Source organism: Marmota flaviventris, chromosome 10 (assembly GCF_047511675.1).
Source record: "Marmota flaviventris isolate mMarFla1 chromosome 10, mMarFla1.hap1, whole genome shotgun sequence".
NCBI classification, from domain to species: Eukaryota; Metazoa; Chordata; class Mammalia; order Rodentia; family Sciuridae; genus Marmota; species Marmota flaviventris.
The window spans coordinates 3,945,519-5,093,718 of record NC_092507.1 but is presented as its reverse complement, the minus strand read 5'-3'; the positions used below and the strand labels follow the sequence as shown (position 1 = coordinate 5,093,718).

Sequence of the window (1,148,200 nt, the reverse complement as noted above, 5' to 3'; positions counted from 1 at the left end):
GAGCAGCTGGCTGTGCGATTGAGAGTTGTTGTGTGGGGGGGTGTGTTGTGGGGGTTTTTTAGAACTGTATTAATAAACAGATACAACACAAGCTGGCCTTGTGTTGCTGGTTCCTATTCAGTATTTCCTAGGATTGTTTGCTTTTTAAGTAAAACACTTGTGACCAATAGCACAGCACGTCTTAACGCCAGAGGCCACGTCAGCACCTTCCTGCTTCCCAACCCTCCGGCTGTGCCTCGCTGCCTCCAGACTCAGTGAGACACGGCTTGTGTTGGTGTTTTCACATCCTCTGACGTGTCTGCTTGTGTAGACGGCACTAAGGAGAAGGTGCTCGCTAACAGGGGGACACGACTGCGGTGGTCTCTTAACAGTTAAACAAGCTGTTTACAATTTAAACTGCTGAATGATATTATTTGAGCTATTTAAAGCTTATTATATTTTAGTGTGAACTAAATGAAGGTTAAAACATGCTTTAGAAAAATGCACTGATTTCTGCATTATGTGTACAGTATTGGACAAAGGATTTTATTCATTTTGTTGCATTATTTTGAATATTGTCTTTTCATTTTAATAAAGTTATAATACTATTTATGATACCGTTAAAACTGTTTCTTGCCTAAACTCTTATAAAATACCTTAAGCAGTTTGATAGCTTTATATTTTTTAAACAAAAGGGAATTAATCTTTTTAGTTTAATATACATTAAAATTTACTGTCATTTTGTAAAATGATAATTTGAATGTCTTTAGATATTATAAAAGTGTATAGTTAGCTGGGCACAGTGGCATGCACCTGTAGTCCCAGGTACTCAGAAGGCCAAGGCAGAGGATTTCAAGTTTGAGGCCAGCCCTGGCAATTTAGCGAGACCCTATCTCAAAACAAAAAAAAATCAAAAGGGCTGGGGATGTAGCTCACTGGTAGAGTGCCTCTGGGTGCAATCCCTAGAACTGCAGTAAAATAAATATGTATAGTAGAAATGAGCTGCTTATAATTTACCTTTAACAATCAGGAAATTGAATGAGTCTGTATTAACTATCGAAGTAGTTATACCCAGGGAGGTGGGGGCCAGGGTCCCTGTCCAGGAGGATGCGGTGGAAAGAACAAGCCCTGTCATTCAGACTGAATCTGACCGGTTTTGAATCTCAGGGCTGGGTCTGGATGGCTGTGGCCCACAACTTTGCTTCTTGCTTGTTTGGGGCCATCCAGAGAGTACCCTGTCCCCAGCCTGGCAGGGAGCTGCAGACTGTGCTCACTGGCATCTGAGGTTGCTTTAACTGAGCAGGGGGGCCCCTGGCAGCATCTGTCCACCTGCTGTTGGTACGGTTCTCTGTGCCCTTGACAGCCCCCTCACTTTCCTGGGTGGGGGTGGTCACCCTCCATGACCTCAGCTGGGCACCTATGCTGAGCCTGCTTTCTCTTCAGTTAAGGTGAGGGCTCGGCTCGGGTGGTGTGGGCCGGAACTCCAGCCCCTCTTCTGAGGCTGTATATGGACAGATTCCTTAAAATACGACCCTGTTTTCTTGATAAAGCAGGGTGGCGGAATTATCTTGTGACAGCTACATACAAACCACAGTGAGTGGCACCGTAAGGGCCCGTACATGAAGATTGTTGGAGGTCACCTGAAAGTTGGGTGTCAGTTCCCACATTTTACCAGGGAACTCCTGAGCTTTGGGAGTTCATCCCACAGACTTAACCAGCCGCGTGGGGGATCTTGGGAAAAGAAACGCCTCCCTGTCCCACATACTCTAAAGCAGTTCAGGATTGTAACTTAGGATAAAGTGCTATAAAGATAACAAGCAGTGGGGGTGACAGGTGACAAAGAGCATCCTACCTTTGAGAGAGAGGCTCTGAGGGCTGGAGTGGAGGCTGAGGGAGGTGAATAGTGAGTCAGGGTGTGGGCATCCACAGCAGAGGAAGCAAGCCCGTGAGATCCTGCGGTAGGAGACTGCTGCATCTTCACAAAGCTGGAGAACACTGGCAGGGGGCTGGGTGGTGGGACAGCAGTGGTGGCCACTCCAGAGATCCCAAATAGGGAAGAAAGGTGATTTTTTTTTTTTTTTTTTTTGCTACTAGGGAGTGAGCACCAGGTCACTGTCTCTGAGATACACCCCAAACCCTTTCTAAAACAATTGAGACAGAGTCTCACTTAGTTGCCAAGGCTGGCCTCAAATTTGTGAGCCTCCTGCCTCGGCCTCCCAAGTTATTGGGATTACATTGGAATTATAGGCATGTGCCACCACACCTGGCCTGATGGCGATTTGTTTTAGAAAACATGACAGTTGCTGTTGTGTGGAGAACACTGTGGGAAACCATAATGTATAGGGACATTGAAGGACTCAAGCTGCTGTGGTCCAGGACAGAGATCAGCATGGCCTGCAGTGGAGAGGGAGGAAAACGGTGTTCTAAAAGGTACCAGGGAAGTGGGGAGCAGGTCCCAGGCCACAGGTGTGGTGTATATCCACCCTTTGAAAGAGGGTCAGCTCTGGGGCAGGGACTCTCAGCTGTCCCTGTCCTCATCCTACAGCCAGTGCTGCCTGGCCCTGGGGGGCAGTAAGTACTGTGGGTCGAATGTCTGAATGCAGCACTGTGTGGCTGGTCCTCATCTGCCTCTTGTAGTTTGGGCATCACCCCCGGCACTACTTTGTCTTGTAGTTATCTTTCCTTAGTTCCATCTCTGGTTTCCTCTTTGCATTTTTCCTTGATTTTGCAAGAATGTACTTTCTTTGCAGTTTTCTCATGGCTAAACCAGTGTGCCCAGCCGCCATGCTAACAGCACACGGCTGGAACTGTTTGCCGTTTTCTCCAACCACACACCACGGAAGCTGAATTCTAAAGAGTCCCCCTGACGCTTGGCTGTTGCTGAGTCAGACACCAGTAGGAAAACCGTGGTCTGTCAGCTGCTGCTCTGGCCATCATCAAATCCCCTCAGAGAGGACCTGTACCATCTGGCAAAAGTACTGGCCTAAAGTCAGGAACACTGGGCTCCAGGTGGACTTGCACTTTCTCTATGAAGAGCTTCATGTCTGTCATTGGTTCGTGTGAGCCTGAGCCAGAACAGGCCCAAGGGGCTGATCATTAGGTACCTTTCGTGGAAGGAAACAGAAGCCACGGTCAAGAAGGCCAGCTCAAGTGGTCAGTGGGTTTTGTCAGTTTCCAGGTCGCAGTAATCCAGAGTCTCTTGTCCTCTTGTTTTTATTAAATTCCCAAGACATGCTAATGGAAGCTGATGCAGTTCGCTGCTTATTTCTTCCTAGGTCTCAAGTATGTTAAGAGAAGGAAGAACTATCTTTAAGAGGATACTTCTTCATTTCTAGGGACCTTTAAAAAAAAAAGAGGGACTGCAGAGAGGCTGCTAGAAAGGTCATAGTTGATGAGAATAAAGAGAACAATACTCATTTGTCTACTTGTTTAAGAATCAAAAACTGGGGCTAGGCTCAGTGTTGGAGTGTTTGCCTAGCACACGTGAAGCACTGGGTTCGATCCTCAGCACCACATTAAAGTAAATAGATAAATAGATAAATAAATAAATAAAGGTATTGTGTCCATCTACAACTAAAAAAATATATATTTTTTAAAAACCCCAAAACTATTTATTTTGGTATTGGTGGTGATGAGCCCAGGGTCTCATTTAGCCTAAACACTTGATCTACCACTGAGCTATGCCCCCAGCCCAAGAATCTAAATGTATTTTGAACTACTCTCTATTTTGGTTCTTAGTTTCATCACATAACTCATAGTCTCAGTATATATTAGAGCTTTTTCCTTAAAAATAAGCTCCTAGCAATTGTTTCATACATAAGGGTTTTTATAAAACTTTTTATCTTGAAATCATTATGGGTACACAAGAAGTTTCAAAAATAGGAGAGATCCCCTGTACCCATTACCCAGATCTGCCCAATGATAATATCTCCTCTAATTATTAAAACTAGGAAAATGACACCAGTCCAATACTCATGTTGAGAAAAAGTTACTATTAAAATGAACTTTGGCCCTACTTTTTAAAATTCAGAAATTAATGTTTCCATTTTGCCAGGCATTTTGTAAAAAGCCAATAAAGCTTTAAAAAGACGTTGCCATGTAAACATGTGTGAGCTCATTGCACCTGGGAAGGTGAAACCCTTGTGTGTTGGCTTTCATCGGCCAGGTTTCCCGCAGGACTGATTGGTGTTAGTCTAGGAAAGACCTTCTGACTTTGAAAATCCATGAGTGTTTTCCTTTAAATGCCTCCGGGTACCACAGACTTGAGCTCCACACTTTTTCACCTGAAACCTGTACCAGCCAGGAAGGGGCTACTGTTTAACCCTGTCCTACAGTGCCGAGGTTTTCTTGTCCTTGAGGAAACATGTTTTGTTCAAACTAAAATGCACTCAGGGACTTGTCTTTGCAGACTAGGTCATTTGACAAAATGTTCTGGCTCTTTTACTCTCCGCGTGTGAATCATACAACTTTTAAGAGAAGTTTGGCGACTTCATTTTGATAAAGGGGAGAAGAATGGAATTTGGTAGAGGGTTCAGATTGTGCACACTGGGTTAGCCTCCTCTCTCACTGCTGTGGTTACTGGAAATGATGTGATCTAGGCAGTCGAATGATCGGGGAAGGTGTGGGTTTTCCCGCTTGCTTCTCCTCTGAATGAATAGAACTTCAGTATCTCACACCTGAGCCCCCAGGAACCTGCTGTCATGGCTCACGCGTTCAGACGAGCTCCCATCGGCTTTCATGTTTCCTGCCTGGAATTCAGAGTGGCAAACGTGCTTGTGTGTTTTCCTGTACCTGAGCAGCCCTTAACTATCATTGTCCCTGGTGTCCTCGGCCCCATGGCAGCAGGTGGGGTGGGTGCAGGGAGGGGGCGGATGGATGGGAAGAAACTGCTCCAAGTACTTGTTTGCCCCTGTCTTGGAGGGTGCTGTCAGGCTGTTGGTGTGGCGTGCCTCTCCTGCGTCGTCTCTCCTTCTGTGAGCTAGACCTCTCCCAGGAGCTCCAAGCAAGTGACCCCACCCTAGCACAGCATGCACAAAGGTAGACACCCAGCTCAGCTCTTCTCCCCCACTAAGTAGACAAGTTGTCGTCACCAAGGAACAGTCCCGAGGAATGTACGGGCACCCTGCTCTTACACGGACAGGCAGCACCTTCATTCCTTAGAAATAACTAAGGATCCACGTCAATAAGCATCTAAGTCACACACCTCACATGATTTCTTCATGTTATAGTCATGAGGGTTTAGCCCAGTGCCTTCCCCTGAGACTGCATGACTCCTGCACGCCCCCTCTTGTGTAAGTCGAGTGAGTCGTGTCTTCCAGCCCAAGTGCCCAGCCTTCCTCTGGCTGAGCTCGGAGCTGCCTTGGGCACAGCGAGCAGGAAGCTGTACTTTGTGTAGTTTGAATTCCTGGCTGTCCTAATGTTCTTAGGTGAACTGGTGTCCTTGTACACAGTGTTTCTGCTCTGTACTTGATCACAGCTCTTGGCTGAGCAGAAGCCAGTTGACAGCTCCTGCAGCTGGGTGAGTAATGGGAGCCTGGCTCTCCAGCTCTGCAGCTCCAAGCACCCACAGCAGCTCAGACACAGGACGAGACTTGTCTGCCTACCGTCTGTCCTGGCCCAGGAGCCTCTAATTACACGCCTGCTGTTTGCAGGAGCCCAGGTGGCCTGCACTCACTCACTTGGGCCCAGAGCCCTGAAGATAGTGCAGCTGGGCTCTCCCTGCCAGCCCAGAGGCAGCTCAGCTCCTCAGTGTCCCGTCAACACAAATTGTGATAACCACATGCCAAAGAAAGCAGGAGTCTCTTCCATCACGCAGTCCTTTTTCTCTCAGATCACTGCCACACTTCATCTTCCTGGAGACTCTCAGGCCCTTTTGTCACTCCATCACAGCTTTCTGTTTGCCCCTCTAACTCAAACCCCGCTGGCACAGCAGGAGATTTCAGGTGGCCCATTTTCCTCCACACAATGTGGCTTTGTCTTGGGAGGTGGCTCCTGTGAAGGGCTCTGGCTGACTGGACTTGCTTCAGGTGTCTGCAGTGTGAGCAGCTCCCAGTTGTCAGGAACTCGCTGTGTGTCCTGTGAGTCCTGAGCTGAGTGAGCACAGGATAAACCTCTTCTGAAAGGAAGGCCGGCCGGGCGGGTGTGTGGCTCAGTGGTAGGAGGGCGCATGCCAGCAGTTCCCAGCACCAAGGGGGGAAAGACCCTGTGCATGCAGAGTGGAGCAAGAAAGCCACTGTCACCAGCACCAGAACAGCCCTGGCCCCTGCCATAAGGGGCGTGTTGATGCACACTGCTCCGTGGGACAGAGGAACAGTACTGAGGATCCCGCCAAGAACATCAGCTGTGGAGGAGAGCTGGGGACAGCAGCCAGAAATCTGTTTTTGTTTTTGTTTTGAATTTACTTTTTTTTTTCTTCCAAACTTAGTCAATGCTGAATCAGTTCTGTTGTTCCTTTTGTAAGAATCTATCGACTTTTAAAATAGTTTGCTGTTTGTCATCTGGCAGGATGAGATGGATAAGGTTCTCATAAAGAAACTGACTTACTCGGATGAAATGTTCATTTAAAATATTTTCCGGGCTGAGGATGTGGCTCAAGGGGTAGCGCGCTCGCCTGGCATGCATGCTGCCCGGGTTTGATCCTCAGCACCACATACAAACAAAGATGTTGTGCCCGCCGAAAACTAAAAAATAAATATTAAAAAATTCTTTCTAAAACATAAATAAATAAATAAAATAAGATATTTTCCTCTAGGGCTGGGGTCATGGCTCAGTGGCAGAGCACTGGCCGAGAATGCATGAGGCACTGGGTTCAATCCCGGCACCACATAAAAACAAACAAAATAAAGGTATTGTGTCTATCTACAACTAAAAAAATATCTTTAAAAATATTTTCCTCTAAAACTTGGATAGTCTGTGGGCAACTTCTGTCCATGTATTTACCCGCCCCCCCCCCCCCCCCCACTAAGTGGTCTACTTAAAGATCTGTGTGTTCGTGATCGATCACACGGTGGCCTCTATGGGTTCAGTTTTCTCTGAACAGCCTGGTGCAGGCAGACAAGGTCTCCCACCCACCCAGCACACAGTATAATCCTGCCCTTTGCTTAATCCCCACCCAGATGCCCATTCCATTTCTACAAACCCATATTATTCTTTCTGAATCACACATAAACGCCCCACCCTCGGTTGCACATAAAACTGTTGTATTATGTGTACATCAGTGTGTAATAACACAAGCGTGGCTGACTTGGAATCCATTTCTATCTTCTGGAATCGCTGTCACTTTACTGCTCCATACCTGGGACTAGCTGGAAACTCAGCAGAGGGTTTAAAGAAAATTTAAAGAAAGTTTTTCTTCTAATGATAGCCTAATTACAAGGATATGTTTCCAACTCCTGCGGTTATAAATCCAGATGTTGGCAGATCTTTGTTTTTTTATTTTTATTTTTTTGTAGTTGTAGATGGACAGAATGCCTTTATTTCATTTGTTTTTCTTATGTGGTGCTAAGGATGGAACCCAGTGCCTCACACATGCTAGATGAGTGCTCTGCCACTGAGCTACAGCCCCAGCCTGGATCTCTTTTTCTATAAATATGAAACTCAACCAAGATAAAGTGTACTTTATTATTCAGAGTGGTGCAGAACAACTATTTTATAGTTCATAGCCAGGAATGTAATGTGATATGGGAATGGAGATTACACCCGTGGCCTGACATCTGATGTTTAGGCATAACCTCCTGTCATAAACTTTTGACAGTCTGAAATTAAGAACAAATCCTAACTGAAAACCCACAATGCCTATGGGTGTACCAGACCACTTCAGGAATACATGAGAGATGGGAGCAGGTGGGTTTGGCTGATAGTAAAATAAGTCTACGGCGGGGGCTGGGGCTCAGTGGTGGAGCACTCGTCTAGCATGTGTGAGGCCCTGGGTTCAATCCTCAGCACCACATAAAAATAAATAAAATTAAAGGCATTGTGTCCAACTACAGCTACAAATGTGTGTGTGTGTGTGCATAAATAAAGTAAGACTAAAGGAAAAGAAAGGCTAAAAGGGCGACAGGAAGAGTCTTCTGGGAAGGTAGCTCTGAGTTCTGAGAGAGCTCTGTGTTTATGGAAATCAGGAGCAGGAAGGAGCCTGAGCCTCAGGATGATTATCTGGGGGCACTGGCAGCCAGCCAGCTTCACCCCTCCCCCACCTTCCTCATAGTAAACTGTCTGTAAGTAGGTGCCCTAGGCCAGAGCATTTTTGGTGACAAAAGCACAGTAAGGTCCTGAATAGCAAGAAATCTGAATGTACAGGTGGAAGGGAAAGCCACTCCCTCTGGAAGGCACCCATCCACATCACATGCTGTGTCCAGAAGCATAATCCTCTTCAGTGGTTATCAGAGGCAAACTCTTGTAATCAGAACTTTGATCCATAGGTAAACAAATAGGAGTTTTCAGGTACAAATACAAGCCCAAAATTAAAAATCACCAAGCATTTAAGGAAAATTAATGTCAAGAAAAGCACAAATCTCAATAAAGAGTAAACCTCATGCAAGCATTTCCCAAGCAAACACGTTAATCCTTAGAAATGAGAATGTTATATCCATAAAACAAGAACAGGTTGTTGGGTAAAAGAGTCAAGCAATGAAAAGTGTGAAGAAAAGAGACATTTAGAATCTGAGAAGAAGGGAATAGTGGCATATAATAAATAAATAATTAGAACACAATAGAAGAAATTTTTCCAATCTAAAGAAAGATACAAGAAAATGAAACCATAACTAGATTCATTTCCCAAAACTTTAAACCCCCAAGAATAAAAGGAATAAACCTTCAAAGAAATTTTAAAAAGTACAAAAAGTCACCTACAAATGAAAACGAATTATATGAGCTCCAGCAACACAGGAGGCTGGAGGAAAATGAGCAGTATCATCAGGTTCTAAGAAAAAATCATTTGGAACCCAAAGTCTTGGTCAAATTAGTTCAAAGGAACTTTGAGGCATACAAAACCTTAAAGTTCATCACACTTAGATTTACTCTGTGAATTTCTTAAATCAGTCATGGGCTAAAACCTCCAGATGTAAGCCAAAACAACCTTTTTCTCTTGATGAGTTAATTTGTCTCAGGTATTTGTTGTGGTAATGGAAAGCTAACACACATTACAGCCCAGGAAGACCAAGCAACCCAAGAAGTAGGAGGACAGGTGTCCAGTGGGCGGCGGTGAGCCACGCAGCCCGTCATTCCCAGGTAAGTCACGTCTCCGTGTGGCTGAAGTGAGCGATGGAGAACTAAGGCCCAGGTTAACTCGAGGGTGAGAGAGTGAGGAGTAGGGAGAAAACAGACCAAGAGCGGACTCACCACTTTGGAACAGAGAATAGAATTAATTTGGGGTATTATTAGTTACATTAAGTATTAAAAATACTTCAAGTAGTAACAGAGGCACGTCTGTCAGATTAACCACCCAGCCTAAGATGGTTACAAACTCAGGACAGAAAAAGAATTTTTTGGGGGGTGGAGGGGCCCGGCACTGGAGATTTAGTCCAGGAGTGCTCTCCCACTGAGCTACGTCCCAGCCCTTTGGGGACAGTCTCACTAAGTTGCCCAGACTGTCGTTGAACTTGTGACCCTCCTGCCTGGACTCCCGAGTGGCTGGCACTACAGACGGTGCACCACTACACCTGACGAGGACAAAAGGTCTTTAAAAACCACAACAGCTCCCTGAAGTTTCTGGAAAGCAACCAGTGCCCTTCAGAGAAAGAAAATAAATGAGGGGGACCTGCAGGTGGTCAGCCTGTCCCCAGAGCGCTCAAGCAGAAAGTGGCCGTGTCCTGGGCTGACTGGGTAGAGCTGGGTTTCAGTCTGCCAGGGCTGGGATCTGGGGTGGGGGTGGGAAGAGACAACTGGAAGGAACCAGAGGACGTGGGCAGAGGACGGGGGAAGCCCAGCTGGGAGCTCAGCCCTGCCATGCCAGAGGAGCTCAGCAGATGCCCTGGGCCTGTGTGGAAACCCCATTGAGAGCCTCATCCCGAACTAAGAGCAAACCAGAAATAAACCGGCCCTGATACGAGCCTGGCACTGGGTCAAAACCACCCCAGGTCAGGTCACCTGTCAGTAATTCACTCCTGTTAGAGCAAGATCCGTCACTTGTCAGCAGAGGACAGGGGCCGATGGCTGCAGTGCAGCACCCAAGACATTCAGGATGTCATCGCGGCACACAGGGCGCACAAAAAAGCAGGACTCATCCCACCAGGAGAAAGGGCAGCCAGGAGAAGCCCACCCCAGATAACCCAGACACCGGAAGTGCAGAGACTCTTAAGTGGTTTTCATAAACATGAGGAGGATTTTACAAGAAAAGAAGATAGAGTGGGGGAGACACGGGCAGCCCAGGGCGGCGCAGTTTCAGGAGTCAAACTCTAACCAGAGAGCCAAATGAGAAGCTCAGCACTGAAAACAGCGATATCTGAAAAAGATTTTGTTTCATGGGGTTGATAGCAGATTGGACACTGCCAAAGAAAGCATCCTTGGGTGTGAAGACAAAGCATAACAGCACAAAGAGAAAAAGATCAGAAGATTGTCTCAGGACAGCAGAAAATGAATGTGTAACTTATAAACCATTTGAGAAAAACAGTGAATTTAAAAAAATGATTATCAACCCGGTCGATGGCAAAGAAGAGGGGAAATTTAACATAAAAAGAAAACATGGTAAAAAGCAAATATAAAGTATAACTCAAAACACATCAGTAGGGCTGGGGCTGGGCTCAGAGGTAGAGCGCTCGCCTGGCATGCGTGAGGCACTGGGTTCAGTCCTCAGCACCACATAAAAATAAAATGAAGATATTGTGTCCACCTAAAACTAAAATAAATTTTAAAAATATATATCAATAATGATGAAAAGGGAAAGAATTAAATTCCCATTTAGAAAGATTGAGATTTTCAGATTAACAACAAATATCTATATTATTTAGAAAAGACACATGAAAAAAAAGAAAATCATATTGGTTGGGACTAGTTTTGAGTACAAATTACAGAAGCAACAGCTAACAGTACCTTAATTGAGTGCATTTATTTTTCTTGTATCAGAAGTCTGGGAGGAAGTGGCTGCTGGTGTTGGTCCAACAGCTAGGGACAATACCTCGGCAGTTCTCCTGGCTTTTTCTTCATGACCACAGAATGGCTGCCAAGGCTCAAGGCATTACATCCATGTGGAAGGTAGGAAGGGGAAGAAGCAAAGCTGGTCACATTTCCCCTTTTTGAGGGAAAGCAAAAGCTGCCCAGAGTCTCCATGATTATTTTTGTTCCAGTAATCAAAACTGTGTCAATGCTAAAAGAGGATGGTCATCTTGGAATAAAAGTAGACAAGGGAAGGCATTAGAAATGAGTGTTCCATAGCCAGTGAAGAGGCCTCCTGGTGGAGAGCAGAGGATGGACAGTCGCGCGAGGAGATGGCCAGCCAGCGAGAGCAGAGCAGCGGCAGTGGGATGCCGCGTGGCAGTTGGGTGCTAGATAAACTCAGCAGGATGCAACACCCATTTCCAGCTCCTTTCATCAAGGCTGCAAAATAAAATCTATTTCCCAGGCTCTTCTGCAGCCAGGCCTGTGGGTGTGGGGTGGGGCTGCCATCTGCATGCCCCTGCATGGGGTCTGGTGAGTGCAGCCTGCGGAGGTGCCTTCAGCTGCCACCCAGGATCCTGGGGACATGCGTAAGGGACTGTGGCTTGGCAGTGGCCAGACCCAACTTATAGCCCCAGCAGCAGCCCCGTGGGGAGACCTGCCAGGATGGCAGCACTGCAGCAGCAGCAGGGGCCTCCTGAGACTGGCTGCTGACGCCGGGCTCAGAGCCCTGGACGGTCATCAGGCATCCCAGGGAGACCTCCTGACCCGCCTTCCAGGGCTCCAGGGGTTCTATAAGCACCCAGTTCCCTGTATCTAACCCCTCTCTGCTGAACTTGCACAGGGCGGTTCCGGTTTCCTGCATGGAACTGGCGCTGACACAGCCCAGCCACACACAGGTGCTCATATGGGCACGGGAATGCCGGGGCCTTGGGAGACTTTCAGAAGCGATGCAGGCCCTCTGGAAGATCGGCTCCAGTGCAAACCTCAGAGGAGCCCTGCCAGGTGAAAAATAAATGAAATGAACATTTCCCAAGAAAAAACCCAAATCCACAGGAAACAATGTCCTAAATAAGATCAACCGGAGCCAGAGACAGCCCACAGAGCTGCGAAGCCCCCAGAGTTTAGACATCAGACACAGAACACAGAATCAGAGTTCTCATGTAATGAAATGAATGTGTACACAGGGAGGCAGATTTGGACAATAAAATAACAATATAAAATTATATATGCTCTCAGAAATAATATAACATATCAAGTATAATACTGGTAACATACCAACGGGTGCATGTTCACCAGACAGGACGCGGCGAACCCGTCATGAACGACATGCAGCAGAGACAGGGCATGGGTGTGGGGAGCGGTCGGGGAAGGTGGAGAGCACCTTGGGGACAGGGAGCCAGGGTTCCAGGAGGGGGAGGAGAGCGCAGAGAGGAGCAGGTAGAGGGGCCATGGATGGGGGTTCCCTCCAAGGCTCAGTCCTGAAGCCCCAGTAAACGTCCACAAATTGCCAGGAGGGAAGGGAAAGGCGATGCGTGCATCGAGGTTCAGGTTCACAGTCAGACTGCAGACACCAAAGGGGAAGCAGCAGACAGAGGAGGGGACCGCACCTTCACCCCCAGCTGTGACCGCGGGGACAGAAGAAAGATGACAGTCCCATGAAAACACGTGTCAGGCCAGATGTCTCAGGAATTCAGTTCAGTGCTATTCACAAGGAATGCCTCCAAACCCAAGGCCGGAGAAGCTGGAAGCAAAGAAGGGAATAAAGAGTAGCAGCCAAGGGGCTCCCAGACCTCAGCAACACAGACATGGAAGCGGAAGTCACTTCCGGGTGAAACCAAGAGAATACACAATGGGAGCACAAATCCAGGGCTAGAGGTGTAGCTCAGTGAATAGCACTCGCCCTTTCTCCGCACTGGAAGAAAAAAAAAAAGCAAAACTTATATTCACCAAGAAGACATATGATTCTAAACTTGCAGGCATAAATCTCATAGATATTTATAGATCTAGGAGAAGGAACTGGCAGATTCACCACTACCAGGGAAGGTTAACACACTTCTCTTAGGGATTGACAGACTGCCTACAAGAAATGAGGCTAGAAATTAGGGAAGGCTTGACCAGCAGAATCAACGAGACTGATTTAATGAATACACAAACATTGCACCAAGCAATTAAAGAACACACATCTCTTGTTTAAGAACTTTTTATTGAACTGTAACACACAAATATAAAACAAATAACAATTAATTTTCACAAAACCAGCATACTGCAACCCAGAAGTGGGGGAAGGAGTCTTGCGGTTCCCCAGATCCCCTTCCTTGAACTCCACTCTATCAACCTTCATGCTGAAGGCCACTGCTATCTTGCCTTCTAATGCTGTAGGTAGGTTAATTTTGCTTGTTTTTAAACTTTACAGAAACGGATCCCTAGAGCATCATTATTTTGTATCTGGTTTCTTTAATTCAGTGTTTTGTTTTCAAGATTTCTACATGTAGAAATCCTTTTCTTCCTCATTCTATTATGTGAACAAATGTCAAATTTTCATCCACTCCTCTGTTAGACTTTTCCTCTTCATGGCTAGTACATGTAGTCTCTTGGTGACCATGGGTACATATTCCTATTGGGTTTGTTTTGCTTGTGTTTAGTTTTTGCAGATAATGCCCAAAAGTTTTCCAAAGTGGAGATTTGTCCTCCCATCAGCCATGTCTGAGGGTCCAGTTGCTCCTTTCCTTGGTGCTTGGTTTTATTTGCCTTCTTCATCTTAGCCATTCTGGTAGGTGTGAGAAAACCATTCTTCCTAGTCCCACATGGAACATTTGCAAAAACTGACCAACTGCTAAGGTTCAATCAGTTCTGAAGTTCTGGTATCACACAGACCCGGCTCTGCCACAGTGCAGTCAAGTTAGAAACCAGTATCCACAAGAAAACTAGATGAATCGAAAAACCGTACACTCGAAAACAATCTGAATGCTAGCACAAATTGACAGCAACATAAAGAATAAAAGAATGACCTTGAATGTTTATATCAGAAAAGAAGAAAATCTCAAAATTAAGGAGTCAAGCATTCAACTGAAGAAATTAGTAAAAGTCCAGAAAGGAAAGAATAAGAGTAGAAATTTCTAGAAAAAGAGAAAACATAAAAAAGAGAGGATTATCAAAGCCAGAAGTTGATTGTTTGAAAAGACCCATGAAAGAGACAATTCTTTTGCTGATCAATCAAGAAAAATCAAAGGACAAAACAAATATAAATAAAAATGAAAAGGGCAACAAAAGTACAGGTGTTGCCAAGATTTAAAACATCCTAAGAAAGAGATTATACACAAGTCTGTGGCCATAAATTTGAAAACTTAAAGTAGTTAGATAAAAATCCTAGAAAGAATAAGAGACAAGGAACTGAATAATCCCATTACCTGGAGAGAATTTGGTGGGACCTCATCAAGTCAAGCAGAGTTACCACGTGATCCAACAATTCTACTCTGAGGCAGATACAGAAAATAATCAAGAGCAGGCACCCAAATGACTGCTTAGGAATATTTGTAGTGGCAGCATTCATGAGAACCAGCAGGGGAAACAACCCAAATGTCCATCAATGGAAAAATGGATGAAGAAAATGTCGTACATACATACAGTGAACATTCAGCCTTAAAAAGGAATGGAATTCTGAACGTGCTACACTGAGAAATCTTTTTTGGTGGGGGAGTGGGATACCAGGGACTAAATTCAGAAGTGCTTAACCACTGAGCCACATCCCCAGCCCCCCCATTTTTAAAAATATTTTATTAGTTGTTGATAGACCTTTATTTATTTATATGTGGTGCTGAGAATCGAACCTAGTGTCTCACACAAGATAGGCAAGTGCTCTACCACGGAGCCACAACCCCACCTCCCCCACCCTTTTTATATTTTGAGACAGGATCTTGCTAAGTTGCTGAGGCCAGCTTTGAACTTGGGATCTTCCTGCCTCAGGCTCCCAAGCTGCTGGGATTACACTGTGCCTGGCCTGTTGATGAATCCTGAAATGTGATAAAGTGAAAGAAGCCAGACATAAAAGGCCAGGTTGGAGGATTCCACTTATATGAAATATACAGAATCACTACATCCACAGAGAGAGAATACAGAGTAAGAGGTCCCCATGGCTGGGGAGAGAGTGAGTGTGACTACAGATGGGCAGACGGTCTCCTTGGGCATGATGAAGATGTTGCAGAGCTGGGTGGGGGTGTTGGCTGCTCATCACTGTGAATTAACTTAGGCACTGAATCACGTGCTTTGAAACAGCTCATTTTATGTTATATGAATTTCAGCTCAATTAAAAAAAAGTCTCATCATAGAAAACACCAAACCAGGCAGACTTAGAGGCAAATTCCATCAAACAGCAAATAACAAGATAACCCCAACTCTTCACAATTTTACTACAGTAAAGAAGGATTTTCCCCAGCTCAAGATATGACTTTAGCATTAACCTTGATACCAAAATTGTTCAAGGACAATATAAAGGAAAATTCCAGCTCAACCTTATGTACGAGATGCAAAATCCCCAAACAAATACTTAACAAACAGAATCTGGTAATATATAAAAAAGACAAAACATGACCAAGTTGGGCTTATCTCAGGAATGCAAAAGTGGTTCCTTAGAAAACCTACAAATATAGGGCTGAGGGTGTGGCTCAACGGTAACAGTATGTGCTTAGCACGTGTGAGGCGGAAGGAAGGAAGGAAGGGAGGGAGGAAGGAAGGAAGGGAGGGAGGGAGGAAGGAAGGAAGGAAGGGAGGGAGGGAGGGAGGGAGGAGAAGGAAGGAAGGAAGGAAGGAAGGAAAAGGAAGGAAGGAAGAGGAAGGAAGGAAGGAAAGAGAAGGAAGGAAGGAAGGAAGGAAGAGGAAGGAAGGAAAAAAGGAAGGAGAAGGAAGGGAGGGAGGGAGGGAGGGAGGGAGGGAGGGAGGAGAAGGAAGGAGAAGGAAGAAGGAAGGAAGAAGGAGAAGGAAGGAAGGAGAAGAAAGAAGGAGAAGGAAGAAAGGAAGGAAGGAAGGGAGGGAGGGAGGGAGGGAGGAGAAGGAAGGAAGGAAGGAAGGAAGAGGAAGGAAGAGGAAGGAAGGAAGGAAAGAGAAGGAAGGAAGGAAGGAAGAGGAAGGAAGGAAAAAAGGAAGGAGAAGGAAGGGAGGGAGGGAGGGAGGAGAAGGAAGGAGAAGGAAGAAGGAGAAGGAAGGAAGGAAGGAGGGGAGGGAAGGGAGGGAGGGAGGGAGGGAGGGAGAGAGGGAGAGAGGGAGGGAGGGAGGAAAGCAGGCAGGCAGGCAGGACGGCCATACGATTTCAACTGACATGAAAAAGCATTCAATAAACTCCAACCTCTATTCAGCATAAAAACTCTTTGACAGAAAACATGGGATTGTACGTCTTTCTTCTTTTGGTGCCGAGCATTGAACCCAGGTCTACCACTGAGCTCTGCCCCATGCAGAAGTGGATTTTCTTAACCTAAAATGTATTACAGTCTTTAAACTAATGCTCCCTCCCCAAAGATGTCCCCTTCAGATCCCCAGAACCTGTGACAGTTAGCAGGCACAGCAGAGGAACTGCAAATATGGTCATGGAGAGGAACCCCGAGGGGGGACATCCTGGGTTATCCAGGAGGCCAAGTTCAATCACATAAATCCTAGAGGTGGATTCCTCTCGTGGCTGCAGTCAGGGAGTAAACGTGACCAGAGAAAAATGATCAGATTTCAAGGGGGTCCCAGCATACCAACCCCCAATATGCCACGTTGCACAGATTATTTGCAGCTGAAGTTACCTCAGGATTGGAGAAAAGACCTCTGGCCCTACCCTTTTCTTTTTTCCCTACAGCAGAGCATCAATTCTGTGCGGTGACCTAAATTTCTCTAGAAAGTGTCCCTTCTGCACCAGGAAGAAGAAAGTAAATCACTGCTGGAAACGTACCCAGATGAGTCTCCTCAGACGGATCCTCATCTTCCGTGACTTTCTGTCATTTGCCTTCCAGTCACTGTTACACAGACCGTGTGGACCTGATGTGGTCAGTTGTCTAGGGCACACCATTTCCAAAATCCATTTTGCAAAGCAAGGTATACAACAGCGCATATCCTCTATTTATTTAAGAGTAACTTATGAAGTTATAATGTACCATCTGTGTATGTAAAAATATAATTTGTGTGGCTTTGTCCCATTAGATGTTTGTAAATTCATGGAAATTAAACTGGAAGATGGACCCCAAAGAGGACTTCCCTAGAATAGGAAGAGGGACAGAGGAGGGGGGGCAGGACAGAGATCTTTCAAGTCTTGCTTTATTATGTCCATGTATTGTTTGAGTCTTTTCCAAGGAGCAGGTATTGACGTATTTGTTGTATAATTAAATTTTTAAAAAGTGTTTTTAAGACCCAGGTGGCACCGAGCTGATGCCTCACGGACTAATGACATAGTATTATCCACCATCCGGAGATAATTGGCTCTGTCGTAAGCGTGCTGAGTGGTCATCGTTCCCGGATAAGGATGTGCAAGCATAACCAAGTATTAGAAAAGAGGGTGACCTCATTCCTGCCTGTGAACTTGTACGTTGTATTCCTGTGTTGATTTGCTCTGAAGGCTGAGCCGCAGGGCCCACCTGAGGCAGGACGGCCGTTTCCCCATCACCATCCTTTCCCTGCCTCTGTCTGAGAGTCACCCAATGAGGCTTCCTCCAGGTCGTCCCACGCCCTGGGGCTGGTAACCCAGCGATGGTGTGGAGGGCCCTCTGCATTTGGCAAGGCTGACCACACAGTCGGGCTCCAGGCAGGCTGGCTGGAGGCCTCCGCCCTGCAGGAGGAGAGGCCGAGGACAGACCTGAGGACAGGAACACAGGACTGAAGCCCACGGTCCACCTGGGTTGAGGACCAAAGGGCAACTTTCTCTTCTGTAAACTTTGTGACATATTATTCTCCTTTGGAAAGGAGAGCCCTGAGCTAAGCACACGTCCTTTTCTTGGCTTTAAAGAAAAGCACTCAGCAAAGATCTGTGTAATGAGGCATGGGCTCCATCCCCACTGCGCCGACAACGCTGCCCTCAGGTTTGACGTCACCAGCCCAAGGTCTGTGTCTGGACAGCTCCTCTAATACCAGTTTTGTCTCTTCTTCTTTCTGCATTAGGTACCAGGGATTGAACACAGGGTGCTTAACCACTGAGCCACATCCCAGCCCTTTTGAGTTTTTGAGAAAGGCCTTGCTAAGTTGCTGAGGCTGGCTCTGAATCTGTGGTCCTCCCACTTCAGTCTCCTGAGCCATTGGGAATACAGGCATGTGCGCCACACTCTGATTCTTTAAAAGACAATGAACTTTCCATTCTAATGTTACTTTTAATTCTTTTGTTGTGCTGAGGGTGGAACTGGGGCCTTGTACACACTAAGCGGATACAACTGCTGAGCTTCAACCCCAGCCCCTGTTATTTTGTTTTTTTAAATATTCTGTTAGTTGTAGTTGAACACAATACCTTTATTTTATTTATTTGTTTTTATATGGTGCTGAGGATCGAACCCAGTGCCCCACACGTGTGAGGCAAGCGCTCCACCACTGAGCCACAACCCCAGCCCCCGCCCGTTATTTTGAAGTCAAATAAAAACCTCTAGGAACAGGCTGAATTAAAGAACAAAATACATTCATAAAAAAGAAAGTGCAGAATTGAAAAAGCAAGATAAAGCAGTTCTACGGGCAGTGGAGTGGCGGAGGTCTGGCAGGCACAGCCCTGCGGAGATCTCATCTATCTGGGCATTGCAGCTGGCCCAGGATTTGTTGGGGGACCCAAATGAGCCCCTGTAGGCCGCAGGACGTGCAGATGGTGATGATGGTGACAGCCACGGTGTGTTCAGACCCCTCCTGCTATACCCTTGGTGAGCACAAAGGCCGGGCATTCTCTAACTTCCAGATGATTCTGCAGAATGAGCTGCAGACATCAATGTTCTCATTCCTCAGGGAACCAACAACCTGGAAGGTGGAGCTGGCAAGCAGACTCCGAGATGATATAGTCGGCTGCACACTTAATGCTTCACAGTTTAAGAGACGTGCTCCCCTTTTACTATGGCCTTTGATTCTCATGGCAATCCTAAGGCAAAGGACAGGCAAGCTCCTGACCTCTAAAGACTTTTGACAACGCATGACACCAGTGACTGCAGGCAGCACACAGACCTCCACATCCAGCTGAGGAAGGGCTCCCAGATTCCCCCTAAGGCCCCATCAGACGGGCCTTCTCTAACCATCAGAAAACCGGGAGAGTGGACAGCAGCAGTGGAGCGATCATGTGATCCCTTTTGTGTAAGAAAATACACAAGATGCAAACCTGCCCCTTTAGGTGCCAGGTACCAGCAACTCAATAAGCACTGGCCCCTCCCCAGTGACACCAGTGAGCAACTGGAACACAGCTCCCTTCAGAAGGGCAGGCTGGTCACCAGGTCCCTTGGGGACACTCTGACCAGGACCTCTGGATTTGGTAATGGAAGCCACAGCCCCGAGTAGGCTGGAGGCCTGAGCTGTTTGTGCTGCCAGAATCTTCTCGTTCCCATCAGGGGAGCTGAGCTTTGGGCCTGGACCTCCAGACCAGGATTCCTCGTAACTCTCCAAGCCACCCTGGGCAAGGCCCTGGAGCCGCAGTTACTTCTCTAAAGTGAATGAACTTTTACTGAAAAAGTGAAAAATAGAAAGAATAAATAAGAACTCTTGACTCTGGGTGACCCCAGTCTTAGGAGGAGGCAGACAAGCCAACTGGCCACCACCCTAAGTCTCAACTCCAGGTCCCCTCTTGGTGTAGACAGCCCCACCCCCTACCACCACCGCTGGAAGGAGACAGCAAGTTTGTGTAGCCCAGGAAGGAGGCAGGAAGATGGAGCTGGAGACTTTTCACTATTATCATCACACCCAAGCAAGTATTCAAGAAGGGCCAGGTGAGACCTCCTGGAGCCCCCCTCCCAACAGTCAGGGAAAACCAGTGCTCCAGACGCCCAGATGAAGCTCTTTCTCTCCGAGCCTCTCCCACCGTGGGTACACTCTCCCTGCTGCCCACAGGGCACACACTCTCAAAGAGGAACTCCCCCGCAGGATCTCCCTTCCTGTGGAGACTTCTCAAGTTCTGCAGGCAGAACCACCCCCCTCACTTGGCAGCACCTGCGAATGATCACTGTTAACAGTGAACCATCTTCAGATCAGCAATTTGTGATTGGTAGAGTAGGAGTTTCCCTTTCTCTATGGAAAACAGTGCCACACCTGTGACCCCAGCGACTTGGGAGGCTCAGGCAAGACAAGCACAAGTTCAAGGTCAAGGTCAGCCTTAACAACTTATCAAGATCCTGTTTCAAAATAAAACATAAAAAGGGCTGGGATGTGGCTCAGTGGTCAGTGAAAAGAACAGGTATTTTACAAACATCTGCAACTCATCTGTTATGAATCACCCCACCCCTTCCCTCAGCAGCTCTTTACCAGCTCAGGAGCAGTCTGCACTTGGCCTTGGACCCAAGTCAGAAATGTGGGAAATGTCCCCTCTCATGCCCGACATGGTTACACTTCACTGTCATCTCAGTCCTGCCTCAGCAGTCCTCCCAGGAAGCCTCTGAGCCCCAAGGTAAGTCTTATCCAGAGTCTATTCTGGAGTCTTAAGGTAAGGGCCCTTCCCTGCCCTCTACACCTGAGCCAGCCCCAGGGCCTTTGCACTTCTGGTCTCTTCTGCCTGAAGGGCTCTTAATACTTATCTGCCTCTTTCCTGCCCCATTTCTTCAGATTTCCCCTAAGACCCCTTGTCAGATGGGCCTTCTCTAACCATCACACAGAAAATGCCTCTGTCACTGCCTCCTACCCTACGTACTTCATTTTTCTTATAGAAAATTAACTTTAAATGTGTTCTCACCTTTTGCTCTCTCACAACATACACTGCATGGGGCAAAGACCACTTCTCCATGGTAAATGTTGCATTGGACAGTGCGGATGAGAGTCCAGCCCACTCTGACTTCAGGGGTCAGCTTTAGTGCGGCCCCCTCAGAGGCCTCCCCACTACCACCCCACAATGTTCCCGCTCGCTGGCATTCTATTATCCCCCATACTGTAAGGAAAAGGTGCAGTTGCATGTGTGTATTAAAAAATTAACATCTGCCTTGCCTTCTAGACCAGGAGCTGGCCAACTGCAGACCAGGGGCCATCCCCAGGCGGGTTCTTTCCTCACAGTGCCAATGGGGCTGTCAATGCTCCAGCTTTACAGAATATCTTTCTGGCCAATCTAGCAGCAGAGCATCTCAGCAGCTACCCAGAGGCTGCAGAACTGAGTCTTAGCCACTGGCCCATCTCATCTGGGTCATGTGGTCAGGGTATGTGAGGTTTTGACTGACAGGACCCAGACTGTGTGCCCACCCCAGGCACGTTTTTACTCCTAAGCAGGAGCTGAAGAGTTCCCAGGAGTGCTGGGCACTGCTCCCTGAGGAGGGGGAGAGACGCAGGGCAGTCTGGGAGTTTTCACCCCACCGGAGGTCCCTTTCCACAAAAGAAAGGAGGGGCCGACTTACAAAGTTCACGGGTACAGCCCACTTCACTGCTCTGAACCGCACCGTGAACACACAGCTGGGGAGCGGGTGGAAACCGCCAGACTCCTGAGGCGCTGCCCCGCTCTTCCCTCTTGGAGAGGGACCTCAGTGGTCACCTTCAGACTGATCATGAATTCAGTTTCACAGAAGAATCTGGAGACAAAGCAGAGCAGCAGTGTTGCTCAACGCCCTGTTTATTCTGCACACAAGGTTCAGGAGGCAGGGGCACAGTGTGCAGGCTGGGGGCACGAGGTGGCCACATCACACAGCAGGCTGCCACTGCCGTGCTGACCAACTGGCGCTGGTGAGCACAGTGAGAAGGACTACCATCAGTCGCCTGGCCCCTTGGGGCAGGCATTCTAATCCTTAAGAACCAGGGGCGCCTTCACCTGGTCAGCCACCTCCTTGCCCATGAGCGCGTCCACGATGGCAAGGGCGAACTCAAAGCTGGTCCCAGGCCCACGGCTGGTGAGGATCAGGCCATCCTGCTCCACGCGGCTCTCTGAATAGCTGTAGTGACCTGCCAGGTGGGAACGGCAAGGATGCATCTTTAAAGAGCTTGGGGGGAGGCATGACAGTGACTACTGGGTAGCTATCAGCGCCCTGTCACAGCACGCCACAGGTCTCACATAAAGCCAGACAGAAACAAGGCCTCCCGCTGGCTGGCTGAGGGGCTCCCGAGCTCTCAGAAGGGCCTCCCAGAACTCCAAATTGTGGCACACAAGGCCCTCTGAGGTTTGGCCTCCGCAGAGACTGGAGTGCAGGGAAAAGACCCTGTTTCAAGGGAGAGCTGGCAAGGGCTGCACCAGGCAGAGGTGCGGGGGAGTAAGGGGAGAAGGTGGGAGACGGAGGCCCAGAGATAAATGCTCAGAACTCGGTGAAGGGGCTGCAGGTGGACAGGCATCCAGGGTGACTGCGGCTGTCTCTTGGGTGGCGGTGACCCCACTTAAGTAATTTGCAGACACAGAGGGCCACTAGAGGGAGGGGAGGAGTCAAAGTAGACAAGAACCTCCGTGAAGGATGAGAGCAGGGCTGCGCCCCCCCCACCCAACTCAGCACAGCATGGCTCAGGCACCTGTGCAGCCGGGGCACGGCTGCACCTTGTTCCTGTTTCTGGTCTTGACGCCACCAAAGCAGCAGCTCAGGAAGCGCTGGCTTAACAAATACGAAAAATGCAGCAGTGCCTCCCCTTAAAGTAGAACCCCCATGTGTCAGTGGCTGTCTCGAGCTTTTCAAGGTGGGTTAACAGCGCCTGCAGGAATCTACACCTTACTATCATTAAAAATCAGGTCCCCAGGCCTGGGGTGGTAGCGCAGTGGTAGACTTGCCTAGAGTGTATGAGGCACTGGGTTTGAATCACAGCACCACATAAAAATAAACAAAGGTCCACTAAGCAAAGTTTTTTTTTAAAAAGTTACCCACCAAAATAACAAGAGCACGGGGGAATCTCCCATCTACACTACTGTGGAGGAAACAAGGGCCCCTAGTGAAGGGAAAGGTTCTCATGACTAAACCCATTTACTGCTGGCTCAACCAGGCCAGGGTGGTCTAAAATGCAAAGCTAGAGAACCAGAGGGGCTGGCTGTCCAGACCTGTGATGTGCCACCCGGCCTGGAGGGTACAGCAAGCAAGAGGACCGGCAGCGACACCTGCCTGGGCCGCGGGGTGCATATGAGCTCACTGCCACCCCAGCCAGGGAAGATGCTACTGCTACTCTCAGGTGACAGATGAGGAAACCGAGGCTCAGAGAAATTAAAGACCCCACCTACGGTCCCAACTGAGTGAGGCCACCCATCAGAAAGCTGCCGGCGGCCCACAGGTGACCACTGGAGCTTACCAACACAAAGGCCACCTGGGACAAAAAATGAATCACTGAAGTTACAACTCGCTTGTTCAACACCTGACAAGCTGAGAGCCTCTGGACTGGACAGCTCCCCTGGGGAAACCTCACTGCCCCACCAAGTGCACCATGAGGCCAAGTCAAGGCCTCCCACAGAGCAGTGCCCAAGATGCCTGTGGCTGCTCCTCTCAGAGCACTAGGCCTGGCTCAGATGTCACATGCTTCCTCCTGACGGGACTCACTAACTTCAGTGCCTGGTAACTTAAACACGCAGAGCCTTTCTGCCACAGAGGAGGGATGGGCAGAGGGCAAAACCTCGCCTGAGCAGCAGGAGGATGGCAGCTGCCTTGCCTGGTCCTGGGTATCAGAAGGTTCATCAAGAGGAGGCTGTGAGCCTCACAGCCTGCTCCCTGCCACCCCCAGCAAGAACATAGAGGCAAAGGGCGTGGGCGAGGCGGGCGAAGTACCTGCTCTGGCTCCTTCCACCCTCTGAAATCTTTCCACTACTTCCAAGTAAATCAAACGCCTCCATTTATTTATTTATTTTTTTTAGAGAGATAATTTTTTAATATTTATTTTTTTTTTAGTTTTTGGCGGACACAACATCTTTGTATGTGGTGCTGAGGATTGAACCCGGGCCGCACGCATGCCAGGTGAGCGCGCTACCGCTTGAGCCACATCCCCAGCCCAAACTCCTCCATTTAAATGCCCAAAGCCAAAGCTTTAAAAAAAAAAAAAAAAAAGTTTTCATGCAGATGATATTACTCCCAACTTAACATCTAACTAACAAAAAGTCACCAATTTTTTAAAAAAATACATAATAACAGAGTATGGTGGTACACATCTATAATCCCAGCAGCTTGGGAGGCTGAGGCAGGAGGATTGTGGGTTCAAAGCCAATCTCAGCAACTTAGCAAGACCCTGTCTCTAAATATAAAATGCGAGAAAGGGCTGGGGATGTGGCTCAGTGGTTGAGTGGCCCTGAGTTCAATCCCTGGTACCAAAAAGAAAAGAAAAAGATAAGATGATGAAAGTAAGTGCCCAACTATTATTTAGAAAAGAAATAGGTCACCAAAGAAGCAGGCCATGCTGCCAAGGAAGCAGGCACTCTGGGAGAAAAAAGCAAGGTTCATTTTGCTGTGCACTGTGGGTAAATGGCACGTTCTAAACTATGGCCAGGGTTGTAACTGTACCCTAGGCTGCTGGAAAAGCATTCATAAAAACACAACCTCAGCATGTCTCATAACCACCTTCTGTCTGTGACAGCAGAGACCCAGAGCCCTGCCTCTGCAGCCCCAGGTGAGCACAGCTCCCGTGACACAGCTGCAGAGGACCAAGGCCATCCGCCTCAGCCCAGAACACCCCATTCTAGCTGCAGATGGTGCTAATAAGTTTTCTGAGGTCTTTTTGTATATGAAAACATAAGCATATACTTACTCCCATTCATCATTTTGTCTTTAGCAAGTGGGTGTGTTGTAACTTTACTTCCAAAACCTATTTCATGAGCCAAAAGAGCCGTAGGACCTAAAAATAAGATTAATAAAAACTTGAGGGCGACGAAGGAAAATCATACTTTGATATTCTAACAGCAAATGTATTCTTCAAAATTAAAAGCTCTTACATAAAACAGAGTTGTGGTTCTGAAATTAAACACTTCTTAGTAGGAGAGGTAAAGTACACTCTGAATAAATTATTTGCTGAGCACATGGGGCAAAATACACAAATCTAAAACACTTCAATAACGACTTAATCAAAAAGATTTACCCTGACACCTGTGAAGCACAGGCAGGCTAACAGAATGTGCCCAGGGACCCAATGCACCACGAGTACAAAGGTGGGGGAGACCACCTTGCGTCTACTTCCTGCCTTACTCTTGGCAAAAAGAAAGATCTAGTTACACATTAAGGGCATCCAGTACCCTCTGGACTTCTGGACTTTGTTGCTGTTTTATTTTTCTACCTGAAAGTGAAAAACAGAGAATTAATGTTCATTTATCCCTCTAGCCATCTACATACTCAGGCGGTAAGAAGAGCACACTGCCCTGCCTGGAAGGAAACAACTGTGAAATGCTAACTCTTAAATATGAAGGCACGAGAGCTTCTTAAAACTACTAGGCAGGGGGCTGGGGATGTAGCTCAGTTGGTAGAGTGCCTGCCTCGCAATGCACAAGGCTCTGGGTTCAATCCCCAGCACCACCAAAAAAGAAAAAACTAGTTATGTAAAGAACCATGCAGAAATGTCACCATGTGAAATCACGTACCCTGCTCTTAAGATAAAGCCTGAAAATATATAGGCACTAGCCAGAGATCTCTACCCAGAGTTCACTGGAAATGGTCAACTTTAGCAATTGCCCTAAGTCATGACCAGGTAGCTCAGCGGAAGCACTGGCCCTGCATGCACAGGGCTTCAGGGGCAGTCCCCAGCCTTACCACCTTACCTTCAAACTTTTTTAAAGAAAAGTTTTTACTATACTTTTTGTTTTCTAAGTCTCACACAAAATTCTAAGGCCCCAGGTCTCCCCTGGATGAGAGGACCCCGGCCTCCTGCAGGCTCACACAGGTGCACCTTCCTGGCAACAGCAATTCTACACAGCAGGCCACACCGAGCACAGCTGCCACATACAGCAAGCCAAGGAAACCGATTCCGGGGCTTTCTGCCTGTGTCAGCTTCAAACCAAGTCCTCATCAAGTCCTTAAATCAAAAGCCTCAAACACGCCTCTTTCCACCCTAACTTATTCTACACACAAGACAACTACTACAACCACTGTGGTAGCCAAATTTAAAAGTCTATGAAAATGGAATAACTATCTCCCAACTTTCACTGAACAAACACCAGCATGTCATGAACCACCACTCTTCAGTTTTTATTTGGTAAGATCTGAAGAACTAAGAAACCCTACACGAGCTGATATTTTCAAGCAGGCTTCAGTGAGGACAGCAGCAAGGCGAGACCAGCAGTCCTTAGGCTGCTCCTTGGGGCAGGGTTAAAAGCCTATGCAACTGTGGACACAGGACTTTACTGATGCCTGGTCATGAAGCTCAGAGCTGCTTTCTGTGGCCTAGGAATCCTGCTTGGAAAATTAAAGGAGATATTTGTTATTCTTACTACTTGAGCCTCTGGTGGATGAAAGTGCTGCCAGTCTCCCCTCCAGATTTGCTCTGAGCAAGGACCTGAGGGTGGAGCCAGCAGAATCCTCGTCCCACAGCACCATCAGGTGGAGACTTACAGGAACAACATCCTGGCCAACTCCCTGAGCATCCTTCCATGCTCATAGTAAAGCTCATTTTATCTTCTTCTCAAGAAAGCCTCCCTTCCAATTTCTCTTTCTCATTTACTATCAGGGACTGACCTAATGTTCTTTCAGTTCAAAAGCAGTTCCCACATTCTAACTGCCACATTCCAAAAGAATCTTCTATTTATTTGCTGATTTAAACAGGGAAATCTCAACCAGACACAGCAGTGCACGCCTGTAATCCCAGCTACTGGGGAGGCTGAGGCAGGAGGTTGGCAAGATCAAGGCCAGCCTGCTCAACTTAGCAAGACCCTGTCTCAAAATAAAAAATTTTAAAAAAAGGGCTGGAGTGTGGCTCAGTGGTAGAGCACCCTGGGCAATCCTTAGACCCACAAAACCAAAACATCAGCCCCCTCCTGCCACCCTCTGCTGTCCCATCGTCCCCATCCACATAATCACTGCAACATCCACTGCTCACCACCTGTCTCTCTGTGCCCCCACTTTGCACACAGTACAGAGATGGTGGTACTGGATGTTGAACAGGATAAACACACTGCTAGTGTAGTTTACTTTTTTAAAGTCGATTACTGTAGGGCCCATACTCCTGGCATGGTAGTCAAGCTTATCCCAGCACAAGACAGTGAGCTACATGAGGCTGGTAATTTTGCTACCTCCATGACACTGCAGGACTAAAGGTCATGTGGTTTTGCTTTTAGCAGAGTAATAAGGAAACAAATCCAGGCAGACTCTCACTTTATTCTTTTGGTCAAAGCACCTGAGAATGAGGCTAGCTTCCCAGCAGCAGAGCAGTCAGAGACCAAACTAATAGGACCCATGACATATTTCCCAGGAGGGAGCAGCTGCTTGGGACACAGTGACTATGGGCCTTTGGAGAAGCCCTTCTGACCCGGGGCAGGCGGCAAGAGGCCAGCGCACCGGGGAACCCAAGGGCAAGGTCAGCCAGGGCAGGGGCCTCAGTCGTCCCTCCCAGTCTCTAGACGGCAGCTTTCAAGCACTGGAGGTCTTAGGACACCTTCAGTTTGTTTGTGGGTCACACTACTCATTGTGTGCCATGTTAGAAATTAAAACCGGGATTTTTAGGGGATGCTGGGGATGGAACCCAGGGATTCAGGCATGCAAAGAGGTGCCCTATCCTTGAACTATACCCAAACTGGGAGATTTTAAAAGCATGAGAAGAAATTCACAGACAACAGTGCCCTGCCCAAATGACAGCTCTGACAACCTCTGATGCCACTCCTGTGTGAGAGCAGAAAAAGCAAGTGACATCCCCAGGGTCTGCTCTCACCTGCCTGCCCTCTGGAGGAAAATGAGCACAGTGCTGGGGCACAGAGTCCCTGCTGCAACCTCTTTAAAAGGCCTAACATACTGAACAAACACCAGCATGTCACTTTTACCAAACCACCCACCATGCTGCATTTATTCACTGGCTCTTCTGAGACACACTTCACGAAGACCCACAGCAGGAAGGGCACTGACCAGGGACACACACTCAACAGCAGGACAGCATCTGACCTTAAAGCAACAGAATGCACTTGCAATGACACAGATGACAGAATACTGCTACAAAGCCTCAAAGATGGAGGGACAACTACAAAGCACTAAAAGATTTTGTTCTCAATTATGTGGCAGATGATGCGGGGGCCCAAGACCACCTGACAGAGAGATTTAGGAAACACCCGGGACACAGGCTGCAAGCACCCTGGCTTACAAGCCTGCAGGGCAAGCTCAGGGCAGAGCTGCGGTGTTTATGTCTGAGAGATTCTTGCTGACTGTGCTGGCAGGAAGATCTGCTGTGACAAGCTGTTCACTGAATTCCATCGGCCTTGTTTTCCTCTGAGGTCAACCGAACACAGAAAACAGTAAGTTGCACAGAATGCAGACCAAGGGTACAGAAAAGACTGAGCAGACAACTGGACTCTGCTGAAAGGACATGACTTCATGCCACCCAAACCAGGCACACCAGGATGGAAGCCTTCAAGCCTTCTCCCCCTGCGCTGCTGGGGCACATTACCTGCACAGATGGCGGCTATGAGGCCCTTCCTGCTCTCCTGCTCCTTCAGGATCTCCTTCACAGCAGCAGACTGTCAAAGAAAACCAAAGACAGCCAGCTATGATTAGGCTGCAAACCAGTCTCTCGCCAGGAATCTTTGGCCAAATTTGATTTTAGCTTCAACCACAAGAGCTTCAATCTATTTCCCCAAAATATCTCTAAATCATTAATATGAAAATTATCAAATTCATATCATACCTATATTCTTACCCCAGTCAAGGCATTTGTCTTAAAAGAAAAGCATCTCTCTTTGCTTAAAGACGACAGGAGAAAGCACTGTCTCCTGGCACATATGACCCCTGTGGTTCTGTTCTCCATGGAGAAAGAGGCAGAGGGGCGTGGGGGTCTTCAGACGGCAGAGTGAGGACAGACCGACCAGGAGACCTCCCTAATGTCCACTGCGCCTCTTCCAGTCTTTCTGTACGCCCCACCCCTGCCTGCTTACCTGCCCCTCCCATCTCTTCTTCCCTGGTCACTCCTCACACAAGACTTAAAATGAAGAGGCTGTGGACCCCCCTGAAGCCATTCTCATTCATGCTGGCACCTCTAGTCCCCACAACCTCCCTCAACTGTGACTGCTGAGCAGATGGCTGGCCTCCCAGCTTCCTGTGTCAGCCTTCACAATATCAGAGCACTCTTCTGCATCTGGGGAAACACACATGCTCTTACTGTGGACTGTGGGTGCCTCTCTTCATAGTAACTGACCACTGGCTCAGCTCTTTTTCATACAAAAGCTATTAGAATATTTTTTAAAATAAAAATAAGTTTATATAAGTTTATAATACCATTTGGTTAATTTTAGTTGTTTTTCTTTCTTTCACAACCTTCTCCCTAAAATATCCAAATAACAAACTGCACAGAACACAAGTAGATGCTGAAATGCCTGCTTTAGACCCCACCCTGTCCAGCCTTTGGAGGTGTATGAGTAAATTTGAGCTTTTACCTCAGATAAATTCTGTGCACCCAGATTACCTCCTGGCAGAACCACCACATCATATGGTCCCTGTAATAGTTCGAAAAATTTTAAAAAGAACATTTTATTTCAAATATATAATTAAAGTGACAATCGAATAACCCGTTTGTCTTTTAAATGTGGATACAAATAAAGCATGGGAGATAATCTAAGCATCTGTCAAAAGAAAAATAGTTAGGGGCTGGGGTGTAGCTCAGCAATACAGCACACATGAGGCCCTGGTTCAATCTCCAAAACCACCCCCAAAAAGAACTTAAATAAGTCATGCTGAGTTCCTATGATGGGATGTTTCTAACTAGCAAAAAAAATATGCAGAATATATGAACAGAGTAACATAAAAGGATGTCCACGTGGCAGAGCAGCAGCTCCAGGTAACTGCACTCTTGTAAGAGACCAGGGTGCCCGAGCTGAAGGAGAACAATGGTTTGAGCCCAGCTGGGCTACACAGCGAGGCTGTCACACACACAGACCAAAGTATAAACAGCACACATACCCAGATGCACGTTATGCGAGCCCACAAGCCACACACACATCCCCCAGCTGAGTGTATACAGATATCAGAGAGGCACAGCCACTAAAGGAGAGCAGAGTGGGGGACGGAGGGAGAATGAGAAAGGGACACTCAGCACTTCAACTTTATATATGTCTCCTCAGATGAATCGTCCTTTGTTTTTTCACCATGCTGGGGATTGAACCCAGGACCTTGCTTTGCCAAACACATGCTCTGCCAAACCACATCCCAGCCCTGAATTATTATTTGAGAAGAATGTATGTAACAATTTTATGTATGTATATACGTATGTTTTGTGTGTATATATGTATATATGTTTTGGTACCAGGGATTGAAGGGTATTCAACCACTGAGCCACATTCCTGCCTTTTTTGTATAGTTTATTTTGATACAGGGTCTCACTAAATTGCTGAGGCTGGCTTTGAACTCTTGATCCTCCTGCCTAGCTTCCTGAGCCACTGGGATTACAGGTGTGCACCACCACCACATCCTGCTTATGGAGCAATTTTAAAAGCAAATACTAAATAAAAAATACAGGAAAAAATATTTTTAATTTTATGAAAAATGGAACTTAGTGGGGAAAAGAGAAAAATGACACAATATTTTAGCTTCCTAAACACCAAAACGTCTTAGAAAACTGAATAATCTCAAGCCATGGGGAGTGATGTTGACCAAATTTTATTATTACATTGTGTGCATATAAAAATATGTAATAACAAATACCATCAATCTGTACAACTATAATGCACCAATACAAAATGTGGAGAAAAAGAATAAAAAAAACAAAACCCTCATGTTTGCTGAAATTACAAAATGGAAATTGCATTAACAATAAAGTAGTTAAAAATCTTAGTCATTAAATTACAAAATGAAAGTTTGGTACCAGGGATTGAAGGGTACTCAACCACTGAGCCACATTCCTGCCTTTTTTTGTATAGTTTATTTTGATACAGGGTCTCACTAAATTGCTAAGGCTGGCTTTGAACTCTTGATCCTCCTGCCTAGCTTCCTGAGTAGTGTGACATCTACTTTTTAGAATTACTTTTTAATATCATAAATATCTGACTTGTTTTAAACAAAGCAAAAACTCAAAAAACTAAATGGAAGTGAAGTACCTAATTTCTTTCACTCTTTAGAATTTAACTAAATGAATACTTACAAAGCTAACTGCTGATCTAAAATACTCAAGACACCACAGGACAAAATAGAAAAGAGGAATCTTTTTTTTTCCTCTTCTATTTCTCATTTTAACAGGATAAAAAAAAGAACTTGCATATATTAACAATGTTCCAATTCTCCCACAAGCCACCCATGAAATATTCGCTGTGTGAGGACGACTCACATGGGGAACTCTGCTTGGGTTCTGGCAGAGCACAACCATAGTGAGCTCGGTCTGCCCCCTTTCTGCCACTGTCCCCTTGAGTATGGCACAGCCCACCTCTCGTCCCCTGACACGCCCATCTGAACCTGTGGCAAGGTGGGCAAGAGTTTCTGAGACAAGGGACCCAGCTTTCCCTAAGATAACCAGGAGAGCCTGTCACCCTCAAGGTGAGGACCATCCTTCTAAAGGTACTACAAAAGCGAGGATCTTAGTAGAATCATCCACCCTGTAAGCCAACCATTCTGCACAAGCTGTTTCATCTGAGATGAATCAAACAACTGAGAAGCAGCTTTAAATGAAAACGGAGAACATCATGTAAGTGAAATAAGCCAGACTTGGAAAGTCACGGGTGAAATGTTGCCTCTCATGTGCGGAAGCTGGAGCAGAGTAAGGAAAGAAGGCAGTAGGGGAGCAAGTAGGCTGTCACCAAGACCCAGGGAGGTCAGCAGAGCAGGAGGAGGAGAGTGAGAGGCAGGGAGGAAGAGAAAGAAATACGGGACGGATCTAACAGAACAAAGTCGTACACACACATAAATACACCAAATGGAATTTCCTCTTCATGTACATGTAGAAAGAAACAATCAAAACTGAAGAGCGAAAGGGAGCGCTATAGAATAGAGGAGGAAGAGCGGGGAAGGGAAGGGGGAGGAAAAGCGGGGGAGGGGGGACTGACACAGAATTCCTCCTATGTATAATTTTGTTAAAGGAACCCAAATACTATGTATCACAAACAAACAGCTTTAGAAAAAGGACAAAAAGAGGCTTCCACCCGCCTCCGCCTTTGCACCCATTCACTCATCCACACACCACCCTCCCACCTCCTGGACACAAAAGCAGTATCTACAACTGCCAGGTTCTTAGTACAGCAGAAAGGTGATACCCCCAAGTTTGGTGGAGAATATTTCCAAGGAAAAAAATTTCCTTAAAATAAGTCTATTCTAACAATGACCTTATATATAATTAAAAGACATTTCAAGAAACTAACATAGAAGCCATATGAAGGAATAATTTCATGTACAGAAAACAAACCTGCTTTTGTGCATCTTCAAGACTGGCATCAGGACAAATGACAACATCACGGCTACACTGTACTGGGTCTTTTCCAGACAGACCTGCAACCGTGACCTTAATCTAAGAGAAAGACATCATATTTAAGAATGCTGAGACATAAACTTAAGAGTAACATTTTCACATCTTTCCTGGGTTTTAAAATAACTTGACAGTAAATGTTGCAAGAAAACCATACTGAATGTAAGCTATTACACTGATTATGTATTTAATAACTAGGTCAGTTGTGGTTTGCCTGGGACAACCCCAACTTATAGCCACTGTCCTGGCACCTCGTCTGGCTAGAAAATCCTTTCTCCCACAAGTGATCTGATTCAGGAGATAAATTTCATGATCATTCTATTAATAACCCATCTTGCAAGGTTCCCGTTGCATTTAAACCTCATAGCATTTTTATAAGGTAGAAATGCAAGTTAAAAAATAAAATACCACGTTATTTTGCAAAAACTTAAAAAGCTAACAATACAAAGAGTTGATACTAGGAAAAAAATGGGCATTTTTCTACCCTGCTGGTGGGACTACAGACTGGTACACTGGAGAGCAACTTGGCAAAACCTATGACGATGACGCGGGTTTTCCCTGGGCCTAGCAATTCCATTTTTAGGTGCAGAGTCTGAAAAGCCTTCCCCACATTTGCACGAACCAATAAGTAAGTATAGTATGTACCACAGCATTGCAAGGCTGGACGCAGAAGAATGGACAGGTTGTGGCACATTCACATAGTGCAATATTAACAAGCAACACCAAATGAATAAGCTGGATTTTCAATTTTGGAACCAGAAAAGTATACAGTAAACAGACTACAAGGCCAGACTGCATGGGTCTACCACCTGGCTCCTCTATTTAAAACTCTGTAACTTGGGCACACTTCGTCTCTGTTCCTCAGTTTCTTCAACAGTAAAATGGGTTGCAATGCCTAACAGTTCTTATTAAGGTGTATATAAGTAAATGCCTTGCATGAAGTCTGGCACACTGACAATAGTCTGGAAGTGACCTTACAATGCAGAACCTTAAATATATATATATATATATATATATATATATATATATATATATATACACACACACATATATATATATATATATTTTTTTTTTTTAGTTGTAGATGGACACAATACATTTATTTACTTATTTTTATGTGGTGCTGAGGTTTGCACCCAGTGCCTGACACATTAGATAAGCACTCTACCACTGAGCTACAACCCCAGCTCTTTAAGTATGTTTTTTTAAAGCAACTGTTCTTTAAGAAATGGGTCCAAGGCTGTGCATTTTGGCACATGCCTATAGTCCTAGATACTCAAGACTGAGGTAGGAGGACTGCTTGAGCCCAGAAGTTCAGGGCCAGCCTGCACAGAGTAGCCACACTGTCTCTCAAAAAGAAGAAAGAAATGGGTCTGAAAGAAATAAGGCAAGATGTTAATAAGTATTAAACATGGGCAGTGAATAAACAGATATTTGTTATTATGTAATCACTGTATTTTTGAACATATTTTAAATATTTCATGAAGTACTTTGGGTTTCACTCTATTCAATGTCTTTAAAAATCCAAACCTTTTGACAAGGACTAGTAAACAGCACTTACCCCAGCTCTTCTCATGACATCCACAGGGATGACGGTCTCCATCTCCTCTGCTCCTTTGGCCAGGATGACCAGGGCTCTTTTTGAAGCCATTTTGATGTTGTTTTAACACCTTAAAAATTTAAAAAAAAAAAAAATTGTCAAAAAACTTTCACTACAACCCTATAATAGCCAAAATATTTAAGTTAAGGAACATTTTAAAGCACACTAAGTATCTCCTAGGGAAATTATTTTGGTATTTTTTTTAAAAAAGCATTTTGGTTAATAATCTACATAGTAGTTTCAGTTGCTCTGTTTCTGAGCTGAAGACAGAGAGAGATTGCTAATGTGTGTTTGATTTTCCTTTACCAAGTTTTCCTTTTCTTTCTATTTATTTTTGTGGTACTGGAGAATTAACTCAGGAGTGCAGTGTTTTACCACTGAGCTATAGACATGGCAACCTGACCCCCACTTTTTTTTTTTAATTTTGAAAGAGTGTCTACTTAAGTTGCCAGGCTGGCCTTGAACTTGGGATCCTCCGGCTCAGCCTCCCTAGTATTATACAGACGTGCACTACATGGGCAGGCTCTTTATCACGTTTTCTTAAACCTGATTTCTAATATGTTGAATATGAAGTTTTCTAAAACACGAATGTGGGTCTTGTCTTGCACTTGGCACAATGCAGTTCCTCAAGTACTGTTTCACAAAACACAACCGCACTGATTATCAACGGCAAAAAATGGGAACACAGTTTTGGCAACTAGCCTGCAAGAGCTTTGGAGAGGATTTTTTATATATTTTTTATTATTATTATTATTATTTTAAGTTCCAATAAGAAAAGCAAAAGCTCCGGGGAGGGGCATCAGCTGGCAGGGTCACAAGCGTGCACACGGTTCTCAGCCTGAGGAACGCGCACCGCTACCTGGAGCGCGGGGCTCTCGCGGCGGGCAAAGGCCAGCCGCCCGCGCTCCGCGACCGTAACCTACACACTTCCACATGCGCACGCCCTGTTCGCCCCCACCCGGCACCGCGGCGCCCCAGGCCCGCCCGGCTCCCCGCAGGCGCTGGTCCGCAACCCGCTATCCTTCCCACCGTGGAAGGCCTCGACGCGGTCGGCAGCTCCGCGACGCCTGGGCCACTCACCCCGCGGAGCGAAGGCTGCTCACCCCAGCACGCACGCGCCGCGGGCCCTCGGCGCTGCACTGCGCAAACTCGCGCCGCTCACGTCAGTGCGTCACGTCCGGCGGAGCTCGCTCGGCGAGCAGCTGGGGAGCCTGCCTTCGCACCCGGCGCCCCGCGCGGGCCGGGCCGCTCTCCGCCGCTGGGCAGGTCGCCTTCCCTCTGTGCACGCACGTCGGCCTGGCTCCTCTCTCCTTTTTCTGCCGGGACTCTTCCCGGGTTGTCCCCCTGCGCTTCGCCGCCGGTCCCGGGCGGCTCTGTCATTTCATGGGCAGTTTCTCTCCACGCTGTTAAAAGCCCTGCTGCCGCCGCCGCCGAGCCTACGGGATTAGAGGGATGCCAAGCAAAGAAGTCGATAAATACGTAGTGGGTAGTTTGTTTACAGGACCTAATTTTAAGTTTTTGGATATTAATGCTTTTACCACTTTCAAACCAAGATGATGAAGATGACATTCCTGTCCTCATCCAGTTCCATCGCTTTTCCCTCCGGGTGACAGCGTTGTTAGCTTCCTGTACATCTTCTCATGCAAGCACATATATGCTGTCAGTACTGTTATTTTCCTTCTTCCTCGCATAAAAATGTTGTTCGTTGTGTACTTTGTTCTTCACTTCCCCTTACACACAGTTACATCTATTGCATGAACGTCGTGGAAATCCTTTCATATAAAAAACACCCGGCCCATGCTATGCCATCGTGGGCATATTCCATAGTTTATTTGCCAGTGCCCCACTGATAACACGGGTTATTTCCAAACATTTTCTGTACAGATAGCACTGTATCGAATAACATTATACCCATGACCTACGTGTGCAAATATCACCAAGGTAAATTCCCAGCAGTGAATTTGCGCAACTCCATACAAGTACTGTATGAGTTCAAATAGTACTTAAATATGTCAGTGTTTTCAAGGTCTCCATTTAGACATTAATGGAGACCTTGAAATTATTATTAATTAATAGACATTAATGGAGACCTTGAAATTATTATTAATTAATAAATTAATTACATTTATTTTCAAAAAATAACATTTTATTTTTCGTTGTTAGTTTGCAAAGTGCTTTCATACATTTCACGTGCTCCTTACAGTGGTGGTGAGTTTTTTAATTACTAAAATTGTAAATAAAGTCATTTAAGCAACACTCCATACTTGTGCAAACACTTGAAACATCTTTGATCAGTTGATATTTTAAGAAGGAACTTTTGGAGTTCTGCAATGACTCCAACACTCCAACACCTTCGGCTATTGGAAGTAGGTAAAAGCTGTCCCCCTCCAGCTTTGAAAGAATGTGGGACACAGGAGTGACAGAGAGGGAAGCAAGTGGTCAGAGGGTTGTGCTTCAAGAAAGAAGGAAGGTTTTAAGTGGATGGAAGGAAACCAAAAGGCCTCAGGCTGTTGTGTTTCCATAGTAAGCTCTTCTTCCTTTTTTTTTTTTTTTAAATATACATTATTTTAGTTATAGAAGGACATAATACCCTTATTTTATTTATTTATTTACTTTTATGTGGCACTGAGGATTGAACCCAGTGCCTCACACATGCAAGGTAACTACTCTACCATTGAGCCACAGCCTCTCATAGTAAGCTCTTCATAAGACCTGCTGGTGGTCTGCTGCAGCAGGACACAGTGGCAACAGAGTAAAAATGGAAGCTGGGTAGGGTATCCCAGGCCTGTAATCCCAGTGGCTTGGGAAGCTGAGGCAGGAGGATCACGAGTTCAAAACCAGCTTCAGCAAAAAGCAAGGCGCAAAGCAACTCAGTGAGACCCTGTCTCTAAATAAAATACAAAATAGGATTGGGGATGTGGCTAAGTGGGCAAGTGCCCCTGTGTTCGTTCCCTGGTCCAGTAAAAATGGAAGGGGCAGACACACAGGAGTTAAACCCTCCTGAGACATCTGCATCAACAAGAATTGAAATGGATCTGAGTCAGCATTAATTTTTATCAAATTAATATATTGTACAGTTTTTAAAACTCAAATATCACTTATGATAGTATATTTTCAGAAATAGTCATTCTTTCCCCTTCTATCTGTGTGAATGTGCTTCCTTGACTTTTGGGTTTGGCCTTCTTTTTGATCAATGGATGTTAACAGAACAGATTGAAGCCTTCAAAGAACTGACCTGATCTCCAGGCCTGTGCTTTTGCACTTTTAAATTGTCATAGGAAAAGCTTTCCCCTGGGGAAATTGCTGCTGCCCCCTCAAAGGCAGGTTTCAGAACAAACACATGTGGAACAGAATTGCCTCAGCCAATGTGCACAGCTGGCAACCTGAGGCAAAGTCACTCCAGCCAGGTGGCAAACTATGGTAGCTGGGTTTTGCTACAGAGCAGTAATTCTCAAACTTAACTCTTGTACCCTCATCCCTGTTCCCCAGAGCCAAATATATAATTCAACTCCTTATTTATTCTGGTAATTATCTCAGAATTTAAAAATAGTATGCTAATATTTTCTTTCTCATTTACTAGCTTTAGACTATATATTGAATTTTTGGAAGGCACATCACAATTTTCATTTGACATATGTGAAGTCTGAGGTCTAGAAAGGTCCTGTAGTTTTGGTCAAATTCAGATATTCTGATGTCAGTTTTCACACTCTACCCACCATATGCTGTCAGAATTAATAATGTAACACCCAGGGCTCTCCATATTTCATACATATTGCTCATCACACATTTATAGCCAAAAATATTCAACCATTTACCAAAAAAGTATTACTAGTACTGGCAATGAAGACACCTCCTTGTTCAGTCCCCTATTTCCAGGTAGAACAGCCGCATCCCATCTACTACCTTTTTAACTCAACATTTGACATTTGCATTGTGGAAAGTACAAACTTTTAAAAAGTCTCCCTATTTTCAAGGAACTTAATTTCTTACAGCAGTTGCAACATTTAAGAAGATATGGTGTCCTGCCCCAGAGAGTTCTCAATCCAATAACGGAGAAGTGGCTCTGTCAGCAAGTCACCCATGGTCCTTCTCATCCTGGTTCCTGAACACTACCCCCACACACACCTGATCACCACAGCAGAAAGACTGCTCCAGTTATTTACTATCCACCCCCCCCACCCCATGGGTCCCTCTTATTTAGTCATCTCAACTAAATAATACTAACTCATCCCCTATTACTTCTTCGATAGCACTTATCACTCCTGCGTTTTGTCTGGTCTACTGTTCCGGTCGGTCTTCCAGGAGTTCTGGGAACTCCAGGAGCGGACCTCCCGTCTGGGCCACCGCTGCACCCTCGCAGCCGCGTACAGCAGGTGCTCGGTAACCACTGCAGAGCTTCGCCCTGATTGCGCCGTACATGATTGGCACTTCTCTTTACCACCATGGATTAAGGTGATTTCAACCAACTTCTTCCTATTCTAATCCCATTTCTCACGTCTAAGTCATTGGGCCACCAGGACATAGGCCACCGGGGCTGCAAGCAGACCTCTGGGCGTCAGAGACGAGTATGTTCAAATGCAGCCAGGCCAGGTGAGGGGCGCGCCAGGGAGGTCCGGCGAATTTCCCCGGCGAGCCCCCGAAAGGTTAGGGCGGCGACGCCGGAGAAGAGTGGGCGAGCCTGACATTTGAGGCCGCGCTGGGGCGACGCGGAAATTCTGACACCAGGGTCTGTGTGGGGTCCCGAGAACAGCTCCGCCTCAGCCCACCCGGTGTGAAAAGCCCCCCGAGCGTGGGCCACGAGCGACTCCCACGACGCGCCGGGCGCCGGAAGAGGCGAGAGGGCCCGCAGTGACGTAAGGCCCTCTTCCGTGGGCCATGGCCCCGGCGGCGCTCGGGATTGGCCGAGGCAGGCCGCAGGGGGCGGGGCGAGAGGGGGCGTGCCGATTGGGCGGGGCCTGCCTTGCGCCGCCGGATGAAGGCCTCCGGAAGGTCCCTTCCTTAGGGTTCCCGCGCGTGGGTTCTCGTCGCCTGGGGCTCGCGGTGCCCCCAGCTGTCCTGTGAACTTCCGGGGGCAGAGAGACCTGCAGGTGCGGGCCGCGGCCCCAGGGCGCCCGGGTTCGCGCGGCGGTGTAGCCTGACGCGCTAGCACCTCGCCGGTGGCCCTGGAAGTCTGCAGAGCCGCGTGAGAGCTGGGCTCCGCCTGGGGCGACAGCTGCCCCTCTGTTCACTCAGGGGGTTGGGAAACGCACTGCCAGGCCCGCAGGTTCTAGAACGAGAGAAAGGTCTACGGAGGGTTCCGTTAGCGTGGACGGCGGTGCCTGCCACAGGTGGTGAGGACCTAGTGAGATCCGTGTCAAACACCAGCCCCGGATGGAAACGCTGGTGCCTGCTCATTGTTTCCACTGTCCCTCCTCACTCTCAGTCTGCCTCCACGGTAATTTCAGATTCCAGTGTTTTGGAAACAGAATGATCTGGAGGCACACCAACATTTCTCTCAATAGGTAATCAGTATCCCCCCCAGACGTTCCCATATGAATCTGTCAAAACCTCTGGCTACTCCTGCCCCTGTCCCCTGACTGTATCCCCCAGGTCCCTTCCATATCTCAAAGCCCACCTACTTCAGAGCAGTGGCTACACTGAGGGTGAGAACAGAGTGTTTTGGTGACCTTTTGCATGATTATAGGACTGCGGAGCTGCTGTCTTCGGCAGTGACTCATATTCAGGGCATTAAAATCAGCAGTGGCAATGCCAGCCACATCGTCATTCTGCCACAGTGTGGTTCAAACACTTTTCTTATCTTCCAAATTCTTCTTACTCTTCCTCCTCACTCATTTTCTCTGTTCCTGTAATATACCCGGCACTTTGCCTCCTTCATATTTCCACAGAAGTAGTTCTGTCTACCCCGAATGACTTCTGCTTCTGTGTCAGCTCTTCAGTGTATTCTCCATCCTGCAAAACCTCATTATAGTGCCAGTCCCTCCAGGAAATTTCCTCTGTGTCCTCAAAGCACTTTGTCCTATAGTAATTGTGTCTGTGAGGCTGTGTGGCCTTATTTATGTAACATCTTCCTTTTTCCAAAAACTGTGAAAGCTGTTGGGATAGTGCCTCATCTCTATATGCCTTCCAGACAGTAAAACTCATTCAAGAAGAAGTTTTTATTGGCCTCTTTTGTGGTTTTGGCCAGGTTTACAACAGTGAACAAAGGATATCCCTTCTCATGGCACTTTTTCTCTGGGGGAAGATGGACAATAAACTCATACTCAAATAGATAAAAGTCATGTGTTGCCTAATGATGAGGTATGTTCTAAGAAATGCATTGTGAAGCAATTTTGTTGTGTAACTATCTATATTACATATACTTAAACATTATGATGACCATGAAGTCATTAAGCAATATGATTTTATTTGGGGGACCACGATGGTGTATGTGCTCTGTCATTGATCGAAATGTGATCATGCAGCTCATGACTCTATGTGCCAGGCAATAATATGTACTATGAAGGAGAGTAAAAGAGGGAAAGAGAAATAACAGGTGTGTATACACATGTGCATGCTTTTTTAGAGTGTGGCCGAAAACCACTTTTTTTTTTCCATGGAGGAAACCTGAATAAGTTGAGGGAACAAGTCATACAGAAAGTGGGGGGAGAGCCTGTTAGAAGACAGAAGAGCAAAGCACCGCCCCTGCAGCAGGAGTGTTTTTGGCATGAAGAACAGCAAGGAAGTCAGGAGTGGCAGGATGCAGAGTCGGGGAAGTAAACGGGTCAGATAGTGGCAGATGTGCATCAGACATTCCATAAATACTTACTGAATTCATTGTAGCAACAAGGGGTAAAGAGTAGTAATTTATTATTTTTTAAATTTTTATTTATTTATGTTGGTGTTGGGGATTGAACCAGCATGGCTACACGTGTGCGAAGCACGTGCTCTGCCACTGAGCTACACATCAGCTCCAGGGATAACTTAGTAATATGAAACTTGGAAATTGCTTAAGGTTGAATTTAACACCCTGTTGACTGACTCTCTCTCTCTCTCTCTCTCTCTCTCTCTCTCTCTCTCTCGGTGTGTGTGTGTATGTGTGTGTAAAGTATTTTTTTTAATATTTATTTTTTAGTTGTAATCGAACACAATTATCTCTATTTTATTTATTTATGTGGTTCTGGGAATCAAACCCAGGGCCTCTCACGTGCAAGGCGAGCACTCTACCGCCGAGCCACAACCCCAGCCCCTGTAAAGTATTATTTACAACTTACATGCAAGTACATTTGAACTCTGATTTAGTGTGACAACATTTTTTTTTTTTTTAGTTTTCGGTAGACACAACATCTTTATTTTATTTTATTTTTATGTGGTGCTGATGAGGATCAAATCCAGCGCCCTGCACATGCCAGGCGAGCGCACTACCGCTTGAGCCACATCCCCAGCCCAAGTGTGACAACATTTTAACTAAAAAACAAAAGAGCTTAATGAAAACAAATGGTTTTTGCAGTGATCATCTATTGTAATGGAAACTCAGGAAGACATAGATTTGAAGGAATAACTAGAATGATTTGTGCATGGAAGTATTTAGTAATGAAAAAGTTCAGGAGGAAACAAAATATGTCCCCTAATATCTTGCTTCTTATTTGGAAGAAGAATACTTGAATGTTGACAAAAGTTAAATTTTTAAAATAATCAGATAAATTTGGATATTAATTAATTTTAATGGTACTTTCCTTCCCAAGGGTTAAGGTGAATGCTAGGGATAGATGGCCTCAAAGTCAATATACTTCAGGATAGTTTCACTTTGAGGGGATGATGTTGCTTTGCAAGTTGTCACTTGTAGCCCAAAGAATATTTTTCCCCTTGGTGGTATTTGGCAATTGTCTTCATCAGAATTCAAAGTAAAAAATAGAAAACACTTGTTTACCTAATAGTTTTTGGCTACATGCCCTATCTATTATCTATCTATCTATCTATCTATCTATCTATCTATCTATCTACTTATTGGTGGGTGGCTAGGGATTGAACCCAGGGCCTTGCCTATGGTAAATGTACACTCTACTATTGAGTTATACCCCCAACCAAAAAGACTGTTTTTATGTCAGTCTAGCTCCCTCTAAGATGTGACTTCTATGAGACCATGGGCTCTGCCCTTCATCACATTTCTCAAAGGTTAAATTGACCGTAGGTTTCTTGGTAGTCATTCACGTAGATGAGATCTACTGTGGTTTCCGATTTGGCTCTCAAACCACTGAATTGACAATCTTACTCTGGGTTGCTGAGTCAACATGTATTTTTTTTTTTTTTTGGTTCATTCACAGGAATGAGCCACTGCCAGTAGCTCCTGAGTCAGTCATCACTGTTAGCCCAGTGTTAAGGTCGCTTTGGAATGAGAAGTCCTGGGATCCATCCTAGTTCCCCTTCCTTAGCTGAGGCAGCAGGGTGCAGTAGGAGGCTGCGTTCTCCTGGGGGCCAGCCTGGCTGGGCGTGATAGACAGCTCTGCTCTGAAGTCTAAGTGTTCTTGAACAAATGACTGATCCCTCCTGCCCCAGGTTCCCATCCATAAAACAGGTGCAACAGAACCTCTGTGCTCCAGAGAGGGTTGTTGTGAGGACATTAATCCTTGGCTCAGTTACTTGACCTCCCTCAGCTTCTGTCTCTCCAACATTAGCATCGTAGCAACTGTTCTTACCTGGCAGAGTGCATGAAAGGGCAGTTTAAGGAGTTCAAGTATTCAGCATAACAGCTACAACGCAGCAAGCAACCCTTGACTATTAGCTATTATTAGAAAACACTTATTCATCAACACAGCAGTTGCCTTTGTTTAAACTCAGTGATGAGGGGACCAGAGCAGAGGAAAGGAGGAAACAGTGACCTGAAACTGCCATCATGGTGAGGTTGGCAAGGGGAACGAAGGATGTAGACGGCCTTTCCTTAAGGTACAGTGTAAGGACCTGAAGAAATAAAGTGAAGACAGGTCACCACTTTGGAGTAAGAGCAAGTTTTCAGAACTAAAGCTGTTTAAGTGCATGAAAAGCAGTGAAGAGATTTCACACAGGGACTGTGACCTGGTGCCCACAGATGCCCATAGATCCAAATGGGAGTAGATAAAGTTTAGTGGATCTCTGAACCTGGGTGAAAAAAATCCATCTTTATTTTCACTAACCTCTAACGGGAATCTAGTATTTCCTTCAGTTTTGAATGCAAAAATTCACAAAGCATAACTGAAGAAACAGTACCCATGGTTTTGCACCAAGAGAAATCCAAATTATCTCAAATATTATTTATGTTTATAATTAGTTGGAAACTATGGTGGGCATGTATTAGTGCAGAAGCTCATACAGTACCACATCACAGATTGGGGTTTTAAATATTTGATAGGTATATTTCCAGGTAATTGGCTTCCTCTATTACCTATTTGCTTCTGAGAGGATTCCAGAGCATAGGGGCCACAAGCTGAAAGGGTCCTGGGCACAGATAGGTTACAGTCATTGGAGGCTGAGGTGTAGTGCAGTGGTAGACCGCTTGCTCGCCAGGCACAAGGTCCTGGGTTCCATTGCCAGCACCATAGGCTGGGGAGAGCCCTTGTGAGGGGGTGGGCTCTGGGGCCAGATGGCCAAGTCTGAACCCCTTTTCTGCTCCTTCCTCACCATGTGACCCTGGGCAAGGTGGATACCTGGCTTCTATGTGCCCTAATTTCCAAAGAGTATTTTAAAGTGTAATTAAAGAACGTGGTTTGAAGGCTAAGGTTGTGGCTCAGAGGTCGAGTGCTCACCTCACATGTGTGAGGCACTGGGTTCTATCCTTACCACCACATAAAGTAAAATAAAGACATTGCGTCCACCTATAACTAAAAAATAAGTACTAAAAAAAAAGAACTTGGGTTGAAGTATACATTCAAGAATGATTTCCCAAGGAAATAAATAAAAAGGAAAGGAAAGAGGGAGGCACATTTTAAGGCTGGAATTGGCAAATGAAGCACTCACTCACTCATTCAATAAACGTCTCTGGACTGCGACATCGCTCACTGGTAGAGCGTGTGCCAGCATGCACAAGGCCTGGGTTTGGTACCCAGCACCCCCCAAAATAACCAGTGTACTGAATCCATACCAAGTGCCACTCCACACGATCTCCACACTTTTGGGGCCTAGAGCAAGAACAGAAAGGGAGCCCACAAACCATCTAAATATTTAAAAGTGGTAAATAAGCCAAAGGGGAAGTTGCTCTGTTCTCCTAATTTGATGGATAGTCTGCAAAGAACAAAATCAAAAACAGTTGTTTTTATGTGGAAAAGTTGGCAAAGTCACAAAGAAGATTGAATTTAGTTTAATTACAGTTGCAGATATATCAGTGTCTAATGGGCTGACATTGTTTAGGTGATTCATCAATTCTTGGGTTATTTACTCCATAAAATACATTGTTTTTGCTTTTACTTCGTGCATCGAAAGAAAAAATTTCTTTTAATTTGTGTTTTGGTAATAGTAATGCCTTAAAGGACTAAAAAAATAAAATATACTCAGTGTGCACAGAATGTATTTGTTTAAAGTAAATTATGAGTTTATGTACAGTTTCTGAATTAAAATTGTTTTTCATTTTTTGGTGGGGTGCTGGAGATTGAACTCAGGGCACTGAACCACTGAGCCACATCCCCAGCCCTATTTTGTATTTTATTTAGAGACAGGGTCTCACTGAGTTGCTTAGCACCTTGCCTCGCTGTTGCTGACGCTGGCTTTGAACTCGAAATCCTCCTGCCTCAGCTTCCCAAGCCGCTGGGATTATAGGCCTACACCACTGCACCCAGCTGTTTTTTATTTTTTAAAAGCTATTCTTCTAAAGATTTCAAAATTCCCTATTAATTTTTCTCTTTTTTGTATTTCTTATTTGTTTTAATTAGATATATATGACTGTAGAATTCACTTTGATATATCATTCATTAATGGAATATATTTTCTCTTTCTTCTGGTACAGAATCACCCCAGTTGTGTAGTCATATATGTGCATAGGGTAATGTCTGATTCACTCTACTATCCTTCACACCCCCATACCTACCTATTAAGATTAAAAATATAAACTGTGGATAAAAAGCAAATATTTAAATAATCTGAGATTTTTGTTTTTAAATTTACTTAAATTGTATTGTTATTTAAAAATTAGAATTATTTTTAAATTCTGGGGCTTAGAGTCATTCCAGGTGATGCTCATGTGTAATTAGTATTGGGTTTCTTAGACTGTATTGCATCTATGCTTACTCAAGAGTAGTAAGAATGGTTTGATATCACAGTGTTCCTCTAAGTCCATTTGCAACTGTTAGGAATTCCATGGCTCAAAGGTCTTCTAGAGCCAAATACATAAGTAGGATCAAGAAAATGTCCATTTGAGATTTCTGGGAACTATGACTTCCATAACATCTCATAAGAAGAGACTGCAGGAATCGGTCACAGCCTTGGTGTCTGCCAGGGTTCGGGCGACTCGTGTCCCTGTCCCTCCCTGGCACTCTGGCGCACACCTTCCCTGGCTTGGTGTTGGCAGCTGCGCAGCCCACAGCCCTCGCCAAGGGGAGCTGCCATCACATGCTGTTTCCCAGACACATGGACATGCTGAAATATTTGCTAGTGGCCTGACCACAGGGGTCCCCAGAGCAGATGGCGTCCATGTTTAAAGTTGGATGTCCCCAGTCACACATTCATTGTGAGTTTGTGCATGTGTGTGCGTGTATGTGTGTGCATGTGATTTGTGGGCCCTGTGCTGGAGAGCATGCATTTTCTTTAGCAACATATTTCACTTGATGTGTAACTTTTTTTTTTTTTTTTTTTTGGTACTGGGGGTTGAACATGGGCACTTAACCACTGAGCCACATCCCCAGTCACTTTTTTGTATTTTATTTAGAGAGGGGATCTCACTGAATTGCTTAGGGCTCCGCTAAGTTGCTGAGGCTGGCTTTGAACTCATGGTCTTCCTGCCTCAGCCTCCCAAGCTGCTGGGATTACAGGCGTGCGCCACGGGCGCTGGTTGGATGTGTAACTTTTAACTGTTTGGACACAGCGTGCCGGCTTCTCCCAGTGCTCTGTTCTGGGCACTGCAGAGTGGTGGGTGCTCTGAAGTATTCGAGACACGGACATATAAATGGACTCCACACAGGAATGTGCCAAACAAGGGGGAGAAGCCCCAGGTTCAACGGCTGCTGGCACTCCGCCTTTCCTTAACCGGTGCTCCCCTCCCACTGCCCCCCCCCCCATTTCCTGCTCTTTCTCCTGTTTCCTAGGTCCCTTTCATTTTCCCCTTCCCAGGCCTCAGTGCACCCACTGGCACCTCAAGCACTGTGTGAGTCCAGCAGTGCTTGGGGCAGGCGGCAGGGACGGGCCTCTGGAGGGTAGATCTGCCGGAGGATGAGCAGTGGGAGCAGGACTATTCCACAGAGCGGGTGCCTCCACGGTGCGCCCCGGGAGGACAGGGGCATGTCTTTTAGGCAGCTTGCTTTGAGGGGCTGTTTTTCTCGATATCATTATTTTGTTTAGAGTAGTCAAGTCCTCACGCTGTTTAGTTCAAAGTTACACTCCCTTGAGATCTTCTCCATTAGACCCAGAGCCAATCACAATTAAACAAAAGCTATTCCTCGGCTTAGAATGAGATGTTCAGAATGCATTAGTCCTCAACTGATACTTTTTAAAAAATATTTATTTTTCAATTGTAGTTGGATACAACACCTTTACTTATTTTTATGTGGTGCTGAGGATCAAACCCAGGGCCTCTCACGTGCTAGGCAAGGCTCTACCACTGAATCACAAGCCCAACTAATAATCTTAATACTGCCAAAGTGTTGATGTTTCATTGGAGTCACTCGGACTTAGTTGGGGAAGGTTCTATGACTTTGTAGCATCTGGAAGGTCAGAAGGCATAGTGGAGTAACATGATAGGATACATATTTTAAAGTAAATGAAAATCATACTAAATGAATACTGTGCCTTTGGGTGGCTGAGACTGTAATTCTGGTTAGATGCATCGTCTGCTGGAGCTTACTAGGATGATTTTATCACACAAAACTACCGAGAGGTGAATAAAGTGGGGTGTAGCCTTGGGTAGAATAATCCTGAAGTGGTTGGTCTGGTTTAACTGTAGGCTGATAAAACTAATTCTGAGAATCTTTGAGCTCAGTGAAGACTTTTGTGTCCCTAGCCTGCAAGCCTGAGAAAGTGAGCTAAGCAAGAACCACGTCACTCCCGTCACTCCCGCGGGGGTGACAGCTCTGCCCACAGACATACAAATGTAGACAAGTAGGTAGCATTTACTTAAATGAGAATCCAGCCCTGTAAATGTCATGCTGCGCAGGTCGAGCACAGAACACATGTCAATGAGGGGCCTCTGGGTTAGCTGGTGACTCTGAAGGGCGAGGAGGAATCAGCAGGCTCATTCTCCTGGTGCAATGCTCTTACGTGCAGCCAGCACTGCCCAGGTCAGGCAGGTGACCCGGCTAGATCAAAGGACAGTTGGTTCTCAGGGTCTGCAGCCGGGCATTCCAAAACTCTTCCCCCATGTTGTCCTGTTGTGACTTTACTGATGGCCAATGTGGACAGTGGAAAAGGAACATCTAAAAACAATCTCTTAAGAGTTACTTTTCCTTCCGAACCACATGCCAGGCATTGAGCTGGGAACACCACCTTCACTGTTCCATCTAACCCTAGATAACCGAGGAGGATGGTCAGTATTGCTGTGCCTGAAAGGAATGGGTGGAAAAGTTGGGATTTAAGGAGGTTAAGAAACCTGCCCAGGTCCACCTGACAGCAACACACTGTGCTCCACGCACAGCTGCTCCTGGAACAGGATACACAAATGTGATAAAATTGGAATGCAGGTAGTTAATCAAAATGCATTGAGATACCATGCCGCACCCTCTAGGATGCCCATGATTTGTTGTTGTTGTTAATTCAGGGAAACTGAAACCCTCATTTGTCACTGGTGGGAATGTGAAGCAGGCGCAGCTGCTGTGGAAAATGGTTGGGCAACTTCTCCAAAAGGGAAACAATTGCCATACAATGTAACAATGTATCTCCTAGGACACCCTTAAGAAAACTGAGAATATACGTCCACACAAAAACCTATATGTGACCATTCACAGCAGCAAATGATCCCAAAGTGAAAATACCCTGAATGTCCATCAACTGATGAATGGATAAACAAAATGTGCAATGAAATATTATTGAGCCACAAAAAGGAAAGCCATACCAAGACATGCTACAACATGATTAAACTTGAAAACTTTATGTAAAATTAAAGAAGCCACATATCGTATGGTTGTGTTTTAGTGACATTCCTAGAATATACAAATTCATAGAGTCAAAGTAGATCAGTGGGTGCTGGGGGCTGGGGTAGGGAAACTGGGAGTGATTGCTAGTTGGGGCAGGGTTTCTTCTTGCTTGGTTGAAATGTTCTGGAATTAGTAGTGATGGTTGTACAGCATAGTAAATATACTAAAATCCAACAGATGGTACACTTTCAAATGTTGAACTTTATGTTATGTGAACTTAGTCTTAGCTTTTTAAAAGGCAGGCTTAGGGTAGATTCAGGAGGTCCTTCAGTCCTGGACTACAGGGTCTAGGTTTTTTCTGGGGCACCAGGAAGCCAGTGAAAGTTTCTAAGGACAGTGACATGCTTGGAGTGAAGCCAAACTGTGTTAATTTTAGCACATGGGGGTGTAGAATTCCAGCTGCCTCCTCTCCCTGCCTCCTGGTCAGGTCAGTTCTCCTGTGAGGAAGCAGTTCTTTTCTGTTTGGATCCTAATAAAGCCTGTCTGTTTTAGTCAAAACCACTCTTGATATTACCCTTCTGACCCACTTCAGCCAGTGCTCTCCTAGCCATCTCCCTGAGGGTGCCTCGCCCCTGGTGGGGGGGTGGGGGGGTCATCTTAGAGTCTTCAGAGCCTCTTCCCCCTCCTCCTCCTCCTCCTCCTCCTCCTCCCCTTTTCTTCCTTCCACTTTCCTCCTCTTACTTTCTTCTCTTTTCGTCTCCTCCTTTTCCTCCTTCCTCTCCTCCTCTTCCTTTTTCTTAGTTTGCCATACAATATAGCGATGTAGTTGTAGATGGACAGAATGCATTTATTTTATTTGTTTATTTTTATGTGGTGCTGAGGATCAAACCCAGTGCCTCATGCATGCCAGGCAAGCGCTCTGCCACTGAGCCTCAGCCCCAGCCCCAGCCCCTCTTCCTTTTCTTAAGATTTAAAATCATGGACTTCTAAAAATATCTCATGGATCTCTACTTTGCCCAATAATGTCACCTAACGCCATATGAGAACTGTGATCCTTTGTCTTCATTCTCCCTCCTTCCTCCCCAATCACACAGGAGGAGCACAGGAAAAAGGAGCCGGTAGCCCAGGCTCTAACGGCTGCCTGTCCTGCTGACAGCCTGACGGACAGCGCTCTCTTTTGTATGATGCTGCCCAATGATAACAGGGGTAATACCCGCTCCACCGGCCCTGCAGGACTGCGCAGGCTCCCCAAGGCTCGGGTCTGTGCCACTGCACCAGCTGCACACCCGGCAATGGCCACAGCAGCACCCTAGTAGGGAGTCAAGGTCCTGCGTGGAGCAAAACCCTGTCTTCAGAAGTCGGTTTCATCCCTCCCATCTTGACTACTTTAAGGACACACTGAAAGCTTTGACATAAGTCACTGCTTTAAGTGGCAAGATCCTTTTCCTAAAGTCATTTGGGAAATGTCCTAGCAGTAGAAGCCACTTCCAAGAAATGGTCTGAAGTGCCATAGTCAAGAAGGGACAGGGGCTCTGGGGATTTTGAGGTCAGCACACAAATGAGCCCTATCGGAGCTGTGGTGGGGACTTCCCAAGAAGCTCCGCCTGGCTGAGTCACCCTGTTGTTTGACCTGCAGTCCTCCCAAGCTGCAGCACTTGGCTGCCGTACCCAAGAGTGGAAAGTTCTCTGCTCCTCTGAGATCACAAGGTAGGTTCACTGGGGTTAGACAGAGGACCCAGGACGGGGTAAGGGTGGAAACGGTTCTCCTTGTACATATCTAGATCTTTCCCCTTTTGATTTAGAATACCTTCTATTCCACAGCCTACTATATAAAGATTTTAAAAAGGAAGAGTTGTCTTTACTCCTTAGCGTTGATACTATACAAGCTTCAAGTTCCACAATAGGCAAGTTTTCATGCCTAGGTTTAAGAAAATGTGATGATGACTTGAGAAGAGAGGTCTTTAAAATGTTAGCAATTAGGGCTCCAGTGGTAGCTCAGTGGAGAGCACTTGCCTGGCATGTGGGAGGTACTGGGTTCGATTCTCAGCACCACATATAAATAAATGAATAAAATAAAGATCCATCTATATATATATATATATATATATATATATATATATATATATGAAATTAACAATTAGATGCTCAAAGAAGGAACAGTAACTGAAGTATCTTCTTGTTGAATGCAACTGACAGGTGCCACTCTCTGTGAGGACTCTGTCTCTGAGGCAGTGCCTGGGTCAATTCAGAACCAGATGGGGGCAATGGGGGATGAAGAAAAGACAGACAGACTCACAGATAGAGGAAGCTGATGAGGGAGGACGGACCCAGAGCTAGCTCAGCACGTTATTATACAAGTTTCATCAAAAAGGTTATTTGTGGGGCTGGGGTTGGGGCTCAGCGGTAGAGTGCTTGATTAGCACATGCAAGGCCCTGAGTTTGTCCTCAGCACCATATAAAAATAAATAAATAAAATAAAGGTACTTTTTAAAAAAAGTTATTTGTGGGAAAGTTCAGCAAAGCAGGCAATCTGAGGGATGCAGGACTGGTGAGACATCAGGGTCATCTTGTTATGCTTAGACTTCTCTGTCCCTGGGAGCTGGTGCCCAAGGCTCAAGATCTCGACTAATAACACTGTGTGCCTTTGCAGTAGCCTCCTCTGGCCAGCGTCCTCATAGCAACTGGGCCACATTGACCACCCCCTTTGCACAGGCAGCTACTCAGCCCTGAGGGAGTCAGACCATGGTTCAAATGACCGCTCTGCACAAGGCAGCAACTAACTGGCTTTGAAATCTGGGTGCTGATGCTTGTATCTGTGAGAGTCCCGCGAGCTTTTGCCATAGTTTTTGTGGAACAGGTTGAAAATTTCACTCTTTGGCAAACATGCACAAAGCTGTGTTTAGTCACACTTCGTATTGTAGAAGTCTATGAATTTGCTACTTTTCCATAATATTCCATTATTAGTTGCTCCTAAAGTACCCTGAGTTGTAGTCCTGTGAAATGGTATAAGTAGTGGTTGAAATAAAGATTATTCTGGAAGAAGAAAGCCCTCTGTCCTTGGGATTTGTTACATCTCACACAGTGACATTGGTGTGACTGGCTCATTCCATCAGAATTCTTTTGGAATTTACTATGCTAGCATAGCATCAGCTCCATGCAGGATTCCATCATGAGGAATGGCTATTACAACGTGGTGGCAACTGTGCTGTTGGTCATGAATTTTGAGAGAACGAGATCAGTGCAAGATCTTTGTGGCATCTGTCCAGCTGGTAAGTACCAAATTCCCATGTGTGTTGATGTGTCCTGTTGAAAACACGATTCAGTTAGCCTGGCAGTGAGGGCTGGCTCCTTTTAATGACCTTGTATTCATGTACTTACATATGTCTATTGGATGCTACACACCTGATGAGTGAGCACAGCCCTCTTATTTAACTCTGTGTCTCGACCTTGTCATCTGGGGACTACGGATCTGTCTCCTGCATTGGAGCGGGGCTGCAGAGATAGGGTAGAACAGTGCATGGTGTGGCAGGACCTCACATCATGCTAGTTTGTGCACAAGATCCTGTGCTCAGCCTGGGCCACAGCAGAGAGTAAGCCGTTGCTAGTCGGCTTGGCAGAGTGTGAAAAGTCAAATGTATTCAAATCCTAGTGGACCTATGAAGGACATTAATCTTCTCCTGGATGCAGTCATATTGATCTCCTGGATCAATCATGAGAAATCATTCTTTCTTGTTCAATAGACAAAGGCAAGTATTTTCCTTGTATTGATTCCTTTGTTACAATATTTGTATTTTTCTCTAACTCTGTGATTATGCTAAGGGAAATCTTGCCAATGTATAATCTTAAAAAGTCAATAAACAAAATAATGTCTATCACTGAGATGTCTAGAAGACAAACAATACTTTAATCCTAACTTTCTTGTGAACTTTATAATGCTTTGGGTGGTGACTGTTCATTGCTGAACACATACATTTGTTATCTGCCTTTTAGGTACTTTCTGTGGAAAAAGCAAGAATCAGACTTGCATTCCCTGTCCTTCCAACAGCTATTCCAGCACAGGACAGAGAGCCTGCAACATATGCACGAAGTGTGAAGGTGTGTGTTAAAGGCGCATCCTTCATCTGGGGGACGGGCTGTGGGCAGACTCTAGTTCCCCACTTTCTATTCGATCTCTATCTAATATGTCAAGTATCAAAGGCATGGAATCCTCAGTCAGTGGGCAGGTCGAATAAAAGTACTTAGTGTAGAAGCTATTACTTATGGGGCTTTTTAAATCTTAAAGGAAATGTTCACTTGACAAGAGGGAAACTTTCAATTAGCGAAGTGCAAAAGTGTCTTTATGGAGGTTCAAGAGTAGACGTGCTATTGGGAACGTGGGGAGGAGCGGGGGCATGATTTTTGCTGAAGAACATGAATTTGCTTCCTGGATGTGGGGGTCAAGTGGGGCCTGGGGCCTTGCAGGTTACCACAGGGTCAAGAAGCCGTGCTCCTTCACCAGCGACACAGAGTGTGACTGCATCTCAGGATTCCACTGCTTGGGGGCAGGATGTGCCATGTGTGACCCAGATTGTAAACCAGGCCAGGAACTGACAGCAGACGGTAGGTTTGCTCCTCCTGTGTCTATTCCAGTTTGTCACGTGGAGCAAGTGTATCATGCAGAAACTTAAAAGTAACATGTGATGATATTCAAGTTCATGATATCAACACCATGTTTTAATTAATAAAATGATATATACTTTTTCCCATAAATAGAAATGATTTGAAATCAGGACATTTGCTAATAGTCAGAACCATGCCTTTTTACACATTTTAGATAAATGCAATACCCTACGTACAATTGGTGATCTCAGGGTTCTGTTTCAAGAACTGTAAAACAGTGCAAGGTTATACTAAGTTAATGACTTTGCCAGTGCAAAGGAGGGTTATGAAATGATAAAATGCTTCAATCTTTCTTCAAGGTTGTAAAGACTGTAGTCCTGGGACATTCAACGATCAGGAAGGTGGTGTCTGTAGACCCTGGACAAAGTATGTATAATTTCACTTACTTACACAATAGTGTCTGTGTTAAGTGTTTGAAAGACAGGACTATTGTCCTTGAAACTATTTACCCCTTTGGAGTGTAGACCTACAGTGATGTGCTGATAGGAACACCGTGACAGCGCCGTGACTTGACACACAGTGGGCATTCTTCCAGAAACAATCCCTGGAGCGTTGAGATCAGATTCGCCAGGGGAACTCTGCCACCCTCTGCCTTGCCTGGTCTCCTCTGCTTTCTTCCAATCTCTTTGCTGTCTCTTACCTTCTGCACCGATCGCCCATCTCAGGGGGTCAGTACCAGCACTGAGACGGATACAGAAGGGCAAAGTGTGCTTCTTCCCCTCCAGAATGTCCCCCACGGGCCACAACAGGGGGTACAGCAGCCAATAGCACATGGAAGAATGTAACTGTGGACCCTGGGATCTGGCCCAGGGCCACTGAGACTGCCTTCACAGGCAGTTTGTGTGCCTAGAACAGCAGCCACAGGGGCCAGGAGAGGACACTCAAGAGACCTGAAACTGGCAGAGCAACGAGGCCTGTGGTCTCTGATAACAAATACCTGGGCCTCACCTTCTATATGCCTTTCTTTTTTCCATTTGATTTTCTCACTAGAAAATCATTTTAATTATAATTTTGCAGTTACATTTTTATTGTATTTTACAAATGTGCTGATTGGTAACAGATTAGAATGTCTTTTTTTAAGGTCTTTTAACACAAATTGATCAGAATATTTACATGTGTGTGGAAAAGCGGATTGAACTGGGCTCTGGAGGATGGGTGGACTGGGGATAGCTTAAGAGGAGGGAAAAACAGATCAATGATGATGGTGATGATGGTGATGGTTGTGTTGATGATTATAGTGATGATGGTGATGATGATTGTGGTGGTGATGATGATAGTGATGGTGTGATGGTGATGGTGATGGTGATGATGATGGTGGTGGTGATGGAGATGATGATGATGATGGTGATGGTGATGATGATGGTGGTGGTGATGGAGATGATGATGATGATGGTGATGGTGATGGTGTTGGTGATGGTGATGGTGATGATGATGGTGGTGGTGATGCTAGCTACCATTTATTGAGTGTGTCAGGCAGGCAGAAGCGTGTCATTCATCCATTTGCTTTTCATAACAGTCCTGCGAGCATATACTATCCTTACTTTGGGGCTCAGAAAGACATCATAACTTGCTCAGAGTCATTCTGTAAAGTGGCAGGTCCAGGCTCAGACCTTGCGAGTCTGAAGCAAATGCTGGGAGTCCTAACCTTCTCTGACCCTTCACGTGTGCCCACGATGTGTGACTATGAGTAATAAGTGTGTGGGTGGGGAAGGGGAGAGGCCAAGCAGGCACAGCAGCCTGAAGTGTGCTGTCACTGAACAGAGGGAGCCTGGCATGGATCGCTAGCTTGGGAAGAAAAACCCAGTTAGTAAGTGGAGTGGGGTGAACTTCGTGCATCCTCGAAAGCTGAGTGAAAGCTGAAGGAAGCCAAATGGTCAAGTGGAACTTTTTCCTGCACACAGCCCCACCTCCATGACAAGTCCACTTCAGTGGGTGACGAGTATCAAAGTTTTCACTGGAGTCCTCCGTAACTAGATTAATCATCTGAACTCTTTTCCTTGAACTGTCTAAGCTGTTCACTGGATGGAAAATCAGTACGTGAGAAGGGGACGAAGGACAGCGATGTGGTCTGTGGACCTGCTCTGCCCAACATCTCTCCAGGTAACTGCTCCGTGACCTTGCCTGTCCCTGTGAGGGTGCAGGACAGTTGTGTTAAAACCAGGTGAATGTATGGTGTCTATCCCGTTTCTGTGGAAAGCCCCCCAGTGTTGTGAGGTCTCCAATGCCACCCTACAGGCCCCCCACAGGGGCCTTCCACCTGCCTTGGGATCCATCTGCTGTTCTCAGACATGTTAGTACGCATGCCTGCTGGGACTCATCCCAAACCAGTGCTGCCCCTTTGTGAGCACCAAGTAGGGGGCACAAGCCCCAGTTTCCTCCCTGCTGGAAAGGCCACGCTGCTTAACTTTTGCCCGCCTCCAGGAAGATGGCCCAGTGTTGGCTCTTGCAGAGTCACTGGGTTTACTAAGCGCGCAGGTTGGGGTGGCCAAGGCTTCTCCCGGGCTTGGCGCGCACCTGCCCCCCGCTGCCCGCCCTCACCTCTCCTCTGCTCCTTGCCAAGGGCGCTCTGCGCAGGTCCTCACCTTCTTCCTGGCGCTGACCTCGGCCGCCGTGGTGTTCCTGCTGATCTTCCTCGTGCTCCGGCTCTCCATGGTCAAGTGGAGCAGGAAGAAGTTCCTGTATATATTCAAACAACGTAAGGCCCACCGAACAGTATTCAACACGAGCGCTCCGGGGCCAGGCTTTTTACTAGGAAGGAAAAGGGGATTTTTAAAGTTTTAAAAAGGCGGTTAGATCAGCACAGTGGTTATCAGCAGGGACAACGCCATCCCCAAGGGGACCTTCCGCAAGCTGATGGTGGGGAGGGGCCGTTGGAGTGGGGGGCCAGGGTTCTGCTGAGGGCTCACAGTGCCAGGTGAATGCCCGACAAAGAATGACCCAGCCCCAAGAGAAAGCCTGGCAGCTGATGTCGCAGGACCCTAGGGAAAAGCCGGGTAAGAAGGCTGCAGTCTTGGGGGGGTGAGCAGCTGTGCCTGCGGCGCCCTGGCTGTGGGGGGGATCAGGAAAGAGCCGCCCCTCTGGGAGAGAATGGCCTTAACTTCAGTGGGGAAGGCAGGGAGAGCTGGGGGTGGTGGTGGTTAAAGTGGCTTTAACTAAGTGGATTATAATAACACCAATCTAGATTAAATGAAAATTTCAGTAGTAAATTCCATTTGTTAATCCGTTAAATAAGGGACTATTTTTTAAAATAACTTTATTTTATTTGTTGTTATTATTTTTTTAAATGTGGTGTCAAAATAAGGGACTATTTCTATAAAGAACTCAGCTGGTGTCCAGCACAGGGTCAGCACCCACTAAGCAAATGCTGCTGTGTTTATAATTAAGTTTACGGTTCATGGATGGGGCAACCAGTGCTTGGTCTTCACGGAGGACCGATGAGTGACCACAGGCTAGATTTAACTCGAGGGGTTCATGGATGGAAGGAGCACTCCGAGGGCACCTACTTAGAAGTTTCGGTCTTACCTAAAGACTCTTAGGGTCCAAAGCCTTTGTGCCGCGGGGAGCATCTAGGAAACGCATCAACGTCAAGGTTAACAAACTGCTGGGGGAGAAACTCTAACCGGGTCTATAAATAGAAGGCCTGGCTCCCCGGAAGCCGTCCGTCCGCAGCCCTCCGCTCACAGCCGCCCACGCCAGCCCCAGCTGGGCTCGCGGGCTCGCGCCCTTCCCTGCAGAGGCCCGGGAGGCTGCTCCCCTGCCCTTCCCTGCAGGGGCGGCTACGGGTGCGCGTGGCTGGCGGTTTTCACTCAATTTCAGGTCTTTTAAGTCCCCCCCCCACCGTTGACTCACCGTCCGCTCTTGCCCACCCTGACACGGGCGGACGGGGCTGTCTGCAGTGCGCGCGGGAAACCATCCTGTACCTAAGCACGCGTTTCGCTTCTCCTTGTGGTTCTGATTTGCATTTCCCCGACCACCCTGAGGCCGGCCTCCTCGGTGCTGGGCCACTGGCGTTCCTCTTTTGTGAGGGCCGACCTCTCCCAGGGCTGCCCGTGCTTTCCTGGTAGATCACAGGATCTCTGCTGTCAGTGTGTGAGCTGCAGATGGTTTTCTTCCGACTCTGAAGCTCGCTCTTTCTTGGTCTACAGCTCTCAGCTATCACCCACACCTTAAAGGACTGTCCCCACCCCCACCCAAAGGGACAGCAGAGATACTTTTCAGAAGTATTTGGAATTGGAGCCTTAATGGGACCACGCCCACTGGGATACCGGAGTTGGCTTCTGGGTTCCCCGCGGGGTATCTCAGGCAGAAAGAAAACCCACAAAACTCATTGGCGGGTTGTTCCTCGAGGCTCTGAGATTCTTGGCCATTCCCCCCGCTTCTTTCCACCTTCCAGTATCATCTCATGTTTGTTTTATATGTAAGTCCAGAGTTTTCTGAGGGATTCAGTAGCAAGGATATGGAAGATCAGGTCCCCCCCACACCTGCCTGAAGTGGATCTTCAGCGCCATTTTTGAGTTAATCTTTGATACAATTTCAAAAGACAACTCCCTGGCATTTCTGAAGGTCTTGACAGTTTTTGTTGCCTTTTAGGGACAGTGTGGTTGTCTGGTTTTGGTTGTTTTTTTTTTTTTTTTTTAAGAGTAACAAGCATGTGAAATTGGGATAGGCCTTGAGCCTTGTCAGGTCTCGGGAAATACCTGCTTAGGATTTGAAAGTTTCTCAGCAGTAACACAAACACTTCAAGGGAACTTGCAGAAGGAGATCCAGAAGCCGGGCACAGGTCCGTTCTTTGGTTACTATTGGATGGAAGTGGTGGAGATGTCTTTAAAGTAGTCAGCACGGGATTTCATTCAAGAGAAATTGTCTAATATCTAAACAAGTAACCCCACGACTAAAGTATACACTGCTAAATTTAAACTAGAGCTGTGCCTGGGAGATGGCTGATATTTTATGCTTACAGTCACTCACGCATAGGACTTTTTTACTTATTGCAGAAAATAGTTTGAAAAGACCAATAAAATATTTGGGAAAAGGAAATGAGTCTTCAATAATCTCCAGGAAAAGCTCATACTCACCGTTACTCTGAAATAAGTCAGCTGAAGTTAAAGCTGAGAATATTTGCTGCTTAGAAATGTTCTACAACTGTGATTTGTGGGAAATAAGCATTATGTGATTTAGACCACAAACATAAGTGTCTTTTACATCATTTTCTAGCATTTATTAAGCCAGTACAAACTGCCCAAGAGGAAGACGCCTGTAGTTGCCGGTTTCCAGAAGAAGAAGAAGGAGGATGTGAACTGTGAAGTGAAATCCCAAGAGCTGTCAGAACTCACCCGGAAAGAAGCCAGAGAAATTGAGTGATCTCACTGTCATGTCCTTTTAGATTGAAAAGTGTCACACTAGAAAGCACCCAGCATTGCCCCTGATGAGTCTTCTCTAATGCTAATGAGTTGGCCTTTACAAATGTTCCACTCTTAACAGAAGCGTGGGGCAGTGTTGGTGGTGAATGTAAGATGCTACTTAACAGGACTGGGCTAGGCTTTTGAAACCCATAGAAAAAATGATAGTTTCAAGTCAATCCCATCAGGGGCTGGGGATGGAGCTCAGTGCTGAGCATGTGTAAGGACCTGGGTTCAATCCCCAGCCCCACAAACAAACAAACAAACAGAAACAGAGATTTCAATTCAATCACATGGGCAGTGGTCCAGCCAAAATTACCATCAAAACCAATGCAGGTTTTTTTTTGTGTGTGCTAAGTGACATATGACCATAAGCCATAGAATAAGCAGTAAATATTCCCTACCAGATTTTCCATTAGTCCCCTCATTAACACAATGATGTCCTCCATTGTCAGCAAGAATGCTGAGAGCCCCTGAGTTTGGGGTCGAAGGAGACATCACAGAATTTAAATATTTTTGCCTGGGCTGGGGTCCTCTTCATACCCTCACCTTTTGCCATTGTCCCGCTGAGCCGTTACATTAATCAATGGGACATGCCTGAAAAGCATGAAGTTCAAGGAAAAAGGAGCCCCTGGGCACTCAACCCAGCCCAAGCACTAGTGCAGGGCACCAAGCTCCCATGGCCTCCTCTGGCCACCATTTGCCTTTATATGGCTTATGAGCTCAGGATAGTTTTCGCATTCTTTTTTTTTTTTTTAGAGAGAGGAGAGAGAGAATTTTTTTTTAATATTTATTTTTTTTAGTTTTTGGCAGACACAACATCTTTGTTTGTATGTGGTGCTGAGGATCGAACCTGGGCCGCACGCATGCCAGGCAAGCGCCCTACCACTTGAGCCACATCCCCAGCCCCTAGTTTTCGCATTCTTAAGTGGTTAAAAATAAGAGTGATATCTCATGGCACATAGAATTATTGGAAACTCAGATTTCATAGTCCATAAATAAAATTTTATGGGCACCCAGCTACATCCACACACCTGGTCAAAAACCACCTTTGCACGACTTGTGTCAGAGGCTGTAGAGTTCCACAATGTCTAAAAATTTGATATCTGACCCTTTGTAGGGTCAAAGTCAAGATCAGAGGATCCATCAGAATGCAACTTCCTTCCTCATCTTCTGCCCACTCCCAGGCAACCTCTCTAGGAAATTTGGAATCTTTTTCTTGCTTCAAAAAAATCACTTATTACTTAATTTTGTGTCCTAACACTGTTGTTTAGCTGTGTTTGTTTTTGAGCCTTATGAAAATGATACTGTGCTGTATGGAGACTTCTGTGAGTTGCTGTAATCATTCCAAATTATATTTATAAGACTTATGCGTGTTGTCATGTGCATTTATTTGGCAAAGACAGTACACCACAATTTACCAATCCATCCTCTGCCAAGTTATGTTTGGGCTGTTTCAGGTTCTTTGCAGTCACCAACAATGTTGCTATCAATGTTCTTTTGGGTAGCAGTGTCTCTAGGAAAACTTCCTGAAGGTGGAGTTGCTGGATCTTAGGGCATGTGAATGCTCAGCTTGATGAGCTAGTGACGGTAACAGTTAGGACCTGCTAGGTTATGCAGAAGTAACAAAAGACACCCCACCACCAATCTTAATGGATTGCAACCAAAGAACAAAGGTACATTTTTTTATTGTCACTGTGTGCCCACGATGGCTGGGGCTCTCTGTCTTATGTTATTTCACTCCAGGATTTGGGTGCAGGGAGCTCCTTCTTAGAACATGGGCCGTCTTAAGGGAAAGAGATACATATCACTTTCACCCATCTTTAGTTGGTTAGACACTAACCAACCTTTAGAGTAGTCACCAGCTCAGCTAGGGATTGACAGACAGAAAATCCTGATCTTTACACAGGGAGGGGCAAGTGCTTCCAAGGGTGCAGCCGTGTCCTCCACGTACTCTAGTTCACATGGCTGAGTCATCGAGTGTCCTGCTGATCTGATCCTCCCTGACCCGTGCTATCAACAACCTGAGTTCTGCCAACTTAGTGGCATTTCACTGTGGCTTTCTTTGGCATTTTTTCAATTACTAATGGGTACTTTGTCACATGGTTATATACCGCTGAGTTTTTAATGAAATGCTTACTCATGCTTTTAGTCTATTTTTTAAAATTTGGTTGTCTGTCTTATTGATTCACATAATTTTCTTATATATTCTAGAGAATAATCTCTGGTCGGTTATATATAATAAATATCTCCTTTGTGATTTTTTTTCTTTCTAATGGCATCTTTCTTTGACTTTCTGCTAATAAGCAACAAAGCTCTCCATTCAATTTGATTAGAGCTATCTTTCTTTTCTTATATGGTTCACATTTGGTTGCTGTTGCTGCCTGATCAAAGAAGTTCTTTCAAATAATGTCATAAAGATAGCTGTTCACAGGGAGGGGAGAAGTAGGGGGGATAGGAAGGCAGCAGAATAGATATTATGATTGCTGTGTGTATATAGGTGACTCTATGACCAGTGTGATTCTGCAATCTGTACAATCAGAAAAATCGAGAAATTATACCCCAATGATTCAAATGTATGAATTGCCAAGACCATTGTAATGTCATGTGTAGCTAATAAAAAAATAAAATTTAAAAAAAAAATAAGAGGGAGAAACCGAAAAAAAAAAGATAGCTGTTCACATCTCAGTCCCAGAGCTTTCGTCTTTCATGTTGTAGTCCAACCTGTCAGGAACTGATTTTTGTGCATGTGGGATCAGGGATGACGGGACCATTCGCTCGGTGCTCCATCTGTGCCCTGCAGATCTGCCAGGCCACCTCTGCCCTCCATCAAGTGTCCATTGGCCACAGGCCTGCTGCTGGGCTGTTATGTCCCACTGTCACTTTGGTTTTCCTGCACTGATGCCACACTGTCTCATTTCAGTGGCTTTGTGATGGTCTTGGTATCTGATGGGACATATCTTTCACCTTTTTCTACTTCAAGAATGTTGAGGCTATTTTTAACCCTTCATTCTTCTCTATAAATTTTAGAAACTGAATTCCAAAAAATTTCCATTGAAACTTCTCTTTTTTTTTTTTTTTTCTTTTTGGTTGTGCCAGGGATGGAACCCAGGGGCTCTTGCAGGCTTGACAAGAGCTCTACCCCTGAGCTGCACCCCATCCCTTGAAGGAAACTTCACTATAGATAGATCATTCTAGGGAGGGCTAATATTTTCTCCAGGAGGAGGTGATTGACGCGGGTGCTGAGAAGAGCACCTGACGCAGCAGGTGCTGTACCCATGCTGGGTCTTCCCATCCATAAGAGTCAAACTACTGTCCTCCACCTCGATGAGGCTTTAGTGTCCTTCAGAAGAGTTTTAAACAATGTCTCCAGAAATGTTTCATGCATCTTCCACTCAGTTTATTTCTGGGGGTTTGCTCTATTGTCACTGGTAGAATGGTTTTGCTTGTTGTGAACTGTAGGGGTGAAGGGAGCCTCTTCATCTTCATTGTAGACAGCCTCTTTGCCAAACTTTCCTATTATTTCTAATAATAGTAGATTATTTTGACTGTTTACACCATCATGTTATCTACGATAATAATAGTTTCTTCCTTTTAGGTGTGTGTGGGACTAGGTGCTCTACCACTAATGTACACCCTTATTATTAGTGTCTTGCTAAGTTGCTGAGGCTGGCCTTGAATCTGCGATCCTCCTGCCTCAGCCTCCCAAGTTGCTGAGATTACAGGTGTGAACCACCATGCTTGACTATTTTCTTCCTTTTCTAGTTCTTTCTTATGCTTGTCTTCCTGCTAAAATACAATGTGATAGTATGATTTTTATTCTCGTATACTACTTTCAGTTTGGGGCTTTTTTTTTTTTTTTTTTGTAAAACATGCTTGATCAAATAAGGAAGTTCCCTTTTATTCCTGGTTTGTGAAGATGATTTGATTTATTTTTCACATTTTTGTTTTATTTGTCTGTGTTTTGAGATAGGGTCTTGTTCTCTTGCCCAGGATGGCTTTGAACTCCTGTGCTCAAGTGATGCTTCTCTTCCTGCCTCAGTCTCCTGAGGAGCTGGGACAACAGCAGTGCCCTTCTCTCTGGGCCGGGTGCCCAGCAACTCTGTAAATTCTACATGGGTTTTACCTTGGCTTGGGGCACAAGATATCTCATTCTCTGTGGCTTACCATGAAAGTTCAGAAGGAACCGGTCATGCCCCTCTGATGTAAGGCATTCAGAATGACGCCACAAACTCCTACTTGTCCCAGAGAATAAACCCAAAAATCCCCAGTGTGCTCTGCCTGTCTGATGGACTTTGCTTATTACATGGGCCGTGTGATCTCTTTATCATAGTATATTTTGGTATAATGTGTAAAAGTCACAAATGAAAAACACAGGAACTTGGAGTGTGAATCATCTTTTCCCCTAAATGATAGTTAACAAATAAGGAAAATCAAAACAGGATAAAATGATCCTGTTTGGGGATTAATTTGGGAAACTCAACTGTTTGGCTTAATAGAAATAAATGTAAATATCTATGATCAAAATAAATTAACATAGGAATATACAAGTTTAAAAGAGTTTTCAAGTGCCCCCAAACCAGTCTAGGTTATTTTTGAAACAAATTTTGATTTTATTCTTAGTGGAAGATATCACTCTGATGGAAACTCTAGATATGAGGGGGCCTGGCTGTACAGGGTGCCTCCTGCCTGTGCGGGCAGACTTTCCATTCGTGGGTAGCTGAGGCCGCATGAGGGCCGGCAGTGGAGGCTGGTGTGATCTGTGTGGCGGGGCCAGAAAGGGGTCACTAAGGGCTTTTAAAAAGGGCTCTGAAATAAAATCAATGAATAACTCTATCATCTTCAAAGAAAAAAGACAGCTTATTCTTAAAACTTTATGTTACTATTGCAACATCAGATCATAAAGGCTAATAAGGAAATGAGGCGCCACTCTTTGTAAACAATGGAAACTTAGACTTCAGTGCCAAAGTATGTTAAAGACGGGGAGTTTGAGATTCCCTTTGCTCCCAATATTTGACTAATCAGTCACATAAAAATGAATGCTGTTTTATATCAGTGTTGATTCAGAACTGTATTTCAAATTAAGGTTTTAAAACAAATTAAAGGCTTTTAAACAACGTGTCTTTTCCAGATTCTTGGAAGAAACTGATTTTGACCAATTCATCAAAGGAGCCGACTACAAAATATGATTCTTCCCTTGAACTGGTGTCTATGGAGGTGTCTGCCCTGCCCCAGGAACGGTGTGAAGACACAAAGGCACAGGGACTTCCTGACAAGGGGCCAGGCAACATCAACCTGAGCAGAGCCGCATTGGGGAACAGAGTTTCTTCACTGGACACAACATAACTGAGGACCTACTGTGTGCCAGGAAGAGGACTGCAAGCTGCCCTCCTGTGCTTATGGGCTGGTCCAGGTGGTACCGCCGCTCAGCCCTGTGTACCTGGAGGGGCAGCTGTCCCAGGCTAGAGGGTGGGGAGGGAGTGCTTCCTGGGGAGGCTGAGGAAAGGACGTGCTGGGCAGGGGCTCCCAGAAGGAGCCAAGGGCCAAGCAAGAGGGAGAAGGCTGGGGCTGGGGCCGGAGAAGAGAAGAAGGAAGTGGCGGCTGGAGAGGGAGGGGTATCCAGATTTTCTAAGTCAAGCTGAGCAACTTGGATCTCACCCTGTGGACACGGGGGAGCCGGAGAAGGGGTGGCTCAGGCCGGCGTTTCAGAACGCTCCCTACCGCAGTGGAAGAAGTTAGAGGCAAGACCAGGTCTGCAGCGGGTGAGGAGGCTGCTCAGGAACCCAGGGCGGGGCTGCAGCCTGAGGACAGAGTGGGAGCTGGGCAAGCCTCATCTGGGGGCTGGGGGCAACACCCTGGTTTCTGGTTCAGGCATCTGGGAGGACAGAGGAACCCTTAGCAGAGCCACAGAGCCCTGGAGGGGGAGCACGGGGGTCAGGAGCGCTGGCTAGCGGCAGCACTGGACTCGGGTTTCCCCAGCGGAGGGCATGTGAGCCACAGCAGAGCCAGAGGACACCTCATGGCAGGCCGGGACGGGAGCGGCATCCCAGTGCCCCTGGCAGGGTCTCTGGGCTCCAGCAGATGAGCGTGGCCACAGGACAGCCAAAGGCTGGGAAGAGTCTGGAGCAGTGACCACAGAGTGTGCACTGGCTTCAGCCACAAAGCGGTGGCTTGGAAGGGGCCTGGGAAGTGCCAACCTGGAGAGCTAGACTTCTGTGACCCAGAAGCCCACAAGGAGCCCCCTGGGAGGTGACAGGGTGGTGAGAGTGGGTGTCCTCATACCTTTCAAAAGCTGTGAGTGAAAGAGATGGGGAGGGAACGAGAGGACCATGTGGGGTCTCAGGCAGGGTCATCAGATGGGTGCAGTCACCAGTGAAAGCTGAGCTTCAGGTGAACAAGGAATCGTTCCTCAGTGTAAGTGCGTCCTGTGCGACACTGAGGACAGGCTTCTACTAAAAGTGTCTATCTGAGATCCAGATGTGACCGCACACCCTGCACTCTTATTTGCTGAATGTGGTTAACCCAGTGAAGGGAGTCTTCGGTTCTCTTAACGGGGAGGTTTGAAGAAGGCTGAACGCAGATATTATGGGGGGTCCAGGCGCAAGGAGGGGGCAGCTGCCTGAGAGGACGGGAGCGCTCAGGGGAAGCGGGTGCGGCCTCCAGCAGAGGACAAGCGCAGATGCGGGGTGGGGGCCCCGGGCTGGGAGGAGGGACAGGAGGCCTGGCTGAGGTTCTGGGGTCCTCTGCTGACTGGGGGCAGGGACAGAGGGCGGGGGAGAGGAATGGGCCCAGAGGAGGCTGAGGGGGGCTTGCTCATTCTGGGTGAGGGGTCTTCTCCCTGCAGGGTCCAGGTCCAAATCCAGAACACGTCTGCTTTTCCCAGAAGGGCCCAGCAGAGGCCAAGCCCACAGGCCCTGACTGGGGTTTTCCAAGGGAAGGGTAGGACAGAAAGTGCTGGACAGAGAAGTCATAAGGAAGTCCTTTTGCAAGAGAGAAGCCAAGGACTCGGAGGACAGATTCTTACACACTGTTTCATGCTATCAATCAAGGCATTTAAACCTAACACTTTGCTTTTTCTGAAAATAAAGCTGATCGGTTCACAAAAATACTTAAAAACACAGGAAGTGGGGACAGGCACCAGCACACCACTGCACACAGCCACCTCTGGTGGGTGAAAAGGCCAAGGAGGAAACAGGGACAATGTTGGGACTTCTGTCCTAGGCCTCTGGAAGGCGAGGTCCTGGCCGGGGTCATCGCCCAGCCGGAACTCCCTTCCTTCCTCCCCCCGCCCCTCCCTCCTCGCCTGCTCTTTCCCTGCCTCCACCTGACCCCATCTTTACTGTCCCAAAGAGCCACCAACCCAGCCTTCCAAAGGCCAAGCTACACAGATGTGCTGTGCGCTTTAGTCGGGAGGGAAGTCACCAGAAGGGGACACCATCATCACTACCTGGCATGAGACTGCATATGGCCTCACAGACGGCATTGTGTGTGGACCGGCTTGGACTGTCTGTCTGTTACTCATTCATCATCTGCCTCTCAGATTCGAGGCAGCCCCTGAGCAGGGGTTTTGTCTGATTCTCCACTGTGGTCTCCACTTCTGGAGAGTGGGCACTCCCATGGGTTGGATGGGTGGTTGGATGGTTGGATGGATGGATGGTTGGATGGGTGGATGGATGGATGGATGGATGGATGGGTGGGTGGGTGGGTGGATGGATGGATGGATGGATGGATGGGTGGTTGGATGGATGGATGGATGGATGGATGGATGGATGGGTGGTTGGATGGATGGTTGGATGGATGGTTGGATGGGTGGATGGTTGGATGGGTGGATGGATGGATGGGTGGGTGGGTGGATGGATGGATGGATGGGATCAGGGAGCTGCCTTGGTAGCCACCACTTATGGGTATATAGCTGGCAAGAAAATAGTCCTGCAACATGAGCTTCTTTCTCTCAAGATAAGGTTTTGCCAAGTTCTCTTCTGCCTGAGCTCAGTGGAGGCAGCTGGTGAGCCGTGAGACTGTGAGACTCTCGGTGGTTTGCTCATGGCCAGCTGTGGCTCTCACTGCCCTTCACTCTGCAGTAGGCACCACGGGCTGAGCACAACGCTGGTCCTGTTTTCCGTGTGGCACAGCTGGGTGGGAGAGGGGAAGATCCCACCTTTCTTTGGGAAGCACCTCGTGTGTCCTACTTTGCTTCTGTTCCCACTGCACAGGACAGTCTGTCCCTCCTGGGCCCTGCCCTGGGCCCCCTCCATCCTCCCACGACCGCATGCATCCACTCTCCCTTCCTGACTGCAAAGCCCAAAACCTGCGAGGCAGGGCCCATGGCTCTCATGCATCATGAGGCTTGGACGGAATTTAATTCTGCTCTTGGTTTTGGGAAGTTCCTGTGAAATAAACCACCGTCCCCAGTGTGGAGAGACAACTTGCCAGACGTGGGTAGGACAGGTGACGCGGCATTTGGCCAGCACACGCTGCCATACGGAGGAAATCCCTGGGTCCGACTCTTGAGGTTTCTGTTTACTACTGCTCTTGTTTATTTTGCAGTCCTGGAGACTGAAGCCAGGGGCACTCGACCGCTCAGCCACATCCCCAGCCTCTCTTATTTGTTTTGTGTTGTTTTTGATGTTGACACAGGGTCTTGCTAAGCTGCCCAGGCTGGCCTTGAACTTGGCATCCCCCTGGCTCATTCTCTCCAGTAGCTGGGATTACAGGTGTGGGCCACCTCGCCTGGCATTACCGCTATTTATGAAAGGCAGAGAGCAAGCCAGAATCCACAGAAAACTCCTCCAACCCACACACCTAATCAAACCACTGGAGGCCATAGGATTCAGGGTTAAGTTCCCAGGCTTTGGACCGGGTCTGTCTGAGGCTTCGTCATTGCCACTGGACCTGAGAGCCCTTAACCAGTTGGCGAGTCCTCTATGCTGTGGTAGAGGTTCTACACCTGGCCTGTAGATGTGAAGCCTGTGAACAAGGCGCTTAGCGCACTGCCACACACAAACCAAGCGCTGGAGCAACGCCCTTGTCACATTCTTACTCCACAAGCTTGAACCGTGTTTAGCCGCACTTGGCTCAATAACACATACTTCTAGTAAGTCGTTCAAGTTTCCTAGTGTGAGAAATGCTTACAGATCAGTGCAATCACAATCACACATCCTACAGCTGTCGTGCTTCCGAGTACAATGTAACTGGTCTGATTCTATGAGGCCCCAGGAAGACAATCCAAGTGAGGTCCAGTGTCAGGGACACCAGGCACCCACTGGGAACCTTCACGGTCTGACAACCACACTTACATCCCAATTCTTCCTTGTTCACTACAAAAACACAGGAAGTTGAGTTTAGCCCGGGTTTCCCTACAAGGTAAAATATCCCACACGTTAAACTTTTCAAATGAGTTCTGCTGACATGTCTGACAGTGAAACAGTGTTCTGCTACTTTAAAGGACATATTTCTGGAGGGTTTGCATGACATTAACAAATAAATATACTTTGTAAATGAAATTATACTATATGATGTGCATTTCTGTATCATAAGAGCTGTTTGGAGAACATGATTTTAAAACTGGAATTCTGTTTCCTACCTAGAATAATTCTTTTTTTTTTTTTAATCACTTTCCAAAAAGGTTTACCAATTTACATGCCAGTCAGCCATGTAGAACCACAAAGTTTCCAAATCGAAAGGGAAATAAAAGCTGAAGTCCCAAGGGAGGAAGTGGCCCTTCAAGGTTGAGTGGCTTGTGTTAAGTCTGGCTAGTACCAGGATCTCCTGGCTTCTTACTGTGGTCTTGGTTCATGAATCATAACCTAGAAAGTGACTGGCCACATGTGGATTTGAGACTTCAAAAAGAAAATATTCAGCCAGGCACAGTGGCGCTCACCTGCGATCCCAGACTTGGGAGCCTGAGGCAGGAGGATCACGAGTTCAAAGCCGGCCTCAGCAAAAGCAAGGCACTAAGCAACTCAGTGAGACCCTGTCTCTAAATAAAATACAAAATAGGGCTGGGGGTGTGGTTCAGTGGTGGGGTTCCCTGGGTTCAATCCCTGGTACCCCCCAAAATAAAATAAAATAAAATGTTCAGGAGAGAACACATTCGTGTATTTTTACCTCTACTCCTGGAGTAGCTATTGAATTGAAGACCTGAGAGTCTCAGAGATTAAAAAAAAAAAAAAAAAAACTGTGCCACAGTGTACAGGAACTCATTGTCCATTGGCTGTTGTAAGCACCCCTGGTTTCCATCCCCAGTACTGCAATAAATAAATAGATAGATAGATAATGCATAAGTAAATAACTGAAATGCTAAAAAAAAAGAAAAGAAATCTTAAAGGAGCCACATGCTGGAGGCACTTTTGCTGGGGTCAGAAGTGAGCCTCTGTGCAGATGAAGGGAGGGCGGAGGGCGTGGGGAAGTCCCCGTGGCCTCCAGGTGCAGGTGTGCCTCCCAACTTGAGTGCGGAATCTGACTGTGTCTGCAACCTGCTTCCTCTTCTATTCATGCTTAGGAGAGTCTTAAAAATGACCCAGATTGTTAGAACACACTTCTTCTCTGGTATATCACAGAATAAAACAAGGTAAACATGAGGGAGTACCTGCTTACCCTTTGGAGCCCTCTCCCGTTCCTTCCTCCCCCACGATGGATGCTGAGCTGCTCTCTTCCCTGAAGCTCTGGCTCAGCCCTCTGCTGCTCCAGGGGGCCTTGGGACCACATTTCCAGGGATTTGTGTCCACACATAGTTCAGAATCGTAAGTGATGAGTGATGTGATTAGATGTGTCTGATTTTATAGCCATCAGTCTATTTTTATAACCGTGTGGGGTGGTACCGGGGATTGAACCCAGGCCTCACACACGCCAGGCAAAGCCCTACCACTGAGCTCCATTCCAGCCCCTATTTTTATAACTTCTGATTTTTTATTGGACAAATAACTTGTGTAGACTATTAGGAAATACCTGCAATACTGCAAAATAACAAACCCCAGCATGCACCCGGATGGGAGAGGAGGGGTCTGTAGAAGACTCTTCACATACAAGGCTGCCATTTAGACCAAGGCTATTTTTCTTTTCCTTTTTATTTTTCTCTATCACTGTTAATGAGAAAGGAAAAGCCATCTTCTGCCTTCTAACTTTTTTTTCTGGGAAAATTCTACCTAAGATTCCCATCAAAACCTTTGAATTTTAATCAAAAGAAGAAATGAACACGTATCCTGCCTGTTTATATATACCACATTTCAGAGCAACCAGGTATCCCTGAAGAAGAGGGAAGTAATGACATTAAAAAGCAAAAAAAAAAAAAAAAAGGGGGGGAAAGAACACGATTTACAGCCCCCAAGACAACTAATTCAGAGGAAGACAACCAAGGCATGGGACCATTAGATAAAGGTGAACGGAGAACTTGGATGGGTAGACACATAAATCATAGATCATACACACACAGACATATGGATGGGTAGGTAGATTTACGGATGGATGGAGGGATAGATGACGGGTGGTGGGTGGGTGGGATAAACCCCTAACCCGTATTCAGCTAGAGGTTTCACTTTTCCCCACCTTTCAAAGTTGAATTCATTGTCTTACTACCTAGAACCCCCTCCTCCCCCGGGGGTCTCATTCTTGCTGGTGGTAACTCAATTCAGACCCCTTCATATGCAAGAAGTCTGGGTGTCACCTGGGCTTTCTCCCTCGCCCCACCGTCTAATCAACTCACAGTCTCTACAACAGGACAGATGACACTCCATTTGCTTTGTAGCCTCCCATCCCTCCCCGGCTTCCAGTGCCCAAGGGGTGCAGCTCACAGGCCTGCTCACCTCCCACTCCTGCAACAAGCTGGTCTCTCCTCAAATTGCTGGTGGTTCTGGGCACACACAGTACTGTCATGAGGCCGGGCTGTCCCCAGACTTGCTCCCCTGCTTGAAGCACCTGCTATAGTCTGAATGTTTGTGTCCCCACTGCAATTCACAGTCATCCAAGGTGAAGGTGTTAGGAGGCGAGGCCTTGGGAAGGTCATTAGGTCATGGGGGGGCTTTGTGAATGGGGATTAGTGCCCTTATTATAAGGGTTGAAGAGACCTCACCTGTTTACCAGGTGAGGACGTAGTGAGAAGCACCACCTGTGAAGCAGGAAACCAGCTCCAGGACACCAGATCTGCCGGGCTTGGACTTCCAGCCTCTGGGACCATGAGCAGCACACTTCTGTTGTCTAAGCCACCTGGTGGGCAGTATCTTTTACAGGAGCCTAACAGTCTAAGACAACGCCCCCACCAACTTGGAAAAAACCTTGCTTTTCCTAAATGTCTGTGAAGCAGCCTCCTCTGTGAATCTGACCCACTGCACAGGACAGTCTGTCCCCCCAGGGCACTGCCCTGGGCCCCCTCTGCCCTCCCACAACTGCATGTGTCCACTCTCCCTACCTGACTGCAAAGGCCAAAGCCTGTGAGGCCAGATCTGTGGCTCTCTGACCCCTGGATGGAGACGAGAGGGCACTTCACAAATGCTTCCCAGTATTCTGGGACGTCTCCTTTAAAACTGAGACAAACCCTTATATTTCGCCACAGGACAAGAAGGTGTATTTCCTGAATTAAATTTTTTGCTGTTTTTGGGAAATGGCCAGTAGCTTTCTCCTATGGAGTTAGTACAATATTGATCATCTGCACAGAGAAAGGAGCAAACTGTGAGAATCTAAGTTACTTATGTTGGAATTATATCGACCCAGGGAGGCATTTGATTGAGGTTTTTTTTGTTTTTGTTCTTGTTTTTTTTAGGGGAGGTGCTGGGGATTAAACTCAGAGGCACTTGATCACTGAGCCACATCCCCAGCCTTTTTTACCTTTTATTTTTAGACAGGGTCTCCCTAACTTGCTGAGGCTGGCTTTGAACTTGCAGTCCTCCTGCCTCAGCCTCCCAAGAAGCTGGGATTTTAGGTGAAAGCAAATGAAAGGAAATTCAAAAAGAAAAAGAAATGGAGACAGACTCCACGGATCAGTGATGCTTCACCAAGAACAGGGGCTGACTGTCAGGGGGGAAAATGGCCTGGCTCCAGCAGGGCCAGGTCTCGGAGGAGCTTGGTGGTGGGCTCAGTGAGGGTGGGGCACGAGGCAGTGGGGGACAGTGTGGATAAGGGAAGTTCCCTGGGGCCTATTGTTCCCATCCTTCAATAGGCATGTGCCACTGTACCTGGCTTGAGTAAAGTTTTAAAATTTATTTTATTTATCTATTTTTTGGTACCAGGGATTGAACCCAGGGGCACTTAGCGACTGAGCCACATCCCCGCCCAATTTTGTATTTTATCAGAGACAGGGTCTCACGGAGCTGCTTAGTGCCTTGCTTTTGCTGAGGCTGGCTTTGAACTTGCGATCCTCCCGCCTCGGCCTTCTGGGCTGCTGGGATTACAGGTGTGCCCCACTGCGCCCAGCTTAAGATTTATTTTTAATGGCGTTCTTCCACCCTGTGACATCTGTGTGGATTTCCTAGTGAAGTTACAGAAGGGAAAACAAGGGCCAAGTTAGCCTGAGATTGGTAACTCGGTCCATATAATCCACATGGCTATTTAGAGGAGGCTGACATTTAAGAGATTTCAAAAATACTTCAATCACATATTTTTATCATAACTTTAGCAGTCACTTCCTAATGACTGTTGTCCTGCCCCAGGATGGACTTGAACGACGCCCTCGTTGGACAGGGCTGAGCCGGCTCCCAGCTCTGTCCAAGACACGGCTCCCTCCAGCCTGGGGTGTGCTCTGATTTTCTGAGACCGTGTTCCACGTGCACTTTTCTTTCCATGAATTCTTGACACCCAGGGGACACAGTTCCTCTTCCTTTCCAGCAATGACTGTAGCTCCATCCACAAAGGCCATCATGATTGCTGGTTGTGATCATGGATGTTCATGCACCTGCGTCCCTTGACCAGGCTTCATCAGGAGCTCTATGCTCTATGTCAGCTGGCATTACATACTTGAACATCCATCCGGGCATTCCTCCTCATACCATGCTCATGGTGACATGGGGTTGGTATCAGTACTGGTGTTGTATTCCAGGTGCTGGTACTGGGTTAGAATTAGAACTGATATTGGTGTTGGGTTCAGGGTGTTGGCATTGATATTGATATTGGTGTTGGGTTCAGGTTAGGATTGGTATCCATACTGGTGTTTTACTGATTTTGGTCTTGGTATTGATACTAGCATTGGACTCATGGTGTTAGTGTTGGGTTTGTATTGGTATTGGTGTTGGGATCATGGTGTTGGTATTGGGTTGATATTAGTATTGATATTGGTGTTGGGCTCCTGGTGTTGGTATTGGTTGGTGTTGGGCTTGCGGTATTGATATTGGGTTTATATTGATATTGGTGTTGGGCTCCTGGTGAGACAGTGGCAAAGTACAGGAGTCAGCATAAACAATAAATGATTAGTCTGGAAAGATGGGTGCCAATTATCCAAGAAAAGGAAATGGGATGCTAACATTCCCTTAGGGGAAGATTGCACTTTCCAACCAAGCAAGTACCCCCTGGGGCTACTCCTTCCTGCCTCTGGGCACATATGCAGGAAAGAAAGAGAGGATGGGGTTCTGTAAAAAGCAAGAAGTACCCACTCCTGCAGCACCAGCTCTGGAGAAGTCTGCTCTCTGTCTGTCTGATTCTTAAGGAAAACTTGCTTTCCTAGCTTGCCTCCGTGTTTCTCGGGTGTTTAATCTTCAGCGCCAGGGGAACGAGGACCTGATCCTGATTTCCAGTTCTGGTATCACTTGTATTGGCTGTATTAGTTTTGGTTGATATTGATATTGATAATGGCATTGAACTTGGGGTGTTGATATTGGATTGGTATTGGTATTGATATTGGTGTTGGGCTCCTGGTGTTGGTATTTGTTGGTATTAGTGTTGGGCTTGTGGTGTTGGTATTAGGTTGGTATTGGTATTGGCTTTGGGCTCCTGGTGTCAGTATTGGGTTGGTATTGGTATTGGGTGAATACTCTTCCAGTTTTTTTTTTTTCTTTAGCTATGTCCAGAAGTGAGCAAACAGGTAAGACAGTCACCAATCTCTGTTCCAGAGGCCTCTGTAGGGATGCAGAACAAATGTGAGCTTCAGGTTTCGATCCACACGAAACATTTTTGCAGGAACATGCAAAGGTACCGCCTTTGACATTTCTATAACTTAATTTGTTGTGAATGCTTCTTCACAAATCAATGAAAACAGGATGTGCCCCTCCTGAACGAAACCCCACTTGCCTGTTGCAGCTGTGTGAATGCTATGGGTGTTGGAAGAAGCACCCAGGGCAAGTAGGAGAAGACCAAAGCTCCATCCTCGCAGCAGTCAGCCGCTCAACAGGATGCGCTCTGCAGAGCTCCTGAGCCCTGATAAGAACCCACCCTCCCATGTGAGGGAGGCTGCAGGGCCCGAGTCCCGGCAGGACATGGCCCCACCTCCTCTGTAGTGTCCTGAGGAAAGGAGCTAAACAGGCACGTGCTCACCCTCCAGGAGACCAGCAGACCCAACCTCAGGAAGCCCCATGTCTCTGCTGCCCGTGGTGCCTCCAGAAAAGGGAGGCCAGGCACCAAGGAGGAGCTCTGACTTGTCCTTAGACACTTGGGAAGGACGCCCACCCACTCCGGAAGGACTGACGCTGCAGACCGAGCTGAAGGGCACCAACTGGCAGGAACCACTCTTCCCTTCTCAGCTGAGCTGCCTGATAAGCCACCCGCACCAGGGAGGGTGACCTGCTTCATCAAAATCTCCTGATTCACATGTTCATCGTGCAGCAATGTCTAGACTGGTGTTTGCCAAACACTGGGCCAACGCCTACAGCCAGCTGTTACACTGGTGTTTGCCTGTCCTGGCAACGGTGATACTCTATGCTCACTTCCCTGCCACCAGATCATGTGTCGTAGTGATTCACAGATACTGCGTCATACAGTATTTAAGAGCAGTAAGAAGCAATGATCAGAGGGCAGTCTGAAAGCAAAGCCCCCCTGTCAAAGTAAATCGACTGCACGTCTTTGCTTCAAACATTAGACACATTTCTTAAAATCTAGGTGTAAAATAAAAATCATATTAAAACCAAAAAAGTTAAATTATAATGAGATCAATGAAAAATAGATTATAATATAAATTTGGGGAAAATTTTATTCGAAGATCTGAAAATCAAAAATCACAAAATCCTGAATTCTAACCCTGGCAGTCATGAGCAGCAGACTTCTTTTTCACCTGATGAGAAAAAGTACGTCAGAGGGGTAATAACAACCACGATGTTCTCCTCCGACAACCAGCTTTGGGGTCTTAGCTTAGAGACAAGAGTCGGCCGGGAGCCTTTTGGCTCTTGGGTATAGGAAGAGTGAAGGCCCAAGACTCCAATTCTGTGAATGTTGCCGCAGTCTGGCTGGGCACAAAATCAGGAGCCACTCAAGCAGGAACAAACTTTATTTCCAAAACTCCCGGGAATGCCATGCACGCAGCCTTTTCCCGGGACACACTACACCAACAGGAAATCCCTCCTCCGGAATTCCCTCCTACGGCACTTCCCCAACCAATGGGAACTCTCCAGGAGTCCTGCAGAGCTCCAAAGTAGCAGGCCAAGGCAGACAGCAGGGGTCTAATCTCCAATTGAATGCACATCTTAACATGATCATTATCATCTCAATGGCTTGCTGGCATCACCTTTCAACCAAAAATGCCATGGTCATTCCTACTTGGCTATGGCTCTCAGCAGAATGTGTCAGCCACTTGACACAGGTGCATCCAAATAGCTTGCAAATCACTCTCTAGAGCTCATTGTACTTTATAATCCTTAAGTACAAAAGCATAGGCTGGCCTATAAACAGGCCCTGGGACAGTGTGTCCTCTAGGGTGTCGTGCCAGTTTGGTATCTGGGATGCCCGCACAAATAGCTTAGCCTGCTCTGATCCCCCACTCCTCCTCCCTTCACCTTCTTGCTATCTCTAAGCATCTGACGCTCGCTCGGTGCAGAACAGAAACCCCTCCGCCGCCAGAGGGCAGTAAGGACGTCCTCCTGGGATCCAGGAGAGAAAGCCCCCACCCCACCCCAGGCAGGAAGGGGAAGGACAAGGAGGCCGGCATCTGCCTGGAATCGGTGCCGGTGGCCAGCGCCTGTTGTGCTCAAGGTCAACCTGCGGGGCTGGGGGAAACGAGAGAGGCCGAGGACGCAATGGGAGGACAGTAGAGTCGTCTAACACACGACGAGCAGCCCACCAACAGAACAGAGATGCCGTCCTGGGTAGGACAATCCGGAAAATGAACAGCTGCGCTGCAACTGGGTACAGTGAGTCAAAATGCATCCTGCTGTCACTTATGCCTAATTAAAATAAAAAAGTGAATTTAAAAATATATGCACAGAAAAGGCAACACAAACACCAAGCCGTTTCCAGGCACAAATGACCTAATGTCAATGGAAATGATCTTCAGAGTGTTATCAGGACATACCTGCTGCCCCAGGAAATGGCCCCTTCCCCATCAGAGCCACTGGCTGGACCCCCTGAGGAGGTGGGCATCCTGCCCAGGATCCAGAGACCGGGAACTGGGTTGACCTTCCTCAGGAGGGTGCAGGTGGTTCTGTGGGCACAGGACTCTGCACACAGGGGCTGGTCTCTGTGACCCCACAGGGAGGGCACCAGGAGAGCCTGAGGCCAAGGATCTGTGAGGTCCAGATGCTACTGTAGGGCCAGGAGGAGAACTGCAGCCCCCCGCAGCCCTCTCCGCCAGGGCGCTGAGCCCCCATGGCCTCAGCCCGAGCTGGTGCCCCCGGCTCTGAGTCCGACCTCCTGCCCAGCCATGGCCTCCTCTCTCCCCCACCCCATCCACCACCCTCTCCTCTTGCTGGCTCTGCCCCAGCACCACTGGGTTTCCTTCCATTCCTTGAACCCACTAAACTCACTCTGGCCATGTGACACTTGAGTTTGGGGTTCCGTCTGGCTGCAGTGCTCCTCCCCTTCCCATGGCTCCAGCTCCCCGTTATCTGCTGGACCTGTCCTCGCGGGGCCTCACAGACTTCTCCAGGCCAAGACGCTCCAATCTGGTCAAGAACTTTGCTTTGTGTTTGGTGGCACTGAACCGATCCCGGCTCCTCCTCTGTGATGGCTGAGGGGTTGCCTAGCCTCTCTTTGGCTGTCGGGCCATGGGTAAAACGAAGACATGAGCATCCTTCCGCTAACCACACCTGAAGCAAGAAGCACTGCACCGATCCACAGCTGGGCTCCTGATCGGCGGCCTCTCCAGCAGCGGTCCTGTCCCTCTGCAGCCAGCCCCTCCTGCTTCTGCGCCCAGGGGTGACAGACTGGAATCTTCGGGCCATGCCCTTTCTCTGGCCATTCGTGAACCAACACACCAGGTTGTATTTCCAGAATCCAGTCTGTTTTTCCAACCCGCAGCGCCGCTGTCTTGAGCCGGAGAACCTCAGCCGTGTTCCAACAGCTCCCTTCAACTCCAGGCTCCAAGTAATCTGCGGGGGATGGAAACCCATCACGGCGTAAGAGATTGCAGCGAACAACTTTTTGACAGCACATTTGAAAACTTAAGCAAAAGGATCAAATGCCTCGGAAAAAGTTTACCAAAACTGACTTTAGAAGAAAGGAAATGTTTGAACAGTCCTCAAATCACTGGAAGTAAAAATCTTCATTGAATTAAACCCAGGGCCCTGATGGCTGCAGAGGTGACTTCTCCTAGACCATCAGGGACGTTCCTGTCTTTTACAAACTTGCAGTGGATATGGAACGTGGTCGTGAAAGGCGCGCTCACCGCCCTGCTCCCCGGTCCCTGTCCACGTGCTGATGCAGCAGGAAGGCCTGCTCCAGAGGCCTTGATCCTGGACCTCCAGCCTCAGAACTGGGAGCCGATAACCTGATCAGCCCGGGCCCAGGTGTTCTGCTACAGCAGCACAGAACAGGACAAGATGGTGACGTCCAAACAGCCAGATTCCCAAGAACTCGTTCCTCACACATTAAAGGGTCAACAGACCCTTAGAAGCTTCATCATAAAGCACATCCTCATCTACGCAGGCCTAAGAATATGGAAGCAGAATTCATTCTCCTCACATAACTTAAAAACAAAAATGACTCAAATATAATTTTATACATGATCCATAAAGCTTCTTTCTCAACATGTGCGTTCTACTGGGCCTAATTCTCAAAAAGAAACTTGAGCATAGAGAAAAGCTCATCAGATTTTTACAGTGAGTTGTCAGAATTCTCTTTATGTAATAGAATCACTTGTTTTCTTGAGCAATAGGAAATAGCATTTTAAAGCAAAAGCATTTTAAAGCTTCCATCAGGAACATTTTTTTTTTTGTGGTGCTTGATAAACATAAAGTAATGGACAGCACACACTTGGCTTGCACGTGTGCTCTCCGGTTGGACTCATAGAGCTATAACCTAATCTCTCTCTCTCACTCTCCCCCTCCCACTTTGTTTGCACTGGGAATTGAACCCAGGGGTGCTTACCCACTGAGCGTACCCCTATCCCTTTTATTTTTTATTTAGAGACAGGGTCTCAGTAAGTTGCTGAGGGCCTTGCTAAGTTGCTAAGGCTGGCCTTGAGCTTGCAATCCTCCAGCCTCAGCCTCCTGAGCCACTGGAATACAGGGCTGTGCCACCACGCCCAGCTTGATAACATCATCTTTTAGAAATATACTTGGTTTTAACTGCCACACTGCATTGCACTTCTGTCTGGGGTACAGTGTGACCTTTCGATGTTATGGACAATGTGTGACGATGGGATGACCAGAGCAGGGCAATTGGCAGGTCTGTCACCTCAGACATCTACCATTTCTTTGCTCAGGAACATCTTCCATCAAGAACCACACAGCGAGACACACACACAACACATATGACAGTTCTACTCCAAGACTGTGATTCAATCACGGCTGGTTCTGAAAACATTTGGTAGAAGTCACCTGTGAAACCCGGGTTTAGGTTTAGTTGGAGGAAGTCTGCACCTGTTTCCATGAACCCACCTCACACAGATGTGTACGTTTGGTGGAAAGCATGCCTTTCTGCTGTCCCCACTGATCTGCAACATGGCTTTTAAAAACTCAAGTTTCTAACTACAGATGAAGCAGAGATTTTTTTTGGGGGGGGGAGGGGCTTAACACATTGAAGTTCAAATAACACCCAGAAAAAAATTCCACTCAGCCCTTATAATATCTTCCCTAGAAAGCATTTTCAGAGTGAACAGAAATGTGAAAAGTGGCATTCGTTCTCCACACCTCTGCACCCTTCCCCCACAAAACAAGCCTTTTCTGTTTATAAGTTAATTTTCTCAGGCATTTTGTTACAGTAACAGCAAGCTGACTGGTACAAGGCCATATCTTGTTGTTACCACCAGAGAGAGGTTTAAATGGAAAGCAAAGATTTAGGAAACTTGTCCTTAGCACCTTCTCCTGTTAGTTCAATTTTTGTTAAAGAAAACTTGGGCAGATTGCTAGTGTCTGCAGCAGTAGGATTCCATCCACACATGACCAGTCCTACCTCTGCACCTTCTCCTGAGGTGCCACGTCCTGCTCATGCTGGGTGACCAGGGTTGAGGTTCTCTCTTGGATCCATTCTTTCCTCACAGGCACATAGGGCTTCTTGTGTGCAGGGATCACACAGGACAGAAACACTCAGGGACATTTTCTCACATGGTTCCTGGCACTCCCTTTCCCATGGTCATAGAGGAGGGTCCAGCAAAGCGGCACCCAATGCCCAGCTTCCCACGGGACCCTCAAGGCTGGTCTCTCTCTCTCTCTTTCTGAATCAGTAAGATTTGTTGCATTTTAAGTGTTTTCTTTACAGACCAATTATTAAACCTTTGAGAACGAACAGTTTACTAAAGGGAGGGGAAAACCACTCAAAAATCCCCATTTAGAGAGGACTGTTTCCAGTTCAGTGTAGGAGTCTCTCTGTACCTGGACATGAATAATTACACACACACACACACACACACACACACACTTTTTGTTACAAATGCATACACCCTGTTTACTCAAAGTGGGGTCTGTGGACCTCAGCCCTGGAATCATCTGTGAATTCATTAAAATGCAGAGGTCAAGCTACACTCACGCTTACCAAATCAGGATGGGCAATTATTATTATTGTTGCAAGAAATTTAAGCATGAGATGTACACTCTGAGCAAATTTTTAATGCTTCTATTAGTGCATTACAGTGACACAAAATAGTGGGGTTCATTTTTTAACTTTATTTATTTACATTTATGTGGTGCTGAGGTTGGAACCCAGAGCCTCTACCTGCTAGGCGAGTGCTCTATCGCCGAGCACAACCCCAGCCCCTGGGGGTTCATTTTTGACATAACCCAGTGTGCGCGGAATCTAATTTGCTCCATTTCTGTCCCGTGATTCCTCTTTCCCTCCCCTCCTCCCTCACCCCATTCTCCTTCCTCTGTTCTACCCGTCTCCCTTCTCTTTGTTGTTTCTTTTCAATTCCTGCTTTACAGATATGCCCAGGGGAGGGATTCACTGTCACTCACAGGTGGACATCTGCCATGTCGTCCGTGTCTCCGCAGCCCCCACCCCCCACCCCCCAGGCGTCTTCCTCTACTGCACTGACCTCCCTGTGTTTGTGAGGTCCGCCCCACAGCCATCCTCCTGGCTGATGGCAGAGCACCCTGCAGTGGTGGTAACTATAGGTACAGGCTGGACATAGGAGCTTTGGTCACTGTTATTCTCTGAAGGAAATATTTCCCATTGGGGCTGGGGATGTGGCTCAGGTGGTAACACGCTCACCTGGCATGTGCGGGGCCCTGGGTTCGCACCCACAGCACCACATAAAAATAAAATAAAGATGTTGTGTCCACCAAAAGCTAAAAAATAAATATTAAAAAATTCTCTTTCTTCTCTCTCTCTTAAAAAAAGAAAAAGAAAAAGAAAAGAAATATTTCCCATCAGTCTGTCAGTCATTCCTAAAACTGGCATTTCAAGGCCAGCAGAGTGGCATGATTAAGAATGGGATTCTGGGGCCCGGGGATGCAGCTCGGTGGTAGAGAGCTTGTCCAGCAAGCACGAGGCGCTGGTTCCATCCCTAGAAGGAAGGAAGGAAGGAAAAACCACAGGATTCTGCAGCCAGACTGCCTGAGCTCAAATCCTCTCTTCCTCGGCCCGGGGCCTGCCCCTCACCTCTCCATGCCCAAGCGTCTGTGGGATCAGGGAAGGGTACCAGCTGGCCTCCCAGGGCTGTCATAAGATGGATATGCATTTGCCCTTGAGTGGACCTTCGTGCCAAGGGAGGGCTGGACCCAGTGTTTTTGAAATACATGATTTGATCATCTCAAAATCTAGAAATAAAGGGACATGAACAACAAGATCCAATCCTGCTCTCTGAGAGCGTCTGTCTGGCCCGGTAGCCCCTGCGGGCTCATGTCTGTCTTGCAGGGAAGGAGCAGGTTCTCGCCTGTGGCTTTCCTCTGGAGGCTGTCGGACCCTTGAGTTTAAGCACCATAAAGCCTGTTTCAGACTCTGGACTTCGAGGGCTGTTGGAGAATAAGTTCATGTTGTTTTAAGCCACTGAGTTTGTGGTGATTTGTTACAGCAGCAACAGGAAACTCATACCTTGACATAATAAACCATGTGCGAAGTGCTCCCCAGAGTGGTGCTCCAGGCCCAGAGAGGACCAAGGAGCTGCCCCTACTGCAGAGTGAGGCAGGGCTGGAAGGGTGGGTGGGAGGTCACCAGGCAGGGAGCTGGCACGTGTGCACATGTGTAAAGCTGCCACACTCGGGACCACAGACACCCCCCCAAGGCCTCTTAGTGCCCCTTGGCAGCTCACCCCCTCCCATGCCCACCCAAGCCATGCTGACCTTGCTGTCACTACAGATTGGCTTGAGTTCTCTAGAATTTCACACAAATGGAACAATATAGGGTACACTCTCTTATTCGGGGATGGCTTCTTTCTTTTAAAATCTTCAATTATTATTTTAGATTGACAAATAAAAATGGGATACAGTATATTTGTGGTTTGCAATTTGGTGTTTTAAATATACATGTATTTTGGAATGGCTGAGTCAAGCCAGTTAGCATGTGTCCAGCTCATGGTTCCCTTCCCCCTCCTGTATGTCTGTGAACTCTCAAGTGTGTTATATGCTGTTAACTACAGTCACCATGTTGTAGAGCAGAGAGAAGAGGTCATCCCGTGTCCATCCCTGAAGCTCGGCTTCTGCCCCCAGCCCCTCAGCATGTGTTTGTGACTGAGTGTGACGCTCGGGCCCCTCTGGGTCTCTCTCCTGCTGGGGAGAGACACACTGCGAGGCCCTACCTACTGGGAGGCCCCTTCAGGACACCCCAAATGGAAACCCCGACCCCGAAACTTTACTCCATGGTGGAACTAAGAATGTACACAATAGCCTGATGATTCTTATGACATTGTCACAGTCACGCTGACAAAATCCCACCACCTGCCACTTGGAGTAAAGAACAGGGACAGAGGTGAGGAGAGCAGCAGCCCAGGAAGGGCCCCAGGTGAGCTTCCTTTTTTTCTGACCCCACAAAGCCCTGGGAGGGACTCCATGTGACCACACCGCTGTGTGGACTGCACAGCCACAGCCCAGGGCCAGAGGGGCTGAGGGCAAAGAGCAGCGCAGGTCTGGGGAGGGAAGGCCTTACTTGGCAACCGCCAGCCGCTCCCATGAGCCCTGGGCTTCCCTTCCCTGCACAGCCTGGCCCTGCAGGCCGCAGGCTGCCTGTGACGGATGCAGCCCTAGGTCCCGGGGCCACACTGGGGGTTTCCTCAGTATTTCAGGGACACGTTATGTGGGCTGTGGGACTCTTGGAGGTGGGTGGTTTGGCAAAAAATGAAAGAAAGGAAAGCTATTCCCGTTAATCACTTGAATTACTTCCAACCACTGCACGGGGACTCCATCGGCGATATCCCCTCAGGCCTCTGCTCCACCGAGCAGCAGCGTGAGCTTGGGCAAGGTCTGCTTGTTGTGTGCTGTGGAAAGCGAAGCAGCCACTATTTATAATGAGACTTCTCTCTTCAGAGTCCAAGGGACAAAGTAAAGTGCAGGAGGGTCAGCGAAATGGAGAGATGGCTGGGGAAAGTGCCTTCTGGACACACTGGAGGCTGAGCCCACAGGGACAGAACGCTGGGAACCTCTCCCCGGTTCCCAAGGCTGCGTAACAAACAGCCCCTAAATTGAGTGTCCTAGGACAAGCGATCAGCATGCTCGTGGATTTCGTGGGTTAGGAACTCAGCCAGGGTGATCCAGCTCTGCTCCACGATGCCCGGGCCATGTCTTCCAGTGACACAGCAGCTCGGGCTTGGGGCATCGGCCACTCCTTTGCTGCCACAGGTCTGCAGCCGATGCTGCTGTCCGCTGGAGCACCTACACATGGCCTCTCCACGTGGCCCCAGGTTCCTCACAGCATGGTGGCTTCAGGGTAGTCAACTTCTAACATGGAGACTCAGTCTTCAGGGCCAAGCGTCTCCATAACAATGAAGAAGCTTCTGGAATCACCCAACGGCACTTCTCCGGGTTGTATTTGGTGGAAGTCACAGGGTACAGTGGTTTCAGAATAAGTGTTCTTTGATATGGCACCCTTCCAAGGGTGGAAACAAACTGTCTTTCTCTTCCGAGTGACTCAGGATGAGTAGACTAGGTCAGAAATGTGACCTCCAAGAGCAGGTGATGATCTGTCATCACTGAAGCCAGCTGGCAGGTCATGAGTCACTCCAATACCGTATGGAAAGGTCCACCTGGTGAGGAGCTGAGGCCTCCTGCTGGGGACCAAGCAATCTTGAAGGTAGCTGAGAGTGGGCCAGAGCAGCTGAGGCGCTCCCAAGTCCCCCCTCTAAAGTCCCTCCATTCCTCCCATGCCCCCCCCCCCACTGCCACGGCCATAGTGAGTCAGCAGCTTCATATCAAAGAAAACATCTGGCCGCAGGTTTTTGGGGATTAGCTAACTTCACTTAGCATTATATTCTCCAACTCCATCCATTTACCTGCAAATGACATGATTTTTTTCTCTTGAAGTGCTGAGTAATATTCCATTCTGTATATATACCACAGGTTCTTTATCTATTCATCTGCCCAGGGCATCCACAGTTAGCTATTATGAACTGAGCTGCTGTAAACATTGATGTGGCTGAGTCACTACAGGGTGCTGATTTTAAGTCCCTTGGCTACAAACTGAGGAGTGGGCTAGCTGGATCAAAAGGTGGTTCTATTCCCAGTTTTCCAAGGAATCTCCACACTGCTTTCCATATTGGCTGCACCAATTTGCAGTCCCACCAGCAATGTATGAGTGTGCCTTTTCCCCACATCCTCACCAACACTTACTGATGTTTGTATTCTTAACAGCTGCCATTCTGACAGGAGTGAGATGAAATCTTAGAGTAGTTTTGATTTGCATTTCTCTCATTGCTGGAGGTGATGAACATGTTTTCATATATTGTTGATTGATGGTATATCATCTTCTGAGACGTGTCTGTTCAGGTCCTTGGCCCATTTATTGATTGGGTAATTTGGGTTTTTGGTGTTAGGTTTTTGAGTGCTTTATAGATCCTGGAGATCAGTGCCCTGTCTGATGTGGTGTGGTAAAGATTTGCTCCCGTCCTGTAGGCTCTCTGTTCACCTCACTGACGGTTTCTTTGCTGAGAAGTGTTGAGAGGATAACTGTTGTTTCGAGGCACGAGTGTTAGGGTGATTTGTGATGGGTCAGTGGATGGCCAGTCCACAGGACCTGCGCAGACTGAAGCGGGATAGCCTACATCCCACTTCTCAATGGGAAACAAGTAAAAAGAATTTGTGGACATTTTGTTGAAAGTGCTAATGGAATAGCAAAGAATGATTTAATTCCCCACCTGAACCAAAAAGGAAGGGGAAAAAAACTGCCCTCTGGAAGCTCCACCCTAAGCCGTTCTCCTTGCTCCTTTCAAGGTCAGTCCCAAGCACGTGGTGAAATTCCGAACCCTGACCTGGTCAGAGGAGAGTCCTGGTGAAATGAGCCTCCCGTTTACTCCTCTTCTCAGAGCTGCTTTTAGGTGGCTCCCTGGTCGCACCACGCTTGGTCTCCCCTTTGGTCCTGCTGACCCCACGCTGGTCTCCCCTTCCCCCAGCCCCCTGGCTGCCCGCCCTGTCTGCCCAGCAGGAGGGAACTCCAGGTGCCTCTCCGCAGCCCTCCTCCACGGCACCCAGGCCTGTCGGAGCCCAGCAGAGCGTGCTCAGGGCTGATGTCTTATTCCGAGAGCGCTGGCTGTCACTAAAGAGTGGTGACGGTGAAGAGTCTGGGGCTAGGGGAAGACGGCCAGGGCCAAGAGCCCACCGAGGGCTCGCTGCAGACCACTGACTCCTGAGTGGGTTCCACCTCACTGCCTGGAGACTGTCCACAGTGTCCAGTCAGCAAGGGGGCCGTCCACTCAGGGTTCATCAGACTTGGAGCAGGAGCTGTTGCCACAACTAGGTGCGGATGGATCCCCAATCCAAAGTGTTTCAGCAGTTAGGACTTAAATTGTTTATGGGGGAGGCACGGGGGATGGAGCCCAGGGCCTCATGCATGCTAGACAAGTGCTCCACCGCGGAGCCACATCACAGCCAATAGTTAGGTTTGTTTATCTTCCTTCCGTTCTTTCTTTTTTTGTATTGGAGATTGAACCCAGGGATGCTCAACCAGTGAGCCACACACCCCAGCCCTTTTAAATTTTTTATTTAGAGACAGGGTCTCACTAAGTTGCTTGGAACCTAGCTTAGTTGTTGAGGCTGGCTTTGAATTCACAGTCTTCCTGCCTCAGCCTCCTGAGTCACTGGTATTTCACGTGGGTGCCACCAAGCCTGTCTTAACTAGGTTTTTTAAAAAGAAGTAACATTTAAAGCACTAATGTCTCTCAGATGATATATTTATTAATATATGCCAGACTCATTTGTTAAGTGATAAAGAATAAGAAGAAAGATAATAAGAGACAACAGAGTCATTTTTTCTAACAGGTTTGGCTTATCTTGGGTAAAATGTATGCAGGAACACTCAGACAGAAGTTCTTTGATGAACGTGCAAGGCCACCCATACTTAGAAACCCAGAGGCTCAGTGACTAGAAAAGAACCATCAGATTCCTCAGCTACAAGAGAACAAGGTAGAACTTGTGGTGTGAGTCTCATATTTCCCGTGGTCAAACCATTCACTGTTTTTCCTTCTAAAAACTGTAGCCTCCACAAATAGTTGGCACGACTGGTGAGCAGAGAGGGGAGGTGGGGGAGGAGGCTGCAGTGCTGAGGCTCACCAGTCAGCTCTTCAGTACAGGCCTCACGTGGACCAGGAGCCGAGCTCAATACAAATGGAATCTCCAGCTGTAAAGCAATCATCCTCTAATGCAGGCAGAACTCTGATCTCTGAAACGCAATCCAATTTATATTGATTAAGTTCCACTGCCCCATATATTGAAGCCAACAAAATGAGAATGCAGAATCAATGAGACTGACCTTGCAAAGGTCCAAAGGACTACAGATGCAGTCTCCAGGCTGAATTTTAAAAGGCATTGTGTCAGGAAATTGTTTTCTTGGGCTTCCCTACCCAGGGGTTGAATTTGCTCTACAAATTGGAAAAAGAGACTGGATATGTGTGTGGTGTACGCATGCGTGTTCTGAATACAGATACAACACTTGAGGGTTTGCACAGAATGTGACATTGAGACTTCCATGAAGAGGAAAGGAGGACAAGGTCTCTTTCCAGTGCCTGCGAAGTCCTCTTAGCAAACAAGCCGTCTTGGAGGAACGAGATCAAACTTGAGACCCCTGAAGAGTAAACAGTAGGCCACAGACTGCCGGGGAGTCAAAGCTGAAGGTGGAGAGGAGGGCTGCGTTGCTGGTTTGGTTTCCTCTGTTGCTTCCCCGTGTTTGACACGAAGGCAGCCCACCATGGACCTCTCCGACTCTGTCTTCTTGGCCACAGAACCAAGAAAAGGGGCCTTCACAAATCAAAGAGTACAGAGAAATCTCTGGTTTTTCTCTTTTTCTTCCTCTCCCTTTTTCCTCCTCCAGCCCTGTTCTTCAGCCAACCCCAGTGGCAGGAAGTGCAGTTGGAACTCTGAAAGAAAATCCAGATTGCTGGCCAGAGGGTTGGGAAAGAGGCTCCTGGGATCCAGAAAGTGTTCAGGGAATCGCAGAGGGGGCAGAGCTGAAGAAGGGGACCCTCCCAGTTCTAAGTATGAATTGGAACAAATCCTGGGTTCAACCTTAAATTCTGCAGGAGTGAATCCAAAGTAGGATACAAGAGCTTTGAGAACTGAACTACCATCATGCTTCCAGTTAACCTCAGAGTGGCACATGCAAAGGCAAGGCCCAAAGGAGCACAGGAAAGGTTTTAACAACTTAGGTGGCGCGGGAAACACCATTCATAGAGAACAAGGTAGAACTTGTGGTATGAGTCTAATCAGGTGATTGCCTGCCACACAGCAGCAACCAATCAATATTCTCCAGAGGATTACAACAGAACATGGAGTCTCCCAAGAGAATCATCAAAGTGTCAAAAATTCTTCAACGTATAAAGAACCAGGAAAATGTGAACAAACGAAGGGAAAGAACTGTCAGATGGCAATGCTGAGCTGACTCAGATAACAGAATGGACACTGGTGTTAAAGTGACGGACATAACCTCTTGAGGGAAGATGAATGCACTTTAAATGAAGGTAAAGGTGCTAGTTTCTCAGCAGAGAAACAGAAACCATGAGGAAGAAATGGGAACTAAATGGCAACTTTAGAACTGAAAAACACACTGTCTGAAACAACACAGCAGAATGAGACAACATAGGAAAGCGTTAGTGAACTTGAAGATCAAAAATTATCAATGTGAAGAACAGAGAAAAATGATTAAAACTACTGAACAGGAGGCGCAGAGCCCTCTGGGACAACACTGAAAGGTCTAACACCTCTGCCACTGGAGTCTCAGGAATAAAGGGGAAACAGACTGGTACAGAAAACATTTGAAAAAATAATGACCAAAACTCCTCAGATTTTGGTGAAAAACAACTTTACAGATTCAAGATGCTCCATGAGCCATCCAACAAGATAAACTCAAAGAAAATGGGCCCATATACACCCACTCAACCGCCCACAACCAGAGATAAAGCTCTGGGAAGCAGCTCTAGGAAGCAGCCGGGAAACGTGACATAGCAGACATGGGAAGGATGAGAGGGACTGCAGATTTGTCATCAGGAACCCTGGAGGACAGAGGGCAGTGGAACAGTGCTCTCAGTTTAGGTGAAATATTCTTAAGGAATGGAGTCAAACAGATGTTCTCAGATGAAGGAAAATGTAAAAAAATTGTTGCCAACAGACTTGTTCTAAAATAAATATTAAGTGAAGTTTTTTGGGCTGAGGAGATGAGAGAGAAACTTGGTGCTCTAGGAATGAAAGAGCGAGAGAAGTGGTTAATATCTGACTAAATAGAATAGACTGTTTTCTAAAGTTCTTTAAAATATTTTGACTGCGGAAAGAAAAATATATTGTTGGTAAAATGTTTGATGAATGTAGAGATATACATAAACCAACTAAAGTATAAAGAGGAGGGTAAAATATGTTTATAAGGCTTGTACATTTTACTTTAAGTATTAAGATATTAAATTTAGATAGACTATTAAAAATGAGGGATGTACGTTGTGCAGTCCAGAGCAACTCCTATGTAATAATACTAAAAGATATGGACAACAAGCACTAGTGTAGGTAAATTAAATGTAGTACCAGGGGCTTGTTTTAGTCAGCTTTTTTGCTGCTGTGACTAAAGTTCTGACCAGAACAACTGAAGAGGAGAAAGGATTTATTTGAGGGCTCACGGTTTCAGAGGCCTTAGTCCATAAAAGGCTCCATTTCTTGGGGCTCAAGGTGAGGCTGAACTATGGCCTAGTGTGTGGCACAGGGAAGCAGCTCACATCACGGTAATCAAGAAGCAGAGAGGGGCTGGGGATATAGCTCAGTTGGTAGGGTGTTTGCCCTGCATGCACACGGCCCTGGGTTGGATCCCCAGCACGGCGGGGGGGGGGGGACTCCACTCTCCAGATAGATACAGAATATATATACCCCAAAGCCACACACCAGCTCCCACCTCCTCCAGCCACACCCTACCTCTTCAGTTACCACTCAATTAATCTCTACCAGTGGTATTAAAACACTGATGGGGTTAAGACTCTTACAACCCAATCATTTCTCCTTTGAACTTTCTTGCATTGTCTCACATGTGAGCTTTTGGGGGACACCTCACATCCAAACCATAATAGGGTTTGAGGTGTCGCTTAGTGAAGTGCTTGCTTAACATGCATGAAGTCCTGTTTTCAATCCCTAGAACCACAAAAATAAATAAATAAATCAGAAAGTACCAAAAATATTTAAATGATCCCAAAAATTGGGAGAAAGAGGTAACCGAGCAATAAAAACCAGTAGGAACAAACAGAACAAATGACAAAATAGGAAGCTTAAACTCAACCATATTAATCATTACATTAAATTTAAATGGTCTATATACACCAATTAAAAGACAGAGATTATCAGTTTGGATTGAAAATACAAGCCCCAAATGTGTGCTCTATTTATACAAACTCACCTTTAAATAAAATTACACAGGTTAAAAGCAGAAAGATGGTGCTGGGGTTGTGGCTCAGTGGTAGAGGGCTTGTCTCCCATGTGTGAGGCACTGGGTTGGATTCTCAGCACCGCATATAAAAACAATAAATGAAATAAAGGTCCATCAACTAAAAAAAAAAAAAATTTTCTTTTTTTTTTAAAAGCAGAGGGATGAAAGAGGATTACAGAATGAAAATAGGCATCAAAAGAAACTCGAGTGGCAATGTTAATATAGACAAAGGAGACTTCAGAACAGAAACCATACCAGGGGTGAAATGGGACCTCACACAATAACAAAGGCTCAATTTACTAAAGGTAAAATATTCCCTAGGTGTGACGCCCCTGAAGAACAGAGCCTTCAAATATGTGAGGCAAAGCCAGGTGGAAATCAAAGAGAACTAGACGCTGAACACTTGAGGGGAACGTGGCCGCCCGCAGGGCAGTTGTGGGCTGGAATTGGGCCTGTTCCCCAAACCAAAGGCCACCAGCACCTGCGTGGTGACTGCTTTTCATTCCTCTATTGGTGCCTCCTGGCAGATCTTTGCCAAGGTTCCCAGGAAGCTCCGTCGCCATTCCACCAGCAACCACTGGAGGGTCCCAAATGTCGCTGTGGCTTTCTACAGAAGCCGACCACTCACACTCCCCGGGGCCCAGTAAACAAGCCTGTGGACCACAGCACAGCACTTCTCTGGTGACACCCGAATTCCACACAACAGTAGGAGCTGGTGCTCCGCCAAGCACAGGCACCATCACCGAGGGCAGGCCAGACATTCAGTGGAAAATCTACTCGCAAGTTCCCACATCTAATGTCTGAGAGTCCAAGCTGTCTTCCAGTCAGAGACATCAGGGATCCCCTTAGTAATGGGGGTCCCCACCGACTAGCCAAGGGCATTTTCAAAAGGCCAGTTCCCATGCTCAGTCCCCACAGTGGAACAGAGAGACCTGATGTCCAAGGCCCACAGTCTATTCGATCACTTCTTCTGTCCACGCGCACCCACAGCTTACCTTCTGTGTTCAGGCCACCTGACACCCAGACCCGAGGTCGTCCCCGGGAAGGAAGCCCCAGCCCCCAGAGCAGAGGGAAAGAGCCTCGCAAGCCTCGCGCTTCTCACCGGTACTCCTACCAGCCCTGGGCCTGGGCCTTCTGGTTAAAGACATCCCAAGGAGAAGTGTGGGGTGAAGACCCTGTGGAGGGGCCAGGCACCCGCCAGCCCACCACAGGGAGGGAGGGAAGCTGAGCAGAAGTCAGCTCCTGTGAAAAGCTCACTGGGGGCTGGGGATGTGGCTCAAGCGGTAGGGCACTCGCCTGGCATGCGTGCGGCCCGGGTTCCATCCTCAGCACCACATACCAACAAAGATGTTGAGTCCGACGATGACTAAAATATAAATATTAAAAAAAAATTCTAAAAAAAAAAAAACTCACTGGATTTCCCAGGTACATCCTCTCAAAAATTGCTGATTTTCATAAAGTTGCTGAAGTCATTTTTCTGACTCTGAAGAGACTATATTGAAAGAATAAAATAGAAATAGCATCAACAGAAAAAGATTCTAACTGAAGCCCTAGAGTCATAAGGGAATTCAATTCCCAGATTTGCTTTTTAAGTTCCTTGATTCATAAACAGTTGAATTTAGTGTCATTGACTGTTCACTTCATACTTTTCTTGTTTTGGTTAAAATTTTAAACTATCTTGCAGTAACTTTTTAAAATGTATGTAAATAAAGGGCTACAGAAAGGTCCTAGAGAATTCTGCTTCTGCAAGTAATGTGGTAATTTTGCCTATGCACCGAAGGTCTTGTTTCTTTTAACCACTGCTCATCAATCTGGTAATTATCTCATTTAAACTAATCCATTCCATTTTTTTTTTTTTTAATGCAGGGTTAGTACTCTACCACTGAGCTACTAGCTACTGGACCAGCCCACATTTTTGGGTACTGATTCTGAGGCTCCGTGGCAGCTTCCTTTATGACTTGATGGATGGAAGAAATTAAAGCAAACATTTTTGTGTCTGACTGCCACCTCTCCAACTTCAGCCCATCTGCTGAAAGGCAAGATCAAGAGGGCAAGCCCTGCTGGAGTGACACCCGCGCCTGTACTTGCTGTATTTTGAATTTTTGTTTCCAACTAAAGAAATCTGCAAATATTAAATAGGGTTGGGAAATGATTCCTTAAGCTATGTGTAAATAAATGTGGAAAGTTTTCAAAGAAAAAAAAAGATAAAGAGAACTAGACAAATCTACAACTCTTCTTGGAGATTTCAACATTCCTGTCCAGTTATCAATAATAAAACAAGTACAGGACAGCAGCAAGAAAGTGTGAGGCCTGAGCACTAAACCAAGTTGACCTGATTGAGATTTACAAAGCACTCCATCTAAAAACTCTCTGCAAGTACACATGAACACACATCACAGTGGACCACATTTTGGGTCACAAAACATTAATGAACTTAAAACAATTAAAATAATGCAGGATGCATTTTCTGCCATATGAAATTAAACAGAGAGGTATCTGGAAATACCAAAATATTTTGAAATTAAAAAAAAAATACAGTTTGGGAGCTCGGTATGTGGTATACTGCTGGCCTAGCATGCGTGAGGGCCTGGGTTTGATCCCCAGCCCTACCATCAAAATATAAAACAAAACCAAAAACACACATTTAAATAATTGGGATTTTTTTTAAAGTCAGAAAGAAAACCATAAACTATTTTTAACTGAATGAAAAACCCAAAATATCAAAACATATGGATTACAGTAAATAAACATAAAAAATTTGTGGATTCTACTTAGAAGGAGTCTTAAGATAGATCCTAGAACTGGTAAATAAGTCTAGCAAGGTCATAGGATAGGAAGTAACAAAAATCAAGCAAATTTTTATATACCAGCAGTGAACAAATAGAAATAGAAATTACACACTTATAATAACACCCAAATCATAAATAGTTTGTTATAAATCTAACAAAATATGCATGGAATCTGCATGCTGAAAACTACAAAATACTGAAACCAACTTAGAAGGGGACATGTTTGCTTTGGCTTATGATTTCAGAGGTTGCAGTCCCTTTTGTTTCCTGCTAGGTTAAATAAAAAGTACTCATTCCATGATTTTCCTGCTTGCATTTGAACCCTCATTCCAGCTTCGGGGGCTGGATGGAGCAGTTATCTGTGCCGATGGTGGTGGTGGGTACATGACCACAGATTGTCCAAAACTCAGAAATGCTTAGCAGAAGTATACATTTCACCATACGCAAATTTAAAGTCAGGTAAACAAAACTTTAAAAAAAAAAATCCACACTAACTCTGAGTCCAATGTGAGCTGACAGCGTGGCACAAAAGCAGGTGGGACTGCAAAGCAGAGTTCTAGGTCAATGGCACCACGACAAGAGCCTGTGCCACAGGGCTTACCCTGGTGAAATAAAGAAGAGAAATAATGTCGGATGATTTAACAAAATAACACAGCCATGGGGCTGGGTTACAGCTCAGTGATAGAGCACTTGCCTACCATATGTGAGGCACTGGGTTTGATCCTCAGCACCACATAAAAATCTAAATAGAGTTAAAAAAAATAACAGCCACAAACTGCCCAAAGGTTTTTTTTTTTTTTTTTTAAGTAGGACGTTTTCCTTTAGAAGAAAAGCGCTGATGAGCTCCATAAGGCAACATCTGTCTTCCTTATATTCTATGCAGAACCAATTTCTTCCTCCAAAAATATTTCTAGTTTTGGACCCTTCTCCCCATTTTACTTTTATTCCACAAAGGCCCCTGAAGTCCCCACATACTTTCCTTGAGCCTGAAATAAAAATGTACAAGGCCTGGGTTCAAATCTCAGAATCACATGTAAATAAGTAAATAAAATAAAGGTCCATCAACAACTAAGAAAATATTAAAAAAAAAACAAAACGTGAGCTGTAGCACAGAAGTGGCCTCTCCGCTTGACGGGTGACTCCTGACCCAGGCAACTGCTGTGCATCAGGCAGTATGTTATTTTTTTTCTTTGAATACCATGCTACTGTTAGAAGGTCATTTGGTTTCGAAACTGTAGATCAGACCAATGCCCACCTGTTAAGGGACACAAGAGTCCTTCTGGACCTGTGTGGTCGGCATCAGCAGATGTAGCCAACTGAGGATTGAAAACATTCAGGAAAAAGATTCTGTCTGTCCTGAACATGTTCAGACCATTTTTTTGGGTCATTATTCCCTAAACAACACACCACAAGAACTATTTAGCATAGGTGCTCCCTACCTAACACAATACACTGCATTAGGAAGTGAGCCAGAGATGACTTAAAATAGACAGGGGAATGTGCTGTCTTGGATGAGGGACTTGAACATCTGTGGATTTTGGTATTTTGGGGGTCCTGGAACCAATTCCCTAAAGATCCTGAGAGACCATATGCCATATGGAAAGCTTCCCAGCAGAGGACTGCTACCTGACCACAGCTGCAGGTCTCTGCACACGTCCACTGAATGATATAAGATGTTAAGAAAAAATATTTGCTAGCACTTGTAAGTGGGAAGATCGTGCATATATTATATGTTTTTAAATGACATTATAACAACAAACTTTAACAAAAAAAGAGCATACAATTTTCTTTAGCTGTTTCTCATAAGATTTGTATTCCCTTGTAATAATCGAAGAAAATAAACTTAATGCAATAAATAAACTTAAAGAAATGAACTTAATGCAAAAAATGCACCCCTCTGTGATTCCACCCACGAAATTAAGTGATGTTCTTTTATTTCCCATCATGAGAACCATACGGTACAATTACAAAATCACCTGGCTTCTGTTGTAAAGTCCAGAAATGTGCCTCAGAATTACCTTTCAAAATAATCTTGATAGAATTCCTTGGAAGGCTTATTTAGGATGAAACTGTGGAGCTGTTTGAACCTGATGTAAGGACCCTCTGTGAGGACCCTGCTTTTGCCCTGCACACATAACAGTGTGTGCTTGCTTCCTGTCTGGGCCACATTTGGACAGTTCTTGCAATATCTCAGATTTTTTCACTATTATTTTACCTGCGATGGTGATCTGTGACCAGTGATCTTGATGTTACTATCGTCACTGTTTCGGGGAGTCGTGAACTGCACCCTGGTGAGATGACAAACTTGACCACTAAGTGCTCTGGTGTTCGGCTGCTCCTCTGAGCAGCCTTCCCCCACTCTCCCCTCTCCCGGGGCCCCTGTTCCCTGAGACACACGAGTGTGAAATCGGTCAGGTAGTAACAGTGCAGTGGCCGCTAAGCCTTCAAGGGGAAGGAAGATTCACACACCTCTCCTGTCTCCCTTTCAATCTAAAGCTGGAAGTGATCGGGCTTAGTGAGGAAGACAGGGCAGAGGCCAAGACAGGCCCAAAGCTCAGCCTCTTCTCCAAGAGCCAAGCTGTGAACACAAAGGAAGAGTCTGAGAAGGAGAAGTGCTTTCCCGCAAACGCGACGATAAAGTGGCCACACAGCCTGTTGCTGTAGGAAGTTTTATTGATGAAAGTTTTGGCAGTTGGGACAGAAGATCAAACCAGCCACAGCGTTCCTTTGAGCCAGGTGTAGCCAGAGCCAGGCCCCCACTCTCCCTCCTGGGGGACCGAGAGGTGAGGCAGCTGCAGGAGAAACGGCCGAGGCTGCAGAGGTCGCTCCTGAGGCTCCACCAGTCCCAGTGCAGGTGACGCAGCAAGGGCGGTGAAGCAGCTCAGAGTTGTCCCCAGGATCCATCTGGGATGGCTGATGGAGCCGCTGCACCAGCAGCAGATTTCCAGTGTAGACGGAGCAGCCTTCTGTGGAAGCAGGTGCTGCCCAGGACTTTGATGGTTACGGAGAAGTCAGCGCCTGAGCAGGTCGTCAAAGGACAGCTGACTCCTTGTTAGGGGCGAAGGCAGCTGGTGACTTCAAGGTGAAGGTGAAGCCCATTGGGGTCTTCCGAATGACACAGCTCTTCTGCCTGTGCTCCATAAAGGGAATGGCCAAGGCTGTGACGTCCCTGTTGTCATGTGGCTTGCTGAGCTCGTCCACTGTGGAGCCGGCTGCATGAGAAGAGAGTCCTTTCCAAGCGTTACTGCTCGCCTACAGTGCGCTGGTCTCCCAGGGGCTCTGGGGAGATGCTCCGCGAGATTGATGTCCTTTCATGCCTGCCAACAGCCTCACTGTGCAGCTCCCGATCAGGAGTGACGTAGATCCTAGGTCTGATTATCACAGAGACACATTTCCTAAGGCCGTGGCTGCCATCAGTAGCGCAGAGCGCTTGCCCAGCCTGCGTGAGGCCCAGCACTGAACACAGCAAAGTACACTAAACAGTGTCCCTCTGATGGATCTGGGCAAAGTCAACAGGACGCCTCTGGAAAGGACCCGCCATTCAAGATGACATTAAGAGCATCTGGGATTCATGGGAGGAGGTCAGAACACCAGCACTTCACCAGAGTCTGGACGGGGTTGATCCAGCGCTTGTGACCCAAAGGAGGGCTTCCGGATTCCAGTGGAGGAGGAGCTGCAGGTGCGGTGGGAACAGCAGGGGGACTGGAAGTGGAGCCGGAAGTGGGGCCTGACTGCTGCCATCTCAAGGTACAAGAAGCTGCCTCTTACAGATGAGCTCCGAGAGCGCTGTCTGGAGATGGAATCCACTGAGGGTGCAGGGAACGCTGCTGAAATGACGACAGAGGCTTGAGAATGTCACACAAAAGCTGAAAGGGCTGACCTCAATTTTGAAAGAAGTTTACAGGGTTTAAAATGCTGTCAAACAGCACGGCGTGCTGGAGAGAAATCTTTTAGAAAAGAAGTATCAATTGATGAGGCAAACTTCAGTGTTGTCTTATTTTAAGAATTAAGCCGTAGCCACCAGCCTTCAGCCACCACCCGATCAGTCAGTAGCCAGCAATAGCAGGCAAGACCCTCGACCAGCAAAGATCATAGTACTCAGAGGTGACAGTCAGCATTTTTTAGCAATCAGGTACTTTTAAATTTAAGATAGGTACATTTTTTAGACATAATACTATTGCACCCTTAATAGACGACAATACAGTGTCACCATAACTTTTACATACACCCGGAAAAGAAAAAACTCATGAGCCTCTATTTCCATATTTGCTTTATCATGGTCTGGGCTGAACCCACACTCTCTGAAGAATGCCTATAATTTGCCATAATTAAGATGTGGCTCCTTTAAATTTAACACTAGCTAGAACAATATCCTAAGCATCCTCAGAGGACTTGCATAGGCTGTCTAGAAGTGGAAGATGCTTTGTTCTAGCTTCGTAGATACTAGTAATTTGTTTCACTTGGGACACATGCTGACTGCCAAGGATAAGGACACAGGGACATGGAAGAAATGAGAAAACTTTCCAAAGATGTTCCCTTTCCAAATGAGAATTATGCACAGCCCAATACAGTCATAGATGGATAGCTGGGTGGCTGGGTGGACAGACAGGTGGAATGACTCCTATTGTCATCTGGAAGCGTGGCCCTGGGACTCAGGACACTAGAACATTCTCCTAGAAAAGGCCAGATGTGACTCAGCCAGGCACTGTGGATTCCACAGTTAACACAGTCTTTATTAACGGCCAGCACTGTTAGCCGAATTGAGCCCCCCGCCGCCACTGTGTTCCAGGGCACGGGGACTATGGATGAACAGAACAGATACACACTGGTCCTGGGGAGCTTATTGACACCAAATAAACCACACATAAGCACATCAACAGCCCGTGGAGGACAGGGCCTGTGGAGAGAAGCCAGGACAGGGGAGGAGGACACAGGCAGAGAGGGAGGGTGACAGATCAGGACTTATCAAATGACTCCGTGCTTCTGAACCGCAGAGCAGGCAGGCTGTGCTGGCTACCTGACAGGTAAGTGGCTGCGTGAGTGGGAGGAGGAAACCAGCCCATCAGCAGGGCTGCCCGGCCCTCCCAGCGGGGCCTCGGTGTCCTGCTGAACCTCATGACTTCAATGACCACCAGCATCAGAGAAGCGCACTCTGGTGTTGGATCAGGTCAGAAACAAGACCACGGACACACGACTGAGGCTGCCCCGACAAAACATGAGCATTGTTTGAACTGAGAAGTCCCCCAACCTCTCTGTGGCTGAATGAGTGAGGGTTGCTTCTTTGCCAGTGACAGTGCTAGCCTCTCACGAGTTCTAGAAGGTTCTTCCTTATCTTTTCATCGAGAAGGTTAGACATCCTGACATAGAATACTCCTGCTTCCTGATGGCATCCAATCTGGAGCAAAGCTCTTTCTATGGGTGCTCCCCCAGCTCACACCGCTCAGGCCACAGCCCTGGAACGCCCTGTCCTCACTCCTCACTGACACCCCTACAGTTCTCCATGGCTATGGCTTTATCAGTGAGTCAAAAAAATGTAACCTTCTCACCAGGCACGGTGATGCACACCTGTAATCCCAGCGGCTTGGGAGGCTGAGGCAGGAGGATTGAGAATTCACAGCCAGCCTCAGCAAAAGCAAGGTGCTAAGCAACACAGTGTGACCCTGTCTCTAAATAAAATACAAAATAGGGCTGGGGATGTGGCTCGGTGGTCAAGTGCCCCTGAGTTCAATCAATTCCAAATACCAAAAAAAAAAAAAGAGAGAGAGAGAGAAATCTAACCTTCTTTGACTACAGATGTGTTCCCGGCAGTTTTGGGCTAGAGGAAATTGATAATGGGCAGGCAGTACAAATTAAATGATGTGAGGAAAAGCAATCATTCAGTTTCAATATTCTATATTTTTTGAAACTTGAAGATATGTTCTTTTTAAACTGGAGGACTCGGGAAACTAGATTCTGATCCTGGACAGGCCTACAAGCACTACAAGGGGGACTTTGGAAATCGAAGCTTAGTTCCTATTCCCAGAGCAAGAAGATTTCTCACATGCAAAATCAAGTGACCCTGTGACCGAGTACTGTGGGGGCTTAATTTTCCATGATGGGACGCAGAGTGAGGAGCCGCAGGTCTGCTTCCTCACAGCTCTGGAGGCTGGAAGCCAGGATCAAGGTGCCACAAGGTGGCTTCCTTCTGATGCCCCTGTTGCTGGGCAGAGGGTCTTCTCCCTGTGTCCTTCCCTGGCCGTCCCTTGTGTGTGCCTATGTCCTAATCTCTCATAAGGACACTATTCATATGGGTTCAGGGCTTCCCTAATGACCTCACTTTGGCTTGATTCTCTTTGAGAGGCCCAGTCTCCCTTGCCATCTGAGGTCTGAGTGTCAGTCTCCATATGTGGAACTGGGGCCGGGAAGACAGCTCCAACCAAATCTGCCCTTACACAGGAGTTAGTGACAGGAAGTAGGAATAAGTCATTAAATAAAGTCTCACACTGGCTCAGCACCCACTCCCCTCACAAAGGCTCCCTGGTGGCACGACTCAGTGGTGACTTTTCATTTCCGTTTAGCGTCACCCCTGGCTCCCAGCAGCAATTAATATTCTCTGTAACCGAGTCTCCTCTAATGTCAGTCCTGATGGCAACGCTGGCGCAGCCCGTGGACCCTGCTCAGCTGACGCTTGAGTCATTCCCTAGAACCTTCCCGGGGAGCCGCCTAGGAAACGGGATGAATCAGATCAATGAACAGCGGATGTGGGACACGTCACCCTTCCTCCCTGCCTGGCCTCGCTCGGTGCCTCCGCTGCTGGATCAGACCCAGGCCCGGAGCCACGTCCCCTTGGCAGCTCATCCTTCCTTATGAAGTGATGGCCAGTCACAGGAGAGCGGGGACATCTCCCTGGAAGACCGACACCTGAGGGCCGAGCATGAGCCTTGTGCCCGCGCAGGATGCCAAGGAAACCCGAGGCCGCTGCAGCTGGTTCTTCAGGTGCTTTACAGGCACCTGGGCCGTAGGGCGGTGCTCCTGTCACCAGGAATGTCACCATATTCTCTGTGGTCACCCTGTTTCAGGGAGGGGACAACCACAGCTGGCTCCCCGCATTGCTGACCGCAGACTCGGGAGCCACCGCGCCCGGGTGGGTCGTCACACAGCGGACAGCTAGGCGGGCAGCCCAAGCACCGGGCTGAAGGCCTTGCCAACCATCACGCCTTCCCAACCATCACGCCTTCGGTCGACAGCGTGAGCTCCCGCATGTGCCCGGGGCGTGCTAGGCTCTGGGGATACCTCAGCGAGCAAAATGGAGATCCCTGCCTCCATCGCAACCCCAACGACATACTACCCAAGTCAAATGTGACAGGCCGTGTGGGAAAGCATTTAACCAGACCAGGTGAGGGGCGGAAAATCCAGGGCCGGAGACGCAGGTTGCAATTTCAAACACAGGTTGTCCGCATAGCTCCATTAGGAATGTAGATTTTGAGCAGAGACTTAAAGGAGGCAAGAGTTAGCCATGGAGCCACCTGGGGAAGGCATTCCAAGTAGCGGGAATAGCTCGTGCAAAGGCCCTGAGGTGGGAGGAAGCAGGCTGGAGGCACGAGCTCCAAGCAGAGGACACGTTCCTGACGGGGCGCCCACTGTGGGGCAGAGGGTCAATGCCTGGCAGGGCCACTTCCTCTGGACTTCTGAGGACAATTCCATATCAATTCTGTTAGAAAACTGTGATCCTTTTGTAAAGGCAAAGACAGCGGCAGAGGGAGGGAACCGAGATCCATTTCAAAACAGAAACTGAAAAGGGGCTCTCTGTGTTCACGCCCACCCACTGGTCACTCATGCCCCATGGACAGAAGTCACCCAAAATAGGACACGTGAATAACTGGCTTCTTCACCACACACACGGGTGACCATTTTAAAAGGAACTTTGCAACCGACCTACGGTTTCTGCCCACCAGGGTGGACATTGCTCCCAGGTGTCCCAACATAAACGTCAGGCCACCCCACCTTGCACGTGGACCACTGTGGCTCAATGACATGCTCAGGACATTTCTGGGACAAGGTGCCACTGTCATTGATTGCCAGTTGGAGGAAAGAAGCTAATTTTCTTCTGAGCTTAAGCCTTTGGTAGTAACTTAATTAGGCCGTAAAACCATCACTGATAGCTGTCGGAAGGACCCCTGAGTCACTAGGGGATGACAAACATGGCAAAGCCACCTCCACCAGCAAGGACTGCTGGAGCTGGAAATTTGCCTTCTGCCTCCCTCCTCGAGGGTCACTCCAAGCTCTGGGCCTCACAGCCTGTGTCCTCCCCACCCCTTTCTCCACACCCAAGAGCTACACACACACACACACACACACACACACACACACACACCTGCAGCGCGAGATTTAAGGGAAAGAAAAATCCTTTTAACCAATTATTTTAAATTTTGCAATATTACATAGCAATTCTTGCCCACATACCTTCTTTTTAAACTCTGTTTATGGTTCTGGTTTTGAGTCATACCTGACAGAGGACTCCACTGTGACATGACTCCACAGGCAAGGACGACATCTTGCTCTAATTCAGACCCCAGCACCCGCCCTTCCCCGCCCTCCCACCCCTTGCTCCCTCCCACAGACCTTTTTCTTTTTTTTTTTAAAACCTTTTAGGTACTGCTTTAAGGGTTGCTAAAATAACATGCTGATAGCTCTATAATCCACTAATAAAACATTTATTTGAGGGTATTTGGGCTAAAAACGATGGCTATGGATTGAATTATGGCTTCAGTTGTTTCTTTGGCATTTTCAGGGACGTCACAGGGAGGCTTGGGATCTGGGTCTCAGCACACTGGCGTGCTACCAAGTAGCAGAGGTGCCCCTTCAGAGAGGGCATGCGACATCCACTTTGCTACAGTTGCCACCACTCCCTGATGTCACCCACCAGGCCTGCCTCCTTCCCTCACATTATCACCTCTGATCCCTATGAATACTTGAGTTGCCACCTTGGATTTCATGTCCCTGCCACTACAGATAGGTGACAAATGATGCCTTCAGGTAATTTTTTGCTCATGTTCAACAGAACATTTCCTTAGGGTATATTTCTGAAAGTAGTCCCACTGTACAAACATGTTTTGGCTCCTGCCATACCGTACTCTACTTGGGGTGTCCTCTGGGACTATCCTCCTTTGGGGTGGCAGCTCTTTCTTTTACAATTGTCCATATAACTGCCTGCAAAGACCCTCTCCTAGGAACTTGAAAATTAGGACATAATTGGGTCTGAAGTGGTCACTGAAACTGAACAAAGAGAAATTTTGGCAGTGGAGAGGTATGTTTGGCCAAATATACACAGAAAAGAAAAAATGTTTTTGCTAAAAGAAAAATGAGATAATACGTGAATGGAGAGATGTCGAAGCAAGAAACCCTGGGGGAGAGCTGGGGACCTAGTTCAGTTGATGGAGCACTCACCTTGCATGCACAGGCCCTGGGTTCAATCCCCAGCGAGGGTGGGAGGCAGGCCTTGAAGGCAGAGGCCAGAGGCCCATGGGCTGCCGGCTCCTGCCACCCCACGCTCCCTTGGGTGGATGCCGGCCCGTTCTTTCCAGGTTTCTCTCAGCCCTGATTTGGATGTCAGGCTCTTGAGGCCAGCTCCCTGTCCTTTGTCCACAGCTGTGTCCCAGCTCTGGTGGCATGTGGGAGACGCTGACCTAGTTGGTGAGATGTAAGCCAGGAAGGGCCTCTGAAGAGGTCGCCCCTGCCCGAGATCTCAAGGCTGGTTTCCCAGCTGGGCCAGGGTCAAGAGCCCGGCCATGGCCCATTTCTCCCTTGCTCCTGCTGGGTGGGCCCTTCCCCTCCACCTCCTGGGCTGGACCCAGGTTAACGAACCTTTAACGTGTCCCCATCCTGCATAAATTTGGGTTTCTGCCCAAACGCCCCCACCCAAGGCCTCCCTCCTGAAAGCACACCGCCCCCGACACTGGCCCAGGGCCTCCGGGCTCCGCTTTTCTTCATGCCAATAAAGTCACCGCGGTTGGACCTCTGTTTTGCTGTCGGTCCCTCCAGGTAGAAATCCTTTCCTTGGGGTCACTGCTTTTTCCTGAGCAGGGACGGCACATGGCGGGTGCACACTGCGGCCTGACAGGCACTGAGTGCCACATGTATACTAAGTACCAACGTTTAACAAGTGTTGGGAGGAGCTCAGTGGAGGGGAAAAGATGGAGAGGCAGGGTGCTCAGCATGCGGGGGCCAAGCGGCGGGAAGGTCCCGTGTAGAGGGTGATATTTTAGAAGACACCTGCAGGAGGCGAGAGAAGAGCTGTGCACTCCTGGGGAAGAGCAATCCAGGCAGAAGGACCTGAGGCAGAGATGTATTCAGGAAGCAGTGAACGGTGGAAAATGGTGGTGGAATGGAGTGTGCAAGAGGGAAAGCAGAATTCGGTCAAAATAAAATCAGGGGTTAGTGGAGGTTTTTAAAAACCAGCTTTATTCAAGTATCATTCACATGCAGCAAAATGCACCTGTCTTATGTGTACAGGTTGATGAGTGTCGACTGACGCTCGTGCCCACGCAGCCACAGCCTTAACTGTCATGGGGAACATTCCTGTCATCCAAAACTTCCCTTGTTTCCCCAGGTACCCCCTCTGCCTCCCACTCCAGGCCCAGGCCACTTTGTAGCTGTGGTCAGTTCTGCCTGTTCTAGATTTCATTTGCACAGGACCATGTGACAGTCTCTGTAGGTCTGGCTTATTTTGCTCAGTGTGTAGTTTCCAAGATTCATTTCCTTTGTGTTCCTGAGTGGCTTCTCTGTAGTGCACAGGGAAGGACACCAGGGTGCCTCTGGTTTTCCACTGTTATGAACAGAGCTGCTTCTGCCATCAGCGGGCCGAGGTCTATGGGAGCCCATGTTTCATTCCACTTGAATGAAGTGGAGAGGCATTTTGGGGTTGCACAGGTAGGGTGCTTAATTTTACAAAAACATTTCAGAATGTTCTGGGCATGATGAGATCGCTTAAAAATCTAGTTTGCAGGCTGGGCTGGGGCTCAGTGGTAGGGCGCTTGCCTAGCATGAGTGAGGCCCTGGGTTCGATCCTCAGCACCACATATAAATAAAGTCCACTGACAACTAAAAAAAAATTAAAAGAAGTAATGCTATAAAAAAGAATCTAGTTAGCATCCTCAAGTGTGCCACCCATTGTTTGAACGAGTCACCCGTGAGCGTGCACCTCTGTCTCTGGTTTCTTCTTGTGTGGCACATGTCCCTAGAAATACCTGCCTGATCGGAGGCTGCAAAGGTATCTGTGTATTTTCTTCCCTAATAATAGTCTTGACTTTTAAGTCAAAAGAGGGTTTTGAGCAAAGAATGGATGTCCGCGCTATGGCATCACTTTGCTTTGCTGAGGTGGGGCTCGGGCGGCACTCCTGGGGACACCACGGCAGCTGCCCAGGCGCCATGGTGAGCAGGCCAAGTTCTGGAGATATTTACCTGCAGGGTCTTGGGGTCCTTTAGCCCTGCTTCACAGATACCGTCCAGCTTTGCGGAATGCTCTTTCCTCTCCCTGAGGTCTCCATGCTTGCAGGCCCTGAAATGGAGTCCTGAGCTATGTCTGCTGTATATTTTAAGTTATCTTCACTGTTTTAAAGAACTGGTTGTAAGTCTGTCCAGAGGTTGTGGTTGTCCAGGCACGGCAGCCCCAGCACCACACGGCAACTCATCAACTCACAAGATTAAAACTAAAAGGAACCAACATATTTCATGTCACACTCTGCGTCACTTCGGTTAAATCTGTGTCTCCTACCTTGGCCACTCAACTCACTTCTGACCCTTTCTCTAACTCAAGATTTACTGCCAAGTGACTCCTTTTGCCAGATTTGTTCTTTATATTACCTACTTTGCACACTAGGCAACGAGACAGTAAATTTATTGTCTATGAATTGTTACTTTGAAAAATTACATCAATGCAAAGTGATTGCCTTTTAGCCTCCAGAGCCAATACATTTACATTTTTCTGTATGAGGTCATGGGATGATATATATAATTGGTGACCACAGACTGAGGAGGAGCAAGCTGATAACACTCCAGGACAGAGCCAGGGGGACTTTGCCTCTCCACAATCATGTACCAGCTGGCCTCCTGCTGCTTGCTCTTTATAGGATTCTTAAATCCTCTTGTATCTCTTCCTGTCACTGACTCCAGGGACATGTCTCTCCAGCTCCCAGGTAAGATGCATCTTTTGTACTAGTCTTTCTGAAGAATCTCCACTGGCCTTCGGGGCCATGCTGGAGGTGAGGGTGGGATTCCTGCTTGGAGGAGCTGGTTACATGGATAGTCCCAGCTCTACCAAGAACACCGGGCGCCCTTGCAGCACAATTTAGATTTAGTAGTGGATGCAGCTTTCTCTTTCTAAAATGTAAACACAGAAAAGTAGCACTGCTGGCTTCATATCACCTCTCCAATTCAAACTTTTGCTTTGGTCAATATTTTTTCCCATTTATAGAAATTGCACTGAATTTAAAACATCATTACTTTTAATTTTAAAATAAACTGGGTTGAGTGTAGAATCAGCTGTTCTAGTTACGGATCAGTAATACTCTCTCTCCTTCTATAATAAAAAGTAATCACCTGATGTGTGGCTGAGACAAACGGGCTTATTAAAGATCAGGAAAGTGGCAAGCAGGGCAGGGATGTCACAGTCTTCCAAGTGCATTTATCTTTTCCTTTTGATACATGCTCATTTCATAAAAGTCCAAGTTGAGCTTTAAGAAAATACAACCAGTGAGGTACATCAGTTTAAGAAGTGAGAAGGCAGAGGTAAGTTCCATTAAAAAAAATTTTCATTGGATTTTATCTTTGAGTACTTTTAGACATTTTTTTTTAAAATAAAGAAAAAACTCTTCTAAGCCATTGATTTTATAATTTCTAGCCTCTAAAAGTTTCTCCAAACAGCTTTCTCATGATTTTCAAGTGTTGCTAGTCATTCATACATCCTCAGTCACTTCTGGGTCACCGAGCTCCTAACTGGCAGTCACCTTGTTGGTCAAAACCAGGCACTAACCAAATCTCTATTATTTAAAAAGAGATTTTGATAAGCACTGTAAGAAGAAATCAAATGAACATTCAGATACTAATGTATTTTAAACACTCAGATAATAATTAGAAACAAAATCAGATGAAATGAGGGCAGCACCTCTCCCAGATTCCAGGCAGGCAGAAGCTTACCGTGGATTTTTTGTCACAAATCTTTGCTCCTTTGTAAAGGACCCTTCAAGCCATAAGCACCTGTCCATGATCAGACTTCACAGGTTTCGCTGGTATTAGAAATGCTGAGAACATGCTTGGACGCCTTTCGGATGGAGGGTTTGTGTGCCGTCTTGCAGACAAGGTCCTAGCTCCGCTGTCAGGCTGCGGCCATGTGTGGCTTCCGCCCACTCCCGCAGCCTGCGCCCCTGCACGGCAGCGTAGCCCACGACTCCAATCCAATCCGAGAGCCCTCAGAGCTTCGGTGATGACTGCACAGTGTAGGGCCAGCCCACTGGCCACATTTCATGCTGGAAAAGCACCTTAAATTGATCCACACCGATCAAGCGCCTTACAAGTGGTCTTGAAGCTAATTCTTTTCCAGGATAGTAATAGTTGTATCTCCACCTGGAGGACAGTGAGAGGTGCTGCCACTGCCCTTCCTTTATGGAAAGAGCAAAAACCATCTCTTTTCCTCTCATTCCAATGGCACCACCCAGATATCTAAAGAAAAGGCAGTCAGCTGCAGGGGACAAGTAGGGAAGGAGGGTCCCTCAGACTCTCTGAGCTACAGGGTGCTGAGGGCCCCTGCTCTGCTCTCCCTCCTGCTCAGGGCTCTCCCTCCTGGGTGGTGAGGTGAGTCACATATGAGATCCACATCTCCTGACCTCTGTCCTGCTGGCATGCAAACGGACAGTGAGCCTTTCACTTGTTAAATACCACTACTGCTGGGTGCAGTGGCACATGCCTGCCATTCCAGCCACTTAGGAGGCCGAGGCAGGAGGATCCCAAGTTTGAGGTCAGCCTTAGTAACTTAGTGAGGCCCTGTGCAAATCAGTGAGACCTTGTTTCAAAATAAAAAATAAAAGGGCTGGGGATGTGACTCAGTGGTAGAGCACCCTGTGTTCAATATCCAGTACTGCAAATAAATAAAACACCACCAGTCCCAGATCACGAACTTTGCATCTGAAGTTTTTCTAGTATTCCTCTCCCTGTTGCTGGTACTCCCCCAACACAACAGGGAGCGGAAATGACGAGCTGAAGGCCGGAGCGAGTCACTGGTCTCGATCTCACTCTGCAGCACCTGAAGACGACGCGAGGTTGGCCCTGGAGGAGCTGGAAAGAGCCTCCATCCTAAAGCTGCTGCCAGAGGTGCTGGGTGCGGGCAGAGGCGACGGGCTGCTGGGTGCGGAGAGAGGCAACGGGCTCCGGGAAGCAGGTCAGCTGAGTCCCTGCTTACAGAGGGCTTGGTTTCATGGCTACTGAATTCACCCTCTGTCCTCAGACGAGGGGAAACCCTGTGCGGGAGCATAAAGGTGCACCAGATGGAACAGCAAAACTAGTGACCCAGCGCTCTCCCCTCTTGGCCCGGACTCCCGCTGCAACCTGTGGTCCTCACCACCCAGCTCCAGGGGTGCAAGGCACCCTGAGCCTCTCTTTCTGTGTGGATGGGGGGTGGGGGGCAGTGGTGATTTTGTTTCCAATGAGTGCAATTTTAAATCCTGGTTTCCCAGGGTTTGAATTTTTTTGTAACCCAGCTCTTCATCAGTAAACAGAAATGACAAACACCCACCTCTGGAGGTGTTTTGAAAAGTCAGTGAAAAAATGCAAGTGAAATGCTCAGAGAACAAATGCCAGCTCTGACTCCTGTCCATGGCTAGTGTCTCCCCCAGCACGGACGCCATGCTCAGGACATTCCAGAAACAAGATGGAGCCTTTCACTGCGTTATTTAGCAGATGGTAGTTCAGCTTTTATTAATTTTTTAAAAAATCAAATATTGAACTGTTAAGCATTTTTGCAAGGTCTCTGTGAACCCCAGAGGTAAGGACCCCTCTCTGTATTCAAGTGAACCCTGCTGCAGCGTGAGGGACTGGGAGGAGATGTGACTCATCATACACTATTTTATGTGTTCTAAAGTAAGCACACACTAGGCACAGCAGATCTGATGAACTGGTTTCAAAACTGTTTTCCAGATCCTACTATGAACATTTCCAACCCAAGAAGCCATCCGAGAAAGGTAAGTATCTCTGCTTACGAGAGGTAGGAATGAAAGGGGAGCCTTCTAGTCCTGATTTCACAGATTCCTGAATTCAGGAACTGCTAGTGTTCTTGTAAAAATTGCACCTTAAAGTAATTGGCCAGTGTTGTGGAAGCACTAACTTATCCAAACCGTTATTCATAAAAAAATCTGAATGTGGCAAGGACTCACCAGTGTCTGTTTAGGGTAAGTTAAATAAGTTGTAAGAATTTAAAGCAAAACAAAAACAACAACAACAACAAAAACCAATCAACTAAACAAACCAAAAAACCAGACAAGGTCCTTGCTCTCAAGTGTGCTGGTCACTGTACGGTCACCGCCTTCTTGACTCCCCCCAGAAGCACTGCATCACCTGGGAGCTTGCAAGAACCGCCAAGTCAGCAGCGTGTAGTGGCACACGCCTGTAATCCCAGCGGCTTAGGAAGCTGAGGCAGGAGGATCGCCAGTTCAAAGCCAGCCTCAGCAACCCTGAGGAGCTAAGCAACTCAGTGAGACCCTGTCTCTAAATAAAGTACAAAATAGGGCTGGGGGTGTGGCTCAGTGGTTGAGGGCCCTTAGTTCAATCCCTGGTACCCCCTCAAAATAAAATAAAACCCACGAGTCATCCCCCTACCTCAACGAGCTTCCCCCTCACACCTGACAGCCCTGGGAGCTTGGCACCTCCATCTCAAGGGAGGAATGCTGTGTCCACAGTTGTGGGATGCAGGACGGAGCAGAGAGCAGTCTCGAGAAAGTTGATTTGGGTGGAGAGGACTGGAATAGGGAACGAGGATGGCAAAACCCTTGGTTAGAAATGGTGCACAGTGCGCAGAGGACCTGACAAGCTAGAAGAAAAGTCTATGCAGTCATCATCAACCCCAGAAAGCTCTTGGTGTTGCCTGAGGGGTCTCCTGAGTGCGCCTCCTGCGCCTGGCCTCGGCTGCCCTGGGTTCCCACTCTCCCTTCCTGGCAGTGCATGTACAGCAGCATCTGGAGGCCCCCAGAAGGTCACTAGCTCAAGAGCCTCATTTAACACTAACCAACCACTTCCCATTCTGACCAGAGGCACCTCTTTGGCTATAATGCCCCTTAACATTCCAGCAAAAGTACAAGGTGGACACATTAGATCCTGCAGACAGCACATACCACATACCACCTGCAGTCCCAGAGGGAGAAGCTACCCAGAAGGGGACGCCCTGGCTTCTATATGTGGCTAATTACAAGTCACCATTCCCATGTTTACGTTCTCCTGAACAGGGTTATGATTAACGACTAAAACCACACAGGTGATAAGTAGGCTGTGTTCGTTAAATTCTAGGGGGGGAAAAAAACAGAATAAAGAGAAAATTTTATGACCAAGATTTGATACACAGAGAACAATATATGTGCACAACATGTCACTAAGAGAGAACTTACACAGGACTAGGCCAACAAGGGCTTAGAAACTTCACAGTAACCACAGGTGGGGAGACTGGAGGCCCGGGATGAGGAGCCGGAGGGAGGCCAGAATCCAGGGGGTACAGGAACAGCCAGAGGGCCACAGGGCAAGCACTCACCCCAGAGGCTCGGCTAAGGCTCCTTCCTCTTGCACTGACGGTTGACGTTGTTCTGGATTGTTCTGGTTTCAGGCTTTCCCTGAAGAGGATCCTAACATTTTTCTGAGTCAGCTCTTGGCCAGACCCAGGAAACAGCACAAGCAGCATGGGCCCCCCCTGGAGTGCTTCTGGAAGTATTGTGTCTGAGGCGAGAGGGACCCGGCTCAGTGTGGACAGTCCGACACAAGACACCTGACCAGAAGCACTGAAGAAAAACGAGGCCACCACCCAATTCATCCCTGGGAAAGACGCTCTAGTCCGCAAGATCACGAGCGGCTAGTTCACTTGTAAGCATGTCCTGGAAATCTGTCATTTTTCTTACCTTCAATTTAGTTCTAATTTCTTGGAAATTTAAAGTAAAGATAATAAATAAATAGAAACAAATACTAAGAAGAAAAAGCCATAAAGGTGAAGTTTAGTCAAAATCATTCAACTACAAACCATTTAAACAAAGGCTGATGTCCTCTCACCCTTAAAAATGACCACATAAACTGTTACTTTTTAAAAAGCAGTGCCATAGCTTGGCTGGTCTCTAGAGTGAGTGACACCTCCAGGCAGAACCCAGGATGGGCTCCCACCAGGAGGTTCCTGGGCTTGGCCTCGCCCCTCCCGGAACAGCCAAGATATTCACACAGACACACGCTGGAACTGCGCTCCTCGGAGCTCTAGAATCACGGTTCATGTATTCTGGGGGAAATACCTTAGTTTCTTATTGAGAGAAAAGGCTATGGCAGGATTTAAAATTGCAGAACAGAAGAAAGATCCCTATTTACTAATCTTTAGAAACCACACGTATGTAAATCTACTCCATGTCACCAGCACCTCTACAGTGATGTGGTCAGAATGACTAGGGTGAGCACCAAGGGCTCTGCAGACTGTCCAGAGGGGGACCACAGGGGCTGTCCATCCCCCTCCCTCGCAGCACAGGCTGCACCAGGCACTTGGAAGCAGGTGATGTGCACTTATCAGCAGCCATCACAAATCTCTTACAGAGTGCAGCTGGATAAAGCTCTCCTGGTTTAAGACATCAAGAACATCTGTAGAGAGGGCTGGGGTTGTGGCTCAGCGGTAGAGCGCTTGCCTAGCACATGCGAGGCCTTGGGTTCAATCCTCAGCACCACATAAAGAAATAAAATAAAGGTATTAAAAAAAAAAAAAAAGAACATCTGTAGAGAAAGATGTTAGTGAGGAGTGGGTACTTGATCTCAGATGCATGTCCACACCAGGCACAGCTATGGGACACGCTAGGCCTCTGAGAGCTGAGGGAGCCCATACCAGCTCGCACCACGACACCAGAAAGAGCCTCAAGGAAGAATTCCCTTGTAGCGATTCCAAAATCCCTCACTCATGGTAGTATCGGGAGATTGTTTCTACAGCTCCGCAGTCAGATCATGAAATTCAGACCCTCACTCGCTTCACGTACCAGCTGTGTCCTCCACCAGGCTATCTGCTCCCTTGCCACAGTGTCCTCCATAACAGGGATGACAAGGCTTATTCGGGGGAAGCTGAGACCAGGAGCTGCTGACCCACACTAAGTGCCACCCACACGAAGGCCCTTTCCTTCCTGCTGTGGTCACTGTTGCCACAGAGAGGTGGCAAGGATTCAAAAAGGGTATTATTAAAAGACCTGTTGACTTCAGGCTCTTGTTCCATATTTTAATTTCTAGATTTTGTTGCTGCTAAGTTACAGTCTTTGTTTTTAATTTTTTTTTTTTTTTTTTGAGAGAGAGAGAGAGGGAGGGAGGGAGGGAGGGGGGGGAGAGAGAATTTTTTTTTTAATATTTATTTTTTAGTTTTCGGCAGACACAACATCTCCGTTTGCATGTGGTGCTGAGGATCGAACCCGGGCCACACGCATGCCAGGCGAGCGCGCTACCACTTGAGCCACATCCCCAGCCCAAGTTACAGTCTTTGTAAAACACAGGTTCACCCTGTGGAATATGAAAGAGTAATATGCTAACTGGGTTTCATTAAAGTGGCATGAAAATTACTACACACACACACACACACACACACGGAACCCAATAAATTCTTCACAATGCCAGAGCAAGGATTAAATGAGCCAATGTAGGGCTGGGGATGTGGCTCAAGCGGTAGCGCGCTCGCCTGGCATGCGTGCGGCCCGGGTTCGATCCTCAGCACCACATACAAACAAAGATGTTGTGTCCGCCGATAACTAAAAAAATAAATAAATAAAAATAAAAATCAGCCAATGTGCTGGGAAAAGGGACTGAGACACGCCTGTCACCATTAGCCCACATGCGCTGCAATGGCAACCCAGTGCCTCCAGGAGAAGCGCCTCTCATGACGCAAAACCCACTTGAGACCAGGGCTTGCCACACAGCACTGCTAGGGACCCACAGGTTTCACATGTACAGTTTCTTATTTTACTTAAAAAAGATACCCAAATAAAATATTAATAGCCATTAAAAACAAGTAAATCACATAATTATAAATTCAGTTGAAACAAAATTTCAAGTTGGATTAAATTTATTTTATGAATTAATAATGAAGTTTTGTGTAATTGCAAAACTATTCCCTTTGTACAGCATTTTGTTTTTCATAAATTTTGGCCTCTGACCCAAGAAAATAAAGCTTTTTGGGTAGTATTTATGTAAACATGGAAGCCTATAAAATACACTTTTATCACCAGTTCCTACAGTCATTAATACAAAAAGCTGATAATAAACTTGAACAACCAAGCTTCAACTGGGTGAGACCAGACCCCTGGGGGGGAGCAGAGGCCACTGTGAATCCCATTGCATCTCGCAGTACGACAACCTCTACATGCACTGAACAATCTTCTTATCAAGAGAAGAGGCCTGAGAGTGCTCCTACAGACCTGTCCTCAACAGCACCACGTCAGATCCAGCCTAGCATCATGTGACTACACAGAATGTGTACGAAGGAGAGAAACAGGTGATTCTAACAAGCGAACATCCAAAACAGCACAAAGAAGCCTTGCGTCGGCACAGAACAGAGTTTAAAGTACGCACACATAAAGGCAGAATGACCCTGATAGCTCCAAATGCCAACTTTGATTTACACAAACTAAGAACTTCATTACTCTAGAAAGTTGTCAGTGGACAGGCTAATTTTTTAATCTGATTTTTTTTACCAAGGGGAAAAAAATACCAGAACAACTGGATCAACACAAAAAGACCTCAGAAATCATTTAACTATCAAGATGGAATAGAATATGAGTGTTCTCTATTCATAAAACAGCAATATTTGTATGCGAATGCTTGATACTAGAAAATTTCAAGAAATGTCAAAGGCAGCATTTGAAACTGATTTTGATACCTGAAGACTGAATCCAGAACCCACTATTTTGGGAGAAAATCTGAGCTACAGGATTGGAGAATCAGGGTCCATCTATTCCACAGACAAAAAGGTCAATTTGCCTAATCATTATGAGGATGCATTTAGAAAAAGTTATGAAACTTCAAAGGAGAAAGAAGTCTTTTCCTAAAACAAAAAAAAAAAAACAAAACAAAGAAAAAAATAAGTTTGTTGTAAGTTATATAAAAATACAAGGTCACTGTGACCTTCATCTTCTATTTCCTTTTCTGAGCTGCATGGGTGTGGATCACGCATATCATTCTAAGTCTGAGAAGGAACCATGACTTCTCTATAAAGAGCACCAGAGTGAGCCAATCTGTCAAGTCAACACTCACTTCTTGAGACTCTTTGGCAAGTGACACAGAAATCAATGACTCCTGAGGACTGCAGTCCCTGAGGGCTGGGGAGGCTGGGGTCGCTGAGCTCCCCAGAGGTTTCTCACTGGGTATCAGAACACTTACCCTGTTCAAGGGCAAACAAAAGGCAGCGCCAATTAGATCTCTGCTCAGCACAGAAAGCCATCTTTGTGTAAATTCAGTGGAAAGCAAAAGTTAATGGTTAAACACATATGCAATAAGAAGAATATTAACTTATAGAACTTTTGTCACTTTTTACAATCATTATTTTAAAATAAAAAAATCTTAAAAAGAAAAACACTATTGGTTGAGTAAATAGCTCTTTTGTTTTAACTACATTTACAATTGCTAATTTTAAGTTCTCCAAAGAATAAGCCCCTTAATAAGTTGATGGATTCTTTTTAGAAAAACCTTTTAGTGACAGGTAAAAAAAAAAGTAAAAATGCATTTGTAAGAATGAAAGTAAAAAATCCAGCCTTAAAAATAGTTATTTCCTGATTTACTAGTGGACAATGGACTTTAATGGGTGGCAGGAAACTGGGATGTCCTCTGAGTCACAGGGGAGCACCACGTTTCAGAGACCATCACGGAGGCACACGCCCAGGGGTGTGCTGCTCCTCGCACTCCACCAGGGAGAACGACTCAGGCAGCAACAGACAGACCAGAGAGGCTCAGCTGTGGGCTCATTTTAGCTGTACTTCTAATCATAATTTATTTTGGGTGATATTTGAAATAAAATTTTACCATACACCTACCTCTTAAAGGCAATCCAATCTCTCTAGAAGGCAGCTAAACTAGAAAAGGAGTCTAATTGGCAGTTTTAACACATCAGGAACAAAGAGAAGATTCGATATACAATGCTGCTTCTGCTTCAGAAAAATGATGTCTGTTAAAAAAGCACGGTGGGAAGTCTTATGTTGATGATGACTTTGTGGTCACTTGTGAGTCGAGCTTTAGAGACACATAGGGAGGCCTGTCACACGTGCCCTGGAAAGCTTGTGCAGGGACATCCTCATGGTGGCTCAGCTGCTGTCTTCTCCTGGATGCGGCCCAGGGGCCTCTGCAGTGTCACCAGCTGAACCTCTGTCTTCACAGGTGGTGCAGCTCTCAAAAGAGAACACAGGCAGGCCTGTTATGCAACGTCTGTGCCCTTTGAGGGTTTAAAATCAGCATAGGGCTGGCCAGCAACATCATTTCTAACTCCTCAACTTATTCATGTCTGAAAGTACCTAATATGGTCCATTTGTTTTTTAAAGAGAGAGAAAGAGAGAGAGAGAGAGAGATTGATTTTTTTTTTAATATTTATTTTTTTAGTTTTTGGCAGACACAACATCTTTGTTTGTATGTGGTGCTGAGGATCGAACCCGGGCCCGCACGCATGCCAGGTGAGCGCGCTACCGCTTGAGCCACATCCCCAGCCCTATGGTCCATTTTTATAATTACAAGAATGTAAATGACAGAAACTGTTTAGATACGTTAGCTTAAATTCTTTGTAAGCTCATTCTTCACGTACCCTTCAGGGGGAGTCTATTTGAAGGCTACAATTTCCAGGGGAAGGCCTCAATGGTAAACTGTGGTTGGTTTTGGTCAAATTCAGCTGCAACAGAGTACCAGCTACCCAGTGGACATGCATATATTTCTGGAGCAGCCTGCATGCAGCTCATGGGAATCAGAGTGGACAGTAAAGACTTCATCCTCCGACAACTGGGACCTGTTCTCTGGCTGCTGCTGGTCTTGGTGGTATAGACACTCAGGTGGGCAGCCATCATGACACCCTCCCCTCTACTGTTGCAAGCTCCTGCCCCACCAGCTGAAGCAACTCTCAAGGAATTTAAAGGGCCAATGCCCTTTTCTTTTTTTTCTACCCACTCCTACCCCTCCCCCCACTTTGGGAGGCAGACATTTAAAGTCTAGGACATTCAAATGCAACCACTTATGTGGGGAATTTGGAGAGTCTCCATGCACATCTGGGGAGAAGTGCAGACTTAACAAAGGTCTGGGAAGTCCTGAGGTCTGTGCCTCCTGCTGCCCTCCAGCAGATACAGTCATGACAATCAGTGAGAAAAGCCAAAAGCAGCAAGCTCCAGGAATGGAGCAGGAGTCTACCACACAACAAGGTCCCAAGGTCTAGTTCAACCACTGCTACAGGCCTAAAAACAGGAAAGCACTGCCCACTCAGGAAGAAGGAGCCAAGAGCAAGGGCTTCCGAGGAGGAGCAGATGGCTGGCTTACTAGACAAGGGCTTCACAGCAACCATCTCAGAGAAGCTTCAAGAAGTCAAGGAAGACATGGAAGAAACCAAGACGATGTATGAACAAAACAGAAATATCAATAAAGCAATAGGAAATATATAATGAGGGGCGGGGGCTGGGGCTCAGCGGTAGAGCCCTGGCTTAGCACATGTGAGGCACTGGGTTCCACCCTCAGCACCACATAAAAATAAACAAACAAAATAAAGGTATGTGTACATCTACAACTAAAAATAGTTTTAAAAAAAGAAAACATAAAATGAAATCAAAAAGAAACTCTGTACCTGAGAAAGACAAAACAAATGAAAAATTCACTAGAGGGACTCAAAGGCAGACACGGAAGGCAGAAGAAGGAACTAAGAATGTGAAGACAGTCGAACTGTCAAGTCTGAGGAACAGAAAGGAAAGACGGAAGGGAAGTGAACAGAGCCGGAAGTGCCCGCGGGACCAGCAAGAGAGAAGCAAGCATGGAGCAGGACAGGGGGGTGTGAAGGAAAATGGCCGAGAACTTTCCAAATTCAGTGAAAGATATGAATGTACACGTCCAAGAAGCTCTTAATCAACTCCAGGAAGGATAACCTGAGAGACCCACCCTGAGATCCATTACAATCAGTTTAAGGTTCAAGAAAGAGCATCTCAAAGGCAGCAAGGAAGGATTCACCAGGTACAACGGTGAGGCTATAGGCAGAGGTCCCATCAGATGTTACAGAGGCCAGGAACACTGAGCCAATATATTTAGAGTACTTTAAAAAAACCCAAACTGTCAATCAAGAATCCCATATCTGGCAAAACTCCTTCAAAAGTGAGGTAGAGGGCTGGGGATATAGCTCAGTTGGTAGAGTGTTTGCTTTGTATGCACAAGGCCCTGGGTTCGATCCTTAACACCACAAAAAAAAAAAAAAAAAGAGGGAGAGCTGGGCATGGTGGTACACGCCTATAGTCCCAGCTACTCAGGAGGCTGAGGCAAGAGGATTGCAAGTTCAAGGCCAGCCTCAGCAACTTAGTAAGACCTTGGGCAACTTAGTAAGACCCTGTTTCAAAATAAAAAGAGTTGGGGATGTAGCTCAGTGGTAAAGAAGTGCCCCTGGGTTCAATTCCTGGTACAGGGAGGGAAAAAGGTGAGGAAGAAATTAGGAATTAGAAATGCTAAAGGTTGAAATGAAAGGACAACAGACAATAACTCAAAGCCAGAGGAAAAAAATAAAAGTTCTCAGTAAAGAAAAATATGGGGTTAATTATAAAAGCTACTATTATTCTAAAAATGACATGTAACTTTTTGTTTTCTATATGATTTAAAAGACTAATACATTTAAAGAAAGCTAGTCTCAAAGCTAATATTATGGTAACTTTAGTTTGTAATTATATATTTTATTTTCTACATCATTTAAGAGATTAATGAATAAAAACAGATATTAGTTTATGTTTTTGGACATACAATATATCAAGATCTAACTTTGTGCTGGGCACGGTGGTGCATACCTATAATCCTAGCAATGGGAGGCTTAGGCAGAAGGATTGCCAAGTTCAAGGTCACCCGCACAACTTAGCAAGGTCCTACGCAACTCAGCAGGACCTTGTTTCTAAATAAAATACAAACAAAGGTCTGGGGATGTAGCTCAGAGGTAGAACACCCTGGATTCAATCTCCAGTACCAAACAAAATCTAATTTTGTAACATCAGTAGCTGAAAGGAGATAGAGATGGAGCTCTATAGAAGTAGTTTTTTGTTCGTTGGTTTGTTTTTGGTACTGGGGATTGAATCCAGGAGTACTTAACCACTGAGCCACATCTCCAGCCCTTTTTAAAATACTTTATTTAGAAACAGGGTCCTGCTGAGTTGCTTAGGACCTTGCTAAGTTGTTGAGGCAGGCTTTGAACTCACAATCCTCCTGCCTCAGCCTCCTGAGCTACTAGGTCACAGGCATGCACCGCCCTGCACTCAGCTGAGGTTTTTTTGTTTTTTGTTTTTTTAATGTTATTGAAGGTAAGCTGGAATAATTCAAACTGGAGTGACATAACATTGGGATATTAAATATGACCCTCATAGATACCACAAACAAAATAATTACAGAATATACACAATAGAAAATGAGCAGGGAATTAAAATTTTCACTGCAATAAATAAATAATTAAATAAACCTAATACAACAGAAGACAACAATGAAGAAACAAGAGTCAATGAGAATAAGCAGCAAGAGGGCACCGTGCGCCTCTGACCAGCGGTCCCTTAGACGTAAAGGGCCCGACTTTCCACTCAGAAGGCAGAGGCTGGAACAAAGGGTGTGAACACGTTGATCTGACCATTTGCTGTCCACAAGAGAGTCACGTTAGCTCTGGACACAGGCTGACAGTGAGAGGAGGGACAGACAGGCCACACAACAGCTACCAAGAGAGAGCAGGTGTGTCTACAAATAAGCCAGTCGGAAAGAGAGTGTGTGCTGCATCTGCACGAGGTACTGAAGTACTCTGCAGCCAGGCCCACAGGTGGACAGTGGGAGGACTGCCCAGGAGGTGGGAGGAGAGGCAGGAGGAGAGATGCTCAGTTCCTTGTTTCTGAGCAGTTTCAGTTTTGTAAGATAGAGAGTTCAGGAGCTGGATGGTGCTAATGGATGTATAATATGAATGTACTCAATACCTCTGAACTGTGCACTTTAAAATAGGAAGATAAATTTTACGCTACATGGATCATGTATATTTTATCAGATTAAAAAGTACTAAGTTAAAAAGAGTGAGAGGGGAGGATTTTAGTGACCTGCTTACTTCAAGAGCCTTCATATACTACTTTTCTGAAAGTAATTTCTAACCTGATGCCTCCACCTCCCCATGTTGAGAACTGGGGGAAAAGGCCTTATTACCATGCAATTGTCACTTCCATTACTACGGCTGCACCACCGGTAGGAACAGTGGTGGATAAAGTCTTCACTGCTGAAGCTGTTCACGAACACTCTATGACCTCATGATGGCAAAGCCCACGTGGGCCCCACCAAGTTTCCTGCTGGCTGTAAACACCACCTCAAGTGTAAATCTTCTACAAATTTTTTTTTTTTTTTTTTGTGGTGCTGGGGATTGAACCCAGGGCCTTGGTGCATGCAAGGCAAGCACTCTACCAACTGAGCTGTATCTCCAGCCCACAATTTTAACTCTTTTCAAACATGCATGTATATGTGAAATGTATGTCTCTTCCACCTCTCTCCTCCCTCATCATACATCAAAGCAAATATTATCTTTATTGCCCCCAAAGAGTCCAACTGGTGAAAGAAAAAAAATTAGTGTCAAAAAGACCTGAGTTCAAAATTCAAAGAACTGCATAACCTTATATTATTATTTAACATCTACAAACCTTAATAGCACCTCTGTCAATTGGGAGGATTACAAATTTCAGTGGGATCATGAAAAAGCTCACCTACATTAAGAACACTTCCCAATGCAAAACACGTCTATGTGATGGTTATGCTACTGGGCTTACTTGGACATGCATTCCTCGAGGGACAGTCTGGCTTTGAATCCAAGGATGCACCTTTGCTAGCTCTTCCTTCTGCCCAGGAGAAAACTGGGGCTGATGCTGTTTTAGGCTTTCCAGTTTTTCTAGATCTTCTTTTAGCACAACTTCCTTAACCCTGGAAACAAATAACGACATCTTCACAGTCCTGAATAAGGTGCAGGGTTCTGTTCTCTTTGGTGGGTGAGACACTTTCACTGTCTGGTTAATACACGATGCACACATGGACAACAGTGCAGAACCATTTCCCAGCCAGGCTGGTAGCAGGCCTTTTATTCTCAATGGAAAACAACTGCATGATGTTTCAATGAAGCACATGGAAGAAATGGGCTTCCCTTTGCTCCCCTTGTCTTTTAGCGTCTAAAGAGAAAAGTTCCTCACCTTGTGTACTGTCTTGGAACGTGGAGCCCTTCTTTGTTTTTTTGTTTTTGTTTCTAGTTGTAGATGGACACAATATCTTTGTTTTTATTTATTTTTTAATATGGTGCTGAGGATCAAACCCAGTGCCTCAAGCATGTGAGGTAAGCGCTCAACCACTGAGGTACAACCCCAGCTGTTTTCTTGTCTCAGGATGAGACACACGTTTGTTCAGTCTGGGTCTGTGTATGTGCCGCACTACCACTACTACCCTTGCTTTAGGAAGTCATTTCTTGCTTGACTTCAAATGAGTAAATCTGAAGGGTATGTATAAAACATTTTAAAATACTTTTATGGTTATGTTATATTTATAACACTAGAAGCCATAACAACATAGAATGTCTTTTAGAATGCTTTCTTACCTCTCTGGCACCTGATACGTCATCAGAACACACTCAGGAGTTTGTGCTATCATTTTCCAGATGGGATCCTCAGCTAAACTGTGAAAGGCGTTTGTTTTCTGTGTATCCTGAGATTGTTGCCCATTTTCAGAGCTTTCAGAAGAATAATCAGTACTAGTGAAGAAGATGCAGCTATCACTGCTTCCTGAAAAAATCAACAACAGATGAAAAGACTGACTTCCAGGTCCGTGGTGGCCAGCTGCTCCTCACCACCCAGCCCAGCAGGCGCCCCGGACACATCTGCTCTGGAAGCAATTGGGCAGTTTCTAACCAAGCTGACCATACCCTTGCCACAGGCCTCAGTTCCACTCCCAGGTATTTACCCAAGGAAAATTTAAGCATATGTCCACGGAAGAACTCACAGTGCATTACTGATCCCAGCCCCAGAGCAGAAGCGACCCGACAAACTTCCTCTGGCGAATGGATACATTAAGTGCCCACACACCAGGATGGATCTCAACAACCTCATTCTCAGAGAAGCCTAACATGAACAGCTGCACGCTGTCTAATCCAATGTGCAAAATTAGAACAAAAGCAAAATTAAAGTGGCAAACCCAGGGCTGGAAATGTCTGAAGAGTCACAGAAGAACTTTCTAGAGTGATAGAAAGGTTCTGGTGATAGTAGAAGTGGTTTACAAGTGTACAAATCTGTTGGAATTCTTGTTTTGTGTAATTAAAACTGGTCAATTTTATTGTATGTAAATATACCCCAAGAAAGCCTATTAAAAAAAAGGTGGGGGGACTCTATCTTTACATGGGTGTCTCAGTCAGATGCCCTCAACACAGCGACCTCTGGACAGCAGAGTCTAAAGAAGCGGTTTCCCAGATCCACTACCTGCGGCTGCAGAACCAGCTCCAGATGGAGACACCTTGTGGGGTGGGGCTGGGGAGAGGTCACCAGCAGCAGAACTGCTCCTGCTGCCACCGCCACCTGAAACACGGTGCTGGAGAGGAGGGACAGGAGAAGACACACGTTAACATTCCAAGCATCCCATGACAGGCAGGTCTTCAGCTTCACGCTGGGAGGTGAAGACGCAGCCTGTCCCTAAGGACTTGTCAAAGTTCCTCTGTGTAACAGGGAAAGTGTCACTGCTTAGGGAGCACCTAAAGCACTCCAAGCATCACTCAAGTGTGCTCTTTTGTCTCTGTCATTCGGTAAATATGCATATTGAACATTTCATTTGTTCCAAGCACTGTGCAAACTGTAGGCATATGGCAGCAGGCGGAAGGAAGTCCCAGGGTCCCCAGAGCTGGTGCTCAGGGGAATGTGCTCGTCATGTCATATGATCCTGGGAATAGGCTCTGAGCTAGCCATCTTTTTACTTTCTTCATAAGAAAACAAAGGCAAAGAAAGGTTAAATAACTTGTCTGAGCTAACACCCAACTAGTGACACAGTGCAGTTTAAACCATGTCCTATTCCCTAGCCCAGACTCCAGTCAGAATGACACGGGGCCTTGCTTCAGATTTTTAGCCAGTGCACTGGTGCCAGGCTCTCCATAGGCGAGCCTAAATTCTCGATTCTGATCATCATACTGTGAACATATGTTCAATGAAGGGTATTATACCTTGAAGGGAAGACCAAAGAAAAACAAGTACATATCCACACTTGTTGGATTCTACACTAAAATACAGGAATGTCAAGATTCCAAAATTTAATCTGGTAATACAAAAATTTAACAAGGCACAGTATTTCAAAAGTTAAAGAAAAAATGACCCAAATGATGTGTATAAACATGAAATTTAAAGCTGCCTGCTTTTTTTGGGTGGGGGTGGGGTGGGAGTGGGCAGTGGTACTTCAGATTGAACTCAGGGACACTCAACCACTGAGCCACATCCCCAGCCCTATTTTGTAATTTATTTAGAGACAGGGTCTCATTGAGTTGCTTAGCACCTCGCTGTTGCTGAGGCTGGCTTTGAACTTGTGATCCTCCAGTCTCAGCCTCCCTCCTGTCTCAGCCTCCTGAGCTGCTGGGATTACAGATATACACCACAGCACCCAGCTAAAGCTGCCTGCTTTTTGATTACAAAAGGTGACTCCTACCTCTTGCATAAATAAACTCCTGGTGTCCTACACATATGCATGTAAATTCATATTATATGGCCTATTCCCATCTTCCCAGATCACAACCTCAGTTGTAAGAAAATACTTTTTATAGGCAATAAACACGTTAAGTTTAAAACCTGGATATCAAATTTTAAAGGGTGCAGGGAACCTGGTTCACAAAGAAAACTTGAAAGATGGCCCTTTACAAAAGAGATCTCATCAAGCACCTGAGGACCAGTCCTGATCCCCACATGGGGTCAGGAGGCCCATGCAGGCTCTGTGGAGCAAGGGTTAGCTGAGGTCAGATGAGGACCAAAACAGGACAAGGGACATTCCATGGGGTCAGAGGCCCATTGCAGGCCACATGGAGCAAAGCTTAGCCTTGGCCATAGACAAGAGAGACAACTAAGAGGACATCAGTGTTGAGCCTAGGCCAGACGGTAGGTGTGTGCTGACAGCTGCATCACTTACATCTGTGGCCTCGGGGCCAGCATCCCTTCTCACTGCGTCTGGAGGCTCAGGAGACGCGGGCACATCTTCATGGAGTAGGTCTAGCTGCAGTGGTGAGCTGCTCCGAGAACTGATGAACAGGTGCTCTTCCTTTTGCATCTCCCATTTTTCCTCCACCCTCCCACTGTTGACTGAAGGAGGTAGTTCCAGATTTGGAGCCATTGCTGATACCCAGGGAGGAATTTCAGAAGAGTCTGTGGCTCCCAAGAATGGATATGGAGAGAATGATGGTGACCACAGAGGACAGATATGGGGGTCGTGCAAGAAAAAGGTCATCAAAGTATCCACGTGCAGGGAAGGGAGAGCAGGCAGATGCTCCAGGCCACTGGACCCAGGTGGCTTAGGTGGACATTCAGGTGTAGCTCCCCAGGCTGGCAGGGGAAAAGCTGGGAGGAGGTAAGAGGACTGGCTGGGAACCATCACAGCAGCTGGGAACCCCAAGCCCGAGGCGCAGGCAGAAGACGGGGTGGAAGGGCACCAGGGCAGCACATCCTGAAGAGGTCCCCCAGCCTGGGAACAGAAGCTGTCACTGGAGCTGCTACTGCCCAAGGGCACTGGTGGCTTCGTTCGTTTGTGCTTCCCCTTTCTGCATCCTGCTAACCTGCTCTGCTTGGAAGTGAAATTTCCTGAAAGGATAAAGATGGAGGCATATTATGGAAAATTAAACTGAAAGAAGGGGAAGAGAATGGAGGTACAGGTAATTGTAAATAGATTATAAAGGAATGAACACTTGCCAATATTAAGTATGTCTACTTCAGAGACAGCAAAAAGTAGCTCTAAAAAGATGAACAAAATTCTGGGTAAAAATTATTACTATAAAATAAGCTTGGGGTTGAGGCTGTGGCTCAGTGGCAGAGCACTTGCCTAGCATGTGTGAGGCACTGGGTTCGATCCTTAGCACAATGTGAAAATGAAACAAGTAAAATAAAGGCATTCTGTCCACCAACAACTACAAATTTGTTTTTTAAAAAATAAATAAGCTTATTTTAGCATCTCTTTAGTTTCTTATAAAAATCAATACTCAGATCTCATATCCTAAGTAAATTACTGACAAAAGGGAATTTACTTCAGCATCACTCTTTCAAGCACAACCCCAAGAGCTCATGCCATCTCTCTGGAAGTTGGCCCTCCATATCCACAGGGTCCACATCAATAGAGTCAAACACAGATGGAAAATATCAGAAAAAAATCTGCATGTGTACTGAATATGTTCAGACTCACCATCCTTGTCAGTATTCCCTAAACAATGCAGTAAAAGAACCACTGACATTGTCCCAGGCTTTACAGTAACTAAGAGATGAGAATGTGGCAGGTGTGGCAACCCTCTGCCTTAGGACTTAGGCACCTTTCAGGTGGGGACCTGCCAGGGTGGGTCCTGGAGCCCATCCCGGCTAACCCTGAGGGACAGCGGCACCTGTATGGCTTTATCAGCCTCAGGAATAAGTGGAATATATGTTTTAATGTAACCACCTTGAACACAGGAGCGTCTGGCCTTGCTGCTGCTTTCGCAATGAAGATAGCAGCTATAGGGCGAGGAGAAGATCTTTTTCCGGAACCTGTCCACATAATCCTGTTCTTCTCTCTGTGTGTGGGCTGACAGAGAGGCGGTTGTGAGCCCTACATGTTTGAATTCTTCTGCAGTGAAAGGAGCTGGCTGGGTGTTTAGGGTCCAGGGTTCATATCCTAGGGAAGCATCCTCTGCTGAGGTGAAACAAGACAGATTTAATTGTAGTTCTTGTCAATTATTTCTATTCATTCATTTATTATTTCAACAATTTTATACACATTATAACACTAGAATATAAAAAACTTCACCAGTCTAGCACAAAAATTCTTATTTTTCCTTATAAACAAATATATACACACTTTACAGATTATGATAATCAGTTCATGTTTCTTTAATTGATTTTATCATAAATGCTTTTTCTATCTCCCTGAATTCTTTAAAACATTTTTTAATCTTTGTATTTATTTTTCAAACAGGTAATATCCTCAGGTGATTAAAAAACCAGCAAGTATCATAAAGGTATTAGTGAGCTCTCCCCACCCTGTCCACTGTCTGCCCACTACCTCCTGCTTCTCACTCGTCCCCCTCAGGAAGCCACTGCCTTACTATAACCCAGCTCTTTATGCACACAGGAACAAGTGCGAGCCCCAATGCCCCCTCCCTCCCGTGGGCCCCACCTGCCCCAAGGCACAAGTGCCCACAAGCCCGCAGCTCGCTCCCTTCCCACGCGACATGGTGGAGAGCTCTGCTGCACGGTCACTTTGTGCTTGGACGCTGCAAGGGCTCCATCTTAGCTGCCACCCACAGGGTGTGTACTCCTAAAAATTACTTCTTTCAAAAAAAAATTTGGGGGGCTGAGGTTGTGGCTCAGTGGCAGAACGCTTGCCTAGCATGTGTGAGGCACTGGGTTGGATTCTCAGCACCACATAAAAATTAATTAATTAATTAATTAAAGGTCCATCAGCAACTAAAACAAAATTAAAAAAAATATATTTTGTGGTGGGCACTCTGGTGGACGCCCCAACACCCTCTGGGGCTGGGGAGCATCCGGTGGCCTAGGTGGGCTTGGCCCTGTGCCACTCCCACCAGGGGGCCCTAGCTGGTCTGAATCAGCTCAGCAGACAGGGGACCAGATTTACCTTCCTGCCTGAAACAATGACAATGAACGGACCATATGAAACATGGCTTTGAGGCCGACCTCCAGATGGAAGGACAGTGACCCTGAGGACTGCCCCAGCTCACTGCCTGGAGTGGAGGGGCAGGTGGAGGGCTGCTGAGATGAGGGGCAGGGTTTTCAGGAGAGGAGCAGACAAGAGTTGCAGGGAGAGAGGGTCCTGAGAGTGACAGCCAGCCCCCAGACCATTTGGGGGAACACTCAACAGTATAGTTGTGTGCAGAAGGAACCTCCTGAAACACAAGGGAAAGAGAACCAAAGATCCCAGAACAGCACTATTTCCATCAGTCAGGAGACAAGGACTCAGAAAGACCTCTTCTTGGCACCAGAGCAAAATCAGGCCTGCACCACACACTGCTTTGCTCCTGCCTACCAAACTGTGAAAGCAAAGCTTGAAGGGTCAGTCTGTTTCCAGGTAACTCACCTCTGATAACAAAGCTTAAGACTACTCAAAGGAATACAAACTATCTGGTCTGCCTTATAGTACCTGGCATCCCATCAAACATCAACACTCCTGTGCAGCAGCGGGAAAATAAAAATACAACCCACATCAAGACACTGAGGAGCGCCTATCACCTGCAGGGACAGAAGACTAGAAGATTCCAGGAACCTGGAGCAACACCACCCGTTGGAGGATTTGCACCACCTGATTTAAGATTATGAAGTTGAAGAGTCAGGCGCCACGGCCAGCACAGGGCTTGATGAATTTTGTTCATCTTTTCAGAGAAACTGCTTCTAGTTTTGTTTCAACTGATGCCTGTTTTCTATTTTGTTGACTTCTGCTTTTATCTTTATCACTTCCTTCCTTCTCCTGTGGGTTTACTCGGCTCTTTTTTTTAGTAAAATGGAACTTTGGATCACTGATTTGAGATCTTTCTTCTGTAGTATTAACAATTAAAGCTACTAATCTTTTTTTAAAAATATTTTTTAATTGTAAATGGATCTTTTAATTTTATTTATTTATATGTGGTGCTGGGGATGGAACCAGGGCCTCACACATGCCAGGCAAGTGCTCTACCACTGAGCCAGAACCCCAGCCCCCCAAAGCTCCTAGTCTTATAAGTTCTTCTGTAGCTGTATTGCACAGGTTTTGATGTGCTATATATACTTCCATTATTGTGGATTTTGAACTATTTTCTAATTTCCTTGTAATTTCATCTTTGAATCAAGGATTATGTAGAAATGTGCTCTTTAATTTCCAAACTTTCAGGTTTCCATATCTTATTAGTGATTTTTGATTTAATTCACCCTCCCCCAGGAAGCACAGTATATATTTCATGGACCCTTTCACATTTGAGACTTACATCTCAGCCCCACTTGCTCTACAGGCCCGTGAGCACCCTGTCCTTACATGTACATTACGTGGTCAGTGGGCACCAGGTTCTCGGCAGATCAGCTAGGGCGAGGTGGCGGGCATGTTGTTCAGCTCACCTCTTTGCTCAGGTTCTCACTCTGACCACGGAGGCGTTTCTCTACTGCCTATCTTCAGAAGCTCTTGACTTAGTGAACGTTCCTGGCTGTGGCATCACCACAGGGCGCCAGTCCTGCCCTGTGCAAGCACCGCAGGCCTCCTCCACCTACTGCCCAATGGCATCGTCTTTCCCATTCCTTCATTCCCCGTGTACTTGTGAGTTTGTTTCAACTGCAGACTGATGACAGCACTGGGCGGGATATGGTTGGCTGCTGATCTCTGTATCTGTTCTGACAATCTTTGCCTCTTTCTTGTGGCATTTAGTCCATTAAGTCATTTTGATCATAATCAGATTTAAAGCTATTACTTTATTATGTATTTGATTTTTTTTTCCTGTTTTCATTACTTTATTTTTCTTGCCCAGCCCTTCTTTTGGATATGAGCATTTTGAAAGTTTTATTTCAATTTATGGATTGGCACCCAGGCACAGTGGCACATGCCTGTAATCCCAGCTACAAAAAAATGCTGGGATGTAGCTCAGTGGTACAACGCCCTGGGGTTCAATCCCCAATACTAGAAACAAACACATGGAGTGATTTTTTAGTCATCTCTATTTCACATTCCGTCTTAATTGGTCCCTGCTACAGGTCCTATGGTGGGAATGGCTCTTGGGAAACACTTTCTCACTTTGCCACTCACAGGCCACAGGCCTCTGGGCTAGCTGGCCTGCTTCACCAGTTATACCTGGGTTGTTCCACACATGCAACGACAAGGAAATGCTCCTGTGATCACGGTCTTCAGACCCAGCACATTACTAGGGTCAGCGTATGACCACCACAATTTAAAACACATGAGCTGACTCTGCTTGCTCACCTTGGAACAGAGATGTGGCCTTGCAGTCACTGAGACTGGTTTAAGATCAGGAAAAAAAACTATCATCTGTAAATATTTCTTTAAATGAAAGCAGATGGATTTTAGTATGAATGCTTTCAAAATGGTAACGGAAGACCAGAGTACCAAAAGCACAGTGATACGGTAAAAAAAAAAAATAATAAATAAATAAAAAGGTTCTTATTGGTTGAAACCCTCCCCACCTTGCATGGGCCTGGTGGTGGGAAATTAAACACCCTGTAGGATCCCAAAGTAGGATGAAAAGATGCACTAAAAATGTGCCCCTGCTCCTGTCCTGGGGGCCTGCCTCAGCTCTAGGAAAACACTTATCTTTGGCTAAGCAGCAAATAATCCAATCTCCCTTCTCCACCAACGACAGCTCTCTGCCCACCACGCTCCAGCTGACGGGCTGCTGAGAGAACCCAAAGGGCAAGATGCATCCAAGACCAAGAAGAAAAGGCACAGGAGCAGCTCAGCATGGGCTGGCGAGCCTCCATGATGACCAGCAAGGACAAATTAAGGTACCTGAAAACCCAGTGTGACAGACCTGTCCCCATGTCATCTACTAAGTCTTTATGAGCTATCAAAAGGTCAAGAGAACAGGAGGGAACAGAAGAGAAAGAACAAGATCAGAATAATCCACCATATAATCATGTTGTTAAGGAAAGTTTTCAATCTGTTCTACTCCTAACTTCTCCATCAACACAGATGTGCATGTACCCATGACAGACCCCGTAGGACATGTTCCAAGGTGGGAAATGGACACCTTCTCTGAAAGTCAATGGAATGATGCTGCGCCAACAGCGAATGCCAAGGAGGCTGAGGGTAAACACACGGACAGTGCCCATCAGTGCCAGCTAGGAAACACAGCCTGAGATGTGTCACCCAAACAATTTTATGGTGACACTTCAAACTACCTTGACTGAATTAAAGAAGGGCAACTATTCCTAATTCTAAAGTTAGAATTAAGCAAATAGTATCAATGACTCAGTGAAGGTAAAGGTGGCACCTGGCTCTGGGGGTGGGACATGGACGATGGTGCTGCTGTAGCTGCACTGGCTGGTGCCTGACCCCAGGCTCAGTGTGGCAGTGGACAGGGTTCCGGCCGGGTCTGCTTCAGCCTCGGTGGGCCGTCCATTTGTGGGCACTTTCGGCTGAGGCATGGCAGGGGTCTGTGCCACAGCTGGTGAGACACGAGAAACCAACAGTGAAAGGAAGACTCCCAGTGGGAAGCTTATGCTAAAGACAAACAGCTTACAAAGTTGGTAACTGACGAATTAAAGCCTCCTGGCCATAAAGAAGAGACCTGAAATTAGGGTCTCATGATTACAGTGAAAGAGCGAAAGGCAAGAAGGCAGAGACGCGACAGACAGCTCGGGACGGCTCCCTCAGTGCAGACACGGAAGCCCCGTCACCTTGCACTGCTTGGGTGTCGTCTGCCTGGTGGCTCGGCTTCTCCTCTTCTGATGACGAAGCCATGGTGTTTGTGGAGGACACACACTTTCTTTTCAGAGCTGGGATTTGGTAGCTCTTTAGGTACCTGCAACAACAGGAGCAGGCCACAGCTTCTGCCTGTCCCCTTGCTGAGCCTTCCCACTTCTGCTTCTCCTGTGCCACTTATTTGGGATACTTTGTCCTTTCCTCTTTGGAGTCTCCCTATGTGCCCTGGCCTGGACCGCTGGGTTGGGACTGCTCATCTACCATGGACTTGGACTGACTCCACATCCTAACCCACCCAACTCTGAGAAGCTCAGGTCTCGTCTTCCAGCTGCCCCATGCTCCTTCAGGGGAGGGACGTCATCTAATTGCATACTCTGTGATATTCAGTGTACTGTGGACTGCGTGCAGTAAGCACCCCATAAATATCTACTAATTTCTAATATGAAATCAAGACAGGACAGCTGTCAGAAATCTAACAAGGATTCCGCAGGGACAACATATGTATTTGGAAAAAGCCAACGTGCCATTAGAGCGTGTGTCTCCCACCTGATGACACTGTCAATACAGTTCATCTGTTGATATGATGAGCTGTGCTGGTCTTTCCTCAAATCCTCACAAAACTCAGTGCACATGCATTTATTTTTCAGTGTCGGGGAGGAAGAAGAGGTCTTCTGTTCATCTGGAAAAGAATGAAAGAATGTATGTGCAGATAAAATACTGAGCATGCAGTTAAGAAAATCAGCAAAATTAAATCATAGTACTTTTATGACATACATTATTATGCACCTATAATACTATGCAGCTATTAAAATGAGCTCAGATCTTAACGCCCTGACAAAAAGATATTCATGCTACATAACAATGCGAATACAATAAGGTGCACAGCACATTACAACAGAATGATAATATTGCTATTTTTAAAAATGAGGAGTGAAACATGTTTCAGACAAGAATTATCAATGAACTGGGAGGTGAAAGGCTGATGCGAGCTGCGCGATGCCAAGCTGACAACACTGTGCCGCGGGTCAGACGCTGCCCTGCGAGGGCAGGCCACTGCACACAGGCACGGCTGCTGGTCGTGGCAGGGCTGAGGGGGACGGCTGATCACTGCGTTTCTCATGGGCTGCAGTGTGAAGTACACAGTGCTGCCTGTGGACCCATGTCCAACAGAGCCTCTGCAATGACGAGTAGACTCTTGTCCGTGTGCCCAATATGCGAGTCACCAAACTGTCACCTGAAATATGGCTAGAGCAACTGATGGAAACCAAATTTTCATTGTATTTATCCAATGTGGCTGGTGGCTACCATGCGGCATAGCGCAGGTGTAGAGAGAAAAGAGGCCCCAGGCCTGAGCTCTAGGAACTTCAACTTGCTGTAGAGGGGAATGAGCCAGAAAGGTGACTGAGAAACAGCCAGAGAGAGGGGACACCTGCCCAGCAGGGGGTCATGGGAACCAAGAACGGGAGTGGGTTCCAGGAGGAGCGGACAGCCTGTGTCAGACACTGTCTGCAGGGAGGCCATGTCAATGCTGCTTCCACTAGCAAAGGCCATGTTCACTGGCCTGGAGAGCTTCCCTGTCCTCAGCGCCATTCTGGAAAAATAACCACCTGTGTAACTTCTTCTTTTTAACTTTGAAATTTTAGACTTCAGAGCTGCAAAACCAGTACAGAGTTCCCACATACCTCTGACCCAGCTTCCACTAACTGTCCTACCTTAGGTACACCATCATCAAATGACCAAAACACAGAAGGCACAATGAAACAGTGGTCAACTGTCATACAGAGTTCATCTGCATTTTTACCAGTTTACACTGATAAGTTTAATTTTTCTGTTTAGGTCTTCACACTTAATGTCATGGTCACCTCTCCATCTACTGCATTCTGTGACAGTTCTTTAGTCTTCATTTATTCATCCAGTCGTTGATCACTATAGACTCTTGGCTTCTATTTTGTTTGTTGGATTAGGATCCGACACTATCATTATGTATCTTTTGCTCCAATTATTACAGTTTGGGCCAAACTGGCAGCTCTTTCAAATTGTCTTCTGTGACCTTCTGACACATCCCTCTATTTTATTTTGAACATTTCCTTACTTTCTGGCCTTGGTTCTTTTTGTTAGAAAAACATTGGAAACCAAGATCTGGCCACATGTGTCCTTGCTTGTGGATCCTCGACAATCAGAACTGGTAAGTATGTTCGTATACCGACCCTTGTCTGTCCATCTGTATGTATGTCCATCCATCCATTAGACAAAAATGCCCAAGTTCCTCCTAATGTCTTTATCTCTAAGCCAACATGATCACAGAGTTCATTCTAGCACTCCTTTTCCAATTATCTGAAACTTCTATGATAGTGAGGAGTATCGTTATCCTTATTTGTATCACATTCATCAATTTGTTCAACCCCAGTTTACATATAAATCAGCTTCAGAATTGCACTGGTAGCCAAGCACAGTGGCACACACCTATAATCCTAGCAGCTCAGGATACTGAGGCAAGAGGATTTCAAGTCCAAAGCCAGCCTCAGCAACTTAGCGAGACCCTAAAGCACTTAGTGAGGCCCTTTCTCAAAGTAAAAAAATATAAATAGGGATGAGGATGTGGCTCAGTGGTGAATGAGTTCAATCCCCAATACCTCTCCCTCCAAAAAAGAATTGCTCTAATGAGAAAGAAATAAACCATCTGAAGTCCAGTGTTGGTGCATGTCAGCATTTTGTGTTTAGCTCTCTAGAGTATCCACTGAAAATGTTGTTTTCAAAAGCTACCCAGCTCCTTTCTTCCCTATCTCCTTCTGCATGCTTACACCATTCAATTGAAACACCGATTCGTTTGTCACAGCTGGCCTACCAGGTTAGGTTCTCCCTACATTCTGGGGTGGGGCCTCAATGGGTCTTCACCAACTGATATGGAGCCGTGCCTCAGTTGCCACAGTAACCAACAGAATACTCCTATCATTTAGAACTCTCCTAGCTGCCCCTTTGGAGCTAAATCCTTCCCCACCCAACCTTAGTACGTATCCGCCCTCATCTGCAGTCTCAATTTCTGTGATCTCAGTTCCCAAAGTCAACCGCAGTTTCCAGGAACTGAGAAAGTTCCAGAAATAAATGATTCTCAAGCAGTGACTTGTGCACTATTCTGAGGATCGTGATGCTCCATTCCACCTGGGACGTGATTTACAACTTTGTCTGGTGTATCCACACTGAATATGCTACCCATTTGACATCGTCAGGGCTCAGAGATCCAGGACACCAGAAGCAGATGATCCTCTTTCTGAGTTCTATTGGGAAGGTAAGTAGTAGACTGACACTATGTCACAATGCCTACGTCATTCACCTCACTTCATCTGCTCACTTAGACACTATCATCGCACATCATCACAAGAAAGGACATTCATATAATTTTTATTCTAACATATTATACATATTTAATTATTGTTGTTAATCTCTTACTCTGCCCAATTTATAAATTAAACTTATGTGTACGCACATATGGGGAAAACATAGTGTATACTACATGGGGTCAAGATAAACCATATTCTGGGTCCTAATAAAAACTTAACAATTTTTAAAAAACAGAAATTGGGCTGGGGTGGTGGCTCAGCAGTAGAGCGCTCACCTAGCAAGGCCCTGGGTTCAATCCTCAGCACCACATAAAAATAAATAAAATAAAGGTATTGGGTCCAACTACAACTTTTAAAAAATTTTTAAAAAAACCCAGAAATAATCCTAAGTATGTTCTCTGACCATCATGGATTAAACTAGAAATCAGTAATGAAGATACCTAGAAAATCCCCCAAAAGTTAGAAATTAAGTAATAGACTTCTCACTGACCCAAAGACAACATAAAATATGTGGGATCTACTTAAACCAATGCTTAATGGATATTTACAGCATTAAATATTTATATGGAGAAAAGAAGAATGATCTCAACTCAGTAATCAACCTTCTCCTTAAGAAATGAGAAAAAGAACAAATTAAATCCGAAATAAGAAAGAAGGAAAGAAATAAAGACCATCTAGATATCAGTGGAATTGGAAACAGAAAAAGAGAAAAAAAAAAAAGCAAATGAAAGTAGTAAATTTTTAGCTTAAAGAATGAAAGAAGGGAAGTCCATACACATTGGGTTTTATCAGAATTGAGAACTCATTTTTTGAAAGATACTGATAAGAAAATGAAGAGATAAAATATTTTCAAATTATATATACAATATAGGACTAGTATCTGGAATACATAAATAACTCTTAAAACTCAACAACAATAAAAAGATGAACAACAATTTAAAAATAGTAAAGAGCCAAGCGAGATGGTCCACGCCTGTAAATCCAGTGGCTCAGGAGGCTGAGGCAGGAAAACTGCAAGTTCAAAGCCAGCCTCAGCAACTTAGGCCTAAAGCAACTTAGCAAAACCCTGTCTCAAAAAATAAAACGGGCAGGGGATGTCTCCGTGGTTAAGTGCCCATTGGTTCAATTCCCAGTACCCCCACCATCACCAAAAAAAAAAAAATAGTCAAGAGATCTGAACAGTTTTCCAAAACACATAGACAGCAAATTGCATATGAAGAATTCGCAGCCTCATTAGTCATTAGACAAAAAGAAAATAAAACTATGTGAGCTCCTACCACAAACCTATTAGAATGGATCAATTAAATTGAGAAAATCTGACAGTGTTAAGTGTTGGCAAGGATGCAGAATAATCAGAACACATATGACTGGGCAAAATGCAAAATTATACAGCCACTTGGAAGAAGTTTGACACTTTTCTATGAAATTAAGCATGTTCTTACCATATAACCTGGCAATTCCATTTTAATTCTTGACCCAAATGAAGTAACCTAAGTTCACACAAAAAACCTGTACAGGGATATTTACCACACTGGACGCAACCCACTTGTCATTCAATAAATGAATGAATGACTAGTACATCCACATGATGGAATATTCTGCAGTGAAGAGGAATGGACCTGATGTAGGCAGAAGTGTAGATGAATCCTGACTACATTTTGCTGAGTAAAAGAAGGCAGAGCCAAAAGGTTATATATTGTGCAGTTCTTTTCTGGAATGCTCTAGTTATTTGCATAGGGAGTATGTTCCAAGACTCCTGGTGGATGTCGGAAACCACTGATTGGTACTGACCCCATGTAGTATACACTATGTTTTCCCCATATGTGCGTACACATAAGTTTAATTTATAAATTGGGCAGAGTAAGAGATTAACAACAATAATTAAATATGTATAATATGTTAGAATAAAAATTATATGAATGTCCTTTCTTGTGATGATGTGCGATGATAGTGTCTAAGTGAGCAGATGAAGTGAGGTGAATGACGTAGGCATTGTGACATAGTGTCAGTCTACTACTTACCTTCCCAATAGAACTCAGAAAGAGGATCATCTGCTTCTGGTGTCCTGGATCTCTGAGCCCTGACGATGTCAAATGGGTAGCATATTCAGTGTGGATACACCAGACAAAGTTGTAAATCACGTCCCAGGTGGAATGGAGCATCACGATCCTCAGAATAGTGCACAAGTCACTGCTTGAGAATCATTTATTTCTGGAACTTTCTCAGTTCCTGGAAACTGCGGTTGACTTTGGGAACTGAGATCACAGAAATTGAGACTGCAGATGAGGGCGGATACGTACTAAGGTTGGGTGGGGAAGGATTTAGCTCCAAAGGGGCAGCTAGGAGAGTTCTAAATGATAGGATTATTCTGTTGGTTACTGTGGCAACTGAGGCACGGCTCCATATCAGTTGGTGAAGACCCATTGAGGCCCCACCCCAGAATGTAGGGAGAACCTAACCTGGTAGGCCAGCTGTGACAAACGAATTGGTGTTTCAATTGAATGGTGTAAGCATGCAGAAGGAGATAGGGAAGAAAGGAGCTGGGTAGCTTTTGAAAACAACATTTTCAGTGGATACTCTAGAGCTAAACACAAAATGCTGACATGCACCAACACTGGACTTCAGATGGTTTATTTCTTTCTCATTAGAGCAATTCTTTTTTGGAGGGAGAGGTATTGGGGATTGAACTCATTCACCACTGAGCCACATCCTCATCCCTATTTATATTTTTTTACTTTGAGAAAGGGCCTCACTAAGTGCTTTAGGGTCTCGCTAAGTTGCCCAGCCTGGACTCAGACTTGTGATCCTACTGCCTCAGCCTCCAGAGTTGCCCAGATTACAGGCACGCATCACTGCACCCAGCTTTCAAGTGCGTTCCAACAGGTAACATGCAACAAGATCCTTTTACCTGATAGGACTTTTAACTGGTATTCTGAGATCATATTGAATGTGACTACTGAAGTTGTTGGGTTAAAGTGTACCATCTTGCTCATGTTTTCTATGTATTCTGCTGGGTTTTGTTTCTTTCCTCCTTTTTTTTTGTCTCATTTTAGGTTGTTTCTTTTTTTGTTTTTTAGTTGTAGTTGGACACAACTTTATTTCACTTGTTTACTTTTGTATGTGGTGCTGAGGATCGAACCCAGGGTCTCATACGTACGAGGCGAGCACTCTACCGCTGAGCCACCACCCTAGCCCCTCATTTTGGGTTGTTTCTTAAATTTCATTTTATTTCTTCTATTGATTTATTTTTTTCATATACATTTTTTAGTTGTAGTTGGACACAATATCTTTACTTATTTTTATGTGGTGCTGAGGATTGAACTTAGGGCCTCGCATGTACTAGGCGAGCACTCTATCACTGAGCCACAACCCCAGCCCCTGACTTATTGTTTATATTTGCTTAAAAATATTTTAAATTGTTATCACAAAGTTTCTAATATATCAATCCTTAAATACCCAATATCTATCTTCAAACAATACTATTTCAGGTATACAAATCCTGCAACAGTGTTGTCCTAACCCTCCCCATCTTTGTGGTATTACTGTCATATATGTCACTTTTATATATGCTGTAAGTGCAGAATGATTTTTGCTTTAGTCAGTTATCTTTTAGTGCAATTAAAAATAAAGTTTGTCTTCTTTTATTCTGTTTTCAGTGCCCTTCACTTCTTGGTGTAGACCCAAGTTTGTTGTTGTATGTTTTGGGGTGGGGGTCTTGTATCCTATTCCTTCTACCTTAAGAAATTCCTTTAGCATTTCCTACAGAATGAGTCTGCTAGCACATAAATTCCTACAATTATTGTTTGAGAAGATCATTATGTTGCTTTCATAGCTGGAAGAGATTTTTCACTCCATATGGAATTCTGTGTGGGCAGCTTTTTCCTTTGAAGATGTCACTCTATTGTCTTTCTAGTGTGCTTGGTTTCTGGAGGAATGTCTACTGTGATTCTTTTCTTTGGGTCTATATGTGATTTTCATTCTTTTTATTCTGGCTATTTTCAATACGTACTCTTTAGTTTTATTCTTAGCAGTCTCACTATAAAATGCCCAGGTTAATTTTTTTTTAAATTTTATCTTACTTAGTATATTTTGTATCCATGGAAAATTCTTGACCATTTTTTCTTCTGAAATTCCAACTGAACATATGTTAGTTTGACATTGTTCCCAGATCCTTAGGATGCTGTTTTCTGTTTCTGTGTCAGTTTAAGTAACTTCTGAAGTCAGCTGTCTTGGAGTTTATTGATTCTTCCCCTGATGTGCGGGTGAAAGGCCTTCTTCATCTCTGGCACTCTTCCCCAAAGTATGCAAAACTTAACTTCATTCCCTTTTAACTCAGTCACTTTACTTGATATTTTTTAAGTTGCGGGACAAGCCAGTAGGAAAACAGGCACTAGGGTGTGCAGTGTCTCAGGTGGTCCTGATGTCCGTCCCACCCTGATGCTGGGCTTGCACACTGGCCCCTGTGGCCTCCAGCCTTGGGTTAGTGCTGGGATTATTTTATGACCTGTCAGGTACACTTCAGAGCCACAGGCTGAGCCTTGTTCTGGTGACTGCTTTATCTCTTGGGAGGATTTTTTAATTCTTGCTTTTCAACAGCTTCATACGTTTTTGCTGAACACTGAGTACCTGTATAGGACAGTATAGACTGGGCCTTTCCTTCTGAAAGTCCTATCTCTGAATTAACCCTATTAAATTTTAGACTAGATTCGTGTTTGTTGTTGTTATGGTTTTATGGATATAAATCCATATTCAGATCATGCTAACTACACTTTATGCTTCCAGGGACAGCTGGTTTGCAAGGTTTTTGCTTTGCTTTGTCTTTTCTACATGTGTTCCACTTCCAGCTTTTGGTCTTCCCTTTGCTCATGCCTCAGGAAGGTCCACCTCCAGCAAGCTGCTGGAAGCCAGTGCACCCAATCTAGCACCTGCACCTCACTCCTCCCTGAAAGCACAAGTCTCGCCTTAGATTTTAGGTATGCTGACTGTCCTGTAACCTTGGCACACCAGCACTCTGATGGGGTCAAGAAAGGTCATGAACTTGCTGTCTGTCTTCCATAGTGAGTTTGGAGTGCTGAATCTGTTCCCACAACCCTGAGCAGAGCCTGGAAGCCCCTCCTAAGCAGCTTCACCTGTGGGCCTCCTGCTCTCACTCAGGCACTGCTCCAAGTCAGACACGCAGAACCAATCAGGCCTCTGGCAGTTGACATCTGTTTGCGTGGCTGACAAAGTTGCCCCCCTCCCCCATTTGGACTTTTAAAATCTCATTTCTCATTCTATTTTAAAGCATTATTTGCCCTTGTAAGAAACATAAAAGTATAAACTCAAAACTTGAGTTCTTTTTGGTTCTGGCACACTATAGAGAACATGTACCAGGGTCACTGCACACCTTCCTTCTTGTTGGTGTAGTCCTCTATTCAAGTTCTAACATTTAAATTGCAACATTCTTGAATCACATCCTGGTATCTCTCAAATAAACAGCAATGAAAGGTTTTTGGGTTTTTTTTGTTGTTGTTGTTGTTTTAAAGAGAGAATTTTTTTTTAATATTTATTTTTTGGTTTTCTGCGGACACAACATCTTTATTTGTATGTGGTGCTGAGGATCGAACTCAGGGCCTCACACGTGCTAGGCAAGTACTCTACTGCTGAGCCACAACACCAGCCCCATGAAAGGTTTTTACAGCTCTTTAAACCAGTGGATCTTAGAATGTTAATAAAAGCCAGGATCCTTAAAAGGCATTTGTTCTCCAAAGCTACACCAAATGGGGACAGGTCGCCCTCCCCCATAGTCACATCTGCATGTGCTGTCAGTGAAATGTCTAAGAGCAGGAACATTTGTTTCCAAAGCGGCAGGTGAGCAGAGAGACTGCCTGTCACTTATGTGACGGCATGTAAATGATGAAAAGCTGTGGTCTGCCTGTCTACAGTGTTTGAGAGTTCTGATGGGGTCACCAGACCAATACAGTAATAAGAAACTGGACAGTGCGGGAGGTGAGACAGGAAGCTGCTTGGAAATGAGATGAAATACAGAAGTCAGGATACAAAACTGTGACACTAATAATGAGATCCTAGGTCAAGGCAGCAGGGAGCAGGACAGACTGGACCAGACAATGAAGAAAACGTTTAGAAATGTTAACTTTAAGACGTCCCCAAAGGTCTTAAAGACCTGAAATGATATATAGCAAGAATGAAACTTAAGATAAATTCTTTTTTCTTCTTCTTAAGTTTAAATCCTGGTTTATCTTAAATAGGAGTGTGAAAGGGAATCTGGTGCTTTCTAAAGACAAAAAAAAAAAAAAAAGTTGCTATTCATTTCTTATGCTTTCCGCCAAGGTGAGAAGGGAAACTGACAGGCAGGCCTTGTTAGGTCTGGGGAGAACCCTGTGAGCTCTTCATGGTCTGAAGGCAAGTGACCCTTCGGGATTTGTAGGTTGGCATTCAAACCCCAATGTGGTACTATCAGAGGTGGGGCTTTGGTGCAATTAAATCACGAGGGTTCTAGGACTGTCATTAATGACTACACAGGGGCTAGACGCGGTGTGCTCTGCTCCTAGAGTCCCAGAACTTGGGAGGCTCAGGCAGGACAATCATTGAGCCTGGGAGTTTGAGGCCACCTGGGCAACGCTGTGAGATCTGCTGAAGGGAGCCAGCTTAGTCCCTGTAGAACACAGTGCTCCTCCCTCTGAAGGACTCAGCACTCCAGAACCCATCTTTTTCTTTTTTTCTTGGTACCTGGGATTGAACTCAGGGCACTTGACCACTGACTCTCATCCCCAGCCCTATTTTGTATTTTATTTAGATACAGAATCTGAGTTGCTCAGCACCTCACTGAGTTGCTGAGGCTGGCTTTGAACTTGTGATCCTCCTGTCTCAGCCTCCTGAGCCACTGGGATTACAGGTGTGTGCCACTGCACGCGGCTTCAAGGATCCATCTTGAAAGCAGAGACAGGGCTCTTACTAGACTCTGAGCTTGCCACGCCTTGCTCCTAGCCTTCCTGACCTCCAACACAGTCTCAGATCCTGACACAGCAGCACAAAACAACTAAGGCAGGCTACCGTGACTTTACATGAGGAAGAGCACTGCGATTTTTTTATGGCATACATGCTGTCAGGTCCTGAGAAACAGCTATTGGACTGTCATTCATTACTGGCTTTAGGAAGACTGAGTATCACCCCCACCATGTAAAATGCCTACAGCTGACAATGATAGAGACCATTTATACCACTGAGGTGACTAAAATCTATCATGACTGCCAAAATTACATTAACATTCAGGGAAAAAAATGAAGGGAAAGTTAGCTAAGTTAAAAAGTCAATCTGACGTGATTTCTATATCAGAGTACTTTCCTCTGCTATATAATGTAACTAGGTTAACTTTTCAAAATAATGCCACTAATACAATTGATCAATTCTTTTGAAGTAGTCCTTACCTCATGCTTCAGAAAAGTAAGCATGTATTAAGGAAAAAAAACAATGTTTTTCATTCAAAAATCAACTCTTGGTTTACAGGGAAATAGGAAAATCTTGAATTTGCAGGTATTATCATAAAAGTTAATTCTTCAATAAAAATACATCAGAGCCACATTTTAATACCATTTAGCTTTCAGAATAGTATCTGTTGCCACCATTATTGCTGTTTTACTAATGTCATTTGGGCAAATTAAGAAAGCTGAAAAGCAGCCACATGGCTCAGGGCTTCATACTCCAGGCTCCCGTGCAACACTCTGCAGGAGAGCTCAGTCCCTCGGGGAGGCCTCAGGAACTCTGACTCACCACCACCAGAGGGCTCTGGGCATGTCCCCATCACTGGCTTGACTGACGACCTGGCCATTGAGTCGATGTAGAGCTGCTGACCCAGATTCTTAATTTTGTTCACACTGGCGTAGACCTGCTTCAAGGTCATCTTAGGAAAAGAATGATAAGACAGGTTTCAAATATTATAAATATGTACATGAAAATATACATAAACAAAACACTGTTCACTTCTGGTTCTCTGAAGACACAACAAGAAAAGCCATGGCTTGAACTCAACTGCCCATGGGCCATGGTACATGGTGCCAATGTGACTTTAAATGCATCAGTTTACAGCATGCTAATTTTTAGAAAGCATACAATTAATCCAAATATCATCTTCCAAAGTTGGTTTTTTTGGTTTTTTTCACAGGTTTTCAAATCAAAATGGATTGAAATGTCTCTTATCAATTGAGGGCGAAGATGTCATCAAGTGCAGGCCCAGTACTGACAGACCACCCAGCGCCTGCACAGGAACATATCTGCACGCACCGGCTCCTTCTGCACTTCCTCCATGCAATGCCCACTCGACTCGCTGGAAGAGTCCACGCTGACCTGGTGCTCCTGCGAACCACTGCTTCCCAGGCTCCCATAGCCACTGGAAGTACTCATGTGAATAGGCTGAGAGAGAAGAAGCCTAATTTCAGAGTCTCTGGCTATATAAATGGCAAATGGTAGCATTAAGCACCTGAGAGTTTCTCTAAAATCATCAGAAAATTAACTTCAGAAATCCCCCATCCTAAATTAGATATTTTGGGGCTGATGTTTTTAACCTGGATGCTGATAAGAAAGACACTCCTTTGTCACTATCAAGGGCAAAGTCTTGATTCCCAGTCTAAGTGGATATTTCTGGAACAGCAATTGTTTTAAATGCATAGTATAAATAATTTTTAAAACATGAAAATAAATTCTATTTATTTATGCTGAGTTTAGTATAAACAGAACAAACTAAATATATACCATTTTTTGGAGAACTTCACAGACACTTCACAAATCCTAGAGATTTTATCAAAGACATTTTGAAAACCACTGGGCTAATCTATGTGACACTCACTTTTATTTACTAGTAGAAACCATCTTTGGTATTTCTTTTCAACAGGCAATTTCTCCTGCTTTTACCTTCTAATAACTACAGATACTGAAACTTACTGTCCCTTTCCTTCACCTTTAAAGTTGGGATTATTTAAAAAAAAAAAAAAATACGCCAAAACCGAGAGGTTGAACATGCTGGTGGTGCCTCTCGGGTAGAAAGGTTGTTGCCCAACTGCTGTGACTCGGTAGGCTGTTTTACAATGCGTTTTTCCAAAAGGATTCCCTATATTTCACATGAAATAAGGAGCAAAAAAGTTAGCATAATTTAATCTAAAGACAAAAATTTATGTAGAGGTAAAAATTTCTCTTTGCTTACAGTTCAGGAAGTGAGTTTATTAATATTGAATGCTAACATGAAACCCAATTATGTAATTTTGTGTTTGGTTTTTAATATCTTTCACTTTACCTGCAACAGAAGTTTATGAATTTGTTCTTGTAATTCTGTTATGTCTTTTTCATTACTGTTCATCTTTTTTATTCTTGTAGCAAAAACATCCTCATTTAGTGGACTCCTATAAAATGCCAAGTAAAGGGTGAATCAAGCAATTTTAAATCCATTTACAATGAAGTCCAGAGTGATTTTTAACAATTTTACTCGAAAATAAGTTTGTGCTTTTATAAAGCAACTCTTGACTCTTGACTCCAAATACAGGAAATATGAAGCTAAAATTCTCTTCATAGAGGTATAGTAAATACAAGAAACAAATGAGGCACTGACAGGCTTCGTAAGTTTCTCTGAGGCACTAATCTTTCTGTAATCACAGCCATATGTATAAATAAAATCAGTGACGAGTAGCTCCCACCGCATCCTGCATGGGGAGGGAAATCAGTAACCGTACGGAGGTGTGGGCTGCCTGGAAATAAAAGGCTGAAAACATAATATTAAGAAATAAAGACAAAAGAGACAAGAAATATATGAAAGCAGGGGCTTGACAGGTGTCTGCCTCTGATCTACAGCCCCTGACTCTCATCTCACTTTTAAAAGTCAGGAGTACCTGATGGGTCTGAGCCTAACAAAGGGAGAAAGCCCACCAACCTTTATTTTATAGGGGAAAAGAATGCATTCTTAGGAAGGGTTCTTGAAGAGGGAAACTGGCACAGTAGGGGCCTTATCACTTACACAGTGAGTCTCCCTCCTGCAGGTAGCTGGCGCCTCTAGGCTGTTCAGGCTCACTGGTGTCTAGTGCACTAGACGTACAGGCTAGCAGGTGTACAGGCTGGCAGGCATCTAAAATTACATGCCAGGCATGCAATTGGCCCCATTAACAGCTGCTGCCTGCAAATGGGTGTGTCTTTCTACGCCTTCTCATGGAAAGACTCCCAGATGCAGTCAAGCTGTCCAAGGCTATGGAGTTCAAAGCAATAATTTATTTGCTGCTCTGGACAAGTAGCCTCCTTAGCTTCTAAAACATCTTCAATAATGTCTGGCTTCAAAATTTGACATTAACTCAGCAAGTTCCTCTAGGAGTTTTAACACCCAAGTTTGCCAAACAACAACTAATGTTTGATGCCCCTAATCACTTAACCTATCTATTAACAGGAGTCTAACTCACAGTCATGGTGAAGGTGTGGCTGTCACCAAATTACTTTCAGGCCCGTGTATACTCAAATTCTACAGATTTAAAATCTACTACTGAGTATAGTGAACAACAGACATGCCAACAAAGATAACAAAAAGGAGGCGAAATGAACACATTTAGGATCTGCTTTGTGACAAGAATTGTACTAGTTTTTATAATACACAATAAGAAGAACCACCATCTCAAAACACTTATGATGTACCATGAACTATTCCGAGTGTAAATATTATTCACTGGAATTACAACCTTCCCAGGTGACCTAGTTGGTAAGGGGCAAGCAAGGATGGGTGAGGGGACTGGAGTCTAAGCCCCAAGGTCCATGCCTTTGCCACCGTGTATGGCTCTACCTCCTGGGACCTCAGCAAAGCAAGGACTAATGAGGTCTACCCAATTAAATACACTAATTCACTGCATCCCATGAAGCAGGAGGTACTCCTGACTTTTAAAAGTGAGATGAGAGTCAGGGGCTGTAGATCAGAGGCAGACAGCTTCAGCTTGCCCAGCGTGTGTGAGGCCCTGGGTCTGCTCCCAGCATCCCCTGCATGCACACATACAGTGGGAGGAATTGAGTGTCCAGGGAACATGCCCAATTTACGTAACCAAGAAGCAGCAAAGCCAGGGTCTGAATCCATGTCTGACCTCAGAGCCAGTGTTTGTTTTCCTAGGACACCAGTCTGCTATTTCTTACCACTTGTACATAAAGTTTAGTTACCTAAAACTCTAAAACACTCTCACAAAGGCAGAAATTATTATCAGACAATCATAGGATATCGGCATTTTGTTTACCTTCTCACTCTCAGGGTCTAGCACAGTGCCTCACCAGGGCAGGCAAGCCCTAAATACTTGAAAGAATACTGCACTGAAAATAATCATTATTTTCATTATCAGACAATCATAGGATATCGGCAGTGTCATAAGAGTAGTCAGCAATAAATCTACATTTGGGGACCATTCACTCATCATGCACAGCCCTAGTCATCTCTGTGTCCAGTAGCACCTAGATGATAAACAGCGACTCATCAACACCTCTCAGCACAGCACAGTGCACTGCACAGGGCAGGCTGTGCCCTGCTTCACAACCCAACAGGCTGCACCTCACCTAATTAACTGCTCTCCAGTCTGTTCCCTGTCTGTTCCCACTGCCATGTAAGCTCCATGGGGCCGGGTTTTGTCTTTCTTCACTCCTGTACCTTCTGTACCAAAAACAGTTTCTGGTGCACAGCAGACGCCCACAAAACATGTGTTACAAGAATGAATTAATTAAAATGAATGATTAGTAATCTGGAAAAAAAGTTCATCTGACTCAAAACATGTTCCATCTTTCTGTGCACTATGAGCTTGAAAATCTTTCACATGTATTTAGATTTTGTTTTTTGGGTAAATTTCTGAAATGGAAACAGAATATAGACTATTTTATACTCTGAGATTTAAATATTCTTAGTTGTGAAAATTTCTACAAGACTATTTTCAATCCAGCTGATTAACTTGCAGGTGGTGGCCAAGCGGCTGAGCAGTACCAGGTGGATGTGTGCAGGGGAGTGAGCAGGAAGAAAGCGGGCCAGGCCTCACTCTCCACTTTCTGCTTCTTCTCTAAGTGACCTCACAACAGTGGCCACTTCACCTTTTGCAAGAATTAATATAAATGATTAGTTATCTAGAAAAAAAAGTTTATATGACTCAAAACATGTTCCATCTTTCTGTGCACTATGAGCTTGAAAATCTGAATATATGATTATATTCTTAATATAATCTGAATATATGCTCTGAGGCTTTTTTTTTTTAATTTTTTTTTTTAGGTGTAGATGGACACAACACAATGCCTTTATTTTTATGTGGTGCCGAGGATCGAACCGGGTCCTGCCCATGCTAGGCGAGCGCTTGAGTGATCTACCGCTGAGCCACAATCCCAGCCCCTGAGGCTTATTTTTTTTTAAAGAATTTTTTTTTTTTTTTAAACAAGATTAGGGAGACAGTGTTTTCTTCCTCTAGTTAACTGTCCTGGAATACATCCACTACAGGAAGAAGAAGCCAGTGGAGGATCTAGGAAGTGAATATCTATCTCCAAATTAACAAGTGAATCCTAACATGCCTTCAGGGTGGGCACCTGGGACCCCTACCAGAGCACTCCTGGAATGTAACCCTTGAGGAGTTCCTTTAAAATCCCTGCGCTCCTCCTGATGGAGAGAACCATGGCCTCTGGGACAGGAGTCCCCTGTGTTCCTCCTTTGCTAGCAAAGCAATAAAACTTCTTTTTCCTAAAACCATGTCCTAGTTATTGAATTGGCATGGGGACAAGGACCCAGCTTTTGGTTACAATCTCTAGGAAAATTGTGCTGAATATGAGTTTTTTCTGTAAAATAAGAAGTCTCAGGACCTAAGCTCCCTGCCCACAGAGCTTCCAGGAAGGGCCCAGAGAGATGTGGGTGGGTCTCTTGTTAAACACAGCCCCCTGCCCATTTCAATGGTCACACTTCCTTAAATTCTACTTGTATGGCAGAGCCTTTGTTTTTTTTGTTTTTTTTTTTTTCTGACACAGGGTCTCACCAAGTTTCCCAGGCTGGCTTTGACTTGTGATCCTCCTGCCTCAGCCTCCTGATCAGCTGGTATTAGAGTGTGCATGCCACTGCACCTGGACTGACAACATCATTTTTATTTACTGTCTCTCCCCTTACACACATGTGGGTTCCATGAAGGCGAGAGAATATTTTGTTTACCTTCTCACTCTCAGGGTCTAGCACAGTGCCTCACCAGGGCAGGCAAGCCCTAAATACTTGAAAGAATACTGCATTGAAAATAGTTTTGTAAATATGATGAACAACTCTATTTTATGAAAAATTAATACCTGTAGACTCTACATTCTTTTCATCATATAATCTTGGGTCTTGAGATGTAAGCAGTGGCGTATTTTTTAAAAATGCTGACAACAGTCTGAGGATTGATTATGTATCAGGTAATTCCACACATATTCTATCAAAAAACTCAAAGGGTGACCTAAAAAATCTAGGATTTCTCTCAGGCACTGCCTGGGGGCAGGGGACACAGACCCATCAACAACCCCTGGATGGATGTTTTAGGAAAAAAATTTTATTTGCTCTGGGTTTCCGCCACATTTGCCCTGAGCAGTTACCTGATTTTATTTTCATTTCCCAATAGGTTTCCTACTGAGAGAAGAAAAGTCTCCCTCTCACTGGCACAAACAGTACTCACTTGGTAGTTCTATTTCCTATTTAAACTTTTAAATTATTTTTAAACACAAATCAATCTCAGAGTAGCAAGGAACCCATTCCTCCCATTGAGGTTCTAAACCTGCTCTGCAGAGGCCAAACCCTAGAGTACAAAGCAGTAAGGGAAACCTCAAGACATTTCTCATCATGAAGGGAATACGAACCATCTCCACTGCCATATAAAAAATCTGATAAAATACATTTTATTGGTAGATCTACTGTTCTCAGGTTTTTGTTTTGGTCTGGTTGGTTTTTTTGGTACCAGGGATTGAGCCCAGGGGCGCTTTTTTATTTTTTTATTTTGAGATAGGATCTTGCTAAGCTACCTAGGGCCTTGCTAAGTTACTGAGTCTGGTGTTGAATTTAAAATACTCCTGCCTCAACCTCCCAAGCCACTGGGATTACAGGCGTGCACCCAGCTATTCTAGTTTTACACTTACGTACACAAAGTTGTATACCAAAGTACAAAACATAACTTCTTGATTTCAGCATGTCAAGCAGAGGTAAATATGCTTTCTATCCTTAAAAAAGCAAACACCACCCACCACTACCACCACCCAAAACCTCCAGCTATGCTATCAAAAAGAAACTGATGGCCAGGTCAAAAAACCCTACAGGTCAACTAAAAAATTCAAGGGACAAAGGCAGCCAGGTTGCTCCAGATCCATTCACATGATGTCATTGCATGGACAAGGAACAGGAGTCAGTCATGCTGGCAGGAAATGAAAGAGTGAAGAATCCGATTTTTTAAAAATCAAGATTTAATAAAACAGATACCAAAGACAGTGGACTAAGATGGACATCATTACCTTAAGTACATGAAGACACGAATGGTGTGAATATAATTTGTATACAATGAGAGATATGAAATATTGTGCTCTATGTGTGATATGAATTGTAATACATTCTGTCATATATAACAAATCAGAATAAGAAATTAAAAACAGAAACAAAAAACATACTACAAGGTAAAATTTGACAACAGAAGGCTGACATAAGAAGTTGTACACGCTATGGAGATCTTTAAAATATAGAAGGAGCAAATAGAGGGAAAAAAATCCTTAGTTCCTCTACTCATACCTAACCCATATTAATTTTTTATTTCCTCTGATCTTCTTTTCCCTATTTCAGTTTGTATGTCGGAAACACAATTAGAAGGACAGGTGTAGATAACTTTGTATGCTGCATTTTACATCTAACATGTCAAACATTCTAGGTATCATGTTAGGTAATTTCTGCAAAAATTTTTATTGACCAATATAATAACACATCAAGCAAATATTCCAGAGTTTACTTAACAATGGACATTTAAGACACTCTAAGTCTGACATTATTTACTTCAGGTGCCAACTGCTTCAAGGGGCAGTCAGTGGGCTAAAGAATATTATTTAGTAAAAAAGATGTTTAGAAAATATTAAAGCCGATTGACTTACGTCCGAACTTTATGCCGACCAATGATGAAGGAAACCTTCCGGCTCCAGGGGTTCACAAAGCTGGACCAGCTGGAATCCAGTATGACGTAATCTCCATTTTGAGTACAGAATCTAATGGGTGAGTGTTCAAAGGGAGGATGGCCTGCATACTTCAAGACTACGTGAAATGAGAAGACAAAAGTGACTTTAGAGACACTGATTACAAGTGCTCTTTTCAAGTTGTTCATCTGTCAATTTTTTCAAGTGTTGAAATAGAGAACAATTGCTTTAGGGTCTCAACCTGTTGCCAATCTAGTTAAAGGCTACTGGCCAAAGAGAAACGAAATGAAAAGTTGGACGAATCAGTGGTTAATACTCCCCCTGCAGAGGAGCAGGTCCTACCTTTCTGGTGCATGGTGACCATCAGAGGCCGGTCTTCAGGGTGCAGGCATGCTAACACAGAGGTTCCGGTCAGATCCTGAGGGAGGTAGCCCAGCAAAGGCACTGCTCTGGACCGAGGACACAACAAAGGCAGCAGGTTACACTCATTGAGTAACTGTACACTTCACACACTTTTAAAAATGCTTCTCAGCTGGGGGTGCAGCTCAGTGGTAGAGTGCTTGCCCTGCATGAGAGGCCTTGGGTTTCATCCCCAGTTCTGAGAAGCAAAACCCAACAACAACAAAGCCACCAAAAATGTCCCTGAAAACACTTCTTTACTAAGTTCTAAATAGGAAAAAAACTTATGCAAAATATGTTCGTGAAACAATTTATTTATTTATTTATTTTTATACTTCAAATATTTTATTATGTTGGTTTTATATTCACACAAGGGAAAGGAAATCATCAGCTTCCCATCATCAGGGACAGATATTCACTAATTTCCCACATATGAGGAAATATGATGGTGGTATGGTATGAGATTTCCAGTTACCAAGTGGCCACAGACCCTTAAAATCTTAAAAACCTACTGGGGAGATAAGAAATACACACATGGAAAAATAGCCATAATATTTGATGATGATGATAATAATAATAAATTCTGGGCATAGATGATACACACAAAGAGAGCTTTTCTGATATCTTTTAGGTCTCTGCATAAATGCCTCCTTATCAGGGGGATATTTCCAGATACCATTTCAGAAGTAGTCCAATCTCCCACTCTTTAATTTCCATCCTCTTCCCTGGCTGTTTTCCTTAGTATCACCAGACATGTTTGTGTGAGTGTCTTCCCGACTCCATGAGAGTAGGGATTTTGTTTTGTTCATTACCATGCACACAGTGCTCCTCACAGAGTAGGAGTTCAATATGCATTTGCTAAATGAATGTATGAATAAATGAATAGCAGGTCTGGGAAGAGATTGCTTATGTATGGAGTAGTTAGAGAAGATATTAGAAGCAGAACTTGAGTTATGCCTGGGTTAAAATCCTGAAGTCACTGGTAAGTGTACAGGTCATTCCAAATAATTGTTCTCAAAAGTGAAAGAGGTAAGAAAGAAAGCATTTGGAGGTCAGACAAATCAGATGGGAACAAAGGGACCCTAACATGGGAACAATGAGAGGAGGCTCAGATTGAGGTACACCTATCATGCAAAGTTAAAGAACTTGGTCAGTATCCTAAACAAGGGGGGAGTCAGCAAGGTTTTCTGCTAGGACAGTGGTTCTCACCCCGAGGCCCTCAAACACACAGCACCAGCACTCCCTAGCACCATATTAGATGCAAATTTTCAGGTTCCACCTCAGACACTGACTCAGAGGCCAAGGGTGGAACCAAGTCTCTGAGTTTCAGTAAGCCCTCCAGGTGCCTCTGACACTAAAGCTAGAGAACCACTGCACTAGGGATACAGTTGAATCAAAAACAGGAACATGTGAGGAAGATTACTCCTACAACAGTATAGCTTGGGTAATGGAGAGATGGAAGTAAAAGCTCAAATAATGCATGGATTGGACTCTAAGTGTTCTGGGTGTCCATATTCTTCTCCTTATCTTATGTCATATAAATCTTTCCCTTCTTTTGTGGAAACTATCCATTGCCACCCCACATGCCTAGTACCAAGTAAAACACTGATCACAGAATACCCTTCACTCTACCCGGCCCAACCAATAATGTCCTAGGAGTGGGGACCGGGCTCAAGTGGGGTCAATCACAAAACCCCCACCCCACCTGGCCAATGTGATTGGCTCAAGAGTGGGCAAAATGTCCTTTCCTGGGATTTCCTCAACGAGAGCTGGGAGAAAGCTCTTTCCTCTCTGATGGCAAAGCTGAGAAGATGTGAGCCCAGAGCCGCCAACAGCCATATCCCTCACCATGTGGAAGAAGCCAATCTTGCGACAGATTCTAGGATAGACTTGACTTTAGAGAGACCTTCTTTACCAAAATACACCACTGTGAGATGAATCCTCTTGTCCTGATGAATACAAACATCCCTGAAGTTCTGCATAAACTGTGCAAATGCTTCAGTTCTTTCAGCAAGTGGCACAATGATATTAATAATTGATCTAGTAATGTCAATCATCTCACTCTTCACTTTCATGAGAGGTCCAAAAGGGCAGAAGAGGGTCACATGTCTATATTCCATAAGGTCTGCTTTCTTAAAAAAGAGTTCATACTGTGTTCCCTTATCTTTCTCAGTGCGACAATAACCTTCTATGAAGTCATTTTCATTAAATATAAGTTTCTATCCCAGGGGACCCTCCTCATCTTCCTGTTCATCATCTTCATCAGGATTATTAATGACCTCCAAGCCAGCTTCAATAATGTCTGTCAATTCATCTCATTTGTCTTTTCTAAGCGGCTTTTCTTCAAGATGTCGAGTGAGACCCATTTCCAACTAAAATACTTTCATTAAAGTAAAACTTTCAAAAGGAATCACCCCATACTCACTGGGTAGTTTGGCTCCTGTGCTAACTTCAGCTTTGTCAATCTGGGAATGAAGAAATTCTAAAAGATCGCTAGGTGCTTGTTCTTTGTTGCCTTGATAGCCTATGCCATTAGCCCCTATATTCTTTCTCTCTTGTAGTGATTTCATCTTCTCACTCATTTCTTGTAATTCTTGTTTTAGTTGGGCGATTTGGCGTTTCAGACTGGTTGCCCTGGTTTGATAATGTTCTTCTTGCTCCTGTAGGAGGGCTTGATAGTACTCTTTACCATAATTTTCTCCGACAACACCAGGAAGAGATGCATTTCCATCAGTCTGAGGGGCACACTCCAGAAGGTACATAAATAATACCAAACTACAGAGCAAAGCCAGTCCTAACAGTAGCCAGTGGGTCCGGGTGTGAAGGATAGATCCTCATCTAGACATTCTTATAAATGTGTATTTGCCTAACAAGATAAGTTGCTTCTTCATACCTTTAGCAAAAGGTTATCAAAATCAAAAACAAAATCAGGATTTCCATAAAAGGTACCAAGATGAATTCTGCTGTAGTTTAAAAAAATTGTTTTCTCAGTAGTCATGACTACTTGTAGAAATGAGAAATTAAGTATACTTCCTGTTTTGTTACCATGAAATCCAGAATAAAACAATCTGAACTATAAAATCCATTATATGGGTAGTGAGCTCTTGCGCTGGCCCTCTCGGTCCACCGCAGCCACCAAGCTACCCCCACCTCCGGGATGGCGGGCGCACATGGGGGGCGCCCCTTGCACTGGGGCCACCGCCTCAGCAGCCCACCCGCCGGGCGCGCCGCTGCGCCAAGCTCATGAAACGATTTATAAAAGCAACAAAGTAAGTGGCTGCACTGAGGGGAAATGGTCCAGTAAACGTTGGTGTCAATAGAGAAGCTGCATCACAAACACACATAGAATGAGCCAGAAAACAGACCTGGTAAGACCAGGCATCTGTTTCCAGCAAGTTCTTCAGAAAGAGTCTGATGCCCATTATGTTTCCATTAAAAAAAAAAAAAAATCATAACATAGATGCTGATAATTTTAAATGAATAAAGCAGGTTACAAATTTATACAGTGTTGTTATAATTTAGATCTTGAATGTTTCCAAAAGCCCACATTAAAGGCTTGGCCCCTGGCCCATGCACATGTTGAGACCTTCAGTATGGAGGGTCTAGTGGAAGGAAGTCAGGTTACTGGGGACCCTGGCCCCTTGCGCTTTCTCTTTCTGCTTCCTGGCCACAGCTTTGCTCCACCCCATGCTCCTGCAGGGATGTTCTGTCTGGCCACAGATGCAAAGGCAATGAAGCCAACCAGCCATGGACTGAAACTTCTGAAACTGTGAGCCAAATAAAACTTTCCTCCTTACAAGTTGATTATCTCGAATATTTTGTCACAGTAACAGAAAGCTGATTAACATGCTTAAGAATACTTAAATACAAAAGATGATATGAAGTAGACACAGAAACACTTTTAGGACACTTAACACATTCATGGGAAAACTGTTATGATAAGAGTAAAACTGCCCTAGAAAAAGCTGACTTCATGACTATTTCCAAAAACATTTTCTAATGCAATAAATTCAAGCTATTTACAGAATTAGCCTTCGATTTTCTAACTTTACACAGAATATATTATACAAAGTATTTCATTAATTACTGTTTGGTTTCAGGGTAACTATAATTAATAAACCCATTTTCAAATGTTAAGCTTTTTTGGGGGGGGGGGGCTGGGGATGAGGCTCAAGCGGTAGCGCGCTCGCCTGGCATTCGTGTGGCCCGGGTTCGATCCTTAGCACCACATACAAACAAAGATGTTGTGTCTGCCGAAAACTAAAAAATAAATATTAAAATTCTCTCTCTCTTTAAAAAAAAAAATGCTAAGCTTTTTAAAAATCAAAATTAATACTTATCATTATTATGCCCAAGTTTTTGTCATTTTTACTTTACACTATGTGTGGAACAGCATGGATTCCCAGATTTTCAAATTTCTTTAATAATTAAAATTCAAAATTAAATGTGAGGGAAAATGGCAGTTACAAATATAATATCAATCTTTAATACTTCCAAATAAAGATATTGAAAATCAGTGATAAACAATTATTAATATCTACCATTACTATTCTTTAAATAACAAAAACTATCTAAACACCCTCCTCAAAGAAAGAAGGAATGACTTAAATTCAAAATAAAGAAAAATTCTTTAAATAAATTCTCTTAAAAAAAAAAAAAAAAAACAACTTTTCCCCCACTTCATAAACTGATTTGAGGAACACTTGTCCACTGGGAATGCCTGGGATTAGAGAAGCCAGTGACCAGTTTGAGTGTCCAACATCATGGGTATTACTGGTAAACTGGCTCCCAGGTTCACTGTGTGCTTCTGCGAAGAAGGACTGACCGGCCACCTAAAGCATCATGAAATCTAATATGGTCTCTTGTAAATCACTTTTAGAAATATATCAAGTGTTTATGTTAAAAATCAGACAACACAAATAAATTCCAACCTAACTAACAACAATCTTGTGGGCAAAGGGATGGACTGCAGTTTCACAATGTAGAAGAGCATGCAAACCTGATGTAAACTTTTTCTCATATTTAATACATTTTCAGGAACAAATTTCTTATAGATTTAAAGAAATTCTTACCTTTCATCTATTTCAAGAAACACACACCCTGGGGTGTGTGTTGTGGTAAAAATTCTTTTATCCACTGGGATTCGAGGAGCTAGGAGAAAACAGAAAGACCCATTTAAAGGCAATGGCTAATTAAATCCACTTAACTACTGCTTAACATATTAAAAAGGAACTAACATATTTGAAATATGTATGAAATATGATATGTCAAGAACTATGTAATGTTTTGAACAACTAATAATAAAATTAAAAAAAAAAAAAAAAAAAAAAAGGAACTAACATCACTATATGAAATAGTGGAAATCTCCCTTGGGGTCCAGGCCTTCCAGCAGCCAAAGCTACAGACAAATGATAAGAATTTTCATTAACTACATCTTAATCAAACCAAGTGTGACATTCACTAAGGATAACTTTGAAGAAAAATTCTGTGCCCACTCAATAGCCTGTTTTCATCACAAATAATCTAGTGGTTAAAGCAGAAGTAAATGAAAAGTTTAGTGCTAGTTAGTGGTTGCAGACAACTCAACAACAAAAGTATCTGAAATTTACTTAGTACATGGACGGTCTTTGCATAATAAAATCAGTACTGTCGGGCTGGGGTATGGCTCAGTGGTAGAGTGCTCACCTAGCACATCCGAGGCCCAAATAAAGGTATTGTGTCCAACTACAACTAACTAAATAAATATTAAAAAAAAAAAAAATCACTACTGTCAGTTTTGCTCCAACATGTGATTTAAAAAACAAAGAGATGATACACTAGGGAACAATCTGAGCATCTATAGCACCACATTTGCTCAGGTGCGATTTCTTTTGCAAGAAACCTAACATGGAGGCAGAAGTTGGAGCCACTGAAGACACTAAAACATGCACCACTCCATCATCATCCTGCTAGCTGGGTTCTTCCTGTGTTGCCTGCCAGGCGTACTGCAGTGTTTAGTATCTCTTAAGCATGAAGGGGCTGGAGTTGTGGCTCAGTGGCAGAGCACTTGCCCAGTATGCATGAGGCACTGAGCTCGATCCCTGGCACCACATAAAAATAAACAAGTAAAATGAAGGTATTGTGTCCATCTACAACTAAAAAAATTAAAAAAAAAAAAAAAAAGCATGAATGTGTAAAATGAGCTTTTATTTTTATTAGAATCCTGTCTTATTTTTCAAGTGTGAATAAGTTTTGGGCTGACCCTACTGTCACCACAGCTCTGCATGTTTGTGAGTTCGTGCAGGCGAGCATGCTACATCAGAATGGCATGACTGCCACAGCACCCAGAGCTGCCTGAGCACTGGCACGTGAGTTTAGAAACATGGCTCTGCTTGCTCAAGTTTCAAAACAGTTTTTTAAAAACATACATTCCAGGGGCTGGGGGTATAGCTCAGTTGGTAGAGTGCTTGTCCCGCAAGTATAAGGCCCTGGATTCAATCCCCAGCAACCCCTCACAAAAAAAAAAAAAAAAAAAAATGCATTCACTCCTGTGGCCTCTCTATGCATCAGTTTCAGTGCTCAAATTCTACACAGACAGAATCAAAAAGCCCTACAGAATGGGTCACCAGCAGAGAAGAGACGGGAGGACCATGGATCTGTCTGAAGTCCCAAGCTAAGATTGTGAGGCCAGGCTGTCAGTGAAGATGGCTGCTCCGGAAGTCAAGGTCAGTAAAAGTTGACAAGTATGCTCAGAGTCCAGGAGCCCAACTCCTAAAAAAAAGCATCTTTCTGCCCTAGGGCTGCAGTGAACAGGCTTCGCTGTGTTCCTATCTGATTGCTGGCATTTCTGCATCTCATCTAAAGGCAGGTCCTCCTGACTTACCTTCATAACCAGAGTGAATCTTCTCAACCAGCGTTAGACAGCAAGGTTCTGATTCTGGTTGGGTAGAGCTATGTACATGAACCAAATAGGGGATGATCCGGAACGGGGAGTAATGCTTCTCGTGCTCTCTGCCTCCACCTCCACTGAAGAGATGGAAGGTGGTTAGTGCTGGCCCTGGTGCCCTCTGGGAATGGCCCCATGGGGAATTCCCAGACAGACACGATCAAATCTAAGATGTTTAAACAGCTTGTTTTCCATAGCAGGGCAAGGTTAGTTTGAAATTTCAATATCCAGGCAATACTACTCATCCACTGTTCATTGAATAAAAGGTTTTATGGAGAACTGCTTATATCACCATGAGAATAAAAGCAGAACAGACACTGCATGATTTTCTCCTGACCTCTGTGCCCCAAATGCCCAGGCTGACTCTTCCACTTCTGCCATAAGGAGGCCTATCTTATGGGTCTACTTCAAGTGCCACCAAACAGAGAACTGGTTCTCTGTGGTCATGTCCCAAAGCCAACTCTCAGTTGTCCCTTGCCACTTCTTCTTTCCAAGAACTAATTTAGTCTCACAGCTTCAGCTGGACAGTCGGGCACTCTAGTCCTTCAAGATGCTGCCTGAGGAGGAAAGGAGAAGTCGGGTCTGAAATCCAGCCCCTGCCCAGCCCTGGCCCTGAGCATGTGCCTCCTCCTGATTCTCACGAAGATCTGGGATAGGGGTGGTGTCTGGCTCTGAGTGACCAGTACAAAGATTTCACCCCAGCTGCCCAGGGGACATTTTCACTAGGATGTGCCACCATCCCTTAAGAGTCCATATGACCGAGGTCCGACTCCCACGCTCCACTGTACTAACCACACCTCTACTCCACACCATCCCGGTCCTGACACTAATCCCAAGCCGGTCTCAGTGCTGCCAGACATGAGCCCAACACACACTCCCCACTGGCTCTCCCCTCTCTTCCCTGTTCCTAGGACCCCTCCTCCTCCTCCTGCCCTGCAGCAGGTGGCCACACAGGGGTTCCTGGATTCCCTCCTACTCTTCCCTCCGTTCCACGATGGGCTTCCCAGGCTCCTCAGCCCAAGGGTTCTCATGCCACTGACATGCTGATGACCTAGGACCCACCTCTGGGCTGGACACTTCCCTTGAACTAGACTCATGTCTCAGCTCAGATCTCAAATTTAACTTGCCTTCCTGCCTCTCTCCAGGAAGCTGCTTCTCCTACAACTTCCTCCACCTCAGTAAGTAACTCCAGATGAAAACTCTGCTGTCATCCTTGCCCCCTTTTCACCTCACACCCCAAATTGAATCCTTTCGTAAATCCTGGCGATAATCCCACACGAAGGCTGCTGTGCACTGCCATGCTGGCCTGGCACTATGGACAGGCAGCCTTGCACCACTCTCCCTGCCTCTGCCCCTTCACAGTACTGCCAACACAGCAGCCAACACAACCCTTGGTAATGTAAATTATGCTTCCTTTCCAAAACCCAAAGCTGTCTGGCTCTGTGCACTGAAATTCCTGGAGCAGAGAAAACCCTGTAGCAGCCATGCCTACTACCCAGAGCCAGTCTCCAGAGCTTTCATGCTACTTCCCACAGGAACTGGGGATTCCCAGGGAAATGACTGACTGCAACTCTGGGACATCACATGCCTGAAAGAAAGGAGGTCACTGAAGACCTCACGGGCACCCTCTCAAGGGCACAGGAACCACCCTGAAGGGTTTCCTACTGCTGAAATGGGCAATTTGAGCATCACAAAGATGAACGGGAACAAACATTCTGAAAAAACCTTTGAGGAAATAACACGATAGCTGAGATTCGCTCCAAAATAACTTGGGGAAGAGGAGCCGAGGAATTGGTGATAGTACGCTGGTCACGGGTTAAGGTTATTTAAGTTGGGTGATTACATATTGATTCTCTACTTTTCTGTTATGTTAGAAAACTCCCAAAGTAAAAGGTTTTTGAAACAAGTGATGACCCTGAACAAAACTTACTGCATTCAAAAGCTGCTCCCCGCATCTTGGTCCTTTCTTGGCCTCAGCCAGGCAGCTTCCCTGCTGCCCGCCCCCTGCCAAGGTGGTGCCAGGCTGCACCCTCTGCCAGGAACAGCTTCCTCAGACACTTCTCGGCCCTCCATTCCCGTATGGCTCACTACCTCACCTCCTCCGGTCTCTGGCTGCAATCAGGCTTCTTAAAAGGAGAGTTCCTTGATTACTCTTGCCACCGTCTGGGTATGGCTTGTCACCGCCAAAGTGCTAAATGCCAGTGCAAGGTACTGAGAGGTAGCGGGGCTTCAAGGGGTTTAGGGTCATGGGACCACCCCCAGGAAGGGTCGGTGTCGTTCCTGTGGGAGTGGGCAGTTTCAGTGAGAGTGGGTTGATCTGCCATCTGGTTCCCTGGCCCCTTCTCCTTGCACATGCCAGCCTGCCTGCATCATGAGGCCCTTACCAGAGGCCCAGCAGATGCTGGTGTCATGCTCTGGACTTCAGAACTTGGGCACAAATAAACCTTTCTCCTTTATAAATTTTCTAGCCTCAGGTACTCTAAATAGCAACAGAAAATGGACCAAGGAAGCCTGAAATACAAGGGCAATCTCTTCACTTCCCAGAACTCCCTTCTGCTGAGTTAGTCTCTACAAAGAATTTACTGCCAGGGACACACACATTTACATGTTATTGGTCCCCACTACAGAACTCAAGTACACAAGGGCAAGCGTTTTGACCCCAGTACTATAATCATGCCTGCTCAGAAGTTGAACCTAAACACAGTCATTAAGCTGATGAACCCACAGGGTATTTCCTGGGGGCCTGGGCTGTTGGTGGGCAGCAGCATAGGCCTCCCTGCTTGCCCTTCCTAGGCTCACCCCTTCTTGCATTCAGATCCTACCAGCGCAGGCCCCCAAATCCATGGGTGATATCATTAACCAATTATATGGGTTTCTAACTATCTACAGCAGTTATAGCTTTAATCACGATGCCATCTTAAAATATTTTCCCTTTTTATTATGAAAGTAAACTCTGTAAGAAATAAACTACCATTAATCTTATGGTCTATTTTCTTCTAGTTCACCATCTCTGGATTTTTTAAATCCTTCTCACAAGTATAAATACCTTGCTTTCTTAAAGCTATTTAAATGGGGTATAGTGGTGCAGCAGAGACTTGGGAGGCTGAGACAGGAGAATTGTAAGTTTGAGGCCAGCCTCTGCAACTTAGTGAGCTCCTATCTCAAAATAAAAAATAAAAAGGGTTGAGGATGTATTCAATGGTAGAGTGTCCCTAGGTTCAATCCCTAGCCCCATGGGGGAGGGGGATGGAGAAAAAACTTAAAAAATTTAAAAATTCAAGTACAGCTGAGTAGGGAAAAAAATTTTTAAATGTGACTAAAAGATAAACAGCAGACCAAAAAGTGCACTAAATAATGGTCATTTCAAAACGTTCTTCCTGTGGCTGGGGTTGTGGCTCAGGGGAGGAGCGCTCACCTAGCAGGTGTGAGGCTCTGGGTTTGATCCTCAGCACCACGTAAGAATAAATAAATAAATATAATAAAGGTACTATGTCCAACTACAAATGAAAAATAAATATTTAAAAAACAAAAAATGTTCTTCCTACCCACTGACCCCCACATGCCACTGGGGTGGATAGTTAGCTTTCTGACTTTGCCCATTGCATTACTGTCTTGTTTATTCCTGAGCATGTCTCTTTTTAATACAAATGCAAATTCCTCATGGCAACCACATCTATTTTTTTTTTTTAATCTACAACAGAATCTGGCTGAATATAAAAGAACCAGAATAAGTGCTAAATACAAACCAGAGCATCAGGTGCATTCTGGCCTCCCCAGCCTGTCCACTTACCGGATCCTGCAGAAGAAGGGCTTCACTGGAGCATATTCGTACTGCGATGCTGGAAACAGAGATAAAGCGTCAGTTTCTCATCCCAAGGGCCACACTCCTCAGATGAGCAGTCTCACACTATTGCCAGCCAATAACTGAGGATTATTTTTAAAAAGAGACGAGCTTTTGACTGAGAGAGGGCTCTTTTCCCTGGGCTGAAGGGCCTTGTATTATCCCAGCAACCCTCAGGCAGACAAGTGGGGGCACCTGACTTAGTGATTGCTGCATGCCTGCCCACATTCGCTACTTCAAATGCCACCACAGTCATCCTTTGACACCATTATTTTGGTGGTAATAGTCTGGACAGTTCTCAATACTTGGAAATTTAGAACAGTTTCAGCATTTAGCTCTATGAAATATACATTTCTTTGACTTTTTCCCCTTCACTTTAAATTCTTTCCTTGGATAAGTTTCTGAAAGTTGTGTTCTAGGTTAAATGATGTGTTCATTTTACAACTCTCAGGTACTCTTTTTAAAAAAATACATATTTTTTGGTTGTAGATGGACACAATACCTTTACTTTATTTATTTATTTTTATGTGGGGCTGTGGATTGAACTCAGTGCCTCACAAATGCTAGCCAAGTGCTCTACCACTGAGCTACAATCCCAGCGCCATCTCATGTATTCTGAAATTAATTTCTAGAGACTATACGGATTTACAGTGTCACTAATGCTTTCTCTCAATAATACTTTCTCATGATCTTCATGCCAACAGTTTGTGTCAATTTAGTGACTACTAACTTACAAGGTTACAATTTATAAATAAATTTGCTTATCTTAGGGTCAAATGAGGGGGTTGAACCTTTACCCAAATGTTTGCTATTTGTATTTCCTCTGGTAGAACTCCCTGGAAATATTTTTGGGGCATTTGTGCACTGCAGTAAAACATGGAAAGCTTTGAGAAGTTAAAAAACAAAACCAACAAAATAAAACAACTGATGGTAGCATAAATGGTGACAACCCAAAGAACCAAAATACTGAATCAGGCTGATCTCTGCTTCCACGGAGAGGACTATAGGAGAATCGGGGATCAGCCTGTGCTGTGATGTGAACTTGCTCACCAATCACACACTGCACGAGGCTCCTGAACCCAACTGTGTTCACCTCAAGTTCCAGAATCCTGGGAGCCAGAATATGCAATCTCAGTGGGCAGAGCCCATGAAGCATTAGACACCCAGGCTACAAGTGTGAATTCTTGTTTCTGGAAGTGTGTTCACAGTAAATAGCAATCAGATCCTTCTGAGAGGTATACAGAACCAGTTTTAAGAAGAAACATGTTCTGATGCAAAACCAAAGGCTGCCCACAGCTGGCTACATCACTTCCTATGTCCTCTTATGTTCTGAAGGCGGTAACATGGGCCCATCCAGTTGTAGGGCTCAGCAACTGTTCTCAGTATGAGTTTGAATCCTTGAGATTCACAGGAAGAAATATAATGTGCATCAGATCATGATGGCACAAGTCAATTTGAGGTACCAAAGACAAAAATTGCAGGAGACACTGTTTTTTACATGGAAGAAGCGTGTCTCAATCAACAAAGATGATCAGGCTGAAAAGACAGGACAGGGACCACACGTCAGTGCTGAAGGGAAAATGTGCAGGAGCTAGAGAATACTCTGGAGTGTCTGTCCTGTTCCTAGCTGGACCCAGCATCTAGAATTGTCCCTGGTCCACAGTGACTGCTGAATAGATGTTTATGAAAAAAATGACTAATGAGGGGAAAGAAACAAACATGGATATTTAAAGATGAAAACGTGTATTAGGAATGAGGAAGAGAAAGGCAATCAATGCTTTTGAAAGATGCAAAAAGGAGAAATGATGGAGCTAGGAGGCAAGATTGCTAGGCATGTTTTCTAGAGCTTATGAAGAAATATTCAAAAAAGATGGCAGAGGGGCTGAGGCTGTGGCTCAGCGGTAGAGCACTCGCCTAGCATGTGCAAGGCCCTGAGTTCGATCCTCAGCACCACATAAAAATAAAATAAAATAAAAGCATAGTGTCCAACTTAAAAAAAAAATGGCAGAAAGGTGACAACTGGAAAAAGAAGCAAGGCCTTTCCTCGTTGGGCCAAGAACTGGATTAAAAAAATCAGAAAAGATATATATTAACTGACAAAGATGAAATAGTTCTGTTTCACACAGTGCAAATATACTTCACATTACTGGTCTATACACTTAAAAATGATTTAAGAAGGCAAATTTAATGCTATAGTTTTGTTGGTTTTTTTTTTTTTTCTTTCTATTTTCTTTTTGGTACTGGGGATTAAACCTTGAACCCAGGGACACTTAGCCACTGAACCACATCCCCAGCCCTTTTTTTAAAAAAATATTTTATTTAGAGACAGGGTCTTGCTAAGTAACTTAGCGCCCAAGTTGCTAAAGCTGGTGTTTAACTCACCTGTGTCAGCCTCCCAAGCAGCTAGAATTACAGGCATAAACCATCACACCTAGCTGCTATACATTTTTTAATCACAATTTTTTAAATTTAATTTTTTTTTAATAATTAAAGGGTTTGGAATCAGAGAGTAAGCTCTTCGAGACACTTCACAAAGAAATGAAATAAATATTATAAAGAGTGATTTAAAAAATAAAGGAATTATTTAAAGATCACACAGGACTGAATGTCACAAGGAAAACTGACTACACATCCCCGGTTCAGATAGACAAGCATTTCAAAAAAGAAAGTAATGAGATTCATAAACTTTTAGGAGGAAGCAAGAAAAACTGGAAAAGGGAGCTAACTATCAGTTTTATCTCTAAAGTAAAATCTATTAGATAAGGAAATCATGAAATCAACATAGAGGAAAAACATTTAATTTTATTAAAGGAAACAGGTTTTGTAGCAACTAAACTGTTGTATAGTATGCTGGTAATCAAATCATATTTTAATATATAATCTATGGGGCTGGGGATGTGGCTCAAGCGGTAGCGCGCTCGCCTGGCATGAGTGCGGCCCGGGTTCGATCCTCAGCACCACCACATACAAAGATGTTGTGTCCGCCAAAAACTAAATAATAAATATTAAAAAATTCTCTCTCTCTCTTTAAAAAAATCTGTTAAAAAAAATATATATATATAATCTATGAAACTAACTTGACTAAATGAAAACCAACTTCTTGGGTCTTTGTGTTATTAGAAACATTTAAAATGCTGTTTCAGCTTGTAATCTCAGTGGCTCAGGAGGCTGAGACAAGAGGATTGCAAGTTCAAAGCCAGCCTCAGCAAAAAGCAAAGCGCTAGACAACTCAGTGTAGACCCTGTTTCTAAAGAAAACAAGGCTGGCGATGTGCTCAGTGGTTGAGTGTCCCCGAGTTCAATTCCCGATACATGCCCCACCCCCCAAAAGCTGTTTCATCATATTTTGACATTTTAAGAAAAGAAATAAGACAAACTATATAGTTCACATATTCTAAGTAATGCATTAATTTCTGCACTATTTTTGTAAAAATGAAACTGATCTTGGGGCATGATACACATCCCAACATTGGTCCCATTACCTCTTTGGGTCCAGCTGCTCCAGAAAGGAAGCTGACCTCGGGCGGTGTGTGTGTAGAACACCCTCACGTCTTGAGGGGCAAGCAGGTCAACAAAGTGAGAGGACTTCAAGAAATCTTTCTTACAATTCAGGATCAAAGCAGCCTGCTCAGATATGTGCACTAACCTTCCAGAAAGAAACGAAAACACGGCCACAAAGGTATCCTATGAGAAACCATTTAAGACAAACGCAAATGTTATGATACTTATGGGAAATACCCCCAGAAAGGAAAGTTTCTTCTAGATTTCTACTATAATCAATAACCTAAAACATATACAAATCCTGAAAAGGCAAGACAATGCCAAAAATAGTTTCTTTCAGCATTCCTCTTAGAAAATATCACAAAATCTGCAATTCACCTGCTGAAGGTTTGATTTCTATGCCAAAAAATACACTGGCTCCTTCTACACAGACTCAAAATACATGTGGCACAAAAGCTTCTGATGTCCTTCTTCAGAAACTGTGCCTCACACCCAGGGAATTTACTGCCTTCTCAGCAAGTTCTGTGCCTCCCCCAGAAGTATCCCTGAAGACACCTCACCCAGCACCTCTGCTCTGATTATCCATTAGACACAATTAGGATTTGTTTATGATCAGCCACCATTTGTAGTATCATGTTTTCCTCTTTAGCTTTATTTTAAAGATCTTAGAGGGAAAATGTTTTCTTAAACTTTTTTTTTTTTAAAGCTTCACATATCCTGCTACAGTATTATGCACATACTAGTTGGTAAAATAAGCTCTATTACAAAAAAGTAGCTTTTTAATTATTTTTATATGAGCTTATTTTACAATGTTACAAAATCGTTAAGTTACAAGTATGTTGAAGTCTAAATATAAAATTAAGTAATCATTCTATCAACAAAATGTGAGGCCTATTTCCCTGTCAATAAGACAAAAAAAATAATTATCTTCCAAAATTTCACAAAAAATGAGAGCATCTCAACTCATCTGTTCTATAAAACCCAATGTAATAACCTGAAGTAGTAGATATTGAACCTAAGAATGATACAAATAGAAATTAATAATCTGGAGATGAGAATAAAAAGTAGGAAGTTACTCTGCGGCATTATTATTTTTCCTCTTTTTTAAAAAGCGTTCTCTCTGTATGACTTTTTTCATTGGTTCTTTGTAGTCTATAGGATTCATTTTGACATAATTATAAAAACCTGGAATATAATTTGTTCTAATTAATTCCCTAGTACTTCCCCTTTCCCCTCCTCTCTTCCCTCCCCTTTACTGATCTATACTGGGGATTGAACTCAGGAGCACTTGACCACTGGGCTACATCCCCAGCCCTTTTTTGTATTGTATTTAGAGACAGTCTCACTGAGTTGCTTAGGGCCTCACCATTGCTGAGGCTGGCTTTGAACTTGCCATCCTCCTGCCTCAGTCTCCTGAGTTGTTGGTATTACAGGCGTGTGCCACCGCATCTGGCTATTTTTTTTTTTTTTAAGTTAGTGTCTTATGGATGTACATGATGGTGGTATGTTCATATTTGTACCTAGGAAAGTTAGGTCAGTTTCATTCCACTGTCTTTCCCTACCCCTTCCCTGTGCCGTCACTTCATTCCCCTTTGTCTACTCCACTGATTTCTTCTATTCTCCTTTTTTTAACCCTTGCCCTTATTTTAGATTAGCTTCCATTTTTCCTCTTAATTTAAGAAAACTCAGGCATGCTAAGGGGATAGAAGCAGCTGGTGAACAAATGAAACTACTGCCCAGTACACAACACACTGCTTCGGTTTTTGGATGTTCTCTGGCAAGAGAAGCCACACATGCCTTTTGAGCAGTTTCTCCTCCGTTTACCTCAAACTGTGGTTCTTGAAACTTTCACTCAATATTTTTAAAAATATACAACTACAGAAGCTTCTTAGGAGAAGTCACCCAGGTTGACGTGGGAACATTCATAAATTCTTACTGTATTCTTAGAAGTGTGTTCAGAAGCAACAGTGGCCAGCTCCTTCAGACTGTACACAGTCACTTCCCTCTCAGATGCTCTGTTTAGATTGTGAATCTGGAAAAATTCACTGTTTGCTAAGAAACACAGGGAAATAAACAGTCCAGTGACAATGGTATCTTCAGGAAATCACATTTAGTATTACTAAGCAGGCTTATTAGGAAAAGAACACCTTAAGAGCATTTCCCTCAAATCAAGTCACATTCTGCTTATATCTAAAATACTCACAATTATGCAAACTTAACAATTGTGAATTTTATGACTCCGCCTGTTCTAGGTCATAAGAAGCAAGATACATTTAATATACTAAAACAAGTTAAAAAAGCTTCAGACACAGGCAATTTTTATGGTGAGAACATTACTTCAGCATTCTGAAGCTACAGGTTATAGATGAAGCACAGAGTTTTGTGCTGAAGAGAATATGATTGTATGAAATCCCCTGAGGAGAAAAGTCAGAAAGAAAAAGGAAAAAGTGTTTAAAATTGTTTGTTTTTAATTTGGCAAATTCTTAGCATATCATGACTGCATTTTCAAAGCATGGGTAGGACGGGAAGAGGTAAATTGTATTTAGTCAAATGTGTTTTCTCATGTGACCTCCACAGGAGACAATGTTTAAAAAGTTAGTTTTCAAAATGTACTTATCCTAAATTCTCTCTTGCAACAGATCAGCAAAGTATTGCATAATACTACTAAACTGTTAGCCAAATAAGTTCTCCTGGTCTTTCAAATTTGAAAAGTTAAGACACTAATGAAATCAGTATTAGATGTGCTCAAGACATCTTACACAGAAAGCTAAGACTCCTGTTCACGGCCAAGGTGCACCTGCGCCTGCACATCCTCCGCAGCGGTTTACCTTGCACACTGCGCACGCAGCGAAGGGCATAGTTGAGGGTGTCTAGGGTGCTTGGTTTACTGCGTCTCTCTGCTGGGAAGTATTTTTTCATTTCTTGGACAACCATTAGAAGTTCTTCTGAAACTCTGTTTCGATCTTGTTCCCTGGAAGATAAAAAATGAGAAATAGGGGCTGGGGTTGTGGCTCAGCGGTAGAGCGTTCGCCTAGCACATGCGAGGCCCTGGGCTCGATCCTCAGCACCACATAAAAATAAATAAAATAAAGGTATTGTGTCCAACTACAACTAAAAAAATAGATATTAAAAAAATGAGAAATAACAATGTTGTACATGCAGGGACAACAAATTACTTTCCAGGGTCACTGTGAACAGCGACTCTTTCATGTGTTTATGCTTTTTTTTTTTTTTTCTTTTCCTTTTGGCACTGGGGATTGAACCCAGGCGCGCTTCGCCCTGGAGCACATACCCAGTCCTCTCTGAGACAGGGTCTGAGTTTCCAGGGCTGGCCTCAAACTCGCCATCCTGCCTCAACCTCCCGAGATGCTGGGATTGCGGGCAAAGAGACAGAAGACGTCACTCTCCACTCCTATTTCCCACCTGGCCCGACCTCAGGGGACCTCTCGGACACTCTGCAGCTCTGCTGTACTCTAGTCACCGTCTGCGGCATCCCAGATCCCTTCGCCCTGATCTCTCCCCGCACTTTCTCCCGGGGTTAAGAACTCAAGATCAAAAGGGCCCGAGTCCTGCCCTCCCAGTCCCTGCTCCAGAGGGACAGCAGACGGCAGGGGTGCGCACGGGCGGGGCGTCACCTGTGGCCGCTCTCGGCGCGCGTTCCCTGCCGCCGGCCCCCCGGGCCCCGCGTCCCTCCGCGCCCCGCGCCCCTGGACTCGCGAGCGTCGCCGCCGGGCGCTCCCAGGCCTTCACGGGGGTCCATGGCGCGCCAAAGCCCTCGGCCGGCCGCCGGCTTCTCACTCTGCAGTCGGCGGCAGGGAAGGACCTCCCATCGTGGTCCCCGCCACCGCGCTGCAGGAAGACCAGTCACCACAGCCCGCCACCTCCGGTCGCGCTCATCTCAGGGGCACTTTCCTCCTCGGCATTTCACAGAAGTTCGCGCTTCTCCGCTCGCGGAGGTCCAGCCCCGGGGAGAACACGAGGTGACAAGCGGCACGAGCAGCTCGAGCCCCTGCGCGGCCCTCTGCCGGGTCCTCGCCGTAACCACTTTCCCCCCGGGCCGTGCTGGAAGCCGGCGTGCACCCAGAAAGCCCGCCGGCCGAGGGGCAGCTCCACGGCGCAAAGTTCCGGGGCGCGGGGGCCGAGCGCTCGCCGCCACCTCGGCCCCGCCAGCCGCGAGCGGTCTCGAGGCCCGCCGTGTGCCGGGCTACTGTCGCGCCGCGCCCCTCGCGCGCCACGGGACCGGACCCCGCCCCTCAGCGCGCGATTGGCCGCGGCGGCCGGGTGCGCGGGTCCCCATTGGCCCGGGGGCGGAGCCCGAGCTGGGACGCCTGGGTTATATAACCGCAGGGGAGTGGGCGGGGCGAAGCCCTAGAACACGTTACATAACACGTCGGTTAAGGGCAGCGCTCGGCCAATCCTGGCCGGCCGGCGGGTGGGCGGGGGTGGAGTGGCCCCGAGGAAGGCCAGGGCCAGCGCGCCGGGCTCCCTGGGGGCGGGACCAGTGGCAGCTGGCACGGCATTGATAGGGTACTGGAGCTGCCAGTCGCGAGGGGGCGGGACCAGGAGGGGTAGGCGGGACCGGCGCGGCCTCCGCCCCAGCTGCAGGTGGGGGCGAGGGTCCTAAGTGGCGCTCGCGGGTAGACAGGTGACTTTAACTGCCGGAGGGGAGTCCGGGAGGCCTTGGGATGGTGCTGTGCTCTCCGGTCTTCTTAGTTCCCATTGTTTTCGTCTTTCCTAACATTGCTTTCCTTCCCGCTAACTCGAGGTTAGTGGGGCGTGCTTGGAAAAGCCGGCCTCAGGGCAGCCCAGGTAAAATGCAACTCGACCTTCAGACAGAGAAGTTAGACCCTGAAACTTAGCCTTCCTAAAGTTAGCGTTAATTTGGCAACTGGAGGAAGGCACGTATTTGGAAAAGATGGTTCAGAAAAGGGAGGCTTAGAACCCTTGGAAAAAAGTCTGGGCCTGGGGCTGTGGCTCAGTTGTAGAGCGGTTGCTTGGCTGCGTGAAGCCGTGGGTTCCAGCCCCAGCACGGCTGAAACAAAACAGTCTGAAAGTTCCTTTCGGTTGGTATCTCAATTCATCCCGACAGAAAAAGTGCATATCAAAACCCTACCCCCACGGCTGCCTGATACATCAAAAATACTCAGTTAATTGTTCCATGAATCAAAGTTGTGATAAAGGGAGAGGGGAAGAGTGAAGTGGCGGTTGTCCATATTATGTATTGGGAAAAACACCTGTTTTTCTAAGCGATACTCGACCTTGCAACGCTGTTCTCCCAAGCTCTGTTTTGCCAAACTGCATTCCTTCAACAAACATTGAATGCATATCTGGGCAGGGATGACTGTTAGCGTTGGAGACAGAATGGTGGACACACAGAATGAACGACGCTCAGGGAGTCTACATTTTGAGAAAGACATCAAGCATGAACTACTCCAATAAAGGAAGTTCAGAAAGCACTAGATGCTGTATATAAAACAAGCTAATGAGATGGGGTATACCTGAGATAGGTGGAGGTGAAAGGCACTTTAGCCAGGTGATCAGGCAAAGCCTCTGATGTGGAATTGGAACCCTGGTGATGAGAGAAGTAGGCCTTGGGGCTGGGGAAGGAGGCCCAACAGAGCAGAATAGACCACAGACATGGACAGGGAAACTTCTGCTGTTGAAAAAACCAGGAAGGCAGTAAGCTTTGCCTGGAGAAGAGAGGGCCAGAATGGTGTGAGACAAGATGGGAAAGTTAGAAAGGGCTAGATCATGGTGGGGCTTGTAATACAGGAATGTATTTGGATCTGTTAACATATGCAAAGGTTTACTTCACAAGGGCTACATGTTTCCTAGTTGCTAAAGAGTAAGACTTGGAAGTAAATATAAGGGAAGGGGGAAATAAAGGTGGCAAAATACAAGAGTGTTTGTGTTTGGAGAAGTCCCTCACCCTTCCAAGCTTACCTACTCTACACATGTCAGGGTCTACCTAATTCTCCATATATAGGGCCAGCTCTGCACATCACTTCTGAAAAAACATATTTAAAAAGCCCAAAGCCAAATCCTGAACCTTTTGGTAATTGTGTGAAAGCCAGCTCCCCACTCAATGCTGAAAGGCACTTTTCAAAGGGGAGTGGTATGCTTCTACCCACTCTGGTATGGGGAAACTAAGGTACCAGAAAAGAATGTGTCCTGGAAGGATGGATGGGAAAGAAGAGAAAGTGCAGTGTGTAAGGGAGAGGGAGGAAGTGGCACAAGGAATGCCATTTTCAGTACTTGGACCAGGCAAAGCTATTGCTAAGGAACACAGGAGCCAGAGTCATATTTATAAACACTTTATTCAGGTCATTATAGCGCGTGAGTTCCCATCTAAATGCACGGATACAAGCGAGGTATTCCTAGGTTAATGCCGGAGCCAGTGGGTTACGTGGGACTGCGTATTAAGGCTGAGGGGTGAGCACCAAGGATTCAGAGTCAGACCCAGCTAGGGACCCTGTGCTGAGGATGTGCAGATGTCTCTAAACCAACAGCTGCTTTCTCACGGCTGGGCATACTGCAAGGCGTGTCTCCAACATTAAATCATCTCAGTGATATCAGGGAAACAGATACTAAAGAAATGGAACCAGTTCCTGGTGCAGCTCAGCTGTTGCTGCTTTGTAAAGTCATACTAGCATGTAAACAAGCGTTTTAGAACATTCTAGTAATAGTGGGCCACAGAGCAATAAAGCCCATGTGTTTTTCTCTCTCAGTGCCTCCTAACCTGCTTTCATTCACACTGGAATTCCCACCTTTAAGCCACATAACCTCATGTTAAGTCTAATGTATGTAACAAAAAGTCTCTCAGATGAGAATAGCTATTTCCACAGCAGCATCCTGTGCAGTTTGTCACTGAAGAAAGCAGGCATCTCGGCTAGCTATCCTCTGTGAAGAGTCACCCACCGCTAACCAATGCCTCATCACAACCATAATTTAGAAGACTGATTTAAGAAGCAGAATATGAATAAAAATAGGAAACAAACTTCAAAAAACTATCACCTCTGAGGACTGGATTAGGTAATGATCAACTGCACAGGTGTTCTTACTTAAAGGGCTACAAAACTGTTGCTCAAGTAATTATTAGAAAGACAATGGAGCCCACAGCTGATGGTTTGCAAGAAGCTGGGAAAACTCTTTGTTTACAAGTGTGAGATGAAACAATGAGAGCCTCGCTCCCCTCTCAACCCCACTGCAAAAGGCCCCACTGCAAAAGGCCGAAGCAGAAGGGATGGGCGCCATCTACAGCGTTTCAGAGACAAAGCAGTGCTCAGGGTGTGGAAGGTCCACACACAACATTACCATTCTCCTTTTGAAGGACACCTTGAATTCCATTTGGCACTTTTCTGAATTTATCTGTCAGGGACAGACTTAAGGAAAATTTATTCATATTTAACTTTTTGGCAAACTAGGAACTTTGGTCATGTTCATAGTTCTAAAAAACTTTTCAAAGGGGTTATTTCTAATTAATATTTTAGCAAGTGATATATATAACAATAACAAGAAAGTAAACATCTTCATATCTAATGAAAGAGCAAAAATTCTTTACCAGCATCTTATTTTAAATACAGCAAGAGTCAGTACTGCTTACAAAAAGAAGACGGCTTACAAGGAACCAGAAAAGGATCAAAATAAGGCACAGCCTGTTATTGTCACAGATCAGTATTAGGCAGTAGTGTTTTTCCTGGAAGGCACAAGTTGGAAATCTGATTACCCAAAGGTTTAAAATGTGGCTCTGAAGATAATGTCAAATGACAGGAGAAAGAACTTGGAATGGATTCCCTTAACTGGAATCAATGGCAATGAATTAGTGACAACGTTAAGTCTAGATACAGTACTCTGGAGTCCAGATGTCCTCTGTTGCTCATAGGTAAATCTGTAAAGGCACTGTGCAAAACGGGGGCAAGCTGGCCCTCTAGTTTGGAGTGCATATTAAAAAACAAGGCACATAGCCTAGAAACCAAACTTTACATGAACTAACAAAAATAATCATTTTGGAAATAACAGTAGGTAAGCTGGATAATGTAGCAGGTTCTAAGTCGAAAGTCTTGAAGAGGTTTCCTGGACAGCAGGGTTGAGTTCCACCTGTTCTTCATTAAGAGATGCTCCATACTAAGATGAGGGGAGATTCAAAGACGGGGAGAAGGGCAGTTTAGTCTTTCAGAGCAAATCCAGAATGAGCAGGGACTGCAATCTAATTTTCTACAGGCTACAGAGGGCTGGAGACTAGAGCACAAAGCATCCAAGCCACCACACCCATTCTCATTGAAAGGAAACATCCACCAGCATCCATGTAAGCAACGAATGGAAAACACACTTCTCTAGTTCCCAGATAATGGTCCAAAAGTGGCAATGAATTCTTCCAATATTATATGTAATAGTAATGATAGTAAGAGTTGTGATATTTATTTATATAACTATTTTTTAAATTATATACTGGGTACCATCCTATGCACTTTGCATATATTTAATTAGATTTGTCCTCCTAACAAACAAGCTAAGTACCATTATTATCCCTATTTTACACATGAGGAAACTGAGGTCCTGAGACATTAAATTGCTTGTCTAAGACCACAGAGCTGGATGGTGGTGGAGCCAGGGTGGATCAGAGGCAGTCCATGCTTTTAATCATTACATCACAATAAAAGGAAATAGAAAATAAAAAATATATTCAGAAAGAAAAGCCAGTTAATAGAGATGAATAAATTTTCCCTAACCTCAAAGGATCAATGTAAAAAATCTTGGACTTTAATCATACAAAACTCAAATACTAAAACATTCGCTAAGGAAATTCATAAAACCCTTGGACTGAGCTAACAGAGGGGAATTTTGTTCTTCACCTGCACACAATCATCTGGGAACACAGAGTAACTCACCAATGATGATGATGATGATAATGACCAGAACGCTGATCCCTATTGCCCACATCTGCAACAAAACACATGTCCACTTCACACTTCAACAGACAAGGAGTGCTTGCTGAAGAGCATCATGTGAGGTGCACCACAGCCGGGAGCAATTCATAATTTCTAAAGTCTGAATTTAATATTCTCAATTAGGACTTGAAGGTTATTTACTTGCTTTTAAAAATACGTTCCTGGGCTGGGGTTGTGGCTCAGCGGTAGAGCGCTCGCCTAGCATGTGCAAGGCCCTGGGTTCGATCCGCAGCATCACATAAAAATAAATAAATAAAGATATGTGTCCAACTAAAAAATAAATATAAAAAATTTAAAAAATAAAATAAAAATATGTTCCAATGATCTGTGGCCCCTAGAAAGGCATCTGCTTGTGTATACACATTTTCCAGATAAGGAAGGGCTACTAACCCCTGTCCCAGGTATCTCAAGGTGTCACTTCTCAACTTCGCAGACAGGACTGGTTGTGTGTGGGATCTGATCATGGCACGTTTATTTACTAACTATGTAAAATCTGCTTCAGGCCATGTACTCTGTGTGGCTGTTTTCTCATCTTCTGTTAATGGACCTTTATTTTATTCATTTATTTATATGCGGTGCTTGGAATTGAACCCAGTGTCTCACACATGTGAGGCAAGCGCTCTACCACTGAGCCACAACTCCAGTCCCCAGTTGACCATGCATTTCTTTTCCTTGACTTTGGAGCCATTCACAGAACTACCTGCAAACTGACCACCAAGGCCACCCTTCTCCTCTTAGTCTGTGTTCATGGTTCTGAACGGCTCAGGTCAGAAGGGGCTTCTGTCTGTGATTGCTTTGGGACAATCTTGTTTTACCTGTCTCTTAAGATTAGCTACAGAACCTGGGGAGTCCTACTTATGGGACAATCTTGTTTTACATGTCTCTTAAGATTAGCCACAGAACCTGGGGAGTCCTACTTATGGGTGAGTAGAAGGGATGCTTATTTTAGATCCAAATGTTCATGCGTAGAAAATCAAACCCACATCCTAGGTTCATGAAAGTCCAGCATTTGTAGACCTGTAATCCTTTGAGAATGGAAAGGGGGCTTAATGGAAAGATCAGTTAAGAGAGTTACCTTGCAATTCTTCCACCAATATTTTCTCTTCAACTTGGCAGCACTTGTCTCAAATTGAGAAGCTCCTGCCTGCAACGCATCTGCACGGTCGTCCAGCTCAGAGAGCTTCTGGTCTCTTTCTAGCACCTTGTCCACGTTGACTCTCATTATGTCCACAACCTAAACCAATGTGATCACAGTAAGTTACATATAAAGGAATGGGGGAACCAAAATCCAAATGAAATTTATTGGCACACTGTTTTCCAGATCATCACTTTATAACTTTGAGCCAAACTTCATTAAAAAAAAAAAAAATGGGCCCTAATCTTTCATGATAAAACCACTCACAAACTAAGGATAGAAGGGAACTTCCCCACAATTAGTATCATACTCCATGGTGAGAGGCTGACAGCTTTCCTTCTAAGATCAGAAAGAGGGAAAGGATACTCACTTGCACTACTGCTGTTCAACACTGTACTAAAGTCCTGGCCAGACCAGTTAGTAAAGAAAAGAAAAAGCATCCAAGTTGGAAAGGACGAGTACAACCATCTCCATCTGTAGGTGATTCTATAGATACGGAAAAATCCTACAGAATCCACAAAAGCTACTAGCCTTAATAGATTTAGCCAAGTTACAGAGTCTAAGATCAACATACAAATCAGTTGTGTTTCTATATGCAAGCAATGAGCAATCTGAAAAGGAAATTAAGGAAACAACTGCCTTTACAACAAATAAAATACCTAGGAATACATCTAATCAAGGAGGTGAAAGACTTACAGAATGAAAATTAAAAATCTCTACTAAGAGAGAGTAAAGAGCAGCTTAAATGGGAAGATATCCCAGGTTCAAACATTCAAACTTATATTGTCAAACTGTGAGGGTGGCAGTCCTCCCCAAAGTGACCCTAAGTCAACGCAATCCCGATTGTCATTTTTTCCCTCCCCTCAGAAAAATCCTAATGGTATTCCAATAGCAGTGACTTTCTTCCATATTAATTGTAGGGAGACTTGAACAGGCAAAATGACATGGAAAACAGCTGAATAAGGTCGGAGGATTCACATCTCCAAATTTAAAACCCACTACAAACCTACAGTAATCCAAACTATGGTACTGGCATAAGGACAAAGACCAATGGAATAGATCGAGAGTCCAGAAATCAGAAAATCACAAATCAACTCAACCATTTCCCCCTGCCCCCTTGTGCTAGGGATCGAACCCAGGGCCTTGTGCATGCAATGCAAGGTAAACTCTACCACTGAGCTATACCCCAGCCCAAATGGCCAACTGACTTTTGACAGGGGGGGTCAAGACCATCCAGTGAAGAAAGGAATAGTATTTTCAGTAAATAGTGCTGGGACAACCAGTTAGCCACTCGCCAAAGAATGAAGCTGCACCCCTACTTCCCCTCACACAAAAACTAACTCAAAGCAGATCAATGACCTCAATGTAAAAGCTAAAACTATAAAACCCTTAGGAGGAAAAATAAGGGTAATCTTCATGACTTCAGATTTGGGCCTAGATTCTTAGTTTGATACCAAAAGCAACAACAACAACAAAAAAGATCACTAATAAACTGGGCTTGATAAATATTAAAAACTTCTTTTACATCAAAGTATGTTTTCAAGAATGTAAGTCAATCCATGTAATGAAGGAAATATTTGCAATCATATATCTAAAAATGGCTTAATATCCAGGATACATAAAGTATTTTTACTAGTTAAAAACAAAAAGACAGACAACCCAATCAGAAATAGCCCCTTCTTCAAAGATATGCAACAACCCTATAAGCACATGAAAAGATGTTCAATATCACTAATCATTTACTCATGCAAATCAAAACCACTGCACACCCACAAGAATGGCTCTATTCCAAAACAGAGAAAACAAATGCTATCAGGGAAATAGAGAAACAGGAACCCTGGGGCACTGCTGATGGGAAATAAAATGGGGCAGCCACTGGGTAACAGTTTGGTAGTTCCTCAAAAAGTCAAATATAGAATTACCATAACAGTAAGGCCACTCCTAGGTAGACACTTAAGAGAAATGAAAACTATGTCTAATCAAAATCTTGTTCTTAAACACTTATATAAGTACAAGTCATGAGACTAAGAGGTGGAAGCAACTCAAACATTAACTGATGGATAAATCAACAAACAGTGGCATAAAACACAATGGAATATTACTCAGCCAGGAAAAGGAAAGGTACTGATACATCTAACAACTTGGATTAATGTTGAAAACATACTAAGTGAAAGAAATCAGACATAAAAGGCCACATGCTTTATGATTCTTTTAATGATTTAATAGGCACATCCATAGAAACAGAAAGCAGATGAGAAGTTACCAAGGAATGGGAGGAAGGGGGAATGGGGAGTGATTACTAAATGGTTAGGAGTATTTTCAGGGCTGATGAAAGTATTCTGAAACTAGAAGAGGTGATAGCTGTCAACACAATGAATACACTAAATACTTTAAAATGACTGATTATGCATTAAGGGAATTTCACCTCCATAGAAAAGGGGAAAAAAAAATCTTTCCTTATAATTACTTTGGTTAAAAAAATAGATGCAATTTGATTTTGTAAGTAAACAAAAGTTTCAGGTAAAAATCTAAAAGTTTCAGAATTAAGTTCATAAACCATCAAATCAAGACATTATTGTATGATTTAACAATATATCCAACTTAACTTTAACTGTACTTTTTAAGGGAACTAAATGCAGAAAGACCAAGATATTTTTGTTGGACAGTGACAGCTTTTAGGAACATGGAAATATGAGACAACTCCTCACATAGTCTTCATGGGGTCCTGCATTATAGTGAAGGTCTTCTAACTCAAGAATTCTATAAATATAGATCAGTTGGGCTAGAGCAGTTTGTCAATATCCACCTTCTGCGAGCATTCAATGGTAACTGTCAGAGAAGAATTCTACAGACTTGCTCAGGCTGAGAAACTTGTTAAGACAGGCTATAAGACAAGGCATTCTGAAAAAAAAAAAAATGATCTGAAGGACTTGTTCCTTGCTTGAGCAATCTGTAAACCTGATCCTTAAATTTTTCATTACCCTATTTTATAAATCAATTCTTGGAAAATGTTACCAAATGTTTGTGTTTGGGGTATATGATTTGGGGGCAGAAAAATCAGCTGACCTCTGCTTAGATCAGGGCTTCCAGAACATCAGGGGGCAGATTTTTGCTACAGTTAAAATTTACTTTATATTCACTTTTTTTTAAGGGCAGAACCTGAAAACAACTCAGTTTATTCCAAAATATTTCTAATTTCTAATGAATTAACTACATATTTCCCGTAGCCCCATGTTTATCGCTGACCCACCAATTTAAAACACAAGGCGTACATTTCCCACATGTCCCCAGTTCTGCTATATTCACACTTTTGATTTTTTTTCCTAAGCAGAATTATTTCCAGAGTGTTTCCAAATTTGTCTAAAAATTTGTCTAAGATTCATGTTTTAGGATTTTAGAGCAATACCTCATCTACTTGATTTTGTGTCTGCTGAATTCTCCGATTACTGCCAGTGGCAGCACTGGAACCTGCAGGCGCACCTGCAGACCTGAAATGTACAAAGAAACAAGCACATACACATTATGATTCCACAGACTCTTCTGTAAACACAAAGACTCCAGTCCAGATTCAGAACTAAAGCAAAATAAGAAACAAAAACAAAAACAAAAATAAACTTGTACTGCAATAATGAACAAGGATTCTTAATATCCTTCTTAATTCCCAAGATTGTCCCACATTATAAAGTGACCAGGGTCTAAAAATGAAAGTTTAATAGTATCTTCTTTGTGTCACTGAAGTGCCTGATCCCAAGATAGGTACACTTTTTTTTTCTAATTGATTTATTTACTTATTTTGGTACTGGGGATTGAACTCAGGGGCACTCAACCACTGAGCCACATCGCCAGCCCTATTTTGTATTTTATTTAGAGACAGGGTCTCACTGAGATGCTTAGCATCTCGCTTTTGCTGAGGCTGGCTTTGGACTCTAGATCCGCCTGCCTCAGTCTCTGGAGCTGCTGGAATTACAGGTGTGTGCCACTGAGCCTGGCTCTAATTATTTTTTACTTGTTTTAAAGCACATATCTGCTTAAATCCACTCAATATTCTCCAGATCTTTTTACTGTAGCAAAGACACTCATAAATTTTAAAAAATAGGAAAAAAAGTAACTTATAGTTATGAACAATTACAGAATGGCCCTTTTTCATTATGAAAAAATAGAACCATTTACAGAAACAAGATCAGGAACACTGAGATAGAGATGGGGTGGTGTGAATGGATGAATTGAAGCTATGCTCTCTTAAAAAGGTACTCTTTTTTTTTTTTCTTACAATCTTCATCAAATGTTTCATTATTCCCCATGCAGATCTTTATAATCACTCCAGCTTTTAAGTCCTTATTGCCTCCATTACTTGGCTGGCATCACTTTGATTGCTCTGTATATACATGATTTTTAAATATATATAAAGTCTTGCCTACCCTAATAGAGCCCAGGTTCCTGGTCTCAGAATTCTCTTCTCTGTATCCAAGACAGTACCTAGCACGGGCCTTGCTACACAACAATCAAGGATTCACTGATTCAACAGTTATTTCCAATCTACATTGTGTCAATAACCAGGGACCAGGGGACACAGCAGATCTGAGTGCTGCCCTCAAAGAGTTTAGGGTGTGGTAATAGATAAGGACTGGACTCGGGAGCTGCGTAAGCCCTGTCCAGGTACTTCCTCCTTGATCCTCATAACTCTCAAGGAGATACTCTGTTACCCCCATTTTACAGATGAGAGGAGTGAGGTTTGGAAGTCAACACAGCTGGCTGCAGAGAGCCAGGTCCTAATTCCTCAGAGGTAGCTCTCCAACACCGTGACCCCTTTTCTGGCACAGCAACCTGGACAGGTACACTCCAAGTGCTGCGCTTGGGCTTCCTCTGTAGGTGACCACTGGGCAGGCTGGAGGGAAATACTAGGTCCTCGTGACTCTCTGAACGTTCCCAGGGGAAACACCGACTATTTAGGGGCCAGTGCAAGGCGGCTTTTGCTCAAGCCCAGGGCGAAGGCCCGCGGTCCCGCAGTCTCTCCAGCGCGGCAGCTCCCGGGGCTCCCGGGCCCTCACGAGCTGCTGGTCTGCTCTGGCCGCAGCGGCCTCACGACGGGACCCAAGTCCTTTCGCTTGCACTTCCGCAGCCCAGCGGCGGCCGGGCGGGGAGCTCCCGGGCGAGCGCAGTCGTCGCCGGCCTCCTGCGGACCTCGGGGAAGGAGCCAGGGTGCGGGCGGGGCCGCCGCTTCCTCCGGGAAGCGCGGCCGCCCCGCCCGACTGCCGCGGGGCGCCCCGGGGGACCGGCGGAGCCACTGGACGTCCCGACCCGTCTGCGGCCGGCCCCGGGGCCGCCGCCCACCCCCAGGCCCCGGGCGTGCCGCGGAAGCCCGCCCGGCCTCGGCCCGCGTCCGAGCGGCGGACGGCCACCCCCGGGCGGTGCGGGGGGCCCTGGCGCCGGTCGCCGCCTGCGGGGCCCGAAGCCGCCGGCGTCGCGGAGCGTCACTCACATTTTGGCGGCGCGCGAGGGTCCGCGGAGCTGCGCAGCGGGCTGAGGAGGCCGGGGAAGTGGGCGGGGCGGCGCGCCGGTGACGTCTCCGGGCGCGGGTGGGCGGGGCGCGTCGGCCGCCGGGGGGCGCGCCGGAAGTGGGCGGGCCGAGGACGACCTAAGGGAGCCGCCCCTGCCTGGCCCCGCCCCGCGTCCTGCGGGCCTGCGCTGCCGGGTGCCGAGCCGGTGCAGAGTCCGGGTGCGGAGTCTCCAGCGCCCGCCCGCACCGCCGTGGCGTCCCTGGCCTCCTGGTCTGCAGGGCGCCCGCCCGAGGTGCCTTAGGCGCAGGAACGGGGATGTGAGGCAAGCGCGGGGCGTCCGGGCAGTTTCTCCGGTGGAGACATCAGCGACAACGTCCGTGCTTCGCCTTAGCGTCCCACGTGAACCTAGTGGTCCTGCGGAGACCCTGCGCTTTTCGAAGAAAGTGGTTACAATGAAGTAGGGAGTCCTTTGGAGGCATCTTCACAGCTTGCGTCGGGCGAGGTTCCCGCTCTCTGGGCTAGAAGTTTATCTTGTATCCGTGTGACAGGCAGGATACAAGAAAAATGCCACCCGGAGCACAGGACCAGGAGAGGAATCTGCAGTGGGACCCCTGGATTGCTGTTTTCCTCTTCCGGATTTGTCCCATTACCAGGGCAACTCCTGCTGTGACAGTGGCCCACTTTATGTTTTGAATACAACCCTCACTGCTCTGGCTTATTTTTGAAATGGCCATGTTTCTGTCTCCTCCTCTTCCCTTCCCCCTCCCTAATCTCAGGGGAAACAGGATGGCCTTTCTTCCCCATCCTAGGCGGAGTTATCTGTCCTGAGTACACACCTGCCATAGGAACAAAGTAATCCAGACTTTGCGGGTGGTACCAGAAGGTCTCAGAAAAGGCTATCTTCCAAATTAACAAGTGGATTACAACTCCAGACAGAGAACACATGGACTGTAGCCTTTGAGTCACCTGTTCCTGCTGAGGGACAGAATCTTAACCTCTGGGACAGACGTCCTTGTGTTCTTTCTTTGCTAGCAAAGCAATAAACCTTTTTTTTTTCTTTTTCTCAAAAGTGTGTCCTTGTTATTGGATTGGCATCAGGGACAAGGACCAAGCTTTCAGCAACACTGCCACTAGTTATATATTCTAATTAGATGAAAATAAAGTCACCAAAAGGTACAAACAAACTAGGGTCTCAGGCCTGCAGGGAGGCAGCAGACCAACACAGGACGAGACTGGCTCAGACACTAGGGCTTGCTTGAGCCATGCTCTCCCTGAAGCCCACTCTGCTTTAGGGAGTGAACTTTTGCTTTTAATAAACCTCCTCTGGCTGCTTCTCCCCTGCCTCTTGCCCAATTCTTTGTTCAACATATGTGAGAAACAACCTTGCCTATCCAAGCCCAAAGACTGGACAAAGAGGCACAAGCAACAGCAAAAAGCAAGGCTCTACTTTAATGAAGGTCTTGCAAGATCAGGTGCCTGGTGTCAGACAGCCCCAGAGTGGGTACAACTAGTGTTTTATATCCTACAGTGCATGGTCCCTCCCCCAGGTCTTCCTTGGTTGAGTACTATAGTGTACACAATCTTTCCAGTTGTCACCTAGGTTTTACTGTCTCCTTTTGGGTTATTTAAAGAAATATATTTTGAGTTGTCCCCACCTCCCTTCATTCTCAATACCCTTGGATTGAGTGCCTTTTGGCACATACATACTTTATCTCTGTTGGTCAGGCAGGCCCCTTCCTTCTCACCTACTCTTTGTCAAGGGATTGTGAATTTTTACACTCCAGTGTTAACTGCTTTAACTTTTCATTCTACATTCTCCTCCAGCTGTCTTTTCTTTTTTTGGGGGGGGGGGGGCGGGCATACCAGGGATTGAACTCAGAGGCACTAGACCACTGAGCCACATCCCCAGCCCTGTTTTGTATTTTATTTAGAGACAGACTTTGCCAGCCATCTTTCTTATGTTGCTGAAAGCTCGGTCCTTGTCCCTGATGCCAAACCAATAATAAGGACACAGTTTTGAGAAAAAAGGAAAAGAAGGTTTGTTGCTTTGCTAGCAAAGGAGAAACACAGGGACTCCTGTCCCAAAGACTATGATTTCTGCCCATTCACAGGGGGCTTTTATAGAGGTGATTCAGAGAAAATGAAATTAGGGAGAAGTTCGGGGAAAAGAAGATTGGGAAAAAGAAAAAAAATAAGTTTCAAAGCCACAAAGAATATAGTCAAAGCATCAAGTGAATCCCTGTTACACTGACATCCTAAGTCATTTTACATGTAAAATATATTGTATTCTGAAAAATGGACCACTGGACTTTTTATTTCTCAGATCCCCTATTTCTCTTTTTATATCCTTTGGTCTCATTTTCATTTTGTTCTTGTGCCCTTTGGTACTGTCACCAGTCCTACCCATATTCACTGTTTGAGGTGGAAACCACCCATGGTAATGAGTGGACTTTTTAGCAGTTCAGACAGCCATCCCAGGCAGGAGCACTTGGTCAGTTCCCTTCCAGCTTGGCAGAAGCATGTCTTCTCTCTAAGTCTTGATTAAAACCAAGTCACTAGACTATACATGAGGAAATGTGAACGTCAGAGGAGGAGTCTGGGCAGAGTCTCTTTAACCTGAGGGATGATAAAGTGGAGAATATGGCCGGGATATATATTCTTAGAAACTGACCTTTAGTTTCCATGGTAGGGAAATCTGTAGTTTTTTTCCAAGTAAGGGAGCCATAAATCAGCTCATGATAAATATCAGGGCTAGATAATCATACCAGAAAGGGGCGGGGGGAATAAAAGAAGTCCACTTATGTAAGGATGTTAGGAAGACTTATAGGTCTTAAATAGACTCAGAACAAACTTGTGACTCTGACAGAGCTTCTTGTGAGATTTATTAGGCACTCCTGTATAAAAACCCTTTCTTTATAATCTCCCAGTTTACTTCCTTTTGGGAGAACTGATACAAACATACATCTCTATTTTCATTTTAAAAATTTGTCTTTTCTCTTAAACTCCCATGTATGACTGGGCATGGTGGTGCATGCCTGTAATCCCAGCCACTTGGGAAGCTGAAGCAGGAGGATCATGAGTTCAAAGCCAGCCTCAACAAATTAGTGAGGCCCTAAGCAACTTAGTGAAATCTTGTCTCTAAATAAAATATAAAAAAAGGGCTGAGAATGTGGCTCAGTGGTTAATCCCTGGTACCAAAAAAAAAAAAAAAAACAAGTTGGTCAAAATTGATCCTGTTCTTATCTATTCTTGGGAATGTGTGAGAAGCCTCTTGGCTCCTTTAGCTTTCCTTTACTAGTTGTGCCATCCACCAGGAGTGGTCAGGGTCTTGCGACCCACATGTGGCTTCCCTTGGAAGCACATGGGACATTTCCCTGTCCAATGAACCCCCTCTTTGCAGATGTGCACTGATTGGCTTCCTGTTCTCTAGGGTCCTGTTGATCCCCCTGATCAGGAGGTTCAGTTGACTCATCAGAGTTGGCTCCTTAGAGGGGTCAGGCTGACCCCTTGGGTCCTGGCTGAACTTAGAGGGCAAGGGCCAAAATATTGACTGGTTTTTCCTTCGCCCTTTTACTTCCTTGACTCTGCTTTCCAAGTTTTGGTTTTAAATATCCAGCAGGCCAGTTTCACCAGTAACTAATATCTATAATTTTATAGTTAACACTTCCATTTAACTGGGGTTTGTATTATAGAAGTCTGCCTTATATCCAATTCTGTCCTGTAGGTGATAGCTTATTATCTCAAATTACGTCAGGTTGTTTTGTTAGAAAGAGTACTTCTTTAAAATACTAATGGGAAAAAGTTATAAAGTTATATAAGGAAAATAAAAAATAATAACAAGATCAAAAACATATTCAGTTTGTATAATAGCTTTGAAGCAAGAAATATAACTTCTATAATAACACTTTGGTATCTATTTTGCCTCCACAAAGACACATACATTTATCAACTCAATCACGTATAAAATCCTTTACAAATTTTACGTTTAAAAAAAACTGTCTGACAAACTTACATATGTTTTATAATTTGCTCAAACTGTTACTTAGTTTTGTAGTATATCCCTTGTTTATTTTGGAGATTGCAGTAATCTTTGCAATAAAAATCATCTTTTGAACATAACTTAAAATGAGCTTAAGTCTACCCTTCTTTGGAGCCATCTAACATGAAGTAGGGTGAGAGGCAGAGCCTTATCTCAGGTGAGGTGGGGCTCTTAACAAATCTTAGGTAAAGTGATTTATTTCTGAAGTTGGTCTTTGCCTCTTTCTTAAATATCATTTTACAAAGTACTTGTATAGTTTACTGAGTCCATATGAATATCATTAACACATATAACATTATATCTGAAATGTGAATCTAAACAGAAGGTAAGAGAGCTCCTTTCTTTTTATGGAAAAAAGTGGCAGAATGCTTCCATGTTTCATATTGTCAGCCTTTAAACAAATTAGGCTCTCCTTATTGTCTTCCAAAAATACATTTAAATTTCTATCCCAGAGTAAAAAGTAACCCAAAATTCTATATATAACTTATTGATAACAGGTTACCTTTATCTAGTTACAAAACATTAAATGACATAAATAAATCTCCAATTAAATTTTCTATCTTTTTTTATAAGTCTAAAAAAGACTACTACTATTGACAACTTTGGTTTGGAGAACACCAGTTTGGAAAAGTGTTCCTCTAAGCTCTCAGCTGTACCTCTAGTCACATATATTTAGGGTGTAAAATAGACTGTAATAACCTAAAATAGCAGTTGTTTACTCAGTTATAAAGCAATCATTTAAAAGACTTTTTAAATGGTACAAATCCTAATTCCTTTAAAATTTAGTTTCCCTAAGTAATAAAACCTAACAGACACAAGAAATTACCTTAATAGAAAATATCAATGTTTTAGACTTTGTTTCATATCAGTGCATTAAAATATGACCTTAGGGGTCTGGGGTGGTGGCTCAGTGGTAGAGCACTTGCCTAGCATGAGTGAGGCACCGGGTTCATATCAATAAATAAAATAAAGGTCCATTGGCAACTAAAAAAATTTTTTTTAAATATATGACCTTAGAAAACCCTTTAAATATTTTTTACTGACTGACGTAATAATAGCCAACTCAATCACATACACAAAATTTTTGAGATTTACCTCCACAAACCCTTTGAAATTTACTTAGTCTACAACTTGTTTACATTCTTAGATTTGTCCTCTTTCATCTTGAACTTCAGCACAAAAATATTCCATTTTCATACAAAATACTTTCTCATCTAGAACATACCTTATTACCCTACCTATGACTTTTTATATCTCACTTCTTCCGGTTGTTGACACTTTCTTAAATTTTGAAAGTAGTCAAAACTAGGAAATTTCTGAATTTAGATAAACTACTCCTTTTTAATAAGATGAAATACTTTACTCTTTTTACAGTACTTTAATCAAAAGACAGCTGAAACTTTTTATTCTCTGCATATAGAATTACACCTATTAGAATTTTAACTTCTAGTAACCTTGCTGTTAGTTTAGGCCCAGAAGCACCCTTTAAACTGTTTTCCATTTACCAACTTATAAAAACATATTTAATATGCCAAATTATGTTACCTTATGGAATTTAAGAAGCTAAGAGAACTTAAATTTAAACTTAGCAGTTGTTTTAGCATTTTAACTTTGCAAATTATCAGATTTCTCCCCTAACAAACACATTCATAAATGTTTATCCCATTTATGTTAAATTTAATTTGCCCATTTTTAACTTCTGCTACCCATGAAAACCAAGGTATCAGACAAACCTAGTTAATACTTTAAATCCGTTATTCCTGCCAAAGTAAAACCCATGAACATTGATTGCTCTATAAACATTTTATAGAAACTAATTTTTTTGTATTAGCTGGACAACTAGAAAAACATGTAGTTTAGCAATTTCAATGATATCTTCACTCTTACCAAAGTAAATTGACCCTTTAGAAATTAAAATGGAGACTGTCACAGATTTTTACAATATGACCCAGACATTAAAAGGGTCTGTGCAGTTGGGAACATTGGGAGTAAAGTCTGTCAGCCATGGGGGATGTTGCACTCAAAGGTTTAGGTGCCACTTGTCCTCCATGGGGGGCAGATTCACTCCCACCATCATCATCGTTTATTTTCCCTGCTTAGAACTCTTCAAAGGAAAAGAAGACTTGTACATATGGGATCTTTCCATTTATCTTCCCTTTCCCCCCATTTTTCGTGGGTTCCTGTAACTGAGTTTCCTCTTTTGTATTTAACTCCCTGCCCTCCTTGGGCTCAATCCCCCTTATTGGCAATTTTTGGCACACCCATTCTCTCAAACCCTCTTATGGGAGGTTTCTTGTAAACCCTAAGCTCTTGTTTCATCGTCTCCAGACATTTCCCTTGAAGGAGAACAGAACGGTGGATCAGGACTCGGCACTCACTCGGGACCAGGAGACATCTCAGTCACACGCATTCCACCTCAAAATTCCCAACCACCAAGGCTGCAGAGATTAACCCAAGGCCGAGAGGTAGTGTCACCAGGAACAACTCCCAATAACCAGTTTTCCTCCCTTAGCTAATGAAGCTGCCTGATTCCCATGGTGCCTGCCTTTCCTGCCCCTTTGAAAGCATTGCTTTCACCTGTCCTCCAAAACAGTCTCAGGTATTTCTGTGGCCTCTGGGGGAGGCGTGGGGGTGGGGCATCCAGGCAGAGTAAGACACTCAAAGTGGGGTGGGATGAGCCTCCCCTCTCTTCCAGAGGTCCTGGACGAGCCCGCAAGTTGTGAGAAACACACTCACCTGTCCAAACCCAAAGTCTGGACTAAGAGACACAAGTAACAGCAAGAAGCAAGGCTCTGCTTTAATGACAGTCTTGCAAGATTAGGTACCTAGAGGTCAGGGACCCCCAGACCAGTGGTTTGCTCCCTAGAGCTCAGGATCCCCCCTCAGGTCCTCATTGGCTGAGGATTCACAGTATTCCAAAGGTCACCTAAGTTTTACGGTCGCCTTTTGGTCACTTCAAGAAATATACCTTCCGTAGTCCCCACCTCTATAAGGTCCTTGCTTAGCATCTGGAAGGCCATCTTAAGTGACAGTTGCCATTTTAAGGAAAAAGGGTCGATTTCCCACCCAAGGGCCTTTCTGAGAAAGGCTCACCACTCCCTCACACCAACCCAACCCCTAACTGCCTGCATTAGGACCCTCTCAGCACTGATTCCTGAGCCTGCCCCATAAAAGTCCCTGGAACCCAAGCCTGTTTTGCCCCTTTCCACTCTAAAGAGATGGCCTCTGTTGGTCAGCTCCGTGTATCTCCGCCTGGTCTCGCCTTTCATTTCTCACTCACCCATCTCTCTCATTCCTCTTCCCTTCAACCTCCCTTTGTTCTCTTGGCTGGAAAGTCCCCTTGGGTTGAGTGCCTTCTGGCAAGTACAGTTTTCTCTCTGTTGGCGGGTCAGGCCCCTTCCTTCTCACCTCCTATTTGTCAAGGGGCTGTGAATTTTCACCCTGGTAGTAACTGAAGGATCATGGAAAATAGTGTCCCCAAGACAGCCCAGGGAGAACAGGGGGAGGGAGAAAAAGTCAGGCAAACATGAACCGTCCCAGTAGCAATGAGTCCTGAAGGGACAGAGCACTGGGCCACGGACTTTCACCCTTTCCCATAGCTGATTGTGGATCTCTGGGTGACAGTGGGTCCCAGAGGACGAGACACACAGGGAACCCCTGCCGCGTTCTGAGCTTTCATCGCTTCCCAGTAACAATAAGTTTCTGACTTTTTACAACTTTTTTTCCCTGACTGCCCAAATCAATGATTAATTCACTCTCATTGTGACGTTCAAACCCCAGAGCCCCTCTGTAACCAGCGGCCATTTTCTATCCAGAAAGTGACGACCCCCCCCCCCCCCAACAAGCTTGCTGATGCATCCGAGGTCGGTTTCCAGCCTGGTTATCTTTGCTGACATTGACTGCCTGCTCTCCCCGCAGCTGCCTTTCTTACACCCCAAGTCATTTCACATGTGAAGTTGAATTCTGTGTTCTGCAAATGGACCACAGGCCTTTTCTCTCTCACAAGGTCCTACATCACCTTTTGCAGCTGGCCATGAGGTACGGGAGGGGGTCCTAAAGCACCACTTGGCCCCAGTTCTCTCCGGACTTATTTCTGAGGCTGTCCTATGGGTCCACACTCAGATTAGCCTGCAAGCTAGGGATCAGAAGGCCCCTGGGGGGTGGGGATCCTGTGACTTCACCAGACCCAGTGTGGCTCAGCCTCTCTGCTGGGGCCCTACTCTGGCTCCTTGGGATCCTCTGAGTTTGTTCTGGGTATCTGTTTTCTTTTAATACATTTATGCCTCCTACCATTTTCTCCTAAGTTCCTGGGTTGTTGACGATGATGTGCCTTGGGTATGTGGCCACACCTAAGAGCCATTCGGGCATTTGCTGCTCGAAGGCTCCCGTGACAGGATAATCTGGTTGTGAGCCGCAGTCAGAATTAGCCTGTGCTGAACTCAAGACAAAGCTCACCATCCTAGGCACATAGGAAAAAACATCCATCCACCCCAATCCTGTGGCCATACAAGGGCATAGTGGGTACATTCTGTGAGAGACCCCCCCTCCTCTGGTGGGCATGAAGCCCATCCTATGATTTCATACTCTTCCTGTTTCTCTCACCTCCTACAAGTCTTGTCAGGAAACTTCCAAAACCTGGGTAACTATGCTACCTATTGCTCCAATGAGAATCCAGAATGTACCTAGAACAAAACCAAATGTAAGCCCCTATAAAATACTACATGGATGTCTTTTCCTATCTAAAGTCCTTGTGGTACATCCTGAGATCACTCAGCTCACCAAATATCTTGCAAACCTAGGGGAATTTCAATGGCCATTCAGACCATAGGTGGCTGGCTTCTTCCAGCTCCTGGTAGACATGCTCTATGAGTATATCAAGGGGAACAAGTTGTAGTTGAAACTGGGAGGAAGGCTTTCTGGAAGACCAGTTAAAACCTAAGTAATCCTGAGCACCTCCACAGCTGTTAAACTGGTAAAATAAGCAGTTGGATATATCTCTCAACAGTAAAGATTGCTCTGACTCTCCCAGAATCAGAACAAGATTTGAAAAAAGACTTTGGAGACCTGGTCCAGTGAGCCAATTGAGGACCTCAAGCTATCTTCAGGAGACAGCTACCCAAGGGCTAGGTCAGTACATTAATCACTAATGTAATAAGTGTTTTGTTTGTCTGTAACCAAATTTGTTAATTGTTTCCAGAACTCTAACCACAAAACTTTCTAATCAAGGTGCAGGAATCTGTATCCTGGAACTGACCCTCACCCATGGCCAGTAATGGGCTCACGTTGGCCTCTAGGAGAATCTTTGGGTCCACAGATCTGTTTAAAACTTTAAACCTTCCCCAGCATATTTTAAATCAATCTAACCCTGGGTTGGCCAAGGGCTGCTGGGTAGATCTGTACCCCAGCTCTACAGGTACTAGAACCCTGGCCATCCATGCCTGACCATGGGCTAGCAGCACAATTACTGTCTACGCTAAGTATCTAGGTGGCCATTCATTCCAGCTAATGACCTTAAGTGATTTATACAACATAAAAATGACAGACATCACTAAAAAACAATAACTGGAAGGTGGTTCAGTTCCTCCATCTATTACAATAACCTAAGACCTCATCTCACCTGCTATGCAACCCACATGAGCCTATTACAACCCCAATGAGACTCAAGTTCCAGGTGCCCCCCTCTGTATCCAGAAGAAACAGAGTCCTGGGCATGACTTGGGTGAGTCAAAAGACCACTTTCATAATCATAACCTGGTAGCTTCTCCCTCAAACAACCACGCCAATTACACAGTAGCTCAATACACCCCCTTTAAACAACCAGTAAGGTTCCTGTGGAAACCATCCTTGAAAAAGGACCAATTGTTAAATAAAAATGCAGGCTACTGTCAAAATAGACCTCTGATTGCACAAGCATCTTCCCCTGAAGACTTGCTCCAACCCAACCCTTTCAGAATGCTTACTAATCCCCAGTTACAAAAGCTCAACTGAATGTATTCTTTTTTTAAAAAAATATTTTTTGTAGTAGTTGCTAGACCTTTATTTTATTTATTTATTTATATGTGGTGCTAAGAATTGAACCCAGTGCCTCACACATGCTAGGGAAGTGCACTACCGCTGAGCCCCAGCCCCAGCCCTGAACTGAATGAATTCTCATTCATATGTTGGGGAAAAAACAAAAAACAAAAAAACTAATCAACCAATCAAACAAAAAGCAGGTGTTGGGAGCAGCCCCCGACCAGTCCTATAGTCCCTTCCGTCCTCTGACTGGGGCTACATTAGCTGAAACCCTATCCACATGGGGATTTGGAAATAGAAACCCCACGTGTTCACAATCAAAACTAGTTTCTTTATGGAAACACCAGGAATCTTCTTCCTATGTGGAACAAATTCTTCCTAGTGCCTACTGACCAAGCAGATGGGGACATGCACACATCTAGCTCTAAACATAGATATAGCCCCTAATGATCAATCTCCAATCACACATTTAACAGCATCCACTAGAGCTAAACCGGTTGGACAACTAATTCCTGTGCTGGGGGATTGGGAGTAACTGCTGGAGTGGGCACAGGGAGAGGAGGACTATCGACCTCCCTCTCCTATTTTGGGGGTCTGTCTAAAGATCTCTCTGATAGAGGAAATAGCAAAAAGCATAATTACTCTCCAGAACCAGAGATTCAACAGCAGCAACCAGTCTCCCAAACAGGAGAAGACTTGATCTATTAACTGCTGAAAAGGGGAGACTGTCTCTTCCCTGAGGAAGAATGCCGTTTTTATGTAAACCCCTCTGGGATAGAGAGATGCAGCAAAGAAAGAAGCAGACTGTGCCTTTAGGATACGGCAGCAATTGTCAAGAGTCAAGGGGATCATGGTCAAATATTTAGAACTGGATGTCTTGGTTACTACCCATTGGGGGGACCCCTTTTGATGTTCCTCCTGGCTTTGTTTCTTGGACCTGCCTATTAAACCTACTAACAAGTTTCTGTCTCCTCATCCAGGGTCTTAAACTCCTGCTGGTGCTAAGCAGGGCTTCAGACCAATCCCACAAATGAACCTGGGTGCCCTGCTGTCTCATTTGCACCAAATAACACGAGTCTGGTGATTCCCAATAGGCAGGGATGACAACCCCCAGTGGGCCTGAAGCAGCTACAGAAGATGGGACTTCCAGCCCCTCAGCCACCCCAAAAGATTTTTGGGATCATGTCTCTTGTGGCGGGGAGTAGGAGTTTAGGGACATCAGGGTGGTGGAGGCGGGGTACCAGAAAAATGCCAGTTGGAGCATGGACTGGGAAAGGAGGTGAGCAGTGGGACCACCAAATGGCCCGTGTGTTCCTCTTCAAGAGTTACCCTATTACCTTGGCAAGTTCTGTATTCTAATTAGGTGAAAATAAAGTCACCCCTAGGAACAAATGAGGCACTGTCTTCCATCGGGACTGCAGGGAGGGAATGAGGCTCAGACTCAGGGCCTTGAGCCATGCTCTCCCCTGGGCTGCTCTGCTTCAGGGAGTGAACTTTCAATAAATCTACGCTCTGGTTGCATCTCAAACTTTCTGTTTGTTCGATTCTTTGAGATTCCACGTACCTGGACCCCAACTGGACCCTCCAGCAGCAGCACTGTCATGTTTTCACTAGAGGTACAAATACCTGTCGTTCCACAGACCACATTACAGATCGCAGCAGGGAGCCTTGGCACCAGGAATGCAGTTTCTTTCACTTCTTTATTCCCTGGCCCTGGCACAAAGTAGGTCAACTTTAGGTCGAGTGGAGTGACTGACTTTGTTATGTATTTGTTACTGAAATATTTCTACCAACAGAGACAATCTCCTGCATGAAACAAATAACATCAACACATAGGTCTGTTGGAGGATCTCTCAGTAAGTGAAAAATAAAACTGCTGTCTTTTCCAGCACAGTAATTTGAAAAGGGAAATGTCACTGTATATTACACAGAAGTAGAATTGGAGTTGAGTAAATAGCCCAAGACAGAACTTTCCAGCCAAGGGATGAACACACACCATGAACAGGTCAGCAGAAGTGGACAGAGAATGTGCAGACCAACCAGAGGGTACAGGTTGGGCATAGGAGAAAATAAGATCGAAGTAAGAGGGGGGAGAAACAAGCACCACGAATCTAAGTAAAGCACAGTTGGTTCAAGAAACCACCAAGGACTCACAGTTGGGAGATTCCTGGTGCAAACTCTGTCCAGCAGTAGTTTTGAGATGGATTAAATGGGAGGGATGAGGATGGAAACAGAGGCTCTGCAGGGAAGGGGGCAGCCTGGAAGAATACTAAGTGGGTGGGGGGACTGGCAGTAGTGAGCTGGAAAAGCCTTACAAAATTCAGAGGATCCAGCTGGGATGGTTTGATTGGCATCTTTCTCTCACAACCACCTGCAGTCTTAGACAAATGACTGATGTGTTGAGAGGGGCCCTGGGAGGCAGGGAAAGCAAGGGCTCCAGGAAATGTTTTCTTTGCATCTGAAACTGCAACATTCAATATAAAGACACTGTATCTGGATGGGAAGGAAATACTTGAAAACGTGTTGTGCTAAACACGTTGGATTTCGGTATCAGGTCCAGTTAAAGCAAGACACGCAGATAGTATGGGGAAATTTTCTTCATTTTTAATTTACAGCAGAAAGAATATAAAGCATTCAGAAAACATTTTCCATATTTTAAGGGCAATTCAAAACATTTTGCATGGTTTCCAGCAGCTGAGTTCTTCAACAGATCCATTGATTCAATGATGCTTTACATGCACAATTACAAAAATAAAACTTACAAAAAAGAAGACATCTAGACTAGTTTTACATGCAAATCTCAGGGACCCCCCATTGGGCGCCAACTACTGTGTGGAACTGCCATAAGCGACCGTGCAGCCAGAGAGGGGTTCGTGTTATTGTCTTTATTTCGTTCACACAGTACAGCTGATTTCGAATGGGTAACAAGAATAGCAATTAAATCTTCAGGAGACAGAATAAGATTAGCTATTAATTTTATAATGAAACCCTACTCCTGGCACTTGGGAATTCAGATTATCCAAGAAAGCTGCGCTTACCTATCATCTTATATTCAAAATTAAGATTTACAACCAAGAAAAAGCAGTCAGAAATGCTTTGTTTCAGTGGAAGTGCATTTTTTACCTCACCTAGGATTCACAGTTGGAATAGTAGGTTTTTGCACCTACTTCCTATTCCCTCCATGAGAACCGCCTAAATCTATGTAAGTCTCTATCTTCCGAATTTTCTAACTTATTCAGCTAATAATGTAGATGTGAAACAGTTAAAAAAATAAATGTGAGGGTCAAAGCAAATCCACTGAGGTCATTACTCTGGTCAAAAGATCCGTTGTTTGTATCATAATAAATGGAATAAATGTATCCAAATGCAGTATTAATATAGGATATTCTGAAAGAGCTGGCTTTCACATTCTGTTCCCAGTTTCGAATGCAATTGCGTGTGTTCCTAATTTACTCCGCGTCCTCCTACAAGTCAAATTGTGTCAAACAATGGGTGTTCGGGGGACTGCAACATAACCCACACATTTAGAAACAAAATTGAGTCAGGTCAGTTTACAAATGTACAGGTGGCTCCTAGCTGTGGGGCTGTCACTGTTGTCAAAGCTGATCACAAGCAGAAAGACATATACTGTACAGTAATTCGAGGTTGGCAGTGAAAGGAAGTAATTAAAAAACAAGTACAATTATAGAAAAGGCACCAAGAGCACTGACCCCAGTTTTTACCACAATCTCTTTGTATCTATCTTCCTTCCAAAGACACCAGTTTAAAAGCTTATTTGTGAATATTTTTAGGCTTCACAACAAGCCTTGAGTTTTAACTCGAAGTTGGCAGCCAGAACCAAGTAAAAACACCTCAGCTTTACACCAACTGATCCTCAGACTCCACCTGGGGGTTTTCAACTGGCATCAGCAAATGCAGACTTCATTCTCTCAATCCGACTTGAGTAGTTTAATGTTTAAAAGCATCAGATTTCTTTGGCTCCTCATTGTGTGGAGAGAGTAACATATCGTGGCATCCCTACGAGGCTGGTCTGCATCTTTTTCACTTTTAGGTATTTTTTGTGCAATTTGTATTAATTTTCTGATTTCCAGCAGGAGATATGAAAACGTGACATTTTTCTACTTTTCATACTACTCCTTTTGTCAGGTTTGATCATTCTACGTGTTCTTTGTTGGAGTGAGTGGATGGTGTTAAGCTATATACGGATTCATCTTATGATTATCTGTTTTGCAAAAGTAACTTAATTTTCTTCAGCAATATTAGCATTCACATTACTTGGCACCATTGGCAAAAAAATTTTAAATAAAATAAAATAAACTCCTGGTAGCCAAAATTAAATGTAAACATATCCTTTTTTTTTTTTAAAGTAATGTTACTCTGCCTTTTTTCCTAAGTCTAAATACAGTAGCTCTTTTTTTTTTTTTTGCAGTTTAGTCATGCTTTAGCAAAATGTTCTTCTAAAGAACATTTAAAATAAAGTACTCTTATAGTGAAATAAAGTTTTTTTTGTTTCATTTTACAGACCATAGCCACTAATGCTTTGCTTTTGTTCATTTCTTTTTTCTTGATTTCATGCACATATCTCTGTTTTAATATATACAATATATACAAACAATACATCCACATTTTTTTCTTGCTCGTTCAGACAAAACTATACAAATAATTTTATCTTGCCACGTTATTGACCTTTGTGAATAAAATATTTAGCAATTAATATAATCCCTTTCAAATATTTTCTCACTTTTCATTTCTACCTTCTATATATACACAGAAACCACTTAGTTTGGATGAGATAGAGCCAAAAACATGGGATTTACTGGCCAGAACGCAGCACCACACTGGTCGTTTAGGTGGTAAATGTCCAGGCTAGGTTTATGATTCCTTGGAATGACTAGTTTCCAAGGTCACTAAAAAAGGCTACATGCTTTACCAATTCTTAAATAATTCTCATTGCACATGAAAGTAAGGCAAAAAAATTAAAGTGCTGAACGTGAGAAAAGGGACAAGATGAGTGCTATCCTCGCAGGTTCTTGGGAGGTGGTGGGGACAAGAACATAAATTTAAATTCTGTAAGCTGTTTCTCTTTATTTCCCATGCATTACCCGTTTACCACACACCCGCCCCTCTGCAAATTTCCACAAGACATTAAAACCTGCAGATTTTAAAAGTTGCATTAAGTGTGCTGTAGAGATTAAAACAAACAAACAAACAAACAAACAACAAAACAAAAATAAAACAGTGAAGGAAATGAGAACACACGGATCCAATAAAGATTTGTATGATCTAAGCCCTCCACTGAGAATCAATCCCAAAGATTCAGCTTCTTGGAAATAACCGACAGGGGCAGGTTCAGCATTCTTTTTTGTTGCTAGTGTATCCCCACCTTTTCTTATCTATATTTTTGGTATAAATATTTGTACAGTTCCACACGATGTTTGAATACAGCCCTATATGAGAAGGAAAACGGCTTCCTCCTAAGAGGAAGCCTCTTTCAGTTCCTCCTGGTGTCTTGTTTTCCTATGATCCAACAGAAGATTGAGTTCCAAGATGTCTTGCTGATCAAATTAAAAGTTGTCCATGAAAGTGCAAATGCAATGACCAAAACATTCCTGTTAAAATCCTGCAGCTGATCTCCCCAGAACTGCAGAGGGATTGTGTGTGCGTGTGTGTGCGTGTGCGCGTGTGTTGTTGTTGCATGTCTCTGCTAAAAACAGAAATGAAAACAGTCTGAAAAGCAACGTCACATTGCTAAGGGATGCTGCTGTATGTCTTCAAGTTCCTTGGCCTTTTTCAATTCTTTCACTCTGGAAGAGAAACAAACAGAACACCAGGCGATGACTATACAGTGAAAGTGCCACCGGACAGGGGCCAGGGTGTTACTCTTCCCTCTGAGATGAAAAGCCAAAACAAAACCCCTTTTGAGGACAGATAGCAAAGGAAACTCCTGTGACACTGCTGGGAAGATCATCCCAGGAGGATGCCTGTACCCTACTTAAGGTGGTTTTTAAAAAATTTTTAAGAACTTTGTCCTGTACCAGGTCCTCTAAGAGCAGTGTGAAATCAGTCTGTTGCTATGAAATATAAAAATATGTTCATCTTGGAAAATTTCATTCAAGTAACTTCCTCCTCTGCCGGCTGGACCACCGTGAATGCCCAATTTTGCACGGCGTAGAGTAGGGGAACCGAACACATTTTTTTAAGCTTTGGATAGACCTGGGGATTGAACTATTACTTTGCTCACAGGCTCAATTGCTAGCGACCACACAATCTGCACGACTTCTCTTTCCTTCATGAACTGTGGAATCTGATTTTCCTATTCTCCTCCCTTTGCACCCTGTAATTGTGAGGGATGTTTGGGTTCCCTCTCAGAGCTCCCAGATGGACGGCAGTTGGGGCAATATGGAAAAGGTACTTTGTTCTACTTAGATGTATTGTAGCAAACAAATTTAAATGGAACTAGTAGAGGCTGAGTTATGGAAAGTTCCTAGCAGCTGAGTATTAATTATCACTTCCAATCTATATTTTTAATGTAAAAATTTGCTTCCCTCACCCCCCTTAATGTGGTGGCTGATGTGGGAGGGTGTCAGGGAAGCACTTGTAAACTAAGAAAATCTCTCTGTGCTGACCAATGATAATGAGCTTGCCTTAACAGCAGAATGATCAGATGCAAGCCAGTGCATGCTGTGCACGTCTCAGTGAGGAACTACAGACCATGTTGTGAGGTTTGTTTCTCAAAAGTGGGTGTGAGAGGACAGCTTTAGCCAAACAGGAGCAGACGTCTCTACCCTACCTCAGCAGCAGGTCAGGGAAACACATGATTTGTTACAGGCCTACAGCGAGGTTGATAATTTCAAATATTGTTTCTTCATTCCCTCATGGTAAGGTCTCTCCTATTATCTTGTTATACCAGTAAATTAAAATTTTAACATTCATGCTTGTTTACTTTATTTTTTATGTGGTGCTGAGGATTGAACCCAGTGCCTCACACGAGCGAGGCAGGCGCTCTACCACTGAGCCCCAGCCCCAGCCCCTTGTGCTTGTTTACTTTCTAAACAGACTCTTGATAGCACTCGGGCAGGAAGAAAAAGCATTCTGGAAAAAAGTGGTAGGCTTTCTGCAGAATTAACACACACTGGGAGTCAAAGGCTCTCCTCAGTCAGGAGCAACAGAGGAAACTGAATTTACAACCTGCAAGATTCATCATTTCTGAGGATTCTGCAAAAGTTGATAAAATCTCTTCAGAGAGAAGATGCTCTCTTTCAGAAGAAAAGATAATTCATTTTACCATCAATAATAAAAATTATTGTTTGAAAACTTGCTTATTTGTCCTAGTGGTGACATATTCTAAGCCCAGCTTAGTCTAGGTGTGATTTTTATAGATGACAATGACCGACGCTCTACCTCCCAAATGGTTGACTCTTTCTTTATATCTACATTTAGAACACAACTGCTATGTTCCTAACTAGATCTGGATATTAGTTTTAAATTTTATAATTAAGGATACCATTTTTATTAAATTTTAGGGTAATGTGAGTCATATTCCAGTATAGAATTGTGCTTCATTACAGGTCCCTAATTTTGGACATGCATACTTGATAAATAAATGGCTTTTTAAAAATTGAAACATGCTACAGTCTGTGTTCAATTTTTAAACATGCAATATCTATACTAACATCTCTTTGCTGGAGAAATGCAAGGCATGCACGGATGCCAACTTTACTTCCGGACATGCAACATCTGTACTGTGCAGACCTGTTTCCTGAATTCCTGCAGAATGTGCATGCTACTTCAGATATTACATCTTATTTCTGCACTAGCACAGAACTCATTCACAAATATGCAACAGTGACTCCATCACTGATAAGATTTCTAGAATTTAAAGAATTTCAAATTGAAAATCTGATAGCATAAACACAGATATCCATTCACAGTTTTTCTAACATGAACAGGAATGCTTTACAAACATTAAATTCATCATCGAGATGAAATAGAAAAGGAGAGTGAATTATAAACCAGAAATGCTTTATGTAGTCTCATACCAAAGAATCTGTAATCAGCTGGTCAGGGAAGGTATCACTTAAAACATGTTAAAATGGTCACATTTGTTTTTTCATTTTCCCAGTTTCTTTCAGAACTAATTAAAAAGTCAACCAAGTTTTCATAAGGTTTTTAAGTTATCAGGTAGATACTCTGCTAAAATTAGTGATGTCCTCACAGACTAAGTTCAGGATAGGTGCACATCCACACATAGGAATGTCTGCAGAGAAGACACGAGGACGTTCCAATTTTCAGATTTGTTTTCTGGGCTTCCGTAACTCCCCTAGAGGTCTAGAGGAGAATCTAGTTCCTGGTTTCATCATGAAGTTACCACAGTAAAGTAGCATTATAAAACACATCAAAATGACTTCACTAGTAAAGGAAGAATGAGGAGTAAAAGAAGAGCTTATGATCCAGTAGCTACACAGGACTGAATATTGTCATCTAATGCAGCACTCACAATTCTGCCATTCTATCCAATTTGTAAATTAGAACTTCGGATTGATAAGTATTAAATAACCTGTCCCAAATCATACAGAAAATAAGTGGCAGAGCAGGGATGTGAGCCCACTGTGGTCTGACTTCAGAGCCTACAGTTCTGCCATTCCACTCTCTTAGAATTTTTATAAATTCTTGCTTTATTGGTTTTTCCAAAAGACTTACAGAAAACATGCATTTGGAAAGTTTCTAAAATATGAAATGAAGCTGACAACAATATTTTCTTAATTCTGAGATGTTGCTCTTTATGAGACCCTATGTTGATTTAATTACAATGTTGTGGGGGCACAAAGACCCCCACATAAGATGTACTTGATTTATAACACAATTAAATTTGGAGTCCTAAAACATGTATAAACAATGTACCTAGAATCAAAGCAGCTTTTTAGCTTTGATCTCTCATCTGTGATTCAGACTGTGTTGATTTTTTTTTTTAATTTTTAATATTTATTTCTTAGTTTTCGGCAGACACAACATCTTTGTTGGTATGTGGTGCTGAGGATTGAACCTGGGCTGCACCGTGTGCCAGGCGAGCGCGCTACCGCTTGAGCCACATCCCCAGCCCAAAGGATTTAGGCTTTTTTTCTTTCTTTTTTTTTTTTTTTTGTGGTGCTGGGGATTGAACCCAAGGCCTTATGCATACAAGGCAAGCACTCTACCAACTGAGCTATATCCCTAGCCCCCTGTGTTGATGTTAACTTACCTCTGAAAGTTCACATGAAATTGAGAGACACTCACCCTCTGTCCTACTGAACTCATACGTGGGGTTTTAGGTTCCTTGAGGGCAGATTATTAAGATAAAATGGGGTGCCTAATTTTTGTTTTAAATCAAATGTCAACTGGGTAGATGTGACTGAAAGTTACATGGCCTCCAAAGAAACAGAAAATGATGATATCCCTGAAGGGACCTGGAATAACACCTGTTAGAAATCTAAGAAATAGATACTTCATTCAGAGTGTTCCAATCAGTTAAAATGGTTTTGCCTTATCATTAGTCAGAGACATGATTAATCACTAAAAGGCATATGTTAACAAAAAATAAATCTTTACCAGCAAGGATACATAATAAAAGTTTAACTATTATCATCTCTGGGTTATTCTCCTTTCTTATTTGTAGTTGTAAAATTAGCTACAATGAATATGTGCTTCTTTTCTAATAATAATAATTATTATTCCTACCTTAAAGAATGTTTGAAAAGATTTATATTTTGCTATCCATCTGTTACTATTATGTCTTATTAAAGTTGTGTACATAGGACCTAAGCTGAAAAATCAGTGGAGGAAAAAATTCATTTTCATAGACCAAAACCAAAATTAATCAACTAAATTTGTTTCACTGATATTACCTGTGTTATAAACATATTTTTTTTTCAGTATACAAACTTGGTATATATTTGAAATTGGAATGATATTGAAAATCCAGTGGCTGTGTTGTTTGCATTGATATAACTTAGAACACAGGTACTCAAAACTTTTATTGAGTTATATTACACAAACTTGCTAAGGGTTACTGAGCTTTTGGTATTACAATCATGAGGCTATGAAAGAGCTGAACCTAAAATGTCCAGGTTATCTTTAAAAAAATCCCATCACATAGAAGACAGGCAAAGTGGTCTTCATTGAGGTCATAAAGACAATTAATGCTGGGAGAAGCTGTGGCTTCTACAGGTGCAAGGCTACTGCTTCCCTAAGAGCTGTGTGGACTACATTCCTGAACCTCACATCAGTCACTTAAAAAATACTCCTGTTATTAGTTTAGAGTTAAGTAATCAGGACAGTAAGGCTTTGACCTGTGACCATTCAACTATTAAAATTAAAGACAATCCCAGGATTACCCCAAGCATTCTAGGCTGAAAATAATCACCACCTTGGGATACTCTGGCAGTCTCAACAAAAAAGAAAAAAAAAAAAAAGGTGCATTGTAATGTACTGAAGTGATGTGGTAAGCAACAGCACTGAAAGCCAGCAGAAGCCCACGGGTTTATTTCCATCAGACGTCCAATGGTAATTCATGGTAAATGGAATAGGCCTGCTTCAGAACCTTGTAGCAAACAATGCTCCATGGGAAAAGCATAAGGCAAAGCCGCTTCATTACATCTACTCAGTAATGCTCAGCCAGAAATGCTTCATGAGTCAGTGGATTTCGGCAGGTATATTCTTGCAATGCTGGACGTCAGGTATACAGGGCAGCCCGATGTGGCTTTCTGATTAGTTACCTGTTGCTCTGAGAGCTGCAATAGCTTGAGGGGAATTTAGGAAAAGAGAGATCTTGCCATTTTCCAGAAATTTCATTTGGATTGCAAAACAAAAAAGACAGAGAGGCCCAATAAGAATGACACAGAGCATGTTGTCTGCAATTTAACACACACCACTGTGTTCCAAAAATATTCATTTCCTAAAAGAGGCAAGTAAGACAAAATTATTTTGGAGATTTAAAATATACCCTTGATGATCATCCCACACTCACTTCTCAAGGAACATATGGTGTGCCACTTGGAAACTAGACCTCAGGCCGGACTTAACTTGGGACCACATTTGTTGTTCTTAGCCCACTGACTACTTTTCTCGAACATTGTCAGAGAACTGTCCCTTCAGATGACACAGCAAGAGGTGTGAAGGATACGTAACTCTCAAGAACTTGGTCGTGACCACTGGAGACATTTCACAGGGCTGCTCTCAAGCACAGGGTGAAGCTACTGTACTGAAATCACTACTTACCAAAATGACTGTCAGCTTCTGGAAAAGTTAAAGTGTTTGCAAACCTGGCTCTCAAATATAGATGAAATCTGTTGTTTAAAAAAGGTGCTCAAAATGCACTATTTCTCCTTCCTCCAATTAAGGCTCTTTTATGCCAGAAGACAGCTTTACCCACCTTTACTGAACATGAGTGACTGGCTAGCAATTTAAGAAACAGGTTATTTAAACAGCATTATTTCCACTGCTGATAATTATGTGCAGTGACTATAAAGCTTATAAAGCCCCCTTGTGGAAACACTGTCTCATACAGGGAAAGAAATTTTTCTAAGAAATAGAAAGGGAAAACCATCTTCTACCCAGAAAAGCAGGCTCTTTCTTTAGGCAATGAAGTCTTAACACCCTGAGAAGTCTGCTACGTAAGAAGGTGTTTGCCATTTTCTCTGCCTGTGACGTATCTCGGTTTTTCTGCTGTGGCAGTGAGTAACATCCTGCCAGGTATACTAAGTCCAGCTGGAAAGTAATATTGTCAGCATTTACATTTTAAGTTTCTTAAACCTTAAAAATTCTTGAGTGGTTTGCTGAAGTTGGTTTATCATCTGAATTAACTAAAAGAATTGAAGCAGTTGGTTTAGTGTCTCTCGTGAGTAATGAAATTCACTCAAGTATACAATTATGTGTCTGGGACAAAAACAAAACACCCCTGATTATTTCAGGGATTTGGTAACTTTATTTTCAGTTACTGGATAAATTAGCGGCTAAGCCTGAAGGAAAAGCTGAGTAAAAACCTCAGCTGGACTCAGGGAAGAACATGGGGAGCTTCTCTTGGCCTTCCACAGGCAAAAAGGAAGCTTTCAGGACACAGGGTGCGCAGCTGCTGTGCTGCTATGAGGAGCCTGCTGTGCCTTCACTCTAAGGAAGGGCAGTGCCTACCTTTTCAGAGATCCTTCAGCTCATCATCCCAAGAGTGTGGATCAATAATAGCGTTTTACAAACACTGCACCACAAAATTTAATTCTTAATGTTTTCTTTTTTCTTAATATTTTTGAATATTATTTTTCAACGTATCAACCTTAAATGTCTTAAGTATGGTGTACTTTATAAATTAAAAAAATAAGTATGTCATCTTTTTTGACATAAATTCCAGGAACATAAATCCTCCGAGAATGCTCAGCTCCCAAGATTTTTAACATGGGGACCACTAGAGGGAGTGCCATCGCAACATTCCTGAGGGAGAAGTGGAGGGCATCTGACTGGTGGTTACACAATGTTAAACATACAAGCTGCTCCATGGATACTGTGATTACCGTTAGATAAACGTTCCTACACCAGCAGGAACCCAACACCTCCCTGTTCCTCTCTTCAGATGCCCTGAAGACTGTGTGAGGCAGTAGGGATGTTACAAGATTCCAACTTTCCACGTGCAGTTCACAACAGAATGCAGCAGACACTAAAGAAATTAAAGAAGGGGCTCTGTCTGGCACTGAAAGACATCTTCAGAAAATGTTCTCTCAAAAAGGATCATGAACATAGCAAAACTAGCAGAGTGCAAAACAACCACTTCTAATGGAAGGCTGGCCCCTTGCAGCAGGCTCTGTGAAACACAATGAATACACAATACACCACCACCTTCAGGTAAACTGCATATCCTAGGACATGCGTATGTTCGTGGAATCGGTGGCAGTTATTGTTTTTTAATGAAAATAAAAATTGTCTATGTTTGCAGAAGGTGAGAGGGAATAGAGAGACAGAGATTTTTCTCTATTTTAAGCAGAGGAATCTCTGATCCGGCTCTACCACACGGAAAATGCACCCAATAGTAAACAACTGTCTAATAGTAAAGAGGATCAACTAGTCAACAAATGCTGCTGCTTGTTAATTTCAAAACAAATTTTTCCTTCAGCAACTGTTCATGGTTTCAAAGCAGGTAAGACTTTAAGTCTTATACAGATAAGCTCATTATTCAGGAAGAACTTAAAAAACTCAATTCTATTTCCAAGTTGGCAAACTGCAGACTGTGGGCCAACCCCAGCCCAGTGCCCATTTATGTAAATAAAGTTTTATAAGAACACAGTTATGATCATTCTTTTAAACATTGTCTGTCCGTGGTTGTCTTCAGGCTACAACGTAAGAATTGTATAGTTGAAACTGACTGTATACATGATCCAAAAAGTTGAAGATATTTATTCACTGGCCTTTTAAGAAAAGTTTACCAACTCTTGGTATAAAATATAATGAATCAATATTAGTAGCAATATAACTAGTTAGATGCAAAATAATGTCTTGCAGAAACACTGAAATTTTAAGATTTTTTTTTTCTCCAGTATTAGGAATTGAACCCAGGTGTTCTCTACCCCTGAACTGCTTCTCCAGCCCTTTTAATTTTCCACTCTGAGACAGGCTCTTGATAAGTTACTGAGGCTGGCCTTGAACGTGTGATCCTCATGCCTCAGGCTGGGATTATGGGTGTGTGCCACCACACAAGTTTTAAGATTTTCTGAATTATGATCTCAGAAATCTTAAAAATGACCAAAGTATTAGTGCAAAGCTAGGAAGAGGACACAATGAATCTGGGTGATAAAGACAGCCACCTCATCTTAAGACTACATAAGAAAAAAAGTGATCAAATTCACCTAAATTCAAGTCCAGTACTGGTGAATTCCTTTCCTAGCTTTTAGAAAACAATTTTCTGACACTAAACCTTTTATTATAACCAAGATGTGTTATGGCTGCATCTGGCAGAGAATACTGCCACACTTATAAATGAGAAACGTACTCTAAAATCCCAGGCCAATAGTGTCTACTGAATACCTATTCATGATAACTTATCAAAAATATCAATTCCTTTGGAAAAATCAGTCCCAACTGCAAAATGGAAGACAACGACTTAGGACCCTTTCCTACATGTTTTTTATTCAGCTTTACCCTTACATGCTGGGGTCTGGTTTGCTCACTATTTAAATGAATGTCTGAGGCTAGCTCTAAAAGGGCAGTTTTACACACTGACTTACCTCATGGCATAGCAAGGGGAAAGAAATTACAGAATGGAACTATAGGAGTAGGGTCACAGGGAAGCAGTGATTCTGAACAAGAAACAGACTGGCTTGGGAAAAAAAAAAAAAAGCCTAGTACTGCCGAGTGAGCCTTCTTGCTTTATATATGTCGACAAAGCATTAGTTGAGAAGATTTAGTATAGCGAATTATTTTAACACAAAACCCCTCTTGCTTACTGTTTTCTTAAAAGACAGCTTTGCTTAGACTTCCACTTGTAGCCAGCCACGTGTGTCTGCAGAGGCTCCTTCCACCCAGCCTAGCATGCCCTGCGGTGGCCTCAGAAGGTCCCTCCCTCCTATTTACTCATGCATCTGTACAGTTACTGCCTGTGACTGTTCTGCTGTATAAAATAGCAGTGTTAGTAATTAGGGTTAGTTTATTTTATTTCATTTCATTCAATAATGGATGTGAAACTTACTGGCATACCTAGGCTGCAGCCCCATGCAAGCAAGCAAAAAGCACAATATTGAAAATGGAAGATAAAGATAAACTGGCTAGCAGGCAGCTAAACTCACCCTTTTGTACAGCCTATGGTCCACCAGGGGGCTTTAGACAGTAAAACAACACCAAAGAGCTATTAGCATTAAGAGGGTCACAACAGAAATCTTAAAAATAGCTTTAATTCAACCAAAATGAGTATAAAGTGGTTTCTTTTGGGGGAAGAAAGAAAAGGAGCAGGATGGTAGGATGTGTGAAATGAGCAGGTAGAAAATTCAATTTATCCTTTAAGTCTTAAAACACACTGGGGTCACATTACTTAGAAATGGGACCCTTGCTGATTCCAAAGACCACTATCTACCTACCTTTTCAAGGGGCACCATATGAGGTTTTTTATTTAATATAGACTTTAATGATTCCAAGAGACAATAAACATGACAGTAGCTCTTAAAAGTAGTATTAAATAAATGCGAATGGAAACAGGATTGTATATTCCTAGGAAAAATGTGAGTTTAATAAACCTCTGAGATAGATATTCAGGACTTCTTCAAGCTTCTTCATTGAATGAATTAACTGAATTTATAGGAAAGGGAATTAAATACTGATCTTGTACAATCAGTATTAAAATACTGCACATATACTGACTATATAAGGATGTTAGCATTTGCCTGTATTTTTCTAACATCTGAACTATGAAAACAGTCAAGAAAACAGCCAATCAGGGTGACTACTTCATCCCATCACACACACTCAAGGCCCATAATCTGATGCACTCTTCATAATGAAACTTGTTGGCTTTCTTATGACTGTTAAAAATCTTCAGGAAATTCTCCTCCATCAGTTCACAGAAAGAGAACTCTAAGAGCCAAGAGTGGAAAGGCTTCTTTGTTCAGCCTGTCTTGGGAGGAAATCTTATGAATGTATGTACTGGTTGGACATCTTACTCTCTCAACTCACCCACTATAAACACAGGTCAGAAGAAAATAACTTACATAATTTTGTTCATATTACATTCCCTATACTTAATATTCAAGGTTTGAGAATAAAATAAGAAGAGGGGAAAAGCTGTATACAATTCAACCTGCAAATATTCTGGTTTGTCTGGAGTGGCCTCAAGAGCAATGTTAAGGTGATTTCTTAAAAACAAAATCTCCTGGAAACCCTGAACTGCAGCCTCCTGAAAGAAGGTGCCTGTGTGATTCTGCCCACTGGGGTCACAGTTTACCGCTCTCTGTACTGGGCAGAGTCTCCTGGTTTTTCATTTTGCAGGCAGAAGGCTGTGAACACACTTTTGAGTGTAAGGAAAAGGGCCTGGAATCCTTGATATATTCACCAAATGCAGATAATCAGCTTTCCATCTGGGATAGCACTCTGATGCCAAGTAAAAGGCATGAATGGATAACAAAGAGACCACTTCATTAGGGCCTGAAAACTGATTTTTTTTTACCTTTTTTAAAAAAAAATTGTTTAATTTTTATGTGGTGCTGAGGGTTGAACCCAGGGCCTCACGCATGCTAGGTGAATACTTTCCCGCTGAGCCAAAACTCCAGCCCCTGCAAACTGATTTTCAAAAAAAATTTATTTAGTTGTAGATTGACCCAATATCTTTATTTTTTTATTTTTATGTGGTGCTGAGGATCGAACCCAGTGCCTCACAAGTGTGAGGCAGGCACTCTACCACTGAGCCACAATCCCAATCCCTGCAAACTGATTTTGTTATGTTATCGCCATCTCCATAGTTTGATGTGTGTTTCCTAACACAAGTTCCTATCTTAGAGTGTTCATGTTGGTATCTCATTTGTTAGCTCTCCTGGTTAAAAAGACCCTACCTGCAGCATGGCAGAGAGCAAATGAGCTGCCGAGGCCCATGGGGTGAGGACCCAAGCTGCTTCTACCACACTGGAGCTACAAAACCCCATGTGCCCCAATAAAGCTCTTCTGAAAGTTATTATTGTTAACCTAGTTGCTGTGCAATTTCTTTCTACAGCCACATATATGCATTCTTTTGTTGATTTAGGTGAAAGTACAAGTAACCAGTTAGACCCTATTAAGTCTCTAAGGCAAACTTTTGCAAATTAGCAACCAGATGGTCTTACGAGTAAGAAAAAACTACAGTGGAACCTCTTAAAAATCAAATTGAACATGAATACTTGGGCTTCAGGCACCACGGAGCCTGCTTTAAATCTGCAACCACCAGCTACACAGCTCCTGATGTACAAAGAAACCACCCAACCACAAGGAAGGCTACTGGACGTCTGCATGTCTGGTAGCCCCCAGATCCCAGCCTGGAATACTATTCTCAGCAGGGCAAACACAGCACTGCTCATTAGCCCCCAGAAGCCTAATTGAGAACCTAGTCTTCACAAAGAAGGCTCAACTCTGGGGAACAGCCGCTTCTCCAGCTGAGCTCCCTGAGGAGGTACAGTCCCAGGGACAGCACAGGCTTTCAGTGCACTTCCTGCTAACTAAAAATGCAGCTGGGACCTCAGATGTCTGCCTCTTCCTGCACAGCTTCACCCCAGTGGTTTCCTCCTGCTCTTCATCACAAGCCATCTGCCACTGACAACCTAGAGCCCATTAGCTTTCCTCCCTCCAGCAGAGGGCACCAGCTCTTTGGTAGAAATTCTACACCAGAAAACCTGGAAGGTTTTCTTTTTCCTTCATAAGAAACTTGTTTCATTTTCTGTTTTGATACATGTTGTAAGGATGCAGAGTTGAGACCATGATGCAAAGTGACATAAGAATAATAGAGAAACTGAAAGCTAGTCTGAATAAATTATACTCATACCCAAATCAAACAGAAAACCCTGGTACGAACCTGCCGTTTAACATACATGGCTTTCCGAGTTCAATGGGTGCCAAGTTGACAAGCTCTATTACTTTATCATAATTTGGGATGTTTACCCTGGTGTTTGCTGGGGTTTGGCTTTGTGCAGAAGTTAGTGAATGGTTAAGAAGGTCAGGGCTGTTTAATTATTCTTGATGAGTAAAACGCAGGATAACTTAATGTACCTGTGGCGACAACGACGTAGAAACCTCATTATTTTTCGAGCAGCTTGGTCCTGCTTTTTGGTTAGCAAACTGCTCCTGAAAAAGTCAGAATATTAAATTGTCACAAGAAGAGTTCCATAAAGCTTAATATGCACAAAATTAAAACTGGTGAGTGGTGACCAGGGACTTTTCACTAAATAGTTCATGTAGTGAATCCAGCAGCATACACATAGGCTGCTCACACAGTGCAGTCTAGGCGTGGCCAGAAGAGGAAGGAAGAAGGCAAAAGCCCCCCTTTGTCCTCTTAAGCTTTCAGAGCACAGAAGACTGAAAACAAGATATCCCTACAAGTTCCTTTACAGCCATTTCATTGGAAAGGGCATTCTGTCATTAGAGACTCTGTTCAGAGGCTGACTTGCTGAACTTGGAGTTATTCCCTATTGTCTTTACATGATTTGCTCTGCCGGAGGTGCTATTTTAACAGCTCAATCCTATCTACGTTTCCAATGTCTTCTGTGCAGTGACTCTTCAGTTTAGACTACTATACAGAGTGATGACTGTTGATGTCTCTTGGAGCCCAAACTTTGGTCCTGCAAATTTTGATAAAAGTTGAAATTGGCTGATAAGGGTTGGGGTGGAGAGAAGGTTCTCAATGGACAGAAGGAGACATAGCACAAGTACTGCTTGCAAGGTCTCCACACCCAGGTTCTGAAAAGAAGGAAACCTTGGACACCTTGCTTCACGCTGAGCCTGGTGTTAGCATGGGGCAGTTCTTTGGAAGCATTTGGGGGTTCCCCTTCCTGCACAGCTTCGTGCAGCCTTTCCAGCCCACCTGAGCTTCTGCTGAACGATGACTGCGGTCCGGCGAGCTTGCCGTCTCTTGCCACACTTCTTATAACTCCGGTAATACTTCTGGATCAGCACAGCAGCGCGCCGGCTCTGCTGAAACTTTTTTTGTTCGTAGTAACTTCGGAATTTGCTCTGGATAAGGATGGCCGCCTGAGTCATCTTTTTATAAAGTGCATACTGCAGGGGAAACAAGAATGAGCAGGACAGTAACAACGGAGCTCTGGGGAAGGGAAGACAGAGGCCCCTTCCTCCCTCTCTTATCCTATTCTCAGCATGGTGTTTAATCATGAAAAAGGCAGGTGAAGACTCTTTTCACGTGCCTTTCCAAATGTAAAGTACTACTTTGAGAGTTGCTTGCAAATAATTTATTGTTCTGCAATGTGCTTTTTCCCTAAAATATTAAAATATTTTACACTTCTTGAAAAAGATTAATAGCAATGAGCAGAGTATTTATAAGCCTAAGAGCATACTGAAAATAAAATTTTGCGTGTTTAAGATTAGTATTAATTATCTGATTTGGAAACTTTTTTTTTTTTTTTTTGGTGCTGGGGATTGAACCCAGGGGGTGCTTAACCACTGAGCCAGATCCCCAGCCCTTTTTGATGCTTAGGGCCTTGCTAAGTTGCTAAAGCTGGCTTTGAATTGGTGATCCTCCTGCCTCAGCCTCCTGAGCCACTGGCACTACAGGTGTGTGCCACAGTGCCAGCTCTGGAAACCTTTTTCACCCCTTTTCATGCTTCCCACTATACGCACGTCCACCTAGCAGTCAGCATCTGACTGATTTCTAACTACTGTCTGTATGATGAATTTCTGATGGAGTTACAAGGTCCCAAATACAAGGCTTATCATGAAACGCTGACACCTTTAAGCCATTTTACCCTGTAAAAGATTAACACTCATCAGATCAACGGTGGTGAAGTAATGACACCTGGATGGTCATCAGAGTTGGGAACTGCTTGAGTCAAGGCCAGCACCCCTCCACCCAGCCTGCTGCAGGGCCACATCAGTGGTGGATGAAGGCACAGGGTGTGTGTGTTCACTGCTAACACTGTCTAGGCACTAAAGTACAGGGCTCAACCATGGTTTAAAAATACTTTGTCCAAATTTGTAATGGAATAGAAAATGAGTCAGGGGACAAAAGGGCACACAAAGCCTTTTGCTTACAAGAAGGCAACTTACCATTTTAATGAAAACTATTCCTTAGAAAATCCCTGCACATGTCTAACTACACCCCTGGATATATGAGGTGGGATGAGGGAAGGAATTCTTGAGAAATAGGACCCTTCTGCAAAAATCATCAGTCTCATCTGATCTTTATATTTACTTCCACTGGTCCAAAAGTCTAAGACAAGAATGCTGCACCCTCTGAGCCTGCGGTCAGCTCACCTTGGCCTGTACACACGGCACCCTCAGACCCTACTAGGCCTGTGAAGCCCACTGTGGGAAGAGGACATTTACTCAGTGGCCACTGGGCTCATGGTAGTTGGCTCAGATGGACTGACACTTGCCAAGAAAATGTCCAGTCATGATTAATGCCAAAACCCATCCTAACTGAATAACCACAAGGTCCCAGAGGATAGGCGTGCTATGGCTAGGTGGCCTGCAAGGGGGTTATGTTTGTGCAGGACTGTGCCATCCTAATGGCCCCTCTGGTGGCTGATGATGGGTGTGAAGCTTGTGACTCTTGTGGAATGGTTTGTGAGAGGACTTGGGTGTATCATTACCTTCAAGGCTATCCATGTCAGCTTGGGGGAGAAACAGAAAATACAAGATTAATGTTAGATTGCTGAATATAATGAAATTAAAATCAGAACCAATAAAACTCCCAACCAAAAAGAAAAAAAGAAAAACAAAAAAGGCATCCTGGCTACGTTAATGCCTTCCACCTTCCAAAATCTGTCTGACAGCTCTCACTATTTCTAAAAATAGGGCCTGCCTTCCGCTGTCCTCACTGTTGACAACATTTCTTTGGGAAGGAATTTGTTTTTTAAAAAAACAACTCATAATCTGGAGTGAACGCCTGCTATTAACACAGACTAGAAGCCTCCATCAGTGTGCCGCGGGTGCTCACAGCAGATGCCAGGCGTGGCTCCTGCCACAGACCTTCAGGGATGCACAGCTACAGGGACGTGGTGTCAGCGTTTGCACAATAAACCTTCATTTTCTGGGATCGTGAACTCAGCTGGCTCTGAGCTGGAGATGGTCCTTCCCTGCCCTGTTGCTAGGGTTTAGTCCTAAAGAAACAGGAGCTAATGGCAACCTGTCTCAGAAATCAAAGCCCCTTGTGAGAACAAGAGAGCGTGACCCCAAATCACTGAGATCATCACACACCTTTGCATTTATCAGTCCTCAAATTAAAATGCAAAACCTACCTGAAGCACAGCCTAATAAAAGGTTCTAGAATCTAAGCAGTTTGAGGATTAGAAAGTCTAATACTTACTGAATTTATCTGAGCCTCAGATTCTAAGATGGAAACGAAACTTTGAGTAACTGCAAGGGTGAATGAGATGGTGGGCCTGAGGCCCCCGCACACACAGGTGCTCCAGGAACAACAGGCACCTTTCTTATCTGGCAGTAGTCACAACCCCACAGGCTGTTTGGAAATGGTAACCCTGCATAGAAAGGTCCTGCTCTGTCCTTCCTGCACTTGCCAACTAAAGGTGAAATTGGCCTGAGATGCTCCGAGCTTCTTAGGATTCTCAAAGATTTTTACAATTCTTCATTTTAAAATGGATAAGCAGCAGCTGAATGGAAAAGGGCAGAAGACTATACGACCTATATAATTCAATGTCCAAGGAATGGCCAGCACTGACCTCCTCCAAGAGCCATGTCAAACTCTCCAGAGTTCCTCAATTATTACAGTCTATGAAATTACTGGAACATCGGTCCTCACTTCAAACACAAGTAATTCCTTGTATTTATCTCAGGGAGCTGATAACGACTGAAGGCCCAGATTCTGCACACAAGTTATTTTGTGGCACAAGCTGAACTGCAGATGGCTTTGTTTCGTTTCCTGGTCCTCTGGTTTTTAATCAAGGCAATGCAAATCACTTCTATGTGGTGCTCACTATCCAAACTGCACACCAGGTCCTCAGAGGCAGGGGCTGCAGGGAGGGCCTCCTCCTTCTGTGACACAGACTGAGGTTTACCTGTTTGTACTTTCTGTAACAACGCTGAATGACAGCAGCGGCCACTTCCTGCTGTTCCCGCAAGGGTCGACCCTTAAAGTAATATGAGGGGGAAATCATTAATGGCCTAATGGTAAGAACTGTAGACTTTCTAAAAACTATGCAATCATGTAATGCACTCTCTCAGACCGGAGACTCCCAGTTTACCAAAACAATACACTGATCATTGATTATAAATATAAATAAACAAAAGTAAATTTATAGAGTAAACCATGATACCTGGACATTAGGAGGCCTAAAAGTTATTCAGTTTAAAGTACATAACACATTAGATATTGTACTATTTTCTTACCAGATCTCAACAATCTTCCCAAGATAAGCCTGGACACTTTTAGTTCAATGATTAATGGCTTTTAACACCTTTGTGGGGGTGGGAGCATCCAAGATCCTTTAAGAATCTGCAGAAGGCTGTGGATCCTCTCACCACCAAAACCACATATACAGAAGCCTCACCATGTAATTTTAGGAATTCATGGGCTGCCTCAAGTCAGCCCCCAGGCCTCTGGATGAAAAATCCCTGCTTTAGGTCATAAATTCTTTGTAATGAAGGTATCAACTCGCTTTGTATTAAACAAAATATCAACAATAAGTGGAGTTGGTGACAGCTGTCCACTACTGGTTCTATTTCACTAAAGCTCCTGAAAATCATTAATAATCTAATGTGATGTAATTAATAACTTTCTATAAAAATGCTATAAGCCCAGAGATAAAGGAACTGGGAGGTATCTCAGAATAAGTAGCTGAGTCTCATCCCTACTCCCTGATCTTAAGAACAAGACAACATCAAGAACCTTCTATTTTACCTTGTATTTCCGGAAAGCTGTCTGGACGAGCCTGGCAGCTTCATAGAGTTCTCTCTGTTCATGATCAGACAGGGTGAGCTGAGCAAATTCATTCTCTACCTTCTCACTGGTGGACGCACTCAGGAATTCTGACCAGTCTGCCGCTGAGGGAAGGGTAGGTTTCTCAAAAGCCATTTCACTGACGGGAGAGCCTTCAGGGCTCAAGCTGGTATTAGAAGAAGGGGTCAGAGGCTCATTATATGCACTTCTGAAACAAGAGGAGGAAAAGAGAGGCAGCTGAAGAGTGACTGGCATAATTGGGCAGCTGTGAATCAATGAGACAAGACGACTTCCACTGGAGCCACTGTGGGCCACTTGAGATAGGCCCCCCTCCTCTCAGGTGAGTTGCCGGACATATTCAGCACCTGAAAATGACTTTAGTACTATGGTGAATACTAGCCCCACCAAGTATACTCTGGTCTGGGGAGGAATAAATGGAAGCAGTGAGGACAGAGTCGGACCTCGAGAGTGGCAGTGGAACACATCCTGACCCCTTCTCCCGCCTGGTACAGTCTCATGCTACACCACAGCATTCAACCTATCACTTAGCCTTCCCTGCCTCCAGCAAAATCCAGTTCATGCTGGGCAGTGACCCCAGAACATTCCTGACCTGATCTGGGCAGCACTTGGCAGACGATCAGCATCAGCCAGGTAACTGGCCAGCCAGCTCATCGTACTGCTAATGGTGGTAGGATCTGTTCTTTCCAATGCTGAGGATTCCATAGGCACAAAGTTCTCCTGCTTGATCCGGTCAGGAGTGGCCTCAATGATGTGTTCTGCCAAGGTCATCATGTTCACCTGTAATTAGAAGTGCACAGAACACTCAGGTTAGAAAGGAACCTTGAAAAGTATCCAGGTCTCCCTCCACCCCCTATTTGGAAAGCAGACTAAAAAGGGCAGGAGGACAGATTTCCACCTTAATGCAGTTATATAGCATTTTAGGCTTATTCCACAATTTTATTCCAATACACTGAGGTCTTGAGACCTGTTATCTCCAAATCACAGTTTGGCCAAAAACCTTTGGGTACATCTTGGAGAATGTCTGGCTCAGGGCTACTCTCCACTCTCAACTGGGTGGTCACACTAGTGGTTGCCTAAGCAGCATTCGACTCCCCCCTGCCTTGCCTGGGGAGGCCTGATCATGTAGAGCACAGCAAGGTGCCAAACTCTAGATGACCAGCTGCCAACATAGTCTCATCTCTCACCTTCCTGTGGTGAGACCATGCAGATGTCTGCCCTGTCCTCCCTTCCTCCTGCCTTGAATACAGACGACCAACCTGCATGGCTACACCCATTAAAGCATCAGGCATGAAAAGGAAAGTCATATGTGGGGAACACATTGAGTTACCACGCCTTCCAGTCTTGATATACCACGGGGATCTGAACGACCACTGTAGTCTTATATGGTAGTGCCATGACTTGTGACTTGGTCTTTCCCCCCACTCAGATAGCAAGGCCAGTCTTCTGAGTAGGCATACCCCTGAGGTTGAGCTACACTCACCTATTCTTTTATAATCCTACTCCTTTACCCCGATTGGGATAGAATGTTCCAAGGAAACTCCCTTTGTGTGTCCCCTTCTCTTGCTCTGCCTTTGGGCATGGCCTTCCTAGCTGTCAGTCAACCTGCTGAGAGTAGACAAGCTATACTCAACCTCCAGAAACCTGACCCCTTGCTTCATCTGAATGGCTTCTCCCCAATAAAAGGGTTCAGCAAGGCTCGCTCTCTCCTTCTGTGGACCCCTAAGGTCAGAGGAGCCATCACAGGATCCAAAGGAAAAGGTATCTCTGTCTCTTGTGTGATTATTTCGTGTGTGCAGCCCAGTTCACCTGGAGGGACCCTGAGTGTTTTAGTTGTGAGAAACACAACAGTCATAGGAACAGGTATGTGGGAAAATAAAAGACAAAAAAACCTGTGGGTCCCTCAAGACCAACAACACTGAGCAACTGGGCTTCCAGATCTTTTTTTTTTTTTCAATGTTGGGAATCTAACCCAGGGCCTCATGCATGCCAGGCTGGACCTTTGGTCATGCGAAAAAAGGCTTTTTTAAAATTAAACCAATGTAGTTAGGTTGCTAGTACTTGTACCCAAAACATATTAATTTTAATAGACATACTAAAGAATCCTCAAAGCTCATCTGGATGAAGTTTTTTTTTTTTGAATCAGGATCAGAACTATAGCCTCCTTTTTAAAAATTTCCTGACATATCTCTCAAAAGTGGTGATTGGAATACAGCAGTTCAGGGTATTAAATCACCTGAAAATGTTCTGGAAGGAGCTCTACACAGGGACAAAATGCTTGTCTTGCAACACCAGTGCACCTCAAGGACATGGTGCTTAGTGGCAAGAACCAGGCACAGAGGACTACATATTGAACGATTCTATCCAGGAGAAACTTCTAGAAGAAGCCAAATTCTGGAGATGCAGCCAGATCAGTGGTTGCTCAGGGTCAAGTAGAGCAGACACTAACTGCAGAGGGGAGCTGAGGAAGTGCTGCAGGAAGGGAGTACAGGGACGGCTGCACAGCCCTCCTTTCCAGAGCTGTTAGAGATGCTGACTTTAAATGATTTTCCAAATTTTTTCAAAGAACAAGAATTACTTTGTGTAATAGACATAAAAAGGAAAAAAAAAATTCCCATTTTTCTTCTTCTAGATTGGCCCTCTTGGTTTGTGACTCAAATAACAGGAAGTCCTGCCTCTACTCCTTGTCTGTGAAAGTGCTCAGACTCTTATTTCTGTTTTCTTGTTTTGTTTTGGATGAGAATGGGCCTTCCAAGGTTGCCCAGGCTGACCTTGAACTCATGGCCTCAAGCCACTGATCTCTTGCCTCCAAGTAGCTGGGAGACAGGCATGAGCCACTGCGACAGTTTTATTTATTTATTTTTTAAATTTATTCATTTATTTTTTTATGCAGTGCCAAGGATCTAACACAGTGCCTCACACATGCTAGGCAAGTGCTCTGCCACTGAGCTACAAGCCCAGCCCACATACTCAAATTTTTATCAATAGTAAAAGGCAATTTCTGAAGCCTGAAGGTTATTAGTACATTCACCCCACATCCCTCTCCACATGGTGCTTATGTACCGCGGTATAGCACCTTAATATGACAGTGAGCAAAGACTCTGAGACACCAACTAGCTGATTTTTTTACTGTGATGGCTCCAAAAGGCAATGAAATTTAAACAACTTTAAAACAAATAACACTCTTAGCAACTAGAGCTAAACAACGGCACTGTAAATTTCTTGCATTGCGGTCAGAGAAGTTACTCTTTAAACGCGCAGCTTTGAGGTATTTTTTAAATACCTTTATTTATTGATTTATTTGTATGTGGTGCTGAGGATTGAACCCAGTACCTCCCATATGCTAGGTGAGCACTCTACCACTGAGCCACAGCCCCAGCCCAGCTTTGAGTTTTTATTCAAATTCTCTTTGTGTCCCAGAATATGAGAAATTTTAATAAAATTTCTTCAATATTTGAAAAAAACAATTAAATTTTTACTATGTGTATCAATTACACATCTATAAAATTCTATCATATGTATAAAATAACCGAGCTTCCTAATTGTGCTATTCAAAGGTTTCATATCCTTTTCACACCCACATGATCTGACAAGCTATGAGGGGGTGCATCAGGGTCACACACCATGACCACAGTTCCACTTTTTTTGTATTTACTAGTTATTTTTTAAAAAATGTTTTTAAATATATTTTTTAGTTGTTGATAAACTTTTATTTATTTATATGTGGTGCTGAGAATCAGACCCAGTGCCTCACACATGCCAGGCAAGTGTGCTGCTGCTCAGCCCCAGCCCCAGCCCCAGCCCCAGCCCCGTATGTACTAGTTCTTGCTGTGGTACTTAGAGGTTATATTGCTAAGAACACAATGGTTCATAACGGTCAGGATACTCTGGAAAAGTTGTACATAAGTACACTACTTGCCTTGCATTGTACCTTTATCTTTTTTTCCCTCTTCATGCTGGGGATGGAGCCCAGGGCCTCACATATGCTAAGCACGCGCTCTACCACTCAGCTCCCTCCCCAGCTGCTCCCTTTTCTTTTTATACTCATTCATCTGTGAGATGAATCACATTCACTTCATTTCCATTCTTTCTGCTTCTTTTCATTTTAGTTGGTCTCTTACAAGCAGCATATGCTTTTCTTTTTAACCAAAAGCAAGAATCTGCCTTTTAATGGAATCATCATTTACCCAAGTGTGGATGAATCACATTTGAAACATTCTCACAATATTCTTTAATGTTTATTATTTCTTATTGCTGGTTTTTCCTGTGTTACCACCCTTAAACTTTCCCTAAATGAGCCATTCTTTTTCTCTTTAATAACTTAGATGTCCAGTAGCCTATTTTTCACAGTCCCTATTAGCTTAACATTTTTAACAAGCGTATGTCAGTCTATGCTTATCTATCCGTGTCACCAGTGGGAGGAAGTCTACAGCACTCCCTGAACATTGGGCTGCCTTAATGAACTTTCTCTTTATTTCCCCACCTCCCTAGGTCTGTTAAAATAACTTGGAATTAGTTCTAGATTGTTTAAAAATTATTCCTCTCCCACGAAAAGAATCCCTTCCTAGAAATGCCCTCTACATGCAACCACACAATCAACAAGTACGGACATACTGATGCCACTGATTTGATTGATCATCCCTCCAGAACTCTTGTCGTGCTGTTTCTGAAATTGTTTTATTATTTTTAATTGTTATTTTTGCATTTGGCAATATACTTCTTTAGATTGCTGATTTCTTCACAGATGTGTGCTCTTCATTTAGCACAACAGTATTCTCTCAAGACTTGGTGAAAATCTGAAGAAGTTTTTTAAAGGTTATTTTCTATTTTCTGCATCAACTCTGTTTCCGTGAAGGCTAGCCGCTAGAAAGCTGTGCCATCCAACAGCTATTTCAACTTGAATTAAACTTAAGCAGAATGAGAAGTCCAGCTACTGAATTTCACCGCCTTACTTCAAGGGCTCAGTGCCTCCCATGGCCAGGGGCTGCCAGAGTGTGGCGCCTACGGCACATTTCACAGGGCAGAAAGCTCTGCTGGATGGCACTGCATGCTCGACTCAGTCTCCCTCCTCCGAGCCATCAATTTTCAAACTGCTACATTTATATCTATAAACACAGCTCTGGATAGCCTAGTATTGACATCTGGAATAGCTTCCGACAGGAACTGTCTAAAACAGGATTTGGCAAACTATACCAGGCTGAATCCAGCCAGCTACCTGTGTAAATAAAGTTTTCCTGGAATGTGGCCATACACACTCATTTACTACTTTATATGGGTGCTCCTGCGATACAGCAGATTAAATAGTTATGACAAAGTTGCTATGGTCCACGAAGCCCACAATTATTCATTATCTGGCCCTTACAGAAGCAGTTTGCCAGCTCTTTGTCTAAAACATTATTTAATTTGGCAGCTTCCCCAAGACTGCAGGGTTAGAGATTAGTAGTGGGCCTTCTGTCCACCAAGATCAGGAGTCGGGTAAGCAGGCCTGCTTCTCCTCCTGTGCTGACTGGCAGAGGACAGTCATTGGGAACGGCTCAGCACTCAGACCTCTGCTAGGTATGCTGGCCAGGACAGAGGAGCTTCTACATGGCCCTCCGGCTCCACCACTTCCACAGGCACGGGTTCCCTGCTGAATTCCTAGCAGGCTGTTTTCTCCTTTTGTATTTGTTTTGGGTTGGATCAATGGGAAGTTGGAAAGAGAGGAATTCTATCATATGTGCTCCTGTTTCCTTTCAACCTCCTCTGTAATTTTGTTTATTTATTTAGTAGTACCAGGCATTGAACCCAGGGTCTTGCACAACCTGGGCAAGTGCTCTACCACTGAACTACATTCTTTCCCAGCCCTGCCCTTACATACTTTAGTTAATGGAATTTGCTAATAGCCTACTGTCAAGTTTACTTCAGTACATATTCTTTTAATCTGTAATGAGTTTAATGCCTTAAGAGGATTCTGTGTTCTCCACATTATAAGGGTAGTCCATTATCAGCTTTAGAGATGTTTTACTGCATTTCATGAGTGCCTCATGCCCTATATGCCCTTTATAATAGCTAGATGATGGCTATGTCGATCAAAGTCACTTTGATAATAGAAATTGTATGTGCAGGCTTCCCAGCTAGCTATTTTTACGGCCTTAAAACAGTGAAGCCCATCATCCTGGATGCAAGGAGGAAGCAGGCAACACACTGTAGGGTCACAGTGAATTCCGAGGAGCTGGTGCCAAGAGGAAAGGCTTTGCTGAGACCTGGGCCCTGATGTTCAGGCCCTCTGCACAGTGCCTGGTTTCACTGAAGGAAAACAAAAGCCCCAGGAAAGAAGATACTTCAAAGCTCTCATGCATAAAGCCAGACTTCTTCTTCTTCTTTTTTTTTTTGGTACCAGAGATTGAACCCAGGGGTGCTTAACCACTGAGCCACATCCCCGGCCCTTTTTTAATTTTTCATTTGAGACAGAGTCTTGCTAAATTTCTTAGGGCCTCACTAATTTGTTGAGGCTGCCCTTGAACTTGTGACCTTCCTGCCTCAGCCTCTGGAGCACTGCTGGGATTACAGGCATGTGCTACCACACCCAGCTAAGACCAGACTTCTACCTCTCCACCAGGGAGAAAATTATATAACCCTTGGAAATGAACCTAAAGACCACAGTGACTCTAGGTTGTGGCCTCTGCAGCTTACCTGAGCAGAGCTCACCTGAATGTCATCCATGGGCTGTGAGCATTCCTCGTTTTCTGCACTATCACGGTAGGACCCCATCTCTGTATTCACCACCTCTCTGTTAGCCATCATCAGGACACTCATTGGTTCCCGTGGACGCACCTGTGAAGGTGCCGTGTCCTTTCCTACACTGGTCCCCTTCGGATTTCCAGTCACCTGTACTGTAGACACACCAATGTAAAGATCTTTGGAACTCCACTTTACTACAGGCTGAGATCCAGAGGCTTGGAATGCTGCAGTCTCTGGAGTGGGAGGGGAGAGTTCCCGGCTGTAGTCCCTCACTCCTTCACTGGGGCTGATTGTCTCGGGGACAGACTGCTTAGAACTAGGGCTCTGCTTCCTGATATTTGGCTGTTCCAGACTCAGTGCAGTGGAAAGCAGCTTCTCCTGCCTTGCCTGGAAGTACTCAGGGTTCAATTTATGCTTTTTGGGAGCCGGATAATCTTTGTGGCTCTCACTGCTGTAGTAATTAGAGGGTTCAGACCGAGGTCTTCTCAGCTCTGAAAAGTACAGTAGAAAGGACAGTCAGGACAGGCGATAAAAGTAGGAATCCTCAAGAATTAACACTTTCTCTATGCCTGAGAGACAAAGTGCAAAGCTGGAGCTCAAGACACATCCCTAAGGCTTAAATATTCCCCAGCAGCACACACAGTACTCAGATAGTTCTCCTTCAAAAAGGTGTACTTTTGCATGAACACAGAATTTCTGTTATTTTCCATATGGGGGGGGGTCACTAAGCATTTTTAAAGGAATACCAAAAACATTAAAAAAAATAACCCTTAAAATATGTGAATATCCTATAAACTTTTCTGAGGGCAGTGGCATGAAAGCAAATGGAAGAGCTGTCAAACTCTGAGACACAAAAACTCTAAAGCTTTACCTGGGTTGGTACTTGCAATAACAGTGACTCCTTTGGATATTTCTGGAGAGCTCATGGCCTCACTGTGCCACTGGGCCATCCAGCTGTCTGTACTTGGCTCTTCACTTGGAGGACAATGGATCCTGGGGGTCTGTCCCAGCTGCGCCTGCTCGTCCCTCTGCAGGTGCTCCAGACACTCTGCTAGTTTCACGTGACCTCTTGATCTAGCAATACCCAAAGGCAGTCTTCCCAGAGAGTCTGGAATGGAGATGGCCCGACGGTCCCACTTGTACAGCACGACAGCAGCTTCCAAGTGCCCTAGGGCACATGCCCACATCTAAGACAGAAGGGCAGAGAAAGCATTCTCAGTAAGAGTTTGAAGCTCTACTGTATTCTTGCTATGGCTGCCAACCCACAAACTGGTCCTTGCTGGCAACCTTGGTAGGGCCATTCAATGTTACCATCACAAAGACCTCGGATAAATGCTCTGTATCACCAAGGGATGACACTGGGCACTCACAGTTCAGTAAACAGTTAAATTCACCCTAAGAAAACTGTAACATAACAACTCATCTTTTACGCGTTGTTCTCAGATCCCAAAAGAGTCCCTACACCGGTCTGAGAAAATGGTTAGGGGGATAAATAAACCTATTCCTTACCAGAGGAGTACAGGAGAAATGGTCCACATTCAAGGGGTCGACTTCCAGTTCCAAATCAATGCTATCTGCATGCTTCGTGCTGGAAGGGATGGCACCAGAAGTTATTACACGATTAATCCATGTTAAAAGGAATATTAGAGTATTATGAAACCCCACAAGATGAAACTAAACTAGGCATCTAATCTCCCTAATGTGAAAAAATAGAGTGGGATTTCCGAGGCAGCTTGGATTCTCCATCTGGCTAGGAGCCCACAGGAAATATAAAATACAGCATTTAGTTAGTACCTCACCAGGGAATTCTTGGGCACAATTCATAACGTGTCTCGGAAACTGTCCTCCAAGAAAGCCTTTTGCTCCCAGCCTAGAAAGCTGAGTGGCACTGCTGTCTCCCCATTGGTGGAATCCCTCTAGCAGCTGTGTGCTGGTAGGTGAAGATGACTTGTCATTTGCACCCCAACCTTACCGCCACTTGATGAGGGTCTGGATCAGGGTGGCATAGCCTTGGGCAGCAGCCAGGTGCAAGAGGGTCATTCCACGGAAAGTCTTGGAATGGATCAGATGCTTGGACTTGGCCCAGCAGGCCCGGCTCATCATCTTCTCACACACAACAACCACACGACTCTCGAAGCAGCTCCCCAAGGTCCCCGTCCCAGAAGTACACTGTCATAGACAAGTACACATTACAAATGGAGGACCACAGCCACTTTACCATATCCAAATTTTGACACAGGAGAAGCAAATGCTTTGTGATTAGTAACTAGAAACGGAAAACAGACAAATAGAACAGGATGGGATAGAGAACAGAATGGGCAGCACGCCTCCAAAGTCAGAGCACTAGGTTAAGTTCCATCACTGGTAAAACCAGCATCTACCACAGCCAGGACTCCAACTCTGAACTCCATGCTGACCATCTTGGGGAAAATGTATGCTGCTAAAAAAAAAAAAAAAGAAAAGAAAAAGGCTCTAGCTTCCCTATAGTTCCTCCCTGACTTCTTCTGAAAGTCAAGTTACCTAGATGTGGGTGTTTTCCCCTAAATAAACACTTAAAAATATCTGATAACAATTTCTACTTTTTAAAAGAGCATCCTGGGACACAGCTACATCAATGTTCATAGCAGAACAATTCACAATAGCTAGACTGTGGAACCAACCCAGATGCCCTTCAATAGATGAATGGATAAAAAAATGTGGAATTTATACACAGTGGAATATTACTCAGCACTAAAAAATAACAAAATCATGGCATTTGCAGGGAAATGGATGGCATCAGAGCAGATTATGCTGAGTGAAGCTAGCCAATCCCTAAGGAGCAAGTGCCGAATGTCTTCTTTGATATAAGGGGGGCGACTCAAAACAGAGCAGGGAGGAAGAGCATGAGAAGAAGATAACCATTAAATAAAGATGAGAGATGCATGAGAATGGGAGAGAGAAGGGGAATCGCACTGAAGATGGAAGGAGACCCCCATTGTTATGCAAAATTACATATAAGATGGTGTGAGGAAGAAAAAAAGAGAGAGAGAGAGAAAAGTGTCATAGAGTGGGCAGAGAGAGGTGATGGGAGGGGAAGGGAGGGGAGGGGGAATAGGAAGGGTAGCAGAATACAATAGACACTAATATGGCTGTATGTATAAATGTGGCTGTAAAACCAATGTGATACTGCAATCTGTAACATGGAAAAAAAATTCATACCCCACTTGAATCAAATGTATGATATGTCAAGATCATTGTAATGTTTTGAGCAACTAATAAGAAAAATAAAATAAAAGAGCATTGTGGAAAAGCATGAGAGGTCCTGGAGTTTAAGTGTTGTTAGAAACAATAAAGGCACACAAGGAGGAGAAATGCACTGAAGTGAACCACGTGGCCTTCTTCCCAGGAATCAGTTGTAAAGGAAGAAAAACAAAACCAACGTCAGTAACCTCAACAGCTCATCTGAGTCCCTGTGGCAGTGGTTTTATGTTTAACACTCTCCCAAATAAATGGCACTTTCAGCCTCATTTGCAACTCTTGTGTTATTTTTAAAGTATTTTTTTCTGGCAATGAACTCCATAGAATCCAATTAGTACAGAGATACTGTTGTTCAACATTGCTCTTTATTTTTAAATGTGCAAAAAAATGCCTCCAAAAATAAAAAGGCAAATGCTGCATGCAATGTCATCCTCGTCAGAGCTGTGAAGACGTCCCGAAGGAGTACCCTGGGCAATCCCAACACTGTCACTTGACCATGCTGAAGAAGGCCAGGCAGAGCGGCTCTGCATACACTACTCTCTCACACCCAAAATGCCGAATCACCAGCCAATGAAGGAAGAGCAAGGATTTTCTTAAATTAAACAAAAACAGCTCTGTCTCTATCATAGACGGCAAAAATATCATTGATACCAATGCAAGCTGATGACAGTATTCAACGGCAGTTAACATGAGGTCAGGTTACAGGCCAGCAGCTGAATGCATGGGCTTTAAAATACGATATGCCATCCCCTTTATGCATCCTGTGTGGGTGAAAGGAAAAGGTTCTATGGGAAATTCTCATTTCAGCCATGAAGTACCTTAAACAACAATTGCTTTCTTTATAACACTTAGTAATTCAGGGAAAAAGGAGCTATCTTGGCCTTCACAAGAGTTTACAATGTGCCAAGACTCTTCTTTCCACTTTTTGTGAAGACAGAGGAGAAATTAGAAGAAAATTTAAGAGAAGAGTTTTGGGTATGGAATACTATGCTTTTCTTTCATCTGTTATTAAAAATATCACAAATACTTGATATTCATAAGGAGTGGAAAATATTCACTTAAAAGTGAGAATTCTGCAAAAGAAATCCTCATTCATCTTGAAGAGCAAGAAGGGGGGTTATTTGAGGTCTTCAGGCAGCAACTGAATAGTGAAGGGAAGAAACACTACCAGGGCTTTTAACTTCGTCATGAGGTCTCTTGGGAAAGTTTCTGCCTAGGAGACGTCCCAGAACTTAAGTTCCTAAGTGACTCATATACAAAGCTTCAAGACCAAGAGAACCAAACCAATATTTGGTAATCTCCCTGCACTTGGTACGTTCCCCATGCAACTGCAGAAAAGATGACGTGAAAGACACTCTCACGTACAATGTTACTGCACGCTGAATGATGATTCCAGAGAATGTCCTGGGCCCTTTCCATATGGTCTTCTTGAGGCTTATGAATTACTGAATTATCTTTTAGGCTCATCTTTAAGACAGAGACTGATTCTGAGCCCAAGCAGATCAGAGTCACCAACCAGCCTCCTTCTGAACTGATGCCCTTAATCCTGCTGCCAGAGGCCAGCAGTGAATTCTGAGACCAGTAAAAACAATCTGAAGATTAGGGAGGAAGCAAGTGAGAAGCCCCTCAGCTCTAAGGCTACCTTCATAACACTCAGGAGTTCAGTACCAGAATGCCATCTGTGCAGGGGAGGGGCCCGGGATTGGCTCCCATGTCAACAAGACACTAACCGAGTGGGAGACGGACAGCACAGGTTCCTACCTGAGCTGGACTCCCTGCAGTCCCGCTCCCGTTGCCACCTCCACTGCTGCCTCCTCCGCTGGCCTGTTTGTGCTGCTGGGAGCCCGTCATCTCCGCCATCCTCCTTTCCATCTGCTCCAGTCGCTCCAGGATGGACATCCTGAACTGGTTATCTAGGACAGGACAGGAGGAGGAGTGAGGTTGTGTTCTGGAAGAAAAGCACTTGACCCATGGTCTGTGCCAGCTTGCAGGACTGGCATCCAAAAGGCCATCAGTAACTCTTCCAATCAGGGATCACTGTTCAGGCCAGGTCCCCAGTACAGAGATGACCCCAACCGAAGACTGACATCTATGGCAGGCTGAAGTTCTCAGCCAAAAGCACAAAAAATCCCTTTGTGTCAAAGATCCTGCTTTTGGTTTCCTGTCACTCCATCTCTGTCAAATTCCCAACAACTACCTTGAAGAGATTTGGGAGCCTGCCCTGGGGTGAACACGCCAAGTGACTATCATTTAACGAGCACTAGTGGAGAAGTGGTGGTGCAGGAGAGGAGGAGCTATCGATACCAGAAAACAGTACTATCTGCCTTGTCCAAGCAATGAGTTTTTACAACAAACTAAAAAAACGTTTCCCGAGCCAGGCTATAGCTTTTACGCTACATTAGAGAGATTCACTACCTAAGATTCTTACATGTTTCTTTTAACACGTATTTCTGTCAAACACACACAAGTACTTCACCTCCACTTGAGAAAAACGAAGCCGTCACTGTTGGAGATAGGACTACAACTCAAGAGATGAGCTGAGGTTCCATGCCATGAGCCAAGACCAGAACACACGCACCTGCACCTTCACACATCTTCGCCCATGTGCTCATGCACACACAAGCACACATCCACCTTGTCAGTGAACAGACCGAGGCGGCCACCTCCTGCTCTGATAGGCAGACTGGGAAAAGCAGGGAAGCAGGAAGATGCGATAAAGAGCAACAGGTGGGGGCAGAACTTCAGTCAGTCAGGAAAGTAACACTGGAGTGGACCAGAAGTGGGACAAATGCAAAGGCCCTGAGGTACGTCACTAGAGGACCAGGGTGTCTGGTGGCTGACCACAATGACAGGGAGAGCACAGGGTTGGAGAAGTGGGCACGAACTAAACAGGGCACAGCTGCCCAGAACCCTGGCTCTGCCTTATGATAACTGCACAACTCAAACAAAACTTCTGGTGCCTCAGCTTCCTCCGCTCTGGAAAGGGCCAGCAGAGAATTGCTTGAGAACTGCGTGGGTTACGGGCACACGTGCTCAGAGCACACTACCTCCCAGGCTCAGCGGGCTAGCCACCATCATCTTCAGCAACTGAAGAGCTGTGATGACAGCTTCTCAAACTGCTACTGGCACAGCGACTTTCAAGACCTGCCCTCTGAGTGAAGGAAGGAGCCACCTGGGTCAGTTTCCTCACCATCCAGGCCACAGACACCAAGACCAGGGGGCAAAGTGACCACTGCATGTGAATGAGAAGGAAGGGCAGGGCCACCCCTTGCAGGAGCCTCTTGCAGCCCTCCCTTGCTTTGCCCTCAGGGGCTCAGACTCTAAACCATCACCTGAGGTAAGTGAGGCCTGAGAGGGTAGCTCATCTGTGTGTCTCTAGGACCCAGTATAACCTTCACATGACAACAGGAATGAAGAGTTTTTAAGAGGGAAGGGGCACAGGCACTTTGTCCCACCTAGGGGACAAAGGCACTCTCTTTCCAGGAGGCTCAGCTAGGTAAACACATAGGAAATACCCTTTCTGTAGGCAATTCCCAGCACTGACTTAACAGCAAATCAATTTTATATCACAAGCCACACAAACAAGGTACTGTTTTCAAGAATCCTTATTTCTCCAGGAACAATACTGAAAGCAAAATCCTCTTTTAAAGTCAAAATAACATCTTTGTTCCAATTTCACACACAATGTTAAATACAGGCAAACAGCATGTTAACAACTTGGAATAAATTTTTCCTGTGATCATCTGCCTGTGACCATTTTCACCCTGTGACTGTTGTAGGGACAGACAAGGCCAGGCACCGAAGACAGCAGGAAACAGTTTTATTTGGCTGCAGCCAGGTTCAGAGGGCACAGCTTCTGCTGTAATCAATCAATCCCCTGAACCCCAAATTCATGGGTTCAGGTAGTTTCAGAATTTTATACCCAGCATGTAAGAGGAGGGGCTCAGAAGTTCAGAGTCTGCAGAAGTTCACATAAAAGCAGCTTTTTCTTTCACTGTTCTGGGCAAGTTAACCCTTCAAGGACAACACCTGAGAAGGGGAGAGCGGCTTCTCCCCTTTCTTTCCTTACCAGGGAGCCCAGTTGGTAACTTCTCTTATCTTAGAAATATAGTCATCTCTGTGAAGCCCCTGCTCAAGGCCAGAGGCTTATTTACACATTTCTACAAATTACTATACTAGATACATTTGTGAAAGCCTAGTGAGGGGCTGTCCAGCACCTGGAATGGTGATTTCTTCCCGGCCAATGGCCAAGTAAAACTGGGCAATATGAAAATAGGGAATTTATCTACATTGAACTCTTTTGTAGAGACTCTTGCTGACAGTCCTAAAATCAGTCATGGTGAAGCTTTCTGGAGAAGCCCAGTTAAGACTTTTTTGTGGAGGAGGGGGTGCCCCTACACGGCCACTAGTGGAAAACACCAGGAATCCGAAAACCTCACAGGAGAAGCCTTCTTCGCCGAAAGCCAGCTGAACACTGAAAACTCACTCCTCAGCTAGAGCTCAATTCAAAGCAGTGTGACGGTCCCCTTCATGCAGCCCAGGTGAACTCTCTAGCTTATTCAGAGTGACGTCAGACCTCCATTCAGAGGGGACCGAGAAACCTCTGTCAGGCAGAAACAGCCTGGACTAACTCTGCGTCTCAACAGCCACCAACCGGCTGCGTCTCCTGCAAGCCTGAGATCTTGTAGCTACTCCACAGCTCCTGGTGCCTACTGCTCATTTCAGAGCACAGTGAAGCAGAGCGGCCATGGCAGGCCCAGGGTGGAAGGCTCTCTCCAGCTGCCTCCCCCATGCAGGCGGCTTTGTTTGGGCAGAGCTGCAGTGCACTGTGAGTGGTCCCTCCATTCTCCCACTGGGCAGACACTGAAGAAATAAGCCCCCAACGTTACCCAGCCAGGCCGGCACCGCATCACCAGGTGAAGACACTCCAGTAGTCACAAAAATAGCTCCAGGACTGCCACAAAGTTCACTGGCCTTCCTTCCCAGCTGCACCCCCTAATGCTATGCAGGCAGCACCTCACACAGTAAGCGCCTTTGAGCAGCACTTGATGCTCAAAAGCAATTATGTGCCTCTCAACAAAACTGTCATCAGCATAACAGCATCTCTGAGCCTCAATTCCAAAAGCAGAAGGGAGTGATAATTACAATAAGACGCTGATCTCAGAGGGAAGTGACTGAGCCAACACCCCTGAGAGTGCAGGCCTCTTCTCTGTGCTGACTGAGAACCAGAGACTCTGACACACCTCCCTCCTCTGAGTGCGGCCTGGCTGGGCTCATCAGTTCGATGGAAAGAAAAGGGTATGTACTCTGAAGCACGCAGGGTGTGATTTGGGCTGAAGAAATGATGACTTAGAAGCAAAATTTCTAAAAAGTCTGATTATACAATAGAGTAAAAAAAAAAAAAAAAGCACTTTTTCAAGATTTACTTAAGCACAAATATTTATTGAACACCTATGTGCAAGGCACTGGGGAGCATCCACTAGTGAAAATCCCTGCCCTCAGTTGCTAACAAATAATTCCTGCAACCTGGATGAATCTACATATTTAAACTCCTATGTGGGGCAGAGGAAATGATGTATAGATATAAGGGGACTGATTAATTTGGCTCCAATTCTCACCCATGATGCCGCAAACAAAGCCAATTTTGAGAGAGGCCACTGACTCTTCCACCATGAGAACCAGAAGTCACGTAATCAAAGGCCCCAAGAGACTCCAGAGGATCCAGCCAAGGAGGTCAGTGGTCCGATCTCTACCTTCCACCCAACAGTCCTGAGAGTCCTGTTCGTATTTCCATGGTAGGAAATAAGAATGAGTCACCCCTCTGCCACAGAAAACACTGTTTGCCTCCACACCAGACCTCAGGGAAGAGCTGTATGGGTCTCCTCCTAGTGGCACATGTGACATCCTACCGAATGTGTGCAGATGACAGACAAGTTGTCCAGAGATGGACACCAATCACCTTGAGTATCTTGCCCAAGAAAACAGAAATGCAAGTGCTATGTTTACACTAGGTGCTCTGGCGAGAGGGCAACAGGAGGAGCCGCCTGGCGAGAGCTCTGTGGGTGTGATCCATTCCTTGTTGGGTACGACTCTATGCTTCCGTCGGAGCAGCTGGTTCTTGGATCAGGCTTGAACAAGTACTTGGGCTCAGGAGAGAGGAGTCATTGCTTTCACTCAGGAAACAGGTTGGGGTCTTGGGGCAGTGGTTCTTAAAACGTGGACATGGCCAGCAGCAGCAGCAGCCCCTGCAACCACTCTGCTCTATGCTACCATTCCTGCTGTACCTTATGTCTTTGTGTTTTTCCTTTACTTATCTGACTGATCTTTGTCCCTGCATTTCTGTATTTACCTGCTTGGCTTCAGGGAATGGGAAGGATTCCTTCAACCACCACACAATTGTTCCTCCACTGCCTTCAAGATGCACGTACCAATGCCCAAGGCAAAAAGTAAAGAATTCTGTTGGCTTGGTGGCAACTGGCTCATGATTCATTCTGCATCCTTTTTGTGGAAGCACCATTTCTAGACTAGGCAACAATGACACAGTGGACAACCACAGGAGCCACGGTAAGTTACTCAGTGTAACCCATTGGGCCAGGGAGGGGAACTAAGCTTGAGTCATGGATAGGGACATCTACATATGCTATTCGGAGTTCTCCTGAAAGGAGATTTGTCCTTCTCCATTTAATCACTTACATCAGAATGAATTCATATATTTTCATGACACTCCGGGTCACAGTGTCTCTGATTCCAATACAGCATTGCAATACTTAGCCTTCTGGTAACATTTCAAACATAGAAAAATGAGGATGAAAAGCAATAGCATGTTACCTAGACACAATAAGCCAATTTAATTAAAAAATAAATAAATAAACACCCCCCCCCCCAAAAAAAAACAAATCTTTTGGATGCACTAAACTACAGAAAAAGAAAACTGTCAGCCTAATTTCTGACTCTCAAAGGCAGATACAGAGTACAGCAGCATATCCAACTACAGTTATACCCCAGTTCTTGTGGTTTTCAATGACATAAGAAAAAATAAAGAAAACATTTATAACCCAGATGGCATTGAGCATTACAAAGATCAAGAGGAAGGTGAAGAGACAGTGCCCAACCACCCACTGGCCTAAGAGTCAACAAGTGGTTCACTGGGCATTCACAGGTATTTCTGACTCTTGAAGGGATGCATTTTAAAATGTGCCAAATTAACATTCCCTTACATGTTCAAAATTCCTTAGTACCATCAAAGTTTTAAAAGACAGAAAAATTTCAGGAAATCAGACACCCACAGTATGTTCTAAGTTTAGAAAGGTGGAGCTTACTGCTGTAAATGTGGAGAATCCCAAGTGTTTGGGCATCTGTTTTGAGTAAGAAGTGTCTACGCCAAGAAATGGGCCACAAGCCAGACTTCCCAGGCACTCGGCACCCAGCAGCACCGCCTGCTTCCTCTAGGTTTTGAACATTCACTTTAAATCTTGGAGGCTGTTCATTTTCATGGCTGTATTGGGTAATGCTGTATGAGGTGGTGCCTGACATTATATCAGATAATTTAGTTTAAAAAATTAAATCCCTTTCTTTGGACCTATAAAATAAACTTAAAACTGGTGTGGTATGGCATGCTCTTTAGCTACTATCCATTTTCAGGGTTCTCTCTTTTCAGAATTCCTGTTCTCCAAACCCACCGGGAATTTTCCATGCCTTTGGATCTTACCAACCTTTCCCCATGTCCACCTGGTTAGCTTCTTATCCTTTAGAGTGTGGCTCAAACACCACTTCAATAGTATTATTAATAGCAGCTGAGCTGCCACTGAGCATCTGTGTAAACATTCACTCTGTGTATTTTTTCTGATATTCAAAATAACTAAGATTTTCCTCCTCATTTCACAGAGGAAAAAGTTGAGGCTCAGAAAATCTGTTACACACTCAAGGTCACTCAGCTTGTAAGTACAGGGCAGAGCCAGAGACAGCTGAATTCCAAGCTGATGTTCTTTCCATGATGGGCAATTATCCTGCTATGTCTTGCACTCTGTTCTCACAGTGCTTAGCAAAGAAATGTATGGTTATGTCCTCTGTGTCACCCCCCCCACACACACTCAACACCAGACAGTGGACACTTTGAAAGCAGGGCCCTTGGCTTGTGTCCCTGGCATGTGTGGATGGAATGTTGCTTTCTAACTTACACATGTGGAAGCCTATTTATCACACAGACTCTGCAATCTCCATTGTGCACAGTGTACAGCTAACTTGCCCACCAATCAGTAGGTTATCACTTGTTCCGTGTGGGGGAGAGTGGCAGAAATGATCAAGACACAATAGAGATGGCTTGGAAAACAGGTGAGAAAATGCTTGAGTTTACTTGGCTGGCTGTCATTGAACTTCAGCTTAGGTAAGGAAATTACGTAACTAAGGTGTTTTGGCTTATCTTCTGGCAGCAAAGCTGGAATATCTGACATCTTCACAGGCAAACCTGAATTTCCCAGCAATGTCACTTCCCTTCAGCCACTGAGCTGCACCTGAAAAATACAGATCCCTAGCTTTTAGGTACTCCCCCTGTTCACTGGCAAAATGGGATGTTCAGAATATAAATGACTGGCAGCACATTTTAGTGAAAGGAGCATATATAATTAGTTACAGAAGTTTTTAACAAGTCTGACAGGTTAAGTTGTTGTACAAACATGAAATTTCAATTGTGCTAAACAAAAGACACAGTCTCTAGAACAGCCTCAGAAGGCCTGCATGGACCTCAGAGCCAGCAACCAGTAATGCACAGTATTCTTCAAACAAGCCCCTGTCGTATGACTGTGTGAGCTGAGCCACCACAGGTCCTATTGCCAGAGTAGAAGAGAAAGTTGAGCCTTGGCAGGTAAATGAATGAAGGAGCAATCGTCAAATACCATCTGCTATTTTAAAACGCGTTATTTGTAGCTCAAGTGCACATGTGCCTCCTGTTGCTATTTGGCCTGGGAGCGAGAGGCCATCTCTCATGCCATTTACAGCCCTTGGCTGCACTGGCAGGAAGAGCTGATGAGGCAGGAGGAGGCCGGACTGGAGCTATTCCTGTAGAGAACTGTAATTGCTGTTTAGGACGTCTCCTAAATTTTTTAGGAAGCTCAGAAAGACAAGGAAAATGAAGTCACTTAATTCCTTCCCAGAATAAATGGGTCCACTAGAGCCCATTAAGCTGCTGCTCCCCTGCAAGCCCTTTAAGATGTCCAAGTGCAGAGGAAAGGGTAAGGGCTAGCCGGAGACGAGGCACAGGCTGTACCACTCTGATTTTCCACAGCAAGGGCTAAATTTAGCCTCAGGAAAAACTGCCATACTCCACTTTCTAAAAACTCTCCAACTCCAAGTACCAAAACACTGAAAATGAAAAGTAGCCATCCTTCTCAGACTTCTTCATTTGTAAGAATTTGGACTCATTTTTCTTCTCCTGGGTCTTTGTTTTACACTATTCTTAAACTCAGAGCCTTAGACCTGTCTGGAAGAATCACTTAGAATGCAACTCTTAATGACCGAATAACAGCACTTTGCAGACAAAATGTTTCAAGGACAGCAAAGCATCTCACAATGACTTTTCATGTGAAACCTTTTAGTACCAGTTAGAGGTATATGAGGGCAAAATGCTGAGACCTATTCTCCAAGGACACAAGGCTTAGTGGGATGTCCAAGAAGCCCGGCCACTGAGAGACAGCAGTAAGTGCGCAAGAACACCCCGGATTATGCCGGAGCCAGTGTTGCTGTCAATGCAGGAACAAATCCAACAGGAGCTAAAGGCCGTCAAACAGCAGATGATTAACAGGGGTACAAAAGAGGCCAGGAACTCCAGGGCAGAGCTTGCACCCACCTTTATACAGTTTATCAAAAAACAAAAAATTGCCAGTCTGCTAACTTCAAAAAGCAACCAATTTGGAGGATAGCGTCCTAAATAGTTTCAGTGTATCTAAAAAATAAGACATATTAGAGTGGCTCAAGCAGTAACATGCTTGCCTGGCATGCGCGGGGCGCTGGGTTCGATCCTCAGCACCACATAAAATAAAGATGTTGTGTCCGCCGAAAACTGAAAAATGAATATTAAAAAACTCTCTCTCTTTAAAAAAAAAATGAACGGAGACATTCTAAAGTAAGTGAAATGGCTGCAAAAAGAATGGGAACACATACTACCACCAAGACACAGATGAACAATCTGGCCTGGACATGGAGATGTAAAGGTGCAAGGAAATTGAAATGATTGTACAAAGGAAAACGGACAGCAAGAGGCCTGATGCTTAGGAATGGAAAACATTTGAGATGAGGAAACACACAGGCGTTGTCAGGAGGCGTGCATGTATTAACTAAGCACCAGGCTCTGCTGTGGTGCCCACCGCTATCAAAAGTCACTTAGATTTGTTAGGGATAATATGGAGAATGAGGGCCAGAACAGAGGCATTCCACACAGATGTTTACTGACACCTGCCACCAGAGCTGGCATTCCAGGGAGTCAACAACCAAGACACTCAAGTTGTATTAGCCACAGGGCTCCAAAAATCAAAGGTAGAAGCCCTTACTTGAAGAACTGAAGTCTTGCACACACGAACAAAGAGAACTCGTTGCCTTGGAGGCCGGTGGTTCTGTCCATCTTGGTCACCGCTAAACTCCTGATACCTAGCAGGACACCTGTCACATCGCAGGGCCTCAAGAAATATCTGGTGAATAAGAGTGAATTTCGTCCACTTGAAATACAAGACGTGAGCTTCCACAGCGACAAGGTAAAGGACACCATGTGGAACAAAGTATTTATTTCCATTAGTCATTTCTGGGATATTCTTTTTTTCTAGTCAATTTATTAAACGTAGTTTCTTCTTTTCTCACCCAGCCACCCTTTACCCCATCCTCCAAACACACACCAAGAACTAGGCACTTGAAAACCAACCGACCAACCACCCACCCGCCCCACCACTCACCCGCCTGAGGCAGCAGAGACAACACTTTAACCTGATGGTCTTTACCTTGTGGTGCTCCACAAGGTCAGGGTGGGGACAATGGGGTGGGTAGGCCAGGGTGGAGACTGAAACCTCAGTAAAACAGAAAACTGCCAGGAAGATGTGTAACCCGGTACCTGAGACAAGTAGTGACATGATCCCAGCTGCTTCTAGCTAACACTTCTACTCATTCGAGATCTGTCCGTTCTGAGTTCCTGGTGGTTTTCAATGCCTGACTGAGAAACCACGATCTCAGGATGATGGTTGGAAAAGTCCTCTAATGGTTTCAGACCTGTTCTCCACTTGCTGTTCAGGTCTGGGCTGGCGAGGCTCTGCATCAGAGCTAACTGTGGGGTGCCATCTGCACAGACGTTCTCAGCCATCTTGCAAACGCTGAGTGTTAAATTCCAAGATTTTCCAAAAATGTCTGTTTTTCGTAAACAGTGGATTCTGCATAGACATAATTCTATTCCACAATGCAAAGCATAATAAACTATTTTTCCCATAATGCTATAAAATTTTGTAAAATCCAGAATATAGATAAAATTCTAACGTAACAGATGGAAATGCATATATTTTAAAAGGAACAGCTATATTTCCTAAAATATATAAATAAGTCCTAATATATAACATGATTTGAAAATATTATTTCATAATTCACTGCAAGCCTTTCTGATATAGAATAAATATTTTTAAAATTCTAAAACACATCAAGGAGACATCCCAAATCTGCAGGGTACTCACTTCCACACTGTGAGCCTGGGAGGAGTAACTTAAGTATCACAGGTCCTGTTAGCCCTCGACCCCTAGACCAGTGTGGTCTTCCAATGCAAATTCCAAAGCAGGGAGGTTTGAACAAATGTATTACTGAGGCCTAATCCTTCGGATAGGGTAGAAAAACGAAAAACACAAGTGTTTTGCACTCAAGTGGGATGCACCTTGACTTCATGCAGCTGTGGGAGCTGTTCTGTCCTGCTCTCCTAGTGGCAGGCCTTTCAGGGTGGGCCTCCTGAGTCATTTACTCAGGGTACGGTGGGTCTACAGGTTTAGGGAGCATTTATATCATGAATCAAAAGGTTAATAACAGGTTCAGTGGGCGCTGTCCTCTCTTTGCCCATCCTGGTCTCCTTCATTCACCCTTCCTCCCTGTTTCCTACTTTTCCTCCAGTTCTCAATCCAGTTCCCCTAAACCTCTTTATTTCACCTCCCTGCTCTTGCTTAACTAGAAACAAGCCTGGATCCAGACATGCCTGTTTCAGGTGTCTAAAAAATATAGAAGTGTGCTGTGAGTCGACATCCTTGCAATAAAGGCAGTGCTGAGTTCCAGAGGACTATTCCTGCTTGGGATTAAAGAACACCAAAGCACCACTGCAGACGAGCAATCCATCAGATATTCCATGTGGCTCAGCTTCCGCACCCTCTGACACCGTGGCTTAAGTCAAGGGTAAATCAGACTATTCAGAGGAATGCAGGTCTACTGTCAACTTTTTATTGAACAGTACTCTGGTGAACCTGGTTCTTAAATGCAGATGATTTGAATGTTTTAAAGTCCCTTGAAGGAAAGCTTCCCATATTTAGCTGGCTTTAAGTTGTTTATCACTGAGTAATTCAAGTGGCTTCTCTTCTGCAGGTCAGTGGCCCTTAACTTTAAGCCTCTTACTGCAATAAAACAATGTGATGATTGGTAATGTTTCTGGCGTTTTGTCCTGCATAGGTGATTTCTTTCCACATCCTTGGTGGAAAGAGAATAATTGCCAGATTTTTAATCTATTCAACAACAAATGAATGGTTGGCCCTGTTTACGATTTGGCTTCTTCCCTGTACACCACCTGAGACTGCCCACTGAGCAATTTCCGTGGGCAGACACAGGGAAAAAAAGGACCTCCTCCTAGAAAAGAACCCAGAGTGATTTACTCATCCTATCTGTGCATAGGCTCATTGACAGTGATAAAAACTATAAATCCTTTCCTAGAATACCACACACGTCGTACAAAATCGTGCATTCAATTTTAGGGGACTCACGGACTCATGGATCCCAGGCTCAGAATGATTTTGTGGGGACTGGTCTGTGAAGAGTTTCCCCAACAGCACTCTATAGAACACTGTCTGTGAGACGTTGATCAGTAGATGATGAGAACAAAATGCTGTGTCAAAGATGTTCTGGAAGCACTAGGTTAAATGCAACTAAATGTATTACATTTCATTTCCATGACTTTCCTGAACCTAATATACTCATGTACACTACAAACAGAGAGCAGGGAGGGTGCCTCCTGAACTCACCTGGACCTTGTGTAGTATGGGAGACTCACAAGCATTTCCTGTAAATGATGTTCACACAGGAGTCTGCAACTGAAGTCAGCTTAAGTCTCTGATTTGGGAAATTCTTGGTCCACACTATTCCTCATCTTCTTTACCCACCAGGCTAAGCTCAGGAGCCACTCCAGCCCACCAAAGGCCTCAATAAAGTCATATAGATGAATGGTAAGTGTCACCCAATGCTCTGGTTGGAATACAGTCTGTCAACTCCAAAACTCATGCTGAAATGTAATCTCCATCATGGATTCTGAGAGGTGGCACCAGGTGGGAACCTGGAGAGGTGACTAGGCTTCTGCCCTCCTGAATGGCTGACCCACTCATGGGATTAGTGGACTTTCTGCTGTAAAAGCAGGTATGGATGGCTAGGTCTTTGGAGGACTTCTCAGTCCCTGCTGTGTGACACCCTAAGATGCCAAGCAAGACCATCACCAGACGTTGCTTCTCAACCTTAAACTAGAAGGAAGGTTGCACCAAAATTAACCTTTTTTCTTTATAAGGAACCCAGTCTGCCATGTTAATAGCAACATAAAACGGACCAAGATACCCAGGGAGCAGTGTGGGAAACTCCTGGCCCCAACACTTCCTGTTACCTGGCAATGTTTTAGAAGCCCCAACTAAGACAGGGAGCTACTCTTGCTCTGTGCTCAGTTTAGGTGGTACTGACTTCAGTTCTTGGCTCCAGGAGTCAGTGTACCAGTTTGTCGTTGCTAACGAGAATATACCTCCCCTTACTCAAGTGGCTGGGCATATAACTCAAGCCAGGCCAATAAGAGAGCATTTCCTGGAACCACTGGGACAGAAGAGCTGTCTTCCTGGAGACATTTGCTAAACTGGCAGAACGTAAGCCTGAAATTTTAGGCAGGCCACCTTGCTGTCACTTTGGTAACATTTGCCTGAGAATAAAATCTACAGAGATGACAGCCAAGAGAGGGTGAGATTCCTGAAGACACCACTTGAGCACCTAGAACCAACTGTACCTGAAGAAAACTCTGAATCTGGACTTCATAAGAGTCATAAATTCTCTTTGGTATTAAAAGTCAATTTGAGTTGTAATTTTGTCACTTGCAGCTGAAAGGAAGCTGTCAAGTCAGTCTTTTAACAGACATGTAGATCTTTTTGCTAAATAACTAGAACTGTTCCACTTCTACTTACAAATACAGAAAAAAAAATGTTATTCCCTACCATTAAATATACTTAGTAGCAGAAACTAAATGTCATTAGGACTTCTCCAGAAAACATGGGGTAAATTATGGCAGAAACAAGCTGCCATTCTTATTTGAAACCTGATCCAATGTTGATTACTCAAAGAAATCAGAAAGACAACAAAGGTATGCTGAGCCCCCGCCTAGCTGGAGACCATCTGTGCTGTTGAATCACATACACACAGAAGTATCCTCACTGTTTCAGGCTTTGGGTCCCTGCCAAATGCAATGTCATAACAATGACAATTCCCACAGAAGAGAATCACTATGGAACACTGGAACTAAAAGAGTATTTAAGAATCACCCACTCCTATGGCTTTCAACATTTTTAGACTGTGGCCCACTCACTGTAAGGAAAAGAACTCCATAGAAACACACACACACACACACACACACACTTCTGAAACAAAAGCTTCCCAAATATCTACCCTTACCATGTGCGATGCACTCTGATTTTAAAAACTGGTATTGACCCACTTGACTGATTTCCTGAGCTACCAGTAGATTTGAGAAACAGGTAAAGGATGAGATCCAGAGAAGTAAGGTAATTTCCTAAGATTTCTCATTTCGTTCAGTTAGTGGCCGACCTGAAACTTAAACCCAGGGACCGTCCCAGTGCAGAATATGGAGGAAAACAGCTGTAACCCATGCACATTCCTCGACAGCAGGCTCCCAGCAGGTCTTAAGAGGTCTGGGAAGATGATCCAGGTGTCTGACCTAAGCTATTTTACACTGGCACAGCGTCCAGGATTTTTAGGGCCACCTCAAGACCACAAAGTGAAAACTCAAACCTACAATAGGCCCTGAGCTGGCCTGAAGGGGCGATCACGTGAGGTGTATGTCCACATTAACAGGAAACAGGACCAACTGAACACAGGAAGGAGGATCAGGTTTGCCTTGGGCTTGAAGAAACAATCTTACTTCTAGCTTCTCGCTCTTTCCAACAAGTAGCACCATGCTTGCTGGGTAACCTGTCAGCTAACGTATCTGTGAAATCCCGGCTCCCTGATTCCACCATGTCGGGTGTGCTGGGGATATAGTTGAGACACAGCCCTGGCTGCCACCCCCAAGAGCCATGATCTGATCCAGGGGATGAGGGAAAAGGCTTCCTTAATCAGGAAGACTTGAGCTAGGCACACAGAATGAGAAGGAAGAATTTGACAGGGACGGTGGGGCACAATACATTCAAGGGCCTGAATGCAACAGAGGGCACACCCTGAGCATGTGGTAGGAGGCGCAAGAAAAGACAGACCTGGAAAGCAGTGACATCGGGAAGGTGACCGGGAGAAAAATGAGAGACTGCCTGGTTAATCCTGGTTAATCTTAGTGGTCGACTTGTACTAGTTTAAGACAAGGGGAAAATTAATTTCTTGATTTACCACCACATTCCCTATTACAAAAACATTACAGAAGTATATCATCAGCAATTTCACTTCTATAACCTTTACCCTGTTTAAACTCCTATACTTTATCTTCTTCAAATTACAATTTAATTATTATAATTTGCTTAACAATTTCTATACAGTAGGTGCTTAAAAATGTGCTGATTGATCTTGCCACAACATATGTCTAAGGCTACTGTCCTATTTTTAATGTATATAAGACAAGATAAAATTAGGCAAATGATAGGTACCATGATGCTTTCAAAACTAAAATTTCAGTTAGTACATGAAAGCAGCCTTACTGAAGCACCCAAAAAAAAAAAATCATACTGACAACCCACTCAATTTTTTTAAAAGCCTCTATTTGCGAGGTATCTCATCACGACTTTAAAGAGCCACCTGCTATATACTGCTGGACAGTGGACTTTGCTTCCTGATGGCAAAGGCACCTCCCGTCTGCCTGCTGTGTGTTAACCCAAATGGAGGCACCTGGGAAAACAGCAAAGAAAAGATGGTCAACTGACTTCGGCAATTCACTCAGGAAGAGGGTAAAGACTAACCTTGCAGAGCTTCATGATTATGAGCACAGTGTCCTCATGGTATGAGGTAATAACACCTGTTGTGTCACCTAGCAGGCTAATCAGCACTTCCTAAATGTAAAATGAGGCTAATTTTAACATGTGGTCCTTAATATATTCAACACATCTCATCTGGAATTTTCCCATCATCACTTAAAATTGACAGCTGTCAGACCTTACATGGGATATAAAAGTAACCACACACCACTTCTTCTACATTTGCCAGACAGCCTAGAACACAGCTTGGGGCAGACCACTAGAAGGTAAGATTTTACAAATGAATGTTCACTGACTTCACTGGTGTCTCCATTTCTCTTTCTGTACCTTCAGTTTCCTTTTCCCAATCCTCCTTTATTTTCATGTTTTTATTTTATTTTGCATCTCTGTATAATCCCTCTCAGAAAGCTCCCTTAAATCACTTTTTTGAACTCGAGGTATATGCCAATAAACCATGTCATTGGTGGCTGGTTATCAGAAGCTTTTTGACAAACAAATCCATAACTGAAATAAGCTTGTGGACATTAGGCTTCTTCACTATGACAAATGCCCAGTTGATATTTAATAATGAAGACCTGGCACCACTCAGAGTCTCCTTTTGAAGAGATCAATGGAATACAAATATTAAATCACTTTAAATCAGAGGAAGCAAAGCCCTTTAAACGTGAGACAACAGGGTGGGCACACAATGAACAGCGGGGACACAGCTCAGGCTGCATAAAGGGCTCCCAGAAAACCACTGCAAAAGAACTCATCTGAAGAACTGTGCAAAGTTTAATGAAATGGGTCTTTGATAAATTTCTGTGATTCCTAAAATTGTTGCTTATATAAATGTACTAACAATTTTTTCTAAATGTTTTTAAAAAGACAGCCTACAAGCACAATTCTGTAACTTCAGATGTTCATAAAATGATAATCAAAACATCAGAAAAATTACAATGGTTCCCAGAGGAAATTCTATATCCCCCCCGAATTTACATTTCCTGCATTGCCAAAGATTCTTTTGTCAAACCCTTGTGTCTCAGCTGTCATTAAGAGCCTCACGTCTTTCAGTAGGGAACCTTGCTATGTGAACCAGCTAACTTTACTATCTTTCTCATATGAAATAATCCACCTGTTACCCAGACCTGGAACAACCCAACCCAACTACCCTGAATACGCTGCCACAGGGACATCTCTTCTAGACAGCAGGGCCCAGGTCAGTCCTGAACAGAAGACTTAAGAAAAGCATCAAAGAATGTTTGTGAGCATATCACAAAAGCAAAAGAGAAGATAAAAATCCTAAAATCACACAATGTTGTTAACTCCTGCATTACTGTATTTCCTATCGGATTACCCAGATTGCAATTAATCAGGATAACCTAATGAGGATCCTTAGGAATTCACAGGTCTCTGCTTGTATCACTACTAACTAAATTTATTTGAGAAACACATATTCTGTAAATAAATAATATTTTCTAGAACAGTAAACGTTATTAATCCCTAAATCTAACAAAGAAAAAAAGGAACAAGCTTATTTGCTACCAACTAATTCTGATCTTCATTTATAACTACTTTCCTATAAACACACACCAGAAAAAACGTTCTGTGCTACTTAAAAACACTTCTCTTTATCATGTTCTTGAGCAGATTCTATAGGAAAAATCAATAAATGATTTCTTTAGTCAATAAGACAAAACTCCTTTGTCAACGAGACAGTTTACCAAAAGAGGGCAAAACTTGATGGTAGCACAGTTTTGAACTATCGGGGTGTGGTCTTACTGGCAGAAGAAATATAATGCATTCAACCACATACCTGAGGCGCTCCGTGGTTATCTGAGAGCCCTTCTCACGTTTACCCAGTAGGCTTTCCTGATTAGATATTTCAGGATAAGCAACAGAAATCATATCAAGTAACACTGGATAAAATAGAAAGTGGACTTTAAAACTGTCATTCCCTGAGGAGACAATTAAGAAGATAATGTACAAGAATATTATTCTTTCAGAAATTTGTTCTGATGCCCAAGTTGTAGAGAACTGGTTTTAGTATCTGCACTAATCAACAGAGACACCATCAGTGCCACCTCTAAGGTTGTGCCAATCGCAGAAGGTCCTAAAGTGCAAGCCGGCCATCTGCGTGGTGCACTGGTCCTGTCCTCTCCTGTCCCTGGACTGCAGGTGAGCCAAGCTTAGGAAGTTCTTCCAAACCTTTCCTCTCAACTTTCCCAACTGCATTCTGCGCAAGGAAGAACAAAGCGTCCCTGCGCTCCTGCGGGCTGTTCTCAACCACGGCCGTCCCCAGGCGCCTGGGCCCGCAAAGGGGCCAGCGGCTCAGCGCCCCGCTGTCCCCGTGGCGCTCCGCGCACGGGGGAGGCGGCGCGGGCGGGCGGCGCGGCGGGAGGGAGCGCTCACACCAAACGCCAGCGGCTGCAGTGGCCGCGGCAGGAGGGGCCCGCGCGCGCCCGCACACGACCACGCGCGCGCCTTCACACCGCTCCAGAAACACACCCGGCAGCCCGCCTCGCGTGCTCACGCGCGTCCCAAACACTCCGTCGCGCTCATCTCACGCCGCTCCACGCACACTGGCCCGAGCGCACTCCCTCCAGTAGCCACGCTCACGCCTTCGGAACCACGGCCCGGTCGGGGCACACACACGCTCCCGAGCACGCGTGTCTCACACGCGACCTCGAACCCTCACGCAAACGACTCCTCCCGCAGGCCCCCCTCCAGATCCACGCCCCCCAACCCACGGCCCCCGAGCACGCTCGCGCGAAGCACCCACCCCACTCGCGCCAGAAACGCGCGCGCCCCTCAGCCGCGCCTCCCACGCAGCTGCCTCCCGCTCGTAAACACGCTCGCAGGCCTCGCTCCCTCGCGCGCCAGAGTCACGCGTGGCCGCAGCCCGCTCCCTCACATAAACACGCGCCCCACCCCACCCCGCGAGCACGCGTGCTCCCCACGCCCCCGCCGCGCCGGCCCCGCCCCCGCCGCGCGCCCCCGCCGGCCGCCGCCCTCACCCCGCACGCGCCCGGCCGCCTCACCCCGCCGCACGCACTCACTCGGACTCGGGAGCACGGCTACCGCTCGGTCAGGCTCGCGCCGAGCCGCTCTCTCCTGCTCGTCCGCCCCGCCCGGCCCCGCCCGACCCGGCCCTGAGCCCGCTGAACTCCACACGCCGCAGCTGGAACGACTTGCAGGGCTCCGGGTACCGCCGTCTCCCCGCCACAGCCCGAGTGCGACGCCCCGACCAATGGCGGGGCGCGGCGGTGAGCTCACCGGGCTTGGCTCCGCCCCCTTGGCCGCGCGGGCCAGTAGGGGGGCACGACGTCACCCGGAGCCGGGCAGAGGCAGGTGTGGGGCGCGGAGCCGCTCCGCGCGGGGACTGCGCCGGAACTGCGCCCGAGCCGCGCGGCGCCGCGCTGGACGGCGGCGTGCCGGGCCGGGCCCAGTGGGTGCGGGCGGAGCGCGGCGCCGGCGGGAGGGAGGGGGTCCTGCCGCCCCTTGAGACGCCGCCCCGGCGACCCCGCGCCTAGCTCACTCGCCCGCCCGCTCACCTACATAAAGGAAAGCCCGCTAGGGGAGTGGCTCGAGGGCAGGGGCGACTTCCCCGCCCGACGGCCGCAGAGCCTTCTAGGGAGACGTCCTGGAGCCCTTCGAGGGACTCGCTCGGGCCGCGGACGGCCTGACCAGCCGGCTCTCAGCGCCGGCGCCGTCGGGTCCGCGCTGGAGCCCTGCGCCCAGGGGCCCCGCATACCCGGGCTCGGGCTGCTTGCGCGGCCCCGGCGCGCCCTGCGGCGGCGGCGTCTGCAATGCAGCCGCGGGAGGAGCCGGCGCTGCGCAGCGAGCCAGGAGCGCTGAGAGCTGCGCGGGAAGGAGGGAGCGCGGGGCGCCACGGCCGGAGGAGCCTGCGCAGCTCCCCGGAGGTGGCACGGGCCTCTGCACTGACCGGGATGCCTAGGGACCTGGGAGTTGACCCGGGGAGGAGGGCAAGGACGGATCAGCAGCGGCAGTGACCTGCGGCCCCGGGGGAGTTCGGGAGCGTCCAAGGCTCCCTAACATCGGTATCTAAAAGTTCTAGCACCGGCTGTGCTCAGTTGGACACTTCTGCATGGGCTTCTCTTGCCTTCTGCCACTAGCCCAAGTCACACCTCTCTATCAAGGCTCATTGTCTCCCCTCAGCTCTCAGGCGTCCCAAGTGGACACGGACACCGGTTCTTCCCCTAATAACATTTGTATCCTACCGGTATTAAGTCATCACTTACGATCTTGTATGTAGAAAATGCTTGACATATACAGACTGCGATGAGAACATCTTAGCCCCCCCGCCCACTCCCCACCCCCTCCTTCATAATGTCAATTGTCTTTAAAAATAAATTTGTCTCCTTTCTGACATCGGGTTTTAAAGCACTAGTCTAAAAGATGAGAACCCGGTCTCTTGATCCTACCCAGACACACCCAGGAAAACGACCACAAAATTTTGCACAGCACTTAAGCCTGTACAACCAATAATGAAACGTCATTTAGAGGCCAAGTGAAGGACATTCTGTGCCCACGCCTCAGAGCCCGGAAGCATGCAGGTCTGTCTGGTCTCTCTTGGGGGCTGGCCACCAGCTCTGAACAGGTCAGCTCTAAACAGGTCCTGCCTGTCCTCCCATTACCACACAGGACCCCGTCAGGTTCCCAGTTCTGCTTCTCAACTCCTCCATGAAGGCCTGATTTCAAACCTGACCACCCTCTGTGGTCTTCCCTGACTCTCAGGAGAATTGAACCAGAAATTCTGTTAGTACAGCATACCATACAGGATCAGTTTATTTCTAGGAGAGGCAGTAAAAGGGTAGTAGTCAAGGACATTTCAACTTTGGAGACAAACTGCCCAGATTCAAAGCCAGATTTGGCCACTTGCTACCTGTGTGCTCCTCTGCCCGAACCTTTATATCTATGGGGTAAGAAATTAAATCAATAGATATATGGTGCTTGTAACAGTGCCTGCACTGGGTAAAAGTTCTGTATTGTTATTGTCTTTACTAAGTCAGGATACCTTAGGGTTGTGGGTAGGGAAAAGGCTTGAGTATGGTATGGCTTCTGGATTTCTAATTCTTGACCTAAGCACTGGTTTTAGTTTGTAGAAACTCACTGATCTGCACCCTTGGTAAGTGCACTTTCCATTTGTATCTCATGCATTCATAAGTTTCCTAAATAAAAGTTAGTTATTAGCTAAGAACAAGATAGCCCTAAGGTCCTTAAGAAAAACAGTCTCATTCATGCTGGTACCTGCTCAATGCATGCTGGAAACACTATGTGTTCAGCTGATAGCTGTTGGATTGCTCTCGATGATTGTCAGCAACAAAGACCAAAGGGGAGAACAAGGGGCAGGGGGCCTTTATATTTTAGAGTGCAGGGATGATGATGCAGATCCAATCTGGACCAGCAAAAGAAAGGAATCTCCAATCTCTTCTGTCTCTCACATGGGAAAGTGTGCCTGGGTAAAATATGGCTGGGGCAGATTTCGGCCCTGGGTACCCCAGCTGTCTGAGGAGAACCTCAGGGAACCCATGACCTCACTCTTCTTCCAGCAGTCCCACGTCCACTTGCCTGATTTACTTCCTGGAAGGCCTGCCACTCTTGAGTCCCCACTGCACCTCAGAGGCCAACGCTCTCCTTGACCTGTGCACAGAAATTTGGGCGAGCTGGATGCTTCCAAAGCCAGCTCAAGATCTGATGGCATGCTAGAACCAAATGCCCGTGGGTGGTTGTTCCTTGTGGATATTTGTGTTCTTCTCTTCTAAGCTAGAAAATGAAAGGGTAAGGCATGCCTATGACTCAAGCCAATTATTACACTGAATTTTTATGGACTTTGTAGTGTACCTGGGTGATATTCTTAAATAGAGAAAAAGAAAACTTGACCAGTTAGGAGTCCACTTGGCAGAACCCAGACAAGTATGGGTTTTGCCCCTGAAGGAGATAACAGTGTGTTGTTAGCTCAGCTCTGACCTCTGCTGAGGGGGTCATGATGAGCACCCTATGAAGTGGGTCCTGTTGTAGAGGAGGAAGGGAACTATGGTTTGCCAGATGTCTTTTACCTGCCTGCTGCTGCACTGACCATTCACACCCACTGCTGCTCATCCTACAAGTAGGACGTTGTAGAGAGGATAAGACAAAATTTCAGAAGTCAAATAACTCGCCCCAAACTACACAACTGGTAAGCATCAGACCTGGATTTCAAGTGCTCATTCTACTCACCAAGAAACACCTAAAAACTCTCATCATTTAGATACCATTTGTTTAGGAGAACAGTCTTGAAATATCTACAAAGGCGTTTTCTTACAATGATGATTTAAAGTTTGAGATGCATAACAAAGTCCAAATCAGCAGATTTCATTTAGTACACTACAAGGAAATAAATTATCATTAATATTTCTGGTTGTCAGTCTTGGGGATGAGATATACTTTCCATCCACTAAGTGACCATAAACAAAAAAGATGGACAATAGCAAGAGTTGTGAAGAATGGGGAGAAAATGGGACCATCAAACACCGCTAGTGGGAATGTTATTTGCACCGGCCTAAACCTTCTGAAGTTAGATGAGAACATGTGATTTTCTTGCAGCATTACAGATAGAAGCTCGAGGAGCCAATGGTCTGGCCACCACATTGTATTCCCCAGCCCTGGCAACTATGAAAGTTTGTTTATGTCTAGAGGTGGCCTCTATCAGCCCAGGTCCTCTGAGTGACCATGATGAGTAGAGCCTTCCCTGCCCATTGGTATTGGACTTGAAGCATGAATGAGAAATAAACCCCTGAGATTGACTTGTTTGTTATTGCAGCACAGTCTAACCCCTCCTGACTGATAAGAAATCAAATATGTTTCTACATATATCAACTTCCAATAAGAGAAAAAGTAAACAGGATTCTGCTCAAATGAAGTGACAATTTAAAAATAAGTGCAAGATGCATACTCAGTGTATCTTTCAAGCACTAAGAAATAACATTTTTAAAAACCACAGGTAAGGGCGACAAGGTAATACAATGGAAAACCAATGGTCCTTTGGGCTGACAGCATGCTAGAACTAATATCCCCATGCTAAAGAATGAAACCGGACCCCTCCCTCACACCATATACACAGTTAAAGTGGAACCAATGTCTAAATATAAGAGCTAAAACTACAAAACTCTTGGGAAACAAACTTGGCAGTAAATCTTCATGACCTTGGATTTGGCATTGGTTTTTTAAAAAAATAGGATACCAATAACAGCTACCAAAATAAATAAATAAATAAATAAGTTGGACTTCATCAAAATTAGAAACTTTGTGCTTCAAAGAATATGATCAAGAAATGAAACAATTCACTAGAAGAGAGAAAATCTTTTCAAACTGCACTTGTGATAATAAACTTGCAAATATAAAGAACATACTCAATTTTTTAAATGAGCAAAGAATCTGAATAGACATTTCTCCAAAGAAGATATGTAAATAACCAATAAAATCACTGCGGATGCAAATCAAAACCATGATGGAAAAAAGAATGAGAGAGCACTTTTCCTACCAAGTGACTATAAACAAAACATGAATAATGACAAGAATCATCAAGGATGTGCAGAAGGTAGAACCCTCAAACAGTGAGGGTGGGAATGTAGCCACTTTGGAAACCAGTCTGGCGCTCCTTGGAAGGTGAACTGTAGAGTTATCACACAACCCTGTAATTCCACTCCTAGACACAGGAAAAGAAAACAGCTCTTCGTACATCTGTTGGGCAATAAGCAGAGATGAGGTGCGAACGCAGGCTGCGACACAGATAAACCCAGAAAGCATCACGCTGAGTGAGAGAAGCCAGCCGCAAGACACACACCGTATGTATGATTCTCTTTACAGGACATTTCCAGAACAGGCACATTATCAAGATAATAAGTAGATGAAGAGTTGCCTAAGGTGGAAGGGAGAGAGGACTTGGGGAGGAATGGGGAGTGACTGTTGATAGATATGGGGATTTCTTTTGGAGAGGGATGAAAAACATTCTGAAATTAATTTGTGGCCTTTAATCCCAGCAACTCAGGAGGCTGAGGAGGAGGATGCCAAGTTCAAGACAAGCCTCAGCGTCTCAAAATAAAATAATAAAACGAGCTGGGGGTATAGCTCAGTGATAGAGCATCCCTGGGTTGAATCATCATCCCAAAAATAAATAAGATGAATAAAGTTAGTTTGTGGTGATGAATGCAAAACCTGTGAATATACTAAGAACACTTTCAATTGGTAAATTGTATAGTAGGTTAATTGTATCTCAATAAAGCTGTAAAAACTCAGAAAGGGGGTGGCGGGAGGGAGGTGGGGAGAAGAGAGAGAAAATGAAGACTCCCAGGGAAGAGGCCAAAAGATGGGTGGTTTCTTGGTGGTTTTTTTTTTTTTTTTTTGGTACCAGGGATTAAACTCAGGGGCATTTGACCACTGAGCCACATCTCCAGCCCTATTTTTGTACTTTATTTAGAGACAGGGTCTCAATGAGCTGCTTAGCACCTCGCCGTTGTAGATGCTGGCTTTGAACTTGAGATTATCCTGTCTCAGCCTCCAGAGGCACTGGGATTACAGGCGTGTGCCACGGCGCCCACCTAAGATGGGTGGTTTCTAATGGTGCAAAAAGCCGGGTGGGTCCGTCAGTTCCTGCTTGCCATGATTCCTCCTGGGTGACCAGGGATCCTGGAGAACACGGTCCTGAACTTGGGGGGTCTTCTTCAGGATCACAGTGGCTGTGACCTTTGCAGGGAGCCTCACATACCTCCATCTGGGCCGCCTGGTCGGGGCCTCTGGGCTGTCCAGAGGTAAGGGGGGAAGGTCCTGGCCTGGCTCCACAGTCTGGGCTTTTTTTTTTTCCCACTGCCACCCTAACTACCTGCCTCAGTTTCCTCATCTGTCAGGTGAGGCTGGACTAGAGTCGCAACATAATTCTTTTTAAAAATCCCATTTCATCCAAATCACTGTTACTGCTGAAAAGACGGGTTGAAGGCTATGTAGTCACAGTGCATGTCCAGCCTGACCTGGACCAGCAAGTGCCCCTGTGCCTCGGCTGCAGGGACTCTGGATTCCGAGTGAGTTCCACCAACGCACAGTACCCAGAAAACTAGCACTTTCTTGTTGATTTGAGCCCTTCAGCTTTGGGGTGCAGGGGGTGGTGGGGAGGGAGGTGTTGCTGCCAGGTCATGCCATGGTTAATATCAGCCTCATAAGGCCATCAGCTTTATCTGAGGGCAGGAAGAGAGACCCTGCCACTGGCCCTAGAACATGCAGATTTCTCTCTGGGGACATAAAGCAGAAAGAAAATCCACAGGAGCTGGGTGGGGCCACCTTCAACTCATCCTCAGTGGCTAATACAGGCCTGCTCATTCCCCCAAACCCCTCAGAACCTCAGTATTACACATGTCACTCAGGAGCCATCAGGAGAGGACCCAGGCCCAGGGTCTTTAGCACACAGTTTAATTGATGGGGCACCTTCAGGCCGGCCCACCCCATTGGACTCCTGCAAACTCCTTCTTAGCTGGAATCCCTCACTTCCCTGCGTCTCTTCAGTGGCAAGGGCTCGCAGGCAGAGCTGTGCCGAACTCAGGCTTCACAGGCCCTCCCCTCTGGATTCTCGTTCAAGGCCACGCTTGCCAAATCAGGAACTAATGCCCCTCCGTCCTGGAGCTCAGCAAGGCCCAGTTTTGATGTCTGAGAACACCACAGATCCTGTGGTGCTGCAGCTGGCCTTTCCACGAGGTAGGAAACCCCAGCTGAGCCTCTGAAGAGGGCAAGAGCTTCCTACAGCCTGGTGGGGGGTGGGGGGGTGTCACAGCCAAGAAGGGACATTTCACTCAGAACAGCACACTCAAAAACTGTAAGTTACAGCTGTTGTAGTGTCTTACTAAGTAGGTGCCGTTATCTATTTAGCATGGAGATCTGATTAGGGAGAAGCAACAATGGAGTCAAAACACCTGACACTTATGGTGAGACCCACTTTGAGATCACCATCCTTTAGCCACCGTCAAATGACAGTGGGAAGAGCCGGACAGTTCCCTAGCAGGGAAGCAAGTATGACTTTAGATTGATAAAGTCCCAGGGGAGCCAGGGGAGGAGTTTTGCAAAAGGAAAAAGAGTTGTGTGATGGGCAGGAAGGCCTGGTTATGTACTCACGCAGTGCCAACTGCCGGGCGAGCACCCGGGGAGGAAGGGCGCTGACAACTTGAGTTCAGGGAGCACAGCAGACACCCTGGGTGCTAAATGCCATTCCTGAGAAAATAAAAAAATGTGGCCAGGGAAAAGCACAGGTACTTACACACTCCTGTGCCTCCCACCCCAGCCCCCTCTTTTCTGGGACCCTGGTTACTTCTTCACAGTGGTCCCTTTTGGTGCAGCCACACCCCAGGGGCCAGCAGCTCACTGCCTCTGGGTATAGTGAAGTGGGGTCAGACCCTTGCTTGGCTCTGCTGGCCCTGGGCCAGAGAAGCACTGTCCCTTTCCCAAAGAGGAACCCCCTGGATTGCTCTATGTCTCCAGAGTTGGAACAGGAAAGGCAGCCCTGCCCAGTAATCCCCCTGGTTTTAACTCACATGTAAGTGTCCTGGAATAAGCCCAGGGCCTTTCACCAAGTATCCAATAAGCCCCCGCATGCTTCCTAACTGGGAATAAAAAAAGGCAAGTGCCAGGGGAGGAACCATGTCCTTGGATGCGATGGGAGGCCTTGGAGTATCAAAGCTCCCTCGCCACCTCCTGCCTCTGCTCAGAGCTTGCTCTCTCCTGCTGCTTCCCAAGCGAGTGAGGGGTATAAGTGTGTCAATTGACAGGTGTGGCGGGGGCACACACCTGTAATCCAGCTGCTCAGGAGGTTGAGGCAGGAGGAACACAAGTTCAAGGCCAGCCTCAGCAATTTGGTGAGACCCTGTGTCAAAAAATAAAAAGAGCTGGGGATGTAGCTCAGTGGTAAAGCATGGGTTCAATTCCTAATACCAACAAAACAAAACAAAGCATCAATCATTTCCAAGTTCTGGGTTTGGGGACTTCAAATGCACCAGATCCAAACTTATGCATGGGGCTCTGTTTGCAGTATTTCTAGGCTGCCCACAGCACCTCCACACAGCCGCATACCCACTTCCACCGGCTCTGGCTGCCAGGTGACCCAGGCTAGACCTTCCAGTAAACAGGAAACAGCACCAAGCATATAAAGTAGGAGCATCGATGCAGTTTTTGTGCCTGAAGAATCACACTCAACTGTCACCATCGTAGAAGATGGGTGAATGCTGCATCTGTCTTCCCTCTTCCTGAACTGTGAGTTTAGGAGTAGCAAGCCTCCCTCCCTGTCTACACCCAGCTGGTCACCACTCATAAGGTCCCATTAGCACTGGGGGAAGGAAGAGAAGCACCGGCCACGGAGAAGGGGATGCTGGTTCTGGGCTCCCAGGTCCCCAGCTCCCAAGAGGGCGGGGCAGGAGGAAGCTGCTCTCAAGCCTTTGCAGCTAACGGAGCCCCTGGGAGGGAGCACTAGGGACAAGAGCGCTGCTCCCACCAGGGCTGCCGCCTACAAAATGGAGGCAGGATGCAGGTCCATTTCCAGAGCATCGAGGTCACAGCACAGAGGAGTGATTTAGAGAAGTGACTAAAATAATACATTAGAATAATCACCTGAGCTGCCAAGGCTCCTGGAATCGCTCATTTCAGTTCATATCGAGGTGGATTGATCTGCAATCCCCATGTGGGAAAATGTGAGCTGTGCACAATATTCTCGATGGTAGACAAAGTAGGAGCCACCCAAACCATGTATCACAAGAAAACATGTCACCAAAGAACCACTGAAAGCTAGACAAGAGCTTTGTAAGGGCAATGCTTTAAAAACGATGATGTCTTGAACACCAAAAAGAATCTGGTCCCTGAGACAAGGAATAGGAGGGGCAGGTGGGGGCAGAGGGTAAGGGCCTCCTGTGCAGGAACCGATTTAACCTTGCCCACAGAGAGGTCCAGCCTTTCTCCTCCCCTCCTGGGAAGTGATCTTGGTTTGCCTGGAGGTCCTGGGTCACAGGACAGTCGAACAATATAATTTAGGGTAGGAGATGGCCACACTGGGTGTTTTAGGGTAGTGGTTGGCCATGACAGGAAGACCAATATCATGATGTAGAGTGGGGGGCTCTGGGTCAGCTGACTCTGGGGTTGCCTTAGCCATTAGGAGCCTGCACAATGGAACCTCACTGACACACCTAGTTGGGAATTGTCTCACATCAATGTCAGGACAGCAGTGCTATTTACCACTCCCCAGGCAGAGGACAATGGCAGCTCCTATTTGGCACCCTAGGGGACTCTGCCCAGTGCAATCCTCCTTTGGCTGGTTTTAACCTGTGCCCTCCTGATGCCATCTACTGTGAGTCTAGCAACTTTCAAGAGTGTTCTGAGTCCTCCCAGTGGATTGTCAAGTGGGGGTCCTGGGACCCTGAACTGGCAGTGGTATCCGAGGCAGGGCAGGCTTGTGTGGACAGTGACCGCACAGTGGGCTACTCTCGCACAACCTCTCTACAAGCGAAGAGTGCGCTTAGGAACAGACAGTACAGCTGTCACATGGGGTCACCCCTTGTGACATGTGCTCCCCTTCTGAAGGGTGGAGGACCCTCTGCTCCTCCCCCAATGCTCAGAATCCGCTAGTGGAGTGCTCTGCACACTGCCCGAGTTGTCCTGTTTGCCTCCTGTCCTGAGCCATGAGCTGCTTGGGGGGGGGGGGGGCATGCCTGGTGGATGGGGACTCGGGTTTGGGCACGGTCATGTGTTAGAAGTCTGCCCTAGTGTGGCAATGTTGAGGTGGTGGGACCTTAAGAGGTGGGGCTGGTGGGAAGTCACTGGGGACACTGCTCTTGGGAGAAATTCACGCAGATCTCATGGGTCCCCGAGTTAGTTCTCACAAGAGGGTTGTTGTCATAGCAAGCTACCCCTCTACTCTAGCTTCCTATCTGGTGAGGTGGTCTCTCCCTCCTAATAATGCTCCAGTATTGTGATGCCATCTGCCCTCACCAGAGCCTGAGCCAAAGCTAGTGCCATGTCCTTGAACCCCCAGAACTTATAAGCTAAATAAGTCATTTTTCTTTATAAAGCACCCAAATTATGGGTAATTTGTTATAGTAACAAAAAATGGTCTGACATAGTGAGCCAAAGTCTCAGTTCCTGCAGAGTGGCTCTCGGGTGGTTGGAGCTCTGGAGGTCAGTGGATGATAGGTGGGTGGACAGACTGCCAAGCCTGATTATACCATGATGGTATTTGACCCGGTTTCGGGGAGAGGTATCTGCCTAAGAACAACTTCCTGAGTCCACAGGAGGCCAAGGAGGTGGGTGTTGAGACCTCAACAGGATCATGAATATGAAGCTCTGGCCATGGGACCTGGCTGGTTGTTGTCAGTGTCACTGTCCTGCCAGTGTGTTTCCATGCCACAGGATTCCCTGGGGAAGGATGGGGATGGGGAGACTTCCATGGCCACTGACTCTTCTACCCACCGAGTCCCTCACTCATTCATGCACTACCCAGGCTGAAGGGGAACTAGCCAGGCAGTGGGGGATCACAGAGGCTCACAAAGCCCAACTTCATGCCCCCCGGATGGCAAGTCACCATGCAGTGACCCACCAGGGGCCTGGCAGAGAAGTCTCCTTCTTATTGACACCCAGGTTTGAATGTCTCAGGTTAGAGACTGCTTTTCCCTTCCTTCTCCCGCTGCAGTGAGCAGGAGGGAGGCTTCTCTGTCCTCATAGGGGCAGGTGGGGGGGGGGGTGCCTAAGAGCTCTGAAGGCAGCCTGAGGGCATGTTCAATAAAGAACACAGCAAGCTTTGCATTTTTTGGTGGTGGTGGAGGGCAGGGATTGAACTCAGGGGCACTCAACCACTGAGCCACACCCCCAGCCCTGTTTTGTATTTTATTAGAGACAGGGTCTCACTGAGTTGCTTAGTGCCTCACCATTGCTAAGGCTGGCTTTGAATTCGCGATCCTCCTGCCTCGGCCTCCTGAGCTGCTGGGATTACAGGTGTGCACCACTGTGTCCGGCAAGCTTTGCGTTCTTTTCTTGAGTCACTTGCCTGAAGCATCCAGTGAGAGGGAGACCAGAAAGGGGCAGTGGTGCCTGATCAGTTCTAGACCCCATCCTCAGACGGCTGACATCAGGGAGGACGTCAGACTGATGCTGAAGTCATTTAGCAGAGAGGACAGTGGTCTCAAAGACACCACTGGGTTGATCATGCCTCCATCTATCCATCTATTTGTCTATCCATCTATCCATCCATCAGCCCATCCCTTGAAGAAATGTTGATTGAGAAGCTACTACATTTCTGGCCTCACTCTGACAGACATTGGGGCACAAAGATTATTAAGAGAAAGGTCCCTGGTTTTTGGACTCTTTCTCACCCCTGTCCATTTGTTCCACATCCAGAGACCCATTTAATGCAATGCCACCCCTAGGCACACACTTCAGACACCCCTCTCCTGCCCACAGGCTTCTCTGAGCCCTTCTTCTCTTCTTGTACCCACTTGCCGTTGACTTTTCTCATGGTTGTTCCAAAGGCCCCTTAAGCTTAGCCCAACTCATGACCGGTCCTCATCCAAGGTAAATGACACCAGGCCCCCACAGCTGATCCATCCAGGAGTCCTACCGATGCCACCTTTTTGTCCCTCAACTCGTTCTTCTTCCCAGAACTGCCAAGTCTACCATGGCCTTGAGCCTGGACAAGTTCATTGTCCAGACTCGCCTGTCCAGTCTGCTCTCCAAGCCCATGTCTCAAAAAGCAAGCTGGGGCACGTCACTGCCTCTCAAACCCTCAATGGCCTCCCTCTCCGAAAGCTACCACTCCAGGGCCTCCTGCCCAGCCCTGCACGCGAGTGCCCCTCCTGCCTCCTCCAGCCTGGCCACCGCTCCCCACCACCTCACGGCCTCCAGACCCCCTCCCAACACAGAGCCCTGCGCGTGCTGTTCCCTCAGCCTGGAATGTCCCTGCCATCCCTGTTTCCATGGAGTCAACTTCTGCTCTTCCTTCAGATCTCAGTTCAAGGGTCATTTCTTCAAGAAAACCCTCCGAGACCTCCTGGGAAGACCCCTGGGCAAAGCTCTCCAAGTGCTGTTTGTGCACAAGCCTGCGCTCAGGTGTGATTTCTCCTCCACGGGTCGGTAAAGCCCAGGGAGCACGGGCCTCCTGTCCTCAAAGGGTTCTGATTCCTGGCACTTGGCGCAGCACCTGGCACCTCATGGGAACTCCCTCCATTAACAGCTAATGGAGGATCTTACAGTGTGATGGGAAGGCAGAGAAGAAGGCACCCTTCATGGGGCAGCGGGCGCTGTGGGGTGCAGCGTCACCGCGTGCCTCCGGCTGTGAAGCAGCACCACTGGAACAGGGAGAAGGCAGGGGAGCCCATGGCGCAGGGGCCAGGCAGCCGCAGCCGGGGTAGGACCACCATGCAGGATGCTCTGGGTCCAGGTGACCTCACCTGCAGCACGGGGACCTCCAGTTGTTGGACTTGTTGGACATCTGAGTGTGTCCTTGCACATCAGTGCTTTACAGATGGGACCAGGCGGGTGGCAAGCACTGGCAGAAGCCAGCTATGACCCCTGGTGGGCAACTCTGTGCCAGGAGGTGGGCTTTCCTGAAAGAGGCCATCACTGTGGTTCAGAGGGCCCCCAGCTCTCCCAGGTGCCTTAAGACCAGGATGTCACCAGCTCTCCAGAACACTGCCAACTTAGGAGAGGGGCTGGGGATTCTTTGCTCAGATCCCAGAATATCTCAGGCTTTGGTATGAGAAGAGACCCTGAGGTCTCTTTGGGGACTTCCCCATTTGCTGGTGTGAGAACCAAGCCCTCTGGGCACAGGGCTTGGAGAGTGTGGTGGGGCCAGGTCACTGCTCCCTCTTCCTTAATGGTAGGAATGCTGGGAAAGAGCATCTGCTCAATCAACCGGGTCATGGGAGGCGAAGCATATTATCCCTGCAAAGAAACTGCAACCTGTCACTCAGCCCCAGATTCAGCTGGCTCATTCCTCATCCGCCTTTCTGTCCTGGCTTCTAGAGAGCTTAGGTGAGCTTGGCTGACAGATGGAGAAGGGGAAGATGGAAGGGAGGAGAATGTGCTGAAGAGGAGTAAGGAGGAAGCTTCCATCCGGAGTCAGCCAGGGTCTGGGCTGTTCCTGCTCTTCTTCGCTGGGCTGCTCAGGAGGGATCAGAAACAAGTGTATTTTTAGGAGCTTTTAAAAGGAAAAGCCTTGCTCTTGGCCCCAGTCAGAGCTGAGTGTCGCCTTCTCAGTTGTGTGCAAGACTGGATCACGTGCGAGGCGTGCGAGGTGCTTCCTCTCACCTTGCTTAGGGACCTGCAGAAACTCGCTCCTCCCCACCCGTGGCCCCTGCCTCTTCATTCCTCGCTGCCCAGGCTCCCGAGTCTGGTCAGCCTCAGGTGGGGCCATTTCTCCCCACTTCTGGATAAACAGACCTACATTTCCAGTCTTTTCCAGGTGGGGGGTGGATTCTGGGAGCCTGATCCTAGAAAAGGCGAAAGAAGTCAGCCAAATACTGGCCTGGACTGATCCCACCCCGATGTCCTCTCTGGGGTCCCAGCTTCCAAGTGGCCTTTGGGGCTGTGCTTTTGTGGAGAACCAATGACCAGCATCCAAATAACAAGGTAGGAGAATGGAGCTGGACATCAGTGACTTGGGAGTGAGGGTCCAGCTGCCTGAGCAGGCCTGCAGGCTGTCTTCCCACTTGCAGGGTTCCCGTATTTCAGGGACATTCAGTGGCTAGGGGCCCAGAGCTGTCTCTGCTGGGCCTGATGTCATCAACACACTGTTTGGGGGTGAACGAGTTTGTTCCTGCCTGGGGCTCATCTCCTGCCCTTGTGCCCAGTGGGAAGAATGAAGAGGGAGTGTGGCTTTGGCACTCGGGGGCCGTGGGATATCCCATGAGCCCAGAGATTGAAGGCCACCTCCTTGGGCCCACAGAGGTGCAAGGTGGGAGAGGCTGGCCCTGGTCCTTCCCTGCTGCATGGGGAGTGGGTGAGGACAGTGGGAGACAGGATCCCCTGGGCCAGGTGAAAGTCTGAGAGGCTCCTGTCCTCTACTGTCCTGCCCCAGCCTGTGGCTCTGAGCTCGGGGACAGGCTTGGCACCATCTCCTCTGGATTTTTCAGCCCCGTCCAGGCCTTAAAACTAGTGGTACTCTGTCTCCCTCACTTCCCACACGGGGCCCCCTCCACCTGGAGCACCGTCCACCTCTCTGCTGTCACTGGACATGGTTGATCAAGTCCTTTTTCTTGAAACTCCCTCTTTCCTTAGTTTCAACAGGATCATTTCCTCCTGGTCCTCCTTCTGTCCCAAGGACTCCCCAGTCTCTGCTTGGCATCCCAACACTGCGCTGGCCATGTTGACCCTGCAGCTTCTCTCCTTTATCTACACCCGTTTGTGGGCCCATGGGTTTGAAGACCATCTATAAGCTGGTGACTCCTAAATTCCACCTCCATTATGGACCTCTTTCTCCTTGGCCTCCAGACTTTCAAAGCCAACTGTGAGCTCAGCATCCCTAAAAAAGACACTCATCACAACCAGATCCAGCTGGGCACCAGTGGAGAGAGCCCAAACTCCACATCCCCTCACCCCAAGCTGGCGGCTCCAAACTTTTCCATCTCAGGGAATGGCCCCCTGGCCCCCTACCTGTTTAAGTCACAAGTCTAGGTCCTCTTTCTCATCCTCCCATTCAGATCACCAGCAGGATCCCTGACTTTACCTCACACATTCCCCCAAAGCTGCCCTGCACCTTAGGACTCATTATTACCAGCCTGTCGGAGCCACAGCTCTCTCTTGCCTAAACTGATGCTAGAGCCTCAGGGTGTTCTTCTTGCAAGTACAGACACAACTGCTTCTCCAGACAGCAGCTAGGGTGGCTGTGAAACATACCAGGAGCATGTCACCCTCCTGAGCACCTCCATTAGCTCCCATGGCACCTCCCCACTGACCTCAGGATACCACCCCTGTGCCCTGCATTGAATGACTGGCCCTTCTGGTCCGCTTCTCAGGCCCTCCCCTCCCCTTCCTCTGCTTTGACCCCAGCAGCCTCTCCAGCCCCTCCAACCTGCCAGGCTAGGCCACCCCTCCCCGGCTGGGGGCTTTGTTCTATCGAATCCCTCTGCCTGGAATGTTCTTCCGCGGATCTTAGCATGGCTGGCTCCTTCCTGTCCTTCATATCCCAGCTTCACTATGGCCTGCTCATAGAGGCCCCTGTGACCACCAACCTAGAGTAGCCACCCTGGCACCCTCTCCCAGGCCACCCAGTGGAAGGGGCCTGCCCGCACCTGGCCAGCACTTGGCACCGTCCTCTACCGTTGACGGTCGCCTTTCTCCCCACTGGAACACAAACACTGCAAGAACAGTGTTCCCCAGGGCCCAGGCCACAGCAGGTACTTAGTGCATATTTACTGGATGACGGAAGATTGAATGGCCCCAGGGGAAGGAGGCCAGGAGACCTGGGAGGACGCATGGGATTATTTTGGGCTGGTAGGGAAGGAGAAGGTGAGAGAATTCAAGGACAGAAAGGCACCAGGCTAGCACTGCCCCCAGGGCGCCTAGTGGGTTTCTGGCCCATCTGGAGGTCAGAAGGTTTGGAAGGGGAGGGCTGGTGGGGAGGGTGGCAACACAAGACTGGTTGTGTCCTGTCTGGGACACGTTGGCTTGCCCTGAGGAAGTCTGGGTGGCACTCTCCTCTGGGCAGTTGGTTGGTTCTGAGACGAAATACAGAGGAGCAGCCAGCTGGGCACCAGTGGAGAGAGCCCTGGTGTAGGGGTTAGGGGAACACCCTCAGGGAGAGTGGGTAAATGGAGAAGAGAGCCAGCCTTGTGGACACAGAACTTTCCAGAAGGAGCTGGGTGATAGACTGAGGAGAAGCAGGCAGGGGAGTTGGAAGGGACTGGAGGAGAGTGCAGAGTTGCCGAGCTCAGGGACAGAGGGGCTTGCAAGGGGAGGGGCAACGAGTGGGTCAGAGGACCAGACAGGCCATGGGGTCAACAAGGACACGCTGTTCATTTTGGCAAGGGCCGTGCTGGTCAGTGTGTCCATAGTGGGTGGATGTGGGAGGCCAGAAGCTGGATGCCAGGGCCCACTCTGTCCTGTTGTCCACAGCTATCCCTAAGCATCCCAGCAGGACAGTGATCTCCAGGCAGGAACTTGCCTCCCCGTCTATGCCCTTCCTGAGTGTGCCCCAAGCGTGCCTCATGTTCACACAATAAATGTTTGCTCAATGCAGAATGGAGGAGCACTTCCTTCACACTCCTTAAAACAGCTCACCTCTGTTCATTGACTCCCTGGCTGTGGGAAGAGCCTGGCTCCCAACAGTGGTGGGTACATCCTCCCTGCCCCGGCTCAGGGCCTGCATACCTCAGGGGGCTGTGGTGTTCTCTGTGGGTCAGCTCTGACTTCAACAAGGCCTGAGGGCCAGGACCCTGGCTGGTGCTCTTCTGGGTGCTCCAGTACCATCCAACAGACATGGCCCAAGCTGACTACCTACAACCTCAGGATGTCATTTATTTGGAAAGAGGGTCTTACAATTAGTAAGATCAGTCCTTAGTGGACCTGGGGGGGGGTTCTAATTTAGCAACTGGGGTCCTTACAAGAACAGAAAAAGAGAAACACATCTAGGGAAGATGGCCACGTGACCATGGAGGCAGAGACTGGAGTTATACGGCCACAAGCCAAGGTGTGGCCAGGGCTGTTGGCCACCAGCAGCCAGGAGAGGCAGGGTAGGATTCTTCCCTTTGCCTCCAAAGGCATCCCAGCCTGGCTGTCACCTGGAGTTCAGACTTCCAGCCTCCAAAGCTGAGAGAAATGTCTGTAGTGGGTGGTAAATTGTACGGCAGCCCTGGGAATGGAGTACAGGGGTCAGGAGACATTGCGTGGTGTTGTCCACTGGGGGGACTGAACCCCTCACCTTCAGGCTTCAGAATGAGCCACCTGATCCCCAGGTGGTGGGGGACAAGCCCTCAAGGGCAGCCTGCACCTGCCCACCCTGCCCCCACCCCCAGCTTCCTCTACCTTGTCTTCTTGCCTCCTACCTAATGGTCAGGAGAGGGTAGCAAAGGCTGTCCCCTCAGCCTCCACCGGGAGGCTGAGCTCCCTCCTAAGTGCCACTTACTACAGGGCCCCATTTGTCACTGCTATAAGGAGGCTGGGTGAGGCCCAGCTCCAAGGTGACCCATTCTGCTCCACACAGAGAGGCTCTGCATGGATCCACTTGGTGGGACCCCAGTTGCAAACAGCAGGAAGTCGCCTCTCCTTGGTCCCTGGTTTGGTAGAAGCAGCTGGCTCCTTGGGGACCCGAATAGCTAAGATGCTTCTGACTGGATGCTGACAGGATTGCTACCCGCAACAGTGCCAAGGAGAGCACTCCAACAGAGCCTGGAGGTCCAAGCAGATGGACGCCCCTCTGACCTATGGTGCTGCGGTCCCCACGGAGAACTGAAGACTGGTGATGAGGAGGGAGGCTGTGACTGCAGCAAGACGCTGGCTGGGCTGGGGGGGGGGGCGGGGGATGCTCCTCCTGCCACTCAACTTCAAGGCCCAAGTGTAAGACTGGCTCGAACCTCTTCTGCTCCTGCCACTTGTGTCCCTCAGGTCACTGCTACACATAGAAGCACCCAGAGGCCCAAGCACTAATTGGCTCATGTTTGTCCAGACCCCACTCCACATGGACTTCAGCAAGCTCTGGGCAGGGCTCCTGCTCACTTATTGCCCACCAGTCCCCTGGGACGGAGGGTCTCCAACTTCCTCAAAGTGCCCCTAGAGGCAGGAGAGGGTGAGCATGGTCTCTGTCATTCAAAGCCACTCTCCAAGTCAAGACAATTGGCTCATGCTGTCTTATCTTGTCTTCTTTTAAAAATTCTTGTGGATTTTGGATTCTATGCCATAAAACAAACTATATTTGTTTTAGTAAAACAATGGCATTTAAAATTATTCAATGGCTAAGTTACTTAACTCCCCCCCTTCCCCATCAGCTGGGGAAAGAGATGCTTTTGGATTGTTCTCCATCTCTGTTTGCCCATGCCAGTCTTCTTCTGTGTCACGTAGTGGGCCTGGCTGAGGGTGACTGCAAGGGGGGCTGGGAGGGAGAAGAGGAAGAGGGCAGCCCAGGAGAAGCTGGCACACACTCATCAGAGTGCTACCCTGAGGAAAAGAAGTAACCAAATGCCTTCCACAGATAACTGGCCTCTCCCATTGTCCCTAGACTGCACCCAGGGTCTCTAGGTCAGTGTGTGGTCTCCAGCCCTGGTGGGTTGGGGTGGAGCTAGGAGCTGGCACACAGTGGGGAGGCCTGCAGAACTGCAGGCACATGTCAGGAACATGTTGCAGCTTGAAGGCAGAGCTGGGGCAGAACTGGGACCCACCCCTGCTGCCAATCTGCCATCTTATCACAGAGGCTGGGTCAAACCAGAAGGCCAAATGGGGAGGCCGAGTCTTGCCTTTCCTTCTCTCTGCCTCCCTAGACAGGGTCAAGGCTCTCAGTTTTCCCAAACACCCAACCCAGAGCCAATCTGCCCCAGAAGTCAGAGAATACCTTTCTATGCTCCTGGTGAGTGCGAGGGGCAGGCTATCTGGGACATCCAGCCTGCCCAGAGGTTGGCAAGGGAACTAGGTACCTGGAAATGCAGCTAAACCTGTCAGTCCCTGCTTTCCCCCTCTACCTGAGATGACAGGGTCCCTCCCAACTGGAGATCAACAGGCCTGCCCAGGTGACCAGCCCAGGATGCCCAGGAAAACTGCAACCTCAGTGAACTCACTCCATGGCTCACTCCCATCCTCTCACCCGGGCAGTAGCTCTGCTGTCAGAGCAGCAATTGAAAATAGTCTAAGCATAAGCAGCTTAGTGGGGTTCCAGGAAGGGTGGGGCTGGGGGGACCCTGAATCTTCTCAACCTGGCCTTGGGGAGAATCAGATGGCTAAAAGAAGAGAAAGAACGGGGTACACAGAAGTTCCATTCACCTTCTCTTCCAGGGCAGGGGCCACTTAAAGGTGTTCCAATGCCCTTGACAAATGAGAACCTGCCCCACCCTCTCAGCTCCAGGGCTGCAGTGTTCTCTGCAAACACAGGCACAGACTAGACAGCCTGCACGCCCGCCCAAAGCTCCGCACAGCCTGACTGCTTGTATCCATAGGACACACTGCAGGTAGAAGTGACATTTCCCAGAGACCCCGGATCTAGGTTAACGCCCCTTTCCTGCCTACCTCCAGCCCAGAAGGTTCCCTTTGCAAGCCCAAATGTACCGCAAGCCTCCTCAGACCACCCTGGAGTACCATACCTGGACCTCTGGAGGACAAATGATAAAAATGGCAGTTTCCAGAGAGACCTGACCACAGACAACTCCCCTTTCCCTACTCGCTGGCCCCTCTCCTGGGATATCTATTCTCTCTTGCTGATGCCTAATCAAGCTTCAGGTCTCACCAGGACCTCGCTCAGTAGGTGAAACTTTTCTGGCCACTACCCTGGATTAATAAACTGGTTGGATGGGTCTCATCTGCACTCTATTTTTTTCATGCCTGCTTTCATACCATAAATACATAGCCTACCATGGTGCCGCCCTGTGCTAGGGAATTGGGGTTCTGGCAAGGGTGGCCTGTGGCCACCGGAGGTCACCAAAAAGGTTGGGGAAACCCCCTTAGGTCTGGAGGAGGCGCTGCAGCCCTGATATCCAGAGGGCCGCACTCCCACACCAACACCTCCTCCTGGTTCTACCGTCTCCCCCATTTCTATGCCCGGTCTTTTCCCGATGGCTGCGCCCCAGCTGAGGTTTTGGGAACGTGTGTGGAAGGGGGGTCACGGTGCTGCGTCCCCTCCTCTGGGAAGATTTTTCGACACCAGCTAGGTGGGGCTGCACAAACAAAAGCTGTGCCTCAGGGACAAAGGCTGAAGGCTGGGGACAAAGACTGCAGGCTGGGACAAAGACTGCGCTCAGCTGCTACATGCGCATGCGCGTGCGCGTGGGTCCGCTGCGTTCCAGGCCGCAGACCCCCCACCAGCCTTTAGTCTAGCAAACAAATCCATTGTTTAAATCCTACGAAGGTAGAAATTCTCGTCCCCAAACAGTCTCCGCTCTGGGGTGGGGGAGGGGCGGAGAGCGCTCCAGGGATTCGGGAGGGCGACTAAGCTCCCAGCCCGCGGGGCTGCGCCTCACGGTCCCGGCTCGGAGCGCCAGGGAAGGGCCGCGTGCCTCTAAATAGCCGCGGTCCTGCTGCAGCGGGGGGCGGGCACCCCAGAGCCCCGCGGGACCTGCGCAGCCTTTCCGCGAAGGGCCCCGCATTGCGGCTGCGCTCCGGGCGGGCGTGTGTGTGCGCGGGCGCGCGTGTGTGTATGTGTGTGCACGCGCGCCGCCGGCCGCTGTGTCCCACTTTGCTCAGCGCTGCAGTCCCCTCGCCCCCACCCTTTCCAGCACCACTCCTCCCTCGCTGCTGCACACACGTCTCGCTTCCTGGCGAGCTCTAAAGGAGAATGTGCCCAGTAGCCGTGGGGGCGGGAGGGACTGAGCCAGGGAGCTGCAGAGACGGGAGGGAGGGCTGGGGAGAGGGGAGAGGGGAGAGAGGAGAGGGGAGAGAGAGGCTTACCACTGCCCGGCCACTGCAGCATCTGCCCCGACACAAAGTTCAATGCCAGGCCAAGAGGTTGGCCAGAGACCCGAGACCCTCGCCCTCCTGCTAGCTGTCCCTTTTGCGCTGGAACAGATTAGCCCCTGGCGCTGAGGCTGCGGCGCTGCTCCCCTCCCCCACCGACAGTCAGGCTAGAGAAAAGCTGGGAGAAATGGTCCTAGGGTGGGTAAGTCACTTGTATTCATTTAGGGGAAAAAGAATAATGAGGGAAGCTCCACCCCCAGCCAGGTGGGGTCTCAGTTTCTCCACCCCCCTCCTCCTCCCCCTCTCGTTGCTGGAAAGGGCACCTGGCTAAGACCAAAGGGAAAGGGAAGAACACTGCCCCAGGGGCCTGGAACTGCTCTCTGCAGGGCAGCTGGGCCACAGTGGCTGGCTGGCTATCTCTCCTGAGCCAGGCTGGCCCCATCTACTTCAGCAGAGTCCCTTGGGCTCCAAACCACACGGAGCTACAGTTCTAACTGCACCCTGACTGGTGGCAACACAAAGCCCGTGGTGCTCAGATGCCAAAGCCTTGTTGCCTACCATCTCTCCTGTGCAACTTGCCAGGGGCCTGGGGATGCTTACTTCAACTTGGTGGCATACAAAGGTCAGAGCTCAAAGTGCTGGTAGAGGGGACTGCTGTGGAACAGATGTCAAGCTTGGCAGCAGTCTCATTCCCCAGGACCCAGGACTGTGTTTGTCATGAGCAGTTAAGGCAGGTCCCCTTCACCAGTGACCTCTGGGTATGGCCACCTCTCCAGACTTGCAGGGGCCAGTGGATGTTTCCTGTTCTCTGAGGCACTGGTTAGCAGAGACTAAGCTGTCTGATAAGGCTCCACCTCAAGGCAGGGCTCTACACGGGTCCCAACCTCCTTCAGTCCACCCTAGTAAGGCTGATTGGGTCACTCAGAGAGAGCCAGGCCTCTGCAGAGCTCCCTGCTCCATTCCCCATTTGTTCTGCAAAACTGAAACCGGATTTCCTGAACGGGAGCCCCTGGTCACCCTGCCCTTCTCTGTTACATACTGCAGGTCATCATCACAGCTCTGCTGGCTCCAGCCTCGGCCAGGGATGCTGCCAAGGCCAGCACGGTGCTCCCGGCAGCCATGCCAGGGTGCAGATGCCTGCTGACCCAAAACCACCTCTGGGAATAGCTCCTGAGGGTTCACTGACCAGAGTGGCTGCCAGGCACCCTGTCACCACTGGTATAGGGGCTGGGATAAGGTTGAGGTTTGCACACGGAGAGTCTAGAAAGCTGCCCAGGGTGTGCACAGACAGCCAGAAGCCAGGAGAAGGCAAAGGGGTGACTACGGGTAGGGGAGGGATACTTAGGGAACCCAGCCTTGTAGAGGGCCCAAGGTCAGCTAGCCAGGGCCCCAACACCTCAGGGCAGCTGAAGTGTCCTGCAGGGTAACTCACAGACTGCTGCCTGTATGGGGTGTCCCAACACTGAGATCTGTCCCCTGTGCAGAGGTCAGGCTGAGCTCACCCTCTCAACCCCCACCCCGCCCGCCAAGGGCTCTCCAGCTCTGGGGCTTCTGGGAAACAAGCCCAGGTAGAGGAGGGCAGCCTCTGACCCTGGAGTCCCCAGCCTGTCTTTGACAGCTTTTCTTTGTAGAGCCTCTGGTACTCCTGGGATGTGGGCAACCTCTCACCAACTCCACAGCCAAGGGTAGCAGCTCTGGGAGCCCTTGTCCCTCCTTGGCCAGCCGGCCCTGCCTTCTTCCCTGCAGCACAGTGGGGCTCCCTGCACCCTTTGGAACAATCAGGGGCCTAGGTTTGTCTCAAAGGCTGTATTAGGGCAGAGGTGTAAGTAAAAGCAACCAAGGAGCAGGGGTCAATGAGTATGTGTGTGGGCGTGGTGGGGGTCGGGGGTGAGAGCTCCCAGAGGAAGGTTTGGCTAGCTGTCCTTAAACGGCAGACACACTCCACACACAGCCCAGCAGTCGTTCCGACCTGAGCTGCTGCCCCAGCCTTTTACACTGCTTCCTGCTCTAGGAGGTTTAGGTTTGATGATGCTTCGGGAACTCTCTTTGCTTCCAGAAGGAAAGGGGGAATAGCAGGTGCTTGGACTTGCTGCTAGGGGTCTGTCCAAAGAGGGTCCTTTTAGCTCCTGGGGTTTGTTTAGCCACTCAGATACCTTAGCAAGAGTGCCAGACACAGCTCACATACTTCTCTCAGGGAGACACCAAGTTGAAGATGTGGCCAGCAGATGGCCAGTTACGGGCTGCTGGGTGGCATAAACACTTGCAGCCTGACAGTGAAGACCCAGCTGATCCTCCCTTGGTGAACACTGACACCCCTTCCTGCCCCTCTCTGGGTGCTTGGATTTTTTCCTTTGCACTTCGTGTATTAGGGCCTGGCCAGGTGACCTGGATGCCATTCTTACCGTCCAGTGACAGCCAGTCGTGCTGGGAAGAAGGGAGTGTGGGCAGAGCCCGAGCTTTGTATTCAAACACCACCGAGTTGGAGATGATCTGGTTGTTGAAGGCAACTTGTAGGGTCACAAGACCCGTGTCATGGGCTGAAAGCGAAAGGCAGAGAGGTCAAGGTCAAGGGCACATGGGCAGCCATCAGCCTCCTCCCCACTAGCCTTCATCAGTTAATGTCCAGTTCCTTTTAACAGCAACCTGTGTCCACTTGTTCCTCAAGGAGGCTTCTCTGGCCCCAGACTCAGCAGGTGCCTGGGATCCCTGTGAGGGCCATTGGCTCCCTGCTCCCTGATGACAGCAGAGGTGTGGGCTTGGTACAGCCTGGCTGAATGAGTGAGTGACACCTCCCCCTCTCCCTTGTCCCATCCATCCTAGGAAGGGTGCAGGCATTTGCTTTGGACTTTGTGCTGATTTCTCTCACTCTCTCCTACAAGCTTGCCCTGGTTCTCCTAATGTGATATATTTTGAGAAGTTCTTCCATCTCCCTGCTGAAAGCAAGTGCTTCGGAGACACCTTTTACTCTGGTCCCAGCCAGTGTGGGATGCTGTGGACCCAGTGGGGTGCTGAGCTGGGGTGCTGGTATACAGCCTATACCTCCTTCCAATAGCCAGAGGGTGTGCTTTGGGTAGGCAGGGCCCTCATGGGTCTCATTAGCTACTCTGGCCCCAACACAAGGGCTCAGGAATACTGGATACATTGACCAAATGGATTAGATGTTCTCACTGGGAGGAAGTGGAAAGCCAGCCAGTGGTGGGGACCTGCTTCAGTTCAGGGATATCAGTATCTTGGAAGTTGGCCTAATGTGGCCCCCCTGGGCAATGGTGGGTGTGCGGGCCGCCCCACCTTGCTAGGCCTCATCCCCTGGTAGGAATCATGGTTATGTACTCTTTGCACTGCTTTTCCAAAGCCCAGATACTGACCTACAGGGCCTCCCCAGGACGGATTTCCAGGGAGGACACACGGGGATCACATTACTGTTTTGGGCTCTTGGTTTTCAGAAGCTCACAGGCACGAGGAAGCTGTCCAAGTCAGCTGCTCCTGGGGACAGGGTAGAGCTCTGGCTTCCCTCTGAGGACAACTGCAGATTCCACTTCCGATGGGAAAACCAGCTCATTGGCCTGTGGCCTCTGTCCAGCCCAGGTGAATATAGTGAGGTGGTGGTCATCTCGCTACTGTCCCCAGTACAGGCCTTGGTTATGTCGCTGTCCAAGAGTGACCAGTGGTTTTTTCTCTGTGCTTCCCACCCTGGCTTGGCCCCTCGGCTCCTGGCCACACATGAACCAATGGGCTCCATGGCAGGGGGTCACAGGGGACCTCCCGCAGCATCTCTCTGGGCAGGGATCCCCAGCCAAGTCCAGAGACTCTTGTGGCTTTGACAGCATCCCTGGGCAGATCTCCAAGTCCGTGGTCACTCGCCTCCCCTGGAGATTTGCCTGGTTTACCAATAGGAAGGAAAGGCTGTCCACACAACTTCCCTCAGCTCTGCCTCAGCTGGCCCGGGCCCCTGGGCAGCTGGAGGCTTCTCTGGTGCCAAATGCCCCAGTGCGGGGCCCTCCACTGCGGCTCTTCCATCATCCTGGCACACGTACAATCTGCAGTGAAGCTGAGTGGTGGCGGCCTCCCGGGCATTCCTGCCTTCTCCAGAGATGCAGAGCAGAGGACCTGTCACAGCGCCCCAGGTGCCAGCCCTCACGGGGAGGCCTCCTGGACTTGCTCTCCCCCTGCCCACTCATGCAGTGCACCACCCATCGGGTTGTGGTTCCATCTCTGCTGCGTCTGCCATGGTTTCTTGCCTAGACCTGTGCACTGGCCTCCTGCTGAAGGCAGAGCTGGGGTGCCCCATCTCCCTGGAATGGGGTGTTCAGCAATGCCCTTTGGGAAGCCAGTGGGTGTGTTACCCAAGGGGGCCTCTTCCTAAGTCACTAAAGATTGTCCCTTTGCCCTCTTCCTCCCTACGGTCCCTTCTCCCACACACCCAGAACCATCTTTAAAAGACATAATTTAGATCAAGCCACTCCCCTGCTTAACTAATAGCTTCCCATTGCAAGTGAAATTAAGTCAGACTCCTTCTTATTGGGTTGGGCATGGTCTGTCTTTGGTCCTTCCATCTCCTCCAGTGTTACCATGTTCGAGGCTTCCTGCCCCGTGAGCATTCCACAGCCAGACCTCTCCCTGCCTCGCCCTCTGCCTGGCTGGAGGCCTTCTCCTACCCTTCCTGTGACAGGCTTCACCTCATGCTTCCTCAGCCTCCTGGGCGATGGGCTTCATCATTCTCCAGAAGGATGCCAGGCTCTGGTCCAGATCTTCCCTTCTTCTCCCCCTGTGACTTCCTTCTCACTACTTTCCCTGGTCATTTTCGTTATTTTCTGTCTCTCTGCAGCAGAATGTGAGCTCCCAAAAACTAGGACCTAGTCAATCCTGCTTTTTATGCCCAATGCCAAGGTCAGTGCCTGTCATCACATCTGGTCACTCAGTAACTCTCTGTTGAGTTTCTTCAAAACGTGTGCGTTCAGCTTGTTTGGAATCTCATCTTTTGCCTCTGATGACCTCCTGGGGACCCAGGGTAGGCTACCTGTCTCCTGGGCCTAATGGCCTCCTTCCCACAGTTTCACTCTTTGCTCAGTACCCTGACTCAGCAGCTTGCTCCTGACCCTAGAGGAGCCTTGGAGTCCTGCAGGAGACGAGTCCAGACCTGTGTCTCCTGCAACCAGAGATGGTGTGGGATCTGCCTGGGCAGAACCCTGTCCTTGGTCAAGGTCTGTTTTACCTGGGCAGATGTATCAGGCTGGTGGGCAGCAGCCAGCTGTGCTTCCAGTATGTCCTCCTCCTGCTCCATTCCCAGCCCCTAAGGTGGCCGGCCATGCTCACCAGCCAGAGTCCAGTGCGGCTCTGGCTCTAAGTGTTAATCCTTCAAGTTCAGCCCCCAGGGAGACTCAGAGATGACGTCCCCAAGCAGTCAGTGTCATCTACCAGGGCAGTGGTTGGTGTGTGTGACCCTGTCTTCCTTGGACGGGGTGTTCTTTGGGGTCGGGAGCCTGCTTGGGGTTGGGTCTTATTCCTGGCTTCATTCTATGCATCAACCCACTACACAGCAAGCAGAAGACACCCCAAAACTATTTGGCTAATGAGGAACTGGATGACAAGTGAATGGACACTTCTGGAACATGTTTCAAGTTGGCCCTCAAAACAGAGATGTGCAAGGTGGATCTCCTTCATGGGGTGAGCTATATAAAGTAGAATGGTGGTCGAGCAGAGGGTTCTACTCAGTCTCCTTGGAGTCTGTGGCTTCTGGCCTGAGATGCATTTTGCCATATCCAGGAGAGATGGTGGCCTGAGTTGAGACTCTGCCACCAGCTCTGGGGATGCAGAAGTGCCAAGGGGCCAGAATTGCCTGTTGAGGCCAGAACATCCCTGCTTCCCGCCCTTCACTCTCTTTTGGGAAGGAAGAACAAAGGCCTCACTAATGGGCATCTTCTTGAATTGAGCACCTGAGCCAGGTGCTTCCTGACCCCTCTCTCATGTAATGTTCTCTCACCCATCTCAGGTGGGTTTTAAAGATGTAGAAATTGGGCAGCAGAGAGGCCAACCTCCAAGTTAGTCACCCAGATCGTATCTAGTTGTCTGGGATGTACCCAGATGTCGCTGACTCCAACCCCCAGGGTTCTCTAGGTCCTGACCTGGGACATCATCTAAAGAGCACATAAATGACAGTTTATTTATTCTTTTGGAGGGGCCTGGTAACTGAGGACAGGCAAGATCTGGATCTTTAGCCAGGCAAGAACCAGGTACAGGAAGTGGCGTCTATTTATAGGTCAGGCCAGTCCCCTCCAGCAGCAGGGGTCAGTGAACGTTCATAACATGCTGCCTTCTCTGCTGCACTGTCAGGACAACCCGCCCAGGGCTGGCATCCAGGATGGTACTATCCAGGCCCAGCAGGGCTGCTGAGAGTCCTTGGGAGCCAGGCTGATGGGGGCAGCAGGTGGAGGCCACCATGAGCATCAGCTTGGGATGTGTGGGGAGACAGAGGTGCTGAAAGAGGTTCAGCCAGAGGCTGGGAGGTGAGGCCAGCCTCTGCAGCAGGGGCAATCTGCTCTGGTGGGCTGCAAGGTCAGACTGAGAGAAGAAAAAGAAGAGGGCTCAGTGTGAGCTCAGGAGCCTTGTGCTGGGGGACACAGCAGAGAAGCAGACACCAGGGCAGCTAAGGCACAAGTTGAACCATCCCAGGTGGAATCTGGGGGACAAGCCAGCTCCGCTCCTGCTGGAGCCCCCACTCCTCTCCCCACCCAACCCTCTACTGGAAGCTCCATGGCTTCAGATGACAAGGGGTGGACCCTCTGCCCTTCATTATCCCTGCCTCCTCGTTCTGCTTCTTCTGTTCACTCTCCTGGGTGAACACAGAGATCCTCCCAAACCCAGCCCAGGGAAGAGAAAACTAGGGCTTTCGAAATGACCTTCAAACTTCCAGAGACTCAGTCTTTCCTTCACGGACTTTCATTGCCCTTTTGGGTTAGGCCAGGCACTTCTGCTGGCCCTGAGGACAATGGTGATCAGGAAAGACACAGCCCCTGCCCTTGTGGAGCCTGCAGACTGGTGGGGAGGTAGAAAGGTCAGAAGTCAAGGGCAAGTTGACCAGACAAGACACCAAGCTAAGCAGATAATGAAGAAGCTTGGGTGAGGGCGGGGTCAGAGCCATGGGACGGCATGGAGTGGCTCCTGGCCAGCTTTCTTGGGGGCTCACTGAGGCTCTGAAATCAGAAGGACATAATGCATGTGCCTTCTCCTGGTGGATGCCGGATGGAACCCTCAAGGACTTTGTGCTCTTTATTCTTAGTGTAGCAGCCCAACCCCCACAGAGCCTACCCACTTCCAGAACATCTCTGTGCCCCGGACAACTGAGCCTGTTCACGCATGGTCTAGGCTCTCTGAGTTTCTGTTTGGCTTGGGCTGTGGCAGGCATGGGCACACCTTGCTGTGGGGGTAGCCTGTGGCCCACAAGCAGCTCCTGTCCAGCCCCTGGCTCCAGCTCCAGGTGATAACAGCTTCCAGTCCTGGGTACATCATCTGGCTTACTGGCTCCCGAAGTCATCTCCTTGTTATGTTTTCTTCAAGATTCCAGTTGAGCATATATGGTGTCACCATCCGATATGGGGTCCCCAAGTTCAAACCTTTGACATTATAATAGACTATCCGGGGCCCACTTCTTCACAACTGAGGAAACCAGAGTAATGACATGACTTTCTCAAGGTCACCCTGAAGCCAACTTGAGTCCAACACTCTTGGCCCTTCCAAGCCCTCTGCTAGAGGTGGCCCTCTTACCTGGGCAGTAGCAGCGCAGCACCCCAGGCTGAATCAAGGATGCAGGCACTGAGATCTGGTCAAACAGGCAGCTGTAGTTATTGCTGGCTTCTTGCCACGGGCCTGTGATGAGGACCTTCACTCCTCCCTGAAGGGAACAGAGAGGGACAGGGATGGAGCAAGAGCCATAGAGGGATGCAGTTCCAACCAGGGAGGAGGGACGGGGCATGCTGCATAAGGAAGGCGCCTGCAGCTGCTTGCTCAGCTGGGGGTCTGCTGGTTAAACATGCAGATTCCCAGGTCACAGCCCCATGGAATCCAGGAACCCCTGACTTTTGAGAGGCATTGTTCCAGGACAAGGGCAAGAGCAGGGGGCCTGGAGCCGCCCTCCCCTGACCCCCAGGAGGTCCCAGCATCCAGTACACTGACCCTGTTCCGTGAAACTCAAAAGTTTCATGCAGTAGGGAGCAGAATGTTTTCAAGAATTTCCAGCCCACGATGCACCTGAGAACTTGTCAACCAAGGGCGTGGAGAAGGAAGCCGAGGGGACAGTGGGGACTTTGTGTCGTTCACTTGAGAGATGGAGGAACTCCGAGTTTTGAAAGTAGGTCTGAGTGTCTTAGTGTCACCCCAGGGGCCAGAGTTCTTGTGGGAAATTGAGGGGAGACCCAGGATCTCCAGGACAAGGTGGGATACAGCAAGGGGAGGGAGGGAGCAAGACCGCAGAAACAGGAAAACCGGACAAAAGGCTCAGAGCTGGAGGGGCTCAGAGACTGACTACCCGGGGAACTCAGAGTTTGGGGCACGGAGCTGGGGCCTGAGCGCCACCAGCTCACAGTGTGCGAAGCCACGGCCCCGCACACGCAGGCAGACAGCCCCTGGCCGCGGCCACGCACTGCGCAGGCAGGCACGACCCTGCAGCCTGGCTGGGAGAGGCCTCGGATGACTTTCCCCAGCGACAGGCGAGTGATCCCGCCCCCAGGGACCCCAGGGCGCAGGGCTGGGGAGCCTGGGGAAGCCTCGGTGCTCCCTGACCTCCTGCTGGGGCCAGCCGGGGTTGCCGCAGAGCCAGGAGAGTGGCCTCCCGTCCCGGTGCAGGGCAGACCTGCTTCAGGGCCGTTGTTCCCGGCAGTGATTAATAGCACCTCCTCACTACCCAGCCCCGGAGGACGAGGCGCTATAGGTCCCCTACTTACGGCTTAGCCGAGAAGAGGGGCTGGTCACTCAAGGTGGAGGGAGGCTCTCCCCGGGGGTGCAGAGGGCGGGGGCGCAGGCCTCCGGCTCTCCTGACTAACCTTGGGTGGACCCACCCCAGAGGCTCATCCACCCCACCCCCAAACAAGTAAACACCTTTCCCCGCAGGGGGGCGGAGAGTGGCTGGTCAGGGCGGAGTGCGCCACCTGGTGTCCAGGCTGGAGAAGGCTGAGAGGCCAGGAGGCGGCGGCAGGGCGAACAGGGGTGGCCTGAATCCTTTTCCCCACCACTCCAGGACGGGGGAGCTCTCCCCGCTGCTGCCCCGGGCCAGCCAGACACTCTCTCCTGTTCTGTCACTCATTCTTGCTTGGTATCTCCTTGGCCTTGACCATCCCTGTCCCTGTCCCAGCCTCCACACAGATCTTGTTGCCCAGGCCCCCACCTCATTGTTGGTGGAGCACAGAGCTGGCCCAGGGGTGGCCACAGATCAGGAGCAGCTGGAGGCCTTTCCAAGGAGGAGGGGCCTCCCTGGAGCCGGGCAGAAGAGACCTGCTCTCAAGGGTGGAAGGGGTTCATGCCCCTTGCTCCTGGTTGTGCCTTCCTCTGGGCTGTGCTGGCTTTGAAGAGGTCACTTCACCAACAGGCAGCTAAAGTTTGGGGGCAGTGGAGGGGGCTCAGGACTGAGACTCAGAAGCAGAAGGTCTATCCCTGCCCCTCAATAGCTGGGTGTCCTCAGGCAAGTGGCTTAGCCACTCTGGGTGGCATTTTACCCTTTGTAAATGTCTGGCCCTGACATTCCTTGGTTTTGATATATGGCTCCATAGGAAGAGTTGGAGCTTGAAGTTGTGGGGCAGGGTCCCAGGAGTGCATGCCCGGGGTGGGGGTGGGGGTGTTCGAGAAGCACCAGAAGGCCATCTCAGGGAACTACCCCCCTAAATTCTGGAGGTGCAAGAGCAGTGGTTTCAAAAGGCCAGAGACAGTTACCATGGAAAAAGGAAGAAGAAGGGAAAAAAAAAAAGATAACCCCCATCTGCAGCTGCTAGCATGACGCTGGGGCTGTTGCCGGGAACAAAGAACTGCAGAAATTACTGGAGAACATCAGGACCTTCTCCATGGAAACTGCCGCAGGGCGCCTCAGCATCCAGCCGTTCAGGGGATGGTTCCCATAGCAACCGCTAGCCTCCTGGTGTTGAATGGTGTGATGAGCCTGCCCTAGGGCTCTCATTGCCGCATCTTCTGCCTGGTGCGTCAAGAGTCAGTGGTGGGAGGTGACGCAGGAGGGCTGGGTGGGGAGGGAGCAGTAGATGCCATCTGAGGCCTCCGTGACCTGGGAGTCCTGAGATAAAGGACTCGGGTTTCTGATGCCAATGGGGTTGACACTGGGGCACAGGGGCAGTGCTGTGGGGGTGGGGGAGTGAGAGAGTGTGTGTTGGGACGCAGCTGCAGCTGGCGGTGGGCAGAGAATAGGAGCAATGGGAGCCGTGCTGGGGAGGGAGGGACACCCAGAGAAGAGCCCAGCTGTGGCACTCCTGCTAGGTGTGTGCTGGGGAACCTTGCGGTTGGAGCTGGGTGGAGCAGGAAGGAACATTGAGTTCAGGACTAGGAAGAGCGGCCCCAGAGACACGCCTTGCTGCAGAGCCCCCTCAGAGCTTGGCAGAGCCTGGCTGCAATGGGGCTCCGGACGCAGTCAGCGCCCACACAGCGTCTTTATTGGCTGTGGAAGGGGACAGGATGTGGGGTGAAGATGCAGGTGAGGGGGCTGTGAGGGGACTCAAATGTCAGGGGAGAAGGTGCTGTCTCTTTCTGAGTGGAGGACAGGGTGACCACTGCTGTTGGCCTGGAGCCAGTGTCCTGGTGGAAGAGCTTGGTGAAGAGCAAGTGGCCATCAGAGCTGCTGGCGGTCTCTGAGGCTTCACCACGTGGCCACTCTGGGGTCCTAGAGGGTCATTTTCCAAATCAAATGACTGCTTTTGTTTCTGGTTAACGGGAAGCATCAAGAGTTTCTGGAAAATCAGGGCTGGATGCTCTCGACTGCCACTCTTGGCCGTTCCTGGGGCGCCCTCGCGTGGTGAGCCACTGAACTGACTCTACAAGGTTCAGTTCAGGGATGTGCAGGTCGCTGAACAATGGAGGGACCAGGCCTGCTAACGCCCCTCTGGCCAGAGCTTGACAGGCCCAAGGAGGCTGGAGTGTGGCTGGATCCAGCTGGGGACCTGTGCTCACAGATCAGGGACTGGGGCAAGAGGAGACTGTCCCCTCCTGGCTCCTGCAAGGTGCGTGCTCCAGGGAGCCTGCAGACATCCTGAAGGCCAAATCTCCCAGGTCCTAGGACCTGGCTTGCCCAAGTCCACTCCTCTTAACTGTGAATTTATAAGGAAACTGAGGTCCAGAGAGTCAGGTCTCAAAGAGTCAGATTAGAGGACAGCTCTGTCTTCCCACCACACCCGGTCCTGGCCCTCCCTTCGGATCCCTGCAAATGCTCACGTGGGGGCAAGATGCCTGTTCAGCCTTTGGGTGGGAACCATGGTGGGCACAATGAAGATGCCATTGACCTCAGTGTCACAGACAAGAGCAGGGGGTCATAAGCGGGGTCACACTGAGCTGCACTAGGAGAAAGCTCGCACCAGGGGGTGGGACCAAATGGAGATGGACAGAAGAGGCAGGTGCTGTGCAGAATGAGTCTTCACACCAACACAGTGTGATATTCGTGCTCCAGTTTTATGTTTTTGTTTTTTAATGGTGTTGGGGATTGAACCCAGGGCCTTGTGCATAGTAGGCAAGCACTCTACCAACTGAGCTAGGTCCCCAGCCCCTAGTGCTCCAATTTTAGAGTCAGGGAGGCTGCTGCTGCTGATCACCAGATAGTAAGCGTGGAGCCAGGTCGAATTTAGACTGTCTGGCCCCAGCCCCATGCTCCTAACCACACACACACACACACACACACACGTCGCTCTCCATTTTTTATAAATATGCTGCCTGGGCTGTCTAGACAGGGTGCTAAGGCTGGGCCCCTACCTGGGCCGCTGCCATCTCTCTCTGAGATGTGGGGGCCTTTCGATATAGATCTTCTTATTTTGGGTTTTCCAGAAGGGAAGAAGTGTGAGCCTCTCCCTTGATGTCCCCTGGCAGAAGCCCCCTCTATGGCATCTATGGAATGTGGCTATAGAACCAATGGAACTATGGGCAGCCACCTCAAGGGAGGAAGGGTCCGCTCCTGGCCCCAGGGGCTGCTCTGCAGGCACCAGGCGAGCAGGCTGGGAGCCAGGGAGCACAGGCTGTGCACAGGGTATTTAGAACGAGCTGAGCCCCCTTCCTGTCCCATCCCACTTTAGAGAGAAAGCAAAGGTTTCTCCTTAAATACTTGTGCCACTGAGCCAAGACCTGGACTTTCCTGCAGTCCTGTTCTTTGGAGCAGTGATTCTCAAACTCAGTCCCCAGAAATGGAGTCAGCTCTCCGGTGGGAAAAGAGGGCGCAGGTCGGAGTCTGGGTCTCTGACATATCTTTGACTTTGTAGACGTCACATGGATCTTGCAGGTGGGTATACTGAAGCTGGGCCCTCCCTTTCAATTTTGATGAGAGCTTTTTAGTTTGGTTGAGTGAAGCAAAGCAAGAGGAATGGGTACGAATGACCCAGATGACCTATGATGGTGACGTTTGAGTGCTTTAAAAGCAGACCTGGGCCCTTAAAAAAAAAAAAAAGAAAGAAAGAAAGAAAAGAAGATTTCTCTGGCTAGACTGCGATGGCACTTCACTTCCAAAGACTCCCCTGGTTTGAAAGCTACTTGTTCCAGGGAAGTTTGAGGACCACTTGCCGTGGGGACAGAGGGAGGGAACAGCTTTGTCTTTGTGGTCCAGAACTTCATCCAAGGGTGGCCACATGCAAGTGAACCTCCCTTGCCCTGTGTCTCCCCCCCCCCAACTCCCAGGGCAGGTGGAGTGAGTGGCAGGAGGTGGCGGTAACAGCGACAGCTTACCTCTGGGTAAGACCACTCTGGGGAGTAGTCGGTCACCATGAACACCCGTCCACTCTGCTGCAGCATCCCCAGGGTGCCCTGGGCTGAGGCAGCTGAGACAACCTCAGCCACGTGCATGTAGGCCATGGTGCTGGCCCCGCCCTCGGCACTGCTCAGCTGCAGGCTGCCCTGCTGGGGGCTGCAGCAGGGGATGCACATCTCCGCCTGGGTGAAGGGGGCACGCGCCCCATCTTCCGACTGTGAGAGCGCTGCGCTGTCCCCCGACACCAGCTGGTGCCCGTAGATGGTGCCACTGCCCCCCTCCACAGAGATGAAGTCATTGATCAGGTCGGAGAACTGGTTGCTGAAGGAGATGTCAAAGTGGTCCAGGCTGAGCTCCATGTTGGAGGTGTTGCCGAGGCTGGGCTGGGCCACCGGGTAGAGTCCCTGCACCACGTTGCTCGGGAGGATGGGGACACCGCCAGCACTGCGGATCACCCCGTTGGTCTCAGGTTGCAAGTAGTGCTCTGAGCCACAGGCTTGCAGCTCCCCAGACTTGAGGAGGACCTCGCTCCCTTCAGCCGCCTGTGAGGTCTCCATGGTGACCTCCCCTTCCGTGGTCATGGCCTGGAAGTTGGCCTGGAACTGCATGAGGTGCAGGGAGGAAGTGGATTCTATCCGCGTCTCCACATGGCCGCTGCAAGAGCTGGTCTGGGACGAGGCCTCCGTTTTCACCGTGGGCATCACAAAGTTGCCCCCAGAGTCACTTAGGCTGCCGTGGGCGTTCTGCTCAATGGGGAGGGGCTTGCTGGCGTCCTGCAGGAAGAAGCTGGGGGAGGGGGTCTGGTGGATGTGGGGGCTGTGGCCTGTCTGGCTGAAGCTAGACGTATAGTCCTTGTTGGAGTCTATGGCACTGAAGTCCATCTGCTCAAGGGTGGTGCTGGGACTCAGACCGCCGCCCGACGGCAAGAGGCTGGAGCCGGCGGTCAGGGTGAGGGAGCTGGACGCTGCGGCTGCTGCGGAGGAGGAATAGGCCTCCTTGGCCATCTGCTGCTCGAAGGAGGTGTCCTCGGTCTTTATCTCCTTGGCGAGGACGCTGGTGAAGCCGAAGCTCCTCTCGGCGGGCGGCGAGTGCCGAATGTTGGTGCTAACCATCTCGGCTTTCAGGCCCCCGCCCCCATAGGTCTGGCCCTGCTTTGGGTTATTGAGGAAACAGTCGGGGTCAAAGTTCATGGTGGTCTCTGGAATCTTCCGGCCACCGTCGAGGGTGGTGGAGAGGACCAGCTCTTCAGACACATTGGTGGGCAGCATGGACAGGCTCTCCGAGCTGCCCGTGGTGGGGAAGGCGAACTTGTGGCCGTCGGAGCTCACAGCCAGGACGAGGCCCTGAGAGGCGTCGGGCGAGAGGAGGTGGTGGTTGGGGCCGGCGGTGGGGGACATGGTGTACACAGCCTCGTTGGTGACCTCTGACATAAACACTGTGGCGCTTTGGGACAAGCCCCCCATCACGGAGGCCACTGCCATGCCAGACACGCCTGTGACCACGGGGCTGTCCACCATGTCCGGGTCGCTGTTGAGCCCACTGCTGATGGACACCGGGGAGCTCTGGGTGGTGTCGGGGACCTCCACCTGGTTGGTGGAGGAGACCTCGGTGCTGTTCTGGTGCAGCAGGGCGGGCTTGGCCACCTTGCCGTTCCTCTTCTCCCGGCTGGAGCCCTTGCTGTGGCTGTGCTCCTGCTTGCCCTCCGACACATCGTTGTGCTGCACCTCCGCGTGGCCGCCGTAGCCCCCGGTCCGCGGCTCCACCTTGGGCGAGATGATGCGGTGTTTGGCACTGTTGCACTTGTGGTGCACGCTGCTGCCCGCTCCTGGAAGCACACGCACGCACACATGGAGAGAGTCAGCGGGGGCCTGTGGCAGGCCCTGCACCGAGCACTGGGGACCTGGCTAGGACCCCACTCAGGCCACGGACCCTGCCCCTGGACACTGGGGCCCTGGGCCCACTTACCCTAGTCTTGGGGCCCTCCTGGGCTTACCGGGCCTTCCTCCAAAGACCAGAGGGCAAGATCTTTGCGGCTCTTTTCAAAGAGTAAGTGTCTGGCATGTGGGAAGCTGGGAAGGAGAGGTTGAGCATGCTGCCTCCAGGAAGGTCCTCTCAGCCACCGGACAGAGGCACCTCTCACCCGCACGGGCTCTCACTGGGGAGAGGGGCTCAGCCCGGGGACGGTAGCTGCGTCCCTACCCCCACTCCAGCTTCTTACACTGTTTCTGGCCGTGCAATGCGGTGGCACGCCCTGGCCCTTTAGGTGCTCAATTAGGAGGCTTGCCCCCCTTGGGGACTAGAAGCCAGAGGCTGACGGGGAGGTGGAGAGAAGGTGTTCCCTCTGGGTGGCTCTCAGCTCCCAGGACCAAGGATGGTTTTGCCCCCTGCTCCAGAGGCAGAAAGTTACTTCAGGCTTTCCTCCCTGCCTTTCGGCTCAGCCCGGGTCTGTCCTCAGCTCTTTGGGGGACAAAAACCCTTCTAAGTCCTAAGCTAGAACACAGCCCCCTGCCTCCCCACCCCCCATCAGGCAGGAAAGAGCCCCAGAGCAGAGCGCCTCGGAACTCTGGCCAGTCTGGCTGTGGCTCCTCCCCCACAGCCTCTGGACCCACTCAGTCAGGATTTTCAGTCTGTCTGATAAGGGTCACTTAGCTTTTGATGAAAGGGTGGATTCTCTGCTACAGTCTCACCATCAAGACTCCTGAATGCACAGAGACTTTGCAGGGCCGTGACCCGACCCTCCTGTGGAAGTATCTAATTAAGGCAGCCAAGGGAGCAGAGAAGCACATTCCAAAGAGCAAATACCATCATCAGACAAGCCGGCCCATTAGGACGAGGGCAAGGGGCGCCTTAGCATCTTGGAGGAGGCAGAGGTTAAAGAAAGAGGTTTAGCTTGAGTGGTCCCATTGCCTCAGGGCAGATGTCCCTGAAAAACCTCGCACTGGGGACCTGGGCACATGCTGAGGATCCTAGAGAACCCGGGCCTGGGAGGCACTGCAGTGCGTGGCCGGGCCCCAGGATCTCCTCTCCCCAGTGCTGCTGTCCACCATTCCGTGCCCATCCCTCGAGGGAGCCTGACTCTTTGAAAACGGGTCTCACTTGCCCAAAGTGGGCTGATGGGCCAGTTGTGCAGGGCAGGGCCAGGATGGCACAGTGGTTTTGCCTGGTTCCTGGTGCCCTCTCCCTCCGGGACACAGCAGCAGTGCCCTGGGCCTGGTGTGCCCACCTGCCCCCCGGGGCCCCGCTCACCCAGGCTGCCGGTGCAGAGGCAATTGTGGGTTCGGGGCTGGGGCTTGGTCTGGTGGCTGTCAAGGATCTGCTGCACCAGCTGCTCCACCGAGAAGCCTGAGCTGCTGTTCCCATTGCTGCAGGTCCACTTGATGCCATGGACTGTGGAGAGGGCGGAGGCAGACAGAGGGGCGTCAGAGGCTGCAGTGACAGGGGAAGCCCTATGAGGGGCTGAGGGTGGCAACGGGCCCTACTAGACAGCAGCCCACTCTGCTGGGGGCCTGGCTCAGGGAGGATCAGTGAGCAGATGAGGGGGGAGGGTGGCAGAGGCCGGGCTGCCCTGCCGCTGGTCTCCTGCTCCATCGGAACTCTGGACTCTCCCCCTGGCTCCCTTTCCCTTCCCCATGGGGTACACCACCTGGAGTTTCGCTTTCATTTTCCCAAAGGCCAAGGGCACAAGGTGTCTCTTCCAGGGAGGCCAAGTGGAGGAGAAAAGGAGCAAGGCCGGGGGACCTCCGCAGACTGCAGGGGTCTCGTGGAGGAGGCTCAGAGGGTGGGGGATGGTGGGGTGTCCAGTGAGCAGGAGGACAGGTGATGCCCCAGGAGTGTTTGGGAGGAGGCCTGTCCCCCTCAGAGGAAGACTTTGGCTCTCCGCCCTCCCCAGACTTCCCTGCCCTGAGGGGTTTGCAGGAGGGACAGAGAAAGGGACAGGGCTGAAGGGCACCCCCCCCAAGGCTGCCACAGTGGGGGCCTCAATGCTAACTGGCCACTGGCCATCTGAAATAGCTGTGCTGGGGCTTCAGGGCAACTCTGGCCCCCTGCAGCCCCTGGAGGTGGGGCGGGGCCGCCCTGCTGGGGAAGACTGGACTTGGGAAGGAGCTTCTTGCTGTGAGATCTGCACAGGCTCAGCCTTGGAACACTGTGGCGGATCTCTGTGGCAGCCGTTGGTCTCTGGCCTCCGTTTCTCCTGGTGCCTTCATTTAGATCCTCAGCGGTCTCTCAAAGGAAAGGAAACCTGAGCGTGGTGTGCTCCGGCAGGAATCCCCCAGCGCTTTCTTCACCTCCTTGCCCTCTGCTCCGCTGGACGTCTGCAGGGCCCTATTTCCAGCACCTTCACCCCGTCCCCACGAGAAGAATGGGGAGGGGAGCTGAGTGGCCCTGACTCCCAGCTTGCCGGCCGCCTGCTCTGAAGATGTGCTCACCTCTTCAGCGCCTTAGGTGATGGGTGAGTGTGGGGGATGGTGGCATTTACAGCCCGCCTCTCTGTCAGTGGGAAACCACTGTCCTGTCTTGGGCTCCCCAGAGGGATTCTCCAGCAGCCCAGGAGGCCTTGGTTCTGCTGGCGAGGCTGCTTGCGTTTGTTCTCCAAGGGACTCGTCCCCAAGTGTCGGAAGGGGAGGCCCAGGCCAGGGCTTGTGGACCCTCATCACAGCTACAGAGCTCTATTGGCAAATGACCCTCTCCCTGGAAATCCAATACAGGGGACCGATAACAGCCCAAAGGGCCTCGAGGAACCAGGAGTGATGGGTCAGGGGCTCCCAGCCTGGCCCCTGCCCAGGGCCCTCCTTGGTCAAGGACCTTTTCAGATTCATTTACAGATGAGAAAACAGAGGCTCGGAGGAGGGGGCGATGACACCCCATGTCACATCCAGGGGTTGGAGAGCAGAACTTGAGACTCCCCGCTGCTTCTAGCACATACCAGTTCATAGTCGGTCCGTCGTTGGCTGACCCTGGCTGTGCCCAGGCCCTAACCCAGAGATTCTGATGTCCTTGGTCTGGAGTGTTGCAGGCATTTATATATATATGAAACCCAGGAGGGCCTGCTAGGCCAGGAGCAAAACCGCCTGCCCTTGGGAGCTTCCACCAGTGGGCACTTTGAGCACATGCCCATTACAAAGCCAGGCCAGATGTTCTCAGGGGAACTTCCCCGGGGGTTTGAACTTGGCTCTCTGGAGAGATGAGCTGTTCTCAGCAGCTGCAGTGCCGGCTTCTGGCCCCCTGGCCACACCCCAGCCAAGGGTCTTGGGGTCAGGTGGGCTTGCTTCTCTCCCTGTAGACACCTTGCTCGCTCCTCCCCTGGGCTGGAGCATCTCCGGGCACCTCTGCCCCGTGCCTCTGCTCTGACAGCCACTGCTCAGTCCTGTTTCTCCTCCGGCCCCCGCTGGGGGTGCAGTGTCCACACCCTCTCTGCCTCCTGCTCTCTTCCTTGTGTTGTGAAGGTTATAAAATGAAAACCCAGCGAAGGGTGACAGATTGTGAGCAGAGACTTTCTGGATGCTTAATGCAAATCACCCACTGTCTTGGCACATCCAATATGCAGATCGCCCCCCTCCCCCCGCCCCCTCCTCTGAGGCGGTGAGCTGTTAGTACTGAATATCAAGTACTATCAAGACGGCTTTTAACATGTCACGCTTGGCTTCCCGACACGTAATGAATCAGCGGGAAGGAGATTTCTAGGGGAAGAAGGCGCGTCATGAAAGGAAGGTTAATAAACACGCACCCTGGCCTCCTTCCCGGGGCCTCCCTCCCGGAAAAGCAGCAAAATGGAAACCTCACCAAAGCCCACTGGATCAAACGTGAGGTCACGACGTGTCACTTAAGGGCAGCATGGAAAGAGATAAGGGGTTCCTGGGAAAATAAGCCTCTGGCGGCTCTGGGTCCTGTGTGTCCCCTCCTGCTCACTGTACTTCGCTCCAGGACGCGGCCTGCCAGGTCTGGGAGGACAGTGTGCTCCAGCCTGGCTTGAAACAAAGCCTTAGAGGGACCCTTTCTTAGCTTCCAGTGGTCCCTGGGCCAAGCTGGGGGTAGAGATGGACCTGTGTCCCCAGGAAGGCAGGGGCAGGGGAGAGCAGGTGCCAGGCGTCGGGGGCGGGTGATAAGCTGGCCTCGGTATGGGTGGGCCTCTATAGGGCAGGGGTGTCCAGGAGGGCCCCACTGGCCACCAGGAAACTGCATGCTGGGCACCTTCAAAGCTCCCTCTGGTGGCTCCCCAGCTGCCCCCTGCTGCCTGGGGATGCAGCCTGGGGAACACATTGTCTCTGATGGGACTGTCTACAGCATGGCAGTGACAGGATGGAAGGCTGGGTGGCAGGTGCAGGGACCCTCCTGCCCACTCTAGTGTTGACCTGGCTGTTCGTGATGTCTACTCTCATTATGACCTGCAGCAAGGTAGCGGCCCTCTCTCTAACACGAATAATCAGAATGAAATCAACGGCAGCAGCGTGTGGCGTCTTTGGAGAGCATCTTCCATGAACACTCTACCCGAGAGGCCACCAGCCGCTGGGGAGAGAGGGCTGAGCGAAGGTGCAGCCTCAGCCTGCAGCCAGGCCTCTGGATTACGGCTGTTCCCTCCCCGGCTCTTGGGAAGAGGTGGAGGGTGTCGGGCACACAGACGAAGCAGGCACACCCCCGTTTCCCCCTGTGATGGACTGAACTTTACCCTACATTCATAGCCCTGACCCCAGTGTGGCACAGGTCTTTAGGTCACTGAGGGGGGTCCCCTATCCAACAGGACTGGTGTCTGTAGGAGAAGAGGAGGGGACGCCAGGGGCTCCTGTGCACAGAGCGAAGGCCATGCGAGGACATGAGAAGGCAGGCCTTTGCAAGGCCTCACCAGAAACCAGCCCCAATGTCACCTTGACCTTGGGCTCCCAGTCTCCAGAACCGTGAGACAATACGTTTTTGTTGCTTCAGCCCCTGTCCAGGTGTTCTGTCGCAGCGGTGTCTTGGCCAGTTTTGGGCTGGGTGATAGAATACCACAGACGGAGATTTATAATCAGCAGAACTTTCTTCCCATAGCTGTGAGGGCTGGAAGTGCAAGATCAAGGTGCGGGACCCAGCGAGGGCTTTCTTTCAGCCTCATCCCGTGGGGGAAGGGCACACATAGAGAACCCCTTCCTGGGAGTCCTTTTTGATGGTGGCCTCAATCCATTCCCAGAACTCCTCTCTTTAGGCCTCCCCCCAATACAGTTGCCCTGGGGATCAAATTTCAACCTGGGTTTGGAGGAGATACTCACACCATGCAGGCAAACTAATGAGGCCCCACTGGGCCCTGGCCTCAGCTCGCTGGGGCTGTCTGGCTGGAGCCCTGCCAGCCTCTGGGAGAGACTCACCCTGCCCGGCCCGTGCTCTGCACACCTGCGCACGCGCGCGTGTGTGTGTGTGTGTGTACACATGCGTGCAGCTCAAGGGACCCTGACAATAGGGTCTTTCAGATGTCCCTCTCCTCTACCACCTTAGATCCTGCCATTCTAGCACAGCCCAGCTCAAGTCCCCACCGCCTCCTGGAAGCCTCCCTGTACCCACCTCTGGTCACCATCCCCACTGGAGCCGGAGTCTGCATCAGGACTTGCTGAACTGTTCACTGTGCTGTCCCCCAAGCTTAAAACCATGCCTGGCACATAGTAGATGCTCAATGAAGGTTGGTTGAAGGAAGGTGTGCACGGCCAGGGTCTCAACCCCGCGCGCCCTCTCTAGCACCCTCCTTTATGTTAGTTCATTCTCCCCCACCCCTGCAGTGAGCTAGCTGTAAGGGGACCTCCTCTCTTGATCACACCAACAGCAAACCAATGATATTTACTGAACACCTTGTGCCAGGCACCATGTGAGCTGATGTTGACTCCAGTATAAAAAGAAATGGCAGTAATCTGCACCCCTAATGACACCTCGACAGTGGGCAGTGCCCTGGGCTGGGCGGTCTCAGGCAGAGCTGTGGTTCTCCAGGGGTGGCCTCCCCTACCTGGGATGTTAGAAATACACATTCTCAGGTTCCACCCAGACCAGTGATCAGAAACTCTGGTCCTCTGGGGTTTGGATGCACACTTCTTTGAGAACCATGGACAGAGATGTTACTAATCTCTCAATGAGACTTTGAGGCAGAATTATTATTCCATGTTTTTCCTGTGAAGACCAAGACTCAGAAAAGTTATGCAACTTGCCCAAGGTCACACAGCAGATCAGTGGGGCTGGAGGAGTTGCAGAATCTCACTTTTCCACTAAGCTGCCGGGCTGGCCTACACATTCCCTGGATGTGCTCCTAGAGGTGGTGCGGAAATTCCGAACAGCTGACCAGGGGGCAGGGAAGGTGGAGATTCCCCTCTGTGTGCAGCTGGACTCACTGTTCTCTCTGGAGAGGAGCCTGGCTTCCCCAGCAGCCCTGGGGACTCGGACACCTGGAGCAGGCCAGGTGCCTCATCCCGTGTGGGAGACCATCCTGTTTCCCACTCCCTCTGCTTAAAAGGGTGCAGAGCTGTCTCCAGAGGGCCAGGTCCCACCCTGTGGCTGGGGAGGAGGGTAGCCAGGCCCTAATGAGCAGAGCCCAGCTGGCCAAGCCACCCAGATCAGGGCAGAGGGACTCCCCCTTTGGGCCCCGAGGTTTCACGGAGGAGATGGGAGGTTGAGGAAGAAAGAGGGCTCAGCAAGGCTTCAGGCCTGCAGGCTCGGGGCTGGAGCAGCCTGGGGTCTCCTAGAGGTTCGTCCTGGCTACCTCCCCTGGCAGGCTGGGTGCCAGGTTATGGGTGCATTTAGGGGAGTTTCTAGACAGGAAGGAACCCAAAGGAAGGCTTCATCCCAGGCAGCAGGGATTTGGGGCAGCGTTTGGCTCTGAGTCACAGCCTCTTCACTTGGACTTGAAGCATGGAGGTGGGAGGGGACCCAGGAGGGGACCTACTGAGTGATAGACTGGGGCTGAGAGGTAGCCTCCTCTGGTCTGTGGAAGCCACAGACTTTCATTCCTGATGGGGCTACCCTGTGCAGCCCTACTGATGGCCAGGTGACCCTCTGAGCTTGTTGCTCCTGAGTTAGGCGGGAAGAAGGGACTAGATTCAAGAGCCCCGGGCGATGGGGGCCGGCCAGCTGGCCAGGCCAGGCCCCAGTGTGGCGGAAGCTCTTCTTGCATGCTGTGTGACCTCAGGAAGAGCTTTGATTCCTCTGGATGTCACTTTCCTCATCTGTCTTCCTTCTCCAAGAGACTTTAAGGACACCCAGATGAACTGGTTCTGATTTGGTGGCATCCACAGGACAAAGAAGCCCCCAGAAAGATGACAACCTCTGCTCTGAAAATCATTCTGGGAAGACTGGAAAGGAGCTGGACGGGCGGTCAGAAAGGAATCCTTGGAAAGAGCCCCCTCAGCCCTGAGGGCCCCAGGGACCAGGGAGGGCCGGGCTCCCTGTCCCCTTGGCTCTGTGGGGCAGTAGGATCTGGAAGCATGACAGGGCTTTGGTCTCCACGGCGACAGAGCAGGCAGCACCTGCTGTAATTGACACTGGCCTTTCTTTGCAGAGGAAGCGATTCCTTGGAGCTGTGGCTCGCAGGTGACAAGGACAAGTGGTGGTCTCTTGTCCTGGGGCCCTTTCCTTCCCCCTCTTCAGCCTGGGCTCATCCAGCACCGCCACCCCAAAAGACCCATACAGAGGGCGACCGAATTCCTGTCCAAACCAGGCCGTCTAGAAGGTGGACAAGGGGTGCTGTGGCCATCTCTCCGCCTCTCTGTGTGCACACCTGGACACGGGGTCACTCCACTATGAACCACGTGGCGGAGGCGGGCGGGGGAGGCAGCCGTGTGCTGTCAGGGAGTGAATGAGCCCCGTGGATTCCTCGTTGTTGATGGTCGAAGGCCGTCACCATGGCAACAAGGTCACTGGGAAATGGCAGCCACATTGGTTTAATTTTCACTGTATTCTTGTTGGCAGGAAGAATGGCCCTGCTTCTGATTTCTTGGTTCAACTGGATGAAATTTTCATTAGATTTAACTTCTTACGCCCAGACACCCACATACCATTCAATTTCCTGATCTCACCACTCAGGTCTCCTTCTCCTATTGGTCCTGAGGACAAAATTTTCAGAAACGTCATTTCGAGAAGTGCAGAGGCTGAGGGGGGCCCAGGTGGACGGTGTGCTGGCCATGTGCGTGGGGACCTGCCAGCCGTGTCCAGAATCACACCTTGTAATTGTTGGGTGGCATTGTTGGGACATGGGCATCAGGGGCCCAGGCTCTGTTCCAAGGTTACACACCCTCTGGAGGAAGGTCCAGGGCACAGCTGGGGGCTGAGAACTTACCCTGGCCATTTAGTTTCATGTGGTACAGACCAGAGGTGACGGGTAGGGACAGGAACTTTGAAGTTGCCAGGGGATTGCAGCTGGCCAAGGTCTCCAAGATCAGGAAGTCAGAATGTGGGAGATGGCGCTCCCGTTGCCACCATACTTGGCATCCCAGGTTGTCTCCAAGGAGCTTAGTGACATCAAGAGTGGCCTTAGCTGAACGTCTCCACCCAGCCCATCCAACCAGACCAACAATGTGGCTTTTCAGAGCCACTCAAGGCTCTCAGAATGTCCTCCTGATTTGCTAAGTGGCACCATCACGGAGGCTGGGAATTCTTTTCGCAGTCGTAGGGGCGTGGATGGGCTCTGCTTATGTGGCAGGTGGGAAGCTATTCCACCTCCGGAGCCTCTGACCTCTGAGATACTCTCTCCCCTTTGGGTGTAACCACAGCCTGGCCTTCCAGCCCTGCTCAGATGGCGTCTGCCCAGCCCCTCCAGGTCACTGGAAGTGGGGACAGGAGACCTAGTGCATTCTGGACAGTTTCTGTCTTGCTTTTTGTAAGGCTGCTCTGGGCGCTGGGACTTAGGTGTCCTCTGGGTGTCCAGAGTGGTTCCTGGAGGAGGCTCCGTCTATTGGGGTGTGCCCTTTTGTGTGGATGTACCCACGTGGCCCAGAGCCTTTGTAGAGAGACGTAAGATCTGAAGGTTTAGACCTTAGCAGCAATTCCAAATACCTCTAAACCACCAGTAGAGAGCAGTGCTCAGAATCAGCTCTGGCGGAGTCAGGGGCAGGGTGGAGGCAGGCTGCACCCAGCATCGAGGCCACTCTACCCGCTCACTAGGTGGTGAATGGAGGAGAGGAAGCCTCTGGTGACAGTAGGGGTACCCAGCGCAAAGCAGCGCAGAATGGCAAGCAGCCAGGAGACAGGAAATCAAAGGAAGAATTTCTCTTTCAGTTCTACTCAGGCCACAGCGGCTCAATAGAACCTAGCCTGAGGGAGAAGGGAGCTTGCAAAACAAACCAGGATCCTCCAAGCCAGCAAAGGAAGCCAGCCCCCAGGAAACCCAGGCTGGCCCCCAAGTCAGGCTGGGAGACAGCTGCGGGTCCTGGCAGGAGCAGGGCAAGAGACCTGCCCTGCCCAATCCGTGCCAGCAGCTCCTGACCCAGGGAAAGTTCTCTGGGAAATCCTCTTGGCACTGTCCTGACAACCTGCAGGACTCAGGTCAGTGGACCCAGGCAGGGAGTTGGGCCTCTGCTCCTGGGGACGGAGCCGCTGTCCCTGGTCCTGGACCTGCTTTGGGGATTAGATGTGCTTCCTTTGATGCTCAGATTGAAACTCTAGAATTTCTCCTGTGTTCAAGTGAACGAGTGCCCAGCACCAGAACCGAGTCCTCAGCTGCAACCCACGGAAACTTCTAGGGCAGTGGCTCTCAACCCATTGCCCAGGGAAAGACCTCAGAGGTCCTGGAATACTCGGAAGCTGTGTCCCTAACTCTTGGTGCACGTTTGCAATGCCACCCTCCAGGAATTGCCATAAGAAAATCGGTGTTGTCTTCAGCCTGCTTACCCCTGCCCAGGGGTGAGGGCCAGCTGACTCCCAGAAGCCTGTGTCCCCTAAAGGTGCTGACCCTGCTGTCCAGGACAGGGTGCTGCGCTGGCCTCTCACCAGAGCCAGCTTTAGGCTGGGGTCTCCAGCTCTGGAATCTTGCTTAACAACGTCCCACTCCTAGGGCCAGCTCCAACATGCAGTCAACACGGGGCTGGGGCCCGGGCTGCCTCTTCACCTGCCCAGGTGGTTCCCAGGTGGATCCCTGCTCTCGCCACAGAGCCACCAGCTGTTCAGGCTCTGCTGTGCCTTCATAGATTTGGGGGTAAAGCCACAGCTGGCTCCTCTGGGCCCCAGGGGCAGTGCCCAAACTCACTCCTGACTTCGAGCTCCTGGTTGCTGTCCCTGGAGTCTCACTCCGAGGTGGGATGCTGGACAACGGTATTTCTGAGTGAATCTTCAAACCCTTTCCAACAGCAGCCTCTCCCGGGCTGCCCCAGCTTCACTGCCTGGGCAGCTGCATTGCCACTGCTGACCCCCTCCTTCCCCATGGGTTCTGGTGGAGACTTAGGCACAGGTCCTCCTGGGCAGGGGCCAAGCTCGCTGCCCACCCGTCTTGTGGCTAGCCAGTGGAGACTGATGAGGCTGGACTGAGTAGGAGGAAAGGAGGGACACAGCCCCTCCTCAAACCCCACCACCCCAGCATCTCAGAGCTGGCCCTCATGGCCCTTCCACCTCCAGAGCCCAGGTCCAGAGGAGAGCTGGGCCCGTCGCTGAGCCCTGTTGCTGTCACCAGCCACCAGGTGGCGCTCACCGACCAGGAACGGGTTTGGGGAGGCCCAGGAAAGGGAAGCCTTTGTTGATTTTACTTCTTGATATTCTATAATCACCAGGATTACAATCTAAGCAAAACAGCAAAACAAATAAACACAGCCCCCCTTACCGAATCTTTGGTCTTTTGTCTGAAAAATCATAAAAAGCAGCACAAGTGAATATACAACCCAAGGCTTGGGTGTTAGCACCAGCCAGGTCTCTCTCGGGCAGAGCAGAGGGAGGGGCTCTGGACACTGCTCTGCTGGCCTCTGGCCTTCCAGGGCGCCAGCAGCTCCAGGGAGGGACAGCTGCCTCTGTCTCCTTTCTCTACTGCTGCAGCACGGCTCAGCCAGGGAGTCCCGTCCACAGCCACGCGGGCTGCCCCCCTACTGCGCTGTGCTAGAGGGGGCTCTTTCTGGGAGAGCCTGGAGAGGGGCTGAGACCTGGAACACCACAGGCTGCAGCCAAGACAAAGGACTGGGGTAACTGAGGACTCGGGGGAGCCACAACAGCACCCTCAAGACCCACATTCACAATGCCTCTGTCACCAAGCTGTCACCAAGCTACCTCGTCATCAGCTTGACATTCACCCCCTTTCAACCTGGACCTCCCAGCTCACACTCAACATGGCTGACCTCCACCCCCGCACTCAACCTGGACCTTCCAGCTCACACTCAACATGGCCGCCACTCCCACACTCAACATGGCCTCAGTGGCCTCACACCCAATATGACCTCCCTCCCTTACCTAACAGGGCCCCCCGCACACCCACATGGCCTCTACCCCCACATACTCCATGGCCTCTACCCCCTCACGCTCCCCATCCCTTCCGCCTTCACACCCCTCATCCGTCCACCCTCACATCCAACGTGGCCTCCGCACTTCTTGCCCAGCCCTGTAAGCCTGATTGACAGGCCCATCACCTCTTGCTGCCCCTCCTGTTCGCTTTCCCTCTGTTCCTCCTTCCTGTGTCCCTGCCTGGAGCCCCTTTTGGCCTCTGGTGTGCTCCCAAATCCCACGGGCTTCTCAGGCCAGAGCTGGGCCCTCCTTCTGTCAGGATGTCCCCGAGCCCCAGGGTGCTGCGTCATATCAGGGCTGCCAGCTCTGCCCGCAGTGCCCACCGTGCTGGGCTCGCTAGCTGGCACCGCCTCTTCTGGGCTCCCTGAGGGCAGGGCCTGGCATTCCCGCTGGCACCTCCCTGGGGTCTAGCACTGGGCGACTGGGCAGGAGCTCTGGCAGCTTGCTCGAGGCTTGGTTTTGGCTGGAGGAGGCCCCGAGGGACTGTCCAGCTGGTCTCTGGGTGGCCCCTGCTGTGCAGCGCTTGGCACAAGCTGACTGCTGGCTCGGCAGGTCCAGGCTCTGGAGACAGCTGGCGCTCGGCTTCGGGTGGTTTCCTCTCACGGTGTGGCTGCCGTCTGGACACACTGTCCTTTACCTCTGTGATGTCATTTAAAGGCCACGGGGCCTGAGGGCCATCATCATCCCTGGGCAGGAAGGAGGATGTGGAGGCTCAGAGAGGCCAGGACACCTACCAGGAGGGGTGGTTGGCCGAGGCCGGAGGCTCCATCAAGCTGCTGTCTGCTCCTGGAAGTTCCTCCACCCTTACTGCTGTCCCAGCCCGGAGAGCCATTTCTCAGGGGCAGCGCTTGGGTGTGTGACGAGGCCTACTGGTGCCTTTGGTCTGGACCTCCCGGCATGGAGGCCAGGCGGCTCTGGGAGTGGGGTCCGGAGAACCAAGCATCTCCCTGCAAGCTCACGTGTGTCACCTGTTCCTGAGCATGTACACGCCGGTGGCTGCAAGGGCAGCTGTGTGAGCAGGTGGGCGTGCGCTCATGAGGCAGGAGGGCGTGGCCTGGCGCAGGCAGGGTGCAGGCCTCTGGGCCAGGCTGGCTCCCCGGCCACCGCTCTGCTTTCACCTCCCAGTGCTGCCTAGGACACAGAGGCCTCGGGGCCGGGAGGGGCACAGGGTCCAGGAAGGTCCGGTAGAGCCCGGGCCAGGGGAGTGGACGGATCTGCCCAGTGACGTCTGGGGTTGGGGAGGCCTTGCTTGGCGATGCAGAGCCAGCCAGCCAGGGCACTCCAGGAGTGTGCCTAGGTGGGCACAGCTGGGCAGGCTCACCACTTGGGAGGGCTGTGGACACAACATTGGAGCCACGCCCCTGTCCCTCACTTGATGCATCCTCACCCCCTGCTGGCTGGGAGGTGGCTGGCATGTCTGTCCTGGTCCAGCTGCCAAGAAACAGGCCAGGGCAGAAGGCCACCTGCTCTCAGAGGGGAGGTTGGGCTCCGGAAGGTGGGGGCAGCGGCCTAGAACCTCTGGCCAAGTTTCCCCCCGGCCTGGCAGAACCAGGCCACAGAACCCGGCTGAGACCAGCCTCCACTGGGTCGTCTCCTGGAGGCTGACCCAGGAGGGAGACCGGCACCCGCCTGGGCCTCGCTCACACCGGGGAGTGAGCCGGCTGCAGAGCTGGTGCTCGCCAGCCAGCTGCCTTGGAAGAGGCCCTGGCACACCCAGGGTGAGCCGTGTGAACTTCAGCTGACTCCAGTAGTCAGATGGGACCCCAGACGATCATCCCAGGCCTTGAACCGAGATGAGCGATTCTGTACACCATGAGCCAGGAAGACGAAGCCACAGGCTGAGCGCAGCTCTGCTCCGCCCTGAATCACCCACGCGCAGAACCTTATTCCTCAAAGTGCTTGGCAAAAGACTACACTTCCCAGATTTCTTTGCAACCCGGAGTGACCATATGACATATGAGTGGAAATTATGTATGTACCTTTTGGAACTCATCCTTAAAGGGAAGAAGATCACCCTCCACTTTTTCTTCTCCCCTTCTCACTGACTGAAATGAAGTTGTGATGGCAGGAGCGGGAGCAGCCACTTGGATCATTAAAAGAGAATAACTCCCTGAGAATGGCAGAGCAGCCAGCTGGAAGGAGCCTTCACGGGGACCGGCCACATCAACCCCACACTGCAAATTATGTGAGAGGGAAATATGCTTCTGTTTTATTGAAGCCACTGTACTTTCCCTAGCAGCGGGATCTATATTCTAACTACTATGGAAGGGGTTACAGAGGACAGGGAGGATCTTTGGAAACATATCGGGAGTTCTATCAGACATCTTAATTTGGGGGGTGGGTACCGGGGACTGAACCCAGGGGCACTCAACCACTGAGCCGCATCTCTTTTATTTAGACACAGGTTCTCACTGAGTTGCTTTGCTGAGGCTGGCTTTGAACTTGTGAACCTCCTGTCTCAGCCCTGAGCTGCTGGGATTACAGGCGTGCGGCTCTGTGCCCAGCTCATTTTTTTTTTTTTTCTGTGTGTGTTTATCTGGAGAGGCATTCCTCAGACTGTAGGTTGAACAGAAGGCCCCTTCTGTCCAAAGGGCATGGTTGCAAGAATCAAGGTGGCATCCTCAGAACCAATCTGCCTCAGGAACAGGTATCTGCGATACCTGAGGTAGGAGACCATCTCGAGACAGGTGAGGCAGGGCCGCGGATCCGCGTTTCCCTTTCCCGCCGATAAGCACAACATTTTGATTAAGGCACTGACAACTCTGCTGTAGGGCAGAGAAATTTGGAAACATCAGGAAATCCAACTGTGAAGTCTTTGAAGGACTGTGATTTATGTGAAGATGTGATGAAGCTAATGTGCTTGGCTGCGACGTTGGGTGGCACTCCGGATCCTGGAACCAAATCTGATGGCTTCTTGGCTCTCGGCACACCTGTGCTCTCCCAAACACGGCTAGCTGGTGCCCTCTGCGTGCTCCAGGCCTGATCGGCATCTAAAGCGTTTCCGGGAGCCGTGTTTCCCGGGCTGTAAGCGGAGCCCCGCGCAGGCAAGCTCTGAGCCACGCTGCCGCTCTGCCCCCCGCCCCCGAGACCCGAGAGCGGAGCATTATTGGATTGATGGGGAGTTTGCTGTCGTTTGACATAATTTCCGTGATGCACTGCAGGTTTCTAGGCAGGCTCTCAGCCCCTCCAGTTAAGCGTCCCAGGCCAACCCAGGTCTGGTTTTCACCTCCTGGAGTCCGCGGAGCCTAAGTCCCCCACCCAGCCCGGAGGTGGCGCTCCTGTAGGTGGAGGTGCCAGGGAAAATGGTGAGGGGGTGGCCTGAGGAGAAGCACTCTCCGTGGAGGAGAGAGATGCCTGGGAGGCCCAGGCCGGGGCGCGGCCACCTTCCCAGGGAAGGCTCCTCTAGGAAGCATGTCTTGGCGGGTCCCTGCTCCTGCCCTCCCGGGCCTGTTGCTGGGCCAGCGGCTGCTCCTGGCTGTGTGATGGGCCTTTCTCTGCTGAAGGGGCCCTAATGCGCAGTGGGATCTGACAGGAGTCGCTCCTGCTGGTGAACAGGGGAAAGGACAGCAGGCCCGGAGAGGACGGGGCACAGCTGCCATCTCCAACCGTGGGCACTGAGGGTTGGGACAAGGGGCAGAAGCACCTGACTCTGGCCATCCTGAAGCACCTGCAGTGACTCCAACTCCCAGGAAATGGGAGGGAGGAGGAACCCTTGTCCTTGGTCATGGGACCCAAGCCAGGAGCTGAGTGAGCCCTGTCCAGCTGGTTGGAAGCAGCTGGTCTGGGAACAGAGGCCCCTGGACTCTTGGCCTTTGTGGAGGGGGACCTGGAGAGCAGAGAGGGTGGTGAGGTCACACGTGAGGCAGCCTCAGAGCCAGGACCAGGGCCCAGCTGCCTCCCCAGCTCTGGCTCTCCCTGCTGCCCTGGCCAGGTGGCCCCAGAGCCCACCACGAGCAGTCCCTGCTCTGGCCCAGGAGCAAGGGTGAGCAGGCCAGGGTCGGGAGGGGCAGAGTCCCACACCCAGGGCTAGCCTGCACCCCTCAATGCTGGATCAGAAGTGGGGGGCAGGCCCTCTGGTGCCAGGCCACTGGTCTGGCCTTGGGGAGGTGTCCCTGGGTGGCCTCAGCTCCAGGGCCTTTGTTGCTCGGGGCCCTGCTCACACTCCATGGTTCCTTCTAGGAGCCCCGTGAGCCCAGTGCTGTGCAGACAGCAGGCGCTCCCGGGAGTTCTCTGTGGAGCTTCCCGAGCTTCGCCATGCTCTGCAGCAGGAGGAAGAGGCCGGCGGCCACTCTGGCTGATCACGATGGGGGCTGATTTCATACAGACGTCTCCCCTGGGGGGTCTTGAGGAGGCCCCCATGCTGGGTGCATGTGTGAGGGGCATATAGGAAGGGGCTGTATGGGCTGAGCTCTAAAAGTGAGTGGGTGGGAGGCCAGTGAAGACAGCAGGGCAGCAAGGAGACCGACCTCGAGCGGCGCATGAAGGCAGGGCCTGGGGGCAGGGTGCGGGGCTGAGGGGAAGGGGCTGTGGCCATGGCAGGAGCTGTGCACCCAGTGGCGTCAGCACTGGGTGATGAGTCAAAGGCAGACCCCTGGAAGCAGGAGGGAGGTGGTCGGAGCTGCAGGTGAGCACGCAGCCCATGCCCAGGAGGCCCTGGGACCACCTGGTTCCAGGTTCCAGGCAGCAGCACTGAGGCCAGACCGGCCGGATCCCCCAACCTGGGGGCACTTGGCTCAGAGGATGGCATGAGAGGAAGTTTGGTGTTTGCCGAGCTACTGCCCCCAGAAGGCCTCTCTTCCCATGGAGGACCCTTTGTCCCTCCTGACCCTCATCCCCAACCTTGAGGCTGGGGGGCTGGTGTGTGAATGCTCGGATCTTAGCCTCCAGGGGACTCAGGAAGAGCTGATCACTGCAGGTGGCCCCAGCCTTAGCTCGATCTCCAAGGAAGGGATACATTAGTGGCTCTGCTGTATGTGGTGCCTGACAATTGCGACTTCCCTCCAGCCAGGTGGCTCTGGTTTGGAGAGACCTACAGATGGGCTCTCTCAGGTCCTGAAGGGACCAGCCTTGGCCTGAGCCTGGGTGATGGACAACCTGCACCCTTGGGCCCCTGTTGGCACCAGCCGACTCCGTGCTCCTCTCAGGCTGGCAGCCCTGGGTCTGTTCTTGCAGAGCCCAGCTGTCAGGGGCTGGAGTGGCATTAAGAGCCCTGTAGTGGCCAGGAGCTGTGGCCCACAGAAGCAAGGGACAGCTGAGCCTCAGCCTCCTGGACTCGCTGTGATTTGCACTCAGTGATTCGCACCTGACGGCTTCAGAAAGCTTTGCTTTGCCTACAAAATGGAATCCAGCTCCATCACCATCAAGGGTTCCCCACCCAGTCTGGGCTGAGGCAGCCCCGGGTCCAGGTCCTTCCCTCCCTGGCCTCCCTGCATCCTGTCTGGGCATGGAGACACAGGCCCAGGGCATGCTTGGCCCTGTTGCTTTGTGTCTCTAAGCCTCACGTCTGTCGTATGGACCTGCCATCTTGTGCCTGGGAGTCACAGAGGAGGCTCCTGAGGATCAAGCGGACGTAGGGACATGAGGGAGCTTTGTGAAAGCCAGGTTCCCAGCAGCGCCATCAGCTGAGCAAGACGGGGCTCCGTGGCTGGGACCCCATGGCCGCTGGGGGTCCTCCCTGGCCCCGCCTGGATGGCACTGGCTGGTCCCTGTGCGGCTACTCACACATGGGCTTCAGCTGCCCGATGAGCTCTTCCTTCGTCCATTTTGCCCACTCCTTCTTGTCGGTGTTGATGGAGCAGAGGATGGGGCCGCAGGGCTTCCCGCAGTCCTCGATGGCCGGCACGTTCAGGTAGTGCACCAGGACGATGTCGGGGTTCTGGGGGGAGAGCACAGAGACGGGCAGCATGCGGGCGGCACAGAGGATGTCCAGGGCAGGTGCCCCAGGCCCCCAGAGGTGCAGGCAGGGACTGTCCCCACCCCAGGCTTGCTCCACTTGGGCACACTGAGGCTAGGAACTGGGTGATCCTCTGTTGGGGAGGGTCCTGGGTACTGTGGGAAGGTAGTGACCTCCGGGGTCTCTACCACCCTCTGCCATTAAACTCCTCCTTTGTCTACTGTGACAACAGGAATAGTCTTCAGACATTGCCCAGTGTCCCCTGGTGCCGCTGACCTCCACACCAGCAGGTAAGCATGTGACCAAGGACCCCATCTGTGAGGTCAGCTGTATCCCTGCCCAGCCCCCTTTAGCAGCTGCCCCACTGTCCCTCGTCCCCGCTCTGCACTCAACGCCTGCATTCTCATCACAGCTTGCTGGACCTCCCCACCCAGGTGCCATCCTGCCCTTCTTCCTGGGGGGAAGGAGCTGTAAGCCTGAGGCCCCTGCTTCTCAGGGCTGGGCCCTCTCCCTGCACACAGCTCCACCCATACTCTCCACTGTGGCCTCCACCAGGAGGCAGCTGCCACCCAGGGTCTTAGGGATACTTCCTTAGAAGCCCGTTTGGGGCTTAAAAATGGAAGACCCCCTGGTCAGGCTGAAGACTTTGAGGACACCGCTGGTCCCTACGTGGTTCTATTTAAGAGGGTCAGCCTCTCCCCAGTGAATTTGATCTGAACACCCTTCGTCCCTTCTGCCCACCACTATTTCTGATGGTTACACGCCAAGGGACCTTTGTGGGGTAGCGGCTTTGCTGCAATGAGCACGGGGCCTTGGGGCCTTTCCACGCCATCCCCCCAACCGGGAAAGTGAGGCCATTGAGCCTGGGGCATGCCTGTAATTCCAGCGGCTCAAAAGACTGAGGCAGGAGGATGGCAAGTTCAAGGCCAGCCTCAACAACTTAGTGAGGCCCTGAGCAACTTAGCAAGACCCTGTTGCAAAACAAAACAAACAAAGAAAAGGCAGCTGTCAGGCTGTTTATTCAGCCTGTGAATTTGTTAAAAACAATCACATCATTCCACAGATGCACCTGGACACACCCGGAAAGAAATGGCTGAGCCCTTTGACCCAAACCTGCAGGCATTTCTTGAGCTATTTTTTTTTTCTTGTATGATTCTAAGGAAACTAATGAGAATATACAGAGATCCCACGAGAAAGTACAGAACACACTGTGTGGAAGCCCCTTCCGTGCCGGCCCCGGCCCGTGCCCCAGCTTTCCCAGCTGAGGTTTAAGCACCAGAGTGGGATGGGCAGGGCCCCAGGCATGGAGAAGCCAAGTCTGCACCTGCTTTTTTGGATGCGGTCAGAGCAAAAGCATGAAATGAATATGTGAATCAATCAAGCCATTAATAAATAAAGACTCAAGACTATACCACGACTGGTGTGAGAACATAGACGGGAGAAATTTAAAAAGATTTCCAATAAGGGTTGGAAATATTTTTTTTCTTGCCAACGCTCAGTTAACCAGGAAATTAAATCAACGCCAAGGGGAGCCTCTCATTTGTGGCAGCTTTGCTGGATTGCGGGACTCGCGCTCCTTAATAATAGTGATAATCCCTGATGTCGCCCAGGACTTGCTTCTTTTCAAAGCACTTTCCAGCCATTATCTCATTTGGTGCCCGTGCTAGCCAGGGAGGCGGGCTGGGCAGGGCGGGCACCCTCTGTCTGGAGACAAGCGTGGTGAAGCTTGCCCAAAGCCCAGTGCCTGGCGAGGGATGGGGCCTGGGCGGGAAGCCAGGGCTCCGACTCCAAGTTCCAGACCTGCCAAGACATCTGGTGGCCTCTTTTTGTTTGGCCCAAATGCCTTCCCACCTCCTGTCTCACTTTATCCTTGCAATATGCCCAAGAGGCGGGTGGGCTGGGCAGATCTGCCATGCCCATCACAAGGATGAAGCAACGGTCCTGGTCCTGCCCTCTCCCTGCAGAGCAGCATGCTGGCCTCCCGGGCTGGGGCCAGGCTGAGGGCTCCTACTTGAGCTGGCCTGGCCCGGCAGCAGTGTCAGCTGCTGAGTGGGGTGAGGCAGGATCAAAGGGCTGCAGGGGCCAGCAGGCTACCTGGGGCTTCCTCTGATCCCAGTCTCTGGACCAGGAGCCTGGCCCCGCGGGAGGGAGCTGACAGGTCAGCCCCGTGGAGATGAAAGGCTGCAGCCTCCGACCCACAGCCTCGCTGAGCCGAGCACAGCCTGGGCTCCTGGGAAGGGCTGCGGGAGGCCAAGGGGCGGTGCAGGCAGCGGCTGTGCCCACAAGGCCTTGCTTGCTAAGGAATCAAAGCCCACACCCTGAAGTTCCCGCTGTTTCTGGAAGCTCTGAAGTCTGCCTGAAGGGCCAGTCTCTACCTACCCTCTGAGGACAGGGTCAGCATCCCCCCTCCTCCAGGAAGTCTTCCCCTCTGCCTCCCCTGCCTCACCACCCCCAGGCATGATGGCAACTCACGCTCTGCACATCCGCTTCACCTCCAGACCTCAGAGACGAGGCCCTGGGGACCCCAGCATCTGGAGATGTTGCACTCAGGTTTTGAGGATTGAAATAAAGCTGAATTGTGACCTCTGGTCTTTCTGCCTCCCAGACTTGGGGTCTCTGGACTGTTGGGTCCACGAAGGATAGGAAAGCGCTCCTGAACGGGAGGCCCCGTCTAGACAACTGCAAAGCACAGCTGGTTCCCAACCTTCTTTAGGTGTGAGTCCTCTCTGGGAACCCGTGAAGGCTGTGGGTGCCCCACCCTGTCCCTGACGAGCACCCCCAGGCACCTCAACCCTCCAGGCTTCACAGAGGACCCCACATTTGTAACCACTGGCTTCCATATTCTAGATCTGCTGCCCTCCAATCCACAGGAGCCAGACTGTGGTCCCCTCAGGTCCCCCTCAGCCTTCCTTTCTGGTTGCTTCAAAGCAGTGAGCAGGAAGTCCCAGCCCGTGAGGGTGGAGGAGACTGGGTTTGGGTCAGGTGGGAGCAGGCTGCACTGGACTCCTGTGGTTCTGTCTTTGACCCAGGTTACACACCCCCATCCCCCTGACCCCTACCCCCTGCGCCGTGCGCCCTGTGCTGGGGCTCCCCAGGTGGCGTGTTGATGGTGGACCTCTCCTGGCTTGGGGCTGGCTTTAGGAAGAGAGGAATTGAGGTATTTTTAGAAATTTGGGGCAGATATCCCTTCTTGGCAACATTGCAGTTTTAGTCATTAGTTATACATTTTATGGGGTGTTTTGGCAGAAAAACTATATTCGCCTTAGCATCCTGCAGGCCCTCCATGCTGCCCCGTGGCTGTGTGATGGGCTGGGATGGGGGCCGCTCGGCCCTGGGCTGTGGAATTTCCAGGAAGATGCTAGAGGCTGCCCCCTAAGTGAGCATGACCTTTGAAGATGAACCCCAAATGTCCTGGAGTTCAGTTGGTGGTAAAGGCTCCCCATAGGGATCCCCAGGGAGACGTGGTGGTGGGAGTCTCAGGAGCTTCCAGAGTCCTTTGGGAGGAGTCTTGGGCTACGAGATCCCACCCCTGCTTCTTGGGGCTTCAGGCTCCTCATCTAGAAGTGAAAACAGGCCCTGCCTTTCTCCCCAGGGCTGCAGAGGGAGTTGTGGCAGGGCCTTTGAGAGGCAGGAAGTGCCCCATGGATGGCCGAGAGCCCTGCTGCTCTCACCACCAGTTGCCACCCAAACTGAACCAAACCAACCAGAAAAGTCCTGTGGTTCACCCTAGCAGGCAGTCCAGCCGCTCGGCTGCCTGCAGTGCTGTCCTGGCTCTTACCTGCATAGGCCCTTCCTCCGCGGGCATCCAGCCTGCTTGCTGGGGTGCTCTCTCCCTCCCTAGCCTCTGTCTCGCCTGGGTGACCTCATTCAGCATCCTGGCATCAAGTCCACCCAATTCTGAGGGCCAGTGTCACCCGCAACCTGAGGTGGGGCTTCCATTTAGAAAGACAATGAGCAATTTGAGGAAATAAAACTGCTTTGAACAAGAAACTGCCGTCAGCTCCTGGAGGGTTAGCTATTGTTTGGCATTTGGGGCCTGGGTGGGCAGCACGGGGACAGCCGGGGGCGCCTACAGGTCCTTGGGACTTGGATTAACATGCAGCAGCTCCTGCCTCAGACACTTCAGATTTATAGTTTACCGCAGGGGCAGGTGTTCCCCGACTGGTCCTCACCAGCCTGGGGGCCACAGCTCTCCCTCGCAGAGCCTCCAGCCAGGGAGCACAAGATGAGGACTCAGAGCTGGGGACAGAAAGGAGATTGGGTGGCAAAGACCAGACGAGAGAGAAAGGGGTGCAGCAGACATATGGGCTGGCAGCTGACCTCTCCAGCCTTAGCGCCTGTTCTTTAGCATGGCCTTAACCTTGTTGGGAGGTGAGGCAGGTAAAGGGCTCAGGAAGGAACTGACCCCCAGCCAGCACTCACGTTTAAGGCCACCAACGTTGCCTGCTAAATTACAGCGTTCCGTAATCTGTAACGGGTTTGAGATGGAGGTGGGAGAGGGGTTCTAGTGTGCAGGGAGAAGCTGAGCAGGTCCTCCAAGCTGAGCCCACCCAGGGTGTGTGTAACACGTCCTGAGGTCAGCTGGGGGCGCAGCGCAAGCTCTTCACTGGAGACCCGCTAAGGGGACTCAAATTTTAGCCCTGGGGCTCTCGCATCCTCCTCTTGGACACTCCTGGGGTGGATGCTTGGTGGCTGGAGGCCAGGTGGGGGTCCCAAAGCCCCAGCCCTGTCTCCTCTGCCACCACCAGAGAGGAGGAGGTCCAGAGCCAGCCAGCACCCTTGCTATAGAGGAAGCAGGACAGCAAACCAAGAAGTGGTTAAAAATGCAAAAAGACCTTGGGTTTGATAAAGAAAAATGCAGCTGCAACATCTGTTTGACTCTTGTTTGCAGCTTCATCAACGCTAAGTGGTCAATAAATCAGAGTGGCATGGCGTTCCGTTTCTTCTGTGGCTCAGTCATTAATCTCGTGCCAGTTCTCATGAAAAATGAAGGAGAGAGGCTGTGTGATAGTGGAAATGTATACATTACCCACAAAGTCATAATGGCATGTAATAGTGCCACACACCTCCCCACTTGCCTCGGGGGTGCGGGGGCGGCCCGTGTGCCACCAGCTGGAAGGGGGGAGGTGAGCAAGTAAATCGGCGTCGTTGGCGCCACAAGCCCTTTCTACTATTGCATTTGTCATATTAGCACCATTTATGCAGATTCCGTACGCCCCATGAGCCTGGTCTTAAGAGGCACAGCCTTCCCTGTACCTGGGTGCTTCATAAACAACGAGGGTAGAAGCCCATAAACAGGAGTGCAAAGCTGGCAGAGAGAAGGGCAGGATTTATTAGGGAGTGAATAAATGATGATAGGAGGCAGCTCGGGGCTGTGGGTGTCACCTGGCTGCAAGGCAGAGAAAAATCCTCTTGCCCACGCTCCAGCTGCCCCGGGCAGCTTGCCACCTGTTCTCTCCGTCCTGGGTAAAGGTATGAGGTGGGGGCTGATGGTCCCCAGGCCCCTGGAGGGGGAATTCCATTCCCCTCTGTCCTCCACCGAGGGCCTCCTGGAGGGTCTGAGGGCCTGGAGCTGAGACCCGGAGGGTGGAAGGAAATGGAGAACTCTACTTCCCAAGAAGGGCCAGAGTGGGTGGCACCTGCGGCTCAGGTCTCCTGGGGTCACTGGGCTCTGAGGCTGCTGTCTCCTCGGATCTTTGCCCTGCAGTCCAGACAGCAGGACACACAGGTGGGGGAAGGTCCTCCTGGGCTCTGCCGCATGGAGCTGCTGTGTTCTACTGCCTTCGCTGTGGGTGTGCTGGGTGCTCTAGGCACGAGACGGGGCAGGAGAGTGTCTGTTCCTTGAGCACACACCTTCCACTGGGGACCTCTGTTTCCAAAGATGGCTTTCTCAAGCCAGCTGTGGGCTGGGCCTCAGCTTCGGCCACATGTGTGTCCTGGTTCAGCCACTCCGGCCTCCTGAGTCACTCCTCTATTGCTATCCCGGCTCACAGAGAGGAGAGTGTTGGAGGGGTGGAGACTCCTGTTGCTCAAACCAGCCTGCACTCAGATGCTGGATCTCCTCACCCCTACTCTGCCCAGACCCCGGGGCCCTGGGACTTGGTGGGAGGAGGGCTGTGCATGCAGCCTCAGGATCTGGGGCAGCAACAGCCCCATTAACAGCAGCACAGGTGCAAAATGGTTCAGGGAACTGGCTAAATGGTGCAGAGGACGAGGCTGTGAACACAGGGCCGGGCGGCTGGAAGGGTCCTGCCAGGCAGGCGAGCTCCTTGGGGGAGGCCAAGGCTGCAGACACCCCGTCTCCATATCAAGGAGCCACAGTTGTCAGACAGGGGCGCGTAGGGGAGATAGAGGGATGGCTAAATGAGTTCCTAGGGACATGAGTTCCGAGGGACAGACCCAGGTCCTCAAAGTCAGGGACAGTTGCAGCGAAAAGAGGGAAGGCAGGGAGCAGGAACTAAAAGGTGGCCTGAGGCCCCCAGGAATAGGCAAGGCCAGTGGTCAACTGTATTTTAGCTGGGCCCAGGGACCCCCACTGCAGTCCAGGTATCGTACGGTTCCTCGCCCATGCCCAGCAGGGCCTGGGGGGCTAGGAGTGATGCCCAGCAAGAGGCTTGGGGGGTCTGCATGGGGTCAGAGGTTGCTGACCAGGGGAGCCCCGAGGCCCTTTGAAAGGGCTGCCCTCATCAAGCGAGCACCTGGCAGCGGGTGTCTGGGGCCGGCAGCCCTCCCCGCCTGGAAGGGAGGCTGGGAGACTTAATTATTTAATGTGGGTAAAGTGGTCTGAAGATGGAAAATCCTGGGTAATTGCTGAGTGCTGCTGCTGTTGTTATTACACAATTACCAGAATTTTCCAGTCATGGGAATCTAGTTAAACAATTTCCACCTGGTGCAGGGTTCCGGGACCCATGCCGGCAGAGGGGTTGGCTGGCTCTGCTCCTTCGGTCTGAAGGTGAGGAGGAAAGATACCAGTGGGGCAGACCATGCCCAGCCTGGTCCTGGCCGGCTCTGGGTGTTCAGAGAATGCAGGGTGCAGGGTGATTTGTCACCGTCCGTGAGCAGATCAGATAAAGAGGCAAGGGTTGCCAGAGTTTCCTGCCCATCTGGACTTCTCAGAAGCCTCTGAGAAGGTTCTATCCAAAGGTTCCTAGCAGGTGAAGCCGTTCTGGAACGAGACTTCTCGGGAGCTCTGGTGCAGCGAGACCTGCCTCCCCGGGGCTCCTGCGGGGCGCAGATGTGTGGAGCATTTCTGAATGGACAGATGGAGACCACCGGACTCACACTGGCTTGGGGCCAGGCCTCGGCTTATCTAAAATCATTACAAGTGATCTGGGAGAAGGGTTGTCCAATTACATCTCCATGTTTGCAGATGATGCTAAACTTCTGCAGGTATTGAAGGATCTCATGGGGTCACTTTGATGGGTAGATGAGTGACAGATGGCTCCTGGTGGTGGAGAGCAAGGCAGCAGCTGGGGAAGGGTTAAATAAATTGCCCATGGAGGCCTTGGTGACCCAGCTGGAGGACCCCAGTGGTTCACGGAGGCTCCTGGTCCAGAGTTGCCAGGACCAGCCGGGGCCTCGTTTGGCAAGCGGGGCATGACCTGGGTCTTGGAAAGGAAATGTCGAAGGCTGCCTTTATCACAGAGCTCATCTGCAATGGCGAGAGTGGGGTCTGTAGGCGTGGGCAGCCTCAAGCAGGGAGGACCTCTCTGTCCAGCAAGACAAAGGCTAAAAGGAAATGCGATTCACATCTTTTGGGTCCCAAAGTGCTTTTCCCTCCAGCTCCCCAAATCCTAAGAATGAGGGTGTCCCTGCACCCCGGAGCTCAGGGAGGTCATGTTAGCACAAATCAACTACATGAAGGGACACTAAATGTGTTGCTAAGGGAAACAGGGCTGAAATGTATCAAGAGGTTTTTTTTTTTTTTAAACTGGTGGCATTAGTTCCTGGGTGGCTGATCCATAAGGAGTTAGGAAAGGAGATCAGGAGATGGGAGAGCTTGGGGGTTGACCTGAACCCAGGTGTCACCATGATACTTGGTGCCCCATAGGGAGGGATCCAGGCTGGAAGTGTCAGCTGGGTGCTGTGTCCACCCATCCATCTCGTGCTTGCTAGGGTTTTGCCGAGATGCAGGCTGGTGCCCTGCGGTTGGCAGAGTCTGAGCTTGGATGAGATTGTTGGTCTGTGTCCTGTGTGTCTTCTGCTCTCACCTTGAACTAATTTTTGATTTATTAGAGATCACCACAAGAGTTGCTCCAATGAGCCTTGGGACCAGAAGCCATGGATCTTTTCCAGAGACAAAGAGAACTCCTGGGAAGCAGAGCCAGAGGCCAAGGCCACCCATGTGCCTGGTGGTCAGGATTCAGAGGGCTGCAGACCCTGCTGACCTCCCTCCCTCCCTCCCAATCCACAGGGTACACCAGCCTCAAAGGGACCTGCCTCTCATGTCCCCTCCTGTCTCTCCCACTCCCTCCAAGGACATGTACCCCAAGCCTGCTCCTGGGACAGATCTGTGCCCCATTAGGCAGTGAATCAGCCCCATCTGATGACAATGGCACCAGTCATCCAGGAGTCTCTGAGGGCCGATGTGCTCTGAGCCTTCCTGTCCATCTGCTCGCCATAGCTGCTCTGGAGGAGGCTGGGCATGTGGCACCACCCGCTGCACAGAGAAGTGCCACGTGATCTGCTAATGGCCTCGTGGTTGATGGGAGGCAGAGCTAGATGAGGCTCAAATGCATTTGGCGTTCTTTTGACAAAAGTACTGAAATTTTCTTTAGGGAAACAATCATTTCTGCCACTCAGACTAGGGGTGACCCATGTGTCTCGGGCTGGCCACTCAGAGCCCGGCTTTCTCTGGGCCATGGTGATTGCTCAGGGACAGAACCCCTGGGAGTAATCAGAGCTGGTCCTTGGTGTTTTGCCGGAGCCACAGGAGGACACGGATGGTCTTTCCTGCTGGACTTGAACTGGGGAGGATGAACCCTATCACTCCCAGAAGCTGTCTCTTGCCAACACATGCAGCCCAAGGGGGAGTGGCATGGATGAGGCAGAGCTGAGGGCAGGGGCACTAAGCCTCCATGCCAGTGACTGAATCCCTGAGTGGTCGTGCCTGAATCTGGCATACTGCAAGACTTTGCAGGGATTGGACCTTCCAAGTTTCCTTTTACCCTAAAGTCAGTTCAAGTTGAGATTTCTGTTGCACTCACAGAGAGCCCTAACTCTGAATTTAGACCAGATGTCTTCTTTTTGTTAAGCCAACAATATCCTTCACTGTACAATCCAGTCTGTCTAGAAGGTAGGTGACAGCCGCCACCACTACCACCCCCACTGGGATTATGGGGAACTCCCATTTCTTTACACCTGCATGTTCCAGGTGCTGAGTGCTAAGTCCTATAGGATTTAGCTCCTTTAATTCTTATGACAACCCCATAAGGTAGGACTGGTTGTGATCACCTCTACTGCAATATAGGGAACATGAACTACGGCTACTTAGCTCACCAAAGTCCCACCCCGCTGGACACAGGTCTGTCCTATGCTAAACAAGCAGTGCACCCAGCGGGTCTGCCCTGGCTTCTGGGTTCTGCTACTTTCTCGCTGTGGGCTTTGGGCAATCACTTCTCTGTGCCTTGGTTTTCTCACCTATAAAGTGGGGATACTATTCGTGCCTACTTTCTGAGGTGGCTGTGAAGGGGAAGTGAGATCAGACCGTGCCTGATGCACAGTAAGCTACTGCCGGGTACCAGCATCACCGACCTCTCCAGCTACCACTGCCTCACCACCCAACATGGCCACAAAGTGTCCCATAGAACCTCAGTGTGGATCAAACTGACTCAGCCTTTGCTCACTTGGGAGAGGCAGTTCTTGAAGGCAGAAGCCAGTAGGGCAGGGTGACACAATTCTTGGTCAACACCAAGGAAGTGTCCTTATCTCCAGTGAATGCGCAGGCCCTCAGAGAGCTTCCGATGGGCCACACCCCAGTCACTCTTGTCCAATCATGAAAACAGGGTCTCAGAGACAGTTCTTGGCTCTCTTCCAAGTGCTTGAAGAAATCAAAACTATATTTCCTAGAGAGATTCTATGAGTCTTTGTGGATCCAAAGAGATCACTGTGGCACCCCAACCCTGCCATATCCTGTGGTTAATGGGATCCTTTGGGTCACTTGGGCTCATTTCTAGGCCTCATCTGGATGCGAATGACATGGAGTGACTCCCAGGCCCTTGAGGAACCCCAGGCCTTCCCTGGGGATCGCTGCTCCCCTCCTCCTGGGATGCTTATGCATTTAAATGTGTGCACGAAAGACCCTTGAGGACCCTGCAAACCACAGGCCTTTTCTTCTAAAGATGGATAAAACCAGGAGGCAGCTTAGGGATCCTCCAGGTCACTTTGTCCCTGCACTTCCATTTTCAGTTGGGCAAACAGAGCCAAGAGAGGCTATGACTTGCCCCATGTCACCCAGTGGACAGGGAGAAGATGATGACAGGGAGCCCACCAACCCTCTCCTGGCCTCCTACCTCCCCACCACTGATGTTCAGAACTGCCCAGCAGCAATGCCTACTCTTGCCTTGCTTTGTAGAGAGGCGATGGAGAAGGTCAGAGCTGGCTGTTGCTTGCCAAAGTGACACTGGGAACAAGGCTGGCTTCCCCGACCCTGGCCTCCTTCACAGCCTCAACTAAGAACAGGCCCCCGGTGGGAGGTTGATGGGGGGCTGGAAGGGCCCTGGCATCCTCCTGGTGGGGCAGGTATTCTAAGCTGGGAAGTCTAGGAGACTGGGACCTAGCAACCCACTGCTCTGGGGGAGCCCCTGGGGAGCCCCTCCACTAAATCCTGTTGAAGACAGGAACCCCAAGCTCTCGCTTGACTGACAAATGGGCCCACTGCCGAGGCGGCAGAGGATGGATGGTACCCGGCCCATCAAGCAGCTATAGGATTTTTATGCTTTGGCAACTGTAACAGTGAGATTCCAGCAATTGTTTTAGAGGGAATCATGATTAAATTGGGCTGTATGTTTTTTTAATGTGTTCCCCAGTTCCCCTTTAATACCTTGGTAGGACGAGATAAATTGTAATCACTGAAGTAATTGTGGCCCTCAACAGTTACGTCTTGGAAGAGTGACTGGGGGTTAACAAAGCCTCCGCAGGGCAAGGTTTGGATTAGAAAATACAGTTTTTCTTTTGTTATTTTCTTTTTAAATCCCTCTTTATCTTCTTCCTTTCTCCGGTGGCTCCCGGAGCTCGCTGATAACCTGGAAGCCTCCTTGGGTAATAACGGGACCCGCTGTGTTAAGGACACAGGCGAATCTGGGGCCACCCTCTCTGCAGAGCCGCTGCGGCAGGCCCGCCCCTCCCCAGAGCCTGCACTGCAGGCAACGCCAGCTTGTCCCTCAACCAGGGGCCTCGATGGCCTGAATACCAACATAGATTCAGGTCCCATCTTCGCTGCCAAGTCCTGAAACCACAGGCAGGGGCCCAGCCAAGGGGGCTACCCTAACCTGCCCTCTGCAACAGCAGAGTGAGCCCCCCAATCCTTGCACGACCTCTGCCTTGCAGTGTCCCTTTTTTGGTGGATGCTGAGGCCACCACTGGGGCGGGTGTCTGGCCTGCAGGGAGCTGATGACCCTGCTGGAGCCACCGTCTTCGATGGTGTGATAGAAAGACCTGGCCTCCTCCAGCTGCCTTGGGGCATCTGCAGGCATCACCCTGAGACCAACACCTGCATCTGCCAGCAGGGGCAGCACTGGGCCACAGAGCCCCCAGCTGGCCACCACTCCAGGGTGCTGCTAATGCCCGCAGAGCCCAGGGAAGGGAAGAGGTAGCAAGGGGACAGCAAGGAGTTTTCTCTCAGTCCCTGAGGCTACTGCCCAGTCTGGCCTGCACTGCCTTGTCCCTGGGCCCTGGCCCCAGCCTCCTGACTGGTTCCTGCCAGACTCTCGGAGTCGTCTTCTAAGTCCCAGTTTGGCTGGTGCCGTCCATTGCTGACCTCCATGGCTCTAATTTCCTGTGAACACAATGCCACTCCTGACACCAATGGCCTCCCAAGTCAGATCAATACGCTGTCCGTCTACACCTCCCTCATGCTCTCTCACATCACCCGTCTCCAAAATCAGGACCACTTGGCGGCTCTGCCACAGCTTTGCCCACTCTGCTCCCAAGGCCTGGAATCCCTCCATGTTCCACCTACTTCCCACCCAGCTCCAACACCGCACTGTCCTCGCAGCCCCCTTCCTTCTCCCAACCAATGAGAAGTGCCTTCACCCAGAGGCCCAAAGAGGCCCTTTCCACCTCGGGTTCAGCAGTGGCAAGCCCTGACTCTTCTCCCTCGACTTTGGGCTGCGGTCCATCTCCCTCCTCCACACCCAGCTTCCTGAGAGCAGAGTCTCAGTCGGAAGGAAGCTCATTGCCTATAGGCAGGTGTCTACCCCTGCCCCTGGGGCAGTGGTGAATGGAATTGTTCAGCCTGGACCACTTGCAGGGAGCCACTGTACTGGGGTTGGATGCTGTGTTAGGAGGAGAGCAAGCGCACCCACCAGTGGGTGGCACCTACTCTCCTCACCCCACCTCTTCCCCCATTGCTGGGCAGGGTGAATGGTGCTGCAGGGCCTTCTGGGTACTTCAGCAAGTTGAGTTTCCTTGGGTTCTCCTTTTAACCTAATTTCTGCTGCATTCTTCTGTGGGAGCAGGGGCCTACCAGGATGATTCCTGTCATACAAAACTCCACTCTTCATCTTGGCCCTTGAAATTTTTTACTAAACCATGGTGGCTGGTGGCTGGTGGCTGGTATATGGCGGGTGGCAGATAGCATTGAGCTCTGCCCAGGGTCTCGGAATCGCACAGCAGAATTCTGGGTTGCTATCACTAATTGATCATCACTGGGGTGGGAGAACAAAACACGGTCATCATGTCAGCATGTGTGCGTGCGCGCACACACACACACACACACACACACACACCCTCTTGGCTGGGAGACCCACAGCTCTCTCCCCTGTTTGTTTTTAAGTTTCACCGCGGCTGCCTTGAAGCTGAGAAAACAGACGCTGGGCTGAGGGCCTTGGCACCAGCCCAGGGTAACTGGGACACCCATGTTTGCAAAGAAAGCATTTGTGAAGTGTGAAGAAATCCGAACAGTGCTGTTCAAAAACTGTGTTTAAATTTCACTCAAAATGTTCTATTTTGTGTAGGGGGTAGAGTCCCTTTGGAAAAAACACTTGCTGGCATTCGCAAACCTCTGTTGCTATGGAGCTGTTAAGACGTTAGCTACCCAGGATGGCAATTAATTCTGGTGGTTGTAGGTAAATCGGGCCAGCGGCTCCTTTGGAGAGAGCTGATGGGAAAGGGGTACTTACAGGGAAAGCTGAAAAGTGCCATCAGGGGGAGGGGGTCAGGCGACTTTCCTAGCTATCCCTGGGCTTCCCTTGCCGTCTGGGAGACAGGGCACCGTGCTGGGAGATGCTTTGGCTGACAGGAGAGGCCGGCTGGGGGCTCCCAGCTCACCCAGTTGCCAGTGGGCTGCCCTGGGTGTAATTCTCAGTGGCTTAGAGACCGTTTTCTCCTCCACGGATGGCACACATGGTTCACTCACCCACTTGTCCCTTCACTCATTCACTTGTCTATTCAGCAGGTGTCTCAAGAGCCAGGACATGCCGGGGACTGGCCTTGGATCCAGGTCTGCAGTGATGAGGACTAAATCTCTCCCTCAAAGGGACAAACTGATGAAGAAGCTGATGGTTCTGGATAATGTGAGATGCCAGGAGCATTAAAAAGACAGGTTGATGGAGATGAAGGGTGCAGAGGGGTCAGGATGAATTCAGGTGGCTCTGGGAGGCCTCTGGGGAGGGGACCTTGAGTGGAGTCTGGAATGATAGGGAAAAGCCAGCTTTGGGGAGACCTGGGAGGAAAGTGCAGGCACTGGGAACTGGGATAAAGATCTGAGGACAGACCCAGGCCGTCACAAAATGGCCAGGTGAGCAGGGGGCAGGGCTGACAAGGGCCAGTGTCCAAGATGGTGGCTCTGCGTCTATCTTGGGGGCTGGGTTAATATTTGTTGATTAAGTGAAACGGTCCAGAGACACATCAATGTTGAATGAGCTGCCACATGGCACTAAAGATTCATTCTCTCCTTGGAAGGAGAACCTCCTCATGTTGAGATTCAGTCACCAGGAAGGGCCCACACCTCCGCCAAGAAGCACAAGACCCACCCGTTAGGGAGGAGGTCACCCAGGTTTCCATGTTTAAGGCTTGTTCTGAAAGAACAATCTGTTTTGTTGGCTATTTGTTGAATGAAGGCTTAAAGGATGTGTTCTGATGAAGTCAGCTGCTTTCAGTAGCAGATTCTAATTTTGGAATTAAAATAAGAAACAGTACACCAATCTGTTATCTTGCCTGCAGCCAGACGACGGAAAGCACTTGGACATGAAGCCAGACCTTGGCTCCAACCTCACCTGGGCCACTTTAAAGGCTCTGTGATCTCGGGCAAGTGACTTAATGCCTCTTGGCCTCATCTCCTCAACAGCACAAGGGACCATCATGTCAGGGTCATTGCAGGATTAAGAGAGAGAATATGGCGGGTGCCCAACACAGTTCCCATTGATGAAGGAGTTCAAGAACATGCCAACTTCTCCCCAGCTCCTCCCACACCTCCGGGGCCACAACATGAAAGGTCAAGTCCAGTTCTACCGTGCCCTATTTGGTTTGCCTTTAGAGGTTTAGACCCAAGTTTGGTAGTGACTGCAAAAGTCACACGAGGTCACCCAGGGAAGACTCCTGGCCCTGTCCTTGGCACCTTTACTCTGGAGGCACAGGGGAGCCAAAACCTGGCAGAGCTGACTTGGTGCCCGGAATTTTGCAACTGACCATGGCCAATTGAAAATCAAAGTGACCTTCTCAGAAGAGATGGTCCCTACCCCTGCCCCGCCCCGGTGCACACAGACTTCTCCATCCTTCTCAGCAAACTCCCAGAAGGATCAGCACTGCGCTTGGCATGCCCATCCCCCACTCCCCCTCATTTGAATGCGTGCCCGAGATGGAGTGTGTCGAGCAGTCTGCTGGGCAGAGCCACCGACAGGAAATTAATTTTTTCGTTTCTTATGAGCTTAGAGGGGAGTATCTCTGTGGTGCAGGGCTGCCAGGACAAGGTTCACCGGGGCTCCCAGCAGTTTTGATATTGGAGGTGGGCGCTGAAACCTCCCTCACCTCCTTCTCAGGCTCACACCTGACTTAGCAAGTGTCTCCGCAGCCAACAGAAAATTCCTGGCATCTGGGGCTGCAGCTCCTGGTGAAAATTCTGTGGATGCTGACAGGTGACAGGGACAAGATTTAAAAAAAAAAAAAAGGTGACTGTGGACTGTCACTGTGAAGTGGAAGGGCTTCAGGGCTCCTGGCATCCACTGAGGGGACCCTCCCAGAGTTCTTGATGCTCTGAGAGCAGCAGCTCCTCTCCTAGGGTAGCTTCCCTCTAGTCACCCTAGGAGGGGGGCTCCTGGCCTTGCTCCATCCCTGTCCCCCTTCCTCCTGGGCTACAGCCCCCAGTCAGGACCCTGGCCTCTCTCCACTCCTGGCCCCTGCCCTTCCCATCAATAGAGGGAATTTTGACCCTCTGGCTTTCCCTAGTTCTCTCTCTCCTAGCTCCGCCTTCTCCACTCCGTCTGTCCTGCACCTGTCCTCAGGGTTGCCTCCTCTGACACCTTTTCCCAGCTGCTCTTGTCAAAGGATCATTTGGCTTCATCCGAACTGTCAGGTTCCGTTTCTCAGAGTGAAGCCTTTGCATCTCTCTGACCTTCTCCTGAATTGAGTTGGTTCCCCAGCTAAGAATCAGCTGATCTCAGCCCTGGCCAAGGCTGGGCTCTCAATCATACCTTATCTGTTCAGCCCCAGGCCTTTCCCCACCTCTCTCCCCGCAGTCTCCTCCCTCCTTTCTACCCTCATCTTTGGGACACCTGCTCTGTGAGTGCTGGTGTAGGTACTGGAAGGCTGAGCATGGCCCTGCACTCCAAGTGCAGTCTGTCTCCCGGGGAAACGTCTCTCGATATTCTTCAGAAGTAAAGTCCTATGAGAGAAGCAGGGAGAGGGGTGCAGGGCAAGGCCTGGCTCTTTTTCTCCAACTTCTGATCACATCTAGTTGGTGAGCCATCCTCCCCCATCCCCTCCCTCAGGGGGAAAGGCATCATGGGAAATCCTGGAGGTGAGCCAGGCTGCAACAAGGTTTCTCAACATCACGTCTATAGAGACTTGCAGCTGGATGATCCCCGTTGTGGAGGGCCGTGCGTTGTAGCATCCTAGAGCATCTGTGGCCTCTACTGCCAAATGCCAGTGGCATCCTCAAATGGTGACAACAAAAAAACACCTCCACAAATTGCCAAACATCTCCTGTGGAGTAAAATTGTCTCTGTTTGAGAATTCCACAGTGGCCCCAGATCCTGCTCGTTCTCCTGGTAACATATTGTTCAACTTTCAGGACTCAAGCAATGGGAAAGAGTAAGATTGTCCTTAGAACTTGAAGGGCTGGGTTAATTTGGGGGTTCCTTTTCTTGCTACTTCTGGCCTCCTGCACACGATTTCTTTGAATGTGTTCAGGTTAATCTTCGTGCTCTGTGGCGTTTTGCTGGATGATTTTGTGCTGTCTGTGCAGCCTGTGTTCCCCACCAAACCCATTCCTCCCTGTGTGGCCACCAGCCTCGGGGCAGGGTGAGTGAGCCTGATTAGGCAGGTGTCCCGCTCATAGGGGTTACTCAGAGGTGAGTATGAAGAGAAGTGTTCAGGCTTCCAGGAGGGGGTTCCTCCACTGGCAGGAGCCCAGGATGTCCCATCCCTTCCCTCCTGTGACGCTGACATGCATAATGGGACCTGAGCCTGCTGCAGTCACCTGGCTCTCAGCAGGAGCTTGAAGCCACCCTGATGATGGCAGAACAGAGTTGAAAAAAAAAAAAAGTTGGGACCTTGGGGACATGGCCCAGCCTCTGCATCCACGGCAGTCGGCAGCTCTCTGTGCAGGAGACATGGCAAATTCCATGTTGCTGACAATGGGCTGAGTTGGGTTTTCCCTCCCTAGAGCAGGAACTCAGCCACAGCATTGTTCAGCAGTGATGGCGGAGGGCAGAGGGCGAGAAGGTGGATGACAGTGTACCTCCTAACCACTGGACCTCACAGTCACCGCTTCCGGCTTTCCTGCCTCATGCAGGGACAGCTAGGAAGCTGGCTGCCCTGGCGGGGAGCAGCACAGGCCCGCTGTGTCCTGGCCCTGGATTCCCCAACGTTTCTGTTTGGGATGCAAATTTCCTGATCAAATTTGAACGAATCCCTCATTTCCCTTGCCTTTCTCTCTAGCCCATCATCAGTGGAAAACACTCTAAAAGCCAGGTGTGGTGGTGCACCCCTGTAATCCCAATGGCTCGGGAAGCTGAGACAGGAGAATCACGAGTTCAAAGCCAGCCTCAGCAAAGGCAAAGCGCTAAGCAACTCAGTGAGACCCTGTCTCCAAATAAAATACACAATAGGGCTGGGGATGTGGCTCAGTGGCTGAGTGCCCTTGAATTCAGTCCCCTACTCCCACCACAAAAAAAAAAAAAAAAAAAAAAAAAGAAAGAAAGAAAGAAAGGAAATACTCTTTAAAAAATTTCTTTTCCTGGAAAAAATGGATGACTCTAAATCGCAACCCAAATAACATAACAGTTTTCAAAATGCCATTTGAAATTGAGCTGAGCTAACCTAATTCAATATCAAAGGAACAGGGATGTATTTTAATTCTCTCATTCTCATAATGGGAGAGGAAACTGGTTCCATGGGAGGTAAACCCCCTAATCCACAAGGTTTCAGTGTAAATGACAACGCTCAGCTGGAGCTGACGAGGAGAGGGGCGTTTGGTCCTGTTTGATGGTGCTTCCTGATGTGTGGCCTTTTACTGTCGTCATAAAAGGCAGTAAATTAGGAAGGCACTGCAAAACACCAGCAGAACTGGCTGGGATCAACCACAGGAGCCACCTTTCCAGCCAGAACCCTGAAAATGAGGGAGACGTAAATGGCCTCAAGTTAGTCTTTGGAGCTGAGGCTTCTGGCTGGGGAGAAATCAGATGTTTCTTGTAAATGTGCAGAGTTGCATGCAAAGCAAGATGAAAAGAGGAGGCCCAGAATTGGGAGAAGAGGGCCTTCCACTCCTGCACGGTGGCCCCTTCCCCGAGGAGATCTGCTGAGGCTTGTCCTAGGGTGGAATCTGGTCTGGCTTGGGAGGTCACATCGTCCCATTAACCATGAGCTAACATTTTCCTGAGTCCTGCGTGCCGGCCCTGAGGTTGTGGAGATGGCACAGGAGAGAGTCCCTGTCCTTAGGGCCTAGGTGGACAAGACGGATGGTGTGGTGATCTAGCAGTCTGGTATGATCAGACCCTCTGAGGTGACCCTGAAGGGTGGTGGTAAGGACCCTGCTGCTGCTGTAGGAATGCCCAGCTGCCATGGGAGGACTTGGAAACAGACCCAAGTCCACCTGAACGCCTGTGGTGTGCATGGAGCAGGGCTGAGTTCCTGCCTAAACAGTGCTAAGAAGAGCTGGTGTCCACCTGTGCCAGGCCCTGGACTGTACCCTCTAAGTGGCTCCCTGCATTCATTTTTCACTAGGACCTTATTACAACCAGCTCCACTGGAGAGCTGAGAAAGGGGCCCAGAGAAGTTAGGGAACCTGCTAATGGTGACCGTTTCATTTTATATGTGCTGGCATTTGAACTTGGAATAATCTCCTTGTGCTCTGAGCTGGGCTTTGTCACTGGATGCATGAATGGTTGATTTCTGACTCTACATCAATCATTATTTGGGACTGGAGAGTAAATTCTTGGGAGGAACATGAATCCTAGGTTTCTGGTGTGTGACCAGGGTCCTCAGGGTGACCTACCATTGAGACATTTACAATCTCTCTGTGTCCTCTCTTGGGTGTCTAAATGTCAGATTAGCAGGAAAAGATGCCACTCTGAGATTTGAGTACTCTGCCAGCTTTGAGGCCTCATTTGCTTTGTTGATGTAAAGCGGTGCCCCATTATCTGTGGGCATATGTTCCAAGACCCCCGTTGATGCCGGAAACTGCAGATCATACCACAGCGCCCCAGACATTCTATGTTTCCCCTATGCTGGTGGCATGCCACATGGTACCAAAGCTCATTGGTTCTTCCATGTTTTTTGCCCTGATACCTCCTTTGCTTCACTACTCCAGCACGTCGGGGCTGTTACCAAGTAAAACAAGGATTATCTGAACACAAGCCCTGTGATGCCGAGAAAAGGTGGCTACTGAGTGACCAACAGGCTTGCATCACACGCTGCGCTGGGCAAGGCGGTGATTCACAGGATAGCACAAAATTTCATCACAACACTCGGAAGAGCAGGCAACTTAAAACTTACAAATTGTCTATCTGGGGAATTTTGTGTTTAACATTTGTGGACCCTAGTTGACCATGGGTCATTGAAAGCAGAAAGTGAAACTGGTGAAAAGAGATAACTGTACTGGCCAGAACTTGTGGCAGAGAACGCAGGTCCTCTGGGGAGTTTCTCCAAGCTCCTGAAGTCTTATGATCTGTCCTGGGTTGCAGGAAGGGCGCCTTGAGCCAGTCTGGGCAGAGGGTATCTATACTTTCCAAGTCTGCACAGAAGGGCTTGAGAAACCCTGAGCTTTCCTGCTGTCTCACCCGATTCTGTCACCCCTTTGCGCTCTGTCATCTCTTGTCCCACTGGAACTGGTGCTGAGCCTTCCTGATGTCTGAGGACAGAATCAAGGGACTCCTTGGCTCTGCCCACAGACACATCAGTCATCTTGATCTCAGGTCACTGCCCGGCTCCAGCAGCCTCTGGGCTGGAAACAAGGTCAAGGTCACCAAAACAGGGCCGGTTCTCTGGGCTCCCAGCAGTCTCCCTTCCCCCACAGGAAGGGCCACTGTGGACAGAAGGAGCCAAGGAGACACACTTTACCCCGAGAACCCAGCCCTCCAGGTCTTAGGGGAAAACATCACTGCAGGTAACACCCAGGCAATGGCAAGACTTATTTGGAAGACAGATTTATAATAAACAGCCTTATTTTATAGAGCCCCACATATTTGCACAAAAACGAGCCCTTCCTATAACTTGCTTCATTTATCTCCCTGCTGTCACTGAGTGTATCTGCCTATTTTATTACTTTATTTTCCAGTTCCTCTGGTTTCTGAGCTCACCTCTCGTCTCATTTCCACTGCAGCTGTCACTCTGGTGGGGCCCCGTCTCCCCTCCCCTTCGCACTTCTTCCTGGGTCTCCTGCGCCCCCCCATGCCAGCTCACACAGGGACTTGGCCCCCAGGGCTCGCTTTCCTCTCCTCTAGGATCCTAGGGAGTGCCAGGAATGGTCACTGGAGGAGGACCCGCCCTAACCTTTTCCAGTCCCTCCCAGGGTCAGCCTTCCTTTTTCAGCACTCTGGACAGCTCCCCGCGGCGGCCATTTCTCGAGGCTGGCCTTGGCCTCTGACTTGGAGGCCCCGGCTACTGGGGGTTGAAGATGCCAGCGCCTTCCCGCCCAGCCCCGTCTCTTAGCATTTCTCGCGTTATGAAGTAAACCCCAAGTGGTTTCTCACCTCCATCGCTACCCAGACACAGGCTCAATAATAGAGTGAGCTGTGTATGAAAAAAAGGAGCGATTTTAATTTCAAAGTTCTGCTGACACTCCTCGCGTGCTCTCCAGGTTTGTATAAACAGAACGCCCTGCTGGAAATACCACTTTGAATTCCGTTTGTGCAGTTGTGCCTCTAATAGGCTGGTGTTTTGGTTTCTCTCGGCAATGTGAGCCTTTGTGTTTTAATATTCAGAGGCAAAGGAAGCAAGAAAATTATAGCTGGGAAGCCCGGGCTTGGTTCTTCATCATCAAGTTAAATTTGGCTGAATGGAGGGAAAATATCCTTTTTAAAAGGGTGGTAAATGGGAATAATAATCTCTTACATGTACAAAACACCGGGTATTTCAAAGCCCTCTCACATTCATTATCCTGTTAGATTTCCATGGCGGTCCTGTTCAGAACACCCCACAAATCACTACTGTAGGTGCCGGATGTGAATGACAGGCTTCAGGAGGCTCCCTGGCAGATGGAGAAGCCAAGGCTCAGGGAGAGTGAATGACTAGCTCCAGATCACCCCAAGGTGGCAAAGCTGGGAAGGGACGGCCGAGGCCAGGAGGTGGCATTGCCTTCTCCCCTGAACCCTCCCTCCCCACCTTACACCTCTTCTCCCATCAAACAAATTCTCCAAACCAAGTGGCCCAGAGAACCCCTTGAGGGCCCCTATGCCTTTTAGGAGAATTAAAGCCCAAAGCAAAAGGTGGTACCCCCAAAATAGTAAAGGTCTTCAGTGAGCTCCGGCCATGTGCTGAGGGTGCCTAGTCCCTTGTGTGCCTCCTCTCGTGTGGCCCTCGGAACCCCTCTGAAAACACCTTCAGTCCTACTTCACAGGTAAGCAAGTCAGCGTGTGGAGTATCCCAGTGAGTCCGTGTGAGGGCCACATCACACTTGAGCAGCCTGCTCCAAGTGTGGGGGACAAGGCCTGGTCAGCATGGGCCTGGTCACCATGCCGTACGCTGCCTGTTCTTCTCCAAGGGCACCTCTTAGCATCAGCCAGAGGTGGGCTTGGGTGGGGGTGAGGCTGCTTTGCCCTTCTTGACAGCAGCCTTGTTCTCTGCCTCCTGTCAGCTGGTCCTGGGACAGGGACCAGAGCACTGGGCTCTGCCATCCTAAGCCCTGGGGCTTTCCCATGCTGGGCACTGCCCTGACCCTTGGGGCTGGGAGTCAGGGCTCGGAATCCTGTGCACAGCCCAGGCACCTATATGGAGGAGTGAGTCAGTGAATGGGCGAATGAGTGACACACGGATGTGGAAAGGGTCCGACTCTCAGGGGTGTGAGGTGGGTCTATGCAGCAGGCAGGATGTTTAACACTTGTCTGGCTCAAAGCCCTGATCCTGAAGGGAAGAACACCCCCCCGCCCCCAACCCCCCCCCCACTGGCCCCCAGCATCATAGGAGGCTCCTGACAGGAAAGGCCAAGAGATGCAGGTGGAGCTGGGGCTTCTGGGGGTCAAGGTGAGGGAGTGGGATGGGAGAATCAGGGGCCGAGAGGCGCCCAGGGCGGGTGAAGCTGATTTGATGTTCATGGTCTAGGCTGGGCCAGGCAGGTTGATGGCAGATTGTTCCGGGCTTTGTCTCTGGGGGTGGTGTCATTTATAGGTTCTTGAAATTTGTTACTGTTGATAACAGTGACGAGCCATAAACATCCCCAGGCGAGGAGTGTTAATAACACAGGAGGCGTTTTTTAAGTGGTGGCTTTGGGGATCCTTTGGCCTGTCAGCACCAGCGGGCTGGCTGTTGTTACTGTCATATATCTGGAAAGTTATTCCGGGAAGGTCGCGCGGTGACTCGATTGTCATTACACACAAAATATTTCAATTTTCCAGAATAGAGTCGGTTCTGGCATCAATGAATCTTCATCTCTTCTCCTTTTTATGTCTCCCTGTTTGTCTCTGGAGTCTGGTTTGTGTGAGCAGGAGATGGACATAAATAGGTAGCTCAGGCTGGAGTGATGCTCCCCGCCAGGACTGTGACAAGGGAGGGGGCTGGGGACCAGGGACGAGCGCTTGAGTCTCTCTGGGGGACAGAGACAGATGGGCCAGTTCAGGGCTCTGAAAAATGTCCCTCCCACCCACCCTGACCCTGACTGTCCAGTCCAGTCAAACTGTCCCCTGGATATAGCCGGAGACTTTGGCCTCGGGCTTCTGCTGACACCCTAATTTCTCCTGCTGAAATCACCTCTGACACCCACCCTCAGGGGCCATCTTGCTCCCACCCATCTCTCTCCTCTGACGGAGCCTGTGCAGTGGGGTGACCCATCTGTCACTCACTCACAGGCTGTCCTGTGCCATGCTCCCATTCCCTGCTTGGTGGGGTTGGGGGAGGGCGGCTTCAATCTCATTCTGTTAGATTTGTCATCCCCTCCTTATGGACAAGGACCAGGCCACATATGCGTCTGCAGGTCCTGGAGGGGCCTGCTGCTGCTCCTGTGCCTCGTGCGTCCTGTCCTCCATAACCCGGATAAGTGTCCCCCCAGTTCTCTAACCCTCTGCTCTGGCTTCCCCTGTGGGGGCCGCCCTGGGCTGGGCGGAGTCCCCTCCTGGGCTAATCATCACTCGAGCGCCCACCTGCCACGAGGGACCCTCTCCCTACCTCTGCTCAACCCTGCTCACTCCCAGGCATGGGGCCGGCCTGCAGTAAAGGATTAGGTGACAGTAGGGCTTTAGCAGGGGGTCCCCAGGGCTTGGGCTCTGCTCTGCCTCCCAGTTCCAGAGGGAAACGCTGACTGTGCAGCCAGATGCCAGAGCCCATGCCCAGCCCCAGTCACCTCCCGGTCAGACACAGTTGCCCAGCCTCTTCCTGCTGTCTCCCTGGGTCCTTAGTCTGTGGGTCATGGGTCTGGGGCTGCGTGTTGATGCCATGGTGGGGGGTGTGCTGTAAAGGCGTCTAGGTCAAGGGTCCCTGTCTTTGGGAGACCTACCTACCGCAGAGATGAGTTGGGCACACGTGGAAGCACAGCTGGGAACTCAGTGCCTCCAGCTCTCCCACCCGACCCCCTCAGGCTCGGGCCCCTGTCAGCCATGGACCTCTAACCCAGCCCCTCTCCTGGACTCCCACCCTTCAGGCCACACTTTCAGCCAGGGCTCCAGACCCCAGGTTACCCAGGTGTGGTTCAGAGAGGCACTTGCCTTAGGCATCAAATGTGAGGGGGACCCCAAACCCCCAAAATGAAGATAATGTTCAATGCAATATTCTAAATAAGGGTCCACCATGAACCAAATAAATAAAGCAGGATCAGCAGTGCCCCAGGTCACAGTCTCGACCCCTGACCTGGACCAACAGCTGCATACAGGGCGCTCTCCCATCCAGCCCCAGGGTCTCCTCCACCGCCCGCAGAAGTGGCGACATTCACTATGTGCACTTGATAGATGAGGAAGGGATGCTCCAAGAAGGAGAGATTCGTCCAGGACCCCACAGGTTGTAAATGGCAGAGCTGGGTCTCATCCCAGGGCCTGGGTCTCGGCCACTGAGCCTTCCCATGCCTGTGGACCTGGCACCTGTCCCACTAGTTGTCAGGCCTGGGAGGTGCCTGCCTTTGCTCCCCGTGCTATGGCTTCTCAGGGATCCTCCTGTACTGAGTGCTGTTGGTGCCAGCACTGGGTCAGCCACACAGGCAGGATGAGGCCGTTTCAGCTCTAGGGTGGCTTCCAGCCTTTTAGGAGGAAATTCAGCTGGGGCCAAACTCTGCTTCCGGGAGCAGGCAAAGGCCAATTCTGGTCCACACGGGGTTGTGGTCTGGCCCCTCCCCCTCCCCCCTGCCCTCTGTCACCACTACCAGCAGGCCTTCGGGAGCCACCTGTCCCAGCTTTCGAATGGCAGTATCAGGCTGGATGCCCACGGAGGCCATGGGAGTCTAGTCTAACTTCAGTCTTGCTTTTAGAAGGAGACTAAGGTGAAATCAAGGCCAGTGGAAGGCCACACGGCTAGCTATACAAAATTGGTCTTGCTGGACAGTATCTGCAGGGCTCAATATGTATCTGTCAGTTCCTCCCACTGACCAGTATTTATCAGGCATGAGTTTAGGGCCCACAGCTGTGCGTGGCAGTCAGGCAGGGGGTGGGGATGGAGGAGACCCCACCCTTCCCACAGGGAGCCAGGAACGAGGGAAAGAACTGAACCCAGGTCTCCCGGCTGCTCCCACCCAGCTCCATCCTTTAGGTCTTTAGGGGCTGAATGGGTGACCATGTTGGAGGTCCCCAGGTCTGTCCGTGTGCTCGTGTGTTTGTGTCCAGCCTTTGCTGGGCTGTGCACACTGAGAAGGCGAGGCTGCCCTCTAGGTGTCTCCATCCCAGAGTGTGGTTAAGAAGCATGTCTCAGGACCTGTCCCCTGGCAGAGGCTCCCAGCTCTGCAGATGGCATTCCCAGGCTGAGCATGCACGGGGCCAGTCCTGATCCCAGGGGACAAGGGACTTGGAGGGGCACCTAGCTCAGCCCTTTTATTTCACAGATGAGAACATGAAGGTTGGGAGAAGCGAGGTCAAAGCAGCAAATACTAATAGCTACCAGTTTGCACTCTGTCCAGGCTCCCATCTTCACCCCCGGGGCACATCCTGTTCCCAGGAGCCCTGTGGGAAAGCCACCTGGACTGGCCTTACAGACAGGAAGAAAAGTGCTCAAGGGCATGCTGCAGTCGGGATCCAGGGGATCCGAATCTGGGCTCCAGCTCTAACACTCTCTGCAAGGTCACTGGGAAACATGGTGACAATTGGGACCCTGGCACCAGCTCCCCTGGTTGTCTGCTGGGCTGGGCTGGGCTGGGCCTCTGAGGGAGGGCCAGTGGCTGCAGCGTCCCTGGGGGCAGGAGGCTGGACCCAGGAGGCCTTCCCACTGGGCTCTGCTCGCCCTTTGGAGGGGCTTTGATTCGCCGTTAACCCAAAGTTGAGCGAGCTCATGAATCATTCATGACGCGCTGCAACCAGATCATTATTTTGAGTGTTGAGTGTCAGGAAAACCGTGTCTGACGGGTAAACATGATGTCTGGTGACAGAACAGCCGATGGGGTGACCCGGCAGGCGGGCACCTGCCACGCTGCTGGGAATTTTTAAACATTAAAAAAAAAAATACGACCCAAGCTCAGGGAAGAGCCACGGCCTCATCACAGACTCCTGTGGGGGTGAAGTGCCGGTGCGTGGGGCGACAGGGAGAGCAGAGGGGACAAATGTCCTGGGAGCCCCAGGCCCTGCCCCTGACGGGGAGTGACTCCGTGCTGCCCCTGCCCCTGCGGGCGGCCTGGCCCACCCGAGTCTCCTCTCCAGTCCACACACAGTCCTCAGTGGGACAGCGCCCGCCCTCCCCTTCTCCTGGAATGTCCCAGCAGCACGTCCTTCTGGAAGAGGCCAGGCGGAGCTCAGCTCCCATCCATGCCCCTTGGACATGCCAAGGCCCTGCCTCTTCTTACAGAACTCCAGGTCCGGCCATGGGCTGGACCTGTGGCTGGCCCAGGCCCTAAGGGCCCGCGGGGGCTTCTGGCTGTGGCGAAGTCACTTTGCAGCAGATGACAGGTTGTCGATAGGCTCACTACCTGCATTATTTAAGCAGAACAAGGTGAGTCTTGGCGGTACCCTTGAGCGCAGATCAAATTGATGGCCAGGGTAGAAGCTACAAGCAATTAGATTTTCTGAAGAGAAAAACAACACAGGGACCGACATGGGCCAAAGGGGGGCCCTGTTGGCAGGATGCGCCTGGCGCCTTTCCTGTGGGGCACGGGCCCTTGTGCCATCGGTCTGGGTGACAACTTCCCTCTCAAGCCTTCTCTTGCTCCTTTGAGCCCTGGCTCCTCATGGGGAGCTGGGTGCCCCAGACGTACCTGCCTTCAGAGGAGGGGGCCAGCACTGAGCGTCCCCTAGGCCCAGGCTGGGAGGCTCTGCCCTGGCTCGGTCCCCTGCAGGGACATTCTGCTTCCCTCTATCAAGCCCTCCCCCTGACCTCCACCAGGGCCAGGCCTGTTGACTGTCACATGCTCTCTGTCCTCTTTGTGGACCTGCCAGGCCTGCAAGGGGCTTGCCAGGGCAGCATCTGAGAGCTCGGTCAGGCAGGGCAGCAGACTGGGTCCCCACCATGCTTCAGTAGCAGCAAAAGCCGAGCATGGGTCGCCGCAGGGGCCAAGGCTGACCCAGGAAAAACTGGCCCCTTGACCCGACTAAGGGACTTGAGAGGAATCACAGCAGCCAAAATGGAAGGACACTCGGAGGCTGCAGCCTCACCCCCCACAATCACAGGACACCTTCTGCTATACCTGGCAGGTTCCTCTTCCCCAACACCCGAGGACAAGGGGCTTCCTCCCTGTCTACATCATCCAGTATCCAAACTCCATGTGGGGGGTCACAAAGTTCTCTCCTAACCTGAGTCCAAGTTTGCTTCCATGATTGCGTTTTCTGAGTCCACAGAGGATAGGATTTGACTCTTGAAGATGTGATAGTCCTTCAAAAACTTTAAGATGGATTCATGCCACCCATCTATCCACAAATTCATCTACCCATCTGTCCCACCCATACACCCATCCTCCCTTCCATCTACCCATCTATCCATTCATCCATCTATCCATCCATTCACCCACCCACCTATCCTCCTATCCGTCCGCCTACCCATCTATCCCCCCAGCCACCCAAACATTTACCTATTATCCTCCCACAAATCCACCCATCTGACATCTGTCCACTCATCTCCCCTCCCTACATATCCACCTACTCTCCCACTTATCTTCCGTCTGCCTACCCATCTACCCACTTCCCCACCTGGCCTTCCATCCATCCAGCCTCCCTTCCACTTAGCACATGCTGAGGGCCTGGTGCAGGCTGACTCCTCTCCAGGAAGGAGGGGCCCGGTTCCCTGGCTTCAAGGAGCTTGTTCTCCCACTGTGGCCACAGGCCGTGTAACCAGAGTCGCACAGCAACCTGAGGACTCCACCAGAGGGATGCAGCTGGATCTCGGGCTTCTGCAGCTCAACACCGCCAGCCTCCTCCCCTCAGGGATGTCACAGGGGTGCCAGGCCTGATGGCTCCTGGTTGGGACACCACCCTCTCCAACCTCAAAGCTCACAGTCTGTGCCTTGGCTGTGTCTGGTCTGGCTGCCGTCCTCACCAAGGGCTCTGGGCAGGCCAGGCCTGAGGCCAGGGTGGTCTTCAGCTCAGAGGGACTGGTGGGGCAGTTTCTCCCACAGTCCGCGGCTGGGGTGAGACCCTCCATTCTTGTCCCCACGGAGGAGGCAATGTTTGTGCCGGGAACACGGGACACTTCCCTCCAACTCCCTCACAGCCCAGTCCATCTGGAGCTTTTCAATACACCCAAGGACGTTTCCCACGAGCCCTGGTGGGCGCTGCTGGGAAGTTCTTTTGGCCACTTAAAATCTCAGCCTCTGAACGTAAGGCATGCTGGCGGTAATTGTTCAAGAAAATCAAATGAAAGCAGATACAGCACGTTCCTGTTATTTATCAGCCATAGACACGGGCACTCTCCATCGTGCTGAGCCTCAAGAAAAGATAAAAGCCACAGAATTGATCTGAGCCTCTCCAGGGAGCGTCCCAGCTGCTGGCGAACAAGTGCCGACGACTTAAAGGACCATTCTCTGGTCTGCGCCAGGGGCCTTGGGCCCTTTTTCAAACTCTGCTCTGGAGAGACCGCAGTGGCCTTTGACCTCTGCCATCCCTTTCGCTGCTTCCCGAGAGCCTCACAGAGGCACCTATCAGCCGCAGCCTGTCTGGGAGATGCCGCGGGTCTGGCCCTGGCCGGGACCAGGGCTGGGAGGCCTGTCCAGGGCCTCCCCTGACTACACTGGCCCCGCTCTTCCCAGACCAACCAGGGACATCTCATTCTCCGCCCCAGCCTTGCTGGTCACATGACTCATGGCACCATGTGGTCACATGACTCAGAGGGCCCCTCCTATGTGGGCCCCCCCCCCCCAAGCTTTCCCACAAGTCCTTCCAAGAGCGGGAAGCGGGGGGGCGGGGGGAGCTGCAGACCAGGCAGGTAGAGCTCTGGGCCTCAGAGCCCACGGTGTTGACAGAACAGCAACAGGTCCCTTGTTGTCCCCCCCTGGGAGGGCGAGTCACGTGTGTCAACCTGACTAGGCCACAGAACCCGGCATTTGTCCAAACACCAGTCTAGCTGTTGCTCTGAAGGTGCTTTTTCAGATAACATTAAGCCAGTGGACTTTGGATAAGCAGATGACCTCCATAATGTGGGTGGCCTCCATCAACTGAAGGACTTCAGAGAAAAAGGCTGAGGTCCCCAGAGGAAGGAGGGTTCCACTGGCAGATGCCCTTCAGGGTCCCCCGCGCCACCGGCTCTTTCTTGGGCCTCCACGTGTTGTTCTACTTGCACCACAACCTGTGAGCCAAGTCCTCACCATAAGTCTCCCTCCCCCTCCCTCTGGCCTGTCCCCACCTGGAAACACACGTCCTGCTCCACTGACTCCATGGGATTCTCAGGCGCTGCCCAGCCCAGGGCCAAGTCCTCTCTTCCTTTCTTTGCAGGTCTTAGCGCCAGAGTCAACAAGTAATCAACTGGTCAATAAGTGGAAGAATCACGGTGCTCCCGTGCATGTCACTGAGCCAACTACTCATCTCAGCCCTTGGGGGCAGTGCCATCATCACTCCCATTTGGAAGCAGAAAAGTAAGTGGGAATTTGGAAAGGTCAAGCAACTGGCCCAAGGTCAAATGCAGCTAATGGTCCATGGAGCCAAGACTTGAACCCAACCTTTTCTGAGGCCCCGTCCGTAGGCTGGGTTCTTGTCCTGGTGTTTATTGGGAAGCTGGGGAGAGCAGGTCAGTGATGTCATGGGCAAGGACTACATCTTGGGGCCACAGAGAGGACCAAGCTGAGGTCAACACTGGGATAAAAGGGGATGAAGCGTGGAGAGACTGGTACCAGGGACCAGACTGGACCTTCCACGTCCTCAGGCTCCTGGGGTCACAGGCTGCTCCAGGGCCACTGGTTCTGCTTGTGTTGGGAGCTACTGCCTGTCACCTTGTCACTCTCTCTCACAGATAGAGACACAGATGGGGAAAGGAAGAGAAAATGACATCTGAAAAGCCATGTCAACTTGAGTGATTCCACAGCGCCTGGCTGCCCCTCACTGCTCAAGAAGGCAATAAAACCAGGTGAACCAGTAAGAGCCAGTGGCACAGGGCCTGACCACTCTGGCTGTCCTCAGCAGGTGACAGCCCACTCAACCACGGAGGGAAATGGGAGTTGGAGCAAGCTGACCAAGGGAGTAAGTGACCCTGAGAAATGTGGTCCCCCTGCTCATCTGAGGAGTGGGCACCCTGAGGCTGTGGGGAGCAGTGTGCCCGGGGGCAGGGATCCCAGGGGACAGGGCTGCGAGCAGCTGTGGGGAGCATGACTCAGGTCCTTGGGTGGGCGGTGGCATGTCCAGCACGGGGTAAGAGCAGGCTTGGGGGATCCACTGGCACCTAGGGCCACAGCCTCTCCAGACCCTTTCCATTTAAATCTGGGTCACACAGTGTGGCCACAGCAAGGCTGGCCCCTCCACACCTGGGTGGCGGAGTGTGGGGCAGACAGGCCCCCAGCCTCCAAGGGCTCTGCCAGGTGGTGCCTGGCTGCTCTGAGCTGTGGGCATCCACAGCCCAGCTCTGCCTCCTCCTCGGCGCTGGGCCCTGGCCTCTCAGGACTTCCCACCCCTCCCCCAGGACCTAGGGTAGAGAGGAGGGAACAGTGCTGGCCACCTCCCCAGGTGCTCATGGAGCAGGGCCCCCAGGACCTGCCAGGAGGGCTGAAGCCAACTTCTCCAATACAAGCCGCCCAAGGGCAGTTTGGCCTCCAGCCAGTGTCTCCCTGGATGTGAGTCCACCTTTTCTTCAAGACGTGCCTCTCTGGAAGGCTGCCAGGAGATGGGAAGGACCTGGGAAGGGGTGGGTGTCTGTGAGAAGATCCTGCCGTGGGCCTGGGTGCTGTGGGGCTCTGAGCAGGGAGCGCCCCTGTCTGGGTCTGTATTTCCCCAGCTGTGCAGGGCAGGGGTAACTCTAAGGCCCTCGGCATCGACACCCTGACTGAATCTGAAATCACGGCGACGGGCACGTGCTGGGAGGCAGGTGCAGGGCATCTCAAACAAGTGAGCCTCAGAGTCCCCTGCAGGCACCCTGAGAGTCTGTCCCCTGATCCCCTGTTGTCCTGGGGAAGCTCACACTTAAAAGGCCCCCCACAGGGGCTGCTGTGGGGTGGGGGCCATAGCCCCTCTGAGAACTGCCGCCGTGAGTCCAAGCCTGCACCCTGCCCTGGGGTCTCAGGAGACACCTGGTGTGGGCTGGGGTTGTGACGAGCCACCAGGCCGTTGTGGTGATGCCCAGGCAGACTGGGATGCTCTGCCGGAGGGGCCAGAAGCACAGCTACGCAGGTCCCTCCCAGCTCTTGATCCCGGGCAAGCTTCTTCCCCTCCCGTCTCTTGTGAACCAGCCTGGGCCTCGGCTTCCCGGTCTCTAAATGGAGCGAGCATGTCACAGGTTTCGCCCCACGGAGTCGCTGTGAAGATTACATGACTTAGGCCGAGAGTCTGCAGCCAGCCTGGCCAGCGCGGGGCATCCCCGGGAACGTCTGGGCTCTGTGTTCAGCAGAGCCACGAAAGGAAACAGACACCCACCTTCGTTTAAGAAAGAACCAAATTAAGGCCCTAAGTTTCTACATTAATTTTGCTACAGACGGGAGAATTTAAATAGCTTTCCAAAAGGTATTTTTAAAAGCTGCTTTTCAATGCTCCATTAAAAGGCTCTCTGCCTAGCCTTGGAGTCTCTGCAGCTGCCAAAAATACTATGAAAATCACTAAAATGCAGTCTATGTTGGTTCTAAAAGGGTTTGCCAACTTGCTTCAAATAATCTAGAAGCTGATCACATTGGATCTGAGACACGAGGCACACGGTTTGATCAATATGATGATCCCGGGGCCTCATGGAGGGCATCCCTGGCTGGAAGCCTTGCTTTAGGACCCACAGGCCTCCTTCCCAACGACTCTCCCCTCTTGGTTTATGGAACCCACACTGGCCAACAAGAACTGGATCCCAAGAGCCTGTTCCCTGCTGCGTGTCCTCTTCTGAGGACATGGCTTGCCACCTGCCCTGCTTCATGCCTGGCCTCCGTGGGCCTCCAGATTGCTCTCTTCACCTTATTCACACCCAAATCATTGCAGGTTTGCCAGTCTCACCTCCAAGTATACCCTGGACCTTTGCATCTCTCCTCCCCTGCTCTGCCCTGCCTGTGCCCGTCCTCTCGCTGCATCCTGCCCTCCAGCTGCTTGGGAGGCCGCCTCTCTGGCCTCCTTCCAAGCATCCATTCTGCCCACAGCAGCCAGAGAGAGCTTTAAAAGCACACCCACCAGATCATGCTGCTGCCCCGCTCACGCTGCCCCAAAGGCTCCCCAGCACTCTGAATGAAGTCCCCACGGGCCACTCCCCCAGCCCACCTCCTGCTCCCTCCTGGCCCTCTGTCCTTGCTCACCACTCCTGCCCCTGCGCCTTTCTCCTCCTTCCCTCCAGCCTTGGTGCCTTTGCACGGGCTCATCCCCTTTCTGGAACATCCCCTAGGTCCTTACATGCTCTGGCTCACTGTGTGACAGCCCAAATGCCACCTCCTCAGAGCCCACTCCTGACCCTGGGTCGCACGCTGGATGTTTTCGTAGTCCGCGTGCATTTTCCGGCTGGACCGTGTGCTCCCTGAGAATAGGGCTTCCAGAACTCGGATCCCAGGCCCTGGAAGGGTGCCCAGCACAGACTCTTCGGTAAATACATCTTGGTGACTGAATACATGAGGCGAGGCCCGTCCTAAGCTGTCCACCTGCACGCCACCTGTGTGCTAGACGCTCACAATTCCTCTGACCTGCTGTAACCCAGGGCCCAGCTGAGCTGTCCCGGCTGCATCCAGGCCTGCTTGAAAAGTCACCGGTCCCAGCGGGGAGTGCCACGAGGGCACTTAACAGGCCGCCTGGCTAAACAGCATGAGGGGCTGTGGCTAAGCTGGACCAGGAGGAAGGGGCAGGAAGGAGGGAGGTGGTGACAGGCGTGCGTAGAGAGGGACTCTCCACTGAGGGTTGCTGAGCGGGGACTGAGCCACAAGGAAGAGGCGGCCATGGAGGGTCAGGGGAGGGTGTCACAGGCAGAGGAGCTGCCCGGGCACAGGCCGGGGCTGGACGTGTTCACTGGCAGGAAGTGGAGTGTGATCTGATAGAGCAGGAACAAGGGCAGGGGACACCGCACCGCAGGCCCGAGGTCCAGTTTGAGATACCCGAGAGCAGGAGTCATGGGTAGACCCTAGTGGCCACTGGACCCCTGGACGTGAAGGCCTCCATCTGGAAGCAGGAGCCCTTTCTTGCCATTTGATTTGCTTAAACCACGAAGAACTGATTAGAAGTTTTAATTGTTTCTGGAAACTTTGAGGCCTTGGAGCAGTGTGAAAAGGCCTTCTTTAAATGTTTTACAATAACGGTCTGTTAACAAATTCCAGACTTAATTTATCCAAGAACTTGTTAAAATTCCCTCTGTGCAGCCACCAAAGGAATGTGCTTTTGAAGTCATTTACTTACCAATAAATTACAATGGTCTGAAATCATTAGCCGCAAAGTAAATTGTTTTAATTGATCTGAACTTCGTTACGACCCAGGGACTCCGTTTCTGTGCAACTGCACTTTCTAAAGGTCTAAAATAACAAATAAATCTCTCTTGAATCCTGTCATCTTTGGGATGGTCCTCTCTCACAGAGACTAGGAAGGGAGAAGGATCAATGGTGAGAACAGGGCTTGGTGCACAGAAGCACTGCCGTGGGGGGCCGGGTCCTGGTCTTTATGTTATGGGGAAGGGGAGAACTCAGAGGCACTGGACCCCTTGCTCTCGTCTGGTTTGTGATCACTTGCTTCATGATTATTTATCTCCGGCTCCCTGGAACTTGCACACAGCTTTCTGCAGACACATTGTGCACGACAACAGAAAGAAGGATTGCTCAATGATGGGGGCATGTTCCGAAAACTGTGTCATTTGGCAGGTTTAAAGGACCCAAATCACTGATACAAACTAAGACAGCTGTGACGACCACGAGGGGTGGCCATCTTTTGGGACGCCATCATGACTGAGGCGGTGTGTGGCTGTACATTTTTTTAAACAGGCATTATCAGGTGACCTCGATTCCCAAACTGCTCTCTGGAGAGGCCTGGATTGTGTGTGAGCCCCTTCAGCCTGTTGGGGTCCCTCTCCCTGGACTCTTCCTTGATGCTGCCAGAGACTGACACCCTGGGCCTGGTTGCTCTGGGGAAGCACAAAGGTGTCAATCACTTTGAAAGCAGGACCATGAAGTGACTGCGGCTGTGCTTTGAGGCTCCTCCAGGTCCTCTGCAAAATTAGCACTGACATTGAGCCAGGGGAGGGGACTGCCAGGGTGGCTGTCAGTCGGTTACCACCCCCCGTGTGGCCAGTGGTGGATGACACCTCTGGCTGCGATCTTAGGAACCACCCACTGAGGGGCAGGCCGGGGGGACAAATGCCCCACATCATGGCCTGTGTGCACAGATGCCAGCCCAGGGGACTGCTAGGTTCCTGGGCTCTTTTGCTTCTAATTCTCTGAACTAAGACTGGCCTCGTTGTATTGAGGTGGTGGTGGGCAGCTGTCCAGTATCCATCCAAATCATCCTGCCTGTGCCTGCCCCTGCTCTGCCCTATGGACAGTTCTGCTCTCTCTGCCTAGGATTTGTTTCTCCCCATTGCTTCCCTGTAGAGGCTCAGGAGAGGTCCTGGCTGGGACTTGTGTATAAATCCTCTGGGAGGGGCCTTAGTCTTAGGGGCAGTTATAGTGGCTTGTGCATCATGGACTCCCTTACCCCCACCCCAGGAGCTAGGAGCTCTGGGACGCTCTGCACAGGTACGCAGAGATGCTGGCATTCAGGACAAGTCTGAGCTCTGGACTTGGCCCCCAAGTCCCCATCTCCAGAGCACACCCAGGGCAATCCTGCCAAGCTGGGCATGCTCAGGGCTCAGGAATCCCATGCACACAGCCCTGCCTGGTGCAGCCACTGGAGGGGAGACTGACCAAACACAGGAGGCCAGGGCTGCAGCCACACAGCCAGGAGGGCAGCCGAGTTTGAGACCATCACAGCAGTCTATATTGGTGGCACTGATGGAGGGGCCTCTGGAGATAACTGTCAAATTTACCAGCAGAGGCTGACTCACATCTCAGCAAACCCTCCTCTGCTATTCCTGGAATAAAAGGACAGGCAAGTCAAGGGCTTTGGGGTTCCTGGCGAGGCCTGGTCCAGCCTCCTGATGGTCAATACCACCAGGGCAGAGAGCCTGGCTGCGGGATGTTGAGTGAAGTTTGCAGGTCTCGAGGACTTGCCCTGTAGGTGCTGAGGGACTGAACATGGGGAAGGGATTGGGGAGCGGGTGGAAAGCACCACTGGCACCCAGAACCATGGGCTGAACAGAATGAGAGGGCACTGTTGAACTTGGAGCACTGACAACTCTGTCCAAGGGAGTCTGCCTTCCCCAGGTCCCTAAGCACCCCTCAGCCAACCTCTGCTCCTTAATTTAGAAATGAGACTGAGAAACTGATGTGACTCCATTTTTGAAAAAGGTCCCCCAGAGAGAGATCTGCGGGGCCAGGTGTCCCTGGCTCAGTCAGGCTAGGTGAGCAACCCCCTAGCAACCACCAGTCAGCCTGAGATGGGGAAATACCTGGGATGCCAGATGAGCCCCAGTAGTTTATGGTGGTTGATAACATGTTGGGAAACGATGTAGTTCAGCATGTACTCCCCTCACGGATCAAACCAATCAGTTCAAACGAATCCCCCTCTTGTACTCACCAATCACCCTAACCAGCTTGGTCCCGCCAGTGACTGTGCTCATCATGTTTTAGAGTTGTTTTATGATTTTCCCACGGTATGGAATGATTTGCTGTGTGATGTTATGACGCATAGAGTATCCCCCCCAAAACCTATAAAATCTCACTGGACAAAGGACCGGGACTCACTCCTCGGGACAGCTGTATCGGGAAGGGTTGTGAGTCCAGGCTCGAGCTTGCAATAAAGCCTCTTGTGTGATTGCATCGGATTTGGCTCCTGGAGGTCTATTGGGGTCCCACGAATCTGGCATTACAAGACAAAATGTCCCAGGAGAATTGGCCTGGAGACATCTGCTTGAACCAGATACAGGACCTGAGGGAGCCCGGCTGGGCAGGGTGGGAGGTGCACACCCACAGGAAGAGGCACCCTCTCCCTGCTGGGCCTGAGCACAGGCCGGGGCCTCCCCAGCCTCCACAGGCATGAAGCCCAGTGCCTGGCCAAGTGCCCAGCTCTGCCAGGAGTAAGGGAAGGGACTGAGTCCCCCTCTGTGGCCCTCTAGGAAGAGGAACAGGAGACAAAGCTCCTTCCCGGGGGGCTGAGGGAGCAGGACACCACCCAGCCAGGGACCTCCGCCCCTCCCCCGCAGAGCCCTAATCTCCCAGAGGAAACAAATGTTAATGAAAGCACTTAAAATGGAAAGGGAGTCCATTTCTCCTTAACTGTCTCTGGCTGCAGAAAATTCTGAGAAGCGATTGAAGGTAAATTGCTTGGTTTTCAATTTTAAGCTGCACTTATCCAAGCCGGATCAGCCTTCCCTGATTGTGGCAGAAAATAATAAGCGCCTGCCGCGGGTGGCCTGGTGCCGGTAGCATGTGGGATTGTATCCCCATTTCATTATGGGAAGACAGAGTGCGTGTCACCCGAGAGTTTATTGATGTGACACTTTGCTCCTCACTCCCCTTCCAGAGCCCTGGAGGCTGTGGGCAGGGCTGGTACCTGGGGTGGCCCTGGGGGCGCCTGCAGGAGAGGGTCACTGTGGCAGGGCTGCTCAGATCTCCCTGGCCTGGAGCTCAGAGTCTAGGGCTGGGCTGGGCTCAAACTTGTCCCAGTGACATGACCTTGGGCACACAAGTCTCCCCCATATGGGCCAAAGGCAGCACAGACGGTGGTGGGAAGAGCTGCCAGCCGTGGCCCCGACACCTGCAGCCCCTCTGGTGGGCAGAGCCAGGGCTCTACGCCCTGAGCAACCTCTTACCAACCTGGTGAAGCCCAGGTCCTACAGCAGGAGCCCTGGGCCGTGGGCATTGGAGGGCAGCGAGGGCTGGGGTGGGGACTGCCTGGTGCAGGGGCTTGTCCTGGGGACAGAGTTTTTCCTGGCTGAGAAGACAAGAGGACCCTCACCTGCAGAGACCAGGGGGCTGTCCTAACAGTCCTGTGGCCAGGGCAGCTTAGTGGCCGCTGGTAGGCTGCCCAGTGCTACCCAGCAGGGCGGGAACTGCCACTGGTATCTGGATGAATGAATGAATGTGGAGACGGCGCCCACGGGTGCCAAGCATCCACAGGGTGTCTCGCCTCCCAGCTCTGCCTCCTCTGGGGCTCCCCTACTTCCCATGATGCTTTGGGGGGCACCCAAGCCCCTGCCCGCCTGGGAGCATGGGCTGCAGACCCTGGGCAGGGCAGCTGAAGGAGTGAGGGCCCGCACAAGCCAAGGGTGCCCTGCCGTCCAAGGTGCTCATCTGGACACACGTAATGTGACGACAAATGGATCTGAGAGAAGCCCCCAGAGGAGCCCCCAGCCGTGTAAGTGTGCGGCACAGAGTAAGTGACTTTCGGGCTGATGCGGGCGTCTCTGAGGCATTACTCACCCCGATAAGTTTAATGCATAATTTAGAAACATCATCAAAACAGGAAGAAGGAAAGAGGCTCTTAAATAACTCTGAAGGATGTTCAGCCCGTGATCCTGAGGGGTGGAGGGCCAGCGGCCGGCGCGCTGCAGATGAGCCCCCCACGCTTGGCGCAGTTGGGCTAGATGATCCGTGGGCAGAGCGCTAGGGAGGGAAGGCTCGTCCAGGGCAGAGTCCTCGGGGCTCGGGAGCCAGAGAGCCAGGCCTGGTGGACGGACCTGTGCTCGCAGCCCTGGCAGGCGGGACCCTGTGGAGCCAGTGGCTCTGATCCACCAGGAGGCCTCTTGGCACTCACCTGCCTGGAGTGGGGGTGGGCAGGGTGTGCAGACAGAGCGGCCTTTACGTCCCTCCCCCACTGGGCCACAGGTGGTGGGTGCAGACGGTACATAGGGTGGGCTACACGGAAAGCTGTTCAGGGACATCAAAGACCCCTGCCCTGACATATCTGAGCCAATCGGGGTCAAGACTCTAAAGGGCCCCCCAACAGTGGGAGGGAAACCCCAATCTGGGTCACAGCTGGGCCTCTCTGCCTCACTGGGCAGTGAGGGGCATTAGGAGACCCATTCCCCAGGAGCCAGGAAGCCCTCTGGGCCCACTGACGTGGGGCTGTGGACACCAGCCTCCCCTCCCGGCCTACATCTGACACTGCGAGGGTGCCCGGGGGACCCCTAGGAGGGGACGGTGCCACCTCCTCTGCTGGTGGGGCATCGTTCTCTATTTTGGGCATTTCTACTTTCTTTGCCGGCCCACTGAGGGCACAGGGGTAGTGGGGCGGGAGGGAGGCTGCGGGTGTGGGGCCCTGGGGTATTGGGGTGCTGGGGAGGCCTGGGCCTTGGAGCAGGGGCTCGTGGCCTGCCCTGGCTCCCCGAGCAGCCATCGGGCACTGGCCACGCCCTGGCAGGGTGAGAAAGCTCCGGCTCCAGGTTGAGGCCCGCAGTTTGCGGGCGCAGAGCCTGGCTTTGTCCTGGGCCCTGGAGAGTCCGGACACGACTCCTCCCTGATAAGGGGGAGGGCCAAGGACATTCCCAAATTCCAGGGGTCTCTCTTCAGGGCCAGCTTCCCTCCTGCTGGCTTGTCACAAGCTGCTGGTGACCGTGGCCCGGCCCTGGAGCTGTCCACAGGACGAGCTGTCCACTCTCCGGGGGCCCAGGCGCCCCAGGGAGGAACCTCGTTGGTGCCTGGCTGGGAGGAGAGCCTCTTCCTCTCTCCTCGAGACCTGCTGGCCCCCATTCTAGCTCCTCGCTGTCCCGGTGGTCTTGAGAACTGTGTCTCCCTGGGACCTGCCCTGTCTGCTGTCTTTCCAAATGTCTTCAAGGTTTCTAGTGTGACTTCTGTCCTTGCTGAGGAGCTGAACCTGGGGTTTTGGGGACACAGACACAGAAGGCTGGGCCCAGCCCTCCCAGAAGCTGGGTCTTAGCTGGAGAGGAATGAGGTTTAAGAGAAGGAATCAGCACACAGTGGTGTGGCTGAGAGGGGCAGGTGGGGCTGACAGGAGCAAGGGTCCCGAGGCAGGAAGTTGAAGAGGACGAGGGACCAGGGAGTGGGGCCTGCCAGCTTGTCCAAAGTCATGGCTGCCCACCTCCCTCCACTTCCTTGTGTGAGCCCCACCTCAGGATGGGTGAATGGGGCACCCTGAATTCTGCCCACTCCTCCTTCGCCCTCAGGCCACCTGCTCTTCTCCCTCTGTGACCCACTGTGCACCCTGTAGCTGGCACATCTCACATTCTCACCCTCCCCTGGCTCCCCTTCCTACTGTGGCAAACCCCAAATCCTCCCAGTGTCTGCAGCCGGGGCCCATCTGCCACTCCTTGGCTGCCCTCCTGGCCCCTGCTCAGACCTGCGAACTCACTTCCACCCCCGGGGCCTTTGCACGCCTTCCTGCCCCTTGGGATTGCTTTTCCCTTCATGGCACGTTTCCTCACCTCACTCAGGTCCCCTCTAGGATGTCCCCTGGGCAGAGAGGCTCCTTCGTGGCCACTCTGTCTAACACCACCCCCATTACTCCTTCCCTTTCTCTGCCTGCTGTCGTTCCAGCATTTATCACGATCTGAAATTATATCACAGACCCACAATCCAATTCCAAAATCCATAAAGCTCTGAAAACCAAAAGCCTGTTCATAACTCATTTGGTGACAAACGTGACCTGAGCCCATGTGAGGCTATTTATAGCCGTGTTCGTCCCTCTTTGTGTGAATATTCATACATTTTGCTGCAGAAATATGAATGTGTTTGATTACGGGGTGCCACTCCACCCCCCGCTGGGGACGTCACGTAATATATGGTCCCTGTGCCGTAGCAACTTCCTAAAACGCAGTCTGAATGCTCTGACCGGCGTCCAGCCTCGGCTCCGTGGGCATCCAGGGCCAGGCAGCCCCTGGCCGTGGGGGCTGTTGGCACTGTGGGATGTTGGCAGCATCCCTGGCGTCCACCCCCCAGGTGCCAGCGCCCCTGCCCCTGACTGCCCCGCGGTGACAGTCAGCAGTGTCAGATGGTGGCCCTGAGTCGAGCACCACTGGCCTTGGGGTTTCCAGGGCGGGACTGCAGACCTCCCTCTCTGATTGGGGACTTCCCTGGGATGGACTCCCTGGACAGAGCCCTGGAGGCTGACGCGGCCTCGCTACTTTGACCGAAACGTGAGTGGGCTCTCTGAAGTCCGAGGGGCCTACCTCACCCCAGCCATCATGGGCCTGAAGGCCCTGGAGTGGATGGTTAGAGCTACAAGTCAGCCGGGTCTCTTGGAATTCGTGGAGCCACCCTGCTAGCCCTCGCTGCCTCTGTTTGCAGAGAGAACTAGACCTTTGACCCCGGAGCCTCGCTCATTTAGGTCTTCTGCCCCTGGCAGCTGGACCCAACCCCAGTGGATCCGGAGCCCACACAGATCCTGCTGGGGATGAGAACAGAAAACCCATCTGTGGCCAGCGCAGGCAGTGAGGTCCTCAGGACAGAGGGGAGGAGGGCTGCAGGACACGGGATGGCAGCTGGCGGTGCATTGTTGAAGGACCAAGATGGCCCTGCAGGCGGGGGCTCCTTCCTCCCCTGACCAGTGGCCTCGAGGGCCCTCGCTTGAGGCAGCGGCTGGCTCCCATGAGTGGCCTGTTCTCCCTGGAAGCCGACTAACAGCTGAGACCCTGGTTGGGGGGCCAGCCAGCCCCTCCTGGCCTCGGACCTGCTGGCACTGTCCCGTCCCTGAAGCGGCAGGCAGGCTGGGTGGCACCGCCCTGGTCAGCGCCCTCCCTGATTTCTGGCTCTTGGCCCAGCCATTGTTTCTGTGCCTTCTCCAAATTAAAAACCCGTTGCTGCCCCTTCCTAGGTAAAAAGAGTTAATTTTCAATCCAGCGAGTGGGAGGGTGTCCCTGGGGAACTGAGTAATGAAGCCCGAGTGCTAGTTGCAAAACAAATAGATAAATCAATGTTTCAATTTTCTCCATGTGCGAGAATGGCCACCGTTGCTTAGCAATTCAAAGAACATCCCCGCGGGCCGGGCCTTCCGAGGCAGCCATAAATGCCGCAGAAGTTGTGGGGCTGAGCCATCTTGGAGCGACAACCACCAAACTTCACTCTCAAGGCCACAGCCACCTGCCGCTCAGGAAGGAGGCTGATCTCAGAGGCCACCCTTCAGACTGCCCTGTGGCCTCCCAGAGAGGAGGGGTACCGGCCTTCCCTGGACCAGAGGCCAGGCCAGCCTCGCCGGCCAGATGGATCCTGTTGGACAAAGACGCCGTCGTCCACCACCAACAGGCTCCATTCTGCTCCGACACCCCCCAGCTCCCCAGCACCCTCTGCTCTGCGTCACAACCACGTGCTGTTTGGGGGCAGTTTATGTCATCTCAGTTTCTCAACATGGTCCAGGGTAGTTTCTATGAGTTCCCCACAGGCGGATTGGCCCAGCAAGGTTACGCGACTTACCAAGGTCGCGCAGTCAGGACAGGTGTATTGCTCTGTATTTCCCTGGGCAGCTCTTGTGAGGGCTTGTGGTGGGCAGGGGGCGTGGAGGTCTTGAGTGGGGAAGGGCTACAAGACCCTACAACGGCAAGGAGCCAGGGTCAAGCTCACCTCGACCAGCAGTGTGGTCCAGCCAGAGGAAGCACTGGAGGGATTTTACATGGTGCCTGGCACAGGGTCAGTCCTCGGGCCCATGTGCCCAGGGACTTCAGCAGCCTGAGCTGGATGAACAGGATTATCGTCTTCTGACTGGATCGTCCTAATGGACGGGCCCAGAGGCAGCTGCTGTGAGCCCACCTCCCTGGGTCGAAAGCACTTCGGAAACTATTGGGCCCAAGAGTGAATCCGACTGGGGGCTGAAAGCAGGTGAGACAAAGCCCCAATCCCTGGGCCTTGCACCTGAGCCTCCTGCTAAGGCCGGGGCACCCCATCTTCTCCCCACTCCTCCAAGGGAGCTCCTCCTGCCCTCCTTCCCATCTCTGGTCACGTGATCCCCACCCATCTCTCTCCCTGGGGTCTTCTGAGGTCTAGCAAGAGCCCGTGAGATTTCCCAAGGCTCCTCTGTCCCCTCCAGCCACCCTGCCTGACCCATGTGGAAGGTCTGCCCCTTGCTAGTGAGTGTCCTGTCTGTCACCTGGCCCAGGGGGAAGGACCACACGTCTTTGGGGGGTCCCTGTGGCTTCTGTATATCCAAGTGGGGCACACTGCCTGTGTGGCCTCGGCCTGGCTCCCCACCTGCAGGGACAGCCCTGTGCTGCCTGTCCCCCAGCCCTGCCACTCTGAGCCCCTGCCTCCCCAGGGCGTCCCCTCTGGAAGGCTGGCCCCTCTTCTCCGCTCCCAAGGCCCAGCCCAGGTGTTTCTGGGAAACCCTCGCTCTGACGTTTTCCTGGTCTACAGATGGTGGGTGGTAACAGCACCTCTTCCCAGGGCTGTCCCAGGGTCCCCGAGAGTGTGATGCCCTCTCCCTCCAGTGGGACTAAGATCAGGGGGCATCTGGGTGTGACCTCCCGACCTTCCCTGAGCTGTGCCCAAGAGAGCTGTCGACGGCACACGTGGAAGGAAGGAGGGAAGGAAGGAGGGAAGGAAGGAGGGAAGGAAGGAGGGAAGGAAACTGCCAGGCGCTCTTGGAAACAGGGTTCACATCTCACGGCCACCTGGGTTCCACGCATCGTCTTGTCCGTTGGGGACTCACAATGGGACGTGTGAAAGGCTCTGGAAGCCCCGTCAAGCTCTGTTCCATCTCGTGTTTCCCAAATTCACCTGACTGTGGAACACTGTGGGATGGCAGCTGGTGGTGACTTGAAACACAGTCTTAGAAACGATGCTCTAGACCTCGGGTGGAAAACCCACCCACAGGCCGAATCCAGCCCACCACCTGCTTTTTGTGAATAAAGTTTTATTGGAACGCAGCCCGCCCGTGCACTGATGGATTGTCTGGTGGCTTTGGGCTACAACAGCAGAGTTGCACGGCTGTGAAAGAGGCCACAGTGTGGAAAGCACCCACTATCTGTTCCTTTAAAACAAGTGCCACACTTTTGGCTTTCGCTCAAGTCTTCGTGAGACCATTTTAAAGAAGCACAGGCTGGTGGGTGTGGAGGGCACCAGCCCATTTTTATGCCACCAGGAGCATTTGCAGTTAGGAGAGAAATCAGACGGGAAGGCAAAGCAAAACCAATCAAAAGGCAAGTCTTAGTCCACCCAAAGCCCTGGGCCTGCACTGGGACCTGCCTCCTCCCTCCAGGAGGTGCCTGAATCCCCGATGCGCCACAGCCAGCCACCAGGGGGCGCCATGGTCTGCCTTGGGGAAGGAGTGGACAGGCTGGCTCCAGGCAAGGCTGGCTGGTGAGGCCAAGCCGGCTGGGAACGGGCTTCTCCTCCAAGGTGGTGGTCCCTTCTCCCTGCACACTTGGCTCCACATACCAGATGTGCTTCTGGACCACAGTCCTGGACAGGCAGAGGTGACAGAAGACACCCCCGCCAGGCCCCCAATCACAGCCCAGAGCGCTGAGGCTCAGCAAGAGCATAAGGCTGGCCTCTCCGATCCTTCACAGGGACCCATCACCCTGCCCCGGGGCTGCTGGTTCTCAGTGCCCCCGAACCTTCAGCTCTCTCCCCCACTTTCAGAGACACAGGACAGATCCTTAACAGCAGTACCCTGGTATTTGCAGCTCACAATCCCTTATTCTCCCACCACAAACCCCCAACAAAGAGATCTCTCTAAAATATGACCTTCACAGTGTCATGCCCCTCCTCAAAATCGCCTCCTCTAAGCTGATCCTCTAAGCCACAGAGCTGGCATGTTGTCCCTTGGGAGCTAGATGTATCAGCATTCCGCTTGTGGCGGCTCACACCACAGGTGTTTCTTTTCTACCGTGTGGAGGTTGGGAAGCCCAAGGCCGAGGTGCTGGCAGACCAGACTGGAGTCTGGGAGGGCTCCCTTTCTGTTGGCTCAGCCTGTTCCTGCTGTGCCTTCACATGGTGCAGGGGCCGAGGCTCCCAGGCCCCTTTTATGAGGCCACTGGTACCAACGTGACGGCCTCACTCGCATGACCTAAATACCTCTCTGAGTCCCCACCTTCTTGACCACATTAGGAATTAGGATTCCAACCCAAGTTTTGGAGGGACACAGGCATTTTTAATGCCAGGGCACTTAATGCTCCCCTGTGCCTCTGGGAGGGGCCTCCCTGCAGTCATGCCACCCCCCTGCTCCTTGATCGCACCAGCCAGGTAAAGTACCCAGGGAGGCAGGAGCTAGAAGGGACCTTGGCAATCATGGAGTTTGGACAAATGGCTCCACCTTCCCCTGCTGGCACCAGAGCCAGACATTACTAATCAACCACAGCACTCTTGCCCTCTCAACCAGAATTCAGACTCCTCCTCCCCAAATGTCATTAAAAGTGATGAGCCTATTTGCCATGGGTTTTTGGGGGGGTGGAGACTGAGTCCAGAAAGTGGGGGTGACTGACTCAAGGTTACATAGTCATTTAAGGTAGAGCCTGGCTTAGGTCTCCTGTTCCCTTCCTCCTGGCTCAGGACAGGCCTTCTGCCAACTCTAGATCTATGGTCTGTAAATTGGATCCTCTCAAATAAGCAGGAGGAACTCTGCTCCAGAAGGAGCCCCTGCTTCTAGGATGAGTCTGACCACCCCCTCTTGTCTGGTCGATGTGATTTGATGCACTAAAGCTGGGGAGGTGGAGTTGGGCCGTGTGGGGAAGAAGAAGGAGGCCCAGGACGGGGCAGGCCACCTTGACTCTCAGTTCCTGGGGAGGTGAGGGCCAGCCAAGAATAACCCCCAAAGTGCCAGCTGACACTGAGCGCAGGCTGTGGGCCAGGGACAGAGCTAACACTCAGCCTGAGTTAATTCTGTGCTCCTCACTGCTTAGGTGACAGTATCAGCCCGTGTCACAGATAAGACCAGGAGGCCCAGAGAGGATCAGGACTTGCTGGGTCAGAGGCAGGGAGTACGCAAGAAACCGCAGCCCAGAGCTCAAGGCTTGGCTGCACCTGGGATCAGCATCACAGTGGTCTGCGTTCATCCTCCTGGGGAGGCCCAGGACCCTGAGAAGCCATCCCTGGTGGCACTGTGGCCGGACCAGGGACTGGCAGCCAGATTCCAAGTTGGTGGGAGTTGGGAGCCTGGGACTCCTGCCCTGTCTCTACCATCTGGCCCCTCGCCTTTCCCTGTCTGACCCCTGAATTCCCCAGAAGGTCGAAAGGAGGGCTCAGCAGGGGACAGAGCTGACCTGGGGACCTACTAGCATTGTGTGGCATCTAGAGGAAGCAGAGAAACAGCCCTTCTTCTCCGGAAAGTGACCCTGCTGATCCTGGAGTTAAAAATAGCGGCATATCGATTGGGGGCCGTGCCCAGTGCCAGCTATCAGAGCTTCGTTGGCAAAAAGGCCGGCCTGAGTCAGCCCCTCGGGTCATGTGCTTTCCGCTCATCGGCCAGGGAGGGTCGCTGCACGTCCTGGGCCAAGCCCCAGGACCCCTGACACCAGGCCCCCTTGCCAGCTGCTCAACCTGGGGCGGGAGAGGGGCGGCTGCCCTTCTCTCCTGGTTCCATTCAGACACAGCCCTTCCTCCAGGATGAATAGAGCCCAGACATGTCTACTTGAAAGCCTGCTTCATGGGGTACAGGACCAGCCCTCAGCCCCCAGCCAGGGGTAATAACCAGAGGGTCCCACTGCTGCCTCTTGGGAGTCACCTGTGGGGAAGCCCCAGCTCCACTCAGGCTTCACATGGGGAAACCCAGACCTGGGGGTGCAGGGGGAGGCCACACCAGGTGTGCCCCACGGATGACGTTGGGGCCATGTGGCTTCCCACCCAGCCACACGCTCCCTCTGCAGGTGGACTCCGAGTGCTCCTCTGTCCCCGGGCGCTCGCCTCTCAGGACGTAGGTGTCGCCACTTAGCAATGAATTGGGTTGAATGCATGTCCACCTGGAACCCTGAAGGTGACAACCCTTGGAAATGGGACCTTCACAGGACTCAGCGCCTCAGGGTGGGCCTGGGTCCTACAGCAGGCGTACTCCTAGGAAGAGCAGGGACACAGGGGCACAGAAGTGGATGGCTGCAGCCACGGAGGCCAAAGATCACCAGGAGCCATGGGAGCAGCAGAGAGGCCTGGGGCAGCCTCTCTCTTGGCCTCCAGGAAGCCGCCGACCGCATCCCCATCCTGGACTTCTGGCCTGAGCACCATGAGAGAGCAACTCCTGAGGTTTTAAGTCTGTGGTGATTTGTTAGGGCATCAGGGATCCAGGCCCTCCTCATGGATGTCCCAGAAGCCACTTTGGGATGGCAGGGACACAGTCATGCTCTCTGGAGCCCGGGCAGCCCTTGGAGTGAACCTCTGGGTCTGCCAAGCCGTTCGCTTCCCAGGGCCTCAGTTCCCTGAGCCTAAAGTGGGGGCAGTGGCCCGACCTCCCCAGGGGGCTGGAAGGGCTTCGTGAACCCAGCCCAGCTGCAGGGGTGGGAGCAGCTCCCGAGGGCCCTCTCCGTGTCAGAGTCCCTCTTTGGCACTCCCCAGCTCCTGCGCAGCACCCACCAGGCTTGCCCGTGTGAGGGCCTGAGGCCTGTCTGGGAGACCCCTGAGGACCGGAAGCACAAACGTGACTTAAAATTAAGACCTTGCTTGATCTCTGCAGCGCTGCCCTGGGCTGAGAGCAGGGAGGGGGCCGAGGGGCCGTGGCCCTCACAGTAGCTGAGCACAGCTGCAGGTCCCCGTGGACCAGGCCGTGGCCAGCCCGGCACCTTCTGTCTTCCATCTCTCCTCTGTCCTTACACCCTCTTCCTGCTGTGGTCTGAATGTCCGTGTCCTCCCCAAAATTTGAATGTTGAAATTTTAACCCCTGCAGGGATTGCATTGGGAGTGGAGGCCTTTGGGAGCCCTCGTGATTGGGGTTAGTGCCCTGACAGAGGCCCCCAGAGGCCCCCACCCCCCACCATGTGGGGACACGGACAGAACATGGCTGTCCATGAACCGGAAAACCAGCCCCACAGCCTCGGCATCTAGGTGCCTCCACCTTAGGCTTCCCGGCTCCAGGACTGTGGGGAACAAGTTCCTGATGCTTGTGAACTACCCAGGCGATCTTGGGGTTGTTTTATCTTGTCACAGCAGGCCCCATGGACTAGACACCTCCCTCCCCACTGCAGCCGAGGCCGTGGGAGTGGACTGAGGGGAGCCTGCTGCCTGGCTCCGGAGGGCCCTTCACACCTTGCAGACGAACCCCACCCAATCCCACAGCAGCTAGAGACACTGCACGACTGCCCTGCTCTGCAGTTGAAACCGAGGTTCAGGCCAGTTCACAGCCCTTCTCCCACTCCCAGGCTCCTCGCCTGGTGGAGAGTGTGGAGAGCAGAGGAGAGGCCCATCAACCCCTCCTGGGGACACAGGGGTCCCAGGCAGGGTCTATGCTGGCTGTGCAGGAGCCTGCAGGACTTGGCTTCATGAACAGGGTGAGTGACAGCTGCAGGCTGCCCCGCCTTCCCTTGGAGGACAAAGTGTAATGGCGCCAAAGGGATTTCCTTAATTAAAAACCTACGCCAGAGCAGTTTCCCGGCCCAACTCCCAGACTGGCCAGGGCCCGCCCCGGCCTCTCCCTTTTCCACTCTTCTCCCTCCCGGCCCCTAAGCTGAGTTCTTCCTCTCCCTGGAGGGCCCTAATTCACACCCTAGTGAGAAGCACCTGGAGGAGGATGAGAGGGGGTTGCATCTCACCAGGGATCCGCTGCAGAAACTGCAGAAAAGAAGCCGTCCTGGAAGGATCTCAGGATTGGGCCAGAGGCAGGAGGCAGAGCAAGGGGACAGTCCTGCAGGGAGCTTTGACTTTCACACAGTGCCCAGTAGGGGAGCCCCAGGTCCCATGATCAGCAGGATTGGAAAAGACAGCCTCCGGGTCTCACAGGATCCCTAACTGTCAGAACAAAGGTCATTTTAACTCAATTCGCTGTCTTCAGTGAGGCAGGGAGATGCACACAGGTTAGACGCGTTCCCATCAAGGGTTGGAAGGATGGACAGGGCAGGTGGCTGGGCAGATCTCACTTCCTGGGTGTTTCCAACTGAGAGGATCCGGCTATGGCAGCAGGGAGGGCTTGAGGGGCCGGGATCCCGGGTACTCTGTCTGCACCTGGCTGATGTCACGTGATGCTGCTGCTGATGACTGACAGTGACAGTGGTGATGACCGTGGTGATAATGACAGTGGTGATGGTGATAATGACGGTGATGACGATGGTGGTTATGGTGGGGTAATGATGTGGTCATGACAATGGTGACAGTGATGGCAATACTGCTCGTGACGACGACGGTGCTGGTGATGGTGTGATAATGGTGGTGTGGTGCAGTGACAGTGATGATCAATAGTATGGATCCTCTTTTCTCCATCAGGCACTATCCCAAGAGCTCACCAGGTATTGACTCATCTACTCCACGCTGCAGGCTGGCAACAGGACGCCCTCATCCTACTGACGTGGAAACAGGCCTGGAGGGGTCAGGGGACGCCCAAGGCCCCATGAGTACTGCTGGCAGAGCCCAGCTTGGGTCCCGACAGTTTGGGACCCAAGTCCCCTCTCTTCACCTTTGCACGGGTGGCAAGTGAGCCCAAGATAAAATGCATGACCCACACAGAGTCCAGGAGGTGCCGGCCCAGGGCAGCTGCTGTACCCTGCAGCCCAGCCTGGCATGTGGCTTTTACGTAGGGCCCTAGGACGTTTCCCAGGCCGCCAACCCACGACTCTGTGGGGAACCGCCAGGGCGAGCAACCCATTAGGAGGTCGGCAGGCACAGGTCAGGGGCTTGCTGATGTCCCCTGGCCCACCCGTGCAGTCCCTGTCATGGCCGTCCACGTTCATGACAGCTTCCCCCTCAGCAGTGCAGATCCGCAGCCGGGACCTCCCAGATCCTCAGACGTGTTCTCCTTCACCACCTCTGGCTGCCCTTCAGACGGCCCTTTGTCAGCTGCCCCTTTTGTCAGGTGGTCAGGCGGCCTTCCTGAAGACAGCCTGCCTCGAGCTAGCTCTGCCTGTCCCCTGCTCCAGGAAGCTGTGCTTTCCCCTGCACGCAGGCCCTGGCCTTGAAGAGTGCCCAACACGAGCACCCGTCCTTCCATCTGTCAGGGGGCCTTCTGGAACCACACTGCCTCCTTGTGTCATGTACGTGGCTGGCCTCTTGAACTTACCTACTGCCTCTTGGCCCCAGACCCTGTCCCAGGCTGCAACATGCAGGGGGCCATGGATCTGCCTCCCTCCCAGTAGGTCAGCCCTGTGGAGATGGGTCCATTTTTCCATCCATGTGGACCCAAAGGGCACTTAGGAGCTTGTCCGGTGACCATCTGAGCAGAGGACGTGCTCCCTGTACCAACAGTGTGCACGAGGGACTGGGACTGGAATCGTTGGCTCCCTCCTCCCCAGGACAAAGCCCCCAGGAACAGAAAGACACAGGGGCATCTTAACGCGCCCCCCAACAAGTGGACTGAGGTAGGGACTGACTACAGGAGCTGCAGCCCCAGGTCTCAGTCCCCTGGAGGACCCTGCTGTGCTGGTTTCTGGACTCATGCCAGCTCTGAGCCGTCTTGAAGCTGTGACGTGAGATTTTGTTGCAGCCACGGTGCCTACCTGTGTCGCCCAGGCTGGGATCTCTCTGCTCATCAATGGCGATGGAAGGGGGGGGAGGTAAAACAGGGGCTGGAGGCCAGTTTGGCATGGGCTGGGCTGGGGTCTCTTTGGTATTCTGTGCAATGCCTGGAACTCGGTGGGTGCTTAATAAATGTTTATTATGAGCGATAAAACCAACCTTATTTACACTAGGCCTGTCTCCAAAGACCACTTTACATACTTAAAAATAACCTTAATCATCCTTCCCAACATCCCCCAGAGTTGGGTCGGCTCTGCAGTTTATAAATGGAGGGGAAGGCTCAGAAAGGGACATGAGTGCCTGGGGGTCACACAGGGCCCAGCTCCGCTCACCCAGAGCTCCTGACTCCAGTCTGCAGGGAGCACAGGACACAGGATAACTCCCACCTTTCTTTCTAAAGTGATTTCAAGGTGCTGCGAATGGAACCGTGACCCCCTAAATCCAAAAGTCGAAGCCCAAAGCCCCAGGGTCACAAGATAAATAGCGTCCAGAAAATGCTCGGGACGCCTCTCTCTGAGGAGCTTAGAGCGCAGCTGAGGTCCCGGGCAGCCTCCTACAGGCAGCAGGCCATGGGGCCTCAGGTGGGAGGGCCACAAAGAGTGGGGGGAGACTCTGGGTCCCAGATTCTGCCAGCCCTGGCCTGGTGTGCAGCCAGCCTGCCCTGCTCAGTGTGATGGCCCTGTCCCAGCAGAGAAGGACCCTCAGATCCTGCTCCTGGTGAGCACCAGGGTCTGACCCTCTGCTGTACCAGAAAGTGGTCTGCACCTTCCTCTTTGGCTCTTTGTGGCAGACCTGTCCCTCTGGGAGGTTGTGCGTTCTATGAGGATGAGGAGGGACAGAAGGAAATCTGCCTTCTGCCCAGGGCTCTCTGGAGCAGGGAAGGGCACGGGGCCCTGATGGGAACAGTAGCTTCCTAAGAGCGCTGTCTGTGGCGCCCAGCCCCTCTCCTCCCCTGCCTCCCCTCCTGCCAGCCTCGGCCTTCCCCTGCTCATCTTCCGCCTGCGCCTGCCTCCATTTCCCTTGGCAGGCCGCCGTCCTGCTCCTCTCCCTCCTCCCTCCTCTCCTCCTCTGTGCGCTCTTCCTCTCTCTGCTTGTCTCCTTTTCGGCCCACTCTGCCCGCTGTGGTCTCTCGGTTCTCCTGGGCACCGCCTTGGCCTCCATCCCCACCGGCCCCCGCCCGCGTCCTGCCCCAACTCTCGCTCTCTGCCCCAGGGCCTTCCTGGATTCCCTCTCTGGCCGGCCCTGAGCCTCTCTCCACAGGAGATGGGGTGGCAGAGGGACGGGGAGCTTGCTGGGCAGTGGCTGTGTCTGCAGGGCCCACACACGTGTTGCACACACACACACACACACACACACACTTATGTGCACAGCCACCAGCAGACAGATCCATGCACACATACCCCATGGCTAGAATTTGCTCCATTCAATTTTTTGCTCTTGAACCCCTCCTAAGAAACAGGGTGAAGGGGATGGCAGAGGGGGTCATTTTTGCGGGGCAGGGGATGGACCCGGGGCCTCGTGCGTGCTAGGCACATGCTGCACCCCCGAGCTGCACCCCGAGCCGGGCGGCAGGGAGTTTAGAGGCTTCTGAGTACTTGCTGTTGAAGATGCGCCCTCTCTAATTAATTTTCAGAGCTCACTGTAATCCGCAGCGTGCCATCCTGAGGCGGATCCCTCCCGCAGCCCCTTACAAATCACATCAGCAGCAATGATCCCGACAGAGCGCCACCCTCCTCTCCGGGAAGCAGAAGAGCGGGGCTGAGTGAGCACCTCCCACCCAGGGCGATGCTCTGCCTGGGAAGCTGGCCCTGCCCAGCGGCCACAGCTCCCTCACCAGAAACAGAGCTGGGGGGACCTGAGGCGGGAGCTGGCAGCCCAGGAAGGGGAGTGGGGCCCGGCCCTCCCGAGAACCTCCCTTTGCCACTGGCTCATAAAACAGAAGACATTTCTCCAGCCCAGGATCCAACGTGAGTTTGAGTCACTTGAATTCACAAACTTAAAACCAAAAGGACTCTACAGATCAGTCGTGTGACCCAGTGCCTAGTCTGAAAGTGCAGTCTCTGCCTCCGCCCACCCTGGCCACTGACAGCACTGGCCACTGGGTGACATCTCCTGTGTTTGTCTCTGTTCTTTCCTTTCTCTTCTCTGTCTTTGGACTCTCCATCTGTGGGACGAGGCTTTGGCCTGCTCTGTTCTCAGTGCTGTAAACACGAGGCACAGGATAAATGTTTGCTGAGTGAATGGATGAGCCCCTAGTTTCCAAAGCTGTGGGGTATTCAGCACGTCCCCAAATCTCTCTCTGGGACTCAGTTTCCCCAGTGAGCAGGAGATGTGTGCTGAGGACCAGCAGCCTCTAAGGCACAGGCCACGTGGCCATGTGCAAACACCTGGGTGCTGTCCCATCTCACATGACCGTCGGGACCAAGCTCCAGCCAAGGGCTTGGGCCCCCTGACGGGGAGCCCTGGGTTGGTGAAGACACAGTGGGCACAGGTACTGGGCTCTGCTCCAGGGGAGCACACAGTGGGCGTGGATGGCAGGCCTGAGTGGGAACTGAGGGCATGGGAGATGCCTGCTGGCCCGGCCCACCTTCTTGCCCGGGGACCACTGTGCTGTGGCCCATCCTCACCCTTTGCCCACACCAGGCTCCTCGAGGAACAGCTGTGATCCGGGATCCTGCCCCCTGCTCTCTGGTGGGGCCTGGGAAGGGTGCAAGCATGTTCCTTTCCTACAGCCACGCGGAGCCCTGGTGGCAGACCCAGGCACACACACATCCCAGCTCAGGAGCCTGTGCTGGCTGTCCCCGTGTGGGTGGAAGAGTTCAGGACACATGGGAGCAGGGGGCACTGGGCTGAGAGAACGCCACTCTGGTCTGGGTCCATAGTCACTAGGGTAGGGAGGGAACACAGGAGCTAGCTCTGGAAGGCGGAGGGGGCACCCAGCAAATGTTTCTGGGATGCACCGAGGCTGTGGGTCAGGGTGCCCAGGGTAAAGGGCCAGCACTGTCTCGCTGAGGGGGCAGAGTCGGAGGACAACGGGACGCGCGAGGGTTAACAGCAGCTTGGAAAACACCAGCCCCTCCTCCAGGGGAGCCTCCCTCCTGCCAGCGCCTAGGAGGAGTCAGATAAGCCATCTGAGCTACATGGTAGGACAACTCCATGTCTTTTCAGACGCTGTGGGTGACACCTCTGAAAAACAGGAGATAACATTTCGGAAGCGCAGGTAGCATGACAACGTCACAGTCACCGCAGCCTGTCAGGCGGGCAGGTGGCTGTCAAGGGCAGAGCAGCCATGCAGCACAGGGTGAGGGTGGAGAGCCAGGCACAAGTTCCAGCTTCCGTGGAGAGTGGAGCCTAAATTACCCACGGTCTCAGCCCTTCCAGGCTGCCGTGACAAGCCGCTGATATCAAACTGAATTATGCCCCAACCCAGGCCCAGGGCGCTGAATCAAGCAGCTTAGCGCCTTTGCATATTCAAACCAGGCCCAGCGCCATAAAATACGCAGCGTAACAGCTGCCCGGGGCACATTCCTCTAAGTTTTTTTGGTGGTTGGTTGCTACAGTAGCAGATTTTAGAGGGGCTGAAAGCTCTAGGCCAGCTGGGCCTCTAGCCGGACAGTGATGACCTGCTCAACCAAGCTGGGAGGTGGGGACACTCAGGCCCATGGCCTCCGGCCTGGCTCTCCCTGGGGTGCAAAGTCTCCCTCTGACCACCATCTCTATATCATCATCCTGGCCATGACCCTCAGATGGGGAAAGAGTCCAAATAAACCTGGGTGCTCTCCAGAGACTTGGCACCTGCTCCTCTGACCCTGACCCAGGGCTGGGCAGGTCAGCAGGGCAGTAGCTGGTGACTCCTGATTGCAAAGCCACGGGCTCAGGCGGGGTGAGGCCTTGTCCCTTCCATCTGTGAGCCACTTCTGCCTCTGGAGGGCAGTGGGCCTGCCAGCCCTGGGGCCTGCGCAACAGGCAGGGGTCTCTGACGGCTCCTGGAAGTCTGTGGACCCTGCGTGAGCCCACGCTGCCTGGGAGAGCGCTTGGGGCAGGTGGGCCCTGTCTCCCTCCTCCCTGTGGTGGGCCTGTCTGGGCCTGGACTGGTGCTGGCCAGCGCCTCTTGGCCTCTGCCGGCTCATCCTAGGGCTGTTGTTGAGCTGGTGTTCACCCAGCAGGGGCAGGAACCCTGCCCTGGAGGAGGGCACCTGCTCCTGCCTGGCCTGTCCACCCCACTGTCTCCCTGACACCCCAGCTGGGTGCCTGGAGGCTCCCCAGGGAGTTCTGGCCTCGGTGGTGGCAGCTGAGCTGATGCACAGAGGGGCCAGGAGATGCACGGGGATGCTGTTGGTGGATCTGGGGGGGCTCCTCCCGCCTCGGTTCAGGGTGGGGACCCTTCATACCCCCTCCCCCACAAGCTGTCCTTCCTCAGCCAGGGCCTGGATGTGCTGGGCATTGAGGATCCTGCAGAGCAGTTAGTGCCGTGTCTGGGTCACACCCCAAGCATGGAGGGCTGGAGCTTCCCGTGCCCTGTCCCACCTTCACAGTCTGCAGGCCTCCCAGGTGGCCCTCCTGACACACTGGCCAGTGAGGTCCATGCCCATCTTCCCTTCGGTGGCCTCCTGCAGGCCTGGCCCTGCTCCTCCTCTTGCCCCCAGCCCTCCCTCATTCTCTTTTCCTGTCAAGCTGCCCACTGGGCGCCCTTGGCTCATGATCTTCAGTCAGCTGATGGTGCCACCAGCTGATGGTGCCATCGCTGATTTGACAAAGAAAGCCTAGTAGTTCATTACTGAGCTAACGGGTCACCAAGCTCGGTGACACTAGGTCTGAAACCAGCTGAAATGCAGAGCAGCCCCTGTGATCTGGAATGTACCCCTCACGATTCACTCCCGCTGACCCCTCCCTGTCCGGCCAGCTCTGCCCTCACAGCTGGTTTGGGGGGCCCAGGCTTTCCTCTTGACCCAGATGGCTGTGGGTCCTCAGGGCCTGAAGGGGTCACAGACATCTCATTTCAACCTCGGCTGAAGCCCAGAGGGGACAGGGATTCCCCCCTGCCCATGATGCCATGGGTGACCTGCAGGTCACTGCTAGCCTTTCTCTTGGGCTCCTAGCCCGGGGGGTTCGGCAGTGTGGGCCTCCTGGGGCACAGGTCCGGTTGGGGTAGAGCAGGACCCCACACAGAGCCCCCAGGCCCTGCCCCTCACTTGCCCTTAGGAAGAGGGAACAGTAACTCCCTGGGGGCCAGGGGAGGAAGCCAGACACGACCCCGCCCCAGCCTGCCCTCAGCCTGGGCTTCGCCTCTGGGAGCCGAAACCAACTTTGGAGGGAGCATGTGTTGATTTCACACAGAATCCCCAAGCAACAGAAAAGGCATGTTTCCCTGAGAAGAGCAGAGAACCATGCTCTCATCCGAGCCAGCGCTCAGACACGTTCCGGAAGTGAGTGGAGTAAGACTCGTGATTCCTCCTGGAATCTCAGGCCAGGACTGGAGAGCTGCCTGGGGCTGGAGTTCAGCTAGATGTAGGGAGGGGGCACTGGGCCTGCTTCATGGGGGATGCCAGACTCCGGACCCCCAGGGGACGGTGAGTGCTCCTGCACCGACAGTGTGACACTGGCCGACCCTGTGGCTGCCCTTCCTCCCAGGACTCCCCTACACAGACCCACCCCCAACCCGCCTCCCAGGACTATCTGCAGCCTTAACAGCCCCACTGCCCAGCTCTGAGCTTTGCTCCTGCGAAAATAGGAAGCCAGCGCCAGGCTCCCCGCCTCCCTCTGCCCCCTGATCCTTTAATCTGAGACTATTAAAACTCCATTCCACTCCTATTGGTAAACCGTCAATCACCAGGGCCAAGCAGCCACTGGCGTGAGCGCCCTGCAGGGAGGGCAGCCCGCGAAGGGGGGCTGCAGCTTGAGGGCTGGGGGCAGGAGGGCCCCGGAGCCTCCCCTCCCCGGGCAGGGCAGGGGCTGGGAGGTTCTGGGCCTTGAGAAGGACAAGCCTGCTGGGTGGGGGACAGGGGCAGAGGGGTGTGTCTGGGGTGCACTGGAGGTTCTGGGGGTGGGGAATGGCCCAGGATCCTGGGAGGGCTGCCCCGTGAGCCCAGCCTCCCCCAGGGGGACAGTGCCTTGGCGCCACCTCCTTCCTGAATGGCCCTCGTGTGGGCAGGGGTGGACTTTCTCTCCGGGCAGCTGAAGCTCCCTTCTCTGCTCCGACGCCAGGCCCCCGTTGTCCCTCCCCATGAGCCCCACCCCGGCCCGGGTTCCGGGAGGGAGGTCGGCCGCCCTTTAAGCCCGCCTTTACCCAACAGCAGCAGCTCGGTGCTTGTAGGATTATGGGTCTTTTTCTTAATTAAAAAAATCCAATTAAATTAAGATATCAGAACTAAATAACGCTCGAGTCATTAGTGTGACTTTTATCTTAATGACTACAGCTGCCGAAATCCTTCTTTAATTTTGTGGCCTCCTGCCACAGCGGCTGCGGGCGAAGGGGCTTCCCGGGATGCCAGCCTGGCCTGGCAGACCCCAGAGGGTGGGCCAACTAATCGGAGGCCTGTTTCCTCTGCCTCCAGGCCCCACCCTGGGGCTAGGCCGGCTTGTGTGGGGGCGACTCGCCTCCTCTTTAGGACTGACGCCTCCTCTTTAGGACTGACGGGCTTCCCCCAGCGCTGTGGGCACCCTGTGCTTGAAGGAACCACAGTGGGCCCCTGAATGCTTCTAAGAATTTTCCCTGGAGGAAAATCCCTCCTTCTGTTCTGGAGCCAGGGGAGCACGGCCCAGATCCCGCCAGGCCCCTGCTCTGCGCGGTGGAGGGCCATGGCTCGCTCGCTGGCTCTTACTCGTGATCCTGTGGAGCAGCAGGGCTCCTGCTCCTCCCCTTCAATCCGCCCCTGCTGCCATGTTCACAGGGAAGTGCCAACTGCTCGGGGACTGCGTCTGCTCCTGCCGGGGCTAGGAGGCAGAGGTCCTGGGGCTGTGGGCGGGGATCAGGCCCAGGCCAAACCGGTCTGGGGAGAGCTGGGCTCTGGGAGCAGGAGATAAGGAGCTTCCAGAACCTGCTCATGGAAGGGGCTGCTGCCACAGGAGGGTGGCTGGGGCGGGGGGGGGGGCAGAGCGCCAAGCAGGAGGGCTCCTGGGGGCGCTCAGCCACAGGACCCACACGGCCAGAGCTCAACCAAGTCTTTCTGGGGACTGGACCTTGATTGTCCCCTAAAAATGATCACTGTTGGGGTGAAGGCAGTGAGGGAAGCACAGAGCCAGTTTGAACTTTCTGGAAACTGTAGCTTAGCTTGACCCTTGGCCCTGGCCCTTTGTGACCTTGAAGCCTCCAAACCTCCTGAGTCTCAAGACCACCTCCTCGTCTGAAGGAGCAGATAAACAAGAACACCCGTCCCACAAGGCCCCATGACGGTTTGGAAACTCTTTCCCAGGGGTCCCCTGAAAGCTGTGGCCTAGGTGTGTGGGGGGGTGGAGTGGTGAATGCGCAGTCTGGGGGAGGCCCTCCGGGTCTCCTGGGTCTAACTCCAGAGGAGGCCCACTTGTGCGGAAGGGGCCTTAGGCAGGTGGAAGGCTGAGCTGGTGGCCGCTGGCCAGGCAGAGGACAGAGCACACACCCCAGACCCTGCAGGAGGCCAGGGAGTCTGCAGAGCAGGGACCATGGTTTGGGATGGGGCTGGGATGGAGTGACCACTGCAGGTATCCAATGGACAAGGGCCTGCAGGTCGTGAGGCCAGACGACAGCTTTCCACTGTGGCTGCTGTGTGGATTGCAAGAGTGCACTCAGGTGGCCTGACAGGGGCCTGGGAAGGTGTACTAACCATGCAGGTTTTCTGTGTCCAGTTGTTTGTCATGTTGACCCTGGAGGATGGCTCCTCCCAAGGTGGCCAGTTCCCAGAGGCAGAGAAGGGCTCTTGCCTGGGGCCTTCCTTTCCTATGCAAACCAACCACGCAGAGCCCGCACCCACCACCACATCCCCCTCAGACTCCCTAGGGCCACTATCCACCTGCCCTGATCTCCCCAGGGCCAGGTACCACCACCACCTGCCTGCCCTGGTGCCCAGAGGAACTGTTCAAACCAGCCAGCCCCCTGCCTGCTCACCCTGCCCCACCTGGTCTTTCCCATGGAAGCTATAGTAAAGACTGCCCACTCGCTCTCTCCAGACTGACCCTGTAGCTTCTGTGTCTCTAGCCTGCCTTGTCCCATTGGGACTGAGACAAACCACTTTTTCAAAGATACTGTCTCCTGATCTGCTGGCCTTGCACAGTTGAAGGGTGACAAAGTCTACATGTGGAGACAGAATTGTGGCGGCTCAGATTGGGCTGCAGGAGGATGTTTAGGACAGTAGACAGACAGGTTTGATGTCGGGGGTCGGGCGCGTGGCTGAGGTGCTGGGGAGACGGGGCACCATGAGTACAGGCATGAGCAGGCCACCAGGGGGCCTCTGTGAGGGGAGTCAGTCCACAAAGATAGAGAAAAACTTCTAGAAGCTCTGTGGGACCTTCCAGCTGCTAGGTCTTTGGGTCAGAGTTCTAAGCCTGAGGCTTGGGGCACCCAGACCCTGGGGCCATCAGTCCTGGGGCCCAGGAGAGAATGGCCTTCGGACACAGTCCTGGGTCTTAGGAAGGAAAAAGAAGAGAGAGGCTGGGAGGGGCCCAGGTGGCAGAGGGCCAGGAGGCCCACTGGCCAGCGGAGGGCGGGGAGAGAAGGGGCCACCTGGGCTCCAAGAAGTTCTGGTCCCAACTGCCTTCTGGGTCATGCTCATGTGCACCCCGAATGGCCTTCACTTTGATAATGGGAGCAAGCGCTGCCTCGATTTTCGTGGCCCTTCCTGTCTATCAACGCCACCAGCTTCCTCTGGCTCTAAGTGAGGGAGGGTCACATGGTCAGGATGGCGCCCCATCGCTGTGGCCTCAGCTGCGCGGGAGGCGACCCTGGCTGCGGTACCTGGGAGCTGGCCGAGAGGTGTCTGCTTTCGCACATCGTTACCCTGTGGTGACAGAGGCAGCCGATGATGCTCCGAGCCCCTTCCCACCTCCATTAGCAGATTGTTTGAAAAACATCAGAAAAACTCAGCGCCCAGATCTGAGCCCGCCATCGCCATCAGGTTTGGGCAGCCCTGGGGCTTCTTCCTGATCTAAGGAGCGCTGGGTCCTGCTCTTGGGGAAGCCAAGGTTGGTCCAGGACCTGGGACAGCGCCCCAAGATGGCTGAAGCTTCCATCCAGCCTGTGCTCAAAGGCAGTGCCGAGGAGAGGGGAGGGCTGCACGCTGCTCCTGGAGGGGGACAGAAACCGGGAGGAGGAGCCCAGAGGAGGGAGGCGGGCAGGCTGGAGGCGGGGACAGCAGGTGTGAGAGTGGGCAAATCCCTGGGCCGCCTGCACAGCCTCTGCTGACAGCTGACAGCTGCAGGGCCAGGCTGAGAAGGACTCAGACGGGGCTCAGCAGGACCTGTGCTGGATCTGCTAGTAATGTCTGCCCCGGGCAGGGGAAGAAGGCAGCTGGTGGAGCGGCCCCTGGGGTTTCAGGCAAGTGGTTCAGAACTAAGATGGGAAGAGCGAGGCTGCCGTCCAGAGCTTCCCTACGGCTCTGCTCTGTGTCCTTTTAGAGCATGCTCTCATCTGCAATGACCCTGACCAAGCAGGACTGGGTCCTGTCTGACTCACCACGGGTTACAGCCCCCAGGACAGGGTCTGGTCCTTGTCATACCTGCTAAATGATAGGCTGTAGGAGGGAAGGAGAGTGGGGTGCAGGAACGGAGGAGCATGGACCACTCTGGGGATCCCTCAGCCCTGAGCCAGCAAAGAAGCTTGAAGGAGACACCTGGGGGTGTGCCTTCCTCCTTCTGCATGATCAAATGAGCCCGCAGACGTCTGGCAATTTCCGGCTACCACCTCCAGGCCGTCCTCAGTATCCATTTCCCTCTTTCCCTTCTGCACCCACACCCTCCCTGCAGCGTGCCCTGGAGCAGAGCCCACATCCAGGCACTGTGGGGCCACCTCTTTATGCCACAGGGATCCTGAGTACAAACTCCCCAGGGATGGGGCAGGGGACCCAGGTTTGGCGTCTCAGCCCAGGCAGGATGCATCTGCGGCCTCGCCCCCTGCACTGAGCTGCTCACTCAGGCCTGGACTCCCCCTTAGCAATCAGCCCCTTGAGAAAGTGACCTCCCTTCCCTTGAGTTCTAGGTCACTTCTGTGCAGAAGAGTGGCCTTGTTGGAGCACCTGCCTGGCGGGGCTTGGTGCTCTGCCGGGAGCGTCTGGGGAGCTGCCTGCCCTTTCCTGGGGTTCCCCCCAGTTTCTTTCCCATCAGGCCCTCTGTGAAGCACGTGCAGAGCAGCTTGACCCAGGCTCTGTTTGTGGACAGGGCATAGCACAGAGGGCAGGGCCGGGCACTGGGGGCTGATCTTGGCTTCTCCCCCACTTCCTGTGGGTTCCATGCTGTGGGACCCTGGAGCTTCCTGACCCAGCCCCAACCTTCGCGACTCAGTAAGCATCTGGCGGCTGCTGTGATGATGTCCTTGGTTTTGCTCAAGGGCGGACCACCTCTCTCTCTCGCTGCCTTCATGCCGTCACCCACCAAGGCCCAGAATTCGCTCCCTTGAGCTTCCTGCATGGCAGGCCCTGCTCTCCCCACCGAAGGCACTATAGCCTCTCGCCGCTCTGAGAGCCATTTGAAGTGGCTATCCCTTTGTCCTTTGTCCTCACAAGCTGGGGGGAGAGGGGCTGCCACCAGACCTCCCGCAAAGCCTAACAGCACAGCACAGGCGGCTCTCTGTATTTATTGGACAGTCACTGCCTGGTTGGCCTTTGACCCTGTGGAGGCCACCCCAGCACAGAGTCCAGGGCTGTGGCAGGCTGTCCACCACTCGTCTCCACACCTGGCTCCCTGCTTTGCTTCACTGCATAATTGGGGAGCCGCAGGGGCTGTTCCAGAGCCCAGCAGGACAGTCAGGCCCCACCTGCTTCCTGTTACACAGCAGCCGCTGGGACACCAGGGCAGTGACCCGGGTGGGGTGGCTCTGCGTGGGTCAGGAAGCCAGGTGGGTGGCTTGGGGACTTCTCCCCAGCTCCCTCCTGTAGGTTTTGTAGGCTGTGCTCTGCTCTGCCCTCCTCGGAGGTCAGGTGCACACCCAGGATGACACTGCACCCCAATCAGGATGTGGCCAAAGGGTGGAGAAATGGGGCCGTTATCTGCCAGGTATGTGGCAAGCGCCACCGCACTGGGCAGAGGTGGAGAGAGGGTGGCTGGGGTCCTGTCTGGGCCTCAGGGCCTCGCATGCTGCCTCGTGGGGTGGGGGCACCACTCTCTTGCTCCAGAGCTAGTCCTTGGGAGACTACTTCTCAGAGCTGGGCCAGTCCCTCTGGCTGTTGCCCTGCTGTCCAAGGAAGCAGGTGCCCCTTGAGGCCAGATAGCAGATCAAGCCCCAGCTCCACCATTTCCTGGCCTGTGCCTGTGCGGGTCTTGGAGGCTCTCTGTGCAGAGGGATGTGCAAACCTGCTTCAGGTTGTCGGGAGGATGGAATGAGAGGACTTCGGAAAGCAAGCAGAGTGGCCCCAGCAGGGTCTGCACTGGAGTCCGGTTCTGTGAAACGCCCCTCCCATGTTTTTCCCTGGGCTTGGCTCTGCTGGGGCCCAGGCAGACAGGGCGGCCTGAGGTGTGCTCCTTCCCCTCGAGCACCAGCAGCTGGGAGCCCCGAGAGGCGGGTGGGGAGCAGCCAGCCCAATGCCAGGGACCAGGCGGGGCCCAGGGCCACAGGAGGCCCAAGGCACACGCAGGCAACCCCAGGGGAGTCAAGCCACTTCAACTCCCCCTCTGGAGTGTCAGGAGTGTCCTCCAGGTTGGGTGGGAGAGGCTGGGAACCTGCCGTGCAGGTCTGACCCCAGCTCTCCAGGCAACTCCGGTGGCGTGTCCTGTGGTGGACGCGGAGAGGAGCGAGGTCAGGGAGCAGGTGCATCTCCCGTCCGTGCCCTGCATCCCCCTCCCCACAAACAGTAGGTTCGCACACTCACACACGTGCACACACACACACGCACGTACACACACTCTCACTGGTGTGCCCTTCAGTTCTGCAGCCTGGTTCTGGAGCCCAGAGGGGCACTTGGTGAGCACCCTCCTCCTGCCCCCTGTCTTCTGGTGGGGAGCCTGTGTGGGGACTGGCCAGTGGGAAAGGCCGGTAAGCATGTGCTCGCTCCCCTTTCTGTGGGGTGACCGTCACCACTGGCCTTTCCAATCAATCCTGCTTTACCTTCCAAGGAAGTGCTGGGCGAGGGCAGTCCCTGTGTCTGCTCAGTCCAGGGCTTGACAAGATCCCATTAAAGTAAACTGGTGCCTCCCCTCCCCTGAAAGGAGCCAAAGGGACAGGGTGACAGACAGAGGGACCTGTCCATGCTGCTGCTGGGCCTGGGAGGGAGGGTCAGGAGGGACAGGCAGGTAGGAGGCGCTGGGAGCCTCGCTCAGGGCTCTGGAGTAGGGCCACACTCCTAAGGTGGACAGCAGGGAGGGTCTCCAGGCTGACCCTTCCTCACCAGGCCCCGGGCCATCCTCTTGTCCTTCCTCTCCCAGGCCAGGGCCTCCAAAGAAGGGTCTGCACCTAACACTCCTCTCCCAGTGGCCTTTGGGTCTGGCTTCTCTCCCTGTCACTCCTTGGAGGCTGTGGATTTGGCGTCCTGGTCTAAAGACACGGGTCAGTCTCACTCTCCTCTCTGGCCTTGGGCCAGCATCCCTCACCCAGCCCCTCTAGAACTCCCCCCCGGGGCCTGCACTGCCTCCCCCGGTTTCCCTCCAGCCCCCCCATGCCCTCCTCCTCCTGTGGTTCTGTCTGGGCTCCTCCTCCTGACCCGTGTCCGTCCATCTCCTCTCCTCCTCCTGACCCGTGTCCGTCCATCTCCTCTCCTCCTCCTGACCCGTGTCCGTCCATCTCCTCTCCTCCTCCTGACCTGTGTCTGTCCATCTCCTCTCCTCCTCCTGACCCGTGTCTGTCCATCTCCTTTCACAGGTGCTGTGGTCCTGAGCCAAGCCTGGGTGCTGGCCCTCAGGGGTAGGGATTCCTCACAGACTGGCCACCCGTCCTCACACTCTTATTCTGTGTCCCTTCTTCCCACAGCGTCGGTCACTTCCTGATGTGCAGAGTGACCTCTTTTTGCTTTCCGCTTTTCCCTCGGGGCCCAAGCTGTCTTTGATTCACTGTGAACCCCAAGGGTCCATTGAGAACGTCGTCTAGTGGACGGCAGTGTTGCAGTGACACTGAGCACACTCACAGCGAGACCTTGGCTTCTAAACACCACTTTCCGTGAGAAGGCATCAGGGTTCCCAGGGCTCTGGGGAGAATTCGCGGATTCTAGGGAACGTCTTGGTCGGAAAGCAGGGCAGGGCTCAGATTGGGGCATCTATCAAGGGACACAGAAGCCTGTGGGAGCTGAGCCCACTCCCCGCCCAGGACAAGTGACCATCAAAATGAACAGCAATAGCAATGGATTATAATCCACTGAGTAAAACAGGAAACCGTGAGTGTGTGAAATTATAAAAATAAATGAATAAACTGAAGGTTTGACGAGCAACAGTCTTAAAGTGCCTTCCTACAAACCCTTATTAACTAAGAAGAGAAAAATCCCACACAGGGATAAGCCTTGCAGATAAGGCTTTACCTAGTGACCACAGGGAGCAGCCCCAGGGAGGTGTGACCTGCCAGTTCTAGGCCACAAGCCGGAGCCCAGGGACCCTTCTGTGAGATTCCTGCTAGAGATGTACAACCAGAATCCAATCATGTGCAGCCATCAGACAACCTCAAAGCAAGCGACAATCCGCAAAATAACTGCTCTGTGACCTTCAGAAAATGACGAGGTCATGAAAGTCAAGGACAGAAGGAAGACTGCTCCAGAAGGAAAGATGAGACTGGGACATGTGGCGCTGACTGCAGCGGGACAGGCAGTAGAACTTACTGGAAGACTTGAGGATCAGTCAGGTAGCTCCCTGCTTGAGAGTTCTGATGTGGTTCTGTAGAGTGACCCTGTTCATAAGAAACAGACACTAAAATATTCTGGGTGGGTGACGGGTCCTCAGGTTGACGGCTTTCAAATGGTTCACAACAAGGTTTCTCTGAACTGTCCTCCCAACGTTTTAGTAAGTTTGAGATCGCTTCAAAATTTAGGAAAACATGAAAGAGATGAATAGAAAATCAAAGAAAATCAACAACGATAACCGCATGAACCACTTAAGGTTCCAATAAAAAGACTGTAGGCGAGACACAAACTGGCTCGGTAACACACGTCTTGGGGTGTGAGGGACAAACTTCAGCGTCATGGAAGACTCTCGTGGGAGGCTGTTCTAGTCTGGAGAGCTGGGCACAGAGGAGGTCGCATGCTGACCTCTGAGTATCACAGGAGTGAGATGAGCCCAGTCACCAAGCCTGTCACCAGGCAGAGATGGCCCGGGCCCCAGCGCCAGGGGGAAGAACCCTCCACAATCAGGGCCAACTTCAGGATTTGTGGGGCCTGGAGCAAAACGCAAATGTGTGCTGCCTTGTCCAAAACTGACTGAGAATTTAGATCGCATAGGCTTCAGGCCTGGAAATCAGCCCTTAATTTTTGCCATTTTTGCTTTAAGAACTTGCCTTTTCACAATACTCAAAGATGAGAGGTTTATGCACAAGGACCATCATCAGAGAATGATTTCTAAGGCTTAACACTGGGAGCTCATCAGTGTCCAAGAAAGAACTACTAGTAAATCAGGGTATATCTGTAAAATGGAATATTATGTAGCCATTAAAAACCATGTTCCAAGGAATATTGAATGACACAAGAAATATTGTTATATAACGGTAAGTGAAAGAAATACAAAACACTAAGCTACACATGTATCATATTATCGGTTTTGCAAAAGAAAAATAGTCTTCTGCTTAGTATAGAAAAAGACTTGTAGGAAATAGTCCAAAATGGAAACAGGTTTTGACTGTGGGTGAAGGAATCATAGGTGATTGTATTGCCGTTTGCCTACTTTCCTGTATCTTACGAATGTGTCTAATTAGAAAAGTATTTTGAAATATTAAAAAAAGATATCTTCATTTGTTATAATGAGCTTGTTTATCTTTGCAATGAAAGAGGTGAAGACAAAAATTTAAAAAGGACCTGCGTGGCACCAGTGTTTATAGTCACGCCCCATGTGTGGGCATGAGCTTGGTTGTGGAGGGACTTGGGCAGTGGTGAGAAGCAGGGACGATGGTGTCCACATCCAGGGGCTCGTCCTCTCCGTGCACAGAGGAGCGAACCAACGCTGGAGGTGGAGGGGTCTCGGTGGGCAGAGGCCCCCATGGACCTCTCCCTGGGATCCGGAAGGACCTGAGCCAAGCAGAAGTCCGTGGGGCGCCAGGGCTGCCCAGCGTGGGAGCACAGGACAGGGAGCACGGGGGCTGGGGGTGAGCCGGCCACCTCCCACGTGACCCCTGTGTTTCCGAGGGCGCGCAGGGGAAGATGTTTGCAAAACGTGTTACCCTTTAATCAGCCATAACTTAAAAGGCAGTGGCAGGTTCTAAGTGATCGATACCACATTGTAATAATTTCAAGCAAACAGAGATTTATACTCCGTGCACCTTGGACAGCAATTACTTTATGCTTCTAATATACTTGTGATTGCGGCTTTATTTTCACTTAAAGCAATTTGCTCTATTGACCAAATCAAGTCTTGTGGCCATAATCTCAACCCTTCTCCCACGTCCAACTCAGGGATCCCAGTGCCCGTCAGTAACTATGACAACGGTGATGGTTTTTCCCCTTAGAGCCAGGACACTGTTGACGAGGTTGTCTTGAGGTGTCACGTCCTGGGCCTCCCTTTTCTGGGTTGGGAGGACCATGTGGGGGGCTGCTGGTCCATGCTCCAAGACTCAAGTCAGAAAGCAAATCCCAAATGTGAGGAAGGAACAAGGAAGGGAAGGAGGAAAGTGAGAGGAAGTACGAAAGGAAGAAGCCTGCGGCCAGTGCACACCTGGGCCACATGCAGCCAGAGCCTGGAGGAAGGTCACTTTGTCCTGCTCAGCACAGCCCCGCATCTTTTTTTTTTTTTTGGAAAGCAGGGGACCCTGTGTTCCTCGGTTCTTCAGGTCGACACGCCCAGGGCAGGTTGGGGGCAGCCATTGGGGGTGCCATTAGCCAAAGACCAGTGACCCTGTCCCTCCTCATGACGGTGAAGCAAATTCATACAACTCCTCCACCAACTCATTCAACTTCAGAGAGGTGGGTCAAAACCTCTAGGATTTAGTCAATTAATCACGGCCCAGAGTTGCACTTGGCCTTCGAGTCTCAGCAATAGTTTTCTTGACCTTTTTAAACTACATAACTATCCCTCAGAAACCTTTAACTCACTGCATTTTTCATCCTCAACTGGTCCGTGGCTTCCCCACTGCACTCTGGGAAGGGCCAGCAATTAGACCCATGAGTCCAGGTCAGCGTCCCTAAGAGGCCGAGGCAGGAGAGGGGGCTGAGCCGGCTGCTGTGCAAAGCGAGAGCTGCATCCATCACACCTGCCCCTGGAGAGGGCAGATCTATGAACTTCTGGCCTGGGGGCTGGGACCTGGTGCCTGGGGGGGCAGGACTGCTACTCTCCTCTTGCCTCTGCTGCCCACCCCCCCCCCCTCCGTCCCCGTCCCCATTTGGGAACACTGCTCTCTGCAGGCAGGTGGAGGACACAAGGAAGTCCAGCCAGGAGCTCAGGGGGTTTGTGGCAAAACTCTGAGTTAGTTCCATAAAACTAGTAAAATCTGGTTCCAAAAGTGAGTAACCCTGACAAAGCCCTGCCTATACTCCAGACCTAATACTGAGCCCCAGTCTGGGCTCCCTGGACTGTAGTTCCTAGATATCATCCATCCACCCACCTACCCACCTGTCCATCCATCCACCCATCCATTCACTTACCCATCCATCCATTCATCCATCCATTCACCCACCCACCCATCTATCCATCCATCCATCTGCCCACCCATCCATCCATCCATTCATCATCCATTCGCCCACCCATCCACCCATCCACCCATCCACCCATCCATCCATTTGTCCATTAAATTAATTATTCATTGAGTTTCCAATGTCCCAGGCGGAGGGCATGTACTCATGGACCAGATGCTGCCTTGCCGTGGGGCTGGATCACATCAACAGGAGCACAACACACTGAGTGATACACACAGTGAGGGGCAAGTACAGGGTTCAGAGGTCGCCCAGGGGAGGGCGTGGTTAACTTTCTGGACCGTGAGGCTTCCTAGAGGAGGCAGCATCCTAGCTGGGTTTTGCAAGGGGACAGAAGTTTGCCAGATGGTTCCTGCAATAACAAGGGAGCCCAGCAGAGGGGGCTGCTTGGTCTTCAGATGGGAGTCTCAGCTCGGCGGCCACCCTTCTGGTGTCCCTCTGACAGGCGATGCCCATCAGGCCTTCCCCCTCAGGGTCCTTCCGTGTGAGACCTCAGAGGGGGCAGACATGTGCGTGGAGCAGTAGGCCAATTATGTGCGTGACCACCAGCGGCACCGAGAGCGGAAGTGTTTTGCACTGCTCCCCTTGCACATCACACACAGGGAACCAGGCTGCACACACTGCGTGGCACACATTCTATGAGGCGCCAGGCCCACAAACCGTGATGTGGTGTGTCCCTGGGACAGCTGTTCAGTGCAAAGGCTCTCGGAAGGATGTTCCTCACTCCACAGAGAAATACGCTGCATGCTCTCCCTGCAAACACGTGCCCCCCCCTGCGCTATATTTCGTTCCCACTTTTGGATAAAAAACCTAGGTAGAGAGAAATATTTCTCTAAGAAAAACCACAGGGCAGGCACCGTGAGGAACAGCGACTGCTCCTCTTCGGAGCACCTGGGAGAGAGCGTGGGTTGGCCTGGGAAGCTGTCCTGTCTCGTGGGCTGTCCGTCCCTCCTGCCTGGAGCACACTTGCGGGGACTTAGGTCTATGAGGTTGGGTCTTCTGAGTTTTCAAGAAAAGTCATAACTCTGGGGTCTGGTGTAAGATTCTCAGATTTTTTTTTATGTTGCTCACGATGCCAAACCCATTGGAAGACTCTGGGCTCACTGTGAGCTTCGCCCTGGGTGGGGGCAGGCTCCGTCACTTCCAGCTGTCATCTCCAGGAGCAGCTTTGGACAATGAGCGGGAGGGCAGTTGGGACATGGAGCAGGCGGGACCCAGGATTCAGACCCGTCTAACAGGGAGCGGTTTGCAGCTAAGGGACCCCAAAGACTGGAGGCCTGAGAAGTCAGTCCTCCTCCAGTGTGGAATTTGAAAGCTGGTCGCTAGCTGTCTGGCGCAGCCTGATGTGGGGCGGTCACTGGGAGACCAGTGATACAGTCCCACCCCTGCATCATAATCAGAGGCAGGCCCAGGTTGTTGAGTCTGAGGTCTGTGTAACTGGGGTTTCCTTTTAAAGAAAAAGAATACATAGCTTAGAATATAAGCTGGTCCTGGGTCCTGGCGTGTGCCTGTGACAGTGGTCTTTTCTCCCAGCTTTGTGTTCAGTGACAGGTACAGAATGAACATCCCTAATCTAAAACCCTGAAATCCAGAATACTCCAAAATCTACGACCTTTTGAGTGTGGATGTGACACTACAAGAGAGATCTTCCACATCATGAAACTTTGTTTCACGTACAAAATTATTAAAAGTATTCTGTAAAACTGCCTTCAGGTGAGGTGTATACTGTGCACCCGAAACATACATGAATCGTAGGGTCCTGTCCCCAGATGTCTCATAATGCACATGAAAATATTCATGAAAAAAGTCTGAAAAAAATCCAAAATCCAACAGGTTTGTGGTCCTGAGCATGTTTTTGAAATCAGCCACCATGGAACTGTTAATGCCATGGATTCGGACAGATGCTGCAAATCAGGCCTCCCCCTCCCCAGGGGCTGGTTGTTAGGCATTCCCCTGCACAGCGCGGCGTGGCACATCTGAGCGAGGGCCTGAAGTTTGAGATTCGGTACTTGATGGCAAATCTGCCTGTGGTCACAACACATTTGTCAGCAGAATCCACTGAGCGATGAAGCAGAAAAAACACAAGAGCTGAGATACCAAGGAGGGGGAGGGAGGAGAACACAGGAAAAGACCCTCCGAAATGAAGAGGCTGCCCTTGCCCATCGGAGCTGGGAGTGAGCCGCAGAGGAAAGGTCTTTCTCCTCCTCCCAAAGGCAAGGCTGGACCTGCAGTTTCCTTCTGAACAGCGCATGGTTTGGGGGCACTTGCTAAATAAAACCATCTCCAATTAAAATCTCATTTCTTTTTAGGGGATGGAGACTGTGTCTATTTGTCTGGAGAAAAGCATTTAAATTCGTTCTAGGGGAGGCCATTCATCAGCGAGGGCAGGCTGAGGAGCTTCCGGGAACAGACTGCTCCTGTTCCTGTACCCGGTGCCCTTCATCAGCAGGAAGCTTCTCCCGGGGGAAGTAGGTCCCTTGTGCACCCTGGACTTGTCCCTGAGGCCGGGCTCCTGGAAGATAGCCTGACACACAGGCTCACCACCCACTGACCCTGAGGCAGCGCCACGTGGAAGGCTGAGTGTGGGCCGGAGCACGTAGAATGAGCCCGGCCTGAGAGGCTTCATGTGGCTGCTGCCGCTCTCTGAGCCCTGGTGGGGGGTGGGGTGGAGGTGGGGCTCAGAGCATCCTTCAGAGTGCGGGGGACTCGCTTTGCTGATTGCCTGGGGCAGGGGCTCTGTCTGCTCAGACCTGAGGCCCATCTAGCCAAGAGTCACAGAAGTGCCCTTCACAATGAGCCTGATGCCCTGTCTGCTTAATCACGCTGCGCCCCATAAACCATGGGCCAATGTGTCCCTCCTGGTTAAGCCATATGCCGCCCACTCAGAGAAGCTGCACTTATCAGCTGTGGGGGAGGAGGTGTCCGTCACAGGCTGCAGCTGCTGCTGCTGAGGGTCACCCCCGGCCACTAAGCAACCCAGCAATACCTGGCTAGGAGGAGACTGCCCCAGCCGGGGGCCCGTGGGGAGCAAGGCCATGCTGAGGCCTAGACTGCACTCTGTATGGTCTGGGCAGCTCCCTGGAGGAGGTGGCTTCTGAGAGGTCAGAGGGATGAGAGGCAGAGGGGGCAGGGGCTCATGGAGATCAGCTCAGGGGACCCTCTATTGAGCGGGGCTTCATGTTGCAGGCCCAGGGACAGATGTGAGAGGGAAGGCTGTGGTTGATCTCCTATGTAGAAAAAGTGCTGCAGCGGACACCCAGGCCCCGTGCTGGCCTCCCACCTGCCCTGCAGACATGTGCCCCCCCACATCAGCCCCAGAGACGGTGAAGTTGCTGGAGAAGAGCAGGCACGGGTGGGGGGGCACACGCACATCCTTGCCTTCTTCCCTGGGCTAGAGCCCCTCTCAAGGCCTGGCTAGGTCCAGGAAAACCAGGTCAGAAATCTGGGCTCTCCAGTTGCCTGTCTCAGGCCATCTGATAGCCTCCGAGGGAGAGGGAACCGGAGGGAAGAGAAATCGGAGCCCCAAGCACAGGCCAAGAGCCGCAGCAGGCATGGGTGACTTCAGGGCGCCCCTTCCTCCTGTCCTTGGATTGTGCCACAAAGCCCCTCCGTCAGCGCAGCCCAAAGTGCTGAGTCAGGTGCAGTTACCCTTGAGTGAAAATGCAGTGCAATTTATTTTGCACGAGATTCTCCACTGTCTGCCCCTTGGGAGCCGGACTCGGAGGAGGGGAGCTGTGGGGTTTTATGAGCCCTGTCACTTGACACGCTGATGATGGGGGCTGCCAGGGACGCTCGCCCACCTCTGCCCTCGTCAGCGTTTACTCTAATACCAATTGGGGGTTGTTATAGCCCAAGTCTATAAATAAAGGATTTACAATTAAGGTTATTAGCATCAGGTGGAACCTAAACTTGGTAACCTCGAATTTCTCACACAGAAATAATCGCGTACCACATTTTATTCTGATTAAAAAGAAAAGACCAGATCTCCCCGCGAGCTGCACAGGCCGAGGTGAACCCTTTCCACACCCGGGGTGGGCGAGCCCCATTCCTATGGGGAGGTGCCTCCTTGAAAGATGCTCATGGGCCTTAGAGAACCAGTGACAGGTTCCCTAAGCCTGTGGCTGAGGGACAGGGAGCACAGTGAGGGGGACACCCAACTCCCTTTTCTTGGTGGACTCCTCCCCTCCCCTCCCTTCCTCTCCCCCTTTCCTACCATCTGACTTCCTCTTTCCCTTCCTACATTTTTTTTTTTTCCAGAATCGAGATGGGATGGCTCGTAGCACACAGAAGGCGTGCCTGTTCACGGGTCCCCGCATCAGGGGCAGCCGTCACCACAAGGCCTCTCTAAGGCCAGCTGCTGGTGCAGACCCCACCCCCAGCTCTTCCACCTGGGGCGTTTTGTGGCCTTGGGAAGAAGTAGGGAGGAGCCAGGGACTCAGCTCCTTTTTGCTGTGACCAAGCTGCGACCTTCACTGTGCAACCCTGGGCAGCTGGGGACATTTGTGCAGCCAGAGCCCATGCTGCAGAGGCCCCTGCTGGACAGGCTGAGACACAGTGAAGATGCAGGTGGGGGTGTGAGCAGGCAGTGCCACCCAGCAGGGTCGCCCTGAGGTCCCTTAGCTGATCAGAGGGGCCGTGACTGCCACTCACTTCCAGGAAAGTGGATTTTGTGTGAAACGTGACCCAGATTCTTGTGGACAACTGACGCGCCATCCTGGGCGGCTCTGCTTCTCGGGCTTGTGGGGAGCTGTCCTGATGTGGCAGAGCAGACGCTGGGGTGTCAGGGAGACTTAATCCTCCCTTCCCGCCAAGAGAGCTCGAGAGCGGGATGTTGATGCAAACTAAAAATAGCCTGCGTCCCCCAGCCTCGGCCTCCAGCCAGCCCCAGCTTCCCCAAGATTAGGATGATTCTCACGTAAGGAAAAGACTAATGGATTTCTTCCTTGAGGCAATTAAAAAGTGATTTGTCACACACCAAGATGTATGGCTTTGTATTGGCAGACAGGAGGCTGCCGTGGGGTGGCAGGATGGTGGGGAGGGGCCGAGGGCCTCCAGGGCTGAGGGGGTCCCCTGGGCTCTGAGGGGTGCTGAGTTGGGCAAAGGCAGGGGCCCAGCCAGGTGGGGCCTGGCCTCTGCAAAGGTCCTTTTCTTCTGGCTTCAGAGGAAGAAGCTGTCAGAAGGATTCCTAAGGCCTCGTCCTGCTGAGTCCAGGAGACCGAGGCCAGGTGACCCCCAGTTGTCCGTGTCCTCCTGCTTCTCTGAACACACTCACAGGGAAGAGACTTGGTTCCTGCTCCCCCTGCAGCTTAGAAGTCTCTGCCTCCACAGGCCTTTGGGGGCAGCCCTTGCTCCCTCTGGATGGCTCCTTCAGAGGCTGGGAGTGACCATGTGGCCCTTCCCTGTCCCCTGGCTCACTCAGCCCAGGAGGGAGTCCGCAGATGGAGAGCAGCACAGTTCTGCAGGCCATGCGCCCCCTCCTGGTCTTCCCATCTGCCTGCTGCAGAGGGCAGGCCCTGGTCTGGCTCTACCCTGCGGCCAACCAGGCCGATCTGGGGCCTGATTGGAAGAGACCTGGGCAGGTGCCCACGACAGCCTGCGCCCTCTCTGTTAGGAGTAGCCTGCCCCTCAACTGCCCCCTGAGTCCTTGCTTATGGGTTCCAGGTGAAACCAGCCCTTTCTCTTCAAGGGCCCCCCCAGGTAGGCAGCCCAAGAAGAGCTTCATGCCCTTCATGCCCTCAGGCCGGCCCTGCCCTTCTCCCTCGGCCCCTGGGGCCTGTCTGCTCCCCCCTTTCTCTCCCGTCACTCACTCGCTCATCTACTAAGGACAGGGCTCCTGTGGTAGCAGGCTCGACGGGCGCTCCAAGCCCTCCGCTTCTGTGGCTTTTGGTATGCGTTGAATGATGCTGGGTTCCAGATGGAAGCAGAGAAGACGGGCCAGGGCAGGGTGTGGGAGGCCATCCTGGTGGGGGCACCTGTGGACAAGGCTCCCCCACCCAGGTTCTCAGGGCCAGTGGTTAGGAGAGGACTGAGGGAGGCGCCCAGGGTGCAGCGCAGATCCCGAGCTCCCTGTCAGCTAGCCAGAGTGCTCCCCGGCGAGGCCAGGCCTCTGGGGACTTCTGGAGTCACCTGGTCCCTTTGCCCCTCACCATGCCCGCTGCCCCTTTCATGCCTCTTCCCGTGGCTTTCAGGGCCTCACACATCTGAAGACCAGCATCACTGGAAGCTCGGGAACCCAGCAGCTGAGGGCATTTTATAGGTGGATTAAAAATTTGCCCCAAAGCCAATGTCCAGCCCAAAGTGTCTGTGTCTGTCCCAGACGGACACTCAGAGAGGCGGTAAAGGTCAGCCTGGCCAGCGCCCCGGGGTCTCAGCGGCTCCAAGAGCAGGGCGTGGCCTGGAGGAGCTCTCTTCTTGCTCAGGGCGGAGGAGGCTCGGTTTAGACTCAGAGGATCAAAGGAGGCAGCGGGAGGGCCAGGGGCGGGGCCGCGGGAAGCCTTTCTCCCCAGAGTGCTTTAGCTTAGGGGACCTGGCCTGCCCCCCCACACCTGCCTCTGCCTGAGAGCCCCGTGGGCCAGAGGTCGCCTCCTTCCTGGATGTGTGGCTCCTCTCCTGGGGTCCTTGGAACTAGATGCTCAGGGCTGGCGCCTCGGCAGTGCCACTGCACAGCAGCACAGGCCAACGGCACTGGACGTGGGTCCGGCTGGGCAGAGTGCGTGCGCCAAGTGCAGGTCCCTATGAGATGCTTCACCTCTCGTGAGCCCGGGCCAGTGCCTTGGCCAGCCTCCCATCCAGCGCTGAAGCTCCTCCCCTCGTGAGGCCGAGGCTGAGGGCAAACCGACTTTGAGACTGGAGGGTGCAGCCTCAGGTGCTCTTGGCTCCGTCTGGAACCGCACTCTCCCTTCCCCCTCCCTCTCTCCTCTCCTGCTGCCCTCCCACCCTCCCTCCCTCCCCTCCCTTCATCCACCCATCCTCCTGTCCTTCCATCCTTCCATCTTAATATTTATTGTGCATATTAAAGGCTTACTCGATACTCGGTGCTGGAAGTGCTTAGTGAACACCAGCCATCCCTGTTCTGTTCTTACGAACGCGGAGTTTATGTTTGGGAGGGAACACTAATGCAAATTGAGTGAGCCCTACTGCGTGCCAGACACACAGTTCAAGGTGGCAGAGGCTTGACTCCGATGCACCCCAGTTGGGATCCTGGTTTTGCCACTCTCCAGCTGTGCTGCTGGGGAAGCTCCCTTACCTCTCTGACCCTCCTCTGGGAGCTGCTGGGAGGATACCTGTGTTGCACGGGATGGTAATATTTGTGAGGCTCCCTGGAGTGGGCTTGGTTTCCATAAATCATGGAAACAAATGTATGTCCCCCGCTGCTAGGGACCGACAGCACACGGCTGGACATCAAATCAATAGACTTAATATTTAATAATGATCTGTTGAAAGGCACTTTGGTCAGCTCAACGCATCAGTGCCACACTAATAACAAATTGCTCCTTAAATTATTAGCCTTGGTCCCTTTCAGGAGGCTCTGGTTATGTTTGTAATGGGGAGGAGGCTGAGCCGAGGGCGGCTGCAGCCTGAGCCCAGGTGGCTGGGCGGGGCAGCAGCAATGCCACCTGGGACCTTCTGCAGGCGGGCACCAGGGCCAGAAGGGTCTTGCAAGTACAGTGGGCTGAGTGGCTGAGCCCACCAGGGCAGGTGAGTCTGCCTCTCCCAGGCCTGAGGCCCAATTCAGCCCACAGTGGGCAGACGGCAGAAGGGGTGCATACTAGGGTGGGTAAGGTTGGCAGATGCCTCCACCCTGCCAAGATACCTGCCTGTGCTGGGGAACAGTTCAGCCTGTTCACATCTTGGAGTTGGCCTCATCTGGATCATGGCCACTATTTACTGAACAGTTGCTGTGTGCTGGGCCATTTAACAATTCTCCCTCCCACACTCTCTTCCTAGTGGCCCACTGCATCCTATCTCCTGGGAGCCAGCTCTAGGGTATTAGTGGTGTTGTTTGTCTCAATCTCGGGCTGTTCTCATGAAAAGAAGGGTCTGGAGGAGGGTGGGGCAGACAAGCACAGGCTGAGATTTCTGAGGCCTGAGAACCACATTCGTTCATGGGGGGCTCTTACGTAAAGAACCTTTTCCCTTAACTGATTGAGGGCATGAAGCTATGGCTGTGCCCTTGTTTTCCTGGCTCTGCATGAAGTTAGTTTCTAGTGACTTCCAAGAAGAAGTGGCTGAGTCATACCTGGGCAGTGTCTGGCCTCTTTTATACCCAACAAGTATATCTCCAAGTCAGCTGTGTTATTTTCCCCTGATGTGCCCCTGACCTGTCCCTGTCCAGGGCACTGCTCCAAGATCAGCATTCCACACTATGTACTTGGCTCTTGTCCCAGCTACACTTAAAGTTTTCCTGTCCTGGGAGCAACTTTGACCCTGGGATGCCCATCTTCTGGGTTTGTCCTCTGGCCAGAGGAGGACTGTGAGGCTGGATCGCCCATCGCCTGGTGGCTAAGAACACGACTCCATTCATCATTATTATTGCGCTTTTGGTGGTGGGGGGATGGAACCCAGAGCTGTGGACGTGCGGAGCGCTCCTCCACCGAGCATCACCCCCAGCCACACAACTGCATTCACTAAATGGCCTTCTCTGAAAGCAGTCACCCTTCTTCATGGGATGGTGAGAAGGTCTAGACAGGGTCCTCACATGGAAAGCTGGCCACAGTGGCTGGTGACTTTGGGCATCCGAATGCAGTTGGGCATGTCCCCAGGCCCTTGTTCCTAGCATGGGAGGGGGTGACAGCTGGCCCAGTGCAGGGAGAGGCTGGCCCATGGACAGGAACATCCCTGGTACTCAGAGCCCCTGTTTGAAAGGTTGGTTTCTGGGAAATACAGGCCCCAGCAGCTGAGTGAGGAGCAAAGTGGCTTAATGCCCAGTGACATAAATAGAGTCAATTATTCAGACAAAGCTCATGGAGGCAGCCAGCTTGGCTCAGGCAGGGCCATCATCCAGTACCGTCTGCTACTGGAGAGCAAGAGCCTCCCCGCCGGAGCCAGGCCTTCTGAGCAGGCCCTGAACACCAACCAGCACCCAGGCTGGTGTTCTCCCAATGAGCAGTGAGCGCACGGCTCTGCCAAGTCAGAAAGCCTTACCCCTCCCTGCTGGGAGTCACTGCCACGGGGGCCCTGTCCTTGTATTCACATTCTGTCTCACCTTTGTCCCTAACTCTTAGATTTCTGCCCCTCACTCCTCCACCTTGCAAATAGCTCTCGGTGCCTCATTCTGCTCCCTCCACCATAAGGCTACCCTGCTGCTGTGAGCAGGGGCAGTGTCCAGGTGACTCTAGGGCCTCCCTGAAACAGAGGATCCAAGGCCTGACGTGTCTATCGCATGCACACATACAGGGTGTGCAGCTGCTTAGGGAAGGGAAGCAGCAATGCCTGGCTCTCTGTTTGCAGAAAGGGCTCAGGGGAGGCGCTAGGGGCTCAGGGGAGGCACGAGGGGCTCAGCGCCGAGAGCCCCTGGAGACTGTGGGCCAGGAGGTCTGGTGACGGGCAGGGTGGTGGGGCCCGTGACGGGCAGAGTGGTAGGGCCCCTCTCGTGCCTGGAAAACCCTTTGCTGCACTTTCCGTGTCTCTGCCCAGGAAGCCTTCGGTGGGTTTCTTATCTTTATTTAAAATGCTGCTATTTTGTTCATCATGGATTTTTTTTATATCAAGTTTGACTTCAAAAATATTGCACTGATATATTATTTGGCCTGACATCTGACTTTTTTGGGAGGTCCCTTAAATTTTGCAGCCAAGGAAGTAAGCACATGCTTTATCTAGACCTAGTGCTGGGGTAGGGGATCAGCTGTGTGTCCCACACTGTCCTGCCTGCTTCCTCCTTCAGGCTGTGAGCAGCCACCAGGCCACCCTGCCAGCCTGGCCATAGGCAGTAATCTGCGTACAGCCAGGGGGTGGATGCTGGCGGAGGGAGTGCTCGGTGGTCAGGGCTATCTGGCCTTGGCTGTGTGTGGCCTGAGACAGAGGAGAGGCACTGCAGGAAGCAGGGAGGGTGGGTGGTTTCAGATATCCAAGTGACAGCACAATTAGCAGGTGTCCCTTCCTCCTTGCTATCATTTTTCAGCTGGGACTGTCCAGGGGAAAGGAGAGCCCCCACCCAGCCCCCTCCGCCCCAAGCTGGCTTGATGATGCTCAGAGCCACTCTGCAGAAAACCATAATCTCAGCTACTCTCCAATTCAGAGAGACTCTGCCGGAGGCCACACTGACGACAATAATAATGTTACTATTATTACAGAGAATTGCATAGACAAAAATTGTTCCCTTGATTAAGAAAAAAAAACAAAATCCAAGGACATCAACACCATGCCATCTCATGGCTGTGGAGAGCGCGCAGCTTATGGTGCTGACAGAAGGTTCCAGCATAGGGTGGGGGCTGGGCTGGTGGAAGAGGCGCCTCCTCCCTCTGCCCTGGGCTGGAGGCCCTGGAAGGGTCCCGAGGGCCAAGGGGCTGTTTCTACTTGCTGCAGGGCAGCCACGAGACGGGTGGGTCCCGGGGCTGCTGTGGATACATATTTCCTGGAAAAAGAAAATGAAGTGACTCCTAGAGCCACAGAGGGCAAAGACCCCTCACGTGGCACATGAAGAGCTCAAACGTAGTGTGCCTGTTAGACTGGGCTTCTAAGAGCAGGGTCAGCATCCTGCGTGTCCCGCCCGCCTCCAGGGCCTCCAGGGCCTCCAGGGCCTCCAGGGCCTGGACTGGAGTGAGCTGTATGCATGAAGGGGCGAGAGTCTGGCGCTGGTCTGGAGTATCTCTCTCCCTATCCTGACTCTGGGTGGGAACATGGCATGGGACAGAAGGCTTAGTATGGGGCAGTGGGACTGGTGTCATAAGAGACAGGACTGAGAGCCGAGAACCTGAGCTGGAAGCCTTGGACCCCTTACCTCCCTGGGTCCTGTGAGGATGGAAGGAGAAGGTGGACGTGGGAAGCAGCACTGGGCAAGGAGCAAACGGCTGATTCCCAAGTGCAAATTAGGGAGAGATGGGGATCACCTCAACTTGATAGAACGCATCTACAGAACCCGACAGCTACCATACTTTAATGGTGTAAGATGAACACTTTCCCCCCAGGCGAGAAGTAGGGCGAGGTGTCTGGCCTCACAGCACCACAAGTTCTAGGGCAGGAAGACAAGAGGAGGCCCAGAGGGGCACACAGACTGGACAGGAGAGGCACAGCAGGCCCTACAGGGGACACGGTTGCTGACACAGGAAATCCCGAGACCTACCCGAAAGAATCTCCTAGAACTAATGAGTGAGCTCAGCAAAGTTGTGGAGATAAGATCAACACACAAAAAGACTACTCATTTCTATGTACGATGAATTACAAATAGGGGACATGGAATTAAAAACACAATACCATTTACAATAGCTCCAAAGACAATGAGATTTTGAGCATATACTTCACAAAAAAATGTACAGGATCTGTATACTGAAAATTACAAAATGCTGATGAGTGAAATCCAAGACCGAACAAATGAAGAGACACACCTTGTTCGTGGATTGGGAGAATCAACACAGTGAAAAATGCAAATTCTCTCCAAACTGATTTATGGGCTTAATGCAATTCCTATAAAAATTGATAGACAAATGTAGACTATAATTTATGTGGAAAGGTATCGGCCTTAGAATAGCTAAAAGCATTGCGACTAGAAAGAATGCCGTAGGGGGACACACTGGTGTGGGGCTGACTGCGGAGCAATGGCAGCCAAGACGGTGCGCTCGAGGGGCCCAGACCTGCAGATCAATGGGGCAGAATGCAGGACCCAGAAACAGCCCCTGCAAACAGGCTCAACTTATATTGACAAAGGCTCGGAAGCAATGAATGGAGGGAGGTTCATCTTTACAACAAATGGTGCTCGAGCACCTGGACATACACACACACACGCACACACACACACACACACACACACACCAAGAAAAGGCACCTCAACCCGAGCCTCAGACCTCAGACAAAACTAGCTAGGACTGGATCAGGGGCTTAAATGTGAAATTATGAAGCTTTTAGTAAAAACTTAAGAGAAAATATTTGGGATCAATCACTAGGCAACTTGATAGTAAAAGCATTATCTGCAAAGGGAGAATTTGGTAAATTAAAAATTTTTATTCTACAAAATCAACGTGAAGAGGGTGCAAAGATAAGCTACAAATGGGAGAAAGCACCTGTGACCCATGGATCCAACAAAGGGCTAGGAGAGAGGACTGGCAGAGAACTAAAGATTCAGCAATACAAACAATCGAGCAAATAGAAAATGGGCAAAAGATATGAGTCCACATTTCACCAAAGGTCATATGCAGCTGGCAAAGAAGCACACAGAAACGTGGGCAGCAGCCTCAGCCTCAAAGAAACGTCCACTTTAACTGTAGTGATACACTACTACAGACCCATCAGAACGTCTCGAATAACAGTGAAAATGTCAAATGCTGCAGAAGATGTAGAAACTGGATCACTCAGACCCTGTTGGTGGGAACGGGAGCTCGGTACAGTCGCTCTGGAAAACAGTCTGGCAATTTCTTATAAAACTGAATGTGCAACTATAGAATGACATAGCAGTCACACCCCCTAGGGATTTATCCCAGAAGAAAAAAGACTATCTTCACATAAAGTCCTGCAAGGGACATTCATACCAGCTTTGTTTGTAACAGTCAAAAAGTGGAAAACGCCACACGTTTAACCGGGTTTTCTACGTAACGTGGAGCCCTTGGCGAAGCAGAGAGCTCTCGTGTCACTCAGCAGCTCGGGGGCCTCCAGTCAATAACTTAATTGTGGCACCTTGGGGAAAACTGAGTACATTGGTGAATTGTATCAGTGTCACATTCTGGCTGTCATACCAGACTAGCATTTTCCCCCAAAATGTAACCATTGGGGGAAGCTGGGTGAAGGGTACAGGAATCTCTGACTATTTCTTACAATTGCATACAAGTCTACAATTATCTTAATAAAAATTCCAATTAAAAATAATGAACTGGTAGGGATGCTGCCATTTAGCAGCAGAATAAGTCATTAAAAACCAATCACCCCCTGTACTGTCACCACACTGTCATAAAACGAAGGACGTTTGAAGTGTGATGGGAGTGAGAGGCCATGGTCCTAGAGTAAAGGACCCTCCTTTTGAAATGAGCCCTGAGCTGTGCAGAGCTCCCTGTGTCTTTGGCCACTCCCCCTCATCTCCCCACGACTGATAACTTCATCACCGGCTGTCCAGGACCGAAGCTGAGCCTTTGAGAGCTCCTGGCAGCGTGCACTGGCTGGTGCAATGTTGTCACCGGGAAGGTGGAGCATCTATTTGGGTTCAAGCCAGGATGCTTTGGAAGGAGCTGTGGACACCTGGGGAGTGAGGGTTGGAGGAGGGGCCAGGTCTGTCTCACCCCGTTCTCCTCCCCACTTCTGCAGCAAGATGCTGGAGAGTGTGTGGCTCTTGGGGTCCTCAACACTGCAGGATGGGATGGCTGGCATGGCCAGTGGGGGGCTCCTGGAAGCCAGTGTTCCCCAACATGGTACCCAGGGAGATGTCCCTTCTCAGGTGGCTGCCCCAGCAAGGCTGCGGGAGACCAAGGGTCGCCCTGTACTCCTCCATCCCTGCAGATCAGATTCCTTTCATCTGAATCCTTCCTGTGTTGGACCCAGGTCGGCCCTGAGACATATGATTGATGGCCAGTGAGATGGAACCAGATGCTGCTCCCTGCTGGCCCTCGCTGCCTGCCGAGGAGCTCCCACTCAGCATTGCTGCCAGGGGCTTACCGTAGCGCCGGCCCGCTAATTGAATAACTCCTTGCTCCATGTGGCCAGGAATCAGCTTCCTCTCTGCCAGCGCCAGGCCTCACCGTGGCAGAGCTTTAAAGAGGAGAGTCCCGGGTGGCCGTGGAGCCTGTGGCTTAGCAGGAGCCTCTCTGTATATTTCTCACAATTGCACAAAGATCTGCAGTTATGCAGCCTTAACCTCTGCACCTGCTTGAGGCACACTGACGGGCCTCGCCCCCCACACTGGCCACTCACCCTTTGAACACAGGGCATGACTTTGCCGGAAGTTTCCTCAGATGGACTGTGATGTGGCAGAGGGGCAGGGCCAGCGTCTCACGCCCTCTGTTGCAATGATGCTGGTGGGACTGAGGTGACCCCCTCTTTCCCACATGAAGGGCCATCCTGAGGTGGGTGGCTATTCTGAATCTGCAGTTTGGGCCCACAGCTCTCAAGCCCGAGCTGGAGTTGAGCTTCCTAAAGACAAATGTGTGCGGCTTCATTCAAGGAACTTTTCACCTCACTCGTTCGCTCGGTCAGCACTGAAGACATCCCAGGCCCTTGGAGGGAATCCAGGGAAGTGGTTATGGACGCAAAGTCTGGAGCTATAGACTGTATTGGTTCAAACCCCAGCTCCGCAGCCCACCAGCGGTGAACCTAGGCAAAGCCCAGCAGCCCTGGGTGAGACGCATTGTTGATGGATTCCCCAGGGCTTCTAATGCAATGTGCTCACGCCCGCCTCCCACCCACCTGGGAGAGGGTTTTAATCTTGCCCAGAGAAGACATTTCCTGAAAGAGGAGGAGGAGGCAGCCCAGGCAGGCGGCTGAAGCCTGAGACCACAGGTCGGCTCTGTGAGTGGAGAAGCCTGGACAGGAGGTGGGGGCTGGCAGGCGGGGCATCGGCAAAGGACCGGAGTTCTGCAGGGGAAGTAGTAGCTTTTCCCCCTTAGGACAGTGGCCTTTGAAGCCCTGGATAGAGGAGTGACATGAAGTGACATGTTTCGGAAAGATCTCCACTCTGACAGCTCACATGTGGCCCAGGGACCAGTGCAGGACAGCTGATGTCCCTGAGATGAGCAGGGGGACGATGACAACTGTCAAGAGCAGAGGCAAGAAAGCCCAGGGAGGGTGGTGGCCGTGCAGGTAGCGAGGAGATGAACTGAGAATATTCAGGAGTAGGCTGAGGCTGATCAGCAGGGTGCTGGGCCCCGTCCGTGAGGAGCAGAGGGACAGGCTGCTGGTGGGGGCATGCCCGGCAGGTGGCTGGACCTGCAGGTCTCCCCAGGGGGAGGCTCCAGGCTGGAGAGAGGGATCTGGGCAGAGGTGGCTCAGGGAGGTTCACAGTGAGACGGGACAAGGAAGCCTCCTGCCTAAGGAACTTTCCAGGGAGCTTGGCAAACCTGTAGAGCCTCCTTCAGCTCCGAGGTCTCTGGACTGCTCAGAGGAACTTTCTGGATGCTCCCTCTGCCTGGAGGGCCTGGGCAGGTGGCCATGCCCGAGAGCCACCGTGGAGGTGCTGAGACAGGCGCTGCCTCCCTAAAACCTGGACGAAGACCCCCCCACTTCTCCTGTCCTGCCTACCTGCCAAGGCCTCGGGGAGACAGGTGAGTTCCCCCCAAGACTGCTCACCGGCTGGGGGCTCACTCTGGTGTCGGGGCACTTTGGCACCTCACCTGGTGAATGAGCTTGTGGTGATTTGAGAAGCCTTCTCCCTAGAGTGTCTGTGCCTCATCTAACCGCGTAGGAACGGCTTTTCTTCCCTTTCCCTTCTCATCTGGAGCAGGCTGTCTGCAGCAGCCAAGGGGGCAGGGAGGAAGGCTGGGAGATGGCCCAGGAGTCTGTGCTCCTGGCCCCGGGCGGGGGCTCCTCTCCCGGCTCCCGGGTCAGCGTGTGGCACCGTGGTTGGCAGCGTGGAGCCTCCACAGGCCATTTCTTCTGGGGCACTTGACAGGAGAATTGCCCAAGTCTGACCTCAGAAGGGGGGCCAGCATCTAGCAGGCTCCCTCTGCCCACAGGGCGTGGGGCCCGCAGAGGTCTGTTATGACCCTTGCTTCTGGAGAGGTGGAGCTGTGAGAGCTGGGCACTTTCCATGCCGCCAAGAGTTGGTGAATGGAATGTGCTCTCCTGGCTGCACCGAGTCACCTGGTCCCTCTCCTGGAGCCAGCTCTGGATGGGCAAGGGGCCCTCTCCCCTGAGGGTGCCCAACCTCGAGTTCTGTTCATCAGCTGATTTCTATGGGGAGGGGCAACTGCCTGGTGGGGACTCAGGGGCTCTGTGATCAGCCTTCACCTAAACGGACCCTCTATTCACTGAGACACCCAACACTGGGGCTGTCTCTCAGGCTCCTAATGCAGCTGGTGTGGGTGAGGGTCAGGCCCAGCATGGAGAGGCCCAAAGAGAAGAGAGAAGAGGACAGTGGGGGTGAGGGCCACTGGGGTGGCCTCTAGGAGGGGTGGCCACACCTCTGGAAGGGACCTGTAGAGGTCTGGGATCCAACTACCAACTTCATTTTACCAGGTATTTTTAAAATTTTACATAAAAAGGAGAGACGGCAGGCCCACTTGGGACTTGGTGCTTGGCCTCCCGCCTTGCTAAACCCAACCTGCTCCGGCTGCACACATTCTCCCATCTGCCTCTGCAGACAAATGTACTCTCAGCCCTGGACCAGAGAAGCTCCCCTGAGCTCTTAGCCTTCTTCTCCAGGCTGGGCACCCGGTCTGACAGGCCTACCGGCTGCCCTTGAGCTCGCTAAGCCAGGAGCTCAATCTCAGCCTGGAGCCCCTGCTCAGAGCTGGGTGCAGGAGGGGTCTCCAGGTCAGAGCCTTGGCTTGATCCTCTGCTTGGACTCCTCCATCTGATTTGGGATGATATCATTATCAGAAAGTGGGTCCCAGGAAGGAATGGTGCATAGTCTCTCTCCAATGGGGGATTTCACGAGCAGCGGGCAGAGGCACGTGCTGGTTGCTCCACACGCCTCTGACCTCGAAGGTTAAGGACGAGCCCCAGATACCACCTGCAGCCACCAGCAGCCACCCAAGCCCTGCCCGGGCCTCCCTGTTCTTTCTACTTGTTCTTCCCTACAGAATGGTAAGATGAGAAGAGGGAAGAGACACCACAGAGCAAGTGCTTTCTGAACGGAAGCGCATACTGTGCAGGTGAAGCTCACGTTTAGCAGCACCCACTAAGTGCCAGACTCTGGGTTGGTGCCACCCTGTGGCTCGGGTCAGGGTTATGGCCCCCATTTCCCAGGAGATGGAGGGACCACAGTCACAGGCATATGTGGACTCAAAGCTTCCCCTTCCACACCCCTGGTGACCCAACAATGTCACCTCTGGGCATCTATCCCAAGGCGTTAACCAGACCAACATGGGAAGGAGGACGAGGAGGACCCTGGCTATCAGAGAAGGAATTAATTAGGAACAATCCAAATGCCCAGCAATCAGAGACTGGTTAGAAAAATTTTGATGAGCTTGCAGAATGTGATGCAATGTTCCCACTAGAAAGGGTTGTGCCGACCTACACCCAGCGGCCTGAAAAGATGCCCAAGAGGTTATTTAGAGAACAGAGCCGATTACAAGATAGCGGTGCCGACGGGAGCATATTTTTATACACGTGCTCACAGCTATGTGCCCAAAGACAGCACACAAGTTCATCCACCAAAACACGCAGAGCAAGCCTCCTGGATGGGGGGATTGCATGTGAACTTCTATTATCATCTTCCTTTTCTGTCTGGTTGGATTTCTAAACATAGGCATGAATTATTTTCCTAATTAGAAAATAATAAGAGAGCTATGTCCATTTTACAAAGAAGAGACTACCTGGGGCTCTTGCTCTGACTCCCTGTGCCACAGACCAGGGCTGGTTTTGATCCGTCTGAAAACAGGAACCACTCCTTTGGGGAGTGGGTCTGAGACACTTGGGTGGCCCTCTACAGCCCCTTGGAGTGGCCCTTCGCCTTTCCACATGGGTTTCCAGCACGGTTCCCTGGCTCTTGTCTTGGGAGAGGGGGAGGAACATCATCCTGAGGTGCGTGGGTGGGAAGGACCTGGGGAGCCACCAGGTCCCTTCTTTCCCTCCAGTGGCTCCTGTCCTCAGCCCAGCCGCGTGAAGCGTCCAGCACTGCAGAGCTGCACTGCGGCCTGGAGGAAGCTTGTCCCAGCCAGTGGCATGAGTGCTCTGGACACTGGCCAGCGAGCTGCCTGGCTGGCCCCCGCTACCCCCTTGGCCCCTGCCTCCTCCCGGACCCCAGTTCCACAGTGTGACTCCAGCACAGCAGAACAATTTAATTCCTATTACGGTATAAAAATTAATAACATTAAAATGTCATGATCATCCCACACTAATTAAGCATCTAATGAATAATTAGCTGTGGACACATCTGACATTTTTGGTCATTAATTTGAGCAAGTGTTTCAAGTTCCAAACAAAACCCCTCTGTGGCAGAGCCTGTGACTTTTTGTTAAGTGCCAGAGACTTACAAAGTCACCGCACATTCGCAGCCCACAGGGAGGCCGACTGGCTGGGCTGGAGCAGAGCCCACTCTCCCCAGCCAGGAAGCTCTGCTGGGAAAGGTATGATGTGGGGTAGGGACAGATGCACAGGCTTGGGGACAGTCACATCCTGAGTATGAGCCGTGAGCTGGGCTCCACAAGCCTGTTCCCACCTAAAATCAGCCAAATGCCCTTGTTTGGGACCCATGCTCCTCTGACCAGCTGCCCTCTGGGGTGCCTGTTGGGGAAGGGAGAGGGCTTTGAGGGTCTTAGTGGACCAGCAGGTCCTGGGAAAAAGTGAAATCAGTTGTGTCTGAGGCTCTCAGAGGAGATAGGGAGGAGGGACACGGGGGACCTCTGAGCCTGGACTCACCCCTTGCTCTTGGGTACCTCTCACTCCAAGGTGAGCTGGGGTCAGTGCAGTGGGGCCCAGGGGAGAAGGCACCTTGCAAAGAGGCAGTCCCAGGTGCTGGCAAGAGCCCCAGCCTGGGTTTCAGCAGGTGGGGACAGTGCCCAGCTGGGCAAGTGCCCAGGCCAACTGTGCCCTTGTGGTAGGTGCTGGACTCTGTGCTAAGTAATGATGGATTTAAGCCCATGAGGAAATGGGGCACAGAGAGGTGACTCAACCAAGGCCCCAGGGCTGGAGGGTGGCGGTGCCCAGAAGAGGATCAGGCAGTCTGGCATCACAGACTACAATTTAGACACTGCCCCTCATGGCCCCTTTCTTCCTAAGGTCTTAAGGAACCTCCTGGGGCTGATGGTTGGCCTGGCATGACACCCTGGGAGGGAGCCCGGGGGGCTGGTTCCGGCTCTCAGCGCTGAGCGGCCGGCAGCAGGCTCCTGCTCTTTGGGCCTCCCCCTGGGACTGTCTGGACGCTTGGTGGAGCCTCGGCTGGTGTGCTCAGCAGCTGAGGAAGCAGGGTCCTCAAGATGTGTCCTTCGTCCCAGGACTGCAGGATTGGCTGGGCATCTGCTGCTGGGGCTCCCCGGGACGATGGCGCCTCCTCCTGTCCACTTGCTCTCCTGGTTGGCTGGCAAGAAGCACCCCTGCTCGGTAGCCCTCTGCCCACATGGGGCTTTCCCTGGAGCCCAGGCACTGGGCTCTCCCTGCCTCCACGTTCCTGCAACAAGATGCTCTGTGCAGAGGACAGTCTTTCTCCCCAGGACAAATCTCACTGCCCTTCAGCCTTCCCCCACTGACACCAAGGCCAAATTTGGGGGCCAACAGAGGTGAGGCAAAGAACCTCACCCCCCCACTGGCACCAAGGCCAAATTTGGGGGCCAACAGAGGTGAGGCAAAGAACCTCAGCCCCCACTGGTGCAAAGGCCTATCCACAAGTATGGTTGTGTGCTGGACCGGTAGTCAGTGACGGGTAAGATCCAATTGCAGTGGTACCAACCTAAGACAGGAGGCTGACGCCTTGAGGTCAGCTCATCCGATGACGGGTAAGGACCATATGTACTATTGGACAACCTAAGACAGGCAGGGTCCCTAAGCCACATGCTTGGTGTTTAATTAAACAGAAGAGGGGAGATGCTGAGAGCCACAGCCGAGTAGGAATGACGCAAAGCATTTTTGCCAGAAGGGAGTGGTTGAGAGGTGACACCAGCGAGCCTTTGAGATGATAACGGTTATGTTAAGCTGTGTATTCAATTGTATATTAGACCCCTGCTGTCCAACTCCTGCGCCCCGCTACTTTGGGGATGCCTGGGGAGTTCTCCTTGGTTGGGGAAGTTCCAGAGGAGGGATTTCTGGTTGGGGGTGTTCCTGGAAGGGCCGTGATGGGTGGCGTTGGGGGGGGGAGTTCAGGCAGTAAAGGAGTTCCTGTTTTGAACCTACAAGTGCCTCGTGGCGGCTCGGTTATTTTGTGCCCAGCCAGACTGTGGCAGGGCTGGGAGCTGGCTAGGAAGGGCAGAAGGTCTGAGGAGAATCCCGATTCTCCCGTCCTTGCCTTGGGAGCGGGAAGGGACTCCTGGGTGTGGGACCTGAGCCCCAGTCTTGGGGGACCCTGACGCCCCCTCTCACCAGCAGCCTCCCTCTCAGATGTTGCTGTAGGCAGGATGTGTCCCGCACAGGTCCACATGTGACGTCCCGTGTCTCAGAGGTGGACTTGGAAACAGGCTCACGGCAGGTATCACCAGTGAGCTGAGGGCATCTCATAGGGTGAGCCTTAACCCAACATGGCTGCTGTCCTCGTGTGGGGGGAACTTGGACTCAGACACGCAGGCGGAACGCCACGTGAGCCTGCTCCCATGACCCAGGGGCACAGAGGTGGCAGCGAGCCTCCGGCAGCGAGGTAGAGGCTGCAGCTTCTCCCCAGCGCCCCAGGAGGCTCCAGCCCTCACACACAACATGGACACTCTCCACCTCGAATTCCAGGGCGGCTGGCGCTCCTGACCCGTGTGTGCCTGCATGGCTGATGGCAGGACCCCAGTCAGTCTGGAAGGTTCTCTTTCTCCCTAGGTCATTCCCTGGAAGCCAGAAGACCCCGTGGCCGCACCTTGGAGTCTGTCTACAATCTGCTCCTTCTCGCTGTGCGCTCCTCCCCGGACACAGCCCTGGCAGGGCGATGGGTCCATGAAAGTGCCCCCGCCCCCGCCCGGCCTCCTGCTTCACCTCTGCCCCCCACAGCGCCTCTCCAATGAAGGGGCCAGCAAGAGGGCTGTGGGATGTGAGTTGGATCTTGTCAAGACCCACAGCCCTCCCACCCAGGGAAAGCCAGCCTTCCCGACACCGGGCCTCCACCTCCTCCCTTCCAGCTGTCCCCGTGTCTCTGGATGCCCTTCCTGGCCGCCTTCTCCTGGATCCTGCCCTCCCTCTGTCCTCTGAGGCTCTGCTCCTGGTAACCCCTCTCCAGCAGCTCCTCCCGTGTCTCTGGAGCGAGGCTCCCCGTTCAGCAAGGGACCCTCTGTGCCAGGGTCTTGGCCGTGTGACTCGCTCTGTGTGGTGCAGTGGGTGTGACTTCCGTGTCTGAACAGGGTCCCTGAGTGGCTTGTGTGGCTTTGCGTCACCAGTGGCCCTCCCTACCTCTGCTCTCAGAAAACCAGGCCCAGCCCAGGCGCTGCCGTGAGGCCCCCGGGACCCACCTGTCCCTGCCCCTCAGCCTGCCCAAAGCCACTGTGGCAGCCACAGAGTGAGAAACAGACAGACGCCTTCTCTCAGCCAGCCGGTCTCCGAGGCCACTGTTACGTAGCAGTGTCACCGCACACCTGACCGCCTGTCCACATTTGACACTGCATCTTGACTGCCCTCCGGGGTCCCCCTCGGCCCTCACCATCCTGCCCAGCTCCTCGCCTCCTACTCTTACGCTGATTGCCCTTACATACGATATAGTCACAGGCCTCTCAGTGACGTCTGGCCAGTGACAGAACACTCACAACGGTGGCTGCACACACAGCCCAGGCGTGGAGCAGCCTACTCCGCCTAGGTCTGTGTAAGTGACTCCCTGACACTCACACAATGACACACTGACACACTCCCAGAACATGTTCCTATCCTTAAGGGGCGAGTGACAGTAACCGACTCATTGTGTCTCTTGTTCCAGGACAGCCTTGCCTGGTGGGGGTCTGGGGGCTGTGTCTCCATCAGCTTTGCTCCCTGGCACCTGCCCGACACCCAGACAGGGGCTGGCAGGGAGCCCCTGGGGGAATGGTTCCTGTGGGCTGATGACTCGGGCTCTGCTGAGAGAGGCCCCGGCCGCCCGGGCAGGGCCCTGAGGGGCAGGCGGTGCAGAGCTGGGCAACCCAGGGATGCGGCTCCCTCTGCCAGAGAAGCCCGAGTCCTGATCTGGATCAGGAGCCGGGGAGCTCAGGAGGAAGGCAGAGAACTAAGTGAGCACCTGCAGACCGTGTGTCCCCTGGTGTGTCCTCTGGTGTGTCCTTGTCCCTGTGGCTCACAGGCCAATGGCTCACAGGGAAGGTGACTGGGTGATTTTGGCAGAGCAGAGCTTGCCAAAAGCCACGACTTGGGCTCCCTGGTCTCAGCGCAGGTGCACGTGTCTAGGAGCCCCTGCCACGGAAGCGCCTGACCCAGCTCCAGGGACGGGGAAGGGAAGGCGGCCTCAGTAGCCTCTCAGGTCTGCAGCAAGGACCTGGGAGGAGATTGCCCGCCCAGAGCTCCAGGACCCCCAACAGCACCAGGACCCCGGATGCTCACCAGGTGTCGTGTGCAATGCGGAGACAGCACGGGCACACGGGGGGGCCCGAGCACCAGATTCCTGCTCCTTCAGGAACAAGAGCTGCACCTAACAGTGACAACGGTGGCCCACGCATGAGCCAGTGCCTGCGTTCATTATTTCACTTTCTCGTAACACTCATATGTGGATGCCCGTCCCCACGTCACAGGCGAGAAAGTGGGCCCTCAAGTTCACAAAGCAAGCTTACCAGCTCTCTGATTTCAAAGTCTGAGTGTCCCCAAGTGCTGTCCTGCGTTCTTCTGGCTTAACTGAAGGAAAGGGGCAGGCAACAGACCCAGGGAGCGTCCACTGAAGAGGAGAGTAAGGAGGGGTCACCAGCAGCTGGTGTCCCTGGTCAGTGCGGATGGTCGGGGCCTGGCTAGAGGAGGAGGAGGGCAGTGAGGCAGGTGCCAAAGGAGGCCCACACAGAGGGCCAAGAGGGGAAAGCAAGTGCCTGAGCTTCCCAGAGAGGAGGCTGTGAGTGGGGCCCGCTGTGCTGGCCCACAGAGGCTGAGGCACGGTCAGCTGACAGGGACTCTCCAGACACAGGGACCCAACAACAGCCTCCAATACACGTAGGAATGATAGTGCTGGTTGTGAACCAGGGTGCCCGGAGGTAGGTAGAGAGGTGTCCTGCAGCTGGACAAGGGTCCTGCAGTCCCCCGCAGGGGACACGTAACAGGGGACCCACACTTGATGTGTTTCTGGGAAGGCTGGTGGCAGAGCCACTTGTGTAAGCCACATTCTTGCCCCAAGAACATCAAGGGTCCTGTGAGAGCTTCACGACCTCAGTTCTGATGGGTCAGCGATGGGCTCCAGGCCCTGGGCGTTCAGCCCTGCTCTCCTCCTGGCTCCCTGGCAGGCCAGCCCCTCTGGCACTGGACACTGTGTCCTGGCGTGGCCCAACCCCGCCTCCTAAGGAGCCTTCCCTTGCTGCAGAAGCACCGGGCACGGCCAGGGCACGGCCAGCTCGTGTCTCGGAGGCAGGACAAACCCAAGTCTGACTCTAAGGGCCTGGGGATCACGGAGCAAGGCAGCCATCCTGGGCTCTCCCCGACAGATGCTTCCAGAAGGGCTGGGCGGGGCCGGGGCCTCGGTGCGCCCACCTGTGTGTGTGTGTTTATCGAGCCCCTCGGGCCTGGGAGCCGTGGCCTCGCCTCCGTTTCCCACATTCTTTAAAACCTGCTCCCGACTGCAAGTGGCAGGTGTGGTTTCACGTCCTGTCTTACCATGTGTCTGGTCTCTGGGTTAGTGACTTGCAGAAAAGGACCCAGAGGGCCTCAGAGGAGGCTCATTACCGTTATTGTTTTCAGGGTGACTTCGGAATGACGGGTTGTGGCCGGGGAAGCCCACTGAGAGGCAGAGGAACGTCGTCCCACTGGACAGCTGCCCCCTGAGCATTAGCCTGGCCTTGGCAACTCACCAGGCCCTTCATGGGCCGCCTTTGATGCAGGGCTCCCCAGGCGGCAGGAGAAGACCCCCCCAGGACCTGGAGCCGCATCCCTGGATCCTGCTCCGTTGTACCTCTGCTGAATGTCCCCGCCCAGAGACCTGGAAGGGACCCAGCAGCTGCGCAGGGTACAGTCCAAGCCTTGGGCCTCGGTGCAGTTTTTATGGCCAAGTTATAAACCTCTGAGAAATGGGGTTTGTAATGGAACTCCGACACCACCTCTGATATAGCAGCACTACTGGGTGCTGCTAGAACGGCCCTGATTTATAAACCACTCAGGGATCCTGGGCCATTTTGAAACTTATAGACAATAATCCCAAACCGGAGTAAACCAGGAGGGGAAAAATGATCCAAGTGTCCACGGACCATAAAGTGTGCTGAGGCCGGCGGTTCAGAAATCAAACCGGTGTCACAATTTTTGGTCTCTGTCCTGAATCCTCCCTGCACCCTGCCCCCAAGCGTCGCCCGCCCTGGTGGAGGCATGGGCTCCCTCATCCCTCCGGGCACTGCCTGTTCATCTCGGCTGTGGCAGCCTCCTGCGGAGGCTGGAGAGAGACGGGAGCACAGGGCTTGGGTGTGGTGTACCCAAGGCTCCCGCATTCGCTCCCAAATTGAAACAAGTGGCGAGGGGCCCGAGGCCATCACTAAACCCTTCCAGCTCTCTGCCCAGCCGTTCCAGGGAAAACCTGCATTCCCAGGGCCAGTGTCCTGCCCGGGGCAGCTGGGGGGCCTGCCCAGACTGGGGAGGGACACCTGGGCTTGTCCCCACCCATAGCCTTTAGCATGCCACCGACTCCGACCCCTCCCTCCAGGGGCCTTGGATTTCTCAGTAGCTGAGGGGGCTGCAGAAGTCAGGATGGGGAAGGGCTGGACGGACGGGACTGCGCTGGTTCTGGTGCCTCAGGGCACTCCTGCCCTCCCTCTGCTCTCTCCCTTCCTCCCGCTCCCTGCTCTCCGTTTCTCGTCCTTTCTACCTTCCGTCCTTCCGACCTTCTGTCTTTCTGACCTTCCGACCTTCCGACCTCCCTTCTCCCTTGCCCCCCGCCTCCCCTCATTAATTCCACTCAACTCATCTTCCGAGAGGAGCGTTTGCTGTTTGCTAGGCTCAGTGTGGGGTGCTGGGCACAGTGACCTGGGGACTCTGGGCCTGTGGGTCACACTGTGAGTGAACACAGACTCTGTAATGTGACTCCCCTAGGTAGGATCCACCCTCTTTTGCTGCCTGGCTCTAACACTCTGGGACTTGGCAGTAGCGGAGGCCCCTGGCAGCAGATCAAGCCTCAGAGCTCTTAGGGAGGCATTCGCAGACCACCCAGCACCCAGCCCGGCACCCAGAAGCTCCAATGCCTCTTCTGATGAGGGTGAGAAGCAGTGGCCTCTCCCCTCAACTGGCTGTCACTGGAGGGTCGCCGTGACCATGAGAGGGGTCTGCAGGAAGAGCCAGAGGTGGTCCTGCCCTCAGAGACCCTGGCCACAGCCCAGCTCCACCTCCTCTGGGCTGCAGCTTCCCCATCTGTAAAGCGATGCCTATACTCACCCTAAGCATGCGGTGCTGAGTGGACTTAATGAGATAGAAGGGAAGTGCTGCGCGCCCTGTCTGGAACACAGCCACGTGCTGGTACTGTAAGGGCTTATGGAAGGAACAAGGTGGCAGAACAGAGAGGGAGCAGCATGAGCCAGGGTCCTGGGGCACAGACCAGTACTCAGTCAACAAACATGCGTTGGACAGCTGCCCTGTGCTACGTAGAGATGCCATTGTGCGACCTGCTAGAAAGATGGAAAAGCCCTCCCGGAACAGGAACTTGTCAGGAGGCTGGTGCTCCCTGCTCCCAGGATTCCCCCTGTAGGTGGGGTCAAAGGCTCCCTCCTTTTCTTTTCTCTTTTGTTCTTTTCCAGTGTTGGGGATCGACAGTACAGGGGACTGCAGCCCCAGGGGTGTCAACCTCTGAGCCACATCCCTCCTTCTTTTTGATTTTTATTTGGGGACAGGACCTCACTAAGTTGCTGCAGCTGTCCTTGAACTTGTGATCCTCCTGCCTCAGCCTCCCGAGCCACTGTGCCTGGCGAAGGGTGTGCTGTCATCTAGGTGTGGCGCCTGGGCCCACCGCTGCCTCCTCCGGAGCTGGGCCTCTGCCGCTTTCTGCTCACTCAGGGCTGCTGCTCCCTCCTGTTGCGCCTCCTCCCCACTCCCGTCTTTCCGTGGAAAATGCAATTTGAGTCGAGCCACTTTCAATTACTGCGACGCGGTGTTCTGGTCCGCGAGGTAATAAAGGGCCCGTTTCCCTCCTGGGGATGTTTGGGGTGTTCCAGGCGCCAAAGGAGAGGGAAGAAGGAACCAAAGCTAAGTGCCGCTCGAGGAGCCGACGGCTGCGATAGACCCCAGGCCTGGCCGGGCCTCCAGTGCCCGGGCCTCCTGCAGTGACCAGCTTTGAAGGCCAGCAGAGCCCGGGTGCCGAAGCCAGCACGGCCCTAGAGCTCGGGACAGCCAGCGTGTGCAAGAGGCAGTGAGTGTGCGAGTGTGGGGATGTGCCAGAGACCAGGAGCACACGCGCTTACGTGTGAGTGTGCTCGTGAGCAGGTGCATGCAAGTGTGTGATTTTGTCAGGAGTGTGTGTGTGAAGGTGAGAGGGGTGGAGCAAACGATGTGAGGTGCTTAAGTGTGAGAGAGTGTGAGTGGTTGGATAGTGTGTGGGATCCGTATGTGTGTGCAGGTGTGAGTGTATATGGGCACAAGTGTGTGGGTGAGTGTGCAATGGATATGTAAGAGTGTGTGACACATATTGTGTGTGTGAATGCGATTGTGGGAGATGGGTGTGAGTGTGCCATGTATGTGGGGGGAGCTTATGTGTGATGTGTGAGTGTGAGAATGAGTGTGAGTGGGGGTATATGTGTCAGTGTGTGAGTGTGAGTGTGATGTAGGGTGATGTGAGTGGATTCTGTGAGTGTGAGAGTGTGAGTGGGGGTACTGTATGTCAGTGTCTCAGTGTGTGAGTGTGTCGACGTGTGGGGGATGTAGGGTGAGTGTGAGTGGATTCTGAGCCACACAGTGAGTGTGTGCGTGTGGCTGAGTGCCTGTGAGCATGGGCGTGGGCCCAGGTGGCGGCGTGGGCCCGGGTGGCCCAGCCTGGAGCTCAGGGCGAAGCCTCCGGGGCTCATGGCCTCCTCCTGGGTCACTAGGCCCGGCCGCTCTCCTTGCAGCCCTGGGGTTTCCTTTGGTTTCTGGTGTGCTCATTCCATTCCCAGTTCCTGCCCCAAATCCTGATGCTGAAGCCCAGGACCACCCAGGGCCACCCAGGGGCACCAGGGCCACCAGGCTCGGGCAGCCCTCCCCTCGCCTGGCCTTGCTGGCCTCCTCTGGGATGGTGCTCCCCGGCCTTCCCTCCCACCACAGGACCCGCTGCCTCCACCTCCTCTGCCTTGCGCTCTTCCTCCGGATGCGGCCCCCGCGCGGCAGCCCCACGGTAAACAAGTCCTTCAGTCTGAAGAAGGCCCCTCCTGGCTGGGAGGGCCTGGCGAGGTGGTGCAGGCAAAGTGCCCGCATGGACAGGTGTGCCCACCGGGCCCTCAGCCCGCACTCGCTCCTGCGCCCCAGGGGAAGGGAAGGGGCTGAGGCAGGCCTGCAGCCTGGTGGGAGCAGCCTGAGGGCCTGGTAGAGAGGGCTGGCCCAGATGGAGGAAACCCAGAAGGGCTGGACCCCGCCTAGAAGCTGCAGGGTCCATCTGCTGCCCCAGGACATGTCACCACTTCTGCCAGGCCTGAACGAGCTGCCCTGGTTTTGCCCCTGGTGGGCTGTCTCCTGGGCCAGCATCCCCACCCCCGACCCAACAAGCCACCCTGGTCCCTCGGGAAGAGTGCCTGGTCTGCAGAACCTATAGCACTGGGTGGCCAGCGGCCATGGCGGTGGCTCTGCTCTGGGCAGGCTTCCTCTCACCATGGTCCTCTCACTATGGTCCTCTCACCATGGCTTCCTCTCACCATGGTCCTCTCACCATGGTCCTCTCACCATGGCTTCCTCTCAATATGGCTTCCTCTCACCAAGGTCCTCTCACCATGGTCCTCTCACCATGGCTTCCTCTCAATATGGCTTCCTCTCACCAAGGTCCTCTCACCATGGTCCTCTCACCATGGCTTCCTCTCAATATGGCTTCCTCTCACCAAGGTCCTCTCACCATGGTCCTCTCACCATGGTCCTCTCACCATGGTCCTCTCACCATGGCTTCCTCTCACCAAGGTCCTCTCACCAAGGTCCTCTCACCATGGTCCTCTCACCATGGTCCTCTCACCATGGCTTCCTCTCACCATGGTCCTCTCACCATGGTCCTCTCACCATGGTCCTCTCACCAAGGTCCTCTCACCATGGTCCTCTCACCATGGCTTCCTCTCACCATGGCTTCCTCTCACCATGGTCCTCTCACCAAGGTCCTCTCACCATGGCTTCCTCTCACCAAGGTCCTCTCACCATGGTCCTCTCACCAAGGTCCTCTCACCATGGCTTCCTCTCACCATGGCTTCCTCTCACCAAGGTCCTCTCACCAAGGTCCTCTCACCATGGCTTCCTCTCACCATGGCTTCCTCTCACCATGGTCCTCTCACCATGGTCCTCTCACTATGGTCCTCTCACCATGCTCCTCTCACCAAGGTCCTCTCACCATGGCTTCCTCTCACCAAGGTCCTCTCACCAAGGTCCTCTCACCAAGGTCCTCTCACCATGGCTTCCTCTCACCAAGGTCCTCTCACCAAGGTCCTCTCACCATGGCTTCCTCTCACCATGGTCCTCTCACCATGGTCCTCTCACCATGGCTTCCTCTCACCGAGGAGCAGCACTTAGCGTTGATTCCCTTTTCTCTCTCCTTTGGCGCCTGGAACACCCTGAACAGTCCCAGGAGGGAAAACGGCCCTTTATTACCCCGAGGGCAGCGCTGGGGATGGGGAACAGATGTGCTGGGGCGGGGGTGGGGCTTGTCCCTGTCACATCCCCCGTGTGGCATGTTCTGCTGCTTGGGGTGACCAGACTGCTCTGGTCTAATGCTGCACATGGGCACCCTGGAAACCCGAGGCCAGGCCCTGAGGGGAACTGGGCCTCCAGGCTGACACTGAACCAGAGGGAACCCCACTGGCTGCCCAGGGGTGTGAGGCCCTTGCAGCCTGTTTTGGAGGCCACTCAGGCGTCCTACTGCCGGCCAGCTGGTGGGCACATACGTGTGTGTCTGGTGTCCAGGTGAATGTGTGTGCGCAGGCCCCAGGGCACCTGGGTGCGTGTGCCGTGCACACCCAGGAAGGAGTCTTGTTCTCCGTGTACCCATGAGGAGGCTGTGAACTGTGCTGACCCTCCACCCACAGCTGATCTGAGAGAGGACATCCATGTTGCCCCAGGGGGCACTTGAGATATGCATGGGCTCCCACCTCGAGGCTGGTCCTCCCGAGGGAGCAGAGCACCGTTCCTGGTGAGGTGATGGTCTTTGTTCTATGCCAGGCAGGAGGACATGGAAGGTCACTGTTTCACGACACAGGGACAGCGGGGCAGTGGGGTAGGACAGGCAGGTCACACTCACGGGGAACTCTAACGGGAGCTGTGGGGTGTTGAGGGCAAGCTGCAGATGGGTGGCTTCCGCTTCAGTCTCCCTGAGCAGAGCTGAGCCCAACCCCGACACAAGTGGGCAGAAGGCGGATGGTCGGTGTGCCCCAAGGAGCACCCCTGATGGCCTGTGGCTGGCTTTGCTCACCACCCTGCGAGGATGGTGGGCCAGACTGCCCAGGGCGCTGCCCTGCTGTCCCATGAACGCTGCCCCCAACCCCAGACTGCACCTGGCCACCTTCAAGGTGGTGCACCACCTGAGGGGGACAGGATGGTGGCCCCTCACCCTGCTTACCCAGAGGACAGCTCACCAGGAGAACGCAGTCGTGGGCTCTCGGCTCTGATGTTTACTAGCTGGGTGGCCCAGCTAGGAGCTCCTCACCTTCCCTCCTCCATTTACACGTCTAGAGCGCCCTGTTTACGGGTGGGAGGGGGTCCTCCATGCTGTGGATATCTGTCTCTGACCCCAGCCCTGCCTCTCCAGCTGCAGCAGGGCCCTGGGAGCATCTCCTGCTAATCTGGCTCTGTCTTATCAGGAGTAAGGCCACCAGGGAGAAGGCCAGCAAGGGGGAGGTACAGGAGGAGGGCAGGGTGAATAGGGGCCGTGCCTGGGGCTTCCTAGTGACCAGCTGGGTGACCAGTGGGCTCCTCCATCCTAAGGAGTCTGCCATCCCTCCCCCACCAACTGCCAGGGGCTGATTTCCTTCCCTGTGCCAGCCTGGGCTAAGAGGTGAGACTAGAGACGCGAGTGGACAGAGCCCTCCAAGGCCCCCTGTACCCAGCCCGACTCGTGGGGCATGGGCCATGGCCATGGGCAAGGGCCACGCTCCTCTTTCTGGCCCTCAAAGGGGAGTAGCTCTTTTCCGTGTGCTTAGCCAAGAGAAGCGTCAGGGAGCTCAGCCTGCCCGCCCCTGCAGGACCCTCCCCTCATTCCTTAACTGACTCTGCGGCCTCCTGGCACCGGCTTCCTGTCCCATGTCCAGTGTCATCCCTTCATGAGCAACAGGATCCCTGCAACCCCAGAGCCCGGGGGCTTAGCTCCTTCTTGGGGCCAAAGGCAAGAAGTCCCCATGCTGCCACCTGGAGGGGCCCCTCCTGGGAAGCAGGGGACAAGGGCCCCTCTCCTTCCTCCAAGGGCCCCCCCACTGAAGGTGCCATTTGCAGCCTGTGGCTGAGCTCCTGCCCAAGCCAGGGACCAAGCAAACACTTGGAATTCCTAAGGAGACTCTGCTGAGCTGCCGGAGCCCATCAAATTTTTATTGAACGCGTTCCTCTGGAGAACTTGTGCACTAAATCCTGCCTCGGCCGCACGGAGGAATAAAACATTCCACACACAGACCTGACTGCAAATGTTCCTGCCTGAGAAAGGACACTTTCTCAAAACCACTTCTTTGCAAGAGGCTGTGTGTTTGGGGTTGTCCTTGGCCAGGGGCCAGAGGGAAGTGGGGAGGGTGGGATTGGGGCCACTCTGCGAACCCCAGCCAGCCCCTGCCTCAGCTTCTGTTGACCTCGGACCCGACCTGGCACCCGCAGTCTCCTCTGCTGTACTCCTCGTCCCAACCCAGAGTGGGAAACCACCAGAGGCTGTGCACATCCTCCCACCCAGAGACCTGGGGCCACAGTTAGGAGCGCGGACCCCTCAGCTTCCAGACCCTTCTGCAGCCTCAGGTTCAGGCTTCCCGCAAACAGCAGAGGCCTGGATGTTCTCAGCTCAGGGAAGACTCTGGCGCACTCAGGGAGCCCCACCAGCTGAGGCGGTCAAAGAATTTGGGTGCCGGCAGGTGTCTGTCCATCACAGAATCCCCAAACTTGTATGCAGAAGAAGGGATAGAGGGGACGCAGGAAGAGCAGAGAGAGGCACACACAGGGACAGCCAGATAAGATAGAGGAGGCAGTTAAAGTTGAATCTCAGATAAACAATAAGTCAGTTCTGTAAGTACATCCACATTCTGTGCAGGACATGCTTATACTAAATTTTTTATCTGTGGTCTATCTGAAATTCAAGTGCAATGGGACACCCCGAATGTCTATTGGCTAAAACTGGCAAGATTGCACGGCAGCCTCGGGTTTGCCCTCAGGCCCTCCCACCTCCTCACCCCCAACACCCAGCCTGCCAGGCGCAGGGCTGGGCCAAGGCGTCTTGGCCAGCCCTCTCGCCCGGTGGGCTCTGGAGGACAGAAATCGGAAGTGACCTCCCTGGAAGGCTGGCAGCTGGGAGGACCCATCTGGTCTGGATCCCAGGAAGAAACCAGTGTCCCCAGGCCTCTCTCTCCGTCTCCTGAGCAGACCACACTTCTGACCCCCGCCCCCAGTTAATCTTTCCTCAGACTGTGCAGCTGGCTTGAGGCAGGACGAAGGCCACTCTCCAGGGAGACCTGCCTCCTGTCCCAGCCCCTGTGCCTGGTTCTCCAGCAGTGGCCCACAAGCATGTCACAGTGGGGTACAACTGGCATCCTCCAAGCCCCGCCTGCTTTCCGTCTGCGTGAAGCAGCCCTGGCCCTGAGTGCCCCACCTACAACCCCTGGGGACGGTGTCTGGGACTCAGTCAAGTGTAAAGTCCTGGCATCTTCTGGGGCCTGAAGAGGCCACAGTCTCTGGACTGGATCTGCTGGCATCGCCCAGACTTGCAGCTTTAGGTTGGCAAAGCACAGATGCTCGGGGGCCAGGAGCCTCAGCCTTGCACAAGAAGGTGTCGCGGCCCAGACGCCAGGCAGAAGTCCGCCCTGCGGGACAACTGGCTGCTGACCCACACCCACCCGCACACACGTCTCACCTGCACACGCACCATTCACACACACACTCAATGCACGGTCATGTGTGCACCCCCCACTTACACACTCACACACATGTGTGTGCACACGTACCCACTCAGACGCTCATCCTCAGGCACGCAGTCACGCACATGCACACACACGTACACTCGTAAGTCCCCGTGTCCTGCTGAGCCTTCCGGCAAGCACCCCGGCCCCTCTCTCCCTGTCCTCACAACATCCTTCCGTACATCCCCCAGGAAGGTTAAGACAGGACTGCCCTGTAGCATCAGCGGGCACTGAGGGTCCCTAGGGAGACCCAGCAGAGAAGGCCAGTCGTCTCTTTCTGCCAGGGCTGGGAGGGCTGCCTGTCTGTCCGTGCCTATGTGTGCTAGGACGATCTGCTGGGTGGAACTTTCTGGAATGAAAACAACTCTCGTGGTCAAGTGCTGCCCCCACAGGAGGGTACGTCCTGCCTGCCTCATGGACGAGCTCCCTGGTCAGTCCCTGAGGGCTCTGGCTCCATGTGGTTGTCTCTGGGAAGTCCCTAAGCACAGTCGGAAGTGAAAGTGCTGATGTTCATGAAGGTACTAGAAACACACAGGGGCGCCATGGGGAGGGGGAGAGATGGCCTTCTAGAACCCCACAAAGGGCAGACTGTACGAACCCTCAGAGGGCCTTCGACAGCGATGGCCAGCACATGGGGCCAGGGCTCTCTCGCTCCCCAGATGGGATGGCCTCGTCCCACGTTGCCCTCTACCAGGGCGCCTTCTCCCCCTGGCCGAACAGCGTGCAGTTCAGAGGATGGGAGGCCACCCAGGGGGCGCTTTTGACCTGAGGCAGTGGCTGGCCCCAGCTTCAGACCTGCTGGAGACAGGAGCAGGCCTGAGACTGGCCGTGGCTGAGGGGATGTGGTAGAGCCTGCCGTGGGCGCCATCTCTGGGCAGCCTGGAAGGAGTCCTTCAGCGCGTGGCTCTCTGCTTGTCTTTGGTGATGAGTCTAACGTTCAGAGAGATGAAGGACGGTACCTTGGTGGCCTAGTTATGGGCCTCAGGTCCCCTGGGGGTGGAACCTGGCTTGGATTCTTGTCTCCTTGGCCCAGTTGTGTCACCTCTGCATGGCTGAGGACGGGAGTGTGTCTGTGGAGACTCGTGGGCTGAGACCACATGGTGGCCATGTGCAGGTCCATGGGGCCTCCCTAAGTGGCTCTTGGGAAAGTCTGGATGGCAGCCTCCTGGGAGGCAGAGGGTGGATGACATGGCCTCCCAGGCTCTTTCCTCCAAGGGGACAATAAGACAGGGCACGGGTGCTCTCATCCTGCCTTTATCTCTAAAGCAGCTAAGGCCCCAGCCAGACACGGGTGGTTCACCCCGGACATGCTGCTGAAGCCATGACCCTCCAGTACGGTGGCCGTCACCAAGGTGTCGAGTGGAGGTTGCAGCCACGGTCCACACCTGCCCTGTTGCTGCACACACACAGGCTGGACAGACCTGAGGACAGTGTGCACTACCTGCCCCTCCTGCCTTCTCCTGCTATTGGGGCAGACCTGCTCACCTGCTCTTGGTCTTGACCCAGAACCCCCTGTGCAGAACCCCCACAGCTGGAAAGCCACAAGCGTGAGTGTGCCCCGCAGCCCCGCCTTGCAGAAAGCCCACAGGGACTCACACACCCTCCCCCTCCCGCTCGTCCACCCACGTGTGGGCTGCTTTTCAAGGCAAAGAAGCCCCTGCCTACGCAGACTGCCCCTGTGGGCCGACCTACACGGACAGCCCAGGGAGAGGACGGCCACCCTGCTCTGAGCTGTGTTTCCGGGTCCCCCAGCGCCTGGGGGAGACTCCGAGAGCTGGCCCTGGGCCAGGAGGCAGAGAGGAAGTGGTTCCCCAGTTCTGAGGGGGAAGAAAGGAGCTTTCATCCACCTGAGATGAAATTATAGCCAGAAGGCACTCGAACAAGACCAAAATAGATAAGTGGAAACAAGCAGCACGCCATAAATTCCCGGGATTTGTAGTCTTTCCTGGACTGGTTTATCCTTGAGAAGCCCCGGGAGTAATTCTGTTTGAACAAGATCTAGGGGCCTCCAAGTTAAAGGGCGCAGTCCTTGTGGTAACCAAATCCTTGTTAGCAGAACTCTCCTGACAGATGCGCAGGTCTGGGGAGGAATCCGCTCTCCGCACCTGGCCAGGGCCCTCGGAGATGCAAGAGCAGCTCCTTCACTTGGAAGGAGCCGAAGTGGTCGGGGTGCAAGTTGCACCCCGGACGACAAGAGGCTGTGCTGGGCCCAAGAGTGAGAGGAGCCAGGTCCAGCAGGAGGTCTAGGGCAAGGGCCATACTGGCTGGTGGTCAGGGGCAAATTGCTTCTACGAATGGAAAATGGGTCACAAAGATGAATGATCCTACAACAGGCTCTGACGTCTCAAGAAATCACTGCTTCCTGACCCCACGCAACCCACATCCCAAACCTGAGCCTCCCTGAACAGAACCCAGAAGCAGACGCAGGGGCCAAATGAATCCTAATCATAGCAATCTATGGCCAACAAAGCCAAACGAGAAGAACTGCAAAACCCCAGATGGTCAGCCTGTGCCCCAAAACACTGGGCTGGCTTTGGTCTCTCTCAAGGCTGCAGGCCTGTGGCTGGGGGATAATGGCTAGGTTTCTTCATTATTTATGAGCTTGCATCTCTTACTCCTCTGCAGCAACCAAGCAAGAATCTGCTCAGTTTGAGGGAAGGTTTTAAAAGATGGGGGCCATCATTTGGGGGCCATAACATGGAGCTCCATGGAAACCAGGAAACTCCGAGAGCTGGCCCTGGCCAGGAGGCAGAGAGGAAGTGGCTCCCCAGTTCTGAGGGGGAGAAAGCAGCCTGAGGTCTGAAAGGCGGGTCAAGAGCCCCTGCCTGACTTCTTTCTTTCAAGAGGCAGGAGTGGGGTTGTCCATCCTGGGCCCCTGACTGGGTGGCCCCCACTCCCAGGGCACGAAGGCAGGTGTCCTCTGCTCCAGGGCACATCCAGCTTGCAGGGCCAGCCTCCTGTTCCCTTCCTGCCAGTTCCCTGGCACCCTGGCAGCCTGGCTTGACCCCCATGGCTTCCACTCCCCCAGCCCCTCCGTCCCCCTCCCGGTGCAGCCTGCGGCTCAGGGGCAGCGCTCACTCATATTCCCAGGTGCTCGACATTCAGACGAGGCTCCTCGGATCTCCTGCCCAGAAAAGGATAAATATTTCTGATCTATAGCAAATGTGTTTTCCTTTAGCTAACATCTTGGCAGGCGAGTACACTAATCTCTCAGGAAAATCTAGGGCCTGAATAGCAAGCAGATTTTTTTTTCCCTGAGCAAATAGAAATTCTGAGTTGCTTTTTTAATGCTGCCTTTTTTCCCCCCTTTTCTTTCTTTCTTTTTTTTTTTTTAAACAGCAGATCTGGAGAAAAATCACAGTCCATTAAATCTGCATCTCTTGAAAGAAAAACCCAGAAGGCCACCTCCCCATCAAAGAAAAAATGGACAGGGCTGGAGAGCATGTTCAAAGTGCATCAGGAGCGTGGCCGCCATCCAGCCGCTCAGCCTGCGACCGCAGGGGCTTGCAGGCCCCCGTGGCGTGGGACAAGACAGGTCAGTAGGTGCCTGCACAGCCTGGGAGGTGAGATTGGAGCGAGGCCACAGTCCCCATTGCCCCAGCAGCATCACACCCCCACTAGGTGCATGAGACCCCTAGGTTGAGTGAAAAGCATATCATTGAGACCACAAAATCGCCCGTATGTCCCCATTTCACCATCCCTCACTTTAGTGGCTCTCTCTGTTGCCTGACTCCGGTCAGGACACGGCCCAAGGGAATGATGGCAGGGCACCCTTGGCAGGAACCCCAAGGACAGCACCCCAGGACAAGCCCTCAAGGACAAGCCCCCCCGCCCTGCCCTCTACCCACTGCTCCCTGGGCAAGGGGTGCGCTGCTTTGGCGTAATAAAAGACAAGGTCCGAGAAGGATCCCGTGAGCGGAGCCGCTGTTGTGTGCCAGGCACCACACCCTGAACTTCTGTGCACGTGCACAAGTGTGCGAGTGTGTGTGAGTGTGGTTTGAGTCCTCATGCAGGAGGGGACATTGGGGTCTCCTGTTTACTTCCATGGAAGATGCTTCCCCCACAGTGCGCAGGGGCTCCGGGGAGCTGCAGGAGGAGGGGGACAGGGCTCACGGTGCGCATCTGCGCTGAGAGGCCCCGGCCGCCAAGACTGGAGCCAGCCCCTCAGCCTCTGCCCAGGAGACCAAGAAGCCCTTCCCTGGCCCAACCAGGCTGGACAGGCCTGGCCCTCAGCCCCTTCCCTTCCTCCCTGTGGGGAAGTTGTGCTCTCTGCCTCTCGCAGCCTGAAAGGTGGGTCAGTCGCCCCTGCCTGACTTGCACAGGATGACAGAGAGGTTGCCTCCCGAGAGGTATATTGCCCAGCACCTTCCCCACTGGGGCGCTCCATCATATTCTCTGGAGGGGCAGACGCCCCTTGGGCAATGGGAGCTCTCCCATCCTGGACGATCCCTCCTCTCAACCTTGGACCCCTCAAAGACCCAGTGCAGGAAGTGGTCAGGAGCTTCCTATTTGGGGGCTCTTTCCAGCTGGGTGAAATCCTGATCTCCACAATATGGGCCGAGACGGTGTCTGGCTTCTGGGGAGCGCTGGCCCCGGCCGCGGACACAGCTTCCAGCACGGTGCAGGGCTGTTTGGTGTGAAGACCAAGGCTCTGCAGAGGGACCATTCAGTTTGCATTTCCCATCATGGAGCAAGTAAACAAACTAGAGGAAGAGCTGCCCGTCACTGCCTGGCTTCCCGACAGGAAACGGCATGAGCGACTTCGTCTTTAAACATTATTATCCTCTTGAAAGCAAAAGATAAAGGACGCCTCGGAGCAGCCAAATTGCTTTGGCTCAAAAATCATTTTAAATACCATTTCCTTTAACAAGCCTACTGCCTGGGCAGCGGATCAACACTATTCATTTTAACCTTAGTCAGTGGAAAAAAAAAATCACCCAAGTGCTTGTAATTATTTAGCTCTCTCCCTTCTTCCCTCCCGGACACCTTAACTAATGGCCACACACGCACATGGCGTCCCGTGTGACGCAGCTGGACCTTGGGTGGTGCCCACTGAACATGCCAGGGACCATTTCCTCTGTCCATTGGAACCCTAAGTGGGGCTTCAGGGGACTCGCCTTCCCCAGACTGCCTGGGGACCAGGCTCCTCGGCCCCTGGTGTTGGAGGCGCACCCTCCCAGTGAGATTTCCCCTGCCCCGAGGGGGGAAGCTCCAGCCAGGGACACTGGTGGGAACGGGGGGGGGGGGGGGGGGGGTCAGCCTGATGATCAAGCACAGGTCACAGTGGGCAGGGTGACCCCGGGACTGTGCAGACCCCACGCTGTGACCAGCTTAGAGGATTTCGGATAAGCAGCAGATGTGGGCTGTAGCCTCCTTTTTTTTTTGGAAAGAAAATGAGAGGAGACTTCATTAGGTGATTTGCAAACTAAAACAAAAGAGAATGAAAGAGAAACAACCCGTGTGAGCGGCATTCACAGAGAGAGCTGGCTCCGTGGTGGGCAGAGCGGGGTTGCCGGCTCTCTCTTGGCCAGGGAGAGAAGCAGAACCAGAAGTCCTATGTGCCCTGGGTCCCGCGCTCAGCCCGAGGCTCCTGGTCTCCCAGGGGAAGAGCATCCCCCGGGAGAGTGCCGCCTTCACCCTCAGTGTTCATTGAGTCTGTATCCAAAGACCCTGTGCAGGAAGTGGACACCCAGGCTTCCAACCATGAAGAAGACACCCACGTGGCAGCCCCTTCCCGCAGACCAACAGGAAAGGGCTGTGCCTGGGCACCAAGGCCTCTGGTCACACAGGCCACTGACCAGGTGTGACCAGTGGGCAGCTCTGAACACCACTCTTGGTAATTCCAGTTTGGCCTTCACCGAGGGCTCTGTGCTGTGCTCCTGGGCAGATGGACAGGAGGCCAGAAACATAGCAAGAGCTCAGTGTGCAGCTGGCCGCGAGGGGCCTGATCCTGGGTGTGGGGAGAAGACCTGTTATTCCCACCACACTCTCTGGCATTAATCGGGATGCCCAGGTCACTTCTAGGAGAATGCCATCACCTGGGCAGAGTGGCTGCTGAGGGACAGCTTGACCGGCGGGACACAGGGTGGCAACATCCAAGCATGTGCACATTTCCAGTGGGATCCCAGTGCCCTCCGGCTGCCTCTGCAAGTCACCCCCTGCTGAGCAGCAGAAGTGAGTTGCTGACACCAGTGGCCAGTCCCTTCTTTCACTCAGGGACCAGGTATGGGGCACGTGAAGGACGAGTCTCAACCTCTGCTTGGTCATGGGATGATCAGGGGACCCTGGTGTGGAAACTTCCCCGTGAGTCTGACTCTGGTCTTGTGGAAGGGCACAGGGGTCACCCTCACCTCTCCAGCCTCGGGAGGGTGGACAGCCCCACTTCAAAGTCTGGATACATGAAAGTCCGTATTCCCACACCAGGCAAAGTCACGGTAGGTCTGCCTCTGGGGAACTTGCCTTCAGGTCGCCTGTGAGACTCTTCCTATCTGTGCTCCACCCACCGTGAGCCTCCTGGGGCCTGGTCCGTCCCACTGTCCCTAGCACCTGGCCTCTGATAACATGCAAGGTGTGAGTCCCTCTGGTTCCTTGAAAACAAGACTCCAGTCCAGCGAGGCCTGTGGGCATGGCCCTAAGGGGACCGTCGTCCATACACAGCCTGCTTCTCAATCAGCCAAGCCAGGCCCTGAGACTGTCCCCCCACAAGGCCCCTGAAAGGCATCCCGGCTCTGGGTTTAACTGGCCCTACTGAGGTGCCACGTGGCCCACCATCTGCGCTGCTCCACCTCCTTCCGCAGTGGAAAGGGAGCAGGGGACTTGCCTCTGGACAGCGGGTTCGGGCAGCTGTGGGGGACGCTGGCCCTACAGAACCTGAGCGTAAGCCAGGACAGGGAGGAACGGGAGGTGGCCACGGGAGAGGGAGGAGAGAGGAGCCTGGGACAGCAGGCCCTTGGACTCCAGACAGGGGAAGCTGTGCACTTAGGACCCACGTCTCCTGTTCTTGGAAGAGAAAGCTGAGACCCAGAGAGGGACTTCCACAGGGTCACAGGAAGGACGAACGAAGGGAGCCATTTATGTACCTCTGTGATTCCAACAAGGCAAGTCCTAAGGAGCCTTTCATAGGCAGAAGCTGAAGTCTAAAGGACTCAGAAACCCACCCAAGGTGAGGGCTGGGTGACGGGGAACGTCCTTGGTGGGAGGAGGTCGGGAGTCATCATGGCCTGGTTACCATTGGCGGCATCTAACCAGATCGTCATGCCTCCCGGGGACAGGGTCTTCTGGTCCTGGGGGGGCAGCAGCTCCTCCACGTGACACCTCTCCACCCACCGTGTGCCCCAGGGGGCATGTGGGATGGCCTCGGTATCACGTGTGGGAGGACACCAGTGGCACATGACACGCTGCTATTGGAGGAACAGGTAACGGCCTCCACCTGCAGGGGTGGAGGCCAGCACTAGCAGTCCAGAACCCCGGGGGGGCCAGAGGGGTCTGGGCCTTCCACGGCCAGGACGACTTTACCCTCAGGGAAGAGCTTTGGGGACAGGGTTTCCAAGCCCCTTGGAAAGGCCTAAGCGTCCACTTGGCCTGAGGACTGGTAACTACGGGGAGAGGAGAGCTGCTCCTGTGCCTCTCATCTCAGGAGCGAGTGAGCGGGAGTCCCTTGTCTCCTGGACAAGTCCTTACAGGAAGCAGTAGCACCACATGGTGAGACGTGAGAGGGAGACGGCAGTGCCGTGGGGCACCCTGGGCCCTGGGGAGCCGGGACCCCTGTCTGTCTCTGGCCTTCAGGCTGTGTGGCCAGGGAGAGCAGCCGCTCCCAGTGAGCCTGGGTCCAAACACGGAACCCACATTCAACTGAGGACGTTTCCCAGTTTCCCTAAAGGTGTCTGCCTTCAGGGAGGGAGGGGAGGGTAAGGCAGGACAGGGCAGGATAGCAGAGGGCTGCTCAGGAAGAAGTGGCCCCTGGACCCTAGGGGCAGAGCCTGGGCCGGGCCCAGCAGGCAGGCTTGGTTCAGGTGGCACTTTTCCTGCAGAGGGGAGCTAGCAGGCCCTGTTGAAGGGAGCTGGTGCAGAGGAGGGGCTCACCCTGGGGGCTTCCTGCCTGAGCTAAAGTGTCCTGCTGAGGCCGACGGAGTCACCTGTCCATGTCAGGGGCAGGTGTGTGGCTTAGGTGCAATCAGTTTCCTCCCCACCACCTGCAATCCCCAAACCCCTGTGCTTCCATCAGATGCTGGAAGACGGAACTGGGCTCCCACCGCCCTGTAGAAACGACTTGCTCTGCATTAGGATGCCCCACCCAGCGGACTCCTCTCATTCAGGTAACTTAAGCAGCAGCGAGAGCCCCAGAGCCCCGGCTGCCAGCATCCTCAGAGAAGCAGGCAGTGGTCGGTCGGTTTGCATGAAAAACCTGGGAGTGGTGACTAGCAGGGGGACTGGGTGGGAGCTCCGCCTGACCCCAGAAGGAGCACTTGCCCTCCCCTCCAACCCGTGGCCTTCAACTCATAGGCGCCTCTCTGCCACGTGAGGAAGATGGCAATAAGTGTTGCTAAGTAACCCCCAACACTCTTCATTCACAGAGAGAGCTGGCTCCTGCTCCTGGGCCATTTGTGTTGGGGGAGGATGGCTCTGGGCCTCCTTTCCCTGCGCCTAGCTGGACAGGGGGCCCTTGGCCCTGCCCGGACGCAGGCTCTGTGACCCTCCTTACAGAGGAGCCAGGAGGTGGTACTGGGGGTGGCAGGGCATGGATGGGCATGTATGTGATGCACACAGAAGGCTTGTATATGCACAAGTATGCGTGTGTGTGTGTGTGTGTTATGTGTGCGTGTGTTTATGTGTGTGCAGTATTGGGTGCTATGCATGTATAGGCGCACACAGGCACACATCAATGCATTACATACTGAATATACGTGTGTGCATGTAAATGTGCAATGTGTATACGTGCATGTATATCGCACACCTGTGTGTTATATGTAGCACATGCATGAACACATGTACGTGTTACGTGTGCCTGGGTACATATGTGTGTACATGTGTGAATCGTGTATACTCATGTGCTATATACATGTCTGTATGCGTATACTCTGTATGTGTGTGCATGTGTGTGTACGCGTGTGTGTGCATATCATGCACATGTGTATGTGTGTATGTGTTTGCATTTGTACATGTGTAGGGTAATGGGCATGTGAGTGAGAGAGCGGAGACAGGCAGAAAGGCTGGGTAGAAAAGGTGGGTCTGTCGTCCCCGACCCCCACCCCACTGCAGCCTTTGGCCCCCAGTGAAGCTGGGGTGAGGTGGACTCCAGGACCAGCCTTGGACCCACTCTGGGTGCCCCAGGCCTCCACCCCACATCCCACCAAGAGCTCCCCACACTCTGGCCCAGCCTCACAGCGGCACTGGCCTCCAGTGCAGGTGGGCCCTGGTCCCAGAAGCTGGAATCCAGGGGAAATCTAGATGGGGGATGGGAAGTGTCCCAGTAAAAACAAAGGCAGCTATTTCTGTGTCTGTGTCCCTTGGAGGAGGTGAGATGGTAATAGAAAGTGACCACAGCTCTGACAAATAGCTACAGGGCCTCCCCGTGAGGCCTGGGGTGTCCCGTGGCAGAACTGCACAGAGAGGGCAGTGAAGGCCCCAGATGAAGCACAGCACAGAGCCAGATGAGAGGCAGTGAGCAGGTGGAGGACAGGCCAGGGGCTGTGTCCCCTCCTTGGGGTGGAGGCTAAGAATGCTCTGGGAAGTCTGACTTTGGGCCACTGGTTCTTTATGAAACTTTGCTTCTCTGTTCTTTGTCAAGGACTGAATACCACCCCTGAGCCAGGCTGTGGGGGACCACGTGGGGTGGAAGGGACCAGGTGGTCCGTCCATACAGAGGCTACTGCAGGCGTTCTCCCGGCTCAGCCATTTGGGGTGCTCAGGAGCATGGCCCTGCCTGCAGCAGTGTCCCCGAGGGAGCGGGAACGAGCGTGGGAACGCAGGGCTGCCAGGGGCTCAGCCACAGGACAAAGCCATTGTAGTGCCAGGTGCTGAAGTATCAAAATCAATGCAAAATTCCAAGTTTTGAGCAAAGCATTAGAATTTTAAATGAAGGCAGGGTCAGTGTTACTGATTTTTCCTTTTCCTTAAGTATCTGGGAAGGCTTGGCAGGGCCTCAGGGCCGGGGACAGCGTGACCTGGAACCGTGCTTTGTTACCCCAAAGTGCTGGCCCTTCTTAAACCTCTTGGGGGCCACGTGTGCTTTGCTCCATGGTCAACCCATGGATAAAGGCTGGGAGTCCTCAGTGGTGTGCTGCAGGGAGTGGGGGTATGAGAAGTACTCGGCCCAAGTCGGGCAAGAACGACCCAGAGCTGATGTTACCAGCACCCACCACTGAGCGAACACACAGCTAAGTGCTCCACGGGTCGGTTTGTTCTCCCTCCCGGTAGGTAACCCTCTGGGACAGGAGTCATTACCACCTCTATGGTTTGGGCCAGGAAACTGAGGGAGAGAGTTTAAGCTACTTCCCCAAGGAAGTGAGGGGCAGAGCCAGATTCACACCCAGATCTTGGGAGTGGTGGGAAGGCAGGCCTGGGGGATTTCTCTCAAGGGCATCTCAGGAGTGGGACCCTGCCTGGGAGAGGGAGCCCTGGGAGGAAAGGCTCTGCTCCCCCAGACTGCCACCGTGACCATCCTAGAGCACCCAAGAGCGGCATGCCCACAACCCAGTGAAAAGTACCCCTGGCCATCCCAGACAGGAGAGAGGGGACAGCAGGGACAGGGTAGGCTGCAGGCTGGGGATTAAGACTGGTCCTTGGGTCTGGGGGAGCAGAGTGCAGCAGCTGCTGCAGGACAGGAGGACAGACACCATCCTAGAAGTCACATCTCAGCTCGGTGACAGATTACCCGTCCCCGTGGAGACTCACTGGAGGCCCTGCCTCTCCCTCCCCAAGGCGTGAGTGTGGTCAGCTTTAGGAGAGGCACCAACCAGTCCTGGGAGGCTGGACCCTGTAGGCAGGGTCTCCGGGCCTGTGCCCCTCAAGGCAAGAACACAGAGCTGTGCTGGCGCTCACTTGGACGGCTCCTAACTGCCTGACACGTTTTGGAGAACTCTGCCGGCCACTGGAGAGCACCTGGTAACTTCAAGTTGGCTCCAGTGCGAGATTGACAGCATGGAAACTGGCAAACCCCCAACCAGGCGTGGGCAGGTTAGGGTTAGGGTTAGGGTTAGGGTTGCTCGGCATTCAGCAGCACACCACTGCCTGGCAGGGCAGACCCGGCTGCCTCCCCCCGCCACAGCAACTAGGGGCAGCCGCGTGTCACTCCTGACAAGGCAGTCACCATCCCCACAGCAGTTGGATTCGAGCGTCATTTCTGGAGCTGGCAGCAGCATGATCTTTTGTCTAATTAGGCTCGACTTGGGCTAATGTCAGAGTGTGCATTCTCTGATCAGGCACCAGCGGGGGCAGTGAGTTGCATGCTGGGGCGGCCGGGGAGCTGGCCGGGAATGTTAAAAAGGCTGTGGATCATACGGTCTCCGGGTGGAGGGGTGTCCCAGAAGGAGGCCTGGCCCAGCAGTCAGGAAGCAGGGTTCAAGCCCAGCTCCTGGTAAGTCACTGGTTCCCTTGACCTCCCTGGGGGTCAGGCAGCTGGTCTGTGAGGTCCTGCTGGCACTGCCCAAGTTCTGGGGTGCAGGGAGACCACCCCCTGGCCTGGAGGGAGCAGGGACTGCAGGGAGTGTCCCTGTGCAGTGCAGGCTGCTCTTCTGGATCTCACACTCCACCTGCAACGGAGGGTCCTGCCAGTGACATTGACAAGGAACATCAGAGTCCGCCCAGCCCGAGGCCAAGCGGCTGGACTCCGCTGCAGCCCTCCGCCCTGCACTGTGCACAGTTTAACTTTCAGGATGCGACTCTGGCTGAAGGGGCGCCCTGCCCGGAACCCCCTCTCTCCCCCAACTGTCACCAAAGCAGCGGCTTCCAGGAAGCAGGGAGTGGCGGTGTGATGGGGGAGCCCCGGCCACAGAAGTGACGGCTTCCACATGCCCTGGGGGGTGGGCGCGATGAAGATGTGGGTGACAAATGGCAGCCAGTGGCTGCCTAATGGATGCCCTGGGGCTGCCAGTCTCAGTCTGAGATGTCAGAGGATGCCAGGAGGGCACGGGCGGGCGGAGGGTGGGCAGCCTTCTGGCAGGGTTTCTGAATGCTGGCTTCTTGGACCGAGCTGGATCCGGGCCTGCGCTGTCCTGGGGTGGTCCTAGAGCTGGGGACAGGTGCGTGGGGAGCGACATCTCCACCAGGCCAAGGTCTGTGTGGATGCCGGAGCAGAGCCTGGCAGGGGCCGTGCGTGAGGCTCTGGTGACAGAGAGGGAAGGGCCCGGGACTGTGTCTTTCCCCGTTGGTTCCAGCGGGGATCATTGCCTGGGTTGTAACAACAGAGCGGCCTTGAGTGTCATTCTCCCAGTTCTGCCTGCGTCCAGCCCTGTGTGTGGCGCATCAAGTGCTTCTGAACCTGTATGCTGGACCGCGCTGTTCCAGGGTAGGAAAGAGAGCTCAAGTTGGGGCCAGTTAGCCCCAAGTGACACGGCTCTGCATGGCTCTGAAGTGGGGCTAGGATCCCGGGTGAGTGACCACCAAGGCCTTGGCCCTTACAGCTGCATCAGAGAGGGCCTCTTTCCAGGCCTCCAGGGACTGTGGTCGGCCTGGGAAACCCAGAGACCCTTCCCCAGGGAGGGTGGGCTTGGGGCAGGCGCACCCAGGGGGGCATGATGCACACTTCCTATCACCTCTGGGACAGGGTGTGGGGGCTTCCCACAGGCGTGTCCTGAGCCCCAGAGCCACACAGAAAGGCAAAGAGAGCCCCAGGGGAGGTCATGTCTTCAGAACTGGCCGTTTCCCTGAGAACTCGGTCTCTAAATCCAGAAATCTTTCAGCGAGCGCGTCTGCTCTGGATGTCCTTCTCACTCCTCCACCTAACCTCACAGAAGCTCTGCCTTGTGTCCCCAGGGCAAGCCTTCCTGGGCATCCCAAGGACTCTGAACCTTCCCTGCGGCCACACAAGGCCCGTTTACGGCACAACACTCTTCCTTTACGGGAGGACAGGCAGAGGATGGAGGGGGGTGGGTTTGAAGGAGGGGAAGGCACAGTTAGTCCTTTCTGAAGTCTACCCTGTTCTGACTCTGGTACTTGTGGGCACAACTGGGGCCCCTTTGCAGCCGTGTGGGAGTCTGGAGAAGCCCCAGGAAGCTGTGGCCTGGCCTGCCCTGGGGAAGCCTGCCTCCTGGGTGGGCCAGACACCAATCACACCTACCTAGCCAACGAGCGGTCGTGTGCCAAGCTTGGTAGCAGGCACTGGGACAGTGAGGGGGCTGGGTGGGAGGCGCCCCGCCCCGTGGAGCTTGCTTTGGAAAGACGGGACCCAGGCCCAAGGAGGGACGAGGGGTGCGTAACCGGGTCACACTGAGGGAAAGGGGCGGTCCAGGAGCACACCCTGCGCGACTCGGACCCAGCTCTAGAGCAGCAGAAGCTAGTGCTCGGTGGGGGGAGGGGCTGACTGGGAATGAGGGAACTTTCTGGAGGGATGGTCTCGTTCCCGACCTGAACGTGGGCTGGCGTCATGGCGGTGCGGGTGTGGGCTGAAACTCACTGAGGACGCTCATTCGTAGCTATGCATAAACCGTGACCCCGGGTCGAGGAGACGCGTGCCGAGGACCTGGGGGAGGGCTGCTGGGTGCGTGTACACAGGAGCGACCCCATGCCAGCAGTCGAGGCTGGTGGCAGCATATGGTGCTTGTGAAATTCTCTCAACTTTTCTGTGTCTCTTCAACCAACACTTCATCATGAAATGTCAGGAGCCGGGAGCAGTGCTGTGCCGGAGAGCTGGGGGCGCCAAGGGCTTTGATGACAGCTGACAGCTGAGCTGAGACCTGCATCTTAGCCAACCATGGAGGGTCCAGATCGGCCTCCAGGTAGAGGGAGGAGCATGTCCAAGGGTCCTGAGGCACCCAGGCGCTGGGCTCTACTGAGGAGCAGAAGCAGCCAGCGCGGCCGGAGGTGCAGGGAAGAAGGTGAAGGTCTGGTGGGGCGGGCCCTGGAGGGCAGGGGAAGGCTGTGGCTGTTACTGAAATGCCTGGCGATGTTTGGAAGGTACTGAATGTGAGCAGGACGCGACTGGACCTGAGATTCAGCTGGCTGCTCTGGCTGTATCCTGGGCATGGACCACGCGGAGAGGAAAGGGCCCTGGCACGGGCAGGGGAGCCAGGGTTGGGCAGGGGTAGAAAACGAGAGTGAGATGGGGCTAGGGGCTCAGAGTCCCCCCGGGTGGGGCGGGGCAGCAGGGAAAGGGGAATGAGGCTGGCCTGAGCCCTGGGTGGCGACCGTCCTCTGCCACGGAGGCCGGGAGGAGAGGGGGCTCCTGGAGGATCTCGAGAGAACCGCCGCGGCCAAGGGAGTCTGAGGAGCAGATCGTCCCTGCAAGAGGGGGCTGAGCGGGTGGCCGGGGTGACCACTGGTGCGGAGGGGCCGTGTCAGGGCAGAAGGCCGAATGTGGATGTGTCACCCTGACACTGGCATTCAGAGCCCTGGGACTGGACGGGAAGATCCCAGAAGAAGGTGTGGACCGAGGAGAGAAGGCCTGGGCAGTTCAGGGGGTCCCCCGCTGAGGAGCTGAAGAAACGGGGCTGCAGAGGTCAGGCCACGAGGGAGGTGGCCAGGGGACATCTTAGCAGAAGAGAATGTTCCAGAAGAAGGGATGGGCTGGCCTGGTGAGTGCTGCTGGGAGGTCGGAAGGTGAGGACAGCAAGGCAGAGGCGCTTCCCCCGTGACTGGAGAGGGAGAGGGGAAGGAGCAGGTGGGCAAGCGTGAGGGAGAAGCACGGACGGGGCGGGGCCTGACCAGGAGGAGGCCTGGGGAGGCTGGGAGCTGCCTTCTCTCAGTGACCAGATGGAGAGGAAAGTAGAGCCTTGCACAACTCCCCACCCAGGGAACCCGCGCACCTGGAAAAGGAAGCAGGAAGCCCCCAGGAAGCCCTGCTCATCAGGAGGGAGCAGGAGAGCTGAGAGGGAGACGTGAGGAGCAGCGATCCTCTGCACACCTGTGCACACCCGTGTACACCTGTGCGTGCCTCTGCCCACCTCTGCATACCTGTATACACCTGTGCGTGCCTGTGTACACCTATATATATCTGTGCCTACCTATGCATACCTGCGTACACTTGGGCATACCTGTGAACACCTGCAAATACCTGTGCACACCTACATATATTAGTGTATACCTCTGTATATCACCTGCATATACCTGTGCATACCTGCCTAACCAGAACCATCCGCCATAAGCCTCAGCACGTGGTGTGTGAAGACTGCATCCTGAGAGCTGCTGAACCACTGGAGGTGAGCAAAGCGGTGACGGCACCATGTCATGAGACCTCCCTGTTTGACTAGGATCTGCGGCACCCATGAAGACCAGCGTCCCCAGCTGGGGTGCAAGCGGAAGCCCGAGTGATCTGCATGGAGCATGTCACCAGAGACTCCCGTTTCCCATTTCACTCTATCAAACCACATCCGAACTTCGTCCCAGGCCCTTTGAGCCCCTCAGAGGCACAGCAAAGCACTTCCTCGGGCAAACTCCTGTCTTTTGGTTTGGAAAGCATGGCTTCCCCTTTGCTCCAAAGAAGATTAGGATACAGGACAGAATGTCAGCTGCAGATTACAAGAAAAGGATAATTAAATAAAAGCCCCATATTATGAGCCATCTAGAAGGGAATTAAGCAGCTTTTGCATTCTCCTCATCTTCGAAGGATGTGCTATAAAGGGGAGCAGGAATTGTTTGGCTTGATAAATAAAGATAGTAACCAAACTGTAGGGCCCATCGTTCTGCCTTTATATTAAAAGCGATTGCTTAGCCACACTGACACTCACACCACGGAGGCATGGCCCTCTGCAGACGGCAGGATTAAGAGACTGACAAGCTGGGATGATAACTAATTAATAATCCCATCTCTAAGGAGCCACAGCTCTGGTAGCGGCCTCTTTCCTTCCTCCAGGCCAACCCCGGGCAGCCCAGACTCCAGGGCTGAAGGACAGGGGGAGGTCTGCAGGCCAGGCCAGGTGCACCATGGTCCCTGTCACAGTGGGGCAGGGAGCAGAGGGGGCTGGGTGGGAGACACAGGAGACAAACTGCCAGAATGCAGAGGCTCCTGTTCCTTAACAGACAGCGCGTTCCTACCCAGGGCTGCGGAGCAAACGGGAAGTCGGGGTCTGCAATCTCAGGTGCATCTGGCAGATCTTGCATTTTGCCACTGGAAAGGGGGTCTGGGTGGGACCTCCTAGAGGACTCCCTCACAGCCACCCCCAGCCCAATCTCCCAGAGTAAATCTGCTGGCAGGCTGGTGTGTCCAGAGTCCACCAAGCCTGACATTGAGGGCTCCGTGGGTTGTGCTTCCTCCGCCCCCCTGGTGACCTAGGAGGGAGGCAGTTTATGTCTACTTTACTGAAAAAGAAGTAAGAATCAGAGAGGTTGGGTCACTCGGCCAGAGTCCCCCGGCTAGCAAAGGAGGAAGTGAATTCAAACACTGATGGTCCCAAGCAGGGAGCCCAGGGCCGTCCCCTATACTCAGTGCCCGCCTTGTCCACTGGGTGGGAGCAGAGGGTTCCCTGCCCCAGAGGGCTCTGGCCACAAAAGCAGCCTTTACCCTCAGCACTCTGCAAGGAGAAGGTCAGGTAGCTGCCACCTCCCTTGACCCCACCCTCTCCATCCAAAGCAACCAGATGAAAAAGCAAATCCTCCATCCCTGTCCCCAGCGGAAGGGGAAGCGTGGAATCAGGAGGAGGGAATCTTCCAGAATAGGCCCAGTGGCATTCCTCATGAGGGTAATAGCCGTTTTGGGGGAACTGCCATATTTTCTGGAGGCTTTACGTGGGTGCAGCAGTGGCCTTGGCGTCATAAATCGCAATCAAGCAAAGATGTCTACGGAGGAAATACTACCCGCTCTGCCGTGCAGCCTTGGCAAGGGTCCGGAAATCTTAAGGGAATTGAGCAATTTTTTGCATAGTACCGTAAATTCCTGGTGTCTACCTTACCTCCTCGTCACGTTATTCAAGGGACATTAAATGCAGAAAGATGTGGAAGCTGCTGCTTAGAATCAAGCTAACAAGAAGGCCGCTCGCGAGTTATCTGTCTGCTTCCACCGTCCCTCCTCTCCTCCTCTCCAAACCTTGCCCTTCTGGCTGCAAAAGAGCTCCCCTCCTCAGGGGTGGCTGCTCCCATTTCCCCAGACAAAGATCCTTCCAGATGGCTTATCAGGCGCGGCTTGGATTTAATTACCCTGGTCTGTATCCTCCAGGGCTGGGGCTCCTGGGCCCCCTGCATCCTCCACCCGCCCCTTCTCCTGCAGTGCGGGGCCTGGTGAAGCCCGTCTCCTGCCACAGCCCCTGCTCTCCTCCCAATACCCAGTGACACAAGCATTTGCTGGAGGCACATTGTTCCTGCTGGACAGCAGGCACTGCCAGGTGACAGTGTTTTTGGTCTGGGGCCAGTGTCCCTCCTGCACGTGCAGGCCTGCTGATGGCCGACCTCAGCACGTGCTCGACGTGCCCCCAGCCTCATTTCCATGTGGTGACAGTAACATATGCGCCTCACAGACCGGCCGAGAGAGGCCCAGGCCCATGGCGACTATCGCTGTTACCTCTGACGAGGATGGTGGCGGCTGTCGCCTCCGCGGCCGGGGAGAAGCTTTGGCAGCAGCCGCGGACCTGCCCCTCTGTGGGGCCCTTCCCTTGCACCCTCTTCTGAGCCCAAAGCAGAGAAGGACAGATTCCAGACCACACTCCACTCCAGTCACCTGGCGCCAGGACAATAGGCCACACTTCTTCAAAGCGCCTGGATGGGCACCGCCCCGCCTGCCCCGTCTGTAGGTCTCTCACTCTCCCTGGCCTCCTCTTCCCAGGGCAGCCGTGAGAACCAAAGGTCGCTGGACGTGGAGTTCCTGACCAGGGGCAGGTGGCCCATGGCAGGGCTGGGCCTCCCTGAGGCACCAGCAGGAAGAAGCATGAACAGGGCGGAGCTCAGCCCCAGCCTGCCCTCTGCACCGCCACCGCCACCGCCACCGCCACCGCCACCGCCACCGCTCGCTCTCTGCGCGGGCTGACATCAGACCAGAGGTGCCAGGCCTGGGCTTAGCTCCTGGATCCATGATGCCCAGGCACCTTCTCCTCCCCACGGACCTGGGCATAGGGACCAGGGGCCCCTCGGGCACTAACTGGCTTCACTTCCTTGAAACACATAGGTCAGTGTCCCCTGTGGGACAGTGCCTGCCGGCAGCAGTGCCTCCTGTATTCTAACCCCCACAAAGCCTCACGTCACGGTGCGCCCCATGGAATCTCGCCATGGGGGTCAGGCAGGGCGCTGTTAAAGGGCCACACAGAGCACGCTCCTCATGCTTCATTTCCCGGCCATTTCTGTCCACCCCAATGAAGCCAAAGCTGCTACCGAGCAGTAAGCCTCGGGTATTTTTTATGAAGCTACAGTAGTCTCCAATTTAAAAAACAAAAAAAGAAGGAGAAAGAAAAAGAGAAACTATGCCCCTTAAACTCTGTCACGTGTCCAGGGGACGCCTGTGGCTGGAGAGTCCACCCTACCCTGAGTGGTGTGCTCCCTGCTAGGACCAAGCCAGGGGCCGGGTGAGGGGGTGTGGTTTCTGGCTGCCCGCCTGGGCTTCTGGCTCTTCCTGCCTGACTCACCACTGGGAGCCCTTCCCGAGTGCCAGGGGCAGCGTCCAGGTGGGGCCGTGGGACACTGGGGAGGCAAAGGAGCTGGTCAGAGCCATTCCCTCTCCCTCCAGGCTGAGGAGAAGGGTCTTGGGTGGGGGAGACGGCCTGAGCCTGGGTGGGGCCTGGGGGGCTCAGGCTTGGGGGCTGGTTCCTCCTGCCAGGAGCAGAGGGAGGAGGGCAGCCGGGCTCCGGGGCGCAGAGTTCCTGTTAAACGGCCCTCCCCCGAGTCCCCGGGGGGAAGCAGAGGAGCTGCAGGGCCTCTGGTAGCTGCAGAGCCTGGCTGCCCCCTCCCTTGGCTCCTGGCAGGAGCCCCAGCCCTGGTCAGGACTGCCAGACCCCTGGGTCTCAGAGCCTGTCCAGTCACAGCTGTCCCATCTGTGGGTCCCATGCTAAGAAGGCCACTGCACCTGCTCCGGCCTGAGCGTCCACTCCATGTAACTGTCTGGCTCCTGCAATATAGCAGGCTGTGTCGGGCCTCACAGCCAGCCTGGGGCAGGAGAGGAAGGCCACTGCCCTTGGGGTGGCCAGGTCTTCCTTGCATCTGGCCTTCCTCGCACTCAGCTGATGGGCCACGGAGCCTGGTCTGGGTGGGCCCTGTGCCTGGGCCATGGAGGCTGGCCTGGGTGGGCTCCGTGCCACCACCATGAACCCTGCAGCTTGGCTTCCTGGTGCCCACCCCAGGTGGCAGCAGCGTCCCTGTGCCCACTCCTTCTAGGGAACCAGGGCTAACAGAGGCTCATGGACAGACAGGAAGCCCTCAGCTACCCCACTTTCTGGTCATATTTGTGACCTGTGTCCAACCTCTACTTTCAAATGACTCATTTATAAAAAGGGGTAGATGATGGTGCCCTACGAGGGGCAGCTGGGGCAGCCATAGTGACCTCAGAGCTCTGCACCAGCTGTGCCTCTGTTGCTTGGGAGATTGTGGGACACGGAGGTATGTGGTGGAGTTCTACTGCCAAATGGCAACCAGTGGTGCCAGAGTATGGTCACAGCTGCTGGTCGGGGTGGCCGGGCAGGACTAGAGCCAGCTCCTGGGACTCGGAATCCAGTGCTCCTCCCAGCAGCAGAACATTGCAGAACTTGGACTCGCCTGCTGTTCTCCAGTGATCAGGAGCACCCCACCTCACCCTGTTCCAGTGTGTCCCCGGCCCCCAGGGTCCCTGTCTTCCTGCCAGCCTCTGTGCATGCTGCCTGGGCAGGCTGGAGCTCCCGTGGCCTCTGCCCCAGCAGGCTGGAGTTGGCACCAGGCAGCTCAGACGCAGCCATGGCAGACACGCAGGGACACACCCCCGGCTCCACTCACAGGAAAACATTCATTATGTGCTTTAGAGGACAAGGGTAAAAAGAAAACACTCATTAGAAGCAGAAATAGTTTCCAAATAAACTACAGAATCTGTTGGGAAGTCTGGCCTGAGAAGGGGGCCTGCGTTCAGGGTGGGGGAGCGTCAGGCAGAGAGTGTTCAGAGGTGGGTGGTGGACGGCAGGGAGCTGAGGCGCTGACGCCTGTTCCCATCGCCACCAGAAAACCCCAAATCGGAGGGGCCAGCAGCAGCCGGCCTGAGGCGGAGGGCCCTCTGTCTGTCTGGCCTGCCTCTGGGCACTGCCTCGCCCAACAAGCGCATGTCCCAGCGGCTCCAGTGACAGTCCTGTAGACAGTGGGAGCAGAGGCCAGGGCTGTCTAAGGCTGGATCCCTGCCCGACTGCTGACCATGGGGTGACCCTGAGCCTGGCCATGCTCCTTCTGGGCTCAGTGGACCCAGAGACCCTCCTGCCTGTGACAGGAGGAGACCCCAGGGAGGCTGATGGTCTGAGCAAAGGCGATTTGTGCCCCCTGCCTGCGGGGTAGTCCCAGGTCAGCAGGGGCCATGTTGGGTGCTCAAGCCCTGGCTAGCTGGAGAAGTGGAGTGAACCAAGCTCAGATCTTCTGGGCCCAGAGTGACCTGGGGCCCAAGACACCACCCAGGGCAGGGGCAGCCTACCTTCCAGCACCTCTGAGCTGGCTGGTGGCCTCGCATGTTCCCACCAGTCACAGCAAGGACTGTGTTCATCCGTGGGCCAAAAGGGCTTGGGTGCCCTGCCCCGGGGGCTGCCTGCTCTCTCTCACCTACCTCCTCATGGGATGCTTACTAGCCAGGAAGAGAGGGGAGCGGAAGGGACAAATGCCCACGGAGACAGACACAGACAGATTGCGGTGGCGGCGCCTCCCTTGAAAGGAAGCCCACAGCTCAGAGATGCTCGCACCTCGCCATGCAGCTCAGGTCTGCACCCCGCTGCGTGCTGGCCCCGACTGTGCTCCTGGCCCCAGTCCGCATGGCCTGCGCCTTCCTTGTCCTGGGGTGGGGGCAGCAGCTGCAGCAGAGCCATACCTCCTGTCCTGTGGCTCATGCTCTGTGCAGAACACTAGGGGGACAGACCAGTCCAGGCAGAGAGAACCCAGGCAGTGTGGGTAGAAGCCCTGCTGTGCTAAGTGGCCCTGAGGTGGCATCCATTGGAGGGTGTCGGAGAACAGAGGTGAGCTCACGGCCAGTGAGCTTCAGAGGCCAGTGGTGGGCTGCTCCTCAAGGGACCCTCCTTTTTCAGAGGCAGCCCCACAAGCTCTCTGCCTCCCCCCACTTTCTAGAAGGTTGCCTGGTGCCAGCCAAGTGGCTCAGCAGGTGGTGGGCTGCGAGGGGTGAGGTCCACTCAGGCCCTGCCCAGCACCTTCTCAGGTGTCCTGTGTGGCCTCCTCAGCTCCCACTGGGGGCACTCCCCTGACACCTTTGCTCCCACGGACTCTTTTCCTGGTAATTGGTGTCAGAGGCAAACTTGAGCCAGTTTCCACCTGGGCCGTGTCTCCTGCTTGTTTCCTATTTAATATCAGAGAAATGCCACCTGACCAGGCTGTCATTATCGTGGTGTAGCCACGAGCACCAGAACCAATTGCCCCGAGCAGTCACGGTGGCTCCTGGCTCTGCAGAAGGACATGACGCTAATTGCTTTGGCTTAAGCTCCTTGACTTCCAATTGCCATCTAGGCTGGCCCGGGCACCCCACACCTGAGCCCATTCCCTCCTTTTACCTGATCACAGAAACAGAGTGATGCTTGAGGTCAGGAGCGGGAGGAGACACCCCCAGAGTGGGGAGGGGAAGCAGAGGCCCTGCAAAGCCACCGAGGAATCTGACCTGTGACACTGGCCCTGGGGGACTCCAGCTTCCCACTGGCTGGAAGGTGATAAGCAGGTGCACGTGAACTGTGCCAGGTTGCACCGTCCAAAGCCAGAGGATGGAGGCAGGAGGGAGGGAGCGCGGGAGCGGGCGGCAGGCGCCCTCCTGGCCTGGGCATCGAGAGGAGTGAGGGAAGTGTGGACTCGCCCCTCGCCCGCCCAGCGGAGCCTAACTCCAGGAAAGCAGATTTAGTGGACTAAAACGGCACAAGAGTGGGACGGGATGAAGGTGGCAGGTGGAGGCAGGCGCAGAGGAGGCCTGGAGGACAGGGTGGTCCTCAGGGCAGGTGCCGGCTGTGGCAGGGAGCATGAAGAAGGCAGGCAGTGCCAAAGAAGTGTTCAGAGCAGGGCACGAAGATGGAGGGGCACGAAGATGGAGGGGCAGACCCGGGCTGGGGCCCGGCAAGGCGTTCCCCAGGCTGAAGGCTGCGTGGAGTAAATGTTGCTTCCAAAAGCCAGAATCTGAGCGCGGGGTCACAGGGGCCGGCTCTGACATCTCCAGGTCGGCTCCCAGGTGGGGTCCTGCAGGCCACCCCCTCTCAGGAGAGGAGAGGAGCCCCTCTGCCCCATGGTGAAACACCTTCGGGCAATGCCTGCCGACAGGACACCAGAGCAAACCCTGGGGCTGCACTGAGGTCCTCTCACAAGGTCTGTCAATCATGAACCCCGCACTCTGACGTCAACCGCCACAGGTTGACGGCCAGGGCAACTGACATCAGGCACAGCGACCAGAAACAGCGTCTTGCAATCAGCACATCCCGGTCGTCTCGGCATCATTCTTAATGAACTTGCTGAACCACAGACAATTATTTCTGGGAACCGAGGGAGAAAGGAAAGGGCTTGGAGGCTGGGGCTGGGGGGAGCCATGGACAGAGGGTTTGACCAGACTGAGTGATGGCTTCCTCTTCCAGATGGCCCTGGGCCTCATGGACCCTGCCCAGGACCCGTGGCCTCTCTGCTCTGCCACACATGCGGTCTCTCTGCACACCTGACCTGGAGCTGGGGCTAAGTCCCCGCTGCCAGTTCCCTCCCAACCGACACCTCTCAGTCGGAGGGATCCCCAAACCACCAAGGGCCAGAGTTTTGCTAGCTTGAACACCAGTGGGCGCAGAAGGCAGGACGGAGGCAGGAAAGGCCTCCAGCAGCATCCTGGGTAGAGACAGCCGGAAGGCCTTAGGGGGCAGTGCCCGGCCAAGGGATGTGTGTACAAAGGGCAGCTGCAAACCAGTGGACTGTTTTTGCAAGGAGGTCCAGCTTGACCAGAAGGCTCCCTCACCTTCCCACCTACACAGCAGCACCTTGTACCTGGCAAGATGACCACCCATTGGAAAAAGGCTGGCTGGGCCTCTGCAGGACCCTCCCTGGCTCAGCAACACTGTGCACAAGGAACGCAGGCGGGGCCTCCCTCCACAGGCATGGCAGCCTCCCGCCACCCCCCGCCGTGCCAGGCATCACAAATGGGTTACGGAGCTCCTGCCCAAGTCGTGCCAATCAATCCAACTGCTGGCCACATGCGTCTCATGACCAACCCACAGAACAGAAGAACATGCAGCTCTCGGCCGACCTGTTTACAGTCAGGGGCAGGGTGCCACCTCCTTTCTTGTTCTCCTCACAGGAAACCGAGACACCCTGGAACCTTGAGTCACCTAGCTCACTTCCCACTGGGTGGCAAGGGCCGACCTGCCTCCACCTCTCCCCTCCTGGCTCCTGACAACCAGGCCGGCCACCGGCTGGCCTCAGCACCATACAGCTGGAAGCTAGGAAGGCTCCCCAGGGCTGTCAGCCCCAGGCAGCCACGCGCAGGAGCCCCGCGCCCCCTCAGCGCCCTCCACAGACCCTTCCCGAGGTGACGCAAGAAGAATCCAGTCCAGCCACCTACCTGAAGGAGCCAGTAGCACCTCCGGTGGAAGGTGGGGATGATGGAGGAATGGACATAGCAGCCGTACAAGCACTAGGGAGAGAGGAAAAACGAGAGTTCAGTTGGAAAGAGGGAAGGAGGGAGGAAGGCAGACGGCGCAGCAGAGGAGGAGCAGGGGGCCGCGGCCCTGCCGCAAGCGGGAGGAGGTGGCCGCACGGGCCCCAGCTAACTGGGGGCAGGGACAGCTAGGAAGCCTCTGGATCACGCCGGCAGGCCATGCAGAGGGCAGCTGGCACCCTACCCTCGGGCCTGGGGGTTTCTGAAAGTTCAGGACAGCCAGGGACCAGGGAAATGCACATACGCACGCTCCGGGGACTTGGAGCTACTGGGATGCCCATTCCTCGCGCCAAGGCTAAGACCCTTCTGCGCACCAGGAAGGACCCAAGGCGGCGGAATTGATTCACACACAGGAAACATGCCTCCCGCCAGCTTCTCACCAGGTAGCCCCGGCGGAGAGAGGGCCAGGGAGCACCAAGGCTGCACCGCCAGAGCCCGAGGCCCCTTGACACAGCCCCCCTTTCTATTTTTGAGTGTTTGTTTATTCAGGTATTTGCTTGTTTGCTTTTTAAGGTCTAACCCTACATCTACTGCACATGGTTTGGTTTTGGAAGAAGACAGGTCAGAGAGCAAGGTGGGTGGAACAGAGGTGTGAGAGTTGTGAAGAGGGACAGTTCCCAGGCGTCACCCAGGCCCAGGGAGGTGGCATTGACTCGTGGGTGGCCTGTACCATAGCCCTGCTTCTGGGGGCTGCCTATGCACTCAGGGCTGGGCACCGGGGGCAGGCTTGCTGGTGAGGCAGAGAGGGGCCCTCTCCAAATCCAACTGGCAAATCTGTGTGGGAAGGAGGGGCCTCACTGTAGGCGGCTCATGGGTTCGGAGAGGCTGACTCAGGGCACCTGGGGATGGGGGCCCACCTCTGAGCCAGCGCTGAAAGGTTTCCTTTGGAGCCACCAAATCAAAATTGAATGATCTCCCGTTCCTCGGCTTCAGGGTTCCCTGGCTCCCCGCGGCACCCACTTGAGGAGGGGTGAGGTCACAAAGAAGGAAGGGCCGGGACGGGCCTGAGGACCCTGGGGTGGGGGGAAGGCCTCTGTCCCTGTCTCCTTGCTCAGTTCATGTCACGGCAGCTCCCACGCCCTGACACCAGCTCTCCAGGGAGGAATGGCCACCAGCTCCGCAGCTGAAGGTTTCATCAGATATCATTTACACCCCCAAAAAGACCAAGTGCCATTTGGCTCGTCTCGGAGTCCGTTTGAGCCCTGCCTGTCTGATTAGCAGAGCTGAAAGAGAAATCATTTTGGACTCTGGGATTCTGGCTGTAAGAAAATCAGATTTCCAATATGTTAGAACTTTTACAGAGCGCCGTCAGCTGGGATTTACGCCCTGTACAAACCAAACAAACAAAGCGGAAATTAATTTAAACGATTCCCTTGCAATTCTTGCCCAAGAAATGTATTTATTATTAAGAAGGCAGTATTCTTCCCCGACTGCTCTGGATTGCAAGGCACTGTGTTTTGTTTTTGTGTTTTTGATAACTCACTCCTTCTGAGCAAAGGAGGCTTCTGTTTGGACACTTTCTGGAGGAGCCTGGCTGCAGTGGCTGGGCGGCCTGTGACCTCGGCCAGCGCTTCCCAGGGGCAGTTCCTTCTCTCTGACCCCTGCGGGGAACCAAGGGGAGGGAATTGTTGGGAGAAGTTTCTCCTGTCAATGGAAATCAAAGTCCTCTCTGCTCCTCCCACTTAGACGGCAAGCAAACATGGCTGCTTTTCATAGTCTCCCTAGTCTCTGCCTCCCTGTCTGGATCGAGCTTCAGCCTCCCTCACACTCAGAGGTCAGAGAGAATTTACCAACGCCTGCCCTGCCCAGGCTGTGAAAGTGCAGGACCAGAGGAAGGCAGGCCTGTTCTCCCGGAGCTTGCCAGCGCCTCCCTCTCGCCGACCTGGCCCACCTAGAACTGTCCAGGACCATCCAATGAGCAAGATGAAGGTGGAAAGAAAAATGGCCGTGTCTGCATCCAGGCTCATGCATGTTAATCAGAGCAGCCCTCGGGCCTCGCTCAGAACCTCCAGACTCTATTTTTAGATGTTGCTCTGTTCCCCCGACCACTGCGGGGATCTGGGGTCTCTGGTCTCATCAGATGAGAGGCGCCGTGTTCAGAGGGTGGAGAGGGAAGTGGCTGAGCGCAGCCGACAGCCTGGTGTGCATCCGTGGGCATCTGCAGGCCTGGCGGGGCTGCGGGAGCACCACGGCTAAGAAGTCCCCGGGCTTTGGCCTCACCCCAGGGGCCTCGCCCAGCACTTAGATTGCCCTGTGGTTGCTTGACTGTCTTTCCTCCTGCCTGGGGGTCCTGGGGTGGGGACTCTTGGACTTCCTGGGAGAGGACAGACAGCACTTCTCCCTCCTGGCACCCCAGGACACAGGGTGGAGACCACCCCGTGTGGGAAAGGACCCTGCAGAGGAAGCGCTGAAGTTGAGGACTTCCGGCCCACACTAGAAAACCACCCTGAAACACGGCTCTGTGTTTCCCACGGGAAGGGCTGAGCCTCACGGCAAGGCTTGTCCCCGCTGCTGGCCTGCTGGCCTTGTGCAGAAAGAGGCTCATGGAACCGGCTCCCGTGGGCTGGAGTCACTCGGGGGCTCACCGGGTGGGGGGGTAAGGGAGAGCTGACTGCACCTGGTCCCCCACTGCCAGCTCAGAGGCTCCCCGTCCTCCGGGCCGCCCTTCCGGGTGCCGTTCTGATCATTTCTCTTGCTCTCCCTCTCTCTTTGGGACCAGGATTGAACCCAGGGGCGCTTAACCGCTTAACCACTGAGCACATCCCAGCCCTTTTCATGTGTTGAGGCAGGTCTCACTGAGTTGCTTAGGACCTTGCTGAGGCTGGCCTTGACCTTGTGATCCTTCTGTCTCAGCCTCTCAAGAGGCTGGGGTTACAGGTGTGCGCCATCGTGCCCAGCTCTGATCACTTCTCTTAGGGTGACCGTGAAGGCTGAAGGCTGATGTGGCAGTGGGAGGCTCAGGACAGTCCCAGACCTGATGCACAAGCAGTTGTGGCAGTGGCCACCCCTGGAGCAGGTGTCAGAGGTTGCGAGGCTGTAAGAGTGAGCAGGAGCAGGGAAGGAGGATCTCTAGCAGCAGGATTGCTGGCGGTGGAGGATGGAGGGCAGGACAGTGTGGGCTGGGTTGGAGGGGCCCCGAAATTATTTGGATGATGGAGAATCAAGGACATGTGGGGAGATCAGCCAAGTCAGATCACAAAAGACCGTAGCAAGGAGGGGAGGCCTTGCTCTCACCCTGGGTCAGTAAGGAGCAAAGTCATGTCATGGCCACATTTGTGCTTTGGAACCTCACTGTGGCAGCAGTGCGGCCAGAGGACAGGAGCAGAGGAAGGCTGGGGCATAAGGACCTGGCTGGAGGAGTTCCTATGAGATGGGAGGCATGCTGGGATGGGACAGTGGCATTAGCAGCGAGGGTGGAGAGGATCAAACAAGTTCACAGGTGCAAGGATGATGTCCAGTTTCTGGCTGGGTAGATGGGCATGTGTGGGGACAGGAGCCCTGGGATGCAGGGTTGCTACGTGGCCTCCATGTGGAGGCTAGGCAGGGCCTGGTAGGCAGCGGTGCCTGGGCATGGCCAGCAGGAGCAGTCGGGGTGGGGTGGGGGTGTGGGGGGCGTCCACTTAGTCTGATTTCTTCTCAGGGGCCTTTTCAGGTGGATAGAGCAGCTAAGTGTGGACTTGCCAAGGGTACCGCTTGGCCTGGCGCGTCCTGCCTGCCTGGCTGTGTCCCCGCTCTTCCCCTCTCACCCCCACACTAACCCCAGCCCCCTCCAGGACCCCGGCCTGTCCAGCCTCTCCCTGGCTCCTGGGGACATCGTCCTCACTTTGCAGTCTTCCTGTTGGTTTCCAGTCTGTATGACAATGTCATTACCAAGCCAATTGGGGATTAATTGCACAATATTTTATGAGGCAGCGTATCAGATCCGTTCCCTTACCCACTAATCAGAAAAAGCAATCAAGTTGGTCTGTAGTGATTTGTGTTGTACAAACTCCCAGCGCTTTTTGATCAGGCCCTGGGGGCTCCCTGGGGGCTCCCTGGGTTGAGCTTTCCAATTGGAGGCCGTGATGCGGCTGCAGGGAGAGCCACATCCTGGGGCCCTACTGCGTGTGTGAGTGTGCGGCGCGTGTGCACAGGCGGTGGGGGTGTGGGCAGGCATGCGTGGGCTTCCTGCTTATGTGCACACAGAGGAAGAAGAGGAAGGAGCTATGTATCTACAGGCAACCCAGAGAACGTCCCCCTTCAGATAGAGACACCTTCCGAGGAGGCATGTTGGGGGAGTTGAGGCCCAACAGCCTCCTTCTGGCCTGGCAGAGCAAGGAAGATTGTCCCCTTAGATACTCAAAGTCACTTTAGGACACCATGGTGCTTTTCCAAAAAATAAAAGAAGAAGAAATGACATTACAGGGGAAACCAGCACAAGCAAGGTCCTTCTGCCCTCCTGAGCAAGCAACGGCCCCGAAGGGAAGTCCCCCACACCCTCCTCCAGAGGGGTTCTCCTCCAGACTCACCCACCAGCACAGGCCCGTGTGCCATAGGGGGCCATCCAGGCTCCCCCGATGGCCACTGTGTTAGTGGGGTTGTGACCGGACTTCCCCACCCGGGTTCCCTCACTCTCACTCTGTCTCCCATGCCTCTGTCAGTCTGTCTCCCATGCCTCTGTCTGTCTGTCTCCCATGCACACACCCTCCAGCTCTTTCTTCCACTTCCAGCACCCACCACACAGAGGACTTGGCCCCCTACTGAAGGCCCTGAGCGCTGGAGGAACAGGTGGAGTCAGATGATTCTGCTGGACACCAGCTCGCCCACTTATGCCCCCTTGGGTCTTCCCCAGTGGACACTGGCGCGTGGCTCTGGGCAGGCTGGGTGCATCCTTCATCCAAACCTGTCCTCGCCTGGGGATGGCTTCTAGTCTAGCTCAGGTCCCCCCCAGAGCCTCTCGAGCCCCAGCTGCCTGGGCAGATTCCCTGGAGATGGCCCTTTGGAGCTCGGATGTGAGCTGCCTCCCCGGTGGGCAGGTCTGGGGGGGTCTTCCTGGGGCGTGGTCCACACCGTCATCGTTGTCATTTCAGTTTGGACGTCTGTGGTACCACCTCCCCGCTCACTGGGGCTCCTGGGCTTTCTTTCAAGGGCCAGGCAGTAAGTAGTTTGGCTTGGGGGTCAGATGAACTTGTAACCACTTAGTTCTGCTATTACAGGCCCAAAGCAGCCTCTGACGACAAGTTGAAGAGTGGCCGTGACTCTGTCCCAACACAACTTTATTCATGGATGCTGAAATTTGAATTTTGTCGCGTGTCATGAATGTCATCCTTCAAAAAAATTTCAACAGTTAAAAACTGTAAAAGCCAGTCTTAGTCCTCAGGCTGTTCAAAGATGTGGGCCAGGTCACACTTTCCCTATCCCTGACCTGTCACACGGGGACATGTGTGAATTATAGGGTCCTTTAAAGTTTCCCAGTGATTTCTACGTGGCAGGTGCTCCATAAATCTGCTTGATTCCTACAGGATGCAGACACCTGAGCAGGGCCAGGAAGGAGAACAAAGGGCCAGGCGTGTGGAACTGCAGAATGAATATTTAACAGACAGACAGAAGGTGCGGGGCCGGCTTTCAAGTCGATTCATCTTGGGTATTTGTTTTCGGGGCATGCACAGCATTTCCTTAGGAGGGGAAAATGCCCTGCAGCCTTGGCCTCCCATGAAGTTTCTTCTCTGGGGGAGACCCCTTCATCCTGTTTCCTGGGTCTGCCTCTCGCAAGAAGCAGGGAGCCCCCAAAGCCGGTGGCTTGCGGCTGACTTGCCTTTCAGGGTGCAGGTGCCTCGCATCCCTGCTGTGGCTCACACCAGGTCTTTTCAGAATTGTGCTACCCAACATGGTGGCGGCAGCCCAGGTGGTGTGCAAAGCCAAACTTAAATTAAGTCCAACTGAAGAAGCGAAGCCTCAGATCCTCAGTGGTGCTGGCTTGTTTCAGGGGCTTGAGGGCCCCAGGTGGCAGTGGCCACCTGCTGGATGGCACAGGCCCTTCTGTACTGGACACACTCACACTAGGGAACCTGCTCTAGGATCCAGTTCAGAGATGTTTGGCTGAGGCCCCTGGAGGGTGGGACCCCAGTTTTGGGGAAGTCGGGGATTGGTGGGGAGAGGCCTGGGAGCTGCTTTGTCCGGAGGTCAGAGCCTGACTCTGCCAGGGTTCCCAGAACCTCACGCCCTCAACCCTCCTTCAAAAGCCTTCTCTAATGAGGAGATAATACCCACCGCCTGCTCAGACCCCGTGTTTACCAGCAAATCTCCACTCATAATCCTCTTTTAGGAGAGTCCCTCTGCCACCTCCTCTGCCTCAGAACTGGATCAGCCCCTGGGAGCCAGCCCAGAGCGGGGGTCCCAGAGTTGGCCAAGGCTTGCTGTGGTGCCGGCCCAGGCCCCTGTGACAGGCCCAGGAGCCCCACTCAGCTCCCCCGTCTCCCCCTGGGCAGGGGACAGTCTACACAGAGGCAGTCAGAGTGAGCATCGGTTTTTTTGGTGCTTGGTTTATCTCTTGGCTTATATCTGATGCCCACGTGACCAAGATGACTCCATGTGCATTGTGTCTCAGGTGTCAAGGTGCGGGAAGAACAAGAATGATGGGAAAGGAAAGCTCTCCTGCAAGACAACGATTTCATCTTGCCCCAAAGTGACCAAGGGGCAGGCGCATGTAAGAGGCAGCCAGATGCCCCACAGAGGGAGCCCTGGGCTGGCAGGGCCTGGAGGACCAGGAACCAGGAGGGCATGGCCCCAATCCCAGAGCATCCCCCGGCTCAGGGGGGTGTGGGAGGGAGAGTAAAGAGAATGAGCCAGACCAAGTGAGAGAGCTGATGCTAGTGCAGAGAACCCGAGCCGGCACCAGTGGTCCCTGCGTTCTGAGCTCAGCCAAGTCATGTGAAGGGAAGCGACACGGTGCTGAGCTAAGAAGGGTGAGTGGGAAATGGCAGGGTGGACAGCAGGTAGAGAAGAGCAGGCAGACCACAGAGGTGTCTACAGCAGGGCCATGGGCCCAGGCGAGGGCGCCAAGCCTCTGTTTTCTCATCTGAGTCCCAAGTGCAGGATCAGGTTGGGGGCTGAGTCCATGGCTCCAACTATTCTGCAGAATCCCCCGTGGGACCAGGATGAGTGGTTGCAGGTTTCTATGGCCCTGCCCTTTCCCATATTTCCAGGAAGGGCTGGGGGTAGCTCTGAGAACAGAAGGGTCAAGGGCAGGCTCAGAACTAGAGCTTTGGGCTGGACCTGTCCCCTCCCTCCCGGTCTCCATTTCTGATTTCTGTGTGTCTTCCCTGTGCCCTCTTGCCTGCCGCAGTGGGTGGTCTTCATGTGGCAGGTAGAGAGGGCCCTATAATTCCAGCTGTGACCCAAGAGGCAGAAACATCTCCCTCTTCTAGATTTGACCCGGAACTATCCGTGGGGCAGGAGGGAGCTGGGTGGAGTGGGGATACCTGCCAACCACAGGGCTGTGGGGCTCTCGTGTGGTCAAGGGTGACCCTCTCCTGTGGGAGCTGTGACACACCATTAAGAAGCAGGTGCTCCTCAAAGAGCAGGTGGGATTAAAAACCTCCAGCACCCCCCAGAGCGTCCCTGGCCAGTGGCACAAAAGCTCACGACACAGCTGGGAGGGGGTGGGGAGCTGGCGGGAGCAGGCAAGTGTGATGTGGTGTCCTGCCTCCTGTCCTCTGGCTGCCCAGCTGGACCCCACGGAGCCATCTTGGGGAGGTCCAAGGCCTGGACAGGAGGCCTGGGCTGGGATAGGGAGGGGGGCTCCGGCTGAGCCTTGTCTGAGCCCAGGCCCGCCCCTTCCACCCCCTATGGTGCCACCCACGTAGCTTCTCACACATCTGTCTGCACCTCAGGTCGCCTGTAGGGCCTGCCTCATCACAGACAAAGGGATGAAGTCCAGGTGCCTCGTCCTCACTGACGGATTTGGTTCGTATTAATCTAAGATTAGACCAAATGATTCAATTCGCATGCTTCCTGCACAGGCGCCGGACAGCGCCGGGCCTCAGAACATGTTAAATGGTGAATTGCTTTAAAATGAGTTTGAGCTAAATGCATTGCAGTCCGGTTCGGCCTCGGGGACTGGGTGACAGCCGGGATTTGGAATATTAGATCATCACTGACCAGGGCTCTCGCTGGCCTCTCTCCTCAGACAGTCTCAACGGCGTCTCCCCGAGCAGCCTTGGCCGGCCACATCAGGGGACCCGCCAGGCGGCACACAGGCCGCTGGACGCCCAGTCCTGACTCCTTCATGTTACAAGGCCAATGCAGGCTGCGTGGTGGAGTCACCCCCTGAGCCCTGCGCTTCCTCGGGGACTCCTGGGGCGGGTGGGCCGGCTGCCAAGCTCACCCTCCAGGCTCCGGAGATGACTCCTCCCCCGAGAGGCTGCTCCTCCTGCCGTCCTGGGTGCTCCTGCCCTCCCATGACCTAAACCAGTCTCTGGGCCCACTAATGGGGTGTCCCCATGCCTGGTGCTAAAGGGACCCAGGGAGACAGGGAGAGGGGCTCTGCCAGACACCTCTCTGCCATCATTGAGGAAGGGCAGCATGAATCCCTCCCTACAGACGTGGGCGCGGAGGCTCAGAGATGGCAGCACTTTCCTCGGCCAAGGCCACAGGGCTCATGACAGCCAGAGCCGAACCCTGGACCCTGGGCCTTGAAAGCCTCCAGGAGTTCAGGCTCTTTCCCTGGAGCAGAAGGTCTGGTCCACACCCTGGAGGGACACAGGACCAGGTGGTCCAGCCTGGCTGTGAAGGTCAGGTGATGCAGGAAAGAGAGGGGCAGACGGAAACCAGTGAGGCACACAGGTTTCAAGGCTTGCCCAGCCCCAGTGGGAAAAGGGGAGAGAGCTGAGGAGGCAGGCAGACCTGGGGTCCCCCACCTGCGGAAAGTACCCGTGGTCCCCAGCCCCTGCAGGTAGGAAAACGCCCTGCGCAGGCACCTGGAAGGGCTGAGCTCGGAGGAGGGGACGCCTGGGACAGGGAGAACTTGGGTTAGCGGAGGGCAGAGGAGAGCATCCTGGAGAAGGTGCTGTGGACCCTGGGGCGCCACCTGGGAGGGAGGACAGGCGGGACAGAGCGGGACAGCCCCTCCGTCAGGGCAAGGAGCTGTGAGAAGACCTGCAGGGTATGAATGGAGAGGGAGACACTTGGTTCTCAAGCTGGAAGCTCCCTGGACGTCTCCATAGAACGTTCTAGATCACTTCTACAGCAGGAGCCCTTTTGAGATCAGGAAGGAAATTCGAAACAGGGTGCAGGGTTGAGAGCCAAGGGGCAGAGGGAGCCATGGGGAAAAGACGGTGGGACCACTGTCCTGACCCAGGGCCACCGTGGCATGGGGCCACCTGCCTCCCTCACCTGTCCCCCGGGGCACGGCATGCACAGGCAGGGACCATCTGAATGAAGCAGCAGCCTACAAGGACATGAGTGAGGGAGGTCATAAAAATTAAATGAATTTTTAGATAAAAAGGCATAAAAATCATGTTTAAAGGTATAAATAAAATCCCTGGAGCTTTGGCTTTATGGGCTTTGGGGGTTCCAAGATTAATAAATTAGTGGGCATAAAATGGAATAATAGCTAAAAGTTGATAACAAGGTGAATTTGGATTTAGAGAGGGGCTTGCTCCAGTCATAGCTCTCAGGTGGGAGACCAGGATGGGTGGAGGGGACAGTGTGAGCCCTGCAGTCCTCCTGTCAGCTCCCCCTGTTTGGGGTCAAGTCCAGGTACCTGGCTGCCCTCTCTGCACATATCCCCACCCTCTGGAGACTGCCAGCCAGGCCCACATGGTTCCAGCTGCCCCCAGCCCTGCACTTGCCAGAAGGCTCTGGGGAGCAAGCACCCTGGGCCATTTCTAACCCTGCCCAGAGGACAGACGTGGGAAGCTCATCCTGACACCTGGTCCCCCGGCCCCGGTGAGGAGCACTGCCCCTCCTCGCCGGCCTGTCCTGCGCAGCGCCCATCCCCGTGTGCTCTCCTAGTCCAGGCAGCCCCGCGGCAGGCTCTTGTTCTTTGAGCCTGTTTCATTGTCGGGGGCTGCTGCTATCTCGAATGCTCACACAAAGTACGAGACATAAATAATAAATAAATAAAGTGAAATTTCCTCTCTCATCAAAGCGTATTGCTGAGACCTATTTCTTGGAGCCTTGTCAAGAGGCTAGAACTGATCTTACAAGTGGTTTGTACTGATGACGGCTTCCTTCCTCCCTCCCTCCCTCCCTTCCATCCATCCCTCCTCCTTCCTTCCTTCCCTCCTTCCCTCTCTCCATCCCCCCACCCTCCCTTCCTCCCACATTGTCAAGCCCCGCCCTCCTTTCCAGCAGGTCTGATCTTACTGAGGATTCTCTAAAGAGGCAAAAGGACTCTCACAAGTACCTCTTGGGCAGGTGTCCTCCTTGCCAACAGCCCGTGGGGTTCATGGGAACTTGCACATTTTAGACCAAGGGATGAAAGATGGTGGGAACTGAGCCGCTGCGGGGAGCTGGGGTTGTACCCTCTGGCGCTGGGCGTGCTCCATGCACATTCCCAACAAGCTGACCTTTCCCTTCCTCATCCTCAGGGCCTCCTATCCCAGAAGGGAAGCCAAGGCAGACCCAAGATTCTACCGTCTGAAGTGCCCAGTGGCCATTCTAAATGGTAGGGAGGGCCGAGCACTGCTGGGAAACCAGCCCGCGGCCTCCCGCTGCGGTGGCCCAGGGCTGCAGCTGCTGGGGTTTCTGGTTGTGATCATGGCTTTGCGGCCTGAATCCAGCTCCTCAGCACCGCCCATCCAGGCACAGGTGACAGTCCAGGTACCTGCAGCACATCGCAAACACCAGCTGCCCAGGGAAGGATCAGGGATGGGATTCTTGCTTACAGCCAGCGGGGGGCTTTGTTTATGAGGGGAGGGAATGCCAGGCCTGTCTGTGGCTATGTTAATGCGGGGCTGGGCTCCCTGCCAAGACATTAAGTGGAGTGAATTCCTGAAACCAGCTTTAATCAGCAGATTTTTAAGGTTAGAATTACTCTCTCCCTCTCTCCTCTCGAAGGCTTGCCAAGGTTAATTTGGGCCTGAGCATGCAGAATTAATGGGCTGGACAGAGGATCAGACTTTTCCCGTTTTTTTGAAGTTCACAAAAACATCTCTACAAAGAGAGAAGGGAGCCGGCAGCGCCCTGGTGGGGGAAGCACCCCGGCACCAGGCCAGGGATCTGGGAGCTCGCGTCAGAAGTGCACACAAACAGATCTGGGCCCGCTGGGCGGCTGCCCGGACTCCAGGATGACAGCAGGGCTTGTCCTAGGAGGGAAGCTAGCAGAGGTCACAGCCACACCCCTCCCCTAAAAACAAAGGGCTCCCGACACCTGTGGACACCCTATCCCAGCCAGGCCCTGTCCTGGGGCCTCCAAGGCCTTGAGCATGTCTGACCCTTGCAGGCTCTGGGTGGGGAGGGAAATGAAACCCAGCCAGATCCCTGTCGTAAGGCCTCGACCTTCTCCTCTGTGGAATGGAAATATCAATGATGACACTGATAGTGAGCCTTACGTGATCACCGCTACGCAGAAGTCTCTGGTTCAGCAGAAAGAAGGGCTGGTGCTCCAAGGGCACTGGACCTTGGCCAGGAGAGGCTCCTTCCTTGAAAACAGCCCTTCAAGGAACACTGGTCCTCTAGGAAGAGTGTCAGGAAAGGACAGCTCTGTGCCCTTGGACAGCTAGGCTAAAACCTCTGCCCAGTGCTACTGTCCAGCCCTGGAAACCTCGGGGAGCCAGAGTCCAATGGGACCAGTGGGGCAGAGACCCCTCCTGGTCCCTCTTCATCAGGCAGAGGTCACCTGATCCCCAGCCTTCCTGGCCTGACTAGGGGAGGAGGGAGGGCCAGGAGGGATGGGGCACTCAGCAGGAACCCCACCAGGGCTTGAAACTCTATTGCAGTAGAGACTGTGGGCCGGTGACTTGGTCTCTTTGAATCTTACTGTCCTTATTGGTAATGACCCAATCTTGCAGGTTTGGTGGATTAAATGACAATATATTTTTAATGACTTGCACCATCAATTAACACAAGATTCCTCAGCATTCCTCAGTCACCTGGTAGATCTAGTGGCCTGGCTTGTGCTCAGGCTGTGTGGGCAGAGCTGTGTGTCCTCAGCTACTTCAAGTGGCCGGATGTTAAATTCAGTGCAGTACCCAGGCCGACGGAGCCTTGCCAACATGCATACGGGGAAGGAGGCAGAGTCAGAAATCCTTCTGGGGACCTCAACACTGGAATCCTCTCACTGGGGATGAGAGCAGTGACCTCGTTCTGCACGAGAGAGTGGACACCCTGGATCTGCTCAGGTTCCCGAGCCCACAGCTTCAGGACCACCCAGACCAACCTTTGCCTGACAGACCCAGCTGACCACTGTGCCCTGGCCTGGGCTGCCACCCACCCGCCTGACTCCACCAGGAGTGGCGGCGGCAGGGGAGGCCATGCCCGGTCAGCAGACTCAGAAGTGAAGGGCCCCTGGCCCAAACCCCCAGCGAGGCCCCCTGAGGACCCGCTCCCAGGTAGCACCTTTGCTGTACGGGCACTGCCTGGGCCCTGCCCAGCCCTGCCCTCCCCTCAGCCAGGCCCGGGTCCCCCACCCTGGCTCTGTGAATCCCGTGCCCACTCCACAGCCAGCAATTCTGAAGGCGAGACTCGGATCCGCCCTCCTCCTCCACTGGCAGCCACACACCTCTCCTTGGCCTCCAGGAAGGAGTGGCCACCTCTGGTCCGGCTTCCGCTGTTGCTCAGCCTCGCACCCCCACCCCCCACCCACCAGCAGCAACTCCAGCCCTCAACAGGGCGGCCTCAGGCCAGGCCTTCCCAGGCCCCCTGGCTCTGGAGGCCCTTCCTGCCCTGTGCCTGCCTCCTGGACTCCTCAGAGCCATTCCAGCCTAGCCCTCGACTCCCAATGGCAGGAAAGGATGCTATTGACCCCCCGCAGGTCTTGGCCACAACAAGGTCTGTTTGCTGTTGTGCCCAGGTGCCAGGTGTCATCTGTGTGCACGATGCTGGAGGGCAGCCTCCCTGAGGAAGTTCCCTGTGGGACTGGCCTTCTGGGTCCCTGAACTTGGAGCACAGAGGTCCAGGCACCTGCATGGGCTGCCCAAAGCTGTCAGCCACCCTGGTCCAGGCACCAGAGGGACGGGTACCCAAGGCCACAGTCCCCTCTGCATGGCTCACTCCCAGCCACATGCTGTCCAGCCTCGCCAGCTTCCCCCATGAACCCTCACAGTCCAGGGAACCTGAGCTGCTGAAGGTCAAGTCATCCATTTGGGCTTCAAGGACAAGGGCTGGCTGAAAGGTGAGCACCAAATGCTGCTCTCAGGAGTCGTCCTGTCTCCGCAGCCACTTGGGCCAGGACAGCCCTTGAGTCCCTACTTCACACGTCCCGCAGCTGTGAAGTTCCCTGTGTGGTCCACTGCAGGCCTGTTCAGAACCTTTTGAATTTCACAGATAAACTGTGGCCCATTTCTCAGTTAAGCATGGATTGGCTACGCGACCCAGCAGTTCCTCTCCTAGGCGTGCCCTAGAAGAGCCGAGAACAGGGACTCAAGCAGGTAGGCATGCACACAGACCCCGATGGCGCCCTCCCGCGGGGAGAAAAGAGTCCGTGTTCATCACAGATGCACAAAATGGGGCAGATCCAAGCAGGAGCACTCTTCATCCACGAGAGGATCAAGGACCACCCCGTCCACATGGAAGAAACTGGAAAACATGATTCTAGTCCCAAAAGCCAGCCACAAAAGGGCACATACTCTATGATGCCACACATCAGAATATTCAAAATATGTCAGTGTCTAGAGTGAGAACACAGATTTGTGGGGCTGTCGGTGGAGGAAGAGGAGGAGAAGGAAGAGGAGGAGGCTGATAATGGGGATGTGGTTCTTTTGGGGGTGATAAAAGTGTTTTGGAACTAGATAGAGGTGGCGGTCGTATAACATTGTGAACATACTAAAGGCAACTGTATGATTAAAAGTGTTCATTTTTTAAGCTGGGTGCAGTGGCTCACATCTATAATCCTAGCTGCTCAGGAGGCTGAGGCAGGAGGATGGAAAGTTTGAGGCCAGCCTGGGCAAGACCCTGTCTCAAAATAAAAAATAAAAAGGACTGAGGATAAATAATAAAAAGGACTCAGTGGGAGAGTACTCCTGGGTTCAATCCCTAGTACCAAAAAAAAAAAAAAAAAAAAAAAGCTAGTTTAAGTTAGTAAATTTCAACCCAATTAAAACAAAAAGACTGTGGCCCAAGGACCGTCTTGGGCCTCCTTGCCTGCTCAGCATCACTGCCATGGCTGAGTCTGCCTGCTCAGCTGACTAAAGTTCCTGGCGCCCAGTAGGTGCAGGTGCTGAGATTCTTTGGGGAACCAGAGAGAGGCCTTGCCTGTGAGATGCACAGGGTCTGTGGGGTGGGCGCCCTCCTTTCCTGGTTTCCAGCCCTGTGCACCTGAGTCCAGTCTCAGCCTTGAAGCAGGAGCTGCCTGCCTCTGTGTCCTAAATGTCCTCTCCAAGGCTCATCTTCCCAGTGAGACTGGCAGCTTTTCATCTTCCACTTATTTTCCCTCTGCTGACCGGCCGCCCACCCTCTTGGCTCCCTGCATCCACACCTGTGTGTACCCTGGGTGCTGCATCCATCCTTGTCTGCCCTGGGTCCCCCACGTTGGCACATCTGACACGAAGGGAGTCCTGGATAATGCTGTGTGGCTGGGACCCAGCTTGGAGGAATCCAGGAGTGCCAAGGGCCTTCCTGGTGGGCTGGAGGCCATCCCTCCTCTGGATCAAGGGTCCCCGATCCCAGGCCCCACATAGAGCCTGCCACAGAGGATGCTCTGGGCAGGGGTCTGGGAGGAGGAAAGGAGCTCTCCCTCTGCCTTCCAAAGCTTCTCAAGCTGTCTATCTCCCCAGCCTGGCACAGCACCTAGCTCACAGAGAATGTTCTGGAAAAGCTCCTTGGGTCAAGCATCACATGAAGACAAGTGGCTCAGGTGGGACAGAGCAGAGCTGACTCTCTGCAGCCTGGGACAGAGTCAAGACCCTCCAAAAGTGTGCCCAGGCCATGAGAAAGGCCACCTGCCCCCGCAGGAAGGAGGTCCCCGCGTGGCAGCTGCAGCTGCTCTGCACCATGACAGGACTGAAAGTCTGCTTTCCAAACCCTCCCTGTGGTTTCTGAGCAGCCCCCAGTGAGAGGGACAATCTGTGGATGAGACAGGATGCAAATGGCTCTCAGCTGGAGCCAGGGACAGGAAGGAATGGGGACTGCCCGTGCTCTTTAATGGTGCAGGGCAGGAGGCTTGGTCTCCTCCGGCCTGGAGCCCAAGCACAGCGGGAGTGGGACCCGGGGGCTCAGCCATGTGCACTGCCTGGCCACGGATCCTACATCCATTAGAGCAGAGCCCGCCTGGGCCTCTGTAATTACACCTGCTTTTCCCGCATGAGCGCCTTCAGCGACCTCCCTGGGAAATAACAGATTGTCCTGCATCCTCCAGGAAGATGAGCCTCCCAGGGCGGGGCAGTGGTTCTGTTCTTAATGGGAAGACGCGGGCACCTTCCTTTAGCTGCTCTCTCCAGGCCCCTCGCCCCTGCTCCTGCACTCCACCTGCCTTATGATGGTTCTGCAGCTCTGGGAAGAGAATGCAATATTTTAAAGTGTGTAATGACATGCAGGCTGCATGTGGTACAAATTTTCTGGATGTATAAAATGGGAAAAGAACAGGTTTCCTGTCGCCTGCAACTATTCGGCAGTGTTAAAATATGACTCTTTGGAATCCAATATGCTGCTAACCTGCGCGGGGCGGTATCGAATCTTGCAGGCACAGTGGTGAGGCGGTGGGGTGCACAGCCCGGGGCACCTGTGGATAATTTAATCCCACCTGTCTCCATTCTGCATCTGGCTGTTTACCAGGCTCGAGCTGCACAGGCCCTTCCCTGGCCCTCCCACACACACCAGAGGGGGCCCCCCGAGGTGGAGGGGGGGGGTGTCTTGCCTTTCCTCCCGCTGCAGCTGATAACAGAAATCCCTCCATGACCATGACAGCCACGCTTTCTGTGATGTTAGAAGCAGCTCTACTGAGTTGCCTCATTGGGTGGTTGTGTCCCTGGACCACTGTTGCCTAAGGAAGTGTCATCGCATGCTAGCTGGGGGGCACTTGTACTGGCTCTTGGTCCTCACAGTGGCCAGTGCTCAAGGGAACTGGCCACCCACTTTACAGATGGATCCACCAAGCTTTGGAGAGGTTCAGGACCTACCCACCTTTAACAGGCGTTCAGAACTGAACTTGCTGGATGCTGGCCTTTGAGCTGGTGCCTGTGTCCCAAGTTGGCCAAGTCCCCATGGGGCTGGCCACGAGCTTTTGTTGGCTCCGTTTCTCCCCAGGACCCCATGCCTTAAGGGTATCAGGATGGCAGGACCAGAACTTCAACCAGACCTGTTGCTCCCACTGCCCACTGAGTGACTACCTCCTGTTGTAAAGGGTGGAGTCCCAGGGTCTCTCCTGGGGCAGCTCTGAGCAAGGAGGAAGCATTTGTCATCCCTGTTTCCTAGGTGAGGAAACCGAGGCCTTCTGAAAGGAGGGGACCCAGCAGCTCTGGCTCCTGGCTCCCACCCACTGCCAGCGCCCTTGCTCACCCCTGGGGGAGCCCGCCTGCCTGAGCTGTGTCCTCACTGCTTCTGGGCTCCCCACTGATCAGGGACCTTGTGTCAGAAAAGTGCCACTCGGTCCCCTCCCTACATTTGTCAGGTGCTGCTTCAGTTAAGACCCCCCCCCCACGGCTGACCTGACCTGGGGTGGCCCCCAGGGTTTTACTTACAAACATGCAAAAGACATTGTTTCTGACTCAAAGTGGCTTCCAGCAGTCGCCCTGGACCTGGCTCCCTTGCTTGCCTTCCCCTGGTGCCCAGTCGGGCCAGGCTGGCATCAATACTGATGACAGGTGACTTTGTGTGGGGAGACCTCTGGCTTCTGTACCTTGGAGCCATTTTCCGTCTGTGTGTACAAAGAGCCTGGGCAGCAGTCACAGGACGGGCCAGGCAGGGAAGCTTGGCCCAGGGGGCCACTGGGTCTGAAGTGGTGTCTCCCCAGGTTCACGTATCAGGGCCTGACCCCCAAGGGGATGGCCTTCGAGGTGGGAGGGGATTAGGCCATGAGGGTGGAGCCCCACCAATGGGACTTGTGAGGACACAGCAAAAAGGTGCCACTGAAGAATCGGAGCCAGCCCTCAGCTGCACTGACCATCAGAGCCTTGGCCTTCCAGCCCCCAAACAGGGAGAGAGACAAAAAGTCACCCAGGTCAGTGATATTTTGTGACAGGTCCCTCCCCTGTGCCCAAGGAGGACTGGCTCCTGCCCTGCTCTGCACCTCGCTGCCCAGCCTGGGCACAGGGCAGAACACCCCCACAGGGGGCCTCGACTGAGTGCCTGCCTGAAGGCCAGGCTCTCCCCGGCAGATGGTCCTTCCTCCAGGACACGGGCCCAAGCACATTCCAGACCCACTGAAGCCTCGGATTTCACGCCTTCCTGTCCACCCAGGAGTCTAAGGGCAGCACTTGCAGCCAGAGCCATTTATCAGAATTGAGCATGGAGAGCGTCCCCCCCACCCCACCTTGTTCCTGAACCTGCTGCCCGGGAGGGGAGCCCATTAATCTTTGTGGCCTCCTCTTCACCCCAGAATTTGCCCAGGGAAGGAGAGGAGGGCGGTGGGGAGTAGGGCTTGGGCACCCAGGCTTCCTCTCTGCCTGCAAACACCTAGGGCTGGTGTGTGTGTTGGGGGGGGCGCGTCCCCTCTCCTGCTGGGAGAGCTCCTGAAAGGCACAGTCTGTGGGGTGTTCACTGAGCACCTGCTTCATTTGGGCTCCGGGGTGGGACCGACCTGGGCGTGAACCTGGCTCTGTTGCTGTTGTGACCTTGGGCAAACAGCTCAGCCTCTGCTCCCGAGCAGAGAACAGCGGCTACCTGTGCAGAGGGCAGGCTGGCCTGGGATGCAGGCAGGGGGCAGGAGCGCTGGTCTGTCTTCCAGGCTGCATTGAGGACAGGGAGGCTGCCCAGACTCTCAGCCACCAGGGGCAGGGCTGCGAGAGCCAGTGGCATAGTGAGGCTGGACGGTCCTTGTTCTTCTACTAGGACAGAGCCTCAGGGAGGACAGGACCCAGCCCGTGTTCCTAGCAGGGCCAGGTGGAGGTGAGCAGGTGCCAGGTCTGCAACGGTGACCTGGCACTGACCCTGGTGCCCCATAAGGCCGGGTGGGCATTGAATGGGGATCAGAGAAGAGAGGATTGGGGAGGGGCTGCTGGGAAGGTCAAGGAAGGACATGGGGACGTGGAGACTTGGTATGGCCTGGAGTGGGGTGTCCCCACTGCTGGTGTGTAGTGGGTGTTCTGTGTGGGGTGTTCCAGGCCTAGTGGGGGAAACCAGTGTGTGGGCTGGGGCGGTGGTAGATGCCAGGTCCCGAGGACTTTGGGGAAGACTCCAGGAGGAAACTGTGTGTGGGCACCGAGGTTGCTCTCTCCCCACCCCCACCCATTCAGAGCCAGCCCTTCAGGCCAAGGCTGGCCCCATCCATCCACCCGATTGGCTCCCCTTCTGTCCCTTGGAACCCTAAGCCATACCCACTCAGCTTTATTGATGGCCTTTCTTGTAAGAGCAATGTCTGGGGCCATGTTCGGGGGTCATGGCTGATGGAGCATATTGTGGACAGAGGCCAGGACGACGCAGCACATCCTAAAGGACATGACAGTCACCACCACGGAGAATGATCTGGCCCCAAAGTCACCAGCGCAGAGGTTAAGAGCCCCTGTAGACCTGAGCGCTGTACCCGTGAGGTGGGAGACAGGGTGGGCACATACGTGACTGCCCACAGAAAACCAGGCACCATTCCCACCGTTGGTGGACCAGATGTCCCTAAAAGGAATGGCAGGGCCCCAAGCACAGCCATCTGAGCCCCAGAGAAACACCCCTCCACAGCGCCTGGAAGGGACCCAAGGCTTCTCTAGCCCAGCCACATCTGGGAACAATATCCCTTCATAACGTCCCCCTACAGGTGACACGGGCCAGAGGGAGCCCCTCCTATGGAGCCTTTTCCACAGCCTCATAGAGACCCCTAAGAAGGGCTGGCCACTTGGGTCTAGCTACACCACCAGAGGCCACGTGACCTCTGTGGGTCATTTCACCTCTGAGGCTCATTCTCCGGAGCCACTCAGGCCCCTGGTCATGGCCAGGAGCAGCCCCTGCTGCCCTCCTAGCCTCCCCTCCCTGAGTGGGACTCCCTGCACCTGTGGGACTCCAGCCCCAGACAGACTCACCCCTCTGGGCCTGTGTCAGGCCAAGCAGCTTTTGTGATCAAATATTGTTATATTTACCTAAGGATCTGTTAGGAAGCAATTTTTGAGATGATGAATATTTAATGAAATATTTAAATATTTAATAGGAACTTTTTCCAACCTGACTTAATAATCCGTGTCACGGGGAAAGGGAGGTGGGGGTCGTGTTCTAACATCCTCACTTCCTCTAGCACCTCAGTGTTTGCTAGACTTTTTCCCCCCCACAGCAGAGTTTTAATTATACTCAATATTCCAGAGAGAAATTCTTTTCTCATTAAAACTTAACTCTTGCCGACAGCAAGGTGAGCGGGCGGGTGCGAGATGCCGCGATGCACGGAGCTGGGGGATGACTGGAACCGGAAGGGGCGGCTGGGACTGTCCACCGGCCAGTGGAGGCCTTTCTGCACCAGGCAGTGAAGGAAGGCCCTGGCACCGTGACTGTGGCCTCCTCCACGGGCTCCCTAGGAGTCCATGGCCAGGCCCAGACGGGACTCGGGTCTGTGGACTTGCAGACTCCGGGCGCCCCTCCTCACATCATCTGCACCCCTGAATATGCACGGGTCAAGGTGGACATCGGGTGCCGTCTCCCAGCTGTGGTCCCTGACTCTGGGGCTAACAGTGGCTGCAGCAAATTGAGATTCTCATCCCACAGACCTTGCAAGACTGGGTGCCAGAGTCTCCGAACACGAGGGTGGGAGTGATGGAAGGTCAAGCCACATCCGTTCCTGCCCCATGTCCCCCTTCTCTCTGGCCCCTCCAGTGTCAGGCAGCCTGTACCCCAGCCCCAGGCTCAACTGAATCCTTCCACTCTGCATGGGGTCATAGGCTGACCCCCATCAGGCCCAGGTCACGGGGGCAATGTGCCCTGGCTGGGCACTTGCACCTACCACCAGCTCCCAGAGCCCCTGTGGACAGTGGGCATTCCTGGCTGACCCCCCTTCCGACCTGACTCATGTCCAGCTCCACAAGTTCTCCCTTCCTCACCAGCCCTGCCACCCCCTCAGCTCTGGGGGGCCTCCTCAGAGCAGCTGGCTTCTTCATCCACCTCTGCTTGGATATTCCAGAAGGTTCTGTCTCTTTCCTCTGTGGTCCTCAGCCCTTTCTGGACTCACTTGCTGCAGCTTCCCCCATGCCGGCCTGCCACACCAAGCTCCCCACATTCCTAGTGGATTGGGAGTCCGTCAACACCAGCCCAGAGGCATCTCCTCCAGGAGGGGGACCACCCACCTCCCCTGATGCACAGGTGCGGAGGGGGCGGCTGGAACCTGCCTTTCCTGCAGCAAGGTGGGCTCTTCCACTCTGCCCCCGCCCCCGGTAGGCTGCACACTTATGAGGGGATAGGAATGTGTCACCCCATTTCTCTATTCTCTAGCATTTTGAGGCTTCTGGCATACAGTAGGCACTCGGCTGAATGAATCCCTGAATGAGTTGCAGGCTTTTAGAACTCTTTGAACCTATTTTTCTTGGATTGGGGGGTTCGGGGAAGCCTGTGTCTATGCTAAGTGACCTTGTTCCCATGCTCCAGGGAGCTGCTCCACCTGCACAACCGACCTAACCTGACCCATCCCACCCAACCCTGGCACCTCTAACCCTTCCTTGGTGCCCCCACCAGCCCCTCTCACCATCCTGGCAGGCCACAGCCCTCCCGTCTCAGCCTTCACTCCCTGTCCCTCCCTAGGCAGGAGCCCCTCCGGGCAGAACCTGGGCCTGCCTGGCACACTGGCTTCTGTGGCCCAGCCAGTGTCCAGGGATAAGGGAAGTGGTAGCAGCCCAGGGCTGGGCAAGGCGCTGGGTGGCAATGGACTGCAGCCCTACCTGCCTCCTCCTGGTTCCCAAGTCCTGCTCAGGCTGGTGCTGGCTTGTCATCCTGTGGGAGCCTCTGTGGCTGCAGGGACCTAGGCTGAGCTGCCAGGTGCCTGGGCGCCATGGAGCGCTGGGCACAGAGTAGGTCCTCAGCAGCTACTCGAGGTGATCTGGGGTCCCAGGGCAGAAGATTTCTTTGGCTAGGATGCTTGGAAGGGCCCAGAGGCCACACTCCAGAGGAAGGACATGACAGATGGCGAGCTGACATTTTTAAGATGGTAACTCTTTTAATAAGGAGTCTTTAAATATTTAGCAAACCAGTGGAAGAGGCCAATTCAACCAGGAGTGATAGTTTTAATCTCACTGAGCACCAGTGGGTGTCCTCCAAGTGAGGGAATCCAGCTTCCCCCCACTCCCAACCCCGTCCCCCGCCTCTACAAATGGGCAGTTTGGGAGGCCTGAAGGAGCAGCTGGGCCTGCAGAGCGGCTGACTGATGGCTGCGTCTGAGCCCAGCGAGACGGAGCATGCAGTTTCCTGGTTTTTGTGTCCAGGCAGTGGTGTGGGTGGGAGGCCGGGCCTCTTCCTTCTGGCCTACTTAATTGACCTCCCGCCGCCCCCCCCCCCCCCCCCCCCCGTAGAGGTGAGTTAAGACCCGCACAGGATGTCAGGAGGTAGAAATCAGTGGAAAACCGGGTGCAGAGACCTAAGAAACCCTGTTCCCTTTTCCCGACTCCCACATCCACAAAACCCAGCTCTGGCATCCGCCCACCCAGAAAAGGCGCCCACCCTCTGCTCTGGGCTCCCCTCCACTCTGGCACTAACCCAGTGCATTGTAGAGGCCGCCTGCTCTGCAGGGCTGCCAGGTAGCTTTGACCTGGGCGGGGAAGCAGTACACTGGAGCCAGGAGCTCATTCTGACAGAGGCCAAGGAATCAGCCAGTGTCCCAGGGTGGGAGGCCAGGCAGGAAGAAGTGCGTGACGACCAGGGACAGAAAGGACATCCATGCAGCTGGATGGCCACGAGAGCATGTGGCACCCTGGGAGGCCGGGATGGCGGCACTTCACGGTCCTTTAGTCTCAGTGTCTGTCTTCCCCACGAGGACACCGCCCTGGGGGCAGGCCCGGCACTGTTCCTTACAAATCTCTAAATGCCAGATTAGTATTGGCATACAGCAGGTGCTCAATAAGTATCCATAGAATAGATTTAAGTGCCTCACAGGCATGACATCATGAAATCTGAACAGCCCAGTGTGACAGGTGTCACTGACATCCCCATCCTGGGAGGCTGGGAGTCTCAGCCGAGCAATCCGCGGAGCCCGGGCGGATCCGACCCCAAGCCTGCATCCTCAATGGGGCGCAGCTTAGAGGGCAAACTGCTGGCATCTGCTTGCAGGGAGACTCGTTCCCCACCCTTCTGGCCCCCAGAGCTGCTGCGACCACCTGCGGGCACAGAGCCCGGCCATTGGCACGCAGCCTGTGGCCTCCGCCCCAGCTCAGCCCCTGCTCAGCTGTGCACACTCCCTTATTAAGAGGGGCCACTTTAATCTCCGTCTCATTTGTCTTTAGGGAACTCCAGCCCCAGGCTGCCTGCAGCGAAAGCCCTCGGGAAGCAGGCGCCTGCTTGTGATTCATGCTGTCGCGTGGATCTGTCAGCACGTCTGTCTCCCCTACCTGCCATCTCTTATTTATAATCCCGCTCAGATTAATGAATGACAGTAGTTCTCATCACAGGAAATTTGATTAATCAATTTAAGTGCTTAATCACCACAGCCTTGTTGAGAGCTGAACATCAGGGATCTCGCTTTGATGTAGATGAATTTCAGAAAGAAATGGAGAGTAGAAACAAAATCGTCAGCACTTCTCCATGGAAACACGAGGGGCGAGGGTGGCGCTGGGGAAGTCCTGGGGGTCCCCAGAAGCCCGCGGTGAGAGGACTGATGGATGACTCGGCAGGGAACAGCCCTCGCTCAGACACTGCCAGAATCCAGGCCTCCCCTGGGGGCCCAGTTCTGCTGAGTCCAGCTCTGCCCTTCGGCTGGCTGCGGGAGCAGGTGGGTCACGCAGGGGGGACCCACCTTGTCCCAGAGCAGGGAGAAGTGGGCATGGTAGGCCACACCGCAGAACCGCAGGATGGGGTGGGGTTGGCTGCTCGTCGCAGTCCGTCGATGAGCAAGACCAGCCGGAGCACAGGGCTGTGCCCACCAGCTGCCCCTCTGCAACCCACTGACCCCACCTTCAGCCTCGGCTCCAGTCGATGCACCTGCAGTCTCTCCTCCTTTCAGACAGTCCCTCCTGCTGCTACCTGAAGCTCAGCTCAGGACTCTCCTCCAGAAAGCCGACCTGCACTCCATCCTTCTCCCGAGCTCCCTGGCTCCTGGCCTGCAGCCACCCAGGACAAGTGGGCACAGCCCCAGGGCCCGCCGATGCTTTCACACCTCTCAGCTAGACTCCTCAGCCAGAGACAGGGCGCGTTCGGGGCAGAGATCAGCCTTGACCCCTCAGGAGTGGCCCAGCAGGGCTGTGCACCAAGGGACAGCAGCAGTCACTGTAGGAGAGGGGAGCCTGGGTGGTGCTCCCCAACAAGGTGCCAGGGAGCATGGCTCCAGGGGACCTACCAGGATAGTCATTCAGTGTGACTATTTTTTAGAATACAGAAAGAACCTATTGGTTGAGTTTATAAACAACAGAAATAGAAAACTCAAAGACCAAAAGCCTTGGCTGGAGGAGGATCTCAGGAGCTCACAGAAGACGGGCAGCTGTGGGGGCTGGGCACACTGGAGAGCTTTATGGCTTCATTCAAAGAACACCCGGGCTAAAGGTAAGGCTCTAGAACACTCCAGAAGGACGGTCCAACTGAGGCAAAGTCTGCTGCTAAGGCCACTGGGAGGGTAAAGAATGGAGGATGAAGTTGTCCCTTAACGAGCGTTCACTGAGCACCTACTATGTGTGAACTCTGTTCATCCTCTATTTTGTTCCCACGTAGCTGCCTGGAGTAACTATGACCGTGGTCACTTTACAGATAAGGAAACGGAGGAGCAGACAGGGATTGTCACTCGGCCCCCAAGCCACAGAGAGCAGGGACAAGAGAAGACCCAGTGAGGCTGACTTCTCTGCGTTGCCCTGGCTCTGGAGCCCGAGAAGGGAGGGCCAACTCCCGTGCCCAGGGACTGGGACCCAGGAGCCACTGCTTCATCTGCTGCTCCCTCGAAGGCAAACAACCATCTATGTCTGACAAGTAAAAAAGCAGCACACCTCCCGCTGTTTGTGACAGCTGCTACACAGGAGAGGCTAATTTTGGAAACAGATTATTAAAAAATACATCCACTCTGAACGATATGATCCATCAAACACTGAAGATGCAGATTCCCCTTGCGCTCTGGGTCTCCCTGGCCAGGCAGGGGCCTGGCCAGGCTTCTTTCCTGCTGGGGCGGCACTGGCTCTGCCCTGAGGACCTCTGCCCAGGCCTCCCCAGGCTCCAGCGAGGGTGAGGGAAGCCACGGCCATGCTCTCTGGCAGGTTTGGAGGTGGCTCTGTGGGCTCTGGGCTGGGGACTGAACACCTCTCCCCAGAGGGCGGGCAGAGCCCAAGATGCCTGGTATGAGTGAGGGTCCTGGGCCCCGCTCTCCTGTGGGCAAATGGCACAGTGCTACTGGCCCTGTGGGCTGACGCGCCAGGTGCCTGCTCACATGAACAGGACCCCAGTGCAGCTACCCGGGCCCCGGTGCCTGCTCTGCCTGAGCGGCCTCTTTCCACACCAGAGACAGACCTTCTGGGGTTCTGCAGCCTCATGGATTCTAGGGAAGGGCTCATGAAGGGTCCTCCCGGCTCCTTGGACCCCCTTGTTTAGAAAGGAGGGACCAGGACGCGAGGTGCAGCATGCTCGGCCCAGGCACCTTCTCACCCACACCAGAGGTTCCAGACCTCTGCACTCTGGAGGCAGAAGGCAGTTGTGACAAGGACAAGGGAGACTGCCCGCTGTGTCCTTGCCAGGAGGGGCAGGGCTGGACCAGGAACGCAGCTGCCCATAATGGGAGCCGGGGCCTGAAGGGGTCTCAGCCTAGGAGGTGGGGCCCTGGGCCGGCAGCACCTGGCCACCCTCCTGCAGGCAAGGGTCGACCTCCGCTTGGTGACTGCCCCCTTCTCAACCTCCTACTGCACCTGCCTCTCTGTGCGCCATGGCAGACAGACGCAGCACTCATCCCACCCCCCCTAAGAGCAGCTGCGCCCAGGGAGCATCCGTGCCAGCTCACAATCCCCAGGGCCTCTGAGGCCGAGGGCTGGCAGCTCTTTCCCTGGTGACAGTCCTTGTCGGTGACCACAGTCAGGCCTTGGTCTCTGAAGACCATCTTCTTTTTGTTCCATCTGGACCTCGGGGGCCCTGGTGAGTTCTAGAAGCTGATTCGGGTGGGGCTGATTCCGCCTGCCTCTGCCCGCCATGGCCCTACGGGGGGAGGGAGAGCAGGGCAGGGTGCGGCTGCGGCTGAGGCGGACAGCAAAGGGGGGCGAGGAGCCACGGGCGAGGGCCCAGCTGCCTCCCTCGGCCTGTCCGTCATTCAGGCCTCAGGCTCCCACGTAAGGACAGAGACTCCTGCCCGAGCCCAGCCTCCTGGGTGCTCTCTGCCTCTCCAGCCAGGTCCTGAGCGCTGGTGACAAACGCTAAGCCACGTCTTTCCCTCTTTGGTCACCCTGCTCACTCATGGCCTTGGCGTCTTTCCAAAAGGACTTTGAAGACCCCAGAGGCTGCCCCAGCTGGCTTCCCTGGAGCCAGGTCTTCCTGCCCTCGGAGGACGTCTTGCTGCCACCAGGCACCAGCGCTGCCCCCTCAGCCCAGCTCCAGGACTCCGACTGCCTCGACCCTGCCCTGGCCTGGCCTCACTCCTGCCTCTTGGCATTGGTCACTCCTGAGGACTTGACGCTCTTTCTGTGGTGCTTTGGCCTCTTCCTCGTTGGGACTTCCGCTCACACACCCACTTCCGGGGAGGCCCTCTGTTGTTCCTATCTTGCTCTTCTACCCACAGCTTGTATCTCCATTTGAGATATATTTGCTGACCTGTGTTTGTCCACTTTCCACCCAGAAAGGGGCCCAGGTGCCCCAAGTGACCATCTGCTGCTGCACCCCAGGCTGGAAGAGCCTGCAGGGAGCAGGGCCCAGAAGCCTCCTGGAGAATGAAGGAGTGAGGGGACGGACGAGTGGGGCCTGCAGAGCCCCCACAGGGCACTCCCACCAGCCTTGGCCGTGGCCTTCTCCCCAGGCCCACCTGGGCATCCTGGGGGTGGGCTCTTTCTTGATTAAAAGCCAGAGGTCCCCATGACAGCAAAATCATAAGGAGTCCTACCCCAGTCCCTCAGAATGTGGAAATAGGGTTGTTGAAAATGTGATCAGTCAGGATGAGGTCATGCTGGAGTACGGGCCCCTGGCTCCCTGTGACTGCGGGAATTTGGACACAGGTGCACAGAGAAACCTCAAGTAGAGAGGCAGGTAGAGATGGGCCGGAGAGTGGACCAGCCAAGGAGCGCACAGCGTGCCAGCGAGGCAGCAGTGCTGGGGGGACAGAGAGCCAGTTCTGAACTCCCAGCTCCCAGCTGCAGGGCTGTGGACATGAATTCCCGTCCTTTAAGCCCCAGAGTATGTGGCCCTTTGCTACAGCAGCCTGAGCAGACTAAGGCATCCCCTCACCTAGGTGGCACACTGCCCAGAGGCTGCGGGCCAGGGAGGGGCCTGGCTGCTGGTCAGACTACTGGAGACTGGCCACAGACACCCAGTGGACCACAAGGAGGACTGGAAAGGCCTCTGGTGGCCTCCTCCTGCCCGCAGGACGCTGCCCATCTCCTTTCTGTACTTGGCCCACCTGGCCAAGCCTGTCACCTGTGCTCTGGGGGCTCTGACCCTGGAAAGACCCTCCTACAGGGCAGATGTGCCCTGTCACTTCCCACCAGCAGCTTGTGCACAGGCAGAGCCCACCCACTCTTGCGTCCCAGCTCCAGCTCCACCTCCTCTCCGGCCTCTGCTGCCGCTCTGCACCCCCCACCCAGACAGAGGGCCCTGGGTTCCCTGCAGCCCACCTCCCTGTGTGCCCCGCAGAGACCAGCTCCAGGGCTGCTCTGTGTCCCCAGCTACTTCCTCTGCTCCAGAGATGCCTCTGAGGGAGAATCTTTCCTGAGCCCAGCAGAGCCAGGTCCCACCCAGGTCAGATGTGGCAAGGTGCTGTCGAGGCCCCGCCAGAATTGAGTGTCCAGGACGGATGCAGCCTGAGCTCCTGTGGGGCCCTTCCGCGTGGACCACCCTGCTCAGACAAGCTGGCCCCAAGGCAATGTGACCCTGAACCCCCAAAGGTGGAGACTGTGCTCAGCAGCGCCCCCTCCTGCTGGAGCCTGCAGGGGTGGAAGGGACAGGACTCAACCCTTGGAAGACCAGAGGTTCTGTTTCAAACCAGGAACAGCCACCAGGCAGGGGCAGGAAGGAGCCCAGGGAGAGCCAGGGCAGAGATCCCAGGGAGAGGCTCCGGAGTGCCAGACTTGGGATTCTGAAGGTTTGCAATTCTAGGCTTTGGGATTATGGGATCCTGGCCTGGAGTCGTGTTTGATGGAGAAGGAAGGAGGGAGGTCTAGGCTCAGTCTCTGCACTGGGCTGTGAACTCTGTGGGTGCAGGCGAGCTGCTAGGGTTGTGTCCCTCCAAAATGCAGGCCTTGCCAATGCCATAGCCTTAAGACGTGGGGTCTTTGAGAGGTGACTAGGCCCTGAGGCTTCTCCCCTGTGGCTAGGGCTGAGGTCCTTGGAAAAGAGTCTTCACCCAGCCTGGGTCAGCTCCCTCACCTGCTGCCATGTGAGGATGCAGTGTCCTCACCAGACCAGGTGCAGGTGCCTCCATATATTTGGTACAGTTCCTCCAGAACTGTGAGAAATATACTTCTGTTGCTTATAAATTTCCCAGTCTCAGGCATTCTGTGATAGTAGCACAGAATGAGACACAAGCAGACATCAGATTTATTTTAGGTACCCAGTGCCTAGGGAAGGTTCTAGAACATATTGGGGGCTCTGGGGGCAACTGTGAATGAATGAATGAGTGCTCTTCTCCTCCCAACCTGTGGACCGGCCAGCCACCCTACTGCAAGGGTGACACATGTACAGTATCTGCCCCTGGTGGAGATGTCCCCGCAGTGTGGGGCAGAGGGGCCTGTCCTTGTTCCCTGCTTCCACTGTTCCTGTCTGCTGCAGTCCTGTGAATTAGGTGAAAATGTATGGTCACTACCATGAGTTATCTCGGGAGGAAGAGTGGAGAGCTGCCCGTCAGCATAGGCGGGGCCCCGGGCGAGGGCTCCCCAGGAGGAGGAGGGGCATGGGGAGGGCCAGGGATACCAGGGAGGGTGGCGGTGGAGGCTGGGGCAAGCTGACAGGCGTAAGCTCTCCTCCCTCCTGGCCTTCCTGTTGACCAGCAGGGCTGGCCCTGGGGCCCAGAGCAGGGCTGCCTGGGTCCTGGAGCGGTGAGGCTCCCTTCCTGCACATCTGGCCGTGGACGTTGAGGTAGCTGGGCACAGAACGTCCTCACAAGGACTCCCCCTGCCGCCTGCGTGGGACCGCACAGCACGTGGCCCGGGGAATGGCCTTTCCACTCAGCAGTACTCCCTGGAGGCCCAGCTCTTCCGTCTCAGGCCTCCACAGTCCTTCCTGAGTTACCGGGCCCCTTGTACCACTGGCTCGGCTGAGCCTGTAGCCCAGGGAGGGACCTTGCAGCAGGAAGCTGCTGGTTTCCTTGGGAAACTTGGAGGTTCAAGGAGGTGGACAACTGTATGGGCCTAATGGCTTCCAGAACCTTCCAGCTACACAGCCACGCCTGGGTGGAAGAGGAGGGCAGGGTGGCCCTGCCTCCCAGTCCTCCTCTTCTGACACCAACCACCGCCTGCCGGGCAGCCCCAAGCCTCAGGTGGCCCATTTCCTGGGGAGCTCCTCCCTCAAGGATCTCCAGGGTAGGAGGCAGGTGGCCAGGGCCTAGGGAACCTGTAATAGGAACCGTCAGCCCCTGCAGGGGACCCTGGACTGAGTGTGCCTGGTGTTTGGAAGAAGGCTGCTGCTTCCTTCCGAGGAGGTGCTTTTCCTGAGCCTGGGGCTGGAGGTCTGGAGACCCTCTGGGGTTGGCCTGGTGCTAACTGCATGCACACAGCCAGGCAGGCGCTGGCTGGCCCTTGCTCCCCGTCTCCCCAGGAGCTCAGCCTGGCATTTCCCGCAGACAGTGAAACAAACAGGGCCATAAGTAACTCTTCCTGGTGGAGCCAAGACACAGGGCCCTGGATAGAGACACAGGAGACACAGGGCCACCCGGGGGACAGCCGATTCTGTTCCACTGGGTGGGACTCAGGCAACGGAAAGGCACTGCTCCCAGGAAGCCACCAGCGGCCTCTCCCAGGGCCACGCCCAGGACAGGCTACCGCGATGCCACAGGGGATCAGCCCGACAGAGGCCCAGCGCTGCCCTGGTGCCCCAGCACCCCGGCGCCCCGTGAACCTCACCAGAACGAGCCCCAACTTCTCACAGGTGCTCTTGCTCATCCTCCGCTGTGTGGAGAGTGGTCTCCATGCCCATGTCCCCACTGATTCTGGGACACACTCCTCCCATCCCTGCTGGTCCTCTAGACCACTTGGAAATGCCCGCAGATGGACTCCCTGGGGTGCAGCTGGGTAATGAGACCTGAGCTGAAACCCCGTCCTCTGTGTGTCCTGGCTGTGTGACCTTGGGGAGGTCACTTCCTCTCTCTGGTCCTGTTTCTTATCTGTCCAGCTCACGAGGCTGGGTGAGGGTTCAGAGAGAGAGTGTAGATATCCAGCAACAGAGAGCGGTCCTATCACCCGACTTCCCTGGGTCTGTTCTGCTCCATACTGGCCCTGTTTCTTCTCTGCTTGGAAGAGTTCCTCGGTCCTCTGTAGGTCTGGGCTGTGTTCTGCAGAACTGTCCACAGTGTCCCAAGGACCAGGGTTGCCTTTGTCTGGTTAAGGCTCTGCTGTTTCCTGGCACCCTTATCAGCAACTCCCAAGTGCCTATCTGTGTTGATGACTGTGCATCATCCTGCCATGGGGGGAGGGACAGGTGGGTGGCCAGCAAACACACAGAACAGCACCCAGACACGCATGGGCCCCAAGCAAATGACTCCTCTCTGGGGTAGGATCAGTTGTGATGGCCACCTGGGAGCCAGGCTCAGAGGCCATGGTCAAGGGCCTACTTCTGCTCTTTCTGACCAGGCTCCTGTGGGACTCAGGTGCTAACGGGTCCCAAAGGAGACATCTCAGAGACAGCCCTGGGGAAGAGGCTTCAGGCTGTGGAATGGCTTCCTCTCGTGAGACTGGGAAGGCCCTTCTGAGTTGGCAGAAAACTGCTCTCCCGAATCCCCATAAAGTGCCCTGCGTTTCCACTAACTCATCGATCCACGTTTTCCCAGGCCTGAAGATTTCTTAACTGTCATCACAAGGTTAGAAGGATTGCGAGTTGGAAAACTATGCAGCATATTAAAGTCAGGATGAAATATTGCCACAATACAGAGAAATATTTTATATTTATTCTCTTTTAGAAATTGTTATAAAGGGAATATAATGAGAACGTTGCAAACGAGTGGAATATTTTCTTCTAACCTGACAATAAAAATATGTGAAAGGGATGCGCAAGAGTCTAATAGGAAGCTGCAGATGGCCCTGGAGTGCAGGGAGTTGGGAAGATTTCACTCGGTGCCTTCACTGGTCTGCAGGGGAGGAATGGCAGTACTAGAGCAGAGGGTGTTCCTGTGGGTGAACACCCAGAGGGTGGGAGCAGAGGCAGCAGGGTGGCCTTCATGCCTCAGTGGAGCCTGGCACTGGTCGGATATCAGAGGAGGACTTTGCAAAGATCTGAAGCCATGGAACCTCGATGAGCCTCAAAATGGCAGAAACTTATGGATATCCCCATTACCACCATCCCCCATATCATCATCATCATCATCACTGTTACCACCACCACTATCACCATCATCACCATTATCACCACCACCACTCTCATCACCACCACTATCACAACACCATTATCACCACCATCACCACCACCACCACCACCATTATCACCATCATTACCACCACCATCACCACCATCACCACCATCATCACCACCACCATCACCACCACCACCATCACCACCATCACCACCACCACCATCATCACCACCACCATCACCACCATCACCACCACCATCACCACCATCACCACCATCACCACCATCATCACCATCATCACCACCATCACCACCACCACCATCACCACCATCACCACCATCATCACCACCACCATCACCACCATCACCACCACCATCACCACCACCACCACCATCATCACCATCATCACCACCACCATCACCACCATCACCACCACCACCACCACCACCACCACCACCATCACCACCACCACCATCACCACCATCACCACCACCACTATCATCACCACCACCATCACCACCATCACCACCACCACTATCACCACCATCACCACCACCACCATCACCACCACCACCACCATCACCACCACCACCATCACCACCACCACCACCACCATCACCACCATCATCACCATCACCACCATCATCACCATCACCACCACCACCATTATCACCATCATTACCACCACCACGACCACCACCACCACCATTATTCCATCTCGACCATCACCTCCACCACCACCACCATCACTATCACCACCATGGCCGACACCATCACCACAGTGCTACTAGTTGTCACTGATGAACTCTGCCGTGCGCTGGCACACTAAGGGCTTCACAGAAATCATCATATTTCAACTTTCAATGACCACGTGACTCCTCCTATGTTTGCTGAATGTCATGTTCAAGGAGGTGTAGACTTATTCAAGACTTCCCACCTCTGCAGGGGGAAGAGCTCAAGTTGGAACCCAGGTCACTCTGGTTCCCAGATCCTGATCTTGACAACACTGTGATTCCAAGAGAGCTGCATGGAACCTGAGAGCGCCCGGTCACACCTCAGGATGGTGGGATCTTCTCCCCTTGAGGCCTTTGTGCTGCGGGGACTTGGGTCCTCACTGTCGGAGGCCAGAGGAAATCCCATTAAATAAGCCCCCTGTGCTCGGCAATGTGCAGGCACTGCGGCCAGCTGCAGGAGTCAGACACAGGACAACTGGCTCTAAAGCAGGAGGTGTACCAGGAAGACTGGGGCTTGAGGTGAAGCTGCGCATCATCCTGATTTGGGGCAGGGGCAGGTGGCCTTTAGAAAACACAGGCACGTTGACAGGACTCTGAAGAACTGCAGCTTCACCCCTTGGGCAAGGGAGGGGGAAGATACCCCAGGGACGAGGACAGCATGGGAGAGCAGTGGGGAGCCAAAGTGCCCAGTGACTTCAGAGGACTCTCAGAGGGTGGGAGGGGCACGGTGGGGAGTGAGGCTGGGCCCGCCCCGCAGGAGCCAGCCTACAATCTCCGTGGGGGAGGGGCTTGGGGTTGACTCTGCTTTCCCCAGGGGCCCCCAGGGAAATGGAGCAGGGCAGGGTTGTAAGAACCACCCAGTCCCTGACTTGGCAAAGTCCTGGGGTGCAGGGCATGCCTTAAACGTGCCCCCAGCCCCCCACCAAAGCGCCCCTTAACGTTATCTGTGCTTGTCGAGCCCCCTCTCCACGGAGCTCTGCTGTGGGTGCTGGGTTGGAGCCGCCCATGAGCCCAGGGAGGACCTGCCCTCTAGGAACCCCCTCCCACTGCACGGGGGTCAACACTGCCCGCCAGATGCTTCCCTGAGTCTGTCCTTCCCAGCAGCACCGCGTCCCCACAGCTCTCCAGGGTCCGGTGGGGGCCAATGGCTGCCTGCCTCCCTCCCCCCTCCATGGCACATCTGCTGTGGCCAGACCTTCAGGAGGCACCGTGCTCCCACGGGTACTGAGGCTGGTGGTGACTGGGTCTGTGGCAAGCTGGGTGGGGAGGCCCTGTGGACGAGTGCAGTGGTCACAGAGCCGGGCTGTGTCCCTCGCTCTGCTTTGGTCTGTTCCCCAGTTCCCGGCCCATCTCTAAACCCAGAGGACGGCAGCTTCAAAAGGCAGGGACGAACAGCAAGGGGGTGGAGAATGCCCCGGTGCCCAGAGCTGATCTTAGAGGACCTGCAATGTCCGAGGAGCCGAGTAGTCACAGCAACCAGTCCCCCAAGGGACCAGCTGGGATTATAACCGTGTTCTGGCAGAGCAGGGTGTGCAGAGGCCAGGAGGGGCCACCCCGAGGGAAGGCTTTCTCAAATTGACATTCAATTTCCTATTGCTAAAAATATTTCTGCAGCCAAGCCACTCAGGATTATAAAAGAGACTAGAGATTGAAAATTAAATACATATGCACTCAATGTTGGGGGGAGACATGACCTTCAAAACTTCCTTTCAATGAATTTCCAAATAAAATACTATTTATACAGCTTAAAGCAAATTATTGTGTAGCCCTGTACTAAATCTTCACATTCCAATTTAGACTCTGCAGACCTTGCTGGAGCTCGGATACACTGGCGAGAAGGACAGTGGGCGCATGTTTGAGAAGGTCTTTCTGAACCCAATGATGTAGAAATGCCGAGTCTAGATTGCTCACTATTGACTCATAAACACTGCATTCGTGTTCGCCAGACCCGAATAGCCGAGCATTAATCTCTTGAGATTAGCAAGTAAGTGTGCAGGAATTCCTGAAGCACAGTAGGAACAGAGCTCTTCTGACATCGGGGCCACTTAGGACGCAGCCAAGGCTTCAAGCTTGCCCCAGGATTAATTTTTTTTTTTTTCTCAAAGAAGGCCAAGCTCATTTACAGGGTTGTAATAAACAGCGCTTTTCAGCTCAGACACATCCTGTCCCCCCCGCTGAAGTCCTCACTTGTCCTTGAAGATGGGGACACCACCTCTTCAAACCTCCAAGTTGCTGCTCTGCTTCTAGAAGATTTGACCAGGACAGTTTAGGAAGGGACGACAGGTCAGGATGTGGAATAAGGGAAACATGATTCTGAATGCCACCGCTGGGCAGAGAGGCCTTCCTGGTGCCCTGATAAATTACTAAAAACACAGGCCAGATTTAAGGACCGAATTTAATCTCATTCTGCCTCCCAGGAGGACAGCACTCAGGTCTTTTTAGCTCTGATTTTGCAGTTCTGTGAAAGACCTTATTTATGAGTCACATGCAAGCAAATACCCTGAAACTAAGCATAAAAATGATCCAATTCACAACTCCCACCTCCCTGCATCTCAGCCTTCTCCTCCCCAGATGTGGTGAGCGAGGAGTTTTCTCTTCACCCCCCACCCCACGCCTGCCTTTCTGAAGAATTGTCACCAGCCCCCAATTACAGAAGCTCAGAGCCAACCTGATTAATTATGGATTCGCCAAACCTTGAAGCTTTCACTAAAGTCAATCTTTTAAACCATCTCCATGTAAATCGGGCCCTGCTCAGCCCCGTCCAGGGCCCTCTGCGTTATCTAACAAATAGTATCAATCAAATCTTTGCAGTTATTTATCAGATAATGGGCTCCAATCGGGAAACCCCAGGTCGGCAGATTTGGGGACACTCACTCCTACTGGACTTACTGCAAGCATCCAGGACAGGGGTTGATGCTGCCCCCAGCCAGCCTTCCTGTTCCTGGCCCCAGGCCCCACCAGGTGGGGCATCCAGGTAGACTTAGTAGCAAACCATTACTGAGGTGGCCCTGAGCTTCCTGCAGTGCATGAGCGAGGCCTGGGGCAGATGCCCTTACCTTTTAAAACAACTAGACATGCCCCCAACCATGAGGGGTGCTTAGGGATGAGGGAGGCACCCTTCAGGTACCCCAAGCCCCTTTCCCCAGTCTCATGTCCCTAGGGTTGCAGCTTACCCCATTTTTGTTTTTTGGTCTGGGAATCGAACCCAGGGGTACTTAACACTGAGCCACATCCCTGGCCCTTTTATTTTTTGAGACAGGGCTTCACTAAGTTGCTTAGCACCTCGCTGTTGCTGAGGCTGGCTTTGAATTGTGATCCTCCTGCCTCGGCTTCCTGAGCCGCAGGTATTAGAGGCGTGCGCCACCCCACCTGGCCCACCCCACTCCTGAGGGAACGAGGTGCTCGGCGGGGCCAGGCCAGGCCAGGTGCTCAGTCAATACACTGCAAACGCACAAAAGCAGAGCACCGGCATGACTGTCCCGAGGATGTCCCCTGTGGCAGAGAGCAGAGGGGAGCCTGGAGCCCCCTGCAGTGGCACCTTTGCTGGAGAGTGAGACCTGAGTCCCAAGTGCAAGGGAGACCTGGGGTCCTTGCAGGCCCCTAGTTCTTATCTAGGAAGTGGGCAGGAGAGTGACCTCAGTGACTGGACAGGCCTGCCAGCCCCAGAGAGGCACATGGTGGGTGCCACCATGGGGCCTCCGTGAGATGCAGAGAAGGGGAAGGGGTCCCCTGACACCCCATGTCTGTCCTCTGGCAGCAAGAAACACCAGCTCTTAGACATCCAAGCCCTAGCAGTCTCGTTCGCTGAGGCTCCTGGACCCTGCTTCTCAAAGGTCATCCTTCTCCTGTCCCCCACCAGGCTCACAGAGGACGACTGGCCCAGCAGGAAGGGAGGGCCAGGGCCTTTCTCTAGGGTCTAGATACCACCTGGGTCTCCGGATCGCAGCGCCAAGGGCCTCCTGGGCTGCCAGGAGCTGGAGCTCCCTCCACCCAGAGCCCACATGCAGCACTCTCTCTGCCTTCCCCGAGCCTCCTGGAGCAGGCGCCTCCACTGTGGGCTGTGAGTGGCGGGAGCTGCAAAGGCCCACCCCTGGGGCACAGCCCTGAGTCTGTGGACCCCTTGAGACCCTGCAAACACGTGTGTAGTGAGCTCAGGGTTTTGGTGTTTCCCCTGGGGACTAGTCAGGGGGTGCTGAGGCTCACGGGCAGGGATCCCACCCCTCAGCTCTCCGGGGGCAGATGTGGGGACAGCTCCACTCTGCTTCCTCCAATCCCAGGCAGGACACCCCCTTCTACCTGCCCCTCCCACTTGAACGACTGGGCTTTGGGGACTGTGCCCCGCCAGGCACTATTCTGCACATTGTTTCAGGCTGGGGACAGCTTCCTGGATGCAAGTCCCAGGCTGTATTGAACTTGGCCGTGAAGCCCTCAGGCCTTATCGAGCTGCATGGCTTTGGCCCTGCTTCCCTGGTCCCTGAAGCCACCTCCTTTCCAAGCCCTGGGCCAAGACTCCACTGCAGCCCATGGGAGGGTGCTACTGCCGCCAGGCCTGCTCGCGCCCCAGCCTGTCAGCAGCTCCCACAGACTCAGGTTCAGGCCAGATTCAGCAGCCAGGGGCCTCTGTGCAGCAGGGCTGCGAGTCCCTCAGTCTGGCAAAGCCCCACCTGCCCACCTGGGCCCCTGCTCCAGCTCCACAGAGGGAGGAACACTGGCTGCTTCCCCGGAGACCCTGCGCCATGGCCCACCATGCTAAATGACGTTTCTAGAATCTGTCAGAGAATAGGGAAAACCGCAGCAGTTTAATTTGTAGAGCAGAGGAAATGAGGTGGGGCTTTTAATTTAGTTTCTTTTTAGAAGTGCCTATTAATGTTTGTAAGATAAATGGTGTTAAAACGTTTCTGATTGCAGCAGCCCCCTGCAGGCAGGAACACCAGGGCCACAGCGGCAGAGTGGCAGCGAGGGCGGAAGGCAGGTGAAGGGCGCTGAGCCTCTCTCTCAGGTGCCCACCAGGCCCCGCCCTGTGGCAGAGCTCACCCACAGGAACTGCAGCGTGGAGCTGGAGTGGGCACGGGTCCCACCAAACAGCCTGCAGGGACTTGAGGGACACTGGGGGAGCCTTGGGGAGGCACAGCAGGGGGCCTGGTTGATAAAGGGCTGAGAAGCTTTTCCAGCCCCCTCTCCTCCTCCACCTTCCTTCTCAGCACCTTCTTCTCCCTGGTGTGTTATTTGTCTAGGACAAACAGCAAGTGCAAAGTCCCGGGGGCACCGGACACAATGCATGCTCTGGGGCATGCTCCACGATGGCCCTACCCATTGTCTCAGTCGGCCTGGCAATTGGCTCCAAGAGGTAGGTGCAGAACGTAGCAGCGCGTTGTGCTGACAGGAACTAAGGCAGGGAGGGCAAACAGCCCTGTCGCTGGAAATCCATGTTAATTGGCAAAAAATAGGATCTAAAACTGAGTATGTAGTATCATCTCACCTAAGTAGAACAACGGGCCCAGAGGGAGGTAAATGTGCCCAAATGCTAAGGACGGGCCATCTTTGTTCCTTCACTAGTATGCCCAGGTGAGTTCCCACAGAGCACACCCGGCCAGGAGAGTGGGAGCATGCAGCAGGTGCTACTCTGAGCTGGTGTGAACCTCCTAGGAGGCCTTGGGCTGTGAGGGCCGCCTTGTCCTGGCCTCTTTCTCCCCGGGACCTGGACTTACTCAGGCTGCGTCGTCTTCAGCCTGTGGGTAGTAATCAGCTCCCAACAGAGATTAACAGAGAAAATATTTTCAGAGCACTTAAATATGCATTTCCACTAATGTTTGTTCTGAAAACGCAGCCCCTGGGCAACCTGGGGAGGGGCTCATGTGTTCTCAGACACGAATCCACCACGGGACGGAGAGGGCCCCTCGCTCGCCAGCCTCCAGAGCCCAGAAGGCTGTTCTCACCGGGTTGCCTGCAGGAGAGTGGTCCAGGGTTGGCCAATGTGGGGAGACAGGGAGCGTCCCACACTCTGGAGAGTGGGGTATGTGGGGACCTAGAATCAGGGGGCAGTGTTAACAGCCTGGCCTTGGCCTTAACCTCTCAGGACCCTTCTTTCCTGACCTGTAAAAAAGGGACACTGAGATACTTGGTTTAAAAGATGTACCTTTGCCACAGCATCCCATCCCTGCCAGGCCACCCTGCCAGGCAGCAGTGCACAGGGGTCCGGCTGTCTGCTGCCCACCCCCTTCTTATCCACAGTGGGCCCTTAGCCTGGCAGGTCTCTCACCTGCCCTTGGAGGCCAGACCCACTGTCTCCTCAAGAACAACAGGCCCAGAGGGAGCTAAATGTGCCCAGATGCTAAGGAGGCCTTGGGCACCACCAGCTCCCCCGGGCTGTGCCACCAGTTGGCATCCTGGTCCTGAAGCCCCTCACCTGCCCCACCAGGCATCTACCAGCCTCTTTGGAAGCCTCTGGCCCTTCTCTCTTATTGGATGACTCACTTCAACTCCTGTCATGTGTGCACGCACCTGCAGCTGCCCCTTGAAACCATGCATCTTGAAACCGGGAACTGTGTCGGAGCATGTGGCTCAGAGCACTGGCCAGGCACAAAGGAGGGCTGGCTGGGACCCGTCATGCTCCCGCCCTGCTCAGAGCACGCAGGCCAGTCACCCGCTCTCTCTACTTTCGTGCCTCCTGGATTCCCATGCGCAGCACTTTCCCCCAGTCGGACTGTAAGCACCTCAGGGCTCTTAAGGAGGCATTGGGAGTCCTGAGGACCTGCCCTGTGGTCACCCAAACATAGTCATGCTGCATGGACAGGGAGCCTCATGCCACACCAGAAGCACCAGGGGGAGCAAAGCTCCGGGGGAGGTTCAGCACCACTGGCCCTTAGCTTCCCGTCCTCCAGTAAAGGACCCTGCCTGACACCACCGTGGGGCCAGGGGGTCACCAGCCTCGGTGTGTCATCCCTCCTTCCGGGCCCCATCCTGAGGCTTCACATCAGCTAAGCCTCACAGCCACCAAGAGGGGGATGCTGTTGACGTTCCAGTTCATAGACGAGGAAACCGAGATCCAGGTGACCCACTAGTAAGTCACAGAGCCAGCCAGCTATAGTCCCCATGCTTAGCCACCCCACTGCACACCCTCTGCCTAAGATATCCAACTAGTACACACTGAATACTTGGGGTGTCCAGTCACTATGCTAAGGGATGCTGGGCCCCCGGATGAAGGCCAGAAGAAGCCAGGACACAAGAAGAGCCGGGTGGCCCCCTGTCAAGACAGCTGGGACTCTCCCCAGAAGGCCTCCCCGAGAAGCACTCTGGGCAAGTCACGGAACCCCAGAGAACTTGTAGCCCCACCTGAGGGTGCTCCAGGCTGGGGTCTAGGGTGAAGCTCAGAACCGGAGCCCTGGGACGTGTCCACAGGACCCAGCTGAGTGCCCCCCAGAGCCCTGACGACAGCAGATTTGCCCTGGAGCAGTCGGCCTGCTTCCCCACCAGCTCAGAGGCTCAAAGAATACGCCAGTTTGGGTCCAGGGCACTGGGGCTTGGGCTGAGGATATGTGCGTGGATTTTCAGGAGATTGAGCGGAGACATTGACAGAGCAAAGTCTTGGGGGGACCTGCAAGTCCCAGGGAAGGGAGGCCCTCCAGCCCATTCACCCTCATTCCTTCCCGAGACGACAGAGCCGGGGTGGCCACCCTGGGAGGGCCTGGGGCTACAGCACGCATGCCACCTCAAAGCTCGCCCCTGGTGGAGAGGCAGGCAGCGCACGGGCAAGTCCACGTGGAGCTCCAGCTGGGCACGCAGGCCGTGGAGAGAAAGAAGACGGGGCAGAGGCGGGAGTGGGCCACGGGTGGTCAGGAGAGGCCCCTCCGCTGTGCGTAGATCTGAGAGGCACCAGAGGAGGGGAGAGGGAGTGAGTGGGAGGGGCAGGCCAGGTGTTGGGGCGGACGGGACAGCCAGCTGGAGGCCCTGAGGAGGGAGAGGGCGGGCTGGCTGCAGAAGATTGGGGTCATTGCTCCGAGTGAAGTGCCAAGCTCCTGGTGACTTCTGTGCAGAGAAGTGACCTGAGCTGACATCTGGACCTCAGCAAATAAACCAAGGGACCAGTGGCCGCAGGACACCAGCTGCTGAGATGATCCAGAAAAGGCGGACAGCACAGTGTCCAGAGGGATCGACCCTGGGTGCAGGATGGGGGAGGAAAGGCCGGGGCTCGGTGGGCGGGTAGAAGTGGATTGGGGGTGGGAGGGGTGGCCCTGCAGGAGCACGTCAGCGTGACACATGCACATCCAGTGGGGAGGTGGGGCAGGCCAGGGCTCGGCCCAGCCGTCAGCTTAAATAGGTTTAAAGCCCTGAGTCTGAGAGGCCGCTGGCGGGGCTGGGGGTGTGCAGATGGAGAGGTGGTCCAGGAAGGGAGTCTGGGACTCCGACATTTGAAAGAGCATCCCGGTGCCTGCCTGGGACCCCCCTTCCCATATGCAGAGCAAAAAGGACCAGGGTGGCTTTGGAGTGACTGAGATCGCTGTCTCCAGGGTCCAACATGGCCCCTCCCAAAGGCCGAGGGACCACTCCAGCAGGGTGTGGAGATCTGCCTGAGCCAGTGTTGGCTGTGTCCCCAGGATCAGAGCAGGTGGCTGCTGGAAAACCAGGCCGAGGTGAGGATCTAGCATACCGGGAATCTCTCTGTGGGTACAACCGCCACGTGGCTGTGGATTTGCCATCGAGTGGTCCATGCTCAAGGACAATCAGGTTGTGCAGCGAGTCTCAGGGAGCCCGGCCACCCACAGTGCAGCCACGGCCTCTGTGAAGGTCGGGCCTCCTCTGCCTCTGTGGGTGGATCGGCCTCCATGGGTGGAGTCAGCCTCTGTGGATGGATCAGCCTCCGTGGGTGGTGTCGGCCTCCATGGGTGGATTGGCCTCCGTGGATGGTATCGTCGTCCTCCATAGGTAGATGGGCCTCCGTGGGTGGCGTTGGCCTCTGTGGGTGGTGTCGGCCTCTCCTCACTCTGCAGGGCTACCCATGTCTCAGGTGTCAGCTCCTGAAGGTGTTGCTGGGTGCGGGTCTGTGGGCCACCGTGCTCCAGCTCCAGGTGACTGTGCCCCACATGAGTTCCTAACTGCAGGCAGTCAAGGTCCTGTCCATCCAGAGGCCCGTGAGTGACCGTGGCAGTTGTGACCCCCGCTCAGCAGCGGCTGGTCCAGCCGGGGGCCCGCGGGGCTTCCTTCCCTGCCTCCTGTCTCTCCGGGAGCCAGAGGCTCCTGCCGCTCACAGCAGCTCCCTGGGGACTGCTCACTTTAAAACCAGCAGCGACATGGCCTCACCCCTGCCCAAGGGTGGGGGTGCTATGCCATCGAGGCTCCTGCTACACCGGAAGCTTCTGGTCACTGTCCCCTCAAGGCTCCTTGTCCTGAGGAAGTGGCTGCAAGCTGACAGACTTGGGGCACGGGCTCCTCCGCTCAGGGGGCTCGCCTGGCCTGGTTCTCTTGGCCAGGTCTAGGCCTCAGCCTCCAGGGTCAAATGAGTGAGTTCCTCGAACTCAGAAGACTGCTGTGATTTGTCCGAGGCTTGGGGGTCACCCCACTGTGGTGTCCCCAGAAGAACCCTGGGGTGGGAGCTGGGTATTGCTCCTCTGGGGAGAAAATCTTATTTTGCATTAAAAGCTAAATGAGGTCTCTGGCCTCTGATCCTGGACCTGATGTTAACTTCCAGTGCAGCAGGGGCCTCGGACAGCTAGTTAGCCTCTCTGAGTGGAGACGGAGGCCACCCTACCCACAGGTGGCTGGCAGGGTTCAGCACGGCCCTGCGGGAAGTGCTGAGTGTAGAGCCAGGTGCAGGCGACAGCTATGAAATGCCAGCCATGGCCTGCAAAGCCACGGGGGGCCCGAGGGGCGGGCACCAGCAGAGGAGGCCCCGTGGTCAACCTTGCCCTCCAGGGCAGCCTCGTGCGTGGGCCCTCGTTTTCCACGGAGTCCCTTGTCCTCTGTGGGCTGAGGGGTGGGTGAGCTGGTGGCCTTCCCTGTAGGACAGAGGGCCACTTTACGAGCAGGCCAGGGACCTCCAGATGCCACGGGCTGGTTGTGGGCTCTCCTTTCCCCAGGTAGGAGGCTTCAGACGGGGCGGGCTGCCTGGGCTCTCCGTCAGGGAGTGCCCTATAGATGCCAGCCTGTGGCCTTCCCAGGACAGGTTTGTTCTTCCTCTCAGCAGATCAGCTGATGGCTCACTGCAGGCAAAACCCCTGGGCCCAGGGGGCAGCTCCTCCTGGCCTGACATTGCCATGACCTTGGAGAAACTGTTACAGGCGGGGACTTGACGGATGCAGGTGACTGCTGCCTCTGAGAGCTGGGAGGAGGGATCCCACAGGAGCGTTCCTGGGACAGGCCCTGCCCTCCAGGTGTTCAAGTGGTGGGAGAGGAGCAGGGCAGGGAGGTGGCGATGGCAGGGCAGGGTGCGAGTGGGAGGCCTGGGCCCTGCCGCCCGTGAGCACGAGACTCAGGGCCTCAGCTTCTCCGATTCCAAACCAGAAGATGGCCACGGAGAGTCCCCGGCTCGGAGGCTGGCTGAGGGGCGCTGCAGAGGCTGTGTGTTCGGGAGGCCGTCAGCTGTCCAGAAGCCAGTGGCTCACCTGCCTGGACGCCTGGTTGAAGGTGGGAGCTGCCTGTGGGCCATGGGGCACCAGGAGACAGAAGCCAGGCAGAGGGGCTGCCCAGGACCACCTCCTGCCCCTCAGCACCCACACCCTGGCTCCCCTGATGCTCCCACGGGGCACCGCAGGACACACAGGGATGTGATGTCAGCAGACGCTGCCCAGAGAGCTGCCCCAGTGGCCTGAGCCCCCCACTGCCCTGATGGGTGCCGCTGCTGAAGCTGCTCAGGGAAGGCTCAGGGACTCCACTCTCATCTGACGACGTTCTGAGCAGCTGTGCTGAGCTGGACATGCTCAGTCCCTGTTCTAAGGGTCTCTGGCCCCTCATTCCCAGGCCTAGGTCAGGACTCTGATTTCTGATTTCGCTGAGCAACCTGCAGCCACCCATGGTTTACATGGGAGCCTAGAAGGGCCAGAAGACCACTGATGGCCTCCTGAGGGCAGGCAGGAAGGGCAGACAGTTCCAGGTGTGGCCCAAGACTGCTGAGCCCTGTGGCCTGGATGCCAGGCCTGCTTCTGACCTTCCTCCCATGGGACCCTGACCCGCTCTGTTCACATCGGCACCTGTCAAGAACTCCTGGGTCCTCGGGGCACAGAACCCAGGCCCCACTGTATCGAGGCCAGAGGGGCTATGACCGGAGCTGGCCTTGGCCCTGCCTTCCTGGAGTCTGTCCTTGGGCCCTTCACCCCTGCAGGGGCCTCACTGCCCACACCCTCACCTGGGCTTTGACTCCTGTCTCAGGCTCCGGCATAAAACCAAGCCCTGCCTCACGGAGCTCGGGGCAGGGGTGTGGCGGGGACTCAGACCCTCCACTGCAGTGGACGAGTCACAGGCCTCAGCACAAGTCAGGGACAGACTTTATTTTTAAAACCAGAGGCCACCTTGCAGCCACCTCCCACCACCCACCCACACCCTGTAGCTGGGTGGGGAAGCAAGGCTGGCACAGGGGAGTGGGCCTCAAGCTCACGGCCATAGGCTGGCTTGGATGCGGTGCCCCCTCCCACCCCACAGCAGGGACTTTAGGCTCCAGGGTAAGCAGGAAGCAGCCCCACAGAGCAGCCCCTACTAGCCTCTCTGTGCATGGCAGATTGTACCCACAGCCCCCCAAGACAGGCCCCTGCCCCTGGACCCCAGCTGCTGCCAAAGGCTCTGCCTCTGATGGATGGCATCTGTGTCCTTTCCCAGCAGCAGAGCCCCCGAGTCAGCTTCCCTAGCCAACCTGCAGCTGACAGGTGCCTCGAGGTAATTAGGTAGGAGTGCACTATTGAAACCCAGTGCATGGGATCGAGCAGCAATGTCACCAAAATCCATTTCAGAAGAGTTTGCTCAGCCAATCTGTCTCCAGTTAATCAAATGGAGTTTAGCAACCATATAATAACTATCTCTCCATGTGAAAAGCCTGCCCAGCTGGGCTGGGGGCACTGGGTTTAAAGTGCCACCAAAGCCCAGGAGATAGCCAGTTGGGGACCGAGATACAGAACTGACAAAGCCTCGGAACTTCCACGCTCTCAGACAGGTGCCCTTGTCTAGCAGCAGTGTCTGGACAGGTAACGCAGAAATAAAGTTGGCAGAAATGCAAGGATGTCTTTTGAGAAAACTAAGTGACTCCATTGCTAGGGTGTCAGGGGCTTCCTGGGACTCGTGAAGACCGGAGGCCAACACAACCTCCTCAGCTCGTCAGAGTCTGGACCTGGGGCGCCTCTGCTGCTGGATGCCCCGAGCATTGCTCTGTGCCCCTGGGCCTCTACAGACTCCTCCTGCCACACCCAAGGACCTTGGGATGACCGTTCCCATCCTGTGGGTCCTGAGCAGTCTGGAGAGTGGAGGAGAGCTTCACTCACCCAGGGTAGGAGCAGCCCCAGGAGCCCCGCAGCTGCAGGAGCAGCGGCTCTGCCATTAGGGGGCACCCTCGTTCCTTGCAGTTTGCCCTCTGTCCTGTCTCTGGCTTGGTCTCCCACCGCAGTTCCAGGCTCTGCCGAGGTAAGGAGTTCGAATTCACCATCACAGTGGCAAAGTTCCCAGGTTCCCAGCTATGTATAGAATGATACTCCCAACTGTCCCCAGCTGTGTAGAAGCTGTCCCCAGCCGGCACCTGTTTCTCATTCAACGCTGAGCTACGCTTGCTCTGCCTCCAGGACATGGGGTCTGTGTCAACCTCGAATTCACGGGAGCCTCCTATCCACCCAGTGTGGTGCGTCCCCATTTACAGATGAGGAAACCGAGGCCTGGCAGAAATAACTCCACGTTCAAAGCTCGCTGTGAGATGCCAGTCTTTGGGGCTGGCTTTGCGGACCTCTGGCCTGGTCCTCTATGACTCAGAAGAGGGTGTGTGTCAATGCAGGAGCTTCAGAGAGGAGAGGCCTTCTGGGGGCCTGGCAGGTGAGGGAGCACGGGGACCCAGAACTCCTCAGTCCCAGAGACCAGCCTCCAGCTGTCATCTTCCCCTGCCACGAGGACCGGGGACATGAGATGTAAAGCTTAACACCTCCCCTCCTCGCGATCTTTTCACTTCAGCTCAACTGTAAAGTAATAGATAGCTTACTGTTACACTAAAAGGACCTTTATTTTATGCTGATCATTAATGGGGAGGCTTCACCCTCCAGATTAGTTCTATTACAGATCTGAAATTGCTTATATCAATTTCCTTGTTCTGCAGAGACTTTCTCAAAATGCCTTATAAATTGTTTTCCAGCTGCCCCAGGGGAAAGGAGGCTGGCTCTCCCCTGTAGGAAGGGCCCCAACACTTGGCTTCCTTCAGGGGACCTCAGCAAGACCCCCAAGGAGCCAAGGAGAGGGGTGTGACATTGAGCCTGCAGCCCAAGCTGTGAAGGGGTGCCTGGAAATCCTGCATCGGCGCCATCCCCACCCACCAGGTGATGTGGAGCAGCAAGCCCCGTACCCCAGGCTCTACCTTCAGCTGTGTGCTGACAAAGGCCACGCTTACAGGGAGGCCTGTGAGAAGGGAAGTCTCTGCCTTGGGCCTCACCATCTTCTCTGGGACACCCCATGGTCACCAATGCCAAGGGACGTCAAAAGCCAGTGTCTAGGTCATGTAGCATCATACAAAATGGGGTAAGAGGTGTGTGTTGGCAGGCCCAGTGGGAGGCTGAGATCCCGTAGGAAAAGCCAGGGAGAAGGATGGGTCTCGGGGTGGGGTGTGGAGAGGGGCCCAGGAGCGGCCTACCCACGGGTCATGGGCCACAGCTGGACATGGTGCAGGTGGGAGCAGGGAGCAGGAAGAGTCAAGCAGAAGACCAAACCAAGACAAGGTAACAAATGAGGCAAAAAAGGTACTTGGTGATGTTCAAAAGTGCAGTTCCCAAGGAATTAACTAAGGGGATAGATTTCTTTGTAAAATCCCAGCAATTTTCAGAAAGCAGAAGTTAAAGAAAACACAAGGAGAAATAGAAACACACTAATAACAGGAGACTATAAACCACTCTCTCAATCCGTGAGAGATAAACAAAAACCGTAAGGATAAAGAAGAACTAACAAGCTAAGTTCTAACTAGTGAACAGAAAAATCACAAATGCACTTACTTTCTGACCAAGCAAGCCCACGGCTGGACTCTACCCCACAGATGTACCTGCACCAGTACAAAGTGCTGGATGCCCAGAACTCCTCCCCAGAGTAGTATTTGTCATAGGAAAATATTAGAAGCAACAATAAATCACGAGTCATCCACACAATGGAACATCATGTAGTATTAGAATAAACGAGGGGAGAGGAAGGGACATTCTCTCTAACTGTGGAAAACATTTTCTGGGATAGATCATTAACCACAAAAGAAAATTTGTTAAGTCTGAATGAATGGGCACCAAGTGTAAGAAAGCCGTCAGTAGAACAGAGATTTGTATTTGCACAAAGAAACATTTGAATAATACAAAAGAAATTAATACAGGGCTCCATGCATTCTTCTTCTTATTAGAATGTCATTTTGAGTTTTAAACTTGAGCTTTAAATTAAAGTTTTAAACCATATGAGTACATTAACCTGGTGGGCAGGATAATGGCCATCCAACAATGACTATGACCTAGTCTTTGGAATCCACGAATACCTCACCTTTCGTGGCAGAAGGGACTGCAGTTGTAACGGAGCTGGCACCTGGAGATGGGAGGTTGCCCGGGTATCCAGGGCCCACTGTGAGGACGTGCCCTGCTGTAAGAGGCCACCCTTTGGCTGTTCTCAGAGGGACCCCAGGCTGCTGGCTTTGAAGATGGAGGGAGAGGCCGAGGGCCACAGGATGCAGCGGCCTCTACAGGTTGGAAAAGGGAAGGAAACCGATCCTGCCCTGTCCCCCAGAAGAAGCCAGCCCCGTGACACCTTGATTTTAACCCAGTGAGACTCACGTGGAACTTCTGACCCCCAGAACTGAGAGATGATAGATTTTTGTCATTTTAAACCACTGAGTTCTTAGTACTTTTTTTACAGGAAACACAGAAGACTAATATGAAAACTTTTTAAAAATCGCATTGAAAGCTTGCCCCACTGGTCCAATATGGACTTTGCTGATGGCAAGAGAGCCCAGAATCGAGGCTGAGCATGTGTACAACTTGGGGCGCAATTTTGCTGTCCCCACACAAGGACCAGGTCAAGAGTGAGGGTCCCATGCTGGAGCCGGGAGCTGCTCTGGGTGGGAGTTCATAGTCCTTGACACTGTCCTGTCCTTAAAGCACAGGACCTCTTGGTAAGAGGGCCAGGGTGAACCGAGGGCTGTGAACCTGATGACTTCCGTCTCGGGCAGCCTGTGACCTTGGGTAGCCACCCTGGCTTGGAGGCCAGCTCTCCTTGGCTAACATGAGGGGCTGGCCAGAGGACTCAAGTGAGAAAGCTTTGCGGTCACAACTCAGAGGTCAAACCCCATCTGGGTGACCTCTTGACTTCAGGGTCCTCACCTGTGAAAGGTGAGTAACTCTCTACCTGTCTGTAAATAGTGTCCTTCTCTAGTCCCTCTGCATTGCTCTTGGCAGCAGAGACCTTGGAGAAGTTTCCCCTCTGCCCATTCTCTCACTTAGAAGATGAAGAACCTTAGTGCACCCCCTGGGGGACTGTGGTGGGGAGTGGGGAGAGCTTCCGCAGGGTGGGGCACGGGTGGCCTGCCATCTCTGTCTCTCGCTAACTTCTTCCTGTGGAAAATCAGCAGGCGGGATGATTGTCCTAGTTGGCAGTGCTGACCTGCAGCCATGTCCTTGACCTTGAAGGGCATACCACCAGAATTCATGGGTTTGCCCTGCAATGCCAACCCGCCCCCCTGGCTGTTTCTCACCCCAGCCTTGCATTGTCCCCCTGAGGTCCCCCAGCACCTGGTCAGCTCCTATGCAGCCTTGAAGACCTAGGTCACCTCCTCCAGGAAGCCTCCGTGGCTCTCTCCTGGCTCACACTGCACCACACACTCCTGGGGAGACCTTCCTTCCTGGACTTAGCCACTCAGTGCCATTTTTATCTTGGGGTCTGCCTCCCTCAGCAGGCTGTGAGCTCCCGGGGGTTCAAATGATTGCCCTTCACCTCAGTGGCAGAGCCGCACACGGGCAGTCGTTCGTTCATTGGTTGGCCAGTTACTCTCCGAGCACTCACTCTGTGCTGGGGCTAATTTGTGAATGGAAGAAGAACGAACAGGGGCGGATGCCAGTTCTGGCAAACGCTCTGACCTTCCCTCCTGGCAGGGTCTGGGCAGGGAGGCTTCTGGGAGCAGGACCACTCTGGAGGTTCACGGGATGTGTTCTGACTTGACTTCCCTTCCGGGTTTGAGAATGGTGCCTGCCCCAGCTCTCCACCAGTTCTGCTCACCGCCTCTCCTTACAAAGCCCCTGCTCGCCTCACCTGCTGTGTTCACTGTCAACCAGACAGAAGCCCCCCCCCACACCTCCACAAACCTAGAGCTGGCAGGGGAGGCCAAGCTCAAGAACCCAGGAGACCGGGCCTCGCCCAGTGTTGTCTAAGTCCCCACCAGGGCATCAGGTGGGCCCTGGGGCCCCTGCAGGAAGGAGCTGGAGTCCCTCCTCATGCCTGCGGTTTGGGGGATGGGCAGACAACCACCCCCCTGTAAGGACAGAGAGCTGCCTGTCCCTGCCCAGGGAGACTGACAGGTGCCAGATGGCTGTGCAGCAGGCGGGGGAGGACGGAAGGCTAGAGCTGGTCTCCCAGGCAGGCAGGGGAGGAGGAGAGGGGGGAAGGTGCCCTGGGGCTGGTGGCAGGAAAATCTAGGGAAGCCTGGGGTCTGCCCAGGCTCCTGAGGGTGGTGTGGGCAAAGCAGCTGCAGCCTGGCCCCTTCGCCCACCACCTGCAGCCGCTCCCCTAACAGGCAAATGACAATAGCCCTGCAGTAGGACAAAAGGCAGCCACTGGTCTCCATGCACCAAGCTATTCCAGGCAGAGCACTGCGGCCCTGGCTGCCTTAGTCACCGTCTTCAGCGGTCCTGGGAGGGGAGAGAGCAGGAGGTCCCATCCTGCACCCTTCTTCTACGGAGAGGAGAACCACAGCAAGAGGCTGGTGACTCACTCTGCCAAGGTGACTCATTACCATCAGGGACATCGCGGGGACCATAGCCCAGTAACCCAGTTCCCAGACCTCACTTCTGCAGCCAACGACACAGCCTGGGGTGGGGGTGGAGGAGGGAGCTGGCGCCAAGAGACCTGAGCTCAGGTCAATAACAACAACTGCAAAAAATCAATTGCATTTCTATATAACAGCAACATGCAATTGGAAATTGGAAAAAGCTGTATCATTTACAATAGCAACAAAAATACAAAATACATCTAACAAAATGCGTGTGAGATCTGTGTGCTGAAAACTACAAAGCATGAGGAAAGAAATCAAAGACCTAAATAAATTGAGACACATGGTACGTCCACGAATTAGAAGGTGCAGTACTGATGGGATGTCACCTGCCCTGAACTGGCCTGCAGACCCAATTGCTGTTCCAAGCAGAGCACATCAAGACTTTCTTGGCTCTTGTAGAAATCAACTAACTAATTGCAAAATTAATATGGAAAGGGGCTGGAGTGGAGCTCAGTGGCAGAGCCTGACCGAGCATGTGCAAGGTCCTGGTTACATCCCCAGCACATGGAGGGGCTTGGGGGGAACTGTATGGAAAGGCAACGAAGGTAGTATTGCAAAATAATTTTGAGAAAGAACAAAGTTGGAAGCCTCACACCCACTGATTTCAAGACTTACTCCAAAGCTGTAGCCATTGGCACACACGGGGTTGGCAAAGGGTGGGTATCAGCAAGAGGGAGTCTTCTGACTTTAGAATAGATAGTCGATTGGCTTCAGCAAAAGTGCAGAGCCAGTTGGTGGCAAACTGAGACGTCCACGTGTGGAGAGAACCCTCAGTCCATACCTCACATCACATGCGGATGTCAATGCAAAATAGATCACAGGGACAATGTAACGTTTAAAACTGCAAAATCAGAAGAAAAGCACGGGAGCTCTTTGTGATCCTGAGTTAGGCAAAGATTGCTCAGCTTCGTATGATACCAAAAGCACAATCGTAAAAAGAATATATTGATCAATTTGACATCATTAAAATTAAGAACATGGAGCCTTTGAAAAACACACTTAAGACAATAAAAATGGGAGTCAGGTGAGCAGTGACAGACTTGGGGAGAAGACATGCAACTGTCATACACGAAGACGAACCTTTCCCCGGAAAACACAAGTCAATAACAAAAAAACAACCCAAGAAAATCAGGTCTGGAGTTAGACACCCCTCCCTCAAGTAGAGATGCAGAAGCTACTGGAGACAGCATTTGTCCTTAGGGAAATGCGAATGAAGACCTCAGTGAAATACTCCTATGTGCCTATTACCGTAGCATTAAAAAAACAGCAATACTGATTCCTGCAAGGGTGTGCGCAAGGAGAACTCAGTGGCTGGAGGTGTGAAATGGGACAGGTCCTTTGGAACAACTTACTTACCATGGGACCTGGCAATTTCTCTCCTAGGTGTTTCCCCAAGAGATAAAAGCGAATGATCACACAAACGTTTATCATCCTTCACGTGTGAAAGCCCTGAGCTGGAAATAGCCAGATGTCCTTCAATAGGTGAGTGGCCAAGCAGACTGCATCAGGCCCATGAATGCAACGCCATTGACCAGGAAAGGGAGCAAGGGACACTGCGCAGATGAATCCCAAATGCCTCGGAACTGAGGACACGGCAGCCACGCGCATGACTTGCCAAGCCACGCAAGAAGCCAGACCAAAGGCTATGCTCTGAGTCCATCTGCACAGCCATGGGGCTGGACAGGGGAGGGGCATGGGAGGGCCTGGCTGACCACAGTGTTGGGAATTTTCAAACTAACCGACTGAGGCTATGATGTCATGACCCAGCCACCCAGGTGGGAGTTTTTACCAAATAAATAATAAATATTCCTCCAGAGCTGCTGGGGGCCAAGGCTTCCCAGCCTCGTGACCTGGCCACACGGCCTAGTCCCTCTGCAAGGTAGTTTCCAACCCTGTAAGAAGGGGATGGCAGTAATTCTCCAGGCTCTGAGGGATCAACTGAGGTGCAGCGCCTACCCTGTGGCAAGGTCCCGGGGGCGGAGCCTGCACACAGACTCTGACAGCCGACCCCAGCCCAGGGAGCCAGCAGGAGGCGCCACCCGCTCCTCGGAAAGGCCAGACAGGCCAGGCCCACATGCTGGGCTGGGCAGGGAGGTCCAGCGGCAGCACCAGGGGGCTTGGTGGCAGAGCTGGCAGAGCCCTCAAGGGCAGCACTTGACCCACAGGCTGCAGGCCTCTGGCCTCCTGGGGACGTGCCTCTCTAGGGGAGCGGGTCTCTCTGCACCCCTCCCGCTCTCTTCCTGGCTGCCCACCAGAGGGCGGCCCCTGGCAGGATCTTGTCAATTGGGTGTCTGAACACAGCCCTTCTGTCACTGCCACTGATTGCTTCCCCATTTCATGAGGAGGAAACTGAGGCCTCAAGAGGAGACTCCGGCCAGGGGTGAGGCCTGGCCATTCTCGTTCCAGCCCTCACAGCAAGTCCTGTGGACTGGGGGGGGCAGGCCAGGGAGGCCATCCATCACACAGGTCCAGATGGAGCTCCCCAGGGAAACTGGTCTGGAGCCCAGAGCCAGGGTGCCCATCTGCAATGAGCCTGGGACAGCAGGCCCCTGAGCTGGGCCAGATGCTTGGAAGAAGGGGCACTTGCAGCGGGTTGTCATCCTCTGGCTCTCACCCTGAGGCCTGGCCTCCCACTGCTTGAGAGCTGCAAGTCTGGAAGCTGCCGGAGGCTCAGGTGGCAACAGAGTCCCTGCAGGGTCTTCTGAGTGCATGTGAGGCTGTGGCTGGACAGGAGTGGGCAGGGCCAGCCTGCAGCGTCCCCAGAGCTCTTGGCTCCTGCCAGAGCCACCCCACAGGTGAGGATGAGTCACTGATTCGTGACTGCAGCCCAGGCAACAGACAGGCCGCAGGAGCTCTTAACGCCCCACTTAGACCGTCACTGGTGACCAACAGAGTCCCCCTGCTAAACTAGGGGCCTGGACCTGCACAGAAATCCTCCCTCCAGCCCTTGTCCCCAACTGCAGCCTCCACTGACCTTGCTGGACCACCCCAGTCTGTGCTGGCCATCTTGTCTTCTCCAAAGCTTGGGGGACTCCAAGGTTCTCCCTCCTTAGTCCCTTCCACCCTTCCAGGGCCGTCCCCTGCCCCTGCAGGGACCCTGTGCTCACTGTCCTCTCCCATCTAGACCACTAAGGGCTTTGGTCACCTTTCAGAACAACCGGCCCTTCCACCCTGGCGTGCAGCCCCCAGCAGGGCAAGTGAGGTGAACCACCTACCCCCAGATGACCCGTGTGCCTCACGGGAGCCTGGCTCAGCCTCGTGGCCACCAACATTTGTTTCTAAGGGGCTGGTCAAGGTCAAATCGGCAGAGCAGGGTCCACCTGGGCCAGCTTGCTGGGGCAGAGCCACACACCTGCCCTCCTGCTAGGCCCAGGCCAGGGGCCATCTGTGTGGCCAACTCCCCAGATGAGTCAGGGACCGGGCTCCTCACTAGCAGCACTAAAAGGCAGGCTGGCAACTGCACAAGCATTTCCAGGACCGCGGAGGCCTGCAGTGCCCAGAGGCTGGAGCCCAGGTGGACAGGGCAGAGTGCAGGAAGGAGGCTCCAGCACAGCCCAGGGCAGGGAGTGCAGGGAGGGAGCGGGGGCACCTGGCTAGAGGAGGGATGGCTCTGGGGTGAGTGCTGGAAGGTCATCCACCGCGGGCTTGCTCTGTCTGCTCCAGGCCAATCAGAGTCAGAGTTGGGCCGCATGGCCAGCCTCCCTCGGCCTCCTTCAGCCTCCCTCACTGTCCCCCGCCCCCATGCAGCCCGCGTGGGGCTGTGGGGCTCTGTGGGTGGGTGCTACCCCAGGGCAAGTTGTGTCTTGGCCCCATCCAGCTCAGTCTGGCAGGGAGACCAGCCAGGTGGACAGCAGCAGCCCGACAGAGGGCTCCGGGCCTGAGGCCCTCTCTGCTCAGTCCTGGCTCTGTTGTGGCCTAGGGACAGGCCTCTCTGGGTAAGCGCTGGGAGCTGGCACTGGGGAGAGAGACAGCAGCTCCATCTGACTCTCAGTCCTAACAGGGTAAGAGCCCGGGGGGGAGTCAGTGGGGCAGAAGTTCTCTGGCTATTCCGCCAGGCTCTTGGTGGGGTCCCCCCAAGTTCTCTCTGTGCCTCCCAAGGCCAGGACATTCACCAGGGCCCCGAGGGCAGGGCTCCTTGCTGGCCATCTCCCCTCTAGCTTCCTGACACCAGGCCTCCCTGATACAGCCTCTGGGAAATGAGGGGCGCTACCCATGGTGCTCATGGTCATCAGGAAGCAGCGAGGAATGAGTTAGATCAGGTCTCTCGGGCACCAGCCAGGCACACCTGGAGGCAGGTGCATGGATGGAGACATTCCTTTTGTCTGGCTCAGTGGGGACACAGGCATCCTCCATGCCTCTGCCTGCAGCACAGTGGCCCAGCCTGGGCCCTGGGAGCAGCACCGAGGAGCGGGCACACGGGCGGTCCTGCTATGTAGGCTCATGGCGACCTGACGCAAGAGACGTGGCGCGTCTACTACAGCTCAGCGATTCTTAGGCATCATTGCACTTAGACTTTACAATGACTCCATGGAAAAGGGACTACTGTCCCCATTTTCAGATGGAAAAAATAAAAAAGATCCTTAGAGTGGCAATTTGCCCCAGGCTAGTGAAGGGACTTGAGCCGGAGCCCCTCCAAGATCAGTAAGTCACAGAGAGGGACAGGCCCATCTCCCCGCCTGGACTGGCCGTGGATGCGGGAGGCCACGTGGGAGGGGAGATGGGTGTGCTCCTGGAAGTCCTCCCCAGGACCTGGCTCCAACAACAGGAAGGACTTCCAGGGCATTAGCTGCAAAATAGCCCAGTGACGGGCGGGAGGGGCGACGCAAGCAGAGACCAGTCGTGTCACGGGCGCGTGGCAAGAAGACAGATCCCCCTGGAAATTCCTTCTGACCAGACTCTGCCAGCATCAGAGCATTTTTCATCCCAAGATTAAGCAAAACCGTTTTCCGTCATAACCCCCTACCGTCTGTGTCCAGTCCCCACCGTCAGTTTTACACCATGCGCATTTAGACATCTCTTTCTCAGTTTTCCCTCTCTGCGATCTCTCCAGTGGAAGCTCGTCTGCCTCCAGCTGAAGAAGAGGAGACACGGATGCTCAGGAAGTCGGCAAGAAGGGGGGGCCTGGGCTGGACGTGGCAGGGTCAGGGCTGGGCAGCTGGGACTCGCTGCTGGCCGGGGAGCTGAGTCATGGAGCGCAGAGACTCCGCAGCCTGGCCTGGGCAGAAATGGCAGCAGCTGGCAGAGGAGACCTGGAGGCTCTTGTTAAGGACTGGGCCTGGACGGGGAGGGCCCGGAGACACCAGGGTGGGCACCCGTGAGCCACGACGTGGAGCGGGAGAAGCCAGGTGCTCAAGGGGAGTGTGGAGGCCGGGAGGGAAGACTCGAGTCTGGGCGTGCTGGGGGAGGGGCCAGCACACACAGGCCAAGGGGCCCAGCCTGCTGACTGTGAAAGGGCAGCCTCCGTGGATGGAAGTCTTGGGAATGGACAAACCCACACAGGGCCAGGGGCCCAGAGAGACCAGGAAGAGAGGAGGCCAAGGGGGCATCCTGGAAGCCCGACCTTCAGGAGAGCCAGGGAAGAGAATTCTGACTAAACGGTCAGCAAGGTCCGACGAACCCGGGACGCACCCTCATGGAGACCCTGGCAACACAAGACTCCGGGGCACGGGGAGGGTGTGGGGGGCGGTGCAGGTGCACCCTCAGGGAGATGTGTCGCAGGGGCGAGGTGCTCTAGGGTGCAGGGACTTCTCTGTGCGGCTGCGAGGGGTAGGAAGGAGCAAATTACCTGCAAAGTATCTTTAATGCCTTTGCCCTGTTCAGTGTGACTCTGAAGGTCCCCAGGCTCCGTGTTGGAGCCCGTTCCCAGAGCAGTGGTGGTCAGAGGCAGGCTTCTGGGAAGTGGCTGCATCCTGAGGGCTCTGGCCTCTTCCATGGACTTGTGCACTGGTGGGCTCGCGATTGAATGAACTACTGGGACGGTAGGGAGTAGGGCCCAGCGGGAGGGAGAGGCCTATCTCTTGCCTCCTGCCCCCTCCTAGCGCGTGCGCTCTCTGTCTCTCTCTGTCTCCCTCTCTCTCTCTGCTTCCCAGCCACCATGAAGGACACGGCATCCTCCCACACACTCCTGCCACCGTGACAGCCTGCCTCACCTCTGGCCCAAAGCAATGGGACCAGCCAACTCTGGACTGAAACCATGAGCCAAAAATACATCTTTCCTCCTTTAAATTGATTTTCTCAGGTATTTCGTCACCGCGACGGAGAGCTGACTAGCACAATCCCATCGACTTCCTGACTCTGAAGGAGGGACATTGCCACTCCTGTTTTACAAACGAGGTGATGGAGGCTGTGAGACTGAGTTACTCGCTGCAGGTCACTCAGCTGAGCCTCCAGTGACAATTGTCCACTGCCACAGTGTAGGCTCTTCTGAGAAGAAAGGTGGCTCCTCTGAGTGAGAGGGAGTCTTGGAGGTTTTAGGAGGATCAAGGAGGCCAAGAACACTTCCCAAAAGGAAGGGGTCTTAGGGCTCGAGACCAGGAGATGCAGCACCCAGCAGAGCTCAGCCCCCAGGGCAACTGGATGGCGGGCTGGAGCCCCTCGGCCAGGCTGACCCCCCAGCTCCCGCCAGCCTCAGGAGGGTGCTGTAGGAGCTGCAGGCTCCCAGAGGCACCACCCACCTGTGACAAGGTCTCCAGGACATTGCACCCCTCTCGGTGTGGGGTAGATGGGTAGATGGCAGTGGCTGCAGATGACGTTGGGGGCCTGCTGGGACGTCACTCAGGATGGTTTGCTCAGCTCTGCATTTGGGGCCTGTGACTTCAACACAAAGACCTGTCCTTGAAGCAAATTCCTGGCAAACTCGTCCCTGAGGAAAGACAGCTCAGAGGCGTCTTTCTGACAGCAGATCATCTTCCGCTGGGTTGTGGCCACACCCGCCCCCAGAGTGGCACAGTGTCTCCACCTGAGTGGTCACTGTGAAGGTGCCTTTCCCCAGGGGCTGGGCTCAGGGCCTTAACTCCTGGGGAGTGGAGGAACCAGAGGCCGACGGGGTGGCCAGCAGGGCGGAGCCAGAGCTGAGCTTTGGGGGGAAGAGATGGAGAGGGCAGCCCCAAGGTCTCTGGAAACCAGGCCGGCACTCTGGGGAGACGTCTCTAAGAGGCCTGGGGCCGACTGGGCCTCAGCCCATTTTGGGTCTGGTATGTGCCATTCTGTCTGGTGTGGCTCCCACTGGCTCTCTTGGGATGTGTCACGGCCTCTCAGGGCCCTTCCCAGCCTGTCTGGCTCCCCTGAGTCTAAGTACTGGCCTGTGAGCAGGCAATTTAGATGCCCAAACATCCTTACAGAGATGTTATTCAAACAGCAAAGCTGAGATAAACACATTCAAGTTGAAACGTGGACCGCCCACGGCCATAGTCTACGCAGCTTTATTTGTTCTGGAAATACTGCTTGCTGCTGTCTACAAAAGCCAAGTGTCCTGTTAATAGCAAACACACAAGAGGGGTGGGGCAGCAGGAGGAGGTGGGGCATTGCCTCCTCAGGAGTCTCCTCTGGGGAGCTCACAGCCGGAAAGCAGGGCTGAGCCCGGGCTCTCTCCTGCCCGGCCCAGCTGAATCATCCTGGGGTGCAGGGGGAGGCAGAAGCCCTTAGCGGCCCCAGAGGAGGTCACATGTGTTCCTGGGGTCCTCCCACCTTTGCCAACTCAGGGTCCTCACCAGAGGCTGGTCCCCAAAGCTGCAGACCTGCCCCTTGTGATTGACAAACATGCCGTGCACCTGTCGTATGCTGCAGTGATTCACAGAATTTTATGGTCTGTGATTTAGCACACCTAGACTCGACCATCTCCATTCTAATTAAATTAGCAAAAAATTAAGAATGACAAAATGGCAAAGATGTACTGATTCATCGGATGTGTGCCCTTGCCGCTTAGATGGGCACCAACTTCTTGCAACTTCCCGTGAAGTAAAGGGAAACATTAGGCATTTGGCCTACTTGTCACAAGATGAGTAGTGGGTTCTGCAAGGCCACTGGGCAACCTCTGGAAGAAGCCATGCTCGGGAGCAGAGCTTTCAGACTGGACCCAGCACCCGCTTCCACTGGGTGGGGGAGAAGCCCCCACTGCAGAAAAGCCCCCCCCCCACACAGGCTTTCTGGAAAGGAAGCCCCATTCCTCATCCCTGCACTCCATCCCAGATTGCCTGGTGTGGGGAGTGGGGTGATGCCCAGCCCAGCCCTGACGCCCAGCCCAGCCCTGCTTCTGTGGGGAGGGAGGCCTGTGCCCTCCTCTGCAGCCCGACCCTCTGTGCTGCTCCACTGCATTTAAACAGCCCTGGGGTCACCTTTGGCTTCTCTGCTTCCCTATACGGGAAGAATGATGTGCTCTCTTTTCCCCTCTGCACAGCCAGCTCTGAGGGTGGGGGTGTGTGCATGGTGGGAAATAATAATCCTCTATAATCCTCCTCCTCCTCTCATCCTCTTCCATCTTGTCACCAACATCAATGTCACCATCAGCACCATCACAATCTCTGTCACCATCATCATCATCACCATCACCATCACCATCACCATCACCATCATCATCACCTCCATCATAACCACCACCATCAGCACCACCACCACCATCACCATCATCATCATCATCACATCACCATCACTATCACCACCACCATCACCATCATCATCACCATCACCATCACCATCATCATCATCATCACCATCACCATCACCACCACCATCACCATCACCATCACCATCACCACCATCACATCACCATCATCACCATCACCACAATCATCACCACCACCACCACAATCATCACCACCACCACCACCATCACATCACCACCACCATCACCATCACTATCACCACCACCATCACCATCATCATCACCATCACCATCATCACCACCTCCATCATCACCACCACCAACACCACCACCACCATCACCATCATCATTACCACCACCATCACCACCATCACCACCACCACCATCACCACAATCATCACCATCACCATCACCACCACCATCATCATCACCATCACCATCATCACCACCTCCATCATCACCACCACCACTACCATCACCATCATCACCACCATCACCATCATCACCACCTCCATCATCACCACCACCATCACCATCACCATCATCACCACCACCATCACCATCATCATCACCATCACCATCATCACCACCTCCATCATCACCACCACCAACACCACCACCACCACCATCACCATCATCATCATCATCACCATCACCACCATCATCTCCATCACTATCATCACCATCATCACCACCACCATCACCACCACCACCATCACCATCATCACCATCACCATCACCATCCTCAGCAGTCTTACACAGGGCTTACTCTGTGCCATATGTGGTAACTAATTTTAATCTTCTCAACCATTCCATAATCTTCTCAACATTCCTATCCTCATTTTACAGATGGGAAGACCGAGGCACATAGAAGCTAGCCTAACTGGTCCAAGATTAGTTACTGGGCAGACAGACCCAGGACTGTGTCCAGTGTGACTCCCCGTGGCTCCTGAGTGTGTTCTAGATCGCCACACCACACGTGTGCTAGGGAGAATGTGTAAGTGTGAAGAAGATGTCTGAGTTTAATGAGGGTGGTGGGCGTCGGGAGCCTTCTGGAACGGGGACGTTTCCTACCATCTGGCGAAACTCTGAGTGGGATGACGATGCAGGAGTCCTGCGGGGCTGGGACCCACACTCTCCTGCACCATGTTGATTCAGCCGTGCCATCTGTGCCATCCACAATAGACACCTCGTCTGTGACCGGGTGGCTGTCTTGCTTCTCCTCTTTGGGACACCAAGCTCCGCGCATGCACGTTGTCAGCCAGCTCCCCTCACACCACTCCCAGTGCTCCACCCAGGGCCGGGCCCTCAGGGACTCGCAGGAAACAGACTCTGGCTGAATAAATAAGTGCACTCATAGCCAAAAGGGAAGGTTTTCCCCAAATTTCTTAGAGTCTGCCTTGGGAAGCTATAGGAATATCTGTCTATCTGTCCGTCTGCCTGTCCATCCATCCCTCTACCCATGAAGACTAATAAATCACTGCAACAAAAGGAGTGGCCTTGCGGCTTCCTGCCAAGTGTTCTTTCACTCTTCCCACCTGCAGGGTGTATCAACAAGCAGGGCATGCGGGCACCCAGGGCGCACCAGAGGCTGCGGGCGTGGGTGTGGGGCTTGAATTCAAGTAGCCGTCTTGTGCTATGAGGACAGAGGTGCGGCATTGTGGGAAGCTGGTCTCTGATGATGTGCCATATCGGCTCTGGATTTTCTAGCCAATCTTTTCCAAGGCAGAGGAATCAACCTATTCTATTTAAGCCATTACTATTGTGTTTTTTTCCTACTTGCAGTTAAATCTATCCTAACTAGTACAGATTGCCTGACTCCAGAGCGCCTTTACCTAACCACTTTCTTTAGGAAGTAGATCAGAGATCATCTCTGTCATCCTTGGATCCTAGGATACCGTGTGGAAGCTCTCAGCACAGTGTCTGGCCTGGTGAGTGCTCAATACCCGCTAGTTAGCAGTGTTTCCAGGGCTCTGTGGCTGCTGCCACTTGCCAGCACGTACGAACCCCAACAGGGAGCTCAGCAGTCCAGAGTGACCAGGTTGGCAGGTGGGCTGGGCAGGATGGCTTCACAGAGTCTGGGGGGGCGCAGCCCTGGATGCCTGCATGCAGACGTATCGGAGCCCTGCAGACGGAGCCTGCTCCTGGTGCGAGTCTCACTGGGGCGAAACCGCGCTAGGCTCCACAGAGGAGCCCTGTGGAAGGGCCGCTGGTGGGGGTGTGAAATCTGATCTGCGGGGGCTGCTTTCTCAAGGGTGCCCATGGAGAGACCCACGCCAACAGACGGTCGCTTCTGAACTTGCATGAAAACTAACCCAACAGTCTCCCGGGAAACCCTTTCCAAAGAGCCAGATTTGCATATAAATAATAGACATGTCAAAACATATGATGTCTGGATTTGGTATTCACCGGAAGAGTTGAGAATGCACAATTTGTAATAATTTCCTCAAATTCTAGAGACGGTCTCACAGACCCTGTCTCCAGCGCTGGTGTTGGGCAATTAATTAAATTGCTATTATACTTCCCAAAGTGAGGACTGCTGGGTAGGAACTGCCCTTCCACGCTGCTCACCCATCCACTCTCTGCTGGCCACGGCCTCGTCAAGTTTTCTCTGCGAGGCACGAGGCAGATGTGCACAGACAGGCTTTCTTGGCGCCCTGACATGTGTGGTTTGCAAAATGAAAACACAGGAAGCATTTCCAGCAGGAGGTGAGAGAGGCCATCAGGAGTCCCGAGGCATCAAGGCCGGGCTTCAGAAGCCCACCATGTGAGCTGGCTCCTGGTCAAGCTGCCTGGTCTTCCAGGGCCCCTGCTCCTGAGAGGCTCAGGGGAGCGGCCCAGCAGGCGGGCAGAGCCCAGCAGGAGGAGGGCCGCAGGAGACAGAGTGCCTTGTTATAGGCTCCGGGGCACCAAGGCCAGCAGCCTCTTCTGTCAGCAGCTAGAAATATGTGACATTGGTGTTTTGTCCAGCTCCCGGACTTGAATGACATCATCACAGAAGAAACTTCCCGAAGGGAATGAATCTCTGTAGATAATGATCCCTCACAATGGATTTCAAATTGTGATAAAAATGTAACTTGAATGTTAAAGGTGAATTTCAATTAAGGATTCCATCGCATATTTTGCTCCAGACCACGGTACAAAAAGAAAAAAGAAGAAGAAGTATTTCACTGCCAATAGCAAGTCTCCTGCGATATCTCTTTGAAAACCAACTATTTTTGAAAGCCAAGTTAGAAAAACACACGCGCTCCAGGGTATAAAGAAAGCGGCATTGTGTGTAAAATGTGATGCTGAGGGGGAGATCTTAGTATACTGACATTATAAAAACTGGGTAGCGGTGGGAAATAATATTTTTACAAAGGTGGCAACATAAATGCCAAGCTTGCAGGCAAATTTATAGACCCCCACCCCCGCAGGGGTGGGGGGCCCCTCTGCGGGGAGGCACCCGAGCTCTGCAGGCCGGGTGAGGCGGGTGCTGCAGGAGTCGCCAGAGGCGCCCCCCCCCAGGAGGACCTGCTGGGGCCTGGGGAGTTATGAGCTTGGGCAAAGGGGGAGGAACGTCCCCAGGATGCCAGGCCCTGCCCTGGGCTCCCTCTTCCAAAGTCTACAGAGCCCACAGGCCTTCCCTACACCTCCAAGTTTAAAGCTGACTCTGGCTCTGATTTTTAATTTTTTGAATTAAGGTAAAATTCATAGAGCATAAAATTCACCATTTTAAGGTGTACGATTCAGTGGTTTTAGTATATCCACAGAGCTCTGCAACCATCACCACTGTCTCGTTCCAAACCATCTCCATCACCCTAAAAGAAAAACCTGGGCCTCCCTAAGCAGCCTCCTCCCCTGCCCCCTGCCTTGCAGCCACCCATTTGCTTCTGGTCTCTATGGTGTGCATGGGGCTTGCCGGGTTGTTCCTGGGCGGGGGGGGTCTGAGGTGTGCCTGGGGGGCAGTGTACCTGGGGGGCAGTGTTCCTGGGATGTGGTGTACCTGGGTGTGGGGGGTGTGTGTGTGGGGGGTGGGGGGTGAGTCTGGGACGTGCCTGGGGGTCGGAGCAGGTGGCTGTTGTGCTGACCCTCATGGGAGCGACTTTGAGGCTCTCTCTGTTCCCATGATTCGGTACTTCCTCCCTGGTTGGGGGCAGCATGACCCCTCAGCAGGATTAGACCACACTCTTCAGCCCAGGAGTTGGTGGCTTCTCCCTTTCAGCTGCTCTGATTCTTTAAGGTGGTTTTGTGCTCAGTCTGAAGTCGGGATTTTTCTGGCAGAGCCCAGTGTGGTCAAGCTGGGCACACTAGTGAGTACGTGGACACCTTGCTGTCCTGGTTGGACTGACAGCCCACCCAGCCACTATTCCATGCCCTCCCTTCCCCCCTACAGGTTGGGGGAGTTCCCTCCAGCGCCACCTTGCAGGATAGACGCAGAGGGGGGAGCCGGGGCTGCACTCTCTATTAGAGGGCCTTCTGTGGTCTCTTTGGCTTTGTAGGCAGTAGAGCCCCTGCTGCCCCTTCTCCACCCTGCCACTGTCTTGTGGAAGCTCACACACACTGTGCGGCAGATGGGCAGGACTGTGTGCCAATAAAACTTTATTTACTTAAGCCGATGCCAAACTGGATTTGGTCCAGGGGCCATACATGGTCTGCCTGAGTCTAAGCTGACTGCATCCCCCCGGCCACAGGGATTGGTTCAGAGGACCTACATGGATCCCGAGTGAAGCCCAGGACTTCTGCCCAGTGTCTGGGTTCTCACTTCTTTGGGAGGATGGAGTATGTTCCCAGAGATCTGAGATGCCTGCAGCCATTTCAGTGGCCCCGGAAGCCAGCCTGAGGATGAGGAGCGCCCGAGGGAAGGGAGCAAGAGGCCCACAGACAGGAGCAACGTCTTGATCAAGCCACACCAGTAGTCCTCTCTACACTGGACTTTTCCCTGCCTAACAAGTGTTGCCCCTAAACATTTATTATTTGACTGTCTTTCTTTCATCAGGAGGATGCTCTTAGCTGCAATGTTCCCAATACCTCGCCCTCTTTAAGCCTTTAGTAAGTATTTGTGAATGAGTGAGACTTGAAGATTGTCAGATCCCCTGGGTCGGGAACGCACTGCATGATGGTCACACTCCCTCCCGTGGCAGCTCAGCCTGGCTGGGACTGGGTAGGGCCAGCTGGGTGCTGTCCTGCTGCTTCAGACCCTCTCAGTGGACATGTCCTTGGGGCCCCGCACGCCAGGTGGGTCCCATTCTGTGACCCAGTCAGTGAAGGAGCTCATCAGAGCCTCCACACAGACAGAGGCAGCCTCAGGGGGCGGCACGGCAACCATTGCTGGGCAGGCCGTGCACCGGCTCCTGCTTCCAGGGCAGGGGAGACGGCTCAGCTCTTCAAACACCCAGCTTCATGACCCAGGCCCTTGTGCCCCCATGGGGACCAGGTCATGCATTTGTTCTCCTTTGGCCTCGAGGATACAATGGAGGTGATGCAGCGCAGAGTCCTCAGGACTGAGAAGGGGAGGAAATGAAGCCCAGCCCCTCACCCCTCTGCCCGTCACCCCTCTGCCCGTCACCTTTCTGCCTGTCCGTTCTCTGGCATGGGTGGCCCAGACCTCCTGGCATGCTGCCTGCACCCCACCTTTAGAGACACTCCAGGGTACTGGGCAAGGGTCCCCAGGGCGAAGGCACACGGCTCTCACACATGGTGCTGGACACGTCCCCCACCCAGGCCCCGGGAGCCAGCTCCTTTCTTTCTGGAAGCCAAGGACCGGACACAATGCAGGGTTTCTGTTCAGATGCTCCCAAGTGAGCAGGCAGAAGCGCAGGGCTGGCCAGGGCACGGCTCTGTGGCTGTCCAGCATGCCCACACCCACTGGGTTGGTGATGGCAGAAAAAATAAATAAATTCATAATCAAATAAATAAATAAAGAGCTGCTTTCTATTCATACTTCTGCAACTTGAAGCATTTCTAGACTGGAGTGACCAGGTTGCTATTAATAAACAAGACCCCAGGGAACCCTTAGGTGACCCTGAAATATTTATTTGGCCTCCCCATTAGCGTTTTAAAAGCTGAAGACTTAATGGCTCAGCTGGTGGTCCAGGCCGGGCGAGGGATCTGCAGTAGGAGACCCGCTGTAGGGCTGCTCTGGGCAGGGGCTGGGAGGAGCCCAGGAGGGGTGGCAGTTGCTGCCTTCAGTCACCCTGTCCTGCCCCGTCTGCTGACAGAGAGTGTTTAGAGGAAGCCGACCCCATAAGGCTGCTATATTTGCACTAATCAGTGGACAAGCTGGTTTAGTGGGAAACCGCTAGTTCCCGAATTCACAAACCAACCTGAGTCTCACATCTCTTGCCTGCAGTTGGGGCCCTGATATTCATTGCCAGCTTTCAGCCTGGGTGACCATGGGGACATGGGTCCCTGGTCAGAGGAGCCAGGCCAGCCAGCCGGGAAGGCCCAGCCTCCAGCTGCTTGGGCCGGAAGGGAGGATGGGTGAAGATGGCCGAGCACCTGGCAAGCCCCTGCCAGGGGGTGCTGCCCCTGTGCTTCCTTTCTTGCCAACACACTTCCATCGTCTGTCTCACCCCCAGTGCCACCAGGGAGCTCGTAAGGCAGGTGCCAGAGCGATGTTTACCCTTTGGGACATGATTCACTTCTGTCTGGCGAGGGATGGAGGCCCCACTGGAGTCACTGGGGTGTGTCTGACGGTGAGGCAGAGGGCTTTGGGTTGGCTACGGGGGCCAGCCGGGTAGTCTCTTGTTGGTTGGCTGGAAACTGGCCTTTTGTCCTCTTAAAAAGTGATCCAGAGTGTCCTTTTTCACAGAAGTCTATCTCAGCTGTCTCAGTTCTCCCTGTGGAAATGACCCAGGCAAACCCAGTCATCCTCTGCTTCCAGAGCCTTCCAGGGATAGGACTTGACCGAGGATCCTCTCCCTGCACTCACACTGCACTACCCACCAGGGTCCTGGGAGAAAGGGTGTGCTGCTGGCTGGGGCCAGATATGGCATTTTAGCAGGGACCCTGGCTGGGCTGGACTCTCAGGTGCCCTTGCATCTGGTGAACACGTAGTCCCTGTGCTCAGGCCCTAGGCACCCTTGCCCCTGCCTTGGGCTCCTTCTAAACGCTGGTCTAACGCCATTAGGAGAGGGGTCCCTGGAGCCACTGCCCTGCTCTGAGGAACGCCCAGGTTTCTCAACCTTCTTCCCTTCCACAAGAAGGCTGCCGGAGCCAGGGCGTCTGAGTGTGGGCAGGCAGCTCTTCAGGGCTCTCTCACGTTGCCCCCACCCCACACCCGCATCCTTAGCAGCCCTGCTAAGCCTGCTGCCCTAAGATCGCATAGTTCTCTTTTGTGTCCAAGGGAAAGGTCTCCAGCTGGGGGCTACTGCTTTCACTCCCCCTTTTCTGTCTCTCCTGCCCCCACCCCCTCTGCTGGTGAATTCTCTAATATGGAGAAAGCAAGGTGCTGGCGAGCGCAGGCTCCAACTCTGCCCGTGCCTGAGCTGGGACTGAGCCAGGGCTGCTGGAATCCATCTCTGCATAGGAAGGAGCCTTGTGCTCAGGGCTCACGCTGGCTGTCTGTGCTGAGATGGGTGGTTTTCCATCAGAGACCCGGCTGCTTCCTGGGCAATTTGTCAATGACATGTGCTAATTCTGGGCTCGCACCAGAGGCCGCCGTTGCCAGTGGGGCTGGAGGCAGGCTCATCGGCAGGGCCACGGTCAGGACCCCTCTTGCTCTTCTGGACTTTCCGAGCTCGGAGCAGCCGTCGTCCCCGCTCAGCCCATCCGTGGGAGCATTCTTTATTACCCAAGGAAATTGAGGATGTCCAATAGTGAGGGAGGAATAAATCATTGTTCTCAGCTAAATGGAGTAGTGCGGATCTGCTGAAGATGCCGCCTTTTATCAACAGTGCAAATAATGAAGATTCCATGCGCTGAGAACAATGAAATGAGCCACTGCACTATTGATGGGGTATTTGTACAACTCTGTGAGTTATGTTTCAAAACCAGGCTCTATTAAAGATGCAGAACCCCTTTCAGAAGCAAAAAGACTAATATTGCTCTCCAAATAATTTATAAGTTCCCCCACAAGGCAAAGAAGCCAAGTTGTCTGGAAGTGGGTGATGGCAGTCTGGAGTCCCCTGCTGTCTCTTGGCCCCTCTGGTCTCCTGGGCTCTGGTTGGGTCTTGGTGCAACACCCACCAGACCCAGGCCCCCAGACATGCAGGTGGAGACAAGGTGAGGGACTGAGGCACAGCACAAGGCTTCCCAGCTGCCCGAGTGTCGTCCATGCCTGGGCCTCACCTCGACCATGGCCAGCTCAGGGTGGCTGGGGCTGGGAGAGCAGGAATCACACCCTGTGCCTTAGCAAAGTGTTCTTATGCCAGAGCTTTGTTAGCAGTTCCAACCCCAGTGAATGTTCCCCCAACCCACTCAGGGACCTTTGGCAAGTATGGAGACATTCGGAGCCGTCATGCCGGAGGTGGGGAGGTACCGGGTAGGACCGTAGTGGTGGGGCCGGGATGCCCCAGGAGGGCCCCTTGACGAAGACCCATCGTGCCCCCAGGAGACAGTGCCCCACAGGGACTCTGCCCGGTGGGGTTGGTTCATTTCCGCCTCCTGTCCAGGGACTCCGGCTGATTGCAAGGGGGGACCTGGGGGTGTGCTGGTGGTAAGCTGCAGGGCCTCCTCCTGTGACGCCAGGCCGGCTCAGAGCTCAGCGCAAAGGCAGGTGGAAGCACCACGGGGGCCACAGGAGCCCAGAGCCACGCAGACAGCAGCTAAGAGGACCGTGGAGGTGGCTGGTCCTGCTGCACGCTTGCTGTGCAGCCCACAGCCACGCGCCACATCCGCCTGAGGTCCTGCCCCTGCAGTGGGGGGCAAGGAGCACATGCCTGCCTCCCAGGCTGCCGTGGGTGTTAAACGAGCTCTGCCACACGGAGCTCTGGCACACGCGGGATGCCAGCCACGGCCGCTGTGGTAGTCACCAACATTGAGGAGGGGACGCTGAGAGGTGCCTGGGTGGAGGGCCAGGCAAGGGATGCCAGAGCACGTGCCCATGAATCAGGTCACAAGTGCTTAGTGATAAGCTGCAGTGACAGAGCGGGAGATAGGCCACTCTGCTGGGAGGTGGGGTGGGACGGGGACAAGTAAACTAATAACAGGGACCTCCAGCCAAACTCTGCCATGTCCAGTTTACTGCTCCATGATTATTGGAGATAGCAGGTCTGTGTGCTCCCTGAAGGAGCCCGCAATGACCTCACCAACAACGGTGACAGGGACAGGGGCCCCTGAAGGGGAGGGAGCTAGCACAGGGAAAGGGTGGGGCCTGCTAGTGGTTAGAGATGAAGAAGGTCTGGAGGGATTGGAAACAGGAGGTCGGCCACCCTCAGCCACAGGCTGGGCCTTCCCCAGGCAGCAGCTTGGGTCTGGCTGCATCCTGACCACTGAGAATGACAAAAACCTCTCTGACCTCAGCTACTTCCAGACACCAGGAGTGCTGACCCTCCCCACCCCAGCACCACAGCAAAATCGCCCCTGGCCAAGAACCACAGACTCGATGACCTCTAGGATTCCTCTGGCCATTAAACCTGAAGCTCATGGAAATAGATTCACATTTCAAATGAATGTTGGAGATGAAAGCAGACTTCTAGAGGCAACTGCTTCATTGCAGCCAAGTCAGGGATCGTTCTAAGAATTCTGTTCATTTGGAGCCACAGAAACAACTGAGTAGGTTCGGAGAGGCTGACCAAGAAATGCTAGTGGTCAGGGTGATCAAAAACAGTGTTGGGCTGGGGCTGTAGCTCAGTAGTAGAGTTCTTGCCTCGAATGCCTGAAACACTGGGTTCAATCCTCAGCACCACATAAAAATAAATAAATAAATACAGATATTGTCTCCACCTACAACTAAAAAAATATATTAAAACAAAACACAGTGTTGAGCCTGGCACAGTGGTTCACACCTGTAATTCCAGGTACTCAAGAGGCTAAGTCAGAAGGATCACAAGTTTGAGGCCAGCCTCAGCAACTTAGCCAGACACTGTCTCCAAACAAAAAGGGCCGGGGATATAGTCCAGTGGAGGAGCACCCCTGGGTTCATTCCCCAGTCACACACACACACACACACACACACACACACACACACACACTCCCCACAGTGCTATCAAGTGCTGTACCAAGGATGGAGTCCAGATACTGGAAAACTGCGGCAGGTGGTAAGGACAGCACCACGCTGAGATGCACTCAAGGGTCGGAGCATATTTTTAATGAAATATAAAACTCGGGAAATTTGCATTACTTTTCAATTGATATATTAATTTTTGTGGCATGTGATTTCTAAATACATAGAAATAAGTGTGTTAACAAATAGGTAACACCTGAGAGTGCTGGGTATTAAAGCCTCAACACCCTGTTCTCAGTCACTCACAATATGTTAATCCTGGAACAGTAACGTGTCAATAAATAACATCTGCAGAGCACGCAACGTGGAAAGCCTTCCCGGTAATGCGTGTTTTCCCTCCAATCTGACCTGGACCGTGATGGATTATTTTACTCTGTTTCTGCGTGTGTTTCTTACATATATTTTAAAACCCTTGGGTTCAAACGTACCTTATTACATTTTAAAGTCTTTGGATTGTAGCAGAAAAATGTTCTGCACTATAAAACATGGAGCATAGTTGAGGTTTGATGGGTTTGCTTCTATTTTCTACCCCACAAAACGCTTTCTAAATGCCATTAAAATTTAGCATACACCATAATAACCAAGCTGCATTTGTTCCATGTTTAAGTCAATTGACTTCTGAGTTTTATTTCTTCATATACATCAAATCAAATAAAGTTGTTGCTGCAGCTGGAGGTGAGGAACATGGATGCCGGCGTCGTGCGGACGAGCCCCGCTACCCTTGGCTGACAGATGGGGTGGGCACTACTGCTGCCGTGAGCCCAGGATAGAGAAGGGCCCCAGTGGCCTTGGGGACTCATGCCACCAGGGCTAGGCAGGGCAGAGCCTCTCAGGAATCACCTGGCATCTGCCTGAGCTCAGCAGGGGCTGGAGACCCAGGCCAGTCTCCCCGAGGACTGGGCCTGGAAGCGTCTCCAGCTGGAGGGGTGATGTGGGCAGCTGGCTGGAGTGGGCGCTCCCACAGTCCACAGAGTGGACGATGGGCAGGCCGTCTGCGTGTGGAGCTCTCCTGGATTTGGCCCACGCCCTTCCTTTGGCTGAACTTAATCTGTTCCCTTTAACATAGTGACCATAACCCTGAGAGCAGCAAACCTGGTGTGTTCTGTGAGTCCCCCAAGGGACGATCCTGGGGACGTCTGAACTTGCAGTTGGTGTCTTACACTAACGAGGAAGTCCCAAGTTCAAGTCTGAACTCTGCCCTGCCCCTCACTAACCAGGTGACCTTGCCAGCTCATTGACCTTTCCGAACTCCTATGAACAGGCCAGCTGGGACAGGCGGGGCCCACAGCCTTAGGGGAGGGCAGACAGGCAAGGAAGCAAAGACTGTCCAGGGGACAAGGGACACTAGGGGTGACGGCTTGAGAGCACTCAGCAGGGGCCCCTGACTTGGGCCAGGGCTCTGGGAAGGACTTGCCTGCTGTAGCCTCACTCTGCCACCAGACAGGGCCAAACAGCGGCTTCATGCACATGGTCTTGACCCAAGGAGAGAATGAGAACCTCGGGTCTGCTCGGGTCTGGGTGAGCGGAGCTCAGTGACAGGTGTCAGCTGTGGAGCTGGCAGCCCAGACACATGGCTGCTTGTCCCTGCAATGGCTCAGGACTGGGGGAACGTCTGGGTAGGGTGGAGTGCCCACCAGCCTAACCCCGGGCGGCAGACCTCCCTGTTTCTCCTAAGCTGCTGGCTCAGTCCTGTCCAGAGCCCCAGGCCAGGGTTGCAAGACCAGCATCAGCTACAAGGAGTGCCAGTGCCCCGCCGAGCTGGCCTCACCAGAGTGTGCAGCTTCCCTCGTGCGTTGGGACAGGAAGGAAGGAAGCACAAATAAACACAAAACCTGGTGGAGTGGCCCCAGTGGTGTACGGTGTGGAGCGGAGCTGGGCCGGGGCGGCAGGTCTCCGTGTCAAGGGAGCTGCAGCGAGTGCTTTCCTTTTACCCGGGGCTCTGTTCTTTACAGCAAATTGGACCTTTCGCTCTGAAAGAAATAATTACTCTCCGAGGAGAAGAGAGCTGGTCATGAATGCTGATATGACACACAATGTCACCTTGCCCGTCAGAAGAGGCTCCAGCTCCTCAGCTTGGGGCCCGTCCAACTCCCAGTCCCTTTCTCATAATGGAGGTCACCTCTCTACAGAATTTGTTGATGATCTCCAAAATGACAAGTTAGAAAGCTCCTGTCAGCAGGATATTTTTTTTTTTAAAGGGGAAAGGATGGCAAAGAGACGAGGCCGTGGAAGCCGTGGGTGAGGGGAGAAGGGCCCAGAGACTAAGCCAAAGGTCAGGTCTTGCATAACCAGAAGCCCCATGTGACTGTGAAGTCCATCCCAAACGAGCTCCTGCAGCCAGTGACCCTGACTCATGGGCCACATCAGAAATCAGGTGTTCCCTTGTCCATTCCAGGGGGATCCCCGGCGGCCAGAGGCCAGGCCGGCCAGTTGCTGCAGCCTGTGTAACTGAGAGAGGCTGAGGCCACTGTGTCTGCAGCTCCTGGCCCAAGGGCTTCCTGTGGATGTCACACTTAGCTGCTGACCTGCCTGGGGAAATGAAAATCCCCTCCACCATGCCACCGAGGACCCACGGGGCAGCGGAATGTCGTCATCAGCTCCGTGAGGAGAGAGCATCCGCTCCACCTGCTGAAGTCGGAAGAGAAGCAGGGGAGTGTGCCCCAGCGGTTGTGAATGGTCCCATCTGCCAAGGGTCCAGAAAAGCATCCCAGCCAGCGCACCAGCCAGCCCTGCGCGGAGTCACAGAGCTACTCCGAGCTTCCTACACGGCTCACTGCGGCCTTGGGGGCAGGTTTAGCAGGGGAAGGGGGCAGCTTCCTTTCCAGGGTCCCCTGAGCTGAGGACAGGCGGATCCTGCCTCCACCTATAACTGCCCAACAAGACCTGACCCAGGGGCCTCCCTCCAGGGCTTGTGTCTGCATGGAAGGTGCCTCGAGGCAGGGGCAGTAGGCAGCAGAGGACAGTGAGCACATCAGAACCTGTCAAACAGCATGTACCCACGTGGGCACAGCGATGGGCTAAGGACACTGCCTCTGCCCTTCAAGAGTCAGGCAGAACTTCCCAAATCACACTGCTTTCTAGATGCTGGTGTGAATTCAGCCATCCGTCTGACAAATACTTTCTGAGCACATGATGCTGGCAGCCGAGGGACACACACCAGGGTCCCAGAGGACAAGCAGAGTCTTGGAGGAACAAGGATGGAGCCAGCCAGTAGCCAATGTCCACCGCACGTGGGCTCAACCCATGACGGTACCCAGGGAGGCTGTGGGGCAGGGGCACCTCCAGGTCAGTTCTCAGATCTGGTAGCTGGTGACTGCAGGGCAGTGGTCTCTTTGCTGTGAGCGGGCTTCTCACCCATCCCACTGCCCTGGGCTGAGCTGGCGCCCCTGGGCTCCACCCATCAGAGGAACAGCTGGGATCTGGACCCTACATCCAGCTTTCTCAGCATCCTGTTGTTAGTGAGCAAACCCAGGGCCCAAGTCCCTGGGTGTCTCCACTAGAGCTGCCTGTGAGGTCAGAGCTGAAACTAGAACCTCAGGAAGTGCCGGGCACGGTGGCACACACCTGTAATCCCAGAGGCTCAGGAGGCTGAGGCAGGAGGATCTCGAGGTCAAAGCCAGCCTCAGCAACTTAGCAAGGCCCTAAGCACCTTAGCAAGACCCTGTCTCAAAATAAAATATAAAAAGGGCTGGGGGTGTGACTCAGTCATTAAGTGTCCCTTGGTTCAATCCCCAGTACAAAAAAAAAAAAAAAATCTCAGGAAGTGACGGGAGAGGAGAGGGCTGCCTTGACTCTGGCAGGGCTGCCCACCCACCAACTGCCCAGGCAAGCCACACCTAGGCTTGGAGCCCCCCAGAGAACACTCTTGGCTGTCCCTCTACACTTTAAGAAACATAAAAATAAAAAAAGAACCGTCTGAAATTATTTTTTAAAATATGAACAGGAGGTTTTAATCAGAACAGGAGAGAGGAATTCCTCTCAAGTAACTGCCCAGTAATAGCACTTCCTAAAGTAATGAGATTTCAGTGTTCAACAATAAAATGTGATCTATTCAGGATTTGAGGAAATAAAACTCCAGAGATAATTTCCGAGTGATTTTCAGATGCCTGAATTGGTTACAGGTTCAGGCCAGAGGTCCATCGCGGGGGCAGCAGCCAGTGCTCCCTGCTGGAAGGCCTTGGAACCCAGGCTGGTAGTCCATGTCCACTCAGGGACCTCGTGGGGCCCTGCCTCAAGGCCACGAGAGAGGTGGGCTGGACGTCACAACTGCTCCTGGGACATCCCTGTGGTATGACGCTCAATCCTTCACCGTGGGCTGTGAGTAGCTGCAGCGTCCACCGCGGCCCCACCTCTGCCACCCCTGGTGTGACTGGAGAAACCAGAGTGACACGTGGCCCGCTCCTTCATCCACTCAAAACCCAGGAGCACCTGCTCGGTGCCCGGGTTCTGACAGGTGAGGGCCATGGACCCAGGACCCCATCTTTGTGGTCCCACAGCAGGTTGGGACACACTTCTCCCACCACCCGAAGGACGTCCTCCTCCTTGGCACTCACCACCCCGTTCCTCCTCAGGGAGCCCCGTTGCCCTCACTCCCGCCACACCTGCCGCCCGCCTCCTCACAGCAGGAGCAGAGGCCCTGATGACTGTGCGCAGGGCTGAGGTGTCAGGGAGAAGCCAGGGACGCCGTGCCTGTCTTGCTGCCTGCGCATCCCCGGATGCCACACAACCCTGAACAGACCTGGCCCCCGATAGGACCTTGCTTCCGAAGGGTGGGGTGAATCTAGAACCATCCAGTGGGGAAGAGCGTGCAGGGGGAGCGGAGTCCAAGGCCCAGCCAGGAGTCCTTTCTCATGGTGTGCCTGCCACCTTGGGGACGGCACTCGGCCTGCCTGGGCCCCAGTTCCTCTAGAGCTTGGGGCTGGGAGCGAAGAGGAGTTTGTTTTTCTGGCTTTAACCTTCAGTGACTTTATTTTATTCTGAGGCCTTCTACTCGGTGTCTGTCCCCAGGTGTTCCTGGTCTCTGTGACATTCTGCTTGCTGTGACTTTGAGGGGGCTAGCAAGGTTGAAAAGCGTTAACAAAAGGCCCATTTACAAAAGCTCCCCTGAGAGACACCCCCTGCCTAGTGGGCTGACCAAAGCCCTGCCACACTCTTACCTGGACAGTCCCTGCGGGGGTCCCCAGGGCCTTCACAACCAGGAGGACATGCACACCACAGCTCCTCCCCAGCCCCCGCCAGGCCAAAAATAGACCTGCTAATCACAGGGATCAGGTCGTCCTGAGGGTCCCAGCGGCGACTGCACAGCCGATAGTCCCCATGTCACCCATCCTGTGAAATATCACTCGTTGGCAGGAACCAAGCCACCCGGTTTGCAAACTGCCCCGTATTCCAAAAGCCAGAAGACAGAGAGAGGAAGGAGTAAGGGAAGTTCAGCTGACGGATGGTGTTCTACGAAAGGTCACCCCCAGATCATCTCTCCATTCATTACTTATTAACAACCTCCGAGACACCAGCTTTACATCAAATGTCCAGCATCAGGAAGATGATAAAGTAATATTTTATAGCTGGAGGCCTCTTAGAGGTGTTAACAAAAAGCTTACAAAGTGATTTCAATGTGTTACAAAATAATTTATTAAGAATTCACTGCAGCTGAACATTAAAAAAGACATTAATCATCAGGTGAAGTGGGTGCAAGGAAAACAGCCCAGTCACATCCTGAGCCAGAGTGAGCGGCACGTGCTGCGGTTTAGCACCGGGTCAGACAAGGGGACGCACATGCCATCCACACCTCCCACGTCTCAAACCTGCCATAACGTAACGTCTGCATTTTAAGATCTCCTAAAGCCCTCCTCCTTCCGGGCAGAGCTTTCCCCAGCTAGGCAAGTTGGCAGACAGTGGTATCAAGACTTGCCTCAAATGTATCCACTCTACCAAGTCTACCGCCTTCCGAGGCCCAGAACACCACCCAAGTCCACCACCCTCCCCATTTCCACCAGTCCTGGGGAGATGCAGAAGGGCGTAGGCAGGCAGGGCCAGAGCAAAGGAGCACGGAGAGGGTCTCCTGAGAGGTCAACTTCCTCCTTGACGAAAGCGCTTGTGGACACAAGCGGGGACAGATGTTTCTGTATTCCTGCTCCTAAGGGGGGGACCCAATAGAAACACGAAAACAGAACACAGGGGGCACCAATCAATAATGGTGAGGAGCACGTGGACAGGGAGGAGGTAAGGAAAGGAGGACATTTCAGAGACCATAAAAAGAACAGGCCAAAACTGCCCACCAGCCTCCTGGCGCCGGGCCCCTTCTCTTTGGAGAAGTCTGTTCTGTTGGGTCTGCCCTCAGCCTGCTGCCTGCTTCTGTCTCTGTCCTGCTCTTGGATTCTCTGCTGAGCGCAGACAGGGAACCCAGCACCCCTAGAGGGTAAGGGTACTACCCCAGTCTATCCACCTCCCCAGGTCCAGCGACTTGCCACACCCACCATCCAGACGGACATGCTAGTGAGGCAGAGTGAACGCAGCTTGCCAAATCACGTGGGACTGGGACCCGAAGCAGAAGGGGACATGTGTTACACTTTTACCAGAACACAGGCTATCTGCGAATGGCCAGCCAGAGAAAAGTTTCAGGTGAGTTCTGTAAGACACAGACTGTGGCCTACGTGTTGAGGCATGTTAAACGCCTAGCAGGTGGACATCAGAGATTCTCCCTCAAAGAGGAGCCAAGTCAGAGAGCGGCCCCGGGGCTCCGGGGATCAAGTGAGAGATGCTGAAGAGAACAGAGAATCAAAGACGATGAATATACATGGAGCAGCTCCGAGAGGACCTGGTGAAACCCGCCCACAGACGGGGTGGGGTGATCCCTACCAAAGGAGTTTTCACCCCAAATTCCTTCAACTAGTAGCGAGTCCTTTCTGGCATAAGAAATTGATTGCCATACATAAAAGTTTAATGTACCCCCAACCTTCCAGGTTAATATTTATTGCATGAAATGAGATTCACCTTGACTTTTTAAAAAGTCACGCTGTGGAGAAGTGGCTTAGGTGGCTGGATCTGCAGGCCCCGCGTGTTCTGAGCCTTTCCCCTCCGCCAACAATGAGAGTTGCAGGTGTCCTTGAGGGAAGGTGACAAGAGGACACAGTCCCTCCGTGCCCCAGCTCCTCAGGCCTCCCCTCTAGGCCAGGCCAGCTCTGACCATCCTCCAGGGGTCAGCTGGAGGCCACCTCCTGAGGGAAAGCTTCCTGGCCACCACCCCTGCCCCTGTACTCTGCTTGGCTCTCAGTTCCTTGAGGTCAGGGACCAAATCTGTCCTCGGTCTTTGCAGCCCCAGGACTGGCGATAGGGCTGGCCCAGCAGGAAGCTCAGCAGACAACTGTCTGACGGAGGATGAACCTCCGGGGAGAGGTGGGGCCCCACCCCTGCACTCAGTCCAACCTCCACGGCCTGCCATGGTGGGGAATCACAGATCCTGGACAGAGCACGTCCCTCCCATTGTGCTGTCAAGGGTGACCCCTTGGCCCGACTGGCAGACAGCAGCTAAAAAGCCAAACCCAGCTTCTGTGACTAAGTCCTCTGCACACGGTATCCCTCCCCAAGGAAGAAACATGGAGAACAATGCTCCAACACCCACAGCCCGTCTTCAGCGAGTCCCATTAACAATGGCTGGTGTGCCAGCCACCCAGGAACCTCAGCCGAGCACAGACAGATTTATGTGCTGCAGAAAATGACCCCATTACGTTCAGCAGTAAAACTCCCTTCCTCCGCCACGGTGTGCCCTGCCCGCCAAGGGGCTGCAGACGGATCCGGAGGAGAGAGATGGCCTCTCGTCTCCATCACACACCCTTCCCTGGATGAAAATCCTCCAACGTGAGTCAGCCAACACTGCCCGGTCACTTGGCCAGGCCGGCTAGGGGGAGCCTCAAGGATGGTCCAGTCTGGGGGACAAAGGCTGTGAGCACCTGCCCTGTTCCTGCACCGTGTGGCTCAGCCAGGCTGCCTCTCTCCTAACGTCTGTGACCCCAGATCAGCCCTCCAAGGGCTTTACAAACAGGGGACTGCACTTGGGAGAGGCAGTCACCCGATCAAGATCATGTGCTGGTGGGCCACAAACCTGAGATTTGGGACCAGACTCATGCCCAACCCAGAGACATCTCCACACTCCACCGGTGAGGGACAAGGTCCTGAGGACACCTGTGTAAGGGAACGGCCCCTGAACCAGCCTCTGTGGTGAGCCCCCGCTCCCTGGGGACAGGCTGAATCTCCTTTTTCAGAGATTATGGGATGAGTCCTGTTCCCCGAGACTCATATGTTGAAGTCCTAACCTCCAGTTTCTCAGAATGTAACCTGGTTTGAAGATGGGGTCTCTAAAGAGGTCATCTAGTTAGAATAAGGTTTTAGAGCTGGGTGCGTTGATGTGCGCCGTAGTCCCAAAGGCTCAGAAGACTGGGGCAGGAGGATTGCAAGTTTGAAGCCAGCCTCAGCAGTTTAGAGAGACCATAAGCAACTTAACAAGATCCTGCCTCAAAAATAAAAAAATAAAAAGGGCTAAGGATGAGGCTCAGTGGCTAAGCACCAGGTTCAATCTCTGATGCCAAAAAAAAAAAAAAATTAGGGTGGCCCCTAGTCCAGTGTGACTGTGTCTTTACACAAAGGGGAGATGTGGACACGGCCACAGTGGGAAGAAGGCCCTGTGGAGATGGAGGCTGTGGCCACGGGGAGGCCTGGGCGGATCTTCCCCGACAGTCCCCAGAAGGAGCCAACCCTCCCTGCGGGGTGAGCTGGCTTTACCCTGGGCTCTACTGGCAGGGAAAGCCCCTTAGAACGTTCTAGAAGGGAGGTTCCCACTTCCCTGTGTGCCTCGTGGGCAGCAGAAGGGTGAGAGTTTTTAGCCAGAGCGTCAGGCTTCGGGACCCTAGGGATGACAGCTTCTCCGCCTCCCCCTCAACCGCTAATGCCAGTCAGAGACAGGACCCCCTGCCGCAGGCAAGGGGACAAAGCCAGGGCCACCTGCCTGCCCACACTTGGCCTGGAAATGGCAGTTCCTGCCTGATCACATGCCTGCCGGTCATGAGAGGGTGGCTGGCTGGCACGTGAGGGGGACTGCAGGTCCCTCCTCAGGAAGGAGGAAGGAAACCCATCTACACCCAGCTCTGCAGACTCATCCTGGCCGCTTGTGGGGGCAGCCGGGTCTGAAGAGGCTTGTGTAAGTCCTGGGGTGGGGACAGAAGCAAAGCAGGGCCGGGGTGGCCCTGGGAAGAGGGGCCGCTGGCCCCTTGGAGGGAAAAGTCCAACCCCTGGCACGGCCCCCACAGTCGGCCTCAAGTGAGGGTCACCTGAGCATGACAGCATCAATAAAAAGCACAAACAGTAGAAAACGTCCTCAAGCAGAGATGAGTCTATTACTCATTATGAGAAGCTTGACCTGCTCGTGAAGTAGATGAAGTCCATTTTTAATATCTGCCGCCATGACTTCCAGATAATAGGCACATTTGCTCCAAGGTCACCTCTCATTTATCAAGTCCAGGTTTTCAGCTACAGATTCAGAAAAGCAGAGATCCCACTTCCCCGGCACCAGAGAAGAAGGCCATGGGGACTTGGGGTCTCGTCCCAGTGGTCTCTGACCACAGCCTTTCAGGAGCCCTGTCACTGGCAAACAGAAAACCAGGAAGGTGTGGTGTGACGGGTCCATCAGCCCCCGAGAGCTGGGCTTGGGCCTTCATTCTGAAAACGAGCCCACGGATCCCCTATCTGCGCCCAGCACACAAACTGCCTCTTAGCACAGCCCAGAAAGCCAGGGCCCTGTGTGTGGCCTCTAGAGACCCGAGGACAGGGGCAGCCTTCCCAGGAGGACGATGGCTTCACCCCATTTGTGTGTGTGTTGGGGTGATCTTAGTCCGTTTTCTGTTGCTATAACAAGTACCAGAGACCGGGTAACTTGTAAAGGAAGTGGGTTGTTTGGCCACAGTTCTGGAGGCTGGGAAGCCCAAGCGTGGGGCACCTGCTCAGCCTCCGCTCAGCCTCTTGCTGCATCAGAACATGGCAGAGGGCATCTCGTGGAGAGTGGGTGCCTGCTCAGGTCTTCTTACAGAGCACAGATGCCATCACAATGTCCTCCAATAATGCCGATGCCGTCAACATGGATCTGGGCCTGGGTTTCCAACCCATGAACTTTTAGGGGACACAGTTAGGCACAGCAGTGGGGGCTAGGGGCAGGGAATCCGGGCTCCAGCACCTGGGCACCCTGCTCAGGCACAGACTGGAAATCTTCCTCAGGTATTTCCCCAGTCGAAGGGCGCGTGCGCATGGAAAGATCAGAAGCGCTACCTCACAGACCCCGGGGAAGCCACACACGGGTCCCAAATAGCAGCTGCCCCGGAGGGAAGGGAAGGACCAGGGTATCGTGTGGCAGGTTCAAGGCAGGACGACGAGGGCTCTGCACATGGCTCAGCCAGCACTGCTGTCCCTCAGTGGTGGCCCTGAGCACAGCCCAGGATGTCCAAAATGAAGCCGAGTCTCTGGTTAGCTACCAAGAACAGCCCCGCCCCACCCGGCCCGAGGCTACTTCTGGGTAATGACACAAGTGCCGGGCCAGGTCCACACTGTGCCTTCGTGCCAGTCCCGGAGGCAAGGACATTACTATTATTGCCTTGTCTTTCAGGGGCACGAGCTTTGGAGTGCCCTGCGCTGGTGTGTTGCCCCGTTAGAGCTCTGGTCCTAGCTTCTGGCTAGTGTCCCTGAGCTAGTTCGGGGACAGAGAAATAAAGAAAGGGGGGCAGAAAGGGGGAAGGAAACGGTGACAGCGAAGAGAGAGGAAGGACATGAACCCGGGTGAGCGCTGTCCGTGGGGGTGGGCGAGGCCCAGGCTCCCATGCGAGAGCCCTGCCCCTGAGTCACCTTGCACCGCGTCCCTACAGCGGCAGCTGCCAGGAGTGGGGCAGCGGGGTCCATCTGGCGCTGAGCCCTGGCAGGCTCCTGTGGACCTTAGGTCAGTGGCTCCCCTTCTCTTTTCACACCTTGGGGAGGAGGCCGTAGCTTATAGGTCCACTATAAGGGCTGATTGATAGGGTGCGGTGGACGCTGCGGTGGATGGCCATAGCTTATAGGTCCACCTCTCAGCTCCTGGGAAACTCCAGGGGGAGGCTCTGAAAACGCCTTCAAATACCCTTCAAAAGACCCCCACCGTGGCTTGACCTTCAGGGTGCAGCCAAAATGGCGTCAGCAGAAACCCAGTGCCAGCGGGGAACTCCGCAGTGCGAGCCAGGGCACTGCGGCTCCTGGCCTGCCAGCCCAGAGCCTGGCACAGGCCCCAAGAACCGCCTGGAGGTCACCCCCTCCACATGCAGGCCCTTCCAGAGAAGGGGCAGGGGAGCCTGGTGCTCTGGGGGTCCCCAGTTGTGGAAGAACACCTCGACCGAAGCAATAAGCCCAGGAAGACAGGGGCACCTCAGGCCTTGCGCCCACCTTTCCCAGAGCTGGCCGTCATCCTGACCATGCAGCCTGATGCAGTGTCTCCATTTCTCCAAATATCTGCTTGAGGGTTCCCCAGCCTTCTGGGTGGTGAGTAAACTCCCTGTCCCCAAGCCATGCACAGTGATATCACAGGATTACATGAATGGAACCAGCCCTGCACAATCTGGAGAGTGTTCAAAGCAGAGGGGAGAGCATGTGCAAAGGCCCTGAGGTGCAGCCAGAGGCGACAAACTAAGGGCCAGCAAGAAGTCCATCTGGCTGGAGCCATGGCAGCCAGAGGGGCCTGGGTGCAAGACAAGGCTGGAGTGCAGGGCTGATAGGGGTGCGGTGGATGGCAACTAAACACAGACAGGAGGAAAGATGGAGTCCAGGATGACCCCTGGGGTTTGGAGAAAGGGTGGAGGGTGGGTGGGAAGACAGGAAGGAGACATCTATCTGCTGAAGGGTCAGAAGAGTCTGGGCTTGGTTGATCTGGCCTGGGAGGCTCCTTGGGCTGAGGAGAGGACAGTGGGTAGGCCTGAACACAGGGGTCTGGGGCTCAGGAGGGAGGCCAGGGCTGGAGATGTAGACGGGTCATGGCACAGAGGGGCATTTGGTGCTTACAGTGGGGAACAAGTCGATGCCACCCCTGTCCTCACAAGCCTGACTGTGCAATCTCTGCGCTGCAGACAAGGAACACAGGGCTTGGAGAGTGGACAGAGGAAAGTCACACTGCCCTGCTCATTCGACAAAGCCCACACACGCCCAGGCAGCCGTCAAGGTTCCCGATACTCTCTGTCTCCCTCCCCTCAGCAGAAGTCAAGGGTGGTGACCTCTGAGTACCTAAGATGCCCCAGGGGAAGGGGTCCCTCTGGACCTTCCTCTCCTCCTCAATACAGCTGGCTGCATGAAGGGCAGAGAGCCTCTCATACCTCGTTCTGGGCCTTTCTCTGGAGAATGGGGCCTTGCCAAGAGTCCTGGGTCCAGCCAGGGAGGCGGCTGAACTTCGGCGTAAGACATCTAGAAAGGCCCCAGCCCAGGCCAGACCCCACACCAGCTCAAGCTGAGACACCAAGCCATGCCCCTTTAACCAGGGGGCCCCGTCCCCACAGGGGCTGCCCCGGGGTCAGGGCTGCTGGCCTGAGGCCCAGAGACACGTGGCTCTTACAGTTGGCTTTAAAAGTTCCTGTTCTGGGAAGGGGGTCCTGGGGTGGTGGCCAAGAAGTCTCCCCAGGGAGGAAACCAGTGAGGCCCCCTCTGAGCCAATGTCACACAGCCCTGAGCTCAGAGAGTCACCAGCTTGGCCACGCCTTCCCTGTTAGTGACAAGAAGGGGCACTCAGGAGGCCTTTGTGCCAGGACAAGAACTCCTGCTGGACCAGTCCCCCGGCCTGCTGGGCCCACAGCCTGAAGGTTTTTCTCAGTCACCCTTTCCAGGACACGCCAAGGCCCACGTGGCCAGATGGCCTCGATGACAGAAGAGATGCCCCGGAGGACAACGGAGCTGGAAGAAAAGCCAGCACTGAGTGCGGCCACCGGTTGTCCCTTCTGTCCCTTCCCTGTGTCCCCTCCTCCCTGCTCCCGTCCTCTCTCGGGAACCCACCCTGGTGTCATCGGCAGTGACTTCTGTCTGGCCGCCCGGACCCGGCGCTCTCCGATGTCTTCACTTTCTGCTCTGCTCTCCGCCTTCCTGTTTTATGGCAGGACCTTGGGAGAGGAGCCTGTCGCTCTGTCCTGCTCCTCCTCTCGTGCCGTCTCCACACTGCCTTCCCCTGGTGGGACGCAGCTCTGAGTTGGTGGGGACAGTGTTTGCTTATACGTGCCATCAACGTCACATCCGAGCGACACACTGCAGTCGCATCTCGCCCTGCCACCCGGGATTCACGCACAGCCCGAACGCAGAGCTCGAAGCCTCCACCATGGAGTGACTCCCGACAGATCCCGCCCGACCAGATGGGTGGACACCCGGGGACTCTGCTCTGCACAGACACCGCAACTCATTTTCCTGGTCAGTTTTCAGGCCCAAGTTCATCACCGCAGTCAGCCCACCACCACGGACACGGGGCTCAGGGCCCAGCCATGGCCGAAGCCATCACGAGTGTCATTGACCAGCAGCTGGGCAGAGGCCACCCCTGCTTTTGCTGAAGGAAGACTTTCTGGAATAGAGGGGACTCTGGCGAGTGACCTCTGCATCCAGGGAGGACTGGCCCTTTGAACACAGTGCCTGTCCCTCCAGCCTGCACCTGTGCTGTCAGGAGCTGCAGGCTCAGGCCATCCTGCGGCCACACAGTCCCCTGGCTACTGCCAGCTCCCGGGCGCCTGGCACTGCACTCAGATTAGAAGGCAGACGCTGCACCAGCCCTGCCCGTTCCCCAGGGAAAGTGATTCCTCGGACAGCAGAGGGTCTGTGCTTGCGAAAGCGAAGGGCCACTCGATTCACTCCCTGAGCAAACGATAATTGGCAGGTGGCCCTGACTATGGCACGTTCAGGGTCACGTTGCCCAGCCCCACAATGCCCAGCTTTCCTATGATGCCCGAGTCTGCCACCACCAACCCACGCCCAGAGGACCCTGGAGAGCACGGGGGGGGGACCCTGCTCAAGAGGGGCCTGGAGACCTGCATGCAGCTCTGGGCAGAGGAGAGGCCCGGGGAAGCCCCACCAGCCTGGGCACCGCCACAGAGCAGGCTCACGTCCTCCCAGCAGGACTTGGAGGGACTGAGACCCAAACCCAAGCACTGGCGTCTGCTGTGCGTGTGCACGTGCCAGGCCTTCCTAAGACCCCGCACACCATTACAATCCCTTGATACTAAGCAAGAGTTCAGTGTGAAGTCAGGAGTCCTGGGAGACAGGTCCTCGGGAGGGCGGGAGGACAATGTACGGAGGAAGAGGGAAACCTCCTAACAGCTGCAGCTCCCCAGGAAAGCAGGCGGCCGCCCCGACGGGCAGCGAGCCCCAGAGGCAGGAGGGGCGGGCCGGCCGTGGCTCCCACGGAGCACCACAGTGCTGCGGGAACACGCCGTTTCCACCCAGATCCCCTGCAACAGGAGAGGTCAAGTTAATAAAAGATGACACTTAGGTGTCACCCAAGTCTGCAGCGGATTATTTCCCAGGGGGCTCTAGTCTTGGAGGACCCGGTGGATCAAGAAGCAGGGACTGTCAGTGACAGAGCACTGCCACATCGTTCCACTCCCGAGACTCTCCCTGGGCCAGCACCTGCCATCCCTGCTCTGAGGAATCCTCAGTGTGGGGGGCCCAGGTGGGAGGCAGGGACAGAGGGCAGCCAGGAGCCAGGGAAGCACGCAGGACAGCTCCCCTCCAGGAAGCCGGGCTGAGGCCCACGTGAGTCATGCTGCCCCCCCAGCCCTACCCAAGTCAGACCCAGCATGGGCCCAGAGGAGCCCAGGACGTGCCCCCCATACTTCCCTTCAGCCAGGTGGACCCCTGCCCCCAGGGCCCTCTGCAGCAGCTGGGGCTGCTGGTCTGAGGCCAGGAGCCCAAGGAGATGTGGCTCATCATGGCTCACTTTAAACCCGAGGTCCCCTGGCTTCAGTGCTGTCGTGGGGTGCACGTCCCAGTCCCCACCCCGGTACCAGGGCTGCCACCGGACTTGGAAATCGGGTCTTCACAGGTGATCAAACTGAAATGAGGTCATTAGGGTGGCTCTCACCCAAAATGGCTGTCCTCATAGAAAGGGGAACCCTGGCACAGACGGACATGCACGGAGGGAGGGGGACGCAGACACAGGGAGGGGACGCCAGGCAGTGGTGGGTAACGCCCGGGTGCCAGAGGCCGGAGGGGAGGTGGAGTAGACCCTCGCCGGCCTCAGGAGGAACCCTGCTGACCTTTGAATTCTGACTTTCAGACTCTGAAATTTGGGGGAGGACAAATTTCTGGTGTTCAAGTGGCCCCATCTGTGGTCCCTTGTTGCAGTGACCCTGGGAAAGGGCCATCAGAATGCTGGCTGATTCTGTAGTCTTTGTTTGTAGAAAGAGCAACTGAGGTGATCAGGTGGCATAATAAAGGCTCTGTCCTAAGTTACTCCTGAGTCGGCGAGATAGCACAGTGACAAGTGGCATGGGCTTTGGAATGAGAAAGACCTACTTCCACGGAATCCTACGCGCCACTTACTTGCTGTGTGACTGAGCAGATTCTAAGCCCCTCTGAACTCAAGTTTCCACATCAAAAGCTAAAGGCAACCTAAACCCTGCAGAGGACTGCAGCAGGATTGTTGAGGAAGGCCGTGTGAGGGCGTGGCAGGGGCCCGGCATGTGGAACTGGAAAGACACATTCACTCCAGGACTCAGCCAGCGTCGGCCACAGAGGCACACGTGGCGTCCGCCCAGCTCCCCGGAGCAGTCTTTGCTGTGCTCTTCAGGGCTGGCAGTTGGGTGTGGAACTTCTCGTTCTCTCCCAGCAGAACATGGTCAGCCCACCCAACAGGAAAGACCCGAGTGGAACTCCTGGAGATGAGTGCAGAGCTGCGGGCACTTCCGAGGGGCCTGCAGGGACATGGGACTGCGTGGGCCCGGGCAGAGGCAGCCGCAGAGCTGTGCCTGCTCACGGGGTGTGTCTGGTGGGCGGAGCTGCTACCCTAGCCCCTCTGCGGCAGCCCCGGCCCCAGCAGGCCAGGTGGCTGCACTTGGAGACAGGGTCTTTCAAGAGATGAGTAAGGTAAAATGAGGTCACCAGGGGCCCAACCCACCGTGACTTGTGTCCTCCTAAGGAGAGGAGATTAGGACACAGACACTGCACAGAGACTGTGAGGACACGGGAGGGGGGGCACCTACCAGCCCAGGATAGGGGCCTCAGAAGGAGCCCCCTCTGCACGCCTTGACCTCAGACTTCTCTTCCCCAGGACTGGGAGGTAAATCTCTGTGGTAGAAGCCCCCCAGGCTGTGGGACTTTGTCGTGATGGCCTGAGCTGAGGTGGACAGTGTGGGGTGCCCTCGGTGGCTGAGCAGAGGTCACCTGCTCATGGCCGACGGGTCCCAGCTGGCGAGGGCCAAGAGTGAGTTGTCCTTTTGGAGCCCAGAAAGAGGCCGGTGGCAAGGCCAGGCTGGGCACGCCTACGAGGCAGTAATTAACAGTCACAGGATGGTCCCCTCGTCAGATGCTCTGGGATATTGTACACGTCTCCGTTTTGCTGACTTAGGAGAAAAGAATGGCGATAAATAAATGTAAAGCACACTGGTGATGCTGGGAAATGAGGCTTCATCTAATTACCGCTATTCCGCGGTGTCGTTAACAGACACGCGCCGAGAATGGTAATGACTTTTGCGTTTATGTCACCGCCTGGATTTGCCATCTTAAGCCCAGAGCGTGGGGACACGATATTCCCTGGGATGGAATCTCTCACCGACCAAGGGCAGGACGGTGCGGGGGTGAGAAGAGAGACTCCTGCTATTGGGTGAGAGGGGTGCGGCACGGGCTCCCAGGACTGGGGATCGGGAGGCCCGAGGCCAGGACAGGCAGCGAGGGCACTGCTGGGCGTCTCCTCCACCACCGACCTCCTTTCCTGCCTGGGGAGGTCAGAACTAGTGATGCAGGCAGCGCCATCTTTCTTTGGTCCCTAAAGGGCGGTGGCACCTGTCATTGGCGGCTGTGCACTCAGTGGGGAACAGACTGCAGTGGTGATGTCATGCCCCGGTCACTCGATTCCGGACTTCTAGTATTTATTCCACTCTCCTCTCAAACGGGACTAGAACTCACATGTCTCCATTAACAGACGTTGGACAATTCCCTTTTGCTGGGTCCCAGCCTTTCACTGTCACCCTGTCCTCTTCTGGACACCTGAAGCTCCGCTGGTTTAGGAGAGCTTCTACCCTTCTGGGGGCAGGCGGAGTGGCCTCGCCTGGTACCACAGCTCCATCCTGCGTGTGGACCCAGAGAGCCTCCCCCCCAGGACCATGGACCGAGGCCCCTGGGTGGATTGCTGACGTGAGGAGCTGGGCTCAGCCTTAGATCTCCTCCCGAGGAGTCGGGCTGGGAAGCAGTAGGAGAACTCGTAGCAGAAGCTGGAGCTGAGAAACCACTGCGACGGAGGCCAAGAGTGGACGTGGATCAGAAGACTCGCGGCAGAGTCTTGAGCAAACGCTGCAGGACAGAGGAAGCTAACCCCAGGGCGCAGGAAGAGCCGTTGGCCAAGAGAAGACACAAACAGGCTGACACCAACCGACAGCAGGGGCCACAAAACAGGCCGAGTGAGCAGAGCCCCGACAGCCCTGCACCACGGCTCTGGCTGGGGCCGGCCCTCGTGGGCCAGCCTTCCACCCCAGTGTGACACGCCAACGGATGTGGACCCCAAGACACGTCCACACCCTGACCCTCGGAGGCTGCGAATATGACCTTATCTGAAGTAGGGGAGTCAATAAGGATGCAGACCCCGTACAGGATCTGGCGAGGCGAATCCAATGAGAGTGTCCTTGGAAAAGGTAGCACAGGACGCGGTGCGAAGGCGGCTGTGCCTTGGTGGATGGAGACTGAGGGTGGTCCGCAAGCCCAGGAACTCAGGCAGAGTCTCCTCGGGCTCCAGCCTGGTGACTTTAGACCACGTAGGAAGAGGTGCCCCGCCTCCCTTGAGATCAGGGACATGCAGATGAAGGCCCTGGTCAGATGCCCCTTCGCACCCTCTCAGCTGACAACAATGAGAAGTCCGGCCTCGCCTGCTGAGGGTGGGGGCCAGGGCGACCCTCCCACGCTGCTGGGCAGCTGTGAATTGCTAATGGCCTTGGGGGACGGCTGGAGTTCACTGGCAAAGATGAACACATGTGTGTATGTCGTGGGGCCCAGTAAAGACCACTTCTGCCACGTGTCCCCTGAGGATGAAGCCCAGCCCCTGCCCCTGCCTCCAGGCTGGCTCTGCTGACCGGCTTCACTAGCGGAACGTGGCCGGGACACGTCTGAGGCTTCTGTGGCTTCTGCTGGGAGCCGGAGCTGCTGTACTGGGGAGACCTCGCAGGGAGGTTCTGGACCGGATGGGCCGGGCCAGTCCAGCGTTCCGACTGCTCAGGTCCTCCCAGCCGAGGCTCTGGGTGCGGCGGGCCAAGGAGTCCGCTGGGCCCTGCGGGCAGCACGTGTGACTGCGGTTGCGTGGGATGCTGTACGGCGCAGCAGCAGGTGGCAGGACTCCTCCGCAAGGGCACTGCTGGGGCCTCCGACACCTGCGTGGCCGCCGTGCTCTTCCTCACAGCAAAACCCAGAGACAAGTGAAAGCCCTCGGGCGGGCGTGGAGAGGACTGTGGTCAGACCTGAGGTGGGACAGGGATGTACTGCAGCCCCAGGCTGTGAGCACAGGTGGGACCGGCATCATGGTGGACCTCAGAGCTAATCCCTGAAGACCACGGAGGGTACAAAACATTTGCTTTATAAAGTTCAAAAACAGGCAACACTAAACAATGTGTCACTTGGGGATAAAAGTATAAGTGGTTAGACTGAAATGAAGGGCAGGGAAATGGGAGGGCCATTGACCTGGGGAGGTGGGAAGGTGGGAGGAGTGGGCAGCAGGTGGACGTGGCAAAGGCAATGTCCAGTTCGTGGCCGGCTCGTGGGCCGGGCATCTGCTGTGCGGGCGAGGCCTAGGCAGTCACTCAAAGTCAACCATAATCGTGTGTCCCGGCGGGATCACAGCAAACACAGTGACTTAAATCCTCCTTTGCTTTAAAAACAAACTCCTCCCTGGACAGGCAACCCAGGCTCCAGCCCTGTGTGGCCACAAAGGGATGGCCGAGGTGGCCCTGGAGGGGCCCTAGCTCTGGACGACCGCGTGCCCTGCACCCCTCAGTCCGTAGGAAACTGCCCTGTCAAGGCAGCCCTCCCTCGTGCCTGTGTTTGGCTTCAGTCGTGGCTGACCACTTACTGTAGAGAGATATCACTTATAAAAGATGAGTCCTGAAAGGAGAGTTTGGGGTTTTATTATACCTCTGGGCTAGATTGGGCAATCTTGGAAGAAATAAGGTTGTACCCTTTTCATTTCCTATCCACAGGACAATATTTTAGCAGTGTTGGGGTCAGGGAGACGGAGCCCAGGGCTGGCGCCACGTGATACATGGCTGTAGAACCGGCGTCCACAGCGCAGAGGGCACTGGCCTCCCGCCCTGAGAGGAGCAGGGAGATCCGCGTCTGATTGACGGTCCCGGGGAACGTGGAAGTGCCTCGCCAAGGACAAGAGAGGGGTTCAGAAAGCAGCCCAGGAGGTAGACCGTCTGCCCTCTGGCCTCACGGGGCTGGGCCATCAGCCAGGAGCGCTGTCTTCGGCCACTTGTGCCTGGGCACCTGTCTAGTGGCCGACGGGGTGTGATGGCAGGCCTCCCCTCTCTCCTTTCCTGACTCCCCTCTTATTTCCAACATCGGGGTTGACTTCTTGTCCCCGGTTGTCCCATGGCTCTGAGTTACAGGATTTTAAGAAATGAGGACCATTCTTCGGGGGCCACCAAAGGCATCTGTCACCACCGTGGAGAGTCATTTCTTCCCATCCTGACCTCACAGCCCCCGGCCCCACCCTCCAGGATGACCTGAGCAGCAGGGTCCCATGCAGAGAGCGCAGGAGGCAAGCGCTGGGGCCCCACTATCCCGCCCCTGTGGCGGGCCATCAGGACAACCCCGAAAGTGCCAAGAGGTGCAAGAGGAGTCCTGCAGGGTCAGCGCCAGAGCCACCAGGAAGCCCAGGGGAGCCCCGGACAGACTGTGGAGCCCGCAGCTCTCTTGAGGTCTCCTGGCCGCACTGGCCTCACACTGCAGGCCATCAGAGACCCGGGCCTCTCCCAGGGTCAGCCCCAGGGCCCCCTGGAAAGAGTCTGTGCCCATTTTTTTCCAATGAAGAAACCCCTTGTGCCTCAATTTCCTCATTTGCCAAATAGAGTTGGGAGGGTCCGCGGGGGCACGGAGTGTGATCAGCACCCATCGCGGTGCCCACAGTCAATGTGATGACCACTGCTGCCATCCACACAGGGTGGATGCTGCGTGCTGAGGTCAGAGGCAGCGCAGACGGCAGCGGCCTGGCCTGTCCCTGCTCACCCTCCCACTCCCCTGGAGGACGGCCGTGGGCCCTCTGAGACTTCAATCTGCCTCCCGCTGGATGCGGCATCTCATTTATCCTATGGAAACCCGGCCGTGATTTTGAGTTCTGCAGAGACAGAAAGCCCTGGACCCTGGCCAAACTGGCGAGCCCCACGTGCCCGAAGATAACGCACAGACAGATGATGTTTATGGCGGAACAGTCACACAGACGGGAAACCCAGGCTGGCCAGGTTGCCACCACCCCCTGGCTGGGCAAATGCCAGCTGGGGCTGTCATCTGCAGGGGAGCCAGCTCCAAACTGGGCGACAGCTCAATTCAGAGGAGAAATGGCTCCTGACAAGAGCTCCTCTTGTTCTTTGTCACCCAAACAATCCCAGCCGACTTTGCTTGCCCCTGGATATCGGAGGATGGAGATATTGTCATTTCACTGGACACAAAGACAGCTGTGTCCCACCTTCTGGAGGGTGGCCCAATCTGCTCAGGGCACATGGGTTGGTCACCTGCTCCCGTGTGTGGGAAAAGATAGGTGACTCTGCCTCTCTTCCTCGTGACAACCCAAAGCACCAGACACTCCTAGCAGTGCCCACGTGCCTGGAAAGTAGGTATCTCTCCCATTCCAAGCCACCAGCCCAGCTAACAGGCCCAGTGGCCATGCTCAGGGCTCAGGGCACAGGCTACCCAGACCCTTCAGGAAAAGTGCCACCTTGGAGACCCTTTGTGGTCAGAGGGCTGGGGTCCTAGAATCTGGAGGCCTGCTGCGGAGGCTTGTCTCACTTGGTCTAAGAAAGAAGGCGCGTTGCCCAGTGGCTCCCCACTGTGTTGCTGCATGACACCCACTGCACTGGTGTGTGGACCACACTGGGTTCTGTTCATAACCTGAGCCCTTGAGAACAGGGCTGGGCCTTGTCCTTCACTGGATCCATGTGGCCCGAGCCAGTTTTATGCAGGGTAGGTTCTGAGGTCCTGTTTACAAATGAAGCAGTAGATAGATAGGTGGGTGGATGGGTGGATGGGTGGATAGATGGATGGATAGGTGGATGGATGGCTGTATGGGTGAATGGGTAGATAGGTGGATGGGTGAATGGGTGGATGGGTGGATAGATGGATGGATGGGTGGGTGGATGGGTGGCTGGATGGGTGGATGGATGGGTGGGTGGGTGGATGGATGGATGGGTGGATGGATGGGTGGGTGGGTGGATGGGTGGATGGGTGGATGGATGGGTGGATAGATGGGTAGGTGGACGGGTGGATGGATGGGTGGAAGGAAGGTGTTGAGAGCCACAGTTTAGTCGGAATGACGCCTGGCATTGTGCTAGAGGGAATGGTTGAAAGGTGACCCTGCTCCGGGATTAGGGCGGCTCTGGGGTTAGGGCGGATCCTGCTGGGATTAGGACGATCCTGCTGCCTTCGCTGGCTACTTTGGAGTTCCCGTTGAGTTGCTACTTTGGAGTTCCCGTTGAGTTCTCGCGGGGTGCCGGGAGAATTGGCGCGCGGAGCCTGGTGGAGGGAGCGTGTTCCTGGGAAGTGTGTGTAGAGTGCCGGTGAGAGTTCGGGAATAGAGAGTTGCTGTTTGAACCTACAAGGCTGTGTGGCGGCTCGGTTACTTTGTGCCCAGCCAGACTGCGGCAGGAAGGGAGAGAGGGAAGAACAGAAGGGCAGAAGGATAGGTGGGTGCATGACAGGCAGCTCATTAACCGCCGCAGGAGAAATGATCGCCCAGGAAAGAGCTGCCTCTGGGGCCTTCCCTTCGCCTCGGCCTCCTCACAGAGATGCATCTGGGTCTAATGGGTCCTGCATCTCATTTCTCCGGAGGATTTTGGCTATGAAGCACCTTACAAGCCTTTCCCTGGACACAAATAAGGGGGGGGGGGCAGAATGTCTCAAGCCCCCTCCGGTCTACCTTCTAGAAGTCTTTCCAGAAAAGAGAAACTGACAAGCTAGATCACGAGTTGGCCAACTCTGACTGTGGCCCAATCCAGCCCCTGCCTGCATTGGTAAATGGAATCATGTGGGACGTACCACGACCCCTGGGTTCCGCAAGGTCTGTGGCTGCTTCTGTGCTCTAAGCTGAGCTGAGTCCCCGCAACAGAGACCACAGGGCCAGCAAAGTCTGAAAGAATTTCTGACCAGCCCTTTGCAGAAAAGGGTTGTGGGTTCCTGGGAGTCAGCCTTGTCCAGGACTGTCACTCGCTGCTGGGACTTGGGTCAGCCCTGAGTGCCTGCTGACCAGTGTGGACGTGCTCTGAGAAGGGGGATCTCAGAACGCTCGGGAAGGGAGGAGCAGCAGGGCCGGCACCTGAGACTGCACCAGGCATGCAGCCCCCTTGATACGGGAGTCCTCTGTAGCATGATGACAACAATCCCTCCCAGGTGGCACCTTCTCAGAAAGGGCTGCCCTGACTTCCATCTCTGAAACCATCCATCCACCCCTCGCTTGGCTTTTTAAAAAAACCAGCTGCATTGAGATGGTTCACCTGCCACAGAGGGCCCCAGGAGGAAGCCTAGAGCCCAGCGGCTTTTCGTGTACTCACAGAGAGCTCAGTCTCCACCAGAGTAAAATCTGGAACATTTGGAAATCATTTAAAATTATTTTTACCTTAAATTTTAAAAAGTACATATAACATCGGCTTTACCACTCTGAGCATCTGAAGAGGGGAGCTCAGTGGCATCAGGCACATCTGTGTTGCGTTGTCACTGTTACTTCCAGGGTTCTTTTTGTCCTCTTTATCTTTTCACGGCTCTTGCAGCTACCTGAGGATGCATTCTGCTGAGGCCTCCCGGCTGGCTGGACGCCTCTCCCAGGTGAGCCCATGGGGCAGGACCTGGTCTTTCTCACTGTTCATCCCCGACCCCTGCAGGTCTGTTAGGGGCGTGGCAGGTGCTCCTTAAGTGTTTGAATAAGTGAATGAATAAAGAACCACAAGCCTCCTAACTGCACGTGGCAGATGTGGCAGATGGGCTCTACAGAAAGGCCCCGCCATGCGCCCGCAGTCTGCGCTCAGCTAGGGCAGACAGCTCTGCCCCGCAGGACTGCACTGACGCCTCCCCTCGCTCCTGGCCCCAGGGAGCAGCCTCAGCCTTCGCTCTCCCACAGGAACCTGTGAGTTGGCCAGAGGAGGCTCCCCTCTAACTTCTGTGTCCTTCCTCCTGGGACCTAACAGGGAAGGCCAGGTGCTGAGTGGCACCTAAGCAGGAAGGTGACTGAGGTGTCAGGAGCTCCAAAACCTGGAGGAGTGGCACCTCCACCCCGGTATCAGGTGGTTCTCTGGTGAAACAGAACCAACAGCGATGTCTACATGTCCAGATCTGACTCTTGAGGGGACAGAGAGAGGGAGAGACTCATTTTAAAGAATGGGCTCACATGATCAATTGTGGGGGCTGAGAAGCCCCAGAATGCAGGGCAGACAGGAGCCGGGAGATGTGGGTGAGCACTGATGTTGGAGTTTTGAGTCCAAATTCCAGGGCAGCAGCTGGAAACTCAGGAAGGGCTCCCGGGTTGTGGTCTGGAAGGAAGATCCCTTCTCTAGGAAACCTCAGACTCTGCTCTCAGAACTGTCAACTGATCGATGAGGCCCACCATATTATGGAAGTTCATCTGTTCTGCAGAGTCTATGGATTTAGATGTTGATCACACCTACAGAATACCTTCACAGAAATATCTAGACTGGTGCTCGACCAAGATCTGGGCACTGCTGCCTGGTCCAGCTGGTGCATGAAAGGGACTGTCACAACCTTATCACGCCTGTGCTCTCCCCACCTTGCAAGTCATTGCCACCTCCCCAGAAGGAAGAGGGCAAGGTGAGATGTGGACAGCCACTCAGCAAGGGCCACAGGGATGACTCATTTCTGTCACAGCTGATGATACTGATGGGCCAATGCTCGGCCAAGCCCCCCAGAGCTGTTGGTGACCGGGGACTCACCAGCCTTCTCCTCTAGAGTCCGCCACCACCTGCCTCTTTCCCAGAGGGGCGAGGCCTGTGTATTCAGGCCGTTGTCATTGGCCGTCGCTTCTGTGGCCTCAGTAGCAAGCCAAGCACAACAATGGCTTCCGGGCCCTGCCACTGTGAGACCTGAAGGAAGGTACAGAGGAGGCCTCGGGCTTTGGCTCCTTGGGGACTCAGGAGGGAGGCAGGGAGGGTTGTGAGGCCGACCCCTGTGGTGACCCTGGAGCCCTGCGCTGAGGCCTGAGCTGCGCTCTAGGGGGATGCTCCCGGCCACCCTCCCTCCAGGACAGGAAACATGCCAATGGGTAGAGACCCCAGAGCCACCCGGCGCCTGTCCTGGCCCCGCCACGCCCAGGCTCTGCCCGTCATTTCAGCAGATCTCTGCTCTGCAGCACCCCTCGCAGCTATGCCACAAGCCCTGTGCCTCCCCACTGTGCTAAGCGTCCATTCCGGGCGCGCACACCCTCGAGAGGCAAGGGACAGGAGGCAGGGCCTGGCACGCCCAGGAACCCTGCCCACTCTCCTGGATGGCCAAGAAGCCACGCCGGCCCTCAGTGCTGTCCTTCACTGGAGTCTACTGGCCCACTCGTTCCCACAGCAGCTCCTCCCGGCCACTGTCCCAACTCCGGGCTGCAGGGAAGACCCAGTTGAGTGGCACAGGCCCTGGGCTTGATGAATACCCTGCGCTCCTCTTCCCCGTCCCACTGCCAGCCAGTGCAGCTACTCATCCCACTGGGGCTGCCCTGGGGCCAGCTGGCCCGCCCCTCTGGACCAACACCAGCCCAGGCAGCAATGGGCCGGCAGATGGTGGGAGTGGCCGCTCCAAAGGACCAAGCCAGTCCTTGTTATTTGTCTCTTGGGATAATGAATGAAAGCTCCCATCACAGGTGCTCAGCAAAGGGTGCTTCTTGGGCAGAGGAGCTCAGTTGTTTGGAGGCATTGAGCCTGTGGTTACATTTTAATTAGTTTGATAAATAATTATGCCTCTGAGACACCCCATCTGCCTTCCAGGCTCTCTTCCCCACCACCAATAGATGCATCCCATTTCCTTATTACACAAGCCTGTGCTCTGCGTTTAAAACGCCAGGGTTGCAGAGGTCCTGTTTCCAACATTATCTAGAAACACATCTACCTCTGCTGACGGGCAGAATTCCTGACTGTAAGTCAGCCTGGCCTGCAGGCTCCACCCAGGGGGACGCGCGCGTCAGAGCTGTTTGCCCGTCCTCTCTGAGCACGAATCCTGCCCCACTCTGCCTCTGCCAGAAAGCCTGGCCTTGCTTTCTCCCCAGAGTGGGACGTATGGGGCTCCCTGGAGCCGGCCCATCTTTTTATTCGAAGCACAGAATGCCTCAAGCTGGGGCAGCTCAAGGGCACCAGGCGGGGAGGCTGGGGACGGGCACAGCCCAGAGCACGCTGCTGTTCTGATGGGTGTCTCCAGGCCTGATGGCCTCCCAGGGCACCGGCAGGTGGCTGCTGGGTGAACTGTCATCTGACCTCTATGTTTACTTTGATAAATACGCGGAGAAGAAAGTGCTCCTGTAAATTTTAGTCCTTGGGAAAGAAAGAGTCCTTTTGTTCCCCAAGATATCCATTCCCAGGGACTACATCCCTCATCCTTCAGCTCTGCGCGAGTCTGAGACCTCACTTACTTAGAACTTAATTGGAGCTCGCCAGAAAAATCCGCATGAAACCCCAGAAGGTGGCCTCGGGTCTGACTTGCCCAGCTGCGGCGCTGGCCTCCTGGGTTTCCGACCCCCGAGGGTCCTTCTCACTGGCATATGGGTCCAGTCAAGTCTGGTGGCTGTCAGAGCCTGGATTTGGCTTTCAAAATGGAATATCCTAAAGGGAGCCGTCTCAGCTCCAGCGAACAGATCCATCCATTTAGATTGTCTGCTGGTGGAGAGGGGAACCTCCTAAGTCGGGCCACGGCATGTTCCAGTTAGGAGCTGAGCTCTCCCGCACTCCAGATGCCAGGTGACAGGGATCACTGATGCATGGCTTTCAGAGCAGTTGGTTTTATGGTTTGGCGGGGCTGGATCTAAAATTCCGCTGGGCTTCATTTGCATACCGAATGACATTCTAGAAAAGGCTCCTGGAAGGCCTCAGATGCAGCAGCCCTCCATCTCCGCTGCCAGTGATAGGTCATTTTCAACGAACATCTGGTGAGTGTATTTTTAAACCGCATCTGTAGCTTTAATTAGGGATCTCCCGGGAATGTCGGGGGAGGAACAAGAGAGACATCCCCAAGGAAGATTAAAACACTGGCAGTTGCCCCATGCACAGGACCCCAAACTGCCTTGTCCCGATTGTATGACATCGTCTGATCGACTGTGATGGGGGCGCCCTTTGCATGAGAGGATTTTATGCTAGCTGCACGCTGCCATAGGCAGAGCCCCCTTCCACACCGAAAAGAACCTGTCGCCTCCAGACAGTGGCTTCTGTGCCCTAGGGTTTGAGAAGGGTTTCCCCTTATGCAGTCCAAGGAACTAAAACTGTCCCTAAGATGCGGACATGGAGTCGAGGTCACATGAGCACTCCCTGCCAAGGTCACATGAGCTATGACAAAGAGCCAGTGGAAGGCTTTGCTGCCACGCCAGGGAGCTTGGTTCCCGCTTCTCCCTTCTTGCAGGGACAATGCTTGAGTGGCACCTCGTTATGTAAAACGGATTTTATTGTCCACATGGACCAATGAGACCTAAGCTTCTTCTTAGAATTCTTCCTATTGTTCGGTGATGTCTGAGATTTAAAATTCCATAAACTCACAGGGACAAGTAAAAATGGCCTTTCCTCTCCTTTGCACTTTGCTGAACACCGTGCCCTGCGTGCTCGGCTGTGGCCTGCTGACGCACACAGAGGCAGCCCGGCCATTGGCTGCTCCTCCCCTCCTCCCTTCTTGATAAATGTAAGTAATAATAATTTTAAAATTCCTCCATTTCACTGGAATACCCATTAAAATGTAAACACGCAGAGAGGATTTTGAGTAGGCTACAAAAATGCTTTATTCAAGAGGCTGCAAAAGACAAAGCGAATCTAGTTGATTTTTAAACCTACTCTGTGTATGTAAATATGTCGCTCCAAGTTCTGAGAGGTCCACGGAGGTCTGGGATTTACGGGGGGACGGGTGGCATGGCATGGGTGCTGTTGGACCCTCGTCTTGCAGCTCATAGGTTGTCTACCTGGATCAGACACAGAGACCCTGAGCTGGGGCTGTGGGCAGGGGCCCAGACGCCTCCCACTGACAGAATATGGTTCCTCTGCCAGGAATTTCCCAGTGAAAAGAACTCTCTGAGCAGGAAGAACGAGGTTTTCCACCTGTGCCCATTCATGGGTTTTTTTCCTAGGTGTGACCTTGTAGAAAGGGTCACCTATGTCATCATTGTCACTTGACACGGGGCCTGGGGTTAGATCAGACCTCATCCACAGGTCCTTCCTCACTGTAGGTTCATCCTGCCAACTTCAGGGCTGGGCTGATGACTAAAGCCAAACCAGCAGAGAAGCTGGTCCTCCCGGCAAGAGCTGTCCCCCGACACGTTTGCCATTCCCACCTGAAGACCCCAGAGCAGGGCCCATCAAGCCTCTATCTGTTCAGCTCCCGAATGCCAGTGGTCGTTGTGGGACCTGCCGCTCGGGCGGAGGGGTCCCATAGTTGATGCCATTCAGAACGGGTGCAGGGAGGTGCGGTGGCAGTGACAGGGGCTGGAGCACGGAGAACGTCACTCTCGCCTGTCTCGGGGAGGTCTCGTTGTTCCACTAACTCCCCATCAGCTCATGGTCCTCAAGAGGGGTGGCTGGGGAGGGGGCCACCGCACCTGATCACACACCGTGTCAGTCTCCTTGGTACCTCTGGGCAGCCAGGGTAAGTTCATGCTCCGTGCAACTACAGCGGGTCACGAGCTACCACCGGTTGGTGTGTGCGTGCGTGTACTGTGTCTCGGGACTTTTGCGTGTTTATGTAATCCGAGAGTATATTCTTTATTTTTACTGCCTGCTTTGCTCAGACTTCAGACAGCACTAAGATCATCAGCAGCTTCTAAATTATAGGTCGGCTCACCAAATACACTGTGTCGCTCATTAGCCCCGTCATCCTACGCTCTGCACCACAATAAATTAAGTGACACAATTGCTGCAGGGAAATTAGGTGAATAATTCTCCCATTAAACTAAAACTTTGGGATGCTTTTGGTTTCTTCCGGGCCGCTCCTGAGACAATCCAGAACCGTGAACAGACAACAGGCAGGACGCAGAGTTCCAAGGGTGCCATTCTTCAGAGCAAGTTAGGTGTGGTTTACATTAAAAATAGAACAGGCTCCCGCAAACAGACTTGTATTTATATAGAATGTTGCGACAACTGTCATTTTGCATTAGTCAGAGAAATCCCACAGGACTGGTGTAAGTATTAAATGTGGCAATTTTTTTTTGTTTACCGACAAAACATAATAAAAAGAACAGAGCCTCCTGGATGACATTCGGGTGATATTTTTCCTCTTTCCCTGAAGTCATTCATAAAATAAACATGTGTTCCCTGTCCTTGCTGGATGCTTTACGAGGGGCTCCTGACAGTGGGCCGGGAGTGATGGGCCAGCTGGTGCCCAGGGACCACCCGGCCCCGCCGCAGCTCCCCCTCCGGCCCACTCCTTCCCGCTTCCTGTGTTCCAAGCAGCAGTCGGTGACAGGATGGTGTTCCGGGTCTCAGGGGGACCTGCGTATTGTGGGAAAGCCGGCCTTTCTGCACAAGTGGGCCAGGGCCTGGCATCTTGGCCACGAATCCCAAGTGGCTGGCGGAGGGCTCTCGCTGCCTGAAGCACAGATCTCTAAAGAGCTCACGGGATCACCCGGACAGGGAGAGGAGGGGGGACGAGCCAGCAGCCTCCGCGCTGACTCCCCTCGTCCCAGTCTATGAGGCAAGACGGTCACAGAGACAGGAGTCTGAGGACAACTGCTGACCCCAGCGTGTGGTCACCTCTGGTCTTGCTGGACACGTGGTCCTGACCAGGGCTCCCTCGGGTCAGCCCCCAGGAGGGCCCCTGGGGCCAGTGCTCCAAGTATGGTGTGGGGATTGCTGAGATGCGATCTGCCCTGAGGCCTGAAGCAGCAGCGTCTTCCAGAGGCTACTGGACAGCGATGCTGCCATCGGGTGGCGGAGGGCAGGAGCAGTAGTGTGCATTCTTGTGTTGCAGATGTACTGGGTTTTAACTCACATAGTGAATAGTGACTGATGCATCCCACGTGACATGGAGTTCCTGCAGCTCCCCCTTCCTCTGTGGGAGTGTACGGGCTCCCAAGACCTGTTCGAGGGTGGCTGCCTGCTTAGGGTGGACCCGGCTGAGCTGATGGCAGTCAGCATCTGCCCAGGCTTCTCCAAAACCCTGGCACTGGGGTTTCCTGAGCTTCACCTTCACCTCATGAGCCCAATACAATCAGCCTCCAAAACCCTATATGGCCTCAGCCTGAGTCTGGTGGGTGTTTGTTGGCATGACAAAGAGGTCACCCCACCTCTCCCCATAACAACTGGCTGATGGGATAAACACGGCTCCTTTGGCTAGTTCTCCTGTGGCATTTCTGCCATAGCCAGTCCCTACATTAAAGACAGAGAAACCATCTTAACATTTAATTTTTTTTTCTCTTATAACTTAGGCAGCTAGTACAAATAACATGACTGAATCATTGGTTTCCATTTTTAGTACATGTTCTCTTGTCCTGGGTAATACTTTATTTATAACACAGGTGGATGAGACTGAAGTCATCTTGAATTTCAATAAATGATCTGATCAAGTGAGGAAAAGTGCCCAATCCTGTTGGGGCTCACTCTGGGCTCAAGCAGGTACTACTGGCTCCTCACCTCTGCTCCCAACTCACACCTGGGTCCAGAGGATTCTCAGTAGAGTCCATATGGGAGACAGGCATCTCTACCCCATCTCAACACACCGGACCCATCCAGGGAACTTATGGGAAATCACGCTTTCTGGATGGTCAGTGGGCAATGTCGGGCAAGGATAGGCCTCAGTTCTTCCAGCTATGGGGTCTGTGATTCTCATGAGATCAGCCCTGATCATATCCTAGAAAGGAGTTCCCCAACTTAGAAAAATAAAGCGTGGGAACAAAATTTTGGGGTCAAACTTAAGATAATGTGTTACCATAAAGTAGAAAATTTTTGAAAGAGCAATCTTAGAATCTCTTGGTTCTAAATCTGGTTTAGAATTTTGGGATTTCTCTCCCCAAGTTAGAAAGGTCTTACATTAGGGAAGAAATGATTAATTATGAACACAGCTGCACTGGCCTCATTGTTTAAAAAAGTGTTAAGTTGAATTATTTAGAAAACACGTGCTTGCAGTTTATGTTCACCTAGGGAAGGAGACTTTAAAGCCCCCAAATAATTAGAAATCACATAAGTTATTAGTTCAGAGATTTTTACCAAAACTTCGAGTATAGAGAAGGTGATGTGCCCTTAGATTTGTGAGGCAGACTCAGGAAGGATGGAGATCTCGCATGAGGTGATCAAGGTGTTTTGATTTTATATCCAGTGCAGCTTTGGGAGCTTGATGTCATAAGAAAAAAAAATCACCAAGCACAATAAGAAAATGATCCTCCATAGGAAAGAACCAAGCAAAAAGTTAAGAATCAGGTCAGCTAAGTCTCCTCCGATATTGGAATTACCAGAAAAAGAATATAAAATGAGTTTGTTTAATCTGAAGAAAGAAAGAAAGAGAGAGAGAGAGAGAGAAAGAAAGAAAGAAAGAAAGAAAATAAATAAAAGTCTGATGAGGGAACAAGAAAATCTAAAAACCAACTAGGCAGAGTTGGGGGTGATAAACAGAACTTCTAGAAATAAAAATACAATGATTAAGTTTAAAATCTCAATGTAAACAAGATACTAAACAGTTAAAAAGAATGTTGGTAAATTAAAAGACAAATCAAAAGATGGTACTAAAAAAGCCTAGACAGAGAGAAAACACTGGAAAAAAATGAAATAAATATTATAGAAAGGAGAGTACGATGCAGATGTTCTGAGTTCAAGAGGAGATAAAAATAGGGCCATGGCAATATCTGAGTTTTCTGAGGATTTTTAGAACTTCTGAAAGATAGCCACCACCCCAATTCAAGAGTCTCAGTGAAATGCAATCAGGAAAAGTGAAAACCACTCCTCACCAAGTGTGTTTTAATGAAAATTCAGAACATAAAATGAGAGAGACTCTCTCAACAGCTCAGAAAAAGAGACAGGACAATTAGAGAGACAGCTGATTACTCAACTGCGACAGTCAGTCCCAGGAGACATTGGATGGGTATTTCCAAGTGCTGAGAGGGAACAGCAGCAGCAGCCTCAAACCCGTCAGCCTGATGTATATCCAGCAAAACTATTTTCAGGAATGAGGGGAATATGAAAATATTTTCAGCATCAAAACCAAACCTGAGAAACACGTCCACAAGACTCTACAAGGAAAGCTTCCCAAGAATACCCCTCCCTCTCAAGGGCAGAAGGTGACTCCAGAGGATGTCTGAGATGGGAGAAGAAATGGGAGGGAGGAGGAGGAGTGAGAGGACATACCGACTGCCCCCGTACTCAAGCTCCGTCCTCATTGCCTGCTCAAGGTCAGCCCTGCAGCAGTCCTACCACCCGACTCTGAACTTCATCCGTTTTACAGTCGCCACCAGACGTTCTCATCTGCCTACAAACGTGCTGTTATTTCTTCCATCTTAAAGAAAATCTCCAGCACTACCGCCACGTTCCTTGCTTTCCTCTGCTCTTCTCCTTAACAGCGTCATCCTACTCTGTCTCTTCCATTTCCTTCCTCCTCGTCTCTTAGACAAGCTGCAAAAGACTTGTCCCCCTTGGTGCATCAGAGCTTTTCCAGTCAGTGGCCTCCTCCGTGGTGGCCAGTGGCCAGTTCTCAGTCCTCCTCAAACGTGACCACCCCTCCTCCTTGATATGCCTTTATCCTTCCTGTGGCAGCCTCTGCCCAGGGTCCTCCCTGCCTCGGTCTCCCCCACCTACTGTCCTAGACTCCATCCCTTGCCTTGGGGCCGGCTCTGTTCTTCGTCCATACTTACCGGTCAGTCTCGGAGGCTGTTGTAATGAATCACGCTTGGATGACTTTCTAACAACCGCAATCTGCTCTCTCACAGTCCTGGGCCCAGCAATCTGAAGTCCAGGGCCAGCAGGGCTGTATTCTCTCTGAGGTCTCCAGGGGAGGCTCCCTCCTGGGTCTCCACCCCGGCACGGCGTACCGCTGTGTCACTCTGCTTTGTTCCTCCATCATTTCCTGTCCTTCTCCCTGTGGGTGTCACGTCTAAATTCCCCTTGTCTCATGAAGACCCAGGTGTATTGAATCTGGGCGCCCCCTGGACTCTATCCCCCTCACGGAGGCCGGCCCTGACCACCTGGAGGAGATCAGTTTGCATTCCAGCCTGCCTGCTCTGCTCCTCCTCTTCCTCAGAGGAGCTGCCTCCTTCTAACATCTAACTTACTCAGGGAGGACGGGGACACGTAGAGTTGTCACCCCAGCTGGCATGAAAGTCCACGAGGCTGGGGACCCTTGCCTGCTCTGCCACTGTATCCGGAGTGCCTGGAACAGAGCCAGGCGCACAGTGTTAACTACTCTGTGGAGGAGAAGAATGGACATATTCACCAGGTAAAGTGATCACAGTGACAAGGTCTGTTTTGTGAAGATACCAGAAGTTCCTTCACACTGGTGGGGGAGGCAGGCCTGGGAGAGTTGCCCATGATGAGCACTGACTAGCCTTGGACTCTGTTAGGCACATGTCTATGTTAGAATTTCTAGGGTGACCACTAAAAAGGGAAATAAGGGTTTTGACCTCTAAGCCATTAAAAAATGGAAAAGGGAAAAACATGGCAAGAAATAGAGAAAAGGAAAGAATCACACGCAAGCCCCAGACAGAATAAATGGAAAGTACTAGATGGCAATAGTGGATCCAAACAGAGGGATAGGAAGGCCAAGCTAAGAGATTGATCCTCAAATAAGAGATTACAAGTTAGATTAAAAATAGAATCTCGCTATATACCATTTAGACCTGATACAGAGAAAAAGATGAGGAAATGAATGTTGGAAGTGAAAGGGTGGAAGAGATGGAAAGGCAGCAGAGAAAACAGATTTAAAGCCTAAGTATCACCAGAGATGAAGAGGTACGTATTGATGAAATGTTCAATTCAAGAGGTGATACAACTCTAAACCTCTATATACCCAATAACATAGGCCGAAAATAGCTAAAGCAATACTTGGCAGAAATCCAAGCAGAGATTGGCAGATGAAAATACATGCCTCAATGCTTAGTAGATCACATAGTAGAAAGAGAAACAGCACAAAAGATTTGAACAATGTCATTCAGAAGCTTAACCAAGTACCCAGGGCTCACCACACTGCGCACACTCTTGAAACAGCTGGAACGCTAGAAATCAAGTCTCAGCAAATTTGAGAGAGGCTGCATCTCACAAAGCACTGTCTGTAACCACAGGCCAATTAGGGAGGGATTTACGGTGAAAGTGCCGCCTTCATTCCACGGGGACTTACGAGGACCTTCTCAGCACTGAGCACTGTACATGCACCATCCACCCCTGCTGTCAGGGATGCATGTTCTGTGGGATGGTTCCAGTGTTAGTTGTGAGGAGAAATCCAAACAGTTATAAAGAACAACACTGGAGGTACTGGGCTGTGCCGAGGGGGTGCACGTGTGGACCGGGTGGTCGGTGGCTTTCTGAGGATATGTGCAGCCGAGACCTGCAGGTCATGGGACACAGCATGTGGACACCTGCAGGAAGGCTTTTCTAGACAGAACACACTATCCCCAGTGCAGGTGGGGGACTCGGGGACCCTAACGCAGGGGATAGAAACTTCTGGGCCAAAGATGGTGACTCCTCGAGCCTGCCAGGACCTTCTAAGCCTGCAGAGTGCCCCCTCCTCTCCAGTAAGAGCTGGCACACCCCTGTTCTGGGAAATAGCACTGAGGCCTCGCTCCCCGTGACAACTGGCATCTCCACTCAGGATGTTTCTGCTTCCCTGCTGCATATACGGGAAGTTAAGTGTTGAATGTTAAGTAGCAGCATAACCCAGTGGGGGTGGGCCAGGCCTAATAAGGGAGGAAATACCCAGGTATTTTGAGGACTGTTGGACACAGAGTCCAAGTCGATATTGAGACTCAGAGACCCCCAAGTGTCACGATGGTCCCCCTGTTAGAGCAGGGCCTGATAATACATGGAGTCCTGTGCAAAGTCCGCTTCTAGTATGTCCACTGGGTCTGTGGATCCACCTACTGGCCATTTCCCCATCATCAAATGGGTAATTGGGATTAACCTACTTGGCTGTTGGTGCAGCCTCACCTCAGGTCCTGGCTGGAGGGGTCAGGGCAAGTAGAAGTCTCTCCCGGGCCAGTTAAGAGGGCAAAGCCAAAGCAACAGCTCACCCCAGGAGGGAATGTAAAGGAAGAAGCTAAAGAAAGAGGGGGATGGGGAACTTGGCTCAGCAGTGTGACCCCTGTAAAAGCCAGAAGGGCCCCCAAGGGAGACTGCTGAGCTCTCTCTACTCAGCAGCAGCCCTGATCATCCACACCCACCAGCCCGATGGCTTCCCGCAAGTAGATTACTACACCCTCAGATACGCGGCACACGACAAGTGATTGGTGACTACGGTCTCTTCTATCTCTGTCTGAAAGTTTTCATTCACATGGAATAAATAAATAACAATATTCACTAACAATAAACAAAAACACAAACTGAGGAAAACGGGAATAGAAGACATCAGGAGTAAAACCAGGGTGACTACAATCACCATTTCTAATTGACATAGAATATTGGATATGGAATATGGAGATCCGATCCTGTGTAATAAAGCAAGAAAAAGAAATCAAAGCCATGAAGATCAGAAAGGAGGGAATAAAACTTTCATCATTTGCAGATGACATAATTGTATATGTATAGAATATACTGGTTTCAAGAGATAAGCTTATTAGACGGAATAAATAAATTTATCAAGGATGCTGGACACAGGTCAACCCACAAGGAAATTATATTTCTCTCTGTCAGGAACTATGGAATACAAGATGAGATTTTTAGTGTATATATATATATATATATATATATATATATATATATATATATAAAAGATCTGGTATAGCATCAAAAACATCACCCTTCCTTCAGATCTTTAAGTAAAAGTGATTTCCTCAGAGAAAACTTCCCCCGCCCTTGCACCAGATCAAGTTGCATAACTTCTTTGAAATGCCCACCTGGATGGCACTTAACCACCACGTAGGTGATGTTCAAAGTCCAGACTCCTTGAGAGTGGGAAGTGCCCCAGGATACTCCTTGACTGCCTGATGGAACCAATCAGCATGGCCTGCAAGTCAGTAGGCTCCAGGCGACCCTCGACCCTGGCTTGTCCGCTTCCACCCACCCAGCACAGGGGGCTTCACACTCCTTCGTCTCCCTAGTTCTCCCTACCAGGTGCACCCTCACTTGTCACCATCCTCCACCATCCATTCACACCTGACACTCCCTGAGACCCCTGTGTGTTCCAGGCACTGTGCTAGGATCTAGACACTCGGCCGTAAAAAAGACACCTGGCAGCCAAGAGCTGGCTTTCATCGGCAGCAGGTCAGCAGGTGGGGCCGCTGCACAACAGAAAAGCTCCCGTCTGGCCGTGGAGGAGGAGGTCCGCCCTTCCCACAGCACTTGTGTAATCCCTGAAGCAGCCGAGGAGAACCGCCCTCCTCTCCTATTTGTCACGTCCAATAACCCTCTCCCTGGAATTCCAATGGGGTGGCTCTCTCGGCTGAGTAGTCATCCAAGGAAACCCATTAATACAGTCAGAGCTTGTACTGGCGGTGATTCATCTAATACCAAAACGGAGGGGGAAATCAATAATACTTAGCTCTGTTCACGTGACATTTTTCTGTAACCAAGGTAAGTGTCTCTCGTAAATATCCCCCCAAATGCTGTGAAACTCGTGAGCCTTTGTCCCCTAGCCCCTTTCGAGTCGCCCAGTGCTGTTTTATTCATGATCTACCAGGTCACCACCCAGGAGACACGTGCCCCAGGGTGAAATCCAGAAAGCTCCATGTGCCACCTGGCCCGGCACGGTGCTTCCTTGTGCTTGGACAAGGAGCAGCGCAGTGCCGTTCCTGCCCTACTCGGAGGAGCACGGTCCTGTTGACCGTGTTCAGAGCCACGTGGGCCCTGGGCTGTGAGCACTGGGCTCTCACACCAGCTCTGCGGTACATCTTCCCACTTTCTGTCAAGCTGGCTAGTTGCACATACCTGCCCGTTTTCCAGGGCTTCCTCCTACCCTGCAACAGGCAGGTGGCACCTTAGCCACAAGGGCCCTGGTAGCAGGAATGGCCCCTATGTGCAAAGCAACCCTGTCTGTGTCTCCCCCGGAAAGGATCAAGGGCTGGGCCTAGGAAGTGCCTCGCTCTGGCTGCATCCCATTTGTTTGTTTAACTGTAAACATCTCTCATAAACACCCCCAAAAGGCCATCAGTGTTGCTGCTTCTGTTAGCTCCCCCGACATGGGTCCACACAGTACATTCCGGTCCACCTGGCACTGACCCAGGGCAGGGGCCCAGATGGGCCACCTACCACGTGATGTCGTTCAGTTCAAGCACCTTTTGGCCTTGGCCACCCCTTCTCCCTCCTGGACTTGAAGGCGTCAAGCACAAAGAGCTGTTTCCCGTTCATTCCAAACCCTTTACTGGAGTGTTCTGCATCTACTGCCGCACAGAGCCCTTCTACGGCTGCACCTTCATTGCTCCTCAGACCCAGGCAGGTGACTTGTGCCTCAGGCTGACAGCAGGGCTAATGCCTCTTTGGCTTCACACTCAAAATATCGCCCTCTCTGGAGGCACAGAGCCCGGCGGAGTGTGGGTAGAGTCAACATGAAACTTGGTCCCAAAGCTAAGCCACAGGGGAGCATGTGATCCCAGGAACTCAGGAGGCTGAGGCAGGAGGATGGCAAGTTCAAGATCAGCCTCAGCAGCTTAGCAACTTAGCAAGATCCTGTCTCAAAAATAAATAAATTCAGGCTCTTTGTGTCAGTCAGCTTTCCAGAACTGCAACAGAGGAGCTGCAGCCAGTCGACGGCTGCCAATGGCCTTGCACAAAGGGACGAGGACAGGGAAGCTCCAAGGACGTCCCCTTCCCGTCCCGGGTTCTCGGACACCATCACTGCCCTGAAGGCCGAGCCCCCGCTTCCTCTTTGTCTCTCTGGATCTAATCACTCTCCCATGAGTCTCAGGACGACCAAAACTGGGGGGGGGGGGTCAGGCCTCGGTCGTCAGAGGTCGTTTCTGCCCCATCTCAGGTGAACAGTGAAGTGCTCCTGGGGTCCCGGGGGAGGCTGAAGCAGAGCCCCGTGAATGCAGAACGAGGCAGGGGATTGACAGCCAGAGCGAGAAACCGTGATTGTCAGAAATGTGGGGATTTGTCCCTAACACGCGGACTCGGCCGTCTCCTCTGTGAAGCCCGTCGGGATTCCGCTCGCCACGATGACCCGAAGCGCTGCTGCGCCTCGCGCTCCCTGTTCCCTCCCGCGCGGCCTATGGTTTAGCGTTAGGGGGGCCATTGCTGAAGGCACCGTCCCAAGATGAGGAGAAGCAGTGGCGCCCATCTGGGGTCGGGGCTGAGGCCATGGACAGCGTGTGGGTGCCACCCGCTGCAGCCTCTGGGGGCCGCGTGGGATGGAGTAGGAGGGGCTGGCGCTCCATCCCAGGTGGTCCCCAGGAGCCTCCCAAGGCCCAAACCCCGAGGCCCCTGCTGCAAGGTCCCCAGACCTCTGTGGGCTTTGGCCAGACCCAGCTGTGTCCTCCCCACGCCTGTCCTGTCCAGCATGCGCCCGTGCAGAGCGGCTGCTGTGGAGGGGTGGACGAGGGGCTCTGCTTCCAGTGTGTGGAAAGCTGCCACAGGCGAGAGGAGTGACCCTGGGCCCAGAGCAGGGTGGCGGGAGACGGCCCTCAAGCCTGGGTGACAGCAGCCTGGGGCGGCCCCGCACAGGGCAGTGAGCGTGGGAAATACGGGGGTGGGTCTCCTGGCTTGGCTGGGTGGGAGTCCAGGGTCCTTGTGCAAAAATGTCTTCAGCACATGTAACCCTGAGCCAAGGTCCCTGTGGCGGTCCCTGTCCCCTGTGCCCCTACCCTCCTCCTCACTGCCTTCCACGGAGGCACCTCCCACCTCCCTCCTGCCCTGTCCCACTTCCTCCTCCCACTCACATCTTTCCTACAGATCAGGCTAGGCTCACAGAGGGACAAGGACATCTAAGATACGAGGGTGTCTAATCGTATCATATTTTTAAAATAAACCTACCCAGGTTCTGACTTTAATATGATGGAATAAATACGTCGCTGCCCCTTCACCAGAAAATCACCCCAGGACTGGGGAGAGTGCGTCTCTGCCTGGAGGAGGGCTGGCCGCTGCGGCAGTGGCCCTCGTGGGAAGGCTCGTACAGAGGATGTCCAGGGGCCAGAGGAGGGCACCGAGACGGCTGTAAGTGCAGATCCAGGCAAAGCCACAGAGTGCAGGTTGCCAAAGCGGCAGCACGAGCCCCAGGCGCTAATCCTAAGGCACAGCGCCGGGCAGTCCAGAAGGGCCAGGTTCACAGCTGGTCCAGAAAAGTGGACATGGGAGAGGGTCAGAAAAGGAGTGGCCAGAGAGACAGTGCCCTGCAGCGCCGATTCCTGCTGCCTGGGGAGAGGGCTCAGAGACAACCATGACTCTATACAGCCTTGGCCATCCAGGGACAATCTGTGCTAGCCTGGACGCCTGCGCTGACCATCTCCCTCAGGAAATGCCCTCAAATAGCAGATCCAGGGCCACGGGCAGGAAACCCACCACGAAAGACCAGGAACAACAGAAAAGGAATCAGAATCCAATGAGTATGAGCACGAGTGTGAGAGTGCGGAGAGGAGGACGGCACAGAGCACAGGGGTGAGGGACTCGCCATCTCCAGGGGGTCGTTGAACACGGATGGCCAGGCCTCGCCACGAATTCACATACATTAAGGAAACTTAATGAAAACTCGAGGCAGAACTACAATGGCAGCAGAGGGGGTGAAGTGTGAGTTGGCACAGCGTCTGGGAGACGTGAAGGAGAGACCAAATCAGCCACCCCACGGGAGCCACAGGAAGCAGCCCAGGGGACAGAAGGCCTGCCGAGGGGCAGCGCAGCACAGAGAGGACAGGAGCCAGGAGGCGACCAAGTTCAGACTAGCTCTGCTTCTGGGCAAGATGGGTGAGGACAGAGGGGAGGCGCAGGGAGGGTACTGAGGGAGCATCCACCGACAGACGCGGGGTAGGAGTGGGGTCTCCGCAAAGCAAACAGCCGCAGGCAGACTTGGGGGGCGGGAGACCCGGACTGGAAGTTCCCTGGAGACGCCACGTGCTTCTCCTTGTCCTGTGCCCAAGCCTGGACGCGAGGCCCCCGGAGCTGGGGTGGGGCACCTCCTGGGTGGGGCACCAGCGTGTGGAAGGAGGGCCCCAGGGTGCCCTCTGCCCCCATACAGAGTGGACGAAATCCCAATTCTTCTTTCTGTTCACTTGTACTGCAGCCCCAGGCCATCCCGGGGTGGCGATGGCAGTGACAGGGGCCCTTCACCAGGGGCCCTAACACCATGTGTGAAGGGAAACTTCCTCACCCCAAGGAAGGCCTGTGGTCCCGAGAGGCTAAAGCAAAGCCCAGTTGTCCTCTCTCCCCACCCCGCTCTCTCCCCCTGACCTACTACTGTGGCCCCAGATAGGATACAAACTATGGGGTTTGCACAATGGAGCAAGGTAACTAAACCCCCGCATCCTGGAAGGGGGCTGAAGAGAGGCCCGGGAGACAGAGAAGGGGGAGGATTCCCTACATGTGTTGGTGAACCCCCAGGCTCACCCCCAGCTGCACGTGCAAGGAGCCGACCAGACTTTGAGAACTGGACTGTGAGGCAGACCACCACCGTGTGTCAGCCTGGCCTTCCAGCAGTGCACCAGCAGGACAGCTCCTGGCAGGACAAAAAGGCTTTGAACCCAGAAATATCAAGGAAACCACGGCCTTTGGAAGGCTGGTTGAAACCTGAGTCTGAACCCCACTGGAATAATCACCCACTCAAAAGTGTTCCCAATCCTCCTTTGATTTAAATCAGACCTACAGTCTCATAACCTAATGTTCAACATGCACAGATAGAATCCAAAATTGTTTGGCATAGTAAGAGCTAGAAAAATTTCAGCTTTCATAAAAAAAGATACATAGATGGTGGAATTATCTGGCAAAAACTTGAAATCAGCTATTATAAAAATGTTCCAAGAAGCAAGGGTAAACATTCTTTAAACAAATGGAAAGATAAAAGTTTTGGAATATAAATAGAGACTATAAAGAAGAACCAAATGGAAATTTTAGAACTGAAAATTACCATAAACCAAACAGAAAACTTACTGGGTAGACCAAATAGCAAAATGAAAATTACAGAATAAAAGGAGCTTGAATAACTTCAATAGGAAATTTCAATCTGAACAACATAAAAAATTGAAAAAAATAAACAGAGCCTCCAGGAACTGTAGGACAATGTAATAGATGATTTGCCTCTGAGTCCTTTAAAATATTTCTGCTGATTGAAATACCAAAACATGTAACCAATACCAAAACATGTACATCTGTGTTCCTGAGTCTTGGAAGACAATAAGAAAGATCATGGTATAGAAAAAAAAGTTGAGTAAATAATGGTTGAAAATTTTCTACATTTGGCAAAAGTCATAAACCTATAGATTTTAAAAGCTTAGTGAATTCCAAACAGGATAAATCTATTATGAAACTGCAGAAAACTTAACAGTAAGGGGAAATCTTCAAAGCAGCTAGAGAGAGATGACATGTTACTTACAGGGCAGATCAGCAGACTGTGGGGCACAGGCCAGCTCTGGCTTACCCCTGGTTTTGTAAATAAAGTTTTATTGGAACATAATCACAACCCTTCCTTTATGCATTGCCTGTGACTGTTTAGCAATACAATGGCCGAGTTGAGCAGTTGTGACAGATTGTATAGCTTACAAAGCCAAAAATATTTACTATCTGGCCTTTGACAGAAAAATAATCCCTTGTTATAGGGAAATACTGATTTGAATGTGGCAGATTTATCGACAGAAACCATGCAGGGCAAAAAGAAACAAGAATGTGTAGGTAATAAAAGGAAGAACAATCAACCTAGGACTCTAGACCCAGCAAAAAATTTCCTTCAGGAACAAGGGTGAAATAAAAACAGTGTCACAGAAGAAAATCTAAGAAAATTAGTTGCCAGCAGGCCTTCTCTAAAGATTCTAAAGAGGTTCTTCAGATGGAAGAGACACTATAAACCAGAAGGAAATATAGAACGTGAAGGCTGAAGGAAGAGTAGCTGAATTAATGAACACCTGAGTAACTGTAATCAATGATCTGCCTGAGTCCTTTAAAATACTTCTGCTGGTTGACAGGAAAAAATACAACTCTCTATTGTATCTTTCAATATAGACGGATAAAGCATCTAAAATACAAGAGGAGGTGGTAAAGGGATCCATAAGGTGGAGAGGTTCTATAATCCACTGATTATAAGTAGGTTGTGAAAGGTTAAGAATGTGGATCATAATCCACACAGCACTAAGAACTATTCAAAAAGATAGAGCCAAAACACAACAAATAAAACATTAAAAACAAGTTCAAATATCAGAAGTAGGAGAAAGTAAATAATGGGGAACAGAGGAAACAAAGCAAATAATAAAAAAACTTTTTCAATTACATTAAATGTAAATTGTCCAAATATAATAATTAAAAGACAGTGAATGTCAGAATGGATAATTTAAAAATACGACTCACAAAAATTCACTTTAGATATAAGACAATTAAAAGTAAAAGGAGGGAAATATATATACCAGGTAAACACTATGAAAAGTATAGTTTGGATATATTAATGTCACACAAGGTAGACCACAGAGCAAAGAAAATGACCAGGGATTGAGACATTGTGTAATAATAAAGGGATGAGACATAACAATACTAAATGTCTATCCACATATGAACATGTTTCAAAATATGTGGAGCAAAATCCTACAAAACTGAAGGGAAAAACACAAACACAACTGAACATGAAAATTTCAATAATTCTCTCTCAGGAATAGAGAGAGAATCATTATAGATAGAAAATCAACAAGGACATAGAAAGATAACATCATCAACCAACTGTATTTAATTGACATTTAGAGAACATTCCACACAAAATTACCAGAATACATGTTCTTTTCAAGTGTACATGGACTATTCACCAAGATCTCTTGGGCCATAAAACAAACCCTTAAAAAGTTAAAAGAATGAAATCATACAAAGTATGTTCTCTGATAATAATAGAATCAAACTAGAAAACAATTATAGAAAAGTAACTAGAAAATCTCAAATATTTGGAGTTTAAAAACTCTTCTAAATAATCAATAAGTCAAAGGAAAAGACTCAGAGAGATCATAAAGTATTTTAACATAATCAAACAATAAAAGTATAATATATCAAAATCCATAGGATGTAGCCAAAGCAGTGCTTAGAGGGAAATTCATATCATTAAATGTTTACATTAGAAAAGAAGGTCTAATAATGTGACCCTCCTCCATAGAAAACTAAAAAAAATAAATAAATAAAAGCAAATTAAACCAAAAAGCAAACCAACAGAAGGAGATGATATATATAAAAGTGAATTGGAAAAGAAATTGAGAACAGAAAAACAATAAAAGCAAAAGATAGATAATATTAATAAAGCTGTAGTAAAATTGACCAAGAAAAAAGAAGACAAAAAACTTCCAATATCAGGAATGAGAAAAGAGATACTAGACCCCATAGACATTAAAAAAGATAATAAGGGGAAAGAATGAACAATCCCATATACATAAATTCAAAAACTTGGATGAAATGAACCAAACCTTGAAAACCACAAACTACTGAAACTTATCCAAGATGAAACAGATAATCTGAGTAATCCTATGCCTATTAGATAAATATAATTAGTAGTTTAAAACTTTCTGAAAAATGAGTTCTCTAGGTACAGATGGTTTCCCTAGCAAATTCTATTAAATGTTCAAGAAAGAAGTAATAGTGCTTCTTCACAATCTCTGACAGAAAACAGGAGGGAAGACTTCCCGGCTCATTTTATGAGTATTACCTTGATACCAAAATCAAAGACAGACAGACAGAAAGAAAGAAGGAAAGAAGACCATGGACCAGTATCCTTCAGGAATAAGGTGCAAAAATCCTCAACATAACATTAAAAAATCAAATTCAACAATGTATAAAAAGAATAATATAATATGGACCAAGTAGAATTTATCCTGGGAATGCAAATATGGTTCAATGTCCCTAAAATTATCATTATAATTTACCATATTAATGATCTAAAGAAGAAAAACACATAAGTCATATTGATTGATGAAGAAAAGTAGTTTTACAAAACTCAACATTCATTTTTAAAAATCTTCAGTAGACTAGAAATAGAAGAAAACTTCCTCATCTCAGTGAAGGACATCTGTGAAAAACAAAACCCTACAATTAATATCATATTTAGCAATGAAAGACCTAATGTTTTCCTCCTGATATTGGAAAGGAAGCAAGGATGTCCACTCTCACAACTCCTATTCAACATTATATGAAAATCCTAGCCAGTGCAATAAGGTAAGAAAATGAAATGCAAGGCTTGTAAATTGGGAAGAAAAGAGTAAAACTGTCACTATTTTCAGTGAACATTATCATCTACACAGAAAACTCTAAGAAATTTACAAGAGAAAAGAAAGAAACATTCTTAGAAATCAAGTGAATTCAGCAAAGTCACAGGATACAAGGTCAACACACAAAAACTGTACCAATTATATCTCACACATTAGCAATAAATTATTGGAAGCCAATTTTCAAAACACAGTTCACAATGGCTCTAAAAAATGAAAAAGGTAAAACTCTAACAGAATATATAATAACACCTATATGCTGAAAACCACAAAATTCTAATGGAAGAATTTCTTAAAAAAAGATCTGAATAAATGAAGAGGTTTACTGTGGTCATATACTGGAAGACTCAGCCTAGTAGAGATTTCAAATTTCCCCCAAAATGATCTTCAGAGGTGACATTGTATCAAACAAAATTTCAGCAGGATTCCTTTTGTGTATGTAGACAAGTTAATTAAAAATTTTTATTAATAGACATAAGAATCAGAATGGTCAAAACAATTTTAGAAAACAAAAATACAGTTGAAATTAAACCACCCAATTTCTCGATTCATATAAAGCTATGGTGGTAAGACAGTGTGGTACTGGTGATGTGAGGACAATATAGATCAATGGCATATAGACTAGTGGATCAGAATAGACACACCAGAAATAAACCCCAGAAACATGGACACCTGATCTTTCAGCAAAGGTGTGAAGCAAATTCAAAGGAGAAAGGAAGTGGCCGTGGAACAATGGTCATCTATATGTAAAGAAGAATCCCTCAACCTAAGCTACACACTCAGCAGAAATACGTGGATCACAGATGTGCAAAATCACCCAAGTTTTAGGGGAAAACAACCCTGTTTCTGGAAAGCATCTCCCCAGATATCCACAGGCTTGCCCTTTGGCCTCTGGTTTTCTGGTGCTCTTGGCAAGGCCTTCCCTGGCCACTTGATTTAGAACCACACCCACTCCTCCCTCTTCTCCCCCTGAGTCCCTCCCTTTGTGACATACTATATGTTCCAGTTCTCATGTCCATCTCCCCTGTCTAGAATGTGCCTAGAAGGGCTATGACATCTCCAGCGCGTAGAGCACTAGGTTCTAGTAGCTGCTCAACAAACACTTGCTGGTAGAATGAGGCAACAGAAACAATGTAGCTATCCCACACAGTGGGCAATACAATGGACTACTGTGCAGCTGTCAAAATGTATTTATTTGTAGAACAAAAAATAACTTAGTTGTAGTTAAAAGTGACATATAGTATAGCTTCGTTTTATTAAAATATGGATGGATGCATTGAATTTAGGGGGACTTTCATGATATCTTTTCATACTGCTTGCTTCTTTACATATTATTTTCATATTGAAATAAACATTTTCAATTTGGAGAAGATACCACGCCTCTCTAATTCACTCCTGTGGTACTAAGGCTACGCTCTCAAACAGGAAAGAACCCTCTAGCTCTGATCTCGGCCACTAGGCAGAAAACAGAAGGTGGGCTATGGGTGTCATGTGGGCTCACGTCATGAGTGCCTAACGTGTGCCCGGCACCGCCAAGTGCTTCCCAGGTAGCCCCTGATAATGCACCTGCAGCACCCAGAGGGGGCAGGGTCAGCCCCCTCCTGTAAGGAAACTGGCGTCAGAGTCCCAGCCTGGGCCAAGGGCGTCCTATGCCCCTGTGGTGCCTTCTCTTCTGCCCTCGTTACCCCACACTGTCATCTTGAACAGACTTACGTGATGGGGGGGCTTCATTCTGCTGTGGATTTCCAACCTCTCAAGGGCTGAGGGAGGGAGCCACGGAGCCCGGTTGGTGAGTCCCCGTGGCCCACAGAGGCAGGGCAGCATGCAGGAGCCCACACCTGAGAGGGCTCCCCTGGGGCCCTGCTAGGGGGGAGACCCTGGGGGGCCTGAGGGGGAGAAGCAGATGGGCTCCAGCTCCTCCCCCGCCCCCACCATGCAGAATCGCAATCTCACCACTGCAGATATTATAGGTGCATATTTCATGACTCCCGGCATTGCGGATTTATAATTTAGTGGTGTGTAAAAATTTATAAAGACACAACTAGTGGCTGGTTAATGACAGCTACAGTGGCAGCACATATTTAGTGTATTTTTCATGTCACAGGAGGCTAGCCTGGGACAGAATGCCACATCCATACAGCAGGTGACAAAGAGGGGGAATGGGCTTTGCCCCCCCCCCCACTCACCAAGGCTGTCCCCTCTACTGTCCTACGAGGTAGGCTGCTCCAAAAAGGAAGAGGCCAGAAGCAGGAGGGGCTGAGGAGGCCCGGATGCTCGTGAAGCCCAGTGACAGCCACGCTTCAGAGAGAGGGCAGACTGGTGGAGAGTAACGACGGTGGGAGACCCCAGAGAAAGCCGTGGGACCACTGCACGTTTTCAAGTGCACAACTTTCTCTTGGAAAGAGAATCTCCTGCCTTTCCAAAGTGAGTCCTAAACAGCTGCCTCTCAAGGATCAACGTCCTGGCGGGCTTTCAATCCCCGGTGGCTGTGGATGAGCCAGAGCGGGTCCTGGAGGTTTACCCCCGAAGCCACGGCTCTGGTCTCACGACCCACCGATGCCATGTGCTGCATGACAGGAGGCTGGGCCCAGGGCCCCGAGAAGGCCTGCAGCCGGTTCCGGAGCTCAGAGCAGCTTGGCTCCAGGTGGGGCTGGGCAGCAGGGAGCCCCGCTGCCCTTGAAAGGGGTCTGGAGAGGGAGATGCGTTTGCAGCAGGCACCAGGAGAATCGCCCTGCACTCCCTTGTCTGCGCCATGCCCAAAGGTGATGCCAGAGACTTGGCACTTCCTGTCCTACCCATGCTGTGGGCAAGAGCTGAGGGGACCGCCCTGCAGATGCCGCCACATCTATCTGTGGATGTGCAGCCAGGATTCACGTAAGTCATCCGAGGGCCAGGCGGAACCAAAGTGCTGCCTCTGCAGGCTCAAAGGGACTGTCCCCAGGCCCCATGTGGGAACCTTCCTCAGTTATCCATCAGGCCAGGGAAAGGTGAGACCCCCTTGCAGTCCCCAAATATAAACTCAAGGAATGTGATAAACAGAGTCATCTATTTTCACTTAGCGCAACAATTAAAGCAGATCCACATTTTCAAACTATCACCCTGAACAAGTCAAACCACACCACAAATCAAAAAAGAATAATTAAAACCCACACTTCTTGCAATACCACAGAGTAAGGCAATTACAAGACACTTCTAATGAGCAATTTATGTAATTTAAAAAGTCAGCCCCATAATATGCAAAGAACGCTTCAAATGAATTACTGCTGGGTGTCTTGGTGCACTTTGATCCTGGTGGCTGGCCCCTGCTGGCTGTGGCTCCTCTGTCACCCTAGCCTCGTATATCTGGGCTCCTGGATGATGGCCTTGGAAGACTTTCTGCATAAGCTCAGACTGCGACTCTCACTGAGAAAGTGCATTTAGTACCATCTTGCATAAAGGACGGGGGTGATCACTGCTGCCCGGCATGAGTGCTGCATCTCATCTCTGATATGCAATTTAGAAGCTGTATTCCATAAGAGAACTTTACGACTTGCTGTCATGATAAATAAAAGTTTATGGCATAATGGAATTAATATTTACTTTGAGTGCAACACAGACTAGTCAAATAAAGTTGCTCTGGAATAACTTCAAACCAGGAGAGCTTGAAGGTGTCACCAACTGATGACGGGATTTGAATTCACTTCCTCTCCTTGCGTGTCAATTATTAGCAATCTTTCACTTTTCTGTTTCAATGCAATTTTCTAAACAACTATTGTTAAAGATGTTCACTGGGAGGTGAACTTAGCGTGGGAGGTGTCTGTGGGTCCAGGCAGTGTGAGCAGGATGGACAGGAGGAGAAGATGAAAAAGACAGGGGTGATCTGAGGGAGGCTTTGGCAGCTTGCAGGAGCCTTGGACGGAGGGAAAGAGTGCTGTCTGAGTGAGTCCCTTCAACGCAGCTGTTTTCAGAGGGTACTTGTGACTCACCAAGCATGCAATTGTGGCTTTATTGTGAAGGACTTTTTTTTTAAAGAATGCTATCTCATATCTAAATTACACAGTGGCTTCTTGATTCTAAAATAAGTATACAGCAAGAAATTTTCTTACTTTATTCCAAATTTTATGATCTGTAGAAGGTGCAGGGCAGAGTTACTAGGATCTCAGATGAATGGGAACATGGTCAGGCTGAAGCCCTCGGGACTCCTCGTGCTCCTGCTGCGACCTCAGAACTAGTGTTGTGCTTATTATTTTGAATTTCTGATGCTCAGACATTTCGGCTGGATTTTTCAGTTCTGTGGCCCGTGCACTCCTTTTCCTGTTAAGCCCCATTCATACAGGGCCCCCAATAAACCTGGGGTCTGACTCCATCAGGAAGAACCTACACTTCAAAGCCAAATGGGGCAAACCAAGAAGACGCAGGGCATCCTGAGCCTGGGAGGGGAAGGGACCCTGCCCCCGGCCACGCGGCTGCCAGGTCCTGGCTGCACACTCGGCTGGACTGGCCTGAGTCCCTTCGTGGGGTTCAGGTGGTGCTGCCTGCCAGGGAGGAGGGGTGGTAGAGGGTTTTAGGGAAGGTGCCTGGGTCCTGGTGGCCAGTGTCTGCCTCAGGGGAGCTGCTGGCTCAGGGCGAGCTTGGGGAGACTCCAGTGTGAGGCAGCAGGAGGTAAATGGCCCAGACTAGAAACAAGTGGAGAATCGCAGAGAAAATCCAGAGAAAGAGGGGACTAGTGGGCGGCCGGACCCCTCCCCTGCTTGCTTCGTGCTGAGTCTCATACAAGATGTTGGCAAGGGGGAGAGAGTGCCCACCGTGCCGTCTGCAGGGCTGATTTTAATCCCATTTCTAGATTTACAAGGCACCTTTCAAACAGAGAAATCCAGTCATGGCTTCACCTACTGTTGTACTAGGAAAAGTGGTCCCTTCTAAATGCCAATCCATGAAAACATGGAAGTAGGCAGGGAACCCAATTCTCTTAATCTCCAACCCATAGTTTGAATTACAATTTTCAGATTTTGAACTTTTGGTAGCAGGCCCAGAGAGGGAAAGGTACTTACTTAAGGTCACAGAGCAAGTCAGTCAGAGACTGGTGCAAACTCAGGGTACCTGAGTGCATCTCCCCAGCTCCTGGTTGGAGCCGTCTGTGCCCTTCCCCGGTCATTGCTGCAGAAGGAGTAGCTGTGGGTACAGAAGCCCTAGGTCTGGCTGCCAGTGGGAGGAGATTCTGGGAGCTGGAAGGCAGGCCACTCAGGGTTTTGTGGACATGGCAGTGACGCCCATCTGAGGGCATTAGGGACACTCACCTGTGCCTCTAAAGTGGTTCCTGAGTGCCCTCCTGGTCCTGGCAGGGGTCTGGGAGGCTCTGAAGCCTAACACACACCTGGTATGGCTTAGGTGCTTCATAAATTTTGGGGGGTAAAAACTGAACAGGCAGCTATTAGAGAATGTATCTGTGAATACCTAAGTGATGCCCAAGAAGAAATGTCGATTTTGGCAATCTTGGGCCTTTTCGGAACAAAACCCTAGAATTTTCCCTGTTGCCAGTGACAGGAATTCTGCTCCTGCAGGTGGGAAAATATACCTGGTGGATGCATTCCCAGGAGAGAGGGCTGTGTATACCAGTGAGAGGCCGTTAAGGGTCTCCTTTCAACAGACACAGTCCCTCTGAGCAGGACATCCATTCCCGGAAGCCTTGGGGTCTGAGCAGGATGCAGCAGTGACTTCCAGAGCAGAGAAGGTCTTCGCTGTAAGGGTGGTGGGGAGCCGCCCTGCACACGAGCCCCCTGGGGAACCTGGCTTCTCGTGGGAAAGCTAAAACAAAAATGAGCCCCACTACACTGCTGCACCCAGGGACCTGCCTCCTTTTGTGGGCTCTTGTCCTGTTCCTCCCGTAGGAAGTCACCTGCACATCCAGCCCTGCAGCTGGCTGTCAAGGACTCCCCCCTGAGTCGTCCCTGAGAGTCCTTCCCTGGGAGTCTCCTCCAGATACGATACTGGCCTGAAAACAACTGAAAAGTCTTTACAATGGTCTTTGTTTATTTCAGACTACAAATTGTTTGACTTGATTTTATTTCAACCAAAAGGACGGCCCGCATCACACTATAAACCCATATTGAACTGTCATGATAAGGGTGATGAGCAGGAGCAGGGAACAGGAAGAATGCAAACACTGAATCAGAGGGACACTGATTCCAGCCCCAGTGAAGTGACTGGTACTGGACTTGCTCTTCCTCATAAGCAACCATGAAACCAGGCAAAAGTGTCTGAGGCTGCTGTTCTCACGCACTGTGATCCTGTGGGAAAGAAAACACAAGCCCCACATTTGCCTGGGTTTCTGGACCATCCCACGGGGAGCTGGGCACAGCATCCTCCTTGATTGGAGAAGGCAAAAGTCAGAGTTTGGGACGGCTGCAGCAGCTGGAGCAGCTGGAACTTGCAGGTATGGGCTCTGGAGAGAAGGAGACTGTGCCAAAGGAGGACCCTAGAAGTCTGCTTAGATGGTCCCTCGAGGCGTTTGGTTGAGGGTAGAGCTGTCCCTGTGCAGGGCAAGAGCCACAGCTGCTGCAGGGCTGATTGCAGAGCAGAGAATCAGGTCAGGCAGGGCTGAATTCTAGCCCAGGCAGAATCATCGCTGAGTACTGGGGCATTATTTAAGACTCCAGAAAAGACCACACCCTAAAGTAAAGGCCAGTAGGGGCAAAGTCAAAATAGGCGAAGCCTACCAGAGACTTTGTCAAACTAAGTCTTACCAGGTCAAGAGGATCTGCCAGGAATTAACCTCCTGCCCCCACAACCTTTACAGCACATTTGGCTGAATAACAAAACTCAACACCCTGTATGGAAAACAGCATGACCAGGCACACCTTCCAAAAGAGTTCGAATAGAGATATCCCATGTTCATGGATTGAAAATGATTTACAGATTTAACAATCCAAATTAAAAAGAGCTTTTGTTTTAAGGGGGGGGGGTTGTTTTTACTAAACTAGGACCTCTCTGACTATATAGTTTTACAGCTTAATTTTTTCCCACTGGGGTCTCTCTCCCTTCTCAGTCACACTGTTATCATGTTTGACACAAGTGACCCTGTCCTCCTTGGCAGCCCTTGTTGCTTGGTTTGGGGTCTCTGTACCTTCCTGGTTTTCTTTCTAAGCCCTGGTTCCCTGTGTCTCTGTTTCCTTTGCTGACTCTCCTTTTCTTCTAGACTTGTGAATGTTTTAGGTATCATGGGTCCTCAGTCCTTGGCCATTTTCTCTTCTTTACCCTCTTTCTTTCGATGGCCATCCAATGACTACAAGTTTACATCTCGGATCTGATGCTACCCTGAACTCCAGGCTTCGATTTTCACTCGGCTTCTCAACATGTCCACTTGGATGTCACACTCATATGCCCAAGAAAGGACCCAAACCTGTCCCTCTCTCATAACTCTGCCCTGAGGAATGAACGGCACTGCCATTTGCCCAATTTCTTACCAACACCCCCCCCCAGGTTTAGAATCACTTTTTAGTGTTTTCTTTCCCCTTATTCCAACATCCAAGTTCTCAAAAAACAAAATACAGCCCAACTCAGCTCACTCCTAACCACCTCCACTGCTGTCGATGCTACTAAGCCACCATCTTCTCTTGTCTGGAAGTCTTCCACCGACAGCAGATGAGGCCCGAGGCAGAGCAGTGCCGAGCTGTGGTCCTGAGGGGCAGGGGTACGGGGCCAAATTGCTTGGGATCAAACCCTGGCCCTGCCACTCGCTGGCTGCACCTGGATGACACCCTCATTCTCTCTGTGCTTCAGCTTGTGTCCATAAAATGGGTTTCCGAAAAGCAGCTACCTCACTGAGAAGACTTACAGGACTGAGAGTCAAGGGTCCTGACAAGCTCGCTCATGGGCTTTCTGCCTGCTCACTTTGGAGTGAGCTTCTGTGTTAGGAGGTTCGCAGAGAGGCCCTCAAGGCCAGGCACTGAGGGGGGCACTCAGCAGACACTAGAACCGAAGGTCTCAGTCCAGTAGCTCGTGAGAAATTGAATCTTCCCAACAACACTAGGGTGGCCTGGAAGAGGATCGTTCCCCAGTGAAACCTGAGATGACTATTGCCCTAGAGGAGCTTCTCAGCAACCTTATGAGACCCCGAGCTGGAGGAACAAGTGAGGCTGATCCCCAGCCCACAAGGGTGATTAGCAGCTAAGTGCGCCAAGTCTTAGACTGCTATGCCTGGGGCAATTTGTTACACAGTAATGGATAGCTACTACACCCTGTTTTGCTGTCTTTATGGCATGGAGCACCCCTGAGCTTGTATATGTCCTCTGCTCCTGGTAAGCTCCTTGGGTACCTGATCTTGTCTGTCTTTTTCATTTCTGACTCCCCAGAAACTAGAGCCATTCCATAGTGAGGACTTAACAAATATTTGTTGAGCAGACAAATAAATGTCATACAGTGGGCCTTCCCCCAAGGGGCTATGTGATATTAAAATGATGAACACCTGGAAGCAATTCGGAACATACTTCTTAATCTACACTCCCAGATTCACGGCAGCACCAACTGTCCAGTCAGCCAGTGTGTCACCCAAGCTCTCTGCGGGGCACCACGGTGCAGACCCAAAGAAACAAACAACACACCTCCCTGGAGGGCGACGGTCTGGCTGGAGAGGAACATCTGTTCCTGAAATCCTGGGGGCTGAGTGAAAGACCACAGAGGGATGTGCAAGGAAGACCAGGACCTAAGGGGCCCTGGGCAGGCTGTCCTGCATCTAAACCTTCGACCCAGAGAGGCAGGTGCCATCACCATCCCCATTTTACAGACCAGAACGCCAAGCAAAAGGTCATACAGCAAGTACCTGGTGGAGCTGGCATTGGCATGCCTGAAGTCTGACTGCAAGCCAGCCCTGACACTGCAGGGTGACCAACGGGAAGCAACGAGGAGGCTGTGTCTTCCTCCTGGGGCTCACCAGGGTGTGGAGGAGGAAAGTTCACACCAGGATGGTGGAGGCCAGACGGAGTGGAGGGAGTCTGGGGTGACGGGAGACAAGGAGAATGGGGACACACTTGTGATCCAGCACATTGGCCTTGAGACAGCACATCTCTGCAGTTCGATCAGACTCAGAGAACTGACGCGTGTCCCTCTGCACACAGACCCCAAACACTGACCCTCATCAAGTGTTAAACAGGGTAAGTCCTGGGGGCCATGCCTTGGCTGAATGACTGTCCATGTAAAACCCTGCAGAGGGAACCCCCACCACTGGGAGCCCCCTCCCACCCCAGCCCAGGCACCCCAGTCACCTGTGATTCCAGGGGTGTGCTCTGGGGTGCCCTTCTCTACTGTACCCTGGGCACAGAAACAAGGATCACTTCTGGCTTGGGGCACCACCGCGTTCCCAGGAAAATACCTGCCATGGGCTCTTTCTGACAGTGCTTGGGCAGGTGTGGAGTGCAGGGCGGCCAGCGGGAGCAGGGGAGGAGAGCCACTGCCACAAAAGCTCCCTGCCACAAAATCTCCCAACAGCTTCAAAGAGGACCCCTGGGCCATCTGAGTTTCTGGAGGAAGGCGAGGGCCACTCAAGCTGGTGACGCTGGGCAACCACTAGGAGGCTCCTGTCTGCATCCTCAGGGAACCCCAACAGCTGAAGCATTAGCAGGGGTGATTCATGCCTAGACTCCCCTCAGAGAGGCCTATGCACTGGATTTCCTCCCCTCCCCAGTCTTGTGGAAAACACCTCGCCTTTCACTTAGAGCAGAGGAAAGTGGACGCCGCATCGTGAGAACTGGGGAGAAACACACTCCCCAGTGGATGCAAGAAGGCCAACGACAGGCTCAACAGGATCACACCACAGAACAGTCTGCGCCTTGGCCCCACAATGCTCTGGACGCGCCCTAAATCGGCTCATCATGCCTCTTGTCTTCTCTGACAAATCACCAAACAGGCTGGCTCATCTGGAGTGTCAGGGACACACCAGCCCCAGAATGGCACCCAGGTGCAGGACGGAGCAACTCCGCTGCTCAGCAGCCCCCACATCGCCCCTTGCTGCAGGGGAGGCCCCCACATGTGCCCAGCACCAGCCCAGGAGGAAGCCCAATCCCCTCTCTGTCTACTGGGAAGTGGAGGATCCCTGGGAAGCAATAGGAAAATTACCACGGAAATTAGCCTGGGCTTTCAAACTCCCAGTGGCCCAGCAGGGTGGCTCCTCTCCAGGGTGCCCAGGAATATGGGGCCAGGATTTCCCTGCCAAGAGATCACTTGGCAATCTGCCTGGTATGAAATGGGAGGTGGTGTGGGTGCTGGGGCTCCAGGAATTCCTCGGCCTTATTCTATAAGGGATGCTGTGGGGGACACAGGACAGGAGGCTTTGAGCTACCAGCAGTCTTCCTGAGGGGCAGTGATGTGCAGCCCCTGGAGGAGAAGGCTGAGCATGCTCAGTGGGTGCAGAGAGCATACAGGTGAATGCCTGCACAGTTGCCGGTCACTCCTGGGAGCAGGAGGAGACAGATCAGCCCTTGATGAAGTGTAAAGGGCTGCAAAGAGGTTTCTGCAGGAAGAGCCAATCAGGGATCAATTCAGAAATTTAAGCCAGAGCTGAGTTTGAGATTCCGGCTGCTGAGCACTGGGAGGTGGGAACTGAGCTTCTGGGCTGACATTCCTAAGAAAAAAGCAGTGCCAGCCTAGGTCACCCGTCAGTAACCAAGTCTTTGGGATGAGTGGGCAGCTGGGGAGGGGCAAAGGTCAGCTGGTTTTAATGCAGCATCCAGCTTCTCCAGAGGGTTCCAGCAATTTCCATGAAGATCCACAAGAGACACATTCATGGAAGATGAAATCCAAGGTGGCTTCAAGAAAACACTGAATACTGGCTCTGCCTGCTAACTCTTTCCTCCTGAGACTGCAAGACGTCAGGGTGCGTCCAAATTGATCCCCAGAGGAGACATGGTCCAATGGGCCCTCCTTCTAGCCCACATCCCGGAAGCCTCTGAATGAGCTGCCGCTGCAGCAATTCAATCTCCATATATTTCGTTTTTAAAATTTTCATTTCTGGCCACCGGTCCCTAGATCGCCAATTTGATTTAGTTTCTATAAATGGATTTTTCATAGTGTAGGTGGAAAGTATATTTAATTTTGAATTTCTGCAAACTAAAATATTCAATATAAACGTCAGAGTATGTTTGCACCACGCATCCTCCCCCCAAACACAGGCCAGCTCTCAGATGGGCACACTCACCCTCCAGCAGCCTCCGCAGCTCTTCCCACTCGCAGAGCCCCGCCCAAACAGCCAGAGAGCCGGCATCTGGTTTCCCCCTGCACCACGTCCTGCTTCCAGACAGTTGGAAAGAGGAACACGTCCCTAGAGCTCCAGCTACGAAGTCAACTGTGGGTGACAACCACGCTGTCTGAGGGTAGAGCTGTCTAGGGAATGGAACAGCCGGCTGCCCTGTCCACCTGGCCACCCACTCTGGGACTAAGCTCTCTGCCCGTACTCTTCTGCCAGCAGAGAGACGTGAAGGCAGAAAGCCCAGTGCGAACCACGGCTGTCACATCAGCCTCCAGGCCAGGACAGCTGGTAGCCCAGACAGCATCCTGCCCGCTGCAGCTAGTTCCTGCTAAGAAATCAGTTGGACCAGAAGAAAGACTGGCCCTTTGCTAGGTGAAGTGGGAAAGATGCATTTAGAGGAACAGACAGCCAACAGGGCCCAGGCCTGGGCTGGGAGCTTAACAAGGACCATCTCTGAGTAACTCCTGGGAGCTACGCGTGAAACTCCTTTGCAGATGAGGGGAGGAGTTCAGAGAGGTCCCTGCTGCTGCAGACCTGTTCTTGGCACAGTGGGGCAGGTTCACCCCGTGGCCCACATTCTTCCCACCAGTGCGGCATCCTCCCTGTGAGAGACATCTCTGCAGAGAGTCTCTGCTCCAAGCCTGCCCACTCCTGCCTCTGCCTGTCCACATGTGGACCTGTACCAGCTACTGGGCACCAAATCCACTCCAGGGTGAAAGTCCATTGGGCCTTCAGTGGGTGCTCTGTGGAGAAGGCAGACATGGCAGCCTCCCATCCTGCCCCACCGAGCACCTTCCAGGGACCCAGACTGGGAGGAGCCTCCGAGGTCACACACATGACCTGGAGAAGCGCTGGGCGCCTTCCAGCCACCAAGTGTCCACCTCCCACTCTGTCCTCAGAGAGAGTCCCCAAGAGCCCTGTGCTCACTCCCACGAGCTGATAATGACAATGGGGAAATGGGGAAAGCTGGGGACAGCAGTCAGTGAAACTTCTGCTCCTGAACATCTTCAAGACGCACGACGGGACACGGGACACCTGGGGATCGGGTGCGGTGGCCGCAGTGGCAACGCTCTGCGGGAACGCAGAATGGCCGAGTGTGGAACTTCCTAGCACTGACTTACCCCTCCCTGAAGGGGGCAGCCCTGCCAGGAGGGTGGCAGGGGGGAGGTGGTGCCCCTCCCCCACACCTCTCTCCCCAGAACTGAAGGCCAGAGACTGGGCTCATCTCCTGACTCCTGAGGGAATGAAGACCAAGCAGGGGAGAGCCCAGGCCATGGGCAGCACTTCCCAAGGTGGAGTCTCAGGTGACCTCACAGGCCTGCCCTCGCCAGCCATGTCCCCACAGCATCACTGATTCTACCCTGGCCAAGATTTGGTCAAATGGCCACTCGTCTGGGGTAACTGTCCACTCGCCAGCATTTTCAAGTGCCCTTCACATGTCCCTGCTCTCTGTCTGTTGGCGCTGCCAAAAAGTGACTTGCCAACCAGGTGGCTTTAAACAACAGAAACGTATCGTCTGCGGCTCTGGAAGCCAAGACCAAGCCCCCGCTGAAGGCTCCAGGGAGGACTTTCCTGTCTCTTCCACTCCTGTCACTCCACGCTCTGTGTCTCCCTCCAGTCTCTCTGCCAGGGTGTCTGTGTCCAAGTGTCCCTTTTCTTCTAAGGTCACCAGTCATTAGACTAGGACCACCCTAATCTAGTGTGGCCTCCTTTGAGCTGATGGATTAGATCTGCAAGGACTGCATTCCCAGCTAAGGCCGTATTCTGGGGCTTGGGTGGATGTCTCTTCAACACGGTACACCCGTGAACCCCAGGAAGCTAGGGCATGGAAGGCAGGGACCTGAGCCCACACACACCCTCTGGGGTGCTCACAGAGGGGGAGCTGAAGCCCAAGCAGGGTAATCAACTTGCCTGAGGTCTCACTACTTGTAAATGAGGAACTAGGGTGTTCACTGAGGGCTTGCTCTCTTTCCATGCAGCCTCAGTGGCCCCCCAAATCTCTTGTTGACTGTCAGCAGGAATATTTGGGATCATTTAAAATCTTGTATAATCTGAGCCTAACTATCTTGACCCAGAAGACCCAGCACTCTAGCCTAGTGGCTCCAAACATCTCCAGCCCTTATAGAAAGACGCTGGATGCCAAAATGCTGCATGGGCATGAAGGTTCTGTCCACCAACCTCGGTCACGCCTACACCTGCCCACCAGCCCATCCCAGGGTGATGGCCACAATGTGACCCACCTGAACAAATGTCACTCCAGCCCAAAGAGGCACAGAGGCCACAGGTGCACCTCTCCCAGAAGATGGCTCTAGTTTTTGAAGTACTACAAGCAGCTGCAGGTCCTCAGGACCATCTCCCAGCACCGCCTGGAGGCCCCAGAGCTCAATTCGCTGCCCTAGAGCCGTAAAACCTGTGGCGCCCCCTGGCACCCGTGCCCCCTGCTCTGCTGCTGACAGGCTGGCACACCCCTCCTCAGCCTTCAAGACTCCAACCACATGCTGATGGCCCCATAAGGGCTTCCCGGGCCCCCACCATGGCCCACGGTGTCCCCAGAACCCAGCCCAGTGCTTGGGATACAGCAGGCTCCATCTACGTGTTGACCCTCCAGGGACCCTATGTTCAGCCCCAAAGGCAGCTGTGTGAATGTCGGGCTCAGCATGGAGAGGGGGGCTCCTGGAGCTGGGTCACTCCAGCACTGGCTTCCCTTCCTGGGATATTGAGGAGGGGGCTCAGCTGGGCCATCACCTTTAAATCACCTTTAAAACCAGAGTGTCTGTGGCCTCTATTTCAGAGGGAAGTCGCCTTTGAGCATCTGTTCAGAGGAGCCCTCGGTGATCCTGGGCCCAAGGCAATCCTGCTCTGGGCTGGAACGCCACGGCCAGGGCCAGCGCACAGCCACAGGAAATGCGGCGCTGCTCGCTGACTGAGGACTTGGCTGGGAAGCGGCTGCAGCACTGTCCCCCGAGATGCTACCACCTGGCAAGGATTCTCTGTTTTCTCAAATTAAAGGCAAACAAAGAACAGGAAATGGGCTCTGCAGATGCTCTTGATCTGCTTTTTCAGGGGCTGTGTGATGGGCAGGGAGTGGCAGTGGGCCGCTGGAAGACTGCCTGCTGGGCACCACACAGTTCTCTGTCCACTGAGGCTGGACGTCTTCTCTCTCTGGGACACATGACCATTGGGACCACGTGGCCTGAAGGAGCCTTGGGCTGGCCACCACCAGGGACCCTGTGGGAGAGCCCTGCAGGAGCAATGATTTCCAAGAGGGCCGCTGAGTGGTGTCTCCTCCCCACACACATGTGACAGCTGGGAGCGTCACCCACCATGCCATCCCTCCTTGCTCAAGTGCTGTATATTTCCAGAGACGTGGCCCTGTCATTGGGTCAGGACATGGGCTACTCCCTGGAGAGTCCATCCATCAGGCAGAGAGGAGAGGGAAGTGTTTACAGCAAAAGCATGACATGTACAAAGGCCCTGTGGCGGGCACGGGGTGAGCTCAAGGGAGCTGAAGGAGCCAGGAAAGTTCAGGGCAGGAAGAGCCTGGGGAACAGGATACATAGAGAGGACACTAACAATGGCCAGTGTTGGTAAAGGACTTACTCTGCAGTCAACTTGCTCCCAAGCATTCTGCCCATGTTAACTTGTGCGTTTCTCAGCACAATCCCTAGTTTACAAACAGCAGCAGCCAGATGGCAATAGCAGCAGCCAAGAACGTGTGCTTGTGTGAGCTGGGCTGGCCCCGCACACTGTCACTGGCCCCTCAACCGCGCAGAAGATGGGACAGCCTGTGGAGCCACAGCAGCACACGCTGTGGCCTCATGTGGCCGGGTGGCAGAGCAGAGGGACTGCCACGGAGTTGGGGACTCGGGGGTACAGGCGTGGACACAACTTCTCCCCGTCTTACCCTTCTGTATGCCCTTGCAGATCATTTGTTCCGCAGAGATCTGTGGAGGACGTGATTTGCCACCAGCTCTTCACAGGGCGGCTGGGTGCTCCCAGCGCCCCTGCTCCCAGCAGGTTGCAGACAGCACCCTCGTCCCACATCGTGTGGACAGTTTGTCACTTTTCTGTCTTTATGAAAAGCTATGGTTGTTTCTGGTGGCAACAGATCCACCCCGTGCTGTCCACGCACTGGCAACAGTGTCCCCAGCCCACACAGCCGGGCCCGTCACCCACTGCAGGCTCCCCGGAGAGGGCAGCACCCCTTCCCCCCCCCTCCCCCACTGCACACCGCCTCCCAGGGCAGTGGCAGGAGCAGAACTCGGGGCGAGGCGGGTTGCGGAGACCAGGATTTCTGGATAGAGAACACCAAGGAGACCATTTTCAAGAGGCGAGATGAACTCTCCCCAACGCTCCTGAGAAGGAGTGAAAGCCACCCCTCCCCCCAGTGCAAATGCCCGCAGGCAGCTCCACCGCTCCTTCTGGACCTGGGGCAGCAGTCAGAGAGGCGACTGACACAGCAGTGAGGGGCTTTAAGAGGGAGAGAAAGCACAGGCCAGAGTGGACAGCACAGGCCAGAGGCCAGTCTCGGCCACTGGAGAGCCGGGAGGCACAAGCCTGGGGGCTCCAGGACCCTGGAAGGCACAAGCCACCCTGTCCCTGGGGAGCTCCCCTCCAGCTTTCTGGGGGCTCCAGTCACCTCCCATGAGTCGGCAAATCTGCAATAATGAGCCCCCTTCAAGCTTTCCTGAAGGAAGTTGGAGCCACCGTCCCCCCCAACCGCACAATGAAGGCCGAGCTGGCGGGCCTGGGCTCCTCGGGAGCACCGGGCATGTCCCCGATAAGGCACACAGCCCCAGGCAAAGGCCGGGTGAGAGAGATGCCAATTCCCACCCAACCAGCAAGAAGAAGGGTTGGTTCTAACCTGCTCTGCAAAGTAGGGGTGTGGGTTTGTGGACTCACTAGTCACACGCCCAGAAATTCCCTCCTCCCTTCCTCCATAAACAGCAACCAAAAAGACAACAAGGACAAAAACATGGATTTGAAAGATTTAGCAATGATGATTTAAAAGCCACTTAATACCTCATGAAATTCAAGCTGGTAAATTGAATGGACAGTGATATTAAAATATTTCATTAGATACTTTTTATGCCAAATTAAGCTGCTGCAATTATATTGATATTCACAGTCTGCATTAATCTAAAACTATTTTAATACTTTTTCTAATTTAGTATGATTAATCCTTTCATTTGCGAACACACTCACTCGATGTTTTGATTGTTTTTTCTGTTTTGCTGCTTTGACTGTCCTTTGCCCAGATGTTTAATTCACGCGGGATTCGTATTCCAGGGGCGAGAATCCAATTTCTCAGGACATTTACCTACCTAGGAATAAGATTTTAGTCTTGTTTCTGCAGCAATTATTTTCTCCACGTGGCAGAGCAGGCCTTTGACGTATTAACTGTAAAGCACCTCGATTTATTAAATATATACCCACAACCTTGAAGCCCAGAAGGCCATTTTTTAAAGAGATTCTTGAATTGGTTTGCAAGATTAATATTCTGCCTAGTTATAAAGAAAAAAGTTACAAGTCTTGTTTTAAAAGCTGAAGTAATGTCTTTAATATGGCTTCTGCTGTCAGCCGGGGACGGAGGCATGGGGGACCCCGCGCTCAAGGAAAGAGCAAGCTCACGGGTCAGGAAAGACAGCGCCTCCAGGTTTGCCAGAGCGGATCATTTTCCATGGGAACTCCATCAGTGCAGTGGTTCATTCTATGTTTGTAGAGGATTTGGCTCTTCAAGTCAAAACAAATGTCTCACATTTTGGATTCTTGTTAACAAAATATTTGGTTTTTGCTGTTCAGCAGTTCTCTTCTAATTTGGCTTTAATATTAATAATAAAAAAAATGTACAAGTTACGGTGCCAATTTCTTCCTCCAAGACTCACCACGCCATTGTAGTATCAATTACTACGACAACTCCTTCCATCCAGACACTAATGTCATTAGTCCATGGAGAACCTTTTGAAATAATTCACATGGAAACTGCCTTTACATGCTAAATGGAAACCACGCAGCCACGGCGGAGGGGAGCGGAATTCCAATCCTGCCACGTGCAGGTTGGCTTCATTCCTGCTGCTTATTAACAGGAAGAAGGTGACGCAGTCAATTACAAAGCAATTACCTGAGCAGTCACTGCGGCCCGAGCCACCCGGCAATTACCACAGGCCTCCCCAGGAAGGGCTTGCCCTGCTGCTCTTCTTGACACTGCGGTGCCCTGAGGCCACCAGGTCCTGCCACGTGGCACTCAGCACCGTGTCCCCAGAGTGTGACTGTTTCTGCAGAATTGGAAACTCTTGCCAACCCCAGGGATCCCAAGTCGGGCAGGAAGGGCTTAGCGCAGGAGCAGTAGCCCCGAAGCCTCCCAGCCCTCCCTCAGATGAGCCGAGGGGACACTGACAGGATGAATTCTCCTATGTTCCTTCCCTAGTGAGCACAGTCCAGAAAAACCAGAGTGGGTAGAGGAGATCTGTGTGGGGCCAGATGCCCAGCAGGGCAGGAGGATGGCCATACACCAAGCTGGGAAGACCACGGTCACTGGTTTGGGTTGGGTTTTGTGTTCTTAAGGCCAAGGCATCTCTAACATTTGCAGGAATAAAGCATCCAAGGAGGCTGAGTGGTCTGCATGGGGCGGAGCGCAAGCCCTCCACAGCCACCAGCCGGCCTTTCCCTGGCATGATCTACCTCCTCCCTCTGGACCTGCTGGCAGGGGCTATTCCCCGCCCCCCATCAACTCAGGCCTGGGATAGGAGGGCTCTCTCTGAGAGAGCCCTCCCTGGCCTCGGGGTCCTCCATCAGTACCAAGGCCGTTCCTGGGCTTCCTCTCTGTGCGAGAGCAGGTGCAGGGGCACATCTCAGAGTCCTGCTCCTGCCTTGACTCAGGCATTTTATTATTCAAGCCACAATGTCCCAAAGTCTCACACTGTGGGCTTCAGAAGTACCAAAAACAGATGCTGGAAGAGAGCCTGGCCCACGGCACGGAAGCGTGGGGTGGGAGGCCAGGGTTATCTCGGCAGAAACCTGGCCATTTTGCTTACGGTGTTCTGACAATGCTCAGCGCTGTTCGAGCAGCTGCTCCGGTGCCAAGCTGTTTGACATTCTGCCGAGAAGGTAGCTGCGGCTCTGGAAGGATGACTTGTGTGACACTGACAGCTTTCAGGGCCGCTGGTCCTCTGGTTTCACTGCTGCAAGACCCGAGCCATCTGTAGCCTCTCACTTCCTAAGCCCAAAGCCCAAAATGTGCAAACTGAACAGGGAGGAGAAGTAACCATAAAAGAAAAAGCAAAAGAGGAAGGGAACGAAAAAAAGGGTGGGCCCACCTGTCTGAACCATGAGCGCAGCAGCCCCTCCCGGCGGAGCTGCACCCCACACTTCCCCAGTGCCCCGTGCAGCCGCCTCAGTGATGTTTTCAAAACAGCAATGAGATGATGACACTCCCCTTCCCACACCTCCCACTGCCTCCGTGTTCTCAGGATGAATCCCAGAGCCTGCGCCAGCCCTGCGAGGCTCCCCTCCCACCCTCCGCTCATCACTGCCTGCTTTGGGTGCCATGCGGCAAGCGTGGCACCAGCTGACCTTCAGTCCTCCTCCCGGGCCTCCATCCTCGTGTCTCAGGGCCTCTGAACACGCTGCCCTCCTGTCTGCCACTATTCTCCTTCTTCTAATGGCCCTCCCCATCCCCACCAGCTGTCAATCTCAGAGAAACTCCCCTTTGAATCAAAGAGCCACAATTCAAATGCAAGACATCCTAACTCCCAAACTCAACCTCCTTCAAGTTTAACTTGTCTTTCTATCCCAACCACCCTGGCTTTCAGGTTCATTCATTCTAGATATATTGACTGATCACCTTCCAAAGGGCCAGGAGAGGTTAGAGTGGGGTCTTGGCCCTTGTGCAGCTTCCAGTCTATTAGAGGAGCAAGGTTTAGTCTTCTAATTGTGTAGGAGAACTATGATTAGTGCCAGGAAGCTAAAGTCCAGGAACTGTGAGACCTCACAGCAGGAGGACCTGATCCAATCTGGGATCAGCTCTTTGATGAGCTCAGTAACCTTGGCAACTATTTAACAACCTCTCTGAGCCTTACTTTCTCATCAATGAAACATCATCGCAGGGTGGTTGCAAGACTGAGGTGATACATGAAAAGCACTTAGCATAGTAAGTGGGAGCTTCCGTTTTGATTTTCTTATTGCTGTTGTTAAATGGCTGAATGGCGGATTGGAACACTTCTGTCTACGATAACACTGAGTACACACCGAGGGTGAGTTCCCCAGCCCCTCTCTACGACCGTGATGATAGCACAGCACATGCACCCACATGACGTGGTCCAGTTGGTCTTTGCTGAATGAAAGGTTTCACCCACCCTGAGTGGCCTGCCCTGAGCAAGGTCATGTGTGGTGGGCACATTTGCCAAGCAGCAGGGCCTCTCCAACATCACTGGAGCTGCTACAAATGAGCCCGGTCTTTCTGAAGAATGATCTAGCAGCACATATCCAATTTTTAAGTGGATGTACCTTTTAACCCAGCATTACCATTTAATTTTAGGAATATACCCACGAAAACAACTGGGCAAGTATGAAAAGCCCGTAAGTCTTCACATAAACATTTGTCAAAGGACTGCCGAGTAGAAAGAGGATGTCACCTACCGCGTGACATCCTGGGAGTAACACTCCCAGTACCCAGGGCAGCTAACAGGTTAAATGGGCGGACTAGCAAAGAGCCATTTAAAAATGTGTAAGTCACTTAATATGGAATCATTTCAATGCATGCCAGTGCATATAACACGAACCCCCATTTAGTAACAATGAGTGTGTGTGTGAGAAACATTCCCAAGGTTGGACATCGGGGGGCTGATTCATCAGTGGAGAATTCAGGGTAGAGTTAATGTGCCTTACTTTTCTAAATCATCTGAATTTTTTTTTGCTATGAGTATATGTTCATTTTGAAACAATCAAAAAGGGAAATGTGTTTTTATTTTGAGGAGCAGAAGACAAAAGAGGAGATGATATATAGTTTCTGCCATCTGCCATGGGAGCCTTCTTGGGAAGCCTCGTCTGCTAAGAAGCAATTCAAGAATGAGAATGAGACCAGAATGGGTCTCTCTCCCTCTCTCCCTCCCACCCCACCCCCCCCACACCCGCACACACCCCATTACTAGGAAAGGCTAATTTAGTTGCCTAGTCCCTAGTCTGGCTCTTAGGCAAGTACAGAAACTGAAACCTGTAATCTTCCTCCTTGGAAACTCTGCTGGATGACATCAGCATCCCTCTGCCTGGTCACTGTAGTTGTAGATGAAGTACTGAGATCATGTAGCACAACACTTTGAACTTTATCTTTTGTCAATCTACCCAAGGTTTTTTGCAAGTTTTAGGATCACCTTGTCAATTTCTACAAAAAGCCTGCAGGGGTTTTGGTTGGGAGTGCCCTGCAGCAGCTGCAGATCAATGTGGAGAAAACTGCTGCCGGGACCCTCACGAGTTCCCGTCCACGCACATGGTGTCCCTCTCCACTCAGTCTCCATCACTGTCTCTTAACAATGTCTTACAGTTTCTGGTGTATAGGCCTTACATATTTTTGTTAATTTTATCTTAAACATCTCGAGTTCTTATGCTATTATAAGCTACGTATTATTTTATTTTTCAATTGTTCTACGAAAATACATATTTTTAAAATATTGACCTTGTTCCCTATGATCTTTCTAAATTTGTCTTCTAGATTCAGTGATTTTTTTCACAGATTATTTGGAGTTTTCCATGTTCGGTGAAAGTCTCGCTCCTTCCTTCTCATATTTGCCTCTGTCTCTCCCTTCCTTACTGAGCTGCCTAGGACCCGCAGCAGCAGTCCAGCACGGAATCCAGAGGGTGAACACATTCACCATTTCCCAGTCTTAGGGGGAAGTGCAGTAATGAACTGTTAAGGATGATATTAGGGTTAGGTGTTTTCTATGTGTCCTTTATCAGACTGTAGAAATTCTCTTCTATCCTTAGCTTGTTGATTTTTTTTAAGTGAATATGAATGAGTATAGAGGCATGCCTTTTTTTGGTATCTGTTATGATGATTATATGCTCAATATCCTTTGTTCTCTTAATATAGCAAATTACGCTGATTTTTTAATGTTAAGCCCACCTGCATACCTCCAACCAACCTCCTCAATCATGGTGTTTTACCCTACCCATATACCTCTGCATTCCGCTTGCTAATATTCTGTCAAGATTTTCATAATCAAAGTTAGTCTGTAGTTTTCTTATAATGTCTTTGTCTTGTTTTGTTATCAGACATACTGGTCTCACGAAGTGAACTGAAAAGTATTCCATTGTTGTATTTTTTTTCAGTTGTGCACAATACCTTTATTTTGTTTATTTATTTTTATGTGGTGTTGAGGATCAAACCCAGGGCCTCGCGCATGCCAGGCGAACTGAGCCACCACCCCAGCGCCATTGCTGTATATTTTAAAAACATGTTTGCTAAGCTTAGCATTATTTCTTTCCTCAAACTTTGATAGAATTCACTATGAAGGGCTCTCCTTTTTTGGAAGATTTTAAATTACAAGTTCAATTTCTTTAATAAGTATAATTTTTCCATTTATCTTCATGTCAATTTTAGTAATTTTGATTTTCAAGAATGTATCCATTTCATCTAAGTTGCCAAACTTCCCTCTGTAAAGTTTTCATGATATTCTTTTACTAGACCTTTCATATGTATAATATCTCTAGTGACCATTCTTTTTCATTCATGATAGTAATAATTTGTTTTTCTGTCTCTTGATCTGACTAGCTATAGACTTATCAACTTACTGATCTTTGAAGAGAAATAGTTTTACTTTACAAATGTTTCCCATTGTCTGTGTGTCTACTTACTGTATTATTGAGTTTTACTCCTATCTTAATATTAACTTTTTAAAACTTACTTTGGTTTTAATTATAGCTTCTAAAGGTGATTGCTTAGGTCACCTTTTACACCTTTGTTCATATGAATTATATTTGTTGGTTTTAATGTACATATAATACAAGTACTTATGACTGTAAGTTTCTAAGATCTGCTTTAGCTGCATCCTACACATTTTATATGTTGGCTTTTAATTTTCACTTATTTCAAAATATATGTAGTTTCTTTTGTAATTTTTTTTTCTTTTACCCTCACTGGATTGTTGTTTAATCTCCAAATATTTGGAAATTTTTTAGATATCTATTTGGCTATTCAATTCTAAATTAATTCAGTTACTGTCAGAGAAACAGACGGTAATCATTTTAAGTTTAATGAGACTTGTTTTATGACACACTGTTCTATATTAGTTAATAGTCTACATAAAGTGGGAAAGAATGTGTATTCTTCCATGAGCAGGTATTTGTTTCAAAAATGCCAGTCAGACTGAGTTGGATGATAGTGTTGTCTTTTCAGTGTCCTTACTGATTTGTCACCTACACATTCTATTCATCACTAAAAAAGGAGAAGTTGACATCTCTCACTGTAATTGTGAATTTATCTGTTTATCCCTTCATTTGTCACTTCAAGGTGTATTTAAAGCTGCTTAGTTCAGTGCAGGCCTGATTCAGAACCGTTTTGCCTGTTTTTCATTAGGAAATGGCTCTCTTTATCTGAGTAGCCTTTCTTCCCCTGAAGTCCCCTCTACCTGGTAATAGTCCCCTGAGCTTTCCTATTGCTGTGTGCACTCTGCCTTCTTTCTCCAAGCCTATTTGGGCCTTTATTGTCGACATGTATTTCCTGGGAAGCACGTAACTGGGTGTGGCTTTGTTGTCTAGTCTGGCAATCTCTGACTTTTACGGGGATGTTCAAGCCGTTTACAGTGGAGGGGGTCGCGGGGTCGGTGTATCTCCAGCACCGAGCTCTCTGTCTTCTGTTTGTCCTCTTTCATCTTCCTCTGTCCATTAATTTGAGGAGTCTTGAGTGTCCCAATAATTGCCTTGTTGGCTTCTCAGCTGAGTCCCCTCCTGTGTAGTGGCCGCTCTATGATTTGCACTTAATCCCAGTACCCCACCTTCAAAGCTGCGCAGCACTCGGTCGTCACCATGTGGGACATTTCAGCACCTTTCTCTGCCTTCCTCCGTGCTCTTGTGGCCACATGCTTTGCTTCTCTGTAGCTAGTTTTTCTTTAAGACATCAATTATGTCATTTTCAGCACTTTATATCGAGGTATAATTTATACGCCATCAAATTCATTTATTTACAGGATATTTCAATGTCTTCTGTATATTTACAGCCATGTGAGACCATCACCATGATCTCATCTGGGAACGTTTTCGTCACTCCAGTGCATCCCTTATGCCTACTAGCAGACGCTCCCCATTCCCACCTGCCACTCACCCTTCATCCATCTTGGACGATTCTCAACCCGCTTTGTGTCTATGGATTGCTCTATTCTTGGCATTTCACGTAACAGTGTCACATAATGGAATCTTTTGTGACTCGCTTCTTTTGCTTAAAATCACATTTAGAAACTCATTCGTGTTACAGTATGTATGAGAGCTTCATTCCTTTTTATGCCAAATAACATTTCACAGTATGGTGAGAATTCACCTTGTCCATGTGTTGATAGATATTTCAGTAGTTTCTACTCGTTGGCTAGTATGAGTGATACTGCCATGAACGCATATGTACAGTTGTGAACATGATCTTATTTCTCTTGAGTACATATCTATGAGTGGACAGCTGGGCCATACATGAACTCCATGCTAATATTTTGAGAAGCTGTCAAACTTTTCCATAATAACACCACCACTTATATGCCTGTCAGCCATGTGTGAGGTTTACAGACCCACCAACTATAATAGTGCATTTAGATTTTTAATTCTACTCATTTAGATTTTTAATTTCTTTCAATGTTTTTATAGTTTTCTATTTTAAAAAAAAAGCTTATCAACAGTGATTATAATCTGCTCCTTCTCTTTTAGCCATCCTGGGGGGCAGAAGGCGGCATATCATTATGGTTTTTACTTCTCTGATGAATAATGACGCTGTTGAACATATTTTCATTTGTTTATTGACCCTTCATAAATCTTCTGGGGGCAAATGTCTTTTTCACATTATTTGTCCATATTTAATTGAGTTGCTTTTATTATAAAATGATAAAAATTATTTATATGTTCCAGATATAAGTCCTTTATCAGAAATATATTTTGTAATTTTTTTTTCTCCCAGGCTGTAAGTTATCTTTCCAGTTTCTTGATAGCATTATTTGAAACACAAAAGGTTTTTATTTCATGAAGTCCAATTTATCAATCTTTAATGGCCTGTGTTTGGGGCCATATTAAGAAATATTTCCCAACCTAAAGTCCCTAAGGTTTATTCCTATGTTATCATCTAAGACTTTTACCATTTTTTCTGTTACATTTAAGTCTGGTATCTATTTTGAGTTTCTTTATTATGTATGGTGTGAGGCAGGGGCCCAGATTTCTTTTTATACATGAGTATATCCAGTTGCCCCAGAACCGTAGGCTGAAGACTTCTATCATGATTAAAATGTCTGGGCCCCTTTGTCAAAAATCAATTGACCAAAAAGCATCAGGTTTATTTCCAGACTCTCAATTTTATTTCATTGATCAATATCCTTATACTACTAACTGGTTTTCTGGATCATGATAATGCTGTAGTAAGTTTTGATGTTGAGGATTTTTAGTCTTTCAACTTTGTTCTTTTTTCTAAGATTATTTTAACTACTCCAGGCCCCTTGCATTTCCAAATGAATTTTAGGTTCAGCTTGCCAATTTCTTTCTTTTTTATTAAAGGCAGTTGGATTGTATTGCATCTCTAGATCAATGTGGGAACTGTTACCATCTTAACAATGTTAAGTCTTGTGATCCATGAACATGGAATGTGTTTCTACTCATTTAGATTTTTAATTTCTTTCAATGTTTCTATAGATTTCCATTTCTAAGTCTTGTGTTTTTTAAAAATTCTATCCTTAACTATTTTGTTCTTCTTGATGCCATTATTTATAATTGAAGTTATTTTTTTAATTTGACTTTCAAATTATTTACTTAGTGTATAATAATGAAATATAAATATTCCCGCCTCTTCTGTTTTCTGAATCACTTTGTGAATGATTCTGTTAATTATTTTTAAATGTCTGGTGGAATTCACCAACGAATCCATCTGACCTTTTGCTTTTCTTTGTCAGAAGATCCTAAAAGTTAATGTCTCCATTTGTTTTAGGTCTTCTGAGATTCTTTATTCTTCCTGATTTCAGTAATCACGTCTTTCTGAGATTCTGTCCACTTCATCTAAGTCATCTACTTAGTTGGCCTGTAGTTGTTCATGGTATTCCTTTCATAATCCTTTTATTTCTCTAAGGTCAGTATGATGCCCCTAGTACGTTCCTGGTTTTAGTTCCTTGGTGCTCCCTCCTTCTCCTCTCTCTCTCTCCCTCCCTCCCTCCCTGCCTTTCTCCCATCCTCCCTTCCTCTTTCTTCCTGTCAGTCCAGCTGAAGGTCTGTCAATTTGGTTGATCTTTTGAAAGAGCCAGCTTTGGTTTCATGGATTTTTCTCTGTGCTTTCCCTTATTCCCACTCTGATCTTTACTATTCCCCTATGTATTCCTCTTCTCAGGAAGCTGTGACATCGGGCCACACTAGGTGGCTTGAACAGCAAAAAATGGATTTCTCACAGTTCTGGAGGCTGGAAGTCTATTTGGGTTCTCGTCACAGCTTGTAGATGACGACCTTCCTGTTAGGTCCTACCCGGCTCTCCTTGGTACTCACTTGCAGAGTGAGCTCTCTGATGTCTCTTCTTAAAAAGACACAATCCTGCTGAATCCGTGCCTCCCACCCCCCCAGGACCTCGTGGAACTGCAATCACTTCCTTAGTGGCCCATCTCCAATCAGCCACGGGGGTTAGGGCTCCAGTCTAAGAACTGAGGGGGCAGAAACACCCAGGCCACCCTGCCTTCCTCCAGCTCCTTTTGGGGTTACTTTGCTTTTCTTTTTAAATATTCCTGGTGGAAGGTTGGGTGATTGTTTGAAATAATTTTCTTCTTTGATACAGGCATTAACAGTGATAACTTTCCCATTAGTTTTGCCCATTTGTAGTCTAAAGAAAAAGATCAAAAACCAAGAAGGAAGGTATCTTTTATTTGCCCACATATTTACCTTTTGGGGAGCTCCTCATTCCTTTGTGTATCGGTTTTCATCTGGTAACATTTTCTTTTGGCTTGAGGAGTTTCCTTTAATACACCTTGTCGTATCAGTTTGCCAGCAATAAATTCTCTCAGGTTTTCTTTTCTTTTTTTTTTTTTTTTGTGGTCTAAAAATGTCTTTCTCTTCAACTTTGAAGAATACATTTGCTGAATATAGAATTTTAGGTTGAATTTCTTTTCCTTTTATCAATTTAAAGAGTTTCATTGTCTTCTAGATTGTAGTCTTTTTGATGAGAAATCAGTGGTAATTCTTATTTTTGTCTTTTTTTTTCCTCTGCCTAATTGAAAGATTTCCTCTTTGCTGCTAGTTTTCGGCAATTTGATTATATTTCTCAGTATTCTTTTCTTTGTATTTCTTTTGTTTTGTGTTTAGGTTCACTGAGCATCTAGGATCTCTGACATTATTGTTTTCATCAAATTTGGAAAAACCTTGACCATTATCTCTTCAAAATGTTTTTGCTTTGGCAGCAAAGTCTGGGCTCCAATTGTATGTATGCTAGATGACTGAATATGGTTCCGCAGTTCATTAGGGCTCTTCCACCCCACGCCCCTCTTTGGTTTCTCTTTCTTTGAGTGATTTTGTTTGAGCAGTCATTATTGCTTCACGTTCAAGGGGCTGATCCTTTTCTTATACTGTGTCACACCTGCTATCAAGTCCATTGTGGCAGCCAGATTCCAGGACCCTACAGTGTCATCTGACTCCTGGTGTTCGTCCCCTGGTATAATCTCAGCCTGCTAACTGTGGACACATTGGTGACTTGCTTCTAGCCATTAGGACACATCAAAGAAAACAAGATGTCACTTTGATAATCAGATTACAAAAAACTGTGACTTCTATCTTGCTAGCAAGCTCTGTGGTATTTTTGGCTGGCACACTTGGATAAACAAGCTGCTATTTTGGAGAGGTCCGTGTAACAGGGTAGTGGAGGTGGCCTGTGGCTATTAGCCATCTAAGAACAAAGTCCTGGTCCAACATCTGGTAAGGAACAGAATTCTTACAACAAACAAGAAAGCTCAGAAGTAGGTCCTCCTCATTTGGGCCTCTGGATGAGACCTCGGCTCTAGCTGACACCTTGATTCCAGCTTCGTGAAAGGCCCTGGTGAAGAAGCTGCTGCTGAGCCCTGCCTGGATTCTGACGTTCAAAAACTGAGATAAGGCGTGTGAATTCTTTCAGGCTGCTCTGTGTGTGGTGACTGGTCATATATCAATAGATAACAGATTTTATTGTTTTCCAGCTCTGAAATTCTAATTGGCCCTTACCGCACTTCTCACTTTGTTCATCCATTTCCTCTAAATAATTGAGCGCATTTATAGATTATATACTGAGGATATTTATATTGGCTACTTTAAAGTCCTTGTCTTTGAATTTCATTTCTGTATTATTTAGGCTCCATTTCTACTGACTGATTTTTCTCCTGTATATAGGTCATATTTTCATGTTTCTTTCATGTTTAATAACTTTATATTGAGTGCTGAGCATTGTGAATAATATATTGTTGAGTGTGGATTTTGTTATTTTACTTTAAAGGATGTTGAATTTTGTCTTGTCAGGCACCTTCCTTTCTGCAGACCGGCTTGCTCATTGTGAGGGTTGCTGGGGTGTTCTGACAGGGGGGGTCTAAAGCAGTTCTCACTCCAGGGAGAGTTTAGCCCTGTGATTGAGGGCTGATCCTTCTGGAGCCTCTACTAAGTACCCAGGTATTTATTAACATCTCTTCCCATAGGCTAGTCTGAACTCGAACATCTCGCAGTTCTGTGTGAGCTCTGAGAATTAGCTCCAGGGTTGTTCTTGACCAACCCTGTGGAGTTCCACCTAAGGCTTGTGCAGCTTAGTATCTAGCCACAGACTCCAGGGTCCCGCTTTCTCTGCTTATCTCTCCTCCTGATCCTCCCCGCAGTCTGCCCTGCCTGACCCCATTCCCCACCTCCTCAGCTCCCTGGCCTCCCTGGCCTGCCTACCCACCCATACCCACACTACTGCATGGAAAGTGCCTCTGGCTGGAAAGCCAGCAGTGCCTGTCCCTGCTTGGGTCTCGCAGTGCTGCGCTGCCTGTTGCCCAGCCTCTGGCCCAGTTGTTCCATAGATCCTGTCAAGTGCTCCTGCTGCTTTGGGAGGGACTGCCTGTTCACCAGGGTTCCTGGACCACAGGTCTCTGGGCACTTGGGAGGTGCACAAGAGGGATGGGATTCGCAGGTGGCTCCCTCCTTAGGTTCTTAAACTTGCTGCAGTGTCTCAGCTGGCTCCTGGTCTGCAGGGGAGGGGCAGGGGAAACCCACATCAGAAGTGCTTGCCAGCTGCATCTGCCTCTGAGATCCCAGATCTTCATTAGTAGCTCTCATGACAACTGATCCATGTGCCTTCCCCGCAAACGACTTGTTGTGCATGACCAGAATCCACCAGCAAGCCCTGCGGTCTACCATGGAGCTATGTGTTCCGCAGAGCGCGGGAGATCTGTCACATGCAGTAGTGAGACTTCTGAATGACACATTGGTCCGATGGTGGGTCTGCATATTTGAATTGGGGTGGTCCCAGGAAGTCCTGTGTGTTGCAGGCATCTGGCTAAGGGCCCTCTGTCCCCTGATAGAGGCCCAACCCCTTGGGGGTCTCCCATCTGGTGGACATGCAGACAATTACCCAGGAAGCTCCTGAAGAGTACAGAAGCCTGCCCCACCCAGACCTCCCGAGAGAGCCGGGCACCCTGCTACGACACCAGCACAGCCAGGACCTGTCCTCTCCCATCTTACCAAGCCGCAGAACTCACAGACGTGAAAGTTAAGAGTGCACCGAAATCCAGTGCCCCGGAGCCACCCACAGGCGGTCCCAGGGGACGGGAGGGTGAGTGTGCTCAGAGAGGCCAGACTGAGTTCTCTGAGCCACTCCACAGGCAGGGCGCTCTGGCCCACCTGCTGCTCCCCTGCCCTTCCACTTCACAGATGAGGAAACCATCACCCAGGGGCACAGGTAGCAGCTTGGTGCCTCCTGGCCGGGTGGAGGCCCCATGAGAACTTCCCACTACCCCCACCAGAGCACTGGGACGATCCTGCCAGAGGCTTCTAGTGACCCTTGGAGCCAAATCCAAACGCTGTGTCTCAGCTGAGCCCTGTGGCCCTGGCACCTGGCCTCCAGCCACACCTCACGCCACCCTCCCTGTGCACCGCTCTCCAGGCCCAGTTCCTCCTGTCAGTGCCCAGCTCAGGTACTCCTGGCCTTCGGGTGACATGCTGTGCCATCCCCTGGGAGCACCTGCCTGCTCTTCTTTGCCAGGACCCTTCCCTTCAAGTCAGAGGCCGCATGTCCCTGCCTCCTCTAGACCTACTGGGCCTCTAGGCCATGCCAGCGCCTGGGCCTGAGCCCAGGTGTTGGGTGCTACCCTCAGTCTCCTCCAAGGCTCCCAGGGGCCTGCTGCTTAACTCCATCCTGTCTGTCCCCCACAAAGTCCATCACAAAGTCCACTGAGTTGGGATTCCAGGGAGAGAACACGTCTGGTGTGCTTGTCACTGAATCTTCAGTGCCTGGCAAAGCCCTGACAGAGTGGCCTCGTGATCATGTCTCTTGAATGACTGACAGAGGAATTAAACCACTGGTCATCAACCGAGCAGTGATGGAAATCTTAGTCTCGAATCTCCTGAGTGTTAGGAGGGCAAAGCTTCAGGGTCACGGGCTTTGCCTGGGTGAACCCCATGGGGGCGCACCCAGCCAGGAGCCCACAGTCCGCGGTGTGCACTGGATTACCACCTGTCAGACAGCCTCGTACGAGGCCAGGCCCAGGCTGCCCACAGCCGGAGCCAGCTCATGCGCCCTACTGGGCGTCCCCCTCAGGCAGGCCTGTTCTCCTGCCCTGCTGCTAGATCTGCCAGAGCCATGCAGAAGTCTGGATTTGCCAGTTTCCCCGTGGAAAGAGCCGGGAGCGGGGCTCCTCCAGCCATGGGCAGAGGCTTTCACGTTTAAGCTAGAAGCAGGAGCCAAGCGCCATCGAGGGAGAAGAGCTCAATTTTCCTACATCATGCTGTTCTCCTGGGTGTCCTTCAAACCTCTAACCAAACCATCAAGCCGGACCTGCCCTTTCCACTGCGGCGCATCCTAAGTTTCTGATTATAAGTCAGAGCCTGACGCGGGGCTGGGAGCACATCACAGTCAGAGTCTAAATCACGGTGTGCTTAAGAGCAGTCGAGGCCTCCAGCCTCCTTGCCCACCGACTGCAGTCCCAGCAGATGACACGGCCACATTCACAGCAGTAGTTGGCAACAAGAAAGTAAAAATTAAAAATTAGGGAAAAAGGCAAAGCCTATTTTAATACATATTTTATTTAGCCAATATGTTTAAAGTATGATTTCAACATGTAATAAAAATATTCATGGGTTAGTCATTATTATTATTTTTTTTAACATTAAGTTTTGGTAACAGAGTGTGAATTCTACACTTGTAACATGTCACGATTGTGCTCGGTAGCAGCATTTGGTTCCTGGCTACTGGTTTAGGGGGCACAGGAAAAGCCCAGCAGCTAACTGTAACCCATGAGTCAGGGGCACTGCACACCTCACCACACAGCCTGCCTGAGAAAAGCCAGAAAAGAGGCCTGGGAGACCCTGCCTCCTTCCTTGAAGCCCCCTCCCCAGCTCGGAGGTACCGGAGTCAGCACTGGAAGGGGGCCTGCAGCTCTGGGCTACTGGATTAATTCACTCGTATTTATTTGACTTTTTATAAACAAAAGGTGAATGTGAGACATTCCATTCATCATGAGGAAAGGGCAGCTCTCCTAAGGGGATCCGTCTGACGCTCTTTCTGTAAATAAATAACAAGGTGACTGCAGGAAAGGAAAACCGGGCTGAACTGAAATCTGGGATTCTTTCCCCCTTTTCCATCCATAAGCCAAAATATTGCTAAGGCTTTTTATAAACAAAGATAATGAGTTGTATAATTTATGTAAATTAACTAATGCTGCTGCATTTTCTAGAAGTAACATAAACTGCATTATTTATTTGATGTGCTTTTTGGAGTAAAAAATAATTATAATTGGATATTATATCTAACAGGTTTCTCCCATTGTTTTCTTATTAGTGCTTGTGGTTTGGAATATCAAGCACAGAATCGCTGAGTGTGCGACACCAGGGTGGCCTTCATTTTGCACGCTTGAAAATGAGGATGATCTTTTTAAAAGACAGGGGTCTGAGCAGGGTCCTTCCCCACACCTTCTGCACCTGAGGGACACTGCATGTGCAGGCATGATGGACAGTGCCTAGCTGGCAGGTGTGGTCCTGGTGTGGGGCCCAGGTGGCAGGCAGCTGTGGGACATACTGCCGTCGTTTTTACTCCATCTTCCTGTCCTCACCACTCAAGGCAGGACCTGTGGCACAGCAGTGCTGGCCTTGCAGGTGATTGCTGTAAAGGGTGCCCTGGGCCCCACGCACCAACCAAGTCAGAGTCCCCAGGGGACTTGTCTGCAGGGGGTGCTCAGCTCATCTACACCATCTGCAGCGAAGGCCCAGTCCTTCCGGGACCCTCCTGGAAGACAGCTAGAGCTGCAGTGGAAGGGTGCCAGGCTGGGTCCCCAGCTCCTCTGCTCCTGGCTCCCAGCATTAACCCACACTTCCTCTCGCCTCTCAATCCAGAAATGAGCAACGCATAATCACACACTGAAATTCTTAATATTACCATATTAGCAGCATTAAAAATGCAAGGAAGGATAATTAAGCAAAATAAATTAAACAAGGATCTTGAAATACATAGTCTTGGAAACACTTCGGCTGCCTAAATGCTCACTGACATCTGTTGGCCTCCATCTCGCCGGCTCCCCTTCCTCACAGCCGAAGCACGGAATGCACTCAAACATCAGATGCAAATAAATTCTGATTCACAACCTTGTTTACGCAGCAAAAGATGGCCCTGGTGTGGAAGAAGGAACTCCACCGAAAACCCATCCATCTCCGGAGGAAAATCTTGTTGGGGAACAGAGGTGAGGCTGGGCCTCTGCCGCCCCGGCCCCTCCACCCAAAGAAATGAGGCTCATTCACTCCACACCAGGGGTAAGGAGAAAACAAACACAAACATCTCAGACCAAAAAGGAATGGAGGGTAATTTACTGAATTTATTTCATCTCATCTCCCTTAATCATGTAAAAACAAAACCCAAAAATGTTCTACATTCTGGTTTGTGTCCAACACAATGTGCAAACTAATTGAGTGTAAAAAGCGTGGCTCTGCATTATATCAGTTAAAGTAAGTGTAACAATTGCTCTTCCTACCCCCGAGCTCTGTTTCATTTCTGTTTTTGTTATAATTCAGTCCATTCACAATATGTCATTGCAAACACTATTTGCAAAAGAAAGTATAAAAAACAGATTCTTTATTTCTTAGTGCATTTATTTTCATTTCCCTTCTCAGCCTCTCCACATTTATACCATGCTTCCATCTGGAGGGCTTAAAAAAAGTTATAGACGAAGTTGCTATACATAATGAAGCGCCTGCTCATCTGGTATTTAGCCTGAGAATTTTATTGCCAGGTGTTGTGAAAGGGAAAAAAAAAAATACGGCCAAAATCCTGTGTTGCATCTCGTTTCCAAACATTTCATATTGTGTCTGAAAGTATTCATTAATTTGAGAGAGAAGATGCTTCAATGCGGTTACTTAATCGCCTTCCAGGAAAAGGCAAATGTGACCAGCCCCGCGGTGGAACGAGGCTGCTGGCACCAGCACCAGGTGACACAGACCTCTGCTCCACACTCCCAGGGCACCGCAGCTCAGGTGTGCCCCCTCCAGATGTGCCAGACTGCAGGTGAGCCCTACTGTGCGAGGTGCTGGGGAGACAGGAGAGCAGGCGGCAAGTGGCAGGGAGATGAACGGGTGCTGCCCTCCACTCGAAGGGGAGGAGAAACGGAGGGATTTGATGAGAACAGAACCCCGGGGCGGAGAGGCAGCCCTGCTGGCTGCGAAGAGACCGAGGGAGCCTCATTATGCCCACCTTTAGGGGGAGGCTGTAATTTCAGACTCTTTCAACTATTTCACAGCAATTAAAGAATTAAAGGTCAGCAGCGAAACTCGCTTCCTTGTGGACTGATTAGCGTGTGGAAGGAAAGTCAAGCAGATTCTGTTGGTAAGAAATAACCGCCGAAGAGCTCAGGGCGTGCTCTTTGGGGAAACTGCACTGACAGGGTGTTAGACTGAAGACTGGGCCCAATTCTGCGTATAGAAGCACGTGACAAGATGGGGGCAGGCAGGCACAGTATGGGCCAGAGCACTGCACCGTGGAGAAGGCCTGGGTAGCTTGTGGGTGCAAGGAATCCTGGGGAAGGGGGCGGGGTGTGGGAGTCCCTAGCTCTGCTTCCCGCCATGTCCTGTGGGAAAGACTGCAGCCCACACCGTCCGCCTACAGCTTGGGAAATGAAAGGAAGTCGTGGAGTACTTGGAAGCCCAAACTGTCCAGGTGAACACCTTTGATGTCCCCCTGGGAGTGCCGTCTGTCCTCAGGTGCTGGGCTGCACGGCCACAGAGCCACAAGGCACTGCCCACTTCCACCTGGCTCATGGGATCTGTGAATGAGAGTGAGTCCAGAGCCCGGGAAGCCAAGCGTCCGACCTGCCATCCTCAGCCCTTACCCACTTGATGAGCTCCACTGCCCTTGGCCTCAGTGAGCATTGGTTCAGAGCAATCCTGCCCCAGGAACTGGCTGCACTTCCACTGGGTTCTGAGATCCAACACTCACTCACAGTGAGCCCCAAGAAGTTGAATTTTGTATGACATTTTAACAAAAGGGCCAGGGTGAATACACTACCCTGGTTTCAATGAGCATCTCCAGTGTGAAGACGGAGACCTCAGCAGAGCTTTTCAGCATGGGGGATGGGGAGCATGGAGATAGAAGAACTATGAATGCAACGTACCAAGGAAGGCGTGAGGAGGTCATCCACGAGTGAGGACGTGAGCAGCCAGGGGGAGGGGAGGCCCACGCCAGTCGCTGTGGGATTTCTGCTTGCAGAGGTGCAGCATGAGGGCTCTGCACAGAGAAGGGACTGTCCACATGAGCGTTCCCTTCAGGGGGCTCCTCCAGAGGCCTGTCCCAAATCTAATAACAATCCACGTCCTCCTTCTGAAATGGCAAGCCCAATCTTTGGGTTCCTTCTCACACTACAGACGAGTGAATCATTAAACTGCAAACCAACAGAGGTTCAGTTTATCACACACCATCTAGAATATTTAATAAAATGAGTTCTAAATAATCAATTCGTGAAGAGTCAACATTTCTTATGCTTTTGTAATAAATGTCTGCCTCTTGCATCCATCAAAAAGCTGTACGTAAATCGTGGCGGCAGGGATGAAAGGGAGCCCCTGCAGTTCCTCGTACTGTCATGTAAGCACTTAAACATGGACAAATAACATCTGCACCTCCCACAGTCACGATCCGAGGGGACTTAGCCACGTCCAAGTGGCTGGGCTCCTTTCAGCACTTCAAGCCTAGAGAGCAGGCAGGTCACCTTTCCTCTTCAGTGACATCCTAGTCCTTCAAGCCCCCCCCAGCCCTGGGTCTCATGAGACCACACGCTGTTGGCTCAACTGCCCCCTGGACAGAGTGCATCACGGAGGCTGGCCGGGTGCTTCCATGATGCCGTGTGGCAGCACCCCTGCTTCCAGGGGAGACAGGACATTTCCAACTCCCACCCCAACCGCTCTTTGCAAAAGACTTTTTCAGACTGAGGACAACTTGGAGTGAAGCCAGTAAGTCTATGCCATGTGGACATTTTGCCACTAAAAATAAAGGAAAAGAAGAAACCCCTCCCAGGTATATTGTGAATAAAAGAGTTAACTCAGCGGAAATATGAGCTGAGCATGAGTGGCACAACAGCGTCCCACTGTGAACCTGAGTGCTAGGACACTCTGGTGCCAGACTGAGATCCTTCCTGTGGAAGGCCTTGATGACGCCCCACAAGCCCTCCCAGCTCCCAAAGCACCCCCTCCTTCCAGAAACTGCTGCCATAACCTAAAACAGGGATGAGCAAACTACGTCCCTGATCCAAATGTGGCCCACAGCCTGCCTTTGTAAATAAAGTTTTATTGGAACACAGCCACATCCATTCCTTGACTATCTTCAGTGGCTGCTTTCATATCACAATGGCAGAACTGAGTTGCTGCAACAGACCATCCAGTCACCAGTCAGAAATACCTACTGTTTGGCCCTTTATAGAAAAAGTCCATTTATTCAAAATTCATTCATTCATTCAAAAATATTTAATGAGCACCAAATGTGTACCAAGTACCACACCAAGCACTAGCCTTGGCAGTGAAGGGACAGTCAGGGTCCTATCCAGAGCAGCTAAGAGTACACAGACAGGGCTATTTCCCTGGACAACGGAAGGTTGGGGGACTGTCCAGTCGTTTCTAGTTGGTGTGTTCTGCTTTTGGGCACCTGCTATTCTCCATCCACCATGGCTAAGGGCAGAATGAGGAATGACAGGCTCAAGCCATATAACCAGGGATTAAGCCATATAATCAGGAATTAAATACTAACCTTTAAAATTTTCCTTTAGGTGTTTTTCACAAAATAAGATAAACAAAATTTAGCCTGGAAGGTGGTTAGACACCCCCTGCCCCCAGGCGGGACCCTACCAGTGGCAAGAGGATGACATGAGTCCGTACTTCCAAACGCGGGCGCACGTGGGCCTGCCTAATTCAAAGAGCAGGCTGGCGGGGACCCAGACGGAGGGGCATGCTGCAGTCCAACAGGCCCCTGGGAGAACTGATCCTGCTGACCCTGGGCGCCAAGGAGCACCATGGCCGCTGCCTTTCTGTGCCGTCTGGGGTGTTGCAGAAGCGGGACACCAGCCTTACGTAACAGGAAGCAGGGCATTCCCTGGGGGGGAATTAAGAAATATAAAGAGGAGACGGAAGGTCTTTTGCCCATCCAAGCTCAAGGAGCAAGAGGTGTTCCTTCATGAAATCCTCGCTGTCTACAACAGTTCTACCCTTGCATCAGGGGAGGGCAGACATGGGAAGCTCAGCTGCCAGAAACCCAAGCCACCCAGAGCAGAAAACCTGAGACCGAGGCACTGGCTCCCAAAGCAGCCTGGCCAGAGCACTGTGGCTTGTTGTCCCCTCTTTAATTTGCTCATTCTCTGCTCCACTCCCATGGGTAGCCAAAGCTCTTATCTGCTCCTCTACCTCCATGGGGGGGGGGGGGGGCAGTGTGGGAACCACCCAGATTGAGTGATGTGGCCTAATTAGTTTGCACACCCTTCCCCTTCCCTCTGCTGGTGACTAACCCATGTCAACTCAAGTGCATCCAGTGTGACTCCCCTGGAGCCAGTCCGGAGATTTGTATCAAAGCAGCGTAGGTGCCTCACAGGCACAAGCCACAGTGGCAGGTGGCAGGAGGGAATTTCCCTAGCAATACAGGGGACTGAAAGATAGAGAAGATCGATATTTTACGACTCAGTCAAGCGAAGGCCAGAGATATTCTTTACCCAGCACAAACAACCCCATCTGGTCATTTACCAAGGGGAAGAACATATATCATGGTTTTAAAATGCACACTTGCTCTGGCTGAGGCCAGAAATGCACGTGGGGTGCCGACAGTGCCCCTACCCTGCAGGTCAGGGTCCAGCAGAGTGGCCTGGGCCAGTCTGACCATGGCCTTCAAGGACCTAAGTCATCACTGGACATGATAACATTTCCATCTGGGCCCTTGTGGGCCAAACTGCAGTGATGGCAAGGGCCGCCAGGGTGACTGAGCCCAGCATTCCAGGCTCTACCTCGGCCAGGGAGCTCCGGCTCACTCAGGCTCTCAAGTCCAGTTTAAAGAGGATGTTACAAAATATGTCCCCACTGTCGTCTACCGGGGACAGGAGGAAGGCGGAGTCCTGCCTCCTTCAGGGTCCCTGGCACGTCTTCCTTATAAGCTTCTCTCCCAGCAGGATGGCAGGAGCTACACTCTGAAGCTACACCCAGGCCTGCGCTTGGGTCCCGTGCCTTGGTATTTGAGAGGCAAATTTGAGAGGGACTCATTTTTCAGAGGGAGCAAAAGGGCCCCACCCTGGAGGCACATGGGTCCCCTGACAGTGGCCCGAGTCCTCCCTGACACTGAGATAAGCCTGTGTACTCCTCAGGTCTTCCTGAGACCAGCACCAGCGCACACACAGTCACTGTCACACAAGCCTGACCTGGAAGTGTGACCCCTGCAGCTTCAGAACAGTGGAACAGGAAGTTCTTGCCAGAAGCCAGCAGCTCTGTCACCCCAAGCAAAGCTCACGTGGGAATATAAAAGTCCCCAAAGGACTTGCATCAAATCACAGCTAAGGGTGGCAGTGAGTTATGCAGGATGTCCATGGTTGGGGGACCAGCTCCTGAGGACGAAAGTGCACAGCCAGGGGCGGCTGGGTCTCATCGCAGTCCCTGGATAGAATGCGGACGGGCGCGGCACGAGCAGATGTCTTACCGGTCGCCATCCATGCTGGCACTGCGGGGTTGCCCTCCTGCATGGCGTGGGCTCACTCTTTACTGGAAGAGACTTAGGAGCGATGGGATTCAAGGCTGTTTTGCCTTCTGAGTGGAGATGTGAATGACTTAATTCATGGGCACATTTAGAACCTGAGGGATAACTCACTGCCTTAATTTTCTAATTAAAATATCTCTAGATGTTTGAAAATATAGAATTTTTAAGATGAGGCAAGTCCACCTGATCCGGGTACTGTCAGTACTGAGTGGGACAATGGACATAAAAGGACACGCAAGACAGGTGTCGGTGAAGTCCGTACTCAGTGCCATCCTCGCTGCTGCTGTCACCTGGCTGTTGCGAGCCAAGAGGGGCCTTGAGAGGGTGCCACTGGCTGGCTATGCCACCTCCAAGTGCCTTTGTTGGAGGCTAAGCCCAGTGGGACGGCTGGGGAGGTGGGACCTTTAGGTGATGGGCTCATGAGGTCACCTGGGATTAGTGTCCTTATGAAGGAGCCGAAGAGGCTGTCCCCCCCACCCCGCGCTGTGTTCCTCTGAAGCACATTCTCAGACTGTCAGCCCCTCCCACCCCCAGGGCTGTGAGAAGAATGTGTGTTGTGGACCCCAGTGACACGGGCAAACTACGAGAGCACCTTCCCACCAGGCCTGGTGAACAGCACGGAATGTGACCAGAAAGGGCCACTTTGTCACCTAGAAACATGGCTAGCTTAATTCCATTTATTAGCTAAAATTTTAATTATATGAATGGGTGGGACATGTCACCAGGGATGCTCAGTAACTAGAAGTTAGAGGAAAGGTTATGGATTTGAACTCCTGATTGAATCCTACCAAAGCACAACCAGGTAACAGGAAATTTTTAACTTGTTAGCATATTAGCAGAAAGCTACACAAAAATTAAGATCACCAAAAGCCAGCGGAGACACGGGGGATGCTCCGAGGGTCCACTGGACAGATGGTCTCCTCCACTGGAGATGTCAGAAGACGAAGACACCTAACCACCACACTCAAAGTCAGGCAGGAGAAGACCTGGGCCCAGGCCCAGGTGAGCAGCCAGTGGGAGTGAGGTGTGGGTAGTGACTGACGTGAGGCGTAGGTGAGGTGCAGGCCAGGTGGCAACCATGGGGCTCTTGGAGGTTCCGCAGACCTCACTGCTCAGAGCAAGGCTCTGGGTCCCAGAGCAGAGCCTGCCCTCAGGGAGGGGCAAGAGCAAGGCTCTGGGACACTCTAACACCTTCTTTAGTGAGCTGTCATTTTAACAACTGCCAAGTTCCCGTAGGTTTTCAGGGTGACACTGTCTTATCTTCCTCTATTCAGCCCGTTCTGCGCAGCTTACCCACTACCTCCACACTGGATCCAGACTTTCTCAACCTGGAAGATACCAACCAAATATTCAACCTGTCTACTACACGGACGCACTGAGGTCCCGTCAGAGCGAGCTCTTTCGTCACAAGGTGCAGACACAGTGCTACCCTCATCTAGGGGGAGAAACAGCTGCCTTGGCTGGAGAAAATCGGAGCAGTACCCTGGAAGAGCCGGAAGTCAGGAGGCTAAGGCACCTGGACCTCGACATGGGGAGAAACACTGAGGCTCACGGTGAGCCGCAGGGACACGAGGGAGACAAACCAGCCACGGACAGATACCTAGTCCTTTGCAAAAAAGTAAAAATGGTATCTCCACGTGAAAAGCACGTCGGCTTGCAGGCCCTAGCCCCGTGAGCCTCTGCGCTCAGTCGTTTCATTAGCCAATCTACCTCCTCCTTATCTGTTCACTGCTGTTTACCAAACTTGATTTGGGCACCATACATGTTTGTGGCTGGCTATTTAAAACATTTCCCATCAGCTGCAAGCAAGATGCCTATTTATCTTATGGCTGCAAGCAGAGCTGAAATGATCTGGCATCGCCATGAGGCGGACAGTTATTTCATGCCCTGTTAATTCCTAATGCAGTAACTACAATATCATTCCTACTTTTAAAAAGAGGTGCTTTTTTTTGTTGTTAATATGTGGCCTAAGTGCCCAAATAAAGAACACCATCCTAATGAGCCCGAGTCCCCAAACCTAACCTTGCTACCCCGCTGCTACACTAATGCCGGGCTTCCAGCGAGGAGGCATTGGTGGAGAGGAAGAAGCAAACCCTCCTTCACTTTAGGCTGCACAGACAGATCAGCAAGACTCAACTTTCTCTTCACGTCTGAGAGTTAGTCAGAATGATGGGCTGGCGTTTCCACCCAAAGATGGTCCCGGCCAGGGCGTTCCTTCCATGGCAGAACTGGCCGGGTGGGTAGAAGGTAGGTCTTGGACAGGCTCCAACAGCATCAATCCCAGGACCACCCACAGGCCCCAAAGGAAGGCTGCCCGCAGCTAGGCACACCTGGAGAGCAGAGCAGAGAAGACCCCAACCCAGGAGGCAGATATCTAGCCGGCAGAGGGCTGGGAGGAACACTGACACTGTCACTATTCTGGCCACCTGTGGCTTAAAGTCACATGAGCTATTCCTCATAGACTGTCATTGCCCACTGATATCTCCCATCTCTGCCCTGTCACCTGGATGGACCCTGCCGTGTCCCTCCTCTGTGTCTGTCATGTCTTCAGGCCAAGCCTGCCTCGGGTGCCCCCCCCTACGGACTTCACACGTGCCTCCCAGCACAGCCTCCGAACCCTGAATTCAAGGGCACACTGGGCTTTCTGTCTCCCCATGAGATCGGGGACCCTGTACTCTCCGTCCCTGTCACAATCTGGTGGGTAGAAAGCCTCCAGCGACAGGCTGATGAATGGAGGGTTTGTGCCAAATAAATGCGGGCCGACTGGGCCTGAAAATCAACCCATATCACCCAGGTGCCGGAAGCCTCTGGTCTAAGGGCAGAGCATGAGCTTCAGAGCCAGGAGGACCCAGGGCCAGTCCCAGCTCTGCCACTGACTGGTGGCATAATGTGGTGCGAGAGAAGCCCTCTCTGAGTCTCAATCTCTTTGTCTATAAAATGGTATGATAATATGTACTTTGTTTGCATGGACTTTTTACAAGGATGGATGAGATGGTAGGCCTTGTATACGGCCTGTGACTGTCCCTGTGTAAGCCCATGCCCATGACTGTCCCCAAGGGTGGTGGCTCCTGTCTCTTGTGGGGACCCAGTTGGAGTGGGGAGCCAAGAGCTGTCCTGGCTTCTGAGATACCCTGGCACTCTGAGGTGGGAGGGGTAAACACCAGACAGGGCAATGGGGCCAGCATCTGGGCCAGAGAAAAGTACAGGGAGCCTGGAAGGGACTTCCCGTGATCAGCCTCCTCGTAGCTGACCTCACCCGTCACAGACACCTGCCGTGCTGGTCCCGAAGGCATGACAGTGCTTCAGAGAGGCTCTTTGCTCTCAGGGGGCCTGCCTACCTCCCCTGTCCCTCCCCTGGGGTGGCTCCAGGTGGACAGGCAGGGATCTGCAGGGAGCAAGGCCCACTTCAGACCTGCTAAGATTTCATCTCATGAAGCTGCATCGCAGCCACCTTTCTCTCCTCCCTGCCAACCTTTGTCATCCTGGAACCTTATCGAGCTAGCTTCTCCTCGGCACACAGACACGGCGAGTAATCATGGCCCTAACAGCTCGTCAGCTTCAAACGCGCTGCCCCCATCCTGTGCCTGACGGAGAAAATCAATGTGGAGCCAGCCTCTGAGAACAAAGGAAGCTGAGCAGAGCCCAGGCAGGGCTGGAGGTCCTCCTGGCCTGGGGCAAGGCTTAGGCGGTGATGTGGCAAATGGCAGATCTAAATATCTTCATCCGCCCCTGAACTGAGGGAACTGCGTGGGTGGTAGGCACCCCAGCTCCAGACCCTATGCCAGACCTTCTGCCCCCTCCAGCCGAAGGCAGGGGGAGGCATCGTCTGTGGCATGATGGAGGTACTAGTTAGTACTAGTTACTGCCTGATTAAATCCACTGAGGAAGGAAATGGGGTCCCAACTGGGAGGGACCCTGCTCCTGTGAGGCGCAAAGCCCATGTCTCTCCCCGTTGTAATTTCTCAGATGGAAAATGCTGCCCGCTGGGCTCTGCGACTCTGGACAGAGGAGAGCTACTCAGGAGCACTGCCGGTCAAGGCTGATCACCTGGAAGTCCTTCTCCATGGATGTTTGAAGACCCACACCCACCTACAGCATTCACTGCAGAACCTCCCACTAGCAAAAGAGGGTGCCCATCCCCCACTAATAACTGAGAAAAACTCAGATTCACATTGGACAGGGTACCATCTTTCATCCATTAGTGTGAAAGAGGGTGAGGGGGAAATAGTCTTTCCCAGTGCCTGTGGGCATGTAATTAGTACAGTCACTTAGGAGCAATTTGGCTCTCTCCAGCAAAACAGAAAACCCCCGTACCTCACAACTCAGCAATCCCTGAACCCAGCTACGTGTGTACACCAGAGACATGCGCATGAGTGTCTGCGGAACATTGCGAGTGATACTGAAGATCTGGGAGGCATTTAAAAGCCCACAATAGGGGACAGCTCAAGGATTCACCCTTTGCGATGCCACAGAGCCATTAAACAGGATGAAAGGGCCGCAGCTCAGCCCACACTCTCTAGGGAAAGGTGAGCGACACAGTGTCATGAGAGCGACACAGATGCAGGCCCTCCACCCACTCCAGGAGCTCACTGCCCTCCCGCCTCTCCCAGAAGCATCTCTGGTCACTGCAGCCCACCCCAGACTCCCAGGACACTGATCCTAGAATCTCTGCACTTATCAGCACTATGAGTGGCCTTTGTATACAGACATGGCTGTGTCCTTGAACTGACCATGAGGACAGAGATCAGGGTGTCTGATTTTTCCACAGACCACACACAGTCTTGCCAAAGTAGGTGCATGGTGGGTATTTGTTGGTGGCCCAGTGAGTCAATTCCCTGAGCTTGGAGGAAAGGCAGCCTCACATGTGGCCATAGGTGGCCTGGAGACAAAGCTCCTGTGTCACTTGCCAAGGCCTCTCCCAAACCCACTGCCTGCATGGTTCCCTTCCTCCACATTGTGCGGGGCACGCTGCAGTCGGCGAGTGTGAGACCACAAATAACTCCAAACGTAAATATGGCCTAAAAATAGCCATAAATCATTGTGATTCCATCCGGTGACAATTCTAATTTATAACACTAGGGAGGAAAATGAACACTGTGGCTTTTTCCCTGGGCTGCCAAGGAGGAGGTCCACCTGCTGTTACTTACACCTAGAAGCTCCTGATTCACGTATTACTAAAGATGAAATATGCAGAGGCCTCCGGGCACAGGGCTGTTCGCCTGGTTTTGTGTGGATTCTGCAGGCCTGTGGGGCCCCACGTGAGCAGACCCTCCCTCCTGGGCCTGCTTTCCCTCACCTTCTACCTGCTCTTCCATGGTGGGAGATCCGGGTCCTCCCTGAAGACCAAATCCCCCTCACTCTGCCCCCTGCAACAATGGCTAATATCTGTGTACGGTCACCAGTCACAGTCCTAGAGGAGGGTCTGGAGCAGCATGTTTGGGTAATCTGCATTTTAATGTTCCATGCAGTCAATTAAATCATGCTGTGCAGACACCAAGCACAGGAGAGTTCAGGGAGCTGGGATTGCTCGGATTGGGACTTCTCTTTGTTCATCCTCATAAAGCATTGTTATCGGGTGTAAAAAAAACCGTATACACATAAAACAAAAGTCATCTCTCTGGGGAGAGGGTAATAAAAGCCATTTGATGCTATTTTTAGCAGTCATCAAAGCACATGATTAACACAGGAAAAAAGCATAATGACAAAGTGCATCACAAAAACCACCAGTGTGGACGGGTGACCCATGGGACCCGAGAGTCCTTGCTACCTCACCAGGGTGGCATGCTAGAGACTCAACACTCCAACAGACAGGACGCCTATCTCCTGCATTTGAAGATAGTTTGAAATACCAGGTAGATCACAAATCAGCTTCTCAGCTCCTGGCCGTGGGCAGCACTTGCACAGCCCTGGGGAAGTCTCTTGGCAGGACAGGCAAGAAATGCAGAGAAGCGGGTGCTGGCTGACTGGCAGGCCCACGCCCTCTCCCTCCACTGCTGGCACACCTGGCTTGGGCCCTCAAGTGCCCAACATCAGGAGTGAGGGGATTCCTCCAGGGCCGCCCGCGGCTGAGAACCAGAACAACAGCAAGAAACTCAGGCTGCATCCAGGGACCAAACCCAAGTTGCCCAAGAGGCCCAGACCTTTCTGCCATGCCATCTCCACCACAGCCCAGCAAGAATCACACACACTTGTGATCCCATCTAATTATCTTTAACCTCTACCAGATGAAACACCCAGAGGGAGATAGAAGGTTTGTCGGTAGAGGGATGCAGAGCCCTGCTCTGGGGGAAGGGGTGCCTCAAGAGGGAGGTTCCGTGGGCTGCTTCCCCTCTTCCCTGACACCTGCAAACTCCCAGCGCACCCAGAGGCTCCTCCGTGGTAATTCCATACACCATTCTGCAGGTACCTTGCAGACCCCCATCTACACACCAGTGACTCTCTAGAGAGCGGAGTGCTCCAGTCACACCACGACTCACGGAAAACTTGAATGGAGGCAGAGAAACAAAAGCAAACCCCGGGGTCTTGGCCAACCAAGATTCTTTCAACAGAGGTGGCTGGCATCGAATCACTCTCAGCAATTCCATTCTCCAATGTAGCCCGGAAATGACATTTGGGGACAGGAGAGCCTTTCTGCTCTTTACCTCCACTCCCTGGACCTTGAGTTTCATGTGGTCCTCTCGGGTCGTTTTCCCATCCTTCCTCTTTTTCCAGCAATACCCATCTTTCCTGTACTTGACTTTCTTCCTGTTGTAGAGTATCATTGAGCCATTCTGTGGTCTGCAAACAACAAATGGTTAAGTTACCAAGAGAACCAAGTAGAAGGCAAATTTATGAAGAAAGATATTGTAGACCAGTAAAAGTCTCTACAGAAAAGCAATATTCCACATTTGCTGGAACATAATTTTTCACCTTTTATTGTAGCTCCCTGGATTAACCGTGTTTTATGGCCAGCCAAAATTTGCTTGTGGATTTGGTACCTAATGAATTAAATGTGTCAATGATAGGCTTAAAAAAAAATCCCTTTAGTAATATCCACAAACTAATCAGGATGTACGATGTGGGGGCCTGGGCTGTGCACTGAAAAGGAGGCAACCGGAGGGAGAGAGCAGGGAGAGCCGCGTGTCGTGCAGCCTGCAATATCTTATCTCCTGTAGAAGGATTTTCTACACATCTTTTAATCCATCACCCAGCATTAGGAAATAAATAAGTTTAACGCAGGCGCTAGATGACTATGTTAAGAAGGGACCAATGGCAGAGCAAGTTGCCGAGGCCAAGCTCTTGACTCATTGCCTGCGTGTAGATTACTGCTAGATACGGACTAGCGGCCCAGGCTTCCTTCCTGAGCAAGCCAAGGCCCTGATTCGTGCCCCCTGGGGCTTCAGCTGTCAGTAATGCCAGGTGAACTCACCTACGCAGCCCATGGCCACAGTATCTTGGGAAAATAGTCGTCCCCTTGCTAAACGCTAAGAGTACGGTGGCCATTCTGTGACCTTTAAAAAGAACAAACCAAAGGAACCTTGAATTTTCTAAAAAAGAAAGCCTGTGCTGGCTGCGGAGGGCAGAGGATCGTTATGTGCATATCTGCTGCTGCAGCGGCCACGTATTGGGGCGGCAAACTCTAAGGCCCTTGGCAGTTAAGGGCCAGTGCTGTGGAAAGCCACTTCCAGAACAGGTGGAAGCTGGTGTGCACAGATCCAGCCTTGGGGCCAGCACACCCCCGCCGCAGGGCCAGCTCTGCGGCACCCTGAAGCTGAACGCCAGCCCTGGAATGTCAGACGGTTCTGCACACTGGTCAGCATTCCATCTCGCTCTCGGCAGGAAGAGAGCTCTTGTCACAAATAAGGCAGATGAAGTGGCTTAGTCGACGGCACTGGCTTATGTGTCTCTGCCACAGCCAGAGGTGAGGGTGAACACGCCAGCCATGCCCCTGCAGCAGGGCAAGCGCCTGCAGCCTCTTGCTTTCCTCCCTCCTTTGAACAATGACCATTTCACTAGCTATCAATGGCTTCACGGTCCACTGCCTAGAGGGGAAAATCCCGGCCAGGTGACTAGGGCTAATCGTTCCCACCCAGCCCGGCAGTGTGATGACTAAACAGCAATTCCCAGGAGATCACAGACCTGAGCAGCGACTCCCTGCACTCCATCCTCTCCCACAGGGTGCAGCTGGCTTGTGTCCCTGTGCTTCCCGCCCTAAGCCCAAACCGACTAAAAATCAGGAGGCAGTGCCATGGGCCTGTCACACAGGCCTGTTACAATGCCGGGACCTGACGGAATCTGTCTGCACTTATGAGTCTGCATGGAACACAGTACCATTCACTTCCATCTTGAATGGAAGGGGGCTCCTCTTCAGCCTGTTCTAGGCACACTGCAAGCCCCCATCCCCTGAAGACCCTCAAAGGCCCCCAAAGTCCAACTACTATGCTTAAGGCCAAAGAACTAGTAGCACCTCAGGAAAAAGCTAAGGAAAGTGTTGGCTTCAACAGACGAAGCATGTGCCTTGCCCCCTCAAAGGAGGAGTGACAGCACCCATGGCAGAGTCCTGTAGGTGCCCCATCAAGAAGACCTACTGCTGTAGGAAACCCCACCCAGCCTCTGGGGACCAAGACCAGACGTGATGTGCTCCAGGCCTGCAGCTCCACTCCTGTCCTCTGCTCCTCAGGCTCAGGCTGCCTCGGGTTGTCCTGAGGTGTGAACGAGGCGGGCTGGGCCACAGGGGCCATCCCGCAGCTGGAACCTTGGTAGCTACTCAGGCCAACTGTCCCCAAATTGTAATGGCCCACAGAGGGGGACTCCCCAGAACACTACCAGGTACACAGGTGAAGTCACAACTGCACCCCGCCTGCAGACCCATCTTTTTCTGGACACCCACTCTTTGGCCTCCAAGAATGGCCTGTCATCTGACCCTGTGAGACGGACAATCCACAGGGAATGTGTCTGGCTAAACAGCCCTGCTCAACGGACTCGTCATTTTAACCTGCAATGACGAGCACCCCGACAGGGTAGCCGCCCTTCTGGTGCTGTTAGAATTGCCCCTGCTCTGCGTGGCGGAAGGGCCCCTCCTTAGCGCCGGGTCCTGAGACAGAAACAGACGGGGCTGGGGAAGGGCCCAAGTGCCCTGTGAGGCTGCAGAAGGCCTCACAGGGAGCCAGAGCAGGCCAGAGGGGGCCGAGGGAGGAAGGAAGAGGGGAGGGCAGCTCTGGGAGGAACCAGGCAGGCTGGGCCACAGGGGCCGTCCTGAGGTCACACCTCAGAACAACCTGAGGCAGCCTGAGCCTGAGGAGCGCAGGGGACAGGAGTGGAGCTGCAGGCAGGGAGCAGGGCAGGGCTGTGTGGAGGCGCACTGGAGTTCTGCCACCCGATAACACCACCCTTTCTGGGTACGGCCACTGACTGCAGCGCCCCAGGCGGGTCTGTGTCTGTCTGCGCCTGTATCTCTGGGTGTTTCTTCGCTGCGCGCCCACCCCAGGAGCAGGCATATATTCCCAGCCTGTAAGCAGCTCGGCACAGGTCAGCTTCCCCTCGCCGTGGCTGCTCTGGAGGCTCTAATGGCCTTGGGAGTAGCCCCCGGTAGGAAGCTCCAGCTGCCCACTGGGGACACTGGCTGGCGGTGGAGTGTACCCTCCTTTCCTCTTCACTCCCTCAGTCCCCAAATTGTAAACGACCTACTGGTGTTTTCTTGGGTCACCTTCGATAAACCTCTTGCCCACAAAGCCTCATCTCAAGGTGTCCTGCTGGGAGAAGCTGTGCCAAGGCTACAGCATGGCGCAGAGCAGAGGGACATCAAGGGAAAATGCAACAGCAGGAACCCTGTCCTAACGGGGCTGCTCGCCAAGTGACCTTTTATCCTACAGACAGCTGGCTCATGAAGCCAGCAGCACTCAGGACAATGGGCCGGAAGACCACAGGGTCAGCAGAGCCTACCACAAACCCTAACGGTGAAGACACAGGCCCAAAACAAAGACAGGCGCTGCTGGTGACAGGTTAGTAGACAGGGGAATGATGGCTACGCCTATTTACTATAGAGAGAAAGAAAATTAAGCACCCAGGCATAAATTTAACAGGAAACTCCCAAAACCTAGAGAGAAAAGCTATAAAAATATTTTAAAAGACAAAAAAGCAGGTTTTGATAACAAGTCTCAGTTTTGATAACAAGGTTATAAAATGTGAATCTTCCTAAAGATAACTTATAAATGTGATATGATGTAATAACAATGAGAATCCCATCAGGATTTTTTTTTTCTGTATCTAGAACATTTTATTATAAAGTGTATTTGGAAGGAAGAAACACCAAGAATAGCCAGATAAACCCAATGAAGATGACCCTACCAGCTCTTAAAATATACTGTAAAACCTCTATATTTAAAAAAAACAAAAAACTATTGGTTTGACCCATAAATAGATAGATCAACAGAATGGAAAAGAAAAATCCAAAAAAATTCCCAATTACACATACAAATTGAATATGCATAATAAACAAGGTAGCTCAAGGCAGTGGGGGAAGGGGATCAGCTTTCCACTGAGTGGCTTTAGGGTCACTGGATAGGAACACGGGGAAGTACATTGGACTATCCCTTCACCACACAGCAGCAGCAAGTCCAATTGGACCAGAGGTTTCCATGGAACAAATAAAGTCATGCATACTCTAGGAGAAAATAAATATAGGTGGATTCTGCCATAACCTGAAAAAAGAAAACTTTCCTGACCATAATTCAAAATTCAGCAACACTATGTGAAAGACAGACACATCAGATTACATAAAAATAAAACTGCTAGACTGTTTCCAGAGGGGCTGCACCATTTCGCATTTCTGGGAAATGTGTGAGGCTCTGGTTGCTCCTCAGCCTCGCCAACACTGGCTCTGCCTGCCTTCTGGATGGCAGCCACCTAGTGGGAGTGGGATGGTTTTAATTTGCATTCCCCTAATGACTAATGATGTTGAGCATCTTTTCATGTCCTTATTAGCTATTCATATAATTTCTTTGGTGAAATGTCTATTTGAATCTTCTGCCCATCTTTAATTGAGTTACTTATCTTCTCATTTTTGAGTTGTAAGAGTTCTTTCCGTAAGATCTGAGTGCAAGTGCTTTATCAGATATGTGACTTGAAATGCCTTCCCCGAGTCTGTGATTTGTCTTTTCTCTTTCTTAATGGTTTCTTTGAAAAAGCAAGATGTTTTCCTTTTAGTAAAGTTTGTGCTAACATGTTTTTTTCTTTATAAGTGTCTTTAGTGTCCTAAGAATCCCCCTAAGAATGTTTTATCTAACCCAAGGTCACAAAAATCTTCCTACATTTTCTTCTAGGAGTTTTATAGTTTTAGCTCTTACCTTTAGGTCTCTGATCACTTTGCATTCATCTTTGTATGTGTGTGGCATGATGTCAAGGTCTAAGCTGATGTTTGCTGTGTGGATATCCAATTGTCTCAGTACCATTTGTTAAAAACAAAGGAAAAGAAAATCCTATTCTTTTCCCTACCCACCCTCCATTGAGTTGTTTTGGTACTTTTGCTGCAAATAAATTGGTGATAATCATAAGGTATTATTTCTGGACTTTGTATTCTGTCCCATTGTCCAATATCACATCTTGATTGCCATAGCTTTAAAGCAAGTGTTGGAATTAGAGATTATAAACCCTCCCACTTTATTCTTTTTCAAAATCGTTTGGCTATTCTAAGTCCTCTGTGTTTCCATATGCATTTTAAGATTCGCTTGATGATTTCTTAGGGGGTGGGAAGCCTGCTGGGATTTTGATAAGAGTTGCGTTGACTCTAGAAATCAATTTGGAGAGAATTGCCACCTTAACACTATTGGGCCTTCCAGTAGCTTCCAATTAAGTGTTGTTTTTTTTAATTCCATCAACATGTAATGTCTCTCCATCTACATAAATCTTTAATTTCTCTCAGTAAGACCTGATAGTTTTTAATGTACAGGTATTACAATTTGTAAATTTATCCTAAATATTTTATTCTTTTTGTGCTATTTGTGAATGGAATTATTTTCTCATCTTATTTGGAATTGTTCATTTCTATTGTATAGAAATACAATTGACTTTTCATATTGATCTTGTACCCTGTGACCTTGCTAAGCTTGTTTATTAGTTCTAGTAAAGGTTCCTGTTGATACTTTAGGATTTTCTACATATGTAACCAAGCCACCCACAAATACACCTAGTTTCCCTTTCTCCTTTCCTTGTGGATGCTTTTATTTATTTTTCTTGTTTCATTGCACTGGCTGAAACCTCCAGACCATGCTGAACCAAAGTGGTAAGAACCAAGACCCCGCCTTGCCCCCTTAAGGGGAAGCATTCCGCCTCCACCTGTAAGCATGGCTCCACTGAAGACTTCCACTGACCTGAAGAGGACTCAGGAACCCACCTGAAGAGGCTCCCCCTGACCAAAGGGGATAACTTGACCAATGAGAGGAATAAGAGCTACAGTTGACTAAAAGACATTGAATATGTTTAAATCCATGAATTCACAGAGACCCCAGAACAAGGACAAAGCAGATTGCTCATTGTTTGGGGATGCTAGTGACCCAACACATTATTTTGAAAACTTAAAAAAAAGTGGGAGAGAGTCATTCATTCCACTTTCTCTGTACCAACCCTTCTTGGTTGACCAAACAAGAGGAGAGAGGTTTTGCTCTACAAGAGCACTGTGGCCAACAAAGGGGGAAATCAGAGAATGAGAGGATCACCATCTTGTCATCTCAAATGAACTGATGCACAGGTGTGGTCCGCTACGGCCGACACCACAAGAGAAGACAGCCCAGCACCCAGTGTTTCCCACTGGGAGGGCATTTTGTGAAGAGAAAAAACTGACCTTGAAATTGGACCTCCTGACCTAGCCTCCACTTTTTAAGATCCTTCAGTGGGCAATGGAACATGGCAAGACCGTTATGGGGAAGCCATCGGCAAAACCCGGACTATAGAAAACTACAGGACAGGTGAGCTGGCTTCTTCAGCCAGTGTTCTGGCATTTGTGAAATAATTGGAATTTTGAATAAGGATCAGATATTCCACACTATTTTGAATTATTATTAATTATTTTTTAGAGTTATATATTGAAATATTTACAGATGAAATAACATAATGTCTGAGTTGTGCTTCAAAATTAGCCAGGGAGTGGGGGTTGCGTGAATGACATGACCCTGGCCAGGCGCTGACCATGTCTAAGGCAATGAGCACAAGGGAGTTCGTTACCCTAGTCTGTCTACATTTGTGAATGCTTGAAATTTTCCATAAGGGGATGTTTTTAAAAAGAAGATCGCCGTGGGATTTGGAGTGCGATCCAGGTGACATCTTAAATCTTGGCTCAGCTCCTTATGAGCTGTGTGACCTTGAACAGATTCCTCGGTCTTCCTGTTGCATAATGTATAGAAGGTGGCCGGCAGCTGCCAGCACACAGCGCTGCCGCTTCATGACTGATAAAGATAGACCTGGCCCTCTGTGTGGGTCCCCCTGCAGGAGCAGTAGGGGAAGAACAGAGCACCAGGAAATGGTGCCCATGGGCACAGCTGGGACATCCAGCGTGGCAGAGGCTGAGCCTAAGCACTGGAGGTCCACCTACTCATCCAGCAATTTTAGGGCACGGTATCTTTTTCAAATTAGGCAGACAGAAGATGATTGATGGTGGAAGATCGGGGGTAGTGTGCTTTGAGAGGCTTTATCTGCAGATAGCAATAAGGAATTGTGGGGTAACTGGGGATTGAATCCAAGACTGGGCTACTTCTCCAAAATGAAATCTGGACACTTTCTGTGTCGAACTTTAGACATTAATGTGCTATGCCCCAAACAGGTCTGGCTCATGGCTCCTCCTCCAGAACCCTCTGTTCCTTGTCACTAATTGATCACGTCCAGAACCTTCACGGCCACCAGTCTCTGTGCAGACCATGGCTGCTGGCTGCTGTTCCAGCCCTCGTCAGCCCAGAGGCTCCGCGTTGCTGTCGGCCTGCCCCACTTCCCTGGCCCGGAGGCAGCAGGGTTGGTGCAGCAAGCAGTGCAGGTGGACCAGCTCCACCGAGCTCTGAGGCCTGCCCCTCGATGCGTCCCTTTAAGAACAAATGACATTCTTGCTCCAAACAGCACCCAGGTGGCTGCCAAGTGGCAAACACTGCAAAGAACTCTCCTTTCCAGCTGGCACCCAAACGCGGAGTGGCGCCTCCCTCTCTTCCTGGGCCGCTCTCCCACCCTCCTGCCACGGGCACTTGGAAGGGCCTGGCCAGAGGACAATGCAGTGTCTGTGTTCCACTGCCTGCAGGCCTTGACCCCAAGTGTCAAAGTGGCCCTGTGACCAGGCACGGACGCAATGTCCTGGAGCAGGGGAAGCTGTTCCCGAGGCCAGTGCTAAATCTCCGTTCTGGGGGGCAGTTAGAAAATGGGAAATGCCACCCTTAATTGCAGCCGACGTGCTTTATGCACCTGCACCTTTCCTTCTGATCTTTCCCACACGGAACAGCCTGATTTAAATGCACCATTAGAGGTAGGTGGCCTGGACCAAAATGTCAATAATAACCATGGCAACTACGGTGACAACAAGAAGAGCTGCCATTTTACTGAGCTTTCTCCAAATGCTCGATGCAGGGCAAAGCCCTTTAGCCCATTTCTCATTTTAATCCCACAGTGGCTTTGTTAGGTGGGTGTCATTATCCCCACTTCACAGGGACAATATTTAGAGCACAGAGAAGGGTGGAAAGTTTCCCAAGGTCACACAGCCAGTAAGGGCAGAAGCAGGAACCTGCCCCCTGCCCTCTTCCTGAGGCCCTCCCAGCCACCCCCTCTTCCCTCAATAGACTCGAGTCATCCGCAGGCCCATGGAAAGCCCACGGCCGCTCCACATAAAGGAAAGACAGTCAGAGCCTAATGTAAATTGTTCCGATGGCTCTGCCTTTTGTTGCAAGGGAGGGAAGGAGCCCGGGAGAGGAATGTCTCCGGCGCTTATCTCCCCTCGCACAAGCCCAGCGAGAGCAGTAATTGATGGCTGGCGCACAGCAAGGTTGATAGGATGCCAGACAGGAGGGACCCCATCTCCTGGGGAGGGACTGGTTTATTAACCTGCAGCCCAGTGCCTGCTTCTGACTTGTTTATAGGGTCCTCACGATTTGGGGGACAAGGAGCAAGAGCCTGTCCCAAGCAATCTGTCCCCTCCCCACCGGCCACTCCGCGCTCCTCGTGGAATGGTAGGGAAGGACGGGCGGCCGGGCCGGCCCGGGCTGCAATCTGCCAGATAGGAAAACCAATTGCTGTTCATAATAAATTCCAGCTGGAGCCATAGAAATAATAAGGATGAGGAGAAGGTAACACCAATTGGCTTTATTTGATTAGCCCCTTCTTGGGCGGTCCAACCCCAGCTTCTTTTCATTAAAATAAGGGCAAATTGAAAATCGTAAAAGAGGCTTTCTTATCAGAGAACAAACGACCGGGTAGATTCATAGGCCTAGGAGCCCCCGTGAGCCACCAGGCGCCTGCGAGTGGGCCTGCTCTCACCGTTCCTGACGGGCAGTCCCAAGAAGCCACTGCTCCGAGGAGCTTCATTTGAGGACTCCCTGGTGCCTGTTTCCATTTTTCTGAATAAAAGGAGAGACAGCCAGTAGCACCACCAGGAGGTGGTGCCCGTGTCGTGGATCTCGTGTAGCCCCCTGAGGCCTGTGACGAGGCGGGCCCCCAAGCCAGGCATGACGGAGGCCTGCAGGTGGGGGCCGCACCAGCCTCCCAGGGGCAAGATGAGCGGGGGGCACTGAGACAGGGGAAGCCGGGCTCAGCAGCAGCGTCAACGTGTGCTTCCCACGGCCATTTTGCAGGCAGCTGACCACAGTTCTGTTCATAGAAATCGTCGCTGGAGGTCACTGAAAAGAAAGGCGACCCGTACGTCGGTGGTCACAACCAGGAACCAGCCAGAGCGAGGCTGGAGGGACTCCCTCATGGCTGCACTCCCAGAGCTCACGGGGCTCGTCTCCAAGTCCTGTGACGAAGTCCAGGGATGCATTCAGGGGATGTTCATTGAGAAGCTATTATGGGATAGGCAGAGCCGGGGCTCTGGGTGCTGCCTGATGTCTGGAGGCAGGAAGGACTCTCAGAGCCCACAGTCCCCAGAACCAGGGAAGGGAGAGTGGGGCCTTGGGAAGGGCAGCCAGGGGCTGGCGGGTGGACATGGGTGCTTGAATAAGGTGGATCTCATTTCCAGTGTGAGGAGAGGCGCAGATCAATCAGAGACTGCAGCCACAGGAGTGGCAGTGCAGGAGAGCAGGGACTCAGCAGAAGCGTGGCCAGAGACGGGGCAACTTGACAGAGTGCAGCGAGGAGAGGCTTGGGACAGGGCAGCGGGTCGCGGAGTCCATGTCCAGGGCTCGTCTCCTCCCCCAGGGATAGGCAGGCTAAGGTGGATGAGAATAAAATCGGGCAAGCAGGAGGGCAGGCGGGGAGCCTCAGAGGATTCCGCGTGCCCCTCTGCGGGGTGGGAAGCAGAGTGGGGTGGGCACCCAGACGTGGCAGGTCTGGCCCAGACTCCACCTCTCCACCTCCTGCACAGCAGCAGCGCTCCAGATGCCTGTCTAAGGAGGGAGTACTCCAGGAACTTGGTGGCTTTTCTTACAAACACAGAGCAAGCATCGCTCTAGTTTAAAGCTTCAGTCAGTGGTGAGGCAAAGAACAGAGGGGCTCTAAGACAGGGGACAGGAAACAGCAGCGCCCCCCTTTGGATGGATGCAATACCACTGTGGAGAGGACCCGCCACTGCTGCTACTCCGTGCAGCCCAGGCTCTGGAGCCCTAGCCGAAACGCCATCCAGCGTCATGTCATGTTCCTCCCCACCACTGTCCCATCTGGCCGGAGTCCATGCCTCCACAATGGCGCCTGGCCATGGCCCTCACCTGTCATATTCCAACACTGATACTTTATTAATAATCCAATGTAAATCTGAGCGAAAATTAATGTGTCATCTCCTTGCAGGAAGGACTAAACATCTCAATGTGAGGGTCTGTTGGAGTTGTCATTTATCATTAGCATGCAATTCAAGGCAGGCTTCCCACACTCTGGTGGGAGCTTTGGAGACAATGAATCTCGGGGAATTAGCTTCTGGGCCAATTATTCCTGTTTCCCCCACCTACCTAAGAGATAAATTCTGTCTCAGTGGGAGGGAAAAAAAATAAAAAGAAGAAGAAGAAAAGGAGGAGGAGGGAGTTTGCTATTCTCCTTCCTGGTTGAAATCAATTTTTCTCAAGGAGACGAGGCAATATTCATTTTGTGAGAAGGGAATAGGCTATCCGCTAAAGGCCAATAAATGGAGCCGTTCTGATGAAAACTTCCTCAAATCAAATGTAGGGGAACCTCTTAATGGGCTTTGTTCTTCTTTTCCATAATCCATAACTATTAAGAGAAAGATGGGCAGGCAGAGCCGGCACTGTACAGGGAGCTATGTAAACACCGGGCAGGACCTCTTCCAGGTGGGGCCTAGAGGTTGGGTGGACGTTTGTCCCTCCCTCCACCGACACGTGTCCTGTGGGTCCCTAAATGCCAGGCGCTGTTGCAGGTCCTGGGGACACAGTGGCACATGGACAAGCCTGTTTGTTCCTCAGGGAGTTTATAGTCCAGGGAGGAAATGGGCCAATACACACACAAACTAACAAAAGCAGATAAGCACTACAAAGAGACAACTCAAGACAGGAATTCTGCACATTAAAACAGAATTGTTTTGTCCAGTAACTTTTTTTTTTTTTTTATCTTTAGTGCAATTCAAAAATGCACTCTGGCAAAGTCACACTCTGGTTCCAGAGCATCGGGACAGGTAGTGATAGCAGTCCATCCTGGCAGCAGAAACCAGCCATCAGGAGCTGGAAGCCCAGGGCCAGCCCCACAGGGCTTGCTCCATGCAGCACGGCCCACAGCTGCACAGGGTGCCTGGCTGAGCCACCGTAGATAGAATTCCAGGTGACCACACTGTGCCCTCCAGCACTGCAGCCAGCCCAGCCCCACGGGTCATGGACAGAAAGCTGAAGGGCCCTGCGTGGAGGATCCGGAGTCCATCAACACCCCGTCCTCTCTGCTGGGCCTGCCCCGTCAGGGGAACAACTAGCCTTGGACTGATGGTGCCCCCGTCATAATGACGGCCCTGCCCCTGTTCCCCTGGCACCTCTGCATCCCCCACTGGACACTTGGCAGGCTCCTGAAATCACCTTGAGGACAGAGACCAGGCTTGTTTTGTCTGAGCTCAAAGGTGTTGCTGCTCTCCTCTGTTCAACCCCCTCAGGCAGGTTCTAGCAGAGCCCCCTCTTTGGAAGAAGAGACCCCATCTCGGAGGTTGAGTCGTGACCCCAGGTCACAGAGCACTGGTGGAGCAGGACTAGGCCCAGGTCTGTAGGACACAGGGGGGTCGCACTGCCCACCCCAGTTCATCACCACACAGTCTCAGGTACGCTGCCCTCTCCTGCCCACCATTCCTCCCAGACCTGGCCTAGATGGCCTCAGCTGTTTCCAAACTTCACACCCACCCTCAAAGGTGAAGGCGTTACCTGGTCAGATCCCACTCAGGGAGGACCCCCGTGGCTCTCATTCGATGTGCAGGCTCAGCTGCACCCCAAGATGGGCACCCCCTTGCCGTGTGACTGCATCTGCCCCCTCCTGTCACTTGCAGGTGCCCTGAACAACAATGGTTTCTATTTCTCAGGCCACATCCAGACTCCTATGGGATGTCCAGTAGCTGCCCCAGCTGTGGGCAGGGAGCAATCATCCTGGGCTCAGGAAGCAAAATCTTCTAGAAGATAACCATCTGCCCCCCCAACAGGACAGCCCTCAGTGACCTACGCCCCATCCCTTAGAGACACCACGGGCACCAGCTCTGTGCCACCGCCCCACTGGCCTGGATTCCAGGGACTGAGGAGAGTCTAGAAGCCCTCTCGATCGCCACACTGACTGCCCTTCACCTGGGCTAGGACACAGCGTCCTCTCCCAGGGCTCTCAGGCTCTGGCTCCCAAGCAGAAGAGCCCTGAGTGGTGCCCCGGCCACAGCAGGGCTGCATTCCTCCCTCCACCTGGACCACAAGGGGACACTGCCAGGAGGAACACCAGAATCGGGGCAGTGGCCTTGGTGCAGACGGGGACTGGGGAGGCAGAAGACTCAGGAGAGAGCAGAGAAGGAGCTTTTCCAGGAGGAAATCCCTGCCAGGGACGGGTGTGGGGAGCCCAGAGTGGGAGCCAGTGGGCCAGCAGGACACAGAGGTCAAGTGGCCTCAGGAGCCCAGAGACCCAAGAAACGGGGGGCAGAGAACCCAGGCTCAGAGCTGGGAGCTCCTGCAGCACTTGCTCAGAGGCTTCTCTTGCTCCCTAGGAGGGCTCGGGCAGCCAGAACCTGAAATCTGCGAGTCACGACCCGGGACCCTGGGACCCAGCGAGGATCCAGGCCATGGGCACTTTCCCAGGTGGGGGCACCCGGGGGCACCCAGCACCAGCTCCAGAATCCTCCACAGGCTCACATGCCTCACCCCCTTGACCTGGCTGCTCAGGAGCCGTAAACCGAGAGCCCCGTCCTGGGGTCAAATGATCCCTGGGAATCTCCACTGGGGCCTCAAAGGGCCTCCATTTTCAGGAGCTTCGGGGCCCCAAACAGCCTCTTAAAGCTCCCCAAAGAAGTGATTTGGATGAACATAACAATTAATTCCAAGCCCCAAATTATGGTCATCTGTGACCCAGAGTGCCAGGGCGCTCAGTTTTTTCCCTTTAACCCATCTGAATTTTAACTTTTCGACAATCAGCATAATTGTTTCCTTGTAAAATAAGAGAAAAGGGGAAACTCTCTGTCGCTGAATTGAACTGGAGTGGCACCTAATACCTAGGGAGGCTTCAGCTGACCCCTCTCTGAGCCTGTCGGGGTCACTCCCTTGGGACTGGCTCTTGCCTTCTCTCCCCTGCTGGAGCCCCCTGTGGGCGCTGCCTGGCACCTGTGACCCCCGACCTCCCACTTTCAAGCCTGCCTCATGGTCTAGCTCAGGTCCACTGCTGCCCTCCCCAGAACACAGGCCTGTTCTACGTGTCTAGCGAATCTAAGAAGGGCCACCATGGGGTCAGGAACGTGAGGACTGAGGTGCACGGAGGCGCTACTGGTGCTGGGGATGGAGCAGGCTGTGGCGGGCAGCGCCCTCCTTCCCTGCCGCTCCTCCTGCCTCCCTGCCCCCTGGGGCCAGCCTCACCACCCGCCCTGCACTCTGTGGGTGCTGCCCGCTGCACGCCCTCCACCTGCTCCAGGTGGCCTTCCCGGCCCTGCCCCACACGTTCCTGATGCAGGCAAAGCCCTCCCGTCGGGCCATCGCTGCCACCCTTGTCCACACAGGCCTGAAGTCCTGTGACTCAGTCCCTGCAGCCCACCCCTCAGGCCTTGGCGTCACCACGCACACTGTCGTCTTGGCCCAAAGAGCCCCAAAAGTGCAGCTGCGATTTCAAACCCAGAGCTCCAATCTCTGGCCCAGGTCCAAGGTCCCTTCTGGCTCTTCAAGGCCTGTGTCAGAGGCCTCTGCATCCCCCCCACCAGCATGGAACTCCACACCACCTCATGACAAGACCCCAGGCCCCTCCCCAGGCCCGGCCTTGCCCTCCCTGACTACAGTCAGTTGCACGTCTGCCTCCCCAGAAGGCAGGAACCCCTGGGTGGCCACAACACTTTATCTTGGTCTTCTGAGGCCTATAAAAGTGGTTTCAGTCTCCAAACATGATCCCAAAGATCCTAATTGGAGCTTGGGAAGAGGTGATCCATGGGCCTCCTCACACAGGAGCAGAGCACCGTAGGTTGGGAACTGTGTGGAACAGCCTGAGTCTCCGGATGACTACGCGTAGGTGGTATATCGCTCCTTGCAGGCAAAGTCACCAAGACCCAGAGAGGTGACACAGGTTCCCCAGGACCACACAGCCATCACGGTGACGCCAGCTTTCTCAGGTAGGGAGGTCTGACTCCAGGCACACATTCAGACCACGCTGCATCCCCAGGAAGCTGGTTAAAAGGTACAGAGACTCTGATGCCAAGAAAGGCCTGGCATGGCTTGCACCCTGCCAAGGGGCTTTCTGGGTAGTTAAGTACCCCGTGGTGTTGTACCCCCGTTGTCAAATCTGTATACACCCAAGAAGGAAATGCATAATCCAGACTCTTGGAAGAGTCCTTGACAGCGTCCTCGCTTACTGGGATTCGCCTGTGACCATCCTTAGGTACAGCACGGGTTGTGTCCAAGGCTTTGGTCAACAGAGAGCTCTGTGGCTCTTCTCTCCAGAGCTCGTAAACCAGCGCCCTGTGGTCTAACGGCCATGATGTTCCCCTAATCATGTTACTGCAATATTAATAAGGCTGTTTAATGCAACCAGTTCCTTCTAAATTGTCGCATAAAATTTGGCAAATGTCAGACACATCATTTAATAGAAGATGATGTTTTACTACCAGGGGAGCTAGGTGGCTGAGAAGATGGGCAAAAAGCCCCGTGATGACCTTAGGCAGGTTTAAGGGACAAAGCGCTCCTAGCCTGGGGCGCCTACCCTGGCCCTTCTTCCCTGGCAGTCGGCAGTGGTCCTGAAATTCCACCCTGTGTGGGACACTGGTCAGGATGCTGGGGCAGGGAGCGGAGCCAGGACCAGGCTCAGAAAGAAGCTACTCTTTCTTCATGGTCTGTGGGGATGACCAAACCCTCCAGCATGCAGTCTTGTTGGAGCAAGAGACTACAGGTTTCCTGTCACTGGTCTGACCCCAGAGTGGCCCTTGCTGTCCAGGGACTGTGATTCCCATTTTAAGAAACTCAGCTCCCAGGAACTGGCCCACACATGAGCTCTTAACGTCTGGAATGAGGCAGGTCCACAGCAGCAAATCCGTGTTATGAGAACCACTTACAAAAGGATGGGGTTATCCCCACCGATGTGGGTGCCCAGGGGACATGGAATGACGCTCACCACAGCCTTGCTTATGAGGGGCAAAGCTTGGAAGGCACCTAAAAGTGCTTCTGTTAATCGCTTTGGTAAATAAATCACAGTGTGTTCATATAACGAAATGGTATGCAGTGATTAGAAAAGATGTGCCTATCTGTATTTATTGACACATAGGCACATGCCCAGTGCCTACATGGCAGTGTTGGCCCTGACTGTGAGGAACGGGCGGCCGAGGATTGGGGGTGGGGAGGAGAGGTCTGTGTCCTGGGAATGTTCCTGAGCAAGCATGCGCTGTCTCAATCAAAGAGAAATATGTAAATTCACAGAAAATCAAAGGAGAGGGCTCACTGAGTAACTCAGCCCAGGCCGACTCTGCCCCATCCTCGGGACACAGAGGTGACCGGAATTCAGTCTTAGTCAGAAACAGCTCACAGGCAAGAGGCACCCACCAGAGTAAACAGATGACTGTGAAGCTCCAAAGGTGGGCGATGAGGGAGCCCAAGAAAAGTGGCAGCTGTGCCGGGAGGCAGTGAGCGCCGTACCCCCTCTGTGGCAATCCCCTGCCTGTGCACCTCTGAAAGGCAGTTCTTCAGGGGCAGGTGTGGGCATGAAGGAAGCTCCCACCAGGCCAAGTGAAAAGGCCCTTCTGGAGCTTCGTGGTCTGTGGGATGACCAAACCCAAAGCAGAGAAGGCAAGGAGGTAATGCTTACGGCCAGGGGCGGTGGACAGGGCCCTGGGCTGCACAGGCCACTCCCCATACTCAGCCATCCCAAGGGACCCCCCCCACACACACAGGGGTGTCAGGATCCTGAGCTCAGAGACAAGGGAATGCAGTTAGGGGACCCTGTGGTGGGAGGGAGGGACCACACTCAAACAAGTGGTGGGGGACAAGCAATGCTGTCACTCACGGTCTTCCAGTGGGGACATGTGGCCCTCATCAGAGGAGGGTGGGTGCCCGGGTCTGAGCTGGGAACGCTGCTCTGGGCAGTCAGAGCCAACCAGCTATAAACTTGTGGTCATGTGTCTGTGACCCTCCCCAGGAGGAGATGGATATGGGGTGGATCTGGAGTGTCCCCAGAGGCTCACGTGTTGAAGGCTGGGTCCCCAAGGCAATAATGGCAGGGGAGGTTGGGGCAGGGACTGGATCATGAGAACTCTGACTTCGTCGGTGGGTCCGCCCATCGGTAGCTGGACTCCAGGGACGTGGTGGAGACTGTAGGTGTGGGGCCTGCTTGGGGGAGTCGTCCCTGGGAGCAGGCCCTGAAGGGTGGCTCTCGCCCTCAGCCCCTTTCTCCCCACCCGCCAGCTTCCTGGACATTCTGGCTTCCGGCCACTCTGACGGGAGTGAGATGGAATCTCAGTGTAATTTTATTTTGCATTTCTAATTGCTAGAGTGTTGAACAATTTTCATATATTTTTGACCATTCATATTTCTTCTTCTGTGAAGTGGATGGTAACCATAACGAGCCAGGGCGGGGAGGGGAAGCACAGAATTCATTGGGTCAGACAAGGGAAGGAAGGGAAGGCAGAGGTGGGGGGTGATGGGGTGTGGGGGTGGGTGGGGGGTGGGGGGGACAGGAACGACAGTAGAACGAGTGGGACGTAACTTCCCTATGTTCCTATGTGAATACATGACCAGGGTAACTCCACGTCACACTCAACCACAAAATTGTAATGGGTGCACCCCATGTGTGTGTACTATGTCGAAATACACCCTGCTGTCACGTATTTCTAAAAGCAACAAATGAAAAAAGAAAAGTGAGAGAGATTTGACTGTCAGCGAGAATCTGCACCAGTCAGTGGTGCCCCGTCCAGCTGCCTGTCCAGACTCTCCTCTGACCTCCTCATCTCAGCCAAGGAGAAATTGGATGGAGGGAGCAGGGCTTGGGGTGCTTTGTGCCATTCCATGGCTGCAGGCTCTGAAGGTGCTCCTCATGTGAACCAAGTCTCCTCATGATGGCCGAGGAAAGTGGCAGCAAATGACAGTGTGGCCTGAGTGGGCGGGGTACCATCAGTCCATCCAAGAGACACGGAGAAGTGTCAGGAAGGATCCTGGGCAGCTGGGTGGGTGAGGCACATCCACCCAACACTCTCACCCCAGAGCCCAGGGGTGCCTCTGCCCGCACCTCACGGACCCCAGAGCTGGCCCTGGACAACCCCAGGAGAGAGGCCCTACCCCTCGCCACCAGCCTCCAGGGACAGGGAAGCTTGTAAGTTCTGTGCTCCTGTCCAAAATGATGATGGTGTTTAAAATAAAACAGTGCACAGCTGACTTCCCTTACAAAGCCTTAATGTTAGCAAGTAAGACTTAGTTCTAGAAAACAGCTCCCCATTGGCTCTCACAACCTGCTCAGGTTCGGCCAGCTCCTGGGTTTCTTTCCCCCTTAGGGAGGAAGCTGAGCCACTCACAGTGGCAGTGTCCCTGTCAGCTGAGACTGGAGCCTGCAGCACAGGGCCTAGTACACGTTCAGGCCACCCAGTGACAGGTTCACCAAGTGCCTCTGCCACCAGTTTTTACCCTGACCTTGAACATCAATTTCACCTCCAACTAAGCCCACAGCTCCTCTGTGGCAAAATGAGGCCAGCAAACCCAGCGCCCCCACCCCACCTGGTGGAGGGCCAGCCTCCCTCCATTCAGGTGAGGGGGCAGCCTGAGAGCTCTGGCCTGTGTGAAGTTTGTGCTGAGAAGGTCAAGGAGCCGTGGAGTACAGACAGTTAAATGTGGCGACAGTTCAGGGAGTGATTATGACCACTCTGTGGTCATCTTACACCCAGAAGCTCTCTGTCCCTCTGGGCTGACCAAGTTATTCAGGAATCTTCCACCCAACTCTTTAATAACGGCACTGATGAGATGATGCCTTCATTAAATTTCCCATAGATTCAAGCGAAAAATGGAGATCTAATAAATAAATTTAAATGTGTCTAATAAAATAAGATTTGAGATTAAAAGGAAGCTGGCTTGCATATTCATGAACCATGAACACCGAGATGAGTACTTCCAAGCTCCTGATTCATGGGAGTCAGAGTTGACGCGCTGGGAAGACTTCTTAGCAAATCTAAGCCTAGTGGCGCACATTTGCCCATGAACAAGCAACTGAACAAGCATTCATCAACTACCGGTTTGTACTGCAGCTGGTTCTGTATATCCGCCCCTCCTTATAACCCCAGAACCTCAGGATGGGGGCACCCAGTGCATCACCCATTAATGAGGCTGGTTTTCCAAGGCCCTAAAAGCACACCCGCTGGCCTCGAGGTACTTGGATCTGATCAAGAAGGAAAGACTCTGTTCCTTCGTGAAGTCTTCTTGACCTCAGGGACCGTGGCTGGTGGCCTGGTATGCATTTCCCAAGCAGCCCTCACGCTCCCTGCTCAGCGCCCGCCCTAACTCACACACAGGCGCACAACTGCTTCGTGGTTTCCATCCGCGGCCTGTGGAGATGAGCTCAGTGACCACAGAGAGGGAACCTGCTTTGCTGGCCACAGCCTGGCACAAACAGGTAGGAAGGGTCCATGCAGCAAGGTGGAGGGTAGGGGAGGGTGGGTGGGTGGCTAGACAGGTGAATGAACAGGTAAGAGAAGCCAGGTGGAGACCTAGTGTGGCCCATGAGAAGATGCCCCCAGCTGCCAGCAAGGGCAGAGGAATGAAGGTGCTGGTCAGCGAGGGAAGAAGATCTAGGAGCAAGGGGCCGGAGGCAGGAGGGGAGGTTAAGAACTCGGCCTGGGTGAGCTGCTGTGTTCTGGTCGTCTCTTCTGGGCCACGCAGAGCTGGCCCTGGGGCCAGGACTGGAGACAGGGTTGGGACACGAGCTCCCTCATGATGAAGACAGTGGGCATCTCCTGGACAGCACAGGCAGCCACCAAAAAGAAAGGGGAGGGCTTTCCCGGGGCCCTCTGCAGGGAGTTCAGGAGGAGGCTGCCGTGTGGAAGCCTGGCCCCTCGGAACCCAGGGCGAGGGCCTGGGGCGCAGGGCCCCCTTCAGCCTCCAGAACCTAAGCACACTCCTCACTGGGGCCCAGCCACTACTTCATGGGAGGAAATGGAGTCGGGTAGGAAGGCAAGGGTGCTTGCCCAAAACTCTTATTCTGTGTTTGATGGAGTCAAGCAAGAGGAAGAAAGAGATGGAACAGGAGGGAGGAGGAAGAGAGCAGATGCAGGAAGGATTAAGTATTCCAGAAGGATCATGTCATCGCTTCCTTCCACAAGTGCATTCAGACGTAAAGCACGGGTCCTGGTGGCCACAGGGGCCCATGGAGCTGGCCCAGGTGATGAATCATCACCCCGATGGGGACAGAAGAAGAGCCTTGCAGGTCCCACAGCCTGTCTGACACAACACGCCCGGGATTTTCTCAAAAGCATCATCTATTTAGCTGATGGCCCTGAAGTGTTTCATCTAGCTGGAAATCACGCTTGGTCCATTTCCCAGATCTAAGTGACATTATAAGAAGCCTGAGCAACGTGTCTGGCAGCAAAGCGCTCAATAACCCGTCACCCCAGCCAGAGTCCCACTACCCCTCGTGTGGGGAGCAGACAGCTCGGAGGACTTCTGGAAGGAGAGCTGCTGATGTCCCGACCAGGTGACAGCAACCTGTGTGTATGTGAGTGTGTGCGTGTGCACACATACACACATGCCCATTTGCACACACTCTGGGGGAACACAGGGGTTACCCCAGGCACCTGGCATCACCACCCTCCCAGCCATGGGGCTAACCTTTCCCCGTCCTTCCCCTTATCAATCCTCCCACGGCGGCAGGAATCATCAGCCCCAAACCACCTCTGAGAAAGCCGCCGCTCGGTGGCCCCATGGCCCTGATCCCATGGCCAGTGAGCAGCAGAGCTGGGATCCTAAACGGGATCCATCTGAACCCCAAACCCATGCCCACCACTGTGCCCCTGTCCCTCTCCCAGAGACTTGGAGCAGCGCTTGAACATGTCACAGTCTGCCTGGGGTGGTATGAAGAAGCGCGTCCCCACAGCCCGAGCCATCTGCAGACTATCCGTTAAATGACTTGGCTTAGATGGCTCTGGAGGGACTTCTCTCCAAAGGACAGGGGAGCCCCTCTGCTCTCTGCGGCTCCCCAGGGCACGCGCTGCGAGTCCCCCTCTGATTCTCGGGTCCAGCACAGGTCTGGGCACAAGGTGGAGAGGGTGGCGTCCACCGAGCACGCGAGTGAGCGGATGGACAAGGTAATGGATGCCAGGAAGGCAGTGCTTTCTGCAGATATTAAGGAACAAAGCCCCAGGAAACAGGCCGCAGCTGCTCCCGCGGCAGGGCCTCCCCTCACCCACAGCCGCTGTCACGGAATCCGGCCCTTCCTGAGCTCCTCCAATTTTCCACATGATGGATTCTGAGAAAACCATGCCATCAATCTGCGTGGGGCCAGGCGGGCTCCCAGCGCTTCCCGCCCGCGGCCCGCCCGCTGGGCTCCGAGGAGTTCCCCGCAAGGACGCCCTGGCCCTGCGCTGACTGACAGTCGGATGGGAGACAGACGGGCCTGAGGTCCCCGCAGGAGAGGAGGTGGCCTTGACCGTGAGATCCCTCCATCATTGACTGCTCCTCCCTGCCTGGGTTGAGAGAGAGAGAGGTTAAAACCCACAGCTGGGCCGGGCGTGGGGTGCTGGCCCCCAAGCTGCTCTCTGTCCCCAGCCGCTCCCTGGGCCGGGGAAGTCCCTTCTCCCTGTCCAACTCAGCCCCGACTGGCTCTCACTTTGAAGAGGTGGCTCAAATGCCAGCCACCTCCTGCCAGAGAGGCTGTGGAGGACCCTCCTTCTGGGGCTGAGGGGGCCTCTTTCCCTGGGGCCACAGAGAACAAGCGATGACAGGGTGGCACCCCGTGAAGACATCGAGGGACAAAACTCATCAGCACCCTCAGAGGTGGAAGAGATCTGGTCACCCTGTGAATGGGGTGTCAACCCAGAGGGCGGACAGCAGTGAGTGGTAGGAGCAGGGCCTCCCCAGGTGCCTGGCCCTTGGCGGCTCCCGTGGGCCCAAGCTGCAGCGTCCACAGGCCTTCCCGCTCCTTCCTGTGTCTTTCTACTCCAGTGGCTCAGAGGTGGTCGGCCTCAGAACAAAGCAGCTCCACTCCTCCTCCCCAAGGCACTCGTGAGCCCTGCGGTGTGCCCACCCGCAGCCTCACGGGCTGACGCAGGCTTCGGGCTCTGTGTGTGGGGGGTCTTGTCAGCCCAGGCCACCACAGAGCACCTCAGGCATTTATTCCTTAGAGACTAGAACTTGACATTAAGGTCCCAGCTGATTCTTCTTGCAGAGGACCCTCTTCCTGGCCAGGGGCCTTTCTCACTGTGTCCTCACAGGGTGGAGAGAGAGGGAGCACCAGTCTCTTCCCCTCCTCAGGAGGACTCTGATCCCATCCTTGGGGCCCCACCATCATGACCTCATTTACACCTAACCCTCAAAGGCCCCATCTCCAAGTGCCATCAGGTAGGGGGTCAGGGTCTCAGCATGAGATGTAGGGGGGACATTCAGGCTGTCACAGACAGTGAGTGTCTTCTTCATAAAGACCACACACACACACACACCCCCTCAGCCACTTGATCACATTCATATCACGCAGATGAATAGCAGTGCTCCCTCCAAACTACCACAACAATGAGAGCCTCATTGAGTCCTACCGGTCACTGCAGAGACTGTAACTCTCCAACATCTGGCTGAAGTTTCCACGAGGACTGGCCCAACAGAGTAATGGTGTAAACAGCCCACAGGGGAGACACTTAACCTTTGTAAGAGAGCATCCTTTGAAGCATGTCCTCAAGCCTCATCTGTGTACAATTAGCATGAAAAGCCTGGTTAATAACAGGCTCGAGTTGCTATTGTACTTGAAATTGATATAACTGCATGGAACCTCTCCAGATGCTACGGAAAGGTCCTCCTGGTAGCCAAGCTAATGGTGGCTGGAAAAATCAGAATCTCCCAACATAGCCTCAAAACCCACCCGGACCAACAAGAAGAATAAAACCATACACAACTCACGCCTTCAGTGTGACTAGAAGACAGAGACGCTGTAAATGTCAAATCACCTGTGAGTAGAAAAATATACAGCAATTTGCAGCGAAGCTATTTCTTGAGTTCCCACCCAGAACCTTTGTAAAGAGCAAGGGAGTGGGCCGGGTCCAAAAGCCACATGAAGACAAGTTGAAAATGGAGGGCTAGGATTAGACTAAAATTACCTAGGAAAGAAAAGTACACCTCTGGAAAATTGCTGAAAGGATCCAGGCAGACCAGGCCTCAGACCAGAAGGGAGGGCTTTAGAGGCAGGCCTGGGCCTGCAGAGGCAGCGCCAGGAAGCCGGCTCTCCAGGGAGGGGAGGGGGCACCATTGGGAAGGTGTGCGGGAAGGGAGGAGGAAGCGGGGTGCGGGGGGGGGGGGCGCAGGAGGACCCTGCAAAAGAACAAGCAACAACAGAGTAAATCCTCTCCTCCTCGCTTCCCCCAGAAGCCAACCATAAAGAAACTGCACTATGCTACTCTGACAGGAGAGGGGGCTCTTGAACTAAAAAAAATCACAGAAGCCACCCCAAAAATGCAAATGTAAGCAGTCTTCATCTGTAGGAAATGAAAAGAAGAAAAGCGAAAATGGAACCCAAATAGTTCAACGGATGGAGGGAGCTGCGACCTAATGCTACAAACTGAATTCAAAAACTCAAAGAAGCATTTGAAGAATGCCTCACAGCCAGCACACAGATAGGGCACACAGCCTACAAGGGTGGGAAGCGCACATGGCTGCAGCCTTCTTAAAGCAGCCTAAGAAGAAAGCACAGTAGGATGGAGCAGGGTCCTCATGGAGCTCAAAGATTTTATACCCAGCAAAGCAGGCCTTTGACCATCAGAGCTGTAGGAGAGTTTTAAACAGGGAAGAAGGGCAGGAATAACGGCCCAGGCGGCCTTCTTAAGGACCCACTAGAGAACTGACTTCACCTAACCAAGAGAAGGCTGGCCACTCAGGCAAGTGGGTTTATGGGGAACATTTAATATAGTTAACTGTAGACTTAAATGTGTGAATAAGAGTAGGAAAAAAATACTCAGATGTCATGTTTTGTCCTTCACAAAATGGTAGGCAACAAAAGAGGAATAACCAGAACGCACTCAGTGACATGTCTACACACAGTAGGTCAAGATCCCAGAAAGGACCTACAAAGCAGATAGGGAAAGTTGGTGGAGGCCAAGGGAGCTTTTCCTTAAAGGTAATAAGTACAAAGACAGCCACCAGAACAAAAGTAAAAACTTCCATAAAAAGAAAGGAAATAATGAAAAAGCAAAGAAAATGCAGAGAAAAAAGCACAAAAAATAGAACACAATACACACAGTTATTTGTTACATAAAATATTATGAGAGTGTTAAGACCAAGAATATCAATTATATAAATACTGGGCACATACCAATAAATGTGAATAGCTTAACTTAGCCATGAAAAGAAAAGATTTTCAATTTGGTTTAAGAAGCAAGAGCCAATATACATTGCATACCAATACTCTTAAAAAGGGATTCAAAAAGGTTAAAATCAATGGATGGGCAAAGACATAGAAAATCAAAATAATAACAGAACAAGGATTGCAATCTCAATATCAAAGTAAAATAAGTGGAATTTTTTAAAAAATATATAACGTGACCAATATACTTTCTTTTTAATGGATTTTATTTATTTTTATGTGGTACTGAGAATCGAACCCAGTGCCTCACACATGCTAGACAAGCACTCTACCACTGAGCCACAGCCCCAGCCCTGACGAGTATACTTTCTGCTGCTAAATCACATTTCACAATGAAAATACAACAGTAACGAATATGGAGGGGCCGAGCAGGACTGCACGGTTTCCTTCCACCTTCCTAGGTAGAATCTGTAGGAAATGAAAGGAAACACGGAGGGAGACACACCAGTAATGCTCACCACGCCACCGTCACCACAGAAAAGAGGTGGCACAGATCCGGAAGCCCAAAAACCATACAGAGATACGTGTGCCTGATACTAGAGCATACTTTCTTCTTAAATGCAACACAGTATCCATAAAATTGATCATGGGTCAGGTGACAAATAAATGCTCAACACATTCCACAAAGTAGAAACGTCGCAAATTTTTTTTCTCATTATACCGTAATAAAACTGGAAATTAATTTTCAAAATAAACAAAGAACAGAAATCCCTGTTTTAATGAAAATTATGTTTTAATGGTTATATAAACTGAAAATAATGGGACATACTTTCAGATGAAAATATTTTTCAGATGAAAATATTTTTCAGATGAAAATTTTTATTTTCCAGCCCCAAATAACTACGTCAATAAACATGAAAGAAGGGGCTGGGGCTGGGGCTCAGTGGCAGAGCGCTCACCTAGCTCGTGCGAGGCCTGGATTCGATCCTCAGCACCACATAATAATAAATAAATAAATAAAAGGTATTGTGTCCAACTACAACTAAAAAACTATATAAAAAATGAAAGAATTCTTAAAAATAAGTACAAAGCTTAAACAGCTAAAAGTGGAAGAAAAGCAATAAAAGTTCAAGGAAGGGGAAATCAAGGAGGTAGACCAAGCTAATGAAGCAAAATTCTGGATTTTTCTCAACCAAATCAACCTAACAGGTTAAGCACTCACTCAAGCGTGAGAAAGCACAAGTTCATCCAGGAAGAATGACAAGGAGCAATTCCACTGTAAGAGAAGAAGGTCTCCATCACACAGAGCCAGGCATCAAGGGTGCAGTATTACATTAGCAAAGAGCCACTGGACAGAACAAAGAGCCCAGAAATAGATGCACACCAACCTACGCCCACCCAATAGGGGAAAAAGCTCAACAATTAACTCAATGGAGGAAAGAGCCCTTTCAACCTCTGGGCCAGAGCAATTGGTCATCCACGGGAAAAGGAAAAAGAACCTCTGTCTAAGAAAGCGCTCCACACCTACAGAAGTGAACCCCAAAGGACAGCCGACCCAAAACAGGAGAAAACACGGACCTGAGAATAAGCAAGAGATTCTGAGACTTCACACCAAGAGCAGAACTATAAAAAGAAAAATTTATAAACTGGACTCATCAAAATTAAAACTATGCTCTGGAAAAGACCCTGTTAAGAGTACGAAAAGAGAAGACAGAAACGAGGAGAAAATATTTGCAAACCACAGATCGGACCAAGGAGTAGTATGTAGGATATACAAGGAATTCATAAAACTCAACAGTAAAATTAAAAATAAAATAATCTAAGTAGAAAAGAGATAAAAGACGCTAACAGTTCACCAAGGAGAACACATAGGTGGCAAATAAATACACAGAAAGATGTTCAGCGCTATTAGTCATTGGAGTCAACCATGATGAGATCTCATTGTGCATCTATCAGGACAGTTAAAACCCAAAATAGTGACTACATCATACACTGGAGAGAGAGAAATCCAAGACACTCCAAAATCCAAAAGTTTCTGAGCACCAACCTGATATCACCAAGTGAAAAATTTCACACTATGAAACTTTGTTTCATGGGCAAAGACTTTTAAAATATTTTATAAAATCACCTTTGGGTTATAGGTATAAAGAGTAAAAATGAATCCCGTGTTTAGGCTTGGGTCCCATCGCCAAGGTATCTCATTATGTATATGCAAATAGTCCAGAGTCCAAAAAATTCCAAAAGGGAAACAATTCTGGCCCCAAGCATTTCAGATAAGGGATACTCAACCTCCAGCAATTGTACATGTGACAGCCAGGAACTGGAACTGAGAGAGCCACACCATGGGACACTCCCCAGCAACAAGAAGGAGCAAACTCAACACACACAGCAACCCGGCTCAATCTCCAGCCCTGCCGAGAGGCAACAGCCACCCCAAGTAATCTGCGTATGATTCCGTTTATAGAACATTACTAAGATGACAAAATCACAGAAACTGTGAGCAGGTTAGTGGTTGCCAGGGCTGAAGCAGGGTGCAGGGTGGGAAGAAGTAGGTGTGTCCACAAAGGGTGATCCTTGGTGATGATGTGTCCTGGATGTGACAGTATAAATGCCAAGCATCCTGGTGGGGACACGGTACTATGATTTTCCGGAGGTTGTCATCGGGGGAAAACTGTTTAGGGGTGTGTGTCTCCTCTTGCGATTTCTTCTAAGTGCATGTGAATCAACAATTGTCTCAAAATGCAATGTTTAATTGAAAAAAAAAACGTGACTGTAAAGGAGTGTCTGTCATAACTCCCTTTCATTACACAATAAAGGAGGAAAATGTGAGAAAACATGCACCTGCTTATATTAGCAAAGAAACACAGGACAGCTAGAGAGAGATTAAGGAAACCCATGTGGGGGAGCAGGGGACGGTGACATGTCTCTTAACTTTTTTGCATAGTTTTTAAAGGATTTTTGTAAATATATCCATGTTTTCCATACTTTAAAAGATCAACAGGATGGAATGGGATCCTAAAATTGAACATAAACAAAAAACCAGAGGAAATCTGTATTTTATTTTCAAGAATAGCATCATCAGGGTCAAGCAGGGCTGGGGAGAAGAAAATCCGCCCAAGGATCTGTGAACACAGCATTCCAGCCATGTACCCTCAGACTGAAACACAGTGGGGCAGACAAACTGAACTCTCGTTAGGAGGTCTGCTTTTCTCGGGGCATGGGTGAACTCTCCCTTAACTACTCCACATGTCTTTTAGGATTGAGGCAACAAATAAACATAGCCAGGAAAATCTCTCCTTACTGGAGAGGGAGGAACCACGTGTGGCCAGGTGAGAGGCTAGAGGGAGCCCGGGAGCATGGCCTCACCTCAGGTCAGCAGGGACGGGTGTCTTACAAACACACGCCCACACGCACAGAGGTGGGCACGTGTGGATGTGGATGTGGAGCTGTGTGTACCTGTGAATTTGCGCTCATATGTATTTCTTAGCTCTCTCTGTCAAGAGAGAAGTCCCCTAGAACCAATTACATACCCGTAGCAACAAACTCTCAGACTCTAAAAAACCATCATTTCTCCTGAAATGGGCCAAAGCTCCTTAAAGTTAGAGCTGATTAAAGGTTGCTGCATGGCAAGTATAAGGCAACCTTGGAACATTTTATTTTGCCAGAAAGTAAAGAATTACTCAAAAGAGTGATGGGAGAATGAACAATGGATGCAGTCAACCATATAGGCAAATCTCAGCCTCACTACGATGAGTGAAATCCTCCTTACACAAATGAATTCACACTTGCATTAGTTGGTTTTGTGTTACTATAATGAAATACCTGAGGCAGGCTACATTATTAAAAAAAGGTTTGTGCTGCTCACAGTTTTGGAGGTTCAAAGGTATGGTGCTGGCATCAGCTCGGCTCTGATGAGGGCCCTCTTGGCTGTGTAGAATCATGGCAGGAGCATATGTATAAGGGAGAGACTGCATCTTAAAACAGGAAGCCAGGGAGCCTTGGGCCTCAGGCTCTACTTCTTATGGGTCCCAGCTCCCAAGAGGAATCAATGAGGGTGATTCTGGGGTCCCCACTGAGGACCAGGCCTCTAGCATGTGAGCCTTTGGGGGATACCCTCAAACACATCCAAACCATAGCAATACAGTACACAGGCCACTCAGAAGAAGTGACAGGAAGAGGCAAGACTCTCTGGGAGCAAAATGAGTGGCTGGTGCTGCAGATGAGGACAAGCAGGGACGAGAGACACCGAGGACCTCCTGGGCGGCCCGGGCTCTATGATCTGATGGTGCATGTTTGGCCAAAGCTCGTCAGAGGGCCACTTAATATTGCTCCACTGTACTGTGTGCAAGTTGCCCCAGTAAACAAACACTGAACTCTGGACAATATCACGCCCAGCAAAGGTTTAGGAAGGAACAGTACTGACGTCTGCAACTTTGAAATGTAATTTAAAATTCAGATGAATTGCTAGGGGGCAGAAGGACAGACAGACAGACAGAGCTGGATAAAACAAGCGTGTTAAAATGTTAAAGAACCTAGGAGACAGGTGGAGTGGCCGTTCACTGAAAAAAATTATCCTTTAACTTTCTTATGTTTGGAGTTTTTCTATAATAAAAATGTTGTGAAGAACTTGTGGAGATTTGTCAAAAGAACACAGAAGATAAAAATTGACTAAGAGGAATCCGCGAGTCCATATGTGTATAAATAAATAAAGGAGTAAATAAATAATGTAAGAAAGAAAAAGCTCTTCAATATGGTGGGGTGCACTAAACAACAAACAAATTCAGAAAAAAAAATTACCATCTGGCAAACATAATAATCGACTCAAAAAGAATTATCAATGGAATCTAAAATACACGTGTAAAAGTTTAATGAGGAATAAGGTATTTACATAGACCTAAGCGAGATCCCCATGAAATGTGAATTAATTACCAAGGGTGAAGAGGAAAACTTTACCCTGGAGAAATGCAGCAGACACCATCTCAACCAACGATCAGCATCAGCCCCGGAGAGGCGGCCGGTATCACTCATCCTCAAATGCAGCACTAGATGGGTCCCCAATTCACTTCGTGGTGATCCTGCCCGAAACACACACCCCGAATGCAGTCACGAGGAGACAGCTGCGGACCCGACTGAAGGGCATTCTGCAAGGTAACTGGCCTGCACGCTTCAGGAACGTCAGGGTCACAAAGACTAAGACCCACTGAGGGACCCAGATCAATGGAGACTAAAGGCACCGGGAACTGAATACAGTGTGGGCTGGATGGCTCCTAGGAGATCACAGCGCCATGAAGACACAGGAACGGAGTCTGCAGATTGGGTGATGGCATTGCATCGGGTCTGTTTTCCTGATTTGGGTTATTATACTGGGTCATGTGAGAAAATCTTCTGTTTCTCTCCCTCCCCTCCCCCTTTCTTGGTGGGGGAAGGCGGGTCTCAAGCCCAGGCCCTTGGGCATACCAGACAGTGCTCTGCCACTGAGCTGCAGCCCCAGACCTCTGCCCTATTTCTTAGGTACACCCCTAATATTGAAGTATTGAGGGTTAGTGGGGTGTCATGTCTAAAATGTACTCCTCAATGCCTCAGGATCACAGAGCAAATGTGAAAAAATGTTAACCCTTGAGGAATCTGGGTGGAGGGTGTCAAAGATTTCTTTGTTGTATTCTTACAGCTTTTCTGACATTTTTAATTATTTAAAAATAAAAAGTTTCTAAACTATAAAGTAAAAATAATATGCCACAGAACATCGGAATTCCTTAATTCTGACTAGTCTTTCCCCATCAAAAAGGGGAAGTGCCACTGACTCAGAAAATCTCCACGTATGGACGAGTCCTGGCCACTTGACACTGGCCAAGGAGAGAGCCTTGCAGGCCTGGATCGGAGCTGACCACGGGTGACCTGCAGGAGACAGGCGGTGCTCTTGGGCTGAAGAGCGAGGCTGCTTCGTACATCACTCTGGCCAATTCTAACAGATTGTTGCTGACAGAGCTCTGGGTTCTCTGGAAGAGAGTGCCAAGGAACAGAGCTGACAGCCGCCCCCCTCCCAGCTCTGCAGCCACCATCAAAGACGCAATTAATAATCTGAGGGCAAGACTCCTCTTTCTCACGCAGCCTCGGATATGAATCAACCCCAAAGTGTTAATAGATCAGCCGTTATCTCTAATACCAAATACAATTTGCATTTGAGATGACATCTGCAATATTTTAAAAGCCAAAGTCTAAAACAACAAACTTGGCAGTTTTTCTGAGTAGCAATTAACACAGTGACTAATCCTATCAAGGAGACAGTAATTGGCATGGAGATATCCTCTCACACCAGCAGCAGGTTGAAAAACTTCATCCTAACCTCTTTTTAACAGCGTAGACTCCAGAGCATCTCTGTTCAACAAGGAAACTGATGCAATTATTAAGGACAAGGGTAATTACCCTACAGCTTCAACAGAAAACAAGAACTCAGAAGCAGGCACACAGGAGAGGGGCAGGGGCCAGAATGGTGGCTGAAGGCTGTTTATCCATTGTGGCCAGCCAGTTACCTCCAAGACCCCGCACAGCACAGAGGGTCAACCATGGCCCCAGGACACAGCCTCCTAGGCAGCAGTCCCAAGAAGGAGGCCTGAGGACATGACAGGGTGACACTCAACACACCCCATGAAGCCGGTCTCCTCAACAGCACTAGAGCCCGCTCTGCTGAGTCTCAGAACGCTGGCCCAGTTACTCTACCCAAGCTGATGCCTGCCCCAGAATCTGTGGGCCCCACCTATCCTTCAAGGCTCTCTGGGGAGCATCCTCAACCCCTCCAGGCCTCGGGGAACACACAGCCATGCGAGCTAATTCACTGCCCCTGCACTGGGTTGACTTGACACCAGCAGAACTGTGTGGTTCTGCAGAGTCCTGACCCTGTCCCACGCAGCCGCCACGTCACTGTGCAGACACAGATGAAGTTCTGCCTATAAGCTCTTGGGTTGCTCAGAGACACCCAGCACTCCAGGGGGAAAGGGAGAGGCAAGTGCTTTTTGTGTATGTCCATTTGGGCTGACCAGGTAATTGTGGGACCTTTAGTGAAGTCCATGACATGTGTTTACCAAATGAACAGAAGAGCAAACCAACTTCCACAAGCCTGGACCAGCCTGCTTGGTGGATTAGCAAGTGAGGCCAAGGCCAGGGCTCTGCAGGACACACCGTGCTACTCAGCTGCCCCCAGGGCGTGCTGCTGGCCACAGAGGACCCAGCCACAGAGGGAGAGGCTTCCCAGTCCGAAGGCACTCCCTCTGTGGCTGGGTCCTCTGCAGCCAGCAGCTAAAGGTATAAACTAAAGGTACCGGCATCTACATCACCCTTAAATACAGTAGCTGAGCGTGGGGACTTCTTACTGTACCTGAGTTTTGCCCTGGCTTTGTCTGGCAGCAGAACCAGGAAACTTGCTAACTGAGGAAGTGGGGGACGGGATGAGTGGGCACTTGACTCTGAGACGCCTTCTACCACAGCACGGGCAGAGCTTTGGCCCCAGGAAGACGCAGGAGCAGAAGGCAAGTGTAGGTCCTGAAGCACCCCGCTGCGTTGGGGGAAGAGCAGTGATTTGGTCACAAGAAATGGGGTAGGGCGCCCAGTACAGGGTCTCCTGACTCGGGGTCCTGAAATTTACCCCCTGCGAATAGGGTCAGCCCCACTGCAGGTGGAACCCTGCTCAAGGTGGAATCCACATTGTCGGGGTTCATGCAGGTTGGAAAGACGGAGTGGACTTTTTTAGATGGCAGGTGCATTTTTACCTGGATGGATTTCACTTGTTGAAGAACTCAATGGCAGTCCTTCCTCCTGAATTCGTCCCACAATATGAAGGAGAGAGGTACACCCTGCTCCCCCAGCCCCCTCTCTCTTTTATGGGGTTGAACCCAGGGACACTTAGCCACCAAGCCGCATCCCCAGCCTTTTTAGTTTTTATTTTGAGACAGGGTCTGGCGAGGGCTCAGAGCCTGCACCCTTCTCTCCTCACATGCGCCCTGCGGGGGCCGTTCTGCCTGCTCCGCAGCCCTGTACTTGAAACCCTGAGTGTCGATGGTGTTATCTAGGGGTCTCTCCTTTCCAGTTAGGCTACAGGCCCTCAGGGGTGGGAACTGGGTCTTTAAACCCTGTGAAGAGTCCAGCAAAGTGCCAGGTGCACATTGTCACTCAATGTCTGATGACTGGTGATGCTTGAATAGCAGTTAAAGATCTCCCTCAGGGGGACTGTCCCAGGCTGGACATTCCTCCCCTAACAAACGGTACCTTCACTTTCTACCCCAGCGCCTCTGTCTCTGGGCTTGTGAATGAGGTGTTGGTAGCCAGGTGTCCCAGGTGAGAGGAGAGCACTGTGGAGCAGGTGTCCACGTGGGAGGGCCAGCTGGACCAGGATTTAGAAACCAAGGACATAAGAACAGTTGTTAAAAACCGTGCTTCTCTACCATCTTCTCCCTTCAGACTGACAAATTTAAAGGCTGACAATAGTAAAATTGGACAAAACGTGAAGCACAGTGAGCCGCACACTACAAAGGGAGTGAGATTTGGCCATAACTACTGTGAAAACCACTGGACATTTCGAGCAGATGGGAACAATCTAGGGCCCGTCCACATATGAAGAGATAAATATGTTTTGGTATATTCACACAATGAAATAGTATACAGCAGCGAAAATAAGCAAACTAAAGGTACTAGCACCTACAAAGAAATCCCACGTTCACAGCTCAGAGAGACAAGGATCAGCAAAGTAGCAGAATATAAAAATCCACATTCAGAAACTAACATCATACAAACCCCATTGGCAATAGCAACAAAAATAAAATATTTAGGCATGAATTCAGTGAGGAATGTGTAAGACCTCTATGAGGAACACAAAACCTCCACGTGTTCTTGAATGAGTAGGAAGATGAAGTCGCTGCTGGAGGAGAAAAGGCAACATCACACGGAGGCCAGCCATCCACAAGTCACTTTGTGAATTCAATGCCATCTCACGGAGCTAGACACGTCAGAACTCAATTTCATCTGGGAGAACAAACTCCAGGGGTAGCTGGAGAATAAGGAGAAAGAAGAGTCTCCGTGGGGCAGAAGCCTCACCGAGCAAGGACGCGCCACGGAGGCTCCCCGGTGAGTGTGCCCGCGAGAGTGGGGCGAGGAGGAAGCCGGCACACACCAGCCCACACGGGCACACCTGGAACTGAGTGTGCGAGAAGGGGGAGAGACCCTTTAATAAATGTTGCTGGGACAACTGGTTAACAATTTGTAAAAAGATCGAATTATACCCAAACCTCACACCGTATGAGAATAAATTCCAAGTGGATCCAAAGATGTAAAGGTGAAGAAAAGAAACCGCACGAGCACTAGAGGAAAAGTGGGCAGACTCCCAACAAGCTCGGTGCAGGGGAAGGGTTTCCAGCAGCCTCTGGTGAATCCACGGTGGGTCACACATCCCCAGGCCTGCACAGCAGAGACGCTGGGGACTCAAAGACCAGAAACAACGCAAGCAAAAGGGACGGAAGAGCAGCCTGAGACCACAGCGGCTCTCCCCCGCCAGAGCAGGAGCCTGGACAGCAAAGAGACAAGAGGGACGTCTCCTCGGCAGAAGGGCCGGCCCTTCAGGAACGTGCCCCAGGATTGACACACGTGCACCTGGCAGCAGAGCCCAGGAGGGGACCCTGACAGAAGGAAGGTGGGACAGACAACGGCAACAGCATCTGGAGACCTCAAGAACAAACAGAACGGTGACCCGGAAACAGAGACCTGAACAGCATCATAAACCGACAAATCCAATAGAAGCCTCTAGAACACTGTACCCAAGAACAAGAGCATCTACGTTCGCATCAAGGATACACGCAGCTTACCCAGGACAGACCACATCCAAGGCCATAAAACAAACTTCGAAAAATTTTGAAGAAGAGACATGATACAATAGATGTTCTCCAACCACAACAGAATGAAATTAGAAATCAGCCCCAAACGCGGAATGAGATCTTGCCATTTGCCACAGCGTGGAAGAGCCGGGGTCATGTGCAGAATAAAGGAGTCAGGCCCAGAGAGGAAAAATGACATCACATGATCTCACTTATATGTGGAATCCACAAACCTCAGGTGTGTAGAGACAGAGGACAAACAGTCACCAGAATGGGACGGGGGAGGACCTGGAGGGACATAGCTCAGTGGATAAAAGGAAGAGATGCATAAGAGGAGCCAGTCTAGAGACCGGCACATGCTTGGGAGGACTACGGGTTCCAAATCGCATTGTATGAGACCCACACAGAGTAGATTTCCACTGCTCCTGCCACACACCAAAGAACAGGTGGCCACGTGAGTCCCTGGATATGTTAATGCACTTCACTGTAGTAGCCTTGATCCCATAACATCATCTTGCATGCCTTAAACATACACAATAAAATTGATTTAAAAGAAATAAAGTCAGCACAGGAAGCATTAGATAATCTGAATGTCTCTATACCAAGTGAAGAGACTAAGTTAGTAATCAAAGAAAAGTCCAGCTTCACCCAACGTTTAAAGAACCATTAATATCAATTCTTCACAACTCTTTTTAAAAATTTTAAGAGAACACTTTCCAACCAGTACCACCCTGATGCCCAAACTAGACAAAAACATCCCAAGAAAATAAACGTGCTCACCAATATTTCTTATGAATAAATACTTATAATGGATACAGATGCAAAACTCCTCAAAGAGAAACCAGCAAACCTAATCCAGCAACATTTAAACAGAATGACGAACCATCAGCAGACAACACCTGCCCCAGGATTGAAGGTCGACTCACAGCGGAACATCCTGTTCATGGATACGCCGAACCCAGAAGTAACCGACCCTCTGAATAGGCACACGGAGCATTAGGGGAAACTCAACACACTGTCATGATAAGAACCCTTGAAAAACTAGAACAGAACTTCCTCAGCCTGATAATCAGCATCTATAAACGCCCACCGCTTCCATCACACTTAATGGTGAAAGATGGGTGGCCTTCCCCCTGGCTCAGGCACAAGACAAGGCGCCCCTCTCACCACTTCTGTTGGACATCACCCTGGAAGTTCTGGTCAGGAAATGGGCAAGAGAAAAAAATTAAAGGCATCCAGATTGGAAAAAAGAAAGAAAGAAAACTAAATCTATGCACAGGTGAAATGATTCCATATATAGAAAACCCTAAAAAACGGATGAACTAGTGAAGGAGTTCCCTGAGGCTGTGGAAGACAAGACCGACCTATACAAATCAACTTGATTCCTATAGACTCAACTTTCCATCTGAAAAGGAAATTAAGAAAACAATTTCATTCATCATCCACCATAAATAACAAAACACTAGGGGATAAGTTTAACAAGAAGGGTGTGAAAACTTCCGCTGTGTAAACCGCAAAGCATTATTGAAAGAAATTACAGCCCCAAGTAAAAGGAAAGCCCCAGCGTTCACGGGTGAAAAGTGGACCCCGTCAGAGGGCTCCGGGGACTCCCCACTGCCATCCCTGCTCTGCAGATCTGTCAGGCTGACTCCAGAGCTTATGCGGAACTTTAAGGGACACAACAGCCAAAGCCATACCTAAAAAGAACAAAGTAGAAGGATTCACACTTCCCCAATTCAAAAGTTACTACAAAGCAATGGTATTTGGGAGCATGAACCAGCCCCGGGATAGACCTACGGATCAACAGAGTAGAACCAAGCCCAGACATACTCCTCCACGTCTGCCAAACTGAGTTTTTTTTTTTTTAATTTTTTATTGTTGGCTGTTCAAAACATTACATAGTTCTTGATATATCATATTTCACACTTTGATTCAAGTGGGTTATGAGCTCCCATTTTTACCCCATATACAGATTGCAGAATTACATCAGTTACACATCCATTGATTTACATATTGCCATACTAGTGTCTGTTGTGTTCTGCTGCCTTTCCTATCCTCTACTATCCCCCCTCCCCTCCCCTCCCCTCCCCTCTTCTCTCTCTGCCCCCTCTACTGACATTCATTTGTCCCCCTTGTATTATTTTTCCCTTTCCCCTCACTTCCTCTTGTATGTACTTTTGTATAACTCTGAGGGACTTTCCATTTCCATGCAATTTCCCTTCTCTCTCCCTTTCCCTCCCACCTCTCATCCCTGAGTTTTAACACGGGACCATGACCATTCAACAGGGAAGAACCGTCCTTTCAACAAATGGTTCTGGGACAACCAACTAGGCACATGCAAAAGAAGGAAATGGAATCCTTATCTCACAACAGGTAGGAAAATTAACTCAATGGGTGAATCAAACAGCTAAACTGGAGAGCTAAAACTGTAAAATTCTTGGAGGAGAACATAGGTGTAACTTCAGGCCCCTGGATTCAGCAAAGCATCTTTAGAAGCACACAAAAACACATGCAACAAAATTTAAAATACACATAAATTGGAGTTCATCAAAATTTACTTGTATTAAAAGGTGAAAAGACTAGGAGAAAATATTTGCAAATCATACATCTACCAAAGAATTGACACGCAGAACACATAAGAACTCTTACAACTTAATAGTAAAAGGAATCCCACAGTCAGCTAAGGATCTGCACAAACTGTCCTCCAAGAAGATACGCAGCTATGCACAAAGACAGAGCGGCAGGAGCCAGCAGGGAAGCGCCCATCAAAGCCACAAGGAGATCCCACTGCGTGCTCACTCAGAGGGCTAGAGAGTAAAACCAGAACTCTCATGCCCTGCTGGCAGGAAGGAAGAGGGCTGACACTGGGGAAAATAGGTTGGGTCTGCCAGTTCCACAGACATGACTGTAGAATGACCACAGGGCCCAGCAATTTCCCTCCCAGTCATACCCAAGAGAAGTAAAAACTCATGTCGACACGAGAACCCGTGTGCCAACGTTTATCCCATCACTATTCACAGCAGCCAAAGGTGGAACAGCACAAATGTCCACCAAATGAGGAATGGATAAACCAAACTTGGTCAGTCTACACAGTGGAATATTATTTGGCCATAACAAGGAACAAAGTACTGACAGTATAACTTAGATGAACCTTAAAAGCATTATTAAAGGAAAGAAGCCAGTCTCACAAAAGTTCATATTTATTCATACAGAGGTTTATTCACACAAGAGTCCAGAATAGAGAAATTCAGAGATTGAAAGTGGATTAATGGTTGCCTAGGCCTTGGGCACAGCAGTGAGGATGGGGAGATTGTAGGGTGATAGCTTAATGATTTGGGGTTTCTCTTTAAGCTGATGAAAATGTCAATGGAGGCACATATCTGTGGATATACCACAAACCATTGAATTTGTACACTTCAAATGAGTGAATTACATGGTATGTGAGTTATATCACAATAGAGCTGTTTTTACAATTTGTTTTAAGTTGAATGAGAAACAAGGTATTTGGACAGGCCCCAAGTATCACCCCATGAGATGCTTATTAGTTACAAAAGGAAAAGAGCCCCTTTACTGGAGAGAAACCTCGCAGGCACCAGCTTAATCAAGAGATGGTTAACCTCAGCCAGCCACGGACAGACCGGCAGCGGGCACCTCCTGAACGGTGGGGAGAACACCACTCCCAGGCATTTGGACCACACTGTGCTCCCGTCTCCCCGCGAGGCAACTCTCCAAAAGGTAAACTCCAAGAAAGAAGAGCAGAGACAGGGACTGCTCTGGGTGCAGAGACCAAAGAGATGTGGCAAGTACAGGCCACCTGTGACCCCAGGTCAGACCCTACACCTAAAGCCAAAAGCACCCTTTGTTTTTCTTTTGATGTGAAAAATAAAAAACAATGGCAACCGCTGAAGTGTCTCTAAAGTACAAGGATGAAATAACAGTGTTCCATCAACCTTCGCCTCCTGGCTGTTGGCTCTGTGACTTTACAGTGTGTCCTTGGTCTGAGGAAACGCGGAGTAAGACGCCAGCAGTGGGGGGCGTCCTGTCTTTGGTGTCCTGGAACGTCCCTGAGGGAAGTTCAACAGTTGCACACAAGCTACTTTATTTAACTGTGCACTGTCCCCCCCACGCACACACATGGTGTGCAGACAAGAGTCACACCCCACAGACGCCTGTGCATACAGCGTGCACACACACGGGGATGTGTTGCAAGGATCCAGGGACGCTTGAACCATGAGTACTGAGCCCCACAAGGACATCAATAACTTTGGCCTTTTCAGTCAAAGAAAGCATTTTGCGGGGGCTGGGGCTGGGGCTCAGCAGTAGAGCGCTTGTCTAGCAAGGCCCTGGGTTTGATCTTAAGCACCATATAAAAATAAATTAATTTAAAGAAGACATTGTGTCCAACTACAACTAAAAAATAAATATTTTTTAAAAAAGAAAGAAAGCACTTTGCAATTTCTCTGGATTGCCATATGACTACTCCCGCGCTTTGCAGACATTATTAAGAAAAATAAAGGCCCCTGGACACAGCACGTGATATGACAGTTGCACAGATGACTGTTCCAGCCACTCAGTGACCAACATGCTGGTGGTGGACACGACGTGGACATGCTGGACCAAGGGAGGACTTGGACGGCGTGCAGCTTAGAACATGAATTGTTTATCTCTGAGAATTTTCCATTTCACACTTTGCCTGTGGGTAACTGAGAGCACAAAAAGTGAAACCACCAATAGGGGGCTCACGGAGCCAAGGGGACAGAAAGAGCCATGGAGCCAGGAAGAGCGCAGGAGGACAGCCAGGGCCAGCAGGGAACGTGAACGGCGGTGAGTTTTGGTGAATGTCATGTGAAGGAGACGGGCACTATTTTTGAAACTTTCCAACTTCCTGAAATTGTTTCAGACAAAAAAATTTCAATTTAAAAAGCATGTTTGCACACAATGTCATTTATACAAATCGGAGAGTTTTCCACATCCCTGTAGCAAGGGACTGGAAATGTTCATGACCCTGGTGACCTGTGGGGAGGACGGAGTGCTGGCCGCTGTGGGACTATTCACTTTTTCAATATCCACACTTTGCATATCTAGATTACACAACAAAATTCCAAATTAACCCCAAAACTCCCACTCTCCCCCTCCCCGACATGGTCCCCTCCCTCCTCCAGCCCAGTGTGCTGCAGAGTCAGCTTCCCCAGCGTAGGCAGGGACCAAGGGGACCAAGGGGACCAGGGCAGAGGTCCCTGGTGGAAGCACCGTGGCCCCTTAGTGGGAAGGAGGAGAGGAACCTGTGTTCCAGGCTCACAGGCAGGAAGAGGGACACTGGAGAGGGTCCCGGGAGGGGCTAGGGGACCAGAAACTCAACAACCAGGTAAAACCATGTCAACAGGGGCCAGTGCCCGGGGGCAAGGACGCCAGATGGGGCTTTGGTTCAAACGTGGTCATCGGAGAAGGTCCTGCCAGGAGGAGGCCCTGAGCACCGGCCAGAGGAAGGGAGAAGCCGTGGCTGGGGACAGGGCTCCTCGCAGAGGCGGCAGCAAGAAGGGCCCTGGGGAAGCCGGTGGCCGCCTCTTGGCAGCTGCTGAGAGAAGCCGGTGGCCTGCCCGCTGAGTGGAAGGAGGCCAGAGGGTGGGGTCCTCAGGGGACTCGGGAGCTCCAGGACCACCTGATCAAAGGGACCGTGACAAGGGCCCTTGTTTTTGAGCCTTCAGGGTGTGGCGGCAGCTCCATGGGGACGCTGCCGCACAGACCGCGCTGCACAGCCTCGGGGTGGCCCAGCCTCCCTCAGCCACGTGCTTCCTGGGAGTCCAGGTGGGGCTGGGGCACACGGGGTGCCCAGGCACACGCTGCGAACGAGGGCCTTCCCCTGAGGGTCAGCGCCTGCACACTAAGCGTGCCGAGCAGGTGCAGGGGGCAGGTCACAGGCGTGGGCGGTTCCACCTCTGTTGCAGAAACTGCACTCCTGGGTGGGACACCCCACTCTCCTGGGCTTCCAGAGAAGACAGACCTTCCTCTGCTGCTGGCTACCACACCTTCGTGTGCTCTAAAGGGGCCATGGCTGGACTCGAGGACTGCCCCGCAACTTTGGCCTCGCAGCTTGGGCCACGTTGCCGGCCACGTTGCCGACCTTGCAGGTCTGTCTTCTCCACTTGGAGGATGGAGTTAAAATGCCCTGGCGGGGGGGCATCGGAGACAGTGAGTGGGCAAGCTGGGTACGGAGCAGCCACTACCACAGGGGTCCCTTCCTACTGGCTTCACCTCGCCCAAGAACACCCATGTCTAGTTCCTAGAGGACATTGGCCCTCTCTGTGAGGCCCCAGGCACTCAGGAAATGGTGCTGAGCCTCAGCTGGGAGATGTGGTGTGGTCTGAACTAACCTGGCCTGGGCAGCTGGGGCTCTCCACCTTGGGAACCCCAGGAACACCTTCCTGTGTCCAGTGCTGGCTGCAGATAGGCCCCATCAGGAGAAGGAGCTCTCCACATCTCTGGATGGATAGACAGATGGTCAGGAAGGAAGGAAAGGAGGACAGGATAGGACAAGACAGGACAGGAAAGGATAGGTAGAATGTGTCTGTTTTCCCTGTGTTCTGCAGGGCTGCGGCTCATTGCCCGATGACCAGTGTTTGTGTAATAAAGACTTGTGAGTCTGAAGATAATAAAATATATATTCATTTAAAATTTTAATTAGAAAAAGATGACTAAAATTAGATAAGGAAAGTTCAGCTTCATATAAGAAATTTAAACTTTTTCTAGAAACTCTCTTTTTTTTAATGGACTTTGCAGGGAACCAAGCAACGGAAGCCTTTTGTTACAATTTAGGACTGAAACCGAACGTTAAAACTGCCATTCAGTGGGATGTGCATGAAATGTTGAAAATCTCCTGGTGAATAATTCCTGGTTATAATGACATGCTGTAGACCTAAATCTTACTCCTAGACATGAAAAAAGACAGTTAAATCAACTTTGTCCATTTAAATATCATTTTAAGATATCTAGAACCCATCTCTTTATTGCTCAACAACCCTTAGCAATTTCTTTTGCCCTCATTTATTTCTGGTTCCCAAGGGAATCCTGCCTGATTTATTGGAAATTAGTTCTTACAGCTAGTAAATGCTTTAAACTGTTTTCATATAAATCACTCCAAAATCCGCTAGCATACCGAAGCCTGGCCTGCGTGATTTCTTCCAGCAACACCCAGCTCCACCACACCCTCCGTCCTGTTAATGGGCACATCCACTCCTTGAGCAGAGCTCCAGGGAGCAGGCAGACAGCCCACTCAAGTGCAATTTCAATTTCCTGTCCCCGCCAACCTCTCAGAGTTCCCTTTATTGGTCCATCTGTGGACAGTGATGGCTGTAATTAGCATATTAGCAGGCCAGTTTCCTGCCTCAGGACCACTAGGGTACCTGACAGTGTGGGTGCCATCTGTGATGGAAGAGTTTCCCACTCCTGCTCAGGATGCACCCATATCTACCTGCTGATATCTACCTGTATCAGTCAGGATGGGTTCAATTCTGCTGTATAACAATGACGTTCATTTTTTGCTCAAGTCACATGGAGGCTACTAGGGGCTCTGGGGCACGTGATCCTTGCTCAGGAAGCCACACGGATGGAAGCTCAGCTGCACAAGTACGTCCAGCGTTGCCAGGACAGAAAAAGGAACGTGGTACGCCACTCTCTGACTCCGGCAATCTGTGCCTTAAAGTATATGAGTCGCTTCCACTTAGGATGTCACTGGCCAGAGCAAGGGACACGGCTGCCCTGCACGTCAGAAGGCATGAGGAAGCGGAAGCCCACCACGTGCCATCAGACTAGCAACCTCCTCCTGCACCCGCTGGGCCCCAGCAAACTCCCGCCATTGCTGGGGTGGGGGGGTCGGTGTGTGGACTTGTTTTTGTGTTTGTTTTCGCCATAAAACCAGAACCTCCCCCCTCTCCAGCAGGCCGCGTCCTACCCGGGGAGTCTGACATTCTTCACGCAGCTTTCCCGGGAGATGCCTAATGTTCTCCTTACAGGAATCAATCTCAAAAACAAATGGTTGTTATCTAGATAACTCCTAGGAATAGAAGGAGAGCTCTTCAAATTGACAAAGAAGGAGGAGGGAGGCCTTGGAGGCATAAGTGGAAAGTAAGAATCACAGAATCCTGACTCTTAGCAGAAGAGAAGGCAAGTCTCTCTCAGGCCGAGCTGTTGGGGAGCGGGGAGGCAAGGTCAGGCTGGGGACAGCAGGGCCCTGCAGCTCTCCAGCCGGCTGCCAGGACAGCCAAACCAGCCCGTTCTCACTCTTGCGCTCTCTGCTCTCAGCTTCCTGCAAATAAAATGCTATTTTCAGAAGGATCCCTCCAAGCAGCACTGGAGACAGCAGGATATAATGCTCTGCACGATAACAAATGTATGCAAAAGACCGTCCGCAGAAATCATGTTTAAGTTGAGATCTTTCAAAGGCAAAAATGATCTATATGCCAAGAGACAGTGCTCATATATCTTTTGGAGAAATGATAGGGCCTTATTCAATGATTTAAAGAACAGCACCATAAAAAAAATAATTCCCCATATAAATATTTAAATATAGTTTATTATATTCAATACCTGTCCAAATATATCCCCCATATAAGTCTTTTCCAATGCACACAAAGCTCCACACTCTAAGAACACTAGGAAATGTTCGAAGAGTCGATGATGAAACTTTGCCATCTTTTTGGAATTTGGAGCTGGTTTTGGTAAATAGTAGCTGTGTTTTCACCAGATACTGGTGAGAGAAGGGGGTTGCGGGGGGGGGGGGGGGGTGCGGGTAGGAATTTTGTGTTTATTATATTTGTTTTCAAGTCATGCTTCTAAAGACCTCAATTTCATGGGATAAAAATATTTCGTATTTCTAAATACAAGTCTGTTTTTAACTCTATGCTCAAGTGCAGGCTGTGGGTGTGCCTGTGCGTGTGCCCTCTGCGGCAGGGGGCTGTGATACGAAGGCCATGACAGGCCTGAGGGAGACATGGGTCACGTTTGCTGCCATCTCTAGGGGCCCCATCACTTCAGCCTCGGAGACCACAGCAGACGTTAACAGAAACCCAGAGCTGGTGACAGCTTCGGGCCACAGCCTCTTCCTTGAGACCTGCCCGAGCTCCTGAAGGGCACGTAGAGAGCGCAGTTCCAACCCTGCGTTGCCCTCCTTGCCACCTCCCAGAGCTCTGGCACGTGATGTGCCGGTGCTGCACCAGGGGTGTTGAGATGAGGACACTGCCACCTCGGCTCTCTGCACTTGGGAACAGCCACCAAGTGTGTGTGACCGAGCGTGTCCCCTCTCCCTCAGGTGGGTACACCAGGCAGAACAACCCTGTGTCCAGTGTCTGCGTCCTTCACCTCCCACCCACGTCCTTCCTCCTGAGGTGCTGTCCCCTCCCCGGGCAGCTGAAGCTCCCTGGGACTTACCTACTGTTATTAGAAATGTCAACAGTGTTTGGGCAGCAGATGCAACGGGGCTGCAGTAACCTACTTAAGTCCCACAAATTCCAGATGGCACTTGGCTTTGCTGGGAGACTTGTGACTTGAAAAATGACATTCTCTGGAGAGCAAGTGGCTCTTTTTAAAGGACCAGCAGAAGATGCTGGACTCCTCAGAGCCTTGCAGTGCCCTTGGGGGTCTGCGGCCTGGAACGGGTTCCCTGATGTGTCACCTGGATCTGAGTTCTCTCTGCAGAAGGGGATTGAGGAGAGATGGCAAGGGAAGGTCACCCGAATCCTCTCTTCTTCTTTTCCTTTGGGGAACTTGCCTTTGCTCTTCACACCTGGATTCAAATCCCAGCCCTGCCCTGGACTTGCACAGTGACTCTGGGGCGGTGATGTAGCCCCTCCAGGCCTGGCCTCTGCACCTGCGTAACAGGAGCCACAGGCTCCACTCCAGGGCTGTGAAGACACCAGAGCAGGGGAGCCTGCATACCACCTGTGGTGCGGTGGCTGTGCAGGGCATGGCTGTGCAGGGCGTGGCCGTGGGCACACCCAGCTGCGTCCCAGTGACCAGGATCCAGCTGCAGCTGGACACCGGCAGCTGTGAGATCCCACTCGGGCGATCCCACCGTGGCTGGTCTGCACCTCAGGCCGCTCAGTTCCTGCCCCATCTCACCTGTGGTCTGTCCAGAAAGCATTAGCCAGTTCCTAGAAGAGGAAATGCACCAGCTCCTGGAGGACACAGCACCAGGGTCCCTCAGTGGTGCTGTCCTACAGCAGAAGGCCGAGCGCATGACCCTTGGCCAGGTCGGACACCCACACAGACAAACGTCAGATGGCAGCTTGTCAAACCGTGGCCACAGAGTGGGAGAGATGCAGATGAGGGCTGGCTGCTAACAATGTCCAACATCAGTGTCCATGTCCCACAGACCTAATCCAGGAGCCCAACCAGAAGAGCCAAGGAGACTGGGGCTGAGTAGCCAGGACGACGGTCAGCTGCGTATAGACAGGGAGAAGGCAAGGGAAGGTCACCCGAATCCTCTCCTCTCCAAATAAAGCACCTGGGATCTTTCTGATAGCTCCTAACCAGACAGTGCTCCTCCCCTTGCCAGGAGCCCCTCCCTCCAAACCCAAGGAGGACTCTGTGGCCATTACATAGATGGGGATGTTGGGGGCAGAGATGAGAGGTGTCCAGGTGGCTCTGCGAGTTCCTGGGCTCTCGGGAAGTGAACACAGCTCCCTGGACACCCGGCCACTCTGCACTGCCCTTTCCTGCAGCAGGAGGAGATGTTCCTGGAGCAGTAACGCCTGGGTCGCGGGGGTCGTCTCACCAGGAAGTGGACTCGGGGGTGCCAGGTTGCGGGGAGAGCCCTCCCGCCACCAAGTGTTGGTTCGCCACCGTCTGCCGCATTGTCACCACCCTGTCCTCGTCCCTCACACCCTGCAGCTGTTCCAGATGTGCAGGCAGTCACATGTTTCCCAGAATTTAATGACCAGCTTTAAAGCCATTTCTAACTGACCAGTTCTGGAGCGGATGTGATTCACGCAACAGTTTCAAGGTCTAACAGAGTGAGGCCCCGGGAGCCCTCTGTTGTGGAGCCTGTTCATTCAGGTGCAGAAGGGACAGCACCACCGAGAGGGCCTGCTGGGGAGCAAGGGTGGCTCCCAGAGGGGCCCAGCAACACCTCTGGGGACACTCAGGGCCAGCAGGTGCCCGGGGCCGAGATCTCCACGCAGGCCCCAGGGGTGACCTGAGGTGACACTTCCACAGATGGCAAAGAGCAAATCACGACCCTTTTACCCAGAATGAGAGAGCTCGGCTGCACCTTTAGAATAATCTCAAGCCCCCATTCACATTAGGCTCAGGCGCAGCTCCCAAGTGTCCCACCTGGTAATTCTTTTTAAGTTAAAATAGAAACTGAAATATCCTCTTCTGATAAAGACTGCTGTCATGTCCCTGTCATCTTCCCCCATGCAAGGCTCTTAGGAACAGAGCTGTGTTCAAATTAGGCCAAACAAAATGCCTAATGATCTCCAGATTTTGCAAGCTGTCTGCAGTAGCTCGTCAATTTTAAAGATACATCAGATGTCAAAATCCGCATTTAAAAAAAGAAGGCATTGTTTCAGAACTAAATGCCCACCACCTACTAGCCATGTGACTTCAGGTGAATGACTTCACCTCTCTGAGCTTATGTCCTCCTGTGTGAAACTGGGGGGAGTTGCTTCCTGGTGTGGTTTGTTTAGAGTGCCTAGAACACAGCCTGCCCCAGGCAGCATCTGGGAAATGCTGTTACCATCATGATATCTAGAATAAACGCGGCGCCGAGCTGAGGTTTGTGTTTCATGGCCTGCCTGCACGTCAAGCTTACTGAATCTGTTTTCTTTCTTTTTTTCCCCTCTTCTTTCTTATTTTTTGAATTACAAAAATAATATTTCTTGTAAAAAATCCACTCAAACAATTGGAAGCACAACAAGTAAAAACTGAAATTCGGCCTAGTGACCTCAGCCTCTCAGAAATAATTACAGTCAACAACTTCATGCATACCTGTCCAGAGCTTTCTGTGTGTTTAAACAAGGTGAACATGTCTACATCTACATTACACGTCACCTGCATAGTGTGCACACATATTAGAATAGTTCACATTACGTTTAGTGTGTCCTTATTTGTTACATGTAACACATGTGCACTTACATATCTATGCACATATGTAGTTTGTAATATGTCATTCTATAACTTGCTTTTTTAACTTAATAATATGTTATGGATTGTTGCAAATATAACCCATTCTTTTTCATTGCCACGTGGCATACTGTGAGCTGTGCATGACAAACCATGACCTCTGCATGACAAACCACAAGCTGTGCATGGCAAACCATGACCTCTGTGTGACATACCAATGAGCTGTGCATGACAAACCATGACCTCTGTGTGAAAGACCATGAACTGTGCATGACAAACCATGACCTCTGCATGACAAACCATGACTTCTGTGTGACATACCATGAGCTGTATGTGGCATACCGTGTCCTGTGTGTGGCATGCCTAGGGGGCATGGACTACTCCTGAGTATCTTCCCATGCAGAGGGGACACTCGCGTGGGGAAACGCAGCACACTGCTTCACCTTCCCTCCTGATGGACGGAGAGGTCTTCTCCAGCATCTCTCCATTGAAAACCACGCAGAGGGACTTTGTGTATGACCTGGTGCACAGGTGAGGATAATTAAGGGAGGCTGAGGGAGGGGGTGATGGCAAAGAGAAGATGGGGTTCAAGAGGGAGAGCAGATGCCGAGCTTGCCTATAGTGATCAAAACACAAGGCTTAGAGCGAGGTGGTTGGATTCCATTGTACACCCTCCTGCATGACTCATATTTAAAATTCAAAAAGGCAAGTGTTGGTGGGACGTGGAGAAAGGCCCCGGGGTGAAGGTGATAAAGGAGACAGATACCAAATGAAGGCAGCGAGCGATGCCAAGTTTTATCCTGCTCTCGGTTACCCATCGGGCACCCGTGGGCCAGGGCGAGGAGCCGGGGCTTTTCAGCAAAGGCAGCCTGAGTCCCAGTTGTCACTGGGGCTCTTGCTCGTCCAGCTTTTGAGGTGCTTTTAGAGGGTAACAGGCTGTGAGTGAAGATGGGCCCTCCAGCCGTTTAGGGTTCTCCAGAGCTGCCAGCAAAACCAGAGCTGAGCTAGTGACCGTCCAGACCCACGTCACCCTGCAGCCCAGTAAAAGCTGCCCTTCCTGCGCTCTGGGGGCAGCGGATCTCTCTCCCCCTCCCCCAGTGTCTCCCCTCTCCTGGGGGTCACCCCGACACTCCAATAAAGCTTTACTGTGCGTTCTGTTTCTTAGCCCAGTTTCATTTCTGCTGTCACTGAGTTAGAAGTTCCTGACTCCAGTATCATCAGTTTCCCCCAAAATAGCCAGAACTGCCGGCGACCCAGCAGCCACACTTTTGGATATGAACCCAAAGGAGGTACATTCTGTGTTAAAAGATGAGTCAGGCCATAAAAGAAAGTCCTTCCTAACGAAGGTCCTTCCCAGTGAGTGTCCCACCCTGTAGTGTCCTTATTTCCCACAGTCCTCCACGGACCAGGCGCTCCTCAGGCTGCAGACAGCGCCTGTTCCTCACCTGCTCCTCGCCCGGCTCCTACGCCCACACCCTTCCTGCCCTGCGCCCAGCTGTCCTCGCAAACACTCAGGGACGGTGGCCTGGCAGCTTGGCTCCCACCCTCTATTCCTCTCTTCAAGGTGAGCACCCCAGCCCTCCTCCCTGACCAGGAAGGACTTAACTCCCGGGGAGACCGAGTCAGACTCCAACAGAAGGCCCTGCCCTCTGCCCACCAGAAGGCTCTGACCCTGGCCTCCTAGGAAGAGCCCAAGTTCTGCCACAGGAGGAACTGTGAATCCCACCCTCCAGGAGAGCCAATCACACCTCCTAGCAAAAGAGATACCGGAAACCTGACTGAGGCCCAACCCAGGACCACTCTGATCACACCCACCAGGACAGTCTGACTCACACCCTTAGGAAGAGTCCAAGTTACACCCCGTCAGAGGGACTGTGACTCACACCCCACCAGGAACACTCGGATTACACCCCACCAGGAGGACTCTGATTACATCCAATCCCACCCAGCAGGAGAGGCTGACTCACACCCTCTGGGATGACTCCAAATGACCTCCCACCAGGAGCACTCTGATTACACCCAGCAGGAGAGTCTGACTCACACCCCCTAGGAAGAGTCCAAGCCACCCCCACCAGGGTGACTGTGAATGACACCCACCAGGAGCACTCTGATTACACCCAGCAGGAGAGTCTGACTCACACCCCCTGGGATGATTCCAAATGACATCCCACCAGGGTGACCAAATGACACCCACCAGGAACACTGATTACACCCACCAGCAGAGTCTGAATCACACCCCCTAGGATTCTGGATTAATCCCTGCCAAGCAGACGGTACTACAGCCCTCCAGGGAGACTCCACAGACACCCAATTTGAACCACACCCTCCAGGGAAACTATGGATTTCACCCCACCAGGAAAATTCCTGAGTTGCACCACCAGGAAATAGGAGCTGGCTGAAGGGGTCTCTCCTCTGGTGCTGTTGCCCGGGTTCTCTGCCTGCCCCACGGCATTCCTTCCCCAAGCGCCAGCTCCTAGCGGGGACCTACACCTGGCCCGTCATTGTCATTTTCGGTAAATCATGTGAACAATTGAATTAACTGTGAATGAGTGGAGCTCACTCTGAAGGTCTATCAAGACACCCTCGTGGCCAGGCACAGTGGCGCATGCCTTTAATCCCAGCAACTTGGGAGGCTGAGGCAGGAGGATCACAAGTTCAAAGCCAGCCTCAGCAATTTAGTGAGGCCCTGTTTCAAAACTTTAAAAAAAAAAATGGCTGGAATGTGGCTCAGTGGTTAAGGCCCCCTGGGTTCAATCCCCGGGACAACAGAGGAGGAGGAGGAGGAGGACCCCCCATGAAGCTCCAAGGGGACTGCCAGCTTGCCATGGTGGAGGAGGGCAGAGCTGAGCCCACCAGCTGCCTGTTCCCAGCTCAGTGCTCCGCGCCCTCAGGCAGCTGAGAGCCATGAAGCCACAGGGTGCCCTTCACCTCTTCACTGAGTGGTCCTTACCAAGGAGAAGGACGCAGCGACAGGTCAGCCGTCCAACCCGCAGACCCTGTGTCTGCTGAGCAGAAGGAAGGACACGCACGGACAGGGCTTGCTGCTCCAGGGTCTAAGCCAGGGCGCGTCTCCCTGGCGGTGTGTCTTCAGCCTCTAATCTGGAAGGTTCCTTGATCTGCCCACCTGTTTATCCTAATTTTGACACTGGCCACCCCAGACTGGCCTGGCCTGGCCATCTTGCCACTTCCCCATGATTCCTCAAGCACTTGTTTACTTTCTGGTCCAATTGTTCTGGGCCTATTGTCCTTGCTCTGTCCCCACCCTGGAATTAACCATCTCTCCAAAGACCTCTGTGCCTCTCAGGGGGGTGATTTGAAAACAGGACGGGGGCTCAGTTTGCATCTGAGGTGTCACAGCTTCCGTCCACAGGCAGGGTGACATCGACACGTGCACCGATTTCTAGACCTGTGTGTGCACACACGGCCCATTCCCACTCACACTCAGATCCCAAGCCAGCACCTCTGGTGACATTAGCCCTCCACCCTCCACCGTGGGACTCCCCCCACTGGCTTGGGAAACATGGCTGCTACTACTCAGTGACCTACACGGTCCCTCAAGTTTGAATGCAAACGAGTAATTTCACAATTGCTAACTAACACCTCTTTCAGTCAAGCTATTTTGCCACTGTGACCAAAAGACGTGACCAGAACAATGTTAGAGGAGGAGACGTTTATTTGGGGCTCAGGGCTTAAGAGTCTCAGTCCACAGACAGCTGAGCCCATGGTTCTGGGACTAGGGGGAGGCAGAACATCAGGGCAGGAGAGTGGGAGGAGAAAGTAGCTCAGGACATGACAGTCAGGAAGCAGAGAGCGCTCGCCTCGCCAGGGACAAACCCAAAGGCACGCCTCAAGTGACACACTTTCTCCAGCCACATCCCGCTGCCTACAGTCACCACCTAGTTAATCCACATTAGTGGATTAGTCCACTGATTGGGTTAAGGCTCTCATAACCCAGTCATTTCACCTCTAAACTTTCTTAAATTGCCTCACACATGATGGGGGATACCTCATATCTAAACCATAACTAGATGACTTTAAAAACAAGCCTACTAACCAGAGCCAAATATATATATATATATTTTAACCTTTGATTTATTTACTTATCTTTATGTGGTGCTGAGGATCAAGCCCAGGGCCTCGCACACGCTAGGTGAGCGCTCTCCGCTGAGCCCCAGCCCCGACTGTATGTTTTTTTTACAGCTATGTTTTGTCACTAGCCTCAGAGTGTGTGGTCAAGATATTGAGCTCCAGAGTCACCCAGGGAGCTGTCCCCACTTTCCGACATGGTTTATCATCCCTTTGAACCAGAGTTCCTGTCATTGTTTCTGTTTTTGTTCCACATGGGGTTTTGTGTCTAGTTCTCTTTTTTAGTAGTGAAATGTTGACGTGATGATTGATGTCAACAGTATACAAAACAGTGTACTCAGAGAACTTGGACTCTCCATTCCTTTTGACCCCTTTCCATCATCTCATCCTCTCCACCTTGGTCCTATCTACCACCCGCCATTGGTTATCAGTTTCCTTAGATTCTAGTTCCCCTTCCTGTATTCCTTCTTTTGGTAAAATACACAGATAAGTTCTTATTTTACTTCCTTTGCCACACAATGGTAGTATGCTAAAGGTGTTCTTATAACAGTCTTTTTTACAGACAATTTTTGACCATAAAATTCAGTTACTCTAACTGCACACTCTAATAAATGTCAGCAAAACCACATTACATGCAATGTTACCGCCATCTCTGCAAAAAGTCCCCTTACGTTCAACTGCATTTGTCCCTGCCCCCTGCCTCATAAAGATGCTCTTCTGCACTTAGTTTTTATCACTTACCAGTATATCCTGGCAGTTACCTCACATCCATTCATACAGACATTCCAGTTCCTTTTTTACAGTTTCATAGTACTCCACTGTGCTATGTACCATGTATTATGTACCAACAGTCATTCAACTGCTCCATTATGTTTGGAAATTCAGGTACTTTCCCATAAGAAAGTCCCTGATTTATAATTTGACTTACAATTTCTCAATTTTACAATGATGCAAAAGAAACTGTGTTCCAAATTCTGAATCTGGACCTTTTCCAGGGCTGGTGCAATGCAGTACCATCCTCTGTTGCAATGCTGGGCAGCAGCAGTGAGCTATGACTCCATCATCCACACACTGTGCTACATGCTTTGTGGCTACACTGGGGTGATCAGTAGAGAGGTGTGTTAGGTGTATTTCCAGATTATGATGGGTTTTCCACTTACGATGGGTTGATCAGTAGGTTCCCCACTGTAAGATTTGTTCCTAGAAGTGGGATTTTTGGATCAAAATGTAAGTGCACAGGTAGTTGTGATAAATATGGCCAAATTTCCCTTCCAATGGGTCGCTCCATTTGCATTCTCATCAGCTGTGTATGAGCTCACTTGTCTCCTCACAGCCTTGCCAACAGATGTGTTGTCAAGCTCTCTAATTTTTGCCAATCCGACAGGTGAAAAATGATATCTCAGAGTTGTTTTCATTTGCATTTCCCTAATTATGAGTGAAGTTGAACACCTTTCATGTGTAAGGGCTATTTGTATTTCCTTTACATGAATCATCTTTCACATATTCTGCCTGTTTTTCTGTTGAGTCTCCTCGATTTCAACAGGTCTTTATGTTTCAGGGATATTAACCCTCTATGTCTGATGCACATTGCAAATATTTTCTAACACAGAGTCATTTGCATTTTGACTAGACTTAGAGTGGTGTTTTTTTTTTTGTGGTTGTTTGTAATGTCAAAATTGTTTTGTTTTATATAATCAAATTTATCAATTTTCCTACATCTGGATTTTGAGTCATAGTTAGAAAACCTTTCCCTGTACATCCACGTTATAGAGAAATTCACTTGTGTTTTCTGCTAGTACTTTTATGATGTCATTTTCATATCGGGGTCTTGGATCATTTGGAGTTTATTTGTTGTGTATGGTGAAAGATATGCATCAATTTTATCTTTTCCACAGGGCTGCCTGATCGTCCCAGCAAAATATTAAAAAGTTAATCTCTGTTTGGGTGAGGTGAGATGCCACAGTGTCATAGACTCAACTACCTTAGTACTTGGGCCTGTTGCTGGACTTCCTGTTGCATCTCTCTGCTCTTTGTCCCCTTGTGTACCTGTGCCACCTTATCGTAATTACAGAGGCTGCACAGTCCATCTTCCTGTTTGGTGGAGCTGTTCCCCAGGGAGCTTTTATTTTCTGGTATTTTCATGGTTATTGCACATTTGTTTTCCATATGACCTTAAGCATACCAGTTGTCTAGTTCTGTAAAAAGAAAGCTTATTGATATTTTAACTTCGGCGCTAAAGTCATCAATTAACTTGGAACAAACTGGCCTTTTATGATGTTAAGTCAGCCCACCAAGAACAAGGGATGTCTATTGTCCAAGATTAATTTTGGTTTTCTAGAAGTGTTACAGGCTCTGCCTGTGTCTCACTGAGTTCACTACTAAATAGTTTATCTTCTTGGTTGTCATTGTGTCCACAGCTGTTTTTTGCTTGTGTACAAGAAAGCTATTGGGTTGTGTGTGTCAATTTTTTTTATCCTGCTACCTTCACAAGTTCTTTTGTGGTTGAGTTTACATTTACAAATTATTTACATTTACCAATGACCACATACTAGGGTTTTCCTAGTGTACTACCATATCATGTGCCCACTGGTACAGTTTGATTCTTCGGTTCTAGTACTCGTGCCACTGATGGATTTATCTAGCTGCTAATATTACCATCCTGTTGTGGGCAAGAAAGGAGATAATAGGCATTTCTTGCCTTGGTCTGAAGTTGGTGGAAATGTTCTAGGGTTTTCCCATCAAATGAGATCCTGACTTGAGAATTCAGACATATAAGATGTTTTTTCAAGTTAAGAAAGTATCCATCCATTTCTATTTTCTTCACTGATATCTCAGGTATGGGCAGTAGAGATAATCATATGACCTTTTTCCTTAGATCTATTTATTTGTGTATTGTGTTAATGGATTTCCTGATGTCGAACCAACCTTGCATTCCTGGGGAAAAAACACCATTTGGTCATGATAAATTGATTTATTAATGTAAAGTTAGAGCAGGTCTGTGAATAATTTGTTTACTGCCTTAACTTCAGTATTTATAAGTGATTATTGTTCTGTTAACTCATGTTTGTGCTTGCTTTTTCAGATTCAGATATTGTTGCAATATTTCCTTTCGGGGAAGAATTAAAATGCAGCCCTGTGTTTCCAATACCCTGAAACAATTCACAACAGTGGAGGATGTCTGGCATTTGAAAGTTGGGCACAATTCCCCTGTGAAACCACCCAAGCCTCATGCATTTTGCATTGGAGTTCCCTAAGGGCTTTTTCTAGATCTTTTGTGGAAATTGGTTTGTTTAAGTTTCCTATATTGAATTGGTACCGTGTTTTTTCTAGGTCTTCATATTTATTTTTGTAGAGGTCTACCAAATAATGTCATGATTTTAAAATTCTTTTATTTCAGTGGGTATATCTCCCTTACCATTTCTTATTTTGTATATTTGTGATTTCTCTCAGTTTTTATTGTTAGCAAACATTGTTTGTCCCCTTTATTAATGTTTTCAAAAACCTGATTGGGGGTTATTAATTAGATGTACTGTTTTTCTCTTCTCTACCATTTTTTTTCTTTTATCCTCACTGTTTTATTTTTTGTGCTTTCTTTTGTTTACTTTTTGTTTCTTTCCCTACCTTTTGGAGCTGGGAATCTAGTTGAGTTATTTTCATTTGTTTTTATTAATAGAAGTGTTTAGAGGTGTGAATTTTCCTCTGATCACTGCTTTAAATGTATCCCATAAATTATGGTAGGAAGTGTTTTCATAATTTTTTTTTCATTTTAATTTGTTTGCCCTATTGGTGCAAGAGTCGTTGCACAGGAGGTTTCTACGTTTCCAGAGGATAGGGTCTTTGTCTTTGTTAATAGTGTCCAGCTTTAGGGTGACGGGATCAGAGGACATGGCTTGTAATATTTCTACTTTACAGAACTTGCTGAAGTTTTCTTTTTGACGTAGTATGTGACAAATTTTTATAAATGATCTGTGTGCACTGGAGGAGGAGGTATATTGCAGTGTGTATGTGTGTGTGTGTGTGTGCAGTGTGTGTGAATGGAGACACACCTGGGGGGGTGAATGGGTGCGTCCTCCTGCCTGACTGTGCCACACTTCCCCCAGCTGCTCTGCTGAGTGTGGGGGTCAGAAGCCTCTGACCCTGGCTGCTTTCCCTAGCCTCCTGTTTCTCTAGTGGGCTGCCTTATAGAGGTGGCTGTGGTGCTCCCTAACTGCCAGGTGCCTGCTTTGAATTGCTGTCAGCTCCTTGCTTCTGAATGCAGGAAGGGAGGCCAGGGCACTCCATGTCATCGTTTGTCCTTCCATGTATCAGGCAGCAGCGGCCACAGAGGGACACAGAGATGCTCTGCCCCGGTCACGAGGCCGCGGCTCTGGCACAGGTGCTCCTCTCTCAGGGCACCGACTGTTCCAGAACACCTTCTTCCTCCTGGGCTATTTCCACCTGTTCCCTCAGCCAGCCTTCTGGACAGCTCTTCCTCAGCCACCGCCAAGCACCCTACTGCTGCGGGGATGGATGCATCCAATCCAACTGTGTCTTTAAAAAATTAACACTCTCACGGATATCTCTAAGGTTGGGCTTCTCAACTGCATTACAGAGGACTTCTGAAGAAGGAGGCTGAGGAGGCTCCCCCTGCGACTGCAGAGCAGCCGCAGGGAGCCTGCTGCAGCCCCACTCCTTCACCAGCCTGCCCTCCTGCCTCCTCATGGAATCCCTGTGCACGCAGGGAGAGCGTTCCTTCTGCAGGAACCAGGAGGCAGAGGCACCTTCTCTGTACACAGAAAGTATTTTGGAACCAAAGTTTGCAGCTTGGCTAAGAGTCAAGTCAGGACGTAAATGCACGAGGAACCAGAAAGACCTCACTGATGAGCCAAGTAGGAAAGGGCCTGGGATGAACCCGGGTTAATCAGCAGGCTTGAGGAGGGGTGTGGCTTAGTTCAATGCCATTAACACCTGCTCCCTCCTCGCCCCAACACACAGTCAGAATGCTGCCTGGAATGTGCCGGCCTAATTACAAGTGCCGAGCCTTTATTTGGAAGGCAATTAGTAGTCACTAGAAAGGCAGGGACACCAACGGGTAACTGTTCACAAAACTTTTAAAATAGCAGCAGAGAAACAGTCTGACCAGGGCAGGGTGGGGTGGGACCTTTCTTATGGATCCACATTCTGCACCAGCTCTGGTGCCCTGGGCCCAGAAAGAGGAGCAGAAGCCACCAGAAAAACAGATCTTCTTTTCTTGAGACGCTCAAGCCTTTTCCTCCTGGGGAACTTCTCAGGAAGAGTCAGGTCAATATGGGAGAGGGGCCTCAGAGTGTGGGAGGAGACTTGGTATGTGGGAGGGGCCTCGGTGTGGGGGAGGAGCCCCAGGGTATGGGATGTGTCTCAGGGGAAGGGCCTCCATGCATGGGAGGAGCCCTGGTGTGGGGGAGGAGCCCTGGTGTGGGGGGGGGCGGGTGTGTGTGTGGGGGAGCCCTGGTGTGGGGGAGGAACCCTGGTGTAGGGGTGGAGCCCTGGTGTGGGGGAGGAGCCCTGGTGTGGGGGAGGAACCCTGGTGTAGGGGTGGAGCCCTGGTGTGGGGGAGGAGCCCGGGTGTGGGGGAGGAACCCTGGTGTAGGGGTGGAGCCCTGGTGTGGGGGAGGAGCCCCGTGTGGGGAAGGCCTAGCCTATTGCCCAGTTGGTCCCAGGTATCCAACTGTGCAGGAACCTACCAATGTGTTTTTCTCTTCCTCCAGGGACGTTACTAAACCGTTTTCCAGACACTCTGCAGATAGGTGGGGCCTGTGACTGACGTCTGTCCAATAAAATATGGTTCAAATGTTGTATGCCACTCCTAGGCCTGTGTACAACAATCTCTCCTATGTGATCACCAGGCAAGGGCCTTTCCAAGATGTCACAGCCTGTAGGTGGCCTGAATATCACTACAGTTCACCTTTTATCACTATGCTACACTGTCTCCAACGTGTCTTGACTCAGTATTACATGGTAGGGGCTAGTCCAGTCTAGAAATCTATCACTGCTCCTGACACCCGTTGCAGATGCCCAGACAGTGCATCCTGGACAGCAGCCCAGGGCCTGTCTGTCCCCTTCCCTGACCCTCCTGAGGGAGGGAAAGTGGTGAACTAGAAGGTTGGAGGCGGCTGCAGCTGGAGCCAGCAGAGGCCGAGCAGGGATAGCACAGATTCTGACCCCAGGAGAGCCTGCATCAGCCCCTGATTCTGAGGTCTGGGGACACCTGTCCAGATCCTGTGGTCTTGGTATGATTTTTTCCATAACACAAAAGCATCAAGCCCTTGAAGAAGCCTCTCCTCTGCAAACACGCCAAGCTTCCTATCCCCTGTGCTCCCACCAGCTACCCAAGGCTCTTACAGCCCCGAGGCTCCCTGGGTGACCCTGCAGTGCCGTGGTTCCTGGTGGTCACAGAGCCCCGGGTTGGGGTTTCTCTTCCCTTCAGTCTTGTCTCCACATGTCCTCGTACCTGTGCAGAGTTTCATCCGCAGCAACCACGAATCTCAAGGAGGTATCCTTGCTGCAAAACCTGACCTGACCAAGCGCAGCAGGCCCTGAGCATAACTTCAGAGCCCACAGTCCCAAGGTGAATCAGACGCCCACCGGCACTCCACCCCATTCCCACTGAGGGGGCATCCAAGGTCAGAATGGACACACTGTGGTGCCAGGAGCCGCAGTCCAAGGACCCTTGGACCAAGTTCCCCTGCCCCAGGGAGGGTGTTCCTGATGTGTTTCGGGGTTTGCTTGGAGAACATGTGGGAAACGACTCACAAGATCAATAACAGTGAAAACAATATTGTGTGAAATGAGTGTTCATGGGTGAGAACACTGATCTGCTGGAACCCAGAGGGCATGAGGCAGAGCTGCCCATCCAGGACCTGGTGATGGCGAGAGGGACTCCAGGTCAGTGCCTCTTCCCCTCAGCTGACCACTGCCGGAAGCAGTGGGGTGTAAACCTGGTTGAAGGCAGAGTTTTGCACAAAGGTGGCTTTTGACTGACTTGGGTCTGACTGAAGCCAGGAGGGGACTCCAGGGTGCACCCACTTTTGAAGGCACCGGCAGCTGACTGTAGGATGCGATGCAGGGGCTTCCAAGCTTCAGTTGTCCATGTGGCCACTTCCGCCCCTCCCCAGCCTCTGCCCATGGCACTCCTGATTCCTCGGCCACCATAGAGGAGGAAAGCACATTGTGGGAAGTTGGGATTCCGCATTTTAATTCTGATTATGGCTTAATACAGCACATAGAGCATTTGGCACGGTGCCTCTGCTGAACGAAGGAATGTTTTAATGGAATTGTGTCATCATGAGAGTGTGCAGCCAACTGTTCAAATAAGATACTGTACCCAGCTTTCTTGAAGAGCTGAGCAGGCTCGGGGGGAGCAGAAAACACAAGAACCGTCTTTCCCTACTCGATGCTTCTGCACGGAAAACCTGGCCTTGACTCACTGACACGCATTTCCCTCACACGTCCCGTGGCATTAAACTGCCAGCAGCACCACGGCCAGGTGTCAGTGACCCTGTCTCTTGTCCTTCCCAGAGCATCATGGGGACAGAAAGTAACACCTGGACACTGCCGAGAGCCAGCATAGGTGTGTGCCTTGGCTCCCGGGCCTGAGTGTCTGTCTCCCTCACTCCCCCACAAGGTAACTAAGAAAAATATCTCAAAGTTTCCAATTCTCTCAATTATTTTCAAAACTAGTTTAGAAAAGGACCCCCTAACCCTGGGGGAGGGCAAGCCAGAGCCCAGAGGCTGGCAGGAGGACGCAGGGCCAGGCGTCTTGGGGCAGGCTCCCCTCCACTCATTCAGCCCAGCCGTCCTGGAAGGAATCCTGCCTCACGGCCCAGGGTCCCTGCATGCAGAGGGTGGAGGGCAGTCCGCCTCTCACCCCACCTGGGAGAAGCACATGCCTGGTTCTCAGCCCAGGGGGAGCCAGCTTCCTCCCTCCCCTGCTCCTCCGGGTTAGCATCTCCCCCTGGGCCATAAACACGGCTCTCTCTTGTTCAGTGGCCCCTCAGAAACGGGCACCCAGGCCTCTGGCCAGGCACCCCCAGTCACTGGGGGGTGGACAGCAGGCTCCACACACCCAGGTCTGGGAGGAGGGAGGGTGTACTCAGCCCACTCACCTTATGGAATCTTCCAGTCACACCAGGCAGTCGGGGCTACCTCTTCTCTACTCCAAGGCTCTTGTAAACAGTGACTTTTTGAAAAAGGGCCCTGTATGTTTTTATGTACCCAAGATTTATGGAAATAATTAAGAAATTTGATTACAATTCCATTGTGGCTGTTTACTTGGGGAACAAACCTTTTTCCTGAACACTTCCTCACTCTGACTAATGCACTTGAGTTTCTTTTTATTTTTAAAGCATAAATTTTCCTTGTTGATAGTGACTATGTACAGCGGTTGCAGCTGAGGCTGTTTTTACCAAGTTTCTAATCTAATAAGTTCTGCAGAAGAATAATGCCACCATTTTCTCAGCCTGACGGAGCTGCTCCTCAGGGGCTCTCTCCGCGCTGCACCTTGAAGGGCCATTTTTCCACGGGGAGAGGATGGCCGGAAGTGAGGAGAGGAGTGGGGTGGCTCATGTGGAACAGCTGGTGGGTTTGACATCTCGATTCAAGGAAAAGTAGCCAGGCACCTGAAGGGTGGGCGCCTCAGTGGCCAGTAACCCACAGTAAAGGCGGGGCCCCGTGGTCCCCACTGGCTTCGCCTGCTCCCTGTCTGCCAGGTCTCCAGGGATTACAGTTGGTTCTACTGGGCTTTTCTGGGTCCTGCTGGTTTCTACAGAAAGCAAAGTCCACTGACATCTTCGTCCCCACACCTCCCACCCCCTAAACCAAAGGGCAGCATAAAGAAGTGCATAGCAAGTGCAAGGGCCTGAGTTCAATCCCCCGAATGCGTGAGCAGGCATATGCACGCACACACACGTGCACACACATGCACACACACACGAACACACGTGCACACCTACACACACACATGCATGCACACACGCGCACGCACAGAGGGCCCTGGTCCTCTGCTTCACAAGTGGTTTCATCCTCCTCGCTCCATGACATGGGATGATCATGCCCAGCTCTGGATCTTGTCTGAGGCCTCAGGCAGGTCCCATGGTGGAGCTGGGATTCAAATGCAGCCACGCCGACCTGCCAGAGGACAGAGGGTAGCCAAGTGCTATTTCTGCATCCTCTGAGGAAGGCACAGCTGAAGGGGACAGGAGGGACACAATGTCCAGCAGCTCGTGACTCTGAGCCTCACCCCAGGCCTCCTGTGCAGGCTGTCACCAGCCACGCTTTGGCAGGGGATGGATGGACAGAGCTGGCCCATCCTCCCTGAGGCACCGGGAGGGATCTAATTTTAGCTGCCAGAGCCTAAAATTGCTGGTGCAGAAGATCATTAACCACTCGGCTGTTCCCAAACCTCAGGGATCGCAAACAGAGAGCCTGCAAAGACCTCCATGAGAAGACCTGGTGTCCTTGTGTCATGCCCACCCCTCACTGCCAAGGGTCCCCCCGGTTGCCAGCCACTCATGGGCCCTGTCCCAGGAAGCCCATGTCCCTTCCTGCCACTGGGTGCGAACATCCCTTTCCCCCAGGCAGGCCTGGGAGGGGGGCCCTGGGCTGGCTGGGAGCTGCAGCAGCCCCGGGAAACAGCGGCTTAAAGGTCAGGGAAAGCCCAGGCTGGGCCTCCCTCCTGGGTCCGCACACAGAAACTCAGGCCATCTGTGCCGAGTAGCTCTCGGGTGCCCTTGCCTCCTTTACTGACCATGGAGGTAACCCCAAGGTGGCGGCTTCCTCCTCCACGGGGCCAGCCACTGCCACTGTGCTGCCCACACCCGCAGCCCCTAGAGCGCCCCTGCACTAAGAAGTGTTGGGAAGAGGGGCCCATCTCTAGAGCATCCAACCCACACCCGTCCCACCATGGTGAGAAGCAGACATTGACTGAAGGCTGAGGAAGAAAGGGAAGGCGGGCCGGGAGGGAAAACGGCCCCGTGTCCATCCCAGATGAACAGGGAAATACAGCATGGCCATTCGTGTCATGGAATCTCACCCCTCCATGGAAAGAAATGAAGGACGGACACACGCTACAGCAGGGACCAACCTCAAAAGGTTTATGCCGAGTGAAAGATGCCAGCTACGAAAGGTCACAGCGCATGACCTGTGAAAAAAACCCAGAATAGGCAGACCTCGGCGACAGAAAGCACAGCTCCCAGGAGCAGCAAGGGGCGGACAGGGAGGGACCGCCTAGCAGGAGCAGGGTTTCGTTTGGGATGATGAAATGTCTTGGGATTGATAGAGATGGTGGCATAGCACTGTGAATGTGCCAAACGCCACTGGTTTGCTCACTTTCAAACGGATGATCTTACGTAAATTTCACCTCCACTGAAAAATCTCAAGGGACAAACTGGCCTGGGGAGAGGGACACCCTTGGAAGGAGCTCTCAGAGCACATGACTATTTCCTTCCAATAATGCTGGCCGGCCACTTACTGGTGTTTCCTGGTGATGCTGCAGGAGGCGAGGAGGAAACAGAGGTCAAGCACGAGTGGCTGCAGTGTCCCTTGAACTGGACACTGGACAGGACAAAGGAACACACTGCACTTTCCTCTACTCGCAGCACAAGGGCGAACTTATCAAGAAGTAAGTTGTCAATAAAGGGGACGCTGATAGAAAGATAAGGAGAAAATGGCAAGTCTACCTTTCCCAGCAATCCCTAGATCAAATAAAAACTAAAATCACTGAGATAAGAAAATTTGAATGGCACCATTAAGAAAGTTGACCAACAAACACACCTGGAACATCGTAGCCATTGAGAGGAGAGGGCGCGTTCCACACTCCATGTTGACTGGAGCCAACCCAGGCCTGAGAAATCCCAAAAACACTAGCAAAAAACACCGTTCAGATCATGTTCTCCAAGGAACTATGAACTGAACTTGAAATCAAAAAATTAAATTAGAAATAAGTAACCAAAAGATTCTAGAAAAACCCCTACATATTTAGAAATTAAGGAACCAGTTTTAGACAACTCAAAAGAGAAATCAAAATGAAAGTTGTAAAATATTTACAACTGAATGATGATCATAATACCATGTATTGAAACATGCGGAAGATAACTCATGCACACCTACAGAGGAACCTAAGTGTCCATGGAGGATACAGGAAAGTTAAAACCAACGGGGCAAGCTTCCAACTGAGGACGTCGGGAAAAGGCAGCAAGATAGACTCCAGGGATGGGGGGAGCAGGAAACGGGATGAGGAAGAAACGCGTGGAACAAAACAAGTACCCAGCAGAGAGGAGCAGAGGGCGGGGGGGGGGGGGGGTGCTGTGGAAAGAACAATACAGTTGACAAAATCTGATGAAAAACTTCACTAGAGAAGCCTCAAAAATCAGGAGTTGCGAGAGGATTTGACCATCTCGTGACAAGAAGTTGGAAGCAAACAAAAAGGTCAGATTCCAAGGAAATAAACTTATGAAAACTGTGGTAAAATGCGCTCTCGGCACCTTAACGTTCCCATGAGATGGTGCGGAATGGGAGACGGCATCCAGCACCAGGCCCAGAGCACGGTGGCATCCGAAAAGTCTGTTAAATATTCAAACAATAAGTAATCCCAGTCTTACACAAATTATTCCAGAGCACGATTATCCCTGACCTCCAACTCACGTCTGAAACCAGGTCTGACAAGAACATCACAAGAAAGGAAACTTAGAGGCCCAAACGAATCATGAACTTAGACGCAAAACTCTTAAATAAAACCAAATATCCAGCAATGTCTAAAAATGATAACACGTCATGAGCAAGTTGGGTCTATTCTAGAATTAGAGTGAGATTAACATTGTAAAATAAATAAACATGACTCATGATATTAGCATATTATAGGAGAAAAACTATATGATCCCCCTTAATAGCAGCATTGAAAGCCTTCAATGACATTAAACATCCATCTGTGGTTTTAAAAACCGTTAAAAAAAAAAAACTGGGATTAGAAGAAAATGCTATTGAACCAGTAAAGGGTTTATATTATACCAACAAAATAAACAAACAGAAAACCCCCGGCAGCCAGCACGTCGTCAACCATGGACACATTAGAAGAGTCTCAGACAAGGGGTCCTGAGACTCCTGTTCTAGGAGGAAACAGAAGCTTTCAAATATGGAAAGGAAGGAGGACCACTCTCGATGTTTACAGGTGGACAACTCCGTGTGGCAATCCAAAGAATCTAGGGGTGATGCATCAAACTTAGAATTTTTACCAATGTGATGGGATATAAAACCAGCATACAAAAATAAATTCATGTTGGTTGATACAACTGCAACAAAAAAATAAAATTTAAAAGATACCAATTATAATTGCAATGTAAATTTTAAAGTTTCTGAGAATAAATCGTCTGGATCTATCTCAAGAATAAATTTATGAATAACATATAAAACATTATGGAAATACATTAAGGATGCCCTGAATATATGTAGAGGTATACCGAGTTCATATGTAGAAGCCTCAGTATCGTGAGAAGGTCAATTCTCAGCAAGCTGCTAAATAGCTTCAATACAATTCCAATCAAGATCATCACAGAATTTAAAGATCTGGACAAGATTATCTTCCCTATGTTCATGGAACAGCAAAAACAGGTAGACAAACTGGTCAACACATCTGAGGGACACATCTAAAGTGGGATCCACGACCCACCCCTTATCTAGACTTATTTATGAAGATGATGTGTACTGAGGCAAGAGCAGAGCAGACCCCCCTATACATTACCCCATATGACCCATGCACATACAGCTGCTTGACGTGACAGAAGTCACCTATGGACACTACACTTGCACACTGGTGTGGCACTGGTGAAACTTCAATAAAGGGTACAGCAACACGTGGTTTTCAACACAGGAAAAACTGAAAATTTTCCTACACAGCATGAATTGCAGATGGGTGGAAACTCAAATGTGAAAGCCAAAACCCCGTAACTTTTAGAAGATAATATAGAAAGTAATATTGATGAATTAGAATATAGAAATGTTTATTAAATAAGAAAAATAAGTGCTAACCATAAAAATGAGACGGATAGGGCTGGGATTGTGGCTCAGTGAAAGAGTGCTCACCTAGCACGTGCGAGGCCCTGGGTTCATCCTCAGCACCAAATAAAAATAAGTAAATAAAATAAAGGTATTGTGTCCAACTACAAGTAAAAAAAATATTTTTTAAAAAAGAGCACATTTATTAAAAGCCTCAAAATGTGGAAGACATTTTAATACATATAGCTGACCAAGGATAAGAATATAAAAATACAAAGAGACCCTGAAAATAGATCAATAACTAACATACAAATAATCTAATGGGGGAGGAAATGGGCAATTTTCAGGGAAAAACCAAAGGGCTGGTCATGACTGAGAAGCTCCAGCACACTGGCAGCAGTGACAGGGGAAATTAAGACAATGCAGAGATATTTCAGTCTTCAGATTGGAATATGAAGAAATGGGAATTATCACACAGTGATAGTTGGGAGCATGAATCAATACGATCATTTTGGAGAGCAATTTGACAGTTGCAGAAGATGCATGTTCTCTACCTCCAAGAAGTTTGACTTGTAGCAAAATGAGAGTACTCAGATAAACACACACAGCCCTTAGAGAAACACTGGCACATAAACATTAGCACAATGAAATTCTCTACAGCAGTTACAATAAATGCACCAAAAATGTATGTATTTCTTGTTATGAGATACATATGTAAGATATATGATACATATTATATACATACACACTTATCTGTCAGGAAAACACTTATGAGCAATGTTGCAAGGGGATATTGGGTGGTTTTTGAATCTGCAAAACAATGGTATGCATTGCTAATGAACACATAAATATGTGAAAAAGTAAAAAAAATGGAAAGAAAATAAAGCATAAGAATTAAAAACTCCATCACTGGAGCAGTTGTGAGAGAAGTTGGATGGAGATGTATAATGTGTTTGTTAGGCTTTATTTCTTTATAAAAATATCAAATAGGGTAAAGGGTAAAAAGCCAAGTGGTACATGAACAGGTGCACGTTACATTCTTCTCTTCATGGTCAGTAGGTATCACACGATGAAGTAGTTAATGACCATTTTAAATAAAAATTTTAAATTAAACTACTAATTTGTATGTTCATCCTAGGGAAATTTCACAACCTTGACCACTTTTAAGTGATCTGGCCACTTTGATTCCATTTCCTTTTTTAAAAAATGGATGATTTTCTTCAGCCTGCAATGTCTACTTTATTACCATTCTTCAACGTTTTGCAACTGTATCATATTTAAGCAGCTCTTCCATCCACTTTCTAATGAAGAAAAGTGTCCATTCTGAAAGGGACAAAAAGGACACCCAGTCCCATGCAGGACACTCCTGAAATGAGCTGCCCCTGGAGGGGATTTCACCACTGAGACACGAGTTGGGGCGAGGGTATCTGACTGCCTCAGTTGCCTGCACCACAGTGATCCCAGCACCCGGATCCACTCCCACAGTGAGGGCCACTTTCCTCTTGGTTCAGTGATCATCCTTTATAAAGGTGAAAGAAGCCTCACTGGCTCAGATCCTGGAAAAGTGAAGAGCTAATCGTGTCCATTTTCAGACAATCTGTCCCATGCTACCTCTCCCGGGCTCCCAAGATGTGACTGGAGATTCAGCACTTCCTGTGAGAACTGACCCGAAGCCAACTCCCACATGCCACGATGGGCCAGTCCTGGCCATGGGCTCCAACGCTGGCTGTCCCGAGGTGCAGGCACTGCAGTTTGGGGATTACTATGGCATGGGGCAGAGAGAGAGATGCCAGCCCAGACACAGCCATGCTGGCTTCCGGCTGCCTGCCCGTCAACCCCCTAACATTCTCTAGAATCCTCGGATTAAATAAATATTTGGCAAAGTAATGCTGGCAAAAATGATAATAAATTCAACTCGATTCCCACCACAAACTGGCAGACTCCTTCAACAACCCGATCCAATCTGTCTGTCCCAACTTCCAAATAGCTAGTGATGGGGCCAGCTGGGGCCTGAGGGATCCCAGCAACTCAAAGCCGACATCTCGTGCCTGGCTATTGGCCAGAAACCCTGAGATAAACTGTAGGCTGGACTTGACTCTGACACGAGGGTCAGGGGAAGGGTCAGGAGTGTGTGGCAGGGGGAGTCCCCAGAGCTCTGTGTCCCTCTGCAGGACCTCCAGGCCATCTCCGTGCCCACGCTGTGACTGCAGAGTGCAGAGTTTCCGTCGTTCTTTACACAGTGGGCACTCTTGGGCACACACTAGGTGCTAAGAGTGGGGCTGGAAACGGGCGACACAGCTGTGGATGAAGAGGCTGCCCCCCCCCCACAAACACAGCTGGCAGCCTGAAGGGGCAGCTAGTGGGCCAAGCTTGGTGTCGGTGTGACATGCTCGGGACACAGGGCTCCTCCTCTGGCTCTGTTCCTCCACACCCTGCTCCTGTCTGTCCTCCCAAATCCTCCTGCTGTGCCCCGTTGGGTCCCGTGGACCATCGTGGACGTCCCGTCCAACACCAGCGATCTCTTCCAGTCCCTGCTGGAGCCTGCCACTCCCCAGGACCCGTCTGCGTAGATGCTGCCTTTTCTCTCGTACCCCACGTATCATGCCCCGAGAGCCTACAGGTTGAGGTGGGTGGCCTCTTGCTCCCTATTACCAGTTCCAAAATATCCTTCCTGCTTCCTCTGCCGGGACGCCTCTCACCTTCCAGCCTGTCCTCTCCTCTGTGGCATCTGCAGGCCCCTGGCCACCACGTGCGCTCTGGCCCGTTAGGCCTGAGTCACCCTCTCCCTCACCAGCCCCGCATCTGCTGTCTTCCTGGCTGACCCTGGCAGCCATGCAGGGCCCCGTCCACCCCTGGCCTCCTGTCTCCAGTGGCCTCTCCTTCCCCTCAGCTCTGGCCACCCCCACCTCCACACACCAAGAGCAGCCACCTCTGACATCCCCCAGCCTCTCCCCCTCTGACCACCCTCCGCCCATCAGGCTGCCCCACGGGTCCTGCTCTCCTGTCTCCCCTGGCAGCCTCCTGGAGTCCTGCGAACCACCCTGACACGGCGGCCCTCCCCGTGGTGGGAGGAGGAGGAGGAGAGAGATGGAAAGGAGGAAGGGAGCAGCCGAGGACCTCCCACGGGCTGCAGGACGAGTGAGGGACACGAGCCAGACCACAGGCAAGGGGCGCTGCCAGGACTGGCCCAGGCCGTTCTGCAGATGGCTCTAGGTGACACTCAGGGCCACACATCTCCTCCGTCAGTCCCTCCTTGGCCACTCTGGAGACTCTGTCACACCTTCTACCCCTGGAACACCCAAGGTCACTCTGCCCAGATGAGGACTTGGCCTCACGTTTCCCGAGGAGCAGGAGTGACGGGCAGCGAGCCGACGCGGCTCCCCTCAGTGACACCCACCCTCCTGCCCTCTTTCAGGTCCTGGGAGAAACACACCCCTGCTCCCATCAGGAACCCCCACCCCGTCACCTGCTCCCGACTTTTCTCCCCAGCTGTCACCTCTCCCCAGAACTATCCACCCTGCCCCTCTGGGGGGCTGGTCCTGCTGGTGTCTGCCACCTACTCGGGGTCTCACCTGCCCGCCCACCCCCGCAGCAAACCCGAGGCAGGGGGCCTCCCCTCACCGTCTCCCACTCAGGAGCCTTCCACTCTGCCGAAACTGCTTTGTGCAGGTCACTGAAGAGTGGCAATGTGGCCACACGGAGCAGTCACGTCTCAGTCTCCAAACAGCCATGGCTTTCTGTGGCAGGTGACATGGATGGTCAGACCCCCCTGTCCCCAGGAAACCCCGTGCCTCCTGACCACCTCCCCAACACAGGCAGCCTTTCTCAGTCTCCTGGGTGGGATCGTCTCTACTTCACCCCTAAGTGCTAGAAAGTTCCACTGCTCGGCGCTAGCCTGATTGACCTCTCTACTCCCTCCGCGGGACCCTTAGACAACCTTCACCTGTGTGTTGGAGACCCCAACTGCACACTCGAGTCCTGACCCCTCCACTTGGAATGCCTCATTCGCCCAAATCAGAGCTGCTGGCCCACACCCCGAGCCTCCCTCTCAGGAAATGGCACGGCCATCCGTCCCTTCCATGCCTAAGATGAGAAGCCTCCCTGACTCCTCTCTCTCTCTCACTCTACACCAGTCCTCCAGGAACCTCAGCTCTGCCTTGGCTTGTGTCCCCAACCTGTCCACTGCCCTCCACCTTCAAAGCAGGGGACCCTCGATTCTTCCCTGGCATCGCGAAGCAGCCTCCCTGTGGGCCTTCTCGCTCCTGCCGTTGACTCCCAAAGTCCACTCTCCCCGCAGGAGGGACCTGAACCCAACCCTCTAAAGCTAAACCCCTCATGGAAGTAGTGTTGTGGCCACTTTGGGAAAGAGGCTGGCAGTTCCTCAAAAGATTCAGCAACTGGGCGGGGGTCTGTGGGGGGCTGTCGGCGACCCAGCAGCTCCAGCCCTGGGGAGACAGGAATGAAGGTGTCGGCCCAAAACGTGTTCACCAGTGGCCACTGGGCATCGTTCTTAAAGCCAAAAAGGGAAATAACCCGAATGCTCATCAGCAGATGAAGGGATAAGGGGCGGGCTGTCCAGCTGGGGGGAGCTGACTCACGCTGCACACGAACCGGCCTTGAGGATCTGGTCAGTGAAAGAAGCCAGCCAAAGAGACCACAGACGTGCAGCCCCACAAACATGAACGTCCAGAATGCAAACAGCTGAGAGATGCTGGCTTTGGGCTGCCTCGGGTTGGAGAGGCAACTGCTAAGGGGGCAGGACTTCTTTTGGGGTGATGAAATCGACTCTGGCAACAGTTGCACCACTCTGAATGCACTAGAGGCCTTCGACTGCACTTCACGTGTCTCTGGGGGTCATGTCACTCGGCAGAACCCTGCAGCGGCTTCCACTGCACGTTCCCCATGTGACTGCCAGCCATGGCCTTGTCCCATGATGCTGCGACCAGCCCCCACTGCTTCCCCTGAACCCACGACACTCCCCACCTGGTCCTTCTGTTCTTCTAGAACCCAGAAGAGCCCTCGTGGCTTCCACCTGCACCTCCCCTGGTCTGTCCTTCCTGCTGACCTCTGCAGGAAACCTGCTTCAGCTCCTTCGGGTCAAGGCCAAAGCTCCGGGGGAGGGGCCTGGGGCTGGGGCACAGAAACACTCATGTCCTAGCCGCTCATGTGTTGCCCTTTCTGGTTCTTTCATTGCTACTGTCACCCCTGGAACCGATGGCTACTTGCTTTCCCCCTCACTGTCTCTCTGCCGTGGCTGTCACCTCCTGAGGGTAAGAACGGGGCCTGTCTCCTTCTGCACTCATCCTCAGTGCTGGGACAGAGCAGCTGCTCCGCGGAGATTTGTTGTGGGATTGAGGAAGGCCTGCTAGGGGAGGTGGTGGTGTGAGTGCCAAGGACAGGGTGGGCAGAGGAAAGGACAGGTGCCAGCCCACAGGGGGACAGACAGCAGCCAGAGAGCTGGGAGCAGGAAGCACAGGGGACACTGACCCTGGCCAGGTCAAACGCTGCCTTCTGATGAAGTCAAGTTCTGTGGGAAGACAGGAAGATGTTTCAAGGAGGCAAGTGACAGAATCAAAATGGAGGTTTAGGAAAACACCTCGGCTGGAGAGAAGGAATTGAAGGTGGGCAGGAGAGGGAGAGGGGAAGAGAAGACGCCTCTGCAGCAACCCAGGGAAGAGACCACGGACCCGGAGGTTCGAGGGTGGGGCCAGGTCCTGAGCTCGAGATCCCAAGGGGAGCACATTTCAGGAGGAGGAAATGAGAGCGCAGAGCGGCCACGTGGAGGTGTCCACTAGCCAAGGGGGTTACTGTGCTGAAACAGCAGGATGCCGGGTGTCATCGTTGAAACCAAATCCATAACAGGAGATGAAATCTCCCAAGGAAAGTTTTTAAAGCAATGAAAATAGGGAGCCTTGGACGGATTCCCAAAGATCCAGAATATATAAAGGATGAGAACAGGGAAGCCGCTCACAAGGGTGAGAGAGAAGGTGGGCAGGGAGCGGCAGGAAACCAGAGCGCGGCGTCCCAGGAGGCCAGCAGAGGGGTCTGTCGCAAGATACAACAGCTCAATGTCCAGTCAAGGCTCAGAGGCACCCAGGGAAATGAGAACCATCCAACAGTGACCGGGGGGGGCCTGTGGGAGCACTTTCAGGGCAGTGGCAGCCAGTTCCACGGTAGAGACCGCCAGCCTGAGACCTTGTCAAGACATCTTGGTGGGGAGGAGGTGAGAATGGAGTTAAGGATGTGGACAGGAGGTTGAGAGGGGAGAGTTGAGTCATCAAGAGCCATGGCGTTACCCCTAAATCTGTGCCATGTGACGGGCACCAGCACTGCGGGTGCAGTAGGCACCTAAGTGTTATAGGACCACACTCTGAAGGGGGCACGGAGAGACAGAAGATGTCCCCTTATCCAGAAGATGGAGGGGAGTAACAGGAGAACAGAGGGACGGCCCTCCCTCCCGTTGAGGGGACAGGCAGCAGCAGGACAGGCAGGGAAATGGCTGCAGCCAACCCCGTGCCTCATCTTCCACTTCAGGAGGAGAAGCAGGAAGTGACCGCTGTGAGAGCGAGCAGGGAAGGTGACGGGGCGCCAGTGTGAGCCTCGGAGCTTGACTCCAGCTCTACCTGCCCGCGTGGCTTTCTACGTAGATTAGAAACTTGAAAAGAACCATTGCTCCGAGCGCTTGTCACCAAATAAGGTCAAAATTTGGGGAACCACTTCCAAGGGTTATGTTCCCTCCTCCCTAAAGCCCAGCTCACCCCAGAGATCAAGAGCAGCCCCTGGTAGACCCCAACTACTTAAAGCCTATGAGAACAGAACTTCCCTGCCTCCAAGACCTTTATTATTCCCTTTAAAAATCATCAAGCCCTTTACATTTTTAAGAAAAATGATTGTAGAAATATATATGCTTTTCACATGTAAATTACAAAGTTTAAATAAAAGAAGACTCATGAGCCCATCCCCATCTCGTTGTTAACCGAGGAGCCAGAACATTCCATACAGAACCACTGTGGCCACTTCCGTGTGCCCCACCCTCCGCGAGCCTGGGGCTGGGGCACAGAAACACAGATCCATGGGGGCAGCACCCTCCTGACCTGTGCACTGCGGTTCCCATACTACTCTGAATCTACAGTGTTGCCTGCTGTCTACAAGTTCAGGAGAAGTGTATGCTGAGTTCCCCTCCATTTTATTTTGAACACCATCAAGCACACGGAAGAGCTGCATCTTACAGAGAAAAATCTCATTCCCACCATCTAGATTCCGCAATTAACATTTGCTATTTTTGCTGTCTTGCAAGTGTCTAGCCATCCTTCTATGTATTCATCGATCCAGTTTATTTTTGATGCATCTCAAAGTAAACTGCAGACATCAGTACCCTTCTGCAGACGTATCATTAACTGCAGTTCGATATTTTCAGTTTGTTTGTTTTAGGTAAAATTTACAGAGAATGAAATATATAGATCTCAAATACAGCATGGGATGAGTTCTGACAAATGCACAGACCTGCGTAAGCCATGCATCTGCCAGGGTATGGGGCACTCTAATACTCCAAGGAAGCCCTCTCACCTCCCTTCCCTGTAAATTGCAGGCACCATCACCCACAACAGAGGCAATCATGGTTAAGATCATTTCCTACCAGGGATTAGTATTGCCTAATCTAGAATTCACATAAATAAAATACAAAATGGGCGCTCTTGGTGTCTGGTTCTTCACTCAGCATGGTGTTTTCAGATTCACCCACTGATGGTGCTTATCAGGAATGTGCTCCTTTCACTGCTGGGTGACATTCCATCATATGAGCATACCCTTCCCTTGTCCACTCACTTGCTGGTTGTTATGGTTTAGATGTGAGGTGTCCCCCAGAGTGCATGTGTGAGCCGGTGTAAGAATGTTCAGAGGTGAACTTGATTCAGAGAGTTGTAACCAAGTCAGTGGATTAACCCGCTACTATGGATTAGCTGGGTGGTAACTAGGCAGGTAGTGGCTGGAAGAAGATCACTGGGAGTGTGACTTTGGGGTTTAGGTTTTGTCTCAAGTGAGCAGAGCTCTCTCTACTTCCTGTTGCCATGTCCTGAGCTGCTCTGCTCCCCACACCCTCTACCGTGACATCCCACCTTACCTTAGGCCCAGGGATCATCTGACCATGCATCAGTGCCGCTGGAGTGGCCTCCCGTTTGTGGTTATTATGAGTAAAACTGGCAAGAACATTCCTATACGAGCCTTTCTGTGAGCATGGTTTCATGTGTCTTGGTGACCGTCCGAAAGGGGAGCTTCTATTGTAGGTAGATATGTTCAGTCTAGATAGAAGAACCTTCCAGAGTTTCCCAGCATGTCCACCCACGTTACACCCGCACCAGCCACTGGTGCTTCCCACTGTGCTGACCTTCATCTGTGTCCTCTGTGTTAGCCAGGGTGCTGACGCGTGGCGCATGTCACTGTGGTCTAGATTCACACCCCCCTGTGTCACGATGCTTGGCAGTCACACGTTTCAGAATGAGAAAGGGCCTCTATCCCTGCCCTGCTTAAAGTTTCCATCATTAACTTTTGTGTTAAACGCTACCTACGCTTCCTCCTGCATAGGGACTCTTCCTGACCCGCGATGCTCTTGGGCTAGGGAAGGTGATGAGGACTGTCTTAGAAACCGCTGTCCTCCAGTTCTGCCGGTGCATAGGCTGCTGGTGAGGAGGATGGCAGTGGTCGCTACGGTCTCACTGAGAGCCACGGAGACCCAGCTGACTGTTGAGTGCTGGGAGTGGGGACTGATACAGGTCATCTGAAAGGGCAAATGACCTGCTCACCATAAAATCAAGGGTCAGCCAGAGAGCAAAGGGCCCACATTACACTGGGTGCGGAACCCTCTGAATGGCCTCTGTCTCCGCGTGAGAAGCACCCCAGGGCTCGCTCTTCTGTATTCACCACGAGCTTCGGCTTCTTGCCAGCAGCCTAGGTGGGACAGTCAGTGTCCACCCCAGAGATCAAGAGCAGCCCCTTTCAAGACAGGGCAGAGGGCACTGTCTTGAAAGGAGTTCGGGCCAGAGGTCACCTCCTGTTGAGAAGCCTCTGGCGCTGCAGGTGGGCTGGCCACCTTTCTCTCTGGTCTCCCACATCTCCCTGTCATTGTCCTGGGGACCCTGCACTCACACCAGCCATTTCTGTATCTCCTTCTTTCTTGAAGAAGAGGCCAGTCCTTCCATTGTATCTCCCTGCGGCCACAGAGCTGACCCAGGGAGAGGGACCTGGGACAGGTGGAACCTAGTGACTGGAGAATGAGAAGGACAAGTGCACAGCCCCTCCCAGACCTGTATGGACAGGTGACACAGGGAAACAGAAGGGGGGTGGAGAGGGGTGGGCCTGCTGACCAGTCCAGCCTGACTTTTCTTCCCTCAGGATCTCACCCTGTGGCTCAGTAGCAGCAGGTCAGGCTGGAAGCAGGGCTCCTTATTTCCAGCCCAAGGCTTTTCTGTGTCCTGTCCCCTGACTGGTTCTGTCCCCTGCCCTCTCCCACCCCACTGTGCTCTCATGGAGGCCCAAGTTGACCAGGCTACTGTCTTGACCTCCCTCCTGTAGGGCCTTCCCAAGCCAGTACAAGACACCCACAGGGAGGGTGGACCTTGCCCAGCACGAGGGGCCTTTGAGGGTCTCACTTTGGAAAGGGCTAATGGCCACTCTGCCCCCTTCCCAAGTCCACTTTGCATCTGTCTCCAGCAGTCCATGGTCCCTCACCCACCCCCCCAGCGACCTCTCTGCCAGCAGGCTGCCCTGGCACCTGCAGTCTGTCACAAGTATTTCTGGGCCTCGGTATTCATCTTGCTAGCTGTGGCGGGAGGGCCCACATTGGAGAGGGAATGCGCGCTGCCCGCATGTTCCATTCTAGGAACACGGGAGGTTTGTAATAAGATATGTGCACAAGCATCAGCAGAGGGCCCCCATGCTGGCGCCCATGTGCCCACCTGGGGCAGGAGGGGCTACAAGAGAAGTTGGAGCCAATTCCCACTCCTCCACCACAGCCCCTTGCGGGGTTATGTGAAGGGGATTATGTATAGTGTCCCAGATGGTTGAGGCTTGGAGTCCAATAATCCCCAACAGACTATCCCACCTTGGCCTGCTCTCTTTTCTGCAGAGTAGGGGACAGGGAAATGTCATCTGCTCAGGTATACAGTGGCCTGGATGCTACCAACAGCAAATACCCCATTATTTTAGAAAAAAGAGTTTACAAATCCATCATGGCCTTGGTGTTGATTTCTTAGCTCCTCTCCTTCCACAGAGAGGGACCAACTGGGCACAAAGAAGCTCCAAACACCCAGGGAGGAAAATGGATGGCAAAGGCTAGACAGGGGATTCTAGAAGAAAGCCAGAGAACCAGGGAAAAACAGAAGACACAGCCGGACTCACGGGCCCATCCACCACTCTGTCATCCATGGCCAACTCTCAATGATGGAGTTCCAGTGGGCCTGACCCTGGTCAGTCCACCCATCTTCCAGTCTAGGAAAGGACCTGAGTCTCCCCATGGGTGGCCCTGCCTCCCTGCACTTGCGGTGCTCTCCCCGATGCTGCAAGGAAGGCTTTCCAGGCCCTGGCCGACCCTCTAGCCCAACATCCCGGGCACATCCGGGACAGCCAGACCCCCTCGGGGATCCTAGAGAAAACCAGGCACACGGTCGTGGCAGGGCCCCGCCTGCTTGCCTCGTCCCATGTCATCATGCAGCCTTCTGGGACTGCGTCCTTAGGGCTACATTTGTTGTCATTCACGAGAGGCTCTCAAGAGCCACAATGCCTCCCTCACACACAGGGACCCCAAGCAGAGGGAGGGAAGATGAAGAAGGTCAAGAACTTGCAGTGTCCTCATGCTGGACACTAGCCAGGGGCTCCCATCCCACCTACCCACCACATCACACTGACCGTCCACGGGGAGGAAGGGAAGACCCGCGGCGTGATCACTGGCCATCATCCGCCCTTTCCCTGCCCTCCTGCTCCCTGGACCTGTCTCCTTGCACACGTTGTCTTCTTTGGTTTGTGTTATTCTTGCAGAGCAAGAAACGGCCTGGCACAGGTGCAGGCAGGCGGGGACCCTGTGGTGCAGGCAGGCCACTCCTCCAGGAGCCAGGGCTGCCTGGGAATCGCTCTTCTTCCCCTGAAATGATGCTTATAAACAGGAAGCTCAATTTGGACAGAATCTGGGTGACTTTCAAACAGTGGCCTAAAATGCTTCCAACCCAATGTTTAATTTTGTTCCTTATGCTGGGTGACAAAAGATCACCCTGCTCCCGATGCCAAGACTCAGTTTCACATTGCAGCCAAGTTTCCTAAGTAACAGGGACTTGGTCTTTTTCATGAATACAAAATCTTTCCATTAAGGGTCTACCTTTTTTTGTTTTGTTTTGCATTCCAAACACTGCAACAGACAGAAGAGGGTTCAAGACATTCATTATGCGTCTCTCGCAGGCTTCCCAGGCAGGAGTCTGACAAACTACTGCGATTCCTTACCACCGCGTCCGCCTAACTTGCTTCAGGTGTCTAGGAAATGACCTGGAGCCCTGGCAGTTCTGCTGCTGATGCAGTATGCAGATTCCACAAACAAGACTGAGCCTCACAGCTGGTTTTCAGAACAGCTTAGAGTCAAAGATTCAAAATACAGAACATAGCAAATGAGTTCTTATCAAAATGTCAAAATCGATTTTGCCAGAAAACCTTGGCCTGGAACATCTGTGAAAGGTTAGGGGCGTGTGCCACTCCCTCTGGTTCATCAGCTGCCAAATTAATCAGGGCAAATGGAACATGGCAAAGCTGAGCGAAGCTCTGGGGCTCTCCCGGAGCCCACCCGCCTCTCCACCAAGAGGGAGCAAGGCTTAGGCTTCCCGGCCAGAAGGGCCCCGGCAGGGATCCCAGGGAGCAGAGGAACCCGCTGGGGAGGGAGGAGCCTCCGCCTCCTCCCTCTGCCCTTGGCACCCTCCTCTCCTCCCTGCAGCTCAGAGGTGGCCTGCACACAGGAAGAGGAACAAAGTGAGAATGGAAAAAAAAGAATCCAAAGGAAAGCTGTCATCACCCATCAAAAAATAAGCCAGAGCAGGAGGCAGAGTTCAGGGGTCCCAGGTCTCTACCTGCAAAGGTGACAATCACACCCACCCTGCGTGTTTCCCGAGGGCTGTGTCTAGGCAGGTTCTGGGGAAGGAGGAGCTCTAGCAAGCACCAGGAGGGAGGCCAGCGGGCACCGCGGGGCTGGGCGCCTCCCTGGGCTGCTTACGTGGCGGAGCTCACAATCAGCGTACGCTGATGTTGGGGTCAGAGCTAATTACTGATTCTAATTTTTTTTCACTTCAGACAGAATCATAACACTATTAAGATCTAATACATTTATTACTGTGATTCTCAACCGGGCAGTATTAAAACTTGTGAAAGTGACTTTGCAAATTACCAAACAGTCAGCAAGCTAATGAAGCAGGACTTTTAAAGTGACTGAGAAATCATTCCTGTATTATAAAGACAGCAATCTGTGAAGGGAGATTTGGTTTTAAAAAAAAAAAACACATTATAACGTATAATGGAAAATGTTAATCTGTGGTGAATCCAATCAGAGCTGGCTGAAGAGAAAAACAAAGGAAAGTGGGGAATCAAAGGGAAGTGCACACTTGGGCCCACAGGCAGGAAGCTCTCTGGAAGGAGGTTCCCTCCAGGGATCCAGGGGTCCCCGGGCACTGCACCAGCAGCCTATGCCAGCTTTTCTGCCCCAAACCCATCTCCTTGGTGGCGCTCCACTAAGAAAGCACCAGGGACCCTGTCTGCCCAGTCCCTGAGAAAGTCTTTGGACATGCCCAGCAACTGCTCCCTCGTGGCTCTCAGGCACGTGTGGCCATGTGCAGGGGTCCAGCTCCAGGTCGCCAGGGGGATCCCACACACACCCAGCTCCAGAGGTCTTGCTAGAGTAGGAGGAGACAGCGAGCAGGAAAGGGCGCAGGTGGGCCAGGCCGGCTGGGTGCTGAGGATGAATCGCACGAGCATGAATTAGGCTGGGCGCGCCCTCAGAAGCAGCGCTCCCCATAATGAAAACACTTTAGAAGGTGCCACATCAAAGCACAGTGCAGAACAGAGCCAAAGAGACAGGCGCAAACCCCAGCTCCGGCCAAGAGAGAGGAGGCCTGTGTTTCTTGTTAGCATTTGACAGCAAGCACCGTGCACTACTTAGTGAACCAAATCCTCCTTTATGCAAAAGCGTTTTTCTCATTCCTGGCCCAGTGGTTTCAACGGGTGCTCCCCCAACAGATTTCAAATCCTATTATACAGTAAACATCTGTGGCATTAATTTTCGCCCTGTAAACAAATGCAGGCAGCTGCGGAAGATCATTTGATGAGTCAATCAGCATGTGCACAGCTCTTGGCGCACGCTTTCTTCACCGAGGCAAAGTGAGAGGGGCCTTCTGAGCCCATCTGCAGCCCCGGCCAGCAGCGGCCATGTCTGAAGGCATACAGACTTCCCACGCTTCTGTCAGGCCAGGACCCAGGTCCTTTCCTCCGAGCATCCGAAGGGAATGACCATGAACCAAACACGCAGGCTCCACCTTGTCTTTCTGCACTGGCCCATATTCCATCCTAAAAACGCGGAGAATCTGGTCTGCATGGAGTAGAGCAGTGGTACTCAGCAGGGAAGAATTCTGCCCTCCAGGGAACCTGGGACAATGTCTGGAGATATTTTTGGTTGTCCCAGGTAGAAGGAAGGGCTGTTGGTATCTGCCAGGTGGGGACAAAGGACACTTCTAAACATCCTTCAATGCACAGGCCAGGCTCCACAGCAAAAAAAAAAAAGCATCCAGCCAGGAATGTGCCCAGCACCAATACTGAGGTGCTCAGGTGCAGGCACTTGTGTCTGGGGCGATGTGTCTTCCTTGCCTGATAGACTCACCCTCCTACGAGGAAGGACACAGGAACCTGGCCCTATCATGCCCTGTGGCCTCATGACTTCCCCTCCCGGCTTCTGTTGGACAGGCATTGCTGTACCTACTGCATTAACCACACCGGCCAGTCCCAGTGGTCCTGGGGTCCACTTGCCTGTCTGGGCCAGGCCAGGGCCTCCTGGGCAAGACTGCCATCTTGAGCGGCAGCTGGGGGTCGGGGAGGCTCTGGCTCCCTGACTCGGGCCTCACTCGTTAACCTCAAGCAGAGCACAGAGTCCTTGAAGAGGCATCGTCCAGCCACTCTTCCAGGGGAGGCCACTGGACCACGACCCAGCCGGTGGAGTCTAATGTCACCAGCTCCTGGTTGAAGCTGAAGTCTGAGTCAGTGTCCCCAGGCCCTTCCCCCAGCAGTGACATCAGCCTTATGAATGTCCCCCAGAACTACAGCCCAGGAAGCAGCCAGGGAGGAAGAACGGCCGCTGTCACCCTTTATTGCCATAATGGATACGTGTTCCCCACAGAGGTGCGGGGTGCTCGAGGACCGCCTTCCCAGCATCCCCTCCTGCCTGCCACTGTCACCGGCACCTCTGACTCTGCTGGCCACAGCCCAGGCCTGAGTTATTTCTGGAATTTGGCTGGAGAGGTCAGGAGCAGCCATCCTTGGAGAGCTGCATCCTGCAGCCTGTCCCCTGTCCTCAGTGTGTGTCGGCGACCCGCCAGGAAACCTAGCTCTGCTGCAGAGACCCAAATGAGAACGACTCCCATCACAGACATTTTGCCTTCACGGACATTAACTCACGGATCCTCCCAGCAGCCTCTGGAGATGGGCCTGATTATCCCAGGGCTGAAGGTTGAACAAGTGACCCAAGACCACCCAGCTGCTCAGGAACCAAACTACCAGCCTGAGATGAAGCTGGCATCTCCACAAGGAAGGGGAAAAGACTCTCCTGATGCAAAAGAGGAGCAAGAAATGAGCCAGTTCTCCAAGGGGGAGGACCTACAGCCCTTCCAGCTGCCCCCGATGCTGAGGGTCTGGCTTGGGAGCCCCCCTGTACTCTGCCCACGAGTCTTTCTGCTGCTCAGAAACAAAAGACCAATGTGCTCAGACACAGAGCCTCCCCTCCCCGGTCAGAAGCTCTCCCCAGCCCAGAAGGGAGATGGCTGGAACCCCCAGTTGCCTGCGGGAAGCCAGTCCACCTCTGGCAGCAGAGTTTTGGCTGGCAACAGCAAGGGGGATTCAGCCCCATGCCAGGGAGCCCCCCAACCTTATGCCAATCTCTGGGCAGCTGAGGGAGCATTAGGCGGAGGCTCCCAGGCCTCTCCCCTCCCCAGGACCATATGAATGCATCCACAGGACAAGAAGGCCTGGGCCACAGGGGCCTCCAGAGCTGCCCATGAGGCAGCAAGCAATTCTGCAGCCCTCTCTGTGCTTGGCCCTGGGCAGCCCCTGGGGACCTGGAACAAGCAAACCCAGGCTCTGGCCTAGGGGACCAGTCAACCTGGTTGGAGAAGTAACCAGACAGCCTTGCGGGGTAGGGGCAGATGGCCGACAGCAGTGTGGCCGCTGGAGACAAGGTCCCGAACGTGCCACCCACACAGCCCCACAGAGCCCCTCTGCCCCCACCCCAGAGAACCCCAAGGCCCCCTGTAAGGGAAGGATCAGCTAGGGCCTGGGAGGTTCCCTGGACCTCTGGGCATTCTGGTCAGGCTAGCTGCACCCCAAACCAGAACAGGGGAGCTCTGGTGGTGCACCCAGAGATGGAAGGGCTGGAATTGGGCCTGTCCAAGACACCTGGGTGGAAGGTCAGCAGGCCTGAGCACTGGAGCAAGGGCAGCCGTCTAGATCCTGGCCAGGAGCCCAGGAGGGAGGAGGGCAGGAGCCAGCATTAGACCCCAATCTCTTCCTTCCCCTGACAGTGACACCCAAGGCATCCTCCCCCTGCCAGTCCAGTAGGCAGGTGTACAGGCCTTGCTTTGCCCCCTGGGGAGGAGCTCTTGGGACCTGGCTGGTGTCATGACACAGGCACAGAGGGGCGCTCCAGCCCAGAGCCCTGCTCATTCCAGCACAGATACCAAGGGCCTGGTTCTCAGTGCATGGGCGAAACAGATAGCCCAGACAGGACTCCCGAGGAAGAATTACTGCCTTCTTAATTGAAAGATAACCTTCCTACACGTTCTTATCTTCACTTCTTCCCTCCAGCGTGCTTCCTCTGCATCAGTGTTCACTTCCAACATCCGGAGCCCCGTGGATCCACAGGCGCCCAGAGGGAGGCCCCCAGGAGCAGCAGGTGGAGAGGCCCACAGGCTCCCCGGGGCATGGTGGACTACTGGCCACAGGCTTTCTGAAATAAGCAGCTGCCCTGTTTTCTAAGGGTGCAGAATATGGGGGTGCTTGGTAAGGCTGAGACGCTCCACTGGACTTTATGAAGTTATTCCCTGAAAGCAGATGATTCAATTCGAGCGTCAACATAATGCACGCACCGAGTACATGTTCAGTAAACAGAAGGCACCTGCATGGCTGTGGCAGCCTCAGGGGTTCCTACCACCTCTACTCAAAGACATGAAGGTTGAGTTTGGGGTCTTAGGACACTAGCCCAGGGCCACATAGCTCGGAAACACAGACTCCCACCCATGGGCCATGCCATCCCTGAACTCCTTCTGGACATCACAAGGACCCTCAGTCCACATTTCATTTCCCTGAAGGGCAACTGTGCCCCTGCTCATCCAAGAAGTGTTCCCAAGCCCATCACTGAGTGTTGACCCGCCTGCCTGGGGCCCAGGGTGACTGGCGTGGTCCCAGCTGCGAGGGGCCAACCAACCTGTGGATCACCATTGTTCTGTGCTGTCAAACGAGACTGAGCTCCTGCTTGACCCTCCAGGGTCACTGGTTGCTCAGCTGCCATGTCCCTGAGCCCTTGCTCTCCCAAGGGCAGCAGTGGCTCCACAGGTTTGGTTGGGCTCAGCTAGCACATGCCTTGTCACCACAGCTGTTTCCTTCAGCTCCCATGACACAGAGCAGCTCTGCCCCTGCAGCGAGAGCCCTGTTCTCCCTGCACCAGGACACACATCTCTCCAGAGAGCCTCGCCGGGGAGGAAACCCTTACTTGAAACTTTAGTGGTCTCCTTAACCTGGTGGATGAGCAAACTGGAACCCACCAGCCCTGACTTGATGCAAGATGAAGGGGCATGTGGAGTCCCATGAGGCCACGGAGAACCAGGGCGTTCTCCTGCCTGCCGGGAGGGCAGGCCCAGCTGAGAGGGGCATCACCGGCTCCCAGGGTTGGGGATTTGGAGGAGGTGCAGTGAGAAGGTTCCTGCTCTGCCCCATGGCCCCTCGGAGGTCTTGTCATTAAACCATACTCCCACCACCTCCCCCATAAGGAACACTATGCTAGGAAAATATAGATCCAGGGTCGGGTCTGGCCCCAGCCGCTGACAGCCCTGTGCCCTGGAGCAAGTCTCTCTCCACCCCCATCTGTATCTACATTTGCCAAATGGGACAGATAAGCAAGTACCACATCACCAATGTGTCATGGGCCACAGACGGCCAACTGACGATTGGACACTTAGAGTTGCCTAAATGGTGGGGTGCTCATAATTGCTCTAGCCTTAAATGACTGTGCCCTTTGGAGAGAGCATCAGCGGAAATGGCCTCAGGTGATCGTCATTCAGGATGCTTTACAGAGGTCACCAGACAGGACTGATAAACAGAGGCAAATGAATCTGACACCATTTAATAATTATTCAGAGTGGAATGACCTCATAATTGCAGGTTTTGGTGTCCACATACACAAGCCTTGTAAAGAGCCCTTAAAATAAGAGTAGGTCCCAACAATGTGGAGATCACACACAAACCCATGAGGTGAATTTGCCTAATGTTGGCATATGATGGTCCTTGCTATGGACTGAATTATGTTTCCCAAAATTCCAACACAACTCTATTTGGAAATAGAGAGTTTAGGATGTAATTAAGGTCAAATGAGGTCGGAAGGGTGGTGTCTAATCTGATAGTAGCTGGGGAAGACGAGGAGGGTTTTCTAGGCATGAAAACTTGGAAAAGGCCACATGAGGACACAGCAAGAAGCCAGACATCTGCAAGCCAGAAGGAGACCCCCGCGAGAACCCGGCCACGCAGGCCAGCCTCCCCGCCTCGGGCTTCCGGCCTCCAGGACTCGAGGAAAGAAACTCACTGTAAAGCTACCCAGCCGGTGCCGCGACACGGCAGCTCCAGCTGAGACGGGCGGGGTAAAATGCCCAGCGCCGCATCGTGCCCAGAGGGAAGGACCTTGTGCATGAAACCACAGAGTTTAGTGACACAGTGGCTCTGCTGATGACACCGTGATGCACGTGGAGAATGGGAGAGAAGGCACTGCGTGAAGCCATGTTTCCCAGCACTTCGGCTGACGGTGACTCTGTCTTCACTCCAGCAAACCCGTACAGTGAGCGATAGAAGGTGACGCTCGGCTACTCTCTAAATCACAAAAAGGCTTTATTTGCAAAGTGACCAAAAATGTTTTAATGCCATCCTGAGGAAAGGGAGCACTCACCTGTGGCTGAGCACCCAGCACCCAGCAGACCCTCGGTGGAGAGTGAGAAGCTCAAATGAACGAGGTCAGAGCACCTTGAACTCTGGGAGGAGCCTCCCTGTCAGGTGTGGGTGCAGCTGGAGAGCAGCTGAGCCAGCAGGGGTCCCCTCCCACCAAAAGAGCAGCTACCTCCAGAGGAGGGGAAGCCACCGTCGACACTTAGCGGCTTGTCTGGGGGTGAAGTGTAATTAATTTTGGCTTCACACATCCAGGGTGGCTCCAAACTATGCTAACTTTGTCACAGCCCAAAGTGTCTCATGGAAGGTTTTGCTTCTTGCGGTGACTAATACTCGGGACTGGGATTGAGAGTCACAACACGTAACTGCTGATCAGCATGGAGCCGTCACCTGCACCGGCATGGGCCTCGGCCAGGAGTCCAGACCAGGCCCCCAGGTGGAGGTGAAGCCTGCCTGCATCCTGCTCTTCCTGTCCTGTCCCTCACCGTCCCTGGAGGGGCAGCAACCTGTCTTCTCTTCAGGGTCCCCGAGGGGGAAAGAGGTGTAGACTCCAGTGCAGTCAGGTTCAGGCATGAGAACACCCAGTCAGACTCGGTGTGTGGCAGGCGGCACCTGAACAAGGGCTCACTCAGCCCCCCCACTCTTCAGAGAAGGCACATGAGGCCCAGGGAGGGGGCAGGGCCTGCCTGTCACCACAGACCTGGAGACCAGGCTGTGGGGGCCTCTCCCCATCATTGCCACTGGTCCCCAAATTCCCCCAAGCTACTGTTGCCCTATGGGGGTGTCTCTCCCCTCTTCAGAGAAAGCAAGTCACAATGTACCTCCAGCATGATGAAGGTGATTGTGAGAAGAGCCCTGAGGTAGTCTTGGCATTGTGACAACCATGTCCCCACGGTGCAAACTCAAAGTGACACCTAAGCCCATCACAGAAATTCACAGGGCGCCATGAAATACAAGCAGATCCATGTGTATGAACTGTGCTTCTGTTCTTCTCCGACAGAGGCTGCCCCACCCCGCACACAGACCCCGACGGCTCTGGGTGGCCCCCTGACTCCACAGGACACCCACTCAAGGTGGGCTCCTCCCCACCCCAGGCCCACCTCCTCCAGGAAGCCTCTGCCCTTCGTCCTGTTCCCGGGGTTCTCGCCCAGCTGGCGGAGGAGGCCTCCCGCCACCACCCTGGAGTCACACGTGTAGGTTGTTTTCCAAGCCCCCTGAAAGCCTTGGATGGCAGAGAAGCTTGGGTTGTCCTGAGTCCCCACAGCAAGGCACCCCGGCTGAGCTGAGAGCAGAGTCCTTGGTTGGAACGTCCTCCCACGTCTCTGACCCCTCGGCAGCAAAGCAAACCTCCCCACATCCTGAGGGGGCTGCACTTCCTGGACCAGGGCTTTCAGAGAGCACCGTCCAAACACGGCCCAGCACCAGGGCAGGACGTGGCATTCCCTGCTATAGGTGTGGATAGCACTGGGCGCTTGGCAGGGTCAGGGCGCAGCAGGGAGACTGTGGCAGCTGCACAGTTCTCCAGCACCCAGCAGACCCTCTGTGGCCAGTTACCCTGCCCGCAGCCCGGGAAGGCTGGCCGGAGGGCAGGGATCCCTGAGGCTGCAGGAGGTTCAGGGGCAGTCGCCCTGAAGCACCCGCAGGGCACAGTCAGCCTGTGCTGCTCAGCAGAGAGGGCCGGCAGGCTGCCAAGCCATTGGAGAAGACCTTGGGGAAGGTCCAGCTGGAGGAGGACGGCCCACTGCCTGTCTTAGACGGGTCCCCTCAGTGGGTGGGAACCCCATTTCCTGCTCATTTAGTGCACAAGGGGGCACTAACTGTAGTGATCCTCATTCCCACCCACATCTGGAGTCTGAGAGGACTGCAGGGCCATGTAAGGGATGGCTCGTTTCCCCTCCTGTGCCCCTTGGCAGAGGATCCCTAAGAAGGTCTGCCAGGATCTGAATATAATTAAATAATGAAATACTCATAATATCAAAAAATATTCATAATCTCAATAGTAACCAATATTGATCTAGTGTTCACTGTAAGCCAGGCTCTGTAGCAGGTACCTTATGACAATGGAAGTCCTTTAAAAAGGGACACTGAGTGTGTTGGCAGCTGTCAGCCAGCCCCTGCCAGAGCCAGCTTTGGGAATAACCGTGATGCCCAGGGCCTTTGTGGGTCCTCTCCCCGCTGCCGAGGCCAGTCCCTGGGTACAGTCTCCAGTATCTCCATGGGCTTCTCTGAGGATCTGGGATCTGGGTCAGAACAAAGGACTGTGACTGATGGGTCCCCTCTACCAAGTGTCTCCACTTGATCAGAGAACAAAACTTCTAATTAAAGAGATGACATTCTCCAGAGCAAGAAGCATCAGACACCAGAAGTCAGTAAGAAAGGTATCTGGCAGGAGTGTGAGCAAAGGGCCCAGGAGGAGCCTGCCATGCCCCTGTGGGGGCAGACCCCTGCAGCCCTCCACACCCCACCAAGAGGGGAAAAGCTGGGCCGGGCTCATCTCCAGATTTCTATGACTCTTCCCATTTCTGGAACTGGCTACGGAGGTGAGAAGGCTTCACTACCTGTGACCCCCAGCCCGGAAAGCATCAGACAGGTGAGGAGCTGCCCTTGGCCAACAGAGGGGCTCGGGAACCAGCAAAATTAATATTTAATTAAAAAGTTATTTCCTCCATAAACATCCCTGCAGGTTCACAGAAGAGTTGCGATACTGCCTCTTGTGTGGGTAGAGTTCAAGAAAGAAGAAAAGGTAGCAGAGAGTCGGAGCAGTTCAACTTTAAGGTACATTTTTAATTAAAAGAAAAAGATCAGAGCTGTGATGCGGAGTCATAAAGCTGATAATTTTACAGCTGGATGGTCTCCCTCTGATGTACTTGAAAACCATTTTCAAGCGACATAAAGTTTAACATACCGGTACATCTGCCTACCCACTAGATTCTACATGGAATTTAAAATTTAATTATATTAAAGCTTTGTTACAGTGTGCATTGCAAGCATTCTAACCAAGTGGAACTCCAACAAAATCTCTGCAGATAGCTTTCCTTTTTTCTTCTAGATTCAGTTCCGTGGAACCCAGAGCTGAGTTTGACAGACAGTTGATGGTCCTGTCCGAGGTGCTCATTGCTCACATAACAAACGCGCCAGGCCTGATCGTTCATCCTGCTCCTGCGGCTCAGGGCAGATCTTCCCTTCACCTTCCTGTGCTAGAGCAGAAAGCGGCCCACAGAAGAAGGCCTCAGAGAGTCAGGCTGACGCCTTTGAAGTTTGGGGCGGGGGCAGGGAGCCGGTTACTCTGAAGAGAGTCTTTTCCCTGCTAACTAACTCTACGTGTGCATTAAAATGAGAGTTTCCCAAGCAAAGAAAAAAAAAGTTGCCACATGAATCTATCAATTTGATAGGTGGGATGCTTCCTGTGATTAAACATGCACCTGGTCCCCCTAGGAAAGAAAATTCCATACAAACCTGATTCTCCATCAGAAATACCAGGCTGGCCTTGAAAAGTTGGGCTCCGGAGGAGGTGAGCCTGGTCTGAATCCCAGCCCAGCCACTAACTAACCGTGTCCCTGAGCAGCTGCTTCCCTCTGGGCCTGTTTCAGGAAGTGGAAATAAGAATGGCGTCTAATTCACGTGGGTTGTTGGGAAATTAGGGGAGTTAATGCAGACAGGGCATCTGCACACAGGAAATGGCAGCTCCTCGCTGTTGCTGCACCCTGGCTGAACAAGCGGGCAGCCTCCCCGATGGGTGAAGTGGGGAGCCACGCCCCAGCCAGCAGACCTGCCACTCCAAGTCACCAAGCCTCGGCCAGCATCGCTGGTCTTGTCACTTTCCCTCTCCAGCACCGTCGCACGCGCGCCTGCTGAGCACAGGACCTCAGGGGATCCCAAACCGCAGCGGGAAGCTGAACTGGGTGAAGGGGTGGAAAGCTACTGCAGGGGACAACGGAAGACCCCCCCGGAAAGTGGCCTACGCTGTGCAGGGGGCGTCACAGGGGTCAGAGAGCCCGGGCTTTCCAGGGACAGCTTTTGAACAGGGAGTACCAAGTGGGCATGCCCCAGCGGGGTAGGGACAGTGAGAGCCGCAGCCAGCGTGTCCCAGAGGCCTCCATGGCATTTTCTGAAGATCTAGAGGCAGCCTAGAAAGTCCTCTTGGGGCGTTTTTAAGGGGCCGGGAGACCGGTCACACAGCCGGAGCAGGATCCGACTTGTGGAGTGTTCTATCTACACAAAGAGGCAACGAGCACAGGGCTGGCTCCGAGGTGTGCGACTGAGGCCCAGAGCAGGGAGGAGGAAGGGAGGAATCTGCAAGGGCCATCTCTCACTTTATATCATGCCTCTCAGAAGAGTGTGAATTTTCAGAATTAACATAAATTGTCCTTATAATAATTATTAACCATAAAAACGCACATTTAAATTGTAATTGATTGTTTCTTTTCAGTCATCATATTTAATTCCTGAAATTTAAATTAATACAAAGGAGGACAGGATTTTTATGTTTATGAGTCCAGGACTTGGGCCAAAACTTATTCATTCTAGAAAGACAGTCCCAGTGACAAACTGGGCACTAGTGTAGGCACCAGGGACAGACAGTGAATCAGAGTGGGGACGTCTGCCCCTTAGATTCTGGCAGAGGAGACGGATAACAGCAGAGATGCGGCCAAGACAGAGGAGAGGAAGGAGAATTAGAGGAGGGATAGATTGGGGGTCTTGTGCAGGGTGGTCAAGGAGAACCTCGAGAAGGTGACACTTGGGGGAACATCTGAATGAGGTGAGGGAGAAGCCAGGATGAAAACAGGGGGGACATTTCCTCCCGAGAAACAGGGAGTGCAAAGGCCCTGAGGCAGGAACATGTGTGGCATATTTAAGCCAATGACAGGAGCAAAGCCAGCAAACAGGAGATAAGAAGAGATCCTGCAGGACTGTGGAGACTCCCGGTAGCCTCTGGGGGCTTTTGAGCAGTGGGTGACACATTTGGATGTGAGGGCTGCAAGGGATCTAAACCTCTTTCCATAGTCCAGGAGAAAGATAAAGGTGGCCGTGACCACCGTGGTACAGGGCAGGGTCTGAAGCTGAGGGACTCTAGGTCTTTTTGGAAGGTGGAGCCAGTGGGGCTAGTGATGGAGCAGATGGAGGGAGAGAGACAGGAAAGGAGGTGATTCCCAGGCCCTGGGGAGGTCGGGTGCCATTTTCTGGGAAGATCAGACTGAACATTTGGGGGTGACTAATCGAGAGTCTCAGTTTGGACAGATCAGGTCTGAGATGCCGGCTTGACCTTCGAGGAACAGGTGCACCGCGAGTCGGGGAAGGTCAGGGCTGGCACTATCCACGTGAGGCCATCAGCAAACAGATGTGTGTCAAGGAAAGGGCCAGGGAGGGGCCAGGAAGGTTTGGTAGAGAAGTGGAGACCAGACATGGAGCCCTGGTCACCGCAGGCTTAAGAGGCTGGATGACAGGAGCCACTCAGAGACTGTCGGGAGCGGTGGCCACAGAGAGTGGATGGCAAAAGGCAGCTTCACAAAGCAGAGGCGACTGTGAGGTCAAGTGTGACCCGCAGGCCGGAAGACAAGGTGGGGGCCTCCTGGGCCTGGAACTTTTCCAGGGGGTGAGGAGGACCAATTCCGAGTGGAAGAAAGAAGTGGAGCAGAGGAGAGTGACAGGGAGGTGGCATCCAGCCCTGGCCTGCGCAGGGGCAGAGAGATGGGCAGCGGCACGAGGGAGGCGCTGCGGACGCTCTGTGCTGAGGGCTGAGGCTGAGGAGGGAGAGGAAGGAACGCGGGACAGTGTCCTTGAGGGGGCGAGAAGGACAGGCCCAGCAGCAGCAGAGCTCAGAGTGGCCAGGAGCAGGGCAGAGCGAAGGCACCGTCAGGTCAGGTTCGGCTAATGGCAGCAGGGAGACGTGCTGGCAGGAGCACCAGAAATTCCCTCTGATCCATTGCATCCTCTCAGTGAAACAGGAACAAGCCCAAGAGCTGAGAGTGCGGAGCAGGGAGAGGACGCGGTGCCACACCAGGTGGCCCGGTGTGCATGGATGGAGCAGGGCAGACTCGCCAGGTAGCGCCAGAGCTTAAGGGAGGGATCGCGATCTAGAGCACATCTGGTCAGGGCAGGCATCTGTCCTCCAGCCACACTGTGCAGAGGGGTGTGAGTCTCCAGAAGGCAGAAAGTTAGACTTAAACAGACGTGGCCTTTGCAGGTGGGAGCCACAGAGGGCACTGGGCTTGGCATACGCACAAGTCCTCTCCCAGTGAGTTAAGCAGGGAGGCGTTTATAGCAGCGGATCGTGTCACTGCTGTCACCAATACTCCTGAGTGGAAAGGGTCCCTCCGTGGAGCAATGACAGGTGTAGGGCTGGAAAGAGGCAGTGACCCAGGTGCCAAACTCTCAAGGAAGAAGAGGAATCCGCAACAGCAGGGAGAGAGGCACCTGTGGGGAGCCCGAAGGCAGGAAGCGTGAAGGAACAGAGGACCTTTCAGGGAAGAGGGATAACCATGGGGACGATGGCGTGCGAGTTCAACCAGGAGCAAGGAAGACACCTGCACGGCCTCTGGGTGACGCCGAGCCAAGAGTGTGCCTGAGAGGGCCTGAGGCAGAGGGTCCGGCAGCCCTCCAGCTCCCTCCAGAAGCCCTGCGTGTCCTTGAACACACGGGAGCCACGACCCAGCGCCAAGGCCTGAAATGACCTCCTGCCTTAGGGAACTCTTGAAAATCTGTGAAATGACAGTTTTCACACTAACAGTATGGGACAGTGATGCCCGAGAGAATCATCAAGAAATCTAAATGTGGCTTTTTAAGAAGGACAATAACATGGAGAAACCTCTACAAACTGGTCAGGAAAAGAGAGTCCCTGCACCAGGAATGAGAGGGCACATCGCGCAGGCCCCTCAGACCTGGGTGCCTAGTAGGAAAGATGATGGATAGCTTCATAACAACGTGTTGGTGCCTGAGAAGAAACAGACACCTCCTTAAAGGACACAAAGCACTAAACTCTCTCATAAAGACACAGATAACTCAGACAGGCCTTTACCCATCCAAGAAGTTAAATGTGCAGTTAAGAACTTGACCCACAAAGAAAAGGCCAAGCTCAGAACCACCAAATGTTTAAGAAGAACATAACACAGACTTTTCTAGAATATGGAGAGGAGGAAGATTTCCCTACTAATTTTATGAATGAACTTTACTCCAGTTGTAGAACCAGACAAAGAGAGCATAAGCAAAGAAAGCAGAGAACAAACAGTCCTCAAATATGCAGGCCAAAGTCCTTCTTAAAATACAAGCAAATCAAATACAGCCTTCGATAAAATAACCATGCATCATGGCCAAGTAAAAGGTTGGTTTAAAGTTTGAAGATTGATTAGGTGATTCACCTATTAACACACTTAAAAAATAAAAATCTCATGCCAAACTCAGAAGGTTCATAAGAAGCACTTGACAAAAGTCAATATGTGTCCATGATAAAAAAAATCACAGCAGAATTCAGCTAAGGGTCAACGGTCTTGCTGATGATGCTGTGCCAATGCCAGTTGCCTGGTTTCAATAATATCTTTAAATATATTATTGGAGGAAGTTGGATGAAGGATACACAGTGCTATTTTTACTTCTTGAGAGTCAAAAATTATGTCAAAATTAAAAGTAACCCCCCGAAAAATACTCTCAGAAAACTAGAAACAGAAAGGAATCTTCAACCTGATAAGAGACAGCTATACAAAATGCACAATTAGCATGATACTTATTGGCTAGAGACTAAATTTTCCCCTGAATGTCAGGAATACAGCAGAGATTTACACTTTACCATTTCTTTTGACTGGAGGTTGCAGCAAGTGGGTAAGCCAAGAAAAAGAAATTAGAAGGTACACAAATTGGAAAAGAAAAATAAATTGTCTTATACACAGATGATATGATTGTTTATACATCAAATTCTACACAACCAACTAACAAGTTAATAGAACTAATAAGTGGGTTTAACAAGTTTTCTAAATTCAAAGTCAATATGTAAAAATCAGCTGAATTTCTATATGCTTGCATCAACAATGGAAAATTGACAAATCTTAAATGCCATATGTTATAGCATGAAAAATATTAAACACTTACAGGTGTTTAACTAAAATATGTACAAAAACTGCATGCTAAACTATAAAACACTGCTAAAAGTTATTTTTTTAAATAAACAAATAATAGAGATATATACCATGTTCATGGAATAGAAAACAATATTATTAAGAAGTCAGTTTTCTTCAAACTTATCAAGGTAGTCAATGCAATCCTAGTCAATATCCCATAGGGATTTTGAAGCAATTTTTATAGGAATGGATAGGCTGATTCTAAAATGTATATGTACAACAACTTAGAAAAGCCAAAATAATGTTGATAAGGAAAAAAATTGGAATATTTACCCTACCACATTTAAAGACACTTTGTAAAGCTACACTAATAAAGTGGGGTTTGGGCATAAAGATGGACACATAAAAATGAGGCAGGAGAAGAGATTAGAAAAGACTCATACATACATCGCCAGTTGATCTTCAGTGAAGGAACCAACAATGCAACGGGAAAAGGATAATCATTTCAACAAATGGTGCTGAAACAATCAGGTAGCCACGTAAGGAAAAAGAAAATTGACCTTTATCTCACATCACATGCAAAAACTAACTTGAAGTGACGATAGATCTAATTACAAGAGGCAAGCCAACAAACTTCCAGAAGTTTAAACAGGAGAGAAAATGTTAATGATGTCAGGCTTGACAAAGATTTCTTTGTGCTCCATTCAGCAGCATATTTTCTAAAATTGGAATGACAAAGCTTTCTTAAATATGACACAAAAAAGCATGAACCATGAAAGAAACAGTCAACAAATTTTACTTTATCAAAGTTGGAAATGTTTTCTCTTCAAATGATCTGCTACAAAAAATGAAAGAGCAAGAAACAGATTAAGAAAAATATCCATAAACATAACCAGTGAAGAATATCCCAAAGAACTCTTGCAATTCAATAACAGAAACACAATCCAGTTTTTTAAATAGGCAAAGATTTGAAGACACTTCATCATAACAGGTATGATGGCAATAGGCACATGAAAACTATCCACACCATCGTCACTAGGGACACAGCTACTCTATCCTTGGATTAGCTAAGCATTTGAAAAAAATAAGCTGGCCAGGCCCAGGGCTGGGGAGAGGTGGAGAACAGGCCTCCTCATGTGCAGTTCATGGAATGTCAAATAACCCAACCCGCTGGGGAAACCGAGTGGTGGTTTCTTGTAAGTTAGCCACCACAGCCCCACTAGGCACAAATGAAGGAAGTCCATTTCCCCAAGTAATAGCCCCATTCAATGAGGACGCCAACAGAGGTGACCTCCGCGCCTCCCCCAGGGAGTGCACATGGCCTCTGGGGGCAGTGAGCCCTGGAGAGTTAGCAGGGGCAGAGGCCCACCTAAGAAACACCTCCTGGAGACGTGACATGTACCTTGACATCCCAAGGAGGAGTGGGAATTAGCCTGGCCAGTGGCACCCACCGGGTGCTCTCCGTGGCCTTGCTCGGGAGGCTCAAACCCTGCCTTTGTCTATACACTGGACAAAGGACGCTGGACAGAACCCAGGCTTTCTGGAAGCCAGGTGGCCTAATCTGTGGCAAAGCCTGCCATGCACTAACCGTGAAAGCTCAGGCAAGTGACCTTATTTTATTCATGTTTTAAAATGAGGCAGATCTTTCTATTTTGTAGGGTTACTGTAAAAAGTTAGAAATAAAGTTAAGTCCAGATTCTTCGCTGTGGCCAGAAGGCCCAACATGCCAGGCCTCTCCGGTCTTTCTGAGGCCACCTCACCTCATGTGCATCCTCCAGACCAACACCCGGGCCACCCTGTCCTGTTTCAGTTGCTGCCTCAGGGCCTCTGCACAAGCTCTCAGGTCCACTAGGAAGCTTCCTCACATCTTGTGCCTCACCCTTCAGTTCCTAAGGTCTCAGCTAAACGCCACCTTATCAGGGAGGCCTTTGTTGACCACCTGTGTCTAGAGAACCCAAGACCATCCCCAGGCTCAGTGACTCCCAGGTCCAGCCTATGGTCCTACCCATGGCAAGGATTTATCCCATGAAAGACACACAGCAAAATCAGCAAAGGGAGAGGGCCCACGGGGAAAGACCAGGGAGACCAGCCCCAGCTCCCAAGGGTCCTCTCCCAGCAGAGTTGCACGGGACGCACTGTGACCCTCCAAAGGCAGGGGGCAGCATCTCCCAAGGTGCTGCCTATGAGGGTAGCCTGTCGGGGGCCCAGCACTCAAGGTTTGTAGGGGGCAGAGGGTGGTCATGGAGGCTGCCCAGGCTTAGCACGTGCACCAGGATCCAGGAAGGAAAACAGGTGCACGGCACAAACCACTGGTTTGCACAGTCTGGGCTGCTCTTGCTGTTTCCTATCAGAATGAAGAACTGTGTTCCTGTTAGGTCCCAAACACGGTCAAGAGCCAGCATGCAGGCAGGACTGTCTCCAGACAGGCCTAGGCCTTTCTGCTGGGCCCCCCAGATGAGACTGTCCCCTTGACTGGCACAGAGTCAAAGTCCAACACATAACGTGTGGGATGAGCGAACAATGAATGAACACAAGCATTTGGCAAACTGGGTGGCTCACAATGGGCACCAGCAATGACCGCTCTATTCTGATTAATTGCCTAATTCTTGAGCCTCCTGAGAGCCCTGGGGAAATGTCCAAAGCCATAAGTGAAGAAGAATGGTACCCATATGGTAAGGAGACAGCCTGGAAACTCGAGGACAACATGGTCACAAGTCCTGGCAAGGAGGGTAAAGGTAAGTTCAAGGACCACGAGCGCATCCCCAGGGCTCAGCTGCTCAGGGCTTCCTGTGTCAGATCCTGAGGCTGCAGCTTCATGCTCAGCAGAAGCATGAAACGTGGCCAGCCCCAAACTTTGTCTAGCCTTTTCTTTGCCCCTGAAGCCACAGGCAACAGGAAGAGCAGAGAGGTCTGAGAATTCCCCTGGGAAACCCCACATCTGCTGGGTCGGTCACTTTGTCCCCAGACCACCCAGCCCTCTGAAGGCGCAGTAGCCCTGAGGAGCGCAGAGAACTCAAACAGGTGCTGCCAGCCACGCGTGAGCTGGATCTTCAGTTTAGGAGAATGAAATTATTAAAAGCTTTCCAAATTCTAAGGATTACTTTCTCATTTTAATAGCCAGATACTGCATGATCAATATGAATCCTTGTAATTTTAATGTGAATCATTATTCAAAATATGTCACTGCTCAATCAATACAAAAGTTAAAAATCATCAATATTTAAATTTTTCCAATTGACATCTTATCATTCTATCCTGGAAAGAGCTCAGCAGATCACAAAATCCATTATTTAATCTTTCAAGTTTGCAGAGTTCAGAATTAAACACCACTCTGTGTCATTAGCTGCCTGAACAGAGGCCAGTGGCAGATCAAATCAGGGGGTGGGAGCAGGAGGAGGAGATGGGGAGCCTGCACAAAGCCGTCCAGTGTGAAGCGGCCGCGGTAGACAGACATTGGGCTGGTTCCTGGGGGATCCCTGGGCTCCGCCACACCCTGGTTTCGCCTCAGCCCAGATTCCTCAGGCGTGACCCAGGAGGCCTCTGGGACTGCTCCCCCGACACTTCCAGCCCCCTCCAGCCCTCTGCTCTGGTCCTGCTGACCTGCTCAGCCCCTCACCATCCCGGGCTGGCTCTGGCCACCTGACCTTGGCAGTGCTGTCCCGACCTGAAACCCCCTCCCCCGCCCCCTTCCCACTGGCCAGGCTAATTCCCACTCCTCCTTGGAACGTCAAGTCACATGTCACGTCTCCAGGAGGTGTTTCTTAGGTGGGCGTGGATGGGTAAGTGGCCAACGTGTGCTGCCCACCATGACTCTGTGCAAACCTTGAATGCAGGCCACAGGTGGTGGCCACCACTCCGGTCCTACCCACTCCTGTACACTCTTCACACAGCATGGTGCCTGGGACACAGGAAAGGCTCTCTCAACTCCAGATGAGACTCAATTAATGAATGGCCAGCTCCCTTAGAACCATGAGACCTCCCAGTGTCCCCAGGGATGACCTGGTGGAGAGTGATCTGGTGGGGGCAGCCCCACCTACGTGGCCAGAGACTGATTCTCACTCCTGACTCAACATCAACAGTGACGACCTTCCATGCTAATTCAAGTGGAAGAAGGACTTCCTTAGGACTCCACTGGGGCATCCCTAGGGCTGGGGTGTAGGTCAGTGGTAGAGCATGCGCTTAGCATGAGCGAGGCCTGGTCTAATCCCAGCACGCGCGCGCGCACACACACACACACACACACACACACCCCTGCAGGTGAGAAGCAGCAGGGTGGCGGGGGCTGGATATTTTCGTGGCTCACTGCTGAATTCACCCCTTGGGCTGACCTCTGAGACACCTGCCTAAAAACGCCCATGGTCACTCCCCCAGGTGCCTGAGCTTTGGACACAACACTACCAGCTCCCAACTTCAAGGCCTAGGCTCTCACTGCATTACCAAAGGGACCCTTCAGTGAATGGTAGGTCCCAGAGGAGGCAGCCCGGAGTGAGTGTCCCAAAGGAGAATTCCAAGGGCTGTGGGAGGGATGGCAGGGCTCTCCACACAAGGTGGGGATCCAGAGAGGGCCTCCCTGAGGAAGGAATTGGGAATGAAGAAGGGCCCAGGGGCCAGCTGGGCAGCCCAGGCTTTTCCAGAGCAGGGGGGACAGCACAGGAGCCTGGGTGACGGGAAGCGGCAGAGACTCACCTGGGAAGGGGCGGGGGGCGGGTACATGGCATTTGCATTTGCTGTGGGGGAGCCGTGAGCCCCAAAGATGTTGAGGCCTCGTCCCCACCACCTGTGAATGTGACATTCGGGAGTGGGGTCTTTGCAGACGATCGGGTAAGGTCAACAGAGTGGACCTAAAGCAAGATGGCTGACGTTCTTATAAAAAGGGGAGATTTGAACAAAGGGACAGGCATATTCTGAGGGACGCTGTGCATGGAGACACAGGGAGAAGGCGGTCATCTACCAGCCAGGGAACACCTGAGGTCGCAGCTGGGAAAGAGGCGAGGCGTGGCTTCTCCCTGTCAGTCCACAGAAGGAACCAGACTTCTGGCCTCCAGAGACTTCTTGTGAGACCAGAAGTCTACAATTTAAGACTGAGCTGTGAGGCTTCGGGCACCTGCTTCAGAAAATCTCAGGGAAACCACCACGCAGGGCTGGGGCCGCAGACAGGAGCTGCCGCGCCACGGGTTGAAGGCAGACCAGCAGGGCCACGGCCCCGTCCAGCAGGAGAGAACAGCAGAGGGACCCGGCAAGCGTGGGGAGGGAGGGTGGCCACGCTCTGGCTTCTGCACCAGGTCAGCCCCAGGGAGAGGCAGGTCCGAGCTGCCTCGTCCAGCCTCAGACAGAGCACACTCAGAACAGAGGACCCTGAGTGTCCATCAGCGCCCCCCCACACACACACACTTTCCTGAGAGCTGACTTAGACAAGAGCAAGAGGACGGTCCTGAGCCACTCTCCTAGTGGGGGAGCCCACGGTGCTCACTGCCTGGGCCACTCACAGCCCAGCACACCTCGGCTTTTCCAGGAACGGCTCCAGAGCCGCCAGGCTGGCGCTCCCCGGGCCCTTCCCCTGGGCGGTCCTGAGGAGCCAGGCGAGCAGCTGACCACTGTGGGAGCCCCCAGGAGAAGGTGACATCAGAGAGGGACAGAAGGGCAAGCAGTGCCTTTCTGGAGAGCCCAGCCTTTCACCTTTGTCCCCAAACCTCCCCAAGACCTGGGAAACAGTGACTCCTAACCCAAAGAGCCACCTGCCAGTCACCTCGGGGATCTGCCTGCGCCCAGGGTCGCTCACAGAGTCTCAGCACCACCAACCGGGGCAGGGAACCTACCCAAGGTAGGCCCCACCCCAGCGAGGAGAGCAGAAGGGCAGGACAGTGCCTTGCTCATTCTGTGACCCGTCAGGACTTCAGAATTGTCAGAGAGAGCGAGTTAGGGGCCAACTGTCCTGGCTTTCCTGTTAGGTTCAATTTCCACCCATAATCTGCAGACAAGTCCCTAAGAATTCTCTGATTGTTTCATGGCTGGCTGTTTCTGTGGGAGCACGTGCCGCTGTCCTCCAGCCACAAGAACCTCCCTTGAGCCAGAGCACCCCCCGCCGAGCAGACTCCGGCTATTGTGACCACTGCGTGTCGGGACTTGTGGCTTGTCATCCTTCCAACTCTGCAGTGTGCATCGAGGTGCTCTGCAGGACCCAGCAGGGCTTTAAGTTGCACACAGAGCTCGTGGTGCTCTCCACCTAAAGGCCCTCGTCCAAAGCCAGGTGACTACATGTGCTGAGGCACACCAAGGTCTTTCCGCGCACGGTCTCGACTCTGGTCACTGTGCTTGACTCGGCTCGGAGGACTTCCTTTTCCTCCAGATATGGGCCCGGGCCCTGGGCAGGCCGTCTGGATGCTCCACATCACCGGCAGTGCCGATGGCTTTGCTCAGCGCTTCTTCTGCAAGCCAGCCTTTGCCCCCATGCCTCTCCTGAAAGCAGACTCGCTTTCTTTGAAAGATACGTTCATGAAATGTATAATATTGTATCTCACACAGGGATCGAAAGTGCAGCTCTGTGATTTTAATTCTATCCCAATAGCACTAGAAATGTTGGGGACCATGGAGACACAGCACCTTAAAGCAGACTGCCAGGCAAACCTCTCGTCCCCTATGGGGGTTCCCGAGCCGTCGTCAAGTCGGGAGGCAGCAAGCCCGAGCCTGGGCCTTGGAGTCAGGGGTGGGTAGACTCCAGTGTTTCCCCAAGTTGCCCCGGCTCCCGGTATTCGTGCCTCCCTTTGCACATGAGCAGGGTGCACTTAGCATCTGACAGCAAAGGTGATGGGGTGTCACTTGCATGACTAGTTTACACAGGAGTGTGACTTCTGTCTTCCTGGCTCCTGCAGGGGCCCAGCTGTCCAGGAGCTAAGGGCAGCCTCCACCCACAGCCAGCAGGGGCCTGAGGCCCGCCAACAGTTACAAGCACGGGGAAGCAGACCCCGTGGCTGCCCAGCCTTGCCAGGAGACATCTGGTGTGCAGCCTCGAGAGACACTGCAGCAGAGGCCAAGGGCAGTCAGGCCTGGACTCCTGACCCTCAGACACTCAGGTCATACATGGGTGTTGTTTTAAGCCCACACAGTGATGGATGACCAACAGGAGACAACAGGTCTGGGTTCTGGCCCTCTTTCACCATGTACAATCTGTGTGACCTCTAAATGCCAGTCACTCAGTGTCATTGGGCCTCTGTTTCCTCATCTGTGAAATGGCCAAAAGTATGGCACCTGTCTTGGGGTGGTCACAAGGACTAAATGAGGCCGCTGCTCAAAGCTTAGCATTTTTTACCTCCAGCTTCCTCACAGGGTTCCTGAAGGAGCCCAGCACTAACTTCCTGTGGGCAGCCTCTCTCCTGCGCATCAGGGTGACACTGGCAGGGACCATTCTTGACAGCATTGAGAAAAAGCCGCACACATCATTTAGGCACAGCTCAATCCTGCCATGGAACTCCGGGGGGCAGGCTGCAATTCCTCACTTCCTGGCCTCTGTATCTTTATTACTGTGGTATTTTGCATCAAATCCCCTGACTTTCCAAGGTAGGGATTCAGGACTGCCTGGCCTGTGTGAGGGGCCCATGCTGCAGATCCAGCTGCCCGCTGCACCCGGTGACCAGGCCAGAAGGCCATCCAGCCCAGCAGTCTGTCTAGCCAGTTTCGAGCTTCTTCCCCTCTGCCTTGGGCTCCAGGTTCATCTGTGTTAATGCTCCAGGACTCGGATTTGGCAGAGGTGAAAATGGTGCCCTGCCTCTGTTAATTGCCAGCCGTTTCCTGAGAGTGTGTGCGGGGGGAAGAAGAGCTGGGACTCGGAGGTACGGTCTCTCGTGGTTTGTGCCGCCCCTGTTTGAAGCTCATTTCGTCCCACCAGCTTTCCCTAGCCTTCCTCCCTGGGTTTCCTCTGGTCCCAGCGCAGACCACAGCAGGACAGAAAGGTGACATTTCAGCAGGGCCACGGCAGCTTTGGTTGGTTTAGGGGGAGATGGCACCACGGGAGTCATTTCAAGTGCTAGAAGTCTTCAGAGAACACAAGGAGCACTTGTCCTTTAATTTCTGAAATGTGAACTGACCTCAGGGGCCTTTCAGAGCTCTGTGAAGTCAGGCAGCCCCTGCACTCAGACCCCAGGCTTCGGGCCAAGCGCGTAGGAGTCTGGGAAACACAGGAGTTCCTAGCTTAGCGAACACTTCTCAGTCCACACAGGGAAAACTCTCACTACACACGCCATACCCACCCCACTTCAGCATAAAGATGCTGCAAGTCTGCTCATCTCCTGGCAAAGACGCATTTTCACTCCTCTGTCCTCGAGTCTGACAGCAAGCTCTCCCTGGTGTCCCCTTCCCTTCAGCCAGGGTCTCCTCCTCACCCCAGCACAGGAACACTGGGCCACCAAGGCCTGTTCCCCACTTGTGATGTTTCATTCGTGTTTGCACAGGCGAGGGAAGTGCTACTGATCTCACACACTGGGACACGCAGTTTTTAACAATGAAAAACTTCAAATAATGTGCAGAAACACAGTCGTGAACATTCCTGACTCCCAAAACCACCTCTGAGTCAAATCAAAAGCATCAAAGCTCAGACATCCCGGGATGCTGAGAACCTGGGCTCTCGTTCCGACCCACCTTGCTCCTGGTTCTGTCAGTACCCCTGAGTGACAGCAAGAAGAGTAAAGGGATCCAGAAAACACTGCCCCACACAGGGTGGCTGTGTCACGGATAGAGAGAACCACAGGCAGGAGGCTCTGAGACCTGGAAGCCCCCAGGAGTCAGCGCCACGCGCAGGCCGGAGGTCATGAAGCCCCTGAAGCCCTTGAAGCCAACACTTGGGCTGGAAATGCTGATTAAGTTAGGCATCCCAAGGCCCCCTGGGTCCCAGGGCCTGAGATGCAGAACGGAGAAGTTTTATAGAAAGAGTAAAAAGCCGGAAAAGTTCCAGGGGTCACTGGGCAGGCCGGGTACAGATCCTGATGGCAGAATGGCAGCACAAGGGCCTCCAGGACAGGGGACAGGGGAGGGGTGGCTGGAGGATGGAGGTGGGCCCAGGGGACCTCCACCCCGTGGGATTAACAAGTGCTAAGGGGGCGGATCTGGTGGCCGCGAGGCAAATCAGGGCTGAGCTAGCTGGTTAGCAAGAACAGCAAAAGCCCTGACCTGGCCTCCCCTTCACCAAGGAAGCCAGCGCGGGGGCCCACCGTGCCACACTGGAGCGTACGAGGCCGGTACCTGGCGTCCATTGGGCTCGTCAGAGGGCTTATTTTACACGTTCAGGAGGTGGCTCAGCAGTTGGGTGGTTTAACCCTTGGCAGCAGGAAACCAGCCATGATCCATGATGGCAGCAATGCCACGATGCAGCAGCCGCCTCCCCCTGAACCTGCCCAGCCCTCCGAGCGCCATCGCGCCCCAGGGTGCCGCTGGGCGTCCTCTCCACCCAGGAGCTCTGCCTGAACCAAGAGTCTGCCAGGTCCTTCCCAAACCTGTTCACACTGATGAACTTTTTATTGTAATCACATAAATTAAGTAATGTTTTGAATAATGAACAGGAGAATAAAAAGGATAAATGTTTCTACAAAAACTGAGTCAACTACTTAGGAAGACTCCATAAAAGTGAGCTGCAGAAAGAGTGCTGCCCAGTTAGAGGGGAAGGATTTAACTCTACAACACTAGGGGACAAGCTCGAGAAGGACTTTGTGCTTTGGCTGTCTCACAAATGCCTTTAAGTTTTCCCTCCACTTTGAAGAAATTTAAACTAGAAATTAGAGAAAGGGCTGGGAGCAGTGGCACGTGCCTAGGAGGATCACTAATGCAAAGCCAGCCTCAGCAAGGGCGAGGCACTGAGCAACTCAGTGAGACCCTGTCTCTAAGTAAAATACAAAATAGGGCTGGGGATGTGGCTCAGTGGTTGAGCACCCCTGAGTTCAATCTCCAGTATCAGAAAAAAAAAATGAAAGAAAGAAATTAGAGGAAGGTGTTGCTACAAGGCAACTTGAAAAAAAAAAAAAAAAGATGAAACTTACCCCCAACAGCAGACCCACGCTAAGGAAGATTAAAATACCCAGACTCTGCATCAGAAGATTGAACAGTCAACACCCATCAACAGGCTCCAAGCTAAGATTCTTAACCTCTGTATTCTGATTAGACAGGGCCTGCCAACATCAGGGAAGACCATCTGCCTGGATGAGATTAACATTCGGGTTGGTAGACTGAGTCAGGCAGAAGTTCCTCCCTAATGTGGGTGGGCCCTGTCTAAACAGTTGAGGGCCTGAATAGAACAGAAAGGCTCATCTTCATGAGTAAAAGGGACCCCTCCTGTCTGGCCTCCTGGAGTGGGGAGATTGAGCTTCTTTTGGCATTTGGATTCTGTGTGGGCTGCTTTCTGTCACTATAACAAACACCTTAGATCATCAACTTACAAAGAGAAAAGGTTTATTTGGTTCGCAGTTTGGGAGGTTTCAGCCCAGGGGCTGTTGGCCCTGTTGCTTTGGGCCTGTGCTGAGGCTGCACTTCATGGTGGGAAGCAGACGGCAGAACAAGCCTGCTCACCTCATGGCCAAGATGCAAAACCAGAGAAATAGGAGGGGGCTGAGGTCTCACTATCCCCTTCAAGGACACACCCCAGCGACCAGAAGGCCTCCACCAGGCGCCACCTCTTACCCATCCCACCACCTCCGGAGCACCAGCTGGGAAACACGCCTTCACACAGGGACTTCAGGAGGCCCTTGAAAGTGTAGCAGACCAGACTGAAGTCGCGGCTTCCCCCGAGTCTCAGCCTCGGGCCTCCGGCCACCCGCTCTCCTGGGTCTCCACCTCTAACTTAGACCTTGGGATCCTGGCCTCCACAGTGTGTGAGCGGTTTCTTATGGGTTTCTCTCTGTGTGTATATGCACACACACACACACACACATTGACACACACACATACACACATTGACACACACACACACATTGACACACACAGACACACACACAGTGACACACACACACATTGACACACACATTCACACACACAGTGACACACACATTCACACACACACATTGACACACACACTTTGACACACACACATTCACACACACACATTCACACACACATTGACACACACACACATACACACATTGACACACACACACACTGACACATTGACACACACACAGTGACACACACACATTCACACACACACATTGACACACACACACTGACACACACACAGTGACACACACACATTGACACACACACACTGACACACACATTGACACACACACAGTGACACACACACATTCACGCACACACATTCACACACACATTGACACACACACACATACACACACACACACACTTGTTTTTTCCCTGGAGAGCCCTGACCAAATACAGAGGACACCTGGAATAGAGCGGTGGCACCGTCTGTCCTGGTTTCTGTCGCTGTGGTCTGGGTATCTGCAGCCCCTACTAGGAAGGTGGGGCAGAGCCCTGGCCCGTGCTGGGCCCTCTGCAGAATCATCTAAAGAGGACTTTGACGAAGAGTCACCCTGCGGTGGCTGGAGGAGCTGAGAAGAGGGAGGACGTGCCCGGAAGAATCAGAAGCTGTGGCTTGTGGCTGGATCAAAAGACAGGCTGGTGTGGCCCAGGGCCCCTGTCGATTGCTCCTTTACCCTCCCAAGTGAACTTGGACCAAAAGACGGAGGGGCCAAAGTGCCTACGTCAAAGTAGCCTCCCGTGGCTGGCTCTCGATGCAGGGAACACGCAGCGCCTTCTGTTTGTTGCAGTTTTGAAGCATAAAATATATTGCTGAAGTGCGAGAATCCCATTAAAGGTTAATTATGAGAAACTTAAAGGTTATTTTTGCATATCTCACCTCTTGGACAAAAGCCTCTTCCTCGTTACCATGTTAGAATATAAATTAATCTGTAAGGCATTTAAAATGCCACAAACTCTTTAACTTTATTATGATGTTAAATATCATGAATAAATATGTGCTGCCCTGGCCTGTCTGTGGGGGAGGTCTCGCCTGAGTCCTTCCTTCCTCTCAGTGTGGTCCTGGACATCCTGACCTCAGCCACTCTGGCCCCAGATCCTCTCTGGGCCAATGGGGACGAGTGGAGACCACCCTTCTCCTGGGAGCCTCCCTCACGCCTCTTCCCACTGGTCTCTTGCCCCTCTGGCCCCATCTGCTTGAAGGACCACACAGGCACGAGGCCAAGGGCGTTCACCGCAGCCCGCTGGAGCCCGGGGGGGGAGCTCAGCCCTCGGCCAGCCACCATCCTCAGGCCCTGGGAAGCCCCTGGCCTGACCCAGCCTCTGTCTGTGCCTCTGACAGAGAAAGATGATTCCAGCTTAATAAAGTTAGACTGGGTTTCACTGAATAATTCATCTGCACACGCTGCAATTCAGCAAGCTGCTGCTTCTTGCACTGATGCTAAACCAGCTCTCTGGAGTGAGCTGGGAGCCCAGTGTGCAAGGACCAGAAGAGACTGGCTGCACAGAGAGGAGGTGGTGAGGCTGGCCGGGAGGGCTGGCACTGACGGGGAGGCGGGGAGCACGAGGCACCGCATTGACACATTCCACTGCGCAGCCCATAAAGCAAAGCTGCCCCCCCCATGCAGGAAGTGAGGTCTGGAAAGTGGGGGAGGTCAACAAAGTCCCTGGGTCACATGAGAGCAGTGGAAAAGAGCCCTAGAGACCTGGAGCCCAGAGAAACCCTGCAGCCAATGGGGAGACTCGCCTCCAAGAGGCTGTGACCTCGGCCCTCCATGTGTCAAGATCAAAAGTGAGCAAGCAGGAAAGTCGCCCTCCAGAATGTGCCACCACAAAGGGAAAGGGACAGAGGGGCAAGGAGGTCTGCTTATCGAAAGCCAGTACATCTGCTGGGTATTTATGGAAGAAGGATCTAGAACCCAGACAGAAAGGCGCTCAGATCTGGGCTCAGGTTTCAGCTTGGCTACTATCAGTCAGGTAATCAGGTCACTGAAGTCTTCATCTCTGCTAAATGGGGAAGGTGATCTCAACCTTCACCAGTTACAGCAAGAAAAATCAGGGTGCCCTGGCCAAACTCTGTAAGGGGTCTAAGAGACTGATCAAGAGGTGGAAATTATCAAGATCATCTATAGAAACCTTGACGAAGGCACCGGAAAAGGTCAGCCTGGTCAGTCAGTGTCCCTTGTGGACACGTGGCGCCATACCCTAGATGTAAGTAAATGGGTTTGAAGGAAGCCAGATGTGAGAGCCATCAAGGGACCAGCCCAGCAGCCAAGGGCTCTGTTCTGCACCAAATACACCTGCTTCCACGTCACCCGGATACCACAAGCAACCCCCAGCCTCCCCCACATAGGCTCCAGCTAAGGCACCAGTAAGAGGAAGCCACCTCCCACCAGAGAGGTGCCACAGTCGCCTGAAGACAGAGGGACGCAATAGCCGTACCACATAAGGGCTGCTTCCTGGTGCCACCCCCTTCCTCATGCTACCCCATCCCCCTTCACGGCGGCCGGCAGGTATTCATGAACCATCTCGTGGGCTCAGAGAGGTGAAGCGACTGTCCCCATACACCTGCTATCCCAAGTCAACATCATTCTCCTGGCACAGACAGCAGAATTAAGATGGGCTTAATTCTTAAATTAGACCAGACTGCCTGCTCAGGGAAGCCCTTGGGAGTTTCTTCTCAATAGAAATTTCCATAAAACCAAAGATGGCCACGTCCTAAACCCGGGAACCCGTATGTTAGGTCATAAGGCAGAGGGGAATTAAGGTGGCAGGCTGAGTTAAGATTGTAAACTGTGATCTTAAGCTGGGAGGTGATTCTGGATTATCCAGATGGGCCCAGTTAAATCACTTGAAAAGTGATTTAAAGGAGGACAGAGGCAGGGGTGGGAGACAGAGAGATTCTGCAGGGCTGGCTCTTAAGATGGAGCCAGGAAGGTGGGTGGCCTCCAGCAGCTGGACAAAGAAGGGGAGGGTTCTCCTCTGGTCCCCCAGAAGGAGCGAGCCCTGCTGCTCCGTGGTTTGGGGCCACGAGACTCCACTCGTCGGCATACAGAACCCTAAGCTATAGGTGGAGTTGCTGCAACCCCCTCACGTCCCGGGACTTGCTTCAGAGGAAACAGGAATAGGGGTCCCTCAGGAGTCCCACGCTGGGAGGGGCCAGGAGGTCGTTTTCTGTGGCCTCAGGGATCATGGACAAGCCTCAGCAGCAGCAACGTCCTTCTGAGATCAGAGGGCGGCCAGCTTCCGTGAAAAGGCAGGGTCCAACCCGACTTCGAAGAACACTCACTCATCTGCCTCTCAGCGTGCAGCCCTGTCTGTGAAAGTGATGCTGTCCTCCCCGGCTGCTGATTGACTATTACAACAGGGGCCCCACGCTCCCCTGCAGCAGGGCTGAATAATTCATAGCCGACTCGTTTGAATGAAGCCACAGAAGGCAGGGAGCTGAACTGGGTCAGGCTGGCCCGGCCTGCTGGAGCGATTCAGCTACTAGGTCATTTTCAAACAAAAGGGATGAGCCGTTGTGAGGATTAATCATGGGCTCCTCGACTCTCCTGAAGCACAGTGGCTAAAAATCATTGCAAATCGATGTCTATTAGACTGCCTCTGAGCACGCCAGCCCTCCAGGAAAAGAAACTGGGGTGGGGGCTGAAAATCCTAATGGGCTGGGATAAAGGTCACACGGCCCAGAAAATGCGTCCTGCTCCTTGTTAACAGGACGCCCCCAGCAGCGACTGGAAGCCAGTGCCGGGTGGTATCAGGATTCCACAGGCAAATTAAGCCATCACCTGGAGCCCCAGAGCGCTACCCAGAAAGGGACCGCATGAACCACCTGAAAGTCAGGTAAGCTGGATGCAGGAACGCCCAGCCATCTCGAGCTCCTTTCCAGAAGGACCTATGCCCCTCCCTAGCCCACCAGAGGCAAGAGTGTCACAGGCCACGTCTGCCCCAGAGGAGCCAAACAGAAGATGTGGGGCTAAGCCCACCCCCACCCACCAATAAAAATGCCCCGTCAAGCCCACCCCACACTGGGCTTCAGACCCAGCTGTCACCCCTCAAAGTCACCCATCTGGAGGCCAGATTCTATCTGAGAAGGACATGGCTAGGCTATAGAACTGTCCCCAACTGTGTGGGCCACACAGTCTCCAAACACAGAGGACTCAGCCTTCCCGCCCTGGCGGGCAAGGGGATGATGGAACCCTTTTTGATGATAGCATCTGGCTTCTGGTCTGGGGCACGGTAAACACAGACCACATAGGATGACAAAGGGACTTTGACCCCAGTGCTGTCCAATCAAGAGCCATGTTAGGAAGGTTTTCATTTTGTTTTGGTAGTGGGGATTGAACCCAGGGGTGCTTCACCACTGAACTACATTCCCAGCCCTTTTTATTTTATTTTGAGACAGGCTCTCCTAATGTTGCCCATGCTGGCCTCAAACTTGCAATCCTCCTGTCTCAGCCTCCCAAGGAGCTAGGAATACAGGTGGGGCCAGAGAACCTGGCTAGGGCTTCTGAGGCTGAATCCAGCCCACAAAAAGAGTGTGTCATAGTTAGGGAGATCTACCCTGAGCATTTATGGGTCCCACATCACCTTTCCACAATGAATCCAACCCAGCCTTTTTAGGGGGGTGGGATACCAGGGATTGAACTCAGGGCCCTCCACCACTGAGCCCCATTCCCGGCCCTATCTTGTATTTTCTTTAGAGACAGGGTCTCACTGAGCTGCTTAGCACCTCGCTTTTGCTGAGGCTGGCTCTGCATTCCGATCCTCCTGCTCAGCCTCCTGAGGCACTGGGATCACAGCCCGTGCCACTGTGCCCGGCACTCCACCATCTTAGGAGAAGGAGAGTGAGTGCCAGAAACGGGGCAGCGCCTTGCCCAGCCTCAGTTCTGGGCCTGCCCCGTCCTGTGTGACACGCGACTGTGGTAGGTGCCACCTGAGTGGGCCCCACTGATCCTTGCTGCTGAGGGTGACCCTCGCACCGTCCCTTCCTTTGAGCACAGTTTGTACCCACTGGCTCAAACCTAAGAAAGAAACTGCAGCAGACGTGACAAGCCGTAGCAAACTCCCTCGTGTGACCAGTTACTATGGAATGTCCCAGGGCAGGGGAGGGGCAAAGTGCCTGGTGAGGAGCTGGCTCTTGAGTGAAGGAAGAAGCCAGCATGATCCCAGCGACCCCACAGAGTGACCTTGCATATGCCCTGCCCGAGGTCCTGGGAGCTGCCTGGTGCAGGGGGACTAACAGCTTCCAAATCAGATCCCAGCCTGGGAAGGCGCTTCAGGCTCCAGAGCCTGCAGACACTCGGTGAATGGGGGTGGGCTGTGCCCTTGGAGTCAGCTCTTCAGGACGCTTGGTGGATCAGTGGGGTCGGCACGGCTATTTATCCATCCCCTATCAGACTGCCCGCAGCCGGGACACAGAGAAGACACCTGCGTGGCACCTCCTCCTGAAGCCATTCCCTCTGGGACGTCTAGATTTCACTGCATCTTGCATCCTGAGGCCTCTAGAACTCTATAATTGTTGATGCCAAAGCCACCAATTAATCTGCTCTCTGTGTGGTTTAAAGATGAGAAAAGTCCAAGTGTCGTCTCTCCTGCCCCTCATCAGGGCACATCGGCCCCCCCACCACCACCAAAGTTCACGGTTTTCTGATGAAAATTCACCCTTACAAATGTTGCTGTGCTGTTTTGCCCAATGAAATCAATTGAATCCAATTGATCTTGGCCCCACTTTGCATTCTTCCTTACAGCTCTGTGTATGTGCACGCACACACACACGCACACACACGCACACACACACCCAGGCCCGTTGCGTGTGCTGTCTGGGAATTGCTCTCCAGTTATCTCAGATACGCGTGACTTGGCTCTCCAATTAGATCAGGGGCCATGTTGTTTCCTGCCTCTGCAACCTCATGGTGCCTACCACAAACCTAGGCATGCAGCGGGCACTCAATAAAGGCTTGTTGACAAATGCTAGATGTTGTGGAATTACCTTTCAGGGCCCCCTCCCCTCCCTGAACCTGCCATCGCCGTCCCTGATGATGCAGGCTGCTGCTGGTGGTTCACACCGCCTCCCCAGAGGCAGCCACCTCTGTCGGCACAGCAGTAATAGAATCCGAACCTCCAAGTTAACTAGACTGCTCGCCCGGCCCAGATCTAATCCCGGGGCTCCCCAGTCACACCAGAAAGTGAGATATGAAGCCATCTGCCTGTTGGAAGTCACTTTCCAAGCCAATTAGGGATGATTTTAGGAAGGCAGCTCCATGAGATAGGATCACACGCTCTCCTCCGAGGCAAAGGCTTATGTGGGATCTGCTTCCTCCAAGCAAACAAGGCCCAGTGGACACTACATGGAACATTGGTGACGTGGAGAAGCCGTCCAGGTGCCGCAGCTCGGGGTGGTCAGGATTATTTTAAACCACGAAGAAAGACACTGAAGTTGAAAGAAGCACTCGAATGTGAGTCAGAAAGACCTGGGCTCTAGTCCAGCCCTGCGGCTAATTAGCTGAGTGACCTTGGGGAAGCAACGTGGTCTCTGAGTCTGTTTTCTCACCCATGAATGGAGGAAAGCAGCAGCACAGAGCGCTGGAGTGTGACGTGCTCTCTCCCCTTCCCCCTTTCTCCCTCTCTCCCTCCTCCTCCTCCTCCTCCTCCTCCTCCTCCTCCTCCTCCTCCTCCTCCCCAGCCTCCTCTCCCTCTGCCTCAGCATATTTCCCATCGGCATCACCTACTGGCAGGGCTGAGAGGACTGAGATGCCAGATCAGAAGGGGATTTGCAAGTCAGAAACCCGCCCGCAGGGTGCTAGAAAGCCTTCAGCACCCCTCCGTGGGTCTGCACTCTGAGCAGTTTTGCAAATTAACATAAAGTAGATCTGGAAGAAATCAGATAGAAAACAAATAAAAACAGAGGCTACTCTTAACCCTTGACTGAGAGCATTAACAGAGAGGAAATCCCAGCGCACACCTCCTAGAGCTCTGCGGGAAAACCCAGGGTTACTTTTACATGATTTGAGGACATTCACTTATCATTCCTTCACCTGCATCTACACCCACATGGCATCTGATCTGAGCTAATAATACATTGTCTTGCAATTTTCAAACAAAAAACAAACAGTTCAAAGCAAGAGCCAAGCTCAGTAGAAGGCAGGAAGGGGCCAAGGAAGGGGCAAGGCTCCAGCCACTCCCACAGTCACTCCCACAGCCACCTAGGTGCCTGTCCTGGGGAAGTCCCCATCAGACCTGAGGAATTTTCCTAAACTGATGGCGACATGTTTTCTGTGAATTCAGAACATATTCCAGAAGATGAGCCCTAACTTTCTGGCAAGGGGTAAACTCACAAAGCAATGACCTTAACTTAGTAAATTAATTCCAAAGCACAATTGTTTTCAATCTTCATTTAAAATCAGCCTTAGTTAATCTAGATTTAATGACATAGGAAATGAAAATTCCCTTAATAAAATAAGTTATGAATATTTATCATCCCATTTTACCTGAAAATTGAATAATTCATCAATTAACTTTACTATTAATTATTTAATGCAAAATTAATAAACTGCAAAACTCATACGTATCCTTGCAGACCCTCTGGCACCAGCTAAGGAAATTAAGCTCCAGAGAAATGGCGCGACTCTGGGCAGCCCCAGGCACACTGACTGCACGCACACCTGGGGTTAAGGCCAGGATGCCTCCCTCAAAACAGACCCAAAGCACTTCCTCAGGAAGTGAAGGGAGAGGTCGCTTGCTCACGGTGGAGTTCTGTACTACAGCCAAAGAAGAACCCGCAGTTGGCAGCTATTTGCCGAGTGTGTCCCCTGCATTCTGTTATCCATCGGGTCTCCCTGTCACCAACATTTTTCTAACATACAAACAGCCCGATGAGAGACTAGCTGAGCCAACAGCCCTTCCATCTAGATGTCACCACCCAGGCACAGCAGAACCCCGATTTCAGAGGAGGGACAGAGCACACAGAGAAGAGAGAACAGAATGCCACGGGGAGGATGTGGCATTGGGCAAACGCTGAGTACCTGACATTCGGGGAGCCAGAGCTTTGGGCCATGAGCTGTTGAGCACCAGTTCCTCAGGGTGGCCCAGCTCCCTTTCTGTGCCACCAGCTAGTTCTTCTGTGGCCAGACTCCACTGTGTCTTCTCATGCTGCCAGAGAGACGAAGCCTCAGTTTTCTCATCAGTAAAATGGACATCTGCAAAGGGACCTGAAAACACCCGGGTTTCTTCCTACTTCCACTCTCGTGTTTCCAGTCCGTCCTCCAATTCTCCACCTCCAGGGCAACCGGCTGCGGTGTTAACCAACGTGCTCACTGAATTGCCCCATTCAGAGAGTCCCCCAGGAACCTGCCACCCTCAGCACCATCCTGACCTTGGCCTGTCTCCCTGGCTCTCCTAACCTCACCCCCACGACCTCCAGCTATAAGGGCTTGTGGTCCAGTCTTACGCTACCAATGCCTTCCTGCTTCAGCTCTGTGCAGGCCACACAGCCACAGCCAGGGGTGACCAGCTCCCTGTGAACGTGTGCACTCAACAGAGCTCTGACCAAAGCTCAGCCCTGGGGAAGCAGCCTGTGGCCATTCCCCTCCCTCCCGCCCCTTCCCTGGACTCGTCTCTCATGGCACCTCCTCAAAATTGTACTCATGGCAGTCTAGCCCTCTTGGTCACCACACTGTCCCAATGCCCAGAGCAGCACCAGGCACAAGAACGCCAATAATTCACAGAACAAGTCGAAAGGCACACACTGCCCAACAACTACCCAGGGAAGATTTGGGGCCTCGATTCAGGAATAAAAGAGCTCACTATCACCCTGGGAGGGGCCAGGTCCTTTCCCCAAACAGCACTGTCCGCCCCAGACTGGAGACCGCATCTCCCAACACCGGGAACTGGGTTAATCACATGAACCCTTGACAGAGGAGGCAGACGGGCCCGGACCCGTGGGTGTGGCACTGTGTGCAGATGGCGCATTCATGTGGGCTGGAGACGCAGCACCATGTCCTCCAAGTTTGCCCTCTGACTTTCCCCAAGCCTGGCAGAGAGGACCCTGACCTCAGCCCAGGCACCAGCTGCCATCTTGCACACAGATTCAATTTCACTAGTCAAAAAGCACTGTGCCTGCCAAGTGGCCAGGAAGAGCACAAAGGTGTGTGCCAGAATTCCCACAGATCCTGGGTGGGGAACGAGGGGCAGTCACAGAGCAAACCCAGGAATGCTTCAGTGAGTTCCCTCATGGGCACCACCAGGACTGTCCCCTCCGGGACAAGCCAGCCCCATCTCCCCCAAAGTCACCTCAGACTAAACGGCTTAATTAACTGGAAGTTCCCCACTGGGTGAGGTCAGAAACAGCCAGGACAGAAGAATTAATTTGTTTGGAGAAATTTTCCTCTACCCAAATGAGCACCTGCTTATTAAATCATAGAACAAATGGAAGGAAATTTTTCCCCAAAACACTTTCTTACAAGAGAACAGTGTCCCACTCAGGAAGAGGTGTGTGTGTATGTGTGTGTGTGTGTGAAAGAGAGAGAGAGATTTATGTGTTCTATATGTATAGGTGTCTGTACTTTGTATGCGTGCACATATTGTATGCTGTGTATTTGTGCCCACATATGTGGACATAGATGTGTCTGTATGTTTCATGTCTGTGCCTGACCATGTATGTATTATATGTGTGTATGTGTTCTACTAACTTGTGTGTGTGTGTGTGTGTGTGTGATGTGTGCACATAGACACACATACCACACCAAGCTAAGGTTCACGTGGAAAGCGGGATATGCAGTAGAATTTAAGAACCAGAAAAGATTTCCTTCCTTTCTTTTTGGTTTATTTTGAATTTTTTAGACAGCTCCATAATAAAGGACTGTGGAAAGTCTAAGAATAGCAAAGCCAGCAATACCTCCCAGCCAAGCTGAGAACAGTGGGAGAATCTCCAGCCCAGAATACCCAGATGATTTGGTAATTACTCATTACACAGAAACTTATGAATTGCAAAAGGAGGTTTGTTGAGAGAACATGCCTTCCCACCTTGCAACGCGTAGGGCCCGCGGGCCAGCTCCCTTTCCCCGCAGCAAGCCCTGATTTCCTAGGTCTGCACTGATCCAGAGGAATCACCACAGATGTATGTGTTTATTTTTAATAAAATTAAAATAATAAAAGAAAACGCGGACAGGAGTCAGAAGCTCGCAGCCGTCTGAACCCAGAGGAGCTGGAGACACCAACATCGACGCCGCTGTGGGCTGCCACCAGCACATCCAGCACTTGCACCCCTGGCTCTGAGGAGTGGGGTGAAGCCAACCCTCAGTCCTCCTGCCAGGGCCACCAGCACACACGGCTGCCACTGCCATTTTAGCAACCAGCTAAGCACCACTGCAGGCACCTGATGCTCGCCCGTCCTCCGAGCCCAGAGCCGTGTGGGCTGCAACCCCTGGCTAGGCAGCCAATGGCCTGCCTCGGCACTCTTCTGGACCCAGAGGGCCACCAGGACGCTCTCCTGGTCTCCCTGCTGTTGGCACTCTATATTCTGTGATTCCCAGTGAAGAAACCGGACCCAGGACAGACCCACTTCCACATGGAGCTGAGACACCCTGGCATGGTACAGACGCTCCCAGACACTTCATCAGGATCCAGGTCACAGCCAATTCCCTGCCTCATCCTGGAAACACATATAAACATCATGACAGGTGCCTTGCGGTCGTCCTCAGGCAGCCGGGGCTCTGGGGGTCCTTCAGGCTGCAGTCGCTGTTTGGGTAATGGTGACAGTGTGGACATGTTGGATTTGCTCCGTGCATTAGGCACATGTCGAAATGCCCGCAACATGACCCGACGTTCTGTTAATTTGAGAGCAGATCCCCAAGTCAGGGTAAGCGAAGGTCACCATGGTGAATGATGGCTGGCCCCGTTCTCACTTACAGTTCTGCAGAACAGAGTCCCTGAAATGATCAGGGTGTGAGACTGCCCTCACGGACTTGGGCCCCAACAGCATCCCCTACACCCACCCCCCACACACAGGGCCAGTCCCCTTCCCCACCCACTCCACCAACAGGACACCTGAAAAAGAGCTACAGAATAACTCTGAGAATTATTTTAATTATGGAAAAACACATGTGACATAAAATTTACAACGTTAACCACTGTAAGTGGACAGTTCAGTGGCACTAAGCGCCTCCATCCACTCCAGAACTTTTTCCTCTTCTCCAACAGAAACTGTCCCCCTAAACACCAACTGCCCATCTCCCCCGCCCGTCACCACCACTCTGAGTCTTCAAACCCAGCCACTCCGATGGCCCGTAGAAAGAGACCCCCGCAGCACCTGCCCTCTGTGCCAGCTCTGCACTTCGCACAACACTGGGCTTCATCCGCGTGGTAGGAGGGGTCTGGGTCTCATTCCTTTGTAGCTCTGGGGACATTTTTAATCACCCAAATGATGTCTTTATGCTAATTTTTGCACTTCTACTCTGGCCACTCAAAAAGCTTCATCAGGAATGAGGACTTCTTTAGAAAAGCCCTGGCCCCTATCCCAAGGAGGTGGTGCCTCAAAGGTGGCCACAAGGTCACATCCCTGCACTGCTTACACTGAAGCTGGGCAAAAGCAATGCCACTCACAGACTGGCGCTAGCCCCTGGCTCTGAGAAGTGGGGCCCCAGGGTTCTAGGAAAAGGAACCCTCTGCTGCAGCACCCGATGCTGGCCCCCTCTCCTGGGCAAGCTGCTGTGGGCAATGACTGCAGGCTGCCCTCCCACCCACCCCAACAAAGGGACAGTAACATGACCTTGCCCTTGGAGACCTGGCCCCCTCCCTGGGAGACAAGACTCCCATACTGAGGACATCCAAGTCATGGAACAGGTGCAGGCTGTGGACAAGAGGAAGTGCTTCCTGCAGTTGCTGGTTCAGAAGGTTCCAGCATGGGCCGGATGGCCATCAGGCACCAAAACGAGGTCTGTGGCCAAGTGAAGGCAAAAGTGGGGACAGGGAAGATGTGTCCAGAGAGAGTAAGCACCTTCCAGCTGTGGAGGAGGGGCAGGTCGAGACAGAATGACCACGATAAGTTCATCAGTGCGGCACCGGGGAGCTGGGTCCAGCACACAGCAAGGCCTGAGGTCCGGGGAGAAGCATTTTAGGGGGGCACAAACAGTATTTTAGGAAAGGCAGAAGGAGCCATCCTAGAAAGGAGGGGCCAGAGCCACCTCGGCCACCCCAGGGTCGCAAGGGTGGGGACTCCGCAGGGAAGGCAGGGCTGGTGGACACTCATTAGACTCAGGGCACAAAGGGAGCAAGGAGTCCTGGGGAGCACCGGGACTGTGCTCTGGCGTCCTTAAAAAGGAGACAGCCCTCATGGGAACCAGAGAAGTCAAAAGAAGCAGGCCAGCGGGGCACCAGGGGAGAGGGAGGAGCCAGGAGGAGTCTAAGATCCACAGACATCCAGGCGCCCAAGGAGGCCAGACCAGACCGCGGCAGACGGCTCCAGGCACTTGAAGAGCCAGGACATGGGTCAAGAAAACCCAGGAGCAGGATAGCCCGATGCCCCTGCGTCTTCCTGACACTCAGGGCTGCTTCTCCTCCTTCCCTTCCACCTCCTGCTACTCTGGTTTCACTGCTTATTGACGAAGCAGCATTTAGTGTTCATTATAGAAGATTCTATTACTAGACCTTAGTGCATCAGTGTTAAGGTGCTATCTGTATCAATCCAATTAATTAATTAGACAATTAATAGCATTTTCCAGCCTCCTTCTAGCTGGTACAGCAGGATTCCTGGCAAGGATATGCCTTCCCTTCCATCTAGAGGCTTGCGTGTCCACAGAAGGTTCTCCGTTTCCCAGGGGAGGAGAAATGAATGGCGGGGATTGCTCAGTTTTGCATTTGCTGCCTGCACCCTGCTCAGCTCTGCTGCAGCCCCAAGGTGGAGGGGCCTTGCTCCGTGGCGGTGTGTGTTCTGCATGGCCTCTGCCTGGGAGCCAAACCTGGTCCCAGAGAGGTGCAGGAAGCCACTGGCTGCTATGCCCAGGCCACACTCGCCCACAAAGGGAGGCCCTGCCCATGCTGCCTGGGTCTCTGGGCTGGTTCAGAATTCGTGAAGGGAGGTACAGAGGGATGGTGGAGCCATATCCTGAGCTACCATCGGGTCCCCATACCCACTCTGGGCAGTGGAGGTGCAACATGAGGGGCAGGTTAGGGGCTCTGCAGGAAGATCATTCTGGGTTCAAGTTCCAGCTCCAACACCCTCTGTGCAGCCCTGGGAGGGGGATCACACACCTTCCCAGCCCTGGTAATAAACTTAAACTTAGCGTGTAGCCTAGAGCAAATGCCTAGGACACAATCCTGGTCAGCTGGCCAATGATGGTGCCAGATAGGCCAGAAGAAATAACACGAGGAAGCCAGGGCTCTTCCTGCACAGACGCAGACACACATTTTCTACATGTTTTACCTTGTTCTTGCTCATTTCACAAATATGTGTCAAGGGCCTATTGTGCATCTGGCTCTGCTCTTGGTGTTGGGGGTACCCTGCGAACCACTCCAACGAAAGATCCCTTTCCTGTGGTAGTCACACCTGAGGGGCCAGACATGAATCAACCAACCAACAAAGCAACGGTGAAACACAAAGTGCCTCAGGTGGGCTGAGCCCTGAGAACCAGGCAAAGAAGAGGGAAGGGTCCTCTGTGTGGGAGGGGTATGGGGTCAATGAGGCCTGATAGAGGAGACAGACGGATCTTCCAGACAGAGGGAGGACGCTCTTCATGTCAAGATCCCAAGTTCACTGGGCAGGGCGGGGAGTGTGGCATTCAGCTAGCTCTCCAAGAGGGATTATCATAGTGCTGAGCACACAGCAAGTGCCAAATAAAGACATCCTGAAGGGTGATGTTTCAAGATGAAGGTCCCAGCTGCTGATAGCACAATACAGTGGCATGAACACTCAGCACTTGGTCCTGGGCAGCAGCACAGCTGCCCCAGCCCCCAACCCTGGGACTCCCAGCAGTAGGCCTCCTTATTAAACAGGTGAGCTGGCTCCGGGGGCCCACTCTGTAATTAGGGCAATAACTGAGCAAGGGCTCTATTTATAACCCCCAGCCCTCAGCAAGCCTTGGAGACAAGCAGTGGGTCCCTCTGCAGCTCCTATACCAACATCTATATGTGAACTGATTACAACAATTAATTTAATAGGGATTCCTCCACACAAACAATGTATCATTTTATTAAGAAACTCTATAAATGTCAGTGGTGCAATTCATTTTTATTAATTTTCTAAAATGAAATTAGCAGTGGCGGCGGTGGTGGCAAACAGAAGTTGTGCTGCCTTCTCATTCAGCAGAGTATTGGTGTCATTAATTCCTTAATACCAGGAGGCCGGTTTGTATGAACTCAGCAGTTAACTGCACCAATTAATTTCAATACCGGAGATGGGTGGGGGAGTCAAACCCAACTCAACAACTAATTTAGGAAGGTCCTTGAACAAGAAGGCAACTTTTCCTTCTCCTGGGACACAAAGCTTTCAAGTGTAAACACTGAGAGCATATTATAATACTAATAGGACCGCCTAGCCCCACCCTCTGCCTTTAGGAAAAGAATTTGTCCTTCCAGGGCCTAGGGAAATTCTGGCAGATGCTTCCTGAAGTCTGGGCCTCTGGCAGGTTGGGGACTGCCCTTCAGACAGAGGAACTGGGACACCTGTGAATGACGGACCCTCACACAGGCAAAGCAGGATCACAAATATCCCCTCATGCAGTCCTCCCATGGCTCTGTGAGGACAGGGTCAGCAGTAACTCACTGTCTACATGAAGAAAAAACAGTGGAGCTTTTGAAGGAGCTGAAATGATTTTCTTACTGTCACAAAACTACTGGGTAACAAAGCCAGGGCTCAAACCCAAGCCCGTCAATATGGGAACCCACATTTCCTCTCCTCCCTGCATGCACTGTGTCTTGGGACAGTAAGTCTCTTGCTCCTTTTACAGTCCAAAAAATCCCCGAGTGACATCCACTTCTCAATCAAGACCCAGATTCTGGAGGCTGGGATGCGGTAAAACGCTCGCCTTGGATATTCTGCAGTGCTGTAGTCCACACCAGTGCGCATGTCTGAAGCCGGCACACTCCGGAGAGCCTTGCTTGGGCTCAGGAGAAGCTCTTTCCTCCCACTCAGACTGGAGGAGCCTCTCATGGAGGAGCCAAGAGCCTTGGAGAGGCTGGAGGCTGCAGAGACAGGCACCAGTGCCACCAGGAAACAGCACACACCTCCCTCTCCCCAAAGAACCTAGGCCAGGGCTTCTGAAAGGGAGTCCAGACCCGGCACATGCCATGGTCTGAGTTCATCCCTCACCTGTGTTCAAACAGCGAGTCGGAAACCGGTGGGGAGCCCAGCAGCATGAGTTCTAGCAAGTCCTGCCACTGGCTCTGATGGCCACAGGCTTCAGTGACTGCCCTGGAAGCTGCCCTCAGAAGACAGAAGAGGACTGGGCTGGGTTTCCCACAGTCTGGGCTGTGGCTGAGTCCACCAAATGGCAGACTGTGTTATCATGACTCTGCACTCCCCACTCCTGCCCCTCCTCAGAAGAATGTCCTTCCCGGCCCCATTCTTGCTGGGGTTGGCCATGGACTTGCTTTGGCCACATCCAGACAGGGGTTTTAGCTTCACCCGCATGTGCTGCCTTGGGCTTCTCAGCCGCTGCCTCTCCCATGAGAACCAGTTGTCCCAGACAGAGGGAGCTTCTCCAGCCTAGGTCCTAGAACAATATGCATGGAGCAGTCCTGATCCAAAGCCACAGGCAACCACAGACCCACAAGCAGGAAATAAAAGTTTGTTATTATAAAGTCACTACATTGGGGGTTGTTTCTTACGTAGCATTACCACAGCAACAGCTGAGTGATGTAAGCCATTTGGTTTTATAGCAAGGAGAGTCACAGCTCCAGAAGGCTGAGGTGCTAAGGACACTTGCAGAGGGACTCTTCTCCATGTCTCAGGCTGCAAAGTCACATGAGTCAGAGCCACCCCAGGGGAGGGGGATTTCAGCCACTGATCTCCCTTTCCTCAATATCCCTAACCTCCAATTGGAACATTCTGCCCTCATCTAAAGGATGCTATAACCAGTAAACCCCTGAGCTGAGGAAGTTGGAGTTTAAAGTACCTCTTGAATAAGTGAACATTCTCAAGGGGCAGAGCTTTCCTCCCTGGCTCAGCACATAGCCGAGTCAGGCTTGTGACCAAGGGTGCAGAGGACCCATCTCACCCCTACCCTGGTTCCAGCTAGCGATCCCGGAGACGCTGTGCTTCTGTCCAAGGAGACAGCCTGAGCTCTCCACCTCTTAGATTCCCACCTGCAGGCCAGTCACCCCGCAAGCCACACTCCAGCTAACACCCTCAGCTAACAGACAGCTGGCCTGTCACCGCCAGTGGAAAAGTTGTGGCCATTGGAAGAGAGTGGCCACACATTTCTGAAGCTCTAGAATGTAACACACCAAAAATAAAAACTTCAGAGTTGGCGAGGAAAGAAGCTGCCTTTAACATAAGCGCTGATCCCAGCCACACTTCCCCGCCGCCCAGTGGCAGCCTCTGCTGGCAGGACTTGGGCAGTGGTGTTGGCGACAATTCCCTCCGTTCCCAAGTGGCAAGCGAAGTTAAATGCTTGTGGCAGTTAGTAGGTTCAAGGACATTTACTGCATAATAAACCACAAACTCAGCCACTGCTTCTGATTTGGGGAGCTTCTCACCTGAAATCAGGAGCAAGTCGACTTGTAGTGTGTAAAACACATTGAAATGAAAGTGGGCAGATGAGCCAGTTTCTCTTTTAAAGGTACATTTTGGGAGAATACTAGTGGCAGGGGGGCACTTTCCCAAAATAAACTCCCCTGCAGCCCCTGCCTAAAATGGCTCCGGAACCCAGGGGAAGGGTCCAGCCCTGGCCATCAGCACAGGCGCTCGAGCGCTCAGAGGCAGCGGGACCATTTTGAGTCCATCTGGTTATACTGGCTACAACGGTCTGGGCAGTTAACGGCACCACGGAGCCACAGGCTACCTGGCGCAATGTGGCGTTTTCCACCTGTTGCCTGAATTGACTGGCCAGATCAGGTCACCCATGAAAGTCAACCAATCCATTCACTGTAAGTAGCGGAAAACGGCAAGATCCGGGGCCTTACCTTGTCTTAGGGGACGTGGTTAGCCATTCTTCGTGTTTCTCAAATGTTATTAAATAAGCTGCAATTTCCTGAAACAGAAGAATAAAGAGATAATAACAACAATTAGCTCACGCTGGACCCTGAGAAGTAAGAAAGCTTTGTCGCTGCCAGCCGCGGTCTTCCTCTGCCAGGCTGGACTCCGTCTCTGCCAGGAAAATGTGCCACCTGGACGCGGCTTCGATTTGATTTTCCAGTCCTGTCCACTGAACCTGCTTACGACAATGATCAAAGCACCGGGTTTCAAAAGAAGAAGTCAATGGCAAGGACAAAAATATTTCTCTGTGGGAAGAAAACATCAGATACACTCTCAGGTTCTAAATGGCATTAATCTGAAGGAGGGAAAAGCACATGCCAACTATGGGTCTCCACCTGGGCAAGGTCGAGTGGAAGGTTTGGGCTGTTTTTCTGAAGCTGGACGAAATCTTTCAGCTTTGTCACAAGAGACGCCGCGTTCTCTCAGCTTGATTCCCAACCCCCTGAGCCAAATCACAGAAAGATTAAAAGGAAAAGAAGAGATAAAGCCTTATTCCAGAGAGAGGAGAGAGAGAAGTGAGTAGCCTTTCCCACTACTGATAACTTGATCTACTGAGCAGTGCTTCAGAGAAGAGCAATGTCAGCCGAGTTTAAGGCAAAGAGGGAGAAAATGTGGGCACCTGAAGGTAAATTAAATATTTATAAACACAACAGCATCACTGCAGATAGAATTACTGATTTATTAATAATTTCAATAGAAAGCCAGTGGGTGACATCAGCATAAGTCATTGCTCCAGCTCTGAGGCATGATATGGCCCATTACTTCCAGCTCCAAACAGATCTGCTAACACGAAGTTGGCAGGGATTGTACGTTAAATTAAGGTTGGACTGGTACACGTTTCCCTTGATCTTGGTGGGGATACAACCCGGAGCTGCTGCCCTCGACTAGCAGGGGAATGCAGAGCAGAGACCTCCCTCCCACTCTCCCCACAGCCAGGCTGCCTAGAACGAAGCAGCCCCTCTGCCCAGGGCCAGCAGCCTCCGGGACTTGGACGTAAAGGAGTTGACACCTGTGACCACAGACACTACCCTTGGCCTTGAGAGAAAAGGAGGCACCACCACCAAAAACCGGAAGCAGAGCAGTTAGCATCGAAAACACCACCGTGTCACGCAGCCAGAAGGCCCGAGGCCCTGGTGGAGACCAAGCCTCACAGAACAGCCACTACCGAGAGGCAGCCGGTGACGGACGCCAGGAGACTAGCCTGCACCCGGGACCAGGGAAGAAGCAGCCCACGGCAAGAACAGCTCCCCCACCGTCCAGGTTGCTGTCATCGGTTTCCACTACAGAAATCACAAATTAAGTCACTGACCAACCAGCACATGTCCTCTGTCCCTAAGCCTTTTCACAGTTCATCTACTCTGCCCTCAAGGCCTTGCTGCAGGGGGTGCCACCTCCTTTGGTGAGTCCTCGGTATTACCCGATATATCTGGCTATACTCCCTGGTGTGTGGGTGCAACGCCCCGAGTTCTGATTGCCTGGTGGTTTGGATAATATCCCATCCGACCACAGAAGGACAGGACTATGCCATCACTGATGTATCTCCGGGACTTTCAGTGTCCTGGGGCCAGAGAGGTTTCTCATAAATGTGTGTGACACAGATGGCTGGAGGAGCGGGCGGATGGCGGGAAGGGGGTGGGCTTGGGGGAAGAGCAGGCAGTGTGGAAATAAACGCGCATTCGATTCGAAGGGTGTGTGTGCTTATTCTGAAGATAGAAGCCCCCAGCACAGCAGTTTCTGGAGAGCACTTGCCAGTTATTTAACCAACTCTAAGTCGCTGCAGGAGAAAGCAGCATGGGGTGAAGCGGGCACACACGGGCCGCAAGCAGCGCCAGCTCGGTACCAGCCCCACCGCTCACCAGCGTCTGGCCATCGTCCCGCACACAGCGTGGCTCTGCAGCCCCCACCCCACTTCCTATGGAACTGAGAGAGTATCCCCTTCCAGGCCAGGGAATGGCGAGTCACTATACTCTGGCTGGCAAAGCCTGTCCCCAGTTAGGGCCCCTTTATCTCAGCGTCACCAGGTCTACATGATGTGAGCTACCTGTCCTGAGGCCCCCAATAAGGTAGCATGTGCCCAAATGGCCCCAGGTCAGAAGTGGCCCCTGTTGCTGGGTGTACCCCTCAGCCCCTCACACCTGTCGCCCCCGCCAGCAGACAGTGAAAGTCAACGTTAGGATAACTGCTCACCCTGAGGAGTACCTGCTGGCCTCCCTCTGGTTTTGCTAACTACTCAGAGCAGGCTGTGGTTAGTGTGAACACCGTGTCCTGACTCTCTCCCCAAATCTCGGGAGACTTAGAGGAACAGGCTCAGCAACTGGAACCCTCTGATCCATATCCTTGCCCAGCATCATGCCTTAGTGACCGCGAAGATGGGGTGCACAGTGCAACCATCCCAGCCACCCCTAGACATATTCTATTCTGATGACTCAGAGCATCCACAGAAGACCTTCATTGACATCCTTCAGCCATCACTCAGCTCACCCAGCAAGGCTTCCCACTGCTACTGTCCTCCAAAGAGAAAGTCCCCTGGGCCACTTTTGAATTCAGCAGGTATCTATGGACACTTATTGAGCACCTACTATGTGCCAGCCTGTGAATGAGACCACAAGGAAGCCTGCAGCTAACGAGCTCACAGTCAAGGAGGGGACAGTGCATACAGCAGCATCAGCACTGCCCAGGGGCAGCTGTGCTGAAGCTCTATAGCCAGACTCAGGGTCACCTCAGCTCTGACGAGCAGCTGTGCAGGCGACCAGAGGCCCCAGGGAACACTGACTCAGGAGCTACCTGTGGCTGTCAGCCACTCCCTCCTCCCCAGACATACACAGCTATTCCCAATCCATGGGACACTCACCCAGGATCCCAGTAAAAGCATCTGTCCCACTTAAGACCAGCTTCTCTGAGCAAAAGAAACCAACATCAACACCCAGTCCCACCTCTGCCATGCTCGAGTGGCCTGGACTTGACCGCCAGTGACTGTCACAGGCTGTTAGCAGTCTTCAGCAGACCTGCAAGTGTATGGGTCTCCTCTCCAATGCCAGACCCTACTGCCCAGCCTTCCCAACCACGGCCCTTACCGGGGTTTGGCCCTCCTTACCAACTGGGCAGCCAGGGCCAGACCTGCCTCCTCAAAGCTTAGGAGCTGGTTGGAGAGATGGAAGAACACACCCCAGTAGACATTTAATGGGGTAGAGAAACTTGAGAGCCATAAAACTTCAGAGTAAGGAGGGTCAGCTGGGCTAGGTGGGGGTGATTTGCAGGGTGGGGGTGACACTTCATCCTCTGTGTCATCATTGTCACGCTAACGTGGTGAAGTGTTGTCCAGGGTTGTGTCCTGCTCTAGGCCTTAATGGGGGATAATCCCATTTATTCTTCACAAGAAACTGTGAAGTAGGAACCATGCCCACTTCACAAGTGAGGAAACTGAGGCACAGAGCAATCAAGTGACTTGCCCAAGGTCACACAGCCAGTACCTGTAGAATTGGGACCCAGACCCATGTGGGATGCTTCCAGAACCCACACTTTGCCCACTGTCCTGAATTTCTTCAAGAACGGCAGGATTCCCTGGATGGAGCCCAAAGGAAACGTGTGTGGACAGCCTCCTGCTCCCCGCTGACTGCCCCTCCCTTCCCACCTCCCTGCCCTGGGCCACAAGTGCAGACTGAGCATCCCTCAACGCACCCCCCCCAAGAGGACCAGGCCCCTTCCACCCGAGACCTGGTCTGATTCTCGAGGTCATCTGCTGCAGCGAGTCCTTGTGTCGCTGGAGTAGGCAAGGCTGCTTGTATCCATGGAAGCCTCTGCTGAAGAGTCTTTTAAGGCAGAGGAGACGCCCCAGCTGAGAGCAGAAGCAGCTGTGAACAGCAGGGTCCAGCCCCTCCTCCCCTGAAGCTCTGCAAGCCGAGAGAGCCCCGAGGAGGACACGCGACAGAGATCAGAGCAGCTCCTTTCTCCAGGGAAGACTGAAGCCCAGGGAAGGGGAAGCTCTTGCTGAGCCCAGCCCAGGCACCTCCTTTCCCGCTCACTCACCACCTCTCAGAATCAAGTGTGGCTCAGAAGATTCACAGGAGGCGCAAGCAAGAGCAGAGGAGGCTCCAGAGAAGAGAAAACAGGTACTCAAACCAAAGCACAGGCACAAGTGCTCAGAGCAGCATGGATCGCAATGGCACTGGCCACCCAAGTTCCACGGACGCATGAATACACGGGATGTGTACATTCAGTGGAAGGTCATTCGGACATGGTGCTGTGACACGGATGGACCCTGAAAATGTCATGCTAAGAGAGAAGCCAGGCACTAGAGGCCACACACTGTATGAGGCCACCCACTTGAAGCATCTAGAAGGGCAAATCCACAGAGAGCGAATGCCAGCTGGGGATTGGCAGGGGCTGTGGGAAGAGGGGCCTGGGAGTGACTGCATCTCTATTGAAGTGACGAAGATGGCAAGACCTGGATGGCAGTGACAGCTGCATAATACTGTGGATGTGCTAAACGTCATGGGTGGTAAGTTCTCTGTTACGTGTATTTCATCACAATTAAAAAAGAGAAGAAGCAAGCATGGCATCCAGCCCGGTGTGCTCTGGCTGAGGGGACCCCCAGCCTACCCGGCCCACAGACAGGCTGAGCCCAAAGGGCCACACTCGCCACCCGCCAGCCTCCTCCAGTGCCCTGGCTCTGGGCACCCTTCTCTTCCTGGACCCTCAATACTGCACCGTGGAGGAGAATGGCTCGACTGTCAAGATGAGGAAAGTCGCTGCAGGTGCCAAAGCAAAGATTGCCCAGCCTGCAGATCTTACACGTTCAGTTTGTCCTTTGGACATTCCAGTAGAAAAACTGCTTCCAAAATATGTTGCCTGTGTGTGGCCGCAGCCAGAGAGCCACTGTGGCAGAATCTGCCCAGCCTGGGGAAGGTCCCCGCAGACCAGGGAGGCAGGTGGGCCCTTCCTGGAGGCACTGACAGAGCCTCAGCAGGAAGGGCAGAGTGGCAGGACTAAGGGTGGCAAGGCTGTCCTGAGTTCTGCCTGGTCACTCCCCCACCCCCACACGAGGGACCCTACACGTCCAGTCGCCAGCTCAGGCCCACAGGCTCTGGAAGATTGCAAGCCCGTGCCAGTGGTGAGGGCTGGAGGATCACCCACTGAGGCCACCTGGCTCCTCCGGCCCCTTCCCACCCCAGCGCCTGTGCACCAGCTCTGCCCCAGGGCCTGGGAGGCCCTGTTCACAGCACAGCCCTGCAGGGGTCTTCTACTCCTCACTCCCCAGTGATCTCCAGTTTCTGGAACCTTCTCGCAATGGCCACAGCACTCTGGGACTTCTAGCTTCCAGTGCCTTCTGTCACGAGGCCTGTGTGTGTGTGGTGATCCTCTCTTTGTGGTTGTGCAGTGTCCAGGAGGGGCCATCTCAGGCCCTGTGTCCACGCAGATCCCTGCACTGCCCTTGTATCCAAAGATGACTGCGGACTCCATGAAGTTGAATAAGGGAAGGCAAAGTCCTCTTCCAAAACGAGAGTGTCCAGCTGACCTCAGCCGCCCTTGCTGTGAGCCTGGGCTGGGACAGAGAGGGCCGTGAGGTCCCGTGGGTGCGGCCCCTGAGAGAGGAGCCCAGAGGAGCCGCAGGCGCTGTTTCCAGGTGCTCCTACCACAGGGCAGCCTGCAGCCGCCCACCAGCACTGCAGCAGCACTGTCCACAGGAATGGGACAGGAGGCGCAGATGCCAGGCACGTGTGTGGCTTTGTCATTTCTAGATGATACATTTTTTAAAAATATTTCTTAGTTGTTGTTGACGGACCTTTGTTTTATTATTTATATGTGGTGCTGAGAATGGAACCCAGTGCCTCACACATGCCAAGCAAGTTGCGCTACCCCGAGCTACAGCCCCAGCCCTAGATGATACATTTTTTAAAAGTAGAAAAAAAGGAGAAATTAATTTTAATAATGTTTTAAATTTCAACTGAAAGATGCAAACCCGTGTGATTCCCTAATTTTAGAAAGAAACCGGGAGCCACTTGATATTCTGTTTTACTGCTTCCTGGATCCGTGTGGTTTCCTCCCACAGCCCACCTCAACCAGACACAGCTGTGTCTCCAGGGCTCAGTGGCTTTACACAGCTGCCCTATGGGACAGCCAGTGCCACTACAGCAGGGGCCTACAAACACGGCCTGCCTTCCCAGCGCCGCTGTGCGCCTGGGCCTGACTCAGGGTGGGAGGGCAGGTGCCACACGGCAGACTGCCCAGAGGGCAGGGCTCACCGTCCCCTTGGTCCACCTCAGAGGCCAGGAGCTGGAGGTGGGAGGCTCCCGTCTGCTTAGGAAGGGATAAGGGAGTCCAGGACTGAATCCACCAACTTCTTGGCTCAAGCTCTGTGCGCCTTCCCTTCCCTCCCAGAAGGACCTGCCCACCGCACAGTGCCTGCTGCCCACTCCACAGAACAGGCCGCCGGACCAGCTTCCCTCCAACAACCTCCCGAGGAGCAGCCCTCACACAAAGGGCAGGAATCCCTTCAGAGTCTCTAGGGGACTTTGTGTCCAATCTGTCCGTTAATGTCAGGGAGAGCAAGGGTCAGTTGAGGGGTCTTTGGTGCTTTTTGTAACAAATTAAATAACAATGTATGTATGTATGTATGTGTGTGTGCGCAGGTGTGTGTGGTGTGTGTGCGTCATGCATGTGTGAATGTATGTATGCGTATATGTGTGTGTATGTTTTGTTCTTTATTCTCCCGAGTCCATGTAATAAAAATACCTCTGTGGCCTACACAATCTCACATACCTTTCACAGAGAAAAGGGTGGGTTTTCAACCAAGAGATAATTTTTTTAAAGTTTGGTTTTTATGAGAGTTCTGCACAGGGTTTTATCTGTAAGGGACCGACGCTGAGGGGGAAAAAGCCACGGCTCTCCTAGCAGCTGGCCCCAGCATCTGCTAGAGCCACAAAATGCAATTATATTACTCCCAAACGAGAAGTAAAAATATCTTGTTTCCAATACTCTTGGTTTTAAGGCTCATCCTTAATGTCCTCTGGGTATTTCCATGGTGCCAGATCTCTGTGTTATGCACTTTATTAGGGATGTGTGAATGTCATATTAATGACTTCTAACCGACATGTTTACAGTGGAAGCAAATTTTCCCAGAATTCACCACTGACTGCACTTTACACAAAATAATTGGCCTTAATTTAAATAAATAAATAACCATTCCATGCCCCCTCCCCTGCTGTCTCTCCCCGTCTCTGGGGAACCCCATGGGTACAGCTGGTGGTTCTCCTCTGTTATAAATATTCCAACTGGGGTCCAGCCATACAGTGCCCTATCTGGACACTCCTATGCCTATCCTCTGGTGGACTTCCCAGGCACCAGACTACAAGCCCACACCCTGCACAGGAGGTTCTGGGTCCCCAGCCACAGGTCAGAGCCAACATCCCAAGTCAAGGTTTCAAAGCGATGGCCAGCTCTCGTTAGAAACAACTAGCACCTGGAATAATGGTTCACAGATATCTTTATTTGCATAGGAGCTAACAGAGCTCTACTCTGGCCACTTATGAAATGGACATTATCATAAATCTGAGGGTGTCCACAGGACTTCCCACAAGATGGTAAACAGCAATTCTGAATACATCGGCCTCGACTTCCGAAATCATGATGCCTGGCCCAGTTGGCTGGCTGGCATGTACACAGGGAAAAGCATGCTTCTGACCACCTAAGTGCCAACCAGCAAAGAAACAATGAGCCACCAAAGGACAGTCAACCACAGATGCAGTGAAGAAGCGATTCCCTCATTTATGCACTCACTGGCTCAACCATTTGATGAATTATTGAGCACCTACTGTATGTCAGGCGTTACACGAAGCCCTAACAATACAAAGACATATGAGTAATGGTTGTTGGAAATGAAGCTGGGAAGACAGACAGGCTGCCGGGTCCAGCACCAGTGTCATGCAAAGCAGCTGCGGGGCTGAATTAGCAGTGAGCACAAGCTGAGGCAGGGAGGGAGGTGGCTCCTTGGAGTGAGCAGGGGTGGCCAGGCAGACAAGTGGTGCAAGCACTGGCCAAGGAAGCAGCGCGTGCAAAAGCAGGAAATGGAGAAGCAAGTGTGTTCAGGGCAATGGCAGCCAGTGAAGTGGCTGGAGCCCGCAGGCCTGAGGACGACGTCAGAACCAGGCCGCGAGGTTGCGGGCTCAGGAATGCGGGGTGGACGTGCCAGGCCAGGTGAGTTTCATCACAAGAGCCAGGCGGTCAGGGAAGGCTTTTAAGCAGAGGGGAGACACAGAAAGGGCCGAGCTTTGGAAACATCTCCGCGGTGGTGGTGCGGCAGATGGGGGCTGCTGATGGGAGTTATGTTGACAGCCCAGGAGAGGGACGGGGACCCAACGCCTGGAAAAGCAAAACAGATGGGGCTGAAACCCAGCTGGCTGCAGAACACGGGGGACAGTGGTGCAGCGAGGACACTTCCAAAGCCAAGGTCACACTCTGACAGCCCAGCAGCCGAGTCCACCCAGAGAGGCACTGGCTTGGCCTGCATAGTATTTTTCCCATTTGGTTTATCTGCCAATTAAAAATTGAGAGATGGGGAATCCCAGCTGCTCTTGAAACCATGAAGCCTGGCAGCGGGGCCCCATCCCCCAGAGCACCCGCTGGCTGGAGCTGGGAGCGTCCTCTGCAGGCGGGCTGGTCTTGGGCGACCACCGTCTCCAACGGCTTCCTTTCTCCACTGACAGCACCTGCCTGGACCTGCAGGCACCTGACTCTGGTCTTTGTGGCACTGGAAACTGTGGACTGTAAGGACATGTGCTGGTACGGGCCACCCAGAAAGAGATGCATCTTAGAATAACAGAGTTTTTTAACAAAGTGGCATTAACCCAAACACTAATTGCCCCTGAATACAATGACATTTGTTGATTAAGCTGGACCCCAAACTGCCTCAATTTCTATTTCATCTTTGTGACAGTTGTCACTTTGTTATTGTCACTGAGCTCCAATTTCACCCTCCTTTGTCCTGCTTTGTGAAACAGAAGCCGGGTCCTCTAAACATTTCCCCTCTGCCAGCTTAGCAGCACGTTAAGATTCATCAATAGAGAACGATGAGATGACCCTTAAGGTGTCAATACCAAGAAGGCACATCTCAGTGGCAGAGCGCCTGCCTGGCACACATGAGGCCCTGGTTCATCCCAACACCACAGACAGGCCAAGACACACCCCTCTGGTTTCTATCATTATTACTATTATTGTTATTATAATGTTGACACCGTCACTCTGAGTGGGAGCCCACACAGATGGGCATAGCCACCCCTCAGGACACGATCCCTCTGTGATAGACCAGCTCTGGCCCACTGACCCTCGTCCCTCTCAGGCTGCCCCCTGCTGACCCACGTCCCTCTCAGGCCGCACACTCCTTTGCTCACTACACACTCTCTGCAGAGGTCTGAATCTCAGCACTGGGTGAGGGGTCTTTGCACCCTTGGTTCACCCTCTATCTGTCCCTCCTCGACCTAGAGGTAGTCGTGGCTCTTTCATACCGAGACTCCAGGAACCCTTAGAATTCCTTTTGAACACGGTTAGTAGGCAGCCACCTTCTCCAGGTTAGCAATTCTTGATGTTAAATGCTCTCTGTGGGTTCCACCTCCTGAATGGACCCTGACTGATAGGAGAACCGCCCACTGACCAGAGGACACTCACCATTGTGTCTCATCCTGGAAGGCATACTAAAAAGTATAAGGGGAACAAGAACACCCCAGGGGGAAGAGGCACACATTGGGGGAAATGTCCAAATTGTCCCAGTGAGGACTTTAGAGCAAGTGCCCCAGGCACCAGCCAGATGGCAGTTGAAGGCACCGAGGAAGCTGTGTCCCACACCCCCTTCATGAGAAGACCTGAATCTGCCTTTGTGGAAGATGAAAAGCATTTCTTCTAAAGTTACTCCATCCCTTTTGTCCACATGACCTGGAGCAAGTCGTTTGACAGCTCTGTGCCTCACCTAAAATACGGGACAGCACAGTTGTACCCCTGGAGGGACCACAGGCAGATCCATGGCCCATGTGAGATCACTGGGCTCAACTCTGCTTCACTGAGGTCTAATTGACAACCAATAACGTGCACCTGTTTTGAACGTAGAGCCCGTGAATGGTAACAAAAGAAGACATTATAGGTCTGTCACCACATTCATGGTACGAAAGGTTTTCAGCACCATAGAAAGAAAATTTCACCAAGTACAGAAATCTAGGCTTATGGTCCCCCATCTGAGCCTCAAGACTCCACCCCACTGTCACCTGGCTTGCGTGGTTTCTGAAGGAAGTCACAGTTTCCATCTTTGACTTCTCCCTCGTAATTGTCTCCCTTGTGCCCCACTGGGTGGCTTTGTCACTGATTTGAATCAATTTGATCATGATGGGCCTTTCCATGGTTCTCTTCATATTTGTCTGGCCTGGGTGGGTTGGTCTTCTTGGATCAGTGGGTTTACAGTTTTCCTTAAGTTTGGAAAACTGCCAGCCATTATATTGTGCGTGTGCGTGTGTGTGTGTGTGTGTGCATATATGTGTAAGTCTGCATGTGTGTGCATGTGTGTGTATGTGTGTATGCATGTGTGTGCGTGTGTGTGCGTGTATGCAATTCTGCATGTGTGTATGCATATGTGTGTGTGCATGTATGTGTGCGTGTGTGCATGTGTGTGTGTGTGTGTGTGTGTGTACGTGCACTGGGAACTGAACCCAGGGCCTCCTGCATGCTAAGCAAGCACTCCACCACCGAGCTGCACCCCCAGCCCTCGCATCATTAAACGAAGGGTCTTAGGCTTGGCTTTGCCAGACACTTAAGTCACCTGTGGATCAAACGGACCCCAGGGCTTATTCTGAACTTGCTTACAGGCAGGTCTACGCATCTTTTACTCTAGAAATGTTTTAGTCTCACCACTACCATTTCTCCCTCTGGGGTCTCTACAGAACACCCCAGGTGCTCAGGAAGGACAAATCTGTGTGGTCAGAATTCGAACAGCCCCAGTTCTGAAGGAGCCCTGAGAGGTTTCCACCTTGCAGCCCCCCCTGCTTTCCGTCCAGCCACATGGGCCTTCGCCTCGAGCACATGTACACACACACACGTACACACACACGCACACACAATCTGGTGTCCAGCAGAACATTCCAGGGCCATCGTGTTGGTTTGAAGGGCACTTTCTCTGCAAGACCCTCTCCTCTATGTTCTTCCCTGAAAAACTCGTTCCATCTCGACCTCTTGGGACTCGGCAGCCGTCTCCTCAGCGTGGCGGAACACTGTGCTCTGCTTGGATACCTCCCTGAAATCAGTCTTGAAATGCCTCCAGGCAGAAATACAAAGGGACTGGAGGGCTCCCAATCTTTTCTGTGACTGTGTAGTGACAGGCCTATTGTATTGTCTGCAAATATTCATCTCACATGTTCGGTTCAGTTTTATAATTGTTTATAACAAGAGGACAAATCGGCCCCGGTTACTCCATCATGGCCAGCAGCAAAAGTCTTGCGATAAATTTTAAAGTTTGTGTTTTATTCTTAGAGAGGCCAGCTGACTTTGGATGAAAGAACCATCAGCTAAGGAAGCAGGGTTAAGACCTGAGGGTGCCGTGCCATCTCAGAGAGAGGGTCCCAGGAAACCCACGGGGAGCCAGACTTCCTCAAATACCTGGAAGCAGGCCCAGAGCACTAGGCACAACTTGGGACCCATTCTGCTTTCTTCGACTGCCCCTTCCCACCGCCTCTGCCCCAGATGAAGCGCAGACTTGCCGACCTGAGGGCTCAGCTTAACAATCAGAAAAGCCCAAAAGAGCAGAGGCTGTTGTCCTGGGCGCTTGAGGAACATGACGCACACCTGAATGTAAAACAGAAGCGGAGCCCCGCGAACTTGGCCTCCCTCTCTACCTTGGCAGGACGCTGTCCACACAGCAAGTGTCACGTGCTGCCAGCTCCCATTAAGAATTGGTGACTGTGTGAAGTGCGCTGCACCTGTTGGTCTGTATGCAGCCGCTGCCCTCGGAGGAGAAGTCGGACTCGCTGGAAAATGCAGCAAGAACTGCGTTCCCACCCCATGCTGCGGGGCTCCCCTCGCACCTCTGCCCTCGCACACTGACCCCCACGGCCCTTCAGAAATGGGTGTTCAGTCAGAGGCCAGAAGACACCTGGAAGGCAGCTCACTGGCTCTGACACCCTGCGGGACAGGTGGAGCTTTGCCTGGCCCCAGGTCCTTGCTGCCTCCAAGCCGAGCAGAGCCACCTCGCTCCCAGCAGAACAAACACCAACACTCATCCTAACCCCCACCACGGAAAATCCAATAAAACTAACAAAAACAGAAGCCAGCCATCTTAAAATTAACACATCCAAGATACAAGCAGAAACCATTGATCAAAACCGCCCATCTTCCCCCAGAGCCAGCTCCAGAGCAGCCCTCACGCCCCGTAATGGAATCCCATTATCTACAAAAGAAACTCGTTCCAGAGGAGAGGCGCAAACAAAGAGAGAGCCAAAGGCCCTGGCAAGGGGGGAGACTCCGACACTCGTCCCTGCTCCAGGAAGGTACAACCCCCCAGCCGAGGTGCCTGAGAACTGCAGCCAGGGGAGCCCCTTGCCCTGGGCAAGGAAACCCAGAATGAAGCGAGGGCAGGTCCAGAGGGGAAGGAGGCCAGAGGTCCTGCTTCTTTCCCCTGTGAAAGCAAAACAGAAGCTGAGGCCATGTAGCAAGAAAATAGGGTTGACAGACATCTTTCTTGGAATTCCAGGACTGGCTGCATTTAGAGAAATACAGGGATTTCGGCTAAAGTGGGGAGAAAGTAAGGTTTCATTAGCAGATGACTCAAATCCTTAATTCACACTTCAAACAAACAAGCTAATTGTGTAGCTAACAGAGTGTGACTGGATTATGGGCCACTGGTGGCCATTAATAGATGAAAGGTGTTTGGATTTCAATAGTGTTTGAATTTCATAACGTGCCTGCATAAGAGAAGGTAAGCTCAGTCACCACCTCCATTTGCTAACACCTGTGATCACAAATCCCACATGATAAACAAGCACCCCAGCTTCAAGCTTTTGGGATTGAAGAGTAAACAAGAGGAGAATTCATGAATTTTAGAGAGGTAATTGTTCTCCCCTGCTTTGAAGAGTAGTTGAGTTTGGTCTCAGAAGACCTTAACATATGCATGAACACAGCCTTCCCAGCTGAGGTGCTGCTCCAAGGGCCCACGGCTGGGTTGCTCCAGCAGGATCCCATGGGGAAGGTAGAATGGGACCGGCCTCCAAGCCTCAGGTATTATTGATCAACGGTGCAGACATCTCACCCCCAAAGACACAAGCTTACGCCTATATGAGAACCTAATTAAAACCAAAAACAGGGCTGCCCCAAACTGATCCTCGATAAGCACATGAGTCTCCCCTGTGACCAGGTGATCCTCAGAATCTCAATCCCGTTAGGAAGGTAAAAAAGAGATCTTCTCCCTCTTCTCTCACTTCAAGCAGTAAGATGCCAAAGCATCATACCGTGTCACCTGCAGAGCAGCACAGCTGTAGGATAAAAGCAAGGGAAAGCATCTTTCTGGGCCCCTTGTGATGTGAAGGAGCAGGTGAGGTCAAAACCATTAAAAGGGAACTGCCTCCAAGGGTTGCCCCAGGGCAGTGGCAGCAGGAGGAGAGCTGGGTTGGTTTGGTTTGGTTTTGTCATATGAAAAAGAGTTTCTGATACAGAGAGGCCCTCTGGCCCCGTGTGAAGACAGTCCACAAAGTCATCCCCACAGAGCTGCGGCCAGCCACCCGCGGGTGAGCGGCCCTGGTGCGATATTCCCATCACCTATCAAGCTCCTCCAGTGCCTCGGAGATCTGAGTCAAGCATTTCAGGAAGCATAAGCCACAGAGAAGACCAGGACTTCGCCAAGAAGCTTACAATCTTGGGAAGACAAGGCACCTAAGCCAGAGGGTGACACAAGACTCTGAGGCCACAGAGATGGAAGGTGGGCCATGGGAGATCCAGGAAGAGCCAGCTCAGCCCTGGCCGGAGACATCAGGATGAGGATGGAAGGGAAGGGACAGGCTGCTGTCCTTGGTCCTGAAGCAGCAGCGTGCTCCAGGGTGGCGATTTTTACTGCAGGCCCTAACCCTTTAGTGAGCCCTGAAACAATTTAAGGTAGAAACTGGTATTTTTAGCGGGACGGATGGAGCAGAGTGGACTGAAATGGATACTATCTGAGTGTGCCCGGCCGCCCTGTTTCCTCAACCCCCATCCAGCTACCTCATCATGGATGAACACACAGACGTGGATTCTGGGTCATGACTTGAATAGAGTTCTGGCTGCTTGCCAAGGCCAAGGGCACAGCGCTGAAATATCGCTGCCCTTGAACACAACTGCTTCTGCCTGTCCTCGACCCCTGACAACTCTGCTCCGTCTCCAGGAGTTCTGACCCAAGTTTGAAGTGAGAGGCAGTGGTAGCAGAGAACACAGGGTGTGAATCAAGAGAAGCAGACACACAACCAGAGCCACGGCAGACCTCGATGGGAGGGAGGAGGAGAGACCATTCTGTTTTTACATCAGTCACTAAAGTTTGGGGAATTATCCCCCAAAAAAATGTTGAAGGGGGAGGCATGCCTGTAGCCTCCACTCCCAGCTCTGCAGCAGCCTCCAGGAGGAGGCTCACCTGGGAGGCCTCTCATGGGAGACAGGTGCAGAGCCTCACCTGGTCCATGGAGGATTTAACCCCATGTCAAAGGCTTCTGCTGTAAACCCGGAACTGTGACTGCAGTATGTGTAAGGGGGCTTTCGAGGAGCAAGTAAAGACACACAGTCACTGAAGACAGAAGATGGAGCTCCTTAATGCTGTAAAGATTAACTGTTAAAGTAATTTCACTTGAATAGAAGTTCAGATTGAAAACGTAAAGATTCCATATTACACAGCCATCAAGACTGTGTATGAAGAATTCCGTGCTTATGATAGTGTCAGGGAGAAAAAGCAGAAAACACCATACAATGTGTATTCTGAAGCACACCTTAAAGGGCGCATAACAATATTGGAAAAATTTACTAAAATGTTAATAGCAGTTGGATTTTGTTATAAGGGCTCAGATAAATTTCTTTTTTTTTTTTTTGTACATTTTCTTCTCTTTTCCAAGTTCTACTACAATTAGTATGAGTTTTATAATTAGAAGAAAACTACACTTCAAAGACTCCAACTCAAAGTCAAAATGGCTTTAATCTTGAAAAGCACCCTCAGCGAGCCAACCCTACAGCTGGGCACAAGAACAAGGCACAGGGCTTCCTTCACACGGTCCTCCAGGTAAGCCACCACTTAGCAGGGACATTCTGTGGCTGACTTTTTGTCCTTTCTATGACACTTCACAGCTGCTGAACGTGGGAAATGTACTCAAACGTTTGAGGTACTTCCAACCCAGGAGGCAGAGTAACAGGAATCACCTGAAACAACCCAGGACACAGGCCATCCACCCGTCTTCCTGCCCACACCTCAGTCACACAGGACCAGTAACGCTGCGGCAAGAAGAGCTCCGTGTCCTTACTGTGGCCACTGAGTTCCCAACATCTCAGACTATCAGTCCTGCTGTGACCATGACGTAGGGATCGTCACTGTCCCCATTTTACAGATTTAGAAACCAGGAATTGAGATCTAAGTCACTTTACCATTCCATTTTTGTGCTGCCCTTCAGAGAAACTTCCTTTTCAGTGTCCATAACTGCCTGCTCCCAGGCTCTCTCCTGCCCTCCCTCCCGAGCCCATTTAGGTCACGTGCTTCTTCCTCCCACTCCATCCAGACAGTTCCATCCAATCTCTTTCTCCATCGGATTCTTTTGACATCCTCCCACCCTGCAAAAGCCTGCGTTGTCACTGGGCCGCCCACACTCCCCACTCCCTCTGCCCTCTGCTCTCTGGCTATTACTTGCGGTTTCTTTTCTATTTCCTCCTTGTCCTCCAGCCCTCTGAACATCGGATGCCCCAGAGTGCCACCCTGGACCTTCTCCCTCCTCCGCTCACTCCCAGGCCTCCCATCAGGGCAGCTTGCAACCCCCAAATCTATATTTTTCAGCCTGACCCTCTCCCCTGAACCCCAGGCTCATCTATCCAATTGTCTGTTAAAAAAAAAAAATCTCCTCCTGAATTTCTGCTGGGATCATAGGCTTCACACTGTCACTCCTGAGTGCTTGGTCCTCCCCTCCTGCACGTGAACCTGCTCTTCCCTAGTTCCCCTCTCAGTAGATGAAGCCCCGCCCTGCCATGGCTCTGCCACACAGCCCAGCCACCCCTGTCTCCTCCACTTCTGAAACAGTCAAAGCAAATCTGTTCACACCGCCTTCAAAAGATGGCCAAAATCTGACACTTCTCCTGCCAGCTGCCCGCTCTATGCAAGCCACCAGCCCCTTTCACCTGGACAGTGGCGGTGGCCTCCTACCTGCCTGGTCCCCCAACCTGCACTCCTGCTCTCATACCAGCCCTCTCTCTCTCAAAGTCAAAGCCAAGGTCCTGACCCTGGCCTCCCAATCCTGGCATCTGGCCCTGCTGCCTCTCTGATCCACTTCTTACCATCCTGCTCCAGTCACGCCATCCCCTGGCAGCGCCCCAGACATCCAGCCCATCCTGCCCCAGAGCCTTAGCATTTGCAGTTCCCTGTGCCTAGAAGAGACTGTCTTCTCCAAATTCCTCTTGGCTCACTTCCTTTGGGTCTCAGCTCAGATGTCCCTCCTCCTAGGGCTGTCCCTAACCACTGTTCAAACAGCAGCATCCCTTACACTCCCAGGCCCTCTTCCATGCACATCTCCATCGGACAACTCTAACACACTACGCGTTTTGCTGTACTGTTTGTTGACTGCCCCTCTCTGTCTCTTGTCAAACACCCCCGCCCCCAGTGCAGAGATTCCATTTCAATCATTGCTCTATCCCCATCCCTGGGACAGCGGGTGGCTCAGATTCAATAAATATTGAATGAATAAATGAATGAACAAATGAGGCTGTTCAAGGTCGCGCAGCTCATCAGTGTCAGTGCCAGGTTGCAGACCTGGGCCTTGTGCACTCCCACCCACACTGTCCCACCTCTGGTGGCCAAACATGTCACCTGGCAAACTCACAAAATCAGAAATATCCAGCCCAGACAGCCAGGGAGCGAGCTGGTGGGAGCTTCCCTGTGATTCCAGCTGAGCTAAATGACCATGGTTGAGAGTGGTCACGGGGATGGTCCCCACGTAGACCTGGCTGCACACAGAGCTCCCAGATGCCAGGAGCTTCCAGGAAGACTCCGGAGGTGAATGCAGATGCTCGCCAGAGGGGCTGGAGGGTTGCCCCAGACCCCGGCCCTCCCAGCAGGGCTGCCAGCCTCTGCTCAGCCCCTGAGACAGCCTGGACAGACCCCTCCCCAGCCCATCCTCGCTGCTCCTTCCGGTAATGATGCCCAGGCAGGAGGCCACCAGGCCTCTTCAGCACATTATGGCCCAAATCCTTTGTTTTAATTGGTCCCAGGCACTTCCACTTTTAGAGCTTTCTTCACTTATTTGGTTTAAAAAGTCAATCTCTGCAGGATCCAATAGGAGCCCAGAGAATAGATAAGATAGTGAGACTAATCTATAACATTTGTGTTTAATGGCTAGATATTAATTGGCTTCTTTTTAAGTGTGTAAATCGGCCCGTTCTCAGTCTTTGTAATCTGTCCGTTCCTGGTAATGAAGAAGCAGTATTCACAGCTCAGCGCCACACGTCACCTTGTAAAACTATAGTCCGTTTATTTTTAAAAATAAAATAGATTTATCACAATTTGAAATACAGAAAGTCGTTAAAATAATAATTAAAAACACAACTACAAGCACAATAAAAGTTCCATGATAATAAACTACATTTTAGTGTATATTAATTCCCCTAATGATTTACTCTATACATCTTCCAGGGTCAAATCAATGTCTGTACCCAAAAAAAAAAAAATTCAATTAAATTCTATTCACTGTATCTTTCAAGTGAGTCTATTGTTTGCTTTGTCTCCTATCAGGCCATTTGTCAGTTGTTCTAGCCCAAGATTACAAATAGAAGGGACCGGCCATCAAGGTCAGAGGAATCCACATCCCACCCAGCCACCTTCGCCATCCCCTTTCCATTTGTCTTTTATGACCTTGTTCCAGGAGGGGTGGAGACGAGGGCGCACACTCGGTCCATGTTCCTGAGCAAGCCACCAGCCTGCGGGCTGTGCAGCTCCGTGCAGGGGCCCAAGGGAGCCCCACAAAGAACAGGCTCAATCCCTCCATCTCAAAACTTTCCCTTTCCCTCCCCCAATACGTGCTGAGTCAGCCCCCCTCCCCCAAAACTCAGCCCTGCCAGATGAGTTCTCTAAAATTAAACCCTCAGATGATTTCCATGCTCGGAAAAAACTGACTGCTAGTGGCATTTCCATGAGGCAGAGGGCTAGGTGTCTGAGGGACTGTGCAGCATCTCCTCTCTGCACCCACACTCCCCGGGGTCAGTTGCTGCCCAACAGCTGTGGGAGCAGGAGCAAGCCCTACAAGGCTGGGGCCAGGCTGGGCCTACGGGATGGGCAGCCCCTCCCTCTGCTGGCGACCACTAGGGGGCAACAGGCATCTCCGCAGTTAACTGAGATGAAGCCCTGTTCTCAGAAGGAGTTTGTTTCCTCAAACACAGAGAACTTTGGAATTTGGAAAGGTAAAGACATTGCCCCAGAGCCTGGCTCTAGAGCAGCGGGAAGCAAATGGTTGACTTGGGACCCAACATGGATCCGTGACAGAGCTGAAATGAAATCAGAAGAGGCTGTGGGATGCTGCTGCTCACCCACAAATGGCCCTGAAAGGCCAGAAGGTCCACCTTGCCTGCTCCTTTGCAGCTGTGATGCCAGAGGCCCAGGAGCCCACCAGGGCCCACCCCTCACTTGAGTGGCTTCCCTGACTGGCTGCTTCCCCTTCTTGCACAAGGAGAGAGGGCATGGGCACCCTGGAGCTCTCGCACCCCACCCTCCTCCTCCGGAGAGCCCCCGTCCTCCCAGGACTGGTCTGGGGAGGACCAGGCTTCCCTGAAGCAAATGAGCACAGGAAAGGGGGTTGGGAGCAGGCAGCACCCAGGTTCTCATTAACCAAGATGGCCTCACGCTGCTGCCTGGCTTTCTGAGTCTCCACTGCACAAAGCTTTTTAAAATATAGGTGTAATTTGGGCCTGTGGTTAATACTGTTTAATTTTATTTTGTACTGTGTAGTATTTTCCCAGTTGGGCCTAGGGCGAGTCTGAGTCTGGCTCCAGGCTTGCCGACTTGACAAATTAACCTGGTGAGGCAGCCATGCCTAGGTCCCCACTGCCAGCCCCTCTGCCGGCCCCTTGGCCCTGGCCCATGCAGCTCTCAAAACCCACAACCCCCAAAACACTACTGTCCAGGCTCCCCTTCACAGGGACTCCACAGCCCTTGGCCCACTGTCGAAAGAGGGGAGACAGACCTGGGGGTCTCTGGGCTCCCCGGTAACCTGTGATCTCATTAATTTGTTTATTCCTTCAACAACTATGTGTCTGTGCTGCTCCGTGCCAGGTTGTCTGCAGCTGATTTGTGGTTTGGAGAAGATGATCACCGTGATCTGGGAGGGAGGTGAGACTCCAAAAAGAAAATTGCATTTTCTAATCCTGGCTCCACCATTACAAGCTGTGTGACCCTGGGCAAGTCACTGCATATCTCAGGTCTCATTTTTGTTCTCAGATGATCTCTGAGAGAGCTAGGCAAGATGAAGTATTGACAGCCTCTGTGCAGAACACGGCACGCCATGGGTGCTCAACCAATGAAGACTGCTCCTTTGGGCTGATCATGAGATTCTTTTCAGAATTCTCCTTTAGGTTAAGGAGACAATCATCAAATAAAGACATTTCCCGAAATGGGAAGCCGCCCAGAGGACCCCAGGTTCGGGCAGGGCTCAGGGTGTGAAAGGTACCCACTTTCGTGTCTGCAGCTCTGGGAGGCCAGGCAGCCTCCAGCTCAGCCCCTCCCACAGCCCCAAGGCTCTCCAGCAGCCTCCAAGCACAGAAGTCTGGTGCCCTCCATCACTGTCAATTATGTGCATGAAAACACGACGATAAATCCACTCGGCCCAGACACCCCATAAATGCTAGTATGTAAAAAGAAAGAGAAAGGAGATTTTCATGTCCAGCATGCTGAGCAATAAGAGACTCCTCATCCCAGAGCAGCCCCTGGAATGGCCTGGAGGGTCCCCTGCTACCAAGAGGCTGGGGCAGGCTAGTCAGGAGCTGGATCGGTCAAATGCTCAGAGCCATGAATTTTTCTGAATCACAATAAAGTGCCTTTTACTTTATTGTCCAGATTATTTATAAATGGATTTTTCAATAAAAACAGAGCTCAGGACACATGATAGATTTTCCCTGGCACCTTACGTGGGTCATGTTCATCCCCACTGCTGGCTGCCGGGCCCAATAGCACGTACCTTGACCAGCCTGTCCTCCCCTGGGCTGCTGATTGGCCTTCAATAATTTCTCAGAAGCCCGTGGGTAGCCACTAAATTTAAACTCCTGTCCTAAAAACTCAAACTCAACTCAATAAGCACTTATTGATATCCTACCACCTGCAAGACATCGGGCCGGTGACGTGCTGCAGAGGGGACAAAGAGAAGACCAAAGAGCCCCCGAAGCAGAGAGGAATCTTCTAGGTGCTAAGCCCAGCGCCGGGCACCCAGGGGAGGTCCCGACAAGACAGGCACATGAGCAGCGCCTGCATCCGTGGGAGATTTGGGCTGCAAAATCACTACAGAGCCAACCTAAAGCACCTGAAGGAAGGAAGGAAGGTGGACCATCTCCCCTCACAAGAGGTCTGCAGCCAGGCGTGTGTCAAAGAGAACCTGGGTCTCTCTCGGCTCAGCCTGGCTCCAACTGTGGGCTGGACCTGCATGGCTGTGAGGTGACCACAGAAGGAGGATTCGTCCTGGACCTTCCCGAAGAGGTCACCATGGTTCTGATCTTCTTGAGAGTTGAGGGATGGTCCCAAAGCTCCTTCTGACTCACCGGCAATAACTGAGTCTCAGGCCACCCCCAAACCGACCATGGCATGATGGACCATGACCCAGCTAGGTTTGTCCCCACAACTGGAGAGGGCCTGGCCCCTCCAAGGAATCTGCCCACTGATACTTGAACACAGCTGAAGTTCTGCCGCCAAGAAATAAAAGGGCACAGCCGTTGGGTGGACCAGGCAGCATCACCCTGTCGGCACAGTGGGCCATCTTCCGAGGGAAACTTGCAGGACAGACACAGTAAAATCAGGGGACTCATCCACCTTGTTCTTTGCCATATCCTTCCAGAGTAGCACGGGGCCTGGTATAAAGGAGACAGTCAACTCTCTGTGGAGCGAATAAATGAATGAGTGAGAACCAGAATTAGACCAAGAGACTGTCTGGGAACGGGCTCAAGATCATCGAGCTGCCCACCCCACCTCCACCAGGTCTCAGCGGCAGGACAAGAAGAGCGTAATTAAGCAAGAGCCTATTTGGTGCTTTGAAACCTGTCCAAAGAAAGGTAATGCTCAGAGGCAGGGAACTTCCCAAGGAACCGAAGTGTAGCACAGCCTCCTGTGCTGTCCAGGAAAGGGAGAATCGGGTCTAAGGGACACGAACCTTCCAACCCCAGGAGAGGCCTTCGTCCCTTAGAAGCAGAGCTGACTTCTGTTTCTCCATGGTGTGGGTCTACCAGCCCTGCAACAACCCCTCGATCTTTGCTCCAATGCCTGCACTTGAGCGTACTTGGATGAGAAGCTACTATGGGGAAGACAGTCCCCAAATAGGGGGTTCCAACCATTCCAATCACAAAGGAGAAGCACCCTCCCCCCTCCAACCTTAAAGTGGCCCCTTGTTTTGGTGTCCATCTCATGGTGATCAGCAAAGTTATTTTCCCACAAAGCAGATCCTGCTTCTGGGCTGAGGGTCAAACCTATTGTCATGCAAATGTCACAAGTGTTCAACTCTAGGACTTCACTCTAACTACAAATGCAGTCACTTAGGACCCTGCCCATGACTTGCCAGATGAAAATTTAGCCCATCTAAGAGGCACAGCTTTCTCTTTTTCCCTTCCTATTGCTCAGGTGATCTCCAGCCCCCATACTCACTCTGAGACCTGGCTGGACCAACACCCCCACTTGGCAGGGTGACTGTCATGCACCACAGGAATTGTTAGCATCAAGACTTCTGAAAAGGGGCAACCGATTATGTGTGTGGACAAGTGGACGCTGAATGTTCAATGTTGGCTCTTTCCTCTAAGCAAGAGTCCAGCTTCAACTGCCTGAACTTTGCATCTGAAGTCCTACCAAATCCAACCAGAATGGGAAGCAGTGAGTCATTTCCTTTTTAGACATTTCTGGTGTTCTGTTCCCAAAGTTGGCATGTTTATCATGAAAGCAGTAAAAATGACCGCAGGTATCTAATCAAGTGCTGACCAAAGACCCAAACAGTCGTGCCTTCCTTAAGTGGCACAGCACTTGTGCCTCCCCAAGCTACTAGCTCCCCAGAGGGCTCACAGTCCACCACCTGGGATGAGACGCTGGGTGGTGGGGGAGTCCGAGCACTGGATGAGGCCGCCAGCCAGGGCTCCAGGTGCTGAGGGAGAAAGAGAAACACTGGGAAGAGAGACAGAGAGAAGATCCCTGCCAGAGCAGGGCTCAGGACGGAAAGGATGTGAACAGGCAGAGGTCAAGGTCAGGTGGCCCCAGGGCTCAGCTCCTGCCGTGAAGGTCAGTCAGTCCTGGCATAAGCTTGGACCTGTGCTTTGCTTCAGATGTCTACGGGCTGCTCCCAGGGAGGGCAGATGCACAGTCAAGGTGGACCCCAGCCAGTCCTTCTCTCCACCCAAGGCCTCTGGCTCTTGCAGGCTAGGTGGTGGGGTGAGCCTTGAGGGCCACTTGCTCCCTGAGGGGAAATTACCTAGTCTCCCTAGTTGGTCCTTCTGTCTCCTGTGGCCATGGAATCCATATCCCTGCTCTGCCCCAGGTCGAGTCCCTCCCCTGGGCCCCAGGTCCCACCTTCTCAGACCCTCGAGGGCCTCTTTCTAAAATCTTTAGTCTTCTGCAAAATTAATCAATCAAAACTAGGTTCCCTTCCTCCCCTGCCCTTGGGCCTCCCTCCGTCCTGGGACACATTTAGGAATCACTGTTCTCTTCACTGAGACCACGTTCCTGGCCCTTCACAAGGTCACTTCCTTTCCTCCCTCCCCTACTCGGGGACCAGCCCCCGTAAGTGCCCCCTGCCCAGCACCTTTTCCGTTGCTCTGCAGGTGCTCACCAGTGAACTCACCTTGGTTATTCATTTGCTGATGACCACGGACTGAACTGTATCCCCCAGTTCATATCTGAAGCCCTGACCCCCAAGATGATGGTGTTGGGGATGGGGCCTGTGGGAGGGGATTAGGACTGAGAGGTCAGAGGGTGGGCCCAGGATGGGGTCAGCGGCTTTATAAGAGAGGGAGGAGGAGAGAACACCTCCACCTGAGCATGTGAAGAGATGCAGCCAGGAGAGGGCCGCCACCAAGAACCAAACCGCCAGCATCTTGCCCTTGGCCTTCCCAGCCTTGGGAACTGGGAGAAATAGATGTCTATTATTTAAGCCACCCTGCCTAGGTGTTTGTTACAGTGGCCCAAGCAGACAACACAGGACTTGTGCTTCTCTCTCCCTCACTAGAAATGCAACTACAGGAGGCAGAAAATGTCTCCAACGACTTCACCACTGTGTTCCCAGAGCTGGCGCCATGCTCAGCAGATGACAGGTGCCCCAAATATGACTGGGAGCTTGCTCCTACTCCACAGCTACAACTTGCTGCTCCTTACAAGAAGGAAATGTCTGAATCCCAAGTCCAAAGGCCAATGGCAGAGCCAGGGAAGGCTCTTCAGATCCACAGCAGCAGTCAGACCCGAAGGGGCAGGCGGGCAGCGAGAGTCCTTCAAAACCTTTCCTTTCAACAGCTGGAAGGTTCTGTCTGAAGGGAGCCACTCTGCCCTGCCTCCTGCCTGCCACAAAGCTAAACCAGTGTTTCCCAGGCGTGCTCTGGGGACAGTCTCCAGAGATACTCCACCTAAACAAGGAGCAGGGCCCCAAGGGGAGCCCAGGGTCAAAGAGCCAGCGGAAGGCGCCACACCACAGGAAGCTGCGCCTTGGGGGGAGAAACCCCACTTGACTCCCCACTGGCGATTCTGGATCAGACCTAACCTCTGCTCACAGGCTGCCCTGTGTCCTCCACAGGACGTGCAGGGTGCCAACTCTAGGATCTGTGCGCAGCCTCTGTTGGAAACAGGGTCTCTACAGATGTAATAAAGTTGAGAGGAGTCGCACAGTCCTGGTCACCACCCACACTGCCCCCTGCGCAGCCAGGCCCACCCACCTCCCTCTCCAACCACCTGGTGAGGGTTTGGCAGTGGCGCCCTCGGCAGTCTCTTGGGAGCCCTTCCTTGGCCCTCCCAACCCCTTCCGCCCACCCTCCATGAGGTCGCCTTTGCATGCCCAGGAAACTCAACCCGTCCGAGTGGACAGCTCTGCATCACACACTCTGTGTCCTCACCCCCTCACGCTGGGTTCCTTTTCCTCCCCCCTCACTGACTGAATCACATGTTTCTTTATCTTCTACCCCAATAAGTAATTCACGACACAAATATTTATTGGGCAACAGCTATATGTGGGGAGCATGGAACCTTTCTGGAGCAAAGAATAGTTTAAAAAATTAGATACAACGGGGCTGTCCACGTCGTCAAAACAAAGCCCTCACTCCTCACAGTCTCCGGCTCCACAGCACAGCATGGAGATCCCCCTCATCTGAACCTTCTTCTCTCCAGCTCCTTCTCCTACCAGCACGACCCTCTGTCAGCCACCACTCCCAGACCTCCTGCTCCGTCGCCATTGCCAACCCACCCAGCTCTGCTCTGTCCCAGTGCTTCTGCACAGCCTGTTTCCTGTACAGAATGTCCCCCTCCTGCTCCTCCCTGGTCTGTCTGCTGAGCTCCAACTCAAAATTTAATCTTGACTTCCTCCAAAAAGGCTATTCTCCAAAATGGACTCTCAACACAACCTCTCCCAACCATGTGCCCTGCCCAAGGGGTAACACTCAACATGCAACAGCCAGTCTAGCACAGATGCCATGACTCAGAATGCCCGTGGGCCAGGGGCACTCGGGTAGAGCAGGTGGCATCTCTCCAACAGTTGGGAAAGCTTTTGACAGGTCAACTCCAGGCTGGCAGCCCGGCAAGGTATGTGGTCCAAGGCACAAGTTGAGGACAGGTAGGCATGTGCACGTCTGCAGCTCTCTGGGACAGGAAGAGGTCACTCAAATGCCTGGCACAGAGGAAGGACACAACGCCTGTTTGTCAAACTGAACCAAACTCTCCCGGGCAAAGACAAAATGGAAGGACCGAGGACTTCCCCAAACTGTCACATCTACTCAGGAGCCAAATAAAGCCCGTTCCTGGACAGTCTGTGCGCTCAGATGGTGAGTCTGTCAGATCTCGCAGCTTTGGCGACCTCGGGAAGCTCTGACCTGAAAACAAACTGGGAAGAATAAAAAGGGAAGGAGGAGGACAGCGAGAATGATCTGCTCCTCACAGGCCGTCCTCTGGCAAACGCTCTGCAGTCAGTGCCCAAAACAAGGGGAACCGTGGCTGCGGCGGGCGCCCATGTCCACCCCACAACCTGCTTGCCCGTAGCACTCTTGTGCTGCAGGGGACCGTGCCACCCTAGAAGGACCGCCAGGCCCGGGGCTTCACTTGGGCAGTTCAAGAGGCCACAGAACTTTCCAGTGCAGTGAATGTGAGCTGCTCTAAAGGGGACACAGACCAAGGTCAGGAGGACACTCAGCTGTGCCCATCCAGGCACCCACTGCCCAAGCCCAGGCCAGCTGTCTCCCAAGTGCTCTAAAGACTGCGTATGGGTAGCACAGGAGCCACCCTAGCGGCCCCTCCAGTGTGAAGCAGAAGACCCCTGTAATGGGCTGAGTTGAGCCCCCCTCAAATTCACATGTTGAAGCCCTCAGAATGTGACTGCATTGGGGACCCGGCCTCGAAGGAGGTGACGAAGTTAAGATGATCACGATGGGGTGGCCTAATCCAACATGACGGCGCCTTGTAAGGGGACATCTGGCCACAAAGACTCAGGGATGTACACCCAGAGGAAGGACCACATGAGGACACAGCATGAAGGTGGCCAACTACAAGCCAATAAGACAGGCCTTGGAAGAAGCCAGCCCTGCAGACAGCTGACCTTGGACTTCAGCTTCCAGGACCATGAGAAGATGAATTTCTGCTTAAACCTCCCGTCTGTGGGGGATGTTCTGGCAATGGGAGCAGACTGATGCAGGCCCTTAGGAGGGGCATTTGCCCAACTTATGTTCTCACTAGGCAGATTATGCCCTCAAGAACTGTGGGCATGGTAGATTATGCATATGAAAGCCATCCAAAAGTCCCGGTGGCCCTGACCCAGTCTGGGGCAGCTGTAGGTGCTGCACCTGCTGGGGGCGAGTGACCTCAGCTCACATCTGGGTTCTTCAGCGATTGGCTGTGCTAACTGGGCCTCAGGTTGCTTCTCTCTAAAATAAGGCAATAATAGCAACTGCTTCTTAGCATTCTGTGAGCTTCAGATCCAATTACGGCTTCCAAGCATGAGGCACAAGCACCCAGCACAATAAAGGTCCAATTACCACCACCCAGTATATTCTATTTTCCATCCTTTCTCAACGCACACGATCCACTCTGATGGCTTCAGGTGTAAGGAGGGGGAAGAAGTTCCCGAAGGAAGAGAAGAAGAAGAAAAGGGCACCATCTGAACAAGAGTTAGAAAACAGGCACAGGACGTGATAACAGAGATTTCCTATGCCCGCGACTTCCCCTCGGGCTGTCACCACCCTCCCGTCCATCAACTACTTGACAGATGAAATACTCTTTTTAAAAGATATTTTTTTTAGTTACACGTGGACACAATATCTTTATTTATTTATTTATTTTTATGTGGTGCTGAGAATCCAACCCAGGGTCTCACACATGCAAGGCGAGCGCTCTACTGCTGAGCCACAGCCCCTGCCCCAGATGAAATTCTTAACAGGGCCAGTTTCAAGGCTTTGGGAACAATGGAGTCCTCCTTCCCAACCTGTCTAGTGAGAGAGAAATGCTCGAGGACAGGACAGGCAGCAGCAGCCAGAAATGGGAAGTGATGGGAGACCGTGGAGTGAGCAAGAGGAGATGGGAAGGGAAACCCAGAGGAGAGCAGGGCCCCAGGAGGGCCAAACTGTGCCACCAACTAGCCCATGACCTCCTGCTCATCGTGAACTCAGGTCTCGGACTGTGGATTCCTCCTGGAGTCTAGAACTCAGCCTACAGTCACAGAGAGCCCAAGAATTCACACCAGGGCAGGAGGCAGAGGGCGTGGTGCGCGCACAGCGCATACGTGTGTGCATGGTGTGCTGAGCCGTTCTCTCGCCCTTCAGCCACGGGAAATTGTGGATTCACAAATGTTTTCAGTCTCCCACAGGCCAGGAAAACACCTGCCATGTGGTAATTTAAGGTGAGCAGGGATTCTGGCCTCTATGTTCAGACCCTGGAACCTGGCAGACGCGTGGATCCAGAACCACCTCTGGAAGAGGAGCCCTGCCTTCCGTGGGTCCTGCTGCCCTCAGAACGCCAGCGTCCACGAGCGCCCACCTTCCATGGTTGAGCATCACTGTTCCTCCCTCCCTTAGTCGCCCATCCTGTGAACGTCTCCTGGGTGTCACCACGCTGTCTGCTAGCACCTGCCCTGCCACCCAGAAGTGGCAGGAACTCCACAGCCACGGGTCTTATCCACTTTCATCCAGCCCAGAAACCAGGTCCCCCGGTGAGGGTCCCCAGGCAGGCCAGTGGCTTATGAACAAAGTGCAGGGGTGTCTTCACCACATGTTCCCCAAAGAGATAAATCCTGGAACAGAAATGTGGATTAAGCCACCCCCAGCCAAGAAATACACACGACATGAAGGGAATCAGCCAGACAAGGGACTCCTGCTTTCAGGCCCAGGGAAACAGGGGTGGGGACGCACACTTGGGTCCACAGAGCTTGGAGGAGAGTCTGGCACTGCAGTGCGGCTGGGGAGTATAGGGAAAGCCCCCCAAGGAGCTCTGAGCTCGACAACGTGGTAGAACAGAATGGGAACTTGAGCAGTTCAACAGGTGACAGGCTGGGTTCTGCCCCCTGACACACAGCAGCCCTGCTTACTGACATTTAACCAGGAAGCCTGCAGCTGCTAACAGGTACCTCCAACAGATGACCACAGCAGCAAAAGCAGGAAATAAATTGGGACAGAGGAACCACCCCTCCTTAGGCTTAGTGCAGGAAAAGCCCCTAAGCTGTATGAGCTAAGTCCCCAGGTTGTTGACAAGCTTTTCCCCATACAAGGAACATAAAATTCACCCTCCAGTAGAAGTACACCAACTCCCTTGCCTTGGTGTTCCCAAAACTTGCTTATGTATAAAGTTAAAAGCCCTGCTGTGCTCGGGGCTCAGACTTTGGGAATTATCCCTCTGGGCCGTGACACCACTAATACAGTATCGCTTCCAGATCTCCGTGTCCTCTGACCCTCATTCCCTGCTACATTTGGAGGAGAATCTGGCACTGTAGTGATTCTGGGGAGTCTAGGAAAACTACCCCAATGAGCTCAAGGCTGGACTTCTATAGGGCCATGTCCATCTGGTCTGAGAGGAAAAGAGAGGAGAGACCCTAGGTTCCCTCCTGCCTGGACATTACTCTTAGAAATGACAGCCAAGGTGTGCTCTGTGGCTGCACATGGATTGGACAAGGACAAGGCCAACCTCCACAGCAGGAGATTGCCCTTGAGAAAATGGTTAAGACACACCCATCCCCACCCTGCTTCTGGAGCAGACACCTTCCACGACCCTACCACGGCCTGGCCTGCCTCACCTTCTAGGGTCCTGGGGTCCAGAGAAGAGGCCGTTCTCAGAGGGGAGGAAGTCTCCGTCCTCAGCCTGGCTCCAAGTCTTTGGGCCTCTCCAGCTCAGAAGAGAAGGAAGACTTTCAGGTGAATGTCTCATAACTGGTCATTGACAAAGCGCAACCACACCTAGGGAGGGGACTCGCTACACTAGACACCTCTCTCTGCATCTATATTCCGATCCAGATGTTGCCAGGACTAACTGCCAGAGCTTTAAGGAAAGACCTCACCTGAGCATAAACAAAACCCCAGCCCTGCAGACTACCTGACCACGCGGTCCCCGGCCCTGTGGCAGGATCTCAACCTCTTGAGGTCAGACTAGTCAGGTGGACAGGTAGACACCTTCCCAGGCACCTGAGGGGGTCTCTGAAATGCCAGCCACTTCTGTGGGAGAAACAGGGTATAGCCACCCACCACCTGGAGAATTTGCCAAGCCTGTACAGAGAGGTGTCATAAAACCCACTTTAGATTTCTGTTTAAATACCTGCAAGGTTGGCTTTTTTAAACACTTTGTTCTGACTGCAGTACAAGCTCTTTCAAAGATCGATCCCCAGGACAGCTCCTGCTCGAGCAGTCAGTACGTGAGACGGCTTGTGCACACGGCAGGAGGCTGGGGCAGCTCCCTGCAGACACAGCTCCCTGCACACAGGTCTGCTTCCAAGCTGAGAGCCCCCGGCAAAACCAGAGACTGCACTTGTCTTCTAAACGGGTGAACTTCCAGAAGGACCTTGAACCACAAAGACACAGCCAGGAGCGCAGACTCCCATCTCAGGCCCACTTGGGAGAATCACTTTCATCCCCACCCTGGCCTCCGCCCACGAGGGAGGCGCCAGCCCAGAGCCATAACGATGGCGGAGGGAAGCAAGGTCAGAGAAGACCCAAGCCTCCCAGGAAGAACAGGGGATGCTGAGGCTGACCCTCTGGCGGCCCTCCCTGTGGAAACACCCAGAGGAGAGACCCTTGTGGTCCTTCCCCGCCCCCCACCAGACTGAGCGCCTCCTTGAGGAAGGAGACCAGGTGACCTGCCTCTATGCCCGCATCAAAGACAGGGCACTCAGTAAATGAAGTTGGGTTCTTCCTTCAGAGAGTCCTTCCATCTGGCATTCTGGAGCATTTGTCTCACGTCGCTACCTTAACAGAGTACATTTTTTATTTTTAAAAATAAAAAGAGCCATGGGGCTGGGGTTGTGGCTCAGCGGTGGAGCGCTCACCTAGCACATGCGAGGTCCTGGGTTCAATCCTCAGCACCACATAAAAATAAATAAATAAAAATATTGTGTCCAACTAAAAAATAAATATTAAAAAAAGAGCTAGAAATAAATGATTCCGGGGTGGGTTTTAGGTGATCACATATGGTCCCAGCCTAACAGGTGAGACGGTGACCCTCTTTCCCACCTGGTGGCAGCGTGGTCTAATGGCAGTTTAGTTATCTGAGCAGTTCAAAATAAATTATTGAAGCTATACATTTAAATACTCAAAAGCACCATGGCAACACCAAAAGATGTAGTAAAATCGTGCATGTGTGTGAAATGAGATTTTCGTGGCTGACTCCAGGTGAGGAATGACCCTAAAATGTGAAATCCCAGGTCCCCTGAGCTGTCACTCCAGCCTCTAAGCCCCAGGGACCAACTCCACATTCTGATGCTATGCTCGCCTCCCACCTGAATGAGGCATATGAGACACCAGGACCCTCATGAGCTGCACAGCAAGCAGCAAAGCTTACAGAAACCTCGGGTGACAGGAAGTGAGAAGGGGCATTGGGAGGGCTGGTAAATTTTGTGCCAGCCACTGCTCCCCCGACAGCCACCTCCGACCAACACTGCTCTCAGCTGGGTCGCTTAGCTCTGAAATCCTGCCGTTCAGGACTCACAGCAGAGAGAAAGGGCCGGGGTTAGTTCTCTGACTGCCCAGTCAGGTAAGTCCCTGGAATAACGGTCACCAAGGCCTGCAGGCGGGAGACACAGGGCCTTCCACTGTGACGCTGCTGCAGCCCCCAGCTAGGGAGAGGCGAAGCTGACCCTGGATGCTCAGCAGGTCCCCCTAGGGAAGGTCTCCATCCACGTCACCTCCCACAGCATCTGGCACAGAAAGGGCCTGATAATTGCTCACTGACAGAGCACTGTGCACAGGTGACGCTCACTAAAATTCCTACTGTGTGTTAGAGTCCAGAAAATCCCTTCTCTGTGTTCTCTCATTGGCTCCCTAGGAGAGTGACATTCATGCCAGAGGAAGTGGGAATTCAAGGACCTGAGAGGCAGGCCAGGGCCAGAGCCAGCGGGGCTCTGGTGTGTAGGATGCTCTCCATGTTGCTGTGGAGGGAAGTCTCTGGCCCTTGATGCTGGGCCACACATTCTCATTTAATCTCATAACAAGGCCTAGGCACCATTACTGTCCCATTCCACAGATGGATCACTGAGGGCCAGAGAGGCGACCTCTCGGGAACTCATGGGGTGGGGGGCTATGATCAGGTGCAGTGGGCCTGACTCCAGAGCCACCCATCTGTTGGCTGTTGGGCTCGCTGCCAGGGGGCCGGGAAGGTGCCCCTGTGAGCCCTTCTCTGGGCGCCCCGGCCACGGCACTCAGCCCACAGGGTTGCTCCGTCTTCAGACAACCGCAGGCCCAAGCCGCTGCTGGGCCCCGTTACCGCTTCTGACAATGCGCACAGAAGGGAAAGGGAGACAGAGGAGTAGAAAAAGATGGATCTGTGTGGGACCCACACTGGCAAGACCAGGACCCTGAGTCATCCATCCTGCTGCCAGCAGCCCTCAGACTCAGAAAGCCAGGGGGGCGTGTCACCTGTCATGGGAACCAGGAGACAAGGGACAGCCTGGCCTCCTCCTTGCCCATCCTGGGAGAGAGTGTGAGCTCTGCACACAGGAAGGTGTCCAGGGGAACACAGGGCAGCCAGAGCCCCAGCTCCCAGCTCCTTGTGATAAACCTGGGGGCTCCTGTAAGAAATCAAGTGGCCATCTCAGGAGGGCCCTGCCTGCACAGCCAGAACACCAGCCACGAGACAGTCAGGGAGCAACGGAGAGGGCCTGTGGTCAGCACATGGTGGGCCAGACCCGCAGCACTGCAGCCAAGGCCAAAGGAACACAGGGCAAGGAGGGCAGCGGTCCCACAGGCAGCAGAGAGACCCGGCCGGGGACCGACAGAGGAGGAACCAGTGCCAGGATGCGGCATCGGGAAAAGCCATCTCCCTTGAGAAAGACTCAGGACTCCAGGAAGCATCCATTCATCCCACCAATGTGCACTGGGCACCAGCCACGTGCCAGATGCTATTTCAGGTGCTGGGGACAGTCAGATGGAATGCCCTGTCTACGGGAGTGAGAGGGAACCATACAGACACCCAAGGACAAGCATTCCAGGCAAGAGCAGCCCATGCAAAGGCCCTGGGGTGAGAAACAGCAAACCAGGCCCTGACCCTGGAGTGGAGTGGGCCAGGAGACCAGCAGGAGTCAGAGGGCAGAGCACGGGTGTCCCTGCTGAGGGGAGGGCTGCAGTTTCTATTCTGAGGGAGAAGGGCCACTGGAGGTTTTGAGCAAAGATGTGACATGACCTGGTGCTCATTCTAGCAAGATTTCCAGGTGGCTGTGTCAAGAATATGTCATGGTGAGCAGGGTGAAGTGGAGACCAGAAAGGAGGCTGTTGATGGCCTGTCACAGCTGAACATGAGCTGGGGGCGACACTAGAGATGGTAAGCACAGAACTGTCCTTGACCAAGTTTTGCTGTACAGGAAGCAGAAATGAGCCAGGCCAGGGGCTCCTTCCTGCAGGACGGAGCGCACACGGAGGCCGATGGGGAGGAATGGCAGAGAAGGAAAAGAAAGGAGACCGCCAGCGCGGCTGGGGGGGGGGGTGGAGGGGAGCTGCCGTGGCTACGAGCAGACACAGGGTCAGCGTCCAGGTCACAAGTGGCAAGTGGCCCTGGGTGCACAGCAGGCCTGCATGTGTCCCTCCCCTCCCCTGCACGGCCACATCTGCTCTATCCTCCTCCCACCACAAAGAGTAGGGGGCAGAGGCTACAGGAGGGACAGGGGGCCCAGAAGTGCTGTTCTGAGAGCCTTGGTCCTGCAGCAGGGCAGCAGCCTCGAGTGGGCACCAGGGAGGAGAGGGGAGGGGAGATGGCCTCACCCGGGAGTGGGCAGGACCTGAACCAGGAGCATTAGGGTGTCCGCCTTGAGGTCGGTGTCATGAGCTGAAGGCCAGGGGCAGCGCGGTGGGTGAGGCGCAGCAGAGAGGACAACGGGACAAAGCCGAGCAGGGAGGGCCGAGCAGGTCTGGTCACTGGGAGCTGGGCAAAGAGCCAGAAGGAGAAGGCCAGGGAGTGAGCCTAGTAATGGACAGGGGATGTGTGTGTGAGCAAGAAGAGATGGCAAGCAGTGGGGACAGCAGGAAGACCACAAGGGCCACCAGCTTTGGAAGAGGGGCTGAAGCCAGTGGCTGGACTGGAGGCCCCAGTGGGAGTGAGCCTGGACCACAGGAAGTGGTCTGGAAGGGGTGCTGAGGTGGACAGCAGATCCATAACCAGAGGGCCAGCGGGAGGGGGAAGTGGCCTCTGCAGGGGGAGAAGGGGGAGGGGGGCTCTGCAGGAGAGAAGGGGGAGGGGCCTCTGCAGGGGAGGATGGGGGTTGAGGAACCAAGAGGACCCAGAAGAGTATTGGGTACACCCTGAAATGGGAACGGGTCAGACTGGAGAGAACGCCAGCAACCTGCAGGGCTGGGGGACAGTGAGGGACAGTGGGCTGGAAGAGGCACTGGGACCAAGGTCCAGAGGTTGCCGCGGCCCAGTGACATCCTTGATGGTCTGACTCCCTCCTCCCAGTAGAAGGTAAGCTCCATGAAGGCAGAGCCTCTGCCTTAGCTCCTGCGTCCCCAGTGTCTGAGGTGTCCGACACTCACCATGACACACACCAAGTGCTTAATAAATAGTTGTAGGAAGAATAAATCCATCCTACTGGCTGCCAACTGTTTCTTTGGGGGAAAAAATCCAAAATGAAAACAGAACGCCATGTACACGCATGGGAGCAATCCCATTTCTCAGGATCCAGGGTCTGCGGGGGTGGGAGAGGGCCGAGCCACGGGCATCAGACACTGCCTCCGCTCGGCTTCCTCCGCCCGACCTTCCTAAAGAAGAGCTCAGCTGCTGGCTCAGCACGGCTGGCCTTTGAACTGGGTGGTCTCCCCGTGTACCCTTCACTCTCACCCCCACTGGACCTTCCATCTTGGAACCAACATTCCGCTAACATGCAAAGCCCTAGAGTTCGGCTGGGGTCCAGTGGATGGCTCATGTGTGGTCCTCAAGTGAATGAGCTGGCACTTGGGATCAGGGAGCTCCTAGTTAAAATGAAGCCACATACTGTACTTTCCTAAGTCATCCTGGGTCCAGGGGGATTTAGCCTGTCTGTAACTTTAATTTTAAACTAATTCTTAAAGCTGGAGGAGATTTGCAACACAGGTCGACAGATCATCTAGAAAGTCCTGTGAACAATTTCAAATGCGCTTGGGGACAGCCTTGTCACGAAGCTCTGAGGGATACACAGAGCCGGGTCTGCACACCTCCAGACTGCCCTACCCCAGTGCAGTGCAAGGGACACCTGAGCCAGCTTCCTGAGTGACAAAGGAAGCCGCCACTTCTGCCTCTAGTATGGCAGAGAATGCAGAGAAGGAAAGGAAGGCAAGAATTTGGTAAAGACACGCCAGGACACATGGTGGGTGTGCTCACTGAGTTCCCAGAGTCCTGGCAGGACGCTGCTCCCAGCAACACAGAGAGGCCCTGCTGCTGTCCCCAGGCAGGAGCGGCTGGGAGCAGGGCCCACCATGCACCCAAGCTAACCCGAGTCTCTCCCTAAGAAGCCCGCGCATCCCTGCAACCCTTGATTTGCTAATTCCATCAAAAATTAAACTCTTAATTGTATTTCGTTTTCAGGGTCCCTGCTGTGACTGTGTAGCTAGTGTTGGTCTCACTCTAGTGATTACCTGGACCTTCCAGCATGTGGTTTATTTTATCTTGCAGTGACTCCCTCTTTTTTCCTTTCTCCACACTCAAAAATTTCTCCTTGTCACAATAATTAATTGGTTCTATTCCTAAAGCAATTATATTCAAATTATCTTAATCGAGCACAGCTCTGAGTGTCATCAAGCGAAAGAGCAAATCCTGATCCCTACTAGGCCAGGAAGGCTCCACCCTGCCCCCCACAAATCCTGTGTCCCAGGCCCCAAGACAGGTGCCCAATTGTGACCAAGGACTTTCCCTGCTATGGGGATGACTGAGCTGGTGAGCCCTGAGGCAAGACCTAAAATCTCCCCTTAAGAAAAATGAGAACTCTAATTTACAGGGAAATGGATGGCATTAGAGCAGATTATGCTAAGTGAAGCTAGCCAATCCCTAAAAAACAAATGCCAAATGTCTTCTTTGATATAAGGAGAGTAACTAAGAACAGAGTAGGGTCGAAGAGCATGAGAAGAAGATTAACATTAAACAGGGATGAGAGGTGGGAGGGAAAGGGAGAGAGAAGGGAAAATGCATGGAAATGGAAGGAGACCCTCAGAGTTATACAAAAGTACATACAAGAGGAAGTGAGGGGAAGGGGAAAAATAATACAAGGGGGACAAACGAATGTCAGTAGAGGGGGCAGAGAGAGAAGAGGGGAGGGGAGGGGGGATAGTAGAGGATAGGAAAGGCAGCAGAATACAACAGACACTAGTATGGCAATATGTAAATCAATGGATGTGCAACTGATGTGATTCTGCAATCTGTATATGGGGTAAAAATGGGAGCTCATAACCCACTTGAATCAAATTGTGAAATATGATATATCAAGAACTATGTAATGTTTTGAACAGCCAACAATAAAAAATTAAAAAAAAAAAAAGAAAAATGAGAACTCGCTGCCTGGTAACAGGAAATCTAAGGTTTGCACAGTCCACTGGACCCACAGGAGCCCTGCTCCTGGGAAGGCCTTAAACGTGGGAGGACGAGGCTGGAGCTCAGCTCTGGCTGGGCTGACACCCCGTCATCACCAGCCAGCTACTGGGAAATCTGCACTTATCAGCTTCACTGTCTAATCCTAGTGACCTCTGCTGGGGAGGGGAACAGCAGCAAGAAATCTGGGAGCAGGAAGAAAAATTGGGGCTGCAAAGGGCTTTCAGACACACAGCCTCTTTGGGGACACAGACAGGTTGAATGATGACTTCCAGGATCACTCTGAGCATCAGGACTCCTGGCAAGAAGAGAGAATGGAAGGGAGGAAGCTGAGGGCAGGCCAGGAGTGGAAGACAGGGAAAGAGAGAGCGATCAGAGGCAAGATGTGCGCCTGCCCCGAGGCGCGCTGCGGAAGGTGGGGTGCTCCTCCCTCTGAATGCCCTTTCCCCTCCTGCACCTGCCAGATGCTGACTCCTGATGTCAACTTCTCTGTGGAGCGCGCCCTCCTCACTGAAGGGGACAAAGTTTCCTCCGGAATGCGTAGACAGGATGCAAAGTTATGCTACAGTATCAGTAAGTCACCCCTAACATTGCAGTGGCTCCAAACAAAAAAGGTTGTCTCTTGCTCCCACCACACATCCACCCTGTACTGGGGTGTGGGACTGTGCCTGGATCCGGGCTGACATGGCCCCACCTCCACGTGCACATCCATTATGGCCAAGCAGCCAAGCACCAGCAGACCACGGGCAGGCTCTGACAGCTTCTGCCCAGAAAGACACACACTTCTGCTCACACTGCACCAACCAAGGCAGTCGCACACCCAGCCCTGGCTTCACAGGAGGCAGAGAAGTGCAGTCCCATCATGGCCCTGGGGATAGGGGGACTGCAGAAATACTAGCACTGAGGCGCCCATGGGCCAGGAGCTGTGATGGGCACTCCCCAGGGACAGCCATGTCCCAGCCGGGAAGAAAAGCTTTACCACTGCGTGGTTGCAGATGAGGAACCAAGGCTCAAAGATGTCAAATACACGTACTGAGGTCAGGGTGAAAGGATGAAGAGCAGTCCGCAGGCAGGTGCTCCAAGCCCAGCCCTCAGTCTCTGCTCCTCTCCACACTCATTCCTAAGACTTTGGTCACTTTCTCCTCTCCCACCAGACCAAGAGTTCTTCAAGGGGGACACGGTGCCTTCTCTGTCCATCCAGCAGAGCGTCAGGCAGAGGGACGTGTCAGTTCCCCCGGGGATGGGAGACAAGACCCATGCCGCAGCCCTTCCTCTGCAGCGAGGGCCTTGGGGCTCCGCCAAGGCCAGCAGCAGAGCCACCGAGGGCTTCTGCCTGCAGTTGTCAGCCTCCCAGAGCTGATGCCTCAGCACCTGGACGACCACCTGGGATTCTCAGGGGACATGGGAGGGTCTGGTGTCCCGGCCTGCTGCTGCTGCTCTGGAGCATGCTCAGCCCCAAACCAACCAGCCAGAAAAATCCGGAAGGTTGTAAACAAGCGCCCTCCAGGTTTTTATCAGTGTGGGCTCAACCACATTGGCCGCCAGCTTATTAAATAAAGTAAATTAGGTCTCAATTATTTGCTTGCACACCAGGCAGGAAAAATGAAATTTTCAATTTAGAAGTAATATTGCTATTAATATGCAGAAGCAGATCTGAAATTGGACTTTGTGTGCACTCCTGCTGAGAGGGGTCAGAGGAGAGGGAGCCTCAGGAAGGGGTCTCCTCCTCACCATGACACCTGTTGGAGGAACACTAGGCCCTTTGGGGAGACAGGGACTGGGGGCCAGGAAAAGCAGTTTGAGAAGGCACAGCAGCACCTAAGCCATTAACTTCAGGTGTGAGCACCAAGTCACTGCCTGATGCCCCGATTAACACTGCCTTCCAGTATGGGAAAATCTAAACCAGGTTCAGCCCAAGCCTTGGAATTTACTTTTTTTTTTTTTTTTTTTTAAGGAAAAGGTTGAACTAGTAACAGGGAAGGATGTATTTAACACCCAACCCTCATCAGCCACACAACCCAAGAGCATGTACTGGAGGTGTCTTCAAAGAGGAGCCCCTTGAATCTGCTTCTGTTGCTTTATTCAGGCCTAAGTGGCTCTAAAAGCCAATTGCATATCTTGACTACAAAGAACCAGATGCAGGCATGTTAGTCACCTTCTAGGTCCCTCCTTCCAGAGACCCTTTTTCCATAAGGGCATCGACAATTGTTCCAATGGAATAAAAATGACCTTTCAAAGGTAGAGATATTTAACTTTAAAGAGGTTGAGGTTGGCCTGGGAGGCAGCTTCGTGACAGAGACACACCTGGTGGGGCGCTGCGAGCAGCAGGGGGTCTCCTCCCTGGAGGCAACTTGTCAGAGTGGGTGAAGTGCCTGCTGTGGGGTTCTGCCGCCTCTCAGTGGGGTGACCTTAAGCAAGTTGTCTTTTAAATGCTCTGAATTTTTGCTTTGCACTAAAACATGGGACAATGTTGGTAGTGGCTTCTTGGGGTCCTTAGCAGGATTAGGATTAGAAGCACATAGAACATTTCCTGGTGTCTGACAGAGTTAAAAACAGCGTGGCCGCCCACGCAGGCTCTGGGCCACACTTCACAAGGGCCCTCTGTGCAGAAGTTTTACCAATGGGAGAGATTTATTCATGGGGTTTATGAAGGGGGCTGCTTCTATAGAATTCCAGAGTCTGTACAGAAAAACTCCACACAGATGGGTTTGGGTTTTGTTTTGCTTTTAGTCAAAATGGCGGATGTCTTCAGGGAGGACACATGGCCAGCAGATGGGAAGGGAAAGCAGGAGGAAAAGAGGGCAGAGGTAAGAGGGGCCGGGAGGAAAGATACCACCCAGTGGGGCAGGAGAGGAGGATGTGCAGGGATAAGCCCCCTCTCCGAAGCAAGCAGAACTCAGAAGGTCGCCAGAGAGGGGAGGGCTAAGTCTCCTCCCTCCACGCATTCAGGCTCCAAATGCCAGGTCTTCAAGGTCGGAGAGGACGGCTTGCTTCTCTTTCAGCAGCCAGTGCTGGAGGCCCAGCCGCCCCCTGCTAACCATGCCTGTGCCTTCCAGAATCAGCCCCTGGAGTTGTGTCCTGGGGGACAGGAGACACACCCAGGTCTCCCCCTCCTGGCCAGGCAGGTTAGTCCTGGCCGTAGGTTCACAGGCCCAGCAGCTGCAGCCCAGCGGCTCAGGCTGTGCAGCCCTCGCTGTTTTCCTGTGTGTTCACGCACGTGTGACACCTCCGCAGAGACATCCAGAGGAAATTACCAGTGAAGGCGGATGGCAGCGCATCTCCTGTAGATCACCGCTCCTGACCTCCTCCACTGGCAGCCGAACAGCCCCCTAGAGGACCCAGGTAATGCATTCACCTTCCCCCAAACCCATATATCCTACCAAATGCTCCCAGGGAGAAACGCGAGCACCTGCATCCAGAGCCAACCTCTGCCCTCGCTGCCTGGCCCCTGCTGAGATCCCATGCATCTCTAATGTCACCCTGTGCAGACGACAGGGAATTTAGAAGGAGAGGGGAAGCTGATACCGGAGAAGGCTCACACAAGCTCTAGCTGGCGGACCCTGTATTTGCTAAAGACAGGCCTGCCAAACCTCCGCCCCCAGAGCCCTGATGTTCTCCTGCCAGCCGCCCACCCAAGAGGAAAAGACTTTGCCTGGGGCAAACATTAGGGAGTCGCTGCTGATAGAGACAAGGTTTCCTTACTTTCTACTAAGAAGCATCAGCATGCAGGGAAGATGACCAAAGAGGGCAGGGAGGGCAGCCCCTGACCAGGAGTCGAGCCCCACCTCGAGGGCATGGAGGTTTGCCATGGACTCTCCCCTGATAATCGTGCTGCATTGGCTGGTGCTCGCAAGCACTAGCCAGGAGCCAGGAACTGGGGGTAAGCACCTTTCTTGTGCATCTTCTCATCTGAACACCAAACTGCTCGGGGTGGACAGTGCCAGAGGGGGAGGTACATGTGTGCACGTACCACACACACACACACACACACACAGGAATATAAGTCAGACAAGCCAAACCCAAGATTGCTGAAAGAAATTGGGAGGATGCAGCCCAGATATGTGCTCACTGGGAGCGGGAAGGAGAACCAGGCAACTGAGCACAGCCCTAGTTCACCATGAGGCCAGCTTGCCTTTACCAAGGGCCTGGGGAACCAGGTGTCCCGAGAGTGGCCACCTGTCCTAGTCCTGCCAAGCTGTGCAGCTGGTGGACCTTCCACAAATGAGAAGGAGGTGGGGATGAGGCTCTGTCCCAGGGCATACTGCAGTCCACCCACGCCAGTTAAAAAACTTGGGGGGATTTTGTTCGGTTTCCTTTTGCTTTCTACAACTCTCTGAAACACCTGCTTTCTACCTTATTACAGTGACCTCTGGTGGTCAAGAATCAGACATTGCATGGCCAAATGAAAATTAGATTGCTTAATTTCAAGCAACTGAGTACCAAATACTTTGAGGTCCTCTAAAAGGTTCCAAAAAGAGCAGAAGAGGAAGGAGTGCGATCAGCAGCTGCTGCCAGCCCCACTGAAGGACAGAGGCTGGCAGTTACCTGACCCTGAGGAGAACCCAGCCAGGGCTTTGGACAGTGTGCCAGGCCAAATGCAAAGGCTCGGAGCATCAGCCTGGGACTGTTTCAGCCCCACCTCCCCATCCCCCAACCAGCTGCTGGCACCTCAATGCCAGGCTTAGAGGGCACAGGCTCAGGAAGATTTTGTGGGACACTTTCAAACCTGCCAGGGGATCTGCTAGGAGCTCAGAGGCCAGGGTTTCTAGAAGTCTCATGATCTTGGCATGGCACGAGCTCTGCTGAGCTGAGCTATACCAGGGCTCCTGCTGGCAGGCAGAGGCCCCACCTAAACAGAAAAGGCAGTAGACCATGTGTCAGGCCCATGCAGGAGAAGGCTAGCCAGGAACAAGGGGAAGAGGGCTGCTGCTCATGTCCTACCCAGCCAAGGGGCAGAGCAGACCAGGTGAGGGTGCGATAAGCTGGCTTTGGGTGTCATTTTGGAGATGGAAGCCCCTGGCTTCAGGGTAGAAGGAAGGAGGAACAAAATCCCAGGGGATGTAACAAATAATCTGTTTCTCCCTTGCCTGGGCCAGCAGAAATCTGAGGGTAAAGGTGGGGAGTCTTCTGTGGGAAACAAAATGTGGGGTAGAAGATGGGTCCATGGCATACAGCTCTGCCACCAGCTGAAAACCAAAGCCCAAACGGAGTCTCGACCACCGATCCCCAAATCATCCCCAAACGATCCTAGACAGGTGCTTTCAGGGCCCCAAGTTCTGCAGATAAAAGACTCCAACAACCTCAGCTCCACCCATTCTAGTAACTTCTGGAAGCTTCCAGTTCAGTGAAACCAGAAGTTAATCCTTATTGTGTTATTGCCACCGCTCGCTCGGTCCATGCATGGCGTGTCGGTTTCAATCAAATCCCCAAACACCGAAGATCTCCTGAGTTCCTGCAAGTAGCAGTGAGGGTAGCCTGGCCATGTTGCAGAAGATGGAGACGGACTAGTTCACTCTCCTGGTATTCTTTGGATCTCAAAATGGATGTAGACTATCAATATTGTCTCAATTTTCCTTTATCTATGAGGAGACGTCAGCAAACCTTTCTGCCAAGGATTGTACAAGGATCATTAAAAGGAAAATGTCCATGGTAATTGTGCCTTTATGCATATTTCTTCACTCCAATATTCTATAACATAATAATGTTTCACATTTCTACAGAACTGTCTTTTCAGCATGTTTTCGCATTATGCTTAATTTCGTAAGAGTTTCTCAGTCCCACATAACGACACAGTTCAATGCAAAATCAGATATAAATCTAGCTTAAGAGACTCTCAACAGGAATTTCATTTAAAACTGTAAATGTTAAAAGATTCTGGCTCTGATTTATGTTATGTTGTGTGTGTGTTTCAAAGAGAGAGCTTAACTGGCCCTCTCGACCAGAGATGCTCGCCAAATCACAGCAGCTGCACTCCCGTCTCCACAGATCTGATGGGATGTCTCTGACCCTGGCAGGGGATGCTGGGAGGGCAGAGAGCAAGCCTGGAGCCCTCCAAGCTCCACCCCGGCCATCGGAGCCTCGGGTGTCTGGTGTCTGACGTTGGGGCCCAAGCTGGCTCAGGCACAACTTTTAGGGAAAGTGGTTTTGTCTTCCTCTCACCTCCCGGCTCCTGCAAAACCCTGGGGCATCACCTATGGGCCTCCATCTAGCTCCAGGAGCAGACGGGAGCACAAAGAGAGGCAGGGCGCCCCAGGTCAGGCTCTCCATCTGCACGCTCACAAACCTTCACTCTTGAAGGTAAGCGTGCGCCCCTGTGCCTGCTCACACGTGCACCCGGGAGCCGGGGAGGCTGCCAATGCTAAAAGCTCCTCCGAGAGGCAGGCAGGTGCCTTCAGGTACTGTGGACTGTGGGTTCTTGATGGAATTAATGAATCTGGAGGAGGCATTCATCCATTGTCTGAGCGCATTTAAGACAATTTGAAAATGCAGATTATTTACATACTAGGCTCTAATGACTCCGAAGCAACCATTACAGTCCGTCATGTAAAACCATAGCCAGGCAATTTTATTGCAGCCTATCACACGCATGCCGTGTTTAGACAACTTATAATACACAAATTATTTACATCATGAAAACATCTCTGTGGCCCCAGCATTATGCTATCAACAAGAGACAACCCAGCAGCAATAGATTAAATTGAAATATGCTGGCTGCTTCCTGAAACTTTAAACTTTATTCCAAAATGCTAAAAGCCAAAAAAAATCACAGTTAGCATCTCGGAACCCACCGCGTCTAAAATTTCACTTGAAAGGTGGAGCTATTGTGAGTTGCAACCCCAAAAAGAGTAAGTCACCACTTTGCAATTGTAAAATCCATTTATTTAAAGGAGATTGAGGTATCCGAGGCTTATGATAGCACTTAACATATTTAAAAATATGCACTGCAAAGCTCTAAAATTTCCTGAATTCCTCCATAAAAAAAAAAATGATTTGCCACTTCTAATGGACTCTACCCAAGCCCAGGCAGAATCTGTAGGGTACACGCCCCCAGAAAAAAGCAATTGAAATGCCTTGTCTTTGTATCTTTCCAGGAAAGTAAATTATATATAGGTCTGTATTCACACCCCTCTCCCCGACAGGTCACCATTGTCCTCCCACGCCACACCCACGGGAGCGAAGAGAAAAGCACCAAGTGGGTTTGAGCAGGTGGATGCCTGATCATAATGAATCCAAGGGCCTCATCTTTCTGCCTCTTAGAACTTTGGTTTCAGACTTTAAAGCAATTCCCATTAGGCAGGTTGACACATGCCAATTAGCTTCAAGTATTTCACAGAATAAAACGCCCCTTGAGATAAATCACCCCACATCCTACACGTCTTCCAAATATCTCCATTTGTTTTTCAATATTTCATTGAAACAAGGCTCTTACATGATGGCTCAGAAGGGGGAAGGAAATGCTGCTAACTTTAATTCAGATTCCTCAAAGCAGGATATCAGAGAGGACCCCAGACTTAATTAATGACAGAATGAGTGTCTCTAATCAGAAGAGTGTCCCGTTTCTGTCCCCTGTGCCACATGAAATGCAGGGGTTGCCTGGGCATTCTGTATCTTCACAAGTGAAGTAAAGCTTTCTAGAACTAGGAAGAGAACAAGGAGGTGGAGAAGGAAGAGGAGGAGGATGCAGAGGAGGGGCAGCGGTGACCACAGTGCCACGGGTCCACCTCCGACGGGAAAATACCAAGCATAAAGTCAAGGTCACACTGCTCAGTAACCCTGATAGCCACAGATTGCCAGCAGAAGTGGTCTGCTGAGACCCTTGGAGAGCTACATATACAAACAGCTTTGTTTTATATGAATGGGTACATAGAGCATTTGCATTGTGACAAAAGCTAGTTTTTCAAAAAACTTTCAACTAATAGTGAGCCCTAATGAATGCTCTGCCTGCATACTAAAATATTTGGGGAGAAGCATCCTGTGTCTACAACTATCTCTGAAGTGAATCAAAATATGAAGACGGATACATGAATAGAAGGTGGATATTGATAAAGCAAGAATAACAAAATGTCAGCTACAGAAACTAAGTTCTAGGTATATTGGTTTCATTGCAAAATTCTTTCAACTTCATGTATAAATTTACAAACTGAAACCACAAAAATACTAATGTTCCTTACAAATATGGCATTGATCCCTTTCCAAGTATACACAAATGTCTTTCTACTCTTTAAAGCTGCACAAGATTCTGATTTATGGGTATACCCCACTGGCCAACCTCTCCTTCACTGGTGGACATCAGGGTTGCTTTGCGATGTCAAAGGACACCACAATGAGTATTTGCATAAATATGCCTTTGATAACATTCTATAGGATAAATCCCTACATGTGGAATTTGTGACTCAAAGAGGATGCACAACTCCTGATGCCTAGTAACGCCCGCTAGGGCCTACTCGAGGCAGCTGCACACCCGTGTCGCCCTTGCGGACCCTCACGTGAACCCCATCAGGAGGGACTACTGTAGCCTCGTGTTACGGTTGGGGAAGCTGAGGCACTGAGGTTGAATGACTTGCCCAAGATCTTACAGTCAGAAAGTGGCAGTGTGACTCCAGAGCAGGTCACTTTAACCATTGTGATCACAAATTATGGTCCAAAGGATCGATCCACATATAGTCTTACAACTTAGTGTTTGAGGGTCACTATTTCCCCAGGCCATGTGGCTTTTCATTTGTCCAAAATTTAAAGAAAACACTCTCCATTTTTCCATTTGCCACAAAGACCAACACAAAGGACCCGCACAGCAAGAGGATCACAGAACACGGCGGCAGGGCAGCCGGGCCTTGCTGATGTGAGAAGGACACAGGAAAGCTGACGTCCACACGACGTGCCGTCCTCTCCCTGCTCACCCTACCACCTCCCCGCAGCAAGCACCCTCTCTGAGTCCTGCAGGAATCCAGCAGGTAAACAGACCTGCAAAATTCTCAAACTTCTATTTTTAAACTCTATAAATTCCCAGCCTATCTTTCCAGATACATTAATGCAATCTCAAGTATTCTACCTCCATTCTCCTTTATCAGTCAACTGCAAGTAAAAAAGAACTAAATAAATAGTACAGCATCTCTCTTGCCATCAGCTAGTCAATTCAGTCAAGCAAATCTGCAGGCGGTGCTTGATGTGTCATAGGGATATTATTACCAACAACCTCAAAAGGTCCTTTTGTTTCATTACCTAAAACATTATAAATGATCCCAACATAAAACTGGTTAAGAAGTCTTCCCACAGCAGGTCATATACAGCCCCAACATCCAGGGGCTCCCTGGAACAAGCCTCCATGCCATTAGCTTCCAAGACAAGAAAGCTGCAGCCCTGGGAAGAGCCCTCTGCAAACAGGAGAGCATCAGCTCACAACACAGTTAACAGTAACAATACTTCAAAATACCACTGCACCGCTGTTGCGTAGCAACAAAAATAATGTCATTGATACAGTCGGCTCACTACTTAGCAGAAACACAGCAAACTATGCAGAAAAACTAGGTTGAGAGAAGAGCTGAATAAGAAAAAGAAAGAAGATACCTTCAAATGACAAGGAATCACCCCAGATGTTAACAGAGTGGGGAAAGCACAGCCTTGAACCCTGAAGACCCAGGCTCCACTGGAGGCTTCGTAACTGGCAAGTTGTTGGACATTTCTGAATGCTCGAGTCTGAGAATCAGGGTCAGTTTTCCCTCCTGCGTGGCAGTAAAGCTGGACGCAAAGCGAGGTAGGGTCCTGGGCAGGTGGCAGCTTTCCACAAACAGCAGCTGTTTGCATCATGATAACCACGGGGGGTCCTGGCACTGGCACCTAGCAGGGTTCACGTAGCACTGAGAATCTGCCATGCGTCCCTACCTTTCCTCTTTTCTCTATTTATTTGACGATGATGATGATTCAAGAGTTCAAGATTTTCCAAAAACTACAAGGAACAATGTAACAGAAATCTATGTGCCAACCAGCCATCTTTTCTAGTCATATTTCACTAGCCTCAGATTTATATTTTAGAAATAATAATTACAGATACACTTGGAGCTCATGAATGTGCCTGCCATATCTCATTCTCCTCCTCCCACAGGAACCCACTATCTTCCATTTAGTTTCTATTTACTACATATGTAGGTATCCCCAAGCAATGTGAATTTTTTTTTACATTTGAAGCTTCTGTAAACAGTACCATATGATACATTTATTTCTGCAAAGCTCTTTTTTCCATATAACTCCTTTATAATATGCATACAACAGCATTAGCTTACTAATTTTAACTGCTATATACTATTCCACTCTATAAATATACTACAATGTATTTGTCCACTCTACTCCTGATGACCATTTACATTGCTTCCAAAGACCACCCTTGTATCCATCTCTGTGCAAAGTTTGTATAATGGTGTCTAGAGGGCAGCAGCTACTGAAGTACAGTGTTGTCTTGAAGGAAAGCAATTGCATGATTGTTTGAGTTACAAGCTAAACTAGCCATTTTTTCATGCAATTTCATCTTTATTTGAAAGAATAAACTGTTTATTTATAGATTCAGGTATGTGGCAGGACTTCTGCTTCTCGCCAAGATAGATTAACAGGAATGTACTCTCCTGCTCAGAACAACTAAGAAACTGGACAACATACGTGAAACCTCAGTTCTCTAGACTTTGGACTTCAGACAATGAAGGGCAGAGATCCCTGGAGAGACAGGGCAGCACAGGTGATTCTGAGTGCCCCAGTTGACTTGCTATGGAAAGTTTCCAGGCCATGGCACAGACAGTAGGGGACCCACACCCAGGAACCTCTTTGAGCGGAGAAGGAACTAGGAATCTAAGGAGGCCATGGAAACTCACACAGGGCAGAGTAATGGAGAAGATGCACAGAGCACTCTGATCTGTGTAGAGGGTCCCCTGTATTCCGATAGATATGGACTTGTTCCATGAGGAAATTATCTGAGGCCATTCAGTGAACCACCCAACAGGATAAAAGAGAGCAATCACTGTCACTGGAATATGTCTGTTCACACCGAGAGTAAAAAACTTCATCATATACAGGGCATAGAGTTATCAGTCGAGTTTTACCCTAGGAGTGGAAAAAAATTAGCCTTAGACTGAATGCTGCTGTGCATCCATGTGACAAAGCATAAAGGTAAAACCAGGAAGGTTTCAACTGATTCCAAATAATGTTGCCATGTTCCAAAACAAAACTCAAGAACATTTATAGGGGTAAAAATATATACTGTCTCTACCGTAGGAAATTCAGAATGTCTGGGACCAAATGGAAAATTTCCAGGTTTGCAAAGAAGCAAAACATGACTTCTAATGAGAAGGAACGTCAATCACAATCAAACCAGAAATGACCCAGTGATAAAATTAATAGATAAGAAAATTGAACCTGTTTGGAAGAGACATGGAAATATTAAAAACACTCAAGTAAAACGTCTCGATAAAAACTGCAATCAAAATCTAAGATGCAATCTGAGATAACAAATCCACTGGATGGGATTAACACAAAATTAGATGTCACGAAAGAAAATATTAGTGAACTTAAAGCTAGTAATAGAAACTACCCAAAATGAAACAAGAGAGAAGGATTAGGGAAAAAAATGAACAGAGTATCAGTGACAACTTCAAGCAATCTAAGAGATGCGTAACATCCCCAATGGAGGGATGGGGACAGAAAAACATTCTTGAACAAAATAATGGCCAATGTTTTTTCCAAATTTGATAAAAACTATAAATCCACAGTTTCAAGAATTTCATTGGTCCCTAAGCACAAGAAATATAAGAAAACCATATCAAGGCCCATCATAATAAACTTGCTTAACTCCAGTGATAAAGAGAAAATCTTAAAAGGAACCACAGAAAAAGGATATACTGTGTACAGAGAAACCAAGACACACATCGCTGTGGGCTTCTCATCAGCAATGATGCAAACAAACCAGAAGACACAGGGCCACTTCCTTTAAAGACCTGGAAAAAAAATCCTGTCCTTCCGGAATTCTTTTCCCATGGAAATATCTTTCAGAAAAAAAGGGGTGAAATTGAGGCTTTTTTCATAGATACAAAAGCTAAAAGAATTCATGACCAGTGGACACGTACTACATGAAATGTGAACGAAAGATGTTCAGGCAGAAGGAACGTGACACCAAATGGAACCTAGACCCACACAAAGAAACAAAGAGACTGGAAATGGAACCCATGTGGGCCTGCCTAAGGCTCTGTATTGTTTAAATCTCTTTAAAAGACAGCTGCTTTGGGGCTGGGGCTGGGGCTCAGTGGTAGAACACTTGCCTAGCAAGTGTGAGGTACTGGGTTTGATCTTCAGCACCACATAAAAATAAATTTTAAAAAAAGGTATTGTGTCAATCTACAACTAAAAAAATATTTTTTAAAAAAACCAACTACTTAAACCAAAACCAATAACAATGAATAATGGGTCTTAAAACATCTAAAATAAACCAAATGAAGAGAGGAGAAAAGTGAGGGGGGGAGAAATAGAAACAGAACTTCTCATACCACATATGAAGTGGCATAATATTATCTGAGCATGGACAGGGATAAGTTAAAGATGTATAATAAGACATTATTTTAATAAGTTAAAATAGTGACTTCAACAGGAGTTATAGCTAATAAGCCAACAAAGGAGATAAAATGGAATCAATAAAAATTCTTAATCCAAAAAAAGGCAGAAAAAGGGAATAAACAACAGATGGGAAAAGTAGAAAGCAAATAGAAACCAGAGACGATCACATTAAAGTTAAATGCTCTAAATACTTCAAATAAAAGGCAGAGATTATGGAACTGGACTGAAAATCAAGACCCAACTCTATGCTGTCTGTATGAAACCTACCATATTTACAAAGACGAAAACGTGTTAACACTAAAAGGATAGGAAAAGACATACCCCCATGCCAAGGTAATAAAAAGAAATCATTAGTGGCTATGTGAAAATGCCACAAAGTAGATTTCAGAACAAAGAAGTACTACCAGGAATAAAGAGGATGGTTTCACAATAAAGAAGACAATTGATCAGGGGAACATAAAAGTCTTACATGTTTAGAATCAAACAAGAAAGCATCAACATATATCAAGCGAAACTGATAGAAATATGAGAATCTATGATTATAGTTAGATATCTCCACATCCTTCCCTTAATAATTGATAAAACAAGGAAATAAAATACAGGACTTGAATGGCACTATCAACCAACTTGAACTCATTGACAGGTATAGAACAGCCCCACTAAAATCCACAGAACACACACCCTTTTAAAGTGCATACAGAATATTCACCAAGATACATTATATTGTGAGCCATGAAAATGTCTTGATAAATTTAAAAGAATTAAAATAACTTGTCACAGAGTATGTTCTCTGATCTCAATGGAAGTAAATTAGAAATTAATCATACACATTTGACAGTTTTTCAAAAATGAAAATAATAAGACTATCATTTCAACCAACTCTATTTGTTGTCAGTGATAAAATTTGAGTATTTAAGGAACAACTGGAATTTGAGAAAATTTGTCTTCACCCCTGTGAACTTGGCAGCTTGAAAAACATAAAGACTTTTCCAAGGTCATCAGTAAGGGTATCAAGAAAGGTAATGGGAGAAGTTACCATATAATGAAAAGGGTCAACATTTAGAAGATTTGGCATAATTCGGTGAGCCAACGTTTTTAAATGGCCAGTATGATTTTACAAACCCATGCCTAAGTAAAAGATCTTTCCAAAGATTCATATTAAAAGTCGATCCAGAAAGCAAAACGAAAAAGGCCAATGGATTTTATTATAACAGGATGCAAAAATATTCACTGATACACAGTCACGTTTCACTTAATAGACCCGTTCGGAGAAATGCATTGTTAGGCAACATTGTCACATACAAGCATCGTGGAATGTACCCACACAAACCAAGAAGGCTGCAGTGTCACTAAGGTGGCGAGGCTCTAAGGAACCACCATCATAGGTGCAGTCTCTGTTGACTCAAATGTCATCATGTGATACGTGACTGGGGTTTCAGACTCCACATCCTAACTACTCTCTGAAAGTATTTATTGTGGCTTGGATCTTAAATGTCGCCCATAGGCAGCTACAGACGGCTTGTCCGCCAGCCTGCGGCACACTGAGAGGTGGCAGAAAAGAAGTTAGGTCATCTGGGGGTGTGACCCTGAAGGGAATGTTGGGAAACCAACCTTTTCCCTCCCTCTCTGCCCCTTGACCCTTCTCCACCACCAGGAGGTGAACAGGCCCCCTGTGCCACATGCTCCCTGCCCAGAGGTTCCACCTCACTTCAGGCCCAACGGACTGACACCAAAAGCCAAAAATAAACCTTTCCTCCTTTCAGTTGATTTTTTCACGTGTTTTTGTCACCCCAGTGGAAAACTGACACAGCACCATCTGTAGGTTTGGGTTGGTATCAAAGAAGAATGACCGCACGTCTCTGAAATGGCTATCAACAGGCTACATTTGTACTCATACTAAGCTGAATTTTTCCTATTTCCTCCCCCCCAACACACACACACCTTTTGTAGTCCTGGGCACTGAGCCCGGGGCACTCTACCCGGGGCACTCTACCATGGCTCTACATCCCCAGCTCTTTTTATTTTGAGACAGGGTCTCACCAAGTTGCCCAGGTTGACCTCCAACTTGCAATTCTCCTGCCTCAGCCTCTCAAGTAGCACATCCAGAAACTTCTCTGTTTTAACATATCAAAACAAATTGAAGACAGAAGCAGATATGAGAATCCACTTGTCTTTTATTAAGTCAAACATTAAAGAAATTTGCAGAGATATAAAATGATGTTACCCTTCTTACTAAATTTTGCTTTGTTTTGGAAAACAGTTATCTTTCATTAAACAGTGTGCTATTTATGTTAACATGAAATGAGTTTATTACTGCTATTTTAATAAGTTAATACATATTTTACTAATTTCTCAGTTTTAATGTCTAATACAGTATATATTGTAGTAATAACTCATCTTTGGGGCCCTTGAGAGTGTTAGGAGGTCCAGAGACCAAAAAGTTCAATACCACTGCTCTACAGAAGCTGAATTGCTCAGCCATAGTCTATGCAAAAAAAGGAGACACTGTTTTTTGTTTTCTTAATGACTATATGGACGAAGCCTTTGTTGGGACCTCCACTTCATGGGGAGATGCAGCTCTAACAAGAAAGTGTCGGGCTGGCTCCAGGAGGCATTTCTTGACGTTTGCCAAGTCACTGGAGATTCCAAGCAGACTCTTCAATGCAGATGACCAATAGAGACTTTGATATTATAGTGACAGTAATAATGATCATAATGGCAATGAAAGCTCCCATGTATTATGGGTCAGGCATTATTAGACTCACACTGAAATTCTCATTATCCTCCATCAACACTGGAAAATAGATGTTATTCACATATTATAGATAAAGAAGCCGAGGTTCAGAGAGGTGAGATTAGGTGCCCCAGAGGGTGAGGGAGCCGGGACTTGACCAGTTCCTGTCTTACTCTGAGCCAGCAAACCCCCCACCTAGAGACTTCCCTGATTCTCTGTCTTCTCATCCTGCTCTGCCTCCCTCTTGTTCCTTGCCAAACAACGTGTGTCGTCCACCTTCCCTGTTAGAATGTAGGCTCGGGGAGCTCATTGGGTTTTGGGGTTTTGTTTTCTTTTTCAGGACTGGGATTGAACCCAGGGCCTCACACATGCCAGGCAAGTACTTTACCATGGAGCGACATCTCCAGCCCTGAGGTTTTTGTCTGTCCTACCTGCAGGGTTGCAGCAGTGTCTACCCATGGTAGCAGAGGATTCAGTAAGTATTTGCTGAATGAGTGAATGAACAAAGGAGCGAATCACTCAGATAACAGACACTTCTATGCCCTGTGGCACCCAGAGCTCAGACGGTATCAACATTGGTTTTAGTTGCTATGGTTTAGATCTCAATGTTCCCCAGAGGATCCTGTGTGGAAGGCTTGGTCCCTAGCATGTGACACTGTGGGGATGGGGGACCTTTGTGGGTGGGGCCTGGAGGAAGGAGGTTAGGTCCTGGGGGCAGGCCCTTGAAAGGTGTACTGGGGCCAGTCACCCTTCCCCCTTCTGTGCCTTTCTGCTGCCATGAGGTGGGCAGATCCTCCTCCACATGCCCCTGCCATGACGTCCTGTGCCGCCACAAGCCCAAAAGACCAAGTGGCCCCAGACCGAAGCTCTGGAACTCTGAGCCACATTAAGACTTTCCCTTATTAAACGGGCCAGCTCACATATTCTGTCACAACATAAAGCTAACCCAGTCTCCAATTGTTTTAAGCAACGTCGGCTCTATACGACTTGATCTACGTATGCCACATGTAATTCTCTCTGACTTAGGGAAGGAGAAATGAAGTTCCAGATGATGTTGACGCCAAGTCCTGCAGCATGAAGAGAAGTTCCCTGGTTCAATTCAGTGTCTTGCCCCCAAATCACAGGACAGAAGCTTTTATTTAGTTGGTGGGAGTGGGGGGTACATTCTCGGCTGGACCTACTAGGTAAAGGAGCGATTCAAAGCTAGGCACTGAGTCTTTAATCTCTTTTTGGTTATTCTACAGTTATTAAAAATTCCAGCTTCATGATGTTTTGAAGGCCAGGTCAGAAAGAACAGGAGAGCCCATTTGCTCCCCTCCGACTGTCCACACGCTTCCTGAGTATGTGCCCAGTACTGTGCGATCCCCGGGGGAGGGGGGGGGCGGGCAAAAAGGCAAGAAGACAACCCTCAAAGCAGGGCTGTGGGGACATAAAATGACTCACAACAACACCAGAGTGCCTCTCTGAGCATGGTTGGGCATGCCAAGGGACCAGGGCTTCAGGGAGTCCAGAGCTGTTCAGGGGGCTATTCAGAGGAATGTCAGGAGAAAGGGCATCCTTGAAAGGACAGAGATTTGTGGACAGCAAGAGGGGAGATGCGTGACACCAAACTGCAGTGGCAGAGAGCGACCAGGGGCCTGACTAGAGAAGATCCCTGCTCTAGGACAGTCTCCTAGGTTGGAGGAACCAAGGGGCTGAGTGTGTTTGTCTCATGGTCTGACTCCTGGCTGTAGGTCCACTTTGACCATCAGCTCTACCACCCAGACAATCACTGGCACTGACTCTATAAGTAAGACAACCCATTGTCTGCAGTTATTTCACTGTTTGCCGGTCAACCTTAAGCACTTTTTCTCCTGAGCTTAGTTTCTGCCATAAACTTGGATCTAGAAAATTGTCAGGAAAAAAATATAGAAAAGAGTATCTCTGGTTGGCAGGAAATGCACATCTAGGCATTGCCACTGAAGTGAACAAATGAAAAGTCCAGGGTCTCTGTATCCATGCCCAACCTCCTACTCTCTCAGACAGATGGCTGCATCCCACGCTCAAGACCTGCTAGACTCTCCCTCCTCCTCCTCCTCGTCAGACTAACCCATCCCGCGCTCTTCCACGCATGTCAGGGGGCTTGCCAGCGCTCTCCTCTGCCCCATAGCACGACACCCTGGCCACGTCTCCATCTTCTGAAACCTGGCTCAGAGGTCCTACAGATCAGGTCAAACACTGCCAGCCAGGGAGTCCCCGCCTCACCACCAAGTCACCAGCCGAGGTACACAGGGACTTAGAGAACAGACGAACGAATATCATCCGGCACACACTGAGCCCCTGGAACACACAGCTGAGGTTCCACTCGTTCCTGCCCAGGTCCAGGGGCACCCTGGGGTCCTGCTTTCAGCCTTCGGCCTCCACTGCAGGCATCTAAGTGCCGCACGTGCTTGCTGTGGACCCTCAAAGCCATGCAGAGTGGATATTTGCCACGGTGCCACGAGCTCCGCAGCCACGAGAATGTGTGTGGATCCAAACCCACGAGAGGGCTCCCCGCCCCTCCCTCTCCCCAGAGGTGAGACAGTGACGCTGTGGCATTGACCTTCCACCATCTTCCTTCCCTACTGTCCATCACCAGAGCAGTCTGGAAAAGTCCTGTAGCACACGCTCCAACCAAGGCCCCAGGAGTCCACCCCAGCCCAACACGGACTCTCAGGAAAGGCCACCAGCACAAGGACACAGCCCTTTAGAAGAAGCGCTATAGTGGTCGGGAAAGGTCTGCAAGCTGCCGATCCCCCCCCCAACCCTTGGGTTCTGGGTCCCCTTCACCCTTATTTTCCCACTATTAAAAACCACCCATGAACATCTCCAGAATCTCTGGAAGTGAACTGTATAGTTTTAGCTTATTTCCAAATTCCGGGGAGGGGAGAGCTTGGGGCAGGAAACCTAGACCAGCTCTCCAGAGTCCCCTCCTGCTCCAGCAGCCTCCCCTCCCTGGGTCCATCCACCTGCCTCTCACTTGGGTGTTGCCACATGTGCCCCCCGAGAGGGAAACGTGAGACCATCACGGCAAGTCCAAGAATCCTGCTGGGGCCACCTGGCAATCCACAAGCTTCCCCGTGCCAGACGCCTTCGCCAACCAGGTCCCTCCATGGCCCGTTGCTGCGATGGCACATTTGCTTTGGCCCCCCTCTCACCAGCTCTTGGTCAGATCTTTATTAGGCTTAGATGCAGCTCAGACTTCACATCTCAGAAGTGTTCCAAGCTGTGATCCCGCTCCTCCTGGCCTCTTTCCCAAAACAGGCAGGACCAAGTCTTGACTGGTCACAGCCCTACCTTTCACTACTGGTGGTCATAGAAGCTATCCTGTAGGTCTCCCTGCCCACGCCTCTAGGAGCATATTCAAGGCAAAGGCAATGTCCCAATTAGTTAGCTGTCTCTCAGCACCTAGCCTTGCCCTGTGCAGAGATGTGCTCACATTCCTGTTGAGTGTGGCCGCACCCACACTCCCTAAGGACCCCGCCCTGGTAAAGCCAGCTGATGACATGGCCCCTGGGACAGGTGGACTATTGCAGATCCTGTGTCCTATGGCTCCCTCCAAAGCCCTGCAGCTTTTTAACTTAAAAGACCCCCACTAGGCGCCTGTGAGCAATGGAGACTCAACCACCTTCCTCCCTGAGGCACAACTTCCTGGCCAGCCCCCACCCCCACGCCAGGCTGCCAGAGCCACCTCACAGGTCCTGCAGCAGTGGCTCCCACAAGGGAAAAATCATTGCATTCAGATCAGCTGCCGCGGCAATAGGTCAGGCTTCCAGAAGCCTCCCCCAAACGCTGATTAATGGGCAGGAGCGGCCCTTGCGCATCTCATTACGCACATAGCTGCAATGAAACCATCTTTGCTTTACAGTTTTGTGCAGGACATAAAAGTGGGAAATATCCCAGCCTTCAGAGGGAACAGGCTATGAATATTGAAGCAGCCCCGGGTTATTAATCCAGCACCATTAGTCTTAGGGAGTCACCCCAGCACTGACCCCCTGGAAGGAAATTCTTCCTGCTGTCCATTTCTCATTTCAAATTATCCGTATAGTCCCCATACCTAGCACCTGTGAATTATTTGATATTTTGGAGAGGAAAATAAACAATATAAAAAATCAGCAGAACTTAGGGGATCTATAAATTCTTACCGAGTTATTTTCCGAGTGAGGAAAGCTGATTCATATGGCACTTTGCTTCCCAAGACTAATTTAGTTTGCTTTTTTCTTTTATTAATAGGAGTAAGCACCCTGGGAAGAGCACATTTTCGTTCCTGGCAGCACCTGTCAAGGGGATCCCAGACCCACAGCCCATGTTTGAAGGTTTACCCCAGAAAGACATTCCACAGAGCACACAGCACTAGCAACACACCAGGAAGCAGTACTTCAGAAACACTGGACAGACGCACAGGACGCCCTGGCTTTGAAAGGCCAGCATCAGCGCAGACTGGCTAGAAAACCAAAATAGCCTGTCGACCCTATTCATTTCCTTAGGAACACATTAAAACAGAGAAAGGCGCCTCCGTCTCGCATTTTCCCATTTTATATTCATCCAAATGAATGAGGTCTTGCTGGAGGTGGTTTTAAAGACACCTCTGCGTCCTGGGTGTCACCAGCCTACCATGCTGCATCCACGTGTGGATTTTTGCTCTTGTTCATTCCACCTGGGACTCCCTATTCACCTCAGTAGGAAGGCGCGAGTCTCTCCTCATTGCCTCTCACATGCCTGCTCACTGTTCCCTCTCTCCTCCTTCCGGGGCTCTGCTGGCCGCATGTTGTATCTTCAGGCTCCTCCACGTCTGCCTCCAGGCTGTGGTCTGAATGATCTCAGGACTGCTGCAGGCAGGCTTGCTCTCTCTCTAGCAAGATGTCTATTCTTTTGCTGACACCATCTATTAGGAGGTTTTGGGTTATTTGGTTTTAGTTTCAAATACTATGTATTTTTATTTTTAGAATAACAAAGTGATCCTTTAAAAAAAACTGCTTCTCATTATCTCCTATTCAATCCTGAATTTTATTTCTTATCTTCTCTCTTCAAATATTTTATGCATTTGGTCTAATGTCCTTCTTGGGGTGCCACATTATCTGCAGTTCCTGACACATAGACTCTCCTTTCGCCATGGTTGTTGATTATCTCTTGTGGTAGGGACTTTCTTGTTTGCTTTATAATTTTCGTCCAAGAGCTCATCTACATTGAGATTCTTCCACCTTTTCCCCCACAAGACTCACATATGCTCTGTGTGGAGGGATGATTCCCCAGAGGGCAATTTCATACTTATATCTGACAAAGTCATTTGTTCTGGACCAAATTTTCTTAGGTTTTCATCTGAGAGCTTCTGCCCAGCTGGACAGTGCAGGACTGCTCTCACATCCACGCAGAGTTTGGTTTGGTAGCCCTCTTTCTTGCAGGAAATTTCTGTTATAGCTACACTTTGGGTTGCTGAGAGCATGCCATATCTCTGAGCCAGTGGCAAGAACTCTTCTGGTTTTTATTGACAGGACAGTCCCTCTTGCTCCCAGTTTTGTGCAAGAAACTAGTTCCAGCTGTTTAGGTGCTCTGAAGACCCCACCCCTAGGGTTTACGTGGAAATTCCAGCTGAGCCACTCAGCCTCATCTCTGATTTCCATCGTTGTTTCTGGCACTTGGAAATCTCCCAATCTCCCTCGAAATTCAACTATGCTTTTGCTGCTATTAAAGTAATCCAACATTCCTCGGGCTCAGGGTGAGAGGAGAGACTCCCACACATGCATAGTTGGTTGGAAGGTCTTCCACTTGGTTGGAAGGTCTCCGAGAGCTCCCCCACCCTGCCAAGGGGATGCTGCCCTTGCCTAATATTCATCAAGAACACACCAAACCCCGGTCACTGCTAATCCCCCTTTACAGCTAAGCATATGACCCCCAAAATACCACCAATCCAACAGAGAAAAGACCACAAAAAATACAGGCCAGGCAGCCGCCTTGCATCTCCAGGATTTCAGAATTTGCCAAGTAATTTTGCCTAAATATTCCAAAACCTTGGAAACCAATAGATGATTGACTCAGCTTTTTTAAAGGAGGCTGCTTCTTGTCATCCTGGAGTAACTGGGGAAGCCAAACCAAGAAGAACCCCACTTGTGACGTTCCCTAGTGCACAGCTGGCCCACACAGGGCTGCCCACCAAAAACATCAGGGTCACTCCATTCTTCCCATGAGCCTCCCTCAATGGTCAGACAGAATCTGGAGGAAAGGGACAGTAGGCAGTCCCTCCTCAGCACCAGTGGCACTCAGTTGGGGATGCAGGAGTGGCAGAGAGAGGCAAGGGGCAACTACTCCTTACAGGAGAAGCAGTGACCGTCTTCCCTTCGTGCTCAAACAGACCCTCCAGCGCAGGTGACAGGAAACTCCCAGCACCCGTTACCAGCTGTTCCCAAGTGGCATTCCTGTCCCATGTCTCAGGCAGTGCTGAAGGACAAGACACCCCAGAGCTGGGCTGAAGCAAACCTTCGTCACTGACTGGCTGTGGGGCTCTGCACAGGTCATTTTGCTTCCCCTCTCTGCGTCTCAGACACGGGACAAACACAAGGACCTGGCACACAGGTTTGATGTGCAGATGGAGCTGCTCGCCCAGTGGCAGCAGCTGTTGATGCTGTTGACCATGATCTGAAAGTGACCAAACCCCACAATTACATGGCCCCCTGCCAGGTCACAGCCTCCCTTGGGCTCACAGGGAAGAAAATATGTGCTTTTCCAAAAGCTAAACATTCAAAAACATCTTCTCACAGCTCTCCTACTACAAATGGGTGCAGGGTTTCAGGCAGCTTCCCTGAGGGGGAACTGACCGGCCATAAGCCACACCTACTAAAGGTGTACATGGCACAGGTGCCCTCTTATCTGCAATGTGTACACTCCAAGACCTTCAGAGGATGCCTGAAACCGTGGACGGTACTAAACCCCAGGAATACTGTGTTCCCTGGGCACAGCTACCTATGACAAGGCTTAATTTATAAAAATTAGGCACAGTAAGACATTAACAGTAACCAATGATAAAAACAGAACACATATTAATACACTGTAGTAAGAGCTAAGCGAACGTCCTCTCTCTCCCTCTCTCTGTCTCAAAATGTCTGATGGCCCTGCACCCCTGCTCATGATGACGAAAGATGACTCAACACCTTTATCAGTGAGGAGTGTGACGCAAGGCCACGTGGAATTGCTAGGCCACCCTGACCTTCTGGGGAACCTACGCATCACAGCCATCAGCTGACTGCGGGGAACTGAGTGAGGAACATGAAGCCAGGGACCAGGGGCCTGCGGTGTGCACTGGGAGGCCACCGCCCAGCCAGGGCAGCAGAGGTCTCCCTCACCCAGGCCCCTCCTGCCCCACACACTGTCCAATGTGTGGTTTCTATTATAGTAAAAAAAAAATCAAATCTGAAAGGAGGAAGGGGGAGGTGGGGAGACGAGGGCAGAGAGAAGGCGAGAGGCAGAAGGCACTTGCTGGACGTCCCAGGTGCCGCTGAGAGGCAGAAGGAACCAGAGATGGTCCACAAGGGGGTCAGAGCGATGGAGAGAAAGCTGCACCATCCGCCGGCCTCGGCACGCAGGGTCCGAGTCTCGGGGCTCCGTCGTGGTGCCCCATCCCTCACTGTTAAGGCCCCGCAGGACACACCACGGCCACTCAGACACATCTAGGTCCTGCGGCTGCCTCCCCCCGCAGGGCTCGAGGCCCCGAGGGGAGTGTGCCCTGGCCCTGGTGTCCAGTCATCATGCTGCCCCTGTCGTGGGTCCAGACCAGCCCACAGCTAGCCCCAGCTCTCAGCCCTGCCACTGTGGCCGAAGGAGGGAGCACGTCCTGCAGGAGCCCTCGGGGGCCAGGCCTCAGCCTTGGGCAGGGGACGGTAGGAAATCGCCCGTTTATCTGCCGACTGCCCGTTGCTGTGGGGTAACCTCGTGTTGGTCACATTTCCAAGACTGTGACAGAAACCGAGGGAAACCAACCCAACTAGAGAAGGGTTTGATGGGGCTCACAGTTGTGGAGGTTGCGTCCAGGATCAGCTGGCCTCACTCTTAGGCCTGCGGGAGGCAGTCCATCATGGCAGGAGCCCGTGGTGAAGCGAAGCCTCGCACCTCAGGCCAGAAAGAAGGAAGAAAGGAAGGTGCCGCTGGGCCCACGATGCCCTCGGCGCACCCTTAGCCACGGCTCCCCGCCAAGGAGCTCAGGGGTTAGGTTCAGGGAAGTGGAGGTTCCAGACGGGAACCTGGGCTGAGGGCCCTGGGGGACACCAGGTGCCCGTCCTGCCCACGGGGTCCTCCCGCCTGGAGGAAGCGCAGGGAGCAGGGTGGGAGCAGACACGGGGCCAGGCGGCACCGCTGGTCTTCCTGGGCTCCAGCAGGGCTTCTCTGATGACTTGCCGTCCCCTGTGCCCTCCCACCAGGGTCCCGCAGCTCCCAGCTGCTGAGCAGAGATGACAGAACCAGGGCACCAGGTCAAGCCTGAGCCAGGCTTCTCTGTGCTGGAAGCTTTGACGGCTGGGAAGGGAAACGACGCACGGAAGCGACCCCGACCACGGGAAGCGCATCGTCCCGGGCATCGGTAGGCTCCGTGATGACCACACCGACGTGACCAGACGGAGCAAGGCTGCTTCCTGCTGTGAGATGCTGCTGTGAGCAGCCTTTCTCAGAGCTCCTTCCTGCCGTGGTCAGCAGCGCACACTAGCCGAGGGGTGGCAGAGAGGGTCTGAAAGGACGGGAGCCTGGGAAATCACCTCGGGGCTCCCCAGAGGGGCAGGAGAGACCCCCACATGAAGCTCACCTGCTCTTTCTGAGACAAAGGCCAAGAAAGACGTCCCCCTCCTCAGGGCAACCCTGGGGGGACCAAAAACTGGGACCCAACATGAAAAGCTCCCTATGAGACTCAGATCAATCTCCCTGGCTCTGCCGGGCCTCCCTTCGCTGCCTCCACCACACCCCTCTGGGCCCATTTGAGACCTAAAACGTTCATGCAGCAGAACCACTTTCTGCCAGGTCCTCACCCCCAACTCAACCACCACCCAAGTGACCTGGAAGAGTCCCGTGGCCCCTCCAAGCCCGAGAGGGCCAAACAACCCAGCAGTCTATGCAGACTTTGGACACCACCGAGGGAGGAGAAGGCCAGTGCCCTTCCATGCAGACGCCTCCACCGGCTAGGCTCCTGGTCACTGAGCCGCAGAAGCCCAGGCCTCGGCTAGAGCAGCAAGCCCGCCGCGCACAGGAAGGACCTAGTCTGCCTGAGCCCACACAAATGCTCTGGGGCAATAGCCGTGAGCCCTGACTCTGCTCCTGCTGAGGACACGTGTGTGGACCAGGTACGAGGAAGCAGCAGGGGTCAGGCTCTGGCTCCAGCCACCGGGTCCCACGCTCAGGGCACGTGGTCACTCAGCCCTAAAAGGCTCTTGTATAGAACACCAGCCTGAACTGTTGACCCCAGAAGAGGGGACAGGGCCACACAGTGCAGACCTACACTCTTCCTCTCTTCATCTAAAGAATGAATACAGCGGCGTGGGGTGGTACTTGGATTTCCTGCAAACACTAGCACTCAGGGTTTACATCTCCTACAAATACTGAAAAATCTCCAGTTGGAAACCGAAAACTAGTAGGCACTAAATAAATCCTAGTTAAAGGAGTATATGTGTAATTAGAGGAGTATATGTGTAGCCATGAGCAGGGAATTTACCTTTTACAATGAGAAAAACTAGCTCATTAGAAAACTGTGTCTACTTCTGTATGAGTTGAGATCATTCAGTCACAAAATCACTTTGTTTTGGAACCTGAAGAGACCACAGACACCATCTATGTACAAAATAAAGAAAATAAAGACCAGAGAGGGGAAGCAACTTAAGCAACATCACACAGGTAGGACCAGCAAGAGCCAAGTTCACCATTTGGGCCTGTTTCCTTCTAACACTGTAGTTTGAAGGCCTGAAGGAGCAAAACAGCTCACACCCAGGCCTATCCAGCCCTCTCAGGCCTATCCAGCCCTCACAGGACAGCAGCCTTGCTGACTGTGAGGCATAAGAAATGGGCATGATAGAGAGGTCCTCTTGCATAGCCTGGGAAATGCTCACCAAAAGAAGAGACAGGAAGGCGGGTAGGTGAGGAGGTAGGAAGAAATCTGTTACCAGGTGATCTGGGCCTCTTTCCTCCTGCCTCTCCTACTAACAGGAGGGGGCAGCTAATTACTTTTAATTGGGGGGCTGGGGGTTATGTTTATTAGAGACCTTTTTAGAACATAGGAAATTTCCCTCTCGCGTCACTTGCTGCGGCTCATGCCTTCATCTGAGTGTGCGCAGTTCGCACAGCCTGGGAGGTTATGGAAACGAGTGGGACACCGACCTGCCTCTGCACACGAGCAACAGGGTGTGAATCAGGCAAGATTCATCAAGAAGAAGGTGCAGGTGAAGTTATGGGGACAGACTCGCACCTGCCACCAGAAGAGCCCACTGCAGCCACCCACCAGAGCGTGGCTCAGTCAAGAGCGACAGGCTGAGGGCAAGAAGCCAGCCTCCATGGGACACGCCAAAAAGCCCAGACTGGGGGGACAGGAAGAAGGTGGTCCGGTGGGCGGGATGTGGCCGCAGGTGTGCCGGAGCTCAGTGTCCTGCTGGGCTGGAATCGATACCGCAGCACCCCAGAGAGCCACTGCGGTCACTGAAAAAGCAAACTCCGAAGGGCCGACCCCCTGCACACTCAGGAGCTAGAGTAAGTGCTTCGGCCCCACAGGAGGGGCTGGGACATGGAGGAAAGGGGGACACCCCAGGCGAGGGGCAAGGGCCCAGCCGAGGGGCAAGGAGGGCGGTGCTGCAGACGCCACAGGGGCCAGCACTGTGGGGCGGGAGGCAGGCAGTGAGGGGCCCGGGAGGGAGGGGGCAGGAAGGACATCAGTGCAGCTGTCCCGCTCAGCCCAGTCACTGCGCCTGCGGGCCACGTGGCTCCCCAGCACAGCAGAGGGGACATTTCTTGAGGATTGGCAACCTTGACACTTCCAAGGACCTAGCCCATCTGGCAAGCCAGGTGCAGCTCGAGGAGCGGACGCTTAGAACCCCCGACTCCTGCTCTGGGAGGATGCTCTATCCCGTACTCGGAATAAGAGGATCAGAGACTCTCAGAGCTGGAGGAACAGCCACAGAGCAGCTGGCTTGTGGCTTTCGAGTCAGGACCCCTTTAGGAATCTGAAAAAGTGTTCCGTGATCTTTCTCCAGAAAGAGACACCTGGAGGCCCAATTTTGCAGTTTCTGGGTCCCCTCCCCAAACGTGCAACATGCACCCCTGGAGACACTGGGGTCTCAGACCGTCCACAGCCCCAGGCTTGGACTCTGGACCGGAGGCCCAAAGGTCGCACAGAATGCATGACCCCTGGGCACTCCCATCTCTACTGGCCCCGTGGCCATGAGCAGCCTGACAGGGCAACCAAGACAAGAGGGGCCTGTGCCACAGAACCAAATGGGCTCCTGCCCAGGGACAGGGCTGCCGTGTTTGCTTGCTTGCTTGTTTGTTTGTTTGCTGCCCTGGGGCAGAAGCTCCACACCCCTACCTGGAGTTGGGCTGGGCTCTTCACAGAAAAGCCTGGGGTCCCACCAGCCACCGACCTTGTCACTGCCTCGTCTAATGGGACAGCTGGCAAGGGAGCAAAATCGAGCTCACATTTCTAGTGGGCACCGGGATTCCCAGGAAAGGAGCTGTCTCCGCTGCTCACAGTTGACTGAGTCGCCAACCCCCTGGGGCCTGCGGGCTATTTATAGCCTCGCACACGGAACACAAACTGTTATTTGCAGGTTTTCCAGGCCCAGCCCAAGGCCCAGCTTCCATTCGGATTTCCATATGTGCAGACTGGAGCAGGTAACAGGCCGCCATTGGCCTCTGGCTGGGGTTTGGAGCACGAGAGCCAGATGGGCCTCCCCAGAACCTGGGCCTGGCCCTGGGCACCTTCAGGCACCCCGCCTGCCACTGCCCAGCAGGCCAGTTACCTCCCCTCGGCCTCGGAGGTGGCCACGGGGCTCCCCGGACGGCTCAGTCTTCAGAGCTGTGTTTTCAGCACAAGCGCGCGCGGGGCCTAGTCCAGGACACAGCCTTGCCTCTGGCAGCAGCTCCACTGCCAAGCCTCCTTGTCCCCCACTCCATAGGGGCTTCGGCTGTCAAAGGGAGCAGAGGAGGTGGTTCAGGCCCAAGGAGGGAAGGCAAGGCAGGGAGGAGGCTCTGCCAGCTCCTGGGGGCTGGAAGTGCAGGGGCACCCTGCCTCCCGCCAGGCGCCAACACAGAGCAACAGACTGGAGGGCCTGTCACCTGGCGAGGGGCGAGTCCATCCCAGCCTATCCCTGGCCACCTAGTTCTCACATCCAGGACAGAGCCCCTCCACACCACCCTCGACTCACCTGCATCCTGAGGACTGCAGGCCCACCTGGGGCGGTCACTGACTGTGCTGGAGCACCAGAGCCACCCAGCCCTGTGGACTCCAGGATCGTTTCGTGAAGGAACGAGCACAGGGCATCTAGAAGCTTCCCATCCTCTGAGATCTGTCTCCAGGCCACCCTCAAGCCTGGGACACGAGCCCCACCGTGGTCTTCCCTCAGCCACTCCCTCACCTCAGCCAGCCCCTGTCCATCACCTAACACCCTTCCCTGCCTCCAGCCTCCTCTAGGAGGCCACTAAGGTGAGCATTCTAGACACAAACCAGAGCATGTCCCTCCCCTGCTCTGGAAACTTCCATATGTCCCTTTCTGCCCAGGATAAAATGCAGCCTCTTTAGACCTCACAGGCACCCAGGCTCAGTCAAAACCTCTCCAACTCGACAGAAAAACAAATAATCCAATTTACAAATGAGCAAAGGGCTGGAGTACACATTTCTCTAGAGAACATATACAAATGGCCCCTCAGCTCATGAGAATACGCTGGATATTATCAGTCATTCCAACAGCGTAAATCAACACCACACGAGATGCCACTTCACGCCAATTAGGGTGGCTATTATCAACAAAGAGAGAGAAAACAGAGAACAACAAGTGCTGGCATGGGCGTGGAGACATGGGAACCCTGGTGCCCCGCGAGCAGGAGTGTCAGAGACACAGCCACTTTGGAAAACAGTCCAGTTGCTCCTTGAATCAGTAAATATAGAACTGCTACATGCTCCAAGAATCCCACTTCCAGGAACGTGCACAACGGGGCTAAAAGCAGGGACGGGAACAGATGTCTGATCAGCATTGTTCATGACAGGCCAGGGGAAGCCTCCCCGGCGTTGGAGTCTGTCCACAGAGGAATGGACCAAATGTGGTGTGGGTGTGTGGGAGGGGTGGGGTAGCAGTGCCCTAGCTGCGCCAGTGTGAATGCAGTCAGGGCTACTGAACTGTCCCCGTAAAAATGTTCAAGATGGCATATTTTTTTATGAGACACACACACACACACACACACACACACACACACATATATATATATATATATATATATATATATTTTTTTTTTTTTTTTGCCATGGTTTTCAAAAGACCTCCTTCAAGGCTGAATTTCCAGTCTCACCTCAAAAATGCATCTCCACAAACCACCAAAGTGTGGCCAGGGCCCCGAAGCCCCCCGTGTCTGGGCCAGCACAGGGATGCTCACCCCACCAGGCTGGAGAGGAAGGGCTTCCCATTTGTCATCCCAACAGTCCCATGCCAGTCTCTCTCAGGCACTTGGTATGTGTGTCCCAGGTATGGTGACACAGAGCTCAGGGCACTTTCCAAAGAAAGGCGGCACGTCAACAGCACCTGTTGGTGGACAGCAGCGAGTGCCCTGGAGACCAGGCACAGGAGCGGCGGGATGGTCCTAGCAGAGTGGCTAGAACCACAGGTGGTGCCAGAAAAGGGCTCGCAAGAGGCGCCACCTGGGCAGGGTGGGGTGATGGGCAGATGGTCCCCGCCAACCTGTCCAGAGCATCCGCTCTGTGAGCCTTCCTGCATTGTCTCAAGGACCCTGGGGTGACATTTCCTCGTGTTACAGATGAGGAAACAAGGGCTAAGCAACTAAGCAAGTGGGAGCTGGTGACGCCAGAGGCAGGGAGATCATCCCCAAGACATCTCCAAGAGAAATGGCAAACATGGGAGTGAGCGCTGGCTGGAGGCCAGGAAGGGCCAGAGGGGAGGGAGGGGCCTGGCGCCAGGCAGGGTGAGATGGGAGCCCTGGAGGATCTGAGCAGCAGTGCAGCTGTCTGACCTTCTACTTAGTGGAGGGCTCTGGCTGCTGGGCTGAAGGGGGCAGCAGTCTGGACACCAGGCAGGAGGGGAGTGCCCCAGCACAAGCCAAGGCACCTGGAGCTCACACCAGGGAGGTGAGACACAGGGGCCCTTGAGAGTAGAACCTGCAGTCTCCTTGGTGGATTAGATGTGTGGAGACACTGGGCGGGGTAGTCAAGGGTGACCCCAGCCTAGGTGATGATGGCCTGTAATCCTAGCAACTCAAGAGGCTGAGGCAGGAGTATTGCAAGTTCAAGGCCAGCCTCAGCAAATTAGTGAGACCCTGTCTCAAAATAAAAAAATAAAAGGACCAGGGATGTGGCTCAGGGGTAGAACCCCTGGTTCAATTCCCTGGACCATAAAAAATAAAATAAAAAGTATAAATTTTAAAACGGTTGACCCCTGGCTTTGGCCTGAGACACTAGAGTGAGGCTGCATTCGCTGAGAAGGGGCAGACAGGGGAGGACTTGATCTGGGCAGAGTGGCTGGTGTTCAGGCTCTGGGCCTATTCAGCAAGTGGAGGTCCAAGGAAGCGCTGGATGGGTACCTTTGGGGTTTGCAAAGTGGTAGCAGGAGCAGAGCAGTGCCCAGCCCTGCAGCACCTGGAGGGGCTGAGGGATGGGGGAGGCCCCGCCCAGGGCTGAGGGGAGGGGGGAGGCCAACGGTGCAGGCTGGCAGCCGCAGGAGTTCTAAGTGCAAGGAGGGACCCACCATGGCAAGGCTGAGGGAAGGCACTGGGAGTAAGAAGGGAGCCCGGACTCAGCCCCGGGCCGCCCTGTGGCCTTGAGCAGAGCAGTTTTTGTGGCTGGCGTGCTGGGAGGGTGTGGAGGGTCCATGAGGGGACAGGAGATGGCGGGAGCCCTGGGGCACTGACCGCCCCTCAAAGAGGCCTGCAGCTAAAAGAGAGCTAGATGGCCACACTGGGTGGGGTGGGGTCTCAAAAAAGAGGTGTTTTGTTGTTGTTGTTGTTTTGTTTTGTTTTCAAGATGGGGAAATCATGGCCTGGTTGTGTGCTGGCAGGAAAGTCCAGAGGGGGGAAGACAGCTGCTCGGGAAGGCGGGAGGCCAGAGCCAAGAGCAGCAGATCTGGCAGGGTGAGGTCATTAAGAGAGAGAGAGAGAGAGAGAGAGAGAGAGGTGGGGGGGGCCAGCAAAAGAGGGAGAGAAAGAGAGGGAGAGAGAGCAAGAAAGAGAGCGAGTGAGCAAGGGGGAGAGAGAGCAAGAGAGAGAGAAAAAGAAAGAGAGCAAGGGGGAGAGAGAGAGAGAAAGGGGGAGAGAGAGGGAGAGAGAGGAAGGGGGAGAGGGAGAGAGAGGAAGGGGGAGAGAGCAAGAAATAAAGAGAAAGGAAGTGAAAGAGCGAGTGGGGGGTGGGGGGAGCTCCCTAAGTTGCCTGGGCCAGTGAGGGGAGCAGGGACAGGGGTCCTGGGCACGCTGGGCAGTGTCATAGGAGGCCAGACGTGACCTGGAACTAGGCCTGCGGTGGGCTCTGGCTGCCCCTGAGAGCAGTCCTGGTGAGGAGCAAGGGGGACACTGGGCTAACAGGGCTGAGGTTTCCTTGGAAGAGTGCCAAGACGTGAGAAGGGCCACAGAGCCCCAAGGGCGGGGGAGGCGCCTGTGGCCCCGGGGGTGGGTCTTGGAGAAATGCTGGAGAGACAAGATGCAGCACTTGGAGACTGGGTTGTTTCCCAGTCCAGATCTGGAGCAGGTGTGACTGTGAGAAATGGCAAGGTCACATGGTACCAACGAGCAGCTCCGCCTGCCGGGCTTGAGCCGAGGGCCAGGGACACACCAGCGACAGGTGCAGTGGGGTCTCACCTCATAGAGCTTATATTCTGGCGGGGAGGCAGACCAAGAAAGAAAGGAACAAACAATAAGACAGTTAAACTGGGGAAAGGTGAAGCAGGAAGTAGAGAAGGGATGGGAGGGGATGGGGGGCTTGTGTTAAACAGGCTACTCAGGATGGTCTCGGGAGGTGACGGCCGCTGAGGCCTGAATGGTGACAGGAACTCACCTTCACTCTGAGTATGGAGGGGAGGTCAAGGGAGAGTCCCTACACCACATGGAGGGGTCTGAGCACTTATGCTAGAGCCTTGGGGAAGTTTCTGGACAGCTTTGGGCAGCAAGTGACAATCCAAACTGAAGCGACTACCTGCCCACTCAGCCACAGGGAAGAAGCCCGGCTGGCTTGCAGCGGCTACTCCCGAGGGGTCTGTGCCCAGACAGGAGGCAATGGACAGCACACACTCCCCCGGAGGGCTGGCACCACGGGCACCTGAACAGACAGCTGTGGGGTGTTTGGTGTGGAGTGCTGGCCTCAACAATCAGGCACAGAAACGGCCACCATACGCACCTGGCCAGGCGTTGACACAGGGAGCTCAGCGCCGACTGTGTGGGCCGCCTGGCCAGGTCAGGGAGCCAGAGAAGCTTTTGCCATTGCTTGCTGCCTCCCAGTGGGTTCTGAAATGGAAGGCAAGGCAAGAGGGGGGCTGAGCACAGAAGCTGTGAATGAGAAAAGAGACGCCTCAGAAACGTGCAGAAGGAAGGCTGGGGGTGGGGGCAGCGAGTGCTGTGCTGGTCTATCCCACGGCTTCAGGGCACTGTGTCCATTCCACGGGTAACGAACAGGCTGCCCAGGTCTCACAGGTAAGTACTGGGCCAAGATCTGAACACAGGTCTTCCCAGAAGACACCTAAGTGCCAGACACCTAAGCCAACGACAGGCAGGCAGGCCATTTTCAGAAAAGGCCTTCTGGCTTCCTCAGGAGGACCCATCCTGGGGGTGGCCAGACAAGTTTCCTGGAGCAATGCCGCCTGAGCCCATGAGCCCTGGTGGCTGAGAGCGGCAGATCTCAGGGCAAGTGGGCGTGAGGCCCGGAAGTCTAAGCTCTGGACGAAACATGCGGATCCAGGCCCAGGTCCTGGCTGAGTCTTGAACAGAGTCCTCCCCTCTCTAGATGTCCCCTTTCCCAAGCCCTTACAGCAGCAGCGTCCTGCCAGCCGGTGGCTCTTAGTTATACCTGAGATCATGTCCTGGGGGCAAACCCAAGTTCAAATCAAGGAAGGAAGTGTACCTGGCAAGTTCTTGGACCTGGCAACAGAAAGCAGTTAGTGAATGCTCAGGAACGGGCTCTTTGCTGACCACGCTGGCCCGTCCTAGACAGCTCCCGCACCTCCCATGGTGTGTTCCTGTGGCCCAGAGGCCTGATGCTCAAGGCCAAACTCCTTGAAGAAAGGCCTTTGGGGCACCCGGCTGAAGCCCAAGAACGAGGACAGCAGCAAGAGCAGGGACCACATGCCATGGGGACTTGGCATTTGTTGCTTGGACCCAGGACCCTGGGCAAAGAGCAGAAGCAGACCCTAGGCTTTGGAAATCCAAGGTGGCTCAGAGGCTCTGCACAAACCAGCTGATTGGCAACTGGTGAGCTCAGCCTGGATCAGGGGTCTGGACCCCACGCTCCTCGGGGGGCAGGGCAGCGTGGCTTGCACTTGTCCCCCTAAGCTGCCTGGAGCTGCCACAGCGTGAAGCTCATACCCTGCATCCTGGTAGCACCTGTGGATAGGGCAGCCTCTTTCCCTGCCCCCACCCTCAAGTACCAGCAGCTCCTCAGAGCCCCACAGCACCCCGCAGCCCACACACTGGAGCCAACAGAGCCCCAGGAGTCCCTGGTCACGCCTGTAATGTGCTGAGAAGGGGACAGGGCCCAGAAAGGGAAAGGGTGCACCAGAGCACTCAGTGTCCCCTCCCCAGCCTGTGCCCTCCAAGGGGAGGGCTGAGTGCTGCAAACCACGGGTCCCAGCGGCCTGGCTGTCCATGCTGCCCTACCATCAGGGACAGAGGACCCCAGGGCCCCCGGAGGGCTCCTGGCTGGGGCGGCTGGGAGTGTGATCCTTTCCCTTAGCTTCCTCTCCAGCAGCAGACCACAGCATTTATCCCGAGGTCTCTCAAAGCACATAAATTAGTTCAATGTCTCACTCACTAAATAGCTCAGACGGTCGTGGGTCTTCCTTGAGTGACAGAAAGTTCATTCTTTTTGTACTAACTCGATAATATGAAATAATCACCTCAGATGAATATTTTACAGTTTACTTTTATTAGCAATCCAATTCCTTTCAGAGCTACTTATAAGGGGTCCCAGTGCCTTAGAAAACTTGAACAATCAAGACAAAGCCATCAACTTGTGAAAGCTCTGTCTATCCAGAGATCACCTTGTAGATACCAGGTTAGAACTTGCCTCCTGGCCCCTGGCAGGGTCCCTGCTGGAGGTACACAAGGCTCAGCCACCCGCATTCACCCACCTGGTCACATCCAGCTTCTCCCCTCCCCCGGGACCTCCTCAAAGGCCACACAGAGCCAAGCTCATTCCTGGTATCCCAGGTAGGACAGCCATGTCCATACTGTATCCATTAAAACATCAACAGGCCCCCGTGATGTTTATTAGCGTGTTCTCTGCCGGATACATCTGCCTTCCTGACTGCACCCATCCCCCATCAAGGGCTGCGCGTGCCCAGTTCGTGCTTCTCTGCTCCCTTAGTTCTGTGAGCCCGCTCTCTGCGTCACTCACCAGCACTTGCCCTCTATTCCCAAGCGTGATTCTGTAAGAACCTCATCTGAGAACATCAGAGGCCTAGTTAGAAAGCAAAGGTTCCACATCCTTCTCCTCCCGGGACTGCCCAGGACACACTGGACACAGGCAACCCTCCATGACCTTCCCGTGTCCCAGCAGCCACCTCCAAGAGAGTTATTAGTTAAATGCAGTAGAACGCCACGGCTTCCTGTTCACCCCTCGCCCTGCTCCCTGCCAGCACAGGCCTTCACGCACGCATGGATGCTGGTTCCCTGGTCTTGTACAGGCTGGGTGCATAGCAGTCATCTGATAATCACTGAGCACAACTTCATGCCAAGGCTGTGAGGGGGCAGCAGTGGAACAAGCCCTGGTCTCTCTGGAGGGCCAGGGGGGAAGGCGCAGGGTAGCACCACAGGTGGGAAAGTTCTGTAAGAGGCAGGAGCAGGATGCCCACGGCCCCATAGAGGGGCCCTTCAGGAAGGAGGCAGCATCCAAACAGCAGGCAGAGCCCAGCCATCCCTTGGTGGCAGGCCTTGGGGAAGCACCCGGTTGTCTGAAGGATGGGGCAGGTTGGAGGGGAAAAGGAAGAACAGGCTGGAGGGAGGAGGCAACTGAGACCCGGTCACTAGGACCTGGAAAGCACCTCAAGGAGTCTGGGACCACCCTGGGTGGCTCAAGCCAGGGAAGGACCAGGCAGTGACATCTGCCTCTTTGGAAACTCATGAGGGCTGGTTCCCTGGTAAGGGTCCCCGCTTTCCAACTCCTGTTTCCCTGGGTCTCCTCTGTGGGGCCCAGTGTTCCTTAAGAGATGGTTATGAGAAACACTCCGGCTCCAAGGCACAGTTGGCAATGTGGACTCCTCTCCTGCTCCGTGGCCCTAACACATACCTTATGCAGCCAGTTCTGTGCAGATTTGGTGGCAGGGTCCCTTTGCTCAGGGTTGGCCTGTTTCCTTCCAAACAGGTCACCCTGCAGCCCATCGTCCCTCCCTCTTGCCCTGACACCCGGGGCACTTGCAGCTAAACTTAAAGCATGTGACACAATGGGCTGATGTAGCTGTGTTGCTTTTAATCGTTGTTATTAATATTATGTTCTTATTTCTACTTTTATCTGGCAGCCTGGCTACGAACGTGCGTTCTACCACTGGCTTTCACAAATCCTACCTGGGAGCAAACAGAATGTGAGCCAAAGAAAACAACCCATCTGCAACCAGAAAAGAAAAAAAAAAAAATCATTCACCTCAGGAGTCTGACTGCGCAAAGGGGTCAAAGGGGAAACCTCAGAATGTAGGTGTGGGAAACCAGGGGGAAAGGCCCTGGTTCAGGTAGGGATGGGCCCCTGCCCTCAAAGGACGGGGGTGGTGGGCTGGGACACACCAGGAGCGGACAGCCCCCGAGGCAGGTGAACAGGCCCAGTTACAGCCAGCAGGTGGCCTGAAGGGCGAGTCATGGAGAGGCCATTGCCCAGGTGACCCCGCCTTACCTGTGCCCTTGGCCTGGCCGGGCCTCAGGGAATCTCAGCCCTCTCCTTTTCCTTTCAGTTAATAAGCTAATTCTCTACACCTGAACCTGGGGGTAGAAGGAATAAACCTGCCTCCCCCCATTCAATGAGATCCTAGGACTAACGCCACATTCAGTGAAATGCCGCCACTGCTTAGGATTCCTTCTGCACTATCAAAATTTCCTATAATAAGCATATCCTAGTTTATAAGGAGAGAAAGTAAACTCTTCTTAAAAATCTCTTCACCCGACAGCTCTTTCTCTCCAGGATTTTAAACACAGACCCTGGAAAAGCAGAGGGCACACACTGCTCGAGGCAGGACAGCATCACGTCTGGAAATGTCCAGACCGAAACACTCAGGCGGGTCAGTGAAGCCCTCCCAGCTTTCCTCCCAGTCTAGCCATGCCCAGGACCTCGACACCTGCGAACCTCCCTACCCCTCTGGGTGCTCAGGGCTCAGCAGCTGTCCCCACTCTTCAACCTCTCCTGGCCTCTCTTACTCTGTTCTTCCTCCACCAAAATTCCCTGCCTTCATCTGCTGTCCCCTAGACAGCCAGCACCAGGACAGCACCTGCTGCCCCCAAGAGCGCACTCTCCATGCCCTGGTCTGGCTCTCGGGTCCTGCAATGCCCGTGTGCCTGTGAGTGCCTGACCTGCTTCCTAGACGGGCTTACAAGACTTCTCTCTCTTCTTTTCCTCCTCAATTGGGGGTTCCTGCCCGTCGGACACCTCTGTCACCCTCATAGGCTGGCAGGTAGCCTATCCTCTTGTGCCACTTCTGCTTATCTGCATGAAGTGGGCCCCCCACGCCAGCAGACTGCACCACCAAGGCGAAGTCCAGCCCATCTTGGCCTCAGTGAACCCTCACACCCGGCCCAGAGGCCCACATTCAGGAAGAAGTCACTGAAGGGGAAAAGGAAGGAGGAGAGAAAACAAGAAGGCGTGAGGGAAAGGAGATGGGAGAGGAGGGAGAAATGAACTCATTGAGGCACTGATGGATCATTTTCCCCAAATAACCCTGGACTCCTGGGAGGTTCCAAAGGACACTCCCTTTTGCCAGGAAACTTCAAGTGGGCACTCAGAATCGGTCAGAGTTTAGCAGACGGAGCACTTGTCTGGAAAAGGGGCCTGAGTGTAACTGGATGACCCCAAAGCCTAATGCCAAGGTTGGCTCTAAGGACTTCTCAGGTGAGATAAAGAAGATGTGGCAAAGCGTCTACAGTTGGTCTGTCCCGGTGAAGGGTGGACAGGGGCTCATTGTATTCCTCTTGCAATGTCTCTGCAGGTTTAAAACTTTTTCAATATAAAAAATACATATATGAAAAGTCAGACAAAGCTAAATACAGTGTTAGAAGTCAGGAAGTGCTTGTCTTTAAGGAGGGGGGGGACCAGGGAGGCTCCTGAGGGCCAGCTCACCACACCCTTGAATCGCAGAGCTCCCACTTTCATCCTCTGATCTGCACATTTTCTAGTTGTAGTTTGACACAATACCTTTATTTTATTTATTTTTATTTGGTGCTGGGGATCGAACCCAGGGCCTTGCACATACTAGGCAAGGGCTCTACCACTAAGCCACAACCCCAGCCCCTGATCTGCACATTTTCATTTGGAATGCTTTTTTGCACATATGCTCTGTTTTACAATAAACAGACTTATAGTTTTATTTATTTATTTTTTGGTACCAGGGATTGAACCCAGGGGCACTTAACCACTGAGCCACATTCCCAGCCCTTTTTTGCATTTTATTTAGAGGCAGAGTCTCTCTAAGTGGCTGAGGCTGGCTGTGAACTTGCGATCCTCCTGTCTCAGCTTCCCGAGTCGGCTGGGATTACAGGTATGCACCACCACACCCGGGTGGTTGTTTAAAAAAAGCAGAACACACACTTCTGAAGGCTGTAAGGGATCAGGAGAACATTCTAGCAATAGGCAGGCAGGGACCACCTGATTACTCAGTCCTTGGCCAAGCCCCCAGGTCAGCATTACAGAAAGGCCCTCGACTCTCCCTCCTGAGTCAGGTTCCCAGCCTCAGTTCTCCAGTTAAAATTCCAGCTGCCTCACATGGAGGCCCAAATGCAATTGGTATCACACTCCCATTTTGAAAGGGAAAAAAAATACAGACTCTCTGCTCCTTGGCGATTGTCCTCTCTTCAAACAGACAACTCTTCACCACTAAGTGGATGATGGAACTTTTGTTTATAAGGGAGTCCATCCAGAAAATAATGCAGCATGCATAATAACCCCGACCCCTAAGCATGCTGGGCAATATTTTATTTCAAGATAAGCTAGGGAAATCATGTTCTGTAACTGGATGCATTCTTGTGCTCAAATCATCGCAAAACAGCTTACATTTTAAAGTGGAATTACACCCTGGAGAGGCACAGCATGGCCTGGCCCCTTCAGAGAGTTAATTTTCAAAATGAAAATAATAATGATGAATAACGCCTTGTTTGACACATGATGATGAGCGTGAATGCACCTCTCACAACTTCTGTGACCTCCCAGAGCACTAGTCAGACACTTTTGCAAAGTTGGAGGTTTCCTGTTACTCTCATCCTCAAGCTATGACGACACAGCCTTATTCCTGCTATATATGAAAATCATGACTCTTTCTAATGGAAAACAGTGACTTTTGGATGAAGCACCCATGTGACCCTCTGTGATCACCCACAGACCAGCATGAATGATGGCTGAAAGCCAAAGACATTTCAGAGGTTGCCCTTGTTCCGTGTCACTACCCCGAGCACAGCAATCAAATCCAGATGCTCCTCTGATGTGGACCTGTAAGTGCTGTGGTTGGGGCACCTGTGTTGGAAGTTTGGTCCCCAGTGTGGTAATATTAAGAGGTGGCAGGACCTTTAAGAGGTGGGTCCTCGTGGGAAGCTATTAGGTCTTGTTGGGGACACTGCTCTCACAAAACACTAAGGCCATTCTCAAGGTAGTCTTCACGGGACCTTGAGTTAGTTCTCAGCAGAGGCTGTTACAAAAGAGCCCAGCTCTGGCTTCCCATCTGGAGAGGCACTGTCTCCCTCTTACACGTGTTCCCAGCATTATGATGCCATCTTCCATGTGCTGTGGCCTGGTGGTACAGTACAGGTGGTGGCGTAACCAGGGATGCTCAGAGCTGAGTTGGTGCCAGCTCCATGCCCTTTAACCCTCAAGACTAGAAATTAAATAAACCACTTTTCTTTAAAAAGTACCCTGCCTTGGGTATTTCATAATAGTAACAGAAACAGACTAATACATGATCTGGGATTCCTTCAATGTCTCCCCAGGTAGTCAATCTAATTCTAGTTGTTCTCACATAGACCATCAAATTAACCAGTTATCTATGCCCCAGGGATTCATCTCAGTGTGGAAACTCCCTGTCAGCAACCATGCTTCTACGCCACTTTATGTTGGCAGAGCACAACTAAAGCATATGAGCTCATTTTAATAATAAACTTTACAAAACACAATTAGGATAACAAATTTATGTTATTTTGAAGCCACATCCAGAAACTGTGAAGGGGGTGGAGTATCACTGTTCTGAATATTTCCACCCCTCTCCATTAGCATGACTAGTGTTTCACAACCAGGGGCAGTGGCAATGTCTAGAGAAGTGTTGTCACAACTGGGTAGGGTGCCCTGGCATACAGTGGGAAGAGACCAGAGACTCAGCCACCTACTCCACAGTACATGGACAGTCCCTACAACCAAGGAGCTTCCAGACCGAATGTCAAGGGTGCCGAAGAGGACAAATGATCTCCAGCAGCCTGCCCTGGTCTTCACAGTGTGCTGCAAGGAGGTGCTGTGACTGTGTGGTGTCCTGGGGAGGGAACGCTGTGGGTGGGGCACTTAGAAAGAGGCCGTGACAGTCAGGATCCCGGAGCATCAAGAGTGGCCATGGCGGGCTGGGGCTGTGGCTCAAGTGGTAGCGCGCTCGCCTGTCATGCGTGCAGCCCGGGTTCGATCCTCAGCACCACATACAAACAAAGATGTTATGTCCGCCGAGAACTAAAAAAATAAATAAATATTAAAAAAAAAAAAAAAGAGTGGCCATGGCAAGGCACGGCTCCGTCTCCTCTGCCAGATCCTGCACATGGGGATCACAGGGCCTCTGGGTTTCAGCAGGGCTGCCCACCACGGTCCCCGGGGTTGTCCTTGTAGACTAGACGAAGCCATATGGGCTAGGTGGAGATACAGTCAGGACGCTTGTTGTTGGTTGAATAACTCAACTCCCAAAGCATGGAGTTAATAGTTCTGAGTCATCCCAGACATACCTGCCGTGGGATTTGCCCTCAGTCCTATCGCGGGACTTTTAACCAATAGCTTGAATAAAATCACAGAAAGCACTCTTATGAAATCCATCAACAGCAGCATGAGAAGGATGCTGATGTTCTGGTGGACTGAGACACAACTGAACAGACCCCGAGGGCTTGTGATAGAATAAACCAGCTATGCAGCAAGAATAGGTAACCTTCAACTTCTTTATGGTTTTCAAAGCACTTTCTCTCTAATTAAATTTTATTTAATTATCATCGCCAGTCCACATGTCATGGTCTCCTGACCCCTACTCTATTGTCTTTTGTATATCCTGCCTTGACAAAGGGGATTACAAGAGTCGGCCCCAGGTTCAAAATACTTGGCTAGAGAACAGGGCAAGGGAGAGAGTCCATTTTTTAAAGGGTTCTAGTTGAGCACAAACTCAAAAAGCATTAACTTGGTTGCATTAGTCAAGGACAAGGTCATGAAAAAGGAAGGAGGTGATGCCATTACTCTGTACCCAGATCACAAGCCATATTTGTGCTTTCGTGTTTAGCTCTGGCTACTACATTTAGAAACAATACTGAGAACAAAAGCTCACCCTCTAGGGGTTGATTAAGACAGTGAAGAACATCCTATGGAAATGATGCAAAGGAACCAGGGACATCTGCCTGCTGGGGACATCTGAGGGAGCCTGCGGCGCTGTCTTCAATATCACAATCATCCTCATGGACAAGACAACATCATGGGATTCCTTCAGTGTCTCCCCAAGTAGTCAATCTAATTCCAGGACAGAGGCAGGATTAACCTATATTCAGTGCAACGACCTAAGCTCAGCTGAAGCGAGACCCTCCTAAATATGTGAGCCACTCCAACGGCAGGTCGCAGGTGAGGCGGTGAGGGCTCTAGCTTTGAACAGGCTCAAGCACAGGCCAGAGCTGAGAGATGGGTCCAGGGCCACCTACTACACCAGCCAAGCCCTGGACAAGTGCATACTGAGGGGATCGTCCAGGGAGCTGGGGAGATAGCTGTGAGCCCAGACGGAATTAGGGGGTCAGCGATTCCAAGAGGCGGGAAGTAGGTCAGAAGCTACCAACACTGTGACTCCAAGACTCAGGTCCTCGAAACTCAAGGAAATGAGAAATGTGATGAAACTGTCCATGTGAAGTACACCTACAAGAAGGCCTGGAGAGCTTCCTATCCGCAGGGGCCCGGGACTTCTGAATGAGTAATTAGTGAGTCAAATATAAGATGACCTGATTTCAACAGGGCCCATCACCTCTGAAGTCCCTTTCTGGTCAAAGACACTGGGCTATAAAACAGGCCTGTGGCTTCCCACAGTGTCTCTTTCTGAAACAACCTCTCCTCTTGAACATGTAAGCCAAGCTCAAGGGCTCATCAGAGGCTGATGGGGAGAAAGGCGAAGAGGACCTGGAATAAACACATGAACAATGGGCCCCAAACACTCGCAGTCAGAGCCAGAGAAGCCATATGACCCAGAACCTCAGACTTTAATGGGCAGAGGCCCTAAGGGAAGGATCCCAGGCTGCTGGTGCCCTCTGCTCCCTGTCAGGTCTATAACTCCATAAGCTGCCCTGCTCCTCGGGACTTGGGGGGTTTCCAGGCTGTTACGGTAGCTGCTCCCCTGCCATCCCCTCCCTCCTCTGCAACCCCACCCAGCACAGCCTGCGAACCCACTCCCCCACCCAGCTTCAGAACAGAAAGCTTCAAAGGGCAAAGATAGCTCACAGGACAGTGAGCTGACCCAGGGCACTGGTTCTCCACCTGCGGGGTACCCCAGACAAGGGAGACTGATGGGAAGAAGCTGTGAGAAGTGCTGGGGACCCTTGAAGGGCTTTGCAGGACTGGAAAGTGGAAGCAGAGACAGCTCTGGGTGAGTAGGCTGCCAGGGGTGTTCCAGGGGCCTTCTTGCCCAGACCATTCGTTTCTCATCCTGTCCCTGGAGCAAGGACGACAGAGAACAGAAGCACCAATGCCTCAGCTGTACCCCTGTGGCACCAAGGTCCTGCTGAGGTGGGGAATCTATGACATCAGAGACATCAGGGTGGCCCCCAAGCACCCCACCCTCCTGCTTCCCCCACGTGGTCAGGCTGTGATCAAGGCTGCCAGGCTCAGTGAGAGTCTAGAGGGAGCCCTAGAGCTCCGCAGGCCAGCAGGGCCCCACCGACCCCTCTGCATCCCACAGCCCTGGGCCACTGCTACCTGCCCTTATCCTGTGTAGGACCAGGATACACGGGTGGGACCTGAAATCAGGGAATGACCAAGCCCAGACTTGACCCCCAACCTTCTCCACTTAGAGGGCACATACCCCTCCCCTGCTCTAAAACTCACCAGAAAGAGCCCAAGTGGGCATTCCCAGGCCTCCCACGCCTCCAGGGGCATGTGACCACCCACAGAGCTGTAGCCCGGGCAAACGGAAAGGCAGCTGAGGAGTGCTGGGAGCCATTAGCCAAGTAGGTATGACAATTTCCTTGCCAGCGTACCCCATGTTGCTGACATGTTGCAGCGACATTGAATGTAGGTGACCTTGCTCAAGGACCAAGGCAGATTAGGGTGTTCCCGGTTTTAAGATAATCCTGTTTAGGGCGTTCCCAGTTTAGGTTCCAGGTTTAAGGTTTAAGATTATTCCTGCTGGGAATAGGGCGTATCCTGCTGCCTGAGTTCCCCTTGAGTTCTCACGGGATTCAGACAGTATATTTGGGAGACAGAAGCCCAGTGGAGGTGGATTTGGGCAGAGAACGTGGATTCGGGCAGAGAACGTGGATTTCCCCAGAACGTGATTGCAGACGGCTGGTGTGAGTTCGGGAATAAAGAGTTGCTGTTTGAATCTACAAGCTGTGTGGTGGCTCGTGATTGTGTGCCCAGCCAGACTGCGGCATTTGTGCCCAGCCAGACTGTGGCAGAGGAGAGCAGCTACCCTGTGTGGGTGGGAAACAACTAAGATACAGAACACACCCAGATTCAAAACAAACACACACAAGCCTCAAAGCAGGGAAGATACTGGGGGTATAAAGTAGGACCAGGCAATTATAGAGAAGAACAAAGATGAAACACTGGGTCTGAAGAAAACAATAGCATCGTTTAACAAGGACAGAGTTCCAGTTTGGGAAGATGAAAACATTCTGCCGATCGAGGACGGTGTATACAGTAAGAGGAACAAACTTAACGCCACAGAACTATCCCCTGAAAAATGTTTAAAATGGCAAATTCTATGTTATATATATTTTATCACAGTACAAAAAATCTAGAAATGAGTCAATAAGTGAATGCTTGAATAATGGTGTGAATGTAAAAGCCCTAACAGTGTTTCTGGTATATAGATATCCAATAAAATGATAGCTTTATTTTTAAAAGTTATAGGTGAAATAAATGAAACTATGGTATAATCGTGGATTCACTTACAAATACTTACTGAGCATCTGCTATGTGTCAGGTGCCTCAGCTAGGTGGCAGGGAGGTGACAGAGGGCAAAACAGCCAAAGAACAGTGTTTCCTGACCCTCCCAGGCTGCAGGCGAGACAGAAGATTAAATGCAGGGTGCACAGCTGGAACTGGGTGCTGCAGAGGAGGAGGAGGGCAGGGAGTGGTTCTAAACAGCAGGGGGAGGGTCCTGGGAGTCGGGGCTCCTCGCAGTGATTGATGAGCACAGGATAAGGGCCAATGGTCGCGTCTCAGGGCTCCCCGATGCAGAAGGACAGGTGGGGCACCTGCCAAGAACATGCAGCGCTCGGCTCCCTCTGGACTTGGAAGGGCTGGAGGCTGCCAGAGGTGCGCACTTATCATATTTTATTCCTAAAAGAAAGTGCTTGATAGAAAGCCAGAGAATCATTTAGGAGGCTGGAAGATCACATCCGGGAACTTACCCAGAAGGCATCAAGAAAAGATAAAGACATAAGAAATATTTTTTTAAATAAATAAGTAGAAGGAAAATTGGAAACAGAAGAAATGTCTCTCTCTACATGATAGAGGCATGAATGGAGGGCACAGATGATCACCAAGAACTTCCCAAACTAAAGGAGGATGCAAGGACCTCAGTCGAAAATGTGCCAATGGACGCAAAAGACAGATGGAGGGACAGTGGATGCTTCTGAAAGGTACAGTGACTCAGGAAGACACATCATCATGAAAATATATGCACCCGAGATCCTGGCCTAGAAAAATACAGAGTAAACACTGGCCAAACTACAAGAAGCAACAAGAAAAGTCAAGAGGTTTGATTGGAGACACACTCCCTTTCAGAAATTGATGGCACATGCACAAAAAGCAGGAACAAGGGAGATTTATTAAGTTTGGACTAATAAATTTATGGAAAATTCACCCAAGAGAAAAAAATACTTTTTAGCATATGTAGAACATTCACAAAAATTAAACCTGAGCTAGGCCATAAGGCAACTTTCAGTAAATACTGATGAATCAACATCATATAAATTTAAAATTATTAACAAAAGGATAGCTTTCTTCCAAATCTAATACATCTGGGAACTAAAAAACATTTCATTGATCCTTTTTAAAGGGAAAATCTGAAGGGAAATTTTAAAAGAAAGTCAGACCTTCATATCCACTACTTCTCCATCTATAGATTGAATCAACCATAGATAGAAGACATTCAGAAAAAAAAAATTGCTGAGTATGTGCAGACTTTTTCTTGCCATCATCCCCTAAACAATATAGTATAACAACTAGTTACATGACATTTACATCATATTAGGCATTATAAGCAATCTGGAGATGATTTAAAGTCTATGGGAAGATTGTGTAGGTTATATGCAAATCCTATGCCATTTTACATAAGGGACTTTAGCACCATGGATTTTTATATCCTTGGGGGTCTTAGAAACAATGCCCAAGGGCTGCCAAGAAATGATCATGATTAAAACACAGTAAAACATTATATCAAAATTTATGAGACATACAGAATTCCACTTCTAATAATGGAATATTGGACCAATCCTCCAACATTCAAAATATGTTTTTAAAAAAAATTAGCAGACACCAGGGAGAGATGAAAAGCAGGCAGAAACTGGTAGGATTTGGACAGCAGGATGAAGATGATGGGCCTGGGTGAGTTTCTTTCTTTTCTTTTTTTTTTTTTTTAAGAGAGAGAGAGAATTTTCAATATTTATTTTTTAGTTATCAGCGGACACAACATCTTTGTTTTGTATGTGGTGCTGAGGATCGAACCCGGGCCACACACATGCCAGGAGAGCGCGCTACCGCTTGAGCCACATCCCCAGCCCCCTGGGTGACTTTCTAAGGGTCTTGATTTTTTGAGGCAGGTCAGGATGTGTCGTGGAGTGCTGGGAGCCATTAGCCAAGTAGGTATGACAATTTCCTTGCCAGCGTACCCCATGTTGCTGACATGTTGCAGCGACATTGAATGTAGGTGACCTTGCTCAAGGACCAAGGCAGATTAGGGTGTTCCCGGTTTTAAGATAATCCTGTTTAGGGCGTTCCCAGTTTAGGTTCCAGGTTTAAGGTTTAAGATTATTCCTGCTGGGAATAGGGCGTATCCTGCTGCCTGAGTTCCCCTTGAGTTCTCACGGGATTCAGACAATATATTTTGGAGATAGAAGCCCAGTGGAGGTGAATTTGGGCAGAGAACGTGAATTTGGGCAGAGAACGTGGACTTCCCCAGAACGTGATTGTAGACGGCTGGTGTGAGTTCGGGAATAAAGAGTTGCTGTTTGAATCTACAAGCTGTGTGGTGGCTCGTGATTGTGTGCCCAGCCAGACTGCGGCATTTGTGCCCAGCCAGACTGTGGCAGTGGAGCAGCTAATACTCAGAAAGCTAAAGACCTACTTGTAGAATCAGAAAAAAAGTTGGGGGTGACCTGGGAAATGAAGGAGGAAATACCAAAGTGGAGTGCCACCAAAGGAGAGAGAGCTCCAAAGTCAGTGTAAACTGCCCACATCTCTGGTGGTCCTGAATTATGTGCATGGAACAGACCCTTAGCCACCCACCCAAGGATACCAGACCTGGCCATAGTTCTGCTGCTGCCCAGACAGAGTTGAGTTGGATTCTGCAAAGTTAAGTGTCTGCTAAAACAAAAACCCTATTGAATAGGGTTCAGAATAGCCTAACAGAATCCCAAGTCTCAATAACGTATCACTCCTAGGGACCAGGACAGATCCCAATTAACGAGGTGCACAAGCAGGGGATTGCACCCCTAATGCAGAGGAAAGACAACCAGTGGAGTCCGCCAAGCATGCGTTTAGCCTACTATTTTGACATCTTGAGTCCTTGCTGATACTAGAAGGGACTGCCCCTCTAGTTAGGGACTGCTAATTCTTAGAGACAGCAAACAGCTTGCCCAGGAGCACCCCTTTCAAATGCAATTCAACTCAGCCCAAAGCCCAAGCTCAAGTACCTCTTTATCATAGTCACATCAGGCTGTCCACTCTCACCGCTGCATCAATCCATGGAAGTTATTCAAACTAGCCAATGCTGTACCTGCTTGCCGTGCCTTACCTGGCCCTTCTCACAGAGACCACAGGAAAGGCTTTTGCCCACATTTCCTCCTTGCTCCTCTGCCTCCCAACCAACCTGGTGCTTCCCCCTGTGCCCGTATGAGCGCGGAGCTCCTTCCTTAGGAAACTGTAACCAACTCTCTTTTCAATGGCAGTCATCTAATGTTAGTCTCACAGCTTCTGAATAATAATGGCTTCCTTTTAAAACAATGTTGAAATTAGAAGATTTTAAAGGATCTATAATAATTATGTTCAAGTGTATAAAGAAAAAGATGCTTGTAATGAATTAATAGATGAGTCATCTCAGAAGAGAGGTAGACTATTAAAAAAGTAAAAAGAACCAAATGAAAAGTCTACAACTAAAAAATAAAATAGCTAAAATACATTCACTGAATTGGAAATGACAGAGGAAGAATTGGTGAACTTGATTGGAAAATTTCTGTTGATTTATCTGTTATTCTCAACAGGAGGTGATATAGTCACCCAAGGGATATTTGGAAATGTCTGGAGATATTGTTGGTTGTCAGAACTAAGGGGATGCTACTGGCATCCAGTTGTAGAGATAAAGATGTTGCTAAGCACACTAAAAATGCATAGGAACCACACCTGCACGCGCGCACACACACACACACACAAGAATGATCTTGCCCAAAATGTTGGGATTGTAAATCCTGACCTACGTTAAAAACAGAAATGTCTGAAGAAAATAAATAAAACCTTAGTGATTTGTGCAAAAATAAAATAAAATAACATGAAGTCAAATATCCATATAATTAAAGTCCTAAAAGAAGAAAATAAGAGTACGGGGGAAAAAAAGTATTTGAAGAAATATGGTCAAAATCCTACCGAATTTGTTTAAAAAAAAAAAAAAAAGATTTTTGGATTCGAGCTGGGTGTGGTGGCTTGTGCCTGTACTCCCAGCTACTTGGGAGGCTGAGGCAAAAAGATCTCTTAAACCCACACAAGACCAGCGTGGACAACACAGTAAGACTCCATCTTAAAAAAAAAAAAAATAGTCCTAATCAGGAAGTTCAGCAAACTCTAAACAAAATAAAAATAACAGGCTCATCATTATCAAAGTGAATAACACCAAAGATAAGGGAAAAATCCTGAAAGCCTCCAGAGACACACAACCCATTACATTAAGGGGAACACCTAAATAAATGTTAAATAATTTCTTATTAAAAGCAAAAGGACATTATTTTTCAAAATGTGAGTATCCAGAGGGGCTGGGGTTGTAGCTCAGCGGCAGAGCGCTTGCCTACCATGTGTGACACACTGGGTTCGAACTTCAGCACCACATAAAAGTAAATAAACAATAAAGGTATTGGGTCCATCTATAACTAAAAATAATTTTTAAAAAAATGTGACTGTACTCCCAGCTACTTGGAAGGGACTGCCAATGTTTACATATAAATAAATAAATAAAGGTCCATCAACAAAGAAAAAAAAATGTGACCATCTAGAATTCTATATCCAATGAAAATATTCACCAATAATAAAGGTAAAATAAAATAAAATACATATTTATAAAAATAAAATACAAGAACTTCACTACCAGCAAATCTTCCTATGAAAGGAAGTTAAAAGTAATTCTTCCCACTGAAGAAAAGTTACAAATTAGAATTCTGGTTTTAGGAAGGAACAAAGATCTACTTAAATGTTTACTATAACAGAGATCATTTTTTTTCTCTTACTTTCATAAAATACATGTGATTATTTAAAGCAATAAAAATTAAAATGTGCTATGGATTTAAAGCAAATATAAATGTAATACATATAACAACTATAGCATGAAAGAGAGTGGAAATATACAATACAGTCATAGGACTTTTTTTTTTTTAACCAGGAATTGAACTTAGGGATCCTTAACAATGGAGCCAATCCCCAGCCCTTTTTATTTTTTATTTTGAGGCAGGGTCTCATTAAGTTGCTGAATCTGGCTGTGAACTTGTGACCATCCTCCTGCCTCAGCCTCCCAAGCCACTGGGATTACAGGTGTGTGCCAAGGCACCTAGCAAGATTCTAGTAATTTACATGAAGTGGTACAAGTATTAACTATAATTAGAATGCACAAAGTTAAGAATACATATTATATTCCCTAGCGCAACTACCATAAAATGCAAAACATGCTAAGAGGCCCTGCTGAAAAGCCGAGAGAGACGTTAAAATGGCATCCTTTCTAAAATATGCAATTAACCCAAAGATCAATAAAGAACAGATGAGACAAAGAGAAAGCATATATCAACATGGTAGACATAAATCCAACCATTTCAATAATCACATGGAACAAAAATTGACTAAACACTCTAAAAAGCAGAGATTGTTGGAATGAAAGAAAAAGTGAGACCCTATTATATGCTATCTACAAGAAACACATTTTAAATCTAGAGACAGATAAAGTAAAAGATGAAACAAGAGATACCTGTAACCATAGCTTAAGAAGGCTGGAGTGGGTAAAAAGTTAAATTCAAGGTAAGAGTATTACCAAATATAGAGGTATTTCATAAAAATAAGAAGGGCAATTAATCAGTGAGACATTACAACCATAAATGTACAATTGCCTAATAACAAAGTTTCAAATGACAAGAAGCAAAAACTGTCAGAAATAGAGAAACAGACAAATTCATTATCCTCATCGGTGACTTTAACAATAGTGTCCAAAATTAAAAGTGGCTAGGAATAAATTTAACAAAACTGAAAACTATAGCTAGCAGAAATTAAAGATAACTGAAATAAACGGAGAAATAAACCATCTTTGAGAACTGAAACACTCAATATTTTAATGACAACAATTCTCTTCAAATAATCTAGATTTCAACACCAGACCAGTGAAAATACCTGCAAGGTAGAAATTGATAAGTGATTCTAAAATGTATTTGGAAATGCAAAGGAAGGAGAATAGCCAAATCCCTTTTGGAAAATAATAAATCTAGAGGACTCACTTCAAGATTTATTATAAAGCCACAGTAATCTAGACAGTAAGGTACTAGAATAAGGATAACCTAATAAATTTCTAGAAAAGAACAGAACTCAGAATATAAACCACTCATATGTGTTCACTGAATCTTAGACAAAGCTTCCAAAGCAATCCAAGGGGGAAGGAAGGGCTTTTCAGCAAATGGCACTGGACAACTAGACTTCAGTAAGTAATGATGCTGTTTTTCTACCTTACTCCATACACTGAAAGCCACCTCATAAAAAATATGTGAACTAGAACTACAAAGAAGAAAGAAGAAAACATGGAGCGTATCTTCATAGAAAGGAGGTAAGCAGGGACTTCTGAAGGAGGACCTGGGAAGCAAGAATCATAGCAGGAAAGAAGCAACAAATTAAACTGCAGCACAATTAAAAACTTCTTCTAGGAAAAGATAACATTTTAAAAATGAATAACAGGGACTGGGGTTTTAGCTTAGTGGTAAAGCATTTGCATCGCACGCGTGAGGCCCTCGGTTCGATCCATAGCACCACATAAAAGTAAATATATAAAAATAAAGATATTGTGTCCATCTACAACTGAAAAATAAATATTTTAAAAAATGAATAACTAGATTGTATGCTAGGAGAAAATATGTGTGAATCATTCAGCTAACAAATAACTTCTACCTGTATTATGTAAAATATTCCTATAAGCCCATAACCAAAAGAAATTCCGAAATGTTTCATGGACAAAAAGATTGGCACAGACATATCATGAAGGGAGACATATGAATGGTTAATAAGCACACAAAAACTATTATGAGAGCATTGAAACCAGACTGAGATCCATTACACATACTTCAGGATGGCCCAAGTTAAAAAGTGACGGTATTGAAGAGTGGGGAGTATGAAGAGCACCTGGGACCCCCATGCACTGTTGGTAGATTTGGGTATATTCACTTTGGTGTGGGAGGGGGAGGAATCTGGCAGTTTCTTTTAAAAGAAAGAAAACACAGCACTGCAATTCTCTCTCAGGCATTTACCCAAAAGAAATAACAACATATCCCCTAAAGAGACTTGTACAAAACAGTCACAGCAGTTTTATTCATAACAGCCCCAAACTGGAAACATACCAGATGTCCATGAATGGATGGATAAACAAGCCACAGTACATTCATACCATGGAATGCCACACATTGCAAACAGGAAAAAAACTCGTGATACTTGCAATAACATAGATGAATCTCAAAAACATGCAGAGCAAAGGACACATTCCCTAAAAGAGAATAAAGTATATGAAATCATTTAGATTAGGTTCAAGAGCAGGCAAAAATAACCTCTGGTGAAAATAATCAGAATGTTATCTGCCCAAAGGAGCAGAGCGCTGCCAGGGAATAAGGATGTGGACAGCCGGCCCCAAGGCGGGGACTTCCCTCACAGTTTCCCTACCTGCCCTCCTGCCCACCCTAAATTAACCCCACCACTAAAACTCCTCCCATGACTTGGCCCTGCCCGCCAAAAGGCCCACCAAAAGTAACTAACTCTTAGCATGACCTGGCTCTGCTAAGGCCCTGTGAAACCTAGACCCTTGTGATGGCCGGCCGGCCACCATTTTCCTGCAGAAGATGTACCCCTCCAGTGCTGAATAAAGCATCGCTAGTCCTTGAGGTCTCCCTCCATTTTCTCTTTTGTATTATCTTTCAGGTGCTTTCAGGGAAGAGGCAAAAGGGAAGCCTTGGGGTGGTGGAAGTATAATGTCCCAACAGGAGCTTGGGTCACAGAGGGCTGCCTTTGTCATGCAGCATGCATGACAACTGTGCATTTCAATGTACAGGAATCTTCCATAAAATAAGTAAACAATTCATAATATGCACAGTGAAATATTTAGGAGAAACATAGTAAGTTGTTATCTGCAACTTTCTATGAAATGCATAAAAATGGATGGATATGCGATAAAACAAATACAACAAAACGTTGAAGTGATGGAGATCTGTGCAACTATGATCCTTTAACCTTTATTTTGAAATTTTCAATACAATGTTGGGGGGAAACAGGAACAAATTGTGGCAGTATTTCTCTTAGGTGTTGGGTTTTTGTTGGTGTTGTCATTTTCCCCCAGTACTGGGGATCAAACCCAGGGGGAGTTTGCACATGCTATGCCCGCACTCTACCGGTGAGCTCTGTCCACAGCCCCAGAGCAGTATTTAAAAGGAATTTTATAGTTTGCATTCAACACAAAACCAGAAAGATTAAAAATAAATGAACAAAGCATTTGTGCTAAACACCAATATCTTTTCTTCCCTTCTTTCTAAATAACATAACCCAGTTTTATCATGGGCAGGAATGTGCTGAGTAACAGATCAACTGCCCACCCCCAGCCTCTCTGCAGACAGAGCTGGCCAATGAGAGGTTAGCAGAAGTGGCTGGGTGGGACTTCCGGGAAAGCTCACTGCAGGCAGACAGAGGCAGCAAAGGCCTCTCTGCCCTGCCCTTGCCTGTGTTCCAGGAGTGTGCTGCCACTCGCGGGAGCGCTCCCCTTGCTCTGACCCAGCTCCACTGCCCTACATTCACCAGGTTTCAGGGCAACCCACCAAGTTCTAAGGGTACTAAATGAGGACAAAATAAATCAAAAATGTTCTGAAAAGCCTTAGGTGGTAGAGATGTTTCAAACTCTCCTTAGTAGTTAGCAAACAAATGACGAATTAAAAGCTGCTGACTCTCCTTTCAAAGCAAGTGGGAATTTCAGCAGCAATGCCAGCCCCTAGCGGGTGACCTGGGGAAAGATGGCTCTTGGGAAAGCCAAAAGCATCCACCCAAATGAAGAGGTTTACTGCCTCACTTACGAGCAATAACAGAGCAGATACCTTGAACCACGGGTTCTCGTAAATCTTGTTTGGGGAAAAAAAAAAACCCTTTCAATTCCCACTGGAAATATGCAAAACAGCCTCCACACTGTAAATCTTCCTTTTCAGTTCTGAGGAGATAAGTTGGACCTATTAACCTTCCATGTTATTTCCAACTTCATTATTTGAGTTGACACGACAAGAGAGCAGCGACGGCTCTTTCTGGCAGAGTGCATGTAAATCGCTTTCTCAGAGGAAATTACTTCTCTGGCCTGAATGTTATTAATCTAAATTCTCCGTTAGTCAAATTGTTGCCCATAATAAATATGGAACAGGTTGTGATACTTATCGAGTGTGGCACACTTTGTGGATGCTGCATCCGTTCCTAATGCCCTTCTGTGGATCCGTCCCCTCAGAAGAGGCTGGTCCCAAATGGCTCCTTCCTGCATCAGGCCCCTGGTGGTGGGAGGCAGGATATGGTTCCCCTGAGAGTTGCTGGCCAGCTCTGCTATGCCCAAAGCACCTCTATCCTGTGTCGTCCCCTGCAACTCCTGGCCAGTGGAACTCTTCCGATAGCCTCTTTCAAAGTAAACTACTAGGTTTGAGTCATCTGCCCAGCATTGGTTCAGTCTAGACACAGTCTGCCCACTGCTGCCCACTGCTCCGGATCCTCTGGGAAGCCAGGTAGCTTCTTTACTAGTTGATCATGGGGTTAGGGATACATTTCACAATACCACTTAAGACCCATTTTGTTCAGCACCAAAATCTTCATGGCTCACACTGTTTTCAGAATCCAGGGATGGGGGACAGGTTTGCTAATTTGCACATGGCCCAACCCTACCTGTTGGAAGGGACTGGAAGAATTCATCACATGAAGATGCTCATTTCTGACGAGGCAGCCTGAAGGATGGAGAAAACTGCTTGCCATAATGCAGGGGGTGGCGGAACACAAAAAGCTTTTTTCTGTTTCTACTGGGGTTCTTTCCAGGGTAATTACAAGAAGTTTAGAATCCATTCGGGGACTTGTAGTTCATTAAATGAATTTCCATCTGTGTATCCACCACCTAAGAAGTATTGCTTTGTACAATACTCGGGTTTTTATTGTATACAAGTCAGATTGTTAATTTGCAGCATGCAGCACTGAAAGGATCATTTCAATAGTGCCTGATTATGCAAAATGAAACTGGGTTTTCATTAGGTCTGCCTCCTGTGCTCCTTAACACTTGATGGGATGCCAGGATGCAGGATGGAGCCCACACAGTGGAAGGAAGCCCAACACCAGCTTTCAGAGCATCCCACCCCCTTTCCCAGTGGAGCCACCTAGTGCCTGGACCACCTCTCCCATGGAGCCACACAATGCCTGGACCACCTTCCCTGTCTGCATCAGACCCTTTCAGAGCCCCTCCCATGAACCCACCCCTTCCTATCACTGCAGAGCCCACCAACAGCCACTAGGAAGACACTGACAGGAAAATGGGACTCATATAGGATTCACTTCAAGATTCCAAGCATGTCCTGGGCCTATTGATTTTATTTAAGGGCTAATGTTCCCAGGGAGGCGGGGGTCAGAGAGCAGCTCCTGCAGCTGTGCCATGCTGGTGTCAGACTGAGCCGCTGAGCCCTTCAGAGTTATTGGAGATCAAAGATGACAAAAGTCAGCTCTGGCAGCAGTGATGCTCACTCAGGGCCCACCGGCTGGAGTGGGAACCTGGTGGAGGGAAGGACAGAGTGGTGGGGAGAGGAGCTCCAAGCACAAGGTGCCCCTGACCAAACTATGGGTGGTCCTTGAGTCCCACTGTGTCCAGCAGCAATGGTACCTTCAGGTCACAGAGCATCAAACAAGAGTAAGGGCCCACGAAGGCACCCCAGCTGCCCGTGGCTCACTCTTCTGGTCAGACCTACATTCGCCCAGCTCACTCACCTGAGCCAGGTCACCTGCTTGAATGGTAAGTCATTCTCATCTGGGTTAGACTCCAGAATCATGTGAGAAGCTTGTGCATAACACCAGTGCCTGGGCCCCACCCCAGATCTTTGAAAATAAGTTTCCAAGGGTGGCCCCACATCATTAATTTTTAAAGTCCCCCCTGGGGGACAGAAAGTCCTGGGTTTGAGCATTCTGAAAAACTCACCCTAAGTCAGGGATCACAAATGAGCATTGGGCTACACTGATCCTGGGGTCTCATGTGCCATGAGGATCCAATAAACATCGCAACATCTGCCCGAGAAGCAGCTAATAAATCACAGTCCCCTGCATCACCAAGGCCTGTGTCCTCAAAAAGAGGAGCAGGGGTGTTTCAGCAGGAAGGGTGGGTGGAGGACTCGGGCCCCTGCTGCTCAGGCTGGGAGGTTGGCTCCCCTGCGTGGACCCACATCCTCAGCATGCTCACCACCTGGTGCCAGGTGCAGACAGCCACCAGGAACACCTTCAGTGAGTCGCAGTACTTGCAGACTCCTCTAGGAGGCTCCCCCACTAGTGGGGTGACCAGTGGACAGCACTTCTCCACATGCGCCAGCACCGTCTCCCAGTTTGTGCAGATCCACTGCCAAATGGTGAATCACTAAGAACCTCGTCTCCTCTTCTGTCTTCTCTCCTCACTGCAAGTCCCCCAGGGTAGGGACCAAGCCTCTAGCGCCTCCATAAACCAGGAAGAAAATCTCTCCCAGGACAAGGCTTTGCATGTGGGAAGCCAGTTCACCCAGATCCTAAACAAAGGGTCCACTGCCCCCTCTGCCCTGAGAGCCCTCCCCAAGACGACCTGTCACATGTTAGACTATGTTCCTGCCCCACCAGGGACAGGTTGCTTTGTCCCTTGCTGAAAACCTACTCTTCTCTCAAATGACCATCCTCATGCTAAAGGGCACCATGCCCCTTACAGAAACCCACATTCCCAAGCAGGGAGTCCTGTAGAAAAGAACACCCTGCCATCAGGACACGCAGCAAGGCACGAAGGGAGCCCAGGACCGTGCTGACCCACTCCCCTGAGGCCCTCCACACTGTGACACCACCTGCAGAAGCCAACATGGGACATGCAGAGGACCGCAGGGGGTATCCCAGAGGATGGCACCCAGGGATGACCTCCTAAGCTTAACATGCAGAGCCTGTGTTTCCAGAATGTTCTGCCATCCCTGAAGGAAACAGGTCAGGCCAGAAAGAGTTAATCCTCCCATAGTCAGAGGTTAGAAGACGAACTCCTGCCCATGCACAGAGGTGCAGGGAGCATCCTGAGCACAATAAATCTACGCATGCAGAAGGCCTCTCTCCTCATTTGTTAGTCAGCGATGTGTGAAAATGTTAATGAAGGGAGTTATAATCTATGAGAATTCCACCATTAAAATGTAGTTCACGTCCGAAGGCTTCTGCTTACACACAGCCCACTGTACATCAATCCTTCCCGCGTGCTGCTAATAATAGACGTAATTGCCTCACTCTGTCTAGCCACCTTCACCCTGGCAATTCGAAGATTTGCTACAACTGTTATTGTAGAAATTATTTTCATGCTATTAACTTTGAGTTTTATTATATGTGTTCTTAAAAGAAAATAAATGCAGAGAGATTGTAAGTATATATCGGGTCCCCGATGAAAGTATTTTTTAAAATATAACACAATGACAAAAAGCACTGAAGTAGGGTGATATAATGGCTCCTTCCCTTATTGAAACCTAAATTAGATTCTGCATTGTACAAGTGCATAACCGGGTTTCTCTCTTCTCATGGAGAAAATTTCTACTCTGAAAATGGCAGCACATTGCCTACTGCAAAACCAGATTCGGGGAAAAGCTCAGGGGCTGCGTGGTGAGCTCTGACTCCCTCCTCCCCCTCACAGCAGCTCCTCCCCCTCACAGCGGCTCCTCCCTCTTACAGTGGCTCCTCCCTCCTCACAGAGGCTCCATCCTCTCACAGCGGCTCCTCCCCCTCACAGCGGCTCCTCCCTCTCACAGTGGCTCCTCCCTCTTACAGTGGCTCCTCCCCCTCACAGTGGCTCCTCCCTCTCACAGTGGCTCCTCCCCCTCACAGCGGCTCCTCCCTCTCACAGTGGCTCCTCCCTCTCACAGTGGCTCCTCACTCTTCACAGTGGCTCCTCCCCCTCACAGAGGCTCCATCCTCTCACAGTGGCTCCTCCCTCTCACAGTGGCTCCTCCCTCTTACAGTGGCTCCTCCCTCCTCACAGAGGCTCCATCCTCTCACAGTGGCTCCTCCCTCTCACAGTGGCTCCTCACTCTTACAGTCTCCTCCCTCTCACAGTGGCTCCTCACTCTCACAGTGGCTCCTCCCTCTTACAGTGGCTCCTCCCTCCTCACAGAGGCTCCATCCTCTCACAGTGGCTCCTCACTCTTACAGTGGCTCCTCCCTCCTCACATAGGCTCCATCCTCTCACAGTGGCTCCTCCCTCTCACAGTGGCTCCTCACTCTTCACAGTGGCTCCTCCCCCTCACAGCAGCTCCATCCTCTCACAGTGGCTCCTCCCTCCTCACAGTGGCTCCTCCCTCTCACAGTGGCTCCTCACTCTTCACAGTGGCTCCTTCATCTTCACAGAGGCTCCATCCTCTCACAGTGGCTCCTCCCTCTCACAGCGGCTCCTCCCTCTCAAAGCAGCTCATCCCTCTTACAGTGGCTCCTCCCTCCTCACAGTGGCTCCTCCCTCTCACAGTGGCTCCTCCCTCTTCACAGATGCTCCTCCCTCTCACAGTATCTACAGACCCCCAGGAGCGTCTCTCTTGGGCAAATCCAACAAGACTTTCTGAGGAGCCATGGCAGTTGGAACTGCAGTTCTCTTCCCAAATCAACCTGGGAGGGCTCTGCATGACAGCCTGCTCCTCTTGTGCTCATAGCTCCAAAAGGGCAGTTTCCTTGGCTTGCAGCTTTCGGTTGAACCCCACCATCCTAGTCAGCTTCCAGGCCCGGGACCCAACAGGTATAGGCCAGGTGGTCATCAAATGGGATGTAAGACCTTTAGCCAAAAATGAAAATATGACCCATACTGCAGCATACTTAGAATTGGTGTCCTAGACATAATATTTGCTTTCTCTGGAAAGTGACCTCTACAATGCACCACAGAGATGACCTCAGCAGACCAGATGGGTGACCTGGCCCCCAGCAATAGAAAACTCCAGCCTGATTCTTCCTGTGTCCTCACAAGAAGCTCTTCTTTTTCTCCTTGGACCAGCTTGAGGTTTTTTTCTATAAATTGTGGCCAAAGGAGTCAGAATACAGCTGCCTAATGTAGGATGAGCCTGGGATGTTTTGCGATATCTAGCCTGATTTTCATGGAATGTTCAAGAAGTGCAGTACTTGATATTGCTACCCATCCATCCATCCATCCACCCACTCATCCATCCATCCATCCACCACCCAGCTAATCTCTTCTTTGTGTGCCTACCATTTGCCAGGCACTGGGCTAGAGCAATGAACAAATCAGGTATGAAACCCTCCTCATGAAGCCTTGTGAAAAAGGAAAATAGGGAATAAAATAAAACACTAAAATAAACATCTAAAATCAAGCTGTGATAAGTTTTACAAAGGAAAAGTTACAGTATGGTGACAGATTGTGACAGGGAGCCTGGTAGTTTGGGGGTTGGGATTTAAGCTGAGACTCCGTAAGAGCAGAGGAGGAAGGGAAGGAGGAAGGGGAGAGGATGGTCCAGCCCTGAGACCATCAGGGCCTCTGGAACTGAAGGCTCCAGCACAGCTGGAACCTGGTGCGGAGAGGGTGGGCAGAACTAAGGAGGTGGCACGGGTCTTCAAAACTGGCTCATCTACTTTCTAAGAACAAGGAATGGAGTTAGGAAAGGCTTCCAGGAATGCAGCTTCCCCACCCAGCCCCCGACAGTCTCGGGTCTTTCTGGAAAGCACTTTTGGACAACCTGACTGAGGGAAGGGTAACACAGGGTAGACAGCAAATGGGACTCACAGCCCCACACATTTTGTAAGCCCTAGTGACTGTTCCCAAATCCCAATCTGAAAATGGATGAGACATCAAACAAGTTTACAGTGGGCAGCCTCACGGGCTGGATCCAAGAGGGTAGTGTTAAGATTAGGGTCTGTTAGCAGCATAGCAACGATGCCTGGCTCTCTACCCAGAGAGAACGCCCAAGACTGTGGTCCCATAACCCTCACCCACAACCCACCCTCCACCTCATGGGAAACTGGCAGCTAGTCCACACACCAGGCCATCAGCCCTGCCATCGCCTGGTGCCCACCAAGCTGCAAGGATCTAGGCTACTGAGGCAGGGGCTATTTCTGTTCCCCTCCCTCCCTAACCTTCTCCAGTCCAGGACATTTGCCCAGAGCCACTGCACAGAGAGTCAAGTGGGGAGACAGCCAGGAAGGGGTCCTAGGGAGGACCAAAGCACCTAGAGCCACTTTCTATCACCCCTTAGGGACAGGGAGCCAGCACCCAGGGCCATACTACCTACAACCTTAAGGAAGGGTACTAAATCATGAGAGAAGTACTTGGGTCACTTAGGAAGTAAATAAGGGACTCCTGTCCTGAGAGGGGAGCGCAGGCAGGAAACACTTGTTCCAAGGGCTGCATTACCCACTCACGTGAGGAGCATGCTGAATACCCCTGCCCCACCCCCTCTTTCCAAGTTCCACACATGCGATGGAGGAGAGGCATCTCTCCAGCTATCTTCCCTCACCGTCCCCGCAATGTCCCAATTGCCGGTGGCCAGCATGGGAGAAAGAACCAGGGAGTCCTAGAAACAGGCACAGGTGCTGTCCATCAACTTGAGCCTGAAGCACTGCTCCCCAGGTACAGCCCTGGGAGGCTCATGCCCTGGGGATTCCAGATACCCACCATGCACACACCCCCTGGAGAATATTCTGTAGGGTGCGCTGTGGGCTTACAGTAAGACTGGGTGGGGAAGCAGCACATGCTTCAGGGAGAAAAGCACCAGGGAGAGAGTCAAGAAGCCTGGCTTCCAACACCATGCAACCATCAAACTGTTTAAGTGTTAAAAACATGGCAATGTGTTTATTATGTAATGCAGTAAAAATATATTATGCATTAAATGCATTAAGTGCAAAACACTATATTATACATTAATATAATGAAAAAAGTAGACTACAAATTTGTAGAGTAAAAACTCAGCTATGTAAACACACATAGAAAAAGTCCAGAAATTGGTAAAAAGTGGGCAATTGCCATCTTCTTCATCTCTTGAACTTTTCAACTTTTCTTCAAGGCACACACATTTCTATCAGACATGGTAAGGTCCTTTATGAGATATTCCAAAATCCAAAAAGTTTGTGGAATTCAAAAGTCTTTTGCCTTAAATTGGACATATTTTGAGGGCAAACTTGACCTGAGTGGACACGATTCCTAGTCCTTATCCACCCCACCTAGTGTTTATTCACATGTGTCACTGGGCAATGTCAGCATGTCTGCCCATGGGTGCTGTTCTGAAAGCCACTGCACTGCCTAGTAGCATAGAAATACTCCTATTCTTTAGAAGTCCAAAGAATCCTGAGTTCTGCAACACCACTGATCCCGAGGGTTCCAGATAAGGGAACCACAGCCCAGGGACAGCAGAAGAGGACCAAGGCTCTAGACCATCCTGTGTCTTGCCATGTGACCTAGCAGAGTTCATGTCTCTCTAGACCCTGGTGTCCCAATCTACACCATGAAGGATGGAGATCTTTACGTCTCTCCTGACTCTGTTGCTACACTTGCTTATGATTCTGGGTACAAGTGCAAGGCAATGCAGAGTTCCTAAAGGGGACCCATCCCTTTGGCTCCCAACGCCTCTTTGAAGCATCCTTGTTTGGCCAGAGAGGAGCCTTAGGCCTCTGGACAAAAAGAGATGATTCTAGATTCCCATCAGGGAAGACAGCACCTGTGTGTGACTGTCCCCCAACCTGTAGGCCCCAAATGGCGGGGGGGAGGGGAGCACTACTGAAGGGACTCAGAACATCCATAGCTGGTACTCCCAGCAGGACCATCAGAAAGGGCTTCTGGGAGGCTTACTAAACTGCCTCTCTGAGCTTCCTCCCAGGATGCTCCTCTCTAGAGGGAAAGCCCAAGGGAGAAAAGGCCCCACAGTGGGATTTGAAGAAACTGAATGACAGGGACAGGTTGTAGGGTGCTCCTGTGTCCCACAATTCGAAGCACTAAGATAACCCCTTTTCATGTGCACCTAGGGAACTGAGCCCCAGGATAACTTTGTAAGCAAGGAAAAGACAGTGAAGGGACAGAGAAACTGTCCTGAACTCCAGGGGTCCTCTCCCCAACTACACCACCTCCATTGCCACAGCCTTGTGATTTTTAATTTTCTTCTAATTTGGGGATTGCAGCAGCGTTCTAAGAACCCCTCTAAGTGTTTTAGGGAGATGGTAATGGTCCTACACTAAAATAATTCAACCAACACTATAATTTTAGTGCCACCATCAAAATGAAATAATGGCTGTTTACTATGTTACACCTTTCAAATGACCTTCATTTGAATACAAATTGTGGCTTGAAATTCTAAAAGCTGCTCAGTTCCAGAAGGCTGCGGAAAACAGGAGCTCAGTGAGGGCTGCTCTTCCCAGAGCCTCCTTCCATAACCACACAGTTTAAATGGATCTCTTTCTCTGGAGCTGCTGGAGACCCATTTAGCGCCTGGATGTAGAATTAAATGGCCCTGGCCCTGCGAAACAGGCCCAGGAGCTGGAGGAGGCCAGGCCTCCCTCGAAGCAGGTGAGGGGCCTGTTACCTGGGAAACCTGCCATGCTGGAGACTGCGGCAGAGAGAGTTCAGGAAACTTCCTCCAGGGGAAAGGGGACAAGCTGCCCTGCGGAACCAGCCCACGTCACCATCTCGCTCCTTCCTGCTCTCCCTGCCACACTGCCCTCCACAGCTCCCTCACCACACCAACAGCCTGCTGGGCATCCCGCACCTCTGCCACCTTCTCCTCTGCCTCTGCTAAGACCCGACTCTGCCGGAGCCAAGAGGGAGGCCCCTGGCAGCCTGGTTACACATCACTCTACCTGTGTCCACTGAGAGGCCCCAGAGGAGAGGGAGGGGCAGGCCGGGGAGGGCTGTCCTTTCTGTGCCTGTCTGGGACAGCCAGGTTAGAGGTGCACTTTGTACCCAAAACACCCAGCTCCCAACTAATGTCTGATGGATTGAAATTTCATCTCTAGAAGCTTCCTGGGTGCATCAGCAGAATGTCTATCCTGTCTAAAACACTGTGATTATTACTGATTTTTGTTTCCACCCAAATGAAAACAGTTTCAGAACCCAGGTCAGGCAATTTTTACAAACACGGCTTAGGTCAAGCACTTAATCTCTGCAAGACTTAGTTTCCACATCTGTAAGTGATAATAATGATACAATGTACCTAGTAGGCTGTTGTGACACACAAACGACATAATAAACATTTAAAAACTTAACCCAGTGCCTGTCACCAGGTGCTGCACAAATATAAATTCCAGAATGTGCTGGATTTTTTGCTGCTGTGCCTCTAGCGCGTCCCTTGCTGTCCAGCTTGCTCTAGATGCTCTTGGCAGGTACGGGCTCTACCAGCAGGCTCCACCCACGACCTTCTCTCCCATCCAGTGCCCTAATCCTGTTATTTGCCAGACTTGGGTCTAGAATATTCTCTGCCCTCTTCCCTTCTTGTGCATGGCGCATCCACCCTTAGGGAGACTGGCTCCTGCTGGACCACCCTGGTCTATGATCCTCTCCTCCTGAGCCGCCAGCTCCCTCCAGAGGCTGACCTCCAGGCCGATCTGCTCCCTCTCAAAGGCATCTTCGTCAAGGCAGGAGCCCTTGTCCCCCAGGTCCTCATCCAGAGCCCAACAAACTGAACTCTGTATCTGCTGTCACTCCCAGGGGCAAGGGGAGCCTCCTCTCCCCTTCTCATCAGCCACCACATAATCCTGGCCCCGGTCCCCAGGACCCAAGGCCAGCAACGCCAGCTCTTTCCTTGGTTCCACAAACACACCCCAGTGGTCCTGCTGATGAGTCCTCCACACCTCTGTGTTGGTGCTCCTCTTTCCGCTCCTGGTCCTGATCTTCGCTGTCAGACTGACCCACCTCACTCCCCCGCTGGAGTAGGTGGAGGGCCTGCCCAAGCTTCAGGTTCGGCTCCTGGTGCCTCCCTTGGGTCTGCCGCCAGCAGCTCCGACCTGAGCCACTCCGCAGCATTGAGGAGGAAGAAGCCTCAATCCTTGTGCAGCGAGGATGAGCCTTAGGATCACTACACTCAATGACAGAAGCTAGACGCAAAAGACCACCCGTGCGCGATTCCACTAACACGGCAGGCCCAGAATAGGGGACTCCACACAGACAGAAAGCAGACTGGAGGAAGCAAAGGCGGGGAGAGCTGGGGGCTGGGCGGTGACAGCTAAAGAGGTGGGGTCTCTGGGGGGCAGTGAAAATGTTCTAAGATTCATACTGAACCTTCTGGGGCTCACTTTCCCTCAGGAAAAGATCCTGAGCCCCTCAAGGCCAGGGATGTCTGTCCTTCTCCTTTCCCCAAAGCTCTAAAATTGGTTGTAGCGATGGTCGCACAATATGAATATGCTAAAAAAACAGAATTATATGCTTCAAGTGGATGAGCAGGGCCGTGTGTTAAGGACGTCTCAATACTGTCATCACGCTCTCCGCGGGCTCCACCCCTCCTCACCCACCACACTCCCCCGCCCCAGCCTGAACTGCTGAACTGCACCCAGGAAGTCCTGGCCATCAAGGTAGCACCTGTCATTTACTCTTTCCTTCCTGGTTTCAACAAATGGTGACTGTGCATGGACAACCACCTCAAGAGTACACAGCACTGCTTCCAGGTACCCACAGTCTAATGAAAACCAACAGCAAAGGAGCCAAAGGACACTTCAAGTGCCCTGTGCTGACCATGCGCTCCGCTGCCTCTTAAGTTTGTAGTGAACGTTTCAGGTTGACTCTTGATCTTCTTGAGAGGATCCTGAGCCCCTTGAGGCCAGAGATGAAATCCGTCCCTCTCCTCTACCCAGAGCTCACCCTGTTTGTGGGTGGGTGTTAGAGTCTGTAAACAAGTCAGGATGGCGCCTGGCATTTTGCCAGGGGGAGTGGTTTGTGAGGTGGCGCCAGCGAGCCATTAAGTGTGGAGATTCCTTATTGGCTGACTGCTGTATCTAGTTTATGTTAATTAGATAAGCTGTGTGGAATGTATATATACCCCTCCTGACCTACAATAAACGGCTCCCACTCTTGCTGTATCAATCTACACAAGTTGCTTGTCAGCCCCGGTTATTTTGCTGCAGCCGGACTGTGGCAGATGGTGGCCCGTTACGGGGAGCCCCGGGAGTAAGTGACGAAAAAAAAGCTGCCCTTCCCTAGATAGGACGAGAGCAAATCTGCTCGTCCCTAAACAGACAGGGCGAGAGAAAAAATGACCATTTTAAGAAGATGGAAAAGATTGATACAGTATGTTTGTGTCTTGTTTTGTCTTGAAATGTTGTATTGTCTTTGTGACGAAAATATGGAAGGGGTGTTAAGTAAATTACTAAGGGAAGGAGGCACCCCAGTGGAACCAAGAATAGTTAGGGCATGTGTTGATAAGAGCCCAGGAACTCTAATCAGAAAGAAAAAGAAAGTTCAGAAGAAGAAGGATTATCAGGAAAAAAGTTGCAGCAAAAGGCTATTACTGAATACTTTTCATTACCGGAGGGTGCGTGAATCCACGTGGCAGCTGCGTGAGCCAGTCATGGCGCAGCAAGGAGTTTCCAAGCAGCGACAGCCCGGCTCTTCCCCGCCCCCGCCCGGGGAGTGGGACGCCACTGCGAGAGCCCAAATCTAGACCTGACCCGGAGGCACAGTCTCACAGGCTCTTGCTCCCTGTGCCCGGTGGCAGTTTGAGTCCCTGACGCTCCCCGTCTGGGGCTGCCCGAGGACGCTGCAGCTGGGCGGAGGATGCACATGGTGTCCCTGAAGTTTGATCATTTCCAAGGCCAGTAACTACAGTGGTTCTCCCACACCTGGAAGCTAATGAGTAATGAGCGCCATTAAGGCCTATTTCAAATGTAAAAAACCTTGAGATAATGTACTAAATTGTCCAGAAGTTTGTTTTCTTAGTGCCTGCTGGAATACTACAGGATTTTCTTTAACATCATTGCTGGAGTTCCTGCCTTCGTCCCAGTGCCGGTGAAAACGAGGGTGGAAGAATTTCCAGTGTTGTTGAAAACCGGATGAAACTTCGGCTGAGAAACGGAGGAGACTTTGGAGCTGTTGCTGTTTCTGCTGCTACAGCTTAGGCTAGCTGCCTGCAGAACTTACCTGGACTGTGATTTAAGCTAGCTGCCTGCAGAACTTACCTGGACTGTGATTTACCTGGACTGTGAGTTAATCTACTGAGACACTGCTTTACCTGGACTGAGACAACAAACTGTAATCTACAACAAATTGTAACTCGGTATCTTTGCAAACGGTGTCATTGCTGGTATAATTTTTCCAAGGGCTTCTTGCATGGAGCCACCAATTGGCTTGTATTGTGGCATTTTGTATCCTCCCCTTCTGCTTGTAGCAGATTATTTATGGTGTTTGTGTAAAAACCACTATGGTCGTTATTTAAATTAAACAAAAGGGGGAAATGTTAGAGTCTGTAAACAAGTCAGGATGGCGCCTGGCATTTTGCCAGGGGGAGTGGTTTGTGAGGTGGCGCCAGCGAGCCATTAAGTGTGGAGATTCCTTATTGGTTGACTGCTGTATCTAGTTTATGTTAATTAGATAAGCTGTGTGTAATGTATATATACCGCTCCTGTCCTACAATAAACGGCTCCCACTCCTGCTGTATCAATGTACACAAGTTGCTCGTCACCCCCCGGATATTTTGCTGCAGCCGGACTGCGGCAGGTGGGTAGGGAGCACACAGAATTGGCCCAGAAGCCCTCAGACAGCTGCCTGCCATGCCGCTGCCACAGCGTGTCTGGGGCAGGTCCTTCATCCATCGCTGCCAACGAAGTCCTACCCTGGAAAGCACAGTGGGCACCTGCCTCACAAGAGCCAGAGACCACAGGGTGACTACATGAGCTTCAGACTGAGGGTGATCTGTTGAAAAGTTAACTGGTATTTTATGGACTCATCAGAAATGAAAGAAAAGTAGTTCCCCTTCTCCTGGAAGATAGAAGCCTTTTACTTATTCCAACCTATGCTTGATATTTGTTGGATGAATGAATGCTTTTACTATCATTGTTAATTCCCACAGGGGAGAAATAAGTCTCAAATCCCTAGGCCAGAAGAAGATGGCTAGCTGCCCTGCAGGATGTCCCTGGGGAGAGGTCTCTGCATCTCCAAGGTCTCACTTTGAGAAGGGGTGAGGCCCAGGGGTTTGGTGAGAGGAGAGAAGCCTTCCTGGGGCAATGGTTGGCTCTTCCACGGTCTAGAGAAGACACAGGTGGAGGGACTCTGCAGGTGGGGAGTCAGGGGTCTGAGTTCCATCAGACAAAGCAAAGCTAAGGAGCAGAACCTCAGAAGGAGTGTGAAGAGCAGACACCAAATGCTATGGCTTTTGTGACCTGAACAAGACTTGAAGTGGCCCTGCTTAGCAAGGTGTGGAGCTACCAGAGGGACCACCCAACCCTGAATGGCTTCTGCTGGTCTCAGCAGTGGGGCAAGAAGTATCCTATGAGGAGCAGAAGCTGCCACAAAGAGGGGACTGTCCTGCACTCTGAGCCCCAGGGTTCTCTCTTGCACAACCTGGAGCGGGATGCCCCAAGAACTCCTGATTTGGGACCAACTTCTAATGGTAGCAGATGGGGCCTTGAACTGTATTTAATTAGATTTAAACAAAGAAATGTAATCTTCCCCGCACTCCTAGTGTCTTGGAACGATTCCAACCTGACATTTAGGGGGATTCTCTGAGATGATTAATTCATATCCGCCTCACCGGCCAAGCACAATTCCTGGACTTGGAGGCAACTGATGTTTTATTTTTTGAGACAATGACCAGTGAACCATCAGAGAACTGGGGCAGAGAGAAAAGCATGGTCTCTCAAAAGTTTCTGCTGCTTGGGGAATCCCAATGAAGGACAAGAAGAATGGACGAAAAGAACCCCAGAAAATGTTTGCAAAGCCCAGGAGAGAAAAAGAGGCCGGGAAAGAGGAGAGGGCACGTCCTGGGCGAGTGAGAGAGCCCTGCAGCTTTCCCAGTGCAGTTCGAATGCCAGGTGAGGGGCTCGGGGACTTACTGACCCATGACAATGAAGCCTGTGGTCAAGGCAACACCGAGCTCAGCCTGCAGCTGGGGACCTTCAGCAAAGGTTCCAGGGACAAGTCCTCTTCAGAGTCTTTTTCAGATGCCCAGGCTTAGGTATGTGGCCGTGACTCAGTGGGAGAACCTCTCCCACAAACAAATAGGCTTTAGGTGGCAAAAGGGCTCCATACCCACAGGAGATCGGCAGGAACTATTCCAATTCCATGTGGCTCAGAAATGGCCCTAGTCCTGCTGCAAGCCAACCTACAAGACAGCACTTCTTTACCAAGCATAAGCCTCCCTCTGGACAGCCTCCCCAATCTCAGAGCTCAGCAGAACACTGGCTGGCATCCCGAAGCAGAGCGGACAGACAGACAACAGGGACCAGAGGACAGATAAGCCTTGACTTTCCATCTCCCTGACACTCACCCAACTCCCTGATTTGCAGAAAGCCCTTCACTTCAGGACAGAGCCTACCACAGCCAACATTTACGTCAATCCCTCAGCTTGTATAAGAAAACATTGCTTGTCTCCACTCGTAGGCCACCATGCCGTGTGCCACCCCATTTAGAGTTTATTTTACATTAAATCTCCAAGGCAGAGACCCTACTGTTGGTCTGCATAAAGCAGAGTTATTGGTCCAAGTGTTTTTAAAAATAAATGCAACTCCAGACCCCAAGAAACTGAAGGGACATTATGGGAATACACAACTGTATTGTTTTGTTACTCTATGAAAAATTGGATTTCCTTACTCCAGCTTCCCCGCCTGCTCCTGGGCTCCTCCCTCTCCTTGTTCCTCACCTGAGACTCTGCTGCAGCTCCTGGCACCGAGAACAACACATATTACGAAGCAGGACAGCCCACGCCCACTCCGGGGTCTCAAGCTGCTCTGTGTGCCGCGTAGAGGGCCCCGACGAGCCCCAGCTTCCGTCTTCCTGCGCACTGGGAGAGTCTGCCATTTAAGCCAAATTCCAAATAAGAACCCCATGGCCTCAAGCTGGGATTTAAGGATCACGTTTCACCACAGGCCTCCCTAAAGGCTGGTCCTGACAGGGAGATTCCTTATGCACTGAGATTTGGAGACAAAAGGTTCCTTCCAGGTAGATGCCCTGGACATGGTGGAGCAGCTATTGCTTCAACTCCCCCACAGCTCATACTGCAAGAGGAAGGGGCGGCCCTTCACCCAGGCTCATGGCCACAGGAACATCCACAGGACTGAATCTGTCACCATACAGTTGAGTTCCGAGTGCCTGAGGACACAATGACCCTATAAGGCAATGTTCTGGCAGACAGGGAACAGGAGGTTAAGAAACTGTCCACGGTCAAGAAAAAATCAGGATGTGACTGGCCATCCTGCTCTGCGTGTTTTCCAAAAGAACTGAAATCTCAGTCTCAAAAAGGTATTACCACTCCTATGCTCCTTGCAGCACTATCCAGAATGACAAAAATGTGGCACAGCCTAATGTCCACCTCCAGATGAACAGATAAAGGGGTCTTGGGATACGCATGCAGCGGGGCAGAATGCAGCCTTAAAAAGGAAGGGTTCTACAATATGGGACAACATGGGTGGGCCTTGAGGACCTTACACCAGGAAAAATGAGCCAGTCCCAGAGGACCAGTCCTGTGCGACTCCACATGGTTGAAGCACCTAAAGAGCCAAACTCACAGAATCAGGGAGACTGCATGGTGGCCACAGAGGCAGATGGGAGGGGAGCGTGGGGAGTCGCTGACCGACTCCAGACATGATGATTCCTTCTAGAGAGCTGCTGAACACCATTGTGCCTTCAGAGAACAGTACTGTGCCATTCACCTAAAAGTCTAAGATAATACACCTCCTGCTAAGTGTTCTTGCCAAAATAATAATAATGAAAAAACAAATTAGGCTCAGGATAAGTTTGGATACAGAGAATAAAGTCTACGATCATCCCACCCTCACCCAGAGGCACGATCAGGATTCTGCTTTTGGCCCCTTTAATCAACATTCCCTGGCCAACTGCCAGCTCCCAGGGCAGCCAGGCAGGCCTCCCTCATGGGTTCTCCTTAGCAAGGGAGCTCAATGAGGGCGGGGACAGTGCTCCCTACACCTGGAAGAGCAGCCTGACACACTGCAGGAATCACAGAAGCAGAGAGAGTGGATACAGTTTAACTGAAAACATTAGGGGACAAGGTGCTTCCTAAAATATGATCCTTTCCCCAAATACAAAAGAAGAAAAAGTAAAAACTCAAACACCTGTGGAAGGTCAAATCAATACTAGTTTGTTCAAAGGAATGAGTGCATGTCTTCACGGAGTCTTTTTTGTCTTTATTAAATACCAGGAGCCAGGCGTACTGTTGCAGTATACACAGGACTGCTCTCAAGCGGTATATTATTCTCCCCTTCCGTCCACATGTTTACAACCATGAAACACAGAAATGGAGTTCCCTCCCCACTAGAGTAACAGGACAGCCAGCTCTCCCTGCATGAGAACCTGCCCATCTCAGCAAAACTCAAGGTGCGTGTGTGCATGCACGCGCACGCACGCGCGCGCACACACACACGCACGCTGAGAAGAAGAAGAAAAGGAGGCTCCTGGCCAAGTTTCTTTCCAGAGCTTTCAACCTCCCAATGATGCCAAGTGACAAAGGCCTACAAGAGCTGTCCCTAGGAAGCTCTGCCCTGACATATGCCCTGTCAAGATATGCCTTGTCCTGGGCTGTCCACACACAGGAGGCCTCTCCTTCAAAAAACAACCCCAGGGGCTGGGGTTGGGGCTCAGCGGTAGAGTGCAACCCTAGCACATGGGACGCCCTGGGTTTGCTTCTCAGCACCACATAAAAATAAATAAATAAAATAGAGTATTGTGTCCAACTATAACTAAAAACTAAATATAAAAAAAAAATTTTTAAAAGCAGCCCCAGCACCTGGCCTGGACCCCTCCTTTTGCTAGATCACCTCTTGGTTTCAGTGAGGCAGATGGCAGCAGGTGAAGAGCCAGGGCTGGTGGCCGGTGGCACTGAGTCACACCTGGGTTACAGTGATAATGCCATTACTGAGATCCTGCAGTGGCCAGAGACAAGTGCCTGCTTCTCCCTGATAACCCTGTCCTTTCCCTTTCTTTCATTTCTCCTTCAGAGAGCAGTGATCAGCCTGATCACCAACCTAATATCAACACCAGAGGGCCATGGGATTTTATCCCGGCCACAGCCATTTCCCTGTACCAAATCAGCTCTAATGCAACCAAGCCTTCAAAGTCATTAAATGCCTTTTAATAAAGGGCCTGCCTGCAGATCTGTTCTTTGGTTAGAGACCAACCAGGGATGCATCTGCCGCTGAGCAGCTGAAGACAACGGTAAAATCAGTAGTGAGGGCAGGGTGGTTAAAAACAGCTTCTGCCTTGATGTGCCTGCAAACTGTCCAGGAGACTGGAATTTCAGAATCTCTACTTTCAGCTTATTCTTGTGCTCACTAAAGTCAGGACAGACTGACTCGGATATCATTGCACCGTCTGCTTACTGATTACCTTTCCGAGGTGCAGTGCCACAAAGAAGAAATTTCAACACTCCAGCAAGAAGCTGCTAGAAACCCTCCCACTCCCACACCCCCACGGGGACCTGCTCTGATGAGCAGGTCCAGAAGAACAGAGAGGGCCCACTGTGTCCTCTGTTATGGGAATCTCTTGTCCTTGCACTGTTCATGACTTCCAAAGTCTCCTCCATCTCTGCCACAGTTGAGCAGCAGCTGGTGACAGAAAGCCAGCGTTCTCTGGAAAGGGGCTCTGGAAAGAAGCTTCCGAGGCCCTCTAAAGGAACAGAAAGCAAACCAGAGTGCCTTCCCTCCCGATGCCCAGGGAGTGGCATTCGGACCAGATCAGCAAGGCAGCCAGGCAGAAGGGAGAAGATGAAACAGCCAGGCAGCAGGGGTCCCGCAGACACTGCCCACGGCTCTCATTCTCGTAGGCCGTAGTGCACAGCAGCCCAGTCATACTCTACAAGTCAGTGGGTCTGTTCTGCTCAGAGGCTGCTGTGACCCAGACGTTTTAGAGTCACCAAATTCTCCAGGCCTCGCCTGGGGCATCAAGCCCTGTCCCTGCTTCCTGGCCCTTGGAGTAACCCCTTCAAGCTTACCCTGTCACCAATGCTGGTCTCCACTCAGTCTCCACTCCTGCTGCAGTCCCACTCCCTACCACCAAATTCAGCTTCCTGCAATGCTGAGTGCACCAGCCTCGCAGGGAGAGCGCTACCATGCCAGGCAAACAGAGCAGGTGCGAGGGCCCAGGCCTGGGATCACAAAATATCCAATATGTGCAGGCTGCCCCATGGCCGAGTGGGTGGAACAGGGAAAAGGTCTGCTGTTTTCGTCCCCACATTCCTGGAAGTTTACAGTTGTAGAACAAAAAGAAATTCATGATTTAAAATAATCTTACAGAGATGGAAAACAGAGTGTGGGAGAAGGATTAGGGAAAGTGGAGGGACCAGGGGTTGCCTAGCCAGGAAAGCAGGATGACGTCCATGGCGATGTGTGGTTCTGATGGGTACATGAATCAGCATGCTACGCGAATGACACAGACGCACCATGTGCATTGTATCAGTGTCGGTGCTCTAGATGTGACAGTACTACAGTTAGGCAATAGGGAGCCATTGTAGGGAGCTGGCAGAGGGGACACAGGGCCTCTCTGTACTGTCTTTGCCATTTCCTGCCACTTTATAATGATTTCAAAATAAAAACTTGAAAATTGGCTTGACCATGGTCTACACCTCATGCTGAGTAGTATGGATGACTGGATGCATCTGAACTGCGAGTCGACACTGCCTGGGAAGGGCGAGAACTGGTCTAAGCTCTGTTTTGTTAACAGGGAGAAAGAAAGCACACCCTTCTTTTAGTTGCCCCTCCAAGCTCCACAGGGAGGTGCCTGTGGCATGGAGGGGAGCTGAGGCTGGAGAAGCGTGCTGAGCCAGAATGAGCTGGTCAGGGCAGGGATATGCAGAGCCGATCTCGCCTGGCTCATTGATCCCCAGCACATCACTCAGCCCTTCTCACGACCTAAAGCAGATGTGAGTGTCCTCAGATTTCAGGTGAGGAGCCCGAGCAGGGTATGTGGCAGCAGACGATTAGAGCCCATGACTCCTCTCTGCACTGGTCACCTCAATTCAGCAATGCCCCAGCCCAGGCTGCCTCCACTCAGGTCACAGGCATCCCATTGCCCCTACCACAAACCAAAACACCACCTCCTTCCTGCCCAGACTCCAAGTGCAGATCCCCTCTCCTGTCTCCTGCTCAGAGGCTCCCTAATTTAGCACGGCCCACGCTGGTGGGACAGGTGCCCTTCGCAATAGAGGAAGCATCTGGCTGAGTTCTTGCTGCAAATGATGTGGAGGCCAAGCAAGGGTCCCCATGCACTCCAGCGGTCATTCTTGCCCCATCTGATCTCTCACTTCGGCCCAGAGCTTCCTGGGCTTCTCTTGTCAGGATGAAGGTCTAAATCCTGCAAGTATCCCCCGACTTGGCAAGGTGGAGGGCGCCCTTGGAGACAGACGCTCACCTCTGCACCCACGTCCCAGCCTCTTGCACACTCTTGCTCACTGCAGTCACACTCTGCAGCTGGCAGCTCCCCAGTCACACCCACACCCTCCCCTGGGCCTGTTTGTACATTCAGCCCCTTCACCTACCATGCTCTTCCCCACATCTACCCCTTCACTCTGTCTACCTGCCTCCTTTCACCGGGGCATCTCCAGATCATCCTTCAGGTCTACACTTAACTGGCACTTCCTCAGAGTCCTCCCTGGCCCACCAGGAGAGGGTGATAAGCCCTACATAGGTGCTCCATGCTCCAGGGCCCCCCACGCTTCCCCCACGATGATCCTATTCATCATTACCTCCTGCTTGCTGGTCTGCACTGCCGCGCACAGCATCTGGCACAAGTAGGCACACAGTAAATGTCTGTCTAATTAATGAATCTCTGATGAGGAAACCAACATGACTTCCTACGGCCACACTCTCAGGTGGGAAGCTGGGATGGGAACTCAGGGATTGTCCTGCTCTGGGGGCTGTGAGCTCTCTACCTTAGTCAAAGACAGGGAGAAGGACGAGCCCTCCAGCCTTTATTTCTGATCTTGCCCCAACACAGACAGAGCCAAGGGCAGGCCAGGACACAAGTGCATGGCTCTGCTTGGTGGCTCACTGGATGCTGGAAACATACCCAGAGCCACATTAAGAGCAGTTTCCTCAGCAAATGAGTGGGCATGGGCTGCTCCTGAGGATGCCCTCCAGGGCAGGGGGAGCTGATGGAACCCTCGGGAGTAGGGGCAGTGGGCTTGGCAGCAACAGGAAGAAGCTGTGCAGCTTCGGGCTCAGTTTGGCAATTTATCGAGCTCTTCAAGTTGATGCATTATTATTAGTTTGCATATTTCTAATGTGCCCTCTAGTTATTAACAGTGATATAATGCCAACTGAGAAAACCAAGGGACCTCAGAAATATTTACATAGCAGCATAATTAAGACTAAGAGCTGAGTCGCCAAGGGATCCCACTGATTTTCTGGGAGAGAAAAAAATAGGACATTCTGACTTCACTCCCTGCCCAGAGACCCTCCCTGAAGTTGGGGCTGGGCAGAAGCCCCCTGTGCCTCTCCTATGACCACTGGGGACCATCAGGGCAGGACACCTCTGGGAGATGCATAACTGCTTCCCCTCAGAAGACTCAGCCCAGACCTTCAAAGTGGTACAGTGGGAGTTGATGGGTAGGAGCACCCAGCTCTGAAGTCCTCAACCACAACAATGCCCCCAGGGAGTCCTCAACAGAAAGGCTGAAGGGCCCTTGGACTGAGAAGGCTCTCACTGAGGAGCAGCAAAGCCCCTCCCAGCCTCAGTCCTGGCCCTGAGCAGCAGAGCCTCCGGCTGAGCAAGCCCTGCAGCCAGACCCAGGGGCAGAGCAGAGGCTGCCCTCTCCTTCTAACAGGCAAGGCCCTTACTCAGTTGTGTCTCACAGCCTCTTTGTCAACACCCTCTGCCCCTCCTTCCATCCAGAATTCCATTCTGCATCAGAAAACTTCAGGTGGGTTCCAATAGGCTCAACCACCATTTTGTCGATTTTGTCATGAGTATCTTTTAAGATAAAAAAGGAAGTATGTTTTACAAGTGTTTGGGGTCCACTGATGAATACAGTGGAATATTATTCAGCCATGAGAAGGAACACAGATGGACCTGGAAACCATTATGCTGAGTGAAAGATGCCAGCCACAAAGTCAAACACGGTGCCACTGCATTAATAGGAAGTGAGAGGGGAGGCAGCTCCTTGCAGAGAGGAGGCAGATGTGGTAGTCTCAAGGCTGGAGAGGCGGCGGCCCTGGGGCGGTGGCCAAGGGCAAGAGGGTTCTCTTGGTTGATGAAATGCTCTGTAAATGACGGAGGGGATGGCTGCACCATTCTGCGCATAGAGAAAAACCACAGATCAGTACACTTAAAATGGGTAAACAGGATGGTGTGGAGATTGAACTGTGATTTAAGGCACAAAAAACTATTGGGGGGATCCCTGTTATTCCTTGTGGGGCCTCGGAAGGCAGTGTCATCAAGGTCCACCTGCAGAGGCATGGGACAGCCTGCAGCACTGCAAGCCTGGTCCCTGCCCTCTCCCAAGGCTTCCCCCTCTCCCCTTCAGCCCACACTCACAAGCTTGCTCTTGACATAGGAAGCTGCTGCTTCAAGCCCCAGGAAGATCCCAAGACTGGAAATCTACATTCCACAGGACACAACAAGCAGTAACTAATGCCAGACACGCGGCATCGAGCTTGCAATAAATGTCATCCTGTTTGGCTTCTGAAAGGGTCTCTGATATGCAGTTAATGCCGCATTCAGGCTCCATCCAGCCTCCATCACAGGCGATATGCAAATGCGGCTTTTGTCACAACCGGCACTAACTCTAATAACTCCCAAAGTGAAAATGTTCCCATAAAAACCACCATAAAAAGTCCCTTATTTTATTGCCAGCTAAGTTTTCTTTACTTGTTGTCAGGACTTTCTCCTCACTGCTGATTAGCTAACGGGCGGCACGTCATTTCTTTTCCTTTAGAGAAACCAGGGCACAGAGTCACCAACCTGTCCCCCCCTCCATCTGGAGCCGCCTTGCTTCAGCTGCCACAGCTGCCCAGCCCCCTCTGAGCCAGAGGGGCTTATAAACCACATTTACCTTCCCCGACGGGTGGCGGAAACGCATTACCTTTGCTCTGCTGGTTGCACGCCATGGTCAAATGGGAATATAAAAATCAGCCTTATTTATAACGACGGAATGCCTCTGCTGCTCGGGTTAGAACCGGCTGTCCCCTTGACACATACCACACATACAGAGGCATGTGAAAACACACACATGCATAAAAGGCACACACGAAGGCACACATGTGCACACACAGGCACACAGAAACGCATACATTCTTGGATGTGTGCATACACTCACACGACGCTGCTTTTTCTGAAGTGGCTCTCACGTACATCCCATACAAAAGGGCACCCACCCGTCAGGCTCTCCCAGGTAGCCAGGCCTCTCAGTGCCTTAATCGAGACACCTCCCTCTCTGTCTCGAAACACCACACACCAGGTCTCCCAGATACACCGGACCTCTCTAAATCTCAACCTGCCACTCTGTGATTCTTGAAAGAGGGCTGCAGAAACCCTTTAACAGGACACAAAACATGCCCCTGCCTCCATCCACAAGGGTATCGAAATCTCTTGGTCCTCCTTCCAGATAATTCCTGGTAGCATCCCAAATGCAAGACACACTGACTGCTGCTTCCTGCAAAGAGGCCCTGTGGAGAGATGCTACCAGGCCTCCTTGTACCGATTTCCCTCTAAGCAACAAGGTCTCCAATGAAATGCAAGACTAAAGTATAGTCCAGGCTCTATGATGTCTCCCAGGTTCATGCAGATGGGGCACATGCAGTATGCTGCGCCTCTATCCAGGGCACCCAGGATGCTGCACTTCTATCCAGACACCCAGGATTCTGCACCCTACCTGAACCCTATCAGAACCTAGAACACTGCACCTATGCAGTTAGTCTTGGGATAAACTCAAGGATGAAGTAGGCATCTGAGCCTTTATGAGGACCCGCCATCCCCTAGGAGACACTGGGAACGTGACCCATGTGGAGCAAGGACCCTGGACCCTCTCTCCCTTTAACAAGGTCAGGAACCAGGCCTGCACCCCCATTCCTCTGCTCTGCCTGGCCGCCAAGCCAGTGAGGGCGCCCCCGCCTACCAGGCTGGGGACCACAGCCTGCCAATCAGGCCTAGGGAAGGGTTGGAGAGCCAGGCAGGTAAACCTGAGTGCAGGCCCCCCAGCCCCTTCTCCTCCCTGCCGCCGATTCCTTTACGTGGGGTTTTAAAGGTCATGTTCTCCGTCAGTGGAAACATTCTACATGACACTTCTGAGGCAGAGACTCCTTTTAGAGGCATTTAATCCAAGAACAGCCACCCCCTGAAGAAAAGGGTTTATAGGTCACCGCTCAGGTGGCCTACAAATCATGCTGGCTCCAGCGGAGGGTGCCAGACAGAGGAAGCGGGTGGGGAAAAGCTGGAGGAACCTCAGCCAAAGGGGAATACGGCCCAGAGCAATGAAGGGTGGGTCCAGAGGGGCCAAAAGGGGCAGGAAAGGCAGGGCCACCAGGGAAGGGAGGAGCCTGCTGGGGAGGGGCCAGGTGGAAAGGGCCCACCAAAGGGGTGCAGGCTGGGGGGAGGACTCGCAGGCAGGAGGAGGCAGGCACCTTCCTCCCCACCCTAGGGCCCACCTGCCAGCAAGGACTAGCTGACCTGGGTGGGGTGAAGCACAGTCTGAGAGTAGGGATTTGGAGAGGGTCCCCCAGCTGGGCAGAGTGGGAGACCAGAGTACGGTTTGCCAGAAGTCCTCTGGCCAGGTCTCACTGTGCTATGTACCCCCCCAACACATACACACACATGCACACACACACACACACCCCAGCTCAAAGCATACTTGTGTGATGAATAAATCCAGGTGTCTTGGCAGAGGCCGGATGCTCCAACAACACCTGAGACACCAGGCCTCTGGGGTGGGAGGGGTGCTGCCAGATGCTGGGAGCACCAGCCTAGGGAGGGTGAGGATTTGACAGCTGGGCAGGAGACTCCCATCCTGGGAGACCTGGACCAGCCACTAAGGGGTACACACAGCCCCCCACCCTCCCTTCCCTGGAAAAGGGGTTTTACTGCAACAACCAGAGAGCTCCACCCCCTGCAGGCTGCCAGGGAACCCAGCCAGCCCCCACCTTCTCCCACCCTAGAGGCTGGGTGCTGTTCCAGAGCACCCAGCTTCCAAACGTCCAAGCCAGGCTGGCCTCATGGTATTTATGTCCTGTAGAGGCTGAGAATGAATGGGCTTAGATCAATTCAATCAATCCCCTCAAAATGTTAAAAACCTAAGAAAGGTCACTGCCAGTGAATACTCCTTTCAGAAGCATCTCCCTCTCCCGCTCCCCACAACCTCCAGCACTGTGTCAAGGAGATGTTGCGGAGAGTGCTGGGCCCTTCTGCCCCTCAGCCCCACAGCCCAGGCCCAGGCAGACCACAGGAGGCAGAGCAGGAACACCCAGCTCTGAGCAGGCCACACACACCTTCTTGTCCACCCAGCACTCATCCTGTGCACAGTCCTGATGGGTGACAGGTTACAAGGCCAGGCATGTGAATGGGGGGAGGTGTGTCCTGCAGACTGAAGACTGAGGCTGAGCTCTCCCAGGAGACGGTCCTCCAGCTCCGGCTGCCTAGGCCTCAGCATTCCGAAAGCTCATCCTGCCAGGATGTTCATTCTGTGGGCTACTCAGAGCCTCACAATAGAATCCTCACAATTCCAATGTTTGCTTAATTTAACCAGAGTTGATTTCTGAGGCTTACAACAAAGGAGCCATAACTGCATCACAGCCCCAGCACTTTTTCCAAACCTTGCTACATTCAGACAAGTTCAGAAAAGCAAGGGTGAAACGAGAATTCCAAAAACTGCCCTAGAATCACTACCTACAATCAGATGGGCTGATCTACAAAATCGCCTTAAGCAGATGTTTCCACCCCAGACTACCTGGGTCTAAAATCCCAGTTCTCCCACTTACCAACTACGTGATATTGAGAGGTTACATAACCTCTCTGGCCTCCAGTGCCTCACCTATAACTTGCAGATAACAGATCTAACTGTTCTCGCAGGGCTATTGTGCAGACTAAATATGGCATATAGAGAAAGGGCTTGAAGTGAAACCTGCACATAGTCGGTACTCTGTACCTGGGAAAGTCAAGCAGATTAAATCATCCGCTGGTCCTTCCTGTACATGCATCATTTATTCAGCACCCACTGTGGGCCCAGCACTGCCCTAGGCCCGTCGACACACAAGCATAATGGACCTGGCCCCCAGAAGTCCCTGTAGAGCTGGAGAGACAGACTTGTAAACACATAAATCCTTTTGCGTCTGATGTGATAAGACTATTCTGGAGGTATCCACAGAGTGCGATGGGAGCACAGGGAGCAGTGATTAATTTTGCTTTGAGGGTTGGGGAGTCTTTGCAGAGGAGGTGACATTTGAGCTGGACTTTGAAAGACGAGCTCTCCACAGAACTAAATCTGGATCCAGTGCCAAGAGAGTCAGCTTCAAAAATCAATCCTGCCACCGGAGGAGGGGCAGCCAGCCACAGGCCAGCTTCTCAACAGCTCCCTGCGCCAAGGATGCCAGCTCCCCCAGGCCACGAGTGCCCAGACGTTCCCTGGAGACCAGACCAGGTTTTTTGGCCTCATTTTCTAATCATCTGACCCCATCTCCTCACCCCTAACTTAAGAGCTGTCAGTTCCAGGCAGACTCTCTGGTCACTACTCCTTAAATGAAACTTACAAATTCTTCCACTAAGAATAATCATGGTCACTTTAAAATTACATCCTTTGTAGAATGCTTTAGATCTCTCATGAGGGAAGAGAAAGAATAGTGGTCACGCACAGAACTTCATCCCAGCTCTGCAGCCAACTCTGGTGACCTGGGGCTGGTGATTTAATTTCTCAGGACTCAATTTCCTCATCTCTACCATGGAGTAAACAAGTTGTTATGGGGCTTGGATGATTAATAGTTGTGAAGTTCTTTGAATAGGATTTGACAAAAAAAATGGTCACTCAGTCAGTGAGTGCTTGTGCCTCCGAGTATATCCCACCTGTCCCCCTCCCTCTGGCCTACTCTGGTCATTGGACCTTAACTCCTCTATGATGAATGCTAGGAATCTGCAGGACGGTGGACCTGAATCCTGGCTCAGCCTACATGGTTACTACATGACTTTCAGCAAGTGACAACCTCCTCCAGGAATCTGAGACAGTGAGGACTGTCTCACTGAGTACTAAGATAGTGTATGCCATGTGACTAGTACCTGCTAGGCAAGACACACTCAGGAAACATCAGTTTTTTACTAACCAGTTATTTTCCTGACTGTGCCCTCCTTGCAGCCCGGGATGCATCTTGCCGGCACATGTCTCTCTCCCTGCCCTGCACACACCTAACACATTGCTAGACACCTAGGAAATATGGACCATCTGATTCTCAGTTGCCTTGTGCCTGCTCTGAGCAAGTGGCTTCATCCAGTCCAGGATGTGAACAGTAGTACCCAATACCACTGTTTCCTTGCAGACCCTGTCATAGTGTCCCTATGTCCTGTGGAGGATCTTCACTCACCCCAACCCCCTCCACATTGTCTGAACTGTGTGTGCAGAGGATTCTGAATGGCCCCTTCTCTTGGAACACACTGTGCACAAATCTGTGCTTCCCCCTAGATATCTATATAATTTTTTTCAACGCAAACTGAACCGAGGATGAACATGTTTTCAGGACTCTCTGCAGAATTGCTGATGTTATTTTTGAGTCGTTGGCAGCAAGGACTCTGCCAAAATACTCAAGGTCAAGAGACCAGCATGGTTCTAGGCAATCTGTACCTCTTAAAACAGTGACAAATATGTTATTTAATTTTAATGAGCTTTTTTGCATCTCAAATCTAATTACAGCATTATCAAGTACTGCTTTGAACTGCAGGTGGCTTCTCATTACGTGTGCGAAGCCTGCCACGAGCATTTTTCGTGAATACTAATAACTGCTTAATTTTACTATCTGCTTTAAAAAAAATAAAAACTTTCAGCAACTTAGAAGGCTGGGCTTTATAAAGCGTCTGTGGAGGGTGCACCACACAGCAATGCAGCTTAATTAAAAAAAATAAATACTGTATGTGGCCACCCTGGAGGGTGACAGCTCAGGAAGCTGCAGATGGGCGGTGGACTTGGGCCGGGAGGAGATTCGCTCAGTGCACTTCTTGGAGGCTCTGTTTTATTGCAGTCTTATTGCATCACATTCAAATTTCCCAATTTGCTTGCAGTTCAGAGAGAACGATTCCGTCAACAGATTTTCTGGGTGACAGACTTCAGTAATAGGCCTGGAGCTGGAGGTCTCTGGGGACACGCTCCAGAAGTCTGTCGCATAGACAGGTCCAGGAAGATGCCTGTGGATCCTCACGGAAGCTGTCTGAGGAGTCTGGCTGCCTCCTGGCCAAGCTGGGATGGGGGAGGGCAGAGGAAGCCAGTCAGGCCTCAGCTGTGGGTGAAAAGCTTTACAGCCCCCGAATGGTGAAAGTTGGTAAAATCTGTAGCCATGACCCCCTGCCAGTGGGTTGGTGCAACGGCCAGGGTGTGTGTATTATTCGTGTATTTTTAAAATTGTTAAGGTTGAACTTTATCTTGGGCTGGCCAGCTCTGACTGGCACCTTCTCCAGGGAGAGGATCTAGGAGGGAAAGGCTGCCCACTTGTCATTTCCTTCAGGAAGATTCCTGCAGCGTGTGAACTATGGAGTTCATCCACCTCTGGCTTTTGTTGCTGCAAGTCCATGCCCTATCTTTGACCAGAAGCTCCTGGAAAATGCAGGTGACAGCTGAGGCATGGGCTGTCCCCTGCACGGACAGACCATGCTGTGGATGCAGCTGCCCTTCCCTTTCTCTTCAATTCCCCTTATGTAAAGGTTTAGATTTTAACTGCTCCCCAAAGGCCTATATGCTAATGGCTTGGACAGCGGCCTGTGATACTACTGGGAGGTAGTGAAATCTTTAGGGGGCAGAGACGAAAAAGGAAGTGATGTCACTGGGGGTGTGGCCTTAAAGAGGATATTGGCACCGGGCCCTTCTTCTCTTTGCTTCCCAGCTGCCATGAGGTGAGCAGCTTCCTCCACCATGCACTGCCTCTCCACAGGCCCAGGAGCAACAGGACCAAGTGACCATGGCCTGAAACCTCCAAAACTATGAGCCAAAATAAACATTTTCTCCTTTAATTTCTCCCAGATATTTTATCACGGTGACAGAAAGTGACTAATACATGATAGGACCAGATCAGCCTCTGTCCTCAAGTTTGAACCCTGCCTGGTATACAAGGTCACGCTGGCCTAAGGTCACACTCCCCACATGCCTGTGGGCAGCAGAAAATTGGTCCCCTAAAGATGTCCACATCCTGATCCTCAGAATCTGTGAACATGTTGTCACGTGGTGCTAAGGAATAGATATGGTACAAATGTGTCCCTGACAGGTGCACATGCTGGAAGCCTGGTCCTCCACATCACAGTGCTGGAAGGCAGAGCCTAGTGTGAGATGATCAGGTTGAGGGGGCGCTGCTCTGGAAGAGACTGGTACTGGTCACAGGGAGTTAGGTAGTTGTTCTCACGAGACCAAGTTGCTATAAAAGGGCAACACTCATCTACGGCCACATGGCCCTGAATGCAGCCAATCACGTCTGATCTTGGAACAGCAAGACTGGCATCTCCCTGCTCTCTGGCTTTCCAGTCTCAACATGTGACCTCTCCCTTTGTCATGCACCCCCACCATGATGCCATCTCCCATGAGTGACAGAGTCAGAGGGTCCCTCACCAGAGCAGATGTCATGCTATCTGGATTTTTAGCCTCCCAAACTGAGCTAACTAAACCTCTCTTCTTTATAAAGTATGCAGCCTCAGGGATTTTGTCTTACCAATGAAAAACTGGTCAATAGACATAGTATTAATTGCATGGCTCGTGCAATTAAGGTAGCTAATCTGCTAATTTTGAGATGAGAAAGATTTTCTGGGTGTACCCAATGCAATCTTAAAGAGTCCTTAAAAATGGAAGAGAAGTCAAAGAAATATGATATGAAAGGGACTGGCTTTGCCAATGGAAGATGGGGCCAGGAGCTAAGGGATGCAAGCAGCTCCAGACACTGGGACAGCACTAGAACGGACTCTGCCTGGAGCCCAGAGAAGAACACAGCCCTGATGTCACCCTGATTTTCACCCACTAAGACCCATGTCAGACTTCTGATCTCAGACTGTAACACATCTGTGTCCTTTTAAGCTACCAAGTCTGTGCCATCTGTGGGGCAGCGACAGGAAGGGAATGGGAGGTGGAAATGCGCTGAGGCGGGCCTGGAAACAGACAGCAGGCCCAGCAACAGCATCGCCAGTCACACCACCCACCTCCTCAGACTGGGGTAGGGCAGAAACATTTTGGACCACTTTCCAGTTCCCATTCCTCTCCTTATATTGGTGACCTAGCAGCTCTTCTTCCAAATTTAGTGAATTTGAGGCCAGCCTCCCTCATCCTCCAGTGAATCTCCTGGTTTCCATGTCCCATGCCCAAGGAGCCCTGCTGCAGGGAGTTTGTCTTTTGGTGTGTGAACAGCTGCGCTCCCAGCCACTTCTGACCCGTCCTTCCCACCAGGCCTCTCGCTGTCTATGGGTCCCAGGGCCCAGGAAGACCCATACCTGAAGGCAGGGAGCAGCCTATGTCAGCTTCCAGGCGGATACTCTGCTCCCACGACAACAGAGGAGTTAATGGGCCAACGCCAAGCCTTTTGTTTTTATAAGAGAACAAGTGGTTTATGACAAAGAACCAAGTTTCCTTCTTTACAGGCCATCCTTGGTGCTCCTCCCCAAGCCCATTAAGTCTAGTTATCTCTTACACGACACAGCCACACAGGTACCGCTGCCACCAACAAGTTCATTGAAGAGAATTTATAGCCTAATTGTGCAGCTGTTGCCTTCTGAGTAAGTTTTAAGAGATTGTTACACAAGCAGTGTCATAATTTAGTCATATTTTCATCTTACAACTGTACTGTAATTACTGTTGCTAAAGCAAATGGTAAACAAGAGAGTGAAGGGGACCAGCCAGCATCTAACAAAATGTGGGGCCAGCAGGGCAGATGACCCTTAGGACCCTTCAGAGCTCTCTGGAAGCCCACTCAGACCCATCAGCCCCAAGGTTGACCATGAGCTTTAAGCCATAGTATGCACCTGAATGTTCACCAGGGGAGGCAAGAAACAGAGAACTGTCTGATCCCCAGATTCTGTAGGGACTGTGGTTCTGACAGGAGGTTGGGGCTTCCCAGCAGGGAGCATCCCCCAGAACTGCTGCCTTAGCTATGATTCTACAGAGGGCCAGAACATGGCAGAACCTAGACAGGTCTGGTGTCAGCATGCAGCGAGCCCAGAACAGAGTAAATGCTTAGTGCACATCTGTGCAGAGGGAACCATAAGCTTGGTTCCAAATGAAGCCTGCTGCAGCACTCTCTCAAGCAGAACATACTAGAAAACACTGCAGCAGCAGAGATGCCCTGAGCTTGGCCTTCCTGGTGCACGCTATTGGTTTGCACAGAAAGACCCAGTGGAGAAAAATCCTTCTGAGTGCCTGCCTCTTCTGCCATGGGCCACGGGTACAGGACAGAGACCCGTTCCCACAGTCCTGGAAGTCACCCCCTCCATCCAAAGGACTTCCTCCCCGATGTGCAACACAATAGTGGTCTCCATGCCCAGCTCAGAGCTCAGCAGGACACTGAGCACTAAGAACATCATGCCAGAAAGAAGCAAGGGACAGAGATAGAGTCCAGGCAAGAGTCCTCAGGAGAAACCCAGGCAACTCAACAATCACAGAATCAACAGCAATCGTGAGGGCCATCTGGCCCTGGCAGCAGCCTAAACCTTGAGGCACTACAGCTGTCTCCAGTTTAGATAGAAGGTAAGTAAGGTTAAGTGAGGCCAGGGCTCCCCCATATCTAACTGACCCAGATCTCTGGTTCCAAACCCCAATTCACAAAATCAGACCTTTTTCTGTGAACAAGCAGCAGCCCCTCTACCGAGCCCAGAGTCTGCCTCTAAACCAACACAGCCCCTTGCACACTGAGGCACAGGTGCCTTTGGCCACAGAGCAGAGGAGCAGTTAGGGGACAAGGAAAGGTGGAAAGATTTGTAGCAGGTGCCTGGCTTCATTATCGTTGTCATCATCATCTACCCCAAGGTCCCTGCTCCCCAAGCCCCCACCTCAACTCGTCCAAAGCTACTAGCCATGATTAGTTGAAGGTGATTAGGGGAAGGTCAGATGCTCTTCAGAATATGGTGGCTAACGAGGCTGGAAGACTCATTTTCAGATCACCTGAGCCACTGAGAAAAACTGAAGGTCCAGAGACAACAATCAATAAACCAAAGCTCTTTTAACAGAGGAGAATGAAGACTACAAAGCAAAGAAAATGAAAATGTAGACCTGGAAAAGTCTCACGCTGAGAAAAGTCAAAGTGGTCCAGAGAGGGGAGGTCTGCAGCAACTGTTCAGTCAGTCACAGGCAAGAAGAGGGTCGGTGGCCTCTGAGGAGGGCAGGGTCCCAGCCAGAGCAGCTCCCCCTTGCACTGTTCTGATTCTCAGCTGCCAGGGTGTGGGGATGGCTTTTGAGAGTCCACGGTCCTTCACAGGCTGGTCTTGGAGCCAGCCTACTCCAAGCTCAGAGCCTGTCTCCTGTGTGGCCTTGGGGAAGTGGCAACCTCTCTGCACCTCTTACTGTCTCGTCACTGGAGTTCCCACTACTGTGCTGCCAGGGACAGCAAGCCTGGCACAGAGAGACCACCCATCAACAGGATCTCTCTTCCTATTCTGCAAAGTCAAATCCCAAGCTCAGAATCTGACAAATAATCATGCAATTTGGGTTATGAGACACTAGAACTTGTGGGGCACCTGGGATAGTATTGTGGCTTCTGAGGATAGAGAGAAAAGCCATAATTGTGAGGCGGATAAACTGGAGCTTGCCCTGCCAGCACCCCAAGTTGGAGCTTCTAACCTGCACTGGGCACCAAGGGCCACCTGCTGGGGCCTCCTGCAGGGAAACCATCTCAAGCCCCACAGCATCTGAGACCCAGACAGCCTGCTCCAGTGTCTCCACATGATACCAGTCCTCTGGCCTACAGTCCACAACTCTTACTGACCTCACATTGGTCAACCATCAAGTGACCATCCAGAGGTAACATGAAGAAAGCCACTACATGGGAACCAGCTCTCCCACACTGGATGGCAACAGTAACACGAGTCCCAAAGACAGTGTGTGGGCCATGGTGGTGAGGCTCAAGCTGCGGCCACGTCGCTGCTCAGGTAGGGGCCTAAGCCTCCACCCTAAGGACCCCACTGCCCGTGTTGGTGCCTTGGACTCAGCAGCAACTTGAGAAGCCTAGGAGCCTTGGCACTGAACCAGAGTCTCCTTGGGGCTGAAGGACCACAACTTCTCCTGTGAAAGCAACCCATAACTTCATGGACTTTCACATCATTGCTGGGTTTTATGCCAGTATAATGCTCAGCCATTTGATGTGGGATTATGTGCTGTGTGTACCAAAAAGCTCATAAAAAAAAAAAAAAGAAAAGAAAAAAATGGAATGAGCGTTGTTTTTGAAAGGCCCTTAACAGACTATAAAGCGCAGTGACTTTCACACCTTGGGTTTTCCCATCTTCTGTTAGAGAGTTCCTCAATCAAAGCTAACTCTGGACATAAGGAGGGGACAGGGAGGTAAGAGAAGTGAGCCCAGGGTCAGTGTGGCAGGACGCTCCAGCATAGCTGGAGGGGCCCTAGGGCAGGTGGGAAAGGGAAAGCTCGTGGCTGGGTATGACCTGTCCCCAAGCATGACGCCACAGTGGGAAGCCAAGGCATGGGGGGCGGGGGGGCAACTTGCAGCAGGGACCGTGGGCAGTAAAGGAGCACAGCCTTCAGCCTCCTGGCCATGTTCCCCAGGTTGGGCCCCAGCCCCCCTAGTTCCTCCAGATCTCCACCACTCACAAGGACTGGGAACCTGCAAGGTAAGAGAGTAGGCTCGGGCTGGGGCTGGGGCTGGGGCTGGGGCTCAGTGGCAGAGCACTTGCCTCGCATGTGTAAGGCACTGGGTTCGATCCTTAGCACCACATAAAAATAAACAAATAAAAAAGAGGCATTCTGTTCATCTACAACTATAAAAAATTTTTTTTTTAAAAAGGGAGGGAAGGAGGGGGGGAGAGAGGGGGAGAGAGAGAGAGAGAGAGAGAGAGAGAGAGAGAGAGAAAAGGCTCTCCGCAGTTTCTAGAATCTTCCTCTCTCTCAGACTGGGCTGAACTCCAGGAGTGGAATCTATACTGAATTCCTTAAAGCCACAACAGTAATGTTGAGAGAAAGCAAAGGGACAGCTGCAGGACAGGCCATTAGGCAAACATTAAAAATCATGTTTGCAAAGAATATTTAATGACATGGGGAAATGCTCACAATATGGTGTTAAGGAGAAAGAAAGTAAGCCACAGAAAATATGATCCCGGCAACATGAAGCACAACAGACACGTCTTGAAACGCAGGAACCAGGGGAGGCCACGGCGCCTGCGTGAGGACCTCTGGGCAGTGAGAGCTGGATTGAGCCCCCTTTTCTCTCCATGCCTTTCTGCATGCTCCAAATTCCCTGCAATGAAGAGCTGTTCTTACTACTAGAATTGATCATGTTAAAACACATTAAGTCTTTAAAGAATGTTTCTTTCCTAAGAAAATTCTTCACGATTTTATTCCATTTGATACCAGAAACATCTGAACAACTCAAGACTGTTTTCCCTTTCTATACAACTGCCACCACAGCCAGAGGCTTAGTGTGCAGAAGACAGCAGGCTGGCAGGTAGGACTGCTGGGCAGAAGCAGGTGGGTGGGAGGTGGGGGTTTGGGCTATGACTCGAGAGCAGCAGGAAAGTGGCCCAGACCCGACCCGAGCTCACAGGCTATGGCTTGCATCTGGAATGTTCCCCAGAGGCTTGTGTGTGGAAGGCTTGGTCCCCAGCTGGTGGTGCTATTGGGAGGTGGTGGAAACTTCAAGTGGTGGGGCCTAGCCGGAAGAGGTAGGTCACTGAGAGCGGGTCTTTGAAGGGCATGTTGTTCCAGGCTCTCTCTGGCTCTGCTTTCTGGTTGCCATCAGCTGAGCAGCTCTGCTCTACCACATGCTCCCCACCATGATGTTCTGCCTCACCACAGGCCCAGAATCAATGGCGCCAAGTAACCGCAGACTGAAACCTCTGAAACTCAGCCAAAATAAATCTTTCCTCCTGAAGTCAGTTTTCTCAGGTGTTTTGTCACAGTGGTGGAAAACTAACGTACCCAGGCAGTGACAATGTGACCTCACACTCCTCTGGCATCTCACAGTTTGCACAGCACAACTCCCAGCTGTACTGCACTTGACAGTTTAGCGCGCTTCACAGTCAGGCTACACTTGGCAGTCCGCATGGCACGCTTCAGTCATGCTGCACTTGACAGTTTGCACAGCACACCTCACAGTCATGCTGCACTTGACAGCTCCACCCACGCCTCACAGTCATCAGCAGATGACAGCATGCAAGGCAGACCTCCCAGCTGTACAGCACTTAACAGTTTGCACAGCGCCCTGGCCCTAGACCTCCCAGGCTGACAACAGGCATTTCCTGGGCCAGGCCTATGCACCCTCTGCTCTGGCCATGGCAGAATTGGTGAAAGCCTTCAGGGGCCGAGGACAGAGCCTGGGAAGGCTCTGGGTAAAAGCTCTGGTGACCTTCAGCCTACTGAGAGGAGGAGGGACAACCCCCCCCCCTCCCTGCCCTGAGCCCAAGGAGGAGCTCATTTCCAAGTGTCTGAGCCAGATGGTGCTTATAGAAATTATCTCTTTGGGCTTCCCAATAGTCCAGTGGGAAGAGATACTGATAAGAACCCCAGTCTACATGTGAGAAATGGGCATAAGCTCTTTCAAAGGAACCTGCTGCTGCTGGTAGGCACCACACCCCTTCTTTCCATTTGATCCTCACAATATCCCTGTGAGATAGGGATCAATTTCCACATGTTAGGATGCGACAGCTAGGGTACAGAGAGGTTAAGTGACTTAACTAAAGTCACACCACTACGCAGATGTAAAGCTAGGATTCAATATCTGTTAAATGAATCAATCAATTAATCAATCACCGATCCCACACCTGCATCCTCCCCAGGAGGCAGAAGTAGACTCTTGCTTACACTGTGACTCTGTATCTCCTGTGCCACTCGATCCCACAGGAAAGTGGAAAGAAGCACATTTCCCTCCTCTGGGGCCTGTGCGTGGGCCCTGTGAGCAGGCCCTGTGAGCATTCCTGACTCCAAACCACCCACAGGGAGTCTGTCTGCAGCTCCCAGGCCAGAACCACCACGAAAAGCAAAACAAGACAATCTGCAGCCTCCAGCTCCAGGCAGAGGCCAGGCCCCCTTGACAGTCTCGCCATCGGCAGAGACTGCTCAGATGCCCTGCAGGAGCCCAGGTCAGGCTTCAGACATCCACTGGACATGCCCTGCTTCTAGAGAGCCCCACGCCAGAGCTGCTCCCTAGGTACCCTGACTTAGCGCACTCTTGCTCTACCCCTCAGCAGTGGTTGTCATGAGTGCTATAACCTGTTCTGCCTCCCTTAGGACGCCCAGAGCAGTGCTCCCTCACTCAGCACCGTGGCTGGGAAAACAGGCTTAGGGACCTGTTCTGGTCAGCAAGCAGCCGAGGAGCATGTCATTTCTGCCCAACCACTTACTCACCAGGTCATGCCCCGCCCCCCAGGGCTACACGGTGAACATGAGGCAGGAGTGAGACCACCTGTGTTCTGTGAAGCCACTAGGGCCCAGGTGCTATCCTGCCTGTGGCCTATTCTAAGATGTTGCTTCGGGAAGCTGGCACTAAGGAACCAGGTTCTATTCCCATTCTTAGAAGTGCCAACACTGTCAACCCCAGACACCAAGGGAATACGCATCAGCTAATTTAAATGTATAACAAAAGATAGGAGAGTGTAGGGGCAGGGGTGTGGTTCAGTGGCAGTGTTTGCCTGGAATGTTCAAGGACCTGGATTCAATGCCCAGCACCACGATAGGAGGTGAACAGATGACCTGTGAGTGCCCGGGCTCCTCTTGGCATTAGGCTGTGTGCAGAGCCAGAGCATGTGGGGGACTGGGAGCAGGAGAAAGCACCCCCACCACGACGACTCCACACCACCTTGCCCAGCCAGTCAGTCCCCACCCTTGGAAAGATGAGACTCCTGCTCAGCAGCCAAGAGCCAGTCAGCCTAGAGAAAGGGGGTCTGGGTCAGACGCACATGGATTCCAGTCTGGTTCTGCCATGTTTTTGCTGTGTGGCCTTGGCAGAGTAGCCACCCATTTGAGCCCTGGTCTCCTTCCTTGTCAAATAGGGGTAATGCCTCCACTTCTGAGGCTAGTAGTGAAGACCAGATGAGACAACGACACAGAAGGGCCTGACACTGCGAGGGCAGGTGATCCAGGCCACCGCCCTTCTCTTCTGCACTTACTGGTTGAGTAGCTTTGGGGATGATTCCAAGTTCAGTGTCTTTGGAAAAGTGAACTGGCTGGACTAGGTAAGCTGTAAGATGACAAGATTGGGACTCAAAACCTGAATGAGTTGCCTAAGGCCACACAGAGAGCTAGGTGCTAAAGTTTCACCTTCAACATCCTGGTTCTGTCCACTGCAGTCCAGGTCTTCAGACAGCAAGGGTCCCCAGGGAGGCTGGCGGTGGGCATCCCACCAGCAGCCTTTCTGTGCTTCACGGCTATGTCAACTCTGACCCTGCCTTTAGGCATTTTTGTGATCTTGGAACAATACGCTGGCTCACGGGATGGACTGGGAAAGTAAAGTCACAAAAGGTCCAGTACTGTCTTCTCTGAACTCCCACCCACGGCACTGTCCAAGAGGCCTGTGAGAAGAGGGCCACACTGCACAGGTCTGCCCCTGTGGCTTCTGGCATGGCCTGGGGCGTCGGAGACATCAGCAGAAGACGCTGCATGTGACATTGGTTCTGGCCCCAGCCCCTTCCACTGGCAACTCTGAAACTGCAGCAGTTCAAGGACCCTCATGACTCCCAGGACCACCTTCTTCCCTCAGCCCACTTCCCTAGGACCCCCCAGTGTGGGGTCAGCAATGGGAACAATTGAGCCTGTTCCAATTAATCAGCAGTTCTGAAGATCAAGTCCCCAGTGGATTAGCCGCAGGACTGGATTAGTCAGACTCATCTGGGAAGATGCAGGAGTCTATATGAACAGGACTCTTGCCTCAGCAGATGGCCCCTTCCCTGTGCTGCCCTGGAACATCACTCTGCCTCTCAAAACAGCAGTGAAGTGGGGTGACACACAGGGGACACGCCAGGGAGCAGCAGCACCTGCCAGCAATGGCCTTCTGGGAATGGCTCTTCTCATTTTTTTTCTCCTTAATGAATTTCCTTAATAGTCTCAGGCCTATGGTGCAAGAAAAGCAGGTGGCATGTGGGAGTCAGACGCTGGGCCCGAGGGGAGACCCTGATGCCTACAACCAGACTGGAGCTCTTTACTAACTTCTAAGCATCCGTTTTCTGGACTCTAGCAAGAGGAAAGCAATGTGGAATGAGAGTCAAGTAAAACTGTACATCAACTGTTAGCACCTTGCCCAACACGTGTTCAATTTCTCAACCCACACAACATCCCAGCCTGTCCCCATCATGCCAGCAAGTCCCAAGGTCAGACAAGTCATTCAACCTCTCTGAGTGCCAATTCCTTCCTCATCATTACATGGGACAGTAATGGGCCTTCTCATCTGGGAGGGTTGCCAAGAGCATGCAACAAGATCTTGGACCAGGAAGCCCACAAAAGAATGCACAGTGTATGCTTCCAGCTTGCTCTTGCTCTCTGTGCACACATGGAAAGCATCAGACAGACAGACAGGGGCTTGGTGATGCTGCAAGACCTCAGATTATATCAGTAAACCCTCATCAAATAAGCTGGATGCTACCTCCTCCAAATCCCTACATATGTAGACATGGCTCAGCTGAGGGAAAAGGTGTTCCAACAAGGAGACTGGGCACAGCAGCTCTGAGCTGGATACTCGGCTGTGTGTCCTCAGACAACTCACTTAACCTCTCTAAGTCTCAGTTTGCCAACCTGTAACATGAGAATATGAAAGATGAATACTGAGATGATGTGAGGATTTATTTACATTTGTGTGTTCCTTCCCTACAATTAGGTAAAACAATTAGACAAGAAAAAGAAATAAAAGGCATCTGGACTAGAAAGGAAGAAATAAAACTATCTTCATTTATCTGGCCTCAGGGAAAGCTGGCCTGATGGGGACAGGGAGGCATGTCACAGGACTTCATGTGGGTTGGATGATCAGGACATGGGGGAGGAGGGGTGCTAACAGTTGACATACCACCGTTTCACTTAATCCTCTCCACTGAGATGAGATCTTTCGTTCAGAAAATCCTAAAGAATCTACAAGAACACTGTTAGAACTAAAGCAAGTTCAGCAAAATTATAGGATTCAAGAATAACAGATAGAAACCAACGGCATTTCTATGCATTTGCAATGAAAAATGCTGGAAATGAACTTAAGAAAATAATTTCACCTGCAATAGCCTCAAATGCATAAAATACTTGGAAAAACTTACAAAGAAGTGCAAAACTTATATCAGAAAACTATAACATCATTAAAGAAGGCCTAAGTAAATAGAAAGACAACCATGTTCATGGACTAGAAAATTTAATATTGTTCACATGGCAATACTCCTCAAAGTGATTGATAAATTCTACAAAATCCTTACCAAAATTCCAGCTGGCTTCTTTGTAGAGATTGACAAGCTGATTCTAAAATCCATATGGAAATACAAGGGATCCAGAATTGTCAAAGAATCTTGAGACTCACATCTCCCAGTTTCAAACTTACTCCAAAGCCACAGTAATCACCACAGTGTGCTTCTGGCATGAGGGCAGACACATGGACCAATAGAGTGAAGAACTCAGCAAGACAATGGGTGGCTTCCATCCCCAGCACCACCACCCCTTAAAAAAAAAAGCTTCCTAAATATATTCATGGTCAGTCGATTTATAAAAAGAGGTGCCGAGACAATTCCGAAGGGAAGAACAGTCTTTCCAACAAGTGCGGCTGGGACAAGTGCAAGTGCAAAAGAATGCAGCTGGCCCCTCGCTTACGACACACAGACACTGTCTGGAAATGATCAAAGGCCCAACATAAGTGCTAACGCTGCAAAACTCTTCAGCAAAAACAGAGGAGCACATCTCTATGACCTTAGGTCAGGCGGCGATTTTAGTTATAACAAAAGCACCAACAACAAAAGAAAAAAAAACTGGACATTACCAAAATTTAAGACTTTTGTGCTTCAAAGGACACCATCATGAAAGCAAAGCCAACAGAATGAGAGAAATTTTTTTCAAATAATATATCTGATAAGGGTGTTGTACCAAAAATATATAAAATATTATTACAACTCAATAATAAAAAGATAAATAACAATTTTAAATGGGCAAAGACTGCCGCAGTCGGGCTGGGCCCTTGCTGAGAGCCATAGCCAAATAGGAATGACGCATGGCATTTTGGGTTGAAAGGTGATCCTGCTGGGAATAGGGCGGCTCCAGGATTAGGGCGGATCCTGCTGGGATTAGGGCAGATCCTGCTGGGATTAGGGCGTATCCTGCTGCCTCAGGCGCCCGCTCCTTTGGAGTTCCCGTAGGCTTCAGAGACAATTGCTGGAGGCAGGGCGTTCACGGGAAGTGTGGGTAGAGTGTTGGTGAGAGTTCAGGAATAAAGAGTTGCTGTTTGAATCTACAAGGCTTTGGTGGTGGCTCGGTTATTTTGTGCCCAGCCAGACTGCGGCATTTGGTGGCCCGTACGGGGAACCCCGGGACACTCGGGGGTAAGTGACGGAAAAAAAAGCTGCCCGTCCCTAGATAGGACGGGAGCAAATCTGCTCGTCCCTAGATAGGGCGAGAGGAAAAATGGCCATTTTGAGAAAATGGAGAAGATTGATACAGTATGTTTGTGTCTTGTTTTGTCTCAGTGTATTGTATTGTCTTTGTGACGAAAATATGCAAGGGGTGAGAAGTAAATTACTAAGGGAAGAAGGCACTCCAGTGGAACCAAGAGCAGTTAGGGCATGTGTTGATGGAAGCCCAGGAACTCTAGTCAGAAAGAAGAAAGTTCAGAGGAGGAAGGATTATCAGGAAAAAAGTTTCAGCAAAAGGCTATTACTGAATACTTTTCATTACCGGAGGGTGCGTGAATCGGTGCCCAGCCAGACTGCAGCAAAAGACTCTAACAGGAATGTCACTGAAGAATATATACACACATACGTGAAATGTTCAACATCATTAGCGATCAGGAAAATGAAAATCAAAACCACATGAGATCCAGCCTCACACCCAGTAGGATGGTTTTAGTCTAAAGGAAATGTAATGTTGGGGAGGATAGAGAAACTGGAGTTTTCATACAGAGCTGCTAGGAATGTAAATGACGCAGCATTTGGCAGTTTGGCAGCTCCTCCAATATTACCCATCAGACCCTGTGACCCATATGGTTCCCCTCCGAGGAATGTACCCAAGAAAACTGGAAACATATGCCCCCATGAAAGGGACTGTGCATGACTGGTCACAGCAGCATGACTCACAATAGCCAAAAGTGAAACATCACAAATATCTGTCAATGAGGAAAGGACAAACAAAACGTGGTCCATCCATACACAGAATGTTACCCAGCAATGAAAAGGTGGGGTACACGGCACAGCGTAGATGAGCATTCAAACATGCTGTAAATGCAAGGCGCCAGTCGTGAAGACCACCTATGACATAAAATGTCCACAGTAGGCAAATCCAGAGAGAAGACACTAAGGTTTGCCTAAGACTGGGGAGACTGGGGAGTGACAGCTATAGGGTCTCAAGTTTCCAGAAGCTGGTTGTGCTGACAGCTGCATGGCTCTGCAAATACACCAGCCCACTGGATTACGTACTTTAGAGGGGATTTGTATTCCATAGGAATTACATCACAATAAAGCTATTATCAAAAAAGATTTATTCATTTAACAAATATTTACTGAGTACTTACTCTGTACTAAGTTCTGATCTAGGTACACAGGATGCATCAGTAAATGAAACAGAACACTCCTTTAGGAATAGGAGTCAGACAATAGATATAATTAAAAGGTAAATAAATGTACTATGTTAGAAGGTGATACATCCTCTTTTGAAAAGAAGGCCATGTCACAGCTGGAGTGCCGAGGTGGGTGTTGAGGTCTGGATCTGGAATAGCCCCACAGAGGCCCACATACTGAAGGCTTGGTCCCCAGCTGGTAGCACTGTTGGAAGGTGGTGGGGCCTAGTTGGAGGTAGAAGGTCATTGGGGGTGTGCCTTTGAAGGGTACATTTTGTCCCCCTCCCTGCTTCCTGGCCACCATGAGGCAGGCGGCTCTGAGGCACTATGTGCTCCCCACCATGATGTGCTGCCTCACCACAGGCCTAAAGCACTAGGGCCAAGAACCATTTGAGATCATAAACCTTTGAGATCATAAGCCACAATAAATCTCTCTTCCTTTAAGTTGGCTTCCTCAGGTGTTTTGTTACATTGACAGAAAGCTGACTAACACATGGGCCCGACACAGTGTTAAACAGTGTTCTCTGGACAGTCAGTGCAGTCACTGGAGCAAAGACTTGAAGAAGGTGAAGGGAGTCTGGCAAGCTCCTGAGAAGGACGTCCCAGGCAGAGGGGTGACGGACAGCCTGTGCTTGTGCCACATGATAGGAGTGTGCCCATGTTTCTGAGGAAGAGCAGGGAGCTCAGCATGGCTGTGGGAGCAAGCAAGGTATACGGTCTCAGTGCGCCATTGTAAAGGCTTGACCTTCCAGGGGTAGAAGAAACCCAAGTGTCCATCAATGGACAAATCAATAAGCAAAAATTGGCGCATGCACACAATGAAATGTTACTAGTCTGAAATAATAATAAAATACTGATGTCTACTAGAGCATGAATGGACCTTGAGGACACGTTGCTCAGTGAAAGGAACCTGCCAACAGGACACACCGTATGGCCCACCCATAAGCAGTCCCTAGGGCAGTCAGGGTCAGATTCAGAGGGACAGAAAGAATGGTTGCCAGGACTGGCAGAGGGGAATAAGGAATTTGTGTCTAATAGGGACAGAGTTTCAGTTTGGGTTGATGAAAAAGCTCTGGAGATGGATGATGGGAATGGTTGCACAGATGCTACTGAACTGCACTCCCAATAATGGCTAAAATGGTACAAGGGAGGGAGCAGGGGAAGGAGGAACCACTCTGTGGCCATGATGAGAAAGAGCCTGAGAAGCACCGAGGATAGCTCTGGGAAAGGAGCTATCGGGTACAAGGGCCATCTACTTCTGCACAGGGCCAGTTGTGCCTCCCTGCCCTCTGAAGACAGCTGTTGCCTGTGTGCACACCCCATGGCCTCCCCTTTGCCACTGGAGCCCACAACGCTCTAGGCTGAGGCAGCCCCAGAGATGGCAGTAGGAGAAAAGGAACCAAGGCTGAGTCCTGAGGTCTCCAGAGGAAGAAGCAGAGGAGACGGAGAGGAAGAGAACCAGGAAAGTTGGTGTTCTGGAAGCCATGGTAAGTCGTCCTAAGAGGAGGGAGGATCATGCGTGTCAAGCACTACAAACAAGGGCACGAGAGGAAGAATCAGATCCAGCCACTGCACCAGTCAAAAACAGGGTCACAGGTGACTCTGAGCAGGGATAATGCCTGCAGAGTGACTGGTAGGTTGCCTGGCACATCAAAGACCCTCAATAGAAATTGATGGAAGCTAGAATGGGTGGGTTACTCCTGCATTATGTTCTCATTCTGCCCTGTGGTACCTCTCATGCCCTGTCCAAGGAACCAGTCTGGGTCAGAGTATGCACACTGCCACCAGGCCAAAGGCCCTCCTGCCCCCACACATGGAAACTGCCTGGTGCTGCCCTGACATTGGCTCTGGCTCATGGAACACCTCTTGGGAGGGTCCAGCTGGCAGGCTCTGCTCCCCCCAACCATCTCTGCTCTCTTCTCTGTTGGTTGCAAAAAGAGCCCATGGCTTTAACACTGGGCTTTATCCACCAGCCAAATGAAGAGGAATATTTTATAAAATTGTAATACTGCATGAAATTGCTAAGTACATATATAAGGCTAATGTCACTGTTATATTAAAATACTAAATTCATTTATATACTTTTTATTTAAATTGCTAGGGCAACTTGCCATAGTTGATTAAAAATTCTGAAGAGGGTGTACTGTATGAGCCAATTATGAAACAGGGTGTAAGCGCTGTGAACAGCACTTGGAATGTACAGGAAACCATTTGTAAAATCAAAGTTCTTAAAAATAATAATAATAATAAAAGGGCGGGAAGAGAATCAGAGCAGGGCGCTTGTGAAGAGCCAGTGGAGCCCATGCAGCCACCAGCGGGTCCCCTGGGCAAGGCTTCTTCTGGAGCAGTAGCACAGCCCCAGTCCACCATCAGCCTGAGTAGCCAGGCTAGTGACTCAAGTTGTCCATCCATAGCTGTGTCCCTCAATGTTAAGCTCTTAAGTGGCTGAACTGATCTCAACTCAAGCCTCCTACCTCTTCTGAAGCCCGGGCCACACTCAGAGTGGACACAGCAGCTTCCAGCCCATCCCGTGTGCACTGGCCAGATGGGCAACTGTGCTACCTCCACCTGAGACAGGAGAGAAGGGCTTTCCATGCCCCAAAGATGTTTTTTTTTTTCATCTTTGTAGCCCTGGCGGACACTTGGAAACTTGCTTTAGTGGCAGCAGTTTCAGTGCTGAGTCCATCCCAGATGACTCCACCCTGCAGCCTTTCTGGATGATGCCACCCCTCCATAGCCCTTCAACAGCCCTGAATCTTGTCTGTGAGGAGCTCCTCCACTCCCTGTGATCAAGCAGAAAGTCTGCAATTAGATGTCAGGACACTGTGCACATGTGAGCCACCTTTATTTATTTATATATTTTTGTCTACATAAGCAGATTCCTACTGGAACAGTCTGTATATTGTTCCCCTGGTGCTGCAACATGAGTCCTAATAAGATCTCTTTTGGATGGTCATATTTTGCTCACTCATGATCTCTACCCGCCGTAGCACAGACTTAGCTGGCTGCCAAGAGCTGGTAATGCTGAAGCTGCTGGCTGCAGCCAGGGCTGGCCACAGGGCCGCTAGCAGCTAGAGAATGGCAGGGAGCAATGGAGAGCTGCTGGGAGCTGCTAGTCCCAGCTGCTGGAAGGGTGCCAGAGAATTGCCAGTAGCTGCTGGTTCTGGCTGCCAGGGCAGCAAGGAGGATTTCAACACTAAGAGCTGAAAGCTGTGGGCGCTGGAAGCTCAGAGCTGCTAATGCTAAGGGAGCTGCGTTTCACCCACTTGAGATTTCCATCAGAAGCGAATGGAGCCCTTCAGGAATGGTAACATCCTTCTTAGGGAACCCACACACCCATTCTAAGCATGGGACCCCTCCTTACATCTCTGCCTCAGGCTGTACTTAGGCCAGGTTCAGTCAACCCGCAGGGCTTCCTGCAATGGCTGGCCACTACTGCCTCAGAAGTGACCCTCTGCCCATGAGGGACAAAAGCTTCCTCACCTGTCAACAGACCATTCTGTGATTTGCTCCTACTGTCACTGAGGGACACAGGTTCCCACAGTGCTAACTATTCATTAACAGAAGGCTGACAGTATTCCCACCCTTCACTGACTCATTTTCTGGGATTGTCTCCCAAATAGGCCACTTGCACCCAGATCCTTGCCTCAGGGGCAATTTCTGGAGGAGCCACACAAAGTCATCAAGTCCCCTCACCCTCTGGGTCATAGCTTTCTTGCTGTTGAATGAACATACCAAGGTCTGGCCTCTGGGGGCTCAGATCAGAATAAGCTGCTGCAGAGCTGGGAAAGGGCACCATTCATGAAAACTGTGGGGTCAGCGGGCATCCTTCCCTTGGGGACACAATGACTATCCAGTGGTGTTCCATAACTTCAAGTGCAGCTATATCACGTGGCCCTCATCATGTCTGGAGGGGGCTAGGAGTTGCTGCTGGAACTTGACATACAGTGAGAACTCTGGATGCCCCCAGAGAAGCAGCAGCACAGAATGGAAGACGCTCTAGGACCTAGAGTCCCCCAACCTCAGTTCTGTCCTTGCTATGCATGCACTGGTTGTGTGGGCGCATCAGCAGTAAAAGGAGACTGGCCATGCCTACCTGTCAGGATCACGCCCACCTGTCAGGATGCTCCACAGTCCATGAACAGATGGGGGCTAATGCTGAGCCTGGCCTTGGCTCACCAAAAAGTAGATGATTTTGCTGATGAATGAGACAGTGACGACAATGTTATTTGCAGAGGGGACACCTGCCATGCAGCCCTCTCTGACCTCCCTAGAAGGTCATCATAATACACACACACACACACACACACACACACACACTCATACCACTGAACCCCTGATTTCTACTGCTTCTAGAGTCTCTGATTGCTCTTTAATTTGAACTCGACTCCCCAGGAAGTCCCTCTCATCTTTATATGGAATGATCTGCAACTCGTAAGTTTGTGTTGGATCTCCAACTGAGACTCTGTGATGGTTATTTCGTAAGTCAACTTGGTTAAATCGCAGGATGCCCATATTTGGCTAAACATTATTTCTGAGTGTGTAAGAGGGTTCCCCATTTATGAGATCAGCACTTGGACAGGTATATTGAGTAAAGCGGATTGCCCTCTCTGGTGTGATTGAGCAGCATTGAGTCCACTGAGGGTTTGAGCAGAGCAGGAAGGTGGAGGAGGGAAGAATTCTCTCCCTGAGTGCTAAGCCAGGACATCAGTATTCTCCTGCCCTTGGCCTGGGACTTACATGGCTGATGCTCCTTCACACTGATGGAACTCCACCACCAACTCTCCTGAGGCTCCAGCCTGCAGATAACAGAGTGGGACTGGCCTCCAGGATTGCAAGAACCGAGACTTGATATAGATATATCCGAGGGGGGGGGAGGGGAGAGGGGAGAGAGAGAGATACCTCCTATTGGTCTTGTTTTTTCCAGAGAACCCTAATACAGGCTCCATCCTAAGCTCCTGGATAACTGTTTAAAAGCACCCAGACTAAAGTGGAAGATTCCACTCTTCTGCTCTGCATCCCATAGGCTTGGCCCTGGCCATGAGGGTGGCCAAGGTAGAACTCACATTTCAGTGGAGGAAACATTCATTCATTCATTCATTCATTCACTCATCCAGTATTTGATTATGTCTATTCTGTTTGGGGCCCTGTCCTAGTTGCAAGGACTATTAGGCTGTACGGGCAGATAAGGTAATGGTTTTCATGGAGCTTGCACTGAAGCAGAGATACAGATAAGCAAAACCCCTCAAAGAGTAAATAAGTGTCATAATGAAAGCAAACTCTATTGCTGTGATAAAGAATGACCAGCATTTCCTGTGGTTTGGGACGGCTTCTCCAAGGTGAAGCCTGAGCCACAAGAAGGACTGTGTAATGTTTCCATCCCTGGAGAATACACAGGGTCTCAGGGTCTCAGGCAGGAGAGGACAGGGAGTAGGAACTCTTGCCACAAGAAATCAGGCTGAATAGGAGCCTAGCAGTTCAGAGATGGAGGGTCCAGGAGGCTGTCCCAGGAGGACATGTTCCTGTGCATCAGGCAGCACTGGTCCCTGTGCCTAGAGCCCATGGGCAGTGTCCTCACATCACCACAGTGATTCCCTTCTTTAAGAAACAACTCTGCTTATTTTCTTTTCCGTATTCTAGATGGAGGCTATATGATAATGTGTTTTGTCTCTGTATAGTGTTTGGTTTTGGAATAATAGTAAAATGCTTAATGAAAAGTATCGTGAAGCTGGGTACAGTGGTGCACACATGTAGTCCCAGCTACCTGAGAGGCTGAGGCAGGAGGATCACCAGTTAAAGCCCCGCCTAGACAACTTAGCAAGAGCCTGAAAATAAAAAATAAAAAGGGCTGGGGATGTAGCTGAGTAGTTCAGCATCCCTAGGTTTCAAAACAAAAGTATTGTGTATTGGGAAAGGAGGATCATAGCTTCACTTGGAAATGAAATCAGTCCTAACTTCTCTGGTCATGGTCCCCTGGTGAGCAAGTACTGACACGTCTGTATCCTCAAGCTACGGTAGAATCCACAGAGGTGTCTGTTCCTCTGCCAACAACCTCTAAGCCTCAGATCCAGGTTCTTACCAGGATACATGTGAATGTGAGGGACAGTCCTCTGAGTCATGGCATCTCCCTGAGGTTTGTCTGTGTAGAATCCCATGTGAGGACTGTGTCTATATCAGAGGACACATAAGTACATGGTGAATGCTGTTCTGAGAGATTCAGATTCAGAAGGCCCAGTGGTCTTAGGAGCTGGTTTAAAATCCAAGATCCTGATTGAGCATGGAGCTGCAGGGCAACAGAAAAGAATGTGACAAATACCTAATCCTCTGGTGGCCACCATCCTGGCATGTGTCCAGGTAGCTTAGCCACAAAGCCTGAAGCCATAATCCTGGCCAGGGAATGCCACAGTCAAGCATCATACCCGAGCTGCAGATGGGCCACCAGTGCCAGAGAAGATCATGAAAGGTCATAACTATAAAGGTCAGGCTTCCTGGAAGCTGTGTCGTCAGGACACTGGAACAAAATGCAGGCCACTTGGAGAGTCTCTGCCAACTCCAACCTGTGTTAAGATAGGGCCACACCAACAAGGACACACACACACACCCCAGGGGCAGGGCTGTGCTGCTGGTGACACAACAGAGGAGACCTGGGAGGACAGAATGGTTGAGTTGTTTCCCCCCCCCCCAAGTCAAGCCTTGAAGTTACCTGTCCATTCCCTCCCAAACACCTGGTCTAGAAATGCAGAGGAGCAGTGGCCAGACCTCCTCTTGGCCTCCTTGACTCCTGCTGTGTCTTTTCCAAAAACCCTCCAGCCAGCGCTCTCCCTCTGCAATGACTCTGCACCCACCCTTACATCCTGGTCCCAGCTAGTCTTTCTCCCAATGGCCACAGTCCTCAGAGTGGAGGGGACACCTCTCCTGTCAGCCATGTGTCCAGGTAGCCTAGCCACGAAGCATGAAGCCATAATTCTACCTGGCATGTGTCCAGGTGGCTTAGCCACGTGGAAAGGAAATCCCTAGGGCTGGTCTTCAAACTCAAAATCACTGACATCCTAAAACACTTTTCTTGGCAAAAGCACACAGCTGGGGCTGGGGCTGGGGTCAGTGGCAGAGCACTTGCCTCATAAATGTGAGGCACTGGGTTCAATCCTCAGCACCACATAAAAATAAATAAACAAAATAAAGATATTGCATTCATCTCTAAGTAAAAAATATTTTTTTAAAAAGCACATATCTGGCTTTCTCTTCTTTCTTTCCTATAAAACTTTTAAAATATCTACTTAAAGCCCCTGAATGAAAAGGTGTAGTTGACAGAGAAGGCTCCAGGGCCTGGCTTTAGTTCTAACTCTGTCTCTTACCTACGCCTGTTCTCTCATTTGTAAAATAGGCAAAATAATATCCACCTCGTGAGATTAAAAGAGACAACGTATTTAAATACTTATTCCAGGGCCTGGTACGTGATAACTGACGTATAAATTATTCAGTGACATGAGGTGGTGGTGGTGATGATGGTGACGACAATAATGGCATACTCTGCTTTATAGGCAAAATATCATCAATGCATCGAAGCTTGGGGGTTAAGAGATCTGTTCACAGCCCAAATCAGGAGCCAGAGCTTTCCTTCCTCCTCTAGGCCTCGGGTCCTGCAGGCTCAGCAGATGCAATCTTGAATCCTTATTCATCAAAGAGAAGGTCAGAGGCATGAGCCCCGCCCCGAGTGAGCTCACATTCACAGAAACCTCATCCTTCCCGCCCCTGGGCACAGGCATCCGCCTCCGGCCACCGGCACCACCAGGCACCAGCATGAACACTCAGCGTCATCTCTCTTCCCTAAATCCCAACTGCTAAGCCAGTTATTATGTTTCGCTTTCAGTGGAAATGCCATCACTTTGGACTAAATCCCACCATGCACAAAACATCGAGTGGCTTCTCCTGATAAGAAGAGATACAGCAGGAAAATTGCCACATTAGACACTGCCTATTATGAGGGCTATTTTTGTTGCAAACAGCACATCTTAGGCGTGAACTAATGGCAGAGACTCTGAATGGCCAAGTCAGAGTTCCCACAGACTCAGGAAATCTGGTGCACCTCACCCAAGATAGTGTGGCTACTCTACCCAGGGTTTCAACTTCCACAGGTTCTAACAGGAGACAAAACAGGAGGGCAACCCTGAGGGGCCACCGTCAGCTCAGATTTATCACCCCAACCTACTCTGATGGCTGGAAGTCATGAGAACACAGGGCAGACCTCTATTCCAGGGCTCCTCCTCTCAGAGCCTGAGCCCTCCAGCTTCTGAGGGTCCAGCCCCGGACTCCCTAGGGCTCCCTCTGTTCTCAGATGCAACTTACAGCAACTTCCCTACACACCTCTGGCAGAAATGTGAGCATCCATCGTCAGCTAGCACTTCACACCCCAAGAAGGAAATCATTCATTTTGGCTCAGAAAGGCCACAAGAAAGTTTACTTTTTTGCAAATGTTTTCTTAACAAAAGCTAAATCCCAGTGCTGATGTGATGTGGGGCGGATTAGACAATTAAAGCAGGCACACAGAATACAAATCTGCATTTGTTCAGCTGGGTTGAGAGAGATCGCCATTTCCTTCCTCCCCCAAGTCAATTTACTCAGAGAGCAGCCTTCTCTCCAGATAAGCACATTGACTTTAAAATAAAGTGCGTGCCAACAGCTGCAGCCCTGCGACTGGAGCAGACAGAGATGTGGCATGGAATGATAATTAAATATATTTTCACCATCCGTCATTTTTTGCTGCAGGTGCCAGGGTAATAAATCTGGACTTGCCTCTTTTGTCAGCTGGCAGTGAACACATTTTAACGTGAAATCCCCTGGGAGGAATTAGGAGTCACTTGGCCTTGTAAAGGAGAAAGGGTTTTACTTCCAAACTGCCAAGTGGGGAGCTCTCAGCTGATTGGTTTCATAATACTTTATTATTTGACAATATATATGCCTCAGGTTGTATTTCAGAATACCACACCTACGGGATAACCAGCGCACCAAGAGATTTGTCATCAAATTCTGGAATAAAAACTTATTTGGGAAGATTTTCACCACTATTTCTTTTTATGAATTCCAAATTTAAAGTATTATTGACTAGGTATATTCCAATATTTTAGAACTTTTCCTGCATTCTTTAAATTCCCCAGCTGCCTCTCCCCTGTAGCACATCACAGGGAAATCTGTTGCCTTGCGCCTGCGGCTTGCGTTAAGTGCCTTCGATTGGCCTGAGGAGTTTGGTTGACTTTTTATTTTGACAGTTTAACAGCTCCTTCTCCCCAGGGACGGCCTCAAGTGAGCGGGTCCTTGGAAACACTTCCTCAGAGCCTCTCTTTCCTCCCCCACGCCACAGCCTCAGCAAAATGCCTTCAAAGGCAACAGGGACCAAGGGGATGGGTGCTAGAAAGGGGAAGCAAAGGCTCTGCAAGCCGGTCCTGGAAGGAATGGAGAGCCACACCCAGGGACACGCGACTAGTCTGACATAACCACCCACTTCTCCTCAAAGAAAGAGTGCAGAAAGGAAATGCCTCTGGCAACTCGCCCTCACCCACCCTCCCACAGCACCCACTCACCACATGCAGGGAACCTCAAACACTGACACCTAAAGCACACAACGTGGGGCTGACTAGAGAAGTAGAGCTCCAGGCACGCTTGTTCTGAAAGGAGTCCAGCCTTGACTGAAGCCATGAGCAATGGTGAGTTCCATGAGCATGTCTGACTCTTCTGGTCTACAGTCCTCGGATGGGAGGACGGGACCCCTAGGCTTAGCCAATCAATCAATTAATCAATCAATAAAAATCAAAAATGACATCCTGAAACCCAATTCCATACCCATCGCTCCTCCTTGCATTTACTACAGCACTATTCCAGCCGGTCACTCACATGGCTGTAGTCTCTGGTGCAGCGGGATGCCAGGTGGACACACCACCAGAGCAGACCACCGCTGAGAACCAGAAGTGAGGCTCAGCCCCATCAGAATCCCAGCAGGCTGTGCTTTAGAAACTGAGGAGCCAATTCTAAAACCCACATCAAAATGCAAAGGGCCCAGAGAAGCCAAAATAACTTATAAGAGAAGAACAAATTTGGAAAAAAGGTAGCTTGATTCAAAGAATCTGAATGGTATAAGGCTATAATAGTCAAGATGGTACAGTATTGGTTTAAAGACAGACAACCTGACTAATGAAACAGAACAGAGTCCAGAAATAGACCCTAATATATATGAACAAATGATTTTTTACAAAGGAACAAAAATGCAATTCAGTGGAGAAAGAGGAGTCTTTCCAACAAATTGTGCTGGAATAACTGGACATCTGCACAAGAAAAGAAAAATGAACCTCAACTCATACCTCACACCATATGCAAAAGTTAATCCAAATGAATTACAGACCGAAGTTTAAAATCTATAAAACTTTGAGGGGCTGGGGGTCTGGCTCAGTGGCAGAGTACATGCTTAGCATGAGTGAAGCCCTGGGTTCAAAACCCTACAAAAATGGGGAAAAAAATCTAGGAGAAAATATTGACAACATTGTATTGCTTAGCTATAATACTAAGAGCACAATCCAAAAAATAAACCAAAAAAAAAAAAAACTAATAAATTGAGCATCATAAAAATTAACTTTTGATCTTCAAAAGATACTGTTAAAGAGGATGAAAAGACAAGCCACAGGCTGGAAGAAAATCTTGGCAAAATATGCATTTGATACATCTAGAATATATGTTAAAAAAAAACTCTCAAAACTCAAGAAAAAGAACCCAGATAACCCAACCTGTTTAAATGGACAAAAGATTAGAACAGACACATCACAAAAGACTCACAGGTTGCAAGGAAGCACGGGTAAGGAGGCTTGACACCATTAGTGGAAAAGGAGATGACAATTCAGAACACAAGAGACCCCCATACACCTATCAGAATGGCTACAGTAAAAATGACTGACCACACAGAGGGTTGGTAAGGACGTGGAGAGACGAAATGTAAAATGGCACAACGGCATTGAAAAACAACAGGGCAGCCTCCATATGGTTCAGGTCCACTCCTCGGTGTTCGCTTGAGGAGACAGCACATATCCAGAGGAAGACTCCTACACAAATGATCACAGCAGCACTGTTCGTAATTGTCAAAAACTGGAAGTAATTCAAACAGTCTGCAGGTAAATGGACAAGCAGTCTCATGTCCATACAGTGGGACACTACTCTGCAATAAAAAGAAATGGATTACTGACACACATGTCATGGATAAATCTCCAAATAATTATGCTAAGGAAAAGCCAGATCAAAAATCATACACTACTGGGCTGGGGTTGTGGCTCAGTGGTAGTGTGCTTGCCTAGCATGCGTGAGGCACTAGGTTCGGTTCTCAGCACCACATACAAATATATAAAATAAAGGTCCATCTACAACTAAAAATTATTTTTTAAAAATCATACACTACAGACTGTATGATTCTATTTTTATAAAATTCCAAAAAATAAAAATGCAAACTAAATCCAATCTAAAGTAACAGAAGGTGGATCCACAGTTGCCTGGGAGGGAGGCAGGGAAGACCTGCAAGAAGGGACCACTAAGGGGCTCAGACATTTCTGGGGGTCATGGATATTTTTATTGTCGTGAGTTGTGGTGGTAGAGCCAAAACTCAGCAACTTACACATTTCAAATATGTGGTTTATTACATGTCAATTTTGCCTCAATAAAGCCGCTTTTAGAAAAAGAATACAACATGAACAGAACCCCCAGAGGTTGTGCAAGGAGGTTCCAATCTGTAGGGTGCTACACATGCAGAGGAAGAAAAACAGAGTCGCCAAAAGGAACAGCTACCTGTGACTAGTGCTAAAAAATGCTCTCACTCAATTCAAAAGCATATCCCCATTCATTCATTCAGCAAGTGACATCCGGAGCCCTGAGGGTTTAAGGACAGGCTTCTCCCCTGAAAAAAACTAGAGTAACAACTCAACAGCTGATTTGCTAACTGCTCTACGCCTGGCCCTAGGTGCACCCCTGCATGCAGGTATGTGGTCACTACTGGTCCGGCTCCCCTGCCAGCTGCATCTGGGCTGATAATATTAACCTTTGTGCCTTTATTGACATGTAATAAACCACATATTTGAAATGTGTAAGTTACTGAGTTTTGGCTCCACCACCACAAAATGAGGAAAATAGTAATATCCACCTTGTGGGGTTGTTAGGATTTCATAAATTAACATCCGAGTGATGCTCGGAACAAGGCCTGGCACATGGTAAGCACTCAGTAAGTGTGCGCTACATTTAGTACCATAATAATCTCTGCTTTTATTACCAAACTACCTGTAGAGACATATGCCAGGATGTAAGGAGGTTGTCTTCAGCAGCTAAGATAAGTGGCTCTGATCTATTTGTTTTCCTGTATTTCCTTACTTTTCTTCACTGAATATGTATTATCCCTGACACTTAAATTTTTAAGTAAACAACAACATCCAAATGAACAAACAAGCCAAGACTGGGTGGCTGCAGCATGTTACCCTGGACCCCTTGGAAGGCGAGTTTCAAAGGGGTGCTTAGCCCATATCCTCTCCCCTCCTGGATGAGCAACCATCCTAGACGTCAACCCAGATACCTGCAGAAGGTGAACATGTGGCAGGGGTTTCTAGAGGCTTCTCTCACCCCATTCCTCACAGCCTTTCATTCTAACCAGACCCAGGGCATCTACACCCCAGGAAAAGACTGTTACTTAGAACCAGAGAACACAAGACTCAAAGCCATGACTTCAGAATTTCAGAAGCCACACCCAGACAGGAACAGAAGAGGTGCAAGGGAAGCCAAGGCCGGAGAGCTGCTTCCTGCCCAGAGCCTAGCTGGAGGAAGGCAAGGATTGCAACATGGCCTTCCCACACCTACTGGTGTGAGCTGGGTTCTCCAGAGGAAACTGCACTCCACACAGCAGGGGCTAGCTTTGTTCCTCAAGTGGCACCCTGAGCCCGGAGACTAGAGATGGCTGCTGGGGACCAGGGACAGCCAGATGGTCCTTTATCCCACAAGAGGAGAATGGAAACAGCTAAGGAGGAGCTGACCCTGGAGAGGCCTTGTAGTGCTCTTAGAAAAGACAGAATTTGGGGCTGGGGTTGTGGCTCACGGTACAGCGCTCGCCTAGCCCATGCGAGGCCCTGGGTTTGATCCTCAGCACCACAGAAAAATAAATAAATAAAGGTATTGTGTCCCACTACAACTGAAAAATAATTTAAAAAAAGAAAGAAAGAAAGAAAACACAGAATTAAATGAGATGATGTTTCTGTAACCTGGTGGGATGAGGGATTGAAACAGAAATTTAAATTGGCTATAGAAAAAGAGAAGGCTCCATATCTCACCTACCTGAGATGTAACCTAATGTGTGTGCCAGCTGCACACTCATCAAAACCGTCAACAGCTGTCCATCCTTCAGTGCATTATGCCTTGCCAGGCCTCTTGGTACAAATGGAGTAAGACCTGAATCCAAATGTAGACAGTCAAATCACAAATGATTCCAAGGAGCAAGGGGAAGCAAGGCCAATCTCCCAGAGCTGCAGAACAGGTGTCTGGGCAGAACCTGGAAGCATACAGAGGTCAACAAGAGCATTTTAAGCAGAAGCCATGGCCCCTGCAAAGACAAGTGGAGTCAAAAGCACAGCTTCCCACCAGGAGTGCAACCTCAGTGAAGGAGAAAAATGTCACAAGAACAGTATCACGTGGTATAGAATCGGCATGATGTTCTGGGGAGAGCAAATGTGTTGTGAAGGCTTCCGTCCATCCTCCAGGGATAAGAAGAGGGACAATTCAGCAAGGTTTCAATAATGCTAAATTTATTCCTTTGGAAGAATTGTCCTTTATTCAGGGATTATGTCCTTCCAATTTTTCTTTTATGAAACATTGATGATATATGGCAGCTGGGGTTTTTCTAAGTCTTACTTGGCAAAATTAAAAGTCATTGGCCCTGTAAGTCCCTTCTGCTCCGGGAAAACCCTTAGTCATGAAGATGTACTTACTCAGAGCCCAAGAAGGGCCAGGAATGGGGTTAGGTGCTGAGAAAACACAGTGAGTAACCAGGATGCAGAGATAAGTGGTCTCTGTCTGCAGGATGAAGCTCAAGTTCAAACAGCCAGGAGGTGAAAGCCCCATAGGAGCTGGGTCTTCTCTAGACAGTGGGCTCTTGGCTGATCTGATAAGTGAGACCTGGAAGATGAACGGGGGCCAGCCACCTGGAGCAGGGGGCTCCAGGTGGGGAGACTGGTGAGTGCAAAGGCTCTGAGGAGAGGACAAGGTAAGTGGAACCTGAAACAGGCAGGTGGGCAGTGAGGGAGAGTGACGTGGGGCTCATCAACAACCACAGGTAAGGGCCTGCATGGGAGCAAGGCAGATGGGGGGTTGGGCAGACAGCAAAGGCTGCAGGGAGCAGACCAGCAAAAGCAAAAGTGCAGAGGTGAAGCACTGCCTGCTAAGAGCAGCCCTGCCACCTGAGCTCACAGTCACCTGTGCCTGGGATGCAGCACCTGAGCAGGAAGAGACATAGCACCAGGCTCGCTCTGATCTTTCCAGACTCACTGCCTTGTAAATCTAGTGGTTTGCAGAGCTCCCTGCCTTTTGAAGCGAAGGATTTCAGCACTCCAGGTGGAGGGCACACACCCACCAGAACAACAAAGGGAAGTCTCCGCTCCACATGGCAGGCGTGATTTCTGTCAGCGTCAGCAACACGGCCACAGACTTGAAAGCGCTTTGTTGAGAGGAGGGTTTTCTGAATCCATATCCTGGAGGATTCAGATTATGGAGTTCTTCCATGAGAGAGTGTCAAGAGGATGCCCCTTCCTCCCCATGAGTAGGTTATCAGGCTTGATGCCTATGCACAAGGAGAGTAGGAAGGGAGGAGGGAAGAGCCTGAAGCCACTCTACCTGACCCTGTCCTGACTCCCAGGTCCTCTCATCTCCCTGCACCCTTCCAGATGGGCATGCAAGAGTCAGAACCCGAGAGCTAGGGATCTGCTTCCTGGGTAACCAGGGGAGACACATAAGACTCCAGGAACATAGTTCCCAAACTATGTACCAAGGCACCCTAGGGAGCCTCAGCAAACTCACAGGAGACCTGCAGGACAATTTCAATTTTTGAGGGAAAGAAACAATACTTGTATCTGTCAGACACCTGTCAGACACGCTGGAACTGCTAACTTGGGCTGGCTTAGTTTCGCCATTAGGGCATCCTACCTCCCTCTTGAGAATATCATGCACCATGAGTGAGGCTGCGTTTTCAGTGGTTGCTGAGATAAAAGTGAGTTCCTCATAAAAATCTACATGAAACAAGAAATGTGGGTGGTAGTGTCCAATCTGATTACAGAATTTGAAAAGTCATCCAGGGCTCAATGGGCATACAGATCTCAATAGTGAGTAATTGGGTCACAAACAAAATTTTTTAAATTATGAATATTTTCAAACAGATATTAAGGACACAAATATTTATTAAGTGTTTGGCTCTAACTACTTAAATGAATCTGTTAGATATTCATTTAGGCCTGGGGATGTGAAGAACAAATCATGGAAGCACTTGGGTGTCAAGAACCAAGAAAGTTCAGGAATTTCTGCTCTGGGAGAAACGTGGCCCAAGGCTCCCCAGTGTGGAGCAGGCAGACAGGCGATACGGAGAGTAAGCATCATGGGAAGGCCAGGCCCAGCCCTGAGAGACTGACTGGATAACTGCTTTCATCCTACCAGCCCCTTCGCCTTGTGGTGGTCAGCTCTCAGGAGCCTCGCCTGGCAGTAAGCACTCAGGAAGCACCATGGTGATGGTGGCAGTTCCTACAGGCGCAGGAGGCGGCCCAGAAGAGTGTAAACCCCCCGTGTTTTGCAGCTGAGGAGGGCAGGGCCACCCTAGCAGACAGATGGGCTGAGGCACCCCGTGACTCAGCTGCTTGGGAGCAAGAGGCCTCTGGGAAGGGGTGGTGCAGAGCCAGGAGAGAAGCAGTGGAACTAGACTTCTACCGTGGTGTGGAGCTCCCCCACAAAGCCTAGATGGAGTAACAGCCCAGCCTCTCGGGAGCAGGACCCTTTAAAAGATCAAATACCAACTCAAAGCAGAGTTGATTCAAGAGGCTACTGCAAGAGAGTGACCTCAAATTTATGACCCCAGCACTTTCCCTCCTGAAAGCAAGGCCAGGCCACTGAGAAAGAGAAGTGACATTTTTTCTGTCCAGTATGAGGAAAGTGTAGCCCCATGACACAGAGTCACAGCATTAGAGACAGGAGAGATGCCAGGGACTGGTGGTCCAACAAGGGACTTGGGGAGGAGGCGGCCTGGGCCAAGGAAAAGCTTCTGGGTGGGCCTCATGGTCTCCTTCCACCTAAAGGTGAGCAATGGAAGAAACAGGTACAAAAAGCTCCCAAGTTCCCAGCTCGGGACCCACCTTCCTGTAGACCCACCACCCCACACCCAGTGGGCAAGGGCAGCTAAGAGCAGAGCCCAGTAGTTGGCAGTGGCCACTTTTCAGGGATTGAGGTCTAGATAAAGTTATCAGGATTCCAGCTGTGAAAGGCCCAGCATGGCCCAATTTTAGCATGCGCAGTCCCCCGCCATACCCAAGAAAGCCACAACAATGTCACATGAAAAAATACCCAGAGGAATCACACCAAGAGGCAGCTTGGGCTGCCAGTGTTCATCAAAATCACTATTTGCAAGATTTCTATCTTCCCCACTTGACACAATCCAGTCCCTAAGCACTAGATTTCCCCCGCATAGTAAGTAACAGGGTATTCACAGGCACTCCGGCTTCCAGTAGGATGGAAAAACTCAGCACACATTTTTGGAAGTTTATAAATAGCCTTGGACAAGGAGCAGGAATACACTTCTTAGTAAACACAGCCGACCCATTTTCTTCGTCTCCACCAGGAATAAAGAGACAGTTACCACGGAGAGCACAAGAGGCTAAATATATACTCCCCACTCGTGGGGCCCAGGTCAGAAGTCAGAAAAGCAGAGTTATGCTCAGTGGGAGGAGGGAGAAGCCAGGCCAGGGAGGGGCACACAAGTCATCTCCTGCAAATACAACAAGCGGGTGACACTGGATCCTTGACACCTATTCAGGGTGAAGAGGACAGCCCTGACTCCCAGGCCCTGCAGGGCACTGTCACCAGCTGAGCCCCTCCTCAGGGTTCTTCTCCAACAGTCTTCCCACATCTTTGTCTTTCCTGCCTGTCTCCCAGCCAGAGACTGGGGGCTTCCCCTTTTTGTCTACTACACAGTCTCCGGGACAGTGCCTGGCCTGGGACAGGCATTTAATAAATATTTATCAAATGAATGAATGTGTGAGTGAGTGGTGGCCCAGTCCAGCTTAGCTTGGCTTCCATTACTGATTCCAGGTAAGCATCCATCAGCTTATCATGAACAAACCAGGTGGCCCCTTCACTGTGGGAAGTGACAGACCAGCTGGGGCCGCAGTGGGGTCTTGTTCCTGGTGAATTCTAGACAGTGGGGAAGTGGATTTCCCCCTTCCTTTTGGAAAGGAAAGAACTTTGGTATAAGATGGTAACCCACCAAACCCAGGGATTCAGAAAGTAAGACCACCTCGGCAACTGCATATGAAAGGCAAGGGTGCCTGCTGCTTGGTCCCCAGCCACCAGAATTGTACCTGGCTCCATCTCTGTCCATGAACAGATGAGAAGATCTGAGCAGCCAGTACACCTCTGTTCTTGCTACCGGCCATCTCACCAGCTTCCTGACCTTGGTTTTAGAGATGGCTGCTACGCATTGTCCAGGGTTGTCAATAGAACCACCTTGCAGGAAGAACCATCAGTGAGTCCCTTTCTCAGAAGGAGCTATGGCAGAAAGCAAAGCTCTTCCATTCTAAGGAAATGCAGAAAAGAGGTAGGTTAGGTCTGGAGGCTCTCCTAGGCCTTGACACTCCAAGAGGAATGGGAAGGCACTGAAGGTGGTAGGCTGAGGTTGTCTGCCTCCCGAGGAAGGAGACATGGGGGACACAGTCAACATGGAGCAGAGACCAAAGAGGCTCAAGGAAGTTTTATTCTGAAGCAGTGAGACCAAGAGAAGGCAACTGGCAACTGAGGATACCTCGGTCACCGCAGGGCTGTCAGGGAGGGCTGCCAGCAGCGTGCCAAGGAAGCAGCCATGCGTGGATCCCTCTGGCCTGGCTGTGTGGCTATAAGAAGAGCTAGTGTTCTTCTTCACTTCCTCAAGAATCCTTATAAGAAAGCCACTTCGAAAGGAAATGAGAGCATCTCTGCTAGGACTGAAAGCTGCTAGCCCACTGGCCCTCATCCTGCATGAATTTCAAAAGGTCCCTGTCTCACCCCCTCCTCACTCAGGTCTGATGAAGAAACACAGGATGGCCCTCCATGTGATCACAGATATTCAGGTTCGCAGACTTGGGCTCCTCCTGCAGTCATCACTGGGCCCCAATGTACCAGCCTTACACAAAGAAGGCTCTCAACCAGGGCTGAAGGCCACCTCTCTATAGAGTTAGTGAGTGCTTAGGATTCCGAGATTTTACACCATATTTATGAAGTCTCTCTTTTTTCTACTGTTTATTTCTCTAACTCGACTTTAATTCATCATCTCAGTTATGATCATAAAAGACCTTAACTGATACTTACTTGATGGAATCTACCTTATTCATGAAATTTATTACTTCATACAAATGAAAGCAGGGATCAGAAAGCAGAGCTTGCCACCATCCCCGGAGCACAAGTGGCCCTTAGATCTCCAGCAGCCTCCTTCCTGGAACACTTAAGGAAGCGGGTGGGCTCCAAATCAAAACCTGGCCTCCCAGGGGAGCTTCGGGCTTAGCCTACTGGATGCATGCTAGGGTGGTTTTAAAATACGTCTGCAAATCTCTGGCATGCCTCCCACCACGAAGTGGATTCCTTCCTCTCCTCTTGAATAAGGTTGGCCTTAATGGCTCACTTGTAAGTAAACGGAAGGAGGCAAAGTGACGCCTGACTTCCAAGGCTGACTCATGAGAGACACTGCAGTGCCTCATTTGGGTCCAGGCGAGAAGCTGGGGCATATAGAGGGAGGGAATGCTGAGGATCCCCAGCTGCCCCATCCCCAACTCTCTAGGAATGAGGAACCTTCATAATGAGTCCGTGCAACCACGTGACCTGAAGCAGGAGTTGCCCCGTCCACCCCCAGAACCAGGGAGAAGGTGGTAAGACACGAGGGCCATTCACACCTCTCAGGCCAGAGCAATTGGTTACGAAGCCGGAACAACTGGAGCAACACGACCTCACCAGCCACGGGGCCCAGCCAAGCCCTCTGGCTCAGTGAAATAAAGGACTGGGGGCCTGGAATAGATTTTTGCCAGTCTTTGATAAAAAATGAAAGAAATAAAAAGAATAAACAGATGATGGAATGAATCCTTTATAAAGCTAAATTTCTTTCAGTGAAGAAATATCTTTTATCTTGAAATTAAATCCCTCTTATAGTGTTGGTGTTAAAATTATCTTTCCTTTATGAAAAGACAGTAAAGTAGCTGGGAACTGGCTTTTAATGGCCTCACTTGGTCAAACTGGAAAGTGACCATCCTGTGTGAGGATGTTAAATGTTTTTAAAATTGACAAGCCCAGTACATCCCATGTTGGGGAACACCTAGCTGGTGGGGTGGGGGGGTCTCATATCACTTCCACATCTGATAGACCACCACTCATGAATTTCCCTAAGGAAGGGGGAAATTTACCTCTTCTTGCACCACACACTCTACAAACCTTGCCTGGGTTACCAGCTCACTTGGCTCTGGTTCAAAACCCATGGGTCATAGTTCTGCATCTCCCTAACACAGGACCCCCAAGCTCTCCATCAAATGTGGCATCCTCCTGCCTTGGGGCCTCAGGCTCCACCGAGATTAGAGTGCTCCCTCCTTCTACTGGGCCCCCAGCACAGCCCAAGACCACTGAATGGGTAGAGAAATGAAAGCTCAAACAGAAAGAATTCCTTCAAAGCCTGGCAAAAGTTGTTTTGCCTCCTTAGCCCCATGCCTCCTCCAGCCAGTACCTGCCCTGTCCGAGGCAGGTGGCACAAGGTAGAGAGAAACACATGAACCTCAAGAAAATGGTGTCAGATCTGCACTTTTCAAAAACAGAGTGTTTTCATGTCACAGAACAGAAAGATGCCAGCCAAAAAATCCTGTGGACCTCATTTCTAAAATGGTAGAGAGGCCTTCAAATGCTCAGCTCTTCAGCTTCTGGCTTGCTGAGTGGCCCCTTAATCTCCAAAGCAACCTGGGGTGACTTTGGAGCAGGAACACTCTCGGACTTGAGGCTGGGACTATGACACTGTCAGTCGGGTTGGGCCAGCGTCAGTCCTGCTCTTCTCTGCATCAAGTGGTGGGAAGCTATGAGTGGGCAAAATGCCTCCAGCTCCAGATGGCACACTAGGGTCACACAGTGGGGAACCTGAGTGCTGACCATTGTCCACTGAAGCATACGAGGAGCCTGGGCCTCCCCTCCCCTGTGCCCTATTCCAGCTGTAAGCAGAGATGAGGTATGTGTGGTGCCCGAGCCTGAGGCCTTCCTTGGGAGAGGCTGTCAGCAGGTCAGGCTGTGGATGATGGTTTCCCGATACCAGATAAATACTGTTTTGAAGCCACAGTCTTTCTTGAGCACACATGGTACAGTAGAGCTGAGACATTCATATGCAATTGGGAGACATTTATCCTGTGACAACATTCTATTCCAATGACTTCTCTATTACCGCCAATGATTAATGATGTAAATTCTGTCACTTGGGATGATGGATGCAGGGCAGCTAAGGGGCCTTTGCATAGATTACCCACACTCCAGCTTCCCATTGGCTCCCAGGACCAGTGTGGTCTCTGCCTCAGTCAAGCATAAATGTAAAGTTCTTTTAGATTAAAAAAATATTATTCTTCTGTACTTTCCCAAAGCAGCTGGCCTAACACTAGGGGAAAGGCTTCCGCTCTCAAATATACACTCCTGGTTCCATGGCAGGGCTGCTGGCGTGACTTTCAGGCATAGCTGCAGAATCATTCCCAGGCAGGAGTTGGGAAGGCAGAGCACAGCAAGGCCATGGACTTGGCATTCAGGGCTCTCCAGGCATTGGGCCAGACTCTGCCCTGCCCAGTCCAGGTCGATCCAGGGCAAACCAAGGCCTGCAAACCCTCCTCCTGGTCACACTGGTCCAGTTACCTGGAGTGTCTTCCTGTGACCTGTGGTCGCAACCTGCTAAATGACTATATACGCCACATGGTCCAAAGAATCCAAGAGGACACACACATGCCCCCACCTTTGAAGAAGACCTCCCCAAATCCACATCGTGGTTCTGCCTCTTAAATGCTGTACCTTTCTTGGGTTCCCTTTGACAATCTCCCATGGGGGCTTCCATTCACTCCCTGAGCCTCAACTGCTGGCATCTCCCGAATCTGTTTCCTTGGCCTTCCGCAGTTCTGAGATTCTCACCCTTAAACTCTACTGCATGGCCACACTGGCCGTCTCCTAGGGGCCTCCAAATGAACTCTCCTGTCCTCCCCTGGGTCCTACGTGGCAGTGTGCTGCCTCCTGCCCAGCCAGCCAACTCAGCCATGTGGATGTCCTTGATTCCCCTCTTGCCCTCACCCTCAATGTCTGACAGGTGACCAAATCCTACATGTTCCTTTTCTTAAATCTCTTCTGAATGTTATTTTTCTCCAGCTCCACTGCCATACTCAGCCACTGTCATCTAACCTGATAGCAGCAAGTTCACAGTCTCCTAATGGTTCTCCCAGCTCTGTCTTGCCAGTGCAGCCCTCTCCTCTAAGCCACAGATATCTCACCAGCCGCCCCTCGCCTGGGCCCTCCAGGACCTCCTGTGCACTTCATGTTACAGCTGAGCTCAGCATCACCTCGTATCTGCACACGATGTTGACCCCTTACCCAGCCAGTCTCCCTTGCTCCCCTCTCCACAGGCACTGGGCTTCTTCCTGTCTACCGAACTATGCTTTCCCTGGATGCTACATCTTCATGGGGCTATTCACACGGCCCTGCCTGACCAATCTTCTCTCCCAGGCCCCTCACACTGTTAGCTCGTGCTCATTCTTCATCTTTCAGCTCAGACACCACTTGCTTGTCACTGACCCAGACCCCATAGGCTGTGCTGTGGGCTCCCAGGAGCCTGCCTTTCTCACCCTCCCACCTCTCAGCACACATCTATCTTCTCCCCAGGGGGCACTCAGGGCAAACTCTTGGTCCTCATGCTTTTGGTCAGTGCTTATCCAGCACTGGCACTTGGCACAGGGCCTATGCAGCACAGGGGTCCATGACACACTTGTTCAGGGATGAACCAAATGAAGAAACAACTACAGATCTGGCTACTCCCAGACCCTTCCCAGAATGCCAACTCATCACCTTGGGGAGCCTGCCCTTGGTCTTGCACAGAGCGGGGGTTCAGAATTTGTTTATGGAGAAACCAGGACGAGAGGAAGAAAAATCCTGACAGAAAAGCACGAGGAACACAGTGGCCTCAATCATTTTAAAGCAAAGGCTTAAAAGTTTAAAGAAGGAGAAAGAATTGATGTGAATGTGCAGCAAACATGCAGGCCTGTAAATCAAGCTGCTGTGAATGCCTCAGAGAGCAGCTTGGTTTCCCTGCAGAAACACCAAGCAGCTACAATTCAGAGGCGGGGCAGGCCTTACAGGAACTCGGTGGCTCCAGATCTGGATTCCTGGTACTCCTAACTCAATTTGGCCATCTCTCCCAGTGCCCTTTCTTGGAAAATGAATGAGCTTTCTACTCTGTGATGCCTGGGAAGCACCAGAGCTGTGCTGACAGGTGGGGGAAGCCAGATTCAGCGCAGCCAGGGTGAGGCCAAGAGGTCTCCATGGTCCTGGAGATTCCCAGGTGACAGGAAAAAGCAAAGAGATCACATGCCAAAGACATCACATGCCCTGGCACTCTCCTCTTGCAGCCTGGTCCCCTCCAAGACTTTGGAGCCTTCCAAGGGCAGGGATGGTGTTCATGGAGCATGCCCTGAAGATGGGCTCCACGACCTACCCAAAGCGTGACGGACCCACCAAGAGCAACTGGGACCCATTCAGACTGTGAACTCTCAGACTTGGGGTGGGGAGGTGTAGCTGGGATCAGTCCCCTGGGCCAGAGTCTGAGAGTGGCTGATGGTCAATGGATCTTGGGGGTAGGATGCAGGCCTCAACAAGCAGCAGCACTCACTTATTATCTTTCTCAATGACCCCAAATACCACCAACTTACCTTCCTTCTCATACCAGGGGCCATAGCTACAGAAGCTGGAGGCCAGAGCCCAGCAGCAGCTTCCTGAGGACCCACATGAGCAGCACTTGCTGTGGGACCTTTCCCCTTTCACACGCTCTGCCCCCTTACCATCTCTGCCTCCTGCTGGAAAGCTAGCATGGCCTTGGCTCTGCTGAAACCGTCCCATCTGGGGACTCCTCCTACAGCGAAACCCCTGCATGCAGCCCCTACGCACACCCCAAGGCAAGAAACAGGGCGGCAAAAGCCTTAAAGCCCAAGTCCCCAGGAGGGCAGGACATGGAAACTATAAAATGCAGAAACTCAGAGTACTTAAAAACTACTAGATTTCCCAGTTAAGCGAATGCCCGTGCCCCACTATAGAAAAAAAAAATAACTTTTCCAAGTCTGGCTTTTAAGTTCCTGGAGTGAAAGAAATTAAAAAGTCTAATCTTTGAAACCTTCATAAATATGTCCTTTTTAAAAAATAAAACTACTTAAATGAATCCACTTTTGCCTGACAAAGTAGAGGAATCCAAAGCTCCTGGATTTTAAAAGCTTCCATTAAAGCAGCTTTTCTTTTTTCAAAAAATAATGAATTGAAAAATAAATCAGAAGGCTTAATTAAGCCTGAGGCCAATAAGAGACAGCCAGGGCAAAGCTTCCTGACAAACCACGGAGCCAGAGCAAGGCTGAGTCTCCTGTTCTGCTTATTTTGTGAAGCAGCTCTGGCCAAAAGCACGCCTTCAAACTGCACAGAATTAGAATTCAGCTGAGTTTTTTCAGGCAGTACAGTATGTCTTCATTGGTGCCCCAGCAGGCTCATAAATTAAGATAAAACGCTGGAGAGGTGGAGGCAGAACTTGTTTCTGGGGAGGGGAGAAACAGCAGAACAATGCCCAGGGTCTCCAGGCTCCTGAGTTTCCCTGGCTAGCCTGAGCTCCCATCTCCTCAGACCTGCAAGCAGGCCTAGGCTCAGAGGGAAAAGGCCTATGGCCCAGCCACATACAGATGCCTCTCCTCCCCAGTGCTCTTCTGCCTAAGACCAGCTCTGCAAATGGACAGAGGGTGCCCCATGCAGGCTGCCCACTGGTTGAACCCACCATAGAGATCACAGCACAGCCACTAGCTACGGGAGTCTATAGTCGTGTATGTTTGCACACACCTGTGTGTGAATGTGCTTCATCTTAAAGAGCATCTGCATTTATTTGAAAGCCCTATGAAGCACCTGTGTTACAGCAGGCACTACCCCAGAACGAGAGAGAAGAGTGACAAAGAGATGAACCCTGCCTTTTTGCCACCTACATTCATGTGAGCAAGGCAGATGTCATAGGGATCAGCTCAGAAACAATTAGTTATGATTATGCCCAGTATTTCAAAGGCAGGATGAGACACTGCAAGCAACCTGGCCTTCAAGTAGCTCTTGCTTATCTCCCAGAAAGCTAACATGAATTTTTTGTTCCACACAAAAAGGACTACTCCTCTGCCTCCAAATTCATCTTTCCTTGCTCCTGCGCCTATGTTCGCACTGTCGCTTTCAACTGGAAGCCCCCATCCATACCTCTCATACATCCTACTCTGCAGGAAGAGCCTAAGTTCATGCTTCTGTGAAGCCTCCTGTGATCCTCTCCTCCATCTCCTTCCCTCCTCTGGACCTCCCTCAGCACCAAGCAGAACCAGGCACACAAGAAGTGCTCTACCACCGACAGCCCTTTTCATTTTATTTTTGAGACAGGCTAAGTTGCCCAGGCTGGCCTTGAATTTTGGATCCTCCTGCCTCAGCTTCCCAAGTAGCTAAAATTATAGGCAAGCACCACCATGCCTGGCAGGAAGAATTTTCTTGGTGAAAAGTTTCCAGGAAGAAGTTGATCTCTATCTATGCTGGAGGAAGCTGGGGTGCGAGGAAGAGAGGGGGCCAAGGTATCCTAACTAGGGGCCAGGGCCTGATCAAAAGCTCCTGGTCACCTCCAAGACTTTGGAGCCTGGGAACAGAAAGACAGGGATGGCATTTTGGGGTATGCCCTGGAGAATCAGGGCTCCACCATCCACTCCAAGTGTGCTAGACCCACCAAGGGCAACTGGGAACATTCAAAGACTAAGAACTCACAGACCTGGGGAGGGGGAGGCTGATCACCAGGGACAGAACGCCTGACACACGATGGCTCTGCCACGATGACACCCCAGCAAGGCTGGAGGGCCAAGAAACCAAAGGCAGTAGGACCCTGGAGGTTCCTGTGGGCTTCCAGCAACTTGGTAGGAATGGTCTGGCCATGCAGAACAGCACACGCTGGTCAGAGCAAGCAGCGGGGTGAATAGCAACTGTCCAAGCATCCACCCGAGGCAAAGCGGTGGCAGCCAGAGTAAAGCCAAGGGCATGGCTCTAACGACTAGTGGGAGAAATTGGCCCAGCACTTGATCCTGTTGAAAGCACTGAATTCTTTTCAGAGGGAGGGGGCAACTAAAGAGAAAGCAGTGTGAATCACTCAGGTCTCAAGGTGGATGGTGGTCCTGCTAGAAAGACAGCACCACATCTGCACATGGCCCCAGGGTTCATGCTGTAGGGGCTGGCTGGGCTCAAACCCTGCCTCTGTGACTTACCTGCCAGGTCCTTGAGCTAGCCATACAACCTAAGTCAAGCTTCCTTCCCTGCAAACTGGGAACAGAAACACCTCTGCAACTGTCCCACTAGGTAGCTGAGAGGACTTTTTGACAGGCATGATAACTGGCAGAGTGCCTGGCTCCTGGCCTGAGCTCAACCTCGGACAGCTATGACAGCAAATTTCCTATGAATTGGGACAGAGCCTTCTGTCAAGAGGAAAGTAGATACAGGGCACAGGGAGCTTGGAGAAGATGGCAGTCCAAGGACAAGTTGTTGGGAGGGCTACCTAAAATAACCCTCTCCTGCCAAGGGACAGAGCTTCTCCCTGAGCCGGACAGTCACCATATGTAAATCATGAACTTCTCTTCCATGGCATCAGAAATACCAAGGTTATTTGGAAAGTACTAAGAAATATTCATTCCCTAGAGCTCTTTATGTAAAGATAGACTAAAATTGAGAGGCCACAGTGGCCCCCAGGAGAAGGACAGGAAGAAAGGCACTTTAATATTTCATTAGTGTCCCATTAGCAAGACAACACACATTTTCACACTTAAAGTCTCATTCTGAAACAAAGAGGGGACATCACTGCTGCTTATCCCACTGGCCTGCTAAGTCACTGAAGCAGCCAGTCTGAAAGGACTTGACCTTCAGGTTACCATTACTCAAGCCCTTAAGCTCCAGCACATGGGATTTCCAGAGGAGGCTCCTGTAAAGCTGCTATCCCAGAGGTGAGAGCCAAGCCCCAGGTGACAAAGTTTAAGGGAAGGCCTCAGGCTCACACTCACCCTCCAGACCTAACACAGGAGAGCCATACCGACCAACTGGAGATCTGAAACCTGGCCATCCACATCCCCTCCAGGTACAGCCTGAAGGAAAGAAGAGGGCAGGGACAGGGAGGCAGGATTCAGGGAAACAAAGGAGGTGTGTCCTTGGCTATCAATGTGCTGACCCCTGTTGACATTCATTTGCTCAACAAATATCCACTGTGCACTGAATGTGCTTAATGCTGGGACACAAGAAAGTCAACCAGTGTTAAGGTGCTGATTTACCTGGCATGACAGACTTGAGAGGTGGTTCCCAGAGCTTCTGCTTTCAGACTAGGAGCTCAGCAAGCAGTCTGCCCCTGGGGTTTCTCATTCTCCCTGCTGCCAGAGGCAGGGACGTGTAAAGGGAAGGGCCTGGAGGCAGGCTCTGCCCTTAGGTAGAGCCCCACTCCCCACACAGGTCTACTTGTCTGTCTTACAGATCTGTTACCTAGAGGACACAACACTAAAGCAGAGGGTCTTCTCTCCTTATTTTTGTTTTGATGTTGAAGTCCCATTGTCCCTAACAATCACTGGCAGGCAGAAGGACTGCAGGGCCCCTTCTCTTCATCCCCCAGCAGGCACGGTGAAGCCATGTGAGTAGCTCTAGAGTCCACAAACCCCCTCTGAGGCTGGCCTTACAGAGCAGCCTGCATTTCACCCACAGCCCCTGGTCCTGAGCTCAAGTCCTCAGCGCTGTCCGAGAAGCAGAGGGTATCTGGCCTCGAGGGACACCCTCCCCAATTCCCTCTAATTTGGTCTATTAATTTAAAACAAAGCAAGCTGGCCAGGAGTGGTAGACACAGGGGATGTCTGAGAGGATGTAATTAATGCAGCTACTCCAAACGGAAGGTAGCACCTTGTCTCCTCATTAGCAGATGCACTGCAATTTAGGATGACATCCTGGAGGACAGCAACAGGGACACACCGCTCCTTGCAGGTCCATGTCTCGCAAGCCACTTCAATTTCCTCACCGCTGAGCACTTAGGAACAAAGCACCCCAGAGCAGAAGGCTCCAAGCTGCTGAAATCCAGCATGGGATTCTGAGGCCCCGCAGCCAGGTCCAGCCACCAGTTCGCATACAGACCCTTTAGGTGACAAGAGCACACACCCCCATCTTTAAAGTATTTCATCATTAAATATTCAGTGTGGGTTCCCGAGAATGTTGGCTGCACTCTGTAAACAGAAAAGGCACAAGATGGACTGCAAGGACATAATGACTTTCCCAAATAGTGACACGCAGAGGTGTGCAGAGGACTGATCTCCAACAGATCAAGTGCACACCAAGTTCCATGAGCATTTTCTCTTTTGGAAACACAACCAGCATCCTCCTAAAAAATAAATAAATAAAACTAAGCTAGCTTTATTTTATGAGCCTCAAAAGTAGCAATAATCCTGCTACGAGGAGGATAACTCAGTCCCGCCTAGCTGGAGGCCACACAGAGGTTCTGGGCTGCACAGCTGACTCATACCCACACAGAAAGAGAAAGAAAGAAAACTGAGGTAAATGGTGTTTTGAGATTACAACCCCTCGGACCCACATGTCACCTAGGAAATGCCCATGGCAACTCTGGAATCATTTGGATTGTGAACTTTAATTCTGACCCAGCAGAAGGAAGATAAACAATGTGCCCCTCCAATCACTAAGCAGGGTCCTATGACAGGAGGCACTGCCTTGGCACATCAGCTGTAACAGGGCAGCAAAGGGCTTCATCGGGAACCAAGACAAGTCAATATACAGATAAAGCCAAAGGTTGAAGAGGCTTGCTTCAAGTTCCATGAACACACGTTAGACAGGCAATTGACGTCCAGAGCTGGTAAACTGGGCAAGATGGGCTGCTACAGACTTCCACGCAGGCTACGCCACCCTCAGGGCTACCAGCTGCAGCAAAGACATGGGAGAAGGAAGCTCCAGTGGCTTTAGGTTTCTGGAAGTGTATATTATCCCACCAAAGACACTATCATCCTTTCTAAAAGCTGAGCCTGAAAGGCAAGAGACCTGGAAAGTTCATTGGGGTGTTTTTCACAAGTGTTCCTGCACACACAGATTACTGTACCCAAGATCACACAATCAGCAGAAGGCTTAGTGTACCTCAGCCTCCCTTTATGGGAACACCTCCTGTGGGCCTCCCATCGGCTTCAGTTAGATCCGTATTGCAAACTGACAAGCAGGGCTGGGGTGCAGCTCAGTGGTGGAGCACTCACCAGGCAGGCACAAGGCCCTGGGTTCCACGCCAGCAAAACCAAGAAATACTGACAGGCAGAGGCCTCCCCTGAGCCAGACCCACTCCTAAAGACCAGAGCTTCTACACCCCTCGGACTCCTATTAGGAACACCCCACCCTCAGTTTTATCCGCCCGCCAGAGTCTGCTCTAGCACCCACCTCAGGATAGGGGCCCCATTCACCTGAGAACATTAGTTCCTACTGGAGAGGTCTGAAATACTACCAGTCCTGAGATGGGCTTTCTGCGGTTATGAATATCCAGACAGTGCCTGCTCACCAACCTGTCCCATTCCGGGAGCCTGCAGCATCTATCACCTCAGAGGTTCTCGAAAATGAGACCGCTATGATTTTGCTGAGAAAGAACACCTATAGGTTTCTTTTCAAAAGCAGTTGGATAAGTAGACAAAACTGACCTTTCACATGTATTCTAAATTAATTCAGAAATACTCTCTGAACACTGCATGGAATACAGGTGACGTGACTATACTTTGCACGCCCTTGACTCTAAATTATTAAAAGTCACAAGGATTCTCTGGTCCACATCTAATACTTCAAATGTTGGAAGCAGACAAATAAATTGAGTTTTCTTTTAGAGACCAGGAAATCCTTGTTTTCCTGAGGTAAAAGAAAATATGGCAAGTCAGACTGCTGAATCCTGTCTCCACTACAAAGAAGAAAAAAAGATTATGATATAAGATGACCAGGATGCTGGTGTACTTGACCATGTTACTCTTTGATTTGATGCATTTTAATTAAATTTAAATTGATTGAGCAGTTTCAGCAATGAATTCTCAATTCTCATGTGTGATTCTGAAAATGCCAGAATCTGGATAAATTAATATTGCACACTTACCTGTCAATAGCAACTCCTGGTGGAAAACCACACATCGAGGAGACCGAGCCGACTGTCCCATAGCAGTAGCTAAAAGGAAAAGCAAGGGACTTTCCAGTGGCAGTGCCTACGAACCCTATCTCACTAGAGTGCCTGTCCATCGTTCCCTGGCACATCAAGAGCATCTACCCAGGGTGAACCCAAGCACATTTTTAAAAATATGCTGTGTCCTTCTTCCCAACTCTCCACCCCCAAGAAAATAAAATGAAGGAGGGCTACAGTTCATCAAACCTGGATGAACAGGGTGACAGGGCCACTATCCTGGTCAATTCACAGACCCAAAAAAAACAAAAAACCAACCCTTCCATTGGGAAAGTGCACTCATCTTTATTTTAAATATGCTCTGTGAGTGAGTGGGCTTAACATCTGCGGTGAGTGCCTTCCCAGTGCCAGGAGCAGCAGGCCAAGCATCAGCATGGGGGATGAGAAAAGGTAAGCGCCCTAGTCAGTCTGCTCACTGAGGGCAACGCTGGACATCAGGCACCCGCCCTGTGCCGGGTACAACAAGTCCACATCACAATGGTGAAGAGGCAGGGAAGCCTCTTCCTCATGCAGCTTAGCATCCTGAAGGGGGTGACCAAGATCTGCTGACAGCAGTCAACGTGCCTCCAGGCAGAGAGGATGAAGGTGTGCTGTCAGAAAGCACCAGGGAGGAGGAGGTCTGGGAGTGGCTGGGGCGAGTGCAGAACTGATGGGGTCCCAGGCACAAGGAACAGCATCTAAGGAGGCAACTTGTTTGTGTGGTTGACGGACTGCAAGTGGCCAGTGTGATCCAGAAAACAAGGGAAAAGAGGCCACAAACCTGACCACTGGACCTGGAAGAGTCTCTGGATTTGGGAGGGTGGGAAGTAAGGAAGGAAAGCAAAGCCATGGGACCTGAGATGGGGTTGAAGACCACACTGACTCCCAGGTGGGTCTAGAGCAGAAAAGTTGGGCGGGAAGGCCTGTTGAGGCCTGGCTTGTCTACTAGTCACCAGAAGCACATACTGAGGGCAGTCCTGGTATGGCTGAGGGCACTCCTCCCAGGGCGGAGTGGCCACTTTTATGCCCTGGCCCAGCACCTGATATTTGCCTCATAGTGCCCTGTGTCTCATCAGAAGAGACTATCAACATGGAACTGCAGGCTGGCAGGCAGGAGTCACATGAGGCCCTGGAGATGCCCTGGCTTACTGAAGGTCACAGAGCAATGGCTGTCTGCGTTTGAAACACACCCACTACCATGCCTCATTCAGAAGTGTCCCTACCCACACTTCAAAATCTCTGTACTCCTTCCAGAAATATGGGACCTTGGTGGGGGGAAGGGAGGACAGCTGCTGAGGCTGCAAGCTAGTTGTCCTATCTCCTCACAGCACAGTTCCGAGAGGTCAGGGACCGTGTCCCTCCATCCATCCCAGAGCCCAGCCGTCTGGCGACTCAGCAGATAGTGAATGTTGACGATGCTGCTGGGTTTCAGGATGTCCTATAACTCACTGTTTCACCAACTCAAGGACACAGTGGAAACCACACACAGGATTTTTAAAAAGCAAACAAACTGAAAAGCAATTAGAACAGACAAAACACAAATATTTAAAGACTGAGACCTTAAGTGATGGCTACCTTGAAGTTGCATCTCAATTTCCTCTTCAGACTCCAGGGTCCCTGCAAGGCGGTGACTAGACTTGTCACAGGACACACAGCAATGGCTTCCACCTCTTGGGCAGGTCAGCACTGCTTCTCCTTGGCTGCCCAAAGGACTTAGGCAGTGAGGTTTTAAACTTGGCTAAAATGCATATTTTGATTTACTCAAGAAACCCAAACTGGCCTCTGGCAAATAATAACTGTAGGAGAATATTTCATTTAGCACCTTCCTCTTTCACTCCCTTTAGGGAAAAGACTGCTGCACTCAAAATGAGGGGGAGGAAAAATTAAATAAAAAATACATTCCAGTAAAAGCCACAGAGCAGGGAAGAGAGGCACACATTTCTGAGCCAACTTCTAAACTCGTGCTGTTCTGATTTGCCTTTGAAACAATTTCCCTGTGCCTTCTGCTGCTTAAACAGTAATTATTAAAGGCATCAATTAAAAGCGCCCAACTCCACCATTCCATGGCCCAGGTCCCTGGCATGTCTCCCACCCTGCCTGCCACACCTGCTACCACCCTCACTGGCTGTGACAGTGGGTAGGAGTGGTCCAGAATGCAGACTCCTCTGTTTTTTCCTGGGCTGCTTTATTTAAGATCAGAGGGATGGCTGCTGCCCACTGTCCTTCCAGCAAGGAAGGAGAGGCAAACATGACAGAAGCCTTCTTTGCCCTAATTGGCATCAGTAGGTAGCTCAGGCACAACAAATGCATTGGGCATGGAACACACATTTCTTCATTAGGAGGCCAGAATTGCCTTCTGTGAGTCCCTTGGCAGAGGGTTCTCCGCAGGAAGAGGGTCATGGGAAACTCCACTGCAGGGCCATTGGACATGAGAGGGAATCCCTCTTAGCATCACATGTGGAAATCTTCCAAGTCACAGTGATCCCTCCTGCTTGTCAGAAGAGTGTGTAGGCAACCTGGAGGCTCACGACCCCAGGCAGTGCTGGGTTTCTGCAGCCAGAGGCTACATATGTGTGTGGCAGTGCCCCTTGGGGGTTCTGCAAGAACAGGGGGAGGCTCAGGCACAGAACAAGCAGGAGGCTTGCAGGGAGGATGCAGTAGTGCTTCCCCCAGGCTCCCCCAGCAGTGGCTGCACCTTAGCAAGCCTGTACTGAGCAACCTGCATTGGCCCCAAAGATGCAAGCAAGACCCAGGTTCTGTCCCTGAGGAGCACATATGAAGACAAACACATGCACAAGTTAATGAAGATGTGAGGCATCACACAAACCCAAACTGCTCACTCTGCCAGGGGATATGGATAGAATAGAAAGCAATGAGAAATTAATTGAAACTTGAACGTGGTCTTGTTAGCTGGTGCAAAAGGGACAAGGCACTGCATGGACAAAGGGTTCCACAGTCATCTAAGGAGTAGACGCTTAGCCTGAAGAGCAGGGTAACCAAGGCAGAAGGGATTCATAAAGAAAGGAGGAAAACAAGGAAAGCCAAGAAGAGTAAGGGAGGTTAGGGCCCAAGCCTGGGCAGTGGGGGTGGTGCAGAAAAGACAGAGCACAACGTTCACAGGACAGTCTATAATCTCTTTCCACCTACCCCAGAAAATGACAAAGGGCATCCCTTAGCCTAGGGCCACTACCTCACGTGACATCCGAACTAGGCAAAGAACCTTCAGAGGAACCTGTCTCTGGGCACACCCACATTGAGCTGCAAGTGCTCAATGGGAAATATCAACCAAGGTCTGAAACCCAGGAGAGACTCGGGGCCCAGAGACAGCCAGCAAAACAGAAACTGAAGCCAGAAAGGGCGAGATAGAAGCAAGAGAGAAGAGGCTGAGGACGCAAAGTTGGCATCAGCCACTCCAAAGGGGGCCAGGAAATGAGGGGTGCAGAGGGAGAGGGGCAGATGGACAGTAGTGGAAATGAGGGAGAGAAAAATCTTGAAAGAAAACGACAGTTCCATCAACACATACTGAAGAGAAGCCAGGAAACATAAGGGCTAAAAACAGGTCATGGATTTAGAAGCGTTCCCAGTGAATTCTAAAATGAGAAGTTTCTATTTAATGGGGGGAGGGAGGCAACTGCCTTAGGGAGAGAATGGGAAGGGAAATGGAGAGATCACCAAACCCTAAAGGTTTGAGAGAAAGTGCACATGAAATGAGAACTGCAGCACATCTGTGAGCAGAGGGGAAGGAGCACATAGTGGGGACTCAGGACTGAGTGAGTGTTCAGGAATCATCTTCAGATGGTGCTGAGAGGAAACACCACATCAAGAACCATGAGGTCTAAATTAAGCTGGGGCCAGGGCCTCCTTTCCAACCCCTTGTCCACATCATTGCTCCTCAATCACCCACTCCTTTGATCCATATGCTGAATTCCAGCCATATTAGCATCTAGAAGGGGTTTCCCTTAAGACTAACAAAAACAGCCAAGTCCTTGCAACACTGAGTTCTACAAATGGTGAACTGATAATAAGGGCAGGTTCTAATGGACCCAGAGTAGAGATGGCTTACTTACCCTTTCCTTGTTCTGAAGGTCTGGGCCATGACAATCAAAAAGTTGAGCTCTCCTCTTGCCTCAGCAGAACGGGGTCAATGCCAATAAGACATACCACACAGTCTTGGGTTACATCCAAAGTACATAACAATGACCATATTAAATGGTTAAAGGAATTTAGGATTCAGTAAAATATCTGTAAGAGTGTTAAAGAGGGATGGGGATGTAGCTCAGTGGTAGAGCAGCTGCCTGTATGTGGGAGGCCCTGGGTTCCATCCCCAGCAGCACACACACACAGCTTTTAAGATATTTTTATTTAAGTATAACTAAAACACATCAAAATGTACAGATCTTAATCTGGGCAATAGTTTTAACAAGTGTATGCATTACCATCCAAAATGGGATTCAGTGCATTTCCACCACACCATAGAAACTGCCTTGCTTCTCTCAACTCACCTCCGTATCTCAAGAAACCAGTTAGTCACCATGGATTGGTTTCATCTGTTCCTGGATTCTACCTAAATGCACTCACACAATATGTACTTCTTTGAGCTCCATCCATATGGTTGTATTTGTCATTCATTCTTTTTATTAACTTTTCAGTTGTTGGACATTGGGCTGTTCCCAGTTTGGGGCTTCATATACACATTCTAATAAGTCATTTTGTGAACATATATTTTCATTTCTCTATGGTAAATTAAAAGTAGGATTGCTGGATCATAGCGTAGATTACGTTTAATTATAGGGGGGAAATGGACAACAGTCCTCCAAAGAGGCTGCACCACTCAACATCCACCGGTGCCCATGAGGGCTACGCTGCGCCAAGGTCTAGTTGATGTTCAATGCTGGTAGTCTTGCTCATCTCAGACTTTCTAACAGAGTGCACCTCACTGTGGTTTCAATCTGCAGTTCCCTGACAAGTGAAGATGTGGAGCACCTCCCCACCTTCCATGTCATCTATGGAATCTTCTTTTGAGTCACCTGTTCAAACTGCTTAGATCCACACATTCAAAAATTCATACATTTGTGTACCCACTACCACAACCAAGATACAGAACATTTCCACCAACCCCAAAAAGTTCCTTGTGCCCTTTGTTGGTTAACTCATCCTCACCCCAGGCCCTGGCAACCACCAACCCATTTTCTTTCCATCTTGGTTTGGCCTTTTGAAGAATGTCATATGTATGGAAGCAGACACTTTTCAGTGTTTTCTGATTTCTTTTCACTGTGCATGGAGTGTTCGAGATACACCCATGCTGTACTGGTTCGTTCCTTTCTACTGCTGAGTAGTATCCCAATGCAGGTGCTTTTTCATTCACCAGTTGAATGACATCTGGGTTGTTTGCAGCTCCTGGAGATCATGAGCCGAGCCACTGTAAACATTCACATACAAATTTTTGTATGCACTTATTCAGCTGGGTAATACCTAGAAAGTGGGACTGCAGGGTCATGTTAGAAGTACAGATTTAATAGACTGTTTTTCAAATGCAGTTTATAAGAAACTGTCAGTCTTCATTTCAAAGTGGCTGCACCACTCTGCATTCCTACAAGCAAGATGCAAGTTTCATTTGCTCCACAGGTTCACCAGTACTCAGTATTTTTTTTTTTAATATCTTTGTTTATTTATTTTTATGTGGTGCTTAGGATCGAACCCAGTCCCTCACATGTACGAGGCAAGTGCTCTGCCATTGAGCCACAACCCCAGCCCCGGCAGTCAGCATTAACAGCATTTCCCATTTTTTGTTTTGGCTGGAAGACATTCTAGTAAATATGTACTTCACTGTGGTTTGAGTTTCATTTCTCTGATGACTAATGATATTGAACATCTTTCATGTGCTTAGTTGCCATCTGTATATCTTAAAATGTCTATTTAAATCTGCCTGTTTTTAAATTGGGTTTTACATATTATTGAGTTTTAAGAGTTCTTCCTATATTTCTGGATATAAGAATTTGTATGTGTGTATATGTGTGTGTGTCTGTGTGTTTGTGTGTACATATGCTTTGCAAAGGTTCCTTCCAGTCTGTGGCTTGTCTTTTCACTATCGTTAACACTTCTTTTTTTTGTTTGTTTTTGTTTTTTTGTAGCTGCAGATGGACAAAATGCTTTTATTTATTTTTATGTGGTGCTGAGGATTGAACCCTGTGCCTCACACGTGCTAGGCAAGTGCTCCACCACTGAGCCACAATCCCAGGCCCGTAACACTTTCTTCTAAAGAATAAATCATTAAATTTTATGAAGTCTGACATCCATCTTTTCTCTTAAGGATGGCGCTTTTGGTGCCATATCTAAGAAATCATTTCCTAACCTAAGGTCATAAAAACTTTCTCCTGTGGGTTTCTCCCCCCGCCCCCAGCCAGAAGTTTCATGATTTTAGAATTTAAACTTAGGTCTATAATCTACTTTGAGTTAGTTGAGTTAGTTTCTGTATACAGTATAAGGTACCTTTTTTTTTTTTTGCATTTGGATATCCTGTTGTTCCATTACAATTTATTGAAAAGACTATCCTTTCTTTTGAATGGCCTCTGTACCTTTGTCAAAAATCAATTGGCCATCTATCTATGTGTGGGTCTATTTCTGGACTCCTCTATTCTGTCACATTGATCCACCTATATGTCTATCCCTGTGCAAAACCACACTGTCTTGATTACTGTAGCTTGATAGGAAGTCTTGAAATCAAGCAGTGCAATCTTTTAGCTTTGTTCTTTATCAGAATTGATTTTTCCCCCTAGGTCCTCTGCATTTCCTTATGAACTTTACAATCAGCTTGTCTAAATTTTGACTAGGATGGCACTAAATTCACAAACCAATTTAGGGAAAACAGGCATCTTGACAATATTTAGTCTTCTAATACATACATCCTCCACTTCTATAGATCTCAAGCTTCTCTTAGTGAAAGACCTACCTTTGTATAGGTCTTTACATAGTATTTTCTTAGTTTTTATTTAAGGTATTTAATGTTTTTTAAGCTATAGCAAATGATACTGATTTGTAAGTTGCATCTTCCGATTGTTGATTGATGACATACAGGAATACAACTGATTTATCTTATATCCTTGCTGAATTCACTTATTCTCATAGATGGTTTAAATAGTTTTCATAATCATGATTTTTACAAATAAAGGTTAAATTCTGAGTTGGATACATTTAACTGTCAAAAGGTAGGTGCTTTTCAATGATTAGAAAGTGTCCAAGAGTCCAAAAAAAAAAACCTTGGAGAAAATTCACCCTAACTGTATAAGCTAAAATAGCAAGATTTTGACCTCAAGAGTTTTATTTCCGGGCTAGGGTTGTGGCTCAGTGGTGGAGCGCTCGCCTGGCATGCATGAGACACTGGGTTCGATCCTCAGCACCACATAAATGTAAAATAAAGATATTGTGTCCACCTAAAACTAAAAAAATAAAAATAAAAATAAAAAGTGTTTTATTTCTCTTCCTGTTGGATTAGCACTCTTACAACAGATGAAGAGAGGCATTTCACTGATGGCAAAAGAACACCATCAACAAGGAGCCTGGTGGTCATCATCACCTGCTAACACCCCACTTCTTTTTCCCAAGCAGCGGCAGCTGCAAGCAAGGCGACCACCCGCACATCTGGAAGGGAAAATGCGGGTGTCACAGCCCCTCCCCACCCTCTCTTCTCAGGTACACACTAGCTTGTGGTACTGTGCGCTCTCTCCACACTGTGAAGGAACTTTGGATTTCAAAGAGCTCTTAACTGTCTTTTAAAGAGCTCCAGGGAGTGGGCTATTAATAGCATTTTCCCACCAGCAGAGGACCGTGAAAGGTCTCCATTATTGGCAACCAGCCCTCCAACATGGACAAACACACAGTAGTATTTGAAATGTAAAACCAAAGACCTTTGTTTAACAGGGAGGCAACACCAAATTCACCAAGCTTTTGGCTCAATTACTTAAGTTCACAAACAAGACATATTATCAGATGAAAGACCAGAGTTTAAAATGTATTTCTGCCACCGTTTGCTTTCCATCCTCCAATGTTATATGACTTGACTAAGGTCCTCACTCACATTCTGTGGTATCAACTGTTAGGACTCGTTGGAAGTTAATTACTGCCTCCGTCACAGAAGTCAAATAATTATTTATCATGCTATTGTTTTTGCCCAGTGGCTTCAGACACAACTTCTTTATTATGAGGCCGTGAAACTATATCAGTGTGTACATGTCTTATATATATAATTTTTTAACACAGAAATAATTCTTAAGCATTCCACTGCCATTCTATCAAATATGAGGCAAGTGATTGTTGAGTTCCCAATTATGTTCAACCTTAAATCACACTGTTTGGTCTGATTGTAGATCCAATCCTACAGGGAGCTGTGCAAAGGCATATATTTGGCAAGCTTTCAAACCACAGCAACAAAACATGTGCTGAGGAAAATGATTCAAAACATTGCGAAAGCAGCCATTTATTCTAGAAAGGCTGTTCACGTGAGACAATAAGCTGCTTCCCAGAAGAGGTGCCATCCATCAGGAAACACCATCACCCAGCACACACTGGCTGGAGTCTGCCTCTCAGCCACCACAGGGCTGAGATGACTGTTTATCATCCACAGTGCATCAAGATGGATAAGCAGGCTGGGCACACCTCCACGATGGTGCAGAGCCATCAGGGGCTGCAAACCTTCCCCATTCTGGAGAAGTGCCCAAACCTGGGTACCTGCATGATTTCCCCCAAAGATCCACATGTCATGGACATGAGGGCACTCAAAGGTGATGAAAGACAGGGGCATCCTGGTGCTGTGTCTAGTGTTTGAAATGTAAAAACCACTTCTACATTAAAAAAAAAAAAATACTTCAGCCAGGCATGGTGGTACATGCCTGTAATCCCAGTGGCTTGGGAGGCTAAGGCAAGAGGATCATGAGTTCAAAGCCAGCCTCAGCAAAATCGAGACACTAAGCAACTCATAGAGACCCTGTCTCTAAATAAAATATAAAACAGGGCTTGGGATGGGATGTAGCTCAATGGTTGAGCACCTCAGAGTTCAATCCCTGGTACACCCTCCCTCCCAAAAAAAGATAAAAAAAATAAAACCAAACAAAACCAACCATGGATCCACATCAACCAGGGGCCTGTTTAGAGGTCTGGACATGATGAGAGACTCGGAGTCCTTTCAGTAATCAGGCCTGCTAGACCAGCTGGCTCAGCCAGTTGGACACAAAGGAAACTCCTCTGAGAGAAGGCTCAGGGAAAACCCTTTCCAGAACATCCCCTGGAAACCATTTGCACCATCCTGATGGGTCATATCCACTGTCCCTCACCGCATCATGAACTTAAATCTGTCGGCCTGGAAGACAGAATTTATTACCTTCTCCTTCCATCACTAAACCTGAGGAATAGGCAGCAGATGTATCTTGTTAAGTTGTATGTAATAATTAATTTCCCCTAAATTGGGAGACGTTAAACTTTTAACAACTGTTGAAGCTCCTCAACCAACTTTAAGAAACATTTAATTGGCAAACCACGGTACCAAAACAAGGAATGTGAAACTGGAGATCAACACTGAACCATTGGAATCCCAACTGTCCCGAGGTAACAAATTCAGATTCATGGAGTTTTTCAGATATGACTAAATGAAGCATTTGTAAGAGTGAGAAAAATTATAAACTATTCGTTAGCCAGAAACTTCTGCAAATAGCCACAGAAAGATAAGACAGAAAAAGAAAACCAAGCTGTTTGTGGGCAGGAAATTATTTTAGCTCTTTTACACTTAGGAAAAGAGAAATAATCAATATTAAGTGGGTACTTTTCCCTTACTAACAGTCAAGGACAGTTAAATGCAACCACTATGTCCACGTAGACATGCCAGTCTCACCTCTTTAGGTTTGACTAGGGGGCTCAGAGTGTGATGATTCCTAAACATTTACATCACAACTACATAAATGGAATGTGTGTCAAACACAATGTCAAATGTACTGTATACACTAATTTCTAATAATGCAGTTGGGAAGGTCACTGCCCTTTGAATAACTCACCAGGATTGCTGGCTGCCAGCAGCCAGTATGTACACTTAGAACATTCACCTGACCAGTCCACTATGTTAACTCCAAATGTAATCAACTGAGGGTCAAATCAGAAAATCGATGCAACCTGGTGGTGTGAGTAGGTGGTTTTCAAAGTGTCAGCTGTAAGAGTGGCTTCAAGTACTGGCAGGCTCAGTCAGCCCGCACTAAATAGGACATCAATGACTGGCAAGTAATTCCAGCTCTTCTCCCCACCCCCAGCTGACCTTAAAAACAGTAGCTTACCATCATAGGAAGGCAACCTGCTGAGGTCGCCCATTTCTTGTATACTAGACCCTTTTCCAGTCCCATCTATCCTCCTCCACTTCACACCTGGTGATCCTGAAAGGACCTGGAGCTTTTGACTCAGCCGGTGTGTACCCAGTTTGTTCCCTTCAACTCCAGTCTGATTTCCTGTGGCAGGTATGGGACCAGGAGTTGTGAAGATACCTGCACCTGGGTGGCATTATGCTCCAAACACAAGGGGGTAATTCTCTCAAACCTCATCTAATGAACTGATGCTCAATCAAAAGCAACTCTAATCCTATCACTCCAGAGTAGGATTTTAGGTCCCAGTTCTAAAAAAGGGTCCATTTCACTATAAATTAACTTAGTCACTGTTTTCACTGTACAACCCAACCACTGTAATAATGCCCTGCTAAAGACAACAGTGAGAATGGAAAGTCACACAAGGGAGCTTTTGCTTAGCAGACAGGTCTCCTGAGTTCTACAACCCAGTCCCCAACTAGCACATTCAAGACTAAAGTCAATGCCTCAGCAGACAGTTGGGAGTGGCATAAAATGTACGAGATTCAGTGAGCTGGAAATGTGATTCTTTTCTTCCCTAAGGAATATGAACACAAAGGGTTCAACTAACTACTTCTGAGCACCTTCACAACTTGCTAGGTATCGGCAGCCTTCCATATCCCTCCTAAAACATGGATGTCCCAGAGAAAACCAAGGAAGCTAAAAGCTGATCACCAAAGTTTATGTTTCTGCAAATATCTGTACCTTTTTAAAATTTTCTTGATGAATTATAATTATGCACATTAATGGAATTTGTTGTTAGAATTCACAAATGCATACATAATTTGGTCAATTTCATTACCTATAACCTCCCTCCCACTTCTCTACTCTACTGGTCTCCTTTCTAATTTTCATGAAATACTATTTTTTTAAAATATTTATTTTTAGTTGTACACAATACCTTTATTTTTTTTTTATTTATTTTTATGCGGTGCTGAGGATCGAACCCAGGGCCTCACACGTACTAGGTGAGTGTGCTACCGCTGAGCTACAACCCCAGCCCAAATCCTCTCTTTTTTGTTACCTGACCCCAGAATGACCACTGAACTCGGGAAGCATCTCTGTCGTGCTCACAGGAAAGATGCCACAGGAAGTCACAGAAAACGCCATCTGGCTTCTCAAGCTGAGTGTGAGTTCAAATTCAGTCTTTGGCAAAGCAAGACAGTGGTCTCCGTACCCCGGCCCCACTCCCTCCAGCAGGGAGGCAAGCACCCAGTGAGCTCCTGCTGTGGATAAGAACCTGGGTACAGAACCTTCCATCTCAGCTGAGGTGCAGCAAGAACCACTTGCCCAACTTCTTGGGACTCTGTTTAAGCACAGACACTGACTGAGACCCCAATTTCAACTCTCAAAGCTTAAAAGGCAAGATTTAGAACAGTGTTTCCCAAACAATTCCCAAAACATTTACAAAGACTCCAGAACCACCCTTCCCAGAAATGACTCCACCAGGTGAGTGCCCTCTAGCTTCGCCTTCCAGGTCCCTCCTCCGCACTCATCTGATCCCAGCTGCTGGAGCGCAGCTGAGGACAGACAAGGTCCCTGCCCTGAGAGAGTTGGTGGTGTGGGGAGGAGACACAGAAAGACGATTTCCAACAGTTACAAATGCTATGAAGAAAACATGCAGCATGAGAGCAGGCGGGCACTATATGAGACCGAGTCCTCAGGGAAGGTCTGTCTGAGGAGATGGCGTGTGAGGTCAGCCTGAGTGGCACTAAGGAGCCAGCACACATAGGTGCAGAGGGGAAGGGAGAGCATTCCTGGTAGAGGAAACTAACCACAGCAGAAACATGCTTGATGTGTCTCAATGTGGTACGGGAAGGATCAGCGTGCCGAGAAGAAAGCGGCAAATGGTGGGAAGTGAGTGATGAGCAAGCCGCTGGACTCCAAAGGGATAGAAAGTCCCCACAGGGTTGAAGCAAGCTAGACCTAATCCTGTTTACGTTTTTAAGAGAGATCCCACCCCAGAAGGGAAGCAAAACTGGAGGTAGGCATCGACATAGGGAACAGATGGGGCAGATGTCTAGGCGAAGAACACAAGAGCAGCTGGGAGGAGGTGGCACTGGTGGAAATGTGGAAGGTCAGATGCTGTGGAAAGAGAACAAAAAAAACTTACATATGGATTCAAAGCCTGAGAAGGGTAGAAGGCAGAATCAAGGATACTCCAGAGGATACTCAGGATGAGCTTGTGAAGACAACCCTACTCTTCGTTTTCATTTTCACAAATATCCTCCCATGCTCTTCTCACCAACACTGACCCTCAGTCCTCACCAGACGCCTTCCAACATTGGCAGAGAACACTTGCACCCAGTCCAAAACAGCAAGGCAGATTTAAGAGTCAATACTTAAGACTCATGTATCAAAATGAAAGGCTGGTAAGTTCTGGCCCACACACCAGCTCAGAGCTATCAGAAGCCACCGTGCTGCTCACCTCTCCTCCCTGATACCACCCCTCCAACTGTAAAGCCTGTTTCCTGCCTTTGCAAAGACCCTCCATCCAAAGCAGCGGCTCACAGAACAGTTCCGGCTTCCTTTTACCAAGGTTTTTAAAACAGCTACATTTTCTACCCTGAGTTTGTCACCATTTAAAATGTTGTGCTAGTTAGCAGTAATTATGCAAATGCAAGCAGCCATTTCTATTTTTAAAAGGGAACCCCATTTAGCATTCTTATATCCTGAAATGTTTAAAATAGCTAGTCCAGTGATGTTTTCACTCTATTCAAACTGTTTGTGTGGATTTAAATACAGGTTCAGCAGAAACCAAAGCAAGTCAAACATTTACTTTCTATTAAACATCTAAATCAGAAGATTAAAAAACTATTTTACATTTAACAGAAAAAAGCTGTCAAATCAGCACAGAGGCAGCTTCACCGTATTTACTGCCAAGCAGGGCTGTTGTGTGAGAGGTAATCAATTTAGGAAGGGAGGGATGGATTTCTTTAAACTCTTCAAAAAAGGGAAAAATACATTTGAACAAATCTTTTAATTATAGTATCTTCCAAAGAACCTACAAAGCCTTTATTATTTCCAAACCTAATGCTTTTTAAAGGCAGCTTTTGCCCCTTAATTCCACATGAAATATTCAGCACAGCATAATTAAATTTTATTCCGTGCTATTTTTACTGGGTTCACAGAAATAGAGGGTGGCAGCATCTTTAAAACAAACTTCCCAGTAACTTTGCTTTCACAGTAAATGGCTGATTCTCAAAACTGAACTTAAAACACAAAACCTACTCCAAAGGCCTGTTCCAGTGCAAGGCAGCCAGGTGGTTTTAGAATGTCATAACCAGCCTTCAAATCAACAACTGTGCACTTCTCCATTTACTTAATTGCACTCATCACAAAGCACCTAAAGCGCCGATCTCCACTTTCTACATTTACATACTGGATCCCATGTCATTCTTCAGTGTCAATCTCTCTGGTGGTTAAAGGAAAGGAAAAAAAATATAAGACGGAAAGTGCCCATCCATGGCTAAAAGAAAAATTTAAATATATATCTGTATAACTGGCTCGACTATGCATGCAGGGAATGTGCTTGATGCTTTCCGTCATTTATATAAATTATACAACCGAAATCTTAAACCTATTTTCCCGTCAAGAGTCTGTAAACTACAGCCTGGTGCAGTGGTGCACACCTGTAATCCCAGCAATTTGGGAGGCTGAGACAGTAGGATTTCAAGTTCAAGGCCAGCCTCAGCTACTTAGCAAGGCCTTAAAGAAGTTAGTGAGACCCTGTCTTAAAGAGCAGGGCATGTAACTCAGTAGTAATGCACCCCTGGATTCAATCACCAGTACCAAAAAAATAAAAGACGCTGTAAGCTACAAATTAATCCAAAGCACCCCTCTCTCAGGTTTAGCACCACAGATTACAGGAGCCCAGGGCTAAAGGAAAGGAAAGTGTTGAGTCTCTCCAGTGACCCATAGCAAAGAAAGCCAAGAACTGCAGCCTGTCACTTTCTTGGTCCCATGTGTGTCCCCCTGGTGCAATGCAAGCCTACTGTAATGAACAACTGCCCCAAAATGCACACAAGAAGCTAAAATCTTCACTACGAATTCTGAAAATGTCCCCACAGGGAACACTTCTATGAGTGGCTGCCCTCTCATTCCAGCCTGACTGCCCCACTTGTTCCCTAAGGACCCAAAGCAACACACCTGAGGGCAAACCAACCAACTGCAAAGAGTTATCAGGTGACACCTAAAGCTGCCTGGCTGCTGCGCCACAATTCAAAGATGCCTGGCTAAAACAGGCAGATATCTGGATCCCTCCACAGCCTACCAGAAAAAAAGATAGATACAGCCTCTTCAGGCTCTTTAATGAGGCTTTAGGACTTCAGAAGATTAAAACGTATCTTTATTCACAGATTTGACTTTGGCTTAGATTTGTTCTAAGTTACTGATTAAAAACAGAACAAAACAAAAAACCCACCCACCAAGCAGTGAACAAGGCCTGAGACCTGCTGCCACTACAGTCACCAGCACAGGGGCCGCTCTGAGCTGAGATGCCTAACCAAAAACAAAACAAAGACTAAGGCACACGACAACAAAATTTCTGTACCATAGAAAGAGGTACCACAATTCATATAAAAGCACGGACACCTCCATCATATTTGCAAAAAAAAAAAAAAACTTAAAAGACTCATTCCCATTTTCTGAGCAGATCTCAAGGTTTCAGTAAGATGTTCTGCTAGCTTCTCAAGAATTTGGCCCATTTATCACTTTTTCAAATGACATCATCTTCTCATTCAAACATTTCAGTAGCTCTTGTAAAAAATATGTCACACACGTCTGTGCTGTCAAGGTTTATCTCCAGCACAATATGTAACCCAAAGGTCACAGACAAGATGCAGCCTCCCGGAAGAGACTACAGTCATCCCAGACCCTGTGGCAATGTTGCCACAGTGCAGAGCTTGAGACGAACCAACAGTAGCCAACCCACGGTGTTATGGTTTAGATACGAGGTGTCCCCCAAAAGTTCATGTGTGAGCGGGGTATGGTGGCACATAATCCCAGAAGCTCAGAAGGCTAAGACAGAAGGATGACAAGTTCAAAGCCAGCCTCAGCAACTTAGGGAGACACTAAGCAACTTAGTGGGACCCTATCTTAATAAAACATAAAAAGGGCTGGGGATGTGGCTCAGTGATTAAGCACCCCAGGGTTCAATAATCCCTGGTACAAAAAAAAAAAAAAAAAAGCACATGTGAGACAATGCAAGAAAGTTCAGAGGTAAAACAATTGGGTTATGAGAGCCTTAATCTAAGCAGTGCATTAATCCACTGACATGGATCAAACAGACAGTGACTATACATAGGCAGATGTGGTGTGCCTTTGGGGTTTAAATAGTGGAACTATTTCCTTGTTGCCATATCCTGAGCTACTTTCTTCTGACACACCCTTCCGCCATGATGGTCACCTCACCTGGAACCCAGAGCTACAGAGTTGGCCATCTATGGACTGAGACCTCCAAAACCATGAGCCCTAAATAAACTTTCTCTTCTCTATGTTGTTCTTATCAGGTCTTTTGGTCACAGCCACACACACACACACACACACACACACACACACAAAAAGTGAATATAAAACACAGGTTTCCTCTGAAGTTCTGCACAGAACAATTAGATTCTGTTAACTCAGGACCAACAATGCTGATTTCAGTAAAGTCCTAAAAAAAAAAAAATGGAAATTGTCTACGAGGTATTAAAGCATTACTATACATATTAATTAATAGCTTAAGTAATATCACTAAAATTGAGTTTAGTGAACTAAGTGTGGACCAACAACCTTCCCAACACTCCACAGTTGCAGGAGTGCTGTGGGGAGGCATGGGCTGAACATGCTCAGGCTGTGTTTGGAGAATGACTCACTTAACTTGCTGTGTGGCCCCGATCAGGTCACCCCTTGGCCTCCCTTACTTCACCTGCATTCATGAAAAGGGACTGAGCTCTCCCTGTCTATCCTCCCAGGACTGTCAAGAAACCTTGTCAAGAAGTTGTGACATTTTCTTAGGTTGCTAAAACATGTAAAATATTGAGTGTCTCAAGTATTTTTTTTCATTTAATAATGCTAATTACAGATTATTTATGCATTAAAACTAGCTAATGGACTTTTAATTGGGAGGTAAGTTTCCCATTTCTAAAGATAATTCTGTTGTTTATTCATTTTTGAAGATCCATGTGCTTTTGCCTTCACCTCGCAGCTATGTGACAAGTAGCTATGAGACTGCAAAAATGCCCAGCTGAAATACTGATGGAAACTGATTACCCATCTTTCCTTAGGTTGCACAGCTCATTAACTGCACAGAAGGGGAAATACTTAGGCATTAAGATCCTGGAAAATCACACAAGACTGTCCTAATGTCAAATGGTCACAGACACAAGCAAGGTAAAAGGAAGCAAACACCACATCAACAGTGGACACCAAGGATTCAAAGCAAACAGCTCAGTCTCAGCAAGGTGTTAGCTGGCACTTGAACCAGATGTGACCCAACTTCACAGAGATCTCAGAGAAAACTATCAGGAAAACTCAACAGGATAAAAGTGGGGCCTGCAGGAGAAATGAGGCAAGGATGTATGAACACTCCATACTGTCTCTGTAACTTTGCTGTAAAATGAAGTTGATCCAAAATAAAGTTTGTTTGTTTTAAATGACCTTTTAAGTTTAAAAAGGGCAGAGTACCTGCCTTTAAAGAAGAGAAGGAAAATGGGGCTGGGTTGTAGCTCAGTGGTAGAGCGCTCGCCTCCCATGCGTGAAGCACTGGGTTTGATCCGCAGCACCATTAAAAAAAAAAAAAAAAGATATTGTGTCTATCTACAACTAAAAAAATATTTAAAAAAGAGAGAGAGAAGGAAACATCCTCAGCAGCAGTTGGCAAAGGTCCACAAAGAGTTCTTAAACACACAGCATCTCACCTCACCCTCACGGGTGTCTCTTCACATCGATTTGAAACACAGGTTAAAAGTCACCCCTATTTCACAGCTAAAGAGACCCACACAAGACACGGTAACTGCCCCAGGGCCCCACAACTTCTCAGTGGTGGAGGGAGGATTCAGTTCCTGGCCTGCATGACCTCTGTCAAAGGCCTCTGTGGGAAAGATGGGCCCCAGGAAGGCCAAAATGGTAAGTGAGTACCACCAAAGACCAGTTCTCCAATGGGCTCATCTCAAGCTGTGTCCTAGTCACCCCAAGGCCATCAGAAAGGCTCCCTCCTTAATCCAGGAAGTGACATGGTCTCCCTTTTAAAAGGGAGATAAGAGATGCATCTAAAAATGGATGCTCTGGTTCTGGGAAATCTGAATGCTGGCATGTACCTTTTTACAGCAAAACCACCCAAAAACCCCCTCACCTGGATTTCTATTCACAACCTACACTGCTAACATCGCTGGGTTGCTAGCAAGTCAACCCCAGGACCAGAGTTTAGCAGAGTAAGAAACTGATAAGCACCAAACACAAAAAAAAGATATGATGACAGGCAGGCATCAACTAACTACCAGGGGACTTTCAAACTCCACCCAAAGGAAAAACTACCAGAAAGAACTAACAAAAAAGCAGTCTAATTTAGAAGAGCTATCTGAAGGTTCTTGGGTCACAGTCCCTCTGTGCTTGATGTCCTCTGTATGCCACCAGAGGGCACTAACTCATGGAATCGCTCTTTAAAAGCTTATGTCACATACTTTAAACGGCAGGAATGCTCAATGAAAACTAGACTTCAAACCTATGAAGTGTTTTGTATGCAACTTTGACAGTGGCTTTAAAGAGTCACTGGTCATAAATTTTTATTTAATTCCACAAAACTTAAAGGTACACACATGCAGCTGCAGGATATATGAAAAACATAAGTTAATCAAAACTTCAGATTAATCAGAACAACTCTTGAGAATGAAACCGAAAGTGGAGCAGCAGCTGCTGTAGCTCTTGCCACAGAAGCATCATCTGCACAGCCTGCCCCAGCATGTTTTACATGTGTGTGCACGCTCACACACACACAAAAAAAAAAATACGAGGAAGAGTTTTTGCTATGAGCTTTGCTTCAAGAAGCTGCACTTGCTTCGATTAGAAGTGGACACTCGCCCATACCCAACCACAGTACAGTTTATTAAGCACAGTTAAAACATGCTTTCATCTCCTGTACTAGAATCCATCTAAGAATAAACAGCAAATTTTATGAGTGATCATTACATACTAGGTTCCTGTTCCAAGCACATTAACTTACTTAATAACGCATCCCTGAGAAGGTTTAAAATTCTGTCTTAGTTTGGAAAGTTCAGCCTTGCACTTCTTGAATGCAATCGAGAATTCTTTTTTGCATTTGTATCCTCTGCTGATGATTAATTTGTCCACAAAACTATAAATACAGACTTGTGTGTTCTGCCTCATTAACCATTTCTTGTGATTACATCTTCACCCCAGAATTCACACTCCTTACACTTCCTTGGGAGGGTAGGATTATATAATCAAAATAACTCAACATTTAAGTCTAATGAAAATGCGTCACGCTCCAAGAGGGTTTTCTTTTCTCTTTTGCTTTGTAGTACATAAAAATCTGGCCTTTGCTTTTCACACTTTATTTAATGAAACTGAATCATATTTACTGATTTGATCAGAAATATTGGTCAATTCTCTGCATGAAAAAAAATTCCAGCATAAATTGAACCTTGGTCCTTGCTTTAGTTGATTCCTTCACAGTGTATAACAACCCAAGTTTACGCTGAAATAAACAAAATCTGACAGATAAAATATGCTCAATCTGAAAAGAAGTGTTAGTTCTTTAAACAATTTACCACAAGTTAGTGCTACAAATAAACTCACCTTGAGATAACAGCCTACATCACAGAATACTGTCTCCTTGGTTTTTGTTCTTTGTTTTAAAAAATAATAATAAAGAAAACTTCTCAAAAATTTACAAGAACAGTATCAGTTTCTGGCCTATGTCAATACACAAGGAGTAAAGAGGACGAGACTAGGGCATCCGTGAAGGCCATCTGGAACAAAAGCACTTATGTTAGTATCATCTTAACACAGCCACACTCTCCAACACAAATTCTGAGAAATGCAATACTGGTGATTCCTGTCATCATGGGACGGGGACATCACCACTTGTACTTACATGAACTGAGATGACAATGACGTTGCGATGCCATGTGATCTTATGGGACCACCGTCGTGCACACAGTCCACTGACAACCAGACATCGTCATGTGGCACATGACTGGCATCACCTCAAGTTCCCTGTGTATCTTTGTTAATGCCCACTTGATCTAGAAAATATTTTGATTTACCTTGTTTATTTGATGCCAACATTTATTAATTATTAAATATTAAGAAAATCATTCAGTATTTGTCTATTTTCTGCTTCCCTGATCCCCTTCCTCAATTGTTTCTTCCAACTCTCCCTGGTGTCAATGTTACAATATTCCAGAGAGCTGACTCCTGTTTCCACCCATCTATACCTTCGATCCAGGAGGCATGGATACCATAACACACAGGTTGTAATTCTTAAGTCCTCATACACTCTGGGTTTTCTGTTCTACCCTGAACTAGGTCAACAGTTATTTCAATCACAACAAAATTTTTACACTTGATCCCAATTTTTCACTGCTTTATGACTTTAAAAGGCATGTCATATATAAACAGCAAGTAAAAGGGAAAGATTGAGAAAGGACACAAGGCTAGTGACCCACTAGTTCATTCAATAGCGTTTATTGAAACTCTACTGTGCCAGGCACTGTCCTATGCACTGGGACATGGAACAAGACAGAGACCCTGCTCTCATGGAGCTTCCATTCTTGTGGGAGACAAACAGTAATCAACATAAAGAGATTCCAGGGGAGTGAAGTGCCAGTAAGAAATGGAAGCCTGCTGAGGGACTGCGGGCAGAGTAGCATCAGGGACGGGCACGAAAAACCCCAGGACCAGGAGGCACACAGGTGGAGACCTGCTCTCCAGAGATAAATGAGGCCATGGGCTCCTTCACAATCACTCTGGATGAGGCAAGAGGAGGTCACTTTGATCTATTTCATTTTTAGTAACATTCGGTTCAAATGAATTTGAGGTTTTGAGTACAATTAATTCACTAATAGAACTGTCTTGAGGCCAGATATGGAGCTGGCAGGATGGTAAAGCTCTCCCTACGAATTTTGCCAGCTTCACCCCAATGTGTCAGACCTCACGGCTCCAGCTCTGTGGATCCCTCTTCTTGCTGTGCCCATGAACAAGTGTGTGGTGAGAGCCTGAAATAAACAGGTGTAAAATGGGTCAAGGCCGCCGCTTCTATTTCTGTTTTTAACTGAAGAAAATTTGCCCCATTTCTAGAGGCAGAGAGAGGAGAAATCTGAATAAAGGCAAACTACAGCATAGATTAAGCACATATAGTTGGTATGTGTATGCATGAACATGTACATATATATACATCTACCCCACACATGCTGTGTATACATGGAGCAACAATACCTCAAAATTGGGCTTTGTACAGTCTTTAGGCAATCACTACAGCATAACTTTTACTGAGTTGTAGATTTTGTCTTCAAGAACCTATAAAACTTTTTTAAAGGATCAAATTAAAAATTAGAGGTTCAAAGATGATCAAGGTCCAGATTCAATTAACGCTCATTTTAGAAGGATTTTATTTTTCAGCTTACTATGCATATTCAGCAAACTACTTCAGTTTTTGTTTTGTTTTTTTTCTAATATAGCATCCCAGGAGAGTCATTATGTATATCGGCTCTCTAATTCAGATTAGCATGTCTAAGTACATATTGATATAACAGAACACCATGCTCTGAGAGGCCCCCAGCTAGAGACTATTTGTGAAGCACAGCACTAGGAAGGTGGACTTCAATTCCCAGCACTTGCTACTGTACTTTCTAGACCAGTTTCATGGGTTAGAAAAACACAGCATTCCAAAGGGATACTGGAGGGTGCGTGAGTAAAAGGACTAATGTTCCTAAGTAAGGTAAGGTCCTAACAGACTACAGGTGAATTCCACAGTGGCCTTGAAACTATCAAAACTACTGATGCAGAAGGAAGTCTCAAGATATCTGTTCGTTTACCTTCCTTAGGGACTACTGCAGGGACAGAGTCAAGTGAGTGACTTCAGTTTAAACAGGGAATACTGTGCATATGAGTCTCATAAGGCAAGTTGGACAATATGAGGAAGAGGGGCTGGATGCTCATTTCTTTCCCCAATTTGGAACTGAATTCCAACCAAACCTCAAACTAACTGAATATAAGCATGACTGTTTAATTCCAGCGGATCAAGGTAAATAAAAAAGGCCTATCACTTTCAGGCATGTGCCCAGTGCTCAGAGGCCAGCCACCTTCACAAGCCTGCAATAAGGTACTTTTTAAAAAGGTCATGTTGTGAAAAGAAAAGAGTTGTGGGTTTCTTACAATGCAAAGTCCTCATTCCATTTGTGATCTATTTTCCCAAGATTTATTTCACTTAATCATTAGTTACTTAAGATATCACAATGACAAATTGAAGATCTCAAGGTGATCAAATGTAAATTACTTTTTTTCTTTTTGCATAAAATGTGACCATCTCTGGAATCAGACAGCAGCTTCTGACTTGTTTTCCATTGCTCTCTGCACATTTGCTCTCTGCTACCAAAATTTTAAGACCTGTATAAACAAAAACAGTATTTATTCTTCTCTTTCTCCAAAACAGGAATCAAGTTTACCTTTTTGACTTGAAGGTACATTACCCCACCATCACTCCCCCACCCATCCACCCGAATTCATTCACTCACAACCATGTGCAGATGCTGGGCTGGGTTCTAGGGAAACAGAAATCTAAGGGAGGCCCAGCACCTGCTCCCAAAGAGCTCCCGATTTAGTAGATTAAAGACACCAATAAAGAGATCATGACATTTTCATGGCGACAGTCCTCACAGGGGATATGGGAAGGAGAAGAATGAACCAAAGGATGGACTATGCAGAATGGAGCCCAAGAAAGGGTGCATGAAGAAGTGGCATCTGGGCTGGCCCCTAAAGGCTGTCCACCAGAATAAACGGAAGTAGGGAGGAAGGGCTGGGCCAGAGAAGGAAACTGAAAGCACAGCAGACAGAACATGCAGTACCCTGAGGTCTAGGAGAGAGAAGAGGCAGGTGAGAGGCTGTGGGTGGGGGCACTTTGAGGTAGGCTGGGAAGGGCTACAGAGTTTGACAGTTCCCTGTTTCCACCTACTTCTCCACCCAGAGGTAGAAGCTGCAGCTTAATGAAGACTTTACTAGTAGACACAAATCCAGATAACAAAACAAACAAAACTGCCAGGGTGGCATGCGATGCACTTCCTGAGGCCCAAGGACCAGGAGGGGCAGGTGCCTGCCTACTGCAGATCCAACATACCTCGGGGTGAAGGGACACTGGTTGCGATGGATAAAGTTTCAGCAGTGAACTTTTTAAAGAGTCAGTAAATCACACTTTGGATTTATTGAGCATTCTGGTGTCTGGAGTGTAAATTCAAACAATGAACAAATGTCAGAACACTTATTCTTCCAGTCCTCTAGACAAACCAACCTTCACTTTCAAATAAACTATAATTTTGTATACACCAATTAAGTAACTGCACTAACAATGCTTTTTTAAAAAGTGAATGCTCTGGGTTCTCTTTCACAATGTGTGATATAATTTACACATGACACCATAGCTCTTCTTTTGCTGGGATATATTCCAGTCCATTTGTCATAAAGATTTATGTGTGAAAGGGTGACTTTGTAAGCAAAATACCACTTAGTGAGGAAAACCTCAAAACAAATTGCAAAGAAACCATTAATGTTCTTTTAATTTCTTGCTTAATTTCCAGTTCTTGATATTCACACACTTCCCCATCAGATGGAAAACATTTTAATTAGAAAACTCACATAAGGAGAAAGCTTTCCTCGTTACTAAGTGGCGTTTCCTGGGCTTGCTCTCAGGGAACACTACAGTGCAGAGAGGAGGCACCACACCCAGAGGGAAGACAGTTCTGACCCAGCAGACTCTCACCCTGCTCTGAGATTACCAAAGCCTAGGTGCTTGGGACCACTTGGATCCCTCATTCCCTGACACTGGCGCCTACAAAATGAACAACTGCTCCTTCAACACACATAGCATCTGAGAACAGGGGGCACATAAACACAGATTCAAAATGGGTTCTTCTTCCTAAATATCTGAGCTGGGAGGATTTTTGTTGTTGCTGCTGTTAATCCTAATACTACAGGAAACAAACTGAAAGGAATCTAAGGTACATCTGAATTTGATAAAGGTACAGAACTGGAATATCCATTCACCTTTTCCATTGGGATTCAGACGAGCAGCTTGTGTTAACTTTAAATATGAAAAGTAGTGATAGCAACTGAGCTGTGGAAGTGTTCCTGTCTACCCTTTCAAAACATTTTCCTTTTTCCTGGCCTATAAGGCCAAAAACAGCTTCCTGACATCATCCATTTTTATTGATCTTTAAAGACTCATTGTGGATCAAAGCCAATATTTACACACACACACACACACACACACACAAATAGATATGCATGTATATATAAAATATATTACCACATGTACCCTATCAAAAGGAGCAGAGAGGGTAGCCAGGCTGCATGCTGCTGTCCTCGTATCATGTGGACTGCCTTGAAACTCCTAAATGTCGGCTTCTGCAGGGATTCAAGCGTGTTTAAGATTGTTGAGCTAAGTATTACAAACAGAATTTGAGGGATTTGAGGATTATGCCAAAATAAAGATCAGCATCTAAAGATTTATGTCAAAATAAAAGACAAAAATCTAACGGATATTTTTTTCTTGAGGAAAAAAAAAATGGGCTGGAATGAGTTCTTCACATGGGTAACATCTTCATTAGTGGCTCAAAGAAATGCCTTCTGAATGAGAGTGAACCCTGACTGGAAGCTGCTATTTTGAAAAGATCCTCTCAATATTATGGCCCATGTTTCTGATATTTTATTGTGAGTCTGAAAGCATGCCCCATACCCATGATTTCTGGACTTAAGACGAGGCAAGAGCAGTCCCTCATAGTCCCACAGATGCTGAGACTCACTTGATGGGTGGCAGATTAAAGCACTCAGCCTCCTAACCCCTGCAGCCCCACTCTGTAAGGAATCCCAAGTGGCTTAGATCCATCCATGAACCTTGGCTTCTCTGTTCCTTAAACCCACCCTCCAATAACCTTGGACTGTACTTCCTCCACAGTGATTCCCAAGACCTATGCTCTGCAATATGGCAGCCATGAGCCACTTGTGACCTCTGAGCACCTGAAATGTGCCCAGTCTAAAGTAAGGTGTGCTAGAAATATAAAATACACACCAATTGCAAAGACTTACAAAAAAATTGATACATTGCAATAATTTGTACACAGTTCACATGTTCACATATTTGAGATGTAACCGGTTAAATATAATGAAATATTAAAATTTATCGTGTTTCTTTCTCCTTACTTTTTAAAAATACAGCTATTGGAACATGGAAAGTTAAACATGGCTCCCCTGACATTGCTTTTGAACAATACTGCCTTAGATCTAGATGTAACCACAACTGCACCCTCCACGATGACAATTTCAAGCACACGACTCTTGACCACCCCAAATCCAACAACTCCTTGAATCTGCTGACCCCCACAACCTCCTGCTGTCCCTCATCTCCTCCCTGCATCCTGCTCCTTGCCTGGCATCAATTACACAATCCACTGTCATATGGACTCTCCACTGTCATATGGACTCTCCTACTCAGTTCCCTCACACCCTTTCCTCCACTGACCTCAACTAGCAAAATCCTAATCTCAGGTTAAATCCCACTCTTGCCCCTTCCTGGCCTGCAATCAGGCTTTAGGAGACAGTCTCCTACACACCAGCTCTACTGCCTGTCCTCCCATTTTCATTAACCCAGCTGGTTTCAGGTTCCTGTCTCACCACGTCACTCAGGCACCTCTTATCAGAGTGACTTCCACACTGCCAAATTCATGGTGAATCTTTAGTTGGCATCTTGCTTGACCTTGAGCAGCATGCGACACAGAGAACCATACTGTGCTTCCAGGACACCCCAATCTGCTCAAGTGCGCTCTCTGGCTGCTCCCTCTCATTGTCTGCTTCCTTACCCTTAATGCTGGGCACCCCAGGGTTCCAGGTTTGGACTTGCCCTCCAAGTGTGCTCCCTACAGGATTTCCACCCTCCCACAGCTTGGAAGCCTTCCTGCAATATGTGAAAACACTCCAATACTTACTTTGAGCCTCAGCCTCTCCTCAGAGTTGGACTCACAAGTGACTGACACCCAACACCTCCACTTGGCACCATAAAGCCAACATATCCAAAATACAACTCTGGCCTCTTGCTCACCCTCCTCCCCAACCTGTCACTCCCATAGTCTTCCCAACCCCCAAAAGGGCAAGTGCACTCTCCAGTAACTCAGTGCCGCACTCACACATCACCCAGAATCTTCCCATGTGAACAAAGTACATCTGCTTTTGCTGTGAAACAGGTCCTGCATCTGTTCACTTCTTACTGCCTGTTCAGACCACCATTCACTTCTGCCATGTCTACTCTGGTCTCCTCTGTTTCCACTCCATCCCCCCAAGACAGGGAACAGTAACTTTTTCTGAAAAGGGCCAGAGGCAGGCCATGTGGTCTGTTAAAAGGACTCAGTTCAGCTAAGGCTGCTCAAAGGCAGCTTTGGACATACACAAAGTAACAAGGGCGGCTCAATTCCAATAACACTAAAATGAAAATGGACACAAAAATTTGAGTTTCACATACTTTTCCTGGGACACCAAATATTATTATTCATTTTTTCCCAACCATTCACAAATGTACACAGCACTCTTAGCTTGTTGGCTACACCGAAGCGGGCAGCAATCTGGCCAGCGGGCAGTTGTCTGTGGACCGTGCCCTAGACTCTGCCCTACATTCAGAGTGATCCTTTTTTTTTTTTTTTTTTTCAGAGTAGAAATTAGAAGTTTATTAAAGGACAGCAGAAAAGACTTCTCCCGGAGGAAGAAGGGGACCCAAGAGGTGGAATCCCCAGAGTGATCCTTTTTATCATGTTTTTTTCTGCTCAAAAATTCTTGGACCATTTCCCCTCTCTTCAGTAAAATCAAAGGCCTTACCCTGACCTGCAAGGCCCCCAGGGATGCTGCTCCTGGCTGCTCCCCTCCCCACCCTCCTAGAGACAGGGACAGTTCCCACCTGGCTTCCTGGCTTCTCTTCCACCTTTGACAAAGCTACATCAACCTTGGGGCCTTTGCTTTTTCTGTTCCCTTGACTTGGAATACCCTCCCTCTGGATGGATAGCTATGTGGCTCATGATGTGGCCTTCCTTCACCCCCCATTATGAGGGAATCCACTTAAGTCATGATGCTAACGAACACTTACACCCAGGCATCCAGGAGCCCTCCAAATGGCTTCCCTTGCGGCTTTTATTGATATTATTATTATTATTATTATTATTATTATTATTATTATCATCATCAATAAACACATATTATTGATAATGAGTGTGCTCTTCATCACATTCATTAACAATAATATGTGTTTATTATTTAGAAATTAGCACATCAGGCAGTGTTTATTAATAGAGAGTCAAGCAGCCTGGAATGTGAAAGCACAGAGCCCACTGGGTGGGGCAGAGGCCAGTCCACATCTCTGTAGTGTCTCCCTAGGCTGCAAAAGGGGCAGAACAGCACTCACCTCCACAGAGTGCTCTGAGGAGGACACAGAGTTAACCAACATGACTGGTTCATACAAATTCTCAATTACTGTTACTCTTTTTTTGTTTATTGCCCTTTCCCCTAACCAGAAAATAAACTTTTCGAGGGGAATGGCATAATTTTGCTTACTGCTGCCCTTTACCAGGAATTCAATAACTATTTAAAGAACAAATAAATAAGTTGGGTGTGGCTGGACATGCCTGTAATCCGAGACAGGATGATGGCCAGTTAAGAGGCCAGCATAGGCAACTCATTGAAACTGTTTTTAAAAAAAATTTTTTTTAAAGGGCTGGGTGTTATCTTTAGCACCATGATCCAAATTAAGCAAGTAATGAACCCAGTCCAGGTGCCTAACAACAGATAAATGGATCAAGAAAATGTGACGTATAGGGGTCTGGGGTTGTGGCTCAGTGGTAGACCACTTGCCTAGCATGTGTGAGGGACTGGGTTCAATTCTGAGCACCATATATAAATAAATAGATAAAATAAAGGTCCATCAACAATTTTAAATGTAGTGTATATGCGCAATGGAATGTTACTCAGCCATAAAGAAGAACGAAATTATGTCATTTACTTACAAATGGATGGAACTGGAGAACATTATGCTACGTGAAATAAGACAGACTCAAAAAATCAAGATTCAATGTTTTCTCTCATATGCAGAAATTAGGGAGAAATGAGAAATTTAAAAACAAGAGGGGGGTGGGGGAAGTGGGCGATATAAAAACAGAACAGTAAAGAAAGGGGAATAAAGGGGGCAAAAGTAGGGATGGGAAAGGAGAGGAACAGCAAAAAAAAAAAAAAAGATCAAATATGTTATGTGCATTATAAATACATCACAAAAATTCCACTCTACTTTTATGTATATCTATAATGCACCAATTAAAAAAAAACAATAAATTAATGGAAGAAAGACCAACAGAGTAGAGGAAGGAAATCAAGGGGAAGGAGGAGAGGAGGGTTAGGGGAAAATACTAGGGATTGAAATGGAGCAAATTATGTTATATGCATGTGTGAATATGTCAAAAATGAACCCCACTATTATGAATAACTAGAATGTATTAATAAAACAACATTTAAAATTAAAAATTTTAAAAAAAATGAAAAAGGGCTTGGGACATATCTCAGTGGCAGAGCACTTGCCTAGCTGTGTGAGGCCCTGAGTTCAATCCCCAGTACCGCCATTAAAAAAAAAAAAAAGAAAGAAATATTTGGTGGTAAGTCACTCTGGAGTGGGCAGAACACTCTACTCCCATCATCACACAACTAGAAAGGGCAAAAATATATGCATTTCATCACATAATCATTGCAGATTTTATGCCTTTTATTTCTTTTTCTTTTTTGGCAAAAAGTTGAGCGTGACCATTATTTAAAGCTTTAAAAGAGAAAAAAAAAATACTGTGCCAGTATTACTTAAAACTCGTTTATTACTAAACTGTCACTGGTTCAAGATTAGGATATGCATGGAGTATTAGTGAATCTGCATGAATGCAGTGGTGACGATTATGTGGTAAAATACAGATTTTCCAGGGCTATGGATGTAGCTCTGTAGCACAGTATTTGCCCAACATGGTAAAGGCCTGGGTTCAATCCCCAGCATGGGGTGGGGGTGCACATTTTTTCTAAACCCACTACAGAAAGAAAAGTAAGTCCAGGTGGGTTTGTTGGTGCTTCTCCTCTCTGTGGAAGTCTGATTCCTACACAGCAAAGCGGCATAACTACTGCTCTCTATGCAGCAAGAGTTTAACTTCATAGGAAACCTCCTACAATCTAAAATTGTGTTGTCTACTCCAAAGTTACATGTTCAGGTCTTGAACCACATTAGAAAAGAAACAAACTTTGTAATTGGTCAGGTTCAAATTCCATATGTAAAATACCAACTTAATACTCAGTAATACATTTCTGCATAGATCCTATGGTATTTTCTGGATACAATAACAAAAGACTATTTAATCAAAGCAGCTTACAATGAACTGACCTCTTTTAAAACCAAAAAACATCCTTCCCTGAGACAGAAGGTGGTAGACACATTTCCAGCTACCCATGAGACACAGGCTCCACTCAAAGCACATGCACATCTCATGGTTCTGGCCCATCTCCTTGTGCCTATGCACACACATTTCAGCTAGGACAGATGGACCTTGATTTATAGATGGTATTAAGGTAAGTTAAAACACTTCTAGGTTCTATCACTTGATGACTGGTCTGTGATGTGAAAGTTCCAGTGTACTTCCCAGTGTACTGTGGACTCTATCACACAAAAACTGCACCTCCTATGAAAGCAGCACTGTTCAGCAAAGCAGAAACCATGCTCCTAATCTCTACACTAAAATGTTCCATTGTGCAATAAGAAATCAACATCTTCAGTACTGGTTCTACCTAACAAAATAAACTGGGATGCTGGTGGTAGAAACACACCTACATCAACCAGCATGCAATTCTGTTATAGAACTGCCTCTTGCATGGAAGGCCTGAAAACCATGCAGCTGACTGCATTAAAAATTACAAGGAAAGGTTATGAAACTTCGGGTAAAGAAGAGGGTAAAATCCAAGAGGTCAAGGTGAGCTGCCCACTTCCCTGCACTGCTCTGGCTCCTGCCAACAGGGATGCAATAGAATAAATGGCTGGGGTTCACTGGAAGGGCCTAAAAAGTGATAAGATCTGAGATAAGTCCTTTTCTGTTAGTTAGCCCCTGCAGTTGTTTTATTTCTTAAATTCTGCGCCTGATTAGCCAATAAGGTCACTGTGACATAGAAGAGAACCAGCATGAGGCAAACAGGCACAACTCAATTCTGCATTGCTATACAGTGGCAAAACCTGAAAAATCGGGATTATGGTGCTTTAATTTAATACTGTATTTAGCGGATGATCCTAAATAATACTTTGTCAGCTTTTGTGATCTAGCACAAAACCACATGCCTTGTGATGCACCAGCTGGGCTGTGGCAATGCCCTTGATGAGGCTTGAAAGCTTCAGTTGGGACATAACTTTGATGTATTGTCTTTCCATATCAAACTACAATGATTATCCCTGGATCAGGCATCACACAGAGTAGTACCAAAATAGATCATGGCTAGTTAATAAAACTACCATGCCCCACCACGAAAGCAGCTTCTCGGCTTTGCTTGTTTGCAAGATCGAAAAGCCACGGCTGTTTGGTTTACAGGATATGAGGATAAGAACCATCTGCCTGGTCTGGTGTCTCTTTAATTAAAACTTTAATTACAGATATATCTCTGCACAGATATGTGGAGTCTATCAGCTCCTATTCTTAATTACCTGTGCTAATGAGAAATGAAAAGAGAGTTAATGTTTGCTGAGTGTCTATTATGTACAAGAACTTGTGCCAGGCATGTAAGGTGAACTAGAGCTGGTAAAAGGAAACCCAGAGCCAAACCCTGACCAAGAGCTTCAACGCTCCAGACCAATCCTCCTCTCACCATCACAAAAAGTTACAGATCATATAGTTTCTCCTTTGGAAAAATGCAGAAATAAGAAAAAGGATCAGCACCAAAGAGAAAAAAGGACTGGAGGTCAAACCCGTTGTGTTTTGTTTGTTTGTTTTTGTTTTGGGTACAGGGGACTGAACCCAGGGCATTTAAACACAGCACCACATCCCTAGCCCTCTTTACATTTTAAGAAAGGGACTCACTTAGGTGCTCAGGGTCTCCCTAAGTTGCTGAGGCTGGCTTTAAACTTGCAATCTTCCTGCCTCAGCCTTCTGGGCCACTGGGCTTAGAGGTACACAAAACCACACCAAGCTGACCATCCAAGTTTTGTGGTAGGTATGTGTGATGTTCATCACAGGCACATTTCTGAACCCACTTATAAATGTGTGTGGAAAACAGGAAATCTAGTCTAAACACTCAGATTGTCACACGGTACCACAGTAACCACGGCCACAGTTTCCAGGGGAAACAATAACCACAACTAACACAAACGAGCTTTTTCAATGGTTTCCCGCCTAGGCAGAAACTCCCTTTCTGGTTAGGGCAGATTTTCACTGAAGAATGACAAAAACACCTTTCCATACCTTTACCGCGCGTTTCTCAGCCTCCGAAAAGCCTCGAAGGGCTAAAGGCCATCAGAAGGAACTCCTAAGGCAGCCAGCTGGCGCCTGGGCCAACCTGCTGGGGTGCAGGGCCGCACACACAGCCTCCCGACTTCCACGCTGGGGAGGCCTGCCACTCCCCTCAGAATCGCCCCACCCTTAGGTCACCTCTCCTGTGAAAGGGGGAAGCAGAAGGAGGATTACTGTGACTACTTCTCCAACATTTCTGGAGGCAAACAGTCAGCTGCAGACCTCTAGGCTGTCATATTGTTTGCTCTGCTCTCTGTCCCAACACACAATGCTACCAGAGGAGGTAGCAGCAGCAAGTCCAACGGCCTTTCCCTCTCCATGGCAGCTTCCTCATCACCAAACAAAGGGGGTCTGACAGGCAAACACAGATCCTCTGGCTTAAAAATATACTAGAAGCAAATACATTAGAAGCCTGATAAAAGCAGCCTCTAAAACAATCTAAGTCTGTTCTATTCCCTAAGCTTCTGTACTACTCAGTGACTAAACCCTGGAGTTCCTCAACTTATCAGAACCAGTGAGACTAAACTATCTAAATTCACAAGATAAACCAAGTTAGGATAGACAATCACAAACAAAATCTAACAAAGTTCAGGCTTAATGAGGGGTAGTGCCTACTCCTTTGAAAATCAGATGCTAAGAAAAATAAGAAAGTTCATTTGAACACCTACTATGTGCTGTGCACATGAAGTAGTTCAAGTACTTTACAGCTTGATGATTGTCACACTGTCAAAATCAGATAAATGTAAGAAAGAGAAAAAGAGGGAGGACAGAACTATGGAGAAGGGAAGGAGAAGAGAAAGGAAAAATGGATGCATAAAAGAGAAAGAAGACAGGTGAAAGGGAGAAGAAAGCAAACAGGGCCCTCTACTTGGTTCACCCTGTAACTAAGTGAGAGCCCACCTCTCAGGACGTTCGGGGTTCTCACACACGACTGCATTTAGGGAATAGATGCTGGGGCCTTGCCTTCAGGAAGGGTACTGATCAGTGTTGGTTAAATGATTAAACTAGAGATCCATTTTAATCTACAATGTAGCCAACTATAGAACTAATTGCACTGGTCCATATTCTAGAAGCACAAATCTGTGCGTGTACAGAAAATTAATTTTTGTTTGTATGTAACTAGGCAAAAAAAAAAAAAAAAACCTTTCTATATATCTGAACCTGTTGATCAATGGTTCTCTGCTAGACCACAATCAGTCACGGATGGGACTAGTGCTTCAAATTTTAAACAAAACACTACACGAGTGATTCCAGATGTGCAACCAGGATCAAGTGCCACATATATAATGGAACTTTCCTGATAATGGTGGTAATAGATTGTTAGAGCCAGCTACTCCATCATATGAGTTCTTACTAAGTTAGAGGTGCTGTTCATTTAAAAGGTCCAATGGCTGAGGGACACTAATATATGCAGTTCAGGTCCTTGCAACGAAAACAGCAGAACAGTCTCTTGTTAAGAGGTTCTACCAGGTTTGCAGGTGAATGCAAGGCAGCAAGTATCAGGAGGTAAGCAGCACCTGGATTTAAATGCCAGTTCTGCAACTGTGCAGTCTACTAGGGATGTGCACCTAGGAAAGTGTATTTACCCTACCTAAACCTCAGCATTTTCAGATGCAAAACTGGGTTAACACACCATTCACCTTCTGGATAAATCTGGATGATTAAAATGTATGGAAAGCACTGGGAACAATGCAACATATATTCTCTCTCATGCAGGGACAACTGTGGGTCCCATCCTTCGATCTACTTAAGAGGAGTCCAAAGCCTCATACGGTCAAGTAAAAGCCCCTCAACAGTTCAACCCTCGAACTCCTTGAAAGCCAGCTAGACAACTTAGCAGAGTGGAGGTACGAAAGCTAACTAGGCAAAAGGCAGCTCCCTCCCTCACACCTCTCCCCTTATGCCTCCATAACCCAAAACAGCTAAAACAAAAGAACAGTCAGAGTGTCAGGCAGATCCTAGTGAGCTGAATTTTTTTACAAAAAGGTTAGGAAGCCAAATTTAACTTTACCCACTGAACTTCTATCTAGAGGTGCTTAAATATCACCAACTATGCAGTACCCCTCTCTAAGCATTCAATGGTTTCTAAATCAATGTTAGAAGACTAATGGTGGGCAGGGGGATGGGGGGGCTGCAATGTCATTTTGTGCAAGGTATATGTCCTGCCCATGGTGTGCAGGTGTGGCCTCGCTCGCTACACGCCAGCGCAGCTCTAAGGATTCCGCACACATCAGCTCAGCTAAAACTCACCAGGATCCTTTGAGTAGGTGCTACTATTATCATCCTCAAGTTAAAGAGGAGGAAACTCAGGCACAGGGAGGTTAGGTAATGTGCTGCAGTCAGACCGCTTGCAAGAGGCCAAGGTGGGATTCAAACCACGGCAGCCTGGCTCCAGAGCCATGGTCCTGGCCCTTCACCACGGGGTTCACTACCACTGCCTCTTGGCACAGCCATAGGATGAGGTTCAGTTTCAAAAGCACCTTTCTTCTGAGTTCCCAGTGTGTGTTTCATTTATCCTCCCAACAACCCTAAAAGGCAAGTAGGAGACACACAGTCTACATTTCACATACACATAAAATGGAAGCAGCATCAACGAAATGTTTTACAAGCTCCTATGTGGTCAATCAAGACAACTGATTTCACAGTATTCATTCCCAAATTAAAGTGTCAAGTTCTTTGTCTTTGAATATTTTAGTTTGGGGGTAACTACCTCAAAAGACACCAGTAACATGTCCAAAGACCTTGATGCTAGTCCAAAGCAAGTTTTCTGACTCTCAGACAAGGGTTTTCTCAGTGAATCATGATTACAAAAACAGTATTCATGTGCCTCACAACTTACCAGAAGTCCTAAATACTAACCATATAACTAATGTTCATTGAAAATAATAAGTGTATTTGTGTACTAGCTCTCTTAGAAAAATTAGGTTCTCTTAAAATGTATTAATCAGAAAACCTTAAAATTTTTAACTGATTTAATCACAAAATAAAACATGACAATAGAAATTATTTCTGCACCTATTAATGTCTCTTCATCTCCTACTACAGGCTATAAATAAAGTTATCTGGCTCTCTCAAGTAGATGGGGGCCCACAGAGAGAGCTGACTCTGTCATCAGAGAACTTGTGACTCCCCAGGGAACCATGGGCCAGCTCATCCCTCAGGAAGAGGAGTGAAGCTGACAAGCAGTCACTGTCCCCTAAAGCCCTGTGAGTCTATGAACTGTGATTCAGGCACCATCCCTTTGGTGCTAGAAGAACAAATAAACAAAAGAACAAATAAACAACGTACCTAAGGCCAAAAAAAAAAAGTTTCTGGATCTGGAAAATTTCTCTGCACAACAGTGGAACACATTATAATAAAAAAATCACCTTAAAATTCAAGGTTCAGCAAGGAAGCTGCTCTCAACCACTGGAACACTTATAATCATGGGGGCTTTACAATCATAGGATGAGTTGTCTATTTGTATTCCTCAACTCTGATATTTTTCAATTCTGTGAAAAGAAAGGATACCCAACAGGGCGAAAGCAGCTTTCCAGGTAAATAGGTGTAACAGGCAAAAACAAAGTCTGTGAGCTAAAATGTTCGTGAGAGTTCCAATCTCCAATGAACAGCTCACCACAACTAATTTTAATTTGTGGTTCTAATGAATGATATAAACTTTTATAGGTATCAACAAAGCTCAGAGAGGACTTAAATCTATTTCAGTACTCATTTAGCAGCTTCAGCTGTGTGCAATTAAAACATCAGCATTAAATGTTAGAGAATAAAATAATGAGACACTTAAAAAATCATCTGTGCTTCACTGGGCCATGCAAGAGAGTCCGCAGCTTTTTTTTTTTTTTTTTAAAGAATACAATTTCTTGGAGTATTTTGCCAGTTCAAAGAATTAACTCAAGTTTGACTTTTGGTTTTGGTTTGTTTTGCTTTTAAGAATTTTCTGAAAAGAAGAAGAGTACAATAAAAATACATTATTTGAAAAGCAATCATGAAATAAGAACAAATGGCAAAAATCAATCTGATATAGGGACCAGCAGAGCTCACTGATAAAGTTTCAGCATAGACAAAACCACATTTTTTGGTCAAATTAAAACTGTGACTTTTCCTTAATTTAGGTCTCAAAGAAATAAAACATTAAAGGAGGTGGGAAAGGCAAACACTGGTAATGAAAATAGCTTACATTCTTCCAGCCCTTAAATGAAATTAAAAATAAAACTCTAAGCTTTCCCTCCCCACAATATTTGAGAATACAAAATATAACCTGAGGGTGCAGAACCTGGCTGCTAAGACTAACAAATTCAAGTTCTACTATTCTGAAGGGAAGACATGTCATCATCCTGCAATGGCAGGGCTGTGTGGTGACAGCAGGGGAATGACAGGGAGTGGCAGTGGAGTGGGGGTAAGGGGGGTGTGCATTACATATGAATGTCACTTAATTCAGCTTCCGCAAAACACTGGTAGAAGAGGAACTATCCTGTATGGGGGAATGCACTCACTAAACTTAAATTTTAAAAGGATGAAAACACAGATTACATTTTATTTTATAAAACTGAAATGAATTTTAATACAAAAAATGAAGACAGCATTTTGCAAATTTATCGCTCAAAGGGGTATCTCTATCTGAGGAAATCAGCGTGCTACACTTTGAGAGATGAAATGTTACAGCTTGTACACCAAAATTAAAAATGAAATTAAATTAAAAAATGAAATGGTTACCAAGGTAATGCAGGTCAGGGGATCAAAGGTGAAGGGTCACACATTATTAAAAAGAAATCCAAAAGGACGGCTGCATCATGATCTCTGCAAAACAAAGGAGCTCCAGTAAGTACAACTAATATCTCTGAGAATTTTAAATCAAGCTCTTGAAAAGACGACTCCCTGGTAATTGAACATGGTCATTCCTGATTCCACATAAAGCCATTTTCATTTAGGTACAAAACCAATTTTTAATTACCTGTTACCAACAACAACTTTGTAAACATTTGGCCATTCAATCATATTAAAACTCAAAATATCTCAAATTGACATTGATTGGGAAATAGTGATATTTCAGTGGGAACCCACACCCTGTTTTCTGGAAATGACAGTGTTTGATAAGTTGCCAACATATCAGAAATCTAATTTGGTCACAGCATGGTGAGTTTTTTCCCTCTCCTCAAGGAATGAGTTCCAAAATTGAGTTTTTGCAAATTTCTTTCATTTGAAGTAGCTGCATAAAATTTCCATTATTGGAACATTTAGTATAACAATGTTCTAGAAGATAGCAATAAAGTGATACATGATAAAATAAACTGTGTAACTATATCTATTAAGATCTGTTCTCACATTCGACTTTCACTGCACAGGGGGGAAAAAAGACATTTTAAGCAAAATAACTTGCTAGTCCTACTGGAATTACAAGGAGTTAATACAGGCTTGACACGAAGATCTACAAAGGGAAAAAAGCAAGTGACTTAATTTTTCAACAAATGTTACTCTTTCCCCATTAACAAACTAATTTATGTTTTTAAAAAGAAAAGAGCTAAATTTTGTTTTGAAAAATGTAGCTAACACCTAAGTCACAACACATTTGCTTAACTTTCAGCAACAGTAAGTTAACTGTTAACAGTGTAACAATTAACTGTTACAGTAAACAATTTCAATATTCATTTCACTAGTAAATAACACAAACAGTTGAGCCTACTACTAAGATCATCTTCAGCATTTCATCTCTGAAAACTAAGCTTGAGAGGCTACATTCCCTGATTTCAGAATCCAAACTTCTGTGTACTGGACAGCAAGTTCTAAGAAGCAACACACATTACATCCTGCCACACAGGAGAGCAGGTGAAGCACAACTAGCAAAAGGACCTTAACTTGGTTACAATTCTTTCATAAATCCCCATTTGCCATTTCTACCTACATTCTCCCAGGTCAGCTCTGCCCCACAATATAACACTTAACTGTCCAAGAGGATTTTATTAAAAGGAACAGAATATTCTTTCTAATGACTTATGGCAATCAATAAACAAACAAACTATAAATACCAGATTTTTGTTCCCTCTGATCAGGTTGTGTTAAAATAACTTGCAGAGCTTCATGCACTGGATATAAGTGGGTTAGTGCCTTAAGGCCGCATTTCTAAAAACATGACTTTTTCCCTTTAAGTTGCACAGCTACTGAAAAGTAAAGCAGCATTCCATTTTTCTGGAATGCTCCTCTCACACAGTCACATATGCATTTGTTGCTGGGAGGCATGCAAGCAATTCTGAACACTACAGAAGGAATCAATACCCATCAAAACAATGCATACGTTGTTTTAGTAGCATCATTATTTAGACCATTTCAGCATGTTTCTAACAAAAGGCAAGAAGCCAGTCAAGTTTTGTTTTCCTAATATCTATTAGTAAGGAAAAGCAACAAGCCTAGTCAGAACAAAGAGCTCCATGGGCAATATTCATTTCCAAAATCTGTATTTTTAAAATAATCTCTTGACAATAAAGACAATGAAGTATTTATGGATGACTTTAAAAAGTGTTCTAAGTTATGATTAGAATTCACTAACTCACCCCCCAAAAAAAAAAAAAATGGTGCCCTAAACTTTCTACCAGTTAATCCCTGCCAGAAGTGCCAGACACCAACTGCCAGAGGATGCCCCCACCTCCAGGTAGTCAGGAATTGTTCCTCGGCACCTGAATATTACAACCAACAGAATTCCCACAAATGATTCCATGGAACTGAGTCCATCTTTCCACCTAAATATTTAGCAGTTCTGACAAACTACCTTTGAAGGAAATTGTGCCAAAATTAAAAATGTTTTAGCTGATTTAAAAACAAAACATCAATGAAGGATCTTAGGAATGTTTTCCAAATGAGTTTGTGATTGGGTAAGGGAAGGTAAGGGCAGTAAGCAGTTCACCGTGGTCCTCACAAGGACCCTACAATACAAGTAAGCAAGCTGGAAACTCTCAGGGGCAACACAACCCCAGCCAGTAGCTAACTGCCACATCCTGCCCTCCCCCACAATAGCAAGAAGAGCCAATTCTCAGAGCCAGTCCACTTACAAAGGAGGTATGGGAAACTCACATATATTTTTCCCACAGGAACAATGCAGTAAGCAGCTATTATGGTTGACACCTGCCTATTAGCCCTGGACACTGTTAAATTGACAGTTCTGCTCTGAATTCTTAAAGGTGACTGGACCTAAGTAGCTTCCCCCAACATAGCCCAAGAGGTTAGCCCTGGTCCTAAATTGGATTCAAGGTATTCTCTCTGTGGAACCTCCTTCCAGCCTCCTTCCCAGGCCCCAGACAGCAGTGGCTCATGAACTAGAATGACCCATCTTCCCTATCCAGCAGCATCCCATTTCCTATGGCCACGGCCAGTTAATGACTGAATGAACTGAATTAATACTAACAGACTGAAAGGTGATCAGTCAACCTGCAGGATATTTTCATAAGGAGAGGTACAGAAGGATAGTCAACCTCAGGTAGACTTGTTACAATTATAGCTAGTCTCTTTCTGTAACTAGTAACTGAATTAAAGAGAGAAAGGACTCAAAAGCCCCAACCTAATCCCCAAAACCTATGGTGTAAGCACAGTATACATGCTAGTCTAAACCTGGAAATGACTCTGTGCCACCACACTCATGAGCTACCAGCCTAAAAGAAGAAACACACCGAGCCCCTTCTGATGGAACATCAAGTCACTAGTGCTCCAGCAAAGGGTCTTTCTCCAGGGAATTCTCACCCACAATGAGCGCCACCTGGAACTGAGATGTGTACTCTCCATTACATTTTGGTTTTGATTGACTGACTGACTGATTTAGCCGTAGAGGTGAGGAGGGAATGTCATCTATAAAGTACGAAGAATTGTTTCAACTCTCAGACACAGAGCAAAAATGATATTCCTAAGAAGGTTAAATTATGACAGAAATGCTCCCATTTTTACCTCAAGCATATTCCTTCAAAATAAATACATGGAAAAACTGGAAATAAATAAAAATATAGTAAACAAATTCAAAGAGTAAAAGAAACTAGGTGACAGTTGAATCCCACACATTTTACCAATTCTTTAAAAAAAAAAAAAAACAGCTATTAACTCAATGACATTATATAATGCTTTCTGCAGTAGAAACTAACTTCAGTACTGGACACAGCAATGCACACCTGTAATCCCAGCAGCTCGGGAGGCTGAGGCAGGAGGATCTCAAATTCAAAACCAGCCTCAGCAACTTAGCATGACCATGTCTCTAAAGAAAATATACAAAGGGCTGGAGATATGGCGCAGTTAAGTGCGCCTGGGTTCAATCCCTGGTACTTACCCCCCCCCCCAAAAAAAAGACACCTAACTTCAGCAAGTGTATTCAGCAACTAAAGAAACACCCAACCTAAAGCCAGTTACAGTGATGGGGCAAATTTTATTTTTAATCTATAAATATCATAAATAAATCATGCCATTCAATAAAATGTAAAATGCACTTGAGCTAAATATATTCTCCAGTTAAGTGAGGATTATATTTCTATTCCATATCATGTTGTGATTTATGTTAGTTTTTCCCATGTAGAATAAATGCCATACAAAGAAAACCAGCCTTTGGTTCTCATGTGCAACCCCCATCCACATGGCACCCACCAGTCACTCCTCTCCCCTGCCACCAACAGTCACATCTCCGCCACTTTCTCAACCCTCCAAAAAGTACATTTCCTGTCAAACTTTTCAGAAATGGTCTAGAATACTTGTCGGTTTCTCAAAACTTTCTATAAATGATATGGTAACCTACACCTGTAATCATCATATTATTTCCACTATATTCCTCAAAAAGAAAACAAAAACTGAAACCACAATACGTTCCTACCTACCATTTTACCCTCAACAAGGAAACTTTTTCCCCATAGCAGTTTCAAAGATTTCACAAAGAATAAAGAGAGTGGGAAGAAGGGCCTGCAAGACAGAAATGCTTCCATTTCTTCTGATTGACACTTCTGACTGATGCATGTGCTCACCATCATGGTGTGGGGACCTCATGCAGTGTCTACCTTATAAGGCAGATGCAGGAATGTGCAGTTTAATAGAAAGACAAATAAAACATGTTCTCACTTTTATAGAAGCTAAAAAGCTGACATCATAAAAAAGCAGATGTAGAATACTGATTACTAGAGCCTTCGAAGGATATGAAGAGGAGGGCTGGTTAACAGGTGCAGAAGGCAGGTGGATAAAAGGAATAACTTCTAGTATTCTATAATGTTCTATAACACCATAGGATAACTACGGTTATGACAACTGTACGTTTCCAAATAGCTAATGAAGAGGATTTGGGATATTCCCAACACAAAACACAATGAATGAATGAATGAATGAGTGAGTGAGTGAGTGAATGAGTTAATGGATATGCCAAAAACCCTGACCTGATCATTACACATCATACATGTGAACTGAAACATCACACTATACCCTATCACACTGCAGTTACTCTGTCAATCAAAAATAAAAACTTCATTTAAAAAAAAGAATGTGTAACTTATTGTATGCCAACTGCTCCTCAATAAAGTTGTGTAAGAATAAGAACAGCAGACAGGAGCTCATGCCAGGGATGTGCCTTCCCCCTGCACAGTTAGAACCGCATCACTATGCTGTGGCTGCCCATGCAGAGAATGCCAAGAGATGCACAGGGAAACCCATGGAGCTACTGCACCTGAGCTGCTTCTTGTCTTCCTGTAACTTGAGACAATGAAAGAATCCTCTGACATTTCTCATTTCTTCTAGTCACTGATCCTCATGCTTCAGACTAAATAAGAATCGCCTATCTAAATAGTGTCACTTGTAGTTTCCCATATCCTCCCAGGAGGAGATTACAATTTAGGACATCAAAGAAGCACCCAAGGAAATTACATTTCTGTAAATCCCCCCAGGTAAATCTGACCAGGAGTCCACAACCCTCATTTTAGAAATACTGCCGAGGTAGGTCCAACCCAGTCCTCCAGGACCCACAAACATACAATGTCAGGCAACCAGTTACAGATATCAAAGTTGCTACAATGTGAATTAAAATTCAAGCTGTAACAAGGTTCTCCCTCCTAAGACTTAAAGACTTCACATGCCAATAGAAGACTGAAAAGTCTTTAAAACCCCAACTAGCAAAGCTACACTTAAAGATGGCATGGCTGGAGGATATAAGGAGTCCATTCTGGGCTTTAAAAATCATACACAGCAATAGCTCTACCTTTTATTCCTTTCATGATCTTGGACAAATTATTGGGTTTTCCAAATAAGTCTTTTTCTTCATTTAGAACATGAAAATAATAACATCCCTACCTATAGGGCTGCTGTGAGATTTAACAAAAAGTATTAATATGGACTGTTTGGCAGGGTGCTTAGCTAAAAGCAAGGACATTAGCTCTGTGATGCTGATCATCAAACATTCCTTTTCTTATCTGAGTCCTTCCACAGGTTACAAGGAAGATATTCCTGTCTCTTTTTTTTTTTTGCAGACGAGCTCAAGACTGTACTGTAAGTCTTAAAACTGACAGAGCTGAATTCAAACTGGATCTGTTCAGATTGGTCTTATTCCACTAATGGAACAGTGAGGGGTTGGCCTGCAGGTTCTCCCCCAGGCCCCAAAGGCTCACACACTCAGGTCCCACAATCTGCAAAGGGTACTATAGAGTCTGATTCGTGAGTGCTGAAGTAGAGAATGACGGAATAAACAGACGGTTACTTAAGAGTAGCACAGGCTGAACACACACCACTCCATTCCTTACTGTACCCATCGATGCACCCTGCACAAGGCATTTAAAAGAACACCCAGGGTATTAAATCAATTGACTAAGAGACATCTATTTGAGAACTTGTCTGCATACTTGCATGCTAATATCAAAGAGTATTTGTATTCCATTCAAAAGACAAAATTAACCCATTTAAAAATATTTATTAAGCACCTACTCCACAGCAAGCTCAGTTATCGGGTAACAGGGATGGATACACAGCAAAGAACAGAGAAAGTCTCCACTGGTCTACCTTAGCATGGAAGTTGATTCAAAACACGACAGGTACAGGGAAGAAGTACAGAAACACACAGCAAGGCAGGCCGGCAACTCCACCCTAGGGCTGGCTTATGGAGAAAGAGTAAGTAGCAGTCAGGCTGAGACTAGAGGAACACAGGTGGTGGGTGCCCATCAATCTAAGCAGGAAGGACCACACTGTGTTGCAGAGAGTGCTGAAGTAATTCAGGGTGGGAAACCAGCATCTGGGACAGTAAACAAAGTGAGAGGTACTTTGCCAGAAGCTAGAGAGGAGACAGACTAGGTCACACAGGCCCTGACTGTTGAGGAGCAGGAATGGCATCTGAAGCACAATAGGAGTTATTCACAAGTTTGAGAAAAGAGCATTTCTGAAAGACCATTCTGGGTACAGACCAAAGTGGGAGGAGGCCAGAGTAGAGGAGACACATGGCCAGGGGCACTCTCGAAGCAGCCAGGGCACAGGCCACTGCTGCCTAGACAGGAGTGGCGCTTAAACAGAGTGATGTGAACAGAATGGAAACTTACTTGGGAAAAAGATACAGTGTAAAGTGGTTTAGATTCAGTACAGATTAAAACAGGGAAAGTTTTTAAAATGACCTCTTTTGGGGAGAAAAATGGTAACTTTACAGTGAAGAAACCTGATAAATAGTACCTCAGCCAAGTGACCAAAGTTTACATCACCAGTAGTAAGTCACACTGAGAACAGGAACCCTTGATGTGATGTGGTCTTCCTTCCAAAAACCCATAATCCGAGTCTAATGATGACAGAAAGAGCAGACAAACCCAAATTGAAGAACATCATATAAAATACCTCTCCTGTCAAGGTCAATAATAAAAAGGAAAGTCTGAGAAACTGACAGTATAATGGAACTTGAAAACTAGATATAATATGGCATCCTGGGTGGGATCCTGGAAAAGAAAAGGACATTAGGGAAAAACAAAGGAAATCTGAATTTCCTCTGGAGTTCAGTTTATAATAATATATCCCCATATTGGTTCACTGGTGGTGACAAACAAGCCATAGCAATTTTAACAGAGCAACTAGGGTCCACAAAATTTTTGCAACTTTGCAGTGACTCTAAAAGTACCCCAAATTAGAAGGTTTGTTTTAAAAGTGATTCTCAGGATATGACTTGAGCACTTGGGAGGCTGAAGTACTCTCCTAAGACAGAGAGCAGAACGGGAGTTGACAGGGGATGGGGCTGGAGGAAATGGGAAATGCTGGTCAAAGGGGATGTACTTTCAGTTGTAAGATGAGTAAGTTCTGGGCCCCAACACACAGCATGGTGACTATGGTTAATAATGCTGCTCTACTTACTTGAAATGTGCTAAGCAGCAGGTTTCAAGGGTCTTGCCTCCTCCCACACGTGCCACATGAGTGGTGAAGCATGTGTTAATGGTTCATCATTATGCAATACACACACACACACACACACACACACATATATATATATAAATCAAACCATTACACTGTGAACCTTGAATGTACATAATTTTTATTTGCCAATTATATCTCATAAAGCTGGGGGGGGGTTAAACCCTTTAAAAATAGTGTAATTCATTGTTCTTGTTGCTTTGTCCTCTTTAAAAAAAAATAAGGTCATATTGTTCATGTACAAGATGAGACTGACAAAATCTCTTTGCTTCACTTTTAGAAAACCAAGGGGGAAGAGGAGAAGGGCCTTGGTCTAATTCCTGAGAAATATCCACATTTAATGGTCACAGAAAGAAAAGTCTAGGATCAAGCCCTGAGGAAAGTCTGGCTCTGCACAAAGTCTGGCTCTCATATTTGCCCAACCATGTTCACAGTAGCATTATTCAAAATATCCAAAGGTAGAAGCAACTCAAGTATTCATTATTGGATGAATGCATAAACATAATGGTCTATACATAATGGAATATTATTCAGCCTTTAAAAGAAAGGAAGTTCTGTCACATGCTACAACATGGATGAACCTTAAAGACACCATGATAAAAGAGGCCAGTCAAATGAATGAATGAATGCTGTGTGACTCCACGTTCTGAGGACCCTGGAGTAGTCAGATTTGTACATGGACAGTAGACAGTAATTGCTAGGAGAGTGGTGTGGGGAATTAGCGTTTGATAAGGACAAAGCTGTAGCTTGGGAAGATAACGTTCTGAGCTGAACAGTGGTGATGGTCACAAAATAATGCAAATGTGTTTAAAAACACTATTAAACTGTACAAGTAAAAAATCACTGAGAGCGTCAATTTTCTATTGCATATACCTCACCACAATAAAAACATTTATTAAATGTTTAAATGGACACAATATCTTTGTTTGTTTGTTTTTATGTGGTGCTGAATATTGAACCTAGTGCCTCACATGTGCGAGGCAAGTGCTCTACCACTGAGCTATAACCCCAACCCCCAATAAAAACATTTTTAGAGAAATCTGGCTCTCCAAATATTAAATCATTATCAAACTGTCAAGACCTACAAAAATTTTGAAGTGGGAGTACATTAGCCTAGAGCAGCACTTCCTGAATACTTCCTAATCATGTGCAGCACATAAAGAATGGGTTGCAGGTGTTGATCCCTGGTCCCCTGTGAGGGGACAGGCCATCCAGACCACACCCAGAGCACTCCTCCATCTACCCAGTGGCCCTGAAGATATATTTATTCTTGATGTATTCTAAGATATGAGAAAGGCTAGGAAGTGATGGCTAGAGAAATACAGGTAAGGATTATTTCAATTCCATCTTCCACAGCAAAGACAGTTGCTCTATTTACATTTTTATCAACCCACAACTTCTTTTTTTAATTTTTTAATACCTTTATTTTATTTAGTTATTTATTTAATGTGGTGTTGAGGACTGAACCCAGGGCCTCGCACCTGCAAGGTGAGCGCTCTAGGCTCAGCCACAACCCCAGCCCTTCAACCCACAACTTCTGAAAGATTGTATGACCTCAACTTATTGAAATTAGTACAGAGACAATTCACACAAATGAATGTGTACTGTAAAGTCACACTCCTGTTTTCTGAGAAGATATTTAAGATGGGAAGAGAAGCAGTAATGTTCTCTTTACAATATGTGGGAATAAGTAAATTAATATGTAAGGAAAGGAAAAATATGTACTACTGATAGAGGCACAGAACAAATGGATTGCTGAGCAGAGTCCTGCTATCAAGAACCATGTAACTGTAAAAACTGAGCATGATAAAGGTGGAATTTTTTTAAAAAATATTTTTAGATGCTATAATTTTTAAAATTTTATTCATTTATTTATATGCAGCGCAGAGAATCGAACCCAGATTTTCACACATGCTAAGCAACTACTCTACCACTAAGCCATACAACCCCAGCCCTAAAGATGGCATTTTAAGTCAGCAATAAAACATCAACAATTCAACAATAAGTGTGTGTTCTGGAGAAAACCCAGAGCTCTACTTCACCCTGCCCATATATCTGAAAAATTATTTAGCTGTTAAACATCTTGAGGATAAAATTCTAAACAAATAAGCAAACAGAACATCTAGTTAGTGGTATGGGGAAGACTTTCCTAAGTTTGCTACCAATGCTAGAAGATTCAAAGTTGAGTGCATGAGTCACCGAACTGGCATGAGGATATATCAAGTTAAAAAATAATAATAAATTAAGACAAATACAGATGACTAACAGGAGAAAAATTATACATATATTTTTTTAAAAAAAACATTCAGAAATCAGAAAAAGGGAAAAGAATCTACCAAGAAAAAAAAGAACAAAGGACTAAAGACAGTTCAAAAAAGATATCAAAAAAATTAACACAAATATGAATATCTGACCACTGTAACTCTACATCATGTACAACCACAAGAATGGGAAGTTATACTCCATGTATGTATATGTCAAAATATATTCTACTGTCTGTAACTAAAAAGAATAAAGAACAAAGTAATACAAATGGTCAGAACATGCTAGATCACAGAAATATACAAAGAAATGCAAATCAAAAGGAGACATAAGTTTTCACCTGTTAGACTGAGAAAGATTTAAGAGTGGTAGTAACACCTGGTGTTGGTGAGGGTCTGGGGAAATGGGACGCTCGTATTTGGTAACTGAGAATACAAGTTGGTATCTTTTCACAAGGTTACATGGCAAATGTTTACACTTTGACAAGCCCTTCTGTCTTCTGAGAAAATAACAGTGAAGTGTGCAAAAATATGTGAACATGCTGGGCAAGGTGGTGCACACCTGTAATCCCAGCTACTCAGAGGAGACTGAGGCAGGAGGATGGAAAGTTCAAGGACAGATTCAGTAACTTAGTAAAACGCTACCTGAAAATAAAATTTAAAAAGGCTGGAGGTGTAGATCAGTGGTACAGTGCCCCTAGGTTCAATCCCAATTAGCCCCCCACACCCCCCCTCACGAAAACAGTTAACAGAAGGTTAAGTGCATCACTACTTATAAAAACAAAATATGGGATGACTTAATTCTTTATGGAACACTGTGTTATGCAATCATGCACACACACAAGCGTACACACAGACACACACACACACACACACACACACTCACTGAAATGTAAAATGCCCATAATAAATTGTTAGGAGAAGAAAACAGTTAAGACGTGTATATGATTCCTCTTCTATGTGTGTGTACTTGCATTCACACATACTTACATGCAGATATATATTACTCACACATACATGATGTACATATGCATCTTTAAAATCCAAATAAGGATATTACCATACGGATAAGGATATGTTTGAGTGTGGCCCCAAAAGTCTATACGTGTCAGAGGCTTTAGTCCCAGGGATGGAGGTACTGGAAGGGGATGTGGAACCTTCAACAGGGTAGGGCCCAATAGAAGCTTCTTAGATCAACTGGGGCATGCCCTCAGAAGGGGTTAAGGTACTTCTCATGAGACCCTGGTTGGTTGTCACAAGGGGGCTATTCTAAGGGCCTGGGTCCAGTCCACCCACCTTGCCTTCCTATTGGGCAATGTGATCTCTCCCACTCATATGCACTCCAGCCATCAGCCATCAGTCCCTCACCAGAGGCGGAACCAATGGAGCCATTCAATCTTGAGACTTTCAGCCTTCTAAACTGTGAGCTAAATACACCTCTTCACTTTATAAAGTTCCTAGACTTGGGTATTCTGTATGGTAACAAAAAGACTGACTAATACAAATATAAATCAAATTGATGACAATGTTATCTTCTACAATGTACGATTTTAGAGAAAATTTTCCATTTTTTAACCTCCACACTCCTATGTTGTTAGAATCTTTTCTATGACCATTTATTACTTTTATAATTAAGTATATTTTATACATTTTTACAAGAGAGATAAAGTGATTTCTCTAAGAAAGGACAACCTATGGCAAAAAGGATATAGTTGTTTTGTATGCTCCCTTTTCCTCATTAATATGTGAAATCTTTGAAACATAAGGGAACTTCCAGCTTTGACTGGTCTTAAAACACCTGTGTCAATTCTTTTTGACAAAGGCAAGCCCTGCTGCCAGAAGCCAGCACTTCCTGAACAAAGTCATGTATGGCACTGGAATCCCCAACACAGAGCTGAGACTTGGCACACAGAGGACAGTCTTCTTCATGCATGCCTAAAGCAAAGAGGACTGGCCTGCTATAGGATTTCAAACAAACTAGAACACTGTCATAAGGCTGAACTTTGCAAACTCGATGAAAAGACTCGCTATGGGATCAGCCAAACTGACTGATCAAAACAGGAACAGCAAGGAGAGTGTGACTTGGTTTAACATACAACCACTGCAGTTTAAACCCAACTAAACTGGTTTCTTTAGTTGGCATAAAACAACCACAATACATACACACACACCGCTTTAAAGCAGCATAATGCTGAAAGCAAGAAAGGTTATTAAACATCTTCAATATATAAACCAATATAATAGTGCAAATTTTATTTTTAAATTACTGAGAACAGTCACTTCTCATTTCAGTAATGTGCCTAAGGATAAGTAAGGTTTGTAAATTATATTAATATACCTAAGAAACATACAGCAAGCCAAACTAAAGCCATGAAACAAAGATAACCAAAGGATCCAAAATACAACTGAATAGCTGAATCCAAAGATAATTATAGCAAAGATAATTATAATTTGAATTGGGAATATGGGTACTTATATCCCTACATCTTCATTCACAACTGTATTCCACAACTCATTTCATCCCATCCTTGATAGTATATAATCAATTGATTTACACAACAATTATTTATTGAGCACTATGTGTCAGGCACCATTCTAAATTCTGGAGATAACAGTGAGTAAAACAAAAATCCCTTCCCTGTTGTATCTTACATTCTAGTGGCATCAAGTCCATAAATGCCACCCACCGCATATAATCACATCCCACTGTCCACCCACCTCAGCACTCCTGTACCTCCCCATTAACAGGCTTTATTTCTTTTTCTGTTTATAATGCATTTGGCAGATTATTTATTTATTGTCATCTCCCCACTTTGCAAGTTAGGCTCCCAGAAAAGGGGGCTATGTGTTGTGGTTTATACTGTAAGGACTTAGAATATTGCCTCGCATACAGACATTCAATTATCTGTTAAGAAACGCAGATAATTCTCTTCTCTCTATGCATAGTTTCTCCATCCCAAAAGAAGTTGCTCACATCTGCCCCATCTATAAAACAAAACCTGACACCCTCTGTCCCACAGCCTTACATTAGCCTTCTACCTTACAGCTTCTCTAAGAACTTGCAGATCTATAACATCACCTTTTCTTCACTTTCTATCTCCCTCTGTAACTGTATTTTTGTTTAGTTACCAAAGCCTTCCTCATCTCCAAATTCAAGTTTCTTTAACTTTTTAAACTCAACAAGTAAGTTATACTCGTTTCAAAAGTACAGAGAAAAATGGCTTCACATTCCAGAAACCTGGAAGTCATTCTCAACAGTTCCATCTCCCTCCTAGCCTACATTCAATCCATCCCCAAGTCTGATTCTATTTCCAAACCCCATCCCCAAGTAATCCATGTATGTCAAGCTCCATCATTGAGCATCCTTGGATTCCTGCAAATGTGCGCAAGGTCTCAAGATCGCCAGTCTTGCCTCCAATCAACTGACCACTCAGCATACCATAAGATGGTAATAAAAACACCTAAAAAGAATCCATTGGGCTCTGACTGTAGAACTCTACAGGGGGTACCTTCATTGGCCTACCCTGGTTCCCGAGGTGGCCTAAGGCTGAGAGCAAGTTGGCCCCTACTGGGGCCTTTTCTCCTGACACTGTCTTCATCACCCTACTTTCAAATTTCCCTGAGTCTCACTTCTTCAAATGAGCCAAGCTCTTTCCCACTGCAAGGTCTTCCAGCCCCATCCTGATCTCTCATCTCTGAACTGACAATTCAGAATTTTCCCTTTCTGTCCCTTTAGATGATTCCCTAAGATGCAGCTATTCATATGATTATCTGCTCGATAGCTATTTCCTTTTGAAGGCAAGAGTGTCTTGATCACCAAGATATACATCCCCAAGGACCAGAACAATACCTAGCACAAAGAAGAAGCTCAACTGAATAGCTATTCGACCACACCACAAACTCTGCAAAGGTAAGTGTAATGTCTATTTTGTCCGTTCCCATGCATCCAGTATAGCTCAGAAGAAACACGCAATGACTTTTATTGAATAAATGCTGAATTTAATATGGAAGGGAGGAGAAATCATCATAACCCTATTTGCCAATAAGAAAAAGAAACAAACATGTGCACCATCTTGGCATCTTGATATGTACAGCCTTCCATGTTTTTCTGCAGTAAGTGTGTTATTCCACAGCAACCAGCTCTTGCACCCCGAGTGGCTACTCCACCATCCAGCTTCTGTAGTATGCACAGTGGTTCTGGCCTCTGGAGACCGTAGCACACTGCAGCCAGAAATGCCCAGCAGCTCCCCAGCATCCTACCTGGGTGGTTTTAGCAAGGTACCACAGTGGATACCTCCCCATGAAGCATTTTTCTCTGGAGCCCAGCAGAGTGGCTTCTGCCAAATCCGGAAGTAGATTCCCATCAAGCACCACCAGTGTGACACTCCAGGGACTTGTCTGCCACACAATAAACCAGAACCATGTCTTCTGGGTATAGTCTTGTCTCAGTCCTGAGGGAAGGGGGCCCTCTATCTCAGCACTAGAGGCAGCAGCTGCTCCATGTATCTGCTATCCTTGCTTTCTATAGAGTTCTTGTTGCCTTTTTATTAGCCAATCCCTTATAACTTAAATTCCCTGTTCTAACTAGTATCTTCATATTAAACTTTTCTTTCAATTTACTGGTTTCTTCCTCCTAACTGGATCCAGACTGATATGAATTTGGGAAAAAAAATCTGTCAGGCATAGGTAGGTGTCTCATATTTTTGTTTTATTTAGGCTGGGGATGTGGCTCAATGCAATGGTAGTATGCTTGCCTAGTATGAGGAAGGCCCTAGGTTCAGTCCCCAGCATCACACAAAAAAAGTATCATTGTGACATTTTTGTTTGTCCCATATGTATGTAATTAACCAAATATGTTTTTTCTTTTTTCTATTTAATTTTATTTATTGATTGATGGATGGTGATGAGGATCAAACCCAGGGCTTTGCACATACTAGGCAACTGTTCTACCACTGAGCTGTGTCCCCAGCCCCCACAAACCGTTTACTGCAGAGACTATCCTTTGTGGACTACACTGCAGGGCCTCTTAAGTAATACACATCAAGTGCCCTACAAATGTAGGTCTCTTTTTGGACTACTTTGTTCAATTGGTGTGTCTGTCTAGTCTTTTACTAGAACCATACAAGAGTATGGTATTACTATAGCTGTATAATAAGTCTTGCTACCCTGAAACATAAATCTGCTCACTTTGTTGTCCTTCAAAAATTTTTTCAGCCATTCCTGGATGCTTACATTTTCGTGTACATTTTAGTATCCATTTGTTAATTTCCACACACACACATACACACACACACACCACACACACACACACACACACAATCTGCTGGCATTTTGATTGATATACTGAGTACATAGATGAATTTTAGGCATATCAACATTTTACAATAGGGTCTTCTAATCCATGAATATGGTATATCCCCTTCTGTAGTTCTTTAACATTTCTCAATAATGTTTATTGCTTTAGACATAAAATTTTTCTGAAAAATATGGATTTTTATGTTATTACAACTGATATATTTTATTACATTTCCTATTTGTCACTGGCATATAAAAATGGGTCTGAAGTTACTTTGAGTTTTGCAGTCTGGTGAGTATTTAAAATAAGTTGTAAGAATATATTTTTAGTCTTTGTGCATACACTATTGTGTCATCTATAAAATCAGATTTATTCTATTTTGACTTCCATACTCCATTTTTCTTGTCTTATAATTTAATTAGGTAGAATGTCCTTTAATAAACAGGAATGGTGATATTCAAAATAACTTATTTTTTCCCCAGCCTCTAAAGGAAAACATTCAACATTTTCACCATTAAACATGATGCATGCCAGAGATCTAACCTTTTTTCTGAGTCTAACCTTCACCAGATTAAGGAAGTTACCTTTTAATAATAATATGCTATTTCATGTTTAATGAGTGTTGAATTTTACCAGTGGCAATATTGCATCTATTGACATCATCACGTTATTTTCTGCAAGTTTTATACTGATCAATTTTCCAAATATCAAACCTATCGTTATACTAAGTTTGACAGTCTAATTTTAGTCTTGAAATTTGTTAAAGCTTGCTTTATGGATCAGCAATTTTGGTAAATGTTCTCTGTGCATATGAGAAGAATGAATAGTCTATTGTATTAGGCACAAAGTATTTATTTCATGTTTTGTTATATCCCATATTTTGTTTTGAATATTTCTTTTTTTCAAAATACTCTCTCTTCCATTTTGTCTAGTCTACTACTAAATGACATCTCAATTAGGTCACGTTTACTAATTATGTTACTAAGATTTTCTAACCCCTCTGATTCTTTGTTATTCTATCAGTTAATAAATTTTGTTGATCAAAACAAGTAATAATTTTGTTCTCACTGGTAAAGAATATTTTTGCTGGGTACAGAATTCTAGTCTGACACCTACATACTGGCCCATATTTTCTTCTAGTTTTTTATCACTTCCAATTTTTTACATTTAATTTTTAGATGTATTTTGTCATAAGGAAAATGGTAAGCCAACTGTTCCAAATTCATTTAAATAAACAATCCTCCATTTCCTCCTCAAAACTGTACCATTATTATACACTGAATCAAAAAATATTTTCTGAACATATATAATTCTACTCTGCACCTGACCTTGTAGATAGATCCCTACTGCTTATTCTCCCTGCTACCCTGCCCCCCCCCCCCCCTTGGTTTCTATAACTCTCCCAGTTCTCTTTGTCCTCAGCTATTTCTCCCTACAGTCTCCTTTATAAGCTCAATTTCTTTTTTATTTTTCCCCATCTCCCTCATTTTCCAACCCCCTCTGGTTCATCTCTAGAACCTTTTTCTTTTCCCACTCTTCCTACTCTCCTAGGTATACTTCATCCATACCCTCGGCTTCTTTGAGCTCTCTCTTGAGCTCCCAGATCTATATCCAATTACTTCCTAGTATCTCTACCTGTATGTTCCACAGGTGCTCCAAGTTCGATTATACAAATAAAATTTTTACACTTCTGAAACATGCTCTTCCTTGCGTACTTCACTATCAATAGCACCACTATCACTCAAGTCAGAATCACAGTAATTTCTCCTCTCCTTCACCAAGAAAGGATCAAGAAGCAACTACTGTGGTATAAAAATTATTTCAAGCTAAAGGCATTTGCATTCCTAAAATCCCTATCAGCCTAAAAGGAGAATCTCCCAAAAGAAATGGAAAGAACTCAATTGCCATTAATCCCCTCCCCAGGAACAACTCTAATCTTCTTAGAAGACACCTAAACAGACCACATCCAAACAATGTCACAGAATTATTCTCCTAAGGGCCCTTTACCTTTCTAGAAAGTTATCTATTTTCCCAAAAATGCCCTTTCTCTGCCTCCCCTTCATCTATTAAAAAGGTACATCAGTCCCAAATTCTAACTGCTCCTTTTAGTCATATTTCTATTAACTAAGAACATAAGTGATTCAAATCCATCTTTTCTCTAGCTAATCTGTACTTTCTCAATTTAGGAAAAGGGCAATAGCCACCACATCTTAAGAGGTCACATTAAAATCCTACTAATTTTAGCTTTCAAGTCAGATCCTCCTCTACTGCCACTGCCTAAAAACAGGTCTTAATTGATTAACTCTGACTTGGATTCCTCACCAAACTGCCAGCTTCTCTCTCCAAGCCATTCTATACACTGACCCCAGAGTAACTGTGTAAAATGAAAGTCTGATCAATTACTCTTCTGATTAAAATCTTTCAAACAATCCCTGTTACCTATGAGGCAAAATGTAAACCCAACACTACAGACAGGGCTTCTGTGATCTCGCTACCATCTTTCTAACCTCAACTCATTCACCCCTCGCCTCAAACCCTCAGCCAGCCATCTCCAATTACCCAAATAAGTCAAATTTCTTCCTTCTATTCCTTTGTACACGTACTCCCATCAGCCTAGAGTTTTCCTGCTGATTCTATCTGCCTAGCAAACTCCTAATCACATTCCAAACACAGCTCTAGTGCCCTTTTTTTATTACCTACATTTGTATGCTCAAGCAGACTTTGTCAGTGCTGCCTCTGTGCCCAAGTTCATCCTGCTCACACATGCTCTGTAAGTTATCATACTGCCAAAACACCACAATGCAATCAAACTTTATGTCCATTTAACCTATAAGATCCTGGACACCTTCTACATACCTCTGAACGGCTAGCTTATCGCAAGGCCAGAGGAAATATTTGAGTGTCTCCTGAAAAAAATCTAGGTAAGCTCCTGGTACCCCCCTCTCACCTGCACTTTAACCTTTGGTATCCGCTCTAATCAGGCTGTCAGCAAGTACCCTGTCAGCATGGTTTAGCCAGAGCCCCACCCTCAATATCTGATAACTGTTCAGATTCTTCAACCTCTTATCATCTCTGAGGTTATGTCTGATCATCTCGGCCTGCTTTTGGCAAGAATCCCATTAAATGATTTTAGCCAGAATCCCCCTTACTCTTATCTTTCTTCTTAGTAATTTTCTATCCACTGACTCCCGTCCAGCTCCTTGGATACAAATCCCCATTTGTCCTGTCTCTGAAGTTATGCCCAGTTGTTTGCCTCTGCTGCAAAACCCCACTGCTGTACTCCCATGGACAGAGCCCCTGAATATGGTCTGCCTTACTGCTTTAGCAAGTATCATGAATAAGTGGGCACTCAAAACAACCACTGAATGAAAAAGAATAGCAGATCCAATGCTTAGCAACAAACTGGTTTAGAAAATTCACCAAAAGTTATTATTTCTTAATGGAAAAAGTAGGAAAAGTGACACTTAACTCAAATCATACCCCTAAGAATCTCATTATCTAACAACTGATTCTCTAAAGATTTACAATAGTTCAGTGGTGTCATAACTAATATTAAGGAGGCTTGACTGACATAAATTTAATCCACATAGAAATAATCTATCCCAAAAAACTCATTGCATTCAAAAAACATTGTATGTATGTTCTACACCAAGAGAAGCAGCTAAAAGTCTCCCTAACTACAGCAAAAAAAAAAAAAATCTAATTTCTGCATACAAATGGTACAAAGACAGTCTCGGTTTTGAACTTCCTAAAAACCTTCACATCCATTGAAACTATGGTACAACTACAGCCTCAGGCAGGAAAGCTGCATATCTTTATTTGGGCAATTGCTTCCTCATTACAAAGAGAATAAAAAGAGCCATAACAAACATTCAAATGAAAAGTGGCTCCAGTAAATGCAGAATAGATAAGGACATTTTCCAATAAGTTTCAGTTGATGAGACTGTTCTGATTTCTCAGATAACTAAAACAGATCTGATATGAAAGTCTGAATAATCTGTAAAACCCACTTTTAAGTACAAAGAAATCTTAGTTTGAATTTCAAAATCAAATACATACAGTGGAAAGTGACAGAAGTATCCCACTGACCTATTTTCAAAATTTACTAGGACTGTCAGGAGACCTGGAGACCTGATTAACAAGTGGATCACAGCTCCTACCCCCAGTTTTCCAAAGAATAGCTGAATAGGGTAACACAGACCCAAGCTGATGAGAAGCAACGGCTGCCCTAAAACCGTACCTCAAGAAGAACACTTACAGCCACACTAACATCTTCTAACCTTTACAAAGTTAGAAAATGAGGGCCACATCTTACCGAGCCCCGCTAACTTTATAAACTGCACTGATTTCACTGCCTTCCATCACTGAACTGCAAATTAATGTCTTCTTGTGTTTTCTGCAATACTCCACTTACAGAGGACTACATGATAATGAAGCAACAATTATGGAACCCCAACCCTCTTCAAGGGAATTTCCTAACCTTAGAAGACAGCTCACAGTCCCTCCTCTCCACACCCTCCTTCCCAGGCCATTACCATCCTGACTTTTGTCCCAATTGTTTCCTTGCTTTTCTTTAAAGTTCAACCTGGGGTAGTTTTCAAGTAACAGTTTTACTGAGATATAATTCACATAAAGTCCACACACTTCAGCAGTATTTTTCATACAGTCACAGAACTGTGCAACCATCACTATGGCACCTTCTAACCCACATGATTTGATTGGGCTGGATTTCCCGGCTGCCCTTCCCTGGAACTGCAAAAGATTGAAAAGGAAACAGTGGAATTCAGCTACTTTCCAGGGCCAGCAGAGCTGGAAGTGGCAACAGAAAGAAGAGATGGAACTGACCCAGCCACTGCTTCCCAAAGAAGTGGAGCTACAGCGCTACCAGCCTCAGCCCGGTGCATGCCCTTCCATGGTTCTTCCCTTAGTCACTGGGCCTGCCCCCCAACCTCCAGCTCCCACCAGAGCTGGGCAACACACCATGAAATCAGCGGCTGCTCTTCACCTGACTCCCCGTGTGGTCCCACTCCAGCAGTGTTCCTGCCTGGCCTCAGCAACCTTCTTGCGAGCTCTAACTTGGCCATGCGTGCTCGTGCTTCGGAAGTGGGTAGTTTAGTGACTTTTCTCTGACTCTACACTTCTCTTCTTCTGGACTGTTACTTCCAGCTTCTCCCACAGTTGCATAACTTCTTGTTCCTGTAATAAATAGGTCCTTTATGCTACAACACTCCCAGTGAACTCTGCTTCCCTCAAAGAGTAATGACTGACGGACACCTGAATAACAGCTTAGCATCAACTTTATCAACTCTAGAAAAACAGAACTGGATACCACACATTTTGTAAAACTATTCCTTTTTTTTTTTTTTATTACAGACATGTATCTGTGTGTATGTCCATGACCAAGAAAAAGAACATTACCAATACTGAGGAAGCCCAACTACCACATCCTCCCCACTCTCCAAAGGTAGCTACTTATGATTCCAACACCATAAATTCATTCTGTCTGTTTTCAAACTTGCTTTAAACTTGTACACAGAATATAACAATATTTAATTTTAAGCATCTGGTTTCTTTCAACATTATGTCTGTGGATGTTAGTCATTTCTTGAATACAGCATTAGTTCATTCACTTTCATGGTTTTATAGTTTTACATTTTATGAACATATCACAATTCATCTTCCATTCTGTTGTTGATAAGCACTTGGGCTGCTCCTGTTTTAGAGAATTTTGAATAATGCTCCAGAGAGCATTCTTGTGTATGTACACATACACACACATTTCTGTGGGTAACATATGTAACAAGTAGAATTGCTAAGATGTGTGGCATGCTATCTTCTACTTTGATGGATAATTCTAGTTTCCCAGTGTGGTTAAACTAATGTGGATGACCACTGCTCTGCTCCTTGCCAACATCTGCTGTTGTCTTTTTTACTTTAGCCATCTGATGTACAATGGCCATCTTTCTGTGGTTTTACTTTACATTTCCTTGTTGACAAAAAAAGCTGAGCATCTTTCCCTGTGTTTATTGACCATCTGTGAAGTGCCTGCTCAAGTCTCTTGTTCACTTTTCAATTGGGTTGTCTGTCTATCTTAATATTGACATAGAAATTCTTAAAATATTCTGAATAGGCCTATGTTGGCCAGTCTCATTGTATGAGTTGACTTTTCGTTCACTTACTGCTGTCTCTGGCAAACAGAAGAGCTTTTCATGTAATCCAGTGTATCAACCTTTTCCATTATAGTTAGTATTCTTCGTGTCTTATTATTTACTATACATATCAGCCCTGGGCAAGCGACCTCATGTTTCATAAGGAGTCTATTTGTGTTACACCTGTTAAGTCACTGAATCCTCCAAAACATCCTTAAAAAGTGCAAATAATATTTTGTAAGCACAGCATAACTTAGGGGCATTCAACAGGGGGAGGCCATCAGATGCAACATACACACTCAAACCTTGTACACCACGTTGTGTGTACTAGTGTAAGAGTTGCCTTCCACCAGTGTGCTTACCACCTATACCTAAGAAGATCCATACATTCACAGCACTCACAGATACCCACATATATACAGGATGCATATATACATACATGACACACAATTTATTCACATATGTGTAACATATCTAACCTACATTTCAAAAATTTAAAAAGTCAACTGAAGAGTCAATTGAATTACTGATAAAACCTCAAGAAAACATGAAATGATACAGATCTCTCAACCATTAAGACTGCTATCCGTTTACAGAAAATCAAAGTTAGATAATTTAGTGGCACCAAAAAAACTAATATGAAACAATCCAACAATGAGAAAATTACAAATTATTGAGTGGGCTATGTGGAAAACAACTATTTTGGAAAGTTAGAAAGCAAAGTGAGATTAACCATCATGACATACTTGTGAAATATTTGAAAAATCATGCTGAATTTCCTGTTATTGTGGGGTTAAGTCAATGTCAGAGAGAAGTACAAGTTTAGAGATGTACAATGAGGATGGTTAAAATTACTCACATACAAATAAAATACCCTCAAGGAAAAAATTATGAGGGCATTAATAATCAATTCCTTCTCTGAGAATGCCCTATATCAGGTTTGGGTTAACCTCTCAAGTCATTTTTCTGGATCATTCCCTGACAAAGTCAACAACATAAGTTTTCTAACAACTGAGATTCTCAGAAACTGCTTATCTTATAAAACTTAAATGTCTTTCCATACTGGATGTCCACTTGCCAGTAAAGCTCACTGCCACCATGTTTTAGGACTGACAGGAAGTGGACAGACATCTAAGAACTGTAAGGTATGAACTGAAAACAGTGGCTAATAAGTATGGGAAGAAAAGAGGGGAAAACCTCCGTGAGTTACACACTTCATTGTATTAACCTAAAATATTCAGAAAGGAAAAACGAATAAAGGTGGCTAGAGAAAAACAGAAATGGGTAACCTTTGCCTTTATGAATACCAAGCTTTGAATGTCACACACTGCTTAAAAAACTCAGAAGTGTCCACTGATTCAGATGTTACGGCCACTTGTGTATTACTGATACTCCCCTCCAGATTTCCTTTTGCTTATTTTTAATCACAATTTGTTTAATTACAATGAAGATTCTAAAAGTAGTCAACAGAAGATTAAAGTGATGGTTCTCAACCTGGCTGTACTTCAGAATCTCCTGGGGAGTTTTCAGAAGTCCCACCCCTGGGGCTGGGACTGGGGCTGGGGTTCAGTGGGAGAGCACTTGCCTTGCATGCCCAAGGCCCTGAATTCAATCCCCAGTACCACCAAAATAAAGAAAGAAAGAAACACATCTAGGCTCCACCCCAAGGACTCCAAATGACTTCGACTAGGTTGGTCTGAGTGATTGATTCTAACACTTAGCCATGGTTGAGAACCAACAACACAAAGAGAGCAAGCACCAGACCAGGAGCAAGAGGGGTTGGCCTCTTTAAGCTCCACAGGGAGTTTTTAACATTCTGTATAGTACACTCACTACTCAACACCAGTTGTTGTTGAATAAAATATTTATGTGGCCAGCACCTACCCCTCTAGAGAACGCTGCTCCAGGGAAGGAAGGCTCTGCACTAACTTGGGTCTTCTGCCTTCCTGGGTATGGTCTCCTCAGCTACAATTTTGCAAGCCTTGCTTCCTACTACTCAAGGTTCCAAGCACTCACCAGGGAATCTGCCATCAAGAGAAAGTGAGAAACCCAGGCAGGCAGCTTGGCCCTACTAACTGGCTTCAACCAGAGCATCTCCACTTCTGTTTTATACATTTTTGGTTCCCCATAACACTGTTTGAAAAAAATGGTTCAACTACTATTAAAAGCTTTTTTAACTGCCAGATTTTCCTTTCCAAAAAACACTAATATTGAACTGAGAGACATGTGGTGGAGACTGCATGCTCCTGTCTCATTCATCTGTTTCTAACCCCAGAACTTCACCAGCATTTTATGTGTTGGAATGTGAAGTCTGCTAAAGGAAAAGAAGGAGGAAAAAACCTGAGAAAGAAAAGAAAGTTGATTTCTCCCTTGTTACAACTGACCACTCAGAAAACTTCTGATACCATGTCAAAAGATGCAAATTTAACAGGGCAGTTCATCTCCTCCATGTGATGCACGGCTGGGACATACCTGAATGCCAGGCCTTTCTCACAGCTTCCATCTCATACCTGCATGGTTCACCACTGCTCCTCCTGCTCTAGGAGGGCTTAGCAACCCATTCTCTACCTACCTTCTGCATCCAGAATGACCTCAGCTTTAAAAGCCCTCTACACACAGATGACTCTTCAATCTTTATCTCTAAGCAGGACCTTCTCCCAGGCTTCTAGACAGGTGCCTATTTGACATCACCTCTCTGTTGTCAAACAGACACCTCATAATACATTCAGATGAACTCTCCTGACATTCCACCCCATCCTCTCTTCAATAATGAACACCAGCCCCAATGCAGGAGCTGAGGTCCCAAGGATTTCTCAAAATATCCTTTCCCTTACACCCAAGCCCAGGGGTCTTGACAGCTCCACAAAATATATCCACTCTGCTCCCTCTCCACTGCCATCACCATCTCTTACCATCACCACAATGAGTGCTACAGTCTCCTAGTTGATCCCTCTCTACCTCCCCTGACAGTCAAGGAGCAGTCAGAGAAAACAATTCCACATTACACCACTCGCATCCTGCTAGCTCATGATCCAATGACTTCCCAATTGCCCTTAAGACTAAATCCCAGAGCCTGCTCCCCAGGTACACCCCACCCTGCTTGCCCCACTCTGCTCCAACAGTGTTTCTTCTAGGGTCCTCACACCAAGTACATTCCTGCATCGGAGGCTTTGCACAGGCTGTGCCCTCTGCCTAGAATGTTTTCTTCCCTATATCCTCTTCTCAGGCAACTGGCCTCCTTTCACCATTCAGATTTCAGGCCTTCCCTAACGGATTCACAGTGCTCACATCTCAGTATCTAGCGCTCTCTAAAGCTCTAATTTACTCACTTACTTGTGTTACTGTTTTTCGTTCTCTCCAAACTATAAGCCCCAAGAGAACAGAACTGTCTGTCTAGTACCCTCACAGCATCTACAACCACAGCCTGGTATACAACAGGCCCCCCCAAAATACTGCTGAATATAAAAATGATGACATGAAATAAAAAAGAATATTAATATGTATCAATAGACATGATATTATGGATCACTGTCAAAAGAGGCCTAATAACCTATTAAAACAGAAGTCAGGTTACAAAACTACATGTGAGGTAAACTTATTCTGGGTTAATAAACTATATATGTATCTCCACACTGGCACAGAAAAACCTGAAGAGACTATCGTGTATTTCTGATGGTAGGCTTCTGGGTGGCTTGGCCATTTTCTATAGGTACTGTGGGAATCAACAGGCAGGAAACGAGCATCCTCCTTTCCCAGTCTTTGTGTTGCCACCAGGCAAGAACTCCAGAGAAGATGGCTTTGGCTTCCTTCCGCACCCTCCTTCACTCCTAGCAGAGCACCTCAACTGATCAAGGAGTCTGAGATGAGAACTGAGCATGCCTGCCCCACTCCATCCCCTCCTAGTTCTAGGAATCTGCTCGTACACAGGAACACTTGGTGGCTACCTCCTCCACATCACAAGCTGTTCAGGGGTAGCTGCCATGAATTTGCCGGGTGCCACTGTCACCAGTGGCACTATTACTATTACTATGCCAGGCCACCTAATTCAGGGAAAAAGTAAGAGCAGCCCATGTGAATAGCAACTTGACACTGTGGACTGATGGACTCCTCCTCATTCGTCCATTCAATGAAAGGTCCCAGGGCACTCTGGGAACTACTCTAAGCTCACAGGATACATCAGTGAATACAGCAGACCAAGATCTCTGCTCACCCAGAACTTACAATCCAGCAGGGAAAGCCAACCAAGGCATAGTGAAAGAGTATAAATTTATGCAGTATATTAAATCATGATGGATGCTAACTCCAAAGCACTTATCTGTCACTATTGTCGTTTATGAAATAAAAAATACATAATCACCACACAGCAGGTTCTCTGAATTGCTTGAGGAATGTGTTGTGAAAAATTTCTGGAAAATGTTTTAATATCAAAATTTTGATTAGTAACTGAAGATTTTAACAAAAAATATTCTTAAATAATCAGTTAAGAAGTCTAAATCTTGTTCAACTGTACAAAAATAAAAATTTTAACATGCATATTAACAAATGTCCTCTGACACCAGGAATGGGGATTTGTTACCACACCACTTAAAAATGCGTCAGGAAAAATGGGAAATGATTCTACTCCAACCTGTCATACAGATCCTGCCTAATTCCAAGTTAAGCACCCTTTCTCAAAAACAGGAAGCTGATGGCATTTGCTTGCCCTTTCAACTCTTCAACTTTTAAAAACATAAATATATTTAAATGCTTCTCCCTCTTCTTGTTCTGAAAAAGTGCCCCTTTGTAGCCTTGGTGAATAAGAACCCCATCTGCCAACCAAATAAGCCTCTCTTTGGATCAGCTTCTCTCAGAGTCAGCGCACGAAGAAAGTGTGATGCCACCATGTGTTTCCCAGGCCTTCTAATCTCCACCACAGTGCCACCCACAGCGGTCTCCTCACAGGGACATCAACAATTCCCTGAATGAGAGCCACACAGAATGAGGTCTCTCCCTGCTCAGAAGTCTGGCCTGGGCCTTGTTCTCAGCCGTTCAGATCACCTGCTTCTCTCCTGACGTGGTGTCACAGCAGGCTACTTGTGCCCAGGCAAGCGATTTTTCTGTCTCCTTGTTTCTTGCACACAGGAACTTTTTCTCCCTTCCCATAAACTACTTTGAAATCACAATAAAATGACCACAGAGCTATGAAGTCTGCACAGAATTCTACCCCAGGTCTACCACAACGCCCCACCTGGAGGAGCAGGCCCAGGCACACGGGTGCATACACCCTGCTGCCCAATTCCCCAGAGCTTAAGACCCTCTGCATTTCCACCTTTCTCAAGTATAAATTCTAGGTCCTTTAAAGTTTACCTTTATTTCATCTCTACACCCTTCACCACCAGTGGACACCACCCCAGAAGCATGTCGGAACTCACAGAAAAAAAAAAATTTAAAAAAAAAAAAAAAGAGAACTCACAGAAGCACAAAGCTGCCCGAGGACCCCTGCCATGCAGAGGAAGCAGCACTGCCCATGCACACTTCCTTCACCACATTCACCCTGGCTCAGCTGCAGCTTCTCATCATTTAGAACGAATTTCTTTTTGTTTCTGTTTTTCATTTGATTTTCCAGCTTTCCGAAAGCATCAATACTGGAAAACTTGGGATATTTTTTAGGAACATTATCCCAGATTTTTTTATTGGCGCATTATATAAAGTTGTATATAACAGTGGAATTTGTTGGTACATATTTGTACCTGCACACAATGTAACTATAATTTGGCCAATATCACTCCCCAGCACTTCCCCCCTCACTCTCCCCCACTCCCCTGGTCCCTTTTCCTCTACTGATCTCCCTTTGATTTTCATGACGTACCCTTCCAACACATTTCTTTTCCTTTTTCCTCTCCAGCTTCTGCATATAAGAGAAAACATATGGCTCTTGACCTTCTGAGGCTGGCTTATTTCATTTAACATAATGTTTTCAAGTTCCACCCATTTTCCTGCAAATGACATTTTTTCTCATGGCTGAATTAAACTCCATTGTGTATATGTACCACATATTCTTTATCCATTCATTCATTGACAGACACCTAGACTGGTTCCACAGTTTGGCTATTGTGAATTGTGCTGCTCTAAATATGGGTATGAAATATATTACTACAGTATGACGACTTTAATTCTTTAGAATAAATACTGAAGGGTGGTAAGCTGGGTCACAGGGTGATTCCATTCCTGTCTTTTGAGGAGCCTCCATACTGATTTCCATAGTGGTTATACTAATCTGCAATCCCATCTACAGTGTAAAAGTATTTAGGAACTTCTTTGAAAATCTTCAACAGGACTTTATAATTACAAAGAGAACAGAAACATCTGGCAGGTAGGCAGATTAGGTAAAATGGTAGATTATGACATCCAGCTTCAGGATTCAGATGCTTTCAGCTACTTGGGCTTAAATGGAGATGAAAAAAAAAATGGGGAAGAAGGACCTTCCCTTCACGCTGCAGCCTCAAAAAAAATGTCCAAAAAAATCAGACAATGCGGGCTGGGGTTGTGGCTCAGTAGTAGACAGCTTGCCTAGCACGCGTGAGGCACAGGGTTCAATCCTCAGAACCACATAAACAAATAAATAAATAAAATATTGTGTCCACCTACAACTAAAAAAAAAAATTTTTTTTTAAAAATCAGACTATGCTTCCACATATCCCCACCATGGACACCACTGTTTTGAAAGGCTCAAAGCATTAACAGATACTTTAGATAAAGTACCCAAAAAACAACTCTGCATTCCATGACCCTTAGGAACTCACTAGCTAAAGACATGAGAAAAGGACTCTAAGAGACTCAATCATATCCCTGTAGCTGAAGTCTCCCAAAATACACTGGAGTGGTATGGGGACAGCAAAGCTAAGGCCAAGGTTAATTAAAACAGGCATCTAGGCTGAGTGCTCTCAGCCAGGTGGGTTTCTCTGGGTATGTTTTAAAAATGTACATTCTTGGGCCTTGGGGGAAGTGGGGAGGGTCTGAAACAGACAAATGGAGACCAGCAAATGAAAGGTGATTCTGACCAGCTTTAGTCTGAAGTCCTCTAAGCCAAAGAATGCCATTTTCTCCACGATTCTTCCCTTTCCATGGCAGCCCACCCTCCCAGAGGACTCAGACTCTCCTTTAAGTGTGGACTCAAAGTGGATCTTCATTTACACCTCAATATTTCTTAAAAGCAAGCTCAGCAAACAGCACAGTAAGTTATGAAATGGACAAAAGGACAATCTGTCCAAAGTTCAACTCCAGTACTAGATAAGTAAGGAAACTCGAGACAATACCACAGAAGAATCTCAAGAGCTCAGAAGAGATGCTGCATGTGTCAACGGCTGTCACGGGGAAGGAAACATTCTGGAATTAGAAGTGGTGGTGCTCGCATAACTTTGTGGATATATGAAAAATCACTGAATTGTACACTTTATAAAAAGACAATTAACATTAAAAATGAACTTCCCAAGCTGGAGCCAAGCCTCCCTAGAAGGTGCTGCACTTCCAAACACCTTTGAGAGCAACAATCTTTATTAAAGGTCTCTGTGCACCATTGCTTAAGACTTGAGGAGGCTGACCAATGACAGAGCCAAGACTAGAACCAGCTTCTGAGCCAGTTCTGCATTCTTTTCATTCAAGAGAGCAGAGGTTCTCCACTCAGGTTCTGTGGAATACTATCCGAGGTCCAAGACTTCCTAGAAACTTTTAATTTCAAAATTTGAAATCTGAATAAGGAACACCTATAACAAATATGTTCTAACATAAAAATTCATTGCTCAAGTTTATAATTTGTAATTAAATTCACCTTAGTATCCAGTGGTGTCATTTAAGTCATTATTGGGCTAATGAAAAAAACCAGAAATGAATATAAGATTAAATGATATATTTGTACCCAGGCCTAATATAGACTTATAGAAATGACTGCTGTGGAGGGAAAAAAACAAAACAGTTTCTCCATGGAAAAGGGCATGGTACAGTATCACCAAATTCCAAAGAACCTGCTGGAGAACACTCAGGATGAGATTCATGTTGCAAGAAACAACTTAGTTTTGAGAAAACATCATCCATCAAATTCACTAAGACCTTTAATGGAAATTTTACTAGTTTTGTAGTTTCTATTTATGTAACATATATATCTAAGTTTTTTATCTGCATAAGAATTCCAGAAATTAAGAAATCTATACTGCTTTTTTATGATTTTATTTCATTTATTCAACAAGCATTTCTGAATAATAACCATGGGCCAGATATTCTTCTAGGTGCTACATACTGAAGTAAAATTACAATAAAATTGTTTTGGTACAAACTGAAATGGGTCCACAGGAATTTTTTCCCTTTATAGAACATTTTCTTTAACATCTTACTCAAATTTTATGAGCACTATTCTCTACAGGTGAGAGCTGCTTCTCTTACCATTTCTCATTCAAATGTGCTATACGGGACAGTCTTCATCTGTCCACACTCCCCACGGTGGAAGGACATGCAGCCCAGCACAGATTCCAAAACATCCTGCCTACTTCCACTTCTCCCCAGGCAAAAGTGCCAAGTTGACATAAGCTGTCTGATAAACAGACCTTTGCTACTTGGGTTTGGGAATCCAATTATCTCACTTCATACTAAGTTGAACAGAGGAATTACATTTAATCCAACTGCCACAAGATTATCACATTTAATTTGAAACTTGATTGCATGCACTGTGTTCAAAAACAAAATGATGTCACTCTTCAAGTTCAGCTCTGTGTTTGCTGTTCACATGCTATTTCATATTTGCAATTTAATCAGAAAAGACCTGCCTGGGTTCAGAAAATAAGTCTGGGACCATCAAGCCAGTAGCTCTTTCAAAACAAAGCCCTACTTCAGGGTTAACAAACTTTCCAGGTCATCAGAGCCAAAATATCTCAATAGCCTTTATAATTAGATTCACCTGTGCTTCTCAATGTAGAGCACTTTTAGGAAGTTTGAGGGGTCCTAAATGATCCCTCAAAAATTGTAGTTTCAGGGGCTGGGGCTGGGGCTCAGCAGCAGAGCACTTGTCTAGCACGTGTGAGGCATTGGGTTCGATCCTTAGCACCACATACAAAAAATTAAGCACATAAAATGAAGGCATGCTGTCCATCTACAACTATAAAAAAAATTTTAATGAAAATAATGTGGTTTCATATTTCAAAGAGAGAGAACACAAAAATGTTATCTAGCAAAACCAATCACTGAAAAATTACAACCCTCGATTGGCAACTTTATAAAATTATACAAAGAAAAATTAAAAATACAAGAGCACTCAAGAATTTTTCCCTACACACTGTGGGCTATGGTGCATGCATGTAATCTCAGCTAATTAGGAGGCTGAGATAGAAAGATCCCAAGTTCAAGGTCAGTCTGGGTAACTCAGGGGGACTCTATTTCAAATTTTTAAAAAGAATGTTAGGGGGCTGGGGTTGTGGCTCAGTGGTAGAGCACTTGCCTGACATGTGTGAGGCACTGGTTTCAATCCTCACACCACATATAAATAAATAAATAAAAATAAAGATCCATCAACAATTGAAAAAATATTTTTAAAAAAGAGTGCTAGGCAAAAGTTGACTCCAAATGGATCAAGGACCTAGGAATTAGACCAGAGACTCTGCATCTAATAGAAGAAAAAGTAGGCCCTAATCTTCATCATGTGGGATTAGGCCCCAACTTCCTTAATAAGACTCCTTTAGCACAAGAATTAAAACCAAAAATCAACAAATGGTATAGATTCAAACTAAAAAGTTTCTTCTCAGCAAAAGAAATAATCTGTGAGGTGACTAGAGAGCCTACATCCTGGGAACAAATTTTTACCCCTCACACATTAGATAGAGCTCTAATCTCTAGGGTATATAAAGAGCTCAACAAGACAAGCACCCAAAAAACAAATAATCCAATCAATAAATGGGCCAAGGACCAAGGACCTGAACAGACATTTCTCAGAAGAGGATATACAATCAACAAATATACAAAATAATGCTCATCATCTCTAGCAATCAGAGAAATGAAATGCGAATCAAAACTACTCTAAGATATCATCTCACCCCAGTAAGAATGGCAGCTATTATGAAGACAAACAACAACCAGTGTTGGCGAGGATGAGGGAAAAAGGTACACTCATACACTGCTGGTGGGACTGCAAATTAGTGCAGCCAATTTGGAAAGCAGTATGGAGATTCCTTGGAAAGCTGGGAATGGGACCACCATTTGACCCAGCTATTCCTCTTCTCGGACTATACCCAAAGGACCTAAAAACAGCATACTACAGGGACACAGCACATCAATGTTTATAGCAGCACAATTCACAATAGCTAAACTGTGGAGCCAACCTAGATGTCCTTCAGTGGATGAATGGGTTAAAAAATGTAGCATTTATTCACAATGGAATATTACTCAGCACTAAAAAAGAATAAGATCATGGCATTTGCAGGGAAATGGATGGCATTAGAGAAGATTATGCTAAGTGAAGTTAGCCAATCCCAGAAAAACAAATACCAAATGTTTTCTCTGATATAAGGGGGGTGACTCAAAGTGGAGTAGGGAGGGAGGGCATGGATGAAAAATCACCTCTAGATAGGAAATAGGGGTGGGAGGGAAAAGGAGGGAGAAGGGGAATAGCAAGGATAGGGGAAGGAGACGGTCATCATTATACTAAATTCATGTATGAAGATGTGAATTTGGTGTCGACATACCTTATATACAAACAGAGATATGATAAATTGTGGTACAAAGGTGTATTAAGAATTGTAATGCCAAAAAAAGAGCTCATATATAATGGCATAATTTTACATGAACATATTTTACATACAGAGTTATGAAAAACTGTGCTATGAATGGATAATTATGAATGTAATGCACTCCACTATTGTCATGTATCTAAGAAAAAAAAAAAGAGTGCTAGAGGGATCGGGGTTGTGGCTCAAGTGATAGAGCGCTTGCCTAGAACGCGTGTGGCACTGGGTTCGATCCTCAGTACCATATAAAAATAATGTAGATATTGTGTCAACCTAAAAAACTAAAAAATAAATATTAAAAAAAATTTTTTTTTTTTTTTTTTTAAAAGAGTGCTAGGCCTGTATCTCAGAGGTATAATCCTTCTGGTACAATCCTCAGTACCAAAAAAAAAAAAAAGGCATTTTTAATATTAAAATTTCTGAAGCTACTACCAACTAAAAACATGTAATGTCACTTTAAGAATCAGTATAAACTAGCATTCTATTGTTTGCTTACTCTAGAAGAAACTTTGTACTAGAAGAAAAACAAATAAATGAAAAAACATTAATAGTTCAAAAACAGCACACAAAAGTGATTTGAACATATTCAGGGCGACCGTTTTTCATTATACAAGGTTGATGGTACCACATTCCACTTGGAAGAAAGCCATTTGAAATCTGGAGACTCGGGAATGCACCAGTTATATTTTAAGTCAAACAGTTAATTAATGACTAAACAAAAGAAATTTCAGTCTGGACAACATATATGGAGTACTAATAAGTGTAATTACGAAGTAGTCATTTGTGCGATCAGAAAGTTGCATTAGCATAATTATTTCTGGCTCTGGGACTTAAAAATAATAACTTAAAATGTAGAAATCTTGTAATAGTTCACCTAATACAGATGTGAATACAACCGATTATGAAATAAGACTGGATTCCAATAAAGAACATGCTCTGTGTTTCATACAGTCTTTCTTCCCTGCGCCAAATATACAAATCAGGCCTAACTCCAAGTACTGGTATAAAATTTCTACTCTTAATATATTTTCTTCATTATCCAAAGCCCACATATTAATAATATTCATGATTAAAAAATCAAACCTATTTCTCTAGAAAATAAATGCTTGCTTACTTTTTAAAAATAAGCTTGCAAAAATACATTGTTTATTTATAATACTTGAAGATACAACTGAATAAAAATGTCAAACAATTCTATAAAAGGATTAGAAGTCACTAAAATGCTGAAAGATCATGGAAAAGCCCACTTGAAATTGTTCTTTGGGACAGAACAGGAGGGACTATGAGCCTGGACTGGACTTCCCAGACCCTCCCTTTGCAACTAGCTCCAACTCTGGGAACACTATGTATGTAACATCTCCATGTCTCAAGTTTCCTCATCTATAATACAAAGATAATCAAATAACCCGTCTCATAGCATTAATTCAAAGATTCAATGTGATTATTCATGTAAAAGACTGAATAGTGCCTAGCATACAATATACGTTCAATAAATGTTGCTTCCACAATTACTGTTGTAGTCATCATCATTTCCTCTCTGGTCTTCAGAACCTTGGGAAGAGTACTTGTGGTTGAGAAAAGAATAATCTAAAATTGATCTGTTTTTAGGTACAGCATCTAATTTATTCTGGAACTGTAAATAACATTCAAGAAGGACAGGAGATTTTATGTATTTCAATAGGTTAAAAAAGGTTTAAAATAGCTTAACTAGACCAAAGATCCCTCATCTTGTTAAAGTCTTCTTTTGGTGACTTTCAGCTGCACCAAATGTTTGCACTGACCCCCCCCCCCAATATTAATTCTCCATTAACTCCTTCTAATTCAAAAGTACAATACAGAATGGATTTGCTGAGTACACTAAAGCAGCTTAGAGTTAAAGAGTCTTCAATTAAAAACCTAGACAACAAATAATAGAATGAAAGTTCCTGGGCATGAATAAGTAACATGAAAGAAATTAAGTTCAGAAACACGCCCTATCAAATGTGTTGTCTTGACCAAATTATTCAACCCTATCCTACCTATACTTCTTCATATCTAATAGGAAATATTACCCATTTTAAAATATTATTACAAGGCTTAGAAATAATTATAAAAAATACCCAGTCACTAGCAAAGAATGGGTGCTCAATAAATGGCAACATGTGCATGGGCCCCGTCTCACACCCTCTCCCCCACACACACGTGCATAAGCACAGGCAGGCACAAGTATAAAAGCTGGGTTCTGAATAGCCACAAATATTTTAACCCAAATCTGAGTAAAGGAATTCCTTAAAAGTATAAGAGGAGTCACTTTATGTCCAGGATTTCAACCATACACATTTAGCAGAGGGCAGGCGGTGAAGACACCGGAGACCAAGAAAGATGACAGCTGCTATTTTTCACAGGCAGCTCCGACCCCCAGTCTTACTTGGCAAACATACTGTGCAGAGATGGAAAACACAACTCTATCACGCACTTGACCACTCTCAGGCCCACATACCTCTCCCAGTGAGTGTCCCCTGTCCTAAAGAAGCGTGATCTGAAGAAATGCCGTTTTTAAACAACACGGCTTCTAAACACAGGCTGACTGCTTCACTTGGCCTTTAACCAAAACACAGCATCTATTTCAACTCTAGAAGGAAACAGTCTCCCAGCAGCATGGTGCAGCTGTCCTTCACATGATGAGCGAGTCAAGGAGTTTCGCAGCAGTGTTGACTAAACAGGATATACCTGCACCTAGAACCACAAAGCCCCAGCAAGAGACGAGTTCATAGAACTTGGTTTTCTTCAGATTTTAATGGGGACATAAAGAATGGCAGGCTGACGAAAATGGGCAAGTATCAATACTCCACAAGACCAAAGAAGGAAATGCTTTAGTAATTGTACTAATTGTTGTGCTCCTTCTAACATCCAAGCCAGTTCACTGCCACATAACACCCTGCGGAATTAACAACCCCTAATATAAGTCTTCCACTGTCACACTTAATATTCCTCTATTTTTCCTGAAGCCAAGAATTAAATAGGAAAAACACACCAAGGTCTTTTACCTATCAATTCAGTTTTCTCCTAAGAGTTTTGCCAGTGTTGCGCTAACAAACTACTGCAGGATCAAGCTATCACAAGGGCCAAGGACACTATGACTGCCCTCCTCAGCTGTGCCACCTTCTGCTGCCATCAACCTTGGGAACACACTTCTTTGTGCTTCTGTAGCAGCAATACCTGCCAAAGAGAATCACCTTTTCTTATCCATAACCCCAATTTTACATTCCATCAGTCAGCAAGAGGGATGCATTTCCTCTCTGGAACTTGGACTATAGCAACCCATGGTATAGAGGAATACATATATTGGGTCCTGGAAGATTGACTTCCTCATTATCTTTTCATTGTATCCTCTATGAAAGTTCTTTATGGATGTTTTACACCATACCTAACAATTAATAAACTGAAGCATGTCAATAATTTAGAGGTAAACTTATGAAAGATGAAGGACATTGCTAAAAGTTTCAAAAACAAGTTTTGAAACTACCAATCTAAATAATCTACCAAGTAAATTTCTGACAATGCTATACCCACTTTAATAAGACTCTTAAAGTCACCAATTTTAATCATTGGGTAATTTTTAGCTTTAAATATAAATTTAAACCATAATTACATTGCCAATTTTATTTGAAATATAACATTGAAAAACACCTACCTAACTTAATCCAACAGTAACTTAACACAAGCCTGTTCAAAACATTTTTTAAAAAGAGACTGGGGATATAGCTCAGTTGTAGCCCCCTATGTTCAATTCCCAGTGCCAAAAAAGAAAAAAAAGAAGAGAGGGAGAGAGAAAGAACATACCTATACCTATTGTAAGTTTTTTTACACTTAAAACTGGAATAATATATAATAATATTGTATCAATACATGTTCCAGGGAATACTAAGAAACATACCGAATTTTTAAATAATCCATAACCTAGTACAGAGTTAATGAATGCCTTCCAAATTATATCATGTTGCTGATAAGAGTTACAATACATGATTAAGACTAATTTTCAGCATACTTCATTTTCATATCTGAAATGTTCGAAATAGTTAATATGTAACTGGTTAAAACCTTCGGCCTCTAAGCTAGCTAATGTTTGTCAAAACAAAAGGATCCTACCCAGGTGAAAAATTCCATTTATACAAATAATCAAAAATGTATATACTTTAAGAGAGATCTGAAATCAGATGAGACAAGGAAATAATAGAAAGTATTTAAATCTGTAACTTATGATAAGGAAAGGCACTTTCATCCCTGGAACCTCCCACAACTTGAAACAAAAGTATTGAGTCAAGAACTTTCAAAAATCAAGGCTCATCAGACAGCACTGTTTTCTTCTTGGGCCCTGACAAACCTGAGTGCCAATCAAGGCCAATACACTAACTTTAACCTAACTTGAAGTAAATGTTGAGCCAGCAACACCAACGTATTCAGACCAATGGATTTAGAACATTCATATTGTCACTCAGCAAAACAGTAACCTCAGCCATCAGAACTACAGGAATATAATTCACAAAATGATTCCCTATAACCACACTAAATGAATATTATTCTACACTGAAAATGGACACATACCCAATTCTTGTCACCACATTAATGGCTATAACCCTAAACAAAAGTATTCAGATTTCAAAGTTTAAAAAGATGACAAAGCAATGCACTCCTAATACTACAATTCACAGATTAAAATTTACTACAAGCAGTCACTTTGCCCAAGAAATTAAACTTTCATCAATCTGCCCTCCATTTGGATGCTACTGCACACAGCCTCCATTCTCAGTAGAAATGCCCATCGTTGAGGTAAAGTCTTAATGCTCCAAGCAAACTTTCTTAATCAGAGAATACTAAAGCTCCTTTGCTCCTTCCCAATTTTAGCAAAACTTCACATTGTCAAAATGCTGTATTTTCTGTGAAACATTAACACTGCATATTTATTAGTTTATGACAACCCAGTACTAATGTTTAACTGAAATGTGGGCAGGGTTAACCACCAAAAGCAAGGCACCAAAAGGCAAGAAAATACAAACACAGAAATTCATGCTACCTTAGTTAAGTCAGCGTGCACATTTTACATGTTTCAATACAAGCCAAGCAGATCAAAGAGAGCTCAAGACACAAGTTGGTTTTTGTCAAATCCAGATTAAATATTCTTCTCATTGATAACTTCCTAGTTCCATATTTCAAATTTAACATAATATAAAGTAGTGCTAAGCAAAACAACCTAAAAAATTTGTCCTTAAAGTAATTATATCCTTAAAAATAGAAATTTATCTACCTCATTAGTGTTCCAACGGTGCCTCTCTTTTGGTAAACTTGAACATTTCGGCAGACATTCAAGCAGCTTTTTCGGTAAAAAGATTTTTACATGACTACTATTGCTGTTCCCATGATCATCTATAAAGAAGAAAACAATAAATTCAGACAAAATAAGAGAAAAGCCTCCCATTAAGTAAACTGGCAAGGTCAGAAACAGCAGCTCAGCTTGGTCACTGTAAGACCAAGAGCAGCAGAGGGCCACTATTCCTCTTAGCAACACTCATCTACAACCTGATCAGATGGATGGCAGCAGGTAGCTGGCCACAAGGTTCTAAAACAGGATGGAGCTTTGCTCCATCACAAGCAAAGGAACAAGGAATATCCCAGCAGCTGCCATAAATAGAATGTTACTTTTAATGGTTTTTTTCCCCCCCGTGTTTCCATGAAGCACATCATAATTACAAAATGATTTAACCTGGCAAAACCTAAAAATCTTTTATTAACCACTTGAAAAAGCTTAAAAATTTTTAGGTAAGAAAAATTATAATAATACATGAGTATTTTATTAACTAATACCACTTTGTCCCTTTGAATACAAATGTGATTCATCCTTTCAAAACCAAGTCACAAATCTTATAAATACCAGGAAGTTAAATCTGCAGCTAACCTTTCTATCTTGAATCGAAAAATCTCACTTTGATTAACTTGATATACATGCACATATCTACAGAATATATTTCATCAAAATGTAACTCTTTGAAATGAATTTTTAAAAATTAATTACTTTTAGACTAGATGTTAAGTGGGACAACCTATAATCAGTCTACAAGATGCCTTCTAAAATATATATATAACATTTATTTCAGCCATTTATTTGCATATCATTTATTATTTGAATCCTATAACATAGTCCCTTTGCCTGGTTCAAAACTCCTTAGCAGTTGTGGCACACTTAGGTCAACGTTTCCAATTACCCACTCCAATTTTTCTTAGGGCTAAATAAATTCCCCCAAAATATAACCACAGGGTGTAATGAATAACTAGGTATTAAGGAACAGCACACTGAAACATTAAGGACTAAATTTGCTCCAGTAAGACAACTGTATCAACTTTTTCTGATATTAATAAGGTACAACAGAAACACTAAATTCAGACTTAAAGAGACCAAGATTCTGGCCCAGTTCTGCTATTTTCCAATTGTGTGACCTTGGGTAAGTTACTTAATATTTTCAGTTTTCCCAAATCATTAGAGAATTAGAGATCTTCTAATTCTGCTTTAGGCACAAATCTCTCTAAAATTTACTATTGTTCAATAACATCTTAAGAATTCAGCAGCCTTACATAGGTATATAGGCATTAGTTAATGATGTTAGAAGTAAAATACAATATTTTTCTAGTTATTCACAGTAATTTTGTTTAGCACAGCCTATTTTTGAACGTGCAAAAACATAAAAGAATTTTAAAATATTTAAGCTCAGAAAACTCTCTCCAAACATTTCTCATCTGATTAACACATTTCTTTTCATGGAAAAGATCTTAAAAGGAAAATATTGGGCATAGAAATAGTCTAAAAAAATTTACTACATCATATAGAATATTTTATAGGGATGAACTTAAGACAGTTTTATCGTACTAAATCTTTTTTGGTCCATAAACTACATAACCAATTGAATTATAATGCCATCATATATTTCTATAACAGGATAAAAACTCAAAAAACTTAAAATTGATTGCTTTTAAGAATCTAAAGTTTTAATTTAATAGCAAAATAAGATTAAACTTTCAAAAAGTCTTACTTAGAAATCAAAAGGAAACTGTTAACTAGGAGAAAGTTCATAGAAAGTTCTGTATTAATTACACACTATAAAACCTTTGTAATTTTATGTGCTTATGCATGCTCCCTGCACTTCGTCCTCCAGAGGGAGGTACCATGGGCCATAAAACTTTAAAGCACAGAAGACCAAATCACAGGAGTCTTCACCTCCCTTCTCTCAGCCCCTAAAGTGGTTTTATTCTCATTTCTAAAAAAATCACCATGACGATGTATACGGTTTGGGGAACAGAGATAAAATTCTAAAATCTACACTCAATTCAAATAGTCAATATTTACAGGGTACCTTTTCTGAAAATAGCACTGTGCTAGGTGCTTGACAGATGGGCTTACACTGCACTGCATATGAACAGTCTTGTCTCTGAGAAAGCTAGCTGTTAAAGAGTTCTGAAAAACAGTGATGTTCAGAGCAGAGGAGTGTACCTTAGCTTCTGGCTCAGAGTTTGTGGTCACAACCTGGTATGTTTTCTATTTTCTGTCCTTTTAGCCTCTATAAGGAACCTAGCTACCCATGGTAAATACTGTGTGTGTGTGTGTGTGTGTGTGTGTGTGTGTGTGTTTTCTTGACACCACAACTGGCTGTTACAGGAAAAGCTTCAGTCCTCCACTATGATACCAAATCAGGCTGTGGTGATTCAGCCCAGAGGCTTTTAAAGAAGAAAAAGCAGAACAGCTCTGTAAGTGCCATCTCAACCAGGCTTCCTCATCCAGCACTCACGGGATGTGCAGCCAGGGCCTAAAAATGAATAAGACCATGACCAGCCGTCAGGTTCCCCTTAATCAGCTTCTAAACTCTACCATTTCCAGGACTTAGGCTCATGCTAATGTAAACTGGATGTTTTTAAAGAAACACAACGTTGGGTAAATTTTCCCACTATGCATTATGAATATGGTGATTTCACTACTGGGGAAAAGAAAGTATTAAGAACTCAAAAAGGCAAAAATGTTAAAACTCATGTCTTAAATTTTTGGTGTTTCTGGTTAAAGTGTAATAAAGAAAAACTGCTTTTACACTGGCAAGGAACTGTTCACATGGCAATACTGCATGAAAATGTGTTTTTAATTAAAAGCTACTGTGTAATGTTTTTAGATTAGCTATAAATGATTAATAACATGCCAGTTTTTAAATCCTAATAACAGTATCTTAATAAAATTAAGGTATATGCTGGTTTCAACTGCATCTCAGTCTTCAATCCAAATAGTCAAACCCTAACCCTGCAAGGTGGGAGTGTCAACCAAATGTCAGTGAAACATTTCACTATTGTCATCTAACAAAATATGCACGTATGATATATGACTCTACAAAATAATTTTCTAACCTACTTCACAATAAAAACATAACTAGTGAAGCTCTTAAAATTGACAGATGATTTATCTGGCTGACAGCTATAATTCTAGAGAATGAACCATCCTTTCTAGTCAACCTTCAAATATTTTCCAAATGATAATTTTAGAGGCATACTATAATTTAACTAAATCTTTCTAAAATGTATAAAAATGCTCATTCACTTAGTTAACAAGAAAAAAGTAGAACACTTGCTTTCAGTTTTGTTTCCAAAAATTCTGATTCAGATTGCCAAATCCTTTATTTAAATCCAAAGAAATGTATTTGACATGTTCCTTGGGACAGGCTGTGCCTTCTGCAAGGTAAACTGAAACTATATTAACTCTAAACTAGAAATTATACATCGTTTTGATTTATAATTAATAAAAATTAAATAATGAGTTCTACAACAATGAAGACTGTTATTCAATCAAGTTGATTATGATTAATCTCTCAACCTCTAGACCAAACTGTTCAAAATAAGTTGATATAACAGTGTATCCAATTGCTAAATCTTATTGGGAATATATTTGATCAACAACTTGGAGTGGTAAAATTAAAAGGAAGCTCTACAATTTTCTGTTTAGCTCTAATTATTATGTGCTGAGATTTAATGAGTAGGAGAGGAACTGATTCAGGAAAACATAAGCACATATTGTTACATCCAAGTCAGCACAGTGCTCACAGCAGCCAGCATTGTCCTGACTAACCTCAGACCTTCAAAGCACTATTCATCCAAAATAAATATTAATTAAGCACTGACTATGTGCCAAGCATTGATCAGATTTTGCATTATTCTTTTCCAATGCAAGTCTCCACAATGTATTAAGCCCAATTATAATTACAGAAAAGATTTTTAAAAGGGTAAAAAAAAATAATTTTTTTAAGTAAAAAAACATTAACTAGTTTTGCTCTTTAATAACCTTTCTCCTCCTTCCTATTTTTAGATGGCCCAGATTTACCTTTATCCTGTCAATCATGTTACTAAATCCCTAGTCCAGGTTTGGGTGGACTCATAACTCAGGTTTGATAAACTTCTATTCTGCATTTACATTTTCAATCTAAAAATATGTGAATGGGGAAGGTAAAAGTACAGGCACAGAAGCCCTTCAATCCATGACTTCAATTTGGGTTTGAGAGTACCCTATCCTGCTTTATTCCATACAATTCCAACTTTAGTTACATGTGATCAAGTAAATCTATTTTCTATTACTGACTGGAGATAAGCATTTGTGGGACTCTAATACATGAAGCACCCAGAAAGTACTTTACATTGGACTTTCTCAGTTAATCCTCTGATAAAATAGAAAAGCTTCATTACTCCCACTTTACAGATGAGGAACCTGAGGTTGAGATTCATTGTCCAGGATCCACAGATACAAGTGGCTCAACTGGGATCAAACATGACCTGTGGCTTCTCCCACATTGTCACACTATTCCTACTCTAAACTACTTGGTATAGGACTCTAGTATTACACAACTGTTCTATTAATATCCAACATCTGCAGAGTGCTTTGGCTTTCCTGTGTGACTGAATCCATTGCTTTGTGAATCCTCAGTAACTTTATGAGGAGAGAGTTCTTTCTGCGACCCCAGAAGGATTAAGTAACTCATCTAAGATCACACAGCAGTTAAAAGGCAGAATCCAGGCCTTCTAAGTCCTGGTCAAAAGCTGATTCACTACACTGACAGAGGAGTCACTCTCACTGCCAAGCCCACCCCTTCCTGTTAAGTCAAAAGCTTTTTCAAATCCTACCTTCTATAGGTGGCACGGTGTTGAGAACACAGTAGGTGCTAGTTCCGCAGAATACACTTTGGGAAACGCTCTAAGGAAACAGAAAATAAAATGTAAAACTAATCTTTGAAAAAGATATATTCTGGCTCTTCTGTGATATTCCTGACAAAGATGCAAAACCTGAATCTAATCATGAGGAAACATCAGACAAATCCAAAATGAAGAACATTCCACAAAATGACTGGCCTGCAATCTTCAATAGGGTCAAGGTCAAGAAAGTCAAAAAGGACTGAGAACTGTTCTGTATTAAATAAGACTGAAGAGACAACAGAATGTATCCCAAGGTTCAGATTACACATTTTTTTTTAAACAAAGGTCACTGCTGGGTCAACAGGCAAAACTGAAATAGAATTTGAGGATTAGAGGTAGAGATGTCTCAATATTAATTTCCCAATTGTGATTAATATATTATAGTAATGTTCTTGTTTTTAAAAAATACATAACAAAGTATTTGAGAATGACAAAATTATCAATTTATTCACAAATTTCGGGAAAAAGTTCTTTTCACTGCAGGCATATGATGGTTGCAAAACTTAAGATACAGCCAGGTGCAGTGACACATGCCTGTAATCCCAGCAACTCAGGAGGCTGAAGCAGGAGGATCTTAAGCTCAAAACCAGCCTGGACAACTTGGTAAGGTCCTGTTTCGAAGTAAAATAATAAGGGCTGGGGATGCAGCTCAGTGGCAAAGCGCTTGCCTAGCATGCATGAATCCCCAACACCACAAACAACTACCTAAGATTTGTGTGTGAGAAAAAGAACCCTGCTAGTGAACATTCATTATTTTTGTTACTTTTTTAAATGGGACACATATGTGCAGTACATAGAGTAAATTTTTACTAAGAACCAATGTTATATTCATTTTGCAGTCAATCAATATCAACATTATTAACCATTTCCCAGCAATATGCCCAACACCCAACTCATACAAAAGAATCTCAGTGCCAACCAGCAGTATAGAGGCTGGAACAATCAGGAGGAAGTCGGAAGACAGAGTCTTTGCTCTCAGGCTGCTTCAGTCAGATAAAACTATAGAGTTTTCATATTAAAATCTACACAAGGGTAACTTAAATTTTTTTTCTTTGGGTCTTGCCAGCCAATTATTTTCAGTCCTAATAACTTTTTTGTTTGGTTGTGGTATTATGTAAAATTTTAGATTATGCATCCTACATTATAAACTATCCATTTGTATACTTAGAAAACCAAAGATTGTTTACAAGTTCAGCAACCACCCTTAACATTTCTTATTTCAACTATGAAGAGTTCAGTTCTATCACTTGCTAGCTGTCCTTGGGAAAGTAACTGAACCTCTCTCTGTATTTCCTCATCAAAAAAAAAAAAAAAGACAAAGAGACCACTCTTGTCTTACAGGGCAGGACGGGGAAGTAAATGGAATAATACATTCCAAAGTACTTTAAATTCAAAAAGACCTAACAAATAAAATAAGTGATTGTTACTATGTTAATAAGGACACTCTTCAACAATTTACATTTTCTAAGAACAAAGTGAGGATAGCCTGAATTTTTTATGCCAAAAAGAATGTTAAAACCTGACTAAACTTGACTTCCATGAATTTTTAATTTTCCTCTCCCTTGCATCCATAGTCAAGTGCTTCAGAAGTCAAATTATTTTCAGGGTCCATATAATAAATCCTTCTCCATAAAATGCCTTCAAGCTACCAGGATAACCATCAACTCCTTAATTCTTTTCTGTTTCTGGAAAAATTCTTGTTCTTAGGCTTTTAACTGTCTCTCTTTGAGTTCATCAGCAGTGGCTACCTATAGTAATATGTGAATTAACAACCTGGGGCTGAGCACACTGTGCACGCTTGTAATCCTAGTGGCTTGGGAGACAGAGGCAGGAGGATCGGGAGTTCAAAGCCAGCCTCAGCAACTTATCAAGGCCCTAAGCAACTCAGTGAGACCCCATCCCTAAATAAAATATTTTTTAAAAGGGCTGGGGATGTGGTTCGGTGGTAAAGCACCCCTGAGTTCAGCCCATGATACCTGGGAAAGCATCTGGATCCAAGGATCCTCCCTCTGAACTATGGACTACCCTCAGAGAATGGGATGATAGCATGCAAAGAGGCTGATGTGACATCAGCAGAACTTGCCTTCCTCCGACATCTAAAGTCTCCAACAGCCCACTGCAACACAAAGGCAACATTCTCATACTCATACAGATTCTAAACTGAAACTTTTAGTTTATGATGCTAGGCCAAGTGTGTGTAATCCCTGTAATCCCAGTGACTCACTCCAGAGGATGAGGCAGGAGGATTGCAAGTTTGAGACCAGCCTCAGCAACTTAGCAAGATCCTGTCTCAAAATAAAAATTAAAAAGGGCTAGAGATATAGCTCAGTTGCTAAGTGCCCCTGGGTTCGATCCCCAGTACCAAAAACAAAAGTTTTATGGTGTTTAAAAAAAATCTTATATTCAAGAAGATATTTTCTGATATCCTATTACCAAAAGCAGACAGCAAAAGATGAAGCATTTTTCAAGATATCTTAACCATGGTCCCAGTCAAAATTTATGCTCAGTGAGACACGCTAATGAACAGCTTCATAAAAAAAGGATCTTCATACCCAAATTCAAAGTCTGATGACAAGTAAATCAGTGGTAAAATGTTCCAAATAACAAACAGGAAAAAGTAAGCATGAAAATAGTATCTATAACAAAAATATTGTGGACAAAATCAAGCATGCTTTCTTATAGCAGTGGTATAATAAAGTTTAACAGTTAATTTAACTAGGAAAGCAACTCACATAAGTTGAGAGTAAAATCTAGTAAGTCATCCTAACCTCAAAACCTCCAGGCTCTCACAACACATTAGCCAAAGCACAAGAAAAGTGGAAAGGGAATGGCTGCTTTTGAAGAAGATCTCCTGTGCTGAGCAGTGAGTGAGGGTCTTGCACAGGACCACAAACTGAGCATCGCTGTCACTAGATACCTGTCTGTAATACTGTGGTAACTCAGCCACAGAGGGAGGAGGCAGCCCCAAGTATCTGTAGAGCTGAAGTGGTCCATCCCAGTTCCCCAGTTCACTGTGGAGAAGTCCAGGCAAACCAGCCTCTCAGGACAACAGGGCAGACTGGAAAGGCACAAGCTTTCAAGTCAGAGAGATGTGGGCTTGCACCCTCCCTCATCTGTGGAAGTCCTGGGCTCTACTTGGCCAAGTCTTGCACTGGCCCATGCATTAGTCCATCAGAAAGCCTCTAGCGGCAAGGCTAGGCAGCCCTCTGAGTGCCTCTAGAGCAGCCTGTGTTTCTCTCCTTATTATAATTCCTTCCATTTGGTCTAAAATTATGAAAGGAGAACCTGCCACATGCCAGACACTGTTCTGGGAAATGGGATCCAGCAGTCAACAAGACAAGCAAGGGGCCTGGCCTGCCCACCATAGATGCATGTCAGAGGAGCAAGGCAGACAGTAAGTGGGATACTTTCTAATAGGGATAAATGTTACAAAGGAAACAGAAGAGTGATGTGCTACTATGAGAACTCAGTGGAACTTTTTTTGTTGTTCCTAAATGTACATCCATGGTGGGGTAAAGGAAATGCTTGATTAGAAGATCAAGAAACCTGAATTTCATCATTAAACAAATCAACAATTCTCAGCCTCAGCCAGTCATCTAGGGAGATTTTTTTTTTTTTTTTTTTTTTTTTTAATTCTGATGCCCAGACTGCAATCCTGACCAGTTAGGGCAGAATGTCTGGGGAGTGGACCCCAGCATTAATAGTTCCCAAGTGATCCCAAGATGTGAAATAAACAGTTGTGTGGCTCTGGGCAACTATGACTTTCCTGGTTTTCTCAAGAGTCAAATGGGAGGTTGACTTGAGCAGGGCTTCTCCAACTTTATGTGCATGCAGGTCATCTGAGGATCCTGTTTAAATGCGGGTTCTGATTCACAGGTCTGTGTGGGGCCTGAGAGTCTGTCTCTAAAAAGCCCCAGGTGATGCCGATGCCGTGATTCATGGACACACCTTGAGTATCAGGAACCAGATGATCAACCTAAAAAATCAGGAATTAGATAAATGGTCTAAAAAAAGATCCTTCCAGTCCTGACATTCCTTAACTGCATAATTCTATGAATTTTCAATAGGTTAAAAAGTACTTTTGTCTGCTAATACAGACTATAATACAAAACTACACTAAAATATCCAAGCAAGATAAATTAAGAAATACCATAGAAATAGTTAACTCAATTAAGTATAGCACCCAGTATCTGCTAAAAGTACCCAAAGGGAGATGCAGAAGACTAAAAACTATATTTTCAGCTTTCAGAAAGTACACTATCTAGTGGAGGAGACAACAATGAAAATGGAGTAATGAAAAAATAATGCATGGCACATTAAAGGCTAAAACGAGGGGCAGATGGTGGCAGTGTGGAAATGAAGTAACTGTTAATATGCTAAGGACAAACTCTTTGAAGGCAGGGGCTATGTTTTACTCATTTTGTCTCTCTTCAGGTCAGGATGTTACACTCAGGCACTTTCATTACATATGTACATAGTTTTTGGATGATGAATTACTAAAACAAAACGCTATATAATAAGAAGTGATAACAGTCTTTGGAATAGAAGAAGTATCATGATGAAAACTGTATTTACAGTTCGTTGAAATAAGGACTGAGGATGTTTAAGTCTCCACAGAGTACCTTTAAAGCTAACTAAGAATCCACATAGCTTATTAATTCAAAGACAGAGAGAGGCCATACTGAGTGCAATAAACCACTGTACCAATTACAAGTGATGCATTAAACATTTTTTGTCACTCTATCCTGACTTAGATTGATTCATGAAGTGCACAGCCACTGCACATAGCATTACATACAAATAATCAAGGCAGAATCTGAAATCCTTCACCCCTTTAGTAAACTCACCAGCCTTAGGCAGCATTCTAGGAGTGGTGTCTACATTAGTCAGGCAGCCTAACTCTAGAACAAACTGTATGATGGTGCAAATACCATAAATATTTAGTTCTAGCCTGTGTGAAGTCCAAAACAGATGTCCCCAATCAGCAGACAGCTCTCCTCTAAGCAGTGGCTCTGGCATCTGAGTTGCTAGGGGACTTTCTAGATCCATGACTCCTCTGCACTGAGCCAGATGAGAAAAAGGCACAAACCTGTGCACAAAGACTCTGGAAATAGGCCTGGAAGTGGCACACTTCTCTGCTCTCACTCCACTGAAGAGAATTGGGCCACAAAGCCACACCTAATGCAAGGGATGCTCGGAAATGCCTAGGAAGAGGAAGTAGGTTTGGGGACCAGCTAGCAGTCTCTACCCACTGCCATCTGTAAACTGTCTTTTACTTACAGAAAAGTCACTCCTTCCAGAAATGTTGAGTGCCAACCTACAACTCCACCTTAACTTCCAAGGCCATTCAGCATCTAGTTTTTGATCTATGATAAATCTTTTTTCTAACAAACTCAAAATCAGACTCTACCAAGGGCATCCTGAAGGCATGTCTGGCTTGTTCATCCCAGTGTCTCCAGTACTTAATTCAACATCTGGCATATAACAGGAGCTCAAATGTTTGTTGAACTTATGAAACAGTAACCCCATCCCAGCCTTGGGCTTTACCAAAGGTCTCCTTTTTTCTTTAGGCACTGCTCTCCCTCAACTAACACTACCCGAGTTGCCTCCTAGCTCTGGTACCCTGGACAACAGTTCTGAGGTGCTGAGCCTAAGTGTTCCTGCCACAGAGACAGGAGCAAATGACTGACAGCAAGATAGAAGCCAAGGAGTCCTGGTTTAGTCATGCTATAACTTTTTTTTTTTTTTCTTTAAAAAGAACAACAAGATCCCTTTTTTATTCAGGAAATAAGGGAATAGGACCAAAGCTATTTTAGACCCAGTTAAGGAAACTGAAATGGGGGATAGGCAATAGTGTTCAAGATACTAATGACTAATATAAAACTTCTTGATTGTGCACACACCTGCTAAATACAACAGCACAAGATCTGTCAAAAGACATGCTTTGGGGATACTCCATAAAACTGGGTTAATAACATCTGAGACAGAATAACCAACAAGTACCCCTAAGCAGCTTTATCCTTTTCCTGAATCACAAAAGGTCAATGGGAATATATATATATACCTAGTACAATACAAAAATATTTTGTGCTCATTATCTTTCCAAAAGTGCTGCCATACCATAATAACCTCACAACACTCCTGTGGGATAAAGTCAAAATGAAGGCAAGACACATACATTAAAAGGATAAGGTCCAGGTCCAGTAGGTAGTGCTACCTCCTCCTGGGGTGGGCAAAATTAAATAGTGAAATGGGAACCTCTCAGAAACTGGGGCCATTTTGGGCTTTTAAACTGAGTTCCACACCTAGATTCGAGTCCAAAAGCAAACAAGTAACTAGAACAGACCACAGAGCAGCTGCCAGTTTAAGCTCATAGGAACTAGTTCTAGAATACAGCAGCATGATTTACTGTCTGAGAAATCAAATCAATTGATTCACTACTACCAGATGTTCATGTAAAGTGTATTTAAAGTTATTTCAGAATTTTTTTTAAAAAATCTTTCCAGATATGAATCACAATCTCATTAGAATTCTCATAAATTTAATTTGGTCAGGAAGCCAGTATACTCAACAGTCTGAAAATAATAAAAGAGCACTTAATAAATGTCCCCATTTATACAAATACACATATTCCAATAGAACATATTCAGGAAAAAAAACTATTGAAAAAAAAAACTATTCAAGATTTTAAATTACATTGTTTTAGCAAGACTTATCGTTACTAGTACTAATAACAACAATATTTTTAATACCTCAGAAATAGAGAATAATCAAATATCAGCAGAATCAACCCAACAAATTAGGCCTCTATCTAAATTATATACACATAAAGCATTTTCGAATATAAAATCTAATTTTCATCCTAAAAGGTGGAAAAAGACATTAAACCTATTCCAGAAAGGGGGATGCCAAGGCACAGCTGGGGCACTTGGCCAGGGCAGCAAGCCAGGAAGGAACAGGTCTCCAGACCTGGCTCCCCACACCATCAGGGACTGTTTCTACAAGAACACAGCTCACTCCCTCAGAAGACAGGAATGCTCCTCCACAAAGAAAGCATCCAAAATTTAGGGCAGAGAAAAGAAACAGGCAGCTCTGACAGAAAGCCAAAGCAATGAACACATGGAGGAAAAGAGTGCAGCACGCAGTAAGCTAAGCTGGGCAGTGGGCGCCCTAAAGGTAAGGGGCTTGGGAACAGAGCCTGCTGTACAGGCCCAGCTGATGATCTTGTCTCAAGATTTCTGTGCTTCCCAAATAGTTTCTGTTCCATGCACCAGACCAACTATCACCTACCACTTCTGCCCACATCAGAATCTCATCAAAGGAGAGAACTGACACTGTTCCTCACAGCAGAGCAATGGGTCTATGCCAAGAAGATGGCAGCCGTGCTCCCCCTGAATGGAACACAGCTATGTGGGAGTCTCGCTCAGTCTGCACAGCCAGGACCAGGAAGGAAGCCAAGACATATTCCAAAGGCCAGAAGAGGTTGTCACAAAGTCCACGCACATCAGCTCACCCACTGTCCTGAGAATAAGAGCTCCAACCCACGTTCCTAGTTTGGTTACTACTACACTGCTCACAATTCTAACAAGCTTAATTATCAGGCTGCCAAGCCCAGAGATCAGAGGAAAGAAATCAGAAGAGGAAGACAGCTAACAATTGACACATAGGCAAACACAAAAGAATGACAAGGGACAGCAAGGAGAGACTTTCTATTTAAACATTAAAAAGGACACAAGGAGGGCTGGGGTTGTGGCTCAGTGGTAGAGTGTTCCTCTCACATGTGAGAGGCCCTGGGTTCGATCTTCAGCACCTCATAAAGATAAATAAAGGTATTGTGTCCACCTACAATTAAAATATATATTTTTTTTTTTAAAAAAAAAAAAAAGGACACAAGGACTTGAAAGGTGCTAGCAGTCTGGGACTGTTTGTCATAAAAGCAAATACTCCACTCAAAAGGCCCCCAAAGTATCACAATATTAAGTAAAGCCCAATTCAGTAACTTAATATACAACACAATGAACCCACGTTAACAAGGAAAATGTAAGTTAAATTTTACGTAAACTACCTGTCATATATAGGGAGAGATACAGTTTAATATCCTTTATTTGCATGTCACTTTACAAAAAATACTTCCATATGGATCACCTCATTTCATCTTCAACAAAAGCAGGGCAGACACTTTGAAAGGCCAGGAACCTTCTGGTGACTAATTCTACTTTAACAAAATAGATGGGTTTATTAATGGCAGTTATAAGATACTGTGTTAATTTGTCTAAAGGAGGGAAGTCACAAAAGGCAACTGTGCCCTTGTTTGGGGATGAAGGTAGAGGGCAGAAGGCTGCCAGTGAAGGGTCAACCACATGACACAGTTTAACTTTTCCCTGAAACTTCACTTCCAAATCTTCCCTCATGAGATGAGAACTCTCATCCTTCCATCTGCATCCCATAGGACCTCCATCTGAAGAACTGCCCTAATGCCTCCTGGTCCCATCGTCCCTTCCTATTGTGGTGGACAAACTTCATGATGTACCTATCACGATCCCCACCTTGTGAGGATATTGCCTCTGTGCAGTCCTCTACCCCTTGAGGGTGGCTGGGTCTGGAGATTGCTTCTCACCAGCTCACAAGAGCTACAGCAATATGGGGCTGTCACTTCTGTGACTGAACAGCACAGACTATGACTTCTATCTAACTAGCTGACTCTCCCTCAATGGCTCTATGAGAAGCAGCGATGTGGGAGAGGCCCACAGGAACTGAGGGTGACCTCTGGCCTGCAGCCAGAGAAGCCAAGGCCTTAGTCCAATAGCCCACAAAGCAGTGAATCCCTCCCCAGCTGAGCTTTCCCATGACAGCAGCTTTCAGAGGCAAGGGTACCCCGATGCTGAAGCCCATGGAGCCCTGAGGCTGCAGCCTTAGCCACACCCTTCTGAAATAATAAAGCTGTACTATTTTTAAGGTGAACAATTTTAAGACACTTACTTACGTTTATGGTCATTTGTTACAGCACCAATAGGTAATTTATACACACACAGCCCACCAGGCCCCCTGATTTTGTTTCTTAACTTCAACTTGATCAATCATTTCCACCAGTGATCTGCATATAGCATCAAAATTTCTGAAAGAATCATCTATCCTATCCCTATGCCTTTATTCTCTCAACTCACTGTCAAACTGACAAAACCAATTCCTTTTCCTTAGTCTTCTGTCTACTTTATCTCTTGGCAGCATTACGACTAATGCCCCATCCCCACACTCTGCATCCCGCTGTATATTCTTATTTGCTTACCACTCTGCCCATTCTTTCTCAGCCTCTATTTATCCTCAACCTCTGGTCACATCTAAATCTAAGAATCCACCACGTTTCTGCCCCTAAGCCCCTTCTCTTCTCCCATGGCCATCTCACTCACTCCAAAGAGTTCTTCTAATGCTTTTGAAATGAATGACTGATTCACTCATTCAAACACAAGACTTTGTTATGGACACAGTGACCCAATCATGAGCCAGCAAAACAAAGCCACTGCTTTCATGAAGCTTACTCCCACCAGGGCATGCTGGCACATTTGTCTGCCCCTCCAAATGGACCCACTGCCCTTTTCCACTCTGCCCTTGCCCAGGGGGCCAATCTCACAGACCTTAGCACCAGGGTTCCCTTGCCCTCTGAGAATATCAAGGAGAAAAAGGAGACAGGTTGATACAAATGACTCCCTAGTCCTTGACCCACATTTCCAATGTCATGTTGTACATACATTTTCTGAAGCTACCCATTCACATCTAAAACAGAACAAGATACTTTTTCATATAGTCTGTCCAAAATATCTCTCCTGTGTTCCCTAATTCACGTTTGGTCTCACCAAACTCCCAGTTCTTGGAATTTAAAATCTAGGAGTCATCATCCCACAAGGCCCACATTCAATCACTTACAAATTGTGCGTTTGAGAGAGGAACAAACACATACACAACTCAGTCACACTAGCTCTTTCTTCAGCCTGACACCACACAGAACTCTTGCCAGGAGTGACTTTCTCCGGACTCTAGTGCTTCCTGTTCACTCATTCACTCACTCAACCAATATATACTTACTACGCCCAGGTCCTTCAGTGTCTGACCTCTCAAAATGAATGCCTAACTGAGGAAGAAACAGAAGCAAGCAACTCCAAAAGGAACTAAAATGTTATGACCAGGAAACCCAGAGTGCTCTGGTAAAAAAGGAAGGGTGCCCAATCCAGTCTGGAAAGAAGTAAAGCCAAGGAGCATCATCAAGAGCACGTGTGAGCTTAGTATCTGTGTTCTGAAGGAAGGCTACCTCCCACATTAAGCAACAGCAGTGTGCAAGGCCTGCAACCACGAAGAAGTAGGAGACCCTGACACAATCAGACACTAAAAAACAGCATGCTGTGTGTGGGGCCAAGTTGTGTGTGTGTGGAATGGAGGAAGCTTAAGAGGCAAGCTGGTGACCCAAGCAGCACCTTGAAGGAGAATCAGCTTTATCCCATCAGTGGATTAAAAAAAAAAAAAAGTAAAAAAAGTTCTGAGAGCCTCTCCCTGAGCAGATGACAAGCAGTTCCTCAGGCGGCCTTCACAGGCCTGCACCTGGGCCTACCTGCTCTTCCAGGCCTATCCTTCCATCAAGCTCTTTGCACTCTAGCTGCCCCAAGCCCTTTCCTGGCATTTCCTTTGCTCCTTTTCCTCCTGGAATTTCTCCTCCAACTGTCAATGTTACCAAGTCAAATTCCACCTCCTCCAAGAAGACGTTCCAGCTCTTCTGAGAACCTCACACCAGCAGTCTGAGCTGCCTCAGTCAGATACAGCCACACCAGCCCCACTTCTGCCCAACAAGCTTCTGGATTAATTTAAGATGAAGTAATGAAGTGAATCCTGACATCAATGACTAGGGAAAATGTTCAGAAAAATATTGTTTGCCAGTGCTGCATTTCTAAGTAGCCAATCCTAGAAGCTCACAAAGAAATAACTGTTTCTGAATTATAAGAAAACAACCAATCAAAAGCCCTAGATTCCTGCATGTTTTCATGTGAGAGTATCTTTAAATAAAAATAGCTAGTAAGTAAGCAAGCTCAGAAAGATCAGATAACCGCTCAGTCACAAGGCACTTAAGGGGCAGAGTAAAAGACCATAGCCAGGTCTTCAGACACTCTTTCCCAAAAGCTGTACACAGCCAGAATGGACCCAACCATCTCCACACATCTCACCAACCAGCTCACTCAATCACCTGGAATTTCCTTCCCTAATTCTTCCCTCAAGTAATCCCCATGTTCCTCCACAGTTGTGCTGCTCACAAAGCCCCCAACCTCTCACTCAGTGAGTCAATCCCATGGTAATGCACCACACTGCCTTCACACCTCACCTTCGGGACATCACATCCAGCTGTTATCTCACATGGCATCCTGATTAAGGTGGGTCTCCCCATTAGCTCCATGAGGACAGGGGCTGACTCTGTCCTTCCATGCCTGGCACAAATAGGCATTTTGTTATTATTTGTTGAGTACACAAAAACTCAAAAACACAATAATAACTGATGTTCACATGGTGCCTTCTGATACCTCCAACAATAAGAACTGCATGAATTTCAACATCACAATTTTAACATATTCTGACTCTTTGATAATTAAATATCCATACATGTAATCTGCTAATTTTCTTAGCAGAATGTGTCTTAACCAAAACAGTCTATCTTTTTCTACACAGGCATGGCATCAGCAAACTTTCACATCAAAAGAACACAAACATCAAGAAGTCACCCTATGATACTGGCACAAAAACAGACATGAAGACCAATGGAACAGAACAGAAGACACAGAGACAAACCCACATAAATACAATTATCTCATACTAGAAAAAGGCACCATAAACGTTGGAAAAAAAAAAAATCGCCTCTTCAACAAATGGTGTTGGGAAAACTGGAAATCCATATATAGTACAATGAAATTGAAACTCTCTCTCTCACCCTGCACAAAACTCAACTCAAAATGGATCAAGAACCTAGGCATTAGCCAAGAGACTCTTCACCTACTAGAAGAAAAAGTAGGCCCAAATCTCCATCATGTTGGCTTAGGAACCAAATTCCTCAACAAGGCTCCTAAAGTGCAAAAAGTAAAATCAAGAATCAATAATTGGGAAAGTGTCAAATTAAAAAGCTTTCTCACAGCAAAAGAAACAATCAAGAATGTGATTAAGAATGTGAGAGCCTACAGAATGGGAGAAAATCTTTGCCACCTGCACCTCAAATAGAGAACTGATCTCCAGAACATACAAAGAACTCAAAAAACTTCACACAAAAATAAATAAATAACCCAGTTGATAATTGGGCAAAGAAACTGAACAGACACTTCAGAGAAGAAATACAAATGGTCAACAAATATATGAAAATGTATTCAGCATCTCTAGCAACTAGAGAAATGCAAATTAAAACCAGACTTGAAGTTACATCTCACTCCAGTCAGAATGGCAACTATCAAGAATACAAATAGGGCTGGGGATGTGGCTCAAGCTGTAACATGCTCGCCTGGCTTGCGCGGGGTGCTGAGTTCGATCTTCAGCACCACATAAAAATAAAGATGTTGGGTCCACTGAAAACTGAAAAATAAATATTAAAAAAAATTCTCTCTCTCTTCTCTCTCTCTCTCTAAAAAAAAAAAAAAAAAAGAATACAAATAATAGAGGCTGGGGATGTGGCTCAAGCAGTAGCGCGCTCACCTGGCATGCGTGCGGCCCGGGTTCGATCCTTAGCACCACATACAAACAAAGATGTTGTGTCCGCCGAAAACTAAAAAATAAATATTAAAAAAAAAATTCTCTTTCTCTCTCTCTCTCTTTAAAAAAAAAGAATACAAATAATAAATGTTGGCAAGGATGTGAGAGAAAAGATTCACTCTTACTCTGCTGGTGGGATTGCAAATTGGTGCAACCACTATGGAAAGTAGTATGGAGATTCCTTAGAAAACTTAGAATGGAACCACCATTTGACCCAGTTATCCCACTCCTTGGTATATACCCAAAAGATAAAGTCTGCATACTATAGTAACACAGCCACATCAATGTTTACAAAAGCTCAATTCACAAAAACCAACCTAGATGCCCTTCAACAGATGAAAATGTGGTATATTTACACAATGGAATATTACTCAGCTATAAAGAAGAACGAAATAATGGCATTTGCTAGTTAATGGATGAAACTGAAGACTACTGTGTTAAGTGAAATAAGCCAATCCCAAAAAATCAAAGGCCAAATGCTCTTTCTGATATGTGGAAGCTAACACATAATAAGTGTGGGGGAGGAAAGAACAGAAGTTCACTGGTTTAGACAAAAGGGAATGAAGGGAAGGGAGGATGGATGAGAATAGCAAGGACAGTAGAATCAATCAGACGTAACTTTCCTATGTTCATATATGCATACATGATCAGTATTCATGAAACTCCACTTTGTGTATAACCACAAGAATGGGATCCTAATTAGAATAAGTTACTAATACTCCATATATGTATAATATGTCAAAATACACTCTACTGGGGGCTAGGGATGTGGCTCAGAGGTAGAGTGCTTGCCTAGCATGTGTGAGGCGCTGGGTCCACACCACATAAAAATAAACAAACAAAATAAAGCTATGGTGTCCATCTACAACTAAAAAAAAAAATACACTCTATTGTCATGTATATCTAAAATAATTTTTTTTTAAAAAAAGAAGAAGAAGAAGAAATCACCTATGGGCTATATGGGCAGCTAGCTGCTCTCCTAGAACCTACAAAGTCCAATTTCAGCCTGACAGTGACTACAATGCTCACCGAGGCAACTTTCTGTATTAGAAAAGTGAAACAGGGCTGGGGATGTGGCTCAAGTGGTAACACGCTCACCTGGCATTCGCGGGGCGCTGGGTTTAATCCTCAGCACCACATAAAAATAAAATAAAAATGTTGTGTCCACCGAAAACTAAAAAAGAAATATTAAAAAAAAATCTCTCTCTCTCCCTCTCCCTCCCTCCCTCCCTCTCTCTCTCTCTCAAAAAAAAAAAAGGTGAAACAATTGCATGTTTTTAAGGTGAGATACTGGGGTTAGCCAGGAGTTTCTCAACTTATAGATTCATAAAAAGGATTTTAACTCCCCAAATACATAATAGATTAAACATAATCCCAGTAGTCTTTTTTGTACAAATTGACAAACTGCAGTCACAAAGATGGAGATTAACAAGTGTCAGCAAGGATGTGGAGATACTGGAACCCTCAGGCATCACTGGTGGAATATAACATAACACTGTTACTATGGAGAACAATTTGGCAGTTCCTTGAAAAGGAGAACACAATAAACACACTACACAGCAATTCCGTGCCTAGGTATCTTACCTAAGACAACTGAAAGCATTTGTCTACAAAAAAAATTGTTCTTTAATGTTCATAGCAAATTTTTCATAAGAGTCAAAAAGCAGAGTACTCAAATGTCCATCAATTGGTGAGTGGATAAACAAAATGTGGTATATCCTTACAATAAAAAAAAAATTCAGTCATAAGAGAAATTAACTAATGATGCGTGCTACAACATGAATGATCTTTGAAAACATTATGCCAGGACCAGAAATGTAGCTCACTTGCCTAGCATGGGAAAGGAATTGGGTTCAATGCCCAGCACTGCCAAAAACTGAAAAGGGAAGGGGGAAAAAAAAAAAAAAACTTCTTTATGTACTGGGTGTATAGTTCAATGTCAGAGCACTTGCCTAGTATGCACTAGGCTCTGGGTTTAAATCCCAGCACTGAAAAAAAAAAGAAAACATTATGCCAAGGAAAACACACCTATCACAAAAGAACAAATACTGTCTGGCTCCATTTATATAAAAGGTCCAAAATAGGCAAATCCACAAAGACAGCAAGTAGATTAGTAATTGCCTAGCAGAGGGAAGAGTTGGGAGTGACTGCTAATGGGCACAGATTTTCTTTTTGGATTGATGAACATGAAGTATTAGTGGTGATAGTTGTGTAACCACATAAATATAGTACAAGCCACTAAACTTTTAAAGGGTATATGAATTATATTTTAATAAATTGTTGTTTTACAATTTATTTAAAAAGAATCAAATCCATTTAACTACAACTACTTTAGTGATTGTTTCCCTAAAACATTACATACTCTCCTCTTCTGTTAAAAAAGATAATCCAAAACTCTGCTTTCTGAATACTGGATACTCCAGGTCCTAACTGCGAAACCTCAATTCCTAACCACTGTCAATTCAGGTAGTTCCATGCTGTAGAGGCCCTCAGCCCTCACACAGGACCTCCAAACCTGTTCTTGCACAGGCTTCCCATTTTCTATAATTCCTTCTACATGAGAAATCACAGGAAAAGAGACCAGAGGAAGGAGGCCGGCTGAAGGTGCACTGACAGGGTACAGAGGCGGCCGAAGGCCTTTGCAGAGGCTGCTCCTCGGTTCCCCCATCATGCTCACAGGGAGGGCAATGTCTCCCTTTCTTCTTAACCTTTTAAGCTTACTGGTCCACAACCAGGAGAAAGGGGAGCTCACCTGAAATGTGAGCCCTCACATGATACTGACATTCCCTTTCACTGCCTATTCGGAGAACCCCGCAGGGCACAGACTGCACTGATGGTGGCATTCCTGCTCTGCAACCATTCAAAGCACAAGCTATGGGACAGTTCTGACACCCTTTGCTGATGTATTCTACACACACTCAAGCTGACTGACTGAGGATGCTTGGCCTCCTATCTATAGCTACAATGAACATTTTTCTCTGCAAAAAGTTTAATCACTATAGCAACTAAACACAAGAAAGCCACTTAGAAGTCAATATCCTTTCTTTTTTACTGCACGTCGAGGGAGATAGATGCAGTCTGAGGTGCCAGGCCCCCTACTATCAAACTCTTCTCACACAAAGTCCTCTCAGCCTAACTCCTAAATGATCAGCAGGCCACTAACCCTAACCAGCCCCATGGAAACAGAGCAACTTGCTGAAAGGAGTCAGTCCAATTCTGTCTTGAGTATTTTCATACTGGGCTCTCAAAGTGGAGTCAGATGATGGGAAGCAATGGAACTAGGAGCCATGACTGGGGCCATGGCAGGCTATACCTGCATGCAACTGAAGCAAGGAAATCAGAGGAGAAAGCCAATCTGCAAGGAGAAACGGGAGAGGAGAGAAAAAGGGCACAGCAGAAACAGGAGCCCTGGCATCCACAGATCTCTGCTTAGCCCAACACATCTCTAGAGAGGACAACCAGACACTCCAGTTCTGGCCAGTTCCCAGAATCTCCCACTGCACTTTAGTGTCTGTCCTGGAGGCTGAGACTTCTTAGCCTAGAACTGCCCCCCTTGACCTAACCTGAGTAGCTGGAATCCCTGCAATTCAAACTGTTCTAATTTAAAGTAAGGCATCAATACCAAACAATCTACTTTCCAAGTATCCACTATGAGCCTCAAACTTTTCTGAATGAGCCAGTCAATCCTCTTAACAATTATAAATACTACAAATACAAAAATCCCACCTAAAATATCACTTTCTGTATAAAAGAATCTCAGGGCCTGATTACCATCATATAGTGTGTGTGTGTGTGTGTGTGTGTGTGTGTGTGAGAGAGAGAGAGAGAGAGAGAGAGAGATTTTTGACAATTTACTTAAGAAACAATCTCCAACCTTGGGGTGATGAAAATACTGCCATATATTCATTCACTCTGAGAACTGTTTAGATACTTTGCTCATTAGATGTCTAATTCATTTGAAAATTACCCTTTCTTTAATGGTGGCAAAATATACCCAACATAAATTTTAGCCATTTTTGAGCATACAATTTAGTGGCAGTAAGTACTTTCACATGGTTGTACACCATCACCACTAACCATCTTTTATTTTTAAAAGCATTCTGAAAATCATGAGTTTTTTTCTCTTTATTGAGCAAATGGTTCTATCTGCTCCTTCATCAAATGACAAGGGCAAGAACCTCATCAGGGCAGTACTGGGTAGGTTGGTGAGCAAGGTAGCAAAGGCATCCATCACAACTTGGAGCAGCACCAAAACAGCTAAATCCATCCTCAGCTCCTCAGACAGAGGCAAAGAGACTAAAAATACTTGGAGACGACAGATCATAGAGCTGCCAAGAATATTTCTCCTAAGCAGAGAGGTCACCACTATCATATCTGCATCAGGAGGTCCTCACACAAGGAGCAATATGTCACAATAGAATATCAAACTCAGTACAGAAAGACTGATGCTTCTTTGCTCCCAGAATGTCTGCAATAAGTTTGTGGGCTTTAAATTTGGTCAAGTAATCTATAATCAATTTCTGGAGGAGCCCTAGGAAGAAAGACAAGTACTTCAAAGCTCCGAGTGCCCACTCACCACCTTTCAACTTGTTACAGCGTTCTTTTTAGCACAACAGCCTCCATCAATAAAACTAAATGAAGAAGAAACCTCCATCGAAGCTTTGTCAAAGTAAATGATTCGGCCAACACATTTTATGATGGCAGAAATAGAAAGGACAGGCAGGGAAGTTTATAACACCAGGAACTTTAACTTGCCTTCAGTATCTTTAAATATTGGGAAAAAAAACTTTCAAAGATGAATTATGTTCAAAGGCCCCCCAAACACCAGGCCTATCATTGCCCAGGGAGTATGTCCAAGCAAAGATCCTATATAATCAATTATAGTGGACCCTCAGCAACTCCCCAATACACATGACAGAAACAGTCTTTTATTTACTGAATTACTGGCAATCAATACATTTTAATAAGTAATATTAATCAAACCCAAAAAACACAACTAAATGAGTATAAACACTACCTTGAATGTAAAACACCTAAGATTAGCAAATATTTTTTAATCTGTAATCATCTATTATTTAAGTCTATTTCCCAAAACTATGAACCCTCATCTGTAACTGAATAAAGCCTTAAATCTACCATAGAGAATAACTAGGAAGACTGAACATTTTTGTTGCACATTTTCTATTAAAACTCCTAAAAATTTTTTACATTTCCTAAATACTCACAATATAGCAGGCAGAAGATGTAAAAAAAAAATTAGCCCTCTATGTACACTGGAAAGGAGGTACCTCAGTAGCAATAGTTCAAATTCCTCCTACACAGCTTGAAGCTACATATTTCTTCTTGATCTGGAGCAAGGACCTCAAAAAGAAAAGCAACAGCTACACAAAACAGCTGCATACCAGGAAACCAAGATGTGAAGGGAAGTTCCATAATCCAACCTCACCTTCTTATCATCTTAAGAAAGAACAGAATGACTTCAGAGATCATTTCTAAGACCACCCAACACATGAATCCCTCAAAATCATTATCAACTCATTCTACCACAGCTGAGGTCTAGGAAAGGCAAGACAAGGAGATGCTGGCCAAGAATGAAGAGCAATAAACTGAGCAGACCAATCTAGTAAGAACAAGAAGATGTAGAGTCTGAGAAGAGATAAGGCTCCTTTGCTCTCCTGGCCCATGGAAGTGACAACAAGGATGACTGCAGAAAACACACTGCTTAAAGGGTCCATAGTCCTGCTGGACTGCATTCCCAGCTACTGAAAGGAAAAAGCATTGGACACAATCAAAGTGAACTTGTTCTAAAAGCCCTGGGAAACCTAAACCCTCCATGGCCAGAAGACTTAACCTATTACTTGCCCATGGTATGACAATAATGACAATGCTAATCCCACAGCAGTGTTTCAAACATTGTGAAACCTGCCATCACAATCCACAACTGTCCAGAAATCCAACAGAGGTAATTTTGAAAACTAGAAAGTTTTTACACAGACCCTTCACCATTAAGTCTTTCTTTGATGTTACTTGCAAATAATTGTATTTATAGGGAAAAAATATTTATAATAGCAACACTAGTTCTTAGAGAAAATAACAAGTCATTTAAGTCTTCAAATGCACATCCACACGCTATTTGATTTCATTTTCTTTTTCCCAGTACATCTATTTAAAGAACAAAGCTAACACAGAGACCACTCATCCGTTACCCCTCAGACAACTTATTGAACCTAAAAAGCACAAAGCTCTAATTCTATTTAGGGATGGAGAGAGAGTATCTATGAGGTATCACTAGACTAATATGTATTAACAAGATCCTAGGTACAATCCCCAGCAAGGGGGGGAAGGAAGGATAAATGCATATCAATCCAAATGGACACAGTTTGAATCATCTACTACAACCATGAAATATAAGTGAACTAAAAGGTACTTCCTAAAAGTAATACATTGTATTTCTAAATATTCTTGACAATTAAATATACAGAAAGTCAGCAAACCCTCAAGAAAGCAGAGAAAATGAACTTTCTTACAGCTCACCATTCATCAACCCCAAGAGGCTTGAATGCCAGAGGCCAGAGGCCCAGCCTCCAACTTGGCCCTAAAGAGTTAATCTCCAAGTAAGATTTCTTCAAGAACTGTTCTCACACAGCACTAAATTACAAGCAGTGACCTCCCTGGAAGAGATGCTGGAGTCCACAACCACAGGAAATATAGTCTAGGGGAGATGAAATCAGACTCCAACACATGGGGTGCTACACCAGTTCTATAATAATAACAATAACATATGAAATATATGCATTAAATAATAGTTATTTAAAATATTTTAATTTCCTCCCAAAATCCAAATTCATTCCAAAAGTAATTTGAGTAGGACATAATTTAATCTCCAGGCCTAACCTCGGTGAAATAATGTATCTCCAGTTCAGCCAAATGATTGAATCAAAGTGTGAAATATGATATATCAAGAACTATGTAATGTTTTGAACAGCCAACAATAAAAAATTTAAAAAAAAAAAGAAATGCTACTTTATAACAAAGAAGCTACATATACCACACAGCACTCTGAACTTCCACCAAGAACAAAAATTTTTTATCAGTATGTTCACAACACAGTTCAATCCACAAAATCATGAGATAATTAAACTGACTGTTTTTAGATTTTAATCTGTTTGGCCAGGAACCTTATCCAAACTGCATTGATGCAAATCAGCATGAGCAACTACAGTGCTATTGAAAAAACTCCGGTGTCTTATCTTTTGTTTTACCTTTTACGGTTGATTTATGGGCTGACTGATGGTAAACTGATCTGTGCATGTGCCAGAAGTTAGCTCAGGAATACAAACCAAGAAAACAGGCTTAGAAGAATCCATGAATGAAAATGCTGACGTCATAGTTCAGTTCCCAGTAGAGCTGAGAGTAGTATGCAAAGAATCTGTGGATCTTTGGAGATGTTAAATCACCAAAGTCATTTAATAAAGGAGAAGAAATGGCCCTTTTCTGCTCAGAATGAGGGAAGGGGAAAGAGGAGAGAAAAACTGTATTAACAATCTTTTTCCTAGACCAGAAATGAAAAATACACAAACATATATGACACTAACTTCTAAACTGTAGAACTGTTTAATACCATTAATGTTAAAAGTAGCATTTTTTAAAAACAAAGTTACTGTGTCTCTAAATAAGTGGGACATAATTCCCATCCCAATTTTAAATCTTTCTCCCACTACACAGCCTTTTAAACAAGAGCACAGTAATACAGCTAGAGTAACAGACCACCTGACATCACCACACAACACTCACTGACTTGTATTCTGAATATGACAGTGGAATTCAAAGACAGAGGCAAGCTGCTGGAATTTTTATGTGAGGGAGGAAAAAAATGTTTTTATACGATGATGTAAGATAAACTTACAAAAAGATATTACAAAATTTTGATTTATTTAGAACTATTAAAAGTAGCTAGTGGTAGGGATTGTTCACATTTTTTCATCTCTTGGCAGAACTGAAAAATACAACTAGTAATACAAACTTCTGTAAACTTTAGACACAATTTACTAACATCCTTTTATTCAGAACACTTAAGTTACTGATTCCTAGATTCCTAATGTTTCCCAGGAAATTTAAGATTATTACATTCTTAGAAAATAACACTGACCCTCAGCTCCTTCGTAACCTTTCCAAAGCACAAAACTACAAGAACATTCTCTCTTCTCAACATTTGTACAGCTTAAAATAGCATTCACCCCAAATGGATTTTTTTTAATTTAAGCAATAAACAATTTTGCCAATAAACATTTTAAAAAGAAGATCTTATTAAGTTAAAATGCAAACATGCCAGTTTTATCTGTAAATCTAAAATGTTAAAAGAGATCATCTCACATTTCCACCACAAATATCTTTGATAGAACATCACTACCCCCTTGTGGATTTGCAATAAAAAAATCCTTATCTTGAATCTTTACTTTGCAAATGCTAAACTTACATCAAAGTTTACATTTTCTTCATTAAGAATGGCTTTTATTTCAATTGTTTCCTTAAAAGAGAGAAAAAAAAAAAGACATTTTAAAATAACCAATCCTATCAATCTATTTGTCTTCTAAATGCCCCATTTGGAAGAGCAGTCATTCTACAATATGCATGTGTCCATTTCAAAATAGTAACCACATCAACATTCCATTTTTTCTTAAGAGTATTTCAATTCACACTTCCAAATACCACTTTGAGATTATTTTTAATCATAAATAGGTAATTGTTTCACAACAGCATTTTTTTGCTTCCTATTTGATAATTTCATACTTCATACCAATTTCTTATTATCACCCCCAAAGGATTTGATATCCAAGTGCCTAGAAAACCAGTGAGGCATACACATACCCAGAAATGACTGTTCAGAAAAGGATTAAAAACAAAGTCTAAATTTTTAAGAGAGAAATTCTTCATTGTATTAATATACCTTCCGAAATAACAACTGGCAATCTAAATCAACTTTGATGGCTTGATGAAGAAAAAAAGATAATTCCTGTTTTTTCAAGAATTTATATCAAGAATAAGCAAAGTCTTTTTTTTTTTAAATTGTTGAAAAGAGATGTATCCACACATCATTCTAATATAACACACAGATACATCCTGTTGGATGTAAAAAAAACAGAATTACATATCTGGATTATCCCTCTTTACAAACCCTAAATTTAGTTGAAAATGTAAATCATTATTGCAATAATGACTAGACTGCACAGAGAAGTCAGTCACAGGCTATACTATCACCACTGGAAATCAGCTCTCCACTCTCTCACCAATATTGAACACAAAAGTAGGGATAATAAGTTACCACTATTTATTCCAATGGGTTAGTGGGAATAATGGGGGAAACTAACACACTTTGCAGGTTTTACCTTGTAGTAACTGATAAAGAAAAATGGAAGAGATACTGCATGGACTACTGAATGAATGAATGCTGAGTGTCCTAAAAGGCTTTTCGCATGTCAACCCCACTAGACTACATATCCAAAAGTCATACACCTGTCCAAAACTAGCAACTGAAGTGGAGAGCAGGAGCAATCAGAGATGGCCTTCGGGGTGTTGTGCTTTTGTTCAGGATTTTGTTGCTATGGTTGTTGTTTTGTTTTGTTGGCATTTGTTTCTTTGTTTGCTTGGAGAGAACATGGGAAGGTATTTTATTTTAGATGGCATGAGGAAGTGAGGTAAGAGGTAAGAGCAATACCACTTAGTCTCCATGTTTAAAACTGTGAAGAACTCAGTCCCAAGCGTTCTTCAAAGGCATGTGACTCTGTGCATAAAACTATACTGCAGAAAGCAAAGTGATAATACAGCTAGCACATCTCCCTCAAAGTTACCCCCCTGCTAACTGGATCAGGAAGGGATACGGTTCATGTCTTGAGGGGCCTGGATAGACTGGACCAAAAAAAAAGAGCAAAGAAGTCATGTATAAGAGAACATGCTATTATATAAAGAATAAGCAAAACACTGGGTGAATGCAGAAGAGTCATCACAAACTATCTCTAGTCCTTCTACCTTATGCTTTTCAATCAGCTCAAAGTAAATAAACAAAACTCTTAAAAAAAAAAAAAAAAAGTAAAAGGGTAAGAGAGACACCTGATACTTGACCTCTCTTTGCAGTGGCAAATATAATATTTAAGTCCAGGATAGTGAAGTTAAAAAAAAAGAGATCAGGAAACATTACCAATCTTTACACAAGTAGGCCTGTGACCTTCAACAAGCCATGGTTTTCAAAGCAGAAAGATGTCCTACAACCTAAAAATTATATAGCCATACTGATAGCAAAGGGGGGGGGGGGGGGCTTTACTTTGTCCCACCATATTAAAAATCAGGGACTGCTAACCATTGTCAATATATATAGAAATAGACTTTCCTTACAAATACATGACCAATATCACAGGGTGGCAAGTAGCTTCTAATGACTGAATGGTAATGAGTTTGGTTAAAGGACTGATGGATACATCCATAGATGCACCAAACAAAAGGTTCTGATAGTGTCTGATCAACCTATATCCTGAACCAGATTGGGTATTCAAAAAAAAAGAAAGGTCATACTACATTCTGGAAAACAGAGCAATGGCCATATACTCTCTACTCAAATTATACAGCCAAGAAGTAGGACAAGAAACACTTCTGAGTCTCACCCTCAAACACATGGAAGACTAAAGACAATAACAGCATAGGCAAAGTAACACTGGAAAGGACCCCATTTTCTTATAAACAAAGGCTCCAAAGACATAGTATATGTGTTGGCTGTACCCAAAGAAATGTACTGATATCAAGCCAAAGAGAAAGAGAAAAAGCTGACTGAATAGAGAAACGAACAAATTTACAAAATCCTACATGTAGAGGCCCAGAAGCCTTGAAGGGCTCAGTGTTTCACCTCAGATGATTTCCAGTTACAAATACCACTGTCATCCCTTGCTGGAACTTAAATTCCATGCCATCTACCTATCTTAGGGAGATAAGAAGGAACCATGCTTTGTCTACAGGACAAAGGGGATGGAAAGCAGCCCCTTTACACTAAAAGACAGAAAGGCTATAAATGAAATATATCTACAAGTGCTTTCTATAACAATAACAATAACGGCAGTAGAGAAACCTGCTTATGCAAGGAAGAGGAAAAGGAAAGACTAAAGACGAGAAACAGAGAAAATGGAAAGACTTTAAAGAAGAGAAAGAGAGGTAGGATTTAATTAATCTAAAACATCCCAAAAGGGCAAGCTAAGTGATTCTAGAAGATATAGAACACTGTAGGAAATGATCTGTATAATGGAAACACAAAAGAAGCACACATCCCTGTCACCACAAGAACATTCACTCACACATTCACATCAACAGAGGACACTGCCAACCACATACCACAACCCTAACAATCCTACACAATAGTTTTCACAGTAGTGAAATCCTAGCAAAACTGGCTTCTAAAATATATTATAGAAGGAGGTAATCTCATTTAAAGGAGGAAAAAAAAACCACACTCCAGATTAATTTTTATTACGATTATCATCACCATTAATATCTAATCTGCACCCAAGAAGAATCCACTGCTACTCACAAAAAACAAACAAAAAAATACAAATAACAGTATATCAAAAAGCATAAAGAATAAAAAGTCACATAATAAACAAAAGCAGTGATAATGGTATCAGATATCTAATCTAAGAATGGTCATCACAATTAGGCATTAAATTTAGATATAACACTTTCTGGCAGCAAAAATTTAACAGCAGCTCATGTTATAGTTATCATATATTATACTGTAATATAAACCAGACCAGTTAATCAGAAGAGAAAAATGCTTTTCTAACACTTCCTTATATGAAGCATATATTTGATTTTATATTCTATATAATATCTAACACAACGCTGCTGTTCAAATGCTTAATAAACATCCCAACCAATCATATACCTAAATGACCTGAAAGTTATGTCTAGACAATCAGATTAAGGTTGACTTTACTTTTCTCTCTCTCCTTCTCTATCTCACACACACCCACAGCCTAGAGGAAAGCTGTTCAATGCCTCTCCCAGTACATCCTCCACCCTCTTCTCCACCCCCACTCCTGCAGGGAGGAGGGAGAAAGCTCAACAGGATAGTACACTATTAGAGTATATTTTTGTAAGATTACAATCCAAAAAATTAAAATTCAGACAAAAATTGTACAAGACTTTATTAAAGACAAGTACAAGATACACTGAAATGTCATTCATACTAAAAGACTAACAAGATTCAATATGGTCTCACTTAAAGTCACATAACCCCCACAGAGCTTTACACATAGTAGATGCCCAGTAAAGAGCTCCTGAGTACATGACTGCAATAATGGATTATGGGTATAAAAACAGCTTCTCCCCAAAAGGGCATATTCAAAGGCACCACAAGAGAGGCAAGTGGCACAACTAAAGAAGGAAAATAAGAGAACATGAGAATCACCTTCTACTGCTTTCTCCATAAGAAGTCAGAAAGAAGTACAACTGCACACAAAGGGGTATTCCTCAAACTCTAAGAAATGAGAAATGATGAATGGCCCAAAGTAAAGAAAACGGTGGAAAGAAATGTTAAGCCACAGAAGGGCTATCTCACCATCAGTCAAAAAGAATTCCAAACCCACCCACTCACAGAGACTACACTAGCATAAACAAAGATCTAAACCAATGTTTCCTGACTCTAAGAATGGGCTTTTTTAGGGGGGAAGTCTATCATAGCCAGAGCCTAAAAACTAAAGAAACAGAAAATGTGGCTGAGCAGGATGTATAAAGATGTCTCTAAAAGCAATTAAGAACAACAATGCTACACTTTGAACAGGAAAAGCTGACCCAATCTGACCTTGAGGAAAGGCTGCCCTGTACATGTCAACATTCTGAATACACTGAAAAATGAGACAGAACAACCCAATGTTTCCCAGAAGCAGGGTAAGACAGGTCTTCAAGAAGACAAGGGAGAAGCAGCCACCGAAACTTGTCCCAAAATCTGGGAGATAAGAGGAGAAAGACTGATGTTCAAGCAGAAAACCAAACAGAAAAAAGGAAAGTGGTTAAGAGAACCCATGAAGGCTGGTTATCTGCAAAAGAGCACCTTGCACTGGGGGAGTAGGAGGAAAAAGCCATTTCCAATCATCTATGAAGCCCAGTGACACAGAAAACACAACTGTACTCAACTCAAGGTTGAGAACCCAACTTTAGACAGTAATATCCAGCACATTCCTGACTAACATCCACCACTCTGCCTTCCACTGTCCCAGGAGGGAGCTCCTTGTTCCACAGCGAAGACTCCCAAAGGCAGGCAGTGGCCTAAAGAAGGGCAGGAAAGAGCTAGCATGGGAAATGAGATAACTCTTCTGGGTTTACGCCAACATACACAGCAGGTATTTGACTTGATTTTTCTAAGACTAACATTACCCCTAAAATACACAACTCGATCAAGCTGATTACAGATACAGACAAAACAGCTTAAAAACTAAAAGAAACTCAAAAAGAAAAGCAAAAAGGAGGTCAAAAGCTCTTTCTGCCAAAGGTTATCATACTCAATGGACAGCTCAATATTAACTGAATGGCAAAATCCAGCAGTCCAAACCCAGTGCTATCCAAACTTCTAAGTGGTTATATCTTCTTACTCAGGAAATCGAGGTTGAGTCTCCTTGCTAGAAAAGTGCTCCAAGGTCCAATTCTCACAGCCCAACAAGCCCACTGAGGAGAGTAAGTCTCCACACTAAGCCTGTCAAAAACACAGACTTTAATTCAGAGTGACAGCAGGGAAGGAGGGGTGAAGACCAGGAGGTAAAACTCTAACCAGAGCCCAGCCCACAGGGCTCTCACCATTCCCCTTCCCCAGAGGAGAGGGGGAAAAAAAAAAACACCTCAGGAATAATCTTCCTACCCTCTCAGGAAGTGGCAAGGGCCTTTCCAAATGTACCTTTTCCTAATTTAACAGCCTCTCTCCTTATTAAATGGCCAAAATCCAGCAGGAATGTGTTTATGTGGCCTTTCCTTCCTAGTTCTGTCACAGAGAAACAGATTCTTCTCACCCATTTCCTATCATTTGCCCAAAACACAGGAAACCTCCTTCCCCTACACTGCAATAAAGAAATAAATATAAGAACTTTTCACCCCATGAAGAAAAAGCAAAGAATACTGCCCCTAAATTCAGAATGCTCATCCACAAGCACTCTACGTTTCACATAAGCAGGGACATGGTGAACATTCAGGATGTCATTCTGCTTATTCAGTACAGTGCAAATGACAAATAAAAGAGTGGTGAAAACTGGCCATTTATCAGTGATTCTTCTTCTGATTCTCCTAAGCCTGAACAGTTACCAACAAAAGTAATATATATTTATATTCTTGCATGTAACAGTCCCCTCACACACCCAAAGTATAGAGCTAGTCACCTAATCCTTCTAACTTTTTCTCTGTATATGTAAAGAATATTATTTTATCTTTGCATACAGACCTATATGTATATATGTCAACAAATAAGTACAGCATCAAGATGATCTGTTTCACCAAAGAGAACCAGAGCAGCAGAAAATAGAAAGCATTCAAATTTCCCATTTGCCTAAAAGATACAAAATCCAAAGAAATGTTTGGATCCCACAAGAGACACTACCAGGGCCAAAGGAAGGTTCTAGTACAACAAGAAGCACACAAGCTACCTCTTCCCGAATGGCACGTGGGCGACATGGGTGTCTACACTCCCTATTCTGGATGGAAAGGCATATGGCTTCTCCTTACCCAGCCAACATGAATACAATTTGAGAAAATTAGAAAAAGTCAAGGTAACAGGCTCACTAAATATGGCTGACTAGGAAACAGAAGCCATAAGGAGGATATGAGTCCTCTCAAAAGAGAAATTGGAAAGTTTATTTCCAGGGTAGGTTCAAAGACACTTGAGTGTGGGACGTTCAAAGTCTGGTTCCTATTGCACAGAAGACAGTAATCAGAACACCAAAAGCCAAGGGCACACGACTCTTCTCCCAGTGGGATAGTGTCAACTGGTGAAGGTTGCCCCCTCTGAAGATGCAAGAATCAACTAGAAGCAAAAATTACACCTTTGTTTTCCTCCGACATGGGAGTAATTGTTGTGGCCCCTTTTTACTCAAGTGCTAGGCACAACAGAAGCCCTGTCCTACATCTCATTAGGGCACCCACCCTCAAGACTGGGAACTCCAAGGAGAAAGAAGACGTCAAGGTACATAGACAACTGGAGAAAGGAGCACTGACCATCCAGTTTTCTACCTAAGAAAAAGAGGGCAATTCAAAGGGTATTCAGGGAATGAGCTCACCCTAACCCAGGAAAGTGTGCGGAGAGTGCACACAATCTGAAGAAGTGTCTGCTCTCCCATTTAGAAATGACTTCAGAGCTGCACAGGCCCCCAGGATCACTGGGCGAGGAAAGAACAGCGGTGGCCCGAGTCCCCGAGTCCTGGCAAAAAGGGTCAACAGACAGAGTGCAGAGGCCCCAAAAGGTTCCATGGAAGGGAGAGGCTCAGACGGACCCCTATGCCAAGCGACGATCGGGGTCACCGAAGGTAAAGGGCAAGGGAGTGTGGAGAGCCTCACTAGCCACCGAAACCGAGACCCCACCCTCCAGGCTGCGAGGGTGCAAGGGCAAGAGTAGGATGTGCAGGGCGGTGAGGGGCGGGGATGCTGCGCAGGCCCCCTTCCCTCCCCGAGAGGCGAAGGGGGAGGGGTCACACGAGGCCCTCGGCCGAGGCACGCTCAGCTGGAGAGGGTCCCCCTGGCGGGGACCGGCGCGGGGACCCCCGCCTGCCGGGGAGGCGTCGGGGAGCCGGCGGAGGCTGCCAGAGTACGTCCGGCCCTGCCCGCCGCCGGGAGCAGGCGGCCCGCGAGGGCTGAGCGCCGCCGCTGCCGCCCGACGGGGACCAGCCCGAGCGGCCCGGCCGGGGCCAGGGGCCCGAGGCGGATAAACTTTCCGCCCCGCGGCCCCCACCCCGGGCCCGCCGCGAGGGGCGCGGGCGCCGCGAGCTCGCGAGCGGCAGGGATGCCCGGTCCGGGTGGGGGAGGCGCCGGCCCTCCGCGGCTCCTCCTCCTCGCTGGGCCCGGCCCCCGCCCCGCGCGCCCCCCGCCCCCCCCGGCCCAGCCCGCCCCCGGGGGTGGGGTGCGGGGCGCCGCGCTCCGTCGCCCCGCGAGTCACCTCAGGACTCGGCCGCGCTCCGCCCCCCCCAACCCCGCCGGCCCCCTCCCCGGCCGGGGCGCCCGCCCGCCGCGCCCCCGCGCTCCCGCCCGGCGCCGCCGATGCCCGGGATGTCCGGCGGGGCCGCGTCCCGCCGCCCGCCGAGCCGCCCCCCGGGCCCTCGCGCTCCGGCTCTTACCTTCCGGCTTGTTTTCGGCAGCCATTTCCCCTCCGCGCGCCACATCCTCCTCCTCCTCGCGACCGGGACCCCGAGCGCGCGCCTCGTACCGCCGCCGCCGCCGGCCCAGCCACCCCGCCGCCGCCGCGCACCCGCCCTGGCCCCGCCCCGCGGCCCACGCACAGCGCCCATTGGACCGTGGGACTGCCACTCATTGCTCCCGCAGCCAATCACCCCGCACCAGGGGTCTCACTACTCTCCGGGAGGAGCGTCCTATCCATCTGACCCATTGGCTGGTCACCACCCCACGGACTAATCGTATTGGTCAAGAACCAACGCCCCCTCCCCACCCACTCCCAGGAAAGCCCGCCTTCCAGACCTAAACAAAGCTTTCTAGTGGTCAGGGCCTGAAAGAACGGTCCAATCAGAGTGGGGCCGATACGGAATATTTCCTCGAGGCCGGAACGTGGCATTTTCATTGGGCGTCACTACAGTGTTTCCCAAGCCGTCCAGACCAATCAAAGGGGGTTCCCGGAAATCGGGAGCGGCGGAGGGAAGCCCCGCCCCCGAGCGTGACCGTCATGAGGAAGGCGCTCGCTCATTGGCGCGTTAGGGCTTTTCCCGCGTGCTCCCGGGGCTGAAGGACGTTCCCGGGGAAGCCGCTGCCGGCGCGTGGGGTCCCGGTGGCAGTACAGGACGCGCCGGGATCTCCGGGATCCCGCAACCTGCCGCAGCAGCTGGTGTTGGCCCTAGGGGCCTCGGCGTGGGGGTCCTCCCGGGCGTCGCGCTTCCCAGCCCTTCGGCCGGGAGTAAGGGCAGCGCTGCCGGCCGCGGGGAAGGGCCGCGCCTCCTGCCAGGCCCCGCCCGACCCGGTCACCGGCGCCCCGCCTCCTCGGCCGCCGCGTCCCCACGGCTGGGGGCGCGGCCGCCTGCGCCCGCCTTCCACGCCCGCCCCCGACGTGCTCCGCTGTCCCCTTTTCTAGCGCTTAAAATACAGAAACTTTATTTTGGTCACGTTGCCCATGTGACCGACGGAGCGATGAGTCATAGATGCCTGTCCCAGGATGAGGCCGCTGAGCGAAACCTTAGGGACGTTAGACCTCGGCGCGCCTGGCTGGAGGGCGAGGTGACACAAGTTTCCTTCTCTCCTTCCAGCCGGGCTTTAGTGCAAGGCTTTTCCAAATGAAGGTTTCGGCGCCCACTGCTTTCGCGCCAGGTGCTGGATGCTCGCTCCTCTGCGAGCAGGGTTTCAGTGGGGGAAGGAGAGCCTAAAAGAGAGGGCGGAGGAACGCAGCTGCAGCTCTTCTGGAAGCCTGTCCACACCTGGTGGACTAGCACACCCTGTGCAGAGAAGCCCCGATCTGGGCAAGGTGAGTGTGCAACACTCAGCAAGGAAATGCCCCCCTCATCCTGCACGTGTGCAGGTAAAACTGGAAACAAAGGAGAGGGATGAAATTTCTGAGTTAAAAAAAAAAAAAAGTTGAATGAAAAGCAGAGCTCCAACCTATCTCCGTGATCTTGTACAGTTCGCAGTGAGAACGTTTCATTCTTATTTTTATTTTTTTTTTCTTTTGCTACTGTCAGTGACAAGTAGCAGAACTAGAGAAAAGTCGTCGTTCAAGGATTTGGCCTTAAGAATTTTGTACCAATCCTAACGTGTTCTTTTTCTGGTCTTCACCAGTGAGAATTTCTTAGGTTTTCCAGAAATAAAGGTGAACCAAAAGAATGTTTTGTATTATACACTCATTCCTCAACAAATTTTAATTTTATGTGTCTCAAAAATGCAAAATTTTAACAAGGGAACAATATTTTATCGATTTGCATTCTTAGTAGCACTATGTTGACGATTCGTGTGCTCAAACATTTTTGAAAGTGCTGGTGGCACTGTAAATTAGTATAACCCTTTTGAAAAGCAATTTTACAATATGTATTAAAAGCCATAAAAATGTCTGCATCTTTTGACCTAGTAATATTACTTCTGGGAATCTATTCTAAGGAAATAACACTAGTGCCAAAAAGGCTAGATGTGCGAAGAAGGTATTCTTCACAGGATCACTGTATGAATTGTGACAAAAAAATTGGAAGCATCCAAATATGCTATATTAGATATTCAGTAAGTAAAGTGTGTTAGAGCCACACAATGGAACATAATACTAGTCATTAGAAACAAAGAAAAGCTTACCCCATTGCTGAGAATGAAGGGGATTATTCAAAATTATGATATTCATTTCTAAACTATGATGTAATGATAGGTATAGAATACTGCATTTTGCAAAAGGACATAAAATACACCCAAGATGTGACATTCGGGAGATTATGGGAGGTTTTTCTTATAATCTTTATTTCCTGTACTTTACCCATAATATAGGCATGTAGCTTTTACAACTAAAACAAATACTTAAATTAAGGGATAATTTTAAGCCAGTGCAGTGGCATGTAATTGTAATCCCAGCTATTCATGAGGCTGAGGCAGGAGGATCCCTTGAGCCGATAAAGTTCAGGGCCAACCTGAGCAACATAGCAAGACCCTGTTTCTTAAAAAAATAACATTGACTTTATCTGGTGCCCACTACAGGCCAGAAGCTCCTGTTAAATACTGAGACTAAAGATGAATAAAGGTGTTTCCTTTCAAGGGGCTCACAACCTAGCATGTTAACAAGCATCAGGGCAAGTTATAGTGGGAATGCTGAAGAAAGTAATAATCACCTGAGTCACCTGAGCCTCCAGAGAGGATCACCATCACCATGGAAACCACTTAAGATAGGTCCAGCACAGCGGTTCTCAAAGCACAGCCTAGGGACCTCAGTGGGGTACAGGAATCCACAAGGTCACAAGTATTTATATATTGATGCTATGTCAGTCTCTCCAGAGTACAGTCACATTCCAGAGGCCACATAATGTGTGATCTCACAACAGGCTGCAGAAACAGAAAAGAAAATCCAGACGTGCCCTATTAAGTCAGATATTAGAGATTTACAAAATTGTAAAAACAATGCCACTCTAAAAATTGCTGCTAATTTTTTTGAAAAGTTAGTAATTTCTCAAAAAATATGATTTATGTTTTCCTCGGTGGGTTTATTCCTTTTAAATGAACTAATGAATATTTTTAAAATTTATCAGTTTTCATTTCAAATACGGTACCTGTTTCTCAGTAAACAAACTCACATAAAGCAAAGTCCTTGGGGGTCCTCAATACTCTTTAAGTGTGTAAAAAGATCCTGAACCAAAGAGTTTGAGAATTTCCCTGAGCTAGAGAATGAGATGTTCAGGAGGCTGGTTGGTGGTTGTGTGTTTGCTTGGGAGGATAACGAAAAGATGGGCAATTTAAGTAAAGGAGGTAGCCTGAGATGCTAAAGGAGCATATCTAGAAAAGGGTGTAGTTAGAAGATGTGCTTAGCTGGGGCTGGGGTTGTGGCTCAGCAGTGGAGCACTTGCCTAGCACATGCAGGGGGCTGGGTTCAATCCTCAGCACCACATAAAAGTAAAATAAAGGTATTGTATCCAACTACAACTAAAACAAAATATTTTTTAAAAAAAGAAGAAGAAGAAGATGCACTTGGCTGGCACTACTATGAATCCTTGCCCATTTTGGCCCAAATGTTCCTCAGGCAAAGTGCATTACCATCCAGAAACAGAACCTATAAGATAAACAATAGGAATGTTATATCATCACTTTCTTACCTCAAAAATACATGTGGAAGAGTCATCCTTTCCAATCAGCTTTCAGAAATAAAGTGATTTTATTATTACTTGAGACAATAATAATCCAAGTGTTTGGACTTGTCTCCTTAAATTGGAAGTTACTGAAGCTTCCATATCACTGGACTGGGAGAGGAAAGTGTGGACCAAGCCCATTTTGGATGGTTAAAAACTTTAATGAGGGAAGTGCAGAATACAAGCTCATTTTCACCAAGCACAGAACAAGAAAGAAAATTTATTCTAGCTACACCTTCTTTTAGAATGAAAAGTTACAATATCCAACATTTCTATTTCCCAAGGATTTCTCCTCTTCCCTTTACTTAATATTGAGATAATTGTAGATATGCATGCAGTTGTATGTAATAATTCAGAGATCCCATGTCCCTTTCCTTTCAAGATAAAGCATAATGAAAATGCATGGGTTTTGTTAGAACCAACCTTTCACCAATCAGATACTACATGCTCCCCAGTCCCGCACATCTCCATCTTTCCTCTTCTCTTCACCCACCAGCCACCAGTTAGCAATGATATCAGCATGATTGTCAGAATGTCTACTGTTAGGATGTGAGAGTAGAGACTTGTCAGATAGCCCAAATAAAATGAGATATTTGAAGGGTTGGCCTGAATTTCAGCTCATTTAAAAAATAACATGAACATAAAAGTCCTGATTTAGAGGGCTGGGGATGTAGCTCAGTTGGTAGAGTGCTTTCCTCTCATACACAAGGCCCTGGGTTCAATCTCTAGCACCACATAAAACAAAAACGTCCTGATTTGTGCTTCTTCTTCCTGACTTCTGTGAGATGGGGAGCTTTCCTCTTCTATACCCTACCACCATGTTGGTCTGCCTCATTTGGGACCTCAGCAATAAAGTTAACTGACCCTGCAGAACCTCTGAAACTGTAAGTCCAAAATAAATTTTTCCCCTCTAAAAAAAAAAAGCCTGATTGTGAACACAGACTGTTGAAATTTTGAAAAGAATCAGTAGTTTCATTCATTCATATTTACTTAGAGGTAGCCAAGTCTAAGGGGACAGAGTACCAGTCACACCACTCTGGCAGGTTTTTTTTTTTTTTTCTTTTAACAATTAAAACCTAGAACAGAACATTATCCTTCGTCATTGGGGTTGCAAGAGAGGTTGTTTAAACAATAGCTATAATCATAAAACTTTTCCACATCATCCAGCTATTGCATAAAACATACCTGAGTGCACTTGCTCTCCAGGGGCCTTCTTCAAGTTTTATCTAAATGCCTTTGATGGAATGTATCTCACCTTGATATGCTACTTCAACAATCAATCCAGTTTTTTCTGGACATTCCCTTTAAAACTAGTCTTTCTACTCCCTACCTGAACTTTCTGGTATCATACAACCTGATAGTTTTTATTGTTTATTTGGACTAATGGTCAAAGAAATGGCTTCTTTTCTACCGAGGGATCAAGCTTTGCTTGTTGAGAGGACACAGGGGAAAAGAGCTTCATGACATCTGAAGTCAACAGGGCCCTGGAGATGTCAGTGGAGCCCCTCTGGATACAGAAGGCCAGCTGGTGGGGGGAGGGTGCAAACCAATCAGATGGAGGGAGCCAGGGGGCTTTGAGCATTTGCACAAACTAACCCCACTTGCACTTGTGTTGTCAGTGTATCTGGGGTGTCTCCAGGCAGTTAGGGGAGATTGTAATGTTGCTCAAGTCACCCTGGCCATATCCGATGCTGCAAATCATTTGGAGAGCTGCTTTTTTTTTTTTTTTCTTTTCTTTTCTTTCTTTCTTTCTTTTTTTTTTTTTTTTTTTTTTTTTTTTTTTTTTTTTTTTACTGCTGTGTTCAACACTTTCAATGTAGTTTGTTTCCATTCCGAGAGGAAATTTTGTTTAGTTGTTAAAAGTAAAATGACCCATCAAAACATTTGGAATAAAAGCCACTGATGCACCAGCACTGTGGTATTAGGAGGAACATTCAAGAGATGCCAGGCCACTGTGGGAGTAAATAAAAAGAGTTCAGGAGGAGAGGCACTTAATTGTCATTAGCCTTGCTGTGTTCAAACAAAATGGGAAGTTTATTTTTCTTTAAGTATTAAACTGTGGGATATTATGCAGCCACTTTTTAAAAATGGAGGCAAATCAACATGTACTGCTATGGAAAGATCTCCAACTTAAATGTTTAACTGAATAAATTAAGGCACAGGGCATAACATACACTATACTCATATGTATATAGGAAATGGATATAAAGTTTATTTCCTGTGTAGATATTCCCATATATCTATACATTCTTCTGAAAAAGGTTTTAGAAGAATAACAAAAAAAAAAAGTTCAATTATCTGTAGTTACCTTTGAGGATGGGGCAGAAAAAAAAATAAGGCTTGCTCTTCATTTGATATGATTTAAATTTATTTACTATGTATATTCATTCAACAAATGTTTATTGAGTGCTTATCACATATGAGGTGCTGGTTCTAGGTGCTGAAGATACAGCAGTGAACGAAACAGGCAAAAATTCCTGCCCTTATGGAGCAGACACAGAAGTGGGAAAGACAGACAATGGCTGAAGGACATTGACAAATGCTTAAAGAAAAATAATGTGGGAGAGAGGGGTGATGGGGATGCTTTTTGGACAAGGCAGGTCAAGGAAGTTTCTGAATCTGGAAAGAAAAGGAAGTGAACAGCCATAGATGGGGTGGGAGAATGTTCTAGGCAGGGGAAATAATAAGTTCAAAGGCCCTGACACGAAGGCACACAATGCGTCCTAGGAACCACGTGGGGCCAGGTAGAGTGCTGGGACATGGATTCAGGGAGGAACCACTGCGTAGCACCTCCCATTCTGGGAGAGATCTTGGGATTTTCTTTTGAAGACACTAGAAAGCTAACAGAGGGGATGAGCTGAGAGTATTATCTTATTGGGGTGTTAAAAGGATCAATCTGCCACAGGATGGAGAATATTCCTCATGTGCAAGAGAGGAAGCAGATCAGTTAGGAGGTTATCACAGACGTCGAGACTTGATGGTGACTTGAGGGTACTAATTTCCTATGGCTGATCTAACAAACTATCTTAGTGTCTTAATATAACAAAAGTGTATTCTATTACCATTCTGGAGGCCAGAGGTCTGAAATCACTCCCTGGGCCAAAATCAGGATGTTTGCAGGGCTACATTCCTTCCAAAGTTCTAGGGAGAACCCTTTCCTGCCTCTTCCAACTTTTATTGGCTTGCAGCCACATGGCTCCAGTCTGTAAGGCTAGTATCTTCAAATCTCTGTTCCATCTTCACATTGCCTTCTCTCTTCTGTGTATATGGAGTCAGGTCTTCCTTCCCTTCTTATAAGAACATATAATAACATTTAGGGCCCATGTACACCATCCAAGATAATCTCTCCATCTCAAGAGCCTTAACTTAATAGCACCTACAAAGACCCTTTTTCCAAATGAGGTAACATTTACAGGTTCCACTCAAGCTGAGGACTTGATATTTTGGGGGGCTTTATTCAGCCTGCTATACCAGGAGTCAATTTTTTTTTTCAGTCAAGTACCAGATAGTAAATATTTTTTACTTTGCAGCTTCTGTGGTTTCTGTCGCAGCTACTCAAGTCCGCCGCAGTAACACCTAGGCAGCCACAGACAATGTGTGAACAAATGGACATGTCTTTGTTCCAATAAAACTTTATTTACAAAAACAGCTGTCTGGTGTTAGACTGAGGTGGAGGCCTTAAAAGGTAAATGGATTTAGGATTGCTTAGGTTTTGCTAATGGGTTGAGTGTGAGGTACAATAAAAAGAAATGCTTTCAGCCAAGATTTGACACTTGGGATTTTGGCTTGAACAATTGAGTTATAGGTATAGAACTTAAAGGCTGGGAAGGAGCAAGTTTAGGAGAGAGTGAGAATTCAGAAATCCATTTGGAGCTGAGCACAATGGTGCACACCTGTAATCCCAGCCACTCTAGAGGTTGAGGCAAGATGACTGCAAGCTTGAGGCCATCGTGGGTAATTTAGTCTAGAGATACAAATTTGGGAGTACCTAGCATTGGGTGGTGCTAACACACCACAGGGCTGAGATATCCTAGAGGAAGCAGTGTAACTTTTACTCCATCATAACTTTCAAAAAGATAAAAATGATGACTCTCATGCAAACATAAAGTATGTGTCAAGAGTTTTCTTCAGCCCTTTAATTAATGAGGGCCTATAAGATGTTGAAACTGGTTTAAAGCAGAATTCAAAGAACAGATTTATAATTATAGGCAAGCAAGAATGCTTTCTAAAAGATGCAAAATTGTTTAATAACCTATTTTAATAAGGCAGTAAAGCATCACGTTTGGTATTATCTTTTCTACAGGGCAAAAGTTGGTTGCTACACTGGGCAAGAATAATCTGTATTGCTCTCTGTTTTCTATTTTTACCTCACCTTTAGACTAGGTACACAGGTCAAAGGTCTTTACTCCATAGAATCATCCCACAGGAGGATCTACCTGGCGTTTTACAAAAGGATACCCAATAATCTCCTACTCATTACCAAGTCTTGGAAAATTTTGCCCAACATTGTTATTCAGCATCTATTGAGCACCTTCCAAGTGACTGGCACTATCCTTGCTATTAAAGTACATAATTTAACAAAACACAGATCCTACTCTCTACATTTACATTCTAGTGGGAAACAATAAACACGGTAAAGAAAGACTTTCTAGGGGCTAGGGGTGTAGTTTAGTGGTGCCTAGCACATGTGGGGCACTGGGTTCAATCCTCAGTGCTGCATAAAAGACAGGTAGAATGAAGGTATTATGTTCATCAACAACTGGGATAAATTTTTACCTTTTTTTTTTTTTGGAGGTGCTGGGGATCAAACCCAGGGCCCTGTACATGAGAGGCAAGCATTCTACCAACTGAGCTATATCCCCAGGCCAGGAGAATTTTTTTAAAAAAAATAAAAGAAAGACATTCTATAGTGTGTGAGAAGACCATGAGTGGAAAAACTTAAAGTAGAACACATTAAAAGGAACCAGACATGGGCTGAGGTTGTGGCTCAGCAATAAAGTGCTTGCCTACAACATGTGAGGCCCTGAGTTTGATCCTCAGCACCACATAAATAAATAAATAAATAGATAGATAGATAGACAGATAAATAAATGTATTGTGTCCAACTACAACTAAAAAATAAAATATGAATGTATAAAAATAAAGATATTTTTTAAAATGGAGCCAGACGTGCCAGTGTTGAGGAGGTGCAATTTTAAATAGTCCTGGTCAACGTAGGGTATCATTAGGAAACTGACTTGACATTTTACACCATGTATGCAAGGTACCCCATAAGTATGTATAATTCTTATGTGTCAATTAAAAATTTTTAATTAAAAAAAATGAATTGAAGAGCTGGAGTACATTGTAGCTCAGTGGTAAAGCGCTTGCCTGGCATGACGGAGGCCCTGAGTTCCATCTCCAGTACAGGGGATTTAAAAAAAAAAAAAAGGATTATCATTATCATTTAAGGAAAAACTCAAAGGAGGTGAGGGAGTTAGTCACGTGGGTAACTGAAAGATTGTTTAAAATATAAAAGGAGTTTAGAAATTTAAGTAGGTTATTTTTTTTCCTTTTAATTGGGGAAGAGAAAATGTAAGCAAAACAAAATCAGAACCATAGATGGAGTCAAAGCAGTTGGGAATGTATAAATGCGAAATCAGAAGAATCACTTTAACAATAGTGATCTTTTCACCCGTTTAGAATGAAAATTGGCTCTCCTCTTTTATTAAAGGAAACTCCCATCTGCCTTGCTATTCCACCCACAAAGAATCAGACTGCATTTGTGACAATACTTAAAAGAAAAATTAAAATTTTAGTAGTAAATAGCAATTCAAAAATAGGTTTCTTGAACGAGGATTTCCCGGTTAATGAAAGTGCTGCTCTGGAGTAGACCTGGGACTCCCGCTCTGATCTGGGAAACTCTCCCTTAGTAAATGAATGAAAATAAAGTTTTGTTTCCCTGCTTTTTATTTGGGAGGGAAAAGAGGGCTGGGATTATTTCCATTTTAATTCAAACAGTGTACAGCACAGCTCTAAGACTTGTGCAAAGATTTCTCAAAGCACAATTTTCTCCAGTGACAAAGATTTCTTTCTTTTTCATCTTGTCAAACATAATCACTCACAGATAAAGTCAATTTGCTCTTTTGCCTTCGTGTTGGGCTATTCCTTTTGCCAGTTGACTAACGTTTTCTAGGGCAGGTCGGAATTAATCATTCAGCACCCTGAGATTTTTCAGGCCAGCCAAGGCTAAGGATTAGAAACAATGAAACCCACAGTTCTCCTTCTAACAAAAGACCTCCACTTGACAAGAGGATGGTGGAAGAACAGTGTGGGGAATTTTACCAAATACCCCATCCTTGATTCTTCAGATCTGGAGAAAACCTGTCATTTGTCACCTCACTACAAGTCTTCTGCACTAATTTATCCCAGAAGTGGCATCTGTTTCCATCTTTCCCCAAGACCTTTCACCACCAAGTCTAAGCACTCGGAATCCCCCTGGGGTCTCCTGGGGGCTTCACTGCAAAACCCCAAGGCTTCCTCACATTTACATTCCAGCAACGCCAAGCCCTGAGTGTGGAATATCCACCCAGCATCTTCAAGCAACCTGAAACGCCATTTTCTTTCTTTCCACCAGGGTGGCATGTTAATTGACCACTTCTGCCGAGTTCCATCTGCCTGCACTCCAAAAAAAAAAAAAAAAAAGTGGGCCACTTGCCCTTCTCACATCTGGAGGTTCAAGACCCAGAAGCAGAACATGTTCCCCTAGCACACCCTGGAGCCATGGGCTGGGACCCACCAGCACTTTTAGGCAGGCTGACCAGGGGACTAGAACAAATGTCAAGGGATATTTGCTGCAAAGTGTCTCCAGAAATAATGTAAAATTGTTCTGTCCTTTTAAAAATGGAAAATGCCTTGGCAGGGTGATATATTATTTGCCTGGCTGCATTTTCTCTCTGTCTCCGTCAAGGCTTGAAAAGTACTGGCACTTCTGCCTTTTCAAGCGGAGCTCGGTGTAACTGGACCACATCTAATGCCTGCACGATGCAAATGAAGATTGAAACTGTTGTTTCCTTTGATGTGTGTGACTAAATGCTCAAAGGGGATATTTTCTTTTCGATCCTCCAGTGAATAGAGCCTCTTTAAAAATACCTGTTGGCTCCCTCTTCCCATTGGCAATTGAAGTAATTCCTGCACTAGAAACGGAGGCTGGTACGGTCATGATGAATAGCTTTCTCCAGGAATAATACCCTTTCTGTGTTTGCAATGATGGTTAAAGTTCTGGAGGAATTAAGAAGCGTGAAAGGCACGTTAATGATGGGTATCTGCAATGAGCCACTCAGGCTTTCTTGAAAACGTCCAGAGAGCACAATCAGAGAGTGACGTTGGGAGGCAGAGGAGTCATGGCTGGGACCCCCAGGGGGCTCTTCTAGCTCTTTCTGGGATCCGCTGTAGGAGACACTAACCTACACACCTGCGGACAGTTCCATCTCACCCTGTCCTCCCAGCCTCTAGGTGAAACCATTCTAATGGGGCTGGTAGAATCTGAGCTCCTCTCTGAGCCAGGGTAGTCTCTGGAAAGATATATGCAAGCAAATCAATAGCTCTGATCACCGTCAGAGCTGCGAGCTTCAAAACTAGCTGTGCCAGGTGCTTAGAACACTTTCACAATGAGGGGAAGCGTGATTATAACCCACCTCAGTGACTTCTTCTTCAATCCTGTGGTAAACAAGGCAATCTGCAAGGGAAGCTTGTATTTTAAAAAAGCAAAACATTTGGAAATATCCATAAATCCTTTCTTGGATCATTAATTTATTTTTAATGTATCTTCTTCCCCCCACCACCACCCTGCAGTATCTCACTCAGGGCAGACATGGGGAAGCAGGTCATTTTGGAGGTGGGATAATAAACAGTAGCCCCAGGATGCAGGGGCTTTGTCAGTCACTGTAGTGTGCCTGTGCCTCAATGGGACAAGCACACAACAGTGTACAATAATGAATGGATGAATGCCCAGTCCAGTGCTGTTCACAGGAACCTGATTGCTGTGGAGACAAGAAATTCACTTAGAAGAGAATTAAAAGTGGCCCTTGGAATGCATACTGTATTGGTTTGCTTTGGCTGCCATTACAAAATGCCAGAGTGGGTGGCTTAAACCACAGAAATTTATTACTTCATAGTCATGAAGGCTGGAGTCCATGATGAGGGTGTTGTTAGGCGTGGTTCTTCCTCACATCTCTCTCTTTGGCTGGCAGACGGCCACCTTGTGGTTGTGTCCTCCCATGGACTTACCTCTGGTGGACATCCCTGGCATCTCCTCCTCTTATGAGGACCCACAGGATAGATTCAGGGCCCTCCACAGCCCTCTCGTTTTAACCTTCTAATCACCTCTTTCAAAGCCCTATTTCCAAACACAGTCAGGTTCTGAGATTCTGAACGTTCAGGCTTCACCTTGTGAATTTCAGGGGACACAATTGATCGTGTGAAAGATGTGAACTGTTCTTACACATTAAAATTCAGTACCGTGGTGCTATTTTCTGCCAAGTCAATAAAGGCTCCGTTTTCTAGATCTTTCATCCTTTCCAGTAAACCCTGCTTGGATTGTCCTTTAGATCTTCTTGGGTTCACACGTATGATTGTGGCATAATTGAGCAGTGGGACAAGTCATCGGGCCACAGCAGGGTGCTGGGCACTCTCCCAGCTTCATCCTCACTGTGTCACCAGGAACAGGTCACTTGACATCACTGAGCAGCAGTCACTACATCTTTAGAAAGGACTAATCATTCCTACCCTGCCTTCCTCCCAACATGACCAGGATTCCAGGTGGCGATTCATATCCGCCCTCTACACAGAGGTCCATGTATCTGCAGGGGGATGAGTCTCAGGATAAACAAGGTGCTTCTGCCTAGAGCCTCTGTTTTAAAATAAGATTTTTATATTAAAATCTGCAGAGGTGCATTAGGAAGCAGAATGGGAAGTTTTCAAATGAATTGGAAGGTTTCAAATGAATTGTGTCCTTGCTACAGATGTGCTTCTGCCATCCCGAGCACTTGGGCAGAAGGGTTCAAGCAGTGCTGGTCTGCGCGTGAAGACGGATGAGGCTGCTCTCCGTGGATGGACACGGAGCAGCTGCCAACACACGGCAGAGGGACAAAAGCCAGGTGCAGCACAAGGTAGTGTCATATTTTAAGCAGGGTGGGGTGGGCATGGGTAGGTGGAGATTTATAAATGCTTGTGATTGCAGGGCATCGTTCAAGCAGTACATGAGCAGGAGGAAGAAGGGTGTCTCTGTGTTGAGTCCCCACAGGGCCCAGGGACAGGAGGGAAGGAGACCTTCCCCCAAACACCTCCATACTATTAGATTTTTTTTAACACTCATAAACTACCTAGTTTTAAAAATGTATTGTTTTTTTGTCTGTTTGTTTTGGTACCAGGGATGGAACTTAGGGGCACTCGACCACTGAGCCACATCCCCAGTCCTATTTTGTAGTTTATTTAGAGACAGGGTCTCACTGAGTTGCTTAGCGCTTTGCTTTGCTGAGGCTGGCTTTGAACTCCTGATCCTCCTGCCTCAACCTCCCCAAAGGCTGGGATTACAGGCGTGCACCACCACACTTAGCTAAAAATGTATTGTTTTTAAAAGCAGCAGTTCAGGGCCAGGGCTGTGGCTTCGTGAAGAAGCACTTGCCTAGCATGTGAGAGGCCCTGTGTTCAACCCTAATTTATAAAAGGTCCTGAAAAAATGATAATTATCATTATTCAAATAATAGTTATCTTTAGAGGAAAGATAACTATCTGAAAAAAGATAAGAAAGACACAAAATATTGGCCAATATTAAATGTTTTGAGTAATAGTGAATATAAAAGTTTACATCCCCTCTTAGCCACTGAGAATTATTTCTCTACCATTTCTACCCATGTGGGTGAGAGGTAGGGGGAGAGAAAATTAGATCTCACATCCTGTGAGATTCTCTCTACAAATAACATTTCATCATGAGAGTTTAGCTGTAAGACAACATGAATCATATCACCCTCTTCAGTAGAAGCCTCCACCACACGCATGTGTATTGGTGGGTAGGTAGCCATTAGTATTTTGTGATCGTGAAGGAACACTGATATGAAATGCAGGCTGTTCACACATATCCATTCATCAAACAACTACTGATGGGATGTATTCTCTGACACCTGGCACTAAGCTTAGACCTGTTAAAACAGAAATGAAATTTAATATAAAAACTTTCGCCCCTGTTTTCATACAATCAATTTCAGTGGTAGAGACAGAGAGATAAACGTATACTTATAACTCAGTGAGAAATTCAGCCTGGAATCTCCTGTAGATGGTCAGAAGGGACTGGGGGGTGGGAAGCAGACACAGGGCCCCTGCAGACCCACCTTGAGTTTGATGGCAAACTACTTATGTGACCTCTTGAATCCTCAGTTTCCTCAGTGGCAATGTGGGATTAACGATAGAATTTGCCGTGTAGGATTGGTAAGAATATGCACGGATTCAAAACAATGTGTCAGGCTGGGGATGTAGCCCAGTCATACAGCATGTGTCTAGGGTGCTCAAGGGCCTGGGTTCAAGTCCCTGTACTGCAATTAAAAACAAAAAATGGGTTGTGGCTCAGAGGAAGAGCTCTTGCCTCACACATGTGAGGCACTGGGTTCAACCCTCAGCACCACATAAAAATAAATAAACAAAATAAAGGTATTGTGTCCATGTACAACTTTAAAAAAAATGTGAGCTGAGCATAGTAGCCCACACTGGCAATCCCAGCTACTCAGGAGGCTGAGGCAGGAGGATGACAGGTTTGGGAATACTGACTTAGTGACTTAGCAAAACACTGTCTTAAAAGAAAAAATAAATAGGTAAAGAAAGAAAGAGGCTCAGTTGATTCAATTCCAGTACCACACACATGCACACACAAAGTCAGTGACAAAGTCTTTGTAGACCCCTCACCTCCAGTGCCTAACACAAATACGAGCTCTCTTGTTTTTGTTTTGGTTTGGTTTTTAGCTTCTGGTGTTAGCAGATTGCTAGAAAAGAGCTCAAGAATAGGGTCTGGGTAGGTATCGAACTGAGAATCCCCGCTGATCGGGTGGGAGGTGCAGTTGGGGTATCAGCAGAGTCTCAATGGACGGTATGTGACCACATGGAACACGGGAGCTCCCAGAGCAAGGGGCCTGCATGCAACAGCCCTGGGGGACACTCATGTTGATGAGGTGTTTAGAGACTGAAGGGAAAAGAAAGCCAGAAAAGTAGAAAATAATACTGGAGAGCACGGAGGAAAGGAGGAAAGAAAGTTTTGAGAAGGAAGCATCCTTGGAGTTAGCTGCCACAGAAAATTCAGGGTGGAAGCACTCCACGCCCCCAGGATGACTGTCATCAGGACAGGAGAAAACTACAGAACAGCAAGCATCGCAGGATGTGGAGAAACCAGAACCCTCGCGGCACAGCTCCCGCGGAAAACAGTGTGGCCGTCTTCGGCACGCTGGACAAGTACCTCGCAACCGCAAGGCTTCTTCTGGGTGTAGACCCCAAAGCCTGGAAAGCAGGGTCCCAAACAGGCATTTGCACGCCCACGTTCATCGCGGCATTGCTCACAATAACCAAAAGGTGGAGGCAGCTCAGGTGGCGCTGAGGGTCGAACGGACACGCTGAACGTGGGATGCTCACAGGGTGGCGTTATCCAGGTGTGGAGAGGAAAGGAATTCTGATATAACCACAGCACGACGGACCTGGAGGACTTGATGCTAAATGAAAGAAGCCAGTCACAAAAGGACAGATGCCATCTGATCCCACTCACATGAGGTCCATGGAAGAGTCAGATTCAGAGACAAAAATGGTGGTTCCTGGGGGCTGCAGGGAAGGAGGGCACCTGGTTCAATAGGCAGAGTGTCCACTCAGGAAAACAGAGCAGCTCTGGAGGTGGACCATGTAACTCGTGTCCCCACACCGTGCGCTTCAAAGTGGTTAAAATGATAATTTTCATGTTACGTTTTTTTTGTTTTGGTAAGATGGAAATCTGGCCAGGAAGTTTCTGGGATTTTCAATGAGCACCTGTGGAGGAAAAAGGGCAGAAGCCCTTTCAAGTTGGAGAATGTTTGAGGAGGAAGCAACGATCCTGATGCTGGCAGCTCTGAAAGATGAACTCAGGAAGAAGCACGGGGAGTAAGGGCGTGTCTGGCTTTCAAAGATGGTGAGCAAGTATCGTGTTCCTACACTGAGTGGAAGGAGGCTTGAACTGGGTGTTTGCTTCATGTCTCAGAATAAAAGTTCTTGCCTCCCATTTTCAATGAGCCCTAGCATTCTCACTGGGTTTGGGCCTTCTCTGGGAGAAACAGGCACTAGGAACCTAGTGACGGACAATTTCTAAAAGGGCGATCAGAAAAGACAACCCTTAGGGGCTATTTGAACAAAGACCACAGTGCAGGTGAGGAAGGAGCCTTGAGGATTCTGGGGGAACAGGCAGTGCAAAGGCCCTGAGGTAAGTTCTTCCCTGTGCATCAGAGGAAAAGCAAAGAGGGTAAACTACTGTCGCTGATTAGCAAAGGAGAGTGAAGGAGAGGCACTCAGCCATCAAGAGGGGTAAGTGAGCCAACCAAGGGGGCTCTGCTGCGAGGGAGGACACTGGCTCTCCTGAGCACAGTGGGAGGTCACCAGTGGGGGCCAAAGCACAGTGATCTGGCACATGATCTGCAACCCCGAATCTGGCCGCAGAGTGAAGAAGGACAGTTTGAGGGGAGGTGGGGGTGGCAAGAGGCAGTGATGCCAGGTTGCCCAGAGTGAGATCAATAGGGGGAGTGAGAGGGAATCAGATTTTGGATTGATGACCAGGACAGAGAAGCCAGGATCCAGGATCGGCTGGCCGAGTGGACCTGGGGGTGGGGGTGGGGGTGGGGAAGAACCAAGAATGACTCCAAGGAGGGCAAGAGTGTTTGTGGAGGAAGATCAAACCTGCTGTTGAGTGGCCTTGTCCCCGGGCCAGCTCTCCCCTGGGGAAGCTGACTCCTTCAAAAGACAGTTCTCTTTTTACTTGGAACATGAACTCGAGCTTCTCTGCTACATCGTAGAAACATAACCAAGGGTTTACTCTGCACTTACTCTGCTATTGAAGCATCAGGAATAAGCCTGGTGAAGGTCAATAATTTGGTGGCCATTGACTTTATCAGGGAATGAAGCCCAAACACACCCTATTATTCCTTATCATTCACTGAGGCTTGGGTGTCTGAAGGAGAGAGACAAGGGTTGATTTCTGGGGGGTATTTTATTATAGTTGCTAAATGTGACTGGTTCTGTAAATACCGTCAGAATATTGAGAAAATGATGTGTCAGAAGCGGCAGTGTCCCTAAGTGGGTGATGCACACCCCTTTCTGGCAGGATAGCCCTCTAGATCAGTGGTTCTCAAAGTGGGGTCCCCTGGGCTAGCTGCATCAGCATTATCTAGGAACTTGTTAAACAGACAGATTCCAGGGTCCCACACCAGCCCTGCTGAGTCAGAAACACCTGGAGAGAAGCCTAGCAGTCTGTGGCCACAGCATCCTCCCCACCCCACCCCCGCCTGTGACGCCAATACATACACACTCCATCTGAGCCGCTGCCCCAGATTCTCAGCTCCCCTCCTAATCTTTAACTTTGGGAGAAGTAAACATGATAAAGTTGGATAGTGGGTGGGAAGGGACCTTTCTCCGAGATGCCACCTTTGAGGCACCCTGTCTGGAGTTTTCTTAATTTGAAAATCAGCTCTGTTTACTTAACATGCACACACATAAGCAGAGGGGATTCTGTCCACACGTCACTATAGGCACTCAGCCAGTTACACACATACGTCCAGTTGCAATGGTGGGCAGAACACAGCCAGGTGACCTGTATAGTTTCATTTATTTATTTATTTGTTTGTTTGTTTATTTATTTATTTATTTATTTTTGGTACCAGGGTTTGAACCCAGGGGCAAACCACTGAGCCACATCCCCAGTCCCCTTTTTATATTTTATTTAGAGATAGTGTCTTGCTGAGTTGCTGAGGCTGGCTTTGAACTCGCAATCCTCCTGCCTCAGCCTCCTGAGCCGCTGGGATTACAGGCGTACGCCACCACACCAGCTGGCCTATGCAGTTTCTGATGGCTAAATGGCAATACCGAAACCCTTTTCCTCTGGTGCAAAGTTTCTCTGCAGAGGGAAACAGTGGCAAAGTTGCCAAGCGTAGTTGTGTTTTTTAAACACTAGTCAAAACTGAGCCTGGCTTTTTCAGTGTTTGTGTGCCTGATAGAAAACCAACTGTTCTTTTGGCGTGGCATCTTTTAATGTACCAATGATGATTCCTTGTAAATAGGATAGAGGGGTGGCCCCCTAAAAGCAAGCCTACCTGACAGCTTCAAATGTTTGTAATCAAAGTTTGAGTCTTTACAGCAATCGAGCTGGATGCTTAATGACGTTGCCAAGCTCACTAAATGTGTGCTCAGAAGCACATGAAGTCCCTTCTCAGGGCCCCACAGTCTGGTGGCCCATCCATCTAAGTGACTGTCTTCTGTTCACTGATGTGCTCCTGTGATTTGAAGGAAGCGGCAGGAGCCTGGATTTGCATGTGCGTGCGGGTGCCAAGTCAGCACCGGCTGAGCAGATCACGTTTTCTTACAGCCCAAGGAGACAGGCCACTGGGCTGTTTCCCACTGTCCAGGGCTGGAAACCCTGCCTGCCAAAGAGAAGCTGCTTGCCCCGGGGAACACAAGCCGTTGGTATCAAGGGCAGGGAGAGAATTCCCTGGTTTTCTACACCTTTCCTCGGAGAGCACTTTCTCTGGGTGAAAACAGCCCAGAGTTACAGAGACAGGCCCTGGGAAGGGACAGAATGGCTCTGTCAGTCCCTGGCTTCTGGGACTAGACCAAGAGTATTCCTGGTCAAAGCTGGGAGCGGGGATAAAGAGCAAAGAGGCTGCCCATCCCGAGGGGCAGTAGTGGCCCCCCAGAGCCTTGGCTGGCCACGCTGTCTGCCCGCCCCCCCCCCCCCCCGCAGCAGGCTTTGTTGGCACCCAAGGCAGACAGCACTTGGGGAGGCCAGCCAGGCGCCCAGGCTGGGGCAGACGGGCCCTCCTTCCACATGCACAAGCCTCCTCACAGTTTGCACCTCACTACCCCCGCCAGGCCTCCCCAAAGACACAATTAAACGCTACAGAGTCATTTAACAAGATTTGGGATCCTCGGGACATGTTCATGACAACAGGCTGAAGCCACAATTGAGCCTAATTCTCCCAACCATCACATAGTCAGCAGTAAATTGTACAAGAGGGAAAAGGAAATCAGAGAGGGAAAGCAAGGGAGTTTGTTTCCAAACTCCTATTTGGCTGTCGGTACCATGGGATCAGCAGAAACGCCTCAGCTGCCTTCGCTCCAGCTTCCAGCTTGACTTTGCAATTTGGGAACATCCTACCAAAAACGCTAGGTCAATGGCCAGGTCTGGATTCCAGTCCTGCCTCTGCCAGTGTTGGCTGGTGGCCTTGGGCAAACCACATGACCTCTGTGAGCTTTTGCTTTCCTTATCTAAAAATGTCCATAATTCCAACACATGAGTTGTCATGAAGATCAGAAAATACCTGTAAAGACTCTCGAGGAAATCCATGGGCCACTGGACACGGCAGGTGTGACAACTGCCCCTGCCCTTTATCTTCCATACACCTGCCCCAGCTCTCTGCTGACCTGTGTGGGGAGCCACGCTGAATGATTCACACCTTCCATGCTGAAGCAAGAGGCTTTGACCAGTCACTACATTTCATGGTGACCTGGACATTGTCCTGGTCCAGAAAGTTGAGGATGCGTCTTCAGATGTAGGTGTGTCAACCGATGGATTGAGCTACACTCACCTGTTTCTTTGTAATACTACCCCTTTGCCCTGTTTGGAATAGAATGTTCCATGGAAATGCCCTTTGTGTGTCCCGTTCTTTTGCTCTGCCTTTGGGTGTGGCCTTCCTAGATGTCAGTCAACCTGCTGACAGCAGACATCAGGAAGTTAGGCTCAGCCCCCTGAAACCTGACCCCTTGCCTCATTTGAATGGTTTCTCCCCAATAAAAGGCTTCACCACCTGCTCTTTCTCTCTCTCTCTCTTTCCACGGACCCCTAAGGTTGGAGGAGCCATCACAGGACCCAAAGAAAAGGTATCTCTGTCTCTTGTGTGATTATTTCGTGCAGCCCAGTTCACCTAGAGTGACCCTGAGTGTTTTAGTCACGTGGAACGTGACAGACTTGGCCACTCATTTTCATTCTACATTGCAGAACCCTCATTTGAGGTTGTAGGAATCCTAAACGCAAGCTCTGGCAATTTAACATGAAGGCTTAAATCTTGTTTTGCTTTGTTTTCTACATTCTTTCTTTCTTTTTTGTAGTTGTAAACGAACAGCATGCCTTGATTTATTTATTTATTTTTATGGGGTGCTGAGGATCGAACCCAGTACCTCACACACGCCAGGCAAGCGCTCTACCACTGAGCCCTGCATTAGTTCTTATTTGTGTTCACAGAGCCTATTGGACCCATTATTCTCAACTAACGGAACTGGACTGCTTCCACTCTGCGTCCTGAAGCAAGAGGGAAATGAACGTTAATCTTTGAGTAAAGGGTAGATCAGACTTACAAACAGCACCTGGACGGACCTGAGACTACGGCCACCCAGGAGTGCTCCCGGCTGGTGAGGAGAAAGGCTCTGCAAATTCTAAACACTGGTCTCCATTCATCCAGCTACCTTCCTTCACCTCCCAAAAACAGGGTGATTGGCTCAGAGAAGGAACCCCAAGTCGCCCTCCAGAGAGGGAAAACCCTCCGAGTATCCCAAGAAAGAGCCGTACTAAGTGCTGAGATAAGCAAACATGGCTCTGGGAGGACACACGCAGAGGTGACCGGAGGAGGCATCATCACCTCCCGTAGCAGTGTGACTGCCCTCCCATCAGCTGCCTCCCTGTTGTCCACTCATGGACCGACTCCTATGTGCATTTCTATACCAGCTCAGGCACTGACCTCTAGGCCTCTGGTAGCAAAGGACAGAGACACGTCCCACCATGATGGGAGTTCACATTCCATGGGAAAGACAAAAACAGCAGGTAGGACAGTCAACAAAGCACAGAGAGGGGACCAGGAATGCCTTGCTGCTGTGTGGGACAGCGGTGGGGGGTTGCTATTTTAGCTAGAGAGTGGGGCCATTGGGTGGAGAGCTCACGGGGCACAGGGAACAGTCAGTATGGACGGCTGAAGGAGGCGATGCACTTGGTCTGATGTGACCACCAGACGGGGAAGAAGGAAGCTAGAAGTCCATTTGTAAGAATTTTTAGCAAAGAGACTCAGATGAGCCAAACTTTTTGAGAGCTGGGATCCTGATTCTTAATGTTTTCCAACCATTTATTGAGTTGAATTGAATTTCATCGACTCTGCAAAGAATTAGCCGTATGACCTTGGCTAAATCCCAGCGCACAGACACCTGTCCCAAAGTCCCCTCTTTGCACGTAGTAGGCATTAAGAAGCATCTGTCCCATGGAGACCTGCAGCTGCCTCACTGGAACAGCCAGGCGGAGGCTGGCTCCTCCCGGCTCTAGCATTCGCCTGGGTCTGTGACCTCAAACTGCTAAAACGATCATCAAGTTATCCAGGCTTCCCCCGTGCTCCGTTCCAATTGGATTATTACAGCTCATTTCTCTCCAGAACGACCCAAACCCCTCCCCGGACTCTCAGCCACAAAGGGGAAATTAACAGTAACATAAAAAGTTAAGAAGGTGAGAGAACATTATCACTCTTGTCAACAATAAAATCTGCCGCTGATGTTCAGTTGTGAAGACAGGCACATCTATTATTTATAGAATACAGATTGTTAAATATTAAATACTTGAGCCTGGGACAGTGTGAGGGGAAAATCGGGAGTGTGGACTTGTCAAAATTATAGAAATGGTAACTCTTTGCAAGAGTGAAGAGCGCCTACCTTTATTACCGTTTTTACTACACTGTAAATTAAGAGGGGAAACCTATCATGTGTCAATTTCAAGTTCTAAGTGATAGGCATTATCGTTAGGATGGCATCTGTCTGTACTTAGCTCTGCTTGGCAAATAGTGACTAGCCCCCTTGCCTGGAAATATTAACCGTTTCAGCCAGAAGGAGGGAGGAGGCATGTTGCCTTCCTTATTTACCACCTAAGGGAATGAAGGCAAGGGAAAGCATTTTTATGAGCTGGTAATTTTTCTTGTAGCTATTTGCATGCCGTCCAAAGGCTTATGCTGATGAAGGCAAAAACAATTCTTAAAAATCTTAGATGTCACATGTGATGCCGAATATCTTAATTTTTATGATTTTTTTAAACCTCCCTCAATTTACCCTAATTTCAATTTCAACACCAAGCTGAACACTTGGGCCACCACCATGTGCGTCTTGGTATGGAGTAAGACATCATGAGATCTGTCAGCACCTGAGCGCCCACACAGCCCCTGAGGACTTGGATGGAATAGCCTGAATTGCTAGATTCGCTGGCTTGTAATAAAATGATGTTTTTCCTCTTCCAAAGAAGATTTCTGCATCCAGTTTGTTTTTCCTTTAAAAAAAATTGTGTTGAATGAAGCCAAAATATTTCCAATGAAGCACCTGATTCAAATACAAATTCTGCCCACGAGTGCGTAGGCAGCCTTATGTTTAATAAGTGCTCAGTGGGGATTATGCATTAAATTATCTCCCTTAAATACTTGCTGATAGACTTATCAATATCTGGATTCATTTTAATGTTAAAGAAGTAAATTTTTAACATTTCCATTTTAGGTAGGGGAAAAAAACTACAACTTAATTGTGTAACAATTTTAACCTTGATTATCCCTCTTTCTGATTGAACCCTATACAATGATATTAAATTAAAAAATTAATCTAGCCTGCAGGATGGATAATTAGTCAAAACTAGGGAAAAGTCACAAGAAATTAACAATGAAATCAATTCCTTGATTTTATGTCACACCTCTATCTCCTGGGATTTTGAGGCACATTTTCAATGCGAGCTCATCATCTTCTAAATTCTGCTGACGTTATATTCTGGAAAGATCTGGACTCTTCTTCTGAGAGAGAGGAAAGCTGAGGTAAGGCCAAGTTCTATAATGACAGGAAGAAAAACTAGAAGATGAAATGATTTGGAAATAAAACACTGGGAGAGAGGAAAAGCCAGAGCTCAGAGCAGCTGAGGTGACGTGGCAAGGGGAGAGTGTTGCCCAGTGGTTAGCGATGGCACAGAGAGACTCCCTTCCAAGGAGCTGCTGAGCATGGAGGAGCAATCAGCCAGTTTAGAGCAAGAAGGCAGAACGTTCTCAGAGGAAGACCCTGGAGAAAAGGGAGATTTGATAGAATAGACAGAATAATGAAGAACTTGAAAGGAAAGAAAGGTAATTAGGCACCAAGAAAAATAACGAAAAGTGTACAAGAAACAAGAGCCCAAAGTGAAGCAGACCAAGTGTGTGCTCTTGTGTGGCAACAATCTAGGGAACATGATATATATATATTTTTTAATATTTGGAAAAATGCCACAGATTTCATCATCTGGCCAGGCATTGAACACTCCTGAGTTAGTCATTATGATGAGAAGTCATTCATTGGTTTTTAACTTTTAAATTCAAACTAGACATAGTACCCAAGAGTTGGTTGTGTCCAAAGGATAGAATGCAAATGTTTCCAGTCTTGACCTTGTGAGAATGTTGTGGACAGAAGTTATGATGCAGAACAAGGAAGGAAAGGGTGGAGTGTAAAAGTCTTTGTCCAACAAAGCAGAGGGCAGATGAAATTGTGGACAGTTATCTGGGTGTTGTGGTGCATGCCTGTAATCCCAGCTACTCTGGAGCCTGAGGCAGGAGAATCACAAGTTTGAGCCCAGCCTAACCAAATTTGTCTGTCTCAAAAAAATAAAAAGGGCTGCAGAGGTAGCTCAGTGGTAGAGTACCTCTGGGTTCACTCCCCAGTACTGAAAAAAAAAAAATGAAGAAGAAAGAAATTGTGGACAGCTGATATACAAGAGATCAAAATATAATCCTATTCTTTAAAGTTAGAAAGGTGACTGACAGAAGAATTTAAAAATAATAATGTAAATATCAAACACTGAGAGAAGAAAGAAAAATCAAGAAGGGACTCAAGAAGAAATAGAAAATCTAATATACCTGTCACAAGTAAAGGGACTGACTTAGTCACCAAAAACTGTCTCCCAACACACACACACACACACACACACAGTCCAAGTCAAATTCACAGAATCTTACCAACTATTTAAAGAGGAATTAACTCCAATTCTTCAAAAACTCCTTCAAAAAAACAAAGCAGGAGGGAATACCTTCACCTCATTCTATAAGACCAGTATCCCTGGTACCAAAACCAGACAAAGGCAATGCAAGAAAATCACATATAAATATCCCTCAATGAAATATTAGCTAATCAAACCCAGCAACACTAACAAATACTAGCAACACTAGCAAATCAAACACTAACAAATCAGATTCATATAAAAAGTATTATGTGGAGCTGGGGTTGTGGCTCAGAGGTAGAGCGCTTGCCTAGCACATGTGAGGCACGGGGTTCAACCCTCAGTACCACATTAAAAAAAAAAAATAAAGGGCTGGGGATGTGGCTCAAGCGGTAGCGTGCTCTCCTGGCATGCATGCGGCCCGGGTTCGACCCTCAGCACCACATACAAACAAAGATGTTGTGTCCGCCGAAAACTAAAAAATAAATATTAAAAAATTCTCTCTCTCTCTCTCTCTCTCTCTCTCTCTCTTAAAAAAAACTATAAATAAATAAATAAAGGTATTGTGTCCATCTACAACTAAAAAAGATTTTTTAAAAGAAAGAAACACTCACACACACACACACACACACACACACACACACACACACAGCCGGGCACAGTGGTGCATGCCTGTAATCCCAGAGGCTCGGGAGGCTGAGACAGGAGGATCCCGAGTTCAAAGCCAGCCTCAGCAATAGTGAGGCACTAAGCAACTCAGTGAGACCCTGAGTGCACCTGAGTTTAATCCCTGATACCCTCCCCAAAAAAGGGTGAGAAGATAACCTACAATAGGAGAAAATAGAATTCAAATCATATATCTGTTAAGGGACCAGTATCCAAATATACAAAGAATTCTCAACCCTTAAAAAAATGGTAATTCAATTTAAAAGTTGTCAAGGACTAGGAATGTAGCTCAGAGGTAGTGCACTTTCTTAGCATGCATGAGTCCCTGAGTTCAATCCCCAGCACCAAAGTCATAAGTAATCATACATATAACATTTATATATACATGTATATATACAATAGAGGACTTGCATAGACATTTTTTCCAAATAAGACATACAAGTGACCAATATACTTATAAAAGATGCTCAGAATCATTAACGATTAGGAAAATGTAAATCAAAAACACGATCAATGGCACTTTATATCCACAGGATGGCTACAAGAAAAGAGACAAGTCACTTGGGAGAAGTCGATGAGAACATGGAAAATTAGAAGCCTCAGGGATTGAGGTAGGGTAATGGGGACTTAAGAGGGAGCAATAATGGAGAGGGGGTCACATTTTCAGGTATGTTCTAGGTTTGGAGAATGGTGCACACTGGGTCTGGAGCTGCTTGCACAACTTTACAAGTATACTTGCAACCACTGAGCTGCACACTTTCAGGGTAAGCTATATGGTATGTGAATTATATCTTAATAAAGCCATAAAGGCAGAGCAGAGGACAATGAGGAAGAAGTAGGGTATGTAAGCTAAATCTTCATCTTTCTATTTAGGAGTCAAAAGATATTGTCCAAAATTGATAAAGCAAACAATAGAGGTATAATTATAGAGCGGCAGGAGAAATTCCAAAAGAATTAAAGCAAGAAATGATTAAGGTTGTTTTTGGGAGAGAGGGCTAGAGTGAGCATAAGGCTTTTCAGCATTATTATCTCTTTCCTACTTTTTAGTGTGCATTACTTTGATCTAAAGGATCTGTATATATAAGTTCTTAAAAAGGCAAGCATTTGGGGCTGGGGCTGGGGCTGGGGCTGAGCCGTACATAGCACTCTTGCCTGGCATGTGTGAGGCACTGGGTTCATTTCTCAGCACCGCATATAAATAAATAAAATAAAGGTCTATCAACAACTTATATATATATATATATATATATATATATATATATATATATATATATATTAGAGAGAGAGGAGAGAGAGAAAGAATTTTTTAACTTTTTTTTATTTTTCAGTTTTCGGTGGACACAACATCTTTAGTTATTTTTATGTGGTGCTGAGGATCGAACCCAGCGCCCCGCGCATGCCAGGCGAGCGCGTTACCGCTTGAGCCACATCCCCATCCCTAAAAAAAATATTTTTTAAAAAAGGCGAGCATTTTTCACAAAGATTCTGCAGACTGATACCAGGAAAAGGGAAGCTGTGGACGGTGCTTGTGGGACTCGGAGATGGAGCCCCTGGCCTCAGCCTCTTCCAGGAAACTGTCCACGGGCTGGAATCTTGTCTCTGCTCCCCGCCTGCGGCTCTTCCTCACTGCGTCCCCTGCTGGGCCCAGATGACCCTGTCTGTGCTTGAGCAAGGGTAATGACTGAGACAGATTTTTCCCAGCCAGCTGAGAACTTGGAGAGTGACACTTTGTCAAAAATGGACCGGTGGAAAGAATTAACTGTAAAATTAATTAAATGCCCTGCACTCAAAAACGCAGCAAGACTGAGGCAAGAACTCAGACTAAGGCTTAGACAGCCAGAGCTCAACCTCCACTTAGTCTTTAGCACCTTCCCTCAGTGTGCCAAGAAACTGGGGGTCCACACTGTCGTGGGTGTCAACTCCCCTTGGCTCCTACTGCTTTAATCCCAAAGCACTCCTCTCCCGGGTGAATCTGTTGCTTAGCTAACACATCGCTCAGACAGTTCTCTATTTGATCCAGGACTTTTTTTTAAAGCGAAAAACAGTGTGTAAGGTAATTTTGTCCCAGATCTTTCCCTCCGAGTCATGAACATAATAGATTTGACTTTTTACTCGTGTTCCCCCCTAAGAAGCATAAAAGAAAGGTTACACTGGCAGGCAGCTAGAAAAGAGTTTAATTAATCCCAAAGTGTGCGCTTCATTTGGAAAGTGCATCACAAAAGAATCCTGTGTCTACTGAACTAGATCCTTCAGGCTATTATGCCTCCACCAGTAAGGGAGATTTTTCTGAGGGAGCCTTGTCCCTTGCGGTCTAGAAGGCACTGCCATTAAACTAAGATCCACACGGGTACCAGGATTGAAGATGCTGAGGGTGCAGGAACTCTCCCCTTGGCAGACGAAAGTGTCGTCCCAGTATTTGTGGAAGGAGGGCCTGCCCCTAACACCATGGGTTTCTTCACTCCCAGGCAGGGGGTGCTCAGCGGGCCTCCCCAGACCACCCCATGAAAGAGGTAAGGGGTGCCCTGTGTTGGGTCCACACCTCAGATGCCAGCCCTTTTCCGAAAACAGACCCTGCCCTCCTTAGCAGGACTCACCCTGCCCTCCTTAGCAGGACTCATCAGAGGCTAGTTGCCTAAAAGAAAAATGCAGTTGCATTTTAATTTAGCAGCTGTCTATCAATTGGGTGAGTGACTGAGGGGAAGCTAGGGTGCTGCACCGTGGATGAACCTTGGAGACGGGATAAACACTATAGCGTTCCACTCACATGCAGTCTTGAGAGCAGCCAGGGTCACAGAGACAGAAAGCAGAATGTGGCTGCCAGGGGCTGGGGGAGGCAAAGGAGGGTCGCGTTTAGTGGGGACGGGGCTTTAGTTTTGCAAGGTGGAAAGTTCTGGAGAGGGACAATGGTGATGGCTGTAGAGCAATATGAACAAACTTAATGCCACTAAACTGTGCACTGAAAAATGGTTAAAATGGTAAATTTTATGATATGCATATTTTACTAGAATTTGAAAGAATTGATCAAGGAGGAAAGCTGAAGGACAATTCTGTTTTAAGAAACATAGAGCTTTCTGATTTGTTGTAGGGATTAGTATGTCACAGATCTCAAGACGGTGTGAATCCCAGGACAGAGATGCCTCAGTGGGCATCTGAGGGTGAGCCCGGACTCTTCTGGAGACGGGGAGGGAGGAAACCTCTCCTGCTCATGAGTAATGACTGTGGTTTTCTGGCAAACATTAAGGAGGAAGGAACTAAAAATACTTAGCGGCCACTCTGCCAAAACTCCACAGTGCTCGGAACGTACCAGGCCAACATGTTGAAGCACTCTCAGAGAGGAAAAGGCCTAAACCAAGGTCAAAGTTATTTCACATCTTTCCCTTTGCCTTTTTAGGTTGCTGGTGTACAGGAGGAGGGACAAGGTGCCTAGTGCTGCCCCAGACAGCCAGTTGTCCACCTGGGAGAGAGGCAGCAGCCAATAGAACCGGCTGGGTCCCCAGACATGCAGCCACAGAGACGCCTCCCCCACCCAGCTGCAGGACCCAGCTGAGCTTGCCAGGCAGGGCCTCTTTTGCTGCCAGCTCGAAGAAGCTGAGATAGAAAGAGCAACCTAGACATTTCCCTAATGCTTCCTCCCAGGCTGCAGGAATGCAAGCCCCAGACACCTGCAGAGGGGGTGGGGAAAAAGGAGAAATAGGTGTGGTGAGCAGGCACTGCAGATGGCACATGTGGTCCTGGAGGCTGAGCCCTCAAACTTTAATGTACACAGGAATCACCAAGGGAACTGGTCACAGTACAGTCTTGATTTGGCAGGTGTGGAGCGGGACTGGAATCCTGCCTGTCCACCAAGCACTCAGGTATGCAGCTACTGCGGGGCATGGACCACACTGTGAGAGGCGGAGCAAAGCCCCACACAGCATAGAGAGCAAATAGGGATGGGGGCCAGGTGTGACAGTGGGCGACCTGGGCAGCGTGACCCCCTGGTTTGGGAAGTGGAGAGCATTTTCTGAAGCCTGGCCTTAACTTGCAGATCTACATATGACTGCCAGCATGGAAGAATTTTACTCAGATTGACACTGTCCAGGATCCCATGTGGGTTTGGGGAATACAACCACCTGCTAACCACCAGGGGAAAGTGTGTCCTTTGCAGAAAGAGTGTTCACTGACCCAAATGAGTAAGCCAGACTCTGAAGCACCTTCGTGCAAATCCCAGGTATTCACACAGGCCGTGTGATCTTGGTCAAGTCATTCTGAGCCTCAGTCTCCTTACTTGAAAAGTGAGGCTAATAATGGTGATTTCTGTATTAGTCAGAATAATGGCCCTCAAAGATAGCATATCTTAATCCCTAGGATCTGTGAATATGTTACCTTGCATGGCAGGGATTTTTGTAGACACAATTAAATGAAACACCTTGAGTTAGGGAGATTTTCCTGGATTATCTGGAGGACCCAATGTGCTCACAGTCTCCTTTCAAGGGACAGTCAGCAGGGCCAGAGGCAGGGAAGGAAATGCGATGATGGAAGCATCATCAGATCAGGGAGAGATCTGAAGCAAAGCGCCACTGGCCTTGAAGATGGAGAAAGGAGCCATAAACCAAGGGATGCAGGCAGCCTCCGGGAGACGGAAGAGACAAAGGAAATGGATTCTCCCGAGGAGGCTCTGGAAAGAACGCAGCCCTGCTGAGCCCTTGATCATAGGCCAAGAAGACCCATTTCCTCCACACCTGTAAGATAATTAACTCGCAGTGCTCTGGGCCACAGATTTTATGATAAATAGTTACAGGAACTATAGGAAGAAATGCACTGTTCAGGCTTTGGACGGAGCAGCCAGTCCCAGACAGCACCTCCTTTATGGGAGCCTTGATCTGCACTCACCAGGGGGTAGCTGATTGCTGGGAAAGATGTACACATGCAGCTCCCAGCACAGTGCCCGGCGTGCCACAAGACGCCATCGTTAGCAGCGCCATGGGCATGGGGCACGTGGCAGGGACTGGCATGCATTCCTGCCATCATTAGTAGAGCTGCAGCTCTATTAGGAGGTGACCCCTGCCCTCACCCTACACCAGAGCAGTGAAGGTTTCTCAGACCATTGTTCTGCACTAAGTGGTGCCCCACATGGACTCCCTCCCTGAATCCGTGAGCTTCAGACCACTCTCAGGTCAGACAAGCACGGGGGGGGGGGGGGGGGGGGGGGGGGGGCGGGGGGTTGTGGAGGGGTATCCCTTAAAGTGAAGGTTAAACATCCAAAAATTATATAGCCAAGAATTAAAGCCCACTTTAACCTCATGAAATAACTTCACAAAGAAATGCCCTCTTAGGGGTGGAGAAGAGAGAGACTGTAAAATGGGCTGATCTGCAGCTGTGGGTTCAGGTTGATGCAAATGGAACAGACATGGAAGTACTGAGCCTCGCCTTTGCGAGGTACTACCAGAGATGGACTGCTCTGTCCAGGACGGATCTTGCTCGGCTCCGGATTACCCAGCCTGGACCTGGGCCAAGGCATAATGTATTATTACTATAGAGTAAGTTATTCAAATTATGATCATTTCAGGAACCATTTTTTATGAGAAAATAAATTTTAAATAATAGCATTTTAAACTTTTTATGGTTACATTCGTCATGTGACCTGGGACAAGGTATATTTTTGCACTAAAATGGGACACATTAATTATCTCCAAAGTAACACTCACTCAGCAACAGCATTAGCAGGAGGCAAGGACGGGTGCAATCAGCCATTTTTTCCACCTGAGACACGTGAGCCCATATCCGGTGGGGACACACACACACACACACACACACACACACACACGGATGAAGGTAGGGCAATTGAGCCCATGGGCCTAAAATAGATCCCTAAAAAGACAGAGGAAGATCCAAATCGAGCAGTACATTTTAATTGAGGCCCAGCAAACACGGTCGTTTGTGAATATGTGTGTGCGTGTGTATGTGTGCTTGCTTTGCTTGTTGGTTTAGGTGTTAATTAAACAGTTAAGACTTAACTTTGTTCATATACTTCCCCAAATTCTTAGAAACAGAAAAGAAACTTCTATCAGTAAGGAATCCTCTAGCCATCTGTCAGCATGCCTATGGGGAACACAGAGGGCCGAGCCCCTCTACTGTCTATGCAGAAGGTGATGGGGACTAGGCACAGATAATTGGACCACATGGGCAGAAGAATTCCTGGCAGCAAGACCCATGACACTAGACATAAGAGACTCAAATAGTGTCCTTTGTCCCTAAGGAGAAGGAGAACAGACTTACAAATAGCAATAAATAATGCTTTGTATAGTGCTTAACAGTTTACACAACCCCTCTTCTCTGTACCTATCACCTCCCCAGGACTGTCTATATAATTTGCAGGGACTGGGTAAGATGAAACCGGGGACCCTTTGTTATAACATTATTAGGAATTTGAAGACAGTGACAACAGAGCATTAAGCCAAGCACAGGCCCTAAGTGACTGCCTAATCTGCCTGCCGGTGAAGCCGACCTGGTCCCTGTGCAACATGCAGAATTTGAAATCCATGACACATGCATTGCCCACTGTGGCCACAAATTCACCTTCCCTCCAGCCATACCCTCTGCCATGCTTTTAGCTGCAAATCACAAAAACCCTACACAAACTGGCTTTAACAATAAAGAGATGTATTGGGTCATATGACTGGAGGTGGAGAGAAAGCCTGGCTCCAGGGACCTGGTTAATCTATGGCTCCAAATCCTTTCCCCTGCCCTGCGTTGGTTCCGCCCTCTTAGGCCAATGCTATCATTCTGGGGGCGGAAGCAGCAGCTCGAGGCTCAGCCATCTGCGCACAGTAATGTTCCAGGAAAAGAGACCACCTCTCCCCTCGACCCTGCTTTAAGAGCAATGGCATTTCCTCTCAGCAGTGCCCAGGAGAAAATATGGAACTGATTTATAAACCCATCTCTGGACCAATCCCCGCCACAGGGAAACACCGTGCTCTGACCCTACCTTGGATTCTCTGACCAAGAACACACACCGGAGGGCAGGGAACAACCTCCCTTGGTTTCTGTTTCCTGCCAGCTGAGGTGGAGTCCCTGAACCACATTGCTACGACGTAATGGAGAGGGTTATAGAATGACTCTAAATGACCACCCCCATGCCCTGCTCACAGCCTTTGGCAAAGACCATCCATGGGCAGTTTTGTAGCATATGACATTGACCCTTGGTCATATTTGATGGGACCACAGGACCCTGACCCAGGGGCAATCACTCCATGGGCTCTACGTTGCCCTGATATATACAGAAGAAGTAGACCCATCAGATTCTTGCTCTGGGGTATGTGAAGGACAAACTGGGCTGAGAGACTGGGGCAATTAATGTTTAAAGTTGACATTGAAACATTATAAGGTAGAAAGAAGCCAGAGGGGCCACAGTGGGACTTATAAGGGACAAGAAATGTGGGCCAGCATGATCGATGGCATTGTGTGGGTTCTGCGTGATGCACCCAGCCATTCTGTGCCATAACTGCCATGAGTGTCAGTGAGGGACCCCAGCTGGCTTTTCCTGCAAGGTTTCCCAGCAAACCAGGAGCAGATAAAACCATTAGGGTCACATGTGGGGCTCTACAACTGGACTGTAGCTCCAGGGATGTGCCTGATTCTTCCATATTAAGATAAACCAGGTGCATTCCAGCCATCGAGAAGTCAATTTTGTCCTAAGCCATAAACACGTCCCTCTCTCTAACTCAAACTGGAGAATCTAGCTGGTCTTGCTGATGCCCATGACCAGGCTTCTGTCAGTAAGTCTGCCAATAAATTACACAACCCTGGATCTGCCTGCCTCTCTTCCTTCCCTCTCGGGACACCTTGGGGCCAGTCTTCATACTGTAGGACTAGGTTGTTCCAGAACAGACACAGAGAAAAGAGGCGAAACTTACAAGTGAGAAGCTGGGGGAGTGCACACACTGGGGGTGAGGAGAGTAAAATCTCAGCTGGCTCATGTCAATGTCAGAACATAGAATCAAACAGCTCTCGCCTGCTCCTGAGAAGGCAGCCTGGGATCCAGAATGGCCCTCTACACTGCTGAGCTTCTTAAATTCGAGGTCCAGCTTTTCTGGATTCCCGTGTCTGGTATGTTGCTCTTGCTCTTCACCCTCAGTCCCATTCCCTGAATTCCTTCTCCTTACCTTCAACCTCCCTCCCCTCCTTCCTCCTGATCAGAAGAACAAGGGATCTAGATTTAAGGCACTTTTCAGCTGAGCAAGAGGAGAGAAATGCAAGAAAATAGTCATTCATCCAACATGTATTGAGAACTCTGTGCCCTGAGCTACTCTGCTGGGCTCTAAGGATGCAACCATGAACCACAGTCCACAGCAGTGCTGGGGGAGGGAGAAGGACAGACAGTGTGGTGGGAGGGGAGCAAGGAAGTGATTGAGAGCGTCCCAAACCCCAGCAACCTCAGAGCCAAGTGTTTTCAAAGCTTAAGTCACACTGAAATTTATGCTTTGAGTGAAAATGAGATGCAAATGTTTGACAATAAACAAGCATATGGCAAATTTATTTCCGTTCCCCTCCCCACCACTTCCCTGGATCTGTGATCCTTCTACCTCCATTAAAAAGAATTTAAAACAAACAAGGTTTATCCTGAGAGCTTTGCACAGATTAATTCTTACAGTGAGTAAAGCCCACGGAAGTGCAGCTTCTTGTTTCGGAGGACTGTGATAACAAAGGCAATATCCATGGTAACTGATCAGAAACATAGGAAATCTATGCGAAATCTCTGATGAAACAGATAATCAGACGAGACAAAACTGATTTATGAATCTAGCTATGGGATCTTAGGCCTGCAAGGTAACCTGCGACCATAGGCATGGGTGGCAGGACTAGATGGCCAGCTCTTCCTTCTTCTACGCCCATATCGCTACATGACACTAGGACATGATTCTAGCCCTTCCTGTCCTTGCCTCATCAGGACCTTGCTAACATGCAGTGTGCCGTGGGCTTCTGAAAGAAACAGCACCATGTAAATCACACAGACCGGAATTTAATTTTTATATTACAACAGAAAGAAGCAAGCCTGGGAAGACAACCCTAAGGTCAGCTGGAGGGAACAGGAATTGATTTCTTCATGAAGTCATTGTGCACCCAACCTCTGGCCAGATGTGACCTGGCAAAGGTCCACATCTGCATCAGAGAATAGAGACCGTCATCCTTTCGTACTTAGGAAACAGATTAATAACACAGCGAGCCGTGAGCACGTTAGCAGCGCAGCCGCCGCCTGTCTGATGGATTGGAATGGGCAGCAGTATATGGGAGCCACATTCTCAGAGTCAATGAGATTTGATGGTTGAGTTTGTCCCTGGCAATGAGCACCGTTCTAGGAAATCAAGATAAAAAGTGTGGCGGGCTTTGTTGGCTTCAGTGTTTCCTGAACAAGGACCATTAGCTTTGTGTGACTTTTTGGACATTTTGTTGTCACTACATCCAGGGAAGAACTTCAGTGGAATTGTGCACTGCCACGCTGCAAAACCTGCTTTAAAACAACAGATGGAAAAAAATAAGCGAATCACAGGAAAACGTCGGGCAGCTCTGCTTAACGGGCAGGTAGGGGGAGCTGGCCCCTTTCCTCTGGTGCTGTCCCCGGGAGCACAGCTGGAAAACCACTGCATAGCCCACAGGGAAGCTGCTCATCTTGTTCCTGATGCTCAGAACAACAGGAGGTGCAGGGAGGAGGGGATGAGGGCAAGGGAGAAGGGGCAAGCTGCCCAGGGAGAGAGGAAGAGAGCCAGAGGTGAGGAGTAGTGTGGGAAACGAGGACGCTGCGAGTCAGAGTGGACAGAGGGGTCCACCTTGGGAGGGAGAAGACGGGATGGGAATGTGGGATGGGACACAATTTAATAGTAAGCTGAGAGATTTGGACTTGTCCTGTATCACTGAGCTGTGCAACTTATACAACTGAAGTGTACCTTTCGACAGACCTGGAGGCCGGAAGTCTGAGATGGAGGTATCAGCAGGCTGGTTGCTCCTGAGGCCTCTCTCCTTGGCTTGCAGACAGGTCTCCAGCTTACAATGGTCACAGTTAGAATGCTTTAACTTTGAGACAGTGTGAAAGCAATATGCATTCGGTAGAAACTATGTTTCAACTATGACTTGAATCTGGATCTTTCCCAGGCTGAGGGTATGTGATATGATCCTCTTTCATGAGGCCAGGCAGTGGCAGGGTGCCACAGCTTCCCACCAGCCAGTATCAAGAGGAAGCAACCAGTACTCTGCAGGGCACTGTGTTGCTAAGCTAGGGTGTTCCTGGGTTGGGGGCACCAAATGCCTTTGCAACCTGAGATACTTTCAACTGATGATGGGCTATCAGAGCATGGCCCCTGTCCTAAGTCAAGGAGCATCTGCGCTTGTCTGTGTCTCAATCTCTTTTTATAAGGACACCAGTCCCCTGGGATTAGAACCCAGCATGACCTCATTTTAATTAAATTACCTCTTCAAAGACCCTATCTCCAGGTTGGTGATAGAGTTCAGGGATACAGCATGTGCCTAACATGCACAAAATCCTGGTTCAACCCCCAGCATCACATGAAAGAAAAGAAACAACAAAAGAGCCTGTCTCCAAATTCAGTCACATGATCAAGTGCTGGGTGTTAGAAGTTGATTTCAACATATGAATTTTGGGGGTCATAACTCTGAGTTCCATATCTATGTTATATGTCATTACATGTCCATATAATATACATGTTATACTGTTACAGTGCATTTGGTACAATATATTATAATAATAAAGTTGGTTGGCTCCAGGCGTAGCATGAGGGGATGGATGGGAAGCGGAAGTGGAGGGGTGGGAGCAGACTCACCCTGGAGACAGGACCCCTGTCGTGCTGTAAAACAGTGTACCTGCAACAAGGCAGAGCAGGACGAGGTGGCTGTATTTTTTTTTTTCCTTTGTAGAGCTGGGGATGGAACCCAGGGCCTTGAGCATTCTAAGCAAATTATAGCCACATCCCCAGCCCACAGTGGCTATAATGACATGCTGGCAGGGAGCTGTCATCCATAAGTATCACAGGAATTTAAAGAGGAACAAGAATTCAGAAGAGAAGACAGAAAGTGTGGACGGGACTGTGGAGGGGCGAGGAGGGCTTAACGTGTAAGGGTGGGGAGGCTGTGGACAGGAGAGGCAAGGAGGAATCTATGTTAATCAAAAGGTGGAGGCCAGTCCATAAGCACAGGTTCTATGGCCAAGCTAAGGTTTGCAGACCTCTCTATAGACGGTGTGGACAGCACCTCATTGCCGGGGTCTTCTCAGCCAAACTCATTAGCTTAGCAAGCCACAGCTTGGAGCATGGTATTTAAATATGCAGGACTCTGCCCTTGTATCTTAATTGATCCTGAAGAAATGCCCAGACTTAATGCTGAGAGCCCCAATCAGCAGGAAGAGCATTCCCTACATTCAGCGACTTGGTTTTGCATTTTAATCCTGCTGGAATACACTAGGGACCTCACCAACACCAGCCCCAACAGGGGGGCTAAGTGAGGGGCGCCCCAGTCCAATCAAGTCAGGGCACCTGACATCCACCATCATGAAGTGGCTGCATGTGTCTTTTAAAAGACATGAGATTTTTAACATTTATTTTTAGATGAGCTCAAATAACAATCTAGAAAAGCCAGACTCCAGAGAACAATGAGGAAACATAGAGAAGCCAAATATAAAAATACTGGCACATGCAAAAAAATAAAATAAAATAAAATAATCAATTCACTTCCACAGATTACAAGTGGAAATTCCCAGAGGGATGAGTAGGTTTTGAAAGAGAAAAAGAGATTATATTTTATGGGGAAAGATACAATAACCATTCTCTTCCCATAAAGCAAGTGATGGAAGGCTGACTCTGCTCCCATAGATACACGCTGCACATCTTCAGGATAATACTAACAGGAAATCAATAGGATCTTTTATACGTGAAAAGACATTATCTCTCTGGACTCCCAGCACAGCTAATCGGACTACAGAAGAACTTCACAAAAACTTGCCACTCACCATTAATCTTGGTCCTGGGACACTAAGTAGCCTTTAAATCCACATCTTTGTTTATTTTTAAATTGTCATTCTTATTTGTTTTTAGAGAAAATGATGTTCAAAGAATCACCCTTCACTGGAGCCACAGAGCCTCCAGGTGACGCTGATGACAAGTGTCCCCGCGGTGGGGCAGATGCTCTTGGAAAGCCCCTCCTACCCGCATCCCTTCTGGGTGATGGCCATATCATTAGCCAAGAGAAGCTTTATCAGGGCATAATTTGACAGCGAGGACAGGTACAGCAGGATTTATGGGATCTCCTGGTTTTGCCTTCATTGATCTGAAATAGAACCAAAGTTAATATTAGCAAAAAAAACACTTTGTGCTGGGGTCATCTTCCCATGAAAGGCTTTGGCGACTGGCGGCTTTGAAAATTTATTATACAAGTGTTCTTGGTTCACTCCAGGGCATGATGAGTCTCAAGACACCCTAAAGTCTAAATATCCTGTTCTCTCCTCCCACATGAGGATCTAATCACCATCTTAGTAAAACGCCTTATTTTCTCAGGAAACTGATTTAATCGTTGCAGGGGACACAGTCCATTTGATGTCAAGCTTGGATTTAGCACTGGCTCTGCCCGTGTATTAGTTTGCTCCAGCTGCAGTAACAAACACCGAAAGATGAACCGCTTAAACAACAGAAGAGTATCCTCCCAGTCTAGAGGCTAGAAATCCCAGGGTCCTGTTGGCAGGGTCACGCTGTCCCTGGCTCCAGGGGAGAGTCCTTCCTTGCCTTTCCAGCTTCTGGCCTGCCGTGGCTTAGAGCCCATCGTTTCTCACATGTGGCCATCTTCTCCCCAAGCGTCTTCACATTGTCTTCCCTCCATGTGTGCCTCTGACCAAATTTCCCCTTTTTCTTAGGGCACCAGTCAAATTAAGTTAGAGCTCACTCTGATGACCTCATTTTAATTACTTAAAAGACCTTATCTCCAAATAAATTCTGCAGGTTAGGAACACAAGCCATCCTCAAAAGCCCATAAGAAACTCACCTCCCATGGAATGCAAGCTAGATCACTCCTAATATGATCAGGAGACGTCAGGTTTCTCAACCTTAGCACAGTTGACATTCTGTCCTGATAATTCTTTATTATGGGGTGCTGTCCTGTGCATTACTTAGAGTACTAAGCAAGATCTCTGGTCTCTGCCCACCAGATACCAGCATCACCTTTCCTCTCTTAGAAAGAACAAAAATGTCTCCATTTATTGTCAGATGTCCCTCTGCCCCCAGGTGAGAACCACTGAGTTAAGTGGAATGCAGGTCAAGATTATAGAAGTAATACAAATAGAACATGTGTGAGCGGCCAGCGAGGCCACTCACCAGTCACAGAATGTTTCCTAAAAGCGAATCCTGAGCAATTCCCTAAATGTCTGGCTCTTTCATTAATTTGACAAATATTTACTGAGGATCAAGAATATGTCTGGTGCTGCTGATGGGGGCACTGCAGGCAAATCAGAGAACAAGGGAGTTTTCTTCTTTCTTTCTTACCTTCTTCTTTTTTTTTTTTAATAGTATGCGGATTGGACCCAGGAGTACTCTACCACTGAGCCACATCCCCAGTCTTTTTATTTATTTATTTTTATTTTGAATCAAGGCTGAGGCTGTCCTCAAACTTGCAATCCTCCTGCCTCAGCCTCCTGAGTTGTGGGGATTACAGGCATGTGCCACCACGCCTGGCAGGAGATTTTGCAAAACCTTGCCTATAGCATCATATATTTTAGTGGGGAAGGTTGAAAATAAACAAGATGATAAAATATATAGTAGGTCAAGTACTGATATGTGTGAATGAAAAAAGAAAGCGAGCAAGGGAACAGGAGTGTTGGTGGTGCTGACGCTTCCCTACAGTGGCCAAGGAAGAGCTCACGGAGTCCAGGTGCAGACAGAAGGTGGGGCATCGGGCCCTGATGATCTGGGGGGAACAGCATTGTAGCAGAGGGAACAGCAACCACAAAGGCCCCGAGGCGGCCATCTGTGGTGAGTCTGAAGAGCAGGAGGCACGGCCAGAATGGAGCGCACATCATGGGGAAGCTAAGAGATGAAGCCAGTGAGGGAGAGCTGAGAGACGGAAAGAGCAGTCCCCTCCTGTCCAAGGGCTCACGTTCCCAGACTCCTGTGGATGCTGGAAACTGCACAAAGTACCCAATCCTACCTAGACTGCTTTTCCCTGTACCTACTTTCATGATAAAGCTTAAGGATAAATTAGTCACAGTAAGAAATTAACCACAATAACTAATAATTAAATAGAATAATGATAATTACCTACTGGGATAAAAGCTATATGAATGTGGTCCCTCCCTCCCCCACTCAGCTCTCTCTCTCTCTCTCTCTCAAAATACCTTGTTGCTGGACTCACGCTTCTTCTCGTGATGGTGTGAGATGATACAACGCCTATGTGATAAGGCGAGGTGGATGGCATAGGCACGGTGACTTAGCGTTGGGCTACTAAGCACTGGAGCACAAGCCCTGAGATGACACTACGATCAATGTGACCCCTGGGTAATGGGTGGGTAGCATATACAGTGTGGATACACTAGACAGAGGGGAGATTCTTGTCCTGGATGGACAGAGTGGGAAGGCTCCATGTTTCATCATGTTATTCAGAATGGCATTCAACTTACAACTTGCAGTTTATTCCTGGAATTTCCCATTTAAACTTTCAGACCGTGATGGACCTCAGATACGTGAAACTATGGAAAGCAAAACCACAGGCAAAGCGGCGTTCGGTCATGAAGGGCCCGGGGTCACAGGGAAGATGGATGCCGGGAGTGACGTGGAAGCCAGTGGCGTTGTGCCGGGAGGGCTCGTGTTCCCTGATACCTGGCAGGGTCGTGCTGAGAAGGGACTGTGGGTGGGCCAGGAGGACGCAGTTCAGCACGTGACGCTGACTATCCAACAGGCAATGTCCGCGGGCCAGGGTGGCAGGTGTGTGAGACGTGTGAGGTCCTGGGTGGATGAATCTGAAGGCAAAGCCACTGAGACTTGCTGGTGTGCCAAACGGGCTCTGAGAGAGAGGAGGTCTCTGCCTTTAGCGAATGGAAACATAGAGTTGCCTTCAATGGCGAGGAGAGAGCAGAAGGAGCAGGTTTGAAGGGGATATCCGGAGGCCTGCTGCTTGTTCTAATTGTGGCAAAATGTACATGACACGGGATTCTCCATCCTAAGCACTGTCAAGAGTGAGCCTCTGTGGCGCTCAGCAAGTTCACCTCGTTGGGTCACAGTGTTGTGCCACCCACCGTCCATCTCCAGAAGCAGGGCATTCGTCCTGAGACACTTCAACTCTGATCTGCTGTGGAGCTGGGGGCAGTGTGGCCTAAAGTTAGGTTTACATATGTCCCTCTTTTCAGGGACAGTCCTGATCGTGCCTATTATCCCGGTATCATCAGTAGGGCTCCTTTTGCTCTGGGAAGCATATCGGCATGATAATGTCACCCCACCTACACCCGGCTTTCTCCCAAGTAGGAGTCACCAGGCGGTATGTCTCGTAAACCAAGGGTGCCGAGCTCCAGTGGCCCAGAATCTCTACTCGAGCTCCTTCACCAGGCCATAGCCCAGTTACTTGGAACCCGCTGAAGGCCTTAAGTGTGTTCTGCTGCGACTTAACTCCCTTGGAGAAGTCTGCATGGGTAGCCGTGCCTTTGGCACTGGCAGGAGGCAGGTGTGACTCACGGGTGTGAGGACAAGCGCATGGCCTTGGGTCCACGTTCCTCTTCCGTTCCCCAATTCTGATGCACTAAACAAATGATGAGTCTAGATTGGCAACGTCTTTGGCTGCGATATCACCTGCTAGAATTTCCATCCCTGCGGGGACCATCTGCTTATTTACAACAGATCTCACCTCACCTGTTGACATTTACATGCACATGCCAAAACTAAGAGAAAGCCCGAAGCCTGGGGGCCTGATGATCTGAGGTGCTCCTGGGGTGCTCTGCGCTTCCTTGGCCAGGCAGGCTGGAATGTGGTAGAGACCCAGGAGAGTGATGGATGGGCAAGCCCAAGTCCCCTGGGAAAATCTCAGAATGAATGAAACTCCGAGGCAGGCAAAAACAATAGCCCCGTGTTTAATCCTGAAGTTTACATGTACATCGGTACCATTCGATCACAGCCTTTTGTTTCCATGGAAACCGTTTATGATGCTACAAGAGAGGAGTCTGACCGGCATGAGGAAGGAGGGGCAGCAGTGGAAGCTCTCAACTGAGCTCCAGGTAGGAGGGGGATGGAAAAACAACACGCGGTGCCCAGGGCTCCTGAGAGAGTGACTCTCCAGACACCCGAGGACAAACCCCGTGGCCCAAGCACAGCCCATGCATACCACAGTTACTTCTGCTGACCGCTGACCTGGCCAGCTGGGCGACCCTCCCAAACACTACTTGACTTTGCTGGGGGGTTTTGTTGTTGTTGTTTGTTTGTTTGTTTTTGTTTTTTGTTTTTAAGGGGGAAAAAAAGCATATTCTTCAGTCCAGAGGAAAGATCTGCTGCTAAGAGCAAGCATGGTGGACAGGCCGAGGGCAGTAGAGGTCACCGTCGGTGGGGGTTCCCTGTGGCCGTGGTCACAGATGACCACAAACCTGGTGGCTTAAAGTAACAGAAATTTATTCTCTCCACAGTTCTGGTGGCCAGAAGTCCAAAATCTGGCTGTGGGCAGGGCCACACCCTCTGAAGGCTCCAGGAGAGACCCTTCCTGCCTCTCCCCGCTCCGGGGGCTGCGGGTGCTCCCTGGCCTGTGGTGGCCCTGCTCCCATCTCTGTCTGTTTTCAGAGCCTTCTTCCCTGGGTCTCCTTCTGCCTTTTTATTATGAAGGTCACCTGTCATTAGATGTAGGGTCACCCTCCTATCCAAGGTAATCTCATCTTGAGGTCCTTAATTACATCCACAAAGACCTTTTTCCCTCATAGCATTCACGGGTTCTAGGGGTCAAGACTTGGAGGTATCTTTGGGGGCCACCGTTCAACTCCCTATACCCACTTAATGTGAGACTTTGCCCTGGAAACTGCAAAAACCCACATTGCGAGCCGTGAATGGGCACCCGGTGGGCCTCGAGGCTTTGCCAATTTCAGAGGACTGGCACAAGTGGCTCCGATCATTTTCAGACCTGGGGATGGTAGGGATCTGGGGCGTTGCCATGGTGATGCCAAACCTCGGAACTTCTGTCTTTTCGTGTTGTTTGTGAGGACGAGTAATTCAAACCTCATGTTCAACACGTGAATCCAGCAGGTGGGCTGATTCTGGGCGAACTCCTGGCTCAGAGTGAGGATGCCCTTCACCTCCACTGAAGAAACAGCGTCTGTGATATTCCTGGGGTTTCTCCAAACGAGTGCTACACCAGGCTGAGCAACCGCCTCACACTTTGCAGGTAACCAGACACACCTGGGGACAGGAATGCTCCAGGCTTACCGGCCTCCACCACTCCAGTTCAGAGGCCACGTGGAAAACACTCCACTCTGCCCAGGTGCCAGCAGTAACACGGATGGCGCAGGAAAGCCTGTGAGAGGTTTGTCATGATTTCTGTGGCTCTGCCAGGCCCCCGGCTAGTCACAGGGGGCTGGCAGAAGGAGCAGACAGCGGGCGAAAGCCAGTTTCTCCAGGAGACTTGACAGTCCTGGAGAAGCCCCGCTCTGGGGGATTTTCGTGCTGGCGAGCAGGTGAGGCGAAGGCTCGGCCAAGTTCATCAGAGTGGCAGCCTGGGCAGGATTTTGGCTAATGGCTCTGTTGGCAATTTCCTTCTCCACGAAAAAAGACGGGGTAGCGTTCCTCTTGTTAGCACATCCATCACGGTCTGGCTTGGGTGTCCCGCCCCGGGTCACATGCTGGGGCCTCCTGAACACCTGGTGGCTTTGCAGGTGGGCATTGAGCCCCGAGCACTTACTAAGCAGGAGGATGTGGAGGTGTTTCACGGCAGAGACAGTTTTGCTTCTACAACCCAACGGCCCTGTAAGATTGTGCAGGTCATCCCATAGCTGTGTGTCTCGGAGGTGCCAGAGAACCACAGGAGCCCAGCAAAACCAGGAAAGCAGAGCTGACACGGCTCGGTAGCTTTCTGCTATCCCTACGGAAGGAGGTCACACATCTCTAAAAGGGCAGGAACACCCCGTGCCTCGTCCAGGAGTATAAAAACAGCCCGCCCTGGACAAGCCCCGAGGCTAGTGGGATTCCCCGCAAGCTCTCCCCCCATTCTAAACCAAGCGCGTTCCTCTGCCCACTTCTGTTCATCGGGACCACAAGTCTGCCCTCTGCTGGCTAAGGGACATTGGAGCATTAATACAGGGGGACCTTGGAGGCCCTTAACCAACTTCTTTCCCTCCATGCGGCAGGACAATGTCCTTATTTTCTATATCACAGAGATTTTTATCTTAGAGTTGGAGCTGTGGAGTGGACTCTATAACAACTCCTACCTTTGTGGCTCGCTGAGAGTATCCTTACACACCACAAATTCCACAGAATGTTGAAATTAAGCTGCTTTATCACACATACGCCTGTAAGTCCTCTGAAAATCATCATATAAATTAATCTAAAAGAGGATAAATCAATAAGTGTAAAGATAGTAGTTGAAAGAGTCAAACCTGCTCTGAATCCTGGTTTCTCTGTTCACCAGCATGGTGAGCTGAGAACTCAGTTTCTCCAGAGCCATCTTGCTTAATTGTAAAATGAGGCTATTGATAATTACATCAGAGAATTGCTCAAAAGATTAAATTAAATAATCAGGTATCGGGCTGGGGATGTGGCTCAAGCCGTAGCGCACTCGCCCGGCATGCGTGCGGCCCTGGTTCAATCCTCAGCACCACATACCAACAAAGATGTTGTGTCCGCCGAGAATTGAAAAATAAATATAAAAAAATAAATAAATAAATAATCAGGTATCATATAATAAACTTTTTTTTTTTTTTGCAGTCCTGGGGATTGAACCCAGGGGTACCCTGCCACTGAGCTATACCCCAGCCCTTTTTTATTTTTTATTTTGAGACAGGGTCTAGCAAAATGGCTGAGGCTGGCCTCAAACTTGTGATCCTGCTGTCTCAGCCTCCCAAGTTGCTGGGATTACAGGCATATACCACCATGTCTGCTTAGGGTAAACATTCTTTAAAAGACAGCTTAAATATGTTTTTCTTTTTCCATTCATTTTATTTTAGAAGCTAGAAAATTTTGCTCAGAGTGGACCCAGGAAAATCTGATGTTGAAGAAGAAAAATGGACATTGAGATCCTTGTGGTTTGTGGACACGCTGGCTACCTCTAGCCCAATGGTGTTCAACTGGGGGTGATTTTGTCCCCAGGGACTTTCAGCAATGTCTGGGGACATTCCGGGCTGTCACAGTGGGGTGTGGTGCTACTGGCATCTAGGGGTGGAGGCCGGGGATGCTGCTCCATGTCCTCCAAGGCCCACGGAGGTTCCCCACAGGAAGACACCCAGCACAGAATGCCAGGGGTGCCCGGGGAACAGACTCCTGGCTCCTAGTGCAGGAGCATCGGCTCCACCTTTAACACGGAGGGGCCGAAGCCTCACTGCCACATCTACAACCCAGCTGGCCTCCCCAAGCTAAAAAACCACTCATCACTCAAGTTGCAAACACTGTATCACATGTGACACCAAGCAGAGGCAATCCTGCTAAGTTCCGGAACTTTCCATCCCTGACTGACCAGTAACATTTCCTCCTATAGCTTGGCTGTCAGGATGACAGTGAGAACAGGATAAGGTCTCATGATTCAAGAGCTCTCAAAGTCAAGAGATCAAGGCTCCAAAAACATACATTTTTAAAAAATTTTTAATTGTGATGAAAAAATCCATAAATAAAATTTACTGTCTTTGGGGCTAGAGGCACAGCTCAGCGGTAGAGCATTTGCCTACCGCTGTGTAAGGACCTGGGTTCACCGCCAGCAGTGCAGAAAATGAGAAAAGAAAAAGAAAGGAAGAAATAAATAAATAAACCGCCATCTTGATCATTTTTTCTTCAGGACCTAAGTTGCTGAGGCTGGCCTCGAACTCGTGATCCTCCTGCCTCAGCCTCCAGAGTTGCTGGGATTCATCTCAACCATTTTTAAATGAACAGTTCAGTGCATTAAACACACTCACCCTGTTGGGCAGCCCATATCCAGAACTCTCCATCTTGCAAAACTGAAACTCTATGCCCATGAAATAACACCTCCCCTCAAGGACTCCCCAAATTTTTGAAATATAAAAAAAAATCCACAGGAAGACAAAACAAAACAAAGTTTCTCTTTCAAGTTGGCACTTAATTTAAAAGGAACCATTTATTCAAATCTGGACCATGTCTGCGGTCAAAGCAGGTCACCACTCCACCGTCCTCAGTGACAAACCTCCTCTGCAATCTCTTCTCAGGCCTCCCACTGGGTAGGGAAGGACCATGGGCATTACTGTGGTCCGAATGTCTCTGTACCCCACGAATTCATGTCGAATCCTAATTCAAGGTCACAGGTGGGGGCTTTTTAAGATGATCAGGCCATGAGGATGGAGCCTCCTGAATTGGAGTAAGGCCTTATGAAAGAGACTCCGAGAGGTCCCTTGCCCCTCCTGCCATGCGAGAACTCGTCAGTGGACAAGGAAGTGGGCCCTCACCAGACATCCAATCTGCTGGCCCTGATCTTAGACTTCCTGAATGTGAGAACAAACCCCTTTGTTTGGGCCACTGGTCTGTAACAGGCTAACGCGGAGCTGCAACGGAACAGCCACGTGCTTCCTGAGCCCAGAGACACTGGGGGGAGCCCTGGTCCACCCAGTTCACAGCTCGAGGCCTTCCTTGGCGATGCTCTGCTCCCAGGAGTCCTCGGCACCCAATCCTGAACTCTGTCCCTCTGCCTGTGAGTGGGTGGAAACGGCTCCCGCTGCCCCACCACTGTGGTCTTCTGTTCCCAGCACTTGCTCTCCTCCGTCTCAGCACACGCCACGCACATGCATGTGCTTGCAGCCAGGCACCCAGTGCCGTGGGAAACACGCACAGAACATTTCAAGCACTTGCCTCAAGGGGCTTAGAGTCAGGAGAGCACATAAATTTCTAAATGATGGAAATCTGTAAGTGGCCGATTACAAGCGGCACGACGGGTAGGTGGCGTGACACTGCACTGTACAGAAGGACTGAGGTCCACCTGATAAAGCACACACGGGAGCTAATCTCGCTCCCCCCAGAAATTCCAATAAAACAGTAACAAAGGAAGCAAACAGATTTAATGCATATGGACAAAATGCATGGGAGAAGGGACGACTTCAGACAAAAAGATGTCAACAAAGTTTTCAAAGATATAAAATGGAGGGGTCTGTGCCCCCCCCAGAGTAAGCTGGTTTGTGATCAGGACCCAGAGGTAGTTCATGAGTCAGAGGCGGGACAGGGGTGTTATTATCTACACAAAGAATAATTCAAAACCCTGGATCTCCTTCCCGAGTTTACTCAGCCAAGCAACCATACCACCCCAGCTCCCAGGCAGGAGGTTTGTTGACTGCACAGATGAGGCTCAGCAGGAAAACTTGGGAGCCTCCATAACACAGTCCCGCTAGCCACCAGATGCTGGATAGATGGGAGTTTCATGAATGTCTGGGTATCGGGGTGCCAGTCCAGCCCTTTCCCCCACAGGCTTTTACCGGCCCCAAGCAGGAGAAAAAAGGGACTCCTCTCTGGGAAAACAGGCCCACTCAAGAGAAAAACCTACAGATCTAACACCTGAAGGACTCCACTGATGACCCTCCAAGATGCTCTCCAAGAGGACAGCTCACAAGAAGAGAGAGCCAAGGACCACCAGACCCTGAGGGAATTTTACACACACACACACACACACACACACACACACCAGACCAAAATAAATGAAGGGGGGTGGAGAACTAGATTATTTTTAGAAATAAAAACAATCAGGGAGTAGAATAAAACTCAAATGTATCCTCAGAGATAAGATAAAACATATTGCAACCCTGAAATTCTCTTATAGGAAAATAAAAATAATCACAGAACAAGAAAAATTCTGTAAAAATTTTAAATATGATTATATAGACACTTTTGAAAATCAATAAAAGCATCAGGAGATACAATTTTTTCTGACAAAAAAATTAAAAAGGCAAAACAAGGGCTGGGGATGTGGCTCAAGCGGTAGCGTGCTCGCCTGGCATGCGAGAGGCCGGGGTTCGATCCTCAGCACCACGTACAAACAAAGATGTTGTGCCCGCCGATAACTAAAAAAAATAAAAATAAATATTATTAAAAATTCTCTCTCTCTCTCTCTCTCTCTCTCTCTCTCTTTAAAAAAAAAGGCAAAACAATGGAAATTAAAAAAAAAAAACCAGAAAATCAGTCTAGGATTTCCAACATCACAATAAAGTTTGAGAAAGAATCAAATACATTTTTCCAGAATGATGGACATGATTTTTCTGGTTAAAAGACTTTTATTCAGTACCGGGGACTGAACTCAGGGGGTGCTTTACCATCATGCTACATCCAGACCTTTTATTTTTTATTTTGAGACAGGTTTTCACTAAGTTACTGAAGCTGCCCTCAAACTTACCAATTCTGAACTCAGATTTGTAATTCTTCTACCTCAGCCTCCCAAATCATTGGAATTACAGGCATGTGCCACCACACCTAGCACAGCACAATCAATTATAAAAGATCCCTACATATATGTCACATGGAATTTCAGAAAACCAGGAATAAGAATATTCACACACATACCCCAAAAAAAAGATAGCTACAAAGATCCAGGAATTAGAATAGAATCTGCTTATTGCTAACAATTCTGGAAAATTGAAGTTGATCAATGCCTTTAAAATTCCGAAGGGGAAAAAAAATCTTACAACCTAGACTTTTATACCCAGCCAAACTATCCATATATCAAACTATCTAATAATATAAAGGGCATTCAAGTTCTTTTAAAAAATGTGTGAGGACTTTCCCCCTCGAAACAATAGAACAAAACAAGACAAAAAAGAAAATAAGGCATCCAGGAAATGGGGTGCCAATAGTGGAAAAAAAGAAATTGTTTGTCTTACAATTATGGTATTGAAAACAAGCAGGATTGAAGCTGGACATATGATTCTATGTATATAATTCTAAAATGCAAATTTAATTTAATTTAAACTGCAATCTAATTTCAGTGGTTATCTGAACATGGGGGTGATGAGAGATTATAAAAGGGTATGAGGAAACTTGGCGGGTGATGAGAATTTTCTTTTTTTTTTTTTTCCCATTGTGGTCATGGATCTCTGGGTATATACATGTGTCTCTAAATGCATAAAACTATTCTCTTTAAAGGTATGCATTTTATTATACCTAAACTATGCCTTCATAAGGCAATAAAAAGGTTTTGAGAAAAATAAGAGAATTAGTAAGGGAAAGATTGATTAGAGCTAACCATCCACAAAGACGCCATAGAGATTGAGAAGAAGAGGAAAAGAAGATATAAAAGAAAGTTTCTTGGGGTGCAGTGGCACATGCCTGCAATCCCAGCAGCTCTGGAGGCTGAGACAGGAGGATTGCAGGTTCAAAGCCAGCCTCAGCAACAACGAGGTGCTAAGCAACTCAGTGAGACCCTGTCTCTAAATAAAATAAAAAATAAGGTTGGGGATGTGGTTCAGTGGTTGAGTGTCTCTGAGTTCAATCCCTAGTACCTCCCCCTGCTGCAAAAAAAGAAAAGAAAAGAAAGAAAGTTTAGGCTGAGAAGAACTAACATATTTGCTTGGGGTCCCCCAAAAAGGAAAGAGAATTATTACTTCACAATAGCCATAATAAAAGCCTAAGGAAATGAAATCATACTGTCGACATGCTGGAAAATAAATAACAGTCAAATCTGGGCACAGGTGACATACACACCTGTCATCCCAGTGACTCAAGAGTCTGAGTAGGAGGATTGCAAGTTCAAAGACAGACTCAGCAACTTAGTGAGACTCTGTGTCAAAATAAAATTTAAAAGGCTAGGGAGGGATGTAGCTTAGTGGTAGAGTGGCCCTGGGTTCAATCCCCAGTGCCCAAATACTAACAACAACAACAGCCAAAGTAAATCTCTCTACCTTTTAATATTCTTTATTAATAAAAGCAAAAGACCCAGGCATAGTGGCATGTGCCTGTAATCCCAGTGATTTGGGAGACGGAGGCAGGAGGATCTCAAATTCAAAGCAAGGCTCAGCAACTTAGCAAGGCCATAAACGACTTAGCAAGACCCTGTCTGAAAAATAAAAAGGGTTGCAGGCTGGAGGTGGAGCTCAGTAGTTAAGTGCCCCTGAGTTCAATCCAAAAAGAAAGAAAAAGAAAAGAAGCAAGAGAAAGACACTTTCAGGTAAGCAAAATCTGAAAGAGTTCTCCAAGCGCAGAGCCCCATTCAAAGAAATTGCCAAGAGCGTTAATAAGGATGAAGGTCGGTGAGGCCACATGGACAATCAGGGATGCGGCACAGGATGAAAAACGATGAAATATTCAGAAAACAATGTTTTTCTGACTAGAACCAAAGATCCATAAAGGGAAACTAGGGGTTATATGGCAAACCCAGACCTCCAAGCATCCCTAATGATAGGTCGGAGGACAAAGAGGAACATAAATGGAAAAATGTGGAAGAGAGAAAAAGGCACAGCACTCAGAAGAAGAGGCCATGATGAAGAAGAACATGAATGACATCGGAAAACACGGCCTGGTGTCCAATCAGATGGCAGCTGAACAAATGCCATTGGATCTGGGGTTCAAAAGTCATAGAAATATTAAAATAATCCTTTTATTTTTTTTTTTGAGACAAGGTCTTGCTACGTTGCCCAGCCCAAGTGATCCTCCCACTTCAGCCTCCCAAGTAGCTAGGACCACAAGCATATACCCCCATTTCCAGCTAGAAGGAAATTTTAATTAAATGTCGGGGATGAGCTCCTGAGTGCAAGGGATTAGAGTGTGAGCAGGGAAGAAAGCAGAAGCAGTAGGTGCCATCTCCACTTGGAAGCCTAGCAAAGACCGAGCTCTAATACTTCAAAACCATGACCTTGGTTAACTTCCTCCCATGCCTGCCTCTTCCATAGCCTTCCTCAGTTCCACAAGTGGCCTTATTTCTTAGTAACTCAAGCCAAAATACAGGAATGACCATTGATTCTTCTCTCTTCCTCATCCCCCAGTCTATCAGCAATTCCTGGTGATTTCAGTCCAATGGTGTATTAGCCTGTTCCCACTTGTATAACCAAACTCTTGAGGACAGATAATGTATTTAAAAATGAGGTTGATTTGGCTTACAGTTTTGGAGGCTAAAAGCCCAGACAGCATGGCACTGGCTCTGGTGAGGGTCCCTTTGGATACGTTATATCATGGAGACAGCACCATGGCAGGAGCTCACGTGGCGAAGAGAGATCACGTACGGAGACAGGAAGCCAGAGAACGGGGAGGCGCCAGGCTCACTGTATAACAAGTGAGGCTCCATGAGAACGACTTAATTCCTTCAGAGGGCTGCCGTGATGGGCAAAAGGTGCGACTTATGACGTCCAGGGGGAGAAATAAAGAATGTCCAAGCACTTCTGCTCTTTTCAATGCTATATTCACTCAAATCACTCAGTACAATTTCACTCTATAGGTTCTTAATCAAGAAAATGACAATCCTTAATACTAGGCACTGCAATAGACAGAATCAATTCACAGCAAACAACTCTAGATTAATTCTAAGCACTGAAAACCCACTTCATCATGACAGGCTCATGACAGACATTCCCTCTGCATGTTAAGCTCAAATGTCAGATCAAAAGTCTCCAGCCTTAGGCTCCAAGTCCAGCAGATGCACACTCACTCAGACCTCGGTGACCAAGGCAGGCTTCTCCTGGGGTGGAGCTGACAGCTAGCTGGTTGAGGAGAAGTCCTTTTCTCAGCAGACCCATGATGTGGCTGTAGAGTTTGAGAGCGATGAGGAAGATGCAGAGGATCAGGCAATCGATGAGAAGAGTTGGATGTCAGTCCAGGTCCTCATCAGGCTCTCCGGCATGTGGACATCATTGTGGCTGGCTGAATGTCTGTTCATTTGCTCCATAGTTTATACTAAATTTGGGGGCTTCTGACCCTCCTTTCAATCCCTATCAGCTGCCACCAAATTTCTCAGTGACATCATTTGCCCTGGGGTTAAAGCATCTGGTCTGGTGGTCCCCACGCTGATTTTCTTGCCTCTCCCTCTTATGGGTCGAGGACAACAAGACAGAGGTTTCACTCTGAGTTTATCAGGGTAAGGAGAAGTTTGTAGGCTGAATGGGAGACTACAGGTTTCAAACTGGAGTTTTAAAATGGAGTTGTTTAGGCTCAGGCCTAAGGCCATCCTTACAAGGGCACGCCCCCAACGACCCAGTCACCTCCCACCAAGCCCCACCTCTAAGAGGATCCACACTGCCTGCAATAGCACCCCCCCAGGGGGACCACATTTCCAACACATGAGCCCTAGGGGGACAGGCCACAGCCAAACCAGAGCAGCAGTCCAGGGGTGGGCTATGTTGACCCTCCCCGTTGCTCCTGTCATGGTCCAAGGCCACCAAGCTCTCTCTTCTGAAAAACTGTGGCAACCTCTAATGGACCAAGACTGAGGGTAAGCCACCATTCTTGGCCCCTCTAACCCAGTGTCCCCTGAGGTAATATTTTTTTGGGGGAAAAATATTAGACCATGTTCTTCCCCAACTTAAAAATCCTTCTATGGCTCCCCATTGTGGTGAGAACAAAAATTAAACTCCGATCACTGCCTCTGCGGCCCTCTGCGATCCCGCCCAGTGTGGTTTCTCTAACATTTTCTCCTAGCACTTGCCCTACCTTCGTCAGTGGCAAGCTCAGTGGCTCTCGCCCTGGCCCCGAAGCACCAACTCCTGCCTGGCCCAAGCCTCTGCACTGGAAGCTGCTTCCTCGAGGTCTTGCAAAGCTGGATTTCTTCCATCGTTGAGGCCCAAATTACCTCCCCAGGTAGATCCTCCCTGACCAACAAGTGCAGGGTGAGTTCCTCCACCTGGGCTGTTCCACCACGGCGCCACCATGCTGGACCTGAGTGTTAACACTTCATTGTCTGCACCCCCACGTGCAAGCACACACACACACACACACACACACATCCATTCAAGTGTTCGTTCCACAGCACAGAAGCCGTTTCTCTCTGTGAACTGCGGAAACTCCGATGCTCACTCCTGGATTCTGTCTTCAATCTTAAAGATTGTGGACTAGACAGTGTGGAGGGATTGATAGGATGTTAAAAAGGTGGACATTGAAGGCCCCGCCATGTCACACGGGGGGGGGCCGGTGGAAGTCAGAGAGCATGAACTTCGAATTTGCTCCAGCTACTTGTGACAGTGTGGAAGGGGCGTAAAAGGCAGGTGTTGGAGGCAAGCGAACCTGGGAGGATGTGGTGGGTCGAGCCAAGGTCAAAGCACTACGGTCAGCAAATGTCAGAGAGGGCATGTCACAGAGGGATCAACTGGGTCCCTGCCAAGGGAGCTGACAGGCTGAATGGATTGATACGGGGACAGAGAAAGGGAGGCGAGGTCTATTACAGCGAGTCCCAGAAGCTTCTAGTGTGTCCCCACACTGCCACTGTGTCTCCACTGCCACCCGAGGCTGCCCTCTGGTTGGGCTCTCAGCCAGCTCTATCTCTGGGCGGCCCTCTCAGCACAGCAGGTGCAGCTCTCCCTCCGAGTGTCCCTCTGCAGTTATCATCGTGGCTAAAGATGTCAGTGACAAGTCACCTAACGCTCAGGGAGCAGATAACATCCAGAGAATGTAATTCTTAAGAGCCTGCAAATTCTCTCACCTTTCCTTTAGCTAAGGCTCTTCCCCATCTCCATTAACAGGGTTAGCAGCACTTGTGAGGGAAAGGAAGAACCGGCCCAGGAGGCAAGTAAGCACTAAATCCCAGCCCCCACTCAGTGACACAGGGATAGTTAAGCGATGACAGTTGATTTTTTGCCCCTGAATTACAGAGAGGTGGGTGGATTCAGACTGGCTTGAGAGGAGGTAAGGGTGGGCTGCTGTGCTCTTTTCTCAGGACTATTACTCAGGAAAAAGAGAAAAGATAGAAAAACCTCCAGTTGGGGCTGCAAACAAATAGGATTTGCTTATTTATAGGATTCCCAGTGCCTTAGTCAGCTTTCTGTTACTGTAACAAACAACTGAGATAAATAAACTTATGAAGAGGAAAGGTTTAGTCTGGCTCACAATTTTGAAGGCTTTAGTATGAGAGGCCATCTTCGCATGTGATTTGAGTTACCTCCCTGGCTGAGTGAGAGGCACTTAGACACAGCTGTGTCACAGCTTTCCCCACCCTTTCCAAGGTCTGAGGGCTTGTCCGTGCAGAAGCGTGCCTAGCCACTACCCCGAAGACCCAATCGTCGCCCCTGACCTTGGGATGCTGCCCCCTTAACCTTCATTGGATGGGATTTTCCCCAGAATTTTTTGTTTCCCAACAAAAGTCCACTCCCCGGCGTGTTCTCTCTCTCTCTCTCTCTCTCTCTCTCTCTCGCTCTCTCGCTCTCTCGCTCTCTCTCTCGCTCTCTCGCTCTCTCTCTCGCCTCTTTAGTAAACCTCGCTACTGCATTTGGTGGCTGGAGGCTGGAGCTAGGAGGAGCCGTCCTGGAGCTGGTTTAAAGGTAATTAGAGTCTTGTCTCTTTAATTTAAAACTCCCTAGCGGTTTCTCATGACTGGAACCTTTCTTTAGTCCTTGATGGATGGGCCCCACTGCTTTGGGCCTATAAGAGCACATCATGGCAGGAATGTGGAGCAGAAGCCCATTCACCTCACAGCAGCCAAGAAGTAAAAGAGGAAGATAATAGGATGCCACAACCCCTTTGAGGTCCTGCCTGTGAAGACCTGAGATCTCCCGCCAAGCCCCACCTCTTAAAGTTTCTAAGCCCCCTCCCAGTGCCACAATGGGAAGTGAGCCTTCACACACATGGCCCTCGGGGACATTCCTAATCCAAACCAGCACCCTGTTAAATCTGAATTTCAGATAAACAACAATTATTTAGAATAAGTGATAGGCATATGATGTTTAATATCAGTATATTTATACTAAAAAAATATTCACTGTTTATCTGAAATTCAAATTTAACTGGGCATCCTGTACCTCACCTGGCCATCTGCTCTCGAGTACACACTAGAGAGGAGGATCGGGCTGGATTGAGCCTTTTAACGGAGGAAGCTCCCTCAGTGTCTACACAGGGTGGTTGGTTGCACAGAAAGCCAAAATCTTCAGGGGTCATTCTGAATATGAAAGAGAGATAAACATCCTATCAACTACTTAAAGATGAGAGAATTTGGGCTGGGTTTGTGGCTCAGTGGTAGAGTGCTTGTCTACCACATCTGAGGCACTGGGTTTGATCCTCAGCACCACATAAAAATAAAATAAAGATATTTTGTTCACCTATAACTAAAAAATAAATATTAAAAAGACCTGAAAAAAAAAAGATAAAGGGGGGATAGGAAGGGCAGCAGAATAAAATAGACATTATTATTGCTGTATGTAAAAAAAAAAAATACTGGGGACTGAAAAAAGATAAGAGAATTCAAAACAGTTGTATTACACATACATATAAAATACATTATATTATCTAATGTGTATAATAGGCATGGTTTATATATGTGCATATATGTATAAAATACACACATGTATCTATAGTTATGTGAATATATTACATATGTGTATTAGGTTTTGCTCTGCAGCTAAGTTACAAATTGCTTTATGCTCTCTCCGTAAAAGCAAACACAAGCTCAAGGCCTGAGTAAAAGCAGTTTTGTCAGTTGCTCTGGCTCGGGGAGAGCGTTGGATGTGTGCTTTTAACTTACGAATCTGTACAGCCCATGGTTTCCATGATTTTGCCCATCACAGATTAGGGTTCTGGGAGGGCAGAAGCCAGAGAGCCAATCTCTGAATTAAGTACATTCCTGAGGCCTGCGACATGTCGAAGTTACCTTCGCATTTACCACAACCACTTTTCAAGGAACGGTAATATGAAACACTGTGGGCCCAAGAGGGGACCGACACGGAGCACCCTGGTCACTATTTATTTTGTCTGAGTGGTGATAAAAATCAGGTCATTCTCAATCATAGAAACACAGACCTGGGCATAGTGAAATGTATGTCATGTTCTCTGTGTGTGATTTCTAGCTGTTTTCCAAAGCAAGAGGAGGGATAGCAACCAACTCCTCTACCCCAGGGAGCACTGCACCCAATTACTGTCCACAAACCTAGGGAAAAAGAAGGTCAACAGCGTAGCTTTCTTTCTCCATGCTCTGTAGGAAATTCTGAAAGACCAGCAAATGTCAGCCTGCAATTTGGCCATAATCACAGCTCTGAAAAGGAGGAAAAGGGAAGTCTATAAAAACTACTGATGGCTGAGAATAGAGCTCAGTTGGTAGACTGCTTGCCTCACATGCACAAGGCCCTGGGTTCGACCTGAGCTGACAGCTGGTTGCAGACTGACTCTCTGCTGCTAAACATCCCATCTCGGCACACCTGAGCATCTCACGCCACAAGGTCCTAAGAGGACTGGGCAACTTGGAAGGGATGATACACAGGCCCAGATGGTGCACATCTGGCCAAAAATTAGGAAGAGAAAGAAATCAACTTCTCAAATCCACAGACAGGTGTTGGGGCTTCCCAGGAGACCTGCTTATGAAGGGCAACCGGGATGGTTCCAAACTGATGGTTAGTTAAGGAAGAACAAAGGCCCCTGGAAAATGACAAAGAACTGGTACAGCAACCAAACAGGTGGCAAGAGTGTGCCTGCCGCCCACCTTCTCTTGATAATAGCATCATTTCTAAGACATTTACATTATTTAAATTATTGTGACCAAGACATCTTTAATAATGCACCAAACAGCAGGCACCAGGTTAAAATCAATTAGACTCCACTGCTAAATTACAAGGGAGAAATTTACAGCAGAATGGCTCTGGGGTAGAAACCGTAGGAACACACGCCTGCCAGAGACGATTACGTTAGGAAGCAAATGGGTATTGCCTCCATTTACACAGCAGAAAAGACGGCCAGGTGCTCCTAAATATAGGGCAATCATTTTTTTTTTTAACGTGGAGCCCGTTCTCTGGGCAGGAAATCTTCTGAGTGGCCAAGAAAAAGACCATGGAGCTAGGTACATGAGAAAAGGCAATGGGGATGGGTACAAGAGCAGGGTGATGGCGACGGAGCGACGCACAGTCTGGTTTGGGAGATTTTCTGTGCAAACACAATTCAGCAAGTGGGGCCATCTGATGGGGTCTGCCGCCGGGAGGGGGACGCCTGGGCTCTGGCTGCACCCTCAGCTTTTCCCCGGATTTGGGCGTGTCTCCGCAGTACCCAGAGAGTGACAACCTAGGTGATGTGACGCTACAGACTCCCTTTTGAGTTCCAGAGCGGCCCCGCGATGGCAAGGCGGGTCTCCGGCCGCAGCGCGTGGGCAGCACGTGGAGGGATCCGGCCGCGCGGGGGCGCAGGGCGCAGGCGCGCTCGCGCGCGGAGACTCCCGGCCGCCAGGGGCCGCTGTGGCGCAGTCGGGCGGAATCGCGGGCGGAGCCACGACGCGCGGGACCCTCTTGAGTACGGCCCTGCCGGTTTAGCGGGGTGAAAGGTTGCGAAGATGGCGACGGCCTTGGGCGAGGAGGAGCTGGACAATGAAGACTATTACTCGCTGCTGAACGTGCGCAGGGAGGTGAGGCCCGCGGGGCGACGCCGTCGAGGTTGCGGCTGGCTGAGCGGCTCTGGAAGGCCGCGCTGGCCACGCCCGCCCCGTCCGACCCCGGAGCCGCGGCCTGGCCGGAGCCCGCGTGACCCCGCCGCCGCGCGCGCTCCCGCCGGCCTCAGCCCGAGCCCCACCCGAGTCCCGCCGGCCCCCGCCGATCCCCGCCGACCCCCGCCAAGCCCCGCCAAGCCCCGCCAAGCCCCCGCCGCGGAGCTGGTGGTCCCTGTCCCTGCCCAGGCCGCCCGCACGCTGCTTGCGCCCTTCCAGGCAGGGCCGGGGGCGCGCAGGGGACGGGCTCGGGAGCCCCGGGGTGCGTGCCCAGCCCACGTACCTGCGCTGGCCCTGGAGCCGTGTTGTTGCCCCGAGCCCACAGGACGGTGAGCTGAGGCTCGGACACCAAGGTCACTGCCGCCAGGGGGCCTCTCCAGGCTTCTGTCCCGGCCCCAGTGGGAACGTGCAGCCCCTGCAGCGAGGGCAGCCTTGGAAGCGGGCACCTCGGGCGGGCTTTGCCCCTGGGCAGCTGTCAAGACAGGGGAGGTCAGCCTCCCGTTCGCTACTCAGAGGCCGCGGGAGAGCTGGAGCCCACAGCCCGGAAACAAGTGCGGCCCAGGCCTCGACTTCGGCACCCAGACCACGTGCTGATCCCCTGTTCCTTCGCGAGCAGAAATGAGTGCGAGGGTGTCTCACTGTCCAGCGGGCATGCATTTGCAGAGCATTTCTTTCCTTGGTGACTAGACTGCAATTGAGATCGGACTTGAAGGGCAGAAAGGCTTCCAAGGTCAGGTCATAGGGTGCACCGGTTATCCCAAGCTGCTGGGTCTAGACTTGACAGCGCTACTGGAGAATCCCTGATTACATCTCAAGTTTTCTGGCCCTATGGAACGCCTGTCCGCTGTATGTGGTGTTTGGTAATGTTTCTTGAGTACTCGCTTTGTGCAGGGCCACACTTCTGGATGAACACTTCCTATTACGTTGTCTTGCTTAATTCTCACGGCTGCACTTAAGGCAATCCCCATGATTTGTACTTGAGGGAACTGAGGCATAGGGAGACAACTCACCCAGTGTCACACCACTAGCAAGTGCAGAAGCAAAACTTCAACTCTGGACACTGTGACTAAGGAGCCCCAGCCTCGGTTCTGTGCTGCCACCTCGTTGTCCAGGTCTCCAACAACACAGCCGCTGATTTTGGTACTGTGTTCTTGGGCACCACACCTGAGCATCCTCCAAATGTCTTAGTCACTACTATGGAAAGTCTGACAAAATATTTGGGGGAGTAGTGGATCTTGTTAAGCTACTGTGAAGCGTCTAGGGGTTCCTGTTCTCAGTATGTAACAAATCAAAGCTGAGACTTTGGGTAAATCACTTCTTTGGCCGTCAGTCTCTTTCCTGTGGAATGAGCTGTCTGGCAAGCAATTTTTCCTGTTCTTGGGAACAAAGCACTCACAGCCTTTCTTAACCACTCATTCATAGTCTTCAGCAATTGACCAACCACTTACCTGTTTTCCAGGCTTACTGAACTAAAGCAGCTGTAGGGGATCGTAAAGACATTTGCCAAAGGTATAACTTGAAACTGCTAGAATTTTAGGGGTTGCCTTTGTTACTGGATTGATGAACGGGGAACCAAGGAAATACTTATTTGAACTTGTCCTTGTGAGTGGAGGCGTTTCCCATATTTATAATTAGGTATAGGTGAAGCTTTTATGAAACGTGCTTCTGTTGCCCTTGTTGACAGGCACAGTGTTAAATGTCATCATCAGGCTTGGTGTGCTGTTCTTTTTATATATTTTTTTTTAAATAATTTTTTGTAGTTGTAGATGGACAGCATACCTTTATTTTAATTGTTTATTTTTATGTGGTGCTGAGACTTGAACCCAGGGCCTCACGCATGCTAGGCAAGTGCTCTACCACTGAGCCACAACCCCAGCCTCCCGGCTCTTTTTTAAAAAGATACACATTTTTTATATTTAGAGACAGGGTCTTGCTAAGTTGCTGACTGGCTTTGAACTTGTGGTCCTCCTGCCTCAGTCTACCAAGTCTCTGAGATTACAGATGTGTGCCACCATGTGTGGCTCTCATACCTTCTTTAGCAATATCCTTATTGCTTTTGTAAGAATTTCATTTTTACAGTGTGTTATGTTTATACCCTGTTTTAAGATCTGGTCCCTGATTCAGGAGGCTGAGGCTAGAGAATCACACATTTGAAGCCAACCTGGGCAATTTAGGGAGACCCTGTCTCAACATAAAAATTAAAAAAGGCTGGGTGTGTAGGTCAGTGATAGAGCCCATCTGGGTTCAATCCCTAGTCCCAGAAAAAAAAAAAGTGTGTGTGTGTGTGTATCTCCCTGCATAGTTGACTTGGGTGAGTCAGAGACTTTGCTGTAAGTTGAGGCTAAACAGGGAGCAGGGTACAAGCTCAGGAATAATTAAAAACAAGCAACCAAACAGAACAGTGTCTGGGATAAAGGTAAACCCAAAGATAAAGCTCTGAGTTGTTGACTCTGAAGGGGCTATGCAGGGAGGGGAGGCAACAAGGAGCATGGGGACTCCAGGGTGACTAGGAGACAAGAGTTCAGAGAGGCAGCCTGTAGTCTTGCCTGTGGACAGAGAAACAGCCAGTTCCAACATCATCACAGAGTGATTAACAAGAGATTATACTTAAAAATGTGCTTCTTTAATGAACCATGAACCACTTACTACCTTCCTGCTCTGGGCATTTCAAGCAATTGCTTCTTGAAATTTCTCTGCTCTAGTTTTGCATTAGCTACCAAAACACATTTATAGAGACAGGGCCTCGCCTTTTTTCCCCCCACTTTTTTTTTTTAAAAGGAATTCAGTAGAAAGCTTTTTGTATGTATTACAAATTTGATAACAAAACAGTAGAAAAGACCACCAAGCAGCATGTTTTATGTGGCTATGGAATTTGGGTGTTCAATTTTATTAAACTTTCATTTAAATTCTACTTGTTTTATTTATACACTGCCTTGTATAAGAAAGGATGTTAAGACGTGAACAGATGATAAAATGATAACATGCCTTTTTAAAGGGGACACATACTTCTAAACAGATGGCTGTGGGAATAGTGTTGTTTTATGCCTCTGGGTGGCACTGAGGTTGATCCCACTCCCCGGAGAAGCCCCCAGCTTTCAGGGGCCTCCCCTGGGAGGATAGCCTGGTAGAAACGTTCCCGTCAGGCTGCTGGGCTGTGGGAGCCTCTTGTGCATGTGGCAAGTGTGCAGTGAGCCTTCTGTAGCTGATGAGAGCCAGGAAACCCTTGCTCAGTGAAGTGCCAGTTCAGTAGAGATGGAGTGTCAGACCTGCGTGAGTGGCAGGATGTGTGCAGGTGGACATGCCAGGGAGAAAGGTGCCTAGTGGTAGAAAAATGTTTCCTAAGTACTTGAAATGACCTCTAAGGTGGTATCAGAATTTCAGTCTCTTGTTTTCAGAGGTCCATGCTGGACAGGATTCCCCTTTGCCCTGAGAATCTTAAAGATTATTTTTCTGCCTTTTTATTTTTGTCACTACTGATTGCCTAATTTTTATTTATTTTTTTGGAATTTATATTACCATCTTGGGGTTATTTGTGAGTTTTTCTTTTAATCTAGATTAAGTAGAAATCAAGGTTAAATAGAAGTTACTTTATTTGAACAATAAAAAAAATAGTTTATTTGTAAAAAAAAAAAAAGAAGAAGAAGTTACTTTAGTGTCAAAGGTTCTTCCTGGTTGTAGAAACTTGGAATTGTCTGCCCAATCCCCTGTTTAGCTTTTCTGACTCATTTTGTGACTCATGATATGATTGTTTCTCTTCTAAGCTCTTACCTTTCCAGCAAAGAGTCCCAAAACAACTGTAGGAGGCAGACTTCCAAAATCTTGTGAAATGCAATCTGTCCACCTGCAGCCTGGCCTCAGCATAGGGAAGGATGTCTGAAATGACAACTCGGCACCTTATATATTGAGCATTTCTGACATTTATTGAAATGGCCAGATGGTGGTCGAGTGCAAAGAGGCCTTGTGACAGCCATGGCCTTAAAGAGCCCAGCCTTCGGAGTCAGGGCTCAGTTTGACCTCCTAGCAGCCTCATCAGGGCAGTTACTTAACCTCTCTGAACCTGTTTCTTTCCATAAAATCCAGACACTTTCACTGTCCACAGGGCTGTGGGCACATTACTCTGCAAGTGCCAGTTTATTCTTATTAGTCTCATGAGTGTGGGAGTTAGTAAGGAGTGCTCTTATGGACTGTGTAAATAATTTGGCTGAGTCCCTCGTCTTCTCTGTGTAGTGTGTATGTCTGTCCCCTCTCTGCAGACTTCTTTTCACTTTCGTGAATGAAATTTGTTTACAGGCAGGCCACACGTATTAGTGTCTGGCCAGCTTCCAGGTCAAGGATCCACACCCAGATAAACTTTCTCCTCCGTGTTGAACAAGTCGTTTCTTTTTGCTCCTCAGTATTTTTATCTGTGAAAATGAGGGTTCTGATCCCAGCACAAGATTAATGAGTGTTAAGGTATCAATGAGAGGGGACAGCAGTGAAGGCATTTGCTCTGCTGTAGCTACCAGCACTTCTGTGACACCTCTGACAACTCAGCTCTTCTGCTGCCGGGGTGCTATCTTCCCGCCTTGCCAGTTGCTCATTCTCTGTCCTCATCAGGTACTACTTTCCTGGGGTTAAGTCCTCACCTCCTTGGCTCTTATTAAAATCTGCTTTATCCCTGAATCTCTGCCTTCTGAATATTTCTCCCCAAGCCCAACTTCCTTCCACTTTCTCTTTAACCCATACCTTCAGCCAAAAATTCAGAACACTCTTATTTCTTCTTCACCGACATTCAGAAATTGTAGCTTTCCATCATCCCTTGGCTTTTTGAGTCCTCTCGGGGGTTTCTCCTGCTCTTTTCTCCAGGTCTCTCCAGCTTTGGTTTTAGTGAAGCTATACCAAGTCAACATTAGCAAACAGTCCAGAGCACGTAGTTTCTTCTTTTTTTCCCTCATTGCTGAGGATTGAACCAGCCTGGGCTTGTCATTTCTATACCCAGAAACCATGTGTGGCTTCTTCTTGTTCGTTGGGTAAGTGTCAAACTCTTTGGCTCCATTTTTGAAGCCCTTGCAAGTCATACATTCTGTGCATTTTCCGTCTGCTTGGTGGGGAAGCTGTGCTCTGTGTGGTCCTGTACCAGGACCGTGTGTGCTTCAGCCTTGTATCCACTCCCTGCACTGGGCACACAGTAGGTAGTCAATGTGCTATGGAACAAGGTTTCCACCAACCACAGGACTTCTAGTGACATTGCACCAGAACATGGTTACCTTAACGACACGTTGCTCAGATCATGCCCCTGCTGCTAAGCAGCGAGTGACTACTTAACAGGTGTTTGCAGAGTGAGCGAGCAGTCAGGGATGTCAAGGTCAGCTTTCTGCCTGCTCATTCTCCACTCTTGCCAGTGCACTTGCATTCTGTCTTTCTGTCCCTAACATTGGCTGTTCCCTAGGGTATTTTTTCCCCATGAAATGCCTCAGCAGGTACTAGAAGCCAGAACACATCTTTGTATTCCTGTGTGGTCTCTCTTTGTGTTACACAGCCCGGAACTCATCTCTGCACCATGAATGTTGTTAGCATTTCTTTTTTAGGTTGCTTAATGAAGTCTGCGGGGTCAAAGGTACATCTAGTTTGCAATCTCCTGGAGCCAGGGACTGCCCTCTGTTTCTCTCTTCCCTCGGGTTGTGCCTGGAGCCTGGCCGACCCCTCAGTAAGCCCTCTGGCTAAAGCTGTACGCCTTTGCCAGCATCCTGCCTACCTTGTCCAGGTGCACTTTACTTGGTGGAATCCCTGTGTTCTTGAGCAGCACATTGCAGTTTTTGCAATCAAGTAATTCTAGAGGAGCTGATTATTTTAAGGAATTTTTAAATTTTTAGTTTAGTTCATCTAATTTTTCACTTAAGAAAATAAAGTCAGGTACAAGAGGTAAAGAGCAAATCCAAACAGGGGCCATGATGCGTAGGCCCCAGGGTAAGTTGTGCCTCAGACTCGGCACCCATACCTGCTAGAAGATGAAACAGTGGCTTTTCCCTTGCTGGGCTGGTTCATCTGGCAGATATTGATTGTCTTCCTCTTATGCTTTTTTTTTTTTTTTTTTGAGAATTTTTTTTTTTTTAATATTTATTTTTCAGTTTTCGGCAGACACAACATCTTTGTTTGTATGTGGTGCTGAGGATCGAACCCGGGTCGCACGCATGCCAGGCGAGCGTGCTACCGCTTGAGCCACATCCCCAGCCCCCTCTTATGCTTTTTATTTCAGTGGGAAAGGTTGCCTGTTTATCATCTCTCCTACTAGCACCAGTAATAATGTTTGTAAAAGAAAATAAGTTTCAAATGGGTCAGACATATTTTTGTACAGTGTTTCTTTTGTCCACTAACAGCTGAATTTCTGCAGAAAATACAGGTGAACCCCGGAGAAGTGCCCCTTTAGGGCTCAGTCAGGCAAGTCTGCGTGGTACCTGGGCTTGTAGGCTGATCCCAGATACATTACTGGGGTCTGTTCCTGGTTGAGGACGAATCCCTCGAACAGGACCTTATTTCTAGACCCTGCAAAGATTTGCATGTGTCCAAGAAGATGGGAGATGGTTGTGCTGAGCAGGGAGAGTGGTGTCAAAATATGGCAGGGCAGTGTGCAGAAGGGATTGGTTGCGTCGCATCAGGCCAAGTAGCTGAAACCTTTATGAAGTGAGGTAGGAAGTGTTTTACCAAGTCCAGCTACAGGGTTGTTTTTTTAGTGCCTGATGAGCGTGTGGCCTCATCTCAGTATAATCACTATTTACTTAATGACAGCAGATAACATGTGGCACTCTTGTTCTCCATGGAACACCCTTACTCAGCGCAAAGCATCTTGCTAGCTTGGTGTTAATTAGCTCTGAAATCTGCTTTTTTCCTTTAAAGTATATGAGCACCAAGTATCATTTCCTTAAAAAGTGCAGACTTTTATTAACTGATGCAGTTTGTTTCAGTCAGATTATTGTGGAACATATGGACAGTCATGAATCTTCAATTGTGGTAATTAGGCAAACTTCCCCCAATCTAGTAGAATATAGTACACAATAGTCTATTTAATTGCTAAAACTCGGAGATACAGCCTGGAAGTTTGAGTTTGAAAGGAGAGGATTGGCAAGAAGACACTAGGGCTTTCCTATTGCTAAAGTGAACGGAGTGTGGCTGTTATTAAGCCATTAAGTGGGGGCTCTTCAGTCTTCAGGGTGTGAGTCGGGTGGTGTAATTAGGGCAGCAGTGAGCGCGTGGGCCCTTCACCTTTGGCTCATGGTCGGGCTGCACTCCTGATCTCCTGTGGTTGAGTGACTCCTCATGGCTAGTTCCAGCTGGCGACATGAGTGGAGGAGTATGTGTCACTTCCCAGCTGAAGTGCCTGAATGCCAGATGGAGCCAGAGGGTCAACTCATCCCTCTGCCTTGGAGATGGGTGGCAGGCCCAAGGGTGACTGCTCTGTCCATCCTGGGTGAGGACCTTGCCAGGCAGAGTACCAGCTGACCTGAAGAGGGCACGGAAAGTGAGGGAGAAGCAAACCTAGGGGAGTCCTGGATTGTGCCTTAGGACAGGATCTCCTAGCCCAGCAGTTCACAGGCTTTTTGGTGTGAAGACCCCTTTACATTCTTAAATTTTTGAGAATCCCACAGAGCTTCTGTGTGTGGCTTTTGGCTTTTGATACTAAATCTGAGTCTATGGCCACACCACCCTGAACATGCTGATCTCATCTGATGTTCAAATTGAAATTAAAACTGGGTGATTGATGAAGTATTATCATATAACAAGACATAAATACACTTCTTATATTCCAGTATAGGCACAAGAAAAACTCAAGGACTTTAAATCACTGTATTGGACAGCAGTGAGATTACAGGTGCCCAGATGTCATTGCAGGTATAACCAAAGATGGTAGGTGCACAGTCTAGGAACTGAGAACCAGTTGATCCCACCTTAGAAATTTCTAGAAAACATAAGGCTCAAGTATGCATTCCATCAACCATCAGAACAATGATATCAGCACACATCATGTAACCTCAAGACAGTTCCACTGCCCCCTACTGAGAGAATGAATGGGAAAGTCAGCAGTTTAGATTTGTGATGAAAATCATTTTGACTTTATGGACCCACAGAGTGCCATGTGATAGCTTTGTTAAATGAAGATGTACCAATGTTTGACCCCCAAACTGGATCCTTTTAGCCAGGTGCAGTGGCACGTGCCTGTAATCCCAGTGGCTCAGGAGGCTGAAATAGGAGGATCGAGGGTTGTAAGCCACCCTCAGCAAAAGCAAGGCACTAAGCAACTCAGTGAGACCCTGAATAAAATACAGAATAGGGCTGGGGATGTCGCACAGTGGTCCAGTGCCCCTGAGTTCAATCCCTGGTACCAAAAAAAAAAAAAATGGGTCCTTTTTTTCCCCCTCCAACTGTGGAGCCAATAACAAGACCAAGTGCCTCTTGAACTGAAGGAAGGTTTATCCTTGGCCACGAACTGAAGTGGGAGATAAACTCATAAAGCAGCTTCTCAACCACTGGGGGTTGGAAAGTCATAGACAGGGCGCAGGAAAGAGGGAGGATTGAGCTCACACCAGGAAGAATCCTCCTGGCTCTTCTGGGCATTGACAGAGACAGGTTTCCTTCTTCTCACTCCTTCTCTGATTCTTAGCTGTCCTCCAGGCGGTTGTGGCCTTGGGGGGTGTCATGCAGCATGCAGATGTGGTCGCTGGCAGCCCTCTTGTATCCAACTGGCTTTGGCTAGCCCACCTGAAAAGGACCTTCTGGCCTCCGGGCATCTTATCCTCAAAGATGAGCAAGATGGGACAAGCTAGAAATTCAGCAAGGTCACCTAGACAGTACAAGATCAGAGTGGGTAACAAAGACAAAATGAAAGCAGAGTGGCAGCAGATTCATTTAATGTGTCCTGAGGTTGATTGCTGGGATGCTAGAATTTAAATAAGTGAAAACATAATAACTGCAGCTGCGGGGTTGTGGGGAAGCAGGTGTGGTGGAGTTGGAGGCAGGAGACCTTCCTTAGCATGGCATCACCTAGAGCTCAGGAAAAAAGAACTGATCGGTTTGAGTTTTTAAAAACGAGAACCTAGTGAGGCACCTGGCATGCACGTGTAAGTCTTAGCAAATAAAAATGAGAAACTTTTGTGTTGTTAAAGGAAAAAAACTAAAACCTAAGAAAAACACAAACATTAAAGAGACTGAAATCAAAGAAAAGATGACCATGCTAATAGGAAACTAGTAAGAGGAAACAGGTTATTTCATAAAAGCAGGAATCTAAAATGCAAATAGATAAACATATAAATAAATAAAATAAAGGTCCATTGACAACTAAAAAAATATTGAAGAAAAAAAGAGGTTTATTTAACTTATAGTTTGGGAGGCTCAAGGGCACAGATACTAGTTCTGCTTGGCTCTGGTAGAAGGCTAATGGCAGGTGGCATCACAGTGGGGGCAGCCTGTGCAGAGGAAGATATCATCAAAGCTCTAGCATGCTGATGTCCCTTGAGAGCTGTTAATCCCTCTGGAGGGGATGCCCCCAATGACCAAATGACCTCTTAAAGGTCCCACTACCTCTTACAGAAGGAATGCAGAATCCAGAATCAAGAAATTCAACCCTCACACTGGAGTCAAGCTGTCAGTGCTTGAGCCTTTGGACTGTGCTTAAGTCGTATCTGAGCTGTAGCATCTTTGAACTGTGAAGTCGAGTTGTTGGTGTGACATCTTGCTGCTGCCACTGCTGCAACTTTGTGGTGCTGGGGATTGGTCCCAGGGCCTTGTGCATGATGGGCACGTGCTCCTCCACTGTGCTGCATCCCAGCCGTGTGCTTTTAATGTGTTTACGGCTGTAAATTACCCCCTTAATGCTATTTTCACTTCATCACATAAGTTTGGGTTTGGAATGTTGTGTTTTGTTTTCATTTGTCATAAGTATTTTCTCATTTCTTTGATTTCTTCTTTGATCTTTGGGTTATTTAAGAGTAGATGGTTGAATTTCCTGACTCTGGATTCTGCATTCCTTCTGTAACCGATTTCTAACTTCATGCTGTGTGTGCTGATTACACTTTGTGTGATGTCAGTCTTTTAAAATTTACTGACACTTAATTTGTGGCCTACCATATAGTCTGTCCAGTGAAAATATAATCAGATGACAAGATGATAAAACTTTTAGACTTGAAAAATGATACACTTTTAATTTTACTATAGAAACTTAGAAGTGAGTGTGAAATTTTAGGTATCGTTCTTAATGATAGCTCATTACGTTTTGAAATGGTATCACTATTTTTATGGTAGTAAAAGAGGTTATCATTTATGAACTGTCGAACCAGTGATCTTAGCTCTTCAGTTGTGATGAAAGGCCCAATCCAACCTTTTATTGAATGTGATATTTATTAAAAATGAAACCTCTCGTTTCCATTACTTAATCAATAGTACATTAAGCCATTTATTAATATGATTAAGGGGTGTCTTGCAGACTAGGTCTATTCCCTTGTCATCTAGTTTAATTTTAAAAACTAGGAGATTGCATTCAAACTGAATCAGTCAAACTCATCTCATCCTGTACTTGTGATGGAAAGAATGACTAAAATTTGCAGGAAGAGGGTCTAACCCTAGCATACATGAGGTTCTGGGATCAACTGCCAGCACTGCCAAAAAGAAGTGCAGCAAGGAAATAATTTGTAATGGCTTAAGAGCAAGACCTTTTTTAACATCATTACATGAGTAAACCTACCAGGAGAAGGTCTATTTATTTGCTCATTATTTGCTATTATTTATATTTGTTTAAGCAGTTTAATATAGGTGGCTTGTTGGTAAGAGTGCAAGAAATGCATCATGTAACTCATGTTGGCAGGGAAAGAGTCTAAAGGAGAAATGCAGAGTTGGAAACATGGAGGCCTAGCCCTTCCAGAGAGCCCCGCCTGCCTGCCTGCCTGCCTGCTGCCTGCCTGCCTGCCTGCCTGCCTGCCTTCCGGCCTTCTGCAAGCACTCTACCACCCAGCTAATATCCCCGGCCCCAAAGCCTTGAGTTTCTCGTTTGTTCTTTCTTTTCTCTCTCCCTCTCCCCACCCCCCTCACTCAGTGCAGTACTGAGGGCCATGTAAGTACTAGGCAATCACTCTTCCAAGCAGTTACATGTCCAGTTACATGCTCTGATCCTTCTATTTCTAGTGAAACAGTACATACACAAGAGTACCCATCTCCTAACACATGGCTTGGCGAGTTTTCACAGCCAGGACTACTTCATGAATGAAGGTTCCTGTTGCTACAGGGTTAGGAGTAGGGTGGTCTTCTCTCACTGATTCTTGCAGTCACACCAGAAGATTTCAAACAAGCCTCTCAGAGTATCAGGCATGAGTTTATTAGAAGGGATGGGAAAGGGATAAGGGGACATTCATTCTCAAGGGACGAGCAGGTACTCTCAGAGAGAAGGACAACACTCCCCTCCTGTCCTTCAGTCTTATTGGGGAGTCCCAAGAACCTTCCAGAGAGTCCCATCCAGCTTAACTCTTGATTTTGGACTAAAAGCAGGATGACATCAAATATCCATGTCCCCACTGCACGTGGTAAAGATCCAAGGCAACTCGGTCACTTTTGGACCGTGTGGACCAGTTCTAATTAGAACCTGTTCTTGCAGGTTAAGAGTTAATGGCTAGGGGGAATTGTCCTTACCTCCCTTAGTTCTGGAATCTGGTCTGTGTGAGGGTCACAGAAGTCCCCTCTTATCTGCATTTCAGGCCCCTGGTTCCCCCTGCAGATAACAGGTTGTTGAGGAATGTAACCTGTCCTGATGGCTTGAGGCAAGAAGGGCTTCAGGCAAGCTGCTGTTTTAAAGAAAGCATGTGGGCATCAGCACAGGGGAGCCAGTATGTAGAATTATTTCCTTAACCCCACGTTCCCACCACTCACCATCACCTGTATACAGGGCAGCCCCTTTCTCTGAATTGTCACAGCTTCGGTATTGCCAAAGGGTTGTGGGAATTGAATTGTGATGATGTTGGTGGCTAAAGTGGTTACCTTCCTGCTGTGTGCAAAGGTTTGCTGAGTTCTTTTACTTGCATTAGCGCCTTCATACCTCGTAGTAACCCTATGAGGGATGCTCTTGTCCACAGTCTTCAGATGAGGAAACAGAATGGGTGTTTTATTTTGTGGCACTGGGGTACTTTACCACTAAGCTACATCCTCCAGCGTTTTTGTTTTCTTTTGAGACCGAGTCTCACTAAATTGGAGAGACTTGGGCTCGAACTTGAGGCCCTCCTGCCTCAGCCTTCTGAGTAGCTGGGACTACACCATGCCTGGCTTTGGAAACGGGTTTTATTTTATTTTATTTTTTAAAATATCTTTTAGGGGGCTGGGGATGTGGCTCAAGCGGTAGCGCGCTCTCCTGGCATGCGTGCGGCCCGGGTTCGATCCTCAGCACCACATACAAACAAAGATGTTGTGTCTGCCGATAACTAAAAAATAAATATTAAAATTCTCTCTCTCTCTCTCCCTCTCACTCTCTCTAATATATATCTCTAATATATATCTCTAATATATATCTCTAATATATATATATATATATATATATATATATCTTTTAGTTGTCAATGGACCTTTATTTTATTTATTTATATGTGATGCTGAGAATTGAACCCAGTGCCTCACACATGCCAGGCAAGCGCTCTACCACTGAGCCACTACCAGAGCCTCTGGAAACAGGTTTTAAAAGAGCTACAGTTGTTAAGTTTTGCTGTGTGCAAAGCACTTTTTGGTCACCAGCTCATTTCATCTTCACATCTTCCCTGAAGGCATCTTATCCCCTCTCAGAGGTGGGAGATAAAGGTCAGAAAACTGACTTACAAGAGTCACAGAGCTTGGAGATGAGGGACCCAGTATCCAAACACAGGCCATTTGACTCCAAAGCCTGCATTCTCCACCACCAAATGGAAGGTCTGTGTAGAGCATGGCGTAAATCACGCAGATAACCAGCTGGGGAGGGCAGGGAAGGCAGTCAACTAAGAGCTGTTTAATAACGTCATTCCCAAGGCTACCGCAAGGACAAGATGGGAAAAGAAATTAGTGGTAGGTGGGGGCAAAAAGTCTACCAAATTCTTGCAGGCAGAGGGACACTCTGTTTCAAGATCCATGACCCTTCTCTGATGGAGCAGTTTTTCCTGATTTAAAGCAACAGCATCGAAGCTGCGTCTCAGTCCAGCAGGCAGCCAGGCTGTGCAGGCCTGGCCTAGAGGACAGCTTGTGGCTTGGGTCTGGCTGCTGCTTCTGTGAAAACCAGAATCCAAGCTGGTTGGAGCAGGACATCCCCAGCCACCTGCTGGGACAGAGGAGCCCAGGCTGGAGGGCAGGTGAGGAGACGCCCCCAAGCCTCTCTCCAGCTGTGTCCTCTGCACACCTTCCCTGTCCTATTTACCATCTCCCTGTTGGAGATCTTTGGAATTCTTTGTTTAGAACCTCTGCTCAGTGTCTGAACAATAGTCCTATAGAAAAGTTGTAATTTTTCTTGCCAATAATTATAAGTAAAGCAGAAGAGTTTTACCTTTAAGAGTGAAAAAAATTTAATAGTCCTGGAATTCAAATATATCCAAATGCTGTGGAAATTATAGAGAAATACAGTGTAGCATTTTCCATTGTGACCTTGGTCCATGGAACTCATTAGTTCCCCGTGACCTCTCTCCTTGAGGATCCACCTGGCAGAACCAGATCCTGGAGCATCCCAGTCCCTGGCAAACTCACTGGGGACCTGGGCTCATTCTTCTACCCAGATGGCCCCTGTCTTGCTGTCTCTGACTCAGAAACGTACTTCAGTTGTGTGGAGGGGCTGTCTCCCACAGTAAAGCGCTCAACACCGCCCACAAAGTACTGCCCTGCCCTTCTCCTCTACAGACCAAACGGCGTGGAGGCCAATGCCCACGTGGAAAACAACTCCCAGCAGCTGGAGGGCCAGCCCTGTGCGCTGAACAGGCTTCTAGGGCCAAGGGACTCAGGGTGAGGGCCTATTGGTGGCTATAAGGAGGCCCAGGAAGGAATCATGTTGTGGTGGCCCCCTGCCTCTGCACCATGTGGCTCTGGGTGTCATCTGCACTGTCAGGCAGAGTGGGCTTCCCCTCAGGACACCAGAGAAAGGGACAGATGTGTCTGTTGGAAGAAGCCCGCTGGTTGGGTCTTACTGGCCTGGTCACTACAGAGTAGTAGGGCCTTTTTGCCAGTTTTAAAATTGGAGGGCAAATTAGTGTGTGTGGTTGGTTTTTATACCATTACTTATCTTTGGTTTTCAAGAACTAATATTTATTAAGACTTTGTCAGACTGGTTCAGTGGGTATCATTTCTGTCTGATGAATAGCACAAGGCTTTTTTTTTTAACTAGGGACTAAAACCAGGGGTGCTTAAGCACTGAGCCACATCTCTACCCCTTTTTATATTTTGAGACAGGGTGTCATTAAGTTGCTCAGAGTCTTGCTAAGTTGCTGAGGCTGGCTTTGAATTTGTGATCCTCCTGCCTCAGCCTTCCACAAGTCACTGGGATTGCAGATGTGCACCACCGCGACCGCAGGTCACATGGCTTTCTTCTTTGTGAACCTAGATAAGTGGGCTTATGTGGCGTTTAGTCTCAGCTCAAAACACCATGTGCCAGAGTAAGGACAGGGGCTTTCCTTCCCTCTGGTAGTAGGTTCCCCAGCAAGACACAGTAGCTATTGATGTACATAATTGATCACTTTGTTTTGTTTTGTTTTAATTTTTTTAAAAGCTACAGATAACCTCCTTGAATATTTATTTTAAGAGAGAGAGAGAGAATTTTTTTATATTTATTTTTCAGTTTTTGGCGGACACAACATCTTTATTTTATTATATGTGGTGCTGAGGATCGCACCCAGCGCCCCGTGCATGCCAGACAAGCGCGCTACCGCTTGAGCCACATCCCCAGCCCCTGTTCACTTTGTTAACTGTTAAAAGAAGGAGGCTTACTGAGGCAGTAAAGCATACTTCACTGTATCCTGTATGTGGAGAGCAAACAGGTTGGAAGGTGACTGACAGGCTCCCATTCAAGGCTGGTGCTGATCATCATGTTAAGTACCATCAACTGTTCTCTAATGGAATCTCTCTTTCTTCAGGCTTCTTCTGAAGAGCTGAAAGCTGCCTACCGGAGGCTGTGTATGCTTTACCACCCTGACAAGCACAGAGACCCAGAGCTCAAGTCACAGGCGGAGCGACTCTTTAACCTTGTTCACCAGGCTTATGAAGGTCAGTGCAGGGCTCGGCGTCCCGAAGCTCGCTGGTAGCAGTTACTCGATTTTTAAGAGACTTGATTTATAGAGGATAGAAAATGAGAGTCCTTGGAGGTGTGTAAAAGAAGTGCTTAGTTGAGTGCTTCTTACTGATGGAGTCCTTTGTGAGAGCTGCATCTTGCTTTGGAAATCGATATGTGTCCAGTGAGTAGAGAATGAGAGCCCAGGTGCAGCAGCGACTGTGGTGTGCATCGGTGTGCATGCTTGCTGGCCGCCTCCAGGGGGAACTTTGGAGGGAAGCACCATCATTACTGGGAAGCTTTCTTTGTTCTCTTTTTTTATCTGAAAGCAGTTTTATTGCTTCTGCAGCATTCCCTTAAAGAAGGTTCTGAAAAAAAGAAAGAAAATGTTGTTAAGAAGGCAAATAGGAAAGAGAGTCGGGTGGTTCAGGCTTTCATCCCTAAATCGTAGGTGTCAGGAAGAAGAATTGTGAGGTTTGCTTAGGAAATATTTAGTTCACTGGTGGGTTCAGAGTTTCTCTTTGGGTGATGAAAACTTCTGGATGCAGTGACAGAGCCTAACACCTCACTTGTGCCCACTTCTGCCAAAGATCATACTTGGAATGGGTAAATCGTATACTGTCTACATTTTATCACATTCTTTACAATAAAAGCCAAAATACATCAAATTGGGCTGGGGATATAGCTAAGTTGGTAGAGTGCTTGCCTCGTATGTACAAAGCCCCAGCAACACACACACACACACAAATTAAATCACTTGATGTATGAGGATATATGCCAAATAAAGTAAGTTATTCATTCCAGAACCACTTGGTGTTTGCTTCTTACTCAAAGAGACCAAAAATTGGGGGCTGAGGTTGTGGCTCGCCCAGCTCATGTGAGGCCCTGGTTTCAATCCTTAGCGCCGCATAAAAATAAATAAATAAAACAAAGGTTTTAAAAAAGAGAGAGACCAAAAATTAGATGATATGTTTCTTTACACAATAATAAATAAAGACTTCTTGTTGCAGACATAATAGCATATGTTATTTTACCTTTTACCAGGAAGTTAGATTTTAATGACCAGTAAAAAAAAAATCAGGCCTGGTAATAACAAATGTGAGCACTTGGTCTCTTGTCATTACCAAATTTCATGCTGTTCAAACCACTTATGTGGCTGTGTCCCAAAGTCTTTTTATTGCATTCTGTTGTCTAGAAGGTGGCATTGATTTTACTGTTGTCCAGGTTAACAGAAAAACCCGCCCATGCTTGTGAAGATGCCACAGCAGCAGACCTGGTCCCCAAATTTTGTCTAAAAGGAGATGAAAATAAAATAGTGAATAGATGTTTTCTTATTAAATCCTAGAGATTAACTCAAGAATTCTTGCTCCCATGTTTTCCAGTGGTCAGCATTTCTTTCTTCCCCATAAGGTTTGAATATGGATGGACTCATTTACATTGTTTTTTAATTAGGCCTAAAAATACATGAGAATTCTCAGGGGAGAAAAGATGCAAAGGTCCTGAGCAGTTTGGCAGAGTGGTGGGCAGACTGTGACTGCTCTTGGCCATTGAGGGCCCCTGATCCTTGCCAAGAAATCTTTCTGACAGGCTTTACCTGGTGTGACCAACAACAGTAAGAGGGATTGGTACCTTTTAAAATAATTCCAGATGAAAAAGAGAGGGGCACTCAAAAAGTGTAGACTGTCTCAGGAGATATTAACACTCTTTAGAGTAAATTATAAATCAGATTTTTCTTTAGAAAATGCAATCAACTGTCAGACCAGCATATTCTATATACTGTGACAGAAACTGGCCAGATTATTTCAGGAACAGCAGCCCTTTATCCTGGCTTCCTGCAGGTGCACCTTGTGCCCTTTGTCCCTACAGTGAAGAGAAGCCTAGACTGGGCAGGTGGACTGCTCTCGTTTGCAGCCATCTTTAAACCACAGCCTGGGTTGGCAAGGAAGCACATAGGAGAAAAGAGGCCCAGAGAGTGACACGGGTCTCTGGGAAGAGTGGCCAGGTGGGGGCACCAAGGACATTGTTGCCAGTGTTTTCAGAAAGGATTGAAAAGAGAATTTTGTACTTGGTAAACATATTTCATTTTTCTTGTTGCAGTGCTTAGTGACCCCCAAACGAGGGCCATCTATGATATATATGGAAAGAGAGGACTGGAAATGGAAGGATGGGAGGTAAGAGAAACTGTACATCTGGCGTCCCGGAAAAGTCATGAAACAACTACAAAACAGCACCCCACAACCTGTGATAAGGCCTTTGAGAATATTGGAGGTGCCACAGGTCCCTTCCTCACCTTGTGTTTTAGTGTCCAAGGTGGAATTCTAGACCTCATTTTGCCACTCCGTAACTCTCTGAACTTTGGCAAGTCTGCAGTCTGGGGTGTCTGTAGTTTCCTAACCTGTCAAGTGAAAAGGAAGAGATGCATGGCACCCCAGGTGTTCAGCCTGGGATGGGGCTGGGGAGCCCTGGAAGACGGTGGCTTGGTGAGGGGTGCAAGTCTGCCTGCACATATTCCCTTCCCCCTCCACTGTCTGTCCATGCCTTTCTCCACCTTCATGATGAGTAACTGCGCTTAGGAAGTGTCCCTGCTGGGAGAGTTAGGCATGTGAAGAGCGTGGAACAGAAAAATCGAGAGTATTGTCTGTGATCACCTATTCGGGTGTGATGGATGATGTCATGATGTCGTCAACTGTGATACATGAGACCAAAGGTGCAGCGACTGTCTGTGAAACAGGTCGCCTGGCAGCTGTGGTACAGGAGGAGATCCCTGAGATGCAGGCGCTTCCGATTCTGTTTCTTTTTTATTATTATTATTATTATTTATTTTTTAGTTTTAGATGGACACAATACCTTTATTTATTTGTTTTTATTTTTATGTGGTGCCGGGAATCGAACCTAGTGCCTCACATATGCTAGGCAAGTGTTCTACCACTGAGCCACAACCCCAGCAGCCCTCCTGTTTCTTGCTGTGTGCTTCCATATTGCTGTCAACAGAGGAGCATGAGGGGCTCAGGAAGAAAAGTGGACATGGAAACTAATAGTAAAACTAAATTGCAGGGCTGGGGATGTGGCTCACAAAATAAAGATGTTGTGTCTACCTAAAACTAAAAAATAAATATTAAAAAAACAAACTAAATTGCAGCAGGAATGTATAGGTGTTATGACTTAATTCCATTAAAGAAATTTGGTTCTGATGCCCAAGAAATTTGGGCAAGCTGTTAGTTAATAACATCAGATTCACCTTCTCTGAGGTTTTGTGCCCCCTTTTCCCATCATCATATAATGTTTCCCTTGAAGTTCTTCCAGTATTTGACCTCAGGCATGTGTGCCTATCTCTTCAGATTCTAGCAGGATACCTCTCAAGCCTGAGGGTATGGGCAAGGAACACTCCCGTTTCCATTTCCCCAGTACTGGGGATTGAACCCAGGGGCATTCTAACTCCGAGCTGTGTCCTCAGCCCTTTTTATTTGATTTTGAGACAGGGTTTCACTAAGTTGCTGGGGCTGGCCTTGTGGGAGGCTGCCACATCATGTGACCGGCATTTTCCTTTCCTGATTGGTGAGGCTCTATGGGTCACTTCCTGTGATATGGTCACATCAAAGTGGCCGTAGATGGTAGCCCTGATCTTGAGAGTCATAAAAATGTCGCCAAATGTGTCTTCGTGCGTGGATGTGCCTTCCTACATACCCAGGGATCGAGTTACCTTACCTGAACTTGTAACCCTGCCCCTCTTGATCTGTTTTGAATGGCAATTTCTAAGAATCAGAGTCCCCCCAATAAAAGACCACTCCCGAATGTGTTAGCTCTCTTGCCTGCCTTTCATGACATTCCTCGCTCTCCCATTTGGGGAGTTTGAGGCTGAGGGCAGAGGAGCCGTCCCGGGGCTTGAATTAAAGGTAAATTTAACTAATGGTAAATTTAATGTGTGTCTGTGTTTTATTTGATACCTTAGGAAATTCACTCAAACAACCTCTAGTTTAGCTGCCCACACTGGTCGGGGGCAGTAATTGTTGCCCAGAACATTGGGGCTGCTCCAGGAGAATTTCCAGGTTGATTGAGAAAGTGTGCTATAGAAATTTATTGGACCGTGGAATTTTTTGAAGGGTCACGGAGAAAGCAGACAGTTTTAGAGCCAACAATGTTAAAGGTTTATCACGTGAAGTGACCAACAAGCCTCACCAATCAGGAAAGGAAAATGCTGGTCACACAATATGGCGGCCTCCCACATGGCCTCAAACTTGTGGTCTTGTGATCTTCCTGCCTCAGCCTCCTGAGTCTCTGGTATTACAAGGGTATGCCACCATGCCCAACCCACCTGTGACCATGTTTTTATTGCCCTGTACAGTGAATTGTAGTTGCTAACATTTAAAACTTGAGAGGTATTTGACACCCAGGCACACCCCTGTAATCCCAGCTACTCGGGAGGCTGAGGCAGAAGGATTGCAAGTTCAAGGGTCAGCTTGAGCAACCTAGTAGACCCTGTCTCAAAATAAAAAGGGCTGGAGATGTAGCTCATAGGTAGAGAACTTCTCTAACGTGATTAGGGCCCTGGATTCCATCCCCAGCGATCGATCAATTGATCGATAGATAGATAGATACCCTTTGGGAGTTTTTGCATGGAAATTCAATCTTCTTGAAGCACCAAAAGATTAGTCATACTGGATCTAAATTGCCCTGAAAGGCAGCAGTCAACTTGAAGTGAGGAGCTGAGCCCTTTAGACTGGGCTGTGCTGTGCACCCCCAACAGGCCCCACCACTCCCTGTCAGTCATTATATCAGGCCGTTCGCTCCTTTGCTTCTCCTGCCTGGCTTCAAAAAGCAGTGGGTTTGTGTTCTCTGGTTTGATGGAAAAATGGTGCCTTGTGCTGCAGTAGTGCATCATGACTCCGTGTAAAGTCTGGTACCTTAGCATTTTTTTATTCCAAAAGAGGACATAGAATCCTGTTGTATTTATTAAATTTCTCAACTTTAAAGTTTCCTTAATGTTTTAAGACATAAGTTGATTGAAAGTTTGAAAGGCAGAAGTGAGAGCTGTAGGCCCTCATTACATATTCCCACTTCAGAGTCTAGGATTTTAGTTCCCAGGAGAACCATTCCAAGTCTCCTGAGGCATTGGAGTCTTCTGCATGATTTCCTAGTGTCATCTCCCCAATTAGAAATGAGGCAAAACCATACACACAGCAACAAGGCCATCACACGTGATGAGTGGATGATTCGTACTAGTATTCTTTTTTTTAATTATATATATATATATATATATATATATATATATATATATATATATATATATATATATATTAGTTGTAGTTGGACGCAATACCTTTATTTTATATGTGGTGCTGAGGATCAAACCCTGGGCCTTGCACATGCCAGGTGAGCGCTCTACCACTGAGCCACAACCCCAGCCCCTGTACTTGTATTCTTTAGTAAACTACTTCAAGTAAAAAAAGTTCTCATTGGTCAGAATTGGCTTTTTTCATAGTGATACTAAGCTTTCACTGCAAGACAAAAATGCTTTCAAGGCAGGATACATGAAGATGCCACCCAAGATATTTGCAGTGACCTTGGACTCCAGCACAGTCCTCAAGGACTTGCTCCAGCTGGGTGAACTGTTCCCAACCTGGATTCTCCCTCTGCAGTGGTAGCTGTCACCTCAGCAGGGTGCCATATCCACTTCCTGCTCTGTGTATTCTAGGCTATCAGACTTCACCAGTCACTGAGGGTACCCACTTTGTACCTGTTTAATATGGAACCTGTGGGTGGTAAAGGGTGAAGGGCGCTGCTGGTGTCCTCAGATCTCAGCACCCCTGGGGAGGGGCTGGCAGTCTGCTCCCAGCAGTCCTACCACTTCCATTTTATGATGGATGCTGGAGGAGAAATTGGAGCTTCTTTGGCTTCCATGAAATATCCATTAGATAAGTTTATACTTTTTTCCTTAACCTTCAGGACTTTCTCCTTCTCTGGCAGGATTCCAAAGCAATGAGATGTAATCATTTCCAGCTTGAAAAGTCACCCATGTTAGTGCTTGGAGTTGGTTAACAGTGTTGGTACAAATGTCCACATTGAAAACAAAATTTGTCTTTTCACTAAAATAGCAAAAATCTAGGACTGGGGTTGTGGCTCACTGGTAGAGCGTGTGTGAGGCACTGGGTTCAATTCTCAGCTTTGCATATAAATAAATGAATAAAATAAAGGTTCACTAACATCTAAAAATAAATTTAAATAAATAAAATAGCAAAAATCAATTTATTTATTCATGGTACTGGAGATTGAGCCCAAGTTCTTGTGCACGCTAGACAAGCTCTCTACCAGCTGAGCTCTGTTCTTAGCCCAATGAAAATCTAACTTTGAACTGTGCTTTGATGATGTTGACTGATAGCAGGGGCAAGTGGAATGGAAAACACATAACTCAGTTCACCTACAAATGTCATTTTCAAAACTTACGTTTAGGGCTGGGGATATAGCTCAGTTGGTAGAGTGCTTGCCTCACATGCACAAGGCTCTAGGTTCAATCCTTAGCACCAAAAAAAAAAAAAAAAAAACAACAAAATTTATAGTTAGAGTTGGATCCTTTGGCCTGGGTCATCTGCATTTTGCAATCACGGTATTATCTTTGTTTCACTTTTCCCATCTTGGATTGGAACCCAGAACAAAGAAAGGATGTTAGTGAAAAAAATAGTAAAATCTGAGAAATCTGGGTTTAGTTAATAGAAATGTAATAATGAACTGGGCATGGTGGCTCATGCCTATAATCCCAGTGGCTCAGGAAGATGAGGCAAAAGGATCACAAGTTTAAAGCCAGCCTCAGCAAAAGCGAGGCGCTAAGCAACTCAGTGAGACCCTGTCTACAAAATAGGGCTGGGGATGTGGCTCAGTGGTCGAGTGCCTCTGAGTCCAATTCCTGGTACCCAAAATAAAAGAAAAAGAAATGTACTAATGTTGGCTTCAGATTTGACACATGTTCATGATTACGTAAGATGTTAACATTAAGGGAAGCTGGATAAAGAGTATACTGGAACTTTCTGAACTATCTGCAACTATTTTGAAGTTCTAAATTTCTAAAAGTATTCCAAAATAAGAAATTGGCTAATATCATAGAATTTTCAAACCAGATGGCACCTTGGGAATTTTATTTTTTTGTTTTTTGTTTTGGTACCAGGGATTGAACTCAGGGGCACTTAACTACTGAGCCACACCCCCAGCCCTTTTTTGTGTTTTATTTAGATACAGGGACTCGCTGCGTTGCTTAGGACCTTGCTAAGTTGCTGAGGCTGGCTTTGAACTTGCAATCCTCTTGCCTCAGCCTCCTGAGCCTCTGGTATTACAGGCGTGTGCCACTGCACCAGGCAGAATTGGGTATTTTAACTGTCCTCATGTCATAGCAGGAAACTGAAACTTACAGAGGAATGACTTGCCTCAGGTTGCCTGGAGGTTAGCAGTTGTGTCAGACAGAGGCTAGGTTTCTGTTCTCTTTCCATTTGCCATCTCCCTTCCAAAATGTCTGTATTCCTCTCTCCATAAGGTGAGGCTTCCTGGCTAGTCTAGGGATAGACCTGTGGCAGGTGGTTCAGGTGAACAACACACTTGTGTAGATTCTTGGGCTGCATGTGATGCTCTCTGTTCATGAGAAGCAGAGAATATGTGATCTTTACCAGCTGCAATACTGTACAGGGTGCTGTGTTCCTGGATGCTTCTAAGGACTGCCACAGTGGGGAAGAGTGGCCCATGGCCATCTTAGTCCCCATCTACTCTCCAACATCATGTCCTCTGTTCATAGAAGGATGTGAAGCATCCTGGATGGCAAAGGCCTGTGGGAGCCAAGAGTGAGATGCTTGCTTAGCAAAGTGTCCTCCACTCTCTGGAGGGACCAGCCGTTTTGACTTGGCAGTTAGCTCTGATTATGCACCAACTATTTGCAGAATTATTCATAATATGACTAGAAGCCAAGTTCAGTGGCAGGTGCCCGTAATACAGGCTACTCAGGGGGCTGAGCCCAATCTGGCATTTTTTGGATTATTTTTTTCTGTAGCTTATCACAGAGTACAACAGGAAGTAATTTGCAGCTATTAATTCCATCTGCAAAGAGTAAACAGCTAGAATTCCTGAAAACATATCTTTTCCTGCTGTGACCTCTATGGAGCCTGGCATGTCTAATATTTTGATTTCCTGCAGGATACGAACAGATTTAAATTATTAGAAACTTGCACATTGGTTTATTTTTTTAAAAAATGGTGTATGCACACATTGATGGGGTCTGTTAATGTTACTGGTTAAAATTATGGCTAAGCAAACTTTTGCTTGGGCTGGGGCTGAGTGGTAGAGCGCTTGCCTTGCATGCATGAGGCACTGGGTTCAATCCTCAGCACCACATAAAAATAAATAAATAAAATAAAGTATTGTGTTGTCCATCTACATCTTTAAAAAAAAAAAAAAAACTTTTTGTTTAACCTGTTTTTAAAACCAGGCCCTGTTGAATGGAACAGTTATGGAACCTTTGGTCCAAGTTGGGACCGTGTTGATTCCCTGGGCTATGTGGAGGAGCCACCTCCCTTCCAGACCTCCTGGCTTCACACCCAGACCCTCTTGTTCCTCGTGATGTGTTTCTTAAGTCATTGGCAGGGGCCAGATAAATTGTGTTTGCAGCCATAGCCCACTTAACCTCATGAACAACATTTAAAGTATTTTGAATCATTTTTTATGGTTCTTCAAAGATAAATGTAACAATTGACTACATAGTTTCCCTGAAGGTTTTTTTTTTTTTTTTTCTTCCTTCAATCAATGAAGGGAGAGACTGACAGGTTAGAAGGTAATGGAAATTGTAGATTGTGCCTGGCTTTCATTCCGGCCAAGGTGGTGGCTTTGGGTATCCACTGATAGGCTCATGGGCCCTTGGTGTTGGCAAACTCAGGAGAGGGACCTGTCCTGTCCATTTAGTAAAACCAAGTATGTTTCCTGAGGTCCCAAAGCAATTTCTGTCATGCCATTTAGGTCTTTCTATTTTTTCTTGGGTGATTTTAATAATCTTTTTTTTTAACCAGGGATTGAACTCAGGGGCACTCATCACTGAGGCACATCCCAAGCCCTTTTTTGTATTTTATTTAGAGACAAGGTCTCACTTAGTTGCTTAGCACCTTGATATATTGCTGAGGCTGGCTTTGAACTCATAATCCTCCTGCCTCAGCTTCCAGAGCCTCTGGGATTACAGACATGTACCGCCGTGCCCAGCTAACCTTTTTTTATTTTAAAGCTTCCTTAAAAAAGAATTACCTCTGCCAGGCGTGATAGCACACTCCTGTAATCCCAGCAGCTCAAGAGGCTGAGGCAGGAGGATCGCTAGTTCAAAGCCAGCTTCAGCAAGGATGAAGTGCTAAGCAACTTAGTGAGACTCTCTCCAAATAAAATACAAAAAGGGCTGGGGATGTAGCTCAGGGGTCGAGTGCCCTTGGTATCAATCCCTGGTACCAAAAAAAGAAAAAAAGAATCACCTCTTCCTTTTTAGCAGTTGATTTATAATATTAAATTATTTGAGGGGAAAAGAATGTTACTCACCCCATCACCAAACGTGCTAGGAATTGAACCCAGAGCTTTGCACAGTGCCAGGCAAGCACTGCCGCCGCTGCTTTTTTCCCTTAACCCTTTTTATTTATTTATTTATTTATTTATTTATTTATATTTTATTTTGATGAGACTGGCCTCAAATTTGCAATCTTCAGTCTCAGCCTCCCAAGTAGCTGAGATTACAGGAATATACCAGTGGGCTGGTTTTCCTTATTTATTTATTTGTTTGTTTGTTTGTTTGTTTATTTTTCTGTTCACTTTCTAAAAGTAGAGGTGGACAAATATCTCAGCCTTTTTGGATAAGCTAGTATCTGTGTTTATTTTCTCCATCAAGTGGAACAAATCTTATAATATGGTCACATTTATGTTAAAAATGTTCATATATACATAAATGCAAACACATACATATGTAAAGATTTTTAGGAAGAGACATAAATAATTGAATATTAACCTATGATTGGGTTAGGGATGTTCAGTAGTAGAGCATTTGCCTAACATTTACAAGGCTCTGGGTCAATTCCTAGCACTACCAAAAAAAGTTTGTTTGTGTGTGTAGGTTACCTACAATAAGAGGGAATGTGTGCTGGGTGTAGTGATTCACACCTGTAATCCCAGCAAGTCAGGCGACTGAGGCAGGAGGATCACAAGTTGGCAATTTAGCAAGACTCTTGTCTCAGAATAAAAATTACAAGGACTGGGGATGTAGCTCAGTAGTAGAGTGCCCCTGGACTCAGACCCCAGTACTGATGGTGGGGGTGGTAAAAAGAAAGAGAAGAGAAACGTGACTTTTTTATATACTCTGTACTATTGGTTTTTTGCTATAAGAATAATTTTTAAAAATATTTTTAGTCACAGATGGACACAATACCTTTATTTTCTGTATGTATGTATTCACTTATTTATTTTGTGGTGCTGAGAGAGGATCGAACCCAGTGCCTCACGCATGCTAGCACTCTGCCACTGAGCTACAATCCCAGCCCCCTTGGGCATATATTTTTTAAAAATATCTTTCAAACTCGGAGCTCCCTGGGTACGTTTTCTCCTGTCACCTACCAAGTGGTAGATACTCTGTCAGCTACACCTGCAGACTCTCTGTATTTCTTCCACCAACAAGGAATATGCACTTGGATGTGCTCCCTTGTCCACGACTGAAGAAGAGCAACCTCTTTTCTGTCCTTCTCCCAGCAAACCGTTTCTTGCAGTGCTTAGGACTGTGCAGTCATAAGTGGGACCCCAAGCTGTCACATGGTGCAGTTTCCTTTTCCAGAAGAGGCACCGGAGACCCTGTAGCTGTGTCCTCCTGTGTTTCTCCCCACAGTCACCTCTCTGAAATCTCATCTTGAGCTAAGACTAGAATGTCATGGGATGTTCCGTGCAAAGGTTTGTCACATTGTGGGAGAAAGGGTCCCAGAAGTCTAGAACACCCGACCCTCACAGCTTGAGATCCTCTGGTCCTATCAGCCCACAAGGAGTGTAGTGACCAGCCAGAGTCATGTCTGAGTTCATAGCCAGAATTTATAACCAGGGACTCAATTAGAAAATTTAAACTGTGAGATTTTCTTTGTAAGATTCATGCAGCCTCAAAGAGGTGGCTTAAAGTAAAGAATGTCAGACTGCAGAATGGCAGTTATCAAATATACAGACAGTAATGAGTGTTGGAGAGGATGTGGGGGAAAGGTGCACCATGCACTGCTGGTGGGATTGCAGACTGGTGCAATTACTTTGGAAAGGAGTGTGGAGATTCCTCAGAAAACTTGGAATGGAACCACCATTTGGCCCAGGTATCCAACTCCTCAGTTTATACCCAAAGGACTTAAAATCAGCATGCTGAAGTGACCTAGCCACTCCAATGTTTATAGAGCTGAATTCACAATAACTAAACTGTGGAACCAATCTAGATGCCCATAAATAGATGAATGGATAAAGAAACTGTAGTATATGTAAACAATGGAATATTACTCAGCATTAAAAGGGAATACAGTTATGGCATTTGCAGGTAAATGGATGGAGTTGGAGAATATTATGCTAAGTGAAGTAAGCCAAACCCAAAAAACTAAAGGCTGAATGTTTTCTGATTAATGGATGCTGATCTATGATTGTGGGGGTTGATGGGGCATGGGAACAATGGAGGAACTTTGGATTGGGCAAAGGGGAGGGTGGGAAGGGGTTATGGAGGTAGGAAAGATGGTGGAATGAGATGGACATCATTCCCCTAGGTATGTGTATGATTTCATGAATGTTGTGTCTCTACACTGTGTACAACCAGAGAATTGAAATGCTGTGCTCCATTTGTGAATGATGAATTGAAATGCATTCTGCTGTCATGTACAACTAAGTAGAACAAATAAAAATAATAATAAAAAAGAATGTCAGACTGTGGAGAGTTGAGGGAAGTCACACACTACAGTCCTGGGAGGGTGGCAGCGCTCTCTGTCCTCTGGGGTCCATGGTGGAGAGCTCGTCACAGCTCCCCTGACATCTCAAGGTCCCAGGGGCGTGCATGGTAGGCTCCCCAGCAGCCTGTACATGCCAAAATGAAGTCATTCAGAAATTCTTTGCCTATTTTCCTCGCGTCCTAGTTCTCAGCTGGCTGCCTTGCTTTGCCCGCAGGTTGTGGAGCGGCGGCGAACTCCAGCGGAAATTAGAGAAGAGTTTGAACGACTACAGCAAGAGCGGGAGGAGAGGAGGCTGCAGCAGCGAACCAACCCCAAGGTAGCCCGGCCAGTGGTGGGACAGGGAAGCCTCAAAGACTGAGGGGCGGGTAGGCTTTTACGGTAACCGTGCACCAACGGGGTGGGGCAAAACACCTGCCTCACAGCGGGTTCTTCCGGAAGGTGGCTCTGGTAGCCGCTGCTGACCTGGAGCAAGAGTTTCCACCCAGCTGGAGGGAAGACAAACCAACCCCCAGTTCTCCCAGAAGCCAGGATCCCCAAGCAGAAACTCAGGCTGGTTCTCCTGCAGCTGGGCTGCCCAACTCCTTGGCATTAAAAATCAGCCCAAGACAGTGTCAGGAAGGGACAGGCACCTAACCGTTCAAACATGAGGCTGACAGGACAGGGATGGCCAAATGATGCAGAGGATGTGGGGCGTTCTCAGATTCCAACAAGCAGGGGTCTCTGCTTTCCTCACCCCAGGACGTGGGAGCCATGAACACAAGTCACCAGACTGTCTCTGCAGCGTAAGTGACCAAGTCCCCAAAGAGCACTACAGAGGCAGAGTTACTCTTCAGTCCAAGTACCATGTTCTGTTCTTTGCATTTCTTAGGGAGGTTGTCCTGAGAGTGTGGGATGGCAGCTGTGCCGAGTGATGGGATTGTGGCCTGGTGTACTGTCCAACTGTGCGGTCAGAGGACTTGGCAGCCAGGCCCCTCCCTGTGGCCAGCATGGCCATGCAGAAAACCTGTCTCTCGTGATGAGGGCTAGTAGCCTTCTCCAGGACTCCCATAATCTGTCAACTCAATTGCATTGTAGGAAGGAGAAATTAAGCCAAATAAAGTATTTAACAAACATAATTATTTTTCTTTAAATCTTCTAAAAAAGAAACAATGACAGCTTAGACTGGGAAGCAGAGAGTAAAGTGAACCTCTGATTAAATTTGTTCTAGTAAAAGACCTTATTTTCAGAACAGGCCTGTATGTTTGAACCCTACATTCCCCAGTGTATATATTTTAGTTATCCTGCAGGGTCCTAGAAAGGTTGGTTTCAGAACATCTCAAAGATGTCAAATTCCAGATGTGCTCGAGTTTCTTGTATAAAATAGCATGGTGTTTGCATATAACCTGCACACCTCCTCCTGTGTGTCTAAAATCGCTTCTAGATTACTTACAATGACACAGTGTAAATGCTGTAGAGACGGTTGTCATGCTGTATTGTTGAAGGAGTAATGACAAGAAGAACGTCTTTGTTTAGTACCAGTGGGAATTTTCTTTCCTGTACATTTTCAATCCATGGATGCATGGCCATGGATACAGATGGCTAATGGTATTTGTAAATGTCCACACACACTTAACTCATAGCAGGTAACAGCTTTAGTTGTGTGGAGCTGTCTCTTAATCAGAAGGAGGTAGGAGGTGACCCCAGCTGAACTGAGCCAGGGAACTCAGAAGTCTCTGAGGTGTCCCAGCTGTTCCAGCAGTTCCCTGCTGTGATCCCCAGGTGGGCCCAGACCAGCATGCTAGGGGTGTCCGGCTTAAAATACCAGTGTTGGCAGCTGGGCTGAGGCGGGCAGAAAGTTGCCCTGGTGGCTTTACTGTCCTGGCTGCATTTGTGCTGCAGTCTGAGCAGTAACAGGGAAGAGAGGGTCCCGAGCTGTGTTCCTGCGAACACAGAAGCCATCTGGGAGTGCCTGGTTGTGCGCGGTGGTTGTGTATCGGGACTCTGTGCACATGTGCCTGCGGGCCCTGTTTCTGTGGAGTGAGAGCACAGCTGGGACCATTTCCTGCAGGCATGCAAGTTATTTTAAAACTTCCACTACTTTGCTACTTCCATAAACTGCTTTGAAATAAATAAAACATTTTCTAACCAGAAATGGTGATAACCAGATGTTGGCTCTGAGGCATTTTGTGGAGAGGATTGGAGCTGGATCTTTTGTTCCATTTCCAAAGTGTTTTTTTTTGGTTTGGTGTTTTCTTTTCAAGATGAGCCTAAAGGTTTGGAACATCTCCTTCTGAGAAGAAAATGGTTTTCTTCTCTTAACAGGTCCACATTTGATAATCGTAGGAATCCACCTGTCCACTGGACCCCTCAGTGGACTCCAGCTTGTAGGGGAGTGGCAGGCTGGATGCCATGTGTGATCTTGCATCTGACTCTTGGGAGGGTGTGTCTGTCTTCATCAGTGGGAGTCATTAGGATTTTGCCTCAGGATGGGTGTACAGAGCAAAAAGTCCAAGTGGAAAAGGGAGGTGAGAAATGACTGATGCAGAAAAGCAGGACCCAGCATACTCTTTGGCCTGTGTTTAGTTTTCTTGTGGGTAAAATTAGGACATCCATCATGCCTGCTGCTCCAAGTTGAAAGATTGAGTAAATATGAAGTTGATGTTATGAGAAAAAGATAACCCTGATTTGTAAATACAAGTGACACTGGTACCAAGGTGAGGTTTGGAGCCTAATTTTATTTTAGCCATATAGCTCTTCCTTTTTTCTTCTACCACTGAGCCACACCCTCACCCCCTAATTTTGTTTTGGTGTTTCACATGGCTCAGTCGGCCAGTTTTTGCCCCCTGGAAGCTGGGGCTGGATGTGAGATGGACCCTAACATCACCCTCAGCCTCCTCCTGTGGTCAGGCCCTCACTGTTTGCAGTGTGAAAAGTGCTATAGGGTGCAGAAGGAGAAGGTCATGTGCCAGCCTCCAGCACACACCTCTCCATCCGATGGTGGCACACACGCCCCCCACCACACACACAAGCACATGCTAGAGACAGCATGGAAGAGCCTTGGGCTCGGACACGAGCCCAGGATCCAGATTTGGACTCCACCTTTCAATCCATGCTCATTAGGTGCCTTCTCTGGCCTCAGCCCAGTTTATCCCTTGGTGAGGTTTACCGTGAGAGCCATCATGTAAGCTCAAGTCCTTGGACCCCACAGTCCCTAGTTCTCACTACCTCTGTTTGGGCTTTCACTTTGCCCTATGGAGAAAGTCCTCTGAGTGCACTTACTGCTGGAAAACGCCCAGCTCAGGTATTCTCTGGGGTCCTGCACAGAAAGCCAGTGTGGGGAGGCCCTGGGTTCATCCAGGAGGATGGGTGTGGCTGTGGAATCGGATTGGACCCTTCTCTCTCCATCTGGGGGCTTCTATTTTATTTGTATACTCCACCCACATCTTGCCTTTTAGAGGCTAAGATAATAGGACAGGGTCACTTCACACTGGATAGTTAGTTGAATTCCTTTCTTGTCTCACTACCCATAAGTCTTCTTGCTCTGTGGACAGTGGCTACTTCAGGCATCTTCAGAAGACAGTTGGATCACAGGCAGCTTGTCTGACTTTTGCTGCTGAACCTTTTGGGGTTCCACGTACAGCCAAGGACTCAGCTTGGAGTGCCTGGGGGCCTGACTATCTGTTTCCAAGGGTATATATGCCTTTATTCTTTACTCTTTTAAAAAAATATTTCATGGAGATTGTTACATCATTTCCTGGTCTATTCCGTTCTTTCTTGAAGGTTGATATAAACTTGGCAAGATCTCCTTTCTGGTTTTAAGAAGGCTCCGTTATGAGTGTGGTTCATGTAATAGCTTAGAAACATAGTTCAGCTTTATCAGAAAAAGGCTTAATGTTATATCAAAAAAGGCTTAAATATCTTCAATCTCAAAATGTTTTTATAAAGATATGTAAGTACATTGCTCAAGCTTCTTCTTTTTTTTTTTTTTTGGCCTGTTTTGCCTTGGCCTATGATTATAACTGTCAGAGGGAGCCTGTGGTCATGACTTAAGTCTGCTCTGTGGAAATGGCTTTGATGTCATAAAGCTGATTCTACTTGGCTGCAGGATAATAGTACAGGAAAAGCCTATTGAGCCCATGTTTGTGGTGCTCAGTAGCAAGAAGGAGTCATTTACCATGTGCAGAAATGGGCTGCTGCTGAAATTGAGAGTTGTGGAAGGAGAGTGGTTAGTTGGTGGTGCTGGAAAAGGGCTCCAATGTAGAGCTGAGACTCTGGAGAGCACAGGGGGGTTCAAAGGCAAAGAGCTGTTGCTAAATCAGTGCTACCTGGAGGGCCATTGTCCCCGGTATGTGCATAATCTTGTATCAGAGGTAAAGACAGTTGGTGGGGGCTGGTGGTAATTGGGCCAGACTAGTTCTTGAAACCCTAGTAGGTTTTGAGTTTTATCCCCCATGAAATTAGCAAGTACAGGTTCTTTCTCTGATCACAGACAAAATGGGCAAATTTCACATTGCCTCTTGTTGCCTCTTCTGGGGGAATTTGCAGTTAGTAAAGAGTTACTGTTGAGATTGCATTTGACAGAAATTCCTTGTTTCATCCTAATGATCAGATAAAATCGTGAAAATGAAAATAATTGAGTGCAGATGGTGATAGATGCATTGATTAGTTTGTGAGAATCGAATAATGCACATGTTCATCAGATCATCACATTGTACACCTTGAATGTGTGCAGTTTTCATTGTCAACTAAACATTTAAAAAGTTGTTTTAAAAAAAGTGCAGCATTTCCTCTCTGTAGCCAAGGCTCCATTCCCTATAGGGCTGGGGCTGGGGCTCAGCTCCATTCCCTGTTGGATGTAGTGAAGATGCTTCATACCCACAGATGACCCAGGCCAGAGGACAGCAGCAAGTACCTACCAGCCCAGCAAACAAGGATGAAAGGGCTAAGCACAAAACAAAAACTACCAGCAGCAACAACAGGCTAGCTTAGAAGAGGAGGGAAGGAGGAAATGGTAATCTTTAATTGACTCATTGGCTGAATATTAGCAGCCAATTAGCATCTTTGGTGGGGTGCAGGGTAAAGAGGGTTGATTTTTCACAAAATAATTTGAATTGGATGCCAATACCCTACAGAGCGTCATTCAAGGAGTGGACATCAGGGCTGTGTAGCTCAGTGGTAGCACTTGCCTAGCACATGTAAGGCCTGGGTTCCATCCCCAGCATTATGACAAACAAAGCAATACATTCAGCAGAGACTAAAATAGATGAAGTCCAGCTGTCATGGAGTAGCATTCTACCTGGGGGACAGGTTATGCACAGTGCATGGTGCATAAGTCACATCCTGATGCCATGGGGCAACTGGAGCAAGGTAAGGGGCAGGTCAGCAGGCTCAAAGAGGGTGCAGGCCTCACCGAGAAAGTGATGCTAGTACAAAGATGAGAAGGAGGTACCTGGGGAAGAACTTTCCAGTGGAGGGGAAGTGAATCTGGTGTGTCCAAGATGTGTCTAGAACGATGATGGGGGATTTGTAGGGTTGGAGTCTAAGAGGTATGTTTCCCCTCACTCTGCAGTGAAGCAGGGACCAGGCTTAATATGTGATGACCCAAGAGACCAGAACCAGCCAGGCATGGTGGCCACACCTGTGATCCCAGCGACTCAGGAGACTGAGACAGGAGGACCGCAAGTTCAAGGTCAGCCTCAGCAACTTAGCAAGGCCCTGTCTCAAAAAATAAAGAGGGCTGGGAATGTAGCTCAGTGGTAAAGTGCCCCTGGGTTTGATCCCCAGTGCCAAAAAGAGAGAGAGAGAGAGAGAGACCAGAACCAGTAGCACTGACTGAATGTTTCAGGAAATGGTTTGAGCTCAGTATCAGGAGCGTTGAGCTAATGAGGTTGCTGTGGACTTGTGGAAACAAAGCTTTTGTCGCACTGTCTCATCTTAAAACACTATGTGGTGAGGACCTCTGTCTTCCAGAAGATGACATCGGGAGGATGGGCTATGTAATTAAGGTAAAAATTAGCCGGGCATGGTGGCTCACGCTTGTAATCCCAGCAATTTGGGAGGCTGAGGCAGGAGGATCACGAGTTTAAAGCCAGCCTCAGCATCATCGAGGTGCTGTATATCTAAATAAAATACAAAACAGGGCTCGAGATGTGGCTCACTGGTTGAGTGCTCCTGAGTTCAATCCCCAGTACCCACCCCCATCCCCCCAAAAAAACTAAAATTTACAGGCCATCCACAGAGCCAGTGCAGGAGCGACCCCAGGCCAAGGTAGTTGCCACTGCCATTTGAGCTGGATCCCCTGGCATTGGGCATGGTTGGCCTACTGATGATGTCAGATGGCTAGCTAGGAAGGGCTCTCTCATGTTGCTGGCCCTGCTTGTCAGAAAGGGTGTCCTGTGGTTATGTTGGGTCCTTCTGAGCAAGAAACAGCTGAGGCTTACTGACACAAGTAGTCTACTGATTTAAAGTATGCATATAGGGCTGGGGCTGGGGCTCAGCCATAGAGCACTTGCCTAGCATTTGTGAGGCATTGGTTTCAGTCCTCAGCACCACATAAAAATAAACAAACAAAATAAAGGCATTGTGTTCATCTATGACTAAAATTTTTTTTTTTTAATAAAAACTAAAGTATGCATATAAGACCATTTGGGGATGGTAATCATTTTTAAGCAGTTTCTAGTTTGGAAGTTGTAAAGGTATGGGGGAAAATATTTTTCATCAAAGTAATATTGTAAATAGCTTGGAAAGTTTCAAATATTTACCAGACTTAGACAGAAAAATCCCAATTCCTTACCCTCTTTCTTCCTCCAGTCTGTAGTTCCTAGCAGAGCCACCCCATCCTTTGAGTTCTTCTCTTCTGACGTTTATTCTGCACTTCTGAGTCATGTGTTCATAGTGTTCTTTTTTTTTTTTTTTTTCAGTTTTAGTAACTAAGGCAACTTCCCAGAGAAATAAGGCCCAGTTTCCTGAACAGGGCACATAGTCCTTGCCCAACTGGTTATGGCCCCTTTAGGTTGGATTACATCATGGAGGCTGTCTGGATGCTCAGACAGCACACCTGCATTTCCCAGCCCTATTTCATCTGTGGTATGGTACTAGTGGTTGTCCTTTGGTCCCTTTAATCAACTTCGGTCACAGATCCATCTCCAAACTCCCTGCCAGAGCTAGCTCTCCTCAGCCTCAGCAGGTCTGCAGGTATCATGTCTCCTCTCATGTTTAATTTCTACTGCCTTTTTTTTCCTTCCTTTCTTTTTGAGAGTAGGGACTGGGGATTGAACCCAGGGACACTTAACCACTGAACTATGTCCCCAGCCTTTTTTTTTTTTTTTTTTTTTTTGTACCAAGGGTTGAATTCAGGGGACACTCGACCACTAAGCCACATCCCCAGCCCTATTTTGTATTTTATTTAGAGACAGGGTCTCACTGAGTTGTTTAGCACCTCGCCTTTGCTGAGGCTGGCTGTGAACCCGCGATCCTCCTGTCTCAGCCTCCGAAGCTGCTGGGATTACAGACATGCACCACTATACCCAGTCCTAGCCCTTTTTATTTTGAGACAGGATCTCTAGCCTTTTATTTTTTAATCAATTTATTTTTTTTCTGTGGAGAGAGGTGAGTACCAAGAATTGAACTTGGGTACTCAACCACTGAGCCACATCCCCAGCCCTGTTTTGTATTTTATTTAGAGACAGGGTCTCACTGAGTGGCTTAGTGCCTCACCTTGCTTAGCACCTCATTGTTGCTGAGGCTGGCTTTGAACTCGAGGTCCCTCTGTCTCAGCTTCCCAAGCTGCTGCTTCTTATTCTTACATAACTGCATATGAACTTCTTATTTTTAATTTCTGTAAAAAATTCAGTTAAAAAAAAGATTATCAGGGGCCGGGGTTGTGGCTCAGTGAGAGAGCGCTTGCCTCTCACACGTGAGGCACTGGGTTCCATCCCCAGCACCACTTCAAAATAAAAAAATAAAGGTATTGTGTTCGTCTACAACTAAAAAAAAAAGAGAGAGAGAGAGAGAATATCAACTAGTTTATGCTACCAAAAGCCAGTTAGTGAACTCGACTATATCATAATATTATTTTTATGAAAATGCAGGTTCTCAGGCCCTGGCTTAAGCAGGAGATTCAGATTGTGGCTGAACCAGTGCAGTGGTGGGGGCGGGGAGGGTTTAAAAAGGTGCTTATTGTTCTCTAGGTTTAAGATAAAGGGCTAGCTTGTGAGTGGAGCACCTGTGGGCCATGAAGGTGGCAGTTGTGGGCTTGTAGCTGGCTGGCTGAGACACCTCCCGTGGATTCTGCAGTTGCTCCTCGGACCTGTGAATCTTGTCAACTTGTTTTTTATTGTGTAGCTCAGAAATTGAGAAACTAGATTGTGTTTGTTTTGTTTGTTTGTTTGTTTGGGGATTTTTTGATGACTTGTGTTGAAGACTTGCAACCACAAACTGACAGGCCCTGTGGTCTAGTAGCACTGATACAGAAGACAGAACTCCACACTGCAAGTGGGATCCTCTAGTTCCAGAGGCACAAAGGTTGCAGTCAAGTGTCTGCAGCTGCCAGGTGTGCCTCTGGTAACCTTCCAGAGGTGGCATCCTTTTGGTGAAGGGCTGTTGTTTCCATACACTGAGGGTAGAATTAGGTGTTCTCTCTAAGTGTCAACAAACTGACCGCTCGCTGCTCATGGCCACAATTAGCCCATGACCAAAGAATGTTTTTCACATTTTGAATTTTTGTAAAAATCAAAAGGAGAAGGATATTTTGTGGAACATGTAAATTATATCAAACTAATATTTCAGTGTCTGTAAATAAAATAGTATTGGAGCACAGCAGGACAAGCCCTTTGCTTTTATCTGTAGTTGTTTTGGGCTACAACAGTAGAGCTAGGAAGTCTCAGTAATAGTTGCCCACAATACCCAAAATATTTACTGTACCTTTTACAGAAATTTGAGGCCTTGCTGTAGAAAAATAAGGGGAAGCAAGATAAAGGTTTGTGATTTGGACCTAATGGCAGAGGTTACTTAAAGAGAGGTACTTTAATCCATGCCACAGGCCTGTAACCCCAGCTATTCTCAGGAGGCTGAGGCAGGAGAATTGCAAGTTTGAGGCCAAGCTGGACAACTTATTGAGGCTCTGCCTCAAATTTTTTAAAAAAGCCCTGTGGGGATGTAGTTCAGTGGTAAACAATTACCTAGCATGTATAAGGTCCTGGGTTCCATCCCCAGCACTGGGAGAAAAAAAGAAGAGGAGGAGAAGTTGCCTTTTTTTGGTTTTTGGTTTTGTTTTGTTTTTTGGTACTGGGGATTGAGTCCAGAGGGACTTAACCACTGAACCACATTCCCAGCCCTTTTAATTTTTTATTTTGAGACAGGGTCTCCCTGAGTTGCATAGGATTGCGCTAAATTGCTAAGGCTGGCCTTGAACTTGTGATCCTCCTCCCTCAGCCTTCTGAGTTGCTGGGATTATAGGCCTATTCCACCATGCCCAGCAGTACTTTCTTTTGTAAATCCTTTTTCTTTGCAAAGTTTGATTCAGTAACAGTTTGATATAAAAGGACATGAGCTCGCATATATTCAATTAGAAGTGGTCAAAAAAAAATCTAACCCATTTGATTTAACCAGTGTTAGATTTGTTTATCTTTGCTTTATATTCTTGATTTTCTGTCAGAATTCAAATCTGACTTCATTACTCTCAAACTTGTCAGTTTTCATTATACAAAAGTATATTGTCTTGCAAGTGAAAATGAATGACAGGGACTGGGGCTGGGGCTGGGGCTGGGGCTCAGTGGTAGTCCACTGGCCTGGCATGTGTGAGGCACTGGGTTCAATTCTCAGCACCGCATATGAATTAAAAAAAAAAAAAAAAGAGGTCTATCAACAACTACAAAAATATTTTTAAAAAGAAAATGAATGACAGTTTGCGGTACAGCTGTACTTGGCACCAAGGGAAGAGATCCATCTATTCTGAGGCTGTGACCAGTCCATTTCTAAAGGTTGTTTCCCTGAAAAGGAAGAAGAGCAGAAGGTGGCATCTAGACCACTCTAAAATAAAGAAATGTCCTTGTCAACTCAAAATGACTTGATAGGTCATCTTCAGGACAGTTAATTTCATCAAGCAAGTTGGCACCTGAGCCTTACATTCTCTCTGGCTCACTGGTACTGTTCTGGCTTAGTTGCTTTCCATAGGCTTGGCTCAGCACCAGAGGTGTCTAGTTGAAAGTCACTGGCTTGTGGAGGTTTTCAGTTATTATGGCCATTTGCAAGGAACAAGCAGAGAAGTTGAAAAAGTGATGACTGGACAATATTTTTCAACTTCTAACACCTATGCCATCCCCTGGTAAATCAGTTGATTGTCCACATAGTATTAACACAGATAGTTAATGTTTACATTTTGTTTGGGAAAGGAAATAAAATTACTTTAGCCAATACAATTAGGTACATAGTAAGATAAATATTGAAATAATGCGCTGGGCGTGGTGGCACACACCGAAATCCAAGCAGCTCAGGAGCCTAAGGCTGGAGGATTGTGAGTTCAAAGCAGCCTCAGCAACTTAGCAAGGCCCTAAGCAACTCGGCAAGACTCTGTCTCTAAATAAAATATAAAAAGGGCTGGGGGATGTGGCCCAGTGGTTAAGCACCCCTCGGTTCAATCCCTGGGACCAAAAAAATTGAAATAATGCATACAACATGATTGCCTTTCTCCAAAGAATCAAATGAAAATTGCTGGGTCTCATGAGTTGAAGGAGGTGGCCAGTTAGGAAATGCACACATAGGTCACTGGTTTCCCCAGTGCTGCTGTCTTGAGCTGAAGGATTGAGTCACGTCCTTCCCTGCCTGCTTTCCCTGCTTCCTCCCTTGCCCTTCACTCCCACAGAAACAGTTTCACATTCAGTGTGGACCCTTTTCCCCAAGTTCACAGAAGCATGTATGGTGTCAGGTAATTCACCCTCAGAAATCAAGTGGTTATCAGGATTGACTGAGTTTCTGCTTGAAGAGTCTGTGCACTGACAGGAGACTAGCACTGTGGCTCATGAAGTCCCACTTGGGACCATCCCAGAAGCAGCTTTTTCTTTTCACTTCTGCATTACAAACTTTGGGGTGCAACTAGGAGCAGTGGTGCACACCCGTAACCCTAATGACTCAGGAGGCTCACACATCTGAGGCCAGCTTAGACCACTTAGCAAGACCCTATCTCAAAATCAAAAGGACTGAAAGTGTAGCTCAGTGGTAAGGAATCCGCAGTACCACACACGCAAACATTTTTTCCCCAGACTGGGGCTGGAACTCAGTAGTAGAGTACTTGCCTCAAATGTGTGAGGCAAGATAAATAAATAAAGGTATGGTGTCCATCTTCAACTTAAAAAAAAAAAAATAGCATGTGATGCTGGCCCTTTGTTGGCAGAGCCAAAACTTAATTCTCCTGTGTTCAGAGTTAGCACTTTGGACGGTCAATATGGAAAAATATTTTATACAAGTTCAACTTTCAGGGAAAACAGAAATGTGGTATTTTTTTTTTTTAATAAAACATACACTATGTTCAATCTCATCACTACCTGAATAGTTCATCAAAAAAACAAAGCATTACTAAACAGTAAAGGCCGATAGATTTCTGTCAGGGTGCCACACTGAAACTCTTGCCTGCTCTTACACAGGCTTCAAGTTAAGAAACAGGAAAACATCAAAAGAAAATCATAAGCAATTCAAGGACTGGGAATATATCTCAGTGGTAGAGTGCTTGCTAAGTTTGCTCAAGGCCCTGAGTTCAGTCCCCTGCACAAAAGGGAGGGAGGGAGGAAGGAATTTTATGCAGTTTGGATTCAGGGTTTACCAACAAGCTTTACCAGTTTAAAGGTATGGTGTCCAGCCACACCTAGTCATTTGCTTTTATCCTCTTTCCCATGGACAACAGAGGAGCTGAACAGTGGCAGGCAGAGACCACATGGCCCACAACACCAAAATATGTACTACGGTCCTTCACAGATACAATGCCAGCTCCTGGTTTACATCATTCAGCCAGTGACAAGGACACCTGGCAACAGTGCCCAGAGCACTGTTAGGTCCTGCTGCAGAATGAGTCTACTTCTATTTCCCATATATTGTCACACTTACCCAGTTTCCAGTATCTGTGGTTGGCCAGTGCCTCAATATCTTCATATATCCCACAGGACCAGGCCCTGGCCACCTCTGCTACAGCACAGCTGAGCCTGGAAGGAATCTGTAGTGCCTCACCCTGGTTATTGGTGAGCTCTGTGGACTCTAGTCCTAAAAGGGAGTGTGTTGCCTTGTTTCATCTGGAAAGAGATGGGAGAAGAGGCAGGCATGGTGGCTGAGGCAGGGAGAATCACAAGTTCCATGCCAGCCTGCCTGAGAAGCTTAGCAAGACCCTATTTCAGAATTAAAAGGGGGGCCTGAGAATATAGCTCAACGGTAGAGCTACATTCATGTGCAAGGCCCTCAGTTTGAAACCGGTGCCTCAAAAAGAGAGATGGGGAAACATGATAGGGCTTCTGATCATTCCCAAAGGCCCTGTGCCTCTAATGCCAGCAGACAAGGAGACCAGGGCAGATGATGCAAGGACAGGGGAAGAGCAGTCTGGTAAACCCATTCAGGCATCTTAGTTTAAGGCAGCTATTGATGATGATGGTTCTTTGAAAAAAAAAAAATTAAGGCCAACAGAAACAACAGTGTTAAACTGGTGTGGTCCTAGGAAAACCCCACCTGTGACATCTGTGCGACCACCTATGCATCACCCCCCACAAACTCATCCTAGAGCCAGGTTTCCATCACTGTAACAGACCTAAGTAATCAACTTTTGAACAGATCAGGTTTACTTGGCTCCCAGTTGTGGAGAATTGATTGGTTGCAGTACTGGGGATTGAACCCAGAGGTGCTCTACCACTTAGCCATATTTCCAGCCCTTTTTATTTTAAGATAAGGTTTTGCTAAATTGCTAAGGCTGGTCTCAAACTTGGAATCCTCTGCCTCAACCCACCAAGCTGCTGGGATTACAGGTGTGTGCCACTGCACCTGACAGTTTTGGAAGTTTGATCCTTGGTCAGTTGGCCTCTTTGCCACTTGTGGTATATCATGGTAGGGAGCTCATTGTAAAGCAAAATCACCTACCCCCTGGCCTGAACAAGAAAAGAGAAGGAGAACAGGGTCTCAGAGTCCCTTCAAGGACACACCCCAGTGATCTAGAACCTTCCCACTGGGCCCCACCTCTTAGGTTCCACACCCCACCCAATATCGTGAAGCTGGATACCAATCCTTTTTTTTCTTTTTTAGATGGGAGTCTTGCCATGTTGCCCAACACCTCAAACTCCCTGCCTCAACTTCCTAAGTAGCTGGAACTACCCCAGGTGCCAACACGCCCAGCTGAAGCCTCTAACGCAGGAGCCTTTGGGAAGCGTTCTGTGTCCGAGCTGTGCCTCCCCTCTGGCTCTGCCCCAGCGGCCTCTGGCTCCTGCACAATTGCCCGCAGAGGCTGGCCCTTGCTCTTCTCAAGACTTTGTCCACACATCCCCTTTCAGGGGTGCCTTTCTTCACTGTTTAAAATTAAAACACTGTCAGCAGCTACTTTTGGAGTGATGGGAATGTTCTGCATCTGGTTTTTTTGTTATCTTTTTTTTTCTTTTCATGGCACTAGAGATTGATACCAGGGCCTTGCATTACTACATAAGCAGTACAGTGAGCTACATCCTGTTTCCTTTTTCTTTTCCTTTTTTTTTTTTTTTTTTAATTTCCAGACAGGGCCTCGCTAAGTTGCCAAGGCTGGCCTCAAACTTGTGATCTTCCTGCCTCATCTTACTAAATTGCTGGGATTACAGGTGTGTGCCACCACACCTGGCTTGTGTCTCAAGTTTCAGATGTGGTTTCACAAGTGTATTCATATGTCAAAACTCTTTCAAGTATGCACTTCAGATATGTGCAGTTTATATTAGATATAAATTTTACCTTAGTAAAGTTCTTTTTAAAAATGGGCTGCAGAGAATTTAATAAAAGTATGTGTGGTCATGTTTCTGTACATGGGTTAATTAATATATATACCTGTTTGGAAAGTCTTTGGACTATGAAAGAAAATAATGACTGTTGATTTTTCTAAGTAATGAGCATTTTTATCAGTCAACAAAATTTTAGTTTTTTGGTTTTTGGTTGGGTTGTTTTTTTGTTTTTGTTTTTGTTTTTTTTTCCAGGGATTGAACCCAGAGGAGCTTAACCACTGAGCCACATCCCCAGCCATTTTTAGTTTTTATTTAGAGACAGGGTCTTGCTAATTTGCTGAGGCTGACCTTGAACTTGCAATTCTCTAGCTTTAGCCTCCCAAATTGCTGGGATTACAGAAGTGCACCACCATGCCTGTCAGTTTAGTATTTCTTGAGAGAATGTGGTCTTATGTTTCTCATAACCTTTTTTTTAAATATTTATTTTTAGTTGTAGGTGGACACAATATCTTTATTTCATTTTTATGTGGTGCTGAGGTTTGAACCCCGTACCTCACATGTACTGGATGAGCACTCCACCACTGAGCCACAACCCCAGCCCCTCCTAACTTAATTTTCAAATTACGTTAAAAGGCAGTGCAATTTTTTTAATTTTTTTTTTTTTGTAGTTGGACACAATATCTTTATTTATTATTTATGTGGTGCTGAGGATTGAACCCAGTGCCTCCCACATGCAAGGCGGGCACTCTACCACTGAGCTACAGTCCCAGCCCAAGGCAGAGAAATTTTTAAATCTGCCAAAGAAAAGAGTTTTTAAGGTAGTTCTATGGTATAAGAGTGTTTAGGAAAAAAATGGTTAATCCAAGTAGCTAATTTCTAGGTGGTCCCAAGCATCCAGGAATCCCGTTTTGTTTTGAAGCTCAGGTCAGGCCATACTCACGAAGTTTTCTTTTCTTTTTGTTTGGTTTGGTTTTGATTTTGGTACTGGGGTTTGAACCAGGGACTTTACCACTGAGCTTAATCCCCAGCTCTTTTTATTTTTTTTACTTTGAGACAGGGTCTCACTAAGTTGCTGAGGTTGGCCTTGAACTTGTGATCCTCCTGCCTTGGCCACCCAAGTGTCTGGGAGTACAGGTGTGCACCTCTGTGCCCAGCTAACCTCGCTTTCCTTGTACTAACACTTGTCTTTGGCATGTAGTTGCTCTGCAGACTGGTTCTCCTGGTCAGAACACTACTTCCTAGCTCTGGAAGTCCCTGGTACCCTGGAGCTGTGTTGTTTATAAACTGTGACATTCACACTTGCGTGGCTGCATGGTGGAGTGTCATGCCCAAGCCCAGGGACTGTGAAGTCAGATGCCCAGTTCAGTTAAACTGAGCTTGTGCTTGAATTGCCCTTCATTCCACAGATACCACCCCTTCATGCTGACTGCTTATTTTTCTGCCCCAGGGAACCATCAGCGTTGGAGTAGATGCCACTGACCTTTTTGATCGCTATGATGAGGAGTATGAAGATGTGTCTGGAAGTGGCTTTCCACAGATTGAAATCAATAAAATGCACATATCCCAGTCCATTGAGGTAAAGCACACAAACACCTCTCTTGGTACCACACAGGCCTGAGTTAATGAGGCACAGCACCCCCAGCAGCTGGAATGAGAGTTTGCCTGGGGTTTTTCTCATCTTTATTTATGAAAGCATGCAATTAGCCACTTTAAAGGAAAGCCAGCTGCAGTCACAGCCATGTCTGTTACCGCTCTGTCCACACATGAGCCAGCATGCTTGCCAATCTGGGGCTTTCAGGCTGCAGGGTCTCAGGGACATTAATGGTCTGGGAGACCTAGAAGCCCAAGGTCCTGATGATTTTAGGAAAGAAGGCAGACCTCCGTGGATAATTCTAAGAACTGGTTTTCTTACATGCCATTATGTGCTGGCAGGTTATAGCATCTCTGCTCCTGAGCCCTGGGGTCACTGAAATGTCACCTTTGCCCAATATTTGGATACGACAAAGCCGGGCCTTTCCACTGAGGACTACTGCAGGTGTCCACCTCCTTAGCTCTTTATTGATTCTCAAGCACATCAGCCTGAAACACGGATTGACACAGGGACACTTGCCCTCTCCTAGAGCTTTGTGCCTTCGCACATGCTATTGAAAGGTTTTTCAGTCCCTTCCAGAACCTGATGGCATACAGGTACTGGAGAGGCTCAGGTAGCCTACAGTGGGAGGCACAATGTAGATTCACTGTGCACTTCCACACATGGGCACACTAACGACCCAGCATTTAACCCTGGGTTTCTGTGGTTTTTTCAATTTTCCCCACTAAGCTTTTGCAAAACATTTCACCTTCATGGCCACATGCAGTTCAAATAACAGTGCAGTGATTGAGGTGGCCGCAGGGCTCTACACATCGGACCTGCTGTCTATGTGCCTTTGGCCATGTGTCTACAGAGGAGTCATCAGACTGCTGGCATTGCGCTTCCTGTTGCTTGGGTTCACTTGTTACAGCCAGTGTCTTTTTCTAGGCACCTTTGACGGCCACAGACACAGCCATCCTCTCTGGAAGCCTCTCAACCCAGAATGGCAATGGTGGGGGTTCCATTAACTTCGCACTCCGCCGTGTCACCTCTGCAAAGGGCTGGGGAGAGGTAAGACTGCCATGAGGCCGGATCATATTGTCCATGCCAAGCCTTATTTTTTAATATGTGCCCTCTAAAAGTTAACCCTCACAGTGGCAGGGGGTGACCATGTAGTTGTGAAGCCAGGTACTGGATATCAGACTTTTAGATGTTGGTCCCAAAGGAAGAATATCACATCTGAAGAGTCCTACCAGTCTGCTGAACAGTTTAAAGCTAGGATAAGATGTCCTTCAGATGCCAGTTCCAGAAATCCAGCCTCTATAGAAGCTCAGCATCTTTTCTTCTAGCAGTCCTTGTGGGCTGTCCCCAATTCCTTCAGGGACAGGAGGCCATGCCTGTCTTGGGGTCCTGGCCCACTGCTAGTTGATCATGTAGCATCCAGCTCTGCCAAGTCCTAAGCTGCATCAAATTAACATTGAAGACTTGCCTTGAGAGTCACCTATGCGAGTACATGAGGCAGCCACTGCTAGCTGTGACTTCTAAGGCCTTGCAAGCGGAGAACTGCTGTTGGGCTTTAACATCAGACCCCTGAGGCCCATATCCAGTCCTGTAGGAACTTCAGAGTAAAGGAGTTGGCACCATGGCGTGGGGGTGGTGGCACACCTGACCAAAGCAGAACATCAGTGGGTCAAGAGGAGCAGACTGCTCTCCTATTCTGACTGAGCAGGAGGTGGGTCTGAGGCAAGCAGGGTTATTTTTGAGGAACCCCCTACTGCTGCCTGGGCCTCCAGGCAGGCCTGGGGAAGCTATCAGCTCCAGTGGGCAGGGGTGAGGGTAGAGCAGCATGAACCTGGTGCTCCCTCTATTTAGAGCCCTGGCAAGAACATTGAAGCAAACAAAGGAATTCTGACCAGGGTACACATTTGAGACCTGGGTCACTGCTATAATTTGAAGTTCTATTAACTATTTCTTTCTTTTTCAAACAGTTGGAATTTGGAGCTGGAGATCTCCAGGGGCCTTTATTTGGTCTCAAGCTGTTCCGTAATCTCACACCAAGATGGTAAATATAAGAGATGAGATAACTACTCTTTGGTGGTCTGCATTTAGAAGACCAGAATCTGTGTGTTCTCATGGTCAAGGTCATTTGGACTTCTTTTGTTCATCATCCTACAAGGTTATTGAGCACCATGGGGCAAAGGCCTGGCACCAACATGCAGCCTGGCAGCCTGCAGGTTGGAAAGGGCACCAGATTGGGTGTGGGAGGCTAATTCTGGCCCCAGCCCCAGCCAGGCCTCTCCTCTGTGCTAAGAAGTCTCCCCACCTTTGACCTCATGGTTCTCTAAGAACCACAAGACAATGAAAAATACCTTTGCCAGGATGTAAGTCAGCAGTCTTAGGTGCTTACGACATGTGGGTCATTTCTTTGTCCCAGGAGATATTGAGCTGCCTGGTAATCAGTTGGACTCACATATGCCAGAGTTCTGCCCAGCCCCTGCTTTCTTCATCTGTGTGGCTGCAGCAATGTCACACTCCTAGGACTGCACCGTTGTCCCTTGTAGAACAGCACAGTGTCCTCCTTTCCCATGTGATGGGGTCATAGGTGTCTCTGCAAGTTCAGATCAAGGATTTGGGAGGGAGGTAATCACATCTCTTTCCTCTGAGGAAAGCAGAGCTGAAGGTGTCCTGAGGCAGAGCAGGTGTTGATGAGAAAGCTATTCCGTTTCCACTGGGGTGTGTCTTTGGGCCTATCAGGATCACTCAGATCCTGCTAGCCAGGCTGGTTGGTCAGTGCGTTGTGGATAGGGAGCAAGGCAGGTCCAAGAATCAGGCTGGCACACAGAGTAAGAAGTGTTGTGAAAGAACTTGAGTGCAAGAGCCCTCTGGGAGCACATGGCATGTGGTATAAGCAGAGAACACAAGATGGAGGGGTCATGGCCAGGCCCAGTAGCCATGCCTGTTATCCTAGCGGCTTGGGAGATGGAGGTAGGAGGGTCAAAGTTCAAGGCCAGCCTGGGCAACCTAGGCAGCTTAGCTCAATGGTAGAGCTTCCCGAGGTTTAGTTCCAAGAGCCACACACCCACAAAAAAGATGGACCAAGACCCTGCAGGCCACTGCTCTAATATTGGGTTCACAGGTCTGCGAAGGGGACAGGGCTGAAACCATTAACCAGGATGTGGGGCGATTACCTGTGTGTGCATGGCAGTGTTGGCCTAACCTTGTCTGTTAAGAATTGTCACCCCGGTGCTGATGAAAAACTGAATTCAGTCCTCTGAAGGAGGGAACTAGGAATCTAGTTATTTCAAGGCCTCCCCAGGTAAGTCTTCAGACAGACTTAGAAGACATCACTGAGGAAATTTTTTTTTATCATTTTGCTCTGGTTTGGCCTCAAAGTGTCTATCCAAAGTGGTCACCAGGGATCTGGCTGGTTGTCAGCTTTTACAGGTCTGGAAATAGAATGTGTTGTAGCACCAGAGTTTATCAGACTGAGAATCTTGATTTATGAACAAGGGTGACTTGTGTATAAATAGTGGGGATGGTTTATAAACAGGGGTGCCAGTTTATTACTGTACAGTGACCAGACAAGGTAAGTCCACTCTACAGACTTCCTGCCCCATGCTTTAAGTTATTTGCATGTCCATGCCACAATCAGAGGTTGTGAAGTGGGCCATGGTGGCAGGCACCTGTGATCCCAGCTCTAGAGGGCATGGCAGGAAGCCATCCTAGACAACAGAGTGAGACCCTGTCCCAAGAAAAAGTAGTCACTTCCTCTTGGAATTCTAGAAATCACTTTCTGTCTTCTCTCTCCTTGCTCACTTAACCCAGTGTGGCTAAAGCACAAAAATGTGTGGCCCTTCTTCAGCATGGCTTGAGAATGACAGGAGGGTTGGGTTGGGACCTGTGGAGAGTGAAGAGTGGGCTCTTGGCTCATTTGGCCAAAGGAAGCCTCAGCAGTGAGTAAGGGAGTGATGCTGGTAGGACTTGCTATCAGTGGCCAGAGTGAGTGCTGGGCTGTTTCCCACTCAAATCCTAGCTCTGCAGCCAAGCTCTGAGTCCTGCTAGTTAGGGAAATACCCTTTTTTAACCAGAAGATGGGGCTGTACCGCCTTGGAAGCAAACCTCAGAGCTGTTCACAGATGATGGCTTTTCCAGTAGCTTAAGTCGGGAGTTCACAATGCAGGTGTACACCAGGATCACCTGGGCATTTTTTAAAAATATACTGATGCCTGGGCCCCAGAAAGATTCTGCTACACATCCACGGCCTAGGGAAGACTGCTCACCCTCCGGCCTGCACTGTAAGCCAGGTGCCTGGCACAGGCGCCAGCTCCAGTGAGTGTGCAGCAGCATTCAGGAACATTGCCCCGGGCTGCCTCTGAGAGCACCCTCCCGTCACTGACCTGGAGCAGGACTGCTGTCCATTAGTGTGGGGACACAGCAGTCTAAAGTTAGGGTGGACAGGGTAGTGCAGGTTGCCAGGCAAAGTCCTAGAAGGTTCCACCATGCCTCCCTCCCATGTCCTGTGGTCCACCACCATCCTTGCTGGGAGCTGGTCCAGGGATTCACGGAGTGACTGTGAGTGAGGTCTTAGGAAATGACAGAGAACAGCTGAGAGCAGATGTCATCCAGACCCTTTCTGTGTCCCCCCAGCTTTGTGACGACAAACTGTGCTCTGCAGTTTTCATCCCGTGGCATCCGTCCTGGCCTTACCACTGTCCTAGCTCGGAACCTGGACAAGAACACAGTGGGCTACCTGCAGTGGCGATGGGGTATCCAGTCAGCCATGAACACAAGCATCGTCCGAGACACTAAAACCAGCCACTTCACTGTGGCCCTGCAGGTGAGCCAAAGAATTGCAGTCTCTTGAGGACACAGCTCCAAAGGACTGGCTCTCCTGTGCACTCACTGTGCCCTTCAGTCCTGCACCTTGATCACCTTCTCAAGTCTAACACTAGGGGACCTGCAGGGCAGGGCTACAGACACTTAGAAACCGTCTTTCAGAACTCCCGGCGTAAGGACTCTTGTTCTCAAGTGGCCCAGGTGGCCCTGTTCAGATCATCCAAAAGCAAAATAGCATTTTGACATCGTCATCAGGAGAAGCCCACAGCATTAGGACAGGAGCCATGATTGACAAATAGAGCCCTGGACAGAAGGGTGCACTCAGAGGCTCCAGGGAAGAGGCGCCCTGGGCAACTGCTCCTTGGCTCACACCTCTTGCTGCTACCAGCAACATGGGCTTGGTGTTGCCAGAAATTGAGGGAAAGGGTGTTGTTTTGTTTTGTTTTGTTCTTTTTCCCCAAAAGAAGCCAGAAAACTAGATTTTTTTTATGTGAAGTCTCCTGGTTTGATTTGGTTTTATGATGCTGGGATGGAACCCAGCGCCTTGTGCATGTTAGACAAGGGCTTGCTGAGCTATCCCAGCCCTTCTCCCAGCTCCTCTAGTCACGCGCTGTGTAATGTTTCAGTCAGTGACGGAGCTCACATACGTCAGTGGCCCTGTAAGAACGTCTCAGTGAGGTCTTAACTGTCAGATGAAGGAATACACTAGTAATGTCCACAGAACAACAGTCACCTGGCAGCGTGTTTCTGGAATGGACCCGTCATTGCAAGACTGCTGACCATACTGGCTGCTGATAAATTTTCATATTACTTGCATGACTACATAAAGACCTGTGCAAGTGGACGCCTGGCCACTCTTGCGAGGGTAGATGCCACCTTTGTGCAGATCCATGAGAACCAGCCCTGAGTCCATTTCTGTCCCCTGTCTCCTCAGCTGGGGATCCCCCACTCCTTTGCACTGATCAGCTATCAGCACAAGTTCCAAGATGATGACCAGACGCGTGTGAAAGGGTCCCTCAAGTAAGTCCCAACCTGGCCACTGGGGAAGCCTCAGGCTCTAAGGAGGGTCTCAGTAGAGCCAGTGGTGGGGGTTGACAGAGCCCCAGGCAGAAGGGTGTGACCTCTGACCTCTTTGTCCATGATGCTCCTTGAGTGCCTCCTGCCATGTGGTGAGGGCTTTGCTGCTCCATGGTCTAGCCTCGAGTACCCTGGCTGCTCTGCAGGAGAACCTCCCCAGTGTCTCGATGCTCTTCCATTAGCAGCTCAACATCAGTCAGGAATCCTCTCCTGTGGGTAGTGGCGGGGCAGGATGGGGGCCCAGTCTCTGTTCTCAAATAGTAGCTACCCATCAGGTAGTGCTGGAGGGACGTGGGCACTGACCGCCGCCCTCTGCATCCTGCAGGGCAGGCTTCTTCGGGACCGTGGTAGAGTACGGAGCCGAGAGGAAGATCTCCAGGCATAGCGTCTTGGGTGCTGCTGTTAGTGTTGGAGTCCCACAGGGCGTTTCTCTCAAAGTCAAGTAAGTTGAACTCCCATCTTTCTGGCCAGGGAACACTTGGCCGCTTCCCTCAGCTGGGCTAACCTGAGTCAAGATGAGCTAGCCTTTGCTTTGCAGTTTTGTAGATGTGGTTGCTTCTGCCTTGGGTGCATAAGTAGAGGTCAGGGAGTGCAGAAGTCTCACAGTGAGTTAGGAAGGTCTGGGTCTCTGCGCCTCCTTCTCTGAAGGTGCTGGCTGATGCCAGGCGGCCTGATGCTGCCTGCATGGAGTGGCACCACCCGAGCACCTGCAGCATCAGCTTGTCCTCTCCCCAGATGCACCGTGAGCACAAACACCCTTTTCCCCATGCCAGCCCCTACCCTGACTCTCATTTTCAGAAGTGTTGTCTGCGTTTGCTTACTTTCCTTCTAACCTCCTCCTGTTGGGCGCTGTTCCCAAGCCCTTTCCAGAAGCAGCCAGCAGTGGGGACCCTCCCTCCTACAGCAGACCAGAGGGCAACTCTTCTCGTCTTGCTTGGTCTCTGCGGCTGCTGCCTATGGCTGCTCCACGCTCCTGTACGCCCTCCCTGCCCTGGGATCCTGGGATATAGCGTTCTTTCTCTGTTTTTTCTGACCAGCAAATTCTCCTTTTCTCCCAAACTTCTCCCTGGAGACATCACGTGGAACACAGTCCTCTCTCTGGGTACTCTGTCACGTAGGCTCCTCTGGCCTCATGGCTTCATGTACCAAGGACTCACACCTCAAGAGCCCAAGTGTGGATCACTTCCTGAATCTCCAGCTCCTACTCACAGTGAGCCCTCTGTAGTGAGGAGTTCCAGTTCTATGGATTTATGCAATGTCAGGCGGAAAATATTTGGAGGAAAAATATTGCACTGTACTGAACATGGGTAGATTTATTTCTTGTTATTATTCCCTATACAGTATAGTGTAATGATTGTTTATACAGCATTTACATTGTGTTAGATATCATAGGTAATCAAGAGATGATTTAAAGTATATGTAAGGAACTGGGCTCATCCAGCAACTCAAGAGGCTGAGGCAGAAGGATCACAAATTTGAGGCCAGCCTCAACAACTTTGCAAGACCCTGTCTCAAAATAAAGAATAAAAAGGACTGGAAATAGGTGCTGAGGTTGTGGCTCAGAGGTAGAGCACTCGCCTAGCATGTGCGAGGCACTGCGTTTGATCCTCAGCACTATATAAAAGTAAATAAAATGAAGGTATTGTGTCTGACTACAGCTAAAAAAATAAAAAAGACTGGGAATATAGCTCAGTGGTAAAGCACTCCTGGTTCAATCCCTAGAACCCCACACACAAAAAAACAAAAGCCCTACAGAGTAGCCTGTGATTTAGTCTGTTTCAACACTGCTCCTGTGCAGATGCTGAATGACATCTAACATATCCAAATTGGGTTCTCACCCCAAGAGTGTAACCCTATATTTTTGGAAAGAAACATTTACATTCATTTGAGTTTTTCCAGCTAAATTGTTCCAACTGAATTGGTATAGAGGTTGAATATCCCTTATCTGAAATGCTTAGGATTTTTTCAGATTTTGGAACCTTTGCATAGACCTAATGAGAAGGAGTGGGATCTAAAGTATGTTTCATATGTATCTGATTCATATAGCCTGAAGGTAATTTCATATACTATTTTTGCACATGAAGCCAGTGTGGAACTTTCTACTTGGGAAAGAAGTTTTGGATTTTGGAACATTTTGGATTTTCATATTAGGGATGCCTCACCTGTATGAACCAAAGTTTTGTCAGAAGGCACCATATTTTCAACCAAAGCAGATTGTCTGTCTTTGCTAAGTGTGCTCTTATATTCTGTTTATTGGAGGAATCACATAAGTGTTTTAGTTTTAAACCAACATCACCATGTTCCTAGGGAGTCCCTGTGATCCTGATATCACTTTATACATTGCTCACTGTGATTTACTGCATCTTACTAGGGATGCTGTGGAGGGTATTGGGCTATGGTTTTTCCATTTTTATTATGTACTTGTCAGGTTTCAAGATGAGTTGTGCCAGCTTCATAAAGTAAGTTAGAAATATGTCTCCTCTGCTTTCTCAAAGAATTTGCATAAGATTGGTGTTATCTCCTCCTCCTTTTTGGTAAAGATTCAATTACTTTTGTAAATATATAGGACTTTGTACCTTTTGTTTCATCTTACCTTGACTGTGTTATTCTGTGTTTCTCAAGGAGTGCATCCATTTCATCCGGGTGTCAGATCTGACAGCATGAAATAGGCTAACAGCCCATCTTCTCCCTCTGGTCACCTGCACGCAGCCCTCTTTCCGATTGTTTCCTAACATGTGTCCTCCCCACTTTCTCTTAGTATAGCAAGAACTTATCTTTGGGAAGAACCTGGTTAATTTTCTCTTACTTACAAATTTTATTTTTATTTATTTTTTTTTTTTTTTGTGTGTGTGTGTGTGTGTGTGTGTGTGTGTGTGGTGCTAGGGATTAAACCCAGGGCTTTGTGCATGCTAGGCAAGCACTCTATCAGCTGAGCTACACATCCCCAGCCCTGTTTTGTTTTGTTTTGTTTTGTTTGTTTCTTTTGGGTCCTGGAGTTTGAACCCAGGAACGCTTAACCACTGAAACATCCCTATCCATTTCTTATTTTTTTAATTTTATGTGGTGCTGAGAATCACACCCACTGCTCCACACATGCTAGGCAAGCACTCTACCATTGAGCCACAACCCTAGCCCCCCCACACCCCTTTTTTATATTTTATTTAGAGACAAGGCCTCAATAAATTACTGAGGCTAGCTTTGAACTTGGGATTCTCCTGCCTCAGCCTCCAAGTCGCTGGTTGACAGCTATGCCCAGCTCAGTCCTATTGAGAGTTGTTTTATGGCCCAACATTAATCCAGATGAATATACCATGTGCAGCTGAAATGAACGTGTGTTCTGTAATTGTTACATATAGTGTTTCACAAATGCCAGTTAAATCAAGATGACAGCAATGTTGAGAATTTTTATTTTTTTAATTTTTATTTTTTTATTTTTACATAATACCTCTATTTTATTTATTTTTATATGGTGCTGAGGATTGAACTCAGTGCCTCACATGTCCACTGAGCGACAACCCCAACCCCAGTGTTGAGAATTACTATAGTTTTAATGATCTGGGGAGAAAGTTCTGTCAATGAGAGGAATGCTAACATCTCCAACTCTGATAGTAGATTGATTTGATTGACTGGTTGGTTGGTTGGTTGGTTGGTTGATTGGTTGGTTGGCTGATTGGTTGATTGATTGTACCAGGGATTGAACCCAGGGACACTTAACCCCTGAGACACATCTCCAGCCCTTTTTATTTATTTATTTTTAGATGCTCTTTTTTGTTTATTTTTTTAGTTGTCAATGGACTTTTATTTTATTTATTTATATGTGGTGCTGAGAATCAAACCCAATTTCTCATACATGCTGGGTAAGTACTGAGCCACAACCCCAGCCTTATTTATTTATTTATATTTTATTAGTTGTTGATGAACCTTTATTTATTTATATGTGGTGCTAAGAATCGAACCCAGTGCCTCACACATGCTAGGCAAGCACTCTACCACTGAGCCACAACCCCAGTCCCAAAAAATATATATACATTTATTTTTTAGTTATAGGTAGACCCAGTGTCTTTATTTTACTTTATGTGGTGCTGAGGATCGAACCCAGTGCCTCATGCATGCTAGGTGCACTCTACCTCTGAGCCACAACCCCAGCCCTGTATTTTTTATTTTGAGACAGGGTCTCGCTAAGTTGTTTAGGGCCTCATTAAGGTAATGAGGCTGGCTTTGAACTTGCAATCCTCCTGCCTCAGCCTCCTGAATCACTGGGTTTATAGGCATGAGCCACAAAGCTCAGCAAAGCTTTGGTTTAAAGTAAAACAAAAACAGGCCCAGTGTAGTGGCACCTGGGGAGGCTGAGGCAAGAGGATTGTCTGAGCCCAGGAGTTCAAGGCCAGCTTGGGCTACAGAGCAAGACTCTTGACTGATGGATGGGAGAATGAATGGATCTGATCACCTTTGTTTTGTAACATGTGGCTGAGTTCATGGGTTCTCCCGTTAGCACCATCAATCTAGCCCAAAATACTCAGCCATCATTGGGAACAAAGCCTCCTTAATTCGCTAACTTGAAATCTTCACAGACTTTCTTAGAACATGTCTCTCCAAGACACCTGTCCTCTGGGGCCTGTGACCCAGCACAGCCACAGGGGACAGTTGCTCTGATTGTTAATTCTAGGGCTTCATCTTGAGGTCCGCACCTAACAGTCCCTTCTTCTGCCACATCTGTCACATCTGGCAGCTAACCTTTGGAAAGGAACCAGCAGAGGGAGGGGACTGTAAAGCCAGTAGGTACTGGGATCCTTGGAACTGGTGCTGTGGTACCTCAGGCCTGCTTCCTGTGGCTGGGACCCATCAACCTTCACTAGAAAACCTGACTTATCCTGGGTGTTTTGTTTTTGTTTCTCCCCAGGCTAAACAGGGCCAGTCAGACCTACTTCTTCCCTATCCACCTGACGGACCAGCTGCTGCCCAGCGCCGTGTTCTATGCCACTGTGGGGCCTCTCATTATCTACTTTGCTATGCACCGTCTGATCATCAAACCATACCTCAGGGCTCAGAAAGAAAAGTGAGTTTCAGACATGTCGTGGGGTTATTAGGAAAATTAAACTAGTTAACGCATATAAAGTACTTGGCATGGCATCCGGGTCCTCACAGGTCTACAATAAACCCTACCCAGCAGCAGCAGAACTGTCCCCTTGATTTGTCATTCTTACTTTCAGAAAGGGCTAGAGTTGGTGTCTAAAGTCGATACTCTAAACCATGACCAAAAGAAAGTCTTCTTTTTTCCTCTAGCCATTTCTTTTCCTGGCATAGCATTTAAGAGGAGCGGGTTCTGTTCTCCTGCAGGGGATATGTATGTGCTCACTGTAGTTGGGAAGTCACAGGAAGGAGCTTACTGGGTGGGTCCGTGCGGGTGATCTCCTGGGGCACGGTGTGAAACCTGAACTCCTAGAACATCCCCACAGAAACCCAGGGGTGTGGGCTGGGGCACTTTTTAACAATGTTTAATGGAGACTTAGCAAACCTGTAGAACAGAGGACCCCTCTGTTCTGGGCACCTCTGGCCTTGGATTACTACCATCCAGGTTCCCAGTTCCCCTGGAGGCCTGCGGCTTGGAACTGTGAGTGTGCTAGGTCAGGTCTTCTAACAGGACGCAGTATGCCGACCCCAAGTCCCTGTGCTTTGGTACAGGAAAGTGGGTTTTATGTTTCTGTGTATCTAAAGTAGTGCGAGTTGTTCCTCCCAAAGTGCTGTGTAATAAGCCCAGAGGCAGGCAGAACCTCCTGAGATTCTTGCCAGGTGAGGTCTTCTTTCCAAGGAGTCTGCCAGTGGGCTCTTGAGGCCCTGGAGGAGGAGGGGAGGGAGCGAGGGCCACACAGTAACTAATGGAAGGCTGCACAGTCCTGTAGCTCACGGGCCCGCCTGAGACTACCTGGGAAATATTTCTTGAAGCACCAGAACCAGCAATCCAGTGAGATCACAGACTGTGTGCTGGGCTCAGGTCCAGCAAGGGCCCCTGTGGACGGACTGTGGAGCAGCACCACGCTCACATGTGGCTTGTGCTTCTCTCACAAAAGGGAACTGGAGAAGCAGAGGGAGAGCACTGCCACGGACATCCTGCAGAAGAAGCAAGAGGCAGAAGCGGCCGTAAGTGCTCAGCATCCAGCAGGCCCACCCCCTCGGATGAGCCTCCTGCCACACAGAGCCCAGAACACAGGAAAGACCCTCTTCTCCAGCTTGCGTGTCAAGTTGGCTGCAGGATGCACTGCACCCTGCAATGGGCTCGGGAGCCTTGGTCTTTTCTTCCCCAGCAGCCTCACCGTGTAGCCTTTATGCTTGCTGTGGGATGCACTCCTGGGGACTTAGTTCCCTGTCCTGAAGATATCGACAGCTCTCCAAAGGCATAACGGGGTTTTAAAAAATAGCCAGAGCCAGGTGCAGTGGCCCATGCCTGTGATCCCAGCAACTCAGGAGGGAGGCAGAAGGATCACAAGTACAAGGCCTCCCTGAGCAACTTAGCAAGACCAGGGCTGAGGATGTAGCTCAGAGTAGAGAGCCCCTGGGTTCAATCCCCAGTACCACACACACACACAAAAGTAGCTGGTATTTCCTCTTTTCCTTCCCATTTTGTACTGCCTTCTTTGGGACATGAAGGAGTAGATATCTAGTATGAATGGCAGGGGACCAGGGGGTTCTTGGTGGTCAGAGGAGGGCTGGCATGCACAGGATATCAGCAGCAGGCAGACAGCCTGGAGCAGGCCAGGGCCCGTGTGTGCAGCTGGGGGAGCACATGCCATCGCAGGGGAAATGCAGTCCAGCCCAGCTAAATGGTGCCCCACACGGACAGGGGGTTCCTTTCTCCAGAGGCACTGGGAATTCACTCCTTGGGTGAAATCTCTGTAAATGCCAACAGTATAGTCTACCCACTTGTCCAGGATCCCTGGGAAGGGAGCTGAGTGCTGTTGCTCCCACTGTGTGCGTCCTGCCATTTCAGCTCCCAGTTACTCGAGCCACCTACTCAGCCTTGCTGGTGGGGAGCTGAGCACCAGGACATCCGCTCCTTCCCTTACAGACCCTGAGCACTTGTGCTGGCCTGGACACGGACTGCCTGCCTGGGACTGACCAGCTCAGGGGAGCAATCCCAGCGGGCTCTGATGTGCTTATTGTCTTTCCTGGCAGGTTCGGTTGATGCAGGAATCTGTCCGAAGGATAATCGAGGCCGAAGAGTCCAGAATGGGTGAGTAGGCGTGTCCTCTCTTGGGCTGGGGTGGGTTCCAGGGGTCTCAAAAATCGTAAGGGAAGTATCCAGAGAAGGCCTGTCCCTGCACTGACTGGTCTGTCCTCAGGGCTCATCATCGTGAACGCTTGGTACGGGAAATTTGTCAATGACAAGAGCAAGAAGAGGGAGAAGGTGAAGGTGATCGACGTGACTGTGCCCCTACAGTGCCTGGTGAAAGACTCGAAGCTCATCCTCACGGAGGCCTCCAAGGTGCAGTGCCAGGCCCTGGCCTCCCACCAGAGGAAGAGCACCCTGGCCTCGCCCGGCCAGCTGGTTACTGTGGCCTTCGTGTTGCCAGCATCCGCTCCATGCACCAAGTAATGCCCGTGCTGGAGCCGTGGGCCGTCTTCGTTTGTTTATTCTTAAATCTATTTGCTCAGCAAGTGGCAGCAAATGGAACACACACTTCCCTGCAGTTGTGTTGTTTACCTCTGCTGTGTTCCAGAAAGAGGGCAAAGCCACTTGGAGCACATGTGAGTCTCGCCTTTGGAGCCTGGGGTGTGAACTCTCCAGAATTCCAGGGCAGATCAGCTCAGGCCAAAGAACTAGCTTCCTGGGAAAGCCGGGTGCTCTGCTGGGGCAGGCCACTGTGGGACAAGCGGTTCTGATAGTCACACAAGTTCCACCTCCAGAGTGCACGTCTCCTTCCACGTGCACAGTGAGGGGAGAGGGAGGCAGCGCAGACTCCGAGACTCACCATGGTTCTTTACAGGCGGGCCTGCCAGGGTTCTACGACCCGTGTGTGGGGGAGGAGAAGAGCCTCAGAGTGCTTTACCAGTTCCGAGGTGTGCTGCACCAGGTGACGGTCCCTGACAGCGAGGCCCTTAGGATACCAAAGCAGTGTGAGTAGCCCCTCCAGTCACCTGTACGTGGGGTAGCACATCAGGGTGACAGCCACCTTCCCACTGGGTCCACCTAGGAGCAGGGAGGGCAGCTGGACCCTGGCCTAGTGATTTGCCCAGAGCCTGTGATTTGTGCCCCAGGAAGCAGTGTGTCAGCCCTTTCACAGGTGAAATTGGGAGTAAGCACTTGACCAGCGTCTGCAGTATGAGTGGCTGGGAGTGAAAGTAAACTTCTGCGCTCCGATGAGGTCCTGGCAGTCTGTGCCGTGGCCATCTGTGGCCTGAGCATTGCTCGCTCCTCAGCCAGGAAGGCATGGAAATGGACGCCCTTCTAGCCTGAGGTGGCTCTGTCTTTACAGCTCACAGGATCGACACAGATGGATAAACTGCTGCAGAACCTAACTAAGAAGAGGCTGCAAAAATCTTTTCCTGGGAGTCTACAAATTTGGAAGCAGGGAAGCCCCAGACCCAGATGTTTCTATTTTATTTTATTCCTCTAGAAGGTGAACCACATCAATTACGTGAAGGGACACGCAGTCGCCCAGCGTTGTGGGTGCTGGTGGTAGGACTGAGGCGGCCCCTCACAGGCCAGACCACAGCATGGTCCTCAGCTTTTACCAAGAACCATGTTCCTGGAGGGCAGGGCCCACGGTACCGGACCCCAGTTCTCTGCACACCTGCAGCCTGGCATCCAGCAGCTCTGGGGTCTGGAGGCCTTTGTGGGCCACCCTGTCCTCACACGGGACAGCTGCTCCTCAAGTGCCCACTGCACGTGGGCAATGTGGGCAGGAGGGAGGCATCCATAGCCAAGGCCTCCAGGTGAGGGATCTGCCCAGCCACCCCACAAGCCACCTTCCTCTGCCGAAATGTCACCAAGTGAATGTGGAGAGGGCTGTGGGTTTATAAAACTGCTTTTTATCTGCGAACAAATGGGTTTGGAAACTGGTCTCTTTTTCCCCACTCCCAGAGCTGCTTCAGTCATTCCTCTTACCCCTGGCTTGGAACTTGATGTAACCCCAGAGCCTGTCCCTGTGGGAAAAGGCCCTGCCACCAGTGGACAAAAGCTAGCTGTGTCCATCTCAACCTATGACACATACTCCCCTCCAGAGTTCAGTGCTGGAACTAGGGGAGGTCTGCACGGAAAAGGCAGACAAGAACAGCCATACGCACCCAACCAGAGGTAGGGACCCCAAGGCTGGCCCCAGCACCTGTGCCTCCCGTGAGTGCCCAGCAGGTGGCACTGTTATCCCAAGCCCGGCTCCTTCTGGGGTGTCTGCTGAGACCCCTTGGTGTGCCCCACTTGCTGTGTGCCACAGTGAATAGCTCCCTGGTGATCAGAGACTTGTCAGCTGGGCCTTGGAGCCAGCAGTGGTCACTTGCTCATGGCCTCCAAGCAGATGCTGCCTTGGCAGTGGTGATGACCACTGGCCCGGAAGGCTGAGGTCACTCTGGCCTCCAGCTCCCCTGCAGCTAAGATCAGGCTTCACTCCCCAGCACTGTTATCTAGGTAACTGCTGATGACCCCTCTCCAGTTTTTAAAAGTGGTTTAGATTGTCCAATTCTGTAATATCTCAATTTTAAAAGGGGAAGTTTGTGGCTGCCCCACGAATGAGCCTGAGCTCGCAGCCTGGTGGTCCGACCCCAGGGCACTGCTGCTGTCTGTCTGAAGCAGGCTGTTCAAGGGCACTCTGCCCACAATAAAGACATCCTGAGAGCTGAGGGTAGTTCTTTAATTGATCTGTGTGTTCATTTTTAGGAGTTCACAAAATAAATAAGTGGCTGCCTCTTCCCCAGAGGCCTGGTTCTTGTCCTGATTCTTCACTGTTGAGCCACGTTTTACACCACAGCTTACCTTTCCCTTTGCCTTGAAGATGTGGTTCTGTTTTCTACATCAAACACTGGCCTCCAGTTAGGAAGTCAGCTCAGCTAGGATATCACAGCTTTTTTTTTGTAGTCACAGGTAGGCACGCCCAGCCTATTCTTTAATGGGAAACAGGAAGTTGGTCCTCTTAGCAGCAGGGAAAGACAAGATAGCAGGAGAAAAAATGAAATGAAGGAGAGAACACTGCATGTGGAAAGACACTTTATTCTGGTGTTCACCAACACCAGGTGGAAAGGAGGCACTTCTCCCAGCTTCCGCCTCCGATCAGGTCAGGCCCACTGTCCAGGATGACAGAGGGGACCCACTCACAGGTCACAGCCATCGCTCCCTCTGCATGGGGGCGGGAGGGCCCCACAGGCTGTCCCTAAAGGAGGTGCACTGGCAGAGAGGGTTCCCCCCCTCGGGGAGTGCCTGTGACACTGTCGGGTCAGTTCTTCAAGCTGGGGTTCCAACCATGCTTGCACAGAAACCAGACTCACCCTGGCACTTTGGTGCCCCAGCAGGTGTGGCTCTGGCTCACATGCGTCCCAGCCCCTGCTCCCCCGGCAGAGGCCTCTCAGTAGACCAGGTGGCCCCTTCCTCAGTATCAGCAGCAAACCCAACTGTCCATGACCAGAGCCCCCAAATCACTGCCTGCCCTGGGTGCTGTTTCCAGCTCAGCTCCGCTGCTCCGGCCGTGGCCTGGCCTGGGGTCCCTGCTGACCCCCTCTGTGTGTGCGGAGGCGGCTGGACATCCTCTGCATCACCAGCCTCTGGGCCTTCAAGCGCTTTCTGAGCTTTTCGTTTTCTTTCAAAGTGAAGAAGAGTTTTTTTTTCAGGGCATCTAAGTCCAAAAGGGCATAGCTGTGGTCAGAAGCCTGCATGGGGAGGGCCCCCTTCAGCCCAGCGGGGCTGGCTGGCCAGCCAGGAGCCTCTGCTGCTTCTGATCTCTGTGGCAAAACCTAAGGACAGAGTTGAGCAAGAGCCATGAGCTGCCCAGATTGTCCCCAGCAGGAAGACTATCCCAGTTGGGGCCACCGGTGACCCATCGCCAGTCCAGTTCTGCTCCGGCCCTGCCAACAGGGCCCTGCCACTGCTCTGCTGATACACAGTGTACCTAAGTCCTGCTGGTCACCTTTACTGGGAAGCTCTAAAATCAAGGCCACTGATCCTGCTCCTCTCATTCTCTTATTAGGGGGGACAAGGTTCAATGTGTAGCAAAATGAGCTGCCAAGATCAACTGACCACACGCTGCCTTCTGTGAGGACCCATGTCTTACCTGCTGCAGGGGGCCTTCAGTGTTTGGGGGCAGCTGCAGCTCTTCCAGCGCAATGTCCATGCTCTTCCTTGGGCCGTCCTCCTCGGCCCCTGCCTCAGGGCAGACCTGGGAACGGCAGGCAGGATGGCGAGGCAGGGAGACACCAGACACCACAGCTGCCACCATCCGTCCCTGAGCAATCCCTGCATAAGCAGCTACAGCCAGGGATGGCCACAGGGCCTGCACAACAGTAGAAACAACCTGCCTCTTACGCCACAAACCTGAGACCAGGGCACCAGACGTGGAACCCCCCAAGGTCTCTCACGCTGAACAGAATGAGGGATGGCTCTCCCTTCACAAGAAATGAAGTGACCCAGACTCTAGCTGTGAGGAAATGGAACAAACCCCTGCAGGCCAGCCAGCCATATTAAGAAGCTGCTGCCCTCACCGTAGACCCCACAGCGTCACTGAGATGAGCAAAGAACAGCCAGCACAAACTCACCTTCTCTCCCTGAGAGCCGGCATCTCCTCTCTCCCTGGCTCGGTTTGTGTTCTCCCTCACAGGCTGCAAGACAGGACACAGCAGGTGCAGCCAAGGCATGATGAGATCCCCATCACTAAGGTCCCCTGGAGCCAGGCCTTGGGCTCCTGTGACCCCAGTGTTCAGCCTGATGCGGGGCACACCCAACCACTCTTGCTCAGCCTGTGCTCCCTTTCTCCAAAGATGTTCCCAAGTCATGGTCCGAAGGCCCCTGAACAGGGCCCTGTAGAGCCAGGACTTAACAATACACACGTGTTGCCCCAGGGCTGCCATCTGGCCATCAGTAGATGTTTGCCGTGTGACAGCACACAATGGAAAGCCTGGCACCACAGACACAATCTGAAGTCCCTGCTCAGCGCATGTGCCCGCAGGAACCATAACCAGTTTCTCTTCACCAATCTGATGTGGGCACCAAGCACAGCAAAAGCACACATATCCTCCTGGCCAGCTGTGTAACTGACCTCTTACTCCTGGGGCAAACATTCCACACATGTGTGTGAACATGATAAAACGACTCCACCTCTTAACAAGCATGCACTGAGCAGCCCCCTGGGTGCGGGTATACGGCACTGAGCCTATCCCTGCCGTCATGGTCCTTCCATGGTTCAGTGGGTGTACACACTAGGAAGACCAAGGGCAAGAAAGGGGTACTATGGAGAGCCAGAGGGACAGAACAGACCTGGAGATGAAGCAGCAAGAGTGGGGGTGGCAGGGAGGCCTCTTGTGAAGGGCAGAGCCAGGGCAAGCTTCCCACTCCTGAGCTCGGGCCCATCACTCGCTCCCAGTACCAGTCAGCCTAGGGGCCTGCTGTTTGCCCCACACCACTTTGCCCTCCGGCTTCAAGCAGGTGCACCCTAGGGGCCCCCACACACTGGCCTTGGCACACCTAAGGTTTAGGAGTCAACTCAGTCTCCATGGCTGCCATATCCAGCTATTGTGAACTCCCTCCCAAGCAGAACCTGAACTTCCTGTCCCCACCAAGACATGTCTACCTTCATGTCCCACGGGAATGTCAAACTCCACCTGCACAAAACCAAATTCAAGCCACCGCCAAGGACTTAGCAGCCTCACCCTCGAGCCCCCTCGCTTCCAGATGTTCTATCCCCGCTGCCCACCTTCCCCTAGCAGTTTCCACGGAGGAAGAGGAATAGTAGCCTATGTCCGTTACCCAGGACCTCTGTTCTAGCGACCCCTTAGCTGATGCAAGTAAGGGTGGTGACCTGCTTCTTGCTGGCCCCGAGGGTTATATCCATATGAGAAATCAACACAGACAGCAGGAAGACCCTAACCACTGTCCAAGGGATCGATGATGACGACAGTAAAAAACTAGTGGAGGTGTTGAAGAAGAAATTGGCCTGCAATGGTACTGTCCACTGAGCATCCAGAAGATGCAGAAGTAATTCAGCTGCTGGGTGACCAGCGCAAGAACATGTGCCAGTTCCTGGTAGAGACTGGACCAAGGGCGATCAGCTGAAGGTTTTAACTGTTTGTGGCTCACTGAAGCTCAAGTGAGGATTTCCCTGCCATAAGTCCCTTGTCTCAAGTTCAAAAACCTCACAGCTTATAAAATTTAACCATTTGAGATCTGCTTGTAACTTGTAGTAGTGTAACTCCTTCATGCATACACTGAAAACAGCCATGCCAAAAAAACCCAGGGAGTCCAGGAACCACCTGCTCCAGGGGCCAGCAAGCTCTGCCCTCCCGAGCTCCCTCCCTGCCCACCAGCACCACGAGGTGCACCACACTGCCCTCGTCACTCACAGCTCTGCTCACTGGCCTCCAGAGGAACTTCTGCCAGGCCACAGGTAGCCTTCCAAAGCCATGACCCTCCCACTGCTACGGACTGAATGTTTGGTTACCCCCCCAAATTCACATGTCGAGACCCTAACCCCCAGTGTGATGGCCTTTGGAAGCACTAGAGTCGATGAGGTTATGAGGGTGGGTCCAGATGATGGCACTAGTGACCTCATTAGAGCAAAAGGGAAACCTACTCTCTGCTGTTTGCCAATGTGAGGATACAGAACGGAGAAAGCCATCCACAACCAGAAGCAGGTCCTCCTCAGGACCTGGGCATACTGGCACCCTGGTCTTGGACTTGCAGCCTCCAGAACTCTGAGAAAGAAATGCTGCCTTTCAAGCCACCCAGGCTAGGTCCTCTGCTATAGCAACCTGAGCTGGCTAAGACATCCTAAAACCCCATAGCTTGTCATGCTCCCATCCTCTAGGCCCAGCTCCTCTCCCCAGCTTCTGGGACCCTCCAAAAACTGTTCCCAACTCTGACCAAATTTTTTTGACTGCCAGGCTCTGCCCACTGTCCCTGAGTCCCCTCTACTGCTCCCCCTGCAACACCATTCCATTCCCCTGGCCCAGCTCCTCTCCCTCACATCACTGCAGGCCCAGCAGTTCGTGGCATAGCACACAGTAGGACCGCACAGTGGTGCATGCTGCACAGTCCTGTACTAAGTCCAGTACTAAGACAAAGAGCACTGTGCCTGTCTGCAGCACCAAACCTGCTGCCTCAAGGGGAAGGAAGATCTTCCCTGCATGGTCCCCAACCCAAGGAAACCCAGGCAGAGCAAGAGGCAAATGACCAAACTCAGCCAGTCAGCTGCTCCAACAACAACTGTGGTGAAGAGGCTGGGTTTGTTTTTAAGAGACAGGCTATGCTGTCCAGGCCGGCCTCGAACTCCTGGGCCCAAGCAATCCTCTAGCCAGAGTGCAGGTGCACACCATGCCCAGCGTTACATGATTTTATTTTTATATTTTTGGTACTGGGATTGAACCCAAGGGCACTCTACCACTCAGCTACATCCCCGCCATTTTTGTTTTTCATGTTGATACAGGGTCTTGCTAAGCTGCCCAGGCTGTTTTCATACTTGTGGTCCTCTGGCCTCAGCTTGGAGTCGCTGGGATTACAGGGGTGCATCAATATACCCCAAACAACTTATTTTAAAGCAAAGATCACAGCCAGCAGTGCCAGCCTCTGGGGTTCAGAGCCCTGACAGTACCACCCCCAAATAGTTCTTGACCTTTGCTTTTCCTGCAAATGCTACCTCCACCCCCAACTGCTGGAGGAACCCATTGGGCTGAATCTGAAGAGACCAAAGGCGGCCACCGGCATGTCCCTACCTGCGTGGAGTCCTGAAAGGCAAACACTGTCGGCACAGCATTGTGCTTCAGGTTTTTGCGGTTTCCAAATGCACTGAAGCATTCGGGTCTGAAGTGCTCGGAGCAGATGACCGTGTGCTGCTTAGGCTTGAAGCCAGCCCGGCCGATGTTCAACACCCACTCCTTCAGCAGCTCAGGCCGGCTGAATGGGAACCTGAGGTGCAGACAGAGGTGAGAGGTCTGGCAAAGCTGAGTTCAGCACTACTGCAGGGTACTTTATTGTACAGCTTTGGAAATTCATAATCTCATTTTGTTAGATCACATCTAATTTCTGGAAGCTTCTGGCATGGCTGTTAACAGCATTCTTAATGGAAACCTGAGAGGATAAACATGGTCAAAGAGCCCAAATGAGGGGCTGGGACTGAAGCTCAGTAGTAGAGCACTTGCCCAGCACATGTGAGGAGACAGGAGACAGGTCTCTTGCAAACTGTCCAGAGCAGAGTATTTGTTGGAGGGTGGGGGTGGGAGTTGGTGCCACCCAGATGCCCTTCAATTGTAGGGCAGATGAACTCTGGTATATACATCTGATGGAATACTATACTGCAAAGAAAAGGAATGGACAGCTTCTGCACATGGCAAAGGATGACTCTGAAACAATCCTGAGCCAAAGACAGAAAAAATACATGCTGCGATTCCATTTCTGTAAAGTTCAAAACCGGCCAAATCAATCCATTCTGATAGAAGGCAGGACTTTCCCAAGGGCAGATGGGAGGAGGACGACTGGAAAGGGGTGCAGCAGCTCATTCAGCAGGCTTCACTAGGTGAAAACAGGTCTGTGTACGATACATCAATAGAAACATTAAACAGTGCCATGGCCAGAGAGCACAGGCCGTCGACCCTCTAGAGACGCTGCAGGGCGGAGCCCTAGAGGAGTGCTCTCCTCGGCAGGGGCCCCTGGCGTGCTGGAAAAGGGGTCCTGGGCTGCAGCACCCCTTCAAGTGCCCGCCATCCTCCCATGACCGCGCGGTCCCTGCCCGCCGCCCGGCCCCGAGGGTTCCCATCCCTGCTCGCCAAAGACGGGTCGGGAGCCGGCGGGGCAGGAGCACAGCGACCCGCCGCGGCCCTCCGGGGGGTCCCAGCGCAGGCGGCCCTCTGGGGGGGTCCCCGGCGCAGGCAGAGCGGGCGCGGCCCCTCCTGGTCCGCTCCTCCCCGCGGCCGTGACGGCCCCGCCGGCGCCCCTGGCCTGCGAGCCCGCCCGGCTCCCGCGCCCCGCCCGGCCCTCACCGGTGGAAGGTGAGCTGCTTCCTGCGGTTGCTGTAGCGGTTGCAGCACTGCCGGGCCGCGCACGACTTGGGCATCTCGGAGCCGGGCCCGTCGCCCCCAACAAAGATGGCGGCGGGGCTGCGGGGCGCGGGGCGGGGCCGGCGGCGCGGGGCGGGGCCGCGGGCGGGGCGGGGCTGCAGGCCACCGCGGGCCAAGGCCAGCCCAGCCCGGCCCGGCGCGCTGCTCCTGCTGTCCCCAGGAGCGGACGGGCTCCGGGCCGCCAGGTCGAGGTGCCCCCGGCCCCAGCTGGCCAAGCCCTAGGCCTCCGAGGCTCTCGCCCGCCGACAGCCTGGACGCTAGGACCAGACTCGAGCCCAGTGCGCCCGGCTGTGCGGGTCTCCGTTCAGGAGGTGGTAGGGTCGGGGTCCTGACGTCACTGGAGGGGCCAGCCGGCCAGTGGCTGGCCTGATAGTGCAGACTTGGTACTGGGGATTCCCCAGGATAAAGGGACAAAATGAGCACCCAGGGGAGGTTCTATCCGGGCTTGCGTAGCCTCCCTGGCGTCCAGCAAGCCAGTCTGACCAAGAAACAGCGAGAAAGCTTTCGAGGGTGCTGGGATGCCTTCCCCTCTGAAGGATTCACTAGTAAAGCTATGGAGATGAAAGTGGCGCCCGCTGAGGCCGGAGGATCACAAGTTCCACGCCAATGTGGGCTATTTAGTAACCTAGCAAGTTCTCAAACTAATAAGGGATGGGGATGTGGCTCAGTGACACAGGACCGCCAGGTTCAATACCCAGTGTGTGTTGGGGGGGGTGGGGGGCGGGAGAGTATTAAGGGCTGTGGGCATTTTTTTCGAACTGCTAAAATGCCAACTCCAGCTTTAATGGGCCAGAATCCCCCTGTAATTCTGGCATGAGGAGGCAGTTAGAAACACTGCATCCTTCGGCACAGAACAAACACCTGAAGCTAGACCAGACCCACAAAGTAGCAATATCTTTATTTACAAAATATACAGTTTCACAGAAACAGCTCGCTTTATACACATAAACTTTATAATTACACAGAACCATGTAAACGATGTTTAGTGTCTGGCCTGGCCAAAGCCCATAAGGGGCCTACTTTGGGGGTGACACCTTTCCCTCCCCTCACTTCATTAGTGATCAACCAGGAGCCCCTAGATTGGTCATGCCTAATTTGCATAAAGAAGCTGATTGCAGCTGCCCAGCTCAATCTATCCCAAAAACCAAGGTTTGTGCCTACCATTGCAGACACCACCCACAGAGATAGATTTGTTAAAACACAAACAAAATCAAGGAAATAAATTGAGATGAGTATCAAACACGTTCCAGAAGCATCAAACTTTCTAGCACACATTAACCATCACCAGGGTTGGCAGTTCCAGTCTAAAACCACACATATTCTTAAATGCACTTTAAAAAATCTTGTGAGTTGGGGCTGGGGATGTGGCTCAAGCGGTAGCGCGCTCGCCTGGCATGCGTGCGGCCCGGGTTCGATCCTCAGCACCACATACAAAGATGTTGTGTCCGCCAATAACTAAAAGAAATAAATACTTAAAAAAAAATCTTGTGAGTTTAAAAAAAAAAAAAAAAACAAAACACCTTAGAACTTTGGTTATTCTCATGGTGAAGATAGGGGACAGGCATCATCATGGGGCAGATCTTTGGCAAATTCCTCCCCAACTTGTCCTGGATGTTTGCCCCAGTCAGAGTCAGACAATAGCCTGCGGACAAGGTTTCTCAACCAGCTATTTCTCTGCAGCAGAACTCTCCCTTGGGATCTCCACAGTAAACTGAGTTTGAGAAGCTATTTCTCTCTACTTTCATACTTTAATATAAGCAACAGGACTTTTAAAAACTAAGACAGTTGACTGGACAAGTGTGAAGGATATCAGCACAAAAAAAAAAAAAAAAAAGGAAAAAAAAAAGGCTCTGGTTAGCCAAATAACATTTCAACCCCTTGGTGCTTCAGTGAGTGAACATGGGGAATGGCTGGTGGTGGCCTGGGCATAAATGTGCCACAGAGAAGGAAAACTCCCATCAGGGAGACTGTGGGCCCATCTTGCTTCAAATAATATGCAAATAAATATAACTTGGGTGTTCTTCCCTTTTCATGCCTTACAAGAAACAATGCAATGAGAACACAGCCACCACTTTACAAAACATTCTTGAGAACATATACTTGAACTGAAGAGTAAGGTCGATTTCAGAGAAAACTGAGGCCTCTTCTCTCCTTGAGCCCCAGAACCACCAGTGTACCAGGTATACTGCCCTTGAGCACAATCTGCAGGGGCTTCAGGGCTTAGTTTCTCCAGATATGGGCTACAAAGGGGCCTCTCCAGTCCAGGACCCCCGCTGGGATCTGAGGAACACATCACAGTTCAACAGTATATTTCTTTCTTTCTTTCTTTCTTTTTTTTTTTTTGTGGTGCTGGGGATTGAACCCAGGGCCTTGTGCATGCAAGGCAAGCACTCCACCAACTGAGCCATAGCCCCAGCCCTCAATAGTATATTTCTAAAGACCAGTGTTGCTGTACCACTCACTCACTCACCAATGCAAACCAAAAGGACTCAAGTCCTTCTAACCTTGCCCTGGTGGAACCAGCAGGCCAGCCTGTCTCAAAGGGCATACTTAAATCCCCCACAAGAGAGACCTCCTGTTTTTCGGTACCCCATCATTTAAAGGAACACCATTCATGTCCTAGCAATTGCCTAATCTTTAGGTTGCTACTGGAATAAGTAAGAGGAAGAGATTAGAAAACCTAAGCACTCCCCATGCTTGAAAACAGCTTGCCTGGGCCACCTGAGGTGCCTTGTACACCAACTGGAGAGAAAGGAAGGGCACCAGGCGAGAAATCGGCCAATACTTTTGGCTGAATCGTGCAAAGACAGGTTTTTCACATCGTGCAAAACAGGAAACCGAGTTATGAATGTGGGCTATCTCACCCCCCCAAGCAACCCTTTCCACAGAGCAGTGACCACATATAATCCCTTCAACAAACAGGGGAAACCAAAGAATTACAAGCTCACCTGACACCCCAGAACTCCTCTTGGTGACATCAGAAGACGCCAGCAGCAGCTCCCTGGACTGGCAGGGGCCATGGAAACAGGTATTGAGTGCAGGCCACAGGGAAGGGGACACTTGGATGGCTGCTGTACAGACACTTACGGTGAGAGACTGACACTCAAGAAGAAACGTACACATATGGCTGTTCGTTTACAGGCTGGGGAAACCGAACATCTCCTCTCCCCAACAGTGGAAGCAGGAATAACAGCTAGCACTTGTTCCAACAGTGGGAATTTGTTAACAATGATAGCAAAAATTCACAACAACCACATACCCTCACTTTCAGCTGAACCAAACCCACCATACTTGGGTGTTTAGTCCACTTCCACTGCAGAGAACACAGCTCTGGCAGCAGCTTTGGCCAACAAAGATTTTATTCGCTCACTGGCTATGTACAGTTTCTACCTCGAACAGCCTGTCCTTTTGCTTAGGCACCTGAATGGCAGGATCTGCCTGTACCAGAGCTGGGAGTTCTGTGCTCAACTGAGGGAGGGCCACAGAGCTCCAATTCCTTCCAGTCCCTCGCCTGGAGTCTCCTCGCCAGCGCAGTCAGTCTAGGAACAGCTTCCGGGAACCCATTCGGGAACGGTTGGAACGGCGGATGTCAAACTTGGAGTCCCGGCACTTTTGGCAGACAAACACTTCTGGAACATTGGACTTCCGGATTTTCGCACAGGACAGGTGAATCCAGGTGTGGCACTCATTACACTCTATCATAGGGCGGCCAGCAAATGGCTTCATGCAGAAGCAGGTGACAAGGTCCCAGGAATCATCATCTGGAAGGAAAGAAACACATTTTAAGAGGGGAAAACTTTTTTGGTGATACTGGGAACTGAAGCCAGGGGAACTCTGAGCTATGTTCTCAGACCTTTTCATTTTTTATTTTAAAACAAGGTCAAAATTGCTGAGGTTATCCTGGAACTTGTGACCCCCTGCCTCAGTCTCCTGAGGCACTGGGATCCCTTCTGACAGCCACTTTCCCCCAGAAGAACTGCTCGTTTGACAGGCAGAACAGCTGGACATGGCTGCAACCCACTACCCAGCCCACAAAACAAGCCCAACTTCCATACGATGCCATTCTCTCTACAGGAATGTGCAGTAAGTGTATCAGGAGGGCACTCAGTTGTGGAGTGACCATTTCTACATCTTGAGGTCTGCTGTGGCACCTGGGCTGTTTCAACACTGCTAAGCATCTCTGCCCACCTTCCTGCACTTTCTCCCCCAAGGACAGTGGGCACTCTGCAACCACACTGCAAGGAAGGGCCCAGGTCCTCTGATTGGAAAAGATTACTACTAACACAACACATCTTAAAAAAAAAGAAGAAGAAGAAGAAAACAACCCCTCTTCTGTCCACCAGCCCACGAGTCTCCACTCTTCTGGGATCACTACCTGAATCCACCATGATGTCCTCATCGTTGCCGGTGCTGTCCTCATCTCGGAACACCACCTGCTTTCCTTGCCGGACAATAGTCCGTTTGCCCTCAGTTTTTATTTCTTTGACCTGATCGGGTGACACAGTGGCACAAGAGCCACTTGAAGGAGTGTCGGAGTCCCAGCCTGAGCAGGGGTCGCTGGGAGCCTGAGGGATATCCTGCAGGGTAGGACTTGTAGGGGACTCCACATATGGATCTGCAGCTTCCAACTTCAGCAGTCCCCCTCTGTATCCCTCCTTCACAGGCACATCACTGTCCCTGCGCTTTCTCTTCTTCTTCTTCTTCAGCTTGTCCGTCTTCTTTCTGTCCAGCAAGAAGTTACTGGGCTTGGCTCGCTGCAAGAGGGTGGGCTGCAGGTGGCTGAAGCAGCGGTCAGACACTGGCAAGGGCACAGAGGACGCGATGTCAGTGAAACCAGTGTCCCAGCCATCACTGTCAATGGTGCCAGCAGTGCTGTTGGCAGGGCTGGGGCTGCTCCTCAAAGGGAGCTCCTGAAAAGACAGGCAAAGGAAACAAATTCTGGTTACTGAGTCCCCAGTGACAAGAGCCAGCCCCCAGTAGAGCTTCCCTAGCTCACCCATCACCCAGGTTGGGCCTGCCCTCCAGCAATGAGCAAGCACAACCTCAGCCTTGGTGCTTCTCAGCAGCACACACCAGATTAGTACTTTAACATGAGCCTCTGGTGGAAGAACTGTCTTCCCTTGCTGAACTCTCAGACCCTGCCCCAGAGTGAGCTGACGTTCAAATGCCCAGGGAAAGAGCTGAGGGTGTGGCTCAGTGGTAGAGGCCTTGCCTAGCATATCAGCCCCAAGGGGAAAAATTAAAAATTGAGGAAAGGACTTCTGCAGACACACTCTCATATCCTTTTTTTTTTTTTTTTAAAGTCTCTCTTTCCATTTGTCCTCCCAAGAGATGTATTTTTTAAATTAAGTGAATTTAAATTAGTTTTGAGAATTTCCTGACAGTCTTAAAGAAACTGAAGACATCCTAGAATATTGCAAAATCAAAGTAAATAATTACCACCCTGAAGCAGCAAACTAAACTCTACAGTTCTTCAGATCATTCAAGCATATTATCTGCAAACAGTGGCAACATAACCCACCTATATAGCCAGTGGAAAGAATAAACCAATTCTATGATTTTGCCTCCTGAAAATACCAGATCCTTTTATTTGTAGCTTAATATAATATGAATGAGGCCCCTGAAGTTTGAGCACCACAGCAGCTCTGTCCCACAATCCTGTCCTTTTCTCCATTTACATAGGATCTGGGGGGGATGAGTCTCTGAAGATTTGGTTATGTGCTGTTCACAGCCACCAGGAGGCTGCCTGAGAGACAAGTGTGGACCCTGGGTCCTAGGGCAAGGTATTTCCCTGTCTGCCTCAATGACCTCTCACCCTTAAGGGCCAAAACCAGTGTCCAGTCACTGTAAAGTACTGACAAGAAATTCTTAAGAGCAGACAGATCCCAAATACATTATTTCCAAAAAATTTTGAAAGTTTTAAATCATTTCTATACAAGTCTGTATTTTCTACCACAGCTTTAAGAACGACTTTTCTGCATGGTGGCATACACCTGTAATCTCAGAAGCTCAGGAAGCTGAGGCAGGAGGATCACAAGTTCAAGGCCAGCCTCAACAACTTAGCAAGACTCTAAGCAACTTAGTGAGACCCTGTCTCAAAATAAAAATTTTTAAAAGGACTGGGGATGGGGCTGAGTGGTAGAACGTTTGCTTAGCACATGGGAAGCACTGGGTTCAATCCTCAGCACCACATAAAACAAAGGTATTGTGTTCATCTACAACTTAAAAAAAAGAGGCGAGGGAGGGGGGCTGGGGATGTAGCTTAGTGGTTTAGCACCCTTGGGTTCAATCCCTGGTACCACCCACCCAAAAAAAAAAAAAAAAAAATCACTTCACTGGCTGGTCTAAACTCCCAAGAAATGAACTCCTACCAGACCACTGCCTGAGATCACTAGAAGCAAGCCCTTCCAAATGTACTTGGACCAAGTGCTGGGGTGCAACTGCACAGGGAGCCAAACTTCAAATGCCTGCATATTTACCTCCTTTGGGTAAGGGATGTATCCAGCATAGGCCAAAACAAAGGTGCAGAACTTGTTGAAGTCCTCTACAGTCCTGCGCCTCTTGCAACTGGGGGAGTACTCCTGTTAGGGAGAAAACGGAGTGTGAAGGAAAGAAAGGCTTCTAGGTGGGACTGCAGACAGACAAGGAAGCTGAGCTTCTACTGTCAACCACTTAACAAACACACTGCTGGATTTACAGCCTACAAAACAGAAGAGGTAAGTTCAGGTTAAGAAATAAAACAGTTTTCAGAAGAGCCAAAATGGTAAGATTTTATGCCAAGAACACTGAGAATCCGACTAAGAGATAAAAGGTGGCAGGAAAGTCGACCTCTTGGTGCTCATGGGTCATTTTATGACCTTATCTTCTGGTTCCTGCACATATCGGGAGCTCTATGTTTTTTGCTACAGGTTTTCCATTTTGAAAGTAAACCACTGCTACTGCTGTAACTAGAGTGCTGGGACTTGGAAAACCAACGCTTATCTGGCCCTGCTCTCCAGGCTGACCCCTGCCCGGCCAGGGCGGGTGAGGACCAAGTTTCTGTGAGTCAAGAGCCCCCCACAATCCTCAGGGTCGGGTGCAACCCAGACAGGGAACCAGGTACGCTCCGGCTGCACGCCGAAAGGCTGGACCCGGACACGGGCCCCGGGGGACGCGGGGGACGCCCTCCTCGAGAGGAGGGAGCGCTGAGGCGCCCTGGCCTCGGCCTCCCGGTAGCGCGCCCCACAAGCCACTTGTTGAGCGCCCTCCAGCTCCGGGCAGGCCGCCGCCCCCCGCCGGCCCCCGCCTCCCGCCCGAGGCCGCGGCGCGACCGCAAACTCAGGGACAACTTTACTTGGCGGAGGCCTCGCTCGAGCGCTCCGAGCCGGGACGCGAGTGCGGGCGCCGCGCCCTCAGGGGCCGAGGCCGCGCGACCCCGCCGGCGCCTGCCCGGAAGGTGCGGGGCCCAGCCGCGGGGCGGGGGCGGGGGCGCGGAGCCCGCGGGCGGGGGTGCCCGCGCCGGGGGACCGCGGACCGGCGGGCGCCCGGCGCCGCCCCTCCCCCACCGCGGGCGGCGGACCCGCACCGAGGCGGGGGTACGCGCAGGGGCCGAGGGCGGCCGCGCCGGGGCGGGGCGGGCCCGCGGCGCGGGCGGGCTGGCGGCGGGCCGGGCGGGGGACCCCGCGGGACTCGGCCCCGGAGCACCGGAGGGGGGCGGGGGCCGGCGGGCCGCGCGCGGGGCCAGGGGGCGGGGCGCGGCCGGCCGGGAGGGGGCGGCGGGCGGGCGGCGCCGAGCCGGTCTGAGGGGCCCGAGCCCCACCGGGGGGGGGGGGGCGGGGGAGGGGCCGCCGCCGCGGGAAGCGGGGCCCGGGCGGCGACGGCCGCGTCCCGGGGCGGGAGGAGAGGGGCGGGGGCGCAGCCGGTCCCGAGGCTATGCGAGGCCAGAGGGGCGTCCTCGGGGCGGGGGTGGGCGCGGCGTCCCGGGAGGGGTGCGGGGCGAACGCGGGCGTCCGGGGCAGGGCCGCCGGGGACGACCCAGCGCGGGCCCAGGCGGGGGGCGGGGGCTGGGCTCCGGGGGCGGCGAGGGAAAGCTGGGGGAGGGGGCCAGCTCGGGCGGCTTCCCGGGGGTCCGCCTGCCCCGAGGGGCGCCGGATCGACGAGAGGAGGCGGGGGGCGATCGGGGCGCAGCCCGCACTCACCTCCGGGTGGAAGGCGGCGGCGCAGGAGTCGGAGTCCATGTTCCGGGTGGGGGGCGGCGGCTGCGGGGGTGCAGAGGCCCGGCCGCGGCCGTGGGGCCGCTCGCGGCCGTGGGCTCCGGCGACCGCGCAGGGCGAGGGGGGACCCGGGAGGAGTCGCCCCAGGAGGAGTCGCCCCGGCAGGAGGTGACGGGGGGCTCGACGTGTCGTGCCCCGGACTAGGTGCTCACGGACTGGCGGCTACACGACCAAGCAGAGTGGGCGATGCAGCTTCCGCGGCCGGAGAGGCGGGAGAGGCGCTGCGGGGGGCGGCGGCGGCGGCGGCGAGCGGGAACCCGACCGGCTCCCCGACCTGACGCCCAGTTCGGCTCGTGTCTCGGGAGGGAGGGCGGGAGTGCCGCGAGGCTTGCCGGGAAGTGTAGTCCGGGCGCCGCGGCGGGGGCGTGTCGCTGGCGGCGCGGGGCACTGTGGGAGTCGTAGTCCGTGTAGCGACTCCGCGGCGCGCAGAGGCCGCCGGGGGACTCCACGCCCCATGGGGCTGCGCGGCTGCCGCCGATGCGCGGGCGGAGCAGGGCGGGGGCGGGGACTGGCGTCGCGGGCCGGTGGGGGAGGGGCGGCGACGGGGGGCGGCCCTTCCTCCGCAGGACTCAGGGTGGCCCCGGGGGGCGGGGGTCCCGGGCGCGGCGGGGCGAGCCGGGCCGCTGCGGCCGTCGGGTGGAGCCCGCCGATTCAGGACGGCGGGGCGGGACTCCTGCGGGGCCGGCTAGCACAGTGGAGCCGGCGGAACTCCGCGGACGCGTCCCTGGCGCTCGGGGGCTCGCGAGGCGCGCTTTGTGCTTTGCCCTTCGCGCTGCCTGGGGCCGCGGCCTCCTCGCCCTCCCGGCTCGTGTTCCTGCCGGGAGGACCGGCGCGGGGCCCGGCTGGACACTGCCCTTCGCGGCACTGGCCGGGCTGCCGGAGCAGCGGGCGATGTCCGGGACCGACCGCGGGGTGCTGGACAACTTTGGATATTGAAGGTTGACTTCGTGGACTGCCCTGGTGAAATGACCAGGAGCAGGCCTGGCGTTCTGTAGCACTAAAGATCGTAGAAAGGAAAAGTGTTTATATACAAAATGCAGATGAGCCCCTAACGTCATGTTTAGTAGATTCGAAGACGAACTGTTAAAAGGGAATGACATAAAAATTTTAATCCAAATCAGAAAAGGAACTCCTCAGCGCACTAGGAAGATGAGATTATTTGAGAGGGCGTGTGTGCTGTACCTATGGCTATTGCTAATTCTGTGGTTAAAATGATTCTAATGGAAACATTTGGTGATTAAGAGAATGGGCTTGCTTTAGAAATACGTCTAGCCTCAATTTCCTAAGCCATAAATTTTATAGCATAGTGCCTGGTTCAGTAAATGGTAGCTTACTCTTATTGTTGTTGTTTTATTATCTGTGCAGTATGGCAGCCCTTAGGAGGGCTCCCCAGAGGTGATAAACTGAGGCGCTTTACAGGATGATACGCAGATAAATTACTAAGATGAAAAGGAGGACTGGGCACTTAGCCTGTCTCCTCAACAACTTATAGAGTTGTCTTATGTAGATGATTTGACCACAGACTTAATATGCTATCTGATTTCTATGGCCAAAGCCAATGTCCTGAGGTTAGCCAGTATTGCCCAAAGGCACCAGGAGCAACTTGTTTTGCCTGAATAAAAAAGGACTTTGAAGATATTATCCTTTTGGTAGCTTAAAAGATACACCAAGAAAAATAATTATTACAGTGAAATCCAAATGAAACATGAGAATTATTTTTTTGTTTTGTTATACCTGATTTATTCCCTGTGGTAAATATTACACATAATAAGCATTATGTCTTATACAACACAGGTCAAGAAACCATCTGGGATGTGGCAAGGTAGTAGAGCTTCTACCTGTCATGCTGGGGTGCCTGGATTCAATCCCCAGCACCTTAAAAAAACCTGAAGATAGAATGCAGGGCTCTATAGAGGACCCCCTGGGTTGCCACAAGGAAGGAAAACCCCAGATCCAAGTGATAACCCCTCCTACTCAACACTTTAATGCAATAGGTATTTCTTGAATTTGGTCCTTGGTAAACAGTAATTATTGTTGTTTGCAGTACCCAGTACATGCTAGCATACAGTAGGCAAGCACTTTGCACTCTAGTTCCAAGCTACATCTGTATTCCTTTTTTTTTTTTTTTTTTGGTACCAGGGATTAAATTCAAGGACACTCAACCACTGAGCCACAACCCCAGCACTTTTTTGTATTTTATTTAGAGACAGGGTCTCACTGAGTTGCTTAGCGCCTTGCTTTTTGCTGAGGCTGGCTTTGAATTTATAATCCTCCTGCCTCAGCCTCCTGAGCCACTGGGATTACAGGTGTATGCCACCAGCCCCGGCCTAGGATTACTCTTGAGTAGCAGATTCCAGGCCCTGACCCAATGCGCCTGGCAGCAGTGATTCTTTTTTTTTAAGAGAGAGAGAGAATTTTTTTAATATTCATTTTTTAGTTTTCGGCGGACACAACATCTTTGTTTGTATGTGGTGCTGAGGATTGAACCCGGGCTGCACGCATGCCAGGCGAGCGAGCGCGCTACTGCTTGAGCCACATCCCCAGCCCGCAACAGTGATTCTTGGTGCCAGTACCGAGTGCTGTTCTTTACTAGTCTGTCTTCCTGCCACTCCATTAGTAGAGAAGGGTTTTGTTATTGTTGTTGGTCTCCCCTTCAATTTCCCTTAGAAATTTAGCCTTTTAGAAGACAAAAAAAAAAAAAGAAGAAGAAGAGAGGACTATAGCAGCAGTAATTGACCCAACTTCAACAGTGAATAAGTATTTGTGGGGTAACAAAGTGATAGATAGAATGCAGGGCTCTATAGAGTGTGACAGGCCTGGGTTTGTGCTGTATCTCCTTTTTTTTTCAGGTGTACTGTACTACTCCTGGGCTCCAGGGGGCGAATCTAGAATTCCTTGAGTAATTCAAGAGCATTAGCCCCAGTAGTCAGATCCTTGGAATCTATGATTCTTTGTTTTCTGTTAAAATACACACACAAAAAAAAACCTGCTGCAGAATGCTAATTCTCAGATGATTGAAGTTGCTTAGAAAAGAGGAGGGGGGGAAAGCCAACATTAGCACAGGTTGTGACAAGTTAAAAATACTCACAATACCCTGGGTTCCCAGTTAGTAACTTGAGAATGTAGTTATTTTAATTGAGTTACCAAATATAGCTTCACCTTCCTAAATCTCACTAGCTACACTACATTCATTTGGGGGAACATTGAGGAATGCTTTCTGCTTCCCTTTTTAACTGTGTACTTGAGTATTTTTCCCAGAACAATTTTCTGATGTTAGTTTTTTTGTTCAGATAAATGGTATATCCTCTGGCCCCCATCAGTGGGGGGTTGAACCCAGAGGCAATCTACCACTGTACCACATCCCCAGCACCTTTTATTTTCTGTCTTGAAACAGGGCCTCCTGTATTGCCAAGACCAGCCTCAAACGTGTGATTCTCCTGCCTCAGCCTCCCAAGGGGCTAGGATGACAGGTGAGCTCCCCTGCACCAGCCTATCCTGGCATATTCATGGGTTTTTCCTGCCCTTAGTACTCAATTTCTAAGCTGCCTTTACTCACTTCCATTTTCAAAAAATGAGAAAAAAGTGAAACTTCCTCAAAATCATACTGTCTTCAACTTTTACTGCCTTGACAACTGGACCAATATGTGTGTGAATGATTTTGTCAATTTCTAGACTTTGTATTGTCAGGTTTTCACAGAGGAATGTAAACTGCTATGAACAGAGAAATCAATTGAATTTCTTTAAAAAATATATTTATTTTTTTGTTGTAGTCAGACACAAAACCTTCTTTTTAATCAATTTATGTGGTGCTGAGGATTGAACCTAGGGCCTCACACATGCTAGGCAAGCACTGAGCCACAACCCCAGCCCCATCAATTGAATTTCTTGTTATGGTTCCTACTGGTAGAATATAAGGATTACAGCAAGTGCAGATTAAAGTCTTAGAGTATCTCATTTACATATATAAATGCAATGAATTAAGAGATTACTATGACATTCCTTAAAGAAAAAGATTAAGAGCATTATTATAAGCCACACTTTAAGGAGACCCAGAATCAAAAAAAATTTCAGGGTTTGTAATAGGAGAAAAGGCACAATGGTTTCTTTCTTTCTTTTCTTTTTTTTTAAAGAGAGAGAGAATTTTTTAATATTTATTTTTTAGTTTTCGGCAGACACATCATTTTTGTATGTGGTGCTGAGGATTGAACCCGGGCCGCACGCATGCCAGAGGAGCGCACTACTGCTTGAGCCACATCCCCAGCCCCCACAATGGTTTCTGACTCCAAATGCTGGCTTATATATTCCTGAGTGTTCCTACAGAAATTTTTTTTTTTTAAATGGCGATAGGGACAGGAAGGTCAACTTCCAACTCCACTAGAGGCAGAGAGAAAGACAAATCCTTCCATTTGGCTGCCCCCACTTCTAGCATGCTAAGAAGACTCAGTGCTCCTGGAGACTCGGGCCCGGTGGCTTGCCAGCCAGGGTTCAAGCTCTGGGAGGTCTACACCCAAATGTAGCCAGCACCTGTGTTCTGGGTCTTTGGTTCAGATTTGGGTGCTCCCTGGGGATGAATGAGACCAGAGTTACCTGCCTGCACAGCAAGACTTCATCTGGCTCTCCCTTTCACAATGAGAAAGACAACAGCCAGCACACAAAACAACAATGTAATCCCCCACACCCCCACACACACTGTGCCACTAGAGAAGCTCAACCTCTTTCACAGGTGGTGGTGTAGCAGGGTAGAACAGTTTGATTACTTTTTCCAGTGTCTGCTGTTAATACATGAGGCACATCTGTCCTGAGAAGGGATAAATGACTCTTATGGAGAAAATAAATCCTGGAAACTTTCCTCTTTTTCTTTCGTGCTGGGGATCAAAATCAGGTCCTGGGCTGGGGTTGTGGCTCATAGTAGAATGCTTGCCTCGCATGCATGAGACCCTGGGTTTGATCTCCAGCACCACATAAAATAACAACAAATAAAAATAAATATATTATGTCCATCTACAACTAAAAAAAATATTTAAAAAAAATCAGGTCCTACCACAAAGTCACATCCCTAACCTTCCTGCCCACTTCAAGTTCTATGTTGGGGTGCTTAAATACACTTATGTAAAATAGGGAACAAAAAAAGGAATATATACACATATGTGTGTTTGTGTGTGTGTATGTATGTATGTATGTGTGTGTGTGTATATATATATATATTTTCTCCCCCAGTAGGAATTGAACCCAGGGTCACTCTTCCAATAAGCAACATCCCCAGCCCTTATTATTTTTTATTTTGAGACAGGGTCTTACTAAGTTGTTTAGGGTCTCATTAAGTTACTGTGGCTAGCCTTGAACTTGTGATCCTCCTGCTTCAGTCTTCTGAGTCACTGGGATTAAAGGGGTGTACCACCAGACCCAGCTAGAAAAAATAAATTTTAAGAAATGCCAAAAAGTAAAAAGGTAATAGCTTTTTTTAATATTTATTTTTTTAGTTATAGTTGGACACAATACCTTTATCTTATTTATTTATTTATTTTCATGTCCTGCTGAGGATCAAACCCAGGGCCTAGCAAATGTTAGGCAAACGCTCTACCGCTGAACCACAACCCCAGCCCTGAAAAAGGTAATAGCTTTTAAAATGATCTTAGTCACTCCTTTTCCTATTTGTCTAAACTGAAATTCAAACACCAAAATTAAACAGTTTAAATGTTTAATTAAATAGTACCATTTTTGTTGAATCACATGTTAAGTTATACATTCCTATAAACAAGTTACCCAAAGAACATTTTCATGATTTTAGAAGATGTGAACTGGGCTGGGGATGTGGCTCAAGCGGTAGCGCGCTCGCCTGGCATGCATGCGGCCCGGGTTCCATCCTCAGCACCACATACAAACAAAGATGTTGTGTCCGCTGGGGGAAAAAAAAAAAAACTAAACAATATATATTAAAATTCTCTCTCTCTCTCTAAAAAAAAATAAAAATAAAATAAAATTTAAAAAAAGTTAAAAAAAAGATGTGAACTTGTAGAATTTTCATGATTAAAGTTTAATCTATAAACAAAGGCATTGCCCACAAACTACTGCTTATTTGGCAGTTTAAAATCTTCCTCACAAACAATAGAATTTGCACCACATGAAACTGTTATATGATCTCACAGGAATTTAAATCACTTTAATAAATACAGTTTGCTTATAAATTTCTCTATAATTTATACAGCTTGAATATATTGGTGGTATTGTCACACTATAATGAATAAATTTCTCACATTCTCATTTTGAACTCATGGAACTGACAGGAAAAAGAGGAATTAAATAGCATGCCTGGGTTGGTAGGCTATTCAGAATTCCAAACACAGCTGATAGGTCTAAATCTGTGCCTTTCTATTCTAACCACGTGCCTTTACTGACTTCCATACATACATGGTTTCAAGCATTTGCCTGTTAGGTGTCAGATCCTGGAAATCAAGAAATATGCTTTTTCTTCCTCAAGAACTGATTCTTTAGCCAGGCACAGTGGCACACGCCTGCAATCCCAGCAATTCCAAGACTGAGACAGGAGGCCAGCCTCAGCAACAGTGAGGCTCCAAGCAATTTAGCAACTTAGCAAGACCCTGTCTTTAAAAAAAAAAAAAAAAAGGATATGGCTCAGTGATAAACTGAACATGGTTTAAATCCTCAAATTCTTCCCTCATCCCATCCCCCCCCACCCCCACTGGAGATTGAACCCAAATCTTGGCACATTATAGGAAAAGGCTTTACCACTCAGCTGCACCCCCAGCCCTTTATATTTTACTTTGAGAGAGGATCCTTCTAATTTGCCCAGGCTGGCCTCAAACTGACCCTTCCCAAGTAGCTGGAATTACAGGTGTGCACCACTACACCCTGCCCCATCCCTGAATTTTTAATTTTATTTTGAACTTGTATTCTTTTTTTTTAATTGCAGCTTTATTTTATTTATTTTTCTTTATTTTTTGGAATACAACTTTTCATTTCTCTGGTTGTATACAAATGAACATGTATTCTTTAATACACAGGTAATGTATATTTAGTATAGAAAGACAAATTGCAGCCAAGCAAGAATATAACAAACCTACCTACCTTGAGAAAAAATTACCTTTACAATTTTTTCATTAGTACAAGAACACATACATGGGCTGGGGTTGTGGCTCCGTGGTAGAGTTCTTGCCTAGCACTTATGAGGCACTGGGTTCAATCTTTGGCACAACATAAAAATGAACAAATAAAATAAAGGTATTGTGTTCACCTACAACTAAAAAAATATATATTTTTTAAAAGAACACAAATAGCAAATTGGATCGTACCACAAGTAATCTCATGTTTTTCACAGACACTATAGCACGAACATCTTTCCATTTCAATAAATATCTACATCATTCGTCTTCAAAACTGTATAACCAAATGTTTGAATAAAACTTCAGGTTTAGGAATGTAAAAACAAACAAACAAAAGGAACTGTAACAATTCTCAACCACACGTCACTGATTTAATCACTAGACTTATGCAAGGTGGAAGAGCTGACCCAGAGGGACTGTTGTTCTTTTCCCTTCAAACATCCCACTTCCTGGCTGCTGGAAACTGTCACAAATTCTGTGCAAGTTAGCTATTGGCTGGGCTCCTGGGCCCAGGAATGCTGCGCTGCCCTCAACAGTTATGTGAACAGTCCTTCTATGGGCAACAGGCAGCTGCCAGGGCACCTGAATAGTTTTTCACTTAAGCCTCAGCTTCCAGACCTGACCTGAAATTTAGACCCAGAAGCATTCTTAGGGCAAAGTGACAGAGGTTCCGGAATAGAAGAGAAACCCTAAGGGTCTCATTTCAGAGATGGAATACAGTCTCCTCACGAAGAGGCTGTGCTGACCCAGCAGGCAATTAGGATTGACAGATGGCTCCAGGGTGCCTGGCCTGCCCTGGGGCTCAAGGGGGCCGCAGCTGCCTTCAGCAGGAATGTGTTCATTAAGGCCCACCAAGCGGGGCTGGGGGCTGGTAAACTACAAAAATCCAAAATTTCCTCTCCAAAACGTAGAACTGGAGGTTGAATAGGGTCCTCTTGAAACCAGGCATGCATACCTTAAACTAAAGAAAAGGTTTCCAAGGGAGGGGTCATCCCCCCCCCCTTTAGGTTACCGTTCAAAGCGGTACTGTATTTGTGGAAGTGACTAAAATAAGGGAGATCCCTTTCCCCATCATTGCCCACCACCGCTCAGGTGACCATGAGGCGGTGTTTAAGGCACTTCCCTCATCTGACCTTGATCTGTCTCTGGACCCCTAGGGCGTCCTCGCTGAGGAGGCCCTCCCTTGGGAGGGCGACTCTGGAGCCTAGAGTCTACGGGGAAAATAAAGCTACTCCTCCCGGCTGCCTACAGTTAAGGGCTGCGTTGCAGGGTTTGAAACTGGCAGGAACTCGGTGGAGCACATTCCTGAAATCTGGCCCCGGGTCATTTACAAATGCGCCAAGAAAAAAAAGCCACCTAAAACCCTTAGGCTTGCTGGTGCTTGGTCCTGAGTTGTATAAATCCTATCGTTTTAAATCTGCCCTTTGATGGAGTTAACTAGCGATCCTAAGAACTACTGGAACTCAGGAAAACAAAACAACAAAAGGCTTGGGAACGAAGCCTCCCGGGGACCCGCGGGAAGCGCAGTTACGAATGGGCGCCAGAGGGGTGGCCGCAAATCCGGGCGCCGAGCTCGCCTCCGGGATTTTGCTCCGCAGCCAGGGTGGGTGGTGGGCAGGACCCTGAGGTCAGCAACCCCCGCGCGCGCAAGGCCGCCGCAGGAGGCCAGCACTTGCCGCCCGCCGATCCCCGCACGGCGCCGGCGGGAGGCTGCAGGAAGCCCCGGAAGGGCGGAGAGAGGGAGCGGGCGCGGGCGGCGGTGACTCAGCCTGGAGGGCCGGGGGCGGGCGCGGCGCGGAGGTGGCAAGCCCGCGCCGCAAGCCGTCTGCTGACGGGAGGCGTACCGAACCCGGAGGGGTTAACTGGGCGTTGCAATCGGCGTCCCGCCCCCAAGCCCCGCCTACTAAGGCCACCGCGCCCGGCTGTACTTATAGCGGCGGTGCCCAGCGCGTCGCGTCCCTCCGCAGGCCCCGGCCGCGGCATCCCAGAGTCCCGAGGTGAAGGTGCCATGGAGCGGCCGGCGCCCCTGGCCGTGCTCCCTTTCTCGGACCCCGCACACGCCCTGAGCCTGCTGCGCGGCCTGAGCCAGCTCCGCGCAGAGCGCAAGTTCCTGGACGTGACCCTGGAGGCGGCGGGCGGGCGCGACTTCCCAGCGCACCGCGCCGTGCTGGCGGCCGCCAGCCCCTACTTCCGCGCCATGTTCGCTGGGCAGCTGCGCGAGAGCCGCGCAGAACGGGTGCGCCTGCACGGCGTGCCACCCGACATGCTGCAGCTGCTGCTGGACTTCAGCTACACGGGCCGCGTGGCGGTGAGCGGCGACAACGCCGAGCCGCTGCTGCGCGCCGCGGACCTGCTGCAGTTCCCGGCCGTGAAGGAGGCGTGCGGCACCTTCCTGCAGCAGCAGCTCGACCTGGCCAACTGCCTGGACATGCAGGACTTCGCGGAGGCCTTCAGCTGCGCGGGGCTGGCGAGCGCGGCACAGCGCTTCATCCTGCGCCACGTGGGCGAGCTGGGTGCTGAGCAGCTGGAGCGGTTGCCTCTGGCGCGCCTGCTGCGCTACCTGCGCGACGACGGGCTTTGCGTGCCCAAGGAGGAGGCGGCCTACCAGCTGGCTCTGCGCTGGGTGCGCGCGGACCCACCACGCCGCGCCGCGCACTGGCCACAGCTGCTGGAGGCAGTTCGCCTGCCCTTCGTGCGCCGCTTCTACCTGCTGGCGCACGTCGAGGCTGAGCCGCTGGTGGCGCGCTGCCCACCCTGCCTGCGCCTACTACGCGAGGCGCGCGACTTCCAGGCGGCGCGCTACGACCGCCACGACCGCGGGCCCTGTCCCCGCATGCGCCCGCGCCCCTCTACCGGCCTTGCTGAGATCCTCGTGCTTGTGGGCGGCTGTGACCAGGATTGCGACGAACTGGTCACGGTTGACTGCTATAACCCACAGACGGGCCAGTGGCGCTACTTGGCCGAGTTCCCCGACCACCTGGGCGGGGGCTATAGCATCGTGGCTCTGGGCAATGACATCTATGTGACGGGTGAGTGCGCTGGGGGCTGCCCAGGGGAAGCCCACCACCTTTCCAGGAGACAGCCGCAGAACTTGGACTCGAGGGCCCACCTGAGTCCAAGCCAGAGCCTGGACAACTGCGTTTCTCCAATTACTTTCAACCTAAAAGTGCGCCTTACGTGAGCAGAGACAAGTAGCTGCTTGTGGGCCCAGTTCCTGGTGCGGTAGGGCCTGCCTGGCCCGGGAGGTGCCTCCCTCCTGTTTGAAGAGACGGCCATTCACTCACACAATGAATGCTTTCTTTTTCTCTGCAAGGAATGTGGGGACACGCAGGAGGCTAACTCCTGGTGAGGCGCCCGTTCTCCCCAGCCAGGACATTTCTGCCCTGCTGGGCCACCAGGGCCCCCTGACTCCTTGGCTTTATCCCCAGTGACAAGGTTTCTTGGGACTTGCACCTAGCCACGGGGCTGTGGGTCACATGGTGTTTAGGCTGAGCTGGCCTGCCACTGTAAACACCATCACGTGTTCGGTTTTCTTCCAGTTACTTGGCTCAAACCCCAAAACACTGCCGAGTCATGGTGGGCGGACCCCAGCCTGACCCAGTCCTGGGCTTTTACCACGTTTTTTATTAAGGATGAATCCCTTTTCAAACAGGAGGGAGTCTACCCCTTTCTGTGGGGCAAGCAGGGGCGGCCTGTGACTGCTATATAAGGAAAGAAATGACTAGGGCAGGCCTCTGGCGCTGTTATCAGGCAGGGAGGCTCCGGCTGGTTTATCACAGTGGCTGTGCCCCAGCCTGGCACGTTCAGGAGAGAATTTACTCTGAGCCATGCCCCAGCCCAGGGATGTCCTGGGGTCTGACCACGCTTCCTGGCCCGCTGTCTGGCAGCCAGCCGACCCTCTGTTGATATTTGTCAGAATATAGCCCTCTTTCCAATTTGAGGTTGGCCCTTTTTTGTTTGGGGACCATGTCCCCAACTGCCACCCATCTCCATCCCCTCTGAAGTCTGACATGTGGCTTTGAGCAGAGAACTCCCTCCAAGAACTGGCCAGACTTGCCCCAGCTTCTGCATGCCCTTCCACAAATGTCACAGCTGAGCAGCTAATCCTTTGGGTTTCAGGCAGGTGGCTGGGTCATTCCATTCAGCTGGCCTGGCAGTTGGGAATTTCCTGGGGGCCAGGAAGCTGGTTTCAGCTGCCTTCGCCACAGCACCTGGGAGGAAGGTACAGGCCCAGATGGAGCTTTACAAGAATGTCTTCTCCCTTCCAAAGCTCAGGGCTGTGAGACAGAAGGTGTCTCTAATCCTGTCCTGCCTGTGGCACCGGCCTCCGAGGCCAGGGGAGACAGTCCCCAGAATTCCTTAGAAGAGCATACATCATACTTGTACAGATTGATGAGTTTTTCAAATGAAACCCATCCCTGTAACCTGCCCCAACACCAGAACCCTGACGCACCCTGATAGCATGATCTTTGGTTAGGTCTCTGGCTCACAGCCTGGGTTTCCTCTCACCTTGTTCTGGCAGAGCCCTGGTTAGAGAGTGCCCAGGAAGGGTAGAATTTGGTGAACAAGCTCTATGCTTTGTGGCCACCCAGGAGAAGGAACCAGATAACCTGTTGGTGTTGGGTGATTCTGTCGGGGATCCTGACAGAGGCTGCCTGCATATTCAGCAGAGTGCCCCAGGGCTTAGGTGTGCACTATGACAGTGGTCCCCACCAAAGCCCAGAGCTTCTGACCTTTGGCCACTTGCATTTCTCAGGTGAAGGCCAATGAGGTTAATTCCTCTCCAGGGAGAGGCCCTGGTAGTTCAGGAAGGCACAGGTAGGTGACTCGCCCCAAGTGAGCTGACCATCTGCCCATTGTGCATCCTGGCAGGCGGTTCGGATGGCTCACGGCTCTACGACTGTGTGTGGAGGTACAACTCCAGTGTGAATGAGTGGACCGAGGTAGCACCCATGCTGAAGGCCCGGGAGTACCACAGCTCCTCTGTGCTGGATGGGCTGCTGTACGTGGTGGCTGCAGATAGCACGGAGCGCTATGACCACACCACTGACTCCTGGGAGGCCCTGCAGCCCATGACCTACCCCATGGACAACTGCTCCACTACGGCCTGCCGTGGCCGTCTCTACGCCATCGGCTCCCTGGCGGGCAAGGAGACTATGGTGATGCAGTGCTACCATCCAGACACCGACCTGTGGTCACTGGTGGACTGTGGTCAGCTTCCACCCTGGTCCTTTGCGCCTAAGACTGTGACTCTGAATGGACTCATGTACTTCGTCAGGTGAGTCCCCACATGCCTGATGCCCTGTGTGTCTGGCGTGTGTGCGTGTGTGTGCACATGCACTACACGCTACTAGGGACTGAGCGTGCTAGGCAAGCACTCTCCCTCTGAGCTGCATCCCCAGATCTTTCTTAACAATTTTTTGAGACAGGGTCTCACTAAGTTAGTTAGGGTCTTATTAAGTTACTGAGGCTGGCCTTGAACTTGCGATCCTCCTGCCTCAGTTTCCCAAGTTGCTGGGATTACAGGTGTATGCCACCATGCCTGGCCTGGTTTTCTTTTCTTTTTGGTACTGGGGATTGAACTTAGGGGCCCTCGACCACTGAGACACATCCCCAGCCCAGTTTTGTATTTTATTTAGAGACAGGGTCTCACAGAGTTACTTAGTGCCTCGTTTTTTTGCTGAGGCTAGCTTTGAACCCGCAATCCTCCTGCCTCAGCCTCCCGAGCTGCTAGGAATCAGGCGTGCACCACTGCACCCAGCTCTGGTTTTCTTAATGGGTGGTGAGTTGGGTTCTTTTAGAAAAAGAGCTGCAGCCCTGGCAGCTCAGAGCAGAGACAGGCAGCCAGTGGGTCACTGGGCATCTGCTAGTCTAGCACATGTGAGCGAAATCACCAGCTCTGTCCACTGGTTACGCCAGATGGCCCTCCTGGCCGCTGAGTGGCCTCCCTGCATGCGCACAGTACTGTGTGTGTGCACGCACACATGGGGTACGTTCCTGCATTTGCTGCTCCCTTTCCTGGCCTAGAGCCTACCTGAAACTGTGGGACCAGGAAGGAAGGAGGGAGCATGAATGACAGTCCCCTTTGCCCCCTTTCCCCCTGGGACTTTGAACAGGGGGTAAATGCCCAAGGCCTGAACAGCACTGGCCTCTGTCTGCTTCACCCTGGAAACAGGAGACTCTCGCTCAAGGTGAGCAACAGAGGGGGAAAGGTGTCCATTGCTGGTCATACAGTGCTCAGGGGCCTGCGTCGACATATGCCAAAGGCCTACTCTGAGAAAGCCCTGGAATCTCAGCCAGGTCTGGTCCTGTTATAAAACTGCCTGACCCTCCTCCCTCCCCGGCATCTTGGAAGTGTCTTCAAAGAGGGGGTGGGGATGGCTATAAATACAACTCTCAGAATGCCAGAAACTTCCCTTCAGCCCCTCGGCAGTGGTTCTAGGCCAAGTGCCTTTGAGAATGTCCTCTCTGTCCTGTGGTCCTAGAACTGGAAGTACCCAAGTGCTGCTCTCTCCTGAGACCCACCCGCTTTCCCCTTCCCCTTGCTGGGCCACTCCTGTGGCAACAGGGAGGGCGTGGCCTCTGCCAGCTCTTACTCAGGCTGGGGGCATGTGGGAGGAGGCAGTCCTCAGCCCCGACCCCAGGGTGCGGAACAGGGGGGTGGCCTGCCAGGAGGCTTGGGAGCTGGCCTGGGCCTGAGTAGAGGCTGTGGAAGGAGAAAGAGAAGGACCTGGGGCCCAGGGACTGCGCCCTGTTCCTCCCACCCACTAACACCCTGCTCATATACTTGGGCTCTTCGAGGACCATATAACCCCTTGCCCAAAATGCCACTTATCTCTGGGTAGTGCCTATGGGCCACTTGCCATCCCCACGGAGACAGCCCGTGTTGTGTAGAGGCTGTGGCTCCTCCTCCCTCCTCTGTGACCAGGGGAGGGGGTTCTGCCCTGTGGCTCCTGTCCTGCAGCGGTCCTGTAAAAGGTGGCTGCTTGGTTAGGGTGCAGTGCAAGAGCCAGGGAGCCCCGTCTAGTCCAGCCCCTTCTGTCTGCAGGTCCTGTGTCTCTGCTGGAAAAGGGGGTGAGGGGTGGGGACAGCTGAGCAGGTCCCCATATTTAATGACCATCGTCCTAGGGCCCACAAACTTGAGTGGGTTCCCATTTTGAAATGGTTGGGTAGGGGGGGTAGGGCTCAACACAAGTGTCCTGCTTTGCAGACATGAAAACCCGTATGAAGTTCAAGTTTCTGTCCTGTAGAGTTTAACTGAAGCACAGCCAGCCCTTCTGTTTCAGAACCTCTGTGACTGGTTTTGCATGACAGTGACAGCTTGATACAGAGAGCATCTAAAATATTTGCTGTCTGGCCTTTTTGCTGACCCCCGGCCTTTGTTTTTTTTTTTTTTTTGTTGTTGTTGTTGTTGTTGTCTGTTTAATATTTTTTTAGTTGTAGATGGGTACAGTATCTTTATTTTATTTATTTATTTTTATGTGGTGCTGAGGATGGAACCCCGGGGCCTCGTGCATGCGAGGCCAGCGCTCTCCCGCTGAGCCCAGCCCCAGCCCCTGACCTCTGTTATGAATCCTTACTGCTGCTGTCCAAGGCCGTGCTTTCACACCTTCTGTTGTAGGGGTATCAAACAGGGAGGAAGGGTGTTGATGCCCTCATCCCCATGACTGTATTGGTCCGCCTGGGCACCAAGGATTTAGTCAGCCGTGAATGACAGGCTCAGGCTCACAGTGATGCTGAGGGCAGAGGCCAGTCCAGGACTCAGAAGAGGCCTGGTCTGGCCTAGTCAGCCAGCGAAGACCTTCCCAAAAGCGGGGCTCGGATCAGAATTGGGAGGGTGAGGAGACTGAGGCAGGGTGGGGTGGTTGGGAAGCCCAGGGTGGGAAGGAACTTCAAGATCTGAAAGAGGGGCTGGGATGGTGGCTCAGTGGTGGAGCGCCTGCCTGGCATGCGTGAGGCACTGGGTTCAGTTCTCAGCACCGCGTATAAATAAATAAAGGTCCATCAACAACTAATAAAATATTTTTAAAAAAGAAAGATCTGAAGGAATCTACCAGGACTGTCACAAGGGAGTAGCAGCTGCTTTCTGCTGGCTGGTAGGACTCACCAAAGGGCTGCAGGTATCCCAGGGTGTAATCCCTGGGTTTAGGGAGCAAGACTGGGTTCTAGCCTTGGAGCCTGAAATCACTCTCTAAGACAGTGGGGATGGGGTCTCCCACTGAGAGAGCTGCCATATGGCATCAAAAACTCCCAAGTTGTCCAGGCACAATGGTACACGCCAGCAGCACGTGAGGCTGAGGCAGGAGGATCACGAGTTCAAAGATAGACTCAGCAAAAGCAAGGCCCTAAGCTACTCAGTGAGATCCTGTCTCTAAATAAAATACAAAATTGGGCTGGGATGTGGCTCCGTGGTTGAGTGCCCCTGAGTTTAATCCTCAGTACACCCACCACCCCCCCCCAAAAAAAAAAAAAACCTCCAAGTCACAGCTGGGTAGGTGGCACATAGCCTGTAACTTCAGCAAAAGAGAAGGCTGAGGTAGGAGGATGGCGAGTTGGAGGCAACTTAGTGAGACTATCTCAAGATGGTCATAAAAAGGGTTGGGGATGTGGCTCAGTGGTAGAGCACCCTCAGTTCCATCTCCAGTACTAGGAGTGGGATGGGGAACAAAATTCAGTAGAGGAGCCTTGTGGACTCTGTCCCTTGCTACCCTAGGAGCATCCTCCTTGCTCTGACCAGCTGTCTGCCCCCTCCTTCCCTCCACAGGGATGACTCTGCCGAGGTGGACGTGTACAACCCAGTAAAGAACGAGTGGGACAAGATCCCATCTATGAATCAGGTAACTCTGAAGCTGTGCCAGCATTGTGAGCACAGGCCTGTCCTGGGTCTGCAACCCGCGTGTCACTGTGATGAGTCTTGGGGAGCAGCCGTGTGGGTGGGGCTCTGCCCTCTCTGGGAACCATCTCAGTTCAGAGAAGCTTGGTGTCGTCCTGTTTTGCACTTGAGGCTCACCGAGACCGGTGTTAGATAAAATCCCAGGGCCACCGTTTACTGAGTTGGTCCTTTAGACTTGCTGAGTACCTGCTCTGAGCCAGAGAGCAGAAGGAAGTGAGGGAGGGAAACAGGGTCACCTTAGAGGGACAGCAGGTGCACAAGCCCCAGGGCAGGGAGTGCTTGGTGTGTTTATGGGGCGCCAGCACCTCTGCTAGAGCAGGGTGAGGTCAGACAGGAGGCTTCTGGAGGCCGAGCCTCCCTCAGCTGGTTCTTGAGGCGCTGACCTTAGGATCACATTAATTGGACAACTGCTGTGCGCTCTGATTGGGACACCCAGACTGCTGCCACTCCTGGTCGAGGCGTCTCTTCTTTCTCTACTCGTTAGGAAGAGAAGCACTAAGACTCTGGTGCTGGGAAGGCTCAGTGGCATTGTCCAGGCTTTGGGTCAAGTCCCAGATCTGCCACTATGAGCCACATGAGCCAGTTTCCCTGTCTTAGAGATGGGAAGAAGAGAAGGGCCGGCCCTAGAGGTTCTGTTGCCGAGATGAAGAGAGCGCAAGGAAGTCCTCCTGCGACCTGTACACAGGAGGCGGTGCTGTGGCAGCTGCCCCGGCCACTGTGGAGAGGACCACCTGCCAGGCCTGGGCACTGCATGTGACCCTGGGAGCCCTATTTCCTAGTTGAGGTGTGGAAGGGCATTGGTCTGTCCCAACCGCGTTTCCTGGGAAGTTGGCCGAGGACAGCTCCTGGAACTGCGTCTAGGAAGTGCCCAGGCGACCCCTGGTGAGGGGCTGGTGGGGCACTGCTGATCTCCCCAGGTCCCCAGATACCTTCCTGGCAGAGGGGAGCATGAAGTAGAGGGTCTTCCCTGCCCTGGCTGCCAGCTTCCACTCACCCCATCCCCCTTGGCCCACAGGTGCATGTAGGGGGCAGCCTGGCTGTCCTGGGAGGGAAGCTGTACGTGTCCGGGGGATATGACAACACATTTGAGCTCTCCGACGTGGTGGAAGCATATGACCCAGAGGCTCGGGCGTGGAGTGTGGTGGGGCGGCTCCCGGAGCCCACCTTCTGGCATGGCAGCGTCAGCATCTTCCGCCAATTCATGCCCCAGACACCTTTGGGTGGGCGCGGCTTTGACCTGGACAGTGGCAGCAATGACATGGATGCGGGCCGATTTCGGCCACTGCGGAACCCTGAAGAACTGCACTAGCCCTGGCCTGGCCCGGGAGGGCCTTGGTGCAGGGAACCCAGCACCTCGCAGGGGTAGCAGCCCCTCCTTTGTGCCTAAGTCAGGGTGGTCTCACCAGGCAGAGCACGGACTCTTGAGCACTGACTGAAGCCAGGATCCATTGCCTGGAGGATTTCTGTGCACTGGGAACCCAAGTCACGGCTGCTGGGGCCAAGGCCCGTCATGAATGCCCCTCCCATGGTCCAGGAAGAACCCTGCTGGCACACCTGTGGCTCCCAGAGGTCATCCCTACCCCGTGGCTTCCGACTCACCCGTGCGGCACACACACACTCCCTGCACCGCTTCTCCCACCCTGGGAGCACAGGGCCAGGGGGCTTCCTGTGAGGGTCTGGGAATGGCCCCTGCCTTCCTGCAGGCCCTATCTGGGCCTGTAGCATCAGAAACCAGGAGACGATGGTTGTAGTCGGGTCCCACACTCTGACTAGTGCTGGGTGTCCCAGTGGGCCAGCTCCCCAGATAGAGGGGGTCTGCTCCTCGCCCCTACTGGGATCTCACACCAGAGTGGAGGTGGGCTACCTCCAGGTGAGACAGGGTCTGGGGACTGAGTCAGAGTAGGAGCCCAGAGGGGTCCAGAGCAGCACACTGAGCTGTTCCCAAGGATACAGTGGGACAGACGCCGGGTGTCCCTGCTCCAGTGGCCTGTGTGTCCTCCTCCAGGGCTTTGTCCTGGCTGGCGGAGGGGAGACTGGAGAAGTGGACTGAAGCCCCCAATTCTAGGTTGTAGCTCCTTGCTGGGAGGCCCGGGGCCTCTGTTGCTGACACTGGCCGAATGGACAGCTGCAAAGCCCTAGCTCGCCCTGAGTCAGTGGTCCTTTTGCTTCTAAGGAAGCCCTGGGTACCGTGGCCTCGGCAGTTGGTTCCAAGTTTGAAATGCAGTTTGACCGTTAAAAGCAGTGGGAGGCGGGTATTCTAGAGACAAGGTCAGGTTTGTTTTGGGGTGGGGGTTGCAGTGTTGAGATCAGGGCTTTGCATGCTAGGCAAGTATTCTGCCACTGAGCCGTGGACCCAGTCCCTGGTCAGTTTTGTTTGGATTTTTTGGCCAGAGCTTCTGCAGGAATGGGGGCCGCCTGGACCCCTGAGGAGCTCCTGGGAAAACCACATCTTGGGAAGGCCCCGTTTTTCTGTTGGAAGTGATATGTTTCCAAGGACTGGGGGATTGAGCCCCTTCAGGTAGCCCCCGTGGCCTGTGCTTGGGTCTGTCACTCCCCTCCCTTTGTAGGAAGGGGATCAAGACTCTGCCTCAGGAGGTGGAGGGAAGCAAGGCTCCAGGGCTGCCTTTCCCTGGTGGCCTGGCTGTGCAGCAGGCTCCTGCCAGGAACAGCCTTGGCACCATCTCTTAGCGAGTGGTACCGAAGACCATTTGCTGGCCAGGTGGCAGGGCTTCTGGGAAGTCCCTGTCTGGCCTGGCCTGCCTGTTCCCTTGTACGGTGTCACTGCTGCAGGTGCCCTCATGTTGGGTTAGAAAGCTGTGTTCTGGAATCCCCCTGGCTGGAGTGGCCGCAGCTCAGAGCTCTTCCTGACCATGGGAAGCCACCACCAGTCATTACTGAGCACTTGCCAGGCAGACAGCACACCCTGAAGCTCTATGCTGGCTTCGTGCCTTGGCCTCCTCTTCCCCCGCCAAGTAACCCCCTCACTGAGCTCCCCCCTCCTCCGCTCTAGAGCTGTCTCCCCGTGGCCCTCGCCTGGCTTCCCTGAGGCTGCTGAGGGGCCCAGGGGTTGTCCTTCCCATGTGAGGTGGCTTGTCTGTCAGCAGAGAAGGCCCCGAGTATGTACTCAGTGCCAGAGTGTGCCCAGTCCACTCTGCCTGGAGACACGGCCACTCCTGTCGCAAGTCATCTTCTGGGATGGAGCCTTCAAGGAAGAGCTCTGGACTCCTGCTCACTGCTGCTTCATGGTGGCTGGCTTACCCCCATTGTCTGGGGGCGCCTGTGCAGGAGAGAGGGGGCTTGGTCTGTGTCCCTCTCCTGCCTGGTCCAGAGATACCCAGGTGTCCACCATCAGGAGTGTGGGTTGAGAAAGACCAAGAGTGGTGAAGAGGAGCAGGCCCCTCCCACCCGTGGACCCAGCTGGGGTCCAGCACCAGACCCTCTGTTCCTGCTTTCCCTTTGTCACGGTTCTGGGCTGGGTGGTCCCCACCAGAGGTCTCTACACAGACTTTGGGACAGAGGCTGGGACACCTGGCTATGGGGCTGTCCCCATGTGTTACATGTATAGAACTTTTCTGTCTATAAGACATTAAGTTATAAAAACTAAAGTGACTAGTATTTAATGCTGATCCAGAACATATTCTATATTTATATGACTCAGAGACTCACAGTAAGGAACACCCTCCTTCCAGTCCTGCCCCAGGGGTGGGAACAATTTGCTATTTATTTTTGTCTGTTCTCTAGGCTTATGAATGTTGAGAAACCTGTCTAAGGTTTTAGGATGCCTTCGATACTTTTTGAAATAAAACTATTTCCTATGTCTGGTGTGTCATCGCCTTTATCCTGCTCTGGGGGACCTTTGGCCTGAAGCCAGCAGTGCACAGAACAGGAGCAGAGGGGAGAGTCCCAGTGCCAGGGGTCTGAGGGTTAACCGCCCTTTACAGAGCTTTCCCGGTCCTTCCCACTTCAGTTCACAGGAGATCAAGCCAAAGAAAGGAAGGGGCCCGGATGCAGGGGGCAGGGGTGGCTGCATCTCTGATCTCCAGGACTGGCCACCTCCCGTTCCAAACCTCTTCAGCCCTCCTGGGTAGTGCAGAATGGCGGTTGCTCTCTGCAGGATAACTTGGCTTGGGAAGACAGAAGCCTTAAAATAGAGGACCTCACACATGTCAGGCCAGTGCTCCACCACTGAGCTCTATCCCCAGCCCTATTTATTTATTTATTTGTTTGCTTGCTTATTTATTATTTCCAGCCCTTTTTGAAACAAAATCTCACTAAATCGCCCAAGCTGGCCTCAAACTTGAAATCCTCCTGCCTCAGTTTCCCAAGTTGCTAGGATTACAGGTGTGCACCAACACACCCCTTTCCAGAACAGATGTGAAGTGGTTTATAACCTACATAGGAAAGAGGCAGACCTGGAGTGTAATTACTACACTTGAATACTACCTTTATTACTTCTGAGGTCCCAACGGTCGAGGAATAAAAGGAAAGTGGGCCAAGTACAGTGGCACATGCCTGTGATCCCAGCTACTCAGGAGGCTGAGGCAGGAGAATCACAGGTTGAAGATCAACCTCCGCAATATATCAAGGCCATAAGAGGGCTGGGATGTAGGTCAGTGGTAAAGTGCCCCTGGATTCAATCCCAAGTACAAAGATGAAAATAAAGGTAGCTGGGTCTTGAATCTAAAAAATTTTTTTAAATGTTTTTTAGCTGTTGATGTACCTTTTATTATATTCATTTATATGTGATACTGAAAATCAAACCCAGTGCCTAACATATGTGACGCAAGTGCTCTACCACTGAGCCACAACCCAAACCCCATATTTTTTTGAAGCCTATTTTATGTTTATGTGGCACTGAGGATCAACCCCAGTGCCTCCCATGTGCCAGGAAAGCACTCTACTGCCGAGTTCTAACCCAGCACCTCATTTCCCTAGTCTCCGGCTCTAAGAGGTTTGTGTTCCAGGAATCTTCCTGTGATGGGATTTCAGCAGTGCCCAGCTCTGGTCACTGGGGTCATGAGCATTTGAACCAGTGACCTCTGATTCGGACTCTTCTGTAGGTGGGGCAGTTTATAAAGGTGTCCACAGATTGTTTGACACCCATCCTGTAAGTGGCCAGGGAGTACATGTCCCCTCCTCTTCAGTCTTGGAGCAGACTGGTGACGGCCTCAACCAACAGAATGAACACAGGTGAAGCCATGTGACTTCCAGTGCTAGAGCATGAAGGACCCTGTGGCCTTGGCCTTTGGGATGTATGTTTTTGGCACCCAGCCACCAGGCTGTGTGATAGCCCAAGTGGCCAGTGGAGAAAACCCAGCCCATCTGCACCTCTGTGAGACATCTCGAAAGCAGATCCCCTAGCCCCCAGGTACATTCTGCAGTGGTTTATTATCCAGTGAGCTCTCATTAGATCCTCTGTGAAGGATGTAGCGTGATACTAATCCCATTAAAAGACGGAGACGAAGCAGTAACTTGCCCAGGGTCACAGGGCTATAAAAAGGAGTTGGGAAGAAACTTAACACACCGCAATCTATTTGAGCACCTGAGGGCTTGTCTTCCATGGCTCTCAGCCCCCCATGGCTGCAGAACCTGGCCCCTCTCCATTCAAGGCCTGGCCTCTTCTATAACCCAGGCCTCTTAGACCAAGCTAGGGCCCTCCTAAGGGACATGTCCCTCTGTTGGTATGCTGCCAGCCAGGCTGAGCCTGCTTAGCCAGGAGCCTGGCCTTCCTCAGGTCCCCAGGCAAGCTCGGATACTCCTGAATTGGGCCAGTATCTTGGCTCCAGCCAGTGAGGCCGTCATCATGGGCCACCACTCCACAGAAGTTTAGGAATGAATTCTACCTGATGTCACCCCTAAAACAGGAACACTACCAACTCTGGCCAATGCTACCAGCTCTAAAATCTGAAAGAACAGAGGCCAGGATAAAGAAAATAAATAAATAAATAAAGGGCAGAAGACAGATGTGGGAAAAACCGAGTCCAAGGGTTTGGCACCCAAGGCTGCCTGCCCCCATGATGTCCTGTTCAGCTGAGGAGCTGAGGACGGGACAGGGGCACCAGCAGGGGCACAGGTGAAGAAAGCAGCATTGACTGTCTCCAGGGCATCAGGAAACAGACAGTTGGGCAGGCCAAAACAATCCAGTCCAAAGCCACGTGGTTTATTGGCTGGGACCAAGCAGACAGGGTGGGCTACGTGTCACAGTCCTCCGGAACAGCAGCTGTGATGATGAGTGAGGGCTCCAGGACACCGGGGCCAGCAAAGCTCTCCTCTGCACACAGTCTCTGGCCAGGGAGCTGGGAGGCCAGGCTGCCCTGGGCCAGCGACTCCACGATGACCTCAGCCGAGCCCACTTCCAGCTCTGCAGGTGGCTGGAGGGCCACCACCACCATCTTCTCGTCCTCAATGACCAGGTTGCGGAGCTTGCGCTGCCGTGGGTTGTAGTTCTCCACCCGATCGTGGATTTCCATGTGCCTGCGCAGGTGGGCCTGCGGGGAGTGAGAGCTCAGGGATGGGGGCAGAGCCTGGGGGAGGGAGAGGTGACCCTGGGCGCCCCTGCCACCTACCTGCCGGGTGAACTTGTAGCCACATTCAGTGCACTCGAACTTCCTCACTCCCTTGTGCCGTCTGACGTGCACACGTAACTGTTCCACGGCTGCAGGAGTGACGGGGCCACAGGTATCAGGAGCCGGGGAAACATGGCAGAGATATGCCTGAGATTGCAGGCCAGGATCCCAGGGCCCAGGAGGAAACCCAGCAGGAGGCCCTGGGCAAGGGTCCCCCCACTACTTGGGGCCAGGCCCTGCCAGGCTCTACAACACCTCCCTGAGGTCACAACTGACCAGGCCCCTGGGGAGCCCCAGCCCCACTTGCACTGTCAGCAGCTCCACTCGCCCCTGTAGGCACTTGAAGACAGAAGATGTCTGCTGGCAGGGAGGCTCAGCAGCTGAGGAGTGTCGCTAGGCCTCTGCTGCCCCCCACCTCTATGGACACTCTCCCACTTGGGTCAGCAAGAAACAGATGGCCCAGCCTTGGGCACCCCCAAGTACCTTTGAAGGTCTTGCCACAGATCTGGCAGAAGTGGGGCCGGCCCTCCTGGTGGCGGCTGGCCACGTGCCTCAGGAGGGGCCCCTTCTCGGTGAAGCGCTGCTCACAGAACTCACAGCTGAAGGGCCTCTCACCTGTGTGAGTGCGGTTGTGCTTGTCCAGGCTGGCTGTGGGGACAAGGCAGGGGCTCAGCACTGGCCTTAGCCCTAAGACAAGGAGGTGATGGGCCTGCCTCACCTTGGGTGCGGAAGGTCTTGCCACACAGATGGCACTGGAAGGGCTTCTCGCCCGTGTGCGTGCGCAGGTGCATGTTGAGGTTGGCCTTCTGAGTGAAGGCGTGGCTGCAGAGCTCGCAGACATATGGCCGCTCATTCCTGTTTGGGTAGGGAGACAAGGCAAGGCCATCACAGAGGGAAGAGGTCCCCCTCACCCTGCTCCAGCTAGGATATGCTGAGCAGGAGGGCTTGGGTGGTACAGGAAAGGGACACCACCACTGTCCAACCGAAAGGAGTCTATGGAAGGGACTGGGGGTGTAGCTCAGTTGGTAGAGCGCTTGTCTTGCAAGCCCAAGGCCCTGGGTTCAATCCCCAGCACCAAAAAAAAGGAAAGAAAAGAAAGGAGTCTATGGAGCAGGGAGTCACAAGAAACTAAAAATTTGCCCCAAGAGATACAGTGCCTCGTCTTGGCCTGAAGCCCCTCCCCAGCTCCGGCACCTTAGCAAGCTCTTGCTTGTCCCACAGGTCCCCAACCCCAGAAAGACTGCAGGCACTGGACTCAGGGCAGAAGCACACACATCCCTGTGAATGTAAGCAAATGCTACCTTCCTGGCCCAGCTGCAGGCAGCAGGGCCAGACCCCAGGAGAAGATGGGCTGACCCACACCTGTGCTTGGCCTTGATATGCATCTGCAGTCCATTGCGGCTTGAGGCCCGGTGCCCGCACTCCTCGCACACAAATAGCTTCTCCCCACGGTGCTTGAAAGCCTCATGCAGCTGCAGCTCTGTCCGTGACAGGAAGCACTTGGCACAGGTAGGACACTGTGGGGTAAGAGGGACAGCAGAGCGCCCAGGACCAGGTGAGAACAGCATGGGGCTGCCTAGGATCCCCACAGGCCCCCCAACTTTGTATGGCCACAGCTGCCATGCTTCTGCTCATCCCACCTCAGAGAATGCTGGGCCCAGCCCGGTCTTGACACTTACTGCATGGGGCTTGGGGGCTCCGTGCAGCTTGATCATGTGGCTCTGCAAGTCCTTCTTCTGCATGAACTGCTGGGAGCAGGAGGAACACTGGAAAACAGGCCCACAGTCAACTCCAGGGCAGCCTGCACCAAGGGAACCCTGGCCATTGGGTAGGATGATATGGACAGGGCCCAGTCCAAGATCAAGGAGGGTCCCTGATCTGGCGTGAAAGATGGCTTGAGGGGAAGGAAGCTGTCATGAGCTGCCCATGCCATGCCCCCTATGGAAAGAGACAGGCCCAAAAAGACCCTGGAGGTGAGACTGTGGCCAGGGGCACCACCCACAGATGGAGGTCAGTGGATGGGGAGAGAAGGTAGGCTTCTGAACCCATGTCAAGGGGTAGGCCTCTGGGAGGATAAGGGCACCAGGCAAAGGCTCAGCAGGAAGGATCCTGGGGCCAGCACCCACCCCACCCAGGCCCTCAGCTCTGGGAACAGACTGAGCCTGACCTTGTAAGGCATCTCCCCAGTGTGGGACACCATGTGCACCCGCAGCTCCATCCTCCGGCGAAAGGTCTCCTGGCACACGGAGCATGTGAAGACCTGGCAGTGTGAGGGGCAAGCAGGGCCAGCATCAGGGGGAGCCTCTGCCTGTGACAGCAGCCTCTGCTGGGGCTTCCACTTGCTGCTGGGAAGAGTCTGCCTGGGGCGGGGGATGCTAGGGTGGGAGAGGGCAACATGTAACCCACCTGCCCTGACCATCACTGGGCACTGCAAACTACCATGTGCTGAGAAAGGCTTGCCCACCTCAGGCCCAGACAGGCTGGGTGCAGGGACCAAACGACTTCACCCACAGTCCCTGGCCTCAGCTGCAACCAACAGGCCTCTGGGAGGATAAGGGTAGCAGTTAGCCAGACCCCACCCACAGGGGACAACTGTGGGATGGTGGGCAAGGTGGCCGGAAGGGCCTTCCCAGGAGCCATTCCTTCTCCAAAACTGAGGGTAGAGCTGGGCCAGGGGCCTCAGCAGGTAAACCCAAAATGCCTCCCAAAATGTCCTTTCAGGGGTTGTCCCTCCTTCCCTGGAGGCCTATATTCCACTTGTACCAGAGTGTGGACCTGACGACATCCAAGGGCCCTGCAGCTATTTTTAGAGTCATCATCAGAGATGGTCTCCTATTTGGGCCCTTCCCAGATAGCACCAAGACATGGGCCAGCGTGCCCCTGCCCACAAGCACCTGGGTCAGCTCCCAAGTACCTGTTCTGAGCGGTTCATGCAATTCCGGGCTTCATGCTCCAAGAGGTTCTCCTTCCGAAAGTAACACTTCCCACATTTGGGACACTCAAAGGGTTTCTCCCCAGTGTGTTTCCTGCCAGGAGAAGCCACAGGGGTGTGGGGGCTGAGACGGTTTCCTAGCTCTCCCTCACCGGAGGCCCTCTTTGACCACCACTGATGAGAGCTGCACAGCAGAGATGAAGATGTGTCCTGGGACTGGCCATGGCTCACCACATGACCTGTGAGACCCCAGCTGGTGAACACGCAGAGAACAAGCCCCCAAAACCCCTTCCAGCACAGAGGCTCTCAGGAGAAGGCACCCCAGGCCATAAGCCCACACAGCTCTGTGCTTGAGGTCACAGCTGGGAACCAGCCTGAGCCCCACCTCTGCCAGCCTCCCTACGTGGTCCCACAGAGGCTGACGGCTAGCAGTCTTCTTTCTGAGGCAGTAGTATCCCTGGGTTCTGACTACCTGGAGGAATACTTGTCTTCCCAGAGCCTCTGTGGGCTCCATCTTCAAAACTGTGGCCAAAATCGGACCATGCACCTCGCTGCTACCACACAGTCCAACGGCAGATCTGAGCCCCACATGAGCTAACACACATCCTCCCCTCCACACCATCCTCCCAGGCAAGTTTAAATTCAGAAGCCAGAGGAACCCTTTTAAGACAAGTGGCCTCGGGGCTGGGGATGTGGCTCAAGAGGTAGCGCGCTTGCCTGCAATGCATGCAGCCCGGGTTCGATCCTCAGCACCACCTATAAACAAAGATGTTGTGTCTGCCAAAAACTAAAAAATAAATATTTAAAAAATTCTCTCTCTCTTAAAAAAAAAAAAAAAAAGACAAGTGGCCTGGGGCTGGGATTGTGGCTCAGCGGTAGAGCACTCCCCTAGCAGGGGCGGGATCTGGGTTCGATTCTCAGCACCACTAAAAATAAAGGCATTGTGTTGTCTCCATCTACACCTAAAAAATAAATATTAAAAAAAAAAAAAAGACAAGTGGCCTTAGTAGCCCTCCATGAGCTGGTCTGCCCCGTACCTTGTTAGCCTGGCTGTGATGTCTCCCACTCAGCCCCGAGAAAGGCCTTCGCCCTTCACCCCTTCCCAGCACCTCAACCTGCCATTCTCACTCCTAGCCAAGAGCTTCTCACAGGTTCCTGTGCCTACCCAAATGCTATTCCCATGGATGGCTTCCTTAGCTGCTTTAAATCTTTGCTCTTTAAATCCTTCCCTGTAAGTCACCCAGACCATGGCTATTTAAGACAGCAACTGTCCCCACCCTGACCCCAGCCTCTGGACCCACTGTCACACTACACATTTACTCATTAGGTTTTACGCTTTCATCTGCACTGTCCTACAAGAAGGTAAGCCCTCAATAATGACCTCTGTTTAGTCCACTGGTGTATCCTGAGTGCTCGTAAGTCTTGTCAGCTATCTGGCAATTTGGTTTTTTTGGGGGGCAGTGCCGGGGATTGAACCCAGGGCCTTGTGCTAGGCAGGTGCTCCACCGGTGAGCTACATGCCAGCCCTGTCTGTCAGTCTGTGGAATGAACTAATGAACACTGACCGAAGAGGCAATGGGCTACCTCACAACCCGCCAGAGGCCAATTCTCTCATCCCCTGCCACGGTATCAGCTGTCCTCAGGCCCTGCTGCAGTGGCCTCCTGAAAGCACTGTTCCCCTCCCAGCTCCAGGGCCATCCAGCAACATACAGCCCGAGATAAAGAGGAATGGAGACTGTTCTGCACTGGAATCTTTCAGTAGCAGACAGCCTAAGTGTCTGGGCAGGACACACAGGCCCAGAGTTCCCCACACACTGGGATTACCCAAAGGCTCCACTAGTGGTAACCACCCTAAGCACAGGGGTAGCAAAAGGTCTCAACCCCAGCTCCAGCTCCAGGATCACCGCTGGCTTCCCAGAGTATCAGACTGAGAACAGTTATGTGACACAACCTGGCTTGCTCCGAAAGCACACTGTGATGTCTTGGGCTGGAGAGTGGCAGGAATGGAAAGCCTGTCACCTACTTGCTGTCCCCAGAGGCTTTGCAGGCGCTCCAGAGCAGCGCCGTGCAAGAGGACTCTCTAGGACAGTGGAATGTCTGCGCTGTCTGCTTAGCGGCCAGGAGCCACACGGCTACCAAGCACTTGAGATGGGGGTAGTGTGTCTGAGAAACTGAATGAACTAATTTTAAATTAAAATGGATTCACAAGGGCTGGGGTTGTGGCTCAGTGGTAGAGTGCTTGCCTAGCACATGTGAGGCACTGGGTTCGATTCTCAGCACCACACAAAATAAGTAAATAAAATAAAGATGTGTGTCCATCTACAACTTATTAAAAATAAAACAAAAACAAAAATGGACCAGGGGACTGCTGGTTACCTTATTGGACACTCCAGCTTTAGACAAATGGTCTTTTATGCTCTACTGACACCTCAAAGCTAATGTCCCCAGAAATGGAAATAGCACCAATCCTCAAGATGAGCACCTAGCCCAAAGCCCACACTGCCAGGCTTTAGAAATTGCTAAGGTCAGGCCCTAGTTTCAGCTTAGAGTCCACAGGATTTTCCATTCCCCACAGCAGAAGCCAGGAGGAGGTCAAAGTCCACAGTTGGTACAACCTGTTGACAAGGTGTCTACTAATCCATCTCTAACCAAAAGACACACAGTAGAAGGGGGAGGAAAATCTGACCCAAACCAGGTTCCCACACCCTGATAAACAGAGGTATGCCCACACCAGGCACTATGTTAGTCTGAGCTAAAGCCCCCAGCCCCTACAAAGCCCACAAGTGGGAAGTACAGGACCCCTCCCCCAACATAGGAATGGCAGACAGGAAAAAAAAGTAGAAAAACAATGTTTACCTGTTGTGCACTTTTAGATAATATTTGCTGAGGAACTTTTTATGACATGTGGGGCATTCAACCGGCACCGCTGTACCTTTTCTGTTCTCAGCGGGCTCGGCTGCTAGGGAACCTGTACCCAGAGCTGGCTCTGCAGCACAGGGCTTTCTGATTATGTTTGACTTCCTCCTGGTCAGCACAGTCTCAGGCTCAGAAACGTAATCGCCATCCCCGTCGTCCTCAACTTGAACCACCACTTCCCACTAGAGTAGAAGAGGCAGCAGGAGGGGGTGGGGTCACCAAATTAATCAGCAGGGGTTGTGGGGACCCAGCGTTAGTTCCATCCCAAACCCCAACCCAGATGAGTCCTTTCATCAGGGATTGGTCCCTTCAGGAGCCCAGGGCAGACATCTGAATCTTGGATATGGGGAGAAGTGACTGTTTCTATAAGACACTGGAAGCCTGGCCAGATTTCACTACTTGAGGGAAACATCTATAACCCTGATGCTGCCCACTCCACCCCCAAAGAAGTTGGCAATCGTAGACAGCTGTAACTCACAGAATGGTCAGCTGAGGTCACTGGCTTCCTATGTTCAGAGAAAGCCTGTTCCACTACAACAGAGATTCTACTTTGGGGTCCAGAGCACCCCAGAACTGTCCATCTTTTCCCCAACTTTTGCCTCCCTGGTTCCAGCACCCTGGGCACAGTACCTCATTACACCCGCCCTGCAGCTGGGCACCTTCAGCCTCAAAGGGCCTTGGGGGCACTTTGCAGTCCTCAGACTCTTTGTCATCTGAGGGACAAGGCTTCAGAGCCTGCTTGAGTTTTCCAGCAAGGAAGGAGGGGCTCTCACTCTGAATAGGGGAGCTGAACTGGGACCTCTGGGGGCTGCGACTGCCTCTAGGCTCCTGATCCCTGGGGACTAGGCCAAGAGTCCTTGTAATCTCCTCTTCCTCCAAGTCTGTTGGCTCCTTAAAGTGGCTGTTCACATCCTGAGGGGCAGGTTTCCCCAACCCACTCTGGCCACCTGATGCCTGTCCCACTGAAGTTTTGGGCTGGAAGCTCTGGCACAGCTCCACAGCCTCTGGTACTCGCAACTCCCTGGCTGCCAGGAGCACTTGATCCCGGTTCCCTGAGGTGAGGGCGAGGTGACCAGTGTAGAAAAAGTCCAACAGGAGGCCAAAGATCCCAGAGAAGCCAGCAGGGAGGACAACACTGCCCCCTGGGCCATCCCCATAGAGGCTCTGGAAGAAGTGGCTGCAACAGGCGAGGACACTCCAATGTGCCTTGAACACCAAGCCCCCCACGTCTAGGGTGGCATCGCAGTACTGGCCCTTCTCCCGCTGCTTGTTGAGCTCCTGCAGAACCCTCACACTGTGCTGAACGAAGGAGCCGTCCATGGTCTGAAGGAGAAGAAGGCGGAAGTGACACCCTGGCCAGCCCAACCGAGAATAAGAGAAAGCCCCTCGTTTTGACAAGATCGAAAAGGGAGGATGGACGCTACTCACGCACACTAATCAGGAAAAGGGCCGAGGTCAAGGTTAAAGGGTGCACGCGGAGCGCAGGAAGGGACTGACAGCTGGGGGCGGGGGGAGCGGGGGTCATACTGGATTGGCCAGAGGATGGTGCGGGCAGGGCATGGCGGGGACAGGACAGGGTCGTGGAGTGGTGCGGCTGGGAATAACGAAGTTTGAGGGAAGGGGGCGGCAGACGAGTGCGAACAGATCGGCGGGGCTCAGCCAGAGGACCCCGAGCCGGGGAGGGCGGCGGCCGCGCACAGGTGAGCGGAGCTCACGCCGCACCCGCAGGTCGCGAGCGGCGGGCGAAAGGCGGCCGCGGCCACACTACCGTCGGCGGCTAAGGCGGCCCGCAGTCCCCCTCCCGTGCCCCGTGCCCTCCTCACCCGGACCGGTCCTCCCTGCGCCCGCTGCACCGGCCCCACTTCCGTCTCTTCCCTTCCACAGCCCACGGACCAACTGCCCCGGCCCGACGTGCCCTGCCCACCGAGCGCAGACGCCGCCGACGCCGCGCCGGATGTGACGTCAGGGCGCGCCGGCCCGGGGGAAAGACTCCGAGACGTAGGGTTCTCAGCTCGGCCCTGGGGGCGGGGCCTCTGAGAACCGCCAATGGACGTAGGGGGCGTGGCCGAGCCAAGTTTTCCAGCGACGGGCCCACCTTCCGGAGTTGCTTGGCAACGCCACGCTTGGCCGGGGCTGCTAGGCGCTCAGACTAGGACCAGCGAGGCCCCACCCTCTCCAGACAGCATGCGCCAAGGGGACGTAAACACGCATTTCACCTCTTTATTGGCAGCCCCCGGAACCTGGGGTCTGTTCACCCGTGCGGTGACACATCGCATGCCAAGATTGAGACGCCCAAAGATCTCCCGGACACTGCAGGCCCTCCACCCAGCTTGACCAACTTCAGCTTTCAGGGCAGGATAGATTGACAGCCCACCCCGCCCCGCCCCAGCTGGCTTTGCCTGACCCGCTGCTCAGGAGGGGCTGCAACGCCTAGTATAGTCCTGGATGGAGGCCTGAAAGTGCTCTGTGTTATTGAGGTCTGGGCGAAAGAGGATCACGTAGCACTTGGGGAGGAAGTAACCACTGAATCCGCTGCTCAGGCAGGTCAGAAAGGCCAGCACATTGACCACGAGCAGGTACTTGCCCTGGTAGACGCTGGCCACGGTGAAAAAAGTAATCCAGGATACAAAGTTAAGGAGTTGGCTGAAGGTGACACATTTGGCCTCGTTGTAGTTTTCTGGCAAGTCCTTGCCCAGATAGCTGCAGGCAAAAGCACTGACCGAGAGGAGGCCATTATAGGTGAAAGCCAGCAGGAAGCCCAGTGAGTTGCTCTCTGTGCACTCAAGCACCACCAGCTGAGGAAAGCGTTGATATTCCCTTGTGGGCAGTGGCGTCCACACTACAAGCCAGATTAGACAGATGAGCAGCTGGGCCATTGAGCTGATCATCACAAACAGGCCAGCACCATGACATTGGACCCAAGCACGGTAGAACCTGGGCACCTTGGTGGAAAACTTGAAGATAATGATCAGTTGGAAGGAGCGAACTGTCAGGCAGGATAGGAAGATGGCAAACCCCAGGGAAAAGAGTGCCTGGCGCAGCAAGCACGCGGGCAGCGTGGGTTCCCCAAAGAAGCCATAGACGCTGCAGCTACCTCCTGCCAGGGAGCCCAGCATGAGGAAGCATAGCCTACCTCCAGCCGACCTCACCACAGGGGTATCTAGGTGCCAGGCAAACAGGCCAGCAGTCCCAACCAGCAGCAGCAGCAGCAATGTATTAGCTGCTAGCAGCACCCAAGAGATGGGTTCCTGCCAAGTCAAAACCACCACTGTGCGTGGGAAGCAGGTCTGGCTTCCCTCAGGTGCCCACTCTTCTTTCCCACAAAGCTGGCATCCGTAGAGGTCTGAAAGGGAAAACAAAGGTGGTTCCTGAGAGCCAGTTGAACAAAGTAGGATTGGGGAAAGGAGGCTTGCAGGTCCGCTAGATGCTGCGAGACCTGTATCACAGCAGCTTCCTCCGGAAAGCATATTGAAGCGGGCAGTGTCAGGAAAGCCTGGAGTGCAGCTGGAGGCCAAGTGTTTCCTCAAAGTGTCTGTGTTAGTTACATACTCTGGAGAAACATGGATAAGTTCTATGTGGCTCATGATCCAAAAAGGGGTTTGAAAACCCAGAGGGCCTTATAGTGGTCGCTCTGCCCCCATGCCAGTGAGGCTGAGCTCCAGTACGAGCAGCCAGCCCCAAAGGAAGGATGTGGTCATCTCTTTCCAGCACTTCCACTAGCCAAATCCACTTCCTAGGCTTCTGCTCTGTGATTTCTGAGTCCTGACTCTCTGTGGACAGAAGGCATAGTGTCCCATCCCCACATCACCACAGAGAAGTAAAAGCGAAGAATGTGGCCCCTAGTGTTCAGCTCTGGGCTGAGCCTTTAGCTACATAAGTTGCTCTCTGGCCTCCACTTTGTGTCACTGGGTGGTATACTCTCCTATGGCAGACATTCTACCAGGTGTCTAGGAGCTGGCTGTGTTCAGCATGGGCAACAGAAGGGACTTTCCACAAATAGGATGGGAGAGTACAAAGAAAACAGTAGCTACATCCGGTGGAATGAAGAGGTTGAACTCAGGATAAGATGCCTCTGCAGATGTGACATGAGCTCTCTGATAGAGGACAAACCATGGTCTAGAGATTTCCTTCTGTTGTTTCTGTCTGCTTGATCAGAATTCAATCTGGAGGCAGGTGTCTGTCAACCTGCACCTAACTGGCAGCCCATGACTGTCCTGGGGCTCAGTGTACACACGGGGCCTGGGAGAGGTTCTTTACCTGCTGGACAGCCCCTTGGAGTGCTGATCACTGGCCCACTCACTTTGTTCACTCACCACTCTTGTTGAGGAAGGTCCCAGCCTCACAGGGCACACACTCAAAGCAACAGTGGTGGAAACCCAAGACCACCCGATGGTGCCCTTCAACACAGTCTCTGGTACACACAGATGCGGGAACCTGTAAGAAGCCACAGGTGTCCTGTAGCCACACGGAGGGGCCCAAGTCAAAGGACAGCTTACTTGTGAGACAGAGGCAGAATCTCCATGCCTGTGCCTTCGGAGATCACTCCCAGGCAGAGCCCCTGGTGGTGTAAACCTACGGCATCCCAGTGAGCATCTATCTATTAGCACATGAAGCCAGCATCCCTGGCAGGGCTGGGTAGAATGATGGCAGTCTGATACCTGGGGTCCGCTTCCTGCCCTGGGTAAGTGCCACTTTCAAGCTCCTGGCCCCCATGAAGCAGTTACCTGGTGAGCCACCACATCCCCATTACCTGATTGTTCTTTCCGTGCCACTGGATATTGGTCTTATTTATGTCCAGCCGAACTGGAGACCATGTGAAGGAGCCAATGACTCTGAAGGTCCACTTGGACCCAATCCAATCCCAAGCAATGATGTTATAGCCGCTGAGAGGATCCCCATTGTCATCAAATGTCACAGTGTCCTCATGTAAAAGGAAATTTACCTTATAGATCTGCTCCAAAAGCTAAAACAAACAGAGATTGTAAAGCTATGGCAGACCACGTAGACACAGACTGCCAGAAGCAAGTGCCAGGGGTCTCTTGGGCTCCCAACCCGGTGATTTTACCCCCGGAACACCTGTTGTCCCTTTCTCGGAGCCCTTCCTACCAGCCCTCCCAGAGAAGGCCTCCAGCAAAGGATTCCTTTGCAGAGATTTCTTTTTTTAGCACCTTGCAGAAGGCAAGGTTCAGAGAGGAGAGGATTTGCCTAAGGGAACACCATCCCTCAAATCACTGTCTCTTGGGGTGACCAAGAGTGCCTACTCTGTTTGTCTCAGGATTGGCTCTTCTCCCCGATACCGGGGGCCTGGGGCTGGGCTCTTACCTGCCAGGGGTAGACTTGGCCCCTGGAACAGGTTCCAGAGGCACAACCTAGGAGCTGGTGGAGGCCGTGGGCTGCCGCATACACTGCCCGGTACACGTTGTAGGCAGAACTCATGGAGAAGGCCCCAAGCTTGGGCATCGTGTATTCTGTGAAAGTTTGGCACTCTCTGCAGAGCTGATTTGTGCTGCACCAGGAGCCCTTAGAACAGGACCTGGGGGCTCCCTTGTCAGCTCGGGCATAGGCCTCCTCAAACTCCTTCAAGCCAGGGATAAGCCTCTGCTGTATGGCCACGCCCAGCACTGTCCCAATGCCCTGGATCCCAGGCACGTTGGTGATATGTGTGGAGATGGCCCAGTCTTCTGAGGCGATCCACACCTTTCCAGTCAGTTTGGCCAGCACCACGGACTTGAAGAACACCCTGGCTAGCGGCCGGCTGGAGAAAACCACCACCACGGTTGTCCTGGCTAGGGCCAGGTGGCGCATCATGCTCCACATCTCCTTGTCGCCCTCTTGGGCAGAGGAAGACATGATGCCTTTGAAGGCAATGCAGATGCCCCGCTTTGTGGCCAGGTCCTCCAGTGCCTGTACTCCCCCCTGCCCGTAGTCACCGTAGCTGCCAACCAGAGAGATCCAGACCCACCCGAACTTCTGTAGCAGCAGCACTATAATCTCCACTTGGTACTTGTCACTGGGGATGGTACGCAGAAAAGAGGGGTACTGCCACTTCGAGCTGAGCACCGTGCTGCTGGCCTCATAGCTGATCTGTGGGGGTCCCATTCAGTGAGATCAGCAGCGACCTCAACTGAGGTCCCCCAGTGCCAGCCCTGTGCTGGGTGTGGGGACATGAAGAGGAAGGAGAACAGCAGTGCCATGCTTGACCCATGAGTCAGAGAACCCATTGTGGAGGTTCCATTGGGAAGTGGGGTGCTGGGGAGCAGTGGAATCTGCCTGGAGGGCCAGCTGGAGGAGCCCTGCATCCCAAGCACAGGGAACGAACCCTGCCTACAGGGAGGGGAATAGTGTGGTGTGGCTGGACATCAACAAGGGCTTCCGCCTGGCCAGGGGTCCTCTTCATGAGTGAGGCAGGGCTGGATGCCTTTACTCTTTTTTTTTTTTTTTTTTAATTTTTCATTAGGGATTGAATCTAGGGGCACTCGACCACTGAGCCACATCCCCAGCCTTATTTTGTATTTTATTTAGAGACAGGGCCTCACTGAGTTGCTTAGTGCCTCAACGCTACTAAGGCTGGCTTTGAACTCACAATCCTCCTGTCTCAGCCTCCCGAGCTGCTGGGATTACAGGCATGTGACACTGCACCTGGCTAGAGGCCTTCACTCTTGATCTGAGGCCTTGGTCTTCATTCTCTAGGCCATGGGGAGACCCTGAGAGTGTTTGAGGTAAACAAATCTAATTCCAGTGAGAAAAGTGTTAGAAAAGCCTCAAGACCAGGTGAAGAGTCATCATGGTCTGAATGAAGGCTGGGGCAGTGCAGAGTGGGGGCTCAAAGCCAGGCTTAGCATCTTAGTGAGGCACTTAGCAACCTGGTAAAATAAAATATAAAAAAGGGCTGGGGATGTGGCTCAGTGGTTAAGCACCTCTGGATTCTATCCCTCGTACCAAAAAAAAAAAAAAAAAAAAAAAGTCTCTTGTGAGGAGAGAGGTGCATTCCACATGGAACCCGTCAGTGCATAAGTGGCAGAGTCTGTGGGCCATGGATACTCACAAGTCAGAACACAGGGGACTGAAAGGTGCTCGTTGGCTTTGGAAATCTAGAAGGTGCCCTCCCTAATGGCAAGAACAAGTGTGGTGGGGCAGAATTCTGGGCCACAGGCAGAGCAGCAAATGAGAGGGCGGAGCAAGTGAGCAGCACTCCGGGCCTGAGTTCTAGTGGGAAGGAACAGGAAGAGCCTGGAAGGGCAAAGGGAGCCCCACATGCCTACAGCCCAGGGTGGGAGACTGATGGGCGCAAGCAGGAGTTGGTGCCAACAAGCGGAGGAGCACCCCACCTCTGAGCCAGGAGGAGGAGAGGCCAGGAGCCAGGAGGATGTGAAGGTTATGCACAGGAAGGAAAGGTTTTCAGCTGTCACTGAAGGAGATGGAGCCTTTGGATGGAGAGAGGGCAGTGTGTGTGGGGGGGGGCAAGAGGGAGCAGTCAAAATGGCAGCGGTTCCCAAGGGGAATGGGTTTCAAGAGGGCCAAGGCAGGGGATCTGGAAGCATCCCCTGGAGAGGAAGGAAGGGGGTTCTAGGGCAGGTGGGGACCTCTGCAGTGTGACTAAAGAACAGGGACCAGCCCCAGATCCCCAAGGGCTGGACTAGCCTTAGAGGGCGCAGCGACTCCCACCCACTTGTCCTAGCTCAGGTTGGATTTGCCAAACCACTGAGGACCTTGCTTACCAGGGGCACCAGGAAGGGACTCAGCATGGCGGCAGTGGTGACAGCGTTGTTGGTGTTGTCGGGCCCGATGAGTGCCATCACCTTGGGGGTGTAGTGGGAAAGGTTTTCTTGGATCTCCATGTGGTATGTCCCCGGCAGGCAGAGCATGTTCAATGTGGCATAAAAGTTGGCTGACTCCGAGCACACATCATACAGCTCATACCCCAGGGTGACATTGGGCAGCAGGGCTGTGGAGTTGTTTATCTCCTCAATACCAAACCTCATGGCCTGGAAGAGGTGGTAGCCATGGCCATTGAAGCTATCAGGCCTGCAGGGAAAGCAGAGTGAGAGTTGAAAAGGTCAAGGTCCCTCTAAGACCCACCAGCCTCCTAGCGTCCCAGGCTTGTGGGGTAGAAAACAACTCTGAGCCGGGAGGCTGAGGCAGGAGGATCATGAGTTCAAAGCCAGCCTCAGCAAAAAAGTGAGGTACTAAGCAGCTCAGTGAGACCCTGTCTCTAAATAAAATACAAAATAGGACTGGGGATGTGGCTCAGTGGTTGAGCGTCCCTGAGTTCAATCTCTAGTACAAAAAGAAAGAAAGAAAACCTTTGAGGTCATCTGCCCAGGCCTGTACTGATATAACTTCAGCATGGGCCCAGCAGCACACACAGTTCAGGATGTGTTGGCAGGCCTGAGGAGAGGCAGGGCCGAACTTACAGAATGTGGCCTGCCCCACCAGGCCCAGAGTCCTGCAGCAGAGCAACCTGCTGTATTAGAGGTTCACTTTAAGGAACTTCTCTCATGATCATGGGGGATGGTGAGCCAGAAATTTGTAGGGTAAGACACCAGGTGGGATATTCTGGCAAGAGCTGATAATGTAATCTTGCGTTCAAAGGCAGAATTCCCTTCTATGCCAGGGGCTGGGGATATAGCCAAGACTCAGTCTCATAAGGTCTTCGACTGATTAAACGAGGTCCACCTATGGTTTGGAGGGTCGTCTGTCTTTTTTTATTTTCTTTTCCATAGTGCGGATGGAACCCAGGGCCTTGCCCATGCTAGGCAAGTGCTCTACCTCTGAGCTTCATCTCTCTCTCCTCCTTATTTTAAATTTTATTTTGAGATAAGGTCTTGCTAAATTGAATTTACAACCCCTACCTCAGTCTCCCAAGTAGCTGGGATTACAGGCATGTACTGAGTACACCATTCCTGGCTGTACTCAGTCAGTTGATTTAAAAGTTAATCACATCCAAAAAACATTCACAGCAACACCTGAACTAGTACAAGTTCAATGTGGCATAAAAGTTGGCTGACTCTGAGCACACATCAGACAGCTCATACCCCAGGTTGACATTGGGCAGCAGGGCTGGACAAACAGACATGTAAAAATAACCACCACAGGGGCTGGGGTTATGGCTCAGTGGTGGAGCGCTTGCTTTGTACATGTGAGGCACTGGGTTCAATCCTCAGCACCACATAAAAATAAATAGAATAAAGGTATTGTGTCCATCTACAAATACACACACACACACACACACACACATGCATATATATAAATAACCAGTACACCTGCTTCACCTGGTTAACTAGTTAACTAGTGCTTTTCACTGGGACCTTAGGAAACTGCTGAAGGCCTGTGAGCCTCTGTGCCCCTACTCTGGGAACTGCTGTCACAACAGGGACAAGCTGAGCATGTGGTTGGTCCCTGATTGAAGGGCATGCTAGCCTGTTGTGCTCTCCAGCATCCTGACCTCCTAGAAGGTTCCCCCATCTTTCACATCCCTTCTACTCCAAGTTCCTCAGGGGAGGCCCACTGTTTCCTGCACACAAACTCCTTCAATTACCTGAAGCCAGTTTCCTGGGGTCCTCCCCCCAGCCTCTCTCCCAGCCTGGGCTTCTTTTCTTAGCTCCTGCCTGCAGGTTCTGACCTGGTCCACATTTCAGAACCTGCATCCTGGGCCAGCAGTCAGGAGTGTTTCAAGTGCAAGCCTCCCACGGAGACCAAAGGCATTCCCCAGGCTCCTGTGACAGTTCACAAGCAGCTGTCTTCTTTCAGAGAGGAGTAGTAAGCATTCTCTACCTGGATGGCCGTCCCAGGGAGGCTCCTGTGTGGGGCATCTGCCTCAGTCCTTTCTCCCTCTGGGAGAAAAGTCAGGAAACTTGAATGGACTCACTCTAACAGCAAGGACAAAGGAATCCATCACAAAATGGAAGCTGGCAGAAGCATTTGGAGGTGGCAACTGTGGAGGGAGGGACTGGGGTTGGGAGCTCAAGGAGTAGCCCAGAGGCCAGTAACAGGTCACACTAAGTGACAGCTCTGCTGGTCCCTCACTTACCTGTCACACAGGGTCACCTGGGGTCTGCGTCTCACCTGCAGACAGTCAGTATGGAGAGGGAATAGGCCTGCAAGGAGGAAATCCCCTGGGAGGCTGAAGTCAGGGGAGAACCACGTCTTGTGGCAGCTAAAAGCCCAGCAGCAGGCGATGGAGAGTTGCAAGACTGCCAGGTGAGCCACCCACGGTGACATACTGGCCAGGCGCCCCTGTGCCCAGCATGGCAAGCAGCAGCGTCTGACAAAGCCTGCCTTAAATAGAAGAGAGGGCAGTTGCCCAGGCACTTCACAAGTTGAGGCTCCTGAAAGGGGTGGGACTGGAGTCCAGTTGTAGAAGCTAGGGTGCTTCTTTTGGTTTTCCGGGCCTGTGGTCCCACTCAGGAACTGGGCAGGACCAGGGCATGGATGCAAACCAGGCAGCACCCAGTGACCCCTCCTCTGGACGATGTGGGTTTTGTCCTTGTTCTGGTGCCTGTGGCTTCACCTGGCTCTGAAAGGGAGCACTAGCATTTTGAACACCAGGGAAGCTGGAACACAGTTTCTCTGACTGCTGTGGGCTTCTATCAGTGAGTTGGGGATTTTTGTTTTGTTTTGGGGTCCTGGGGATTGAACCCAGGGGCGCTTCACCACTGAGGTATATCCCCAGCTCTTTAATTTTTTTTTCTTCTGAGACAAGGTATAGTTAAGTTGCTTAGGGCCTCGCTAAGTTGCTGAGGCTGGCTTTGAACTCGTGATCCTCAGTCTCCGGGGCCCCTAGGATTACAGGAGTACTCCACCATGCTTGGTTGGAAACAGGGTCTTGCTGTGTTGTCTAGGCTGGGCTGTGACTCCTGGGCTCAAGTGATTCTCCTGCCTTAGCCTCGCCAAAAACTGGAAGTACCGGTGTGCACCACTGAGCTGACAGGCAGCAGGCTTTAGAATCCTTTACCTGTGCCTCAGTCAACTGGGATATGGCTTTGAATTGACATGCCCATTCTCAGTTCCCAATTTTCTGACACTGACCAAATCATTATAGTTCAGCCTTGTTATCCAGGGTTGGTCCCTTCAGCCCAAAGACAAATACATGCAAACAAAAGGTATGCAAAAAGGCTGACTTTGTTTAAAATGCCAATCTTGGAGCTTTTTCTAAAGGAAAAATAAATCCCAGGTGGATTTCCGGAGGAGACCTGGTGGTTTCTGGCTTTCTCTCTCCAGCCGGCCCGGGTTGAACTTTTGCATAATGTAAATGGGGCCCACTGTGGGACCTCAGAGGCCCCCAGGCCAGCAATAGCCTCTGCGGAGGCCTTGGGGCACCTCATGTTCTGCCGGAGGTCGTCGGCAGAGGGCGCCAGCCACCCCCGAAGCCGCTCCAGCAGGCCGCCCCTAGGGCCACGGAGGGAGCGACGGGATCTCGCGAGATTCTCGCGCGGCGGGCACAGAACGGACAGCATGGCTGACTCGGTGGTGCAGTTGCGGCGCGGCCCTAGCCGCTCTACGTGGCTGCGGGTCCGCAAGGCCCGGCCCCAGCTCATCCTCAGCCGCCGGCCCCGCCGCCGGCTCTGGACCCTGCGCTGGAGCGGCCGGCGGCGCCTGCGACGACGCCTGCTGCAGGCCCACGCGGCGGGCGCGGACTGGCTCGAGGACTCCGGCCAGTGCTCGCGCGCGGCGGCGCCGCGGAGGCCCAAGGCCGCGGACCCCGAGCCCGAGCCCGGCCCCGAGCCCGGCCCCGAGCCCGGCCCCGAGCCGGAACCGGCTGCCTCCACGAAAGGCCCCCAGAACCTCCCCTCCTGGTCCGTGCGGCAGCTGGGCCCGGGCCGCGCGTTGATGCTGCTGCCCGCGGAGCAGGTGGGTGGCGCCTCCCTCCGGTGGCCCTGCGGCCGGGCGCCCGCGGGTGCCGGTGGGTCGTGCTGGATCGCGTTTGGCCTCCCACCCGCTTCTGAGCGGTCACCGTCCTCTGCTGCACGTGCTTCCGCACCGAGGAGCAGGTGACCTCCCGGTATCGGGCAGGAGAGCGGGCGGAGCTGCCGGTCCACTCAGACCCGGCACCGGCGGGAACGAGAAAGGCTTGGCAGGCGGTGGCCTGGTGAGGAGGGTGCATGGGTGCATGGAGCGGGTGCAAGGCTGAGCGCCGCGCGGGCCCTCTGCTTCGCGTTGTGGAATTCCCAGGCTTTCTCTGGAGCCGCCGGGGAGCGTGACCTGAGGTTAAGACCGGGGGCGGGGGCGCAGCATCCCACCAAAGCAAGGAAATGAAGGCATTCTGTCCATCTACAACTGCGAATAATAGTAATGATAATAATATGGCATGTGGGGGCACCTTGTACTGTGTGTTCTGTTGTGTAAAACATCAGCCGCCTTTTGATATGTAAATGGCAAGTTAAGATTTTAGAATTTCTCTATCATTAGTAACAGGGTCTGTAATCATTTCCGCATTTTTTCCCTTCCCCCATTAGACTTTTACTTTTAGCGGGATCTGCCGTTTGACTTGCCTCTATGGCCAGGTGGAGGTGTTTGGTTTCCTCATCAGCCAAGGCCAGCCTGCCCAAGATATCTTCTCTACCTATACCCATGCGTACCTGACCATTAATGCAGTTAATTACTCCATGTCTGAGAAGAGAGAGAAGGAGATGAGAAAGGAAGCCCGGATTTTGCTCAGATCTCATCTTAACTTGGGTAATGAAAAGAACTGGGTAATTTACTGAGGGCCTACTATCTTAAAGTTAACGATTTTTACTGCTTACCGTGGTGTACATATTGTGCTAAATACTTTTTTAAATCCCTCCCAAGGGTCCTAGGAGTTAGAAGATTTAACTTTGTTATTTTTCACGATTTTTCAAATGATCATAATTGCCAAGGCCTGAAGCCATAATTCCAACTCTCAAAAAGTTTACAGTTTGAAGAGATGCTGGAGCAGAGAATTTAGATGAATTGCTACTTCTACAGTGGTCTGCTTTTCTCTTTACAGAGGACAGATGTTGGGCAATGAAGAATTTTTCTCCTTTGTGTTCCATTGTGATGCTAGAACGTGTGAAAAACTCCACTGTAAACTTCCTAACCAGCTATCCAGGTTTATCTTACATTTTCACGCAAGAGGTATAACCAGTTCATCCAGAGTTTTGTTAATTATTTGCACTGAAGTTGTCATATCAAATGACTATGGAGGATGCTCTCTTGGAAGATCTATCCTGTTAGTGTGGTAGATCCTACAGAATGTCATGTGTGCCAATAGTTAGAAAGTTGTCGGTATAGAAAGGGTTATCATGAGAAATGTCTCTCCTCCCTTCCTCAGTTTCATCATCCAGCAGAGGCCATCATTTCAAGTTGTAGTTGGTTAATGGTTACTTTCTCTAAACAATGCAAGAATGACTTAAATCATTTACACATCCATCTCTCCTTCTCATCTCTAAATTTTTGTTGGCTGTGTTATTAATCTTCTGAAGTTAAGTTCCATTACTATAAATGTCTCCCATGAGCCAGAAGTGAGTTTAATTTGTGAATTTTTTTTTTTTTTTTTCTGTACTGAGGTTGAACCCAAATCCTCTCATGTGCTAGGCTTATGATATACCACTGAACTACATCAGAGCCCATAGGATTAGTGGACAGACTGGATATGAGTTGTAAGGAAGAATCACAGAGGCTGGAGTGTACCTCATTGGTCAAGCATGTCCTTGATATGCGTGAGAGCCTGAGTTTGATCTCTAGCACTGAAAACAAAACAGAAAAGAATCATGGAGTAGAACCAGGCTTGTTAGCCTCAGCATCTGGATACGTAGAGTTGCTTCTGACTGAGGCAGGCACTGTGGTGACCAGCCAGGGCATGCTGGTTGGAGACACCTGTGAGGCGTCTAACTGGAAATGCCAACTGGGCAGTGGAGTATGTGAGCCAGAATTGAGGGAAGAGGTTGGACTGTAAATTTAGGACTGGACAGCAGAGGGGATTCAAAGGACTTTACTGTAAAGAGAAGGGGGAGAGTGAAGCAGGGTAAGTATGATCAGGAAAGTTTTGTTCTTGGTGAGATGGAATTTAAATTAGGGTTGCTGAGGCAAGAGAGTCACTAGTTCAAGGCCATCTTGATCAATTTAGCAAGGCCTGATCTCATTTAATTAAGAAAAGGGGTAAAGATGAAGCTCAGAGGTAGAGGACTCTTGGATTCAATCACCAATACCACAAAAAACAACAAAAAAGATGAAAATTTAAAACTCCATGCTTGCACAGCAGGTGGGGATGATGGGGAGGGTGAGAGAGTAGCCAGAACTATCAGGACCCCCCCCCCCCCCCCACTGGGAGGGTCTGGCTACCAGGCTCTTGGCCTGAGGAGGAACGGTCCATTTGGAATAGGTGTCCAGGAAGGGCCAGGGGCAGTCAGAAGGCCATTGACAAATGTCTTCTCCCACAGTGGACATGGGACGAGGGTAGTCACTGGGTGGGGAGCAGACAGGGTGTGGGAGGTTTGCATGGAGTGGGCAGTGCGGCCTTTCGTGATTGAGCTTTAATGCACTGTAGAATCCAGCAGCTTGGTGGAGCCTCAGGAAGAGGTGTGTCCAAGCCTCTGCCACTGGGGAGTGACTGTTCTGAATAACTAGGATTGGGCACTGGTTTTTCACTTACTTACAGCTCCCCACCCAGGACTTAATGTCCACTGTTGTTTTGTTCCTTATGCTCTTTTTTATTTCTCCCATACCCAGGTTGAACCCAGGGGTATATAACCACTGAGCATACATCCAGCCCTTTTTATATTTTATGTAGAGATAGGACCTTGCTAAATTGCCGAGGCTGGCTTTGAACTCATGGTCCTCCTGCCTCAGCCTCCCCATCCACTGATATTATCACCAGCGTGTTTCACGGCTATGGGCCGGGGTTGAATTTTTCCTATGACGATCATTTTTAGGTTTCCAGTCCTTTTTGTATTCTAAGGAGCCTTCTGCAGAGATCCTGGCAGTTCTGGAGTTAGCGTGTGCTGTGGGGCCATGGTGCCGACCACGGACGGCTTTAGGAGGGGTTGATGGGCTTGCCGGTGGGTTGGATTTGGGGTGGTGAGAGAAAGGGAGGGACCAAATTTACCTTCCATATTTTACAACTGTGTTAGGGTTTCTAAATTTAGAAATAATGAAAAAGGTACATAGTTTTCACTGTTTCTTAAAGTTTAAATTGTTATATTTCAGATTTCAACTTTCCAGATTAATGCTGAATATTTTGCCTTGAAGTCTGTTGGCATCAGAAAAGAGAAAAAGAAAAAATCACTTAATTTAAGTGTGAGTGCCCTGTCAGCCCTGGAGGAGTTGGTCAGCGTTTCTTCTGGTGAGTATGTTTTGGTAAATTTGGGCGTTGTCCACTGAAGCTTCAGAGGACTCCTGCTTGTGATTAAAGGACTGAAGAAGACCACTAATTCCAGCCCTGTGTGTTTCACCTCCAGAAGAAGCAGATGGCTGCCCTATTGTTCTGGTCTGTGGCGCCCAGGACGTTGGAAAGTCAACATTTAACAGATACCTGATTAACCAGTTGTTAAATAGGTAAGAGTGCCTTTATTCTCTTGGTGCATTGCTAGAGTTTAGGCAGGATTTTTTTTTTTTAAAGAGAGAATTTTTTTTTAATATTTATTGTTTAGTTTTCAGCGGACACAACATCTTTATTTTATTTGTATATGGTGCTGAGGATTGAACCCAGCGCCGCATGCATGCCAGGCAAGCATGCCAGGCAAGCATGCCAGGCGAGCGCGCTACTGCTTGAGCCACATCCCCAGCCCTAGGCAGGATTTTTGATTGGAACAGTATGTCAGAACCTCGTCCTGCCTTCTCTATGGAGATTTGTACAAGGCTGTGCAGAGCTGCTTGCTGACAGTGATGCACTGGGAATGCAGTGACCTTGAGGCTGCAGGCTGGGCTCGGACTGCCCTAGGGCCTGTGGGTGACTGGCGAGGGCGGGCACTTGGTCTCTGGATGTTTGTGGAGCTGAGGTGCAGATGCCGAGAGTCAGAGTGGGGATGAGTAGTTTTGAAGATGGAATGGTGAAGAGGCCAAGTTGCATGTCTGCTGTGCAAGGTCACTGTCGGCAGGCCTGCGCTTGGTGGTTGTCTCTTGGAGCATTCTGCCTGAAATTGCTGCATGGCGTGCATTATGACTGTGTCATGTGGAACTGTGACTATCTGATTTCTCCTTTCCACAGAGTAAAACTAGTTGAGATTTTCTTTCTTTTCCTTTTTAAACATTTTCAGTATTTCCTGCGTTGACTATCTGGAATGTGACCTGGGCCAGACCGAATTCACTCCTCCAGGTTGCATCTCTTTGCTTAATATTACGGAACCAGTTCTGGGTATGTATTATGTAATTCTTCATTGTCTTGATTTCATAAAATTAAAAAATAATGATACCTGCCCAAAACTCAGTCTGACAGTATAGACTAGAGAAAGTGAGCGCAGTCCACTAAACCCAGGTCTCTGCATAGCCACACCTCCAGCCTCCACACACCCACTAGGGAGTATTTCTGTTTGGGAAGTGGAATTGCTCCTTATTTTGCTTTGTGTAAATTAAAAGCACACCTGTCCTGATATTAATGTTTTATGGGACCTTCTACAACTCTCCAAACCAAGAAATGCACAGTGGTGCAGTGCAGGTTTCAGTCAGAATTCACCAGTTACCTGGTTCAGAATCCAGTATGGAATTCCTTGTTGCTTTATTTTAATAAAATATACAAATGTGTTCATCATTTTAGCCATTTGTATGTATAATTCAGAGGCATAAAGTCCATATACAATGTTTTGTGACCCTCTGTGTATCAAACTTTTAATTATTTTAGTGTGAAATGCTGTACTCATTGAACAGAAATCCCCTCCTCCTTTGTCCCCTAGTTTCTGATAGGTTCCCTCTACTTCCTGTCTATGAATTCTCCTGTTGCAGACCCTGTATGAGTGGAGCCATGCAGTGCCTGTCCTACTGTCGTCTGGCTCGTTTTGCTCAGCATTGTGTTTGCAGGGTCCTTCCATGTTGGAGTGTGTATCAAAATTCAATTCCTTTTTTACAACTGAATATTACTCCATTCCACGTGTTTTTCTACTTGTTTTTCCATGCAGCCATTGGTGGACACTTGGGTTGTTTCCATGCTTTGGCTGTTGTGGAGAGTGCCACTAGGAACATGAGGCATTTAACCTTGTGTTTATTAGCCAATTGCATATCATTTTGGGGGAGGTGGATTACCAGGGATTGAACCTAGAGGCACTTTAGCACCGAGCCACATCCCCAGTCCCCGCCCCCCCTTTTTAAGTTGTAGTTGGACACAATGCCTTTATTTTTATTTATTTATTTTTATGTGGTGCTGAGGATCAAACCCAGTGCCTTACCTGTGCTAGGCGAGTACTCTACCACTGAGCCACAACCCCAGCCCCTTAAAAAAAATATATATGGGGGGGGGTGGAGGGAGGGAGGGAGAGAGGGGTAGGGTCTCACTGAGGTGCTGAGGGATTGTTAATACTGGCTTTGAACTTATGATCCTCCTGCCTCAGCCTCCCAAGCCACTGGGGTTACAAGTATGCGCCACTGCACCTGGCCTCAGCCCTTTTTATTTTGAAACAGAGCCTCACTAAGTTGCTGAGGCTCTCCTCGAGCTTGCATTCCTCTTGCCTCAGCCTCCAGAGTTACTGGGGTGAGAGGTTTGTGCCACTGTTCCTGACCATTTGTATATCTTTGAGTACATGTCTATTGAAGTCCTAGAATACAGCTTTTTTTTTTTTAAACCAATGCTTGAACCCAGGGGCACTTCTAACCACTTAGCCACATCCCCAGTCCTTTTTTGTATTTTATTTATTTGGAGACGGTCTCACTGAGTTCTTCAGGGCCTTGCTGAGTTGCTGAAGCTGGCTCCGAACTCATGATCCTCCTGTGCCCCTGAATATTACAGGCAGCTGAATATTGCATATTTTTAATTGGGTTCTTTATTTCTATGGCATTTAGAAGTTGCCAAATCTAGTGTTCATGAAGCTTTTGTTTTCTAAGAATGTTTTCATTCTGACTCTCAAGTCTAAAATCTTTGTTATGCTTAGAACTCGTATTTGCGTAGTATAAGGAACAGGTCCAGGTTGGTTGTTTCTTGTATGTCTATAGATTTCCCCCACTGAACAGTCTCTAAGATCATCTGACTGTATATTTCAGGCTTATAAGTTCTATTCTGTTGGTCTGTATGTCTGTTCTTGTTTCAAGTGCTACACTGCTTTAATTACTATAACTTTTTTTTTTTTTAATGTTGATTCTGTGTCCCACAACATTATTGGATTTATTTTCTGATGGAATCTTGTGGGTTTTCTACATGTAAGATCATGGCTGTGTATAAGGTCAAGTCAGCTAGTCAGCTGTAAGTAGAGACAGCCTCACTTCCTCCTTTCCTGTTGGGTGCCTGATGATCCGAGCTACGACTCCCAGAGCTGTGTAGACAAGAAGTATGAGTCAGCTTTATTCTTTTTTTTTTAATATATTTTTTTAGTTGTAGATAGACACCATACTTTTATTTTATTTATTTATTTTTATGTGGTGCTGAGGATCAAACCCAGCACCTCGTTCATGCTAGGCAAGCACTCCACCACAAAGCCACAACCCGAGTTCTCGCCCAGCTTGGCATCGCCGGCTCTCTGATTTCAGTCTCTTCATCCCTTCCTGTTTCCTCATCTAAAAGTGGGGATCTTGCCACTGCTCACCTCAGGGCTTTTGTGAAAGTTGGGGACTATGAGCAGAGCAGTCAGTCAGCTGTGTATCCAGGAGCATTGCTGGAGGTCCATCCTCACCCTCTCAGGAGGGGATCCCTGGGCATAGGGAAGGCTTCTCTTTGCCCACAGGGCATCCCAGTGGGGAGAGCCAAGGCAGCAGATGTTCAGCAGGTAGGTGAAGGAATGGCCACGGAGGGCATCATTGGTAACTGTATGGTAAAAGTGAGCCTGTCTTCAGGTTCAGATGAAAGTTTACTCTTCCAAAAATGGAACCACAGCTGTTCCTGTTGTGTGCTTTGGATGGTTGCTCTCCAGTGGCATCCCTAGCCTGGCCTGTTACTCTGCTCTTCATCTTCCAGGACCACCGTTCACCCACCAGAGGACACCACAGAAGATGGTATATTATGGGAAACCTTCTTGTGAGAACAACTACGAGAATTATATTGAGATAATAAAATATGTGTTCAGCTCTTATAAGAGAGAGTGCCCGCTCATCATCAACACTATGGGCTGGGTGGCAGGTAATGAGTGGCACGGGGAGCGTGACCAGCCTGAGCAGCACATGGGTGTGGGTGCCATGGGTGCTCGATGAGCACATGCTGTGCACGTGCAGGCCAGGGTGGCCTAGCTGCCTCCTCAGACCTCAGCGTTTCTTTGTGCTGAAAACATTTTAATAGCTTTTCTTCTAGCTTTTTTGAAATACATGCATTGTACGTTGTCCTTATTAGTAGTCACCCTGCTGTGCAATAGAATGTCAGAATTCATTTGTTCTATGGAGGGAACATGCCTGTTGACCAGCCCTTCCTTGTCCCTTCCTCCCTCTTCTCCTCAGCCTCTTGTCACCACCTTTCCACTGTCAACTTTTTTTCTTTTTAGTATTGGGGATTGAACCCAGAGGCCCTCAACCACTAAGCCGCATACCCAATCTTTTTATTTTTTTATTTTGAGACAGGGTCTCACTAAGTTGCTGAGGCTGTCTTTGACCTTGTGATCCTTCTGCCTCAGCATCCTGAGCCACTGGGATTACAGGCGTGCCGCTCTTATTTTTTGAGGAATTGCCATATTTTTTTTGTGTGTGGTGCTGGGGGTTGAACCCAGGGTCTTGTGCATGCAAGGCCAGCACTCCACCAGCTGAGCCGTATCCCCAGCCCCTGCTGTTATAATTTGCATTCCCACCAACTGTGTGTCAGGGTTCCCTTTTTTCTATATCTTTACCAGCATTTTTGTCAGGTTTTTGTTTTTGTTTGGGGATTGAACACAGACATGCTCTACCACTGAGCTGCATCCCCAACCCTTTTTATTATTTTTTATTTTGAGACAGGGACTCACTAAGTAGCCCAGGCTGGCCTTGAACTTGAGATCTTCCTGCCTCAGCCTTCCAAGTAGCTGAATAGCTGGTATTACAGGTGTGTGCCACCTTGCCTGCCTTTTTTGTTGTTTGGATAATAGCTGTTCTGTCAGAGGAGATGTCTCACTGTGGTTTTGGTTTGCGTTTCCCTGACAACTGGTAATGTTATGCATTCTTCCATCTACACCTGTTGGACTTTTGGATATCATTTGAGGAGTGTCTAGTTATTTTTTTGTTTATTTTCGGGGCTAGTACCAGGGATTGAACTCAGGGGTACTTGGCCACTGAGCCACATCTCCAGCTCTGTTTTGTATTTATTTAGAGACAGGATCTCCCTGAGTTCCTTAGCACCTCACTTTTGCTGAAGCTTGATTTGAACTTGCAATCCTCCTGTCTAAGCCTCCTGAGCCACTGGGATTAGAGGCGTGTGCCATCATGCCTAGTTTGTTTTGTTGTTGTTTTGTTTTTGTTTTTTGCAGTAGTTGGACTAGACCCTAGACTCATGCTAAGCAGCTGCTGTACCACTGAGCTACACCCCTAGCCCTTTTGCCCATTTTTAGTTTGTTTTGGCTGTACTGGGATTGGACCCAAGGCCTCACACATGCTCGGCAGCCACTCTAAAGCTGCATCCCCAGCCCTACTATTGCTTATTTGTAATCAGATTACGTGGGGATTTTTCTTTTTATTTGCTTGAGCTCCTTATATATTCTAGATAAAAAAAATATCCAGTTATCCATCTTTTTGTTTTCTGGTGTTTTTTTTGGGGGGGGGGTACTAGGATAGAACTCAGGGGCCCTTTACCAGTGAGCCCCTCCCCTTTTTAGTTTGAGATGGCATCTCACTAAAGGCTGGCCTTGAACTTCCCTTCCTCCTGTCTCAGCCTCCCAGATCGCTGGGGTTGCAGGCATACACCATTGTGCTCAGCAGCAAGCTGAGCTGTTAAACCCTGATGGTCTCTTTGCCTGAGGGTGACTGTCTCTGTTTCTGGTTGGAATGAGGCTCCCCTCTAATCCCCAGCTGTGCTCACATCATCTCCTTCCTCACAGACGAAGGGCTTCTGCTGCTCATTGACCTGATCCGGTTGCTGTCTCCCACCCACGTCATTCAGCTCAGGTCTGCCCGGAGTAAACAGATGGCCAACCTCACTCCGGATTATGTGGATGACATGGATGGCTTGTATACAAAAAGCAAGTCCAAAGTTAGGAACCGTGGCTATGAACTTCCAGAATTTGCAGATAATTTGGAATTTGCTGACGAAGATAAAGAGAGTTCAGTTCTTTTTACTGGACATAAACTTATATGTGTTTATTCAGAATTTTCACCCAGAAAATCTTCAAGGAATAGGTAAGTAAACCATCTGGCTGAAGAGCTGTTTCCTTCGATTGAATGAGGCATTTTGTTTTCACTTCCTTAGAAGGATAAGGCCACAAAAACTTCATATCTGGCCTGAGGGTATGGCTTAGTGGTTGAGTGTTTACCTAGTGTGCATGAGCCTGTGGGGTTCTATCTTCAGCATTACAAAAGCAAAATATTTTCAAATCTATCATAGTTATGCAGTTACTGAGGAGAATCCTTATTTTCTCAATGGAAACATCCAGAGATGTCCTCCAGCTCTTTGCCAGTAGCTTTAGCTTAAGGAGAATCTTGAAGCTTATGTTTTCTAGCAGGGCTGTATCAAGGCAAGACTGAGGATGTAAAGGTGGGGGTGTCTTTGTGGGTGTGGTGCTGGGCTTGAACCCCAGGTCTCATTTGTGCTGGGCAATTGCTGTACCACTGAGCAACACCCCAGCCCTAGGGAGGGCATGTCTTGGAAGAGCACAGCTCAGTGTGTTGTGTAAAAGCCACCTAGGTGGTGACCACACTTGAGTCTCTGCATGGACAGTGGATATGGAAGAAGTTACTTACATCCTTCTCATTTACCTTTGCAGGGAGTCACATAACAGAATTTTTCGAGAACTGGCAGTGTTAGGTTATCTTAGCCAGCTGCTGCCCCCAGTGCCAAAACCACTCAGTCCTTTACATGGCCTGACGCCCTATCAGGTATTTGGGACACGTGGGAGAAATTGTCTGTTTCATTTTTCTCGTGACTTCCTACATGCTGTGCACCCTTAACTCTTGACTCATTTAAGTTAACCCCTTAACTCTTGGCTCATTTAATCCTCAGAACCACCTGTGATGTAGGTTCTATAATCATCTCTATTTTACAGGTGGAGAGACTAAGGTGTATAGAGGCTAGGGGACCCAGCAGAAAGTTAGCAAAGCTGGCATTTTACCCCTGGCAGCCAGCTTGGTGCTGGGCGTTCACAGCTCCATGCCTGTTACTGGTGTTCTTCTGTTGTTCCTAATCCAGTGTCAGTTCCAACACTTGCATTCGTCAGCTGTGTGTGACTGTGTGTGGGCAGTGTCAGATATCACAGAAGGCTTGTAGGCAGCATTTCTTAAAGGAATGCTCTGTGCTCTGCTTTGTTTTAAGCCTGTGTTAACTCCCGTTCCTGTCCCCATTTTACAGATTGTGAGACCAAGGGACTTTGAGTTAGCTTGCCCACAGTAGCCCAGTACAAGTTTAGGTGGGCCTCAAGCCCAAACATGCCTGGAGAGCCCAGAGTCCACTCTGCTGAGTGGTCTGTCTGCTTTGGAACAGCTACTCTGTGCCAGGTCCTTTACAGGGCCCCTCACATGGAATGACTGTGGTTACATGGTAGCCTGAGAGGAAGATGCCCTTAGTGTCCCCACTTAATAGCTCCAAAAGCTGCACACAGCCAGGTGGAGGCCCTGCCTAAGGTCACACAGGCAGTGTTGGCAGACCTGGGTGGGCTTCCAAGTCTTCTCCGCTAGACAGGCAGGTGGTTTGATGGGGTTTCTGATCATGGGGTCATCTATTTGCTTGGAGATGACTCTGTAACTGAACTTGAAACTTACCTGCCAATAGTTTTATCACTTTTTTGTTTTATATTTACTTTTCTTTTGGGGGGTGCGGGTACTAGGGATTGAGCCCGGGGGCACTTTACCACTGAGCCACATCCCCAGCCTTTTTTATTTTTTATTTTGAGACAGGGTCTCCCTAGGTTGCTGAGGCTGGCCTGGAACTTGCAGTCCTCCTGCCTTAGCCTCCCAAAGAGCTAGGATAACAGGTTTACTTTTTAAGTCTAAATAATACATGTAAGAAAATAACTTCTCTACTTTAAAATTTGAAATTACCTAGAAAGTTGCATGTTTTTCATTTACTTTGTGCTCTAGGAATGTAGTCCATCCCACTTCATCTACTGTGTTTAGGTTGGGAAGCGTATGGAGCCTGTCTCGGGATTGCTTCTCACTTTCTTACATCAGAACACTCAGTGGATAGATCTTACTTATACTTGGCTGGAAGTCTCCCTCTGCTTTAACTGATTTAGGACATCTTCAAGTTTGAATTTATTTGTATCTGTAGATAGGAAAGTGCTGGGGATTCAGTTTAGATTTCTAGCAGGTGTGCTGGTGCACAAGCACTGTGTGTATGTTAGGGTCTTTATTAAAGCGTGCAGCCATGGCCAAGTGCTGGCTAGTGCTTCATTTGTTATTTTGGTGGGCAGTTTGGCAGATGTAGATGGCAAGTCAGCTTGTGAAAATTAAAAATAGTTTTTTGAAATAAAAATTAATAGAAGGGTTCACATTTATTTTCCAGGTCCCTTTCAATGCAGTTGCCCTCCGGATTACTCATGCTGATGTCGCCCCCACTCACATACTGTATGCTGTGAATGCCAGCTGGGTTGGCCTTTGCAAGATCCTGGATGATGTCAGAGGCTACACAAGGGGGCCCATCCTGCTGGCACAGACTCCCATCTGTGACTGTTTGGGGTTTGGTGAGTTCAGAGTAAAGCTTGTCCCTAACCTTGCTATAAAGGACCTACTTCAGCCATAGATGATTGGTCTTGACATTGTAGCTATCTCTCAGCTAAAGAGGTCTGAAAAAACATTGCATTTTTTTTCCTTCTCCTCGCAGCTCCTCTGTGTCTAGAATTCCCACTGGCCTTGACCTGGCCCTCTCCCTGGACACCTTTCCCAAGGCCATCCCATCTACTGCTGGGACTTCTCCATCTTTGGACTGACTGCTCCCATACTACACTTCCACCATGACTAGTCTGCCTTCCAAACCCCTTTGCAAGTAGACACCTCCCCATGGGGGTCTTCTGTCCAGACTGAGGCTCTGGTGTTAGTCAGACCCCTTGCCCTACCTGGGCTCCCCTCACCGCATCCGGCACCTCCAGTCCATTGGCGGTTCTTACGGTTTCTATTTTCAAAATATGTGTGGTTCTTGCCCATCTTTTCCCAATGGTAGCCAGGCACTGCATTTCCACAGGGGCTACTGGGAAAGCTTAGCTGGAGTCTCCTAGTTCCTCTCTTCAAGCCCTCCCCAAAGTCAGGTGACCTGAATGCAGAGGTGATGCCACTGCCCCTTCTCCATCTTCACCTCATGGAATTCTCCAGCTCAGAGGTCGATGATGTCAGCATGGAGTTTTGGAAGGCTAAGTAACCCACAATTATCAAAGTCCTTAAATAATTAAATGTACATTTCAGGTCTGTCCAGCATTACTTCTCAAAAGCATTTCCACAGAAATCATGCAGTTTGGTACCAAGTACAGGGAAGAAAGCAGTGATGGGGAAAGGTAGAGTCCTATCTCATCTCCAGGGTGCTTCTCTCAGCTTGGTTACAATAGTCCATGGCTTTTGCAGTAGCTCATTTTGGTTCCTAACAGCTGAATAGGGAAAGGTGCAGAGTTTTTGAGTTGCACTTTATATTCTCAAACCTTAATACACTTAAAACTGAAACTTGTTTTCAAGGCCGTTCTACAGTTTTGTTTTGTTTTTTTCCTGGTATTGGTAATTGAACCCAGAGCCTCAAACATGCTAGGCAAGTGCTCTACCACTGAGCAATACCTGCAGTACTGCCCCCACCCTTTTATTTTTTTTTTTAGAGAGAATTTTTTAATATTTATTTTTCAGTTTTCGGCGGACTCAATGTTTTTATTTTATTTTATGTGGTGCTGAGGATCGAACCCAGTGCCCTGTACATGACAAGTGAGCGCGTTACCACTTGAGCCACATCCCAGCCCCACCCTTTTATTTTTTTAAACTGAGACAAGGTCTCACTAAGTTGCCCAGGCTGGCCTCAGACTTGCTGTCCTCCTATCTCAGTCTCCAGAGTAGCTGGGATGACAGGCATATGCCTCTGTGCCTGGCCCCATTCTGCAATTTTTAGTGGCAGGGAGCTTTGATGTCTCTGGAAAGTCTGATTTTAGTGTTGTGAACTGTCTTAAAGGGATCTGTAGAGGCATTGACATGGAGAAGCGGCTGTACCACATCCTGACCCCCGTGCCCCCAGAAGAATTGAGAACTGTGAACTGTCTCCTGGTGGGGGTCATTTCTATTCCACAGTGCATCTTCAAGAGCCAGGTAACTCCTCCCTGCCCCACCCTGGGGCAGCCCTTCAGGGAGCCTGATTGGGCCATGGCAGAGGGTGAGCAGCTGACTTGAGGCAGCTCTCTAGGGAGTGGAGCCAATTAGAGTGTCATGGTATCCTGGGAGTCCCAGGGATGCCAGCCATGGCGCGTGTGGTCAGAAGCCCCGGGGTGGAGCCATTACCACAGGAAGGGGTCCTGGGAAGCGCAGTGGTGGCCTCTACAGGACTGTCCCTCTTGTGAACAGTCTTCAGAGGCACCCAGCATCTATGCAGCCCACAGTTAACATAGGAGCAAAGGGGCAATAGAGCTGGGGTGTTCCTTTGCTCTCACCTGCTTGGGGATGCAAATGCACAGCATACCCACCTCCTCTTCTGGGGCTTGGTGTATTTGGGGAGCCAAATCAAACAGAAAGGAGGCACTTGCACACTTGTAGGTAGGCCTGTGGCTTCAAGAGGCCTTTTGAAGCCAGAGGCATAGTGGTGCATATCTGTAATCCCAGCCACTCAGGAGGCTGAGGCAAGAGGATCGCAAGTACCAAGGCCAGCCTGGACAACTTAGTAATACTGTGACTCAAAATAAAAATGATGCAGCTCAGTGGCAAAGTACCCCGGGTTCAGTTCCCAGTACCACAAATCAGTGAGAGTAGTGAGGCCCCTGAGGGAGGGAGCAGTGCCTGCGGCACCAGGCTGAGACCCCTCTTCCCCTCACATTGGCTCCCAGGTGCGGAGAGCATACTCTCGAGGCCCAGGCTGAACAGGTTTCCATGTGTTCTCTTTGTGTTTCCATTTCAGCGAGGACCTGAAGGGACGATTCCCTACGTCACAACAGATTATAATTTTAAACTTCCTGGAGCATCAGGGAAAATTGGAGCAAGAGAATTTGATGAGACACAGGAAGGGAAACTGAATCGAAGACCCAGATTCTATCAGAAAAAGTAAACAAATTTCAACAAGGGAAGAGAAGTTTGTACCAGGAAGCTTGGTGTGGAGCCTGATACCAGCAGACCTGGTGGGTTTTGTGGCTAATGATGATGACCTTACGTACAGGTTTCCTGTGGAACTCGTGAGGGTTGTATATTGAAAAGCTGCAAATTTCTCTCTCAACAGTACGTGGCCTAGAACATGGCCCTGATGTTTGTATGGTTAATCATACTTGCAGTCTGGTGTTTTCTAAAGGAATTTAAGGCAATGAGCCAGTCATGGTATCACACCCCTGTAACCCCAACAACTCAGGAGGCTGAGGCAGGAGGTTTGCAAGCTCAAGGCCGGCCTCAGCAAGTTAGGGGACACCCTGTCTCAGAATAAAAAATAAGAAGCGGGGGCTGGAGTTGTGGCTCAGTGATAGAACGTTTGCCTAGCATGTGTGAGGCCCTGGTTCAATTCTCAGCACCACATATAAATAAAGGTCTATCAACACCTAAAAAGTATTAAAAAAATAAATAAGGAGGGCTGGGGCCTGTAGCTCAGCAGTAGAGCACTCCTGTGTTCAGTGCCCAGTGCCACAAAAAACAAATCAAGCAAGCAGTGGGGAAAAGTTTGTATACTATTAAAATAGGAAGAATTGGGTCAGTTCCTCAAAAAATTCTTCTAGGATCTGGTTATTGGAATATCAGGATAAAAATAGAGAAATTGGGGGCAAGCCTGCATGCCAAGAAGGTCGGAAACTGATGGGCAGGACCTCTAGCCTGAGGTTGGGAGTGCCTGTGGCCTCAGTGGGCAGGTGCAGGCAGGGAGCCTCCGCTCTGTCAACGCCATCAGACTTCTCCCAGCCACATGGATCATAAGTTAGAAAGAAGACTGTATTTGGTCTGTTGCTTTAATAGATAAAGATTTGGCATCAAGAGCCCTTTTAATCTGAGGTGTCACTCAAATTGTCCTCAAATTTGAAAAAGTTCCTGATGACTCTTTAAACCTAAATCTGCTTCCACTGACACCTCACCTCCTTGAAGGTCAAAGAGAGGGCTGCGGGGCAGAGCTCCAACCTTGGCCAACAGCTCTTGTGAAGAGACCGAGTCACAACCTGGGACAGTTGCACCTAAACCTTGCCTAGGAGCAACTCCGACCCTGCCTTTGGGGCAGCTGTCATCACATTCCCTTCTCCCTGGAGGTGGTAGTCCCCATCCTCTGAGAAATGGGACCAGCTTGTTCCTGCACCTGTTGCCCTGGGGTGGGTGCTAAGAAGCATTTCAGACTGCCATGGGGACCAGTGAGGAGTTCCAGCTCCCAGTCCAAGAGGCGGGACACCAGCTCACTTACCAGTGTTTGTCCTGTGGTCAGCGCCTTTGTGGCCCCTGGCAACCTGCAGGCCTGTAGCAGGGCTCACAGATGAGCACAGGACGCCTCGGGGCAGGATACTCAGACCCATGAAGGGCTCCCTTCTTAGCCTTCACCTTAATCTGAAGGCAGCTGTGTTGTGTCTTTCTGGGTTGTCAGTGCAAAGAATTCAAGACAGTTTGCCACTGTCAGCAAGTCTGGGAGAGGGAACTTTGCTTTTAGCCTTTAATTGTGGACCTTGAAATGTCAGTCCCATCCATAAAGAAACCAAGTCAGCACTAGGGGGCGCTGCCAGCCTGCGGTGGGGCTGGGAGGGGTGCCGTTGAGGGGACCCAGGCACGCCTCTAGGGATTTGGAGGTTCTGGAGGTGGCTCTTTAGTCAGCTTAGACCACAATAGTGACATCCTCCTGTGATCTCATTGTCAGTGGCCTTCAGGGTGCTCAGAAAGGGTCAGATTGGACTTGGTCCTCTGATTGGGCAGGCCTGAGGTTCAGCAACAAGGGGCTCTCTGGGGGAGGCATCTTTGCCAGGCCCTTGGCCATTTTCTTAAGTATGATTTCCACAGTAGAACATGCTTATAGATGAATATGACTTGGGAAGTAAAAACCTTTGGTTAAATGTCAGTTTTATGGTTTTAAAATCAGTTCTTTTACAAAAATCTATCCATGGGAAAAAGACGTGAAAATAATTGAGAAGATTCTCAAAATCTAGGACTTACTTCATAAATAAAGATGGTCCAAGTTGTTTCCATTTGTTCTAAGGTCAGACTTCCTGTGAATCAGTTTATCAGTGTGTCCCCTGCAGCCATCTTAAATACTTTTTAAAAAGCCACTGGAGAAGGCAGTGTGACTGGCCTTAGGAGTGCCTGGGGGTTGGCTATGTGTGTACCTGGCCAGAGGTGGCGTGCTGGAGCAGGCCAGGCAGACTCAGGGATCCTGCCTCCTCCACTTGGACCCCTCTGATGGGCAGTTACTTAACCCAGGGGACACTCAGTTTCTGCCTGCTAAATGGCGTGAAGACTGAGGGATATGGGGTCCCTTTTGTTGTACCAGATGCTGGTTTGGGGGGCGGTGCTGAACCACACCCAGGCCTTGTGCTTGCCAGGCAAATGCTGTGCCACAGACCTACCATCCCAGCCTCTGGTGGTGAGGTTTAAAAAGTCATCTGATGGGGTTAGTTTATCCTTTTGTTTACATGGCGATATAGTGACTAAGGCAGCATGTTTTGATGGTAGGTTGGGATCCCAGCCCCACCCCTTCCGAGCAGTGTACCTTTTGGGGGGGGCGGGTACTGGGGATTGAACTTGGGGTCACTTAACCACTGAGTTGCGTAGCAGCTTGCTATTGCTGAGGCTGGCTTTGAACTCGTGATCCTCCTGTCTCAGCCTCCCAAGCTGCAGGATTACAGGCATGTGCCACTATACCAGGCCTCTGAGCAGTGTGCCATTTGAGGGGGTTGAGTGACCAAGTCTTCCTTTGAGGTTGGGGTAGTTTCCATCTGGGCTCCTGGGAGAGGAGTAGGTGAGGTCCTGGTATAGGGGCTAGCCCAGTCTCTGGCATGCAAAAGATGGTCCGAACTCCTGGTGTGTGGCCTGACTAGGTTATGAGCTAGACAGCAGACCCCGAATTATGTCCCTCACAGTTGTGTTGAAGGATACGGACACTGCTTGCCCATCTTGCCTCCATTTACACCTGTGGAGGATGGTGTGGAACCCCTTCTCATAGGTAGCACCCTGGATCCCAAGAGGCTGCTGTGTCACGTCTGTGTGCGCTTATGAAATTGTGCCCTGTTACAGATGGTTTCCACCCAAATCGTCTATTTGTACATGAACTCTGTCATTAAAGATTTTTGAGAACACGAATGTAACTGTGTGATTTTATTATGTAAATAAGCCATTTTATTCCAGGTAGTTAAGTGCCTATAAGGTACTGTGGCAAAAAATGGAAGGAATTTAATGAGTTAGGGTGCCAAAGCAGGAGACTCTCCGCCACCCAGCAGGTTCCTGTGCTCACTTTCTGTCAGTGTTGCTGGGGTTCATCTTAGTCTTCCTTTGTGGGCCCCTTTGTAAGTTAAGGGAGCCACATCCCTTCTGGGCTGCCTTGGAAAGCGCTGGAGAGAACAAGCCGCAGCCCAGCATGGGCGGGGCGGGGGGGGGGCCAGGGCATACCTGTAATCCCAGCAGCTCAGGAGCCTAAGGCAGGAGGATCATGAGTTCAAAGCCAGCCTCAGCAACTCAGTGAGACCCTGTCTCAAAAAGACTTTTAAAAAGGGTTGGGGAGGGGGTGGGGATGTGGCTCAGTGGTTAAGTGCCCCTAGGTTTAATTCCCGGCACGAAGGGGAAAAAAGCAAGACCTGAACACGGGTCTGCTGGTGAAGCTGCAGCATGAGTTCTGCTCATAAGTCTCCCTTCCTAGGCTGGGCGGGCGAGAGAAGGAGACAGTGACAATCTCTGCCGCAGGAGAGGCCCACGTGACCTGCAGGGCCCCCCTCAAGAAGACTTTTGCCAGGGAGGGACCTGCAGGGCCCTCTCAGGAAGTCCTTTGCCAGGGAGGGGCAGGAGGATGGCGGTGCTGCATGCTGAAAGGAGTCTTGTGCCACAGGCCTAGTCCGCTCATACCAGGCGCTGGGTAAGCAGTCTTGAGATCCACAAATAGAGCTGAGCTGGGCAGCCCAAGGTTGCCATGGTTACTGGCCCTGATGCCACCACCTTGGTGGCTCAACTGAATGTGGCTTGGCTTTTTCTATTGCTTTGGAGCTCCCATAGTCTGATCTGTGACCAGGCTATGACTGTCCCTGCTTGGCAGAAGCCACCCAACTTTCAGGCCTTTCTCACCAAGGAATCTAGCTGAGGGATTGCTGCAGACTTGGGTTCGCAGGACTAAGGCCTCCATGGCTCTGTGTTCCCAAGAAGAAGGGAAGGCTCTGTTCCGGGGGTGACTGGGCTTGGCAATGGAAAGTTCAAGGGGGAGAAACCAACATGGAAAGTGCAAGCCATGGTTCTGAAGCGGTATGTTAAATATATAATGCCCAAGAGACCAGTGTTGGAGGGAAGCAAATTGGCAGGGCTGAGGGCTCTGGGGTTTTCTGTGCAGACAGATTCAGCTAGAGAAATTAAGATTGGAGCTCGTGCTGGGAGAAGTCCTTCACAGCCAGGACTGCAGCTGGGCAGAGGGACAGAGACTCAAGTGGCTGATCAGAGAGGCCTGTGGTCTGGGCATGTGGTTGGAGGGCCAGGCAGAGTGCTACCATCCTGGAGGTCAAGCATGAACTCAGTCTTGACAAAACATGGGCCACCATCTCGAAACTGGCTCACCCTTCGTCCCAGGAGCAGTGAGACTTTTTTTTTTTTCTCCCTTTGGTTTGTCTGGAAAGAAAGATTGAAGATATGGAGCAAGAAGCAGAAGCTGTGCAGGTCTTGAAGGGACCACCAAGACCCCATGCTTAATTAGCCTAGACCCTTACAAACTACTCTGTAGAGCTGGGGGGTGCAGTGCGGTGGTAGAGGGCTTGCCTACCCTGTGCGAGGTCCTGGGTTCCATCCCAGCACTACACACACACACACACAAAAAAAAAAATAAAAAATAAAAAAACACTTTGCTGGCCGAAACAGCTTGTTCTCATTAACCAATGACTTCAGAGCATAGAGGTCAAAGGCCTCCCAGCCCAAAAATTTCAAATTTCAGCTATCAGCTCTGATTTGGAAAGCAGAATGAGAAGGTGCCTCAGAACCTCCAATGTGTCACATTTTGCAGACTGTCACATTTTGTGCATTAAAATTGGGCCCCCAAGTTCACTTTCAACATGTGCCATGACATATTTGGGGAGTGAGGGTCAGGAGTCATGTCCTTGGAATCCAATAGCATCCCTTCAATGCATGTTTGGGGCCCTGGCCTGGGAAGCAACCTGATCCCAGCCTAAGAGAGATGGGCCTGGGGCACACAGAACACTGACTTCTCCACTAGTATCCAAATCAGAGCCTCTGTTTCAACCTTTCCCTGCCCCCTGCCCTGTGGCATGGCCAAGACAGATTTATGAAGCAATCGCAGAGAATCCCTCCCAGTGCTACACGGGCCCCTCATCCCAGGCGGGGTCCAAGCTTCTGGCGCTCCCTTAGTCTCACCCACAGGCAGAACTCAGGCGTTCCAGACTGGGCCCTGCTGGGGCTCCAGAAGATCCATGTTGGCAGCTAGACACATTGACACATGAGCCCTACGATGTCCAGTCGCTTCCAGGTCCATGGCTTGTCTTGCTAAAGGCAGAGCATGTCCGGGTGTGGGCAGAATTGGGGCTACAGGCCTTGGGAGTGTCCCTGCCTCGTGAGTGGCACCTGCTCCTCTTCAGTGTGTACATGTGGCTTTAAGTCCTTCAAATTAAGAGATAAATATAAATACACACATGTACTTTTTGTTCTGCTTGTAAAAGCAATCATTTTCACTGTAAATTTTTCAAACAGTACATAAATACGATATGTCCTTTTCCAGTTTGTTGAGAATTTTTTTATGAATCACACACACATATCTATGTATATGTGTATATGGAAAATATTTTAAACAAAATGGTAGAAAATATGTTTCCAAATTGCCTTTTTCAGTTAATATTATATTTTGTTGTTGTATTTGATACTGAGGATCGAACCCTGGGGCACTTAATCACTGAGCCACATCCCCAGCCCTTTTCTTTCTTTCTTTCTTTTTAAAATATTTTTTAGGTCTCAATGGACCTTTATTTTATTTATTTATATGTGGTGCTAAGAATCGAACCCAGTGCCTCACACATTCTAGGCAAGTGCTCTGCCACTGAGCCACAGCCCTACAACCCAGCCCTCCTCAGCCCTTTTCTGTATTTTCTTTAGAGACAGGATCTTGCTAAGATGCCGAGGCTGGCTTTGAACTCGTGATTCTCTTGCCTCAGGCTTCCAAACCCCTGGGATTGCAGGCATGTGCCACTGCACCCAGTTAATACTATAGTACTATGTTTTGGACATTTAAATAACGCCAATACGTGGGCTGGAGATGTAGCTCAGTGGTAGAGCACTTGCCTAGCAGGCATGAGGCTGGGATTCCATCCCAGACACTACAAAATAAAAAAATAAGAGTCAACTCGTACAAATAGCCTTGTTTCTTTCATTCATTCGTGTGTTCCTTCGTTCCTTTATTCTAGTGTTTTGGCTTGAACCCAGGACTCATGCGTGCTAAGCACGTGCTTTGCCACTGAGCTCCAGCCCCCACCTCATTTCTTGTAAAGGCTTCATAATAACGAGGCTCTAACTTGACTATTCAGCTGGCCTGTGATGGATACCTCGGTGGTTTCCGGTTTTCACACCTTAGGTGATAGCACAGTGAGTGTCCCTGCACCTGATCTCTGCACTTGTGAAGGATCCGTGGGGTGAATCCCAGGGAAGTGGGGTTGCTGGGTGCAAGGTGAGAAGGTTTTTCATTTGAATAGATATTTCCCTATTGTCACCTAGACAGCCACTACTGCCATCAGAGGATTTCGTCCCTTTTTGTGCTCTTTAGGCCTGGTCATCACCTTCGTGAGCATGTCTCCAACACATGGGGGTGGGTGGCTGGATGGGCCCCTACATAGTCCCAGGCATCTCTGCTCACCCACTCCCATTGCTGAAATGCTGTGGCTCTTGGTGGCGGGGTGGGAGGCTGCAGCAGAATCCAACTTAGGCTTCTGGAACTTCTGCAGGTGGGGCCAGAGAGGATACCGATGCTTCACTCTTACCTTTCTTGTTAGTTTTCCATTTCTAAGGGCCCCTTATACAGTAAGAGGCCATAGACCTGTGTGGAATCAAGCAACTTATTACTGTGGGATCTTAGGCAATCACTCTGGCTTTCTGAGCTCTGGTTTCATTATCTGTAAGTAGAGATAATAGCGGTGCTTGCTGTCCAGATACAGTGGAGATCAGACACTGTAAAGTTTTAGTGCCTATCTGACAATTTTATCCCAAGTTTTTTGGGCCCCGTTTCATTGTCATTGTTTCTGTTGGTTTTCAGTCATGGGGTCATATTCACTTGTATGCCTAGTTTTTTTTTTTTTTTTTTTTTTGTGTGTGTGTGTGTGTGTGTGTGTATGTGTTTATTTTTTTTTTATTTTATTATTATTATTATTATTATTATTATTATTTTTGCTATGTGTTGGAAATTGTATTTTTGGGGGGAATACCAGGGATTGAACTCAGGGGCATTTGACCACTGAGCCACATCCCCAGCTCTATTTTGTATTTTATTTAGAGTTTGGGTCTCACTCAGTTGCTTAACACCTCGTTTTTTTGCTGAGGCTGGCTTTGAGTTCACAATCCCCTTGTCTCAGCCTTCCAAGCTGCTGGGATTATAGGCATGAGCCACCACACCTGGCTGGATATTGTATTTTAATAATTACTTGCTGGAAAAATTTGAGGCCTGGGAGGATAGATTTTTATATGCTTCTGCAATAGACTAGGATGACCTAAATCCAAATTTAACAACTGTGGTTCCATGAACTTTGAGCTTTATAGGCCTATCTAAAGGAAAAATCCGTCAGGGTATAGGTGGCCATACCTGTAATCCTAGTGACTAGGGAGACTGAGGCAGGAGGGCCACCAGTTCAAGGTCAGCCTTAGCAACTCAGAAAGAGCCTATCTCCAAATTAAAAATAAATAAATAGAGATTAAAAGGGCTGGGGATGGGCTGGGCGCGGTGGCACATGCCTGTAATCCCAGTGTCTCAGAGGACTGAAGCATAAGGGTCACCAGTTCAAAACCAGCCTCAACAATTTAGCAAGGGTGCTAAGCAACTCAGTGAGACCCTGTCTCTAAATAAAATACAAAATAGGGCGGGGACGTGGCTCAGTGGTCCAGTGCCCCTGAGTTCAATCCCCAGTACCCTCAACATAAGGTCCTTGCTTAGCATCTGGAGGGCCATCTTCAGTGACAGCAGTCATTTTAAGGAAAAAATTTCACTTTCCCACCCAAGGAAGGGCCTTTCTGAGAAAGGCTCACCATTCCCTCATACCAAGCCCCAACCCCTAACTGTCCTCATCAGGACCCGCTCGGCTCTGATTCCTGAGCCTGCCCCATAGAAGTCCCGGCACCCAAGCCTTTTGGCCTCTCTCTTTATTTGTCAGCTCTGACAGACTCTCCTGGGTATCTCTGCCTGGTCTCCCATTCCTTCACCCTTCCCTTCACCCCTCCCCCCCCAAAACAGGGCTGGGGATGTAGCTTAGTGGAAGAATGGCCCTGGGTTCAGTCCCCAGTATGGGGAGTGGGGGACAATAAAGCTAATTTCCCAACTTTCTTCAGAATAAACACCTTGAAGGCGGAAACCGGGTTGGCTGGTTTCTCTTTTTCTCTTGGAGATTAAACCCAGGGTCTCTGGCTTGCTGGGAGAGTTGATCTATTTTTTTTTTTTTAATATTTATTTTTTAGTTTTAGGTAGACACAGTATCTTTATTTTTATTTATTTGTTTATTTATTTTAATTTGTTTTAATTAGTTATACATGACAGTAAAATGACTTTGATATATCATTCATTTGAATCAGATGGGATATAATTTCCCATTTTCTGAGTGTACAGGTTGCAGAATCTCTTTATTTTACATTTATGTGGTGTTGAGGATCAAACCCAGTGCCTCACGCATGCTAGGTGAGCACGCTACCACTGAGCCACACACAACCCCAGCCCAGAGTTGATATTTTTAATATTTAATAAAAAACTTTTTTCCACTCAGCATTTTGGTTGTCCCAAGTGGGAAGAGGGTCTGAGTCACTTAATCCATTGTCATGGTCATGGGAAGCGCAGGCCTCACTGAATGGTCACCTGTTTGAAGCGTTTAGCCCAGTTCCTCCCATGGTTGGTGATACATCCAAACCTTCAGGAGAAGAAACTAAAGTTCCTAACTTATGACAAGACAGAAGAGAGGCTTTCTGTGACCAACCAACCCAGAGCCACAGCAGGGTCATAAAGCCTCTGTGCCCACTTAGTCCTTCCCACGTCTCTAAGCTCCCACCCATAATTACTTCTGTGATAGCAGCTTTGAAAATCTCAGTCGGGACAGCGACGCAAGATGGCAGCGACCATGGGCTCGGACAATTTATGAAAACCGAATATACAGCCTTAAAATAGAATGTGGACCTAAATACCCAGAAGCACCCCCCTTTGTAAGATTTGTAACAAAAATTAATACGAATGGAGTTAATAGTTCTAATGGAGTGGTGGACCCAAGAGCCATATCAGTGCTAGCAAAGTGGCAGAATTCATATAGCATCAAAGTTGTTCTGCAAGAGCTGCGGGGCTTAATGATGTCTAAAGAGAATATGAAACTCCCCCAGCTTCCGGAAGGACAGTGTTACAGCAATTAATCAAAAGCAATGCCACCAGCCCTCCCCCCATTCGATTTAAGCAGTCTTCATTCTCCACCCTAGTAAATTTTATAGATGCGTCTTGTAGACCTCAAAATACTGGAAAGGAAGCTCCCATTTGAAGGCAATTTATCTTAAGGTACTGTAAATGATACTAATTTCTTGTCCATTTGAAATATATAAGTCGTGCTATAACAAATCAAAAAAAAAAAGAAAATCTCAGTCGGAGCTGGGCATGAGGGAGCATGCCTGTAATGCTGGCTGCTTTGGAGGCAGGAGGATCACAACTCAAGGACAGCC

General features: G+C 49.6%; 14 protein-coding genes, 2 long non-coding RNA genes and 3 pseudogenes across 48 annotated transcripts in view; 9 read left to right on the top strand and 10 right to left on the bottom strand.

Annotated features, from left to right (window-relative positions):
- Errfi1 (ERBB receptor feedback inhibitor 1) overlaps positions 1-593 on the top strand; it is a 14,512-nt gene extending 13,919 nt beyond the window's left edge. For all 3 annotated transcript variants that reach the window (XM_027947659.2, XM_071617312.1, XM_071617311.1), the window contains one exon: positions 1-593. This exon is cut by the window's left edge and continues 2,037 nt beyond it. The gene's annotated coding sequence lies outside the window, so the exon portion shown is untranslated.
- Positions 594-21,778: 21,185 nt separating this feature from the next.
- Park7 (Parkinsonism associated deglycase) lies at positions 21,779-35,471 on the bottom strand. 2 transcript variants are annotated; one of them, XM_027947644.2, is made up of 7 exons: positions 35,381-35,471; positions 34,262-34,370; positions 32,641-32,742; positions 29,690-29,749; positions 28,708-28,777; positions 24,880-24,966; positions 21,779-22,122 (listed from the first exon to the last, which is right to left on the bottom strand). In XM_027947644.2, the coding sequence occupies exons 2-7, from the start codon at positions 34,349-34,351 to the stop codon at positions 21,962-21,964; spliced, it is 570 nt and encodes a 189-aa protein (XP_027803445.2). In that variant the 5' UTR covers positions 34,352-34,370; positions 35,381-35,471; the 3' UTR covers positions 21,779-21,961. The 2 variants fall into 2 exon arrangements, with proteins under 2 accessions (XP_027803445.2, XP_027803444.2); XM_027947643.2 differs by having other exon boundaries at positions 35,330-35,428.
- A 14,561-nt stretch (positions 35,472-50,032) lies between these two features.
- Positions 50,033-59,950, top strand: Tnfrsf9 (TNF receptor superfamily member 9). 2 transcript variants are annotated; one of them, XM_071617309.1, is made up of 8 exons: positions 50,033-50,229; positions 51,662-51,791; positions 52,513-52,617; positions 52,984-53,121; positions 53,481-53,547; positions 55,193-55,281; positions 55,742-55,876; positions 58,396-59,950. In XM_071617309.1, exons 2-8 carry the CDS (start codon positions 51,677-51,679, stop codon positions 58,482-58,484), a joined length of 738 nt encoding a protein of 245 aa, XP_071473410.1. In that variant the 5' UTR covers positions 50,033-50,229; positions 51,662-51,676; the 3' UTR covers positions 58,485-59,950. The 2 variants fall into 2 exon arrangements, with proteins under 2 accessions (XP_071473410.1, XP_071473411.1); XM_071617310.1 differs by having other exon boundaries at positions 51,636-51,791.
- On the bottom strand, positions 54,731-57,073 carry LOC139707205 (uncharacterized). Its single transcript, XR_011708738.1, has 3 exons — positions 57,031-57,073; positions 55,764-55,857; positions 54,731-55,308 (listed from the first exon to the last, which is right to left on the bottom strand). It is a non-coding gene; the product is annotated as an uncharacterized lncRNA (long non-coding RNA).
- Positions 59,951-102,320: 42,370 nt separating the features above from the next.
- On the bottom strand, positions 102,321-165,299 carry Per3 (period circadian regulator 3). 12 transcript variants are annotated; one of them, XR_011708737.1, is made up of 24 exons: positions 164,743-165,299; positions 163,936-164,078; positions 163,044-163,159; positions 161,089-161,290; positions 157,557-157,605; positions 153,704-153,846; positions 151,914-151,992; positions 146,785-146,891; positions 146,404-146,560; positions 140,573-140,678; positions 139,567-139,695; positions 139,057-139,186; positions 128,495-128,627; positions 127,924-128,048; positions 127,518-127,691; positions 122,996-123,226; positions 121,487-122,151; positions 119,806-119,914; positions 118,932-119,115; positions 118,120-118,270; positions 113,161-113,511; positions 105,077-108,759; positions 103,343-104,613; positions 102,321-102,982 (listed from the first exon to the last, which is right to left on the bottom strand). XR_011708737.1 is itself a non-coding variant. In XM_027947734.2 (21 exons), exons 1-21 carry the CDS (start codon positions 164,865-164,867, stop codon positions 113,495-113,497), a joined length of 3,273 nt encoding a protein of 1,090 aa, XP_027803535.2. In that variant the 5' UTR covers positions 164,868-165,299; the 3' UTR covers positions 110,921-113,494. The 12 variants fall into 12 exon arrangements, 7 of the variants coding, with proteins under 7 accessions (XP_027803535.2, XP_071473403.1, XP_071473405.1 ...); XR_011708736.1 differs by having other exon boundaries at positions 102,321-103,439; positions 104,480-104,613; XR_011708734.1 differs by having other exon boundaries at positions 102,321-104,613; positions 105,077-106,392; positions 107,747-108,759.
- Positions 103,974-108,854, top strand: Uts2 (urotensin 2). Its single transcript, XM_027947421.3, has 4 exons — positions 103,974-104,076; positions 106,176-106,313; positions 107,069-107,111; positions 108,734-108,854. Exons 1-4 carry the CDS (start codon positions 103,974-103,976, stop codon positions 108,852-108,854), a joined length of 405 nt encoding a protein of 134 aa, XP_027803222.1.
- Positions 148,235-149,687, bottom strand: LOC114102316 (chondroitin sulfate N-acetylgalactosaminyltransferase 2 pseudogene; annotated as a pseudogene).
- A 3,342-nt stretch (positions 165,300-168,641) lies between the features above and the next one.
- Vamp3 (vesicle associated membrane protein 3) lies at positions 168,642-176,736 on the bottom strand. Its single transcript, XM_027947617.2, has 5 exons — positions 176,670-176,736; positions 174,597-174,678; positions 171,131-171,289; positions 169,996-170,047; positions 168,642-169,231 (listed from the first exon to the last, which is right to left on the bottom strand). Coding segments are annotated over exons 1-5 (312 nt in total). The 5' UTR covers positions 176,672-176,736; the 3' UTR covers positions 168,642-169,214.
- Positions 176,737-189,324: 12,588 nt separating this feature from the next.
- Camta1 (calmodulin binding transcription activator 1) lies at positions 189,325-954,146 on the bottom strand. 12 transcript variants are annotated; one of them, XM_027947479.3, is made up of 23 exons: positions 954,038-954,146; positions 924,855-924,924; positions 919,963-920,081; positions 687,617-687,684; positions 570,357-570,492; positions 413,959-414,030; positions 291,396-291,549; positions 275,499-275,639; positions 272,231-274,077; positions 267,083-267,209; positions 261,724-261,858; positions 221,070-221,221; positions 218,044-218,240; positions 217,581-217,659; positions 216,943-217,258; positions 216,039-216,223; positions 209,944-210,131; positions 209,295-209,541; positions 208,453-208,524; positions 207,028-207,048; positions 205,287-205,480; positions 204,476-204,550; positions 189,325-192,546 (listed from the first exon to the last, which is right to left on the bottom strand). In XM_027947479.3, the coding sequence occupies exons 1-23, from the start codon at positions 954,080-954,082 to the stop codon at positions 192,483-192,485; spliced, it is 4,704 nt and encodes a 1,567-aa protein (XP_027803280.2). In that variant the 5' UTR covers positions 954,083-954,146; the 3' UTR covers positions 189,325-192,482. The 12 variants fall into 12 exon arrangements, 2 of the variants coding, with proteins under 2 accessions (XP_027803280.2, XP_027803298.2); XR_011708728.1 differs by lacking the exons at positions 189,325-192,546; positions 204,476-204,550; positions 205,287-205,480; ... (15 more) ...; positions 570,357-570,492; positions 687,617-687,684 and adding exons at positions 866,771-869,534; positions 870,628-870,716; positions 880,106-880,383; positions 881,224-881,346; positions 882,569-882,652; XR_003584460.2 differs by lacking the exons at positions 189,325-192,546; positions 204,476-204,550; positions 205,287-205,480; ... (15 more) ...; positions 570,357-570,492; positions 687,617-687,684 and adding exons at positions 866,771-869,534; positions 870,628-870,716; positions 880,106-880,383; positions 882,569-882,652.
- Positions 954,147-1,010,140: 55,994 nt separating this feature from the next.
- On the top strand, positions 1,010,141-1,068,789 carry Dnajc11 (DnaJ heat shock protein family (Hsp40) member C11). Its single transcript, XM_027947423.2, has 16 exons — positions 1,010,141-1,010,243; positions 1,025,408-1,025,537; positions 1,027,639-1,027,712; positions 1,037,707-1,037,808; positions 1,052,847-1,052,975; positions 1,053,918-1,054,040; positions 1,054,958-1,055,031; positions 1,057,617-1,057,806; positions 1,058,740-1,058,825; positions 1,059,208-1,059,324; positions 1,063,783-1,063,938; positions 1,064,951-1,065,020; positions 1,066,053-1,066,110; positions 1,066,220-1,066,362; positions 1,066,865-1,066,994; positions 1,067,354-1,068,789. Exons 1-16 carry the CDS (start codon positions 1,010,172-1,010,174, stop codon positions 1,067,377-1,067,379), a joined length of 1,680 nt encoding a protein of 559 aa, XP_027803224.2. The 5' UTR covers positions 1,010,141-1,010,171; the 3' UTR covers positions 1,067,380-1,068,789.
- Positions 1,068,790-1,069,060: 271 nt separating this feature from the next.
- On the bottom strand, positions 1,069,061-1,075,170 carry Thap3 (THAP domain containing 3). Of its 5 annotated transcripts, none has more exons than XM_027947427.2 (5): positions 1,075,047-1,075,170; positions 1,073,784-1,073,976; positions 1,070,616-1,070,678; positions 1,070,135-1,070,353; positions 1,069,061-1,069,817 (listed from the first exon to the last, which is right to left on the bottom strand). In XM_027947427.2, the coding sequence occupies exons 1-5, from the start codon at positions 1,075,118-1,075,120 to the stop codon at positions 1,069,533-1,069,535; spliced, it is 834 nt and encodes a 277-aa protein (XP_027803228.2). In that variant the 5' UTR covers positions 1,075,121-1,075,170; the 3' UTR covers positions 1,069,061-1,069,532. The 5 variants fall into 5 exon arrangements, with proteins under 5 accessions (XP_027803228.2, XP_027803229.2, XP_071473401.1 ...); XM_027947428.2 differs by having other exon boundaries at positions 1,070,135-1,070,239; XM_071617300.1 differs by lacking the exon at positions 1,070,616-1,070,678 and having other exon boundaries at positions 1,070,135-1,070,239.
- On the top strand, positions 1,071,812-1,072,166 carry LOC114102165 (eukaryotic translation initiation factor 1 pseudogene; annotated as a pseudogene).
- An 835-nt stretch (positions 1,075,171-1,076,005) lies between the features above and the next one.
- Phf13 (PHD finger protein 13) lies at positions 1,076,006-1,083,536 on the bottom strand. Of its 2 annotated transcripts, XR_011708727.1 has the most exons (5): positions 1,083,302-1,083,429; positions 1,081,604-1,081,705; positions 1,079,500-1,080,034; positions 1,078,073-1,078,885; positions 1,076,006-1,076,595 (listed from the first exon to the last, which is right to left on the bottom strand). XR_011708727.1 is itself a non-coding variant. In XM_027947642.2 (4 exons), exons 1-4 carry the CDS (start codon positions 1,083,338-1,083,340, stop codon positions 1,078,659-1,078,661), a joined length of 903 nt encoding a protein of 300 aa, XP_027803443.1. In that variant the 5' UTR covers positions 1,083,341-1,083,536; the 3' UTR covers positions 1,076,006-1,078,658. The 2 variants fall into 2 exon arrangements, 1 of the variants encoding a protein (XP_027803443.1); XM_027947642.2 differs by having other exon boundaries at positions 1,076,006-1,078,885; positions 1,083,302-1,083,536.
- Positions 1,083,537-1,084,020: 484 nt separating this feature from the next.
- On the top strand, positions 1,084,021-1,089,210 carry LOC139707204 (uncharacterized). Its single transcript, XR_011708726.1, has 3 exons — positions 1,084,021-1,085,370; positions 1,086,771-1,086,846; positions 1,087,539-1,089,210. It is a non-coding gene; the product is annotated as an uncharacterized lncRNA (long non-coding RNA).
- Positions 1,089,211-1,092,359: 3,149 nt separating this feature from the next.
- Klhl21 (kelch like family member 21) lies at positions 1,092,360-1,103,207 on the top strand. Its single transcript, XM_027947460.2, has 4 exons — positions 1,092,360-1,093,526; positions 1,095,370-1,095,775; positions 1,099,262-1,099,334; positions 1,100,406-1,103,207. The coding sequence occupies exons 1-4, from the start codon at positions 1,092,506-1,092,508 to the stop codon at positions 1,100,697-1,100,699; spliced, it is 1,794 nt and encodes a 597-aa protein (XP_027803261.1). The 5' UTR covers positions 1,092,360-1,092,505; the 3' UTR covers positions 1,100,700-1,103,207.
- Positions 1,103,208-1,105,529: 2,322 nt separating this feature from the next.
- Zbtb48 (zinc finger and BTB domain containing 48) lies at positions 1,105,530-1,113,736 on the bottom strand. Its single transcript, XM_027947459.2, has 11 exons — positions 1,113,628-1,113,736; positions 1,112,435-1,113,127; positions 1,111,745-1,111,986; positions 1,108,871-1,108,982; positions 1,108,124-1,108,216; positions 1,107,636-1,107,722; positions 1,107,319-1,107,473; positions 1,106,675-1,106,811; positions 1,106,440-1,106,604; positions 1,105,957-1,106,045; positions 1,105,530-1,105,878 (listed from the first exon to the last, which is right to left on the bottom strand). The coding sequence occupies exons 2-11, from the start codon at positions 1,113,122-1,113,124 to the stop codon at positions 1,105,582-1,105,584; spliced, it is 2,067 nt and encodes a 688-aa protein (XP_027803260.1). The 5' UTR covers positions 1,113,125-1,113,127; positions 1,113,628-1,113,736; the 3' UTR covers positions 1,105,530-1,105,581.
- A 479-nt stretch (positions 1,113,737-1,114,215) lies between these two features.
- Positions 1,114,216-1,122,025, bottom strand: Tas1r1 (taste 1 receptor member 1). The gene is made up of 6 exons (XM_027947500.2): positions 1,121,835-1,122,025; positions 1,119,523-1,119,829; positions 1,117,127-1,117,888; positions 1,116,555-1,116,767; positions 1,116,118-1,116,238; positions 1,114,216-1,115,147 (listed from the first exon to the last, which is right to left on the bottom strand). Exons 1-6 carry the CDS (start codon positions 1,122,023-1,122,025, stop codon positions 1,114,216-1,114,218), a joined length of 2,526 nt encoding a protein of 841 aa, XP_027803301.2.
- Positions 1,122,026-1,123,247: 1,222 nt separating this feature from the next.
- On the top strand, positions 1,123,248-1,141,417 carry Nol9 (nucleolar protein 9). Of its 2 annotated transcripts, none has more exons than XR_011708725.1 (12): positions 1,123,248-1,123,654; positions 1,124,260-1,124,479; positions 1,124,772-1,124,899; positions 1,126,970-1,127,105; positions 1,127,221-1,127,317; positions 1,128,019-1,128,116; positions 1,130,856-1,131,017; positions 1,132,891-1,133,188; positions 1,133,773-1,133,884; positions 1,135,506-1,135,683; positions 1,135,824-1,136,487; positions 1,137,141-1,137,221. XR_011708725.1 is itself a non-coding variant. In XM_027947593.2 (12 exons), the coding sequence occupies exons 1-12, from the start codon at positions 1,123,259-1,123,261 to the stop codon at positions 1,138,218-1,138,220; spliced, it is 2,106 nt and encodes a 701-aa protein (XP_027803394.2). In that variant the 5' UTR covers positions 1,123,248-1,123,258; the 3' UTR covers positions 1,138,221-1,141,417. The 2 variants fall into 2 exon arrangements, 1 of the variants encoding a protein (XP_027803394.2); XM_027947593.2 differs by lacking the exon at positions 1,135,824-1,136,487 and adding an exon at positions 1,138,074-1,141,417 and having other exon boundaries at positions 1,137,141-1,137,274.
- Positions 1,141,418-1,142,549: 1,132 nt separating this feature from the next.
- LOC114102176 (ubiquitin-conjugating enzyme E2 variant 1 pseudogene) lies at positions 1,142,550-1,147,915 on the top strand (annotated as a pseudogene).
- Positions 1,147,916-1,148,200: the final 285 nt, after the last annotated feature.

Coding starts and splice junctions, on each gene's coding strand:
- Park7 (XM_027947644.2), bottom strand. CDS start 34,351: ATGGCTTCAAAAAGAGCCCTGGTCATCCTGGCCAAAGGAGCAGAGGAG. Junction 32,743..34,261: donor ATGTCATGAGAAGAGCTGGG/GTAAGTGCTGTT, acceptor TCTTTCTCTTAG/ATTAAGGTCACGGTTGCAGG. Junction 29,750..32,640: donor TTGAAGATGCACAAAAGCAG/GTTTGTTTTCTG, acceptor GAACTATTACAG/GGACCATATGATGTGGTGGT.
- Tnfrsf9 (XM_071617309.1), top strand. CDS start 51,677: ATGCAGGATTCCATCATGAGGAATGGCTATTACAACGTGGTGGCAACT. Junction 53,122..53,480: donor CCAGGAACTGACAGCAGACG/GTAGGTTTGCTC, acceptor TCTTTCTTCAAG/GTTGTAAAGACTGTAGTCCT. Junction 53,548..55,192: donor GTCTGTAGACCCTGGACAAA/GTATGTATAATT, acceptor GAACTGTCTAAG/CTGTTCACTGGATGGAAAAT.
- Uts2 (XM_027947421.3), top strand. CDS start 103,974: ATGTACCAGCTGGCCTCCTGCTGCTTGCTCTTTATAGGATTCTTAAAT. Junction 106,314..107,068: donor CAACGGGCTCCGGGAAGCAG/GTCAGCTGAGTC, acceptor ACTGTTTTCCAG/ATCCTACTATGAACATTTCC. Junction 107,112..108,733: donor CCAAGAAGCCATCCGAGAAA/GGTAAGTATCTC, acceptor TGGATTGTTCTG/GTTTCAGGCTTTCCCTGAAG.
- Per3 (XM_071617302.1), bottom strand. CDS start 164,867: ATGGACCCCCGTGAAGGCCTGGGAGCGCCCGGCGGCGACGCTCGCGAG. Junction 127,692..127,923: donor CGACACCCAAGCAGTGCAAG/GTGACGGGGCTT, acceptor GTGTCTCACCAG/CTGTGGCACAGACCCCTGCC. Junction 122,152..122,995: donor CAGACGCTCCTGTGTTCAAG/GTGGTTACATTA, acceptor TTATCCTTTCAG/GAAATTTCACTTCCAAGCAG.
- Vamp3 (XM_027947617.2), bottom strand. Junction 171,290..174,596: donor CACAAAATCAAGTAGATGAG/GTATTGCTCTAA, acceptor ACATTGGTTTAG/GTTGTGGACATAATGAGAGT. Junction 170,048..171,130: donor ATTGGTGGAAGAATTGCAAG/GTAACTCTCTTA, acceptor GTTTTGTTGCAG/ATGTGGGCAATAGGGATCAG.
- Camta1 (XM_027947479.3), bottom strand. CDS start 954,082: ATGTGGCGCGCGGAGGGGAAATGGCTGCCGAAAACAAGCCGGAAG. Junction 291,550..413,958: donor GGTGCTACTGGCTCCTTCAG/GTAGGTGGCTGG, acceptor CTCTCCCCCCAG/AACCCCGACATCGTCCTGGT. Junction 267,210..272,230: donor CAGAGTGGTCTTACCCAGAG/GTAAGCTGTCGC, acceptor TGTTCCCTTCAG/GGAGGAGTGAAGGTCCTCAT.
- Dnajc11 (XM_027947423.2), top strand. CDS start 1,010,172: ATGGCGACGGCCTTGGGCGAGGAGGAGCTGGACAATGAAGACTATTAC. Junction 1,027,713..1,037,706: donor TGGAAATGGAAGGATGGGAG/GTAAGAGAAACT, acceptor CTTTGCCCGCAG/GTTGTGGAGCGGCGGCGAAC. Junction 1,057,807..1,058,739: donor ACTTCACTGTGGCCCTGCAG/GTGAGCCAAAGA, acceptor CTGTCTCCTCAG/CTGGGGATCCCCCACTCCTT.
- Thap3 (XM_027947425.3), bottom strand. CDS start 1,071,245: ATGACGGCAGGGATAGGCTCAGTGCCGTATACCCGCACCCAGGGGGCT. Junction 1,070,354..1,070,615: donor CCGGCTCTCAGGGAGAGAAG/GTGAGTTTGTGC, acceptor ACTGTTGTGCAG/GCCCTGTGGCCATCCCTGGC. Junction 1,069,818..1,070,134: donor CTGAAGGCCCCCTGCAGCAG/GTAAGACATGGG, acceptor CTCTGTCCTTAG/GTTTTGCCACAGAGATCAGA.
- Phf13 (XM_027947642.2), bottom strand. CDS start 1,083,340: ATGGACTCCGACTCCTGCGCCGCCGCCTTCCACCCGGAG. Junction 1,080,035..1,081,603: donor ACATCCCTTACCCAAAGGAG/GTAAATATGCAG, acceptor CTGTCTTTTCAG/GAGCTCCCTTTGAGGAGCAG. Junction 1,078,886..1,079,499: donor GGACATCATGGTGGATTCAG/GTAGTGATCCCA, acceptor CTTTCCTTCCAG/ATGATGATTCCTGGGACCTT.
- Klhl21 (XM_027947460.2), top strand. CDS start 1,092,506: ATGGAGCGGCCGGCGCCCCTGGCCGTGCTCCCTTTCTCGGACCCCGCA. Junction 1,093,527..1,095,369: donor CAATGACATCTATGTGACGG/GTGAGTGCGCTG, acceptor GCATCCTGGCAG/GCGGTTCGGATGGCTCACGG. Junction 1,095,776..1,099,261: donor GGACTCATGTACTTCGTCAG/GTGAGTCCCCAC, acceptor TTCCCTCCACAG/GGATGACTCTGCCGAGGTGG.
- Zbtb48 (XM_027947459.2), bottom strand. CDS start 1,113,124: ATGGACGGCTCCTTCGTTCAGCACAGTGTGAGGGTTCTGCAGGAGCTC. Junction 1,106,812..1,107,318: donor CATATCAAGGCCAAGCACAG/GTGTGGGTCAGC, acceptor CTACCCAAACAG/GAATGAGCGGCCATATGTCT. Junction 1,105,879..1,105,956: donor GCTACAAGTTCACCCGGCAG/GTAGGTGGCAGG, acceptor CACTCCCCGCAG/GCCCACCTGCGCAGGCACAT.
- Tas1r1 (XM_027947500.2), bottom strand. CDS start 1,122,025: ATGTCACCGTGGGTGGCTCACCTGGCAGTCTTGCAACTCTCCATCGCC. Junction 1,116,239..1,116,554: donor GGCACGGAAAGAACAATCAG/GTAATGGGGATG, acceptor GGCTTCTTACAG/GTTCCCGCATCTGTGTGTAC. Junction 1,115,148..1,116,117: donor GACCTTCCTCAACAAGAGTG/GTGAGTGAACAA, acceptor TTTCCCTTTCAG/ACCTCTACGGATGCCAGCTT.
- Nol9 (XM_027947593.2), top strand. CDS start 1,123,259: ATGGCTGACTCGGTGGTGCAGTTGCGGCGCGGCCCTAGCCGCTCTACG. Junction 1,124,480..1,124,771: donor CAGATCTCATCTTAACTTGG/GTAATGAAAAGA, acceptor TTCTCTTTACAG/AGGACAGATGTTGGGCAATG. Junction 1,128,117..1,130,855: donor TATTACGGAACCAGTTCTGG/GTATGTATTATG, acceptor TTCATCTTCCAG/GACCACCGTTCACCCACCAG.